Genomic DNA, 1,153,433 nt, shown 5'->3' with positions numbered 1-1,153,433 from the left:
ATATGTATTTGTTATCCCCTACCCTTCCAAAAGGGATTCGAGAGTGGTATTGTCAGCAGCGATGAATCATAGAAGATACTTTTACAAGGAGAAAAGATTCTAGTGGAAAAGTGAGAGGAAGATGATTCAGGGCAGGCTCCACAAAACCATGCTGCCTCAGGAGCCGGCACGGCTGGACTAGCCTGCATCAGAGACTAATTCAGTTTTGGCTGTTACCTCTAAATTAAGGTAATGTTTTCCTGGATTGCCCAAGCTTGGAGTCCTTAATCCCTCCTCCTTAATCTCCTCAAATTTGTCCCCCCTCTCTGCTCTCACCACTGCCCCCCACCTCCGCCCCCCGCCCCTTTCAGGTCCTCATTATCTCTTGCTGAATATGGAAGTAGTTTCTCAAAGCCCCTCTGTCCCTTTTCTCGCCACACTGTCACCAGAATCCTGTTGTTTTACTTCCTAAAAGCACCGGCCTACACCACAGCCACAGCAATGCCAGATCCGAGCCGCATCTGCAACCTACACCACGACTCATGGCAACGCCAGAGCCTTAACCCACGGAGCGAGGCCAAGGATCGAACCCACGACCTCATAGTTCCTAGTCAGATTCATTATTCCTAGTCAGATTCATTAAGCACTGAGCCACGACGGGAACTCCCTAAATGTCTTCTAATTTCTTCCCTTTTCCAGCTCAGACCCCACTGTCTCTTGCCTGGATATTGTGTCTATCTAACCTAGCTTCCTGCCTCTTGACCTTGCACCGCTCCAATCCACCCTTCACACACCAATTGGAAAATATCAATTTGCTGCTCAAAATTATTTACTGCCCTTTGGTGCATCATAGCGTATTATCAAAAAAGTGAAAAGGCAAAACATGGACTGGGAGAAAATATCTGCAGATCATTTTTCTGATAAGCAATTAATATCTGGAAGACATGAAGAACGGCTACAATCGGACAACAAAAAAGCAAACAACTTAATTAAAGCATTGGCAGGGACCTGAATAGACATTTCTCCAAAGACAATATGCAAATAGCCTGTAAGCACATGAAAAAATGCTTCATATCACCAGTCATTAGGGAAATGCAACTCAAAACCACTGTGAGTTACCGTATCACACCCTTTAGGATGGCTACTATAAAAACCCCAGGGAGTTCCCTTCGTGGCTCAGTGGTTAAAGAATCCAACTAGGAACCATGAGGTTGCGGGTTCGATCCCTGGTGTAGGTTGCAGACGCGGCTCGGATCTCTGTGTTGCTGTGGCTGTAGCTGTGGCGTAGGCCGGTCCCTACAGCTGCGATTTAACCCCTAGCCTGGGAACCTCCATGTGCCATGTGCAGGGGTGCTTCTCCCAGTATCATGTTCCTGAAACTCTCATTCTCTTTTCTCTTTGTGGCCATTATTAATTCACCCATCTGTCTCTCCCACTACTAGCCTGAGTGCCTCTCAAGGGCAGAGACCATAGCACCTCAACACACAGAGTGTGATGGAGTAAGAGGCCCACTCAGAAAAGACTTGCTGGGTGAATGAATGTTTCTGAATGGCTACATCTCCAGCCCACTGCTTTTAGTTTGGGATATGGGAAGAAAAGGCACTTGTTCTCTAGGAAGAATTTACTGAACTTTTCTCACCAAAGACATAGAAGATCTTATTTTCAACCTATGAGAAGGTAAACTCTTAAGGACACCCAGGCTTTGTTTGATTTTGGTTTCGGTTGGTTGATTCTATTTAGCCCTAAGGATATACCATGAAGACCAGAAGTTATAATTATTATCTCTAGCTTTAAGAACAAGAAAAATACTAGGGAAAAAAAATAAACTTTTCATAACTTCCAGGAAATGTGGTTCTTTAAAGAGGGATATTTTGCTCAAACCATGTAGTATAGTCCTTTCTTCATAGCTTTACTCTGACTTGTATTAGCCAATCTCGGTCTTCCTAACATAAATCATTCTATCATCACTCACTACTGTTTTCAGTTTCCCTACCAGAATCAAATATTTATCTGCAGCCAAAGTAATTTCTATTTTTTTTTTTTTTTGGCTGCACCTGTGGCATATGGAAGTTCTCAGGCTAGGGGTTGAATTGGAGCTGCAGCTACTGACTTACACTACAGCTATGCTGAATCTGAGCCACATCTGCAATCTACACCACAGCTCATGGCAAAGCCAGATCCTTACAGTACTTAACCCACGAGCAAGGCCTGGGATCTAATCCACATCCTCAGGGATACTAGTTGGGTTCTTAACCTGCTGAGCCACAATGGGAACTCCCAAAGTCATTCTTAAACATAAACTTCCACGAAAGTCCAACACAGAAAGAGAGAACAATAAGTCTAGATTTTGAATACCTATCACACCTGCTTTATAGCACCTTATGCCACCTGTATTAGTGGACTAGGGCTGCTGTAAACAAAGTTCTAGCAACAGAGTGGCCTAAACAACCAAAACGTATTGCCTCACTGTTCTGGAGGCTGAAAAGTCCAAGATCAAAGTGTTGGCAGGTTGGGTTCCTTCTGAGGGCCCTTCCACATCTCTCCTCTATTGTCTGGTGGCCTTCTGGCACTCTTTGCTACCCCTCAGCCTGTAAAAACATCACCCTCATCTCTGCCTTCATTTTCACCAGATGTTCTCCTGAGTGTATGTCTATCTTCAAAGTTCCCCTTCTTATAAGGACACAAGTCATGTTCCATTAGGGGCCCACCCTACTTTAGTACAACCTAATCTTAACTAATTCTATCTGCAATGACCTTATTTCCAAATCAGGTCACATTCTGAGGTATTGGGGGTCATGGGCTCAACATATGAATTTGGGGGTCAAAATTCAACCCTTAACACCACCTCATTTAACTTTCCCACCAACTCATTTAAAAATGTGTCATTATCCCCATTTCACCGAGAGTGAAATTGAGGGTCGGTGGATTAAGCAATGAACTCATAGTAGAGCAACCAGCTGAGATTTAAGACATGGTCTGTCTGAGCCCAAATTCCAGTCTCTTCGCATTATATAAGCAAAATACTTCTATTTAAGTCTCTGCCTTATTTCTTCTAGGCTTAGTAAATACCTGTCAAGTTATTGAGTCTGGGCCTTTTCACTATTACATAATGAATTAGTTCCATTTCCAAATATTTACTGAGCACCTGCCACTGTAAGTATTTCAGGCACTGACTTCAAAGATGACTTGAAACATGGACCAGGTTTCAAGGCACTTAAACTTTAGTGGAAGAGAGACATGTAAGCAAGTCACTATTTCATATGGAAATACTAAGTACTAGGTAGTGACTCAAGCAATTCTGCTGTGGAGGGATTAACATTAACCTATGGGATTCAGCCAATAATTTTTGTGTCCTTGCACAGGTGACAAGGGGTTGGACAAGCTGGAAGCACATTGAACCCACAGGTTTCCTTCACTCCAGCATGTTCTCCTGCTTCATTGGAGGAGACTGTTGGAAATGATTGGGGGGATTAATAGGAAACTATTGGAGGGATTAATTTCTGAAGCAGAAGTAGCTTCAGAGACGCCTGACCTTAGCATGATGCTGCTTTCTTTCCATGGAGGTCATTTAGTCTCTCTCTAGGAGGAGGATCTGGTTCTGGAGACATTTAATCTTAGCATGAAGTGACTCCCTTCTCTGAGACAGATGATGACATTTCCGCAAGAACCCAAGAGGACACTTTCTTCCTCACCCAGGCTTACCCCGCATGTCGCAAATCTGCCTTTCCCTGGGGAGGCACACGGGATGTTGAACAAAACCAATCTTTACCCCAGATCCCAAAGTCAGTCCATCAGATGAGATCTTTCCAGTGGAGGCACTTCCTCAAAGCACTGTTATATCCAGCCCCTTGCCTTTGAAGCCATCCAATAAGCTAAGGGCTATAGAACAAACACAACTGTATCCCCCTCTTAAAATGTGCGCGCGCACACACACACACACACACACTCTCTCTCTCTCTCTCTCTCTCCTATGTGTCAGAAACTTAATGAGCAATGATGGAATTCTTTGAGCTTCAAGGAAAGATCTGCTTGCAGACATGAAAATATGTTTTTGAAACATATTCACAGAATCAGATCACTTAAATTCTGAAATTTCCAGAGAGGGCAAGCATGAGAATCAGAGCAAGAGAGAAGGAGAACAGGGGTACCTCATTCTTTAAAAGGGAGCTACACTACTTAGAGTCTCCAGTTTTAAGCAGGTGTGACAGAAAAAGACTAGTTAGTACTTGGGTCTCTATCTCCAAAATGGAGCTTCCAGTATCTTCAAGTCTCTAAATCCTCCTTGACATACTGTTTGCAAATCATTAGTTTGTTCATGCATTCATCCAACCAACAGTGATTGAATGTCTATTATGTGTAGCGCACGGGGCACGTGGAGAAAATTTTGAGGAGCTTGAACTTTGGTTCTGGCAGTGCCAATGTTAATGTTACAACAACAGACAGATAAGAAAATGCCAGCAGTTGCATAGTAAGGCCCATCCTTCCTTGTTTCTGTGTCTGGTATAAATGGCACTACCATTCTGTTTTAGGCTGGTGAAATATCAAAGTTAATGGCTCATCAGGTCTTCATGAATGAGTGGTCAATATACCTAGTGAGACATGGCCTGGTGTTGGAGACAAGCTAGGTCTATAAAAGAAGAAACTGGAGTTCCCGTCGTGGCACAGTGGAAATGAGTCTGACTGGTAACCGTGAGGTTGTGGGTTCGATCCCTGGCCTTGGTCAGTGGGTTAGGATCTGGCGTTGCCAAGAGCTATGATGTAGGTCACAGACGTGGCTTGGATCTAATGTTGCTGTGGCCGTGGTGTAGGCTGGCAGCTGTAGCTCTAATTTGACCCCTAGCCTTGGAACCTCCATATGCTGCAGGAGTGGCCCTAAAAAGCAAAAAAAAAAAAAAAAAAAAAAGAAGAAGAAGAAGAAGAAGAAACTAAGACAGGAATAATGAATAAAAAATCTTTTTTTCCAACAGAAAAATCCCCGATACTAAGATGCAGGTTTTTGGAGTAAGCAGACACTAAGTATAAGACAACATTCTCTCACATCTAATTATATGGCTAACATAGATGTGTTAGTTAGGATGCTTTAGGCAGTAAGAACACAATCCACCAAAAGTGGCTTAGATAAGAAAGACATATACTATCTCACATAATAATGAAATACAGAGGTCAGGTAGTATCTGGGTCTCTAATTCAGCAGCTCGAAAAGCTCAAGGGGAAATAACGATGATGCTTTCCATCTTTCTACTGCATCATTCTTACCACGTTGCCTTTTGGCTCCAGACATGTTCTTTTATGGTTATAAGATGGTTACAGCAGCTCTAAGCATCATATCCTCAAATCTATATATAGTGGCCTAACAAGAAACATCTTCCTTTGCATTCCTTTCGAACAACAAGAACTTCCCCAAAGCTCTTTCTACTCTCATAATTGGCCAGAATTAGAAGTCACATGCTTATTCCTAAGCCAATCACTGGCAAAGGATGCTGAATTACCACAATGTTGCCAAACCATCACTTTGAACCTCTGGGGCTGGGGAGGAGGCCAGCATTCCCTGAAGAATATGTCCATCTGATTCCTGAACAAAATGGAAATCGGCTGGTGGCAGGAAAATATGGGTCTGAGGTAGGCAGCCGGAGAGACAACCACAGCAGAGTTTCAAAGCAGAAGTCCCTCCAGGCCAGGGGCGATTCCATTAAGGGGACCTTCCTTGATGACCACTGGGCTTGACCTTGCTTCACAGATGAGCTTCTCTTACAGGAATGAGTTTTGCTGATCTTTAGGATAGCTGCTAAGGACACCCTGTGCTGTATATTCTGCTGGTTCATATTACGCCACCTTGACCTGAAGCCAAATTATGCATAAGCGTTCTAAAATGGTTTATGGCTAGGGGAAGGCGGGCTGATGTCATTTGTCAAATGTGGCACTCTAGAATTATCTTACCAATATAAAACCAGGCAAAAGCTTTTCCACAGGAAAATGTGTTTTTGAAACAAGAATGAACACCCTAGAACTTACTTCATGTGGAATAATGGAATAACAGACTCAGCCCATTGCAGTAATGGTGAGGGGAGTGAAAAAATGGTGACCAGTGACCAGGTTTAAACTGAGAAAAAGGAAATATGGGCGGTGTTTCTTGAGTTGATCCTTCTTTGTAAAATTGAAATTATGAGCTCCTTAGAAATGGAGAAGTTTGCTTTTTATACGCAAGTTACTCAAAGGTAGAAGGGACTTATTAATATACTTTAAAAAATATCCCTAGCATGCCTAACATAATGCTTTATACATAGTATGAATAGCTATCTTTTGATCAATGGATTGCAGTGAGGTTCCTTCATGAAATCATCAAACCAAGAAGAAGACCCAAGTACTGGCTACCTTGGCAATATCAGTAGGGAAAAGCTTACTTAGATGCAGAAGCTAGCCCTGGGTTTATATCTGAGGTTCTCAGCTATGGCTACACGTTGAATCACCTGCAGGGCTTTCAACACCTATACCTTGGTCCTATCCCCAGAGTGTCTGATTTGGTATAAAGCTTGGGTATTGACATGGTTTAAAGGCTCTCCAGGTGATTCTGATGTGCAGTCAAGGTTGAACTACTGCATCAAAATCACCTGGAGGGTTTATTAAAACTCAGGTTGCTGGGCTAAACTTCAGAGTTTATGATCCAGCCAATCTGAGGTGGGGCCCCCAAATTTGCATTAACAAGTTTCCAGGAGCTGCTGCTGCTAGTGGTTGGAAGGGACACACTTTAAGAACCCCCACTCTAGAGCACAGTGTAGCCAACCCACAAACTCATATAAGTTGTAAGTCTATGCAGGTTATCTAGCTGGAGGTCTGTTCTTGTGTGGCCATAGCGAAGAATGGTCCTACATTTTAAAAGGGTCATAAAGAAGCTAAAGCAAAGCAGCAGTGATAAAAATAAAGAAAAATATGCCGCAGAGACCGTGTGGCCTGCAAAGCCTAAAATATTTAATATCTGGCCTTTTACAGAAAATACTTGCTGATTCTTGCTCTAGAGGTTCTTGAGGTCTGATCAAAAAAAAGCAAGAATCCTAAAGGGTAAGAGGAAAAACTTTGATGAGAAAAATTGTTCTAGAGGCACGGGGGGAACTCTAAACAGCTGAAAGATTATTAACCCCCTACTATGTGTCAAGAGAATGGCATAATTTCATTTAGCCTGACAACAATGCTATTATTATCACTCCTGTTTTATAGATCAGGAAATTTTATAGATCAGACATTTATTTACTTACTAGTATAGAAAGCTAGTACATGATAAAAGATTTCTATCAACTACCCTAGGTCCTAGGAAAAGCTCAGAATTCTGTTTAGAAATGGATGTCTCCCAGAGCCAGTCTAAAAATATAATAAGCAATAAAAACCTTGACTTTTTTCTAGTGGCTCAATTCAATTTGTTATTGACGGTGTTTCAGGCACTCTGCTACAAAAATATGTCAACTATTATACTTACCCTCATGGAGTTTACTGTCTAGTGAGAGAAACAGACATAGGATGAAACCCATATAACGTTGGAAGAGGGCCCACAGAACAGACAGGCCAGGCTTCACAGAGCAGAGGTCATTTAAGGATGCTAGGACCCAGATGCACAAGGCTTGGGAAGGCTTCCGAGCTGAGCAGACAGCACTGATGTTTCAAAACAGGCAAGTCCCACATGGAAGGACTTTACTCGCTTGCAGCCTCTCCCTACAGGCCGCGGAGCACACCATCACCTTGGCCTTGGGCCTTGCAAACCCCACAGCCTGGGCAGCTAACAGAGAAGAGGCCCCTGGCTCTAGAAGCCACAACAACCAGCGACCACAGCAGCGTGTGACAGAAGTGTTGGTCCAATTTCAGTGACATGAGAAACTTGCAACTCTATTTCGTGGTTTTAGGCAGTCATTGCCAAGCAAAGTTATTAAAAGAAAGGGTTGTTTAAATTAAATAGTGATTAGTCTGTTGGAGTGGAAGAATGGCAAGTGAACATGTGATAATGATATGAGGCTGGGCTTCATGCAGCCACTTTTGGGCCCACAAATCTGAAACCAGCAATTTTATATATGATTTTGCCATGCCGTGTTGAGGCAGCAGGCAGGATTCAGCATCCTTCCTTGATCTTCGTTTCAAGTTTCACTTCTCATTTGAATTTGTTTTTAAGGGTCGAGGTGCAGATGAAAACACTAGGTGAGAAATGCTTTCCTGAGTCTACTGCTGTTCTGAGGCTTCAGAGATGAGTTAAACAGAGATTTGTGCACAAGGGATTTGCTGCCAGGGTGGGGTGAGGAAAAGGGCGCATGAATAGATGATCTCAGTACAACACAGTAACTGCTGATGTCAGGTCAGGACAAGAGGAGAAGCTGGAAGAGGAATCCCTAACCATCCAGCAGGATTTAAGGAAGGTTCCTGGGAGGGATTGTACTGGTCAGAAAGCTCGCTTCTAAAATCTGAGTTCCTGTGGTGGTGCAGCGGAAACGAATCTGTTAGGAACCACGGGGACTTGGGTTCCATCCCCGGCCTTGCTCAGTGGGTTAACGATCCAGCATTGCGGGGAACTGTGGTGTAGATCACAGATGTGCCTCCGATCTGGTGTTGCTGTGGCTGTGGTGTAGGCCAGCAGCTGTAGCTCTGATTAGACCCCTAGCCTGGAACTTCCATATGCCACAAGTGAGGCTCTAAAAAGACGAAAGACCGAAAAAAAAAAAAAAAAAAGAATCTGACAGGATCTCTTTGACTATCTCTTTGGGACAGTCTGTCTGTTTTTCTTGCTGCAGGCCACACATCTGACTCAAGGTTTGACCTGGATTTTTGTAACTTAGGTATATAGTCTTAGAGAAATTTTATCACCCATCACTGAAGGGCACCTGATCCTGGGGAGGTAAGTTGAGAATAACTTAAGGGCATGAAACACCAGAAGGCAGAGCCCAGAGAATGTACTGGGAGATAACTCATCTGCAAAGAGCTGAGTGGTTATATGGAAACATTCTAGAAATTTCCATTCGGATCAAGCATTTCATCTTTTACTTCACATGGTACCTTTTAAAACTTGGGAGAATAATATATGATCATTGTTGAAAAGTTTGGAAAATAAAAGACAAGTACAAAGAAAAAAGAAATCGCTTATATTAGTACAACACAGTTTATCTTTTGGTATATTTGCATCTAAATTTTATCTATGCCTATACAGATATATAGGTTTTAGATAACTGAAATGACACTGTGCATATATAATGACACTGTGTACAAATGATCTGAAAGAAGCTGTACATACATGCAGTTTCTTCTTGATCATTTAATGTTACTGCACATGAATTTTCTATTTCACAATTTCATCAAAAATTTTTCCATGACATGGTTTAATTATTTTAACCATTCTCTTTCTTTTTAAACATCTAGATTTTTTCCCAGTTTTTGACCATTATAAAAAACATGATACATACAACCTTACCCTGGTTTGCCAGGCAACATTAAAGGTTTTTGGCGCATATCGCCAAAATGCTTTCCAGAAAATCTGTATCTTTGCCAGTATTAAATGTTATTATTTTTGAAATGTATACTTAAGTAATACACCAGATTAAGTATCTCATTTTAATTTCCATTGTTTACCATAATGCTGACCATTTAAAAATGTTTTTCACAGCTCTTTTTACTTTTTCTTCTTAAAATTGTCAGTGTCTTTTGCCAATCTTCCTATTGAGAAATTACTTTTCTTGTTGATTGTATGAATGCTTCACAAATGCAGGCTATTAAAGCTTTACATATTAATGAAAATGTATTCTTACCTTCTATTTGTTTTTAGATTGTTTTATGTGTAAAAGAGCTTAATTTATGTAATAAAATCAACAATTTTTCCTTAATGTTTTAAAGTTTGGATTCATGTCTTCAATGTGGGGAAGATAAATACTATCATCTAAATTTTCTTTTAGTTTTTTAATAAAAAAATTTTTTAACTTCCTGTGTTTACCTCTTAAATCCCTCTGGAATTTAGCTTTGTTTATAGTGTGCGGTAAGGATCGTGAATATATCATCAAGAGAAGATCCAAAAGAAGGCAGAGTTCCAAGATCAGGAAGTGTCTTTCATTCTCTGTAAAGTGAAATTCTGTAAGAATCAAACATCACACACAAAAAAATCAGAATTAATAGGGCCAGAGTTATATCATTTTGATCTGAAAATGCAAATTCACTATTATTCAAATGCATTTTTTACTAGACAAACTCTTTCAAAACTTACGGCGAGTGGGTGAAAATAACATGAGAGAATCCTTGATATTTATTTACTCAATGCATATTTATCGAGCACCAGTATGTACCAGGAACTGTCTTGATTGGGAAGCAATTGGAATCACAACTGCTATGTTTGAGGACACGGCACCAGTGGGTACTACACTACAGGGTAGAAAAACATTGTCAATTTAACATGTTTCATATGTTTGCAAGGAACAGTTCTTCTAAAACATAATTAATTCAGAAATGCCTTATTATAGGGCATAGCAATGCCATGAGAGAATGCAATGACAGAGTTTCTGGCAAACTCTAAAAATTACTTAAAAGGGAAAGAAGAAGAGTAATATTTTATTAGGACTTACCCAAGGATGACACCATTTTTTGGTATTACACTCATTAGAAAGCTATACTATGTGGTGGGTTGGCAGTAATAACCCAAGCGTAGAAAGTATTCTGCAAAACCATCAATTCCCTTTGGTTTTATCCACCCACACTTAACTCAGCAGTCTCGGTTCTTTTTCTGGTATCAAATTAGGACACATTATCTTGACCCACTGTGAAATTGCCTTCACTGAATTATGCCTAAGGCTTATGCCCTTGGCATTTGCTGAGGGGTAGCCTTATGAAGTTCACTGCTGCATTTTTCACAGAAACAAGGACATTGTTTAACAACTCACTCATCCCTCATGTGACATTCCATCCAAAAATGTCCTACCTCCCCCCCTTCCTTCTCTCCTCCCTTCTTTCATTTCCTTTCTTTTTTAAAATTTCCGAACCTAGTTAATTTATATTAAGTTCTAATGACATTAACTACATAGAACCGTGCCTTTCCTCTCATCTTGACTTCCTACTCCTTTTTACAATTCCTTAGTTCTAGTTTATTTTCACTTGTGTTATTTTATTTCCTAATTGTTTATATAAATGTGTGTGTGTGTGTGTGTGTGTATGTGTGTGTGGTAATTGGGCATTTGCTCTGATTCCCTTCTTCCCAAGTGATATTCTGATAAATGATTACTTCCTAGGTATTTTGATGTTTAAAAGAATGGCAGTAGCAGAAAGGTTTTATCCTGCACGCCAGCTCAGAGCAGCGGCAGTGGTTGTGTGGAGCAGGGTGTTAGGAAAGAAAGGATGCTTGCTTGATTCGCAGTGTCTGCTATGAGCATGGTAGGAGAAATCTTTGGCACTTCTAACCCAGGTATTTGATATCTATGTCTTAAACAGAATGCATGAATATTCTAATAACAAGACAGCATAAACAAATCAATAAATGGCTTTCTGATTTATAAACCAGTGATCTGAAAGTTTCATTAGCGCAAATCCATTCCCCGAAACACGACCATACCTATGCAAAAAGAAAAAAAAATTGGGTTCCTAAACGTCTCATGGAAATGGGCTCTTTTTCATTAATCTTACTAGAACTGGCTTCGTGAATGGTCGGATGGGATCCTTCCTGGCAGGGAGCGTTAAGGACTGTGGTCCCTAGATCTCTCTTCCACTGGCTTTTCAATACATCAAAGTCTACGATTAGAGATACCTTTTTTTTTTTTTTTTAAACTCTAAAAGCTCTTAATGATTCCTTTGCTAAAAGACAAACAATCCTATAGAGGGGTAATTTCACTCTTACCAGCTGAAATTGCTTGATTGCTAGTTAAGAAGAAGATGTGCAAGTGGGGATAGGGGCTACTCTAGGAGGGCATGCATAGCCAGAAGAAAGAAGGACAGCAGAGCTAGATCATGCTTATTTCACAGTCTTGCCAAGCTTAGTCCAATAGCTCACTTGAGATAAGCAATGAGTGAGTTATAGATGCATCATTCTTGGCCCTGAATCAGGAGGCACACAGTAATTCTCTAACAAGGAGCTGAAAGGACTATATAGGCAACCATTAATGATGAAATAACAACTTTTCATATGCAGATGGAAAATTCTTACATTTTTCAGTACATAATTTGTCGTTCAACCTCTCTCAAATCTAACAGACATGTTTCTGAGAGGAGCTAGATTTTTTTCATTGGCGTAATATGAGAAGTGGGCTCTACCACTCATGTATTCATTCATTCTGTGAATTAACCGACTATGTTCCTTCTGTGCTTACAGGGGTCTGGCACCGAGCAATGCTCTCCAGGATGCAAAAGTAACGGAGGACACAGTTCCTGCCTCTGAAGAGGGTCCATCTGGGTTGGGAGATGAGTGGTTTGTACATGAAACAACTGGGGAAATATACCAGGCAGGATAAAATCAAGTGTTAGAGGGCTGACTCAGATTGCAAGCCCTACAGAAATTCAGAAGCAAGAAAGATCACACGAGGAGAGAAATCAAAGAGGAGTCAATTTGAAAGGGATTGCAAGAAGGCACTCTTCCTGTCTCAGATGTCAGCAGCGAACTCTGTGGCTCTTATCATCCTGGGAAAGACTGAAATCAAGACTGTGTGATATTCCACACCTGCCCTGGACAATTCCAGCACCTCCCACTCTGAGAACAGTGTACGAACCACCCAGGGAGGGAAATCAAGCATGGACTCTTGAAAGTTCTAAAGTCATTGAAAAATGAAAAAGCAGGAGTTCCCATCATGGCGCAAGGGAAACGAATCCGACTAGGAACCATGAGGTTGCAGGTTCTATCCCTGGCCTCCCTTAGTGGGTTAAGGATCTGGTGTTGCAGTGAGCTGTGGTGTAGTTTGCAGATGCGGCTTGGATCCTGCATTGCCAGCAGCTATAGCTCTGATTGGACCCCTCGCCTGGGAACCTCCATATGTTGCAGATGTGGCCCTTAAAAAAAAAAAAAAAGAAAGAAAAAAGAAAAAGCAAACAATTTCTATGCTTGGTGTGTGACTGCTTTGTGATGAGTTTCGAACTTCACTATTCTGGTCTGTGGATTGAGATTTGTACCTGCTACACCCACAGATAAAGTTAGGTTCATTTTTGTTCAAATTTAGGAAATATTGCTACAATTCCATAATCTAATACACAATATATATTTGAATGTACAAGCCAGCTGTTGGGTAGAAGTTCCCCTCAATGTGAGTTTTACTCATTGTTTCCTCATAGTCATTTTGTGTTTTCTTTTTAGGGCCACACCTGCAGCATATGGAAGTTTCCAGGCTAGGGGTCAAATCGGAGCTGCAGCTGTAGGCCTACACTGCAGTCACAGCAACATCCAAGCAGATTCAGAAAGAGAAAAAAAGCCCATTGTTCACTTGGAAGATTTTTTTTACAAACAGCAGGTCAGAGTTTCATTGGCTTCTTCCCAGAACCCAGAGATGGTGCAAAATATGGTTTGGGGGAGATACAGAGAGTCAGAGCAAAGGAGGTGGACAGGAAGGTCAGGGGGCAGATGAATGAGCAGAAGCTGTAAGAGTCATCTTCCAATGCCTAGTGGTCAAGTCTTTTTGTCGTGATTTGGGGCAGATGGGAGAAACAATTTAACCTCATGAAATCTTGCAGTTTAATTTTTGGTTCCAATATCCCCAGATTTAATGAGAGTAAAAAGTGGCCACCAACACCCTTTCCTGCTTAATCATGGAAATTTAAATCCACTCTCTTGCCTGCAGCATCATCAGGGTCCCCAAAGCCCTTGATTCCATTTGTTTTTTACCTGGTCTCCTGAAGAGACACAAAGTCCTTTTTTTTGCTCGATTACCACAGAACAATTACCTTATGCCTGCAGCGCACAGCCCAACTCTCGGCTGGGCAAGGAGCCACTTCAGAGAACTGTTTATCCTAAACTTGGTCTGCTTTTTTCATGAAATTCTATTTTGTTATGTGGCCCATATGGTTCTCAATGAAAGTACTGACTAAAGAACATCCTGAATATGAGTTACCATAATTATTTGGAGGTTCAGCATCACTTATTAATAATTCCAAGCACTGCTATTATTAGGGATGGTGCCGAGAGTTTCCAGAACATAAATAGGACTATTTCATTTAAGGCAAAGCTGCAAAGACTATTCTGCTGAAACAACACTCCTAATGCCACTGGAGTGATCAGTGTGTATTTCTTTCCTTACACTGTGTTCCAAAAAAAATGGAATTACTTGGGTTTGTCAGACACTTGCTATGGTTTTCTATGTCTATCTTTTTAGTCTCCCTGGCATTAAACAACCCCTATTCCTTGTGGCACTCCATAAATATTTATTGAGTTGAACTGAATTAAAATGAACTCCAGAGACTTCCAGTGAAAGATTGGAAGGAAGGCTTCTCTCTTTCACTCTGCTCTGTGAAACCAAAATACCAAAATAACAATAACAAACCACAGAGAAGAACATGAGATGAGGAAGGAGCAAAGCTGGGGAACAACAGTCTATGAGGAAGAGCTGTCAAGGACAGTCATATGTGGACCAAATATGGGGACACAGAAGGACGGGCACATGCCTTGATGGCCTTGAGAAGCACCTGCATTTCTTCAAAGTAGGTGGCCATGCTGAGGGCCAAACCATTATGTACTTTCTCATATCAGTAGGTCTGGCACGGGGGAGGTGGGATTGTAGGAGTATCCCAAACCCAGTTCAGCACCACAGAGAGGTGGGAGATGAGGGGCTGAATGAGAACCTGAGTGAACCTGCCATTTCTACAAGAAGAAGCTATTAGTCTAATAGGGTAGATGCATGAACAAACATTAAGGGACAATCAATTCAGCTGCTGATCATAAAGAAAATAATGAACAATAATTATTAAATCACCATTAAAAATATCACTGCATACTAGAGATAAATGAACTTTCTGCTTACCCCCAAAGTGGCTCCAGAACATGAGAATTTAAGAACATGCCATGTAGATAGGTATGTGGTGGGAAAGTGTGAGACATTCCTAAGCCCAAGTTGCCTTCTGTCTCTACTTAGTTCATGAACCCCTCCTGCACAACCTTTTGTAAGTAACTGATCCAGAAGGCACTGGTCTCATTCGCAATTGAGCAATAATCAAAAAGCAACCACGAAGGAAAAAGAACATGGCAAGCAAAAGTCAGGCAGAAGATATTCACCAGATGAAGACATACACCACAGAAGAGGTTTCCCTGATCGCAACCAAATTAAAGAAAAAAGAAAGTCAAGAGGAGATACAGGGATTCAAAAATAAGGGGAGAGGAAATGAAGAATGAGCAGTCAAAGCTTTGGAAAGGATGAAAGAGTAAAATAAAACATGATAGATACAGAAGCCACAAGAGACGCAGCCGAAAGAATTGATAATAAGGGAAAAGAAATCAGGAGAGAGACAAATGTAAAAGAACATAATTAGACAGACTCTGAGACCCAGAGGGATATACAGAAAACAATGGAAAACTGTCCTTACTGTCTTTGAAGAAAAGAACAGGTTAAATAGAACCAGGCGCTAAAGGGATGATAGAAAAAGGTTTTGGAGGATGATGAAGATGTGAATTTCTGGACCTCACCTCCTTTAGGACTTTGCTCACATTCTACCTTATTCATAAATTGTCCCTGATGGCCATATTTAAAATATCCACATGGATTCTATCTTCCTTCCCTACTTTATTTTTCTCAATGCAGTACCTGAAACGAAAATTACACCGAATGAGATTAACAGTAGTTTAGGCACAACGGGAACAAAATATAACATCAAATAAGATGCAGAAGGGGAAAGATCTGAGGAAAAAAATGAATGGAACATCAGTTTAGTGAAACAATATCAAGCAATCTAAAACATATGGAACTGGAATCCTAGACTGGAGGAGGAGACAAAAAAATATTTGAAGTAATAATGGCTGAAAATGTCTAAATTTGATGATTACTCTAAACGTGCAAATATAAGAAGCCTAATGAACCACAGATGAAATGCAGATAAGTCACATCCAGACACATCACGACCAAATTGTTGAAAAGTACTAGTAATAAGTAGAAGATTGTAAGAGAAAGCAAGGGTCCAGGTGGAGAAAAGAAAAAGGAAAACAGCAGATTCTTGTCAGAGCCAGAGGATAATAAAGTGGAATCTTTAAAAAAGCATCAACCTAGAATTCTATAAACACAAAAAATCTTTCAAAAGTGAAAGTTAGATACAGACTTTTATTTATTTATTTATTTATTTTGTCTTTTTGCTATTTCTTGGGCCGCTCCAGGGGCATATGGAGGTTCCCAGGCTAGGGGTTGAATCGGAGCTGTAGCCACCGGCCTACGCCAGAGCCACAGCAACGCGGGATCCGAGCCGCGTCTGCAACCTACACCACAGCTCACGGCAACGCCGGATCGTTAACCCACTGAGCAAGGGCAGGGACTGAACCCGCAACCTCATGGTTTCTAGTCGGATTCATTAACCACTGCGCCACGACGGGAACTCCCATAGATACAGACTTTTAAAAGGTGAATAGAAACAGAATTTATTGCCAGTAGGGCTATTCTACAAATAATGTTAAAAGACATTCTTCAGACAGATGAATATGATACTAGAAGAAATTTGGATCTATACAAAGGAATAAAAAGCACTGAAAATGGTAAATATGTGGTTAAATAAGATATGATATTCTCACTTTTAAAATCTCTTTAAAAGATAATTGATTGTTTAAAGAAAATAAGCATGTATTGTGAGGTTTACAACATATGCAGAAGTAAAATACATGACAATGATACATCTGAGGGAGAAATGAAAGTACACTGTCATAAGGTTCTCAAAATACATAGCAAGTGTTATAAGATTATTTGAAGGTAGATGATGATAAGATAAAGATACAGGCCACACACTGTAGAGCAACCATTGCAAAAAAAAAAAAAAGAGGTATATCAATAAGTCAATAGTGGATAAAACACAATACCAAACTTTTTTTAAGTAGGAAAAGAAGGAAAAAGAGCAAAGAATAAATGGAGCAGATAGAAAACAAACAGCAAAGGTATATATTTAAACCTAATATTAGTAATTGCATTACACATAAATGACATAACATGTTTCTACAAGAAATCTACCTTATTTATAAAGATACAGATAGGAAAAAGGTAAAAAAAACAAGTAAATAAAAGACGCTGACCTATAGAAAGCTGGAGGCCCCCAAAAAGACATACAGATGGCCAAAAAACACATGAAATGATGTTCAACATGACTAATAATTAGAGAAATGCAAATAAGAAATACTATGAGGTTGCATCTTACACCAGCCAGAATGGCCATCATCAAAAGGTCTACAAACGATAAATGCTGGAGAGGGTGTGGAGAAAGGGGAACCCTCTTACACTGTTGGTGAGAATGTAAATTTGCACAACCACTGTGGAAAACAGTATGGAGAGTCCTTAAAAACCTAAAAATTGAATTACCATTTGGGAGTTCCTCTTGTGGCTCAGCAGGTTAAGAACCAGACTAGTATCCATGAGGATGTGGGTTCAATCCCTGACCTCACTCACTCAGTGGTTTAAGGATCTGGTGTTGTCACAAGCTGCAGGGTAGGTTGCAGATGCAGCTCAGATCTGGCGTTGCTGTGACTATGGCATAGGCTGGCAGCTGCAGACCCGGTTCCACCCCTAGCCTGGGAACTTCCATATGCCACAGGTGCAGCCCTAAAAAGAAAAAATAAATAAATAAATTATCATTTGATACAGCAATCCCACTCCTGGGCATCTATCCAGAGAAAACCACGACTCGAAAAGATACATGTACTCCAGTGTTCATTGCAGCACTATATACAATAGCCAAGACGTGGAAGCAACCTAAATGGCCACTGACAGAGGAGTGGATAAAGAAGTGGTACATATATACAACGGAATATTACTCAGCCTTAAAAAGGAATGAAATAATGGCATTTGCAGCAACATGAATGGACCTAGAAATTATCATGCTAAGTGAAGTTAGACAGTGAGACACAAACATCATATGCTATCATTTATATGTGGAATCTACAAAAAGGATACAATGAACTTCTTGGCGGAACAGATATTGACTTTGAAAAACTTACCATTACTTGGAAAAAGTTACCGTTACTGAAGGAGACAGGTGCGGGGGAGGGACGGGCTGGGGATTTGGGATGGAAATGCTGTAAAATTGGGTTGTGATGATCATGTACAACTATAAATATAATAAAATTCATTGACTTAAATGCCAAAAAAAAAAAAGGAACACTGGAGGGACTATATTAATATCGGACAAAAGAGACTTCCCACAGGAATGTAATCAGGAGTAAATAAAACTTTTATTTTTTAAATTTTATTTATTTATTTTTTGTCTTTTTGCTATTTCTTGGGCTGCTCCCGTGGCATATGGAGATTGCCAGAGCCACAGCAATACCGTATCTGAGCCGCGTCTGCGACGTACACCACAGCTCATGGCGACACCGAATCGTTAACCCACTGAGCAAGGGCAGGGACCGAACCCGCAACCTCATGGTTCCTAGTCGGATTCGTTTACCACTGCGCCACGACCGGAACTCCGATAAAACTTTTAAATTTGTTGTATGCTTTATCTAATCTCTAGAGTTTGAAATGATTGCTTTTGACAATTTTGCCCAGTTTTATCATTGTTTGGGGTGGGGGGGAAGCATTTTCTGAGCTCCTCATTCAGGCCTTCTATAAGTTATACCCCTTACCTGGAATGTTATAGGAATGACAGCTAAATTTACTAAATGCCTTTTTAGTATCTTTGATATGATCAAAAATTTCCCTTGTTGCTCTAATGAATTATTTTGATAGATTTGCTAGGTATGACAACTTTTGCATTCCTTGAATAAATCCTAATTATTCATGCTATTTTTTTTAGTTACAGGGCTAGATTCTATTTGCTTTTTTAAAAGATTTTTTTTTCATTTATGTACATAAGTGAGATTATAGATAGCTATCTCTTCTTTACAAAATTTTTGTATTAAAGTTGTATAGGATTTGTAAAATGAATTAGGAACTTCTGTATTTTTTCTATGGCCTAGAATCAGATAAATGACATATGAACTAGCTGTTCTTTAAAGGTTAGATAGATTTCAGCTATGAAACTAGCAAGTAGCATTTCCAATAGAAGATATTTTTGACCTTTCCAATGTCTTCTGTGGTAATTGGTCAATTCAAAATTTTTTCATGTCTTCTCCTTAGGCTAATTTTGGTCATTTATATACTGAGAAATTATCTATTTTCTCTAGATTTGCATATTTGTTGCCATGGGGTTTCATATAATTCTGTCATAATTTTTTAAAAACTCTCTTACATTCTAATTTGTCTCTTTTCTCATCCCTAGTTTTTCATATTTTTACCTTCACTTTTATTTTCTTAATCAGGTTTGCAATAGGTTATGCATTTTATTGGTTCTTCTGAAATACCAGCATTCGGATTCATTAATCATTCTACTAAATTTTCTTTCTTATTTCATTAGGTTCGATTTTTATCTCTGCAAATTCTCCCTTCCTAAATTGCAAAAAAAAAGTTTTCCTATTGTTTTTTAAATTTCCTAGACAGACAGCAGGTTTCTTCATCTTTTACTAAGAATAATAAAGGCATCATGGAAGCTCCCTTGCGGCTTAGTGAGTGTTGCCCCAGTTGTGGTGCCATGTCTGCAAGTGTGTCACAGGTTCCATCTCTGGCCCCAGGAAATTCCACATGCCTTGGATGCAGCCAAAAAAGGGCATTATGACTATGTATTATTATTATTATTAAGCTCTGAGTCTGTGTCCCATAAGGTCAGGCATTTTTCCATTGCTTTCTATAGCATTTACAATTTTAGCTTTGAGAGCTTCTTAAAACTAATGGCTATTTATAAATGTGTTTCTTAATTTCCAAGTAGATAGTGTTTTCTATTTTTGGTCAATATTTCATTGTTTATTCTCGATTTTATTGGGTAAGTAATAATTAATTTATATTGTTTTCTTTATGAATATGTATACTATTGATTTTTGTAAATACTTTATGGTATATGAAAACTATTTTCCACTTTACAAGATTATTCTAAAGATTTATTAATTTGAATTTGTTGATAATTATTCAATCTCTCCCTGTCCTTATTTTTCAGTACCAGATTCTCTGATTCTGAAAGAGTTATATACTGATGTCTCCCACTCAAACTGCATTTTATTATTATATATATATTTACCTTTTTAGGGCTGCACTCATGGCATATGAAGTTCCCCAGGCAATGCCAGATCTGAGCCACATCTGCAATCTACACCACAGCTCACAGCAATGCCTGATCCTTAACCCACTGGGCAAGGCCAGGGATCAAACCCACATCCTCATGGATACCAGCTGTGTTTGTTAACCGCTGAGCCATGACGGGAACTCCCAAAATGCGTTTTAAATAGATTCTAGTAGGTTTGCTCTATGTATTTAACTTCTAATCTATTTTGTGTAAAAAGCTTATGAACATTATAACTTCTTCATAAATATTATGCTTTTTAACCATCATATTATATCCATCCATTATCCTATTTAGTACTTTTAACCTTACTTTCCACCTTGGCTAATTTTAATATTGCTACTCCTCCGGTTTTTGTTGTTTTGTAACCTCTGCCAGTGTCTTTATTTTTGATTGGAACGTTCTTACCATGTGTGGTGTACTCCTAGGATTTATAGTTATATCACTGTGGCAGTTGCTATCTCTTTTATAAATATTTTATTGAAGTATATTATACACATAGAAAGTTCATAAATCATTAAGTACACATAGATTATAGAATTTTTACAAAGTGAACACATCTATAACTACAACCCAGATCAAAATATAGGATATTATCAGTACCCCCAAGCCCTCCCTGTTGCCCCTCCCCGTCCCTGGCTCCCGAAGTTAACCATTATTCTGACTTCCAGAACCATAATTTAGTTTTGCCTATTTTGAATTTTATATAAATGAAATCATCTAGTATGTACTCCTTTGTGTCTAGTTTCTTTAACTCAACACCAGGTTTTCCATGTTTTTTTTTTTGTCTTTTGTCTTTTTTCTTGTTGTTGTTGTTGTTGCCATATCTTGGGCTGCTCCCACGGCATATGGAGGTTCCCAGGCTAGGGGTTGAATCAGAGCTGTAGCCACCGGCCTACGCCCGAGCCACAGCAACTCGGGATCCGAGCCGCGTCTGCAACCTACACCACAGCTCACGGCGACGCCGGATCGTCAACCCACTGAGCAAGGGCAGGGACCGAACCCGCAACCTCATGGTTCCTAGTCAGATTCGTTAACCACTGCGCCACGACGGGAACTCCAGCTTTTCCATGTTTTAATGTGGTAGTAGTTTATGCCTTCTTTTTGTTGCAAGTATTCCATGCTGCTGTATTCCAGGACATAAACATACTAACATTTCTTTGTTCTATCATTGATGAACATTTAGGTTATTTTTACTTTTGACAATTACAAATTATGTTGCTGTAATAATTTTTGTGCATGTGTTTTTATAGATATATATGCTTGATCCACTATTTCTACTCCTAGATACATACCTCGCAAAAATTCATAGAGCTACACATCTATGATATATAATTTTCTGTATGTATGTTATACTCAATAAAATGTTTACTTAATAAAAGATTAAAAGAGAGGATGCAAATAAAAAACAAAATTGAAAAGCAGAAATAATGTCTGTCTCCACAAAGATTTAAAAAATAATAAAAGAGGGAGTTCCCGTCGTGGCGCAGAGGAAACGAATCCGCCTAGGAACCATGACGTTGCGGGTTCGATCCCTGGCTTTGCTCAGTGGGTTAAGGATATGGCATTGCCATGAGCTGTGGTGTCAGTTGCAGACGCAGCTTGGATCTGGTGTTGCTGTGGCTGTGGCGTAGGCTGGTGGCTGCAGCTCCGATTCGACCCCTAGCCTGGGAACCTCCATATACTTCAGGTGCGGCCCTAAAAAGACAAAAAAGAAAAAAGAAAAAAAAAAGTATAATACTTGAAAACCTATATGCAATAAAGAGATGCTAAGAAATTGCATGGTGTCAAAATTGGTGCAAGACGAAATGGAGAATTTAGGTACAGCAGTAAATACAAATAATTACTAGTGAAATGGTGTCTAAAAGACAAACTGTCACCTCAAATGGTTTTACACATTACCGTTATTAACATTTCAAGGAACAGTCAATTTCTATTTGATATAAATACTTACAGAACCTAGAAAATGACTTGCCAAGATCATTCTGTGAGGCCAGTATAATACTGACTTCACAAGCAAATAGAGATAACAAAAAATACACAAAAGAAAATGATACGTCTACTTCACTTGTGATCATAGATGCTAAACTCTAAATAAAAGATTAGTTATCCGGCATGGTTGTGGCTGTGGTGTAGGCTGGCAACTGCTGCTCCAATTTGACCCCTAGCCTGGGAACCTCCATGTGCTGCAGGTGTGGCCTTAAAAAGAAAAAAAAGTTAGCTACCTGTTTTATCTCTGGAAGGAAAAGATGGTGGATGGTTTAATGTGAGAAAAGTTTATCAACATAATTCACTCTGTCAGTAGACTAATATAAAAATATTAAACATAAACTTTTATTAAAATAGTATGAACCTCAGTTGATATAGAAAAATCATTTGATAAAACATTAAAAAGTCAATACCTATTTATGATAAGCCTATCAGGAACTGAAGGGCCTCACTTGAACTGGAAATCCACAACAAAAATTATGCTCATAGAAAAACTAAAGATGTGGTTCCTTTAAAATTGGGAACAGGGTTTGTGCTTGGCATAAGCACACTGTGGCATACAGAATGACTAGCCAACAGGGACTTGCTGTACAGCACAGGGAACTCCACCCAATATTCTGGGATAATCTATTTAGAAAAAGATCCTGAAAAAGAATGGACGCGTGTGTGTGTGTGTGTGTGTGTGTGTGTGTGTGTGTGTGTGTGTGTGTGTGTATACACATAACTGAATCACTTTGTTGTGCAGCAGAAATTATCACAACACTGTAAATCAACTGTATTTCAATAAAACTTTAAAAAATGAAAAAATAAAGTTGGGAACAAAAAAAAGGATCCTGGCATTATTGCTACTGTGTAACATAAACTGGAGAACTTTTCCAAGCAATAAGAAAAGGGAAAACAGAGCCGCAAGCCTTGGAAGGAAAAAGCAAAAAGCCCTTACTACTTGCATCTCGGGGGTAAGAAAGGACTTTAAAAAATTCAGATGCACAAACCATAAAGACAAAAAGATAAAGGTGAAGTCAATGTCTTCAAAGTAAAGAACGGCTATTCAACAGGAAATAGCCTTAATAAATGAACAGATAGGTGGTAGTTTGAGAGAAAATAGTTTCATTGTTTAACATCAGCCAGGGAACTACACCCAGCATTTATAGGGAGCTGTTGCAAAAATCAGCAAGGAAAACACATAGTCTTAGTGGGAAAAATAGGCAAAGGTCATGAACAGGCAATTTACAAGTGAGGAAACCTACACACAGTGCTACGATACATAAAAGATGCTCGAAGTCATTGGTTGTCATAAACTTCCACTATTTGATGAAATTCAGAAAGCAGGATAATGCCTAAGTTGGCAGAGACGCTGGGCTGAGGATAGTGGCCTCATTATGCACTGCTGGGGGAACACAGGCTGTTGGCATTCTGGAGAGAAATTTGGCCGTGCTTTTTCAAATTAAATATACAAGCTTACCCAGCAACTCCATTCTGATATATGTTGCAAAGTAATTCTCTCACAAGCCTACAATTATGGGAAGTTTATAGTTTGTGGTGGTGGGGAGCAGGAGCCAGGCTAAGCCGGGTGTCCATTCCTTAGGGGATGGTAATTACACGGGGATAGATGGAAGTACCAGAGAATACTACACAAAATTAGAAGACATAGACTAGAGGCAACATACAACAGGCAGCATAAATGGATCTTCACAACATGGCAATTTAAAAAGTAAGACAAAGAATGTGATTTATTAGACAACATCACTTACGTAAATTAAAAATATATGTATAGAAAATATATGCAATTTATAATAACATGGTAAAAACAAAATACATTAGTTGTTTACTCCCAAGGCAACAGAAATAAAAGCAAAAATAAACCAATGGGATCTAATCAAACTGACAAGACTTGTGCAGCAAAGGAAACCATAAAAAAAACCAAAAAGACAACCTAAAGAATGGGAGAAGATAGTTTCAAAAGATGCAACTGACAAGGACTTAATCTCTAAAATATGCAAACAACGTATACAACTGAACGGCAAAAAAGCCAACAACCCAATTGAAAAATGGGCAAAAGACCTGAATAGACATTTCTCCAAAGAAGATATACGGATGGCTAACAGGTACATGAAAAAAATGCTCAGCATCACTGATTATTAGAGAAATGCAAATCAAAACGACTAGAAGGTACCACCTCACACCAGGCAGAATGAATGGCCATCATTAATAAGTCCACAAATAACAAAGGCTGGAGAGGGTGTGGAGAAAAGGGAACCCTCCTACACTGTTGGTGGGGGTATAAATCGGTACAACCACTAAGGAAAAGAGTATCGAGGTTCCTCAGAAAACTAAATAGAGAACTACCATATGACCCAAAAATCCCATTCTTGGGCATATATCCAGACAAAACTTTCCTTGAAAAAGACACATACACCTGCATGTTCATTGCAGCACTATTCACAATAGCCAAGACATGGAAACAACCTAAATGCCCATCAACAGATGAATGGATTAAGGAGATGTGGTATATATACACAGTGGAATACTACTCAGCCATAGAGAGAACAAAATAATGCATTTGCAGCAACATGGATGGAACTAGAGATTGTCATACTAGTGAAGTCAGAAAGAGAAAGACAAATACCTTACGATGTCACTTATATCTGGAATCTAGTACATGGCACAAATGAACCTTTCCACAGAAAAGAAACTCATGGACTTGGAGAACAGACATGTAGTTGCCAAGGGGGAGGGAGAGGGAGTGGGATGGACTGAGAATCTGGGGTCAGTAGATGCAAACTATTGCATTTGGAATGGATAAGCAATGAGATCCTGCTATACAGCACTGGGAACTATATCTAGTCACTTACAATGGAGCATGATGGAGGATAATGTGAGAAAAAGAATATATATATATGACTGGGTCAATTTGCTCTGCAGTAGAAAATTGACAGAACACTGTAAACCAATTATTATGAAAAAAAATAAAAGTCATTAAAAAAAAAGAGGAGTTCTTGTTGTGGCTCAGTGGTTAATGAATCCGACTTGGAACCATGAGGTTGTGGGTAAGATCCCTTGCTGGTAGGATCTGGCATTGCCATGAGCTGTGGTGTAGGTCACAGACGTGGCTTGGATCTGGTGTTGCTGTGCCTGTGGCATAGGCCGGTGGCTGCAGCTCTGATTGAACCCCTAGCCTGGGAACCTCCACGTGCCATGGAAGCGGCCCTAGAAAAAGTAAAAAAAAAAAAAAGAGAGAGAGAGAGAGAGAGAATGGTTGCTTACATTAGGGAGAGGAAGTGCAGAATTTGGACAAAAGGAAATAAGCCAACCAATTGACAAATAAGTGAGGAAGCTATGTAGATCGAAGGTGATGGTGCACTGGGTATGAAGGGGTGTTGCCAAGGTGATGGTGCACTGGGTATGAAGGGGTGTGACTGATACAGCTCTGTGTTTGAGTTCCCCTCCCCAAACAACAGCAGCAGCAATAACAACAACAACAGAATAAGACCACATAATGTGAAGTTAAAAACTGGGAGGTATGCCAAAGCAAGTATAATTTGGAAAGCTATGGTGAGGGTCTTCTGGCTCTCATTCTAAGCGTGATGGGAGGAAATCATGGGAGAGTTTAAGGAATGAGTGGAAGTCTTCATAGTGACCCTGATGGCCATTGTGGGATGAACAGGTGAGAGGATGCAGGGAGGCCAGTCGGGAGACTCCTGTCTCAGGTGGGAGCAAGTTAGGTTGGTAGCCATGGAGATGGGGGTGGGGGGAGCAGATTCAGATTCTTTTGGAGAGAAACCTGACATGAGCTGCTGAGAAATTGAATGATGGTATTGACGGAAGGAGAGAAATGAAAGATGACAACTAAGCTTTTGTCTTTGGCAACTGGGTGGTGCCATTGACTGACATTGGGAAGGTGCAGATAAAAAGGGGAAATCAAACTTCTTTTTTTTTTTGGTCCATGTGCTTTCTGAAAAATTGAAATGTAGTTGATTTACAACATTGTGTTAGTTTCCATTGTATGGCTAAGTGATTGGGATTTTTTTGCAGATTCTTTTCCATTGCAGGTTATGACAAAACATGGGGTGTTATTCCCTGTGCTACACAATAAATCCTTGAGCTTATATATTTTATGTGCAGTAGTTTGTATATGTTAATCCCATACTCCTAATTTGTCTCTCTCCTGCCCCTTTGGTAACCACAAGTTTTTTCCTGTGTTGGTTAGTCTGTTTCTATTTTGCATATAAATTTACTTGCATTTCAGATTCCAAATGTGAATGGTATACAGTATTTGTCTTCTGATTTATTTCATTAAGCATAATGTCCTCTAGGTCCATCCACATGGCTACAAATGGCAATATTTCATTCCTTTTTGTGGCTAATATTCCATTAAATATTCTAAAACATCTTCTTTATCCATTCCTCTTTTGATGGACAGATGGGTTGCTTCTGTATCTTGGCAACAGTAAGTAGTGCTGCTGTGGACCTCAGGGTGTGTGTATCTTTTCGGATTAGTGTTTTCATTTTTTCCAGATATATTCCTGAGAACACAATTGCTGGATTATATGGTAGCTCTATTTTTAGTTTTTTTCTGGGTTTTTTTTTGTTTGTTGGTTGGTTTGGTTTTTTGGCAGCGTCTGTGGCATGTGGCAGTTCCCAGGCCAAGGATCAAAACCATGCCATAGCAGCGACCTAAATCACTGCAGTGACAACCCCAGATCTTCAACCCTCTTGTACCACAAGGGAACTCCTATTTTAAGTTTTTTGAGGAACCTCCATACTGTTTTCCACAGTGGCTACAATTTACATTCAGCCACCAAGAGTATACAAGGGTTCCCTTTTCTCCACATCCTTATCAATATAAAATTTCTGATTTGGATTATTTAGCATGTTAAGATGCCTTTTAGACATTCAAGTGGAGAGATCAATAAGGCAGTTGGATATATGGTCTGAATTCAGGGAAGATACACATTTGGGGGTTGAATCAGTATATAGCGAGTTAAATAACTAGCCTCACCTCTTAGTATTTATGTCACCTTGGTCAAGGAATATAATTTCTGGTTTTTAATTTGTTTCTCTATAAAATGGCAGTAGTATCTTTTCCCTAGGGCTGTTGTGAATATTAAATCAGATAATGCCTCTCAAGAACTTGGCACAGAGCCTGGTACATAATAAGTGCTTAATAAAGGCCCCTGTGACAGGAGAACAGTGAAGGGAAAGATGGCATCAGGTGAGAGAAGTTGGCAGTGGGGAGATCTTGCCAGAATTTTTCAGCGGTGGTAAATAGCTGTCAGTAAGGGGCAATTAGGGGCTTTTATGCCAGGAGGGAGGGAACCTGGCTTACGAATAATATTGGCAGATCATTAAAGCATTAACATTCAATATTTTACCAGACTGCAGATAAGAGTTGTTTTAAACACACACACACACAACTTTGATTCTATGAGATGCTCAGAAATTATAACAAATGGAAGTACTTTGTTCTGAAAGACATTAGAATAGTCCTGACAATTCTAGAATCTGCAGTATCGCCAAGGGCTTCTCTGCCAGTTTGGGCACAGTTCTATTCTGTACCTTATTCTCGAGTAATAAGCAATTAGAGCTTAGGGACAGCTGGCATTTTGTAGCTAAGCAGAGTTCTAGGCCCATAGAATGAAGCATCGGTGCTTTATATTCATCGTACTGCATTAACCAGATGCTCAAGTCAGACACTGCCCAACATTTCACAAAAGAATCTTCATTCCTCTGCCTCCAATGGCTTCTCCGTATCCAGTAGAGGATGCCATGTTTCAGAAAAGGTTACTTTTCATAGAATTACAGAAATATCTAGTTACTACACCCAAACTTGAGGCCTCTTAATTTTTGGATGAGGAGGCTATGGATCACCTGTACCTTTCCTTAAATACAGTGAAGAAGCATCAGCAGCCCAGATGCAGTAGCTGAACAGGGGATCCTGATGGTTCCAATTTCACATGTCTATTTATACTCTTGATATAACAAGTGATGATGGGCCTGCATAATTCTATCAGGAGGCCCATCATCTGAAGGACTAAAGATTTCCACGAACTACTGAAAAATCCCAGCGGCAACAGAAACGGGAATGCCCTTTGATGAGTTTTCCAGTTAACTACTGTTGCATGACAAAGTACCCCCAAGCTCCGTGTTTTAAGGCAACAACCTTTTAATTTATTTTTCTCAGGATTTTGGGGGGCAGGAATTCAGGCCGGGGTCTGCAGGCCACTTCTACCAACTCATGTGATGTTTCGTGGGGTCCTTCGGTAGTACTCAGGCAGGGGTTGTCTGGTCTGGAAGACCTAAGACTTTTCACTCACTTGCTTGGAGTCTTTTGGAGAATGGCAGGGAGCTGGGCTCTGCTGGAGCCCTCTCCCAGTCTATGAATTCCAAGACTTCTCCATGTGGTCTCTCAAGCAGGATAGTTTGGCCTCTGGCAAGACAACACCCCAGGGCTTAAAATGACCAGCAGAGAAGCTGGCAGCCTCTTAAAGGTGATCCTACAGTGAGAATAGTGCCACTTCTTTACTGTGTGGGTCAAGGTGCTCGGAGGCCAGTCCAGATTCACAGGGAGAACTATACTCCACCTCTTGGTGGGAGGAGTGTCAAAGAATTTTAACCCACACAATTAGGGATGATGATTTCTGTTGTTACAGGGTCTGAACAGCACTGGATATATGGTATTATGTCGTGGGGAGAGCACAGACTCTAGAGTTGGACTGCCTGATTTCACATCCAAGCCTCATGGCTTTCCCTGTGTGATTTTGTAAATTAAAAAAAAAAATTGATTTCATTGAGATATAATTCAAATGCATTTTATGTGTTAATTTCTATACAGTTTGTCGAATGTTTATACCTGTGTAACTACCAATACCACCAAGATAAAGGACATTTCCATCACCCTCAAATGCTTCCTTGTACTTCATCCCGGTTAACCTGGAAACCTCCAACCCAAGCACCCTTTGATCTGCTTTCTGTCACTATACATGAGATTTGTCTCAGAGTTTTACATAAACGGAATCACACAGTATGTACTTTTTTATATCTGACTTCTTTTACTTAGCATGTTTTTGAGATTCATGCTTTTTGTTTGTTTGTTTGTTTGTTTTTTGCATGTCTCACTGTTCCTTTTCATTGTTCGGAAGTATTCCAGTATATGGATATATCAAAATTTGTCCATTCATATGTTGATGGTCTTATGAGTTATTTCCAATTTAGGCTGTTTTGAAAAGAGGTGCTGGGAATTTTGTGTACACATTTTTACATAGACATATGTTTTTCTTTCTCTTTGGTAAATTTCGATGAGTGGGAATGCTGGGTATCACTAAGTATATGTTTCCCTTAAAGGAAATTGTGAAAATGTTTCCATAGTTTTTTTTTTTTATCATATTACACCTTGTACTGATAATATACGAGAGCAACAGTTGCTCAATAGCCTTGCCAACATTTAATATTGTCTTTTAAACTTTGGCCATTCTAATGCACATATAGGTACCTCATTATCATTTTAATTTGCATTTCTCTGATAATGGTGATGCTGAGGATCCTTTTATGTGCCCATTGACACTTTCATCCTTTTCTGTAAAGAGTCTATTCATGAATTTCGGGATTTTTTTTTTTGTCTTTTTGCTATTTCTTTGGGCCACTTCCACAGCATATGGAGGTTCCCAGGCTAGGGGTCTAATCGGAGCTGTAGTCACCAGCCTACGCCAGAGCCACAGCAACGAGGGATCCGAGCTGCGTCTGCAACCTACACCACAGCTCACGGCAGCGCCGGATCGTCAACCCACTGAGCAAGGGCAGAGATCGAACCCGCAACCTCATGGCTCCTAGTTGGATTCGTTATCCACTGCGCCACGTCAGGAACTCCAATTTTGGGATTTTAAAAAATATTTTCCATGCCTCCATTTGTTCATCAGAAAAAATAAGATAATTGAAAAAAATAAAGAAAAATGAGAAAATTGTACATTCCTCATGGCATCTTTTTTTTGTTGTCTCTTTTTTGCATATGGATGTTCCCAGGATAGGGGTTGATTCAGAGCCACAGATGCTGGCCTACGCCACAGCCACAGCAACCTGAGATCCGAGCCACATCTTTGACCCATACCACAGCTCATGGCAATGCTGGATTCTTAATCCACTGAGTGAAGGGAAGGATTGAACCCACATCCTCATGGATACTAGTCAGATTCTTAACCCACTAAGCCACAACGGGAACTCCCCTCAGGGCATCTTTATAAGGACTGAAAAATAGATATATAAGCAGCTAAGCAATTCCAGGCATAAAGTGTATTAGTTTATTGTTGCAGCTATAACAAATTACCGGAAACTTAGAAGCATAAACAGCACAAATTTATTATTTTACTGTTCTGTAGGTCAAACATTGGACACAGGACTCACTGGGTTAAAACTGAGTTGTTGATGAGGCTGTGTTCCTTTCTGGAGATGCTGTGTGGGGGGAATTTTTCTGGTTCTAGAGGGTCTTCACGTTTCTTAGCTCCCGGGCCCCCCTCCTCCAGCTTCAAAGCCAACAGGGATGTATCTCTCTATGTCTTTCTTTAAGTCAGGTCTCCTTTTGACACTTTCCTCTTTTCTACCCTGCCTCCTTCCACTTTTAAAAAATCCTGTAATTACACTGGGCCCACCCAAATAATCCACAATCATCTCCCTAGCTGATTATATGATTAGCAAACTTAATTCCTTCTTTACCTTAATTCTTCTTCTCCACATATCATAACATGTTCATAAATTCCAGGGATTAGAACATGTGCGACTTTGGGGGCCATTGTTCTGTCTGCCACACATACAGTTACATAAATGTTTGCTGTTATTGGTATTATTATTATTACTGAAGTTTCTTAGACAGAGTTAAAAGACTTATATTCAAATCCTGGGTTTCTCCTTGGCCAGCTATGTGGCCTTGGGCAAGTTAATTTCCTTTTCGAATTTCTACTTACTGAGTTGCACAATTTTAGACAATGCTATGATCCAGCTTTACAGAATTTTTGCAAAGAATACATGAGACAAAGATAAGAATACTGTATATCTGGAGTACCCTGGTGGCCTAGTGGGTAAGAATCGGGCATTGTCACTGCTATGGCTCGGGTCACTGCTGTGGCACAGGTTTGATCCCAGGCCGGGAAACTTCCACCTGCTATTGGCGGGGGGGTGCCAAAAAAAAAAAAAGTAAAAGAATACTGTATAGCCCATCCAAAGCAAACAAATGTGATTTCAAGTTAAAATGGTAAATTAAATGTACAATGTTATCTTATCTCACTATAGGAATCCCACTAAAGAAAAGGAATAAAAATGTGAGCAAAACATGCCAGCTAATTGCTGGTAGATAGAGGACAAAGAGACAATGAAGCGGTAACTCGGTGGAGGGAAAGCTGCTGAGAAAGGCACTCATTTGCCTGGCAGACCTCTGGGCCCAGGGAGGCTGAGAGGCAGCAGGGACTGTGGAAGGTGAGGACAAAGCTCCAGGCTGGAAACAGAGGCCTGGAGAAAAATCCGTCCAAGTCCCAGGGCCTCCCCTCTGGCTTGCGAGCAGCCAGGCGACTATAGGAGACCAGCAGTTTATTATCTGAAGAAATTGAACCAGAGAGATACACAGTGGAGGGCAAGGGAAATAATGAGTGGTGGAACCCCGGAGGCCTGGCAAGCGGGCCTATTACCCACCCCTCCATGCACGGGGATACAAACCAGGCTGGAATTTAAAGCATTTTTCTCAGCAGAAGCCAAGTGTCCCCAGAGATGAGATTTTTAAGATACTGATACATGCGTATCCCTAGTAAAAGTTGCAAGGGGGCCCATTACTTTGTCACGGTATAAAGTGCCAACCAGTCTTTAGGGCCTCACTCCTAAATGTGATCAGACAGTCAGAGATCACAGACGTTTGAGGAACATTTTCACCGCAAAGAACAGAGTAGAAAACAAATGGGAAGAAAGAACTTGGATGAAAGAGAGGCACGGCTGGGAGCAGAATGAAATGGAAGCTAATGACACCATACACTCTGAGAGAGAGAAAAAAAGCTAGTGCCTCACTTAGGAAGAACAGTATTCTGCAAAAACAAAGTCAGAGAACAAGAAATATCTCTTGGATGTTAAATATATGATTGCTGAAAATAGAGCTCAACGTCCATCTACGAAAACTTAAAGTCAATAGATGATGTCAAATTACAAATCAATAAGAGTTCCCATTTGTGGTGCCGTGGAAACAAATCTGACGAGGAACCATGAGGTTGCGGGTTCGATCCTTGGCCTCGCTCAGTGAGTTAAGGATCCGGCGTTGCCATGAGCTGTGGTATAGATTGCAGATGTGGCTGGGATCTGGAGTGGCCTACAGCTCTGATTTGACCCCTTATCCTGGGAACCTCCTTATGCCATGGGTGTGGCCCTAAAAAGACAAATAAATAAATAAATAATCAATAGATGACAGCACACAATAAACATGCTGTTTGAGAAATGTATAGCAAATATCCAAATGAGTTATCCTCAAACCAAGTAGCTTTATTTTTTTTTGTTTTTTGTTTTTGTTTGTTTGTTTTTTTTCTTTTTCTTTTTGGCTGCCCTGCAGCATATCGAATTCTCAGGACAGGGATCAGATCTGAGCTGAAATTTTGACCTATGCTGCAGCTGCAGCAAGGCCAGGGATCGAACCCGTGTCCTGGTATTTCAGGGATGCTGGGGATGCCGTGGCGCCACGGTGGCAACTCTGAAACAAATAATTTTTATTAGAAGGCCCTGGACTGCAGGACTGGGAGTTAGAGTTCAGTGGGGCAGGGGTCTTAAAATTTATTGCACTTCGATTTAAATTTTGTTTAGTCCCATTTGACTCTTTAAAAAAATTAGTGTGACAAAACATATCAAACATAAAACTTGCTGTTAATAATATTTAGTACATTCACAGAGTTGTGTAACCATCACTACTATTTCATTCTCAAAAACATTTTCGTTAATCCAGAAGGAAATCTTGTACCTTTTAAAGAGTCACTTCCCCATCTTCATTCCTCCCAGCTCCTGACAACCGCTAACCTGCTATCTCTACGAGTTTGCTAATTCTGGATATTTCATCTAAAGGGAATTGAACACTCTATGTTTCTTTCGCTTAGCACATGTGTTCCAGGTTCATCTGCCCTGTGGCATAGACGGATACTGCATTTCTTCCTGTGACTGAACAACACGCCATTGTATGGTTAGGCCACACCTGTTTATCCATTCATCAGTTGATAGACATTTGGGTATTTCCACCTTTTAGCTCTTGTGAATAGCACTCTATGAACATTTAAGTACAGGTTTTGGTGGTGAATACCTGCTTTCAATTCTTTTGGATGTCCGCCGAGGAGGACAATGCCTGGGTCACTGGGAATCCTATATTTAAGTTAGCACGAAGCCACCAAACTCTGTTCCACAATGGCGGCACCATTTTGTATTCTAACCAGCAGTACACAAGGCTCCAACGTCTCCACCCTCTCACCCACACGTGTCCGCTTGTCTTTTCATGGAACTAAACATTTATGGAACTGTGAATAGAACTAAAAAACATGTATCTGAAGCCCTATGATAAATCAAAATAATTAAGATAAAAATAATAGACACAAACATGGGAGAAAAATTAGGGGGCCATCAGAGCCTTACCAAGTATATTAATTTCCTATTGTTGCTGTAACAAACTACCACAAACTTACTGGCTTAAACGAAGAGGCATTTGTTCTCCGGAGGTCAGAATTACGAAATGAGTCATACTAGGCTAAAGTCGAGATGTTGGTAAGGCTGTGTTCCTTTCTGGAGACTCTGGGGAGGGTCTGTTTTCTCGTCTGGACTTCCTTGTCTTTTTCAGTTTCTGAGATTTTTCTATATTCCTCATGTGGGGCCCTTCCTCCACATTCAAACTAGCCCAGCAGCCTCTCCTCTTTGGCCGTCTGCATTGGTGCATCTCCTCTCTCTGACTCTGATTATACTGGGCTCAGCTGGATCATCCAAACTATCTCCCCCAATCTCAAAATACTAAACTTAATCCCATCTGCAAACCCACTTTGGCCGTGTAAGGTAACCTAGTCAAAGGTTCTGGAGAACTGAAAGTGGACGTTTGGGGAAGGCTCTTATTAATCCTTCCACACCGGGGAAACCACTGTAAATTAAGATCTTACTCATGGAGAAGCAGCCAGAAAGGGCCCCATCAAGAGGAAAGTAAAAAAGTGGCCTGGAGACTTTCCAAACCTCCCACGCCTTAGCGTTTAAAGTGAAGTTTAGTTCGGTAAAGGGATAAGCATGTTATTTACTATACATTTTTGGGGGGGGATAAAATAAGAAAAACACCTATCTGTCCTACTCAAATTTCCATCCAGCACCCTTAAGGCTCTTAGCAGAATACAGGCAAAGCTCATGGGTATAAATTTCACGCATGACATTTCTTTGAAGCCTCATACTTTATCTGAGAAATTCATGTGAATTATGCATCATATTTAATAATAGATGTGTGTTTGTTTTAATACAAAATAACATATTAAATGCCTTACCAGCAGGAACAATAAATTGGCACTCTTTCTTCTTTGATCTTGTATACCCCATCACATCTCTGAGTGTCTCTGTTTGAAAAAGAACATTGTATAAAAGGAAGCATACTGTAAGCTATAAAGGGCAATGAAAACTCATTAGATTCCCATATCAAATATGGGACACATCACCTTGGTCTTAGCTCCACAGAGTGAATGGGATGAGAAAAAAAAAAAAAAAAAAGGCATTTTCTTTAAAGTTAGGGAAAGCAGAACTCTGCAAAAATATAGGATTCCTGGAATTTACTTTGTGTTAATACAGTTTGACCTGTTCCTCAAGCTGTGGTGCTTTTTCAGTTTGGCTGATTTCCAGGGAGATGGAAGTTTTATTATCAAGGAGAAAATGTGTAAAGAGTAATAAAAGCCAGTGTATGTGAGTGTGGACGACCCTGGGCTCTCAAGTTCCCCCATAATCTCTATAATACCTCTGAAATATTTTTTGAGATGGCCAACTGATGGTTTTCTTCGTTTGCGTTCTTTTTTTTTTCTTTTTTTCTTCTTGGATTTTTAGGGGTGCACTCTTGGCATATGGAGGTTCCCAGGCTAGGGGTCTAATTGAAGCTGCAGCTGCCAGCCTATGCCACAGCCATAGCAATGCCAGATCCGAGCTGCATCTGTGAACTGCACCACAGCTCACGGCAATGCCGGATCCTTAACCCACTGAGCGAGGCCAGGGATCAAACCCGCAACCTCATGATTCCTAGTCGGATTCATTTCTACTGCACCACTATGGGAACTCCTGTTTGTTTTCTTTTTAGGGCCATACCTGCAGCATATAAAAATTCCTGGGCTGGAGGTTGAATCAGAGCTGCAGGCCTAGGCCACAGCCACAGTAATGCCAGATGAGAGTCACATCTGTGACCTATGCCACACCTTGTGGCAATGCCAGATCCTTAACCTGCTGCACGAGGCCAGGGATTGGACCTACAGCCTCAAGGAGACAACATCGGGTCCTTAACCTTCTGAGCCACAACAGGAACTCCTGTTCTTTCAATAGTCTTCGAAATTCATGCAGCTTCCATAAGTGTCACTTTCCCTATCCAGAGCACCAGTTTATTTAGAAATTCCAGTGCCATCCTTTTTAAATCAATAAAACCAGTATTGCATTTCCTGTCATGGCTCAGTGGCTAACAAACCTGACTAGTATTCATAAGGATGCTGGATTTGAACCCTGGCTTCGCTCATTGAGTTAAGGATCTGGCATTGTTGTGAGCTGTGGTGCAGGTCTCAGATGCAGCTTGGATCCCATGTTGCTGTGGCTGTGGCCTAAGCTGGCAGCTACAGCCCCAATTTGACCTCTGTTCTGGGAACCTCCAGACGCTGTGGGTATGGCCCCCAAAAAGACAAAAAAAGACCAAAAATAAAAAATAAAACCAGTATTCACAAGGGCACCATGAAAAGAGGGTCAGAACTCCCTAATACTCCTGGTAATGGCAAAGAACTAGATGATTCAGGATGCTGGAAGCCCTTCTAGAGATTTGTGACCTGTATTGTGTTTCCTTCGATCAACTCCTTTTTTTTTTTCCGTCTTTTTGCCATTTTCTTGGGCCACTCTACCGGCATATGGAGGTTCCCAGGCTAGGGGTCGAATCGGAGCTGTAGCTGCTGGTCTACACCAGAGCCACAGCAACGCGGGATCTGAGCCGTGTCTGCAACCTACACCACAGCTCATGGCAACGCCGGATCATTAACCCACTGAACAAAGCCAGGGATTAAACCCGTGACCTCATGGTTCCTAGTTAGATTTGTTAACCACTGAGCCACGACGGGAACTCCCCTTCGCTCAACTCTTAAAGTGGCCTTAAATCTATTGACCCTTCCAGCCAGGAAATCAAGTGAAAAGGAGCATATTTCATCAGGGGCCCAAAATTCATTTCCATAGTTAACACTGCTAGAGGAATATTTCATCCACTTAAAATTTCTTTTTATCTCATTTATTTCTATTAGAGAGTGTAATACGGACTTGGAACATAGCTCCTTCTCAAGAAATCCTTAAAGAAAATAACACTCCTCCCACCTAATAATTCTATAAAAGTGTGCTAATATTGTCATTAGAAGAATATTGTTTTAACATGTATAAATGGTAGAGTTATGTCACAACAATTGTATCTTTTATTGAAGAGTTGCCTTATGATTTTGGCAGGTAAGCAAGTTAGATAACATGCTAAAATGTGTCGTCAGGATTTCAATGGCTGAACAATTGAAGTCTAATGAAGACTGGATCTTGAAGGGGAAGAGGAGCTTGGGTAGTGCACACAGAATTGCTAGCAGGACTGTGTCAAAACAAGCATTCAAGAGCGCTGATTGAGAATCTGCAGAGTGAAACAAACAGACACAGGCTTTTGTGGGTTCATGTGATTAAAGAGCAATGGGGGGATCAGGTCTGGCATAAGAGACAAAGACTGCTTCAGAAGGTAGAAACGAGTAGCTGAAGGCAGGAATTTAAAAATAATATCCCTGGAGTTCCCGTTGTGGCTCAGCAGTAAGGAACCCAACCAGCATCCATGAGGATGTGGGTTTGATCCCTGACCTCGCTCAGTGGGTTAAGAATCCAGCGTTGTTGTGAGCTGTGGTATAGGTCGCAGACGTGGCTTGGGTCCCATGTTGCTGTGGTTGTAGGTCAGCAGCTGCAGCTCGGATTCAACCCCTAGCTTGGGAACCTCCGTTTGCCACAGCAATAAACAAATAAAAATAATAAAACTAATATTCCTGCCAAATAAACCTTTGCTTATTTTTCAAAACAAGAAAAATGTTGAATGTTTGTATTCATGCTACGAGAACAATGAAATCCCCATGCTTTTGTCTTCTATTTTCTAATAAACATCAGTTTGTTTTTATGTCCTTTTGGTAAAATTCACTAGGCATAAAATGCTGTGAACTCCATCACGATTTAAACTCTTTTCTCAAACAAAAGAATCTCGTTCCCTCTTTGTCCTTCAATGATCTGCCATCCGCTATTTTTACCTCTTAGCCCTGATGCAACTTTGGCTCTTAACTTGAATTTCCCTCACCTTGTCCATGTTTGAAGTAAACTTGGAGATGTCTGCATTTGGTTCACTAGTCACAGCTCAATTCTTACCAAACCGTGACCCCTTTGAGCTTTACCTCAAATTTCCATTTATTCATACATCCAATTGCTTCTAGGGCATGACATTTTTGGACGTGATTAGACGTTCAAGTGAAAAATATTTAGTGATATCACATGACAAGGCCACTTGGACAAAAGGACTTTGCACATGTGACTTCACACAATGGGAAATCATGAACTTTTTCTCACCCCGTAAGTGGCAGTGTGTCAGAGTAAACTTAGAAGCTGTCCTCTGGCACGGTTCTGGAAATCTTTTCAATTCTGATATCTGGAGGTTTTATACTAAAATATAAATTAACTTTGGGAATAGTTCATTATTTATTACTGTTTATTATTAAATTATTAGTATTTCTTATTATTTTTCATGGATTAAAACTATAGAAGCCCCTAAATCTTATTTGAGAACACCACCCTCTTATAGGCTATAAATTGCATTCACTACCCACATTGTCTTTGCTTATGCAATGTTTTGTTATGTATGGGAATAAAAAAAGAGCCTAACAGAGCAATAAGAATGGAAAAAACAAGAGAGTAGATTTAATTTCATTGTTCACGGGAGTTCCCGCTGCGGCTCAGAGGGTTAAGAACACGACTAGTATCCATGAGGATGTGTGTTCGATCCCTGGCCTCACTCAGTGGGTTAAGGATCCAGCACTGCTGCGAGCGGCAGTGTAGGTCACAGATCTGGCTTGGAGGGATGGAACCCACATCCTCACAGAGACAATGTCAGTTCCTTAACCCGCTGAGCCACAATGGCAACTCCAGATATTTCTAACTTTAGAGAACCAAGTGGTTTCCCCCATGCCCCGTCAGCTCCTATTTCTAGAGTATTCCTTTGTTAGAGTGAGTCACTCAATCATTCCATACGTTTGTTTCCTAGACTGTAAAATGCAGAGGTTTCTTTCCTGCAGTGGTTCTTCATTCTATTCTTGTCTTTAGACCAACCCATGAGACACTGAAAGAGCAACACCCGATGTCTAGGTGGGGTCACCAACCTCCACACTCAGGACTGGGGCCTTGAGAGGCTGCTGATCAGAGCAGCCAGGCCCTGAAGCAAACTAGGATGTGGATGGGCACGGAGGACCGTGGAGGGTTTTGCAGATGGAGAAGGTCGCCAGAGCCAGCAGTGGTGCTGGCCTGTTGGCCGGACAGGGGGAGGTTGGAGGGACTGGAGTGGGAGGGGCCTGTTGTGAGTGTGGGGAGGGGGGTTGTTGGGTCAAGATGAAGATGGACATTGAATACTAGGTGTCTGCCCTCAACTTGAAAGGCTCAGAGAGCCACTTCAAGACTGCCAAACCCCTGTGCTCTTACCTACTGCTTTAGACCTTAGACCCGATGAATCAGCCAGCTGAGTGTTCAGACCCTGTAATAGACAAGAGAACTCTCGGATTCAGGAATACCAATAACTTGGGAGTGCCTGGCAAGCAATAGAGCTTGCAAATCCGTGGTAAATGAGGAAAGCATGCCTGAGAGGCAGGCGGGTTTATTCCATTTTCCCAGAGGGGGAAAGGATGTGCCTTCAGCCACCAGTATCACCTAGTTCTCTTAGGCAAACTCTCTGAGACCCCTCTGGTGAGAAAGGGGCAGGTGAGGATGCACTGCGTGACTGTGAATGTTTTCCCTCTGTGAAAAGCGACCGGCGCCTTAGGGGCTCAGCCTGGGGCCTGATGACAGCCATGCTCTAGCAGCCTGGCCAGGACCCCCAGATGGGCACAGCTGCACAGTAACATCAAGTGCTGCTGCTCAAGAATCCCCAGAACCATGGTTTACCCAGAGGAAAGCAGTGGAGGGGAACTCAGCATGGAGCAGCTTGTTCTTTGGGATTCCCACCAGGCAAGGGAACATTTGAGAATAGAAGCCACAAGGACTCAAAATCAAAAGGGACATATTTATGGATGAGTTGCTATGTAATTGACGAGTAGTATGCAAGGCAACTTTCAACACAACTGAGAAGGAAGTGGATCAAATCCCTGCCCTCCTGCAGCTTCCTTTGCCGTGGGAAAGGACAGATAATAAGTAAACAAATACGAATAATTTTCCTGAATGTAAGGCTAGTTATCTCAGCATATTATATCTTTTGCCTACTGTTTTGAAAGCCTCCTCTGTCACATATCAAATTTCCACATATGTGGAGGTCATAACCACTATATCTGTTCTGTTCCCTGGTTCTATTGCCTATTTTGGCCCCACTCTCAGCATATGGAGGTTCCCAGGCTAGGGGTCAAATCAGAGCTACAGCTGCCAGCCTACACCACAGCCACAGCAATGTAGGATCTGAGCCGCATCTGCGACCTACAGCACAGCTCATGGCAATGCCGGATCCTTAACCCACTGAGCGAGGAGGCCTGGGATGGAACCCACAACCTCATAGTTGCTAGTTGGATTCATTTCTGCCGCGCCATGACGGGAACTCCCTCTTTTTTTTTTTTTTTCTCTAAATCTTTTTTTTTTTTTCCTGTCTACATTCTTGATTACCATAGTTTTACAGTAAACTCACATACAATATAGTAAGGCACCCAAATTAGTTTTCTACGACAGTGCCTTAGCTGTCTTTATTCCATGTCCCTCACTATAAACTTTAGAACCAGTTTGTCAAATCCCATGAAAAATCTCTGTTGGGTTTAGATTGGCATTGCATTACATTTACAGATCAGTTTGGGAAGAAATGATACTTCAAGGGTAATGAATCTTCTCACACAGGATTGTTGTAAATTTCTCTCTTCTTTAATAGCTTCCACTACATTTTTATATTTTTCTTCATAAACCTCGTGTACATCTTTTATTAGACTTATGCTTTCTAATTTTTATTGCTATCATTGGTGTTATTTATTTTAAAACTACATTTCTAAAGGTTTATTACTCCTATATAGAAATGCCACTTTTAATATTGATTTTATCTAACAACTAACTTTGATGAATTCAGATATTAATTCTGATCCCTTTTGAGCAGAGTCTCTTGGATTTTCTTTCTTTCTTTCCTTCTTTCTTCCCTCCCTCCTTCCTTCCTTCCTTCCTTCCTTCTTTCTTTCTTTCTTTCTTTCTTTCTCTCTCTCTCTCTCTCTTTCTCTCTTTCTCTCTCTCTTTCCTTCCTTCTTCCTTTCTTTCTTTCCTTGTCTTTTTAGGGCCACACCCATGGCATATGGAGGTTCCCAGGGTAGGGGTCAAATTAGAGCTATAGACACTGGCCTACACCACACCCACAGCAAAGCCAGATCCGAGCTGTGTCTGCAACCTACACCAGAGCTCATGGCAATGCCGGATCCTTAACCCACTGAGTGAGGCCAGGAATCAAATCTGCATCCTCGTGGATGCTAGTCAGATTCGTTTTCCACTGAGCTATGAAAGGAACTCCTCTCTTAGATTTTCTATGTGGACAATGATGACATCTTACCAGGGGTTGATCCTTTTTGTTCACAAGGGGATAGTTGACCATGTCTGGAGACATTTTTGTTTGTCACAAAGGAGAGTGTAAAAATTTTATAGTCATTTACTAAATAATTATTTAGTGAAGTCCTACTGTATATCAGCCTCTGTTTGAGAAGCTGGGTATTCAGTGTGTGAACATATCAAAACAAATATGTTCCTACTCACTTCAGAATTTAGAGTCTAGTTTATACCTTGTAAACAGAAATCATAACTTCTTTCAAAGTATTTATGGAAATACAGAAAGTAATCATGTAATAGAACAAAAACTGACAAAGTTCAAAAAAGCAAAAGGTATATAAAATATACTCTTTCATCCCTATGCTATAAACACAAAAAATAATAATAAATGTTTAAACAAACAAATAACTCTTTGCTAACTGGAGGTCAGGTAGACTTAAATGATTTATGTTTTTTAAAAAAAGAATAAAAATAAGTCAACCTGAGATTCAACTCAAGTTAGAAAAAGAATAAAAAAGGAGCCATGAGCATGACAGAATTAATCAACACGAAAGGAGACATTAATTACTTATAAAACAAAACAAGAGCGGAATTGACAGTTTTTAAAAAGCTCATTATTTGAAAAACACTAGACAAAGGAAGGGAAAAAGAATAACTTTATAGTAGAGGAACTGACAAACACTACTTCAGCCAAGCAAGCAAGGTCACCATCAACAATGGTGAGTCATGCTGACAATATGCACTTTTGAATGATGTGATGAGAGTAGCACTTCATCTCATCATCTCAGCCTGGTCATGAGAAAAGCATCAGTCAAATCCCAACTGAGGGACATTTTAAATAATATCTGACCAGAATTCTTCATACTGTCAAGGTTATCAAAAACATGGATGGCCTGAGAAACTGTCATGGCCATTCAGAGCCTAAGGAGATATGACAAGCAAACATAATGTGGTGTCCAGAAGGTGCTCCTGGAGCAGAAAGAGGACTCTAGGTAAAAAAATTTTGCACAGCAAAAGAAACCATAAGTGGAGTTCCTGTAGTGGTGCAGTGGAAACAAATCTGACTATGAATCATGGGGTTGCGGGTTTGATTCCTGGCCTTGCTCAGTGGGTTAAGGATCCAGCATTGCCATGAGTTGTGGTGTAGGTTGCAGATGTGGCTCCGATCTGGTGTTGCTGTGGCTCCGGAGTAGGCCGGTGGTTACAGCTCCAATTAGACCCCTAGCCTGAGAATCTCCATATGCCATGGTGCGGGCCTAAAAGGACAAAAAGACAAAAAGACAAAAAAAAAAAAAGAAAAGAAACCATAAGTAACACAAAAAGACAACCCATAGAATGCAAGAAAATATTTGCAAATGAAGAAATTGGAAGGGATTAATCTCTAAAATATACAAATAACTCATGTAGCACAATATCAAAACAAACAAACAAACAAAACCAATCAAAAAATGGGCAGAAGACTGAAAAAGACTTTTCCCCAAAGAAGACATACAGATCACCAGCCAAAAAGCCCATGAAAAGATACTCAAAACTGCTAATTATAGAGAAATGCAAATCAAAACCACAATGAGGTATCACATTTTACTGGTCAGAATGGCCATCATTAAAAGACTACAGACAATAAATGCTAGATAGGGTGTGGAGAAAAGAGAATCATCCTACACTGTTGGTGGAGATGTAAATTGGTACAACTATTATGGAAAACAGTATGGAGTTTCCTTAAAAAACTAAAAAATAGAACTACCAGATGATCTGGCAATCCAACTCCTGGGCATCTATCTGGAGGAAACCATAATTCTAAGATACATGAACCCCCAATACTAATTGCAACACTATTTATAAGAACCAAGACATGGAAGCAACCTAAATGTCTCTTAACAGAGGATTGGATAAAGAAGATATGGTACGTATATACAATGGAATATTACTCAACCATAAAAAATGAAATAATGCTGTTTGTAGCAACATGGATGCAGCTCGAGATTATTGTACTGAGGTAAGTCATACAGAGAAAGATAAACATCTTATGATATCACTTATATGTGAAATCTTAAAAACAATGATATAAGCTAACTTATTTACAAAACAGAAATAGACTCACAGACTTAAAAAACCAAACTTATGGTTATCAAAGGGTACAGGTGGTGGGGCATGGGGGATGGACACTATTGTATATGGAATGGATAGTCAACAGGGACCTGATATATAGTACAAGGAACTCTACCCAATATTCTGTGATAATCTATATGCAAAAAGAATCTGAAAAAAAGGGACATGTATATAACTGAATCACTTTATTGTACAGTGGAAATTATCACATTGTAAGGCAACTATAATTCAATAAAACTTTCAAAAAAGAAAATTACTAGAGGCCAAATTATTTTTAAAAATTAAGCAAACCAAAAAAATAGATGGACTTTAGTTAATAATAATGCATCAACTTTAGTTCATTAATTGTGACAAATGTGCCAATCTTTTTTTAGTTTATTTATTTTTAATTAATGAATTTTATTATATTTATAGGTGTACAACAATCATCACAACCAAATTTTACAGCATTTCCATCCAAAACCCTCAGTGCATCCCCCCACCCCACAACCTGTCTCATTGGAAACATCAAAGTCTATGAGTCAGTATCTGTTCTGCAAAGAAGTTCATTGTGTCCTTTTTTTAGGTTTCATATGGAAGCGATAGCATTTGATGTTGGTATCTCATTGTCTGACTTTGCTTAGTGTGATAATTTCTAGGTCCATCCATGTTGTTGCAAATGCCATTACTTCTTTCCTTTTAATGGCTGCGTAATATCCCATTGTGTATGTGTACAACGACCTCTTTATCCACTCCTCTGTCAATGGACATTTAGGTTGTTTCCATGTCTTGGTTATTGCAAATAGTGCTGCAATGAACATTGGAGTACATGTCTTTTTGAGTAATAGTTTTCTCTGGATAGATGCCCAGGAGTGGGATTGCTAGATCAAATGGTAGTTCTATTTTTAGTTTTCTAAGGAATCTTCATACTGTTTTCCACAATGGTTGCACCAATTTACAATCCTACCAACAGTGTACGAGAGTTCCTTTTTCTCCACACCCTCTCCAGCATTTATTGTCTGTAGTTCCTTTAGTATTTGTTGTAAAGCTGGTTTAGTGTTGCTGAATTCTCTTAGCTTTTGCTTATCTGTAAAGATTTTGATTTCTCCTTCAAATCTGAATGAGAGCCATGCTGGGTAAAGTAATCTTGGTTGGAGACGTTTTCTTTCATCATGTTAAGTATATCATGCCACTCCCTTCTGGCCTGCAGAGTTTCTGCTGAAAAATCTGCCAATAACCTTATTGGGGTTACCTTGTTTGTTATTTTTTTCCCCCTAGCTGCTTTCAATATTTTCTCTTTGTCTTTAATTTTGAGCAGTTTGATTAATATGTGTCTCAGGGTGTTCCCCCTTGGGCTTATTTTGTATGGTACTTGTTGCACTTCCTGGATTTGAGTGGTTCCTTTCCCATGTTAGGGAAGTTTTCAGCTATTATCTCTTTGAATATTTTTTCTGTCCCCTTCTCTCTCTCTTCTCCTTCTGGCACCCCTATAATATGGATGTTGGTGCATTTAACATTTTCCCAGAGTTCTCTGAGACTCTCTTAATTTCTTTTGGATCTTTTTTCTCTTTTCTGTTTTGCATCAGTGATTTCCACTACTCTGTCCTCCTCCTTGCTTATTTGTTCTTCTGCCTCCTATATTCTGCTGTTGGCTGCTTCTAATGATTTTTTTTTGTCTTTTTGCCATTTCTTGGGTTGCTCCTGCGGCATATGGAGGTTCCCAGGCTAGGGGTCCAATCGGAGCTGTAGCTGCCAGTCTACACCAGAGCCACTGCAATGCGGGATCTGAGCAGCATCTGTGACCTACACCACAGCTCACAGCAACGCCGGATCCTTAACCCACTGAGCAAGGCCAGGGACCGAACCCACAACCTCATGGTTCCTAGTCAGATTCATTAACCACTGAGCCACGATGGGAACTCCCCTTCTAATGAATTTTTTATTTCAGTTATTGTATTATGCATCTCTTCTTGGTTAAGTTTTATATCTTGTATTTCTCTGTTCAGTGTTTCCTGTAAATTATCCATTTTTCCCTTCCATTTATTTCCAATGTCTTGCATCATCTTCAGCATTAACTGTCTAATGTCTTTTTCCTGGAGGCTGAGAATCTCCTGATCACTTAGCTGTTTTTCTGGGGTTTTTTCTTTCTCCCTCGTCTGAGTTATAGTTCTCTTTTTCATTTTTATAGGTTTTTGGTGTGGTCTCCTTTTTGCAGACAATAGAGTTGTAGCCTCTCTTACTTCTGGTGTCTGCCCTCTTTGTGGCTGAAGTTGGTATGGGGGCTTGCTGTAGGCTTCCTGATGGGAGGGACTGGTGCCTGCCCACTGGTAGGTAGGGCTGATTCCTGTCCCTCTGATGGGTGGGGCTTTGTCTCTGGGTGAGATTAGAGGAGGCTGTGTTCCTTGGGGGGGGTCTTTAGGCAGCCTGTTTATTGATGGGTGGGGCTGTGATCCCACCTGGATTGTTGTTTGGCCTGGAGCTTCTCAGCACTGATGGGTGGGGCCAGATTTTCCCAAAATGGCCACCTCCAGAGAAATGCACGCTAATGAATATTCCCAAGAGCTTTGCCTCCAATGCCCTTCCCCCACAACAAGCCACATTCACCCGATGTTTTCCCAGGAGATCCACCAAGAACTGCAGTCAGGTCTGACCCAAATTCCTATGGAGTCTTTGCTTTGCCCTGGGACCCAGTGCATGTGAAAGTCTGTGTGTGCCTTTCAAGAAAGGGGTCTCTGTTTCTCCCAGTCCTTTGAATCTCTTGCACACAAGCCCCACTGACCTTCAATGCCAGATGCTCTGGGGGCTCTTTCTCCCAGTGCCAGAGCCCCAGGTATGGGGACTTGATGTGGGGCCCAGAAGTCTCACTCCTGTAGTTGAGTCTCTGTGATACAGTTACTTTTCAGTCTGTGGGTCTTCCTACCTGGGAGGTATGGGGTTGCTTTTATCACGTAATCACCCCTCCTACCTCTTGATATGGCCTCCTCTTTGTCTTCTGGAATAGGATATCTTTTTGAAAGTTTCCAATCCATTTGGTTGAAGGTTGCTCAGCATATGGTTGTAATTTTATTGCTTTTATGAGAGAAGCTGAGCTCCAGTTCTTCTATTCCTCCATCTTAATCCCGCCTTCCACAAATGTACCAATATAATATAAGACAGTAACACTATGGGAAACTGGGTGTGAGGCATATGGGAATTCTGTGATATCTTTGCCACTTTTATATTAACATAAAATTTTGTGTTAGTGCCCTTTTTCTGCTGTCAAAAGTTGTCACAGATTTATTGACTTAAAATCAAATTTAAGAAGCTTTGGAGGTCAGAAGTCCAAACTGAGTCTTAAGGGCTAAAATCAAGTTGCTGGCAGGGCTGGTTGTTTCTGGAGGCTACTGGGGCAATTCTATTCCTTGTCTTTTCTGGTGTCTAGAGACTGCCATCCTTCATTTACTTGTGCCTGCATCATGCCAGTCTCTCTTTCTCTTGTCATATTGCCTTCTCCTCTCTCTGCTCTTTCTGAGTGCCTCTTTTAAGGATACTGTAATCACCTAGGGCTCATCTGGATAATCCAGAATAATCTTCCCATAATAAAATCCTTAATTTAATCACATCAGCAAAGTACTTATTGCCATATAAGATCACAGTCACAGATTTTGGAGATTAGGACATGGACAACTTTGTGGGGCTTTTTTTTGTTGTTGTTGTTGTTTTTCATTTTTAGGTCCTCATGCATGGCATATGGAGGTTCCCAGGCTAGGAGTTGAATTGGAGCTACAGCTGCCAGCCTAAACCACAGCCACAGCAACATAGTATCTCAGCTGTGTCTGCGACCTACACTACAGCTCATGGCAATGCCGGATCCACAACCTACTGAATGAGGCCAGGCTTCGAACCCGCAACCTCATGGTTACTAGTTGGATTTGTTTCCACTGCGCCACAGTGGGAACTCTTTGTGGGGCTATTATTCAGCTTACTATACTAACCTAAAATTGAAAGTTTATTTTAAAAAACAGACAAATATTTAGAAAATCCAGCTGAGACCAAAAGGGAGCATATAATTCAACACCGAAACCCAACAGGAATACAGCAAATGATGGGGAGATTTTAAGATATAAGAGAGGAGTACATATGATTATGAAATTGCACATTTCATTATCTAGATGAAATGCATGATTTCCTGGGGAAAAAAGCTGTTAGGGAAAGAAAATATTAGAAAAAGACCCAGGCATAAATGGAAAATGTCATCAAAGACAGCTTTGGGATAAGATGTTTTTCTAATGATCATAGTTCCTATTTATTGAGTGCTACTCAGTAATGGACAGAGCTGGACTTCAAACCAATATTTATCTGGTTTCAAAGCCCAGGTACTTTCCAGCCTCATTTTGCCTCTTGTACGTATATGGATCCGTCTCCTCATTCTTTCAAGGAAGATATCTGCTATTCCATATAATCTATTCCAGAGCATGGAAAGCTACCCAACTCATTTTTAACTCTCCAAAACTGTGTAGCACAGCATGAAGGAACAAGCTCCTAACTCCTGCTGTACAATCTTAGCCTCAGTTCCTTAGCTGAAAAATATAGGTAATGCTGTATCTAATTTGTAATTGTTATAAGAATTACATGAAAAAAATGTAGTGTTTGGAAGGTGGTAGAAGCTTATCATAATGATCATTGTTATTACTGATTTAAAAAATTTAACAAAGATAGGATTAAAAGAGCTTATATCTATAAAAATTCTAAATAATATAATAGCCAATGGAACTAAAAAAAAACATTTGAAAAGAATAATCTACCACAACCAAGTAGAAACCATCCATTTGGTTTAATATTAGAAAATTTGTTATATCATATTGAGAGGTTAAAAAAGAAAAACCATGTGGTCATTAAAATTTGAAAGACATCAATACAGTATTACAATCATGGCTAATGGGAAAATTCTATTTGTTACCTATGAATACAAGAATCATTCCTTAACACATTAAAGAATATTTTACTCTGACAGCTCATTTAATCTATTGTGAAAATACCCGTGGAGACATTTTCATTAATATCAAGAACAAGACAAGGATGTCTGCTCTCCTCCTGATTGTTTAATATTATTTAAGTTTTGGTGGAAGCAGCAAACAAAAATGCAAAGTGTGATTACTGGAAAAAAAAAATAAAGTTATCTTTGTTTGCATCATACACCTAGAAAACCCTAGAGAACCAGCTAAAAAAAAATAATTAGAAGTGAGTTCAGCAAGATGAATGAATGTAAGTGTCAATGGATTTCAAACACACCAGCCACAATCAGACAGTTTAATGAGGGGAAAATATCTTTCACAATTGGAACAGGAATATAAAACACCTAGAAATATAAGCCTATTAAAAATGTGTCAGACTTTTGTGAAAAATACCATAGAACTATACCAAGAAACACAGAATAAGGCTTAAATAAATAGGAAGCCAAATAGTGTGTCTGTTTGGACGATGATAAAACTGTCAATTTTACCCACATTAATTTTTAGGTTTAATGCAACCCAACACAATCTCAATGAGATTTTTCTTTGGGAGTTTTTCTTTCCAAAGAATATTTGGAAAGGAAAGCTAATGAGGAAGGGTGGACTGATTCTACCAGATAGAAGGTATATTGCAAAGCTAGTAAAGAGGGGTGCTTGCACAGGTATGGATCAATAAAAGAGACGACACCTCAAAAAAGAAAACTCCCTATTACGTACAAAGGCTACGTCAAAACAAAGGAAGGAATGGATTACTCAATAACCGGAATGTAGAAAATATTAGGTTAGGTCCTCACCTTATTCCATACGTCACACACAGTAATCAATTCCAGTCATGTCTAGACAAAACAATGTACGTAGCAAATAAAACCACACAAATATCAGGAGTTCCCGTCGTGGCGCAGTGGTTAACGAATCCGACTAGGAACCACGAGGTTGCGGGTTCGGTCCCTGCCCTTGCTCAGTGGGTTAACGATCCGGCGTTGCCGTGAGCTGTGGTGTAGGTTGCAGACGCGGCTCGGATCCCGCGTTGCTGTGGCTCTGGCGTAGGCTGGTGGCTACAGCTCCGATTGGACCCCTAGCCTGGGAACCTCCATATGCCGTGGGAGCGGCCCAAAGAAATAGCAACAACAACAACAACAAAAAGACAAAAAAAAAAAAACCACACAAATATCAGAAACAAATAAAAGTGACTTTCAGAAGAGGGAACCTTTGCTCAAAGGACAAGATCAATAGAATCGCTGACAAAGTTTTAAACGCTGTGCATCCAAACTATCGTTTCTTAAACAAAAAAGAAAATATCATGGGAAACGTTAAAATGACAAAGTTGGAAAAATGTTTGCCACTGATGATAGGCAAAGAGGTGACATTCATTTTTAGAGTTTTTATAAATCTGTAAGAAAGATACTAACACTTCTATAGAAAAAAGTAGATAAAAAGACGCGGTAATTAGGAATGGAGGAATGGAGGAATTATGAACGGTCAATAAAGAGGCAGGAAAGTTCAACTTTCCCGATTAGCTCACACATCTAAACATCACTTTAACCCATTTAATTGCCTAGTCAGGGTGAGAGAGGACCGGTGGTGGATACTGTCAGGTAAACCAGGGGGTGAGGGGGTGTCCGGTCAGCCCTTTCCTCAGGAGGTATCAGAGGTTCCAAGAACCTAGAAACCTCTGGTCATTTGGCCCAGGGATTTTTCCAGAATTGTCATTAGAAATGAAAAAGAGATGTGGGCAATGCTTTTTTTCACAGGGGTGTTCTTTATTTTCTATCAAAAACTGGAAATAGGAGTTCCCGTCGTGGTGCAGTGGTTAACGAATCCGACTAGGAACCATGAGGTTGCAGGTTCGATCCCTGGCCTTGCTCAGTGGGTTAACGATCCAGCGTTGCCGTGAGCTGTGGTGTAGGTCGAAGACTCGGCTCGGATCCCAAGTTGCTGTGGCTCTGGCGTAGGCTGGTGGCTACAGCTCCGATTCGACCCCTAACCTGGGAACCTCCATATGCCATGGGAGTGGCCCAAGAAATGGCAAAAAGAAAAAAAAAAAAACTGGAAATAAGTTAAATGAAAAATTGCATTGGCAGGGTAGAATATGGTTCATTGATGATTTTGAAAAATTCTAATGTTGGAGAACTTCCATGATATGTAAATGTTCACAATATAATTTTATTTATTTTTAATTTTTAAATTTTTTGTCTTTTGTTGTTTTAGGGCCACACCCGCGGCATATGGAGTTCCCAGGCTAGGGGGTCTAATCGGAGCTGCAGCTGCTGGCCTACACCACAGTCACAGCAATGCAGGATCCAAGCCACATCTGCGAGCTACACCACAGCTCATGGCAACACTGGATCCTTAACCCACTGAGCAAGGCCAGGGATCGAACCCGTGTCATCACGGGTTAACCACTAAGCCATGAAGAGAACTCCCCACAGTGTAATTTTAAAGTAAATGTGTAGAATTTAAAAGTGCATCCTAGAGAACATGCCTTTAGAACTTAGGGTGGGGCATTTCACTTTGAATCTTTATTTGCATTTTTAATACTTCTTGGCTTTCTATAATAAAATGTATTGCTGGAGTTCCCATCATGGCTCAGTGGTAATGAACTTGACTAGTATCCATGAGGATGTAAGTTCAATCCCTGGCCCTGCGCAGTGGGTTAAGGATCCGGCATTGCCGTGAGCTGTGGTGAAGGTTGCAGATCAGCTCAGACTCTGAGTTGCTGTGGCTGTGGCGCAGGCTAGCAGCTGCAGCTCTAATTCGACCCTTAGCCTAGGAACTTCCATATGCCATGGGTGTGACCCTAAAAGATTAAAACAAAAAATGCACTGCTTCCATAATAAAAAAAATAGTGTATGTAGGTCTATATGAATTTAAGTTGCAATATTTGTAGTTTGCATGCTCTTCACTACCTTAAACTTTGGACATTAGAAATGATTGATATTTTTGGATGTTTTTCTTTTATTTACCTCTCTCTTTCTAAATTTGTTCTGTTTTCTCCAAGAAACACAGTTATATATACACTTTTTCTTTTTGAATGGCCACAGTTGTGGCATATGGAAATTTCCTGAACCAGGGATTATATCCAAGACACAGTTGTGACCTACACTGCAGTTGTGGCAATGCCAGATCCTTTAACCCACTGGACCAGGCCTGGGATCGATCCTGAGCCTCTGCAGTGACCCAAGCCACTGCAGATGGATCCCTAACCAACTGTGCCAGAGTAGGAACTCCAAGCAGTCATTTATTTTTATCCCCACTCCCCATATTTTTTCTTTTTCTTTTTTTTAAAATTTATTTTTTATTGTTATTTCCCCCAACATATTTTTTTTTCCCCACTGTACAGCATGGGGCCCAGTTACACATATATGTATTCATAATTTTTTCTCCCATTGTCGTGCTGCTTTGTAAGTATCTAGACATGGTTTTCAGTGCTACACAGCAGGATCTCATTGTAAATCCATTCCATGAGCAATAGTTTGCATCCGTTGACCCCAAGCTCCCAATTCCTCCCACTCCCTCCTCCTCCCCCTGGGTAACCACAAGTCTATTCTCCAAGTCCATGATTTTCTTTTCTGTGGAAAGGTTCATTTGTGCTGTATATTAGATACCAGATATGAGTGATATCATATGGTATTTGTCGTTCTCTTTCTAACTTGTTTCACTCATTGTGAGAGTCTCTAGTTCCATCCATGTTGCTGCAAGTGACATTATTTCATTCTTTTTTTATGGCTGAGTAGTATTCCATTGTGTATATATACCACATCTTCCTAATCCAATCGTCTGCTGATGAACATTTGGGTTGTTTCCAGCTCTTGGCCATTGTGAATAGAGCTGCAATGAACATGTGGGTGCATGTGTTTTTTTTAAGGAAAGTTTTGTCCAGATATATGCCCCCGAGTAGGATTGCTGGATCATATGGTAGTTCTATGTATAGATTTCTAAGTTACCTCCATACTGTTCTCCATAGTGGCTGTACCAGTTTACATTCCCACCAACAGTGCAGGAGGGTTCCCTTTTCTCCACAACCCCTCCGGCACTTGTTATTTGTGGACTTATTAATGATGGCCATTCTTAGTGGCGTGAGGTGGTATCTCGTAGTTTTGATTTGCATTTCTCTAACAATCAGGGATGTTGAGCATTTTTTCATGTGCTTGTTGGCCATTCGTATCTCTTCCTTGGAGTACTCAATGGAGAAATATTAAAAGCCTTCCCACTAAAATCTGGAACAAGACAGGGATGCCCACTTTCACCACTGCTGTTCAACATAGTATTGGAAGTCCTAGCCACAGCAGTCAGACAAACAAAATAAATAAAAGGCATCCAAATAGGAAGAGAAGAGGTAAAACCGTCACTGTATGCAGATGACATGATACTATATATAGAAAACCCCAAAGACTCAACCCAAAAACTACTTGAACTGATCAACAAATTCAGCATAGTAGCAGGATATAAGATTAACATTCAGAAATCAGCCACATTTCTGTGTACTAACAATGAAATATTATAAAAGGGATACAGAAATACAATACCCTTTAAAATTGCACCACAAAAAATCAAATACCTGGGAATACACCTGAATATACCTGGGGTAAAGGACTTATATGCCGAGAACAATAAAACATTAATCAAGGAAATTAAAGAAGATGTAAAGAAATGGAAAGATATTCCATGTTCCTGGACTGGAAAAATTAATATTGTAAAAGTGGCTATACTACCCAAAGCAATCTACAGATTCAATGCAATCCCTATCAAATTACCCATGACATTTTTCACAGAACTAGAACAAACAACCCATATTTTTTCTTTAAGAGAAGGGAATATATGTATGTTTGGCCTTTATTTTTAAAGTTTATTCAAAGAGTTTGAGATATCACTTTGCTAAAAAAATGAAAAGATGTTGGTGACAGAATCATGCTTTGTTGCCTAGGTAGCAGAAATGCTAACAACTCCATCAAATATAAGAATTCTAAATAAACCTATGCCTAAATTAAAGTGGTATCTCCAAATGGTTAAGAGTGAAAAGGACGTGGAGAAAGCTGAAGAGAAGAATCTGGTAGTAGCTTAGAATGAGAAGGAAAGGCAGGGTAGATAGTCACAGGAACAGTTCACATTATACAGCAATTACAGGGATAATCCTCACTAGAGCATCTTATAGACATGTTTTATTAATTAGAAAAATCAGAAAGATACTGGAAAATACAGATTAATAAATGTGCACCAGGAGGTCCCTCATGGCTCAGCAGGTTGAGGATCCGGCATTGTCCCTGCTATGGCTTGGGTCACTGCTGTGATGCGGTTTCGATCCCTGGCCTGAGAACTTCCACACACAGCAGGCATGATAAAAAACAAAACAAAACAAAACAACAGCAACGACAATAATCCTAACCACTATTTAAGTGGAGTAACTTCTGATTTCTACTACCTCTCTCTCTGCAGCCTCCTCCCAACACACAGTATTTTTAAAGATATTTATTCATGACTCTAAATAAAATTTTGTATCTCAATTGCTTTTCCGAATGAACCCTCCGGTAAGAACGTGGGTGTTTGCGCCCTAGTCTAAATTCATCTCTAACCTCTCTCCTGAGAGTTCCCAGTGTAATGGGCAGCTCTCCTTGTTGACACCTGCCCAAACGCTCAATCTAAAGTGAAGTCTACCAGTTGACAAACCCTACATATGCAGATGCAGCTTTTGTTGCTTCTTCCTTAGGTATGAAACAAAGGTTTATTTAATCACGATTTATTAAATACCCGCTCCGTGCTAGGCCGAGTTCTTGGCATACGATAGTGAACAAAAAAGACCCCAATTCCCATCCTCTTGGAGCATACACTCTAGTGAGGGGAGAGGGAAAAAAAAGTGAAGGACTTATTCGGAATTTTATAGATTAACATGTGCTGTAGGGACAAAAACGAAGCAGGGAAGGAAGAGAGATTGAATGCCTGGGGCAAGTCTGCAACTTCAGTAGTGTTCAGATGGTAACATTTGAGACACTAGAGGATCACAAATTTCTTATAAAAAGAGCCTCCTGGACGCCAAGAAGGGCTAGTGAGTGATTATACACACTGAAATTATACCCAGAATGATAATGTGTGAAATTCTGGATGTGAGATCAGGAGGTTTCCAGCCCTGGGGGCAGGATCAGAGAGCTAAGAGAAAGGCGACATACAGATGGAGAAGATCTAAGGTGGCATCACGTTTTTCAACAATCACAGTGATGCAAAAAAAAAAAAAAAGGATCAGTATCTTTGAAATATGAGGAAAATTATTTTCAATCCAGAGCAGAGGGCTCAGCCAAATGATCCATACATTCAATAATAAAACACATTCACATATCTAAGTATATTGAAGATCTACCTCCCATGCACCTTTCTTGGGAAGTTACTTAAAGATGTGCCCCTCGGCAAATTGAGGACATAAACTTTAGCATTCTGATGAAAAAAATAGGTTTAGATGTATACAATTGAGGAAATAAAAATAAGTATTGTAGTAGTCAGGATTCTCCAGACAAACAGAACCAACAGGAGATATATAGGTATATATGTATATATACACATATCCCCTGTTTATGAGATTTATTATGAAGAATTGGCCCATGCAATTATGAAGCCAGAGAAGTCTCACAACCTACTGTCTGCGAGTGGGAGACCCAGGAAAGTGGTGAGGTTGTGTCTGAAGGCCTGAGAAAATCGAGGGCTCAACTCAAGCACTCAGGTTGGAGGCGAGTCCAACCTTCCTCCATCTTTATGTTCTGTTCAGACCTTCAGCAGCTTGGTTGATGGCCGCCTACATTGGGGAGAGACACCTGCTTTAGTCAACCCACCAAGTCAAATGCTAACGTCTTGCAGAAACATACCCGGAAATAATGTTTAATCAGATATCTGGACATCCCAGGGCCCAATCAAGTTTCCCTACACAGATCACAAGTCTTAGGGAGAAGGAGGGACAGGAGATTTATTATAGGCCTACTTCAGATGAGCAGTAACTCATCTGTTACTAATGTTGATCAATCAAGAAATAACAGGTCACGGTATAAACGGACAGGTCATGGTAACCATCTCCCTCTCCAACGTTTATGATCTTGCCAATGGAAATTGTAGAGCAACACGTGACCGTTCTACTGGCTGTCAGTAGTGAGGAGGAGAAGGCAGACCCAGAAGAGGGATGAAGCAGAAACTCCGGACACTGTATCAGCTTAGATAGTTTGAAGTTAAGTAGATCAGAGAGGATTTCCTGAACTAAATAAAAGGGAGGTACCTATAAGAACATTTTATAGCGAGTGTGGGGCCCAGGGAAGGAAAGAGTGCCTGAGGGCCATTTCCCTACCAGCCCACCATGTGGGTGCAAATGGAGAAAAGATAAAACACATTATTGGCTCAGAGTTTACACAATACTGTGAAAGCTAATTTATCAACGTTTCATTCATCCAGTCAGGATGTTTTATGTGCCTGTTATATATCAGGTATCATTGAACTGATGGAAAAATAAAGGTTAAAAAATCCTCTTCCAATAAAGATAAAAGTAATTGGCATAGGGAGTCACAGGTAGAATCTGGTAAGAAGAGATATGCATGCAGTGATTAAATTCGATAAAGTGTTATGGGTGCTGTGACAGAAATATGTTCAGGGTCCAGGAAGGACACCAAGGAAGAAGTGTCCATCTGTTTGTGGGAAGGAAAATTCAGGAGCTACCTGACAGAGTGAGATTTGTGCTGCCTTGACGCTGACCTTCAAATCTTTGAAAATACAATTATTCTCTTGTGAATCTAGCCTAAGGAAGTAATCTTATGGAAAAGAAAAGAAAAGAATTAAGCAAAAACCAAAACAAATAAAACCCATCAACTTTGAAAATATCCTCAGTGCTAGAGGATAGTAATCCCAAATTAATCACCAATATATTTTTTTTCTGACAAAGCCAAAAGATTATTTTTTTCTCTTTTTATAGCCACACCTGCATCATATGGAAGTTCCCAGGCTAGGGTTGTTGAATCAGACCTGCAGCTGCTGGCCTACGCCCCAGTCACAGCAACCCCAGATCCAGGCGGCAGCGCTTGTAGCAATGGGATACTTAACGTGCTGAGTGAGGCCAGGGCTTGAAGCCACATCCTCAAGGACAATATTCAGGTCTTTAACTCACTGAACCACAACGGGAACTCTCCAAAGATGCTTTAAAAAATTTTTTTTATTAAAGTGTATGTGATTTATAATGCTGTGCCAATGTTTGCTGCACAGCAAAGTGACCCAGTCGTACGTAAATATATACATATACATACATACGTATATACATATATACACATACATACATATACACATTCTTTTTTCTTATACTATTTTGCATCACAGTTTATCGCGAGAGATTGGCTATAGCTCCCTGTGCTATACAGTAGGACCTATAGCTTAATCATTCTATATGTAATTGTTTGCATCTACTAACCCCAAACTCCCAAACCCCCAAATCATCCCACTCCCCTCCCCTTCCCCCTTGGCAACCACAAGTCTGTTCTCCATGTCTGTGAGTCTGTTTCTATTTTGCAGACAGGTTCATTTGTGCCACATCTTTTACTTATTTATTTATTTTTTTGTCTTTTTGTCTCTTAGGGCCACACCCATGGCATATGGAGGTTCCCAGGCTAGGAGTCAAATCAGAGCTACAGCTACCGGCCTATACCACAGCCACAGCAATGCGGGATCTGATCCGTGTCTGTAACGTACGCCACAGCTCACGGCAATGCCAGATCCTTAACCCACTGAGCGAGGCCAAGGATCAAACCTGCATCCTCATGGATGCTAGTTGGGTTCATTAACCACTGAGCTACGAGGGGAACTCCCATTTGTGCCATACTTTAAATTCCACATACAGTATTGAATAACTCTCGAGCTAGTGCAGTTTCTTCATCAGGATATTGGAGGTAATGATGCCTATTCTAAGGATTATAGTGAGAATTAGAAATTAGAACTAAAAACAATTCCTAGCATACTCTGTGAAAATTACTGGGGCGATGATGGTGAGGAAAATGTGTGCATAAATCTTAGCAGTGATGCAGAAAATCAAGAGTGAATCTGGAGTTCCCGTCGTGGCGCAGCAGAAGCAAACCTGACTAGGAACCATGAAGTTGCTGGTTTGATCCCTGACTTTGCTCAGTGGGTTAAGGATCTGGCATTGCCGTGAGCTGTGGTGTAGGTTACAGATGCAGCTCAGATCCTGCACGGCTGTGGCTGTGGTGTAGGCTGGCAGCTGTACCTCCGATTAGACCCCTAGCCTGGGACCCTCCATATGCTGTGGGTACAGCCCTAAAAAAGCCAAAAAAAAAAAAAAAGAGTGAATCTAATCTCTATCCACAGACAGCCCTCCATACACAGGGACTCACATGAGCCCAGAAAAGCGGGAGCCGGCATGTGCCTGAGAGCCCAGCCTCACTTTCTTATTTTATTGTGGGGGAAACAGAGACATGCAGAAGTTCAGTGATTTGCCAGCGAAGTCTGCCTGAAGCCTCAGAACATTACATTTGAGACACTGAAAAGAACTTGTGTTCCTCGAGGCCAGAGAGGCTGGCAAACTTGAGAGCCTTTCACTTTTCCTAAATTAGTTAAATAATGTGTCAGCAAAGGCCTGCTTACACGTCAGGCAGAGTTTGCTTCGGAAGCCTTCTCTCCTGCAGAGCCCAATCCTAGCCCAATTTCAGCCCCTAGAACCATGGGTTCTAGGGGCTGAAATCAGAATAACCTACCCTTACATCTGGGGATCAAAGTGACGTTTCCCTTCGTTTTAGCTTTACAGGTATTGGTGTCAGGCCCCTTCCTGCTGTGTTTCTGCAATGGCCTGGGTGTTGCAGTTGCTGAGGGGTTAATGGAGACGCTGATGCTCTACTAGAACTTGTAGAAAGGAATCAGGATGCCCCTACTTTTTCTTTTGCCCTAGCTGCCCAAGAAGGAGGAAATTCATTCCTGTCAATATTCATTTGGGGTCTGTAACTCCTGGGCATGGCTGTGTGCTCTCACTGCAGTCCTGGAGTCAGAGGTGGGAAAGTGTTTAATAAGTGCGGGTCTGTCTGTCACACACATCCTTCCTTTCTCTCGCCCTGTGTCCCGGTCAAGAGGAATTCTGCTTCTCTCAATGTCTCCTTCCTCCAATATGCTAGGAACACAAGTTTACGTTCTTCGAACATAAATGTCCTTAACTCTACATATGGGATAGTAACATCTTTATTAGCAGTCTGCTGAGATAATTCAATTAGTTAATCTAAAAGGGAAAAGCTCCTGGCCACCAATAACACACATGTAATAAATGCCACTTACCCTCCTATCCCTCTTTCTCTGCCTCCTTTCTCCCTCCGTCGTTTTCTCTGTTCTTCTCCTCCCTCCCTTTCTCTCCCTTTCCTTCCTCCACCTTCATGCCGCCCAAATACATTGATCATACTCCCCATCCTATAATGATTATAGGTCACACGAAGCCACAGTCCCTACTCTTCGGAGGGCGGGGGGCTACCTCTTCCATTTCGTGAACTAGAAGAGAAGCATCCAGTTAGAGGTTTGGACCAAGATCCTTCCAACTCTAAAATTCTACCGTTCTTTTTATGGCACCAAACCATCCAGTGTTTTGTGGTGGAAGCATTTCTAGGGACAGTTTGATTATAACAATTTTTCCTTTGGGACTTGGATGTTTAAGCTTCTGATCAAAATCACTCATTCCCGTTTAAAAAAGAGAATTAGAGAGCTGCCTAGGTTGGGGAGAAGACACATTTCCCATCGTGATTTTTTCAGTGTTCTGAAAGCAAGAAACTAAGACGGATTTATATTTCCTCATTTTCTAAAGAGAAAGATGGATGTTCCTTGTGCTCTTTTTTTTTTTTTTTTTAACCAACAGTGGTTTTGAGATTGAAACAATTCTTTAAAAAGATATATGTCTTGAGGACTAACCTGGAAGTTAGGTGTAAGTGGATTGTATTTGTACCAGATTTTCCATTATTTCAAATTCCCATTAAACTACACAATATTGTGCTGTGGCATTTAGCATTTCAGTATTCTCTTCCTGCTAAGATTTGGAGATCTAGAGATACACAGTGACATGAACGAAAGAGGGAGAATCTCCTGGGAATATTTTTGAATTCGAAAATTATTTAATTGGGCTAATGCTATGTCATTGCACCCATTTCAGGGAAAGAACATAAACTTGAAGTATCATGACAGCAAAAGAAGTATCACGAGTGTGAGCAATGGAAGAGGGGTAAGGGAGAGACAGAGAGGGGGGAGAAAAGAGAGACAGAAACTGATGAATGAAAATGGATTATTTTCTATGGAAAATAGGATAAAGGCTTCTCAGAAAACTGAATATAGAGCTGCCGTATGATCCAGCAATCCCACTCCTGGGTGTATATCCAGACAAAACTAAAATTCAAAAAGATACAGCATCCCTATGTTCACTGCGGCACTGTTCACAATCGCCAAGACATGGAAACTACCCAAATGTCCATCAACAGATGAATAGATTAAGAAGGTGTGGTACATATACACAATGGAATATTACTCAGCCGTAAAAAGAATGAAATAATGCCATGTACAGTAACATGGATGCAACTAGCAATTCTCATACTAAGTGAAGTAAGTCAAAGAGAAAGACAAATACCATATGATATCACATATATGGAATCTAAAATATGGCATAAATTAACCTAGCTACAAAACAGAAATAGACTCATAGACATAGCAACTTGTGGTTGCCAAGGCAGTCGGGCGGGGGGTGGGGGGGAGGAGTGCAATGGACTGGGAGTTTGGGGTTAGCAGATGCAAGCTATTACATTTAGAATCAACATGAGGTCCTACTGTATAGCATGGGGAACTCTATCCAATCTCTTGAGATAGACCGTGATGGAAGATAATATAAGAAAGGGAATGCATATATATGTATGGCTGGGTCCATTTGCTGTACAGCAGAAATTGGCACAACATTGTAAATCAATTATACTCTAAATAAAGAAAGAAAACTTTAGATTACAAAAGAAAAAAACAAAAAGTATTCTTTCCTAATCTCCCAGCCATAAAAATCCTGAACCACCAATATCCAAGCCTTATTTCTGGAAGGTTTTTAAACTCACAGTAAATATTATTTACCTTGTCCTCACACTGGGTGACTGCCTAATTTCATGTCAGAATGAAAGCTTGGGTTTAGAGTTTGGGTTAGGCCACTGCTATGTATATATGTATGTATGTATTTTTAGTGCCGCACCTGCGGCATATGGAAACAGCCACAGCCACGCCAGATCCAAGCCACATCTGTGACCTACACCACAGCTCACGACAAAGCTGGATCCTTAAGCTACTCAGCAGGGCCGGGGATTGAACCCGTATCCTCATGGATACTAGTCGGGTTTGTTACCACTGAGCCACAGTGGGCACTCTAGCCACAGCTATTTAAGTGATACATCTAATGCAGAAGCAGGAAAGGACAATAAGCAGAAAGTGCTGGATGGTGGAGGGGAGAGGGAGGGGGAGGTGCAAGGACCACCTGCTCTGTGCTAGTTTTCCTGGGGGGGGCGGTCCTCTGCTCCTCAGACTCTCCAGCTGCCAGAATGAGCTTCTCATCCTTTCTGAAGGAAGATGGTCTTAGTTATCTTTTTTCCCCAAGCATCCGTATCATCAAAATTACCAGTCCGGATGAATGTGTAAGCAGAAGGTGGTATAGACAATGGATTACGACTCAGCCTTAAGAAGGAAGGAAATTCTGACACGTGCTGCAACACGGCTGAAGCTTGAGGACCTTATGCTGAGGGAAATAAGGACCAGTAAGTACTGTGAGGTTCCGCTTACACGAGGTGCCCAGAGTCGTTAAGTCTGTCGAGACAAAAAGTAGAAGGGTGGTTGCCAGTGGCTGAGGGGAGCAAGGACTGGGGCGTTACAGTTTGATGGGTGCAGAGGTTCAATCTGAAAAAGTGGAAAAGCCTTGGAGATGGATGGGGGGCATATGATCGTATGACAACGGGAAGGGACTTAATACGCTTCAACACTGGTAAAATGCTACGTTAGGTATGTTTTCTGTTATGTGTGTTTTACAATAATCAAAACAAGAAATAATTATCTGTCCAGGCCAGAAAGAGCAGCAATAAACAAAATTGCTTCAGCGTTCCCATCGTGGCTCAGTGGTTAGCGAACCCAACTAGGAACCATGAGGTTGCAGGTTCAATCCCTGGACGCACTCAGTGGGTTAAGGATCCGGCGTTGCCGTGAGCTGTGGTGTAGGTCGCAGACATGGCTCGAATCCTGCGGTACTGTGGCTGTGGTGTAGGCTGGCAGCTACAGCTCCGATTAGACCCCTGGCCTGGGAACCTCCATATGCCGCAGGTGTGGCCCTAAAAAACAAAAGATTAAAAAAAAAAAAAGAAAGAAAGAAAGAAAGAAAGAAAATTGCTTCATAGAAAATCAGCCACCTTTAGATGAACTAATACCGGGAAAAGGAGAGAGAGGGAGTAAGTTTTACAGTAAAAATTTCCTGCTAGCTCAGATATTACGTTAATATTATCTCATTCAGCAAAAAACTCTAAGGTAAACATCAGGAAACTGGAGCTCAGAGGTCACTGGCTTGCCTATTCTTACAGTGTGGGGTGCATCACATAAAGAATTTGATGCCAAGTCTGTCTGTGACAAGGCCCACATTCCCTTCTACACTGTACTTCCTTTAAAGGGCTAGTTTTCACTGAGTTTGACCTACTCATAACTCCATACATAGGAACATTTTAAGGAAAAACAAACCCTGCTCAGTTGTGAGACGAGAGAGCAGGAAGAAATAGTCCCAAACTAACAAGAGGGATGGATACTCTACGGCAGGAAAAGAAAGCTTCTGTTAACTTCCGGAGATCTTATTGGGTTTCTTACCTCCTTTGACTTGGGAATTTGAAAGCTCATTAGCAGATATGCTTAACTTTCTTGTAAACTGGGCAAAAGGTGAAACAGGAGACGAAGCCAGCCTTTTTCTGGATGTCCTGATGATAACGGAGCCTTTGGCATTAGTTTTGATTTTTAAGAGAAAAGAGGGCCAATTCAAACAAAAGAGAGCATAGCTCAAAACTGAGTTAAAAACTTAGCGATAAGGGCATCATCTTTGTACTCTTGACCATCTTTCTGATTGTCCTCATGAAATGAGCCAAATGCTCTGAGATGGAAAGCACTGGAAAAGGATCCTAGAATGAGGTTCAGTTTGTGATGAGCTGCTTTCCGTTATGTTAGTTTGAACTTCTCTCCTATCCTCCTTGAGCCTCCGTTTCCTAACACACATAATGAGAATAAAAACGCCGAAGTTGCAAGAATATGGAAGGATCGAATTACACTGAAGAAGATGACATGCGTTAGAGAGCCCGGCACACTTTGACTTTACATGGAATGGCTGGGCATTCAGCATGAAAAAAGATGCTTTGTTTTTCTAGTAACTGGTCTCCTTTGTGAGAACAGTAGCAAGTTCAGGCCTATCCAGGTCTCCAACGAAGCTACTGGGAAGGAAGGGAAATGTTTAAAAAAAAAAAAAAATCAAACCTTTCTATGCTTTGAAATAAAATGGTAAGTGGAATAATATGAACACCAAATGGAGATCCAAGGAACAAAGTAAGGTGGTACCTGATGTCATATCACACGTTAGGCTGGTTATTTATTTGTGAAAAACACTTCCTATCTCAAATCTTTAGGAGAACTGGTGGATCTTAGCTAATCATATTTATAAAAGAAATACTGTAGAGCACCAATATTTTATTTACTAAAACTCTGCATGGATAACATGGGAAATCGTTCCTTTGGCTGGAGCCAGTGGGTCGCTAGGCAGGTTCAGAACACATCTACTAAAAGTGAGATTAATAATGAAAAAGTAGGAGTTCCTGTCGTGGCGCAGTGGTTAACGAATCCGACTAGGAACCATGAGGTTGCGGGTTCGGTCCCTGCCCTTGCTCAGTGGGTTAACAATCCGGCGTTGCCGTGAGCTGTGGTGTAGGTTGCAGACGTGGCTCGGATCCAGAGTTGCTGTGGCTCTGGCGTAGGCCGGTGGCTACAGCTCCGATTTGACCCCTAGCCTGGGAACCTCCATATGCCGCGGGAGCGGCCCAAGAAATAGCAACAACAACAACAAAAGACAAAAAAAAAATAAATAAATAAAAACTAGTTTTGAACTCCTGGTCAGAGCTGGTCCATCAGTGACTCACTTGGGTGGAGTGAGCTGGAAAATGGAAAAGTTGGTGTGCTTTTTTTTTGTTTTTTTTTTGTTTGTCCTGTTGAGATGTTCTATATCAATAATCCTAATTTGTGCATGACCATTCAGGGAGGCAGAATTGCAGATTCGGTTTAGCACTGACAGGCAGGCTCCCAGCTTACTAATTACCCATCCTACTTCATGGAGCAGGAATCAAGGCTGGGTACAAAAATCATACCAAACCTGCAGAGATATGAGAGGTGCCCTGCTTTTCACTGTGAAAGTTTAGACACATCGGATCTCTGTGTTAGAAAGTGCGCTAACATTCCTAAAAGACAAAGTAATAGAATGATTTGTTTTTCCCCTTCGCCAATGAACATTTAGCATTGGTGCCAAGAATAGGGATGAAAACAGAAGTGGCACATGTGCTTTGCTATAGATTATGGTGAAATTGTGATTGATTTGTTTATTGATAATATCACTTAAGACCAACTGTAGTTCTCTTGTGGCACAGTGGGTTAAGAACCTGACATAGTGTCAGGATGAGGGTTTGATGCCTGGCCTCGCTCAGTGGCTTAAGGATCCATGGTGCCACAAGTTGTGGTGTAGGCCTGCAGCTGCAGCTCGGATTTGGACCCCTAGCCTGGGAACTTATATATGCTCCAGGTATGGCCCTAAAAAGTGGGGGAAAAAAAAGATTAACTACACATTGGTAACAGAGCACCAGCTATTTTTTATGAAAATATCTTAGTTGCTTCCAGCTTTGACTTTGATACTTCCTCAGAGTCACAGGGAGGGAAGAAAAGAAGCAAGAAATCAAAACGGGAGTTCCCGTCGTGGTGCAGTGGTTAACGAATCCGACTAGGAACCATGAGGTCGCGGGTTCGGTCCCTGCCCTTGCTCAGTGGGTTAACGATCCGGCGTTGCCGTGAGCTGTGCTGTAGGTTGCAGGCGCGGCTTGGATCCTGCGTTGCTGTGGCTCTGGCGTAGGCCAGGGGCTGCAGCTCCGATTCGACCCCTAGCCTGGGAACCTCCATATGCCGCGGGAGCGGCCCAAAGAAATAGCAAAAAAAAGACAAAAAAAAAAGAAAGAAATCAAAACAGTGGACATTTCCCCCCAATGTCTAATTTTAACACGTCAAAATGTTCCTGTTAGAATCAGCCCCTCTCCCCCTCACTCCCTGAGTGCTTCCTGCCCAGAGGTTGATGGTAACAGTTCAGAACCTGATTTGAAGGTGACATCTTAATTTGATCATCAAATCATTGGAATCTGCTGACTGCCAAAATTCCAGGGGTAATTTGGCATGCGTTAAAAAAGCCACTAAATAAGGAAAAAATTCATCTACTTATCCTCCTCTTTTGCTTAACTGACTCCTTACCTAATGGTTTGCCCATCTGTTCCATTCTAAGACCTAAGAGGCACACCTTACCCCCACCTCTCTGCGTTCTCTCATTCCCCTTTCTAGTTTATTTTACATTGAAACAGACTTCAGTGAATCCCCTTTCAGTCTCTGAAAGAGTTTGTGCTTTTAACTTGATGCCAAATGATGCAACTTAATGTCACTAGCTTTTTTTAAAATGTGAACTGCTCATTACTTTTTATAGTTTGATATTGTTATTCAACTATTGTAAATAAACACTAATTAACAAAATGTCAATTGACTTTCAAAGCAGCTGCAGATGGCTTTTACTTTTCAAAAAATAGTTTCGTCTTTATCAGCCACAGATGAGGAACCACATCTGACAACATAGTGATCCATTATAATTTCAACATATGCATTTTAGATAAGGCTCAATACAACGTCTACTGAATGGTATATTTCAATTGATTTAATAATGACTAATGGGATTGTCATAAATGAACCTCCCTGAATGGATGCTAAATATAGTTAAAAGATTTTTTTTTTCTGTTTTTGCTTGTTTGTTTGTTTTCTTAAGATTTTTTTAAGAGTCATAAAAGAAAGGGAAGAATAGCAATGGGCATATAAACAGATTTACATAGAGTCGTCTCATACTTTCCTCATTTTGAGGCATTTTATAACAAAAGTATAGGCTCACGATGCAAAGGACCAAGACATTATTGGGGCCAAGTAAGTGTTAGCAGAATAAACGAGGACACACCATCTCTGAACAATAGGAAGAACCTCGTTGAATGAAAGAACTGCAGAAGTTAGCAGAGATTAACCTGAAGCTTGAAAACACAGATTAGGGAAAAGTATATTCTCAGACCTTGGACTAGAAGCCCACACCTCAAGAGACATGTGGCAGATACATTCTCTCCCTTGACGGTCTGGGCATGTATAGGAGTATGAAGGAGGGAGGCCTAACCCTAAAGTAATACGGTCTGAAGACATTTAGAGGGTATTAGAGGATGATTTTAATGTAACTGAGAAGGAAGCAAGAGCCTAATTTTCCGGTACCCGGCAAAAGAAGAAAAATGAAAGGATAGAGATACAAATTTTATGTTTTTATTATAGGAAGCATACCCTATATCTGGCTATACTGGAGTATCTCCTAGATAGTCAAGTCTCCTGTTGAAAACACCTGGAAAATGGTTATAAAAACAAGATACACATTTTTATTTATTTGTTTGTTTGTTTGTTTGTTTGTTTATTTATTGTCTTTTTGCCTTTTCTAGGGCTGCTTCCTGCGGCATATGGAGGTTCCCAGGCCAGGGGTCCAGTCGGAGCTGTAGCCACCAGCCTACGCCAGAGCCACAGCAATGTGGGATCCTAGCCGAGTCTGTGACCCACACCACAGCTCACGGCAATGCCAGATCCTCAACCCACTGAGCAAGGCCAGGGATCGAACCCGCAACCTCATGGCTCCCAGTCGGATTTGTCAACCACTGGGCCACGATGGGAACTCCAAGATACACATTTTTAGATGACATCATCGAGCAGCCAAATTACCCAGGACTTGAGGGGTCAAGATCCCAGGAGGAGAGAAACTCAGGAAGGTAAGTCCAATGTCTTGTGTGCCATATTCAAGGAATCTGCCAATATCGGCATAGAAAGGAAGTGCTGAGAGTGAGGCAGAAGGTGAAGCCAAGGGTCAGGGAATCCATCAGAGCTTTTGGGGTCTCACCTGGCTGGGGAGAACCCAGCTGGGCCTGCAGCCAAGAGCTCCTGAAATAAGAGAGGGGTAGAGGATACTGTGGATTTCAGGTAGAGGAATGTGTTGAATTCTTTTGTTTTTCTTTTTAGGGCTGTTCCTGTGACATGTGGAAGTTCCTGGGCTAGGGATGGAATTGGAGCTGCCAGCCTACACCACAGCCACAGCAACACAGAATCTGTGCTACATCTGCGACCTACACCACGGCTCATGGCAATGCCAAATCCTTAGCCACTGAGTGAGGCCAGGGATCAAAGCTGCATCCTCATGGACACCATAAGGGGTTCTGAATTTGTTAAATTCTTTTTGTCTTTTTGTCTTTTTAGGGCCGCACCCACAGCATATGGAGGTTCCCAGGCTAGGGGTCCAATCGGAGCTGTTGCTGCCGGCCTATGCCAGAGTCACAGTAATGCGGGATCCGAGCTGTGTCTGCTACCTACACCACAGCTCACAGCAACGCCGGATCTTTAACCCACTGAGCAAGACCAGGGATCGAACCTGCAACCTCATGGTTCCTAGTCGGGTTCGTTAACCACTGAGCCACGACAGGAATGCATGAATTTGTTAAATTCTTAAGGTGTATAGGCAAGAAGTCAAGCAGAAAGCAGGTTAAAAGCAAAAAGGAGTGTGGGGCAGGCTAAAGAATGTGTGGAGATAAAAACTGGAGTGCAGGCTCTGCTCAGGAGGACTTCTCATTTTGCAGAACCTGGCTCTCTTGCCTGACGTGCAGCAAGTAAAATGCTAAGATGCGGAGGTTTGCAGCAGAGAGAAGGTTTATTCATGAGGCAGCCAAGTGAGGAGACAGGACAACAAATCTCAGTTCTGTCTCCCCGAAGGGGAGGGGCTTGGGATACTTATGAATAAAGAAGCAGGCAGTCTGAGTCACAGTGGGGAAAGGTGATTGCTGGTAAGAAAAAGGCGAGGTGATTGTGGTTCTGCAGAGACACAACCAAGATACATGCTTCCTCATGAGATGCATGTTCAGGATGTGGCAGCGTTAGCATGTTCTGAGGGTGGAGTTTTGGGCCCTCTGACACTGAAAGGTTATGACTCAGACACTCGCACATGCCCAGTTGGTGGGTGGATGGTCCCAACTAGTCTTAACTGACTGGAGCTTGAATTGGAAATAGCTGACCCCAAGTTCCTGAAAAACAAACTGGGCAAACATCTTATTGTTTAGGCTGTGTGATGCTTGGAGGATATTTAAGTTTTTGTAAAAGCAATTATAGCAAGATTGATCATTGAAGGCAGGTTACAGTTTATAAGCAAGTTATAGTTTAATGGCTATAACTGGTGATCACTCTTGGTTTCACTAGTAAATACCTTAGGTTCTCAGTTAATATCCTAGAGGTATATAAAGACTTACAGAGATTACAAGTTGCATGCAGCCCAGTCTGCTGTTTACTAACTATAGTTTACTATAGGATAAATTTCCTTTGGAAAAAGATAATGTCATACTGAACATCTACAATTTCTCATAAACAACGTTGTACATTCAATAAAGCATTACTAGACATGCCAGGAAACAGAATTCTAAACAAGATCTGATGACAAAAACAGATCCATAGTCAACTAGATGTTAGGATTATGAGAAATGGATTTTTAAAAACACTTTATTAATACTTTCAAGAAAAATAGATGTCAAGAGGAAGAATTTCACCAGAGAACAAAAGTCTATAAAAGCACCAAATGAAATTTCTAAAACTGAAGAGTATAATAACTGGAATTAGGATCTAAATAAAAGATTTAGGGAGTTCCTGTCATGGCACAGTGGAAAGAAATCAGACTAGGAACCATGAGGTCGTGGGTTGATCCCTGGCCTCACTCAAGGATCTGGCATTGCCGTGAACTATTGTGTAGGTTGCAGACATGGCTCGGATCCCATGTTACTGTGGCTGTGGTGTAGGCCAGTGGCTAAAGCTCCTATTAGACCCCTAGCCTGGGAACCACCATATGCCATGGGTGTGGCCCTGAAAAGACAAAAAAAGACCAAAAAAAAAAGACAAAAAGACAAGAAAATAAAAATAAAAATAAATAAAAGATTTAATCACAGATTAGACATTAGAAAAAGGAGGATTTGTTGATTGGATAAGTCACTGAAAATATCCAGGTTGAAGGACAGAGCAAAAGGTTGAAGAAGGCAGAAAGTCACCTAAGAGATATGCAGAACATGGAGAAAAGATCCAATGTACATATAATTGGAGTCACAGAAGAAATGGGGAGATAATAGTGCAGAAGGAATATTTGAAACTGATGAAAGATAGCAAAACAACGCTACAAACTCCAAGCTGAATAAATGCAAAAGAAGCCACAATTAGGCTCATGATTGCAAAATCTCTGTAAACCAAAGTCTTAAAAGCCTCCAGAGAAAACTGACTCATTACCTTTAAAGAAGCATCAATCAGATTGATAGCTATTTTCTCAAAAGAGAAATAAAAGCTAGAAGACAATGAGATGATGTCTCCAATGTACAAAAGAAAACTAAAATGTCAACCTGGAATTGATTATCCAATGAAAATATTTTTCAAATGTGGAAGTGGAATCGATGTTTTTCTGGACAAACAAAAACGCAAAATTCATCACCAGGAGACCCATACTAAGAGAAAAGATAAAGGAAATTCTTTGGACAGAAAGAAAGTTATCTTAGGAATCCAACAAGGAATGAAGAGCAATAGAATGAGTAGGTGGTAAATATAATGCATATTAATCATTTCGTGGGGCTTAAAATATTCAGAAAATGACAGTTCATGCAAACAATACAAAATTAGGGTAAGCGTGTTGTTTGGACTACAATCTATTATTGGAAATCACAAAAACTCAATCCTGTTGAATTGACCAAGTCTTTGTGATCCCTGTGAAGGCAGCTGGGCAGAGTTCAGTTGCAGTGAAGTTACAAAAAGGATCAGGGGACCTCGAGAGCATTAGGCTGAGGGCAGGGTCCAGGGCTGTTTACAGGATTACACAGCCCTCTTTCTGAGCAGTGGGATTACAGTGGAACTAACACTCTCATGTATAGACTTTTAAACAATTTTGGCTGGAGAGATATTTTATGTACATTTCATTGTTTTTTTTTTTTCTCCACTCCCAACTTTGTTCAAGTTTGGTTATTAAACACAAAGGCCCTTAGATGGCTAGCAGACTCCTCTTTTTTTTTTTTTTTTTCCTTTCATTATCTAGAACAAACTGAAACTGAAGAACATGAATTCCATCGTGGCAGATCAAGGGAATTTGACCACAAGACCAAAATTCCTAGATCGGACAAAGGGATCAATGTCCTGGTGGCCTGATGGGGAGTTTGTAGTTAGGAGGCAGAATGGGGCTCTACAACTCCATTGAAAATGGTCAGTTTAAGGCGGGCAAGAGAAGAAGCTAAGTTTTCCTCTCTCCCTTAGCAATACAAATGTACATACTACTACAAAGTTGGCCATTGGCCCTTCTAACCCAAAGAAATAAATTTATCACTTTTGAGCACTTGATTACTGTGGGATATTGGGCACCTCTTTTCCAAATACGGGGCTACTAATATCTAATTCTCTCTTTTAGTATATCTAATATGCTCTTAAAATCTTCCATTAAGTTGTAAGTTTTTAGTTGTTTCGTCCCTTTTTAGACAATGGGACATGTTCCATTTGTTCTTCTTCTTCTTTTTTTTAGGGCCACACCTGCCGTGTATGGAGGTTTCCAGGCTAGGGATTGAATCAGAGCTACAGCTGCTGGCCGGCCTATATCACAGCCACAGCAAAGCTGGATCCTCAATCCACTGAGCAAGGCCAGGGATTGAACCTGCAACCTTGTGGTTCCTAGTTGGATTCATTTCTGCTGTGCCATGGCAGGAGCTCCAATTTGTTCTTTTTTTTTTTTTTTTTTTTGTCTTTTTGCCATTTCTTGGGCCACCCCCGCAGCATGTGGAGGTTCCCAAGCTAGGGGTCCAATTGGAGCTGTGGCCGCCAGCCTACACCAGAGCCACAGCAATGCAGGATCCGAGCTGTGTCTGCGACCTACACCACAGCTAATGGCAGCGCCAGATCGTTAACCCACTGAGCAAGGGCGGGGATCAAACCCGCAACCTCATGGTTCCTCGTCAGATTCGTTAACCACTGCGCCACGACGGGAACTCCACATTCTTGTTTTCATACTATCTTCCATCATGTTCAATCCCAAGAGATTGGCTATAGTTCCCTGTGTCATACAGCAGGACCTCATTGCTTATCCATTCTAAATGTAATAGTTTACATCTATCAACTCCAAACTTCCAGTCCATCCCACTCCCTCCCCTTCCCCCTTGGCGACCACAAGTCTGTTCTCTATGTCTGTGAGTCCGTTTCTGTTTTGTAGATAGGGTCATTTGTGCCATGTTTTATTTATTTATTTATTTTTCCTTATTTATTTATTTTTTTAGGGCCGCATCAGTGGCATATGGAAGTTCTCAGGCTAGGGGTTGAATCAGAGTTGTACCACAGCCATGGCAACTGGGGATCCAAGCTGGGTCTGTGACCTGTACCACAGCTCACAGCAAGGCTGGATCGCTGACCTGCTGAGCAAGACCAGGGATCGAACCTGCATCCTTGTGGGTATACTAGTTGAAATGAATCTGGCTAGCATCCATGAGGATGCAGGTTCAATCCCTCGCCTCATTCAGTGGGTTAAGGATCTGGTGTTGCCATGACCTGCGGTGTAGGCCAGTGGCTACAGCTCTGATTCAACCCCTAGCCTGGCAACCGCCATATGCCACAGGTGTGGCCCTAAAAAGACCAATTAAAAAAAAAAAAGAAAAGAAAAGAAAGAAAGAAAGAAATAGAACCTGCATGGCTCATGAAACACACAATATTTCCTCTCTGATCCTCTACAGAAAAAGCTTGCCAACCCCTGCTGCAAAATATTATTATATCTAGGTCTTGCCTGATTAACTTCTGTGCTGGGAGCAAGTCAATTATTTTCAGCATTATTTTCAAGCAATTTTTAAATACTGGAAGCCTGGACTTGGTAAGATAGACTCTTCAGTCACCTTGAAAAATCTAAGTAGGAAATAGCAATAATGAGCAAAATAAGAGTATCTTCAAGCAGCAACCTGGTAATTAAATCATCACTTTTAAACAGCTCAGAAAAACTTCTTTAACCTGCACAGATACTAATTCACTTAGTTTCTTTCGTTTTAGAGAATGGTTCATTTATAAAGTCAAACTCTTCATTTCTTTCACTAACTGTGCTTCTTGGGGCTACGTGAAGGAGAGAAGGTTTAGAGGAAGTGGAAATTCACAAGCAGCAAAGAGAGACAATCCAGGCACCAATCACTTGCAGTGGAGTGGGTTTTAGCGAATACACAGCTCTCTCCATCTACAGCAGACAAGCAGGGTTTGTGGGGCAGGGTGAACCAGCAGGCATCAGTGCCAGAGAGCAATGTACTTTCTAAGGTAATTCCTGCTTCTCAGGAGTAATGGTAGAGACCTTAGCACAAAAATCAAAGGAAAAAACGGGAAGAGGAAGTTACGTTCAAATTTCCGTTCAGGTTTTATTTTGCTCAGCACCAGCTCTAACGAACGGATCCCCTGTTTCTGTGTGTGATGTCAATTAAGCTACTGTTCTGGCTCCCAGCGGCACAGAGGCTTTCTATAGGCAAATGGCGATGCCACTCACGCTGTCTTGTTAAGACGGCATCAGTGTCTCCACGCCGACTTCAACAAATACCACTGAATCTAGAAGGGGACCAGGTTGAAACGCATCATTCCGAGATGACTCAGGAGTCATGAAACACGCACACGTCCCATGGTGAAAGTGTGTGGCTCAATTAAAAACAAGGAACACAGTAATTTCCCTTGACCCAGAGCCCTGTGGACAGATGCCTTCCAAGATGTTGAGCGCGTATAATAGGCACAGGATCCAGGAATGAAGAATAGAGAAATAATGAAATCATGTCCTTATAGAGAATCAGCTGCCTTACATGTATGCCACTTTGCTTAGTAATCCATCTGAAATTCCCTGGAGACTCGGAGCTGGCTCTCTGCCTGCCGATGAGTCTGTAACTCTGTGACAATTAACTGTAATGACTTTGAGAGAGACCCTTCTAAATCACCGCCGGGTCCCGGGCTGCCAAAAGCCGCCTGCACCTGGGTGGCTGGCTAACAGCACCCCCATTTTACTTGGGGTTTTTTTTCATGTGGAATCCACTGTCCTCTGTCTTTGCTGGAGAGCCAAGACAGCTCTAAATCCCTCGTGTGATGTGGCGTGGTCGGAGAGGAGGAGCTGTGGCCACGGAAGGGGGGGGGTATGTGGGAAAGGCTAAGGGGCTCTCTTCCCTTAGACTGGGACACAAAAGGCCCCTCTGTTCCCGACCACCTGTGCTCACCATGCTGGTTATGTGAGAACCAGACCGAGGACCCAGGAGGGTCAGAGAAGGGAGTTCCTCTGCGGCCAGTTGGGAGCTGCATGAGGCTGCTGGTAATTTTCCGGGCGCTCAGCATGCTCCGCGGTGCCCCTCGCACAAGCACAATGGTCACGTGGCCAGGGAGCCAGATGGGCTCTATTCTAGGCAAAGGCAGAGAAGGGACAACAGAGTCTGGATTTGCTCAGCCCCTTAGCCTTGTCACGGCCCTCTGTCTTCCAGCCCTGGGTTTATCTTTCAGTGGTCCCCGAAGGGAGGGCACATCCCAGCTGGGTCCCCTGGAAGCTGCAGATTTGCTGATTTGCACCCTTTTGTGCATATTTCTGTGTGGGCTGGGAAAACAGATGGCTCCATCCAAGCTGCTGAAACCCCAGCTGGTGATTGCTGCACTAGAATGACCTGAGTTTGGGGATCTGAGTTTTTCCTGCCAGCGCCTTGGGCGAGTTAGGAATCTGTCAGTCTTTGGATTCGAGCACAGACGATCAGGTCTGAATCGCTGCGTCTCACCCTGTCCTGTGTGCTGTGGGCAGGGCAGGAACAGCAGCATTCAGCACAGGATGTGACACCCAGCACCCCTGCTCCCTTACATCCTTCTTCTGAATTAGGTAGGTTAAAAATTAATTCAAACCAACAACCAATAGAGTCACCCTTTTCTCTTCTTTTTAAACCAAACCTATAGCCGGCCCCCTTCTAGGTAATGACGAAATAGACTGTCATGAAAGAAATTCTGAAATCACATCAAGCCAGCATTTACTGAGCACCTATTTTATTCCAGCAAGGTGCTGGAAATATGACCTTGAATAATACATGGGTTTTTTGATCAGAGAGCTCCTCATCCATTTGAAAGAGATACGTGTGAAAAGAAGGAGGAGGAGGAGGAAGAGAAAAAGATGTTAAGAGCTGCAGTCGAGGTAGGTATGAAAACCTATGTTACGGAAACATAAAGAGGACTGGATTCCTTTTCCTTAAGAATAGCAGGACCCAGCCTTGGAGTGATGATATGGGAGGGAAAGCAATGCTTTGGGGCAGAGGCGTGCAGGACAGTCCCAGCTGAGAAATACGGAGACCTACATAGAACACTGGTGGCTGCTCCCCAATGTCCAGCCACCCCTCGCCCCCCTGGCTCTCCCTTCTGAACTTCCATTTATTCAGGGGTCTACCTCTGCTCACAAGACTCTGGGGACGTCAACCCACCCCCAGCTCTAGGGATAGATCCCAGTGAGTCCAAGAGAACCGTGGCAGTCACACTCCTGTGAAGGCTGGACTGAGAAATGGGTACATGACAGCATCCTGGCCCATGAGACAAGAAGTCTCCTATGAGACATCCTGGAAACCTTCCTTCTTCCTAAGAAAACAACACAGGAAGCAAGGGTCCCTTTTCTCCCACAGGTGTTGCCCTGTCTCCTCTAAGCAAAGGGAGGTTTTCAGCCTGGAAGAGGTATGGTTTGATGGTGGGGTTAAGGGTAGCAAGAGCAGGAAGCCTCATTGGGAGGTGGCTGGAAGTATCTGCTGAGGGACCTTGGGTACATCAGAGGGTCTGCTTCTCAAAGTAGGTGATGGGGTTATTCCTGCAGTCATGGCCATGGTCCAGCAATAATGAAGCATCTTGACTCAAGGCAACCTTGTGCTGGGGTCTAGAAAAGAGTGCAGGCAGGTGAAGTGGTATAGCTCTATAAACAGGTGGCTCCTGTTTAGCAAACACTGTGCCAAAAGGATACCCTCTGCAGAAACCGTTAAGCTGCATGCTTTGCTTTGCAGCCACTTTCCTTATAATCACTCACCACTGAAATAATATGTGTAAGGTGCTAAGTATAGTATCACCAACATGGCGAGGGCTCAGGACGTGTTAGTTAGCAGCATTATCATAGACAGCAAAAGCTCCTTTTTGGATGCCAAAGACAGCAAAATCGTCTATAAAAATAATCCTGGGGGGATCTGTCTCCCCTTCTCTGCCAGTTGGGACGTTGGTTTGCCCTATTGTATTGTTACTTCATTCATAACATGTCTTCTGCCGGTTTTTCCTTGTACTGTTGGGCCCATCGGTGTGGTGCTGCCGGCAGGGCCCTGGCTGCAGCTGCATTTGGCCTTCCTGGTCCGAATCCTCAAGTTTAGGTTGCTGATCCTACAAGTGTGAACCTCTTTGCTTTGTGTCTGGGTCTCTCTGCTTTCAGTTAGACAGGAAACCAAGGCTGGGCAAACCTCCAACGTTTCAGATAGGCCTTCTGTTCAGATAAGCTTCCAAGGATGTTTCTGCTCGGGAACTGTAACAGCTCAAGTTCTTTCCTGGGTTTTGTGCCTCTATGACACACCAACAGATTTAGAACTGACGTTATAATTGGAGTGCAAATGCCCACATGTGACTTGAATTAAACAGACCTCCGTGGATCAGAGACACAAGGCTAACTGATCTCAGGGTGTTAAGATGACATTTTCTGAGAGGCACCAATCTACCCTGTGAGAGATAAGACTGGCCCATGTTCTCATTTTTAACTGAGTTCAGTTTCATGTTGGGATACAAAGCAGTTTCCTAGTGTCTTGGAAAGCAGCCCAGTAAGGTGGGAAAATGGGCTTTGGCACTTTCTGCCCTGATTTCAAATCCCTCTCCATCCCCTAAGAGATGGGACCAAACCATTTAATTTCTCGAGCCTCAATTTTTAGTACTTTTCTTATAGAATTATTGTGAGGGTCAAATTAGGTATGTGCAGAATGACCAGAACATAATAAATGTTCCATAAACTGTGGATATTATTTCTAAAGCTCCAAGGAGAGGAGATTGCTTTTGTACAAATTTATTTCAGAAGTTCAAAAACATAATGTTAATAAAAATAATGAAATTATTAGAAATAGGCTAGTTTGCTTGAGAGAACAAATTCTTTCAGACATTCTCATTATACTTGATTCATTCCAGACCTTTCATATGGGTTACCCAGGCTTAACAATTTCCCAGTGTCTCCTAGAAGCAATATATTAGAGAGATGTTCTTTCAAGTGTTGCTAAAACTAATAATAGTGTTTTCCAGCTCAGTTTGGAAGAATATAGCTCTGGGGGAAGGAAGTTCTTATTTTACCTTTGCAATCAGTTCAGCTTTATCGAAAACATAGGAAAACAGACTGACATTTAAAAAACAGATTAACTACCATGAACAAATCAACAAAGAGAGAAATTCAGTCTTTGCACCCTTGGAAAACAGGGCGGGGACCCTATGCAGACATGGAGATCTCTTTACTCGGGTTCAGATTTCCAAAACCTGAAGTAAGTATCTGGGAAGATTTGTTCAGGCAAGAATCTTTGAGCACCTTGAACTTGAGGGGCCCTAATGTGAGGCATTTGCAGCCAAGAATCTGAAAGTCAAGATTCAAAATTGGAATTCCCACTGTGACTCAGGGGGTTAGGAACCTGACACGGTGTCTGTGAGGATGTGGGTTGGATCCCTGGCCTCACTCAGTGGGTTAATGATGCGGCATTGCCACAAGCTGTGGCCTAGGTTGCAGACAGGCCTCGGACCTTGCATTGTTGTGGCTGTGGTATAAGCCTGCAGCTGCAGCTCTGATTCGACCCTTAGCCCAGGAACTTCCACGTGCCACAGGTGCAGCTCTTTTTTTTTTTTTTTTTGTCTTTTTGCCTTTTCTAGGGTCACTCCCATGGCATAGGGGTTGAATCGGAGCTGTGGCTGCCGGCCTACACCACAGCCACAGCAACACAGGACCTGAGCCACTTCTGCAACCTACACCACAGCTCACGGCAACGCCAGATCCTTAACGCCCTGAGCAAGGCCAGGGATCAAACCTGCAACTTCATGGTTCCTAGTCAGATTCGTTAACCACTGAGCCACAGTGGGAACTCCTTATAGATGTAGCTCTTAAAAAAAAAAAAAAGAAAGATTCAAAATCGCTCAATTCCAAGAAGCACTGCACACCCAGACTCTTTGGGTGAAACACCGTCCACTAGACTTTTTGGCCTGGCTCTCTCTACAACCTGCATTTGGGCCATCTCTCACCCATTCTGTCATCTTTCCTGGCCTTATTAGAGTTCTTCAACTTGATTTTCATACATCAATAATCTGAGAAATGGCTCTCATAATATAGTTCATGAGACTTCAACTGGTAACCCCAGTTCCTTAACTTTTAAAGTGTTCACGCTGAACGTTGGGCAGTAACAATCCATTTTCTTGAGATATAATTGCTTATTTCATCCTGGGCTTTCAAATCCCACATAATTTGTTCCTTTAAGCATTATTACTCTCCTCCACCTCTTTCCTCATTCTCCAGTACTCCACACAGTTCTACCTCTTCCTGTCAAAATTCTGTATCTTGTGCTTATTTGGGGAGCATTTCCATAAACCATAGCTAGGATAAATTTTTAAAACTTTGTCACCATTATGCTATTACTTTATTCTCCCCATCAGTTTAGCTGAGGTTCCTTAAAAAACTAGATGTAGGTCTGACATATCAAGCAATCCCACTCCTGGGTGTATATTTGGAGAAAACCATAATTAGAAAATATGTGTGCACCCCAATGTTCCTTGCAGCACTATTCATAAGAGCCAAGACAAGAAGCAACCTCAACCTCCATCGACAGAGGAGTGGATAAAGAAGATGTGGTACATACATATAGTAGAATATGACTTAGCTGTAAAAAGAACAAAACAATGCCATTTGCGGCAACATGGATGGAACTAGGGATCATTATACTAAGTGAACTCAGACAAAGAAAGACATATATTGTATGATATCACTCACATGTGGAGTCTAAAAAAATGATACAAATGAATTTATTTGCACAACAGAAACAGACCCACAGACTTTGAAAACAAACTTATGATTACCAGAGAGGACAGGTTGGGGGGAGCAAGGGGATGGATTGGGGTTTGGGGATTGGCACATGCACACTCTTGTATATGAAATGGATGGTCAATGGGGAGCTGCTGTATAGCATAGGGAACTCTACCCAATATTCCGTGATAACCTATATGGGAAAAGAATCTGAAAAAGAACGGATATGTGTCTATGTATAACTGAATTACTCTGCTGTAGAGCAGAAATTAACACAACATTGTACATCAACTAAACATCAAAATAAACTAAAAATTAAATTAAAAAAACCCCAATCACCTCAAAAAAAAAATGACCACTATTATACTCTTACTCCATTCTCCCCACCAGTTTAGCCGAGGTGTTGAAATGCTTTTGAGGGAAAGCAGTTGGAGCCGCATCCTTTCCTGGTCAAATCTGAGGGTAGACACTGCTAAGAACCACTTGTCTAATCCCCTCCACCTACCGGGACTGTCTTTAGTGACTGTAATCCAAGGAGCTTCCACCACACGCGCAGGAAAGCTGTGATGCAATTCCCGCTAATGGAGCTGTTCTAGCTGATGATATCTGGGAGTTGTTCTAGTTGATATCTGGGAGTTGTTCTAGTTGATATCTGGGCACGGCTGGCTTTGTTTATGGCTCAGATGAGCACATGTTCACGATCCAAAGAAAATGAACACAAGTTTGCACGTCCAGCAAATATTAATTCTGAACAAACACATGCAAATGGAGCTGGTGGTGAGAATGTGTTCCTTTTGATTTCAGCCTCCCTGATGTCCTTTCACATTTGTGGGGCCCTACTGAGAAAGAGTGAAAGGATGGTCTGTGAGTGAGATGATGGCCACCTTTCAACTCCAATCACTTCAGTTCTGGAAGGTACAAGTCCACCCCAGCCTGGGCTCCAGACATCCAACCCTCCAACTCAAAGTACATCCTGTACGAGCCAGGAAACACCGCAGGAGAGCTACAGTCTCCAAAACAGGCCATTTGCTTCTATGACAACGCTGGAAACATGCAAATATTATACATTTAGCAAAATCCCACACATTAGAGAGCAAACTCCTGGCTGTCTGAGATGTTCGACAGTTTTCAGCTTTATTTGACATATTTCTTTCAAGTCTAGCCTTTCAAGCAAAAAGGAAATGGATTGCCTTAGGCCAAACTTTTACTTCTCCAACATCCTAAAAGGAAGTGTGCCACAGAATTCTGTAAGCATTTGCAATCAGGACGTTGCTCAAAATACTTTCAATGGCTTCTTTTTTCTTACATTCTGAGTTCAAACCCTTGAGGCCCACACAACCTGGTACCAATGAACCTTTCTACCCTTCCAAATTTTCTGCCACACCCTCCCTTTTCCTAATACCTTAGGCTCCAACTAAATGGCATATAACCAACTACTTTCTGAAAACATCCTGCACTTTCAGATGCCATGCAGTTTGCTCCTCTGAGCACTATTAGTCTACTCCACTTTTCCCCTTGGCCCCTAATATCCTGCAAGGTTTACCTTCTTCCTTTAAAATTCCTACACCTTATATCAATGTTCTGACTGCATGAATTTTTCCGTAAACTATAAGCCAAAATATGTTTAAAAAATTTGTACCACTATTATCATTTTACCCATAGTCTACCTCATTCTATTATTATCTACTTACAGTTTATTCATTTTGGGGATCCTCCAGCTGTACCCCAAGGCTGGCACATGGTATATACGCATTAAGTGCTCTCCTGTGTGTGCAATTACACTGAAGTAATGGTTACAGTTTACTATGAAGGTAGTTAGTGTCACCTAAATAATTGGCCTCACAAGTATCTTAATTCTATAAAAAATAATCATATACATGACCCTTCTGCATGGACTGACTTTATTGTCCTCATATAAAATCAGATTGTGCTTCTTGGTGTTTGATACCCTTTCAACCTGACCTCTCATTACATTCCCAGTACTCATAATGAATAAGAGATAATAACCATCCATTGGGTTTGCTGGATCCATTGTGACGGGCCAAGTGAAGACTATAAAAGAAATGTTACACATTATCTCAGAGGCTTACAGGGAAGTTGGAGAAAAGATACTGAAACATATGTAACATGTAGGGAACACTAAGCAGTCATGGTACCAGCTGAAGATGAGTGGGGACCAGAGCGGGAGGTGGCCTGAAAGAGATGGGACCGCGGATAGGTGGGCTCTCAGGAATACAGTGGAGGTGAGGGCTCCGTCCGCTGAGTGAGGAACTGAACTGAGCCGGCAAGTCCGAGCGAGCCGAGGCCAGTGGACATCTGATGGGAAGGGAAAGAAACAACCCACTGGACTGGACTGGACAATCTAGGCGGAGTGGGTGGAGCAGGGGAGAGGAGCAAATAGATTTAGGATAAGAAGTTTGAATCAAGTCAGACAATGAATAAAAAAACCTTTTATTTATTTATTTAAAAAATTTAAACTTATTTAAGTGAAGTAGTTTCTTTACCCCCCCCCCTTTTTTTTTTCCTTTTTAGGGCCATACCTGTAGCATATGGAAGTTCCTGGGCTGGGGTCAAATTGCAGCTGCAGCCGTAGCCACACACCACAGCCACAGCAGCACTGCGTTGGAGCTACAGCTGTGACCTATGTTGCAGCATATGGCAACCCCGGACCCTTAACCCACTCAGTAAGGCCAGGGATCAAACCTGCATCCTCATGGACACTCTATTGGGTCCTTAACCAACTGAGCCGCAATAGGAACTCCAAAAGAAGCATTTTAGTGCAAATCAAAACTACCATGAGGTACCACTGCACACTAATCAGAATGGCTGTTATTAAAAAGTCTACAAATAACAAATGCTGGATAGGGTGTGGAAAAAAGGGAACCCTCCTACACTGTTGGTGGGAATGTAAACTGGTGCAGCAACTATGAAAAACTGTAGGAAGTTTCTTTAAAAAACTAAAAACAGAGTTGCCATAGATGGTCCAGCAAGCCCACTCCTGGGCATATATCCAATAAAACTATAACTCAAAAAGATACACGTACCTCAGTGTTCACTGCAGCACTATGTACAATAGCTAAGACATGGACGCAACCTAAATGTCCATTGACACACGCTTGAATAAAGAGGATGTGGTGTGTCTGTATACATACATACATGTATACACAATGGAACAGTACTCCGTGACAAAAAGAATGAAATAATGCTATTTGCAGCAACATGGAAGGACCTAGAGATTATCATACTAAGTGAAGTAAGTCGGAAAGAGAAAGACATGTCACATGATATCACTTACATGTGAAATCTACAATAGGACACAGACGAACCTATCTATAAAACAGAAACAGACTCATAGAAGTGGAGGACAGATTTGTGGTTGCTAAAGGAGAGGGAAGGATGGGGAGGGAGGGACTGGGAGTGGGGTTAGCAGATGCAAACTGTCATATATAGCGTGGATAACAAGGTCCTCCTGTAGAGCCAGAGAACTATATTCAATATCCCGTGAAAAACCATAATGAAAAAGAATATAAAAAGAACATATATTTATGTATAGCGGAATCACTTTGCTGCATGGCAGAAATGAACACAACATTGTAAAGTCACTATACTTCAATTAAAAAAAAAAAGATGTTAGGGAAAAAAATAAACATGAATAGAGAGCCATTCTGGGTTCCTGAGCAAGTGGAAAGCAAAAGCCAGCCTTTCCCTTTGCGAAGATTACCTGAAAGCTGATTGCAAAGTGGCTTGGACGTGAGAGTCCACCCACGGGGGGGGGAAAGGGAGGAGGCCGGTAGTGAACCAGCATAAGAGGGAGGTGAGGAGGCCAAGGCCTCAGCAGCTGGGGACAACGACAAGGCATTCCAAAGAAGGATGGACTCGCTGCAAGAAGAGAAGGGAATCCAAGAGCAAACCCCACTCCAACCTGTGAACTTTTGTAGCAAAGAATAGTGTCTTGTTTTTATCCTTCAGGGGTAGAGAGACAATGTTTTTCCTCAGCAGGTAGTGTTTTTGGATGGTGGCTGGACAGTTATATAGTATCTACATTGATTAAAAATGTATTGGGAGTTCCCGTTGTGGCACAGCAGAAAATAAAGTTTTCACGAGGATGTGGCCTCGCTCTGTGGGTTGGGGATCAGGCCTTGCCTTGAGCTGAGGTGTAGTTCACAGATGCGGGCTCAGATCCAGTGTCGTAGGCTGGCAGCTGCAGCTCCGAATCAACCCCTACCCTAGAAACTTCCACATGCTGCAGGTGTAAAGTATCAAATATCTATCATCTGCAAGGTTCTGTGAGTTCGGAAGTGAATAAGCACAATTTCTGCCCTCATGGAGTTCAAATTCAGTGGAAGGTTGGTCACAGGGAGCCATGGGAGATACTATCAGGACAAAGCCTTCTAAGGAAGGCTTTCTGCAAGGAGGTACCTTGAAGAATGACCAGGAGATGATGAGGCAAGGAGCGTGGTTGTGAATGATGCCTTTCAAGAAACAGAAACTTGAACAAAGATGAACAGGGCTGAGAAACAGGGCTTCCATGCGGGTACGGATGACTGGCATAATAGGCTTTGCAATCTGTATGCCAGCGAGATGCTGTGATGGACGGCACTCCTGGCCCATCCATCATGTGGTACCTATAGCAGAACCACAGAGGAATGCTAAATAACAACAGTAACACAGAAATCCAGGTTTAAGTGGAATCAAAGACGGGGGCTCTGAAATTTGCCATAAAGAGTAAGAAAGCTTGCTATTCATCTCTTTTGCAATTGATCTTGAACTATTTAATGATGCATATACAGACAAGGTGAAAACACCCGGCCGTGAGAATACAAATACAAGCCCTTTGACAGATGAGGTAGGGCAGGAAAACGGTAGATGGAAATGAAATTCTGTAAATCTATACTACAGCCAGGAGCCCCTATGGATACGAAATATCCATTTCATGCTACCACCATTCTAAGTTCTGAATTAATTACCCTCATAGTGTCTGAGCATCTCCTCAGCTAAACTTTTCAGGGGCAAGATCAAGAATTGCCCATCAGTTCTCAATAAAACAAAACAAAACAAAACAAAACAAAATAAAACCATCCTGAGCTCCTACTATGGCAAAATCACATTGGTTGGGAGAAACAGCAATCGTGTAAGTGGCGATCAAGACTGGTCTGCAATTGTTTTTTTTTGTTTTTTTGGTTTTTTTTTGTAGACAACTCACTGAGGGCAGATGGTTCTCTGGTACATCAGATAATTGAAGCTAATGAAAGGGTGCTGTGTAAAAGCGTGCTTGTCATCGGCATAAGAAACACAGCTTCTCTAGAAGAAGGGGATTCTTTCGGGTGTGTTATATATGTTAGGGACGGGATAGTGTAAACTGCAATTTTTCTATTCCTCTGTGATTCTTCTGATGTTTCATGTGTTTTAAGTTCATTTGCCACTGGAAGCATATAGTGGTTCGTGGCCCAGTCTATAGCGTAAGGAAATTGCTCCTGGAATGCAAGAGATCCTGATTTAATTCATCTCACATGAGTCCTGGGCATCCGTTTTTGTTTGTTTGTTTTGTCTTTTCTAAGGCCACTCCTGTGGCATATGGAGGTTCCCAGGCTAGGGGTCAAATTGGAGCTGTAGCTGCTGGCCTGCGCCAGAGACACAGCAACACCGGATTCAAGCCACGTCTGCAACCTACACCACAGCCAGATCCTTAACCCACTGAGCAAGGCCAGGGATCCAACCCGCAACCTCATGGCTCCTAGTCGGATTGGTTAACCACTGAGCCACGACGGGAACTCAGGCATCAGTGTTTTTAAAAGCTCCCCAGTTGACTGCAAAGTTCAGCCTTGGTTGAGAACCAGTTCTGATGGAGAGCACTGCCAGAAGGTGGACACTGGGCCCTGGGGTGTTCACCCCAACCAGCCTGGCCATGATCCTAGGTTCCCCACTGCATGCAACATGACCCTGTGCCTCTGGGTCAGGCTGAGTCACTCACGCCTCAGGCAGTGATGACTGGGGACCCCAGGCTCTAGAATTGTGTTTTCCAACTACTGACTCAGATCATTCCACAATCTCCTGCTCTCCCAATCTGAGGCTCCTGTGGAGAGGAAGAGGAGGAAGCAGAGACTGGGGATAGAATTCTGAGCCTCGTACCAAAAAGGACAAGTCACCCTTTTGGGACATGCTGACTGCACCTAACAGGCAGGCTCTGACTAAGGGAGCATCATTAAAGGATGGGGTGGGGGGCTGGGGGCCTTTCCTGTAGGTGCCTCTTCCTTCCCATTTTTACATTGGACTTTGTGCCCCAAGGTGACTTGAGGTCAGTGCCTTTAGGCAGAGATTACTGGCATCTCTTTGGGAAGAGATAAATCTCACTTGACCCAAGCGGAGGAAACCAGAAGCTCTCATGGCAGCACAGATGGGGCAAGGGGAAAGGGCTCCATGAGAGAGAGTTGGCTTATAATTTCTAAAGACACAAGAACTAAAAGGTCATTTTTTTTTCCCTCTCTTTATGCCCGCACCTGTGGCATTTGCATGTTCCTAAGACCAGGGGTTGAAGTGGAGCAACAGCTGCTACCCTACACCGCAGCCATGGCAATGTGGGGTCCAAGCCGCCTCTGGGACATATGCTGCAGCTTGCAGCAATGCTAGATTCTTCAACTCACTGAGTGAGGTCAGGGATCGAATCCACATCGTCATGGATGCTAGTCAGGTTCTTAACCCGCTGAGGCACAGTGGAACTCCAAAGGTCATTATAAAAAAAACTTCCCAACAAAGGTTAGCTCCATTTATTTTTCTGAATTCTGCTCTGTTTGGGAAAAGCTCTCTAATGCATCGCTTTTGCTTCCACAAAAAGATTAATCTACAGTTTCAGCCTTTGTTCTCTTATTCTGTCTCCAGGAAGGAAGACATATTTGTAAAAGAGACGCATGTAATGAAAATAAACAATAAAGTTCCTGCCTAGTTCTCACTGCTTCTGGACTATAAAAGGGCTGGGAAACCTGGGGGGTCCTGAGGGCTCAGCCAGGCCACCGTCCTTGTTTTACAGAGGAGGAAACAGAGCGTCTTAGAGCTGAAGTGACTTGTCTAAAGTCACACAGCAAGTTGGTGCCAGATCTGTCTCCATTAACCTTTCTGGTAGGTATTCTTTTCCAGCCCTTCAAGTATCTTGACAAATGCCCTCTGAAGCCTGTCCAAATTCGGCTGCCCTTTCTCAACCGAAGCTCCTGGAATTAAACACATGACCCCAGCGGGGTCTGATGTTATCAGAGCATAAATAGAAGAGTGCTCTAGTGTCCGTACATTCTAGGTACCCATTCCAGCTCCACGCTGGCTCCAGGGGGGTTATTTCAGCCGATGACCTCTGGTCTATTTCAGTCATGCTGGAACATAGTTTCCTGTCTCATGTGTCTCAGATCTGGTTTTCCTCCCCAAGGGTAATGATGCTCTTATTGAGTTCACGCTGCAAAGGGTAAAACCTCGGGTTCAAAACATCTTTCTTTTTGGAAACACAAAGCACCTTTCAAGAACATGAGCTTTGGAGTTCCCATCATGGCACAGTGGGAACGAATCTGACTAGGAACCATGAGGTTGCAGGTTCAATCCCTGGCCTCGCTCAGTGCGTTAAGGATCCGACGTTGCCGTGAGCTGGGATGTAGATTGCAGACGAGGCTCGGATCCCACATTGTTGTGGCTGTGGTGTAGGCTGACAGCTACAGTTCTGATTGGACCCCTAGCCTGAGAACCTCCATATGCTATGGGTGTGGCCCTAAAAAGACAAAAAAACAAAACAAAACAAAACACCACCCTCCCAGATGCTTCTGGAGGGGAGGGGAGAGGAGGCTACCAAATTCCAAGTTTGTGGAAAGACAGATTAAAGTCCAATGTTTAATTGATTTAGCCTGAATCACCTCTGAAGACAGATGAAAATTATTCTGGAAGGCAGAGAAGTGACTTTATCTGTAGTCAACACTGAGCCAGTTAGCTCAGACTTAGGGTGCCCTTCCCCACCCAGCCCACAATTACCAGCAAATGCCTCCTTCTTTTTTTTCTTTTTGGCCACATCCAAAGTCTGTGGAAGTTCCTGGACCAGGGATTGATCCCAGGGCACAGCAGGGATCCAAGCCGCTGGAGTGACAATGCCAGATCCTTAACCCACTGCCCCACAAGAGAACTCTCAAAGGCCCCCTTCTTTCCTGCTGCAACCATTCTCCCATATTCATTGTTCACATGCTTTCAACTCCATGGCAGATAAGATACAAGATAAATTCAAGATGCTTAAGCCTTACTCTTGCAGGAGTTTTTAAGTCAGCAATTTGTTTTGTTTTGTTTTCTTTTGTGCTGCACCTGTGGCATATGGGATTCCCAGGCTAGGAGTCAAATGGAGCTGTAGCTCCTGGCCTATGCCACAGCCACAGCAATGCCAAATCTGAGCCATATCTGTGACCTAAGCCACAGCCTGAAACCATGCTGGATCCTTAACCTACTGAGGGAGACCAGGGATGGAACCTGCATCCTCACAGACATTACATGGGGTCTTTAGCCCACTGAGCCACAGTGGGAACTCCGAAGTCAACAATTTTTAAATCATTGGAGGGTCTGTTCATTTTCTAAATCCTACCACGCCACATTCCTATAAGGCTTTTTCAGGTGCAGTTAGGGTAAGCTGCCACCTCACTGTGCTTGCTAAGCATTTTGTACCTGGTCACTGCCTAGATCCCATTGTCTTGTGCCTCCTTACTGTCTCACCTGCTCCTTTCCACTCCAGGCTCCAGGCTGGGCACATCCAAAGCCTGCATGACATGCATATGGGGATGGACCATGCCTGCTTGTGCATTGGACAGCACCCCAAGAAAGCCCCATCTATAGGCCCTGCCCCCCACCCTGAGTGCCTCATCTCTGCTTTCCTGGGTGCATCCAAGGAAACAGAAAAATCACTTCCCCCGTGGAGCTTTGGGATCTGCTGAGGATTCAGCTTCATCCTCGAGTCCATGAATTGACGGTCAACCCTGGCAGGGAGTACCTGTCTCAGACATTTGGGGCTGTCTCAGGTCAAAGGGATAAGCAACTGTAACCCCAGAGTGGAGCGGGGAGTAAGCAGGCACTGAGCTGACTCTGAGGACTGGACGATTTCGGCCCCCAGCAAACCGCCATGGAGAAAGGATGTGTTCAGATGGTGCTCACTAGTAAGCTTGATGACACTGTCTCATGACCTCCCTAGAAACCTCCCAGGAAGGCTCCTGTTTGCCGCTGCAGGTTCTCTGGCCTCGTGAAGGCTGAGACTAAGCTGCTGAGGACGTAGCACATTCTAAACCCTGAGCTCTCTTGGGATGGTGCCCAGAGCAAGGTTCTGGGAACAAAATATTTCTGCAACCCCTGGGGTGAAGCTACTGATGGAAGCAGCCGGGGTGAAATCTCAGCAGGGGCTTGTGCTTCCCCAGCCTTCGCCCTCCTCCCTTCCAGCAGGGATGTAAGTAAAGCCAGTGGCCAGCCATCTGGAGGTCCTTAAAGGGACCGATGGTTGGGTTGTTATCACCGGCCAAGGCCATGACCCAGTGCTCAGAACTGCGGCCAATTCCCATGTGTCACTAAAATGATCCCACAACTAGCTAACACTCAACCAGCCAGGCCCTTCGCATGAGTCATCTTATTTAAGACACCCTATGAAGTAAGTACTTTTATGTCTGAGTAACAAATGAGGAAGGTACATGGATTTCCGAGCATCACAGAGTTTTGTGTAAATTTCAGGGGGCCACAGGCCATTCTGGTTCTGTTTCATGGACAGTTGGCAAAGGAGCCTTGGAAGAATTAGATCCAAAAGAATCACAAGGCAGCAGGAAGGAAAATAGTGGGGAGTCAAGAGTTCACTTGGACAGAACCGGAAAGGTAACACGAATGCTTTATCCGACAGCCACCTGCTCCATAGGGTGACATGATTTCAGTGATGCTTCTTAAACAAAAAAACTGCCTCAAGGAGACCCATGGGTGGGCTGCTGAGCCCCATCAGGCTCTCCGGGAATCCGAGATGCATGTGCCTCCCGCCTGACACACACTTGATGAAACAGACACACAGACACACCGTGAAACACAGTGCACCGACATCAAAGGCGTAGACAGCCTTCTGTTCCCTTCTGCTTTCTGGATTTCCGGCAGTCTGCAAAGTGTCCCAGACAGAAGAATTCAACAGATTGAAACTGCAAAACTAGTCAGGGGCAAGACCCAGAGAGGAAGTTTCAAATGAGAAAACCTTTGCTTTTTTTCCTGGAAAGTACCTTAAGAGAAAAAAAACATCTTTCTTTACAATCCATTTGAATTAAATCCAAAGCCAGTGAACAACTAGGCCATACAAAACATTAAACACGAGGAAGGATTTTACCAGCCGCCAAGAGCTGCACACCCTACCTCCCCTCTGTGTCTTAGAATTGACCGCTCCCACCTTGGTCCCCACTGAAGTGCATAGATTCTTTTTAAATGATTCCTATGATGCTTTTTTGCATGTTTTTTGTTTTTTGGGTTTTTTTAGGGCTGCGCCTTTGGCACATGGAGGTTCCCAGGCAAGGGGTGGAATCAGAGCCACAGCTGCTGGCCTACATCACAGCCACAGCAACACAGGATCCGAGCCACATCTGTGACATATCTGAGCCACCGTGTGCCACAGCTCATGGCAACGTCAGATCCCCCACCCACTGAGCGAGGCCAGGGATGGAACCCAAATCCTCGCAGGTACTAGTTGGATTTATTCCTGCTGCACCACAATGGGAAAGCCCGCCCACATGTAGTCGTCAATGTCTATCACGCCGCTCTCAGACCATAAGCTGCCCAAATGGTGAGTTTGTACTTCCAGTCCTTCGCATGGCGATTACAAACATAGAAACTCATTAGTCATTTGCTGAATCAACACATAATTTTCTTTCTCTCTTTTTTCTTTGCCCTTCTATCTACCAAACCTGATAGAACAGACTGCTTCTTCCTGTCCCTGAGACCTGTATTTCCATCATCATGAACTTGAACTGACATGAACCTATAAGCTCTTCTTTCAGTGTGGTCATAAAATGAGCCCCAGTCTGCAAGACAGCCAACGCTTAGTTTGAGTTTGATTCTTGGCTCTGCCACTGACTTAAAGGTGACTTGATTTTTTTTCTACTCCTCAACTTATCATTTGTAAGATGGGATTTCTAGAACTCTCAGAGAACTATTGCAAGGTGGAGTATTGGTCTCAGCATAACAACTGTAACAATTCTGTAAAAATATACATTAGACCATGTCTAACCAGACTAGACTTGTCTGCTCAAATCCTTCCAATGATGTATCACTGTATCTCTGTGCTTCTTTTCCATTGGCTGTTCCCTCTGTATGGAGTCCTTTTTCCCCAAGATACTATGTGACCAGCCTCTTTAGCTGCTTCAAGTGTCGTGTTCTCAGTAAGCCTACCGCCACAGCCACCACCACCACCACCTGATGTAAGATTGTAACTTGAACCCCACACTCACTATCTTGGTCCATTGTACTCTGTTATTTTTCCGAAGCACTCATCCCCTTCTAGCATATCCTCTACTTCCCCAACACACATATGTGTTGCCTGGAAGTCTGCGCTGCCCGTCTCACCCCCAAATATAGCTTCACAGCAGCCAGGATTTTTGTGTTTTGTACTTTGCTGTATCTCAGGTGCCTAAAACGGTGCCTGGCTCACAGGGTGGTCACTCAGAAAATGAATAACAGTCCAGTGAAGACAACATAGTCCCAGACACAAAGAAAGTCTTAATTATTGTAGCTCTCATCATTGCCATGGCCCTTGTCCTCATCTTCACCATCATAGGCACACCAGCTTCCCCTCTTAAAGGAGAATAGAAGAATCGAGCTATATAATGCACCTAGCACAGGGCTGGTGGACATTAAGTGCTTGGTAAATGTCATTTCCTTTCCTCTTTGGTGGCTTTTTATATTGTGCCTTGTTATGGAGCATCCTTAGGACATAGCTGTGAAACAAAACAAATTATAGTTCATACCTACATATCAGGAAGGGCTGTTTACGGAGCACTTTGAAACTGTTGATTAATTAGTACTACTAGCATGAACTGAGTATCAAAACTGAATTTATGTGACTTTGAATTCTCTTGATTTTGATTCTCTAGTGTAAGCACACTTTCTGCTGCTTTTTTGACTACTGTTTTTTTTTTTTTTTTTTTTTCTTTTTAGGGCCACAGCATATGGAAGTTCCCAGGCTAGGGGTCTGATAGGAGCTACAGCTGCCAGCCTACAGCACAGTTACAACAGCACCAGATCTGAGCCCCTTCTGTGACCCATACTACAGCTCATGGCAACACTGGATCCTTAACCCACTGTGCAAGGCCAGGGATTGAACCTGCATCTTCATGGATTCTAGTTGGGTTCATTACTGCTGAGCCATGATGGGAACTCCCTCTATAACTCTTGAGGAATAAGAAAGAGGAAAAGAAATACAAGTATATAATTTTGATTTCATAATGTCTAGGTTTACATCTACACCAAGGAAAAATATTCTTGGAGGAAAAGATAACTCCATTACCAGTTTAAGCATTCTCTAGAAAATTCTATAAGCAGAGAAATGATACCGAGGGATGCAAAGAAAGATATTTATAGTGACTAGAAATATCAGGCTACAGATGTTTTCAAGGCAGCAGGACTATTCACTTTTTTTTTTTTTTTTTGATTATAGCTATTTCTTGGGCCGCTCCCGCGGCATATGGAGATTCCCAGGCTAGGGGTCGAATCGGAGCTGCAGCCACCAGCCTACGCCAGAGCCACAGCAACGCGGGATCCGAGCCGCGTCTGCAACCTACACCACAGCTCACGGCAACGCCGGATCCCTAACCCACTGAGCAAGGGCAGGGACCGAACCCGCAACCTCATGGTTTCTAGTCGGATTCGTTATCCACTGCGCCACAACAGGAACTCTTTTCTTTCTTTTTTTTTTTTTTTTTGATTATAGCTATTTCTTGAGGACTATTCACTTTTTGTTTCACCTTTTCTTTTCTCTTTCCTATGTCAGTGTAAAGGGAATTATTTCAAAAGTTAAACATGTTGCTGGTGCATAAATTCTTCCTGTTGATAGTTAACGTAAAACACAGAAATGACACCTCATTTTTCCTGCCTCTTGGAAATGTAGAGAATTCACAGAATGCAGAGGTCTTGGGTAGGACAGAGCATCAGCACGAGTTACCGTGGGTTTTCAAGCCCACTGTGCACCTTATGCTGGAAATGCACCCCTGCTCTCCTTCCTTCCTTAGAGCTCCAGGCATGGGTATATGGCTCTCTCATCCTTGCACCTTCAAATGGTTTATTTCTTATTATTTGTTTTTCTGAATTAAGCAGTTCTTGAAGGCCGCATGGACCCGCTCCAGCAGTTGTTGACAGAATCGTCTCTACTGTCAGCCTTGTGTTCTGCCCTTCTGTTTTCCTGAAAAACGCTTTTACAAGAAGACACGCTTTCCATGTCACATTAGAAAGTCAAATGGCTCCTTTATAAATTCTATCCTTTGGTTGGAAATCATGCCCAGATGCCAGCTCTCTTCTTGTGCCAATAAGTATCTCTTTTGCATAAAATGTGAATCATCTTGACTTCTCACCCCTCCCCCAGCATAGGGGCTAGCCAGGGCTGGTGTAGACAAGTGTGTTTTGTCAGGGCTGATTTCCTGGGAACAAAACTAGGGTGGGATTCATAGCCAAGTTCAAATACAATCAAGGTTCAACGAGTAAATAAATGCAGGCATTACTCTCAAAGGTCAGAGGTAGGGCTGAAGTTAGGCTTCTAAAGCCAGAAGTGGGACTTGAGTGGAACCACAGTGAACCAAGGAAAAAGGTGTGGCCCGAAGGGGTACAGGTCTCAAAAGCTGGAGAATGTAAATGTTAGTGATGGGTGGGTCAGGCTGTCGAAAAAGGCCAAACGCAGAGGTGAAGTTGGGCAGTGGTTAAGATTAAGAATGGACAGTTTTTAGTTTTGTCTTCTTGTTGTTGTTGTTGTTGTTGTTGTTGCTATTTCTTGGGCTGCTCCCGCAGCATATAGAGGTTCCCAGGCTAGGGGTCGAATCGGAGCTGCAGCCACCGGCCCATGCCAGAGCCACAGCAACGCGGGATCCGAGCCGAGTCTGCAACCTACACCACAGCTCACGGCAACGCCGGATCCTTAACCCATTGAGCAAGGGCAGGGACCGAACCCGCAACCTCATGGTTTCTAGTCGGATTCGTTAACCACTGCGCCACGACGGGAACTCCTAGTTTTTTTTTTTAAAGAAACTTATTGAACAGAAGACAAAATGAACAGAAGACTGAAACAGAAGATCTGAAACTATAAAAACCCTAGGAGCATACAAAAGGGGAAAACCTCAAGAATGAATCTTGGGAATAACTTCTTGGCCATGACACCAGAAGCACAGATGATAAAAGCAAAAATAGAGAAGTGGGGGAGTTCCCATCGTGGCTCAGAGGAAACGAATCTGACTAGTATTGGTGAGGATGTAGGTTCGATTCCTATCCCTGGCCTCGCTCAGTGGGTTAAGGATCCAGCATTGCCATGAGCTGTGGTGTAGGTCACAGACATGGCTCAGATCTGGTGTTGCTGTGGCTGTTGTGTCGGCCGGCGGCTACAGCTCTGATTGGATCCCTAGCCTGGGAACCTCCATATGCCATGAATGGGGCCCTAAAAAAAAAAAAAAAAGACAAGTGGGATCACATCAAACTAAAAGTTTCTCTGTAGAGCAGGAAAGAAAATAACAGAGTAAAAAAGGCAACCTACTGAATGGGATAAAATATTTGTAAACCATATACCTGATAAGAAGTTATGATCCAAAAAATACAAGAAATGTCTTCAGTTCAAAAGCATTTTATTTATTTATTTTTGTCTTTTGTCTTTGTTGTTGTTGTTGTTGTTACTATTTCTTGGGCCGCTCCCGTGGCATATGGAGGTTCCCAGGCTAGGGGTTGAATCGGAGCTGTAGCCACCGGCCTACGCCAGAGCCAGAGCAACGCGGGATCCGAGCCGAGTCTGCAACCTACACCACAGCTCACGGCAATGCCGGATCCTTAACCCATTGAGCAAGGGCAGGGACCGAACCCGCAACCTCATGGTTCCTAGTCGGATTCGTTAACCACTGCACCACGACGGGAACTCCCTCAAAAGCATTTTAAAAAACCATTTTTATTTATTTACTTTCCCTTTTGGCCACACCCATGGCATATGGAAGTTCCTGGGCCAGGGATCAAATCCAAGCCGCAGCTGTGACCTATGCCCCAGCTGAGGCAATGCTGGATCCTTAATCCTCTGAGCCACAGCAGGAACTCAAAAACCCCTCATTTTAAAAATGAGCACAAGACATGAATAGAGATTTTTCCAAAGAAGACACGCAGATGGACAATATGTTTGTGAAAAGATGCTTCAAGCACTAATAATCAGGAAAATGCAAATGAATTCCTGAAATATCACAGTCTGTACAATGAGATGTCACCTCATACTTGTCAGGATGGCTATTGTCATGAAAGAAGGAAAGAAAGAGCGAGAGAAAGAAAGAAAGAGAGAGAGGGAGGGAGGGAGGGAGGAAGGAAGAGGGAGGGAAGAAGAAAGGTAACAAACATTGACAAAGATGTGAAAAGGGAACCCTTGTACATTGCAGTTGGTGGGAAGGTGAAATGTTGCAGCCACTGTGGGAAACAGTGTGGAAGTCTCTAAAAAATTAAAATAGAACCACCATATGATCCAGTAATCCCTTTTCTGAGGATTCATCTAAAATAATTGAAATCAGGATCTTGAAGAAATAACTGCAGTCCCATATTCATTGCATCATTATTTACGATAGATAACATGTGGAAACGACATAAACATCCATCCACAAATGGATAAGGAAAATGCGGTATGTATACAGAGTGAAATATTCCTTAAAAAAGAAGGAAATTTTGCTATGTGCAACAATTCGGATGTGCTGTGAGGACACTGCGCTAAGAGAAATAAGCCAGTCACAAAAGGACAAATACTGCACGATTCCACTTATATGAGATCTCTAAAATAGTCAGATATACCGAAACAGATAGTAGGATGGACGTGGCCAGAGCTCAGGGTAGGGGAAAGGGGAGGTGCTGTTCAACAAGTGTAAAGTTTCTGTTATACAAGACAATTAAGTTCTAGGGATCTGCTGTACCTCGTACCTGTAGTTAACAATACTGTACTGTACACTTAGAAATTTGTCTCAGGAGTTCCTATCATGGCTCAGCGGAAATAAATCTGACTAGTATCCATGAGGACGCAGGTTCAATCCCCGGCCTCACTCAGTGGGTTAAGGATCTGGCATTGCCGCGAATTGTGGTGTAGGTCGCAGACACGGCTTGGATCCTGAGTTGCTGTGGCTGTGGTTTAGGCTGGCAGCTGAAGCTCCCATTGGACCCCTAGCCTGGGAACCTCCATATGCCATGGGTGCAGCCCTAAAAAGCAAAAAAAAAAAAAAAAAATTGTCTGGAGGGTAGATCTCACGTTAAGTATTCTTATCTCTGTAAAAAAAAATCTTACTGATTTTCTTGTCATACCAGCATGATCTTTATAGTAAATCTGGAAGGTATTTTAAGCACAACAAGAAAAATAAAAATCATCCACAAATCTATCAATAAGTCCAATCATCAGAGAAAGATGAATGTCTGGAGTGCCCTGCTATCCTGATTACCATTGTGGTTTACTGAACACTTACTATGTATGGGAAGCTGATTTCATGGCTTTATATCTTATTACTTTGTTTCATTCTCAAAGTACTCCTGTGAGGTAGGAATTATTATTAACCCCATTTTGCACATGAGGAAACTCAGGCACTGTATTTAGGTAACATTACAATGCTACCCAGTGGCAACTGATGGAGTCAGGAATCAAAACTAGATTGTTTAGTAGGAGTTCCCGGGTGGCCAGGCAGCTCAGGATCCAGTGTTGTCACGGCTGTGGCTCTGGTTACTGCTGTGGCGTGGGTGTGATACCTGGCCTGGGAACTATCCCACGCTGTGGGCTCAGCCAAACAAACAAAAAACACTAGGTCGTTTGGCTCTAGAGCACGAATGTCAGATAATTTAATTCTAGAATAAACAATACATTCACACAAATTAAATGAATGTAGAAGGTATGTAATAAAAGGCTGTGCTCCCACCTCATCCCCATCTGCTTCATGCTCCCACTGTCTTAAGACAGTAACCACTTTTATTAGTTTTGGGGGCACCCTTCAAGAGTTTCTCATACAAATATAATCAAATACAAATATATTCTTTATTTTGTTTGCTTTTTTTTTTGGTCTAATTTTTTTAGAGTAGTTTCAGGCTCGTAGCAAAACTGAGTGGCGAGCACAGAGACTTCCCATATACCTCCTGTCCCCACATGTGCACAGCTTTCGCCATCTCAGCATCCCCCATCACAGCAGTACACTTGCTGCAACTGATGAAACAACACTGACACATCATCAGCACCCAGAGTCGGTTGTTTATAATAGGGTTCCCTCTTGGTGCCGAATAGTCTACAGGTTTGAACAAATTCATAGCGACAGGTATCCACCCTTCTAGCTTCATATAGAATAGTGAGAAATAAAGCATTGCCTGCCCACCAGGATGTCGCAGTCATCCTTGTTTGTGTCATCTCTGATGGTGAGCCCTGAGGAAATGCAGGATGTGAAAACACAGGATGCTGGCCCCGGATACCTGAGGGGCATATCAAAGAAATGATTTCAGGGAGTGCATGGAAAAGTGATAAATTGCTTAACTTGAGGTATCTAGTTTTCTTTTATTCATGGCAGTCTTTTGATTCTGACTACCTGCTCTTTGTTGCAAAACTCCTATAACCTAGCTCCCCCCTCACCTCCTTAGAGCAGGTTCCTCAGGGTAACTTGAGATGCAGCCCCCTAGGCTTAAGTCTTCAGTTTTGTGAATGACAATTGTTATTGCTCCGTATCCTTGCCAGCATTTGGTGTTGTCCGTGTTTCAGATTTTAGCCATTCTAATAGGTGTGTAGTGGAATCTCATTATAGTTTTATTTATTTACTTACTTTTAAACTAGTCAGATTTTCTGAGGCAGAACAGCCAAGAGAAAGGACTCCTATAGGAAATACATTCACAGAATATCTCATTTAAAAAATAAAGTGTTTATTACAAAAATTTGCTTCTAATTCCTTGTGGAAATCTACCTCTTTTTTTGTATGTTTTGTTTTTGTTTTTTAGGGTTGCACCTGTGGCATATGGAAATTCCCAGGCTAGGCATCGAGTCGGAGCTATAGCTGCCAGCCTATGCCGCAGCCACAGCAACATGGGATCTGAGCCATGGCTGCAATTTACACCACAGCTCACAGCAATGCCGGATCCTTAATCCACTGAGCAAGGCTAGGGATGAAACCCACATCCTCATGGATGCTAGTGGAGTTCCTTAACCGCTGAGCCATGACGGGAACCCTGGAAATCTACTTCTTATAATTTTAGCATCTTTATATAATTCTCTTAATTATCGCTTTAATTTGCAATTCCCTGATGACATGGCATTAAAAATCTTTCACATGATTCTTGCCATCTGTATATCTTTGTTGGCAATGTATTCAAATCTTTTGCCCATTTTTTAATTGAATTGCTCATTTTCTTATTCTTGAGCTTTTATTGTTCCTTGTATATTTTGGACAACACTCCTTTATCGGATATATTTTTGCAAATATTTTCTCCCAGTCTGTGGCTTGTCTTCTTTGTCTTTAATCTGTCTTCTGATTCTTACGAATATTCTTTTTTACCTTTTAAAATATAGGTTGTAGCACTTGGTACACATGTTTCTGGATCTGACCTTTTCACTTAATATGATATATTGGAGATCTTTTCATTCGGGTGTGTAAAGAGTTTGTCATCCTTTTTTCGGTTGCATACTGTTCCATCATGTGGCTCTATCTTGATTTATTGAGCCAGTCCCTGATCTCTTGCTAGGACAGACAGTCTGCAGTGAATAAGCTGGCACACACGTGGCGTGGAATGGGTGTGGGTGTGTCTGTGGGAGTGAGCCCACCTTTCACCACCATGCTGTGCTACAGCACCTTGGGAAATGGCTCCTTATTGACTGCCTGTCTAGTATCACGTGGACTGCAGGTGTTCACAACAGGTTTAGCTCTCTGTGGTCGTAGAAGTCTCTGCTTTTCATCGACTGCCTAGAGATCCCAAAAGAAAAATCTCAGACGCTGCTCTGAAGACACATGGACATTCCGGTTCTTCTCACTTCTGGGTTTTCACACAGACCCGGCTGCTTTTCTGTCACTTTTTCCCAGCCTTACTCCAGCTCACTCAGCCTAAACACTTTCTCAGAGATTTCCCTGTTTCCCCAAAGCAATATTGCTTCTCTCTGTTACTCATTCCACCGCTCCTGGGACCTTGCCCTTGCAGGACCTGCAATAACCCCAGTTCATGTCTAGGTACATGAGGCTCCGTCTGCCATTGTTCCACGATGGCAGGGACCAGGTTTTTCTTTTCTTTTCTTTTTAGGGGCACACCCACGGCACATGGAGGTTCCCAGGCTAGGGGTCCAATTGGAGCTGTGGCTGCTGGCCCGCACCACAGACACAGCAACGCAGGATCCCAGCTGTGACTATGACTCACACCACAGCTCACAGCCACACCGGATCCTTAACCCACTGAGCAAGGCCAGGGATTGAACCTGTATCCTCATGGATGCTAGTCAGATTTGTTAACTGCTGAGCCACGACGAGAACTTCCAGTTTTTTCTTATTCTACCGTATCCCTGGCATCCCGGCCACCTACCTAAAGATGGTAAGTAGTTGAGAAATATTTACAGGATGAATGAACTTTAGATCATTAGGCAACTGTTTCCTTGTCCTTCAGATGAAATCCGTCTTTCATAAACATGTTGTTTTAAATTTTTAAGGTTTTGTTGGCATTGTCAGGTTTGAGAAAAAGCAAACACCTCAGCTGACTCTGGACTAAGGGATGTGATACTTTCAAATGGACAAGTGAAACATTAGCAATGGGAGTCGAGAGAGCATCAGTGTATATGTTTGCCATGGGCCCTTAGATTGGCCACCCACTGAAATGGTACCCAGGCACTAGCTAGCCTTAGTTTCCAGACATCCTTTGCATCCCAGGCCTTTGCCCATGTCACAGGTCAGTTCTAAAAGCTGGGCTCACCACTTCATACTCTGGGTTTATGACTGCTCATCTCTGGTAACTTCTGAAGGGATGAGTTAAGGGAAGAGAATATATATGTCATGATCTTATGATCTAATGACATCAAAGATTAGGAGGAAAAACAAAAGCAATTTTCCTCCAAATAACCATACTATTTCCAGGAGAGGGAGAGGAGTCACATACTCAGTTTCTGGGCCAATCCTAGCCTTCGAATAAATAGCAGAATGCTAACTTGTAAGTGTCATGACCAGCAACTCCTGATGAGCTATGCATGGTGCACAAAGGAATTCCAAGACCAAAAAGTATGACATTTATTGTTATAAAAGTTCGTATTTCTGAATATGGGAGGAAAAATGGTCATGAAAAATGCTGCCTAGTCTCCCGTGCATATTTTCTGTATAAACTTATTGGTTCTGGTTCTGGATCAATGACATTTTCTTTTTTCCCCAAAAGTTACTTTCCTATAAAGAAAACTGGCTCATTAACGACTCCAGAAGAGGTTCATGATTTGGTCTAATTACTTCTCCAGGGGCACGAGGAGAAGCTCAGGTAAATAAAAAGACAGTTTTCTCCGGGAGAATAAGCTCTGCATATGTAATACCTTACCCCCGTCCCACAGAGGCCCTACACGACAGAAGAGGAAAAATAAAAGACTTGCGATGTTCTGCCTTCTAATCAGCATCTGTATTTCAAAGATTGAAAAGTGACTTATTATTAGAGCTCTACAGGCTCAGGGAAGTTCACATGAAATAAGATTTGATGTTGAGAAACCAGGTGCTTCTTCGCAGGAAGATCATTTCCAAAGGCAGAAGGCTTCCGTAGTCCTGCACACGTACCCCTAACCCATTGGAAGTCCATCACTTACACATTACCTGACATGACGTGAGGCTCTGATTACCTGTTTGTATGTACAGCTGAAGCTGTTGAGTGGCCCCCTACGTGCTGGGCACAGGCAGAGGCAGTGCATGGGCACGGCCGAGAGCAAAGATCTGTGGCAGGTGTGCGTCTCCCTGTCCCTGGAGGAACTTGGGCCACTTACATAACCTCTCTGAGATTTAGTGCTTCCCTCTGCAAATGGGATTGTTTGCGTGGATTAAATGTAGCAATGGCTCTAAAGTATTATCCACCTTACCTGGCATATTATGAGCATACAATTAACAGTAGCTATTAGTAGTCATACTACAGGGTCCTGAAGAGAAGACAAGCTCCCTGCCCTCCACAGTCCTAAAATCCAGTAGCAGTAGAAGACTTGGGAAGTACTAGGACAACTAGAAGCGCAAGGCACTGCGTGATTCCTGCTGTGGATTATTTGAATGAGGTGGCAGCATATTTTGTCACAAAACCTGAAAATGTTATATAGCAGCACATGGAACAGGATCCTACTTTCATATACTCTTGCTGTTTTATTTCATCTCTTAGAATTATTAAAAATTTGGGCAGTCTTGGGGGTGTGCAGCTAATCCCCTTCTTGATATTTTGTGGATGTACTGATGGCATCTTTTTCCTAGTTAAGTTCCATTTTCAGCAACGTGATTGGAGCCTGTTAGGTAACACTAGGTAAAATGCGCTGTGTTAGATGTACTGGGCATTAGAAGAAGTGAAATATGTTTAGAGAGGTGTGAGGAGAGGTGTGAAGCAAGAGTGGGGTGCTCTGTCAGTTTCAGTCCTCTGGGAAGCAGAAGCCCAGATAAAGTAAGCAGTATAAGAGATGTCGTGGGGGTAACACCTATGAAAGACAATGGGGAGAGGGGCCAGGAGTAGGCAGAGAGAGCCTTCAGCCTTGAAAGGAAAGAGGGAAGTAAAGAGGATTGGGAAGGAAGGGAGTCTTGCCATGCAATCTGAGTAGGTCTCAGCCAGCCCATTGGGGTAGAGTCCCACCTGGCAGGAATGACCAGGACATGGTCCGCCCTGTGCTCGGTTATTGCCTGGGAGTTTCCCAGAAAGTGGGGGCTTGGGTTTTATGCTGCAGTGGAGTCCAAAGGTCCTGTTCCTGGAGGCGCTCAGTCAACAGCTCTCCATCCACAAGAGTCTCGTTGAAGGCAGATCGGAGCAGAGAACCTCCGAAGTTACCACAGACGGTCTACGAAATGGAAGAGTCGGAGAGAAAGAGCTCTCAGAGATGAACCATGGGTTAGTGAAGTCAGACAATCAATGGAAGGTCTGAAACTTAAAGTTGAGACGATATCTCAAAATGGAGAATAAGTCAGAGACAGAACACAGAAAATATGTGAAATTTTAAAATGAGACCTTTGGAGAGTGATCCAAGAATCACTGTTTATCCTGTTAATAAAAGTTTCAGAAAAGGGGAGGAGAGAGAAGGAAGGAAACTATCTTACAAAGAGAAGAGAAATTCCTAGAACTGAAAAGTAGATGTTGTGTTCAGTACAATGAATTAAAAAAGACCAACACCTAAACATACCCTCATAAAATCACTAAACACTAAGAAGTGAAGATCCCCAAAGCGTTCAGAGAGATACAGCAGTTCATGTGCAAAGGAATGAGAATCAGACTGATCTGGATGCTAGAAAACAGAAGATACAGTGCTTTAATGATGTTAAAGAAAATTATTTTCATCCTCAAATGGTCTATCTGGCCAATAATGAGAGAAGACTGAAGCATGGAAGCACTCAGAAAATGTAATTTGGAAGCAACTTGTCTTAGTTACTGGAGGATATATACAGTCCAGCATAATTAGAATGAAAAAGAAAAGGGGAAGATAGAGGACTCAAGGTACAGTCAGTTCAACCAAGTAAAACAAAATGGCAATTTTCAGGATATTTGCAAGGAACTGATTGGAGCAAGAGGCCAGACAGGTCCAGAAAAGAAATATCAATGGAATAAAATGTCTGATCAAAATAATTAAAGATTTAACAAAAGGCTGAAATGTTCCCCTCCTATCAATATAGAGAGGGGCAAAATGACGTTGGGAAAAACAAAATTTCTCTAAGAAAAGTGTACTAAAATAAGACACAAACCAAAATGGGGTGTCAATATAGGCAAATGACAGAGAGGAAAAAGGAAAACCTATTTGGCTCTGATGCTAGGGACAGCCTCTACAATGTGGCTTGAACCTGAAACTACAGAACCTATAGAAAATGAAAAGTAATCCTAGTATGCCACTTGGCCAAGCAGTAAACAGCATTTACATTGTTTTGCTATGTAAACTCTTTTTCTCTCCCCAAGTTTCAGAGTTGATCTGTGGACAAGGCAGGAATATTGGTGAGATTCTAGGACAGCATGTAATTGTCAATAAACATTGGACGGTGTAAAATAATATATAGCTGGTGGAAGGTGGGCTGTGGGGTGAGAGGAGACATGTAAAGGAAGGTTAGGTTCATTTTCCAAATTGGAACATAACACAGAAAACTGATGGAAACAAATAGGTAATCGTACTATTTAATGTTACTAATGGGAGAATTAAAAATAATACAAATACTAAACATTGGGAAGATGATGGAAAAGAAGAAGTTAATGTGAGATAAATTTCCATTTCTCATGAGTTAATTGATAATGACTGTAAAAGATAATCAGGATGTATAGAATTATAATTATAGAACAATACTTGTGGGAATTACTAGCCAAAGAACTAAGTACAGAAACAAAAGAGATGAGAATATATCCAGAGCTGGCTGGGAAGCTATCAGTTTTTGAGTTTTTCCATATGATTTCATTTTTAACTAGTACAAGTATTGTTTTGATGACAGAGCCAAAATTAAAAACAAAAGAAAACCCTTAAACTTGCTTAGTTTAAGGAGGGCAATAGTGGTTGCCATAGTGATTTTGTAGCATGTAGTTCCTAGAAGAGTAGATTTTAAATTCTTTCAATGAAACAGAAGCTTCCCCGAATCACACCCAATTCTTTCCCTCCTGCACCCTCCTGCCTCATCTCTCTCTTTCCATCTCTGTCTCTCTCTCTCTCTCTCTTACACACATACACACAATATGCCAGAATGGATGAGAAAATTGCAGATTTGTTAAGGAGGCACAAATATACTAGTCACCACTTTTTTCAAATTCCAACATAATTTAAATCGGCCACTAAATCTCCAGACATTTACAGCTTTTCACTTCCATGCTGTTATTGTCTCAATCCCATCTTTATACATTTTGTGTTTATCAGACTAGATTTGTATTTATTATGCATGTTTTAAAACATAATTTAGTAATAACATGGGAGGTGCAAACTAAAAGAATGTTATTCTACATACTTATAAAGTATAAATTATGTGTAATAGACAGTATGTTACACTGATTCTCATATTTAGTTAGGTAACTATTGTAACCACTGTTGTTTATTTCCTTATATGTGTTTTTTCACATATTGGTACTAAATATATATAGTTTTTCTTTTTATTCTCCTTGGTTTATTACTTTATTTTTAAAATTCAATTTATTTAAACTTAAAAAAAAAAAGTTCACCTGTTTCTCCCACTCCCGCCCCAACCCTCTGCCTCTGGCAACCACCAATCTGTTGTCTGTAACTACGACCTTGGTTACCTATCCATCTATCTCTCATATTTCACATATAAAAGAGATCATACAGTATTTGTCTTTCTCTGTCTAGTATATTTCACTTGGCATAATGATGCCTTTAAGGTCATCCATGTTGTTGCAAATGGCAAGATTTCATTCATTTTTGTAGCTGAATAATATTCCATTATATTATCCCATATTAGTTCCCAGCTAGGGATCAAATTGGAGCTGCAGCTGCCAGCCACAGCCACAGCCACAGCAACAACAGATACAAACTGCATCTGCAACCTACACTGCAGCTCATAGCAATGCCGGATCCTTTAACCCACTGAATGAGGCCAGAGATTGAACCTGCATCCTCATGGATACTAGTTGGGTTCTTAACCCACTGAGCCACAACAGGAACTCCTATAACACATCTTCCTTAGCCATTCATCCATCGATGGACACTTCGATTTTTTCCATATCTTGGCTATTGTGTATAATGGTGCAGTAAACATGGTGGTGCATACAGCTTTTCAAGTTAGTGTTTTATGTTTCCTCAGATAAATACCCAAAAGTAGAATTGTTAGATCATATAGTAGTTCTATTTTCAATTTTTTGAGGAACCTCCATACTGTTTTGCATAGAGGCTGTCCCAGTTCACATTCCCACCAGCAATGCACATGGATTCCCTTTTCTCCACATCCTTGCAAACACTCGTTATTTTTCTCTTTCTTTTTTTTTTTTTTTGATAATAGCTTCTCAAGCAGGTGTGAGATGATATCTCATGGTAGTTTTGATTTGCATTTCTTTGATGATTAATGATGTAGAGCGTCTTTTCATGCACCTGTTGGCCATCGGAATATCTTCTTTGAAAAAATGTCTATTCAGATCTTCTGCCCATTTTTTTAATTGGATTTTTTGCTATTGAGTTGTATGTATTCTTCATATATTTCACAAACATTAACCCTTTCTCAGATATGTAATTTGGAAAAGTTTTCTCCCATTCCGTAGGCTGCCCACACAGTATACTGATGGTTTCCATCAACGTGCAGAAATTTTTAGTAAGTACAATGTAGTCCCACTTATTTTTCCTTTTGTTGTTTTTGCTGTTGAATTTTTTAAAAGTAATTGACAAGACCTATGTCAAGGAGCTCACCACTTAGGGCCTTTATTATGTTAAATAATGTTCCCTCTATACCTGCTTTGTTGAGAATTTTTATCATAAATGGATGTTGAGTTTTGTTAAATGCTTCTCCTGTGTCTATTGAGATGATCATATGACTTTCATCCTTTATTTTGTTACTGTAGTATGTCCCATTGACTGACATGTGGATGTTGAACCATCTTTGCACCCCTGTAATAAATCCCAGGTGATCATGATATACCATATTTTTAATGTATTGCTGAGTTCAGTTTGCTAATATTTTGTTGAGAATTTTGCATCTATGTTCATCAGGAATACTGGCTTGTGATTTTATTTTTTGTGGCTTCCTAATCTGGTTTTGATATTAGGGTAATACTGGCCTTGTAAAATGAGTTTGCAAAAGTTCCCTTCTCTTCTATTTTTTAGAAGAGTTTAAGAATTGGTATAATATTTTCTTTGAAGAGTTGGTAGAATTCACCAATGAAGCTGTCTGGTCCTGGAGTTTTGTTTGTTGGGAAGCTTTTGGTTGCTGATTCAACCTCCTCACTAGAAGTTGGTCTATTCAGATTTACTGAACAGAAAACGGTAGTCACTATTTTTAGTTGCCTGTCATAATTAAATTCTTTCCTGTCTGAAATAAACATGTGCAGACATTGTGAGCATTAAGGTGGAAGTGACATAACAATTAGAAGAGCATTCTATAGGCACTGATCTGGACAACATTCAGGTCTCAACTCTATTCCTTTCCCTAGTCCTCTCTTCAGGTTTTTTAGGATTCATTCGGGGAAAAAAAAAAAAACAGTTTTTTTTTTTTCTTCCAATCTCATTTTTGGGTCAGTAGTCAACTTGGTTAGGAAAATGGATGCCATTGTTTTCATCACCATAGCACATAAAGAAAGACAACTTTCTTGTTATTCAGAAGAAGCTTACCTTGCTCCAGTTTCCTTTTGTAGCATAAATAGTTTGAGCCAAGAAAATTTAGAGTATAAACTTCCCCCTGGGGCATAACTTGAAGCATAACAAGCACGATCTTAGAAATACTTTTATATGTCTTGACTTTTACATGTTTGTAGAAGCCAGAAAGAAAATCCTTTCCCATACCCTGTACCAAGATTTAATCTATTAAAAGGATACCGGTCATTTTCTTTTAGTCTGCTGTTAAGGAATGTGCCTATGTGCCATGCATCATGTTAGGCAATTTGCATGTATTATCTGTAATTTGCACAATGATTCTAGGACTATTACTAGAGCTGTTTTCCAAACATGAAACTGAGACTTAGAGAAGTCAAAGAGGTATTAAATAATAAACCAAGATTTAAAGCCTGTCTGCCTGGTTCTAGATCCTAGACTGAAAAAAGCCCTCCTGTCCAGTCCCCAGTAAGGCTTATGATATGAATTGATCATCATTCCTCCCCTGTTCTATGTTTTTTTTCTTTTTTGCCACCCCTGCAGCATATGGAAGTTCTCAGGCCAGGGATCAGATCTGAGCCACTGTGTGCGACCTATGCCACAGCTGCAGCCACGAAGGATCCATACCCCACTGCACCGGGCTGGGGGACAAACTGGTGCCTCCAGAGAGACAAGCTGGATCATTAACCCACTGGGCCGAGGCAGGAAGGAAACGCTATATCTGGGGAACTCCTGCATTTTTTAATATAAACCATCTTTTACCTCAGCAGACATTTTATCAAATGTACTATTTTTTTCTGTTTATATCACCTTGTCTTATTCCTATAGGCTCATCTCTAAAAAAAAAAATCTTTAGCAGAACTGACCAAAGGAACTTCACAGGCATAGTTGCTGTCATTGCGTTGTGTACTGAGACTATATCTCCTCTTTTTTTCCAGCATATTACTGATCATTAGCTTTACACCACAAACCCTAAAGCAGAATTTGCCTTCATCTACAGCTGAAACATCTCTTTGGAAGGGAAGAACTAATTGCAAACAATCAGAGCTGTTAAGTAATTTAAAGCATTTTACTCCTACACATGAATTACCGGAAGTTTGTCTGTATTGGATAAAATTCTCAGCATGCATTTAAAACATAAGATGAAAGCTTACATCACATTCAAAATACTGAAGTTTTAATTTTTAAAATAATTCCGCAAGAAACAAAATGGCAAATTATAAACACATGTTGTTTTTATAGCACTTTCAGTCATTTATATGAATATTTTAAAAGTGGAATTTTATTTAATCCACATTTTAACATGGAGTAAGAGTAATATATAATGTCCAATGAATACATGCAGAAACTGAGGCATTCTATTAGATTAAATATTCAGTGGCAGGAGAATCATGTAGTAGGATGGATTTTTTCACGAGTGAGCTTGACGAGGCTGAGATTTGCTATTTAATAAGGAGGAAAGAGCAAAGAACAGATGTCATTTGAGTGTCAACAATTTTCATTTGTAGTCCGGTTCATTCTTTTATAGAAAGCAACAAAACCCAGATTTATACAAATAAAAATATAAGGACTAAAGGCAGGAAAATAAGATAGAAAATAAGCTATTTGAAGTGTTATCTGGATTAAGGGTTACCTCTGGTGTGTGAGTCCACTTTATATGGAAAAAATTTACATACAAAAAAGTACACATTTTGGGGGCTGTGCCCACGGCATGTGGAAGTTCCCAGGCATTGAACCCGTGCTCCAGCAGCGACTCAAGCCGTGCCGCAAGAGAGCTCCTAAAACATGCACATTCTAAGTGAGTTTTGACAGCTGCGTGTGGTGTGATGAGTTTTGACAAATGCACTTAACCATCCTCACAATCAGTGCATTTCTATTATTATACAAGTTCGCTGGCGCTCCCTGCCATTAATCTTTTCCCACCACTCCCAGCTCCAGGGAAACACCGATCTGTTTTCTAGCACTACTCATTAGATTTATTTGTTTATTTTTATTTTGTATTTTTTGGCTTTTTAGGCCCATACCCAGGGCATATGGAGGTCCCCAGGCTAGGGGTCGAATCGGAGCTGCTGGCCTTCACCACTGCCACAGGAACGCAGGATCCGAGCCGCGTCTGCAACCTACACCACAGCTCATGGCAACGCTGGATCCTTAACCCACTAAATGAGGCCAGGGATCAAACCCACGTCCTCATGGAGACTAGTCAGGCTCATTAACTGCTGAGCTATGACAGGAACTCCATAGATTTATTTTTTCATGTGTCACAGCCAGTAGTTTGATCACGGTGTGTCTAAGTGTGGTTTTCTTTGCAGTCATTCTGCTTAGAATTTATTGTGCTTCTGGGATCTCTAAGTCAATGTTAATCATCAACTCAGGGAAAATTCAATTACTTCTACAAATTATTTTTTATGTACCTTTCTCACTTTTTTTCCTTCTGCAATCTCAATTATACATACGCCAGACTATTTTAAATTATCCCTCACACCCCTGAGACTATTTTTCTTTAAAATATTAATATTCTTAATATTTGGTAATTTCTGTTAATCTGTCTTCACATTCACTCGTTATTTCTTCTGTCATCTCCACTCAGCTATGAATCTGTTCCAGTGAACTTTTCTTTCAGTATTGGACATTTATTTCTAGAATTTTTGTCTTTTTAAAAAAACAGTTTTCACTTTTCTTTTGGGATTCCCTAATTGATAACTCATTAAGACCATAGTTTATTTTAAATCTTTGAAAATATTTATAATTGCAACTTTAGGTCTTTGTCTGCAAATCAAATATTCAGACCACTTTTCTTTTTTTTTAGGGCACCACCTGTGGCATATGGAAGTTCTCAGGCTAGAGGTCAAATCAGAGCTGCAGCTGTCAGCCCACACCACAACCACAGCAACACCAGATCCAAGCTACATCTGCGACCTATGCCGCAGCTCACGGCAACGCCGGATCCTTAGCCCACTGAGGAAGGCCAGGGATCGAACCTGGATCCTCATGGATACTAGTTGGGTTCATTACTGCCAAGCCATGATGGGAACTCCTGGATCACCTTATAATCGATTTTTATTGACTACTATTTTTCCTTGACTGTGATTTGTATCTTTTTATTTCTTTGCATTTTTAGTAATTTTAAATTGTATACTAGACATTATGGGTAATACATTGTAGATTCTTGGGATTCTGTAATATTCCTCTGAAGAGCAGTTTTTTGTTTTGGGGGTAGTTTTCTTATTAGCTGAACACCTTGAATCTATATGGACTTGTTTTATGCTTCGTTGTGGCAGATATGTGGAAAGTGCTAGGTGTTTTCCAAGACTTTCTAACCTGGGTAGAGTCAAATTCCAAACTCTGATGCCCCTACATATCTTTTTAAGTCTTTTTTTGAAGATTTTGTTAGGGTGGGTCTGTCACAGACCTTTCTGTAGCATCGTCCTGACTCCTAAAGCAAGCCTGTCTAATGTGTCAGCTGGATACACTTGGTGTTAATGAGGTCTCTACACCCTGGCTGGCCAGCCCTCTAATTTCCCGTCACTGGTTGACCTCTAATATCCCTTTTTCTTCTCAATTCCATAACGGCCACTCACTGGTGAATCTTGTGTGATCTCACCTGGAACACGCAGAGCCCAGTGCTTGACCAAGTTTCATGGGGAAACTTCACCCAGACTTTTGAGTCTTCTTGGAGTGCAACTCCTTCCTCTCTAAAGTTTACCCTAAAGTTCCTAACCTGTTCAATATCTAGAAGCTCTGAAGTTGCCCTCAAGCAGAGAGGGATGGCTGTCATGGGGGTCATCTCATGAGTTTGCTTTTCTCAAGGATCACAGTCTTGTGTGACTTATTGTCCAATGTCTGAAAACAGTTGTCTCATACATTTTATACATTTTATATTGTTGTGGAAGCAGGGCTGATGCTGTACCATGGCTGAAGTCTTATCCACAGTTTTGAAGAACCACTGAATGAAATCTAAGCTCCATTAATAATGAAATCTGAGGGTTGATGGTGCTATTCAGGTGACTGAGAAAGGAAGGTATAACAACTAAATTAAAAAAAAAAAAAGAAATGTCAGTCAAAATACAGACCAGATAATTATAAGACCTCCTAAAATGTACGGCATGTTCTTAACTTTCAGTACATCTTCTTTGGGAAATCAGCCTCTCTCCACTTCCTGAGTTATAAGCAGTTTTTAATTGCTGTGCCTTCCTAACCACTCCAACCTCAAATGGGGGCATATTTGCCCAGGCTGAGCCAATCAAAATGCTCCAGGCTCATGAACTTGATGATTGATGCAGGAATGAGCATCCAGACAGTGTCAATCAAAATCTTTCCTGAGCTTAACTAATGGATATTGTTAAGAGACATTCTCCTTCTGTTGGGGGTGTTAACCATCAAGATATGAATTAGGTCTCCTGACAGACATCTTACCCACCAAAAGGACAGAGTCTAGATAACAGGTGTTTGTCTCTCTTGGGCTGCTCAGCAGCGAAACCTTCTTCCAACTGAGTTCTCTATTGTGTGACCCTCGGGAGGAAGCAGAGTCTAGCTACCCACTCTAGTAGCCAGACACTCTCTCCCCCTACTTTCTGGAAGGCAGTCAGACTGAATCTCATCATCCGACTCTCCTATCCAAGTCTTCAGATATGAATGATGTGATATAACGATGCAGAAATAGTGGCTCTTGGAGTTCCCGTTATAGCTCAGCAAATATGAATCTGACGACCATCCACGAGGACGCAGGTTCGATCTGTGGCCTTGCTCCGTGGCTTAAGGATCTGGCGTTGCTGTGGCTGTGGTGTAGGCTAGTGGCTACAGCTCCGATTTGACCCCTACCCTGGGAACCTCCATGTGCTGTGGGTGCGGCTCTAAAAAGACAAGGAAGGAAGGAAGGAAGGGAGGAAGAAAGAAAGAAAAAAGAAGAGAAGAGAAAAGAAAAATAGTGGCTGTTCATACAACAGTAGTGGGCTAGAAAACGCAATAAGAGCAGTAAGGGTCCAGTTGCAGCATGTTCAGAGAGATGCACAGCAAGTATCTGGTGGTGGCTCTGGCAGCAGCAGCACCTTCACCTGAGCATTTCTGAGGCATGAGCTCGGTTATGCCCACAGCTGTCTGGGAATCCTTAGGTGTTGCCTGTTTTCCATTTCTGGCTCTCAAACCCTCCCAATGATCATGTAGGTTACCCAATACCCTCCTACAAATTCCTTTTTTTGAGATTGTTAGGCAGAGGGCTAATTGTCTCCCAAAACATTGTGTAAGTGGCTGTATATATACACACATGCAGATACGTATCAATAGATACAGATATGGAGAGAATGGAAAGGGGAAATGGAGAGAATGGAGAATGGAAAGAGGAAGGGAAAAAAAGAAAAGTGGGGAAGCCTTTATTTTGAACGTTGTTTTCCTGTGCTGCTTAAATGTTTTAGAAGAATAAGTTTGCATAGTTCTTAACTTTTTTTTTGTCTTTTTGTCTTTTTCTAGGGCCACACCTGTGGCATATGCAGGTTCCCAGGCTAGGGGTCTAATCAGAGCTGTAGCTGCCAGCCTATGCCAGAGCCACAGCAACACCAGATCCGAGCCACACCCATGACCTACACCACAGCTCACGGCGACACCAGATCCTCAACCCACTGATGGAGGCCAGGGATCAAACCGCAATGTCATGGCTCCTAGTCGGATTCGTTAACCACTGCGCCGCAACGGGAACTCCCGTTCTTAACATTTTTTAGAAAGTCAAGGGAAGGTGGTTCATTTGGCCTCAATTATCCCAGCCTTCAGTTCCTGCACATCTAAATGCTCTGTTTCTTTACCAATGAAAGTGTTCTGCAGGCATATGCAGGGCAGAGCCATGGGAAGTATGATTCTTTCCTGAACTTCACTTCGAATATGAGAGCAACTGCTCTCTATAAGGTCCTTTCCTTCCAGATACTTCGGAGGTAGGAATTTATAGACCTCTGTGGTTGGAGGAAGCAAAAAGAAGATCTTCTGTATTGAGTTCTCCCTAGAAAATCTTCTCATTTACCAAGATGCTCTTTCCCCTGTGACAGACCGCTGTGTCTGGCTCCCACTGGCAACGTCTTCAACCATGAATACAACGCCTCTCTCTGAGCCATATTTAGCCAAGCTGGTGGATTTGTTTGGTTGGTTGGTTTGTAATTATTTCATGCACGTGGCATGGGAGTGACCAACACAGATGTATTAATTTTCTTACATTCCCTATGTTTGGACCTATATTTGCATTGCAGTGACTGAAAAATACGGCATGATGGGTCTGGGAGAAAAGCGGTATGTAACTTGCAGGCACTAATGTATTTTGTATTTTGTCTTGAATGTGATGACCCACCACTATGTCAATTTGTAAAGGCCTAGTGAAATGGCAGGAAAATTATGATTCCTTCATGACTATTCCCTTTGAATCAGTGCTGTCATCACTGCGATGGAATGAAATTTTTCCAAGTCCATATATTTCTGTGTCTATATGGTGCCTCTTTAATTATTATTATTATTATTATTATTGTCTTTTTTGCTATTTCTTTGGGCCGCTCCTGTGGCATATGGAGGTTCTCAGGCTAGGGGTCAGATCGGAGCTGCAGCCCCTGGCCTACGCCAGAGCCATAGCAACACAGGATCCGAGCCGCATCTGCAACCTACACCACAGCTCACGGCAACGCCGGATTGTTAACCCACTGAGCAAGGGCAGGGATCGAACCCAAGACCTCATGGTTCCTAGTCGGATTCGTTAACCACTGCGCCACGACGGGAACTCCCCTCTTTAATTATTTATTTTTACTGTTCTTTTTTTTTTTTTGGCCACACCCATGGCTTGCAGGAGTTCTCAGGCCAGGGATCAAACCCACACCACAGCAGCAACCATACCAGATCCTTAACCAGTAGGCCACCAGGGAACTCCAGGACCTCTTTATTTTTATTTGTGGTTGATGAACACATTCTGTAGCATAATTTAGTGGATAGGGTTTGCTTTCGGCTTTGCATCTCAAAAAAATATTTCCCCTTAAACTCCACTTGTGGATTAATTTGGGCTAAGCTGGCTATTTTAAAATAACAAATGCCCTGCTGGACAGGTCTCATTCCTCCTTTTGCAAGGATCATATAACTGGGAGTTCCTATTGTGGTTCAGTGGGTTAAGAACCCAACATAGTGTCTGGGAGGAGGCAGGTTTGAGTCCTGGCCTCACGCAGTGGGTTAAGTTTCCAGCGTTGCTGTGAGCTGCCATGTAGGTAGCAGATGCAGCTTGGATCCAGTGTTGCCATGGCTGTGGTGTAGGCTGGCAGCTGCAGCTCCGACTCAACACCCAGACTGGGAACTTTCATATGCCGCAGGTGTGGCCCTAAAGAGGAAAAAAAGGGAAAAAAAAAAAGAATTATGTAACTCAATAATAAGTGTGTTATGTCTGTCTGCCTTTGCAGGCTGGTGATTCAGCCTTCTCCACCTGATTTCTGTCCTGGGATGCTTAATTTATTGGCCATATCAACCCAGATCCCTTGCCTTCTGGCCTGGGCAGGATTGGCCACCAGGCCTCACTGGGGGATATCAGAAGGGGACAGGAGAGAGAGGTCAGGGTGTTTATTCCTCTAGTTCCTTCCTTGATGGACCCTGGTTTGACACTCTTTTTTTCCCTACCTAAGGCCACAGCCCTCACCTGGTTCCGCTAATTGCTGCCCCCAGTCTTCACCCCTTTCTGCTCTTATTGTCTTTCGTGTCCTTTATTACCCTTTGGTGATTTCCTTTAATCCTGCCCACAACTTCATAATTTGTTCTTTCATTAAACATTCTCCAACCCTCCCCCCCTTTTGAATGTGGCATTAGTTCTCCAAGAGGACCCAGACTGATACAGTAAAGCCACTATGAGTGACCCCAGGTAACCTCCAAGATGATATATTGGGATTGTAGTGAGTGGTGGGCAGAATAGTGGCCTCCCAAAGATGTCCGCATCTTAATCCCTGAAATCTTTGAATATGCTATGTGGCAAAGAGAATTAAGGTTGCAGATGGAATTAAGGTGGCTAATCAATGACCTACATATAGGGAGGTTATCCTGGATTATCCAAATTGGCCCAAGGCAATCACAAGGGCCCTGAAAAGTGGATAGAGGAAGGGAGAACTGTGTCCAAGGGGTATGAAGTGAGAAAGATGGAACAGCTCCTACTGACTTTGAACCTGGAAGGGACCTGAGCTACAGAATGCAGGCAACCTCTAGAAATGGAAAAGTCAAGGCAACAGAGGCTCTCTCTTAGAATTTCCAGTAAGAACATAGCCCTGTTGACACCTTAATTTTAGCCCAGCAAGACCCATACAGACTTTTGACCTACACAGCTGTAAGATATTAGATGTGTTAAGCCAGTAAGTTTGGTAATTTATTATAGCAGCAACAGGAAACTGATACAGATTGCCTAACATATGGCTCAGTGGAAAATCAGAAAATATCTCTAGTAGCTTCAAAAACGTTGCTTCTCCTCTTCAGCACATGTTTGACATGAGTGAGGATCAATCTGGAATCTGAGAGTTGCAACATCAAAGTCTGATTTGGATCAGAAGAGGGAGCAGGACCTTGAGTTTGGAATGGGAACATTTGACAAGCACAGATAAGACCAAGAACTTTGAAACCCTGCTCCCAACTCTCTTAAAACATTCTTGCATATAAGCCCCCAATCCTGTAGAGGAACAGGAGAACAGGCGGTTGGTGGGAGATGAGGGAAGCTATGCTTATCAACTTAGTCCTCAGGACCAGTCTCAGAAGCAAGACTGTGCAGTTGTGTTTTATGCTAATCATTTCTTTTTTCTACTTGATTTCCCTGCTACCTGACATAAAAGGCAATGGTAATGGCTAACATTTTAGGTGTAGGGGAGATTGTGACTGAATTCGTACTGCCCCCAACGAATAGTAGCTGAGAGTGTTCTGTGTGGGGGACACATGCTTCTTTCCTGCAGATAGAAGGATGCTGAAGTGAAGTGTGTCTCTGCCTTCCTCCACCTACTTTGTGTCCTGAGATAGTGACCTCTGGACCACATCAACTACACTTCCATGTCCTCTGGCTTCTAGTTGGGTTTGGCCAATGCAAGGCACTGGCAAGAGCAGAGAGAGTCAGCTGGGGAGGAGGGAGGAAAGGATAGTTCTTTTCCTGGCTCCCTCCTTGTGTGGCTGCAGTTGACTGTGTCTGTTAACCAGTATTTTGGAAACACAGCTAGAGATCCTAGCCCATGTTGGGCAGCCCATCTCTGCAGCTTGCTGGGGTCTTTTACTTAACCCTTTTTGTTTTCCCTGAACTCTGCCCCCACTTTTCTAAATAGAACCTTCATTTAACGCTCTTCGAAATCCCTTTTTCCTCGTCAGAGCCCCAACCCATACCATCATCATCACAGTACTAGTCTTATAAGCGCATCATTTATCAAGCACTTAGTATGTCCTAGGCACCTTCTATGACTTAGCATATTTTATCTTTATCACAACTTTATGAGATGCATGACTATCATTCCTCCACTTTAGAGTCAGGAAATCAACATTTACAAACGGACACATGGCTTTCCCAAACTGACCCAGCGAGTAAGTGGCTGAGGTGAGGTTTAAACCTGGTCTGTAGCATTTGAGGGAACACAGCAAAATAAGTACAGAAGATGACAGGTTTTGAAGTCAGAGAGACTTGGCTTTAGATATCAAATAACGACCTGAGCCAAAACACTCAACACCCCCCCCCTCCCCCCGGATCTTAAGTTTCCTTGTTTCTGAAATGGAAACTATATTGCCTCTGCCAGGTCTTTATTTGCAAGCAACAGAAACAACACTGCCCAAACAAAATAACAGGAATACAGAGAGTTCTAAAAGAGCCGGGTAGCAGCAGCTAACGAATGCATTCTTTAAGGCTTCCACGTTGTCACCTCCAACCATCTTCCATTCATGCTTGACTGTACTCAAGACGCAAAATCCCTAGAGATGGTGCCTCCCCGGCCTAGCTTGTCTTGCTTGTCCACACTTTAACCAGACAAGAGAGGGCATCGAGTGTGCTTTTAGTGATCAAGGGTTAGTCTCCCAAGGAAGGGCAGTGTGATTTTACCTGAAAAGGGAGTGAGGGATGCTATGAAGACAAAAAATATTGTAAACACCATAAAACTTCCTTTCAGGGAGTTCTCTGGTGGCCTAGCAGTTAAGTTTCAGTGTTGTCACTGCTGTGACTCAGGTGAGATCCCTGGCCTGGGTACTTCTGCATGCCATGGGCATGGCCAAAATAAAAACAAAAACAAAAAAAACCCCCAAAACCCAGCCAACCACCACCACCACCAACACCAACAACAAAAAACCCTTTGCTTTCATGCATGTTGCAAAAAGTAAAGGAAGTAATTTAGGCAGAGCACTGACACAGTGGGCAGGGCTTTCTCTTCCCTCTGGCTTAAACATTTAGAAAAGAGGAATTTAACAGCAGTGAGAGGACTGTATTAGAATTTATCCTCCAGTTGATGTATCTATTGTCTGCCTTCTGATGGTCTCTCACAGGCATCTTTGAGGATTACTTCCTCTTGTTCTGCCTAGTGACTACCAACCCCACCCCATCATGCCTGTGCTTGTATAGATTTCCCACCCCCGCCATTGATTAGAGGCTTCTTCCATCAGTCCATCCCTGTACTAACTCTCCCTCATCTGGTACATCTCATTGTTGTTCAAGGCCCTGTTTTTCATCTCTCTCTTTCTCTCCTTTTGTCTTTTTAGGGCTGTACCTGAGGCATATGGAAGTTCCCAGGCTAGGAGTTGAATCAGAGCTGAAGCTGCCAGCACAGCCATAGCCACACCATATCCAAGCCACATCTGCAACCTACACCACACAACCAATACCGGATCCTTAACCCACTGACCGAGGCCAGGGATTGAACCTACATCCTCAAGGATACCAGTCAAGTTTGTTAACTACTCAGCCATGACAGGAACCCCCTCGCCAATATCTCATTTTTAAAAATTTCAAACATAAAGAAAACTGGAAGGAAGTAGATAGCGAACACCCACAAACACATCGTCTAGATTCTCCCACTCATATTTTACATTATTTGGCTTCTGGCATCCCTACCCTTCAGTCTGTCCACTCATGTGTTCATCCAAGCCCCTGTTGGACAACATTGTACCTTAATGGATTAATAGTTTTTTTTTTTTTTTAATTTACCGTGAACCCAAAGCTTTTCAATCAATGTTAACCAAGAGCCAACAGAGATCCAAGCAGCAGTTGGGGCTGGACCTCTCTCTCTTAATTCTTTGAACAGAAGAAGTTTCTAAAGGATTTCCTTTTGACAAAAAGCAACCGTCTGCTCTTTCTGTTGGGTTCCTTGATTCCTATCATTTCTGACTATGTTTATAAAACACAATTTTCAGAGCACTGCTTTGGGAATGAAAGGGAAGAGTTCTTAGAGAACATTCACTGACTGAAGTTACCCTAAACCATAGGAGCACGTGGATGGAACATATCTTAGATGACAATGGTGATGATAATAATAGGTTTTGAAAAATGTCCAAAATCCTTCTCACAATTACCACAACGATTTTCATACCCGACCATCAAATCCTGGAGGAGACTAAGATCCTAAGAAGGATATTTCCCATCTTGAAAATCAGATAAGCATCTCAACGTTTGAGGGCTATTTGAATACCAAGATAATCTGCATATCCCAAGCTGCATTCCATTATTACTGACTAGATTTCACTGTGAGATTTGTGGTTCTGGTTCAAGTCCCTGAATTCAAAATTCAAGCATCTTGGTTCTTGTTGATTGGCTCACTTGTCGAAAAGAGATGCTGAGCCAGCGCTGGTCAAATTTTAGGTGCAAAGGTTAAGGTGTAGAAGAAACACAACCTAGCCATTCTGGAAGCATAAACGCAAGGCGCCTTACACTCAGCTCTAAAATACCGAACATCTACGTTGGTGCCGGTGGTCTGGGTTCTGGCATGATTTGTTATTTCTGCTTCTCATCTGATGGGTCACAGTAGGGATGGAAGAGTGTGTTTGGGGAGTCCTAGGGAAAGTGGAATTTGGGGGAATATGGAGAAATCTTGTTGGGGGGGTAAAAAAAGGAGATTGGGAGATAATCCTACCAGTAGGGAAGAGAATGTCTAATCTGTACTGCAAAGGTAATAAACAGAATCCGAGGACATACCAAAGGAAAGGAAGTAAAGATGAAAAGTGGGTAATAGTAGAGACGTGTGAGCAGCACCTAAATAGACTGAATGGAGGAGAGACATTACTCAGCTCAGCCGGAAATTCTTAGAAAACAACTAGGTCTGACACGAGAAGGCCTGGCCTGGTAAAGAGATATAATTAAAAAAGACATGAGTCCTAGGGACAGGTAAATATCTCAGGGGAAGCTGGTCTGAATCACAGCTCCCTTGTTTAAGCTGAGCAGCACAGCTCATCCCCCCAGCTACAGCCACTAGTTCAGCGATGGCCAAGTGACATATACTGAAATGCTTGGAAAGAAAAGGACTCTTTCCTGGCTGGTGTGCTTTATGGATTTGAAGCTTGGAACGGCGGCAGCCATGGTGACCCCATGAGAGAAAACAGCCTTCTGATGACATGTATCCACGAAGGCAGAGCATCAGGTCATCCAGGACAACATAGGCCAACCTCCTTTGAAGCTCAAACAATCCCCAGAGTCAACACATTTGACTTTACCATTGAAAAGCTACCAATTAATGATGGTATGGGGGTAGCCCAGAGGGAATTACCAGCAGTGTTATCAGTACAAGTTTTACCCTTTTATTGGAAAATGATCTCTTACCACATCCTCTGGCACATAGGCCATGCCCAGTTATAATACAGAATAGAAGGGAAAAAATTCATTTCACCCAACACATACTGTCACTAAAAATCAAGGTCAGAAGCAAAGGTAGGACATCGCATGTTTGTGTTTGCAAAGTGGTGGTTTTGGGAGGAGGAGACAGTGTGGCCATCAGAGGTAAGGGGTTGAAGTGAAAAATTGTATGGGCTTTTTTCTCCCATGCACCCTCTGAGACGGAGCTAAAGCACCTGAAGAGGTGGAAGCGGGGTTCTCAGTAAGCAGGTTTTCTCATATTTTCTCCGCTGCTCTTTTAAACCCTATTTCTGACAGCCAGCCACTCCTGAGAGTAGGAGACAGTTAGTTCTCTACTTTTTCAGGGCAGAGGCAACTACCTAAAAGGGAAAATAATATTCCATAGAGTCATGTTAGAGCTCAGCTCTGATCCTGACCTTGTATTCCAAATAGTCTCCCCGCCCCTGCTTTTTAGGGCTACACCCTGGCCTATGGAAGTTCCCAGGCCAGGGGTCGAATCAGAGCTGAAGCTGCTGGCCTATACCACAGCCTCAGCAACGCCAGATCGGAGCCGCATCTGCGACCTACACCACAGCTCATGGCAACGCCAGATCCTTAACCTTCTGAGCAAGGCCAGGGATCGAACCCACAACCTCATGGATACTCAGGTTCATTTTCTTCTGAGCCACAACAGGAACTCCCCAAATAGTCTTTTTACTGTGTTGTTAATTGTGCTCTATCTTCCAATGAACTAACACAGTCTTGCAAAAATGCTCAGAAAATCTGCAAATATGAACTACTTGAGAAAGACGCAGGCACTAACTGGTTAGAAAGAAGAAATCAACGCCTAGAAGAAATAAGGACTGCCTTTTCCTTCGTGTTCAGGGTCTGTGTGTAAGGCTGGTGTATAAAGCGTCAGCGAAGGGCACCCAGGAGCCCTTTCCTAATGATCCCAAACAAATCACAGGGAGCAAACAAGGCGTGGTTCTGGCTAATAAACAAGGTCGTAAAGTGAGTCCACCAATTTCCAAGCTACCATTGTGTGGGGGGGAGAGTTTTTCTTTACGAACTAAATGCATTAACTTTTATGGCAGCTGATTTCCTTCTGAGAGCTGTGTTGCATCCCATTTATCAAACGGGGTCTATCTTGAGGTGCATGCGCGTTATGTTACTAGGAGACAGAGAGTTCGTCAGGATGGCGCAAATTTTAAAACGTGGCTCACCTGTGGGGAGGAATAAATGAGATAAATGGGGTGATCAGAGAAAGGAAGCAGTTTACTCAACCCTCTGTGTGTGTGTGTGCGTGTGTGCGCGTGCGTGCGTGCGCACGACAAGGAGGCAGGAGTGTAAACAGCAGAGGGGACAGAGATCAGCCAGTAGGTAAACGCTGGTGACCTCGAGGGCTTAGCCCAGGAGCACACGGGTCAAGGCTGCCACTGAGGTAATGCATGCACAATGCACATAAAGCAGTAGCTGAGAGTCTCTGTTGTCCTGGGACTGGCGCTCTGTTTAGGGAGACAGATTACACCCCCAGATCGATGCTATGGCGTGCTCTCTGGGCTACTTGGGCCAAAGGAGTTACCGTCCTGACATCGCAGGACCTCAGAGACATGCCGTGGGCTGCAGTAGTTGGGGAGAAAGAGGTGCTATTGAGCTGGGCTCTGCAGAGTAGTGCTGCGTGGTTGGCTGGATGAAAATGCATGTGAAGAGATGTCACAGAGGTAGAGGGATAAGATAGATAAGGTGGCTCTGCGGATTCTGGGACATCCACGAATCCCCTGCATGGCCACAAATTATTCCATCTTCTCCCTTTCAAGAAACAATGTGGTCTGTAAAGGAAGATGATTTGAATGAACATAAAGAGAAGACCAAGGGCCAAGGAGGCCTTCTAGAAATCCTGAAAAGAACAATTCTGGTGTCGTGCTGGCTTTCTATTACTTCTATGAATATGTTTGCTATGTCAATGCCAAAGACATGAAAGAGGGAAAACACAGGCTCTCGTAATGACAGTCGCCGATGGAAACAGCTGTGACAGCCATCACGCCCAAGAACTTAAGGAGAGCTATGACATCATCCTCTGAGTTTTGAATTCCCTTCCGTCACAGTATAAAATATTTTTAAAAGCAATTTCTGGACATCTACTTAGGAAGAGGCTTCAGGTCAGGAGTCATGCTAAGGAATGAGTCATGACGCACCAGGACAAGCCCATTCACATGTTGGTCTTTGTGGTCCCTTTGCTCTGTTGCCAACACAGGCCTCCCTGCCATCACACGGACAGAGGGAAAAATGATAGCCTGGGAAATGATGATGACATCTTCTGAAAGTGTCAAGATCCCGGAGATTGTTCCTGGACTTGCTGCGTGGTTTTCATCTTCCTAATGAGCAACACCTCCTTAGGAAGCAGGCAGGAGCGGATGTCCTCTGTCTGTAAGTCCTATTAAAGATGAATTCAGCATCAACTCCTCGGCCTTTTAAGGTACTACTCTCCTTCTCTTCATCTGCAATATCCATGGGCACAAAACCCAAGTCATGATCTTATCCTTTGGCTCTCTTCCCTCAGCCACAGGGCAACCTCTGCTAACTCATCGTGGAGCAGGGCCTGTCATCTATCGAGAGGCCGAAGCCAGTAACACAGACTCCTGTAGTTATTTCGCTGCAGTTCCTGCTTCTCTCATTTCTACTCCCTCAGCATTTCTCCTGCCTGTCCCTCCCCCCGCCCCCATCCCTACTGCCATCGATTGGGTCTCACCATTGCACAACGGGAATATTACAACATCTCCTAACTGGCCTCCTTGGCTCTCCTGTAACTTCTTCTCCATGAGGAATCAGGAGGCGTCATTCAAACACAACGCTGGTCATGTCACTCTCCTGGTTTAAATCTTTCCTGCTCTGAAAATAGGGTTCAGACAAGCTGGTGTAGAAAAGTCTTCAGGATCTGACCCCTGTGGGCCTCATGAACTTTATCTTAGCACATCCTTCATGTCTTATCCCACAGTCCAGCCAGGCTGAATTATTTTCGGGAACTCTGACTGCACCCCACTCCTTCCTGCTCCCATGGCTTTGTTCAGGCTGCTCCTGTGTGGAATGTTCTCTTCAGTGAAAAGTACTGCCTGGCCCACAAAACCGCTTTAGTTTAAGAATTATCTATGACATCTCTCCTATCTGCTCCCCTAAGAATAATCATTTCGAATTCAGTGCTCCCCCCAAAGCTGTACCTTCTCTGGTATCACACATCCCACCCTGTGCTGTCTGGTTTCCCGGTCTGTCTTCCCCTCCAGGCTGAGGGTGGGGGCTGACGTCATGTTCGTCCCCGTGGTGTCTTCACTCATTTGTGTTGACAACGATGAGTTAACTGTGAGTTCTCTGTTAAACTCGGCCAAAGGAAATGCTAGAAAGATGCTGCAAGACTAGAGGAGGACGAAGGGACAGTCTCCTTCCTGTTTGCCACTTTCTGACTCCTCGTCTGCTTCCTACTCCTGGGAGGAGCATCCCAGCCCTCTTCCTCACGTTCCTGCAGCAGCAGCTGAGTCCCGTCTGTAATTTCTTCAACCCTCGCAGAACCAGCCTCGCGGTGTCTCCCAAGAGACACCAGCAGTGGGTCAGCACTCTCTCCTCAGAGCGTAGGTCCTGGTCCCTACAGATCCCAGCGTCTCCGTTTCTAAGTTTTAATAATTCCAACCTCTTTCCTTGCTGTCCATAGACGTGAGGGCTGCTTCCGGCAGTGGCCACCTCCAGTTGTCTTTACACTGTTTAGTGACCTAGTTAATAACATAGCTGGTTAACAATTCTTTTTATTAATCTATTAAAACTTTCTGACGGATACAGTCACCGAACCAAAGAAATTCTTTAACATGAGTGTGTCTAATTCAGATTTCTTCCTGTAACAACGCTGCTGGGTTAAAACCCATTTTATAAATACAGTGCCACCACATCAACGCTTACCCCCAAAACATGTGTTGAATTTGTAATGTTTTTGCCCATCACTTACTTCGGTAACCCTTTTTTTTCTAGGTGTTAAATGTGACACCATTGATTCAGAGGACCCTGGCTAATTTATGCCGGTCACTTCCTGCAGGGTCCGGATCAAACTCTTTGTGCCTGGCCCCACCTTGGACCAACCGTGGTCCTGCTTCTCATTCCAGTCCTGCTGTGACAGGGGCCACCATCTGGAGCATCTGACCACATACTCTACCGGTTTGTCATTTGCCTGCATTTTCTGCGCTTTTTCCCCCAGCCACCCCCCACCCCCAACTATGGACAGGAGTATTTCATGTGTTCCTAGGAATCCCCCACTGCTCGGTAAGTGTTATACAAACAAACAAACGAAGGAATGAAGCGGAAAATCAGGCAAAGGCAAAATCCACTTGACCTATGTCACCAGGGTTTATTGAGTGGGAGGCCTTGAGCACAACAGCACTTGATAAATGTTACCGATCCATCTGTCACTGGTGCAATTTATGATCCAGTCTCTCATGAGCACTTCTGACTTCGCTATAATTTTGCTATGGTTATTGGATCTAAATCTCTTAGAGGAAACATTAAGTTCTCCTGATGGCGACAGAGGCAGTCATAGCAGGAAGAGCATGAATTTGGAATCAGAAAAACCTAGGTTTAAATGCTGATACGGCCACTCATGACCTGTATGACCTCAGATAAGTTACTTAACCTCTGAGAGTCTCTGTAGCTTTACCTGTAAGTTGGAGTTAAAATAATAAGCACTTGCTATATGCCGGATATATTCTCAATGTCAAAACATACAAATTAATATATACCCTCACAATAACCTTCTGAGGTACATACTATTGCCACATCCAGTTTACAGACAAGAAGACCAGTCTCAGGTGAAACAGCTTGCCTATAATCACTAACTAGGAATTCTTAGGGTTCAGGTATAGACCCAGGTGGTCTGACTCCAGAGCCCAGCTTCCCAACCACCTGCTCTGTTGCCTCTTTCTTTCGTGATTCCTGGAATCTCATTCAATGAGCTAATAATATGTATTGAGGGTGTGGCCCATACTAAGGGCTACATAAATGACTCTATTCTGGCATCCAGGAAGGAAATTCAGAAAAAGTGTGGATTCAACAACTTAGGTTCAGATTAGATTTACCATTGAAATGACTGGGCTGGTACGAATAGTTATTTTTGTTTCGAGCAATTTGGCAAAAAAAAAAATCTCTGCCTCAAATAGTAGCAGAACATTTTCCTGCCCTGCTCAGTGGTCAACTTGGTGGAAGGCATTTGGTTCTGCAATGTTTATTCCGTGTTGTGTTGCTAAGGAAAAGGTGATGCAGTCAGATAGAAAGGCATGAGATGAAAGCTGAGCCATGCAAAGGCGGCTTCCTGAGCAAGCCCTCCCTAAAATAGCACACTCTCTCCTATAGCCTGCTTACGTGTCTCCCAGCACCTAGCCTTACCTGGCGGAATATATTTATTTCTTTATGTGTTATCTGCCCTCCCACAAAAATAGAGGCTCCATAGGGCTAGAATGTCACCTGTGCAGTTCCCTGCTGCGTGATTTTTGCCTTAAACAGTGTCCGGCTGAGAGTGGATTTTCAGTAAGTCCTCATCGAATGAACAGTGGACAGGGTCCAGTTTTCTAGTAAGCACAGTTTTCGTGTGTTATTTTTCATACCCGTTTCGGATAGGAATTGAAGATACAATCTTAAAATGTAACTAAGAGAAAGCCAGTCCAGACCCAGGGCAGAATCAGAGGCTGTATTTCCTCGAGTGCTTGAGCACAGGGTGCGGATTCAGATGGGGCAGCCAGACCAGAGCTCTCAGAGGAGGCCTCACTAGAGGGCAGACCGGAATGGAATATGGAAGTGGTGTTGCTGTTACTACCATGATTAAGGGCCAGCTTGAGACACCCCTTTGAGAATTCAGTGCCAGGAAAAATGTTGTCTCTCCTGAAAATGCAGTGAAGACTAACTGACTGGGTGCTGTACTTTTTGCTTTGGCTGCTTGGAAGTTTGGAACTGAAGCTAATATTTAGTAATAGCAGTGATAGTGACCTTGGCTATGGTTTTAGAATCTCTTTCTGATCCATACATACATATTCGAGTCACAGACTTGGTCCATCACTTACCAACTGTATAACTTTGGGCAAGTTAATGAACTTTTCTGAGCCTTGCTTTCCTATATAAAATAAATATTAACCTAATTCACAGCTTTTATGAATTCGAAATGAGACAAGCCATGTACTGTGGAGCGTACATGGAAGGGATGCCATGAGTGTTAGCTATCAGTACTAATGGCCAAATAAGATACCAAAACTATGCTCCAGATGTATCTTCCAATTCACAGAAAGAGCCACGTTAACTTTTCAGGTTAAAAGTTATATTTTCAGTATAAAAATGTTTACCAATCCTCCGAAAGTTTAAGGTGAACCATATGAAATAATCGATACTCAATTCTTTTTGACTAATTTCAATGGCAATAGCTCTTCATGGCCCAGTATTTCCAGTGTGGTACCGTTGGTCACTGCCCACCAGAGGCAAATTCCTTGGATTTCCTGTGTCCACTCCAAGCTCCTTCCTCTTGGCCAGCTTGTTCATTTACACCTGTTTATAATGTATGCCCTACTTACTCCCAGAAACAACCCAGGAAGGTTCCATTCCTGTAAGAACATGGCTGTCTGTGCAGTTCATTTGACAATTAATCACCCACTGCCTTATGACAAATCCTCTGTTGCCTTGAACTCTTATGCAAATATTGTACTGGACTTAGCTTTTACAGGCCAAACGCTATTATCAGGGATAGAGAACAACCAGGCCACCTCCGAAGCAGTGGGAAAGTTGTGGGGCACTGGCTTAAGTAGCTGCAAACAGGAGACTGGTGAAGAGGAGACACAAGAGCCACGGGCCAGTGAGCTGTCACCAGCATCTGGATGGACAATGGGCCCGAGGGAGAGAAAGGACTTGTTCTATTCAAATTCAAGATGTGAAGAAGTAGGATCCACCAAGAGGATCTTGAGCGAGAGGGTGGGTGGAAGGGACCTTGACAACAAAGGAAAATCTGAGGCGTGTGGTTGCTCCTTGCCTCTGTTAAGAAGAAATGAGAGGTGGGACCAAGATGGCAGAGGAGTAAGACGTGGTGCTCACCTTCTCCCACAAACACATCAAAAAAAAAAAAAAAAAGAAAGAAAGAAAAAAAAACCTACACGTAGAAAAATTCTCACAGAAAATCTACTGAACCCTGGCAGAAGACTTTAACCCCCCAAAAGGGGAAAAAACCCTCCACATATCTGGGCAGAAAGGAAAAAGAGAGAGAGGAGTTCCTGTTCGTGGCTGAGTGGTTCATAAATCCGACTAGGAACCATGAGGTTGCGGGTTCAATTGCTGGCCTTGCTCAGTGGGTTAAGGATCTGGCATTGCCGTGAACTGTGGTGTAGGTTGCAGATGTGGCTTCATCCCGTGTTGCTGTGGCTCTGGCGTAGGCTGGTGGCTACAGCTCGGATTCGACCCCTAGCCTGGGAACCTCCATAGGCCATGGGAGGGGCCCTAGAAAAGGCAACAAGACAAAAAAAGAAAAAAGAAAGAGAGGGAGGGAATGAGAAGAGAAAAAAACAAGGAATCAGGCTGAACCAGCACTCCTCAGAGGGAGGTGTGTAAGGGGAAAGGGACCTGCACCCAACTGATGGGGAGACTAGCTGGGACAGAGGGACATCAAAACCTCAGAGAAAAGCACAGCAGCCACACTGAGGAGGGCAAAGTAGAGAGAAAGCTGCACAAACCATCAGAATCACTGCCCTGGACACCACAGCCTGAGACGCTCAGGTGGGGACTGGGCACTGAGACTCAGGCTCCGGTGATCAGTTTCAGGGAGAGGACTAGGCTTGGTTGTGTGGGGACAGCCTGAGGGCCTAGGCAGCAGTGAGCCATGGGCTGGGAAGTGGAGTGCCACAGCTGAGGGAACCCAGGAGAACCCTGGGACTGAAGGAGAAGCAAGGCACCACTGTTGGGGAGGGCGAGAGGAGGAGGGGAGGACCCCATAGGAATATCTTTCTCTGCCCACACATAGGCTCTTGGGTGGCAGGGCACCTCTCGTGCAGGTTATGGGCAGCAGGGCACCTCTTGCAAGGGCTAAGGGCAGCAGAGCAGCCTCTTGCATGGACTACAGGCAGCAAGGCACCCCTTGCATGGGCTACAGGCAGCAGGGGTAAACAACCCCAGCCATCTCAGACTCGAGAGCTGGGCACAATTTGCCACCACAAGGGGTCCATGAATAGGCACCACCTGCAGCCCCAATCACCTCATGGATTGGCGCAGAGGAGGGCAATGCGCTTCCCTGGGAATGTGCATGCCCTGCTGCTGCCACTGCCAAATGCTCTGGTCCCTGCCTACACCTGCCTGAGGGTCACTGCTACTTCCCAGGGCCCTGCAACAAGGAGCAGCCCATGCTACCTCCCCAGGTCCTCACCACTGTCAAGAGCCCCATAACCAGGCACTGGCTACTAGCCCTGTCTATTGCATCCATCTCCCTGGAAGCATGTGCAGGCTCTTCACCAGCATGAGGATAACAGCCTGCATGCACGGAGAAAAGAAGACAGCAGGCATCCAAACCAAAAGCAGCCCTCGTGCCAAAAAAAAAAAAGTAAACACAAAATACTCAAGGGCACTCTTGCGTATAAATAGCCCTCCAAGACTACAGTAGTTGTTTTTCCTAAATTCACAGAAAAAGAAAAATATAAGCAAAATGAAGAAGCTCAGGAACCATTCCTAGTTAAAAGAATAGGAGAATTCACCTGAAGGAGCAAAGAGTCAAACAGACCTTTGCAGTCTAACAGACACCAAGTTCAAAAAGGAGAGAGTGAAAATACTGAAGGAATTAAGAGTGAATATGAAGGAATTAAGAGCAGATATGAACAGCAATGCAGATTCCTTTAGAAAGAAATTAGAAAATATAAGGAGGAGCCAAGAAAAATTAGAAAATTCATTTGCAGAGAAACAAGCTGAGTTAAAGGCACTGAAGAGCAGAATGAATAATGCAGAGGAAGGAATAAGTGACTTGGAAGATAAAATAATGGCAATCACCCAATCAGGAGAGCAGACAGAAAATCAAATGAAAAAAGATGAAAGAAATTTGAGATCTATGGGATAACATAAAGTGAGTCAATCTATGCATAACAGGGATTCCAGAAGGAGAAGAAAAAGAAAAGGTGATAGAAAATATATTGGAAGAAATTATGGCGTAAAAGTTTCCAAATCTAAAGAAAACACATATCAAGATACCGTGGCTGTGGCGTAGGCTGGCAGCTACAGCTCCGATTCAACCCCTAGCCTGGGAACCTCCCTATGTGGCATGTGCAGCCCTAAGAAGACAAAAATAAGGAGTCATAGTAAGGGGTAGCACTACAGATCAATATAAGTGTACTTTCTAGACACTTAGCTGGCAAAGGTTGACTACCGCTGGATCGGAAGATGCTGTTTTTCCAACTCTTGCCTTGCTTTCTAGTTTCTAGACTGTTCACTCTCCAGGGGGAGGGAATGTGTTCAATCTGTTCGTGTGCCCGCCACCAGGTCTACCCAGTGGTAAGAACATTCCAAGTTCCTAAGAAAGGCTGCTGGGGTGATAACCTGGTGTATCCCAGTCTTTCTACCTGACAGAGCATAATGATACAAGAAGGACAGCGAATCCTCATAGTTATGATAATTATGGATAATCATAGCAGCTGGGTGCCTCACGCTATGTGAGGTTCTGTGTCTTTTGACCTCAGCTTGAGACTTGAAGGGTATACCTGACATAGCTGAATATAAAAGCATCATCACCATAATTCATGTTTGTGGAGTATGCTTTCCATACAGTACTCAGGATCTTTGCATCAGAGATGAGATGGGTACTATCATTCTCAGTTTAAAGAGGACGCAAGGCTCAGAGAGGTTAAGGAACTTGCCTAAGGCCACACAGCTAGTAGGGGCAGGCAGCAATCTAGGATTCTGACTTCTGTCCCTCACTTTGAATAACGTTCCTCTCATGAACGCTCCCAGAAAGCCATGTCCACAGAGGCGGAGGGGCCAGGGGCAGGGGTGGGGAAAGGGGTGGGCGTGTGACTTGTCTCCCTGCTGAGCGGTATTTTCAGGTGTGTGCATTGCTCCCAGACTGCTCCGCGCATGCGTCCTTGCTTTCCACGGAGCAGATGCGCCTCCTCCCCAACCCATCTCAAGGGCCGTGGAGCAGAGAATGAGAAGGTAAGCTCAGGCCCAGGAAGCTTCTGATGGGACAGGAACCTAGCTGGGCTGCAAAGGGCAGCACCAGGGAGCAAGGAGGGCCGGAAGGCTACATGGAGGCAGGCAAGACGATCTTAGGATTCGGTCTCGGCCTCTGACCTTAGAACCTGTCACCTACATCTTGAACAGATCTCTGTTTAGCCCCTAGCTTCACTCACTCTGGTGAGTCTGCCTCGGCCACACGTGGCCCCTGCCTTAGCAATGCTACATACGTTCCTCCTAATTAATATGTAACGCAGCGTTTCATGGCACTCCCGGGCAGTCTCTCTGCAGAGTGAAAGGCAGATGACAGGTGAGCTTTTTGTCTTTCATATGCAATCTAGACTGTGACATGCTCCAGTGGACGATCCAATGAGAGATATGACCTGTGTCAGGAACATGAGCTGGCTTCCTCTTCATTCTGGAAGTTTGCTTCTTGCAGAGGGGGGCGGGGTGTGGGGGAGTTACCAGGTGGCTCACTTTGTCTGATGGGTGGGCACTGGGGCGGGGGGGCAAGTCCCCAGAACTGACCCAGGGGAGCAGCCCTTCTCGGTGCAGTGGTAACTGGATACCAAAGACCTGTGCCTTCAAATCTCAGCCTGACACCAGATTTATCCCAGGATTTAAGCCAGTTGCCAAGTCTCTGAATACCCCTGCTTCCTCAATTGTAACGTAACTGTCCCGTTACATGTTCTGTTACTGAGTTTGTTAATAGTCCCAGGGAAGAGCTAATAAAATGAGTTGTGACACACACCAGTAAATATTCATCAAAGCTGACAAAGATGGTGGTTTTCCAAATTTAAAAGTTCCCTAGGAAGGAAAGCTTGTCTGATTTTTCTGAGTGATTTCCATAAAGTTGGGCTGGCTCCCAGATGCTATCATGGAACCCTTTTCAAAGAAAGTGATGTTTGCCTTTATTCTCTTAGTTCATCCTGCTTTTTATATTTAGATGGCTGTCTAAGGGGACACCATCAATAGCCTATTAGTTGAAACTGAGAATCAGGTGTCTCTGTGTCAGGGTATAGGATTAAGCTGCAGCATTCATGTTGTGGCGGTATCAGCGGGGCACACCAGCCGGGCTGTCAGGGGAACAGATTTCATCCTACTGCAGAATGCAGTGGATCACAAACAGACCGGGAATGTTCCCGTCCAAGATGCCAGGTAACCACAGAGGCAGAATGTAGCTTCTGACATATTAAAGCAGAGATATGCTCCTTGAGGAGAAACATGTACAAGAAGGTCAAAGCCTCTGTCCTCAGCTTTCTTAAAGTTCACGAAAGTCTATTGCTGCTGAATTTCAATTAAGGAATGTTTCTCCCAAGACTGAAATTATTCGTGCATTCAGCGATCTTTTATTGAACACGTCTTATGCAGTGGGCACGCCTCTCTCCTCAGCTCTGGAGATGTCAAGGATGCAAAATACATGGTGCTTGAATTAAAGAGCACACCGGCCAGTCCAAAGGATGGACAAAAGACAGATGATCTGAGCACATGCTGCGGAGGCCTAAGTCCGGGGCGCTGGGGGAGGCAGATGGGGGAGGGGCTCCAACGTGGCCGGAGGAGTGGCTTCTGGTCACATGGTTAACTTCTCTTTCTCTCTGAAGAGATTACAACCCATGTTGTCACGGAGGGTGTTGTGAGAATAAGCCCACAATGACGCAGAAGGGGAGACGGGCCCTCAGAGGAGAGACTTTCAGCCAATCAGTGGGAGGGGGAAAGTGGATGGAGGTCCGGGGAAGAGGAGGCTGCAGCTGCCCAGAGCTCGAGGGGTGGCTGGTGAGGGAGGGAAGAGGAGGGAGGAGACACCTGAGTGATGAGGCTCAGGATGGCACGGAAGGTAGAGCTTGGGCCTGATGGAGCTGAGTGCTAGTGTAGGACCGGCGGCAGGAAGCCGGAGGATTCATGGAAAGCCCTTAGGAGAGACGCTCTCCATGAGACGCCCTCCCCAGCACATGCAGCTGCTGAGTATCCATCTCCAAAGGAAACTAGGGTGTCCTTCAAAGCACCGAATGGCCCCAGAGCACAGACTGCCCTTGAAGCATTGAAAGTCCTTCTGAGGAAGGCCGGCCTATTGTATCAACATCCGAACTCAGTGGTCCTCAACTGTGAGTATTTTGCCCCCCAGAGGACATTTGACAGTGTCTGGAGAAGACATTTTTGGTTGTCTGCGAGGACAACCAACTTGGGACAGGAGTTACTGGCATCTGGAAGGTGGAGGCCAGCAATGCTGCTAAACATCCTGCAATGCACAGGAGAGACCCATACAACACAGAAGCATCTGGCCCCAAATGTCGGTGGTGCCAAGTTTGAGAAACCCTGCTCTAACACAAAGCCCTCCAGTTTGTCAAGGCCCCCCAAACCCCAAGCAGAGCTGCATGTCCATTTCGGCAACATCACCAACGATCAACTCAATCAAGGCCCTGGCCAGTGCCTGGTGCTGTGCGAGATGCTTTATGGCGGAACCAGGAGACAGGTCAGTGGGAGCACGGAGAAGCGGGGGGTTTCAGTGTTGCTTGAAAAATTCTGAGAGTGTACAACCACATTTTTTTAAAAGAAGGAAAAGAAAGCCTGAGAATTAGTTAAGAGCAAAGAAAGAGTTCCTGTGCCATGCCCAGGGTGACAAAGGGTTGACCACAGTACCCATCAATGGCCAGCAGAGGGCAGCTGGGGCAACAGAGCAGGGGTAGGGGAATTTCTGCCTTTCAGGGTGACAATGCCAATAATGAGGATGCACTAGCAGAGGTCAGGAGTTCAGCTGCAATCAAACACAGGAGAAAGAGAAGATAGTTGCTCACTGACTCCAGGACAACACAGATTTCACGTGGTTGAGAGATGAGACCATGGAAAAACTGGGAACCCAGGGATGTTGGCCCAGGTGGCATTGGGCTTGGGCTGGAAAGCCAGATCTGTTGCCAGGTACTGGGCTCACAACAGAGCAAGAGGAAATCGGCCTCTGACATGCTTTCAAGGGGCAACTGGGTGCGGGTAACATTCACCTGCTCCTCTTCTCAGCCTCCACTCTGCTTCTCATGGGTCCAGTGCCTGGGATAGCAGTCAGAGGACAGCGGAAAGGACGGAGCTGCAGGGCACGCAGTGATGTAAGTCCCTCTGAAAGAGGTAAAATTCAGAGCTGCCAGGAATGTGGAAACCTGACCCTGGTTGGAAGCGACGATTCTATGTCCCTGCCAAACAGTCTCAGGACGGCCCTGCAAAGCCAGCATCACACTCCAGGGCAGACTACACAGATCTCCTTTACAAATCACTCCTATCGGAACTCTTTTGTAGAAGTAAAGCAAAGAAGGCGATCCCTTTAGGGGCATTTACAGGGAGGGCCTGGAGCTCTTCTGGGACAACACAGGTGAAATTTTGAGGACCAGCGAACAAACAGGGCCACCTCCCAGTAGTCATTTTTATCATTACTGATGATAATGGCTTACCCATTCTCCAAGTTTATTTCATGGATGTCTGAAATAGAATCAAGTCTGAACATCGCAGAAATCTCCCTTATTTATGAAGCATGAAGAGGAGAAGGTTGAATGCCCAGGAATTTGGGCTAGAGCTGATATAACCTCCACCTGCTAGGTGGGATACCATTGCTGACCTATTCTAGAAGTCCAATAACACTGGCACACAACCACTTCAAGTGTGCCATATTCTGGTTTATTTGCTATTTTAAAAAACACTTTTTGCTTGTTATCTATCAGAACAAGAAATAATTTTCCAATACCAAAAAAAAGTGGGGGGTGGGGATGAAATACATGTTATTTAAGTACTGGCCACTGCCCTAAGTACTTTATCTATTCTGACATTTAATCCTGAGAACAGTCATTTGCGTAGTTATTATGATGCCACTTCACAGACGAAGAAGCCAGCGTTCTAAGATATCACTGTAAAAACCTAACAAGTTTTTATGAAGCGCTTTCTATACCAGGAACTGAGCTATACTCTGGGGGGAACAGATAAAGTACCAGAGTCTCCCCCATGCCGGTAGGATTTGCTATGCACACGGACAATTACATATTAGAAACACTCTAATGGAAATGGGAGCTCCTGGGATCTGCCTGAAGGAGCCAGGGATGACTTCAAAGTGAGGTGACACCCACTGACTCTGGAAAGGACAGGGATTTTCCAGTCCTCCCACCTACCTGATGTCATACCCTTGTGCTTGGACAAAGTGAGCTTGCCAGTTTCCATGGAAATTCCCTGCGGGCTAATCAAAGCCCACTTAAATTTAAAATGGGTAGAGCCTGATATTCTCTGATGCATCCCAGTGTCTACTTCTACAAGTAGGGTTCGGTGGTCCATCACGAACCTTTGGGGGAATCCTTAAGATGGGACAAGACTGATAAAGTAGCTGACCGGCTGGCTGTCACCACCCTTTCTTCTTGTCCTGCAGCTGGAACACATGTGGGCAGTGGAATCACCTAGCTTTTTCACCTGCCCTAAATTGCTGCTACTTTGGCGGTAAAGTGCCCTGGGCACCTTCACCAGTGGTTCTCAAAGCAGCCTTGGCCAGCCCACCAGTGGTCCTGTCTGAATTTGCTCACTGGAGTGTGTATTTTGAGAAGACAGTCAAGAAAGCGAGGCTACCATAAGTGGAAAACTGAGCTGGTCCATGATGGCAGGACCTCTGCTAAGATTTCCCCAGCTATCCACATTCCCTTTCAATCATCAGTTGAAGCTAAAGGGAAAAGTCGGGGGTGCATGTGAGAGATCCAGTTTTAGTCCTGGGGGTTATGGGGAGACAACTGCCACCATCACAGGACCAGCTTGCCATTGTGTTATTTGCCAGAAGAATATTTACTGTCAGAGCATTCTCAAGGATATTAAAGCATGCTTCTCATCCCACTGGATTATTCCGAATAAAATGTTAATTCATAATATGCGCTCTAATGTCTTTTAAAGACTTCAAGTCAAGCACTGTTGGGAAGAAGTCCGTGTGTGGGCACAGGTACACAGTTAAGGTGGCTCATGGACTCTGACTCCCTGGCAAGAAGAAACAGTTAAACCCCTCTTGGGCTGCCTAGAGACCTTACAGAATATTAATGTAATGAGTTCATAATAGGCAATATCGTTCATTTTAATTAGGATCTTACAGTCCCAGAAATTAAGTCAGCAAAGATCTATTAGGTCATCTGGCCTATCACCTTCCCATCCCCTCTTCAGGGCAGGATTGTTCCCCGGGGGTCTGCTCACAAATGCAAGCTTCCGTCACACTGAAATGACTGTGGCTACGAGGGTTACATCACCTCCCTTGGGAACCTACTACATGGTCTAATGGATTTCACCATGATTATTTTTGTTCCCCAAAGATTCAGCCGAAATTTCTCTTTGCTGGAGTTTGTCACATTCTTCCTCATTAGGTACCTTCAGAGTCAGAAAAGTCACAAAATGACAGTGAGAAAGACCAGGTCTCTATTTTCTACTTGTGAGCAATAAAGATGGGAATGTTGGCCCAGGCCACTTCCTCAGTTCCACATTTATAAGTGAGCTAGGACGTCACTCATTGCCTTTAGCCGTGTAGGACACCCTCCTTTTCTCATCAAAGGAATCCGCAGACACCAGGGTGGGGCCAATCTTGAGTTCCCCTGGTGGTGGTACATTTGCCATGATTCACACCATCCTACCTCGTCTGACATCGCTCCCCGTGTAAACGACGATACAGTTGCCAACATTCAAGATGCTCTCTATCTGCTGAATGGCGTCCATCGTTCTGGCTTTGGGGGGGGGACCCTAAGGCTTTACCTTCATTAGCACCATTGCCAACCAGTTAAGCTCCCTGGTCCATATTACATTTCCTTGGAATGACACCCAAGGAATCTTAGAATTCCAAGCCAGCCAAGTGAATAAAGTGGTTTGGATCCTCCTTCTGCCATGTATTTCACATGTGTGTGCATGCAGGTACAGAGAGGAGCAGCAGCACCAGAGAAGGAAGTGAAGGAGAAATAGCAGCAAGGCTGCAGAAGAAAACACACCCGACATGGATAATCTTCTATTGATGAAGGAGAATTGCGTCCTGTGCATGGTGGGACTGTGACTCATTAGAGCTCCTGAATTAAAGAGGAAGGTCTCCCTGCTGATTCTGCTTCCTTGGGTTTGCTGGTGGTTATTATTATTCCCTAATATGAGAAAGACAGCAGTGCCCTACTCTGAGAGAGGATCATTCTTCTGGGCATCACATGCTGCTGAAAAAAAAATTCACTCATGAATTCGGGGCACAGCCAGGACTAAATTGCAGCTCCTCGCTGTCCTGCAAGAAATGGTCCCTAAATGTAATTCCCCTGAATGATTGGACTAGATGGCAACTCAGGCTGAGTGAGATGGATGAGATGGAAATGACTCTCTGAGTATGATTTAATGACAGAAAGGGCACAGTGCATACGATCGGGCATATTCTCTTTCCCAACACAGGTCCATTCATCCATTCATTCTTCCCTTCTTTCCATCTTCATTTACTGCATGCCTTTCTGCAGCCGGGCCCTGGGCGCAGTACTAAGGATACCTCTCCTGGGCTGTTGGAAGGAAGTGGCAGGTCATACATCAGTGCTTGAACAGCAAACCATTAGACTTTCACCTTCCTTTGTGGTGGAAAGGAAAGCCCATTTTAAATCTCTTAAAATGGATTATGAAATTCTGTAAGGATGTACCAAGTGAGAGAAAATAACATAAGGAACCCTCGTCTGCCCATCATCTACCTCTATCAAATCTCAACATTTTGAGTGATTTGCTTTAGGTTTTTTTTTTTTTTTTAATGTAAAAGATGACAACTATAATTGAAATCATCCAGGTAGCCCACCTTTAAGCTACCCTCAGGTAGCCATCATCATAAATTGGTGTTTATCATTCCCATTCATGTTTTATACTATGCTTCACAACATGTGTCTTAAGAATAACAAGTAGGACTCTTTTATATACTTTCAAGTTTTATACAAATGGTATCCTGTTATAACTGTTCTTCTGTAATTTGCTTTTTACATTCATTATGCTTCTGAGATATGTTTATGTTAATATCCATTCATTTCAATTCTTATGTAATCGTAGTCCATTCATTTCAATTCTTATGTAATATCCCATGGTATTATTATAATAGTATAACTTATTTAACCAACCTTATGGTCATATAGGTAGTTTCCTCTTATTGTGTTCTATTACGAACAACATTGCAATCTATGGTCTTCTGTAAATCTCCTGTTTCATGATATGCCGTTATGGTTTCCTTAGATTATATGCCAGGAAGCAGAGTCTCTAGCTCACAGCGATTACAACCGGGAACAAAGCCATATGGGAGAAGTTTCATCTCTCCACACCTTTGCTCACACTTATTATGATCATAATTCTAAAATTTTGGTCACTGTATGTGTGACTGGGTCACCTTGCTGCACAGTAGAAAATTGACAGAACACTGTAAACTGGGCATAATGGAAAAAATAAAAATCATTATAAAGCAAATAAAATAAAATTTTGGTCACCTTGATAAGTGAGTAATGGTATTTTTTGGTTGTTTTGATTTGTAGTTTATTAGCTGGGAGGACCTGGAGCATCTTTTCATGTGTTTATTGGCAATTATTGTTTGCCTTTTTTTTTTCCCTTAAGGAGTTGTAGTTTCTTTTTAAATTCTGGATACTAGGCCTTAATCAAGTATCTGTATTTCCAATATTTTCTCCATGTCTCGGGCTTACCTTTAATCTTTGTTTAGGGTGTCTTTCATTAAAAACAAGTTTTAAATTTAATTGATAGAGTCAAATTTGTCACTATCTTCCTATACTGTTTTCCTTTTTTTTTTTTTTGTCTTTTTGCCATTTCTTGAGCTGTTCCCGTGGCATATGGAGATTCCCAGGCTAGGGGTCGAATCAGAGCTGTAGCTGCTGGCCTACACCAGAGCCACAGCAATGCCAGATCCTAGCTGCGTCTGCGACCTACACCACAGCTCACGGCAATGCCAGATCCTTAACCCATTGAGGGAGGCCAGGGGATCGAACCCACAACCTCATGGTTCCTAGTCGGATTCGGTAACCACTGAGCCACGATGGGAACGCCACTGTTTTTCTTTTTTATTTAATGTTTAAGGAATTTGTCCCTAACCCTTAAGTCAAAGATGCTTTCCCTACATTTCTTTGTAAAAGCATGATGTTTTTGCTTTCATGTAGGGCTTTTTCATGCCCTTGGAATTGATTTTTTGGTGTGTGGTATGTTTTTATTCTTCACCATATGGATCACCCATTCTATCCTTTCCTGCTTTATTCTATCACATTTTCCCCGAGTATGTTTTTTGTTGTTATTCTCTGTTTCCGTGGTCAATGTTTTGATTCCTATACCGCTAAGTATCTGCACCAGTGCTATAAACTATTGAAGTCTTGACATCTGCTTAGGGAAGTCTCCCATTTTGTTCTTTTTCAAATCTACCACTTGTTATTCTTTGTCTTTGATCTTCCACATAAATTTCAACATCAGCTTCTCAAGTGCCATGAAACAATAGATGGAGTAGACCCATAACTCTGGACACCTAAGCGACTTGTCTTTGTTCTGACTGCTGTACTGAGCGCTAAAGAAATGCCAGACATATGCTAAGTGCTTTACATATATTGATTCACTGAAACCCAACAACAACCCTAAGAAGAAGGGAATTGTTATTCTCTTGTTCTAGTTGAAAGAATTAAGGATCACTAAGATTAAAGAACTTGGTCAAAGTCCCAGGGTTACTATGAGGCATAGCCAGAACACACCCAGTTAAAGCCATTCTAATCATATGCCACGGCTTACCTGGACATTTAAAATTAAAAAAATATATATATATATATTGCACTTACTGATGAAGGAAGTAATTTAAAATTATTATCCTACTCAATGGCCACTGAAAAATAGAACTTAAAACCCTTGACCTCTCTTGTCTGAAACCCCTTCTTCCACTCCCACCTCCACCCCCACCCACGAGCTCTTGCCCCTGTGCTTTTTCAGGTCAGACCACTGGAATGCACAACCAAGAGGCCACGGTGAAGTCCTGGTCTCCGCTGAATGCTCCTTGGCCCTCAGTGGGCCATGGCGCTGAGCAAATGAAAACCAACTCTAAAGATAAACTAGCTTTGTCAGCCTGTGGTTTCTGGAATGCTAAGCAACATTTCCATTTCATTTTGAAAAACTAACAGTGACACGGGAGTGGAGATTGACACAGCAGAGACCTCTCCTACCTCTGGCAGTGCCTGCCAAATGACGGAGCGTGCATATTTTCTAGAAAATGCGTGAAGGAAGCTGTACATGCTGGCCCTACTGAGAGCAAGTCTGCAGGAGCAGATTACATGGAAAGTAATTAAGTAAGAAAACACTGGTGAGGAGCTATCAAGGGAGACTAAGAGAAAAGCATGTTCTAGAAAGATGCTCAGCAACCAGGCTGGGGTTGGAGGACAGACCCCCATCAGAAGCTTTCAGTATAAAGCTTGGCTTGGCCACCCATGTGCTTGGTGACTTTGGGCACGTCACTGCAGACAGCCTGGGGGGCTCTGCTCCCTTATGTGTGAGAAGAGGCCACGGGGGCTTTTCCTAAAGGAAGAGAATAGGTATGGTCTGGAAGAAAGAACATCAACCCTGCCAGAGGGTTGGAGAACCTAAGCCTTCTGAAGGCTGAAAGTGAGGAGGTGAGGCCAGTGGAGGAGAGGCGCAAGCCAAACTGCATGTGGTCTGGACTCCTCCAAGCACGGTGTGTGTGCCCGAGGCTTTGACCTTGCCCACTTTTTTTCTCTCACTGTCTCGTGTTGCATAAAAGCTTTAGCAAATCCCGTCACTGCCCCACATGTGTGTCCTTTACCTCTGAGGTGGGCTTATAGGGCCAGTGGACCTCCCATGGGACCACAGCTGTTAAGGCTGCCACGAGGTGCTATTAAGTCAGCACCTAGGGTGATTAGAGGAAGGTGATGACTGAAGCAGGGATCAGATGGGGGCTCTCTGGAGGCCTTGCCGCCGCCGCCGCCGCCTCCTCTTCCACAGCTGCAGGGGCTGGAGAAAGACTGCAAGCCAGCCCCACACCTCAGAGGAATTGCAGTGCTGGCCAGAGGCCCCACGAAGGAGCCTGGCCCAGCCCTGCCCTCTGGAATGAACCCTCTCCCACTGGTTACGATATTAATGAGGTAATTAGCGCGCATGTTTATGCACCTGTGCCTCAGCCACTCCACATCCTTCTCCAAGCAGTGTGGTTGCCTCTGCCCGTCCTTCCTCTAGCAGAGGGGATTAAAAGGAAGGAGGGAAAGAGAAAAGTTTTCCTCGCTTTAATGTTGGCTTTGACCTCTGACATTATTTTCTCTGGTCATAATATTTATAGTCCGATCCACTATTTACCATGACGGGAATACCTCCTCAGAGCTCAGATACTCTTCCCACCTACTGTCATGTCAGAAAGAACAAAACACCTAGGAATGAACCTACCCACTGAGGCAGAGACCCGTACTCAGAAAACTATGAGACACTGAGAGAGAAGTTGAAAGCGACACAAACAGATGGAAAGGCAAACCGTGTTCCCTGACGGGAAGAACTAATATTGTTTAAATGACCATACCACCCTACCCAATTTACAGATTCAATACAATCCCTATCAAAATGAAGTTTTAAAACGTTCTTACATTCTGTGGTGCACCTTGCTCTGCTGGATAATCTATGTCCAAGTGAGACCACCTGGCTCGTGGGCTCTGGAAGCAGCCCCGCACTCGCAGGCAAACAGGGAATCGTTCTGGGGCACTAGGCGCTGGGCTGATGTTTACGGAGCTCTGCTCATCGCGGAAGCTGTGGCCGCGTGACAGGTTGCCAGGGAGGTGAGAGGCAGAGCCAAGGTCATGAATATGATTTACTCCTCCAATCATCTAGCTAGGAGTGATTCGGCATTAGCCAAGTCATTGTGGTAGCCTAATGTTAATGTTTCTCAAAGCGCCAGGACCCTTGGTAAATTTCTCTGAGGGCGGGGCATGAGGATGAGGGGCTCCCCGAAGCCCCGCATTCAGTATGCTGTCCATTAACGTGAGGGAGGTTGTGAAAAACACAAGGCAAGGCTGGTGCTGGGTGGGGCTGCCGGGAGCGGGGCTTCCACGCTGATCCGGTGCCTGACGTGAGGATTCCTCTGCAGACCAGGACTAGCCTCACTGCTTCCATCTGCAACGGCCTTCCTGCCTCCCTGAACCCTGGGAAATGTCTCCACCACCTGGTGGTCACTGGCCTGCTTCCTTCTGATCCAGCACACCCTTTTCTAAAAAACAAATTTTAAGTCAGTGGGAAAGATGCCTGTTATCTAATGGGGCCACATCATAAGCCTGCTTTCTGTAACGCAGTTCCAAATGAGGGAGGAACACAGGGAGTGAAAGTTATCACTAAAAATGTTCCATGGTTCCAAAGCGAAGATCAGTCCACATAGCCCAGGGTGCCCTCAAATCCCCAGCAACTGGCATGGCATTCCCACACCCTCGAGGATTCAGAGGGCAATGTGCAGCAGCACACTCACGGGATCTTGGCAGCAGAGGAAATCTAACCAGGGACCCAACTTCTGCCCCAAGGCAGCATCTCCTAAAAGGGGACAGGCACTCTAGCATGGGGTGTTCAGGTAGGTCCCTGCCCTTCAGCATGCTCATGGCGACTCATGGGACATAACAGGGAGGTGCCTCCCCATTGGGTCAAAACGCCCTGATGTCCAAAAGGATGACCCAGCGTCATCACAGACGACATAGTCCAAAATCACTGGATGATACGGAACTATAAAAATCCCAACTCTTGGAATTTAACTTGATATATTACTTTCAAATATTATCCAGGCGCAAATAAACTCCTGACTACCTTACACCTTGCCTGCCACCAGATGGTTCAGAGCATGACCCGGTGAATCAAGGACTGAAAGGGGCTGGTGAATACTGACGTCATAAACTGAGAGTGTAAAGTAGAAGCAACACGATAGGAATTTTTTTTTTTTTCTTTTAGGGCCGCACCAGCAGCATGTGGAGGTTCCCAGGCTAGGGGGTCTAATCGCAGCTGTTGCTGCCAACCTACACCACAGTCACAGCAAAGCCAGATCCCTAACCCACTGAACAAGGCCAGGGATCGAACCCGCAACCTCATGGTTCCTAGTCGGATTCGTTTTCGCTGCACCACAATGGGAACTCCGCAACATGATAGGAAAAGGAGGTAGACAGGGGACGTGGAAGGAGATCCTGACATTGATTAGGTTTTGACTATTTCCAAGAAACCAGCCAAGGCCACATATCATTATAAATGACACTGTAATTTATAGACTAGTAATCTGGGTATTAGCATAGTTGTTCAAAAGTCCCTGTTGGCCCCGTTTTTGTGTGAGGCAAAGGGAAGATTCCCAAAGGTCTAGAGGCAGGGTGATAAACCGGCTCTCCCTCAGTTCTCTCCTTAACCAGCTCAGGTTCCCACCTGCTCGCTGCCTTAGTAACTGCACCTGACAAACGGAGACAGTAATACCAGACCTGCCTCCTCATGGAGGAAATAAGAAAAGGATGTCCCATCACTAGAAACCCAGTAAGAGCTGGAATTTGTAATCCCTTAATACTGAGGAAGGATTTTCAGACAGTTTAATTTAGGCCATGTGATCCTCACAATAAGGCCGTGGTTAAAACACTCCCTGATGCCAGGCGCCCTTTATACAACGACTATTTTGTAATGTTCTCTTACTCTTACAAAATGAAATTTACTGAAAATACAATTTCAATATATGTACAATTTTAAAAATAATTCTCTATTATAAAAGGAAAATCATCCAAACTGTTATAGTCACAAGAGGTAGGTTCAGGAGCTCAACCCCAGTGCAGGATCTGAGTCGCATCTGTGATCTACACCCCAGCTGACGGCAACGCTGGATCCTTGAACCCACCCAGGTCCTCACGGACACTAGTCAGGTTCATTACCGCTGAGCCACAATGGAAACTCCTCAACCCAGTTCTTTTGATGCCACTGCCATGATCCTTCCAGAATCCTCTAAAATTATTTTTTTCATTAAAGACAATTAACATTTGGTGTTTAAAAATTCCCTAAGGCAGAGATGGAGGGGAGGTTTGGGGTTAACAGATGCAAACAATTATCCGTAGATTGGCGCAAACGACCAGGTCCTGCTGTAGAGTACAGGGAACTACGTTCAATATTCTGTGCTAATCCATTATGGAAAAGAATATGATGATAAACATATATATACATAACTCAGTCACTTGGCTGTACAGCAGAAATTCACACCGATATTGTAAATCAACTATATTTCAATTAAAAATGGAAAAAATTAAAAGAGAATTCCCTAATGCTATCATTTTTCTCTCCTCAAAACATAGGAAAACCCTGCTTTTTCATCACAGCACCCTTTTGAGCAAACCGAGTCCTGCTAAATTGACTAGTAGGACAAGATCGGTTCCCCTGCAGTAACAGGTGATCCCCATTCTCCGTGGCTCACAGGGACATTTATTGTTCACTCACATTACTGAAGGCCGGGGGTGGGCGGCAGTTCCGTTCCAGTGTGTGCCTCCGCTTCAAGCTGGAAGTTGGCTGCTGGTCTGTCCCACGTGTCCTTTTCCTTCTGGGATCCAGGCTGAGGGATCATGGTAGGGGGCAAGAGCCGGACGGCCAGTGGTGGTCCACGGTGCCCCGTAAAGCTACGGACCGAAAGATCCACACGGTCACACGGCAATAGTCAGAGAGTCTAATCTCTCATAGGGAAGGGCAGGTGGTAACTGCCACCGCCATGCAATCTACCGTGAGTGATCAGATCCGCTATAGGTCTCCAGGCAGTCCTGCTAGCAGACTTGAGGCACAAAGAAAAACTTGTTGGCATCTTTCTCAAAACCATGGGTCACAGGTGTAACCGCTCATAGGAAGTGCTAGGAATGGTGGCAAAGGAAAGAGGCTATCCCCCATTTAAAGGAGCAGCCATGTCAGCGCCAGAAAGTGGTACAATGAGCAAATGAATGCCCGAGTCTCCTGATTTCACGAGAGGTCAGATTTGCATATTTATGTAAAACCTCCTACTTTAAAAAATAGTGGCAACTCGGAGTTCCTGTCGTGGTGCAGCGGAAACGAATCTGACTAGGAACCATGACGTTGCAGGTTCAATCCCTGGCCTTGCTGAGTGTGGATTAAGGATCTGGCATTGCCGTGAGCTGTGGTGTAGGTCACAGGCGCAGCTCAGATCTGGCGTGGCTGTGGCTGTGGTGTAGGGCCAGCAGTTGTAGCTCCAATTAGACCCCTAGTCTGGGAACCTCCATAAGCCATGGGTGCAGCCCTAAAAGGCAAAAAAAAAAAAAAAAAGTTAGCAACTATTTTCATTTATATATAGAATCTAATATATGGCACAAATGAACCTTTCCACAGGAAAGAAACTCATGGACTTGGAGAAGAGACTTGGGGTTGCCAAGAGGGAGGGAGTGGGATGGACTGGGAGTCTGGGATTAATAGGTGCAAACTATTGCATTTGGAATGGATAAGCAATGAGGTCCTGCTGTATAGTACAGGGAACTATATCTAGTCACTTAAAATGGAATATGATGGAGGATAATGTGAGAAAAAGACTGGGTCACTTTGCTGTATTGCAGAAATTGACAGAACACTAAACTATAATGGAAAAAATAAAAATAGTTAAAAAAATATAACTCTGAGTTCGCTGCAATGAAGTGGGTTAAGAACTTGCCTGCAGCGGCTTGGGACGCCGAGTAGGTGTGGGTTCTATCTCTGGCTTGGCACAGTGGGTTAAAGGATCCAGCATTGCTGCAGCTGCAGTATAGGTCATAGCTGTGGCTTGGATTCAGTCCCTGGCCTGGGAACTTCCATATGCCACAGGTGCAGCCATAAAATAAAATAAAATATAAAAATTGTAAAAAAAAAAATTAACACTACCCTGCAGGTGAAATCAAACATTCAAAATACAAATTTGAACCCTAAAATTTTCATCCTCTGCTTTAGGGGAATTTTAGGGATGTGGCAAACAGGATAGGGGCATTGCTGTCCCAGTAAAGAAGGAACAGATTTTTTCCCCTTATGTGTTTCGATAACCCAGAGAGTCAGTGCTCAACCAGCCCAGAGTCACTTGGGCTCCATTAACTGACTCAGGACTCAGGTCATGGTCTCACTCATGGCCTTCAGGTTTCCTGTCCTGGGCTTGGCTCTCTGGGCTGTGCCATCTCTCCAGAGACGCCTTTCAGGATGATTGACTTAAAAACTAGAGCTCAGATGGTAAAAGACAGGGGAATAATAGGTTGAAAGATTGCACTTATTTGCCCTTTAAATTTTAATATGGAGTGCGATTGGTTAACAAGGGGGAGGTCCTGAGGCAGTGAGGGGCATCAATAATGCAGCAGAGGCTGTCAAGCTGCAAATAGCCCCATGGTGCCCAGCTGATGCTCCTCATTGTGACACTGGCTACTCTTTCAAGCTCTAAGAGAAAAGGGTCAGGTTTCCAGCATCTAGCGCATCTCACTCCTGTCTTTCCTCCGCTCCCAATTCCTAGTGGTGCTGGAGACCATTACACTGGAGGCTGTGACCATATTCAGACCCTGAGGCTAACAGCCCAGGCTAACTGCTAAACTGAGCACAGGTTAAACGTGCGAGCCCCCTGAGAGCAATGGTGATTGCGCAGGCTCCCCCCTTGGTAGGATCTCTAGTGTTAATGCTGCCTCCCAATCAGATGCGTTTAATAAATCTCTACCCCAGCCCCAAAACAAAGGTGGCTCTTTCCTGCTTGTAAGATCTCTTTTCTCTCCATCCTGAAAACCAAACTCAATTCTCACCTGGACCTGGTCCCTGACTTTCTTGGATTATGGAATCCCTTGGCTGTGGACAGAGGGACATAATGGGATCCAGCTTAAGATATTGAAACACTTGGACCTAGAATCACATAAACCTATGCACCCCCTCTCACTCAGATGTATGACTTGGGCAAGTTTCTGAAGTCTCTGAGCCTCCGTGTTTTCGTCTTTAAAATAAGGATAAAAATGACAGCACATATAAATTTATTGTGATTGTTTTTACAGCTTTCTGAATGGGCTTCCCGTTTCTCCCTCCCCACCTTCTACATGTTGTCATTTAATAAGGCCAGATGTCTCCTGGGTGAGACTGGACACCTTTATGCCAAAGCACAATGACTCAGCTTCTGTGTTTAACCATGAGAAATAGAAATGGATGAAGTTAATATCGGTCAAATGATACTAGGAGCTGCCTTGGGTTTTTGTCCGAGAAAATGATTGATAACCAAACTCACAGTGCCAACGAACTCAGATTTCTTTAAAAGGCCCACCAAACATCAGCCCCAAAGGGCAACTGCCAGCTTCAAGATGGCATACATTTCCCATTGCCGGTGCCAGGCAGACACAGAGTTTTGGATCCTACAGAGCCTCTTTACCTAGCAGGACAAGCCCAACAAGGTGGAGAGAGCGGGAAAGGGGGCAAGTGTTAACGCAGTGGGTTCCGCTTAGCACACCACACCCGCTGAGATGGATTTCATAAAACATTAGCAGTTGATGCTTTTAGCCAGCAGCAGGCCTGGGAAATGCTCTTCAATGTGTTTTTTCCCATTTCTGAGTGAAATAGACAGTTGAGAGAACAATACTATGATAAGGCAGGATTTGCTCCTGGCCAAGGGTGTGTCCTCTCCTTCATGTTGTTTGGTTACTTGGGAGCAGGAAACAGAAGCTGAGCTGGGGATGAGGGTGGAGCAGAGCGAAGCTCTTGGCCATTGAAGCAAGATGAAAATCTTAGTTAATCGTTTTAATGATTTGCTCTTCTTTATTGTAATTTCCTTTCGCTAGCTTAATTCTACCGTAAATGTGAAGTCCCCATATCTCTGTTTGTTTGTTTGTTTTTCTTGTCTTTTGTCTTTTTAGGGCCACACCATGGCATATGGAGGTTCCCAGGCTAGGGGTCGAATTGGAGCTACAGCTGCCAGCCTATGCCATAGCACAGCAACGCGGGATCTGAGCCCCTTCTTAGACCTACACCACATCTCACGGCAATGCTGGATCCTTAACCCACTGAGTGAGGCCAGGGATCTAACCCACAACCTCATGGTTCCTAGTCGGATTCGTTTCCTCGGCGCCACAACGGGAACTCCCCCATATCTCTTTAAGAAGAGCTGTCATGTAGAATAAAGGGATGGGAAAATCTCAGGGTTTTTTCTCCGTTGTTCACACCTTCACTGTCCCTTTGGAAGCTGACTCTTATCCACTAGTCCAGGATTCCCAGGTGGTGAAAGGCCGTGAGGGGAATGGTGGCCAGCAGCAGGGCTGAGAGTGGTAGAAACCTTAGGAAAGATGGACAATAAGCCTTCTTGTTTCCCGACCCATCCATGGGAAGATTGTCAACACGAAGAACAAGAGGTTGGTAGGAGGAGCGGAGAGGCCAGACAGGCTGATGCTTGGCTGATACATTCATAATCACAAAAAAAGACAGTCAAAATATGAAGAAAAAAAATGCACATGGGCCAAATATGTAATGATTTTGCACTTTAACGACAGTGACTTTTAGCTCTCCCTGGAAAGTCTTTTCTGTTCAGAAATATCTCTGCTGCCTACAGTTCCATCATTAAGTTGACTTTTTTTTAGTTTACAAAGAACTTCCACTGGGAAAAACACTACATATTAATCTTTTTTTTTTTTTTTGAGGAACATATACGTACTTTTTATTTATTTATCTATTTAATTTTATTTCCCTATACATTATTTTTTTTCCACTGTACAGCATGGTGACCCAGTTATACATACATGCGTACATTCTTTTTTTCTCCCATTATCCTGCTCCATCATAAGTGACTAGACATAGTTCCCAGGGCCACACAGCAGGATCTCATTGCTAATCCATTCCAAAGGCAACATACATAGTATTCCTGACTCACCACAAATATGAGTGGTGGGAAAGGTGGACACCAATCTCTCAGTCTGTCCAGAGTTTCCATCTCCTCTGCCACTGGCGGTTTCACTCTTGCCTCCTCCTTTCCAGGTTCCTGCAAAGGCTTCCTTCCTCAATGGCCTCCCTGCTCCCTTTTAGCCCCGTCTCCACAGAACAGCCAAAATGGTCTCTAGGAAAGGCTGGTCTCACTTCTCTGCTTCCACCTTCAAAGGCTCCCTAGGGTCCTCAGAAAAGAGGCCAAACTGAATGACCTTGGCAGCAACAGTCTCCACCTACTTCTCCAGACTCATAACTCATCACCACGTCACCCCCACTTCTGGGAACTGTTTGTAGGTCCTCACTCTTGCCCACACATCTCTGTACCTGCAGCTTCGTCTGCCCAGCTTCCTGTTCTTCTACCTCACCTGGACCAGCCCCAGCCTCCTGGTTTGGATGTGGGCTCCTTCCACAGATTCCCATGGGATTCTGTACAAATCTCTATCCCAGGATGCGGTATTCCCTGTTATTACTGTGACAGACCTTTCATCATTCATACTTCCCACTAGACTGTACGTTCTTCGAATGTTGAATTCACTTATCGGTCTCTCTGGCATCTAGGCGTAGCATAAGGTGGTTCCCAGTAAATAATTTTTGAATGAATACACTTATTACTTTAATAAGAAAATTAATGTTCAAAAGTGTTGGACCTAGCCAAGATCACTCTAGCTAGTTATTTCTTGGGTCAGACAGGCATCTGCAGTTTTTCTAGTTAAGAGGGTAATCTTTTCTTTCTATACCAGACACAAAACCCACAGTCATGAGGGAAATATTTGTCTATAGGACAAGAAACCATTTTTTGGAGTTAATACAGATGTGATGGTTTGGGAGAAAATATTTGCAACATAGATAATAGGCAAAAATTTAAGAGCCATAACATCCAAAAAAAAATATCATTAATCTTGTTTAAAAAACAGGAAAGATAAATATTCCATTTGTCAATAGAGAAGTAAGCACATAAAAAGAACTTGAGTCTCAACAATAAAGGAATAGTAATTTTTCACTTAAATAAATTACTAAAAATACAAAAAAAGTTGATAAAATTTAGTGATAGTGAAAGTTTTGGGATTGAACTTTCACACTGGTGACAGAATTATAAATGGAAAATGCTATTTTTTGGTGAAAGCCATTTTCATTATTCATCAAATTTTAAATGTATATTTCCTAGGACCCCATATGTTAGTTTTCTGTGGCTGCTATTTCAAAATACTACCAATTTAGTGGCTTAAACCAATATGAATTTATTCTCTTACGATTCTGCAGTACAGAAGAATGAAATGGGTCTCACTGACCTAAAATCCAGCTATTGGAGGGAGTTCATTCCTCACTGGGGTCTCTAGAGGAGAATCCATCTCCCCTCCTTTCCATCTTCTAGAGGGCATATGCATTCCTTGGCTTGACCTCTTCCTCCACCTTCAAAGCATCAACTTCGGGAATAGTCCATCTCACACTTCAATCTTTCTGAGTCTGTCTTTTGATCTCTTCTTCCCCTTTTAAGGACCCTTTTGATTACATTAGGCTCCCTTGGTTAATTCAGGATAATCTCCCTATTGTAAGGTCAACCAATTAGAAACCTTAATTCTATCTGCAATATTAGTTTCCCTTTGCCAAATAAGCTGACCTATTTGAAGGTCCCAGTGATTAGGACATAGACAATTTGGGGGGTAGAGTGGGGGGAGGGCAGAATTCTTCCTATCACTTCCACAAATTCCCTAGGAATATACCCTATAGAAATGCACACAAGTGCCCCAAAATGTATGATCAAAGATTTTTATCACAGTAGTGTTTCTAATAGAAAAAGGAAGGAAAGAAGGATAAAGAAAGAAAAAAGAAAAGGCCTAACTATTCATCAAAAGTAGAATAATTAAATAATTTTATAAAATGGTTAATTATATATGTCAACCTCACTGGGCCATGGGTACCCAGATATCTGGTCAAACATTCTTCTAGGTGTCTGTGTGAGGGTGTTTGGGGATGCAGTCAACACTTGGACTAGTAGGCTAAGTTAAGCATGGGGGCCCCCTCCCATGTGGGTGGCCTTGATCCAATCAGTTGAAGGCTTGAATAAAATAAAGAGCCTAGAGAGCAGTCTTCTTGCTTGGTGGCCTTCTACCTGGGATATTGTTGGTTTTTTTTGTTTGTTTTCCTGCTTTTAGATTCAAACGGACACATCAGCTCTTCCTGAGTCTCGAGCCTGGACTGGACTAAAGACTCTGCCTTTAGACTGGAACTAAACCGACGGCTCTCCTGGGTCTCTCTGGCTTGCTGACTCACCTTGAGGATCTTGGGACGTGCCAGCCTCCATAATCACATGAACCAATTTCTTATAATAAATCTTTCTCTTCTTCTCTCTCGAATGTAGGCATCCTATTGGTTCTTTTTCTCTGGAGAACACTGACGGGTACATCCTATTAAAGAAATGTGCAGCCATAAGAAACAAGAAGTCAGAGCTTTGTGGACAAACGTAGAAGGATGTTCGTGGACTACAGTTAAGTGAAAGAGAGAAATGTATTGTATGATCTAATTTATATAAAAATAGAAAGGGACATTTATAAATAATTCAATATACACATCTCTCTATAAATGTATGAAAAGGGACTGAAGGCTGCATATGGGGCTCCTTACAATGATTATCTCTGAGACTGAAAGTGGGTTGAGGAGGCCTGGCAGTGAAGGGGGCTTTCATATATATTTATTTCAATTGTTTGACTCTCTTACAATGGGAAAGAATATATGAATTATTTGCACTATTTAAAAAAAAACAAATCAAAAATCCATTTGACTGTACATAGGGAATTTCTTCTGCTTAAGAAACTGGCTTCAGAGCTTAAATGCTACAATATTGATACGTGAATTTACAAGGAAGAAGGGTTCTTTCCAGTGACTGCAATACCCATATACACTATCAAGAGAATATTTTCCTAATAAAAAAATATGTGAGAAACCAAATTGGTGAACAGAAGGGGGATATGTTAAGCATGAAATCAGAGCACAGAAAGGCAGATGTCCTTGAGGAATGTTTTATCTTAGCTGAGGTTTTAACTCCAATGAATTATCCAATTGACCCTAACACTTGGGCTTCTTGACACAGTCTCTTTTTCTGATAATAGCTGTCCCTCTCTGCTCTGAAGAGTCACTTGAGAACTACTAGTAAACTCTCATTCTCCCACAGTCATTGTGGGAATCTACATTAAATCTACGTTTCCTATTTGCCCAAAGCATGGCAAGGAGTCCATCCACATTTTTTAATAGATTCTGAGACTATCTTCCATCTTTTTTGATGTTTTCCATTTCCTGGTGGAGGGCAAAGTCTTTTGCCCACCCCAGGAAGTACAGAATGGAGTGGGTACTCTCAGGAGCATTTTCTGCTAGACAACTGAGCCCATTCATGGCGGGGCTCTTTCTTAGCCTTCCCAACCTTGTCCTTGGGTCTATGATTTCAAAATTTACTTTGGGGAAGTGAACTCCTATTGACTCCTCTAAATTATCTTCCTGGCTGTATGACATTGGGTCATGTCATTACTCTTTGCCATGTTTGTTTCTTTCTTTTCAGCAAGATAAGGAAGTCAGGCAGTCAAACAGGAATAATACTCAGTTTCTGCCACTGTATAGGACCAATGAGAGGTTAAAATAAGGAACCATCTACCTACTCAATAAATGTTCTCTGAGGTCCTTTACTCTGCCCAGCTTCACGCTTCAATCTGGAGACACAAAAATGAGTAAAATAGTTCCAACCCTCACAACACTCACAGTCTTATGATAGACACACAATTATAATACAGGATAATAAATGCTAACATAGTGTGTTATGTTACACCCTGGAGGGAGTAGGGCTAAGAAAGATTTGGGAAGATGTTATAACTCTTGAGCAGAATCTTGAAGAAAGAGCAGGAAATAGAACGAGGTGAGAAAAGCATTCAAAATCAAAGGGACAGTGTGTGAAGAGGCATGGAAGCAGGGAGAGAACTATGAAAGTTGGGTTGGACGAACAGTGTAACAGATTAAATACAGCTCTAGATTCTCTGATACCCCCCCACCACCCACCATTCCTGCTGTGGCTCAGCAGGTTATGAACCCAGCTAATATTCATGAGGATGCGGGTTGATCTCTGTCCTTGCCCAGTGGGTTGGGGATCCAGTGTTACAATAAGTTGTGATGTCGGTTGCAGACATAGCTCAGATCCCACATTGCTGTGGCTGTGGCGTAGGCCAACAGCTGTAACTCCAATTATACCCCTAGCCTGGGAACTTCCATATGCCACAGGTGTGGCCCTAAAAAAGAAAAAAAAAAAAAAAAAGAAAGGAGGTGGGGTTTGTGTTTGAACCTGGGTCGGCTCTGACTGCTTATTGATACAATACAGCAGAAGTGTATTTGCCAGTTTTCTGATCGAGGTCTTAAGAGACCTTTACTTCCATGTCTCGTCTCTTGGAACCCAGCCACCATGCTGTGAGGAAGCCCAAGGAACCTCAGGAAGAGATTCAAATGGAGAGAACTGAGGCTCCCTGGGTGAGTTCCCTGCAACCACCACCATCTTGCCAGCCACATGAGTAAGTTATCATTAAGTCACCAAGTTTTACAGTAATAATTAGCAGTGATAACTGAAACATGGAGGTCAAAAGAGGGGAGACTTGGGGTCACACTCCCAAGTCTTTGGGCATAGGTAACGTGATGGAGATTCCTGTCTTAAAGATAAGATTTAGAGGTAGAGCAGGCTAGGAGAGTGTGGGGTGGGGTCGGGGCTTGGAGAGTAACAAGTTCAGTTTGGGACCTATGGAGGTGGAGGGGCCATGGGCTCTATGGTAAAGATGGATGGTATAGATGGTCATGTAGATCAGAAACTGAAGAGAGAGGAGAGCTCTGGACGGAGATGGGTGAGTGTTACTGATGGAGGGAGAATGTATGATCGTGGATACCAACACCCGTGGGAAATATACACTGTAAGAAGAGACGAGGGCTCAAGGCAAGCACTCATGGTGAAGGAGCAGCAGAAAGAAGTCAATGAAGAAGCCTCCAAAAAAGTGAGAGCAGGGAAGTGGAGCAAAGGGTTTACTCTTTCTGATTACAAAGGGGAGGTCTGCATTCAAGGCTCCTCACTGAACCTGGATCCAGGTCAAGTAAGCATCCGTGAGAGGCCAGCCAAGGCTCCCTGTGCCATAAGCACTCTTGATTATGGGGGAAAACAAGCGCAGACTGAAACTGGGCGTGTTACCACCAGCAACACTTGTGAAACCCTTCCCTCTTCCCTCTTGCTATTGCAGCCTTTCCTTACTGAGGGGCCAGGGCTTTTCCCTGTCCAGGAGCCCAGGGAGACAGCCCTGACTGTGCTTCAGCAACCTCCCCTGCCCCAGCAACCAAGAAGTGCATCAGTCTTCTATCTCTGAGCTAAACGTGAAATGAGGTCTCTTTTCCATCTTGCGTGAAGCTTTTCTTCCCCAAGCTGCACACCTGAACAGATGGGGGAGCGATGGTTTATTAATGCAGTGGAGCAGTGGCTAGGAGAGTGGATGAATATTTCATGGGCACCAGTAGCAGTTAATAAATCATGAGGTGCTGCAGACAAGCGGGTTGCTCGTTCCATGCTGGACGATGGTTACTTTGCTCCAGTTAAGTGGAACCTCCTTCTCTGGTATCTCCAATGGGTCCTGAGTGCTGTAGGAAACTGGCCCGACATTCCTGTGGATCTTGATTTCTCAATTCAATATATGCAGAGGAAAGCTAGCGGTTCTATTTTCAGCTATGGCCAATTCTATGAGGCTCTAATGTAGGGAAAGTTGGAGAAAATTAACCTAGGAATCAAAAAGTTTGGCTTCTGGTCCCAACTCTGCATATGCCTAGCTGTGTGGCATTGGACAATGTACTTAACCTCTCTCAATAATAGTTTCCTATCTCTAAAATAGAGGGATGGATTGATTGGTAATCCTGAAGTTTCCTGACAGTCTTACGATTTTCTTAATCAATGAATTTTTTGAAGTGACTCTAAATGACATGATATTGAGTGATCTGTTTCATAAATGGTCCTTGATAAAAATTCTGTGCTGCATGCTCAGTTTGCAAGGAGTATTGACAAACCTCCCTTCCATGTCCTGGAACAAGGATGCACTTAAGCCTAACTTTAAAAAAAAAGAGAGAGTGAGAAGGAAAGCAGAAACATAGACCTACTCAATAATTAGCTTTGTAAGTAAGTACAGAAATAGCAAGTACCATTTTGCCAGACTAAATATTCAAGGTTCGTTTATTTATCTATTTATGATTTAAAACATTATATCAGAAAAAAATTTTAGCTGATTACACCAATAATGAAAACAGCAATGGCTAGTGATATAAACAGAAGTTTCAGCATTATTAAAATTGCCAATTTTGGTAATAAAAATAATGCTACCACTATTGAATGTTTACTCTGTGCTAATCCCCCTATGGAGTATTTTACAAACAATATTCCAGTTACTCCTCACTAGTCCCAAATAATGGCACACTGATAAGAAAACTGGGCTAAGAAAGATGAACTTCCTTGCCCAAGATCACCCAATTAGTGAGTGCCTGTGATGAGATTCAAACCCAAGCCTGTCTGATTCTAAATACACTATTATTATAATAATAAATATCACTAAAACTTACATTGAACTTACTATGAACTGGAAAATATTCTAAGCAACTCACCCTTTGGCATTCTCTCTATCTTTCATTGTCTTTGAGCTATTTTATAACCCTGTGAATTGGAGAACACAGACAATAATACAAATTATTCATATCCATAGAAATGCAAATTAACTGATTATTGCACAGTGGGCGGACACATCTTGCATCTCTTAGTAAATGCATTTCTAAAGTCCTTATCTCTACTTCTGTGTGCTTCTTGGAATTCTTTAAACCAGTCATAACGTCTTATTGGTTCACTCATATATTGATTTAAACACAATATTTAAACACATGTTCATTTTATATCTGTAGGACAGCAAGATTTTACCCTTTTAAAAAGATATCCTTTAACAATATATTACACACATTCACATGTTCTCAGAGAGGGAGAGTAACACAGTTCTGCAACATGGCTGCTGCCACTGGCATCTGCAAGCACGTCGGGAGATGAGGCCAGGACGTGGCACCTGCCTCCTCCACCCCTCACATCTGTGATATGGCGGTGGGCCCTGTTGCGAACTAGGCTGGTTGCAATCAGTGGCTTGGCTGCTCTGCCTTCTGGGTGGCCTATCTAATGACCGCTCCTACAACTCTCACTGCTGCAGCTGCTGCCAGAGCACTGCCCAGCTGCCTCCTATTTTGCAGTCTTTGCAAGGTCTGTCCATAGCCTTCCAGAGCCCTGCTTTCTCCAAGGGTGCTAAGGACAAGGCCAGTAGTTCTGAAGGACAGGGCTAACCAGCTTTCTGAGGCCACCTCTCTACTTTTCTGCAATTGCCTTTTAAATTTAAAGATATCAGAGTCCCACATGGTGAACACGGAATTGTGGACAATCAAAACATTGCAATGGTATGGTTCTCATACCGCGTGCCGTGGAACACTAGTGTTTGATGAATAATTTATGGATGTGCTGTGATAAATGGAAAAATACTCTCAAGTCTTATGTAACCATTTTATCACAATAGTGATAAACACTGAAGCAATTTTATTTCATTACTTTTCAAGATCACATCACTTTTTTCTACCTTATATAACTTTGGGGATTTTGTCACTGTCCTAAGAAAATGGTTTTTAAAGAAACACAAGCCTATGCACAAAAATATTATCAATTGGTGTTTGGGATGTCAAAACTTTAATAAATGTTCTGTAACAGACCAGGGGACAATTTATCCTGTAACATAGAAAGTATAAGAGTTGATAGGAATTATCTTGTGGTGCAGTGGGTTAAGGATCTGGCATTGTCACAGCAGCAGCCTGGGTTGCTGGCGTGGGGTTTGATCCGTGGCTCAGGAACTTCCACAGGCTATGGGTGCAGCAAAAGGAAGGAAGGAAAGAAGGAAGGAAGAGAGTTGAGAACTTCTGAGAAGAGAAGGGGGTCTTTTTAGCAGCACAAAATCTAGATATTATGCTTGCCTTTAGGTTCTAACGTCATGAAAAGCCTCTTGCCCCTCCCCTGCCACAGGACAGAGTAGAGAGGGAGGCCCATGTGCCAGTTATCAGGAGACTGCGATGCTCCATAGACAATCGGTTTAACAGAGAAAAACTATGTTCCAACCAGGTTTCCAAAGTGGTTGCAAACAGTTGTTGAAGATACTATTCTCAAAATCAGATCTTTAAACAATTATAAACAGAAACACAGAATTCTCTGCAGCTGGCATTAAAATCCTAAAAGGAGAGAATTACCATTTTGATGCAAACCAGCTTGAAAACAGAAGAGAAAAATGAAAGGGATGGATTGTGAAGTGTTGGCCATCGTTAAGAACCTGAAATTATCCCTCTTCTCTTTACAGTGTGAATAGTCTCTCTCTCTCTTTCTGATCTTAATTCACTCCCCGGACTTGAGCCAGCTTTGCTGTACAGCAGAATCCGTTCCCGTCTCAGCCCAGAGCTCTTGCCGGAGCTGCTGAGCCTACTCTGTTTGGATACCTCACAGACATTGATATTTTTCCTTCATCCTCCATCTCATCCCGCAAATCAGCTCTTTTTCTTACCTTCTTTGTCTTGGAAAATGACACCATCATTCACTAAAAAAAAAAAAGGAATTATTAAATCTTCCCCATTCACACACTTCCAATCTGTTAGTAAATCCCATCTATTTTCCTAATCATGTCTCCTATATCTTCCCTTCTCTTCAGCCTTACTTGCCATTATATCAAATCAGAGGCTCATAATCTCTCTGTGTGTTCCTGAAAGCTCATTTTAGCTGGTTTACCCGTACGTGCCTTTTAGTCAATTCTTACCAATGGCAGATAGACCTCTATACAGTGTAGATTTGAGAGTGTCACTCTCCTTTACACACACACACACACACACACACAATCCTCCTGTGGCTTTCCATTGTCTTCAAGATGGCATATTTCATTATCTGAGCCCAGTTAAACCCCATATTTTACCAGGCTCCGATCCTACCATAAATTATATTCCAGCCACACTAAATTGCTTACAGACCCCCAAACAGGACATATTCTCCATTATGGCCAAAGCCTTTGTTGTGCTACTTTTTCTGCCTTCAGAACTCACTTATCCACCTAGCCAACTCCCTCCTCCATTTCACCTTCCTTGCACCTCCCAGTCAGCTTTAAGCACCCCTCTTGTGTGTGCTCAGGACACACAGTGGGTCCACTCAACCAAAATCCTTACTTAACCCGCTCTATTGAAATTGCCAATATGGGGAGAAAGGCATCCAAAGAAAAACCTGTACCTCTTTCTCTAGTATTTTCCGATACCCCTGTTCTTTCGTCCATTTAGAGCAGATGGGCAGTCTATAGTCACTACCCTTGAGAGTGGGGCTGTTAAATAAAACATTCAAAGAGCAGGAAATGAGTTAATATTAGCTTTTTGAGTTTCCCCAAATAGACTCAAGTTGGCAGTTCATTGTTTAAAAGAGAATATTTTAAAAGATCAAAAGCCTAGGTTCAGAATGTCTTACAGCACAAAGTTTATTCGGATGTGGAAGATCTTACGGACTGGAGCCAGAGAAAAGGGAGTCAGAAGCAAGAGCAAGTAAGCCTCTGGCAAGTGACTCAGGGTGGGTGAGGGTGGCCAGGAGGGGAGGACAGCTTTCAAGAGCTTCACTTGCCACATCCAGGGAGGTAGCTGAAGGAGCTGGGAATGCACTGGTGGCTCAAAGGGACCTTTCAGCAGGGAATGGAAGGACATCCTGTGTCCTGCATGAATGGGTCACTGGAAATAAGATATGAGCCCAGACACCACGGCAGATGTCCACGTGTTAGACCACTGTGTTCCTCCCACTGAAGTGGAACCAGTGGTGTAAATGTAGCCCCAGGAAGAAGGGCAAGGGGGAAACCATGAATTGTCTCTTATTCTGAATTGTCTAGGAGTAAACTTCTCACTGTGAGCATAGGAGAGATCAGGACAGGACTTGATATGGTTATAGTAAGACAGTTAACTATCCTTGCTTCCTGGAGTTCCCGTTGTGGCGCAGTGGTTAACGAATCCAATTAGGAACCATGAGGTTGTAGGTTCGATCCCTGGCCTTGTTCAGTGGGTTAAGGATCTGGTGTTGCTGTGAGCTGTGGTGTGGGTCGAAGATGCGGCTTGGATCCCATGTTGCTGTGGCTCTGGCGTAGGCCGGTGGCTACAGCTCTGATTTGACTCCTAGCCTGGGAACCTCCATATGCTGCAGGAGTGGCTCAAGAAAAGGCAAAAAGAAAAAACAAAACAAAAAAACTATCCTTGCTTCCTGCATCGGTGACCTAAGATTCCCACCTGTGCATCTTGTCTAAAACCCAGCTTTCTTCTCTGGTTTGTGGGCTCCTGGAGGAGAGCGACCACTTACATTCATCTCTGTTACCCTAGTCCAGGCATAGTGTAGAGACTCAGTAACTTCTGTTCAAGTGAAAATAAAATGAATGAATAAGGAGACCTGGATGATGAAGGATGAGGATCTAGACAGAACAATGGCAGAGTAATTTCCCTTGGTCAGATATGATTTTCCTTAATGGAGTTAGAGTTGAAAATCAGAGATACTACAAAACTCCTAGAGGAAAACATAGGCAGAACACTCTTTGACAGAAATCACAGCAACATCTTGTTTGATCCACCTCCTAGAATAAATGACAATAAAGACACAAAGCAATGGGGCCTAATTAAACTCCAAAGCTTTTGCACAGCAAAGGAAACCATTAAAAAATGAAAAGAAAACCCAGAGAATGGGAGAAAATCTTTGCAAATGATGCAACAGACAAGGGTCTAATATTCAAAATATATAAACAACTCATACAACTCAACAGTTAAAAAAAAAAGCCAGTTGAAAAATGGGCATAAGATCTAAATAGACAATTATCCAAAGAAGACATGTGGAAGATAGGCACATGAAAAAATGTTCAATATCATTAATTATTAGAGAAATGCAAATCAGAATTACAATGAAATACCACTTCAAGGTTGTCAGAATGGCCGTCATTAACAAGTCAACAAACAACATGTTCTGGAGAGGTTGTGGAGAAAAGGGTACCCTCCCTCACTGTTTGTGGGAATGTAAATTGGTACAACCACTATGGAAAACAGTATGGAATGATCCTGCAGTCCCATTCCTGGGCATACACCCAGGACAAAACTTTCATTGGAAAAGATACACTCACACCTACGTTCAGAGCAGCATTATTCACAATAGTCAAGACATGGAAGCAAGCTAAATGTCCATCAACAGATGAAAGCATTAAGAAGATGTGGTACATGGAGTTCCCGTCATGGCTCATCGGAAATGAATCTAACTAGGAAGCATGAGGTTGCAGGTTCGATCCCTGGCCTCCCTCAGTGGGTGGTGTTGCCATGAGTGGTGATGTAGGTCACAGACACAGCTCAGATCTGACGTCGCTATGGCTGTGGCATAGGCTGGCAGCTATAGCTCCGATTAGACCCCTAGCCTGGGAACCTCCATATGCTGTGGGTGTGGCCCTCAAAAGACTAAAAAAAAAAAAAAAAAATGTGGCACATATATGCAATGGAATACTACTTAGCCATAAAAAAGATAAACTAATGCCATTTGGATGGAACTAGAGCTTCTCATACTAAATGAAGCAAACCAGAAAGAAAAAGACAAATACCGTATGATACCACTATTTGTGGAATCTAAAATATGGTACCACCTTACACTGGTCAGAATGGCTATCATTAACAAGTCAACAAATAACAAATGTTGGAGAGAGTGTGGAGAAAAGAGTACCCTCTTTCACCATTGGTGAACATGTAAATTGGTATAACTGCTATGGAAAACAGTAATGGAACTACCTCAGAAAATTAAATATAGAATTACCATATGATCCAGCAATCCCACTCCTGGGCATATATCAGGACAAATCTTTCCTTAGAAAAGATATGTGCACCCCTATGTTCATCACAGTGCTATTTAAAATAGCTAAGACATAGAAACAACCTAAACATCCATCAACAGATGAATAGATTAAGAAGTTGTGGTACATATATACAATGGAATACTACTCAGCCATAAAAAATAAGTTAATGCCATTTGCAGCAACATGGACAGAACTAGAGATGTTCATACTAAGTGAGATAAGCCAGAAAGAAAAAGACAAATACCGTATAATATCACTTATTTGTGGAATTTAAAATATGACACAGGAGTTCCTGCCATAGCTCAGCAGTTAGTGAACCTGACTAGCATCCATGAGGAGGCAGGTTCGATCCCTGGCCTTGCTCTGTGGGTTAAGGATCCAGCATTGCTGTGAGCTGTGGTGTAGGTCACAGACGCGGCTTGGATCTTGTGTTGTTGTGGCTCTGCTGTAAGCCGGTGGCTACAGCTCCATTGAATCGCTCGCCTGTGAACTTTCATATGCTGCATGTGCAGCCCTAAAAAGACAAAAAGAATAAAATAAAATAAAATAAAATAAAATAAAATAAAATAAAATAAAATAAAATAAATATGGCACAGATGACTCTATCTACAAAACAGAAACAGATCATGGCCAAGGAGGGCAGACTTGTGGTTCCCAAGGGGAGAGGGGAGGGATGGGGATGGATAGGCAGCTCGGGGGTTTTTTGGATGCAAACTGTGACATTTGGAGTGGGTGGGCAATGGGACCCTACTGTACTGCACAGGAACTGTGTGTGATTGGGTCACTTTGCTGTACAACAGAAAGTAAAGGAACATCGTAAATCAACTATACTTTAATGACAACGACAAAAAAGCATCATAAACAAAATGTGTATTATTTGTTTTTTGTCTAAGAAAAGCTTGTTCAAATTAGCAATGTGAATTTAGTCATTTTTATTTAATCTTACTGTTGAGATGATTATGACAGCTAAATGGAAGATTTGTTACACTGTCCACTGGGTATGAAGTCTAAAATTTACTTTAAAACACTTTAGCTTAGTATTGTGATATGTCTGCATGTGTGTGTTCACTTTAATTTACATGCTAGGAATAACTGATTAACATCCTAATCTGGACTAAACTGTTCAGAGGTACTTTGTTAGAATTTTATACCGAGGAGTTCACATTCCAGCGTACTTTGAGTGCTTCAGTTATCTCCACTGCCATTTCTACTGCAGGGGTTATACATGTGCATTCATGGCATTAGAAATAATTTTCAGAGACAATGTGAGTAGTGTCCAGTTGTGACTAGAGAGGTACTGACACCCCACCTGCACGTGAATCTATCACCTTCAGCATCCAAATACCTCCCAGTGTGATGGCCCAGCCTGGAAGTCCATTTGGACCTATGTCCTATCTCTCATCAGAGGCTCTACAGTCTGATTCTGACTTGATGGCTAGCTGATCCTCCCAAGAGAATATTTCGGGACCTGCCACTGGTGAGGTTGTCACACAGAGGGCCTGGCAGAGGGACCAAGAAAGGGAGCCAGTAAGAGTATACTGTATGACTCCTTGTGTTTGTGTGCTAATAAATGTTTTTGTGTGTGTGCTGCAGGATTTGGTTTGAGATTTGCCTTCCTTGTAATGGACCACTTGGTAGCAAGTTTCTTGGGAATGAGACCTACACCCTTCCTCTACCTCTTGGCATTGGAGGCCATCATTATTTGCCAAAAGAACCCAACAGTTGTGAATGACCAAACTGGTTTAGATGGATTGAAAACACAGCACTTAATACAATGCACACTATTAGTGCTTTTTCCTGATAATATTTCAGTTTTCCATAGATAAAGATATAGATACACATCTCACAACTGAAAAATTCCCACATTATTTCTCCTCATAATATCCTAACTCTAATATTTTCATAGCATGGCTGACCATTGGATATGGCATCCACAGGAATGCCACTGCACTCCTCATTTGAATTTCTTTCTGGCTTGGACTTTATCCTATTTATCTTGGATGCCCTCGAGCCTACAATAATATCTCTCCAGGAAGAGGCCCTCATCACTACATGTTTGCTGGCTGGAATGCTATGACACAAGCGAGATGAAAGACTACAGTGGTAGCAGAGTCTTCCTCAGTGCAAAGCCCTACCACCTTCTGAGATCACAGCTGATGACTGCAAGAAGAGAAGGGAAAAGGCAGTATTATCATGAAGCAGTGAACCGATGCCCAAAGCAGTTGGGAGCAAAACCCCACAACAGACACCACATGGCCATGAAGATGGAGAGAAGACAGACGGCTGATTGTAGGTTGCCTTCCCAGCACTGGGTAGGCAGCAGACTAAGAGAAGTATCATCCAGCTTTGCTGGGAGGAAGGAGACCACCACAGAGAGAGGACAGGTATCCCAAGAGAATGTTTTTACAACAACTAGATTTTTCAACGTGGTAGTCATGTCTGTCAATAAAACATGAGGTTGAAACACTACTGTCCTACTTGCCACAGATAAGGCTTGTGCACAGAGCATGACGGCTTGTTGCTAAAGAGGAGCTCTAACCCAGCACAAGGTCCTCGAGAAAGGCAGAGTGGGCTCTGAGAGAACTAACCTGGCTACAGAGGTTGGCACAGAGGCCCAGAGGAGAGTGAGGAGGTGCAGCTCCGTCACGGGTCACTAAATGGTCAGCACCTGGTGGCAGGCCCTTGTTTTGATGAAAGCCATTTGGGTTACAAAATGATCCAGACAGTTTGAGGAAAGGATGCAATTTGTGGGAAAGGTATTGGTAGGAACTTCACCCAGGCTGCAAGAGAGAACCAGGAATGGCTGTTACGATAAGCAGCTATTCTCGCCATTCGTCAACGGCCCCACGGTTGTTCATCAGGCATTACTGGTGTCTGCCCAAGAGCTTCACTGCTGACTTTCACACTATTCACGCTCTCCAGATGGCCTTTGCTCTGTTTTCTCAAACAGGGTGGGAGTAGCTGGACACAGACTCTTACACCTGAAGGGGATGTTAGAGAATCAAAATGGGCCCTTGACTCAAGTCACTCCCCGGATCCTTCCACCTCCCTCATCACCACCTACCCCACTACTGCTACCACCACCAATCACATCGCTGGCCAGTCATTCTAGAGCAGCACTTCCTACACTTGCCAGCCTCACAGAGTCATCTGGGGACACATTAAAAATATGCATCCTCAGGCTCCTCTATTAGAAACGCTGGGGTGGAGCCCAGGAACCTCTACTTTTATTCAGCATCCCCAGGACAAGTACAATTAGGAAAGCTTGAAGACTGCAGTTGTAGAATTTTATTTATTTAGCACCGGAACAGCCTAGGTGCTTATTATAATGCAGATTCCTATCTAAAAGCCCACAAAAGATTCCACTTCAACAATTCTGGTGCAGGACCCTAGGAATTGCAATTGAATCAACATCCCCAGGTGATTCTGATAGAGAGGCCCATGGGCTAGTGTGAGAAGCATTATTTTAGAGAGACGGCCCCATCTAACTTCACACTCTCAGTTTACAGTCATTATGGTCTGGGATTAGCTCTGTTCTAATCCATTCTGTGATGGGAGGGCCAGAGAAGGACTTCGGCCCCAAGGGGAGTCCCAGAGCCAGGGGACCAAAGCAGGTGGGCAGGAGGGGCAATGGGTAGAATGGTTAAGGAGATAAGTCACAGCAATAAAGGTAGAACTCACACTTAAATGAAACAGGAAAAGCTACATTTAAATAAGATGTGGGTAAACCAACCTTTATGTATAAATACTTGAATAACAAAAAGACTAAGAATTGTTCATTACCATATTGAGCCCTTATTTGGCCCCAAGTGCCCGAGGTATGCCATCTCCTTTAATATTTGCAAACATAATAATTTTGCAGTTTTGAGAAGACAACAAACTTATCCAAACACGTAGCACGTAAGTGGCAGAGTTTGGTCTCAAATCTAGGTCAAGTCAAATAACATGATTTTAACCATGTTGCAGCCATGGTACAACCAAGATGTACTTTAGCTAGAAAATGGGATTACTTCTGAAGTCAAGACAGATAAATCCACAAATGTAGTGTTATATACACTTAAAGAATTATGGATTCATAGAAGGGACTCTGAATTTGATCACAAGACCCTTTTGTGGTAAATAATAATAATAATCCATTCCCATAATTTATTGATTTTTCTAAGCTCAGATTTTAATAAATTGTGCTTTATTAAAGTTACACACCTGCAGGGTCTAGGAGGACCCGAGAACTCCCCAAATGTGCAAATAATTGAAAGATGTAGAACTGATGTGAAAGGAAGCCAGTTAAGTATCAATGACTAAATAATTTCCTACTCCTGTGGAAACGCTGCTGCCGAAATAAATCAGACAGCTGTTGGCTCTGTGCCGGGCCTCCGCCTCCGTCAGCACCACGTTCCAGATCCTCCTGGTGCATTGTTCAGCACAGCCCCGGCTGCATCCACACTACAGCAGAGGCCACTCACTCAGGTGTCCTGGTGTCCCCAAGCCACAGGGTTCAGGACTGTGTTCCCGGGTTGGGGCCTTCCAGAGTAACCAGGCCCGCTCCATCTGGCCAGGCTGCATAGATTCCTCCAGAGAAGCAAGAAGAGGCAGGGTCTGACCTCTCATTTTCTGCCAACTTGCTGTGTGTTGAGAGCAAATAGCTATAATCAAAATGCCTCCTGTTGACTTTGCGAAGCCTAAGAGGAGGAGTTTACAAGTGCTAAACACATGTTTCCAAATCCTCATCTTTGAAGCAGGCCTTTGAGGGGGAATGAAAGAACAACATAGCAAGGTGTGGCAGCTGAAGGCCAGAGGGAAACCGAAAAATAGAGGTGTATCTCCAGCCCCATCTCCCACCCTCCCCCTCTCCGCCACCATCCACTCCCAGCAGATCCTAGTCCCAGGAAGTTTGGGATACTTGGGAAAGGCCTTTATTTTGCATTTGGTCTAGTCCAATCATAAACACAGATAAGAAACAAGTGCTCTTAGGAGTGCTGTTTCCTTGAACTCTCTGAATATAAATGACAAAAATAATAATAAATAAGTAATCCCCAAACCACAGATAACCTCCCTACTGTCAGAGAGCAGCTTGAATAACTGGCTCCTAAATAACTGAACTCTTTTGGTTCTTTCATTAGTCGCTTTATTAACAAGTATTTATGGGCTACTATCTGTAAACCCACCACTGAACTGAGAAAGAATCAGAAATATATGTGTTGAACGTGACTTCAAGAAGCTCACTGTTCAGAGGACATGGTCAGATTAATAATCAGGGGAAAATGCAAGGCAGTAGGATCTTGAGAAAAGGGAAAAATGAGTAAGATGGACCAGAGGTATCAAGGGTGGCTTCATGGAGGAGGCAGGCTTCGAGCTTATTAGGATTTGGAGAGCAAGAGAAAAAAGTCCTGAGGGGCAATCAGTGGCAGAGAAGAGGATGAAAGGCATCCCACCTTTCCACTTACCAAAATCTTTTCATTCCAGCTCAGCTCTGGCTTGCCCTTGCAGTCTTCCACCAGTGAGGACTGTGAAGATTAATACCTGCAGATTTCTTTGAGTCTTCAGAGAAAACAAGTACATACACAAAATTACAAAAAGCATCAATGGGGATGCATTACATAAATTGCAATTAAAGAATTATGAACTTAAAAAAGGGTAACATCCTATATTCCTAATAGCATGGAATTAGGAAAACTAACCACCACATACATTTCACCCTTCTCTTTGCTTGGACAGGTTTAAAATGTTAACTTCTAGAGGAAACAATTAATTGGAAGGGTAAGAGCAAATACTCCTGTCTATAAGCAGGGATTTATTTCCTCTCTACTGTATAAACCAGACAGCTGCATTTAGAGTAGATACATAAGATTCCATTGTAATTGTAGACATTCCTAACCTACCATTTTCTGAACATTTCGAAACACTGAAAAGGTAGCTGGAAAGAGAGCTTGCATCATATTTGATTATGGAGAGGCAGCATTCCATGATGTTAGGTGAAAGCTATATTGAAACCCTACACCTGCTTGCAAATAGAATTTTAACTGGCAATTTGGCTTCTAGGTAGTGTATTATGGCTTATAAAATAAATTAATCTTTTTTCTTTCATACAGAACACAAGGCCAAAATCAGTGCCAAGTCTGTTCCCCAGAATTACTTGGCAGTGTTCCCAGATGTTCCGACAGTCTTGAAGCAAAAGCTTTCCAATTCATTTGCTAGGTGGTGCTTTTATTTTTTTCTTCCAGTTTACCAGACTTCAGTAGGTCTCACCCTTCCCAGTATCATTGGACAAGAGTATTTTCAATTCTTTCCTAGTGTCTTATTCTCCCAAGTGTGAGGTCTTTCTGAGACTGACCTTGTTATTCTAGTCTGTTATTCTCTTCAAGATTACATGGTTATATTACTCTCTTAAGCAGGCAAATCTGAGCCCAAGTGGATTCATATTCAACTTAAAATATGTTCCCCAGGTTTGGGATTGGCATATGTACACTGTGGCACATGGAATGGTTGGCCAACAGGGACTTGACGTATAGCACAGGGAACTCTACCCAATAATATATGATAATCTATGTGGGAAAAGAATCTGAAAAAGAATGGATGTGTGTGTATATATATTTTGTTGCACAGCAGAAATTATCACAACATTGTAAATCAACTATACTTCAATAAAACTTAAAAGCCACAAAAAAATGTTCTCTAGAATGTCAAGTTTCTAAAGATATTAATAGATATTCCATGAGATAAGGTGATGTCACATTAAAAAAAAGAAATACTTCAAACACTCTACATCTCTATGAAGGGATTTGCAAAGCACACTGGCTGAGAAAAAACTTAGAGAAATCAAGTAGGAAATATATTTCATTTGGTTAAGCAAAACTGACTTGACTACAGAATTCTTCCTCTTTCTCCCTCTTTCTCTTTCCTTCTTTATTTCTATAAGATTCCTGGAACATAGTAATAATAATAATAATAATCGCTATTTCTACTATTAATACAATAGTTTTAATCTTATTCTGAACCACATAAGAATCTTAGAATGTTGTCATGTCCGTTATCACTGTCCATAAATTATACTCTACTTTCGCTTGATATTAAGCTTGAGACATTGGACATTAACTTTACCATTGTACATGGTCAATATTTATGCTTTCCATTTTTCATGTATTACAAATCTTCCTTCTGACAAGAAGTATCTTTTGTGAAGATGTATTGGTATCCTGTGTCATAAAGTGTCTTTTTTTCTGCCTTTATTTTTGAAAGATTGTATTACTAAATATGCAAATTTCTTATAGTACTTTGAAAATTTATTTTCACATCTTTTGGGTTCCACTCTTATTTCTGAGAAGTCAGCTATAAGTCTTTGCAGATATGTCTCCCCTGACCCTATCTCCCACTGTTTTTCTGCTTCTGTTATCTTCTCAAAGTTTTTATTGTTCTAAATTTCCACTCTGTTGTATATTTCTTTTTACTGATGATATTTGACACTTGAGGGAATCTGAAGGTTGATGCTCTTTACCCCCTTCTGGAAAATACTTACTTATTATGTCTTTTAACACTGAATTTCCCCCAATTATCATTTTTTTCTTAAAACTCAAATTACAAGTATGTTCAACCTAAGTCTTTCCTCCATGTTTCTAAATCTCTTTTTCATATTTCTCTTTGCTTTGTTTCTGTCTCACGTTATGTGCAACTTCTTCAACTTTACCTTCCAAATCACTAATTGTTTCTTTGACTGTGCTTAACAGACTGTTAAATCCATTCATCCAGATTCTACTTTCAATTATTATAATTTTGTTCTGCAGATCCTTTCCAAAACCATTTTTCCAATTCTATTGCTTTATATATTCATTTATACATATTTATTTTTATTATATATTTGGTATTTGATAATTATATCATCAGTCTTTGCAAGTATAATCCTGTTTTGTTTTGTTTTTGCTGTTTTTGTTTAATCTAATTCATGGTTGTATGTTTCATATGTGTGCAGTGATAATTTAATGCATCCACAGAATGTAGAACTATAACTGTGGAATTTCTTTGAGGCTTAATTGTCACATTTATTCTTCAGAAATGATCTGTGTTTGTTTCTCCTAGACAGGGATCTTTGCCCCATTGGATATAATACCTATTATAAAGCTATAGTAATTAAACTATGTGGTGTTGTTATGGGTTAGACAGAGTTCAGAAACAAAGGTTCACATATATGGAAAGCTGATATATGACAGAGGCAGCATTGCAGACACTGGACAAAAGATGATCCTTATTGATTTATTTCTTAATCAATAAATTGTGCATGATAACAAATAAAATGAGATCCAAGTGGGATTGCACCATAAAGATGTGTCTTAACCACATCTGGTATTTGATGAAGAGGGATTATAAGAGAGCTAAAATGAACAGCAATCATTCTTTCACTGAGACCCATATATCAGCTTCAGGATTGGTATGAACCCAGATAGTATATATTGCATGTGTATGCATAAAAAATTGTAGGGAAAATAGGGATTATATTTGTAAAAAAATTTTTTCAGTCATCATAATTGGTGATGATAGAATTGGCATTCCTTTCCTGTAACTGTTATATGTGTAATATAAGAAAAGAAAATAAGTAATTGTGGGATGTTCTAACTGTATTTTCCCTTGTATCCTTGAGAACCAGGATTCTCAATGTGGAAGAAAGGAGATAGAGATGTAATCCAGAGGAGGTTAAGTAAAAATTCTTGTGTTCCTGAATGCAATTGGAAATATCAGAATAAATAGCATAAACACATTTTCTTTGTATCTATTTACCTACCTATCTATCGTGTATATATCTGTGTATCTATCTATCTATCTATCCATCCATTCACTGAAAATGCCATGAAGCAATCACTAACCAGTGACATCCTGCATACCTATCTTCAGACTATGGTCTTGAAATGTCATTTCCTATTAAGAGAAATCAGTGTTTCCTGGAAAAATGTGACATACCTCAAGGAAACTATTAAAGACCACTAAGATTATGTCAAAAGAACTCAGAAGCCAATTTAAGGAGACTCCCATTTTATTCCATTCCATTCCCATATTCTATTTCCAAAGATGGGACAATTTGAATTTCAACAAGGATAAGACTGTAATTGATTAGAACCAACAAATATTTTTAAGTCTATGCATTTCTAGAGACATTTGAAAAGCTGGATGGTAAGAAATTGAATCATCTTGAAAATAGATTAAATAAAACAGAAAAAAATCAAACACTTATCTTTGCTTTCCTTTCAGAACTGTACCACTGAAAAAATTGAACAGCAAGTGAAGGGAAGCTTCTCTTTATAAAAATTCCAAGCAGTAAAACAATAGAGTTAGAATATTACCATTTTTCTAACATCATAAAAGAAAAATAACCAGATATTTTATGTTTGTTAATGAAAAAACATTCCATCCTTTGATTCAAAAGGCATCAAACCTGAGTCTGATTAAGCCCCTGGATCCAGCTTCCAATTTGCAGAAATATACGGGTCTTGTTGAACTGCACCATGAGTAGGCAATCAGCAAAATCCAGACAATGGGAAACTATAGTTCAAATGGCATAGATTCTTCAACAGAAGGATGGAGTACCTATAGCACATATCAAGTTTTAAAAAGAAATCATACTATATGCACATTTTTGTATCTTGCTTCTTTCACTCAGAGTAATGCTTTTGAGATTCATCTATGCTGCTGTGCATTATTTCTAATAGCCAAGGCATGTAAACAAACTATGTGATCATTGATGGGTGAATGGATAAAGAAGTTGTGTGTGTGTGTGTGTGTGTATACACACACATATACATATGTATATATAGAATATAAATCTTTGGTCAGATATATGTATTGTAAATATTTCCTCCCTGTCATGGCTTGCCTTTTCATTTTCATAATGTAGTCTTTGAAAGAACAGATTTTTTTTCTATTTCAATAAAGTATGCTTAATAATTTTTTCTTTTATGGTTTATATTTTTTGAACTACCTAAAAAATTTTTGACTATCTGAAGGCCATGAAGATTTTCTCCTATATTTCCTTCTAAAAATTTTTTTTTGTCGTTATCCTTTAATATATAAAGTATCCGTAGTGATGTCTCCTCTTGTTATTGGAAGCTAGTAAGTTGTGATTTCACTTTTTTTAGTCTTGATATTTGAGGTTTATCAATTTATCATTTTAAAGAACTTGCTTTTGATCTTACTATTTTTCTCTAGTATTTTCTATAACATTATTTTGATTTTACAGTTCTTTTTCTAGATTTTTATATTGGAAAATCAACTAATTTACTTTATTTACTTCCTCTTTTTAAACATAAGCTTTTAAAACTATAAATTCTCTATAAGAGTGTTTTACAGACTAAAGAGCTAAGTGCTTTAGCTGTATCCCCCAAATTTTGACATGTTGTATTTCATTTTTATTCGGTTTTAAATATGTTTAAATTCTCTTGTGATTTCTTCTCTGACCCATGGATTACTTAGAAATGTTTGCTTTATTTCCCAACATCTAAATATCTTCTTTCTGTGATTTCTAATTTCATGTTGGACAGAAATAGTTTGTATGATATCTATCCTTTTTAAAATTTATTGACATCCAGAGAATGTCTTATTTTAGTAAATATTCCAAGGACGCTAGAAAAGAATGTGCATTCTATTGTTATTAGGTGGAGTATTTTATAAATGTTGATTAGGTCAAATTGGTTGACAAAGTTGCTCAGGACTTTAATATATTTATTAATTTTTTATATGTTTAGCTCTCTTAATTACTGAGAGAGAAATTTTGAAATCTCCAACAATATTTGCGGATTTTCCTATTTCTCTTTCAGTTCGGTTAAGTTTTGCCGTATTTTGGAGCTCTATTTTGACATGTAAATGCATTAGGATTGTTATATCTTCATAGTAAATTGACTCATTATCATTATAAAATATCTCCCTTTATATTTTTCTGAAGTCTACTTCAACTTCTTTTTATTTATTTTTTGCATGGGCTAACTTTTACCATCATCTTACTTTTTAAAAAATAATAGTTTTATCGAGATATAATTTACATACCATACAATTAACTCATTTCAAAATGTACAATTCAGTGTTTTTGGTATAGTCACAGTTATACAACCATCCTGACAAACAATTTTGGAGTATTTTCATCACCTCATAAAGAAGCCACATATCCTTTGGCAGTTACTCCTATTTTCCCTACCCGCCCAGCCCTTGGCAACCACAAATTTATTTTCTGTCTCTATGGATTTTCCTATTCTGGACATTTTATATAAATGGAACAGTACAATATGTAGGCTTTTGTGTCTGGCTCCTTTAGCATATTATCAAGTTTTATTCATGTTGTAGCATGGATCACTATTTCATTTATTTTTATTGCCAAATAATCTTCTACCATATGAATTTCTCCCATTTTACTTATTTAGTCATCAGCTGATGGATATTTGAGTTGTTTTCATGTTAATTATTGTAAATAATTTTACTATGAATATTCATGTACAGGTTTTAGTATGGACGTATGTTTTCATTTCTCTTGGATATACACATAAGAGTAGAATTGCTGAGTCATATAGTAACTCTATGTTTAACATTTTGAGAAACTGCCAGATTGTTTCCCAAAGTGGCTGCATCATTCTGCAATCCCACCAGCAGAGTATGAGGGTTCCAATTTCTCCACGTTCTCATCAACACATGTTATCATGTCTTTGTTTATTCTAGCCATGACAGGCTATCATGTGGTGCCTTATTGTGGTTTTGATTTGCCTTTCCCTGATGGCAAATGATGTGGAACAGCTTTTCATGTGCCTATTGGCCATTTCTGTATCTTCTTTAGAAAAATGTCTACTCAGATCTTTTGAACATTTTTAAAATTGAGTTAGTTACATTTTCATTATTGAGTTGTAACAGTTTTTTATATATTCTAAATATAAGGCCCTTGTAAGATATACAATTTACAAATATTTGTCCATGCTGCGGATGATCTTTTCATACTCTTGATGGTGTCCCTTGAAATGGATGATTTAAATCTTGATGATGTCCAATTTATCTATTTTTTCCTTTTGCTCCTCATATCAAATCTTCTATTATTTTCCTTTAACCTATCTGTGTCCTTGGATGTAAAATGGGTTTCTTATAAATAGCACAGAGTTGGATTTTGCTTTTTATTCAATCCTCAAATCTGTCTTAATTGAGGCATTTGGATCATTTACATTTAATACAGTATTCAATATGTTTGGATTTAAGCCTACAATTTTTTTATTCTTTTCTATTCATCCCATTCACCACTCATTTATTTATTTGCTCTCTCTTTTTGCATTAATTCACTATGTTTTAGCATTCAATTTTGTCTCAGTTGTCAATTTTAGTTGTCATGTCAATTTTTCTCTATCTTATTACCTATACCTCTTTTTTAATGGTTGCTCTAGGATTTACAAAAAAATGTTTAACTTATCAAAACTACCTTCAAATAATATTATATCAATTCATATACAAAGCCCTTACATGGTGTTTCCACTTCACTGCAATTTTTTGTTATCTGTTTTACTTCTACATTTATTATAAACCCCAAACAACATAATAATAATAATAATAATTATTAAAATAATAATAATATTTTAATAATAATATTATCATTATTTTATTATTACTGTAAAAGGTTAACTATAAAGAAATTTTAAAATAAAAATAATTTTATATTTATCTACATATTTACTGTTGCTCTTAATTCTTTCACATAAATCTATATTTTCATCTTCTGTGATGTCTTCTGCTTGAGTACCTTTAAAAAAAAAAACCATTTCTTGTAATGTAGATCTCCTGATGAATTGTCATAGCTTTTGTTTGGCTGAAAAAAATTTTTTACCATATTTTTGAAGAATATTTTAGTTGCATATGGATTTCCCCTTTTAGGATTTTTAAAGATGTCAATCCATTGTCTCCTGATTTACATAGTTTCTGACCAGAGGTATACAATAATTCTTATCTTTCTTTCTCTATACAGATGATATTCTTTGGTGGCTGCTAAGATTTTTTTTAACCACTGGTTTTTAGCACTTTGTAATGTGCCTTGTGTCACTCTATATTTTGGTACTTGTATGTGTGTGATATCTTGTTTGATGTTCTCTGAGCTCCATGGATCTGTGAGTTTATAGTTTTAATCAAATTTTGGGAAGTTTCAGCCATTGAGTCTCTTAATATGTTTGCTTTCCTCATCCCTCTCTCTTTTCATTCTGGGACTCCAATTAACTGTATCTTGGACTTCTTGATATTACCTCAGAGGTCACCAAGTATTTGTTCTTTTTTTTAAAGGCATTGCTCTCTGCTTTATTTTGGATAGATTTTACTGCTATATCTTCAAAGTCTTTCATCTTTTTTCTTCCGCAATGTTAAACTGCTATTAATCCCATACTGTGAATTTTTCATTTCAAATATTTAAATTTTCCATTCCAAAAATTAATTTTAATTATTTTTTATATATTCCATTTCTCTTCTCGCTATGTTCATGTCTTTCTTTACAAACTTGAGCATTATGTTAATAACAGTTCTATCATCCCAGAGTTCCCTGGTGGCCTAGCAGTAAAGGATTTGGCATTATCACTGCTGTGACTCAGGTTCAGTCCCTAGCCCTGGAACTTCTGCAGGCTGTGAGTACAGCCAAAAACAAAACAACAAGCAAAAACCACTTCTATCATCCTACAACTTCCAGCATCACTGTAATTTATGGATCTATGCCGGCCTATAGATCTTGCACTGGCCTACGCCAGAGCCACAGCAACTGGGATCTTAGCCGCGTCTGCGACCTACACCCAGCTCACGGCAAAGCTGGATCCTTAACCCACTGAGCAAGGCCAGGGATCGAACCTGCAACCTCATGGTTCCTAGTCGGATTCGTTAACCACTGAGACACAACAGGAACTCCTTAATGACTGTTTTTAAGCTTTTATAAGTAGTGTTAAAGTAGTCTTTACTCTAGGAATAGTTCATACCCATTTCCAAGGTGTGACCTCTCAGGAATCCCCACTAAATTCCCCAAAGATTCTCCACAGTGGAGGATCAGAATTTGAACACTTTCATCCCTGTGCAAGGTTATAACTACCCAGCATTCTTTGAACAGTTTTGTATAATTTTACGCTATGCATGTGTAGCCCAGTACTTAGCAAAGATTCAAAGGCACCTTAAGGTAGATTTTTGGAGGTTTTTTAAAAAGCCTTCCTCATTTCTGCAACTTCCAGAACATGTTTTTAAAATTCAATAAATTAAATTCATAAATGACTATTATTTCTTAAACATACCTAAAAACATACACGCTAATACAAACATCTAAAAATAGACCACAACAAATATCTAATCTATCATACAAGTGATACTATGCATTACTATGTTACTCATATTGAAAACTTACACCTGTATACTTGCATCAATAAAGTAAGTGAAGAAATGAGTATCATTCCTTTGGTACTTCCTAACCAAATAAGTTTATTTTTATCCAAATGATAGATTACCTTACCAGACTCCGCCCTGCCATATCCCTTCACGCTGCTCAGTGACGATTTCTAGGTCAGCTGCTAGTTCAGACACTCTGTAGCTCCAAGTGCTTGTTCTCCTCAAGAGCAAGTCTCAGTCTAGGCAATTTCAGAGAGTAAACTATGCCACTAACTCTGTTTGGATTCTGCAAAATCAGAATCTGAAAAAAGAATTTCAGTACAAGTAATTTATTTGGGAGGTGACTACAGGATGGACATTGGACGAATAGGAAAAAGAGACCTAAAGCCAATAAAGTATGAGTTAATGAATTGTGGGGGACTGAGATCATGCTAAGAAAAAAAAATAAAAGGATGGAACATCCCTAAGAACTAGTCTTCTGAAGGAATAGAAAGCTAAATTCTTTATTCACTTACTCCCATTCTTTTTGGGGGAGGGCTGCTCCTGGAGCATTGGCCCCAAGCACTGTTGGCTACTCCACTCCTCAGAGCATAGGGAGCTCGGCTGAGCTTTGTCCTACTAGACAATGCCATCAGTCAGAATCACAGCAATTCACCAGCGTGTTTGGGAACCACAGGCAGGTGACCTCCAGGATAGGTGGAGGGGTTACAGGGAGGCATCCGCAAGGGTCCCCTTTTCCTTAGAAACGGGAACTCATTCAAATCTCCTTTTCTGTTTATACTAATCAAGCCCAACCACATTAACATCAAAAAAGAAGAAGGGTAATAAAAGTCAGGTGTTCCCTACTGGAAGCTTGACCCTGTGCAATACTGTGGGGTGAGGAGAGAGAAAAAACAGTTACTAACAGTTGCTGAGTGGGCAAAGGTTAAGAAAACAGTCCATAAGCAAGCCAAACATTTGGCCTCTTCAGCAGATTCCTTCCTTTAACCTTCTGATCATCTGGCACGAGGTCTGTGATGCAGCTGGGTCTCCATGGCAGTCAGACTTAGGGTTATTGTATTTATATTGGGAGTGGGTGTGTGTGGTGTGCTTTTTAAAGGAAGGGACACAGCCCTAAATCTGTTCCCAGAGAACCATTGTGGCCATTGTCTTCTCAGTTGGTCAAGTTTTCCCCAAGGGAGGTGAAGGGAAAAAAGGCTTCCCATAGCACACAGGTGGCACAAGGACTCAAGCCAAGACAAGCGCCACAACCATCAACTCATTTTAATGCCTGCAAGAACCCTGCCCAAACTGATGCAATAGAGTCACCCTTTTATCATTACTTTTAATTTTTAAGTAACTCTTAGAGAAAACAGTACTCAGGATAGATCCATTTGATGGCAGAGTTAGGGACTCCAGGAAGATAATTTCACAAATACATTTACCTTCACCATCTCTAAATCCTGAAGTTCCTTGAGAGAAGAGATGCCTTTATTTTTGCAATGAGAGATAAATCTTAATTACAAGTAGTACCGCGATAGGTGACAGCCTGATTCAACTTCATTTATTTATTAATTTAATAGTGTCAAGCACTGTTTGAGGTGCTGGGGATATTAGAGTGAACAAAATAACCCAAGCACCTGTCTTCGCATGGGCGATAGTTATTTGGACGAGATCAGCAATAAAAACTTAAATATAAAATAATCGAGTGGTCGTAATTGCCAAGGCTCATGATAAATCAAGATAAAGGGTATCAGGAATGCAGAAGTGCTGGGTTTTATCTATAGTAGGTGGCTTCTTTAATAAGGTAACTTTTGAGCACATTAAGAAGTAAAGTAAGAGTGGATGCCAACCAAATGCATGTGAGTCTTCCAGACTGAGAGACAGCATGTGCCAAGACCCCAAGGTAGGGCCAGGACTCATAATTCAAGTACAGCAAGGGACCAAGAGCAAGTGAGATAAGAGAAGTTATAAGAGAGAGATTTGGGTGGGGTCAGGGCACCTGCAAAGGACATAGAGCCAATGAACAAGTGAAGGAATTTTGTCGTTGCTCTCAGTGACATATGAAGCCATTATACCTTTAAAAGAACCCTCTACCTGCTGTAGTGCCACTGGAGTGGAAGAGTGAAGCAGTTTGGATGTGGTTATAACAATCCAGGCAAGACGGTGGAGGCTTGGACCAGGGCAGTGCAACAGTTGCAGAGGTGAGAAGAAGGCACTGAATTGGAGAAATATATTGATATTGAACTATATGGATATTGTTGATAGTAGAGCCATAGGATTTGTTCATACAAATATGGGATAAAGAGAGGATTCAAGGATGATTTCAAGATCCTTGACTTAAGCAACTAGAAGGGTGGAGTCACCATTTACCAAGATGGGGAAAAGCGTGAGAGAAGCACGCTTTTAGAAAACACCTTTAGTTTTGGTCCTAGTAAGTTTGAGACATCTATTAGGCATCCAAGCGGAGATGTTAAGTAGGCAGCTGAATATATGTGTCTGGATTTCTGGGACAGAGTCTTGACTGGAAATATAAATTCAGGAATCATATTTAAAGCCATGCAACTAGCAGTAATCACCAAGGGCGTGGGTGTAGTTATGGAAGAGAAGAGGTCCAATGACTGAGCCTCTGGCTGAGAGTCAGGGAAAGGAGAAGGAACCAGTAAGAGAGACAGTGAAGTAGCAGCCCCTGAGGTAGAAGGAAATTCTGCCCAAATATTAGCCATGGTTTCCTTGTTGGCTTCTCAGTAAGAGTTAATTTTAGATCAGAGTAAAGTAGGTTTTTTTAAGAAGGAGTTGGGAATGATTTTCCTTGGATGAGTAGTCCTTTACTGATACCATGAGTTGGTGGATACAACAGGTTTTAATCTTAGGTCCACTTGGCTGCTTGAGATAAAACATTCTCTTGGAAAACTGGTCCCTGAGTTTGCTGTGGCTTTGGAAGTGGCTGCTTTCCACAGTTTATACTCTTTTGCCTGGTTGTTTTTGAAGTGTTTACACTGCCCTCTCCAGCTAAAATTGCTAGGCTGACTTTGTTTCATCTGGACTTTATATTACACCATAATGATTAATCTACTTGGTCTGTGCCAAAGTCAGCTAGCAACTAAGTACCACTTGCAGTTTCCACATCCAATAAAGTAATTCATCCTGGCCTGGAGTTTGTACTTGATAAGTGTCTAATCTTTGTCTACAGTGCTGCTGGGACCTTGGGTATAACAGCATGACAGTGAGAGATTCTTAAAGTTCATTTCATTTCTTTTTGTAAGTAAAAAGCTTTTACTAATGCTAATATAGGAAAGAATCTTTTATTGCCATAGCAAGAACCTTAAATAATTAAATTTGTGTATATTAGAAAGTACAATTAACAAAAACTACAATGATGATTTGGGGTAAAGCTTTGCAACATGTGGCTGGACTATTACATAAAGGTTTATTGTGATTTATTTGGAGGTGTTTCCTTCTTTTCTTTCCAGCAGATCCAACAGTGGTATGCCTTCTAATCAGTGGCATCTTAGATGTGATGAAATACAGTACCCTTAAAATGGCACTCATAACCAGGAACTTTTGTGATTAGATTTCCATTTTCTTTACAAACACGATTCTGTAGCTAGCCGGTCAATAATTCCCCCAAATAAAAGACACAGAAGGAAAAAAATAAAATTTAAATTAAGCATCGTATTTTCCGTTTGTACTAAAATTACATTATTATGTGATTAAAGTTAATTTCTTACTCTCTTTCATCCCCTATATAATTTTTAACTTTGAGGGAGGGGCTTTATGGACATGGGAATGAGACTGATAAAACTCAAAGAGAAAGAAAGGGCCAAGAGAGTAGTCTACCTCTTACCGAATTTGATCTTCCCTTCCTGAGGCAAGGAGGGCAGCATGGAGCTGCCTCTCACAGTGGGCGAGGTCAATGCTGCTGCAGAGGAGTGGGTGGGAGCCCTTGACCACAACGGTTCTGCTTCCGCAGGACATGTTCAGGACTCCTGAAGGATGGGGCGTGTATGAGTATGTGTGTTTTGAGTTAGATGTCTTTATGTGTATTTTCCAGTTGTGGAAACTGAAGTTCAGGGAGAATTTTTTAAATTTCTCATTAAAAAAATTTTGTGTGTGTGTGTCCTTTTAGGGCCACACCTGCAGCATATGGAAGTTCCCAGGCTAGGGGTTGAATCAGAGCTGTAGCTGCTGGCCTACACCACAGCCATAGCAATGCCAGATCCCAGCTGCGTCTGCGACCATCACCACAGCTCATGGCAACAATGGATCCTTAACCCACTGAGTGAAGCCAGGGATTGAACTTGCATCCTCATGGATACTAGTCAGATTCGTTTCCACTGAGCCATGATGAGAACTCCCTCAAGGAGAATTTGGTCCCTCAAGAGCACACAATCGGCAAGTAGTAAAGCCAGGATTCGAACTCAGGTCAGACTAATTTCAAAATTGGTATTATTAAACCCTCTTCAATATTGCCTCCTGATTCGATCTTATTTTTTTAAGTGTACAGTTCAATTACTTGAAGTATATTTGAGTTGTACAGACATCACCACCCATCAACTGTGCAATATTTTCATCACCAATGAGAAACCCTGTATTTTCTAGCCATCAATTCCCAACCCTACCATTCTGCCAGCTCTGGACAACCCCTAGCTTACGGTCTGTCAATAGATTTGCTTATACTGGACAATTCACATAAATGGAATCATACAATATTTTGTGACTGGCCTTTTTCATTTAGCAGAATTTTTAAGACATTTTCGGAGTAGTTTTAGGCTCAGAGCAAAATTAAATAGAAGGTACAAAATTTCCCATATACCTTTTCTCCCCACACATGCATAGCCTCTCCCATTCTCAACATCGCCCCCCACCCCCCGGCTCTAGTGGTGCATTTGTTACAAATGGTGAATCTACATTGTCACATCACAATTACTCAAAGTCTACAGTTACCTGAGGGTTCAGTCTTGGTGGTGTATATTCTATGGATTTGGATAAATGTACAAGACATATATCCATCATTATAGTATCATACAGAGTATTTTCACTGCCCTAAAATTCTCTGTGCTTCACCTATGCATCCCTCCTTCATTGCCCCCAAACCGTGGCAACCATTGACCTTTTCACTATCTTCATAATTTCAGAATGTCATACAGTATGTAGCCTTTTCAGATTGCCTTCTTTCACTTAGTAAGATGCATTTAAGTTTCCTCTATGTCTTTTCATGGCTCAGTAGCTCATTTCTTTTTAGCTCCAAATAGGACCCACGGTTTATCCATTCACTTACTGAAAGACATCTTGGTTGCTTCCAAGTTTTGGAGATGATGAATAAATAAAAGTGCCATAAACATCTGTGTGCAGGTTGTTGTGTGGGCACAACTTTCAACTCCTTTGGGTAAATACCAAAAAGCACTGATTGCTGGATCATATGGCAAGACTGTGTTTAGTTTTGTAAAATATTGTCAAACTGCCTTCCAAAATAACTGTACCATTTTGCACTCTCACAAGCAATGAATGAGAGTTTCTGCTGATCCACAACCCCATCAGCATTTGGTATTGTCATTGTTCTGGATTTTGGCTGTTCTACGAGGTGTGCAGTGGTATCTCAGTGTTTTAATTTTCATTTCCCTGATGATAGATGATGTGGGGCATCTTTTCATATGCTTATTTGCCATCTGTATATCTTCCTTGGTGAAGTGTCTATTAAGGTCTTTGGCCATTTTTTAAATCCAGCTTTTTGTTTTCTTGTTGAGTTTAAAGTGTCTTTGTATGTTTCAAGTAACATTTGTTTTTGCAAATATTTTCTCCCAGTCTGTGGCTTGTCTTTTCATTCTCCTGACATTGTCTTTCACAGAGTAGCCTTTACTTTTAATGAAGTTCGGCTCATGAATTATTTCTTTCATGAATCATGGCTTTGGTGTTGTATCTATAAGGTCTTTGCCGTACTCAAGGTCATCTAGGTTTTCTCCTATGTTATCATCAAGGAGTTTTATAGCTCGATGTTTTATGTCTGTGATCCACTTGGACTTCTTTTTTTTTGTGAAGGGTGTAAGGTCTGTGTCTAGATTTATTTTTTTGGCATGTGGCTCTCTAGTTTTTCCAGCACCATTTGTTGACAATACTGTCTTTGCCCCATCGCATTGCTTTTACTCTTCTGTCAAAGATCAGTTACAACTATAGTTATTCGGGTATATTTATGGGCTTTCTATTCTGTTCCAGTGATCAGTTTGTCTATTCTTTCACCAATCACAATGTCTTGATTATAGCAGCTTTATAGTAAGTCCTGAAGTTGGATAGTGTCAGTTCTGCAACCTGATTCTTCCTCAATTCTGTGTTGGCTAGTCTGAGTTTCTTGCCTTTCTTTCTTTCCATATCCTCATGGATATTAATTGGATCCATTATCACTGAGCCATGACAGGAACTCTCTGAGTTTTTTATCTTTCTATGTAAATTTTAGAATTAGTTTGTCAATATCCACAAAACAACTTTCCGGAAATTTCAAGGCAAATTTCTGATTTGGATTGCATTGATCTATCGACACATCACCTTAGGAAGACTTGACATCTTAACAATATTAAATATCTTTCCACTTATTTAGTTTTTTAAAGTTTGATTCATCAGCATTTGGTAGGTTTTCTCAAAAAGATCTTGTATAGATTTTGCAAGATTTATACCTAGGTATTTTATTTTCTGGGGTGCTAATGTAAGTAGTATTGTCATTTTGCTTTTAAATTCTACTTGTTTCTTACTAGTATATTGAAAAGTGATTGACTTTTGTGTATTAACTTTCTAGTCTGCCACATTACTGTAAAAGCTTCTTAGTTATTCTTATCAATTTTTTTGATTATCAAAGTCTTTTTTCTTATCAATTGTTTTCATATTTTCTACACAGACAATTATGGTACAAAGACAGCTTTGTTTCTTCCTTCCCAATCTGTATACTTCACATTTCCTTTTTTTTTTTTTGTCTTATTGCATTATCCAGCAATTATAGTCCTATGTTTGAAACCTGTGAAGAGGAGGAGACATTCTTACCTTACTCCAGATCTCAGTGGGAAGGCTTTGAGTTTATCACCATTAAGTAGCATTTGGGGGTAGATATTCCTTAACATGTTGAGGAAGTTTCTCTCTATTTCTACTTCACTAAGTAAGCATTTTTATCAAAATGGGTGTTAGGTTTTGTTAAATTCTTTTTCTGTCATCTATTGATGGGGTTGTGTGGTTTTTCTTTTTTACCCTGTTGATATGATAGGTTATGTTAATTCATTTTCAAATGTTGACCCAGACTTGTGTACCTGAGATAAATCTCACTTGGTCATGGAACACATTATTGACTTGATGCTCTAATATTTTGTTAAGGATTTTTACATCTATGTTCATGAGACATATTGGTTTGTAGTTTTATTATAATATCTTTGTCCAGTTTTGGTATTAGAGTGATGCCAGCCTCACAGAATGATGTGGTAAATATTCCCTCTGCTTCTATTCCCTGAAAGAGACTATAGAGAATGGATATGATTTCTTCCTTAAATGTCAGATAGACTTCACCAGTGAACCCATCTAATTAAATAAATATCCCTGGACATAGAGTAAAAAAGCAAATAAGTAAATTATGAGAAGAATGAATAAATACGGAGAAACAATATAAAAAGACCTAAATCTACCCAGTTTGATTTTCAAAAGCCAGCAATTTATCCAAGAAAAAAAAATGATAGAGGAAATGTTTCCATAGCCAAAAACAAATATCAACCTTATAAATGGAAGCATCTAGAAAGTACCCAGCACAATTAATACATAAAAAAAGACCCTCACACTTAATTATATCCTTGTGAAATGTCTTTAGCCAAAGCTAAAGACAAAAATACTTCATGCTTTTGGGGTAGTGAGTAGGCAGGACACGTTAGCCCTACTGGAATCAAAAGCAGACTGGCATCAGACATTTTCACTGGGACAAGAGAGAAATATCTTCAAGGTTCTGATGGAAACTGATTTTGAACAAATAATTCCATACCCAGAAAAAAAAAATGTCAACCAAAGGGGAGAGCAATATGGTAAAAAATAAAGCCCTTATCTGAAGGATGCTTCTTGAAATACCAATTTGAGAATTTATTCCAGAAGGACAAAGAAAAGAGAAAGACAAGCAATTCAAAAACAATTGACCAAACCCAGCTGCTCAATACAAAGTAAAGCTGGAAAACAAAACCAAAAACAAACCCCTGCAATAAACAAAACAAAAAGCCCCCAGCAAAACGATATTGAAAACAAGACCTCAAGAGTTAGCAACCCTAATTAGATTAGCAAGTCAGGAAGCTCTGGAAAGAATAGTTTCAAGAAGAAAATAGAGTTCCTTTAAAGTGCTGCAGATTCTAGATGATTATCTCAGTGAGAAAGTGAAGGCATATGATAATAATACCTTATAAATTTAACATACTGCTTCCTCTATTTCTTTCCTCTTCCTTCCAATTTAGGTCTGTACATTTCTCCTACTATTGGCACAGTACATATGCCATAGAATTTCATTAACTTTTTCTATGAGTCCAAACATACGCTAAAATGTAAGCTCCATGAAGGCAGGGATATTTTGTCTATTTTATTCAATGACCTAGCCCTAGCATAGGGTATGTAATCAGTAAATATTTTTTACTTGATTAGAATGAAATTGATTGAATAATGAATAGTATTCATTTAAAGTATTATAAGCCCTAGTTACTTTAAATAATAAAACAGCTAAATGCAGAAAAATAAATTACATAAGTATAAATTCTATACATTTTAACAACGTAAAATTAACTTTATGATGAAGCTATGACACTGAGGGGAATGTAGGACTATTAAATCTCTTATTGTCTTAAGGGAAGTCAAGAGATACCATGTAAACTAATGGATCAATAAATGGAAGGATATATTGTATAAAGTTATAGAAGTATCTAACAGAATAATAAAAAATGAAATATATATCTGGCAGTGCTTGTTGAGCCAATATCTTCATCTTTCATAAGGGGGCCCATCAGACATACTTTGAAGCTGATACATCAAAAATAAAGGGGTAACTGGAAGTTCCTGATGTGGCACAGGGGAAACAAACACGACTGGTAACCTTGAGGTTGAAGGTTTGATCCCTGGCCTTGCTCAGTGGGTTAAGGATCCGGTATTGCTGTGAGCTGAGGTGTAGGTTGCAGACTCAGTTCGGATCCTGTGTTGCTGTGGCTGTGGTATAGGCCAGCAGCTGTAGCTCCAATTCGACCCCTAGCCTGGGAACTTCCATATGCCATGGGTGTGGGCCTAAAAAGTGGAAAAAAAAAAAAAAAAGAAAAGAATCATTATTGTGGAGTAATAAATCATTATTGTGGAGGTTGGTCTCATAAGGATTAAAGATTAAGCTGTTACCTCTGGGAAATGCCATGGAAAAAGACCTGTACTTTTTTTTTTTTCCTAATTACTCTCCATAACCAACTGAATCGTTATTGCCATGTGGCCATATTTTAAAAGTGATGTTTTTAATCTAAAAATAGTTTCTAGAAAAGAGAAGAATTTTTAGGACAGGAGAAAAAAAAAAAAGATCCAACAGTTTGCAATTACATACTGTCTACCAGCAAGGACCGTCAAACATTTTGCAAACATTATCTGATGGTGAGTGTCAGAATCTACATTTGCCAGATGGAGAAATACAGACAAAGATGGAAGTGACTTGCCCATTTTCAGTGCGTCTGTGACCAAGCCAGTGATAAAACCCAGGCTTCCTGGATTTTGAGTCCAAAGACAAATTTGGATTGATTTCTTCTTAGAAAAGCCACCACATATTGGTGTGACGATAGTTAAGGAAGAAATCCAAGCTAATAGATGACACACTCTGTGTTTAGGGCTTGGAAATGCCTGTATTTTTCTATCCAATAATTTGGTGCCAAAATGCACACTGTCTGTCAAGAGAAAGACCAGTGCTTCTCTGAAGCACCTGATACGAATATATATCATTTCATGGAATAGTGCCTGCAAAAACAAAAAATGACAATCACTATAACAACTACAATTAATTTCTAAGTTGCTCTGTATCTATAAAGATTTCTGCCATTTTATGGCCAATTAGGAAACAAAATATGGCTAATCAGCTTGATAAATAATTCTGATTATTCTGCCTTATGCCTCTAATATTAATTCAGACTACTAGCACAGGTGGAAAAGAGAAAAAAATATTTGATCTGGCATGATTTTACCTATTGGTTTCATTCTTAATGTGAATATATACACATTTTTTTTTCTTGGCTTCCCTATGTGGTTAAAACTCTGGAGGGGAGAGGAGGGAAGTCACTAAATGATTCTAGTGGATTCCCCTTGTTTTGCCAGTGAAGTTTCTGTCCCATTCCACCTTACCCCCCAAACCACACATAAACACTTCTGAAAACAGGTCTCTAGCAGACAATACCGGCCCAAAGTGAGCCCTGGATCAAAGCTGCTGCAGAATTTCTAGGAGACCTGGAGGAGGGAATTCTGAGTCCAGACTCTGGCTGGTTTCCTGAAAAGAGGAGAGCAGTTCTAGGTCAGGAGCTATTGGCAACCGTATTTTTAGGGTGTGGACTGAGAAAAAGAAAGGAAGAATAAAGTGGATTTTTATGAAAAGGAGCAAAAGTAAGACACTAACAGAGTGACCATGAGTTAATCTTCTTAAAAATTATGGTAGAATTGGAGTTCCTGTCGTGGCGCAGTGGTTAACGAATCCGACTAGGAACCATGAGGTTGTGGGTTCGATCCTTGGCCTTGCTCAGTGGGTTAAGGATCCGGCGTTGCCATGAGCTGTGGTGTGGGTCACAGACATGGCTCAGATCCTGCGTTGCTGTGGCTCAGGCGTAGGCCGGCGGCTACACCTCCGATTTGACCCCTAGCCTGGGAAACTCCATGTGCCGCAGGAGCAGCCCTAGAAAAGGCAAAAAGCCAAAAAAAAAAAAAATTATGGTAGAATATACATGACATAAAACTCACCATTTTAACTCTTTTTGAGTGAACAATTCAGTGGTATTAAGTTCATTCACGTGGTTGTATAGCCATGACCACTATCTGTCTCCGGAACATTTTCATTTTCCCAAACTTAAATGTTGTACCTATTAAACAATAATTCTCCATTTTCCCTCCACCGCCAGTCCCTGGTAACTACCATGTTATTCTCTTTCTCTATAAATCTGACTCTTCTGGGGATTAATCATTCTTACCAGGGTACTGTGGAGAGTTGTGCCAATTAGCAATTTTTTGTCACTCAGATCCAAATTCATCCTTCAAAGGAATTCCATTAAGCATTTCTCCTTCATGAAGAGCTCTTGTTAAGCTTTCTCAGTAGGGGGCACTCACGGGAGAATGCAGGGGGAAGGACTCACCTGCAGTTCCTGGCGGCTACACTATCAGCTGGGGGTATTCTGACCCAGTTCTGGCAAAGGCCCAGAAGTCATGGTCCCTTGGTGTCCCTTGGTGTCCCTGCAGCCCTGGCCTACCCTAATGATATCTTTCCTGTGGCTTTCTCAACCTGGACACCATATGCTCCAGGATTTTGTCTTCAATGGTGCTCCCATTCACCCTGCATGCCCATGGGCCGGGCCTAGGATGTGGTTTTCCTACACCCAACTTGAGTCTCAGAGAGTTGCTTCCTGCTTGCCCACTGACTACAGACCATCTCCTGGGTGGACAGACAAATCTCTCTGCTGTCCAGTGGCAGCAATCATAGCCTTTTGTCCTTCCTTGGGTACTCTCCACCAGCCTTGGGTACCACAGAATTTTCTTATAGCTTATAGTTGCTCTTTTATCAGATATTTTAAAATATTTACATTAAATTTCCCCTATTGAAGTCACTATGCCTCTTGATTGGATCCAGACCAACATAGAATGAAAGTGGGCAAAGTGAAAAAGTAAGACATGAGGCTTCTACACAAACTGAAATGTGCAGTCACCTCCTCTAAAAACAGGAGGGAAGGTCTTAACTGCACTGGAGACTCTGGCTCTAGTTTATTTCTTGAGCCCACTAGCTACCTGCCCTTAGGTTCCGAGACAAACCTGACTCTAAAATAAACTCGATCTCCTATCTTTAAGAGAGCGCAAACGTGTTTCTGTTACTTGAAACCAATAATAAATAGGCAATTTCACATTCTCCTCAAATATGGTTCAGAAAAAGGGATGGAGCCATAAAAAAGGACTATTCTGGACCAAAAAAATGGAGAGGAGGGAAGACTATGCTGAAGGTTAACATGAGAACAACTTCCAGCTTTTTAAAAATATCACTTGGGTTTGATATTGATGTTAGAGCTTTAGGTTCTAAGATTCACCTACCTCGTCACCAATGAGGACTCACACACAGGAAGCTGAGCAGGGCTCAGGGATTCTGAATGCAAAGGAACATGGCTGGGGTCAGGTGAGTCCTCCTACTCCCACCACAACCAAACCTTGGGATCTGCTCACCCAGTGTATCTAAGAAAAGGGTTGGGTATGAGCAGCCAACCCAAATTCCCTCACTAGCGGCTCTAAGGACCAGGATAGCCTCATATGGCCCCAACCGCAAGGGGGCAGAATAGGAGCCTGCTCCCAGATGAAGTGAATGCACTGAGCTAGTTTTGCTCTGCAAAGTCCCTGCCCATTGGGAAAGTGTGGCTTAATAAATGTCAAGACTTTCACCGAACAGAGTTGCCATTTTTGTCTGGTGGCGGGGGGTGGGGGGGAGCAATGGGAAGGAGAGAGAGATGGAACCTCCTCCCCTGCACTTTTCCCCATGTGACTTTTCCCCAACACAAGAATGTTGGTGTGGTCCCCCTCCAGAAGCCGAGATGGAATTTAGGGAGAGAAAGAAAGGGGACACAAACACTCCTCTCTTCCGACAGTAAGTTTCCCCACCTATCCAAATATGGGATTTTAATATCTGCACAGAATATGTGATGAATTACACGAATCATGTAGAATCATTATCTTTCAAACTGCCTTTTTTAACAGAAAAAAGTCATATACCAACCCTCAGTGGAGTGTGAAACACGAGGTGCTTTCACTATGAATAGAATGAATCCAAGTGAACCCATCCCCCTGCCCTCTTCCATCTGGAAGTAGGGAGTTGGGTGAGATATGGTCTCTCCCCTTTAGAGAGTGGAGCACTTCTGCTCATACTGTGCTTCTCTTGGCTCTACCATAGAGAAAGAAAATTAAATTGGGTTCCAACCAATCAGAATGGAGGCTGAAACAAGAGAGGATACCGCAACCAATTAGAGCAGATGCCACAGCTAATGGCAGAGGCACTGGCTGGAAACAATAGATCAGGCTGTACTGCATAGTACATCCAGGGGCTGACTGTTCTGGTTCTGTGAAAACCTGTGTCTCAGATGATGGGAAGGACTGTAGGAGAACCTTGGCTGCTCCGACTGAAGTTATATCTTCTGGTCTAAATTAATTGCAACTAAAGGTACTGAAGAAAACTCAGAAAGTTAAGGATTTTTGAGTATCTCCCCTGAAACTTACTCTTCCCATAATCTTAGTCATCTCAATTCACTGCGACACAGGTGTCCTAGTTACTCTGGCCAATGTTTTGTTGTTGTTGTTTTTTTTTTTTTTTGTCTTTTTGCCATTTCTTGGGCTTGCTTCCACAGCATATGGCGATTCCCAGGCTAGGAGTCCAATCGGAGCTGCAGCTGCTGGCCTACGCCAGAGCCACAGCAAGGCGGGATCCGAGCCATGTCTGCGACCCACACCACAGCTCACGGCAACACTGGATTCTTAACCCACGGAGCAAGGCCAGGGATCAAATCTGCAACCTCATGGTTCCTAGTCGGATTCGTTAACCACTGCGCCACGATGGGAACTCCTTGCCAATGCTTTAGAGTAATCATTTTTCCTCTTTCACTCCAATATTCCTCATTTGCACTGTAAGCAAATCCTGGCCATTCCACCTTCAAATTACATCCATTACTTCTCAACATTCACGGTGGCTGTCCTCTTGCTCTCTGTACATCCCATGCCTGACCAGTGCCTGCTTCACCTGTACCCTATGCACATGCCTGACCTTCTTACAAGCTTCCTCGGGGTCCCAGCTGGGGACTGTTTTTATCAAAGGGGTGGTGAGGGGCAGGCCCCTTGCTGGTTTCCCTGGTAACGAACAAACCCCTGATGTCACTCCCCCTATAACTGGCAATCTCCTCTTCCTCTAGAGCAAAGACTGCCTCCACACCCAGCCTGCTGAACACTGCACGCAGTGGGGTGTCACTCAGGACCCTGCTTCAGATGTGCAGACTCCCCCGTCCATTAAATCATTGACGTCTCTGTTGCTGACTCTGGGTTCTTTCTTCAGTCTCAAAGCTGGGCAAGGGTAAGACCTGTAGGCCTGCAGGGTGCAGCCCAACCCTTGTTACTCAGCATCATTGTGGAATAGACAACTGATATATTTTCCAGCCAGGAGAGTCTTGGCATCCCTATGTTAGAACTGTTGTCCTTGCTGCTTCCTCTGACTGGAATGCTCTTCCATGACCTCTCTCACTCCCAATGTCTGCAAATCTTAATCCCTAACCTCTCTCAGAAATCACTCAAACAGCGCCTTCTAGACTGTGGGAACCAAAGCAGAAAGGGGGGGGGGGATAAATTAGGAGGGTGGAATGAATGCATATACACTACTGTATATAAAACAGACAAACAACAAGGACCTACTGTACAGCACAGGAAACTATATTCGATATTTTGTAATAATCTGAAAAAGAATAAACATATGGAGTTCCCGCCGTGGTGCAGTGGTTAACGAATCCGCCTAGGAACCATGAGGTTGCGGGTTCGATCCCTGGCCTTGCTCAGTGGGTTAAGGATCTGGTGTTGCCGTGAGCTGTGGTATAGGTTGCAGACTCGGCTCGGATCCCATGTTGCTGTGGCTCTGGTGTAGGCTGGTGACTACAGCTTTGATTTGACCCCTAGCCTGGAAACCTTCATATGCCTTGGGAAGCAGCCCTAGAAAAGGCAAAAAGACAAAAAAAAAAATACAGATATATATAACTGAATCACTGTGCTGTACACCTGAAACTAACACGACATTGTAAAGCAACTATATGCCAATAAAAAAAGTGTATTTAGGAATTTCCGTCGTGGCTCAGAGATTAATGAATCTGACTAGGAAACATGAGGTTGCAGATTCGATCCCTGGCCTGGCTCAGTGGGTTAAGGATCTGGCGTTGCTGTGAGCTGTGCTGTAGGTCACAGACGCGGCTTGGATCCCATGTTGCTATGGCTCTTGGCGTAGGCTGGCAGCTACAGCTCCGATTGGACCCCTAGCCTGGGAACCTCCATATGCTGCGGGTGCAGCCATAGAAAAGATGAAAAAAAAAAAAAAGACAAAAAATAAAGTATTTTAAAAAAATGTATTTAATAAGATAGGGGAAAAAAAGATCACCTTCTTAGTGAGATCTTGTCTGGACAAATATAGCGCAATCTTATTCTAACACTTTCTATTCCCCCTTTTAACATTCCCCTTAACATCTGTTGCTAACAAATATATTTTATATATGCCCTATCTTTTTTGCTTATGCTCTAACTCCCTTACAAGCTCCTTAGGAGCAGGGATTTTTGCCTGTTTTATTCATTACTATATTCCCATGCTTAGAATAGTGCCTGGCACATAAAAGTTACACAATACATATTCATCAAATATGTGAATGAATGCGAATTCTTCAAAGAATGGTAGAGTTGACTGGAAATATTTTCTTAACTTTTTTCCAACCGGCAAAGTTAAAACTCCCCAAATTAGATGTGTTTTATCTCACTTTTCTCCTTGTCACCATCATGATCTCTGTCATAGCCACCTTGAACTCCTGTCCTCAACAGTATTTTTGCATCTCTCCTTCTCCCTACAATCCCATTTCTCCTTTAGAGCCAGGGGGGTCTTTTAAGAGGGAAACCGTGATTGGGACTGAAATCTTCAGCATGGCCTAACAGGATCTGCAAGATCTGCCCCCTCTCCCTCTCCATCACTCATTCACACACGCCCTTCTCATTCCCCTGGCCACCTCACTAGTCCTGTGTTTCTTAAAATGACCATGACCTTCACACAAGCTGTTCCCCCATGATGAAGAGCATCTTTATCATCGTTTGGGTGAGTCAGCGCCTACCCATCCTCCTGATCTCAGGGCAAGGATCATTTCCTCCGGAAAAGCCTTCCCTGAAGCTCCAGGCTCACGTTTCCCTGATAGTCAATGCTGCTTCTTTAAGGCACACAATACAGTTTATAATTTTACATCTGTGCAATGACTTCCTTAATATCTGTCTTTCCCAACATGCTGCAAGCTCAGTGAGACCCAGAAACTATTCAACAGGTCATTTGCCTAAGTTTGGCCTCGGGGGCAAATAAGGCCTTGGTAGGCGAGAGACTTGTAGTGTCCAACAGGAAGTCCCTGAGGAAAAGGGCTTTCACATAATGAGTCAAGTCTTCCAGGAAAGAAGACAGTTCTGATGATATTTGGGTTCCTTTCTAAAGACACAGAGGTCGATAAACCATTCCTCCCCCTGACCATCGGCAGCCCATTAGCAGGAGAGCGTCAGAGCCCACAGTGCCAGTCTAAGCGGGCTGTGTTGAAGAACAGCACCTCCTGCCATTCTTGCAACGTCATGATTTTTGTAGCCCAGTATTGCTGCAGACGACAGCAATTAGGAATAGAACCGGACACAGTGCAAACAGAAGCTATGTTGATCGAATCGAGGTAGGATATTAGTATTCTATAACCGTGAACAAATTACCACAAACGAAGTGAATTAAAGAAACACAAGTTTGTTATCTTACATTGTCCATGGGTTAGAAGCCCGAGCACAGCTGCCCTGGATCCCTGCTTAGGGTCTCGCAAGGCCGTGGTCACGGTACTGGCCGTCCAAGTTCTCTCATCTGAGGTGTGGGGCCCCCTTCCAAACTCAGCTGGGTTGCTGGGAGAATTCAGTTTCTGAACTAGTAGAAAACATTCTCCATTTTCTTGCTAGCTGTCCTCCGGGGACCACACTCAGCTCCCAGAGCCTGCTGGTGTTCCTGCCATAGGGCCCCCATAGGCCATCCATGGCAGGGATGTTTGCCTTCCTCCAGGCCAGCAGGAGCCCGCTTCTACAGCTTCTCCTCCGTGACCAGGGAGAGAGGCCTGTCTTTCAACCGACTAGGTCAGTGCACCCCATGACCTCCCTTTTGCCATGGGAGGGGACAGCTCGTGGGAGTGACAGCTCACCCTATCCACAGGTCCCGCTGGGCCGAGGGGGTGACACAGGGCAACACACCAGGGGATCTTGCCTACCCTGGGCAGCGGGGCCAGCTGAGGGTAATAACAGTGAACCCCTGAGTGTGTACTCCTTGCCAGCGCTGTGCCAGGTGCTTTTCAGCATTTAATCCTTAAAAGAATCCGTGAGGAAAATTCCATTGCTTTCCTTATTTCACCTGGCTTAGAGGCCACATGACTATCCAGTTTTACACAATCAGCAAGACGTGCAACGAGATTTTAAACTAGTCTTTCTGCATCCCGAATCCATTCTTACCCAGCTCACCTCATCGGAGCTGTTTCTCCTGCAAGCAGTGAAATAATGATGATTACTGTTTTATGGATGTAAACACTGGCTTGGGGAGTTTAAGGAACATACTCAAGACCGCCTAGTTAGTAAGAGATAGAGCAGCCGTCAGTCTACTCTTCTCTGTCTCAGACTCATACTGGTGGCAGCCCATGTAATAGGGGACACCCCCAAATCGCTCGTCAGCCAGAAGAAAACTCAATAATGAACCTTCCCCCTGAGACACGGGAAACCAGCAGGCCTTCAGCCTCCAAGGCTAGACTGAATGACACAACACATGTGCTATTGCTTTTAATCTGTAGCGGGTGGAGGCAGACATGTTTTGTTGTCCTGTTGAGGAAACTTACCTGAGCCAAGCGCACCTGGATGTCATTTCCCCAGATGTTTCCTGACACTTAGCACCAGAAGTTGCTCCTCCCGAGATGGTAAAAAGTTAGTGATCATTAACTTCTCTCTCTCTGTGTTTACACTTTTGAATAAAAGATGTCCCGGGGCTGAAGCAAACAATTATTCCATAGTGAGGATATGTTTCCTTGGGACTAACATTGTCTTTTTTTCGTTGCTTCCTGCAGGGAGGCAATGCTGCTTTGGACCGACCTGCTAACAAATACAATTATCCATCATAAATATCACCACCCTCCCACCCTACCTTGTGCTTTGGCAGCAGAGGTCAGCCTCACCTGAGAGTACTGTTACCTGAGGGTACTGTCCGCCTTGTTTCTCTGGACCTCCCTCAAGGCCAACAGTCAACCTGGTGCAGAAACAGCCCCTCAAACGCCGTATTTGTCTCCAGTACCGCAAGTGTAAGGTATTGGAGAAACCCTCGGCTACTTCAGTTCTGCTACTGTGCTTCAGGCAAGGAACAGAGAACAAAGTTATCAGACAAGTTTCCTTTCATGTGCATGCTCTGCCAAGTCAGGGTTTGGGTTATAACTGCATTCCTCTGTCTGAGGCCACAGCCCCCAGGAGGCAGCTCTTCTCCCAGGGCCGTAGCTCACCCGCACCAGGAGCTCCACGCCCTCCTCTGGCCCCTGCAGGACTAAGGCTCCCTGCTGGCGCTCAGCCCGGGTGTTGCACCATCCCTTGATGACCCACACCTCGGATATAGCACCTTCTAAAAAAGATGCTTAATTAACCTGTGATTAATTTTTTTTGTCTTTTTAAGGCTGCACCCACAGCATCTGGAGGTTCCACGGCTGGGAGTCTAATCAGAGCCAACAGCTGCTGGCCTGTACCACAGCCACAACAACGCCAGATCCAAGCTGCGTCTGTGACCTAAACCATAGCTCATGGCAACACCAGAGCTGTACCCCACTGAGTGAGGCCAGGGATCGAACCTGCATCCTCATGGATCCTGAGGGTTCCACTGAGCCACGACGGGAACTCCAACCTTTAATTAATTAAAGTGTGCCACCCATATCCTACTAAGAATGCAGGCTGATAATTACTTTAAACTCTTAATGGAATTAGTGGCTTCAGCAATGAGTATAAACAGGTGGTAAAAGCATTAGGCATATGGTCAGTGGGGCACTGGACATTTGTCTATTGCCAAACAACCCTGCATAGTTTACTTGCTAGCCACACGAGGAAAACAAAATGCTATAAGAGAAGGATGAGACTGCCGTTTGCCTTAACTGATGGCTCAGTGCTAGGATCCTTAATGGTGTCACCCAGAACATCTGTATCTTACGATGGCATGCCATATAAAGTCACAGCTGTGATATAATCTAGCTAAAAAGGTTTATCTTGAATTCATCCTGCCTTTGCATTTTACTCCCGGTTTACAAGAATTAAGTGGGTTAGAGAAACAAGTTAAATGACACTGCAAAGAAGCAACTGGTCAAATCCAGAAGATGGGATGTTCTATGGAAAACTGGCCAAATTCATTCGACAAGCAGGATGTCATGTCCATACTTGATTTTTTTAAAAAAACGACTTAAAAAATGGCTATGTCTTTGATTGAACAAACCATCTAGAAAGGACATTTGGGGGATGATTTAGGCAATCAAATATGGACTGGGTACTAGATAAGATGAAGTGACATGGAAAGTTTCAATCATTAACTTAAAAAAAAAAAAAGACAATTTCCAGAACAGTATGTTACAATTTATGAAACATTATTTTTCTCATTTTGTAAAAAGATACATGTGTCTATGTATAAATGCATTAAAATCCTGGAAGGACATACAGTAAGATCTTAGTGGTGTTAATCCCTGGATGGTAGGAATCAGGCATTTTAATTTTATTTTCGTTCATCTGTTCATATGCTTGGTAATGATAAGAGGTTTGTAATTTAATAAGAAGGAAAGAGAATTATCAGTGTGTCAGTTGTCACTGAAGCCATGGGAACAAATGAGCTTGCCTAGGGAAGAGACGATGAAGAATGGACGAGGGCTGAGGACACAGCCTTCAGAAACGTCAAGATTTCAGAGGGAAGCCTGGGGGTGGAGAGATGGTCAGGGACTGAGGAGGAGCCAGGAGAGAACAGAAGCAGCAGAAAGGCCAGGGGAGGAGGGTGCTTCCAGGAGAGGACAGTCGGGTATATCACATACTCCAGATGGGCAAGCAGGGAGAGGATTACCAGGAGGCTGCTGATGTTACTGCAGGAAGTCTGTGGAGATTTCTGCACATGGAGGAGTAACGTGTAGGGATGGCTCTTGTAAGGACGGAATTAGAGGGGAGGAGGGACACAGGACGGTGACTGGAGGGAAACGGCCATGCCCATCTTGGCAGGAGGAGCTAGAAGAGGAGGAGTTGTCTTCAGGTTGTATCCTGGGTAAGTCCTGGGACCGTACTTCTTTACCTGGACTATGCTGTGAGTGGCGCCCCTGGAGGACGTAAAGGGAAGTGTTTGTGACGCAGGCAGGGTATAGAGTTGTTTGGAAATGGGGAGCTAAGCAATGTGTAGACTAATTGGAAAAAGCCAGTGGGAGTGGAGAGGTTGAAAGTCTAAGAGGAGGAGGAAGGATCGTTTATGGCACAGGCTGCAGAAATTCACAGAGGGAAGAAGGCGGAGAGCAGAGGCTGATGAGCCTTGTGGAGGACTGAGGCTTCCTCTGAATCAGCAGGGAAGGGGCCAGGACCCAGACCTTCTAGAAGCAAGCTGGTGGTGGTGAGCAAGCACAAACAGACTTTGAAAGCAGGTTTTCCACGTGGTGGTGTGCTGCTTGTAGAGTTCTGCAGGGTCACATCAGCATTACTGGATTGTGTGGACCTCACACTTCCTGGGATGGCGAAGCGGCGGGGGCAGGGAAGGGGGGTTGCCCATATGATGAAATTTGAGGGGTAGGCTCATCACCCCAGGAAAATTTCCCCAAAGCTTTTTTATAATGACGTGTGATGAAGTGAGTAAACAACACGAAGTTCTGAGTCAGCAGATGAGTCTTGAGGCCTTCCCTTCCATCACGTACCCTTTGAGAACTTCAGCTTGACTTGCTTCAGTGAACATTTACTTAATACCAAAGGATGCTGTTCTCAGTAGAGCCCATGAGAGTCCATTCAATCGGGAACCTGGAGAAGGGGCTGGAATATTCTGGGTTTCCAGTGAGAAATATATAACAGTTCTCCATGTGCCTACATCAGAGGACTGCCTTCCTAGAAAGTTAAATCTGATAGAAGCGGAACCAAGGTGCACTGTTTACTATGACCATTTACTTCTTTTCTGTCTGTATTCTCTTCCCTTCACCCCATCACTGGACCAAAAAGCCCCTGGCCTGTCTGCGCTATGGAGTCCAGCTTTGTCACTAGTGACCACACAGCAAACTGCCCAGGTCAACTAGTTTCAGATGCGCACACAACGTTCCCAACCAGGGTTTCTGAGGGATTCAGCCGCTGCTCAGGGTCCAGGGGCTCAGAGCACATTAGTCAAAGGTGGTTATTCCCAACCGCTCTGCTCACTGTGTCAGGTACATCTGGGACAGGCTCTTGGTTGGAGGGTTTCCTCTCTGGTGCCTCTGTGTGGATGCTCATCTTCCCAATTTATCCTTCAAGCAATCTCTTGCAAAAAGAGATGTGGTATCCCCCACCCTGCTCCTCACAGCTTCAGAAACTCTGGGGCTTTGCACAAATGTGTACAGAGTGTGGAGACTCCAGCCAAAAGATGAGAGTGGGAAGAAGAACTGCAAAGGGAGGGAGAGCTGAAAGGTGCCAGGCCATTAATTCCAGCTCAGTGGCGATGGGGAAGGAAGCTAACTTGGTGGAACTCCAGAGCGAAAGCAAACAGGAAGGTTTTAATGAGAAAGTCCCTGAGAGGAAATGACTCAATGGCTTGGAAAGAGTGGGCTCCAGCAGGGCTGGAGGTACCACTTGGAGCCCCATCCCCGGGAAGGCAGCGGGGCCAGTCTGGAGGGGGCTCATCAGGGAAGGGCAGGACTTTCTCTTTGCTGCCAAGACAGAGCAACTCGTCCTCCACTCAAGTTTCTCCCTACTCATTCCCCTGGAACAGGGATTAGGGAGGGGATCCTTAGGCAGGAACAGCTCATCCATCTGCTACAGGATTGATAAAAAGCATCTTAACTCTGAGACTGTGTGGTCAAGAACCTGTTTGGAGAAGGGGCTGGAATATTCTGGGGCTGTGCCTGCAATGAGGAATACATAACAGTTCTTCCAGGGCCTGAAACAGAGAACTTCCTCCTTCAAAACAAAAGAAAACAAAACAAAAAAAAACAGGCTGCTAAAAGGAGAACTATGGTACAGGGATTGCCACAGACACAATGCAGACCTGGTGTGACATGAGAGAGGGGTTGCATTTTCTGACTCAAAAGTCAGGGTGACAGGTGTTTTTTTTTTTTTTGGCTTCTGAATTTGCATACATGCCTTAAAATGGAATAAAATGAAATCATACTTAGTCAGAAATGGGACAAAATGAACTTATTAGAAGTGATAACGTTGCACAAAATTGGAAGGATGTTGGAGAATCTGGCAGGAATGAACACTGTTTGGAACTGAAGTGTATCTGAGAAGAGCAGGAGAATGAAACTTTTCAAATCCCGAGTTTATTAATTCCTGCATGAATCAGCGGCGGGCAGGGACAGAGTGAGAGCAAGCTCCCTTCTGCGCGTGGGGGTGTTGGGGAGAAGCCAAAGCCCGTCCAGCATGCTCAAGTGAACAGAGCTTGGGCTCTGGCTCTCCAACATCCTAGGCGTGTCCTCTGGCACATCTGGGGTCCCTGATCTGCCAGGAGAGGATAGAATGGAGCCTGCCAAGTGGTGGTGAGAATTCCAGCTAAGGCCAATGTCTGGCACGGATGGTTGTGCACAACGGTCAGTTCCTTCCCCTCCCCTGCCCCCTGGTGAGGGAGGGAAAGATGCGCCAGCCTTGGAAACCCCCCTGCAATTCAGCAGACCTCTGGGGACTCCTCCAGAAGCATTAGGAGGCCCTGCCTGCACCCCTCAGACAAGTAGCTGAGGAGAGAACACCCACAGGTCAAGCTGCCTGCTGCTCGGGGCCACTGGCCCGGTGCCCACTGGCTGGAAAAATGCACGGAGAGGGAGCTGTAAACAGTCTCAGAGGAAAAGAAAGTTTCTTGTTGAATGAGGGGCAGTAAAGCCTGGTGATTTTGGAAGAGCAGAAGAAAAGGGGCAGCAAGGAGGGGGAAATGCAAAGACAAACTGTGAGCCCCAGCGTATTTTGTCTGACCTGGGGAACCGCCTGGGCAGAAAGAATGCAGGAACCTCAGTTATGCTGCAGATGATCACGAGGAACTTCCCAGCCTTTGCTGATCCTACAGACCACTCCTTCAGTGACTTAAAAGAGCATTTTAAAAGCCACTCTCCAAGGCCCTCCTGCAGGGGCATGGGGAAGATTTGTCACTTCCACCCAAACCCAGCTTGCAATGCTTGTCACTTCTGTGCACCCTGGCTTTTTCTAAAAAGGTCTCTGTCTTTTAAATTTCATCATTTACACCACTTGCTTCAGTGACTCTGAACTTGGCATGCTGCTCTCTGAATCACATGCTTTTGCCTACATTACATAGTGGGGCTTGGAGTCCTGCCTCAGAAAGAAGTTGTCAAAGCTTCCCATTGCTTTTCCAAGGCTGCTGGCAGTGCAAGGCATCAGAAACACACTCTTCCTCCAGGTCTTTCTTCTACCTCTACATTAACCTTGAAAAAAGATCCCAAGCTGGGTCATGACTGTCTAAGAGCTCAAGCCAATTTATATTAATACATCTCCGGGCACCTACTATGTGGCAGGCATGACGGGGATCCTGGGGTAAGGATCCTTAGCTTCTACACTGCAGGGCCTTGCTGCCTGCAAAGAAGCAATATACAGGGTCTGAGGCATGAGATAGATGCGCCCCAGGCCGAGCAGCTGGTCCTGTCCCCTGTGGACAGATACTTGAAGATAAAGATTATGGTGGCAGTAAGGAGGAGCTGAGTCCTGCTTGGATAAAAGATAAAGAGACCACATATTTCTCATTCTTGAGGTTAAGAAGACCCCTCAAGCTACACATGCAGCTATACATGTAGGATCCTCAGAGAAGGGGGCGCTAGATCATAAGACATTCTGTCAACTTCCCAGAGACCCTCTCCCTGCAATCAGTCTTGGCTAAAAGATGTGCACACACAGGGGAGGGCTCTGAGTGAGACCAAATGTGGACTCAGAGCCAGACAAAGCAAGATCACTGGCCAGGAGGCCTGGAAAAACGGCCTTCATATAAGTGATTTAAACCACCCCCAAAGTGCACGGCGCACTCTCTTTCTCTGAGCCCACTCGTGCTTTCTCTGCACACATCTCTCCTAACACTTTCCGTGCCTTGCTCCTTTGCATCTGCTTGTTGAATTCCATCTCCAAAGCAGGTAAGATCCAAAGCCATGCTCGTAGCCATTAGCCCTTGTGATCTCATGGTTCAGTCCCTGATCAGGGAACTGAGATCCTGCTTCTTGCTGTGGCCCCCTCATACCCACCCAAGATCAGGTCTATCCCTGAGACCAATTCCTGCAGGCTGTGAATAGAGGCAGCTGGCACAGTGGAAACAGTTCATTGATACTGTATTCATTCAGGGGATATTTATCGAGTACCTAGTCTGAGTACCTATTCTGTGTCGTGTGCTTTTCAACACCCTGGAGATCCCGTGAAGAAGAAGAATGTGGGATCTGAGGTCAGGCAGAACTGAATCAAAGCCTTGCCTCCAATGCAATTAATTATGCTTTGAGCTAAGCCTCAAACTCACTGAGCTCCAGATTTTTCATTTTCAAATCGGAATCATAACAACAATAATATTAATACTACTACCTATTTGCAGAGTTCTTATAAAGTCAAAGAGTAGTTATGATAAATGCTCAATAAATGTAGCTGATTGGCAGTTCTAGATGAATCAGTAAGGATAATGGTTGGATATGCAAGCAGGGGAGGTAAAGAAAATTAATTTTATTTCTTGGTGGACATGACCAAACGTACAGGTACAGCAGAAGGAGAAATAAGGCCGCCTACAGAGAGGTGGCATTCCAGACCAGGTTGTACCTGAAACAGTGTTGTTCCTCAAGGGGCCACACATTTTCTGAGAATGTTTTACTTTTTTTAAAACTAAAATTTGATAATTATCTCATATACATATATGCACACACATACAAACATATGTTTAATGGGTATGTAATAAATATAATATATACCCTTATAAGTGCATATATTCTAATATAATACATACCCTTATAAGTGAATACACTCTAAATTATGTGATTATCCAAAGTATAACCCACAGTCAGTGCATAACTGCGGCCCCCACGTTTACACCTGGGATCACAGTAATGCCAAGTAGAGCGACTTTGTTTATTTTCCTCTAATGAGAAACAGGTGGACTTAACATATAAATATGTTTGCATCTGCTGGAAGGTAAAACACGACAGAGTGCATTTTATCCAAAAGTTAGTTTAGAAGTGGTAGGAAAAGAGAAAAGCTGAGCTCACAAAGAGAGGATGTCTGCTCCTGGCCCAGGGTGACACGGATGGGCTGAATGGGAAAGAGCTGGGCTTGGACAGTTAGGACATTATGTTTTGAATAGAGACTTGGTTTTAGGAAAACAATATCATATCATGTTTCATTAATATTATTAATTCTAACTTTACTGGTTCTGTGACCTAAATGTGTTTTAGTCTTATGTAAGCACTAAAAGAAAATGGTTTAATATCTGTTTTTTTGTACAAATTTAAATAACATTAATAAAAATAATTTAAGTCTAATTTAGGCATCCACTAGATCTCTGAAGGGCTGGGCATTGTTCTAGGTTAAGGAGCAGGCTGCTGGTCCTCCATCCTGGCAGGAAAGGAGGAAGAGCTGACCGGAAGTGCCACTTTCCAGGTGAGGGCCTGAGTCCATAGCTTCTGGAACTACAGGCAGGTTCTGTGGAAAAGTAAAGTCATCAGAGAAGATCTTGGAAGGGTGCAAAGGACCCTTTGTCCTTTGTGTTACAAAGAACAGATTCTCTTTCCCCCAACTTTCTCCTAGCTTAACCTCCTGACTTACAGTGACCTCACCTGCTACTGCTTCTCTCTACTTCATTCACATGCTGATTCAACAAGCTGCAGCTGTGCCACATGTCAGCTCCTGTGCTGGGCACAGGCATGCAGTATGCCTGTGAAGGACCAGTCCCTGCCCCCCAAGGAGCTTACACTGTGAGCTCCTTGGGACCATTGAATTCAAACTTATTCTCAACTCTCAGTTCTTGTCCTTCCCTCCAAACTGAGTTTTTAGAATCCTACATGAATTCCCACCTCCACTTCTGCAAAGAAACAATCAAGCTTGATTTGATTTATTCAAGCACATACCTGGAAAAGGGCATGCACCTGGGGCGCCAGGGACATTTTCTCCCGCTCTTTTCTTGGTGCTGAGTCTAGGCCAGGAACCTGCAAAAAGCAAGGACTACAGAATTAGAGAGCTATGGATTGGGGGAGCTCAGTGCCTCATAAGCAGTGAAGCACTTTTCCAGAGGGATTTGGGGCAAGGGCGAGTTTTACAGAGCATTAGAAGAGGCAACAAGGAATAGGGCGTGATTGGTTAGGAGGCCCAGGAGTTCCTAAGGCTAGCAGGTCCTATTTTCTAGAGTAAGGGAAGCCAGCTGAGGCTGAGTTGGAAGAATGTGATTAGTGCCTGTTAGGTTTCCTTATCAGTGAAGCATTTCCTCTGAGTGGGGGTCGACTTATGTTTAGGTTTGTGATGTGAGTCCCTGCACTGGGGTGGCCTCCATTTTATGGTTCCCAATATTTGAATTAATTTTATTTTTTTGTCTTTTTTTTTTTTTTTTTTGCCATTTCTTGGGCCGCTCCCGCGGCACATGGAGGTTCCCAGGCTAGGGGTCGAATCGGAGGTGTAGCCGCCGGCCTACGCCAGAGCCACAGCAATGCGGGATCCGAGCCGTGTCTGCAACCTACACCACAGCTCACGGCAACACAGGATCGTTAACCCACTGAGCAAGGGCTGGGACCCAACCCGCAACCTCATGTTTCCTAGTCGGATTCGTTAACCACTGCGCCACAACGGGAACTCCTTGAATTAATTTTAATCACATCTTAGGTTGGGTTCTTTGGAAGCAGAGCCTGAGGCAGGGTTTGGAGGACATGTAATTTATCAATTTATACAGGAAAAACTTGTAAGGGGGGAAAGGAAGGAGAAAAATGAATGGAAAAGAGTCCAACAAGGAAGAAGTCCAGATTTGATCCACAGAGGACTCTGGAACATTAAGATCTCCCAGGAATGTCCCCACCATGAGGCAAGGGGCCAGCCTTCTGTGGTGGGAGGGTGGAGGGTGTATGGGTGTGTTGGAAGGGGGTTGGGAGACAGAATGCCCGGGGGCGTAGGCTGAGGCAGCTCCCATCAGCTGTAAGGGTAACTTCTAGAGAAGGAGGGAGCTGGGAGCTGTTAGATCACCGCCTCTGCAGGGTGGGTGCCCCAGTGCAGTAAAGGGGACCCAGGTGACTCACCAAATGAATCCACCTCACGAAGGTTCAAATGCACGGAGGTTCACCTTCACAAGTTAGCGTGACCATTACACAAGGTGATTATGAAAAGCACCTGCTGCCATAACTGTCCCCTCCTCCCCTTTCTGACATTAGAGGCAGAAGTTCTTGACAGATCAGCCCGATCAGAAAATCTACCCGACTCACCATCAGCCAAGTAAGAAGGGAAACCCATCACCGAAACCTTATTCCTCTGCTCACCCACCCCAACCACGGGGAGGAATCCAACCTCACCTGGTTTGGCTGCTGTAATGGCCCCTAAAGAATTCATTTCTTTCCTGTCTAGGATTCGGCCCTCTGGAAAACTCTACCGCGGTGCTTCCCAAGCTGTTTTCCATCAGGCTCGAGGTTAAGGGAGGTTGGGGAATGGAGGTTGTGATAGGTAATGACTCTCCCAAAGATGTCCGCGCCCTCATCCGTAGAAGCTGTGACTGCGTTGCCTTACATGGTAAATGGAACTCTGTAGGTGTGACTAAGGGTACGGATCTTGAGATAGAAAGAACATCCTGGATTTTCCAGGTGGGCCCACACTAATCACACGAGCTCTTAAAAGCTGAAAATCTTCCCTGGCTGTGGTCAGAGAGAGATGATACAGAAGAAGATGGAGGAGAAATTCAAGATGTGAAAGTGACTTGACTTCCATTGCTGGCTTTGCAGATAGAAGGGGCCATGAGGGAGTTCCCACTGTGGCTCTGTAGATTATGAACCTGACTAGTATCCATGAGGATGTGGGTTTGATCCCTGGCTTCGCTCAGTGCATTAAAGATCCAGCACTGCCATGAACTGTGGTATAGGTTTCAGAGGCAGCTCAGATCTAGCGTTGCTGTGGCTGTGGCATAGCCCGGCAGCTGCAGCTCTGAGTCAGCCCCTAACCTGGGAACTTCCATATGCCACGGGTGAGGCCCTAAAAAGAAAAAAAAGAAAAAAAAAAGAAAGAAGAAGAAGGGGCCATGAGACAAATAATTTTGGCAGCCGTTACAAGCAGAGAATGGCCCTCAACCAGCAAGAAAATGGAAACCCTGGTCCTATAACCACAAGGAATTCAATTTTGCCAGGAACCAGAATGACCAAGGAAAGGGATCTTCCCCTTGAGCCTCCAGAAAGGAGCACAGCCCTGCTGACACCTTGATTTTATCCTGTAGAGACCCACATCAGACTTCAGATCCATAGACTATAGGATGATACATTTGTGTTGGTGAAGCTGTTGAGTGTGTGCTCCTTTGTTACAGCAGCAACAGAGCACTACTACAGGGGTGTCGATCAAATAAATTTGGGAACTGATGCTAGAGATTATAGAACATATTAATCATCTTGCTATGAGAGAGTTACAGTAAAAACAACGTCAGTCACAGAACACTAGCGGAATCAAAGAGCAGATAACTTATTCACGACAAAGGGAGAGGCCACCACTACCCTAATTTACGAGTCTGTGTTCTGACAGTATCATGTGTGCAAAGAGAGGGTGGCTGCTGAACCACAGCATCAGCATCAGGCTCTTCTGTCACTGTCATACTCTGACAAGGAAGATGCCCTGACAAAGACCAGACGGGCTGTGGGAAGTGGTGGGAAGTTACCCTGAGGGTTGCCAGATGCTTCTACATTCATGTCAGAGATGTTTTCTAAAATCTGAATTCATCAGCTCTGCCCCAAATGGAAACATGGTCATTTACGCTTAGAAAACAGGAAACATATTCATGGTGGCTACTTTCTAATGAGGAGGATTTGTTCTTCTACCTTAAAACCCAGGGAAACAAACATCCACAAAAGCAATGTTCTGTAATAGATTTTGCTCCCAATTAAGCACAAACTACTGGAAACTTCTCACACTTCATTTCCTGCCCTTCTCCAGCTTCTTCCCTTCATGAGAGCCACAAGGCTTCCGGTTATAATTTGAAGACACCAAGGTCAGCCCCCTGCAGGAATTTTGCACTTGCTCCTCCCTCAGGCTGGAATGTCTGCAGACTTCACTCACGCTGTCCATTTAGGTCTCTACTCAAATGTCCCCACCTCAGAGAAGTCACCTCTAAAGCTCTTTATCTAAAGTAGACGCCCCTGCCCAATGCTGTCATCTTCTCACCCGGTGTTAGAATTCCTCATGGCACTTCTGTATTTACTTGGGCAGTTGTTCATTACGTTCTCACCAGGACATACACTTCATAAAGGCTGGGGACTTGTCTCTTGCTCACTGCTGTACCCCCAGTTTCTGTCACATGAGAAGTACCCACTGAACACCTGTTGAACCTAAGAAGGAACTGCTTGGCGTCTGGGTCCTGCACTGTCCTTCCAGCCCTCTAGGGGGCACTCAATACTGGCTATAGGACCTCATCCAGCTTCTTCCAAGATCCAAGCTCTTCCCAAGTCCATTGTAACCAGTGTGGAAGCCCGTATCTTTCCAAGATAACCACCACAATATATATCCCATCTCCCATGCCCCTCTTACAAATTGATGTTGATTCTCCTCCCTTGGAGGAATGTGTCTATATTATCTCCTCTCGAATCTGGTGTGGCCTGTGACCATGATGGGACTATGCTGTGGCACTATGTGACTTCTAAGAGTAGGTCATAAAAGGTGATACAGTGTTTGCCTCATTCTCTTGAGTCTCCCCCTCTGGGAACACAGTTCATTTCCTATGGGGAAGTTCAGGTCACATGGACAGACCATGACTAGATGGCCTGACACACAGCTAAGCTAAGGTCCCAGTTGACAGCCAACACCAACTTCCAGACATGTGAGGAAGCCTTTGAGATAACTTGTGTCCCAACCGTTGTCCACCTGCAAGCGAAGGAAAGACCCCAGTCAGAACAGATAGAGCCCCACATCCATGGGAGATCATAATACAATAATTGTTCTTATTTTAAGCCATTAAATTTAAGGTGGTTTGGCTTTTTTTCTTTTCTCTTCTCACTTTTTAGGGCCGCACCTGTGGCATATGGACGTTTCCATGCTAGGGGGTCGAATCAGAGCCTCAGCTACCAGCCTACACCACAGCCACAGCAACGCCAGATCCGAGCCTCATCTGCAACCTACACCACAACTCAAGGCAACGCCAGATCCTTGCCCCACTGAGCAAGGCCAGGGATTGAACCAGCATCCTCATGGATATGGGTTGAGTTTGTTTCCACTGCACCACAATGGGAACTCCCAAGGGTGGCTTGTTATATAGGAACAAACAACTGAAACAGATGGGATATGGTACTGTCTATTAAAAGATCTGATTTCTCATCTCTATTCTGTACTACTCACATTTGTCAGTCTTTCTGCTTCCCAATGACTAGACTCACCACCCCTTCTGATCTTCATCCTAGGGTGATTTGATGAAAACTGGTCATCCTCAGGAATTGTGCTTAGAAAAAGTACATATATATTTCTTTCTTTTTTTTTTTTTTTGTCTTTTTGCCATTTCTTGGGCCACTTCCGCGGCATATGGAGGTTCCCAGGCTAGGGGTCCAATCGGAGCTGTAGCCGCCAGCCTACGCCAGAGCCACAGCAATGAAGGATCCGAGCCAAGTCTGCAACCTACACCACAGCTCACAGCAACACCGGATCCTTATCCCAGTGAGCAAGGCCAGGGATTGAACCCACAACCTCATGGTTCTTAGTCGGATTCGTTAACCACTGAGCCCCGGCGTGAACTCCCAATTTCAATATTTTCCTATTATCATGATTCAGAATTTGCCTGGATTCAGCCACTCTAAACATTAATAAGTCACCCAAAACAGCTGGGTTAATGAATTGCAGTCCATTGTAAGTCTTCTCAGCTCCAGGTCCATGCCACTCCCTGATGGCAATTCCTTTTCCAGCAGCTCCTGTCATCTACAAAGCCATATTCCATACATCTCTGTGCACCTCTGTAGCTTGGCAACCTCTCATATGGCTGCTCAACTGCTTTAGCCAAACAGTTCTTACTTAAGGGTGAGGACAAAACCAAGAACTCACTGGGCTGTTTCTGGGCCCAAACAGGGAGAAGTTTTTAGGGGAGTCAACACAGTCATAGTGGGGCTGGATAACAAACCTAAGGTCAGAACCTCTCCAGTGTAGTTAAGTACTGAGTCTGGAAAATAAGCTTCAGGTGGAAATAATAAGAAAAAAATATACCTTTCTATTGCTAAGGGAAGAAAACAGAGGGACTGGATGGGTAGGGTATATAGATCTGGCCAATATGATAACAATAGTTAAGACCCTGGTCTGGCTTCAGTGAGCCCAAGCTCGGCTTCTGACTCTGCAAGTCCCTGAGGCTCTCTAAGCCTCAGTTTCCTTGGCTGTAAGGTGGAACCAAGAATAGCACCTCTCTATGTAAATTGGTGCGCCATTATGGAGAACAGTAAGCTTCCTGAAAAAACTAAAAATAGAGTTGCCATTTGATCCAGCAATCCCACTCCTGGGCATACATCCAGACAAAATTATAATTCAAAAAGATACATGCATCTCTATGTTCACAGCAGCACTATTTACAAAAGCCAGGACAAAGAAGCAACCTAAGTGTCCACTGTCAGATGAATGCATAAAGAAGGTGTGGTGTATACACACAATGGAATATTACTTTCCCATAAAAAGAATAAAATAATGCCATTTGCAGCAACATGGATGGACCTAGAGATTATCATACTAAGTGAAGTCAGAAAGAGAAAGACAAATGCCATATATCACTTACATATGGAATCTAAAATATGACATAAATGAACTTATCTACAAAACAGAAACAGACTCAAAGACATAGAGAATAGACTTGTGGTTGCTAAAAGGGTGGGTCAGGGAGGGATGGAGCGGGAGTTTGGGATTAGAGGCATCAACTATTATACACAGAATGTATAAGCAACAAGGTCCTACTGTACAATACAGGGAACTGTATTCAGTGTCCTGTGATAAACCATAATGGAAAAAGAAATAGAACCTCCCTCATAAGAATGTTGTATGGAAGAAATGAACTGATGCTTTTAAAAACCAAAGCTAAAAACTAGCACAAGGGAAGCCCTCAGTAATGGGAGCCCTTGTCTTTCATGAGATGAATCATGAAGGCTGTGAGGGGTTGGTTAAGGCTAGAAGAGTCTGTCCAGTGATTTACGGAGCTGGAGTGGGGGAGCTCTGAGATGAGCCTGGTCAGCACATTGGCTCGGGGGTGCTGTATAAAAGTCTGGGCCTTTTATGTTTTTCCCTCCCCACCTCCCACCCCCAACCAGAACCTCCTCTGCCTCTTCTGCAGCTGCCACTCCCGGGTTACTTTTGAGCCACTAAAAGTGTAGACCCCTGGGGCTAACACCCTGGGAAAATCCTGCCTCCATCCTCTCCCATGTCTCATTTGAAGGTTGGCTGAAGGGCTGACTTGCAACACTTAAGAAAAAAAAACCCCAGAAAATCCACTTAATGCCCTTGGTTTCCCACGAACTAGTGGTGGAGCAGTCGCATTTGCACAAAACAGCATGTACTAAAATAGGCAGTTTGAAATATTCCTGGCAGATGGTGCTAAATATAGACACAGTGACAGATTGGCCCCACAGTGCAGCTCTTCTCCCGAGCTTTAAGAGTGTGCTGGAGCCAAGAAGCTTCTCTTTTCCAGAAGACTGTGGCAACAGCCCCAGGATCTCACCATTCCAGAGAGCTGCTAAGACTTAGAGAAGGGAGGTACCTAGGAGTGAACACAGGTACCATGGTAAGAGGTTCCCAAATTCCACAAGTGCTGAAATGGAAAAAAAAAAAAAATGCAGAGAAATTCTGATGAACTGGAATTGATTTACTGGTCTTTCTGAAGGATCAACTACTCTCCGAAGAAGTGTCTTCCATGAGCAAAAAATCAAATGGAAGTAGAGGCAGTAGAGTACAACGATAAAGGCTCTGGTTTGAACCCTTGTTTTGCTCCTTACTGGTCATGTGAGCTTGGTTAAGGTATTTAACCTTTCGCTGCCTCGGTTTTTTTCACATGCAAAATGGGATAATAATAATAATACCCATCTCATGTGAAGATTAACGAACATAAGGTATATAAAGGCCATGCACAGTGCCTGGTACAGAATAACTATTGCTTGGATGGTGGCTATTTTATTTAATGGACTAAGGAGAGAGGTACCTAAAATGGCTAAAAGCTTTGAGGCTTGGAAGAATATTTTGGATAAAAACCAAGCTGAAATTAAAAATAAAGTCAGGTTGCAAACACTTAAATAGTTTTTTTGCGTGTGTGTCTTTTTGCCTTTTCTTGAGCCGCTCCTGCGGCATATGGAGGTTCCCAGGCTAGGGGTCTAATCGGAGCTGGAGCCACTGGCCTACGCCAGAGCCACAGCAACGTGGGATCAGTTCACAGCAATGCCAGATCCTTAACCCACTGAGCAAGGCCAGGGATCAAACCCTCAACCTCATGGCTCCTAGTCGGATTCGTTAACCACTGAGCCACGATGGGACTCCTTAAATAGTTTCTATATTCACTAAGATTGTATTTGGAATGGGTGACGCCATAAATTGCTACCCAGTGGAAAGCAATCCCTGTGGGTTGGGTGTTGGCGTGTGAAAAGCTGGCTTCTGTGGAAGGGAGAAGACACTTTGGAAGGGGCTCAGTCATCACCTTAAAAGAGAAGGCAAATCTCTCTTTTCATAACTGGTATGGACTAGGACTTTGAACACTGTTAAATTCACCATCTGACTTCCATACAGTAAAACTTTTAAAAACCAGGAGCATTGTTTCTTAAATTTTAATGACAGTACTGCCAGTCTGTGGCAAGTGCAGTTAAGGGGCCTGCAAGTTGGTCCTGTGCTCTGGCTCTCTGCATGCATGTCATGCTCCATTGCGGCTGTGTCTCTGGTTTCCTTCTAGTCAATTCTGTTATCTCCAAAATCTGGAATTGGAATTTCTGTATATTTTACACTTCGTATGCTGCTAAGACCACATCCCAAAGACCAAGAGAAATGCTGGCTTTGAAATATCCTTGTAGAACTAGAATACTCCTGACAGAACTAACCTCTAGAGCCAGAGCACTCTTTTTTTTTTTTTTTTAGGGCTGCATCTGTAGCATATGGAGGTCCCCAGGCTAGGGGTCAAATCAGATCTGCAGCTGCCAGCATATACCACAGCCACAGCAATGCCAGATCTGAGCTGCATCTGCGACCTATACCACAGCTCATGGCAATGTCGGAATCCTTAACCCATTGAGTGGGGCCAGGGATCAAAACCATGTCCTCATGGATACTAGTCAGGTTCATGACTGCTGAGCCAAAGCAGGAACTCCCAGGGCAGTCTTTTCTACAGAATTTTCTCGGTGAGGATAGTGGTAAAGGCAACCTCTGCAAGAGGATTATAGGACTATGTTCAGGGCTCTGGCTCCAGAAATAACAGGCAGTACCTGGTCTTTTGGTACAGACTTGCCTACATTCTTACATCCTGCATTAGTTAAAGTGGGCTAACAAACAAACCCCCAACATTTCAGAGGCTTAACAGGGTGAAAGTTTCTCTCTCTCTCTCTAGTGAAATCCATTGGCATTGGGATGGGGAGGCATTGGGGTGGGGGGGTTATATATTTATTCAGGAACCCAGGCTGACAGAGGCCCTGGAATTTTCAATCCAGGCTTTCAAGGTTGCCTGGGCGTCACCATCCTGCAGACAGAAAGGTGCATGGAGAACCATGGTGGGAATTTGTTATGAGTCAAGCCTGGAAGAAGTTATACCACATCACTTCCACTCACATTCCATTGGCTAGAACTTAGTCATGTGACCATAGGTAGAAAGCAAAGGAGGCTAGAAGTGGGGTTAATCGGTGTTCCCGGAAGGAGAGGAAACTCAAGAATGTCACACTTCTTGAAGCTACTTTGACAGAAAAGGAGACAATTTGAAGCACCATTTTGAAGAAATTCTAGGACTTCTTTCAAACTTCCTGTGCATTTTTCACTCTATGTTGCATCAGATTTATTAAATAGTTGCTTCTAGTCTATATTCCTTCCTATTAAGTCTTATCATCAAAGGACATTGCAGATTCCCAACAATAAAAGTGGAGTTGATCCATCCCTCACAGCCTAAGTTTCCTTGTGAATGGCACAGTGAATGAGTGCCTCCTTTTAAGAAGAAACTGCCAATTATTCTTTAAAAGAAAGCTTGTTTCCCTCAATGCAAGACCCAGAGTTTTGCACTTTGCTCTGTTGCTGGGGATTTAGAAACTGCTAAGAATCCTCTAATGCTGTTTGTGTCAACAGGCGGTAAAGGAGCCTAGGAGACAAAGGGGGAAAAGAAGACAGAACCCTTTCATTTATGAGAGGACTAGTCCTGTAATGGCCGTGGAACATGCTCCCTACCGTTTAAGAAGGAATTGCCAGATGCTTTCCTCATTACCAGAGGAAGTTATATGCATGGATATAATGCTATTTATATGTTTACAGCATTCTCTTTTGATCATTTATAAGGACATTAAAATTTTCCATAATATTAATGAAAATAAACCACATTGCTAAGGCTTTAAAGCCCAAACAGAAAATTCCGTTATAGCTGAAAATTACAATAATATTGTTGAGTGTACAGTCTACTGCTATATATACACACACACAAACATAATAAAATTTAATATTCACTCTACCCTGTGTATACTTTAACACCTATTACATTTTATTACATTTAAGTTTTTCACCAATTTTTTCACATAGAACAATAGTTCGCAAATTTTGTTATGTATCAGAAGCACACAGAGAGTTTATTAAACAGAGATTCCCAGAAACTACTCTGGACCTACTGACTATGAGGGTAGGCATTGGGGGTATATGTATTTTTAACAAGTTTTCAGGTGGTTCCAATGAATACCAAAGCTTGAGAATCACACCTGATGTGTCGTAACACACCCAGTGTCTGGCATATAGTGGGCATGTAACATACATTTGATGGATGAGTGAGTGAGTGAATGAACAAAATAAATTTATTGCTGAGTCTAAAGCTAATAAAACAAAAATTCATTGGGAATTTAATGTCACAAGCATTAAACTCAAAAATAAGAAATAATCTCATTCCTAAGAAAGCTGCAAAAATAATTCAACTTTATTTGTACAATGTCTGTCATCATGTTTCACTTACATTAAATATTCAAATTTACCACTAGAATGCCAAAAATCCATAGACACACACTAGGGTATCAAGAAAGAATATTGCACACTTAGAGGGGGATGCAAGAATTAGAATTAAATAATTCTGATGAAGACACAGCATCTTAATAATGCAAAAATCTCCATCCTCCCAGTATTGTAGGTACCTCTGGCTGAGTATTTATTTAGAGTCAAGAACAATTTCAGGATCACCCATTTAATGATAATTTTTAATTAAATGACAGGTAATTACTAGGAGTTAGAGTCTCCAAAGCAAGGTGTGTCATGAGAATTGCAAGCTTTCAGAAAGCTGACATATACCTTCCTGTATATAACATCCTCCCAGTTTTCCTCTGACCTCTCTGGATGCTCCTTCTCTGCCTTTTCAGGTTCATCATCTTCTACTCAGCCATTAAAAATTAAATATCTCATAGTTTTGAGCCAGGATCTCACCTCTTCTCACTCTCCAGAGCATATAATCCATCCCTATAGCTTTAATTATCATGTATTTATACATGATACCCAAACTGTGGTCTCCAGCCCAGACCTTTCTGCTGAGCTCCAGTTGGTTATACACATCCTATACGAATGGTTTACAAAACTTGGGCCTAAATTTAATGAGTAAAAGTAAAGCATTAGTCAATCTTTTATTTTATTTTACTTGTGCTTTTTAGGGCTGCATCCACAGCATATGTAAGTTTCCAGGCTAGGAGTTGAATCAAAGCTACATCCACCAGCCTACACCACAGCCATAGCAACGTGGGCTCCAAGCCACACCTATGACCTACACCACAGCTCGTGGCAACACTGGATCCTTACCCTGCCAAGTGAGGCCAGGGATCAAACCTGCAACCTCATGGATACTAGTCAGATTCATTTCAGCTGAGCCACAACAGGAACTCCCTCAATCTTTTATTTTTAACTGATTAAACATATAGATACATGAAATATATAATGTACTGGATACATGTAAAATATCTTGCTCTCATATGCCAAATGCTCAGTAAATATTACATGCTAGGTTTTCTTTCCTCCTCTTGTATAATACAGCCCCTCAAAGCAGGATAAACAAAATTTCAGAACTACATCAAGATATACATCTGAGTAGACAGTGTCAATCATGCAAAGACGGACTGATGTTTGTCTGGAATCATGAACATCCAACTTGAACCGGCTTTTGATGGTTGCCTTTCTCAGGTTAAGGAGGAAAAAGCACAGATGTGGGGAAAGCTGCTTTGTTTATTACTCTAGAATTTCAGCCCCTCCTTGTCCTCTCCACTTGGAAATTAACCCCCAGTGAGCTGCACAGGGCCACATGATGCCAAGAGAGTTCCTTTGCTTGGAGAAGGCAGCCAAATAGCCTGGATCAAAATCAAGCACAGTAGCCTATTTTCTCAAGATCTATATCCAGTCCTGGTCGTCAAGTCCTCTTACTTTGATGTCTAGAAAATGTAAGGAGAGATAAACACAAAGGAAAAACATGAGGGGAGAGGGAGAGTTTCTCCCTATGGCCAATCCATCTCAGTATTCCACTGGTATGGACCCACTGCAGGTCTCCTTCGAATGGTAGGTCGAGGAGTTTTGCACCCATCCAAGAGAACAGCAGGTACTATTTGTTCAGTGATGTATTTATTCATCCAGCAAATAACATGAGTGACTGGTATGTGTCAGGCTCTGTTACAGGGGCTACAGATACAGCACTAATTAAAAAAATGACAAAATCTCCACCATCATGGGACCTATATATTCTAGCATATAAGTACAATACACACTAGGTCAGATGATGATAAGTCCTACTGAAAAAAAATAAAGCAGGGAGGGTAAACAGGGAGGGCTAAATTATTACAATAACCTAAAAAAATGGATGATAGTGTTCAAAAATGATAGTTGGAAATTATAGTACTCCGCTCTCAATAATTGACAGAACAATTAGAAAATCAGAAAGCAAATAGAAGACTTAAGAACACTTGACCTTATTGAAATGAAACATTCCACTCAATGAGAGTAGATAGGCATTCTTCTCAAACCCACATAGAACATTCTCTAGAGTAGAGCATATGTTAGGCTACAAAACAAGTTTCAATGAATTTAAAAGGTTTAAAATCATACAGAGTGTGTTGTCTAACTACAATGCAATTAAGTTAGAAGTCAACAACAGAAGGAAGTTTGGGGAATTACTAAATACTTGGAAATTAAACAAAATGCTTTTAAAGAACCCACTTGTCAAAGAAGAGAAAAACACCAGAAGGAAATTTTTAAAAATATTTTGAACTGAATGAAAATGAAAATTCAACATATCAAAATTTATGAGATGCAGCTACAGCACTAATTAGAGGGAAATAAGTAGCTATAAATGCCTACATTAGAACAGAAGAAATATCTTAAATCAATAACTTAAACATCAACCATAAGAAACTAGACATCGAAGAGCTAACAAAATCTAAAGCTGTCCATTCACGACAGCATATAACCAAGGAAATAACAAAGGGTAGAGTAGAAAACAGAAAAACAGTAGAAAAAAGCAATGAAACCAAAATTGGCTCCTTGAAAAGATCAACAAAATTGATAAATCTTTAGCTAGAATGACCAAGAAGTTTAAAGAGAAGATATAAATTCCCAATCACCTCCCTCCACTGCAAAACAGTGGCAACCCTTTCCATCCTTGCAAAAAATTAAAGATTATAAGTGAATATTATGAACTACTACTCTTTATCAAATTAGACAACTTAGGCAAAATGGAAAAATTTTCTAGAAAGACACCAATTACCTAAACTGACTCAAGAAGAGAGAGAAAATCTGAATAGATCCATAACAAGGAAAAAAATTTGGTTTGTCATTTAAAACTTTCCCATAATGACAAAGTTATGCCCAAAGAGATTCACGGGTGAATGTTTTTCCACTAAGATTAGGAATAAAGCAAGGATGGTCACTCTTCCTCCTTCTATTCAACATTGCACTAAAGTTCTAATCAGTTTACTAAAGCAAGGAAAAAAATTAAAGGTATACCAATTAGAATGGAAGAAGTAAAACTGACTTTATTCATAGACAACATGACCTTGTATGTAGAAAATTCTGAGAAATCCTCACATTAAAATATCTATTAGAACTAATAAACAAGATACAGTATCAGTGTACAAAAATCGATTGTATTTCTACAGGTTAGCAAGGAACAATCCAAAAATGAGATTAAGAAATGAATTTCATTCACGACAGCATCAAAGAGAATAAAGTATTTAGGAATCAAGTTAACAAAGGAAGTGCAAGACAGGGCTTGTACCCTGAAAACCACAAAGTGCTGTTAAATAAATGGAGATACATTCCATGTTCAGGAATTGAGGACTCAATATTATTAAGATGTAATTTGCCCAGGATGATCTATGGATTTAACATAATCCCTATAAAATTGCCATCAGGCTTTTTTTGTGTCAGTTGATTAAGTTCAGTCTATAATGCACATGAAAGTGCAAAGAATCTGGAGTATCTGAAACAATCTTGAAAAAGAAGAAAAAAGAACTTATATTGCCCAATAACAAACTTAACCATAAAGGTATAGCAATCAAGACAAGGTGATATTGGTGTCGGACAATCACATAGATCAATGGAACAGAAGTAAGAGTCCAGAAACAAACTTTCACATTTACGGTCAATTGATTTTTGACAAAAAGGCAATTCAATAGGGGAAAGGCAGTCTTTCCAAAAAGCAGGGCTGAGACAGTTGGCATTTGTATGGGGAAAAAAATTAAAAATAAAAAATGTAGACACTAACTTCACGGCATACACAAAAAATACACAACATTGATCACAGACTTAATGTAGAAGTACAAATATAAGATTTCTAGAAGAAAACATAAGGAAAAAATGCAATGACACTCATTGGATTAGGCAAAGAGTTCTTATATGTGACATCAAAAATATGATCTGTAAGAGAAAAAAATGATAAACTGGACTTTATCAAAGTCAAAACTTTTGCTCTTGTAAAAGGCATAATTAGGGAAATAAAAGGGGGAAAGCACAAACTGGGAGAAAAAGCATGTAAATCATATGTCTGATAAAGGACTTATATCCAGAATATATAAATAACTCATGTAACTCAATAATAGGAAGATAAACAATCCAATTTAAAAATGGCCAAAGGAGTTCCCATTGTGGCTCAGCGAGAATGAATCTGACTAGCATTCATGAGGATGCAGGTTTGATCCGTGGTCTTACTCAGTGGGTTAAGGATATGGCATTGCCATGAGTCGTGGTGTAGGCTGCAGATGGCTCAGATCTGGCATTGCTGTGGCTGTGGTGTAAGCCAGCAGCTACAGCTCCAATTTGACCCCTAGCCTGGGAACCTCCATATGCCACAGATACGGCCCTAAAAATAAAATTAAAAAAAAAAAAGAATAAAAATGGCCCAAATATTTGAATAGACGTTTCACCAAAGAAAATAGAGGAAGATCTCATAAGCACATAAAAAGATGCTTGACATCATTAAATCATCAGGAGATGTAATTTAAAACCAAAATGAGATACTACCATACCCCACTACAATGGCTATAATCAAAAAGACAGATAACACGTATTGGTGAGGATGTGGTAAAATTAGAACCTTTATATCTGTGGAAATGAAAAATGGTAGAGCCACTTTAGAAGACAGTTTGGTGGCTTCTTATAAAATTAAATATATTTTTATGACCTAGTAATTCCACATCCAGATATCTACATAAGAGAAATATAGGCATATATCCACAGAAAGATTTACATATTAAAGTTCATATCAAAATTATTCACAATGGCCAAAAGCTTGAAACAATCCTTCACTAACTAATGAAACGATGAACAAATGTAGTATGTCCATGCAATGGAATACTATTCAGCAGTGAAAAGGAGAAAACTACCAATGCTTGCTACAACATAGATGAACCTCAGAAACATGCTAAATGAAAGATACCACACACAAAACACTACATATTGTATGATTCCATTTGAAATGTCCAGAAAAGGCAAATCTATAGATACAGAAAACAGAGCAGTGGTTACCTGGGTTGAAAATGGAAGCAGAAGTGACCACAAATAGACATAAAGAAATGTTTTAGGGTGATAAAGATGTTATAAAACTGTGATGATGGTTACACAATTCTGCTACTAGATGATTACTAAAAATCACTGAATTGTACATATATAACAGGTGTATTTTACAGTATGCAATTTTATCTCAATGAAGCTGATTTTAAAAAAAGAGAAAGAGGGATGATGGTGGCTTGGACTATGGGGTCTCAGAGGGGAGGTGGTGAGAAGTGCTGGCAGCAGATGGTAGAAGACATTACACCAACGGATGAGCAAAATGGGGAGACAAGGGTCATGATCCAGGGTGAGGTTTCTTCAGAGTGATGGAACTAATAGGATATGCACACCCTTCATATATATATGGGGAAATTTATTATAGGGATTGGCTCACACAATTATGGAGGACAAGTCCCACTGTCTGCTGTCTGCAGGTTGGAGAATGGAAGCCAGTGGGATAGCTGTATCCAGCTATGAAGACCTGAGAACCAGGGGAGCTGAGGGTCTAAGTCCTGGTTTGAGGCTGAGGACCAGGAGCACTGCTATCTGAGGGCACAAGATGGTTGTCCCAGCTCAAGTGCTATTTTCTCCATACCACGTATCACCATCTGACATACTATGAATTTTCTTCCATATTTTTTTATTGTCTATCGTTAGTTGACACTCTATCTAAAGACTGTCTTTAGAATCTTTGGAATATAAGAATATATTGATCCTTTAGAAAGTAAGATCCATGAGGGAAGAGATTTTTGCCTACTTTATGCATCTGCATCTAGTATGCCAGCAATAAATAGTTGTTGAAAAAATGAACAACTGACAACCAGGGGACAGAAAAGACACAGCCCAAGCCAGAGTCCCTAAAGTAGAGCCCTGGGGGCCCTCTGCCTGAATCACTTCCCAGGCCAAGGAAGCTCGGCTTCCCCCTGTCCCCCATTTTTTCACCACACAAGCAATACTTTATCACTTCTTAAGCCAAAGTGCTTCAATAACTGACTCTGATCCTTTAGAGACGAGGTGATATTTTTACCCCATCCTTCCCCATCTTAACTTCTTGTTAAAACTCAAACTTAAAACCAGTTGGTCAAAACTTTTCCTGGGACGCAGTCCATCCGCTCAGTTCCCGCTATTCTGATTTCATTTTTCACTTTGTCCTTGGCATTGTGCTCTGATTCCTTCGCAGTTCTGACTGATAGAATGGAGTATCTCCAGCTTGCCATATTCTTCTAAGAAGCCAGCAACCAAAAAGATGACACACATTTTTAAAACACATGTGCTCTGTAGGAGAATGGTTTTCTGGTCTCCCTAGTGTGCTACTAGTCCACTGCCTTGTTCCACACCAAGCCCATTAACGTGTTGTTTACAGCTTTACCCAGCCTGACAGTTCACCACAAGGGCTCTGATCTACATCCATGGCCTGCTGGGGAACCATCTACAACACCAAGCTCTGAATCTTACCCATGGACTCCCAGATTGTGTAAAAATCTTTGGAGACTGGCTTCCCATTAATTTTTTTTAACAGAGGCACACAAAAGAAAAACAGAAAAATCCTCATGTAAAAAGCCTATATTTCTGTCCCATCAGCAGCATGGAGATTTTAATCTTTACATTTATGGCAAACGTTCCCCACCAGCACCCCAAGCCTACACCCCCCACAACCCCACCCCTGCAACACATACGCTCATTTTTCTTGCTTACTTGTTTGTGCTTAGTTTCCAATCCTAAGTGTTGGAGCTGGATTCTGTATTTCATCTATGAGTGTCATTGCAGAAGCCATCATGTCTTCCTGAGTTCACTTATTGTTCTCCTCCACTCTCAGCATCATTTTAAATGTGCAAGGTCTCATGGCCAACATCAGGGTTCCTGGTATGCAAAAGGAAATAAAGGAACACAATTTTAAGACACAGTCTGCCTTGGAATGATTCACTTTTCCTGCACCCAGAAATTTTCATTAAATTGCTACTATGTCAGGGTCACCATGGAGGTATTTCAAGGAATGCTAATCTGTGAAACAATGTTTACCTACAAGAAATGTCCCGGCAAGTAGTATAGATAAGGGGGATATAAAAGAAAGAGGCAGCGTATTTTTGAATCCCTCTAGTGAGCTGGGGATTCAAAGGAGCCCAAGATCATTTCAGCTGCTATGGTTAGAGGAGGTCTTCTAGAGGCAGTGGCTGGATGGTGGCATTTGAACTAGGCCTTGCAGTATGAATTGGGTTTTGAAAAGTAGAAAAAGGGAGGCAGAGAAGAAATTTTAGGAAGAGGGTGTGGTATGAACAAAACCTTGGAAATAAGAGAGCTTAAATTGTGCTCGAGGATGATACAATTAATTCATACTTTGGGACCCACAAAACGGAGGCCACCCCAGTGGCCTGGCCCACATCATGGATCTAAACCTAAGTCAGTCTGCACTTACAGGAAATACCTCACCACCCAGGAAACTTAACAAACACCAATCCCAATCTTCCATCTCAGCTTTAGCTGGCTTCCCTTGCCCTAAGAGATGGGACCCGCTAGCCCTATCAGAAATCTCAGACCTCCTAGCCAATCATGCCTTGTTCCATGCTGCCTCTTCCAATGCTCTGTAGAACTCACTCTTCCCCCCAACCCCCCTGGCAGATCCCTGTACTTCTCCAGTTCATGCACTGTTTTCCCTTGAATGAAGGACATAAAACTTGTGGCTAAATTGCTTTAGTTTTGTCATCTGAAAAGGATGTCACCAAAACCAGGGGCTCCTTCATGAACAGCATCCAGAAAACAGCAATGGCACAGATTCCCAAGTCTCATCCGGGAATTACGCTGGAATGCTCCTCCTGCTTCTCTGTGTATGACTAGCTCCTTATCCTTCAACTCAGATTATGTCAACTCCTCAGAAAATCTGACCACCACCTCTGCAAGCAGGACTCCTTCTTGCCAATGTTATCTCTCTCGGTGCCCCCTCTTTTAAATCATATCATAGCTTATAATCATTTTGTCAATATCTTTGTTTACGTGTCTAACAGCATCTAAAGTCTCTAATAACAGAGCTCACATCTGTTTGCTCAGTGCCTGAAAAACAGTAGGAGCTTAATTAATATTTACTGGTTGGATGAATGAAAAGCCAGGGTTGCACTATAACTTTTAAGGACCCTAGGTATTTTTTTTCATTAACTCCTTCCTCCATAAAAAGATATTTAAAATTGTGTTCTATAATAGTGGTGGTATAAATGTGAATAGAATCCAAGCTGGATAATATTCGTTTCTTTTGATTTTAAAAGAAACAAAAACATTTTATGAATCCTAGGCATTGTGCCTCCTGTCCCCAGTCAACAAAACATTTAAAATAACTATTAGGAAGCAAAGCTAGACAAATTTCACAGAGTAAAATTATGGGAGGTCTTGTACATCTGACTTTGAATTTTGTAAATCTGAACTTTATTTAGTAGGTGTGATATTGCTATTTACAGTAAGAAATATACATATGCCCTTCATTTTGTTTCAGTCACAGAGCTCCTAAAATCCTTGAATATTCCTGAATATTGAGAGTAATAAAGGTGCATTTTGTTATGTTAATAAGGAAGGCTCTAAGTAACCTAAGGATGGGGGCCTTTTGCCATGGTAGCCAACCACATGATTAGAGGGCTAAACCTCTTCACCCTCCAGGTTGGGGTTGGGGAGAGGGGCTGGAGACTGAGTCCAGTCAGTCGATGGTCGGTGATTTAATCAATCATGCCTAGAAGATGAAGCCTCTAGAAACATTCACAAGGTCAGGTTTTGGTGAGCTTCCAGACTGGTGAACCAGAGCACATTCACATGCCACCATGCCTGGCCCAAATGCCACGAGCACAGAAGCACCTTTGTTAGGGACCTCACCCTGTGTAGCTCTTTATACGGCTCTTGATTCATATCTTTTAATATCCTTTGTGATGAACTTTTGATCTAGTGAGTCAATGGGTTTCCTGAGTCTTGTGTACTGCTCTAAAAAATTAATCAGACCTCAGGATGGGGTTGTGGAAACCTGATTTCTAGCCAGCTGGTTCAGAAGTACAGGTGACAACCTGGACTTGCAATTGACATCTGAAGTGGGGGACATCTTGTGAGACTGAGCCCTGTGGAATCTGATGCTATTGCCAGGTAGAGAGTGAGTCAAAATTGAGTTGAATTACAGGATATGCAGCTGGCATCCAAGAATTGCTTGGTGGTATGGGTGGAATGTCTACCTTGCCCACTGCTCCCCATCCCCCGACAACACACACACATACATGTGCACATACACACACACACACACACTGGATTTGGGTGCAGAGCCTTTCAGTAGGCAGTAAAAAGCATGGAGAAGTTTTGAGCTCAAGAATGATATGGTTTCAATTTCCCAGAGCCACTGTGGGAAGAAGCCACAGGATGAACAAAGAAGGAAAATATTAGGTTTCAGGGGGGGTCCAGACACCATGAGGTAAGAAGGGATCTGACAGTGATGAGTGTGTTGGAAGAGCAAAAGTAAAGCTGAGAAAATCTGTGAATTTCTCTGTGACTATCCAGGGAGGGTACATTCAAAGATGACTGCGGTTCTGAGCCTGGACTGGGAGAATGGTGTGATCAGGAACAGAAACAGCTTCATCTGGAGAAGAGGCACTTGGTGGGGAGCATGGTGGATTTGGTGTGGGATACATTTTGGGGAAGGGATGCTGGCAGAGCAATCAAATGGAATGTTTGAGCAGTCAGGCTCTTGGAAATATAGGCCTGGAACTCTGGAGTTTCAAAAACATTAAGCAATGATCAGCCAACTTCGAGGTTCTTTAAATCATGGTACGTAATTAGACCAGGAAAGAGCATCTCTAATCAGCCATTCCAGTACTACCTTCTCTTTGGGATGGCCTGTTTGTCCCCAGGAACGACGCCAGTTGAGAGGGTCTTCCAAGGCTCCTGCCTCTTTGCTTTTCTTAGCCAAGGAAAAGGGAAAACTCCAGTGAATTCTTTTGTTAACAGAGAGTCAATGTAGGGTTCAGTGAGTTCATCTTCATTCTTAATGGGCTCTAATTAAATGAGCTAACTGTCCATAGATGGTTAGCATTATCCTTGGATTAGCAGGGGCTTTAAAACGTCTCCTATAAATCTGATAGGCAAGTATGAGACCTGCGGCATTTCAAAGGACTCCACCAAAGAGAAAGCTGGTTGGGAGAAGGGCAACTTGTGCACTAGAGGCCAAGGCTCTATAAACAAAATTTAACTACTGAGCTTCATGGTCTCCAGTCCCAATGTTTGGATACTGTGAAGCAGATTGTGAGTCAGCAATTTCCCTAAGCTTCATCCTTATCCTAAGTTACCAGGCTGACACATATTTTAATATTAGAATCAGGCTATATCACTAAGCTATAGGAGTAATAACTCTCCCTCAGGGTGGGTTTTGAGCCATCGACCTTTTCCTAGAAAGTTCTTCTGAGATATTAATATTTTTACATGTAATATTTTTACATCAAGACATGATCTCATAGATGCCAGCATCTTCTTAAGCAATCTGTGCCTCCATTACTCTATTTGTAAAATGGAGAAAATATTATTACTTATCTCATGGTGAGGATTAAATGAGTTAATTTATATATAGCACTTTATGTATTATAGTAGTTCATGTATAGAAGAGTGCCTGGTTCATAGCAAGTGCTCAGTAAATACTAGCTTTTTAATGTTTATTATAATAACAGTCATTTAGGGTCCTTCTCTTCTACATGCCATCCCCTCCCCCAAAATGGAAATGATACATTATCTGCAATGGTTACTTCAGAGTCTGAATGCGGTTTGGGGCCCCGCCCTAGACCAATGGGATAATGATCCCTGGGAACGGAACCCAGAAATCTGCCTTTGGACAGGTATTCCCTGGAGTTTGAGATCTACCAGTCCACTGGGATTATATGAAGTATGGATGACATGTCTTCCTTGCCTCCACACCCTGCTGCCAGGGTCAGCTATGAAGGTACTCCATCATCTAGAAACCAAGACCTGAGATGTGGTGACTGCTCAAGGCACTGAAAGAACTTGAGTCAGGGTAATGTTAGCAAGATCGCTCTGAAGAACCCCTGATTCCTGCTCCACCCCTCAGTCGTATAAAGATTTACCTCATGATCTGTTATGATCCATTACTGACCTGCAGCCGCTAGATGCAACCTCCCACAGGCATTAGCTCTCCTAGAAGGAGATCTGCTTAGCCTGGTGATGCTTTGAATATATCCGTCACCACATCATCAAGTCATATGCATGACACACATGATTCCTGCTGCCTGGCTGTGAATTATCTGATTCCCTAGCATGCTAGCATATCAAGTGATTCATTTTGAAGCACATCTTCACTGGATGTGACATTTGAATTTGACTCTTCCGAGGGTCAGCTACTGCATGTCTCATATGAGCATCTTACCATATCATCATAGGGATCACCATACAAAATAATAAGTCCTTTCTACTTTTGTAAGACTTTATGGTTGGTTGCCAAAAAGCTTTCACAGCTATTATCTAGCATGCCTTCACACTGGGAGTTAGAAGAAAACAGCAGTTCCTTCTGCTTTACAGAAAACAAAACCTCAAGGAGTTTATGTGACTCTCCTAAACTTACCTAACAGACTAGAGGCTAACATGACCAGGAAGTCTCCACGCTCTAACCCTGGGCATGGTCTTGTCCTGCTACCCTGCACTGCCTCCAGGCACCATATCCACGCCTAGAGGACAGATGAGAGCAGGGAATGTGAGTCTATCACTCACCCGCTTTGTGATCCTGACAAAACCCACCTCAGTGGTGAGAGGATAGGTTGTAAAGCATGATGATTGGCACACAGTGAGAACTCCATAGGTGCTGCATATTAATAGTCTCGCCATCATTACTAACTACAGATGTCACTGACAGTAAGTGATGGTGGTTCTGACAGAAATGGCTAAAATTCCATCAGGAGCCTGTCTCCCCTCTTACATAGTCTTTTTGAGAAAGAAGATAAATTATCCTATGGTTATTATGTTCTAATTTTGTCTTCTTTTTCTTTGATAAAATAGAGAAAACTTTTGGCACATATTCCCCAGTTTTCAAGAACTTAAGCCTAAATTATTATATGATGTTATATTTGACACAGGGAATTGAGATTTTTTTTCCCAAAGAACTGAACTTAAACTCTACTCTTGTCCCAAATCAAATAAATTCAGTTATTGTTTTATTCCATTAACTTTCTGACCAAATTAAGAAGATGTGGAATACATATATACACACACATATACACACACACACACACATACATACATATAAACATACACAAATGGAATATTACTTAGCCTTAAAAAATGAAATACTGCCATTTGCAGCAATGTGGATGGACCTAGAGAATATCATGCTTAGTGACATAAGTCAGAGAGTAAAAGATAAATACTACGTGGTATCACTTATATGTGGAATCTAAAAAATAATACAAGTAAATATAGACATAAAACATTCAACAGATTTACAGATACAGAAAACAAACTTGTGGTGGTCAGAAAATTATGGACTTGGAGAATAGACTTGTGGTCGCCGAGGGGGAGGGGGAGGGAGTGGGATGGATTGGGAGCTTGGGGTTAATAAATGCAAACTATTGCCTTTGGAATGGATTAGCAAGGAGATCCTGCTGTGTAGCACTGAGAACTATGTCTAGTCACTTATGATGGAGCATGATAATGTGAGAAAAAAGAATGTATGCATGTATGTGCAATTGGGTCACCACACTGTAGAGTAGGAAAAAAATTGTATTGGGGAAATAACAATAAAAAAAAATTTGTGGTGGTTACCAAAAGGGGGAGGGGGGTTGGGAAGGGACAAATTAGGGGTATGAGATTAACAGCTACAAACCACTGCATATAAAGCAGATAAGCCCCAAGGCATAGGGAGGCCCATTATCTCATAACCACCTATAATGGAATATAATCTGCAAAAATACTAAGTCACTATTGCATACACCTGAAACTAACACAATATGGTAAATCAAATATACTTCAATTTTAAACTTTTAAAAATAAAATAAGCCGTGAGCTGTGGTGTAGTTTGTAGACACGGCTTGGATCTGGTGTTGCTGTGGCTATGGCATAGGCTGGTGGCTACAGCTCCGATTAGACCCCTAGCCTGGGAACCTCCAAATGCCATGGGTGCAGCCCTAAAAAGACAAAAAGACAAAAATAAATAAATAAATAAAATAAAAATAAATTAAAATACTGAAGAGATATGCTGGATTAGATGAGCAGATGAGCTGTGACCAGGCAAGGAAAATATATTTGTTGGATGAATTTCCCTAATACCTGCTTGACCTGGTAGGGTTGGTCCCTGACTAATTTCTCAACCACTTCTAGAAATTTAGAATGACATATTTAATAAAGGAATAAGTAAAAATGTGGGTACTTGGGGAACCATTCGCCTTAGATGATGTAATTATAACTTTCAGTTTCAGCCACAGAGATTTTATACCTCTTCTCATAATCACTTCTTGCTAATGACAATTTAATTCATTGCCACTACCTTTGCACCTTTTTGTTCCACATACAATACTCATCAGGAACTTAACAGGCCCTTGGGGGAAACAGCAAAGTGAGGGAGGAGAGTGAGTGAGTCCTCAGGCTAAGGGCCATATAGGTTCTGAGTACAGAAAAAAAATCTCAATGGAGGCAACATCCTAGAGGAAAAAACACGTTACCACAACAACCTGTCTTCTCTGTAGGCCCAATGAGGCAAATCCTCCTCCTGCCTGCCACTGCGCCCCTCCCCCCCGCCCCGCTCCCCGAAGCAGCTGGTACCCTGGGAATTTGCTCCCATCCAGGCAGGGCAAGTGAAGCATCACACAACAGAAGATGGTCAGCATCACAGTGGCCATCTGACATGCAGAGAAATGGCCCGCAAGGGGAATGTAACCCAATAAAATAACTCGAAAGAAAACAAAGATATTCCCAGCCACGCTCTTTTTAAGGGAAAAAACTGCAAAGAATGAAAAAGCACAGAAGTCTGAGAAGAGCCAAAAATACCAGGATGGAAACCACCATAGAATACTATACAGCTCATAAAACACGTTTATGGACTACGAACATGCAGAAGTATGTTTATAAAGAACAGTGTGAAGTGGAAATCACAATTAAACAACGTAAAAATTAATGTATGTCTTGTGTCTAAATCCTGAACATTGCTGTAAAAATTCTCACTACTTGATAGGTTAGAATCTTTATGAATTTATCCTGCCTCAACTTACATGGGCCATATGACAACATTTCTCTAGTAAGTTCACTCTCTCAGTCTTACAACTTCTATTTATATTTCCTCCACTAACCTCACCCTTCTTAGCTCCCTTTAAGATAAGAGAATCCCAGGAGGCATCTGCCTGCCAGATTTTGGCAACACAATCCCTCTCCTTCCTTGTGTTTCAGCCTGGAGGACCTCCCTGAATCTGCCACGTGCGCTCCTGTCTTGAGGCCTCCCCTCTGCACTTGCTGTTGGCTAGAAGGGCCTTGCTTCGCATCAGTCAACTCAACCAAGGCCCATTTCCACGGCCCCCACTGGTATCTACAGTCACATTCCCCTTCGTGGCACCTAGAACACTTTGCAACTATAAATGTATTTGCATGATCATTGGCTTACAATGTTCTCTCCCATAAATGGAGAAAAGATATCCCCATATAATTCACAATCATATAATTACCAAGCACTTGACAGAGTGCCTGGCCCAGACTGGCTGTCTAATAAAACGTTGTCGAATGAATGGATGGATGAATGATGGATGAATGAAGTGATGTGAATCTAATTTATTGAAGTAGAGATGATGTACAATATTATGTGAGTTACACGTATACAATAGAGTGATTCACGGTGTTTTAAAGTTATACTCCATTTAGATTAATTATAAAATATTGGCTAGATGTGAATATAATATTTCAGTTTTATTTTTTCCACAAAAACAATGTGTAGTACAGACTACTGAATAATACCTTGTGCTCATCTGAGTAGTGCTTTTTACTTTCAAAGAACTTTCATATACAACAACAAAAATTTTAAGTTCTTTAGCATCCTGTGGGTTAGACATTATTAAAGTTTCACATTTGAGGAAATGGAAGCTCAGAGAAATTAAATAATTGGACCAGATTTAACTAAGTGGTAGAGAGGGTTAATGGAATCTACACCTTGTTTATTTTATTTTTTCCCACCAAATTTTATTTTTTATTTATTTATTTTATTACTCAAATGAATTTATTACATCTGTAGTTGATTCTACACCTGTTTAGATTCAGGCCAATGACTTGGACCCTCTGCCTCTGTGGCTCCAGGTATGTTACCGTGGCCACTGCAAGGTGCACTGGGAACACCAGAGGGCTGGAAAGTGCATTATCGTGAAGGCCACTGCTGCTCAGGATTGATGGGAGGTGATGGGGCTGCTGTCTGGGGAGAGGGTTCTGGCCCTCGCCATGTGGGGTTGGAGTGATGAGGCAGTGGGCAGTGAGTCTCAGATGTGGTTCTCACTCATTCACATGTAACCTGCAGTTGTTCAAAGCCTCACTGTCAGTGTTACTCTGGCGATCACGCAATAGTCATGTGAAACTACTGACTAACGATAATTGCACAGGTGGCTCCAAAGTCATCAAATTCAGATGTAATACAACAAAACAGATAGAGTGTGAACTCCGAGTCAAAGCTGCTGGGTTGAAGGCCAAAGCTGTGGTCCCAAACTCAAATGACACTGAGAAGTCAAGGAGAGCCAACATGTATATTTCAGCAGTGTCTCTGGCAAAGCTAGGGTCTTACTCATCATATTTTTTGTCCTATTTGAATATTTACAAAAATGTAAGCTCAAAGGGCAGAGGTGTGGTGGGAAGAGAGTACATATAAAAAGATGAGTAACTAAATGGAGGCCTAATCCTGAAGGCAGAGAATCCTTTCCTGGGTCATGTATTTTTAGGGCACTCTTTTCATCATTTCAACTTTCACATGTGTTAAAGCCTTCATTTTCTTTTACTTCCTTTCTTTTTTTCTTTTTTTATCTTTTTAGGGCTGCACTCGAGGCATATGGAGGTTCCCAGGCTAGGGGTCAAATAGGAGCTGTAGCCACAGGCCTACATCACAGCCACAGCAACGTGGGATCTGAGCTGCGTCTGTGACCTACACCACAGCTCATGGCAATGCTGGGTCCTTAACCCACTGAGCAAGGCCAGGGATCCAACCTGCATCCTCCTGGATACTAGTCAGATTTGTTTCCCACTGAGGCACAAGGGGAACTCAGCCTTCATTTTCCTTTCAGCCCCCGTCTCCTGCAGCTTTCCATAAGGAGCTTGATGACAGCTCTGCCTGTTGGGAAAACCACAGCCTCCTGTCTTCTCTTTTCATAAGTATCTTAGATCGGTGAGACTTGCCACCACTGAACGAGGTGGGGCTAACAAGGCCAGCAGGAGAGAGGCTGGTTATTTCCTTCCTCACAGCAAATGATAGGTAGTACCTCTCAGTAAATGAGAGGCAGGCCCAAAGCTGAGATTCAGCCCAGACAATGATAACTAAAACAAGTCAGGAGTTGAATGTCCATTGCCTTTCTTGTGCTTTTTGCATTATTAAATTACTAAATTTTGTGTATTATGCTTTTGTATTACTAAAATATTACTAGTTATTATTAACATAATTACTTGAGAGGAACATTGTAGAATTAAAACAAATCCAGTAATAAAGATGGCTGCAATTTCTAATACTTTGTGTCACATTTTTCATTTTTATAATAACCCTTTTTACTAACAAGAAAAATGAGATTCAGACTTACTCAGCAGGGTGTGGAGTTGGAAGTTAGGAGGTTAAGTCTGTTCCCAGCTAGGTTACTACCTAGCTGTGTGACCATAGGTAAGTCTGTTTACCTCTCTGGGCTTCAATTTCCTTTCTGGAGACAGAAAATGAGTGAGTCAGACTTTCAGATAGTGCAGCTACCTTCCTGCTTTCAGTGCTGAATTTTATATTGCTTTTCTTCTTTAATGATTGTTGTAGTTCTTTTGGGGGGGTCTTTGTTTTTTTTTCTTCCTTAATCCATATAACGTTCTCATCATCCAGCTCTCAGCTTGTCACTTTTCAGACAGGTCTCCTTGACCAAACCTGCTAAAAGAGCTTGTCCATCCTTCTCCACTCTTTATTACAAAGTCTAAGGACGTTGTCATGGTGCACGCAACTGCTGCAGATTGGCCCCCATTTCTCCTCCAGAACCCAGTAAACAATCAATAAATACCTGTTGATTGAATTTATGAATACATTTAATTTGTAAACAGTTTGTTTGATTCTGTCACAGAAACTTTAGACTTGTGCTGTTCAAAATGGTAGCCAATAGCCACATGTTGCGATTTCAATTTAAATTAAACGTTCGGTTCTTCAGTCTCAACAGCCCCCTTTCAAGTACTCGAGAGCCACCTGTGGCTAGTGTCTAGTGTAACGAGTGCAGAATAAAACATTTCCCTCACTGCAGAAATTCTATTGGAAAGCGCTGGTCTAAATTCGGGCTTTTCCTCTCCAACCCCACTTGATCACTCACCCAGATTCTTACAACAGCCCTGTAGGTGCTCTGACAGTAGCCTCCTCCTGGGCTAGTCCATTCTCCACTCTGCCTCACTTGATTAGTCCATTTATTCATGGAGCAAATGTTTAAGGAGGGCCTTCTATGTGCTAGGTTTTCACAGGAGACCGAGTAGGGCCTGAGTCAGACCGAGGCCTGACTTGGTGAACTTGCAGGCTGGGGATAATGTGTGTACGTCATCCTCACGCCTCAAAACCAATGTTGGGTCCTCTACAAAGTACTGTGTACAGTGTCGTTCCTAGGAAGCTGGGTTCTAGGGGACAGAGCAGAGAGAGAGTTAACCAATGGAGGGGTTCATATGTGTGTGTGTGTGTGTGTGTGTGTGTGAGGGGGAGAGAGAGAGAGAGAAAGAGAGAGAGAGAGAGAGAGAGACGGAAGGAGGGCTTATGGGCTGCACTTGTGCCTTCTGGCCCGTGAATTGCAGGACCAATGTCTTCTCGTCGGTTGTGGTCTGTTTCATCTCTCCCTCACCACCGGACCTGCGCATTCCACACCTGGCCCTCTACCCCATTGCTCTAATGCCGTTCCCTGTCCTCTGCATGCCCTTCCCCAAGTGGGACTTTCTTTCTCTTACTCTGAGTCTCTTACCCCGAACTCTCATTCATCCTTTAAAACCCACCTCAGATATCACTTTCTGAAAGATGAACATCATATGATTATCACATATGTGTGGAATCTATTAAAAATGATATGAAAGATCTTAAGAAACAGAAACATTTTGAAATCAAATTTATGGCTACCAAAGGGGAAACATGGAGGGCCGGGATTAACATACACACATCACTATATATAAAATAGATAACTAACAAGTACCTCCTGAACAGCGCAGGGAGCTCTACTCAGTGTTCTGTGATACCCTATATGGGAAAAGAATCTGAAAAAGAATCGTTATGAGTATATATATAACCGATTCACTGTGCTGTGCACCTGAAAATAACACAACATTGTAAGTCAACTATACTCCAATAAAATTAAAAAACAAAGTCACTTTCTGTGAACTCTTCTCAGGCAACCCCAGAGAAGTCATGGAATCTTTTTCTGTGTGCCCACAGCTACCTTGTCAAGTCCAGTATAACACTCATTGTATTTACCCTAACCATCTACTTGTATATGCCTCCCTCTAGCAGACTGGACTTTTTCCAGCTGAAAAACTTCTTATTCCTCATCATAACCTGTGCCTGAAATATAATAGGTCTCTAATAAATGATTTTGGACAAATGGTTAGTGAATGGTGACTGGATGACTAAATGGACGAATATGTGTATGAATATTATGAAAGAGCCTGGCCTGTCCGCAGTTGCCCAGGAGGCTGCATTGGTTCTTGAACTTCAAAGTGGAAGAAAAAGACCATAACTGCATATTTACCTATAGCAGAGAGAAAATGCTATTTTTCTCAGCACTCTTATTTTCAACCGACTCTAAGTATCCCCTCTGCTCTTTTTTCATAGAGAAGAGTTTTTTCCTTTTTATCCCCACAAGCTTTCCTTTGTGGCGACCCCACACTCAAGGGTCAAATACTTCATTTCTTAAGAAATGAAGAGAGACCCAGGCGGCTCTCTCTTCTGATCGTGGAGGGGTCTGGGTGCCGCCACAGAGCTTACTCGCCAGCTCCTCCCAACTTGCATGTTTACAACTGCTATCAAAACTGTTGTGGTAAAATATAAAATTTCTTCATTAAGTATTATTACACACTGTGTGAGTGTTTTATAAACCAATCTGAAGCAGGCCTAACATTTCTTAATTTCCCTCAGACCTTTAAAACCATAACCAAATCAAAAAGAAATCCCATGAAACAGTCATAGAGCTGCTCCCTGCGGGTGCCCTGGGAGTGCCCTGCCCTTCATCCAACCATTATTCTTTCTATGGTTTCTATGAAACCCCTTAACAAGCCATGTCAGCAAACCAAATACTAACTAACCTCAACTAGCTCGCAAACTTTCTGAGGTTCAAATCAATTTTCTTGATGTTTCGGGATATTTTAAGCGAGCACATTAATCTCTCTCACATCTGTGCCTCCACATGACTGCAGACACGTCATCCAAGATGGGAACCTGGGTGTCATTACCAAAAGTACGCAGCTCCAGCTGCTTCTCACTTCCCCAGAGGTCTGAGCTCTGTGTTTCATACTAGAGTCTGGGGAAGAAAAACTGGGTTGGAATACATACCATTTCTCATAATTACTTCAGTTAAATTTACTAATATCAACTATATAAGAGCAATATTTCATCATTAGAAAAATCCTAGTTGCTAAAATCTTTTACTAGTCACTTAATCAGCAATACTCAGAGGCTAAGCCACACGCTGCCATTGCTACATTTTAGATCTTGGTATACAAAATTACAATCCTTGACCTTTTTGGATTATTTTCTGTAAGCCTCTGTTCTGATTTTAGAAGTGATCCAATAGTATGCACAACTGTGGTTAAGCCTATAAAAAGGGGGTCAGGTGTGCATGAGCGTGTGTGTGTGTGTGCGCGCGCGTGCACGTTATCCTCAGGGTACCAGTAGATATTAAACCAGACCAATAAAGGAGGTTTTTTTTGGAAAAAAATTAAGGCTTACCATAGGCTCCGGAATTTCCAACTATGACTTTTTTTCTTAACAAAAGAGGAATTGCTTCCCAGACTGTGAAACTTTTGTTGGCTTTTAACTATTAGAAAGAACTGATCTCAATGTGAGGGAAATGTTATGGGATTCTTAGGAAAAGGTGTTGTGTAAATACAGTGGTTCTGCCTTATTATCTTGGCTTAGCTTGGAAAAGCAGAAACCAAGAGAGATGCATTAACCTTTTTCAAGTATAGATACGGGTTTAATGAGGACACTGGGCATCTGTTCTTCATTTCAGGGAAGATCAAATAAGTAAAAAAAAAAAAAAGAAAGAAAAAAAGAAATGAAGTTTCGACCAGAGAATGTGATCAGGCTTAAGCAAGAGCTTCTTGATTATACAGCTGGCTTATGCAACTTTCCTAAAGGGGAGCAGGGAATTTGCCAAGTACTTACTGAGAGTCTATTGTGTAGAAGGCTTGGTTGTGGAGGATAAAAAGAAAAGCATGGGTACATTCAGTCTCTGCCTTCAAGAGGTCACAATCTGGTTGGAGAGAGCAGACAATCACTTACAAAATGACAGTTAATACAGACTAACTCAAGAAGTAGCCCCAGACAGTATATACAAGGGCCAAGTGAACGAGGGAATTGAACACTCTGAGTTCAGAATAGGGAAAGGTCGTCATGGAGGAAACAACTGGAAAATCTTGGTATTGGGTCTTGAAGGATAGAAAGAGTTTTGAGAAAAGGAGTGAAGGAGAAGCAAGAAGGTCATTTCAAGATGGGGTTACCAAATATTTTGAAAATAAGCTTGGGAGCAAACAAATACATACTTCTATTTATATGGGATACCTGTAGTAGCCAAATTAAAAAAAAAAGACAAAAAATAAAACGATAGTTACCTGGGGGGAGGGGAAATTGTGGATTTATTCTTTAATGAGCATAGAGTTTCAGTATGGGAAGATGAAATCGTTCTAGAAATAGATGATGGTGCTGGTTGCACAGCATGTGAATGGACTTAATGCCACTGAACCGTACAGTTAAAATGATTGCAATGGAAAATCTTATACGTATTTTACCACAATTTAAAAAAACTGAGATAGACAACTATCTGTTCCTCAAAGAGAAGAGGATGGGGTTTATATTGAACTTAGGAGGTCTCTCCTTTTATGAGTCCATCTTAACTGCATGTGTGCCCCATATCAGCAAATGTGAAATGATTAAATATATGCCAGAAAGAAAGAGAAAGAAAGAACAGAGAGGAAGCAAGCTCTCTCTTGACTCGCATAAGGGCACTAATTCCATTCATGGGGGCTCCGTCCTTATGACCTCATCTAATCCTAATTACCTCCCAAAGGCTCCATCCTCTAATATCATCACACTGGAGGACAGCTCTTCAAAATATTAATTTGAGGGATGGAAACATTCAGTCTGTAACAGTTCTTCACTACTTAAAAGCTCTCCCTCCTTCTTCCTGACCCACTAGAGAGGTTGGTTCCTTTCCCGGCCTCATTGTAAGAAGGGCATAGGCTGTGACCCTAACCGGCCCTTGATACTAAGGGGAAATCTGCCAGGATGTATATTTTTGGAAAAGATTTCCTCTATATTTAAAGAGAGAGAGAGAACACTCTAATAGTATGAACTTTCTCCCTATCTTCCTTTGAATGTTGTTGCATAAAAACATAATGCTTGGCACTAGCTGGCTGCCCTATATTCATATGGGAAAGACTAAAAGATGACAGGTCAATTTAGAATCCTGACTACCTTATTATTATATTAATCACCCTTGGAAAACAGATTCCTCCTGTTTAAGTTACTATTAGTTTAGTAGTTGATTATTTGCAGCCAAGATGATTCCAGGGGACTACGGTATCACAAAGGCAGCCCTACAACATGTTGTAGGAAACTCATATTCAGCTGGAGATTGTTCTTCCCTTAAAAAGGTGTTGATTATTATTTTCTTCCATTACATGGCGGGCAAAATAAACAACATAAAGAGCAAGGCACCAAGACAAAAAGAATAACGAGTGTTGGGTTTGGAAAGGCACAGGACCATCAGCAAATAAACTGGTAGTAAACAAAGCAAATATCCAGTATTTTGCCACACACTGGAAAGAATTATTCTTCTTTGCAACTGAGAAACATGGTATTTAAAGGGAACTTCTGGTAAGAGCGTGAACAAACACTGAGGACTCTCTGAAGATGGGGAGGGTCTAAGAGCAAGAGAGCAATAGCGCAGTGGAGACCAGAGCAGGATACTAACAGTACAGCCCAAGGAGAGGGTCAGTGGAATCCAGAAGACAAATCTAAGGTCTACATCAGACCACTATCTTCCATCGACTCAGCTATATAGGTTTCAGTAATTCTCGACGAAGCTCTTTGCTTTTCTTAGTAGGACCCAAGTTCAAGTGTCCCTCAACATACTGCTACAGATAGATAGATGGTCTTTGTGGGTCTGCATTGATTTGAAATACAGATTTTGGCACTCTTTTGTCAGATTTTTCTATCAAGATGAACATCTTTCTGGGTTACTGCAATTTAGATATTTATTAAGCACTTTTATTAATTAGTGGTATGACAGCTACTTCCAAAGTTGATTAAACAAACTCAGCCAAGGAAGGGAAGATGGCTCCATCTGTCCATTAACAATGTTGGCAGCCCTGAGAGGTCCAGGCATGGGGAAATCTGACACATCCCAGCTATGTGTGTCCTACGGTGCTTTCAACACGAACCAAGGTGCTGTACCAGGCAGTTATCCCCCAAGAATAAGACTCCTTGCCCTGAGGCAATGAGAATTTTTTTTTCTTTTTTTGTCTTTTTAGGGCCACACCTGTGGCATATGGAAGTTCCCAGGCTAGGGATCAAATCAGAGCTATAGCTACTGACCTACACCACAGCTACAGCAACTCGGGATTTGAGCCACATCTGCGAACTACACCACAGCTCATGGCAATGCCAGCTCCTTAACCCACTCAGCGGGACCTCGGATCAAACCTACATCTTCGTGGATACTAGTTGGGTTTGTTACCACTGAGCTACAACAGCAACTCCCGAGGCAACTAGATTAAACCACTTACTTTCCCAGAAAGAAGAAATGGCTTCCTTGATATTGTCTACCCACTTCCCCATGTTCACACATTAATATTTTAAAAAAGGGAACCTTAAGCTCCCTGATAGAAAGCTGATCCTAAGGTTTTGCAAAAGACTACGTTAAAAATAAAAACTCAGAGCCATGAATGAATGCTACAAATGTCCTCATAAAACTGTAATCCATGTGAAATATGGCTGATCCAACACATCAGGGATTAGCAAGCCTTCCCACAAGGTCCAGCTCGCTTAGGGCTAAAAATAGAATCAAGACACTCCAACTCATATCATCTGATTCTGATCAAGGGAAGAGTCTTTGGGCCATTCTCTCAGCATAAAGAATGTGGTACTATTCCCCTGACAGCACACAAACTCTCCATGGGCTGCAGAGTCCCAGTGGAGACGTAAGCGTTTTGTTTCTGGTGAAAATGAACTGCGATGGAAAATGTGACACAAACACTACCTTTGGGGGTCTCAAATGAATCAGGTTATATACCACAGACTTTCCCTGTTAAAGCTGTACTTTGGGGAAGTGGCTCTCAAAGGGCTTGTGGGGCTTCCTGATGGTCCTCTGAGGCCTAACTGGGCTCCCGCCCTGCACCGTTTCACTCAAGTTTAACAAGGGGGAAAATGTAAAGCACTGGCAAGAGTATGGGCCGGGAGTCAGATACACGATTAAATTTTAAGTCTGCTGCTTCCTCTGTGGGTAATACTGGACACACTAAATCCTCTGAGCACCCACCTCAGAGGGCTGATGTAAGCCCATATATGTCAAGTACTTAAGAAAACACAAAGGGTCCGACTGTTAAAGCAGACTCGTGCAAACAGGTCTTACCCAGCGTCAAGCTTTATTAATGACATCAAGGAAACAAGTCTTGTGAGGGTCAGGGGTGAAGCAAAGAGTGGTCCGAGACCAAGGCAGCCCTTCTGCTCCCTATCAAGATACTCTCTGGCCCAGATTAACAGACAAAATCACATGGCCACATCACCTACCCTGAAAAGTTATCAAGTACCTTCATATTTATACTCAGTTCTCTAACTTACTTCCCTTTCCCCCAGAAACCATGCACAATGCATCCACAGATTCTAGATTTATAACAAATGAGCAACCCAGGAAGATCAGGTATCAACAAAAGCACTTCATAGATAAGGACCCCGCAATGGGCAAATCTCATTAGTGTGCTTACTTGAATGTCCATCATTAGCATGTTTGTATGAATATTTGATTGAGTTACCTTCCTTCCGTCTTTCCTATGGGCTTCCCTCTAGTCAAGAAAGAGGATAGAATGGAGGCCTATTGCTACCTTTCCTCCCCAACTCCTAACCCAGACTGGTACTCGACAGATAGTAGCTTCTATCACGTTATGAAAAATAATATCATATGACTGTGTTTACCCTATTTCTTCCTGACTTTCCAGGTCTTGCATAATTCATCCTATTTCATGCAGGCCTCCCTTGCCCAACTGTGTACACTTCTCATCTCTGCCCTTTCTCCCTTTGTTCTATTCTGCTGTTCTACCCATTTTTCAAGGACAGTCAAGTGCGCCTTCCTCCTGAAAATGTCCATGCCTCCTTCTGCCCTGTGATCTCACTCTTTCTACCATCTATAATCCATGATCCAACACTGAGCTTGGAGTATCCTACATCATTCTGTTTCTTACATTTGTATGTGTGACAGTTTTCTTTCTCTAAATAGATTATAAATCCTATGAGAGCTGAGAACTCTGACTAACTTGCTCTGAGTCACTCATACCAGGAAGCATTGCTTGACCCACCTCCCCAGCAGATGTGGTCCCCCTGGTATTGACCCCATCAGCACCCCACTGCCCATACTGGGATGTTATCATAATTTCTTATAATCCCGGATTTAATTATCTCTCTTTATAGGCAACAAGCTCCAGGAAGACAGGGTCATCTCTCTCTTTCTCACTCTCATAAACCTAGTGCCTGACACGGCACCTGGCGAGGGGTAGGTAATTAATAAATACTGGTCGAAGAAGTAGGTTTCCAGTGGTCAAAATAGGTGGACCACGGAAGCTCCTCACTGTGTGCAACGAACACAGTGAGCATCCGCTCCAGTCACTCACCGTGCAAAGGCGAGTGAGACGTGACTTCCATCATCTGGCGTCGGGACCGAGCCAGCCTGAGTCAACACCTTCACTGCCACTGTCTGCGTTTATAGATACGTAAAAAGTGTGAAGCAGGTAAAAGAACCACCAAATCTCATCAGTTAAGCGCAACACATGAACGGGAAGAAAGAAGCCAAAATAGGGGAATGTAGCTCTAGAGGGATGTGGGTGTTCTTAGGAAGACCTCCCATTCCCGCTGCCCCTTCTTCCACCCTCAATGGCCATTGGACATGCTTTACCACTGGCCTCAATTCATGTGAAAAGCTTACAGCAATCCTTAACTCGAGCTTTAATTTAGGAGCTGGACGTTTGTGCATGTATATGCTAGGGTGCCTTTCTCGATATCTTTTTTATTTTTATTCTTTTTATTATGTATTTACTTACTGTATTTTAGGGCTGCGCATGCAGCATATGGAAGTACCCAGGTTTGGGGTTGAATCAGAGCGGCAGCTGCTGGCCACACAGGATCTGAGTTGCATCTGCAACCTATACCACAGCTCATGGCTATGCTGGATCCTTAACTCACTGAGTGAGGCCAGGGATGGAACCCACATCCTCATGGATACTATTGGGTTCATTATCGCTGAGCCATAACAGAAACTCCCAATACCTTTTCTTAGAATGACACAATATGAATAGAATTCTGACTTGTTTATAATAGACTTTGGCCACCAACATAAAGCTACACGTTAATTAACAATATTGTTCAAACCAGATGATAAAATATCTTAATTTTATCCATCTTAATATCACCCTGTGTAAAAAAGACACCATATTATCCTTGCTTTTCCTGAGTCAACAAACTTTCATGGGTTTGGTACAAGGTCAGTCCATTTTTCAGTCTTCTGAGAAATAAGGGAATCAGTGAATTTGGTACTTATTAGTTACCTCTTATGAAAGCTAAAGAGAGAAACTCTGGGGGACCAGTCTCAGCTCCTGGGAGGAGGGGCTGGATTATGGAATAGAGGCACATGGATTGATATATGATATTTTCTCAAATATATAAGGCGACTTCCTTCCTCCCTTCCTTCCTTCCCTCCCTCCCTCCCTTCTTTCCTTTCCATCTTTCCTTCCCTCTTATGCCAAATGACGACACAGTGCTGCTCAATATGAGAAGCTTTCTTCCACTCAGGCTCTCACCTACAGAAGCTACTTCCTGGTGTCTGAGCTTAAGTTGTCTGTAATCTACACTGCCATCACTCTCTAACGGCCTTCATCGTACATCAAGAAGATTGATTCCTTCAAGCACAACCAGCTGGCTGCTGCTTTTTCCCCATGACATTCCCCCTCCCATTAAAGGGCTTCTCTTCTTCCTCCCTCCTGGAAGGTCACCTCCTTATCCCCTGGTATTCTCCTCAGAGCCTTTCTCCATGCTCTGTCCACGGTGGCCATGTGTTAGTAACTATGTTTCTGCTCTCCCACTAAACTGGAGCTCTTTGAAGGAAGGATCTGTGTCTTATTTGCCTTAGCATCCCCAGTGCCTTCAAGAGGGCCTGGCACATGGGGAGTGTTGAGTAAATGTTTGGATTTAATGAATACGCTGAATCAACGTTGAATCAGAGAACAAATACTTGGCATCTGGGAGCTACAAAAAGAAGTGGGTCTAATGATTCATGTTTGAGCCCTTCCTCCATCTGTGACAGAGGAATAAACAGCAAGGGATCCTATAGACTACAACACACCTCCCTGTGAAGCCGGGGTTGGTGGAGAAGCAGTAACACTAAAGAACAAGAGAAATTTGAGCAGGGCCTTCCGGAGTCTCTGGGGACAGCTGGACAACACTGATTTAAAGAGAAACTTGAGAAAAAAAAAAAAAACAGACAAAAGAATCCCTTCAACTGGTTTCAGTTAAGCCAAGATAACCCCCTTCCCATTTATTAGAAGGCAGCACACTTTTTCTTCTTCTCACACCATTTAGAACTCTGACCAATGATCTCAGATGGTCCTTTTTTTGCCACACAGATTTCAGTACCATCTCTAATGCATTCATTTGGATTAAAAATGAAGACAAAAAGAATTGCAGTTGCTTCCAAGGCCTCTTCTACTCCTCCCTAATCTGTCCATAGAAGGTCTGAAGCCCAGAAGCCTTGAAGGGGCCTGAAGGAGGTGTCCCAAGGAACATAAACAGCATTAGGAAACCAGAGCCTCCATGTTTTGGTGAAAGAATGGAGTTTTGGGAGGTCTTTCTTCCTGATGTGCCCATGAGTCAGAGTTAGCTGTGCTTCTAAAATAGATGGAACAGCCATTAGTCAAGGCCAGCTTGAAGGAGAATTTGTCTTATACTGTAAGCTCAACCCTGCATCTCCTGAAATGGACCAGCTTGGCCTGCTTCCAGACTGCATAACCTAAACTACAGAGAGAGTGGAACAAATATGATTATTGTATTTTATTAGTAGCCCCCTGTGTGCAGCCCTGGTCTCAGGCGCCCAGCCATCTAAGACATTCTCTTAGCTCATCCTCAGGATGTAAACATTTGCCTGATGGATAAGTAGCTGGCATAAGCACATTAAGTTCCTCAGAGGAAAGATGCAGTCATATTATTTGACACAAATCATTATGACTTATATACAGAAATAGGGCTGGAAAATTTCAGTGAGTGTGGTTTGCTTTCTTTCAGATGTCCTCAATTTCTCAGAAGAAGCTTAAAGTGGATCTGTGAACTGTTTGGTACAGGACTTCCAGAATTCACTTTCTCTCCTAGCAAGGTAGATATTTTGTTAGAGACAATACTAATAGCAATAGCTACACTTAATGAATCTCCATCTTCCATCGGGTGCTGTAGTAAAGCCCTTTATACGAGTTACCTCTGGATCAGTTTGCTAGTGCTTCCGTAACACAACCTACAGCCCAGGTGCCTTAAACAACAGAAACTGTCTCTCTTCTTCTTATCAGGACATGAGTCCTATCAACTTAAAGCCTCCCTCTATGACCTCATTTTAACCTGACTGCCTCCTTATAGGGCCTGACTTCAAATACAGTCACATTGGGGGGAGGGGAGGGGGGTTAGAGATTCAACATAGGAATTCCAGTGGGACATAATTCAGTTCATAATAACCTCATGGAGTCCTCATCACAAGCTCCGGAAGTCAGGGTCGTTCTCTACTTTTTATCACTGAATAAACTAAGGGTTAAGTAATTTGCCCAAAGTCTCACTGCCAGTAAGTAAGCTGTTGGTGTTGCTTTTTTTTTTTTTTTAAATAGAAGGTGAAATGGAGATGCAGAGAGCTCATGGTATGAATGTAAGGTTGCTAATAGAAAAGTAAGAGAGGACGGAGCAGGGGAAAACAAGAGCAGAAGCACTGAGTTCACTGGGATAGAGCCTCTCACACCAAGGCTCTGGAAGAGCAAGAAGCTAGGCCAGAGGAAGGATCAGACATGCCCTCCAGTGCTGCAGAAATTGAAGAAGAAATGAAGAATCTGGTGTGCAGTAGATCATTGCCTGAAAGAAGAACGTAAAGTGTGGGAAAAGCCTGGTGACTCAAGCGCCTGCACATGAAGACCAGGAGAGCCCAGACCAGGTTGTGTTCCAGAAGATGGCTTCCCTCACACTCACGGGGGCATCACGGACACCCAGGCCAAGAAGAAAATGTATTTTAAAACGAAATATTTCTTTCTTGGAAAAAAAAAAAAAGAGTTCAGTTAGATGAGTCGCTGGTCACTGTGCTGAGCTCCAAACACAAAGACAGCATCTTCCGGAAGCTCCCAGGCAGAAGTGAAGGAACTGCTCCTTCCTGGGCCCAGATCTGGATAAAATGGTGAAAGAGGAAAATGTCCCCTTGGGTCTCTTTCTTCCCTGAGACGCCCTTTTTGGACCCCCCCACTGGTGCCATTCTCCTTAGAGGCCACCTCCTCCATGTCCACCTCTAATCCGGAAGCTGGCACCCCAGATTATCCAGGATCTTATTGGTGGTTACTGACCCTTACTATTCTCCCCTTACCCTCACTCCTGTCCAGAATTCTCTTTCATTTTTAAAAGTTTTATTGAAGTATAGCTGATTTACAATGTTGTGATAATTTCTGCTGTACAATGAAGTGATTCAGTTATAAATGTTGTCCAGAACTTTCCCGATATTCCTTCCATTAAAACATCTTTGTTCCCCTCCTGCACTGTTGGTGGGAATGTAAGTTGGTACGGCCACTATGGAGAATAGTATGGGGGTACCTTAGAAATCTATACATGGAACTACTACATGACCCAGCAATTCCACTCTTGGGCATATATCCGGACAAAACTTTCCTTAAAAAAGACACATGCACCTGCATGTTCATTGCAGCACTATTCACAATAGCCAAGACATGGAAACAATCCAAATGTCCATCGACAGATGATTGGATTAGGAAGATGTGGTATATATACACAATGGAATACTACTCAGCCATAAAAAGAACAAGATAATGCCTTTTGCAGCAACCTGGATGGAACTGGAGACTCTCATACTGAGTGAAGTAAGTCAGAAAGAGAAAGACAAATACCGTATGATATCACTTATATCTGGAATCTAATATACACCACAGAAAAGAAAATCATAGACTTGGAGAATAGACTTGTGGTTGCCAAGGGGGAGAGAGTGGGATGGATTGGGAGCTTGGGGTTAACAGATGCAGACTGTTGCCTTTGGAATGGATTAGCAATGAGATCCTGCTGTGTAGCACTGGGAACTATGTCTAGTCACTTATGATGGAGCATGAAAATGTGAGAAAAAAGAATGTGTACATGTATGTGTGACTGGGTCACCATGCTGTACAGTAGAAAAATAAATAAATAAATAAAAGGTAAAAAAAAAAAATCTGTGTTCCAAGTCCTTTTCCCTTGAGGCAAGTCTCTGGCTAGGAACGGAAAGGTCATGGCTTCCTTCTCTTGGGTAATGTCCGGACATTTAATTGGTGGCCTCAGGCGACTGATGACTTATGGCACAAATTTCCGGCACCAGAGCAGAAAGTACGGTGGGAATTTTTTGAAGGTACGTGGGTCTGTCAATGGACATCAAACCCATGGTAAGGGAGACATCATCCATCTTGGGCTTTTCACAAACATAATTATTCCTGCTACTACACAGAACTGGGCTTGGGGTGGGTACCGGCCCCCGTCAATGCTTCACTCCCATCTCCTGGACCTTATGTTTCAGAACGAGAAGGCCATGCTGCTTCTGGCTGCCTGCCAAGGACATCCCTGGGAGTAACCCTCAACCAATGACTCTCCAGGGATGGGGTAGAAATACCTCAACTCCCTCATCCTTTGGGTGGGATCATTTTGAGGCATGCGGTTTACACAGTGACCTCACACTGTCCTGTGGCATTTCAGTTCTAGTAGTAAATGAATAATGACATACCTATTATTGGCTGCTTCCCCCCTCCCTTCTTCACTGTGGAATGGCAAATGGTGTTTCCTCTGTTTCACAAATCAACTACTTACACTGAAATCCTTTCCTTGGTATCAGCTTCTGGAGGGATCTAAATTGAGACAGGGTGGCCATCAGAGAAATGGACAGAGGCATGCAGCTGGACCACATGCAGGCCAGGCTCCCTCATCACTCCATGTCATTGGCAGCCCCCTGGGGGGAGCCTTACCAGCACCCCACTCTTCTTTCCTCTGCTTGGCCGTGGGAGGAGGGTGGGGAGCCCCCATCAGAGCTGGTCTCCCTGCAGAGATGTTTGGAAAGGGCATACCCAGCTGATGGGGTTTCCTAACTTCTCTGAGTGGAATCTTAATTGGGTTTGGTTCTGCAAGGGCAAGTATGCCCTGGGCATAAGTCTGTTTAAACAGAATGCCTGGGATTTGGCGTTAGAAATGTCTCATTTGAATTCTAGGTCTACCACATATGGACTATGTGGCTATTTATTGTCTCTGTGTCTTATTTTCCTTATCTATAAAATGGGATAATAATTCCTGCCTCAAAGAGTTGTTCCAACTATGACAATAATAGCCAATAAGGTTCCCAAGAAGCTTACATGAAGTTAACATAGCACAAAACAGCCTTATAAGGATGTGTCACAGGCCCCTTACTCAAAACATTTGAAGCCAGATGAGTTTAGAAATTCAGAATTAAAATTAAAGAAAGATAACATGGGGAGTTCCCGTCATGGCTCAGTGGTTAACGAATCTGACTAGGAACCATGAGGTTGCGGGTTCAATCCCTGGCCTTGCTCAGTGAGTTAAGGATCCAGCGTTGCCATGAGCTGTGGTGTAGGTTGCAGACGCGGCTCGGATCCCGCACTGCTGTGGCTTTGGCGTAGGCCGGCGGCTACAGCTCCGATTGGACCCCTAGCCTGGGAACCTCCATATGCTGTGGGAGTGGCCCAAGAAATGGCAAAAAGACAAAAAAAAAAAGAAAGAAAGAAAGAAAGAAAGATAACATGGCACAGGTGCCGTATATTACAGAACCCCCCTCAGGGTCTTGAGGAGTACCCTAGACTCAGTCATAATTTCTGCATCAAAAATAGGAAGATTTATACTAAGTGGCATAAAGCTCATGAAATGTTTCATTTTGGAATAGCAGGTAAAGAACTGTGACCCAGAGAAGTTAAGCAACTTGCTCATGATCACGCACCAGAATTTGAGCCCCCAAGAACTGTGCTGGGGCCCTTGTTCTAACCACTACACAGAACAACCTCCAGCAATGAAACCCTTTCTCCAAAGTGAATGGAGATAGTAAGAGACCTGGATCTGACTCATATGGCGAGAGCTGCTTTGCGTTTTTTGTTTGGCTGCGCCCGTGGCATATGAAAGTTCCCGGGCCAGGGGTCAAACCGAGCCACAGCAGTGAACAATAATGGATCCTTAACTCGCTAGGCCACCAAGGAACTCTGAGAGCTGCTTTTTGTTAATATCTAAATAAATAAATAAATAAATTTATTTTTATAATATCCCCAGAAACAAAATTGAAAACATGGTCAGATTTGAAACACCAATGCTATAAAATACCACCCTACAAAAAAATAATAGCTACCATTTCTTAAAAATTTACTGAATAATTTACATATATTCATCTCACTGAACCCCTACACAAGAGGCCTAAGAGATAGGTTTTATTAGTACCACCCATTTTAAAGATGAGATTAAAGAATTTACCCAAGGTCACTCTTCAATAGGGGTCCTGGCAGGAGATCCAATCTGGGGCTGCTGAAGCCTGTGTCCCTTCCACTGCACTGCCCTGCCTCCAAAGAACTGGAGAAGGCTGCTGACCATTGCTGTGTGGTTCACCCAAGGTCACAGGAGAGCCAGCCCAGAGCACCAACCCTGGCCTCGCTGCCTCAGAAGGCCTTACAGTGTTCGACTTCTCCTTTGGAAAGAGCCACAACTCAATATCATTTCTTTCCTGCTGCCCACTCTTGCCACTCTGAGAAAAGAACAGTACCTAGTGTTCACTAAAAGATGCAAGGGAATTGATTGGAAGGAAAATGCTATCTTCTGCCAATCCTGGCCACAGTGTTGTACCATTCTATATTTAGATAAGTGCTCTGTGCAGCCAAAGAGGCAATAAAAACAAGCTAAAAAGGTACTAGGCTCATGCCAGGAAACGCTAAGAAGTAGCAAGTTCTTATTCTTTGCCCAAAGATGATTATTTAAAAAAAGGGAGAAAGGCAATAAAAACAAGCAATCTCCCCGCAAACACACAGTGCTTTAAGGTCTGGGGCATCTCATACCCTCAGGGCAGGTGAGGAAGGAATGAGGATAGCAGGGTCCTCTTCTACCTTTACAGAAATGAGGCCCTAAGGAGGGAACCTGAGCAGGTGTCAGCCTGAACTCCTTTTGAAGTCAGGGAAGAATATGGACAGGGAAGTCACAGGCTGGCCGGAGGGACCCCCCAGTGCACCAGGTATCAGCGGCAACTCCATAGATCAGACCTGAACTCTGGTATTTCAAAAAGGGAAAGATGAGTTTGAAAGATGATTTGAGGTTCATTCATTCATGGGTCTGTTGGCTTGATCGGTAACCAAGGTCCAAGCTCCCCAGTCCCCTTGAGAATCCCTTCTCTGGGCTCCTCCAGCAAGTTGGAATTCCTCCATTATTTATAACAACAGATACTTCCATCATTAACTGTATTCCACTACAGTTATTTGTATGTATTTTATCTTTTTCAATAAACTACACCCTCTTTGAGTGTAGAGAACAGCCCCTAGGTTTTTTATAACCTCTATAGAAGCTAGCATGGTATCTATTAAATTGAGATGTTTTAAATGTACCTCTTGCTCAAAGCCTTTTTTTCAGTTTTCTTCTACTGGTTGGAGCCAGGAAGTAGTAGTCTCTTCCAGTCCTGTGAAGCAGTAGAATTTTGGGCTCCATCTGGTCCCTTTCATCTCTGCTCTCACACAAACCAGTTCTTGCCTGAGCATATTTTGTCTTGCTAGACTTTGTTGAACGCAGTAAGTGATAACCAATCTCCCCCTTAGAGACAAAGGCTTGTCAGACACTTGGCCTGCCTTTTAAATTGTCAGTAGCAAAAGATCTACCAAATGCAGTGCCATCCCTTCCACAGGCCTCTGCCTTCCCAGACTCCAGTATCAGTGTCTGTGCCACCTACTGCCCAACTGCTGCATCAGTGCAACATATTTTAGGTTTTTCTTACATTACCCCCCACTTCAAAGGGCCCATTTCTAAATTCACTAGAGTAATCAACACTAGCTTCTATAATATATAAACCCCAGAATTTCAGGGACCTAAGCCTGTTTCTTCCTTACATTGTCTAACACAGGTGCTGCTGGGCTACAGACAGCTTTCTTCCAGGGGGTCATTTGAAGACCCCGAGCTCCATCTATCTTGTGGTCCCATCATCTCCTAGAATCCCTGTCTTCTGATCCCAGCCAGTGGAAGAGGAGAGAGGTGGAGAAGGGACACCAGGAGTGACAAACAGCACTCACATTCCACTGTCTCTGTGCAATAAGAATGTGACAACAGCCTAATACTTGTTTCTGCCACTAGTGTCTAACAATAGCTAGAAAATATTATGCATCTTCATTTGCAAGATTTGTATACTTTATTTCATATAATATATACAGTAGCCTAAAAAGTAGGAATTATCATTGCCACTTTAGAAATGAAAAAAAACAAAAAACAAATATATGTATATCAATCTCTAAACCTCAGTGACCACACATACACACAATTGGGGTTCAGGGAGGATAAATAATTTGCTAAGTTCGCACAGTAAGTGGCAGGTGAAGATGTGAACTCAAACTTGTACGATACTCAAGCCCCTTTCTCTTCTTTGTACCATAAAGCAAGAAATACACAGATCTGTTTTGACACTGGTAGGGGGGAAGTATTAGGGGCCATGACTCAAGTCGGATTTTTGAAAAATAAGTATCTCACAGGCCAGAGAGGTATTAAGACTGGAGAATGACATTCCTGCTTGAAGCAATGATATGTGCAAAGGCAGTGAGGCCTGAGTGAGCATGGTATGCCTAGGGAAGATTTATTTTAGAAATAATTAGGATGTTTAGAGAGTACTAAGGTTTGGGGATTACCCAAATCATGTCCTAAACCTCAGCTCCCTTTCTCTGAAGTGCCCCTGAGGGAGGTATATACCTACAGAACAATGGTAAAAGGAAAGCATTCTCAGCTAAAGTTGGGCTCCCACCTCCAGTGCAGAGCCTTGGTGAGCTAGGCTGGAGAACATAAGCAAGTCTGAAGCCCTAGACAGGGAATACCTTCTCTTGCCGTGAGTCCTATCCCACGTTCAAGATTTCACCACACTTCACACACCACAAATGAAAAGAGAAAACCAAAGATATGAAAAGGTTTCATGATGCAAGATAAAAGCAAAAGGTTATCAGGGCATGTCCTAAGCAGGACCGTTTCCTCATTCAGACCACATGGAAGCAGAGAGGAGAGACAGATCTACTGAATGCTCCTGAAGCACAGCTGAAAGAGGTACAGGACAGCACCAGAAAGAATTTGATCTTTTTTTTTTTCTTTTCTTTTCTTTTCTTTTTAGGGCTGCACCATGGCATGTGGAAGTTCCCAGACTAGGGGTAGAATTGGAGATGCAGCTGCTGGCCACAGCCATGCCAGACCCGAGCCATATCTGTGATCTACACCATAATTCACAGGAATGTCAGATCCTTAACCCACTGATTGAGGTCAGGGATGGAACTTGCATCCTCATGGATACTAGTCAGGTTCATTACCTCTGAGCCACAATGGGAACTCCATCTTGATCTTTATTCATAACTTTTTGTTTAGATCAGATACACGGAGGTATAATGAACATGAAAGAATACATGCCCATTTGAAGTGTAAGTGTGATGCCTTCTGGAACTTTAACCACCACCACAATCAAGGTCCAATCATCCTCATCACCTCTCCTGAAAACTCCTTCATGCTCTTTTGTATTCCATGCCCCCCACCACAAGCCCCTAGCAACCACCCATCTGTTTTCTGCTCCTATAAATCAGACTTGCCTCTCCTAGAGTGTCATATAAATTGTATTATATAGTATGAACTCTTTGGGCTCTGCCTTCTCTTGTTCGACAGAATGCTTTGAGAGTTGTTACATATATCAGCAGTTTGTTCCTTTTTATTGCTAGGGAGTATTCTGTTGTATGGGGGAAAAACGGTGTATCCGTTCACCTACTGATGGACATTCAAGTTGTTTCCAGTTTTGGTTACTGTGAATAAAGCTGCTTTGAACATTTGAACATAAATCTTTGTGTGGACACTGTGCACAATCTTTTATTGGAGAGTCCATGATCTTTTCTTGGACCTACTGGCAAACATGGTCCTGCGTCCTGGAATCCTGCCAATCTGTAGCAACTCTGCCTTACAGGATAGGAAGGAATAATGAAGAGCATGATGAGAGCAGCACTGCTTCCCTCCTGTAAACCTAAGGCGAGCAGCTCCGTAACAGCCAGGGGCAGTGCATACTGTGTCCATTTTACCCCCTGTCTTTCTCCCTAGTCTCCCTCACTAGTTTTCTTCTTCTATCTTCTCTCTTACCTCCTCCTTCCTTCAACTGTTAAAAAAATATAGTCAGCTGTGAGCACTGGAAAGAATGATTTTTTATCATGAGACCTAATATCCGCATGAGTGATTTTGATGTTTTATTTACTATTAAACACAGGATCTGCTTTAAACGATCTGTCAGCATATTAAAGGAGTCATTGCCAAGACATGGCCAAGTGCATCTTGGGTACTCCTCTCCCACCCCAATCATGAGGCCCAAATCTGCCAGAGGAATATGCCATTTTCTGTGTGGTCTGCTATTTAGGTCCCTAAAAGACTGAAAGGCCTCAATACCTCACATAGTTCTGTCCTATTTTAAGAAATAAGATTAATCAACAAATAGGGTCTGACCCATTATATTTTCTCTTAGAGAACAGGAAAAAAAAAAAAAAAGAAAGAAAGAAAAAGAAAAAAGAAAACATGCAAAAGCAACCCACACAAAACTGGTGGTTACGGTAGGAGACCTCAGTAGAAAAACACATTAAAGCATGATATACAATGACACAAATTCAGACTAATGTCAACAGCTGGTGGACTTTGGGCTGGGAGAGCCCGCAGATGGGTTTTACTTGGTCTGCAGTGTTTAAGCAAAATTTGTCCAACATTTAACAAAAAATGTGACACACAAATTACAAAACTTCACAAAAAATTTCACACACAAAAATCAGAATATCTGGCAACTAAGCTGAGATTGCTACTGCACAAAACTCTCCCGGGGCTGAGCGGCAGCTGCTCTCTTCTCTGCGCCTCCATTGCTCCCGCATGTTGCCTGCCTAACCCTTGCAGGCCTTTGGGGTTGCAACCCTGGCATCAAGCACATCAAGTAATGAAATGGCTGGACAGACATCACTTACAGGAGATGTACTGTCAGAGGCGGAGACAACATACGAAGTGAACAACCACACTCGAGGACAGGAATTCTTACCTTCTGATGCCTCCTCCAGACACTTTCGCGTCTTCTCCTTTCCCCTGCAGGACACTGCATAATAGTCAGGCTGAGGGGTTCCTGCCTCTACGATGCGGTTCGCAAGGCATCTCTCTTGCCCCCAAGTGACCAGGTCATTGGGCCAAGAAAGCAGGCACCCCAGGCCTATCCGTGAGGGGGCGCTGCTCCCTCCCCCTCAGCTTATTCTGCATCCACAGAAAGCAGCTGAGAAGATGGGAACTTTCCAGTGTTTCACAGTGGCGTTACACAGAAGGAAGAAGCTTTGTGATGACTCTACTTGAAGTCAGCTTTCTCTACTAAGCTCCAGATATACCCAGTCGACGCCTCCATCCTCCACAGTTACCTCAACCAAACTTTTTCCGAATCTATTATTTGTAATCTTTCCTTGCCATCCTCCCAGAACAAAATATGCTCTGTGTCCAGTATTTCCTTTCTGCATCCTCTCAATCACCTAAGCCAGAAGCCTAGGACTCATCCCAGGCTTCTCTCTCTGCTGACCACCTACTTTCCCACCTCCAAGTAGTCACTGGTCCAAGAACAAACCACCTCCTTACTATCTGCATGGTCAGGCCACCCGAGATGGCTGTTCTCTTGCTCTCCTTATACCCCCTGCTTGACCAGTCCTTACCTGTCTACACCCTAGTCACCTGACTGACTTTCTCTCTAAATCAAAGAGCCTTATCAGTAAATGCCTATGCATGTGCTCCTGGCCCCAGCTAGTGATTGTTCTAATCTTTAGATGAGAACTATAAATGATAGCTTATCAAAGGGTTCATGAGGGGCACACCCCTCTGCTGGTCTCCCTGGCAACTGATGAGCCAAACCCAATTCTGCCTATAACTGGTAACCTCCCTCTCCTCCTGGGAGCAAAGTCTGTGCCATGCCCTGCCGGCCTCTGCCACACACAATGGAGTGTCACTGCAGGACCCTGCCTCAGACATGTAAACGCCTCTAACCATTAAATCACTGATGTCTCTGTGGCTGACTCTGGGCTCTTTTCTTGGTCTTGAGTCTGGGCAAGTACAGGGCTTGCAGGCCTGTGGGGTGCAATCCAACACCATCTTTCTTACACCCCCCCCCCCGCCCCTGTCATTTGTGTAACCAACTTCGTTCAATCTCTTACACAGAATATTCCAACAGTCTCTCTAAATCCAGTCTTATCCACTCCATCCCTCCAGGTCCTAACCACAGGGCAGTCACAGTGATTTGTAAAACAGAAGTCTCATCCTGTTACTCTTCAGCTTAAACCCTTCAGTGGGCCCACTCTTTGCATCATGGATTCCACCCAACGATCTCAATGTCCTGTTCCCAGCCTGCTCTCTAGTCTTGACTGTCCATTATGGTAACCACAAGATACACGTGGCTACTGAGTACGTGAAACAGTGCTCGTCCAAACCAAAGGATGCCATAAGTACAAAACATACACCAGATTTAAAAGAGTCAGTACAGAGGAAAAAAAATTAAACATCTCATTAATAACTTTCACATTGAGCACATGTTGAAATAAAAATATTTTGCCCATACTGGGTTAAAATATTATTAAAAATTAATTGTACTTGTTACTTTGTACATCTATTCATGTGGCTTCTAAAAACTTAAAGGTATATATGTGGCTTGCGTTTTCTTTATCACATCTTCCTACCCTTCATCTTTCCTGTCTCATATGCTGCTGAGCATCAGGCACGCTCAGTGACTAACAAAGCAAGCCACAGTGTTTTGTAACCTTATACAGTCCATCCTAAATGAAAATTAGAATGCCCTTGAACTATCACACTCCATTCCTCCTGTGATGGCTTTCAAGTACATGCACAAATCCCTTGATACTCCTCCTTTTAAAAGGTAGACTCTGATTCCCCTTTGCAGGAGTATGGACTGGAGTAGTGACTACATAAACAGAATAAAGCAGAAATATCAGGGTGTGCCATAAAAGGGGCTGGAGCTTCCTTCTCCTCTCCCCTGCCCCGTCCCTGTCTCTATCAAGGATCATGCACTCCGAGTGAAGCCAGCTGCCTTAAGAGATCTGAGCAGCCCTCTGGGGGCTCCACAAGACAAGGTACTGACATCTCCTGCCAATGGCCGTGTGCATGAGCCATCTTGAAAGTAGATCCTTCAGCCCCAGTCAGGCCTTCTGGTGACTGCAGCTCTACTAGTGTCTTCACTGTAAATTTATGAGAAAATCTGAGCAAGAACCACCCAGCTAAGCTGCTCCCAAATTTCCCAGAAACTGTGAGATAACGTTTGTTCCTTTAAGCAGCTGAGTTTGGGGACAATTTCTTACACAGCAACAAACAACCAGTACAACATTCATGTCCTAAATCCTTTCCCATTTTCATCCAAGGACAGAAAAAAAGAGAGCAGGGTAGCTGCTAAGACCTCAAACTTAGGTTTCACCTACTTAGATATCAGAATATGAAGCCTTTCCTAATAAACCTGAGCCAATTCCTACATATCTGTAAACAATTTTTTAATTAGAAATGTTTTTCACACATTTTGAACTCGGTGTCTTAACTGAAAACATATTTTACTGTTTAAAATTAACTTCTTAAAAATAAAAAATTCTGATAAATTCACACAGAAATTTTGGAACAGTCTTAAAGGAAGGGAATTTAAATCACTTGAAATATGACCTTACTGAGGAAAAAACTATTGACATTTTTAATATCCATTTACATATAATTTTATACAAGATGATTTTGCATATATGCAGTTCTTCATCCTCTTCTTCTCATGCAACGACCTTGCTTCTCATTTCCTTAGCCTCCTCGTATCAGCTACGGACTCCACAATCAGGATCTAGACCAAGGTGTGGTCCATGGACCAGCTGCACCAGCGCTGGCTGAGACCTTGCTGGAAATGCGGAATCTAAGATCCCATCACGCTTTCACATCTGGACACTTGCACTTGCTATTTCCTTTGCCTGTAAGGCTAGTCCTTGCAGGACTAATCCTTGCAAGACTAATCACCCATTCTGGTCTCTGCTCCAATGTCAACTGCAGAGAAAAGCCATTTCTGACCTCCCTAACTAAAGCTGCATTCCTGTTTCACTCTGTCCTATCCTGCTTTACTTTCTTCATCACACTTATCACCACTTGACAGTATTTTATATGTTTTACTTCCTTCCACAAATATTTAAGGAACACCCACTATGTGTCAGACACTGCTCTAAGCTCTGGGGACAGAGGAGAACAAAATGAAGTCCTACACCCCCCACACTAATGTAAGCATGCTCTGCAGATACAAGTTGTTAGTTATTATTTCATGTCTCTTTACTTCTTCCTTCAGGAAGAGGTCCAATCTCTACCATCAGCAGAAGGCTCTGTGCCAGATCCCATGACTTAAACCCACCCTGAACATTCCAGCTGCTATTTAGGGGGAATTTTGCAATGCATTTTTGTGCCATGCTGAGCTAAGTTTAACTTGGTTGTTTTCAATCCCAGTGAATTATCCCAGAACAGCTTCCCTGTAGTGGAAATTTCCCTTATTTGAAGTAAGCCGCAAATGACATAGCTAGTAGTTGTCATTCCTGTGAAATTTATCTGCGTTCAAAGGGTTCCCCAAAATGGGACCAAAAATTTTTATCATCATCCTCATCACTAACAACAGAAGCAGCAGCAGCAGCAGCAGCAGGGTCAGGCCTGACAGAAGGGTCAAGGGGCCAGGTTTACCTCCCGCCTCCTGCCACCCGGTGCACATCTAGGTCCCATTCCTTGGAGTCCTAGCTCTCAGCTGGCTATCCTGGAACCCCTCCTAAGGTGACAACTTGCACATCAATGGGAAGTGCTTGGAGACTACAAAGGAAGGGAACACTGGTAGCTTATTATGTGCCAGGCTTTGTTTATCCCCCACACAGTATTTCATTACCTGAGGAGAATACAACCTAGAAGGATGTATTCTGTTGTCATTTTACAGACGAGAAACGAGGCTCATGGAGATTACATGCCTCTCCCACGTTGCTCTGGGTGGTCCGAAGTCCAAGCTTTGTCTTTCAAGTTGCCTGAGCCTCAAAAACTCAGGAACATATTTTAATGGTGGATTATCAAAGCCCATGATTGGAAGAACTTTTTTTTTTTTTAATACAATGGAGGTGGGAAGAGTAATGGAACTGTTGATGAAAAGGGAAGATCTGTGCAGCAAGATCTTTCAGTTCAAGTGAACCAACATTTAAGACAGAATGCAAAAAAAAAAAAAAAAAGGAGTTCCCGTCATGGCGGAACAGAAACGAATCCAACTAGGAATCATGAGGCATGAGGTTTCAGGTTCCATCCCTGGCCTCGCGCAGTGGGTTAAGGATTTGGCGTTGCCATGAGCTTTGGTGTAGGTCACAGCTACAGCTTGGATTAGACCCCTAACTGTAGATGCAGCTCAGATCTGGTGTTGCTGTGGCTGTGGCGTAGGCCAGTGGCTACAGCTCCGATTAGACCCCTAGCCTGGGAACCTCCTTGTGCCAGGGGTGCAGTCCTAAAAGGACAAAAGGCAAAAAGAGAAAAAAAAGAAAAAAGACAGAATGGTCTTTCAACTGTCAGCACCCACTCCTTCATCTTACAGAAGTGGAGCAATAAGGCCCAAAGTGGGTGATGATATCATTTAAACCTAAAGGGTTGAGATGAGGACCTATGTGGCTACATTTACAGGAACCAAATTTTCTATGGTCCTACTTGAGACAGAAGAAGAGAGAAACAATTTCCACCCATTCATAAAACCACAGTGTCCCATCTGTAGTCATCATCACAAGTGTAATCGCCATAATAACTGTGAGTAGGGAACTGCCATTTCTAAGTGGTTTCCAAATTTAGCAATGTTCTCATGTCTACATCCACCCCCCCAAAAAAAAAACTGTTAGATAAATAAAAATGCACAGGTTTAGCATAGGAAACATATATAAAATATTAAACAGATATATTTTGTTTAGAAACCTGTCTTGACTTCTCAGAACTATTAAGGCAAAGGATCAAATATAACAGATTTCATTGCATAAGCACTTTTACAAGTGCATATAGCATGGGATGAGGGCTCTCTGTGACCCCAGGAATAGGAACATGGGGTTCCCCTTTCTACACAGAGTTCACAGGACAGAGAGGCAACTGATCCTCACCCTGTCCTTAGAATGGCAGGGACAGGACTGGGTGAGCAGGAGCCTCATATATGAATATTTGAATGTGATCGAATAAAACAAGTACTGAGCTCTTACTCTGTGCCAAGTGCTGTACTACCAATAGGCAGTGTATGGCCTGATTGCTAAGATATGATATACACTAAGAAAATTAAATAGTTCTTGTGAGTATAAACATGCGTGTTAACGATAATTAACACCTCCTGTTTGCAGATGTAGCAGGATAATATTTTGGTGCATTAAGTGAAATGTTTTCCCTTCTCTGTAATTCTTGTTACCTATGAACCTTTTCCCACACAGGCTTTCTTGGCACACTGCCTGGGGGATGGGATATACTACAGAACAAAAGAGGCAAATTCTTGCCTTTTGAGTTTTAAAACCTGAAATCTTGGCAAAAACAAAATGTTTGGAAGAAAAATACATCTATGAAATGGTCACAGTTTTTTCTTTTCCCCCTACCCTTAAGATAAAATAAAATCAGAGGGGGAAAAAGGTGGTAGAAAGAGGTGAGAGCAAAAGTCGAAGAGCTTGAATGGGTCACTAAGCAGACACCTGTGCTGTGTCCCCACTGCCCTCGCTCTGTCTGACCGAGCTCCTGCTGCACAGGAGAGATAACAGACACTCCAGGGGAAGTCCTCTCATCCGAGATGAGAATCTGGCCAGCAGCCTGTCCCCAACCACCTGCTGCTGCCGCTTCCAGGCTCAGCTAAAACCTCACAGACCCCACAACCATGCGTCATTCACCCAGCTTTGTATCGGCACAGCAGAGAAGGTCTGGCTAGGAAAGCCAGTCTAGATGGAGAGGGCCCCAGGCAGTCTGAAAGCGCCCCGGGGAGTTCAGGGACAGAACCAAGTACTTTCCAAGTGCCCAAGAGTACTGAAAGATCTTGTGCCCAGGGATTAAGAGGACACAAGACTTACATGGAGCAGGGACACTGTAACAGGGTACCCCATTCAGCCAGTGCCATCATGGACAGAGGAGAATCCCTGAGGACTGGGGTCTACCCCCAACTTTCTCTCCCTATCTCATACTGCCACACCCTGAACACCTCTGGAGCTACACAAACACTCCAGGTACATGATTCCACTAAATAATTATCCATCTCCCCAAAGGCCCCAGCTTCCTCACAAACCCACCCCCATCCATCCATCCTTAACAAGCTCCCTTCAGAAATATTCTTGCAGGGTTCAACTAAACCCGCTACACTGCAGCACAAATACTTTTTTCCATGTTCTTAGGAAGTACAGACAAGAAAACAGTATGTGTTTTCTGGTCTGAGAAGAAGGAGAAGAGTAAGGTCTATAGTTATCTTGGGTTCCTGACACATAAAAGGTCTCTCTTCTGAGTTCAGATATGAAATCCAGAGCCTGATTATAAAAGTAGGGGCGAGTTTGTCTTCCAAAGTTTCCTCCCACACTCCAGGGGGCCCCAGGTTGGCCCTTTTCCTATCCTGGTGTCCCTCTTGTAAAGTTCTCTATCTCCCCATGGCAACCTGGAACTCGTTCACATTCAAGCTACTCAGAACAGTCTGTGGTTTAACTTCCCTCCTCCTCTGCTCCCGCAGCCAATCAGCCGATGACTTTACTTCCTTGCTCTCCCTCCTCTCCTTTCCATTACCTGGAAAGCTGTTCTCTAGCTCCCCTCCTCAGTCCAGGAACACCATGGACATGCCCTTCCTCTCCTGCTTGAAGATCACGGCCAGCCATGGGACTTGCTTCGGCCAATAAAACGTGGGCAGGGATGACAGGCTTCTTCTCCTGGACGTATTTAATTGCCGTACGTGACACCCCAGCACGTTCTTCTTCCTGCCATTAGAACCAACAACATTCTGGCTGTGGGAGGCTCTGTTGACCTGATTCCTAGAGTAAGGACTCCAAGCCTGTGTATAAGGGACTTGTAATGTGAGCAAGGAATCAACATTTGTTTAACTAATTCACTGGTTGTTACTGAATCTGTTGGAAAAGGTTATCAAGAGGATGTGACTCCTGGTTGACCCACGAGCTGGATAGGACATTTAGAGGCTTCTCACCCCTCCCCTGTTCTTGGAGTATATAGGCGCTGTCCACGTTCCCACAGTGGGAGCCATTCAAGGACGCAACCTTGAGACTGTAGTGTGCAGTTGAGACCATCTGGACTGGATATGTGACTGAACCCAGTTAAGGCCTCAGTATAAATTTTTAAGATTCTGTAGGGCCGGGGTAGAGACCTACGTGTCTTGTGGCCACCCAAGACAAGCTTATATGTAAGTTCTCTTGCTTATTAACTGTTACCTACCAATGTGAGTGGTGTGCCTCTTCCTCCGTCTCACCTTGCCCTCTGTATGGGATCCAGTTTCAGATTTCACCCAGGAGATTCCTGAGGCTGCGAACCAGCAACATCATAATCTCGCCCATCCTAACATACCTGAGCTACCAGCAGGTTTCAGGCTCTCATCACTTCTCATCTGTGCTCTAACACATGCTACTCAAAGTGTGGTCTGTACACAGGTGTCAGTTCACAAAGGATTGCTGGTCTGGAATGAGGTAAGTACAGAAATTGAGAATAAACATTTAGAAATTCATATAACAATTTAACTGATTAACTTTATCTGTTGGGGCTAATAAATAAAATATTTGGGTATAGAGTAACCCCAGATCGTGGCATTGGGCCTTCTTGCCCAAGCTGTCCTGCAAAAATGCTTGCCAAATTAAACAGGATCAAAGCTTCAGGTTTAAGAAACAGCACTGGGAACTATAGCTAGTCACTTACAGTGGGGCATGATAATGTGAGAAAAAGAACATATATATGTTATGTGTGACTGGGTCACCTTGCTACACAGTAGAAAATTGACAGAACACTGTAAACCAGCAATGATAGAAAGAATAAAAATCATTAAAAAAATAAATTAAAAAATTAAAATAACAACAACAAAAAGAAACAGAACCATGAGAAGTTCCCATTGTGGCTCAGTGGCAATGAGCCCGACTAGTACCCATGAGGATATGGGTTCGATCCCTGGCCTTGCTCAAGGGGTTAAGGATCTGGTGTTGCCATGGGCTAAGGTGTAGGTTGCAGACTCGGCTCGGATCTCAAGTTGCTGAGGCTGTAGCGTAGGCAGGCAGCTGTGGCTCCGATTCGATCCCAAGCCTGGGAACTTCCACATGCTACAGATGCGGTCCTAAAAACCAAAAAGAAAATAAAAGAAATAGAATGATGGTAAGATTTCAAGCAATAGCAAGCAGATCCATGGGATATTTAGGGGTTAAGACACTTCCTCACTGATAGTGAAGTCATCATTTGAAAGTTCCCTGAGTCTTCTCTTTGTACCAGCACAGAATTTAGTTCTAACAAACAAAGCACCTTTCTGAGCTCTTTCTCATTTAATATTAAATATTGTCTTAGGTTTGCCTACATAAAGAGCATGGACATGGATGTATTCATTCTTTGGAAGAAAACTTTATAAATATATTGCCTATGAAAATGCTTTTCCAAATTATCCACACACAGCATGACATTTTGATACATTTGTTCAAGAGTACAAGAGGATAATATAACTGATCTCTAAATCACTTCCTAACTCCCTCCAGGACTAAGCGACTCTTTTTCTCCCCAAAGCCTCTTTGACACACATTAATATATCTCTCTGCACCACACAAGATTCTGAAAAGAACAGGGGCCTAGATGTTAAGAGACCTGGTTCTAGTCGTCATTGCCCACTCACTTGCTACCACCTGAAGCTGCTGCTCAACCACTCAGTCCCCTAATTTCTCCATCTATTAAACAAGGGTAGTAAATTAATAGTAAATAAATAATATCAGCTCTGTTGTGCAAATCAAAGAGTACTGAAGCACTTGATAGAGAATGAAGTGCTACATTATCATTAGCATTTAGCATTTATATGTTCCGCTGCCTTGTAATACTCTCCAGTTATCTTGAACACATGGATTTTCTCCTTTCGAACCTAACAATAAGCCTTGGCGAGGTGCATGGTGTAATATTTCTCCATACCCTGTCCAATGTTCAGGGCTTTGGGACAAATAACATACATACAACGATTATTTGAAAATTGTTTAATTTATCAGACGTTGCTAAACCCCTTCACCATTAAGGAAACTGCATAAATTTCACACACTGCCTGACAGGTATTCCTCACTTACAATGGTAATGCTCTTTTTTAGAGCTCTGGCTATCTGAACTCCTTGAAGGAACAGGTCATATCTCATTAATCTCTGTAACCCTGGCGTTTACAACATCATCTAAGCACAGAGAAGTCCAATGAATGTCTAAAGATAAATAATGTGTTAATAAATAAATGGATTCTAATTAAATACTTCCTTAATATGACCCCCATTCAGTACAATGAAATCTAAAAAAAAATCTTTGACTTTAAACAGTTTTTTAATCTTCCAGAACCATCTAAACATTTTAAAAGCAGACCCACCCAATAAGTCATGAGATTTTCCCATCCTCTTTCCTAACAAGCCCAAACAGTTCTTATTCAAAAATCATTAGCAAACAAAAACAAAGGAGTTCCCATGGTGGCGCAGCAGAAATGAATCCAACTAGGAACCATGAGGTTGCATGTTCGATCCCTGGCCTTGCTCAGTGGGTTAAGGATCTGGCCCAAATCTAGCGTGGCTGTGGCTGTGGCTGTAGTGTAGGCCAGTGGCAACAGCTCTGATTAGACCCCTAGCCTGGGAAGCTCCATATGCTGCGGGTGCCGCCCTAAAAAGACAAAAAAAAAAAAAAAAAGATCATTAAGAGGCTTAGGCTGCAGGAGTGGGGTGGTAAGGAGCAGGACAGCTCTGGGTCTGAAAGGAGAGAAAATGGTACTTCTTGTGCAGAGAATACGCCATGATTCTGCGCGTGTAAACAGTCAAGGTAAAATGCAGCAGATGAATAAAGAGCTTCTGTCTGCAAGAACTATAAACTTTGGCAGGAACCACTGTGCCGCAGCAGCGAAAGCCCTCCTACTAGCTCTGCAAAGGAAAAAGTGACCTCAGAGAGGAATTCACAACTCAAATGCTCAGAAAGAGAAGATGAAGTACCCGAAGTACCATGATGTTTTGGTTAGGTCATTTGGTTCCAGGCGTATAAACGTGTGAACTGTTTCCATTGTTTTTAAAGTGCAGATTATAGGAGCTTTGTAGATACTGTTCTATTCTAGCTGTAGCTCTGAATTCCCAGGTGCCTCCACCCTCAGGTTCTTGGGGAGGGATCTGCGGTGTTTAGGGGCACGTTCTCCCGGGGACACCGAGGCCAGGCGCAAAGACGGTCAGTCTGGAGTCACTGGACCTAGAGGCCTAGTGTTCCACTGAGCCGTCCCTGCTGGGGCAGACATGGACGAGGGCCTCCGGGATACAAAATGAAGACAGCACGATGTGCATGCTCTTTCCCCACCCTGCTCCCATCTAGAGAAGGCTTCCCTTTAACGAAAAAGTTCATAGGTGTAACAGTAGCATTTGTGTCTCTGGCCACTGGAATTCAGCCAGTTTACTGAGTGATTCAAAGCTGGGGTCTCTTGCTATGTGATCTGATCTTGAAATTGTATTTATATATTAGGCTTTTGCAAGGAAAAAATGAAGTGCATCATGGCATATGGATATGAACAAAACCATAATCTTGAGAAAAAAAAACCACCCACCCACCCACCCATGCCCCAAACAAGTTTTTGTTTTTAAATATAGATCTCTATTTTGAGCAAAGCATGAATCAATTCACATATTTAATGTCAGTAGAGAGTGTAATTTTAGAGGCATGTCAGAAAGAAAAAGGGGGTGTGAGCACAAAAAACTTATTTATATTTTTATTTATGTGATTCCCCACAGACTGAAAATAAATTTTCAAGAGCACCACATCTCAAGTTAATTCATTCCTCAAGTCTGAAAATGCTGTGCTTATTTAGCAGTGCCCTCTGCTGTCCAAATCTTAGTGTGCCTTGAGGCAAAAAGGAAACCCCTACACAATTAAATGAGAGTACAATCAGCATTCGTTCATTCACCAAATACTTATTGAGAGCTTAGTATAGGCCAGTTTGGGGAAGGTGGTGGGATACACAAATGTAAGACTTAAAGATTCAGAGAATAAACTAGGGGTTACCAACAGGGAGTGGGACTGAGGGAAGGGCAGGACAGGGGTAGGGGATTAACAGATACAAACCACCATGTGTGAAATAAATAAGCAGCAAGGATATATTGTACAGGAGTTCCTGTCGTAGCTCAGCGGTTAACAAATCCGACTAGGAACCATGAGGTTGCAGGTTCTATCCCTGGCCTCGCTCAGTGGGTTAAGGATCTGGCGTTGCTGTGAGCTGTGGTGTAGGTTGCAGACAAGGCTCAGATCCTGCGTTGCTGTACTCTGGTGTAGGCTGGTGGCTACAGCTCCGATTCAACCCCTAGCCTGGGAACCTCCATATGCCACGGGTGCAGCCCTAGAAAAGGCAAAAAGACAAAAAGACAAAAAAAAAAAAAGGATATATTGTACAGCATAGGGAACTATACCCATTATGCTATAACAACTTTAAATGGAGTATAACCTATAAAAATATTGAATCACTTTGTTGTATATCTAAAATCAATATAATTTTACAAGTAAACTATATTCAATAAAAAAATTCTCTTAAAAAGATACAGTTCCTTGTCCTGTTCCTAAGGAGCCCATAGTCTAATAAGAGAGACAAATGTAAATGCAATTACAAAGTCATTGGACCCCATAAAAGAAATCACTTTACCTAGTTTTTCACTAAAATGAGACCAACGGAGCTGGGTTGTCTCCATTTCCAAACTGTCATGGACCATTATTCACATTAGTTCTGGCTTTGGACAGAACAACTTTGATCAAGTACACAGGGAACATTCTGAAAAAGAGTAAACATCCCAGGACACACAGTGAGACTGAGAGCTAGTTTAAAGATTTCTGTGAGAAAGCTCCTTTCACAGTCAGCCCCAAGACACTTCTGGTCTTGTAGTTACATGGGGGCCCTCTGGTCACCAGATCTGAAGCACAAACCTAACATTCATTAAGCCTTACACGTCTTTCTGAAAATGCAGATGATTTTTCTAAGGACTGTAACGAAAAGCCTCAAAAGGAACCAAATGGCAAAGATGCTAAGAATTGGTCATAAATTATTATAGGATCCTTATGTTTGCAATTTATCCAGTGGGGACACAGAAACACATATGGTTCTGACTTGGTGCAACATTAAGCCTTCTAGGGAATGAGAGGGAGTCTGAAGGAGTTGCCAAGACCCTCCATCACAAAGAAAAATGAAATTCAAATAACATCAAAGGAAAGGGGTCAGGAGATACTACAGACCAAGAATAATGCTTTATACCATTTTTTGATCTGCCTACTTTTGGCCACGTTTCCGTTCTTGTTATTATTGTCTTCTAGAGTAATTATTAGCCATGACTTGCTGCTAACCAACAGAATATGGTAAAGGTGAAAGGATGCACATGACTGCATTACACACAATGATGAGGTCCGTCTTATTGAGGCTCTCTCCCTCCTGGCACTGAGCTGACAGCCATTGTGCTGGCGAGACCTAAACGGCAAAAAAGGGTGGTTTCTTGACAACAGCCCACTAAACGGAGGCTCTCAGCCCAAGGGCCCACAGAGAACAGAAAGCTGCTATCCACATGAGTGAGGAAGCCTCAGGTGAGACTATAGCCCTGGCCAACACCTTGGCTGCAGCCTTACAAAGGACCCACCTTTGAGATATAAAATGTGTGCTATTGTAAGCTGCTAAGTTTGTATTAACATTAGTAGGCAACAATAGATAACTAACATAGACCTCAGGATACCTTTTTAATTTTAAAACATTTTTATTATAAAAGTAATACAAATAAAGAAAAACTGAGATATTCAAGAAAGACAAAGTCATCCATTTACTGCCCTGCCATCCTATTATAACCACAGTTCCTTTATTTTGTCATCTTTTTATTATACACTTGGTGTGTTATGTACAGTCAGGATCATACCCATTCATTCGTTTTTTATCTTGGAGTTTTTTTTTTTTAAATAAGTATTTTCTCATGTTTTTTTACTATATTCATTACTAATTTTTAATGGGTATATAACCTAACATTCATTCGCTATATATTCTTATTGACTATTTCCCCAGACCAGGGGTTGGCAAACTATGGCCCTGCATTTGCAAATAAAATTTTACTGGAATACCCATATCCATGCATTTACGTACTGTCTGTGGTTATTTCTGTTCTACAAAGAGCAGAGTTGAGAAGAGTTAAGAAGTTGTGAGAAAGCCTATATGGCCTGAAAAAACTTTCTGGTCCTTTCCAGAAAAAGTTTGCTGACCCTTGACTTAAACTTTTAAGTGGTTTATAATTTAGGCTATCATATACCCAAAAATGTCACTTGAAACATCTTGGTGCCTATAATTTTTTCAACTTTAGGCAATTTAATTGGGAGGTATTAACAAGAGTGGAATAACTGGGTCTACTTGAGCAAGATATTTTCAAGGTTGACACTGCCCCCACTCCCTCTCTTAGTTATGATATAGTAAGGTTATAAGAATGAAAAAAAGGCCCAATACTCTTGTAGGTAGCACTTCTCTGGTCCCTATTAATCTGGACATGTAATTTTACACACTGGATGAGCATATAATTAGTTTTGATTCAAAGTCAACCACAGAGGGAAGTAACAATAATTGCAACATTAAAACCAACTGAAAGAAAATGTTTACTTCCTAATGGGGGTGAAAAAGCAGACTCAAGTAAATTCTCTAGGTGTCAAGGTGTATATAAATGTCATTCCAAGCTAGTGTAGTGGCCAAAAGGCACCGAAAGAGTTGAGCGGAGAAAAGAGATGCCAGTCTCGACAGTGAGCTAGCAGAGGCAGCAATAACAGAAGAAACCCATGTGCTCTATCCTTCTGAAAATAACTTGGGCATGAACGTGTATACAACTATAATTAACCTGTCTCCAGGCAAGAAAGGTTTACAGCATCTACTCTATATTATTAAACAAAATAAATTCTTCTATCTGGGAAAGTTTTATTCTTCAAAAAAAAAAAAAAAACTTCTGACTGAGATGGGACCAGCTAAGTCAACCCTGACTAACTCTGAGATTAAAGGTGAACCAGGCTGATGGGTCTCAATCCAATCTTGTACGAATAAAGCAAGCACTATGGAGGTAGAGGTGTCATCTTCTAAGGGAAATATTCTGCAACATAAAAAAAAAAAGAAAAAAAAAAAAGATCAGAATGGACCTTTTCCCCAACAGATAAAGTAATTTCAAAGCAAAACTAGAAAAATATTTGATGTGATTATCTCAATTTTGCCAACAATGTATGTAAAAAAATCATACAAAATACATTTATTTATTCAAATGTTCCTGTCAAAATGTCAACCAATTTAACATTTCCTAAAGAAGCGTTCTTTCAGTTAAAACTATTATAAGCCTTCACATTCCACCCCAATTATATTCATCAAATAATTAAATGTAGCATGACTTCACAAAGTATTCTGGAAAACTGTAACATTTTCTGTAGAATAAGGAAATAAAATTATTTTTGTGAAAACAGCTAGGACACATTACTTTCTGAGGTATGAAAAATCACTTTTTCTTGAATTTTCATATTGTAAAAGAAGTGACAGTTCTTGAATAGCTTGATTCACACTTAAAAGCATGTCATCAGCTTCCTCTTTTTTCACTGTTTACTGACAGTTGTCTCAAAACTGACCTGAGGATCTGGCAGCATAAATCCATCAGTAAGTTTGTAATAAACTATGGTGGAATCAGACTCCACTATGGCCAGAGTAAAAGACATTGGCAAATCTGGATCACCTTGCAATTTTCGAGATGCCTTCAAGATCTCCCTTATCCTGAAAATAAAGTCACAATACATTTAGGATTCATGCTAACTCAATTAATAATAAGGTCAAAGGCTGTAAAATCTTAAGGAGGTAGGCAATAACATTATATCCATAATGCTGACCTAGGAAACGTCTGAAGGCTCAAATATAAACATTTAAAGTTGTCTTCTCAGAGTTCCTGTTGTGGCTCAATGGGTTAAGAATCCAACTGGTATCCATGAGGATGTGGGTTTGATCCCTGGCCTAGCTCAGGTGGGTTAAGGATCCCGCGCTGTCATGAGCTGCAGTGTAGGTTGTAGATGCGGCTTGGACCTGGTGTTGCTGTGGCTGTAGTGCAGGCTGGCAGCTACAGCTCCAATTCAACCTCTAGCCCAGGAACTTCCACATGCCACTGGTGGGGCCCTAAGAAAATAAAAAATAAAAAAGTTATCTTCTCATACATAAAAAATCCTCAAAATACGGGCTATATCTACTAACTTCCAGCCCTTCTCTTATGTATTTACCCATCCTTCCTGATCAGCATAACTGAGAGAATCAAAATTGTACTTAGAAACATACAGAATAGGACACTAACAGTGTTCAGTGTATCTAAATTAGACAAAAATCTTGGTTATTCATTTTCCAATTTTCCAACTTGGTATCTTACAGTGGGACAATCTGGTATTTAGGTTGGTTTGTTTTTTTTCAGTAGACTGTAATAAACATTTCCCCATGCTTCTACATGGTGTTCATAATTACAGACTTTATATGGCTATATAATATTCTATTGACTCATAATTTACACAATCATTCCCCGATTGCTGTAAAGTTCTTTCAGGTTGTTTGTGGGAAAGAGGGTGCTAAAAAAGATAAGCTGTGATAATCACCTTTCTGCAGGTAATTATTTCTTTTTTCTCTTGGGTCTTTCCAAGTATCGGAATTATTAGATATGAATATAGATATATTTTGCGGCTCTCAATATGCCTTCTGCTACTTAATAAAAGCTAAAAGTACAGAGAGAATAAACTATTTTTTGTAAAAGTATACATCAAGCATCAATATTGTAAAGGATTTCAGTTTGCCTGCTGTGGAAAAAAAACCTACCAAACTCTAACATCTAGGTCTTCAAAGCACTATTAACTTTTGTTTACCACAAACTAAAAATCCTTATTACCTGCTCAACAAAGCCAGTATTCAATAATTTAGTACAATGTAACCTCCAGAGGAGTTTTCTTCAAAAGGCAAATAAAAAATGATCAGTTATTTTTTCATTAAGCTAACCAAATTTCCAGGAATTGGAAAGAGATTAACTACTATATTAACGTGCTATAACTGAATACATAAAATACTCAACACAATACTCTCTTTAGCATAAGTCTAACCTGTCCTCTTAAGTTGTACTCTCCTCCCTAAGTAAAAAGTTCTTATGGTCACTCTTCACCCATCCTATTAGCTACTGAATCTATAAAGTATCTAAAAAGAAAAGGCTCTGTTTTGAAATAGTCTTACTATCTATAGTAGTTAAAATTTTTTTAAAGCTGTAGTAGAGACAAGATTTTTAAAGTTATTTAAAACAGCAATAAATTTCTGGAAAAGCTGAAACTAAATTATTCTTGCTAAACTATCATTTAATAACTGCATAATAAGTTACAAAGTGATAACTGGTTTGTTAAAACAGTCACAAAAGGCTGCTTACCTGCTACCGATCACTTACATTTACACCAGCATGTCATCATACAAGGAGAGAATCAGTTTCTAAGTTTGTTTCCTCACACTCAAACCATTTAGAAAATGACCTTGAAAGACAGTCAGCAGAGCATCATCCCTCTCAAGTCTTCCCTGTCACCTTTCCCCAGTTCTACAGAGAGGTACCTTACATAAACCCACACCACCTTGCATTTATACGTCTTCATCTAAGTGTCTGTTTTCCACTAGATCGCACACATTTTGAAGGTCAGAGTTTTTTAAAAAATGTGTTAGTGCTCAATATGGAGTAGAAAACTTGGGTAGAATGAATGATGTTTTTATGTGTTTGTTTTTTTTTTAATTATAATTGATTTACAATGTTTTTTTCAATTTCTGTCATAGAGCAAAGTGATTCAATCACACACAGATCCCTGTGCTGTACAGTAGGGCCCCACTGCCCATCCATTCCGAATGCAATTTGCATCCAAAAACCCTAACTGCTCATCCATCCCACTCCCTCTGCCCCTGGAAACCACAAGTCTGCTCTCCTTGGCTGTGATCTGTTTTTGTTTTGTAGATACGACCATCTGTGCCATATTTCAGATTCCACAAGTAAGACACATCATGTGGTATTTGCCTTTTTCTTTCTGGTTTACTTCACTTAGTATGAGAAGCTCTATTTCCATTCTTGTTGCTGCAAATGGCACTAGTTCTTCTTTTCTATGGCTGAGTAGTATTCCATTGTATATATGCACCACAATTTCTTAACTCATTCATCTCTCCGTGGACATTTAGGTTGTTTCCATGTCTTGGCTATTATGAATAGTGCTGCAATGAACACAGGAGTGCGTGTATCTTTTTCAATTAAAGTTTTGTCCAGATATATGCCCAGGAGTGGGATTTTTGGATCATATGGTAGTTCTATATTTAGTTTTCTGAGGTACTTCCATGCTGTTGTCCATAGTGGTTGTACCAATTTACATTCTCACCAATATTGAAGGAGGGTTCCCTTTTCTCCACACCCTTTACAGCATATGTTATTTGTTGACTTGTTAATGATGGCCATTCTGACTGGGGTGAGGTGGTACCTCATTGTAGTTTTGACTTGTACTTCTCTGATAATTAGTGATGTTTAACACTTTTTCATGTGCTTGTTGCCATTCATATGTCTTCTTTGGAGAATTGTCTATTTAGGTGTTCTGCCCATTTTTAAATTGGTTTTTTTGGTTTTCTGTTGTTGAGTTATATGAGTTGTTTGTATATTTTGAAGATTAGGCCCTTGTCTACTGCATCATTTGCAAAGACTTTCTTCCATTCTCTGGGTTCTCTTTTCATTTTTTTTAATGGTTTCCTTTGGTGTGCAAAAGCTTTTGAGTTTAATTTGGTCTCATTGATTTATTTGCGCCCTCACTGTCATTATTCTGGGAGGTGGATCAAACAAGATGTTGCTGTGATTTATGTCAAAGAGCATCCTGCCTGTTCTCCTCTAGGAGTTTTATACTAGCTGGACTTATATTTAGGTCTTTAATCCACTTTGAGTTTATTTTGTGTATGGTGTTAGTGTTCTATTTTCATTCTTTTACGTTTCCAGTTTTCCCAGCACATTTATCAAAGAGTCTTTCTTTCTTCCACTGTATGTTTTTGCCTCCTCTGTCACAGATTAATTGTCATAGATTGGGTGCTTGGGTTTATTTCTGGGCTTTCTACCCTGTTCCATTGATCTATATTTCTGTTTTTGTGCCAGTACCATGTTGTTTTGATAACTGTAGCTTTGTAGTATTGTCTGAAGTCAGGAAGCTTCATTTCTCCATGTTCGTATTGCTTTTTCAATATTGCTTTGACTATTCAGGGACTCTGGTGTTTCCATACAAATCTTAAAATATACTATTCTAGTTCTGTGAAGAATGTCCTTGGTAATGTGACAGGGACTGCATTCAATCTGTAGATTCTCTAAGGTCATATAGTCACTTTGAAATATTGGTTCTTCCAGTCCAAGAGCATGGTATATCTCTCCATCTGTTTGTGCTATCTTTGATTTCTTTCATCAGCACCTTATAGTTTTCAGAGTATAGATCTTTTGTCTCTTTAGGTAGGTTTACTCCTAGGTATTTTATTCTTTCTGATGTGATGGTAAATGAGATGGTTTCTCTGATTTCTCTTTCTGATCTTTCACTGTTAGTATATAGAAATGCAAAGGATTTCTGTGTATTCATTTTGTAGCCTGCAATATCTGCAAAGAGTGATAGTTTTGCTTCTTCTTTTCCAATTTGGATTCCTTTTATTTCTTTTTCTTCTTTGATTGCCATGGCTAGGACTTCTGAAACCATACTGAATAACAGTGGATTCAACAATTTCAATGAAGTGTACATCCTTGTCTTGTTCTTAGTGGAAATGTTTTCATTTTCACCATTGAGAATGATGTTAGCTGTGGGTTTCTCATATATGGTTTTAAATATGTTGAGGAAGGTTCCCTCTATGCCCACTTTCTGGAGGGTTTTTATCAGAACTGTGGAATTTTGTCAAAAGCCTTTTCTGTTCTATTGAGATGATCATACCGTTTTTATTTTTCAGTTTGTTGATGTGGTGTATCAGATGTATCACAGTGATTGATTTGCAGGTATTGAAAAAATCCTTGCATTCCTGGGATAAATCCCACTTGATCATGGTGTATGATCCTTTTAATATATATTTAGATTTGGTTTCTAGTATCTTGTTGAGGATTTTTGCATCTATGTTTATCAGTGATATTGGTCTGTAATTTTTTTTTGTGGTATCCTTGTCTTGTTTTTGGTATCAGTGTGATGGTGGCCACATAGAATGAGCTTGGGAGTGTTCCTTCCTCTGCTTTTTTGAAAGCATTTCAGAAGAACAGGTGTTAACTCTTCTATGAATGTTTGATAGAATTTACCTGTGTAGTCATCAGGTCCTGGACTTTTGGTTTTTTTGGAAAGTTTTTCATCACATTTTCAATTTTGGTGCTTGTGTTCAAAGTTTCAATTTATTCAAGGCTCAGTCTTGGTAGGTTCTTTGTAAGAGTCTGCCCATTTCTTCCAGGTTTTCAATTTTATTGGCATATAGTTGCTTAGAGTAGTCTCTTATGTTCCTTTGTATTTCTGTGGAGTCAGTTGTAATTTCTCCTTTTTTGTTTCTAATTTTATTGATTTGAGCCCTCTCCCTTTTTTCCTTGATGAGTCTGGCTAAGGGCTTATCAATTTTGTTGATCAAAGAACCAACTTTTGGTTTCATTGATCTTCTCTATTGTTTTCTTTGTCTCTATTGCATTTGTTTCTGCCCTGATCTTTATGATTTCTTTCCTTCTGCTAATTTTGGGCTTTGTCTCTTCTTCCTTCTCCAGTTGTTTTAGGTCACTTATCTGAGCTTTTTCTTCTTTCCTGAGATAAGATTCTATTGCCATAAACTTCCTTCTTACAACTGCTTTTGCTGTGTCCCATAGGTTTTAGGTTGTTGTATCTTTGTTGTCATTTGTCTCTAAGAACATTTTTTTTTTTTTTGTCTTTTTAGGGCTACATGTACGGCATATGGAAGTTCCCAGGCTAGGAGACAAATTGGAGCTACAGCTGCCAGCCTAAGCCACAGCCATAGCAACACCAGATCCGAGCCATGTCTGCAACCTACACCATAGCTCACAGCAAGGCCAGATCCTTAAGCCACTGAGTGAGGCCAGGGATCAAATCTGCATCCTCATGGACACTAGTTGGGTTCATTTCCACTGAGCCACTACAGGAACTCCTCTAAGTTTCTTTTGATTCTCTCTTTGATTTCTCAGCAATCCATTGGCTGTTCAGTAGCATATTGTTTAGCTTCCAGGAATTTGTGTTTTATTGCTGTTTTCTTCTTGTAGTTGATTTCTAGGGTCATAGCATTGTGGTTGGAGGAAGTGTATGAGATAATTTCAACATTTTAAAATTTACCAAGGCTCAATCTGTGGCTCAAGATGTGATCTATCCTGGACAATGTTCCATATGCACTCATATATGTGTATTTGACTGGTTTGGGATGGAAAGTTCTATAAATATCAGCTAAATCTATCTGGTCTAGAGTGTTATTTCAGACCTGTGTTTCCTTGTTGATTCTCTGTCTGATCTTTCCCTTGATATAAGCAGGGTGTTAAGGTCCCCCACTGAAATTACACTGCTGTCAATTTCTCCTTTTATGGCTGTTAGCAGTTGCCCTATATATTAAGGTGCTCCTATGTTAGGTGCATATATATTTACAATTGTTAAGTCTTCTTGGATTGATTCTTGGATCACTATGTAGTGTCCTTCTTTGTCTCTTGTGATTTTATTTTAAAGTCTATTTTGTCTGATGTGAGTATTGTTACTCCTGCTTTCCTTTGATTCCCATTTTCATGTAGTATATTCCATCCTCTCACTTTCAGTCTGTGTGTGTCCTTGGGTCTGAAGTGGGTCTCTTATAAACAGCATGTATATGGGTCTTATTTTGTATCCACTCAACCTGTGTGTCTTTTGGTTGGAGCATTTAGTCCATTTACATTAAGTGTAATTACAGATAGTATTTATTGCCATTTTGTTAATTGCTTTGGATGTAACTTTGAATCTTTTTTTTTCTTCCTTCTTTTGTCTTCTCTTGATTTATTGACTATCCTTATTGTTGAGTTTGGATTGCTGCTTCTTTTCTTTTCTTTTCTTTTCTTTTTTGTCTTTTTTTAGGGCTGTACCCACAGCATATGGAAGTTCCCAGGCTAGGGGGTCAAATGGGAGCTACAGTTGCCAGCCTATACCACAGACACAGCCATGCAGCATCTAAGCTGCATCTCTGACCTACACCATAGCTCATGGCAATGCCAGATCCTTAACCCACTGAGCAAGGTCAGGGATCAAACCCTCAATCTTATGGTTCCTAGTCATATTCATTTCCACTGTGCCACAATGGGAATTCCTCAGTTCTTATTTCTGAATGCATTTTCAATGTTCTGCATTTGTCTTCTCTTCTCATGCCTTCTAGTTTTGATATCAATGATTCTTTTTAAATGCAGGTTTCAATATGGCTATACATAACTCTTTGGGTACATAAACTTTAAAAAATATTTCTGACAAACATTTGTCTAAAATTTGCTATGCAATTCTATTACACTAAATGAAATTTAAACTAGTCTTAACAGTTGAGGATCATTATTTTGGGTACTTATAACTGCAGATAACAGTGGAAGATGGTGTACCAAAGAATTCTCTAGAATTTAATTTTCTTCAAAATATATCATATTTGCTTTTCAATCATCAAAGCATTCAAATTGTTTTATCATTTGTCTCTATACTCGGGCTTGGCAAACTATGTTCACCTATTCTGCTATGGCCCATGAACAAGGTATAGTATTGACATCTTTAAATGGTACATATAAGAACCTACAGAATAGGCTCAATTTTGCCACTCTGTCCACAAAGCCCTTTAAGAAAAGGTTTGCTGACCCCTACTCTATGAAAGAAGTTAACAGTAAGAAATGTAAGACATGATCACCGAAGCAGTGTTTTTATTTTCAATATTATTTATTCAAAAGTCAGAGCAGAAGGAGGTTCCACTTCTAATTAGGATGTAGAACATCCTAAAGACCACCATTCCTATGATAACAGAGAAAATACTTTGGTTGGTTTTTAAAAAATGCCATTTTTCTTGAAAGCCATAAAGGGAGGTAAACACAAAGTGTTTAAAAGAACTAAATTCCAATGAGAAATGAGCCCTTCCTGGGTAAAGTGAGGCCAAGAGTCAGCCACTTCCATCCTTGATGGCAACTGTCAAGTCTGGGCAGATGGCTGGAGGAGTGAGCCAGTCATAGGCAAGCAACATCACTGGGACTAGGAGAAAACAGCACTACTCCTAAAAGCTGCACATGAACTCGTCTGGTGGATTAGAATCTGGAGGGATATCAATTCCTTCAGTTCCCCAATTCTCCCTCATGGAACTTCTGCTATGTTTAAGCAACAGCATGAAATGCTGAGGAAGGGACTAGAAAATGCAAGCAAGCTCTGATCACAAAGCCCTGCTGAAAAGAGAGGCCTAAGCCCTTTCTCAAGGCACTGAAACTAGAAGAGAAAAGAGATAACTAAAGATGCAACTCAGCCATGACTCCTCTTGACTTCTCACTAGATTGACTAAATTTAGATTCTGACTCTACTTGCCAGATAGAGGAAAGGATGAGCTCTTTTGGGGTGAGGAGTAGTATCAACATCAGTCTCTTCATACACAGTGTCTAGCATCCAGTGAAAAACTCTAAGGTATGTGGAGAAACAAAAAAATATGTCTAATGACCAAGAACAAAAAAGTCAGTAAAAGAAAACCTTCAGGAAACTAAAGTTGTTGAAAAACTTAGATATGGGAATTAATAAAGTCTCTAATAACTATAATAAATGTTAGAGTATTGAGGAAAAAACACAGAAAAAAAAATGGGTGACAAGATGAAAACTTTAAGGAAAACATGAAAATCCTAAAGAAAATGAACATTCTAGGATGTAAAAACAGATTTTCAAAGTGCTGATGAGGCTTAATGGTAGATTAGACACAGCAGAAGAAAGAATTTAGTGAACCTGAAAAGAGGTCACAAGAAACTTAACTGAAAAACAATGAGAAAAATAACTTTTAAATAAAACATCGGAGGCCTTTGGGGCAATATCAGTTTAACAAACACATAAATGGAATTTCAGAAGGAAAAGGAGAGAATGGTATCTAAGTCCTTTTGGCTTGCCATAACAAAATACCACAGACTGGGCATCTAATAAATAATAGAAATTTATTTCTCAGGCTAGAAAGTCAAGATCAAGCCATCAGCAATGGTCTCATTCTGGTGGAGGTCTTCTTCCTGGTTCGCAGCAAACACCTTCTCACTGTGTCCTCACATGGTGAAAGGGGCAAGAGATAGCTGTGAGGTCTCTTTTTAAGGCACTAATCCCATTTATGAGGGCTCCATTATCATGGCTTAAGCACCTCCAAAAGTCTCATCTCCTAATACCAGCATTTTGGGGGCTTAGGATTTCAACATACAAAACATGGGGAGTACATTGAGACTACAGCAGTACAGAAGAAATAGCAGAGATTTTTCCAAAGCTGTCGTCTCTGAATGTAAAGCGTCTCGCTTACTCCCAGCATACAGTTGGATCTTGTTTTTACAGTCAGTCTTATAATATCTGTGCCTTGATTGGGGTGTTTTATCCATTCACATTTAAAATATTGATACTGCTGAATTTATATCTTCCATTTTGTTCTTTGTTTTCTATATGTCACATGTCTTTTTTTGTTTCTCTGTTCCTCCTTTACCACCTTCTTTTGTATTAAATTGATATTTTTCTAGTACACCATTTTAATTTCTTTATGATTTTTTAACTATACAGTTGTAGAGCTAACCCCTGAACAACACAGGTTTGAACTATGCAGGTCCACTTATACATATTTTTTTCAATAAAAATGCATTATAGTATACATGAGCCCTGGTTGGTTGAATCTGCAAATGCAAAACTGCAGATACAGAAGACTGACTATAAAGTTATATGTGGGATTTTCAACTGTGCAAAGGATTGGCACCCCTAAACCCACACTGTTCAAGGGCCAACTACTTTTTCAAGTGATAGTTTAAAGATCACTCCGTGCATCTTAATTTATCACAATTTACCTCTGATCAACACTAATTCAATTCTGAAACAAATTTATAAATTGCTCCAATACAACTTCATTCCTTTCTATGAGGTGGCATACATGAAAAGCTTTGCAAACTATAAAGTAGTAACTGGTTACGTTTTATTATATAGTATCTATACTAGCTTTGCTACCTTGCAAACTGAGACATAACATTGTATCCACAATTTTTCTCTTAAAAAATAATTTCCACCTATGATGTACTGCATGATAATTAGCTAGATTATTGTTCATATCAGAGATTCACTTTAGTGATGTTTAGATGAAACAACTATAAATATTAATGAGAAATCTCATTACACAGCACTGATGGAAAGTAACACTCTGAAGCCACTGCAATACACATAACTTAAAAATAAGTTTCTTTAAATATTCCTAACTGGCAGAGTATGACAAAGATGAGACACAGATGGAAGGGGAAAAAAAAACTAGTAAGACAACTTGTACATATTTTCTTTTCCTCAAGATATGACATTATTTAAATCAGAAATGTACATGTGTACGTGCGTGTGCATGGTTTTTTTTCCTAATGTAAACTGAGTGGGAACTCTAGCCCATATATTGAAATTTAGGATAGAAATTTCCATTTCATTCATATTTGTTTCCAGAGTTCTTTGGTATAAATAGCAAAACATTTTCAGACTTACTCAAAACATCCATGTGGGAAACCCTAACATTTGAAAATTAGCTCAGAGTTGTAAAGGGGGTATTGTCTTCAGAGTTGAGGGAAATCACTGTCAAAAATGAAATGGAAGTTCCCGTCTCAGAGCTCTGTTTATCCCACTTGGTAGTGTCGGCGGCTGGGGGGTGGAATTACCAATGAATCTTCTCATAATAACAGAGTAAAATAGTTTATCTGCCTCTCTTACTCAAAGCACACTTGAGACGTCTTACAAAGATTCTCATTCAGGATCTCTTCTAGTCTATTTTTAACATTATGTTTAAAGTGATGCCATCATCTGTCCCTATTTGAGGTCTGTCTTACTCGTTTCCTTTACGAGATATTCATAAACTGGTAAAAATTTTACTTTGCCTTTAAGTCAACAGATTGAACTTTCTCAATATAACAACAACAACAAAAGGTTCCAAAGTTCTATTTTAAAAATCACACGTAATTGTAAAGATGCTGAGGACAATGAAGCATCACTAAAATGCTACAGTCTCATTTAACCTCTGGTTTTAATTTAGAAGACACAGAACAAAGTTTCCTTATGTGCCTATTTTTTTAAAAGCTCAGTTCTTTGGAAAAATAGAGATGTTTCATCACACAAATCTAACAATTTGGATAAAGCCTTCCACAGTTTATATTTGATAGAAATCCACATATGTGAAAGATAACCTATATATTAATAAGAAGAATTTCAGGTTCTTGAGTTCAATATATTTCAAGAGAAAAGTCCCACCTAAAGAAAGAGATAAATCAGTAATAATCACAGTTGTTAATCAAGAGTAACAGAATTTGATGTCTACAACAGGTTTTTCTTTCTTATAACTGTTCAGAGAGGAGCTTAGCATTCTGAAAACAAAGTGATTCCAAATTTTAACAAAGCTAACATTATTTGGCTACTGCCCTTCCTCCAAGGTACTTAAATACTTTCCATAAGTCTTAGCATTTGTGTTTTTGTAACAACCCTATAACAGAGACTAAGTAATCTCTGGAGATACGCACAGAGGACAAGAAAGTTGAAGACAACATTAAATTTAATTTCAAATGTTGTCAAACTAGAATGCATCATAGGTTAAAATTATTATTAATTTCAACTCACACAAAGCAATATCTCCTTCTGTCATCTTTAATGTGGCCAAGCTGATAAATGCTGCAGCTGCATCAACAAAAGACATTAACTCCCCGATCTGCCTCATTATGATTTATTTAAACAACACACCATAATGCAACTGCGGAACACAATGCAAATTAAACTTGTGCCCAAGGAGCCTTATCCACTCACAGGCTCGATCCTGAATAAAGTTTCAAGAGTAATAGACCACCTCCTTTTGAATCATGCCAATGCGTTCCTAGGAAAAAATCAAGGCAGCTGAAGTTCCAGGGGGGTTATTGAACAATTAGGTGCCTGTGTGGCTATTCACCCTGGTGGGAAGCCATTCTGCGAAAATAAACTGTAAGGGTTTTTTTGTTTGTTTGTTTTTGAGAGTAAGAAAAAAAAATGCTATGCCAGTTGAAGGAAGCTGCCAGAACTGGGAGTTTCAACAGTAACAGATTTCCAACAGAGGTAGTATGAGGACACACATCCTGATATGCAGGGAAGCCAAATGACATGAATCATTTTCCTAGTTATTATTAGACTTCAGGCCTCATATAAAATAATAGCCACTAATTTGTAATAAAGAACATAATTCTGGAGAGAGGAAATATTTTTTGATGATAGGAAAATGGAGTACCCTTCAAAAAACATGTAACATTTCAGACTTAAGTCTCATAACTAAGAACATCTTTTAAAATGTTCTAAAGAAGGAACTAAATTGTTTCTAATAACTCTTTACTCCACCATTAATATAAGCCCTTCTCCTAAGACACAAAGGAAAAAGAAGGCTTGAATGGTGAAAGGAGTGGTGGTACTGGCGGGAGAGGAAGATATGGATGAATTTAACTAAAAGGTAAGGAAACTATTTATAGCACTGGCAGAGTGGCTCTTCAGACTTCTGACTGTTCTCTATCCTGGGAGGTATACAGTTATAGTTACAGGGTAAAGTGTGGTAATAAGCAGTGATAAACCTTGCAAGCAGATGAATTCTGAAGACATTCTAATTTCTTAGAAACTCTTGAAAGGCTGCTTGCAGCACATCTTTGTGTTCTTTAATATATTATTCAGCAAGTCTCTGCTGCAGGAACTGAAGAGTTTAAGAGAATCATTCATTCATCCAACAAATACCGATTTAACACCAAACACCAGGCACCAGGCAAGGCACTGGGGAAAAAGAACGAACACAACAAAGCTCCTGCTTCCATAGGGGATGTGGGGAGGAAAGAGAGTAAACAAACAAACAAAAAAAAAAAACCCCACTATACAATATACTGAGTAGCAATAAATGCAGTAAGTGTTATAAAGGAGGGCCACTTCATAGGTTGCATTAGTATAAGAGGTGAGGTGACAGTAGCTTACACCAGAATGATGCAGGATAGCAGAAGTGGCGAGAAATGGTCAGATTTTGGATATACTTTTAAGGGAGAACTGACAGAATTTGTTAAATTAATTTGGCAGGCTGAGAACTGGGTGGACTAAAACTAATAAGAGATTATAGCAAGGTTAATGTGTCAAGATCAATTGCTTTCCTATACACCAGCAATGAACAACTGGAATTTCAAATAAAAAACACAACATTTACATTGGCATCAAAAAAGTGAAATGCTTAGGTATAAACCTAAAAAAAATATATGTACAGGATCTATATAAGGAAAACTGTAAAACTCTGATGACAGAAATCATAGACGATCTGAATAAATGGAGAAACAGTCCATAATCATGGATTGGAAGGTTCAAATATTGTTAAGATGCCAATTCTTCTTATTGTGATCTATAAATTAAGCACAATCCCAAACAAAACCCTAGCAAGTTATTTTGTAGATACTGACAAACTGATTCTAAAGTTTATATGAAAAGGCAAAAGACCTAGAATAGCAACACTGAAAAATACCAAAGAAGAACAAAGTGAGAGTACTGACATGACCCATCTTACTTACTTTTAAGCTATAGTAATTAAGACTATGTGGTACTGACGAAGGAATAGACACACAGGTTAATGAACTAGAATCAGAGAGCCCAGAACTGACCCATATAAATATGGTCAACCGATCTTTGACAAAGGAGCAAAAACAATCCAATAGAGAAAGAATTGTCTTGTTAACAAATGGTGCTGGACAACTGACGTCAATATGCAAAAAAATAATGACTCTAGAGAGACATCTTACACCTCTCACAAAAATTAAACTCAAAATAGAACACAGACCTAAATGTAAAACAAAAAACTATAAAACCCAACTTTTAGAAGACAATACAGGAGAAAATTTAGGTGACTCTGCATTTGGTGATGAACCTTTAGATACGACACCAAAAGCATGACTGTGAGAGAACAGCCCAAATAAAAAAAGGACAAAGGATCCAAACAGATATCTCACTAAAGAAGATATACAGATGGCACATAGTAATATGAAAAGATGCTCAACATTATGAGGCATTAGGAAATAGCAAATTAATTAGGGGATGGACTAGGAGTTTGGGGTTAGTAGATGCAAACTATTGCATTTGGAGTGGATAAGCAATGAGATCTGCTGTATAGCACAGGGAACTATATCTAGTCACTTGTGATGGAACATGATGGAAAATAATGTGAGCAAAAGAATGTGTGCGTATATACATATGTGAGATTGGGTCACTTTGCTGTACAGCAGAAATTGACAGAACATTGTAAATCAACTATAATAGAAAAAATAAAAATCTTACAAAAAAAAAATGAAACACTACTATGCATGAATTAGAGTAGCTAAAACTCAAAAAACCAACAGTACCAAGGTGGCAAGGATACTTACTGCTAGGTGAAAGAAGCCAATCTGAAAAGGCTACATACTGTATTATTTCAATTACTACTATTCTGGAAAAGGCAAAACTCCAGAAAAAGTTAAAAGTTCAGTGGCTTCCAGCAGTTCAGGGTAGGGGCAAAGGGATGCATATGTGAAGCACAGGGGATGTTTAGGGCAGTCAAACTATCCTGCATGCAATGGTGGATACATGACAGTGGACATTTGTTAAAATCAATAGAACTGTGAATTCTAATGTAAACTTAATGGTATATCAATATCAGTTCATTAATTGTAACAAATGTACCATACTAAGGCAAGACGATAATAACTAATAAATACTGTGCTGGACTAAAGCCTTCATGGGAAATCTCTGGACTATCTGCTCAATTTTTCCATAAATCTAAAATTGTACTAAAAAATATAGAGAAATAGGAGCTATCTATCTCCAAGATTTTTGGCCTGAGCTCCAGATTGAAGAGTTGCCATTTACCGAAAGAAATAGCAGTTAGAGGGCAAATCAAGAGATCTTTCTGGACGTGGCAATTTGAAATGACTTTTAGGTCTCAGTGGCGCTGTCAAGTAGATAGTTAAATATGAGTCTCAGGTTCATAGAAGAGGCAGAGATAAGTTTGGGAGTCATGAGTATGTCAATGATATTTAAAACCATGGAACCAGACAAAGATGCCAGAAGTGAGTCCAAAGAAAAGCTCAGAGGCCTAAGCCCTAGAACACTTTAACCTTTAGAGGTCAGAAAGTTGAAAAGATTCAGCAAATGAAGCTATGAAATGGCAAGAGATGGAGCTACTTAATCTCCTCAAATCCCTCATTATGCTTTTGTGCTAACAGCTGGTCATTTGTTAAATCCTCACAGATTTGTGTATTTTAATTGGTATCTTTAGAGAAAATGGAAACAACCATTATAACTCCTAATATTCTGATTCAAATAATTTTCACACCTTTGTTTCAGGATATACCAGCATCTCCCAAAGACCCTGAGGTGGAAAAACTCTTGATCTAGCTTTCTCTTATCTTTGTATTCCTTAATCCATTCAGCCTCTCAATCTATTGCTTACCAGGAGGATGGTTACTTTTTCATATTTTCTATCTCTATCTCTCCTTCCCTCCCCTCCTTCTCCCATTGCCATCTCTCTCTCTCTCTCTCTCTCTCTCTCTCTGTCTCTCTCTCTCGCGCACGCACACATATGCACAATCCAAGTGCTTTCTCACCAGCTGCAGGCATGCTCTCCCTTTGTTATTACTAATACTCAGCTTTAAGAAACCATTTGCAATTTTCATGCTCTCTCAGCCCTCAATACCTTGCTCATGTGATTACCTGTCAAGAACATCCATTTCCAGCCCCATTATACCTGGAATGCCTACACATATTTCAAACACCGTGTCCTGCAGGAAGCCTTCCTAGACATCCTCCTCCCTTACCACCACAGAGCTATCTCCTGAGATAGGCTGGGACCTGGGAACTGGGACCCTTTGTTGCATTGCTTGCCCCTGGACAAATGTCTCCTTGAGCAACAAAATACCAGGAATCTATATGGGATTAAAAATAACTGTGTGCATGTGCAGTTGGGGTAAATTATGGACAACAAAATACAAAAAAGACCAAAAAGCCCAACTGCCACTTCTGAAAAGCCAGGAGTAAAAGTAGGGTACTGTGCATGCCCCTGCACAGGACGCCACCAAAGGGCTGGGCAAACCACCTAAACCACCCCTTCTGGCCCAACTCCTGGACCTGCCCCTACCCTCACCCCATGTAAGGAACCAGCTCATCACCCCCTGGAGAGCAAGGAAGGGAACCTACTTGTTTTCATTCTTCCCTGCTAGAGCAGGGGCACCAAATGAAGCCTTGCTTGAATTTCTCTCTGGCCTCTTATCAATTTCTACTGATTAAGGAAGGCCAAGAACCCTGGTCAGTAACACTCCCTCTGCAGTTTTCCTCAGTACCCTACACACATCTCTTATTATGTTCATCATAGTGGCTATAAATGTCTTGTCATCTCAGCTCTAGACTGTAAGCATCTTGTGAAGTCTTGTACCCCTTGAGTCCAGCACACAACAGGAGACTAATAAATGAATGAGCAACCTAGAAAATGCTGGAATAATATGCACTTTACTTTCTTATCCTTACCCCCAAACCAAAACATGCTTTTATTTTGCCTCTAGATAGTCTATATTATACTATTCATTTATATTCATTGTATTTAATGCTTAAAGAAAAAGTATAATTATATACATTCATAGTATTTTTACTGATTGTAATATTATTTTAGTGTAAGAACAATAAATAAAATTTTAATTTTCTCTACACATTTCTTTAATTCTTCTTTTTTCTTTTTTTAATTTTGTCCTTTTAGGGCTGCACCTGAGACACATGGAGGTTCCCAGGCTAGGGGTCTGATCAGGGCTGTTGCTGCCGGCCTACGCCAGAGCCACGGCAACACCAGATCCTTAATCCACGGAGCAAGGCCAGGGATCAAACCCACAACCTCATGGTTCCTAGTTGGATTCGTTTCCACTGCGCCACAAAGGGAACTCCCTTCCCTACACATTTCAGTATTTTAGAATATGGGTTATTTTTCTTTTCCCCATAAAAACACTGGTACAATGGATTTAAAAATAAACAATTGATCCATTTTTATTTTCTGGGTTACTGCTCTAACACAAACATCTAATAAAATATTTTTTAAAACAATCGTGTCCTTTAAAAAAGAAAAATTACTACTTACAGTCTTTGAAAACTATATTTAAAAGCTACATTAACTTTGACAAGAAAAAAATGAATGCAGCTCATTTGATTGAATGTAGGAATAAGGGCGCATGTATTCTTTTGAAACATTGAAAACCTTGACAGCAATGTTGTAGGAAACAAGTTAACATGGTTTATAAGCTAGTCAGTTTTTTAAATCACTGGCTAGAACTCCTAACTTTGGCTTTAACACTCATTTCTAAGCATTATGGATTGTTTTTACTTTAAAGCATAAATTGTACAAGAATCCTGTCAAAAGAAATGTGATCAAACCAAATGACAAAGTTCTTAGACTTTTAGCCTTACGGCTGTTGAACTAGCAGATGACCAATCTGGTATATGGGATGTTGCAGCCTTTCTTCTAAATGTATGGAGTAATATTCAGACTGGAAGATGCTAGAAAAGAGAACATTTAGAAAAACTGTCTGTCACATATATTGGCTGAAGTTACCCATTTTAATGAGAGGTTATCAATCATCATAAATCCAAAGAAATGCCACTAATTTGTGGGAGTGGGAGGAGAAAATGGTCACTGGAGTCGCTCCCTCCTCACATAAGCTGTCCACTATCCTTCTCTGGCACTGAGAGAAGAGAGCCACTTATAATCCAGCCAGGTTTCAAGGATGAATGATTCACTGGCATTAAGAAGCAAGGGACTATGGTTCTTTGTAACAAAGGAGATTTATAGAACACTTCCAAAAAATAGTATATTAACCGTCCCTAGATCTCATAATTGTACAAAACCCTTTGCTCAGCCTTTATTTTTATTTTTATTTTTTTAGGCAGTGTTTAAATGTCTTTTTTTATTTTTTTTTTATTACTCAATGAATTTATTACATTTGTAGTTGTACAATGATCATCACAATCCAATTTTATAGGATTCCCATCCCACAACCCTTTGCTCAGCTTAAAAAAAAAAACAAAAAAACTTATGTATAAAAACAGGTAAGCTAAAAATATGGCAGCAGGGATGTGTTTTCAGCGTATCTCTCATATTTTACCAAAGAAACTAAATTAACACTGAAATTGGAAGACAACCTAAGTTCTACCAGGAAAAAACAAAACAAAACAAAACAAAAAAACCCAAACTGGTGGTTAAAAACCAGAAAAATATTTTTTCCCCTCACAGTTTGCTATGGGCCCTTGTGTTAGTGTCCTATTCCTATGTTATTTTCCTACATACAACTACCTACAATACTATTACATAAGCCTGTAATACTATTATCTTAAGTTTAAGCTAATTGAGCTATCTGAACATATATTTGACTTCACTGGCTACCTTAGCTCTGGAAAAAGCCCCTGGCTTTCATCAGGATTCCTCTGGTTGTCTCGTCTTTAAATTCATCGGATCTCCCTGACCTCTATGAATGTATTAATATGATTCTACACCTTTGCAAAACCTGAGGAAACTGTAGTCCCCAACTCTACGGTCACTGACTAAAACTGCTGCATGGATTCTTAGATTTGCTTCAGGAAGAAACAATCTAGAGGGAGTTCCTGTCGTGGCTCAGTGGTTAACGAATCCGACTAGGAACCATGAGGTTGCGCGTTTGATCCCTGGCCTTGCTCAGTGGGTTAAGGATCCCGTGTTGCCGTGAGCTGTGGTGTAGGTTGCAGCCACGGTTCAGATCCCGCATTGCTGTGGCTCTGGCGTAGGCCGGCGGCTACAGCTCCAATTGGACCCCTAGCCTGGGAACCTCCATATGCTGCAGGAGTGGCTCTAGAAATGGCAAAAAGACCAAAAAAAAGAAAAAAAAAGAAAAAAAATCTAGAGTACTTTCCACATGCATTTACCATCCAAATACACAACTTCCTGGAGTATTTTAAATGTAAACTAAAGATTATTTTACATTAGTTTGGGGAATTATTTTTAAATGAAGATAAGAGTTGTGTTCTTCCCTTCAAGGAGCACAAACAACTTCATACTCCATCAGCATAATTTTCCCACTATCTACCAAATATGGGCATTTTACCAATTCTCTTCTCCCACTGGAGATCAGCAATTAGTATTAAATCAATATTTTCACAAGAGACTAGTATACACAAGACCTTCTGAAACTTGAAAAATATGCCAAAGTGTTTTAACTATGAGCAAATATTATGTATAACTGCTTTACAGAAAATACCAGTTACAAACTGTACTTTGCTCAAAGTAAAGCATTCAGTCACTGCTATTCAAATACACATGTGCTCTGCAACAGAATCTGTCTACACTCTTGCCAGAAACTACGCACATAAAACACCAAGTCCACAGCCTGGGAAAATAGGTAGGAAATGGATACAAAAACTGCTTGGGCATTCTTAGAAATTCACACAAATACAGCATTACATGTTGCCCAGCACCGTCACCTTTGAAGGAGTCACCAAATACATATATACCATAAAATAAATAATGGAAAGAATAAGCCATGCAAATATATAGGCCACTCAGTAGTCAAGCAGCAAGACAGCTACTTCTGTAGTTTTGAGGGCTGCCATGAGGCTAGCACTGGGCAAATACTTTAGAACCAAGTTGTAGTTTATTACGTAAATGATAGAGTGTGGTCAAGTTTTGCAAACAACAGGCTCCAAAACTTGAGACTTCTATAAAAAGACAGCTATCACACCTTATGTGCAATATGCCCTTTATAATAATGTGAAATGGCACCTGCAGCACCTGCCAACTCCTCTGGTTCTCAGGCTTTGTAGACTCTCCAGATTCCCTAGTAATAAAAATGTCATGTTTGAGGAATACAGAACATTAAAAAAAAAAAAAGCACTATAATCAAGCAACTAAGCAATACCATCCAGGATAGTGATTTACAGCTGGCGGGCTCAGGTTGGTTGTACAGTGTATAGCAAGTAATTTGTTTCTAACAATAAAGCATCAAAGTCGGCAGGTTATGTTTTAATGTAAAAGTAATATTCCCCATTATACATGACATTCTCATCTACTCACATTCTACTGTGCTTACTTTCTTTTTTTTTTTTTTTTAAGGGCCGCCCCCTTTAAGGGCACATGGAGGTTCCCAGGCCAGGGGTCCAATCAGAGCTGTAGCCACCCGCCTACGCCACAGCCACAGCAATGCCAGATCCAAGCCGCGTCTGTGACCTACACCACGGCTCACAGCAACGCCGGTTTCTTAAACCACTGAATGAGGCCAGGGATCTAACCCACAACCTCATGGTTCCTAGTCGGATTCGTTTCTGCTGCACCATGACGGGAACCCCTCCTGTGCTTTCTTGAGTAAGAGTCACAGGGGGAAAGTTAGCACTAAGAGGTCCTGGGAACAACGTATGAACCAAAGCCCGACTGTATCTACACAGCAGTTCAAGGGGAATGGACCAGAGTCATGGGTCAGAACAACAATAACAAAGGTTAAAACCACCAGTAAAAGCTAGCCATGAAGCATCAGTAGCTATTAAGATCATACAGAGAGGTAGCCAGAAATTATACGCCTCCTAATAAAAAAACAGGCTACCAGCTATAGTCTTACTAATGTGATCAAAGTGCATCTAATTAAGCAGCCGGTTCCTGCTGCCAATTCGTAGAAAATAAAGCCAGGGAAACATGTTGAAATGCACCATGAGCAGGTAAAGGACAAACCGGGACTGTGGGAGAGTGTGCAGGTCAAAAAGCCCAGGTTGTTTAACAGAAAAATTACAAGGAAAGGAGGATAGAGAATAGAACCCACAGATCAGGTGTCAATAAACTACTGGTCTATGGGCCAAATCTGGACTGCCCTCTATTTTGTAAATCAAGTTATAAGAACACGGCCACATCCATGTTTCCCTATTTGTTGTCTAGGGCTGCTTTCACTCTAACATGGCAAAGGAGTTGCAAAAGAGACCACATGATCTGCAAACCTCAAAACATTTACTACTTAAGGCTTTAATGGAAAGAGTTTTCTGGCCTCTACTGTAGATTAACAGAGATTTACAAGACAGAATGAAAAGCTTTTTTTTTTTTTGCTTTTTTAGGGCCACTCTGCGGGCATATGGATGTTTCCAGGCTAGGGGTTGCATTGGAGCTACAGCTACTGGCTTACATCACAGCCACAGCAATGTGGGATCTGAGTCACATCTGAGACCTACACCACAGCTCACAGCAATGCAGATCCCTAACCCACGGAGTGAGGCTAGGGATCGAACCCACATCCTCATGGATACTAGTTGGATTCGTTTCCACTGTGCCACAATGGGAACTCTCCAAAGATATTTTTAATGGGCAAAATTTATGAGATGCAAATAAAGCAGTACTTCATTTGTAGATGTTGATTTTAAAAGGTATATTAAAAGTATAAGGATATTATATGCCTCCTAATGAAAGAATAGACCACCAGCTAGTCTTACTAATGTGATCAAATTGAATGTAATCAAGTCCCTGGTTCCAGCTGCCAACTGGCAGAAAATACAGACGACAGGAAAATATGGAATGGCATCATGAGTACACCATACAATAGTAGAGCCAAAACAAAAAGGAGTAAAAGAAGAATAAGGTTGGAGAACTTACACTGCCTCATTTCAGATCTTTCTATAAAGATTTCTCTAGAGCTACAGGCATCAAAACAGTTTGGTACTGATCAGCAGTACAGACTAGAGAGTCCAGAAATAGTCCACACATATGATCAACTGAGGTCTCACAGAAATTCAATGGCGTCTTTTCAATAAATGGTGCTGGAACAATGGGACAGGCATTTGCAAAAAGAAAATAAGAAAATAGGAGTTCCCGTCGTGGCGCAGTGGTTAACGAATCCGACTAGGAACCATGAGGTTGCGGGTTCGGTCCCTGCCCTTGCTCAGTGGCTTAACGATCCGGCGTTGCCGTGAGCTGTGGTGAAGGTTGCAGACACAGCTCGGATCCCGCGTTGCTGTGGCTCTGGCTTAGGCTGGGGGCTACAGCTCCGATTCGACCCCTAGCCTGGGAACCTCCATATGCCGCGGGAGTGGCCCAAGAAATAGCAACAACAACAACAATAACAACAACAACAAAAAAGACAAAAGACAAAAAAAAAAGAAAAGAAAAACGTTAAAAAAAGGGGGGGGGGAGCTCCCATCATGGCTCAGCGGTTAACAAACCCACCTAGGATCTATGAGACTGCAGTTTGATCCCTGATCTTGCTCAGTGGGTTAGGGATCCATCGCTGCCGTGAGCTGTGGGGTGGGTCGCAGATGAGGCTAGGATACCGTGTTGCTGTGGCTATGCTGTAGGCTGGCAGCTGTAGCTCTGATTTAACCCCTAGCCTGGGAACCTTCATATGCTGTGGGTGTGATGCTAAAAAAGCAAAAAAAAAAAAGGGGGGGGGGAGGAGTTCCTGTTATGTCTCAACAGAAACGAATCTGATTAGCATCAATGAGGAGTAGGTTCGATTCCTGGTCTTGCTCAATGGGTTAAGGTCTTGCTCAGCAGCTGTAGCTCTGATTCAACCCCTAGCCTGGGAACCTCCATATGCTGCACGTGCAGTCCTAAAAGACCAAAAAAAAAAAAAAAAAAAAACTGACCCTTAGCTCCCACCATATACAATTCAATTCAAAATCAATTATAAACCTAAAAGCAAAAACTTAGACTATAGGAGTTCCCGTCGTGGTGCAGTGGTTAACGAATCCAACTAGGAACCAAGAGGTTGCGGGTTCGGTCCCTGCCCTTGCTCAGTGGGTTAACGATCCGGCGTTGCCGGTAGCTGTGGTGTAGGTTGCAGACACGGCTCAGATCCTGCGTCTGGGATTCGACCCCTAGCCTGGGAACCTCCATGTGCCCCAGGAGCGGCCCAAAGAAATAGCAAAAAGACAAAAACAAACAAACAAACAAAAACTTAGACTATAAAATTTCTGAAAGAAAACATATAAGAGAATTTTATGTCTATAGGGTCACCAAACATTTCTCACACAGAGCACAAAAGCTACAGACTGTAGAAGAAAAAAAATGATATAACGTGTATGAATCAAAATTGAAAACTGCCGTTCTTATAAGGAAATTAAGAAAACAAAAAGACAAGCCACAGACTGGGAGAAAGTATTTCCCAAAAAATATATTTGATAAAGGAATTGCACCCAAAACACATAAAGAGCTCTTATAACTTATTAAGAACACAAACAGTACAATCTCTACAATATAGGCAATAGATTTGAACTAAGATTTGATCAAAGAAGAGGTATGGGTGACAAATAAATACCTGAAAAGATGCTCAACATAATTGGTCATCAGGAACTAATGCAAATTTAAAATCACAAGAGCTACTTCAACAAACCTAACTGAATCACTAAAATTAAACTGATAATCCAAAATGCTGCTGAGGATTGGAACTCTCATATACTGGAGCTCTCACACACTGCTAGACAGAAGAGCACAACCATTTTGGAAAGCAGTCTGGCAGTTTCTTATAAGGTTAAAAATGCATGTACCATATGAGCTAGCAATTCAGTAATTTGTTCATGAGAATTGAAAGTATGTCTATACAAAGACGTGGATGAGACTGTTCATAGAGGTTTCATTCATAAAAGCCAACAAACTAGAAACAACCCAAATATCCAACAACTGGCAAATGGATAAACAAACTGGCACATCCATACAATGAAAAACTATTCAGCAATAAAAAGGGAACTATTAATGACATGTGCAACAACATGGAAGAAGTGCCAAACCATTATGCAATGTGATAGGGGTATGACCCAAAAGGCAATGATTCTATTTCTATGACATTCTAGAAAATACGAAACTACAGGAATTGATGACAAAATAGCATGACAGAAGTTTCTGAGTTGTAATACTGGTTACATGAGTATACACATTAAGATTGGATATTATAATCCATACAATATAGATTATAGATCTGCATACCTAACACGAGTGATTTTTACTATACATAAATTTTACCTCAAAAGCCTGATTTTCTTTTTTAAAATGGCCACAACTAAACTACAGAGAAACACAGGAAGTTATTACTATAAAAGAGTAATGGTTACTTTTGTGGGGAAGAAAAAACTTTATGCTTGGGACAGGACACATGGAAGGGGTTCTGGGATGGCTGGAAAAGTTATATTTCTTGACTTGGTGGTTACGAGTGTTCAAGACTTTGCCTTATAACTCTATACATTTCTATTGTGTGGTTTTCTGTACCTGGTTTTATTTTACAATAAAAGATTTAAAAACCACCAACAGGAGTTCCCGTCATGGCGCAGTGGTTAACGAATCCGACTAGGAACCATGAGGTTGCGGGTTCGGTCCCTGCCCTTGCTCAGTGGCTTAACGATCTGGCGTTGCCGGAAGCTGTGGTGTAGGTTGCAGACACGGCTCGGATCCCGCGTTGCTGTGGCTCTGGCTTAGGCTGGGGGCTACAGCTCCGATTCGACCCCTAGCCTGGGAACCTCCATATTCTGTGGGAGCGGCCCAAAGAAATAGCAAAGACAAAAAAAAAAAAAAAAGACTTTTAAAAAATAAATAAATAAATAAATAAAAACCACCAACAAAGTAGAAAGAACTCTAATAGCTACAACACTTTGTTTTCTACTATAAGATCTTTAACTCAATCCTTTATTATCTTTTGAAAACTGAAGAACACAATTAAAATACATTTTTAATCTCAGCTTTTTATATGTGAAATCAGGATAAAACAAGACCCCTATATACCACTAAGGATTTAGAGCAGACACTTGTCAATGTACTTTGAAATACTGTAACCTTCTCTACAAATGCAAAATACCCTTATAACCACATGGAATAACCTACAGCATCACCGCCCTGATTAAAGTCCTTCAACGACACCATTCATGTAGCAGGAATTTTTACAGAGTTAGTTCTGGAAATCTAGGACTCAACAGATAACGCTTCAGGGGCAGGGACTCATGTATATTGTAGACTGCCTTGCACAAGGGTGTCTGGTACAAGTGCACCTGAAATCTGGTTTATGCTGCTTTTGCCAAACCTTGGATTCTGGTGAAGAGACTTTCTTTGTATGTCCAGAGGGAGTACCTTTCTCTAACTCATTCGAAGGCACTTTATGAGCTAGCTATACCCCCCCAAATTCATGCCTTCTTTTTGTCAAACAGTAACAATGCAAACTGTCTGAAAAGCTTTTGCATCATTAAGATAAAACACAAACAAGCATATCTTACATTTGTATTTCCCTGATTATAAATGGACCTGAGCCTTTAAGTTCCTCGCCTGTGAGCTGCCTGTTTATATTCTTTGTCCATATTTTTCAATTGGGTTGTTTTTCCCTTGAGTCACAGAAGGTATTTACACATTCTGAATTAATCTGTCAGCCATATGTCAATAAATCTCCTAACTGTGGAAACTTACATTTTTTCAAAGGGACCATAAACTGACAACCCTCTAGCAAGTAAGTTAGTAATGCCCAATAAAGACAAAGATGTCAGCGCTGTATGTCCCAGCCATTTCACCTCTAGGCTTCTACCTTAGAGAAACTCTCACACGTGAGAACAGAGATGTACTCACGGGGTATTCATTACAGTACAATTTATAACAGCAAAAGAAGTGAAACGAGTGATGGCCTTCATGACACAGGTAGCCCTTTCCAGCTCATTTCCCATGCTCCTCATCTTTTCTCATGAGTTCTACACATTCGCTTGTTCCTTTGGAGCCTTAACCAATGCCACTGAGCACCTACTCTAGCTTCCATGCTACACAGGCAGGCATGCTGAACTAACTACTTGCACTTGTCCTACTAAAATATGGTCTGTTAGCACCTTTGGGAGGCTTTCCCTGTCCTCCTTCTGGGTCTTGACACAACATTGTGTAAAGTACTTATCAGGACTCCATTATTCTTGTTATTCATCACCTAGCAATAAAATAAATGGTGGTAGTCCCAAACTACACTTAATTAAATCTCTAAACAAAGGACAATTCTGTTTCTACTAGATCTCATCTAACAATTACCAAACAATGAAATAAAAATTTATTTTCCAAGCCAATATATAGTGCTAGGACATTACTTTCAAGAGGATGTCTTAAGTACCATATGATCTCACGCATACGTGGAATCAATTTAAAAAAAAAGTTCATAGATATAGAGAATAGATTGGAATCGATTGGTAGATTGGTAGTTGCCAAAGGCAGTAGGTAAAATGGATGAAAGGAGTCAAAAGATAAAAACTTCCAGTTATAAAATAAATAAGTCAAGGGAATTCAATGTACAGCATGATGAGTATAGTTAATTCTGTACTGCATGTTTGAAAGTGGCTAAGAAAGTAAATCTTAAAAGTTCTCCTTGCACGAAAAAAAATTCTATAACTTTGTATAGTGATAAATGTTAGCTAGACTCACTGTGGTGACCACCTCATTATGCATGCAAATATCAATAATTACGTTATATACCTGAAATTAATGTGTTGTATGCCAATCATATCTCAAAACAAGGCTATTTTGATCAACATGATATCCCAGCACTTGGATTACTTCTTGACACTATATAATAATCAACAAATATTTGCTAAGTAAAGGCTAAAAAGTCCAAGCAATATTGCCTGACAATAATATTTAAAAGTAAGAGTTCCTGCTGTGGCTCAGTGAGTTAAGGACCCAATTGCACCAGCTTGGGTCACTGTGGAGGCACAGGCTCAATCCCCAGCCTGGCGCAGTGGTTAAAGGATCTAGCATTGCCACAGCTGCTGTATAGGTCAATGCTGCAGCTCATATTCAATCCCTGGCCCGGGAAATTTCATATACTTAAAAAAAAAAAGGGAGGGAATACAGAGTGATTTATTTTTGTACATGATTTATTACTGAATAAATAAGAGATATTTGTTCTCTTAAATTTTTTCAAAAATATATTTTTTAAGGTAAGCTACCTTCATAAATTCCTACCAAAATACTTTCAGGACTTGTCTTAATGAATTTCTTTCCTAAATAAGGCTGCCAAAGGCTCAAAGCCAATAATATCTTTTCTGTGTACTAATGAAGGAAAATTGCTACATTAACCACAAATGTCTGAAACTGCAGTATTACTATTAGATATGTAACATTTTACATATATATATATATAAAGTACACATGGAAGTAAAAATAGATAAATGTTTACCTACTATCTAAAAATATCACTCCTGTTAAGAACTGAGGAATGAAATCACACACACAAGTCTTTACTTGTTAAAAGGTTTTTTGCATACTTTGAGTTGAGAAAATTTTATACATAAAAAATGTAATAAATCTTATGTGTATTGGGCCACATTTGTGCTACTTATACATTATTATTCCACTGCATAATATAATTATGAATATTTACATTAAAAACAAGACTCGCAGACTTGTTTTTATGTAAATAAAAATAAATAAATAAATAATAAATAAAAAATAAAGACTCGCCTTCTGAGTTATTAAATGCAGGTGTAAAAATAGAGTACTAAGTTGTCCTTCCAACTAATTCTACCTAAAGAAGAAAACAAGCTTTAAAAATCAGAAGAGTGGAGTTCCCTTCGTGGCTCAGCAGTTAACTAACCTGACTAGGATCCATGAGGTTGTGGGTTTGATCCCTGACCTTGCTCAGTCGGTTAAGGATCTGGCGTTGCCATGAGCTGTGGTCTAAGTCGCAGATGAGGCTCGGATCCTGCATTGCTGTGGCTGTGGTGTAGGCTGGAAGCTACACCTCCTATTGGACCCCTAGCCTAGCAATTTCCACATGCCATGGGTGCGGCCGTAAAAAGCAAAAAAATGAAAAAATAAAATAAAAATATAAAAGCTATTAAAGCAATAATCAAAAGTTGGGTAAAACTGGAAATTAGGACACAAATTTGTACTTCTAGACTTATGAAATGATTTTGATTCAAACAGACTACTGATTTTATTTTTTAGAATTAAATTTAGGTTAATTCTAAATGGTAATTCCTAGCCCAAACAAATAATATAACGATAATACTAGCTAGGTTGATATTTGTTACAGTAATTAAAAGACACAAAGGGGGAGTTTTAAGGAATGAATTATTAATTCTCTTAGACAAAGCAAGGCTTAGAAATCATGGTAGTAAAATTGGTGGAGTTCCCACTCTTGCGCAGTGGGTTAAGGATCCACTGCAGTGGCTCAGGTCGCTGTGGAGGGTCAGATTATAATCCCTGGCCTGGCATAGTGGGTTAAAGGATGTGGCATTGCTGCAGCTGCAGTGTAGGTCACAGCTGTGGCTGGGATTCAATCCCTGAGCCAGGAACTTCCATATGCTGGGGGTATGGTCATTAAAAAAAAAAAAAAAAGTGAATACAGAGTGATTTATATTTGTACATGATTTATTATTGAATAAAGTAACAGCTATTTGTTTGTTCTCCTAAATTTTAAAAAATGTATTTAAGGTGAGCTACCTTCATAAATTCCTCAGATTCAATCTCTGGCCTGGGAACTCCCATATGCTGCAGGTGTGAGCAAAAAATAAAAAACTGTTGTATACTGATTCTTTTTTGTTTGTTTTTTAGGGCCATACCTGTGACGTATGGAGGTTCCAAGGCTAGGAGTCAGCTGCCAGCCTACGTCCCAGCCACAGCAACCAGGATCTGAACCATGTCTGCAGCCTACACCACAGCTCACAGCAACGCTAGACGCCTTAACCTGCTGGGTGAGGTCAAGGATCATGGATGCTAGTCAGGTTCACCACCACTGAGCCACAACAGGAACTTCCTACTGATTCTTAAACACACAGAAAAATCTCACAGTAAAGGAAGGAGCCTCTCAAAGAAGGGTTCGAGGAGTTCCCGTCGTGGCGCAGTGGTTAACGAATCCAACAAGGAACCATGAGGTTGCGGGTTCGATCCCTGCCCTTGCTCAGTAGGTTAAGGATCTGGCGTTGCCGTGAGCTGTGGTGTAGGTCGCAGACGCAGCTCGGATCCAGCGTTAGTGTGGCTCTGGCGTAGGCCGGGCGGCTCCAGCTCTGATTCGACCCCTAGCCTGGGAACCTCCATATGCCGCGGGAGCGGCCCAAGAAATGGCAAAAAAAAAAAAAAAAGACAAAGAAGGGTACAAATAGCTCAATGTATCAAAAAATGATTCTCATAACAAATCACACATACAAACAATATTTGATAGAAGTCTAAAAATTAGTTTAATATAGTTTTATACATATATACAATGAAAATAATCAATTATGGTAGCTTTGATTTAGAAGGGCTCTTACATATTATCTCCTGATAATCTATATCCCTCAATAAACAAGAAAGCAAAACCCAGAAAGATCAGGTGTGTCTCCAATCATCAAACAAAATGTTAAGTGCCAATGCCAAGACCAGAACCCAGATTTTACAGCTTCAGTCCAGTGCTCTTTCATCTAAATCATTATGCATTTAATCATAGAGAATTAGAACGAAAAAAATGTATTCATCAAAGTGCTTCATGTGAGAATTTAAGGCACTCTGGCCTTGTCCCTACTTCTACACCCACTTAAATATAGCTACATCTTCATCTGTCCTTTCTGCCTGCCCCACAGCCCTAGAGGTTCAGGTGCTACTCCTCTAGCTCAGTATTCATCTCTTCACTTAGTCTCCTCAATCCGCCTTCCCACCCCACCCCCCACCTGTCGAGAGTGTTGCTCCATCAGTAATTAATTACCTTCAGTCCCCTATGTTCAGCCTTCCTGTGGGACAGGTCATAAGGGAGACGGCTTCCCTCAGCACGAGCATGTGAGAGAGTGCACAAGAGAAAAGCCATAGTCTTTTATAATCTAATCTTAGAATTAGAATCCCATTACTTGGGATTAGAATCCCATCATTTTTTGCCAAATTTTATTTATTAAAAGCAAGTCTCTAGCTCCAGACCACACTCCAGGGAAGAAAATTACACAAGGGCGTGACAGTCAGAAGGCTGAATTAGAAGAAACCATCTTAGAAGCTGCCTGACACAGCTTCTAAAGAAGAAACGCAGAGTTTTCTTGCGTGCAGCGGGGTAAGGATCCAGCAGTGTCAGTGTAGCAATCTGGGTAGCTGCTGTGGCTGGGAACATGCCCTGCGAGTGTGGCCATAAAAAGAACAGAAATGGAGACTTGCTAACCGGATGCCAGATACCAGCAAGCAATTAGGAAAATGTGGTCATGGCACAAGGATACATATATAAACCAATGGAATATAAAGAGAGCCCAGAAACAAATCAATGCACAAATGGGGCTCTGGAAAATGACAGCGGCGATGTGTCAGATAACAAGGAGAAGAGGGACCCCTCAGTAAATGGAGCTAGAAAAAATGATCATCCATGTGAAGACAGGGTCCCTAGACTTCCTCTCACACTATTAAAAAAAAAAGCACACTTCAAAACTCTCAGGGAAAGTACAGGTGAACTTCTTTTACACCTTTCGACAGGAAACAGTTCTTAAACTAGACTCAACGATTTTGTTATAAAAATGGATAAATATGATTATATTCAGAGTAAAAATGGCTACTCATAAAAGATACCTGAAAGATAGAGTTTAAAGCTGAGAAATAACCAAAAGATTATTATCAGGAATATATAAAGAACTCCTAGAAGTCCATGAGAAAACTATAAATAATCCAATAGGCAAAGGATAAGAAAAGGATTTCTCAAAAGAGAAGATAATAAATATTCAAAGAAATATTCAGAGAAATGCAAATTAAGACCACAGTGAGAAAACCATTCAACTGGCAAAAATTTTAAAGTCTGACCTTACTAAATGTCAGAGACCCACACAGCTTCAAAAGGTCTTATTTACATTGCAGGGAAAGTAAACTGAGGCAACTGCTTTGGAAAAGAGTGGAAATCATTCCCTGAAAGTTGAACGTTAACAACACTCCGTCATGAGGGCAGTAGATGTGAAAACTGTGGTACAATCACAGGATGGAAGGCATCCCCGCCCCCAAAATATACCATAGATAAATTTTTGCAATATAGCATTGTGTAAAGCAAGCCTCAAAAGATGCCATTTTATACAGTTAAAAAGATCTAAAATAAAACAATTCCCGATGAACATGAAAAATACACTAAGTGCTAAATAAATACTTGTTAAACACTCATACTTAACTTATTCCTCAAATAACCAACTATAATGGAAAAAATAAACATCATTAATAAAAAAACTTATTCCTCAAATAACCAAGAGTAAAGCAAGGATCCTGTACCCCCAATTCCTCTGAAAATATATTACAACCTCTAATTTAACGATTCCTAGTGCTTTATTCAGAAAAGGAACTAACCTCTTAAACAAAGATCAAAATCACCTGCCCACCTGTTATGGCTGAGGGATGCATTGATGGGTGTAGGCACCACAGTCTGTACCCCTTCTCCTTCTATCTCAGTACCGAGAAGGCAGATGAGCTGGAGGTCTGGTAATCCCACACAGTTCACTTCATGCCAACTTTTACCTGAAAGTGCATCATTAAATGGACAATCATGTTTATCAAAAATAAAAGATAAAAATTTTAAACACCTAATATCAGCTGAGCAAACATCACTTATAATGCTATCTTTTCTTTATCTAGTATTTTCTTTCCCAGGAGTTCCCAATTAAAATGATAAAGAAATCACAACACTGACAAAGTTAACAGCAAATGCATAAAAACTACATCCCAACCCAAGCCCCCATCTCCCCCACCACAGCCCCAATAACAAAACAATAATAAAACAAATAACTTACTCTCCATGAGGTCCAGGTAAACCAAGAATGCTATATAAACTTGGGAGGCATCTCCTATATCTAATTCCATCATTTCTAAATACTGAAAATCAAAATGTAATTGTCAAATAGAGAAGAAGAATCTAAATATTTTCTTTCAATCAAAAACTATTCATTAAATATATAATGTACGAGACTCTTACAGGTGTCCTGGGAGTTACAAGGCAATTAAGCCCTGATTTCTGTCTCTAAAAAACTTTTGTTAGGGTAAACATACACACAATTGCAACTGTTAGGCAAATAACAGTACAAGACAGTAAGTGATTAAAAACTGAGCCCATTGGGGCTCGGTGGTAATGAGTCTGACTAGTATCCATGAGGATCCAGGTTCGATCCCTGGACCGGATCAGTGGGTTAAGGATCCAGTGTTGCCATGAGCTGTAGTGTAGGTCGAAGATTCAAATCAGATCCCAAGGTGCTGTAGCTGTTGTGCAGGCCAGCAGCTATAGGTCCAATTTGACCCCTAGCTTAGGAACTTCCCTGCGACACAGGTGTGGCCCTGTGAAGTGAAAAAAAAGAAAAGAAAAAAGAAAAAGAAACCAACTGAGTGAGTGGGATTAAAAAAAAAGACACAATAGGTCTAAGGAGCTCCAATTAGACGGTTTGGTTGGTGCATCTTCCCGGCAGAAGTGGGATGCAAATTGGGCCCTGAAGGATGTAATATATGATTTGCGTAAATAGAGAATGTAGAATAAAAGTGTGAGCAATCACGCAAAGGTGGGAATAAGCATCACATGTCTAAAGGCCTACAAAGAAACCTATCTGTAAGGAGTAGAGACTTTTTTTTTTTTTTTTTGGCTACACCTGTGGCATGTGGAAATTCCTGAGCCAAGGATCAAACCCAGGCCAAAACAGTGACCCTAGCCACTGCAATGACCTGCTGTGTGAGAAGAGACAGTTTTTAAAAGGACTTTTACTGGAACATGTTAGTGGGAGCCTCTATTTTCCCTGGTCTCTTCTTAACCTGTGGAGGTAGTCTTCTAGGTCTCTCTCCCCACCCCTGCTCACTCAAGAGTGCGGAGTTATATAATTGTTGGATTTTAAAGAAAGGACCAAGCAAGCTGTGCTGATTTCAGTCTTGTTGGTTAGCAGGGGGCAAACATTCTTCAGGGGCCCGGCCCTGCAGGAGAAGCCTCAGGTATTCCAGCTGTGTCCGTGACTAGGTGAGGAAGCAGGGCTAATGCAGAGGTGAGGCATCAACGGACCTGCCTAGGTGCAGCTGTGAGGCCATGCCTTCCCATCAGTGTGCTCCTAAGTGTGTTCGGGAACAGGAAAAGAGGGGCGTTATTAAATGTCCTCCTGAAACCTCAAATGTGTTTCAAAATGACACTGGAAAGGCAATTAGGGACCAAGTAGCCAAGCTAAAAGTTTGAATTTTATCCATAAGGAAATTCTTTAAGTATAGGAATAATCAAAAAAGTGTTTGAGGATGATAAAACTAATACTATGTTACTGGTTGGACCCAATGAATTTTCAAACTGAATAATACAAATGCAGAACTGAAAAAGCAGACATCCAATATCTTTTCTTCCCTTTTTTGTAATCAATTAGGTCCTTCAAGAAAAACCAAGAGAAAAGACTTAACAGCTAGAACCTATAGATATTAACTTTAAAGAGAAAAAAAAATCTCCAAGTATGAAAACTAAACAATACCATCAAATCTAGATGAGGTTTTTAAAACTTGCTACTGATGTTTCACTTATAAATACTTATGTAGTGTTCACTATATGTCAAGTGTTTATTAATTTATTTAATCCCATAACCACTTCATAAGATTACTACTGTTCCTATGCCCACTTTACAGATGAGAAAACTGAGGAACAAGATAAAACAACTAGCAAAAAAAAAAGTCATAAACCTGGAAGTTCCCTTCGTGGCTCAGCAGTTAACGATCCCAACTACTATCCATGAGAACAAAGCTTCAATCCCTGGCCTCGCTCAGTGGGTTAGGGAACTGGTGTTGCCCTGAGCTGTGGTATAGGTTGCAGACGCTGCACAGATCTGGAGTGGCTGTGGAACAGGCAGGCAGCTACAGCTCCGATTAGAGCCCTAGCCTGGGAACCACCATATGCTGCAGGTGCAGCCTTAAAAAGAAAAAAAAAAAAGAAAAAAAAAAGTCACAAAGCTGGTGACAGAACCCAGAATTCAAACTCAGTGACTCTGAGTTCATGCTCCCTCTCCGTGTTGTGGTTCTTTTTCTGGCACCGAAAAACATCTCCATGTTAATGTTTTTCGCACCTTGAGGGGGAAATAAGAGGATCAGAATAGGAGGATAAAATCAAGAGAAGATGAAAAGGGATTAATTCGGGAGTTCCCGTCGAGGCTCAGTGGTTAACGAATCTGACTAGGAACCATGAGGTTAGAGGTTCGATCCCTGGCCTCGCTCAGTGGGTTAAGGATCTGGTGTTGCTGTGGCTCTGGCGTAGGCTGGTGGCTACAGCTTTGATTCGACCCCTAGCCTGGGAACCTCCATATGCCGTGGAAGCGGCCCTAGAAAAGGCAAAAAGACCAAAAAAAAAAAAAAAGGAATGAAAAGGGACTAATTCTTTTCAGACCTAGACCTTCAAGATTTTCCTCTTCTTCACTGTTTTTAGATGATTATCTATGAAATACTGTTCTCTCCAGCAGAAGACTGCAATCCTACTAAAGTTACGAGACCGAAGTACCTAGTGTCTACATTCCTACAAAACCCTTGTCTTCGCTCACTTCCATTCATTGCTGTAAAAGGCAACTATACGCCAAGCAAAAGCACACGAGGACTGTGCCTAAACCTTAAACACTGTAGACTCCTACATCTTTTCCATGGCCCACAAACTGTTTAGTTTGCTTACTGTGAGGAGTAAATGAGACCAGCCCGAGAAAGAGCCCTAGAGGGCACAACTCAGATGTTAGTGGAGCGGTGATCTGGCCTGAGAGAGGATGGATTTTAAAGTTTTGTCCCTCCTGCCTGAAGGGGGGGAGATGGGGTCAGAACAACAATTCAACGCTTTTAAACAAACGAAAACAATACCGCCTGCAGAGGGCAGCGTAAAGGGTCCCCTTCCGGGAGGTTCGGGTTGAAACTCAGCGATCCCCCCCCCACCCCCACCCAGGGAGTGAAGAGCCCCGAGGGGAGCGCGGCCCGGGGGTTTCCTCCGGGGTAGGGGCCTGGACCCGTGCCCTGCTCTCTCGCGCCTCCTGACCTTGGGGTGCGTGCCCATCCAGGCGTCCTCCGGGGCCCAAGAGGGGGCGCCGCCGCCGCGTTCGCCTCCCGGGCCCATAGCGCTACAGCCGGCGGTGGGCTGGGACTCGGGGCGCTCCTCCATGCCCGGCCGTGCGGCGCGCCTGCTGCACCGCGCTCGGCTCTCCGCGACCGGCTGGAAGCAGGGACGCGCGCATCTGGGTTCCGCTTTCCCGTCGTGCGCTGCGTCGGCGCAGGGGGGCGCAGATGCCGCGGGCGGGAGAAGCGGTCAGCCCCATCTTCAGAAACACGCAGCTAGAACCGGCGCGGACGCACTCTCCCTGCTCTCCTTTCGCGCGGTGCTTAGTCAAATCTGGGCAAATGCTGGCCGAAAGAAGGTTGAAGAATACCCCGAGGCCGGAAACCTTTAACTCACCTTCCGTCAGCGCTGTGTGCGCTCTTTTGAGAAAGCCAGGGATAGGGTCTCTTTGCCTTCTGCAGTGAGTCCAGATCTCCAGTTCCTGGGAACAGGAAGGCCTCATTCGGAGCCCTGACATGTAAGCTTAAAGTGTGGAAGTGGATGAGATCTCTAAAAGAAAATAAAAGGGAGAAAGACCAGACTGCCAAGAACCATATTTTTAGGGTGGACCCACCTTTCAGGATTAGAGGAGCAAGAGTAAACACGAGTTGTTGAATGTAAACAGGGGTGGTCAGAAAAGTAGGATGCAAACCAGCCTAAGCATGTGACGTGGAAGCCAAGGCTGAGGAGGAGTTTCAGACAGGCAGAACAGGACATTTTAAGCTTTATGGATTTACTGTCAGGAAATGGGGAGACACTGAAAGTTTGTTTCTGTAGTATCCCTCTGCCTGAAATGTGAAGAAGAGTCCTTAGGGAGCAAGGGTATTAGCAGGGAGTGGTTAGGAGGCTGTTGGATTAACCAAGGCAAGAAATGACTCTCAGGAGACAAAGTGCCAGGCAGGGATGGAACTTCTGCTTCCAAATATGACAAAGACCCTACGGGACTATCCCTCAGCAGAAGACATCTATAAAATTGGGCATAGGCGTTCTCATTGTAGCTCATTGGTAACGAACCTGATTAGTATCCATGAGGATGCAGTTCGATCCCTGGCCTCGCTCAGTGGGTTAAGGATCTGGTGTTGCAGTGAGCTGTGGTGTAGGCCGGCAGATGCAGCTCTTATTCTACCCCTAGCCCGGTAGCTTCCTAGCGGGGAGGGCATAATACAAAAAAGCAACTTCCCGAATATCCTGGAATGCTAACAGAAGCAGACCAAGCCTGGTGGCCAGGGCAGGCTTGCTCAGAGAAGGGCAGATAAGGAACCACAGAAGTAAGTTCCCCTTCCTTCTGCATTGAGCTTGGAGCTAAGAGCAGTCCATGAGACAGGCTCCAAGGCAGAAGGGGCGCATGTGGGAAAACTCTTAGTTTTTCTTATCTAGAGAATCCGAAAAGTGAAGCCAGGAACCTTTGAATGCTGAGGAGACTAGGAAATCTCCAAAGGGGCAGGAGCCTGAGAGAGGATCCCCTAACTCTGCACACATCTCTGACATCCTAAACCACCTGAAACAGAATCACTGTTTAAAACAAAAAATCTGAACTAAGGCTAGAGTTGGCTTCCAAGAAAGAGTTTATAGGTCAAATTTAGCCAGGAAAATTACCTGCTAATGCAAAGGAAGTAACTTTCATAGAAAAACTATAGAGTCTAGAACCTTGACAATTTAGCATTCATAAAGTCTGATATACGATTCAAAACTACAGACATGTGGAAATCAAGGAAAAGGATCACACTGTCTAGAGTCTGACTCTGAGATGAATCAGATGTTGAAACTGACAAGGATTTTAAAGTAGCTATTACAGCTTAACCTCAATGAAGTAAAACAAAGCATTTTTAAGTGAATGAAACTCTCAGGAGACTAAAAAATCTCAGCAGAAAAAAGAATCAAATGGAACTGAAAATTAAAATATCAGGAGTTCCCACTGTGGCTCAGCTGGTTAAGAACCCAGCATAGTCTCTACGAGGATGCGGATTCAAGCCCTGGCCTCACTCAGTGGGTTGAGGATCTGGCATTACCAGAAGCTGTGGTATAGGTTGCAGATGCCCCTCAGATCCTGCCTTACTGTGGCTATGCTGTAGTCCTGAGCTGTAGCCCTGATTAGACCCCTAGCCCAGGAACTTCAATATGCTACAGGTGAGGCCTGCAGAAGAGAAAAAAATTTACAAGTTCGTAAATAAAAAATCCACTGGTTTGGAGTTCCCGTCGTGGCGCGATGGTTAACGAATCCGACTGGGAACCATGAGGTTTCGGGTTCGGTCCCTGCCCTTGCTCAGTGGGTTAACGATCCGGCGTTGCCCTGAGCTGTGGTGAAGGTTGCAGACGCGGCTCGGATCCCGCGTTGCTGTGGCTCTGGCGTAGGCCGGTGGCTACAGCTCCGATTGGACCCCTAGCCTGGGAACCTCCATATGCCGGGGGAGCGGCCCAAGAAATAGCAACAACAAAGACAAAAGACAAAAAAAAAAAAAAATCCACTGGATGGATTTCACAGCCAAATAGAAATTACTGAACAAAAATTAAGTGAATTTGAAGGTAGAGCAATCGTCCAAGAAATCATCCAAGGTAAACAACAAAGAGAAAAATGAATTAAAAAAAAAAATAAAGAGCCTCAGAGACCTGCTACATGATATCAAACAATCCAACACACTTGTAAATGAAATACCAGAAAAAAAAGGAAGGAGAATGGGGCAGAGAAAACACTGAGGAAAAAAAAAATTCCCTAAATTTGATGTAAGACAGAAATTTGCAAGTACAAAATGCCAAATGAATACTAAGTAAAATAAACACAATGAAATCCATGCTGAAGTTAAACTGTTAAAAGCCAGATACATAGCTTGAATGCATTTAAAAAAAAAAAGAGAGAGAGAGTAAGGAAAGAAAAAAGCATTGCATTACATACAGGAAGAAGTGCATCCTATTATGTCATGTAAAACCACACATGGGGATTCGTAAGTTGCCCTGGATTGTATTACATTTGAATGTAGTCATTAACCTTTGCTTCTATGAAGCGGTTGCTAAGCTCTAAAGAGGCAAATGACACTGAAATTAGTATACTCCTTCAATCACTGAACACTGACATTAATTCAGGTAATTTGAGGTGAGTAAATCTTTCTCTCTCACCTCTACAGATCCCAATCCGTTCAGGTGATGGTATTTATAGAAGCATTTAAGAACATTCTGTTCCTGATATGAGGAAAGGGAACATTTTATAAATCAGTAAGGAGATCCAATGGAATTGGGTATGATGTGAACAAGGCTCAGAAATCTTTAAGGGAAGGTCTTCAGTTGAAGCTTAAGAAAAAGAAAAAAAGGAGAGGGGTGTTAGGGAATCCCAAAAGTATGCAGAAAGAACCATAAACTAAAAAAAGCAAAAGGCTAATGCTATCCTTTGGCAAATAAAGTTCCATTGCTTAGAAAAAGCATGTTAATATTTAAGCATGAATATGAAATGTCTCTGACTTTTAATGTCCTTGTCTACTACAAAGAGTAGAAGAACGAAGATAGACTCTATCTTGGCTTCCACATTAAGCAATGGAAACTTGGGAATAATTCTTGGTGATTGAGAGTGGCTAAGAAAGAAAAGATCTGAGAACACTTAAACGGCATAGTGCTTATAAAGTGTAGTCAGAATGGCTCTTGGGTCAATCTAGCGCGAAGTCCACCAAGAAGAGGTTAGAGTTTCAGCTTCAGAGAGACTGAAGAATTTCTCTTTTTACACATGCTTCAGTGGTTCACTGCAGCAGAGAACCAAAGAGGTTAGTAAAAAATAAAGCTAGGTAAGTAATAACAAATAAAATTCCCCTGAGTAAACTGGGTGAAATCAAATTCATGGTCATCTGGCACTTGTTCTGCTGATTTCTCATCTTGATACCTGAGCCAGACCTTTTTATTCCTGCAGAAAAATTCTAGGCAGGGACATATTAATTCAGTTTGAGTCTCCTGAGGAAAAACAGACTTTGAATTGAGATATGAATGTTTAGTTCATTAAAAAGGAAAAAGCTTTTACACAGGACTGTATAAGAATGATCTCAAGCTGAAAAATGTAGGCTAGCATTCTGGGTCAGCTTTTAATTCACTGGTTTTAAGAATGTTCATATGGATCTTGTTCCTTCTTTTGCACACAAAGAACAAAATTTCCCATCCTGTATGTTTCAAGGAGAACAAAACTTTTAGTAAAATATTTAGAATACTGTGATATTTTACTGTTCATATGCATGCACACTCATTAAGGACCTCATACCTATAGGAAAGAATTTAGAGTCATCAAAATTTGTTCTCTTCAATTTCTATAAATTTAAGAATGCAGTCTAAATCCCCCAGTTACAAAATCAGCATGTAAGCATTTAATTAAAAAAAATGCTTGGGAAAAAATACTGCTTGGAACAACAACATCAAAAACCCAACAAAAATAAGGTAACTAAATGAATAAACCCTTTATAGAGAACATTATAAGTGTTATGAAGATCATTAGAGAACTATGTCTGTCCATTCATTTAGGTCTTTTCTAATGATCTTCAATAACATTTATAGATTAATTTGGGGAAAATTGCCATCTTTCCAATACTGATCTATAAATTCTAGTAATTTCAATCACAATCCCAACAGTAATTTTCCTCATTCTTGATAAACTGATTCTGACATGTGGACAAAAAGGGCCAACTGTCCTTCTGATGAACAAACTGAAGGAACTTACTATAAAGGTTTACAATTAACAGTACGTGAGAGGAAGGGATGAAGATGGTGGAATAGGAGGACGGGAGCCCAACTTCTCTCCTAAAAACAACAAAATTGACAACCAAATGCTGAGCAATCTTCAACCAAATGGACCGGAAACTTTCAAGAAGATATCCTACTCCAGAAAACATCAAGAGGTTTCACAACTAATTCTGAATATAACTGCTTTGTCTTTCAAGCAAAATTATGTGAAAATCGAAATAGTAACTGGACATCTGATGATATTAAAGAATTACTCAACTTTTTAATTGGTAATGTTATAATGATTATGTTTAAATGTATCTTTTAGAAATAGATGTGGTTGGATTCATGAATAAAAGAAATGACTGTGAAAAAAAACAGTATGTGTTATTTCTACAGGGTGAGATAAAAAAAACAATGGAACCAAGTAGAGAGTCACGCAAATATGGACAGAAATGACATTGCAGACGCAATGCAGAGTTGAGGCAATGGGTTTTATATATATATATATATATAAATTATATATTAAGGAGTTCCCGTCGTGGCGCAGGGGTTAACGAATCCAACTAGGAACCATGAGGTTGCAGGTTCGGTCCCTGCCCTTGCTCAGTGGGTTAACGATCCGGCGTTGCTATGAGCTGTGGTGAAGGTTGCAGACGCGGCTCGGATCCCGCGTTGCTGTGGCTCTGGCGTAGGCCGGTGGCTACAGCTCCGATTCAACCCCTAGCCTGGGAACCTCCATATGCCGCTGGAGTGGCCCAAGAAATAGCAAAAAAAGACATAAAAATAAAAAAATAAAAAATAAAAAATTAATTATATATTAATTAATTATATATTAATTATAATTAAAATTAAAATCTAACTTTTTTGTTCACTCTTTTAAATTGAGGTAGGGCTAATTTATGGTTTTATATTCATTTCAGATGTATAACATAGTGATTCAATATTTTTATACGTTATACTACATTTAAAATTATTATAAAATAATGGCTATATTTCCCTATGCTGTACAATATATCCTTGTAGCTTATTTATTTGGTACTTAGGAGTTTGTACCTCTTAATCTCATACCCCTATCTTGCCCCTCCCCTCTTCCTTCTTCCCCTGGTAAACCCTAATTTGTTCTCTCTAGTTGTGAGTCTGTTTCTGTTTTGTTATATTCATTCATTTGTTTTATTTTTTAGATTTCACATGTAAGTGATAACATACAGTATTTGTCCTCCTCTGTCTTGCCCTAGGTCCATTCAAATGGTTGTTACAAATGGCAAAATTTCATTTTTTGATGGTTGAGTAATATCCCAATGTATATATATGCCACATTTTCTTATTCATCTGGGGTTTGGGGGGGGGGGTTGTTGTTGTTGTCATTTGTTTTAGGGCCACACCCTCGGCATGTGAAAGTTCCAAGGCTAGGGGTCAAATCAGAACTGCAACTGTCAGTCTATGCCACAGGCACAGCAATGCCAGATCTGAGCCACATCTGCAACCTACACCATAGTCCACAGCAACACCGGATCCTTTACCCACTTAGGGAGGCCAGTGATAGAACCTTTATCTTCATGAATACTGCGTTAGGTTCTTAACCTGCTGTGCCACAATGGGAGCTCCTATAATTTGTAGACTTTTTGATGATAGCCATTCTGACAAGTGTGGGGTGATATCTCATTGTGGTTTTTATTTGCATGTCCCTGATGATTAGTGATGTACCTGTGGCCACTTGTATATCTTCTTTGAGAAAATGTCTATTCAGGTTTTTTGCTCATTTTTAAAATAGTGGTTTTTGGTTTTGTTGTTGGTGTTGGTGGTTGGGTTGTTTTTTGTTTTTTGTTTTTGCTATTGCATTGCATTCTCTATTTATTTGGACATTAACCCATTATATCATAGGGTTTGCAACTCTTTTCTCCATTTTTTTAGATTGCCTTTCCATCTTGTTGATCATTTCTTTACTGTGTAGAGGATTTTTAGTTTGATATAGTCCTACTTATTATTTTTCCTTTTGTTGCCTCTGCTTTTGGTGTCATATCAAAAGAATCTTTGCCAAGATCAGTGTCAGCGAGCTCTTCCCCTGTGTTCTCTTGCAGAGGTTTTATGGTTTGGGGTTTTACATTTAAGTCCTTTTTGAGTTAATTTTTCAAGTGATCTAATATAAGGGTCCAATTTCTTTCTTTCCCACATGAATGCTATTGAGTTTTCCCAATACCACTTATTGAAGGGAATATCTTTTCCCCATTGAATGTTTGTGGTTTCCTTGTCAAATATTAGTTGTCATATACACATGGGTTTATTTCTGGGCTCTAAATTCTGCTCCATTGGTCTATGTGTCTGTTTTTATGCCAGCAATGACTACTGCCAGCAATTATAGATTTGTAATACAGTTTGAAATCAGGAAGTCAGATGCCTTCAGCTTTGTTCTTTTTCAAGATTGCTTTGGTTCTTCAGGGTCTTTTGTATTTCCATGTGACTTCTAGGATTGTTTTTTCTCTTTCTGTAAAAAACACCATTGGAGTCTTGATAGGGATTGCGTTGAGTAGTATAGACATTGGAGTCTTGATAGGGATTGCTTTGAGTAGTATAGACATTTTAAGAGTATAAATTCTTTTAATCCACAGAGATTTATAGTTTGATTTATTTGTCCTCTTCAATTTATTTCCTTGATGTCTTTTACTTCCTTGGTTAAATTTATTTCTAAGTTTTTTTTTATTGTTTTTGTTGCTACTTTACATTGTATTAATCTTTATTTCTTTTTCAGATAGTTTGTGGTTATTGTATAAAAAGGCAACTGATTTTTTTTTCCATATTGATTTCATATCTTGCAACTTCACTGAATGAATTCATTTATTAGTTAATCCAGTGGATAATAGAGTGTTGCAAAGACTGTGGAATCTACTTCTGCACCAAGCTTTGTGTATAGACTAATTAAATCTGTACTACATTTCACATATATGGGGTGCTATTTTCATACTTTATACATTCATTTATGATTAATAAAATACACATTCTCTTAATATGTTTTAGGAACCCGCCAAGATCAGAGGAAATTCCATTTTCTTTGCCAGGCCATAATTAATTATCAGGCTCTTTTTGTAAATTAGTAAGGAGAACATTCAGAAAACTAAAATATACCCAGGAACACCAGCAACTGACCATCAATCCCATCTCATCCCAGAGAAAGGACAATGTCTTAAAGTTCCTGTGGCCTGTGCAGGATGCTCCAAGAGACTCCTTGCATTTAGCGGCCGAGGCCAGAGCAGACTGTGCCATTATGCACTTTTGGTAGTTACCAAAAATGCAACTACTATCATGCGCAGGGGCTTTCTTTTCTTTCTTTCTTCCTTCCTTCCTTCCTTCCTTCCTTCCTTCCTTCCTTCCTTCCTTCCTTCCTTCTCTCTCTCTCTCTCTCTTTCTTTCTTTCTCTCTTCCTTTGTTTCTTCTTTCTTTTTTTCTTTCTTTCTGTCTTTTTGGGCCACACCTGTGGCATATGGAGGTTCCCAGACTTGGGGTCGAGTTGCAGCTGTAGTTGCTGGCCTACACCACAGCCACAGCAATGCCAGATTCTTAAGCCACTGAGTGAGGCCAGGGATCGAACCTGTGGTCCTCATGGATCCTAGTCAGATTCATTTCCACTGAGCCACGTCAGGAACTCCTTTTCTTTTTTTTTAAGATTCAAAAAAGTATCAGGAACCATTGTTTTAGATAATAAAAATGAAGACATATATGTTCTTAATATGTTTTTATGTGTTTCAATAGAGTTTTTATCTCTAAATATTTAACCATGTAAACTCTAAATTGCTAAATTCGAAAAACTGTATTTTTTTTCTTTTTCTTTTTTATGGTTGCACCTGTGGCATATGGAAGTTCCCAGACTAGGAGTTGAGTCAGAGCTGCAGCTGCTGGCCTATGCCACAGCCATGGCAACACCGTATCTGAGCCACATCTGTGACCTATACCTCAGCTCCCAGCCAGGGCTCGGGTTCTTAACCCTGAGCCACAACGGGAACTCGTGAAACCTTTCTAATAGTCCCTCCAGCAACATGTCTACTCCATAAGTGACTGTGCTTCCACTGTGGCTGGTATACATACCTGTCAGGATACCTCTAACAGATGTTCTCTTTTTTTCCATTTAGACTAAAATATTGCTTTTAAAAATTTTATTGAAGTATGGTAGAGTTACCATTTTGTGATAATGTCTCCTGTAATGACATTTTTAACTTGCAGCTTCCCCTACAAGGCTGTGAGCCCTTGGGAGTGATGACAGTTCCTGAACGAGCATTGAGGAGAAGGAAATGTCTGTAGGCCATTAAATATCAAAGTATGCATGTTACCCTGCTGGATAGCACTGGGAACTGTATCTAGTCACTGATGATGGAGCGTGATAATGTGAGAAAAAGGAATGTTTATGCGTATGTGTGATTGGGACACCTTGCTGTACAGTAGCAAATTGACAGAACACTAAACCAGCTATAATGGAAAAATAAAAATTATTAAATAAAAAATAAAAGCATGCACATTAGCAAAGAGGTTAGGGCAGGAGATGGAGATAGGAAGGCTGCAATCACTCTGAGAGAACTTGCAGAGCTAGAAGTATAGCACGCATGAGGGGGCTCGAACACAAGCAGGGTCAGAGGAGCCCAAGGGGAGAGATTATGTAACAAATCCAGGAAGGTTTGAACTAAAGCTAGTTGGCTGAATCTTCCAATGCAGAGGTCATTGGGGGCTTTGCCAGAATAACTTCAGTAAAAATGTAGGAAACCACCTGTGTTGTAGTGGGAGAGATGGGAGGTGAAGATGTAGAGAAAGCAAGTGTAGACACCCCCCCCCCAAAGGGGCTTGGCTAAGCTGGGGATGGGGGAAGATTTCTAGAAAGAAAGCCCAGATTTTTTCTTTCTTTCTTTAAGGAGAGGAGAGGACTGGCTTTGCTTCAGAGAAAAGGGCTGGTGGAGAGGGACCCATTAAAGATTCACTCCAGTAAAGATAAAAGGAGAAAAGCCCTGCACTAGAAGGGAGGGGATGGGATCAGAGGCTCTGTTGTGAATAGACACCTCTAAGTAAGGATGCACTGGTAGGGATACTAGTGAGAGACAGGATGGGGAGGGAGTTCTGGAAAGGAGGTGTTATTCTCCCGAGGAAGTGGGGAGGCGGAAGGAAAGCGAGGAAGCCTTCTAATAGTTGCAGGAACGATGGATACAACTAGTAAAAAGACCGTGGGACAGGACCGAGGGCAAGCTGGGGTTGGAAGTCATGAACGTGCAGAGGTATGTATGAATCCACCCTGCACACAGATCAGAGTCTACACAATTCCACAAAGAAGGAACTCCAGATTTCATTAGGAGAGATTTCCTTCCTTGTGTTCAAGAGTAAATATCCTTTGACAGTGTACGCTACCAATTTCATTTTACCTGCTGTGTTCTTTCTTACGTCATCCCTTCTTTCTACCGTGTACCTCTCCGTCAACATAGAATGCCTGTCCCTCCTTTTGTTACTCTTTGTCAGTTTGGGTCTTTAAGGAAAAAGAAAACCATCTAAGCAAATCACCTTTTTAACACACACCCTGTTGGGCAGTTCAGAACCCCAGGTTGGCAGGTAGAAGATCTGCCCCTCAAGAGGTTTCCTTTAATCTCAAGGCTCTAAAATTCTCCACGTCTTCCAACTTGATATTATTGGGGGATCTCCCGAGTCAAGAATGAATTTAAAGGGCACTTAAATGTGTAAGGAAATGCAAACATCCGCCTTTGTGGAAGTTAAAAAATTGTTTAAAATGGTAATGAATCATCGGGTGACTTTCCGTTTTAGACCTCTACCCGTTTAGTCAATAGGTGCATTATGAAAAACTGGATACATTGCATCACCGTGAAGGATTTCAGACTGGGTTTGCAAAAGCAGAATACATTTTCTTGGAGTTGCACCGTTATGTACACACAATCGCGCGCGCGCGCAAACACACACACACACACACACACACACGTTCACACGCCCATTGGCAGATACGGCCACACCTCACGGCTCTGGGAGAAGCCACAGACCTCAGCGGTACAAGCTGAGCCTGCACTAGAGGAACTTTCCGCGGGACTCGGGACAAACAGCCTCACAGACACGCCTGTCTGCAAGCCGAGCCCCAGGCGAGCGGCAGCGGCGGCGGCGGCGGCGGCGGCAGGTACTCGGGCCCCCGCGGTGTGGCGTCGGCGGCGGCGGGAGGGTCCGGGGCTGCAGTGGTCTGGCCAGTGCGCGCGCGCCGGCCGCCTCGCCTCCACCTCCAGCCGCCGGCCTCCGGCATCGGCGGCGGGTCGTCCCGGCGCCCGCCACGGCCGTGAACATGGCCGCGCGCCCCGCCGCCCCCCTGGCCTGGGCGCTGCTGCTCGTCTCCTGGGCTCTGCTCCGTGGCGGCTGCAGGGCGCGCTTCGCCGCGGAGGCGGACCCCGAGGACGACGAAGAGGAGGCAGTGGTTTTCCCGGAGTCGTCCCTACAGCGACCCACGGTGCTGGTGGCCATCCTCGCGCGCAACGCTGCGCACTCGCTGCCTCACTTCCTCGGCTGCCTGGAGCGGCTGGATTACCCCAAGAGCCGGATGGCCATCTGGTGAGCGGGCCGCGCCGTGCAGGGGAGGGGGCGACACCCCGAGCGCCCGAAGTGCGGCTGCGGGGCGAGGGGACCTCTTGGGACACTTGAGAGACGTGGTGGCACACCCCTTGCCGCGGGCGCCGGTCCTGGGCGGATCCGCGGTCGGGTTGGGGAAGGACGCGCGCGTCTGTGAGCGCACCCGGTGCTCATGCGGATAAAGCCGCCCGACCCGAGCTCCCGTGGGGACAGTGTGAATCGGGGTGACCTTGTCCCTCTCCACGACAGGGCTGGGGAGACCCCGCAAGAGTGCTAGCTTCTCCTGTCTGCTCGCCAAGACTCCTCTTTCCTCACCTCAGCCCCCTCGCCCCGAAGCGAGGGGCTAAAGTACGGGGGTCGCCGCCTACTCCAGGAGCGAGACCTGGAACATACCTGCGACTGGCTAGCGAGGCTCCGGGGTGGCTGGGATGGTGGAGCGCGCCGCCCCGGCTTCCCAGTGCCGGGCTCCTGCTCAGACCTCAGAGACTGGAAAAGTGGGCCCTGCTTCTCCCGGGGTGTGGAGAGGAAGGGGAGACGTGACCAGGGCTCAGAGTTCGAGGCTAGCTGGGGCCCGCAGTGTCTTCCTAACCACACCGCCACTGTGGATGCTGTCTCTTCTGAGCGCTGTCCCACCTGTGCATCCTCCTGGGGTGCATTTCTAGCTGCAGGTGCAAACTGCACCAGGGTGCTCTGGGGTACTGGGTCCTAGGGATCAAGCCGCCTCAGGAAGGCAAACAGCTAAGTTTTGTTGCCCTAGGATGGAACACAGGGCCTGGTTCCTGCACTTGCCACAGGGAGGGCCAGGGCATCAGTGGGGTTGGCTGCCCACCTCAACTTTAGAAACTGATCCAGTCCCTCACCTTTATAAAAGCCAGCATCTGCGGGTGAGAAATTGGTGGCCAGGTGAGCTGCTAAGGGACTTGTGGAGAAGGAGGTGGACGCTGGCTGGGAGATGGGCAGCCAAGTACATGGATGAGAGGCCTCTGGTCCCCTGAGAACAGCAGAGCCCAGGTGACTCCAGAACAAGTTCTAGCCTGTGTTGAAGAAGGGAGCTGTCCACAGATGAGACATCCTTAAAGGCACAGTTGGGCAGAAAGGGAGAAGGAAGAATAAAGCAGGAGCTGGAACTGGCCGCCTAACGCTACCTGGTGGGAGAGGTGCAGAGGTGAGAAAGCAAACATGGGATATAGTGCAGCACTGTGCTATACACTGCTGCACTATATACCCCGCTTTACGTGACCACCGCCACGCGAAGGGCATGCTATGTGGAAAGTGGGAACGGAGGTGCAGCCAGGTTTAAAACCAGAAGGAAGGACTTTTTTTTTAACTGTTTCAATACCGGAAGAAAATTTCCTAAATGTCAGTTCTTAGATGCTTTTTTCAAAAGAGATGTTTTACAGGATGGTCTTGGCCCTTATGCATTGTCTGGTTTTAAAGAACATCACGTTACTATAGGAGGTTAGTGAAGGGGGACGCAAGTGCAAGGTACAGGTTTTGCTACGCCGACCTCATCCATTTCATTGTATGGTTAACTTTTGAAAGCGATGCGATGATCCTTACTTTACAAAGAAAATGAGACTCGGATCAGTTCAGTCACTCAGAGTCACAGAATTAGTAAGTGGTGAAAGTGGAATTTGAAGCCAGGTTTGTTTCTAAAGACCACTCAAAAAAGGTAATGGTGGGAACATAATATAAGCAAAGTGAATGTAAACCTATAGGTGGCAAATCGGGAGATTTGAGTTATTTGTTACTAGCTTGATATGTAGCTTGGGACCAGTTACTTGGGATCCATAGATATCGGGTTTCCTTATCAGTAAAATAAGGGGATTAGAATCAGTGATTTCGAAAATTCTTTCCAGCTCTTGAATTCCATAGATTTTATGATATGATCAGAGTCACCCAGCAATGATTATACATCCTGAGTTCCCTGGATATTCCAGATTCTATGGACGTTGGTGTTCTCTCTCTCTCTCTCTTTTTTTTTTTTTAGCTTTTTAGGGCCTCACCCTCAGCCTATGGAAGTTCCCAGGCTAGGGGTCAAATCGAAGCTATAGCTGTCGGCCTACGCCACAGCCACAGCAACATGGGATCCGAGCTGCATCTGAGACCTGCACCACAGTTCACAGCAATGCCAGATCCCTAACCCACTGATCGAGGCCAGGAATCGAACCTGCATCCTCATGGATCCTAGTCGGGATGGTTAACCGCTGAGCCACGAAGGGAGCTCCCTGGTGTTCTCTTTAGAGGGGCAGTATTCCAATTCTGCATGGACCTTAGGGATCTGTTTTCCCTTTCCCATGTTCATGGTCCTTGCGGCTCTACCTTTATGGTCTGTGTTGGGAAGTTGAGGAAGAAACCAAAAGCATGAGTGATGCCTTGGGCAACCCCTTCATTAGCTACTAAAGATTCTTCTTTGAGTTCTGGCTTAGAAATTTTATATAACTTATTAGTAATAATAATAAAATGCCAGTTTTTAAATAGTCCTTTACAGTTTTTCAAAGAACTTGCATCAGTTGTGGTATCTCATTTGATCCGTACTACCATCCTGTAAAGAAAGAAAATTAGGTCCACTTCATAGAAGATACTGTATCTAGAGTAACTGACATATCGAAGATTGTATTTACTTATTAATTTCATAAATATCTAATGGTAAGAGCTCATAATTCTTTTAAGCACTTTGCATTCATTTTCTGGTTTCATCCTCACAATAATCCTATCAGGTGTGTTATTATTATTATACTCTTTTACAGACAGGAAAACCGAGGCACAGAGAACTTGTGCAAGTATATGCTTCTAATGACTTTCTTTTGTGCGAACTAAGCACTATGCCAGGTTTGGGGTGGAAAAAGTTGAATAGACAGGGCTTTTCACAGACAAATTATGTTGGGTTTTTCTATTGTTTTTTTTAATTTCTATTTTTAATTTTTTTTTCTTTTTCTTTTTAGGGCTGCACCCTCGGCATATGGAGGTTCCCAGGCTAGGGGTCGAATTGGAGCTACAGCTGCTGGTCTACACCACAGCCACAGCAATGCTGGATCCGAGCCGCTTCTGCAACCTACACCACAGCTCACGGCAACAATGGATCCATAACCCACTGAGTAAAGCCAAGGAGGGAACCCACGTCCTCATGGATACTAGTTGGGTTTGTTAACCATTGGGCCACAACAGGAACTCCTGTTGTTTTTTAAACTGGGCAATGCGAGGTAATCTGAGTAGCATTTATAGGGTCTAGGGGAGCGCCAACTTCCAAATCATATCGGGGCTCTTGTGTAGCCATAGACAGCTTGTTGAGAAGAGTTGACAGTTTGAATTCAGTTTTGGAGGACAAATAGGAATCCGCTAAAACCGGGAAGAAAGGAGGATTCCAAAAAGAGGGAACAGCAAGGCTAATAAAAAGTCATTGACCAGAGTTTCCTGCCAGGGGAGATAGAGTGGGTGACAGGTTTGCAGACTCATTGCATTGTACCGTCAGCGCTGTCGACTTCAAGACTGGCACTAGGGCAGTATTTGACTGGGAAGGTTTTGGGATATAACCCTCCAGGAGGAGGTGGTACCTCAGTTTAGGATGCTGCTGCTTTGAGGGGCTTCTGCCAATTCCTTACCTCCTGTCTCTCAGTCCTAGGCTCCCCACTCAACATTCTACGATGCCAAACTGACCAACTCCAACGCCAGCACATGCTGATGTCAAAAATAGCGTCAAAAATGGCTGTGAGCTACCTAGAACTTTACAAAACAGAACCATGTTGAGCGCAAAATCTGGGCTGCCAGCTTCCATTTGATCTTATTTTAGTAACTGTGCAAACTCACTCTTCTCAATCATCTGCTTACCTCTGACAATGGCTGGAGGAGCATCTAATGAGACTTCTTTCCTGGAGTTCCCATTGTGGCTCAGCAGAAACGAATCTGACTAGGATCCATGAGGATGCAGGTTCGATCCCTGGCCTTGCCCAATGGGTTGAGGATCCGGCGTTGCCGTGAGCTGTGATGTAGGTCACAGATGCCACTCAGATCCTGCGTTGCTGTGGTGTAGGCCTGTGGCTGCAGCTCCGATTGGACCCCTAGCCTGGGAGCCTCCATGTGCCACAGGTTCAGCCCTAAAAAAGACAAAAAAGAGAGAGAGAGAGAGAGAGAGAGAGAGAGAGAGAGAGAGAGAGAGAGAGAGACTTCTTTCCTGTATAAGGAATTGAGAGCCTGGTTCAAGGATCACATTTAGATTTCCCAGTGGTATAATTTTTCTTTTTCTTTCTTCCTTCCTTCCTTCCTTCCTTCCTTCCTTCCTTCCTTCCTTCCTTCCTTCTTTCTTTCTTTCTTTCTTTCTTTCTTTCTTTCTTTCTTTCTTTCTTTCTTTCTTACCCTGAACTACAGTTCTGGACCAATTTATACCAACAGGTTGACCTGAAAACTTTTTCAGAGGATGAGTGCAGTTATCTTAGTTAGCATCACATTTACTTGGATTCAACTGAATTAAGGAAAGTTTATATTTTAGAAATACTTTGTACCAGCAAAGTATTTGCCTATTTACCTACTGGATCTCAAACCCCCACCAACCTGTTTTTCTGCAAATATCACAACTCTGTGATAAGAAACTGAGATATTTCTTGTGTTCTAATTAAAACCTGCATTGGAGGGAGTTCCCTGATGGCCTAGAGGTTAAGGATTTGGCCATGTCACTGCTGTGGCTCAGGTTTGCTCTCAGGCCCAGGAGCTTCCACATGCCCCAGGTGTGGCCAAAAAAACAAAAACAAACCCTGCACTGGGTTAGCAAGGGGATCCCTGCTGTGCTAAACTACCAGATGAAGAGAACCGTTTGGCATTGTGACATGTGGCCATGCATTTCAGCGTGTTCTCTTTAATTCGGTGGAGCCATGAGCAGTGGCCTTAGCAGTAGAGGGAAGGCTGACCTCGTCCCCTTTCCCAAACCTATGATTAAGGGGGGCAGTGCCAAGTAACGGGATGATGAAGAATGGGCACAAGGAAAAACATTTGACCCAAAAGTTACATTAAGGAGAGCCTGCTGTTCCTTGTGGGAAGACAGTTGGGATGCACAGAGTCTGTGCCATCACAAGGCCATAACTGTTGTGTAATTACAGACCAATCTGGGCATTTCGTTTGGTGGAGTTTTGAAAAGTAATACGTATGCTAAATTGGAAACCACCGTATGGCTTTTAAATAAAGAGATGTTTCTATTCACGTGAACATTAACAATGGTGAACTGCTACTTGTTGTGGGATAAATCTTGGATTTAGTTCCATGTTTTAATGCCCAACCACTAGCATTTTGGTAAATGTTTTTAACTTGATACACTCAGGCAACTGTGTTTGTAAAATATTCTAAAATACTAATAATATTACTTTTCACCAATGGTGAGAATGATGTCACATTTTATCATTACAATCTTGACATTAAGTGTTTACGTTATCCCTATGGACAGAAGTTTCAGCTCAGGGCTGAAAACATACTTTAGTCCCCTTTTCTCCTTTAGTCTGCCTTCCTTACCCCCTACTTTTTCTTGTATTTCCCAGCCTGGTAGTTTAGTACTGAGGGGAGGGTACCAAGCTTAGAATCAGACAGACTAGGGCTCCAGTCTCCTGTGTGGTCATGAGCACATCAGTGAATCTCTAAGCCCGCCTTCCTCATCTGGAGATGACTCATAGTAACACCTGCTTCAAAGGGGTATTATAACAAGCAAGTGAGATAATACATGCAACGTCTTTTTTAAAAAATACATTGTCTGACAGATCAATGAATCAATCTATCTGTCTATCTATCTATCTATCTATCTATCTATCTATCTATCTATCTACCTGCCTACCTAGTATCTATCTGCTTTTTAGGGCCGCACCTGCGGCATATGGAAGTTCCCACGCTAGGGGTTGAATTGGAGCTGCAGCTGCTGGCCTATGCCACAGCCACAACAAGGAGGATTCCGAGATGCACCTTTGACCTACACCACAGCTTATGGCAATGTCAGATCCTTACTCCTCTGAGCAAGACCAGGGATCAAACCCACAACCGCATGGATACAGTTGAGTTCATAACCTGTTGAACCACAATGGGAACTCCTATTTTCTTTTTTTTTTTTAAGTATAGCTTCTTTATCACCAAATTCTTCATTTAATTCATCTATTAGTTACATGGACTTATTTATGTATTTTTAAATTTTTGGCAAAGCAATACTTTTTAACATTTTAGGGCCACATCTGCAGCACATGGATGTTCCTGAGCCAGGAATTGAATCTGAGCCACAGCTGTGATCTATACAGCAACACTGAATCCTTTAACCCACGGTGCTGGGCCAGGGATTGAACGTGTACCTCCACAGCGACCAGAGCCACCACCGCAGGTGTGTGTGTCTGTGTGTTTTTAGGGCCACACCCTTGGCATATGGAGGTTCCCAAGCTAGGGGTCCAGTCGGAGCTATACCTGCCAGCCACAGCCACAGCCACAGCCACTCCAGATCCGAGCCGTGTCTGCACCTTACACTGTAGCTGATGGTAGTGCTGGATTCTTAAGCCACTGAGCGAGGCCACATCCTCATGGGTTCATTAACCACTGATCCTCTACAGGAACTCTCTGCAGTCGGATTCTTAACCCACTGTGGCATAGTGAGCGCTCCTACAGTGTCTCTTACACAAATGCTACTAAATGGAATATAGTGCTATGTCCTCTACAGCTTTTCCTTTTGGTCTTATTTCTGTTACCTTTCTCATCCTAAAGATTTGTTAAAAAGAAAATATGTTCAAAAGAAGCTGTTTTCCCTCTTCCAACAAAAAATTCTCAGCATAGTTCAGACTCACGTTTATGGAGCGTCTGTTCTAAACACTTTGGCGTGATCACTGATTTACTCCTGACCATGATCCGAGTGAGAGGTGTCATTACTCTCTTCACTTTACACAGAAGGGAACTGAGGCACGAAGAATTTAAATAACTCGCATGATGTCACAAGGCTAGTGTGGGGGAACCGGGATGTGACTCAGGCAGCTAATGTCACAGACTGAATACAGACGGTCTGTTGAAGATCAAGAAAGGACCAATTAATTCTAGTTTTTGCTTCTGTCAGTTGACCCAACTCAGGAAGATAAGAGGGCCAGTGTTTCTTTCAAAGAAGAATGGCCCCTTCTGCTTGAATGACACAGGAGACTCAGTGGTTTCCTTCCGCTGTCTTTATAATTTTGTCACCAAGCGTAAGCACTTTCTAGTTACTAAACTCTGTTCTGTGTTGGTAGATGTCACAGGAGCAGAATGAGACTAAAGAGGTGATTTGTAAGTAAAGGGGCCGGTCATTTGCTACCATCTCAACTACAGAGGGGCAGAAAGAACTGGATCAAGTATTGTTAGTGACAAATGAATAAAGTAACGTTATTTTTATGCGCCATGACTGCAGCATTTTGGGTTCATATTGGTAAGACAGGGTCAGTTTTTCAGCCTTTTAAACTAGTGGTCTTGGGAGTTCCTGCTATGATGCAGTGAGTCAAGGATCCTGCATGGCCACAGCTAAGTCGTTGGTCTCAGCTGCAGCTCAGATTCAATCCCTGGCCAGGGAACCTCCATATGCCATGGCCGAGGCCGGAAAAAGCGCAACTTTCTTGCAAAGAGTTGGAGAAAACTATCAATCCTTCCCCTACTGTAGATTTCAAAGCAGGTTTGGACCTCAGAATTGTGTGTTTTCTTTGTGTAAATACTGAAATCACCTATCCTCTTGTTCTGCTTTAGGCACATTGTCGAGTTAGAATGGATGCCTAAGTCGTCCTGGATCTGTTTGATTAACTGACTTCCATGAGTGGGGAAACCAAAGCACAGGGCAGTTCAGGGTTATTTTTCCCCCCAGTATATTATGTAACGAATAAGTGTTGTGTGAGATAACAGATTTCTAGATTTTAAGTCCTGTAGGGTTATTTCAGCGTTGATTATTTTATAATGACCATTGCTCCTGGTTTAAAGGAGCATGCCAGTTATTCTACGCGGGGGTTGGTTTTATGCTTTGGTCTTCAGTTCCTTTCTCCGGGTGATCCCCCTGCTGAGTCTCTTGGTGACCCAGGTCCATAAGCATGCTTCCTGCGACCCTCTCCCTTGACTGTCTCTGGTGGTCCAAGGAGTGAACAAGGAAAGCTTTGTAACCAGAAAGGCTGTGGGTTGTACCTTGGTCCTTTTTCCAGCACTTAAGTGTTCTCATGGGTCCTATCACTGTGTGGCACTGTCTTCAAGTCTACCGCTCACTATAGTAGGCCCATTATGAGACTTATATAGGAACTATAGTAGAACTATTATAAGGCACATTTCTGCACATTTCTTCACATAACAGAACAATTATTCAGTCGAGTTAAATTTTGAGAGAATACGATTAGCCTGCAGTCTGGTTTTAGTTCTATTCCCCAGTTACCTTATTATGAAGAGTTTTCATTAGGTCTCTAAATCATAGATACTATTCATCAGGAATTACAAATTTTGTGTATTGTGTATGTCGTGACATTTTTGTGCTCAAAGGAGTGACTTGTTCATTTAATTGCATTTACATTGTTAGTGTATCAAAAATTGCTATTTTAAAAAAAGTGAAATCTCTTAGCATCCTGGTAGGTTTATTTATAGTCATATAATTATTTTAAGATTTTCCTTCCTGACTTTTTCTTTTTTTAAACTGAAAAAGTAATACTCTCCCATGATAGGCATTGAAAAAGTATGAATGGGAAATGATAAAAAGTTAATCTCCCTTCCTTTCCATACCACTCACCAGGGGCAATCATAGTTAATGATTTCTTGTGTATTTTTCTAGAGACTTTTTTCTTTGTACCTAAGAGTGAATGTTTGATATATCCTGTTCTGGACAAGTGTGATGTCTTTAAGTCAATCTCTCCATCCCAGGTTCTTAAACTCTGCCAGCCGACCTGTACACATGCCCCGCCTGGCACAGTGAAAGCCGGCTTCACGCAACACCTGTTCCAGGTAGTGACTCTGAACCTCCCTCTGATCACACCCATCCTCCTCTCTTGTTCTTGTGTATCTGACGCCCAGAAATCTGGCCCTGATCCCATTAAAAAAATGTTTTATGAAGTGTAACATGCATCTAAAAAGTACATCTGTCATAAACGTATAACTAGGTAACTTTTCACAAACTAAAAACACCTGAGAAAGCAGCACCTACCTGCCCTGCCAGGCCTGCATTAGTGCACAGCAACAGTTGTTGGGCTGGGTAGCCCCACTGTCCCCTGGATCTTGTCCAGGCCCACCCCGGATGTACTTGCAATTGGCTCCCACGGTGTGACTCTTTGACCTGGTTTGCTTGGTCCCTGTAGGCATTTGATGGTGACCCTTGCTTGCTGCTCAGGCTGCTCAGGAACCCTAGGACTCAAGTAGAAACTGCTTTCTAGAACCAGCAGACTCGGCAAGCTACTAGTGAGTGACCTAGTGGTAAAAGGATCAGGATTGTATCACTTTTCTCACTTACCATTCCTGTGGTTGGAAAGCTATGTGTTAATGTTCATAAAAGGTAAAAAAGCATCTCATTATATGTAGTAATTGAAAAGCCATGCAGAATACAGAGTGGTTGTAATTAGTTCACTGGAACTTAATGCCATCCAGAACCATGAAAATGCAGCATTTGTGGTGGGTGACATTAGCCAAGTCTCTTGTATGAATTAAACCTTAGATTTGGCTGGAGGACATTTCTTTTCCTTTCTAGGAGCACTGTACAGAAATCTTTCAGACTTGGGCTTCCAATGATAGCTTCCTGACATCCTGCCAGGGTTGAATTTATGATGTTATAACACATTGCATTTAATCGAGGCTGTAATTGTTATTGTTTTAGTTGTTTGTCAAATTTAGCAAGCAGATGGAGGCTGTTCCTGGTTTAGCAGATGAGATTTTGTTCCTCTGCAAACATAATGCAAAACAATCCCTCTCTCCCCAGCAGTTTCTTTTTCCTTTTCTTTTTGTTATGGCCTCACCTGAGACATATGAAGTTCCTGGGCTAGAGACTGAATCTGAGCTGCAACTACAACCTATGCCTTTTAACCCACTGTGCCCAGTCAGGGATAGAGCCCATGTCTCTGCAGCAAGTCGAGCTGTTGCAGTCAGATTTTTAACGCACTTTGCCACAGAGGGAATTTCTCCATGGCATTTTCTGATTAATGTTTCAGGACCCCCTAGATGATGTTCATTTCAGGAACATAAGCAATAGTGTAGGTACGGATCCTGATGGCAGAAGGCTGAGCGTGGGGCCAGGCCAGTGCCGAAGGAGCGTGCTCACGGGTACCTGGTTAAAGTGGTAAATTGGCTCTGTTTGAAGAATTCTTTACCTTTTAGGTTAGATCACTTCAAGGACTATTAAGAAACATATCAGGCTAGAGAGAGGATGTTCCTTAAATGGAACTTCCCCTCTTGGCAGTTGTCATGATCTGCATCTCCCCCGTCCCCCGCCAATTCATGTGTTGAAACCCTAACTCCTAATGACGATGGTATTTGGAGATAGGGTCTTTGGGGGATGCTTAAGTCATGGGGTGAGGCTTTCCTGCGTGGGATTAGTGCCCTTATCAGAGAGGCTCCCGAGAGAGCCTTCCCCGCTTCCATCGCAAGAGTACACAGCAAGAAGTCTACAGCCTGAAAGAGGGCCTTCACCCGGCCTTGACCGTGCTGCCGTCCTGATCTCCTGGCTTCTAGCTTCCAGAACTGAGAGAAATACATTTCTGCTGTTTTTGTAAGCTGCTCAGTCTGTAGTATTTTGTCACAGCAACCTGAATGGACTAAGATAGCTGTTAAGCCCAAGGAAACCATGAAGGTAGTCTAAAGTGGCTGTATTTTAGGCAATAAAGAAGTACTTTCCAGCCCATTTTCTCTCCGAAAGAGATTGTATACATTTTGAAGGTGGGCAGGGCAGGGAGCTACTATGTCAAGCCTTTTTTTTTTTATTCTCACAGGGAGAGAGATGATTATGAGAAAGGGGAATGTATGGACGTACGTTGATTGCATTGACATGTTCCCTAAAAGTCACGTTAAGTGAGAAATTTTGGCTCTTCAGGGTCTTGGGGAAAGGCAGGGATTTTCTGGCAGTTCTAACAGAAGAACTTAAATTCCTGGGCTGTCTGTGAGAAGTATGGCTGTGGAGGCTTGCGGCTGTGGCATTCCCAACACAGAGTCCCTTGCTGGACCACTGGACTGCTTTTTTGTTCCTTGGTTTCCAGCCAGCCACATAATCTGTCCAAGCTCCACACACCGCAGTCATTATGGCTGAGACCCGCCAAGATAGTGGAAAATTACTGCCAAGTGGAATCAGGATTGTTCATGTCATCACCGCACCACTGAACAGTAAGCTTATAGGCAGCTCCCAAGTTGCTGCATTCCCTCTGCTAGAAGCAGGTGGGGTGGGAGCACATTCAGACCGTCAGACTGTGTCTGCATTTCAGATGGATATTGAGGCGTTGGCCTGGGAGGCTCAAAACAGCCAGGATACTAAAATATTTTAGAAAATTACAAATCTCTCAGCCTTTTCCCAATCTTGTTAGACTTTAAGATTTACTGGGCACATTGATTTCCAACCTAGAAGATTCTTTTGAGCAAGATAAACTGAATTTCTAATGCAGCAGACTAAAAAATAATATCTACCTCCTTTTATTTATTAGACCGTCAAGGATGGTTGATGTGGATAAATCCAGGCAATCATGTTGAAATTAGTAGTTGAGGTGGCCTCAAAGCACTCACCCCCATGGTCAAGGTTATTGGCCATGAGTGGATGTGCCCCTCATTAATGTACTGCTGGTCTTTTGATATAAGGCTGCTGTGGTTCCTTTTTCTTTTTCTTCTTTTGCTTTTTAGGGCCACACCTGCGGTATATGGAGGTTCCCAGGCTAGGGATCGAATCGGAGCTGCAGCTGCCGGCCTACACCACAGCCACAGCAATACCAGATCTGAGCCAAGTCTGCAGCCTACACCACAGCTCATGGCAACACCAGATCCTTAACCCACTGAGCGAGGCCAGGGATCGAACCCGCAACCTCGTGGTTCCTAGTCAGATTCCTTTCTGCTGAGCCACAACGGAGACCCCCTATGGTTCCTAAATACTGCTAAATACCACCTAAATACTGGTTCAGGAGCCAGCTGCATGACAGCACCTAGGACATTTATTAGTTATGTAGACTTCCAGGCCCCATTTCAGCCACTTTCAATCAGATGGTCTGTGGGAGGGGCCTGGGAATCTGGATCTTAAACAGGTATACCAGTAACTTGTATGTACCTCTGGGTCTGGGAACTGCAAGAGATGAGCTCTCAGGAGGCCCCATGAAGCATGCGGACCCTTGTGGAAGGACCGAAGGCTGTATGTATGTCTCAAGTGCAGGCCATGGGATTTTCAAAGCTTGGAAAGTTGGCACACACTGCAATCTTCAAAACCTCAGGTTCCAGACGCTTAAGCAATCAAGAAGGCCAAGGGGTTTTCTTATTAAGAGAAGTAGTAACATACAGGATTACAGAGAAAAGGCTCTGCCAGGCAGGCATCATTTGTGTCCTTTATTGAGTCAAGCACATCTATTCTCCCTTCGTCCAACAGTGACTACTAAAAAAAATTTTTTTTAAAGGCTATGCCCCAGATTGCCTTTTGTATGAAGTACCTTGCCCTGGGGCTCAGTGTAAAATGACACTCCATCAAAACATTTTCTTTGCTCAGCTCTCTCGCATCATGAACTCATGAAGCGTTTATGTCTACAGAAGAAGAGATACCTATGGGTGAACATCTCTTAATAGACTGGAGGGCCATAAAACCCCAGGGCATCAGCTTCTCCTAAATAGTAAAACACTGCAGCCCCATGTTCCCTTATCTTGGTTCTTTTGTTGCTTGTTTTTAATTTTCTTCCCTTTAATTTCTGTTTGGCATGCCATTAAAACCTCCTCCTCTCACTTGTGAAAAGTATAAACAGTCTATTAAATTAGCTTGCTTTTAGGAGTTGACGTTCAGCCTTCGGTACATAATAGTACAAAGCTCCTAACCTGGTGCCTTCACCAAAATAGAACTTTTTAGAAATTCACACTGTACCAAAGATTGTTCTGAGTTTGATGCTGCTACAGGACGGTCTGGTCAGCGTTGATACAGCGGTGTCTTTATAACCTCAGCCTTCTCTGGGGAAAATGACAGCTCCGTGGCGAAATCTCATACTGCGCCACACGCTTGGTTTTACCATGTCTTTTAGGCAACAGGTCTTTCGCAGATTCCATAGCAAAGGTCCTCAAGTTTGTGTGTCCATTTTCTTTTTTAGTTCTTTTCCTTCTCTAAAATGTGAGCTGCATTCAACAGTGTGGTGCCTGCTGCCACGAAGATAACCATCTCCTGGGGGGAGGGAGTGGGGCCAGGTGCAGCTGGGGGTCTTCAGGACCATCCCCTCCAGCCTGGCCCCTTACCCTGCAGCGTGCACATATCCTGGTTTTGTTATTTATGTTGCCCTGTAAAAGGGCTGGGAGGCACTGCTCCTTTGCACACCCTGCGTCCCTTTGAACAAACCCCTATTCTCTTCGGGCCTCGGTTTCCTCTCCTGTATCAGAAGATGTGCTTGAATTGTGGTTCTCGAATGTGGCTGCTTATTCGAATCACTCGATGAGGTTTAAAAAAAATACCAGTGTTGGCATTCCCTTTGTGGCTCAGCGGAAATGAACCTGACCCGTATCCATGAGGACGCAGGTTCAATCCCTGGCCCTGCTCCGTGGATTAAGGATCTGGTGTGGCTGTGAGCAGTGGTGCAGGTCACAGATGCACTCGGATCTGGCGTGGCTGTGGCTGTGGTGGAGGCTGGTGGCTACAGCTGCATGCACCAGGGGCAGAGCAGCAGTGGCCCAGGGCTCCTTTGTGTGGCTGGCAGAGGCCGTGCCCTGGCTAAGGAGCTTCGGACGGACATCAAGGCCTCCAAGCGCATCCAGCCAGTGGCCTCGGTGCTCGGCCCTCGGGGTTCCTTCCCAGTGTGTATTTTGGTGTGCTGCCCAGCCTCACTTTCGGGTGTTTTCTGTTTCATGCTGGTACAGGGCCTGTAATCACTTCTGGGTATTGAATTGCTGATGTTACTTTTAATAGCTTTGGATTCTAGCTTCTTTTGTTTCTAGATTTGCATAAACACTGCTGCCTTTGTCCTGTGGCCTTGACACAGCTTCAAAGCCTTGACTGGGCATCAAAGATGCATTGGAGCCTCATTTCTTAGGCATCAGATTACAGCAATGCCAGCAGGTGACTGAAGGTCATAGCCCCACTTCTGGGCCAGTTTTCTGTCTCCCCAAAACTGGATTCTGCCAAGTCCCCTTTGATAGTGGTATTGAATCTTAATAGTTTTCCCAGGGCCTGTGCAAATACTAGTGAACTAAAGGGACACTGCTGGCATTTGTCTAAGGAGCAAAAGACGGTAACTCACTAATATATACTGAATTCCCTGGCCCCATGAGAGACCCAGTATTAAGGGTCCCTCTGGGAAGCACAGAAACCTCAGCCTCATTGGCTGGTCTTTGCTGATGTTGGCATGGTGATGGCCAAACCTTCATTTTCCCACGTATCTTATCAAAATAAAGGCAGTAAGACTCAGTTATCTATGCATGGCTTGTCTGTCTTCTGGATACAAAAAGGCCAGCTTTTGATAACAGCTCAGCTTGGTCCAAGCATCCAGCTGTGTCTCTCTCTCTCTGGGTGCTTCCCAGCAGTTGGGTGTTTGGACAACAGAGGGTGATTTTTATCTTGGTAACTTTCCACGTAAGGCGTCTAGTACCTCATGTTCCCTAGTGGTTCAGTGGGTTAAGGATCTGGTGTCACTGCTGTGACTGATGGAGTGTCGTTCAACCCCTGGCTGAGGAATTTTGCATTTACGGGTGCGGCAAAAGAAAGAATGAAAGAAAGCAAGCAAGCAAGGAAGAAAGAAGGAAAGAAAGAAAATATGACATACCAAAATCTATGGAATACTGCAAAAGTGGTTCTAAGAGGGAAATTTATAGCAATATAGGCTTACGACAAGAAACAAGAAAAATCTCAAATAAACAATCTAATTTTAGACATAAAGACCTTAGAAAAAGAACGAACGAAACCCAAAGTCAGTAGAAGGAAGGAAATAAAAGAGTTATGACTCATAACTAATGAATACATGATTAAATTGATTTATTAAGAAACGGTGCTTTATAGATAATTTTATTTTTTTATTATTTATTATTTATTTTTTTTAGGGCCACACCCACAGCATACGGAAGTTCCCAGGCTAGGGACTGAAATCAGAACTACAGCTGCCGGCCTACACCACAGCCACAGCCATGCTGGATCCAAGCTGCATCTGCAACTTACAATGCAGCAGCTCATGGCAACACCAGATCTTTAACCCACTGAGCTGGGCCAAGGATTGAACCCACATCCTCATGGATACTAGATGGGCTCCTTCCTGAGCCACAAAGGGAACTCCACATAGATCATTTTCCACTAGAAGAAATCATCAAACATGCAGCAAAATGATAGTAATAAATAATAAATACAACAAAACAGTAAAAAACCCATGATTACTTTTTAAAATTTGACCTGCTATTTTTATTTTTTATTTTTCTATAATTCTTTTTGGTTAGACCGTATTAGAGTTTCCTTTAGAATTGAGTTTGTTCACCACTTGGTACACCTTCTTAGCCCCTCAGAGCAGGGTGTAAAGAGCTAGATAGCAAATATTTCAGTCTGATTTTGAGTAGGGGTTGTAGGAAGATGAACATTTGTGTACCTACCACTTGCCAGACACTGTACACACACTTGTCTTTCTCTGAGGAGCCATCATGATACTTATTGGACTGATGAGACATAAGGATCAAAAGGGCCTGGCAGCTTTCTACAGAAGATCAAATGATTTGAAAGTGAAGAAGCTGGAATTCAAATTCACTGCCGTCTGTTCTCCTCACTAAAACTCAATGTCCTGTGTATCTTTAGCCTTTTTCTTTAAAAAAAAACAAAAACCAAACTTTTTATTTGTGTAAAATACATATCACACAAATTTGCCACTTTAATTTTTTTTTTTTTTAACAGCTGTATCTGCAGCATATGGAAGTTCGTGGGCCAGGGGTCAAATCAGAGTTGCAGCTGGAGCCTACACCACAGCCACAGCAACACTGGATCCAAGCCACATCTGTGACCCGTGCCACAATTTGCAGCCACACCAGATCCTTAACCCACTGAGTGAGGCCGGGGATTGAACCCACATCCTCGGAGACAATGTCAGGTCTTTAACCCACTGAACCACAATAAGAACTCCTTGCCATATTTCAGTGTACAAATCAGTGGAATTAATTACATGCCTAATATTCACCACTCTATTTCCAAAACTTTTTCATCATCCCAGATGGAAACTCTGACTAATCAGTTTTATCTGGTTTCTTAGCTGTTTGCTTTTGTGCATCATGCCCCACTGTATTTTCAGATTTTCTTGAATTCTCTGCCTTGCCTTGGTCCCTTCATCTATGCCATGAGGCTGGATAGGCTGATCTTTACAGATTTTTCTAGCCTCAGCATGCTGGCTGTTTGCAGTTCCACCACTGATGCCATGAAAGATAAAACAACTTACTCTGTTGCCGCATTATTTAAGATGCCAGTCAGGCCTTTGTTTCTTTATTGGCGCTTAGAGACAACTTTTCAGTAGTTTTGGCTTATTCTTGTCTCATATCTTTGCTGAAGAGCCTGATGGTTCATACCTATACCAATTTCTAAACATTTAGAGACAACTTTTGCCCTTTGAGATAGTAATTTTATGTGTCAGTTGGGCTGGGCCATGGTGCCTGAATTGGTGGTCGAGCATTATGCTGGATGTTTTTGTGAGAGTGTTTTTAGCTGAGATTTATATTTAAATCAGTGGACTTGGAGCAGAGCTTTCCAAAATGTGGCTGGGCCTCCTTTAGCCAGTTGAAGGCTCAAATGAAACAGAAGAGGGATCTCCTCCGGGGACAAGGGATTGTGCCATCAGGCTGCTTTTGGACTTGAACTGCAACATTAGCTCTTCTCTGAGGCTCCAGTCTGCCAGTCTCCCTACAGACTTTGAGCCTGCCGACCTCCAAAGTGTATGAGCCAATTCATTAAAATCTTTCCTTCTCTCTGTAGGTAGATGTTCGATAGATCGATCGATAATGAAGTAAACGTATTATGTGTTATACAAGGGTGTATAGTATACGTTTTCTGTCCCCCCCTCTCTCTCACCCTCTTGCTCTGCGGCTTTCTAGTTACCTATTTTACTAGTCCCATTTCTCTGGAGGACCATGACTGTTATAACCTCTAACCTGAAAGAAAATACCATCTCTTTCATGAACAACAACAGCTAAAAGAAGGGCTGTGTTGAGAAGAAAAAGAACCCAAAGAATTACGTCAGAAGAGACAGTTCCAGATCTGAGAGCTGGGAAAACCATTGCTGTGGACCCCTGGGATGGAATAGTTGTGGCAAGAATACACGTATTGACTTTTCTCATGGATGCAAAAGAAGTGCAGGTTTTCCCTAGAAGCGCCCCCGCCCCCCCCCCCCCCCCCCCCGCTTTTGAGAAAGCAGAAATAGGAGTTTGCCACTTGCCATTGTGATGGGAAACCCTATATATGCTGGTTCTTTGCCAAAGCTGCTGGCCAGCGGGCAGGTCTGTGTACCTGGCTCAGTCTTCCGTGCAAGGGAATTAGCTTGTGTGTGTACTTGGGGGCCGGGAGAACCTGGCAGTGGAAGTCCAGTTTCATCAAGCTAATGAGCTATTGCACTGAGGTGATAGCGCCTCCCCAGGGAGAGGCCTTACTTCGCAGGGGTGTCATTTACCACAGAGATGCTGAAGATTGGTCCCTGCTGGCGCCTTCAGATGCCCAGAGCACAAGTGCCTGTGAAAAGTCTTTGTAACACAGAGCTGGGCAGGGCCGTGCCCTTTCTTGCTGATGCTTTTCACGTAGGGACAGAAGAAAAAAGTTGATTGTGTAGCTGCGGAAAGATAAAATCAGGAAGGCAACAAATTTTCTTTTCCAAGGAAGGTTCTCCTCTGCCACTCTTTGACTTATGTTCTCGGGGTTCAGTCTCTAAAATCCAACTCTTCCTTTTTTGAACTGAATAAAAAGGCAGTCCTTCAGCAGGATCAGAATTATCTCGAGAAAACACTGCTCTCTGGCTGCCCCTCTCAGTGCGCTCTGATCTTGGCTGCTCAGCTGATGCTCTCCAGCTGTAAGCTAGCTGCCTGCTTTCCCAACAACCTAGCGCCAGCTGTTCCGCGTTTCTGCACTAAGGCTTTCCTAGGATGCCCTAGTTATGCTGGGGTCCAAGCATGGTAGCCTAAAATGCTCCAGTGAGTTTTTCTTCTCATATAACAGTAAATGAGAATTAAGGGACAGAGGGTCAATTTCTGCCCAGAAGCAAAGTGGATGTTGAAGCCTTTCCTCTCTTCTCGGTGACAAGGTACCTGAGATTTGGCACTGCTTCCCCTAATCTGTGTATCAGCTGTCAGACTTTAGATGATAAGTTGCATTGGCATTCTATAGCTTTGAGCTAGAAAGCAAATAGTTTCTCTGAAGGGAACGCTTCATCTTTTTGATGTCAAAAGTAGCAGCAACAGATAAATCAACCTTAGTCTGTATTTTACCTTCTGAAAGCACTTCTCTGCAGTGGATTCTTGAGTTCCCATTCTGGTTAAATTTCACTACTTTTATTTGCTAGGTAATGGGTTTGGCTCCATTTTCTTGTTTCCAATTCTTTTCATTTTTTCCAAAGCGACCTTTTTCCTAGGTAGGTTTTGGTTAATTTATTGATGATCTATTTACTTACCTATAAAGTCAGCAATACCAGAAATGCTGCTGTCTTAAATAAGTAGAAGCTACTCGTGACATCACCTTGTGAAAAATGATTATGACTTCAAAAAAAAAAAAAAAATCCCAGACAGGTAATTCTTGTTTTCAGCAACTTAAAAAAACTGTATTTACTGCTTTCCCTGGCCTTTGATCCCTGAACTGACCAAGGTTACACAGGGCTGCAGTCGGTAGTTAATTTCAGCCTGGGTGGTAAAATAATGCCTTGTGGTTCCTGGACCCTTGAACAATCAACTGATAACAAGTGAAGTCATTGCTGGTGGAAGAATTGCATATGTCATTGTCTCAAGAGACACATGGACTTCAGATCCTGTCTGGGGACCTACTTCCAACTACTTGTGCAAACTCCTCCCAGCTCAGTTTGAACTTGGCCTTGATCTCACTTTTACATTTCAAAGAGCTTGAGTGCTGCATATCCCCCACTAAGTAGACAGTAAAAACAAAACTAGTAACCTGTTGTTAGAAAAATGAAAGGGACTGCAGGAGTCATTTCACAATTCTTTTATCTAATTCTGTCTAAGAAGAAATTCCTATTTTTTGACCTCATAGAAAAGTATAAAACTTTGATTATTCCTTTAAAAATGTTTTAAATATTGAGGAGTTCTTGTCATGACTCAGTGGTAACAAACCCAACTAGTATCCATAAGGATTCGGGTTTGATCCCTGGCTCAGGGATCCGGCATTCCCCGTAAGCTGTGGTGTAGGTTGCAGATGCAGCTTGGATCCTGTGTTGCTGTGGCTGTGGTGTAGGCCAGCAGCTGCAGCTCTGATTCAACCCCTAGCCTGAGAACTTCCATATGCTGTGGGTGTGGCCCTAAAAAGACCAAAAAAAAAAAATGTTTTAAATAATTAATATGTAAAAACAGGAGATGTATTTGTATTTGCCTGCCTTACCTTAATGGCTTGCTTTTTCTTTTTTTCAATTTAATTTAATTTTTATTTTATATTGGAATATAGTTGATTTACAATGCTGTGTTAGTTTCACGTGTAGAGTCATTCAGTTGTACATGTACACATATCTATTCTTTTTCAAATTCTTTTCTTATATAGGTTATTACAGAATATTGAGTCGAGTCCCCTGTGCTGTATAGTAGATCCTTGTTGATTATATATTTTATATATAGAAGTGTGTATATGCTAATCCCAAACTCCTAATTTATCCTCTCCCTTACCTTTCCCCTTTGGTAACTGTAAATTCATTTTTGGAGTCTGCAAGTCTGTTTCTGTTTTGTAAGTAAATTTACTCGTATCAATTTTTTTAAGATTCCACATATAAGTGATAACATGCTGTCTTTGTCTTTCTCTGTACTGCTTATTTCACTAAGCATAGTACATTCCAGGTCTATCCATGTGGTTGCAAATGGCAAAATTTCATCCTTTTTATGGCTCAGTAATATTCCATTGTATATATGTACCACATCTTCTTCTTTTTTTTCCCTTTTTTGGCTGTCATGAGGCACATGGAGTTCCCAGGCCAAAGATCCGATCTGGCGCTATTTTCGATGTAAGTCTCAGCTGCAACAAACTCCGATCCTTAACCCATTGTGCCCAGCTGGGATCAAACCAGCATCCCAATGCTCCCAAGACACTGCTGATCCGATCCTGTTGTGCCACAGCAGGGACTGCTGTTCCACATCTTCTTTATTCATTCTTCTGTCAGTGAACATTTTAGACTCCTGCCATGTCTTGGCTGTTGCAAATAGTGTTGTAGTGAACATTGGGGTTCATGTATTTCTTGAATTATGGTTTTCTCTGGATATATGCCCAGGAGTGGGATTGCTGGATCAAATGGTAGTTCTATTTTTAGTTTTTTAAGGAAACTCCATACTGTTTTCCATAGTGGCTGCACCAATTTACATTCCACCAACAGTGTAAGAGGGTTTCCCTTTCTCTACACCCTCTCCAGCATTTATTGTTTGTAGACTATTTTTTTTTTTGCTTTTTTTAAACTTTTAGGGCTGCACCCATGGCTTATGGAGGTTTCCAGGCTAGGGGTCGAGTCAGAGCTACAGATGCTGGCCTATGCCACAGCCACAGCAACACAAGATCTGAGCTGTGTCTGCAACCTACACCCCAGCTCACTGCAACGCCGGATCCTTAATCCACTGAGGGAGGCCAGGGATGGAACCCGCATCCTCATGGATCCTAGTCATTTTGGTTTGTTACCACTGAGCCACGATGGGCGCTCCTATTCATGGACTTTTGATGATGGCCATTCTGATTGGTGGTACCTCATTGTAGTTTTGGTTTGCATTTCTCTAATACTTAGCAATGTTGAGCATCTTGGCCTGCTTTTTCAATAGTGAACAAACCCTAACCAGCAGTGTGTTAACTGACTCTGTGATGGTCCCCTGGGCTCCTGGGCTCCTGGTCTCCTTCCATGCTGACTCACGTGACCAGTGGAATAGGTGGAAGTGGGAGGGTGTGACTTTCAAAGTCAGATCATAAAGGCCATTGCCGTTTCTGCCACGGTCTTGTGGATTGCCTGCCCTGGGGATATTCCTCATGCCATGAGAACATTGAAAGAATCCCCAGGAGAGACCCACGTGGAGAGGAACTTAGGCCTACAACCAACAGCCAGCACCAACTTGCTGCCATGAGAGGGATCCACCTAGGAAGTCACTCTTCCAGCCCAGTCCGCTTCTCAGATGATATCTGTTTATAATAAGCTCATGAGAGATGCCAAGTGCAAATGTCCTACACACCTCACCTACACTTCTAAGAGCATAAGCAATGTCATCATTTGAAGGGGTGGTGTGCAGATGTAAACCCCGCTTCCCTGGAGCTTGTACAGGGGGAGAGCAATGATAAACAAATGAATACACCAAACAGATAATTGTAAAAGTTACATGTTAAGGAGAAAATAAAACAGGATAATGGGGTGTAGATGAAGTGCTTGCAGAGGAGAGTTCCTCATATGTACGGTGGTCAGAGAAGGACTTTTCAAGAAGGTAATATCTGAGCCAAGCTCTGAGTGATGAGAAGAAATCACCTGTCAAGAGAGGATCGGCTTGGAGAAGCCAAGGGAAACCAGTCAGGTTCCTAAATCAGAGAAAGGTTACACTTGTTGGAAGAAAAGAAGCTTGGTGTGGCTAATCTCTTTTGGACTCATGTCAGATTTGCCTGCTAAATGGCATTCCATTCTTCTTTGGGTTTCTTCTTGGGGAAAATGTGGTCTGTTTTCAGTATCATCAGTAATACTATAATGTTTTATTTTAATTCTTATTCATCTGTGTAACTGTACAATTAAACGCCCACCAGCCAGTGGAAATAGATCTGATTCGTGCTGTTAACTTTGAGTTTTATGTCAGCAAATTCCCTACTTTAGCATCCTCTGCGTCCTGATTACACAGTGGAATGTTCTCAAAAGACTTTTTTTTTTTTTTTCCCCTGTATTGTCCTCTATAGCAATGCCATTTTTAATAGGATTCAGGGAGCAGTTGCTCAGTACAAATCAAAGTGCTTTGTTTTCAAATGACAAAATAAAACCAAACACAGCATGCAACCCCAGCAGTCAATGAAAACATTCTACACAGCCATCCAAGGAGTCTGAAAAACAGGTGAATGCTGGGCATTGTCAGTTCTGCATCTGTCTCTCACTGAAAGCCCAGGTCATGGGTGTTGAAAGGATGTGCTATGCTTAGAGCATGCATCACTGAGTTTTAGGTGCCTTTTATTTGCTGTATTTTATTTTGCTTTCTTGAGGCATGAAGCAAAACTTCGCAAAAATGTAGATGGTTGATTTAGATCCTGCTCCGCATCTTCCCATGAAAACCATTTGAACACAGTACACTTTTCATGTCCTTGGTCCGGCCATTAATATCACTGCCTATCTCATCTTGATTAAAAGAATATTTCTCAGGTTGGCTCAAGGCTAAAAAGACCTATTTGCTTGGGTTTTCTTTGGTTTGTGTTTAATTTCTGAGTTAAGCAGTGGAATATTAAACTACTTAAAAACTGTTCTGTCAGTTTCAATTGTTTGAAGTGTCGATGTCTTTATATCCTAAAACAGGAACACAACCACCAAACATAGTGTGAATTAAAAACAATCGGCTTTAGTTGAAATTTTTTTAATCTTCTATTTTGTCAGTTAATGTCACCAAGAACTTTGTTAGACAAAGTACAGGCAAAGGCTACTGATTACTGATTTAAAAAGAAAAACCCTGTAAATTGATATTCGAGTTATGTTTTCTGCATCAACCCATTAGTTCTGTCCTGGGGAAAAGTCTCAATGAGTAATTATTTCAGACCAGTGAGCTCATAGCTGTCTGCTTGGCAAAGCTCAGCTTTGGTTTCTTCATGAAAAATAAGATAACTTGCCAGGATTTTTCTGTCTCATACCTGAGTCCTCACAAGTGCTGCTTGTCACCCCTTAAGATTTAGCTTCTCAAGTCAATGACGTTTCCCCTGCCTCTCATATAGTGCAACCACGGAGTGAGTTTGACTTGATATTGAGAAGCCAAAAATCAGAGCACAGAGCAATTTTTATTTCTTTCAGAGAGAGAGGCACATTTATAGGGACTGTGAGAAAGGACTTTAGCCATTCAAATTCAAGTGTTGAAATTTAACACAAAATCTAATCTCTAATAAAAAAATAATAATTACAGTCTGGTTTGCTTTAATTAGATCTATGGTTCCACAAAGATTCCTCTTTGTTTTTTAAAAGCTTCTCCGTCTCCCCTCCATTTGGCTCTTACTGCTTGTTACTGGCAGAAAAAGTATTTCTTCCTTCTGAATTTATTCTGATCTCTGCTGTCTGGAGCATCTTCTAGCATATTAATTCATGACTTTGAAAGATGACCTATTCAGTTTTGTGGGGGCCTCTGTGTCAAATTTGGCTTTAAAATATCTTATGCCTTTTCATCTAAATAATTTGTGCTGAAATCCAATGTCTGTTTTTTTAAATACTAGATTTTTAAGGTTAAGTGAAGAGTGTGTGTAGTCTGAAAAAGGTTTATACTGTGTCTTGATTTTATTAGCAGGGAGAAGTTTCCTATGAATGAAATCATTGTTAAGATTTGTTTTCCATTTTGTTTACTTTGCTCCTGAAGATATTTTGAAACCTTGATTTCTGGGAATGGAATTCCTTGTATGCTTCCGAGGAAAGGAAATGTAACACGCCATTGAGAATAATTAATACCAGGAAAGCAACATCCTTCTCGCCCCTATCATAGTGTAGAGGAACAAATCACCCATCTGCCAGTTCAAACCTAATGATGAAAGAAGAGGTGTTCTTTTGTACATGTTAAATCTCTCAGATATATTTTTAAAAAGTGGTTTCGTTGTTTTCAAAGATATATGGTCATTTAGGGTAATGCTTATTGTTACCCTTAGAGAATCATTTTACATTAATATATGACAGTTGTGTCTCCTTAATATCCTTATCATTGATATATGAATTATTTTTCTCAACAGTTTATTATGTTATATAGTCCTCTGCAAGGTAATACCTTTCACTTAATAATGAGAGCTAATATTTATTGAATACTTGCTCTGTACTGAGCATTATGGTAACACTTTCTGTGAGTTAATTCATCAGGGCTCACAACCACCCCATGAAACACCTATTATTAGCAGTAGCCTCATCTGACAAAGGGGAAACTGAAGTGGAGACAAATCAAGATTTTTCCAGAGCCACATGCTTAGTGGCAGAGCAATGACCTGACCCAGGCCAGAGGCAGAGTGACTTGGAAGCTAAGGGAGCTTAAGCTTCAGTCCCCCTCTTGGGGGCCGTTGGAATATATTCCCATCTGCTTTGGTAAAATGCACAAAGGGAAACTACTTCATCAGCAATGGGCTAAGACCCCTTGGCCAACTTCCCTCCATCACTCTTCCCCCTACTTCAGTCCGTGGCAGAGTAGCAGTAGGTATATCTGGGATTTAGCTGAGGGGAGCTAACTTGGGGATGCACTCAGTTTGGGATTAGTGGGGAGAGTGTGGTTCATAGTCATTTCTTTTTTTTTTCTTTTTTTTTTGGTCTTTTTTTTTTGCCATTTCCTGGGCGGCTCCCACGGCATATGGAGGTTCCCAGGCTAGGGGTCAAATCGGAGCTGTAGCCACCAGCCTACGCCACAGCCACAGCAACGCAGGATCCAAGCCGAGTCTGCGACCTCCACCACAGCTCACGGCAACGTTGGATCGTTAACCCACTGAGCAAGGGCAGGGATCGAACCTGCAACCTCATGGTTCCTAGTCGGATTCATTAACCACTGCGCCATGACGGGAACTCCCATAGTCATTTCTGTGTACAGTTTATTTCTCTGGTGGTCCACTTGACACACAGGTGAAGGACCAAAGCTGTGCTCTGTAGCTAGTCTCAGAAGGAATCAAGGTACAAAGGAGAAGCAATGATTGAAACTCGTCTCTAGAAAGTATTTCCAGCCATCCGACATGAAAAAATATAAGTGGATGATTTTGTTCTCATTAATTCCTGGTCAAAACAAAACTTCTCTTCTATCAGAAACATACTTGATAATACAGTGAATAGAATTGAATATAACTGCAAAGCTCTTGGACACTTTTCTTTTTTCCATGGGACTCACATGGGAGAGAATATATCAGAATTGCTCCCTGAGGAGCACAAACCAGAGGCAAAGTGCCTGAATACATACACGGTTTCTGCAGCACAGCACTTCAGCTTGTGTTCTAAAAGATGGGAAAAAAAATTGAAGAAGATGGAAGGCATCTTGGCCTCACAAGTTCTGGTAGCTCCATTTGAAATGGCTCTCAAACCGTAATTCAAAAAAATGCTTGCACCCCAATGTTCTATGCAGTACTATTTATAATATCCAAGGCATGGAAACAACTTAAATGTCCATTGACAAAGGATTGAATAATGAAGATGTGGTGTGTATATATACACACACACAAAGGAATATTACTCAGCCATAAAAAAGAATGAAATAGCAATGAGGTCCTGCTGTATAGCACAGGGAACTATATCCAATCACTTGAGACAGAACATGATGGACGATAATGTGCGAAGAAGAGTGTGTATGTAAGTATGACTGGGTCACTTTGCTCTACAGCAGAAACTAACAGAACATTGTAAATCAGCTATAAAAAAAGGAATGAAATAGCGCCTTTTGCAGCAACATGGATGGACCTGGAGATTATCATCTTAAGTGATGTAAGCAAGGCAGAAAAAGATAAATGTCGTATGATATCACTTATATGTGAGCTCTAATAAAAGCTGGTACAAAAGAACTTGTTTGTAGGACAGAAACAGACTCAAAGATTTCAAGGTCAAACTTAGGGTTACCAAAGGGGAAACTGGGGTGGGAGGAGGGATAAAGTGGGAGGATGGGGTCAACATATACACACTACTATATATAGGGTAGATAATAACAGGGACCGATTTTCTAGCACAGGGGGGTCTACTCAATGGTCTGTAATAATCTGTATGGGAAAGAATAGGTATATTTGTATAACCAGTTCACTTTGCTGTAAACCTAAAGCTAATACAACATTGTAAATGTCCCAATAAAAATTAAAAAAAAAACCATCACCAACACAGTGAAATGGTTTGAAAGCTTTCTACATGATTAATAATAAAAAGCAAATTTCAACTGACCTTAGTTGAAGAAAGACTAAATTTTTCTTCTCCTTATACAACGAGATAGTGAAAAATAATTGTCATACAAAGAGTCAATCAGAGACTATTTTAACAAAAATCTGAGAAAGTAAGTTCATAGAAGTAAGGTAGTTAAAATATTTTTCTGGATTGTGGACGTTTGCGGCATTTCTCAGCCTTTGAAAATTTGTTATAAGGACTTAATTACAAAGCACATTTATTAATTTGTTATAATTATTTATATAGTAATTTTCTCATCCTAAATACTCACTTTCATACTTAATTTTACATTTGGAATCTTGTGTTCCTTTTCTTAAAGTGGGTTCCCCCCAAGTTATATAAGCTTCAAGCCCCATGTAACCTTGATACAATCCTGCCCAAGCCCTGAGTTTCAAACACAACTCTGGCCCTTTTGCACCTCTCTGCCACTTGAGTGGTACAAATAGTCCATTTCAAACTTTATTTTGACTTTTTTTTTTGTCTTTTGTCATTTTAGGGCCACACCCATGGCATATGGAGATTCCCAGGCTAGGGATTGAATCGGAGCTGTAACCGCCAGCCTACACCACAGCCACAGCAGCATGGGATCTGAGCCACGTCTGCGGCCTACACCACAGCTCATGGCAACGCAGGATCCTTAACCCACTGAGTGAGGCCAGGGATCGAACCGGGGTCCTCATGGATACTAGTAGGGTTCTTTAACTGATGAGCCATGACGGAAACTTCTGTATTTTGACTTTTGATTGGCTCACAAACTGGCTGTTCTTTCAATTACGTCTTCTATAAACGCTGTCTGAGTTAATAAAGTTTATTCTTATTTAACACTGAAATCTCACTACTGAAAAAAATAGCATCCCTGAATTTGTCGTTAAAAATAGTATTTCAACACCCACATTCATGTCCCTCAATAAAATGCTCTGGAAACATTCTGTATGGGCTGCTTTGCCACAAAGAAGGGTGATTTGCAACACCACTCACCCACGCCAGGCTTGCTGTATAATTCCTTCCTGGATCTTTGGTGTAATTCAGTGAATGATAAAGAGTTTAGTGACTGATAATTTATAATCACCGTGGACATTTTTAAGTCATTTTGACTCTGAGATAGATGTAGTGACTAAGGGTCATTTAGTCAATAAAAAAACCCCTTTTGTCACATTTTATTAGCCGCACATGGTCTCAGAAACCACCATGTGCCTATAAATAAAGCCACCCATGACAGTTTGAGGTCTGGAGTAAGAATTCATTTTCATAGCTTCACCTTTGACATTTTCAGATCTTCAGCAGAGTCACTGAAGTTAATAGTGGCTGCCAAGAAAGTGTAATGAGTTAGAACTTCTCATGTTTGACTTTCACACACATCTGTGATGTCTGCAGCTGGGACTTAGGATATTTTCCTACTTTGACATAATTAGCTTTTTATTTTATTTACCAAATCATTTACAGGGCTCAGGAGGTACCCTGTGAACTCTGTAGCTGTCATCTGCTGCTGAAGCATCACTTCTTCACACCAATCACATGGTTCTTTCTGTAGCTTCTTTTTTGATTTTCAACATAATGACTTCACGGCCCAGGGCTGGGGATCTGCTGTGTGGATTTCGGAAGTAAGAATGTTCCACATGTACCTGGGCAGGGAAAATGAGTGAAATAAGTCTGAATTTCACTAAATTAGAAGATGTACAAATACATGGAAGTATATTTTTCTCTCTTCATTCACCAAAAGACTCAATGATCTTTCTAACGGCAGGAATTCTGCTCAAGACAATGTGCTGAGAAGCCCTAAGGGGCAATCGAGACAAAATTAGAGAGGTCAGTTATGGCTCCATGTTAATGGCCATCCAGAAAAGCACCAGGATTAGATGTGTACTTACTTTATATCTGTATAGAATTTCCCTATAAGGAGCCTTTAGCTCTCCTCTGTCACCCCTCTGCAATCTTGTCTTGGTTCTCTGTAAGACCTCATTGATCCTACTTGCTAGCAAAGTTCTCTTTGGTCTTGGGTTCCTTCTAGCCTGCACCACCTGCAAATGTCTTAGACTCCCTTGTCTTTTTGCTTTACTCCTCCAGAAGAAGCCCAATCCCAGATGAGTCCTCCTGCAGGCTCTACTCGGGAGTTCTGTGCATTCCCCCCTTGTCCCCCAGCACACACTCATGTTGCTACATGGGTTGAGCTCTCACCCTCAAGGGAGCCCAGTGATCCTTCTGTTTCCCACTTAGTTCTTGTTCTCTTCTCTATGCTTTCAAGTCTATCTACTCCATGATCTCCATTGGCATTTTCAGCAGATCACCTTGCTTCTGAATTCATCAAGAAAATGGAAACCATTGGACAATAATGTTTTCAATTCCCTTGCTTCTTTTAATCCTATCTTAATAGAAGAGAGATTGCATCTTCCCTAAGGTAAATTGCCTAAAGTCTCAATTTCTGTTCTGGATCCCATCCTATTCCCTGACTTTATCCTCCTAGTAGCCTTTGTCTCATCTTCTTCCCCTTAGCTTAGCATTAATTTGTGGATATTTATTTATCATTTGTTATGTGTTAGACCTAGCGATACAGTAGTATCAACCCTTGAGGACTTGGAGTCAAGCTTGTTGAAAGAATGGTCTAGGAGTTCCCATCGTGGCTCAGTGGTTAACAAATCCGACTAGAAACCATGAGATTGCGGATTCGATCCCTGGCCTTGCTCAGTGGGTTAAGAATCTGGTGTTGCCGTGGGCTGTGGTGTAGGTCACAGACGTGGCTCGGATCTGGCGTTGCTGTGGCTCTGGTGTAGGCCAGCAGCTGTAGCTCTGATTAGACCCCTAGCCTGGGAACCTCCATATGCCACGGGTGCGGCCCTAAAAGGACAAAAAAAAAAAAAAAAAAGAATGAATGGTCTACATTTCCCACTCTTGCATTCTCACCTGCATTCCTTCCTCTGGTTACTACCTCTCCACTGAAAGTTTCCTTGCCAAGATCACCAGCAGTCCTAGTCATGAAATCCAGTGGCACTTTCACAACTTCTGCATAGTGATCTTTCTGCTGCCTTCCATCATGTGGATCAGACTTTTCTTTCTTATAACAGTGTCTTCCCTTTGATCCATAATTCCTCTGTCCTAATTTTCTTCTTACCTTGTCATCTCTTTAGCTTACTGCTTTCTTTTTTTTTTTTTTTTTCCTTTGTCTCTTTGTCTTTTCTAGGGCTGCATCCACGGCACATGGAGGTTTAGGGGTCATTAAGCCACCTCATCCTAAGCGGTCTCATCCATTCCTGTATCTTCAGTTACCTTGTGTGTGCTGATGACCTCCAGCTCTTAATTCTACCCCTGACTGTTTCTCCAGAGCTCCACACCTGGCAGCTTCCTGGACATCTTCTGGTGGATGGTCCATAGACCCCACTAATTTTTAAGCCTCACACTGAACTCACTACCTTTTCACCCTTTTTTCTCAGCCAGCTCCATCTCCCATGTTCCCCTCGTCATGCACCCATTTGCTAGAAACAGAAGCAAGGACCTCTCTGCTACCACTCACGTCAGGTTATTAGTTCAGTTCTGTCAAGTCTTCCTTCTTAATCCTCCAGAGTTTTTTTCCTTTTGCCTGTCCTCTCTGTCAGGTCCTTAGTTCAAATCACTGTTACCTCCCTTCTCCTAATGGATTGTTCTGCCCCCCCTGTCTCAACCCCCAACAGTCCCTTACCCACACTGTAAGCTATATGATCTTTCTTTAGATAATATCAGGCTATGCTACTTCCAAACCTGCAAATGGCTTTTGAAAGTAAAATCTATGTATCTTGAGCTGGCACACAAGGCCCTTCAAGATAAAGGGCTTCTGCTGGTTTCTCTAGCCCCATTCCTTACTCCCCTGTTATGTCCCATGCTGCAATCATGTTGCACTGCCTTCCAGGAGACCACAGCCCTCTCTGATTTCTTTTTTTTTTTTGTCTTTTTTGTCTTTTTGTTGTTGTTGTTGTTGTTGTTGCTATTTCTTGGGCCGCTCCCGCAGCATATGGAGGTTCCCAGGCTAGGGGTTGAATCGGAGCTGTAGCCACCGGCCTACGCCAGAGCCACAGCAACTCGGGATCCGAGCCGCGTCTGCAACCTACACCACAGCTCACAGCAACGCCGGATCGTTAACCCACTGAGCAAGGGCAGGGACCGAACCCGCAACCTCATGGTTCCTAGTCGGATTCGTTAACCACTGCGCCACGACGGGAACTCCGGAAATATTATTCTTTTTCTGCCCTTTTTCTTCTCTTTTCTTGTATTCTTCTTGGAGATAACAGTATTCTGAATTATAGTAAAGTATTTTATATTAAGAGCCAGTGTAAATGCAGAGAAGTTGTGCCACTTGCATTTCCTGCCAAACCATAGTGGTTGGGTCAGCTTTCTCATTGGTTTATATAGCAATCGGGGAGCATGTTGACCAGTAGATCAGACGGCTGCCCACTTGCGCCTCACGTGGATTTTGTACCTGGGCTGTACACATCCTAAAAGTGAGACAAGACGCACAACTAAGAGAGCTGGATAGGAGTCATAACTACATCATTATACTGAGAGCTAGAGAGGAGAGTGAGATTGTGACTCCCTGGGTTCCTAAGAGGGTCCCTGACCACGTGTCAAATATTGTGACCACCGATTGGAACAAGGAAGTTGGTTTTGCACGTCCTGGCTGGCTCCTTAAATAAGGGTGATAGTGATCTGGAGGCTTGTCTGGGTTTCTGGGCAACAGATGGCTTGAAGGTCATTGGAGTTTGAACTTGCTCTGGAGTGAACTGGAAAGAGACAGGAGCTTGTGAATAGCAGAATGATTTCCAGTCTGCTGTCCTTTTCTGGGTAATTTCTTTTTCCCAGTTAAGCCGTCAGGGGAGCTATGTTGGAGAAGGGGTGCCAACATGAAAGCTTTACTGGCCCAGATTCCAGCTTTTAGTTAAATAGGCTCTCAAAACAATCCATGTGGCTGACACTTGCACAGTGAGCATTCACTTTGAGTGTTTACAGTGTCTCTGTCTGCAGCTCTGGGCCACAACTTGCACTAAGGAAGGAGATGAAATATAGGTGTTATTGTTCTGACCAGGTTTTGAATTGTTTCTTGCAGAGGCTGCAGTGACCTTGGGGTCTCCTCTGGCTTCCCTGGTAGATTGCTGCTACTGGGGATTATATATCAAGTAATGGCCTTCTCCCAACTCGAAGCCCTTCACTGACCTGCTGCATGGTGCCACCAAAATTAAAACCAGACCTTCCTCCCCACAGGTCTGTTGTCTTTGCTCCTACTGGCTGTGGGGCACCACTGGCTGTCTGCACGGTAGCTATGATTCATCTCCTGGAAGCTGATGATCATTTGTTTCAGTTTCCCAAAATTTGGCCAGGGGTTCTCTTGGTGCTTCTGTGACAGGTGGCCGGTACTTTGGGAGCAAAGACTGGCCTGACTCTAAAGGAATCTTGAAGTTCTTTCCTCCAGGAGTTGGTCAAAAGCTGGGTGTTTGGCAACTCTAGGCTTGAATTTTTAGTTGACCTGTCATTTTCCTTTCTGTCCTTACAATAACCACTGTTGTTTTGACCCATGGAACATGAGCAAGAGAGGAATGAATATAAATTATCTCCAAAAAGCAGGGAGAGAAGTCGTATTTTAGAACACCTTCATAAACATAAATTTTAAATTTAAGCCAAAGTCTTTTTTATTTTTTTACTTTCCGTCTCTGTTGACTTCTTGGACTGTCACCGCCAGTGTTTTGGATGTTCGGCGATTGGGAAAATGCTGTGCCGTCTTCTGTCAACAGTGTGAATATAATCCCAAAGCATATCCCATAACTACTCATTTAAAATCTGAAAGGAGTTCCCGTCTCATGGTGCAGTGGAAACAAATCCGACTAGGAACCATCAGGTTGCAGGTTTGATCCCTGGCCTCGCTCAGTGGGTAAAGGATCTGGCGTTGCCATGAGCTGTGGTGACAGTCGCAGACGCTGCTCGGATCTGGCGTTGCTGTGGCTGTGGTGTAGGCTGGCAGTTGTAGCTCTGATTCAACCCCTAGCCTGGGAGCCTCCATATGCCAGGGGTGTGGTCCTTAAAAAAAAAAAAAAAGCAAAAAATAGAATCAAATCTGAAAGGAACACAGAGGCTGGTGTTCTGATGTTCAGAGGAAAGAAGGAGGATTCATATGGAGGCAGAATGTAAGACAATAGATTGATAGAGGTTCCTGGAAAAATTAGCCAAAGTAATGCATGTAGCTGCGAAAGAGACCAAAATAGAATCATCTGTTAATTTACTGACCTCACCTGTCTCCAAAAAGGATTCGAAGGGATTATATTGATTATGAAAATGTCAATCTCTTGATAAAAGGCAATTTCAGGAATGTTGAAGCAGAGGGAATCTTTTTTTGCTCTTACTTCACATTTAATTCATCATGTTTCTCGCTGACACCTCCCCCTCTGATCTTGACTTCATTCAGGTTCACTTGTCAAGGTCTGGAGATGAATGTGCTAGCACTCTTAACCCCAAGGTTTGCAAGTTTCCTTGTCTATACCTCACATCAGATCTTTTTTAGTTTAGGAAATGGAGTTCTCTTTAATTGTGGTATGATCTTATAAGTATATACAAAGGACTCTCATGTGGATTATCTATTTTTTCCTTTGAATTTTGAAATAACTTCACGTATTACAGAAAAGCTGCAAGAATGATACAAAGAACTCTTGCATGCCAACATTTTGTTATATTCGCATTATCATTCTCTTTCTCTATATGTGTGTGTCTACATATTATTATTTTTTGAACCATTTGAGATAGGCTGCGTACCTCATGACCCAGTGTATTCTTCCTAGGAACAAGAATATTTTCTTACGTATCTGCTGTAGTTCAGTTATCAAATTCAGGAAATTTAACATCGCTACAATTCAACTCGAATCTGCAATCTATATTTCGATTTCCTGAATTTTTTTAGTAATATCTTTTACAGAATTTTCTTCCTTTCTTCTTCTTCTTCTTTTTTCAACAGGCTCCGTAAGTCATTCTATCCCTTTCATCTCCTTTAATCTGAATAAGTATTTAAGTTCAGCCTTTCCTTATCTATTATACAGCCGACTTTAAAAAAAAAAATATGTAGGCCAGTCATTCATAAGATGTCCCTCTGTTTGGTTTCTCTGATGTTTCCTCATGGTTAACTTCTGGTTTTGGCATTTCGGCTGGAAAACTGCGTAAGTTGTGATGTCTTTGGGGTCCATCTGGAGGCTGGTGTCTGTTTGCTCCTTTCGAGTGATATTATCTTTGATTGTTGGGTTGAGAGGGTTCCAGTTGCCCCATTAGATAGTAAGGTTTTCCTTTTGAAATTAGCTAAGCAGTTTGCCTCTGTAGATGTGAAGTTCTTCATTAGCAAGAGGCATTCTGCGTCCCCCCCCCGTGTGTCTTCAGTGTGGAGCCTGGGATCTGGCAAGAGCAGGTGCTGGGTATTTGTTCAATAAAGTGGATCTGGGTCTAGATTTTACTTTAGCACTTCTCAGAGATTCAGGGTGGAAAGATGAGATAACGTTGGTAAAGGAAAGATTAAAGAAGACTAGAAGGGTAGGACCATTTCCAAAATATTTGTGTGAGGACCCTGGAGTCTGCAGCCACTGTGGACCTGTTTCATAGAACCCCACACAAATGGAGCGGTGGTCTTGGTTCTCAGAGTAGCCACAGTCCCAAGGAAATGAACTCCCGTTCTTATTCTTCTTCAACAGGTGACAGCATATTAGGAAAGAAAGACCTTAAAAGCCACATGGTTTGTTCAAGTATGAATTTTTTTTTTTTTTTTAGGGCTACTCCCACGGCATATGGAGGGTTCCCAGGCTAGTTGGAGCTACAGCTGCTGGCCACAGCCACAGCCACAGCAACACAGGATCCGAGCTGTGTCTGTGACCTACATCACAGCTCATGGGAATGACAGATCCTTAATCCACTGAGCAAGGCCAGGGATCGAACCTGCAACCTCATGGTTACTCGTCAGATTCCTTTCTGCTGTGCATAATGGGAACTCCAAGTACGAAATATTTTTAAAATGGCTTCAGTGTCTCTTATTATGGAGGATGCTCATATTTTAAAATATGGTATTTTATCAAATCTAAGATACATGCACCATAGTTTTATGTATGACAGAGAAAGAAAAGCTGCAGTCAAACTAAACTAAAACATACACTTTTCTTAAAACTTAGAAATTTTATACCCTTATGTTGGAAGTTAGGGTATCAAGATAAGAATTTGGGGGAGACACAAACACTCAGTCCATGACAATAGGCCTGGTGGAGGAGAGGCCAGACGAGTCACACTGGGAGCCTCCTGGGAAGTAATTCAAGTTATATCAGCACCTAGGGACCAGATCAGCATGGCCTGCAGGGGCTGGATGGGGTGCAGATGGCGAGACAGAGTGTGGGTGGGCTGTGCAAAATGCTGAGAAAGCTTCCAAGAGGAAAGTTATCCCATAAGACTGGTTCCAGGCAGGAAGGACAGCCCGGTGGAAATTCTGAGTATGAATTGTCATCTGGCCACCAGCAGGACAGTACTCTGGCTGGGGAGTTACTGGCAGCAAGGAGAGACTGAGACAGCCAGCTCACATGGGGTGGTGGGGTCAGAGGGAGCTTTGCAGGAGCTAGAGGTCCTGGTGAGAAGGTAGAGGTTCAGACTGGGTAGTTGGGGGATTTGACACTTTTGATGGGTCTCCGTCCACTGGCTGGGAAAGGCTGGAGAAGTTTGGGGCTTCCTTTCTATTCAGAAAATGTTTCTGGAGCCCCCACTCTGTGCTCTTCTGAGCTGTGCTATTGATCTGTCCTGGTTACAGGCAAAGGGAGTGCAGAGCACCTGCTAACACTGTGCACCAATGTTCCATCAGGCCCTCTTTTTCAGAGGCTTCCTGCCATCAGTGTGGAAATTATCTTCTTGTTAGTAGAAAAAACAACTTCCTTTAGGTGTAAAATATTAATTGGCATTCCCAATGATTTTCATAAACCGTATGATATGAGGAAGTCTTTTAAAGATACTCAGAATTAAGAGTTCCTGCTGTGGCACAGCAGGTTAAGGATCAGGTGTTGTCTGCTGTGGTGCAGATTCCATCCTCAGCCTGGCACAGCAGATTAAGGATCCAGCATTGACGCAGCTGGGGCATTGGTTGCTGCTGTGGCTCGGATTTGATCCCTGGCCAGGGAACTTCCACATGCCTTGGGGCGACCCAACCACAGTGAGCGACTCCCACTCCTCATCCCCTTCCTGGGTGCCTGACTTCTCTGTTTTTTTCTTTTTAAGGCCACACCTGAGGCAATGGAACCTCCTGGGCTAGGGGTTGAATCAGAGCTGCAGCTGTGACTTAGGTGACAGCTTGTGGCAATACCAGCTCTATAACCCACTCTGAGCAAGGCCAGATATTGAACCCACGTCCTCATGGAGACAATGTTGTGTTCTTAACCCACTGAGCCACGACGGGAACTCTGAGACTATTCTGGAACTCTGAGACAAACTTTCTACAAAAACTCCCAGAACTGTAATGTTCTCTAAATGTCCACAAAGGGCCAGTCTGTCTCTCCGGATATTTGTAAACCCTCCATTATTCCCATTTAGAAATTAAGAAATAGAAAATTCTGTATCATGGATGCTGTGTAATTGCTAATTTTTATAGAGAACAGGTTATCTTCTTGCTACAATTTCTCCTAAAAGAATTTTTGTCAATTTAAAAATGTGGGTCACTCGAAAATGCTTAATGAAGCTACAGAACATAGGTGAGAACTGAAGTTGCTTTGCTTTAGGGTTTCTGTCCCCATTTCCTGGTAGCATTTGGAATAAATCCTCTGAGTGACGAGTTACCTCCTGTTTTCTCCATTAACTTTACAGTTTGGCACGGTGGAAAGGTAGGTTGTTTTGTTTTTTTTTTTTTCCCTGTCCTTACCAAATTTGGGGACACTTATATGAATTCTAAGGATGCTTTCCTGCAATGACTGGGGAAGAGGGGCTGTCTCCCTTTCAGATCTCACCTGACTGCCCAGTGCCTCCCTTGGTTAGACGTGACAAGGGTTTAAGACTGGGGCTAGTTTGTTGTTGAGAAGATGTGAAGTGAAGGTTGTGTTCAACATGCATCTTAAAATAATGCAGTTTTAGATCCTAGGCATTGGGCTAGATGGTGGTAATTTTCCTTTTTAATTAATAATTTAGGGCATTCCTGTCGTGGCTCAGTAGTAACCAATGCAAGTAATATCTATGAGGTTGTGTGTCTGATCCCTAGCCTCGCTTCGTGGGTTAAGGATCTGGCATTGCCGTGAGCTGTGGTGTAGGTCACAGAAGCGGCTCGGATCCCAAGTTGTTGTGGCTGTGGTGTAGACCGGCAGCTACAACTCTGATTCTATCCCTAGCCTGGGAACTACCATATGCTGTGGGTGTGGCCCTAAAAAGGGCAATGACAATAATAATAACAATATTAATAATTTATTGTGGAAAGGAAATGGGCAGAGATTGTACAATAGTGGTATACCATAGTTGTTAAGGTTGGTAATATGGCATACCTGTCATGGCTCAGTGATTAACGAATCTGACTAGGAACCATGAGGTTGTAGGTTTGATCCCCGACCTTGCTCAGTGGGTTAAGGATGGGGCGTTGCCGTGAGCTGTGGTGTAGGTCACAGATGCCACTCGGATCCTGCGTTGCTGTGGTATAGGCCAGTGGCTACAGCTCCGATTAGACCCCTAGCCCCCCATGTGCTGCAGGTGCGGCCCTGGAAAAGACAGAAAGACAACAACAGAAAAAGTTGGTAATGTTACCTTGTTTTATTTTATTTTTTATTTTTTTGCCTTTTGTCCTTTTTAGGGCTGCACCCGCGGCATATGGAGGTTCCCAGACTAGGGGTCTAATCGGAGCTGCAGCTGCCGGCCTACACCACAGACACAGCCACAGCCACAGCAACACCGGATCCTAGCCACGTCTGCAACCTACACCACAGCTCACAGCAATGCCGGATCCTTAACCCACTGATTGAGGCCAAGGATCAAACACTCAACCTCATGGTTCCACGTTAGATTTGTTTCCATTGTGCCATGGCAGAAACTCCATTACCTAATTTTAAAAACTGGTATATTTGTAATATTCATCTTCTTTGGGCTTTTTAGTACATGTGCTCCATGGAGATTGAAGCTTTTAGAGTTGTGTTGCTAGTGGGAGCTGGCAGACCTGCTTCCCCCTTGTATCTTACATCTCCCTAACAAATGTCCCTTTTTGATACATACTTGAAAGGAGCAGTTATACATCTACATGAAAAAGGAAAAATTGAAATGGTATGAAAAAGCGTATAGTAGAAGCTAAGTGTTTCCCCCACTCTGGATCCCCCAACACATGCTCCAGATACAAAGTTAATGGCTTTAATGTACGGTCTACCTGAAAATTGTTATACACCCAAAAAAACCATGCTATTATTTTGTACAAACCACCCCAGCCTTTGTAACATAAAAAGATAACCCCTTTACAACACTCATCAACTCTGTGACTCAGAGGTTCAGAAAAGGCACAGCAGGGATGAGTTTCTTCGGTTCCATGATATCTGGATCCTCAGCTCAAAAGGCTAAGGGGCTGGAATCATCTGAAGGCTTATTCATTCCCAGGTCTGGGCCCTGCATGGGTGGCGTGGAAGACTGAGACTGCTGCGCAGAGCACCTACCTGTGGCCCCTGTGGGTGGTGTGGTTTCCTCACAGCACAGCAGCCTCTACATGGTGACTTTGAGCTCTGGGTTGGAGTCTTCTGGTCAACAAGGAGAAAGCTGCTGTGCCTTTCTGACTTAGCCTTAGAGTTCATGCAATGTCACTTCTGCTGCTCAGATTTAAGAGGAGGGGGTCCCAGCCCCCATATCTTGATGGGAGGAGTGTCAAGATTTCATGATGAGATGGGAGCTACTGCTGCAGCCATTTTTTGGAAAGCATAATTCATACTTTTGTCCCCCCCGATGGGAATTTACTCAACTTGAAAAGTATTCCATATAGATTTCTCAGGCTATCAGCTGCATTATAAAATACTGCTTGATGACAAATCATTTGCTTTATCAGTCACCTACTGTCGAGTATTTAGTTTGTTTCTAGTCTTTTGATGTCATAATGATGCAATACCTATTTTAAAATATTATTGATGTATAGTTGATTTGCAATGTGTTAATCTCTGCTGTGCAGCAATGTGATTCATTTATACATGTATATTCTTTTTCATATTCTTTTCCATTATGGTTCACACAGGGTATTGGATATAATTCCCTCTGCTATATACCAGGGCTTTGTTGTTTATCCATCCTAGATATAATAGTTTGCATCTGCAAATCCCGAACTCCCAATCCATCCCTCCTGTCCCACTCCCCCTTGGCAACCAAAAGTCTGTTCTCTATGTCTGTGAGTCTCTTTCTGTTTTGTAGATGAGTTCGTTTGGGTCATATTTTATATTGCACATATAAGTGATATCATATGGTATTTGTCTCTTTTTCTGACTTACTTCATTTAGTATGAGAGTTTCTACGTCCATCCATGTTGTTGCAAATGGCATTATTTCATTCTTTATATGGCTGAGTAATATTCCATAGTATGTATGTATGTGTATATATGTGTGTATGTACAGACATACATACGCTTGTGTGTGTGTATATATACACACACACACACATTTATACATTGACAGAAGAATGGGTAAAGAAGATGTGTTTTATATACATATATATATATAGTTTCCATGCCTTAGCTATGGGCATAGCCAAGTTAATAGTGCTGCTATGGGAGTTCCCGTCGTGAACCAGTGGTTAACAAATCTGACTGGGAACCATGAGGTTGTGGGTTCGATCCCTGGCCTCACTCAGTGGGTTAAGGATCCAGCGTTGCCATGAGTTGTGGTGTAGGTCGCAAACAAGGCTCAGATCTGGTATTGCTGTGGCTGTGGTGTAGGCTGGCAGCTACAGCTCTTATTGAAGCCCTAGCCTGGGAATCTCCATATGCTGTGGGAGCAGCCCTAGAAAAAGAAAAAAAAAATACTGCTGCTATGAATATTGGGGTGCATGTATCTTTTTGAATTATTGTATTGTTTGACTATATGTCCAGGAATGGGATTGTAGGATTATATGGCAACTCTATTTTTAGTTTTTTGATGAACCTCCATACTGTTTTCCATAGTGGTTGTACCAGTTTACCTTCCCACAAACAGAGTAGGAGGATTCCCTTTTCTCCACACCTTCTCCAGCATTTGTTATTTGTAGACTTTTTAATGATGGCCATTCTGATTGGTGCGAAGTTGTACCTCATTGTAGCTTTGATTTGTACTTCTCTAATAATTAAGGACGATGAGAATCTTTTCATGTGCCTATTGCCCATCTTTATGTCTTCTCTGGAGGAATGTCTATTTAGGTCTTCTACCCATTTTTTGGTCAGGTTGTTTGTTTTTGTTGTTGAGTTGTATGAGCTGTTTATTTTGGAAATTAAGCCCATATTGGTGGCATCATTTGCAAGTATTTTCTCCCATTCTATATGTTGTCTTTGTTTTGTTTATTGTTTCCTTTGCTGTGCAAAATCTTATAAGTTTGATTATAAGCATTTGTTTATTTTTGTTTTTATTTCTATTGCCTTGGGAGACGAACCTAAGAAAACATTGGTGCGATTTATGTCTGAGAATGTTTTGCCTATATTCTCTTCTAGGAGTTTTATGGAATGATGTCTTATATTTAAATCTTTAATCCATTTTGAGTTTATTTTTGTGTATAGTGTGAGGGTATTTTCTACCTTCATTGATTTGCATGTGGCTGTCCAACCTCTCCAGCACCATTTGCTGAAGAGACTCTCTTTTCCCCATTGTATATTTTTGCTCCTTTGTTGCAGATTAATTAACCATGGATGTGTGGATTTATTTCTGGGTGCTCTATTCTGTTCCATTAATCCATCATATTTTTTATTGTATCTTTTATGCACATATTCCTGTACATTTATAGGATGTATTTTTCAAAGTGGAATCACTGGGTCAAAGAAATGTGAAATTTTAATGTTGGTCAATATGAAACCTAACTTTTTGCATCAGAATTAAGTTCAGTTGAATATGATTTAATAAATAAACTCAAACCATATTGATGTAAACACAAGAAAATTCTTTTTCCTCCCATGAAGGAGTTTGGAGATAAAGAGCCCAAGGCCAGTATGGTGATTCCATAGTGTCATTAGGAACCCAGTGTTCTTCCCAACTCTTTCCTCTGAATCTCTACTTTGATTTGAATCAAAGACAAATATATCTCTCGTCTCCCTAGTCCTATACGGTTGCTCGCCATCACATCCAAGTTTCAGGCAGCAGGATGGAGCAGAAAAGTTTTTACATACGTATCATATATATGTATCATATCATTAGCTCAATTTTATACATACACAGGTGTGTGATTTGGGGGAGTGTATCCTGTTCTCTGAGTGCCCAGATAAAATCATAGTTCTTATTACCAGGAAAGAAGGGGAGAATGGATACCAGGAGGTAACTAGCAATTTCTGTACCACGTCTTTATATACTTTACTGCTGATTCTCACAGAGGTGGACTTATTATTATACCCATTGTTCAAATAGGGGAACTGGAGCTTAGAAATGATAAGATGTTTGCCAATGGTTCCCCCAAATAGAGTTCAGACCTAAGTCCTTTTTCTACTACTCCAAACTAGGATAGAATTTCAGGTTACAAATTCAGCTGCTCAGCCTGTTCTATATTCTTGCTTTCCTTTGAGATCCCATTAAGGTGATTTGGTCCTGTTTTGTTCTATTGTGTTTGCATTGTGTACACTAAGATTAGCTTTCTCACAATGATCATTCTTTAAATGGAACATTCTCTTCCTGTCTCTGCAAAGCAGTGGCAGCCTAGAACAGCTGCCTTTGCACCTTGATTTCAGTGACTTAATAGTCTCTGCAGCTCTCCTCTGCTATTTCTTCTTTCCCATCGTCTAGCCTCCTGCCCCTCACACACAGTGAATCCTTTCATGAAGAATAGCTGAGTCATGAAAGGGAATGCAGATGGCCACAAGTTTATTTGCAGGCCTGGAGGCCAACCCAGGTTTTTTCTCACAGCCTACAGGACAGCCGTCCACTCCAGGCTGAGTGGACCCTGTTTGCAGCTGGGCTCAGGTTCTCCAGCACTTGCTGGTGGTGGGAGCGCCACCTGGGAGCCTGAGACCGGCTGGCAGCAGGCACTGGGCTTCCAGCCCCAAATCCTGGTAGGGGAGTGTGCTTCCTACAGCAGCAAAATGGGAACATTGTAGTCTTTTAAATGGAGTGAGTAGGAGAAAAAAGGAGCAGGGGGCAGCATAGCCAGAGGGTTTTAACTTTGTCATTCAGACTCTTCTGTTGAAAGAACCTTATAAAGAAATGAAATTTTGTACCAAAGAAGCATAAAGCCCAAACCTGTGGGCCTGAGGGATGTTGCCAAGTATAATTAAGGGTGTAGGCTTCTGACTTGACCTAAAAATACTGTAATGACTTTGAGGTTCAGGGGTTAGAAGACACGGGAGCAGAGAATTTCATGGGGTTTCATAAATGACACAATATTTCTATGTGATTCCAGCTGACTTTCCTAATAACCAAGCGACTCATATACTGAATAGTTTTTAAGATAATGTGAATCGAGTTGGCCTGTAATGAAATTGCTTTGGAAAAATATGATTCTCTCTCTATATGAAAATGTAAAATAGGGATATATGAGTCATTTCTAGAATAAAAGATATGATGCTTTAAGTTAGAAATGCGGAGTAAGTATAAGAGCAAATAATAAACTGAATGATATTACACAGACCGCATTCTCAGATTATAGCACAACTAGATACATATCAACAGCAAAAAGACAACTCAAAAAATTCCCATATATATATATTTTTTCTTTTTATGGCCACACCTGTGGCATATGGCAGTTCCAGAGCTAGGAGTCAAATCAGAGCTGCAGCTGAGGTCTGTGTCAGCCACAGCAACACTGGATCTGAGCCTCATCTGCGACACCTATGTCACAGCTTGTGGCCATGTCAGATCCTTAATCCACTGAACAAAGCCATGATCGAACCCACATCCTCATGGAGACAATGTTGGGTCCTTAACCCACTGAGCCGCAATGGGAACTCCCTAAAAATTGCTATATATTTTGAAAAAATTAATTGTTAATAACTCAAGGGTCAAGGAAGAAATAATGGAAATTTAGAAGACACTGAAGGTTGAATACTACTAAATAAGCTAAGTGGTGAAAATAAATCACTAGAGGAAAAAAAATAGAATAAACCCAACAGGAGGTGAAGGAACAAAGGTATACAAATAAAGGTAGAAATTAATGAAATCAAAACTGAAGATACAATAAAATCAATAAATTCAATATATAATTCTCCTAAGAGATGGATAAAATCAATCAAATCTGGTAAATCTGATCATTCAAATAGTATAAAAATGATAAAGAGAATATATGAGTAATGATAAAACTAAGAATATTGGAGTTCCCTAGCCTGGGAACCTCCAAATGCTGCAGGTGCAGTCCTAGAAAAGACAAAAAAAGTAAAACATAAAAATTAAAAAAAAGAAAATCTATAAATGTATTTTATGACAATAACATATTAATGGAGAAAAACTATTATTTCATTAAAATGGATACAAAAAAATTTTGTGATACTTTACCATCTAGGAGAGCAAGCAAAAATTCTCAATCCAGTGGATGCTACCCACAAACCAAAATGAAGCAACAAGAGGAGTTCCCTTGCGGCACAGCGAGTTAAGGATGCGGCATTGTCACTGCTGTGGTTCAGGTCACTGCTGTGGCGCTGGTTCTGTCCCTTGCCTGGGAGCTTCCAAATGCTGTAGGTTCAGCCAAAAATAAATAAATAAATAAAGTAAACAAAGCAACAAGAAAAACCAAACACCAAAGCAGATTGCAGCAAACATGATTAAGGATGGTTAAATGCTGATGCATTTCCTTTAAAATTAGAGATGAGACAAAATGCCACTATCATCAATTTTTATTTAGCTTTATTCTAGAGATTCTGGCTTCAGCAGTAGAAGTAAAACAAGAAATAAAAGGTTAAGGATTAAAAAGAAAAAAATAAATGTTATCATTCACACATGACTGCATAGAAAACCCAGTAGAGTTTGCAGATGTTATGAGAATTTATAGAAAAACTTAGCAAAATCCATATATAAAAGTCAACTGAATTTCTATTTACCAACAACTAGCAGAAATTCCATTTAAAACATGTTATTTACAATAGCAACTGAAAAATGGGAGATATAGTGGAACAGATCTTATAAAAATAGGTTAAACTTTTATAAAGAAATTCTAACACTTTATTAAAAACATAAAGAAGACCTAAATAGGGGTGGAGAAAGAGATGTTCATGGATAGTAAAATTCAATAAAGATATTAATTCTCTTCAAGCTGATTTATGTATCTAATGCAATTCTAATCAAAAGCTCAAGAGAATTTTTCTCCAATCTCGAGAAGCTGATTATAAGATTTATTTGAAATAGCAAAGGACCAAGAATACCCAAGTCATTCCTAAAGCAAAAGAACTACATTGTGGGACAGGGAGGAGGGGGTTGTTGCTTTTTTAAAAATCAAGGACACCAAAAAAATAGTGGGAAATTATTTTTGCCATGGACAGAGGAATAGTATTGTGAATACACAAGGAACTCCTATGAATAAAAAAGATAATTGAGAACCCAATAGAAACATGGTCAGAAAACATGAACAGGTACTCATTAAAAAAGGAATCATGGGAGTTCCCATTGTGGCTCAGCAGGGTAAGGACCTGACAATGTCTCTGTGAGGATGCAGATTCGATCCCTGGCCTGGTTCAGTGGGTTAAGGATCTGGCATTGCTGCAAGCTGTGGCAAAGGTCGCAGATGTGGCTCAGATCCAGTGTTGCTGTGGCTGTGGTGTAGACTGGCAGCTGCAGCTCTGATTGGACCCCTAGCCTGGGAACTTCCATATGCCACAGGTGCAGCCCTAAAAAGAAAAATAAGTATTAAAAAGGAAGCATGAAGGATCATTCATATGAAACATTCTGCTACCTGATCAGTAATAAAGGAAGTACCAGTGAGTAGCAAAATTAAATATCTTTTTTTTTTTTTTTGTCTTTGCCTCTTCAGGGCCACACCCAGGGCATATGGAAGTTCCCAGGCTAGGGGTCCAGTCAGAGCTGTAGTGCCAGCCTATGCCAAAGCTACAGCAACGTGGTATCCGAGTCACATCTGCAACCTACACCATAGCTCACAGCAACGCCGGATCCTTAACCCACTGAGCAAGGCCAGGGATCGAACCTGCATCCTCATGAATACTAGTCAGGTTTGTTAACCACTGAGCCACGACGGGATCTCCTAAATATCATTTCTTACCAGCCAGGTTGGCCAAAATTTTAGAACCTGGCAACACCAAGTTTTTTTTTTTTTTTTTTAATGTCTATACTTTATTTATTTATTTATTTTCTTTTTGGCTGCCCTGGGGCATATGGAGCTCCTGGGCCAGGGATCCGATCCAAGCCAAAGCTGTGACCTATGCTGCAGCTGTAGCAACAGAGGATCCTTAATCCACTGTACAGGGCTGGGGATCGAACCTGCCTCCCAGAGCTCCGGAGATGCTGCTGATCCCATTGAACCACAGCAGGAACTCTGACAATACCAAGTATTGCTGGAACTTACATACACTGCTGATGGGAGTATGAATCCTCGTAATTACTTAGAAAACAATTTGGCATTTTGTCATAAAAATGAACATTCTCAGACCTCTGACTCACAAATTCCACTCCTAAATACATGATGGTCTGTGCATATCGGGGGAAACATAAAACAAAGGTCATAGCAACATGTCTAACAGCGAAAATCTGGAAACACTCTAAATATGCATTGATAGTCAATAGTTCACTAAATTACAGCATTGGCAGTCAATTAACTACAGGTAAAACATCACCATATATGAATATTAAAGTCAATGGTAAGGCCACAGAAAACACACATAGTATGAACTCATTTATACGAAGTTCAAAAACAATCTAAACTGAAGTGTTGTTTGTTTAGTGTTATATACATTTGTGGTGAAAAGTTAAAGAAAAGCAAAATAATTAATAATTAAAAATTCAGACTAGAGGAAGCTCCAGTTGAGGCTTAGCAGTACGAACCTGACTAGTATCCATGAGAATGCAGGTGTGATCCCTGGCCTTGCTCAGGGATTAAGATCTGGCATTGCCATGAGCCGTGGTGTAGGTCGAAGATGTGGCTTGGATCTGGCATTGCTGTGACTGTAGTGTAGGCCAGCAGCTGCAGCTCCAATTCAACCCCTAGCTTGGGAACTTCTATATGCTATGGGTGTGGCCCTAAGAAAAGGGAAAAAAAAAAGTTCAGACTAGAGATTGCTGCTTGAGAGTGACTAGGAAAGTCACACAGGGGATTTCTTAATACTTCTTAAGCAAGTTGCGTGGGGGGTGGGCACATGGGTGTGTTTACCATTCTTTTAAACATATATTGTATCCACTTTTGTGTGATGTAGTGTCCAGTAAGAAATATGACAATTTATAATTTCTTAGCTTTAGTGCTGTCCAAAGAAACAGTTCAGAAAAGGTCATAGCAGCATGGCCTTGTATTTGTCTTCATAACACATTTATCTTCATAACACCTCTGCTAATTCTACAGAAAACAAATCTGAGATATAAATGTATTTGCTTCAAATTCCACACTAGGCTGGCTGGGGCCCGATCCCAGTCTCTTGTCCTATAAAGTATTTCTGCCGCTCACCCTTCTCCCATGCCACAAATTCATTTGGTCATTTATTTACTTGTCCAGCCATTTACTCACTTCAAATGCGTTATCCCTCTTCTTGACTTAGGCACTGTGCTTTTAAAATTCTCTCGAGGAGATAATGCTCAAGAAGGGAAAAACTTAATTACTCTTTTGATTACTTGAGTGCCTGTGGCCCCTGGGCGAATATATATATTATATATGTTTCGGGTGTGCAGCATTTTAGTTCAATGTGTGATTACTACAAAGTAATCACCACTAGTTACCAGCCATCACCATAGAGTCAACCCCCTTCACCCATTTAGCTCATCTCCCAACTCCCTTCCCGTCTGATAACCACTGATATGACCTCTGTATCTATGAGTTTGTTTCTGCTTTATTTTGTTTTACTTGTTTTGTTTTTTAGATTCCACATATGAGTGAAATCATATGGCATTTTTCTTTCTCCATTGGACTTATTTCGCCTAGTATAGCATCTTCAAGTTCCAACCATGTTGTTACAAATGGCAAGATTGCATATTTTTTTATGTAGCTAAGTAGTATGCCACTCTAAGTGTGTGTGTGTGTGTGTGTGTGTGTGTGTGTGTGTGTGTGTGTGTGTATACACTATATCTTTATCTGTTCCTCTGTCAGTGGACCGTTGGGTTGTCTCCATATCTTGGCTATTGTAAATAATGCTGCAGTGAATATAGGGGTGCATATATCTTTTCAAATTAGTGTTTTTGTGTTCTTTGGATAAATATGCAGAAGCACAATAGCTGGGTCATATCTATTCTTAATTTTTTGAGTTTTCTATGGTGGCTGCACCAATTTACATTCCCACCAACAGTATATGAGGGTTCCCTTTCCTTCATATCCTCTCCAACATTTGATATTTCTTTTTTTTTGTCTTTTTTTTTTTTTTTTTTTTTTGCTATTTCTTTGGGCCGCTCCAGCGGCATATGGAGGTTCCCAGGCTAGGGGTCCAATCGGAGCCCTAGCCACCGGCCTACACCAGAGCCACAGCAACGCTGGATCCGAGCCGTGTCTGCAACCTACACCACAGCTCACGGCAACGCCAGATCCTTAACCTGCTGAGCAAGGCCAGGGAACGAACCCGCAACCTCATGTTTCCTAGTCGGATTCATTAACCACTGTGCCACGACGGGAACTCCTCTTTTTTTTTTCAATAATAGCCAACTCTAACATGTGTGAGGTGATGTCTTATTGTAGTTTTGATTTGCATTTCCCTAATAAGTAGTGATGATGAACATTTTTTCATGTGCCTATTGGCCATTGGTATGTTTTATTTGGAAAAATACCTGTTCAGATACTCTGCCTTTTTTAATGGGCTGTTTCGGATGTTTTTGTTGTTGGGTTATATGAGTTCTATATATTCTGAATATCAGACATATGATTTGTAAATATCTCCTATTCAGTAAGTTCCCTTTTCATTTCGATGCTGGTTTCCTTTACTGTGCAGAAGCTTTTACGTTTGATGCAGTCCCATTTGTTTATTTTTGCTTTTTCTTTCTCTTGCTTTGGAGTCAGAGCCACAAAACCATCAGTAAGACTGATATTTGTAACATAGAAAAATCTATGAGAGGCAGCAAAAGCCATTCTGAGAGGCAGAAGTTCAATAGTAATACACGCATATCTCAAGAAAGAATACAAATCTTGTTTTGGTTGTAAAGTTAGATTTATGGAAACTAGAAAAAGAAGAATAAATGAGGCCCCAAATCAGTAGAAGGAAGGAAATAATTAAGTGGAAATAATAGAGTGGAAATAAATGAATTAGTGAAAAAAAAACAATAGAAAAGATTAATGAAACTAAGAGCTAGTTCTTTTGGTTCTTTGAAAAATATGCAAAATCAACAAACCTTTAGCTGGACTCACCAAGAAAAAAGAGAGGACTCAAAGAAGTAAAGTCAAAAAAGGAAAGTGAAGTGGCAGCAGATACCACAGAAATACGAAGAAGTATTGTAAGAAACTACTATGAACAGTTATATTTCAACAGATTAGGATAACCTAGATGAAATGGATAAATTCCTAGAAACATGATCTTCCAAGACTGAATCATGAGGATTTAGAAAATCTCAAGTGATGATTCCTAGTAAGGAGATTGAAACAGTAATCGAAAATCTCCCAACGAACAAAGGTCCAGGTCCAGATGGCTTCACTGGCATATTTACTACCCATTTCCTTTTTTTTTTTTTTTTTTTTTTTGCTCTTTTCAGGGCTGTACCTGCGGCAGACGGAAGTTCCCAGGCTAGGAGTCAAATCATAGCCACAGCTTCTGGCCTACACCACAGCACAGCAAAGTGGGATCCAAGCCACGTCTGCGACCTATACCGCAGGTCACGGCAATGCCGGATCCCTGACCCACTGAGAAAGCCAGCGATCGAACCTGCAACCTCATGCTACCAATCAGGTTTGTTTCCCCTGCGCCACATGGGGAACTTCCTCTACCCATTTCGAACCTGCAACCTCATGGACTACCAATCAGATTTGTTTGCCCTGCGCCACATGGGGAACTTCCTCTACCCGTTTCTACTAGGTCATGTCCTTCAGCCTGCATATATTTGTTTTCTTCAGGATCTCAGACACCTGCTGTGTGTCCTAACCGATCCTGCAGTTGCTCTCAGCAGGTATTCTCACTTGAAAGACTGCCCCAGTCTTCTCTAATTAACACCCTTGCCTGTGTTTAAAGAACCCTGGTACCCTGAGGTTTTAGGGCAGATAAGCAGCATGTTAGTTAACCCGGCTTGACCTTCAGGCTGGCCAGCCTTAGTTCACAAGGTGGAGGATTCAGTGAGCTCGCAGGAACGTCAAAACATTTATTTTTCGTCTAAGGAAACATAACTTGGCAGAAAATTTCTTTCCTTTCTGCAACTTCCAGAGTCTGAGATTTGAGCTAGGTCTCCTTATTGCATCTTCCTAGTTTTCTCTCCACTTGTCTCATTGGTCCTGATTTTTGGGGTTTCTTTACTGAACACTGAAACCCAATCACTGTCTCTATCTTTAAATCGCTTTATCTTTAGATGGCCTTACTCAGCTTCTAGTGGCTTCTAAACATTACCAACTTGGACTTTCTGCATTCTCTTCCTCTTATCAGTTTCCTTTTGTTGGCCAGAGGGATCTCATGTCTTTCATGGGCGCAGCACTTTCTTAGGTTTTGGCGTATCAAATTAGTTAGGAGAGGGCTAAAATGAATACTGTAAGATTTAGAATAAGATTGGTTTCATGAGTAATGGATACATGGCTCAAACAGCAAAACACATGTGTATGTATTGTAGTTGAAACTGAAGATTAAGGACAAGAAATAAGATTTTAAAAAATAATAAAAGGGGTTATACTTTCAAAGAAAAATATAAGAATCATAAAGAGATTGGGAAAGAAGGTCAATTAGAATAGGTCATAAAAGTAGAATTTAAAGAGTGTAAATAAAGACAACACACAAATATATGGAAGTAATTGGGATATTTTTAAGTAAATTGGCATACCAAGAGGAAAAAAATGTGAAGAAAACCTAAAAGTTTTCTTTAGGAAAACAAATAGGCAAGTCAAAAGAGAAAGAGTGAGATCGGGAACACATCCACTGGCAGCTGGTGGCAAACGGGTGATGCGCAAAGCCTTTGAGCACCTGCTGGCCTGATAGGGCCCTGGCCCCCTAGGCTCAGGGTCCTCCCTTGCAGAAAGTCCGGCCTAAAGAGGAAGCCTGGGATTCCCCTCCCCTCCTTCCCCACTAGCTGAAGTGGATGCTGCTTTTCCCAAGTTCAGCCCATCTGTGGTATTCCATTTTGCTAAGCTTTAAGATATTTTTTCTGTCTCTGTTCAGATGTAACTGTGTGTATTTGGAATTGTTCATGCTAGCTTTAGGATCCAGAAATCATTTTTTTGCCAATAAGTTAGATTTTAAAAGATTCTTTTGTTATTTGGAAGATTTTTTTCCCCCTGAATCAGGGTCAAATGCTTTTTATTAGATCACAGTATGTATTTCTTTTGTTGATGGGCTACTTATAGTTACAATTTCTTGTTACCTACGTTTGGCAGTTTTATCTATTCAAAAAATGACTATTGAAGTTATGCATCCATACTATTATTTCTCTCCATTTTGCTTCTTTCTGTATGTTGTTTCTTAGTCTTGACAACAATACAGATGGAATGACAGCTTAGAGAGGTTAGGAAATATAGTCAGGATTAAATAGCTGAAGGATACCAGAAGCCGCTTCAGTCAATACACAGCTCCTGGACAGGAATCTATCTGACCAAATAAAAAATTCATGATTTTATACCAGGTATTTTGTGATTCCTGACCTTGAATTTTACAAGGAAATCTCCGCATCCATTCCTTTTGAAAATTCACCTTTAATTTGCAGGTTAATTGGGCTTGACTCCTGGGTCCATCTCTCCCTAGCTTTGTGGCTGTTTTCTCATCCTTACAGTGGGGAGACTGTCTATTTCCTAGAAGGCTATGAGGATTAAATGAGAAAATACATGTGAAAGCCTCATCTCGAATGCTACATTCCGTCAAACTGCTCCTGTGTGTCTTCGTACAAATAATAGCCCCGAGAAAAATTTGGTTCTTCCCAGGCTATGCTCTGGTCCTCTGCTGAAGAAACTTGGGTCAGTGAGTTTGCATCTGGTTCTAGTCATGCCTAAGTCTCTCTCTAAACATCAATTTTGTAGGAACAAAAATGAGAATTTCATTGGTGACCTGTTATGAGGTAATTTAAAGAGAAATTGAAATGAAAATTGGTCAGGGGATTCTGGGGAAGTGAATTTAAATGTTGGATTTTTATTGAACAAAGTTCATGTGCCTGATGCACAGTGAGGCCAAATAAACCAAGATGCAGACTTTGGAGCCAAATAAACCAAAATATCAGAGAAAGTGATAGAGATGGAGCGGGATAGTTACCCAGGCAGTTGTAGAAGTCCCAATAGGGGACCATAGATAGAGAGGGAAACCACTGGAAGTTAATAATTGCTCAAGGGGGCTGGCTACCAGAACAAGGCAGGCGTGCTTAACTATAAAACCATGAGATACGCCTCAGGTCATTAAGTGAAAAATAAGATGAGGCTTGCATTCAAGTTCAGCAAGACAATGAGCCTTAGGACCAGGGCGGGAGTTTAAGGACCGCCCTTCTGCTGCTTTGAATAAGTACCTTGACCGTCCTAGTTTGACCTTATAGGGTCCAATCCTCTCTTAGCAGATACGAAGGAGGCGCTAATGATGTAAGCCTGCCATCTACTCAAAGAAAGAGGAAGAGGCGGTTTTTTTCCCCCCTCCCCACTTCCCTGGGATTATGAAACTGTAGCCCACCTACTCCTTGGGGCAGAGCCTCCTAGCCTGCCTGCTTGCATCTCTCACAAGCATCTTATCTTAATAAATCTATTTCTTACCTATGACTGTCTCTGTCCCTGAATTCCTTCTGCACTGGGGCACAAAGAACCTGAACCTCGGTAAGTCCAGACACCAGGTGAATGATTCTAATTTAAAAACTGTGGGTTTGGAGTTCCCGTCGTGGCGCAGTGGTTAACGAATCCGACTAGGAACCATGAGGTTGCGGGTTCGGTCCCTGCCCTTGCTCAGTGGGTTAACGATCCGGCATTGCCGTGAGCTGTGGTGTAGGTTGCAGACGCGGCTCAAATCCCGCGTTGCTGTGGCCCTGTTGTAGGCCGGTGGCTCCAGCTCCGATTCAACCCCTAGCCTGGGAACCTCCATATGCCGCGGGAGCAGCCCAAGAAATAGCAACAACAACAAAAAGACAAAAGACAAAAAACAAAAAACAAAAAACAAAACTGTGGGTTCAAGTCCCAATCTGGGTTTGGTTAGTTGTCAGTTTCAAAAGGTTTATTGCAGGGTCAAGCATGGAAAAAGGGGACTCATGCTAAAAAAACCCCTCAAACTCCACGGTGGTTTGAGGGGGAAACATTTCTATAGACAAAATGTGAGTTGAAGGCTGCAGGGTGCGTGACTTCCTTCTGATTGGTTGGTGGTGAGGTGATAGGGCGGTGCTCCAGGAATCTCAAGCCCAGCCTGAATTCGCCATCCTCCGTCTGGGTCCGGGCCTTAGTTCTGCCGCCTTAGTTCTGCCGAAGAGCTCAAAGATAGTGAGTGAGGAGGATCCTGGACCCTGCCCCCAGGCTGCACTGAGGTTCGTTGATGGCTCCTCCCTTGTCTCTGCATCCCCTCCCTTCCCTGATTAGCCCACTGTTTGAACCTGCCCTTTGGAGCTCAGGGAAGGCCAAGGAGGCTGAATGAAGCCTATTTCCTACAAACAAGAAACAGGGGACAAGAAAGGATTTGTACTTGGGAGCCCCACAGGGCCCTGCTCAGTTTCAGGACCTTGTTGGCTTCCTTCCCATGACGCCTCCAGGAGAACATGGCGGCAGCTAGACTCCAGCTTGCCTTCCACCTGGCCTGACCTGCGGCGGGGGAAGGAAGGGAGGAGAGTGCAGCTGTTGGGCTGCTTGGTCCTAGGGAAGCCCTCGCACCCTCTTCGAGGTCTGAAAGGGAAGCTGTAGCCTTCTCCCTGCATTGGCTGGCTCTGAACTCTGTTTACAAGGTGAGTGCCACGTCCTTTGGCTGGATTTCTAATTCAACTCAAGGGACACACCCTAAAGAAAATCAGGAAGAATGACTCACCTATTGCCATTTACCCTGACCACAATCCCATTTGCCTGAGCTCTGCTCTGGTCAAATTCTGGCTCTGCCTTCAAAGCAACTGATCCCATGCCCCCCACTTCCTCCTGGACAGGCTGTTGGGCTCCTTCAGAACTTTTCAGCAGCTCAATACCAAAGAGCATTTGACCCCGGCCTGTTTCCAGGCCCACTTGAAAGTCATACTTTCCAGATGAGGATTATGAAGCAGATAGGAAGTGCTCCAGAAGATATTTCCCCAATCTTGTCTGATTGTGCATTTCATTTGTTCAAGTAAATTATCCACATTTTAAATGCTTAGTGATTAAAAACGAGGGTGAGGACCGCAAGCTTGCATTCAGTTATTCATTTAGCAAAGCCTTTTCCTCAGTGCTGATGCCAGGTGCTGTGCTGGGCTTGAAGATACAAGGATGGGCAAAGACAAATGCATTTCTACCCTCATGCAGCTTATAAACCTGATGTGAGGAGTAAATTACTCAGTCCCATAGAAATTAGTGTGACATGGCAACTCTGATAAGTACTAGAAGGAAGAAGTGCATGATACCAAAAGCTCTTATAACCAGGGGATTTGACCCCCGTGGGGAGGTTTGGGAAAACCTTGGAAGCCTAAGATCTGGGGTCTTCGTCCTACTTTCCAAAGTCACCAGGTGAAATTTGGGGCCGACTTTTTAAACGCTTGTGTCTCCATTGTCTTTTCTCTGAATCCCATGTCTCCATTCACCAGAAGGGCAAAGATCCCTAAGCCTGCCCCTTAGCGATCACCAAGTTGACACAAAGCTTTGAGAAGCAGTAAAGAGAGAATCAGTCCGTTCTTGTTAAGTGCCACTTGCTCTTCAGAACATTATTCAAAATTATGAGCACTTGGTTGGGTATGTTTGTCCCTGAGGCATGGAGATAAGAGGGCCAGTGACCCCTGGGGCCTCTAAAATAATGTAAAGGTCCTGCAGCTGCAGCTGTTTTATTAGTCACATAAGGTCTGTTGGTATGTCCAGCTCTCTGAAGACAAAGCTACAGTATACTCTCTATCTCTTAAAAAGCATTTCCTCCTGTTTTAAACTTCATTCCACCTACAATTTGAACATAAGACTTAGGTGTTAACCAGACAGTCACCCCAGTCCCACTCTCTGACTTTAAGTCTGGCTCTCTTACTGCTTCTGGGACTTGGGGCCTGCTGTGTCCCCTCTCACACCTGACTTTCCTCATCTGTAAAATGGGCTTGATAGCCTCATCGGGTTGTTGCAAGTTTAAAGGAGATGTTACATGCACAGGGTTCTAGTTCAGTGCCTGACTGGTGGTGAGCACTTGACTGAGGCTGCCCACCCCCCTGCAGAAGTGTGGTGAGTAATGAAGGTAGAGGGACCCCTCGATGTCCTGTGTATGTGTGTGTGCCCCCCGTCCCCCAGTGGCTTGTTCCAAAGCCATATGGATCCTGGAAATGTTAGGAGCACAGAGTGTTCCTTCCCTCTTGACAGTAGTTTTCCATAATAGAGACTGGAAAAAAACACCATCAGAATAGTCTCCTGTGTGCCTCTGACAGCAGGAACTAGAGAAAAACCACTTGAGATGCCTCAAAAATATAACTTGGCACCCTTCGGTTTGCACGAGTGTGTGTGTAGAATATGAACGGGGAATCTAACACCTGCTAAACAGCAGCCCCTGCCTCCCACCCTCTGTAAAGAAACCCCTACTGAAGTGAAGTGGGAAGGCCCAGACTTAGAGCTTTTCAAAGCAGGTAAATTCAAGGCAAACATTTCCTCTCTCCTTCCTGAGCGGGCCATGTGTGTTATTGCTGGAACCAAGACAGCAGGTATTGGGTAAGTGTGATGGACTGGACAGAAATTTTTCATCAGCTGGAGCCAAGTTCTCATTCTAGGTGACTCTGTGGGAGAAAAAACAGCGTTGAGTTCAATTTGCAAATGGGAGCTTTTCTGTCTGTTCATGTTTCTAGCCCAACTTTTTCAATGCGGAAACAGGTGGTATAGCAGGAAAAAGTTTGATAGCTTTAAAAAAAAATCAAAATACTTTGTATGGGTTTCATTATTCTCTTTGCTGTTTCTTTTGCTGAAGTGGTAGATCCTTAATAAATAGACAGTTTCTATTTTGTCATCTGTTTATATGAACATTTATTTATTCTTAGTCATTCAACGAGCGCATGCTAAATGTTTTCTACGTACCGGGCAGTTTTTGAGTGAGAAATTTGGACATATGATCTGAGAAGTATAAATGAAGTTGTGAAGAAAATGGGTCAGCATGTTCAGAATCATTCCTTTCCAGAAAACCCGTCACATGTGGCAGCTGAACCTAGGTGTGTGAACGTGGAATAAAGTGGGCCCACGCTTCGTGTGTATTTTGAGCCTGTCCTTTGAGGAATTCAAAGAATGGATTCACGTTCAAGGCAATACTTGTCACAATCTAGCAAAATGTACCATTTCAGAGAATTATCCATGAGTTTATTTTTCCCATCAGGGCAAGATGCTGAGGACACAGGAAAGTGGGACACACATCTTTACTGCCTCCTACACTTACCCCCTTCCCAAGGGACAGGGGTGTCATCTCTAAACTTGAGCAGCCATCTCACCCCTGTGACCTATACGCCCTAGACCAGTCTAACCACATGTCGTTCTGCCAACACACCGTACTGTTTTGTATCTCTTTACCTCTTCATGTGTTGTTCCTCCTTCTGGAATATTCTGTCTTCCACTTCCCTCTAGATATCTGGTCAATCTTCAAATCCCAGTTCTGGCTTCTCATCCTTTGCCTCTTCCATACCTTAGCAGCCACTCTCTCCTCTCTGGCACCTGGAGACTTGCAAATGTCATGCTAAATTACAGCCATTTATTTATACAGATCTTCCTTGACTTATGATGAGATTACCTCCTGATAAACTCATCATAAACTGAAAATATTGGAAATAAAAAATGCCGATAACACACCTCACTCACCAAGCATCCTAGCCAAGCCGAGCCTACCTTCAGCATGCTCAGAACACTGACATTGACCTACAGTTGAACACAATCATGTGACAAAAAGCCTATTAGTAAAGTGTTGATTATCTCAGGTAATTCATTGAGTGCGGTTCTGAAGGTGACACATGGAAAGCTTCTTCAGGTGCAGAATGGCTGTCAGTGTATCTATCAGTTGTTGACCCTCATGAATGTGTGGCTGCCTGGGCGCTGTGGCTCCTGCTGTTTGTTGCCTAGCATCACGGGAGAGCATCTCACTGTGTATCACTAGCCTAGGAAGAGGTCAGTATTCAACACTGAAGTGTGGTTTCTACCGAATGAGAATTGCTTTAGCGCCATCATAAAATCAAACCATTGGTAGGTCAGGGACCATCTGCGCACCCATATTTCCTGTTAAACTCTGTTGTTTCCCAACGGGTGCCATGGTGCCTGGCACAGAGGAACTGCCTAGGAGATGCACAGGTGTCTGTTGGACTGAGAGTACTGTACACTGCTTTTATAGTTCTATTTAGGTTAAAAATTTGATAGGAAAGGAGCCACTCCTTTGTTGAGCACCTATTATGTGCCAGGCACTCTTTTAAGTGCTAGGGATAGAGCAGTGACCAGAACAGACCAATGTCCTTTTATGATGAGACTTGCCGTCTACTCCTTTAGCTGATTGTCATGGGCGCAGCTAAAAAATCTGGTAACTAGGGAAGAAGAGGAAAACTGATATTGAGACATCTAGCGGTCTTTGCCACACTAGCCTTTCCCTTTCTCTGTGTTTAAATGGGCATGTATGCATTTTTTTTTTTAAATGGTAGACTGTGGTAATTCTGGTTTCTTTGACTTATATGCATGTGCCGAATTTTGTTTATCATGCATCTTAAGACCTTATTTAATAGGCTGACTTATTTCTCATTTGAGGGCGTGTGTGTGTGTGTGTTGGGGACGGTCAGGGAGACCCAGGTTTCAGAGTACGTTGTTAAAAATGCCTTCACGTACCGTTGTCACGTAACCCACTGAGTTAGGTATGAACGACAGGTGTTATCACTCCATTTTACACATGGAAAAATAAGGCACAGAGAGTTTGAGTAAATTTGTTAAGATGAGAGAGCTAGGAGTTCCCTTCATGGCTCAGTGGTTCCCAACTAGGATCCATGAGGATGTGGGTTCGATCCCTGGCCTCACTCAGTGGGTTAAGGATCTGTCCTTGCCATGAGCTGTGGTGTAGGTCGCAGATGCAGCTTGGATCCTGTGTTGCTGTGTCTGTGGTGTAGGCTGACAGTTGTAGCTCTGATTGGACCCCTAGCCTGGGAAATTCCATATGCTGCGAGTATGGCCCTAAAAAAAAGAAAAAAGCAAAGATTAGAAAGCTGGTTGACAGAAGAGCCACGTCACCTGACTTGATACTTTTTTATTTGATTAAATAAGGGATGATTAAGGATGGGATTAGTTAAATAATGGTATCACATAACTCAGGATCAATGGATGACTGAAATATGTATTTTCGTTTGTAACTGCAGTTGTCTCTAGAGACGAGTGAATCCAAGTAAACCTTTTTGTGTAGAACACAGAGACGTCTTTCAACTTTCTCCTGATCCTCCACCCAAATGACTACCTTTGCTTTACATTTTTAGTCCAGATCAGCCGTTTCCTCCTCCACAGAGATTGAATGCTGGTGGTGAGTGCTCCCTTGTGCTCCATTTAGCAAGCCCAGTCCTTGGGCTGGGCTTTCTCTGTGGTCACCCTGGGCCCAGTTCATCATGACCTCATGTCTAATGGCTTTGTGTTTGGCCAAGGCATTGACCTGTCAGGCCTGAGGACAGACTGTTTACATGGGTAGCATTTCCCAGTTCCTCTGCTGAGACCTGACCCTCCTTGCATGCTTGCAGCTGCTCTGTGTTCCTGGGTTCCATCTGTTATATGCAATCAAGATATTCCTATGGCAGTGTAAAGGGTCCCTCTTTGCCACACTGGAACAGAAATCTCAGAGTTTCAGGAATTTAAAAAACTGCTTATCAGAGATGAAAAAGAAGTGAAAAGAAAACAAACTCTGGGAGAGAGTCTCTAAGCCTTGGATTCCTCACCTGTAAATTGAACATAATAGCACTCACCTTGAGCAGTACTATCAAAGTTAGAGATATAGATGGAAAATGCCCAGCTTAGTGCCCAGAACATATTTGATTCTCCATAAATGGGAGAGAATAAAATCAAATCTACTTTCTTCATTTTCCATAATTGAAATTTGGGCAGCAATCCCAAGGGAAGTGAAAACACATGTTCACACACAAAACTTCTTGTACATGACTGTTCATAGCATTTTCCATAATAACCAAAGTGTGAAAATAACAAACCTCCATGACCTGATCAATGGATGAACAAAATATAGGCTAGCCGTACAATGGAACATTATTCAGCCATAACAAGAAATAAAGTATGGGGGGGTGGGGGGGATGCGCTGGGGGTTTGGGATGGCAATGCTATAAAATTTGGTTGTGGTGATCATTGTAATAAATGTAATAAAGTTCATTGAGTCATAAAAAAAAAGAGAATGAAGAACTGATTCGTGCTGCAACATGGATGGACCTTGAAAACGTTGTGCTGAAGTGCAAGAGGTCAGACTCAAAAGGCCCACAGTTGATGGATTCCATTTATATGCAATGTCCAGGAAAAGCAAATCCATAGAGACAGAGAGTAGACGCCTGGTGACCAGGGACTAGACAGAGGGGACGAGGGAAGTGACTGCTAATGGGTACCGGGTTTCCTTCGGAGGTGATGAAAATCATGGTAACAGTTGCACAACTCTACGGATACACTGAAACCCGCTGGATTGTGCACATTAAGAAGGTGGGTGTTACATGTGTGAATTATATCTCAATAAGCTATGATTTTCAAAGTGGGGCAGCAGTAATTATGCCTTAGTTGTTGTGCAAAGAGATGTTATATATGTTGTTTGTGGGACGTGTGCCCTTAAGCTCATCCTGTGGCACCTGTACCATTGCTTATCTTTTTTTCTGGCTCTTTTGCTCTCAGAGGGACTGAGAGGATTATGTGGACCTTGTTCAGCCTGCACGAGTCAATGTGTCTTTTTCATCGACTCTGCTTTCTGGCGCAGGGATATGACTGCTATCTTCCCAACCGTATTTGAAATATTTAATTACTGAAATATGTGCCTTGAGCATGTGCAGAGGGATGGGCCCTCGCTATTAAGAGGTGAAATAATGAGGTCTTTGTGTTGGGTCCCTGGTTTCCAGAGGGCCCTTGTCATGCTGGAATATATTCATGGCATTTCAGCTTCATAGGTTATAAACAGACTTTTATCTCTAAAACCTGGATATTTGGCTTCTCTTCAAAGGATTGGAAAATCTAGTCTTTCTGGGCATAGTTTTCAACATGGTAGCAATCAGATGCGGCTGCTCACATCTATTCCTTTTTTTTTTTTTTTTTTGCTTTTTAGGGCTGTACCTGTGGCATATGAATATTCCCAGGCTAGGGGTCCAATCAGAGCTGCAGCTGCCTACCTACTACACCACAGCCACAGCCAAGCCAGATCTGAGCCACATCTGCAACCTACATCACAGCTCACAGTAACACCGGAGCCTTAACCCACTGAGTGAGGCCAGGGATCAAACCCTCATCCTCCTGGATACTAGTCAGGTGCATTTCTACAGAGCCACAGCAGGAACTCCCTCTCATCTCTTCTTAACAGTTCTCCTCTCACACCATCAGTTCAGATGTGGCCCATCTCATTCCTTTGTTATCTCTGCTCAGCCTTTGTAGGCATTTAGGTTGGAATGGGGAAAGACCATTCCAACTGCTCATTCATTCACTTATCAAGCCCCAGGTGAGTGCCTCTTTTACACAGTAAACTCTGTTGGGAGCTGGGAGTCCTATCCTTAGGGATGAGAGTCTGGTAACAGAGAAAGACAAGGAACCAGGTGATTGTGGTACACGAGCAGGTGCATGCTGGGAGCATGGGCGAGGAATGAATGTGTAATTACAGCTGTGCAGTGAGAGGTTCAGAGCTCCTGGAGACTGTTCCTGGGTCCTCTGGAGCCCTCTCTTTAGTATCAGTGCCTTTGTTGCTGACCACGCGGGAGAACATTTCATTAGTAATTCCATTTCTTCAGGGCACATCCACAAATTTTAAAACAATAGAATTGGAAAATTTGGCAAGGAAAAGAGGAAATGAAGAGTGGATGAAAAGGAGTGGCAAGAAGAGTAAACAAAGGACCCAGGAGAAGAAAAACAGGAAAAAGAGTACTGAGACAAACCAGAAACATATTTATCTTGTCTCAGACACTGCCAGTGATCTTTTCATGGAATTCCAAGAGTTTTGACGCCAAGGAAAATTATGCTGAAGGAAACTTCAACAAAGCTTATAGGAGACGAATGAATCTTCCCATTTTTCTTGTTTTATTTCCAACCATCCTTGCGTGCTGAGATGATCGCATTGGTCAGGTTGATTAATACCTCTGACAGGGCAGGAGACGTCCTTCCCGTTTCACAGGTGGCCATCCCCTCTCCGCGATGGGGGATTTGAGCTAGGGTTGGGAGAGAGCATTGGAAGGCTGGAAGGAAAAGTCCAACTGATGGTAGTCTAAATCCTACCGTTTGTGTGAAGCATAACCTCTCATTCTAAGCCTTCTATTGTATAACAGGGAGATAAAAATAATGCCTAACTTCACTAATCATAAGGCTCAAAATAGGACAGTGTGTTACTGACAGGTGAGGGGTTCTAACACCAAGAGAGGAAAACTGTAGCTCACAATCAAAATGATCAAGAAAAGACTCATTTGTAGTGTATTTAATACCTATTTGTAATATGGTTAATATATATACATAGGCCATACTGATTTTACTAAGACGATATTGGGCTTTGAATTGACTGTTAACTGGTCACTTGGGAAATTTTACCATTGCTCTTTCCTGCTCTTTAGGAATGAAGTGGATTTGTTGCTTGTATGTAGAGCATTAAATATTTCTTTTTAGGTCACTCTTCCCTGGTCCTCAGGTGTGTAATGCCTGTGATTGTCTCTGAGATTAAGTGGGACATACTGAGGAGGACACTTGGGGAGTATAAGTGTTTACTTTTTGGTGAGGAGAGTTTCTTGAGGAGTTTTCCTGACTTCTTCATTCATTAGGAAGAATGGCTACTAATTGACTTGGTAGATGTAGGAAAGGGATTTTGTTGGGAGAAATCCCCAGCCCCCCAGTTCATATTTGTATCCTTAACCATATCCATATCTAGCTTCTACCCAGCCAACGGATTCTAGATCTTTAAACAACTCTACACAGTAACCGAGAAGCAAGAGTCCATCATACTTGGCCAGGTGGTCCAGCATATTTCTTCTTCCTTGGCAGAACAGCTGCTGGGGAGGCTGTCCCGGAGAGCAGGGACAGAGGAGATGGGACTTGATGACATGCCCTTTCTTGAAGGTGGATTTCACTCGTTGCTTCCCAAAGTGACGTTTTATTTTTAGGTGGAGCCTCTTTATTTTCTCCACCCAGGAGTCATCCTTGCTGATTGAAAACATGAGGCAATGAAGAGGGTAACTCAGTTTTTGAAGTCTCAAGTTGGAAAATTCATTTTTTGCCAGTGCGCTCGTCATGGTGTGACTTGTCCAGGTGATGACTAACTTTGTTGTTCATTCCATCATGGGTCCCTGGAGCCTTTGGCAGGGGGCGGGGGGTGGGGGGGTGGGGGGCATGTATTTTGCAGAGTTTGAGGCAGCCAAGATCAATCAAGGCACAGCGTTGCCTTCATCCTGCCCCACTGACTGCAGTCCTGTTGTTCTGTAGCATCGGAAGTCCAGACTTTCTGGGCTGGCAGGGAAGTGAATCACATTCCTTTAGTGTCAGTATAGACGGATATGATCAAGGCACCATGTCCTCAGTGTTCCACCTGCCGAGAGGTCCAGTCTGCACCTTTATGTGGCTCCAGTGGCCCCTCACTTAACCAGTGTGAGTTCAGACTTCAGAACCTCAGTAGGACTTGTGGTAAAAATAAGTGAGTCTGTTCCAATTATTTCCAATTGGCTGTTGGTGAAGGAGCCGAGACTGAGAACTGAAAACTGACCCTCTAAAACAAGGAGAAATGTCAGTGTGTTTAGATGTTGCTAAAGACATCTCAATTTTGTTTTTGGCCACAGCCAAGTAGTAAAGCTCTGTCATCCTGCAGACAGTTCTGCTCCAAGAGCTCTTGCTTTTCCCTGTAACCGTGACAATGCACCTGCTGGCCTAGGAACTTCATTAGCCAAGGAGGTCCCTGTACCTGTTGTTGACTGTATATTCAGTGTATGTTTACCCATGTCCCAATTTGTCTTTGAATCTGAGACTTTGCTGACATGTATAGCTGGGGAAGAGGAAGAGGAAAGAGGCAACAGGCACTAGAAACAGAGTCAGAGAAAAAGCAAATGTGTAGCTTTATGGTGAGAGGAGGTCCAGACTTCCCTCTGAGGCTGTGTGGATATTGCACCTCTATCCACCAGCTCTTTCATTTCAGGTACTAGCTCCAAAGAAAGCCAGCAAAGACTATAAGGAGGGCACCAGCCACAAGCACCACAGCTGTATCAGGGCCATAGCTCTCCTGAAGGTGGAACAGGGAGACCTCTTAGTGGTTGGGAGGTCCTGGTGCTTCTTAGAGATAAAGGAAATCACTTACCCAATGGGGCCTTCAAAGACAGCGAGTTACATAAGGATTGACACAACTCAGGAGCTGAGCTCTCCCTGCTAAGCGTGAAGATTTAAGTGTGACTCTGCTCTGATTGGGAGAATCGAGGCAAAGACTGAGCAGGCTTAGCATCCTGGGACCCTGATCTTCTGGCCAGTGCCTGATTGTGCTTTTATGAACAGTAGTTTTCCAGTTTGGTTACTGACTGTAAATGCCTTGTAGACCACCTCTCCAGATGTCTCTTCCCATCATTTGTTTTCTTTTCCTTTTTTTTTTTTCTCCTTTGTAAAGCTGTACCCATGGCATATGGAGGTTCCCAGCCTAAGGGTCAAATTGGATCAACAGCTGCCAGCCTTTGCCCCAGCCATGGCAAGGCAGGATCTGAGCCACATCTGTGACCTACCACAGCTCACAGCAACACCGTATCAACCACTGGGGAGGCCAGGGATCGAACCTGCCACCTCATGGTTACTAATCGGATTCATTTCCACTGCACGACAATAGGAACTCCTCATTTGTTTTCTTCAAGGACTCCTTGAGTGAATCTGTCACCTTCCCAGGTGTCTTTCCTGATCTGATTGGGAGAAGGACAGCAGACTCATTTCCCGTGGAACTGGAAGGAGCTGTCAGGTTGGGAGAAAGGCCTTGGCTTCCCCTGAAGGGGTTCACACACTCTTGTGTCCTCAACTTCCTCGCTCGAGGGAAAAATCCATCTTAGCGGCAGAGTTCTGTGTGCCCCGTTGCTGGTGGAGCCTCACAGCAGGTCAGGCACTGCCCCGTTACATTTTCTGCAGGATTCTGAAAACAACTTTTAACTCAAGCTTCGTGTTTTCTCCAGGGAGCTTGCATCTGGACCTTTGCTGGATCTCTCCAGCCCTCTGAATAGACCAGCGCCTGCATGCTTTCATGATTATGTATTCAAACGGAAACAGATTTTCATCAGAGGAATTAAAAGGCAGCCGTTAGAAGTGTCTGCCTAGATTTCTGTTTATTTGCTTGCTCCAGGGCAGTGGAAGGCAGGGCAGTTGGTCTTGGGGGGAATGCAAGCCTTCCTTGGTCGGCTAGGGTGGGCCTCACTGGTCTCCCTCTGGGAGGATGCAGGGGACTGACCCAGCACATCAAAGGCCAGGGTGGATGGACCTGTGTCCACAGCTGGAGGAGGGTTTGTTCATTTCCTCAGAAGCCTGAGAACAAAGGGCATCTTAACAATTCGGGGAAGTAATTATATAGGAAATTTAAAAAACCAATCAGGACAGTATTTAAAATCTCTGCCTCTGCTTTTAATTAGACACATCTATTTTTGTATACTCTAAGCGGCTAATTTCTCAGGATGCTTGTCAGTAGTGGATACTTAGGTAGAGTTTGGAGTTGTTTAGTCTGTTAACACCAGGCAAATAAATAAACATTAGACACTGAGACCTTTGTTAAATTTTAACTTTGTTAAAATGATTAAGAGGTAATGAATCAATATATCAGAAGGGCAAGGAGAATATAAGTCCTGGGAAATGAAGAAATGACAATCAAGGAAAAATAGGTGCCGTATGCATGTTCCTACCCTGTTGATAAGTAGTTGGAGAAAAGTATAGAATTCCTAAAACTTTTGACTCATACTGTAGTCATGATATTTTTTGTTTCGTTTTGTTTTAAATTACTCATAGCCCTCCCTCCCTTTTTTAAAATGGCTGCACCTGCAGCATATGGAGGTTCCCAAGCTAGGGGCTAAATCAGAGTTATCGCTGCCCGCCTACGCCACAGCCACAGCCACACCAGATCCAAGCTGCATCTGCGACCTACACTGCAGCTTGCGACAACGCTGGATCCTTAACCCACCGAGTGAGGCCAGAGATCAAACCCACATCCTCATGGAGATAATGTTGGGTCCTTAACCCACTGAGTCACAGTGGAAACTCCACTCATAGTATTTTGAATGAAGAATAATGTGCACTGGAGCTGATTCCCAGTTTTAGGAATTGCTCTACACATGCTTCATTCTGGGAGGTGAGTGGTTTGACACTTACCGTGCCCTTCCTGGCTATGATGCTGGACCTCACAACGGACATTGGTGGCTTGTGGCCATGTTTGACAGTGGATGTGATTTTTGCTGACATGCTGCACTTCTGGGCACAGTTGCAAGCGGGATGGAGACTGTGTCTCTCTCCCACGTTGCTTCCTGGCCCACTTTCCCACCTCCTTGTACTGGCCCCGTCTTTGTCCCAGTGTACTCACCTTGTGTCCCCCAACTCTGTCAGCTGCACACATCACCTCTCTTCCCTCTGGATAATGGAATGTCCAGCTGGACCTCTGAGTGTCTCTCCCTCCAGACCTTGTTTTGAAGAAAGGAGCTGGCTCTAATCTGATTTCCAGAAAAGACTTGGAAGTAGATCAAGTTAGCCATTGGCATCACCTCCTGGTCCTCTATTTTTTGAATAGTGACTTAATTAAGTATAGTTTTAGTTCAGAGATCCATTATATGTGATAAAATTTTCAAATATTCATCACATACCACTCTTTCCCATTTTTCTATACCATGTGGCTTAAGTTACATGCCTTCATGTTACTTGGTGTTTTATAGAAATTTATTTCCTATGTAACATGGAGTATGCTGTGCTTAACAATTTATGTTTTTTCTCTAGAACACGCCTTAATATTCTCTCTCTTAAAGGTTTCATGTGTTACTTCTGGAGCAGGAGTGACCACCAAAAGCTCCAGTAGGAGAAACAAAAACCATTATAGATTGGGTTTCACGAAATCCTACTTACTGAAATCACCATAAATGGAAGAGGGGACCACTGTTCACGTCTCTTCATTTGCTCTTGTCAAAGCCATGCTCCCAGGGAACCCCTGGGGCTGATAATGCTAGTAGCTTTCCTTCCCAGTAGGCACTGCTGAATTGCCAATAACCTATAAGCATTTTTGTTCCCTTTTAAGAGTCTCAGACACCTCTCTCTTCCCATGGCTTTCTTTCTTGTTTTCCCTTTCTCCCTCTCTCCCTTCTCCTTCCTTCCTGTCTTGATCTTATTCAGTGTACACTCTCTGACATCAACATCATGAACATTTTCTCAGGTCAGTCTCCCAAAGCAATAGAAATTAGAGCAAAAATAAACCCATGGGGCCTATCAAACTGAAAATCTTTTGCACAGCAAGGGAAACCAAAAAGAAAACAAAAAGACAACTTTCAGAATGGGAGAAAATAGTTTCAAACAATGCAACAGACAAGGGCTTAATCTCCAGACTATATAAGCAACTTATACAACAGCAAAAAAGCCAATCAACCAATGGAAAAATGGGAAAAAGACCTGAATAGACTGTTCTCCAAGGAAGCTATACAGATGGCCAGCAAACACATGAAAAAATGCTCAACATCGCTGATTATAAGAGAAATGCAAATCAAAACTACCATGAGATACCACCTCACACCAGTCAGAATGGCCATCATTAAGAAGTCCACAAATAACAAGTGCTGGAGGGGTTGCAGAAAAAAGGGAACCCTCCTGCACAGCTGGTGGGAATGTAAACTGGTACAGCCACTATGGAGAACAGTTTGGAGATACCTCAGAAATCTATACATAGAACTTCCATATGACCCCACAATCCCACTCTTGGGCGTATATCTGGACAAAACTCTACTTAAAAGAGATACATGCACCTGCATGTTCATTGCAGCCCTATTCACAATAGCCAGGACATGGAAACAGCCCAAATGTCCATCAACAGATGATTGGATTTGGAAGATGTGGTATATATACACAATGGAATACTACTCAGCCATAAAAAAGAATGACATAATGCCATTTGCAGCAACATGGATGGAACTGGAGACTCTCATACCGAGTGAAATGAGTCAGAAAGACAAAGACAAATACCATATGATATATACCATATGATACCATATGATACCATATATCCATTCACTTATAACTGGAATCTAAAATACAGCAGAAATGAACATCTTCTCAGAAAAGAAAATCATGGACTTGAAGAATAGACTTGTGGCCGCCCAGGGGGAGAGGGAGGGAGTGGGAGGGATCCAGAGCTTGGGGTTATTGGATACAACTTGGAATAGATTTACAAAGAGGTCCTGCTGAGTAGCCTTGAGAACTTTGTCTAGATACTCATGTTGCAACAGAACAAAGGGTGGGAAAAAAAATGTATACTTGTAAGAGTAACTTGATCCCCATGCTGTACAGTGGGAAAAATATAAAATAAAATAAAATTTAAAAATGAAAGAAATCAGGAATAGCAGTTGAATTTTGGTAAAGGCCTTTATAGCATTTACAGAAATAGTCATATGATTTTTCTTTAATTCTGTTAACATAGTGAGTTATACTAATGGATTTCCTTATTCTTAGGCCATGCTACATAGTATTTTCTTAATGCTGTTTGCAATATTTTATTTAGATTTTTACAATATATTAATTAAAAGATATTGATATGTAGTTGAGTATGTGTATCTTTATCAGGTTTAGATATCAACATTGTACTCACATTATTAAAAGGACTTGGAGTTTTCATTTTTTTTCTCTTATGCCCTGGAGAACAAGCTGCATAGCACTGGAAATATCTAATCTATTAAGATATCTGGTAGAATTCCCCCGTGAAGCCATCTGGGCCTAGTGTTTTCTTTTTTCTCCTTCTTTATTTCCTCTAAGAAAATTGTTCTATTTAAGTTTTATATTGCTGCAGAAGTCAATTTTACTGACATGCATTTTGCTAGGAAATATTGCATTATATTTAGTTTTCAAGTTTATTTAAAAAATTTTTATTTTATTTTGAAGTATACTTGATTTACAATGTTATATTTCAGATGTACAGCAAAGTGATTCACTTATACGTATACATATATCCATTCTTTTTCAGATTCTTTTCCTATATAGATTATTACAGAATATTGAGTTGAGTTCCCTGTACTATACAGTAGGTCTTTGTTGATTATCTATTTTATGTATAGTAACATATATATATTAATCCCAAACTCCTAATTTATCCCCACCCACCCCGACCTTTCCCCCTTGGTAAACATAAGTTTGTTTTCTAAAATGTCATTTTTTTTTTTAGATTCCACAAACAAGTGATATTATATATTATTTTTCTTTGTCTGTCTTACTTCACTTAGTATGATAATCTCTAGGTCTGCCCATGTTGCTGCAAATGGCATTATTTCATTCTCTTTTATTGCTGAATAATATTCCTTTGTGTATGTGTATATATGTACACAACATCTTCTTTATTCAGTCCTCTGTCAATGGACATTTAGGTTGCTTCACTGTTTTGGCTATTGTAAAGAGTATTATGGTGAACATTGAGGTGCATGTGTCTTTTTGAATTACATTTTTGTCTGGATATGTACTCAGGAGTGGAATTTCTGGATCATTTGTGATAGTTCTATTTTTAGTCTTTTAAGGAAGTTCCATACTGTTCTCTATAGTGATTATACCAATATACATTCCCAACAACCGTGTAGGAGAGTTCCCTTTTCTCCACATCCTCTCTAGCTCTTATTGTTTATGGACTTTTTTTTTTTTCTTTTTATGGCTGCACTTATGGCATATGGAAGTCCCTATGCTAGGGGTCGAACTGGAGCTGCAGCTGCAGCTTATACCACAGCCATTGCAACGCCCAATACTTAGCCCACTTTGTGAGGCTGGTGATCAAACCTGCATCCTCATAGAGACAATGTTGAGTCCTTCACCCCCTGAGCCACAATGGGAAATCCTGTTTGTAGACTTTTTGATGATGGTCATTCTGACTGGCATGAGGCAATACCTCATTGTAATTTTGATTGGCATTTCTCAAATAATTAGCAATGTTGAGCATCTTGTCATGTGCCTATTGGCCACCTGTATGTCTTCTTGGGAGAAATGTCTGTTTAGATCTTCGGCACATTTTTTGATTTTTAAAAAATATATATATCAAGTTGTGTGAGCTGTTTGTATATTTTGGAAATTAATCCCTTGATGGTTGCTTTGTTTGCAAATATTTTCTCCCATGCTATGGGTTGTCCTTTTGTTTATGGTTTCCTTTGCTGAGCAAAAGCTTTTAAGTTTAACTACTTCCCATTTGTGTATTTTTGTACTTATTTTCATTACTCTGGGAGGTAGATTCCAAAAAGATATTGCTACAATTTATGTCAAAGAGTGTTCTGCCTGTTTTCCTCTGTGAGTTTTATATGCAATATTGAGTTTAGGTCTTTAATCCATTTTGAGTTTATTTTTGTGTATGGTGTTAGCAAACATTCCTGATTCACTGTTGTACATGTAGCTCTCCAGTTTTCCCGGCATCACTCACTGAAGAGAGTGTCTTTTTCCACTGCATAGTCTTGCTTCCTTTGACATAGCTTTATTGACCATAGGAGCGTGGTTTATTTCTGGGCTTTCTCTCCAGTTCCACCGATCTATATTTCTGCTTGTGTATCATTACCATACCTTTGTTCTGGTTGCTTTTTAGGGCCACATCCATGGGCATGTGGAAGTTCCCAGGCTAGGGGTTGAATCACCTACAGCTGCTGGTCTACACTGCAGCCACAGCAACGCAGGATCCGAGCCACGTCTGCAACCTACACCACCGCTCATGGCAATGCTGGATCCTTAACCCACTGAACGCGGCCAGGGATGGAACCCGCCATGGTTTACTAGGCAGTTCGTTTGCACTGCGCCACAACGGGAACTCCCTTTTGTCTCTTTAGGTAGGTTTATTCCTAGGTATTTTATTCTTTTTGATGTGGTAGTAAATAAGATTGTTTCCCTAATTTCTTTCTGATCTTTCATTGTTAATCTATAGAAATGCAACAGTTAATTTTGTATCCTGCAACTTTACTGAACTCGTTGATGAATTCTAGTAGTTTACTGGTAGCATCTTTAGGATTTTCTGTATATAGTATCATGTTATCTGCAAACAATGACAGTTTTACTTCTTTTCCAATTTGGATTCCTTTTATTTTTTTTTCTTCTCTGATTGCTATGACTGAGACTTCCAAAACTATGCTGAATGGAAGTGGCAGGAATGGACATCCTTGTCTTCTTGTTCCTGATCTTAGAGGAAATGCTTTCAGCGTTTCATTGAGTCAAATTATTTTTCATTGAGTTGTACAAAGTAATAGCTTATGATTTGTTAAAAAAATTTCTTCCATATCGATGGTATTTCTCTCATTTTTGTCATTTCTTATATTTAATATTTATGTTGTTTTTGGTTAAATTAACTAGTGGTTGTCTTTTGTTGATTTTTTTTCTCTCAAAAAGTAACATCTTAAAAAAATTAGTTTTCTTTTTGCTTTTCTTGCCTTATGACTTTCTGTCTTTATTTGTTTAGTCTTGTTTGTTTTACTGCTTTTTTTTCCCTAGCTTTTTGGGTTGAGAGTCAACTCATTTATTTTTATTGGTTTAAGGATACAAGACTGAATTTTTCTCTGACCACTGCTTTAATTGTATTTCCATATCCTGATATCTAGTGTTTTTGTTATTTGTTTATAGATGTTCCAAAGTTGATTGGTATTTCTTCTTTCACTAATTTCAATAATTGTTTAATATAGAGCTTTTAATGGAATTTTAGTGGTTTTGTTTTATTACTAATTTCTAGTTTTACAACATTGTGATTAGAGTCTATAAAACTTTATATTATTCCATTTTCATAGAGGCTTTCTTCGTAGTGTGATTGTTGGTGAATTTTTGGTAAATGTTTCAAGAGCACTTAAGAAAAAGGTTGGGAGTTCGCGTCATGGCACAGTGGTTAACGAATCTGACTAGGAACCATGAGGTTGCGGGTTCGCTCCCTGCCCTTGCTCAGTGGGTTAAAGATCCGGCGTTGCTGTGAGCTGTGGTGTGGGTTGCAGACATGGCTCGGATCCCAAGTTGCTGTGGCTTTGGCATAGCTCCAATTAGACCCTTAGCCTGGGAACCCCCATATGCCGCAGGAGCAGCCATAAAAATGGCAAAAAGACAAAAAAAGAAAGAAAGAAAAAGGCTATCCTCTATTACTGTGTTCTGTAGGTCCTCTGTGTATTTACTTTCTTCCCATTTGCACTTTCTTCAACTGAAAGTGGTATATTAACATCTCTCATCATTGGTGCTTGCTTTTCTTTGCAGTTTCTATGCTTTCTGCTATAGACAAACCACAGCCTGCAGACCAGTTGCTTACGTCTGTAAATAAAGCTTTATTGGCACACAGCAATGCTTAGTCCTTTATGTATTGTGTATGGCTGCTTCATTGCTACAATGGCAGAGTTAAGTAGTTGCAACAGAGAATGTATGGTCTACAAGCCTAATATAGTTACTATCCGGCCATAAAGAAAAGTTTACCAGCCCCATACTATATGAAGTTACATGGGTATTCACATTTATTATATCTTTGATGTGAATCACATCCTTTATAATTATTATTATAATTGTTATCTTCCTTTGTCATGTTCAATAATTTTTGGCCTGAATTCTACCTTATTTGATGTCAAGCTTACAACCCCTGAATTCCTTCTTTCTTTTCCAATTAATTAGAACATCTGCTCATCTTTAGGTATTCTGAATAACTTTGTTTTATTTTATTGTATTTTTTAAACGGTTTTTATTTTTTCCATTATAGCTGGTTTACAGTGTTCTGGCAATTTTCTATAGTACAGAAAGTGAATAACTTTGTTTTAGGTGTGTATCTTACACAGAGCATGAATTTGCTTTGTGATGCACTTTGAAAATATGTTTGTTTTAATAAGTGAGTTAAGCTCTTTTTTAAGTACATCAGTTTGTTAAACTTTCAAGGTAGAACAGAAACCAGTTTTGTATGCGTTGTTTGAAGACTTTTGAAGGTACTGTATTTTGTGTAAATGATGGTAGAGTTAAGCTAAAAGAGATAGGGGGAGATACCTTGGATTTTGAATTTTATACTAAGGTCTGTTATCGTGACTTTGGCCTCTAGTGCATGTGATTAAAGCAGCACTGACTAAAAATTTTGTTGGACTTGAAATGAAGATGCAACTGAATAATTGCTTAATTTGAGGGTCATTGTTATTGAAGTTAAAAGGCTGAGTGTACATCTTGGATAACTTAAAATGAAAACAACTAGGCAGAGTTTCCTTGTGGCACAGCAGGTTAAGGAACTGGCACTGGCACCACTGCAACAGGTTGGGTTGCTGTTCTCGTGCAGTTTCAATCCTGGGCTTGGGAATTTGCTGTGGGCAAGGCCAAAAAAAAGGGGGGGGGAACTTTCCAAGAATATTAGTTAACTAACTCTTGTTTAATTCATTTTATGTTTGTACTGTTTTAGTATAATCACTTATTGATTCTACTGTTGGCCGTCTTGCTTACAGGTCTAATGACACAGAGATGGTTTTAAGCAGTATCTCTCATTTTAGAAATTCATTATCTAGTTTGGACCAAAGGGAGTCATTTTCATATGCACAATTTCTGGAGCTGGCCGTTCTCCTTTCAGTTCATCTGGGGTCCTTTGGATTTCCCCCTCTTTCTTTGGATGACATACTCACTGAACTGTATTGTTCTTTTTCTCATGCAGGGCAGCCACTGATCACAATGTGGATAACACAACAGAAATACTCAGGGAGTGGTTGAAGAACGTGCAGAGAGCCTATCACTATGTGGAGTGGAGGCCTATGGATGAACCTGAGTGAGTAGCGAGTGAACATTTTGTGAACTCATCATTTACCCTTCCCCACTCACCTCGTTTCCAGCCAGTTAGCCTTCCAATCTTGGAGGCACCTGTGACTTTTTCTTGTCTTTCATCTTTGTATCTAGTGAGTTTCAAAGATCTGCCCCTTCCTTCTTGACAAATCTTCATGTCTTTCTTCCTCTTTACTCCTGCAGCTACCAGCCGAGTTCAGGTTTTCATTAGCTCCTAAGTAAACTACCACAGCAGTACATATTTTAAAATATTGATATTATGTATTCATATTTTGAGTATGAATCAGTTATATTTGGGGGATCATAGTGATAATTTGTATACTTTTTCCATACACCTTGCTTTTTTACTTTTCATAGTGTGGTGATCATGCCACAGCAATTATTAAGGAGCATCTTCATTATTATTGTTAATTTTTCTTGGTCTTTTGTCTTTTTAGGGCTGCACCTGTGGCATATGGAGGTTCCCAGGCTAGGAGTAAAAGTAGAGCTGTAGCTGCTGGCTTACACCACAGCCACAGCAACTGAGGATTGAAGCCATGTCTGCAGCCTACTCCACAGCTCACAGCAACGCCGGATCCTTAACCCACTGAGCAAGGTCAGGGATCAAACCTGCATCCTTACGGATGCCAGTCAGATTAGTTTTTGCTGAGCCATGACGGGAACTCCAGATCTTCATTATTTTTGTGACAGCAGAGTATCCACTGTATGGATGTACCAAAATTATTTAATCAACCTCCTACTGATGGACATTTGCATTGTTTCCAATCTTTGCCACAGCAATTTCTTAGTTGCTTCCATCTTCCAGTCATCCTACATACCATACTGTCCAATTAGTCTATATAAACTATTCATGATATGATTCTGTTTTTCTAAGAAAAAGGCTTCAGTGACTCTCCAGTACCTATAGATTAAATATCTGATGTGTTATATATTGTGTAAATTTCATATTCTATATTTATAATTTTATGGATAATTGTATATTAATTATTATATAATTAAATACCTGATATTTGAACCTACAGATCAAATACTTGATCATCTTATTTTATTTTATTTATTTTATTAAAAAAATTTTTTTTGGCATATGGAAATTCCCAGGCTAGGGGTCAAATCTGTGCTGCAGCTCCCAACCTACACCACCGCCACAGCAATGCTGGATCCATGCTACATCTTTCATCTATACTGCAGCTTGCAGCAACGCCAGATCCTTGACCCACTGAGCAGGGCCAGGGATCAAACCTGCATCCTTATAGACACTATGTCAGGTTCTTAACCCACCAAGACACAATGGGAACCCCTGATTGTATTTTGTTTTTTGTTTTTATATTTTTTTCTTTTTTTGGCCAATCCCACAGCATGTGGAGTTCCCAGGCCATGGATCAGATCCGAGCTATAGTTGTGACCTAAGCCACAGCTGCAGCAATGCCAGATCCTGAACCCACTATGCTGGGCTAGGGATCAGACCTGCCTCTCAGTGCTCCCAAAACAGTGCTCATCCCATGTACCACAGTGGGAACTCCTGTTTTCGCTTTCTTTTCTTTTCTTTTCTTTTTTTTTGTCTTTTGAGGGCCACACCTACAGCTTATGGAGTTCCTCAGGCTAGGGGTCTAATCGGAGCTGATGCTACCAGCCTACGCCAGAGCCCCACAGCAATGCGGGGTCTTAGCCACATCTGCGACCTACACCACAGCTCACAGCAACGCCAGATCCTTAACCCACTGAGCGAGGCCAGGGATCAAACCCGCAACCTCTTGGTTCCTGGTCGGATTTGTTTCTGTTGAGCCACGACAGGAACTCAGCTTTTTTTTTTTTAAATGAATTTTATTGAAGTATAATTAACTTACAATGTTGTGTTATTTTCAGGTGCACGGTAAAGTGAATCAGCTATGCATATACACATATGTCCATTCGTTTTTTAGATTCTTTCCCCATATAGGCTTTCACAGAGTATTGAATAGATTCCCCTGTGCTGTACAGTAGGTCCTTGTTTCTTATTGATTTTATATATGGTAGTGTACATATGCCAATCACAACCTCCCAATCCATCCCTTGCCCCTGCTCCCAGCATATCCCCTTTGGTAACCCTAAGTTTGGTTTGGAAATCTTTGAGCCTGTTTCTATTTTGTGAATAAGTCATTTTAATCTAATGAAATGATGCGAAAGAACTGATTGTATTTTTTAAAGAGTCCATAAACTTAGCATGCGTACCTGTTCATCAATATTTCCTAAAAGAAAGCTGCTTTATCCAGATATTCCTTTTTTTCAACCCCAAACTTTCCTTCCTTTCATTGTAACCAGCTCTTATCCCAAATCCCACCTGCTACCCAAAGCTGTTGCTAATCACTCCAGTTACAAAGATCTACCTTCTTCCAACACTCATATTGCTTATTTCCTATATCATCTTATTTGGTACAACAATAAACTTAACTAACATTAGCTATCTAATTCAGGCATTTTTCTAAGGATTTTTTTTTCTTTTTTTGTCTTTTCTAGGGCCGCACCCATGGCATATGGAGGTTCCCAGGCTAGGGGTCCAATCAGAGCTGTAGCCACCGGCCTATGCCACAGCCACAGCAATGCCAGATCTGAGCCTTGTCTGCCACTTACACCACAGCTCATGGCAATGCCAGATCCTTAACCCACTGAGCGAGGCCAGGGATCGAACCCGCAACCTCATGGTTCCTAGTCAGATTCGTTAACCACTGAGCCACAACGGGAACTCCTCTAAGTATTTTTTGACTTCTTTGGCTGGGGCTAAAATATACAAATACTTTCTGTTTTACTCAATGCTTTGTTCTTGGTCGGCACTAAATTAATATATGTTGGGTGAACAAATACATAGATGAGAATATGAATAATATAAAACTTACAACTCTAAATGTTCCAAGGCTAATGTAATTCCAGCTTTAGGAATCATAGAAGTAGGGTGAATCAAGTTGCTGAAATTTTGCCCAGGACAAATCATTTATTGAAAACAATATTTGTATTACAGTAATAATAAATGCTGTTCCAGGGTTTCCTGTTGTGGCTCAGTGGGTTAAGAACTCAACATAGTGTCTATGAGATTCAGGTTCAATCCCTGGCCTCACTCAGTGGCCTGAGGATCTGTCGTTGTCACAAGCTGTGGCATAGGTTGCAGATGCAGCTCGGTTCCCATATTGCTCTGGCTGTGCTGTAGACCTGCCACTGCAGCTCTGATTTGACCCCTGACCCGGGAATGTCCATATGCTGCAATAAATAAATAAGTAATTAAATGCCATTCCAGAATGAATTTTTGTTCTTCTAGTCTCTATATAATATTTTTATTATGTATATGTATATACATATCTACATATATCTCTCTCTCGAATCTCAGCATATGATCCATATATTGAGCAAAATTTAACCAAAAAATTTGAATACTATAAAAAAAATTTGAGCACTCTTTTCGAATTCCTTATAAAGGAATTTGACCTAATTAGACTGGCCCAGAAAGACTTGTATCAGACAATTTTCTCCATAGCCAGATTTTGACTAAATATATTGTATGCTAAAGTCAGTGTGAGAAATATTAGGGATGTTATTTTGGGGGGAAACATATTCAAAAAAGGCAGAAATTTCACTGATTTTTATAGAAATAATAATTAGGGAGGGGAGTTCCCGTTGTGGCTCAGTGGTTAGCAAATCCAACTAGGAACCATGAGGTTGCGGGTTTGATCCCTGGCCTTGCTCAGTGGGTTAAGGATCCGGTGTTGCTGTAGGCTGGTGGCTACAGCTCTGATTGGACCCCTAGCCTGGGAACCTCCATATGCCGCAGGAGCGGCCCTAGAAATGACAAAAAGACAAAATAATAATAATAATAATAATTGGTGAAGACGTTCCAGAGAATTCCCCATACAATTAATAGTTTTATTAATGACCTGTATAGTAATGATCTCATTGTTTTTGTGGCTTCTCATTTACTGAGGCAAATATACTGCCGCTGCAGCTGCAAGAACTTGAAGTGGTGGCCAATTTGGGGCCACTGAGACTTTATCAATGTCCACACCGGTTGGGGGCTTTCAGAGGGGTTCTCGAGGGTGTGCCTCTGTCGGGATGGGTGAGTCCTGACCTGGCTGCCTTGTGCATGTAGGTAGAGACCCCAACATTATGCATCTCACTCCATCTGGGGGACACAGCCTGTGGCTCTGAGGACTCCTTTACTGAGACTTGACCACCTAAACTACGCCTTTGTTTTTCCTGGGAAACTCATATTTTGATGCTGTGACATTTTCGAATTCTTCTGATGGCAGAATGTAGAAAACAGTGTCTGGGAACATGAACTTTAGCGTTACGCCTGGATTCAAATCCTGACTCTGCCCCTTATTAACTGTGTAACCTTAGGCAAATGACTGAACCAACTTAGCCGATTTCCGCATCTGTGAAATGGGGAGAGTTAGCACTTACATAATAAGAACTCAGTGAACTCTGATGAGATCTGAGATATGTTACATCGGGATTCATGTGGGAATTCCTGTCGTGGCTCAGAGGTTAATGAACCCTCCTAGTATCCATGAGGATTCAGGTTTGATCCCTGGCCTGGCTCAGTGAGTTAAGGCTCTGCTGTTGCTGTGAGCTGTGGTGTAGGTCACTGCTGTGAGTTGTGGTATAGGTTGCAGCAGCTCGGATCCTGCATTGCTGTTGCTGTGGTGTAGGCTGGAAGCTATACCTCCAATTCGACCCCTGGCCTGGGAACCTCTGTATGGCTTGAGTGCAGCCCTCAAAAGACAAAAAAAAAAAAAAAAAGATTCATGTGTATGGGAAACAGCAAATTGCTTAATCTCTCCTTGCTCCAGTTTCTTATCTGTAATAATGGGATAATGATAACCATAGTATTATCGACTTCCTAGGGTTAGTAATGAAAGCTTAAGTGAGTTGGTATATAGTACCTGGAATATATAGGCATTCTAAAAATTATAATAATAATATAATAATTATTATAGGTCTTATCCTGATGAGATTGGACCAAAGCACTGGCCCGGTTCCCGTTTTGCTCATGTGATGAAACTACGACAAGCGGCCCTTCGAACTGCGAGGGAAAAATGGTCAGACTACATTCTGGTAAAAACAGATGTTTAATTTCTAGACAATTAGCTAGAATGTGTCCAAATTAACTGCTGATAATCTAGGACTGTGGGAGCAATCAAAACAACTTTCTTACACATCACCTCCTCAGCTTTTTAATAAAGGTACAAGAAAAATTTTGGAGAACTTAATATCAGAATACCTGGATTTCATCTCAGACCCATTCCTCATGTGCATTTTTAGTGAGTAAGAAAATCGACTCCTAAATTATCTGACCTCTTTCATATAGTAGGCATCAGAAGAACCTCTAAGTCTTTTTATTTCATAGGGAATGATATGGGTAAAGCAATATAAAAGGTCTAAACTTTTTACAAGAATTTTGAGAAATTCATTACATAAAAAGAGACGTAGATGAACAGCCCAGAAATGCTATTCCCTTTTGCTCCTGAGTTTCGGCAGATTGGCATCTCTTGCTTGGCTTCCCAGTTACTCCTAATTATGCCAGACTCTCCTGGAAAATTTCTCTCCATGAAGAGATTCCATTACTTTCTTTAGAACTTTGAGAAGCGTCCAATGCTGGGCGTGACAGTTAGGAATCAATGTTAGCATAAAAATCAAACCACTTAAGACGGGATTAAGATGGCAGAATAGAAGAACTGGAGCTCAACTTCTGTCCTAAAAACAACAAAATTCACAACTAAAGGCTGAGCAATCACCCAAATGGACCGGAAACCTTAAAAAAGATATCCTACTCCCGGAAGAAAAAGAGGAGGCCACATCAAGAGGTAGGAGGGGCGATTTCACCATATAAACAACCCCATACCTCCTGGGTGGGAAGCTCCACAGACTGGAAACTAACTGGTTCACAGAGACTCACCTACAGGAGTGAGAGTTCTGAGCCACACATCAAACTCTCACGTGTGGGGATCCTGCACTGGGAGAAAGAACCCCTGGAGCATCTGGCATTGAAGGCCAGTGGGGCTTGTGTGCAGGAGCTCCATTCTTAAAAGGTGCACACAGACTTTCACGAGCACTGGGTCCCAGGGCAAAGCAAAGTCTCCATAGCAATCTCAGTCAAACCTGACTGCAGTCCTTGGAGGACATCCTGGGAAAATGGGTGAATGTGGCTTGTTGTGAGGGACTGACATTGAAGGCAAAGCTCTCAGGAATATTCAGCAGCTGCCTTTCTCTGGAGGTGGCCATTTTGGGAAAATCTGGCCCCACCCATCAGTCAGCTGCTGAGAAGCCCCAGGGCAAACAACAATCCAGGTGGGATCACAGCCCCACCCCTCAGTAAACAGGCTACCTAAAGACCCCCAGGCACACAGCTACCTCTAATCCCATCCAGAGGCTAAGCCCCACCCACCAGAGGGATTAGAATCAGCTCCACCTACCAGTGGGCAGGCATCAGCCCCTCCCATGAGGAAGTCTACAGCAAGCCCCCATACCGACTTCAGCCACAAGGGGGCAGACACCAAAAGTAAGAGAGGCTATAACTCTATCATCTGTAAAAAGGTCACCACACCAAAAACCTATAAAAATGAAAAAACCGAGAACTATAACTCATATGAGGGAGAAAGGAAAAACCCCAGAAAATCAGCAAAGCAATGAGGAGATTCTCAGCCTCCAGGAAAAAGACTTTAGATTGTTGATGCTGAAGATGGTGCAAGACATTGGAAATAAACTGGAGGCAAAGATGGATAATTTACAGGAAACACTGACCAAAGAGATACAAGATATAAAACTTAAACAAGAAGAGATGCAAAATACAGTAACTGAAATAAAAAATTCGCTAGAAGCAGCTAACAGCAGAATACAGGAGGCGGAAGAACAAATAAGGTGGAGGACAGATTAGTAGAAATTATGGGTGCAGAACAGAAAAGAGAAAAAAGATTGAAAACAGATGAAGAGAGCCTCAGAGAACTCTGGAACAACATTAAACTCTGCACCAACATCCATATTATAGGAGTGCCAGAAGGAGAAGAGAGAGAGAAGGGGACAGAAAAAATATTCCAAGAGATAACAGCCAAAAACTTCCCTAACATGGGAAAGGAGCCACTCACTCAAATCTAGAAAGCACAATGAGTGCCATATAAAATAAATCCAAGGAGGAATACACTGAGACACATATTAATCAAACTGACCAAAATTAAAGACAAAGAGAAAATCTTGAAAGCAGCTAGGGAAAAGAAACAAGTAACATACAAGGGAACCCCAATAAGATTATCAGCAGATTTTTCAGCAGAAACTCTGCAGGCCAGAAGGGAGTGGCATGAAATACTTAACGTGATGAAAGGAAAAAACCTCCAACCAAGATGACTTTACCCAGCAAGGCTCTCATTCAGATTTGAAGGAGAAATCAAAAGCTTCACAGATAAGCAAAAGCTGAGAGAATTCAGCAACACTAAACCAGCCTTACAACAAATATTAAAGGAACTTCTCTAGACAGAAAAGACAGCATCAGGAAACAAAAATTCCACAAATGACAAGGCTCACCATAAAAGTATATATACAGTAAAGATACAAAATCATCCATGTACAATTATACCACCAAAATCAGAAATCATGAGAAGAGGTGACACGGGAGGACACGGGAGATGAACTTGCAATTAAGAGACCAACAACTTAAAACAATCTTATATACATATACACTCTTATATCAAAACTTGAAAATACCTTGCAAACCAAAAATTTATAATTGATACACAAACAAAGAAAAATCAACTCAAATACAACACTAAAGATAGTCATCAAACCACAAATCAATGTTTTATCCCATTCTTGTCTTCCAGAAACCTGTCTCAATTGGAAAGGACAGCTCCCTGGGCAGCAAGGAGCTACCGTCCCAACTCCCTTTTGAAAATTGATGAAGGCTTTTCTCCCCACAAACTTATGGGAACCTAGTTCTTCATCTGTGGCCCCCACAGATCCATTTAATTCTTTTGGTACACATTTTCCAGTACAACACGAGAAATGACACCAATAAAGCAAAGCCAGTAATTTTTCATTAAATTTATGGATGTCTGTTCTCTGTTACTAGACTCCTAGATTCCTAAAGGGAATATTTTGCACCTATGTCTGTCCCTAGCTCCTCAACCACAACAAAAATCAGCCCAATAATTAATCAGATACACACACACACACACACACACACACTCAATACAAGTAATTTTGTAGAAGTTTTCAAATTGTGGTGATATTTAATATTGTATAGCTATTTAAATGTCATTGAAGTGTACAATTCCTGACCTACAAAATTTTTTATAAACACGTTGATTATTATAAGAATGAAAGCTTTTTTTTTTTTTCTTTTTCTTTTTAGGGCTGCACCTGCAGCATATGAAAGTTCTTGGGCTAGGGGTTGAATTGGAGCTGCAGCTGCCAGCCTATGCCACAGCCACAGCAATGCCAGATCCTTAACCCCCTGATTAAGGCCAAGAATCGAACCTGCATCCTCATGGACACTATGTTAGTTTTTAACCCGCTGAGCCACCATGGGAACTCCAAGAATGAAAGCTTTTGATTATTTATTTTGTGCGTGTGTGAGAAAATATACATAACATAAAACCTACCATTTTAATTGTCTTTAAGTGTGATTATTTTATATGACTGAAACTGTGGTTATCCTGTCCCTGTAAATGAGTCAATGTTAACATGGGCTTCTGGTAAGATGCAGAATAGCTTCTTTGGTTAACATGGGTTGATTTAGTGTACTTTAAACAAGAATTCTCATTGTAACATTAAAAGAGCATTGACGGATCTATTGTGGGCCGTTTTGGCCTTACTATAGACAACCTAATTAGGTCTGTCCATTTGTACTGAGAATGGGCACTCAGGAAGTGTGTGGATCTCTAAGGGCTGGGGAGCCATTTGTGCCTTACACTTAAACCCCCAACCAAGGTGTATGTTGCGTCCTGGTTGAGGATGTGCCCATTACGGTATGACCAATTCATTGCTTGGTGCCTTAGGCAAAGCTGAACATGTGAAAGTTAGACTAACTGTGTTTTGCCTGAATGAAAGCCATCCAGCTGCAATGGGCTTCCGTAATACAGACATGGATAGACCATATGTCATGACCAAGTTTCTGTGATTATCAGGCCAGTGTTGGCTTTGCTCTCGTACCCATCACTGAAAAGTACCTCTTCCTCTGATGTCGTCCTTTTCTTTTCCTAGTTCATAGATGTTGACAACTTCCTGACGAATCCGCAGACCCTCAGTCTATTGATGGCAGAAAACAAAACCATTGTGGCCCCCATGCTGGAGTCCCGGGGCCTGTACTCCAATTTCTGGTGCGGAATCACACCTCAGGCAAGTCTTTTGGCTCATTGATCACAGGTTGTGAGTTTTAACAGGGCAGCCATGTGTCAACAGTAGCCCCGTCAACTTTTTTATGATTTTCTCCCTTAAAAGACCCCTGCCATTGTGTTACCAGAGCAAGCATTTTTGGGAAAGGAGGTAAGTCCAGGTCCACTGCCACAACCCATTGAGCTCTTCTGTATTAAAGGATGATGAAGAAAATATTCTTTTTTTTTTTTGGCCATTTCTTGGGCCACTCCCGAGGCATATGGAGGTTCCCAGGCTAGGGGTCGAATCGGAGCTGTAGCCACCAGCCTACGCCAGAGCCACAGGAACGCGGGATCCGAGCCAAGTCTGCAACCTACACCACAGCTCACGGCAATGCCGGATCCTCGACCCACTGAGCAAGGCCAGGGACCGAACCCACAACCTCATGGTTCCTAGTCGGATTCGTTAACTGCTATGCCACGACGGGAACTCCAAGAAAATATTCTAATGATCTTAGCATGAGACACTTTAAGCAATAAAGCTTGCTGAAATTTGTACTTTTTTTCTCACTGACTCAGAATTTTTTAAAAATTAAATATATTTTTTCATACATAAATTAAAAAAATTTTTAATGATTTTTCTTTGTTCCATTATAGTTGATTTACAGTGTTCTGTCACATTTTCTACTGTACAACAAAGTGACCCAGTCACACACACACGCATATATATATATATATATATACATTCTTTTTCTCACATTATCCTCCACCATGCTCTATCACAAGTGACTAGATATTGTTCCCTGTGCTATCCAGCAGGATCTCATTGCTTATTCATTCCAAATGCAATGGTTTTTATAAAAAATTAAATATTTTTTGTCATTAAAAGTAACATAAGAACACTCTAAAAAGCCGGAAATAGAAAAAAGTTTTTAAAAATTGTGTTAATCCCTACCACTCTAACCTCATAAATAACAGGTTGCATGTTTTTAACTCTATCATCAAGTGGCCCGGGAACATCCATGTGCTACAAATGCAGCCATAAAATAAATAAATAAATAAATATAAAAGTATTTAAGTCGTTTGCAACTTTTAACGAGTGTAAGGACCATATAATTAATATAATTTTTTCCCATATTTAATGTTATTATCTTAGGATAGCTTCTTAGACATGGATTTAGTGAGTCAAAGAGTATTAAATGTTTTAATGACCTTTGATATGTTGCTGAATTTCTTTCCAAAGAGAGCTAATAATTAGAACTGCTCTGGTAGATGTTTTTACAAAATTCAAGTTAAAAACAAACTTTTAAATTTCTGTCATCTCTCTTTCCCATTGTAAACTCTTCAAAGTCTATGGATCTGTTATGGTGAATGCTTATGGCTGATTCTATAGTTTATTGATTGATTTTACTGGCCACACCCGCAGCATGCAGAAGTTCTGGGGCCAGGAATCAAACCCGCAACTTAACAGCAGCTTGAGCCATAGCAGATGACAATGTCAAGCTCTTCACCCACTGAGCCAGGAGGGAACTCCTATTGTTTATTCTTTAGTTAATCAATTAAAGAGAGAAATTAAACTGACTAGTGTAGTGTATATCCATGTAGGATAAAGATGCTTCAAGGGAAAACTGTGTTCTCATGCTCAAAAGAGCTAAATTTTTCAGTCCCTCTTTTATATTTGGCTTGGTTTTGGGTGAAGAATGAGGACAGTGGTGTACTGATAAAGGTTTAATGACTGGCTGGCTGGCTGTGGGGGAGAAACCCTGATTGGTAGCATTTGCCAGTTTTCGAGGTGTAAGTACTTCCACTGTGCAAATAAATTAAATGGTTTCTAAGGGAAAGGTTAAGTAAACTGCCGTACAGTCACTTGATGACATAATTATTAAAAGTATACAAAGCTTGCTGACTGTAGTTTATTTGGAATGGTGAGAATTAGCTTTAGGATTTTGTTTTTAGACTTCAAGCTACCAACATGTCAGCTGGTTTGCAAACTTCCTGGAAATTTAACAGTCAGTCGCTCTAGCACACCACTGGATGGGGCAGTCCTCTTTTGTTACAGTTATTTCCTGCAGTCCCAAGAGATTTTGAAAGCACGTTATCCATATCTCTTTTAGGGATATATTAAGGTCACGTTTATCAAAGCCATTCAGTCCCTTGGGGAGAAGATGTTATGTTAGGTTCATTTAAGCTCATGCACTCTCAGTTAATAATCCACAGTGTTTCACATGGCTTTTTCACTCTGGGGTAATTTTAATGAGTTCTGCATTGACGCTAACAACAAAAGTGGATTATCCTAGGAACCACAGCCTCCCGATTCTGTTGTCTTATTTGCTTTAATATTAAAAACTCACTTACTTTGCACTTAAAAACTGAGCAATTTAGGGGCAATTCTAATTTACCTCTGTTTCTAGTTTTCTATCCTTCCCAGTCAGGCTTCTGCTGGGGCAGAAACAGAAACAGCCAATGACTTCATAAGCTTATGGCAGGCCTTGGTTTCTGAGCCTTTAAACACAACCAAAACAGAATGACCTTGGTTTTGTCTGGCCAATGAATGGGAATTATTACCAACAACATTTGGTTTATGTGGAAAAAGAGACACATCCCTTGCGTCCGCCTGTCTACAGGAAGCATATTAAGTCTCACTCTCTTCTCTCTCTCTTTTTTTTTTTTCCTACTTCCTTCCTCCCTTCCCCCAGGATATTTGGTGATTCATCATCCTCATGAATTTTCCGAGCTTCTCCATCTGAGAACGTTGCTCCTAAGTAGTCTAGAACTTTGTATTTGACGTGTGTTTTTAGACAGTCCTTTGAAGAACCAGTCTTCTCTTTATCCCTTGAAAGACCACTCATAAGTTGAAGGCTATTGAGTGACCCTTGAGTTAAAGGCTAATACAAATTGTAGGAATACTAATACTTCCCATAATGCATTACAGTTCCCAACACAGCTTCGTAGACCTCATCACATGTGATTCCTTCTACAACCCTGGGAGATAGACTGCTTTCATCCAATTTTTTCTCTGGAGAAGAAACTTAGGCTCAAAAGAGATTGCGTGTGGGCTAAAATCAAACAGCGGGATGGTTAAGATGATGCCAAGACTCCTGTCTTTTAAGTCTTCATTTGGGATCCTTCTACCTTATCACATGGTCAACATGGGCATTAGCTCAGCTGTAACACTAGCCTAGACACTGAGGGGAATCAGAGAAGAGGCTGCAGTACCTAACGTGGGTACTGACATCGTTGCCGAAAATGTGACCCTAAAGAAATGTGACTGATGAATGAATATGTGAGAACTTTTGCCACCACTGGGTATGGTGCCCTTCAGAGCACTGACACTGTCAAACTTTATACACATTCCATAAGCCTGCTCTCACCTAAAACATTTTTGGAACTATCTTTCAAAGCTTCTACATGCTTGAAAGTATGTTTTGTTGAGACACATCATCTTCTCTGGAATGGGTTTGAGCCTTGGCAATGGTCAAGTTACAATTGATGCTGCTGGAGTATAAACTCTAGTGGATTTTACACCTCATGAGGGCTAAGACTGGCTTGTCAATTTACTGCTAAGTCTCTAGCATTTAATACCGCCTGGTGTATAGTAGGCAGTCAGTAGATGTTTGTTGAATGAACAGTTGAGTTTGGAGGGAAAACAAACTGGGTTGCTCCAAACAAGCATGTTGAAAACCACAAAGTAGGGGAATTGGCTGTTCCATGTGCTTGTCCAGAGGAAATATTCCAAAGGAGAATCACCCCAAAGCATGGAGCAGTAGCAGCTCCACCAGGATACTGAATAGTAATTGCATTGAAAGAAGGCTCTGTTTGTATGTTTAAGTATGGTGTGTTTAGTTAAAAATATTAGCCAGCATGATGTAGTCATTTTAATAATAGCCAATATTTATTGATGCTTTCTTAGTGCTAGGCACTATTCTAAGCATTTTTTAAGTTTTACCTTATTTGTTTCAGGCAGCCCCAGAGTGAGTGACATCGTTCCTGTTTTACAGATGAGGAAATAGGCATGGAAAGGTTGAGTGACCTGATCAATACCTGCAGACAGTAAATGGGTGGGATTTGACCTCAGGCAGCCAGATCCCAGAACCTGTGCTCTTAACTGCTCTTCTCTGCCATCTGTGACTCCTCAACATCATATTCAATCATAAGTCAACATAAATTATACCTTTATGAAACTTAAGAGATATGCTTAAACCAAAATTATTTCTGATAACAAAACCCTTTTAGCCATGTTTTATATGTAAATCGCATTTCTTGAGCTCAGTTGGAGATTCTTAGACCAAGATAAAGAGAGTGAAGGTACCTTTGCTCGAAGACTTGTATTTAACTAGTGATGACTTAGGATCAACCTTACAGAAGGCTGGGAAAGAGGAAGCCCTCCAATCAGAGAACATAACCCACCCATTTGCTCCCTACAGGGCTTCTATAAACGGACTCCAGACTATCTTCAGATTAGGGAATGGAAGAGGTTGGGCTGCTTTCCCGTCCCCATGGTCCACTCCACGTTCCTAATTGACCTCAGGAAGGAAGCCTCTGACAAGCTGATGTTCTACCCCCCGCACCAGGACTATACCTGGACCTTTGATGACATCATCGTCTTTGCTTTCTCCAGCAGGCAAGCAGGTACTGTTGGTCTTCAGTTGTTCTCCCACCACGGAAGCACTGCAAACAACCAGCTCTTTTGTATTGTGCATTTTATCTAAAAAACACTCTTCTATAAGGAAATGGGCTTCCTATTCAGGTCGTGTTGTAGGCAATTAATTGTCGGCATTAACCATACCAGCGCCCTCTGTGTTGCTGTCCTTGTGAACACCAATGACCAAGAGCCAGAACCAACCCCTACCCGGGAATCCACTCGGGTTATTTTAAGTGAAGGGGGAACAGCGATGGTGGTGGTGGGAGCCATGGGCATGTGATTGGTTATTTATGGTGCTATTGCATTGCTGCCTTCATTATAGGAGTCCTTTTATCAATTAGAAAGCTGTGACAAAGGCCCAGAACAACACTGGGAAAGACCCAGACTTAAAAAATGGAAGTTTATCTCATCTCAAAAAAAAAAAAAAAAAAAAAGAAAATCAGAGCTGGCATAGTGGCTCTGTTCCACAGTTTTCAGAGACTCTGTTGCTTCTCCACCCTCTATGAGGTATTGTCCTTAATCATATGACACACGACGTCTCATCAGGATGGATGCATTTCAGCCTTTGAGTGGAAACCAGAGAGAAGAGGGCACTCTCCTGCCCTTTAAGGGCACAATTTAGAAGTCGAACCCATCACTGCCATGCACAGCCCATGAGCCAGACTTAGTCATAAGACAATACCTAGCTGAAGGGTTGTCTTTGTTCTACACAATGGAGAGCCCCAAGTCTCTCTCTCTTGAAGGAGAAGACAGATTTGGGAAGGCAACCTGCTGTCTCTACCACCATCCCCATGGAAGGAAAGGCAAAACTGGACTTAACTCTCTCATGAACCATTGTAGACTTTTGAGGAAGACAAGTCAGCAGAAAGATTAGTTATTACTCTTGTGTCACATGCGCATGTCATCAAGGATGATGCAATTCCCTAAAGCAGGTCCACAGGAATATACGTGACATTCCTAAGGCAAAGCTTTATTCTCAGGGTCATTCAGACCTTCCTGACACAAGTCAGGTTCCACTCTTAGATGAGCAAGAATCGTGCCGCTTAACCACTAGCCAAAGTGAGTTTAGAAACCAGGCAGATAGTATATAAACTCATGCGGCCATAAGTCAGGGTGCATGGAATCGTATCAAGACCCCAGGGGGTTGAGACAGGTGAGAATATTACTACAGATCCAAGCTACAGTTCACACCTCAGGCCATCCTAGAAGTCACGTGTTCCACTCATCAATTATAGATTTGCTAGGAATGGGAGTATTTGGTGGAAAGATAGAAAGCGGATATTTTTTTTCCTTGGCTGCTAGGGCCATTTAGACCCTTTGGCCAGGTGCAGGCATTTTTCAGCCCTGTGTCAGGGGAAAAGCAATGTTTTTATCCTCTTATGGATTGGAATTTTTCAAGAAGGTCCTTGTGTCAGCATTAATGGTAACTGCTACTTTCCCCTTGGTCTGTGATTGACTCCGACTACTCTAGGATGGGAAGCAGACCCAGGGCCTTCCCAGTCCTTCAAGTTGTGCCAGTCCCTTTGCTTAAGAGCCCGAAGTAAGGATGCACCAAGAATGTGAGCTGTTAACAGTTACAATCATGACCCTGGCCTAACAAAGGCCCCCTTGATAGCCACTGTGCAAGGCATTATTGTAACCCAGGCACTAAATTATCATGATGCATTTTTTTAAACCAAGAGTGACACGGACTGGATAGGAATTTTTCAGCTCTGCCTCTTGCCTGGCCTGTTCACTTGGACTTCATTCTTTGTTGGTCCGATTCCCATAGGCCCACCCAGGGCATTGAAACAAGTCCAGAGGCTCAGAGCTGTTTGGTGATTCCGCTGGAGAGGGGAGGTAGAAAAGCAGGGAAAGAGGCAGTCCTCTAGGCTTTCCTGCCATGTCTAGCATGGTGTTCGGGCTCTGTGATAGTTGGCGAGATAAGAGCTTTACATGTGGAAATGTAAGTAATAGCTGTTGTGATGGCTGAGGGTCAGGGAGTTCCCCTCGTGCCTCAGTGGTAAGGAACTTGACTAGTATCCATAAGGACACGAATTCCATCCCTGGCTGCGCTCAGTGCGTTAAGGATCTGGTGTTGCTGAAAGCTGTGGTGTAGGCCGCAGATGTGGCTCGGATCCCGCATTGCTGTGGCTGTGGCATAGGCCACCAGCTATAACTCCTATTCGACCCCTAGCCTGGAACTTCCATGTGCCTAGGGTGCAGCCCTCAAAAGACAAAGAAAAAAAAAGCTGAGGGTCAGATCAGTGGTACCAACTGTGAACAAGGCAGGAATCACAGGAGGAAAGAATGACTGTCATTTGCAGGGAATGAAAGAGCTTTCCTGACAGTCGTGTGCTTCTAAGGCAGCACTTTTATTTTAGTTATTTATTTTTTTGTCTTTTTGCCTTTTCTTGGGCCACTCCCACGGCATATGGAGGTTCCCAGGCGAGGGGTCCAATCGGAGCTGTAGCCGCCAGCCTACGCCAGAGCCACAGGAACGCGGGATCCGAGCCGCGTCTGCAACCTACACCACAGCTCACAGCAACATGGTTTCCTTAACCCACTGAGCAAGGCCAGGGATTGAACCCTCAGCCTCATGGTTTCTAGTCGGATTCGTTAACCACTGAGCCATGACAGGAACTCCAAGGTAGCACTTTTATTCATCTGGAAGTATTTTTAGAAGAGACATGGATGAGCCTGGGGTCCTGCATAGCCTGTGAGGTATTTCTGAGCTTTTCCCTCTTGGGTTCAAAGCAAAGGGCTTCCCTTCTCTCTTGAAGAGTCTTTATGAAAGATGGTTTATATTCTGTGGTCTTCACTCTTGTGATGCTCTCTAGCTGTCTCACATGGCTTGGAGTATCATCTTCTTTTTTTTTTTTTTGTCTTTTTTGCTATTTCTTTGGGCCACACCTGCGGCATATGGAGGTTCCCAGGCTAGGGGTCAAATCGGAGCTGCAGCCACTGGCCTACGCAAGAGCCACAGCAACGCGGGATCCAAGCCATGTCTGTGACCTACACCACAGCTCACAGCAACACCAGATCGTTAACCCACTGAGCAAGTGCAGGGACCGAAGCCACAACCTCATGGTTCCTAGTCGGATTCGTTAACCACTGCGCCACGACGGGAACTCCGGAGTATCATCTTCTAAATGTCCAAATGGAAACAAAGGATCCACACGCCCCAGGCAGGGCCACCTCCCCACAAATTTTGACCTTTAATCTTTCACCTCCAACTCTATGTGTTGCCACGCGTGGGTGGTGAGTGAGAGGAGTGATTGAAGCGTGTTGGGGGGCTGGGCCGTGGCTGCCCATCGAGCCCAAGCAGAGTGCACAGGGTCAGAGGCGAGTCTCTGTGGCCATAATGAGGCCGGGGTTGGGAGTTCACTTCCTGCTGTGGCTGGTGAGCTGGGCTGTGTATCGTGGCCACAGTAACCATTTCTGGCGCCAGCCAGTCACCCTCCCCATGTCAGCTGTGAGTCCAAAGGAGCAAGAGATGTGGGTGACAGGCAGTCAGATCATCACGAGGAATCATCAAAAGTGCCTCCAAGGTGATTATTGGTTCTGAGACTCAGCTTCCAAAGCCTAAGTCTTTGGAAGAGAGACACTTGACCTTGGCCCTTCAGGGACAAAGGTTTGACTTACCGTGTGACCTTGGACAATCACAGCTTCACAATGGTAAGTCCTGTGTGTGTACAAGCAAATGTTTGCTGTCTTCATAAGAGAAGAGCAGGCCTTCAAGGTGTCGTGTCTGTCACCTTTCTTTTCAAAGAGAAAATTACCCCCAAATTAGCTTTCACCGAGAGTACCAGATGCCTTCCTAGACTTTATCTAATTATCAATACATTTCCTTTTAAATTTTTTACTTTCTTATCCAATTATCCAGGCACATAGTTGAAAGAGTTCAAATAGTCCCACACAGTTTATTATAAAATGAAAAGTCCCCTGCGTATCACTTCCCAGTATTATATCTTGAAGACAAACACTTGAACTCTTCCAGATGGTGACACAAGTACAATATTCACAGCGTGCTTCTAAATAGCATCCTTATAATGCTACTTCTCGATTTTCTGGTTTTGCTTTAGACAGTATCTATTTATTCCACTACTGAAGAGGAGGAGTTATTTCTTTCCCCTCCAGCTGCCCACTGCACGCAAATGCTTTCTTCCCATCGCCCTGTCCTCTTGATATAGTTCCATGGTAATTTAAGATAGAGTGATGGTCAGTGGTTTTTGTTTTTGGCCACCCTGTTGCATATGGAGTTCCCAGGCCAGGGATCAGAACAGATCTGGAGCCACAGTTTCCACCCAAGCCGCAACTGTGACAACATTGGATCCTTAACCCACCGTACCAGGCCAGGGATCCAACCTGCCTCCTCCCAGTGATCCCAGGACATGGCAGATCCCATTGCACCACAGCGGGGAACTCTGTGTGTTTTGGTCACTATAATCATGTGAGCCTAATTCTACTTATAGACTATGGTTATTTTTCCCTTCACATCTAACTTAACAATTGCCTTTTATGTTTGCTTAGTTTTATTTTTACTAATACAGTTCTATGTTAATCCCTAATTGTCTAAAACTCCTCTTAGAATGGTCAGATTTAGTAGATGTTCTTTTTTTGTTTTTGTTTTTTTAATTTATTTAGTTTTAATTTATTTTTCGCTTTTTAGGGCCGACCCCATGGCATATGGAGGTTGCCAGACTAGGGGTCCAATCACAGCTCTAGCTGCTGGCCTACACAACAGCCACAGTGACACAGGATCTAAGCTGCATCTGGGACCTACACACCACAGCTCATGGCAACACTAGATCCTTAACCCACTGAGCAAGACCAGGGATTGAACCCACAACCTTATCGTTACCAGTCAGATTCATTTCTTCTGTGCCACAATGGGAACTCCTGTGCTTTTTGTTTTTGTTTTTAATTTTTGGCCATGCCTACTGCATGTAGAAGTTCCCAGGCCAGGGATCAAACCTGCACCAGGCAACGATGCTGCTAGATCCTCAACCCATTGAGCCACCAGGGAACTCCTGGCAAATGTTTTGTGTGTGTGTGTGTGTGAAGATGTCTCTCCTGCAGCCTCCCAATGTTCTCTAATCTGAGAGGTGCCACAGCTGCCGACCTGCCACGTTCTCCTCTTTTCTTCTCTGCTGACTCTCCTGTTTACTAGGTCTCACACCTTCCTTGGTTTTTTGGGGACCTTCATGCTCCTCCATTCCTTCCCCCCAATCTTCCTTTCCTCCTTCATCCAGTCATCGTTGGAGGTGGTGTGACAGCAAGTAAATATTTGTGACCTTGCTGATCTGAAAATGCCTTTCTTGTTCCCTCACACTTGATGGATAGCTTGGCTAGATCTCATCTCTCCTTTTCCCTGAAGCTTTGGAAAGTTGAATGGTAAAATGACTTACCTCATTAGGATAGAGGGGCAACCTAAACATTAAATCATTTTCCTTCTGTTTCCTGAATTCACCACGACTGTGCAAGAGAGTCCGTTTAGGTTTGCCATTTCTCAGAAGCATTCGGGTCTGCAAACAGTAGGGCTAGTGAGTTCACTTGGTGAAGGCAAGAGGAGTGACAGTGCCTGCTGGACCAGCCCTGGTGGGAGCCAGATTCAGGAGAGGGGAGGACAGAATCTCTTTTCTTTGTCCGTTCTTCTCTGTTAATGCCACGAGACAGCTTCACGTGATTTGGTGGGTGATGCAGCTGTCTGGAGGAAATTTCATCTGTGCAAAATAGAGAAGTTGCTCTGCAGGTAATTGTAGGTGATTAGAGAAATTAACAAATCAGAAGCTTGGGCACAGAGATCAGAGCTTGGCAAACTCATTCTTTGACCTAAGCCATCTTTCCACTCATCACGACCGTCAGTTGCTGGATCGCCCAGAGACCTTCTTGACTCCACTATCCCTAGCGACCCGGTTGAATACAGATGCTCTATGACTCTTATAAAGTTAGCCAGCCAGGAGTGTGAAGACAGGTATTGAAAACAAGGGGGCTGTCACAGGTCTCTGGTATTATCATGCTGCAGGTTCGTAACGTGACGTGAAATGTACTTTCTTTTGTCCCTTTTGGACCCTGTTATCGAAGTTTCATTGTTGATTGACTTCAATCCATACCTGCTAAGAAAAGAAATCAAACCATGGAGAATCAATGGAAAATTTTCAGCGTCCTTTGTTTTTTATTTTTTTGTTCTACATATGCCTAGAGTTAGCTTTAATAATCTGTCAGCCTTACAGGATTTTCCTGTTTGCTTTCATATCAAATGTGACTTTTAGTCCTCATTTTCTCTTTATTTCCTGTAGGCGGATTACAGCGTTCCATTCTGTTCTCTGGAACGGGAATTCCTTGCCTCCTTTTTGATCCCTTCGTGCCTTTAGTGTTCATTTCAGGCCACAAGGATGCTTTCTCTTCAGAAAGAAAAAAAATCAATTTCCTCTAAGCTGAAGAATGGCCCAAGTTTTTTATTTGCCCCCAATTCTGTGTTGTTCTTTCTCAATAAAGGAGCATTTTTTGAGGTCTGCCTACCCTGCCTGAACCCACTACTCATGCGGTTTCAGTGCCAAACGCAGCCTCGGCCATAGTCTAGTTTCCTTTTCCTCTGTCGTCATTGTAGAGCTAAGAAATGTGTTTTCTGATTGGCCAGTTGTGTCCCTCTCTTGTGTCCTCAGGCATCCAAATGTACCTCTGCAACACAGAGCACTACGGCTACCTGCCCATCCCCCTGAAGCCCCATCAGACGCTGCAGGAGGACCTCGAGAACCTCATCCATGTGCAGATAGAAGCAATGAGTGAGTGATCCCAGGGTCTGGTGACAGCTCTGGTTCCATTGCCAGCAGGACCATACCAGCCTCTTCTGCCCTCTCCCAGGACTTGCATCTCACAGCCATCAGTCTGCCTTGGCTGAAACATAGTTGTTCGTGTGTTCATGCAGTCTTAAACTTTTCCCCTGTGGAATTATATGAATCTGCCAAAGCTTTTGCGCCTTATGCAGCTTCCCATCCAGGTGGAGAGCTGGGTCCAGAGCAAATACATGTCACACAGTGTCAAGAGGGCCATAGTGGTGGTTTGTGGTTTTAAACTCTCACATGGCTGCTCTCTAATTACATGACTTGGGGCAAGTAATCTAACCTCCTTAGTTGTGAAATAAAGATTAAACACCCAGGGTTTGCGGGCAAATTCTCCATGGTATAGATAAAATGTCTTCTAACAAAAACAATAATTATGACTTCAACTTAATAATAGCTTGATATACCAGATGCCATGCTAAACATATTTCTGTACTTTGTGTCATTAATCTGTAAGACAGCTCAGTGAAAGGGGTTTGATTATCCCCATGTTAAAGATGAAGAAACTGGCATGTAGAGCGTTTATCTCGCTCTGAATCCTTCTGGTAAATGAATGGCAGATTGGGATATGAACCAGTCTTGCTATCTCCAAAGCTCAGCTTCTTAAACCCCGTATCGATATTGCCTCTGGGTCTGGCATGATGTAGCATTGGATGTAGCTCAGTAATCAGGGGCTACACTAATTATTATGCATAATGTGCAGTGGTGCCTGAAGGAGAAATAACAAATGCAGTCTGCCTGGGAGGATGTTGGAATCACTACCCAAAGGAGGGAATGTGGGCACTGAGTTTTCACGAAGTATCTGAGAAACTGTTATCATTCCTGCTGGAGTGTAGGGTTTGCGTACGTGGGCAGTGGCGGCGACTGGGGGGCTCAGTGGGAGGTGAGGCTGGAAGGTGAGCAGGAGCCCAGTTAGAAGGGCCTCTAATGTATGAGAAGGTGTTTCCTGGAAGAAGGGGTGTTTTTAAAGGGTTTTAGCCGATAAATGTCAAGTTGAAATCTGGATTTAGAATGGTCACACACGTGATAGGAGAAGTACGGCTGGAGCAGGATGGGCAGTGGATGCTGGCCTCAGGCCAGAGGTGAAGGGACCACTTTGGACATCACACAGTGGACTAGGCAAAAGATGGTGAGGATCTGAGCTCGGGTTGGAGCAGTGGGAATGGCGATGCAACATGATTATGCCATTGACTTGAAAGGACTTAGCCAAGAGTTTGCGGATGAGCAAAAGGGAGGCAGAGGAAAACTTTTAAGTTCTGTCTGGAGTGTCTGGTATGACTGTAGCAATTTTAAATGCCTGTGGATTAGAGGGGACATTTGCAAAGAACCATCATGAGTTCATTTTTAGACCCAGTGAGTTGCCTATGAGATCTATTTACTACTCCCCGCCCCCAGACCGTAAATTCCTCGTTCATGGTGGTCTCGAGATGTAGCCCATTGCCTGGCACCTTGTAGGTACCCAGTAAATATTTAGCTAGTAACTGAATGAATGAATGAGTTCAGTCGAGGATGCCCAGTGAGTAAATGGAGAGATGAATCTGGACCTAGGTTCTATTATGCCTAAAGATGATGTGTTTGGATTCATCAAGAAGATAATGTAATATCAAGAATTTCAAGAAAACAGGAGCATGAGAGGTGGAAGGAAGTTGAAGTAAGATAAGGACCAGAAAAGAGTCCAGCAGGTTTTTTCACCTTGTTTCCATAACAGGAATCGTTTCAGAAAAGGCTGGCTGAGAATTCAAAGTGTTGGAGAGGTCATTAAAAAGCAAAGACAGAGAGAGAAAGCAGAGATTTTTCTTTTAAGAACCATTTGGGACCAGAAGGTAAGGAAGACAATAATAAGTACAAAGATTCATCAGAAGATTCTTTTAAGTAGCAAGCTCTTCTACCATCTTTGCACAGGATTCTGTTTGCAAAACACCAGTCAGCCCAACATATCAGTGACGTGTCGGTATCATTGAACATCCGTAGACTATAGCTGGGATGGAGAGCAAAGCACTCCTGACAGTACCACCTTGGCTGCTGAGGCAAAGAATAGTTTGCACGCCATTTGGTCTTTCCTGGTGTCAATGTCCCTGAGTTGGAAAAAAGAAACAAGAGGTCATTACCGTTCTCTAAGCATACAGGGAACAATGGAGATAATGGGGATGAGACAGTATTCATGGGGGGGAATGAAGCCTTAGTAGGCAGCTCATTCACTGGGATAGTACTTCTAGAACCAGCCCTTAGGAATTTCTTTTGTGAGTTTCTTGATATATACCATCTCTGCCTCTTCTCTGTGTTCCAGACCCTAGATGCCAAGGCAGTATCTTACTGCTTTCTCACCCAAACACCTCACAGAGTGCACGACATGTAATTGCTAATGAACAAATATTTGCTGAATGTGTGACCAGTTTAGTGAATGAAAGAAGGAGCAAATGAATAAAGACTATAATACAAAGAACACTGAACATGAAGCCGGAATAATGGACTTGAACCCAGGCTCTGTCATGTATAAAGAAAGACTCAGCCTCTCAGAGCTTTAGTCTCTTTGCCTGTGGAGTGAGGATCATCCCTGACTTTGCTGTGTTGCGAGGAACAAATAAAACAATGTACATCAACTCCCTGGAACAGTGAGGCGTTGCTGGTAATCAGGCCTCCGTTCAATAGCTTGGTAACATGCTTGCCCTTCTCATCCCCCGTCCATGGCTGTCAGTCTTGACTCCAAGTAGATGTCAGATCAGAGAGGCAGACCAGAGCCTTGCCTTCCTTTCCCCCCTTGGAAATGGGAGCATAGAAAGTTCTCTGTACACAGAAGGATACACTCTGTCAATACTGATTTTAATGGTTAGAAATATGCACAGCACTATGCTAAGCAGATAGAGTGCATTTGGGAAGAACCTGTAAGTTGTAGCTGTCATTATTGATCCCCTGGACATACCAGCTCTCGTGCAAGGCATTTTGTATTTGGCATTTTATTTCATTCTTATGTTTATCTTCTCTCGTTATAATTTTGTTAAAATTTCAGATTCTGTATGTTAAAAGATAGAACATAATTTGCATGATAAAATAATTGGAAAATAAACCTTGGAGGGTAACAATGCAGAATCATAGACAGAAGGCCTAGGTAGGATTAATGAAAGGCTGGTGATGATGAAACCATATTTGTCAATTGTCCTCAGGAAAGATGAACAGGATGTTAAAAGCACTTTGCACAGTGGGAGTTCCTGTGGTGGCTCAGTAGTAATGAACCTGACTAGTATTCATGAGGATGCAGGTTCGATCCCTGGCCCTGCTTGGTGGGTTAAGGATCTGGCATTGCCGTGAGCTGTGGCCTAGGTTACAGATGCAGCTCGGATCCTGTGTTCCTGTGGCTGTGGTGTAGGCCGGCAGCTGTGGCTCTGGTTCAACCTCTAGCTTGGGAATTTCCATATGCCACAGGTGCGGCCCTAAAAAGCAAAAAAAAAAGTACTTTGCACAGTGTTTGGAACCTAATGGGAAGTTAATAAATGGCTGCTAATTGACTATAAACAATTAAAGCATTAGAAGAGGCATAATATTCATGTACAAACATTGACTGCCTACCTATAATACATATGTCACTCTGTGAGGGAATGAGTGATTCAAAATATTTTACAACCAATTCTCTGCTTTCAGTATTTTTATTTAACTGGGGAGACAGGAAAGACATTTAAAAAAAGACCCCACTGATGCCACCTAGTGCTTTGTGAAAGAAGATATAAGGGCAACAGGAATTTGGAGGAAGGAGAGACTGCTGTGGGCTGATATGATCTAGGAAAGCCTGGGCTTGGCGAGAAGTGTGGTGTTTAAACAAGGCAAGTAATATGATGAGAGCACTATAAACAGGGAAGCAAACTGAGCAAAGATACTGTTTGAAAAGCATTCTCACTCTGGATGAGAGCTGGCTTTAAACAGTAGAAGGCAATAAAGTTTGAGGGCTGGGGTAGTTTAATTGTTGTCATCTTTGAACACCCAGCTAAAGCATAATGCCTAGCCTAACATCCTAGTAAGGATGCAAGGAAGGCTTTAGAAGAGACAGTCAGGCTATTAGGATTTATTAAACACATACTATGTTCCAGATCAGATGCTGCAGATATAGCCGTGAACTGAAACAGCAGAAGTTCTGCTGTCAAGGAATTTATACTCCAACACATAGAAATATACACTATATCAAGGAAGCAGCCACATGAATATTTGGGGGAAGTGTTTTGAGCATAAAGAACCTTTGCACATGCAAAGGCTATGAGGAAAGAGCCTGGGGGTACTCCAGAAACAAAAAGCCAGTGTGTTTGGAATTTCAGAGTGAGAAGTTGAGAAGGAGACGGAGTCATGACAGAAGAAGTATCCAGATCATGCAGAATCTTGTGGCCACAGTAAGGGATTTGGATTTTATTCTGAGAGTAATGGGACTCTGGGTGGGTGGGGAAGGGAGAGTGGCATGATGCCATTTATGCATTTAGCTAAATCACCCAGGCTGTGGTGTGGATACTAGAGTGTAGGGGGCCCAGTACATCTTTCTTGGTGGAGATGATGGTGGCTGGAACGCAAACTGTAGCAGGGAGGTGACAGAAGCATGTGGATTAGGCATTTATTTGGGGGATAGAGCCAACAGGACTTAGACAGACCTGTATACAGCCCATGAAGGAAAGAAAGGAATCAAGGATGACTCCCGGATTTTGGCCTAGTAAACCATTTAATGAAATGGGAAAGGCTTTATGGGGAAAGATTTGGGGAGGGAAGCTTTGGTCTTGTAAGCGTAAGGTTTTTATTAGACCTCTGAATGGAGGAGTTAGGAGGTATTTGGGTATACGGATCTGGAGTTCAGGGAAGAGACTCCAATTGGAAAGACATTTGAGAGTCATCAGCATTAAAAGGATACTTGAAGCCATAGGACGGTGTGACCTTGTTTAGTAGGAGAACATAGAAAAAGAAGAGGAGAGGGTGGAGGACAGATCCCTGGGGAGAAAAACAACCAGAAAGCTGGAAGGAAAAATTGAGACGTGTTTCAAGAAGGAGCCAGATGCTGTTGAGAAGTCCAGTAAAATGAGAAAAGGGAACTGATCCTTGGTTCTCTCAAGATAGAGATCTGTGACGACCTTGATAAGAACCACGTCAGTGCAATGATGGGGACAAAGCCATTGAGTGGGCTGAAGAGAGAGCCATGCGGCGATGAGCAAGTGGAATCTTGTTGGCACAGGAAATAGAGAAATAGGTTCATGGCTGTAAGAGAGAGAGAGATCAAGGGAGAGATTGTTTTCTTTTCTTTTCTTTTCTTGTGTCTTTTTAGGGCTGCACCTGCGGCATATGGAGGTTCCGAGGATAGGGGTCAGATGGGAGCTGTAGCTGCTGGCCTACACCACAGCCACAGCAACACCAGATCCAAGCCGTGTCTGCAACCTACAGCACAGCTCATGGCAATGTTGAATCCTTAACCCATTGAGTGAGGCCAGGGATCAAATCTGCATCCTCATGGGTGCAAGTCAGATTCTATTCCATGGAGCCATGACAGGAACTCCCATTTATTTTTTTAAAGATAGGATTTTTAGAATGTTTGTATGATAATATGAAAAATCCAATATATAAGGAAAATTCATCCTGTAGAAAAGACCACCTCAAGGCTAAAGTCCTTGAGAAAATAAGTTCTAGATGGAAGAGGGATGCTGTAGCAGATGGGAAGGCAAAATGTGTAGGTACAGATGCAGCTAGGTTTGTAGACTTGAGGTGCAAGGAAAAGGCAGGTCTAATTTGACTTTAAACATTTCTCTATGACATATGTAGTCCAGTCATCAGCTGAAGAGAGATGTCAAAGATTTCAGGTGTGAGGACAAGGTGTAAGACACATCTCTCAGAATGGGAGAGTAAATTTCCGGTTACATCATGTGGCAGTATTAAGTGCCAGTTTGACATCTGTGATTGTCATTTGGAAGCGAATTTCTCTCAGTGTTCTTCTTGGTGCTAAGTAGACAATCGAGTTTAACCAGGATTGGGGTTACACCAAGCAAGATCAATGGGAGGGAATCAAGGGTCTTTACAAGAGATGGTTAGAGTCCTAGAGCATGAAATCTGGGTTGGTTACTGATGGGAGTGAGGACAAGAAGGGTGTGATGGATGCAGACATGGTCATGGGTCACTGAAAGAATGTTGGCACTAGATTGTTGGCTGTTGGATGGATCACCATGTGGATGCTGAGGCCTCTTAAGAATGATGGTGGGACAAGTGAGACCATGATCCAGAGGTCAGAGGCATCAGTGGCTGAGGGAGCATGATTCAGAGGGACAGAGGGCTAAAATATGCTTCCAAGAAGCTGGAGTTTTTGAAGGGTGAAAGAGAAACAGTTTGGAGTGAGCCAGAGGAAATGGGAAAAATCAGCTTCCACCCCAGCAGCTGAAAGGGAGGCATCTTCAAAGGAAAGCCCAAGTTTTGGTCAAAACAAAAAGACCAAGAGACATTCAGAAAAAGCGAAGAGACTGAAAATGCCAGGGAGTCTATGAACTTCAGACTGGAGTTTCTAGAGATCAGCGTAGAAGAGTTTGGGTTGCATGGAGATGGGGGATAGCAGCAATGATGGCTAACACTTCGAAAAGCACTGTGCCCATTGCTCTTCATGTTCTTACTTAATTAGTACATTAGCAGCTGTACAGAAAATGCGGGGATGCATGACAGGAGGGCAGATCTTGTAAAAGCAATAGTCGTAAATGGGTTTCGAGGGCTGAGGAGATGGTCGTGCAGATCAGTGCAAGGCAGGTGGGAAATCTTAGGTGCCTGTTCTCCATAATGACATTTTGAGGCAACAGAATGCCATGTAAAGGTTAATAGGAATATTGGATCTGAAGTCAAAAGGTCTAAACCTGAGTTCCAGCTCTGCCAGTCACTCACTATTTGACCTTGGGGAAGACTACATCTGGGTGGTCTCAATTTCTATATCTTTAAAAACAAACAGTAACTCCCCCCAAAACCATAATGAAGATAAAATGACATGGTGACTATGAAATCACTTAACAAATTGTAAAGCATTTAAGTGCCAAATGCGACTCCTGGGGTCAGGAAGAGAACTGTGCTTGAGCAAGAAGATTATTTTGGCAACAATGTGCATAATGCGTTATAATGAGGCAAGACTCAGAGCATGCAAGTATGAGTGTTTGAAAAATATTAAAACAGCCCAGGCGTGAGCTTGAGGACCTGAGCTAGGGTGGTGGCTGCAGCAATGGAAGAAGTCCAGGAAAAAACTATAGAGAACTATTAGGATTCTGTCCAAACACAACCTCTCACATACTTTTCTGAGTCTGACTGGGCTGGTACATTGTACATTGGATGATATGATCCGGTGCAGACTATGGAAAGAGCCACAAATCGTGATCACTCAGGGACAAGGACTTCCCTAACTGAGCTCTTGTGAATCCAGCCCAGCTGCTCAAGGCTACCTTGATGCCACTGTCTACCAAGGTCTGGCTCTGGGGGCAGGGTGGCATTGGGTTAAGGGTTCAGGTGCAGGAGTTGGTTCCAGTACCAACTCAATCAGCGCTGTGACCTTGACCAAAGGCGTGTTCTTTAAGCCTTTGTTTAAAGGCTTGGGCATGTTTTTAAGCCTTTGTTTTCTCATCTGTAAAAACTAGGGATACCCGGACCTATCCTGTGGTATCTGGGGTGAAGATGAAATAAGTGTGATTATAGATGCTAAGAGGACAGCCCAGAGTGCAGTGAGTAATAAGATCTCTACACCTGTCGCTGCTATTATCATTCCCAGACCCTGGAATGATCCAGGGACTAGTGAAGCACATCCACATTGGTGGTACAGCGAGGGACATGTTTTGGGAGGGATTTGATGAGGGACTGGATTAATTACACATGCTGCCATCAGAAATGACCCCAAACAGAAGCTGAGACATACCTGATCTTCAAGTATCATGTCCGCAAAGACACTTCTCTTCTCCCCGCAAGGAGAGCATCTCAGGTCTAATGAATATCATCTCCTGCTTTCCCCTGTGGCTTAACTCTACCTTCGGGACAAAGCCCAGGCCTGTGTCTCATATTTCTGCTCAGTGGTGGTTTTCAGGAGCCAGTCACTTGTGGCTTTGTGGGGAGTACTTGTCCCGTGAACCCAGGGACTGCCCGTGTTTAGCAAAGTGGCTAAAAGCAGTCTCTTTGGCTGAAACGGTAGAGCCAGACACGCCATGTGAGTGCCAGAGACCCACGGGGTGGAAAGGGGAACCCAAAATATATCCCCCCTCCCAACTCTAAGGCCCGACAGGGGGAGAGCTAGACACCTCCTCAAACAACACAAACAGGAAAGAGCTTGTTTTTTTGTGTTTTTTTTTTTTTTCTCTTGTAAAATCCTAAGCCTGTACATGGTGGCCCCACAATCATTTGTTGATTTTAAAAGAAATTAATGGAGGAGGGTGGGGCAGGGAGGACCAAAATATCCTGGGCTGCTAATGGAAACAGAAACACATGCACCGTGTTCTCATAGAAATGGGTCAGTGAGGGTCAGGGTTGAAATAAGATCACCTCTCGTGTCTGGCTTAGGAAGCCTGTTTCACTACCTGCTCAGTTTCACATCATTTGATCATAAGTGAAACTGGATGTCATGGTTTCTCTTTAATGTCCCAGTGAAGGGTACGTTAAACCCATCATACCCTTTGGACAGCATCTCAATCAGGACAGACGAAGTTATCCTGGGAAATCGAACAATGCCAAAATCTCGCTGGCTTCGGATAACAATGGCTCACTCCTTGTCATGCAAAGTCTGCAGGGGTCCTGGCGTCTTTCCCGGGCAGGTGCCCTCCGTGTGTTGGCCCATCATTCTAGGCTGTGTCAAATTTTTGGTTTCTCCATTTTAACACATGCTACTAAGATAATCTGGGTGGGACCAGGGCAGGGGTAGGAGGAGGGCTTGGAGAGTTGAATGGCATAGCCCTGACTAACATCAAGGTGGGGGAAAAACCCTGCAAATGTGCAAAATGGAGAGGAATGGATACTGGTGAACAGGAGCAATGGCCGTCAACGATGGCTCTTCAAACCACCTGGTTACCGGCTCTTATGTGAAATTCCCTTTGTTATGTTTTTAAGGAAAAGCAAATGAGTGCTTTGAATTTTTGCATTGCCAAACATCGTCACGACCTTCTCAGGTTTTGTAGTCAACATTGCCTTCAATCTTTTAAACATATAGTTGGCCAAGAAAACTTTTTTGGAGTAATAAATAAATAAAACTTTTATTACTTGAGATGGGACCTCCCTCCCATCTGGAAACTTCCTCGTTAGCCCTGTACCAAGTTCTGGGATGTGGGCTGGCCCTCAGAGGTGAGTTTGTTTTTAAAATAAACAACCTTTTGAATATTGGTAGCTAAACCTTCATGGATGGCTAAGAAAAATAGTCCCAGAGTTTTACAATTTTAAATGTATAGGAAAGAGCATTCTTCAGAAAAAAGTCTGGACTCTTTCTGAGCTCTTTCCTCAGGCGTCACTGTCAGTAATAGCTGGGAGTTATTGAGTATTTACTGTGTTAATTTACTATGGCTGGTGCTTTGCAGGTCGGTCTTATTTAAATTTTATAACATGCTAAGAGATACACTTTTATTATCCCAATTTTACACACAAAGAAATGGGCTTAGAGAGGTCACCTAATTGTTCCAGACCCTCACAGTCCAAAGTCTGGACCCAGCTCATCTGATTCCAGGGCCCTTACCCGTAATCATTACCTTAAAGTACCCCCGAAATACTTTTAAAAGCGGTCTTAAGTGAAATGGAGCAAATACTGCCATCTGTATATAAACAAGTGCTCTCCAAACCAGTACTGTGACCATCAGGGTCCTTGTGTAGCCACTTGGTCCTGGAAGAATGCAGAGCACTTATCCTCGTTCTGGACGTTTCGGACATTCAGGTTGTGTTCCGAGAGGTCAGGCCTGCGGGTGGAATGCTGTTTCCTGAGCCTCTCACTAACAAAGCACCCTTCATGTTTCTTGTGTCTTCCAGTCGACCATCCTCCAATGGAACCATCTCAGTTTGTCTCAGTTGTCCCTAAATATCCAGACAAGATGGGATTTGATGAGGTAGGAAAGGTGTCTGTGTGTGTGTGTGTGTGTCACGTGCCCCTGTGCACATGCATATGTCATGCTTCTATGTCTTGGAACACAAGCCTGAGCCCATGTCTGAGAGACAGCCAGGTGGACTTGGCTGCCGAAAAGACACTGAGGTCTTGGAAAGGGTTTTCTGTTTTTGTTGTGCCTCAGTGTATTTATCTTCAAAAAGGAGCATCATCATAAAAAGGCATTAGTCATTGCGTCGAAAAGACATTACTGGTTAGTCATGAAAGTGGATTTGAAATTTTCTCGGAGTAGATGCCATATTTTGTCAAGATTCAAGGGTAGAATAAAGACGATAGATGTTTTAGGTATTGGAGGATTTTACTTTTATTCTGAATAGATGGAGACCATTCTGGAATGCATTGTGCTTTATTTCCTCTCTGCTGTTTTTTCATGGGAAAAGACTGGAAGGCAGGGTTTATGTATTTATTTTTGGACCACACTCACGGGACATGGAAGTTCCTGGACCAGGGATCAAACCTGCAGCACAGCAGCGACCCAAGCCCTGCAGTTAAGCCCTCTGGATCCTTCACCAACTGCACCACAGGGGGAACTCCCTGGAGGGCAGTGTTTAGAGGACAAAGAAAAAGAGAAAAAAGAAACCTATTGTAAAATTATTCCGTGTGTGTGTGTGTGTGTGTGTGTGTGTGTGTGTGTGTGTGAGAGAGAGAGAGAGAGAGAGAGAGAGAGAGAGAGAGTCACTGTGCTGTGTCACTGAAACTAACATGATATTGTGAAACAACTATACTTCAATAAAAATGTTTTAAATAAAAAACTTAAAAATGAAGTGCACTCCCGCAAAACAAATGAGGTAAAATCCTTTTATCAGGCAAGAACTTTGTAATAGCACTCTGAGGGCCGTATTTATTAAGTTTCAATTGTGTAAAGAAGGGAAGCAGGAATAGAAGATATGCCTCTCTTAGTGTTGGGGGCCCAGTGAAATCCTTCTCGGGTCCCTCATGTCACGTGGCTGCTGATCCGTGTTCAAAAGGTTGGTGGTCTAGCATCGAGGACAGTTCCTCAGGAATCCACAAACTGAGCTAAAAGTTTCCCATGGATTCTGGATGTTACAGGCCAAGCCTTGTGCTCTGGATGTTAACTGAAAGAAAATGCCTCGTGTATCCCCCTGTCCCGTATGCTACGTGTCCCATGAGTCCAGCATCTTAAACTGCTGCTGGAACTGGGAACTGGTATTTCTTCCATAAAATGTACTTTCAGGCAGACTTTAGGAGTGGAAAGGAATATTTCATGAATATTAAGCAGGAAGGAGTTAGCAGCCATTACGCTGTTTCCACCGAGGGCAGAATCAGATGAGATGATTTTAAGCGTAGTAGAGAGAAATTAGACTAAAGTGTAAATAGATTTAAAAACAATCAAGACTGCAGAAAGGTTGGCCTAGACCAGGCCCTGAACCAGCTCCCACATATTACTCCAGTTCTCCTTCCTGGTGGCTCTCGGGTCTCCAGATAAAAGAACCCCAAAGCCTACATATATTCACTTTTCTCTGTGTAAACACATTCCCTTGAGGATCAAATCAGAGCAAACCCAATGGGACAAAAAGGACCTCTAGCTCCGGCCTTCCATTAGGATGTAGGAATAAGGACCGGGCCAGTCTTAGAGGCCTCTGGTAAAGGCCAGCTCTTCGAAGGATGCAGACATGGGCCTCTACTCTCCTGAGCCCTGAGTGTCATCTCTCTGTTTGGAACCAATATAAAATAGTGGAAAAAGGGATTTTCAGAGGCCTTTTCAACCTCACCAGTCCTCCGTGACCTTGGTGGTGGTGTCTGAGCTGCATTTGGCTGTGTGGCTTTTTCTCTGTTTACTATTCACTAAGTATGAGCAAGCTGTCTGTGTTTTTCCTTCATAGCTGCAGTTTTTATTGCATTTCTCCTCGCAGTTACCGGGACAGGATTATTATTTACTAAAGTCTTTCCAGACTAGAGGTCTGGGGTCTGAGGGGACTTTTTGTTGTATTTCTGTTCATTTTGTTTTGTTTGTTTTGTTGTGTGTTTGCTCTCCTGGCGTGACCTCAGGTAGCTCCGTGTGCACACATGAGGAAATGCTCATTCCTTTCCGTGTCCTTAAAATCGAGAGATAGAACTTGGGCCATCACGGTGTGATTCCAAACAAGGAAGAAGATGAAATATTAAAGAACCCAACCCATTAAGTTAAAAAGTCCCAAGTAATTAGGCAAATAGGAGTCACCCCAGAAATTGTTTCTTTAAAACACAATTACCCAGGGAGTTCCTGTTGGGGTTTGATGGGTTAAGAACCCAACTATGAGGATATGGGTTCAATTCCCGGCCTCCCTCAGTGGGGTGAGGATCCGGTGTTGCTCTAAGGGCTCAGATCTGGCGTTGCTGTGGCTGTGGCGCAGGCCGGCAGCTACAGCTCTGATTCGACCCCTAGCCTGGGGACTTCATGTGCCATAGGTACGGCTCTAAAATAGAAAAGAAAAATTACCCAGTTAGATCAACAGCAGAGGTAATGAAGTCATGATGTAACTAATCCACTTCACTCTGATTCAGATGGATGATTTCTTCAAAGAGAACATTGTGCTCCTCGATCCGTTTCTTTGTCCAGAGCTGTACAAATGGATGGAAGTGAGAAGACGTTGTAAGGAAGGGTTGAAATTTTAATTCGTGTAGCTTTTGATCCAGTAAAACGTATACGATCTTGATGATTATATTCAGAATGGCCATGTGAACCACAGCTTAAACCCCCCCCCCCCCCCCCCCCCGCCGCCCCGTTAAGTCTGACCTCCAGTCTGGCCATAAGAGAGTTTCTTCTTTATTGCTGACATAACATAAAGCAAACGTCATCAAAAACCATACACCGTAGATGTTTTCATCTGTACTGGACTTGAGAGATGAGATTGTTCAACTCTCTCTTTTACCAACAAGGGAACTGGACCCTGAAACATTAAATGTCTTCCTCAAAGTCACCTACATGGGTGCTTAGGATGAAGCCAATATCATCCAGCTTATTCCTCCTGGAAGTTTCTCCTTTCCCATGCTGCTTAATATTTTTTTTGGTCATTTATTTTTTTTTTATTTTTATTTTTTGTCTTTTGTCTTTTTAGGGGCACACCTGCAGCATATGGGAGTTCCCAGGCTAGGAGTCTAATCGGAGCTGTTGCCGCCGGTCTATGCCAGAGCCACAGCAATGCCAGATCCAAGCATCATCTGTGACCTACACCACAGCTCATGGCAACACCGGATCCTTAACCCACTGAGTGAGGCTGGGGATCGAACCCGCAACCTCATGGTTCCTAGTCGGATTCATGTCTGCTGTGCCACAATGGGAACTCCTCAGTCATTTTTTTTAGGGCTGCACCCACAGCATATGGAAGTTCCCAGGCCAGGGGTCAAATTGGAGCTATAGCCACTGGCCTACACCACAGCCACAGCAACAGCAACGTGGGATCCGAGCCACATCTGTGACCTATACCACAGCTCACGGCAATGCCAGATCCTTAACCCACTGAGCAAGGCCAGGGATTGAACCCACATCCTCGTGGATCCTAGTTGGGTTTGTTACCACTGCGCCACCACAGGAACACCCTGCTCAGTATTTCTTGCTGGCAGCTGACCTCTCCCTCTCTTAGAGAACTAGTTTAATGTTCATAGTAAGTTTTTTAGTGAAAAGGGCCTTATTAAAACACATAGTTACCGGTAATAAGATTCATGAGGCTCTGGGTACTTCTGTGGCTCCTTCAATCGGGATGGGCAGGCCAGCCTCATTATCTCTGTAACTCCTTGTAATAGTCTCATGTTGTGTGTATTTAGTTCAGTCATAGGAAATGTCAGGGTTAAGGTGAGGGGCTGCAGGTGAACCCAGCCCTCCTGGGGGACAGTCTGAATGCACCTTTTGGGGACTTCATGGGCCAGTACCTGCTCCCTCTCTAAGGTTCCCCCCAGGTCCATTTGGGAATCATTAGCCTTTCCTCACAAGGCTGCCCCCAAGGGCAGGACTCTTTCTCTTTATTTCTTTCAGAAAAATGCTAAGAGAGTTGAAGTTTTCTGGGACAGAAATTATTAAAATTAAGATCTTAATAATTCAGTTTGGAACTTTTGGAAATAAAAGGAACTTGTTAAGACTAGATTTTTCTTATTCTTTGAAGGACTTTAAATTTTCCTATGGCAGATATAAATGATAACAATAGCCAATATTTTATACCAGGGTGATAAGACCAGTATTATCTCAGTTGTACAGATGGGGAAACTGAGGCATAGGAACTGGTTCAAGGCAAACACTTCGGAAATAACGGGATGTAAACTTAGTTCTGCTGATAAATCTAACCACTTGCCAAACTGCTTCCTACCCCTTAGCCTTGAATGTTTGGGATTAATTCGCCCTTGGCCTCCTGAAGAATAACTCTTTGACCCGATAGGAAATATAAACCAAACTTCACCACAGTTTTCCCTATCTTTTCCATTTCTTCTTCTTTTTTTTTTTTTTGTCTTTTTGCCATTTCTAGGGCCGCTCCCTCGGCATGTGGAGGTACCCAGGCTAGGGGTCTAATTGGAGCTGTAGCCGCCGGCCTATGCCAGAGCCACAGCAATGCAGGATCAGAGCCTTGTCTGCGACCTACACCACAGCTCACAGCAACGCCGGATCCTCAACCCACTGAGTGAGGCCAGGGATCAGAACCCATAACCTCATGGTTCCTAGTCAGATTCATTAACCACTGAACCACAACGGGAACTCCCCATTTACTTCATTTTTCAAACAGCCTAAAATAAGACTTGAATAACCTGTGTTTCTTTTCCCTTTTTCTTCTTGCATTAGATTTTCATGATTAACCTCAAGCGTAGAAAGGACAGGCGGGACCGGATGTTACGCACACTCTACGAGCAGGAGATTGCGGTCAAGATTGTCGAGGCTGTGGATGGAAAGTGAGTTGGGTTTTTTCCTCGAGGCCTTGCAGATGTGATGGAGGGGGGGTTGCACCTTCTCAGACAGGGGTTTAGTCCTGGTGGAAGGACATACTTTTACAGTCAGCCTACTTTGGGAAACCTTTATGACTTAAAGTAGCTGATGTATGTGAATTTCACCAACTAGAGCAGAAATCTACTCACCGTCCAGCACTCTCTGGTCTTTATTACACTGAAGGCTCGTACTGGATGTAGTGTTTCATGGTCTCTGGGGGTTCCTGCAATGGTTGTGGTGGTTTCCAGCCCTGTAGTGTGTTGGAAGGAATGTGTTCAGAGCTGCATTCAGAGCCTGATTTAGAGCAAAGTGACTAACCTTGGGTGACCTGAAGGAAATAATGGAAAAAGTGGATAACGGTCTGTGTGTCCTCTTGCACAAGGTGCTTGCCCCAGTCTGCCTGGGCTGAGCACTTTTTCCCAGGAATACAGCAGGAAAATCACTTAAGGTACCTGGTTGGAGTCTTTCATGGGTTTTTGCTATTGCCGTCACTGCTGCTGCTATTGTTTTATTTTGCTTTGCTTTGATTTACCCTTTTCATTTGATATTCTTATTTCATAGCATCGATATTTGCAAAACCTGCAGTTCCATGTTATATGTTAGTTTGGAATATGAATAGCTTTAAGGAGTCTGGAAGCTGTTATGGAAGTTTTTATGACTCATTTAGAGAATCTCATCAGTGTTTTTTAAAATGTGGCCTGGACACCCATATCAGAGTCCTCAGGGCCTGGTAATGAGGGCACCTTGGGCTGAGAATCTGCATGTAAGAAATCTCAAGGTGATTTTTGGGTAAAATTGCCGCATGCAATACAGGACATCCGGTTAAATTTGCCTCAAACATTGCATGGGGCTTACTTGTATGTACTAAAAAATTATTGTTTATCTGAAATATAAATTTGACTGGACATTCAGTGTTTTATATGATATGTCTGGCAAACTCTATTCTTGGATACACTAGAGTTTGGGAACCACTGCTTCAAATACCCCCAATAGCCCCAATCCCCTTCATAGGCCACATGAACCAATGAAAACTGGTTGAGTTGTAAGTTCTTTATATAGTCTAGATACAAGTCTTTTGTGAGAAATATAATTTGCAAATATTTTCTCCCATTCTGGGAATCATCTTTTCACTTTCATGATGGTGTCCTTTGAAACACAAAAGTTTTTAATTTGATGAAGTCCAGTTTATATTTTTGTTGTTGCTTGTGCTTTTGATGTCTTATGTAAGAATCCATTGCTAGATTCAAAGCCACAAAGACTTAGTTCTATGTTTTCTTTTAAAAGTTTTATCATATATATGTATATATCACATATCTTTTTATTATATATATCTTACACATTAGATCTTTGATACATTTTGAGTTAATTTTTCATAAGGTGTGAGATAAGAGTCCACCTTCACTCTTTTGCACATGGTTATCTAGTTATTCTTTCTTTTATTGGACTATCCTGACAACCTTGTCAAAAATAAATTAACCATGAATGTAAGGGTTTATTGCTAGATTCTCAATTCTGTTCCATCAATGCATATACCAATCCTAATGCATCACAATAGCTTTTTATGTAAAGAAGTGTGATTTAACTTTGTTATTCTTTTTCAAAATTGTTTAGGCTTTCTAGGTCTCTTGGGTTTCCACATGAATTTTAGCATGGGCTCGTCCTTTCCCGTAAAGAAAAGGACAGTTGGAATCTTGATAGGAATTGCATTGTATCTGTAGATCAGTTGAGGAGAGTATTTCTATCTTCAGAACATGAAGTTTTCTGATTGATGATCATGGGATATCTTTCCATTTATTTATATCCTTTTTAATTCATTGAAAGATGTTTTGTAGTTTTCAGTGCGCAAGTCTTAATTGTGCTAATCTTATTCTTAAGTATTTTACTCTTTTTGATGCTATGGTAAGTGGAATTGTTTCTTTAATTTTTAGTTTGCATAGTGCCAAGTTCATAGAAATACAGTTAATTTTTGTGTATTGATCTTGTATCATACAACCTTGCTGAATTCTTGCTTATGAGTTCTAGCAGTGTATTTGTGTCTCTCTGTGTGTGTTGGGGGGTGGGGTATGGTCAGGCCATTCGAGATGGCTGTTCTCTTGCTCTCTGTATAGTCTCTGCTTGACCAGTCCCTGCCTCACTCTCATGACTATCCAATCCTCTTAATTATAGGGCTTAATCAGTAACTGCCTACATGCTTGCCCCCTGCCCCAGACACTGGTTTCCCTGGTAACTGATGAGCCAAATGATGTTAATTCCCCCTATAAATAGTAGCTTCCTTCCCCCGCCCCCCACCCTCCCAGCAGTGGAGGTTGCTGCAGTGTCTTGCCTGCTGTCTGCCGTATTCAGAGAGGTGATGCTCCAGGACTTTCAGCTTCAGACTTGTAAGATGCCCCTGTCCAATAAACTATCAATGTCTCTGTTGCTGTCTCTCTCTGTCTCTGGGCTCTTTCTTCAGTCCCAAGGCTGGGTAATTACAAGGCTTTCAGGCCTGCGGGGTGCTGCCCCACAGTTGCTGAACTAGCCAGGAGGCTGAGGAAACTCCTGTGAGCACTGAGATACTAGGAAATAAGGACAGGGAATGAAAAGTTGCGGGGGGGGGGGTAGTCCCGAGGGGGGCGCCCACTAGCATGTGGGGCTCTGTGGCTGCTGTCCTGGATGAATGGGGAATGTTAAGAGAGCCCAGTTGGTCCTGGGCCATCCAAATTGGGAGCCCAGGGTGTGGCATCCTACTGAGAGCACTGAAGAGGAAGAAGGTTGGGACAAGGTCACAGAGGCCCCTGTCCCCCAGGGCACAGATGAAGAGCAGCTCCCTCTCCCAGGGTAGAGGCAACTGACCACCATTCTATTGACAACACCCTGTTAACCTCAGAGCCTCTTTCCACTGGAAAGCATCAGCCCCATGCTCATGGCTCAATTGACTCCACAGGGATGGCTGGTGAATACAGACAGAATTCAGGGACTTGGACTATCTGTCAGATACTTGAGTGTTATCTAGTTGGGAAAGGAAAGCATACTCCTGACCCACCAGCCCTAAGCATTTAAACACAGGCTTTAGGGATATTAATTCAGGGACAGGCTTATGAATTGGAAGTGGCCAGTTACCCAGAAGTGTTTGGTTGGGACCTGTGACAATGAAAAGTAATCAGAGTACCCTTGGGCTTCGGGTCCCAGCTATAGAAGGGGGCAGAAGCAGCAGTGTGGTGTGATGGAACGACAGCTGTGTTCAGTCTACAATGCATTACAACAGGTGGAAGACATTATAAAAGGCCTTTGAGAGTTGTGGAGTCATGCAAAAAAAAAAAAAATCACTATTCAGAGTCTAAAACAGCTGTTCATGACGTAAGGCCATGGACATTAATAGTGACCAAGGAACCACTTTACCAGCAATGAAGTTCAGGAAGGGGCCAGTAAAAGTGACATACACTGGCATTTCCACCTGCCCTACCACCCCCCTGTTGCTGGGCCGATGGAAAGGATGAATACTTAAGCAACAACTGAGGTGGGGAACTGGCTCTCAATGCACAGACCAGGAAGCTACCTCAGGCCCTACAAACTGTAATTGAACTTCCCAGTGCCTGTGCCATGTTAACCCAGAGGCGACTAGGAACACCATCCAAGTTCAGCTGTTGACCATGGAAGGACCATGGCCAATTATTGGTCAGGACAATAATTTATGCCCTTGGCACAGGATCTACCCCCAGGGAAACACGTTATAAAATGGCCCTAGGACTGGCAGGTAACTCCCCAGTGGTTTGGGTTTAGGAGTAGAAGGGGTCGTCCAGATTTCACCTGTTTTCTCCTTGGCCCCACCTGAGATGACTCAGGTAATTAATCAGGGCCCACTACTGGAGAAAGGTGCCTTTATATTAGCCTTGTGCTCTGTTACACTGCCGCCCTGGTGTTCAGAACCAGCTGGGCTGTGGGGACTGAGGGTTGTCAGACTGTCTGGTGCTGCAGGCCAGGACAAAAACCACAGGCTGGGGTGTCATCTCAGGACACTGTTACTGCTTGTATTTTGCTTAATGGTCACAATCTCCTCTGTACTGGGCTTGTTCAAACATCTCATGTGCCCCGTCTTGCCTGAGTGAAGGGTATTTGTTCGAGGACTGGGCGACCACGGAGGCCTCGCTTCAAAACGAGTCTGATGGCTGAGTCTGCCGTGAGCTGTCATGGAAAACAGACCTGGTTAATGTGACCATGGGGGGCTGATTGAAGACTCATCTTCTTCCTGTCCCTCAGGCCCGGCACCTGGCTTACTCTCCCATGCTCTTGAGCTCTTTCGATGCTGTTCTCTGTGGTACTTGGTTGCAGTGCGTCTACATACTGGACCCCAGGGGTACCTCTGAAGAGGGGCAGACCAAGACTGTAAGGGCCGGGCATGGTATCTAGGGATAGGCTGTGTGGTCAGGCCGTTCAAGATGGCTGTTCTCTTGCTCTCTGTATATCCCTCGCTCAACCAATCCCTGCTTCACTCACTTGACCTTCCTGTCCTCTTAATTATAGGGCTTAATCAGTAGCTGCCTAGGTGCTTACCCCCTGCCACAGCTGCTGGTCTCCCTGGTAACTGATGAGCCAACCCTAGTCAATTCCCCCTTTAAATGGTAGCCTCCCTGTCTCCCTGAGTAGTAAAGATTGCTGCTATGTCCTGCTCGCCTTCTGCCATACAGAGGGGCGTGTTGCTCCAGGACCTTTTGTTGTGGATGTGTAAGATCCTGTGCCTAATAAACTGTTGATGTTGCTGTCACTCTCTGGGTTCTTCCTTCATTCTTGAGGCTGGGCAATTGCCAGGCTTGCAGGCCTTTGAGGTGCAGCCCGAGAGTGTGGGTCTTCCTTTGGATTTTCCATATGTAAGACTGTCATCTGCAAATGTGGATAGTATTACTTCCTCTTTCCAACCCGAATATCACTTATTTTGTTTATCTAGTTAAATTAGCCTGGCTAGATCCTCAAGTGCAATGCTGGATGGAAGTAGGAGAACTGGACATCCTGTCTTGTTCCTGATGGTAGAGGGAGGCAGTCTTTCACGTTATGATCATGAGCTGTGGTGACTTCACGGGTGGCCTTGACTGAATGAGTGTCTTAATTGTGACAGGCTCATTGGTGTCTCTGGGCTGCTGCAACAAATGACCATTCCTGGGTGGCTTAGACAACAAACATGTATTTCTCACAGTTCCAGAGGCTGGGAAGTGTCAGGAAAGGGTGCCAGCATGGCTGGATTATGGTGAGAGATCTATTGCCAGTTTATAGGTGACTGTTTTCTTGTGGTGCCCAAAGACAGAGAAGAAGCAAACTCTCGTGTCTCTTCTTGTGAGGGCGCTCATCTCAATTACGAGGGTTCTACCCTCATGACCTGAGGCCCCATCTCCTAATACCATCAAAATGTAAACTTGGGAGAAACATACACATTTAGTCCATATACAGTTGGGTTTTGTTGTCTTTTGAGGTGATCATTTCAATTTTGTCTGTTAGTAATGATGTAATGCTGATTTTTTTTTTTTCCACATGTTAAATGATCCTTACAATCCTGGGGTAGATCCCATTTGGTCATCGTGTAGGTTGCTTTTATGTGTTGCTGGATTCTATTTGCTAGTATTTTCTTAAGAAATTTTATACCTATACTAATAAGGGATATTGGTCTGTAGTTTTCTTATGTCTTTTTCTGGTTTTGTTATCAGAGAAATACTTCATAGAATGAATTGGGAAATGTTCCCTTTTCTATTTTTTGTAAAAGAGTTTATGAAAGAGTGGTGTTTGATTCTTGCAATGTTTGGCCGAATTCTTTAATGAAGCTCTCTTATCCTGGACCATGTTGTGGGAATTTTTTTTTTTTTCTAATTCAGCCTCTTTACTTGTTACAGGTGTATTCAGAATGCCTATTTCTTGAGTCAGTTTGTATCTTTCTAGTAATGTCTCTTTTATCTGGGTCAGCTAATTTGTTAGTGTTTTATTGGTCATGGTATTTTCTTATCCCCTTTACTTCCATAAGGCCAATAGAGATTGCCTCCCATTCATTCCTCTTGTTGATAATTTGAGCCTACATTTTTTCATTTGGCTGAAGGATTAGTACTTTTATTTTTGAGGAACCAATTTTTGGTTTTGTTTTTTCTCTATTCTATATTTCACTTCCACTATAGTCTCTATTTTCTTCTTTCTGTTTGTTTTGGGTTTTGTTTGCTTTTCCTAGCTTCTTAAAATGGAAAAACAGATTATTTGAGATTCTTTTTGTAACATAAGCATTTGGAGCTGTAACTTGCCCTCTAAGTACTGCATTAGGTGCATCCTATAAGCCTGGGTAAGCTGCATTTTTGTTTTCATTTGTCTCAAAATATTTTATCATTTCCTTTGTGGTGTCTTCTTTGACTCACTAGCTATGTAGGAGTATGTTGTTTAACTTCACATCCTTGTGAATTTTCCAAGTTTCCTATTGATTTTTTAATCTCATTGTGGTTGAAGAACATTCCTTGTATGACTTTAATCCTTTTAAGTATATTGAGGCTTTATTTATGGTCTGTACAGTACTTCTAACATATGGTCATTCTTAAGAGAATGTTGCATGGACATTTGAAAAGTGTGTATTTTGCTTGTGTTGGTTAGAGTGTTCTATAGATATCTGTTAGACCTAGTTAGTTTGTAGCATTGTTCAAGTCTAATTGCTGCCTAGTTAGTCTACCATCACTGAAAGTGTGGTATTGAAGTCTCCCACTATTTTCGATTTTATATTTCTCCTTATAGTTATGTCAGTTTGTTTCATGTTTTTGGTCTATTGTAAGGTGCATACATATTTATAATTCTGTGATGGATTGATTCTTAGAGTTACAAAATATTCTCCTTTGTCTCTAGTAATCTTGTCTAAATTTTTTGTCGGATATTATAGCCGTATAGCTCCTCCAGCTCTCCTGTGGTTGTTGTTTATGTTGTCTGTCATTCTCTGTGTTTTTGCTTTAGACCTATTTGTGTCTGAATCCAAAGTCTGTCTCTCATAGGCATCACCTTAGTTGGATCACGTTTCTAAAAACTCATTCTAATAAGCTCTGCCTTTGATTATAGAGTTTAATTCATTCATATATAATATGATTACTGCTAAGGTAGGCTTTATGTGTGCTGTTTTCTATTAGTTTTCTGTGTGTATTGTGTGTTATTTCTTAATTTGTTTCTCTCTTTTCTCCATTCTTATACTTTCTACTTTATTATCTTAATTTCTTTGACTCATTTACTATGTGTTTTTTAGTTATTTTCTCAGTGATTGCCCTGAGAATTATAATTAACATATTAATTTATAGCAATCTAGTTTATATTAAGACCAGCTTCCTAGAAGAAAACAATAGTAAGCTCCTCAACACTGATCTTCGTGATGCTTTTTGGATTTGACACCAAAAACAAAGACAAGAAAAACAAAATTAAGCACATGGAATTATGTCAAACTAAAAGCTTCTGCACAGCAAATGAAACCATTAACAAAATAAAAAGGCAGCCGACCAAATGAGAGGAAATATGTGCAACTCATATCTGACAAAGGAACTTCTAAAATACATAAAGAACTCATATAACTTACTAGCATAAAAAAATCTGGTTTAAAAATGAGCGTAGGATCTAAATAGACATTTTTCCAAAGGAGATGTATGGATAACCAACAGTTAACATGAAAAGTTGCTCAGCATCACTAATTATTTGGAGTTATCACCTCTCACCTATTAGACTGTCTCTTTCAAATAGGCAAGAAATAAGTATTGGTGAGCATGTGCAAAAAGGGGGCACTTCTGCCCTAGGAATATAAATTGATGTAGCCACTGCAGAAAACACAGCACCTCAAAAAATTAAGGATAGAACTACCACATCATCTAGCAGTTGCACTTCTGGGTATTTACCCAAAGGAAATGAGAAAATTTCAGGTACATGCACCCCCTTGTTCATTTGAGCAATGTTTATAATAGCCAAGATGTAGAAGGAAGCTAGTGTCCATCAGTGGAAGAATGGATAAAGAAAACGTGTGTATGTATATGTGTATATACATATACTGTATTGTGTGCACACACACACACATGTATATATACACATACACAATTTGGACTATTTTTATCCATAAAAAGGGAATGGTGCCATTTGTAACAACATGAATAGACTTTGAGGGCACTACGCTAAGTGAACTAAGAGGAAGATAAATATATCACTTATATGTGGAATCTAAAACACACAAAAAAACGGAACTTAGAGATACAGAGAACGGATGGTGGTTGCCAGAGGTGGGGTTGGGAGGTAGATGTAATAAGAGAAGGGAGTTAAAAAGGTATGAGCTTCCAGGTATGAGTCATGGAATGTAATGTACATGGTGGCTATAGTTAATAATACTGTAGGCTATACTTGAAAGTTGCTAAGAGAATAAATCCTAAAATTCTTCTTCACGAGAAGAAAAAATGTACATGTAGTGATGAATGCTAACTAGAGTTATGGTGATCATTTCACAATACATACAAATATTGAATCATTATGTCGTACACATGAAATTAAGGTTATATGTTAATTATCTCAATTTTAAAAAAGCAGCTTAAGGGAGTTGCCGTTGTGGCTCAATAGTAATGAACCAGCCTAATATCCGTGAAGATGCAAGTTCAATCCCTGGCATCGCTCAGTGGGTTGAGGATCTGGCATTGCTGTGACATATGACATAGGTCACAGACTCGGCTCAGATCCCATGTTGCTGTGGCTGTGTCATAGGCTGGCAGCTATACCTCCAGTTCGACCCCTAGCCTGGGAGCTTCCATATGCCATGGGTATGGCCCTAAAAAAAAGCCAAAAATAAATAAATAAACAAAATTTAAAAAAAAATTTAGAAAGCAACTTAACATCAATACTATACAAAAACTTAGGCTTCATCCCTTTCCCCTCTGTTCTATTGTCACACAAGTTATTTCTTCATACATTTTATGCTCTTTATACATTTTTTTGCCCTTATAATGATTGCTTTTATAGCTGTAATTTAGCTTTATTTTTATTTATATTTTACAATGTGGTAATTTCTGCTGTACAACAAAGTGATTGTTGTACATCCATATATTCTTTTTTAAATTCTTTTCCCTTTATATGTTATTCCAATATAGAGTATAATTCCCTATGCTGTATTGTAGGTCCTTATTGATTATTTTATATAATAGTGTATAAATGCCAATCCCAGACTCTCAATTTATCCTTCCACCATTGTTTCTCCTTTGGTAATCATAAGTTTTCTATGACTATGGGTGGGTCAGTTTCTCTTCTATATATGAATTCATTTGTATCATTTTTAAAAGATTACACATATGATTGATACTATACGATATTTTTCTTTTTCTCTGATTTACCTCACTTAGTATGATAATCTCTAGATCCGTCCATGTTGTTGCAAATGGCATTATTCCTTCGTATTTATGGATGAGTAATATTCCATTGTATATATGTACTAAATCTTCTTTATCCATTACTCTGTTGATACACATTTAGGTTGTTTCCATAAATAGTGCTGCCGTGAACTTTGGGGTGCATGTATGTCATTTCAAATGATAGTTTTCCTTAGATATATGTCCAGGAGTGGGATTGCAGGATAATATGGTAGCTCTATTTTTAGTTTTTTGAGGAAATCCATACTGTTCTCCATAGTGACTGTACCAATTTACATTCCCACCAACAGTGTAGAAGAGTTCCTTTTTCGCTACACCCTCTCCAGCATTTATTTTGTAGACTTTTTGATGATGGCCACTCTGACCAGTGTGAAGTCATACCTCATTGTACTTTTTATTGCATTTCTCTAATAATTAGTGATGTCAAGCATCTTTTCATGTGCTTTTTGGCCCTCTGCTTGTCTTCTTTAGAGAAATGTCTGTTTAGATCTTCTGCCCATTTTTTGATGTGGTGGTTTGTTTGTTGATATTGAGCTATATGAGCTGTTTGTATATTTTGGAGATTAATCTGAGCTGTTTGTATATTTTGGAGATTAATCTGTTGTCAGTCACATCATTTGCTAATGTTTTCTCCCATTCTGTATGTTATCTTTTCACTTTGTTTATGGTTTCCTTTGCTATGCAAAAGCTTTTAAGTTTGATTGGGTCCCATTTGATTTTGTTTTTATTGCTATTACTCTAGAAAATGGATCCAAAAAGATGTTGCTGCCATTTATGTCGAAGAATGTTCTGCCTGTTTTTTTTCTCTAGTATTTTTATAGTGTCCAGTTTTAAACTTAGGTCTTTAATCCATTTTGAGTTGATTTTTGTGTATGGTATCAGAGAATGTTCCAATTTCATTTTTGTACATGTAGATGTCCGGTTTTCCCAGCACCACTTATTAAAGAGACTCTTTTCTCCATTGTATATTTTTGCCTCCTTTGTCAATTAATTTAACATAGGTGTGTGGGTTTATTTCTGGGCTTTTGTCATGTTCCACTGATATATATTTGTTTTTGTGCCAGTACCATACTGTTTTAATGACCATAGCTCTGTAGTACAGTCTTAAGTCAGGGAACCTGATTCCTCTAGCTCCACTTTTTTTTTTTTTTTGCTTTTTAGGGCTATATTAGTGTCATATGGAGGTTCCCAGGCTAGGGGTCTAATCGGAGCTTCAGCTTCCAGCCAATACCACAGCCACAGCAATGCCAGATCTGAGCCACATCTGTGACCTACACCACAGCTCACAGCAACACTAGATCCTTAACCCACTGAGTGAGGCCAGGGATCGAACCCACAACCTCATGGTTCCTAGTTGGATTCGTTTCCTGCTGCACCATGGCAGGAACTCCATAGCTCCACTTATCTTTCTGAAGATTACTTTGGCTGTTCAGGGTCTTTTTTTTATTATTATTATTACTCAATGAATTTATTACATTTATAGTTGTACAATGATCATCACAATCCAATTTTGTAGCATTTCCGTCCCAAACCCCCAGCACATCCCCTCACCCCCCAACCTATGTCTGTTGGAAACTGTAAGTTTTTCAAAGTCTGTGAGTCAGTATCTGTTCTGCAAAGAAGTTCATTCTGTCATTTTTTCAGATTCCACATGTAAGTGATAGCATTTGATGTTGGTGTCTCATTGTCTGACTGACTTCACTTAGCATGGTAATTTCTATGTCCATCCATGTTGCTAAAAATGCCGTTATTTCGTTCCTTTTAATGGCTGAGTAGTATTCCATTGTGTATAGGTACCACATCTTTTTTTTACTGTTACTTTCCCAATACAGTTTTTTCTAATGTACAGCATAGTGACCCAGTTACACAATCATGTATACATTCTTTTTTCTCCCATTATCCATCATAAGTGATTAGACATAGATCTCAGTGCTATACAGCAGAATCTCATTGCTAATCCATTCCAAAAGCAATAGTTTGCATCCATTAACCCCAAGCTCTCAACCCACCCCACTCACTCCCCCTCTCCCTAGGCAACCACAAGTCTGTTCTCCAAGTCCATGATCTTCTTTTCTGTGGAAAGGTTCATTTGTGCTATATATTAGATTCCAGGTATTAGTGATATCATATGGTATTTGTCTTTCTCTTTCTGACTTATTTCACTCAGTGCGAGAGTCTCCAATTCCATTTATGTTGCTGCAAATGGCATTATTTTGTTATTTTTTTATAGATGAGTAGTATTCCATTGTGTATATATACCACATCTTCCTAATCCAATCATCTGTCAGTGGACATTTGGGTTGTTTCCGCAATTGTGAATAGTGCTGCAATGAACATGCGGGTGCATGTGTCTTTTTTAAGCAAAGTTTTGTCTGGGTATATGCCAAAGAGTGGGGTTGCTGGGTCATGTGGTAGTTCTATCAGTCATAGTTTTCTAAGGTACCTTCATACTGTTCTCCATAGTGGCTGTACCAGCTTACATTCCCACCAACAGTGCTGGAGGGTTCCCTTTTCTCCATACTCCCTCCAGCACTTGTTATTTGTGGACTTACTGATGATGGCCATTCTGACTGGTATGAGGTGGTATCTCATGGTAGTTTTGATTTGCATTTCTTTAATAATCATGGATGAAAGAAATCAAAGATGACATGAACAGATGGAAAGATACACTGTGTTCTGTATTTTTTTTACAGAACTAGAACAAAAAATTTTAAAATTTTTTCATGTTTTTCATACAAATTTAAATGTATTTTTCATACAAATTTAAATTTTTTTGTTCTAGTTCTACAAAAAATGCTACTGGTAATTTGAAAGGGATTCATTGAATCTGTAGATTACCATGGGTAGTAGAGTCATTTCAACAATATTGATTATTCCAGTTCACGATCACAGTGTATCTTTCCATCTGTTCATGTCATTCTTTTATTTCTTTCATTGGAATTCTTAATAGTTTTTGAAGTATAGGTCTTTTACCTCCTTAGTAGATATATTTCTAAGTATTTTATGTGATGGTAAATGGAATTGTTTCCTTAGTTTTTCTTTCTGATCTTTCATTATTAGCATATTAGAAATGCAGATTTTTTTGTATAATTTTGTATCCTGCAACTTTATCAAATTCATTGAGTTCTGGTAGTTTTTGGTCATGTCTATAGAATTTTCTTTGTATTGTATCATGCCATCTGCAAACAATGACAATTTTTACTTTTCATATTTGGATTACTTTTATTTTTACTCTGATCACTGTGGCTAGAAACTGTTGGTAGAAGTGGTGAGAGTGGACATCTTTGTCTTGTTCCTGATCTCAGAGGAAATGTTTTCAGCTTTTCATTGTCGAGAATGACATTAGCTGTGGATGTGTCATATATGCCCTTTACTAGTGTTGAGGTAGATTTCCTCTATGTCCACTTTCTGGAGATTTTTTTATCATAAATGGATTTGAATTCAATCAATAGCTTTTTCTACTTCTATTGAGGGGATCATAATGGTTTTTATTCTTCAGTTTGTTAATGTGGTGTATCACACTGATTGATTTGTGGATATTGAAAACCTCTTGCATCCTAGGATAAATCTCACTTGATCATGGTTTATAATCCTGTTAAGGCATGGATGGATTCAGTTTGCTAGTATTTTGCTAAGGATTTTGGTGTCTGTTTATCAGTGATATTGGCCTATAATTCTCTTTTTTTGTGGTATCTTTAGTTTTGGTATCACAGTGATTGCGGTGTTCATTCCTCTGCAATTTTTTGGAATAGTGTCAGAAGGACAGGTATTAGCTCTTCTCTAAATGTTTGGTAGAATTCGCCTGTAAAGCCATCTGGTCCTGGACTTCTATTTATTGAAAGTTTTAAAATAACAGATTCAGTTTCAGTACTTGTGCTTGGTCTATTCATATTTTCTGTTTCTTCCTGATTCAGTTTTGGGAGATTACACCTTTCTAAAAATGTATCCATTTCTTCTGCATTGTCCATTTTATTCTCATATATAGCTGATTATAGTCGCTTCTTACAGTCCTTTGTGTTTCTGTGGTGTCAATTGTAACTTCTTTTCATTTCTAATTTTATTGATTTGGGCCCTCTCCCCTTTTTTTCCTTGATGAGTCTGGCTAAAGGCTTACAAATTTTCTTGATCTTTTCTAAGAACCAGCTTTTAGTTTCATTGATCTTTTCTGTTTTGGTCTCTATTTTGTTTATTTCTGCTCTGATCTTTATGATTTCTTTCATCCTACTAACTTTGGGTTTCATTCTTCTTTTTCTAGTTCTCTAGTTGCTTTAGGTATAAGATTGGTTGTTTGAGATTTTTGTTTCTTAAGGTAAGCTTGTATTATTATAAACTTACTTCTTATATCTGCTTTTGCTTTTGGTGTTTTCATTTGTCTCTAGGTATTTTGTGATTTCCTCTTTGATTTCTTCAGTGATACATTAGTTGTTAGGTAGTATATTGTTTAGCTTCCACATGTTTGGGTTTCTTCCAGTTTTTTTTTTCCCCTTGTAGTTGATTTCTGGTCTCATAGTGTTATGGTCAGAAAAAAATGCTTGATATGATTTCAGTTTTCTTAAATTTATTGAGCCTTGCTTTGTGGCCCAGAATGTGCTCTATCCTGGAGAATATTCCATGGGCACTTGAGAAGAATGTGTATTCTACTTCTTTCAGATGGGATATTCTATAAATATAAATTAAGTTTATCTGGCCTAATGTGTCATTTAAGGCCTGTGTTTCTTTATTTTTCTGTCTCTATGATCAGTCCTTTGATGTAAGTTGGGTCTTGAAATCACTCACTATGATTGTTACTGTCAATTTCTCTTTTTATATCTGTTAATATTTGCCTTATATTTTGTGGTGCTCCTATGCTGGGTGCATATATAATTTTTATATTTTCTTTTTGGATTGATCCCTTGATCATTATGTAGTATCCATCTTTGTCTTTACTTTAAAGTTGATTTTGTCCGATTTGTCTGATATTTTAGTCTTATTTTATCTGATATTGCTACTCCAGCTTTTTTGATTTCCATTTGCATGGAATAAATTTTTCCATTCACTCGCTTTCAGTCTATATGTGCCCCTAGATCTAAAGTGGGTCTCTTATAGGCAGCATATAGGTCTTATTTTTGCATCCATTCAGCCAAAGTTTTTTGGTTGGAGCATTTAATCCATTGACATTTAAGGTAATAGTCAATATATATATATGTTCTTATTACCATTTTTTAAATTTTTTGGATTTGTTTTTATAGATCTTTTTTCTTCCTTTCCTCTTTTTTTCTCTTTTGTGATTTGATGACTGTCCTTAGCATTGGGTTTGGATTCTTTTTCTTTTTTGTGTATATATCTATTACAGATTTTTAGCTTGCAGTTACCATCAGATTGTGATACAGCATGTTTTAAGTTACTAATCTGTTTTCAAATACATTTGAAATATCCTGCTTTTGTACTCTCTTCCTCTCAGGATTACTGATTTAGGTATCATATTTGTATGTGGATGATATCCTACCTTAACTCTATATTTGCCTTTATTGGTGAGCTTTCTCATGCTATAATTTTTTTGTTTCTAGTTGAGGCCTTTTCTTTTCCACCCAGAGAAGTTTCTTTATCATCTGTTGTAAAGCTTGTAAAGTTTTGGTGGTGCTGAATTCTTTCAGCTTTTTCTTGTTTGTAAAGCTTCTGATTTCTCTAACAAATCTGAATGAGATCCTTGTTTGGTACAGTACTCTTGGTTGTAGGTCTTACCCTTTCATCACTTTAAATACATTGTGCCACTCCCTTCTGGCTTGCAGAGTTTCTGCTGAACAATCAGCTGATAACCTTATAGGCACTTTCTTGTATGTTATTTGTTGTTTTTCCCTTATTGCTTTTAATATTTTGATTACTCTGTTTTGTGTTAATCCTGTATGGGACTCCTTGTGCGTCCTGAAATTGGGTGACTGTTTCCTTTTCCATTTTGTGAAAATTATCTCTTCAAATATTTCCTTAGGCCCTTTCTCTCTCTCTTCTCCTTCTGGAACTCTTATAATGTGAATGTTGGTATGTTTGACATTGTCCCAGAGGTCTCTTAAACTGTCCACATTTCTTTTCATTTTTCTTTATTCTATTCCATAGCAGTTATTTCAACCAGTCGGTCTTCCAGCTCACTTAGCTGCTGTTCTGCCTCATTTATTCTGCTATTAAATATTTCTAGTGTATTTTTCATTTTAGTTATTGTATTCTTCAACTCTGTTCAGTTATTCTTTATATTTCTAACTCTTTATTAAAAACTTCCTATAACTTCTCACCCTGTTCATCCATTCTCTCCCTGAGTTGTTGAGTCATCTTTATGATCATTATTCTGGGCTTTTTATGGGGATATGGCCTATTTCCTTGTCACTTGGTTGTTCTTCTGGGGTTGTATCTTGTTCCTTTGTCTGGAATATATTCCTTTGCCAACTTATTTTGTCAAATTTATATTTGTATGTTTATATAGTGGAAGGTTAGTTGTATTTCTTGATCTTGGAGAAGTAGCCCTCTGTAAGGGATAGTCCTAATGTCCCAGCAGTACATTCCCCTCTCATCACCCAAGGGCCAGGGACTAGCTGGTTCTAGGGTAGGTTTTTGACCCAGATTTATGGATTCAGTTCTGCAGACTGTAAGATTATAGTTTTTTGCTTCTGATGTCTGCCCCCTGGTAGGTGAGGCTGCTCTAGAGTCTGAGCAGGCTTCCTGGTAGAAAGGGGTGGTGTCTACTCAACTGGCATGTAGACCTGGGTCTTGGCCTTCTGGTGGGCAGGGCTTTGTCAAGGGACATCTGAAGGTGGCTGAGAGTTCAGGAAGTCTTTGGGCAGTCTGTCTACTGATAGGTTGGGCTGTGTTCCCACAACGTTGGTTTTTCATCCTGATGTGTCCCATCACTGAAGACCACAGGCTGTTGGGTGGGGCCAGGCCTCTGTGCCAAGGACCCAAGCAAGATGTCTGCTCCAGCAGAATTCAAGTATATGAATAAATACTCCTCAGTATTTCTGCCACCAGCTTTTATGGTCCTAGAGAGAGCCACGGCCACCCTTCACCTTCCCAGGAGACCCTCTAAGACCTGCAAGTTGGTCTGGCTTAGATGTCTACGAATTCATTGCTTTGTCCTGGGTTCCAGTGCATACAGACCTTGTGTGCACCCTCCAAGAGTGGAGTCTCTGTTTTCCCCAGTCTTGTGGAGTTCCTGCAATCAAGCCCCACTGACCTTCAAAGCCAAATGCTCTGGGAGCTCCTTCTCCCAATGCCAGACCCCCAAGCTGGATTGCCTGACATAGAGCTCAAAATTCTCACTCCTGTCAGAGAACTTCTGTGATATGATTATTTTCCAGTTTGTGTCACCTACCTAGGGGGTATGGGAATTGATTATATTGTGAGTTTCCCCTTCCTACCATCTTATCGTGGTTTCTTCATTGTCTTTGGATGTAGAATATCTCTTTTGGTAGATTCCAGAATTCTTTATTTTATATTTTTTGTCTCTTTTAGGGCTGTACCCATGGCATAAGGAGGTTCCCAGGCTAGGGGTTGAATTGGAGCTGTAGCCATTGGCCTACACTAGAGCCATAGCAATGTCAGATCTGAGCTGCATCTGCAACCTACACCACAGCTCACTGCAATGCCAGATCCTTAACCGTCTGAGCAAGAACAGAGATCGAACCTGCATCCTCAGGAATGTTAGTCAGATTTGTTTCTGCTGAGCCATGATGGGAGCTCCAGTCTTCTTTATTGATGATTGTTCAGCAGTTTTAGCTGTGATTTTTGTGTCCTCATGAGAGGAGGTGAGCTGAAATCCTACTTCTCTGTCATCTTGTCTCCTTCTATGCAGCTATAATTTAAGTCAGATAAGAGAAAAAGTTATAAACAAAAGAACATTTGCATACTGCTGTTTACATTTATATAGGCAGTTACATTTACCAGTGCTCTTTATTTCTTTATGTGGACCTGAGTTACTCTCTATTTCCCTTTCATGTTGGCCTGAGGGACTCCCTTTAGTGTATCTCATAGGGCAGATCTACTGGTGACAAACTTTTTTGTTTATTTTGGAATATCTTCTCCATTTTTGAAGGATAGCTTGACTAGATACAGAATTCTTGGTTGACAGTCTTTTTCAGTCAGTGTCTTGAATATGTTAGCCTACTGCTTTCTGGCCTCTATGGTTTCTGATGAGAATCAGCTATTAATCTTACTGAGAATACTTTGTAAACAGTGAGTCACTTCTCTTGCTGCTTATAAGACTCTCTGCATTTTTGTTTTTAACCATTTTTTAGGCCCAAAGGACACATACGTATACACACAATTCTTCTCCTGATTCCTTCCTACCTTCATATCTTTTAGTTTTTAATAGTATTTAATGTTTTTAATATTATTTAATGTTCCTGTTAGCCATTTTCATTCATTAGGAAAATACTTTTTCAAAGTTGTCAAAAAACTGATGATACTTAGGACGGTGTTGGGCTTGGTGAGGGATACACAAAACTTAAGACATTGTCTTGTCTTCACAAAGCTTATAATGCTACCATGTCATATTAACCCTGAGGAATTCCTCAGGAATAACAGGAAACCTAAGGAATCCTTCTCATTGTTCATATGGTCTCTGGGGAATATGCAGAACTCTCCCTCTGGCTTCCATGGTGGAGACCTCTTAAGCTGTTAATTTTTGGACATGTTCTGTCTTGCAGGGCACTCAACACAAGTCAGCTGAAGGCCCTGAATATCGAAATGCTGCCTGGATATCGAGATCCCTACTCTTCCAGGCCTCTAACCAGGGGTGAAATTGGCTGCTTCCTTAGCCATTACTCTATCTGGAAAGAGGTAAATAATACTTAATTTAGACACACAGTTCTGTAATGAGGAGGAAGGAGAGTGGGACTATAGGTGAATTAGGTCCAGATATAGAGTGAACCCATTACTGTTCTGGGAGTATGCTTGGAAGTTGTTGTTGCCTTGTGTCTCTCCCTGGCACAAGGCCAGGGACAAACAAGGAGGGTAGCCTTGGCGCCATTTGGGATGATGAGAGGGGAAGACACCTATGCTCTGGGGGCCACACTCCTATTGCTGCATCCTCATCCTGAGTAGGAATGCCTTGTGTATATCTAGCATGTTTATTAAGTGACTCAATACAAGAAATCATCCAGAAGTCATGTGAGATTGGTTGGAAGAGATGGACCCATTTTCCCCAGGAGAAAATAATTATTTTGTCCAAACAAGAAGTATCAGAGCCAAGACTTCAACCCCGTCTTACAGATCAGACACTGATGCGGGGGGGGGGGTATTGCAGTGTGGGGTTCTTGATTAAGAGTCAGTTCCCACAAGAAAAGAGAGTTTCTAAAGAAAGTCCCCTTGAAAGGGCCTTTGTCCTTTGAACGATCCAGTATGCCTCTTTTTCATTCTTTAAAATTTTATAGATAAAATTTATGTTGTTCATAAGAGGCTAATCAGGTTGCACAAGTCAAGTAGTACAGCCACTTTAACCAGCACCTAGGTCAAGAAACAGGTTGCCAGCACCCCAGAGGCATATCCCATCTCTGTATTTCTTTCAAGCCATCATTCCCCAAGGGTGGTCACTATCCTGGCTTCTAATAGCACAGAAGAGTTTTGTCTACTTTTGTCCTTTTTTTAAATGTACATATCATATGGTTCCATTCAGTCTCTGAGCGTTACATTTGAGATTTGCCTGAAACATTGCATTTAACTGCAGATCATTTACCCTCCTTGCTGTAAACAGACCACAGTTTATTTTTCCATTTTGCTGTTGATGAGCGTTTGTTTAGCTCTTACATGTTGTGCTGCTATACTTTTGATTTTTTAATAAAAAAATCAGTATCAAAGTTTTCATAGGATGTCTTCCCACTGGCCTTTACAGGTAATTGACCGAGAGCTGGAGAAGACTCTTGTTATTGAGGATGATGTGCGTTTTGAACATCAGTTTAAGAAAAAGCTGATGAAGCTGATGGATGACATTGACCGTGTTCAGCTGGACTGGGAACTGATGTGAGTGACGAGACAAGCTTTTCAGAGAACACTGAGGGATTTTCAGTTCTTTCCCAGGGGCAGAGAGCCCTGCCTCCCAGCTTGTAGGGGATACTGCTCAAGCTTCTATTTTCTGGGTTTCTCTCCCTAAATGTTCCCAGAAACAGGAAGTGAGTAGAAGACGGCCATTGGTTTTTACATCCATATTCTGTACAGAGTGAGAAACTGTGAGAGATTCGTTGAGACCTGGACTCTACCTACAGACCTGGGGCCTTCCGCCTGAGTGTTCACCTGGGAACATAGCAGAAATATCACCTATGAAGCCACGTAGCTCATGGAGGGAGGGTGTAGAAGGAGGCATTCATTCAAGGGCAAGGGTCCTGTGTCTCCTTTGAGCCTCAGCCCCCAGTAGTACAGGTGTTCTTGCAGCCTTGGACAGTGTGGGAGGTTTGGAAGGTCGGTGGGGGAGCTCCTGCTGGGGAGGGAGGCTATACAAACAGAACACTGATGGCTGGGCTTGGTGAAGGGGCCGAAGCTGTCTTAGGAAAACCAGACTCAGCAAGCAAGTACTGGCTCTGAACTGACATGTAGTTGACGCTCGTTGCCTGCTACTCTGGGAATTGAGCTTTCTCTCTCTCTCTCTCTTTTTCTTCCTCATGTTCTTTTTACGCTAAAATGACACTTTACTTCCCTCCATCCAATGAGGCAGAAAGTTCCCAGGCCTCAGGGTCATTTCCCAGCTGTGTGTCCAAGGCAATTTTCATCAAATCAGAGGCTGTTCTCTTGGAGCAGCTGCAGCAGACAAGCCACCCCCGTTCCTCCTCTCCTTGGTGGGGAACTTAAGTATGGGCCCGGGTGGAATACTTGTGCTCTTAGGAAATGTACCTCTCTGAGTTCCAAAGAAACCTAGTAATGACTCAAGTAACCCGTGGGAAATAGACTCAGAAATCAGTAGGACATAGTAAAGAGACTGGCTCCCTGTCAGATATCAGTCAGGCAATTAGGTTCTGTGCTGTCTCTTTAGATGATTGTTCCTGTAATGCTCCAAAAGTCCCCATACCTCAGCCTTTCTGAATCTATGGCTCTGCAGCCTGTAGAGCCCCACAGGCCTGGAGACTAGCGCTCTTTTATGCTTTTATGCAAAGGGAACTTTCCCTTAAGCCTGGGAATCACAGGAGACTAGACGCAGGGAGTCTAAGGCTTAGAATTGACACATGTCCCTGTTCACTTGTAGTTGGTGGCTGCATTTCTCAGGACAGAGCACCGAGAGATCCAGGGAAGAAGAATGATTATCCTGATAAAAATACAGGAAAAGGGAGTTCACATTGTGGCACAGTGGTAATGAACCCGTCTAATATTCATGAAGATGCGGGTTCGATCCCTGGCCTCGCTCAGTGGGTTAAGGATCCAGTGTGCCTGCCCATGAGCTGTGGTGTAGGTTGCAGATGCAGCTCGGATCCCATGTTACTGTGGCTGTGGTGTAGGCCGGCAGCAATAGCCCTGATTTGCCTCTGAGCCTGGGGACCTCCATGTGCCACACATGTGGCCCTAAAAAGCAAAAACAAAACAAAACAAACATAAAATTCAAAACAGAGAAAAAGATGTTTTCTAACTTTCACAGACTGATCAAATCAAAATATTCCTTTGAAATCTGTTATATAATCATAAATATAGTACCTTCAGATTTTTTCATATCTCACTTTCTAAAATGGGTAGGAAACAAATATTGCTTAAACTCAAAACATGAAAGCAGATAGGCTGTCCCTGACTGCTATATTAAATTTCTCCAGAAAAAGGAAATAGTAAATGAGAAGAATTGAAATCAGCTAGATCAGTGTATCCAATAGAAATATAATGTGAGGAGTTTCCATTGTGGCTTAGTGGTAACAAACCTGAGTAGTATCCATGAGGACATGGGTTCAATCCCTGGTCCTGCTCAGTGGGTTAAGGATCCAGCATTGCCATGAGCTGCAGTGTAGGTTGCAGATGCAGCTTGGATCCTGAGTTGCTGTGGCTGTGGTGTAGGCTGGCATCTGAAGCTCCAATTCGCCCCCTAGCCTGGGAACTTCCAGGTGCAGCAGGAGCAGCCCTAAAAAGACAAACGTTTTAAAAAATAGATAAAAATAAATTAAGTGAAATCAACTTTAATACATTTTATTTAACCCAGCATATCCAGATATTTTAATATGTCATCAGTATTAAAACTAATAGTCTATATTCTTTGCTCATACTGTCTTTAAAATCCACATCTTAATCCAGATGCTAAATTTTTTTTTTTTTTTGTCTTTTTGCCTTTTCTAGGGCTGCTTCCCATGGCATATGGAGGTTCCCAACTAGGGGTCTAATCAGAGCTGTAGCCACTGGCCATTGCCACAGCCACAGCAACATGGGATCCAAGCTGCGTCTGCAACCTAAACCACAGCTCACGGCAACTCAGGATCCTTAACCCCCTGAGCAAGGCCAGGGATCAAACCTGCAACCTCATGGTTCCTAGTCAGATTCGTTAACCACTGCGCGACGACGGGAACTCTCCAGATGCTAAATTTTCAACTGTCGAATTGAACTGTAGTCCTACCAAAATAATATATTTTGTTGAACAGAAAAAGTATTTTACTCATCTTTAAATTTTTTTAATTTAAATTTATTAAGACTCCTTGAGTACAAACTCAGTTCCCAGTTACCCTGGCCACATCGCAAGGGCTCAGTAGGATTTTCTCTCCCACCTGGTACATGAGAGAAATGCAGGCTCTTTGGTCTGGAGAGACAGTGGCTGAGGGGCAGATGTGTTTGGCCTCAGAAGAACTTGAAGATGAACACAAACCTGCTCTGCAAGTCCTGGGATGTTTCACCAAGAGGGATCGGCCCTGAATCCCTCTCGAAAGAGATCGTTATTAGGGCGAAGTAGAGGAAGCCAGCTTTACCTGGCGGGCAGGAACCTGGACCTTCTCCACATGTTCCTGGCGTGCAGAAATGAGTGGGTTCTAGAGAAAGGGAATGGATCACAGATGCCCCAGTAGACATAGGGAGGCAGGAATGGCTCAGGGGACGTCCTGGGAAGCTGAAGTTAGTCTGGCTGACAGGACTGGCTGGAATGCCTTTCTCAGGATGGAACCCAGGAGGAGGTGGGGGAGGAGCTGGAGGAGGGGGAAAGCCATGCAGCTGTTGTCATTCAGTCCCCACCCCCAGGTACCCCCCTGGGGCCACTCTTGGGTTCTGAGTCTTTTACTGTGGACTGTCGTTCCCAGCCTTCTCCAGCCTGCTTTCCACAAGCATTTGGAAAGCTGTGCCATCCCCGGACTGAAACTCTAGGGACTTGAAAACAAGCTCAGGATTCTCACCGCGGGCCTCTTTTGTCCCCCTCCAACCTGTGTAAACACAGCTGGAAGTCCTGTACCGTCTTTGGGAAATGATCTGAAAGATCTTTTAGTCTCTACATCTCACCTTTCAGGCTTGAATGGTCTGCTAGGCAAGAATCATTGGGACATTGGTAAGTGGAGGGGGGGAAATGGCCCCACCGAGGGCAGAGCGTTGATGTGATCTACCTCGCGGTGTCGTACATTTAAATGAGACACAGTTGGTCCACGCTTTCACAAGTGTCTGCAGAGCTGCGATCTGTTCTCATAGATGCCGAATATTCAAATGAGAATTTTCTCCTCTGCCCATTTCTTTTTAGTTATATTGGTAGGAAGCGGATGCAAGTGAAGGAGCCAGAGAAAGCCGTGCCTAACGTGGCAAACCTGGTTGAGGCTGACTATTCCTATTGGACGCTGGGCTACGTCATCTCTCTAGAGGGAGCACAGAAGCTGGTTGGGGCCGATCCTTTTGGGAAGATGCTACCAGTGGATGAGTTTCTGCCCATCATGTACAACAAGCATCCTGTGTGAGTTGCCCTGAACTGTCTGCCTGTTCCTTGAGCGCAATCTGTTCATGAATTATGCTGCTCTGTTTCTGGATAAGACTTGATTTTTTTTTTTTTTTTTTTTGCTTTTTAGGGCCACACCCACAGCATATGGAGGTTCCCGGGCTAGGGGTCCAATCAGAGCTACAGCTGCTGGCCTATGCCACAATCACAGCAACATGGGATCTGAGGCATGTCTGTGACCTACACCACAGCTCATGGTACCACTGGATCCTTAACCCACTGAGCAAGGCCAGGGATCGAACCCACAACCTCATGGTTCCTAGTCGGATTCGTTTCTGCTGTGCCGCAACAGGAGCGCCAGACTTGATATTTTTTAAAGGGGTACCACTTTCCTAAATAATCTTTGTATAAACATTACCCAGAGAGGCTGACAGGACTGGCTGGAATGAGGCATGAGAGTCCTCTTTCATCCCTAGTGGGCAGTTTAACCGGACATAATCCACTCAGTCCTCCCGTCTTCTTTGTTCTTCTTACTTCTATAACCCTGTACATCTCAGGGTGATATTATCGTCCTAAGCACCTCACATTCTTCGGTTCACTTCTTAGTCCATCGTCTGTTCTGTTGGCCAGGCAGTGGCTCATAAGCTAGTCGGGAAGCCAGACCCGCCAACAGTCACCGTGGTACATTGTGGCACCTGTGATGGCAGAGATGTGTTAGAGTCTCGGGGGGAGTGGAGGTGGTCTCTAGGCAGGGTGTCTGTAGAAAAAGGCAGTGTGATGCTCACGGCTCCTATAGCCCAGGAGTTCACTCTGATCTGGTGCTTATCGAGGACATGGTGCACAGTGGGTATGTGTGAGTCTCCCCCATAACCTGTGAGCCCCTGAGGAAGGAAGCAGCTTTTCTGTTTGCTTAGAATAACTGCTCGATCAATGATTCTTAAGTTCATTAGTAAGCAGGAGACCAGGTTCTAACTTGGGCTCCTTCTCTCAATCGCTGGGTGATCTCCTTTCTAGACGGTCTTCATTTTAGCAGTTGTGTCCTGTGCTAACGCTTGCTTGTTTTGTCTCCTGTCCTCAGCAGAGATGGACAACATGTCAGAGAAATTTTTTTAAGTTTCATTGAAGTATAGTTAATTTCCAATGCTGTGAGATCATTTCTGCTGTACAACAAAGGGATTCCGTTACACATATATACACACATACCCATTCTTTTTCAGATTCTTTTCCCATGTATATGATCACAGAATATTGGGTGGAGTTCTCTGTGCCCCATAGCAGGTCCCCATTGGCCAATCATTCCATGTACCCCAGCGGGCATTTACAGAGACTGACTTTTTGATCTCCGCTTCCTGGCAGAAACGTGGAGGTCAACCGTTACCCCTTTAACAGGAAGGAAATTCAGACCTACGGTGTGCTCACTGACCTCGTGGCTGAGCAGAGGTCCCCTCATATAATCCGCACAGGAGCCCTGGGTGGGAGGTCAGGTTGGCCCCCTCCTTTACACGCACAGGTCACCGGACTGCAGAGCCACACCGGCATCCCTCCGAGCCTGCCCCGTGTCACTCGCCTCATCACTGCCATCCAGATTCCAGCCAACTAATGTATTAAATCAGGAACAGAGCATTTCTTACCAAGCGACCCCATTATTCTTTTATTTTATTGAAGTATAGCTGATTTATGATACAGTGTTAATTTCTGCTCAACAGCAAAGGAATTTCAGTCATACGTGTATATTCTTTTTCGTACTCTTTTCCATTCTGGTCTATCACAGGACATTGGGCCTACACTCAATTCCCTCTGCTGTACAGTAGGACCTGGTTGTTTATCCATCTTATATATAATCATTTGCCTCTGCTAATCCCAAACTCCCAAACCTTCCCTCCCCCTAAAAAGTGATGACATTTAGTTGTTATTATGGTCCAATGGAGCTTAACCTTTAATTTTTAGAGTTAAGTCCTAAAATTCATTTTTTTTAAACTACTCTATCCAAATGCAACAGGAATATCCTAACCTTTTTCTCGGTGTATGGTTTAGCTCATCTGAAAGCGTTTCAAGAAAATGCTATTGTGTTTGTAGACTGGCCTTGTCCACAAAGGCCACAACTTAAAAAGTAATCATACGTGGGGTTCCTTGGTGGCTCAGCAAGTGAAGGAGCTGGTAGTGTCATTGCAGTGGCTTGAGTCGCTGCTGTGGCGGGGGTTCAAATCCTGGCCTGGAAACTTCCACATGCCGCAGGCCTGCCTCCCCCCCCCCCCACCAAAAAAAATCAAATCGATCCTTGAGAATGTAAGAGATGACAAGCGGGGCTCTTTACTTGTGCTCGGTAAGTGTCCCCCGCCTCACCACCTGTGCGCCTCTCGCTTTCAGCGCTGAGTACATGGAGCACTACGAGTCCAGGGACCTGAAGGCCTTCTCCGCAGAACCCTTGCTCATCTACCCGACACACTACACAGGCCAGCCGGGGTATCTGAGTGACACGGAGACCTCCACCATCTGGGACAATGAGACTGTGGCCACCGACTGGGACAGGACACACGCCTGGAAGTCCCGGAAGCAAGGCCGCATCCACCGCAATGCCAAGAACACAGAGGCCCTGCCACCGCCAGCCTCTCTGGACACCGCGCCCTCGAGAGATGAGCTGTGAGGTCTCCCTGGGGGCTCACCAGCCTTCGGCGTTCCCAGCGGGCTGCTCATCTGTGTGCTCCAGCTTCTTCCCCGGGTCACCGTCCTCTCACCAGAGGGGTCTAATGTCATTGATCAAAATGCCTATGTTGTTGACAGAGGAGGAGAATCGGGAAATTAAACCCGGATTTCCCAGGATGGCAAGAAGACAGGCTCTCCCGCCACCGTCAAGGTGACCTTCAGTCCAGACACCTCGTTCTTCAGTCATGACAGATACTGGTTCCCACATCCAGGTTGAACAGTGTGGCTCAGAGACGCTTCCGAGGGAAAGTGGCCACCACGCTGTCCCAGCAATAAATGGGCAGGCCAGGCAGCCAAGCCAAGGGGACCACATCTCTTGGCCTCCTGGGCCCATTTTGTGTCCTGGATGTACCTTGAATACTTGAGTATGGTCCACGTTTGGGGGTGGGGAGGGGTGGAATCAAATCATTGAAAGTCACGTTCATTGGGCTTTTTTCTTTAAAGGCACTTGCCATGAGCCTGACTGCCAAGGGAGTTTTCCATCTTTGTCCTGGTCGTCCAGTTGGGATGGGCATTTGGGTCTGTCTGAGACTTGGCCTTTGGCCCTGGTGGCGGTTGAAGCTCTCTTGCAGGAGGTGCCCAGTTTGCCATGTGGACATCATCCCGTGGATGTTGAAGGGTCTGTGTCGCTATTTGAGGAAGACACTCAAACTTTGTCCTTCTTTGTTGTGGTCACTTGAGTTGGGCTGCTTTATTTATGAAGATAAATTTAATATATAAGGGGCCGGGGCTGGTGTGTCCTTGCTGCCCCTGGGGGTTTCGTGTGCTGCCACAGCACGTCAGGCTCCCCTCCACCCTGAGCCTGGGAAGAACTGCAGGTGTCTTATGAGTCACTGTTAAGAGGCGGAACACATTTTCCAGCCAGCACCTGTTTTTGCGTGGGCTTTTCATTGTTTTTTTGAATTATTTATTTTACAACCCCGGTGAGGGGAGGGGGTGGGGGGGGATGCCTGCAGGATAAGGCAGAGAAATGGACATGTCAGGCTTTCACTGCCCCCCCCCCACACCCCAGGGAGCCGTCAGTGTAGACACATTGGTTCCAGAATCTGGTTCTCCTGCATTTCCCAACCCAACCCTTAGAGGGAGGCCTGTTGGGTGGGAGATTCTCAGCTTCTGGAAACAAATGATTCTCCACTTCGGGCAGGGACCTTAGATAGAAACGAGAGATTGATCGACTGATGGCAGCCAACCACCAGGGAAGCTCTTGGAGTCGGGATACTTGGCAGACCACCTCTTTGCTGTCTTCATAAGTGGATTTTATGTAGCATGCGGAGTTGGACTGCATCCTCTCTTGCGGCTCCCCAGTCTGTTCTTCAGATGTCTCATGATGGTTTGCTTTAGGTTTATATTCTAATGCCCCTGAGCAGGAAAACCTTGGTCTCTAAAAAATGCCCCGGCCCCCCACCCCCAAGCATCCCACTCACACCTGCTCCTCTATCAGGGTCCTCAGTCTGGGGCTCTGCAGACCCAGCAAACCTGAGCTTCTTGCTTTGGAACAGGGCCCACAGGAGGCCTTGCCAGGTGTACCAAGCTGATGGCTCCCCAGGCTGCGGGACAACCAGGCAGCATCCTTCTGCAGATGACCAGCCTCCTTCCTGACTTATGGTTGGTTCTTCTGCGTGGACCAATAAGCCAGGAGACTAAGGGAAGGGAAACTCGGCCAACTCTGATTTTTATTGCTTAGACCTGGCTGGCAGAACTTTACTCGTTTTTCTAGAAAAACAGCCTCTGGGGAGCCGGTGAAAAACCCTTAGGTGACCCCTAAGATTTCCTTGGATATTTTATCCTTCGTTTGCAAATTTGAGTGTGTGCAAGTGTGCATGAATTTCATGATTTTTTTTTTAATGGGGTGGGAGGTGGCTGAGGCCTGGGGAATGGAGGAAAATAGAATTCATTTTTGTGTGGTTTTGCTTAGTAGAAACATTGGTGGTGTTTTGTTTTGTTTTGTTTTTTCTTTTTCCCTGTCAGCTGGTCTGGTGGGTTTATGAATTCTCATTCTTAAAAGATACTGTTGAGAAATGCTAGAATTTTAGATTAGGAGTTTTCTACTGTGAATAAAGTTCTGGCTCTGTTAGCCCGGCCGTTGCTTCTCTCCACTCAGGTCTAGAATCCTAAGCGATGTTCCTTTGTTGTGAACGTGGTGAACTGCAGACCCGTGTGTCTTTGAAAAGCCATCTCTTCGGCAAAATCCCAGGGTTCCTTGACCTCACTGCTCCTCCTGCCTCCCGTCTTGCCTCAAGTCAAGGCATTTGACCTTTGCAGGGTCAGGGGCTCCTGCCTCCAGCTGTGGCACCTGCTGTTTGCCTCTGGAAGTTAAAGCCTGTCTGGACCCCCATCTGGACCCCTCTCCGGGAATTGTGATGCAAGGTGGGAATTTCTGGATGGACAACCCTGGCTTCAGCAGTGTTGGTGCTGCTGAGTGTGGACCCAGCGTGTGCAGCATGCATGCAGAGGACACACTGTGCGGGTCTTGCTCTGTTCACTGTGCCCCCTGCTGCAGGAACTCTGGGAAACAAGAGCCAGCATCCCAGCATCCACACTACCAGTCAGGCTGTGTTGTTTCAGGGTGGGGACGTGATAAACTACTTGCCTTCTAGAGCTTTTTGTGAAAAATTAAAAAAAAAAAAAAGAAGTGCAACACACTCTTGTCCGTTGGTTCCTCCAAAACTGATCAACAGCCAGCACTGCTGGAATTTCCAGGTCTGCCCTGGACCAAGCATATCAGAGGCCAGAGACACCCATCACTGCTGTGTGGTCCCTGTGGCAAACAAGAGAAGGGCGGTTACCAGCCTTCCAGTCCAGTGGGGGATGTTTGGGGCTGCTGGAGAGGTGGGTAAGCCAAAACGGATTCTAGGCTGCAGAGACACAGGAGTCCCCTTGGGGAGGGTGGGGAGGGAGGGTTCATGGTGTATGTTTGTGCCGTGGGCCACTCTGTACATTCATCAGAAGGTACTGGGATGCTTATTCCAGGCCAAAGAGCTTTATCTTGAGGAAGGAAAAAAAAAAGAACCTAAGCCAGCCTTAGTGATCCCTTGAATTTCAGATCAAGCTCCCCCCAAATCTCAAACACCAAGTGTGAGCCCTGCCTTGTCTCAGGCACTGTGCTGGGCTCTGAGATGCTCAGTGATCCAGAAAAGGCCCCTACTTCTGTGGCCTCTCTGGTCCAAGGGAGAAGAAATGCAAGCAGGATGGCTTTCCTTCAGAGGCTGGAACAAAGGGGGCCATGGGGACCTGGGGAACCTGGTTGTGCCAAGGAGGACGGTTGGAGGCACCGTTGCCAGGAATGTGACAGTCGTGTTGGGTTTGGGAACATGAACGGGAGCTGAGAAGAGGGGGGAGGGTTGGACACGGTGGGTGGGAATGCTTTGCAGGCACCATGAAGGTGTGGGACTCAGAAAGGGCCTACTGGGGTGAGGAGGAGCTAGGTGGGCTGATGACAGGAAACAGCCTTGCGCCCTGATAACGACGGCAAGGCAAGTCAGCCACCCTCCCATGGCCTATCCTCATGAATGCAGATGCCATTGTTTTGGGGGAATTGTAGGTTACTCTTCCTGACAGACGATGCTGAGATGTCCAGTAAAATGTTGGTTTCTGAAACAGGAAAGAGTCCCATTCAGCTGCACACTTGGGGATCTTTTCACATGTAGTTGGAACAAATCCATCTAATTAGTAACTAAAATAAAGATGAGTTTTCCCAAGGTAGCTTCTACCACGTGCTTTTTTGTTTGTTTGTTTTTTTGCTTTTTAGGGCCACACCCTCTCGGCAAATGGAAGTTCTCAGGCTGGGGGCTGAATCGGAGCTACATCTGCAGGCCTACGTCACAGCCATAGCAATGTGGGATCCAAGCCACATCTTCGACCTACAGCACAACTCATGGCAACACCGGATCCTTAACTCACTGAGCGAGGCCAGGGATTGCACCTGTGTCCTCATGGGTACTCGTCGGGTTCATTACTGCTGCGCCACAACAGAAACTCCTCTACCATGTGCTTTTGAGACATTCTCTCCAAGTAAGTGATCTCTATGACTAACAAGAAATTAAATTCCTGAGGATGCCTGACAAGGTGGGAGATAGAGTGAAGCTGGTCATCTGATGAGAAAACAGCACGTCAGGGGTGATGCATTTAGAAAGCGCTGCACAGGCAGCCTTGGAAATAATCAGGGTACCCATTATTTTATGTTTTGTGATATTTATTATTTCAGACACTCTCCCCCCACCCCCCGCAGACATTCTGATGAAAGGTGTCAGAGTGAGAGGAGCCAGGAGGACGGAGCAGGGACACGGGAGGGGTGCCCTGGAGCTGGCCCACGGCAGCCCTAAGTCTGTGCAGGGCGGCTGAGACAAGGACAGGGAGTCTGGTTAGTGGTGGCCGATGCGTTGTTTTGTTTACAGTTTTGCCTGCTCGGAAAAGAGAGAGCCAATGATGGTGGGTTTTAGTCCATTGTGTTAACAACAGATCACATGGAAAATGGTGCCTTGTTTTATGTGCGCAGAACAAGAGGAAATGGCTTGAATTGCCTCGGGAAGAGTTGAGGTGAGCTTTCAGCAAGAAGTGGACAGAATTATTAACTACTGAATGGGATTCCAAGGCAAGTGATGGAATGACTACCTGAAAATTTTTTGTTGGGCTGGAGAGTGACTTCCGTTCTGGATGGTGAAATTGCCTAGAATGGCTTGTGTCTTTGCCTCCAGCTGTAGGTGTATTAATCCTGAGATGATCTTAGCTTGGGTCTCTCCTCATACCAGCCTGGGTGCTCACAGCCCAAAGCCATCCCCCCATCTGCCCCCAAAAGGGGTAGAAAGAATGAAGAATCACCTCTGAGCACTGGTTTCTCTTTTTATTCATTTTTATTTATCTCAGTTCCCAGATCAGGGATTGAATCTGGGCTACAGCAGTTGGAACGTGCTGAATCCTAGCCGCTAGACCACCAGGGAACTCCCCTCTCTTTTTAATTTTTTGAGTTTTTCTGCCCTTCCTTGGCGGTCCTTCAGCTTGGCTTCCTCTGCAGTGGGCACTTTGATCACATCTCTGGGACTGAACATCCGTTTTGCAGCCCCCGCCGGTCCAGAGGGGGCTCTTCCGGGCGCTTCCTGTTCTAGGGGAGGATGGACAGGAGTCTGGGCTCTTGCTCAGGGGGAACTTGTCTTTCAGGGTGCTAGACAGCCCTCTCTGTTCTTCAGAGAGGCTTAGAGAATAACTGGTAACAAGGTGACCTCTCGTTAAGGGAAATGGCAGTTTGGGAGCTGTGATGTTTGCGTTGATGGTGTGGCTTGCAGGGTTTTAACTGTTTCTAAAATGCCAGCATGAACTGTGAAGACGTGGAGGAGGTGGTATTGTTCAGAATGGGCCCAGGAAGGAAAAACTGTGCCCACAGCTGAGTGGGGGAGGGGACCCATGAGGGGTGCAGGCCTTAGGGAATTAGAGCGGAGGGCAAAGAGGTGGCTTCAAGGGCAGAGCACATGGATGTGAGTCCAGGAGCCAAGTGCAAGGGCAGGAGGATAAAAGAATGGATTCGGGCCCATCGATGGGGAAGTGAGGCCAATGCACAGGTCCAAAAGGGAGGGAACCAGACGGAAAAGAAGGGAGGCTTGCAATCCACGTGGCAACCCTGGTGCTTAAAGTGACGGTTTTATCCTTGCAAATTTGCCATCAAGGCAGAGGCTGAGGTGGCAGTGAGCTGAACACTCCGCCGAGGACCAGGCGGGATGGCCAGTGCCCCACGGCCTGTGGAACAGCAACTCCTGGTCCTGCGTGTGCGCCATCCCTGGACAGAGGGCGAGCCAGAGCAGAAAGCCCCATTCCGCCAGGGTAGGTACAGGTCCGGGGGACACGGGGGTGGACAGGGGAGCCAAGACTCGGCTTCTGGTGAGAGAACTGCCTCTGTGACGGAAATGACCGTAGGATCCGGAAGAGATGCGCCGCTCAGGGCGGCTTCACAAGGCGGGCGGCTCCGCTTTAGGCCAGTTCAGTGCGGTCCTGGTGCAGCCTGAGCCCACCAGGGGGCGCTGTGGTCAGGGCCGCGCCGGGGCCCACACTCCCCTCTCCCTGGGCCTCTTGGATGGCTGCGGAACAAGCTGCAGGAGCCCTGGCTGCCCTCCAGCTCTGTGAGTCATTCTTTTCCCAAAGCAGCAGCGGTCTGGATTTTCCCAGGGTGCTATTCAAGCATCCCAAGTCCCACTTCTGAGGTTACATCTGCCCCGCGTAGCTGCTCAAGCGGGAAGGAGGCTACAGGACTAACAGGAAGATGGGACCCGCCCGTCTCCGACCCCCGCCCCCGCTCCAGACCAGAAGCTTCCCAGGTATGACTGTAGCGGCTCTTGGAGGAAGCACCAGGGAGAGAAGTGCTGTGTAATTTAATACTGTGTGAACTTCAAGAGTAGGAACTCTTTTCAATGCCCACTTTTTTTTTTTTTTTAAGGCCACACCTGTTGCATATGGAAGTTCCCAGGCTAGGGGTTGAATCAGAGCCAGAGCAACGCCAGATCCGAGTCGCATCTGTAACCTACACCACAGCTCAAGGCAATGCGGGATCTTTAATCTACTGCGGGAGGCCAGGGATCGCAACAACGTCATGTATACCAGTCGGGTGAGTGACCGCTGATCCCCAAGGCAGACTCCTCAAGCCTACTTTTTAGATGAGGCAATAGCTAAATTAAACAGCAAGTGGTCTGGGAGTCAAAGCTAGGCAGTCAGATCCCACCTACACCACACTGCATCCAGGGACGGCAGTGTCACAGAGCCTAGCTGGGAGCAGTTCACAATGTAACCTGGTCTCTGTGGCCCAGTTGCCCCATCTATGCGATGGCATGAGGTGCAGACAGATAGGCAGCAATGCTCTGACCAGCAGCAGCCCCCCTCCTTGGAAACTTTAAAGACCCAACCAGATGCCCAGCTAAGCAAGACAGCTTGTGTGAAGTCATGGGACCGGAAGGCCAAGGATGGAGCCGGCAGATCCTGGGCATTGATTCCAACTCTAGGAGGCTGAGGAGTATGTGCCAGAATAGCCCAGCCCGGTGTGTGTGACACCCACACAGCAGGGTTCGGCCATTCAGAGCCCTGCCCTTAGCCCTTGGCAACTGACTGAACTGCTCTAGGGCTCAGCCCCAGGATCTGTAATATACGGGAGTTTATAACATCTGTCAGATGCCTTCCAACTCTTAAGAAAATGTTCAATACATAGGATCCCTCAAACTGTTAAGTGAATTACTCCCACACAGTCTTCTGGGTAGAGATGTTGAAAAACCATACCAAATGGTGGTTTTCTAATTTGGAGTATAAAATAATTACATTTGCCTGGCTTCTGTTTGATCTCATGGTTCATGTGTAAACACTTTCAATTTCCTAGTTTTGTTTTTTTTTTAATTGACCTACAACTCTATGAAGTAGCTCCTAGTTTAGTCACAGTAGGAACCACATTAGAGGCATGTAAATGGGTGGTAAGCCGATGTTAAATATTTAAAAATTCAGAGTTCCTGTCATGGCTCATTGGTTAACGAACCCAACTGGTATCCATGAGGATATGGGTTCAATACCTGACCTCACTCAGTGGGTTAAGGATCTGGCATTGCTGTGAGCTGTGGTGTAGGTTGCAGACACGGCTCAGATCTGGTGTTGCTGTGGTGTAGGCTGGCGGCTACAGCTCCAATTTGACCCATAGCCTGGGAACCTCCATATGCTGCAGGTGCAACCCTAAAAAAAAAAACAAATTCTATAAGGCTAATTCTAAACAAAATTACTGTTTTTTTGTATTTTCTCCTCCTTTGAGCACCTCTTTCCCAACCCTTCATTTGCTCTGTGCAGCCCCCATCTCAAGCCCTTGGTGCATCCCTTCCAGTCACTTGTTTGGTGATGGTGGGAAAATGAACAAGGCCCTGCATCCTAGTGAGAAGACTCTTCTGTGCAGAGACAGAAATCTACTCCAGGTGTCCTCCCTTCCCCCGCGCTGACACCAGGGCCACAGGCTGGCCAACAGACTGCGAGGGGAAGTGACATATCCCTTTGGTCTGAGGCAGTCAGGAGAGTTGGGTATTCTCTCTACCATCATGGGACTGGAGAGAAAAGCCAGAAATGGTGGAGTCGCAGGATGGAAGCTGCCTGGGTCCTTGAGCTAAGGAGAGCTGCCTTCTTTGCCATGCCTATGCATGATGAAAAATCACTCCAAGTTACTGAGATGTCATGGTTTATTTCTCTAGCCTTGCCTAATACTCCCTTCTGGAAGCATTTCACATTAACAGAGATCCTAGCGGAAACAGCAGTGCAAAGACAATGGAAGTAACTCCTCCTGGTGGAAGTGTGGACACAGGTTGCAACTGGGGCCGTTGCCCCAGCCCTGGAGAAAACGAGGGCTGGCATCAGGGAAACTTCACGGTACCACTGAAGTCAGGACACAGAGCAATCAATACTGTATGCTTCCTAAGAGTCCTGTGCAGCATGGAAAATTTGAGAAGCCGCCAACACAAAAAATTTCAAGACCTTCCTTCAGGCAAAATGTCATCAAGCTGTTTCTAGAGGGAGGCAAAACAAGGGAACCTGTTTTCTTGAATGATCATAAAAATATAATCACCTTCCAGAGACAGAAATCCCTTTCTTTTCCTGCCCATATTATTATCAATTAAAACACCTACTCAACTCTCTCCAAAATCCCATGAGGGCTCAGAAAACCTGATAATTTGGATTGATTTAGGAATCCATTTTTTGGGAAACAAGCTGGTGGAATGACAATGTGAAGTGAGCTGGCCTCGGTCCGACTGCCTTCTGGGAAGACTTGTCCTTCCTCCATGGCGACCCTCTCGGCTTCCAGAGCACCTTGGATGGTTGCAGGAATTGTGCAGACGGTAGCAGTGGAGACTCCGGACAAGACTGTCAGAAAGAAGCCAACTACTACCTTGGACCCTAACTCTTAAGTCTGATTGTATACAACGTGTCCCCACCAACTGAACTACTCAGGAAGAGCTATCCAGCAAGCCATCACCTCTGAGGCAGTTTACTCGGATGTCACTCTTTCCCTTAAATGCATGTGTCACGTGCCCGAAGACAGGATCCCTCCTAAGCCTGTCACAGGCTTTCCCTCTGCTCCCTCCAACAGAACCAGAGGCCACCTCCAAACCACACGCTGACATATCTGGAACCCAGATCCACCAGATGAACCCTCCAGATACAATCCCTTTGGGTCTGGCAGCACATGCCAGCCAAATCCCAAGCCAGTTTATTAATTTAACCAAAAAGTAAACAGATGATGGAGATGCAGAAAGAAAGGCATGCGAGCAGCTGGCAGCACAACCCAGCTGTCCACCAGGAAAGAAATGTAAGACATTTAAAGTGGCATTAAATAAATGAGGCTATGTTTGATCTACTTGGACCTTCCAATGTCTTTTAAAAAAGGAAATATATATATATACACTCACATATATGTGTGTGTGTTTTTTTTTTAACACTGCAGTATATAAATCTAGACTCTACAAATACAGTATAAATCCACAAGGTAAGCACATGGGCGAAACATCCATGTCTTGGTAGCCACACCCTCAACCAGGCTGACAGCTCTACCTTTTCTTTTTGACCTTTGAGCCAAGACACTCAGGCTGAGGCTACACTTCCTTCAGTCTTCACAATGTCTAGCATCCTGGCCATGCTTCTTCCAAGCACAAAAGCACAAACTGGACCACCCTCGCCAACAGAAGAAAGTGCATCTCAACCAGGTGAAACCAGTTGGTCTTGACAGTGTAGCTCTAGAAAGACCTACAGGAAATCTGAGGCCTTCCTGGCCCATTCTCATTCTTTGGACCACTGCCAGCAATCTCTAGATTGTTCCCGGTGCTTGCTATGGCTAGTTACACACCGTCAACCTCACCGGACCTTCGGGAGCTGTCTTACAGGACAGGAGAAAGAGAAAGCGCCGCATGACCAGCTGTACTTCGTATCTGGGTTTGTTCTTTATTTTTGGAATAAAAACTGGTATTTTGAGAATTTTTTTTTTTTTTTTAAAAAGGACACCCTTCGGAAAGTGCTTCTTATACATATTAACATCTCACATATGGCTTTGTAGGTCAAACCCCAGCACAGCTCAGATCTGGGAGAGAGAGGAGGGCGGTGTTATCGAAGGCAAAGAATGTCACTTAACAGTGAGTGATGCTGTGATACCAAGTGTGGGAACCTGAAAAAAAAAAAAAAAAAAAAAAGCTATTCATTGCCTTTGGGAGAATGTACCTCTCTAGAAGTGCCTGGGATCATACATGGAGCCCCGTTTCTTTCCCCAGGACGGGGCACGGGCACGCTGTAAAAGTTGCTAAGTGCAACGGGACCCCGCTCTCGGCAGGGAACAGCTTCCGAGGGGCTAGAAACGGAGCAATCGCTCTTGGGAAATCGTTCGCAGGCTCAAACAGTCAATCGCAGTGGGAATTTCTACACCTGAGGAACAAATGGCACAGAGGTACTGCGAGCCCGATGGCAAAAGACTGCAGACATAGTTTCACATGCAAACGGCGATGGGCACTAACAGTGACATAGTGGCGTCCGAGACAGGTCAGAGTCTGCATGCCTCCGCATCCTTTTGCACTTGCTTTTCTGGCTGAGTTCCCAGCGAACATGGCTCTCTGTGCGGTGGCTATGATGTGTTCTTTATGGGGTGGGGGTAGGGGACAAACAATGCAATGACCGGAAATGCCAGGGGCTTGCGTCGCCTCCAGAGACGTTGTGACAGCTGGGCTGGTGGGCCAGACGGGCCTCCGGAGCTGCTCCTCGCCCTCCCCGGGGCGGCAGGAAGCGGCAGACGCGGGCAGAGGTTGAAAGCCACTGGCTCATCCAAACCCTCTCCTAGGTGGCCTTTCATGCAGCCCGTGGTAGCTCCCAACGCTGCGGTGCTTCTTTTCTGGCGGCACTTGCTTGAGAAGGTAATCCTCTCCCTTTATAAAAAATAGTTTGGACTTCTTGTAATACTGGCACAAAGGACATTCTGTAGTCCTGGGATGGGTTCCACTTACTTGGAAGGTATGAGACGAGGTTCTCAGTTCCTTCTATTTCCCTGTAAAAAGTGACCTCGGCCTCCCAGGCCATTGTGCAAATGTGTTTTTCCATAGTCCAGAATATCCCATAAGTCCCTCGTATTTATATATATATACACATACATACCAAATATGTGTGCCTACACATATATTTATAAATGTGAATAATTTTGCATTCCCGTCCTCAGATAGTTCAAAGAGAATCAGTGACTCATTCATCCTTTTCATGTCAAGTTCATCTTCAGTTGCCCCAGAATGCCCATTACACTGGAAGCACCCAATAAATATCTGTCCACTTTGCCAACGACCCTCTAACACTAGGTGGTAGATGCAATCCCCACGGTCTGTGGTTGGCCCCATGGTGCCCTTGGCAAGCGAGGGGCCACTGGTCTCTCCCTTCAGAGGGTGATTTTGCTGTGTCTGTTGCTCCAGCAGCCCCGTTTAGCTGTCCTGGGCAACGTCAAGCTGGTCCGGCTCCGCAGTTTCACCTGCTCCTCCACGGAGTTCTTTTTGCGTAAAATGAAGTCAAAGTTGACTTGGCTGTTCATGGCATAGAAGACATTTGCCGAGTCTGGGATCACGAGTTCTAAAACAGAGGCAGGGGTGGGAGGGATAAACTAGAAGTTTGAGAAGAACACATAACCCACTACTGTATGTAAAACAGATAACCACCCAGAACCTGCTGTACAAATATATAGAATGTAGGTCACTGATTCACTTTGCTATACACCTGAAACTAACCTAACAGTGTAAATCAACTATATTCCAACATAAAGAAAGAGGGAGGGAGGGAAGATGAGGAAAGAAAAGGTAGCGTGTGTAGTCAGCCCAGCACTGACTGCACCAGGGGGAAATTTTGTCCAGACACATAGCTGGGACTATGGCCTTTTGTCCCTGCAGCCAGACAAGGATTGCCGCTCACTCTCTCACGTCAGTTCCAATAGCTTCCCAATCCCAATTAAAAAAACAAAAAAAAATTAAGTGAAAATACAACCTTAGAAATTCAAGCCACAAATGAAATGCTCAAATGTAGAATGTTTTAGCTAGAAGGAAGTGAGGTATGCAACAAAGGCCTGGGGGGTTAAAGGACATCCCCCAGTGGGTTTTCTCAGAAGCAAGTGAACCCCGTGACGTGGGGAAAAGGCAGAAAATTTACCAGAACTGTTGGAACATCAAAGTATTTTTGGATTCATCCCAGATCCAACCAGTGTTTTACCCCATTGGAGGCCTTACTTGATCAAGAGCTTGCATTTTAATATGAGAGAACAGCCTAATAAAATGGAATAGAACTGTTAACATTTAAACGAGTTGACTTCAATGCTTTCCAAGTAGAAAGCTGCAATCTCTGAACAAGGATTACGCCATGTTTAATACGAAATTGTCGAGCAAAGTGATTTCACTTCATTGTTATTTTTCAAAGAAAGTACATGCTGAGCACTCAAGAGAAATGGCCATCTAGAAAGACAGGGAAGAAGAAAGCTAAGATGTGCCGTTCTAGCTTTTCGCCAGTGGCGTGAGGCAGGCGACCCGGAGCGGCATCTCATTATGGAACTGGGTTAAGGTAACCTTACATTAACTTCCACACAGATTCTAACAGCAAGACTGATGCAGTCATGGAGTGCCCACTGTGGCACAGCGGAAATGAATCCGCCTAGTACCATGAGGATGCAGGTTTGATCCCTGGCCTCGTTCAGTGGGTTAAGGCATCTGGTGTTGCCGTGAGCTGAGGTCACAGATGTGGCTCGGATCCCGCGCGGCTGTCGCTGTGGCATAGGCCGGGAGCTGCAGCTCTGATTCAACTCCTAGCCTGGGAACCTCCATATGCCGTGAGTGCGGCCCTTAAAAAAAAAAAAAAGACTGATGCAATCAGGGTCTGAGCAGCTCTGGTGCATTTCTCACAAATGTCCCTTAAAGACAAATGCCCCTGGAAGTTCCTGTTGTGGCTCAGCAGTAACAAGCCCAATTAGTATCCAATGAGGTTCCACGTTTGAACCCTGGCCTCGCTCAGTGGGTTAAGGATCCGGCATTGCCGTGAGCTGTGGAGGTCATAGAACCGGCTCAGATCCCATGTGGCTGTGGCTGTGGTGGAGGCTGGCGGCTACAGCTCTGATTCAATCCCTAGCCTGAGACCTTCCATAGGCCACATGTGTGGCCCTATAAAGCAAAGAAAGCAAACAAAGAAAAAAAATACTCCCTTCAATTAAAAGTCCCCAGTCTCCTGCCCACATATTCCCAGGTCAGGGACAACTTAGCTCACAGCAAGATATGAACGTATCTCCAACAGCGTACACTTCCGGGTGCCTTGTTTCCTGTCACAACGGCCCCATGATGCATGAGGAGCCAGGAGGATGTGGTCTCCATTTAACGCAGTCAGGACCAAGGCCTGGGGAGGTCCACAGCCCGCCGGACACTCACGGCTGGTGAACTGAGCTCGGCCCCGGCTGCCCCTCGGGACTCCGGGACCTTCAGACCCACCAGCCTCACCTTGGTGTTGGTTTGTGGGCCACAGGATCAAACTCAAGAGCCCACACTTTAGGCGTAGATTTTGAACAGTAACTACCTTCAAAGATAATAACTGAGACAGGTTTGCCCCACAACCCAGGACACAGCCGGATGAATGAGAACTTCCAGGAGGTCGCTGAAAAATTTCCTCAGAAGCTATAGCTGCTCATCTCCAGGGAAAGGTACTGCTCTCATTTTGCCTACTCTTGTCTGGGCCCAAGATACAGCCCTGGGTGCCTTGCTGGTGAAACGAATAAGCGCCCTTCCCGTACCTCCAACTTGCGGAGTTGCTCTTTTCCTTCACAGGGAGAACGCTTGTTGGGACCAGCCCTACATGAAACCACGTGCACTGGTCAGGGTTGGGGCGGTCAGGAGACAGGGTTGGCTTCAGTGAGCACTGCTGGCTGCTCCCTCTAGGCTTGGAAAACACTTTATTCTGACCGAGTCACTCTCTCTGATGTGACATGGTATAGAGGAGTCACCTACCCGCTTGCCCCCGCCTCTCAACAAATACAACCCCACTCCAAATCAGCAAATCGATGCTATCCAGGCGATTGTGCCCAGAGTTTTCATGAAAGGGATTTCCTTAAATAAAGGATTCCTAAGCACAATGAAGCATTTTGTAGATCACCAGTTCTTTGCCTCCGTAACAGAGAGGTAAAGAACCTTCAAATCCTGGTGTTAGGATTTTTCACTTCCTGAAGATGAATCATGAGTAAGGATAAACTCTCAGGAACAGTCCCCCGAAGCAATGAGAAATTATTAGAGGAACTGCAGGCTCACACATGCCCCTAGACACACATTATCAGGTAGAGGAGGGGCGAGGCCATGTGCAAAGACTCAGCAGATGCCACCTATGCCCTCCCCCTGTTGAGGGGCCTCTTCCTATTGGAACGCTTGACGACGAGTTTACAAAGCAGGGCAGGAGGCTTGCTCAGCAACATTACAGGAACAACAAGAGGGCTGGTGGGGGGCCAGCTTGAGACACTCTACAAGCAAGGGGATGGCACGGCTCGCCATGCAACTCCCCGCTGCCCAGTGAAGACCCCGACTTAGTTCCATTTTTAAAAGACCCTGAATCCCTCCTCTGTCTTCTCACCCGGGGGCAAGCTGGGCGGAAAGGCACACGCGCCTACCTTTGTCCTCGGAGATGACCTGCACCAGCTCGTACTCCTCCGCGGGGTCCGAGTCCAGGTTGTGCTTCAACATGGCCCTCTGGATCACGGCAGGGGTCTTATCCTGGCTGGTCAGCTGGAAAGACAATGAAAGGGTTTGCTTCACGTGACCCGGAAGCGTTTTCCGGACCCCTTACCCTCGCTGTCCAGTGCCTTTCCGTGTGCAGTGGCCCAACGGCATGGGAAAAGACCAAGAGCCGGGCCTCCGGGCTTGCAGTCCTGGCTCCGCCCTTAGATGATGGGTCATCTATTCTCTGGGTGGCCTGTGCTCTCAGAGCCCCATCCACAGAGAGAGACTGAGTGCTCTGCGAGTTCCGATGGAAGAATACATACGCGGTGCTGTGAAAAATGGACAGCGTTCTCGTCTTGGGCCAAGATTATCTCACCTGTTGCACTGCTGCTACAGCACTGGTTACAACCTATGGGTCAGAAATGGCCATGGGTCTACACACTGGCCACTTCAAAAAGCACAAGGGACTCTGTCCCAGGAATCCACCCCTAGGTATTTATCAAGAGAAAGGAAAACATACATCCACAAAAGGGCCTGTGCACAAATGGTCGTGGCAGATTTATTCCTAACGGCTCCCAACTGGAATGTACCTGAATCTCATCTACAGGAGAAGAGGGGAGGAGAAAGCCAGCGGAGGGCATCCACAGCAGAGCGCCGCTAAGGGAACTGAGACTGCACATGTGCAACAACACAATGAGTCTCACATGTTGTGTTGAGCCAAAGAAGCCAGACCTGGGAGTTCCCTGGGGGCCCCGCCGTTAACAAGCTGGCATGGTCACTGGCGTGGCTCAGGTTCAGTCCCTGGCCCAGGAACTTATGCATGCGGTAGGCATGGCCAAAAAATAAATAAATAAAAAGACACAAAAGATGACATGCTGTACAAGTCCATTCTTTGAAAAACAGGCCAAAGTAACCTGTGATATTAGAAAGCTAACTTGAGCTAACTTTATCTTCAACTAAGGTTAAAGCAGGATTGAAGGGGGCATAAGGGAATTGAGGTTGGGGGTGGGTGAAAAATGATATTTATCTAGACTTGGGGTGGTGGTTTTGTATATATACACGTGTGTGTGTGTATATATACACATCTCCATATATATGTATGGTTATGAAACCCGAAGGAACGCAACACCTCAGATCTATGTATGTATGTAGTTGTATATAAATTATGCTTCAATAAAAATGAGTGTTTAAAAATAATAAATCTAACATTTTTTTAAAGAGTAGAGGCTTCTCTCACCCCAATTCTCCCCTTCATCCCTGCCCATCAGCCAGCTAGTTTCAGGGTGCTCAGAGCAACAGGCAAAGATGACTGACTTCTCCACTATCCCTTGGGTGAGTTCTTTGAATTTGAAAGAAAGCAAAAGAAAACCTGGATTATTCTTGCTTAAAAATAAAAACTCTCTCAGCAGGAGGTAAAAGGAGAGACAGCCCAAAAGAAGGAGAAGTCTAATTTCCCCCAAGAAATTGTCTCTGTGAGCCTGAGGATGTCAGGCCCAGGGGCCTGCCTTGGGTCTGAGGCAGCAGCTGAATCTGTGATTCAATAAACAGTACGCATCGCAATGGGGTCTGGGTCAGCGACAAAGGCCTTGCTTTTGTGTCTCACCAAAGCATCTGCCACATCCATATACCAAGGAGAAACAGATGCACACAAGGTTCTAAAGGAGGAAAACAGACATACACAAAGCATATGGAGGTTCCCAGGCTAGGGGTCTAATTGAAGCTACAGCTGCTGGTCTATGCCGCAGCCACAGCCCGCAGGATCCGAGCCGCGTCTGCAACCTACACTGCAGATCCTGGCAACACTGGATCCTTAACCCACTGAGCGAGGCAGGGATCAAACCTGCATCTTCATGGATCCTAGTTGGGTTCATTACTGCTCAGCCACCACGGGAACGCCTGATACACACAAAATTCTAAAGGAAGTACTCCCACAGCTGGATCACACTGGGTCAGGAGCATACAAAGCTAGAGGATAAAGGACACCCTTTGGGGGACGGCTGCTGGGGGAAGGTGGTTAATATTAGGTTAAATAGTCAACTTGAAACCAAACCTACTTAAGGAGAAAGCCAGGCTACCCCTTCTTTCCGCACCTTAAACCTCCTGGGGGTGTCCCCGAGGATGGCCAAGGGCGTTCTTGAGTGTTGGTGACTTACCATAAAAGGGACCAAGGGAAGCGGGTGCTCTCAGAGAGGAGTAGCAGCTCAGTGTGTGTGCAGACACACACAGACAGATGGAACCAGCATGGCCCAGACATGCAATGTGAGCCCTATTGGTCATTTTAAATATCTAATAGCCACAGTAAAATTTTCTTTTTCAAAAGGGAAATTTTAACATATTTCATTGAAGCCAATACAGCCAACATATTATTTCAACATAAAATCAATATAAAATTGTTAATGAGTTATTTTGCATCCTCATTATTTTTTGTTGTTGTTCTAAGTCTTCAAAATCTGGTGTGTGTTTCACATTCACGGCATCTCTCAGTTTGGACTTTTCCTACTTCAAATGCTCAATTGCCCGGTGGGGCTGGAGGTTATGATCCTGAAGGGCGCCTGGGTGTTGCCTTCATGCACCTCACACAGGACCCGGAAACATTGCCTGTGCCCCTCCCTGAGGTGAGTTTTCAAACCCACAGGTCAGGGCTGCTTTTGAAAGACTAGACTCCTGCAGTATGTCTGGTTTCTCTGGCTCAACAGTGTCGTAGAGATTCACCCACACTGTTGCATGTTCAGGTCTCAGTTCCTTTTAATTCAGAAACACCCTGGTTACACAGCTGGCACACACTTCTCTGGTTGGCATTTGCAAATATGCGTGTGAAGCCATGTGAATGGACCACCCTGAACATGCAGGAATGACCTTGGCGGGCGGGGGTGGGGGGGTGGGGGGAGGGGAGGCGGGGAGTCTCCTTCCTTTCTCCGCTGGCCCCTCCCTCACGACCGCGTGGGGTCCAGTCTCAGCCCACCCTCACTCCCTGCCCGACCACATCCATCCACTGGGGCGGGAGGGACAACTCCCAGTCTTCAACCCCAGGACCAGTCTTGCACCAACCCATCCTTCTGACCACCTATCGGGCAATGCCACCTGAACGTCCTACTGTTGCCTCCGATCGAGGGCACCCAAACCCCCTCCTGCGGTAATGACGTCGCACTTGACAGGAGCACCAAGCACCAAGCCGCCTGGACAGCTTTTAGTCCGCCTTCTTTCACTCCCCACAGGAGCCACCAAAAAGTGGATAACTAAATGGATTCCACAATCCTGCCTTATAAAAATCTTTCAAAAATCGGTACTGTCTGCAGCCACATGACCATCTAACCCCATCACCTCCTACAAAGAATATGCTGGCAGCATAAACTTGTTCCTGCACCTCCAACTGAGGCTCTGCACTCCTGCATCAGGCCCTACAATAGTCAGAACAAATCTGATTGCTCCCTAAAGGCCTTCAGTGAGATTCTCTTGCCTGTAGGATTAACACAAAGTCCTTCAGTTGTGCCGCAGGCCCTTCACAACCTGCTCTGACCTCTCTTCGAGTGTTCAGTACACCTTGAAAAATGCTTTATAGTCTCCCTCTTGATTGTGAGCTCCTTGAAGACAGAGTCTCATTCATCTCCCTATTCCCAAGGCCTGGTCCCATGATTAGGACACAAGTAACGTTCAAGAAATACTTTCTTGATTCAGGAGTTCCTGTCGTGACTCAGCAGTTGACGAACCCAACTAGCATCCATGAGGATGCAGGTTCAATCCCTGGCCTTACTCAGTAGGTTAAGGATCCGGCATTGCCATGAGCTGTGGCTCTGATCCTGAGTTGCTGTGATGGGGTGTAGGCTGGCAGCTGCAGCTCCGATTCGACCCCCTAGCCTGGGAACTTCTAATATGCCAAGGATTTGGCCCTAAAAAGACAAAAAAAAAACCCAAATATTTTCTTGATTCAGTGACTGCTTTAGTAAAGCTTTTCTTTAAGTGCCGAAAGACCGAGCCTCCATATCACGTGTGTCATATTCAGAACTGAGCTTGTAGGCCCTCAGGGAAGGCAGGTAACGAAGATGGGGAGACGTAAGGGTTTTACTGCAAAGGAAAGTCTGCTTTTCAATACATGATGTGTCCTTTAAGATAAGGAGTCTCTTCTTGTAATGAACACACCAGACCTTACCCACCCAAGGTTGTGACCAGGAGAGGCTCTGTATGTTTTCCAAAGAGACTGCCGTTTCTTCAACACATTTTGGGGACTATGCTCAAAAACAGAGTTTTCATAGGAAGTTCAGAAGGTCAGTCTCATTGACGTATAAACATAGTTCCGCATGGGCTCACACTGTACGTCCAGGTTGATGACCTGCTTTACCAAGTCTGGCTGCAAATGACTCAAGGAGAAGAATCTGCCACCACGGGGACACGGCTAAGGATGTGCGGCAATTCAATTACACTGTGCCGACACATCAGCCCACAGGAGGATGTCCAAGAGCCGTGCTGCGGTGGCATCTTTCCTGGGATGTGTTTATATACTCAGCCCAAGTGAGGGTTTACAACGGGGTGACCCTGACCTGGATGAGTAAGTTTTAGCAATTTGGTTTTTCTGGCCACACTCAGGGTATGTGAAAATTCCCAGGCTAGGGATCGAACCCCTACCACAGCAACCACCTGAGCCACCGCAGTGGCAATGCCAGCTCCTTTAACCACGGGGCCACCAGGGAACTCCAGCAACTTCCAAGATGTAAAAGTTATACCTACACGGACTGCTGCCATGCAGACTTTTACACCCACAGATTATTAGTCTCCACGCCGGGAGCTCCGGGCATTGGCTCATCCCGCACACATCCGTTCTGCGTGACTGCGCGTGCGCCTGCTGCGGCGGCACGTGCGGGGGAGCAGCCCCGCCGCCTTACCATGATGCTCTTGTACATGTTGCCGTTGTCGTCCTCCACGCTGATGCGGATTATGCAGGTGTCTTCGTTCTGCTGGTTGTAGACAGGGGGCAGCCCTGTCGAGGTAATGGATGTCACGGAGACAGAGCGCTTGTGGATTTTAGGGTTGTTGTTGCAGGCCGGCGGGGAGGAGAGGGGGTTCATCAAGGACGACATCCCTGAGGAAGTTGTGTCCATGGAGTGGATGGAGGAGCACGAGGAGGAGGACTCGGAGAGCTGAAGAGGAAACACACCCCAGGGAGAGGACATTAGAACCGCGGCCAACAGTGCACTTCCCAGGTCTCCCAGCAGAGAGGCTGATGGAGAAGCTGGGACTAAGACGCTTCGGTCACTCCCTCCACAGCAGCCCACAGCACACGCGCATCTTGTCTCTGGTCGGTCAGTGACTCAGTACTTGGCCTAATCGCAGCATCACGGGAAGCAAGGTGGGCGGGTCTCTCACTGCCCTGGCTTTGAGCGGCTCTGACGGGGGTTAGCCAGCAGGTGGCAGCAGATACCAGACGTGAGAGGCAAGCTGGGCACCCGAAGGAAGTGGGAAGCTCACAGGGCAGGAGGAAAGCCCAGTCTTGCTGCCTTGAGCAGGAATCAGGACCTGTGTGATGACCTGTCCACAAAAATCATTTTCCTTCTTTTCTTTTTTTTCCCCCTTTTTTGGCCGCTCTGTGGCATATGGAGTTCCTGGGCCAAGGATCAGATCCAAGCCAGAGTTGTGACCTACACCACAGCTATAGCACGCCGGATCCTTTAACCCACTGTGCTGGACTGGGGAATCGAACCTGCGTCCTGGCACCAGAGAGATGCCACCAATCCCATTGCACCACACTGGGAACTCCCATTTCCATTCTGCTTCCTCTCCACCGTCAGATTTTGGAGCAGGAGGGAAATGTCTATATTTTTAGAAGTTTCTAAGATAAGGACCACAGATTATCCAGCTCTGTATGGAACACCAGCCCTGGAAAGGCCCCTGGAGAGGGCCTGGCCCCACTCCCTTTCTACTGCCGAGGAACCTGGGGCCACAGAGAAAGAAGACTGCTGACAGCGCCATCAGGGCATGCTCCTAAGTTTCCTGACTTCCGGACCAGGTTCATGGAGCAAGGGTGGCACGAAGGCCCTGCCTGCAGTCGGCGGTACCCTCGTGAATGAACACAGTACACAATGCCTCGGGTTCAGCACTGCGAGCTTGTGATGAGCTTTCATATTATCTTGTCTCATTCTGGTCTCACAACCAGCTCATGAACAAAATGCAGAGCATCAAAAAGGTGAGGGAAATACATCGAGAGTGACCTGCCTAAGGGAACACAGCCTAACCAGAGGCTCCATCACTGACTGCATTTGCTTCGAGATCCTACTTTGCACACTTTCATGTGGAAAAACAAGGATAAATAAGGAATGAGGTGCTAGACCGAATGTGTCTTCCTGATCATTGTCAGGGTTCTTATATGCGCAATACCAGTTACCGAAGAAACAGGATGCCCCCAACTCACTAGGAGGTGTTCAAAAAACATTATTAATTGAATCATTTAAAGTACCAATTCTTCTTAGAGGAAACTACAAATAATTTTTCAGAATGAATTAAGCTGAATTATACCACATTAAGCCAATAAAATAATCTGGAAGTCATTCAAAAAAATAAATGACTTAATGGAGTTCCCGTTGTGGCTCAGCAGTAATGGGCCTATTATCCATGAGGATGCAGGTTCAATTCCTAGCCTCGCTCAGTGGGTTAAAGATCTGGTGTTGCTGTGAGCTTTGGCACAGGTCGCAGATGAGGCTTGAATCCCATGTTGCTGTGCTGGCAGCTGTGGCTCCGATTCGACCCCTAGCCTGGGAACTTCCATATTAGTGCTGAAGGTGCAGCCCTAAAAAGCAAAAAACCAAAACCAAAAAAATGACTTACTAATTTAGTTTTTGTCTACCTTCCCATGAAAACGAAGTGTAGAAATTCAGCTTTCTGATTATCTGGCTTCCAAGTAAAATGGAGTCTATTTTATTTCCTATGAACTTCTACTATACATTAAATTCAACTGCATTGTTAGTTTAATTAGAGCCAGCAAGCTGATATGACAACTCTGATATTTAGGAGTCTAACTGTGGCTCTTTTATTAATAATACGGTTTAGTTATTTTTATTTTCCTTAGTTTCCAAGTGACTTGCCTGAGTGGCTCAATTTGAGGGCTAACTGGTGGTGGTGGATCATTTTAACCTCCTAACTGCTTGCAGGTTTACCACACAGAAGCCAAGAGGGTCTATCTTCCAAATACTCGTTTGAGTTTTTCATCTTCTCTTTCCTCCACCAAAAAAAAATCCTTTTTCCTTCGTTAGATTTTCCCATGGTTTTAATGACACTCTATTTATGATAAAACCTTGAAGATGGCTGGGTTATAACACCACTAAACAGATCACCTGATGAGCCCAAATTCTTACGGAGAATTGAAGCAGTGTGGTGCAAGTGTGGAAATATTTATAAGTCATGATGAGGGGAATGAAGAGAGGGGAATGCAAATCGCACTTTACTCAAAAGAGCAACCTCACCGTGTAGCCAGGGACAAAGGTGCCGGGCTGTGTGGAGGCTGCAGGACTTCAGAGGAGGGAGGGGTCAGGAGGCCTCTAGGCTCAGCGGAGCACCGAGACCTCTCCACTAACATTTGGGGCTTCTGCAGCCCAGCAACTCCCTGCATCCAATTCAATTACTCATTTTTAAACCTATGGAAGTTCATGACTCCGGGTAAGGTTCATCCAAAGAATAAAAATGCATGACTTGGGCGAGAAATGAAAGAGCCAGTGTGCTGCGAAGACAAAAAGGATGCAGCAAGGGGTGTGCACACCCCCTGGGCTCCTGCAGCATTAAAAGGGATGACCTGGGCCTGCGTGCATGCCCACTGCACACACAGATGCAAATGTGAATCCACCCCCTTCCTCGACAGGGAGAAAGCCTACAAAGATGCGGGCAATAGCTTAGCTGTCACCCCTGCACGACGTCCATCAGCAGAAAGGGGGCCTACGAAGCCTAAGAACCTGTCGACAGGTGAATGACGAGACTTCACTCCAGATTTCAACAAATCCTGCTAAGTGTCAAGGCATGAAGACTGATTCCATCCCTGGTTACGAGACACGCCTGAGAGAACAGCCAGTCCACAGGTGCTGGTAGAGCTTGCTTACAATATCTGGAGCATTAAGGATGCGTCCCTAGATTTCAAAGCAGGAAGGTGAGCAACCCAGCTGGGGCAGCAGCTGAGTCACCTCGCTCTCATGACTCTTTCCTGGATTGGCTATTTTATGACCAGGTCACCTGAGGTTCCCAGATTGCTGTTGGTGCTTAAAACACCACACACATCCCCTTGCAGATGGCAGAAGCAAACAAAAGGAAGGAATTCTTGCCTACACTCTACTTCACTGGCCTAAGCATAAGCTAAGTAAGGGGCCAGAAGTCACTTACGCAGCAAGTCTGGCCAGCCAAAATCCTCCCCAAATGGCGAAAATTCTAGTCATGTCAAAGCTGACATTTCTGATCTAAGCTCCTTGACCAACAGACTGAAGCAGCCGTGTATCGCAGAGGAAGATGGATCTTTCGTTTTCACATGCCGCCATGGAAATGGGAAACTCTGGGAATTCCTTTATCACCTCTCATCACTTTCTCTTTTGGGGGGACACAGTAGATAGTATCACTGTCACCAATACCTCGCCCTCCCCTGCATCCACGCCCTTGGCCCCGTGACTCCACAGTTCCTCCCAGCATAAATAAATGTGGGATTTGGCCAGTGCAATGTTGGTAGATACAACCCAAGTGAAGGCTCATGTGCCTGCAGGGCTGGGACTGCCCCCTTGCTCATCCCATTTAGCGTGCTCAGAGCACGCCCTGTTAGCTCGGTACTCCAAAAACAAAAACAATGAAAGGCAGGTAGCACAGACAAGGACCAAACCCACGGCCTAGGGCCAAGCCCAATGCAAATAAATCAACCAGCCTGCAGATGCAGGACGGAGAATAAATGGCTACTGACTGATGTCACTGAGTTTTGGAGCGGTTTGCTCGGCAGCATCACTGTGGTAAAAGCATGGGTGAGACAAGGTGTGACACTGAGAAACTGACATTTCTGTCTCTGGGCTTTTTGCTCCTTCTAAGAACATCCTCTATCTCCTAAATAGAGCTCATGCTACAGGTTAGAGTCCCTCAGCTGCCTCTGGATGTGGGTATGGAACCACATATATATATATATATATTTTTTTTTTTTTTGCCTTTTATGGCTGCACCTGTAGCATATGGAAGTTCCCAGGCTAGGAGCTGCAGCTGCAGGCCTATGCCACAGCAACAGCCAGATCTGAGCTGCATCTGTGACCTATACCATGGCTCATGGCAATGCCAGATCCTTTAACTTACTGGGGCCAGGGATCAAACCCACATCCTCAGGGATACTAGTCGGGTTCTTAACCGGCTGAGCCACAAGGGAACTCCTGGGACAGTATTTCAAAGGCTAGATGAAGAAATCAGGAGGCTTGTCATGTCTAGACATGTTTCTATAAGGAAAGAGTCTTCAGATAGAACTCTGCTTTTAATACCTCAAAAACATGACGCGCAAAACACTGTAGAGTGATCAACTGAAAAAACAGACACTCCTTCTGTGGCAAACACCATGTCGAGTGCCTGCGTTAAGCATGATGGGAAGGGATCACGCATATACCTTTTTTTGAGGCTCGTCGGGTGTGTCCATGGGAGTGATGGAGCCCTCCTCTGCCTCCGAGTGGTTTGACTCACAGGATGACACGCTGACAGAGTCCATGCTTTCACCAGAGCTCCCGCTGGCGGTGGACTTGGGCTGCTCTTTGGTGGGCGTGCTACTGGTAATGATGTCTGACCCCAGAAACAGTCTGCAGAAAACATGATGCCAGGCATTCGGGCGCTTACAAATTTGGAATCCATGATTAAGCAAATATTTTAGGCTACAAAGTTTCTAACAGACCACAGTAAACATGTTGTCTCCATAGGTTGTTTCTAACCTCAAAGGACACACAGATTGCTTAGCTATGTTAATCTGAGGTCATTCTGAGTCAATGGTTCTCCATTTTTTGGCAACAGTTTATAGACCACTTTGGCAAGGTCAAAATACCATGGCCACACCCCTATCACCATAGAATAAACTCTGTCTAGGAGACTTAAGAAGAAGGCTGGCACTGCCTTGGACCAAGGAGGAAGACTTCGTTTTCCATCTAGTGAACGAAAATAACCTAAACCCCTTCGCTATAAAACAACTCGATAAGAAACATTAAATTTTTTTTTTTAAAGTTGGGTTGGCAAGACAGTAAGGAAAATCCCTGCAGGCCAGACCCGAAAAGAGAACTGAAAACCAGAAGCACGCAAGCTAACTCTGCAGCTGCTCTGAATGGGGAGTGGGAGGTGCCAACCTTGGCAAACTAGGGACATGGATTTGAACACACACTCAAGATCCAAAGATGCGGGCTCCTGTTCATGTAAGGTGGGGAGTTAGTGCTGACGTCTTTCTACAGAGCCAGGACCCTCAAAGGGCTGCACAGTGAGTGAGTAAAGAGATGAGTTAGAAAAATATCTTCTTACAGGCACGGAAGACAGCAGGGAAACTTATCTGCTGGCCTGAGCTTGGGTGGAAGAAAAATGTCTGCCCCAAATCATGTGTGATCTTAGCCCGCACCTCAATCCAATGTGCTACCTGGCTGGTCTAAGAAAGAGGAATTCTCTGGCCAGTGAGCTTTCTGAAGAAATTATAAATTTAAAACAAAACAAATAAACAAACAAAAAACCTTTCTGGAGGAATATACCTTAGACAGGCTGCAGAAAATTCCCTGACAGAGATGAGCTCACAATACAAAATTACAAAATACACGCAAGGAAATAACCCTCCCAGAGAGTCAACAGGCATAACAAATGCAAATCTCAGCTCTTGAGAACTTCAGATACAAGAATTGCCAGAAAGAAACTAAGGATTCATTCATTCATGCTTCAACAAATAGTGTCTACCATGAGCCAAGCTATAAACCAAGCATGTTTAAAAAACATAGAAGACATAGGAGAAGAAATTGACAACAGGAGTTGAGAGCAAGACACTCTGACAAAAGGACAGAAAGATCATTTGAAAAAAAAATTAATTCTAGAGTGAAAAACATAGTGATTTAAATTTTAAAGCTCAGTGGAAGGATTAAATAAATGTTGAAAAGTTGTTAACTAGATGATAGGTCTGAAGAAAATCCTCAGAGATCAGCATCAAAATAGAAAGACATGAAAAGAGGTTAAAAGACAGAATGGAGTAAGAAATGCCTGCATGTATGTGAGGAGATTTTCAGAAAACAAATGAGAGAATGGAAAAGGGACCATATCTGAAGAGACGGTGGCTAAGAAGATGGCAGAACTGGGGAATCACATGAATCCTCATATCTTGGAACCGTATCTTGGATAAATAAGACTAAATCCCTACTTAACCTGCAAAAAGGTATCTATCAAGGACAAAAGTTCTCCAAAGCAACATGGCAGGGGGTATAATGCAAAGGAACAATAACTAAACAGATGTGAGACACCTCAAAAGCAACAAGAGACGTCAGAAGACGTGGAATCATATCTTCAAAGTGCTGAGTGAAAATAACCGTCATCGATGAATTCTATACCAATCTACTATAATTCCAAGCATGACGCCAAAATAAAGACTTTCTCCGGAGTTCCCTGGTGGCCTAGCAGTTAGCATTCAGCACGTTCTCCCCTGTGGCCCAGGTTCAGTCTTCGGTCTGGGGACTGAGATCCCACATCAAGCCACTGCATACTGTGAAGGAAGGAAGGATGGAAGGAAGGAAGGAAGAGGGAGGGAGGAAGGGAGGAAGGTAGATTTTCTCCGACGGTGAGTTTTACCACTAACAGACAACAAGGAGTGAAGGCATAAGATGCAAGAAGGACTGGCATGTAAAGAACCTCAGCAGATGGGCCCAAACCTAAATAAGGATTAACCACATGAAATAACTATAGTAGAAGCAACGAAGGTGGGCTTGGTTTTGTAGTTAAGTATTTGAGGAATGATAAGCTCAAATCCCAAGACCTAAAGCACACCTTTGTCCTGTCTCATCTCCACGCCATCGCCTCTTGCCCCAGTTCCCCTCTCACTTCCTTTCCTGGACCTCCAAGCACTAGTGGGGCTCTGCGGGAAGAGCTAAGCTCTGACTGCAATTCACCAAAGAGAAAATAATGCTACTGCCTTACTTCTCCATGATTTACAAGGTAGACCTTTGAAGGCTGTGAACTAGTGGTCCTCAGCCCATTAACTGAGTCTCCAACTGAGAACTAAGTTGTTCTAAGACTAAAGAGTCTTCCACTGTACAATTCCATGAGGTCATTCTGCTCTGTAAAGGTTAATTCTAGCTCAGTACTAAGCACCTCTGAGCTTCAGATGTGGCATTCTTTCCCCTAAGGCTCCAAAATTCTCTCCAACCTCTTTGGATGATGGGTCATTAAACGTGGGGAGAGCAAAAAATACATTCTAAGCATTTGTAATAAATGCTAAGATCATAAAATCTTTGAAAATGAGTGGTATACAAACAATGGAGAAATCTGAAGCAGGTGCAGGAGAGAGGATGTCGAGGGCAGGAGGTGTGAGCAGGGAAGGCTCACGAGCAGGTGACATTCCAACAAAGATCCAGAGGACGCGAGGGAATGAGCCGTTTGGCTGAGGAACAGTGTTGTAAGTGGAAGAAATGGCAGATAAAGATGAGTGTGCCCAGGGTGGACTGGGTGGCTGGACTGCACAGAGTAGAGTGAGTGGGAAAGGTGAGGACAGCAGAAGGGGTGGGCGGACAGGGCTGGGATAATGCCACAGACCCTCAAGAGTCTTGGGGCCACTGTAAAGACTTAGGTTTGAATCCAAAGGGAGACCAGCAATCCTAAGTTAGCTACGCCTGGCACTGAGCGGGGCATCCGTGGGACGGGCAAGGTTCCGGCCCTCAGGTGGCTACCATTCCACTGCAGGTGGAAGGTACCAATGAGAGTGAGCGGGGCACACGGCCACGGGAGACAGGATGCTCTCTCGGGGGGTAAGGTCTGGGGTCACAGCTGAAGGAGCTAGCCCTGCAGAAAGCTCATGCCAGGCTACAGGAGAGCTAGTGTGAACACCTAGTGCATCCAGTGAGCCACCAGCCTGGCGTGGCTGAAGGATGACTGGGAAACGGCCGAGGCTGGATGCTGGCGAATGAGGGGAAGTGTTGGACGAAAGGAGAGGGAGAGAAGACTCGGAGGAGGTCACACTGGGGCCGTGCACAGGAGAAGCTTTAAAGCAAGGCTGCAGCCTAAGCTGGTGTACGCATAACAGATCCCAGACTATTTGGCGGAGACTAGCTTGTTGGAGCAAGGGTGGTACCAGAAGCTAGGAAGGATGGTTCTGGAATGGTCCAGGTAGGAGATGACGGTGGTTCATACCAGACAGAAAAGTAGAGAAGAATGAATGGATTTAGAAAACGTACTGTGTTCATGACAAGCTACTAAACAAGCGAGTGAAGTGACTCCGGGGAACTTTGTTGAACCCGCTTCCCCTCCCCCACTCTGCTGGGACCCTCTTGGGGCCCCGGGACCCCAGGGCCACACTCACAGGCTGAGCCTCTTCACCATGCTCTTCCGAGGCTTGGGCGAGGTGGCGCTGGCGTCGGCAGCCGCTTCGATCTCGCAGGAGAGGGCATAGCTGGGGGAGAAGGGGGAGCCGTGAGGGCAGAGCTTGAGAAGGGGACACTTAAATTCACAGGACCTGCTGGTGTCCTCTCAGAGGAAGGCTCTGAGTACTCGAAGTAAAGAGATGTCCCGTGGTGTTCTGTGACCCGTGTCCCAGGGTGCTGACTTAATGACCAGATTTCACAAATGGGCACATGTGCCCCCTCCCCTCAACACCCCCACCCTCCCCACTGGCACTTGGACTGACTCTGTGTCATTTTGCAAGCCTCAAAGACTTGGAGTTGTCTGCTCTGGCTGCCCCGAAAGCTGACTCCTCTGTTTTCCTGATCACTCTTCATCCCATTTCGGGGCCACAAGAAAAAGCATTTTTTTTCTTCTCTACCGCCTCCCTCCTATTACTTCGTGTGTGGACACGCTCAACTTAGTGTTTATCTATGGGAAATGAAACAATAGACTTTCATCAACTATCCGATCTTCAGTAAATAGACATAGGCAGTTATGTTATCGATAAAAATATCTACGTGTGATTTTTAGCTGCCGTTCTAAATTTAAAATGCTCCAGATTCAGATATCTCTTCACCAGGCAGATATAACATCTACAGGCACAAGAGGAATTTATATTCTGCCTTGAAATGTCATTTGTTTGTTTAAAATTGTATGCCTGCACCAGTGGCAAAATGTCTTTTATAAAAACTTGGAGCTATAGCTAGGAGATGGACTTGGCTCTAGGGAGGTGAGGAAGGGCGAACATGGTGAATATTAGCTTGGTAAGTTGCTGATGATCTGTACTTTTTTAAAACCTAGAGATGCATCCAGGTAGCTGGTCAAATAGAAGGATTCATTGATATGGAAGTTATTCCAATATGAATTTCAGCTGTAGGGGTTTTATAAAGAGCAAGGAAAAAAATGGAGTATGTTTAATGAGATTCCTTTAATCATTTAAAAGTCAGCTGTACAGCTGGTATTTTGGGCTTGAACCTTCTGATCCAATCCACCAGCCATGCTACGTATGTTTCACATGTGAGAGGTATGTACACGGAGAGCAAGTTCATACCAACTGATCATCAGACCAGAACATGTAGAGAGGCAAGAACTGTTCTGTTGGCTACACGGCCAAGAAAACAATCTGCACTAACTGACGAGTACTCTGAATCAAGGTTTTAATGGAACAGGACCAAGCTATTCTGAGATTAAAAAGGATCTCAGAAGCCGTCTGTCTTTCAAACGAGGAAACGGGCTTTGGGGTTTACACGATCTGCTCAACTTCACACATCCACCATCAGAGCTTAGCTTATCGAGTCAGGCAGACCTGAGTCTGAATCCAGACTCTACCACTGGCTAGTTACAACACTTCTCTAAACCTCAGTTACCTCATTGGCAAAATACCTACTCTGTGGCCAATTTCACCCTCCCTGATGAAAAACTTTCAAGGAACTCCCCTGGTCTACAGCAGGGGTCAGCAACTATTTTCTGCAAAGGACGAGAAAATAAGCATTTTAGGCTTTGCAGGCTATGTGGTCACTGTGGCAACAACTCTGGTTTTAAAGCAAGAAAGCAACCATAAGTTAAGATGTAGAAGAATGAGCTGTGTTCCAATACTTTATCCAACGCTACTGAAATGTTAATTTTGAGTAACTGTGCCATGTCACAATTCACTTCTTTTGTATTTTTTTTTTTCCAGCCATTTAAACATGTGAAAACAGACAGGAGGCTGGATATGGTCTGTGAACCCTAGTCCTCTGAGCTGCGGGGGCAAGACCACGCGCCCTTGCGGAGCCCATATTCAAGGCCCCGGAGTTCGTGTACCTGTCCCTGCTCATTAGTCTTTATTTTGAAAACGGCCCCTAGTGAACCAGCCACAGTACAGAGTTCTCGCTGTCCTTCCAAATGCCAAGCCTGTCAGGCCACCAGCCCTCTGCTCAAGTTCCTCTCTCTGTCTGGAATGTTCTTTTCCAGCTCTCCTGGAGAAATCTTTTCCTCAAAGCCCAGCCCAAATGTTAATGCCTTCATGATGGATTCCCCATCTCCTCCCATCCTTGGTTCCATGGATTTTTCCTGCCGGTGGGTCCTGTAGTACTTGTGACCCACTGGATTTCAATTCTTCGTGAGTCTGTGCCTTCTCCCCACTAGAAAGCTCCCTCAAACCAGTTAACAGTAGTGACACACGTGGCCGTGATGGTGGCCGTGGTAGGAAAGACGAGAGACACTGAAGATGAGAGACATCCTCACAAACATTTTATAGAGGAGGATCTTGAACACCAGGCAGAAGAAGTGACTTGTGTAAGGTACAAAGATAAATAAATGCCAGCGAATTCTGAGGCCCTCAATCCGATTCTCCCTGCTGTACCTCGATCCTCTGAACACTGAGGATCTGGATCACAGGAGCGGCCTGCTACACGGTGGTCGAATAAATGGCCCACTAGGAAGTGGGAGCAGCATTCCTCTCGCCAGCCCTGCAGCGCCCCCGTGAGGGTCAATGTGCCCGCCTACCTCTCCTCCTCTGTCAGGAGCTGCTGCCCCTGGAACCACTGGATGAACCTTTGGTCTGGGGTCATGCAATAGCTGTTGCAGGCAGACTGTAAGAGCTTGATTTGGGCAATGACTTCAAATTCCTAAAGCACACAGAACACCGAAAAGGAAGCATGAATAAAAAAGCCAAGCAAATGGACATCTTTTCAACATGAAAACACACCGCTTTCGGACCGACGGTGGAGAAAACCACTTAGGAGAGCCCTAAAGCACAGGCTTCCTTAGAAATAAAGCAGCTGAACAACTCACGCGGTCCAACTCTGCTTCACTGAGGTCTTTGTATGCTTTTGTGGCCTAGCCTGCTTTCTCCTTGAAAAAGCAATTTACATGAATAAAACAAGCAACCAAAGCAGCTCAAAATAGGTACCACCTTAGGTCAGAGTGGCTTCTTTATTTCTCTTTTCCATTTTCACTCTTGGGACAGAAAAGTTATGTGGGTTTTTTGGGTTTTTTTTGTTTTTTTGTTGTTGTTGTTGTTTTTTAAGGCTGAGTCCTTCTAACATGTACTGAAAAATTCTATTTCCTAAAAGCTAAAGGGAGAAGTTAAGTCAGGAAGCGCCCGGCTTCCCCACCCCCATCTTCTTCAACCCATACCCCTCAATAAATCCGTTTTGGTAGAGGGTTGAATATCTAAACAGCCCAGGGCCTCGTAAACTCGAATGTTTAGATTTCCTGAATCCTTGGGTTTTTACTGCTCCAGTAAATCATTTCACTCCATCTTTTAAAGCTCACAAGAGAAGCAAGTGTATAATTATGTCCAAAATTATTTATACTTCTTTAGATGTTTCAAAAAAGATTTCTGTAAGGCAGCAATGACTGTAAGCTTGCGCTTTAGATTTTACACTTAAACTTTCCCAAAGTCTAACATGCTGGTCTTCAAAGGAAAAAGATTACCCCGTGGGGCCATTCTCTAGTTAAAGGACAGAGACGGGTACCGTGGAGGCAACAGCGGAAGTTATGGTTCCACGACCGAAGGAGCCCAACGACTGGCAGACTCCATAGGTGTCAACTTCCCATCCAGTGACCTCAACCCTTGGCCTCAGTATCCCCCAGGAACGCGTGCCATCCTACGCTGCCAGGGACAGAGGACTTACAATCGTCCAGGGTAGCATATCTTGTTACTTATGAGTTCAGCCTGGTTAGTTCCTGAAACTTTGGTTCTAACTGCAATGTCATTTCCTCCTGGAAGCTGCTCTGACCCCACGAGTTGGGGATAAATGCCCGCACATGTGCTCCCATAATATCCACTGTTTCCACTCATGAGCCCTTATCAGGGCTATATTATAACTGCCTATGTGTCTACCTTCTTCCTTGATTATGAACTTGGTGAGGGCAGGGAGCTCTGGATTTTTTTCTGCTGCAACCCCCAAACGTATCACAATGCCTGACCCATGTCAGGTCTGCAGTCAGCATTCGTGCGCTCAAAGAATGAATGAGTAACTAAAGAACAAGGACAATGCTCTGGAGTGACGTTATTATTTTGCTCACTCCGTTTCCTCTGAATTATTTAAATCCACCATTTCAACACTAAAACCACAGTGAATTTTCAAAGCTCTGTTTTATTTAGTGCAGTGCAGAAATGCTTTACTCTCCACAGAAAAATGCAAATTCATGCTGAATGCTCCACAGGAAAGGCCGAGAATCATTAGCCGCATGTAACAATGCAGACCATTTCCTGTCCTCTCTCCACCAGGCCATCTTCATCAACGCTTCTAGCTCAGAAACGCTTCCGAAACCCTTTCTCCTCCACAGAATGAACCTGTTACTGCGGAAGCGGATTGCAAAGAAAGAGATGGTGAGGGGGTCAAGACAGACACGTGGGAGTTCTCTTGTGGAGCCGCAGGTTAAGGACCTGGCGTTGTCACTGCTGCGGCCTGGGCTCCATCCCTGGCCCAGGAACTACCACATGACACGGGGGCAGGACCGATCTGAACCCTGGCTGTGCTGGCAGGTGACGCTGGGCAAGTTACTTCCTCTCTCTGAATCCTGGCTCCTTCATCTTTGGATTGAGGATGATAAAACCTACCCCACAGGGCTCTCGGGCAGTAACACATGGGAAGATGCCACGCAGGACAATATAAGATAAATTTTAGTTCAGTAAATGCTAATTCCCTTTTTTTTTTTTGCCTCTATTAAAAACTGAAGTCTTCATTTCTTTTAACTTCTTTCATCCCCAAATAAAGTAAAATGGAAAACCACAGGTGAGACCCCTACTCACCCTTCTCCTCTTCTCAAAGTTTATCAGTCCACCCTGAAAAAAAAAAAATTAAAAAAAAAAAGAGTGACAAACCAAGCTACTTTGAAACACAGACCTATTTGTGCTAGGTCTTATTAAAATAGCTCAAAGGGATAATAAAGTCACAATTATTATTATTATTTTTTTTTGGTCATTTTGCCTTTTCTTTTGCCTTTTTTCTCTGCTGGCCTATGCCAGAGCCACAGCAACGCGGGATCCCAGCTGCGTCTGTGACCTGCACCACAGCTCACAGCAACACCGGATCCTTAACCCACTAAGAAGGCCAGGGATTGAACCCGCAACCTCATGGTTCCTAGTCGGATTCCTTAACCACTAAGACACGACGGGAACTCCTAAAGTCACAATTATTAGCGACACCATAATTATGCTACTGTGGAGGAAGAGATGCATCATTTGCTTAAGAAAAATAGTCTTTTAATGATAATAGCACAGGATAGGCAGACAGGCTTCTCTTAAAACGTCTGAAACCAACTAAAACAGTAATGATGAAGGATTTCCAACACAGAATCCAAACACATTTGCAGAGCTAGTCAAGGCAAAAACTTGAGTAAATGTTCTGTTACACTTTTTTTTTTTCTTGACCAAAAGCAACAAAACAAATGGCCATTGACTCATTACTAGAAACCAAATTGTCAATGGTTTATCAAAAGGGAAGTCGTTTCTAATAACATCACAACAAGAGTTAAGTTTCAATTCTCCACCTGCCAGCTCCTATTCTCGGTAGGCTGAATTTAACTTCTCCATCAGTGGTCACGCCCCACAAATTCCCCAACCCTTAGGAGTGTTTCCTGAGATAAGCTGGGACAGAGGATGTGAAGAGGCAGAGAGCCTCTCTCCAAGAGCGAGCAGGTCCACAGCCCTGAGGACGACCTTGGAGGTGGGTCCATGCAAAATAACTGCTACGCCTTCTAATCCTGATACAGTAAAAAGCGGGTGGACTGCATGTGATTGTGTGATAACCAGGAAGGTGAGATAAATTTAAACATACAAAAAATCCTCACACTGCATCACAAATACCAAATCCCTTCTCCACGTAATATTCGATTGTCACTGACAAGCAGTTTATTTGATTAGGTTTTACTCCTTTTCCAATTCTCAGAAGGAGAGAGAGGGAGAGGGATGGGGAAGAGGCAGGCCGGTGGGTGGGGCAGGGAGGGGGGATATGAAACAAAAAAAGGGATATTTAGACCCTATGGATCTGACTGACCCCCGCCCCCGGCAGGTAGACTGTTACGGCTTATCTTTCCCTCAGCTCCACCTGCCGAAGTCCCACCCAAAATCACGGCCCCGCGCAAACCCGCTCCTTTGTAAGGCCCTGCCATGACCCTCCCCCCCCCCCACGTGGAGCCCCTCTACTCTCACCGCATTTGTGCTTGAATCCTTACTATCTCCATCCGTCACTGCCTGCTTCCGTCTATACCTTCCACTGGATTGTGAGCCACTGCGGGCGTTACTCATCCCTGTATTCCTCACAGCACCCAGCACAATGCCACAGTCACAAAGAGGCCGCCACACACTGACACACGTGCTTTTCTCTCTGGGGTAACTCAGGAGAGGGCTGCGCGTCCCCCCGCCCCGGCGGCCAGCACTCACCTCGATGTAGTCCTGGAGGGCGGTGTCGAGCATGGTGAGGTCTGTCAGGAAGGTGCCCAGGTAGGGCACGGTCCCCTGCATCACGCCCTGAGGAGCAAGCGCAGCAAAACCATCTGTCAGTGGAAGCTCAGGGGCTCACGGCCTCTGCGCTGGACCAAATGGACCTGCAGTCCACGAACTCGGGCAGTGGGTGTTACATGGCTGGGGGACCTCGACACCATTTGGAGAATACTTAAGGACCATTCAAGGCCTGCTAACCTCCATGAAAGAGGTTTTTTTTTTTTTTTTGTCTTTTCTAGGGCCACACCTGAAGCATATGGAGGTTCCCAGGCTAGGGGTCTAATCAGAGCTATAGCTGCCAACCTACACTGCAGCCACAGCAACGCCAGATCCAAGCTGGGTCTGCGACCCACACCCCAGCTCATGGCAACGCCGGATCCTTCACCCACTGAGTGAAGCCAGGGATCGAACTCGCAACCCCGTGGTTCCTAGTCAGATTCATTAACCACTGAGCCACGACGGGAACTCCTTGAAAGAGATTTTTTTAATTCCTACACAAAGTCTCCACCAGGGCAGGACCAGGATGCCTGACGTGCGTGAGGCTGGCTGTTTCCTCAGCTAGAGCTGCCTGGAGAGGACACCAAGCGGGGCTGTGTCCTTCAGCCCCTCACTGTCAGCTGCTGTGTGTCCTTCCCTGTGATATACACAAGGTCTCATCCCGAACTAAAATAATCTCTCTTTTTTTAACAGCTATTTTTAACTTGTCTTTGAACAACCAAAAAAGCCAGAAGTGCTGTAAATGTTTCACAGGCTAATTTATGTCACAGAAGAGCCCCATCATTCAAACACGGCATTTCTGATACTTGCCCAGCTTTCCCAAGGAGCAGCAAATCTCCTCAAGCTGGGCTGAGAATATTCACAGCCTGTCGGTCCCTCACCTGCTCTCTCTGGTTCCCCCCGCCTTCGACACTGGAAGTTCAGGGAGCTTTAAAACTACAGCCAATAATGTTCATTAACTACCTTTCAGTCTTCAAGAGGGAGGTATGATGCTCCTTTGGGCACTGAAAAACTAGAAAGATCTGGCTGGGTTTGGGGGTTAGCGAGGAGAGCCAGAAAAGGACTAAAGGGTTGGGACCAGAAGAAAAGATCTCAAGTTCACGGACCAGGTGGCCCCAGCACCCGGGCCCTGGGCCACCATGTGTTCCAAGCTGACCACAGCAGGCATTCCTGTCGGGAGCTGAGGCCCAGGAGGTCTCAAGGCTAAGGTCGCAGTAGCTCCTAGGTGCAGGAGTGGATGAAGGAGGACAGCAAAAAGGACAGAAGTTTTCTTGCCACAGATGTTCCTTCTCTTCCAGGAGGAAAAAAAAAAGAAGTGGAGTTCTCGTCGTGGCGCAGCGGAAACGAATCCGACTAGGAACCATGAGGTTGCGGGTTCAATCCCTGGCTTCGCTCAGTGGGTTAAGGATCTGGTGTTGCTGTGGCTGTGGTGTAGGCCGGCAGCTACAGCTCCCATTAGACCCCTAGTCTGGGAATCTCCATATGCTGTGGATGCAGCCCTAAAAAAAGGACAAAAAGACCAAAAAAAAAAAAAAAAAAAGCTCCAGGAACATGATTTGTGACTCTCTGTGTTTACCTCCTGCTGAGCTGAGTGGGAGTGAGAACAGCTTTCCTACTGACCTCCCAGGGCTGCTGAGAAGAGATGAAGTAAAGAATGGGAGAACTTCTTTGAGGGCAGGGGCACCCTGCAGATGGAAGGTTCTGGTGCCAGGCAGGTTCCCAGCACCCACAAGGGGCGGCTCTTTGGTGACCCCTCAGGCCTTACATACCATGTCCTTCTGGAGCTGCAGCCGCCTCTGAGTCCGCTTCTGGTTTTCTTTCACGCTGCTGTCCAGGTTTGCAAATTTTGAGGTTCCTTCCTAAGAAACAGAAGCACAGAGGGGAGTGATGGAGAAAGATGCTAGAAAGAAGTGAAGGGGGATCTAGTTTCTGGTACAGAACCTCTGCAAAACTACCTGCAGCCATGCACAATGAAGGAGCCTCCAGCGGGTTCTAGGCTGTCTTAGGCAAACACCTGGCTTGTGGAAAGCAGTCTATTCAGGATAGGGCTTGGTAGCCATGGTTTTCCTATTTAGTTATAACATCAATCACTGGAGTTCCTATTGTGGCTCAGCAGTAATGAATCCAACTAGTATCCATGAGGACATGGGTTCAAACCCTGGCCTCGCTCAGTGGGTTAAGGATCCAGCATTGCAGGGAGCTATGGTGTAGGTCGAAGAAGTGGCTCGGATCCTGCATTGCTATGGCTGTGGTATAGGCTGGTGGCTGCAGCTCTGATTTGACCCCTAGCCTGGGAATCCCCATATGCCACAGGTATGGACCCAAAAAGCAATAAGTAAATAAATAAATTAATTAAAATTAATCATTAATATAAGGCAGGCAATTCCCAGAACTGCAATTTTTTTTACACATCCCAATATTCACTTGAAATAATCACATGCCCTAGAGTTGAACATCTGTTCCTCTGTACATTTTGTGATTTCTTGATCTTGGCCAGAAATGCATGTGCCAGCATTTTGCGAAAGTAAAGGGACCATGTCTGTGGTATGTCCTGGCTAAATGAAACGTTGGTGCCGGAAGTTTTCTGAGGAAGTCCAGCACACATCTCTGGAAGCCAGACCTTCGTACATCCCCGCCTCCCGGCCCCGAGTCCATCCGCCAGAGTTGCCTCCCAGGTCCGGACCGCCTACAAATCAATCCCTCCTCCTGGTGCCTGAGGACAGAGGGCCACCCTTTCTCTATAACAACAAACTCCTCTACATAATGACTCATCTCCAGTTTGCTGACGGCACATAAAGTGGTTTTGGTTTTGTGGTTTTGGGGTCTTGTTAAGTTCTCATTTTCCAGGAACTGCATGAATGGGAGGCAAATGTCACAATTCAGTAGCGCATAACTGGCCATCGTTTTCCCTCAGTCAGTTTTCCTGGGTTTATTATGTTACTGCAGCATGTGACCTGTCACTGCTGAAGGACTGCAAGGGGACCTCCTCCAGTGACACAGCCTTTCCAATGACAGTGCAGCATCAGGAGCTCACACCATTCGCTAGCCTTCAGCGGGTCCAGGTACGTCACTGGGCAGAACCCAGAGGGACTCGTTACCTACCTCCAGCCTCCCTATTATACGTGATAACATGAAGCCGCATCATTTAATGATCTCCTGCTATTAGCTTTTCCTGGGGAGGAAGGAAAGTGGCCCAAAGGTGCCATTTCCTATTCCAGGTGGTTGTGAGTCCTCCCAAATTCTTAAGAATCTGCTTGGAGTGAGGAATCACTTCTCTCTGACTTGCATGCAACTGTCCATCTCTTTCCTGAGTGGAGGTCCTTCTGGTTCCTGTCCAGCTTCATCACCGGCAGACGTGTAATGTATGGACATTACTGCAAACAGATCTAAAATTCTTAGGAAGGAGTTCTGAAAAGTTACGAGGCTCCTGAGAATCACAGAGCCACAGAAGTGGGAGGGAGCTTAAAAGAGCACTTAGGACAACCTCCTTACCAGGAGGAGAAAGGCCTGACACTGGGAGCTGGAGGACAGGCTGATTGCATGACTTCATGTCAGAGAGATTCCACTTCTGGCTGGAAAGCTAAACTGACACGGGTCGGTTCTTCCAGATAAGGTGTCAACTGACAATTCACTGCATGCTAGTTCCACTGTGGTGCAAGGGGTTAAGGATCTGACTGCAGGAGTACCCGTTGTGGCTCAGCAGCAATGAATTTGACTAGGATGAGGATGTAGGTTTGATCCCTGGCCTTGCTCAGTAGGTTAAGGATCTAGCGTTGCCATGAGCTGTGGTGTGGGCCAGCAGCTGTAGCTCTGATCTGACCCCTAGCCTGGGAATCTCCATATGCCGTGGGTGCAGCCATGAAAAGAAAAAAAAGGGAAAAAAAGAATCTGACTGTAGAGGCTCGGGTTGCTGTGGAGGTGCAGGTTTGATCATTGGTCTGGCACAGTGGGTTAAAGGAGCCAGCATGGCCACATCCGTGGTGTAGCTTGAAACTGCAGCTCAGATTCAAATCTCTGGCCTGGGAACTTCCATATGCCACAGGTGCGGCCAAAAGATAGATAGATAGATGGATAGATGGATGGATAACAGCTCAGCAGTTAATGGTAATTATGCGACCAGGCCTGCACAGCTCTACTACCTTCTGCCCCACATCTGACTTCAGCGTGTTCGGAGCTTCACTGAATAGACGTCTTCACCAGAGCCGAATGCCTAGGCCTTTCTAGCAACTGTTTCTACCAATCCAACCCAACTCCTCTCACCAAGAGCCCCAAGAACCAAGAAGATTTGGTGGCATTTCTGCTTTCCTGTTGTTTTGAGCTGTGTGGACTCTATAGATCACCTGCTTGGATTGACACAAGTTTCGGAAATCCTAAGGAGGTGACAGGTTTAAGATCATCTTTGAGTAACATAAAAACATTTGTTTCCAACAATTAAAAGGAAAACCATAGATTTTTGCTAATTAGGATGTTGCCTCGACCACAGTACTATAGAGGAAACACCTTCCATCTCCCGAGAAGCAGAAGAAAAGACCATTAAAGACCAAGATTATTCAACCACAAATCAGCATAAGTCCAGGAGCGGCAGATTAAAAACAGAGAGTAGCTATTTTTCTCTGCGGTTCTTCTACAAACTGAAGTTGATTGCATTTTATTACAACTGTGCTGAGAATTAACATCCAGAATTATAAACTTCCCATGAAGGATAATAAACAAAGATGACGGGAAAGGGACCTACATATACATATGACCTGCCCAAAACATGCCACTATCATGAATGATAATACACAGACCACACGAATTCATAGCCAAGTTTTTCATTTCTCTGGGATTTCAGCCATATACAAGAAACTTAACTTAGAGCACCGAGGTAAATGTCTACATTTCAGAAAGGTTTATGGGACTTTTAATGTCCAGATATAGCTCTGCTTCTAAGGTTTCAGCCAGAACAGCCACCAGGCAATGAGCTGCACAGTATTCGATTTATCTGCGTTGGAAGGATGACTCAGAGCTATCGGGATTTGACTGTGTGGCTCCAGTTAGTCTAGCTTTCTATTACTGACACGGAGACCACTAAGCCATCTCCTTCCAGCCAGATGAGTTTCCATTTAAAGTCTGCAAATCCGGGGTGGGGGTGAGGCAGGGAGTTAACACGACCTCAGCAGGCAAGCCCTGGTCAGTGCGCAGTGCATCAGGTGAGCCAGGTCCAAAGCCAGACAGCAGCCACCTTGCCCTGCTCACACTGTCTACGCCAAGAAGGGCTGAGGGTGAGCACGCTGCCACGTGAACTGGAAGACCCACCGATGCATGGAGTCAGAGTTTCTCCACACGTGCCACATCCCTCATGTATGAGACATCAGACAGAACAGTGAAAAAGTCCCTGCCTGCAAGAGGCTTCCAGGCCAGCAGGGAGACGGATGCAATGCGCAGGCGCTCCTAGTGGAGCATTTGAGAAGGGCTAGGACAGGGGACTGACGGGCTTCTGGAGCCCAAGGGAACGGACCTTCAAGGAAGGATTCCAGAAGAAGGGGAGTCCTCAGTGAGACACGAAGGAAGAGGGGACCTAGAAGAACAGTCGGGAAAACGGAAGAAGATGCCCTCACAGAAACGAGTGACCTAACAGGTACCAGCTGCTGCCTCTTCTGAGCCTCTCCTCCAGGGCCTGCCCTTTGCTTACACCTGCGGCTTCAACTCTTCTCATTTTCATTTGTCATGCAGACTTTGTGAATACTAAAAATAATTTACATTTGCCCACTGCTGTCAAATATTTCATCTTCATCTTCAAAACAATTCTGTGAGGTCGGCAGACTCAGGAGTGCTGCCGTCTCCAGTTCACAGACAAGGAAGGAGGCTGAGGACATGGACCCTCTGTTCTAATTGTGCAGTTCAGGGCTTCCTCCCACAGGAGCAGTACACCACGGTTTTCTACATAGCTGTCTGCTTCTCCACCTCCCCGCTGAGACTGTACTCTCCTGACGATCAGGGATTGCCCTCGGTGTGCTTGGACCACCACTGCCCAGCACACGGTGAATGCTCAGTCAATACTGAGTTACCACGCTCTACCTGGCCTTCCCTGCCTCCCACTCCCAAGGGGTCGAAAGAAATGTCCTGCCTAAGTGATGAAAGCCCGGGCTTCAGAGCCTCACCAGGCTGGATTCAGATTCTGGCTCCACCACGACCAGGTGTGGGACGTCAGGCACGTTCCTTACCTGCGTCTCGGCCAGCTGCAAAATGACGATGAAAAAAAATCGACTCTATACGGGGTGAGGAGATGCCGGCTGTTGCATTTGGGATGGATAAGCAATGAGATCCTGCTGTACAGCACAGGGAACTATATCTGACCCCTTGTGATGGAACGGGATGGAGGATAAAGTGAAAAAAGAATGTATCTCTATGTATGACTGGGTCACTTTGCTGGGCAGCAGCAAGTGACAGAACATTGTAAATCGACTATAATAAATTTTTAAAAAAATCGACTCTCCAGAAAGGCCGTAAAGATGAACTCTGGACCGTGTTCCACTCTGGGGACTGTTCACCATCAATTATTTGTACCTTGATTTGACTACTTATTCTTGCTCAGTGTCTATATCCACCCACGAGAAGGTGAGCCCCTGAAAAAAGGATCCGTATTTGTCTTCTTCATACTCCCAGGGGCAAATCAAATGCTTGACAAACATTAGGCATTCAACCGATGTCTAGAGAGAGAAAATGAACCATGCCATACCTTTACTAGCCTCAAGTTCAGAGGTCAGCACTTCTCTAATGTTCACTAAATACCACTGACTGACAGATTGTGCAATAAATAAAGGATGTGGAATTGCACGCTTGGCCCCCATCCTCCCAGAAGATGTTTTGCTGAGAAGGATGTTCCAGGCCCTCTCACTCACCTAACTGCCAGCACGTGGCCCTGGCAGGGCCATTTGTGAGGGAGCTACAGGCGGCGACCCGAGTTTCACAATCTGGTTGCATCACAGTGAAGCTGAGGAGCTGGACTTTGGATCGTCTCAGCCACAAACTTCTTGGTTTGGCATAAACCACCCAAAGTTCTGCCTTCTAATCCCTTAGGGATTTCTCGGGGGTAAGGCACGAATCCCAGGAGCCCCCAAGCTACTCCTCCCTGGAATGGACTCCAGGGCTGTCAATACCCTCACCTTCATCAGTAGTTCCCGGCTGGTCAGATGGTTATTATGGTCTGAGAAGATATCTGAGAGTTCTTCAAACATCAGCATTCGGTCCCTACAAAAGAGGGATTAAGAAGATATTTACAGAGGAAGATTAGTCAAAGCCCAACGTCTTTGCTGTGGCGTGGTGGCTTAAAGATCCAGCGTTGTTATGGCTGTGGCACAGGTCACAGCTCTGGCTCGGATGTGATCCCCAGCCTGGGAACTTCCATCTGCTTAGGGTGCAGCAAAAAAAAAAAAAGAAAAAAAAAATCCAACACCTTTGGCCCAATTGTCCTCAGTACCCCTGGCTGCAGAGGGATTGTACTGAGCTCAGGATCAATGGGCAAAGTAAGCACAGATGAAGCCAATGACCTTTTTGATGCAGGGTGGCTGATTTTTTTTTTTTTTTAAAGGTAAGCACGGTCACCCATGTGAAGAGAGGGCTCTTTTCTAACCACGCATGTTATAGTCATAAAGATTCTTAAATTGGGTATTAAGTTGTCCAATTGGGACGTGTTCTCTTCAGCAAGTTAAAAAAAAAAATTCTCTTCTGGCAACATATCCACGGCTCCACAGGACCTGAGCACTCGTCTTGACCAATCCCCTCAACTTAAGAGATGAAGGTGCCGAGGGCAGGGATTTGCCCAAGTGTCCACTACTAACTGCCGAGAGCTGCCGTCCAGAACCCAGGCTTCCGGAGTCACAGGCCAGTGCTCTTACCCTCAGAGTCAGAGGAGATGGTGGAATCAGGACGGGCGCTGTAGCCAGAGGAGGTGGGATCAAATCCCACCTCTGCCATGCACTCCCTAAGTGATCTGAAACCAGCTGCCCAACTTCCTGAGCTTCCATTTGCTTCTCTGCACAATGAAGGGCTCACAGCCTCTGTAGGATGGCTGTGAAAGTCACAGGGACAGAGCCTGCTCCACCCGGGGCCCCTCCCTCGTATCGCAGTCTCCCTGGGCCTCAGGCTTTTCTCTAACCCTCCGGTGTAACTGACTGGTTGATTCTGAAGGCCAAGAACTAACAGGAGCCGCATGCAACACTCTCACTATTAAGAATTTATGTGTTTTACAATGAGTGCGATAGGACTCTTAGAATAAAACCATTAAAGCTATTTATATTTGGAAAAAATCATTATGAACTTAATTACACGTGACCCTAAAGAGAAATAAATACATGTCTTTGTCCACTGAAAGTTATTAACATAAAGGATTATCAGGAAAGTGATAAAACCACATAAAATATCTAACCCTGTTCCTTGAATTTAGCAATAGAAACTATGTAAAGCTGATATGGACGCGGTCACTTCTGCGGTGTCCCTACTAAAACATGAACCCACCAAGAAACAAACCGGACACCCGTGTTCGGTTCTATAAAATGGGGCTCTGAGGCTTGTTTTGTGGTGTTCCTTTATTTTTTATTTTTTTGCTTTTTAGGGCTACACTCACAGCATATGGAGGTTCCCAGGCCAGGGGTCGAATTGGAGCTACAGCCGCCGGCCTACACCACAGCCACAGCAACTCGGGATCCAAGCTGCATCCGCGACCCACACCACAGCTCACAGCAACGCCAAATCCTTAACCTGCTGAGCTGAGCAAGGCCAGGGGTCGAACCCGCATCCTCATGGATAGCAGTCGGGTTGGTTGACCGCTGAGCCGTGAAGGGAACTTCCGTTTTGTGGTGTTTCATAAATACACAATACCATTCTTCCCATATGGTAACCAAGAAAATTAAGAAACAAGTCCACTAATTTTTGTGTGTTTTAGCTTCACATTTGCTGTGGAAGAAATCTTTGGCTGGCTAAGTGACTTTCCACAGTGTGCTACTTACTACCCACCAAGAAAAGACAGGCTTCCCTTTCACTCCCATCAGAGAAGGCTGCAATGGGGTGAGCCTGCATATCAGCCCCCGACCATCCTCTGCTTCTGATACCGCAGTTGGGAAACAGAGATGAGGAGAAGCAGTCCGGGGGGGGGGGAGGCAGGGGAGGCGCTGGGCGCTGTACGTATCTGGTTTTCCCATCATATCTCACCAGGGCCTGTCATCTACGGATTTTATATGATCCATCTTTCATAAAACATCTGTGCAGGGGAAAACCAATCAACTAATCTATCACACAGAGTCATCTCGATTCTCCAAACCAATGAAGAGGAGGAAGAACCCAAGAAAAGAGTGATAATCAAGAAAATTACCCTGGACTTTGAAAAGCCTATCTGCCACGTTTTCTCCTGACAGATAACAGAGCATGAGCTCTGGAGTCCAAGGGGCTAGGGCGTCTGCAGCCCTGTAACACCAGGCATTAAGATCACCCTTTTCAAAAGGCTCTACCCATCACAGAATTACGAAATAAATCATGGGACTTCCCTCCAGGCAGACGTTCCTCTGACTGCGAATGGGAGCTTATCGGTAGTGTGGACACTCTGGCACTCCTTTTTCAGCATAAATCTTGCAAACTCTGGTGACCAGTCTGGGCCTCTTGCAAGTTTGGATAGTGTCAGTCCCTGAAGGCTTAATCAGCTCTGAGTGAGCTGATGAAACTGAGTCCTAGACCTTCTCCCCCAAGAACCCAACCCCCCAACTCCACACACGGCCGGCCCGCCTGGGGAGCCAGCTGACCTCCCTCCCGACTGGAACTGACTGCGCCACATCCAGTATAGATTATTATCAACAGTTCATACGTCCTTCGCTGGGATGGCCTGACTTCTTCATCAGTGCAAACTGAAGGAGACTTGTTCAAATTAGCTGGCCTAGTTTGTCATCAAGACACATTCTCCAGCCTCCAAATCTTGTACTGGGGCTGGGGGGGGGCGCGGAACCAGAACCACCCCTTCCCTCACCCCTCCCTCATTTGCAAAAAGTTCAGGGAAGCTCTGGAAATGGGGGCGAGAGCAAGAGTGAAACAGTAAGGACATTACATTGTTCTTTGAACCAAAGGTTACAGCGAGAAACAGAAAGCTGACAATATTAAATGTGGCTAGTTAATAATTTTAGTCAGGTACCCAGGAAGGAATACTTAGAGGTTTTTTTTTTTTTTTTTTTTCACATCACTAAGATAGCTTTTAATAGGCAGAAGCAGAAACTACATGCATTGATGCTTGCTGAACAGCAAGAACTGACGCCCTATCTGCAGTCATTACATCCCTCAACAGCTTGGAAACAGCTTAAGGCTTTGGAACACGGCAGAAGAATAACCAGAAGTAATGGCAAATTGCTGTAACTTCATCATTCTACGGCTGTACCCCTTCAAAACCCAGGTAACAGGCACATCCTTAAAATCATTCCCGGAGCCAATCGTCTTGGCTTTGGCACCCTTTACGAAGGCGCTTGATTCCTGCAACAGCCCTGCCTCCCAACTCATCGACATCATGTGTAAAATGCACCCTGCCTGCAACACATGGAGGCCTTCAAATATGTTTCTCAGTTATATAATACGAGCTTTGAAGGTGAGGCCCCACACCGTTCATGCAGCAACTCATCAGCGCAGCCACAGAAAGCCGAGCAGACACGTGGGACTTACTTTGGGACCGCAGCCCAAGTCTTCTTTAACCGATAGATGGAATTGGACTGCAGGGCCGACACGATGGCCCTCAAGGACGAGAAATTCTTCAGGATTCTACATTCCTGTACGGAGAGTGATTAAAAGATAAAAGGCATTTAAATATCAATAATACAGTGAGTTGGTGGTTTCCTGTTTTAGAGCTATCACAGCTGCCATGAATTCTTACCACTAAATAGGCAGCTGTATAAATACTGAACATCAAAAAGGGACTCCTCACGCCCACCCCCGTCGCCGAAACACTTTATAGATTTTGGCACCGAAGGCTTGTTTTTCTCCCTTTAATATATTTTTTGTGTTGTTGTTACAGTTTTATGGCTTCCAGCTTTCCCAGTAAAAACACGAATGGAGGCGAGTCCACAGGGCTCTGCTAGAGAAAGCCAACTTTCTTCTTCTGGAAAGCACACGTGTACCCTCAAAATACACATGAAAGATGACTGTATCCTTTAGACCCACGAAATGAATCGGGCAGCAGCCACTTGGAGGTCAGATGGTATCAAGCGTCTCCTGACCAACCCTAGTCTGGAGAGGGGTATATAACGTGGCAATAAACCGTCACCACGAGCTGAACTTCGGCTTTTATATTCCTAGCCAAGAGGGAATATTTTTATACACATGCATTTGGTTTCAAATTGGCTTGTGCCACAATCATAAACATCCAGAAACACCTTGGTACTTCAGTGTTTCCAAAGCAACTTGAGCTTTTAAAGTAAAATTCGTTTTGGCGGTGTTTTCAAACAAAATAGAAAGAGAACAGGAAGCATTCTGGATGTCGTTTTCTGGGGAAGGGGGAAGGCTTCCTGATCTGAAACTTAAGCTATCTTTCAGAGTCTGTAGCATCCGCAGGCAGTGACCTTGGAGTCAAAGCCCTGCTGAATGACCGGCAGGGACAGTAAAGACGGTCAGGGAGAGGATCCCATTCTCAGCCAGAAGGGGGAAGGGGGCAGCATGGGGAGAGTGGACGATGCCTCGTGTCCAAGGAGATGCTTCACGCGCAGGCAGGAGGGAGTGTGACACCCCCGCTGTTTACAATCAAGTACACTATGTGAGCATGGGCTTGACTTTGTGCAGAACATCAAGGGCAAGAGGTCCCAGTGTGGTTGGGCATAAATGCACAGCCCTTAAAAGATCACTTCATGATGTCATCCTAGTCCTGAATGTGAAGGAAAAACAGCATCCTCTAACTGAGCATGCCCAAATCTGGCTACTTAAAATTATTATGCCAAACAAACAAACAAAAAACCCCAACATTTTCTTAGAGTAAATGCCGAAGTTCTTTACAAAAGTCATGCCCACTCTTTTTAAACGCCTCGATGCTTTCCCTTTATTTATAAAGAAAGAGAGTGACAGAGGGGGAAGAGAGAGCAAGCGAGCTCTGAATTATAGTGCGTTTGGAAACCAAGCCCATGAGAGCATGGTTCAACAAAGGTTCAGAATCCAAGTTATGCTCTAAAAATCAGGAAACTTGCAATAAATAAAGGAACTCAGGCCCGGCGATTTCATGCAAATTGTAATAAACATATGGAACACATTATTCAGAAAGAGGCTTAAGCTAAGGGTTTAAAGGAGTACAAGAGGCATCTGGCCCCATTTCTAGAAAAGGAGGGATCTTTGAGGAATTGTGAGGCAAAAGTAAAAATGTAGCAGGAAGGCCAGTCCAAGAAAATATAAATTCTATTAGGTCAGAAATATTTTGTGTGTGTAAAATTATCATTTTTTCAAGCATCCTCTCAATAGAAAATGACTGTGATTAATGCAGGAAAGTAAAGTAACTCCTGGCTGGAAGTCAGCTGTGAATTTTATTATTTTATTAAGTTATCTAGACAATTTCAAGGGATGAGGCCTGCTCAGCACTGGGAATCTACATCATCAAGCATTAAGAACCCTTGCCTTTTAAGCATGTGCTATGGGAGTTGGAATATTATACAACTTGTATTTCTTTTTCTTTCTTTTTTTTTTTTTGCTTTTTAGGGCCATACCCGCAGCATATGGAGGTTACCAGGCTAGGGGTCCAATCAGAGCTACAGCTGCCAACCACAGCTACAGCCACGCAGAATCCTAGTCACATCTGCGACCTCTCAGCAACACCAGGTCCTTAACCCACTGAGCAAGGCCAGGGATCAAACCCGAAACCTCACGGTTCCTAGTCAGATCTGTTTCCCCTGTGCGCCACGATGGGAACTCCCAACTTGTATTTCTTATTACCACATAAACGCACAATTTATACTTAATTTGGACCAAAAGTCATTGTCTGAGCCATATAGATGTGATATGCTTGCTACAGATTTTCTAAGCAATTGAATTGATTAAAAGTAGACAGACCTTTCTTCTGAGACATGTAGATAACTGGAAATGATATGGCATTTGTGGCCCCCAAAAAAATACATTTTCTTATCAGTATAAGAAGACAGAGAAATTCTATGCTCTATCACACTCTATTAGAACTTCTTTTGTAGCTCTTACTTATTAATAAGAAAGCTCAATTCAGAACAGGAAATGTCTAACTTGCAAAAGATAGTCTGTTTCTTCCATGTAGTAGTTTTCCATAAACTAAAAAGTCGGTGGTATCAGCCCACCTACAGACTCAAAATAAATTCTCTGGCACAATTATGGCTTTGCTATTTAATCAAAGACAGCAAAAGAGAAGGTGGGAAAAAAAAGAAAGTGTAAAAGTTTAAGCATTATTAATGCCCAGATTGGGGCTTAATGAGAAAAAATATAAAACAGGGTAGAAAACAAAATGTGTTTTAGTTAGGGTTGATCCATAGAGTCCAGAACAGAGAATGTTTACATAATAATTATTTGTCAAAATTGCTGTTAATGGCATATGGCTTTTGCTGATGTAATTGCTACTGCCTGGGGGGGGGGGGAACTTTCCCTTTTCTGAAATACCAAAAATCCATCAGTTACTCAAGGCTGAATTCAAACATCATCCCATCCATGAGCCTCCTTCCATCACCCCCAGGCAGCAGCGAGAGCTCTCCCTCCCCCACGTCCACAGTGCTTAGCTCGGAGGGCCCTGCTCCTCCTCAGCCCAGGCTGAGACAATTCCAGTAGGTCTCAGCTTCCCTGTTTGACAACAGGCTCCTGCGGGACCAAATTAATTGTGTTTAGCCTATCTACATCTCCAAAGTACATAAAATTATAGCCCAAGAGTTCCCGCTACAGCTCAGGGGTAATGAACCCGACTAGTAGCCATGAGGACAAGGGTTCAGTCCCTGGCCTCGCTCGGTGGGTTAAGGATCCTGCGTGGCCGTGAGCTGTGGTGTAGGTCACAGACGTGGCTCAGATCCCACATTGCTGTGGTGCTATGGCAAGGGCCAGCAGCTATAGCATCGATTCGACTCCTAGCTTGGGAACTTTCACATGCCTCAGGTGCGGCGCTACAAAGCAAAAAATAAACTAAAATTATAGTTCAGGAGCATTGAGGGGGTCACAAAATTCTGGGTGACTCACTGAATACTGTCCACCTTTTCTCCATCATGAAATAAGATGCTGACAAGCGAAGGTCTGGGTCATGTGACATGGAAGCAGCTGACCCAAGGGACTGGACTGACCCCCAGCAGGAGGTAATTTAGGCACAGGAACAGACTCTGGCCCTCCTGCTTCAGATATAAGGCCCTTAGACAAGCCCTTGATTAACGTGGGCTCTGTATACCTCAGCCCTTTAGATAAGAGACTTGAGATCCTGAGAAGGTACCGGCTCTTTAAGTCTGCAGAACATACAACACTTTCAGTCCTGGAAGGGTGCAGGGTAATCCTGCGATGAAGGGCTGTCCATCGGGCACGGAGGCCACCAGTGTATATCTACTGAGCATGGCGCAGAGCCAACCCTCTGTCTGTGAAAAAGCAGGCGCTCTGTCTCACCCTGAAGAGGCAGCAGTACAGGGGCCCAAGAGCAGAAAAAAATGAGCAGGGGACCACTACTTTTGAAGAGGCAAAATAAATAAAACTCCAATGTTAAGAAAGGCAACTTTTTTTCCTTACTTTGGAAGGACAACAATAAGGGTCACAAAACCCAGTGGGCCCCCCACACGTGGTCTTTTGTTCGCCTTTCAAGCAAATGGAAACATCACCCTGACGTAGCGTCTCCCAGACCTGCTAACCCCAAAGCATATTTGTAAAAAGAGAATTACGTGAGCAATGTTAATCCACTTCTCGATGATTCTGGCTCTCTGCTGAGTTCTGAGTTCTTTGCCGCCCAGGATGGTGCTGACAACGCATTTGGTGAGGGTATTAAACTGAGAGATGGTAGCGCGGATCGTAGGAGCCAAATGTTTGTTTTCCTTCTTATCCCTGCGAGACCAAATGCAGCCCAGGCAGTGGTGAGGCACGACTTTCTTGAATAGTTGCTAGAACAAAAGAGGAATTGACTTTAAGGACAACACAGACATTTCATGTGGCACAGCATGTCGTCTGTAAATTGGTATTTTGTGAACGGACGAATAATCCTTTTCTACTTGATCTGCCTCGTGGTGTTCATTTCCATGGACAAAAGTAAATACTTAATATGTTAACTTATCAGAAAAGCTCACGTAACCTTTCCAAATCTGCTCATCTGAGCGCATGGAACACAAAGACCAAAAGAAAAGTGAGATGACCAAGAACATTTGGACTTCTCTGTGTTGGAAGGAAAGCCAGGTAAAAATCTATTCTACTCATTAGCAGAAAGAAATGGCTAAGATTATTCTGACCTCAAAAACCATACCCATGGTACATTCTGGATACTCACAATCATGAACTGTGTATTCTGCATATGGATGACCACCTGAAAAGGGATTCACAGAAGCACAGGGCATGGGACACTCATCAATGTCACTAGTGCCCATTATTCAAAATGAAGACAGGGGAGTCCCCAACGTGGCTCGGCGGAAACGAATCTGACTAGCATCCATGAGGACACAGGTTCAATCCCTGGCTTTGCTCAGTGGGTTAAGGATCCGGCATTGCCGTGAGCTGTGGTGTAGGTCCACAGACCTGGCTGGGATCCCGTGTTGCTATGGCTGCAGCTGTGGTGTAGGCTGGCAACTGCAGCTCCAATTGGACCCCTAGCCTGGGAAACCCCATACGGCACAGGTGCAGCCCTAAAAAGCCAAAAAAAGACCAAAAAATAAAATAAAGTAAAAAAGACAGTAAGAAATGTATAAAAGGCAAAACTATCCAACGTCACACAGTAAAAAGAAGGAAGAGGAATTTAAGGCCTGGTTCCCAGGTCTTTGCCTAAAATATACCCACTGGTTTCCCATCTTTCTCTTACACCCTCAGTGGTGGAACAACAACAAATTTGCTGACCAAATCTGATTCTCATTTATACACCAATTCAATACAAAGATGTGTACTAAAGCGAGAACACCAGGGTTTACTTTTATGTAGACTGTCCGAGTTACTTCTGATGGTTTTTCTGCGTGCTAACTGGACGCAAACGCACTGCCCCTTTCGGTGCTGCTTTGGCTGAAGTGGTAAGTGCCGGAGAGCTGAAGCCACTGTGATCCTTACCAATGGCGCTTTCTTCTTTAACCAGCTAACACTGAGCTGTGAAATGTAACTGACGTAATCAAATATGTACAGCTAACAAAAATATTCAAACTTCAAAAGACCAGGAAGCCCATGTGGAAATGAGCTGCGGAGACAGGCACATGTGGATTCAATGAATTTATTTCATCCTAACTTATACTTTGACCCCTTTACAATCCTCCAAATAAACAGTTCAGATCTTGAAATATTTATGAGTCTAAAGGCAGGGAAATACCCATGGAACTGGATAGATTTTGTTGCCCTTGGATTAGAATTCTTATTTCCCTCTGGGTATTGAGTGCCAAAAAAAAAAGCACCTTTGCCCAGAATTGTAAGAAGAGCTTAGGCCTGGAGTTCCCATCATGGCTCAGTGGTTAACGAACCCGACTAGGAACCATAAGGTTGCGGGTTCGATCCCTGGACTAGCTCAGTGGGTTAAGGATCCGGCGTTGCTGTGAGCTGTGGTGTAGGTTGCAGATGCCACTCGGACCCCGTGTTGCTGTGGCTGAGGCGTAGGCCGGTGGCTATAGCTGGATTGGACCCCTAGCCTGGGAACTTCCATATGCCGTGGGAGCGGCCCTAGAAAATGCAAAAAGACAAAAAAAAAAAAAAAAGAAGAGCTTAGGCCTGAATTATTCCAGATGACTGATGCAAATCACATCTTCACTCTGCACATCCAGGCACAGCCTCTCTCAAGGATTGGGAAAAGACTTAAATCACATTACCCGACGACCCTCCCCAGGGCCACCGGTACTGTCATGCCCCGTGTTTTAAGGAGAAGCACATCTGAGGCACAAAGAGAAGACATACCGCATCCATGTAGGTCAGCTGCTCAGCCACCAGGTCTTCGGAGAAGCACGTGAATTCTGCAGACCCGCCACCGTCCGGTTCCCCCTCCTCCTCCAGGCTGAGGGAGATAGTGTTGGGAAACCCATCTGTTCACAGGTAGAAAAACATCAGTAATTTGGTGCCACTGCGTATGACCTTGTTTGCAGAGTCAAAATGGACTTCTTTAATTTAGAAAGAAGTGGGCTGAGCCTTTAGAAAATCCATAGGAAGAGAGCAACAAGCACAATAATCTCAGGGAAATGAAGGTCTCCTCCATCTCTGCTTGTTCCTAAGGCTTTGTTAGGCTCCGAGGCCTCACGTTGTCACCTGGGTAAACCACTGGTTCCTTGGCCAAGGACAGAACCAGATAGGCAAAGTCCAGAGAAGCAAAGCTGGGTTACCTTCAGACCGATGCCCTCATCTGGGGCTCCCTCAAGCCCTCTGCTCAGGTCAAGCACTAATCCAGCTATTTCCTAAACCCACCATGCAATTCCTAGTTATGGGGCCATTTACAACGGGAAGCCTTCAAGGACTGGGCATGAAGGCAAGCCGGCTTTGGGGAGTTACATGGGCCATTTTGGTGTCAGAAATGCTGATGAAGTTCTCAGAATTCTCAAAAAGCCCTTAGAACCTCAAAACGTTAGGAGTACCTTTCAGCTTCCACTGAAGACATGGGGGAAGGAAAAAAAAAACCTCACTACCTAGGACTCCAGATCAAGAGCAGAAGCACTCAGCACATGGAACGGGACTGCTCGTCTTCATTTTGGAAGACTGTGGAATTGGAGGAGGTTCACCTGAGTGCCTCCCTATCCTCCCTCCCCTGGAGACCTCTCCGATGCCCAGCTTGTTCCCCAATCTCATCCCCTCTCACCCTCCTTGCTCTCTTGCCTGTCAAACCTGTTCTCAAAAAGAAAACTCTAGTGGCATTCAGTTAGATCTTAGCAGACCTTTAAAGGAAGGTGTTACTAGTCCTCTGGAATGTTTACATTGTACGCCTCCAGGAAATGAAGACTTTCAGGCATCTTGGATCCAGTTGGGGTGGTCTTTTCTTAGTTTCCTAGGACCCTACATCACGTCCCCTGTCGGAGCATCATGTGGCTATCTGTCCACCCTGGTGACAGGTATGCGATTTAAGGCTGGCCCTCTCAGCCTGGAGTCGAAGGTTCCGATGTGAATGGGTTGGGTCCTGACTGGGGAAGGCAGGACTGGGGTCTGGGACATGAACAGGCGTGAGCTAAAGAAAGCTGAAACCGCATGATTTTACCACTCTGCCTCCACATAATTCTAGCTGTCACTCATTTGGTGGAGGAATAAGACATCGAAAATACCAAAGGTTCAGAATGAGCCTCTCGACCCTCCTGCTGGCCACGGTACATAAATCTAAGCCGGTCACTCTGTGACGCAGAGGCTGGCTCACTCCAGCCAAGGACTCTACGTGCTAAGGCTTGATCTCATTCATTCTATACTCGTAGTGGCCAGCTATGTGCCTTGGATGTTGATGTGCATGAGGGTTACATGGTCCTTTCTCTCTGAGGTCCAGTCCGTGCTTTCAGCGTCTCAGCTTTGCACTCTCTTCCAGAGATAAGTAGGTAAAAACGTGAAGCGACATTTTGCTTGGGGAAAAAAACCCACAGGAGAGCTCGTTTGCTTTTGCCAGCATGAAATTGGGTAAAAATAAGCACACGGCAAGCAAGCTCTTAAAACGTTTTCAGGAATGATTCCTGTACTTAATAAACAGAGAGTTTAGAGCTTTCTTGATTAAAAATTTCCAAACACAGGGGAAAAAAAAAAATGCATTCCTGGGATTGCCTAAAGCCTTTCCAAAGTCAGGCCATCTCCCTCTGCCCGGCCTCAGCCTGCCAAATGAGCTGGCCTCCCAGTCCTCTTGGAAACAATGAACGACCGGTCCCACCGGTTCCCCAATTAGGCCTGGAGCCAAGGGCAGCCCCCGTGGGCAGAGCTGGGCTGGAAGCACATATCCACTCCAGCACAAAGACAGGCGGGGGAGGCCCTGAAGGGAGTGGAGGTCCGGCATCCGAACATTGCCGGCAGATGAAGTCATCCGAGATACAGAGCACTTGGCAGTCAGCTTCCAATGATGCAATGGCATTTTCCCCTCTGTGGTCCCCCACACATAAAAAAAAAAAAAAATTCAACAGGTACTGTTTGGAGTTTAAGCTTCTTTTCTCTGGCACGGATGCTGCCCCACCCCCACCCCCCCATGGGTGTTGAGGAATCATTTCCTTTCTCTCGCTGAGGAATCTGGGTGTCCCTTCAGGGAAATGACTGTCAGAAGCTCTAAGTGGGTCAGCCGCCAGGGCACCCATCACCCAGCCAGCCAGTGAGGGGATGAAGCATCATGCTGACGGGCCGTCCAAACCTCTTTCTGACTTTCTTCAAAGCCTGATAGTTCCTAGCAGCTCATGACCTGCAGTGGTGGCCCTTCGTCTGTCCTTGAAAACAGGCAGTCAATTCCTCAGAGAGGAAAAAACAGCCACAGAAACCGCCTTTTGATGAGGCCACTGGGGATGCGAAACGACAGGCATCTGTCCCCGCGAGAGACAGACGACAGCGATGCTTTCCAGCTGAAGGAGAAACATCTTTGCTGAGCCTTCTGAGCTTCTGCGAGGCCAGGAGCAGAACTGAATTTCAGTCCTTGCCTGCTGAATGGGGGCGGCGGGCTGTGGCGGCTTTTCATTTGACAGAAGGAGGAACCACTCAGGTCGATAATGGAAAGCAAATTCCGGTTCAGCGAGGTATGTGATGACAAAGAGAGGGGCGAGAGCACCTTTCTGAGCCTCTGTTTCCACAGCTTTTTCATCTACAGCGAGGGAGTCTGACTGGGTGGTCTTGAATATGCCCTTGGCCCTAAAAAGCTCTACAGGCCCTGAATCAGCACTTCAGTAACCTTGAGACTTTTACACCCACTCCCGCCAGCCCTCGGGCGGCTTGTCCCGAGGGAAACCAAGGCCCTCTATTAAATAAGTACACAAAGAACATTCCCTACAGTTCCTCAGGCCGGAGGTGTGCAGAACCAGAGTCTAACATCTTCCCTGGACTCTGACAGGTACTCACTGTCGGTTTCTACTTCTTGCTTGCGAAACTGCTCCAGAAGATTCTGTGCTCGTCTCTCCGGGTCAGAGCCTGGCATCATCTGCTTGAGATACTCCAGGAGTTTCTGTAAGCAGGGGAAGTGAGGTGGCTCTCGGAAGTCCTCCGCACACTGGTCAAGCCAGGCTCTCAGGATGGAGGCGATGGCACTGAGAAAGACACAGGGAAAGTCACTGCACCCAGCTGGCTGTGGAGATGCCAAGCCAGCCCTGGCCACCCGGCTGCCCTGGGCAGGCCTCGGCAAAACTTGCCAGGCTGACAGTTTGCCTCAACGTTCCTGGCCGTATCAGTTACGTTAAAGCATTTGAAAATTGATTCTGACTACCTTTTATTATTGTAAGTGGTGGCTGGGAAACAGGGAAAAGACTGATACTTTAAAAAAAAAAAAAAAAAAAAGAGGACCATAAACTTTGGAAAAACCGATACAAGGCCAAAAAAAAAAAAAAAAAAAAGATACACAGAAAGATTTAGTGAGTCCTGCAATGACTTCAAAGTAATCTGTATACAAGATTATGTGTTTCCAATTCTGGGTTCACTCAAGTCAGAGACCACAAAATCTACGTACTAACATTTTAGGAAATAACTGACCGAGGCCAGAAATCTGATGAAAGGGCGGGCCTACGTTTAGGAAAGACAAGTGTATAAATCTAATTTTACAAAGATCACCCAGGGTTTCAGCATAGCACCAAAAATGTCCTCACAAAATTATCCTTTTGCGGGAGTTCCCTTCATGACACAGTGGAAATGAATCCGACAAGTATCCATGAGGATGCAGATCCGATCCCTGGCCTTGCTCAGTGGGTTAAGGATCTGGCGTTGCTGTGAGCTGTGGTGGAGGTGGCAGATGTGGCTCGGATCCCGCATTGCTATGGCTGAGGCATAGGCCAGCAGCTCTAGCTCCCATTCGATCCCTAGCCTGGGAACTTCCATATGCTGCAGATGCGAGCTTAAAAAGACAAAATATATATATACATCTATCTCCTTTTGCTTTTTAAATTACCAGAGGACAATGGGTTTTGTGTGGGAGAAACAGTGTAAGTAGGTTCTGAAAGGTAAAGAGAAAAACTTGATAAGCAAAGCCAGTCACTGAAGGTGAATTCCTCTAGCGGCTCAGCGGAGTCCACCTAGGGTGAAACAGGGACCGGGGCACAAAAGGAGACGGGGCATTGGGTGGGCACAGTTCCCCGCAGACAGGTTACTAATGACATGAGCTTGTTCTCTTTGCGATAGTGGCAGCTCCTCACTCGAAGGAAGAGACGAACAGCTGATGGACAAAAAGGATGTTCCGTGGGTTATTATTCTACTTTCTGTATTCAAAGACGACTTTACAGCTGCTCCTGAGTCAGGCCCGTGCTGGTCTGTGTCCCATGGAGAACACGGGACTTTGCCTCAGGAGTGACCAGCCACCCCCAGACAAGGCGTATATCCATTGATGATGTCTGGAGAAGACGACCAGGACTATAATTCAATCGATGCATGCTTTATTGACAGAGATGAGATGCTTTCATCTAGCTACAGACCTAATTAAACTTTTTCAGGGGAAAACAATTTTGTCAGCAAATTTTAAAATTATCATCTAATTATACCTCAAACAAATCGTTTGCTTAGTTAACAAACTATAAAGAAACTGAGACGTATTGTGATGCACGTATATGAAACTGTAGGCTGGGCTTTGACAGGTGTCTCCAAATTTCACAGGTCTCAGTTTCACAGCAGAGAGCTGGACTATGATCAAGGCATAAACACATCCAAAGCCAATTTAATGCTTAACTTTTGGAACCGAAGTACAAACACAGAAGGAAAATTAATTAACTGCTTTCACTGCTGTGGAGATCACTGTTTCACTAATACAGACATGAAGATATTTGGAACTGTAATGTTCACATATCGACAGCAGAAATAGGTGACATAAAACCATCAGTTAAAGCTGGAATTTAAAACCACAGAAATAATTCAATTATGTTCTAAGTTTTAATCCAGATTAAATAAAAAGATAAAAGTTTTATTCCCATGCAGAAAGCTACAAGAAATTAGTCTGGGCTCTGGGACTAAATGAAAGCATGAGTAAAATGAAATTAATGAACTTAACAGTGGGTGAACCTTCAATACTTGGTTCACTTGTTACATCATCTGTTAGTGTGACTATTTCTCCCCCCGCCCCCAACATTCATATGTTGAAGCCCTAACCCTCCCTAAAATAACAGACTTTAATCTTTTGACAGCCCACACTGAGCACTCATTATTTCTCCTTTCTTCATCAAAACCAAATATTGTGAACTGAAGAAGAAAATGACGAAGTGGCATTCTAATATTTCATCTTTATAAGGAAGATGGCTTTCTCTATGAATAATTTCCCTTCTTCACTGACAAGGACTGAGCCCAGAACAAGAATGGGCAAATAGGTGGGGTAAAAGCCTAGAACACAGGAAAACCTGATGTTTGTATGCATTAGAGGGACTCTTATAAAACAGATTTGCACTTCTCAAAAGAAGGATGATTATTTAGTCTAATCAGTACTATTACTCTCTTAAATTTTTTTTTGGTCACAAAACACAGCAGCTTGATGTGGGATCTCAGTCCCCAGACCAGGAACTATGAAAGCACTGAATTCTAACCACCAGACCACCAGGGAACTCCTCATTTAATTTAATCAGTACTATTACTCTCTTAAATTTTTTTTGGTCACAAAACACAGCAGCTTGATGTGGGATTTCAGTCCCCAGACCAGGAACTATGAAAGCACTGAATTCTAACCACCAGACCACCAGGGAACTCCTCATTTAATATTTTTTAATATTCCAGTGAGAAAATACTCTTTCCATGACACTGATAAAAAAAAATGGTTATAGAGAGATGATGATTCACTTCACACGACTTAAAATCACAAAAAGCCTCCAACCAACAATGTGACCAGCAACCCCACGACCCTAATAGCTCTTCAGAGGTTTGTAACTTAAAAGAAAACCCAGGTATAAATCCAAAATTATAGTCAAAAACAGACATTAAAAAATATTAACATATTATTTACTCCATTTATCCCTATAATTATTAGTTTTAAAATTACATAACTGATTATTCTTGAAAAACGGGTAAATGTTACAAATGTGTATAAACTAAAACAAAATATCTAACCCCCACACTTCATTCTAATCCTATTCCCATGACTTTGTGTTAATAGCCTGGAGTATAACCTTCCAGACATTTCCATGGATGTGTATATATATTTAAATAGATGTAACATGGAGGAGGAGTGATCGAGAGAGCAGAGTAGGACATGGAGCTCACCTCCTTCCGAAACAAACACATCAAAAGTACATCTACATGTGGAACATCCACTGAATGCTCATAGAAGACCTCACATTTCTGAAAGGGCAAGAAAATCTTCATGTAACTGGGTAGCACAAAAGAAAAAAGGAAAAAAAGAGAGAAAGAGAAAAGAATCAAGACAGGACCTGTGCCCTGGGAGGAAGCTGTGAAAGTGGAATGGTTCTCACACCCTAGAAAGTCCCCTCATTGGCAGGGAGATCAGTTGGGATGGAGAGGGAGCTGAGGAGCCTCAGAGGAGAGGGCAGCAACCAGTGTACAGAAGGCAAAACTGAGAGAGACCTGCACAGGTGGTCGGTACCTCCACTTGCTCTCCCTAGCCTAAGACACTTGTTCTCTGTGATGGGAAGGGGCTGGGTACTGAAGCTCAGGCTCCAGAGGTCAGACTTAGAGATGACTGGGGTTAGCTATGCAGAGACTGCATGAAGGGGCTGGAGTATGAGGTGCCACAACTCAGAGTATACATGGAAGAAGCCTGGTCCTATAACAGAGGCAAGGTGCCATTGTTGGGGAGCATGTAAAGAAAAGCGTGGGACCATCATAGGAGCTTCTTTCCCCAGGCACTCTCAGGCAACAGGACACAGCCTACACAGTTCACAACACATGAATCACTGCCCCTGCTGGCACAGGCCCTGAGAATGTGCATGGGCCACCCCACCTACATTCTCCCTATAAGCAGGTAACAGCCAGCACATGCTGAGCAAAGAGGCCATAAGCATCCAAACTAAAAGTAGCCCTCATGCCAAAAATACTAAACCCAAAGAAGCTATACAGGGATGCCCCCACCTATAAGTAACTTTCCAAGACCACAAAACTCATAGAGTAAGAGAAATACAAGTAAAATGAAGAAGCAGAAGGACAACTCTCAGTTAAAAGACCAAGAGAAATTCCCCGAAGGAACGAAAAATGAAATAGACTTCTTTGGTATAACAGACACTGAGTTCAAAAAGGAGATGATGAAAATACTGAAGGAAAGAAAGGCTATTGACAGAAATACAGATTACTGTAAAAAGGAACCAGAAATTATAAGGAGAAGCAAGAAAAAAATCAGAAAATTCATTTGCCAAGATGAAAGCTGAGCTAAAGGCAACGTTTAGCAGAATGAATAATGTAGAAGAATGAATAAGTGATCTGAAAGATGGGATAATTAAGATAAAAAATCACCCAGTCAGGACAGCAGACAGAAAGCCAAATTGAAAAAAAAATGAAATTGATACAAGAGACATATGGGAAAATACAAAGCTTGCCAATCTATGCATAATAGGGATTCCAGAAAGAGAAGAAAGAAAAAAGGGGATTAAAAGTGTATTTGAAGAAATGATGGCTGAAAAATTCCCAAACCTAAAGAAGGAAACAGATATCCATATTCAGGAAGCATAGAGGGTCCCAAAGAAGATGAACCTAAATGGACCTATACCAAGACATATTATAATAAAAATGATAAAAGTTAGAGATGATTCTAAAAACAGCAAGAGAAAAACAAAGAGTTAATTACGTGGGAGCCCTCATAAGGCTGTCAACTGATTTCTCTACAAAAATGCTGCAGGCTGGAAGGGTGTGACAAAATATATTCAAAGTATTAAAGGGGAAAAATCTGCAACCCAGAATGCACTACCCATCAAAATGATCATTTAGAATAGAAAGAGAGATAAAGAATTTCTTGGAGTTTCCCAGTGGCTCAGTGGGTTAAGGATCCAGTACTGCACTTCTGTGGCTCTGGTTACAACCGTGGTGTGGGTTCAATCCCTGGCACAGGAACTTCTGCATGCCACAGGTGCAACAACAATGACAAAAAAGAATTTCTCAGACAAGCAAAAACTAAAAGGAAACAGCAATACTAAATCTATCCAAAAAGAAATACTGAAAGGTCTTCTCTAAATAAAAAAGAAGCAAGAAGACATAAGGAAGAGGAAATCATGGTTGGAAAGTAAATCACCTAAATAAGCCAGTATATATAGAACACAAAGAAAAAAATCTATTTGTGAAAGTGATGATAAACCTAAAGAACAGTAAAAGGATACACATGAAGATGTAAAAGAGGATTAAAGTTTGTTTGGAAGTACAAAAGACCCAGAATAGCCAAAGACATCCTGAAAAAGAAAAATGGAGCTGGAGGAATCAGGCTCCCAGACTTCAGACTATACTACAAAGCAACAGTCGTCAAAACTGCATGGTACTGGCACAAAGACAGAAATATAGATCAGTGGAACAGGATAGAAAGCCCAGAATTAAACCCATGCACTTACAGCCAACTAATCTATGACAAAGGAAGCAAGACTATACAATGGAGAAAGGACAGCTTGTTCAATAAGTGGTACTGGGAAAATTGGACAGCCACATGGAAAAGAATGAAATTAGAACACTCCCTAACACCATACACAAAAATAAACTCCAAATGGATTAAAGACCTAGATATAAGACCAGACACTATCAAACTCCTAGAGGAAAACATAGGCCAAACACTCTCTGACATAAACGACAGCAACATCTTCTCAGATCCACCTATCAGAGTACTGACAATAAAAAGAAAAATAAACAAATGGGACCTACTCAAACTTCAAAGTTTCTGCACAGCAAAGGAAACCCTAAACAACACAAAAAGACAACCCACAGAATGGGAGAAAATCTTTGCCAATGAATCGACTGACAAGGGATTAATCTCCAAAATTTATAAACAACTTCTGCAGCTCCATACCAAAAAAACAAACAACCCCATCCAAAAATGGGCAGAAGTCTAAGCAGACATTTCTCCAAAGAAGACATACAGATGCCGAGAAACACATGAAAAGATGTCCAGCATCATTCATTATTAGAGAAATGCAAATCAAAACCACGATGAGGTACCACCTTACACCAGCCAGAATGGCCATCATCCAAAAGTCTACAAACAATAAGTGCTGGAGAGGGTGTGGAGAAAAAGGAACCCTCGTACACTGTTGGTGGGATTGTAAATTGGTGCAACCACTGTGGAAAGCAGTATGGAGATTCCTCAGAAAACTAAACATAGAACTACCATTGGATCCAGCAACCCCACTCCTGGGCATCTATCCAGAGAAAACCATGACTCGCAAAGACACATGTACTCCAGTGTTCATTGCAGCACTATTTACAATAGCCAAGACATGGAAACAACCTAAATGCCCATCAACAGAGGAGTGGCTCCAGAAGATGTGGTACATATACACAATGGAATATTACTCAGCCATCAAAAAGAACGAAATACCGGCATTTTTAGCAACATGGATGGACCCAGAAATGATCATGCTAAGTGAAGTCAGCCATACAATGAGACACCAACATCCAATGCTTTCACTGACATGTGGAATCTGAAAAAAGGACAGACGGAACTTCTTTGCAGAACAGATGCTGACTCACAGACATTGAAAAACTTATGGTCTCCGGAGGAGACAGTTTGGGGGGTGGGGGGATGTGCTTGGGCTGTGAGATGGAAATCCTGTGAAATCAGATTGTTATGATCATTATACAACTACAGATGTGATAAATTCATTTGAGTAATAAAAAAAAATTTTAAAAAAGAAGATGTAAAAGAGGACATCAAAATCATAAATAAAATGTGGTGGACGAGAGTAAGAAAGTATAGATTCTTTTTTTTTTTTTTTCTTTAAGAATGCTTATATGACTAACATCCTAAAGCAAGTAGATATAGAAAGGGGTGAACATACTTGAAAAAAAGGGTAACCACAAATAAAAAACATACAATAGATTCACAAATACCTAAAAGAAGAGAGCACAAGCATAACATAAAAGGAAATCTTCAAACCACAAAAAGGAAACAAAGAAACATCAACTTGAAAACAAGGCTTAAAATGCCAATAAATACATATTTATCAATAATTACCTTAAATGTTAACAAACTAATATGCCAATCAAAAGACAGAGAACAGCAAACTGGATTTAAAAAAAAAGACACAGAATGCAAACTGGATTAAGAGCCTACAACATGCTGCTTACAAGAGACCCACTTTGGGCAAAGAACACAAAGAGAAAAAAAAAAAGAAAGAAAGTGAAGAGATAGGGATAGATATTTCATGCAAATGTAAATGACAAGAAAATGAGAACTGCAATACTCATAGACAAAATAGGCTTTAAAACAAAGGCCATAAAGACAGACAAAGATGGACACTATATAATGATAAGAGGATCAATACAAAAAGAGGATTTAGCTCATCAACATATATGCAGCTAATATAGGATCACCCAATACATAAAATAAATACTAACAGACATAAAGAAAGAAGTAGATGAGAATTCAGTAATAGTACAAGACTTTAACACACCACTCATATCAATGGACAGAGATTCTAGAAAGAAAATCAATAAAGTAACAGAGATCCTAAATAATAGCCTTAATTGATATCTTCAAGACATTACAGCCAAAAAGCCAAGAATACATATTTTTTTCAAATGCACATGGAACATTCTCTAGGATTGACCACATACTAGGGCATAAAGCAAACTACAACAAATTTAAAAGTACAGAAATTATTTCAAGCATCTTGTCTCACCACAATGGCATGAAACTAGAAATCAACCACAGAAAAAGAAATGAGAAAAAAATACATGGATACTAAACAACATGTTTCTACAAAACCAATGGATCAATGATGGAATCAAAGACCAAATAAAAAAATACTTTGCAACGAATGACAATGAAAACACAACCATACAAAATCTATGGGATACATCAAAAGCAGTTCTTAGAGGGACTTCATAGTGATACAGGCTTTCTTTAAGAAACAAGAAAACCTCACATAAACAATATAACTCACCACCTCAAAGAATTAGAAAAAGAACAACAACAAAAAAAACCTAAAGTCAGTGGAAAAGGAGATACCAAAGATGAGAGAGGAAATAAATAAAATAGAGATTAAAAAAATAGAAAAAAAATCAATAAAACTAAGAGCTGGTTCTCTGGAGTAAACAAAATTGACAAACCTCTGACAGACTCACCAAGAAGAAAAGAGAGAAGAATCATATAAACAAAATAATAAATGAAAGAGGAAAAATCACAACTGATACTGCAGAAATACAAAAAAAACCGATGAGATTATGAACAATTTATGCCAACAAATTCAACAACATAGAAGAAATGAACAACTTTCTAGAAACATACAGCCCACCATAACTGCATCAAAAGCAAAGAGATAACTTGAAATGGACTAATCACTGGAAGTAAAATAGAATCTGCAATTAAAAAGAAAAAACTCCCCTCCAAACAAAAGTCCAGGACCAGTTGGTTTCACAGGAACATTCTACCAAACATACAAAGAACTTATACCAATTCTTTTCAAACCTTTCCAAAAAACCCAAAAGGAGGAAACACTCCCAAAGACCTATGAAGCCATCATCACCCTGATAACAAAATCAGACAAAGACACTACCAAGAAAGAAAACTACAGGCCAATATCCTTGATGAATACAGATACAAAAATTATCAACGAAATATTAGCAAACCAAATCCAATAACACATTAAAAAAGATCATACACTATGACCAAGTGTAATCTATCCCAGGTTCACAAGGATGGTTGAATATATGCAAATCAGTGATACACCACATAAACATAAGACAAAAATCACATAATCATTTCAACAGATGTAGAAAAAGCATTTGACAAAATTCAACATCCCTTCATGATAAAAAACTCTTAGCAAAATGGGTAGAGAGGGAATACATGTCCATATAATAAAAGCTATTTATAACAAAACCCACAGCCAATATAATACTCAGTGGTAAGAAGCTGAAAGTCTCACCACTAAAATCTGGAATAAGACAAAGATGCCCACTCTCACCTCTTCTATTCAACGTGGTATTGGAAGTCATAGTCACAGCAATCAAACAAGAAAAAGAAGTAAAAGTGTCTAAATTGGAAAGGGAAAGGTAAAATTGTCATTATATGAAGATGACATGATATATATAGAAAACCCTATAACACCCCCCCCCAAAAAAAAACCTATTAGAATTGATAAACAAATTTAGTTAAGGTAGCAGGATACAGGATTAACAAAAAGAAATTGGTTGCAATAGTTACACTAACAATGAAATATCAAAAAGGGAATGTGAAAAACAATATCTTTTAAAATCTCACCCCCCAAAATAAAATACTTAGGAATAAACCTGACCAAGGAGGTATAGGACTTCTACAATGAGAACTATAAAACATTAATAATAGAACTGAAGAGGATTCAAAGAAATGGAAAGATATCCCATGCTCTTGTTAGAATTGATATTGTTAAAATGGCCATACTACCCAAAGCAATCTATATATTTAAATGCAATCTCTATCAAATTACCTATGACATTTTTCATAGAACTAGAACGAACAACCCCCAAACTCATATGGAACCACAAAAGGCCCAGAATTGCCAAAGTAATCCTGAAGAAAAAGAACAAACCAGGAGGCATAACCCTCCCAGATTCCATTCAATACTACAAACCTATAGTAATCAAAACAGCATGGCATTGGCACAAAAACAGACATATGGATAAATGGAACAGAATAGAGAGCTTAGAAATAAACCCACACATATATGGTCAACTCATCTTCAACAAAGGAGGCAAAAATATACAACAGGGAAAAAAAAATCTCTCCAGCAAGCGGTGTTGGGCAAGTTGGACAGCCACATGTAAATCAATGAAGTTGAACACACACTCATACCATACACAAAAAGAAACTCAAAATGGCTTAAAGACTTAAACATAATGCATAAAACCATAAAACCCTTAGAAGAGAGCATAGGCAAAACTTTCTGTGACACAAATCCTACAATGTTAGGTCAGTCTCCCAAGGCAATAGAAATAAAAAATAAACAAATGAGACATAATCAAACTAAAAAGCTTTTGCACAGCAAAGGAAACCATAAACAAAATGAAAAGACAATCTACAGAACGGGAGAAAATACCTGCAAACAATGCAACCAAAAAGGGCTTAATTTCCAAAATACACAAACAACTCAACAATAACCAAAAAACCCACAACCCAAATGAAAAATGGACAGAAGACTTAAATAGACACTTCTCTAAAGAAGACATACAGATAGCCAACAGGCACATGCAAAGATGCTCAACATCGCTATTTATTAGAGAAGTGCAAAATCAAAACTACAATGAGGTACCACCCCACACTGGTCAGAATGGCCATCATTAACAAGTCTACACATATCAAATGCTGAGGAGGGTGTGGAAAAAAAAGAAACCTTCCTACACTGGTGGTGGGAATGTAAGTTGGTACAGCCACTATGGAAAACAGGAGCCTCAGGAAATCAAAACTCGAACTACAATATCATCCAGCTATCACACTCCTAGGTATATAACCAGACAAAACTGTAATTCAAAAAGATACGTGCACCCCCTATGCGCATAGGAGGACTATTTACGATAGCCAAGACAGAGAAACAACCTAAACATACATGGACAAATGCATGGATAAAGAAGATGTGCTACATATATACATATAATGGAATACTCCTAAGCCATAAAAAAGAATGAAATAATGCCATTTGCAGCAACATGAGCAACATGGATGGCCTTAGAGATTATCATACCAAGTGAAAAAAGCTAGAGAAAGAAAATTATCATATGATATTACTTATAAATGGACTCTAAAAAATGTAAATGAACTTATTTACAAAACAAAGAGACCCACAGACATAGAAAACAAGCTTGTGTTATTGCTTCTCAGCCTTTTGGCTAAGATCACGTGTTGGAAATGAACTTATATTTATCAAAAGGAACAACTCTCCATCCACCACCTCTGGCTCTCACTGCTTTTCAGGGTTATGTAGAGTCCCCTGCATGCATGCCATCGTTAATCTAAGTATTCTACCAGTGCGCAAGTATTTAAGTTATCCTTAGGTTCTCAAAATTACAACTATGAAATGTATATCCTTGTTTCCATCTCCGTGTACTTGTGTGTTTCAATAAGGCACATCACACAGAACTGACTTCCATGGAAAGCTGCAGCCTCAGAAGGCCTGGGGGCGTTCTGAAGGGGTACCTTAACCCAGACTGGACCTGCCCTTAGGTGCACGTTTTGTCCTCCTCAGACTGCTATTTTTAACCAGCTCTGGGAATCTACTCATTTGACCCTTAATGACAATGCCCTTCCCACAGCTTAGCCCAAGAAGGCTTGGAACCCAGATAGGGAAATAGCAAGAAAAAGCATTTGCAGACCAAAGAGAAGTGAAGGCTGACGGGAAAGAAGAAAGAGAAAGACACAGATGGAACCATACAGCAGGAGGCAGAGCCCTGCCTCCTATCAGCAGAGTATTTATCAGCATCTGGGGGAGGGAGGCTTTCGGGAAAGGCCCAGACATGTGCCCAAAGCTCAGAGCAGCGTTATGTTCGCTAGTCCTGGGAAGAAACTTTCTGTTCTTGATAGACTAAGAAGCAGATAAAAGGCGAAACTTTGAAATTTCAAAAGTGAAAGCAACCTCACACAATCAGGACAGAAACAACAGAATTCCTGGCAAATGGCTTTTCCATCTTACCTTTCTTTCCTGGCTGTAGTCCTAAGACTTTTATATCCTAACCAGAACTGGTTACTGGAAAGATGTAAAGAATCATGATAATGAAGGGAAACCCTGGTAAAAAGTCACAGACTTACAGAAAAGGTGTGACTGTTAAACTGGAGAGGCTGAGCACACAACAGGAAAGGGGGCCAGAGAAGGAAAAGCTGGTTCCTGTCCTCGCTGTGCCACCTGCGAACCTCAGGAGCTGGAAGGGTCACTTAGCTCCATTCACTGGAGAAGAGAAATAATAATACCTGTCTTCATCATCTGACACTGATCAGCTGAATTTCAAATGACATAATGTCAATAAGGACACTGCGATACCTAGAGAGAAATCTGTGAGCAGTCTTAAAACTACCTGTCAGAAGTCCCAAAAGGAAGGGACTGAAAAAAATATGGCTCAGTCAGCACTCACAGAAAGAACTTGAAATTGCCACTGAAAGAATGGCCTAGAATACAAGCCACGCTCCTACAACACTTGTGGCTCCAGGCCTGCTGGAGGAAGACAATAACTGTGAACAGATACCGCCCCCCCCCCCCCCCCACACACACACCCCTGGAGGCCTCCCCCCCAGGGCAGACCAATTCAGAAACATCAAAGCAGAATATAAACAAGACATGCTTCTTGAATGACTTGTAAAGACCGAAGAAGTCATTTCTGAGGCCAAACAGAAAGACTAAGATTGTGACACAACCTAAACTCAGTAAGGAGAAAAGCCAGCACGTGACCTCCTTTTTCCAAAGTAATCCTGGTAGGTTACAGAGCAAAACGCTTCAGTCCCGAAGGGAGAATGTGTGTCTGGTTAAGAATGATGGGGACGGGGCAGGGCCCACATCTGATGGCAGAGGAGACAACCAGGATTGCTTTTCCTGCCTCGGGCATTCTTGGCAAGGTCCTGGGAGTTTATGAAACTTTCCCAACCTGCAATGGTCTGTAGGGTAGGAAGACATACGCAGAGCCATGGGCTTTCTAAGACCTTTCCTTCTAACAAAACAAACCGCTGGTGGAAATTAATTCACTAACCAAACTAATGTTTATTAAGTGACCTTTATTCTCCCTATTCACAAAAACTATTTATTTATTTATTGTCTTTCTAAGGCTGCATGCACAGCATATGGAAATTCCCAGGCTAGGGGTTTAATCGGAGCTGTAGCCGCTGGCCTACACCACAGCCACTGCCACGTGGGATCCGAGCCGTGTCTGCAACCTACACCACAGCTCAAGTCAATGCCAGATCCTTAACCCGCTGAGTGAGGCCAGGGATCAAACCTCTGTCTTTATGGATACTAGTCAGGTTCATTTCCCCTGAGCCATGATGGGAACCCCCACAAAACAATTTACGTGATGAATGTCACCGAGGAGTGTAGGTACTGACCTTTACAGAGAGTGAATCTGGTCAGCGCTGTGGGGAGGGATTCCCTGAGGAAATTACGTTAAAGCTGAGATTGAAGGATAAGGGGGAGTTGGGGTGAAGACTCTGGAGGAACAACATATCATAAGCAAAGGTCCTGAGATGACAGAGAGCAAATACACTTTCGAGAGACAGAGAGACCTGGTTAAAGAATGGAAAAGAAGGGGGAAATGGAGCATGAGATCTGCTATACTTGATTTCTTAGCCAAGCAGAAATCACACCTAATAATACGTGGTTGGAAGATACTAGACAGATGTCTTAGCTAAGAGGTATAAGGAAATAGCACAAAACTGCCCATCACTCTCAGGACCTTCTCACATACAATGCAGAGGAAGAGGGCTGCCTGAGGTGAGCATTCGGCTGTGATGATGCTCAAGCCACAGATTTTTAACACGTACAGGGATTTTAAGGGAAATGCATTTAGGCACATTAAAATTCCACAGGTAGTAAAATACTTTAGAATTGGTAAAAGGCTTAATAAAAAATTTCTCCATATGAAGTCATTGCTCCCATGATGCGTTAACTTCCATGTCAAGAAATAGGATTACCAAGACAAAAAGAGTGACTCTGTTCTTTTAGAGCTCCTATCTCTCCCCGGAAATCTATTTGAGATAATTTATTGTTACTTAATCACCAGCAGAAGATAAGACATGGTAACATTTTTGAAATGCAGCAAAACATTTTTCTATGTGAGAATGTTCTCCAAGAATTCCCTAATGTAGATAAGGAAAAGGTAAGAAGACCTACGTAGAGGGTGGCCTTCGAAGCCATGTAGCATGCGACACTGCCAAACCCTTCAGGTGGGAGCCAACACACTTTGCCCTTCGGGGAAAGAAAGCAAAAGAACCTTGACTGGGACTCTGAGCCAGACCCTCCTAGTCACAGAACAATTTTCTTGTTTCAGGGAAGGCTGCCAGTTAAAGCCTGCTTCTGCAAATGTCTTTCTCCAAGGTGCAGTGAGTTAAGGATCCAGCATTGTCACTGCTGTGGTGTAGGTTTGATCCCTGGCTTGGGAACTTCCTTGCACCACGGGTGCAATAAAACAAACAAACAAACAACAACAAAAAAAAAAACCAAAAAACAGTCTGCCTCTAAGACCCTCAGCTAGATGGTTTTCCTGATGAAAAATAACACAGGCAAATGAGAAATTTTTCCCCATTTTTTTTTCCTGAAAAACATGTAAAGGATGGAAACATTATCTAGACAGGTCAAGGCAACCTGGCAATGCTTTTCGGGACATTTTCCACTGTACATTTTGGTACTGGAGACGAGCAGGGATTAGCACACTGGGAGGGGAAGTAAAAGAAGAATTAAGAGAGACCCAGGGAAATGCAAACCAAGCCAGAGTCAGCGCTAAGCTAAGATCGTGATAGGAGGGAAACTCAGAGATGCAGAGTAAATATGGGTGGGAAAGGGTCAAGAGGAGGAGATGAGCTCAAAACCAAGAGTGTTTACACACCTGTCTCTCATTCCCAAGCTACATGTGCAGGCCCTGGCATCTGAAGGTAAATTTACAGACACTGAACATCATTTCTGTGCACAGACTTAGCCCTACATCAGCAAGCCTTATTCAGCATGTCAGTGACTGGATTCCATTAGATAAGGAATAAAACTAAGAGGTCTCCTAAATGCCTATTTTTTCATGAGCAATATGGTCAATGGGGCTAAACACACTCTCTGGAGTCGGACTAAGCCAACCTCTTCAGGCCTCAGCTTCCTCATCTGTAAAAATGGATATAATAATAGATCCCTCCTCATAGAGTTGTTGTGAGGCCTCAAAGAGGTAATGCATATAAAGTATTTAGAATAGTCCCTAGGACACAGTGAGTGATTTTAAAATGTTAGCTATTTTTTAGAACTACCATTTGATCCAGCAATCCCACTTCTGGGCATTTATCCAGAGAAAACCATGACTCGCAAAAACACATGTACTCCAATGTTCGTTGCAGCACTATTTGCAATAGCCAAGACATGGAAACAACCTAAATGCCCATCAACAGAGGAGTGGATCATGAAGATGTGGTACATACACACAATGGAATATTATTCAGCCATTAAAAGGAATGAAATACTGGCATTTTTAGCAACATGGTGGACCTAGAAATTATCATGCTAAGTGAAGTCAGCCATACAATGAGACACCAACATCAAATGCTTTCACTGACATGTGGAATCTGAAAAAAGGACAGACTGAACTTTGCAGAACAGATGCTAACTCACAGACATTGAAAAACTTGTGGTCTCTGCAGGAGACAATTTGGGGGGTGGGGGGATGTGCTTGGGTTGTGGGATGGAAATCCTGTGAAATTGGATTGTTATGATCATTATACAACTACAGATGTGATAAATTCATTTGAGTAATAAAAATAAAATAAAATCACTATATAAAATGTCAAGTTTATAAAAAAAAAAAAGAGCTAGCTATTTTTATTACTTTAAAAAAGGAAACAATTGCAGTCTTTAGGACTAAGGACTAAAAGCAAAAGGAACTGCACATAAGCACCAGACTCTAGTTGAGAAAGCTGCTTCCCACAGGGGTATGAGTTAACAATTCTGATACTGGTATACATTATAATGGAACTGAACAATTAAATAAATGGAAGGCAGAGGGCAGAAGCCAGTTTTCTCACTGCTGGACAAGAAATATACAAATAAGCCAGGGGAGGAGGCTTGAATGGCCCATGCAGTAATGGATTCAAGTTGAACACATCAGTAAGAACTCACATTTAACATTACATATGGAGAGAGATGATTATACATAGAAATATTTCTAGATACATGCATTTACTTAATTAATATATACATGTATTTTCTAGCCATGTCAGCTGAGAGGGCCTAAAAGAAATGACACTCCAATAGCAATGAGCACACCCAGTACCCAGAGCTTGGTTTCTAATACCATTCTCTAATAAAAAGAACCAGGTCTCTGGGGAGTTCCCATCGTGGTGCAGTAGTTAACGAATACGACTAGAAACCATGGGGTTGCGGGTTCGATCCCTGCCCTAGCTCAGTGGGTTAATGATCCAGCGTTGCCGTGAGCTGTGGTGTAGGTCGCAGACGTGGCTCGGATCCCGCGTTGCTGTGGCTCTGGCGTAGGTTGGCAGCTACAGCTCCGATTCAACCCCTAGCCTGGGAACCTCCATATGCCGCGGGAGCAGCCCAAGAAATGGCAAAAAAAAGACCAAAAAAAAAAAAGAAAAAGAAAAAAGAACCAGGTCTCCTTGAAGAAATGGCTGATTCTAGGACTGGGTCAAGAAATACACAAGACGAGTCCAGAACATCTTGCAGAACCATAAAGTAAGGACGGGCTGAGATCAACACAATTACAGGGGTGTGTCAAAGGGACACAGGAGTCAGCCTAAAGAGCTCCCAATGGCCAAAGTTGGAACAATCTGAGTAACAAAATACATATAAAGTAGCATTGCATTCTATCCCAGAGTATAAACAAACATTGAGTCCACAGCGAAAGAAATGGTTGAATAAATTAATAAATAGGGGAGACAAATCTCCCATGCAGAAGCTTTCCAGATAAACTGGGTAGACAGGTCACCCTAAAAGAGGAGGAGGAAACGCCCCCTCTTTAGGTGTGGGTTGTGCATAGCGACTTCCTTCTGCACAATAGAACAAGGATAGGAAGGGGGATGCGGGACATTTTCTGTGAAGAAACCTGAACAGTATTACTTCTGCCAGGTGATCAAAACCAACATCCATGGTCATAAATCATGTTGACAGTATGTGTTCTGGATATCATGTGACGAGAACGGTATTTTATCTCTGCGATATTTCTCTCAAAACCTCATACATTCAATCTCATTATGAGGGAAAATATCAGTCTAAGAGAAAAATTCCAATACAGGGACATCCTACAATACATCTCGGTCCTCAAAACTGTCCAAGTTCATCAAAAACAAGAAAAAGTCAGAAACTGTCACAGGCAGGAGGAACCTAGGGAGATACTGCAACTCAATGTGATGTGGTACCGTGGATGGGGTCCTGGAACAGAAAAGGGCCATTAGGTAGAAAAATAAGGAAATCTGACTAAACTATGAACTTTAGCTAACAGTACACTGGTTCATTAATTATAACAAATGAGTATACTCATACAGGAAGTTCACAGTAGGGGAAACTGTGAGGGGGGTACATGGAAACTCTATTATTGGCTCCATTTTATGTAAATCTAAAGCTGTTGTTTAAATGTTCTAAGCAGGGGGGGGTGGGGGTTGAACAAGAGGGTCCAACCGAAGTGCTTAAGAGAAATATTCTTGTTCTTGTCACAGGGAAAGAAGTACAAGCCAGAAGCCACACAGTGTCAAGGTTAAATCACACTCTTTCATTTAGTCACCATATGACTTTTTTTGTTTTGCTTTTTTGTCTTTTTAGGGCCACACCTGTGGCATATGGAGGTTCCAGGCTAGGGGTCCAATCGGAGCTACAGCTGCCTGCCTATGCCACAGCCACGCCAGATCCTTAACCCACTGAGTGAGGCCAGGGATCGAACCTGCACCCTCATGGTTCCTAGTCAGACTCATTTCCACTGCGCCGCAACGGGAACACCAGTCACCGTATGACTTTGGTCATGTTCCTTAACCTCTGTCTCATTCTCCTCATCTGTAAAGCAGGAGTAATTCTACAAAGGGTTAACATGAGGATATTGAAAGGACACCCAGTCCTTCACACTGGAACCCTTCCCAGGAAGCAGCTAATGAATTCTAGCCATTATTATTAGAAAGGGACACAGCCATTCACTAAAATTATTTTTCAGGGACCTCAATAACTCATTATTCTCTAATTCCTCACAGTCTGAGAAGGGAGTTTCTATGCTAAAAGTAGGTCCCTAGTGAAAAAACTGCTGAGGCGTTCTCTAGTTTTCACCGTCAGGTTGGAGTTTCCGTTGGTGACGGCAGATGCTCCAAGGCCCCAAGAACAGGAAGCAGGCCCGCAGATGGATGGGCCGACCAACCTGCTCTTCCTTCTTCTTTCCTCACATCCTGCCACCCATCTCCTTCCCCAGGAAACAAGCCCAACTTCCACATTTCTAACAGCTGTGGGGGACCCTGTTCAGTTGATAGTAAAGCCAGGCAAAACAGCAGAGGCGCGTATGTTCATACTCTAACCTCAAAAGCATTTCAGAAAAGGAAGATTCAGGCTGTCAAAGCTCTGTGTGGTCAATACCCCTCCTTCGCATGCTCTTGGCCTTTTTATCACAGGTGATTGACGAGGTGGTATTAATTTCTGCTGTACCATAAAGTGACTCAGTTATACATAGTATTACCTGGTCCTTACGTCTGAATTCAATGATTATAATCAATCTGCACTAAAGAAAGTCTCCGTTTCCCACGTGGTTCAGATTTCATTGTTCTACATAGATGGCATTCTACAATGTAAAAATGTCAGCAGGAAGGAGGAAAAGGGCACAGGTTGAATGAATGTGGGCAGAGATGTTTTCTTCTGTCACAGAAGCCAGCTCCCTGATTTCCAAATAGTGGCAAGTCTGGGGACTATGGAAATAAGCATGGGACACCTTATTATTTACATCCGGCTAGTGCTAACATCAGGAGTCACTATGTGGCAAAGATTCCAACATCGGAAGGCCCTGATAACTTTATCCTGCCAGGTAACTTTATCCTGCTAGCGCGCGAAGCTTGAACTGGGCGTACCCAGGACTGGAATTACAAGTGGACCCACAGCACAATCTGCTACTTTTTGAAATTCATGAAGAACACCAGCCAGCTGGGGTCCAAGACACGAGAAAGCAATCTTTCATCTTGACTCTTCCATCTGTATTTCCGTGTTTTTCCTTTCTTTTAGTTCTTTTATCCTCTAAATGGTTGATTAGATCCATACTCAGAAATACAGGAAAGACGGTTACCTTGGGACTTGGGAGCCTGAGTCAAAGGGAAGCCTTGCTCTACACTTTACATCAAGAACTGAAACACCAAACAATAGTTGAGCAGTTTTCTTTTCGTAGTTAAACCCCATCGTGATTCCCCGCCTCCCCGTCCCCTGGCCCCTGGCCTGCAAAACTGAAGGCATCTGGCCTAAAACAGGATGTTTACTTCGTAGAATGTCACTGAATTCCTGCCGTCTGTTTCCCACCTGAAATCACAAGAAGGCAGATTCACAGCGAAGGAGAACAATGGGCACGTTGCTGCTCCCTGCCTGACCCCACAACGGCCCATCTCCCTACTTGGGATCAGAGCGAGCAGTTCTGACGTCATGATTACTACACCAAGCAACTCAAAGAAGCCGCCCATTTCTTCTTTCCTATGTTATCAAAACTGGCTATGTAGTCTTCCCGAGAAAAACAAGCAGTCAAGGGCGCCTCTCAAACGTTCAATGTAATATCTGGACCATACCTCTTTCTGACATTCATTTTTAAGAAGATGAAGAGACAGCGGAATACCTTTTCTCTGAGGTATCATTAAACTTGAAGGGACCTCAGAGCATTCATTTTTTAGGCAAAGGGACGCACACCGAGAGAGGTGAAGTGACTGGTCCCATGGCTGGTACGTGACAGTGATGGCGGAGGAGCTTAAATCCAAGTTCACCTGCCACCTCACCCAGGGCCCCTCCCCTTCCACGAGGCTGGCTCCGCAGCCACCTCAGCATCTGAGTCACCTAATTATAAGGAAGGACAGGAATAAATACATTTCCAAATAAGTGTGGCCCTCCATTTGCATATACCCAGATATTCATAAACAGGGAGAGCTGCAGCCTCGTCGCCATACAGCAGGGCTTCTTTCTTAGGCACTGTTGATACTTAGGTCAGGCAATTCTCTGCTGTCTTGCACATCGTAGAGTGTTTGCAGCAATCCTGGCCTCTGCCCACTAGATGCTGGAGCGCCTCCCCACACGCTGGGGCAACCAAAAGTCCCCCAGATCGTGCCAAAACCACCTCTGGGGGCAAACCTCCCCCGCTGAGAACTGGCACGGGGCTGTATTTCTTACACATCTTCAGCCCTCAGGAAGCCTCCCATCACGGCCACAAGTCAGATGCGGCAGCTCTGCGAAGACCGAGGAACTTTCCTCGTGTTACCTGTGGAATGGGGAAGGTGCCTCCCTGATTTCCTCCAAGACAAAGCGGGGACTCTATGGAGTCACTGAAAAGGTCAGAAGGGTAACTTTTGAAAAAGAGAACAAAAAGATAATGCTGAAGTGAGATGAAAAATAATAAAAGGAGAAGTCAGGGGGGTCGGCGGTGGGGGGTTAAGGAGGAGGAAAGGGAAGGGGGAAGAAGAAAGAGGCCACCAGAGAGAAGGGACGTGAGCATTCCAGTATTTGTAGGACAGAGTGGCCCATTATAAGATAAAGTGGCATGTTTTCACCAGGAGTAATTCTTTAAAAAGGCAACTCCGTCTGAGGATAAAAGGTCAAGAACTTTCTACCAGTTCACTGCGAGGCTTGAGGAAAGGACCATTGTCCCCAGAAGACGGACCCCTCAGGGGAGTTCTATGTGAAGCTCTTTGTTAAGGCCTCCCATGCCTCAAACTGTAAAGCCCTTTAAAACAGCGGATCCTGGAGGCTCACCCACGTTACTGTTCCCAGGGTACAATGAACTTGAATGAAGTTTTATAAAAGGCCTTTAAGAGAAAGAACACGACTCTTCACGTCCAGGGTACAAATCAATTTTCCTTAACTGCTATTTCCCAGAAACTGATTTAATCTCAAAACACTCCCTGGGAAAGAGAAAAGCTCTGGCTCTTTTTCACACCATTCCTCTCTTTGGGGCCTTCAGGTGGCTAGCTCCACATGTGATGAAATTCCAAAAGGCGTGGACAGCAACCTGCTTATTTCTGAATCTGGCCCCAGGTGGAGGGGACAAGTGACAAGCTGGCCACACAGTTCTTACAGTAGCTCTTCTTCTATATACATTTTGAAACACTCAGTACAAAAATGTTCTTTTTTTAAAAAAAAAATTATTATTCCCATTAAGTTTTCATAGGTAAACAAAATCATCAACAACTACAAACCCCTCTACTCCCGCAGGTCTCAAACATGAAAATGCGTAGGAAACACCAAAGGACCGTGTTAAAATGCGGAGCCTGATGCAGGGCTGGAGCAGGGCCTGAGATTCTGCATTCCTAACAAGTTCCAAGGTGATGCGGGTGGTCTGTGGACCACACTTTGAGTCAGAAGACTTTAAGCCTGATGTGGGAGTAATCACTACATCTAGTGAGAGCTGGCCACGCACATCAGTGCGCAGGTTAAGTACAGGTGCGAGGTGGAGAGCCCTTGGTCAAGAAGGATTTATGGATGAGGCAGTGGCATTGGCACTGAGCATAACAACCACATAAAGAAGAACTTTAAGGGAAAAAAAAAGAAGGTTTGAAGTCTAATCCATTTCCCCAAAACCACCTATCTGATTATACTGTTTCCCTCTTGCAAGAACTCTTTAGGGCTGACTGCCCACTACTTACCAGAGAAAGTCCAAAGTCTCTTGTGAGAAATTCGACCCCTTCATGAGAGCCTCAGCTCCACTAAGTGCCCAGGTGCACAGTGACGGGGCCCCACCGATTCTGTGCTCCTCCCCCACACGTCAGGTACACTGCATTTCTCTGATTCTGGTCCTACCGCCCCCTCTTCCTACATGGCTCGCATCTTCAGCCTCCCTTGAGGTTTGCTTCAAATGTCACCTCTTCCAAGAGGCCTCCCCAAAGCTCTCTAGGAAGAAGGTTATTTGTTTCTCTCACCACACTTTGCACTTGGCATTCAATTATCTACATTGGTGTGTTTGGTTTTCTGGTAGGTTATACCCCAGCCAATAAAACTACAAAGCTACCTGACATCAAGGTTTCTCATCTTCACATCTCTGGCTCCTGGAGAAACAAGTCCATCAGTCAATCCTCCGAAGAGTTAAAAATTCCATAGGATTATCTCTGTGGACTTTTGATTCAAAGATGAGTATTTACCACGAGGGTTCAAGCACCCTGGCATACAACCCAGGAGAACCTCCCTACTGCAGCCGCCTGTACCCCTGCATCATGGACTTTGTTTCAGTGTCTCCTAGATCATTCTCAGCATGAACCATATTCCATTAAAAAAATAAAAAAGACCTTCCATTGCCCAGACCATCCTCCATTCCATTTCTTTGTTCTCCTTTGCAATGACACCCCTCGGAAGTGTTGTTAAACCTGCCTTCCCCACTTCCTCCCCTTCTATCCTCTCTTGACCTGCACCTCTAGCCACCAAAACTGCACCCTGTCAAGATGCCAAAGACTTGCAAGAGCAGGAGCCACTTCCCAGACTCCTCCCGCTTGATGTGTGGGCAGCATCAGACCCAGCTGGTCACTCCCGCCTGAAGCCCCTTCTGCACCTGTCTTCTGGAACCCAGCGACTTTCCTCCCTTCCCCTGCCTGCACTGCTCAAGGCTTGTGGGCTGGACCTCTGCTTTCCTACCTCTAAACACTGGAGGGGACCAAGGCTCAGTCTTCCAACCTTACTCTTTTCCATCTACCCTCTGTCCCCAGATGGTCACATCCAGTCCCACAGCTTTATAATATGTATAAACTAAGGAGGCCCAAGTTTATTCCTCCAACCCAGACTTCGCCCTGGAATCTAGACTTACCCAGTTACCTCAAAACTGACATGTCAATAACCCCGCCAAACCAGCTCCTCCCACCAGACTGTCTTATCTCATGAAGCAGGGTTTCTATTCCGTCAGCTGCTCACACACAACCCTTGGAGGCATCCTTGCCCCTGGCCCTTGCTCTCAAATGCCCTGCCCACTCATCAGTACCTGCTGGCAGCAACACCATCAAGATCTCTGCAGAAGCTGTTACTACCACAAGTCACTGGCACTTGCTGTGACGATGACAACGAGGACGACTGTTAACACTTAAGTCCATGCTGCCTGGGCCCACATAAGGGTCCTAACCGGCTTCTTGCTGCCACTCTTACCCCCATCCTCAAAGTCAGGGTCTATTGTCCACAAAGAGCCAGAGTAAGCCCTTTGTTTTATTTTATTTTATTGCTTTTTAGGGTCATACCCGTGGCATACGGAAGTTCCCAGACTGGGGGTCAAATGGGAGCTACAGCTGCCAGCCTACACCACAGCCACAGCCACATAGGATCTGAGTGCATCTGTGACCTATGCCATAGCTCACGGCAATGCCAGATCCTTAACCCACTGAGCAAGGCCAGGGATCAAACCTGCATCCTCATGGATCCTAGTCAGATTCATTTCCGCTGAGCCATGACAGGAACTACCAGAGTAAGCCTTTTAAATATACACCAGGCCATAGCACTATTCTCCTAAAACCCTGTAAGTGCTTAGCTTCCTCAGAATAAAACTCCACATCCTTCCCCAGGCCCTGGAGTCCCCAGGTGAGGCGGGGCTCGCACACTGTGCGGATCTCACGCCCCAGCACTTGACACCTCGTTCACCCTCTGCTGTTTCTCGAACCCATCCCTGCTGCTGAGCCTTCTCCATACCCTCCCTGTCTGGACACTCACACGGCCTCGCCTGTGCCCCATGCAGGTTCCTGCTCCAACGTCTCCAGATCAGCTCAGAAAGCCCAGTTCTGACACCCTACGTGAGTCAAACTCTCCATCAGGATCCGGCCCCCTTGCCTTCTTCATTCTTTTCTGGATGGATTCTTGGTCTCTGAGAAAATATACGCTTCATAAGAGCTGGAACTGATTCTGTTCACAGCTGTATCCCTTAGCACAAGGCCTGGAAAACAGTAGGTGCTCAATACATTTTTACTGAATGACTAAATCATTACATAGTCAAAACAACAACTCCATGCCTTTATGCACTGTGGAAAAACCATGGCGACGTTCCAAAGGAATTTAAAAACTCTACGAAATCATATTCCTTTAAGCTAGAAAGTCTTGACTGAGAGCTTGTAATGCAGAGACAAGGCAGACTCACTTCCTGATCACCGTCTTAGACGCTGGGGAACTTTGGCCTCCATCCTCTTCACGGTTCGGGCTTGCCAGGCTTCCATACCTTTACGGGTGAACACACAGACAAAACACAGTCAATAGTCTCAGAAAGCAACTCTATTCCATTCCAACCACGAGACAGCAGTTACACTTTTCAGGAGTATGTAAGGAAAGCAATGCTTACGAAATAGCATCAAAAAATGATCCCGTTGTGCCTCAGAGGAAACAAACCTGACTAGTATCCACGAGGATGCAGGTTCGATCCCTGGCCCCGCTCAGTGGGTTAAGGATCCAGTGTTGCCGTGAGCTGTGGTGTAGGTTGCCGACGTGGCTCGGATCCCGAGTTGCTATGGCTGTGGTGTAGGCAGGCAGCTATAGCTCCGATTCAATCCCTAGCCTGGGAACCTCCATATGCTGTGGGTGTGGCCCTAAAAAGACCATAAAAAAAATGCTGTATTGTTAATACTTACTTAATACATATATGCATACACACACATATCTGTATATTCTAAACAGAAAAGGGGTTTAACAATGAGTCACACTCCTTAAAACTTTCTCTTGATGTTTAACATTTTTTGGATTTTCTGGATGAAATCGGTCTTCCTCTGAGCAGAAGGATCGGGTGTGACGTGATGCACAGGCGTGGGCGCCTTGTGAATCTGGAGCGTCAACCCCTCACTCCCACATCTCTAATGAAGGAGGATGTGGCCTGACGCTGCACAGCCTTCGGGCCTGGGCCACATGAGCACACGATGACGCCTCCTCGCTCTGCTCGTGAGTCTGGGCTCCTGGAGGATAAGTCCTACGGGAGAAGGGTTATGGGAATAATTCTGAACCCTCAAGTAAAGGCTGAGATACAGAAGTCTCTATCAACCAGGAGAGCCGCGGTAGGTGCATCAAGCCAGGCTGACCTAGGCTTCCCCAGCCACTGGGGAAGGAGAACACAGGGCCACAATGCTTTGGGAAGCAACGGGTGCTTAAATATTAAAAATCTATCTCATCACAAACACAAAACTTACTAAATAATTGATCAGTCCCTAAACACGCTATTAGGTATTCTTCCAACTCCACAGGTGGGCAAGCCTACTTCATACAAATACATCAGGTTTTGTTTGGTTCAGAAAGTACATCCAGTAAATTTCCACTTTAAATTCTGAAGGAGAGGCCTTTGGATGAACTTACCACGCCTAGACTATGGCTGCAGTCTCTCTTCCCATCAGGGAAGAATTCAGAGATTCCTTGGAGTTTCCCAAGCTGGTAATCTGTCCCATTGTTTTGATAATAGAAATTGCATAACTGGTGAGGTTTACATTTTTAAAGAGCACAATTTTGTCCTCTACACATGGGATTAAGGGCCCTAGCACCCTTATGGTTCCTTGTTCCTAGGATTTACAAGTCCCTTTCAAAATAAAAGCCCACCATCTGGTTTGACCGAATGCCAGTCCATCTGTGCTCCCCATCGCCCTGTCCCGGCAGGTTCCAGTCTGTGCCCTCAGCACTAGCACCCCTCCCATCCACCTGCTCCCTTCTCAAGCGCAGCAGCCTCATGGCCTTCCTGGCCTCCTGAATATATTTTCCACTGGCCTCCGCCCTCCCTGCTCCTCTGCACGCCGTCCTGCACCTCCCGTTCAGAGGCTCCCGGGATGGCCCTTTGCTTTTCCTGAGATGAGAACTCAGTCAGATTGAGATTTACACAGCCCCATGTGAGCAAGGCAGGGCTGGGAAATGAGATTCCTAGTAAACAAACAGAGTGGGATCTCTTGGCTCTCTGTTTGGCCACCATCATAGAGAACCGTGTCCTCGTGTTCCCTCAAAACAGACTGTGGTTTATTTAAGAAAGAAAGATGAGCGCCAAGAAGAGTGGGGCGCTGGGCCCGCCCCCATCTGACTAGTGTCATCCATACACTCTTCCCCTGCCCAGCCTCAGGGGCTAAATGTGGGACGATCTTCGTTTTTGTCGTATTCTGTGTTCCTTCATTAATTCCCTTTCTGGTTATCCTGGCAATATCGCATCTTTTATCTTCCAACTGGAAGTCTGAGAGATAGAAAAGGAAAGATACACATTTGCTTGCTCCTGCTATTTTTCTTTCCAGAGATGTCTGTACTAAAAATTCGCTGATTGTCCTATTCCTTGTCTTCAGTTTCTCATACTCTGCTGCTCCTTCTCTACACTCTTCAGACTCAGAGCCGAGATGCTGATTTGGACGGCATCAACTCCCATCACAGTTCTGCTCCCAGAATGTGATGCCACGAGTGCAATCAGATGGTGCCGAGAAGGACTAAGCAACAGATACTGGCGAGTGAGCAAAAGTTCTCTCTCATTAATTAACAGGGTACCATCTGTTCAGAAGACACACGGATACCTCTCCCAGCCAGCAGAGTATCTAGAGGTTCACCATCAGGACAAGCATGATTGGTTGCTAATAACTTGGAGACCAGTAAGAACCATCAACAACAAGGTACTTGAGTGTTGGCGCATATGGTCTGGGTACTCAGGTTCAAAGGCTGCAGTCACCCCTAACTCCTCCGATCCACCAGGAGATCCTTGTGGCTCTGCCTTTATAATGTACCCTGAACCCTAGCACTTCTCATCGCTTCCACCCTGGCTCAAACTGCCACCGTCTTTGGCCTGATCACTGCACCAGCCACTGCACTCGTCTCTTGGCTTCTGCCCCACAGTCATACTGATTCTGTTCATGCCACGGCTCAGCTCCAAACCCTCCCCTGCTTAACATATACACACTACTGCATCTGAAGTAGATAACCAACAAGGACCTACTGGGTAGTGCAGGGACTATACTCAATATTCTATAATAGCCTATAAGGAAAAAGAATCTGAAAATAAAGTTACATATGCATGTATAACTGAATCACTTTGCTGTACCCAGAAACTACCACAACACTGTAACTCAACTCTACTTTGATTTTTTAAAAAGTTAAAAAAAAAAATACATGAATTGTCCCCTAAATCTTCAAAGTTAAGATTTGAAATTTTTTGTTTGTGCACTTGTTTTCTTTTTTAGCACTGCACCCACAGCATATGGAAGTCCCAGACTAGGGGCTGAATCAGAGCTGTACCTGCCGGCCTACGTACCACAGCCACAGCAACACAGGATCCAAGCTGCGTCTGCAACCTACACCACAGCTCACAGCAATGCCAGATCCTTAACCCACTGAGCGGGGCCAGGGATTGAACCTGCATCCTCATTGATACTAGTCGGATTCATTTCCGCTGAGCCATGACAGGAACTCCCAAGCATCTGCATTTAGAATGCTTATTACTGGAGTTCCCGTTGTGGCTCAGTGGTTAACAAATACAACTAGGAACCATGAGGTTTTGGGTTTGATGCCTGACTTTGCTCAGTGGGTTAAGGATCCAGCATTGCCGTGAGCTATGGTGTAGGTCACAGATGCGGCTCGGATTCCGAGTTGCTATGGCCCTGACGTTGGCCGGCAGCTACAGCTCCAATTAGACCCCTAGCCTGGGAACCTCCATATGCCACAGGTGCAGCTCTAGAAAAGACAAAAAAAAAAAAAAAGATTACTTAGGCACCAATACATTGTATTATATAATTATGTATTACTATATTTTATTATACTATATAATTACGTATTGTATTTTATGAATATATATATAATTATATTAATAACAGATTCAAAATAAATGAGCATATTAATAGCAAAAATAAGTATTTAAAAAATTACTTTAGTGCATCGAGTCGTGCTCACAGCTACTTAATAAATTTCTACTAAATGGGGGGGAAAAAAGCCCTTCCCTGGCTCCCATTCTCCACTCAGGGAAAAAGCCAAAGTCTTGTGACTCACGAAGCCCTAAGCGACCTGCCCTGATACCTCTACCACGTCTTCTACACTCACTCACTCTGCCTCTGCCTCCCTGGCCGCCTTGCTCCTCCCTCCACACACCAGGCATCCCTCCTGCCTCAGCATCCCTGCACCTGCCATACCAATGGTGCACTCCCTGGGCTCCTGCAGGTCTTTGCCCCAAAGTCCCTTAATCCGTGAGGCCACCCCTGACCACTTTATGTAAAACCAGCGCTAACATCACTGATTTCTCCTCCTCCACAGTCTTTACCCGCTTCTAGTATACTCTGCAATTAACAGTCATTGTGTTCATTGTCCGTTAGAACACAAACTCCATGAGAGCAGGACTTTTGTCTCTTGAGAGCTCAAAACAGTGCCAGGCATCCAACAGGCATGTTGATGGCTATTTGTTGGGAGCCAGTGAATGGTCTAGTGGGATTCCCTAAGCAGACACGAAAATGAACTTCCCAACAACTAGGTTCACATTTGTCTCTGCAAAAGCAACATCTGGCTTTTTGCTTATACAAGTATCTTAACACCTGCCTATGTCCTCATTTGTAACCATCTAGGAGCTTAAAAAAAAAAAAGCTTTGGACAGCTTTAGAATGATTACAAAATCTAAAAGTCAAATGCAAAAGGAATAAAGTTTTAAGATCTTAAAACTGAGTTCTTGAGGGTATAAGCAATATGAAAATGCTATATAAATAATATATATATATATATATATATATATATATATATATATATCAGTTTTACAAAAGAGAATTTTAGAAGCAATATAAAATTAAAAAGCCTGTAACCTTCTAGAATTTAATGGACTGGGGAAGAATTGATTATTCGACTTTGCACTTTTTTTTTTTTTTAACATTAAGGAGAATTAAAACTTTATAGAAAAAAAACTAGACCAGCATTGGAATCAAGAACTCTTTAATGTTCCAGCTAGGTCACTGGAGAGTTATGAGATTAAGCATGTTTCTTTGATGTTTCCTGGACCCTCTCATAGCTTCCCATCAAAAACCAAAGTCAGGTTCAATTCATTTACTCCAGGGGAGTAAATAAAGGGTGTGTATGTGTGCGTGTTTAATTAATGAGTAGCTACAGACAAACCTGCCAACAATGTCACCTCCGATTTCTGCAAAGCTTCCCTAGGATTTAAGATCAAAGCTCCAACCTCTTAAGAAGGCTTACCAGTGAGAAACTGCCCTTCTTTAAGTGGGAATTCATAAAACTTAAAAAATACAAATTGTCAGAATTACTTTTGACATGCTTTTTCTCTGTATCACAAGGTAAAAGATTTACAAAAGTCCCCCAAAGTACAGTCTTAAGCAATTACTTACTACAGACTAAAAATTACTAGAAAAAGAAAAAAACAATGTTTAACTGGTTGCTAACACTTAAACAGGAAAGAGTTATTTCTAGGGTGGGGGAGGATATATTGTTTGGAGCCTATACGAGCAGATAAAATGTTTAACATACACTCGAAGGGAACACCAAGAATACCTGTGGTTCAGAGAAATCTTAAGATAAAGGTAGCCCCAGGGGCAGCCTTTCTTGGGGAGGGTGCAGGGGGGCTTTCTAATCTCTGCTCCCCAACAGGAAAGTCTCAGGCACATCAGACCAGGATGCGGATGATCCTGAAGAGCTTTTCAGGCTCCGCTTGATGATGGCACGTGATCCAATAGTAACAGCAGTTAATAATTATTGAGCGCACACTCTATGCCAGGCACTTTACAAAGATGGCTTCATTTAATTCTCACAATAATCCTCTGGGATGGTATTATTATTATTCCTACTGAGTGAATGAGAAAATGAGGCCCAGAGAGCTTAAGTAAACTTGCCCTCGAAGACACAGCTACTAAGTAAAGCAGGGATTTGAACCTTGACAGTAGACTCTGAAGCCCAGCCTGAGTCGCTACCCCACTGCACAATCTCTAGCTATTCCGCTTACGTCTCCCTCCACCAAATGGTAAATTCTTGGAGGGTGGAAACCTTGAGCTTTCCATTCATTCACTCCATCACTCACTTTTTCATTCATTTAGGCCTCATTCGATGAATATTTATGAAAGCCTATGTTCAGGTATCACTCAGACACTGGGGATACAGCAGTGAACTAACCAAAGCCCTTGTCTTCATGGAGCACACGGTGAGAGGAGAAAAATGATAAACTAATAACAAGCTAAGATATGCTAACCCAATAGTGAAAAGCGCAACATAGAAAAACAGGGCAGGTAAGGGTGCTCAGACAAGATGGGACGGCCTGAGGTGGCGGCTTCAAATGAGTGACCAGGGAAGGCCCAACGTGAACGTGACAATGAGCTGAAATCCTCCGGAAGGTGAGGGAGTGGGCCACACAGAGCTCTAGGAGAAGAGCGTGGAGGGCAGAGCTGGTGCAGAGCCCCGGCGCAGGGGCGAGTTGGCATGCCTGAGGAGACGGCCCATGGGGACGATGCAGAAGCGGGGACGATGCAGAAGCGGCGACGTGGAGGTGAGCACGGGGGTGGCAGGGGCAGTTCAGGAGGGCTTCCTCAGCCGTGGTCAGGGCTTTGGATTCACTCTTTTATCTCGCTTCCTGCTGTCTGCCCTGAGCCTGGAGTAGAGCCTGAGCTTAGCAGACACTCAAGAAACACTTGCTGAATGAATTAATTAATGCCCTCCACTACCACGAAGGAAACAGAGGCTGGGGAGGGAAGAGAAGGGAAGAAGCTACTTAGTGGGGATGATGAAAGAGCAGAGGAGGAAGTCGAGGCAGCGACAGGGACCTCCCATGAAGCTGCTGACTCAAGAACCTCTGGGAGTCTCTGCTTTTCTAATCAACCCCGGCCTATGAACCTCTGAGGCATTTCTCTTGAACTGACCCACAAGAGCACAGGTCAGGTATGAGAAAAATGTTCAGAAGCTGACCTTGACTCAGGAGGATGACACGGCGAAATAGCCTACAGATGTCAGGAACACCAAGCGAAGCCTTGATTAAGACAGCGGAGCATAAACCACAGCGCAGCAAGGGGGTTGCTGTTTTCAGTCTCTCTGAATAACTAACATCCTCCACTGGCAGGCACCTCTCCACCCAAGCCGGACCCGACCCCTGGGTCGCGTCCACCAAGCCTACCTTGGTGCCACTGTGGAGCCGGTTAGTCGCGAAGAAGACAACAGTGAGACAACAAGGCAAGAAAGGGAGGGATCAGCGATGGGAACAGAGCAGGAGGCAGCGTGCTTTCACTCCCAACTTCTGGCTCTCCAGGCAACGCTCTCCCCTGACTAGAGAAAGCCAGAAGACCTGGAAAGAGCCAAGTCCTCCCCTCCAGGCCGTTGCCGTGAAGGGCCCTCTGCTTCCTGGCCCTTCCATTGGTCACATTATCTCCGTATTAGTCCCTGACAGTTCAGGCGACATTAACAGCCAAAAAAGCACCTGGTATTTCTGTCCCACGGGATGGTCACAAAATGCTACACAATTTTCCTGGAGACTAAAACCTTCAGCCCCAGCCCCAACCCGCAGCCGTCGGAAACGGAGACCAAGAAAAGGACAGAGATTTTACCGCAACTACTCAGCCAGGGAAAGAAAACGAACAGGTGTCTCTTGCTATCACTTATTTCTCATGCATATTTCAAGTTATTTCTCCAGTCTGGTGGCCCACACCCTCACTGTGAGGTTTCTTCTATTTTCCATTTCCAGGTCCTTGCCACCCATTTCTATTCTCAGGCTTGTTTTGTGCCCCCCGAGAGCTTGGTGGCTCATCACAGCCTCTCCTTCCGCTCATAGTTGGTAACAATTCTGAACAATCAGCTGCATGTCTATCTTGTTAACAAGCTGCCAGGGCTGTGGCTACAGTGAAGGTCAACAGAGGAAACAGGTTAGGATGGGGGGGGCGGGCAGGCAGCACCCTGACAACCACAGAATCTGCTAACAGGTTGGGATTTCCCTTGAGTTTCAGATGAATTAATACATTATTAACAAGTCAACGCAAGCCTGTGGCTCTGTGTTCACAAGAAGTTGTTCTTGTGAGCGCTCTTCAAGAATCTTGCGAAAAATGCTATGTTAGGTCAAATACAGTGTCAGTGAGGACGACGGTATCACATCAGTCTTAGGACTGCTTCTCTCTCCTGTGCTCACCCAAACTCAATACAACATCGATTTATCTAAACGGGTGTTTGCTGGCAAATCCAGCAGAGGCCAAAGGCAAAAGGATTGTTTCCCAGGACTAAGAGCTTGATGTCAATCTCAAGAGCAAAGGTCACCCCTAAAAAGTTTAAAAAAAAAAGTCAAAGAAGAGAAAAGTGTTAAGAAAAACAGAAAATGAACTCGAAAACAGCCAGTCTCTTTTCCTTTTAAGGGTTCAGAGACATACCTTTAATGGTTTTCTTAACCATTAAATTTAATTGAATTCATACATCTTCTTTTCAGAGCCATACTTTAGTTATGTGCTGCATCCATAACAGAAGCAAGGCGCAATCCCCTCCTCTGTCTCCTGATGGCCTCCTACCTGGTCCTGTCACCCATGCAAAGGAGTCTTTACCTGGAGAGTCAGAGCCTAGGGTCCCTGATGAACTTAGAGAAGGTTAGGAACCCCTGAAGCCATAAGCCGAATTTGGTGACGTGCTTTTTTCTCTCTAGAGAAGGTCCATAGTTTTTAGCAGATGCTTAAAGGGGGTCTGTGATCAATCCCCTCCATCATTTGCCAGAAAACGGTCAAAACCTTTGCTTTAGATTATTGATGCTGAATTAAAAACCTTCCAGTCACCATGCAGAATGAATGTACCTTGTCTTTCAAGGGTTTCTATTTTGTCAGTTTTGCTTTGTGGTTGCCAAACATAAGCACATTTTTAAAAAACCTGCTGGGCAATTTGCTATTCTTTTCTAAAAAAAGAAAAATAACTACATATCCTGCCTCCCTTTGCCAAGTGATTTTTTTTTTTTTTTTGAGAGCTACTTCAGAGTAACATTTTAATTTCATTTCTAGAAGAGAAAGCAAGCCTGGTGAGGACCTGAAGTCTTTGACAGCATCCTTTCAGCATCCGTTCCAACAGAACCATCACTACCGCCCGTAAGGCCAGGGTTCTGCTCTCTGGCCACATGTTCCCACGGAGATTTCCCACCTGAGCTGCTGCTGGGCAAGAGTCAGGTCCTTTTGACAAAAATAAAGATTTACTGGCGTTCTTGTCGTGGCTCAGGGGTTAACAAACCCAACTAGAATCCATGAGGATGCAGGTTCGATCCCTGGCCTCGCTCAGTGGGTTAAGAATCTGGGATTGCAGGTCAAAGACGTGGCTTGGATCCCACAGTTGCTGTGTCTGTGGTGTAGGCCGGCAGCTACAGCTCTGATTCGACCCCTAGCCCAAGAACCTCCATATGCCACGTGTGCGGTCCTAAAAAAAGATAAAAAATATTAAAAAAATAAAGATTTACCAAAGACAAGCAACCCAGCAGGGAAGAGAACTGAATTCCATTTTTCCTCATGGGATTATGGTTGGATGTAACTCTAAAACAGTTTCAAATTAAACTTTTCTGGTTAATCTAAAGCACAGGCACAGTCAGAGGGAGGAAAGAGGAACAATGCTTGGCAGGTTGAGGATAAGCCCTGTTCTTGGCTTCGGGCCATGCTCCAGAGCTGAGTGTGTGGGCCACAGCTGAGCAGGGCAGGTGGGCCTGAACAGATCAAAATGAAGGTGAATAAACACCTGACTTTCAACTTCCCTGAGCCCATGAGCCTGGATTTTTAGAGTCAGTCTCCCTGACAAAAAGTCCTTGTTTTCTATCAAATAAGTTATGAACAACTTCCCTAACAGACCAAAAGTTTTCCTGACATTATACTAGTTTTCCATTGCTGCTACAAATTACCACAAGTCAATTACACCAAATTAACATGTTATAGATGTACAGGTCAGAAGTCCAGCCCAAGTCTCATTGGGGTAAAATCAAGGTGTCAGTAGGGCTGTGTTCCTATTGAGAGACTCTAGGAGATGAGCTGTTTCATTGTCGTTCTAGCTTTCAGAGGCTGCCTGCATTCCTTGGCTCAGGGTCACCTTCCACTATCTTCAAAGCCAACAACATAGCATCCCATTGGTATTTTTTTTACATTGACTGGTTGTGAGATAAAGGTAATTTTATTTATTTGTTCGTTTGCCATGCCCTAGGCATGTGGAAGTTCCCTGCCTGGGGATCGAACCCCACTACAGCAGCAAACCAAGTCCCCGCAGTGACAAGAGTAGATCCTTCACCCACTGTGCTACACGAGAACTCTGCATCTCTCTGATCTTATTTCCATCCTCACCACTTTGACCCTCTTTTGCTTCTACATGTCACTTTTTTTTTTGTCTTTTGTCCTTTTTGTTGTTGTTGTTGTTGCTATTTCTTGGGCCGCTCCCGCGGCATATGGAGGTTCCCAGGCCAGGGGTTGAATCGGAGCTGTAGCCACCGGCCCTACACCAGAGCCACAGCAACGCGGGATCCGAGCTGCGATCTGCAACCTACACCACAGCTCACGGCAACGCCGGATCGTTAACCCACTGAGCAAGGGCAGGGACCGAACCCGCAACCTCATGGTTCCTAGTCGGATTCGTTAACCACTGTGCCACTGACGGGAACTCCTTCTACCTGTCACTTTTAAGGACTCTTGCAATTACACTGGTCCTACCCAAATAATCCAAATTAACTTCCTTATTTAAAGGTCATGTGATCAGCAACCTTAATTCTGCTCTGCCATGTAACTCGGCATGTTCATCCATTTCAGGAACTAAGACTGGACACCTGTTGGGGGGGGGTTATTACTCTGCCCACCACAGATGGGAATGTAAACAATTATAAATGGTGTATCTTCTACAGTCTTAATGAAATAAACCCTTTTTCTCCCCCTGACAAAGCATGAGCCAATAAGAGCATAGGATTTTTCATGAAAGATGGACTCCACAAAAGTTTTCAATGTTCTTTTTGATGTTAGAAGCATGATCTAACCCAAAGATTCTCATAGCCCTTGTTACAAACCTCTTTTTCTATCAACAAATACTTTGGTCTTCCTCAGTCACAGGAAAGAAGATCTCTCAGCAGTTTGCCTTTCTGTTTAAACCTAGAACATATACACCCCCTAAGGATTTTCTTGCCTGTATGGTCATCAACACTCAAACCTAGAGAAAATCTATTTAAACGCATCTGCTCTAACAAAAATCTTAAGAAACAGCCTTCATTTTCTAAGAAATTCTCACCCTTGTCAGGATATCCAGTAGCTCTGTATTGAAAGCTAAAAAAGGAAACAAAGCAAAGTTAGGATTTCCTGAAAGCTTTCCCACTCTATGAGTGGAATGAGCCTCCTGGAACCAACTGACCAATAAATCTCAACTTTTTCATGCCTAGTGGGACAAAAGACTCGGTGGGAGAACCAGCCACTCTGTTTGCTTCCATATGATTTTGTTAGGAGTTAGAGAGGAAAATTACTAAAATAAATGATGTGAATGGCACTGGCATTCTTTTGAAAAATCTTCCTATATAAGTGATAGAGTTAGACATAAATAATTCTAAGACGGGACAAAAGTGCAGGAAAAGTCATAATATGAGTTTAATAGTTGCATTTAATTTAAGTGTCCCCGCTGTCAGAGGCAAGCACTTGGAGGTAACTTATGGTCACCAATGTAAGATGCCATGAGTCCCTCTAAGTAGGTTAGGTTCCAGTATCTGCTCCCTGGCATGCTCTCTGCTCAAAACTCCCCTCCCCTTGGACCTGGAAGAGCAGAGCAAAGACATTAGGAACCTTGCCTCCTGCCAAAAGAGAAGGCAGTAGGAGAATCCAATGGGCAATACATGCCAGCATAAATCTAGGGATATTTGGCACATTCCTAGTTTAATAACAGAACTAATATTTTTTAAGATTATTTTTAGGTAATTTGGAACATATTTCATGCAACTCGAAAATGCCTACCCCACTTCTTATGCTAAGGAGGCATTTGTGCTCTGAGCTTTTTTTTTTTAGGGCTGTACCCATGGCACATGGAAGTTCTCAGGCTAGGGGTTGAATCAGACCTGCAGCTTGGCCTACACCACAGCCACAGCAATGCCAGATCCGAGCCATGTCTTTGACCTACACCAGAGCTCATGGCAACGCCAGATCCTTAACCCACTGATCAAGGCCAGGGATTGAACCTACATCCTCTTGGTTACTAGTCAGATTTGTTTCTGCTGAGCCACAACAGGAACTCCTGATCTGAGCTTTGGAAAGGAGGTTTACTACAACCAGCTCACAGCTTCGAGGTGGGTGGGGAAAGTGTCTCTTAAAAGTACACACTCATTTAAGAAAATGAAAAGGCAAGCCATAGATGGGGAGAAAATAGTTGCAAAAAGCATATCTAATAAAGAACTGTTTTCCAAAATGTACAAAAACTTCAAACTCAACAATAAGAAAATGGACAACCTGAGTAAAAAATGGGCAAAGGAGGACTTCCAGGTTCCAGTCCAGCATTTAAGAAGCTTAGATGTCACCGCTTCATCTGTAAAAAGCTGGACAAGCTGAAAAATCAACAATCCTTCTTAGATCCATCAGAGAAGTGAGATCACGAGGCAAACCTCTGCTCACTAAAACTAAAGAGATAGGACAGGTGGATACAGAGAACCACAATATATCAGAGCAGAAATCTCCATGGGAACCAGTGCTAAGGTTACAAAAAAAAAAAAAATCTGAGCTGTAATTGATGAATGGCTGCAGGCTCAGTGTGGACAAGTCTGAGGGATAAAAACTCCAGGGCACCACACTTTTAAGAGTTTTACCTCCAGGAGCTTGACCAGGTTCTCACAGTTAATACAGGAGAAAAATCTCTTCGTGCTTTCAGCAAGCCAGGGGAGAAAGGGAACCACTGTGAAATACACCTGAGCACTCTGCTCTTCTTAGCAACACCTGCCTCAGGACAAACTATTTTACCAGAGTGTAATCTGCTGAGGCTTTATCAGAGCTTAACCTACTTAGGGTAAGGAAAATGCCTAACTTTAGCCTTTTCTAGATTTCCATCGGGGGTAAGGAAATACCCACCTCCAGCCCTTCTAACCACCCTTTCCTTAAAGGAGGAAATAAAAACTAAGAAGTACTAATAAGTTCATGTTCCAGGGGCACAGGGTCATCATGATGAGCATCTAGTCATAAGACTGTGGAACAATTTCCTTACCCCCTGTGCACCCCATACATTACAACTACATTACTCAATGCCAAGTTCCTTTTACGTGGTACATCATGGCCACCTTTTAATGAAAAATTACAATGCATGCTAGAGAGAGCAAAAAAACACATTTTGGGAGTTCCCTTCGTGGCTGAGCTTAACAATCCCAACTAGGATCCATGAGGATGCAGGTTCGATCCCTGGCTTTGCTCAGTGGGTTGGGGATCCAGTGTTGCCATGACCTGTGGTGTAGGTTGCAGACACGGCTCAGATCCCATGTTGCTGTGGCTGTGGTATAGGCCAGCGTCTGCAGCTCTGGTTTGAGCCCTGGCCAGGGAACTTCCACATGCTGCAGGTCCAAAAAAAAAATTTTTTTTTGAAGAGACTGAACAAACATCAGAACCAGAGTCACATAAATAGGAATGGTAGAATTATCACACCAGGAATTTATAAAAAATGTGATTAACATGCTAAGGAATTTAATGGGAAAAGTAGACAAAGTATAAGAACAGATGGATAATACAACCAGAGAGACAGAAATTTTAAGAAAGAATCAAAAAAGAAATGTGAGAAATCAAAACCACTACAGTAGAAATAGAGAATGCCTTTTATGGGCTCATTAATAGGCTGAACATGGCTGAAGAAAGAATTTCTGAGCTTGAGGATAAGAGAATAGTTCTAAAACTAAAAATCAATCAAAACAAACAAACAAAAACACTGGGGGGAGAAAAAGCCAGAACAGAATACCAAGTACTACGGGACAATTACAAAGGTATAAAATGTGCGTAATGGGAATATTAGAGAGAAGAAAAAGGACAGAAACAGTATTTGAAGGAATAATGACTGAGAATTTCCCACGAAATTAACATCAGAGACAAAACACAGGTCCAGGAAGCTCAGAGAACACCAAACAGGATAAATAGGCATATCATATTCAAACTTTGGAAAATCAAAGATAAAGAAAAAATTTTTTTTCTTTCTTTTTTAAGGGCTGCACCTGCAGCATATGCAAGTTCACAGGCTAGGGGTCAAATTGGAGCTAGAGCTGCCAGCCTACACCACAGCCACAGCAATGCCAGATCCGAGACACATCTACCACCTGCACCACAGTTGATGGCAACATCGGATCCCCAACCCACTGAGCAAGGCCAGTGATTGAACCTGTGTCCTCATGGATATTAGTCGGGTTTATTACCGTTGAGCCAGTGGAAACTTCTAAAGAAAAACATCTTTTTTTTTTTTTTTTTTGGTATTTTGCCATGTCTAGGGCCGCTCCCACGGCATGTGGAGGTTCCCAGGCTAGGGGTCCAATGGAAGCTCTAGCCGCTGGCCTACGCCAGAGCCACAGCAATGCGGGATCCGAGCCGTGTCTGTGACCCACACCACAGCTCACGGCAACATCAGATCCTCAACCCACTGAGCGAGGCCAGGGATCGAACCCTCAACCTCATGGTTCCTAGTCAGATTCGTCAACCACTGAGCCACAACGGGAATTCCTAAAGAAAAAAATCTTGAAAGAAGCCAGAGCAAAAAAATAAATTTAATAGCTTACCAAAAAAGTAGCAAAGATAAGGAGTTCCCATCATGGCGCAGCAGAAATGAATCCGACTAAGACCCATGGGGTTGTGGGTTTGACCCCTGGCCTCACTCACTAGGTTGAGGATCTGGTGCTGCGGTGAGCTGTGGTGTAGGTTGCGGATGCGGCTCAGATCTGGTGTTGCTATGGCTGTGGCCTAGGCTGGCGGCAACAGCTCCAATTCGACCCCTAGCCTGGGAACCTCCATATGCCACAGATGCGGCTCTTAAAAAAAAAAAAAAAAAAGACAAAAAAGTAGCAAAGATAAGAATTATATCTTGACTTCTCCTCAGAAACCATGAAAGCAAGAAGAGGAATATTTAAAGTATTGAGAGGAAAAAAACCCACCAACCTAGAATCCCTTACTCCACAAAATTATCCTTGAAAAGTGAAGGAGAAATAAAGATTTTCTCAAACAAATATTGAAAGGATTTGTTGCCAATAGACCTGTCTTGCAAGAAATGTTAAAAGTTCTTAAGGAGTAGGAAAATTATACAGGTCAGAAATTCACTGTTAAATAATACTCACAAAAGAAGAAATGGACGATCAGAATAGACCTGTATTTTTAAAGAAGTTTAATCAATAACTTTTTTTTTTTTTTGTCTTTCTGCCTTTTCTAGGGCCGCTTCTGCAGCATATGGAAGTTCCCAGGCTAGGGGTCGCATCAGAGCTGTAGCCGCCCGCCTACGCCACAGCAACTCGGAATCTGAGCCACGTCTGCAACCCACACCACAGCTCACGGCAATGCCGGATCCTTAACCCACTGAGCAAGGCCAGGGATCAGAACCCACAACCTCTTGGTTCCTAGTTGGATTCGTTAACCACTGCACCACGACGGGAACTCCAATCAATAACCTTCTAAAAACAGAAAGCACCATATCAAGACAGCTTCACTGAGGAATTTTTCCAAACATTTAATAAAGAAACTAAATACCAATTTTCTATAATCTCTTCCAGAAGATAGGATCAGAGGAACTACTTCCTCATTCTATGAGACCAGCTTTACCCTAATACGAAAATCAAAGATATTACAAAAAAACTACAGATCAAGATCTCTCATGAACACAGATGCAAAAATCCTTTTAAAAAAATAGCAAACTGGGAGTTCCCGTCGTGGCTCAGTGGTTAATGAATCTGACTGGGAACCATGAGGTTGTGAGTTCGATCCCTGGCCTTGCTCAGTGGGTTAAGGATCCAGCATTGCCATGAGCTGTGGTGTAGGTTGCAGACGCGGCTCGGATCCCACATTGCTGTGGCTCTGGTGTAGGCCACTGGCTACAGCTCCAATTAGACCCCTAGCCTGGGAACCTCCATATGCCTCGGGAGTGGCCCTATAAAAGCCAAAAAGACAAAAATAAATAAATAAATAAAATTTAAAAATAAATAAAAATACAAAAAAGGCTAGGAATAGGAATAAATTTCCTCAACTTAATAACTAACATCTACAAAAATCAATGGCTAACATAATTTATATGAGATGTTACCATATCATGGTTAACAATAAGAAATGCAAAGATTTCCCACTAAACAAGGATGTCCCCTCTCACACTGCTTTTAAACATTGCACAGGAAGTCTTTGTTAACGCAAAAAAGACAAGAAAAGAAATAAAATGTATACGGATTGGGAAAGAAGAGATAAAACTGTCCTTGTTTGCACATGACATCACTGACTATATAGAAAATCTGAACGAATCAACCAAAAACTTCTGGAACTAGTATGTGATTATAGCAATACTGAAGAATACAAGCAATAAACAAGTGGAATTTGAGATTACGAACATATCACCCTTTATATCAGCACCCTCAAAATTAAAACACTTAGATATAAATCTAAAAATAAATGCATACGATCTATATAAGGAAAACTATATAGACTTTGATGAAAGATATCAAAGAAGAACTACAGGGAGAGAGATAGGAAGACTCAATAGTGTCAATGTGTCAGTTCTTTCCAACTTAATCTATAGATTCAATGCAATCTCAATGCAATATTTGACAAACGTATTCTCAAGTTTATACACAGGAACAAAAGATCCAGAACAGTCAACTCAATATTGAAGAACAAAGTCTACCTGACTTCAAGACTTGCTACAGTTACAGGAATCAAGACAGTTTGGTATCGGTAAAAACACAGATGAACAGATCAACAGAGTCAGAAACAGACCTGCCTAAGTACAGTCAACTGACTTTGACAAAGGAGAGAAGGCAATACAATGGAGCAATGGGAGCCTTTCAACAAATGACGGGTGATGGACAACTAGACATCCTTGTGCGAAATAATGAATTTAGACATAGACCTTACACATTTCAAAAAATTAACTCAAAATGGAGCCTATACCTAAATGTAAAACATAAAACTATAACTATTCTAGAAAACAGCATCGGAGAAAACCTAGAGGACTTAGGTATGACAATGATCTTTCAGATAGAAGACCAAAGGCATAAATCATAAAAGAAGAAAACCAATAACCTGGACTTCATTAAAATTAAAAACTTCCTTTCTGCAAAAGACAGTGCAATAGAGTGAGAAGACAAGTCACAGACGTGGAGAATATTTGCCAAAAAACACATCTGACAAAGGATTTCTATCCAATATATACAAAGAACTCTTAAAACTCAACAATAAGAAAAACAACTTAAGGGATTAAAAAATGGGCAAAAGACCTGAACAGACACTTTGCCAAAGAACATACCCTGACAACAAGCATATATGGAAAGATGTTCAGCATCACTTGTGTCAATGACGGTAATACATGGAGGTTCTGGGGTGGGTCGAGTATTGATAGTGGGGGTATGTATGGGGGCAGAAGGTATATGGGAAGTCTCTGTACTTTCCACTCAATTTTGTGGTGAACCTAAAACTCCAAAAAATAGCCTATTTCTTTTTAAAGTACACACTGAGCCCTCACTGCCTTGACAGCAATGGTATGAGTCTATAGATTTATTTGTCTCTCCTACTAAATGGAGGCAGAGACTGGGTAATGTTCACTGTTGTACCTTTCAATATACCTGCTCCTAATAGGCATGAACAATAATAACCATTATTTATTGCTACACAAACAGCTCCTTAGCACCTACTGCCAGACAGACACCAGTCCTCTCTAAGAGTAGAGCAGTGAACGAGACAGGCGTGGCCTCTGAGAAGGGGAAATAAGGAAGATAAATCACAAGGGTAATTTCAAGCAGCAGTAAGTGCCACGAAGAAAGAAAAAACAAGGTAACGGTAATTTCCAACATATTTAATATTTGCCGGCCACTGTACTAAGACCTTGATATTATCAAGCTTAACCCTCATAATAAACCCTATAAATGAGGGTTATTTTTCATTCATCTCATGGATAAGGAAACTGCAAATAAAATAACTTGTCCAAAGCGTAGAGCAACCAAGCGGTGCAAAACTGGAATCAAATTTCTCTTCTGACTCCCAAGCCCATGCTCTTAACCATTTTATATAAACCTGAGTTATAAATCTCATGACTAGAGGAGTTCCCGTCATGGTGCAGCAGAAACGAATCTGACTGGCATCCATGAGGACACAAGTTCAATCCCTGGCCTTGCTCAGTGGTTTAAGGATCCAGCGTTGCCATGAGCCATGGTGCAGGTCACAGATGTGGCTCGGATCCCGCATTGCTGTGGTGTAGGCCAGCGGCTACAGCTCTGATTAGACCCCTAGCCTGGGAACCTTCATATGCCACAGGTGCAGCCCTAAAAACACCAAATAAATAAATAAATCTCATGACTAAAAGAAAGACAGGAGAACTGCTTTCCCCATAAAATATTCTAAAACCCTGAAATGAAAGGGAAGCATATTTGGCACTTCTGACAAAATCTATGGAAATAAAATGTTTTCAGGTTTCACACGCAATTGCTTTATCCATGCTGTGGAGGAACTGGCTTCCCTGGCAAGGAAAGCTTCCCATTCTTGCCGGTTCCTGGTGCATCAGTTTTTACACATGAAGCTGTTACTACTTCAGGTGTCGAAAAATGTGGACTTAAGATAATATCCCAGTAGTAGTGATATATTTGCATAAATCCTCCCAGGTGTCTAGAGCCCTTCCCTCCACAAAGAATTCAATCTGCAAAGGAGTGGATTCAGGTCAGGGGATTTGGCCTGAGTACAGCACACCAACAGAAACACTCCAGACACACGGAATCAACAGGGACCTTGATGGCCCATGACCTATCTAACCACTGAGTGTCACTGGCCCAGCATCCAGTTTTATTTTGATACTATCCTCCTCCCACCCCAATCCTCTGGTATTGTCTCTGTTATAGAACCTAGCTCTTATATCTAAGGAGGGTGTCCATTTTTATCATACAACCTTACTCGTATGCTTATATAATGTTACTCTCGGCCATTAAGCATGAGAGGGCAGGAGTCAGGACTGGTTTTCCCCCATTATAGGCACAGTAGCTTGCAGAGTATGTGGCAGATATTAAACATCTGGTAAACACACTTTCGAAGGACCAATGAACAGGAGCACAGATGTTCAAATGAACTGCTCACAACGGTGTGAAGGGAAGATCGCGCAGGTAATGCAGTTTCCAAAGAAAATCCACTGAGATAGCAGAGGAAAGGATAGCTGAGCGGGATGGCCACATCACCCCTTCCTCTTTGAATGATACTAACAAATCAGGGGAGGTGATTAGTTTTGCCTGGAAAGAGCCTCCTAATTAGAAAAGAGGTAGGTTTTACTTCCAGCTCTGCCTCTTACTGACTGAATGCTTCTGAGCCTTCATTTTCTTATCTATAAACATGCAGGTAGCGATAAATGAACTGAGTAAGATAAAGGCAATCAAACATGGGTAAGAAACAAGTACAAAGACCCACTGGATGAATCTCCTCTCTGTGACCTAAGCAAGCAAATCCCAATCTGATTGGTCGGAAAAGCATCATGTTCATAGATGTCTTCGACCTTCAACCAGAAGCCCTCCACTGGAAGAGTCCACTTGAAATGAAGGTGTAATTCAGACCACTGCTCAGTCCTTTCCAAACTGTGGCCTGTGTGTCATTAGTGGCTTAGCAAAACTTCTGGAGACCTGGTTCACCCCATTCCACTTGTCCTTGTCGTCTGCTCATATCTGATATCAGAGGAATAAAGAACAATCCCCAAAAGAGCCCCAAAGTAGCTAATGTGACAGCTGTCCGAAGAAAAAGCTAACTATCTGTACAGACATTTCCTGGTTCCCAGTGAGGATCACTAGCTACAAAAAGGCTTCTCCCTACGTTTGAGGTTGGGTATTTTCAGTGGTATCTAACTTCCTCACCTTTTAATAGTATGTGAGGAGAATATATTTTTAAGTGAAATGTATGTTTCAAGTGAAAACAAATAAAACCTCAAAGCGCCAACACAAACAGCTAAACCGCAATTCAAAAACTTTCTCTAGGTTAAAAGGAAGTTAGTGAGCCCCTGAATTAACTGTGAGCCACAGGGAGAAGCACAGAAAAGAGGATTCCTTGTTAAGCACAGAAAACAGGATCATCCCAAGTAAGGCATAAAGCAGACACAAGGAATTAGCCACATACAACTTTGAACCACTGTCCACTGGTCAGTCACAAAGATTTACATCAGCAGGATAAAAAAAAAATTTTTTAGTGTTTTCAAATCACAGAAAGCAAACAGTTCCATATGAGAAAAGCCACATGATTGGAAGTCCTAAGAAAAATCAAAGCTTGACTTCAAATGTGCTTTTCTCTGGCAGGAAATGAATCTACCTTCAATGCATTCTTGACTGGTTAGGATCAGCACGTCCTATAATAACTTCATGGTGTTAATTTTACAAAGGATAAGCAGTCGACTCTCAAGAATCCAAGAGAAATCATTTTTAAAAGTCCTATCAGAACACCAGAGACCCTTAAACAAATCTACCACAATTTACTAATAAGAAAAGGTATATACCTAGCTTACCTTTAGAAAAGTAAGTAAGTTCATGCAACTCAGCTGCTTACCTCCCCATTACAGTCATTAAACCCCCAACAACAATTTAAGAACCCAGCGTTTAAGAGAATTTGCATTTTGGTTAAAATCAAACATTCAGCCACAAGCTCTAAGAGGGAGCAGAAAGTGGGGTGAGGAAGAAATACCCATGTTGAAGTCTGTACATGGACAAGTCCAGATTTCTACAGAGGAAGCAAAGTAATAAGATTTATTTCTCTGAATTTCTATAGACTACATCAGTGTTTCATCTTAAGTAGTTGTCTACTTTTTTCCCCAACGTAATTATCTTTCTCAGTAGAATATTAAGCTCTCAGGGGTGGATCCCAGTTCTGCAGGGCCAGCATATGTAATTTGCAGGGTCCTTATCATATTCATAATGAATATAAATTATGTAGAGGGCACTGCAAGTGAGGGGCCCTGAAAGTTAGGTACCAGCAGCTTTGCAGTAAATTCACCACAATGGTGAGAACTTAACAAGTCTCACATTTCAGCTTCATCCATACGGTCTCTTGCAGAACACTGGGTACCTTATAGACATTCAATACGTGTGGATTCCACTCATGTCAGAATCAAACAAAGGAACAGACTATGAGATTAAATTCAAGGTCGAGTCTTGGCCCATCTAAATGGTTCAAGATATATCTTAACTCTTCATTCAGTTATCCCCGAAATTATAAAGTCAAGTTATCCCTTAAACCCAAGTTAAATGTAATTTGAATCCGTGTTGATTCTGTTCTTTAACAGCTGTCATCTAGTAATATTTTAAAAATCTAAAAATGTCTACCCACTATGATAGGAAAACAAACAGGATTTGGTGTTTAAAATCATCAAGTAAAAGCTGGATGTACATGAGTCACAGACTAAACAATCTCGTTCCTGTGTGTATGTCCACTATTTAAGATGAGTGGCTGGAGTTCACGTGTACTCCTTTGCTGACTGTGGACATCTGTGGCCTGTTATCAATGGCATTGCCCCATAAGAAGAGGTTAGCATTCCAAAGGAAACTTGTAGGAGTTTTTGATGTGTTGACCTATTTCCTGCCAATAGTTAGCATGCTGAGTCCTCTTTATAAATATGAAATAGCAAAAAGAAAAATCATATAATTCTTCAGGTCTCTTTGTAGGTGGGAGGTATTATACAAATGAACAAACTGTGAAAGAAATGATTCACTAATCCCACAGGTTTATACTCCAGGCTTAATAATTTAAGTACTGCTGGAGTTCCTGTCATGGCTCAGTGGTTAACGAATCCGACTAGGAACCATGAGGTTGAGGGTTTGATCCCTGGCCTCGCTCAGTGGGTTAAGGATCCGGCGTTGCCATGAGCTGTGGTGTAGGTTGCACACGCGGCTCGGATCCCAAGTTGCTGTGGCTCTGGCGTAGGCCGGTAGCTACAGCTCTGATTCGACCCCTAGCCTGGGAACCTCCATATGCCACAGGAGCAGGCCAAGAAATGGCAAAAAAGACAAATAATAATAATAACAACAAGAATAATAACAATAATTTAAGTACTGCTATGCAAAAAAACTATACAACTTGTGTCCCTACGCTTGTCCACCTGTGCTGAAGCCCGGATCTTAACAGGATCAATGCATAAGAAAGGAGAGACATCTTGTGACTATTCCTGAATATGAACATGTGAATAACTGAGTCAAATGCTCTTACTCTACATGCACCTATGAGGACAATATCTAGAGAAAAACTCACTTATCAATAACCTTATTCCCACTGTAAGAGAACTTGATCGTTAGAGGCCTTTCTTAAGAGTGATAGACATCACTGCATAAAAAGAATTTTTAATGTCTTCCAAAAAAAGAACATTTGCATACGATTTTTTTTTTTGTCTTTTTGTTGTTGTTGCTATTTCTTGGGCCGCTCCCACGGCATATGGAGGTTCCCAGGTTAGGGGTTGAATCGGAGCTGTAGCCACCAGCCTACTCCAGAGCCATAGCAATGCGGGATCCGAGCTGTGTCTGCAACCTACACCACAGCTCAACCCACTGGGCAAGGGCAGGGACCGAACCCGCAACCTCATGGTTCCTAGTCGGATTCGTTAACCACTGCGCCACGATGGGAACTCCTGCATACGATTTTTAAAACCAAGGGACAAATGAGGAAAAAATATTTCCAACATTTAAACAAAAAAAATAATTTTGTCAAAATATGAAATTATAATTAGATGATCAATAATTAAAAAGTCCAAAATAAAAATCCATAAAGGATATGAAAAGAGAGTTTGCCGAAAACACACAAATGCCTTAGTAAGTACTTTTAAATATGCTAATCCTCACTCATAAGTGTAAGAAACAAAAATAGAAAAGCTATGAGCTACTTTTCAGTGGACAGATCCCAGTAGAGATGGTTTTGATGGTAGAGATGAAAATTCCCACAGCTGGAAGCGTGCAGGAAAAGCAAAGGAACAGACACTCCCATTCTCTCTGGACAGGAACGTGGTTGGTGCAACTTTCTGGAGGGCAGTCTGGCAGTATCTTCCACATTTTAAAATATTTATATATTTTGACCTATTAATCTTTTTTTTTTTTTTTGTCTTTTTAGAGGTGTACCCGCAACATATGGAAGTTCCCAGGCTAGGGGTCAAATCAGAGCTACAGCTGCCGGCCTACACAACTTCAGATCCTTAAGCCACTGAGCAAGGGCAGGGATCAAACCCACATCCTCATGGTTACTAGTCAGATTCATTACCACTGAGCCGTAACGGGAACTCCTCCGTCAGTCTTCTATGGAATTATCCTGCAGAATTCTCAAACATGTACTTAGAAAATATAAACTCAAAAGACACTCTTTGCAGGATTGTTTAAAAGATTAAAAACAGGAGTTCCCGTCGTGGCGCAGTGGTTAACGAATCCGACTAGGAACCATGAGGTTGCGGGTTCGGTCCCTGCCCTTGCTCAGTGGGTTGACGATCCGGCATTGCCGTGAGCTGTGGTGTAGGTTGCAGACACGGCTCGGATCCCGCGTTGCTGTGGCTCTGGCATAGGCCAGTGGCTACAGCTCTGACGCGACCCCTAGCCTGGGAACCTCCATATGCTGTGGGAGCGGCCCAAAGAAATAGCAAAAAGACAAAAAAAAAAAAAAAAGATTAAAAAAAAACAAAAAAAACTAGATCAAGCTTAACTGTCCAACCACAGAATAACCCATTGAATAAATACCATAAATCCACTAAAAAGAATATAGTAAATCTATGATTTTTAAAATAACAATAACTTAACATTTCTTGAGCTTTCAATATGCTAGCCACTGTTCTAAGCCCTTGATATATGCTAAGTATCTTACTGAGTAAAAAAATCTCCAAGATTATTGTAGAACAAACTATGCACTATGATTGTACTTATACTGTAAATATATGATAAATGTCATATGTAAATAAAAATATATAAATACACATGTATATACACCCAGAAAAACTGGGAATAATATAAAAGGAATGGTTTACAATTGTTATCTAGGAAGAATGGGACTGGGAATTGGACTTAGGGAATTAGAAATTTTTACTTTAATTTTTTACTTTTTATTTTCATAATTTTCTCAATTTTTGGAACTTTTCACTCTACAAGGACTATTTCTATTTTTAAAATGTCAAGGTGTATTCTCTGCCTAATTAGATTATAGTCTGTTTAATTTTTTTTCTCCCTCTCTCTCTCTTTCTATATATATACTTCTTTCTCTTCTTTTCTTTTTTTTTCCATTTTTGGCTGCCCTGCGGCATATGGAGTTCCTTAGCCAGGGATCAGATCTGAGCCTTAGTTGCAACCTAAGCCACAGCTGCAGCAATGCCAGATCCTTTACCCACTGTGCCGGGCCAGGGATCGAACCTGTGTCCCAGCACTCCCAAGATGCCTGTGATCCCATTGCACCACAGCAGGAACTACTACTTCCACATGTTTTTAAAAACCTAATGTCATTTAGCAATGTGACCAACATTAGTGTTTCTTCTTATACCCTTCTATTGTACAAGAACTTTTAACATAAGCACCTATTACTTTCAAATTTTAAAAATCTAGTAAAAAATCAATATTCACTAACTCCAACAAAAACACCCTATCTCACTTCCTTCCTGATGCAGGAAACCCCATAATACAAGGATTTAGATGAGCACTCTAACAACTGTTTGGCTGACAGTTTTCTTCCCTCCAATATCAAGTCAATTTAATAATATTTTTCAAAAACTCAAGTTTCATTATAAATAAAACAAAAATAGAACTACAACTATCAATACAAATAGAAATACAACTATCAATGTGTGAATTATAATGTGCACTGTTCTAGTTATTCCATGTTAACACATGACTCAACAGAGTTAGGATGCTATTTGTGTGCATGTACATAATGCAGATAAGACATGGTGATTATTAATACTTATCCAACAATATGATCAAAAATTCATGTTCACTAGCTGTTTCCCACTACTGACTCCATACTTGACACATTTAGCACATTTAGTCTTCTTTTTTTTTTTTAGGGCCACACCCACAGCATATGGGGGTTTCCAGGCTAGGGGTCGCATGGGAGTTATAGCTGCCGGCCTACACCACAGCCATGGCAACACGGGATCCAAGCCACGTCCGTGACGTACACCACAGCTCGCAGCAACGCCAGATCCTTAACCCACAGAACGAGGCCAGGGATCGAACCCAAGTCTTCATGAATCCTAGTCAGGTTCATTACCACAGGAGCCACAACAGGAACGAACTCTAAGTACATTTAATTCTTACAACAACCTAGTAAGATTCCTGGTTAATGGATTATTTACTGGAATTATATTATAAAAATATGGAGAAAATTTTAGAGTGGCAAGTAGTAAGCGAAATCTATAAAAAGCTGAGTCTAGATTTATACGTACTCCTACCTCTTTTATAGATTTTTATGAGATAGTTTTACCAGAAATAGACTGAGAAGAGACTCCTGAATGATCGTCATGCCTTTTGTTCCAAAGGTCATTCCTTGCGCTTCATCCTTCCTCATGCATCTCTCTCAGCACACCAACCACAGGGATCCAGAACCTTCTGCCTCCACTCTGCAAACAGCCTGACATTTCTGTCCCCTCTCACACGCCTTCAGATCCTTACCTGTCCAGCAGCAGCTCCAGCACTTCTTTAGTGGAGGCGAAGCCTCTATATGTTGACAGGAAGATGCTGATATAGGTAAAATCATTGTCCCCAAAAGCTGTCAGCAGGTTCTCCACAAGCTTCTCCAAGGTGCCAGCTTTTATGGTCCTGATCTTACAGGTCTCATACTGACTGACGGTATGTCCCGGAGGCAGCTGGTCCCCTTCAACCTGCACAATAAATTCATGATTACGATCAGGATGAATGACTCCCTAAAGCAAAACTGAAAACACTCAAGTAGTTGAAGCATAGCCCGTCATGTTTTCCTTTGCTCTTATTTGATTTTTCTACCAGTCAGGGAAGGCCATCCTCTCACCTGTGAGTGGGGCAGGGTGGGATGGTGGTAGAGACGTGTGGCGGCAGGTGGTATGTGTGTTCCCTTCTTCTCTGGAAGCAGAGCTATTACTTCCTAAAGGCTGCATCTGCTTCTACTTGCTTCCCTACCAAGAACTGGGTTGCTGGCATATTCTGTCAAGAATGTTTTCTATGACCCCAGGATCTAGTTGAGCAAATGCTGTCAATCATTGCCTTTGTATTGTTCCATGCTAAGTTTGCAAACTCATTCTCAAAGACAGCCCCTACCAGGGTGTGCTGGAACCAATCCACGCTGGCTTGGGAGAGCTGAATGTTAAATTCTTACATTTGTGTGAGCCAGCTGACATCATGTTGATAGCTTGAAAAAAGAATCAGCCATAGGAGGAATATGTTCTCCACAGACATTCAGGGAAATCTGATGTTCTTCAGTCTACGGGAGGCAATACGCTTTCTGATTCAATATCATCAGTAACCAACAGAGTTGGCTGAGAAGTGGCTGTGCCAAGCAGACCTTGGGTAATTTTTGATGAGCAATGGAAAGGGTAGGTGAAAGCATGACCCTTGCCTTCCACAGATTTGCAAGGTACAAGAGAAGACATTTAATCAGGAAAAGCAGCTATCACAGGAAAACTGGGAATAACTGGGTAGACATAATTCACCTCGAAGACATAAAGCACAATACATAAGAACTGATTAGTGATAAAATCTGTGAAGCTTACAAATTGACTATGGGAGTTCCTGTTGCGGCTCAGCAGGTTAAGAACCCAGCTAGTATCCATGAGGATGTGGGTTCCATCCCTGGCTTCACTCAGTGGGTTAAGGATCTGGCATTGCCCAAGAGCTGTGGTGCTGGTTGCAAATGCAGCTTGGATCTAGCATTGCTGTGGCTGTGGCGTAGGCTGGCAGCTGCAGCTCCAATTCAACCCCTAGCCTGGGAACTTCCATGTGCTGTGGGTGTGCCCTTTAAAAAAAAAATTTGACTATGAAGAAAGAGAATTAAACTGAAGAAAAATATGCATGCCTTATATTCTACAATAAACCTGTGCCTAACACATTACATAGTGATGCAATTTTCAAAGTTAACCTGTCCTTCCTAGGCACTAGGGGAGACCAACCTACAGAGAAGATCTTTTTCTAAAGCAAATACTCATTCTGAAAGCCATCACCAGGTGATGTCTCTGAATTCTATGTCTGAATCGTTTTAGATCAGATTTTCCTAAATGGAAATTATCAGACATGTGAAAATTAAAGAAGAGGAGCAAACGAGAGAGAACCAAATCTCTAAATGATGACATGGAGCTTCCTACGTAGCATGCTTGCTTCTTCTTCACCTGGCCTGCCTGAAATTAAACCACTGGAAGGAAAATAGCAGGCAAGATTGCTTTTCGTGAGACCAAAGTGGAGGCAACCCCTTGAAGAAGGGCTTAGACCAGCTTAACATCATCGTGGTTAACTGCTAGCAGGAATTAATATTAAGACTCCAGCCTATGTGATGGATGACTTGATTTCTTTTTTTAATTTTTGAAAGATACTTTTTCTTCACTAAGGCAAGGGTTCTGCTTCAGGAGAAATACCAAATGTTTCCTTAGGCCTCTTAGGCCTCCTGACTCAGATCATGGCCTAATGATTATTCTTAAATACTCTGTATATAGCTTTAGAACAGGCCTGATAGTAGCCATCTGTCTCCCAGGAGCTTCTTTAACTGGCAACAACAAAGGAAAAAGATACATGGTTTCAAAGCCGAATTATGTTTCTAATTCCTTGGTACAGTGTTGTCCTAAGGGTGTGCAATAAAGCACCAGATCCAAAGGTCCTGTGGTCAAGTTTGGGGGCTATAGAGTGAAAGTCCAATTGATTTCTTTCCTGAAGAATTTCTTAAAGTCTTTAATAAGCTAACATGTTATGAAACTCCAAGAGAAGGTTTATGACATTTCCTAATGGGCTTCCCTTGAGTCTCAGAGCCTCCTGCATTACATTAGAATGAACCCATTTTGGAAAATGTTAGCTTCGTAAGTCACTCTGATGTGTTTAAAATTTAATTCACATTTGCCATTGTTCATTGAAAGACAAGTCAAAACATTATAAAATAAAATGCTAGTTTTTATCTTCAAGCATTTATATTCCTTCGATCTCTTTTTTAATACCAAAGTTTCAGGATATTGTGTGTGTTCTACTTTGTCACCTCAAAAGATCTGGTCAAAATAATTATCATCCTGATAATACTAACAAGAAGTTAATTAAGTATACCTCAATGTCAAATGTTACCAACAGCAACCAAAAGAACTTCTCAATTTCGAGTGCTGGTTTTTTTTTTTTTTTGTCTTTTTGCTATTTCTTTGGGCCACTCTTGCAGCATATGGAGGTTCCCAGGCTAGGGGTCGAATCGGAGCTGTAGCCGCCGGCCTACACCAGAGCCACAGCAACACCAGAGCCACAGCAACGTGGAATCCGAGCCAAGTCTGCAACCTACACTACAGCTCACGGCAATGCCGGATTGTTAACCCACTGAGCAAAGGCAGGGATCGAACCCGCAACCTCAGAGTTCCTAGTCGGATTCGTTAACCACTGCGCCACGACGGGAACTCCTGGAGTGCTGGTTCTAAATCGAGCTTCCTTACCTGATGACAATGTCAAGGTTCCCTTACTGAACAATTTCCTAAGTGGATGATTCTCATTTTACTCACAAGGCAAATTCCACTTTAAATCTTTTCTTACTGAAAGCATGACTATTTAAAAGAGCTAATTTTTTCCTAAGCATTGATGTAGCCAAAAATTCAAACACAGAGAAAAACGCTTGTCAAAGACCCTGATGAAGTGGGTCCCTTTTCCTGCCAGAAAGCAGATTTGGCGGGAAGCCAAGGTTCTCCCTTGGGAATGGAATCCTGTTCCTCGTTAACCCAGTCGCTTCCTTTTAGTCCTCCTTTTCTTCTGAGAAAGATCTCAGTAGGCTTGCCTAACCTCCGTTAGTGCCTTTCGCGGTTTCTGTTCCTCAGTGTTTGCATCTGTACCTTAGGAAGAACTATGTTGGAGCTAAGAGAATGGCTAAAGAAATATTTTGAATATTTGTACTTTAAATTTTTTTTCCTCTAAATGCAGTGAATGAGCATTAACGCCAGCATCATAAAATGAAATACAGGAATTGCTCTGACCCCTAAAAATCATTCTCACAGAAATGAACAATTCACATTAAGGTGCCACAGCACATGCTTAATATCATTTTCTGTACACTGGCTAATAAGCACCCTGATATCTATTCGCTACAGCAAGGGCACAACCAGATTTTCTGACGAGTTTTCATGTACCAGCATTCTAACAAAATACATTGGTGGGGGGAATAAAAATTTTGTTAATTACCTGCTTGTTATTGAAATTGAAGGACAAAACTACACAAATGTAAAACAGGAAAAACATCCTATTGCCTTAGGGTCAGACTGGGGAAGCTAAAATTTTAGCTTCGTTTTTATAGCAAAATATTTAATAGTTACATGATCTTTTCAAGAGACTTTAGGATTTGTTTTTGTTTGTAATATCTCAATACCTTTGAACTCTAGTAAAAAAGAAAAATTGGAAGAGGTGGGGAATGGGGGGGCGGGGGGAGCCTTGGCAAACAAGTGTTTAATAAGCCAGACTCAGAGGGCAAGAGGGCTGAGCCTATCCTCTGGGTGAGCACGCTAACAGGAAACAGCCCAATCTGGATTGAATCAGAGACCATCGCCTTACTGACAAGATCATGATACCGAGGCCACAAAAATGCTTCATGATTGTTTTTCTGGCCAATCCCTCTGCCATTAGAATTCAGCTTTTCTTAAGAGAACATGTCTGACTCCTAGGGGGCAAACATCTAAAACCCTGCCCAACTGTCCCAGCCATGGAATTTCCATAATTACTGATTTTGACATGAGGGGGACAGGAGAAAGAGAATGTGAGAGATGAAATGTGCCATATTTCAATTCTGTTTCCAGTCATTGAGAAATAGACTCTTTCACCTTCTAAAACATAAACTGCTCACAACTTGAGTGTTTCTGATTTGAAGGAAAAAAAAATTCCCTTCAATCAAAATAATCCTTTAGTCATTTGATACTTTAACAGGGAAAGTGTTAAGTAAACAACCTCATTAGATTGGAGACAGTATGAAGCCCTTCTCCAAGCCATGCTTAATCTTCAGTACATCAGTCCTCCAGCATCCTGGCCCGAGCAGAAATGTAAATAATGAGCTCTTCCAGTCATTACTCCCTTAGAAAATCTAAAACCCAGACCCAATGTTTTACAGACTGTTAGAATAGGAGTTCCAATTGTGGCTCAGCGGGTTATAAACTTGATTAGCATCCATGAGGATGCAGATTCTACCCCTGGCTTCACTCAGTGGGTTAAGGATCTGGCGTTGCCGTGAGCTGTGGTGTAGGTCGCAGACGTGGCTTAGATCCTGCGTTGCTATGGCTCTGGTGTGGGCTGGCAGCTCTGCAGCTCCAATTCAGCCCTAAGCCTGGGAGCTTCCATATGCTGAGGGTACAGCCCTAAAAAGCAAAAAAAAAAAAAAAAAAAAAAAGAATAACATGTTGCTGCTGTATAGCACAGGGAATTCTATCCAATATTCCCTGACAATCTATATGGGCAAAGAATCTGAAAAAGAATGAATGTGTGTGTATGTATAAGTGAATACTTTGTTGCAAAAGCAGAAATTATCGCAACATTGTAAATCAACTGTACTTTAATAAAACTTTAAAAATAATTTTTTAAAAAAAGGATAGCACATTCCTATCTCTATATTCATTCCAAACACCAAAGGTATTTTTTGTCTTTTTTAAGGGCCATACCTGCAGCATATGGAAGTTCCCAGGCTAGCAGTCAAATCAGATCTACACTGCCGGCCGACGCCACAGCCACAACAATGCCAGACCCAAGCCACATCTGTGACCTATGCCGCAGCTTGTGGCAATGCTGGATCCTTAACCCACTGAGCAAGGTCAGGGATTAAATCCTCATGGATACTAGTTAGGCTCTTAACCTGCTGAGCTGCAAAAGGAATTTCCCACGCACACACTGAAGGTAATTTTATATTCCCTCTTCAAATGCCCTATAACCACCACAGTATAGGAAGTGCCATGAAATGACTCACAGATAAGCTATGCTCATCTATACACCAAATATGCATAGATTAAATGTCCTTGCCCATGCAAAGGAAAGACATGTGTATGTAATGGCACGGCCCTGGCATTAAAGGCAAGGCCAGTGCATCTGAGTATAGACAGCTATGTACACAGGGACACTCAGAGTGTAAATCACAGGCTATACAAACCCCTAGGGCATGTGATACCACACTCAGCGTGAGCGTCTGCATCATGTGGACTTCCACTTTGGGTGTCAACTAACTTTTTTTGCTAGGTTTGGGTTGCCAAGATGCCTAATTAAATTTTAATTTCAGAAAGATAGTAAGTGAATAATTTGGAAACATAAGTATGTCCCATGCAGTATTTAGAACCTACTCATACTGGAAAATTATTTGTTGTTTATCAGAATTTTCAAATTAACTTGGCATCCTATAGTTTCATTTGCTAAGTCTGGCAACCCTATGCTAAGCGCATATAAAGAGTACAGAATAGATCTCTCATGTATTTGTCTATCTATTCAGCCACACACTAATGAAACAGTACCATACACCAGGCACTGCACAAGGCAGGACAGATAGAAACATAAATAGCATGAGTTCCAACACCCAGGGTGTTCAGTCAGACTGAGGAAACAGACATAAAAGAAACTACTATAACACAATATGAATAAAATGGCAGAGAGATAGGCAGATATCCTGGAAGAACCAGGAGGGACCCAACACAGAGACAGCATCTGATAGCGACTAGAAAGATAATGGTGCCACCCATATGAAAGGAAATTGAGGAGGGGAAGCCAGATTTTTGTGGAGCAGAGGCACTGAATTCTACTTTAGACATGCAGAAGTTGAAGTATCTTTGGGATTTTCCAATGGGACAGTCCAACAGGCAGTCAGAATCCAAAAACTGGGGAGAGGGGTCTAAGATAGAAATATGTAGGAGTTGCATCAATTAAAATGGCTTCACTCGTCCAGGCAGAGTGTGTAGAATAGCGGCAGTAGAGGGCCAAGGATGGCATCTGGAAGAATATCCAAATTAAAAGGGTTCCAAGAATAAAGATGGCAAGCAATGCAGAAGAAGCACCTGCACATGTGGCAAATTTACACTCATCTGATCTGCGGTAGCACTTGTGGGCAGAGAACCCAGGAGAATGCTTCACTGCCAGACTCACATATATGCCAACACATGCACCTTCCATCTAATCATGCAAACACATCCAGGTCTAGCCAGCAGTGTGTTGGAGCCAGCCTGCCCTGCTTGTAGGAGCCAACTGCACACATTCCTCTATTCTATGTTCAACGACATCAGGTTGGTATTGCCAACCTGCCCGTGGTGGAAATATTTACATCGTGGAAATTGGCGAGTTGGCTACAAACTGGGGCTTTTGGACCTGGAGAGCTAATTTATCACCACACCATCGCCTAGGTGTCTCTCTCAGATTATGGCAATGGTAAATTCAAGAGAGATGTCATACTGGTAGAACCTTCTTCTCTTTCTGTGTCCACTCCTGTTAAGGCACTTGTGTTGTCCCCATGATGTTTGACCCCATAGAAGATGGAAAATTATGCCTCTGAACTAAGAAAAAAGTAGATATGTAAAGGAAGATGAGGTAGAGAAGCATGTCCCTAACAAATGAATGTGCTCTTAAAAAAACTACAAGATCCCCAAGAGTTGACTTTGCGTGAAGCCACATGTTGGGATGTGGTCAGATTGCTATGACAAGGACCCTTCATCCTCAGGAAAATGCTGAGAGCTGTAATAACAAACAAGGAGCAGTGTTTTATCAGAGAGAAATCCCAGTCCCTTCCGCCATCCTGTCTCAGCAGGAGTTCCTAGAACACCCCCATAGAGAACTCTCCGAGGGGAAGCAGGAAGTTGTGTTTTCCATTCCCCAAAAAATGGCCATTCTCCTGGCTGTGAATCTGCTCTGCCCAGTGTTCATCAGACTGGATCTTCCCTGACTCAACCCCCTACTGCTGGGGTTCTGGTCCTCCTTGATGGATTCCAAAGTCTTTAAGGAGGCAGATTCAAAAATGAAGTGGATTTAAGGGAGGCTGCTGACTATGTTTTTCAAATGTAATGATTTCATTCTATGCTACCTTTCTGCTTAACACTCAGGATGCTGATGATTAAGAGGTTATGAATTCAACCGGCTTCTGTTTCCATTTCTGAGGCCAATTTACTATGGGACTTAGGGCAGTAAGTTAAAGTTTCAATGTCTTGGTCATCGACTTTGCAAAATGAAGAAATCATATGCTATTCGGGGAAGTTCAAGAATTTAGACTTATGGCGGGGGAAGGGAGGTTTGCACCAAAATAGTCAGTGCTGCATGTGCCAAATTACATCACAAATCGTCACACACAGTTGTTAGAATCCAGAGTGAACAGAGTTGCAAAATTGGCAATGCCCTCCTTTCTGTCACATTCAGACCTCAAATGCTTAAGGTCTTCCTATCCTGAGGTCACAGGTTAACAGGCACCCTGGCTTTCTGGAATTCATTCTGCTTTTTTGTGCAGCCCAGCCAACCTCTGAAAAGGTCAACAGGGGTAGCAGCTTCTGTGTGACCTAATAGTCTCTGTGAATGAAGCCTCTGATGAATGGAAAGGCTTCCTCACAGCCCAGAAGCTTTCTCGGCCCATCAGAAGACCCCAGTCAGTTCCACATGTAAAGGGTCCCTTCACCAATCTTTGGGGGAGCAGAGGGTGGCAGCTGCCTAATGTTTCCCAACTCAGTCATTAGTAGGAGTCTTCTTCTGCACACCACATTAGGAAATCTCTTATCCTGGAGTTCCCATCGTGGCTCAGTGGTTAACGAATCTGACTAGGAACGATGAGGCTGCAGGTTCGGTCCCTGGCCTCGCTCAGTGGGTTAAGGATCTGGCGTTGCCGTGAGCTATGGAGTAGGTCACAAACACGGATCTGGCATGGCTGTGGCTGTGGTGTAGGCCAGCAGAAACAGCTCCGATTAGAACCTCCTTATGCCACAGGTGCGGCCGTGAAAAAAACAAACAAACAAAAAAAAGAAATCTCTTATCCTCCCCACTTTCCTATGGGATTAGTTCAGTTTTAAGCTAAGTGAACATTTAGCTCCCACTATTATCATCACCTATTACAATAGAGGCATAAAAATCAAGTCCCACTATCAGAAAGCCAGTAAACTCATTACTCCCCTGGATTTCAGAATTCAAGGAATGACTCTACCCAGCTTGCTCCTTTCCCCTCCAAAACTAGATCCTCTAAAGCCTATGTGGAGTTACACATTCAAATGTAAAACTGAACTTTGCAGTTTTCACAAAGCTCTGGGGCACAGAGCCTCTGGTAAGCACTTTATCCCTGAGCACTGCGTTTGGCACAGGTAATATTCCTAGTAGATCACGGGCTTGTAGAACAGACTCCCTACAGAGTAAGAAGGTATCTTTGAAGCTACCATCAGGTGATCCATTCTAGGGCAAGGTATGAAGGACAACTTCGTTTTTCTTGAGTCCATCTCTCTGGAAGATACACTGAAGCAAACTGGCTTTTTTTTTTTGTCTTTTTGTCTTTTTTTTTTGTTGTTGTTGTTGTTGTTGCTATTTCTTGGGCCGCTCCCGCGGCATATGGAGGTTCCCAGGCTAGGGGTTGAATCAGAGCTGTAGCCACCTGCCTACGCCAGAGCCACAGCAACGCTAGATCCGAGCCACATCTGCAACCTACACCACAGCTCACGGCAACGCCGGATCATTAACCCAAGGGAAGGGACCGAACCTGCAACCTCATGGTTCCTAGTCGGATTCGTTAACCACTGCGCCACGACGGGAACTCCCAAACTGGCTTTTTAAAAAATAGGTTTGCCTCTTCATAAGCTGCAAATTAATTCTAAGAAAACTGTGCTAATGCCATAAAAAGGAAGAGGACATTAGCAGTTATTTACTGAGCCTCTACGGGTTCAGTCTTTACTATAAATCGTTGATATAAGAATGACTCTCACTTTACTTAAGGACACTGAGTTTTAAGGAGGGGTCTCACCCAAAGTGAGCCAGCCAATTGGCCTAAGTGACAGAGTCAGGATATAAAACCGGCCCCATCTTTCCACTACGGTATGTTGCATTAAAACGTAAAGTGACACACTGACACAGTATTGGGTATTCAATTTCCTTATTTGTACACCCAAGACTATCAGAACTCAATAGCCCAGAATGTCCATACTTCATAGGACTATTGTAAGAAAGAGAGAAAATTAGATAAACAGATCTGAAGGTATCTTGAACAGTTCCAAGAACTACCGGGATTCTACAGAAAGAAGAAAATATTGTACATAACACTAAAATCCTTCTCTTTTCACTTTCCCCTACGCCAATTACCCTCATCAAAAGTTAGATCTTATTACATCAAATATTCTCTGGTATTATCCCTCTTACTTCCTGGCATCGACTGAAATCTCCAACACCTAAAGATAAAAAGACAGCGTTGCAGGGTTTAATGCCCTTCCTGGAGGAAGACAAAATACCTCCTCCCCGCCATTATCACAATTTCTTAAATGTGTAAATTAAGTCTAAGAAAGATGAATGTCTTTATTCACGGCTCAAAAGAAGCCAAGAGAACAATGTCAGGAAGTTGTATGAGAAGCTATTGGAGGATACAGTGTAGGATCCCGTGGGGGAAGAGGGAGATGCTCGTGGTCTGCTCTGATTTCCAGATTATTAATTTTCCCATCTGTCAGGTTTATACACCTCTCTATTCATGAGACAATCTCCTTCTATTTTTAGAAAGAAAGGAAAATGAGAGCAAAACGACAATACGACTGAATAGGCGATATAGCCAAACAGAGTGGTAGTTTGTAAAGGATGACACTTAATAAAAAAATAAATGGAGGAGAGGGCAGAGTATAGAAAGAACTGATGCCTGGCAAAAATGGAGATCCACTTTCCCCGGGCAAAGAGAAACTTTTGAAAAGGGAACTATTTTGTTCACCAGATTTGAACTTGTCAAAAACATATGTAAAAAATGAGGCGTGTCAGTTATAAAGAAAATATTTACCTTCTTAATGATATGCTCATCATTCCCATGGCTCATGACCCTCTCTTGATGGCAGTTAGTAAAAACAACATTAAGAGCTTCCGTTGTGCCAAAAAAAAAAAAAAAAAAAAAAAACAAATGAGAGGCTAAGGGAATCTATAAAAGAAATGAAGGACTATATTCTTTTAAAACCTAGCAGTAGAGATTATAACATGACTGTGAATTTTTTCATTTGGTGGCATGGTAGGAAAGATGTGTAGAGCTTAACACTAGGAAATATTTAACAGATTAAATAAATGCCAGACGAATAAGCAGCAGCCTTACAGACAGAATTCAGAACTGATGGGGACAAAAGCCTCTTGCAACCCTGAGATTCAACAATAAGGAGGACACAGAATTAGATTCTGCTTCTATTTCCAGGTCTATTGATCTTCAAATATCTGACAGTGCCTTCTGCTTATCTTACTAGTGGGCTAGATTAACTTCCTCGTTTGACTGTTTTTGTTATTTCCTAAACATACCTGAGTGGATCTATTAATTAGCAAACATTTGTTGTCCCTAGTATGTGACTGCTGAAAGCTGAGGTAATAGCTGAGAACTAGCCCAACAAGATGCCAGCTCACACAGATAAGTCCCCCTCTCCTCCAAAGGAGGACAATGCAGATGCATGAGCCGTCTTGACTGGACCTGGGCTTGGTCTTATGGAGCCCATTCCCTGGAGTCAGAGTCTTCAAATGACCCAACCCTGAGAGTTGAAAGCTGCTCCGCAAGGAATACCATAGAGATATGGCATGCAAAGAGATACAAGCTATGGCTATACAAAGAGCAACTCTTTCTAATCAATGCCATGTAACTATAAATAGTAATTGAAGATGGAACCATTGACCAAACTGAAATAAATATATACAGTCCTCAGCTGTGGCATCTCTGTGACACCTCCAGTGGGGCTTTGCTAACAGACCAACAGACTGTATCATTCATTTGTATAGAGCAAATGAGTTTTACCTTTAACCAACGGCACTATTCAACGTCATAAAAGCAACAAATCAGAATGTTCAGAAAAGGTTCTGAAGTTTTAGTTATAGTAGTTTGAGTTTCTGAATGTAAAATATTTTAAGATTTTTTGGTATCAGTGTCACCAAAAACATTATACATTTTGGAATTCATTTGTCCGTTTCCTTGAACATTCTAAGCAGTTTTCAAGAGAATCGCCTAAGATGCTGCATAAAATCACTGATTCCTGAGTTCATATTCCAGAGATTCTTATCAGCTGACCTAAACTAAAACCAAGGGATCTGCATTGTAGTCAGAATTCCTAGTAATTTTACTCCTGGTAATTTTATTTTTTTTGTTTTGTTTTTGTTTGGGGGGTTCTTTTGGGGGGGGGAGTTGGGGGTTTTTTTGTTTTTGCTTTTTAGGGCTGCACTCGCAGCAAATGGAGGTTCCCAGACCAGAGGTTGAATCGGAGCTACAGCTGCCAGCCTACACCACAGCCCCAGCAACATCAGATTCGAGCCACATCTGTGACCTACACTACAGCTCACGGCAATGCCAGATCCTTAACCCAGTGAGTGAGGCCAGGGATTGAACCTGCAACCTCGTGGTACCTAGTCGGATTCATTTCTGCTGACGATGGGAACCCCACTCCCAGTAATTTTAAATGCAAAAGAACTCTTGATTACCTTTTGAGAAATATTGTTCTTGACAATGCAAAAACCAATGAGAGGTAAGATTTGCTGAAGGGATAAAGAAGTTGACTAACCAATATAAGCTTCGACAAAGTCATGTGACTTCTCTAAGTCTTAGTATCTTCATTTGTAAACTGGGAGCAGTATTACCTTTACCTGCCTTTACTCACCTTGATACTGCAAGGATGATTCAAAAAAACATGTGGGATAAGCTTTGAACTGCTTGAGACGAAATAACTACATTAATAAACTAAGGTATTATTAACACTCACTCAATGGCCTGAGATACTTTCAAGCAAACAATGTGATCTTAGGTGGTTATCCTATGAAATTCAATGGGTTTTCCTACAAGAGAAGGAAAGACTAGTCCACAGTTTACTTCTATCCGCATTACTCTCCCTGATGATCAAGCCAATGAAAACGCATTGGCACGTACCTCTCATGGTACCCCTGTGGAACTGGCACTATGGACTCCTCTCTGGAATGCTCTGCCCCTTTCGCTTATGAGCAATACTTTCTTAAAAACAACTGATCAATAATTCTATGCACTTTATGTGGATCCCATAATAACTTTATAGAGCCAATAAATTTCTTATCCCCATTTTACAGATATTTTACAGAAAATTGAAGCCCAGAGAGGCTGACTTGTCCCAGGGTGCACAGCTAAAAAGTATCCAAAGCCAGGATTCAAATCCAAGTGGGCTGGACCCACTGTCACCCTTAACCAGAATGCTACTTCATTTCTTTCAAGGTTCTCCTGTGATTCTGCAGGCTGATCACTAGTTCCTGATCCCTCACTTCTCATCACTATGGAAACCTTTCCAATCTCAAGTCTCTTTTCTTCTTAGTCTATATAGTCTTTCTGGCCACCCCATACATACATCACCCCCACCAGACTCACCTACACAAACAGTATAATATCTCCAGTTCTTACTTTTCCTCTAAATTCTACACCTGAATTTCTAATTACCACACATCTACCTGGATAATCCATAAGAAATTCTAACACAACATGAACAAAAATAAACTCATTTTATTCCTCCTAAATCTCACCCCTTCACTAGCTTCTGAGTTAATGATCCAAGTCATAAACCTACAACCCGTGTTTATTCTCACCCTATCTCCCTCTCACCTCCAAAACCCAACCTGTCCCATTCCCTAAATATCTCTCTGTTCTATTCTTCTCCTCCATCTGCACTCTTACCTTAATTGAGATCTCATTTCTTAACTGTGTACGTATAAGAAGAAGAAGCACTTAACGAGTTCCACTTGCCTCTAGCCTGGCTAAAATCATCTTTCTAAAGCACAAATCCCAGTGTTAGAATTAAGTTCGAGTATCTACCAAAGCTAAAGGTGCATGTCTTATGACTCAGCTATTCTATTCCTAAAAACTATTATGAGTATTATGCCCACCGAAACACATGGGCAGGCACATTTATAGCAGTTTTAGTTATAAAGGCCACACACCCTTCCATAGTGCATTGTAAGCATTTGTTTACTTATAGGCATCCTCCACAAGACTGTAAAATCATTTAAAGGCGAAGACCAGTCATAGCTATATTTATAGCCCCAGAAATTAGTCTATAAACACATCAATAAGTACCTCAAGAACATTAATTAAATAAACATGGGGAGTTCCCGTCGTGGCGCAGTGGTTAACGAATCTGACTAGGAACCATGAGGTTGCAGGTTCGGTCCCTGCCCTTGCTCAGTGGGTTAACCATCCGGCGTTGCCGTGAGCTGTGGTGTAGGTTGCAAACGTGGCTCGGATCCTGCGTTGCTGTGGCTCTGGCGTAGGCCGGGGGCTACAGCTCCGATTAGACCCCTAGCCTGGGAACCTCCATATGCCGCGGGAGCGGCCCAAAGAAATAGCAAAATAAATAAATAAATAAATAAACAAACAAACAAACATGGCTTTAAGATAAAAATGAGTTTTTTAATCTAATGAATCTAATGACACTATGTTCCCTAAAGGAACTTTTTTCCTGATGCTTCTAAACTTAGTCAAATTTAAAAATCAATACACATACCCAAGAAAAGTCTGTACATACACATTCGCATGTACACTGCTTGGCCATCATTTCTTAACTGGACTGCTAAAGTACACCTTTCTAAATTGTTCTTATGGCCATCCACAGCAATCTTTCAGAGACACAAATCAGATGGTGTGACTCCCCTGCTTAGAGCCTTCTTGCTTCCCTAACGCTTGGAACAATATGCAGACTCTACCGTGGCTCATGAGGCCCTTCCTGCCTACCTCCTCGACCTCACCTCCACAACCACCCCCTCCCTCCACAACCACCCCCTCCCTCCACAACCACCCCCCTCCCTCCACAACCATTCCCTCCCTCCACAACCATTCCCTCCCTCCACAACCATTCCCTCCCTCCACAACCACCCCCCTCCCTCCACAGGCCTCAGCCACACCAGTCTTCTTTCAGAGCTTAAAGTGAAGCAAGCTCATTCACGCCTAGTGATTTTTTGCATTGATTCCTTCTGCCTAACATACTGCTCGGCCAGATTTTCCTGAGGTGGGTCCTTCCCCCTCATTCAGTTTTGATCAGGTGGCATCTCCTCAGATGAACCATCGAGACCCTCCTTCTAGTGTCTCACTGCCCAGCCTCCCCTGCCAGGCCGGATCACATTATCTAAGTTCATTGCTTTATAGCCCTGACTTGTTTGCATGTTTGCTGTCTATAAATCCTGCAGCAGTAGAGTTCTTATCTGCCTTGTTCATTACCATATCCCTGGGGTAGAGAATAATGTCTAACACACAGCAAGTGCTCAATAAATGTTTGTTGTAATGAGTGAAAAATCAATGTAATTAAACTGCCTATTATTTACAAATCTGAATGAAGGGCTTACTAAAGAAACTCCACAGATGTACTGAAAAATGGAAAGCTCCATCCTTGGAACTGAACATCTTGGACAAACAAAGTAAACAGACTCTATCGCTTCAGAGCAGTTGAGAGCTGAAGATAATTTTTCAAAATGACTATGAGCATTTTCTTAAATTTCAATTAATTCAATACTTAGTTATCATGATTATAAAAATTACTGCAGTCATGGGGTTTCTTCTCCAGAATTCCTTTTCCATCAAGATGGAGATGCTGAAGCAAACTCCACACAACAAAGGTCTCTCCTTCACTGCCCTCACTGTTCTATCAGACATAAATGCTCCTGAACCAAATGCTTGCTTTGAAAACAGAGTGGGCATATGCTCGTGTTCTGACTTCTTCCAACTCCAAGGGGGAGTATGAGAGGAAATGAATACACGAGCTGATCAACAAGCTACATAACTTAAGTATAAATGCATTGCAAGAAGTCTACTTATGAGGCGCTGCACGACCAAGACGCTTCCATTACTTGCAACATGAAAGACATGGTATAACGTAAGGTCTTCATTTGAAGACTTTTAACTTCCCCTTTCTCCCCTGCCAGGTTCTAAGCCTTGAACACTAAGGACACTGAGGTCTCTGAATTTATACTATGGGGTTTTCTTTCTTTTTTTTGGGGGGGGGGGGTGTTTGTTTCCTTGCTTGCTTTTTAGGGCCACATCTGTGGCACATGGAAGTTCCCAGGTGAGGAGTGGAATCGGAGCTGCAGTTGCCAGCCTATGCCACGGCAACACGGGATCTGAGCCATGTCTGTCACCTACTCTGCAGCTCACAGCAATGCTAGATCTTTAATCCACTGAGAGGGGCCAGGGATCAAACCTGCATCCACATGGATACTAGTCAGGTTCATTACCCCTAAGCCACAATGGGAACTTCTGTAATAAGTTTTTATTACTGAAACAAATAAATGTTCTAATGTCTCATTCTAGAATGCTAAGCGAGGGTATTTTCCACCTTATAACGAGGTTCCCTTGCTACCCTGTCATTAAACCTTCTTCAGTGGCGGTCCCAGAGCAATTCTTCTTGACCACAAATCCTACTGCCATGCATTTATTTATCCAGAAATATTTAATGAGCTTTTACTGTGTTCAAGGCACGATATTATAAGACACTGCAGAGACAGCAGTGAACACAGACACAGTCCCTATCCTCATGAAGCCAACATTCAAGTAGAGAAGACAAATTTTTTTTTTTTTTTTTGGTCTTTCTGCCATTTCTTGGGCCGCTCCCGTGGCATAGGGAGGTTCCCAGGCTAGGGGTAGAATCAGAGCTGTAGCCGCCCGACCTATGCCAGAGCCACAGCAACGCGGGATCCGAAACACGTCTGCAACCTACACCACAGCTCACAGCAACACCGGATCCTTAACCCACTGAGCAAGGCCAGGGATCAAACCCGCAACCTCATGGTTCCTAGTCAGATTCGTTAACCACTAAGCCACGATGGGAACTTCAGAGAAGACAAATATCAAACAGATAATTTAACAATTAACTATCTAAGGACAATGGAAATCCTTGCTCCCCATAAACAGATGCTAAAAGAACCTAAGGGAAGGGGGTCAGATTCTGTCTTGGTGGTCAGGAAAAGTTTCACTGAGCAAACAGATCAGAACCATCAGCAAGTGTCTGCCAGGCAAAGAGAGAGAGCATTTCAAGAGAGGGAACTGCATGCAAACGCCCTGAAGTAGGAAGAGCCCTGGTGTCCCGGAGGACAGAGAGAAGCTGATGGACAGGAGCAGGAGCTGAGTTTAGCCAGGAGAAGAATTTTGATCTTGACTCTAATACCAATGGGAAACCATGCAAAGATTTTAAGCAGGGAGTATACCATGATCAAATATAACCTGGATCTACAAAAAGCATGAACTAAAGGAAATAAAAAGGGATTCAGTTAGAAGACTCCCAGAGGAGGCAAGGGTTTCTCCCAATGAGGACCCTGATTTACCTGCCTCCGAATCACCTGAGTACTTGACTAAAAACAGATTCACGGGCCCAAGCTCCAAGCTACTAAACACAAATCCTTGTACCTGGGGAATCTGAGGTTGGTCCTAGGTTGTCATAATAAAGACGAATGATTAAGAAGTAGAGTAATAATGCTGGAGTTCCCGACGTGGCCCAGTGGTTAACGAATCCGACTAGGAACCATGAGGTTGCGGGTTCAATCCCTGGCCTTGCTCAGTGGGTCAAGGACCCGGCGTTGCCATGAGCTGTGGTGTAGGTCGCAGACACGGCTTGGATCCCGAGTTGCTGTGGCTCTGGCATAGGCCAGCAGAAACAGCTCCGATTAGACCCCTAGCCTGGGATCCTTCATATGCAGCGGGAGCGGCCCTAGAAAAGGCAAAAAGACAAAAGACAAAAAAAAAAAAAAGAAATATAGCAATAATGCCAGAAGAATTCTAATGATCATCAGATGAAATAAACCAGGGTGGACATAAAACCACCTGCTTTGACTTGGGTATGAATTTCCTCTTCTAAAAGTTCCATGGTACCACTCCCTTCTCCAACTCCCTTTCTCCCTTACCTGCAGCAAGGGACTATTGTTATTCTTTCTCCATAGTCCTCAATTGACACTAGTTTTATCCAGAGAAGCAGCATACACTTCCTCTGACTCATTCAGAGAAAACAGACAGAGAAGTTCACCAGTGCTGCTACTACATGTTGGGTTCTGACTGGAAAAGTTCAGATTGGGAATCATGTTATCTTTCATTTACGTGGCCCTAATATTCAAAGCTCTTTTTATATATACAATCTCATTTAATTCTCACAATAACCCTAATTAATAGATGAGGACACCAACAGCTCAAGGGGCTAATTTACTCAGTCACATTACTGGTAACTGACAGAGGCCAGTCCAGACCTTTCAGAAGCCAAAGTCACTCTCAAGGAGCAGGGCCATGTGGCTCCAGTAGGTTGGACCCCCATCTGCTCCTCAAAAGTCCCCCCTGTACTGCCCTCTGCCCCTCATTCCACATATGTCAAATAGTGAGAGGCTACTCCATGTCAGCCACTGTCAATAAATCACAACTTCTCAGGTCTGATACGCAAGTCAAAATTCTATGGGATATTGGGAAGGCAAATCAGGTGATGGCTATTCCTTGTCACCCAAATTATTTGAATGTAAACATTGAGATTTCATATGAACAGGACAGTGGTCACAGGGCCCTGGGAAACTCAGTCTTAATCAACAAAACATAAACTTCTCTTGTCAAAGAGGCGTAATGGCCATGTTACCAGGAGTAACTGTATGTCTGGATTTCTAAAAATGCATTCTCTCTCATTAAAAAAAAAAAAAAAAAAAAAAGCTGCAACATTTCCTTTTCCAGGAATGTGATTTAACTTAATAGCTAAGCTAATAATCACGAGCTCCTTCTCTGGTGCGAACAAAGCAAGCACTGTCTCTGCAAGCGGACACAGTGGTCCTGAATGTGAGATGGAGTTCAGCATCTGGTTGTGAGGGACCGTGATGGTGTGTAACACATGGAGCCGCGTGAACACCTCCTGCAGAGCTCCACAGGGCCCGGTCCCTCCGATTCAAGTGGGCAGACGTTCCCGTCACGTCAAAAGGCTCGCCTCGGTCACTCCCTTAACGGGTAGGGTCAAAAATTTTACATTCTACTCAGCCAGGGAAATGCTGTACACAGCTGTTGTGTCCAAAGTAAATAAAGACGGGAGTAAGACCAAAAAAATGCTTAAGGACCAGAAGGCAACTGCGGAAGAGACCGAATGTGTAGAAGATGGCCAGGCCAGACCTGAACTCAAGAGCTATGCTTTGTTGCACAGTCTTAATTTGAGGCGGGGGATAGCATATTAAAAATATACTTATGTAATTTGATGGACACCTCGTAGTGCGTGAGAAGCATGTGCAGTCGTCCCTCAGTGTTCACAGGAAAGTGGTTCCAGGACCCTTGAGGAGTATAAAACCCTCGGATGCTTGGATGCTCCAGCCCCTTCTATGAGATGGCCTAAATGTTTGCATAGAATGCCTGCACACCCCGCACACTTTAAATAATCTCTGGACTACATGTCACAGCTCGTATAAGGCTAATGAGACTGCAGGACAATATAAATGCTATGTAAACAGTGCCAAAGTGGCAACCTCGAGTTTTGCTTTTCGGAACTTTCGGAACTTTTCTTCCCAAATATTTTCCATCCACAGTTTTTTGACGCTGAAGATGGGGAACCCATGGACACAGGGGGCCAACTGTATTGATTCATTTTGCCAAAAAGGTGTGAAAGGCAAAAATGGGCCACTGATGTCATAAAACAAAGCAGTGATAGTGTTGAAGCAAAACCAGTGAGAGAGGGAGTTCCCGTCATGGCGCAGTGCTTAATGAATCTGACTAGGAACCATGAGGTTGTGGGTTCGATCCCTGGCCTCGTTCAGTGGGTTAAGGATCCGGCGTTGCTGTGAGCTGTGATGCAGGTCAGAGACTCGGCTCGGACCCTGCGTTACTGTGGCTCTGGTGTAGGCCGGCGGCTACAGCTCCTATTCGACTCCTAGCCTGGGAACCTCCATATGCCACGAGAGCGGCCCTAGAAAAGGCAAAAAGACAAAAAAAAAATGGTGAGAGTGTCTAACTTAGTCATTTCTAAATGCAGCCACCACATACTTCTCTGTAGCCCTAACATCTAACTAGTTCCACATCTTCATGTCAAAGGCTCTGAGACTGGGAAGGAAGGAGGCAATATCTTTAATATTCCTTCCAACAGACCTGGAAGGAACATGTTCAGGGTGTGAACGAGGTCAAGAAAAAAATCGAATTTTTAACAAACTGTTGCAAGAAAGGAGACCTGTTCCCGGGCCTGAGCATGGGCTCTTGTCTAACACTCGGAAATGAATTGTCCAAGGAGACAGACGCCAACAAAGCAAAAGACGTTACTGGGAAGGGGCGCCTGGGCAGAGAGCAGTAGGGTCAGGGAACCCAGGAGAACGGCTCTACCATGTGGCTTGGGAATGGGGGTCCTCCTTGGTGGCCCACACACCTCTCAGCCAAGGTGATTCCAGTACCAAGGATCCTGGGAGGATCCTATCAGCTCCCCCTGCCCCCAAACTCTCCCAGTTCGTCCTCGGGGCAGCGCCACGTTCTCCATCAGACAACTGATGCAAGCAGCTATCACTGTGCTTGCCAAGGTGGGCGGATTGGTTTCAGCCAATGGTCCCCCAACACAACCAGTACATTTAAGAAATTTAATGTTCAGGAGTTCCCGTCCTGGTGCAGTGGTTAACGAATCCGACTAGGAACCATGAGGTTGCGGGTTCGGTCCCTGCCCTTGCTCAGTGGGTTAACGATCCGGCGTTGCCGTGAGCTGTGGTGTAGGTTGCAGACGCGGCTCGGATCCCGAGTTGCTGTGGCTCTGGCGTAGGCCGGTGGCTACAGCTCCGATTCGACCCCTAGCCTGGGAACCTCCATATGCCGCGGGAGCGGCCCAAGAAATAGCAACAACAACAACAACAACAAAGACAAAAAAAAAAAGAAATTTAATGTTCAATATTCAAAGAGTTGTTCCCCAATCATGGATGTTTTAAACGCCAATATTCCTAAAGTTTTATTTGATAGAACTGTCTCTGAAATGTGTTGCTTTTATGCCTTCAGAAGTAGACTACCCCGAGCGTTGATTTAACCTTTCATTCATAGCTCTGTGGGCCACCAATGCTACAAAAGACTGCATGTGTCCCCAGAGACAGATGGCAATGCTTATTCCAAAGCTAAATGATCCCATACAGCTCAGTGCCTGGCATCTAATCATCACCACTTTCTTACATTCGTTCATTCAACAAATATTCATTGTGCCTTCCGTCTGCTGGGTGCTGTTCTAGACTCTGGGGAGACAGCAGCGGGGAAAGACGGCCAAAACCCATGCCCTCATGGAGCTGACATTCTAACGCTGGAGACAGGCAATCAAACACTATACCAATGACAAGTAAAAGGATGTTAGCCAGTGGCAAGGAGAGTGAAACTGAAAGAGGGGGCAGGAGGCATTCCAAGGTTGGGGAAGGGTGCAATTTAAGAGAGTGATTAGAGACAGTGAGACAGTGACATTTAAACATAGTCTTCCAGTGGATCGTCAACTTTTCTTTCTATGTGTCTGCCTCTAAAAGCCCCACTCTCTTCAAATTTACTACATATACTCAATTGTAAGTCAAAACCTTTATTATGACCATATAGAAATAACTAACTTCATAATGAACTAGGAATTAACATGTTAAGAACGATGGCCTTTCCTATGGAATGAGAGCCATTGGGGCTACTCAAGAGAATTTTCCATAACTTCCAGTTTTTAAATATGCTCTGGAAAGGTGAAATAACCAAAAGTTAGAGAGTGTTATCTGTTTTTTAAAGTACGTAAGCACTAAATAAGCTAAAACTCTGGTCTCCCCTGCATTATGTGATAATGAACTGTGCTGTTTTTCTCCTTCACTAATTATGCTTTTGTTACACTTTTTTTCTAACTCCTAGACTAACTGCTCTCTGCCTCCTTGCCTCCTGAATATGACATTATTCTTCTATTTTGTGAATAGAAGTGAATCATTCATTCTTACTGCTTCATTCACCGATGTGTGAATGACATCCAAAGGTATTCCTGTGATTCCAAATCTTTTTTTTTTTTGCTTTTTTTTTGCTTTTTAGGGCCACACCCACAGCATGTGGAAGTTCTCAGGTTAGGGGTCGAATGAAGCTACAGCTGCCAGCCTACATCACAGCTACAGCAACACAGGATCCGAGCCACATCTGCAGCCTACACCACAGCTCACAACAACGTCGGATCCTTAACCCACTGAGCGAGGTCAGGGACCGAACCTGTGTCCTCCTGGATGCTAGTCAGATTCATTTCCCCTGAGCCATGGAGGGAATTCCCCAAATCTCTTCTATTGGGAACCTCTTCCTGCATGCTCTATCTAAAATTGAAATAATTGTGCCAATTATAACCAACCTATTAGCACTGCAAAGAAGCTCTTCTTCCCCAAAGCCCTGTTTCTGCTAACAACACTTCTATTCTCTTAGTTCAAGTAAGTTGAAAATTGTAGAATCATCTCACTGTAGGAGAAGGACCAACTGCTATTGATTCATTCCTCTAGGTTTTTATCTGCTTTTCTGATAGGAGGAAATGAAACAATCCTCCAGACATGCTGCTGATCACTAAGGAACAGTGACTGCTGCAGGATTTACAGAAACCTTGGGAGAAAGCAATTATGTTCTCCTAAAGTGTCAGAGAGAATCCCAAATATTAGGAAAACATGTATTTTTTTTAATTAGTGTAAACCTTCTGTAACAGGGAAGACAATTCATTAAAGGTAGGACAGATATTCCAAATATGAAATAAAAGCTTAGCCATTTTTTTTTGGTCTTTTTTTAGGGCCGCACTCATGGCATATGGAGGTTCCCAGGCTAGGCGTCCGTCAAATAGGAGCTACAGCTGCCAGCCTACACCATAGCCATAGCAACATGGGACCCAAGCTGGATCCCTAACCCATTGAGTGAGGCCAGGGATCGATCCTGCATCCTCATGGATACTAGTTGGGCTCATTACTGCTGAGGCACAACGGGAACTCTGAAACAAGAGTTGTAAGAAATCGAGGTGGTTGTAGAGATTTCCCAAATTATTAGAGACAGAAGGGCCCCTTAATTAAGGCTATGTCCTTAGAACAGCACATGTCTAAAAGCATGGTACCCTGGATGTTCATAGTCTAGTGAATTGAGTCTTGGGAGCAGGCTACGGTCAAGTTAAACAGCCTTCTTCAGCTGCGTGAGGAGCAAAATGAGGAAGGGAGTGGCTCATGGCTGATGGGTGGAGTAAAGTGAACTGATAACAGAGCGAAAAGAGAACTGCTTCACTCCCCTCAAGCGTCTAGCTTCACTATCAAGGAAAATGATCTTCAAACTGGAAAGGGGAGGACCAGCGTGATGAAGAGGAAACTAGAGCCCAAGATCAAGAAGGAGATATTAAGAAAGCACTTAGCCCTTTAAGTGACCACATGTCTCCAGAGCCAGAGAAATAGCCTGAAAGAACCAGCAGATGTGATCATAAGATTGATGAATGGAATCTTCACAGAAGCACAGAATCCTAAGTGCCTAAAGCCTGGCAACGGGAAAATACACTGATTTTCAGACAGGGATTTAAGGTAGACTGGAAACAATGGACAGATCTGCCTGCAAATCACCGCTGCCAAAATCCAAGATGGTTTGGAAGCAATGATCACTAGAGGCTAACATGAAATCGCTGAGAAAAACAAAATCATACCACGTTAACTTTCCATCCCATTTGGACCCTAGGCAAGAGGAAAAGGAATGCTACAGACATGATGCTCACAGATTCAAAACACTGTTCCACCAGTTCTCTCCTTAGATCTTTATAGACACGATGGGGCCCTGGGAGCTGAACAGCTGTAGAGGTGGCATCTGTATTCCATCAAATAGGGGAAGCTGAATGGTGAAGCACTGTCAACTAGTGTGTGTGGCCAGGAGTGAGGATTTGCTCTAGTAATATAACAGAGTTTTATCTTTGGCTGTGTTGACTAAGTCATTGTAATAAATGAAGTGGAAAATCATATAGAACCTTGTTAAACTGAGTTGAAAGGTATAGCTGGTACACTGGCTTACTGCATCAGAATTTTAGGGAAAGTTAGCTAAGACTAATAAAATTTGATTTAATAAAGATTTTCTACATTAGATCGTTTTAAAAATCAACTCTCCAAGTACAAACTAAATGAGACGTAGTTTAAAAACAATATTACAAAAATTAAAAAGACCAAGAAATCTTAGCAAAACATGAGTCATGAGTGTAGTGCATTTGTAAAGAGATAATTTCCATACATGAACACTCCTCATATTAAAAAGAGCCATAGAGGAGTTCCCATCATGGCTCAGTGGAAACGAATGTGACTAGGAACCATGAGGTTGCGGGTTGGATCCCTGGCCTTGCTCAGTGGGTTAAGGATCTGGCGTTGCCATGAGCTGTGATGTAGGTTGCAGACATGGCTCAGATCTTGCATGGCTGTGGCTGCGGCATGGGCCGGCGCCTGTAACTCTGATTCGACTCCTAGCCTGGGAACCTCCATATGCCACGGGTGTGGCCCTAAAAAAAAAAAAAAAAGAAAGAAAAGAGAGAGAGCCATATAAATTTGCCAATATCCAACCATTCCTAACTTGCTAACATGGCAATTTCATACAGGCCCACCTGACACAATTATATGTGGTACCACAAGAAAAGTGTCACAGGGCCCAGAAAATAATTGAGCACCATTTGGGAAACTGAAGTGGACTCACGGAAGGAATGGCACGTGAGCTGGCAATGGAGCAATGGCTGGGATTTGAAAAGGGGACATCAGGGGAGAGGAGGACATTTCAGACAGAGGCAAGGTGGGGAAAAAGATTCAGGACGAGAAAGGAGCCTCGTTAGGTTAATGTGTGGAGGATATAAAAGCAAGACACAGGAAAGAACACGAGAGGGGGAGTCTGCAACTACCCTTGGGAGGCCCCCAAATCCACTGTGATAAGCGCTGGAAAATTCCCAGACTTTCCTCCAGAGACCAAGAACAATACTGGGCACACAGAAGAGGCTCGAATTTGAATGAGTGAATGAATGATGGAATGAATAAAGCATTTATGACAGGTACAGAACAAGAGGTCCACATACACACAGCTCCTGCGTGCCAAGTCAGCCCGTCCCCGGCATCACAGTACTTCCATCTACAAGGGAACTTTGGAGATCATTTAGTCTGACTCCCTCAAAGATTCTGGGTAACTACCCACAGGACTGGAAATGCTCAAGCCAAAGAGGCCAGAGGCAGCCTGGCCCCCTGCCAGTTTCTGGGGTAATCCAATTCACCAGAGCAAAATCTCCAAAGAAGATTTCAGTTCCGTAACTCCGAAATATTGTACTTTTGGAGTCTTTACTGAAAATGAATGCCTAAAAGTCTACAAGTTTCAGAAACAAAATGTTTGGTGGCTTTTGTGGGCAATTGTTTTGAAAACATCAAGCATGTCTAAGGTATAATTTTAAGGAATCTGGCTCCAGGAGAAAAAGCTGAAGCATTAGTCACATGTTTTACATTTCTTACGTGTGCCTGCCAGATTTCTTTTTTTTTTAATTAAGAAAGGAAAAATGGGTCAGCCCAAAAGAATTTTTACAACTGTCAGAATAAATACAAGGCTCAAGCAACCCCATAAACTTCATTTTTGGAGCCTGCTCCCCCCACTCCCTCTGCGTGGCTTGAAGTGTCCTTGATTAGAGCCCAGCCAAAGCCATGGCCCTGGCGACTGCCCCTCCATCTTGCCAACAGCAAGGACACGCTCTCTTTCCGTCGAGAGGGAAGAGGGCTGCTGTGACCCTAAAAGAGAGGACACAGCCTCTTCAATTTCAACAGGACACAGTGGGTGGAGGCTCTATAGGTCAAAGAGAAACCGGTCCAACCCAGCTTGACTCCATGAAGAAACTACTCTGCTTCTTAGGAAGTATCACCACCCAAGAGGCAATTCTGAAGATAGCTTCAAGCAGCAGCTAATGAGACAAAAGTCACTCCTGGACTCAAGGGACACCTCAGGGTTGAGCATGCAGGTCCAGGCTTCAGACGACAGAACTGTAACTGTTCTGAGTTCACCCTTTACCCTGGGAGGCTTTTAGGATGAGCACCTAAAGGTTTACTTTCCTGCAGGGTCTGCTTGGGCTTTTAATTGTTCCCATGGTGCTTCCACCATCCAGACCTGGACTCAATCTGGTGCTCCTGGTACCAACCTGCCCTCTTACAAGGCAGACCACGCCTCCCAGTGAGGCACTGATTAAGCTGGGCCATACTAGAACAGTGACTTTCAAATTTTTTAACCCTGATTCACAGTAAAAAGAAAAGATACATTTTGCATGTGATTCAGTATACACATGCACATATTTAAAACAAGTTTCAGGAGTTTCCGTTGTGGCGCAGTGGAAATGGATCCGACTAGTATCCATGAGGATGCCGGTTCGATCCCTGCCCTCGCTCAGTGGGTGGGGGATCTGTGTTTCCGTGAGCTGAGGTGTAGGTCACAGACTCAGTTTGGATCCTGCATTGCTGTGACGCAGGCCGGCAGCTGCGGCTCCGATTCGACCCCTAGCCTGGGAACATCCATATGCCTCAACTGTGGCCCAAAAAGCAAAAAAAAAAAAGCAAAATAAAAAATAAAACAAGGCTCATCAAAATTTATTTCACTCTGTTTCAATTTTAAAATACTGATTTTTTGACCCACTAAATTGATTTCTGAACCCTGCACCCTGCATAAACTCCACCCTGCATTTTGAAACACAAGGCTCCAGAGCTACCCTGTCAAGTAGAAATACAATGCCAGCCACAATATGCAATTTTAAATTTGCTAGTAGCCACATTTTTTTTAAAGTCAAAAGAAACAGGTGAAATTAATTAGGATGATATATTTTATTTAACCCATTCTATCAAAATACTATCATTTTGCGCATTCTCCAGTGGCTCAGTGGGTTAAGGATCCAGAGTTGTCACTGCAGGGGCTTGGGTTGCTGCTGTGGTGCAGGTTCATTCATTCCTGGCCCAGGAACTTCTGCATGCCACAGGTACAGCAAAAAAAAAAAAAAAAAAAGATACTATCATTGCAACATGGCACAACTGTAGAAAATAACTAAGCTATTTTACATTATTTTCATCATATTGAATCTTTGAAATCTGGTGCGGATCTTGCATGTACAGAACACTTCAAGTGCTCCACAGGCACAGGAGGCTAGTAGCTGCCATACTGAACCCCACATCCCTGAGGGTTCTGGTCTTTCACCCCCCAGAGCAGCAGCACTCACAGTGGTGCCAGGGAGAAGGGAGGAGAGGCACCCACTCGTGCTGAACTGCACTGCACGTTTGCTCACACATCCTCATCTCGCACTGTACGCTCAACTCCTCACCAAGGCTCACAGCCCTGATAGAGGACGCAAGATTTCACAAGGAGGAAGGACAGGAATGAGGCTTATTAACCACTAATAAGCATAATCACTCTGAAACTCCTCAAACACAAAGTCCAAGTGCATTCTTTTGTCTATGACATCAGAACTATACCAAGTGTCACATGAGATTCAAACCAGAGAGTAGCTTTTAGAGAATCTGTTCTGAAAAAAATTTATCTTGCTGATTACAAAACAGAATAAAGAGCATATTGCAACTATGTTGAAATGTGTGCCTGTGAACAAAGATTGGAAGATAAAAAGCAAAAGTTGAAGTGTGATTTTATTTTTTCACTTCTCATGAAAATAATATGGATAATGGTGTGGCATTGCTCTCTTAAGAACAGCATTGCTTTAAAAGGTTCTTCCTTCTCTTCCAAAGCAAATATATTGCATCCCTATACAAAGAGAAAGTAAAGATAACATGCTCAGACAAAAGGCAACAAGGACCACAAGCAGTCAGAAAACTTGACCTTGACAGGGCCAGTTATGCTGGAATGGTCTGAGCAGAGACACCGAACAAACAGCTGGACTTCCCAAAACACCCAGCACAGGCTCTCCATTTTGCCTCAAGTAGAAATTTAAGGGTTAAGAATGAAAGACCACAGGGAGTTCCCTTCATGGCTCAACAGAAACAAATCTAAAGAGGAACCATGAGGTTGTGGGTTCAATCCCTGGCCTTGCCCAGCGGGTTAAGGACCCACCGTTGCCATGAACTGTGGTGTAGGTTGCAGACACGGCTTGGATCTCGTTTTGCTGTGGCTGTGGTGTAGGCCAGTGTCTGCAGCTCCGATTCAACCCCTAGCCTGGGAACCTCCACATGCCACGGGTGTGGCCCTAAAAAGCAAAAAAAAAAAAAAAAAAAAAAAATGTAAGACCACAGGACAGAGGAAACTTCAAGGAAGGGTAAGAGAGCAAAGGGAGCTGAGTTTTATTAATAAAAACCGAATATTCTACAGATATTACCATGTTATATAATAGAGTATAATTTGTCACTTATTTTTTTTCTGTGATTAAAACAGGTCTTTATTAACTTGAGGGTGACAAGAACATTTCTCATTTTCTCTACATATTTTTTTTTTGGCACTTTTTGTCACTTTCATTGGTGCAGATGGCAAATAGAGTCTCAGAGTTGGAAGGAGAGTAATTTCCACAAGGCAGCAAAGTGATTAGTGATGCAGTTGAGACTGGAACAAAGGTCACCACAACTTCCCATCTACCGTGTTTCCTACTAGGGGTGGGTATTCACTCCCACTAATTCATTCAACACCTGCTCTGACACAGGGATGGGTTTAGGTAGTAATAGTGAGATGAATGGGGCCTGAAATTGTCACTTATTTTTTTAAGTCCCTTTTTGCCAATAAATTCTGGTGAGAGGAGCACACCTCAGAAAGTGCCCTACGCAACAAGCCTGCCCCCAAAATCTAAGAAAAGCTCCATCACTATCTGCATAACCCTAGTGGTTATGAGCGTGGAGGGCATCAGATCCCTTTACAAAAATGTGTCACACGGAACAAAGCCAAAGTGGTTTCATATCGGGTTAATACAAGCTTGAGGCAAATTGGAGCCCTCAGATATGAGATAAAATAAAATACGTGAAAATCCTAAGTAAAATAACTTTGGAATCCAAGGCAGAAATCGGGTTCCCAGACGTCTATCCTTCACCCATGACTCAAAGCATCAAAAAGCTTATGGATTAACTTTAAATACCATGTCATTCTACCTACAGAGGTCACCGTAACAGTTGAAACAATTTCCCTAAGATCATGAAATGTGTAGAAAAAGTAATGATGACAAAAATGAAGCAAAAGCAGCATGTTTATTTTTTCTCTTGTTTCCCAAGTTGAAACATAAAAGATAAATTAGATCGATATTTTCATTTTAAAAAATGAGATTTACAATATTACCAAATGGAAAAAAAAATGTCATGAAGACACGTTTTAGAACAGAGATTAGGTCAAAGAACTTATATGATGTTTACTGAATACTGATTATGGTTTGGACATGGTTCATGGTAATGGGAATATGAATACTGATTAAATAAATATGGTCCCTGTCCCCTGCCCTTGAGGCATTCAAAGGAACAGGGCAAAGAGAAACATTTAAAAAAAAAAAAAAAAAAGATACAATGTGCTAAGTGCTGTTAATAGAGCTTTTGGTAAAGTGCTAAGAAGATCCAGATAAAAGGATAATTATCCCAGAAGTGGGAATCAGGAAAAGCAGAAGAGTGCAGATGACATCTGAGCTGGGACTTGAAAGGTAGGTAGTTTTTCAGTCAATTGATGAACAGAAAAGCACTGTAGGCTAATACAATAGCATAAGCAGTGACAGGAGGAAGACTGGGCTGCATATAAACGTGAACTTCACTATGGATGATGAAATCCACAACCTGTGTTCACAACTAAGACCAGGGCTAGTTCTTTTCGAGGAGACATAACCACATAGGGAGCTGCACGGACAGACAGATGGGAGGAAAACTTTTAAAACTTCACCTGCCACCATGTAAGAGCATCGTCACCCCTGCTGCCATAACCCTTAGCAAAATAGGGAGCCGAGGTTAGGGCTGGGGGCTGAAATCAGAGATGCTGCCATCAGCACTTTTCAGTCCACTCATTTCGGTTCTTACCAGCCTTTATTCCTCAGGCAGACACTTGTTTGTGGATTGTGTAGGTCAACATTGGATAGAAAGTCATTTTTGGAAACAATAGCCTAATCCTTCAACTCTAACCAAAGAATGCTCATGAAGAAACACTTTAACCAACTTTAGCTCCTTGAGAAAGACTTTGGTGGAAGTCAAACAGCAGCAGGTCCCTCAGGGTACCCACAGCAGCAGGATGAGGAAAGCCAGTCCCTGGGGCTCAGCTGCACATAGAAAAATGCTACACTTGCACCTCGAGCCAGTGTGTCACCATCCCTTCTCCTTCTGTACCACACACAGAGTCAGCACATGCAGACAGAATTCAGTGTCTGTCAGTAACATGTCATGTGAGCAAATCCCGTACTCAGCATCTATGTACAAGAGATTAAATTTTCAATTACAGCTCTGAGTACAAGGGTCAGTTAGCCTCATAAGTCAGCTGAGAACAGGGGTAAATAACAGAGGATGGACTCAGGCGTCTAAGTACCTTGAGAGCACAGGAAAGGATCTGAAGATGCTTTGATGGCGGGGGCAGGGGGGGGGGGGTGCTATATAAATAGAAGGAAGGATAAGTTCGTGGGCAAAAAGCCAGAGACCCTGAAGACTATTTTTAATCCAGAAGAAGGACAGGAAGGAACAGGAACAAAACAAGGAACTTACACAGGAGAAATGGAAAGCAAGAAGGAAGCAACTGTAACAAGCAAATGGAAACACAGTGAGTAAAATAGATCTGAAAACGAAAATTGTACTTCTAACAGAAAAGCCAGGAATGCTGGAAGAAAAGGCTGAAGACGAGAAAAAGCACCCAGACAGAAACAAGAGGACTACTCAAAGGAAGTATTTTAAATGCCTACATCGTATGAGGGTCAGTGTGGGTCGGCTGGCAACGTTTTGCCTCTGGCATTAGGTCATGAGTTCAAGTCCCGTATCAGGATTTGGCCTCAAACCAAGTGTTGATTTTCCAGCAGTTCTGAAAGGCTGGAAGCACTTTCCACTCCCTGGCACGTTAACTTCACTATCCTTCTCTGCAACAAATGAAAAGTCCCCTAAAGAAAGGGAGACCCATCGCTTCTCGGCCTTTTGGCTAAGATCATGTGTAAGAAAGGAAGAATCAAAGAGAATTAACAGTCCTTATCGCAAAACCAGACAAAATCACACTGGAGAGAGAATGACAAAGTACCAAGTTTTCATATGCAAGATATTTTCAGCATTTGTCTTTAGAATCCTGAGCGTGGGGTATCTGTTCCCACATCTAGTCTATAGCAAGAAGCCTTGTCTGCGTTTTCAAAGCACCTAGAATACCGGTAAAGACCACGGTCGTGGCAGAGGAAATACTACTTCTTGCTGAAAATGAAGGTATCATTAGCTAATAAGCAAATGGGGGAGGAAAAAAAGAAAGAAAAGATTTCTTCTGGGGAGAAGGAAGAAAGGCAGGACTAATGAATAGACCCTGCGACAATCAAGCACTTTGGGGGTGAGGAGAGAAAGAAAGAAAAAGCCTTAGGATTAAAAAACAGTAACGATATCCTTGTACTTGTATGACAGTTTCTGTATCAAAATGTACTTTTACATAAACTCATAAGATCCTTACAAAACGCACAGGCAGAAAGAAAAACAGGGGTTATCTCCATTTCACAGATGAGGAAAACAAAGATTTAAAAAACCATGTGACATCTCAGAGTCACAACTTCAGGACCAATTCAGCTCATTCCTAGGTGGGACTCAAGTGTAGCATGAGCTCCTCAATATGTGGCCTGAGGAGAAATTTTACCTTTTTTTAACTTATGCAAGCACAATACACTACCATCCTAAATGGTACCCAACAAAGGGCGATTAGCACAAAGCTTACCAAGCAATTTTTAGAAAAATTCTTTCCTACCTTCCCATTTTTCAGGCAGAAATAGAAAATACAGAAGACAGAATACAACTCACTGTTCAGTAGTATTTTTTTTAATCTATTTCTCAGTATCATTGGACCCCTGTAGATTTCACGTCTAGTCTTTTTTTTTTTTTTTCTGTCTTTTTAGGGCCACACCCACAGCATATGGAGGTTCCCAGACTAGGGGCTGGATCAGAGGTGTAGCTGCCGGCCTACACCACAGCCATAGCAACACGGGATCTGATCCGAGTCTTCGACCTACCCTGCAGCTCACAGCAATGCCGGATCCTTAACCCACCGAGCAAGGCCAGGGATCAAACCCATGTCCTCATGGAGACTAGTCAGGTTCATTAACAACTGAGCCATAACAGGAACTTCTAAGTAGTATTTTTAAAGCATACAAATCAGAACACCAACTTACCTACGCAGGGAATTTGAAAAGTTCAATATTAGCACCCCAGCAATAACGGTCTCACTGGAAAGGCAGCCAGACAGAGAAATAGATAGTACTACCGACACGAAAGTAGATACTACTCCTAATAAATCCTTATCACCAAACCCTGCCATGGCCCTGCCTCCTAGATGTGCACAGCGAGAGAGGGATGTCAGGAACAGGACTTAAAGGCATGCTGAGACTGCGCCTCATCAGGTGATCTGGCTCACACACAACGGCCTGCTTCAAGGGGAACCCACGCGCCTCTGCGAGTTGCCACGGCAGGGTTCAGAAAGGGAACGGCCCTGTAAACCAGCTATAATGGAAAAAAATAAAAATCATTATACAAATGTAAAAAAAGAAGAAGAAGAAGAGGAACAGACAGTGGGGTCCTGATGAGAGCCCCAGTGCTCGGTGAGGGAGAGCATTCCATGTCCTAGGCTCCGTGCCAAGCACCTGACACGCCTAACGCACGCACTGCTCACAGTAATTCTGTTCACGGGGCACGCTCATCGCCTCCCTCTTCAGGTGAGGAACTCAGGCTTCCAAAGGGTCAATCCCTTCAGGGCTCCAGCCCATGGAGCCTCGTGTGTCCCAAGCCAGCTCTGAATTCAGGTCTGTCTGGCTCCAAGGCACAGGCCCTGGACCAGTGCCCCTAGGTTACCTAACCCTGATCGCAGCTTCTGCTGGAAAGAACCCTGAAGGGAAAGAGGAAATAGGAGGTACCATCTCCTGCAAAGGCCCCAGCCTGGGAGAAGGAGCCCTGTGCTGACGCCCCAGCCAGGCCCTGGCGGCTCTGGGCCTGTTAATACTTGGTTGAGACGTTTGTTAAATAGATATGCTCCCTATGCTGTGTCATCAGGAGGGGTGAACATTCAGATAGAGAAGAGCAAATGTGTTTCCAGTGCTTCACAAACCAACCAAGTGCTTCCGACTTGCTAGATTTTCTATTTGGGAGTATCAGGCATTGCAATTTTAATGAGAAAAGTCATGACGCTGAAGCATTTTATTTCTAGCCAATGTCTAAGCCACTTTCACTTAGTTTTACCCATACCCATTTCATGTACTTTTACTACACAGACTCTGTCCACAGATTCTAGCCCCATCACCATCTGTGACAGAAGCTGCAGCCGTGCAGCAGCATCTGACTGGGAAGAGCTGCTACCCAGAGAGTTGCCAAGAGCCTCGGCTGATATTACTGACCAAACACATCCTACTTTTAGCAGAAAAGGTTTGTTTTTGGCCTTGAAATTTTCTTCAGAATGATGAAGCTGGAAGGACTCAGCCTTGGCTTGGCTTTTATAGAAGATGAAAATAGGTCATTTGAATCGGCAGGAAACAAAATAAAGGAGGGAAAAAAGCTGAACTGCTCAATTCTTTGCTGAAAAGAGCAAACAGAAAATGTCTGGGGGAGGTTACATGGGATGCGGAAATGAATTCAAATGAATGGACCACAGATGGTACTAAATACTAGAAAATACAGGGTAATGATTCTGTGAAGATAGAAAAACATACAGAACCACCACCAACAGACCATCCCACCCCCAGCCACCACCATTACCATCCTTAGAGGTCAGTTCTACATGGCAGGACATAAAGGAGAAGATGGCTTTGAGGAACCAAGCCAGGCAGAAACCCCACTCACTGGAACACAAACACACAACCACGTTGGTGAAAAGGCTCAGGTTTTTCTACCATGTTAAGCCCAAAGGATCCGTGGTAAATAATATGACTCTCTCTCAATCTGCACAAGACTAACTAGTCTTCCTCCAAGGAGGTGTCTTCTATCTAATGTAATCTGGTCCTACCTTTATATTCCTTCCTCCCTCCCTCTCTTTTTATCCTTTTTAAAATTAAAGACAGTTCCTAGGCAGTTCCTGTGGTGGCTCAGCAGAAATGAATCCGACTGGTACCCATGAGGATACGGGTTCGATCCCTGGCCTCGCTTAGTGAGTTGGGGAATCCAGCGTTGCCATGAGTTGTGGTGCAGGTCACAGACGCAGCTCGGATCCTGCGATGCTGTGGCTGTGGCCAGCAGCTATAGCTCCAGTTTGACCCCTAGCCTGGGAACTTCCATATGCTGCAGGTGTGGCCCTAAGAAAAGATTAAAAAAAAAAAAAAATTGAAGACGGTTCCTAAACAGAAGTTAATCAATCACAATAACGACACAAGGGAAACCAAGCAAAACCTAACAAAGCCAGGCTTTGATCAGGTATATAGAAGTGGTCACGAACTGACATGACAAAGATGCACCACATCCTAAAAATACAATGTGAAAAGACATTTTCATTTCTGGTATATGTGTGCGTAAAAGAGAAAGAGAGGGATCACGGTGGTGGTAAACCAAGGAAACATTAGATCGTACCAAATTTTTTCTTTTGTACCAGTGGACTTAACCATCAGAGTGAGCCGCCAAGAACAGTAATGCCGGCAGCCAGGCTAAATAGTTTCAGAAAGGGTTTAAAGACACTGAGTCAGGAGGGGGGGAAAAGACCAGGACACTTAACCATAAAATTTCTTGTGTCCCTAACAACACAATTATAAGTTCTACTGCTGTTGTCTAAAATACGACTCTGTAATCACAGTCCTGTGGGTTCCATATTTATTCTCTCTCTATGACCTACAGATTCAGTTTAGTTTCTAAGAATCAGAAGACTTTAAAAAAAAAAAAAAAAAAAAAAAAAAAAAACAGAAACCACCAGCTCTTCAGAGCCCTCTGGGAATCTGAGAAGCAATCAGTGCTTGCAGGCCCGCTTCACGAGCCTGAACCGAGACTGCATCTCTGGACAGGACACATCAGGCATGCCTGGGTCTGGTCTGCAGGGCCTGCTGACAGGAAAGAAGGCATTTGCTAGTGTTTACACAGAGCCAGCCTGCCTTGAAGTCCGCAGGACCCTCATCCAGTAAGAGGATGGTGCCGACCCCGGAAAGCCAGAAGGCTTCTGACCTGCTCGTGGAGAGCAAGGTGGGCTAAGCTCCAGGCCCACGCCCACCAGGGCTCCTCTACTCAACCTCCACCCCCCCTCCCCCTCCCCCTCCGCCTCCACCCTCCTCCTCCCCCTCCCCCCTCCCATTCTATGGGTTCTGCTGCCCGGGTTGCATCCGGTCATCTGGCTCCTTCCGCAAGCATCCACTCCTCAGCTGTCAGTCATCTTTCTAACATGCAAATCTCACCACACCCCTCTGCATTTGGTGACGACTCGGCATTCAGGATCGAGCAAATTCCACAGCCTAGCAAAGAGGGGGCTCCAGCCTTTCTCTCTGGCTGCCCTTCCCTCTTCCCCGGGCTGAGCCTCACACGAGCTCTCAGCTCTTCCCCAGCCTTGCTCTGACAGGACTGTATCACTGCACACACCCTCCTTGAACTCCTATTCATCCATCGACTCTCCTCTTCAGGGCCCTTCTTCCATGAAGCCTTCCTGGAGTGCCCACTCCCACTCTCATTTGATTTACGTGCCACCCTCGGGGCTCCCTTAACACCCAAGGGAGATCTCTCCTGTGGCAATGGTCCCCCCACCACAATATACTATAATCAGCTCACAGTTTCTGTCTCCCCTACAACCTGAGCTTTCCCTAAGAACGAGGGGTGTTTTGTTTTGCGTGGGATTCCCAAGATTTAACGTGGTGTCTGGCATCAAGGAGGCTCTCGATGAGTACGGAAGGCGAGGTTAGCAGACTCAAATGCAGATGACAAAACCATACGGAGACAGGCAACAGCAGCCAGGGAGTTCACAGCGGATGCTTCACTTAGCAAACAACCCAGAAACTGCCCCAAACTCCAGCCATCAAATCAACTCTGTGGGGACAGCCACACCCATCAGCAACCCAGACACCGGACGGAGCCAGCTGATCGCCTCTCCTGGAATAAATCAACATTCTGGATCTTCCCCCATTTAACCTTCCTTTACAGAAATCTTCCTTTTTTTTTCTATAAAAAGTGTATCACATTTCACAGTAGAAATTGAAATGTTTTACTTATTTTAGCTTATTACTGCCTGTTTTTGGTTTTTTTGTTTGTTTTTGTTTTTTTGCTTTTTACAGCCACACCCTCAGCATATGGAAGTTCCGATGCTAGGGGTCAAATCAGAGCTGTAGCTGCCAGTCTACACCACAGCTACAGCCACAGCCACATAGGATCTGAGCCATGTCTGAGACCTACACCACAGTGCACGGCAGCGCCAGATCCTTAACCCACTGAGCGAGGCCAGGGATCAAAGCCGTGTCCTCATGGATCCTAGTTGAATTCGATTAACCATTGAACCACAAAGGGGACTCCTTATGACTGCATATTTTAATGTTAAAATGTATAAGATAGTCACCACAAGATTCAGGTGACATAGAAGGGAGACTATAAAAAGATGCAGACGCCACGACTGAAGGCAACTAAAATAAGTGGGATGGGGAGGCGGCAAAGTCCAGCTAAGAGCTAAAGGCAAAAGACACCCTAATGACTTTATTGCTCTCCTTTTCTTTCTAAATTTAAAACTCTAGGACATTTTTTTTTCTCTGTTGTCTTTTGAGGGCTGCACCTGCGGCATATATGGAGGTTCCCAGGCTAGGGGTCGAATCAGAGATGTAGCTGCCAGCCTACACCAGTCACAGCCACACCAGATCCGAGCCACCTCTGCTACCCACACCACAGCTCATGGCAACACCGGATCCCCAACCCACTGAGCAAGGCCAGGGATCGAACCTGCAAACTCATGGTTCCTGGTCGGATTTGTTTCCGCTGCACCACGATGGAACTCCTCTAGGACATTTTTTAAATGATTTCACAGAAATAAGAAATAAGAATATGATATTAATTTAATAGAATGTATACTTAAAGAATAAGGAGTTAATGTGCCTCATACTTACGCTGTTAGTATTCCCTGGGGGCAGACATGTACCTTGAGCTCAAGTCTCCTGGATTGCCGAACTGAAATGGATATTCTTGGGTTACAAGCTAGATATTCCTTACACAGATCCCAAAAGGTTCTGAAAGCAGGGAAAGCACTCCAACATAAGAAGGATGGCTCAGGCAGTTGAAATGTACCGTATTTTCTTGATTGGTGTAGGCCTCAGGCTGTCCTATCGGATTATTTTAGCAACATGTTCCCAAGGTCAAAATGAAAAATACCAGTTGGTTCATTTACAGATGGTTGCTAAATTTTGAAATTTACTTTCTAAAGCCTAAATTAAACATTCCGATAGACAGGAATAACACAACCCAAGGGCCTGTTTTTCTAGATGAAAACAAGGACGACAAACTAAACTGAGGGCTCCTCTAGGGCTTCTCTCCTTACAGTTCTAAAACCTGGCTCCTGAGCCCTCCAACCACACGTAAGGGGAATGCCTGCCAGCCCTCTAACTCGTGCATGGCCTTACGGCCTTGCTTTCTTCCAACACTCAATACAGCTGGACCTCTTGCTTTCAAAAGGCACTGGGGGACTGTCTAGTTAATTCACTGCCACGAATTTTTTTTTTTTTTGTCAAAATGAATAATCACTACCTTTGTTTATGTCCTGCTTTGTGTCAGGAAGTAAGAGAGCTATAATCATTAGCTAATTGGCTTTTCTCTCTCCCATGTGCCCTCCTTTTACGAGCTAACATCTTCATGCTGCTTTGGTTTTAAATGAGGAGCAACCATACATTCATATTTATCAAGACCATGTTCGCCTCCCCAAAAAGGCATGAAACTTGATCCGTTCATTCAACAAACATTTACAGAGTTTCTGCCAACGAGATGGTCATAGCCCCCACTTCAGTCTAATAGGAAATACAAACAAACCGGCAATTACAACAGAATGAGGTAAATGCATGACGGAGGGACAGAGCATGCTTCTGGAACGTGCGGAGAGGGTACCTCCCTCCAGACTTGGGAGATCAGAGAAGCATCCCAGAAGTGAAGGTGGCTGAAAACTCGAGGATATATGCCATTGAAAGCCAATAGGGACAGCAATGCCACCAAAACACCCGGCGGCGTCAACCCGGCCAGCGTATTCACGTGAGGAAAACCTCTCCATCCAGATGTGACAAGTGCACTCGGATAACCCACTAAGTTCTAGGACAGAGTTCCGGTTCCTCTGATTTCTAACTCAGTTCTGCTTTCTCCTCTTCTGTTTTGCTCTCTTTACCAGCCTCCCAGCCATCAAGCATTTCAACTCCACCCAACGCAGCCTCTGGGGGAGACAGTGTGATAAATACAGGACGAAGGGCAGGGAGGCACTGGGACCCCACTGTTAAGGGCCGCAGAGCCACAGCCGTGCAGGAAGAAAAGCCATGTGACTATCCCCTGACGGCTCCCCTCCCACACAAACCTTGCAGAGGTGACCTGGCCCTAAGAATCCTGCTTGTCCAACAAATATCCCCACTTTGAATTTATCTTGGGTTTGACACTGTTCTGGACCCTGCAGCCACCATATTCTGAAAACAGTCAAGTGGGCTCCTGACACTGAAGCCCCTTCCCTGAGAGTGGGACCTTTTTCCTCTGACCATCTGAGTATTTTTCCTAAAAGGGCACATTTCCTGCTTCCAGAGGATGCGGACATTTTCTTAAATTGTCAGTGTACACCCACAATGCTGGAACCAAAGAAAAATGACAATGTTTCACCATTTGCTCTTCCAAAAAACTACTGGAAATTTTTCTACAAGCTAATTGAACGGTTGGATAAAATTACTTTTTAAGGTTTCTTCCAATCCTAAGATTTTATGATTCTGTGACATAATCAGAGCCATTTTTTCTTTGAGCAGCCAGATAAAATTATCCCTGTCTAAGATGTTATTGTAAAGGAAAAATTGGGTTAGTATTTCAATAATATTTGGTTTTTCAAAGTTGCCCAATATAACCTCACTTAAAGCTGCAGCTGCATGTACCCATAAAGCCAGCCTGAGCCACAATCAGTTGTATATTTTACAACCAAAGACAGAGGGGTTTTACTTCAAAAGAGATCAATTGAACACAAAATTTAACAAAACAAAAGCAATGTTCTAACTGTTTTGAACTGTATCACACGTCACATTGAAGGACGTGCATGAAATTATTTTGCTATTCTTCCCAAACTGAATCATAGTTCTATTTTGTGATCTGAGTACTAGAAAATACATTGTGCTCATCCCTTAGGCCTTTTGATTAAGCCTTACTTACAGACATGCAGCGAGAGCCAGGCCCGCCCTCCGGTGCTAGACAAGCTCGTCCATCTTTTTTTTGTCTTTTTCTAGGGCCGCTTCCCGTGGTACATGGAGGTTCCCGGGCCAGGGGTTGAATCGGAGCTATAGCCACCAGCCTATGCCAGGGCCACATCAACGCGGGATCTGAGCCACGCCTGCGACCTGCACCGCAGCTCACCGCAACGCCGGATCCACTGAGCAAGGCCAGGGATAGAACCCGCAACCTCATGGTTCCTAGTCAGATTCGTTAACCACTGTGCCATGACGGGAACTCCCAAGCTTGTCCATCTTTGGTGCACTGTACTTCATGCACCCAAGATGCAGAGCTTGTTAACAAGACACACATCTTCACATTAGATATCTCAACTTGCAGCTCAAGTTATCATTCAAAAGATCAAAGAAAAGAAAGGCAGATGGCTCAAGTCCTGCCCCGGTGCAAAATCTCAGGGGAGAACTACACACTAAGCATCCTTGTTCTTTTTGCCCACCCCCACAGCATGTGGAGGTTCCTGGACCAAGGGATCAAACCCACACCACAGCAGTGACCCAAGCCATAGCAGTGACAATGCTGGGTCCTTAACCCGCTGAGCCACCAGGGAACTCCAGCATCCTTGCTCCTCTGAGTCAGTGTTCTCTTCCACTGCTAGGGAAACAGCCTTAAGGTCCTAGGCAGTTCCCAACAGCAAGGAACTAAACATATGGGTTCAAATCCAGCCTCTACCACTTCTAGCTGTGTGATTCTGGCAAGCAATTGAACTTCCCTGGACATTAGTTTCCTTATGTAGGAAAAAAAGAGATAATCACAATACCACCTTCCTTGTACACTGTCGTCATATTTCGATATACCTTCACCTGACCTCAGTCTCTAGTTCACTCTAAAACTAGCTGCTTCAACATGAGGGATGCGGTCAGTCATAGCGCAGTAAGTTTGTGTAGGGACAAATGGTTTTCCGGCTTATCGTGGTAATCATTTCATAATATATGCAAACGTCACATGATACAGCATTCCTGACATTAACAGGATAGTGTACGTCCACTACATTCAATAATAAGTAAATAAATAAAACCAGCTGCTTTGAAAAGTTTGGAAAGGAATATCAGAAAACAAACATAGAGAAGCCACTCACGGGCCTAAAGAAAAAGGCTTTGTAATTGCCATGGCTCGACTGGTTGAGTCACATTTAATTAAGCCTGGAATTTCCAAGGACAAAAACAGTGCTTCCCAACAGGACACCTAAGACAAGAAAACAAGGGGGATCAGAGCTGGAGCGTCCCTAGGAACTGGCGCTCAACGACTGGGGTGGGGGGGGGGGCGGCAGCAAATCAAACTTTGCTGAAATGGGGGGAAGGAGGGCCGGATCCTCCACCAACTAGAGGCCATCTTTTTACCTATTCCCTCTTTGATATTTTAGCTCTACTCCTAAATCCGGGGTGAACCAACCCTGAACTCTATATGAGAACTCAGGGAGAGGGGGAGAAAAGAGGGGTCCGGTGACCGGAACAGTCAGTGACAATCACTAACTGGGAGCATCTACATGAACCACACTTGTATTTGGGACCTGCGGAGTTAACCTGTCCATGTCCCCACGACTTGCTCATTTGCTGCTATTGCCTTTGGCTAAAAACTAAAACTGTCACCAGAGCAACATCGGTCTCATCATAAAGAGGGGAAGAACCTGGCATCAGAAAATGTAATGACCCTTTTGAAGGCAGCTGCTTCAGAACTTGTGAATCATTTTGAAATACTCAGGCCAAACCACATCAAAACCGCATGTAAGCAAAATGCATATACACGATCACCAAAAACAAAGTGATGCCCCGTCAGAACTAGTTCTGCTTTTCCTATCAGGCTGCTGGTGATACATCTAATTAATTTCCAAATCGTACTCTAAGTACCCACTTGAAAAGTCAAAACCTCAGGTTTTTAAAGCAAAGGTTTCTAGCTTTCCAGGCTACACCTGTCCCTAACAGTTTACCACCCTGGTGAGTGGTAGGTACCTCAACCCCAAGTACAGAGCAGGAAACGCCTGACTTGAAACAGCCGGGGAAGCCCAAAGCAACGACCGCCCGTGTCAGCAGCCCAGTAAACCCGCGGCAGAGGAAACCATTGCTGCCGGGCATCCTGCCTTAAACGCCAGGAATTGCAAGTCACATGTTGTCTCGGTCTTAACGTGAAGTCCAGGGCAGTTTTGCTTCCTGTCCTCCTTCACACCCCACCTTTGAATGCTGCTCAAAACACTGAAAATTTTCTGAAACATGAAGCTAGTAAAGACAGGACGCCCGAGCATAATCTTCACAGCTCTCAAGCCCATCAGCTGTGAAGCCTGAGTGGGGCCAGAATAAGACCACGTGAAACCACACCCCACCCTCCTCTATTCGCCTGCCACTATGCTCCTTCTCAAGGCTGTCCGCCCCCTGAGCATTGCTTCTAGCCCCAGATGAAGAATTCCTTCCTTCTTTGCATGAGGGTGTTTGCCCAAGCGTTTCGTTCCTCACACCCCCTTCAGTTGGGATGTGATGAAGGATCCATTAGGCAATAAAGAGTAACTCGCATGATCCCAAATCTCAATGGAAAAAAAAAAAAAAGTCTTATTTATGGAAGCAGTGTTTCTCCAAAGACCCAGCATTCTCCACACACTGTACATGAAGTCATGGGCACAAAGCACACCTTTGCCTCCTCGTGGGCTGTGGAAAGGAGGTGACAATGGGAAATCTGCCATCCCCGCCACCATAGGAAGCAGATTTGGAATGTCAGGCCCCCCAAGCATTCCAGATACTTGGTACAGGAACGGGAGTAGGACCGGGGATGTCAGCATCAACAGGAGAAAGACAGGGAGAGGAAGGGGTGCCATCTGGGCAAAATGGCTCTTGTCTAACACTGGGCTATTTTCTGGTCCTGTAATTCTGTGCCACATTCTGCCACTCCATCCCCACTCTATTTGCCAAGTACCTCAAGATGTTTCCAAGAGGTTCTGAATTATTGACAAACCTAGGGAGATACTTTGGAAAACAGACCAGTACTGCTAGTGCAAACACTTGGTCACTGTAGTTTCCTTTTTTAAGGTGAGAAGAGATGATAGGAGGAAAGGCGAGGGGAAAAAAAAAAAAAAAAGCCTGCCTCTGCTAAATAATGATATTCACAGAACACAGACACTGCAAGCCCAAAGTTCACAGTCTCTCCAGCTTTACTCACCCCTAGCCATCTTGCTCCTTTATTGGCAGCCTGTTGAATCTGGACTCTTTTGAGGGTGACATGGTAAACAGCTCCTTCCTCTACCTCTTCACCCCAGTCCTGAATCGAGCTCTGCCAGGGGGTGGGACAAAAAGAAAGAAAAAGAGTATTTTTTTTTTTTTCCTCTCTGCTAACCACAATCTATCCCAGCTGCTTACAACAGCATTCGGGACATAAAAGATGGGGCTGTTCAAAAAATATGTATATATATATCACAATCAGAGCAACACAGGACACATTGCAACAGAGGGAATGCGGGGATTTTCTTGGCCCCCAGCCCTTTCCTGTGGTATCAGGAGTCCTGGACTTTCCCATTTAGTTATTTTTCCTACTAGACTTGCTCACATATCTTAAATGGTTTTTTAAAAAGTCTTCTCTTTCCCCCTTCTTAAAGAAACGGTGGTTTAGTCCTGATTAACTTTTCCTCCTTAAGTGCGAGGAGAAATAAGTCATTCGCAGGAAAAGTTTGCCCTTTTCTAAGTGGCTCCGTTATTTGAGCAAACTACAGTTTAAACACTGCCAAAACAAGTGTTTAAAATGCCAAGAGTGCTCGCTCCTTTGGAGTGAAATGCTTCGCATGTCTTTTTTTTTTTTTTTTTTCTTCCTCTCATTGTTTGGGAACCCAAAAAGTTAGCGGGAGGTATAAAGTTTTTATTTCCGACAGATCATCTGGCAAGTGCAGAAAAGGCAACACATCAAGTCTGTGCAGCGGGACCCCCTAGGTTTCGCTGTCCCCAGCTAAACTTGAAGTTTGTGTTTAAAGAGCCGCCGGGACGCAGAAGTGCCCGCGGTTCACGCAGACGCACAGTCTTCCTGGCTTAAAAGTTTTCCTTTGCTAACACACATCTGCCCCAGACACACCAAAGGCAACTGCTGAGAAAGTTTGGTTTAAAGGGAGAAGACACGCAGAGAGGAAGGCGTAGGAAGCCGAGGGAGAAAGCCTGACCTCCCAAGTAAGGGACCGGATTGCTCCGAGCACTCCGAGCGAGTCCAAAACCCGCCCAGAGAAAGCGGGAGAAGATTCCCCACCAGAGCCGCCTCGGAGAAGGCAGAGAGTTCGCGTTACCATTTTAGCTTGCCAAAGCAATTTCATTCTCAGTTTTCTCTCCGGTGTGTGGACGCGGCATGGTGCGCCCTGCTTCCAGGCAAACGCAGTCCCCGCCCGGCTCTGCCGCGGCGCCTTCGGCCCCAGCCCCGAGCGGCCGCGGCGCACCGAACACAGACACGCGCCCGCCGCCCCGCTGCCGCCGCCGCCGCCGCCGGTGCGCGCAGCTCGGCCACAAAGGGAGCGCAGCGAGCGAGCGAGCGAGCGAGGGCGCCGCAGACTCCTCCCCACGCCACTCCGCCGCTCCGTGATGTCAGGCTTTCCTGTTTGTGCTGCGGAGCACAGGCTCCCTCTCGGAAATCCCATGGATAAAGTTAGCGTGCGGTAATTTCTCCAGTTCTGAAGGTGATCGGCAGACAACCACCCTTTCAAGTGGATCGGGGTTTGCCTGATTGGCCACAGACCAGGTGCCTAAAACGACCTGGGTGTGGTCTGAGGGATCCAAGCGTGTTTCTCCTTCCTTAGCGCAAAGAAATAAAGGGGGAGGGGGAGATGCAAAAAGGATGGGAGGAGGGGATCATTAAAACGTCTAATTATCCGCCGGTTACCTATTGAATGAGATTCCATCAGAGCGACCCCATGAGAACGGCAATACTGGAAGCCCAGAAGTGTTTCATTCGAACAAAAACAGAATTGGTCAGAGGGTATTCCAAAACCCATACCCAAGGTCTGTCCCCTGTCCCGCATCAGCACACTACCAACAGGAAGTTGCCCTGGACTTCTTTCTTCCACCCAATGATGAGGCTCATCCAACAGCAACTGGTCATTGTGGGAGGGAAAGGGACAAAGCAGGAGAGGGTTTTGCTGAGACTGACAGCAAGGAAAGTGGGCCCCCGGTGGCCCCCGACGTTCTGTGAGTCTTTGTGAGCAGTCACCAGGGGTTGAGTTGTCTGTACTGCTGGGACACAGTGGGATAGTACCTCGGGGAAGAGCCATTCATGACGAGCCCGCCAGGAGGAGTTTTGTCATCACATTAAGTAAATCAGCAGCCCCATACCAGATGGTAATGCAATTAAACTTTGGCACCTAACAGAATTTCATGTCAATTGCAAAGACGTCTAGGGCGCCTGTCTTTTATACTATTCACCCCTAAATGAATTTAATCGCCTTTCAATTTCTTTTTCTAAAGAAAGTCCTCTCATTAATGGCCATGCTAAGGCATAAGGCTGGCTTTGGTGAAGAATATATTATGAACCGAAAAGCTAGAGAATCAAATATGCTGATGTTCCCAGGAGAGCAAAATAAATAAGAGTGAGGGTGCATCAAGGAAAAATAAAAAGATCTTTGAACCGTTGAGAACATCCTGAAGTCACTCAGCAAAGTTCCTTCCTCTCATACAACCAGAACCTAGAGAGCTCAGTAACTGTGGAGAGAAGGGATGCTCTTTTTATAAAACCCGAAGGGGTTGCTTCCAGTTTTTGAAAAACTCACGTAGACTAGATGCTTCTGTGATCACCAGTTTAGAGTGTTCCCAGTGTCCAGAGCAAAATCGTGTGGAAACCTACCTCCATGCTTCTTAAGCCAACCTCAGCCCCCCGGCCCACCCCTATTCAGTGATCTTGAAGAATAAAAGATGCACCTGGGGACAGTTAAGCAACCCATAAGATCAATTTCACCACTACTTTAACCTAATTTTTGGCTGTAAATTTGGAGACGACTCCTTAAAATTTTCCACTTCAGGGATATCAAGAAGTTTCTTCAATCTCGCCCCCTCCAGGACGTCTTTCTGGATAGGACAGCTCATAAATCACAAGCCTTCACTCAAGTTTGAGATCTCATCACCTTCCTCTCTCTTCCACCAATTCTGTAGCTAGCCACCCGGTGTGTAAGGGGAAAACAGGCTTCCACCAGAGGCAGCTTCAAATCCCGGCTTACTTTAACACTGAACTGGAGTGCTACTTCCCTGTGCTTTCATTGCCTTATCTGTAAAATGGGTCAAACATCTATCTCACAGAGTTTGAAAAAGGATTGAATATGTACATAAATTATCTAGCACATGATCAAAAAAAGCTCCATTCCCTTATGAGTGTACTCCCTCCTAAACTGCATCTTCTCAGACTCACTGAAAAGTTGTATGTATACAATGTGGGGAAAGCTAAAATGATGTTTTCTAGCTGAAAAACTTCAGAGAGGTTTTCCAAGAATAACTACTTGCTATTTATACTTGATAATGTATGTGGTTTTGTCCAAATGTTGAATCCCCTGAAAAAGGCTGGTTTTAAGATTGGTAGAGCAGTCAGGTGTTGCAGTTTATAATTTTTAAATATTTATTTTAAAATATTTCACCTGCAGGTAGCTCAGTCAGTATTACCTATTACACATACTTTTGGGTTAAAATACTCACGGTCCATATGTGGGAAGGATAAGCCAGTAAGCCATTTATAATCGTTTGAATGTATTTACCAGACTAACCTACCTGTGATCTAGCATGGTCCTAAAAGAAAAGGTCAAGTTTGATTCAAAGGATATCAGCAATGATTGGTACCGTTCAGTGTGGAAGTCTTTCATCTCCTCAGTTAAGTCGATTCCTAAGTATTTTATTCTTTTCAGTGCTATTGTAAGTGGAACTGTTTTCTTAATTTCATTTGAAGATTGTTCATCATTACTGTATAGAAATACAACTGATTTTTATACATTGATTTTGTATCCTGCAACTTTAATCATTTATTAGTTCTGACATGTTTTATGTAGGCACATAAAAAAACAGAAAGACATTCCATGCTCATGGATTAGAAGAATTAATATTGTTAAGACTATCCATATTACCCAAAACAATTTACAACTTCAATGCAACCCCTATCAAAGTTCTAAGCATTTTTGCTAAGTAGAAATATTTAGAAATAGAAAAGAGAATCCTAAAATTCATGTGGAACCACAAAGGGCACTGAATAGCCAAAGCAATTGTTTTCTTTTCCTTTTATGGTTTATTATGGAATATTGAATATAGTTCCCTGTGCTATCCAGTAGAACCTTGCTGTTTATCTATTTTATATATAGTAGTTTGTATCTGCTAATCCCAAACTCCTAATTTACCCCTCCTCCCACTTTCGTCTTTAAAGTTTCTTTCTGTTTTATAAATAAACTCATTTGTACCTTTTTTTGTAGATACCACATATAAATGATGTATTTATCTTTCTCTTTCTGACTTATGTCACTTAGTATGATAATCTCTAGGTCCATCCATGTCGCTGCAAATGGCATTATTTCATTCCTTTTAATGGTTGAGTAGTATTCCGTGTGTATGTGTTTCCGTTTTGGAAATTAAGCCCTTGTCAGAGGCACCATTTGCGAATAGTTTCACCTATGCTATAGACTGTCTTTTCATTCTGCTTATGGTTTCCTTTGCTGTGCAAAAGCTTGTAAGTTTGATTAGGTCCCATTTGTTTATTTTTGTTTTTATTTCTACTGCCTTAGGAAACTGACCTAAGAAAACATTGGTACAATTTATGTCAGAGAATGTTTTGCCTGTGTTTTCTTCTAGAAGTTTGATGGTGTCATGTCTTATAAGTCTTTAAGCCACTTTGAGTTTACTTTTGTGCATGGTGTGAGGGGGTGTTCTAACTTCCTTGATTTACATATGGCTGACCTACTTTCCCAACACCACTTGCTAAAGAAACTGTCTTTTCTCCACTGTATATTCTTGCCTCCTTTGTCAAAAGATTAATTGACCTAAGTGTGTGGGTTTATTTGTGGGCTCTCTATTTTGTTCCATTGATCCATATGTCTGTTTTTATGCCAATACCATGCTGTTTTGGTTACTACAGCTTTGTAGTGTTGTCTGAAGTCTGAGAGAGTTATGCTTCCAGCTTTGTTCTTTATCTTCAGGATGGCTTTGGCAATTCTGGGTTTTTTATGGTTCCATATAAAATTTAGGATTATTTGTTCTATTTTGGTGGAAAATGTCATGGGTAATTTGATAGGGATCTCATTAAATCTGTAGATTGCTTTGGGTAGTATAGCAAACAATATTAATTCTTCCAATCCAAGAGCATGGGATATCTCACCATTTCTATTCAACATTGTATTAGGAGCCCTAGCCACTGCAATGAGACAAGAAAAAGAAATAAAAGGTGTCCAAATTGGAAGGGAAAAGATAAAATTGTCATTATATGTAGACAATATGATACTATATTTAGAAAACCCTATAGACTCCATGCAAAAACTACTAGAACTGACAAAAAAAAGTCAGCAAGGTAGCAGGATACAAGGTTAACATACAAAAACTGGTAGCCTTTCTTTACAATAACAATGAAATATCAGAATAGGAAAGTTTAAAAAAACCACAAAACTTTTAAAAATCACATCAAAAATATAATACTTAGGAATAAACCTGACCAAGGAGGCAAAAGACCTATATGCTAAGAACTATAAAACATTGATAAATGAAAGTGATTCAAAGAAATACAATTTTGAAAAAGAAGACTAAGGCTGGGGGTTTCATACTTTCTGGATTTCAAAATATATTACAAAGGTACAGTAACCAAAACAGTATGGAGCTGGCATAGAGACAGATATTTAGACTAATGGAAACTAGAAAGGTGCCAAAAATACATAATAGGGAAAGAGAGTCTCTTCAACAAATGGTGCTGGGAAAACTGGATATCCACATACAAAAGAATGAAATTTGACATGTCTTACACCATACACAAAAATAAATTCAAAATGGCTTAAAGACTTAAATTTAAGACCTGAAACCATAAAACTCCTAGAAGAAAACATAGGGGGAAAGGTTCTTGACACTGACCTTTGCAATGATTTCATGCATATGACATCAAAAGCATAGGCAACAAAATCAAAAATAGCCAAGTGAGGAGTTCCCGTCGTGGCTCAGTGGTTAAGGAATCCAACCAGGAACCATGAGGTTTCGGGTTCAACCCCTGGCCTTGCTCAGTGGGTTAAGGATCCCACATTGCCATGAGCTGTGGTGCAGGCTGCAGATGCGGCTCAGATCCCGCGTTGCTGTGGCTCTGGTGTAGGCCGGCGGCTACAGCTCCAATTTGACCCCTAGCCTGGGAACCTCCATATGCCGTGGGAGCAGCCCTATAAAAAGCAAAAAGACAAAAAAAAAAAAAAAAGCTAAGTGAGACTATATCAAATTAAAAAGCTTCTGCACAACAAAGGAAACAACTTTGAGTGAAAAGTCAACCTGTAATATGGGAAAAAATGTGTGCAAACAACATATCTGATTAAAGTATTAATATCCATAGTATATAAGGAACACCTACAACAATAGCAAAAATAATAATAATAATAACTGAATTTTAAAATGGTCAAAAGGAGTTCTCATTGTGGCTCAGCAGGTTAAAAACCCAACTAGTATCCATGAGGATACGAGTTTGAACCCTGGCCTCACTCAGTGGGATAAGGATCCGGCACTGTGGAAAGCTGCACCATAGGTCTCAGATGTGGCTCATATCTGGCATTGCCGTGACTGTGGTATAGGCCTGTAGCTGCAGCTCTGATTCAACCACTAGCCCAGGAACTTCCATATGCTACGGGTGCAGCCCTAAAAAGACATAAAATAAAATAGGCAAAGGACTTGAACATTTCTCCAAAGAAGACATACAAATGGTCAATGCAAAAAAGGCTCAACGTGACTAATCATCAGGGAAATGCAAATCAAAACCAGAATAAGGTGTTACTTCACACTTCTTAGGATGGCCATTATTAAAAAAGAACCCACAAATGTTGACAAGGATGTAGAAAAAAACAAACGCTCATACAGTATTGGTAAAAATGTTAATTGGTACAGCCATGACAGAAAGCAGTGTGGAGGTTCCTCAACAAATTAAGAAGAGAACTATCATATGATCCCAGCAATCCCACTTCTGAGTACTTTCGAATGTCAAAGAATTTAGGAGTTCCCAGTGTGGCTCTGTGGAAATGAACCTGACTAGCATCCATGAGGACTCAGGTTCCATCCTTGGCCTCACTCAGTGGGTTAAGGATCCAGCGTTGCCGTGAACTGTGGTGTAGGTCGTAGACGCGGCTCGGATCTGGCATTACTGTGGCTGAGGCATAGGCCAGCGGCTACAGGTCCAATTCGATCCCTAGCCTGGGAACTTCCGTATGCTGCAGGTAGGGCCCTAAAAAGACAAAAAAAGCAAACAAACATAATTTAAAAGAATTTAAATTTAAATAAAGAATTTAAATCAAAATATTAAAGAGATCTGAGTGTAGCACTATTTATAATGGCCAAGATGTGAAAGCTGCAGCTGTGGCGGAGGCCAGTACCTGCAGTACCTACAGTACCTGTAGTTTGACCCCAAACCTAGGAACCTCCATATACTGCAGGTGCAGCCCTAAAAAGACAAAAAATAAGTTAATTAATTCATTAAAAGAGCGACATCCTGCCATATGCAACAAAATGGATGAACCCAGAAGACATTATGCTTAAGTGAAATAAGCCAGTCTCAGAAGGACAAGTACTGCACAATTCCACCTACATGCGGTGTCTAAAGTCAAGTCACAGAAGCGGAAAGTTGCAGGGTTCAGGGAGGGAGACACAGGGAGCTGCTATTCAACGAGTACCAAGTTTCAATTATGCACGATGAGAAAGTGCTAGAGCTCTGCTACACACTTCTGTGCTTTTAGTTGACAGTAATGCACTGTACACGGGACAATTTGTTCACGTTGAGGGGGAGGGGAAGGAGATCAGAAAGCTATACTTAAAACATTAGGATGTTGCTAGGACAGTCAGTAGCAATAGAAAATCCTTGGGATATAACAGGAAAGAGGGAAGAAGTATGGAAAAACTCAAAAGGAGAGAAAAAAAACCACCTTTCTTATTTTACCTTTCACTAGAGCCAGTAAAGAGAGAACTGGGGAGAGCAAACCTAAGCAGCTTGTGTGCAGATACTTTCAGAGAATCTATCTAGAAGTGGGAATGTGTAGTTTACATACTCCATACAGTCATTGATTTATTCACTGGTTTCTATGACACCATGCTCCTCTAGATTTCATTCTACGTCTCTGGTTTCAAGAAGAATTGAAAAATATAAAAATTATGACAGTATACCTATACATGAGGCTGACATGGAGGAATACTTGTGTGCCTGAGGAACATGATGAGACCTCTGGCATCTAAGAGCCAGGACTGGAATCCCAGCTCTAGACCAGGCGTCACCCAAGAATTTGAGCCTCATTTCTCACAGCCTTGGTGTCCTCATCTGTTTTCTTTCATGCTTATCATGAATGTTAAATAAACTACACTACATAAAACACCTAACAGGAAAAAAAAAAAAAAACTATACTAAATAAAGCACCTAATAGAGTGCTTGGAAGAGAGGAGGCTTTGAATCGAAACCTCTTCATGAAGTTCCTCTTGGCTCAGCGGCTTAAGGACCTAGCATTGTCATTGCTGCAGCTGGGGTCATTGTTGCAGTGTGGTTCGGTTTGATCCCTGGCCCAGAAATTTCGGCATGCGGTAGGCGTGGCCAAAAGAAAAAAAAAATGTATCTCCTCCCGCCCCCCTTTCCCTTCAATGTAATTCTGTGTTCATTTACTGCATTTGGTTTGCAATCTGCATGTTCTTTAGATGCTTGCCTAGGTAACAGATTGTCCTGCATGACAGAAATGTAAGAACAGCACAAATATAACAGACATTGTACTTGTAAATAAGTAGTTTAAAACTTGTCTTGAAATGTCACTATCAGAGTAAGATGGGAAGAAATCGGGAAGTCCTTGATTTTGTCCTTAAACTCAACACTGGACTATGAGGTCCTGCACCCAGTTAAAAGTTTAGAGGAAAACAGTCTCAAGAGGGAATAGTAATGACAATAACGACGGCTATATGATAAAAGCTAAAGAGGTGAGAGGTCAGCATTCTTCTTTTACACTTTATTTAATTATTTATTTTGGCCCCACCCACAGCATGTGGAAGTTCCTGGGCTAGACTGAACTTGCGCTGTAACAGTGACCTGAGCAACTGCAGTGACAACACTGGATCCCCAACTCCCTGTACCACAAGGGAACTCCTTACCACCAAACTTTAGGACTGTGGAGCATATAGCCTCTACTTGCCTAAAGCCCTTACCTAAACCCGGCCACAGCCGCAACCTATGAAGGATCCTTAACCCACTGTGCCGGCTGAGGATGGAACATGTGCCTCTGCAGCGACTGGAGCTGTTGCAGTGGGATCCTTAACCCACTGCACCACAGTGGGAACTACAACCTTCCCCACTTTGGAGAGGAGTTGATAATTGCCATTTTGCAACATTTTATTCGCAAACTATATCTTTGGCTATTTGTGGGCCCCTTAAAAAAAAAAAAAAAAAACTTTTGGTGGATGACATAAGCAAATAAATCTGTCACTTCTTAACTGCTTCCCCCAATAATGGCAAAGGTTTGTCAAAAGGCAAACGACTTAATCCTTTCAGTATCCCTATGAAATGCTTCTCCCTATTCTTCAGGCTTATAGGTTGTGTTGCTCATTAACTTTTGCATCTTCAGCTTCCCACTATCAGCTAGGCATCCTGCTATGACTGTTTCTAGCTGTGCTATCTGGGTTGCCACATTCACCTACTCCTTGCTTGAACTTTCAACCTTGCTTTGCAAAAGGTAAGGAACCAGTCATGCTTGGTCAAGGATGGCAAGTCCTCCAAACACTCTTTAAGCAGTAGACGGTTGCTCCTATTTTCTAAGAGTGGTGAGGAAATAGTGGTTTTTTACTAATTATCAGAGAAATACTACAAGGTATAAGTTAAAATTTTTTCATGCTCTGTTCTTAGAGTTTTTTTTAATTTTAGGCAAGCAAATTACAAGTCAATTTTAGGTGAGACTGCAACTAAAGAAGAGGCTGCCCTGGAGGTAGAAAAAGAAACAGAAACAGAGAGCATTCAATGGAGGGCAGGCCAAAGGCAGAGGACTCCTCTGGGCAAGCTGATAAGCACTTTGCAGCTAATAGTTTACTGATGGTTGGTTGTTACTCTTAATTGTTTTTGTTTGTTTGTTTTTGTTGTTGGTTTGTTTTTGCTTTTCAGGGCCGCACTTACGGCAGAGGGAAGTTCTCAGGCTAGGGGTCCAATTGGAGCTGCAGCTGCCGGCCTACGCCACAGCCACCACAAGGCCAGATCTGGGCTGCATCTGTGACCTACACCACAGCTCACGGCAACACCAGATCCTTAACCCCCTGAGCAAGGCCAGGGATCAAACCTGCAACCTCATGGATGCTAGTCAGGTTCGTTAACCACTGAGCCACAATGGGAACTCCAGGTTACTCTTAATTGTTGACGATGCTTTCCTGAGGAGAAAGTTGGTTACTGGAATACTATTTGTATCTTGGGCTAGTAAGCATTATAAGCTCATTTAATTATAGATTTCTGTAAAAGAAGAAAGGACACCCAGAAATGTGTTCACATGGTTGAAAAGATTAAAACATAGAACAATCAGCTCAGACATTTTACAAAGTATAAAATGGATGACCTGATGCCATGAAGGACTTTGAACAAGATTCTGGAAGGACTTCCTGGGAAATTAGCCAGATCATATCTTGTTTCACGGCTAAAGGAACCTCCTTTTTTCCATAATAATGGTATTTAAGTGGCACTAAGAATCCAAATAAATTAAAGCTGCTCACTATTCACAATAGTCAAGACATGGAAAAAAACTAAATGTCCATTGACAGAAGAATGGATAAAGAAGATGTGATGTCACACACACACACACACACACACACACACACACACACGATGGAATACTACTCAGCCATAAAAAAGAATGAAGTAATGTCATTTGCAGCAACATGGATGGACTTAGAGATTATTATGCTAAGTGAGGTAAGTTCAGACAAAGATAAATGTCATATGATATCAGTTACATGCAGAATCTAAAATATGACACAAATAAACCTATCTACGAAACAGAAACAGACTCACATAGTGAACAGACGTGTGGCTGCCAAAGGGGAGGGGAGATGAGGGAAGGATGGACTTGGAGTTTGGGATTAGCAGGTGCAAACTATTACACATAGAATGGATAAACAACAAGGTCCTACGGCAAAGCACAGAGAACCATGTTGAATATCCTGTGACAAACTACACTGGAAAAGAATTTTTAGAAGAAATATATATTCATCAGCAATTAACACAACACTGTAAGTTAACTATACCTCAACTTAAAAAATTAGAGCTATTCTAACATAGCAGGTAGAGAGATGACTCTGTAAGCCAGAGATACCTACAATTGAGTCCCGATCCATCATGTCTCTCTGAGGCAAGATCCCCTCTCTAAGGTTCTAAAAAATAGAGGTATAAACACCTTCCTCACTGGCTCATAGTGAGAATTAAATGAGATCATTCACATCAAGCCTTTGATACAGTGTCTAGCACCACAGTTAATATTCAACTACTGTTGTTATTTGTGACGTCAAGTTAACAAGTTGCAAAAGCTGCAAGAGACAGACTACATTAAAAATCAGACCTGCTGGAGTTCCTGTCATGGCGCAGTGGTTAACGAACCCAACAAGGAACGATGAGGTCGCGGGTTTGATCCCTGGCCTTGCTCAGGGGTTAAGGATCCAGCATTGCCATGAGCTGTAGGTCGCAGATGCAGCTGGGATCCCGCATTGCTGTGGCTCTGGCAGAGGCCTGTGGCTACAGCTCCAATTAGACCCTAGCCTGGGAAGCTCCATATGCTGCGGGTGTGGCCCTAGAAAAGACCAAAACAAAACAAGCAAACAAACACACAAAAAATCAGACCTGTGGACTGAGTAGCTCAAGACTATCCAGCATGAAGCTAAAACTTCGTTATACAAAGAACCCAGCAAGAACCATAAGCCCCAAAGACTGCTTATCCAATGAGCAACATTTATAGAGTTTCTACATGTGCAGAAAACTACTGTGCTCTCCATTCTTCTCCCCACCCCCAAACCACCTCCATACAGGAACCAGAGTAATAATTTCAAATCACCATACCATCATCTCCTATTCTTAAATCCTTCCAGTAGCTCCCCACTGCTAAGGCTGAAAACCTAAATCCTTTTCATATTCCATGAGGCCTTGCCCAGGTAGCCTCTGCCCACCTCTCCAGCCTCCCTCCACATTACCTTCTGTGTGCTCTTGGGGCTCTGGTGACCCCAGTCTTCTTTCCATGTCCTGAATGTATCTGGTTCCCCCCATCAGAGAGCCTTTACCCATATGAATCTCTCTTTAGGGGACACCCTGCCCTCTTCTCCTCTCCTGCTTGGGCTTAATCCTCTCTCATATGCTCTCATGGCACCATGTTGCTTGTTTGTAGCTCAATCATGGTTGTCATTTTATATTGAATTGCATGATTATTCGACAAATATCAATTTTTCTCCAAACTCTGGTAATGCAAGTTTTTGCTCACTGCTTTTCTGGCACCTCACACAATGCCTAGTACATAATAGATACTCAATAACTAACTATTTGATCTATCTACTGATAGATACATGGATGGATGTCATGTTGTAAATTCACTTAGCACTTAGTCATTATTGTTGAGTAACATAAATAAATCTTAGATATTATCTCTACCATAAAGTTGCTTATATTCTAAAAGCAGAAAAAGAAGAGAAAGGGAATGACTGAAAAATGACTTTACAAAACTACAAGGCAGCAGGTTCAGATTTACAGAGCAGGACAGACTGGGCAATGTGTCTCTGGGAGGCCATCCTTAAAGATAATCACAGTTTTTATTAAGACTGTGTTAACCACTAGCTTTTAAGAAAAAGAAAAACGTGAATTAGGAGGAAGAAAGGAAGGTCTTCTTGTAGAGAGGCTGGACGCTTCTTCCAAGGATGATGTTTGGTTGGAAAAGTAGAACGTAATAGTCCAGGGAAAAGAGATTTGGATAAAGAAGTTGGTTGGTAGAGATTCTTGAGGTGTTCCCAAGGGGAAACTGATATAATCAAACAGCGTGTGAACAAGATGATTCTAACACTTGTCCAAAGAAGAGCTTAGAGGGAAGAAAGTGGGGAGGTCAAGCCATCCAATAGGAAGCTATCGCAATCGTGTGAATGCCAAATCATTAACACCTAGGCTGACACAAGATAAGGGTTTTGAAACAAAGAAATGCCTCTGAGTGATATTTTGGAAAAAGAGTTGTTGCAACTTGATGATAGGCAGAATGTCGCAAGTAAAGGTTTACAAGGTTCTGAGACCAGGACCCTGGGATTGTGGTGGGGACGTGAAGATAAAGAGAAGATGGGAAGGACTTTCTGCTGTGGCGGGATCAGGGGGCAGGGGTGGAATACGATCAGTTCAGTCCTGCAGAGAGAGAAAATAGAGATGCTGAGGTGCTAAGAAGGAACGATAAAGGCTAGAAATAAAGAAAGCAGAGTGTGTATAAAAAGTTGTTCGACAGATGGCCAGCAAACATATGAAAAAATGCTCAACAACGCTGATTATAAATGCAAATCAAAACAACCATGAGATACCACCTCACACCAGTCAGAATGGCCATCATTAATAAGTCCACAAATAGCAAGTGCTGGAGGGGGTGTGGAGAAAAGGGAACCCTCCTGCACTGTTGGTGGGAATGTAAACTGGTACAGCCACTATGGAGAACAGTTTGGAGATACCTTAGAAATCTATACATAGAACTTCCATATGACCCCGCAATCCCACTCTTGGGCATATATCCGGACAAAACTCTACTTAAAAGAGACACATGCACCTGCATGTTCATTGCAGCCCTATTCACAATAGCCAGGACATGGAAACAACCCAAATGTCCATCAACAGATGATTGGATTAGGAAGATGTGGTATATATACACAATGGAATACTACTCAGCCACGAAAAAGAACAAAATAATGCCATTTGCAGCAACATGGATGGAACTAGAGAATCTCATACTGAGTGAAATGAGTCAGAAAGACAAAGACAAATACCATATGATATCACTTATAACTGGAATCTAATATCCAGCACAAATGAACATCTTCTCAGAAAAGAAAATCATGGACTTGGAGAAAAGACTTGTGGCTGCCTGATGGGAGAGGAAGGGAGTGGGAGGGATCGGGAGCTGGGGCTTATCAGACACAACTTAGAATAGATTTACAAGGAGATTCTGCTGAATAGCATTGAAAACTTTGTCTAGATACTCATGTTGCAATAGAAGAAAGGCTGGGGGAAAAATGTAATTGTAATGTATACATGTAAGGATAACTTGATCCCCTTGTTGTACAGTGGGGAGAAAAAAAAAAAAAAGTTGTTCGAGGAGTTCCTGTCGTGGCTCAGTGGTTAACAAATCTGACTAGGAACCATGAGGTTGCGGATTCGATCCCTAGCCTTGCTCAGTGGGTTAAGGATCTGGCGTTGCTGTGAGCTGTGGTGTAGGTTGCAGACGCGGCTCAGATCCCGAGTTGCTGTGGCTCTGGTGTAGGCTGGTGGCTGCAGCTCCGATTAGACCCTTAGCCTGGGAACCTTCATATGCCGTGGGAGCGGCCCTAGAAAAGGTAAAAAGACCAAAAAAAAAAAAAGAAGAAGTTGTTCAGAACCATGAATGCACATGACACCTCTTCAGGGGAAGAAGACTCGGAGCTGAAGCAGTCTCAAAATGTACCCACATTTGAAGGTGACCAAACAAAAGTACCAGAGACAAGAGTGAGGGAAAAGGAGAACTAGGAGAGCATGGGTTATGGAAACTCCCACTGAAAGGAAAGCTTCCTGCCACTAAAAATTCTCAGACACACTGAAATCAGCCTTGGGATAGAGTCAATGTGCTTTAGAATCCTTCAAATGACAAAAGATTTACCTTCTGTCATGATCACAAGATGCTGCACCTATTTTAAAAGGATTTCCCATTTAAAACCTACAAAAGTTTTTGAAAATTATCACTAGTTATTCTCTTCTGTGACCCTCTTCAATAAAATGTAACCAAAGTTAATTGAAAGTCTTAGTGTGGTTAGTTACATAACGCCAGAATTGCTGAATCGCTTAAACGTGGTGTTTTCCCAGAAATATTTGTCTTTTGGATGAAACCAAGAATGGAAAGTTTCTGCCTTAAAGGAGAACTTTTAAGAAGGTGGAAAGAAAAGAAAAACATATATAATGGAAATACAACTTTCACAATAATTAACCAAAATGCTGCAACTATGATAAGCACTTACACAGAGAGACACAAAAATATAAAGAAAAGTGAATTTTACCATGTTAGAGAGTGGATTGTGGATTGTATATCAATTAGATAATGTCTTTTTAAAAATCAGAAAATATCTCAAATATTGCCTTTGCCAGGAACAAATTTAGACAGATCTTTGGTTCTTGTTATTTTCCTGTTATATTGGCAGAATCAGTTCATGCTAAACCCATACTAATCCTATTTTGTCTAAGACATGAAGTGAGGTCTATAGAATGAAATTGTTTAGTTCAGGGCAGGAGAAGGGGAGAAGTCATAACCTTGGTTCATTCAGCTTCTTCTAGATAAGAGAAGAGTTGATGCTCTAGAAAGCTGCCTAGCCTGGTTATTCTCCCCTTTTTACCCAGAGATGTGTGTGTGTGTGTGTGTGTGTGTGTGTGTGTGTGTCCGTGTCCGTGTCTGTGTCTGAATGTATTAGGATAGGATAATTGCTAGAGTAAGTTAGCCTTCATCTCGAACCTTAATCATGAAATCTAATGACTTCCCTCCAGAATAACATAATCCCAATAGAAAGGCGTTGTGAAGAAGTGATGGTGCAACTGAAAGTTATGTGGCAACTTTATAATGATGAAGTAAGTAATATACTTTTTTGGGGCCACATGCATGGACTGAACCTGTGTCACCAGAGCCATAGCAGTGAAATGCCAGATTCTTAACCCACTGAGCCACCAGGGAACTCCCAGTAATGCACTTTTACTTACAGCCAAATAAGTAATATATTTAACATGAATCAAAGGAATTTCTCTCCTATAACATGCCAGGATGCCCTTCCGTGAAGTTAGCGTATCCCGTGCCTCAGGAACCACACCTCATGACCTTAACATGGGAACCCGCTGGCATTCCTGGCATACATGCCCAACTAGGGCTAAGCTTTTGGTCTTCGCCACCTGAAAAGGCTTGGGGGTTAAGTGGAAATTGGGCAGGCACTGAGAAATCCCTCAATTTGATTGCGTCTGTAGATCCGTACCAGACTCAGGCTGCCCAAAGAGGGTCCAGAGGGTCCTAGAATCAGGTCCAGGTACTAAAAAGAAATTAAATTCACTTTGGGTGAGGTTCCCAAGATTCCAGGACAAAACTGAACCTCCTAGGACTTTGTCATGACCATGAACCATGTGAAAGGGCGTCATCCTAGGACACTGAGAGAGAGAAAGCCCGGCTCTATCATCTTATGGAACAGAGCTGCCATCACAGTCCTGGACTCCCTGTCTCTGGATGGTATCATGGGATAGAAATAGAACTTGTTTAAATTGCTGTAAATGTGGCTCTCTGCATTGCGTAGCCCAAGGTACATCGTAATTAACATGCCTGTTAAAGAGAACAGGAATCAGTAGAGGTAAGAGAGTCACTCAGCCAAAGCCTAGATCATAATTTTTTTTTTTTGTCTTTTTGTCTTTTTGCCTTTTCTAGGGCTGCTTCCGCGGCATATGAAGGTTCCCAGGCTAGGGATCGAATCGGAGCTGTAGCCACCAGCCTACGCCAGAGCCACAGCAACTCGGGATCCGAGCCGCGTCTGCAACCTTCACCACAGCCCACGGCAACACCGGGTCCTTAACCCACTGAGCAAGGGCAGGGATAGAACCCGCAATCTCATGGTTCCTAGTCAGATTTGTTAATCACTGTGCCACAACGGGAACTCCTAGATCATAATATTCTAAGAGTGACTCTGATGTATTCTGCTTCTGATTGTTCAAGGCCCTTAAAGGGATTCTCACTTTATAAATTCCCATGCAATGAATATCAGCTGAGTGTTCACTATGTATCAGGCACTGTGCTAGGCATGATAGAAATACTTCCAACAGGATAGCTGTGGTACCTACCTCGTGGTGCTAGCGGATTGGAGGGAGGAACAGATAAAACATACATTACAGCCTGATAAATGCTGAGAGAAGGGTTGCTATTGGCACATACAGGCTGAGACTATAGGGTTCAGGGATTGCTTCCCAGGGAAAAGGGTCTCTAAGGTGGGCTCTGAAAGATGAGATAGACTTAGAAGTAGCAGAAGAAGTGGATGGGGGAGGAGGAAAGAGCAACCCAGGCCGAGGGAACAAAATGGGGAAGGGCTAGGACTCAGAGGATTACAGACCAAACAGGATCCTAGGCACGGCCCAGGAGTTCACAAAACATGCCAAATATGCTGGTATTACCCATTTCCCTTAAAAAGGAAGTGATGCTATACCCTCACTACCTGAGCACTAATTTGGCTTAATAGCCATAATACACTAACTGGATAGACGTCCAATGGAAACATGAGGTGTGCTCTTGCTTTATTTTGTCTAATCCCATAATCCCTCAAATAATCCTCTGTGAAGGGTCAGGTAAATAAATAACTAGTTTAATGACTAACAGAGCACCTAGTATGCGTAAGGCACAGGCTGCACATCCCAGTCCTGGGTCTAAAGTCAGAAGGCAAACAAAGGAATGACCGAAATCAGCAGGTGAGAGGGGAGGGGTGACAGTGGGCTTCCATGGAACCATGCAGACTCCAAATTCCAAAGCACGATGTTAGTGTTACAATGTGTTCCACTCAGAACAGCCATCCCAGCGCATCCCAGGTGAGAGTCTGGCCCATGTCTGGGGGCAGGAGTACAGGCTGGATGGAAGGACCTCTTTCAGTCAATAGTCAGGGTTAGTGCTACCCCTGGCCGGGGAATGACAAACAGTGGTGGGATCTCTTTGAAGGAAGGAGAAAACAGCTTCAGAGAGAGTCAATGCTGCGAGCCCCCAAAGGAGACTTGAAGTATGAATAGAGTTTCCAGGTGGTGGGGGAGGGACTTAGGGAAGCAGGGCCGGGGCAAAGGGGAGAGCAATCAGAGCAGAAGGAAAGGCGTGAGCCCAAGTGCAGAGTCGGATGTGAGACCCTGACAGACCAGGTGGCGGGAAGGAGGCTGCCGGGTGCAGCCATGCCACCTGCGCACAAGGGCGCCTTGCACTTCTGGTTCCCACTCCTACCAGAGCCTCCCATGAGCGGTGATGATGGAAAGGTGTAACTTCACGCGGCATGGCTGTCTGAGTTCCTCCATGCTCCGGTGGTTTGTTTGAGATGTGCATCACTGAAGGAAGGTCAGATTCTGTATACTCTAGATATCACAGCATGACTGTCACCTGTTTGCAGTATTTTTTTTTGTCTTTTTGCCTTTTTCTAGGGCCGCTTCCCGCAGCACATGGATGTTCCCAGGCAAGGGGTATAATCAGAGCTGTAGACGCTGACCTAAACCACAGCTCACAGCAACGCCGGATCCTTAACCCACTAAGCAAGGCCAGGGATCGAACCCAAGACCTCATGGTTCCTAGTCGGATTCGTTAACCACTGCGCCACTACAGGAACACCTGTTTGCAGTATCTTTGAATTGGTAATCACTCACATTTTCTGTCACTTTGCACTTTACCAAGTGATCCTACATACATTAGTTCCCTTTAATCCTCACAAAAGCTCCCAAAAGGAGAGTCAATGCTATCCCATTTTATAATCTAAGAAACTGAAACGTCAAGACTGCAAAGACAATACAAAAGCCAAAGCCAGGTTTTCGGACTTCAAATTTCATGTTACGTTCAAAAGAATGCATTTTTTTTTCCTTAGAATATATGTCTGCATCTTTGCTTGTATTTTTTAGGACTGATGGCATCTTATGAAGTGGGTTAGTTCTTCATACCCCTTGGTAATTAGAGGCTAATCCGCACACTTGCCAGTGCTCAAGATTTATGTCCTTTCCGGCTTGTTCATGAGTATCTTATCCTTGTCACTCCCTGTGCCACTCTCCTGGTTCCAGTGCATAGTGCCTGGTGCAATGGCCCCATTCGTTCATTCATAAAATCACACAGGAAGCCATTATGCCCCAGGTACTGTGCTAGGTGCCAGGCATGCAAGGGGATCAGTATGGGGTCCCTGCTTTCAAAGGACCTACAGTCTAGGGAGGAGAGAGACAAATAAACAGAACCTTGCAAAGAATGAGAGAATGCTTTATGGCACAGGCACATAACAGGACACCCCTAAGATCAAAGTGAAGCACCCAATCCAGAGTCAAGGAGTCAGGGATGTCTAAAGCCAAGACTTAAATGGGAAGCAAAAGTTATCGGGTGAAGGAGTTCCCTGATGGCCTAGCGGTTAAGGATCTAGTGTTGTCACTGCTGTAGTGTGTGTTTGATCTCTAGCTCAGGAACTTCTGCATGCTGTGGGTACGGCCAAAAAAAAGTTAGCAGGAGTTCCTTTTGTGCCGCAGCAGAAATGAATCCGAATGGTATTCATGAGGATGCGGGTTTGTTCCCTGGCCTCACTCAGTGTTTTGGGGATCCAGTGTTGTCGTGAGCTGTGGTGTAGGTTGCAGACTCGGCTCGGATCCTGAGTAGCTCTGGCTGTGGTGTAGGCTGGCAGTTGCAGCTCCAATTCGACCCCTAGCCTGGGAACTTCCATATGTGGTGAGTGCGGCACTAAAAGGAAAAAAAAAAAAAGGTTTCGGATAAAAAGGGGCAGAAATGCTTCATCAGGAAAAGAAATGACGTGAGCAAAGGATGGATGTCAACCAGAAGAAAGTAATTGCATAGTCAGAACCAAATATAGTTTGATGGCCTAAAGGGTGAGTACAATCAGAAGAGGCTATTGAGAGATGCCCTAAGAGTCCGATTACCAAGAGCCTGGGAGCCACATTAGAGAATCTGGACTTCTTATTCTGGGGCGGGGCAGTGGAGACCATCAAAAAGTCTCACAGAGTTGTGTCCTGAGAAGATGTGCATTTAAAAAAGATCTGACTTGCTGAACATTGCTAACTATTAGAGAAATGCAAATCAAAACTACTCTGAGGTGGAGTTCCCGTCGTGGCGCAGTGGTTAACGAATCCGACTAGGAACCACGAGGTTGCGGGTTCAGTCCCTGGCCTTGCTCAGTGGGTTAACGATCCGGCATTGCCGTGAGCTGTGGTGTAGGTTGCAGACGCGGATCGGATCCCGCATTGCTGTGGCTTGTGGGGTAGGCCAGTGGCTACAGCTCTGATTCGACCCCTAGCCTGGGAACCTCCATATGCCACAGGAGCGGCCCAAGAAATAGCAAAAAGACAAAAAAAAAAAAAACTACTCTGAAGTACCACCTTTCACCAGCCAGAATGGCCATCAACAAAAAGTCTGCAAACAGTATATGTTGGAGAAGGTGTGCAGAAAAGGGAACCCTCTTACACAGTTGATGGGATGTAAATTTGTGCAACCACTACAGAAAACAGTATGGAGATTCCTCAGAAAACTGAAAATAAAACTACCATATGATCCAGCAATCCCACTCCCGGGCATCTATCTGGAGAAAACCATGATGCCAAAAGATACATACACCCCAATGTTCACTGCAGCAGTATTTACAATAGCCAAGGCATGGAAGTCTGTCAAGTGAGGAATAGAGAAAGAAGATGTAGTACATATGTGTGATGGAATATCACTCAGCCATTAAAAAGAATGAAATAATACCATTTTCATCAATACGGATGGATTCAACCCCTAGCCTGGGAACCTCCATATGCCGTGGGTGTGGCCCTAAAAAGCAAAAATAAATACATAAATAAATGGGTTGGATTCATACTTTACTAATTAACAGTAAACTAATTTTAATCATATGGTTTATTTGACCTACAGTACCAGAAAGAGGTGGAGAGAGAAGTGAACGTATTCAGGAAGGGAAATAGTAGAAATCTGCTACAGCCGAGAACTTACTTTAGTTCACCGTGTAGAATAAACACTAGGCTCACACCAGTCTTCCTGAATTACAGCTCTCATGAAGATGGTCCCATGTTTTAATCTGTCCTTTTTTCCGCCCTTCACCCACCAAATAGAGCCCAGACTCTTGGCCGGCAATGGACCTTGCCTTCCCTCCAGCGTCTGCATCTTTCCCTCCACACAGCTGGGCCTCTTCGCTCCCACCTGTAGCATCTCAGACCCGCCATAACCTTATGCAGAAGGAATGAGAAGACCTCAGCTCGGCACTCTGGAAGCCAGCATCAAGCCGTTCCTCCTTCAAGTCAGGCCCCTGGTTCCAGGCCTGACTCCTGACTTGGAAGTCTGCCTGGCCCCTCTGGGGTGGAGGCCCTGCTCCTCACTCTCCACTCCACCTTTTCCCCCTTCCAGAACTTGGAAGTCTGCCTGTGAACCTGAGCTTGGCGGCTGGAGCCTGTGGACTGCTGACAGACTTCCTCATTTCCAAGTGCATTGCTCAGTGCCACCTGTTCTGGATTTCCTAGTACCGGCACTTCCCAGCCTCGAGACTTGTCACCCGCCACCCAATACCAGCTCTACCTGCCTGGTGGACGGCCTTGTCATCGGCTGCCACATTCCCCTGCATGTCCCTTCCAAGGCCTCGTCGACCAGCCTTTACTTCCTTGCAGCTCCTGCCCCATCTCCATGGGCAGATCTAGCCTCTGCCAGCCTGTCTTGTCCTTGGCAGGGAACCAGGCCATTTCTAACACTATCCTGAACTATACCAATTGACCTTCAAGGCCCTGCAGATTAGGGTCCACCCAGCCCTGAAACTTCTTTCTCACTATGCTTGGGTACCCTTTACCCCAGTCAAAATAATCTCATTGTCCTTTGCCATTCAAGCCCCACACGTGCAGAGCTTCCTGATTCATTCCTTCTGACCACTCAGCCTGGAAAGGGCCTTCTCCCATTCCACCCCTACTTACCAAGGAATTCTTAATAAATATTAAGCCCCAAAATAGGACAGTCCATAATCTCCTCCCCATCCTGACTGGAAATTCCAGCTCCCTCCCCTGAACTCCCACAGCTCATTATCCAGACTTCCATTATGGATTTTACCGCATTCTTCCTTATTTGAAATGTCTTATCTCCCTAAGAATATAAATAAACATCTTGAGGATAAGATCCATGTCTGATTGCTTAGCAAAACAAAATAGCGAGGGGAGAGGGAAAGAAGAAAAGAGAGACTTGGCTCCATTTTGCAAAATGAGTAATGGCCCATCAAGGATTAGAACTGAGCAAGCTCACACTGTCAAGCGCCTGCTTAGCATCCTTAACCATAGCAGTCCTGAAACACAGGGGTCAAGGGCCCCTGACCCTATGACTTTAAGGAAAGTCACTGAAAGTCCTTAAGGAATAATACAATATTACTGTATACAGCCTCTCTATTTAGAGTTCTCTCTGCATCTCCCCATCTCCCCTCAATTCCAAATGCATCCGAAGGCTCCCACCCCAAAGTTTGATAGTTCCCAAAACAGAGCTGGAATAAACTCAATCACCCAGTTCAGATCCCTTCAGTTCTTCCTTTCAGCACCTACTAGGCCCACAAGTGTGACCAAAGTGGGGACAATAGCTTTCCCCACTGACGGAAGGAAACTCATGGACCCAGGGAAATAGCTCTGTTCCCCCCTCCTCCCTCTCCCCAGCACAGGTAGGAAAACTAGGCTGACAAGTGGGCATTTCTATTTATGATTAAAATGGTCAAGGTTAGTTCCCGTACCTTGAATAACATTCAGCCTCTTATTCCCTGTGTAGCAGGCAGTAATTCTGAACGTGGAGACTGGCTTGCCAGTGCCTATGCTACAGCGTGATCAGAGAGAATCAAGTACAGTGTGTGTCGCTGTTTTACACTCATTTTCCAGCTTTCCTCTTAGGGACGACACATTCTTTACCAAATATGACAACAATCTCGCCAAATCCATATATGATAGCTGGAGTTCATTCCCAAGAAAAATGAAATAATTATAATCTGCCTACCCCAATGTCTGCTCCACCTGCATTCTTCTGTAATATGAGACATCTGAGCGGCTTCCATGTCTAATACGCCCATTCAGCTATAAAAATATATAGTGCCAAGTCCTAGGCCAGGAGACCCAAAGGCCCCATGGTCAGGAGTCCCATGATGCTAGGCAGACATCAAAATGCCAGGTTTTATGAAGAAGCGTTTGACTGTGATTAAGCAGGCTTGAAGTCTTTCAAGTGGTTAGTCAGCCTTCCCTGTGTCCCTGTCTGGGTGGTGAGCTCCATTTCCCTGAAAAAGCCAGAGTGCTGAGTGTCCTAGAGGCACATCAAAGAAGACTTCTCTCTTGCCTCACAAATTTGATGAGGCAGCAGAGTCAGTGATCACCTCCCAAAATCTCACGTGTCTGGGCTGAGGTGTAATGGTCAAGCCCTAGCTTTCAGATGCTTTACCTGGAATTGGAGCCCTGGCGTCCTTGTCGTAGGTAGCCTGGGGACAGAATGCCATCATAGTAGACAGTCCTAACTATTAGAAGCCACATCCTTTTCTGGTTGAAAAGTAACTTTTACGGTATGGGACAAGAATTACGCTATTGATTGGCTTCTGAGTGTGATGGATCCTCAAGGAGGGGAGGGGGGAGGAGGGAGATGATGTGAGCATCATTTATCTACGTATCAGAGTCCAGAAGCTAAAACATAGAAGCACTTTAAGAATAAAAACAGAAACCAGCTACACGAGTCTGCGACGACACTATTTTTCTTTCTACTCGAAACAGATTTTCATCATCTTGAGAGTGTAAATGGGCAGAACTTTTTAAAAGCACAACGTGGCAGTGACTATCAATATTAAAACACATGTTCCCTTTGAAGAAGTAAGGTCACTCCTAGGGATTTACTCTATGGGTAGTCATGTAACACTTCAACAAAACATATGTACAAGGATGGTCCCTGAAGCATTATTTGTCATGGTTTTAAAAACATATAAAATAAAATAAAATAAAATTTAAAAAATATATCAAAATGCCCATTGGTACAGGGGCTGATTAAATAAAAACAGCATATCCATATAATGGATTAGTTAAAAAAATGAGATGGGTCCACGTGTGCCAATGGGGAAAAATTTCCATGACACATCACTGAAGGAAAAAGCCACGCACAGAACAGTGTACAGAGTGTGATCCCTTATGTGTTGAAATACGCATGTGCGTGTGGAGAGGAGCACAAAATTATATTCAGGGATGTGCCTGAAAGAATCTCAGGAGATGGTTAGCAGTGGTGAACTCAGAGGAGAGGACCTGACCGGGATGGAGAAACAGCTTAACCGGGCAGGCTGGCATCTGGGAGAGAGATCAGGGACCAGTGGAGGTTTCTTATTTGTACTCCCCATTATTAAAACCACTAATAAGGAGTTCCCATCGTGGTGCAGAGGGAAAGAATCCAACTAGGAACCATGTGGTTGCAGGTTCCATCCCCGGCCTCACTCAGTGAGTTAAGGACCCAGCGTTGCCGTGAGCTGTGGTGTAGGTTGCAGACGTGGCTCGGATCCCGAGTGGCTGGGGCTGTGGTGTAGGCCAGCGGCTACAGCTCCGATTTGACCCCTAGCCTGGGAACCTCCATATGCCTTGGGCGCAGTCCTCAAAAGACAAAAAAACAAAAAAAAACCAAAAAAGACAAAAAACAAAACAAAAAAACCCCACTAATAAATATTCCATTATTGTTTTAAAGCTGGTATTTTCTAAGTTAGAGTCTTCAAAAGAAATTGGGTATGTGGCCAAAGAGGGAAGAAAAAGGAGCTTCTTGGCTGAGAGACTGATAATAGCCTCAGTTAGCAAAGCTAAAGAGGAAGTATTCCAGCACACATGGAAGAAGTTGGCCTCTGCAACAAATGTTTACTGTATATTAGGGGGAAGGGGGAAGTGGGAAGTTCCCTCATGAGGGGGAACTCAAATGAGCTTGTAGCTGAATTTTTTCTACGTATTTGCCTTCGGAAAAGGGGTTTTAATAAGAGGAACTAGCCCCTGCCCAAGAATATGAGAGGCCAAAATGTTGTCCCAGCTATCCAGAGACTCCAAAGGAACATGCTCATCCCTCCCCTGCCCCTACTGGCCACTCAAGAGGCTCAAAGAGAGGTATTGGGAGGGAATGGTGACCAAGGGTAGGCCTAGAAGTATGAGGAATATAAACCAGCCTTCGGCAACAGAGCGTCCAGTGCTGCTGGTAACTCCCTTTCTGCCGAACAGCATGGCTCCTTCGTTTCCTTAGACCTGGGCAGGAAATGTACCATCTTCAGTCTGTTCCATAGTCCAGGCTGGTGTGGCCTAGGCCACTGTCTACCCAGACAGAGTGAAGAGATGAGACGAGACTGAGATTCAACGAGTGCACTGCACGGAAAGGCTCGCCTGTCACATGACTTTTCTCTGTGCTACACATGGAAGCTTCCCACTGGTCAAAACCGACCTCAATGGCTTCCGCTATGAAGCAAGATTGTCAACGTTTATCTCAGTACAATGTCCACAGAATTGGCCTAGGAACGAATCCTATAAAATAAGCCTGACTTTAACATGGTTTGCTTGCTACCTGACGGTGACCCTAGGATCGCCATACGATTATTCATCATCAGGATAGAAGAGGCTGTTCAGCATGATTATAAGCCTTGTTGGATAATTTCTAAACGCTGGAGCATCTTCAGGGAAGCGGGCTTTCCCCCAGGCTAGGTTACTTCAGCTAGTTACAGCGTGGGGCTTAGGAGGCCAAGGTCATTTATTTACCCAATAAAAAGTTTATTTACCCAAGGGCCAATTGGCTTGGATCTGTTTCATGGCCACCTCCTGTATCTCTCACCCAAACAGCTGCTTCAAAACTGGATGCCCTTGATGACAAGGGAGATTGGGCCAAAGTAGAAGAGATGTATGAGTTCTAATTTATCACGCTCCTGGAAAAATGACACAAAGCATATTAAAACTATTGAAATGGCATCACTTGATATTTGTTCCAAAGAGATCAGAAATAAGAACACCAACCAGATTCCAAAGGTCTACACAACTGCTACATTGGCCATCAGGCAGAAAGTGGCTACATATCCATAACTGCTCACTTTTTTTTTTTAAGAAGAAGGCCATCATACTAATTATGAACCATTTTTCCTCTAAAATAATTCTTTAGAGAAAGTTATTTCTTTAGTACATAAAGAATGTTCTAGGTGTTTCCAGGTATTCCCTCAGGGAGGAAACTGAAATCAAGATGAATTTTATAAAATTCTATGCCCATTATGTCTCACCAAATATTTTATAGTAAACTAAACTGAATGAATTTTTTTGTCACTATGTAATCTGAATATTCTTCATGCTAATTAAATACTGATTTTTTTTCTTTTATGAATTGATGGTTCTTGGATTTGCCCTAGTTCTTTCCTCACACTCATACACTAAGCACGAAACAGCATCTGTTTCTTCAGTTGCGCCACAGAATCCGACACTCATGCTTTTTCATCATTCATTAAAAGAAGTATCCAAACTGTCTTTCCTCACACTTCTATCTAGCTCCTTGTTTTTGAAGTTTCCAACACAATCCACAAATGTAATCAGTATCTGAAATACCACATGCACCGGTATCTGGAACACATATAAAGATCTAGGGGTAACCTTGGGGGTGACCCCACAAATTCACCTTGACCCAGAATTAACTTTGGGGGCCAACTTATCTACCTTGAAATCTGAGCATATCTGCAACCATAAACTCTGATCTCAAGATGATACAGAGTTTGCAATACTACAAATAAGAATCACCAATTTTAAGCTCTGATTCCAGAATATGCACAGCTGCCCTGCTCCCTTACTGGTATGAGGCTGTCCTCTGGGGGAGGAGGGAGTCTCACCTCCTCTGTTTTCCTCCCGGACACCTACAGATGGTCATTGAAAGACCGAGAGAGAGTCTACGGGAGGTTCCCAGATCCTAGCAAGCCACTCCCACCAGGGGGTGCGGGTGGGAGGCTGGAACAGGAACTTCACTTTCAGAAAGGCTCCGCCGATCACTGCTCATTTGCCTTCAAAGGAGCACTGAAGCTAGGCCTTGAGGAAAGACAAAACTAACTCTCTGGAGGTTGGGCCTATCTTGGTAGTGATCTGGGAAAGTAAGTCACCGCACCCTGAGAGAGTTATGCGGACCACGTGAATCTCCAGCCAAAACCTGAGACCCGTGGTGGAGCCATGGCTGACGTACATCAAATCAGGCTAAGGCAGAGAACCTGGGGTGTGGAATCCATACCCCTTTTTCCACCCTGGAATTTCTATTCTCCCCAACTCCTTTCAAGAACCTCTCCCAGGTCTCCATGGGCTCATCGAGCTGCCCCGCAGCTCCTCTGTTTCCTCTGACAAAGGACAGGCACATAGATAGTATAAAACAAGGTGCCCCCCCGTCTCTCCAAACCATGGAGGGCTGTATAGCAACATGGTTTTACTCAATAAAACTGTACGCAGTATATCGTTTCACCCCTACTGCTGGTTGTGAGGTCACTAGGAAAACCACTGCTCTTTTCATGTCTTCCCTCTCCTGTTTGTCTTTGATATGCTGCCTTCTCCCTCCCTGGCTTTCCCCTTCGTCTCTATCCTACAGTACAGAGGCCCTTTTCTTTACCATATCATGCTAAGTACAGGCTCTGCCAATAACCCTAAGCTATTGCTGCATCCTGCTGATTTGCACCAGCTGTGCCTCGTGGGGGTGAACCCATACTTATAACAGAGTCTCTTCAGATCCTCCTCTGAGAACAGGATTCTACATATACATCTAACACTCATAACCGGTGGGATGGAAACTGAGCCAAGAATAAGTAGATCCTGCTTTGAACTACCGATCACATTAAATAAGAAAAATAACACAACCGGAGGCACGAAACAGGCTACTTAGAGTTGTAGCTTAAAGATTTTCCTGGACACGTACAACGAACTGTAAGAGGATCTGCCCTTTCAGACACCCCACTTCCAAATTTAATGTCTGTTTTCTCAGTGGTAACGAAAGGAAGATGCAGGGCAGGGCAGGGAGCAAAGGGAGGGAAGCCTTCATCATAAAGAACTCAAGTGACAAGAAAAAGTGTACTCCCGAATGACAGCATCCAGGAACCTGACCATGTAACTAGAGCTTGCAAAGCTTAGAGCCTTTGAGACACTTAAACACTCGTGAAAAACCCAGTGGGTGGAGCAACAGTTGGGGATTCGAGTCTAATGATGTTATTCTGCAACTTTGGGCAAATCACAATCTCAGATCATCAGTTTTCCTATCAACTCCCTCCCTGAGGAGTCCCTGGCAAGGTCACCAGCTGGCTCATGTACCCTGAATTGTCTGGCCTGTTTATTTTCCATTAGGAAACAATGTGTAATGGTCCTGAGTTTGAACACAGTTGGATAATGTGAGTGACTGTCATTAGAATGTAATCACCCTTCTTCATCTTCGCCCCAGTGCAACTGTGGTCCAAATTCTTCAAACCAAACTCCATTCATCCTAGCGCCACAGAATAGCAGCAAAATGCCATTTGTTTTATTAAGGGGAAAATCCTCAAGATGATAAAATTATTTATTAGTTTGAAAACCTCTGGCTAATCTCAAAACCAGAGACACAAACACAATCCACCTGATGTAAGAGGACATCAGCCATCTAAGAAAAATACGATAAAGCCAACTTTTTACGACAAAGCTCTTCTATTTACATATAAGGTTCCCAAAGGCTATCTTCAGGTGTGTTTCAACTCTAAGTCCAGGAGGACATTAAACAAGCCACTGCTAATAATCTCCTGTTGATGGCAGGCAGATATGGTGTCCTTTGGCTCAGGACAGCTTCAAGCCATCTATGAAAGTTCTTGGGTTGAAAATGTGTAGGAGATTGAACTTCTCCAAAGTTGCTGTGCACTAAAAATAGCAACACAGGAGTTCCCATCGTGGCGCAGTGGTTAACGAATCCAACTAGGAACCATGAGGTTGTGGGTTTGATCCCTGGCCTTGCTCAGTGGGTTAAAGACCCGGCATTGCTCTGAGCTGTGGTGTAGGTCAGAGATGTGGCTCGGATCCCGTGTTGCTGTGGCTGTGGGGTAGGCCAGCAGCTACAGCTCTGATTCGACCCCTAGCCTGGGAACCTCCATATGCAGCAAGAGCAGCCCCAGAAAAAGGCAAAAAGACAAAACAAACAAACAAACAAACAAAAAAAGCAACATTTCTTCTAGATGTTTTCAGGCTCCCCAGAAAACACAGCATTCCATCCATCTTTGAGCATTGAATTAGCTGTTCCTAAGCACCAAAAATATTAGTATAAAGGTGAAGACCCCCACTAACAGTGGCAGACAGGAGTCTGGATGTTTGGAGGACACACTCTCCCACAGAGTCGTGAGGCTTTCATGGCCCTTCATGATCTGATCCCTGCCCTCCGTTCAAGCTTCATCTCCCCACCACCTCCTGCCGTGAACCCTATCTTCCGTCCATAATGAACTACTCTCCATTCCCCCAGCCCCTTCTAGCCTCTGGGCCTTTGCCCATGCTTTTTCCTCCGCCTGCGCAAAGGCCTTCCCTCTCCACCTTCATCATGAATAGTTCACCATATTCGGTCTCATGTCTCATTTTATACATCGCTTCCTCCTCTGCACATCATGATTTACTCTGAGCTTTTCCAAACCTCCCAAATCTAGGCATAATAGCCTTCACGTGTACTCCTTTATCACCTCGTATTTCCTTCTGATTGCCTGGTCACATGTATGGTGCCTTTAAAAAAATAAATAAGTTCTGTATTCTTCACTGGACTGTAAGCTCCATGAGGCAGGTCTCTATCAGTCCTCTCCATAATAGTCACTCAACAAATATTTATTGAGTAAATGACTCATCGCACTATACTACATTTACTAAGGCAGGAATTAATTTCTTCTAGATGTTTTCTTTATTTAATGATAGCTGTCATTTAACCCTTTTGATACGTTTAATTTTTTTGAATTTTAAAAGATAACAGAGAAATACAAATATGTAACTGTGTTCATTGTACCACCATCTGGAATTGACAAATGTTAACACCCTTGCAGGAGTTCCCTTCGTGTCTCAGTGGTTAACGAACCCGACTAGGATCCATGAGGTTGCAGGTTCGATCCCTGGCTTTGCTCAACAGGTTAAGGATCTGGCATTGCCATGAGCTATGCTGTAGGTTGCAGACACGGTTCGGATCCCACGTTGCTGTGGCTGTGGTGTAGGCCGGCAGCTGTAGCTCCGATTTGACCCGAGCCTGGGAACTTCCACATGCCGTGGGTATGGCCCTAAAAGGCAAAAAACAAAACAAAACAAAAGACAGTTTTGCATATTACTTTCAGTGTACTCAAGACTCTTTTCAAAGGGCCAAAACTGAAATGATTTTGTGATCAATTCTGAGTTAAATTAGAGAGAAAACTGGAAACAATATTATTAAGCACTTGTTATGTGCCAGTCATTGTCCTAGGTTTATACACACTGCATATTCAACCTCCCTAAAAGAATATTATTATCCATTTTTTATGGCTGAAGAATCTAGGACTTAGCAGATGAACTACTGCCCAAGTAATCCACCCAGTAAATGCTACTACCATGTTCAAACCAAATTTTACCTAAATCTAAAATCCATAAGGCTTTCCCTTTTATTGCCTAGATCCTCAAATCATATCCATATTGGGAAGGCACTTGCACTTTCTGAGCCAGAGAATGTATTTTCACATATGTTATTCATCCATTCATTTAAAAAAACATCAATTAGGAGTTCCCATCGTGGCGCAGGGGAAACGAATCCAACTAGGAACCATGAGGTTTCGGTGGGTCTCGCTCAGTGGGTTATAGATCCAGCATTGCCATGAGCTGTGGTACAGGTCAGAGACTCGGCTTGGATCCTGTGTTGCTGTGGCTGTGGTGTAGGCCAGCAGGTACAGCTCCAATTCGACCTCTAGCCTGGGAACCTCCATATGCTGAGGGTGTGGCCCTAAAAAGACAAAAGACGAAAAATAAAATAAAATAAAATAAACATTAATTAAGTGCCTACTATGGGTTATGTGCTGTTATCTCGTAAACGTGCAGAAAATTAAGTTGATGGGGGCACTGCATTCAAAAGTATTCTGATTAATGTAGCTGCGAATAAGCAATTAAATGGTGATATAATACCATGGGAAGTGTCTCCACTGCAAAAGAAACCTGCAACCATCAAGGCAATAAGAAAACAGCATTAAAAGGCTGAACAGAACCACCCCCCAACACACACACTGGTTAAGGATGACAAATGACAAGCTCCATTCGGATTAGATGGCCCCTGAAAATTTATCTTGGTCCTAGAAGGACTGTAATGCCGTGGTTGTGGTGTAAAAAGACTTTACAAGGTGACCACATATTTAAAAGCTGTACTGAAAAATTGGCTGTCACTTAGAGTTTCTACAGTGTCCTGTATTTTTCTCTTAACAATTACAAACCTAAAGTCTAGGGATAAATCATTGGCTCTTTTCTCTGTATGTCTACTTGGATCTCAGGCAAATTCTCACGGTTGCTTCAGGGTCGGCATGTGTGTGGTTCTATAGCTCAGAAGGATAAGGTTAAGTCCCTGTACCTTCTTTCTTGTGCTCCCTGCCTCCCTTCAGGAAAAGATGACCCCTTGTTCCCTGCCCCAAAGGGAGTGCCTGTCCCTGTATGTCTGCTTTGCAGCAAGGAGCTTGCTACATTTCCTCCAGTGAGGCCTGAGTGTTTGGGAATCACTCACTTTCTTTGGGATGGTATTGTCAGCAGTTTGGACTTTTCTTAGTAAAACACAATGCTTCTGGACTCCCATGTGAAATCTTGGCTCTTTCTTGCTTTCCCGGATCTGCCACCTTCCATTATTCCTTAAAAATGTCTCCTCCCAGCTTGGTAGAGCATGATTTGTTCATCACAGGGTTTCAAGTCTTTTTGCCATTTTTAGTTTCCTTCATCAACACTTTTACTTTGAAATAGTTCAGATTTGTTCTTGCATTGCATCCATCCTGCTTAAAAGGAATGTTTTGAGGCAACAATGAGTTAGTTTGTAAACAAGAGTGGGTGGAGAGGTTATTTTCCTTACTGAGGACTTTTTTCATCAGGCTCTTTGCTTTGTTACTATATTTTTACTATACTCATATGGTGTTGATTTGTCAGAAATCCAGTAAAATTCTAATGGTTCCTATTATTGGCAAATACCAGCCACAGAATAAATCATACAGTTCTGGGCCTTGGGTCTGTCCTTTTACGACATCAGAGAAAAATACCACTAACCCGCAGAAATTCTATCACTTGGGTGCTCTTCTAAGAGTAAGCATCAATGTGTGTGATAGTTGTTTATCTGTCTGTTCCTTTGTTTTTTCATTCATTCATTCACTCGCATAATGTCTCAACAATGCGGTGATGTAATTGAATAAAACAGAGTCCCAGGAGTTCCCATCATGGCTCACGGACTAGTATCCATGAGGATGCGGGTTCAATCCCTGGCCTTGCTCAGCAGGTCGGGGATCTGGCGTTGCCGTGAGCTGTGGTGTAGGTTGCAGACATTGCTTGGATCCCATGTTGCTGTGACTGTGGTGTAGGCCAGCAGCTGTAGCTATGATTCGACCCCTAGCCTGGGAACTTCCATGTGCCAAGGGTGCAGCCCTAAAAAGACAACAAACAAACACACAAACAAACAAAAAAGAGTCCCTCACGTTAGGAGCTCATAGTATACTAGAAATGAATATAATTATTGCCACATAATGTCGTTAAGTGTACATAAAGGAAACACTAAACCTAAAAGGTACTAAAAACGGTTAAGAAAAAATGACAAGGGCATACAACATAGTCTGTGACGATCAGGGGAAACTGCCAGATCCAAAGGATGAGTAGGCAAAGGGGAAGGGCATTCTAAACAGAGACTACAGCATGATGTGCAAAGGCACTGGGGCTACTGATAGTGGGGTGGCAATTTTTTTTGGGGGGGGGGCCACTTTGTGGCATATAGAGTGCCCAAGCCAGAGGTCAGATCCAAGCCACAGATGTGACCTAAGCTGCAGCTGCAGCAACACAGGATCTTTAACCCACTGTGCAGGTTGCAGATCAAACCTGCAACCAAGCACTCCCAAGACACCAATCACTTTGGGAACTCCTGGAGTGCATTTGTGTCTGTGTCTGTGTGTGTGTGTGTGTGTGTGTGTGTGTGTGTGTGTGCTTTTTTTAGGGCAACACCCAAGGCACATGGAAGTTCCTAGGCTATGAGTTGAATTGGAGCTGCAACTTCTGGCCTATACCACAGCCACACAACACAGGATCAGAGTCACATCTGAACCTACACCACAGCTCATGTCTATGCCAAATCCCTGACCCACTGGGAGAGGGCAGGGATTAAACCCACATCCTCATGGACACTAGTCGGATTCGTATCCACCGCGCCACACAAGAACTCCCTGGAGTGCAATTTTTTAAAGAAAGTTAATCCTTTCTTACCAGTGACTTCCCCCAAATCTCTACCTTTCTAAAATTTTCATCACCTATAGAGTTTCCTGAGATTCTAGATGAGGGTTTCTCATCAAGTAAAGCAGGTAAATTTCTTAAATGCCAGGGCGTTGGGGAAGAGTTTACAGTGAAAAGTTTTCAACTATTTCTTCTTCTGGGCCCTGAAAGAGGAGGCGCCTTTGAACCAGCTCCTCACGGCTGAGGGAAGCAGTGCGACTCTCCCAAATACCCTTCATTGGTAAGCCGAGGACAAATTCAAATATGCCCTTTCTTCGGCGTGTATACCCCTTGAAAGAGAGAGAAGCCTAAAGGACAGAAGAGACTTCCTCTCCCTTTCAAGGGAACTATTTCCGTTTTAAGCCCCTCTCCCCCCATCCCTGGCCTCTTCATTGCCTCATGCCAAGCTTGTCCTGACGTAATGGAGTTTTCAAGGGAATGAAAAGAGACCCTGAGGTTTACAGGGAACACATTTTGGAAAACAATGAGCTGAAACAGAACTGCTTTGCAAACTTGCTCTTGGAGACCCGAAGACCCACATAAATGCAAGCCCTATGAAGGAATGATTTCCAGGCCCTCAAGAAACAGGTGCTTCTCTTTCTTTCTCCTTGTCTTCCCTATATTTACTTGGAGTTTCCTTTACTCTCAGCAGCAAAATGCAGAGAAATATTCACAGCTGATCTGGTGAAGGCAGGGTTTGTTCTAGGACTGGGAGCCAAACAGGACAGGCTACACTGGTTGCAAATGGCTAAGAGAGTTTTACAGGAGAACGCTCTCCACATATCAATCCTGTCTAATTTTATCCTCCTGGAAGGGCCTGCCTTTTCCCATTCAAATGGTCACCTGAGCAACTGGGTCAGCATAGAACTGATCCTGCCCACTCCTTTTCAGGGAGACTCCCCCCCCCTCCCCCAGAGACTCAAAGGTTGCCGTATTTCTCACACAGGGGAGAGAGGGAGGACCTGAGTGGTGGTTCTGAAAACACTCCCATCTGGCCACTCCCCAAAGGATTTGTATATCTCAACACAACACTGTCTATTTATTTATTTATTTATTTATTTATTTATTTACTTTGTCTTTTGTCTTTTTAGGGCTGCACCTATGGCATATGGAGGTTCCCAGGCTAGGGGGTCAAAGTGGAGCTACAGCTGCCAGCCTACACCACAGCCACAGCAACGCCCGATCTGAGCCACGTCTGTGACTTACACCTCAGCTCACCGCAATTAACGCACTGAGTAAGGCCAGGGATCGAACCTGCAACCTCATGGTTCCTAGTCAGATTCGCTATGATGGGAACTCCCAACACAACACTGGTTTAACTGGGGTTGATGGTCATCCTCCTGGAAAGGGCACTCACAGGCATCTCGGTGGGGGGGCAGTCACTGGAGTCACTCGAGTCAGGCAGCTGTGTCCACCAGTTCAAATTCTGGAGTCGTTTAAGAACAAAGGAAGGATCCCAGAGTGTGGGGCCTTCCAGAATGTGGGGGACATCTTTAATTCAGAGGGCAGGGGCCAAAAGCAACTCCAGTAAAATTGTAGGCCAGTATGAGCCACACGGGAAGTCCTAAAATTGGTAGGCCAGTATGGTGTCACACATTATACTCTTCCCCCCTCACTGTTTCATTCGATAATAAAGATTCCATCTATTGCTTAGTAAGCAGGAGGCACTGTTCTAAGCACTTTACATACTATCACTCAATTAATTTGCACAGACCCTATTAGTATACACTTTTCATAAATGAGGAAACGGAACTGCAGAGAGGTTAAGAAATTTGACAAGGTCACACAGCAAATCTGACGCCAGAGCCCATGCTCTTAATCCATCCATATTTTTTTCTCTATTTGGTAAATATTTATTAAGTACCTACTAAGTGCCAAGCACTGGAAATAACACTGGCGTCTACAGATGAACATGAACGAGGTGCTGCCTTTGAGGAGCTTACATTCCAGTTTGGGAGACAGTGGTACCTAAACATACCAGTACCATTCACGTGATGCGTCTTAGGAGTTAGAAAAGCAGAAATGGGCCCACACAGTCGGGTCACTTACCCTGACCAGAAGGGTCAAGGATGTCTTCCTTGAAGAGGTGTAGGCTTCTAACACTAAAACATAACCAAATGATATCTGGAGGATCCCCCTCTAGTTTAGACTATGAAGATTACTGGAAAAGTCATGCTGTAACTCAAACAGTCATACACTGGGCTATTTGGGACTCTGGCAGCAAGAGCCAATAGACAAAAATAAGAGGCTCTAGGGTGAGTAGATTGGAGCTAGAGAGACCTCCCTGAGAGCAGGTGTGTGCCCCGTGGTGCCAGCAGACTGTTCGGTGAGCGGTGTCTCAAGGGCAGAGGGAAACTGATGTGATTCTGACAGGCTTTAATGTCCAAGGAAGCAACAGCAGTTCAGGAAACGGGCGAAAACATCCCGGGTCCAAACAATCAGGCTGTTCACACATTTGGACCCCACCACTAGCTTGGGGTATGTGGAGCAGAACTCAGTTACACAGAAGAAAGCTAAGAAGAGCTTAGCAGAGGTCCCGGGCTTCGTCTAATTGGGATGGAGTAAAGGGCAGGGTGAGTGTCCGTGAGCTCCCAGGACACTACCTGGGAGAACAGAGGTGGACACCCAGCCACACACACTGGAATAACACTTGGAGGAATGGAGGAAAGTTATGACTCAGGATATACCTTGGTGTCTGTTCACACATGACATTGCTAAGCCAGGCTCTGGGAGAGCAAGAGTGGTACCATGTATCATGCTGAGGATGATGCCCTGGCCAGGATTAGCTGAAGTCTATGCAGGGAAACCAAATGCAGAATCAGACTGATTTGAATAATTTTGGTAGCCAGCTTCAGGAGGAGATAAGACTACAAATGGATGGAGACAAACCTGAGTTTGAATGTTACTCTGCCACCTAGCAGCGACATATCTTTGAGCATGTGCCTTAACCTCTGATCTTCAAAATCCTGATGAAAAACGTCCCTATGGGAGTTTCCAGGGTAGCACAACAGGATTGACAGCTTCTCTGGAGCTCTGGCATGCAGGTTCAATTCCCAGCCCCACACATTGGGTTAAGGATCCGGCATTGCCACAGCTGTGGCATAAGTCACAACTACAGCTGGATCTGATTCCTGGCCCGAGAATTCCATTTGTTCCAAGGCAGCCAAAAAAAAAAAAAAAAAGTCCCTATGGCTGGGACAAATATATTGATGAATATGAAGGTGCCAAGGACAGTTCTTGACACAAAGTAGGTGCTCAATAAATGACATTTTTTTTGTCTTTTTCCCTTTTCTAGGGCCACTCCCACAGCATATGGAGGTTTCCAGGCTAGGGGTTGAATCAGAGCTGTAGCTGCCAGCCTACGCCAGAGCCACAGCAATGCGGGATCAGCTCACGGCAATGCGGGATCCTTAACCCACTGAGCAAGGCCAGGGATCAAACCCACAACCTCATAGTTCCTAGTCAGATTCGTTAATCACTGCACCACAATGGGAACTCCAATAAATGACATTTTAAATGACATTTTCTCTCCCTCACAGGTCCCAATTGAATACTATGCCGTCTCAATATTCCACTTCTCATTACTGAGGCTAACGCCTACTTTACTCATTTCGGTAAAAATACTTCAAAGCATGTTTCTATGTTAATAAGCTCCTGGGCAGGGCATTTCTATCCCTTTGCCTCATGTGAAAATTTCTGGCAGAGAGAAGAAGTCATTCAGAATCACAAAGAAGAACCTTATCGCTGTCATTGAACCACAGCCTTTAAGTTCAGCAAAGAGCTGGCTCTTCAGAGACGAACACAATGCACTCCCACTGCTTGTCCAAATTGTCATCGACTTTTTCTTTTTTTAAAATTCTCTCTCTTCCTGTCCCTCGGATGAGTATGATTTAATCTGCAAAGTATGCATGATGAACACACACGACTTCTTCCTCCAATAAGGCGATGCTACAATGTGGGGCCCCATTCCTGCACTGAATAGAGAGGGAGAGGTCATATGTCTAGTCTCCGTGCAGGCATTCACTAGTTTAATTTCACACAGAGAACATCTCTGTTTCACAGCCACAGAGAACACTGCTTATCTTGGAAGCCTTCCCGCAAATGTAAGACATTAAGCACAGATAAGTCCACTGCATGATGAATGAGCTGATGCAATTTCGATCAGAAATGACCGAGACCAAAAAAATCACCACCACTTAGTACTGCCCAAGGATGAATCAAATGAATCACCTTTTAACCCAGAGTCGGCAGTATCTGGGTCGATGTTAAAGTTTAGAGAAACAATATATTACTATGAAATCATGATTACATGGTTATGTAATTACCACAAAATGATTCATCAATCAATAAATCATCAGGTATTTATTTTAGCTTTTGTCCAGCCGTATGCCAGTGCTTTGGGGTTTCTAAGTGGAGTAGAATTGAAACTAATGGGCATGGTCTCAAGGACAGACAGCCTAGCTGGAAAGAAAGAATTCCTATTACAAAGGAAAAAGAACATCCCCAAAGAGTCCCCAGCTGAGCGCTGACGAGCATAGTGCAGGCCGGGAAGGAGACCAAAGGGCCAAAGTGGCCTAAGGCGGTTTTGAAGTGTTCAAAGCCATGGTTCATATGTCTGACAGATAGCGTTTCTTTTTGTTTTCTTTTCTTTTTTTTTTTTTTTTCTTTTTGATTTTTAGGGCTGAACCTGTGGCATATGGAAGTTCCCAGGCTAGGGGTTATATTGGAACTACAGCACCACAGCTGCTGGCCTACACCACAGCAACTCAGGATCCGAGCCGAGACTGCGAGCTACACCACAGCTCATAGCAAAGCCAGATCCCAGACCCACTGAGCAAGGCCAGGGATCAAACCCACATCGTCATGGATACTATTTGGATTCATTTCCACCGAGCCACAGCTGGAACTCCCAAAGGAGCATTTCTAAAAATCAAATCTGACTGTGTCACTACCCCTGCTTAAAACCCTCTGCTGGCTCCCCAAGGCCCGGAGGACAATTTCTGAGTTTCTGAATGATGTATCTAAGACTTTTCATTATTTGTTCCCTCTCGGTTTCATGTCTTGCCATTCCTCTTCTGCTACAGATGCTCCAAACTGCAGAACATTCTAACACTGCCCTCTATACAGTTTTCCCTCTTCCAGAAACATCTGCTCTGGTTTCCCCTTCTAAAATCCCATTTGCTGGGCTAATTTCTACTTTTCCTTTAAGAATGAACTCCAGTTCATTTCTTGAGATTTTCATTTATATTTATGTTTCAAGGGTCCATTTACAATAGTTAAAACTAATCACTCATTAAAGATGAAATAATGTTTCTTTGCTTGTTCGCTTTTTAGGGCCGCACCCTCAGCATATGGAGGTTTGCAGGCCAGGGGTCAAACCATACCTACAGCTGCCAGCCTACACCACAGTCACAACAACACCAGATCCTTAAGCCACTGAGCGAGGCCAGGGATTGAACCTGCAACCTCATGGTTCCTATTCGGATTTGTTTCTACTGCACCATGACGGGAACTCCTGAAATAATGTTTTAATTTCAAAGATATTTGACAAGCTGACTTGTGTTTGCACAAAATTTGTAAATGATTCTAAGAAGTCATTTATAAATACTGTGTAAGAAGGTGTTTAACTAAATGTGGCAAAAATAAAAATAACAAAGATTCAACACTATATAGATAACACTTTCTGACCAAGTGAAACAATTTTTTTTTTTTTTTGTCTTTTTAGGGCCTTGCCTGAGGCATATGGACCTTCCAAGCTAGGGGTCTAATTGGATCTGTAGCCACCAGCCTACGCCACAGCCACAGCAATGCCAGATCTGAGCTTGTATCTTTGACCTACACCACAGCTCACGGCAACACCAGATCCTTAAGCCAATGAGTGAGGCCAGGCATTGAACCTGTATCCTCATGGATGCTGGTCGGATTCGTTTTCCTCTGAGCCACGATGGGAACGCCTTAAAAAAAAATGTATTTTTAAGACACACTCTATTTAAAGAAGTCACAGAAGAGTACAGAACTCACATTTCCAGCAGTATCATGGACTGAATACCCGAATGAATTCTCCCAAAACAAACAACTAAAAAATGTTTGATAAATAAAACTAAAATGCCTTTTTCAATATACTGATAGGCTGGCAAGAAATAAAAAATTTGTAAAAGCCAAAACCTGTGTGAAAAGGGAACCCAGAGAGATGAGCATTGAAGTCAGCTTCCACTCACAGGGTGTCGGCCAAACCAGATAAACTTAAGCTTTGGTTTCTGTGACACTTACTTAACTGCCCACCAAAATTCATTCTGTGCTTCCATTTCTGTAGAACTGAGTCATGGCTGGTAAGTGGCTGCCCAGCCTGAGATTACATCTCCCCACCTCACCTCCCTCACGTCCCCGTAGTGCAATGGTTCTCAGTTCTCAGTGCTCAGTGACAGAATGTAAAGTGATATGATACATGACACTCTGGTCCAAGAGGGTTAAGAACTGGGCATGTCTTCTTCAATTTCTTTTTTTGCTAATTGCTAGCTGAACACAGAAGATTCCTAGGCCCCAGAGGATGGTGGAGCTTCAAGAATACAGTGATGTGTCCCTGAATCACCATATAGAAAAAAGCTGCATGCTCATCAGAAACACCTAAATTGTATCCTGTGATTGAAAAATAAACTCTCCATGACAACATAAGGAAAACTGTTTATCTTGACATATGGTGCTAACTAGGGGTAGGGAAGGGGTCATTTCCCCTTAGAATGAGTCACCACAAGCATACCCATCTATAGATTTCTAGCCTGTATTCACACTGAGTAGTCTGAAAAACCTTAAGCTAAGAATTTATTTTAAGTTGACTTCCAGCTGATTATGTTCCCAGAAGTGAATGCAATTTTTCTTTGGAGAAAACTCCTTTTATTCCAAGAAAAATGAACCCACCTACAAAAATCATAAAACTTGGAATTCCCAGAGTTCCCTTCTTGGCTCAGTGGTAAAGGAACCCTACTAGGATCCATGAGGATGTGGGTTCGATCCCTGGCCTCACTCAGTGGGTTAAGAATCCAGCGTTGCTGTGAGCTATGGTATAGGTCGCAGATGCGGCTCAGATCCTGCATTGCTGTGGCTGTGACAAAGGCCCCCAGCTGTAGCTCCAATTTGACCCCTAGCCTGGGAACCTCCATATGCCACAGGCATGGGCCTAAAAAAAGCAAAAAAAAAAAAACTCATAATACTCACAATGAAAAAAACACCAAGTGCAAAAGCAAACAGAAAAAAAAAAACAGTTGAATAAACCCCGTAGCTATCAGAATAGCCAACTTAGAAAAGCCGTGGGTGCTGCCCGAGAAAGACAAAAAAGACAAAAAAGACAAAAAAAAAAAGAAAGAAAGAAACACTCCTCCAGGAGCTTCAGTATGTCTTGCTTTGTATTTGGGGAGGGGGGCGGGGACGGGACACAAGGCCCACGCTGATCTTTACCTGCACCATTTTTCAGACTTGTGTTTGCAGTTAGTAACCCTCAAGGATAAGGTAATGTCTCCCACTAGGAGAAAGTACAGGCTTGCTTACTGTCTACTACAAACTGACAAGACTCCCAAGGTCAGTGATCCTCTCCTGTGCAAGCAGCTATCCACAGCCCCCTGTGCCATTCCCGTAGGAACTGGAACATAGGGAACCAAAACAAACATGCTGACACTGGCCACTGCTTCTTCTTTAACTATTAAAGCCCTTTGTCTCCGAGACAAGGGTCTCACGTCTTCTTTCAGCTAACTTGCAAACAGTGTAAAATCTCAAATTCTTCAATGTTCCTGACAAATTGTCTTTAAAAATAAAAATATGAATGGAAAACATGAAACTGAAAAAAGCCTAGAAGATGTTAACAAAACCAAACTACACTACTAGAAGTAAAAATTGAATAATCAAAATTTAAAACTCCATGATTAAAGGGCAAATTAGACATCACTGAAGATAAAATTAGTGAATGAGAAAATAGATCTAAAATTAATCAGAATATAATACAGACAGGAAAAGAGATAGCAACTTTAAAAAAGAGGTTTAGGAACATGAGCATAAATCTTGTTGCAGTTACAGAGGGAAAATGAGGCAAAAGCAATTATTGGAGAAGAAAATTTCAGAGATACATCTAAATTGATGAAAGATACCAACCACGTATGCAGAAAGCCCTACAACTTCCAAGAGGTTAAGTAAAAAGAAACCCACAACTAAGCACAGAAGAGGGAAACTGCAAAAGAGCAAAAATGTAGAGAATATCTATGTAATTAGAGAAAAAAGACATTATAAATGGTCTCCAACTTACAGTGGTTTAATTTAATGACTTTTCAACTCCATGATGGTGCAAAAGAGATATGTATTCAGTAGAAACTGTACTTCAAACTGAATTTTGATCTTTTCTCACGCTAGCAGTATACGGTATAATACTCTCTCATGATGCTGGGCAGTAGCAATGAACCACAGCTCTCAGTCAGCCACACAATCACAAAGCAAACAACCAATACACTTATACCATTCTGTTTTTTCACTTTCAGTCCAGTATATAATACATTACATGAGATATTCAACATTTATTATTAAATAGGCTTTGTGTGTAGATGATTTTGCCCCACTGTAAATATTCTGGGCATGTTTAAGGTAGGCTAGGAAAAACTATGATGTTTGCTGGATTATACGTATTAAATGTATTTTTGATTTATAATATTTTCAATGTATGACGGGATTATCAGGATGTAACCCCATTGTAAGTCAAGGAAGAGCTGTATAGACTTTTTTTTTTTGTCTTTTTGCCATTTCTTGAGCCACTCCCATGGCATATGGAGGTTCCCAGGCTAGGGGTCTAATCGGAGCTGTAGCTGCTGGCCTATGCCACAGCCACAGCAATGCAGGATCTGAGCCTCGTTTGCAACCTTCACCACAGCTTACGGCAATGCCAGATCCTTCACCCACTGAGAAATGCCAGGGATCGAACCCGCAACCTCATGGTTCCCAGTCAGATTCGTTAACCACTATGCCACAACGGGAACTCCAAGAGCTGTATATTCAAAGAAATATAACTTAGACTTTCAGCTAGTTTACAACAGAAACAATAGAAGGTAGAAGACTGAAATATTTCCAATGCCTTGAGAGAAAGTAACCTGGAATTCCATACCTATCTAAACTATCATTTTAAAGGTGGACTTAAGTTCCCGTCATGGCGCAGCAGAAACGAATCCAACTAGGAACCATGAGGTTGCGGATTTGATCCCTGGCCTTGCTCAGTGGATTAAGGATCCGGCGTTGCCGTGAGCTGTGGTGTAGTTTGCAGATGCGGCTCGGATCCCGAGTTGCTGTGGCTGTGGCATAGGCTGGGGGCTACAGCTCCAACTAGACCCTTGGCCTGGGAACCTCCACGTGCTGCGGGTGCGGCCCTAAAAAGACAAAAAGATCAAAAATAAAATAGAATCAAAATAAAAAATAAAAGTGGACTCAAAATAAAGACATCTTCAGACAGCAACAACAAACACCACGAAAGTCTTTTGCTAAAGTTAGACCCTCAGAAAAGTAAACTCTAAAAGGAAAGGAAAAAATATTGGAGATGGAGTTGAGATGCAAAAACAATTGACGAGCAAAAACGAGGTTCTAATTTGTACCAATTAGATTGGAAAAATTAAGAAATATGATGATTCCAAAACTTGGCAAGGATATGGAATAGGGGAAAAGAGCCAAGACAGTCCTGAAGAGCAGTAACTCAGTAGTGGGACCTTCCCTATCAGTTACCCAGGTTTCCTTCAAACCTGAAGTAGCTGAAGGAGTGCCACAGCAGCAGAGAGAATATGGAAACAAACGTGACACCTGAAACATAACATCACAAAGCGAAGAAGAAATGATGGATGTTCAAAAACAGTACTAGGATAACTGATTATCCACATGAAAAAATTCATGTTAAAATAAGGCCTCATTTCAAAACAATCAGACTAACCAATCTTTAAACGTCTGATGCTATCAATAGCTGGGAAGGGAACATTCCCTTATGCTGCTCGTGGGGATATAAACTCACGTAATAACTAGTGAAACCAAAGGTTTTCCTACTTTATAATCCAGCATGTCACTCCTAGGTGCCTATGCAGAAACATGTACTACATTGCCTTGTATTGAAAAAAAATGAGGTTCATTAATAAGAAAATGGATACATTTGACTCCATTAATCAACAGAATATAAAAAGCAGTTAAAATAAATAGAACTTATACATGTAAGGATAACCTGACCCCCTTGCTGTACAGTGGGAAAAAAATAATAATAAATAATTAAAAATAAATAAATAAATAAATAAAATAAAATAAATAGAACTACATGTATTATCGTAGAAAACATAAAGTAGAAACAAAATGTTAAGTTTAGGAGTTCCCATCATGGCACAGTGGAAACGAATCCGATTAGGAACCATGATGTTGCAGGTTCGATCCCTGGCCTTGCTCCATGGGTTAAGGATCTGGCATTGCTGTGAGCTGTGGTGTAGGTCGCAGATGCGGCTAGGATCTGGCATTGCTGTGGCTCTGGTGTAGGCTGGCAGCTGTAGTTTCCTTTAGACCCCTAGCCTGGGAACCTCCATATGCAGCAGGTGGGGCACTAAAAAAAAAAAAAGAAAAAGAAAAAGAAAAAAATGTTAAGTTTAAAAAAAGCAAGGTGTAGGAGTTTCCGTTGTAGCTCAGTGGTTAACAAATCCAATTAGGAATCATGAGGTTGTGGGTTCAATCCCTGGCCTTGCTCAGCGGGTTAAGGATCTGGCATTGCCGTGAGCTGTGGTGTAGGTTGCAGACGCGGCTCAGATCTCGAGTTGCTGTGGCTGTGGTGTAGGCCGGTGGCTACAGCTCCGATTCGACCCCTAGCCTGGGAACCTCCATATGCTGCGGGAGCAGCCCAAGAAATGGCAAAAAAAGACGACAAAAAAAAAAAAGCAAGGTGTAGAAGTAGAGCATAAAGCTTATAGAAAATTTTAAAGATTAAATCAAGACTACATATTAGATGTATAGATACCACGTATATAACATATATGCTGAAATATGCATGAGGATGATAAATGCCAAATTCAGGATAGTGGTTAACTTTGGGGAAGAAACTAGCATAGAATTGGGTGCCTGGGCCAGGACTAGGGTAAGGTGAGCAAGGCACCTAGCATGCACAATATAAAGACGCAGTAACTTTCAAGTTTGTGCCCGTGCAGGGCACAACCCTAAGAGTGAGTGTCTGCTGACATTTCGTGCCCTTGGTACCTCACTTCTCTGATCCTAGTTTTGGCCTCGTTAGGTGAGATGTCCAAAGACTTCAGCAGCTCTCTGTGGAGTGTTATGGCTTTTATAAAACAATCTGTTGTGCAAGTATTTCTATATAAAGGGTTTGCAATTTCTTCTGCTGTATTTCACATGGTTAAGACCGAAGGTATTATGTTAATTTCTTGGAGGGGATTGTCACAACATGCAGATATTAGCGATTTGGACTCCAAACACAAGTGCTCTGAGGACCTGGCATGATGACTTCTTGTGGAAGATTTTTTTTTTTTTTCCTCTTTACAGACTAACCTACAGAAAGACATGTGACTAAGTTTGGCAATGAGCCCCTCCCTCCCATTGTTTTGCATCTTGAGCAGAGAAATGTGAGAACAGGGAGAGAGTAAAGACCAGTTTGGAATTTACACCAGGGGCAGGGCTCGGAGTAGTTCTACTGACTTGGTTCCTGTCCTGTTTCCAAACACAATTCTCCAAACTTCCCATCGGCTCTGTGAGCCTCTCGATACCCTCCAAAAATTTCCCATTTTCCTTAATCAGAGTCCATTTCTATTGCTTGCAACCAAAGAACTCTATCTGATATTTAGCCTCCTAAATTCTGCTGTCAAAGAATGAATTGAGATAATTCCACTTGTTATCATTGATTCTTAGGAATCAATTTGTTCACCATGATCTGATTTCCCATTTAGATGTGGTAGGATTCTATAAGGACAATATCTACTTGTATGTTTTAAGTCCTATCTGCCAAGGCTTGGCTGAATCACTGTGGAATTATTAATATCCAAGGGGCAGGCCCCTGACTTCTCGTTCTCCAGTTAGGGTTGTGCCTATGGCTCCCAAATAAAAAAATGCCAAGCTGACCTCTGATAATGGCTACAATAAGAATGACAGTCTCAAGTCTAAGAAAACCCATCATTGCACCAACTGTGTCATTTGGAGTTGTCTTACCTCCTCTGTCTTTAAAACATCCCATATGCGAGCATGGTCTTCCACCAGCCAGGGTCCTGTGTTTTCTGCCTTGGTGGAAAGTTTGAGTTTAGACAACACATGAGCAGGCTCTCCCACAGGCTTCCCCTCCATCCTGGAAGAGCCAGGCAGGAGGCATTACGGATCTGTGTGGAAGAAAAAAGTGGGATCCAAGTTAAAACATTATGTGACATTAAAAAAAGAGATAGGAAAGCAAATTACCAGCTTGATTTGTAGCTAATGAGACCACTGACAACAGTATCACAGTAGGCACCAACTTTTATGCCCACTTTTTATATGTTAAAACACGATCGGTGTTTTAAAGCAGGCTTCTGGAGGCAGGGATGCATTTTGATAATGGACGACGTGATAAAAATTTTAAAGCAAAGTAAAAAGCATCCTCTGCCTGTTCCATCTGCTCCTGTTCCCTTTGCTCTGGCCTCTCAGTAGCAGGGATGGAAATGGGTGGATGCGAGACAAGGCTGAGTGATGTTTTCATGTTTTCATGTCATGCGGAGCATGTTGATGAAGCACTGGCTGGGTGCATGTATCTTTTTTTTCTTTTTTTGTCTTCTTAGGGCCACACCCATGGCATATGGAGGTTCCCAGGCTAGGGGTCAAATCGGAGCTGTAGCCGCTGGCCTACGCCACAGCCACAGCAATGACAGATCTGAGCCACATTGCAACCTATACCACAGCTCACGTCAACACTGGATCCTTAGCCCAGGGAGTGAGGCCAGGGATCAAACCTGTGTCCTCATGGATACTAGTAAGACTCGTTTCTGCTGAGCCACGACAGGAATTCCAGTGTATCTTTTTGAATTATGGTTTCCTCCAGATAGGTCCCCAGGTGTGGGACAGATGGATCATACGGTAGTACTATTTTTAATTTTTTGAGGAACCTCCATACTGTTTTCAATCGTGGCTATACCAATTGACATTCCCACCAACAGTGTAAGAGAGTTCTCTTCGATATTTATTGGCTGTGTTACTTTCCTGAGTCTTTGCTTCATCAACAGTTGCTGTAGAGACTGCATTTTTAAATTCATGCCCATTCTATAAAATCTGCTTCTTTGACATCTTTCCACCAGCCACTGGCTTGTTCAGAATGACGTTGTGCCTGCCTAGCACATGCCGCCCTAGGAAACCACCTTACCTCGATTCACTTCACTTCCCCCTGCGTCTGTCCTTCTCAAGCTAGTTTTTCTAAAGAGGCAAATCTGATAATGATGCTCCACCTACCTAGAACTTTTCTCAGCGAACAAAATCCCAACTCCTCAACATGCCATCCAAGGCTTCCTCCACCTCCCTTCTCCCACCATGCCCGCTGCCTCCTCGGCCCCTCCGTCTCAGCCATTGGAAAGTTCATAAATGTTTAATACATCCAGGATCTTTAAGCCTTCCTGTGTGTTCCTCTCCTACATCCACTCCACCAGGAGACTAAGGACCCCTCTTCCCGTGTTACTCTTCACATGTACTCTGGACAGATTTCTATCATGCTACCTATTACACTTATCATAATTATTTGCTTTCAACTCTATTTCCACCTTCTGGGCTTTTGAGTATCTTGACACTAGAGATGATGTCCTCTATAGTATAAGTACTAAACAGATGTTTGCTGATGGGTTAAGTCAGTAAATCATGAGAATCCAGTACAATAAGACAGCAGATCTAACATATTCAAGTAACAGATTAAAAGTCAGATTATCCCTTCTCCTTAACTCATATTGACTTAATGGGCTGTAAACTCTTCATAAGAAAGGACCAAGTCTGGAGTTCCCATCGTGGCACAGCAGAAACGAATCCGACTAGGAACCATGAAGTTGTAGGTTCGATCCCTGGCCTCACTCAGTGGGTTAAGGATCTGGCATTGCCATGAGCTTCGGTGTAGGTTGCAGAAGCGGCTCAGATCTGGTGTTGCTGTGGCTTTGGTGTAGGCCAGCAGCTGTAGCTCCGATTAGACCCCTAGCCTGGGAACCTCCACATGTTGGGGGTGCAGCCCTAAAAAGACAAAAGATAAAAAAAAAAAAAAAGAAAAAGAAAGGACCAAGTCTAACATTCAATCTGCACCCTCGGGCAACTAATATTGTAAGCAGCGACATTAGTTAACAATAAAGTAACTTTCATGGAAATGTCTTTGAGGAATTGAGCATGTCTGCAAAATGCAGGTCTGATGCTCACGTAACCCACTGCACGAATAAAAGTAAATGGAAATGGACACTGATGAGCCAGGCAGGGATGGTAGGTCAGAGGGCTTGAGCAAAGGGTCTTCTGCGGCCAAGTTACTTCTCTGCTCACATGCTCCATCTGTAAGCCACAGGACACAAGCAATCTGCTGGCAGAGAGCAGCAATGAGGAAGCTGCTAACCAAAACCACTGTGCAGTACTTAGATGCACAGAGCACTTACACACGCCCACTAGGAACTGGGAAACAGAACCTTTACAATTAAAGAACAAAGTTCTTCTGAGTGGACATGCTAATAAATGATGCTGACACACACATGCAAGGAAATAAACAAAGGAGAGTCATGTGGAGGTTGCAGTCCAAAAAAAAAAGGAAATTAAAATAAACAGACAAAATGGAAACTGGCCAAATTAGTAGGGAAGGAAATTCCACTGTTGTTATTGGAGACGACACTGTAAACAACAAATAATAAATCAAAACAAAGTGGAAAAACCACATCAGATGGTTTTGGCAGTATCTTTTGTATATCATGGAAATGTAACTGGATAAAATAGGCAAACCACAGAACCTCAGGGTGAACAAGGGAGCATCTGTAAATGCCATGTAGTCCAGTGACCCCATGGCTCTTACTCTACTGTCTGCCCGCAGCTGCTTTCTCATGTCTGCAGTGTGGGTGAAAGTTGGCACATTTTCAGGGTGGGAGACTGAACTCTACTATGTACTGATTTCCCACAGATTGTTCCTTGCCCTGTTTGGAAAGAAGATGCAATTCTGGAGCGTTAAACTAGAAGGGATGCAGAGAGGTGGCCAGCTCTCGCCAGGTTCTTTGAGCATTTTGAGACCCTCCACTCTACCTGAGACTCGAGGCCCTTTCACTCCTGCTCAATGTATCTCATGTGCACAAAAAAACAACCATACGTATACAATCTATACTGAGTTTTCATTGCACCTCAGTCACGGGGCTAGGTATTTTCCACATTATCTCAAATCCATAGGGTAACTCTTCAAGGTAAATATCACCATTGTACAGCCATGAAACATTTGACTCAGCGAGATTAAGTAAGTTTTATGCACTGCTAGAAAGCTGTAGAGTTCCAAAGTCCACGTTCTCTGTCCAAGGTCAATTCAGAAGAGCTTCAGCCCCCAGCCACTACCTCATCACTGATGCAATGAGAGCTCCCTCTCGTGCCCCTCCCCCCATGGACTAGAGTTGAAGTGTCAGTGTCTTAGTTAACTGGCATAACAGTGCCCCTTGAGAATGGTCACACGATGAAACTTAGAGAAGAATGGGATGGACAGAGGAAGAAAAATATGAAAAAAATCAGATCATTCCGTTTCCTTTTTACTCCCATCTTAACTTCTGACCAGGGCTGGCTTTATAGGTGTGACCTGTACATGGCTTAAGCTCAGAAGGGCCTTGAGCTTGGTTCAATACTCTGCCATCACTGTCTCAAAATTCCTAATTTTTTCCTGCATTTTCATTTTGCATCGGGCCTGCTGCTGGCCATTCTTTTTCCTCTTCAGATTTAGTTACATTTTATTATTATTATTATTATTGCCTTTTTTTTAGGGCCACACCTGCAGCATGTGGAGATTCCCAGGCTAGGGGTCTAATCAGAGCTACAGCTGCTGGCCTACACCAAAGCCACAGCAATATGGGATCCAAGCTGCTTCTGCGACCTACACCACAGCTCATGGCAACGCCAAATCCTTAACCTGCTGAGCGAGGGCAGAGATGGGACCCAAAATCTCATGGTTCCTAGTCAGATTCGTTTCTGCTGTGCCACAAAGGGAACTCCTAAAGTTACATTCTATACTTTCTTTAAACAACTCATGCATTATAAGTTTCTTATTTTCCTAAAATGAACAAGACGTCTCTATAGAGGAGCCATTTTTTTTGGTAGAATCAAAACGTGAGGCATATGTAGACCTTCTTCTACCTCTGATGGGTTACATGCCTTAACCCTGAACTACTGCCTTTTTTCCTAAAACACACAGTCAAGGCTTACAAGACAGCTTCCATGCAAATACCACTAATATGAGCCCATTTCACAGATTAAGATGAAATCTCTGTAAATCTAAAAGGCAAAATCTTCAACTCTACTTAATAAATTAGTCGAAATATCATAGCTCTTATAAGCTCTTCGGGAAATCAGTTTTGAAGAACTGTCATCCTAAAACACTTGATACCCAAAACAAAATTTTTCTTAGCCACTGAATGATGAAATCATCCTTAAGTTGGAGGCGGAGTGGAGAAAGGAAGCTGTATGTCTATAAAGGCAAATATCTGATCAGAGCACACAAAAGAGAATTTTGCTCAAAAATTTAAAAATTGCTTGAGAGCTTTCTTTTTTTTTTTTTTTTTCCCTAAACGTAAAAGGGTTGTGATTATACCTGTCTCTACTGCCCGAAACAGAGAAGTAAGAACAGGTAAGACAAGTCTAATGAAAGTGGAAGAACAATACTTTCACTTGACACTGAGAAACAATCTGCAGATGGGAAAAGCCATGTAAGGGTTTTTGAGGTCTCTTTGTTTTCAAATCCTAGAGCCCTAACATTCCCACCAAAGCTGAAAGGTTTTATTTTCTTTTTTCTTTTTTTTTCTTTTTTTTTGGCCACATCTGTGGCATATAGAAGTTCCCAGGCCAGGTATTTTATCTGAGCTGCAGCTATGACCTGAGCCACAGCTGCAGCAACATTGGATCCTTAATCCACTGAGCCGCAGCAGGAACCCCCAATTTTATTTTGTCTTTTAAGTTAGGTTAAATCCAAAGATCATTTTAATCAGTATTTATAAATCCTAGTTGTCTTATGAGAAATTGATAGCAGTTAAAAATTGATGAAATTGGAGTTCCCATCGTGGCTCAGTGGTTAACGAATCCGACTAGGAACCATGAGGTTGCGGGTTTGATCCCTGACCTTGCTCAGTGGGTTAAGGATCCGGCACTGCTGTGAGCTGTGGCGTAGGTTGCAGACTTGGCTCAGATCCCATGTTGCTGTGGCTGTGGTGTAGGCCAGCAGCTGTAGCTCCGATTCAACCCCTGGCCTGGGAACCTCCATGTGCCGTGGGAGCAGCCCTAGAAATGACAAAAAGACAAAAAAAAAATAATAATAATAATAATAATGTGATTATTATGAATGAGAAGTGTAATCTTTCTTTTTTTAAATACATTTACTTCCATAAATTTTTTTTTTTTTTTTTTTTTGCTATATAGGGCCACACCCACAGCATATGTAGGTTCCCAGGCTAGGGGTTCCAAGCGGAGGTACAGCTGCCAGCCTACACCACAGCCATAGCAACGCCAGATCCTTAACCCACTGAGCAAGGCCAGAGATCAGAACCCACAACCTCATGGTTCCTAGTTGGATATATTTCTGCTGCTCCATGACGGGAACTCCAAAATGTATGCTTTTAAGGTAAGTACTTTCTTTTTCAAATATTTACTACATTATGCTTATGATATAATATACATAATATATAATAATAACATTTTTTCCATTCCTTCAAAAATAATCAATGACTGGAGGTCATAACATTTTTGATGGTAACAAGGAAAGACACCATTTTTCTCATGAAAGATGGAGTTGGTAGCTTCTTACCCTAAAAGATCATTAAGTACCAAAAGCAAATAAGCAGCTTCTCAGAGGGCTAATCTTAATAAAAACATAAGCGTTACAGGACAATCTAAGAACACAAAAACTTGCCACGACTAGTATCTGTTCTTGCCATTTCATAAAAATTATCCATGACTCCCATGAATAATACTCTTGAAACATGACCTAAAAACTAAGTGCTAAGCCATAATTTCACTGAAATCTTTATTTTATTAGTTCCCATGCTGGACTTTGTTTGATCAATCAATCTATACTTTATTAAATTTGACTTTCTTTCTATGATGGTGAATATTGTACAAGATATCCCTCTAAATCCTTATCTTTTTTCTCCTACCTCTCCTCTTTACATATTTTTGGAAGGAAAAAAGCATTTAATATTCAGAACTTTACTACTAGAATGGTGTGGGGTTTCTTGTGCTTATCTGTTAGGGCCATGCTTTTCTTCTGCCCCTGTAGATTCCATCATTTGTATTAATAATACAGCATTTCTGCTTTATTCCTTTAGGCACATAAGCTCTTGCTTCTGCCTGAAGACATCTTTTGATTTTTTAACTCAACGCAGATTTCTTCTAATCGTGAAACCGTCTGGCATTTGCCCTGTTCCAGTCTCTTCCCAGGATCATTTGTCTTTCTGCCATTTCTTTCCTCCTAGCTTCTCTCATCCTCATTCTTCTTCCTAATGAGCTGAGGTCGGGTCTAGATAAGACAGGTCTGTTTATTTTTATCTTCTATTATCTACAACTCCTCTACCTAAAAAGTCAATCTATGAGGAACGGTCTTTGCATCTTAGTTTCTTTTGTTTGGTTTTTGTTTGTTTGTTTGTTTGTTTGTTTGTTTAGGGCTGCACCCTTGGCATGTGGAGGTTCCCAGGCTAGGAGTCTAATTGGAGCTGTAGCCGCCGGCCTACGCCAGAGCCACTGCAAGGAGGGATCCGAGCCACCACAGCTCACAGCAATGCCAGATCCTTAACCCACGGAACAAGGCCAGGGATAGAACCCACAATATCATGGTTCCTAGTCGGATTCGTTAACCACTGAGCCACGACAGGAACTCCTGCATCTTAGTTTTATTCAAAGGTTCAGAATAGCATCACACAAACAGCACTGAAATTCCAGTCAGGAGACCTGGGTTCAAATCATGCAGTCACAGTAAATTCTCGCTGTAAGCCTTAAGTAAAACATTCCACTTCTCGGCCTCAGTTTCCTCCTCTTTAATATGAATAAATGGACCACAAGACTGCTGAGAGTCCTTACAGATAAACACACTCATCTTCCCCCAAATGTAGAAACCAAAAGTAATAGGCATGGAATTTTTTTCCAGTAGAGCTGAGGGATCGACACCACTAAACAAAACAGCAAAAGGTGGCAAATTGTGTGGGTCACGCACATGTTGCACTTATTCCCGCATCATGCATGCATTCGTGTATTCAAAAGTCAAACAGCATGAACAGCCCCCTGGCACTGACAGATAACATCCGAGTTTTGACTCTTCAGGAATAACCCCAAATTCTTGGTTATGTAGTCAACTGTAAGTCTGCTGAGGCTTTGTAATGCTAGTATTTGGATGTGCTCACCAACTCTTTGCATCCAAATCCTGATTTGGTGGTAGATTTTTCTAATCATGATTTTTTTTTTTTTGTCTTTTTGCCATTTCTTGGGCCACTCCCTCGGCATATGGAGGTTCCCAGGTTAGGGGTCGAATCGGAGCTGTAGCCTCCAGCCTACGCCAGAGCCACAGCAACACAGGATCCGAGCCGCGTCTGCAACCTACACCACAGCTCACAGCAACACTGGATCCTTAACCCACTGAGCAAGGCCAGGGATCAAACCCACAACCTCATGGTTCCTAGTCGGATTCATTAGCACTAAGCCACGGACGGGAACTCCTCTAATCATGATTGTTATGGTGATATTTACAAATTGGAGGATCCAAGGTCTTAAGATACAGCCTTCCAGGAGTTCCCGGAACCAAAAATATATGTATATATACAGCCTTCCCAACTGTGGGGCTGCACCCCATGGATCTCACCAGTCCATTCCATCTGAAAAGAGAGAAAGAAGCAGCTGTCTGAAGCAGAGAATCCTAGGGGGAAATGGAGCCTGGGGCACAGACAGATATCAGATGGAAAGGACTCCAGGAAGCCATGGCATAGAGAGAGATCCCTAGGGCTGGGCAGCATTGGTCCTGGGAAAGGGGGGCAAGTCAAATCACTCTCAACAATACTATCAGTTATCTGTGTTTGAAGTGACAGCAAATGTCCATATATTAGTTGGTAAAAGCATCTTCATCACCTCTTCCTCTTTGGAATCTCAACAGCTTTCTACTCTATAGAAGGCAATTCATATTCTGTATATTTCTTTCTTTTCCTTTCCTCAACTTAACTCTGATCGCGCCTGCTGGACTGCCAGCTCTTTGAGAGCAAGACGGGACATAAATTTATTGTATTGCTTTGATTTTTTTTTTAAAAAAAAAGCTCAATCACACTTTCAAAAAAAAAAAAAAACCCTCATTTTATTTTCTTTCCATTAAAAAAAAATCACTGGAATCTGAGATTCCACATTTACCATTATGATGTATTTTGGAACAAATGTCAATCATTGGGCAACCATTTCCAAAGGAATTTTAATTATGTACTGTCTCACTGAATACCGAACAAGGTTGCACAATAGTGGGTGGAGTCAGAAGTGACTTTCTCGGAGAGCAACTGTCTCTCATTAAATGTAGAATATTAAAGACGTGCAAGACATTCCTCCTTCATTCAAGTTGATATTTTTTAAAAGGCTGATCCAACTACACTTCAGACTTTGTGTACTTTCCCCCCTCACCAAGAGTATTTGGCAGAAGTTTTTAATAATAATTCAAAAGAAAAAAAAGTCAAAGAAAAACCCAGACTGAGTTTGTACTACCCTTGTGAACCCCCCTGGAGAAATGCTGATCTTTGCTCAGCAATTCCTGCCCCGCACTGAGAGCCAACACAAGGAAACCAGCTGGGCTCCCTTCCTGCTCTCCATTCAGCACGAGGGCAGTCTGGAAAAAAACCTGCAGACAGACGTGGGGGAGGGAGGGGACCCCTAAACAGAATCGAATCTGAGATCACAAAGAATCCTTCTGCCCTCTAAGAGAGATACAGAGAATTCTAAGGGACCGAATTGCTTACGGCCTGTATTTTTATTACGATAAAAAGCTCAGCAATTATGTCGCTTGAAAGCTTAAAATGGGATGGAACTGTGAAGCACATGACTGCCCCTGGCTCAAGTGGTTCACAAGTCTGTGGACTCCAGCTTTCACTGGCTGAATGAGGGCAAAATACAAAAACCACGAGCGGAGCATGACCCAGCTCAACAACCATAAGGCTAATTTTTATCTGCGAGTTGGAGGAAGTTGAGCTGATGCGGGTCAGGGCTATCTTTTCAGTCCCAGCAACAACAGCAGCAACCTGGAGAACAGCCCCACCGCCACAGTGAATGCGGCACTCACGGTGCCGCGCACTGGACCTGCACTTCTCAAGTCATCAGTTGATCGTCAGAACAGCCTCCGGAGACAATCAGATGAAGAAAGAGAAAGAAACCAGCCCTAGAGTTTCTTTCAAGCCGTCCTTACCCCAGACCTGTGTCCTGCTACTACTACCCTTTCATAGTCAATGTTCCACTCACAAAATAATACCATGTAAATGGTGAAAAAATCTGAATACCAAGGAATCTGAGCTCTGGAAAAGATGCAGAAGTGGGTTTCTCATAGGAGGAATGTAAAATGTTAGTTTCAGGGAAGGAAATCTGCTGAGTTTATCAGTTAATGCAAAAAATCATTTTAACTAACTTCCAGATAGACTGGCCTTTCCACATCTCAGGTGAAAAAGCGGTCTGATAAGCAATGAGATCCTGCTGCATAGCACAGGGAACTATATCTAGTCACTTGTGAGGGAACATGATGGAGGAGAATGTGAGAAAAAGAATATGTGTGTGTGTGTGTGAGAGAGACTGGGTCAGTTTGCTGTACAGTAGAAGTTGACAGAACACTGTAAATCAACTACAATGGAAACAATAAAAATCATAAAAAAAAAAAAGAGCAGTCTATTCTCAGTCTTTTACTTCACCAAAAGCAAAAGTCTAATCTATTTCATTACAGTCATTTTACTAGGCCATCAAATAAATGGCAGGTCCCGATGGGGAGAAATCACTTTTAAAAAAACACTTCTGAGAGAGGTGGGTACAGTGAGTTGGCACTAGACCAATTCTTATCCTCTCTCAATCTCTAAGCAGCAAGGATATCATGATTTTTACATATAACATGTATTCTATTTTTTTCTTTTCTGGCTGCACCCGAGGCATATGGAGGTTCCCAGGCCAGGGGTCTGATTGGAGCTGTAGCCACAGGCCTACACCACAGACACAACAACGAAGGATCTGAGCCATGTCTGCAACTTACACCACAGACCAAGGCAACGCCATATCCTTAACCCACTGAACAAGACCAGGGATCGAACCCACAACCCCATGGTTAGTGGTCAGATCCATTTCCGCTAAGCCATGACAGGAACTCCTGTAACGTGAATTTTTTTTTGTCTTTTTTTTTTTTGTATTTTCTGGGGCCTCACCCACAGCATATGGCATTCCCAGGCTAGGGGTCTAATCAGAGCTGTAGCCACCGGCCTACACCACAGCCACAGCAACACCAGATCTGAGCCGAGTCTGTGACCTACACCACACAGCTGATGGCAACACCAGATCCTTAACCCACTGAGCAAGGCCAGGGATCAAACCCGCAACCTCATGGTTCCTAATTGGATTTGTTAACCACTAAGCCACGACGGGAACTCCTACATGTTATCTGATCTCTCATTAGATCAGATAACATCTTGGCCCATACTGATTACCTTCACCTAGTAATGATTAAATCTGGTTGGTCCTGCTGAATGCCCAGACACCAATTAGCCAGACCAACTAAGTGCAGGAAATCTTATATCAGGGCAGCATCTTCATTTCCATCTGACTATGTTGTTCCTTCCTTGGTCTTGACCTTTGAAAATAGGAATAAATGCCCATAAGTGGTGCTAAGGCCAAAAGAATGGGCCCAATATTCATCAAGCCTGGGGGAGGGAGGGAATCTGTGTACCATGTGTTAGGGTGACTTCTGCTACTAGCTCACATTTTTTTACTTGCTTCACAGCTTTTTGGGTCTGTACCTGTAATGTAATGTGGCAGACCTATCCCGGGTGTGTCAAAAACTCAATGACCCCAAAGAACACTAAGACAAGTAAAACAAGGAGAAACCACCAGAGATGCTGCTTCCTGACTCTGACCCTTGCAGAAATCTGGGTGATCTGTGCATCCAGAGCAAACCCAATAAAAAGTCAAAGCCATATACTATGGAATTTAAACAACCCTCCCAAAGGCTGGCACTTGCCACAGCACGATGACATTTTCATCAGTAAATGCAGTTATGCTGGTCATGTTCCATGTACACTAGAAAAGATATAATCATTATTTTTCAATGATTTTGGGTATTTCCAATTATTTCAGTCTTTTAGTGAACTTGATAAAGACACTCCAACTTCTTTTCTTCCTTCCATTTTTTTTTTCTTTCATGTCAACCTCTATTAGGGATACCATAGAGGATGCGTCCTGCATTCACGTGTCTATTGGATGAAAGGCAGTTATTGAATTTATCCTCCATAGCCCATGAAGGATAGAACCCTCACATTATTTTGGAGTGAACCAAAAGATCCTAAGCCTAAAGCCACTGGCGACCAAATTTTACTCTCAAATCTCAAACGGGTTTCCAAAGCACATTGGAAAACTGCTTTGCATAGCAGCAAAGTCAGGCATGTTTTCAACCCAGCCTGGAGGAAAGACATTGCTGGGATATACTGAATAGTTACTGACTTAGAACCTACTTTTTCTTTAAGATTGCAAATATTCCTAGCAGGGCAAGCCTGGATTTCTCATTAGACCTTCAGAAAGCAGCAGCCATCCGTCGCTGTCTTTTCAAAGGCGGAATTAAATGGCCTGTGTACATCTATAGGGTTTCTGTGTTTGATCCTAGATTATGTCTTCACTAAGGTTAGGGGTTAGAGTTTTCTATGATCTAATTGGCCCATTTTATCTGTCCTTTGCTCCACATGCATAGCCTATTCGATAGCCAAATTTGTGAAATGTCTCAACTTTGATACCAACCAATGAGGGGTGGGTAGAATGCGGATTTGAATACTCACTTAGGTTTCAGTTTTAGTTTCAGAGTCAGTATGAAATCCACGGCAGCATCTGTGACAGGAAATAAGGTTATTCCGCTCTGTCACCATTTCATTCCAGCTGGGTTGCAGTTTCTTTTCTCTTTCACTTTTCCCCTCCTTAAGCTTTTCCACTTTCTCCATTTTTTTCATTGCCACCGCTTGACCTTGCTGTTTCCAATAAACCAAAGTGGAAACTGAATGAGAGTGTCTTGGATTCAGACCTCTTAGTGCGAAGAGCAATTGTGCAAATATATGATTCAACATCCCTGACTTCTTAGCTGAGGGAGTCAACAGGCCAATTTCTGACTTAACTGCAAGGAGAGGGCAAACTTTCAGGGATATGACAGGTTACTGAAACCCCACCCAACCCCACCCAGCACTGGAGGGATGGGGAAGTCTCCAGCCTTTTACTTATTGAGCCTAATCATCATGCCAGGTGTGTACGAGGTGGGGCAAAATAAAGATAAATAAGCATGTGTCCTCCTTTAATCAGTCTTCATGCTGGGAGTTCTCAACCCAAACAACCGAGAAGCCCACAATCATTTGAAGAGAAAGAGATATACTTCAAAATGATAGGATAAATATTAGAAGACAGATATGCACACGGGCGTTACCTTGAGAGCTCTGTAAGGAAAGAATTCCCCATTCACTGAAGCTCAGAGAAGTTAAGTGACTCACCCAAGGTCACACAGCAGAATGCAAATTTGAAAATAGGTCTCTTAACTCAAAACAGAGCTTCCCTTTCCATTCTATAATAGCCTTTCACAATTTTCACAGACCTGTGCCTATGCTAATTTGGCTTTGTAACTTTAATATTTAAAGAAAAATACTTAGCTCTTTGTACTCAGGTAGCAGGACCAGGAGGGTTATCTGAAAAGTCTGCTTTCTAATCTGTGCTTCCTTATCTACCAAAGCTGGGAGTCTGCTTCTTCCCGCCACCCTCATGATCCACTCTGCCAGCTCCTCTCCATTCTCCGATGCCTCTCACACTTCCCCAGGCCTGCCCTCCCAGAGCTAAATAATTATTCCACTATTGCTACAAAGTGGCAGAAAAGAGAAGCAAAAAATTGACACTGCCAGTTCGCTCACTTCTTATTCACATACGTACATTTTTGCTACAAAACTATGATGATCTGGAAGCCTAATTATTTTTTGAAGACTTCCTTTAAAGCAACATATGGACCCTATTACAGTACTCACTGACTTCTTTTGCCTCTGCTCTGGAGGGCGATGGGTTTATGATTTACAGCTCAAGTGAATGCAATGCTCAGGTTCATTGCTTCAATTTGATTACAGCTGACACAGATTCTGGACACCAGACAGATTTTCATTATTATTAACCTCATTGTGGACTGAAAAATGATGTGCACGCTGCTGAAGCTTAAGCAGACTCAGAGCTTCTGTGCACTCACTGCATCTCCCCTCTTCCATGTGGACACAAAGCAAGTGCAGGGTTTCACTTTTTTATCCTTTTGTATGTCCTGGAAAGGAATTTCAGGCTAGTTGCTTTGTGAGTATAACATCAGCCAGTGGGTGAAATATAGCAAAATCAGTTCCAAATAGTTTTGAGATCTTACCTGAGAAATAAGCGTATTGATTAAGTCTGCCTAGAAATCTGTCCGTGAGCTGCCTGTGTGAAGGTTGATTAAATCTCTCTGCTTCCTCGGCGCAGACCCCCAGAGTGGTTTGGATGTATTCCAGTTGCACTGAAACCAAAGCACCTCTGATTTGAACCCAGCCAAAACCCAGAGTGGGACTTGAACCCACGGTTTTTAAAATTAGAATCATTCACCTGGTGTCTGGACGTACTGAAGCTCAAGTTGTTTGCATCTGAGCGCGGAAGGAATTCAGCGAGAGACGAAGTGATCGGCAAGAAATATATTTATTAAGATAGGAAGCTTGCGAGGCTTACAAACGGGCAGGGAGGAGGCTCTGCCCACTACATTTTTGTGATTCAAGGCAAGTGGGGGAGAGGGAAAGACTGCCTTCTTCCCCATTCTCTGAGTAGACTAGGAGACAGGCTTACATCACTACCTACTCCTTCCTATTGGGTAGGACAGTACTTGACCCTATGCGGTCAAACTAGGACTGTCATTCAAATCGGCAGAAGGGTGGTGACGTGTGCTAGAATGTGTCAGTCATCTCAGGTTTCCATATAAAAGGGTGTCCTTCTTTGGAATGTCATCTTTCCCCTAAATTCCTGTCCTCGGTCCTTGGGTTCATTATCTTGCTGAACTTGAATGCAGGCCTCATTTTATCTTTCGCTTAATGGCCTGAGGCATCGCTTGTGCTTTTATTTACAGTTTTATAGTTCAGCAAGCCTGCTCCTTCTGACATTTAGGGCCGCACCCGCAGCATATGGAAGTTCCCAGGCTAGGGGTCGAATCGGAGCTACAGCTGCCGGCCTACACCATAGCCACAGCAACATGGGATCCAAGCCACGTCTGTGACCTACACCACAGCTCACGGCAAAGCGGGATCCTTAACCCACTGAGCGAGGCCAGGGATCAAACCCACATCCTCATGGATACTAGTCGGGTTTCCGCTGAGCCACGATGAGAACCCCCTCCGACAGCTTTCCTGAGTGATCCTGAGCTTACCGTGGTCTCCCAAAGTCCCTCAGGTTTCCCTTTCTACGGTCTCCTCCTGGGCCGTCTGCCACTGCCTGTGTAATTCTCCTACTCTACCCCTATCACTACTGACCAATTAGCCAAGAAAAAGTTCTGCATCCTCCACATTCAAGTCTGGTAACACCTGCCTTCCATGCAAAATAGGTCCCGCAGAGCCAAAAAGGAAGTGGAAATAGAGAGGCAACACTTTCAATGCCCTGGAGCAGTACATGGGCAGTGATATCAGTTTTGATTCTAAGTGTCCCACTGCTTTAGTTTGAGTCTTTGTGCCAACCTAACACCGTCACTCTCCTTTTCCCCATCATCTTAGGGAGAAGAGGTAGTGAAGCGAGCCAAAAACTCTGCCCTGATCCTCTCTGCTGAACCAGACCATGCAAGCACCATCCTCCGGGTCCAGATTGGAAGTTTTAGCAGAGAACCCTTGTGTCTTGGTCTTAGCTAGTTTTTAGGGAGGGAGAGCTTTATACCACCGCCAACGTTTGTGTCAATCGTTTGATCTTGCTTCATTTGAACTATAAGAACATCTATGGCAATGCACCACAGATGTAAAGAAAGTTTCACAAATAGCACTTTTTTGTTGTTTGTTTTGTTTTTTAATGGCTGCACCTGCAGCATATGGAGGTTCCCAAGCTAGGGGTCTAATCGGACCTGTAGCTGCTGGCCTACACCACAGCCACAGCAACACCAGATCTGAGCCGCATCTGCAATCCACACCACAGCTCACGGCAACGCCAGATCCCCAACCTACTGAGCAAGGCCAGGGATCGAACCTGAAACCTCATGGTTCCTTAGTCGGATTCGTTTCTGCTGCGCCACGACGGGAACTCCCACAAATATTACTTATAGTTGAGTAATAATTTTAATACCTAGTCCAGAAAGGAAAAAAAAATCCAGAAAGAAAGAAGGAGAAGGAAGGGTCAGTGAGACTTCCTCAAGGTCAAGAAAATCCATCACCTCACCTCTCTACTCCACAACCTTGCAGGCAGGCCTGACAATGGCTTTCCTACCCCAATGAATCTCAAGTGAGCTGCACACTCCCAACTTGGTACCCAAGATTGGGTACTGGCATGCCGGGAAAAATTACAACTTTGATTTATATGCTTATTTCCTCTCATCTGCTTTATTTCTGTTTGGTATGTTTTATAGTGCCTATAAATGTTAGAATAATGGCCCATGTATATAATTTATAAATAATTGTATATACTTTGGAGGACACTCAAAAAAATTGTACTGAGAAGAAGAGTCAACCAAAACACTTTCAAAATCATTGTTTTCCACAATAAAGTAACCACTACCCACACTTTTAAACTCACTATAGAATCCTTCTCTTCCTCATGGATTTCCTGTATCCATTGCTGGTGAGATATAAACTTTCTTGTTTAGGTAATACAAACTTTAACACTTCACAAAGTGGACAGTCTCTTTTCAGAGAACTGCAGAATGAGACAAAAGGCAAGAAACTTTTATAGGATAAAGAAGTAATAAGGCTACAAACAATAAGTGCTGGAGAGGGTGTGGAAAAAAAGGAACACTATTACACTGTTGGTAGGATTTTAAATTGGTGCAACCACTGTGGAAAACAGTATGGAGATTCCTCGGAAAAATAAACATAGAACTACCATTTGATCCAGCAATCCCACTCCTGGGCATCTATCCAGAGAAAACCATGACTCGCAAAGACACATGTACTCCAATGTTCGTTGCAGCACTATTTGCAATAGCCAAGACATGGAAACAACCTAAATGTCCACCAACAGAGGAGTGGATCAAGAAGATGTGGTCCATATACACAAGGGAATATTACTCAGCCATTAAAAGGAACAAAATACTGGCATTTTTAGCAACATGGATGGACCCAGAAAGTATCATGCTGAGTGAAGTCAGCCATACAATGAGACACCAATATCAAATGCTTTCACTGACATGTGGAATCTGAAAAAAGGACAGACTGAACTTCTTTGCAGAACAGATACTGACTCACAGACTTTGAAAAACGTATGGTCTCCAAAGGAGAGAGTTTGGGGGGTGGGGGGATGCCCTGGGGTTGTGGGATGGAAATCCTATAAAATTGGATTGTGATGATCATTGTACAACTAGAAATGTAATGAATTCATTGAGTAAAAAAAAAAAAAAAGAAAGAAGTAATAAGGAAGAGACAAATAGAAAATATCAGATTGGCTGGGGCCACATAGTCAACCTTGTTTGGGGTGGGAAGGCCCAGAGTGGGCTTGGCATACGGGGACTGGCTGACTGAATACAGTTAAACTGCATTTCTGGTCAAAAAGAGCATTTACGGGGACACAAAAGTTATCTAAGTTTCAGTTTGATGACCTGGCAACCCAGGCAGCAGCAGTCCCCTCTTGGGCTGGAGAGATTTATTTCAACACCATCCACCCAGATACCCAAGCTAGCAAGAGTCATCCTCAACTGCTCCCTGTCACCAAGCTTCTTATCCTAGGGGTCATCAAGTCCCACTGATTACTTCCTTGAGGGCATCATCAGTACCTTCTCTATATTCCAGCCACCACCTTGATGCATACTTTCAGCATCTCTAGGTTGAACTACCGCAATAGCCAAGTTAGAGACTCTCTGCCCTCGACTCGTGCTGGTCACCCTCCATATCATCGCCAGAGCAGCCTTCCTAAAAACCTTTAGGCCACTAGCCTTCTTAGGAACCCGTAAGAGGAAGGCACCACCGCAGGAGAGAGTTCAAGGTTCTTAACAAGCATGCCACCGTCTGGCTACATCCTGACTTACAAGTCCTATATCCCCCTCTGCCCTACTCCAGTTCCCGAACTCTCTCCAGCATTACTGGACTTCTCACCTGTCCTAAACGCTGCACTTTCTTGCCTTCGTTTATGGACTGCTTCTACCCCAGATACCTTTACCCTGCCCTCTTCTTTGTCTTTGTTACAGCAGCTTAGTCTATGCCCTCCCTAATACACTATCACCTGCTTAAGCACATACATGCCTGACACTGTAATACATTATCTCACAGCACCCTATTTTGGCTCTCATTTGACATAAAGAGTAAGCAGCAGACCCAGGATTCCAATCTATATCTGTCTGGTTCCAAAGCATATGACCATAACCACTGGGCATTACATTGGGGGGGGGGGCATTACATTTTAAAAGCAAATGCAAATGTTACCTCCTGGTAACAAACCCATTGGAGAGTTAAATGCTCTCCCCATGTAAGTCGTTCATATTCCTATCACAGAATTTATAATACTGTGCTTTAGTTTGCAGCCTAGTAGACTGTGAGCTCTTAGAGGTTAAGGACTATTTGTATTCACCTTTACATGTTGGATACCTAGGACATGCTGGCACATATAAGTAAATATCTGTCGAAAATATCAACTCACAAATGTTTTTCCTCATTACTCATTTTTCCCCTCAACCCCCTATGTTCCATCACAGCTTTAATATAAATGCAAAAGTCACAGGAATGTCTGACACGATACCCAATACCAAAAAGGCCTCACATAATGGAGACAGTGTCAACACCTTTATAAAGTTTCCCTGCACTGACTCCAAGACCTTGCCCTCAAAAACAGAGCAGCAGCTACACACAAGGACAATTTTAATATGGCCTAATTTACCTATCTCACCTTTTGACAAGTGTATGCACTCCGGTTATCTACACTAAAATCAAAATAATAGACGTTTCCATCACCCCCAGAGCTCATTCCCTTAACCCTCTTCCTAGGTGATCTCACTCTATCACTGTATTCTGGGAACCGGGGACCTGCTGTGTATAGATTCATGGTATATTCTTCTTTTCTGGAGTTTCAATACACTGACTAGCATACAACGTCTACACCTTTGTGTCCAACTTCTTTAATTTAACCACACATTTTCAAATTGATCCATGTTGTTGTGCGTCTTCGTAGTTCATTCATTTCTATTGCTGAAGGGTATTCCAGTGTTAAATATGCTGACATTCTCCTGTGGAGGGACATTCGTGCAGTTCTCAGTTTGGGTTACATTAAATAAACATGAGAGGAACATTCGTGAACAACTCTTTATGTGGACACATGCCTTCATTTTTCTTGTATAAATACCAGAGTCAATTGCTTGATCCTATGGTAAACATATGTCTACCTTTAAAGGAAACTGCCAAAACTATTTTCCAAAGTAGTCGTAAAATTTACATTCCCATCAGCAGGGTATGAGAGTGCCAGGTGCATCACAGTCTCACCAACAGCTGGTATTGTCGCTCGTTTTAATTGTGCCCACTTTAATGTTCTAATGGATGTGTAGTGATACCACTTTACAGTTTTAATTTTCATTTCTTTAATGATGAATGACATTCTTTGTCAGATATATATTGATAATATTTTCTCCCAGACTGAGGCTTGCCTTTACATTTTCACTTACTTATTGGTATAAGGAACATAAGTTTTAAATTTTAATGCAGCCCAATTCAAGAAATAGATTTATTAAGATAGGATGCCTGTGAGAGATGCAAGCGGGCAGGCAAGGAGGCGCTGCCCAAGTCGAACATTTTATATTCATGCTTTTGTGTGCTATCCAAGTAATTTTTGTCTACCCGAAGCTCACAAAGTTTATTCTAGAAGTTTTACAGTTTTAGCATTTACATTTAGGACTATGAGCCATTTCAAGTTAATTTTAGTGTGAGGTAAAGTAAGGGTTGAGGTTCATTTTTTCTATCTTGATAATAAGCTGTTCCAGACCATTTTTTGAAAAAGTAATTCTCTGCATTTTGAATTACCATAACATCTTTGTTGAAAATCAATTGACCATACATATATGAGCCTGTTTCTGGACTCTCTATTATGTTTCATTGATCTATGTGCCTAAACTTATCCTAATAACACACTGTTTTGATTCTGTAGCAAGTGTGAGTCCTGTAACTTTATTCTTTTTCAAAAAAATTTTGGCTCTTCCAGGCATTTAGATGTCCACATAAATTTTAGAATTAGCTTTGAATTTTCTATAAGAAAGTCTGCTGGGACATTTACTGGGATTTTATTGAATCTATAAATCATTTTGGAGAAAAGTGACATTTTAATCATACTGACTCATAACAATAATTGATTTCATTGAAATCACCTGGAGAGAATTGAAATTATAACAATATTCAGTCATCCAAGCTATAAACATGGTAAATCAGTCCATTTAGATCTTCATTAATTTCACACAGAAATGTTTCTAATTTTCAGAGTAGAGGTTTTATGTATTTCATGTTTGGGGGTGCTATTGCAAATGATATTGTCTTAGTTATTATTCTAATTTCTATTTGTTTATTGCTAATATATAGAAATACAACTGATTTTTGCACACTGATTTTGTATCCTGAAACTTCACTAAAATCACTGATTCGTTCTACGAGTTGTAGGGTTTTTTGATAAATGTGTGTTGATTTGCCTCATGTTTGATCATGTCATCTGTGAAAAAAGATAGTTTTACTGGTAGCTTTCCAATTTGCATACTTTTTATTTCTTTTCCTTGTCTTACCGCACCAGCGAGAATGTCCAGTTGAATACAGTGGGAAGAGTGAACATCTTTGTCTTATTCTTGATCTCCGGGCAAAAGGATTCAGGTTTCACCATTAAGTAATATGTTACCAATAGGATTTTCTTTAAAAGCTTTATTGAAGTATAATTCACAGCCCACAAAATTCAACCATTTAAAGTACATAATTCAGTAACTTTAGTATATTCACAGAGAGGGGCAATCATCAGCTTTTCAACCAGATTGAGGAGGTTCCTTTAATTTTTGCTTTGCTGGGAAATTATTATAGTGGATGATACTGAATTTTTTCAAATGCTTTTCTTGCATCAATTGAAAGGACCATACAGATTTTCTTCTCTATTGAGATAATAAGATGAACTATGTTAACTGATTTTTAATGTTAATCAACTTTCTAGTCCTGGGATAAACACCACTTGGTCACGGTGTGTTATGATTTTTATGTATTTCATTTTTGTTTTGATGATATTTTGATCCATGTTCATGAGGAATATTGGCCTTAGTTGCCTTTTCTTATAATATTTTTCCAGGCTTTGATATCAGGATAATGCTGACCTTATAAAATGAGTCGAGAAGAGTTTCTTCTGCTATATTTTCAAAATGAATTTATGTAGGGTTAGTGGTATTTCTACCTTGAATATTTTTCATACAATTCACCAGTTAAGACATGTAGGTCCACAAGTTTCTCTGTTAGAAGGTTTCTAATAATGATTTTCATTGACATTCAGGTTTTCTATTAATTTTTGAAATGGTTTTGACTGTCTTTCAAGGAATTTGTCCATTTCATACAGGTTGTTGAGTCCATTGGCATCGACTAATAACATTCTGTTAGTTACCCTCATAATGTGTGAGGATCTTAGAGATATTTCCTTTTTCATTATTGGTATTGGTAACATGTATATCCTTTTGCTTTTTTATCAATACAAAGATTTATTATGTTGATCTTTTCAAAGAATTAGCTTTTGATTTCATTGATGTTCTTTATTTTTTTTCTGTTTTCTATTTCATTGATTTATTATTTGTTTCCTACTAATTTGGGATTTAATATGCTCCTATATTTCTAGCTTAAGGTGGAAGCTTATATTGTTGCTTGTAGAGTTTTATCCTTTTCTAATGTAAACTTTTAAATTTTCCCCTTTAAGTTATATTTCATAAATTTTGATAACATATGTATTCTTTTCGTTCAGTCCAAAATATTTTCTATGTGATTTCTTCTTTGAATCATGCATTATTTAGAAGTGTGCTGCTTAATTTCCAAATGTTTTAGGATTTTCCAGATTTTTTTCCATTACTTATTTCTAATTTAATTCCTTGTCATCAGAGAACATACTACACACGATTTCAATCATTTTAAATTTCTAGAGACTTGTTTACCAGCTGGACATATGCTTCACCTTAGTAAATATTCCATGTGTACTAGAAAAGAATGTGTATTTTGCATTTGTTGAATGGAGTGTTCTATAAATTTCAGTTAGTGCAAGCTGGTTGAAATGTTTAAATCTTCCATATCCCTAGTTATTTTCTGTCTGTTTAATCTATCAGTTACTGAAGGGAGTGCTGATATCTGCAACTATAATAATACATTTGGTTTTTCTCTTTTCAGATTTATCAGGTGCTTTATGCATTCTTAAGTCAATAATTAGATGGATACACACGTAAGATTATTATGCATCCTTGATTAATGGACCCCTTTATCACTGTGAAATACCTGTTTATTCTTGATAATATTTCTTATTCTGAAATCTATTTTTTTTACCATTACTATAGCTAAAACAGCCTTATCTTTGTCTGGCCTTTCCTTTTTTAACTTGCATCTTTATATATAAACAGAATTTTCTATAGATTATATATAGCAGGAGTTTTTAGTATCCTAACAATCTGAGTTTTTATTATAGAGTTGAGATCATTTATATATAATGAAATTATTGATATGATTGTATTTAAATCTACCATCTTGCTCTTGTTTTACTATTTGTCTTATCTGTGCTTTGTTGGGTTTTTTTTTCCCCTATTTTTCTACTTTCTTTTGGATTAACTGAATATTTTTAAATTCCATTTTATCACCACTATTGGCATATTCACAATATGCATCTTTATCTTATTTCTGTTTACCCTGAAATAACATTATATGCTACTTCATATATAATGTAAGAATACCACAATAATATACTTCCATTTCCTTATCCTGTCCTTTGTGCCATTGTTGTCATATGTTTTGCTTTTTTCATGTCAAAATTCCCAGGAGTTCCCATCGTGGACCAGCAGAAACAAATCTGACTAGTATCCATGAGGACGAAGATTCAATCCCTGGTCTTGCTCAGTGGGTTAAGGATCTGGTGTTGCCATGAGCTGTGTAGGTCACAGATGCAGCTCGGATCTGGCATTATGTGGCTGTGGTGTAGGCCGGCAGCTGTAGCTCCAATTTGACCCCTAGCCCGGGAACCTCTGTATGCCATGAGTATGACCCCCCCCCCCCAAAAAAAGACAAAAAAATAAAAAATTCCCAGAACATATTGTTATTATTTTGCTTTAAGCAATTCTTTTTTTTTTTTTTTTTGGTCTTTTTAGGGCCACACCCATGGCATATGGAGGTTCCCAGGTTAGGGGTCTAATTGGAGCTACAGCTGCAGGCCTACACCACAGCCACAGCAACACCAGATCCAAGCTGCATCTGCAACCTACACCACTGCTCATGGCAACACCGGATCCTTAACCCACTGAGTGAGGCCAGGGATTGAACCCGCAACCTCATGGTTCCTAGTCAGATTCGCCAACCACTGAGCCACGACAGGAACGCCAAAATATGGTATTTTTGACTTGCATGGTTTCTGAAGAAAAGTCTGTTGTAATTCTTATCTTTTTTTTTTTCTTTTGTGCATAATGTGCCTTTTCCCCCTATATCTACCTTTAAGATTCTTCTGGAATTCCCTGGCGGCTCAGGGAGTTAAGGATCAGGCATTGTCATTGCTGTGGTTTGGGCTGAAGCTGTTCTGAGGGTTCACTCCCGGGCCTGGGAAGTTCCACATGTCATGGCTGCAGCCAATCAATCAATCAATGAATCAATCAGGAGTTCCTGTCGTGGCACCGTGGAAACTAATCTGACTAGTATCATGATCACGAAGGTTCCATCCCTGGGCTGGCTCAGTGGGTTAAGGATCCCGTTGCCTACAATCGTTGGCTTGAGCTGTGGTATAGGTCCAAGATGAGGCTCAGATCCCGAGTTGCTGTGGCTGTGACTGTGACTGGCAGCTGTAGCTCCAATTAGACCCCTGGCCTGGGAACCTCCATATGCCAAGGGTGCAGCCCTAAAAAGCAAACAGACGAACAATCAAACAAATAAATAAATTTTTTTTTAAAAATATTTTTCTCTGAATGAGTAGCTTGCTGTGGTTTTATTGTGAGGTTCTTTGGCATAGTTTTCTTAATATGTATCCTGCTTATGTATGTTCATAGAGCTCCTTAGATTTTAGTTTATATTTTTTTGTAAAATTTGGAAAATAGTTGGTCATTATTTCTTCAAATATTGTTTTTGTTGTTTTTTTTCTTTCTCTCTTTTTCTAAAGAGTCCAGTTTATATGTTAGTCAATCTGACATTTCCCCACAGGCCTGTTTTTGTGATTTTTTTTTTTGTCTTTTGTTGTTGTTATTGTTGTTGTTGTTGCTATTTCTTGGGCCACTCCCGCGGCATATGGAGGTTCCCAGGCTAGGGGTCCAATCGGAGCTGTAGCCACCGGCCTACGCCAGAGCCACAGCAACGCGGGATCCGAGCCGCGTCTGCAACCTACACCACAGCTCAGGGCAACGTCGGATCGTTAACCCACTGAGCAAGGGCAGGGACCGAACCCGCAACCTCATGGTTCCTAGTAGGATTCGTTAACTACTGCGCCACGACGGGAACTCCTGTTTTTGTGATTTTTAAAATCTCTGTGTGTGGGGTTCTTTACGCTTAGGTTCTTCTGTAACATCTTCAAGAGGTTCCGTTACTTTATCCTTGACGATATCTTTTTTCATGTCACGTCTATTCCACTCTGAATCACTTCATCAAGTACATTTTTCTTTCAGACAGACGTGCCCTTTACTGTCTTTTTATGTTTCCCTTTTCTCTCATCATGTCCATGCTTTTCACGTAATAACTGATCATATTAAGTGTATCATAATATCTGTTTTCATGTCATTGCTAGTTTTATTATCTCTGTCATTTGAGAACTTGTTGATACTGACTGATTTTTCTCCTGGCCTTGGATCACATTTTCCTGCTGTTGTTGCATGTCTTGTAATTTTTTTTTTTTTTTTTTTAGGGAAGTGCCCAGGCCATGGGCTGAATCAGAGATGCAGTTGCCGACCTATGCCACAGCTACAGCAATGCCAGATCCAAGTTGCATCTGCAACCTACACTGCAGCTCATGGCAATGCCAAATCCAGGGATTGAAACCGAGCCCTCATGGATACTAGTTGAGTTTGTTACCACTGAGCACAACGGGAACTCCTTGTAATTTTTCATTTGGTGCCAACCACTGTAAATTTTTCATTGTTAAGTATTAGATTTTGTTTAATTCCTATTAAAAATGCTGGACATTGCTCTGACAGGAAATTAAGTCTCCCGAGAATTAGTCTGATTCTTTGATGCTTATTTTTAAGCTTTTAGTGTGGGTCTAGATTATCTTGTACCCCTAACACCCCAGTCCTACAAGGTCTCTACTAAACGTTTCACATGTGGAATGAGGTCTCTCTACTCTGGGTGGTAAAAACTCAAATTATTCCTGAGCCTGTGTGACCTCTAGCAATTATTCAATTTACATGTGCATAAAAATATTTCTTTGCCAGAAATCTCACCATACAATCATGCAGATTTCTATTCAGCCAAAGATTCAAGGAGACCCGTCGGCAGATTTCTGGTGCTCTTTCTTAGGGAAGCTCTGGCCAGTGCTCTGTCTCACAAATTCTAGCTGCCTCACCCCACCTAAATTCTAATCTCTGTCTTCTCAATTCATCAAAATGCAGGGTTCTGCTTGGTTTTCCCTGCTCCGTGGTCCATAAACCGTCTCAAGGGAGAAGGCCATGACAAGCACTGCATTCACAGCATTTGTTTCCCTTCTCAGAAATCACTGTGCTATGCTGGCTGTTGTCTGACAGCTATGCTGGCTGTTGTCTGACAATTTTCTGGTTGCTTTTGGTGGTAGATTAAATGGTGACCCTACTCTCCCCATGGCTGGAAGTGATAGTATATGTAAATGTTTTCACTTGAAAAAGAACCACTATATTTCAAGTACCTATCATTTGAATAGCAAATCCGTATAGCATAAGACAGTTCCAAAAATACAATTTTGCCAACCTATAAATCAAATGAAGAATGATATAAATCAACCTAATAGTTGAAGAAACTATTAAAAAATCTTTGAACTTGTAAAAAATGCAGAGTTAGTATGCAATACAATGAAAGCCTATTAAGCAATCTAAGCATCATTTGTATACCACGAGGTACTGAATAATACAAATAACTAGTTTTAAGGAAATAAGCAGTTTCTCCTTGTTTATTTGTTTGTTTGTTTGTTTGTTTACTTTCTTTTTAGGGCCACACCCACAGCATATGGAAGTTCCCAGGCTAAGGGGTCGAATTAGAGCTGCAGCTGCCGGCCTACATCACAACCACAGCAACGCAGGATCCGAGCTGGGTCTGCGACCTACACCACAGTTCATGGCAATGCTGGATCCTTAACCTACTGAACGAGGCCAGGGATCGAACTGCATCCTCATGGATCCTAGCTGGGTTCGTTAACCACTGAGCCACAAAAGGAATTCCAAGTAGTTTTTAAAAAAAACAAACAAAACACTTCATCTGATAGCGTTCAACTACCTAATATTTTTGTTCCTGGAAAGTGTTTCTGACTAAATAATCTCTGCTCTTTTTTGGTTGTTTCCACTTCTCCAAAATGTAAAGATGGCTTTCACACAAGAGTGCTGCACAGAAGATGGCCTATGACACTGGATATCTCTCTAGAAAATAAAGTCTTCTCCAAACGTCAAGACTCACAATAATTAAGAAAAAAAAGTTCTGCACTGTGTCTTTCTTTTTATTGGAGATAGAGATTGCTCTTCCCAATCCTCGATCCCCACAATCCTTCACCACCATTCCATACAACTAGTCCCAGCTTACACACAGCTTCATTTACAAACTCTTTTTTATAACCGGTTGCTTAGAAATTGGGATGCATTTTTAGACAAGTCGGAGACTTTTTAACATGCTATGATGTATGTTAGAGATTCCACACTGGATCCAGGCCAACTCAGAGAGAAATCTTTTAGAGAGAGAAATAGCTAAGCATGTTTACAGCACAGTTTAATGACTACAGAGTCCTCCATTTCCCACAACTATTGAGGTACTGCCTCATGAACATAAAGACTGCGTTAGTCCTTGCCGTGGTACTGAGGGTTGGATTAAAGGTGGCATCTCAGCAAATTGCTAGCCAACCGGCCCCAAGTTGGCCAAAGGCAAATGCACAAGCCAAACTGTCCATTAATTCTGCTCAACACCCCTGCCATACTCAACAAACTTCTTCCAGTGCCGCAAGCTCCTTGGTGCCTAGCGTCTGATTGCCCTGAGGATCCAGAGTGTATATTTTGCACTGTTGACCCCGAAGCTTAAAAGAAATTCCCTGCCAGAATGACTGGGTACTATGAAGGGGAAGGAACCCTTGTCAAGTTTCTCATTCAAAAATCGCATTATTATTGAACATGGGTTATACTTCATGTAATCTTCACAAATCTGCCAGGCAGGTATTTGTATTCCTACTTTTCAGATAAAGTAAGCCTTGGAAAGGTTAAATAAGGTGCCCAAGGTCACATGAGAAGCTGCAGAGGTAGAGCCAAAATTCTGACTTCGATTCATCTGAGAGCCAAAACCGTGTTCTTAATCATAGACTCGGTTTGCAAGCCCAACTTTGGCTTTTCACAGGCTGAACTCTCCAACATCCACAATCCTTTCAAGTGAAACTATCAAAAGTGAATGGCTAAGAGACTGGGAAAAACAGGAATAAAACTAACCCTACAATCTAGGTTCTTTCTGGGTTCATAGCATCAATAGCATCACCTTTCTTTCTTCCTTTTTTTTTTTTTTTTTTTTTTTTTAATTCTTTTTAAGGCCACACCTGCAGCATATGGAAGTTCCCAGGCGAGGGGTCAAATCAGAGCTGCAGCTGCCGGCCTACACCACAGCCACAGCAACGCCAGGCCCAAGCCGTGTCTACTACCTACACCATGGCTCACAGCAGTACAGGATCCTTAATCCACTGAGTGAGGCCAGGGATCGAGCCCACATCCTCGTGGATACTAATTGGGTTCATTACCACTGAGCCAGGGCAGGAACTCCTCTTTCTTCTTTCCTTCCTTCCTTTCTTTCTTTCTTTTTTCAATTGAGGTATAATTGGTATATAACATTATATTAGATTCAGGTGTACAACATAATGGTTTGATATTTGTATATACTGCCAAATGATCACAGAAAGTCTAGTTAGCATCTGTCACCACACATAGTTATGAATTTTTTTGCCTCTTGTGGTTAGAACTTTTAAGCTCTATTCCCTTACAAGTTTCAAAGACACAATACAGGATTATCAACTATGCTCAGCATGCGACACATCACTTCCCCGTGACTTCTGGAAGCTTGTACCTTTTGATTCCCCTTCACCCATTTCACTCACCCACCCCCAATCCCCACTTCTGGCGACCAACAATCTGTTACCTGTACCTATGAGCTCAGCTCTGTTTTGTTTTTATTTTATCTATTTTTTTTAATTTTTGTTTGCTTTTTGTCTGTTTTTGTTTTGTTTTTAGATTCCACATATTAGTGAAATCATATGGTATTTGTCTCTTCATCTGACTGACTTGGCATAATGCCCTCAAGGTCCATCCGTGTTGCTGTAGATGGCAAGATTTCCTTCTTTTTCATAGCTGAGTAATATTTATTCATCCATCAATGGACACTTAGGTTGTTGCTCTATGTTGGCTATTGTAAATAATGCTGCAATGAACACAGTAGTTTATATATCTTTTAAAGTTAGTGCTTCCATTTTCTTCAAATGAATACCTAGAAGTGGAACTGCTGGATCATATGGAGCTGTTTTTAATTGTTTGGGGAACTTCCAGACTGTTTTTCATACTGGCTACCCCAACTTACATCTCCACCAAGAGTGCACAAGGGTTCCTTTTCCTCCACATCCTTGTCAACTCTTGTTGTTTCTTGTCTTTTCTATAACAGCCATTCTAAAGTGTGAGGTAATATCTCCTTGTGGTTTTGATTTGCATTTCCCTGATGATTAGTGACATTAAACATATTTTCATGTACCTGTTCACCATCTGTACGTCTTTGGGAAAATATCTATTCAGGTTCTCTGCCTCCCTTTTCAAAAAATGTTTATTCCTTTTTTTCATCTTTTTTTTTTTTTTTTTTTTTTGAGGGCCGCACCAGTGGCATATGGAAGTTCCCAGGCTAGGGGTCCAATTGGAGCTAGAGCTGCCAGCCTATACCATAGCGACAGCAACGCAGGATCCAAGCCACGTCTTCGACCTACACCACAACTCACGGCAATGCCAGATCCTTAACCCACTGAGTGAGGCCAGGGATCGAACCTTCAACCTCATGGTTCCTAGTCGGATTTGTTTCTGCTGCGCCACGAAACTCCTTAATTTCTCTTCTGATAGTTCATTATTACTATACAGAAACACAACAGATTTTTGCATGTTGATTTTATATCCTATAATTTTACTGAATTTGTTTATTCTAATTTTTTGGTGAAGTCTTTAAGGTTTTCTACATATAATAGCATGTCTCCTGCCAGTGATAGATTTACTTCTTCCTTTCTGAGTTAGATGCCCTTTATTTCTTTTTCATGACTAACTGTTCTGGCCAGGACCTCCAACACTATGTTAAATAAAAGTGATAAGAGTGGGCATCTTTGTCTTCTTCTTGATCTTAAAGAAAGGCTTTTAGCTTTTCACCACTGAGTAGGATGTTAGCTGTGGATCTGTTATATATGGCCTATATTATGTTGGGGTACATTCCCTTTATCTCGATTTTGTTGAGAGTTTTTAGCATAAATGGATGTTGAATTTTGTCAAATGCTTTTCCTGCATCTATTGAGATGATCATATTATTTTTAACCTTAAGTTTATTAATGTATCATATTGATTGATTTGTGGATGTTGAACCATTCTTGCACCCTTGGAATAAATCCCACTTGTTCATGGTGTCATCATCTTTCTATAGGAAAAAATGACTGAGCCTGCCACTTCCTTCATGAAGTTATGGGAATCACAATGCAAAAATCTCCTTAGCATTTCATCTGCTTCCTAACCTACAAACGCATCTACGTGCACATTATTCTTATCTTTCAAATTTTTTATACATTTATTGCATATCCCACCCTCACAGGCAGACATTCCTCCTCTTATTCAAAGTTTATTTTTGTGCATGTACTAAAAACCCTCCACGACCTCTGTGAAATCCTCTATCACTTATCTTGTCTCTTGCTTATATATTCAACTCATCCATTTTTATTTACTCCTTCCTACAGTTTACAAACATTTTTTAAAAATCTCATCAATTCTGTATTGTCTTCTATCTCCATGAATCTTTCTCCTTCAATTCAGAGTTTTAAAAAACACCACACATTCATTGTCTCCACTTTCTGCCTCTCATAGCTTGACTCCCTGAAATCTGGCTTCCAACCCCTCCGCTCCATCAAAATTACTTTTGTTAAAATTCGTTACAATCTCCTAAGACCTTCTAGATAAAAAACCTAAGTAATCCTCTCGAGTATATTTGGGGTTAATAGATGCAAACTATTGCCTGTGGAATGGACAAGCAATGAGATCCTGCTGTGCAGCACTGGGAACTATGTCTAGTCACTTATGATGGAGCAGGATAATGTGAGAAAAAAGAATGGATACATGTATGTGTGACTGGGTCACCTTGCTGTACAGTAGAAAGTTGACAGAACACTGTAAACCAGCTATAATGAGAAAAATCATTATAAAAAGCAAAAACGCTGCAATCACAAAAAAAGATATTCTCGAGTATTTATTTTTGTGGTTTTTGCAGCATTTGGTCCTATCCCATTTATTATTCCCTCCATGAAATTTCCTTCACCACAGGTTTCCATGACACTGCTCTGCCGTGTTTTCTGACCTCTGCAGTGCTCTTTCTCAGTCTTCCCAAGTCCAACCCCTTAAATGTTGGTGTTCCCCAGGGTTCTGTTCCGGCTCTCCTTTCTCACTCTAAATTCTCTCTCTGAATGATTTCATCTGTATATTTCATTCCTTCAACTGCAACCACAGATCCTGGAATCACAACAGTAAATGGCCCTCCTCCTACGGGGCTTACAGTCTAGTGAGAGAAAACCAGCCATTAAATGAATAATCACATAAGCAATACCATCGCCAAAGTGGTAACAACCTTGAAGGAAAAGAAGGCGGCTCTTTGAAAGCAGGGGAGCTAAGCTAACCGACAGACACAGTGAGAGTTTCTACAAGAAAGTGACATGAAGCTGACCAAAAAGCGAGGTGAGAGGGAAATATTCCAAGTTCAGAAAACACCATGCAAGGTGGTCTGAGGTGGAGAAATTTCCTTTGGAAGATAGGAAACAACATGTGGAAGGCTGCAGAAGTTCGAAAGGATCCCGTTTGGATAAGAGCCAGTTATCCCGAAGCGGTGGAGGAGCTGAGTGCTGGAGGGAAGATCAGAATGGACTATGCAGAGACCAGAAGGGGAAGGGCATTTTCTGACTTACTATGGAGTTTGTTTATTTATTTATTGAATTTTTTTGTGGTCACACCCACAGCCTAGGAACTTCCCAGGTCAGGCAATGAATTCAAGCCAAAGCTGTGACCTATACTGCAGCTGCGGCAACACCAGATCCTTTAACGCACTGCACCCGGTTGGGGATTGAACCCACGTCTCCACAGCAACCCGAGCCACTGCAGTCAGAGTCTTAACCCACTGTGCCATGGCAGTAACTCCACTATGGAGTTTAAAAGGTATGGTTATTGTTGATGAGGTAGGTGCCTTTGAAAGATTTCATCTGGTGGCAGCAAAAGGAAGTTTATTTGAAGTTGAGGAACAATAGTATCAGCGAGAGAAGTTCTGAAAAGGAGCAGGGTCCTGTGGGGCTCCTGGACACAAGCCTTTCCGTGTTCCCCCCAGTTCTTGTTTTTTGGGAGTGGCCTTCGACCTCTGTGACCTTCCCTGAGTTCCAAAAGACAGGTTCTTTGGTTGCTAATCAGGGAAGGGTCGGGACGCAGAGATGGGGGGCAGAGCATGCAGTACAGGTGCAGCCCTAAAAGGGGAAGCAGTGGTTCAACCTTGGGGCAGGATCCTGGTTCCTCTTCAGGGACGATACATAGCAATGTCTTTGAGTTCTTTTGCAGAACTGAAACCCCCTACAAATGAAAACACAGAGGAGGACCACCAGATCCAGTCCATGCTTCCTAGGCACCAACTCTGAAGAAGAATGAACGCTTGCATCTACCCTGATCCTTATCTGCAGCCCTATTTTCCACTCCCAAACCATAAAATCACATCCTAATCTCTCCCAAGGGAAGGCATGGGCTTTAGGGCATTAGCCTTTGCCTGGCAAGGCAATAAAGCTATTTTTTCCTCCTTCGCCCCAAACTCTGTCTCCATGCTTCTATGTGGCACCGGTAGTCAGAGGCCAAGTTTCAGCAACAGTTTGAAATAGCAGGGATAAAATGAGCATCTGTAAAATAGGAGCAGTGGAAATGGAAATGAGAGAATAGAGTTAAGAAATGTACAAATGGAAGAGATAACACAACGTGGGCAGATTGGCTCTGCAGATCAGGGAGAGGCAGAGGATGCCAGAAAAAATAATCCCTACTGAGGGAGTTCCCATGGTGGCTCAGCGGTAATGAACCTGACTAGTATCCCTGAGCATGCGGGTTCGGTCCCTGGCCTCTCTCAGTGGGCTAAGGATCCAGCATTGCTGTGACTTATGGTATAGGTCACAGACACAGCTCGGATCTGGCATTGCTGTGGCTGTTGTGTAGGCTGGCAGCTGTAGCTCTGATTGCACCCCTAGCCTGGGAACTCCCATATGGTACAGGTGCAGCCCTAAAAAGGAAAAAAAAAAAAAGAATCCCTACTGAGTAACTGGGATTATAGGGAGGGAGCCAAGCTTTGGAGGAAGGTGATAAACTGAATTTTAGACACACTGAGTGCTCGCAGCCTGTGGCCTTCCAGGTGAAAGTTTTCAGTCAGTAGCTTGAAAAAGAGATCTAGCATCGGGAGAAAGGTCAGGCCTGGACAAGGGGCCAGGAATCTGAGCTCCATAAACATAACTGCCAACTCAAGCTCTCCACTGGAGTAACCCAGGTGTCTCCCTCCTGAACTTCCTCTCCTCCCGTCTCCTCCGTGACAGCAATTATACCATCACCCTCCCACGGCTCTGCTCAGACAGTCCTGGACGCCTCCACCCTGCTCAGTACCCACGTCCAAACAAGGACTGACCCCACTGTCGCAGCAATATATCTCCTAAAAGTCTCAAATAGACCCTTCCCTCTGCTGCAGCTCCCAACACCCTGAATCAAGTCATCTTTACGTCTCACCAAGATGGCTTCGTAGGTGGTATTTCTGCATAAACACCCACCCCCTCTGTATCCAATCCAGCTCCACACGTACTGAGGTTATTACATGAGCAAACAGCCACAATCCCAGACTCACATGAGCAAAGGTGGGTTATCGAGTAGACACTTGTAATGTGAATGAGTCAGCAGTATGACAGGAGAAATGAACAACGTAAGCAAATTGATCCTCTGTCAGCAGAAGACAGCACAAAGATGCGGCTCCTGGCTTAATGGCAGCGCCTCTGGGTCAGTTCTTACAGGTGCATGTATGCTTTCAGCCAGTGAGGATGAAATAAAAGAACAGCAACAAAGTTTGTGCTTGAAGTGGGAGAACAGGGTGGTATGAAAGACGTCATTTCAGGGCACACATGCTGGTCTTGGTGCCAGAGGTAAAGGCATTGGCTCTTCTGCACTATCTTTTATAAGCCAGACACAGGCAAGCGCTACATGCAAGCATTTTTTTCATTCTAATGTTTTAGCATTAAACTTTTCCATTAATGATTTTTAAGGGCCTTTCCATATCTCCCTGGTGATTTATCAGCTGTATTTTTCCCTTACTTCATTTCGCATTTTTTCCTACTGCTATGTATCTTAGTGAATCCTTCCTTTTGCTTTTGGCAGACTATTTTTCTGAGGCTAATTTTTCTACCATACTTTGTATTTGTCTTCCAGTTTCTTCCCTCACTCCCTTTGGTTATTCTCAGTCCATTCTTTTTTTTTTTTTTTTCTTTGCTTTTTAGAGCCGCACCCACGTCATATGGACATTCCAAGGCTAGGGGTCAAATCGGAGCTGCCAACCTACACCACAGCCACACCAATGCAGGATCCAAACCGAGTCTGCAAAATTACACCTCAACTCACTGCAAGGCTGGATCCTTACCCACTGAGCAAGGCCAGGGATCCAAGCCACCTTCTCATGAATACTAGTCGGATTGGTTTCTGCTATGCCACAATGGGAACTCCTCTGTGTCCATTCTTCTCCTAATATCATCTTCACCTGGCTTCTCTTCGCCCACGAAACCATGTGAGCTTGCTTCTAAGATCTCCTTTCCTCTGCAAACATTTGTTTCTTCCCTATATCCCCCAGGTGTGTCACATAGAGCCCATGGGCCTTGAAAAAATAAAACACCCTATCAGGGCATCAGGAGATAAAGTCCTCAGCGTCTCAGGGAGAGGCCACCCTCCTCCTGATTGTTCCTCGTTACTCTCTACAAAGAAATACCTATGCATCAGAGAAGACGAAAGGAAAAATCTTGGATTTCCTCAGCAAGACTTCCTTTTACACCTGCGAGAAGAGACCACGTGTAGTCATAGCAGGGCCTTAGAGATGTGCAAGCCTCCTCAGTGTCTCAACGTATAATCTGCTTGGACTGTCAATCAATGAACACGATGAGGCCAGGAACACCAGCACTTAGAATAAGAAACATAGCATGGCCCTTGACCTCAGAGCTCAGGGCAAAGAAGCACATGTTATGCAGAGGCAGTAGAGTGTACTGATAAAAGAATGGGTTTTCCCTTACAAAGACCTGAGTTCTAATCCCGGCTTCATCATTTTAAGCTTCACGTGTACTAGCTGAGGGACCATGCGGAGGTTATTCAACCTTTTGAATATCAGCCTCCCTTATCAGGGAAACAGGGAGAACAGGATCTTGCATTGGATTGCTGTGACAGGTGAAGCAATTAGGGAAGAATGATAAGAATAGTGTGCCCCCAGGTGTGCCTCCAGGTGCTTAGCCCAGGTCAACAAGGGCTGGATTTGACAATGTACCTTTCTTTTTCTTTCTTTTTTTTTTTTTTTTTTTGTCTTTTGTCTTTTTAGGGCTGCACCCTCAGCACATAGGGGTCGAGTCAGAGCTACAGCTACGGGCCTACACCACAGCCACAGCAATGCCAGATCCAAGCCACACCTGCGACCTACACCACAGCTCACAGCAACGCTGGATCCTTAACCCACTGAGCAAAGCCAGGAATCAAACCCACATCCTCATGGATACTGGTCAGGTTTGTTAACCCCTGAGCCATGAAGGGAACTCTGACAAGGTACCTTTCATTTTGCTCTGCAACCATGAGAGATGACAGACTTGAATCAGCACTTACAGTTCAGAGTAAACCTATAATATTGATAATATAGATAACTACTTGTTGAGCCCTTTTTTGAGCTAAGCACACTTTACAGGCATTATCTCACTTCGACTTCAAATTTTCCTCTATCCAAACTACTGTTCTATAGATGCAGACACTGTAGCTCACAGAACTGATTCTTCATTACACAACCAGGATTCCAACCCAAGTGGCCTAAACTCAAAACCCACATTCTAAGTCACTACACAAAGGTCTTGAATGTTCTTTGCTCATGTATTCCTCAAAGAATTTTGATAAACTATTTGGCACCTGCACACTTTCGGTTGGTATCAAAAATTTTTCATTGTAAAGTTTAAATAGCTGCAAATGACATAATTTCTGTTACATGGTAGCTACTGAAATACCTGAAATATTTAAATATAAAATATATCACTTTTTTTTTTTTTGCTTTGCTTTTAGGGCTGCACCTGCAACATATGGAAGTTCCCAGGCTAGGTGTCAAATTAGAGCTGCCGCTGCAGGCCTATGCCACGGCCGCAGCAATGCCAGATCAGAGCCGCATCTGTGCTCAACACCACAGCTCACGGTCATGCTGAATCCTTAAGCCACTGAGGCCAGGAATCGAACCTGCATCCTCATGGATACTAGTCTGATTCTTAACCTGCTGAGCCACAACAGGAACTCCTTAAAGATAAAAAATATCACTCTTTTAAACGTATCCAGCGGAATTTAAATATCACAGCAATTTGATTCCCGTTATTATCCATTTAACATATACATTAAAGAAAGTACTACACTGGAGCTCCCCTTGTGGTGCAGGAGGTTAAGAACCCGACCGCAGTGACTCAGGTCACTGCAAAGGTGAGGATTTGATCCCCAGCCCGGGAATTTCCTTATGCTGAAGGTGCAGCCATTAAAAAAAAAAAGAGGAAGGAAGGAAGACAGAGAGAGAGGAGGGAAGGAAGGAAGGAAGGAAGGAACGAACGAACGAACAGAAGGAGTGCTACACTGACTGAGGGAGGACATTCTTGAACTAGGCATCTGGCAAACCACCCCAAATGCTAACTCTGTTCATGCAACACAGAGATGCAAGCTGTTTAATCTACACAAAGCTGTCTAGGAAAAAAATAGAAAATGAGAATCGGAACTTTTGAGCTCATGATAAATTTCCCACAAAACCAACCATAAAACAGAAAAAAAAGGAACTGATATTCCAAACTGAATTAAATATTCTCAAACATGTGAAGTCACACGAAATCAGAAGTTCAAAGATTATTAACAGAAATGGATAGGTGAAAAAATATATATAATATATACATATATGAATCAGATCTTCTTTAACAGAAATAAGTTCTGCTCCCCTTCCCAACCTTTCCCTGTCCCCAACTGAGGGGATCGATTTGTTCAAAAGGGGAGACCACTGGAGTTCCCGTCGTGGCGCAGGGAAAACGAATCCGACGAGGAACCATGAGGTTGCGGGTTCGATCCTTGGTCTCGTTCAGTGGATTAAGGATCCGGCATGGCCATGAGCTGTGCTGTAGGTCGCAGATGCAGCTCAGATATGGCGTTGCTGTGGCTCTGGCGTAGGCTGGCGGCTACAGCTCCGACTAGACCCCTAGCCTGGGACCCTCCATATGCCCCAGAAAAGACAAAAGAAAAAAGTAAATGGAGAAACCACTTTTGCGCCCACACTAAATGTCACCTCCTCTGAGGGTTTTCACGACCACCCTGTTTACTTTCTTCACGGCATCTATCATGATGTGAAATTATCTTGCCCATTTATGAATTTATTTGTTTACATTCTGTCTCTCTCACTAGTACATTAATCCATGAGGACAGAATCTGTCAAAGTCATCACTCTCTCTGAGCACATAATCATTTCTTTAGCTCCTTGAAATTGCGCTTCTGTTTCACCTTTGCCATACAATTTTATCTAATTAAAACAGCGTTAAATTTAAAAGGATTTTGTATGTAAATAAAAGATAATTTTTCAAATTTCAGTGACTATAAAGCTTTAAGCACTATTTGTTGTATTTTCAATTATTACTAGTATATAATTGATCAAAATAACATAAAGACAAACACATTTTCACAAGTAACTATTACATATACAAAGTAAAAATTTTTATTGGGAATGTGTCTCTTAATGAGAGAGAGGAAGTACTTCTAACATCTTGAATATGTGAAGCCAATTATTTCAAAAAACGATTTTTTTTGGTGCCCTCGAGGTTTTTACACTTGAAACAATGAACTATCGAAGCGTCAGGATGAGGAAGCAGTAGAACTTTCTTTGTGAAAGGGGGAGAAAGGGGAACCGACAAAACTGTAGATACTCTTTGATCAGTTTCGGGAGCCCTATAAACACATAGAAGGTAACGATCCCCTTAAAACTCTGTAGCACTTGCTCGCCCTGGGGAAATCCACACGCATCGGGGCGCACGCACACCCCGTTGGAAGATCCCTGGGGTAAGTGAACCACGTCCCGTGAATCGACGCCTACTGAGCTCAAAGAAGAATAACTTCCCCAGGGGAGGAGTAACGGGGCCCCTCGACCACCCTCCCAGTTTTGCCAGGATGAAGTTCAGCACGAGAGAAGGTTTGCTGCCTTAACCCACGACTTTCACTGAATCCAGGCAAAGAACTAGCTGCCTAGAGCAACATAAAGCCATAGAATTCTAAAGAAAAAAGAACTGCTGGACATCAGCTGCTTAACACGCTCATTTTACTGAAAAGACAAGACTACCAGCCCGTTAAAAGGAAAGCCAGTACCAGAATGCAGCTCTTCTGAACTTGGTCCAGGGTGTGACAGAGGGCTAGCCATCCTCTGAAAATGTGTGTGCTTCTGTCCATTACATAGGGTCAGTCCTGTCAGAGTCCTAGCCATTCGGTGCAGCCGTGTGACTGAGTGCCAGGCAAAGGAACTGGATAAAAATGACGTGCGCTGTTCCTAGCCTGGCTCATCCAGTGCCACGTGGCACCTCTCCAGGCTCTTTTCTCTTCCAATTGTGTCCTATGGAGATAACCCCCAGGAAGACCTTGGTAGCTGAATATAGGTGATGAAAGAGCCTCTTTCAACTGGGGTCCTTGCTGATGTGTTAATGTGCCCAGTACTTTCCCACCAGCGAGAAAGAAACGTGTACTGTGTTTGAGCCGTTATAAATGTTGGAGTCCACTCATGGCACCAGTCAGCCTACCCGAGGTTTTATACACCGAACCACTCCTCCCTTTTTCCTTAGTTTGCCGGGTCACTTCAACCCCTCTTGTAAAGGTAATAGTTCTAGCACATGGAGATAATAGTTTGGTCTATGGGTTAAAAGTTGCACGGACTAAATGGTGAAATAGCAGTAATTCTTCACCCACTGGTCGTGTACTGTGAAAATAAAATGTCGACAGCCCCTACGACCCAATGATTTAAGACGCTGTGATGACACAGCGCCTAAAACAGAGTTTCTGAGTCTTCAGTGGTCCTCCTACCACCCTCTCCTGGGAGATGGAGAAGCGGGAACATCACTTTATCAGTTCACAATCCAGGGGTGAGAAGGGATAAATTAAATCTTCAAAGCTAAGCAATAACAAAAGGAACAGGATAAAACCGAATTTCTAGGATTTGAGACCCAGAGGGAATCGCAGAGATCATCTAAATACTTCATAATGAGGCCCCCAAGGGTCAATTGAGCAATAACTTTTGAGGAGTATTATACAGATCAGGGTTCAAATGCACCCCTGACATTTATTAGATGTAGGACCTTAATTTAAGTAGGTTTCCTAACCTTTCTAAACCTGTTTCCTCGTTCTTAAGAACAATCACACCCACCTAGCAAAGATGGTGATTAGGATTAAACAAGATAAAAAGTGTATATAGCGTAGCAGTGGCACAATAAATGCTCTTTCTTTCCTGCAACAAAATCAGAATTCGAGCTCAAGCTTCCTCACCCCGCCCCAGTCCCTTTCTATACCCATCACACTGCCTCCAGCTCCCAACCCCTGCCTTTCAGCAGTGGATCTTCAAGGACTTTTCAAGCCTCATTCCTAAATGGCCCGTGAAGCTCTTCCAAGTGGCCTGCAGGTTGTACAGTGCAAATGTAAAAAACCGTTAACGTCTGTGCTCTCGTTTCTGGCTTTCATCATTTGATTCCAGGAGTTCCGGTTGTGGCTCAGCGGTAATTAACCCGACTAGTATCCATGAGGATGCAGGTTCAATCCCTGGCCTCTCTCAGTGAGTTTAGCTTGGATCTGGTGTTGCTGTGGCTGTGGTGTAGGCCAGTGGCTACAGCTCCGATTAGACCCCTAGCCTGGGAACCTCCATATGCCACAGATGTGGCCCTAAGAAGAAAAAAAAAAAGAAAAATGCATAGTTATTAAAAAGATAAAAAGACATTGGCTCACTGTGGCAGTAGTGTAGAAAAAAAATAACTAACCACAGTTCCTTGCTCTGTGCTCCTTTTGGCTTTGGCTTCCTCAGGTGTAAACCAAAGGGCTCAAATTACATAATCAGCATAAAATTATTATCTATTCTAAAATTTTATTTATCTACTGAAGTCTCATCAAAAGCATCAGCAATTCTGAGTGTAATTTTTGTTTCTGTGACTTCGTGGCTTCGAGGGTGTCTATGTATGCTGGCAAAGCACAAGTAGGTTGGAATAGGTTCTCTAACCTTGATCTTTTATAATAAAGTGGTCCTCGGTTTACAAAAGAGTAAGATAAACCACCTCTCTCTCTCTCTCTCTCTCTCTCTGTTTTTTTTCTTTTTCAGGGTCACACTCACGGCATATGGAGGTTCCCAGGCTAAGGGTCGTCAAATTGGAGCTGTAGCTGCCAGCCACACCAGATCCTTAACCCACTGAGTGAGGCCAGGGATTGAACCCACAACCTCATGGATACCAGTTGGATTTGTTTCCACTGCTCCACCTCAGGAACTCCTCAACCTCCTTTCAAAAACATGTGGCCATCAGAAAGCTGAAGAGCCTTGTTCTCTGGCACAGGGTTGAGTGGGACTCAAAGGCAAAAAAAAAAAAAAATGAAAAACGGGAGTTAGGTTGAGGTAAACATCACGGGGGACACATCTGTATGAAATAATAAACGAGGAAAGAAAATAAATGTCTTCCCCCAAAAGAGGAAAAATCCCCCACCCATGATGTGCATTCATTCAAGAAATATTTACAGAAAGGGGTAGGGAAAACCTTGGGTAGTCTTTTCACAGATGATCATGGTGCTGGGAACAAATTCCATATTCCTTGTGGCTTAAGATTTTAGCACTTATGACACCACACAGGTGACCCTAAGGGCATGAACTAACCAAGACCCAGAGGGAGGCCATATCCCTTTCTTGACTGATTCATTCATTAAACAAATATTTATTGAGCGCCTTCTATACTCCAGGCTCAGTTCCAGGGCCTGGGGATACAGTGGTGAATAAAATATGCAAAATCCTTGCATTCATGAAATCACATTCTAGTGGCTAATTTACTTCTGGCCCTGGAATTTGTAAGATGAGGTTTCAGTCTTAAAGGTCATTTTTAAATGCGGCACTACATGTTTAGCTTAAGGGAAAAAAAAGCAATCAAGCGTCTTTTAAAGACCTCCATACATCCCACTGGCATCCAATCATCGAAGGCAAAGGAAGGTTACACAGGTCATAGCTGCGCTGCAGACTCTTCGGTGCCAACTGATTAAAAACTACCTCCTCGCAGTTAGTTGGTTGGTTTGACAGGGAGGAACGTCTCCAAGGTCTGGAATCTGGGATCTTTTCGAATTTGCAGTGGCAGAATTAAGGCTTAATGGGGACTTCCCAACTTGTTCCTTTTACAGGAAGGACACAAAGCATGTCTTTACTGTAGCACCAAAAAAACTTGATCTCCACAACTCCATTCTACTGTAGGAACTGGGATTAGGGTCCACATCCAACTACCATCCTCTACGGCCCTTGCTACCAACCAACCTGCACAACAATGAGACATAAAGTCCATCATTGCATGACGCATCATTATAGGACGAACTTCTGTGTCCAAAAGCCAGATCATCCTGGTAAAAGCTGCTTAATACCAAGGCTCAGAAACCTATGAAGATGGTGGCTCTCTGATAATTACGAAGTGAACAGGAACTGGGCATGTGAATGAACACGCATGCGCGCGCGCGCACACACACACACACACACACACACACACACACACACCCTCTCTCACGCTTGCATGGAGAGTTCCAAAATCACAGGATTCAATCACCAGCAGGAGTTACTGCAGCTGAACTAAAAATGAACCACTTACAACCCAAGGCTGTCCTTCTAGGCACTGACGTCTTCCTCCCGGAAGAACTGACAATGGCAGGCGGTCAAGTAAATACCTCACAGCCTCCTCCTGCTGTCCCAGGCCTCACAGCAAGCAGCTTTACAAAGATAAAATAATAACTATGTGTCAATCAAGCCTTCTTACACTAGGTCTGTGCAATATCTGTCAAGGCCCCTCCCAGGCCAGTTCCTGCCAGGAAATTACTACTGCCCCAGGAATGGCTGACAGTTCAAGCTTAGCCCCTCCCTGGGTCTCTTGGTAAGTATTTTTCCCATTTCCTCAATTCTTCAAGCCTAAAAATTACTTTTGGATCATTTTAATTACAGGAGTTGGGGTACCTTAATCCTTAGAACAGCTCTGCCATGTAAATCCACACTGTTACTCTGGTTTTATTGATAGGAAAATAGACGTATACAAGACCACATGGCAGTTTTTTGAAGATAAAGTGACCTGAAATGGGATCTATTTTCTATCAGAGATGTCCACTATGAATGCCCCCTGCTTCTCTTCTGCCTCCCCCCACCCTTCCCCCATTCCCAGAGTCATGGGAACCTGGTAGATACTTAAGAGATACATAATGAGATACCAGGCACAGGACCCCTGAGGCAAAAACGGTTGTTGCATCCACTGAGCACCACATCAACTCAGTACAGAACAGGACTCCCCAGATAATTATAACAGAATGTGGAACGGATTCCCTTCCAAGTTCTACCAAGAGGAAGCCCAAGAAGCTCCTAGACTTTCACCATTCAGCCTCAGTGACCTTAAGAGGGAGTTGGAGAGATCCAGTAAGAGTGGGTACAACAGGAGTTCCTGTGATGGCTCAGTGGTTGGCGAATCCGACTAGGAACCATGAGGTTGCAGGTTCAATCCCTGGCCTTGCTCAGTGGGTTAACTATCTGGTGTTGCCGTGAGCTGTGGTGTAGGTTGCAGATGCAGCTTGGATCTGGTGTGGCTGTGGCTCTGGCATAGGCCAGTGGCTACAGCCCCAACTGGACTCCTAGCCTGGGAACCTCCCCAAGTTGTGGGAGTGGCCCTAGAAAAGACAGAAAGACAAAAAAAAAAAAAAAGAGTGGGTACAATATCTCACTCCTCTTTGCAGTGCTCCTCTGTCACTCCCACATGCTCCCCAACCCACCCATTAGGTGCAATAGGGGCTGGGCAGGGGAGGGTAGTTGGAGGACTCCCAGAAAATTGCTCACTGAGGCTGGAAGTGACTTCAGACTCCACTGACAAATGTTCACTGAACTGAATCCAGGGACAGTTCATGGGGGAACCTGATGGGTGTCCCCAGGAATCTGGGTGTCTGTGGACCTGTTTCCCACTGAAGAGGTTGAGCGGAGCCAACGGGCGAAAGCAGAGTGCAGGGAGAGGGCAGCAGCTATGCTCTCAACATGAAGATGCTGGAGTTTCCCAGGATCCAAGTGGACATTCTAAGGGGAAGCCAGGCCTGAGACATCTTGAGGGGACCCCATCTAAGTGAGCTGACTCAGTAACAGATTTGGGGGGGTCAATCTCCAGAAAGAGGAGCTTATGTTGGAGTCAAAAAACACTAAAGTAGAGAGGTCCCCAGGGAAAAGCCTCCAAAGAACCCAGAAGTTCAGCCCACAAGAGAGAAGATACGTATAAGCATGTCACCCATGGAGAGCACCAGGGACCAAGAAAGAACTGGATAAGCAGCATCCATATAAGCCAAAGGATTTTGCTTTCCTTCTAGTCACCTCCACCACTGATCCTACAGAAGAACCAGGGAAAAAAAAAAAAAAAAACAGGAGATGGAAAAATGAAGAGCAAGAATATAGCATTATTGAAGGCAATAGTGGGGAGGGGTTGGGAACTGTGCCCTGCCCTGGACCTCATTGACTTGTATCCATTTACCAAACCTGGCTGCACAAGAGATTAAGACGGATCTTGAGGTCCTACCTGAGAGATCAGACCCCAGTTCTGTTCTGTCACTCTACTTCTTCCAAGCACACGACATGGGGTGAGGAAGCAAAGTAGGGAAATGGAGCACACTTTCTAGTCTCGAGAACTTCATCATGAGCACCCGGAAACTGAGAATTCACACTGATATCCAGCTGGTCTTCAAGGTCAGCTCCAGGAAAGCTCTTATTAAGGAACTTTAAGGCTTCAGCGACCTAAAAATCATCCTTTCTTCGTCCAAAGGGCCCCTGGTCTAGTGGATTGGTAGTCCCCAGAAACTAAAACATAGAATCTGTTCAACAAATCCTTATCTGATTTCAGGGGCAACATCTGATTAATTCAAGTCTAAGTTTCCCCATCTGTTTTGAGTTTCTTGAAAATGGATTTTATCCAATTTCCGACATGAGAAGACTTCACATGAGATCTGTGTTAACAGTATTTTTTTTCCTTTTTAAGGCTGTACCTGCTGCATATAGAAGTTCCCAGGCTAGGGGTCGAATCAGAGCTGCAGCTTCCAGCCTACACCACAGCTACAGCAATGCAAAATCCGAACCACATCTGTGACCTACCCCACAGCTTACAGCAATGCCGGATCCTTAACCCACTAAGTGAGGCCAAGGATCGAACCCGTACCCTCGTGGATACTAGTCAGGTTCCTAGATCCTGAGCCACAACCAGTGGGAACTCCCCATGTTAACAGTATTAAATGTATACTTTCAACGTAATACTACGAGGTTGAAATCTGGGCATGCTTCCCTCAAGGCCTGGACCCAGTGGTACTAACTTAACAAAGCCACCATCAGAGGCTTGCAATTCTTCTCATATAGCCACGCCTCATCATAGAAAAGGTCAGTGGTTAGTGGTACAGTTTGGTTTATCATTACGCTTAACTACATGGGCAATTTCCTATTACTTCATTTGGATCTGAGCAGGCTGGAGATGGAAGTGGGAAGAGGAACCAGAATGTAGAATTAGGCTGGTCACAGCCACTGGGAGAACGGATACCATGCCAAGAACTAAGAGGAGGTTCAGTCTGGCAGGCAAAGCACCACATCCAGCAGACATATAATTGTCCAGACGGCAATGGCAAAGGAGCTGGAGTGGCACTGTCTCAACAGGCAGGCACAACACATCGGAGAATTGGCAGAAAGACACTCCAGAGAAGGTCTGGAATGCAGACCATAAGCCTCAAGGAATTATGTCAACAGATGGTAGAACCCAGACTCCAGGTTGGAATTTGGGGCAGAACTTTAGGCTCTGGGAAAAGGATAAGTAAAAACAAGGAAGGCACAGATGAATAGGCAGGTAAATTAGAACCAAGGTGGAGGAACCAAGATGGTCAGAAGGCCTGTTTTAAAAAACAGGACAGGGATTGCACATGAGAACAAAGCAAACACTCAAACATTCAAACCAGGGCTAAGAGGCAGAGGCTGACCATGAGCCATGAGGGAAATGAAGCAGGGGGAGGCTGCAAAGAAGACCCAGTGGCTCCAGCTGGGGAGAGGAGAAAGCTTGGATAGGGAAAACCAAACACAATTTATGTCAGACCTAAGCAGAATCTGCAGATGACAAGATTAAAATCAAGGCATCTTTCATATTATATTTCCTCACATGCTCCACTTAAAATATGGTGATCTAAACAGAAAGATGGGCTCTCTAGAACACTCCTTGGAGTATCTTGTAAAGAGAATATAGACATAAAGGATGGAGTTATAGCTCAAGTCCATGGCCTGGAGCAAATTTGGAACAGGCCCTAATCTAGTACCATAGATGACAGTACAACATAGTTTCAAGGATGCTTAATAAGTCTGGAGCAGTCACATTCAGATAGTGAAAATGAATTTTATTTTGTTTGGGGTTTTGTTTGTTTGTTTGTTTGTCTGGCTGTACCTGTAGCATGTGGAAGCTCCTGGGCCAGGGACTGAACCCATGCCACTGCAGTAACCAGAGCCACAGTAGTGACAACGCCAGATCCTTAATCCACTGAGCCACAAGGGGACTCCCTGAAAATGAATTTTAAAACATCATTCAGGGCAAATCACATCAACACATGTGAAGAAAACATGCTGGCTTGAACTCTATTAAATTCTGGGCCACTGACCTTGAAGTGAGTGTATTAGATGCTAAGGTTGCCTTGCCTCAGAAATCCTGGTACCACTGGCCAGATATCACAGTGTACAGTATCCAAATATGGGAACACAACATATGTGATGAATAAGAAGGCCAAAATCTTTACAATTCAACTAAATGAGAGTATGGCTGTTATAGTTCTTCCTGCTCCAAATCAAGGCGATGGTGCAAATATTTCTGATGAAACATCTTTTGTTTTGTATTGATGCTAAAGATCCTCTCTGAGTTCACTCAAACAGAACACGGCTGCTCTAGCTCTTTTATCAGTCAGGATACAGGAAGACAGAAATCATTTCCTGTTTCTACAAGGAAGGGATTTAGTGCAGGGCATTCCTTACAAAAGTGACCAAGGAACCCTAGAGTCCTAAACAGTTTCTTACACAGGAGTGTGATCTAGAGATTAGGGACAGCTGAAACACTGCCCACTGCCAGACTGGAGAGGGAGCAGGAGAAGGGGCTGGTACCAGAGTCCATGGGCTGGGCCCACAGGAGTATGCTGAGAGATGTTTAACAGTGGCCCTCTGGAGTTCCCGTCATGGCTCAGTGGTTAAGAAACCCAACGAGTATCCATGAGAACATGGGTTCGATCCCTGGCCTCGCTCAGTGGGTTAAGGATCCAGGATTGCTGTGAGCTGTGGTGTAGGTCACAGACGAGATTCGGATCCCACATGGCTGTGGCTGTGGTGCAGGCTGGCAGCTACAGCTCCAATTCAACCCCTAGCCTGGGAACCTCCATATGCCGCAGATGCAGCCCTAAAAAGACAAAAGACAAAACACAAACAAACAAACAAAAAAGCAGCCCTCTCTTAAAAGAAAGTTTGCAATTTCTGAAGCGCAGATGCTCCCACCAAGGCTTAAGTCATCCGTGTGGTAACACTATACACAGATGTGGGGGAAAATGAACCAAAAATGAAAACCAAGTTGTTTTGCTCACAAGGTATGAGCTGGTTCCAGCACAAACCTAGGCTGGAGTCAGGTGATGGACGCTATAGACACGAGTGGACTTGGCTGCTGCCGCGGAACTGACAAGAGCAGAGTAGGGGGAATATACCACGAGGAAACATACCACCAGTCATATACTGGTGCCTCCTATTGGCTCAACCCAGCCAGGAAGATGCCCAAGCAGGATCCCCCTACAACACAGAGCAAAGTAGGGAAAGGAGAGAACAGACCTGGAGTACCTGTAATCTTGCTGATACTTTTCATATACACTAAATTAATTTGGCAATGCTGGGTTGAATTGCATGGTGCTTGCAATGGCAGGGGAAATATCAGCATGAAAACAAAAGTTCAAATTTGGCCTCAACATGCAAAACTAATGACAGTTTTGAATATCTGAGTAAATATTTAAGAGATAGGCTTCGAGGCATATGAGAATTTTTTTCATGGCATTGTTGGACATCTAATTTTATAAGACACATTTAAGAGGTATTTTGTGTATTACAAGGAGACTTTAAAGTGACTAAATTCCACTCATCACCTATTTTCTCATTAAACACTTGCCATCATTCTTTCAGCAACTGTTTCTTGAGCACGCAGTCTGTGTAGACTCTGATCCAGACACTTGGACAGAACAGACAAAATCCCTACCTTCAAGAAGCCTACACACATTAGATAACAGAAGTAAACAAGCAGGCCATATAGAAAATCAGAAAGTGATAAAACAATGGAGAGAAAAAAACAATGGAATAGAGATGGGGAGCAATGAGGGGAGTTCACAATTTTTTTTTGGCCGCCCCTGCAGCATGTGGAAGTTCCCTGGCTTGGAATGAACCCGAGTCAGAGCAGAGAGCCAAGCCACTGCAGTGACAATGCCACATCCTTAACCCACTGCACCACAAGAGAACTTCTGGGGGGGACACAATTTTTAATAGATTGGTCAGGAAATGCTTTGCCAAGATGTCATCTGAGCAAAGACTTGAAAGAAGCGAGAGAATGAAAGAAGAAAGAAGCCATGGAGACAGTTGTGGGGTGTGGAGAAAAGGTATCCAGGAAAAGGGACGTGTCCCTGGGGTGGGAGTTGCCTGATACATCATAGGAGCAGCAAAAAGACTGGGGCAGAGGCGGGGGAGAGGCAATACCGATCATGCCCTCCACCGTACGGTCTCTCGCTTTTGCCACCAGTGGAATGGGGAGCCACGGAAGGATTCTGAGCAGAGGAATAACATCAAGAGGGTAATGTTTAGGATGATGTGTAACTATCCAACAGTCAGAGTAGGGAGACCAGTTAAGAGGCTACTGAAATAGTTCAAGTTCTCAGGAGATGACGTAGTCTAGATCAGGCTGGGAGAAGTGAAAGATGGAAAAATTGATCAGATTTGGGATGTATTTTGAATGCAGATACAATAGGATTTGCAGAAGGATTGAAAGATGTGAGAGACAGTGACTAAAAGTGGGGGCCCCGTAGATGACAACTGCTATGAGTGGACCAGCTTTAGGGAGAAAAATCAGGCTTTGTGTCTGAACATGCCAAGCTGGGGATAGCGATTAGATTTTTAAGACAAGGAGTTGAACAGATGTTGACTAGAATACTCTACCTCATGTTCAGGTGGAGGTCTAGGCTGAAGATACACATTTAGGAGTTGTTGACACGTAGACAGAATTTAAAACCATGAAACTGGGTCAGATTCCTAACACCAAGGGACTGAGCCTGGCAACCCTTTCTGAACTGAGGTTCTGTAAAAATTATTTTTAAAGCAAGACAAGAAATTTTTTTTTTTTTTTTTTTGCTTTTTAGGGCCACCCCCTCAGTATATGGAGGTTCCCAGGCTAGGGGTCGAATCAGAGCCATAGCTGCTGGCCTACGGCACAGCCATAGCAAAGTCAGATCCAGATCTGAGCCACATCTGAGACCTACACCACAGCTCAAAGTAATGGCGGATTCTCAACCCACTGAACAAGGCCAGGGATCAAACACGTGTCCTCATGGATGCTAATTTCAACTCCAACAAAAAAAATTTAACATAAAAATTTCTCCTCCATTTGAGCCACTACCCTCCTCGCCTTTAGTGTGCATTGTGTGTCCACATTATACATTTACTGTATCCCCTTAGCAGACACAGGAGTACCTACTTGAAAAAAAAAAAAAAGCAATTTCCTCCTGGTGCCAACAAGTAATTCTTCAGGAGATAACATTGCTTTCTACATCCTGTAGGGGGTCACAATGACCCACTACTCCCCTTGCTGGACTATGCAAACTGTTAATATGTTACTTAGATGAATACCTCTTTGTCTTAAAGGCTTACATAACTGTGTTTTTTGACCTCTCCCTGGCAGAACAGTGCTCAGGGCTTTCTGAAAGACTGTCTCCTAGGTTATAATTTTTGGGGTGGCTCCAATAAAAATTTCCATTTCTCTTTTGGATTGACTATTGATCAGTTCTCTTGTCAACAGATATTTAAGACACAGTGTGGGACAAATGTTGGATAGAACACTCTATCTTCAGTGTTCAGGTAGAGGTCTAGGCCAGAGGTATAAATTAAGGAGTCATCAATATATAGATGGAATTTAAGGCCTTGGAACTGAATCATAGACCTAACATGTGTGGACTGAGCCTGGCAACCCTTCTAAACTGAGGTTCTGGGAAAAATTTAAGACAGTTCCCGAAGGCGCCCATTGTATGTAACAAATTAATTTCCCCTCCTATGCATCTAGAATGATACTAGTTACTTCCCTTGGGAAAAATGAAAAAAGAGCTCTTCAAATTACCTTCCGTGTTGTGTGGTTCGGATGAGGACCATCCATGGGAGAGGCTGATTAGGGGACTGTGGAGTAGAGAGCAAAGAGGAGGGAACAGAGAAAACCAAGAAGTGGCCAGTGAGGTGGGAAGAAGCCCAGGAGAGAGTGGAAAGCTGGAAGGTCAGTGGAGGGAGTGATCAAGGTATCAAGTGTAGCCAGTGGGCCCCATGAGGTACGCACTGAGAACCTACGGGCTACACAGAGATCTAGCGATCTTGACAAGGGCAATTTCAGTAGACAGGTTTGGACTGGATTTAAAAGAGAATGGGAAGAATGAGCCTCCCTTAGGTTAAAGTTATATGGTGATTCAAACTGGATCAAAACTTCCTATTAATACTTTTTCAAGCTTCTGGGTCAATCTGATGGAAGATTATTCTGAGTGGGCTTAGGTGTTTAGAAAATGATACCCATTTGCAGAAATTTATCTCTTAATAAGATTTGTTTTCAATGCTGGACAATCAACAAAACAAAAACATTTCTGATATTGAGGCTCCAAATGACCACATAAATCCAGATTTTAAATATTTGTGTTCATCATAAATAGTCTGCTAGAATTTCTGGTTAACTTGAAAGCAAGTAGTTCTTAGAAAAACTTTTGTGTGGGGGGGGGCTATTTTAGGGCTGCACCCATGGTTTATGGAGGTTCCCACACTAGGGGGTCAAATTGGAGCTGTAGTCACTGGCCTATGCCACAGCCACAGCAACGTGGAATCTGAGCTGCGTCTTCGGCCTACACCACAGCTCACGGCAACGCCAGGTCCGTAACCCACTGAGTAAGGCCAGGGATCAAACCCATGTCCTCATGGATCCTAGTCGGGTTTGTTAACCGCTAAGCCATGAAGGGAACTCCTAGAAAACAATTTTTAAGATAAATTCATGCTAATAAAATAGAACCTATAATAACACATTGGGCTTTCACATGAATTTCATTTGCCAAATATCTTTAAAAGTCACTGACACAATCCAATTATTCCCATTGTTTCAAACTTCCTTTTTTTTTTTTTTTTTGCTTTTTTAGGGCCACACCCTCAGCATATGGGGTTCCCAGGCTAGGAGTCCAAGGGGTCCAATCAGAACTACAGTTGCCAGCCACAGCCACAGCCACCCACAGAAACATCAGATCCGAGCCGCATCTGCAACCCTGCGACCTACACCACAGCTCACAGCAACGCCGGATCCTTAACCCACTGAGCAAGGCCTGGGATCAAACCCACATCCTCATGGTTCCTAGTTGGATTCCTTTCCATCCGACTGCGCCATGACAGGAACTCCTCAAACTTTCTTATACCCATCACATATACGGAGAACTTCAACCACTTGGACGTTGGCAGCCAGCAATGTAAAATAGACTGTTCTGTAGGTCTTATGATCCAGGGGTCTGTTTATGTGATTTGAACCAATCACATACATTCTCTAAACTCTAGCTTCTTTTTCTACAGGCCAAAGGATAATGCTGGAAGGATTCATTAAAAATGCTTTAAAATACAGTTTCTCAGTAGTGAAAGTAAGTAACATATTAACACTGGACTAACCAGACCAGTTGGAAAGTTTGAGATGTTTACTGACCTAGTCAGAGGGCCCAACTGACTCAAGCGAACTGAACAAAAAGGATCTAAAATAACAGAAGGTAGAAACATCATGTACAGAGCTCTTAGAAAAGACGCTGCAGGGAGCTTGCCATAGAGCCGACGCACTCTGCAGCTTTCAGGTGCCATCAGCATGATGTCATATCTGAAAGAGCAGCCTCCACATGTGCACTGTGTCACCCACACCTCCACTTATGCGGCTGCCACTCCTTCCCTCTTAGATCAGCCAAAAGGTTTGGTCATTGGGATATAGACACTTGAGATTCTGAGGACTACTCACTTTTCATTTTTAAGACTTTTTGAAAACAACGGCAGAAATACCAAGACCTTTGGAAAAAGGGCTGATCTTACTACATTTTGAGCCAGACTGCAAACCCGAGAGAAATGGAAATATTACAAGCCTCTTTTCCTGAAATCCCTGTCAGAGCTGCTCCAGCAATTTCTTGGCTTTACACTTGACCTCAAAACAGGACAATCTCCTTTTCCAAATCCATCTGCTTTTTTAGCTTTGGCTCCAGCCTTATATTTAAATATGCAATTAAGTCAGGCAAAACTGCCCCATGGTGCCAGTAGAAGCCAGATTTCCAAATCCGAATTATGATATGACCATAGCATATACAAATCAAATTGGTAAACTCAAATCACAGATCCGATGCCTAAATGTTCGACTCTGAAGCACCAGCAACCTATTACCAGCAACGTGCTCCCATACATTGTCAGACTAGCTAAAAGACAAATGCTCAATGTTGAAACAAGCTTCAGCAAGGGTTTGGGCCCAGGCTGGTAAATGCCAGAAACTTCAGTCGATGTTATTTCATAGCTAGAGTTTTAAAATCCAGAGTAGCTTAGAGGCTAGACTGAAAGAAAAAGTGGTTACCAGTGTTTAATGTAAAGAATCTAAGTCCAGAACTTGAAGCTCATCTTTGATTTCATCAGTCTGGCCTTAGCAGAAGCTGCTGTAAGCAGTGCTGCGTAGCCCCCTCCTGCCTGCGTGGAGCTATACCTCCAGCTACACCTCCTCCACAGCACTCTCCTGGGGACCGCTGCATCCAAGAATTCGTGCAGCCAGTGCTCTTGGAAACAAAATTTAACCTTTCCCTCCCCAAGAGATATAAAACACTCTCCTGTGGTCCCTCACCCGGAGCTGTTTTCCTGGGCAAATGACCAGAGGAACATCCATTCAGAAAATGAGAAATCAGGTTGCCAAGTAAAGCAGAAGTCAAAGAAATGACATTGAGGGAAGAGGCCGTTCTGTCCTGTCCTTTGCCCTAAAAGCCCTTCAAAAATCTCTAGAAGACTGGTTTAAATTTGGTCCAGGCCCAAGACAGGAATGTATTCCATCAAAGGGACAGAGGAGGGCTCTGGAAGACAGTAGTCCTGGGAGGTCCAAACCAAAGGTCAAGACCAACTTAAGGCCGACTCTGGTCAGTTCTGGACTGCATCCAACTTCTGGAGCCTGGCTCAATTCTAACTCAAACCACATGCTCAGCTCCAGAACAATGCTTAATATTATTTGCACGAGGGAGGCCTCCAAGTTGGGTTGGATGTCAGAGGTGTGTCCTGGTGAGCAGCAGGGCTTCTGGTTGGCTTTTATTCCAGCTCAGCTGTCTACCCTCAGGACTGGAGCAAAACTTGACCAGCTTCACATGCCCACTCATTTCATGTCTCTTCTGTGTAACCTAGGATGTCACTTCATCATATCAGATAGCATGAACTTAAGAAAGAAAGAGAAGAAGGAGGGAAGGAAGAAAGGAAGAGAGGAATGGAGGGAGGAAAGTCTATTTGAAAAGAGAGAGAGCGGGAGTTCCCGTTGTGGTGCAGCAAAAACAAATCCGACTAGGAACCGAGAGGTTGCGGGTTCGATCCCTGGCTTTGCTCAGTAGGTTAAGGATCTGGCATTGCCATGAGCTGTGCTGTAGGGTGCAGATGTGGCTCGGATCTGATGTTGCTGTGGCTGTGGTGTAGGCTGGCAGCTGTAGCTCCAGTTGGACCCCTAGGCTGGGAACCTCCATACACCGTGGGTACAGCCCTAAGAAGCAAAAAAAAAAAAAAAAAAAAAAAAAAAAGAAAAGAAAGAAAGGAAGAAAAGAGAGAGGTAAAAGAAAACCCAGTGGCGAGTTCCCGTCGTGGCGCAGTGGTTAACGAATCCGACTAGAAACCATGAGGATGCGGGTTTGGTCCCTGCCCTTGCTCAGTGGGTTAAGGATCTGGCATTGCCGTGAGCTGTGGTGTAGGTTGCAGACGCGGCTCGGATCCCGCGTTGCTGTGGCTCTGGCGTAGGCCGGCGGCTACAGCTCTATTCAACCCCTAGCCTGGAAAACTCCATATGCCATGGGAGCGGCCCTAGAAAAGACAAAAAAAAAAGAAAAAAGAAAGAAAGAAAACCCAGTGGGTCAAATAATTTTCAGCTTCCAGTTAACAACCTTGACGCATGCCCTTCACCACCCTAAAGAGGTAAGAAACGTGCAGACCACACACATTTAGCCCTTCTGCTTTCTTTCCACGGCCTTCCAGGACTGTTTAGGTGTACTTTGCTCCACTGTTTGACTCATATATTAAAAAGATCTTTTGATTTCCCTGTTAGCATTTTGTGCTTTGTTTTGTATTTTTTAAACTATTATGCAGTAAAATTGACTTTTTTGGTGTACAGTTCTATGAATCTGAACATATATAAAGGTTTGTGTAAACACCACCACTGTCAGGACGCAGAACAGTACCATGACCCCAAGAAATTTCCTGGTGCTGTTCCTTCACGGTAACATCCTCCCCAGCCTCCTAACCGAGCCACCACTGACCTGTTGTTCATAAATAGATCTTTAATAGTTTCTTTGTTCCACATTCCCAAACACAGTAAAAATGCTATTATTTATAGCTTGAAAGTTAAGCATCTCATTATGGCAGTTATTTTAACTCATATTAAAATGTACTCAAAATAAAAATGTAAATTTATGTTAATAAGCACGAAACTATAAAAGGTGAGCCATCTAAAACTATACCTCCAATTCCAGCCAATATCAACCTAGGATCAGGCAGCCCAGAAAACCTACCCCACTCTATTCACAAAGGCCTGGACCTTCTCTCATTCGCCCATGAACTTCCATTCGCCCTGCTCTTGAATGCCTTTTAATCAGCCTGACATTCAGAACTGACGATGTATACAGTTTATCTAGTTCTGACCTGCTGCTCCCTCTGGGGCATGGACTGCACTCACTCTTGCACTCTGTGAACCTCTGCATTCTCTAATTATTTCACCTGGGCCACCTTTAGCCTTCAAGACCCAAACCCCAGGAGGGGCCTTAGGCCAATACACTTTCTTGGGCCAACCTGGTTCCAAGCAAGAGGCAAGTTCTGAAGATACTACATTTCCCCAAATTGCCATGCAATTATCTGAAATGTCCACATCTATGTATCTATCACATACACAACTTTTTTAAAAATACAACATATTAAAGGGAGGTCCTGTTTTCACTCAGTGGTAATGAACCCAATTAGTATCCATGAGAATGTGGGTTTGATCCCTGGCCTGCTCAGTAGGTTAAGGATCCGGTGTTGCCATGAGCTGCAGTGTAGGTCACAGATATGGCTCGGACCTTGTGTGGCTGTGACTGTGGCGAAGGCCATCAGCTGCAGCTCCGATTCACCCCCTAGCCTAGGAACTTCCATATGCTGTAGGTGTTCCCTGAAAAGAAAGAAAGAAAGAAAAAGTATAATATATTAAGAACTCAAAAAGTACATTATATAGCACTATATTACAATCAATAATATATTAAATATATATGATTCCAACATTGTATATACTGCATATATAAATACATTATTGCAATATTTTTAAAATGGGATTTCACAGAAATGATAATACATTTTGAATATTCAGTAAGGTGTCCCTTTATGTTGAATCTTTATAGGTTGACCAGTCTATTGAACAGTCTATTTCTTATAAAAGTATATGGTCTCAAGATTTACATAATACATCGTTCTTAACACTTGAAGGCAATTAAAATCCAACATTATTAAATTAACATTAGTTGTGCGTTTCTAAGTTTATATCTGAATCAATAAGTTTCCAGCCTCATCAAATTGCTCAGCTCTTCCAACTAAACTTAATTCTATATAAAAATATGGCTTACTGATGTTTTAGATAAAGCTGAGGTTTATATTCTCTTCTTGCTCTCTCAACAGCACTATCTTTTTTTTTTTTTTTTTTGTCTTTTTGCTATTTCTTGGGCCGCTCCTGCGACATACGGAGGTTCCCAGGCTAGGGGTCCAATCGGAGCTGCAGCCACCGGCCTATGCCAGAGCCACAGCAACGCTAGATCCGAGCCGTGTCTGCAACCTACACCACAGCTCACGGCAACGCCGGATCCTTAACCCACTGAGCAAGGGCAGGGACCGAACCCGCAACCTCATGGTTCCTAGTCGGATTCGTTAACCACTGCGCCACGACGGGAATTCCAACTATCATCTTTAACCATTGCCAAATTAGTGAATTTCCTAACACTAGAGAAAAACCTGTTGCCTTATTTCTTTGCATAAACTTACATCTTTGTTCCTCAATTTTTGAGCTTTTATAAATCCAATAAACCAATAATATGAAACACTTCTTCACTGCAGTCCTTTTTGGAACAAGCCAAAGAACAAATGGACAGACACATTTTTTTCAAGCGTCTCTTTTCTTCCTCATTAACTCACACTTGTGATATGATAGAGCTATCACTTCAAAGCATGTTTGTGATAGTGAAATGCTCACTAAACCTGAAGTGTAAATCCATCATTCTTGTCCCTGACACATTAGTATGTTAACCTCCAGTTGGGAATAGCTGAAAAAGAGCTCCAATCTGATTGTTTCCTATATATATTGAGTAGCTGCACCTAAAAGAATCTGCATCTATGGTAAATAACCAAGTCAAATTCATTTTGTTCAATTTGTACGAAGAAATACAGACTTTTTCACTGAGATAAATACTTAAATTCAAAAGGTTAAATATGATACAAAATTAACATACAAAAAGAAGTTTCTATTCACTAACAGCAAATTTTTCTAAAAAAAAAATCTGTCCCATTAATAATAGCATCAAAAAGAATAAAATACTTATGAATAAATTTAGCTAAGAAGGTGATAAATTTCTATGCTGAAAACTGTAAGATGTTGATGAAAGAAGTCCAAAAAACACATATAAATGGAAAGGTATCCCATGTTCATGAACTGGAAGAAATGGATATTGTTAAAATGTCAATACTACCAAAAGCCAACTATAGATTCAGTGCAACCCCTATCAAAATTCCAATGGCCATTTTATAGAAGTAGAAAAAAAAGTCCTAAAGTTTTATTAAACCACAAAAGACTGCAATTAGCCCAAGAAATCCTCAGGCATCACACTTCCTGATATCAAGCTATAGTAAAAAAAAGAAACTATAGTCATCAAAACAGTATGGTATTGAGATAAAAACAGACAAATAGACCAACAAAACATAATCAATAGTCCAGAAATAAACCCAAACATATACAATCGACTAATATTTGACATGGAAGCCAAGACTACTCAAAGGAGAGAAGACTGTCTCTTCAATAAATGGTACTGGGATAATTGAATATTCATATGGAAAAAAAAGAAAGTGGGTCTATATCTTATACCACTTACAAAAACCAAATTGAAATGGACTAAAGACTTTAATGTAAGACCTAAAACCATGAAATTCCTAGAAGAAAACACAGAAATAAGACTCCTTAGGAGTTCCCATCATAGCTCAGTGGTTAATGAATCCGACTAGGAACCATGAGATTGTGGGTTTGATCCCTGGTCTTGCTCAGTGGGTTGAGGATCTGGCATTGCTGTGAGCTGTGGTGTAGGTTGCAGACAAGGCTTGGATCCCACATTGCTGTGGCTGTGGTGTAGGCCGGCGGCTACAGCTCCAATTAGACCCCAAGCCTGGGAACCTCTATATGCTGCAGGTGCAGCCCAAGAAATGGCAAAAAGACAAAAAAAAAAAAAGACTCCTTGACATCGGTCTTGGTAATCATTTTTTGATATGATACCTAAAGCACAACCAACAAAATAAAAAATAAACAAGTGGGGGAGTTCCCATTGTGGCTCAGCAGTAACAAACCTGACTAGTATCCCTGAGGATGCAGGTTCAATCCCTGGTATCACTCAGTGGGTTAAGGATCTGGTGTTGCCATGAGCTGTGGTGTAGGTCACAGACATGGTTCAGATCTGGAGTTGCTGTGGCTGTAGCGTAGGCTGGCAGCTGCAGCTCCAACTGGACCCCCAACCCTGGGAACTTCTATATGCTGTGGGTGTGGCTCTAAAAAGACAAAAAAAATAAAAATAAAATAAACAAGTGGGACTACATCAAACTAAAAAGCTTCTGCACTGCAAAAGAAACCATCGACAATGCAAAAAGACAATCTATGGAATGGGGAAAGATATGCAAACCATACATTTGATAAGGAGTTATATTCAAAATATATGAAGAACTCATACAAGTCAATAGCTTAAAAATAAAACCGAATTCAAAAATGGGCAAAGGACCTAAGTAGACATTTTAGATATATGAAAGGACAGCAAGTTATGAAAAGAGGCTCAACATCATTAGTCATTAGAGAAATGCAAATTAAAACCACAATGCTATATTACCTCATGCCTGTTAGAATGCCCATCATCAGAACGACAAGAGATAACAAATACTGGCAAGGACACACATGGGAACGCTTGTGCACGCTTAGTAGGACTGTAAATTGGTACAGCCACTATGGAACACAGTATGAAGGATCCTCAAAATATTAAAACTAGAACTACCCCATGATTCAGAAATCCCACTTCTGGGAATATATCCAAAATAAATGAAAACACTATCTCAAAAAGACAATTGCACCCCCATGTTCATAACAGTGATATTTACAATAGTTAAGACATGGAAACAAACCTAAGTATCCAATGATGAATGAATAGACAAAGAATGTGTGAGATATATAATATGTATAAATGTTATATAACACATATATAACATGTTAAATATAAATACAATGTTATATATTTTATACACTTTATCTAATATATATCATTCAGCCAAAAAAGAGAGTATCCTATCATTTGCAACAACATGAATAGACCTTGAATGCATTACACTAAGTGAAATTAGTGAGACAAAAAACATATGGAAGTTCCCAGGTGAACTTGGAGCTATAGCTGCTGGCCCACACCACAGCCACAGCAATGCAAGATCTGAGCTGTGTCTGCAAACTACACCACAGCTCATGGCAACACCAAATCCTTAACCCACTGAGCAAGGCCAGGGATCAAACCCACATCCTCATGGATATTAGTTGGATTTGTTTCCACTGAGCCACAACGGGAACTCCCTATATGTGGAATCTTTAAAAAGAAAAAAAGCCAAACTTGGAAAAAGAGATCTGTTTTGTGGTTATCAAAGACAGAGGGTGAGGATGGGGGAATTGGAGGAAGGTGGTCAAAAGGCATAAACTGGTAATTATAAGATAAATAAATACGTGCTAGGGATGTAATGCACAATACGATGACTATAGCTAACACTCCTGTGTGATATGCGGAGAAGCTGTTATGAGAGTCATTCTCGAGGTCTCATAAGGAGAAAATTTTTTTCTTTCTTTCCTTTTTAATATATCTGTATAAGATTGATGTTAGTTGAAATATATTGTGGTAATCATTTCACAGTGTGTATAAATCAGATCATCATGCTCTGCATCTTACACAGTAATACATGTCAGTAATTTCTCAGTAAAACAGTCCTTTAAAAAACAACTTAGTTGGTTAAAGATACAGACAGATAAAAAAAAAAAATCCAGCTAAGTCTATAGAAATATCTGCCTTTGAGTCGAGTATATTTTCATCTGGCCACAATGGGATACATTTCCTTTTTATTTTTATTTTTTTGTCTTTTTAGGGCCACACCCACGGCATAAGGTTCCCAAGGCTAGGGGCCCAATCGGAGCTGTAGCTGCTGGCTTACACCACAGCCAGAGCAACGCCAAATCCTAGCCATGCCTGCAACCTACACCACAGCTCACGGCAACGCCGGATCCTTAACCCACTGAGCAAGGCCAGGGATCGATTCCGAAACCTCATGGTTCCTAGTCGGATTCATTCACACTGTGCCACAACAGGAACTCCTGGGATACACTTTCATTCGCAGTATTTGCTTTCTCTCAAAAAAGCAGTGTTGGCTTCAGAATTTTGGCCTTCATTGCTTAGATGATCTCTTTTGATAATCAGTTAAGGATGCCTCATGGGTAGTAATCCACTTTCAGGGACACATCATAATAAATATTAACATCTATATTGTTATTTCGCCTCTTCAAGCATTAGCCCCAATCTCCTTTCTCTCTCTATTTCCCTCCCTTCCCCGTCCTTGAATTTTTCCTTTTTCCCTCTCTTTAGGACCTCATGAAAATACAAATGGTTAAAATCCTATATATTCTTGATTAAAATGATAAAATTTAGCATTCTTTAAAATTTCTGTATCTACATCTTCAAAAGCTAAATGGTATCACTGTTAAACTGCCCATATACATATACACACAACATTTTGTAAATATTCCCAGGTGTTCAAAACCAGCCTAAAGCCTATCCACGGATGTACAAAGGGTCTGTAGTCCCCAGAGTTAAACCCTGCTCCACAACCTCATTCCCACACAGTCAACCATTCACTCTCCCCTGACCTACAGCTCACCAAGCTTTTAGCCCTTCCTTCGGTCAATACTGCTGAGCTCAAATTAACTCGTGTCTCCCCTAAGAAGCCTGTCCCAGCCCCTTCAACTCACATGGCTTCGTACATTTTCTGGCTTTCTTATAATTCAGCATTCAATGTCCCTGCAAATGATTCATACAGGTAAGTTATACCTCTAAATCTAACTGGTCACCCCGAGAGCAGATACAGTGTACCTTATTCCTCTGCAATTTCTCCCATAGCACCGGACACAGTGCCAGAAGCCCAATGACTATCTGTTGAATGATCCACCCACCCATCTGCTTAATCCTTCAGTTAGGCTCTGTCCTACCACCACAGCTTTGCCCAAGGAGAAGGATGGGGCCACAGACAACACCTTTTTAAGCAGAATCTAGATTATGCAGAGTTCAGGGGCTATCACTCACCATATTCTTTTCTTTTTTTTTTTTCTTTTTTCTTTCCAAGGCTGCATTAGCAGCATATGGAAGTTCCCAGGCCAGGGGTCAAATCAGAGCTTCAGCTGCCAGCCTACACCATAGCCACAGCAACACCAGATCCAAGCCACGTCTGCCACCTACACAACAGCTCATGGCAATGCTGGATCCCAGACCCAGTGAGCAAGGCTGGGGATTGAACCTGCATCCTCATGGATACTAGTCGGATTCCTTTACACTGCACCACAACGGGAACCCCGATCACTCACCATTTCGTGCACTCATTCATATGTACCTGGCAAAGACGGATGAAATTCCTGCTATGGGTCAGGCACTACACTAGGCACTGGAGATGCAAAAACGACAGAAATGTAAATAAATGATTTCTGGTGTGCTACCGGCAGTAACGGGGTACACACAAGGCAGCGGTAGACATGGAGTAGGCAACTATCTAGAAATGTTAATAAAGTCATCACTGAGAGCAGGATGCTTGAAATGGATGTTGAAAGAACTAGTATGAATTTAACGGATGAGCTAGAATGGGGAAGGCATCCCAGGAGAGGAACAGCAAACGCAAAGGAACAAACGCGTGGAAGTAACACGTCGCCTTCATCCCTTCCTCCCTTTCCCTAGTCAGCCAACTCACTTTTCGTATTTGCTCACATTTCCGTAAAGACAACTCATTTCATCTTCAGGATTATTTACTTGAACGTAACAGGAGTTTATTTTTAAAGACTGATGAAGGTGCATTGCCTAGCAAATATGTCAAAATGCTAAATAAGTTCAGAATTTTGGGCTTGGGAAGCCAGTCCAAATCCAAATTATGGATGTGGAAAAAAAGTAGATGTGACAGACTCAACATTCATATTTTAGGTTATATGTTTTCATAGAGAAAAATTTTACCATAATTTTAATTGTAATGATCTGCCTGTCTTCGAGGGATAATGGAATATCAAAAAGTGGTTTTAAAGTTATTTATCTAATGTTTCCATTCCTGTGTCATTCATTTCTCCAAATGAGTTTCAGTTCCTTTGCCTGCTGGCTTTATAAACCTCTCTTGGGCTTTAACAGCCATGGAATCACTTTTACTGTGAAGTTTAATATCCTGCTTTAAAATCCAAATATGATTCACATATTGCATCTTCGGTATTTCTAAAACAAAACAATCTGCTTGGACTTAAAAAAATTACTTTTCTCCAAAACACTTAAAAACATGCTTTCCAATATCTGGAAATGGGACTCGTTTAAATACACGCAATAATACTTCTTCGGGCTCATTTTCCTGCCATTTTAAGAAGAAAAAATAATAACACTGCTAAGGTAATTTTATTTAAGAAATAGGCACTAGTGGTATTAAAATGCATATAGTCTGGTTTTTTTTAAGTTTTTTTTTTTTTTAAGTCAAGAACAAATGGTTGCCAAGGTGCCATTCTTGGCACTTATTACGTTTTCAGAGACCTGAGCCTATAATTGCTTTTAAAGACATGAAAACCTTCATTTCTTCTCCCCTGATAAAGTCAAAGACTTCATGGAGTTTCCGTCATGGTGCAGTGGTTAACGAATCCAACTAGGAACCATGAGGTTGCGAGTTCAATCCCTGGCCTTGCTCAGTGGGTTAAGAATCCGGCATTGACATGAGCTGTGATGTAGGTCACAGACTCGGCTCGGATCCCAAGCTGTGGCTCTGGTGTAAGCTGGTGGCTACAGCTCCGATTCAACCCCTAGTCTGGGAACCTCCATATGCCACCGGAGTGGCCCAAGAAATGGCAAAAAGACAAAAAAAAAAAAAAGCCAAAGACTTCATATCTGAGATCCTAGAGGATGCTCAGAAATTTATAATAAAGACATAAAGCCTCACTGATGGTGCTACATAAAAGGTGTTTTTATTATTGCTAATCTCAGATACACAAAAACAATCAGTTAAACAAGCAAGCAAAACTTTCCCAAAAAAGTCATTTAAAACTATTTTTTTTTCCTTTTTTAGGGCCACACCCGTGGCACATGGAGGTTCCTGGGCTAGGGATCCAATCAGAGGAACAGCTGGCGGCCACAGCCACAGCCACACCAGATCTGAGCTACATCTGTGACCTACACCACAGCTCATGGCAACACTGGATCCTTAACCCACTGAGCAAGGCCGCAACCTCATGGTTCTTAGTTGGATTTGTTTCTGCTGCTCCACAACAGGAACTCCTAAAACTACTGTGAGTTGTTTCATATAACTGAGTTCAGCTCTTGGCCTCTTCATAGCCACTGGAGTTCTAGGACCCCCCAAAGTTGAAAACAGCAAGAGAATGAAAACCTGGATCCTCATACTATAAGGGTGAGATAATGATAATAAAAATAAAAATAGAATTACCATATGACCCAGCAATTCCACCCCTAGGTATTTATCCGAAGGAAACAAAAAGACTAATATAAAAAGACATATGCACCCCTATGTTCACTGCAGAATTATTTATAATAGCCAAGATATGGAAGCAACCCAAGAGCCATCATAGATGAATGGATAAAGATGTAGTATATGTATACAGCGGAATATTAGCAATTAAACGAGAATGACATCTTGCCATTTGCAACAACATAGAAGGGCCTGGGGGTATTATACCAAGTGAAACAAACCAAAGACAAATACTTATGATATCACTTATATGCAGAATCTAAAAATCAAAACAAATGAACAAACCATGAACGGAATTATAGATACAGAGAACAAATAGGTGGTTGCCAGAGGGGAGGGAGGTGGAGAAAGAAAGAAATAGTGAGGGAGATTAAAAGTTACAAACTTCCAGCTGCAAAATAAATGAGTCACCTAGGAGGACAAGTACAGCATAGGGGAATATAGACAACAACTATGTAATATCTGTGTTATGGTGACATATCATAGCTAGATTTCTCATACTGTCATTTTGAAATGTATAGAAATATCTTTTTTTTTTTTTTTTGTCTTTTGTCTTTTTAGGGCCGCACCCAAGGCAGATGGAGGTTCCCAGGCTAGGGATCAAATCAGAGCTACAGCTCCTGGCCTAAGCCACAGCCACAGCAACGCGTGATCCAAGCTGCGTCTGCGACCTACACCACAGCTCATGGCAACACCAGGTCCTTTACCCACTGAGCAAGGCCAGGGCTCGCACCTGGATCCTCATGGATACTAGTGGGGTTCCTTAACCACTGTGCCACTACGGGAACTCCTCAAATGACCCTGTCGTGTGACAAGAACTAACATAGTGGTGTAGGTCAGTTACACTCCAAAAACAAAAAAACAAACTCAGAGAAAAAGAGATTCGATTTGTGGTTACCAGAAGTACCAACTCTCAGGTACTACTGATACACAGCATGAGCACTAGTGATGCACAGCATGATAAGTATAATGAACACTACTATATGTCATATAGAAAAGTTGTTAAGAGAGTAAACTCCCAAGAGTTCTTATCACAAGGGAAAATATTTTTCTTTTTTCTATTTAATTTTGTATCTCTCTGAGATGATGGATGGTCACTAAACTTACTGTGATAATCTTTTCATGGTAAAATAAATATTTTTTCAAGATAAATTATATCCTCATAAAGCACTATTAGCATTCAAAAATAATAATACATTGTATTTGCATCATATTTTATACTTAGAATTCTTTCCCAAGGTTCACCTCATGGGATCATGTTAAACCTCTGAAAGAGATAACAAACCTAGATTCCAGAAGTCATGTGCCCAAGGACATGTGGCCGGCTAGTGGCAAGATCAGAATCTAAGCCCAGATCTTGCTGGTACAAAAAAAAATTTTTTCCATTGCACTAAATATAGAATAACCAAATCAATCTCTCTCCCCACATTTCCCTCATTTTGTTTTGCATTTCTTAATAGAGTCATTGATTTTTTTTTTTAATGTAGTATTTCAGGATCCTCTAAAGATCTAATCTTCATTTTAAGGTCTAACTTTCATTTTAAGTTGCCAACTTTAAAAATGTATTAATCATCCCAATATCAATTTCCTCTTTACTCAAAGTTAACCTTACTGGATGAAGGGCAATCCAAAGCAAATAAAGATATTCTGCATTCACTTCTCCTTTTTCTTTTTTAAACCACGGCTGAAGGGTATACTGAATGCCTACTCTCAACAGCAAAAGTTTCTTCCCATTCATTTACAGGGTCAGGCCTCTCTCAGAAAATGGTATAATTGGTTTCATTTTTTGGTTTCCACAGAAAACCTGTTAGAAATATCTCAGGGAGCACAAGATGCATGCAATGAGGCTCAATAATACTATATATTTAAGAGTATAAGACCCTAATATTCATCTTACAAAGAACATATTATTAAATAAAAGTCTTTTAACATTTTTCAAAAGAGCCCTAAAAAAGCCAACAAAGGAGTAATTTTTGCTGAATTCCCAACTACTGAAAAAGTGCCAGATTTCTTCCTTTCATTAATTCATTTGATCATTCATTCATGCATTCATTGGACATGAAATTCCCTAGTCCTAGGCCCTGGGGATTCAGTGGTAACAAGATAAGCTACCACTTATAAGTCTCTCCTTATAGGGCTTGCATTCTAGAGGGAAGAAGACAGCAACAAATTCATAACAAATAATGTTCTATATTGTTCAGTACAGTGAAAAGATAAAACAATGTAATGAGGGGAGCAGGGAACCAGTTGGGAAGTGAATATGGAAGCCCAGGTAAGAGAGATAAAGTAGGTTGGTGAAAAATAGTTAGATTTAGCTCTTGATGATGGATTTGACATCAAGCTTGAGAAAGAGGGAAACTGAGGATTATCCCAAGATTTTGTCTGAGGAAATGAGTGCCTCACGATGCCATTAGCCAAGAGGGATAGGACCTTGAGAGAAACAGGATGGGGTAGGGACGTCAAGGATGCTGTCTATTGTTAACGGAAGTGTGAGATACCATCAAAATGGAGATGGTGAAAAGAAGACAAAGAGGAAGAAGAGGAAGGGAGGAGGGAGAGGAGGAGAAAGAAGAGGGGGAAGAGGAAGGGAAGGAGGTGGGACGGAGACGGTTGGACATACAAGTGCGAAAGCTCAGGGAAAAATCAGAGCTGGAAATACACATTTGAGACTCATCAGAATTCAGACAGGATTTGAAGTCATGGGACCAGATGAGTTCCCCTCAGGATATGCATAATTAGAAGATGTTCAAATCATGGCTTTGCCACATGTTAGCCAACTTGGGCAAAGTCTTTAACCTCTTCTACAACCCTTCTGTGCAGGATTGGTAACGATCTGAATAAGCCAGGAAATCTGTACAGCACTACACAAACACATGCTCTTGTCAAACTCCTAAGAAATTAAACGCCATAGAAAGACAGAAATAGTAAAACCAGGAATGAAAGTGCAAACTTCTGGACCGTGGTAATAAGTTACCAGTTACCTTAGCAGAGGAGCAGGACAAATTGCCAGCAAATTCCCTGGATGAAAGGAAGCACCACTGAAAATAGGGTGCCCCTACCTCTGGTCCACCAGAAAGAGAAAAGATTTTTATTAACAAATGCAGCAATTGAAAATAGTACACCAAGCTATTAACAGTGAATATTTCCAGGAGCTGAGTTTATGGAGAATGATTAATAGCTGAAATTTTATCATGAACATATCTTACTGATTGCCATGTTATATACAACTAATGGGAAAATACAGCAACTCATGAACCATGTTCAGGAAGCTTCCAGGGTGAGACACTTCCAATGTGAGATTTGGAATCACCAAAAGACTGTAAAAACTGGTGGTAATGTGATTCTTGCCAAACTATAAACTAATGTGTGTTGGTAAATTTAAAAAGTAAAATAAGAATCAAGTGAATACTCATGCAAGGGCTAAAGTTTTAAAATGTAATTATTCTAGAAATTTCAAAGATTTCATACATTCACCTACAAGAAACTTAAAACTAATGAACAGGTAGAGGTTTTTCTTCTGATTGAACCCATCAAGATTCATTAACCACTGGAAAGAATTTTTTTAAGTGGCAAAGAATACAAAATAACTGTATTACCATGTAATAAATATGGAGGCAACAAGACTGTTATCTGATTACCTTCCTGACATGCTTTTGCTTCTTTATATCTGTTTACCCTATTTATGTGACAGACTTTTTCAATTTACCCTATAATACAAGGTTTTATTAGAACATCTAGAGAGGTACAGAAGAGATTTCATGTAATCTTTATGAATTATAACTGCTATTTTTAATGTTACCTTATGTTTTTAATTTCACTAGCCCCTTAGAGAAACCTGTTGGAGAAAACTGCAGCCTTTGCTAGTTTTGAACTAAAAGGAGGATCCCTGGAAATTAGATAAAGCTAAAGTCTTAACATTGTGAGAAATAACTTTTTACAGATGATGTAAATCACTGAATATAGAGCAGGATTTCTTACAACCTTTGAGGGCACTTGCAACTGTTAATTCAAGGTAGTAAACACTAGATGGCACTGCTGATTCATAACCAGGCAGTTGACTTTCCATGTTTTTATGCTAAACGTAAGAACCTTTGTTATTAACAGTGATAAAGTTCTTGAGTAATCACAGAGTTCCCGTTGTGGCTCAGTGGTTAACGAATCCGACTAGCAACCATGAGGTTGAGGGTTCCATCCCCGTCCTTGCTCAGTGGGTTAAGGATCCGGTGTTGCCGTGAGCTGTGGTGTAGGTTGCAGAAGTGGCTCGGATCCAGCGTTGCTGTGGCTCTGATTTGACCCCTAGCCTGGGAACCTCCATGTGCCGCGGGAGCAGCCCTAGAAAAGGCAAAAAAGAGACCAAAAAAAAAAAAAAAGAAAAAAGGTTCTTGAGTAATCAAATCTTAAACATATCAAAGAGGGGAAAAAAACCCTTAAGCCAATTCAGGATGTTCTCACCTTACTATAAACTTTTGCCCAATTGCTATTCCTCTAAATCAAGTTCTCTAGAGGAGGTTTTAAATATATAACTACATATAAATATAAGTGTAAATATAAAAATGTTTAACTCAAACATTGGTGTACTTTCAGGTGATAATTATAATTTCAGTGGCAAGAAATAAGGTTCCCCAAAGGAAAGACTCAGTTTTCAGCTGTGCTAAAGCAACTTGCCACTAACATCCTAAGAGCGGGAGGGGCAAGGGGCAAATTATGGGTTTAGCCTTTCATCTCTACGCTGCTCTTAGGACTTTTACATAAAGGCTCTTCTGTCCACTTTAGGACTCAAGTCTTCTGCTCTTTGCACTTCAAAACTAGACTGTTAGTAGGGCCAGGGCCCCACCTCCTCAGCGACCGAAACTATTCTGGGAGCTAAAGGGGGCGGGGGTGACAGTGGGAGGGCTCTTGCCTCACCCTTGCAAATGCTCTCTCTCGCCTCAACTCCTCCTGCGGTTCAGATAAACAGCCAGGCCTGAAGTGGATCTTCAGCAAGCTAACAAAACTCCCAAATTGAAAGTCCAAGGATGTGTAATCGCACTTTTCAAACATCACAACCTTTTTTTTTTTTTTTTTTAAGATTCTTACTCTTTTACAAAGAGATACAAAGCAGTTTCTCAACTTACCAACAAGAAAAGAAATACAAGGGACTTCGAAAATCGTTTAAAGCAAGCATGCACACTGCCATTCACCGATTCATTCCTTTCTTCAATTAATGTGGCCGTGTGCCGTGAATGGTGCTCAGAGCCAGTAATGGAGATGTGGGTCTCTGCCTTTTTCTTTTAAGGCTCATTGAAGCATTGTTGATTTACAAGGTTGTGATCTTGTCTGTTGTACAACAAAGTGCGTGAGTCCCTGTCTTTATCGGGCCTAGTCTTCAGTAACAGATAATGTTAGCAGTGCAGAAGTAATAGCTAAATGTCTAATAGGTCAACAGATAATTGCACCGCAACATGATATATCACCTCAAATTGTTTTTGAAAGTAAGTCTGATATTAACCACTGAACATTAAACTCACTGACCACAACATCATGGCAGGAAAGAACACAGACCTCTGGAGAAGGAGAAAATAATTCAAAAGAGGCACTTGGGCCTTTGGCGCCCCAATCGGTTCCACGGAAAGCAAGCTGCAGTGCACGGCCTAGGCGGGCACATCCAGCTGCACACAACCTTCTTTGTTTTTCTGAAGAAAAGCAAACACTGCGGATGCCTTATGAGAAAACAAACTGGACAGTCGTCTTCAAATTATTACTCCTCCCCCCAAAGTTCCACCTCCTCCACATCTGCTCTGATAACTTCATCTTTACAGAAGTCAAACAGTTAATATTTTAAATAAGGACTACGAGTCATCACCAAAATGATTAACTACAAACGCAAGCAATTTTATCACGTAAGAGAAAGGCTTCCATGTTAGAGGGCTATTTTATGAAGAACCTCGGTCCACATTTTAGTCCTGAGGGTACCTCATTCTCCAATCATCCTGACCCGACAGACTGGGTTCAAGTCCCCGCTCTACACCTCACCCCCTGTGTGACCCCTCACATCCCAGATGTAGATGACACTTACGTCACGGTGATAAAACATGACTAAGGGAGTTCCGGTCGTGGCTCATTGGAAACAGATCCAGCTGAGAACAGTGAGGTTGCAGGTTCCATCCCTGGCCTTGCTCGGTGGGTTAAGGATCTGGTGTTGCCGTGAGCTGTGGTGTAGGTCGCAGGTGTGGCTCGGATCTGCTGTGGCTGTGGTGTAGGTTGGCCACTCTGGCTCTGATTGGACCCTTAGCCTGGGAACCTCTACATGCCATGGGTGCAGTCCTAAAAGAAAAACAAACAAACAAAACCTGTGACTAAGGGAGACAGGGGAGTAAAAGGCTTGCAACAGTGCTTTGCCCATATGAGGGCTTGATAAACACCACTGTCACCGTGTTCAAATTTCAGTGAAGAATGCCATTGATATATTCAAAACAGGAACAGAAACCAATGACGACAAAGATTTTAAAGGAGAAGAGCATCAGGTTTCTATAAAGAAGCATACGGCTCCTGGCCTGGCCATACCATATTCTAGGCTATGGAAAAAACTTTGCAAATGAGATCATTGAGCCAATGGTGGGATCTTTGAGGAGTTTTAGCAAAGGAGAGACGAAGCTGGCAGAAAGAAAGAGAATCCCAATTCTTGAAATGACAGAGAATACAAGTTCTGCAGACTGCTAAACCGCAACAGCCCTCTGAGCAGACTATTAAAATATGTGGTTACTTAAAGAATACTATGGGGCCACCCCGAAGGATGAGTTAGTCTAAACACTGCATTTCCTTCTTTCACAGCAGATTAATAAATCTAGGAAGTATGACAGATACGATAGAGCACGAAAAAGGCCTTTGACAGTAGGTTTATACTATCTTTTGGATAAGAAGGAGAAATACAAACGGAGTAATAAAACAAATGGACTCATCTGCTAAATGATTGCTAAAACGCTACTTTTAATGGACATATGAAGTTTTTTTCCTTTTTAGGGCTGCACCCGCGGCATATGGAGGTTCCCAGGCTAGGGGTCAAATCAGAGCTACAGCTGCTGGCCTACACCACAGCCACAGTAACGCCAGATCCTTAACCCAATGAGTGATGCCAGGGATCGAACCTGCACCCTCATGGTTCCCAGTTGGATTCATTTCCACCGCGCCACGACAGGAACTCCCTAATGGACATATAATTTTAATCCAGAAGGAAGTATCTAGTAACCAGCTCAGGGCTTTATGTAAATCCTAGTGTGATAGCTCCAGTTTACCTGGCTTAAGCCACAAAGCAGCCTTCATTTATTTATTTAATTCTTTTTAAAGCAGCCTTTAAACTATGTCAGGAGAAGGGACTTGTCAGCTGGCCCCTTGCTCCATCCCTGGCTCCTAGAATAGGACATGGCATCCTGTGGGAGTTCATTACATACTTGTTGAATGAATTTAAATGTGTGAGTAATAGGAAGTTGGGGGGATTAATAAATATCCTGAGTGACTTAATCAGAAACCAAAAGGTCTCACAGGACAGAATGATGACCCAAATTAGACCCAGGTAATAGTACCCAACGGGAAAAGCCTAGCCTTTGGGGTTAGGTGGCCTCTGGTTTCAATCTTAGTTCTGCCACTTGTCAAGGAGGGAAAGAGGGGTAGCAGAGGGGTAGTGGGCAGAGAATTGAAGTGAAATATCAACAGGAAAGAAAAAAGTAAGGTCCTCCACCCAAATCCAAAATTGATCAAGTACTTAGTGAGAGAACATGGAGTTTTTAGCTAAGGTGGCACATAACTGTGGAAAATATTAACTCCTACTACAAAAATATAGTGTAGAATAATCAGAGGTTCTATCTGGGTCACTTTTGAGAGTAAAAGGGGTCACTGTCAATTATGCTAGGATAGCAGGTGCAAACTGGGGCCATCCTTGGCAAACTGAGACATACTATCCATAGCACACACCTAGACATGTGAGTTGATAAGAAGTTAAAAGGATCTACCATTTGCTGTAATTGGTTTAAAACTATATTAGGGAGTTTCCATTCTGGCTCTGCAGTAATGAACCCAACGAGTATCCATGAGGATGCAGGTACAATCCTGGCCCCACTCAGTAGGTTAAGGATCTCGTGTTGCTACAGCTGCTGTGTAGGCAGGCAGCTGGAGCTCCAATTTGATCCCTAGCCTAGGGACTGCCATATGCTGCAGGTGTAGCCCGTCAAAGCAAAAAAACAGAAACAAACAAAAAAGAAATTAGCTTCCTAAGTGCTTATTATATGCCTGGCACTGGCACTAAGTCCTTTACATATATTAGCTCATTTAATACTCATGAAAATACTATGAAGTATTATTACCCTATATACAGATGAAGGAACAGAGTCACAGAGAGGTCAAATAACTTTCTCAAGGTTACCATTCAGCTTATCCTAAGGTTTACACCAGCTGAACAGATGGACTCCAGAGCCAGTGGCCCAGGGTGTGTACTTTTTTTGGGGGGAGGGGTGAGTACTTTTATTTTATTTATTTCTTTATTTTTTAATCTTTTTGCCTTTTCTAGGGCCGTCCCCATGGCATATGGAGGTTCCCAGGCGAGGGGGTCTAATCGGAGCCATAGCCACCGGCCTACACCAGGGCCACAGCAACGCAGGATCCAAGCCACGTCTGCAACCTACACCACGGCTCATGGCAACACCGGGTCCTTAACCCACCGAGGGAGGCCAGGGATTGAACCCGCAACCTCATGGTTCCTAGTCAGATTTGTTAACCACTGCGCCACAATGGGAACGCCAATGGGTGTGTACTTTCAAACCATTACAGCATATAACCTCGGGCTGCACTGAAATGCATCGAACCAGGCACACCATAGTCTTGCTCGCCTCTGTTTCAGTCAGAGCGCAGTTATGGACACTGTTTTGACTCCAGGTCCGTGTTTTTCATACAAACTAGGTACATCAGGGTGTACTAAAGACGGCTAGGAGACGTGAGATGATGACACACATGGATGAGTAGAAGGAAATAGTTGGCTTAGAGAAGAAAAGACTTGCTAGGGCATGAGAATGGCTCAACTCAAGGATAATCATAGGCGAGAAAAGTGAGACACATTCTCTTCATCAGCTTTCAAACTTTTTTTAGCCTCTGAGATCCAATTCATATACGTACATGTACTATATAATTAAATAATTGTGCAGTCAAGACAAAAGCTTCATGAAAACCTTACTACTTGTGATAGACTCTGATATTTTCTATTCCACGCCATTTTTTCTTCTCTTTCTTCTTCTCTTTGAATGCTGGTCATATCCAACTAAAATTATTTTACAGCCATGTATTTCAGCCTAAAATTTGAAAAATATGGCTGTATATGGTCCCCAGGAGAGAAAACTAAAGAGCAGTGGAGAGATGTCACAGGAAAGTATTTTTTTTAACTCAAACATAAGTAATAACTAAATAACTATCAGAGCAGTTGAAAATTGTAATGGGCTACTTCAGAACAAAGGGAGCTCCCTATCACTGTAGGTGATGTAAATACCCCATCATAGGCTACAAACAGATTAGAGGGGATTCAAGTATTAGTTAAATGGATAGAATAGAAAAACATTCAGTTTCCTTTCCAAGCCTGAGATCCTATTTATTCTAAACCACATTCAACAATGTCTATTTTCCAAAACACTTAGTATGTTCCAAGCTATCGAGATATAAGGAAAGAAGGAAAGTGGGAGGGAAGGAAGAAAATGAGGAAAGAAGGCAAGAGAGGAAGGAGGGAAGGAGAGAAAAGAAGGAAGAGAGGGAGACAGGAGGGAGAGAGGAAGGGAGAGAGAAGAGAAGGGAGGGGAAAATAGAAAAAAAAAAGAACAGGGAGAGAGTAGAAATAAAACTAAATAGAATTTAAGTGTTTCCTAAGTAAATTGAAGAGTTTTGCCTGTAAAATAAAGTCTAAAACCCCGCTTTCCCGATCCCACCAAAAATATAAATTGGGTTCACCAAGAGTGCAAGATTCTAGAGTACCCGGCTTGAGAAAAAGAAGGAAAAAGGGCATCTGAAAATTACTCTGGGCTCTATAATTAGCTCTGATGGTTTTCTTTCAGCTCATTCTGGATGATCAGATCAGAACAGAAGAGCTGAGACTGGCTCAAGATTTACGTAAAATAGCTTTCAGCAGGGTCTGGTCGATCTTTTTTGACAGGTATACACATTGCAACAATCTTCAAAGGCCACTTCAGGGAGACCCCCTAACTCCTTTTGAAGATATTGCCAAGAAAGCAAAGAGGGAAAGTAAGAAGAGGAAGCTAAATAAGGACAAAATGACTGAAAGTAAGATGCTGATGTGAACCCCAGAGGATGCAGTTGATAAAGATTAAAAATTCTTAGACCTGACCAACCATGCAACCCACAATTTCTCTGGACTTATTCCTAGCACACTGGGTCTCTTGCCACCAGAGGTCTTGTTTAATTCTCAGAGCCATGTTCATAATCAAATGCTAACACCATGGTACAGGGTCCTCTGAGTGAGACTGAGGTTTCAGTCGGGATCACCATGGGGCTTCCTAAAAGAAATAAAGAAGTACACACCGGGATAAATGATCTATCACAGACTGCCAATAGCTCACCCAATGCTTCTCGCCAAACTCAATTTCCTCATGAGGTCTCAAAGTCAAAGGGCACATGAACCAGAACAGCCACAAACCAGCCACGCTTGTTGCATTTGTTGTATTTGGTATACAGGGAGATGGCTATTCATAAATTAAGCAAACAAGAGTAAGCCAAAGGATAGCCTCAGTTGTAAACTCCTCTTTCTGACAAAATGAGTAATTCAGTATTTATCCTCAATTAATACTATAGTACATATATTATCAACATGTAATAGAAAGTCTTTGAAATTTACATACTCAAGTTAAGTAGTTTTGAAGTGAAGTGGAAAGCTAGGAGCTTTTTGCTAAGACCATCTGGGCATAATAGAAATCTGAATCGTAGGTTGGACCCATTCCCACATTGCTATAAACCACACTACAAACTTTCAAATCAGGGACTGAGTCCTTTGTGGAAAGATGAGTTCAGGAAATAAAGTGAAACCAGACTTAAGTTTGACAAGTCAATGAAGACAGAGATTTTGGAAACAGAAGAGAAAGAATAGAGGTTGACATAATTCAGGTAGGTTGGAATTCAAAGCACGATGGGATCTTGGCAACAACAGACCAGCTGGAGCAAGATGAAGCCAAGACCAGGCCAGGCACAGTCTAGGGAAACACATACAAGCTCCAGAAGTCTGTCTGCCAGGTGGACGCTTACAAACCCAGTGTACCATGGCCAAAGACACAGCAAATTCATACTTGGTTCACGCAGACACGGGAACAGGAGAATGAATTCAAGTTCAGGACATGGCCCTGAAGTACAGACTCATAGTCAGAGCAAGGCTTCTATTTCCAGCAATGCTGTGATCCAAGTACACACACACACACACACACACACACACACACACATACCTAGAATTATTAGATAAAATATGAGAGTCAAAAAGAAGTGAGGAAAATTCTAGAACCAAAACCAGGGAAGAACATAAACACAGATATATTACACTGGCTCTGACATTTAAGCTGTCCAGAGAGTATTTGTTGATACTGGTCCGTAGGAAGCTTGGGTTGTGTTTTTACAGCCATATAGAACTAGATGAGGAAGCCTTGAGTTTGTTCAAAGTAAGGAAGTGGAACAGAGCCCCTCCTTGCCCCATAAGCCCTCAAAGGGCTGCTTTCTCAGTAAAAAGAGAAGACAAAGAAGCTGTCTATCTCAGTACAGATGCTTGGGGCTGGAGCAGGGGGTAGGAGAGGCTCCCCAAAGACAGGATGAAAATTATACCACCACTTGAAAGGAAGGAACACTTCCAAACTCACTTTAGGAGGCTGACATTACCCTGATACTGAAGTCAGATGAAGACACTACAAAGAAAGAAAATCATAGGCTAATATCCCTAATGAACACAGACATGAATATTCTCAACAAGATACTAGCAAACTGAAGATACATGCACCCCTGTGTTCATAGCAGCACTATTCACAACAGCCAAGACACAGAAACAACCTAAATGTCCATCAACAGATGAATGAATTAAGATGCAGCACATATATACAATGGTATACTACTCAGCCATAAAAAAGAACAAAATAATGCCATTTGTAACAACATCGATTCAACTAGAGAGTCTCATACTAAGTGAAGTAAGTCAAAAAGAGAAAGGCAAATACCACATGATATCACTTATATGTGAAATCCAAAATGTGGCACAAATAAGCCTATCTACAAAACAGAAACAGACTCCCGGACATAGAGAACAGACTTGTGGTTGCCAAGGGGGAGGGGAGAGGAAGTGGGATGGACAGGGAGTTTGGGGTTGGTGGATGCAAACTGTTACATTTAGAATGGATAAGTGATGAGGTCTTACTGTATAGTACAGGGAACTATATCCAGTCTCTTGGGATAGAACATTATGGAAGATAATATGAGAAAAACAATGTGTGTGTGTGTGTATAGTACTTTTTTTTTTTTTTGGTCTTTCTGTCTTTCTAGGACTGCATCCGCAGCATGTGGAGGTTCCCAAGCCAGGGGTCTAATCGGAGCTACAGCTGCCGGCCTACGCCAGAGTCACATAAATGCAAGATCAGAGCCACATCTGCAAACTACACCACAGCTCACGGCAATGCTGGATCCTTAACCCACTGAATAAGGCCAGGGATCGAACCTGCAACCTCATGGTTCCTAGTCGGATTCATTAACCACTGAGCCACAACAGGAACTCCATATATATAGCACTTTTAAAAAACATTTTGTTAGAGTATAGTCATATATATATGATTGGGTCACTTTGCTATACAGCAGAAACTGACACAACACTGTCAATCAACTATACTCTATACTCTAATAAAATGTCTTTTAAAAGTACTATCAAACTGAATTCAAGGGCACATTAAGAGTCATGTACCATGATCAAGTGTGATTATCTCTGGGATGCTAGGATAGTTCAACATACACAGATAAATAAATAATAAGTGATACATCCCATTAATAGAATGAAGGATAAAAATCATATGATAATTTCAATAGAGGCAGAAAAAGGATTTGACAAAATTCAATATCCTTTCATGATGAAACTCTCAACAAATTATAGAAGCATTGTACCGCAACATAATAAAGGCCATATATGATAAGCCCACAGCTAACATCCTACTTAGTGGTGAAAAGTTAAAAGCCTTTCCTCTAATATCAGGAACAAGCATACCCACTCTCACCACTTCTGTTCAACATAGTAATGGAAGTTCTAGCCACAGCAATTAGGCAAGGAAAATAACTGAAAGGCATCCAAATTAGAAATGAAGAGGTAAAATTATCTCTGTTTGCAGATGAGATGATCTTATATATAAAAAACCCTAAAAACTGCACAAAAAAACCTGTTACAACTAATAAATGAATTCAGCAAAGTTGCAGGATACAAAATCAACATAGAAAAATCATTTTCAGTTCTATATGCTAACAATGAGCTATTTGAAAGATTATTAAGAAAGCAATACCGGAGTTCCCATGAGGTTGTGGGTTCAATCCCTGGCCTTGCTTAGTGGGTTAAGGATCCGGCGTTGCTGTGAGCTGTGGTGCAAGTCAAAGATGCAGCTTGGATCTGGCATTTCTGTGGCTCTGGCGTAGGCCAGCAGCTGTAGCTCCAATTAGACCCCTACCCTGGGAACCTCCATATGCCACAGGTGAAGCCCTAAAAAGACAAAAAAAAAAGAAAGCAATTCCATTTACAATAGCACCAAAAACAACAAAATTCTTATGTATATATTTTCAAAGAGGTGAAATATGTGTACACTGAAAACTATAAGTCATTGATAAAAGAAATGGATGAGCACACAAATAGGTACTGGAAATGCAATGTTTTTGGATTGAAAGAATTAATATTAAAACGTCTATACTGCCCAAAGTGATATACAAATTCAATTGCAATCCCTATCAAAATTCCACTGGCATTTTTCACAGAAATAGAAAAAAAAAAAAAAAGCTATACTAAAATTTGTACGGAATCACAAAGATCTTGAATAGCCAAAGCAGTCTTGTGAAAGAATAAAGCTGGAAACATCACGCATCCTGATTTGAAACTATATTACAAAGCTGTGGTAATCAAAAGAGTATAATACTGGCACATAGACCAATGGAACAGAATAGAAAGCCCAGGAGTAAACCTATGAATATAGCATCAACTAATCGTAGAAAAGGACACCAAGAACCCATCATGGGGTAGGGCAGTCTCTTCAGCAAATGGTGCTAGATATCCACATGCAAAAGAATGAAACTAGATCCTGCGTACATTACACCACTCATAAAAGTTAATGTGAAAGACTTAAATGTAAAACCTAAAACATAGGACTCCTAGAAGAAACACAGGGAAAAAGATCCTTGACATTGGTCTTCGCAGTGATTTTTTTGGATAAGAGCACAAAAGCCAAAAATAAACACATGGGACTATACCAAATTGAAAAGCTTTTGCATAACAAAATCAACAATCAATAAATTGAAAAGGCCACCTACAGAGAAAATATTTACAAATAATATATGTGAATAGGGGTTAATATCCAAAATAGATAAAGATCTAAACTAAAAGGCAAAAAAAAAGTGCAAAGAATCCAATTAAAAATGGTTAAAAGGCCTGAAGAGACATTTTTCCACATAGCCAAAGGTACATGAAAAGGTGTTCAATACCAGCAATCACCAGGGAAATGCAAACTGAAACCATGATCAGATATCATCTTATATCTGTTAGGACAGCTGTTATCAAAAAGACAAAAGTTAACAAACATTGGTGAGAATATGGAGAAAAGTAGACCATTACCTATTACTGGTAGAAACGTTAACTGACACAACCATTATGAAAACAGTGTAGTGGTTCCTCAAAACACTAAAAATAGAACAACCATATGATTGAGCAATCCCACTCCTAGACATACATCCAAAAGAAATGAAATCAGTAACTAGAGGAGATATCTGCACTCCCATGTTCATTGCAGCCGTATTCACAACAGCTAAGACATAGAAACAAGCTAAATTTCCATCATCAGATTAATGGATAAAGAAAACGCAATACACACACACACACACATATATGAATATCATGCAGCCATAAAAAAGGAAGTCCTGCCATTTGCAACAATGTGGATGAACTTGGAAGGCATTATGCTAAGTGAAATAAGCCAGACAGCAGAGAAAGACAACTACTGTATGGTATTACTTACATGTGGAATCGCAAAAAAAAAAAAAAAAACCCTAATTTCATAAAAACAGAATAAGATGGTGATTACCAAGTGTTGGGATGAGAAGTAAGTGGGAAGATGTAGGTCAAAGGGTCCAAACTTTCAGTTATAAGTTCTGAGGATCTAAGGGACAGCACAGTGACTGTTGTTAATAATATGCTATTGTATATTTACTGTATACTTGAAAGTTGCTGAGAGTAGATCTAAGGCATTCTCACCACAAGAAAAAAAAGGGGGGTTAACTACATGAAGTGGGGATGTATTAATTAGCTTGACCTGGGTAATCATTCTACAATGTATATGTATATAAAATCATCACATCTTACACTTTAAATAACCCATTTCTTGACTGGGTTGTTTTTCTGTCGAGCTGTACAAATTTTTTCCATATTTTGAAATTAAGCCCTTGTTGATTGCATTGTTTGCAACTATTTCCTCCCATTCTGTAGGTTGTCTTTTTGTTTTCTATGGTTTCCTTTGCACATCAGAGTTTTGAAGCTCCACAGTCAAGGTTGAGAACCACTGTTCCAGAGGATTTGCCTTTAATTTATACAGGTATGGCAAGTGTGTTTCCTGCCCTTGATCACTTTAATATTAATTTCTGAGCTCTGAGTTCCTGAACTACATAGGTAAAATAATATTTGTTAGCAGCAGAAAGACATTTTTTACAGAAAATATCAGCATGCTACTCTGAATCTTTTTGATTTTTTGTTTTTTTTTTCTAACCTCATTGAGGAATAATTGAGAAATTATTTAAAGTGTAAAATGTGATGGAAGATAATATAAGAAAAGGAATGTGTGTGTGTGTGTGTGTGTGTGACTGGGTCACTTTGCTGTACAACAGAAATTGGCACGACATTGTAAGTAAACTATACTTTAATTTTTAAAATGTAAAATCAAATAAAATAAAAACATTAATGCCTCAGTGTCACCTCCGGAGTATCTGAGTTAACTGGTCTGGGGTTCAACCTACCACCCTAATTTTTTCTTTTTTTGTCTTTTTTTTTTGTCTTTTTGTCTTTTCTAGGGCCGCACCCTCAGCATATGGAGGTTCCCACGCTAGAGGTTTAATCGGAGCTGTAGCCACGGGCCTACGCCAGAGCCACAGCAACTCGGGATCCGAGCTGTCTGCGACCTACACCACAGCTCACAGCAACGCTGGATCCTTAACCCACTGAGCAAGGCCAGGGATCGAACCCGCAACCCCATGGTTCCTAGTTGGATTCGTTAACCACTGAGCCACGACGGGAACTCCCCATACTAATTTTTAAAGGCTCACTAGGTCATTCCAGTGCAGCAAAGATTGAGAACCACTGCTAGAGAAAAAGAGATGCCTTTGGTGCAGGCTACATAGGATCCCCAACAAGCATGACTTAGAAAACAAAATTTAACAATACCCAAAGGAACAATCCACCATAAGCAAGAATGGGAAGAAATAACCTAAAAAAAAAAAGTTAAATCCCCAAGAACTTTAAAGATTATAGAATTATTTGTTACAGACTATATAAGAACATTTAAAGTAATTAACAATAAAAAGGAGTTCCCATTGTGGCGCAGTGATTAACGAATCTGACTAGGAACCATGAGGTTGCAGGTTCGATCCCTAGCCTTGCTCAGTGGGTTGAGGATCTGGCGTTGCCGTGAGCTGTGGTGTAGGTTGCAGACGCAGCTCAGCTCCCGCATTGCTTGTGGCTCTGGTGTAGGCCGGTGGCTACAGCTCCGATTCGACCCCTAGCCTGGGAACCTCCATATGCCGAGAGAGCGGCCCAAGAAATGGCAAAAAAACAAAAAAAAAAAAGAAGATCCCAGAGACCAGAGTGATAAAACCCAACGCTACCCAGGTCAGCACTGATAAAAAGAAAGGTAAAGTATTTAAATAAATAAATAAATAAATAAATAAACAAAAATAAGGAAAATATAGAATTCTAGAAATGATATACTCATTGATATTAAAAACTCAGTAAGTTTAAAAATTCAATAACTCAAACAACAGATTAACAGACATATGGAGAAAAGTGAAGACCTAGATGATAGATCCAGAGAAAATACCCAGAATGTGGCACCGAAAGGTAAATAATTGGAATTACAACCAACAAGTAGAATCATGCAGGATAAAGCAGAAGGTTCACTCTATACGTAGTTCATGTTCCAAAAGAGAAAATGGAGGAGAGGAGTATTTAAAGTGATAGTGAATGACCTAAAATAGTTCAGAAAAAAATACAGAGAGAGACAGAGGTAGAAAACAAAAGAGATATCAAGGAACACAAATGACAAAGCAAACGGTATAAATATTAACAACAGGTGGATTTGGATAAAAGGCCCAGGAGTGATCCTTATGACTAACTTTACTTTTATGAGCTTGAAACTATTTCCAAATAAAATATTTATTAAAAGGATTTTAACAATGGTTATTTTCCAGAATTAATGAAAAATAAGAATTACCAAGGTTGAGTTTCGAGCAAGGTAAATAAACTAAATCCACATTTAAACACACCACATTGCAAACTATTAAAACATGAAAGGCAAAGAAAGAGTCTCAAAAGTTATCAGAGAAAAGATAAATTATCTATAAAGAGCAAATCAAAACCACAGTGAGACATTGCCTCACACCTGTTATTGAAAAGACAAAGAATAACAAATGTTGGAGAGAATAAGAAGAAAGGGGAACCCTTGTACACTGTTGATGGGACTTTAAATGGGTACAGTCACTATGGAAAAGGGTATGGAGATTCCTCAAAAAAACTAAAAATAAAACTACTCTATGACCTAGCTATTCCACTTCTGGGTGTATATCTGAAGAGCACAAAAACACTAAAAAGATATATGCACCCCTATGTTCACTGCAACATTATATACAATAGCCACAATATGGAAACAACCTTAATGTCTCTCGATGGATAAACAGATAAAGAAGATGTAGCATATATACACAATTTTGTATACTCAGCCATAAAAAAGAATGGAATGCTGCCACCTGTGACAACATGGATGGACTTTGAAGGTATTAGGCTAAGTGAAATAAGTCAAATATGATTTCATTCATAGGTCGAATCTAAAAAACCAAAACAAATGAACAAATAAAATACAACAAACACAAATTCATAGATAGAGATCAGATAAGTGGGTACCAGAAGTGAAGAGGGTTGCAGGGTGGGTGAAATGGTATGATGATGGATAATAATTAGACTTGTGATAATAATCACTTTGTGTATATCTGTGTGCACAGATGTTGAATTACAATGCTCCACACCTGAAATTTACATAATATTCAACAGTATTATAGGACTAAAAATGTAACTATAATGAAATGACAATCAGTCTTAAGAGACTTCTCAACAGCAACCACTTGAAGGATTTTCAGAGCTTACCATACTTTCTATTGAGTCTATAATCATAATATTTTCTCTGCTGCTACCTACTGTCCTAATTGAGGGAGAAGACTCAACTGAGTTCAACTCAGCACTATCAATGACTTCAAGAGGGGACAAAAGGAGCTGAAAACAGTGATAAGCTAAACATCAACTTTCTTGATCAATATGGTGCCCTTGGAGACTTACTGGGCATTAGTCATCCAAATGAAGAAACAGAAATACTACAGAATCTTATCCACTGTTCGTTCTCTTCCCGTCAAAGGACAAGCTTAAGGCCCACTGTGGCACTGCAGGTGAAGGATCCAGAATGGTCTCTGCAATGGCTTGAGTCACTGCAGCACAGGTTCGATCCTCAGCCAGATGCAGTGGGTTAAGGGTCCAGCTTTGCCATAGTGTGGTATAGGTTGCAGCTGTGGCTTGGATTCAGTCCCTGGCCCGGGAACTTCCATACCATGAGTGCAACAAAGAAATACATAAATGACACGCTTAAAAGAAACTAGTCTTTCTAAATTGAAATGTTAAATACTTCCTCTCACTGACAATACTAAGTGTTGGCAGGGATGTGGAGTAACTGAAATGCTCATAAGTTGCTGGTGGGAATACAAAATAATAAACCACTTTGGAAAACAGTTTGGCAGTTCTTGGAAAGTTGAGATGCATTTATTATACGACCTGGCAATTCCATTCTTAAGTATTTGTCCAAAAGCATATGTCCACACAAACACTCAGACATAAATGTTCAGAGCATCTTTTTTCATAATCACCCAAAACTAGAAATAAAAATATCCATCAAGAGATGAATAAACGAATTACAATATATCTACACAATGGAATGTTAATACTAAAAAAGAACAAAACACTGATAAACATAATCACATGGATGAATCTCAAAAACGGTATGCTAAGCAATAAGCAAAAGATCCCGGAGTCCATTTATGTGAAACTTTGGAAAAAATTAATCTGTGGCAACAGCGAATAGATGATACCTCACCAGAGCCATGGGGGAGGGTGACTGATGGGGAAGGAAGGGACACAGGGAAATTTGGGATTGATGGAACTGTTCTCTATTTTATTGCAATGATGGTAACATGAGTACATACATCTGTCAAAAGTCATAAAACTGCACACTTGAGATGGGTGCATTTATTAAATACAAGCTATACCTCAATAAAGTTGATTTTTAAAATTTCTTTCCTCTTGCCAAAAAGTCTTCAGCTGTTTTCCCACACATACTTACTTTGTTATGACACTTTTCCCACATTTTCTTCCCATTGTTGACTTTATCATTGTCTCACTTTTGACATATGATTTTTCCCATTTATCTTAAGATTAGGTCATAAATTTGAAACTACTTTCTTTTTTCTCTAAAAGGTAAGATATAATGGAAAGAATACGACAAAGAAAAGAGTTTTAGAATGCTCAAATTTCAACTCTACCAATAATAGCTATGTTATCTTCAACATTAAACACTCTGAACCTCAGTTTCTTTATCTGTAAAATGGAAATTGTAACAATACCTACCTCTTAAGGATGTAAAGCATGTACAATTTGGGGGACAGAGTACACATTCAGTAAATATTCATCTCTTTTGACATTGAAAAACTTATGGTCTCTGGAAGAGACAGTTTGGGGGGTGGGAAGATGTGCTTGGGCTGTGGGATGGAAATCCTGTGAAATCAGATTGTTATGATCATTATATAACTACAGATGTGATAAATTCATTTGAGTAATAAAAAAAATGAAAAAAGAATTCAGAAAGAGAAAAAAAAATCATCTCTTTTATTTTTTTTTATTTATTTTTTATTTTTTGTCTTTTGTCTTTTTTGTTGTTGTTGTTGTTGTTGTTGTTGTTGTTGTTGCTGCTATTTCTTGGGCCGCTCCCGCGGCATATGGAGGTTCCCAGGCTAGGGGTTGAATCGGAGCTGTAGCCACCGGCCTACGCCAGAGCCACAGCAACGCAGGATCCGAGTCGCGTCTGCAACCTACACCACAGCTCACGGCAATGCCGGATCGTTAACCCACTGAGCAAGGGCAGGGACCGAACCCGCAACCTCATGGTTCCTAGTCGGATTCGTTAACCACTGCGCCACGACGGGAACTCCAAAATCATCTCTTTTAAACAAATGATATTTTCTTTTTTTTTTTTTTCTTTTAAATCTTTTTAGGGCTGCACCCAAGGCATATGAAGGTTCCCAGGCTAGGAGTCAAATTGGAGCTGTAGCCTCTGGCCTAACTACGGCCACAGCCTTGCAGGATCCGAGCCACACCTGCAACCTGCACCACAGGTCACAGCAACACTGGATCCTTAACACACTGAATGAGGCCAGGGATCAAACCTGTGTCCTCATGGATGCTCATCAGATTCGTTTCTGCTGAACCATGATGGGAACGTCTAAACAAATGATATTTTCATTTAAGTTTTCCATCATTGTCATTTATAAGCTGGACAGAGGAACTGACCTAGATAAAATTCAGTGAACTTGGGTAAGTAAGTAGAATACTACCCAATAGTGGGCATTGAGAAGCATATGAAAGTAATGTCACTCAAAGCTGAATCTGTGAACCAGGGCCCATTCATAAACTACTACCAGTGTGAACCAGATAAATACAGAAATTGAAAGCATTCAGATACTTTTATAAAAATTTGATATGACTATGTTATTATAAAATGTGATTTAGAGTTTAAATCTTGTATAGGAGAAGGTTCTAGAGTAATTGCTCAGATTAAGAAGTTCAAGACAGAATGTAAATCAACACACTACTTCCTTTATCAAGAAAATCTGACTACGGAGTTCTCTCATGGTAAAGTGAGTTCAGGATCCAGTGTTGTCACTGCAGCAGCTCAGATCACTGCTGTGATGTGGGTTTGATCCCTAGACCAGGAACTTCCACATGTCTCAGGCACAGCCAAAAAAAGAAAATCTGACTATGAAAAAGAGTTGGCCAAACTAAATAACATGTTAAGTGACACAGAAAAAATTATAAATTATGTAAAGGCTAAGGCATCGCACTTGAGAGTATTTTCTTTACAAGATGATACGGAGGCTGATGCAACTGCAATTGCATGTCAGGTACAATGGCTATCTAGGAAAAAGTTCTGTAGAGAATGTTTGGACATTGAATAATCTCGGAGTTACTGATGGATAAGAAACCAATATGGGGCCCAACTTTTTGAAGATGTATATTAGACAGCCAGACTTGCCTATTTGTCTGAAATCTTTCTTATATTAATAATGTTGACATTTCCAAACAAGGAAGAAATGCAGCATGTTCTCCAGTAGCCAATGACAGAAAAGTCAAAATAAATATTAGAAGCATGGAAGAACAGTTTTCACAGCTTGTTATGTCATGGTTCATGATTTAACAACTATTATTCATGCAGCAGGTAACAATTTTGATATTGCACATCTGTAAAAAGTGATTACCACACACCTGACAGAACTGATAGAATGTTTAACATTTTTATACCCCATCAAAAGAATATTCATGCATAGGCTATTCACGGAAACATAAACCATCTCACTTATTAAAAGATAATTTAAATTGAAAATAACTTCACAGGATAAATTGTTAGAACTGACCACAATGAGGTATTGACAATGAATTCTGAAAATATAGCACCATTTGCTTTGTTTTTTTAAAAAACTGAAAAATGAACATTTCAAGTTGGTGAAACTCCTTTAAAATCTCCTCCTCTATTCCTTATCAACAGACCTCTCAATTCCCCAGTCAGGGATTGAATCCAAGCTGCAGCTGTGACCTATGCACCCGTATCTCCACAATCAGATTCTTAAGCCACTGCACCACAGTGGGAATTCCAAATTTGAGTGACTCTTTTCTCCTTTTTCCTATGTTGTGTTTGTTCTATTTATATTTATATTTATATAAAGACAGACATATAGACCAATTGACAGAATAGGGAGCCCAGAAATAAACCCACAAACATGCAGTCAAATGATCTGTGACAAGGGTGTCAAGACTACACAATAGGGAAGAGGTGGTCTCTTCAACCAATGATGTCAGAAAAACTGGATATTTACATCCAAAAGATGAAACTGGACCCTTATCTTACACCACACACACACACACACACACACACACACACACACACACACACACACTTCAAAATGGATTAGAGACTTTTAAGATCTGAAACTACAAAAATAGAAGAAAACACAGAGAGAAGCTTCATGACGTTGTTCTTGGCAATAACTTCTTGGCTATGACTTCAAAGGCACAAGCAACAAAAGCAAAAATAGACAAGCATGCTGTTTATAATTTACGAAAAGGTAATTTTAAAAATTTTATATGGGAGTTGTGGCTCAGTGGTTAACGAATCTGACTAGGACCCATGAGGTTGTAGGTTTGATCCCTGGCCTCGCTCAGTGGGTTAAGGATCCTGCCTTGCCATGAGCTGTGGTGTACGTTACAGACAAGGCTTGGGCTCCACGTTGCTGTGGCTCTGGCATAGGCCAGTGGCTCCAGCTCCGATTAGACCCCTAGCCTGGGAACCTCCATACACCCTAGGTTCGGCCCTAGGAAAGACAAAAAAAAGACAAAAAAAAAATTTTTATGTGTTGATCTGTTTATATCTGTTAAATTATTTTTTAAAAAACTTTTAAAAGCTTATTGCTTCAGGTTTTGTTTTTTTGTTTGTTTTTGTTTTTGTTTTTGTCTTTTTACAGCTGCACCTGTGGCATATGTTCCCAGGCTAGAGGTTGATTCAGAGTGCAGCTGCTGGCCTACATCACACCAACACTGGATCTGAGCCACATCTGTGACCTATGCCACAGCTTGCGGCAATGCTGGATCCTTGACCCACTGAATAGGGCCAGGGACCAGACCCGCATCTTCATGGGCACTAATCGGATTCTTAACCCGCTGAGCTACAGCGGAAACTCCGATTTCAATGTCTTTTTGTTCATTTAAAAAAAAATTTTTTTTAATTTTATGGCTGCACCCATGGCATGTGGAAGTTCCTGGGCCAGGAAATTTGAATCCAAACCATAGCTATGACCTACACCAGATCCTTTAACCCACCATGCCGAACCAGGAATCAAACCCGTGCCTCCGCAGTGACCCAACCCATAACTCAGATTTTTAACCCACCCGTGCCACAGTGGGAACTCCTTTTAGTTCATTTTTTAATAAAATAACTTTTGTTGAATTTTACAAAATTATTAGAGTGTGACGAATTAGAAACTTAAAATTGTTCATTTTCCACAGATAGTTTGAAACCTTTTCAGAGCATATATGCAGTCTGAGAGTAAAGATGGTGCGTCACCCTGCACCTTTACTCAGTGTAAGTTTTAGGACTGATCTTTGACTCTAAACATTTGTTGGCATTTCCCTAAGAATTGGAATTCTGAGAGAAAAGTGTAGTTTTAGCAAACTAACAGTGGTCCAACAGAGAGTTACCTGCTCTTAAGACTGTGCTGCCACCCTGTGGGCATTCTGCTTATGACCCCAAGCTAGACTCGTTTCCTTCCCTGTCAACCCTAACACTTATCCCATCTTTCCCACCTAACCCTATACTCCATGAAAATCTATGAAAGCTCCATGAAATCTACCGAATTCTCTGCTCTTCTTTCTTTCATGTTTGCTTTTTTTCTTGTTTCTTTTTTTAAAGTAGTTTGTTACTGCTACATGAATGTGGGCATTATTCTTCAGTGTCAACCAAACTGCTATGAAAGCAATGAATTATATAATTAATTGGGTGCAGTATTTTCAAATAAAAGTGCTATGTTTTAGCAATAAAATAGAAATCACTTTACTTCTTAAAACACAAAGAATAAGTCACTTTTTAAGCAGCAACTAGCAACACACAAACCAGCTTAGATATATCCCAAATTGGAATGCCACAACATAGATGAGAAACAAATTTTAGTTTACAATAACACTAAGTAAAGTTCTTGTTGAAACACATATCAGTGCAGGAGAATTTGACCTTTGAAAGGCTTCTTAATTTAATTTTATATTACTTCATATAGACAATATATATCATATCTCATCTGAAAGAAGATGAAACGTGGCAAGTTAGCAAAGGAAGACAGAATAAAGGAGTCTGGGAAGCTAGATGTTTCTCCAGTTCTCTCCCTTTCTAACGTGGCAAGTTAGCAAAGGAAGACAGAATAAAGGAGTCTGGGAAGCTAGATGTTTCTCCAGTTCTCTCCCTTTCTGTAAGGTCAACTTAGCAATAAGAATTATTGCAGAAATCCCATGATTAAGGTCCTTGTTTCCTTGTAACTAAATTCAGTTTTAAAAGTCATTCTGTGCAACCTAAGTGAAACTCTGCAAAGTCAGTCTTCCAGTAGAGTTTTCCCATACCTAACAGATATAAAAGAATGGCAACTTAAAAATGATAGCTCATGCAAAAGAATGAAATTGGACACATATCACACCATATACAAAAATCAACTCAGAATGGACTAAAGACTTAGATGTAAAAGCCTAAACTTTAAAACTACTAGAAGAAAACATAGGGAGAAAAGCTTCTCAACATTGATCTTGGCAATGATTTTTTGAATGCAATGCCAAAAGCACAGGCATCAAAAGCAAAAATAGACAAGTGGGACGGCATCAAACGAAAAAGGCAATCCGCAGAATGGCAAGAAATATTTGCAAACAACATGTTTGGTAAGACGTTAACATCCAAAATATATAAGGAATTTATATAACTCAACAGCTTTAAAAAAGGGCAAAGGACCTGAATAGACATTCCTCAAAAGAAGTCATACAAATGACCAACAAGTATATGAAAAGGCGTTCAAGCACCATTAATCATCATGGAAATGAATGCAAATTAAACCCACAATGAGATACCTCCTCATGTGTATTAGAATGGCTATTATCGGAGTTCCCGTCGTGGCGCAGTGGTTAATGAATCCGACTAGGAACCATGAGGTTGCGGGTTCGATCCCTGCCCTTGCTCAGTGGGTTAACGATCCGGCATTGCCGTGAGCTGTGGTGTAGGTTGCAGATGCGGCTCGGATCCCGCATTGCTGTGGCTCTGGCATAGGCCGGCAGCTGCAGCTCCGATTCGACCCCTAGCCTGGGAACCTCCATATGCCGCGGGAGCGGCCCAAGAAATAGCAGCAACAACAACAACAACAACAAAAGAATGGCTATTATCAAAATGGCAAAAGATAACACATTGGCGAGCATATGGAAAAGAGAATCCTTGTGTACTGACGGTGGGAATGTAATTTGGGATGGCCATTATGCACAATAGTACAGTGGTTCCTCAAAAATTTTAAAATAGACCTATTATATTATCCAGTAATCCCATGTCTGGGTATTTATACAAAAGAATTAGAATCGGTACCTTATTCATTGCAGAATTTTTCATAACAGTCGATGTATGGCAACAACCTAGATGTCCATCAACAGATTAATGGGTAAAAAAATGTGGTATATACACACAATGAAATATTATTCAGCCTTTAGAAAGGAAGTCCTGCCATTTGCAACAACATGGATAAACCTGGAAGACATGTGTTAAGTGAAATGAACCAGACACAGATAGACAAATACTGAATGATCTCATTTACATGTGGAATCTAAAACAATCAAACTCAGAGAAGCATAAGTAGAAGGGTGATTGCCAAAGGCTGGGGAGAGGGGGAAATGGAGTGATGTTTGTCAAAGACTACAAAGTTTCAGTTATGCAGGATGAGTGAGTACTGGGGATCACAGGGTAGTGACTACAATTAACAATACTGTATTGTAGGAGTTCGCTTGTGGCATAGCAGGTTAAGAATCTGGCACTGCCCCTGCAGCTGCTTGGGCTGCTGCTGTGGCAAGGGTTCGATCCTTACCCAAGGAACTACCACACGCCACAGGCACCCCCTCCTTGCCAAAAAAAAAAAGCCCTCACGATACTGTATTATACACTTGAAATTTGCTAACAGGGTAGATCTTAAGTGTTCTTACATACCCCCTCCAAAAAAAGATAACTATATGAGGTGATTGATATGCTAATTAGCTTTATTGTTGTGATCATTTCACAATGTACAAGTACATCAAAAGATCGAATTGTACACGCTTAATATATACAATTTTTATTTGTCAATTACACCTCGATGAAGCTGTTTTAAGAACTGGCTGGCTACTTGGGATTGCCTATCTCTAAAATTACCCTAAAATGCAATTGGTAAATACACTAGTGGACAGAGGCTCATTTGAAGTAATGTTTTTAAGTGGAATATCATTTATTAAGTCAAATAAAAGATGAAATTTGAGGATCAGCTTTTGGCTTTATATTGACCAGTTCATTGAATTAGGAAATAAAAATGCAGGCAAGAAGTGGGGACTGAAGGGCATAATCCATGGCCAATGGTGGGGAAAAAATGGGATACAACAAAGTGACAGGCGCCAGAGAAGAAAATGTCACAGAAAACACTAGCTGACTTGGGGTTCATAGATGCAAACTATTGCCTTCGGAATGTATTAGCAATGAGATCCTGCTGTGCAGCACTGGGAACTATGTCTGGTCACTTATGATGGAGCAGGATGTGAGAAAAAAGAATGTATACAAGTATGTGTGACTGGGTCACCATACTGTACAGTGGAAAATTGACAGAACACTGTAAACCAGCTATAATGGAAAAAAAAATAAAAATTGTACATTTAAAAAAAATACTGAGGAGGTCATAAATATGCCTGAGACCCAGAAAAAGCACAGAGATAAATATTTAAGCTAGAAGGAGCCCCCCAGAGGAGAGGAAAAAGGTCTGTTGCTGTAGAGACTGGAAGTTAGACAACAAGAAACAAATTAAAGAGTGGTGAGGGAGTTCCCGTCGTGGCTCAGTGGTTAACAAATCCGACTAGGAACCATGAGGTTTTGGGTTCAATCCCTGGCCTTGCTCAGTGGGTTAAGGTTAAGGATCCGGCATTGCCGTGAGCTGTGGTGTAGGTCGCAGACGCGGCTCAGATCCTGTGTAGCTGTGGCTGTGGTGTAGGCCAGTGGCTACAGCTCTGATTAGACCCCTAGCCTGGGAACCTCCATATGCTGCAGGTGCAGCCCTAAAAGCCAAAAAAAAAAAAAAAAAAAAAAAAACCCAGTGGTGTTACTGGGAGTTCCCATTGTGGCTCAGCAGAAACAAATCTGACTAGCATCCATGAGGATGTGGGTTCAATCCCTGACCTCCCTCAGTGGGTTGGGGATCCAACGTCACCATGAGTTGTAGTGTAGGTCAAAGATGTGGCTCGGATCCTGTGTTGCTGTGGCTGTGGTGTAGGCCGGTAGCTATAGCTCTGATTCAACCCCCAGCCTTGGATGGGAACTTTCATATGCTGCAGGTGTGGCCCTGAGAATCAAAAAGAAACAAAACAAAACAAAGCAGTGATTTTGCTGCAGGAACCCTTCTAGGTGCTTCTGTCATACCTGATGGGTTATTTCTAGAGAAGTATATGTGCTTAAGAGCTCTGGGTGGTCACTAATGGAAGTACATTAATAGTGATCACCAGCACTCTTCCGAGAGGAGATCGAGAACAACTGAGAGGGTGTACAATGAATCCTGACTATGCACTTGTCTGGTGCCCTAGGCGACGGGGTGGAAATGCAGGGGCGGGAGAAGGATGGAGAAGGGTGAGTGGCCCTTCCATCAGCCACAGAGGAAGGGTCACAACCAATCCAGGGCAAAGCTTATCTTAAATTGGAGGCAACCACACACATATCAATAGCAAGGGTTTCCCAGGGAATGTGTTAGAGGAGGGAAACTGCTAGCACGTGATAACCAAGGTTTGGACAAAAATACAGCGCTCCCCCTTCAAGGACTGTGGGCCTGTGAGCAGAAAGCGCCTCCCTTTGCCAAAGTCAAGTCTCTGCTCCCTTTCAGGTGCCTCCCTTTCATCTCACAGAGGGCCAGCTTTCCAAGGAGGGGGCCCTGGCGTCTCCACAGGCAACAGAACCAACAAATCTTGTCCACACACCAAGCCTGGCCCCTATTCTAGAAAAGGACAAAGGCGCTGACTTTAGAACTCGATCCTCGTAGCCAGAGGGAGAAACACCCCAACGTGCTCACTTCAGCAGTCAGATATCATACTTTTATCCAGAATGGAACATGCATTCATGCATATTTTCATCTTCGGAGCAGGTGGTTTGAAATGCAAATAAAGCAATAAGTGTTGGAGCCGTTTCCTAGCAGTAGCTACTTTGCAAACGTTACCATGGCACCAATTCAACAGTGTTCTTAGAGGCAGCCACACCTCAGCAAGGTCTTTCTAACTTGGGACAGCCAAGGAAGAACTAACAGATGTAAACTGAGAAAGAGCCCTCAACTGCTACAGGGGGTGAATCTTTACAGCACCACTGCCCTTTGAAGCCACTTGAAACAGGGCATGGGACGTAAAGGCAGCAAAAAAGGAAACGGACCATCTCCTAGAACACCTGGAATGTGATCCGAGCCTGGAGACCAAATGAGGGTAATTATAACTGCTAACATTTGTTTTTAGCTGCTAACAGATTGTGCACAGATTGGGAAGGGCAAACTCCGTTTTCCAATTACTCCAGTGGAAACTGTGCTTTACCAGTACTCGCTAAATTCTAGTTGGGTGAAAAGAAAGCAGATTGTCCTCAAATGTAGAGATCATTTGTGTTAAACCCATGGCCTCTGTTCAGCGGCCCCTCATGGCCAGACGCAAGAAGCTGGCTGTGCAGATCTCTACTTCCTACTGCCAGGAGATCTGCTCTGCTGAAGGCAGCATGCATTTCCCAAGCACAGACAGAGCAGAAGAAAAGGACTAGATGGTAGGGAAACAGGATGGTGGCGAAACAAGTCTTAGCCAACCCAGCCTGTGCGCCAATCAAGGATCCTGAGGTAGCCTCTGGGCTAAACAGGGCATGTCTCTGCCTGGTTAGGAGAATGGAAAGCCAGATACCGAAAGTTAACAAGACAGTCTGTCATCAATGGCAAATTGATGATATAAACCACAAGCATTCAAAGGGGGCAGAAAATCTTTCTGCTTCCCCATCAGATGAAGGTGATTCAAGAACAACCTCATGAAGACCCTCTGAAAAAGTGGAGAACTGCTGATAGGGAACCACAGTTGGCTGACCCTGAAAAGCTAAAAGCAAGAATGAAACTCCAGAACTCCCATCAGTACACATAAAAGCCTCTGGTCCTCAAGCTCTCCTTTTAAGACAGTAAGGATGCACCATTCATGGCTAAAACAGCCATGGAGACGGCTGTAAAGGAAGGAGTGCTTAGAAACGCAATCAGGAGTTTCCATACTGCCTTTATCTTGAAAACACAAAGACGTCTCCTTCCCAAAAGGTAATCCTGGGACCATTACATACAGTTGTCTCTGCACAACCCCCGTCCCCCAAATAAAGGCAGTAAAGGGCCTCCTGGTAATGCTCCCATAACATTTTAGCCAAATCAATCTATAAATTTTCTATGGGAGAGTTGAAATTGTAATTTGAGTTATAGGTATGCCACCCAACAGCAGACTACCTTCAGGGCACAATATTCAAAAGAGGGCGAGGCTTTGGGCTTGGTTTCAGCAAGCTTTGATATTCAGAGAGATCCGGTCTCACAAGTGAGGCTAAGAGAGAAGAGGATCCAAGGAGAAAACATCACTAAGGATCAAGCAGGAGATGGTGTCAGGTTCCAGGTGATGGGTTTCCGGCCAGGGGTTAAGCAGGGAAAAGCTATGCAAGGTCTAGGAAGCCTCAGGGCAGAAATGCAGCTGCATTAGGAAAACACAGCACTTAAGGAAGAAACTGAAGCAAACAACCAATTTTATGGACTAAGTTAAGGACAGGTTAGGAGAAATCTGGAAAGATGTTCTGGCCAGGACAGGATTAGCAAGGCAACTCTGCACACTGGTGATGAGGCCATATAAAATACAAGCAACGACTGAGGTGAACTGGGTTGAGGAGGACAGAAATTGATCAAAGTGCTTGCATGTGAGAGGCTGTAACAAATACTTTGGAAAGCATGTATTAGATTTCAAAAAGTGAGAGAGATATTTTGTTGCAACAGTTGGTTTATCTCTTTAAAATTTTCTGCTTTATCCATTTTGCTGCCTGGACAAGGAGTTAAATGCAAAAACCATACCTACCAGAAGAAAATATGGAGACTACTTAAACTCCTCTTTGATCAGGAAATTTTTTCTAAATATAATAGTAAAAGAATAAATCATAATGGTAATTAGACAGCATAAAGTGTTAAATCTGATGCAACTGAAAATACCATCAGCATAATTAAAAGGCTCCATAAACTAGGTAAAATATTTGAAACAGGCATGACAGCTAATATCCTTGATACACAAGGAGTTACTGCAAATCAATCAGAAAAACCTCAAACAAAAAGGGGGGGCAGGGGTTAGGGATCATATATCTTTCACAGAAGAATAAATACTACAGACCAATAAGCATATGAGAAAGTGTTCGGTCTCACCAGGAATTGAAAAGGTAAAAATTATAGCCATAAAGAAATACTGATGCTCACTTCTCAAAGTGGCAAAGGGCATGATAAACAACACTGGGAGATGATGTGATAAAATTGATACACCTTCCTAGGAAGCAACCTGACAAAGCTTGATCTAATAATACAACATCTAAGAATCTATATTTAAGAATCAGAGACATGCACAATTTAATTCCAGAAATGTTTATCAAAGTATTGCTTATAATACAAGGCAAGAACCTATTATAATTATGTGATAAAATAGCCATGAATATTGTATCTGTTGAAGAAATTTTAATATCATGGGGAAATCCTCATGACATAATGCTAAACAAAAAAGCCAAACATCATTAAAACATGATTTAATTACGTTATGCATAGCAAACATACACAGCAAAAAGACTAGGGGGAATAGACCTGCAAACATTGATGAGACTGTAAACTCATACCAACTAGTCAGAGTTTTTTTCTTTGTGTATCAGCATTTTAAAAAAACACATAATATGTAGTATTAAAAGAAACATACAATACTTATATAATAAAAGGTTACTTTAAAACATTTCTAAAACTATATTGTAATGCCTTAGGTTGCTGCCTGAACAATGATAATGGAAGGAATATTTTTTCAAGGAAAAAGCATAAAGACCTCAACTTTGGGGGCTTAACATCCAAGAAACTATTTTTTTGAAATATTCTAAAGAATCATCTTTGCTTTCCAGAATAGTAAAATTTCCAAAATGCTTTTAACAAGACCCATCCACTGGAAGTAAAACTCTCAAATGTCAATGAATGAGGGCCCACAACCCAAAGAATACTCAAAAGACACTTCTACAAGATGTCTCTAATAAAACTGACCCTATAAGCCTATTCCCAAAAGGAAAACCACCTCCAACTTATTGCCAATGATTTGAAGAAATAGCTGACTTTCAATGCAAGCACACTCAAAACCTGTTCACAATATATTAGATACCTTCATATTCCAATAAGAGACAAAAGAAGAATACGATGAACAAAATGCAACCCCCTGGCTTATTTCTTTGGACCTTAATAAACAAAAACCATTTAGATAACCCAGGGGTTTGTACTGTTACTACTGAGAGGTAATAGGTATTGAGTCCTTAATATGTGTCAGGCACATAATAAAGTATCTTATATTTATTCCATCATTCAATCCTCAAGATAATCTTGTGAGAGGTCCTATTCTTATCCTCATTTTACAAAGAAGGAAGCTCTGGCTCCCCAACATTCTATTAACTTGCCCAAAGTCGCAAAGCTGGTAAGTGGCAGAGTCCAGATTTGAAACAAGGCTGTCTGTTTCTACAACTTGCACGGTTAACTCATTTGCTCTACTGCCCCAGAATCTATGGAACAGGTGAAGCTATACTATGCCTTTCTCTTTTTGTCTCCTCCCAAGATTTGTCTAATCCTCAGGAATAGAATCCTGAACTTTCTAATCTACAGATATATACCACTATCTTTTTAAAAATCAATTATGGTCTTATAGTTACTGTGCTGCTTCTTTTTAAAAGAAAAGTATGGCTCGATAATTTAGGCATTGTCTTTAATTTTTCCTGCCCTGGTTTTATATATCCTTTCTCTTCCTTGTTTAGGTCACAGCTAGAAGACAATAAAACTAGCAATGGAGCCCTTATACGAGGAATACCTAGCCAATTGCGGAACAATAGTAAAACCTTATTACTGGCTGAGCTTCTCTCTCGATTGCTCTAATTGTCCTTACCATATCCGGACAGGTGAAGAAGCAAGAGTTCCCTACACAGAATTTTATCAGCTTTTTGGATTTCCTTATGGGCCCACATGTCCTCAAACAAAACACCTCGCATTCTATGAACTACAAACTTCTTCTGGAAGCCTGGTGCAAAAGGGCCATGCTAGCAGTTGCACTGGGAATGATACCCATCCAGAATCAATGCTGTTTGAGAGGAATGGTTATTTTGACTCTGCCATACACAACAACGATGGCATCAGACACATCATTCTGTATTTGAACAATTCGCCGTGCAATGAAGCTAACCACTGCTGCATCAGCAAAATGTACAATTTCCTGAGGCTGTATCCAGACGTCACTCTTAGTATTTACTTTTCTCAGCTCTACCATACAGAGGCTGAATTTCCTGCCTCGGCGTGGAACCGCGAAGCTCTCCGGAGTCTGGCCAGTTTATGGCCACAGGTCACTTTGAGCCCAATAAGTGGTGGGATTTGGCATTCTCTCCTCCACAATTTTGTGAGTGGTGTCTCGGGATGGCCTCTTTTCCAGCCCATTTTAACCGGGAGAGCGCTGGCTGACAGGCAAAATGCGTATGAAATCAATGCCATAACAGGAGTGAAACCCTACTTCACTGACGTTCTTCCGCAGGTGAAAGAGAATCAGAACATAAAAACTCAGGCAGCTTTAGAGGCCTACCCCTTAAACAATGTCTTTCCCAGACAGTCTTTTCAAATGACAAATGGACAATTGCAACCCAACCTGACCCTAGACCCCAGGGTTCCTGTCGTTTTTGTGCTGGTGCCTTTCAGAGAACTACCACCAATTTATGTCAGACAAAACCCACATAAACCCAGGAATATTGTAAGGCACTTCAACTTGCCTCAAATGTCATTCCAGGAAACCAATGATCTCAGAAGGCCTCCCCGTGGGGGGCCAGTGGAGAATGCAGAAATCACAGAACAGTTTGCAAGCAGCAAAGTGGCAGATGAAAAGAAAAAGAAAGGGAAAAAATAAAATCTACCTTCCTACACAGAAGACCAAACTATTACTGGAGGACTTGATTAGACAAGCAACAGAAATCTGGAAATGTCCTCTCTTAGGTCTGATCCAAGATGGAGATAAATTGATACACTAAAAGCAAAACCTGAATTATTTATTATCTCAACTATTACAAAGCAACACTATTTTTAACATAATCCAAAATGTTTCCTTAAGCAACCTGATTTCTCTCCTTTACTTTGAAAGTGACAGTATCAAAATGGAGCCATTAGTAACTTGCTAATATTCTGATGTAGATAAGGAAATGTCATTATTCTACACTACCCACATCATCTTTCCACTAAAAAAGCCCATGAACTAAATAGCATCCTAAATTGGTTTCAGTATAAAAAAATGTACTGCAAAATTGGGAAACAGCTGAAGTTACTGACATTAAGTGCTGTTTGCAAAGGCGAACCAGTGATTTTCCATTAATTGCTAATCATGGACAGAAAATCTTAGGCAGCTTTTTTTTTTTTTTTTCCTGAAGTGGTTCAAAATAGTTTGTGTCCAGAAAAGCACTTTTGCTAATTGATTATATATAGCTGCAAAAATTGATTTTTGAACCCAGCCACCTGCTCAGTTTGATCTTTCCCTCCTAAGCAGATGATAAAGGCAGGATAATATATGAGAGTCTCCAAAACTCCTTCCATCACACACCACACAAAAGCCAGGCCACTCTTACGGGCTTTCAAGGTTCCTCCTCTACCTTCCTCCAACCCTGTCTCATCAGCAAGATTGTAGGTACCTGTGGGTAGCTCACACGATCACTCATTCTCTCCCTCCCTCCCTCTGGATTTTCCTTAGGCTCTAGCACAGTCTCCAAGCAAAAGGTGGGTAGCAAAGCTGTAAATCTACATGTCAATAACTTGGCCAGTCACCACTCCCAAATTCCTTCTCCGTCCCAGCCAAGCGCCTGCTTAACCACAATGCAATGAACATATTGTCTTTGTTAGCCCCCACTCCCCCCTTTTCGATAGAGTTCCCAATTCATAATTTGTTTGCTTTCCTTTTTTTCTGATCTCTTCTCTGCTACCAGTGCATATCCATACCTTCTCTTAAAATCTTGTTCAAAACACACCTCTAAGGAGTTCCCATCGTGGCTCAGTGGTTAACGAATCCGACTGGGAACCATGAGGTTGCAGGTTCCATTCCAGGCCTGGCTCAGTGGGTTAAGGATCCAGCGTTGCTGTGAGCTGTGGCGTAGGTCACAGATGTGGCTCAGATCTGGCATTGCTATGGCTGTGGTGTAGGCCGGCAGCTGCAGCTCTGATTAGAACCCTAGCCTGGGAACCTCCATAAACCCAGGGCTGCAGCCCTGAAAATACAAAAATAAAAAATAAAAACACCTCTAAGATGTGCTCTGTGAAAACCCTCTGAGCCTGTACATTAAAGCACTCTACTTATGTTTAAGCTACCTCACTTCCCTTTTAGAAATGTGAAAATACATTACAAGAAAAATGTGCATTCCTTTATAGCTTGCTACTACATTTTTTTTCTAATATGTTAATAAAAAGTACTAAGCTAATAAGATAGTTTTGCCATTAGAAGAAAACACTTATAGCACATAATAAATACTCCATGAAGAAGTGGGAGAAGGTAAACAAAGAAAATGTTTAGAATAGAAATTTCTATTGTGATTAAAATAAACACAAATAAAACTTTAAAAGGAATTTCTAGTTAACTTGAAAATTTTTATACATTTATTAGATCATAATTATATTGTGGGTACAGAGTAATTATTACTTAAGGAGGTACTGTTGAAGTTTATTATTAGATCATATGTCTACAGTTTGAAATGTAGGGTTTAAAAAAAAAAAAAAAAAGACCCCAACATGACAAATTCGGGATCTCTGATCATTATAAAAGTAGACAGAACCAAGTGGGCAACTCAGCTAACAGCATCAGCAGCCTGAGGGACCTGGGGAGCCAGCTCTGAAGCTTCTTGCTTTGTGGGCTGCTCAAAAAAAAAAAAAGTATATCCAATTAGTTACTATGAACTCTGTCTCCAAAGTGGTCAAAAAGACCCCAGTAACAATCAGGCTACAAAGAATCCAGTTAGAAACACAGTCTGAAATCTCATGAATCTGCATTTCCAATGTGAGCCTGGGTATCAGTGGCATCTAACAAAGGGGAAAATGTTGCCAGAACCGTAGGAAAGAAACGTGCTTTTGGCAGTGAAGTTTTGTACTGGTTAGCTAAGTCTGGGGCTTGGGAAGAAAAATACTACTAACAGATCATGAGTCCAGGCCAATACAGCCAAGCTTTAGGCGAAACAAAGAGACTTAACAAAGAGAGCATCAAGACATATAAGCAGTTTCTATTCCCTCATCTATAAAACAAGAGATGGGAGCCAGCTCATCTTTAAGCTTCCCTTCAGCTCTTTTTGCTCTAAAATGGCACCTATCAGAGCAACAGGTCCACAGAGTGAGCTCTTCCAGTGCAGGCCTTCCTGCTCACTACACAGTGCACAGCGCACAGCGGTTGTGTCAGGCTGGCACAGGGATTTAGGGAAGAGAAGTTGGAGTGCTCCATCTCTCCTCAAAAAACTGGCAGTGGCGATATTAAAGAATTATAACTTCCACCACATATGTGGAAATTCCAATAAAGAAAACACAAGCCAATAAACTAGAGGAGCTAGTAGTGGTGTGCTGATCTGAAAAAGGCAAGGATGAATAACCCGAGAAACTGATGGGAGTCAAGTAAAGGAGCATTTCCTTGGTGAATCAAACATGGCCCAGGGTCTGCGTCTCACCTTTGTAGGCTCAACCACCTACTTGGTCAAGACAGAGAAAATGGATTTCTTAAACAGGTGCGTACCTGGAGTAACAAAACTCCCAAGGAGGTCCCACTGTAGCTCAGAGGAAAAGAACCTAACTAGTATCCATGAGGATACGGCCCTGGCCCCCCCACTCAGTGGGTTAAGGATCCAGCACTGCCACAAGCTGTAGTGAAGGTTGCAGACATGGCTCGGATCTGGCGTTGCTGTAGCTGAGGTTTAGGCCGGCAGCTACAGCTCTGATTCGACCCCTAGTCTGGGAACTTCCACATGCCACAGCTGCGGCCCTTAAAAAAAAAAAAAAAAAAAAAACCACTCCCAAGATTTACATATAAAAGCAGAAAGCTAACTGATTTCCAGTGAGACAACTGGGTATGCAATCAGACATTCAAGTTGTCCAGACTATACAGCCTCTCTACATAGATAAGCTACGTAAGAAGCCAAACTACAATCAGAAGCTTGCTTTGTGACTCACAGGAATTCATAATGGTGATTCAAATGTTTAGTGCTATCAGACTATTTACCAGGGGATAGACATCTGCCACCTGGAATGAAATGAAGGGATATGCACAAGGGCACCTGCCCCCTGGTCAGGGTTTAGGTGGTCCAAGGCTGCAAGGGAGAGCACAAACCTCTATGACCAACTCCCATCATGACTAGTATGGATCGTCTATAGACGTTAATATTTCATCAAACTACAATCTAATCCTGCTAGCCTGCGAGCAAATCTTTACCTCTTTAAACTGCTATTAGGTATCTGTTTTGGTCCATAGTGCATGCAATCCAAAAAGTTTAACTAACGCACAGAATGGAATGTTATCTTATTTTCAAGGCTTTTAAGGAAAGCCACATGGTAACCTATGCTGATTAAATAGTACTACTGTTTAACACTTAGTGAGAGCTATATGTCAGGCACTTTTCTAAACAGTCACATCATTAATTCATTTAATCCTCCCAATAATCCACGAGGCAGGTATTATTATAGCACCTATTTTACAAGTAAGGAAAGGTTAAGTAACTGCTCAAATAGTAAAGGCTGAGCTGAGCGTCAAACCTAGGAGGTCTTGCTCCAGAACCCTCGCTCTTTTATTTTCTTTCTCTTTTGGCCGCACCCACAGCATGCAGAAGTTCCCAAGCCAGGGGTAGAACCCGAAGCACTGCAGTGATAAGGATCCTTAACCCACTGACTGGCAAGAGAACTCCCTCCATGCTCTTAATTACCATGCTTAAAAACCTCTCAAAATAATAAGTCAGACTCACTACAAAGCCTGGGAAAATCATTAACAATATTAATACCAGTCCTATAGCTTTTCTGAGATTCTGCTCAAACCAGTGTACCAACAGGCATCCTCTAGACTGTGGGGCTAGGTAGGCTAGATGGGCCAAGGTGGAGAACCGAAGTAGGTTCTAGATCTCAGAGTTTTGGCACTCTCCCCAACCCCATTCCTTGTTACCCAGGACCTCACAATAAACACAAATCCTGAGATTACCTTATCTTGGATGTCCCTGACTCCCAAGGATGCACCAAATCAGAGACCCGAGGCTGTGGAACCTTGCTTTATCACCCTACTTAAGTAAAACTGGTTCCCTAAAAAAATATATGATCCAGCTATTCCACATCTGGGTATATACCCCAAAGAATTGAAATTGGGTCTCAAAAGGATATTTACACACACATATTCAAAGCAGCATGATTCACATTAGCCAAAAGGTAGAAGTAACCCAACTTGCCCACTGAAGGATGAATAGATAAAGAAAGTATGGCATATATATACAATGTAATATAATTCAGCCTTAAAAGGAAAGAAAGGAATCCCCACTGTGGCACAACAGGATCAGCAGCCTCTCTGGAGCGCTGGGACACAGGCTCGATCCACAGCCCAGCACAGTGGGCTAGAGATGCAATGTTGCAGCAGCTGTGGTGTAGGTCATAACTGCAACTTGGATCTGATCCCTAGCCTGGGAACTACATATACTGTGGGGCAGCCAAAAAAGAAAAAAAAAGGAGAGAAATTCTGACACATGCAACAATATGAATGAATCTTGAGGACCTCAAGCTAAGGGAAATAAGCCGGTCACAAAAAGACAAATACTATATGATTCTACTTATACAAATTACTTAGACTCATCAAATTTACAAATTTTATCAACTCAGAAAGTTAAATGGTAGTTGCCAGGGGATGGAGAGAAAATGGAATGAAAAACTATTGTTTAGTGGGTACAGAGTCTCAGCTTTGCAAGATAAAAAGAGACCCAGAGATGAATGGTGGTGATGGTTGTACAATATGAATATACACAGTATTAACTGTACACTTAAAAATGGTTAAGATGGCAAATTTTATGTTAGGTGTACTTTGCCACAATTTTTTAAAAAATTAAATGGAATGACTAAATTGATCTGTCCATATACCAGAAGGAGGGAAGAAGAAGGAAGGAAGTGGGGGAGGGAGGAAGGGAGGACATATTTCATGGAAGACTAATATTAGACTCAATGTCTTAGTATCAAAATACCGAAATAAGGTGAGGAAAGCTCACAGGAATATCTGTTAAACATCTTTTAAAAGAAAATCATTACGGTAGTTTCCGTCATGGCTCAGTGGAAATGAATCTAACTAGTGTCCAAGAGACACAGGTTCATTCCCTGGTCTTGCTCGGTGGGTTAAGGAGCTGGCGTTGCCAGGAGCTGTGGTGTAGGTCACAGATGCAACCCGGACCCTGCCTTGCTATGGCTGTAGCTTAGGCCAGCAGCTACAGTTCCAATTCAACCCCTAGCCTGGGAACCTCCATATGCCACAGATGTGGTCCTAAAAGGACAAAAAAAAAAAAAAAAAATCATTACAATAAAAAGTCTGGGGGATTTTTTGGTCAGACCCATGGCATGCAGAAGTTCCCTAGGCCAGGGATGGAACTCTCACCATAGCAGCAACCCAAGCTACAGCAGTGACAATGCTGTATCCTTAACTTACTGAGCCACCAGGGAATTCCAACAAAGTTTTTTCTCAAGTTCACAATGTATAGCTCATTTCAAGCTATTCTGTGAGTTTACTTGGACCCTTGGTACTTAGCTATATCCTTATTTTAGCATGAAGAGAAGTAGGATAGTTGGAAATTAATAAACTTACTGGAAGTAGAGAGTGGTGATTAAAAGCATAAACTTCAGAAGCTGAAGGACATAATTCCCATACCAGTCTGCCATTTACTAGCTGAGCATTACTGGCTGAGTTACACAACCTCTCTGAGCCTTAAGTTTCCTCATCCGTAATATGGGAACACTAATTCCTAGGCTCTGGGTTAAATAATGTAAGTGCAGAGCTTATTTATTAAGTGTCTGAAACAGAGCAAACCCTCATTACTGGTTATTATTCATAAATATTAACAGAGTAAAGATAGTCAAAAAGGAATAGAAATTGTAGGATCTTTCAAATTTTATCAGCACTTTAAGTCTGAGATGACTATTTTCTATAAGAAGTAAAGATATGTTACTAAAATTTGTGACAGTCAGGATGGGGGGAAAATGTTGATTTTAATATTTTGCTTACCAAAGAACAAAAAAATTAATATTTGCTTAAATAGTTAACAGTAGCAATGAGAAAGGTAACATGTCTACAGTCATGGAAGGTATTAAAATACTTGTAAGAAAATATTTGGTGAAACTTCTTGCCAATAAATTGGCAATCTAGAAGAAATGCATGATTTACTAGGAAAATATATATTCTAAACTTGACTCAAAAGGAGAAAGAAAACAAAACAAGTCAATAATCATGGACTATAAAGATGATCAAAGATCTACCTCTAAAAATCTGAGCAAGCCCATATAATTTTAAAAGCAAAAAAAAGCATGATAATTTTCTATTATTTGAACTATTTCAGAGCATAGAAAAAAAGATAGAATCTTCTCAATTCATCTTATAAACCTAGACTAATCCTAATATCAAAACTGGATCAAGACAGTACAAAGAAATTAAAATATGGACCAATCTTATACATATAGATTCTGAAATCATGCAAACAAAATGTAAACTAACTGAATTGAGCTAGTAGTAAAAATTGTCAAATAGAGTTTATTCTAGAAATGTAGGAATGATCTAGTGCAGAAAAATGTAAATATAATTCATTACATTTGCAAATTAAAAGATCAAAATCTATAAGATTTTTATCATTAGATTCCCTCCAAAAAGCATTTGACAATTTCAACAGTCATTCATAAAAATCATAAGGAAATAGGAAATAAAAATTGGTGAAATACCAAAGAAATTTCCATTAAAATAGAAACAAAGAAGAGAAGTCTACTATCATCCAATTTTGAAACCATTTTCAAGAGTCTAGGTAATGCAATTAGATAAGAAAAATAAATAAAAGTAACAAATATTGGAAAAGATGCAAATTACCTTTATCTCAAATACTATGATTTATACTGTGACAATAAATGTAATCTTCAAACAACAGCATTAAGAGATCCCAGTAACGGAAAATAATATAGAATAAATAAATTTTAAAATCCAAATCTTTATATTATCATAAACAGATTTAAAATTTTTAAACAGAGAAAGAGTCCCATTTAGAGCAATGTTTAACAAACAAGGTTTGTTCTTTCCTTTAGGACTAAACTTTTTTTCCTGAGACAATAGTACAGATCTAAATTTTTTTTTAAATTTTTTCTCTTTTTGTCTTTGTTGTTGTTGTTGTTGTTGCTATTTCTTGGGCCACTCCCGCGGCATATGGAGGTTCCCAGGCTAGGGGTCGAATCGGAGCTGTAGCCACCGGCCTACGCCAGAGACACAGCAACGCGGGATCCAAGCCGCGTCTGCAACCTACACCACAGCTCATGGCAATGCCGGATCGTTACCCCACTGAGCAAGGGCAGGGACCGAACCCGCAACCTCATGGTTCCTAGTCGGATTCGTTAACCACTGCGCCACGACGGGAACTCCCCTAAATTTTTTTTAATCTTTGAAGAATAAAGGTTTTATTATAAAATAGTTCACACTATCTACCTCTGTGTATAATCACAAAGTTATGTAAAGCTAAAATAAATCATAAAGAAAAAACTTGAAGATTTGAAGGTTGGTGTTTCAACACTGAATCAGTTCATTTGGATATTAAATACAAGCATTAAACTGCAACACTATGAGTAACATACTAAAACCTTTTTATATTGTAGTAACTATGTTGCTAGAGAACAGTGATATTAAATGATCATTGGCAGAAAACTGAAATTTATTTATTTTACAACACTTTTGACATATTAAATGAACACTGAATTCACTTCCATTTCAAATAATAAAAACAATAGTGCACAGGATTCAATGCCTTGGTTTGTCAAGTATTTATCAAGAAGTTTGGAGGAAAGAAGCACATGGTAGGTAAAGTACTTGGTTTAAAATATCTGAAAAGAGAGACCTATTACAGGATAGTTTTATTAAAACCATTTCTAACTAAAACCTTCATTCTTTACATCATCCCAGAAAATGAAAAAGAGGTACATACTACTACTGAGAAAATTCAGATTCAGTGCTACCTTAGTGTTAAACCAAACAAGGTTATTTGCACAATAAATTTAAAGTCTTAAAACCATATGGATCCTTCTTTTCAGGGATAAACACTCATTTGAAAAATTAAAAGAGGAGAAATACTATTCCTTAAAATGAATTAAGTGCTATGCTCAACATTAAAAATTTGGAATTTACAAGAAAGCAGAGACTATATTTTCTAATTAAAAGATTATTAAGGACTGGTTTCTACACATACACACACATACACACACACACATTTCCCTAAAGCTTCATATTTAACTATTAGCTAATGAAGGTAGAGAGATAATTAATGCAGCCATTAAAAAACCCTCAATCTCTAAATATGATTCCAAAATTAACTTGTCAGATTATCAATTCATTGGACAGAAAGGTGTTGACTACCTATCATGCACTAGATACTTATCATTTTGAGATTAAAAAAAATACTGCATTGGAAAAGGATGTTTTTAACATGATTGTATCTTAAATGCAATATGCCTTATGTGGCTGAGAAGTAATTAATTATATTTAACATATTCAACATATAGAGTAAAATTCTGAACAATCAAAGCAATTATACTTTGAACAATTAGATTTTCCCTAAGTCAATTTCTACTCTAGTGTTCTTTCTTAGTTCTAAAAAAGAGAGAGAGAGAGAGAGAATAAAGAGATTTCCTGAATAAGCCCTAATACAAACGAGTAGAAATGTAAGAGAAGGGATATATTAGCTCTTTAATCCTTGTTTCCATTTGCTCTCAAATGTGCCTCTAATGTTCAATTATCTCTACAAAGAAAATCTTGATTTAGAAGAACAAAAAGCATAATCATCTTTAGCATTTAAACAAGTACACTGTTTAGCTCTTACTCAAGTTAGCAGAAGATTGAAATTGAGAAAATAATTATTAAAACAAATCTTTATTCTAAGTTATATAATGCCACTTGCCATAGTAATGATCTGATACCTTGATGTAAGACTTTTTAAAATAAATATTACTGATAAGTAGAAAATTTTCCTTTGCTGTCTTAAGACATCCCTCAGGTGAGTTTTTAACAGTGTGTTTGTTCATAACTTGAGAGTTAATTTAAATAAATGTCACTTCTTTCACTTAAATGATAATTTTATAGAAGAATATTTTAATTGGGAAAAGAAAAATGCCATATTGCTTCTTCCTCATGAGAAAAAAGGATATACTCCATTCCTGAGAAGTAGCTAGCTCCCTATGCCTACATATATATACATATTGATATAGATACAGATATATACACACATATGTATGTATAGATATCCAACAAAGGTTTGACTTTGAGATCTCTTTCCCTTCTTTCTGATTCATTATTCTCAGCGTAACCCTCAAACTGTACAGCCTTTCACATTTTCTTCATTCATCAATGAATAACTGAGTACCTGAATATATTGAGTACTTTCTGCATGCTTAGATTTATGTCAGGTGTAAAGGAAGATATAAAATAAATATGACAGTCTCTGCCTTCTAGAATCTTTCCATCTCTCTCAGGGGCAACATAAAACACAATTATTTTTAAGTAATTTATAAGACGATTGACCAAATCCATGGTACAGCTAACATGCATCTTATATTTATGCAGAATTTTAGAGGTTCAAAAAAATTCTTGTATCTAATCATCAGAACAATCTTATTAAGTACACATTACTAGCCCCACTTTAGCAATGAGGAACCTGAGATTCAGAATTTTAAGTGGTATGCATCAATCAATAGATTATGAGTGCAAGGAAGAGTCAGGACTCAAGCCAGGGTTCTCTGATTCTAAGCCCAATACTCTTTTCAATTACAGCACAGGAAACGAACTATTGAGGTACTTAACAGGGCAACAGCCAGCCCTCTGCTAGAGGTGGAATTAAACTAGACCTGACAAATGTCCAAAATAATTTTATTCTGCAAATACTTCTACTTCAGTGCTATACACATAGCCCAACAACCATTCCCTCAGTTTTAGTGCTTTTACCTGCTCAATAAGAGCTTTGCTCTCAGAGATGGGGATGTCAAATACAATAAAAAGCTGGCCTAGCGGGATCATATAAATCTTAAACGGCAAAGATAAATTTTGAAGGCTTGGTTTCCACTAATCCTTACACATTTTGTTTTCCCTCGGCGTCAAAAGAGTGTAACTCGCCCCTACTCTTTTCTAACATTCTTGCTCCAAACAACCAGTTATTTTAAGATGTCAGTGACTGACCCTACCCCAAATTCCACAGGTTTACCCCAGTCTTGTCACGAGACCCCAGCCCCTGCCCAGACACCTCCCCCTCCTTCCCAAAGGTTATGATACCTAGTTCGGATTCTGCAGGTGCAGTCGAGATGCCGTTACACAGCACTGACAGATAAGATATGACCTTTCGACTCTGTCCTTGGGGACTCCCCGCTGGCCGCACAGCGTAGTTCCAATCGCGAAAAAGAGGCTCCCGGCTCTGGAACGAAGCCACAGTCGGCGTACGGTCTGAAGCGACGTCTCTGACAACTAGAACGATGCTGGGCGACTGGGCGTGCATCACTCCGCCTCATACTCCTGTCAACTGCAGGGGACTTGGTCCGGCAACCAGTCCATCCCACCTCACAGGCAAGTCCGTGCCAGCCGGACCTTACGCAGGACACCGATGGCAGGTCGTTGGCGGCGGCAGTGGCAGCACAAGCCAAGGCCACCCGCCCTCCGAGCCCATCGCCGCCAACCTAAGACCCCCCTAGGCTGGACCGCAGAGAAGCGTTTCTATGGAAACCCCCCCAGGGATCACGTGACGCGCGTGGCCGCCCAATCGCCTCTTACCTCTGCCCGCGGCGCCGCTTTCTGCCCTCCCCTGCCCCGCCCCCTCCCGCCCCCGCCTCCTTCACCCAGCCCCGCCCCTTTCCTGCAGCGAGTCCGCACCTGCGCACTGCGTCCAGCGCGCTCCCTCCCTCCTGCGCTCCCGGGCTGGGAGGGGGCCGTGGGGGTGGTGGAGGAGGGTTGGAGGAGAGCGTGTTCCTGAGAAGGAAGAGGCGCCGCCAGCGCGCAGGCCCAGAACCACCCGGGCCGGGGCTGCGGGCCGACGCCTCTGAGCGGAAGAGGGAAGTGAAGGCGGCAGTCTGCGGGTGCCAGCCGGGTTGGGCTTGCTAAGGTAGAGGCAGCACCGAGGGGAGGCCTTGGCCGCCGGTCCGGATCGAGGATGTCGAAGAACACGGTGTCGTCGGCCCGGTTCCGGAAGGTAGACGTGGATGAGTACGACGAGAACAAGTTCGTGGACGAGGAAGACGGGGGCGACGGGCAGGCCGGGCCCGACGAGGGCGAGGTGGACTCCTGCCTGCGGCAATATCCTTCTGTTCGCCGCCTCCCCACCCCACCTGGCCCTTCTCCCGGGACCCGCTGCGGGCAGGGGGTGAGGGGGGCGGGCCCCGGCCGGGAGCAGGGCGCGGAGCTGCTCCCAGTGCCCACGGCTCCACCCGGTCTCTTTGGGGGTCACCGGTTCTGAGAGGGCAGGGGACTCTCCCATTCCTACCGACTCGCCCCGAGACCCCAGGGTCCAGCCCTCGGGAACCTGCCCTTCGCGGCGCGCCGTCCACTCCCCGGATTCCTCAGGTAGCGCCAGGAGTTCTCGCCTCCGGGAATTCTGCGGGGCCGGCCGCGCCCTCGTGGCGGTGCAGCTGGTCAGTCGGACTGCTGCGGGGCGCTTAAGTTGTCCTCCCAGAACGGTATTTACCCGGGTCTCATTAGCTCCCGAGTCTGATTGAGAGAACAGGCGTCTTTCTTCAGTGATTTTGTTTTTATCGTGGTAGTGGTTTTGTTTTGGCAGCGTTAGGATAGATTCTTTCCTGCCAGCAGAGATGGGGCGGTTTGCAGGGTTGAGGCCCCCTCGGTCCTTCCAGTCCGGGGGCTCTTTTTTAGGAGACAGGGATTTGGCAAAATATAGATTGCACAGAATTTTTTACCTGGGGGAAAGGGAGTGAGTGCAAAACCACCGCAGCTCCCCAGAAGGAATCTGGGAGCTTTTTACCTGTTAAGCAAAGGACGGTAGAAAGAAGACGGGGAATGCATGTGGAGAATCCCTGGAAATATTTAAAATGAACCCCAATGAATAAAATAGAAGAAAATGAATCATTTGCGCAAAACAGAAGCATTTTGTAATCCTGGAATCGTTTCCCTTTTAGTTAAAATGTGTCTGTCAGTTCCTGGGTTTTGGTTTTGCATATTTGAATATTCATGACTTTGAGGGAGTATTGGCATCAGATCTTTTTTAGGAAAATGTAAATGTTGCAATAACCAAAGCTGTAGTGTCAAAGATTCTCAATTACTGACCCCACTCATTTCTCATTATCCTTGGGTGTATTCGTAAGGTAAGGAAGGCTTTTTAGACTCTTTCCGCATCAGTGTCCTATTAAATTCAACGTGGAAATATATGAGCGAAAATATTTGGTCACAACCACAGCTGGTCTTAGAGGCACCTAAAGTACAGCATTAAACATTTGTCAACATACAGATGTTTCTTTGATTTCTCTGACTTTCACAATCAGCTGTTGCTGTTTTGCATTATTTAAATACTTCAGTGTTTGGGGTCTTATAAGTGAACCAGTCTGCAGAAGGCGTGCTTCTCTAGAAGTCCATTAAGCCTTGAAAATAACAGTCTACCAACAACCATAGTTTTTTTGGTCAGACCTTTTCCTTCAGAATATAAATGATGTCTGTCTAAAAACATTCTTTGTGATGAAAAAATGATGTTTCATGAGACTAACATTTTAGATAACTTATGATGACTCTTAAATGGTACTGCTGTATCCACAGAGTGGATCTGCTTTTTAAATCAGTTCATCTTAAAATGTAAAGATACTGTCTTACTGTCTCTTCTACTCTTGTTACAAAAAGAGACAAGCCCTGTTCAGGCACCACAGATGGAGGAACAAGAGAACTCTGTGGTTTTCCTTTTAGGGAAATGACTGTACATTCTGACAGTCTGATTGGCCTTCTGTTTCTCATACTTGCTAACTCACTGGTGCTTTCAAAGTGAGACTAAATGTAATAGGTGTGGCCTAAGGTAGTTTGAATGACCTTTATGAACTGTGAGAGCAAATATCCAAAAGGGAAAAATAAAGCTGACACCTAAGGGTCATTGAATTGCTATATCTTCTTATGATGCCTCTTGTCATCAATATTGGGAGATTGCTAATGTATATCATTCAGATTGCTAGAGTGATCTGCCAGCACGTTCTGTTAGCATTTCATTATATAGAATATAATTCTAGTTAAAGTTTGGTCTTTATTTTTCCAGTTAGAGTCACATAAAAGGACATATTTTGGCTGAGGATAGGGTGTTTCATTTGGGGGCCAAATAATTCTGGTATATATTTTAGAATTTTAAAAATGATCACTCTAGATAATGGTTTGCACATGTGTCTTCCTGGCAAATGGAGGATTATCCAGGTGTTCAATTAATAATTAGCGCCAAGGATGAAACAGTTTTTGTTTGATTTTAAAAAATGTGTTGTTCTCCCTTTTTTCTTCTTCAGTATTTTATCTTTGATTGACATCCTTGCAACCAACATGCTGAATTTTCCAGTATTGAGCATAGCGACTTTAGTAATTTTCTTTTGATGCATAATGTCAAATCTGAAGAACCATTGTTCCTGGGAGTCATAGTGCTTTCCTGAGGGCTGCCCTTTGCTCCTATGTCCCTTAACCTCCTTCACAGGAAACATGACAGCTGCCCTACAGGCAGCTCTGAAAAACCCCCCTATCAATACCAAGAGTCAGGCGGTGAAGGTGAGTTGTCTTCTCTGCTGTTATCTTAGCATTCTTACCAAAACCCTCTAAAGTATCACACAATCAACAAATATTTTAACTACTCTCTCTGACAGAGAAGAGCTTGCAATGTAGTTGGATTGGTAGAAAATTAATATATAGAAAAACAGCCTAACATTGAGTTGTGATAATGCTGCATGGTGTACACACTAAGTTTAAATGACCAACCAGGAGATCTTTGTTTTTAGAGGAGGCCACAGGGTGAATTTGAGCGAAGGTTTGAAGAGTAAGTAAAACTTTCTCAAAACGAATAGATTCTACTTGCTTTTTAATGATTTTTTTAAAAATTCTGCAATTATAACAGAATGATTAGAATTTAATTCTATTAAATATTATAGAATACTCAGAAATGGGAGGAATAAAAAGGTAATCATATATAATCCCACTACCCATAGATAATTATTACTTTTTGGTGTTGCTCTATGCTTAAAGAGTTTCCCTATGCATGTTTTTTTTATGAAAATGGAATTTTATAACCTGCTTTTTCAGCCATACAGCAATGTGCATGAACATCTTTCCTTGGCAGTAAGTTTATTTCTACAATATCCTTTTTAATGGCTGAGTATAGATAATAGTGTAGTTTATATATAACTCATCTCCTTTTGTCATATATTTAGATTATTGACCTTTCTCTTGTAAACAGTACTGAAATCAACAGTTTGCGTAAATTCTTAATTTTTTTTAATAAATTTCTAGACGTGAATTACTGGATTTTAGACTGCACATTTTTTAAAGCTTTGGTATATATGATATTGCCAAATTGCCCTTCAGAAAAGCTGTATAATTACATTCCCTGTAGCAGTCTTTCAATAATTCTTAAGACCCTATTTACTTATTTATTGTTTAAAATGAAGCCCAGAGCATTGACCCCACTGTCTGTAGCTATTCATACATTCTAGAAGCCCCAAGAATCCCCTTAGTTGAATAGTCATAAGTAATAACTTAGGTTAATGCATAATAATTATCTAGACAACATAATCTTTTATAAGGGGAAAAATTGGGGTTTTTTAAAGTAGGTAAAGTCATTGAAATTTTAGTTTTACCACCTTCTGTTTTCATATGGGTGTTTTTTTTTAATCATAGCTTGTGGGTGGGAGGTCATAGCTCTGGGTGCAAGGATGTTTTTCTAAATAGAGTAATTACATGGTCTTTAAGCTGACGATAACAACAGGTGGTAGAGACATACTGCAAAATCCTGACCAGTGGGAGTATTGAAGATAGCACTTTGTGTGGAATAGGAGAAACATTGTGAAAAAGGGGAAGTTAAGGTTTCCTGTGCTTGGCTTGATGGGTGAAAAAATGACTTTGCTGTTGGAACTGCCTTTTATCAAAGAAAAAAGGTCATAATCCAAAACTTAAAATGTTTTCTTAAAAACTTAAATTTTTGCTTATTAATAACTTATTTCTGAAGGATGGTTCAAGATAGAATTGCAATTTAGTTTCCGTTTTTGTTTTTATTTTTAAGATCAAGAAATAGGAGTTCCCATTGTGGCACAGCAGAAATCAATCTGACTAGGAACCATGAGGTTGTGGGTTCAATCCCTGGCCTCGCTCAGTGGGTTAAGGACCTGGCATTGCCGTGAGCTGTGGTGTAGGCCGGCAGCTATAGCTCCGATTCGATCCCCAGCCTGGGAACCTCCATGTGGCTCGGGTGCTGCCCTAAAAAGCGAAAAAAGAAAAAGATCAAGAAATAAAGTGTGTTGATTTAATACATTGGTAAATTATCACATCTGTCTATCTGTAAGCAAATTCTTTTCTTTCACCTCTACCTTCAAATATATCAAGAATCTGTCAGAGAAAAAAAATTTTTTTTTTTTACTTAAATAGGAGTTCCTGCTGTGGTGCAGTGGGTTAATGGTCCTGCATTGTCTCTGTGGCAGCACAGGTTCAGCTCCCCAGCCCTGTGCAGTGGGTTAAGCATCCCGTGTTGCAGCAGCTGTGGTGTAGGTCACAGTTGCAGCTCGGATTTGATCCCTGGCCCAGGAACCTCCATATGCCACGGGTGTGGCCCTAAAAAGAAAAAAAAAAAAGAAAAAATGTTTTTAATAAAATAAAATACCATTAAAAATGTTAATAATAATCTGTCCACTTCTGACCACCTCTGCTGCTACCATGCTAGGCAAAACCAGCCTGTCTTTTGCAATAACTTCCAAACTGGTTCCCTGCTTCTGCCTTATCTGAAACTCTCCCTGCCCTCCCCAACCCCCACGGCCCCAGGCTTACGCTCTACAAGGCAGCCAACATGGTCTTGCTACAATGTAAGATTATATCACTGTTCTTTTGAGAATCTTCCAACATCTCATTTCTCTGACTGGAAGCCAGAGCCCTCCCAAGGGCCCGCAGGGCATATGTGCTCTTCCCACCTCCGCTCTGACGTCCTGTCTACCCTTCTCCCTCCGCTTCAGCCACCTTGGGTCTTTTTGCTATTCCTTGACCCTTGAATATACTGACCACACGTTAACAGCGGTTCCTCCTTCCTGCGCTTGAAATACTTTCCTCAGAGACACCCAAGGTTTCCCCTTTCTTGTCCTTCATGTCTTTGCTCAGACGGCACATTCTCAATGTGACCTTTCTGAAACTACCCCCACGCATGTCTAAATGATCTGTTATTTATTCCCCTCAGGATCGAGCAGGCAGCATTGTCTTGAAGGTGCTCATCTCTTTTAAAGCTAACGATATTGAAAAAGCAGTTCAATCCCTGGACAAGAACGGTGTGGATCTCCTAATGAAGTATATTTATAAAGGCTTTGAGAGCCCCTCTGACAATAGCAGTGCCATGTTACTACAGTGGCACGAAAAGGTAAGTCATGAGTTGTAGATCTGTATGACTTCTGAATGACTGTTTCCTTTGGAATAGAGAATAAGATTGACAACCTCCCTCACCTAAATAACTATTTTAACTTTTTGGTTATACTTCTTTGTTATTGTGAAGAAATTCCATGAAAATGAAAATTGAGATTCATGCTTACTGGTCTTGAGATGTTGATTTGTAACAATGATAATTGTTTATTAAACACAACCTTTTACTTAAATGATAAACCTTGAACTTTGAACTAAATCAAAACACTGAGAAGAAAATAAGCAATAAAATCAAGAATTCCTTAACAATGACCAAAGCGCCCATGGACAGATGAACAGTTAAACAAAATGTGATACATACACATGATGGAATATTATTCAACCCGAAAAAGGACATTCTGGTGCATAGTGTAGCGTGAATGAACCTTGAAAATAAGCAGAGTGAAATAAATGAGACACAAAAGGATAAATATTGTGTGATTCTACTTATATGAAATATTTAGAATAAGCAAATTCATAGAGACAGAAAGTAGATTGGAGGGTACCCGGAGCTGGGGAGAAGGGGGAATAGAGAGGTATTGCTTAATGGGTACCGAGTTTCTGTTTGAAGACATGAAAAGTTGTCCTAAGTAGATAGCAGTGATGGCTGTACAGTATTTTGGATGTAATTAATGTCACTGAATTTTACATTTAAAGATGGCTAAAGAGGCAAATTTTATATTACATATTTTATCAGCATTTTTAAAAATGAAATCAGGGTTGGGGTCAAGCATTCTTTAATTTTTTTTCTGTTTTCATGTATTTTATTTCGCAGTGTAAGCAGATGATGGTACATGATCCATCCAAAAAAAAAAAATAGCTAAGGGGAATTTTTAGCTTTAGACAACAAGTTGGTAAGGTAATCTTTAATGCCCAACTCTTAAATTATATTGGTATAGATATAAACAGTATAACATTCAAATATAAGCAACCACTGGTACGGTGTTGATGCCCTACGGTTCCAACTCAGTTTTTCAGAAGCCATAGCCTCTCTCTCTGAGTGAAAAGCCACAGAGGTAAGACAGGAATAGGTGGCGAAACTTGCCGTTCACCCTGGGTCAGGTCACTTTGTTCCTGCCCCCCAGAAAAGAGCTAACATTTATGGATAGGATAACCATACCCCCCAGTTTTCCCGAGACACCTTCAGTTTATGCCTGTTGTCCCGACCTAACTGCGAATGGCTCTCTTTCACTCGACAGTGCACCAGTCTGGAGCGTGATGTATATAGTCATCCCATTCATGGAATGCTTTTTGTTTGCCAGCCACTGTGCTTTTCGCGTGTTTCATTTGATCCTTACCCTGTGAATGTGTGAAGGCCTTTACCATCCTCAATTTACAGAGGAAGAGCCAGCTTTGAAACCCATGGGCCAAGTCTGAGTATAGTTTCAGGAGCACAGCAAACGTTGACTGCATCACTTACTATATTCGAAGCATTTTATAAACGTGAACTCATTTAGCCCTCATTACAATACCGGGAAGGAATGCTCACTCTTTCCCTCTCGTAGATGAGGAAACAGGCATGTGTTAAGTCTTCATTTATTCCTGACAGTCACCAGTTTTTGCCAGTCTTGTCTCCGACACACATCTCAAATCACCCAGTCAGAACCACCTCTAATGCAACTGTCCGCAGCATCTCTCAAAGTTCGTTGCTATAGTTTCCTAAACTGGTCTCTAGGCTACCAGTTCTGCCTCCCTCAAATCTGTTCACCACCCGGTCAGGAAAATGCTCTAACATCCAAATCTACCCTTGTCAGTCACCTGCAAAATCAAGCCCACGTCCCAAGTCCAGCCTCATCTTCCATGTGGTTCTTCCCCTTATGCTCCAGCAGTGAGCATAATGATGTGTTTTCCCTGAACACACCACAATGTTTCACGCTTTCGTACCATTGCTAGGGGTTTTCTCTCTGCCTAAGTCCTCCTTACCCTTTTCTGTCAGTCTGTCACCCACTTATCGATTTAATGTGTTGATTTCTCCAGGAAGCCGTTACCTCACCATTCTTCATTCTCTATGCCCTCAAGTCAGCTATATGCTCCTCCTCTGCTTTTATAGCACCCAGAGCATAGCTCTGTCATTGCATACATTATAGTATATTTAAATGATCTGTTTATGTGTCTCTCTTCCCAGGAGACTGGGATGCTGTATTTGTTCGCTTTTGTATTCCCAGCATCTAGCGTAGTACCCAGTTCTCAGAGGTCTTCAGTAAGTGTCTTCGGCCTCAAGTAAACCAGGCTTTGACATCCCTAATACTTAGTCATGACTTCCAGTTTTCAAGGTGAAGTCAAAGTTCTTAAGTTCTTAGCTATTGAAGAGTATTTTCTTAGCTTGAAAAAAAATCTGACAAACTCTAACTAATCCAAGTGGAATTTAGGGGGGTTCGCTTCCTGGCTTAACAAACCTGAAGGATCCACATGGATGTGGGTTCGATCCCTGGCCTCCTTCAGTGAGTGGGTTAAAGATCCAGCGTTGCCATGAGCTGTGGGGTAGGTCACAAACGCAGCTCAGATTGGTGTTGCTGTGGCTGTGGTGCAGGCTGGCAGCTGTAGCTCTGATTTGACCCCTAGCCTGGGAACCTCCATGTGCCGCCATGCAGCCCTAAAAAGCAAATAAATAAATAAATAAGTAAAACTTAGGATGTTTGATCCCAATTTGAATTTCTTCCTGATGCTGCTGAGAGTAGGAAAGAGAATGAATGTCCTAAGTTTATACTCGATCACCTGTTTTAAGCAAGAACATCCTGCTGCTGAATATGCTGTTGGAAAATAGCACATTAAAATGTAAACTAAGGTCTCACTAGAATGGAAATGCCTGAGGGCAGGGACTCTGACGGTGTTTTTTGGTTTTGGGGTTTTTTTTAACTGTATCCCCAGTGCCAAGAATTGTGCCTGGTGCATAATAGGTGCTCAAGAAATACTTGTAAAACTTAGTGAAGGCAAAATCAATTGCCACTTCAAGGAAGATGTTGTACTTGGTATGAGAATTGAGCTTTTATGAGTCTGCCAATGCTGACATTTTGGTTTGTGTTTAGGCACTTGCTGCTGGAGGAGTGGGGTCCATTGTTCGAGTCTTGACTGCAAGGAAAACCGTGTAGTCCAGCGGGAACTGGATCTCTCCCATGGGGTGGGAGTTGCTGGTACAAAGACCAAAACAACCAAATGCCACTGCTGCCCTTTGGCAGCATCAGTTTCTCTCAGCTTTGCCTTCTTGCTTACTTTTCATATCTGTAAAGAAGAAGATTACATATCAGTTTTCCTTTCAAGAAAATTGGGATCAAATGTTTCAATAGGAGTGTTTCATGCTCTCAGAATGATTTCAGTGATGTGTATACCAGTCTGTATATAGCATCATTTACATTCAAGTTTAATTGTGCAATTTTTAACCCCTATTGGCTGATGCAGGTTTTTTTTATTTTTGTTTGTTTTGCGAGAGGGGGTTTTTTGGTTTTGGTTTTGACTAATAATGAGAAATTTGATCAACATTTGAGACTGGTTTCCTAACTCATTGCTAGCCAGGAAATGATCTTTATTAAAAAATGTTTGAGAAACTGGCAGCTATTAGCATTGCAAAACTGGACCAAACTTCCCTTATTTAAATAAAATGTGTTTCTGGAACAAGTGGCAGCTGAACCCGACCAAGTTCCAGCTCTTGTTTCTGCTTGCCTCCAGATTATGTGAGTTTAAGGACACTTCTTCCTCTCAGCATCGAATAATCGTGGCCTCTTGATTTCTTTGTGGTCACCCAGGGTATAGAGCAAGGAATCTTGCTCTCCGCAGACGTGTCTGTAAAATGCCAGAGCCTTTTGACATGAGCATAATACTTTTTGTTCTAATAGTATGGCCCTATTCGGGGAAACTCCAATTCAGAAAGGTTGTAGAAACTATGAAGTAGTTCAAACCTGGGCAGCCAATTCTTTAGAATTATAGCGGCTGCCTTCAACGTTCCGAGGTATAAAATAGTATTTAATATGTCCTATAAATGTCTTCAGTGTTCTTCAGGGTAATTGGGATCACAAAAGGTTTGGTTCGGATCCAAACAGATGCACATTCTGTATTTTAGCTCAGTGTTTTTTTAAAAAAAGAAAACGCCACACATGAAAAAAGTGTTTACTTTGTTGGACAAACCAAATCCATTCTCAAAAAAATGACCGGTGCTTATGAGAAGTTATTATTCAATAGCTCTAAAACAAGCCACCTGAATGCTTATGACCAAGAGGGAAGTCAGACTGTATTTAGTATTTACATTAGACACCAGTGTCATAATCACTTGAGTTGTGTGAAAACTGGTGCAGAAATTCTGTAAACTCTTTGCTGTTTTTGATACCTGCTTTTTTGTTCTGTTTTGTAACAATGACAAAGTTCAGACAATAAAATGTCCGTGTTGAATAATTTATTTTTCTAACTCTTTAATACTTATGAATGCATGGTTAATTAAGAGGAAAGATTTCCCGTTTTACTACCAGGTTATTGCACTCTGACAAGAACTGATTTTGATAGGTTTACAAAACTACTTTATTCAAGTAGGAGGTCTTGAGAAGAGGGGAGAGTCGTTAATAAATATGCAAAATGAAGCCGCCGAGTGACTGCACGGCCCTTGGGATGCCCGCGGAACACCTGTGCTCTCACGGCCCAGAGACCCAGACCAGAACGCGTTGGTCAGCCCAGCAGCTATAGTCGCTTAGTCCAGCCTCTGGACTGTCTCACGCCTCAGATCTGCTCTCCGTACCTACTCAAGGCAGCCTCTGCTTGCTTTCCCGCCGCGCCTAACTGGATTCCTGCCTTAAAGCTTTAGAAACATAGAGGCAGTTCCGAGGGCTGTGCGTTAAAAGAAGCCAAGCTGTATGGATCAGAGGTGGTCAAGTAGGCATAGCAACTATACAGCTTTAAAGGGAAAGCCAAGAGGGACATTGCGGTACTTTTCCATAAAATCCTCCTTAATGTCACTTTCATGACCATAGTGTTGGGGGAGATTCTGGAGCCCTGTATTTTATAGTCACGAGAGTAGGTTATTTGAAATTTGCCCATCAGCTTTACTCTGGAGATAGTAAATAGTCACAATGGTTAGAACAGCATAGGGACTGAGTCAGAATGGATGCGGTCCAGAAACAACTGGCTCAACGGATGCATCTCTGCTCATTGTCAGCCTGGGTGAGCCTGACTGTGACACAGCACCACTGTGGTGGAAAGAATGACAGGTTGTCAGGGTGAACGGCAGGGGTGGGGTAGCAATATAAATGCCAAGGGGCGCTTTGGGTCCCCATTGCCTTCTTGAACCAAGGTGGTTTTAGTGTTCGTTTTTCGCTGTTTGTCTGTTTTGTTTGTGCCACTTTTAAAGGGAAAAAATGCCACGTACCCTTGGTTGATGATTAGGTAACAGCACTGTGTCGGTGACGCTCTTCGTTGATAGTAACTGTGATGACAGGAATGCATTAATTCACCGGGGAAATCAGTCTGTAGATGGGACAAATTAACTGAATGTTTTTCAGCATGTGCTGTGTTCCCCAGGATCACAGAGGACATTGTGGGAGAGCAGGGTCTGGATCTTGTCACAGGCTGCTTTCAGCATAATTGCAAAGTAAGACTGAAGCACTCTGAAGTCAGTGTCCTGCAATGTAGTGTTTGCCTCTTGGTGCAGCCCTTCACTGTTGGGGGAACAGCCAGATGAGGGTGGACCGAAGTGAGACAGATCAGTCTGAACCAGGCCCACGTGGGCGGAAGGGACAGATCCAGCCGGCGTGGACAAGAAAGAGAAAGCTGTAGTAGGTTTAATTGTCTGACAACGCTGGATCCTTAACCCACTGTGCTGGGCCAGGGATCTCACCCTCACCTCAGCAGCAACCAGAGCCACTGCAGACAATGCCAGATCCTTAACCTGCCATGCCACAGCAGGAACTCCAGTTTTAGTGTTTTTAACGTAAAGTTCTACAACAGTGAAAGTTACTTATTTAGAGGATTAGGTTTTAATAAATTATCTCTGAGACACTAAAGAAAGTCATGAGATTTTTCTGAAATTGTTTCTTTTAGCTGAAATAGACATTGATGGTCACTTATTCTCACCCCTTTTATAGTAGTAAAAGAATGGAAGATTTAAATTTTGTAAGAAGGAAAGCATTTTTGTTTATTTTTGTTTTTTAGGGCCATACCTGCGGCATATGGAGGTTCCCAGACTAGGGGTCCAATCGGAGCTACAGCTGCTGGCCTACGCCACAAGCCACAGCAACACCAGCTCCAAGCTGCGGCTGCAACCTACACCACAGCTCACGGCAACATCAGATCCTTAACCCGCTGAGCGAGGCCAGGGATCGAACCCAAAACCTCATGGTTCCTAGTCGGATTCGTTTCTGCTGCGCCACGACAGGAACTCCCAAGAGGGAAAGCATCTTAAGTTAGGGCTTCACTTATAAAAATCAGGTATGAATGATTTTATCCTTTAAATTTTTTGATCATTTCTTAAAGTGTTGATTATGCTTAGAGTGTTCATTCAAAAGTAGTCTGGGAATTCCCTGATGACCTGGAGGTTACATGATCCGTCATTGGTCACTGCAGTGGCTCAGGTTCAGTCCCTGGCCCAAGAAATTCCCCATGCCATGGCACAGCCAAAAATAAAAATAAAATAAAAAAAGTAGTCTGGGGGAAAAAAAAAGTAGTCTGAAACATTGAAACGACATCAGGAACACTGCCCAGAGTTACCCAAGTTTATGAAATGAATGAAATATAACACAAATAGATAAAATGCAAATAGCAGGAAACCAAAGGCATAGCACCCCCAGCATGTGGTAGTAACATGGCTTTTAATTTCCAAAGCCAGATCCTGAGTGGGAGAAGTTGGACTAAAACACAAAATCCACTCTTTATGGAGTACTGACTATGTGTCAGTCCCATCATATTTCATCTTCAGAACTAAAGCTTAGAAGAATATCTATGACACAAAAGTTTGCAGGAAAGGAATTCTAACCCACATCTGCCTGACCCCAAGGTTAGGCCACAGTTCTTTCTCAAGCCTGGTGCTTGGGGAGTACAAATGTTTCTAGGACAGATGAGGAATGGGCTTTCTCTAGAAGTCTCAGAGCTTGTTTGGGGGTGAAATCCACTCGAAAAATAAGGAGCCCTTCGAAGAGGCCAAAGTTGACAGGCGTAGAAGTCAGAAGAAAGATTTGGAGAAGTGTTACAGCAGCTAGAGGCATCCTCAGCAACACACAAAACATGGCATCGCTATGTTTTCATCGTGAGTGTTACTCCTTCTTGTGATTCCTAAAGCTGTGAGGAGCTGTGAGGTAGAGGTCCTGTCCCATAACGTACAGAACTCGGCTAGAGAAGAAAAAGTGACTGAAGGGTGGAGGGGCTTCTCCAAGCATTCAGTTTCTCTTGTGTCTTGCTGTTTACCCAGCACTTTCACTAGGTTCCTGTTTTCCATGTTTTTATTTATTTATTTATTTGTCTTTTTGTCTTTTTAGGGCCACGTCTGCGGCACATAGAAGTTCCCAGGCTAGGGGTCCAATCGGAGCTGCAGCCACTGGCCTATGCCAGAGCCACAGCAACTCAGGATCCAAGCCATGTCTGCGACCTACACCACCGCTCACGGCAACGCCAGATCCTTAACCCACTGAGCGGGGCCAGGGATCGAACCCGCAACCTCATGGTTCCTAGTCGGATTTGTTAACCACTGAGCCACGACAGAACTCCTCCATGTTTTAACAGATGATGTCTTTTAACTCTGTTTTGTCATAATACTTTTTAGCGAAGAACCAGAGCCTGCACTCTCATTTCCTTAGCCACGTTAAACAGACAATGGGTCATAAACGGAAAATTATTTGTTTAAATGATCCTCAGAATCACTTTGGCCACCTTCAATATCATTGCCTGGGTCTCATCTTTGGAGGTACCCCACATTGGAAGCTTATCTCTGTCCACACTCTTGGAGTGTCCTCACCCTCCTGTTTCAAATCCAGGTGAAGGTGTGTGGTTTTGTAGAGGAAATCCTGGGAAGTGGGAAATTCCTGAGCTAACTCTAGGCTTGTGGAACTTAGGGTCAAAATCACAGATGGCGTGGGTAAGGAACCAACCTGCTGTTCCCCAGGCACCAACCCAACAACAGACATTTGACTGTGCTCATCCTGCCTGGCGCCGTCACGTTCAGCCAGCCTCCGCTTGGGTTTGGATGGCTTGGATAATGGTGTCTGCCTCTACCTTGTCCTCCTCCTGTTTTCATTTGCCATGTAGCCTTCCCTTTCCCCAATTCTTTTCATCTCTATTTCCTCTTTCTCTTTCTTCAGTGCCACCATCTGATGCCTCTCTTCCCTTCTTTCCTCTCTCTACTCCCCCTGCCTCATTTTTCCAATCAGTTTATCTGACCATCATGCTAAGGCACTCAAGAATCATTTCTACTAATTAAATATGTGGTTCTCAGGTAAGTAATGACCTCCCACAATTCTCCAAATGACTCAAAGTGTTTGAATTGCTTATTTCTAAACTGCAAAGATGCTGATTTTTTATGTTCATAGATTGCTTTGGCCAACAATTAAGCAAATCACCCCAAATCTAAGACCAATTTTTAAATACATTGCTTTCCCTTTAACTTTATGAGTAGCTTCACCCTAGAGACAAAAAGTACAAAAGAGCACCGGAGTGATTGGAAATGGGAAGGTAAGCTCAATTAAAAAACAAATTGAAGGGAGTTCCCATTGTGGCTCGGTGGCTTGAGAACCTGACATAGTATTTATGAGGATGTGGGTTCAATCCCTGGCCTCACTCAATGGGTTAAGGATCTTGCACTGACACAAGCTGAGGCATAGGTTGCAGAGGCTGCTTGAATCTGGTGTTGTTGTTGGCCTCAGCTGCAGCTCCGATTCGACCTGTAGCCCTAGGAACTTCCATATGCTGCAAGTGTAGCCATGAAATGAACAAACAAATTGAGGAGTTCCCTTGTGGCACAGCAGGTTAAAGTCTGGTTTGGTCACTGCAGTAACTTGGGTTGCTGCTGTGGCATGGGTTTGATCCCTGGCCCAGGAAATTCTGCATGCCACAGGTGAGGCCCCCAAAAATGCAAGTGAATGGGCTGAGAACATTTTAGAAGTAGATGCTCTAAATCAAGGCTTCTTTTGTCCATATTCCTGCCATGGATCTTTTCCCGCTCCCTCTCCACCTCAGCCCAACATAGAGAAAATGTGAAAAACCCGCGTTAAAATGTTCTGTGCCCTAAAATGCAAGCGCCTTTTATACCAGCCAGTCAAGCTGCAGAGGCCTGGGACACGCAGAAGTACAGCATATCATCTGCCTCAAGGTGGCGCTACTTCCCCACATTGATGAACCAGAAGTACCATAGGACACTGTTCATGCTTCGGGGATTTCCTTCATCATTTATATTACTTTGATGTTTAAAGGTAATAAGCAAATTATCAAGGTTTGCATCTCTTTTTTCACCATGAGACAGAGTTACCTAAAGGCTGCAAGCATGAAATACAAATTGGTTTATGACTTGCCTGAATTCCCTAGTCCAGTGTTCTGAGACTGACATATTTTGCAGACTAGCACTTAGCTAATATTCTCCAGGACACCCTCTTGACCTTCCTACTAGACTATACGGCCTTCCTGGAATTGCAGTACCTGGGTCTTACTCGTTCTCCACAACCCCTTGACATATTTGATTCTCAGCAGAGAACTATATTTGTTACATAATATCGATTGAGCCCCTGCATCTGAGATATCCCCAAATTCTATGGACAGCTAGGTCCTAAGATTTCTGAATAGAAGAACATAGAAGCCCAAATTTGAGAACTATGCAGAGAGTAAAATCCTCCTTAGGTTCAAATAACCCAGATACAGTCAAGTTTAGTCACAAACAGGGAGTTCCCATTGGGGCTCAGCAGGTTATCTCCGTGAGGATATGGGTTCCATCCTTGGCCTTCCTCAATGGGTTAAGGATCCAGCATTGCCATGAGCTGCAGTGTAGGTCACAGATGTGGCTCGGATCTAGCATTGCTGTGGCTGTGGTGTAGGCCTGGAGCTGCAGCTCTGATTCTACCTCTAGCCCAGAAAAGTCTTTGGCCCTAAAAAGAAAAAAATTGGGCACCAATTCGTCAATTCACTTCAATGTGGACATTTAGGCAGAAAATGTATCATTCTTAGGTGGATACTAGAGCCATGGCAGGTAACCTGCAGCCTTCGCAATGTGCAGCTCTGCAAGTCACCAGAGAAAATAGCCAAGGGACAGAATTCCAGCTCACATCTGACTGACTGCAGCATCAAGGGAATTTATGGAACAGCTTTCATTATTCTGTGGCACCAGAGATGTATCCCATTACTTTTTTTTCCCCTAAAGGTAAAAATGGTTAACTAGTAACCAGTAACTTTTACCACCTTTCCTGACTCTACTCAGAACTGTCGAATCGTGTCAACCCTTAGGGTTTTGAGTGCCGTAAGTGGACAATGCTGCTGAATAACATCATGCCGCCCTTTGTTCATCCAAAAAAGTCAAGATTCCAGAAGTACCTCGAAATTAAGATCTTCAATTTGATGGCTGAGTTAAAGGTCAGTGTATTGTATAATGTTATTCATTTTAATTTTTACTTTATTTTCAAATAAATAATTTGTATGGTTCAATATTTAAAAGGCAGGGAGTTTCCGTTGTGGCACAATGGAAAGGAATCTGACTAGTATCCGTGAGGATGTGGGTTCGATGCCTGGCCTTGCTCAGTGAGTTAAAGATCCGGTGTTGCCGTGAGCTGTGGTGTAGGTCACAGACGTGGCTTGGATCCCAAGTTGCTGTGGCTGTGGTGTAAGCCAGCAGCTGTAGCTCCAATTCAACCCCTAGCCTGGGAACTTCCATATGCCATGGGTGTGGCCCTAAAAAGATTAAAAAAAAAAAAGAGGCAAAAAAGATGTACTATGGTTATTTTCTCCTCCCACCCCAGTTCTCCTTTTAACAGTCAATTAATAATTAGTAGATTCTTCCAGATATAGTGTATGCATTTATAAAGAAAATGCCTATATATTTCCCCCTTGTTTATGTAAATTTTAGCATACTATCTGCACCTTGCTTTTCCATTAAATATATTTGACAATAATTTCCTGTCAGTAATAAAGAACTTCTGTATTCTTTTTTATGACTGCATGATATTCTGTTATATAAAATGAATGTACCATAATTTACCTATTTCCCTATTGATTTGGGGGGGGTTCTGATCTTTTTAAATCACAAATAATGCTGTGATAAATTAATGTTGTACAACATTGCATTAACCATTTTACATATTTTCAAGCCCATTTCTAGATACATTTTTTTAAAGTGAAATTTTAAAAGGGTGTGCATTTATAATTTTGGTAGATATTGGAGGCTGGATTGCCTTTCCTAGAATATCAGTTGTATTTCCTCAGGTGACATAGGAAAATATTTGTCATCCCTCTCCCATCTCATCTTTCCTATGTGTTTGTAACCAAAATTTATATTTTTGCAAATCTGATAGATTAAAAAAATGATATCATACATTTGCATTTATTTTCATGTAAGTGAGATTGAGCATCATTTCATATGTTTAAGAACCAGTTGTATTTTCCTTTCTATAGTTCTCTATTTCCTTTTCCCAACTGATGGGTTTTTTTTCTTGTTGATTTACAGGAGCTCTTTTTATCATAGAGCTATAAGCCTTTTATTCGTCATAGAAATGTTAAATATTTTCCTGCAGTTTGTCTTTTGACTTTATGATGGTTTTAACTATGAAGAAAAGAGTTATTTCCATTTTCTATAATTCAGTTTACTAATCTTTTCTTTCATAGCTTTTAGCATTCAAGTCATACTGGGAAAGTTTTTCCTAGCTCCAAAATTAAAAAACTTTTTTTCTAAAGTTTCCTTTATCGTTTTTATGATTTTTAGATCTTTGTTTTAAAACACTAATTTTTTTTTTTTTCTTCTCAACAATTGCACTTCCAAATTTAAGGATCCCAGTGATGGGTTTGTCCTCAGCCAGAAATCCCAGAGAGTTTTTTTTATTTGTTTTTTTGTTTTTGTTTTTGCTTTTTATAGGGCCACACCCACCAGGCTAAGGGTCGAATCGGAGCTACAGCTGCCAGCCACAGCAACACGGGATCCCCGCTGCTCTGCAACCTACACCACAGCTCATGGCAATGCCGGATGCTTAACACACGGAGCAAGGCCAGGGATCGAACCTGCGTCCTCATGGATGCTAATGAGGTTCGTTAACTGCTGAGCCACAAAGGGAACTCCCAGAGAGTTCTTAACTGACTAGTTTGCTTGCCTTTTTCAGGGCTTGAGGGTAGTTTTCTTAAGGTGGACAGCTAACACCACTCAAAGTATTTCACATGTTAAGGTACAATTTCACTATCATTCAATTAAATATCCATATGCCCGGGGCTACTTGGTATATATAAGATACAATCCTTATCTTGCAGTGCCTCGATTCTAGAGAACAGACACATGCAGGCAACCACTACAATTCCACAGGAAACAAGCTAGAATAGAAAAAGGAGTAAAGTTATGTAGAACATCAGATGGGAAGCAACAGTGAAGGTTAGGGGAAAACTCTAAGAATATAATCATTTCACTGGGTCTTGAAGGCTATATAGGAGTTTGCCAGCTAGAAAAGAGCAGGAAGAGAATACCAGGCAGAGGGAACAGCATATCAGCAATCACACACTTAGAGTCCCAGAATCCTGTTCATTATTGTTTTGTTGTTGTTGTTGTTCTTCTTCTTCTCCCCCCCCACCCCCCCGCTTTTTTTTTAGGGCTGCATAGGCGGCATGTGGAAATTCCCAGGCTGGGGTTTGAACTGGAGCTGCAGATGCCGGCCTGTGTCATAGCCACAGCAACGTGGGATCCAAGCCTGGTCTGCGACATACACCACAGCTCACGGCAATGCGGGATCCCCAACACACTGAATGAGGCCAGGGATCGAATCTGCATCCTCATGGATACTAGTTGGATTCGTTTCCACTGAGCCACAATAGGAACTCTCACTATTGGCATGAAAACAAGTTAATTAACTGATGCCATGGTACCACTAAGTGATTGCACACAGGTTCCAATTTTTCTTAGTCCTCAGATAAAAAGCAAAAGATTTCCTTAATTTGGATATAATCCCCAGTGTTTATCCTAGCTAGAGGGAAAACAGCTGCTACTGAGACAAAGCCACTTATGAATGACATGCTACAGCGGTTGCACCAGGAAGTGTATAGGGAAGGTACATGCTGGTTGGTGTGACTCTGGAGTGCTGTGCTGAGTACGACTTGCTGGGAGCCAGCAGGGGCACAAACCAGGATCATTAGTGGTGTCTGTAGTGGGTTTTGGAGGGGTGAAGGAGCAGTACTCAGGCCACTACCTGAGTTATTTGGCCCTGGCCTTTGTCTATAGCCCGATTTCCACCTAAAAGTGGGACTGTCTCGTATCACAACTCCAAGGGACCCCATGGGTGCTACACTGTCGTTTTCTTTTTTCTTTTCTTTTTTTTTTTTTTTTGTCTTTTTGTCTTTTCAGGGCCGCACCCAGGGCATGGAAATTCCCAGGCTAGGAGTCTAATTGGAGCTGTAGCTACCAGCCTATGCCTGAGACAGAGCAACACCAGATCCGAACCACGTCTGCAATCTACACCACAGCTCACGGCAGTGCCAGATCCTTAACCCACTGAGTGAGGCCAGGGATCAAACCCGCAACCTCATGGTTGCAAGTCAGGTTCGTTAACCACTGAGCCAGGACAGGAGCTCCAACACCGTGGTTTTCTAAGGCGTGCCATTCACAGGAAATCTGTGAAAATGGTGCTCCCCATTCGGTACCAATAGTGACTAAAGCTCTGCTTAACTTTACATGCCTACCACCTAAAACCGATATCCACATCTCTCGGCTGGTCTGCTCAATTCTTATTTTTGTGTCCAACCAGCTTCCTCTCTTTTACCAGTCATAGGACAAAATGTGTCCACCAAAACCCCCTAGAGTTTTCCATCTTGAATTTCAGGCACCCAAACCAAAACTGACTTCTCTCTCTCAGTTCAACTTCTGAGGTCCCAGGGATGGATTCTGATTGGCCCAGCTTGAGTCTAGAACCAATCTCTGGACCAGTCAACTGAGAGGAAGAGCCTGGATCACACTTTACTAATTATCATTGTAACTCTGTGGACAGAAGATAAACAAAGAAGACTTCTCAGAAACGGGATTCTTATTTCAGAAGACAACAATTTTTCCTCATTACAGCAGCACCTGTGGCATATGGAAGTTCCCCGGCTCGGGTTCCAAATGGGGCTACAGCTGCCAGCCTACACCACAGCCACAGCAACTCGGGATCCAAGCCACGCCTGTGACCTACACTGCAGCTCAGGGCAACACCAGATCTTTAACCCACTGAGTGGGGCAGGGGTTGAACCTGTGTCCTCATGGATATTAGTCAGGTTTGTTAGCACTGAGCCACAGCGGGAACTCCTTGCCATCTTTTAGTATCAGCGCTTGTAGATTTACTTCATTCTATCTCTATTTACTCATATCATAATCCAGCTAAGCACTCCCCTGTTGGTGGGCACTTAGTTTTAAAAAAAATTCTTACCTATTACAACTATTATAAACACTGCCACAATGTGCATATGTGGGGGCATCGGGGGAGGGAGATATTTGTACTTTTCCATATTTCAGCAGAACGGGTTTATAGAAGTGGACTGCTGAATCAAAGTGTGTTACAAGCATATTACAAAGTGTATTATAAGCATGTTCTCCAGAAAGGTTGTACCAGTTTCAACTTTTCCAAAGCTGAGTGTGCGCATTTTTTAGAGTGACGTCTCTGGATGAATTGGTCTATTTGCCTTTTGAAGGAACCCGAGACACTGTTAAATGTGGGAACATCTAAGCGCAATGGAGGAAAATTTGTCAAAGATTATGGCTGAAATCAGAAAGCCTCAGCTCCAGTCTCTGCTGAGGCTGGTTCTTCTTCTTCTTCTTCTTCTTTTTTTTAATGACTCAGCGAATTTTATTACATTTATAGTTGTGCAACGATCATCACAACCCAATTTTATAGCCTTTCCATCTCAAACCCTCAGTGCATCTCCGTACCCCCCAACCTGTCTTCTTTGGAAACCGTAAGTTTTGCAAAGTCTGTGCGTCAGTCTCTGTTCTGCATCATGTCCTTTTTTTAGATTCCACATGTCAGTGAGAGCATTGGATGTTGGTGTCTCATTGCCTGGCTAACTTCACTCAGCATGATAATTTCTGAGTCGGGTTCTAATTCTGCTTTGTGGCTCTGTGATTGAACTTGACCCAGAAATGCAGCCGGGTGGCCTCACCCACACAAGGTGACTTCACCACAAACAGGGTGACCCTGAGAGGTTCCCACAAGACATGGCTTCTCATCCAGGGTAGGACATTCACGTGACGGATGCTCCCGGAGCTGACCCACGGATACTCCCATCCGGGAAGCGGCAGGGGCCATTGGGTGACAAATTCCTTCCCTAGCAGGGGGAGGGGACACTGCAGGGCCTTGGGGCTGGGAAGGATCCTTCCTGAAGCTTTTCTAGCTCAGAATTCTTCAGGGGGAACTGAAGAATTCCAAAGCCAGAAACCCTTAAAAATAGCTGGACATCCAAAGTCTGACCATTTTGTGCACAGATCCAGGCTGTATTTGTTCCAGTTCCAAGACTACCCTCATGAGCTCCCTTGAAAAGGGAGCACAGTGGTGGTGATGGCATACACAGGTAATAATTCACTTAGCATGTGTGCATTTTACTACATATAAGTTATATTTCAAAAGAGAGAGGAAGGCATGGGGCGGGGGGGGGGGCGGGGAGCATCAAAGGGGAACATGGAAGAGAAGAAAAAGGAAGGGAGGGGCGATAGGCCACAGGGTCCGGCGAGGTGCCGTTCGTGCACCTCTCCTCAGGATGCTGGGGGCACAGGGACCTGTGGGCCTCTACGCTGAGTCCCAGCCTGGACCATGTGAGCCTCTGGTGCTAGCCGAGCCCTTTGTTCAGCAATGGAGCATCCATTGTTGAGAGTCAACAGTAGAAATGCACCTTGCTGTACAGTAGAAAATTGACAGATCAGGAGTCCCCGTCGTGGCACAGCAGAAACAAATCCGACTAGGAACCATGAGGTTGTGGGTTCGATCCCTGGCCTCACTCAGTGGGTTATGGATTCGGCGTTGCTGTGAGCTGTGGTGTAGGTTGCCTACGTGGCTTGGATCTGGTGTTGCTATGGCTGTGGTGTAGGCCAGCAGCTACAGCTCCGATTGGACCCCTAGCCTGGGAACCTCCATATACTGCAGGTGTGGCCCTAAAAAAAGACAAAAGATTTTTTAAAAAAGAAAAGAAAATTGACAGAACACCATAAACCAGCTATAATGGAAAAAAATTAAAATCATTAAAAAAAAAACAAACAGGGAGTTCCTGTCGTGGCGCAGTGGTTAACGAATCCGACTAGGAACCATGAGGTTGCGGGTTCGGTCCCTGCCCTTGCTCAGTGGGTTAACGATCCGGCGTTGCTGTGAGCTGTGGTGTAGGTCACAGATGCAGCTCTGATCCCACATTGCTGTGGCTCTGGCGTAGGCCGGTGGCTACAGCTCCGATTCAACCCCTAGCCTGGGAACCTCCATATGCCGCGGGAGCAGCCCAAGAAATAGTAACAACAACAACAACAACAACAAAGACAAAAAGACAAAAAAAAAAAACAGTCGAAGGGATGGAGCTTTTAGAAGAGCTTCTCTGTGAGTCCAACCTATGATTATGTAACAGTGCGAAGTGTTCTGAAGATCCCCCCCCCCCGCCCCCGCACCCTCCCTTTCATTTTATGACCTTCTAGGGAGAAATAGGAGGCTGCCATTCATCTCAGAGGAGAATGGTCATGGTGGAGCCAGGGAAGAAAGGCAACACACTGTTGGCTTTTTTTTTTTTTTTTCCGTCTTTTAAAATTTCATTGGAGTAGAGGTGAATCACAGGGTGGTCATAATTTCCACAAAGTGGTTCAGTTTTACACGATGTGCACATATCCATTCTTCTTCAGATTCTTTTTCCACATAGATTGTCACAGAAGACTGGTAGAGTTCTCTGTGCGACACAGCAGGTCCCCATTGGCCAGTCATTCCATAGACCTCAGTGTGCATGGGCCCCTCCCAAAGTCCGTCCCTTCTCCCACCACCTGTCCCCTTTGGTAACCACAAGTTTGTTTTCAACGTCTGTGAGTCTATTTCTGTTCTGCAAATATGTTCATTTATATCCTTTTTTTAGATTCCACATGTAAGTGATATCATATGATGTTTGTCTTTCACTGTTTAATTTCACTTTGTATGATAATCTCTAGGTCCATCCATGTTGCTACAAATGGCATTATTTCATTCCTTTTTATGGCTTAGTAATAGTCCACTGTATATATGTACCACATCTGCTTGATCCATTCATCTGTCAAGGGACATTTAGGTTGCTTCCATGTCTTGGCTATTGTAACTAGTTGCAATGTACATTAGGGTGCCTTGTCTTTTCGAATTAGGGTTTTCTCCAAACAGATGCCCAGAAGCAGGATTGCTGGATCATACGGTAGTTCTATTTTTAGTTTTTTGAGGGACCTCCATACTGTTTTCCATAGTGGTTGTACCAGTGTACATCCCTGTTGATGTAGGAGGGTTCCCTTTTCTCCACACCCTCTCCAGGATTTATTGTTTGTAGACTTTTTGATAATGGTCATTCTGACTCGTGTAAAGTGGTATCTTATAGCAGTTTTGATTTGCATTTCTCTAATAATTAGTGATGTTGAACATCTTTTCTTTTCTTTTTTTTTTTTTGCACTCTGTATGTCTTCTTTGGAGAAATATCTATTTAGGTCTTCTGCTCATTTTTTTGATTGGGATGTTTATTTTTTTGACATTGAGCTTCATGAGTTGTTTGTATATTTTGGAGATTAATCCCTTGTCTGTTGCTTCATTTGCAAATATTTTCTCCCATTTTGTGGGTTATCTTTTCATTTTGTTTATGTTTTTCTTTGGGGTGCAAAAACTTTTAAGTTTAATTAGGTCCCATGTATTTATTTTTGTTTTTATTTTCATTACTCTAGGAGGTGCTGGCTTTTAAATTTGAAAATGGGAGTTCCCATCATGGCTCAGCAGAAATGAATCTGACTAGTATCCATGAGGAGGCAGGTTCAATCCCTGGCCTTGCTCAGTGGATTAAGGATCCGGCATTGCCATAATCTGTGGTGTAGGTCTCAGGCATGACTCGGATCTGGTGTTGCTGTGGCTGTGGTATAGGCCAGTGGCTACCACTCTGATTCAACCCCTAACCTGGGAAACTTCATATGCAAAAAAAAAAAAAAAAAAAAAAAAAAAGCAAAGCAATGGTCCTTATGTAACCCTGGAAGGTGGGTCAGAGGGATGGAGGATATTTGCCGAGCCAGTCTCCTCTGCTCTCTGACACCCTCCCCTTTCCAACACCCCCTCCCCTGCTCCCCAGCCCCAAGGAGATAAAGGAAGAGAAGCCAGTTGGATGGGGGCTCAGAGGAGGGCGCAGAGGGGCCATCATCTCCCAGGAGCAGCTAGCTCCAAAGGGGGAAAATGACAGAGCCCTGCAAAAGTTTGGAAATTTCAGAGTACAGGAGCTTGAATAGGTTTAAACTGAGTATGCCTGGAACTGAATAAGATTATATTTTCTGCCACTAGCAGAAAAAGAGAACTAAAAATAGAAAGCTTGGAAAAATACAGACTTTTTTTTTTTCATAGTTCTCTTAGTGGGAAAGTGACTATTTGCCCCCAGAGTACGAGTTGGGGGATGGATGCTTTGGCCCATGTTCTGTATCACCCTTATCACAAAGAGGAATTTTCCAAGTGTAGAGATCACGTAGGTGCCCTAATGAAGACAGATAAGGGGGGGGGGGGGTGATAGTTAGGGCTCAGCTCTTGTCGTCTGGAGATTTTCATCCAGAATGTCAGCTCAGACACCAAATGGGAAAATTAGAAGGTACTAGATTTCCCCTCTGTCCTTGCCAAGAAAGATGTTTCCCAGGCCCCCGTGCCCAGGCCTGCCAGACCAAATTAGGAAAAGACAGCCACATGACAATGAGGCTCATTTCACAGTGCTTTTCACTTCCTCATTGCTGAATGTGACTCAGGGGACACCGAGGAACCGGCTGAGGGAGAGAGGCTTCAGTTCATCGAGTGCTCCCTGTGGGTGGCTATAGGTCAAGCAAAGAGAGATGCTATGAAGAAGGGCTTCTGTAGCCTGGATCCACCACCTGGGCACCTGGGCCCCTTCTCTCCCTCCCCTCCCCACACCCCAGCCTAACCCTGGCCTCCAAAAGAAGCAGAAATGTCCCCCATGTTCACTCAGGCATGGGGGGTTCAGTTCTAAGAGCTGGACTCAGGGATCGACTTTTTCAAGTTCACAGGAACAAATGAACCTACGATGCTATGGTTTATCTCCCCAAAGGGGTTCATGGTGAACGGATGCATGGAGTAATCAGCCAAAGTGCAGAAGCCCCACCACGGGTGTGCTTGAACGGTTGGGAAATCGTTGCTGGAGCAAGAGCAGTCATCATAACCAATCAAGTGCTGGCTCGAGATTTTGCAACCTGGACCCAGAAGAATCACTGGAGGCCTAGACAGGTGTCGTAGCTTCACACATTATAAGAAGCACAGAAAATCTTACAGAAAGCCAGGTGGCTGAAAGACAGCCAAAAATGAAAAAGGAATCCCTTTGGTTCATGGAGTACGAACATCAGGTTGGAACAGCCAATCTGCTGAAACACTTTAATTCTGAAAGAAGGCAGAATTCATTTGAATACATTTGTTCAAAGTTCGAAGAACTTAAGCAGGAGCCATTTTCATCTTCTGGGAATGGTGTAGAGTATACTTTCATATGAACTGGTCCTGTCTCTATTGTTTTACTCTGGCTCAGCTTATCTCCCCAGAGTCACATGTAGGGTTTTTCAGAGCAAGCATCTTTCTCTCTCTCTCTCTCTCTCTCTTTTTTTTTTTGTTTTGGGCTGCGCACTCTCCGTGCACCCTCCCCATCCCTCCGCGGGGCCAGGAATCACACCCACACCACATCAGCAACCCCAGCCATGGCAGTGACAACACTGGATTCCCCACCCATCAGGCCACCAGGGAACTCCAGGGCAAGAATCCTGAGCCAGCCCTTGCTTAAGAGGACACTAGAGTATGGGGATTGGGGCTTTGTAATTATTTAAGGACTTACCTAAGCTTGATATCCATCTTGGATTTCAATATTCCATTTCCCTTTCTCAGTTAAAACAACAAGTATAAAGATTGAAAAGAAAATGATCACAAGGTAATTTTGAAAAGCAGCTAGTTCATGGGGACAGCATTGTGACTTTATTGCCTGAACAAAAAGAAAGTGAATTTGCTGGCCTTTGAGCTGCTAAATTTAAAACATGAACATTTGACTTCAAAACAGAACCAAGAGCCAATTTGTTAATCATTGTCCCAGAACTGAGCAAAAGCATCTGATTTTTAAAGCTACTTATTCATGGTCTACTGAATTGTTTTATTCCTCAGAACTCCATCTTGAAAGAAAAAAAAAAGCCCTCTGCAAAATGACGCTTCCTGTTTGTCACCTGTTCAGTGTTTTTCCTCAGACCTGATAAGCAGGGCCCTGCTGAGTTTTGGTTCTTCCAGCTGGTACCCAGGTTGCCATAGCGATGCTAGGAGCGGAATCCAGGGTGAACGGATGTCTGAGACATCTCTGCTTGAGGCCTGAAAACAGCTTTGTGGGAGCTTCGCAGTTGACACAGATGTTTCCAGAATTAAAATGAAAGTCCCAAGGAGCAGGGATTCACCTGCTTCTTCCCCAGGCAGAAGAAAATCTAATTGTTTAAGAGTCTGACTTTGGCAGATGACCTCAGCAGTCCATCGTTTCATGCATCATCTCAGGAAAGCTAGAGTCACCAGATCCTCGGTCCCACCTACAGGGACAATCGGCTCCCTGCCTGCCTCTCTGTCAAGGTGCTCTAGCCCGAGCCAGAGAAGAATTTGGGACCCTCCCATGGCTCCATGGGATGAGAGAAGGTACGGCCCAGGGCAATGGCAAAGGGGGACGGATGGGGCTGTGGGGCCAGTTTCTTTCAGCTGAAAATGCTGGAGACTGGGGCCCCCGGGGCCAGCTCCCCGAGGCACAAGCACCACAGCTGACGAAGGAAGAACACAGGGCTATGCCAGGGAGTCCAAATCCAAATTTCCCAGACAGTTGTTACATTTCTGGCTCTTTTTGGTTAGAGCTCCGATTGGACCCCTAGCCTGGGAACCTCCATATGCCTCAGGTACAGCCCTAGAAAAAGACAAAAAAGTAAATAAATAAATAAATAAAGATAGGAGGGGAATTCCCATCGTCAAATCCTGCCCTGCCCCTAAGCAGGAAAGCATCGTTCCTTGGGAAAAAAAAGGTTTTGTTGTTGTGTTGTTTGTTAATTGGGGGGGGAAATCTTTGACCTCCTTTGGATTGTGGCAAAGAAGAAAATTGCCAAACTGTATCCAGAATAGGTGAGATGCTTCCGAAGTGGCAATTTCTCTTTGCCTCTTTTTTTTTTTTCCTTTTGCCACCCAGAGGCATATGGAGTTCTCCAACCAGGGATCAGGTCTGAGCCACAGCTGTGACCTATACCACAGCTGCAGCAACTTGAGGTCCTTAACCCACTGTGCCAGACAGAGATGGAACCCATGTCCCAGAGTTCCAGAGATGCTGCAGATCCCATTGGGCCACAGCGGAACTCCTCTTTCCCTCTTCTTTATTGAGCACACATTGCCCTTGGAGTCAGACAGACCTGCGTTTTAATCATGGTCATTTATGAGCTCTGTAACCTTGAGAAAGTTACTTAAGTAAGACTCAGCTTCCTTTACTATCAATTGGGTTTTGTAAGCCGCAAGTGAAGCCTGTGCACAAGTGCTTGAACCTTGCTGGCTCACTGTGAGAGCTCAATACAAAGTGACAGCGACTCAGGATTAGCATTAGTTGCCCCTCCTACACCGAAAGGGGTTCAGCCTCTGCAACTTCAGCAATTAGATGCATAATTATCCTCAAGGGGAAGCTTGCAAATATGGACTTGAGCTCATCTTTGGGGACCCACAGTGGCAAATAAGCAGTCACACTGGGAAGAAGACATCTTAGAAAGGGCTGGGCGGGTCCTGCTCTGCTTTTCTTTTCTTTTCTTTTCCTTTCTTTCTTCCTTTCTTCCTTTCTTTCTTTCTTTCTTCCTTCCTTCCTTCCTTCCTTTCTTTCTTTCTTTCTTTCTTTCTTCTTTCTTTCTTTCTTTCTTTCTTTCCTTCTTTCCTTCTTTCCTTCTTTCCTTCTTCCTTCCTTCCTTCCTTCCCTCCCTCCCTCCCTCCTTCCTTCCTTCCTTCCTTCCTTCCTTGCTTTTTAAGGCCACACCCAGGGCATATGGAGGTTCCCAGCCTAGGGGTCCAATCGGATCTACAGCTGCTGGCCTACACCACAGCCATAGCAACACCAGATCCAAGCTGCATCTGTGACCTACACCACAGCTCACGGCAGCGCTGGATCCTTAACCCACTGAGCGAGGCCAGGGATCCAGCCTACATCCTCATGGATGCTAGTCAGAGTCCTTTCCACTGAGCCACTACGGGAACTCCTACAGTTGCTTCTTGATGTTTCCTTGTCCAAGTAAGGACCACTTCTCCAGGCTTCAGAAGTCCTTATTCCTCAACCTTCCTTCCAGGATTCTATGTCCCAGGGGACAGGGATGGAAGGAGAAAGCAAGAAAGGATCTGGAAGGACCATGGCTGCCAGAAACAGATGTCTTACCTACAGCCTGTAAGCAGACAACTGGAGAGGGAGAGAAGAGGTATGAAAAACTCTGTTTAGGGGAGAATTATGATAGATTCTAAAGTGGGACATCCACTTTTTGTGTCAAAGGGAACTTTCACAGCATTCAATGATACTGACAGAATGTGATGAATTCTATGGCTTGAATTGTACCTCCGTGTAACAAAGCATTCTGCAAAGCTTTCGGGAGCTAGAATTCTAAGGAGGAAATGACTACAGAGCTGAGAGCAGGCAAAACCAGAAACCGAGAGAAAGCTGCCTGGAACTGGGACAGAGGGAGCACTGAGTGTCCGAGGGCCAGGCTGGCAAGGGCAGGGCCCAGCTGGCCATGAGGCTTTTGCTCAAGGCAGCAGGAGTGGGAGGGTGGGAATGTCACAGCAGAGGACCAGCACCCCACGAAGCCGACAAGACCATTTGTTCATTCTTCTGTCATAAATTTGGAAATCCCAAAGCACCCACTGCCCGTTGGTGGCCGCGCGGCCCTTTCACATGGCATTCCTTTCCGTCTCAGGACAGGCCAGCAAACGAGGCACCATTTTTATAACCATTTTGCTGATGAGGGCACTGATGCTCTGGAGAACTGGCATGACTTATGAAAGCTGGCTTAGGTGGTCCAAGGCAGAGCCAGGCTTTGAATCCAGGATTTCTTTCATTCTTTTTTTTTTTTAATTACATGTTTAAAGGATCATTGATGTACAATGTTGTGCCCGTTTCTGCTGTACAGCAACCTGACCCTGTCGTACATACATATACATTCTCTGAATCCAAGATTTCTGACTTCACAATGTTTTCTCGGTTAAAACACAGGATGAGAGAGAGCCGAGAGTGGTTTAGGGGCTTCCATGAAACTCAGGGCGTGGAAGGGGTACCTCCAAACCCTGGCTCCCTGGGAAACCTAGGGCCATGTGGAGCCCCTCCCAAAGACTTGCCCCAGAGGGATGCTAGAACAGGTGGAGCAGTCTGTGAAAGACGGGCACTGGGACAGAAGGTGTCAGCAGAGGGGGCCCCAGGCCACAGCAGGAGCTGCCAGGTCTCAGCGTCTGCAGAGGGTCCCAAGGGGATGGGCTCCACCCGGCCACATCCGGGAGCAAAAGAAGCTGGTCTGTGGGGAAGGGCTGGTGCTAAGGAGGCGGAGACCAGGTGGGGCCGACATCACGAACAGGACTGGTTACAGAGTTGGCAGGGCCCTGTGCAAAGTGAACACGAGGCCTCTTGCTCAGAATCATCGAGCACTTTGAGCTGGTGACGGCAGAGGATCCAACCGAGCGTGGGGACCTTTGAAGCCTGGGGCTCCGTGGGGTGGCCCAGGTCACATACCCTGTTATATATTGTGCCTGGCTTCACTTCTAGCTGCCATGGCAAATGGAGGAGGGTTGGAAGGGAGGGGTGCTGGGCAGAGGGGAGATTCTGACATCTCTTTCTTCCCCGAATTCACTCTAAATAGCTGAATTATAACAGCCTCTGTTTACCGAGTAGGCATTGTGTTCCAAGCTCTGGATTGTATTATTATTATTATTATTACTCATCCCCCACAACACAATTTTCCATTCAAGAAAACTGAGAGAGGCTGTAAGACCCACAGCCAACTGGAGGAAGGTCCAGATATAACTGTGAGGAGTTCCCATTGTGGCTCAGTGGAAATGAATCTAACATCCATGAGGACACGGGTTCAATCCCTGGCTTTGCTCAGTGAGTTAAGGATCCAGAGTTGCTGTGAGCTGTGGTTATAGGTCACAGATGTGGCTCAGATTTGGCCTCACTATGGCTGTGGCATAAGTTGGAGGCAACAGCTCCGATTCAGCCCCTAGCCTGGGAACCTCCATGTGCCAAGGGCATGGCCCAAAAAAGACCAAAAAAAAAAAAAAAAGATATTACTGTGAAATCGTGGGTTTGGTGTGTGAGATCTACATTTTTTCTTTTTTTCTTTTTTGGCCGACGCTGTGAAACATGGAAGTTCCCGGGCCAGGGGAGGAAGCTAAGCTGTATCTGTGACCTTCACCACAGCTGTAGCAACCCCAGGTCCTTAACCCACTGCACCACAGTGGGAACTCCTTCTTTCTTACATTTTTTTCTAATACATGTTAAAATAAACTCTCTGCCCCATCCATTTTACTTCTATAAATATGTCCTCTAAGAATGTTCACAGATTATGAAATGATGTATACACTATACAAGAACATTCATTGCAACATTGTTATTAGATAGTTAGAAACAACCTGAGTGTCTGTGCCTCAGTAGGGGACCGGCTATTCAGAGGAAAACTACACAGCCATAAAAAAGGAGGGAGGAAGCGCTCCATGTGCTGATAAGGAATTTTTGCTAAGGGAAAAGAGCAAGGTGTGTATCAACTGGTATGTGCATAAAACAGGAGAGATCAGGGGTCTACATCTGTAGATGCTCAAAATCTCCTAAGAGAGAAGAATGCCAATAAACTAATACAAGTGGTTCCTAGTGGGTGAGAAGAGTTGGCGCTGATGGGAGGATAAGGTTTCATACTCATTCACATTGAGCCATGTAAGCACGTTACTTGTCCAAAAAATTAGATGAATTAAAATAATACAATAATTATTATGAGATAAATATTTGTCCACATTCTGCCTGAAATCATCCGGTGACCCCCTGATGCTAGGTGTTCCTAGTTCGGCAACACGGCTCAGATGAGTTTGACTCACATGAATCGGGCAACAGCCTTGGTCAACCCCCATCAAGCAGGTGGAAGTCCTGGACGGGTGGGCTAACGTGAGCGACTGAAAAGGAAATAGAAAGCCCATCATTAAGCCAGGCGCTTCAGTCATTATATGCTGATGACATCCATATTGCCAACTGCATGAAGCCCAGAAAAGAAGCTAAGGCCTGGAGAGAAGGGGCTGTGACCCTTTTCAACAATACATGAGCCATGTCTGCTGTGGCTTTTGAACTAGGACCAGATGGGAAAAAGGACTGAATGAAATGGGGACTTTAGAGACTATGTCTTCTAATCTAAGCCAAGGGCTCTGGGGAAAGAGATGTGAACCCCAGCCAGGTCACGATGGGTGTCCTGGGTGACAGACAGGTGCTGTGGGTAGAAAAGGATGTGTACGAGGATGTTCCAGGTTAGGGAGCTGGTGTCAGTCTCCTCTGCGGGTCAACAGAGAGATCACTCAGGTCTCTGGGTGGGTGGCTGAGTTAAGAGCTAATGGACATAGGGAGTTCCGTCGTGGCTCAGCAGTTAACATACCCGATTAGCAACCACGAGGATTCGGGTTCGATTCCTGGCCTTGCTCAGTGGGTTAAGGATCTGGCATTGCTCTGAGCTGTGGTGTAGGTCAAAGATGCAGCTCAGATCCCACGTTGCTGTGGCTCTGGCATAGGCCGGTGGCTACAGCTCCGATTGGAACCCTAGTCTGGGACCTCCATATGCCATGGGTGCGGCCCTAAAAGACGAAAAAAAAAAAAAAAAGGGCTAACAGATATGAAAGCTGGTTGCACTTCTGTTAATGCAGCCTCGATTGCATTAGCTGTTTTGGCAACCGCATGATTCTGTTGACTCATGCTGAACTTGCAGTCAAGTCAAATGGTTAGACTTCTTCCAACACATTGTTCTGAAGAGCCATCGTCTTCCTCTCTTTGAGCAGTTGAGTTTTTACACTTAGGAGTAAATCTTTACCTGTCTTACCATCAAATTTCAACCTGGAGTTTTCGTGCATCAATATGAGTCAGGCAATATTTTAATTCTGATTCTGGCTTTTTTTGGGGGGGGGATAAGGGAGAAAAAGATAACTTTAGGGAGTTCCCATAGTGGCTCATCTGTTAATGAACCCGACTAATATCCATGAGGATGCGGGTTCTCCCTGGCCTCGCTGAGCAGGCTAAGGATCCGATGTTGCCGTGAGCTGTGGTGTAGGTAGCGGATGAGGCTCAGATCCCCCATTGCTGTGGCTGTGGCGTAGGCTAGCAGGTGTAGCTCCGATTGGACCCCTAGCCTGGGAACTTCCATATGCCTCCGGTATGGCCCTAAAAAGTAAATAAAATAAAATAAAATAAAATAAGAGGAAAAGACAGCTTTATTGCTTTGCCAGGCAAAGGGAGACACAGCAGACTAATGCCTTATAGACTCTGCCCCCCTGACTCTGTTATAGTACATGTTGACACTCTCTCTCCAAGCTTTGAGTCTTTTTGTTTGTTTGTTTTTGCCATACCAGTAGCAGGTGGAAGTTCCTGGGCCAGGGGTCGAATCTGAGTCACAGCTGTAGCAACGCTGGATCCTTAAACCACCATGCCACAGCGGGAACTCCTGAGTCATTTTAAAATCTGATCCAAGTTGCTTATTAAAAGCTTACAAGCACAAGTTGCCAATGATACATAAAGAAGCCTCTATGGGAGTTCCCGTCGTGGTGCAGTGGTTAACGAATCCGACTAGGAACCATGAGGTGGCGGGTTCAATCCCTGGCCTTGCTCAGTGGGTTAAGGATCCGGCATTGCCGTGAGCTGTGGTATAGGTTGCAGACATAGCTTGGATCCCAAGTTGCTGTGGCTTTGGCGTAGGCCATTGGCTATGGCTCCAATTAGACCCCTAGCCTGGGAACTTCCATATGCCACGGGAACGGCTCAAGAAAAGGCAAAAAGACCAAAAAAAAAAAAAAAGGAAGAAGAAGTCTCTACGGATGTACTATTTAGTCAGCTAAATCCTCTATTTTGTCTTGGGTTCCCTGGTGGCTCAAGGGGTTAAGGACCTTGCATTGTCATTGCTGTGGCTCTGCTTACTGCCATGGCTCAGGTTCGACCCCTGGCCCAGGAACTTCTGCATGCCAAGAGTGTGGCCAAAAAAGAAAAAAGAAAAAAAAATTTTTTTAATTGTCTTATCTAAGGAATATCTTGGCCAAATATCTTTCTGATACTTGCATATGGCACCTTCCTGGTCCACCTATCAGTAAAGTCTTCTCAAAAAAGGAAAAGAGTTTGCTTTTACCTGACTTGTTCTTAGTAAACTCATGCTAGTTGCTAAAATCCCAATTCCTTTTCCGTTTCTAAGTGCCTTTGTTTTTTTTGTTTAAGTTTTAAGTGATTTTGTTTAAAAATCTATCTTCTAGAATTCTTTCCAGGGTAAGGCTTTGATGTCATTTCTAGAATCCATGTCTTTTAGGAAACTAGACTCACACTTACCCATCCAACCTGGCTTTTTAACATAGATCCCAGTCTTTGTGGTGAGATCATATTTGCAAAACCTTTCAATTCCTGGGATTTAATGAATCGGGATTTGATAACTGGAATTTCTTTCAAGTAGCTGTCAGCTTCCTCGCCCTCCTCAGTCTGGAGCCTCTGAGTGACTCAGGGACAAAGTAAGAGCGGAGGGGTTCTGCTTTCTCCTCGACATCTGTTGACGTGACGCCATCGGCACTCAGCAGTAACCCTCCCTGCTCTTCCCCTGACACTAAGGAGCCCTTTGTGCTGTCCTTAGTAATTTTTGCAGCCTCAGCTCACTCTGGGCTTCAGCTTTCCCTGTACTCTGCCTTTGATCTCTGTCCAGCCTTTGGATTCCTCCTGAGTCAGGCCCCACCTCCTCCATCATGTGTGTCTGGCCTCCTGAGAGAATCCCCTGGGGGGTCCCATTGCCTCTCCATTTCCTCCATCTCTGAGATCCCTGTGTGCCATGTGCTTGGGTTTTTCTGAGAATCTTCCTTCTCTCTTTAGCAATCTCTGGTTTTAGAGCCTTGGGCCAGGGGCATACATCTAGTTTTCCTTTTTTGATTAGCCAAGACACTTAAACTTTTTTTTTTAACTTTTGTTTTTGTTTTATGTGTGTATGTATGTAGGTATGTGTGTGTATGTGTATGTATGTCCATACCCAGAACATGTGGAATTTTCCAGGCCAGGGATGGAGCCGTCGCCACTGCAATGACAATGCCAGGTCCTTAACCCACTGTGCCACAGGGGAACTCCTACAGTGATTTTAAAAGCGTGTAACCACAACATTGTTAGTGAGGACCTGTTTTGAGAGTTTACCATGTGATTGGCACAGAAGGGAAGTGGAAAAATCAGATATAGGTCCTGTACTTCTGGAGCTTACAGTCTCGTTGAGAAACACTTAAACAAGTCATTAGAATCACATGCAGTTGAGAGTCAGCGAGAGGCTGCTCTGAGAGCATGGGGGAGGAATACGTGATCTAGCTGTTGCGTCAGGGAAGGAGAAGAGTGGAACTCTGTAGCTGTGATGGGCAGAAGCCTGAGATGAGCCCTAATCATCTCTGCCCTGTGTATGTTCTTCCCCTCGTGTAGGCAGGAGCTATGACTTGCTTCTCACCCACAGAAGGTGGCAAAGGTGAAGGGACTTTGCAGCAGTAATCAAGATCCCTAAACAGCTGGCTTTGATCGAAAGAGACATTATCCCGGGTGGGCCTGATCTAATCAGTTAGGCTTTAAAAGGCGTTCCTGCTGTAGCACAATGGGATCGGCAGCACCTTGGGAGAGCTGGCACGCAGGTTTTATCCCTGGCCCAGCACAGCGGGTTGAGGATCCAGCGTTGCCACAGCTGTGGCTTAGGTCGTCATTGTGGCTCAGATCTGACCTCTGGCCTGGAAACTCCCTATGCCACGGGGTGGCCAAAAAAGGAAAAATAATTTTTAAAAAGGGGTCTAGAGATCCGAGACTCAGTGAAGTAGAGACGCTTTCTCCGTCACGGGTCTTAGAGAAGCAAACATCATAAATTCTACAACTGCAAGGACATGAATGCTGCCAACAACACGAGGGAGCTTAGAAGCTGATTCTTCCCCAGTCAAGCCTCTGGATAAGATGCAGTTCAGCCAACACCTTGATCTCAGCCTTGTGAGACCCGGAGCAGAGGACCCAGCTGGGCCATGCCGGGACTTCTGCCCCCAAGAAAACTATGAGAGTAAGTGTTTATTACTGTAAGCCAGGAAGTTAGTGGCAATTTGTGACGCAGCAATGGAAAGCTAATACAATGGTAGCACAGACAGCACTAGATTACAATGTTTCCTGGAGAAGGAGGACTCAGCCCTGCGGCTTTCCGCTCGCGTTGCTGAGTAAGGACACCCAGGTCCAGTTTCCTGCATCCTCCTTGTGAAATCCAGGCTGAGTTTAAATGTAATAACTGGGGTCTCCCTGCCCACCTCCTGAGGGTTTCCTGTCTGGTACTCAATGTAAGTATCCACTGACATGAGAGTTGAGTGCATAGAAAGTATATACTTCCCCCTACTATTAGACGTGTACCTCACTTTAAGCTAATAAGGTGACACTGCCCCATTAAAATGCTATTTATTTTTTTCAAGAAGGGTTCCATTTTCCTAATTTTTGGTTCATTTAACCAGTTAGCGAGAATCTATGGTGCACTTGCCATGTGCTTAGAAAAACACTAACTGTGATGAAAGACAGGCAAATTGAGATTTGTTTCCAGCTTTTAAGGAGCTTTAGAGAGAAGCCTCAGGTGATAGAAAAAGCGGGATGAAACACTAAGCTCTAAAAATGGGGATGAGGAGACACCTGCTGAGCACCAAGGAATAATGAGAATCACGGCTCTGGACGGCACAGCTCCTCCCTCAGAGAAAAAGGAAAGCATGAGGAAGGCTCTTAGGAGTTCCCGTCGTGACTCAGCAGACGTGAGCCTGATTAGGACCTGATGAGACGCAGGTTCCATTTGTGTTAAGGACTGGGCATTGCCGTGAGCTGTGGTGTAGGTCACAGATGTGGCTCAGCTCTGGTGTGGCTGTGGCTGTGGTGTAGGCCGGCAGCTACAGCTCTGATGCAACCTTTAGCCTGGGAACCTCCATATGCCGAGGCTGCAGCTCTAAAAAAGACTTAAAAAAAAAAGGAATGCTCTTAGCTTCCAGCCGAATGAACGAATGCACACAACAGGAACTTGTGATCTGTTACCAAAGCAACGTAAATCTTGCTTGTACAGAATTTTGAAATAATTTTGAAGACACCGAGCTGAAACTTTTATCCAGCCAATGTCTTAATTTATTCAATAAGTAATGTTTTCTGAATAGCTATTATATCAAATGCTGTGCCAGGAATCAAGAATACAGTGGCGTATCTGAGAATTTTTTGTTTGTTTATTTTAGGGCTGAACCCATGGCATATGGAGATTTCCAGGCTAGGGGTCGAATCATAGCTGTAGCTGCTGACCTACACCACAGCTCACAGCAACGCCAGATCCTTAACCCACTGATCGAGGCCAGGGATTGAACCTGCATCCTCATGGATGCTAGTCAGATTTGTTTCTGCTGAGCTACTATGGGAACTCCCAATCTGTGAGAATGTTTTAAATGATAAATGACAGAAAACATTATTCAAGTGGCTTAAAGAATAAATAGGTTTCTTATCTCACCCCAAAGTAAATCCTGAGTAGGTCAGCTCCAAGATTAGCTAATTGAGGAGCTTACTAACCTAATTATGGACCCAGGTTCTTCGTGGTTTTTTCATTCTCTCTCCTTAAAACAATGGTTTGTTCTTAGCGGTCTCTCCTCATGGTCACAAGATAGCTGCCACTATTCCAGGCACATCTTCGTAGCACAGTCTAGGGGAGAAACTAGGGAAGTTTCTTCCCTTGTGTTTGTGTTTGTTTTTTTTAATCATCAGTAAGAAAAAAAAAAAATCTTTCCCAGAAATCCTCTGCAGACTTCTCCTGACATCTTATTATTAACTAGAATTCTCTCTCATGTCTGTGGTCAAAACCAGTCCGACGCCCACACCCTGAGGGAGTGTCAGGAATTTCATTCTCCTGAAGCCCTGGAGAGTGGGGACTTGACCAGAATGGGGGTTCTACGAATGAAAGGAAGGGGACCGAAAGGTGACTAGGAAAACAACCGCCTAACAGTATCAATGACTCGTAATTAAAGACCATGGCACAGTCTCAGCATCAGGGGCAGAAACAATCGCACAGATGATAGTGGCAAATACTGTGGCCCAAGAGAACTGTGTGCTGGGAGAGTGAGAGCAAGGTGATGGCGGGGAGGTCATGGATGAGGAAAGGCCACCCAGAGGAGATGAGTGATGAGTAGGAACCAGCCGGCAGAGGGCTGGGGGGAGAGCATTCCAGGGAGAAGCAGCCCTTTGAGGACATGAAAGGAGACAGGTGCGAGGGAGCACTGGGATGGATGGAGTCAGGGAGGGACATGGGAAATGGTGTGGAATCTGGGGTGAGGGCAGGGTCCTTCCTGCACCAGGAGAAGGAGTTTGGATGGTACCCTAAGAGCAGTGCAAAGGCACTGAAGGCTTAGTACAGGGGCATGATTTGATCCAAAGTGACTTTTTAGAGGAGTCTGGCTACTCCGTGGCCAATAGATGAGTGAGTGTGAAGAGGTTAGAAGACCATACGTTCCTCCACCAGTCAATGGTGGCTTGGGGACAGGAGGAAAGTGGACAGAATTGGGTGTGGCATCGCTGGGTCTTTGGGGGATAAAAGGATGGGGCAGCCTCAGGACCTCCCCCACCCTCATCCCAGGCGAAGATTGGCTAAGACACACATGCACGAACTTCACTCCACTCCAGTGGAGCACATTGAAGTCCCACGTGGGCGTTCAGGAGAAGGTCAGATCATGGGTTTGGGGGTTCGGGTCTGGGCCTATTTCAGCACAGCTCCTGGGGGAAGGAGACGTTGGAGCAGGGCACCAAAGGCTGTGCAAGGTGAGTTTGAAGATGCCTTTGTGGCAGGGGAGCCCAGCATGGGCCAAAGCAGAGAGGCAGGAAATGAAGGCCTAGGGGGAGAGGAGCAAACAGTAGCGTTTGTAGGGGTTTGTGAAGGGTGATTGGGGAAATAAGGCTGGAAAAGCCTTGGGCATTGGCCTAAAGAGAGTTCTGGGAGTTCCCATAGTGGCACATCGGAAATGAATCCGTCTGGTATCTATGAGGATGCGGGTTCAATCCCTGGCCTCGCTCAGTGGGTCAGGGATCTAGCATTGCCATGAGCTGTGGTGTAGGTCGCAGGTGCAGCTTGGGTCTGGAGTGGCTGTGGCTGTGGCTGGCAGCTGTAGCTCCAATTTGACCCCTGGTCTGGGAATGTCATATGCCGCAGGTTCAGCCCTAAAAACCAAAAAAAGAAAAAAGAAAAAAAAATTCTGTGGGCAGAATGGAATAATATTAAAAGAGGGCAAAAAGAAGTAAAGTCTAGCTCAGCTATAAAACCACGTGGTTTTTCTAGAAATAATTAATGTGTTACTTGCGTGTTAACTGTCCACTAGATGGAAGAGCAATGTCTCTTCCTGCCATCACTGCTACCTGCAGGTCATTTGCCAATGATTTCTAACTTCTTTTTGGAATATATCCCTTCATCCTTTATTGAAATATTGGTGCTGGGGACCCTAGAATAAAAAGGCATGGGCCCAGCTCTCAAAGGGTCTAAGAGGCTGGGCAGATGAAAAGAGAAATGGCAACAAATGCAATTGTTTGGGAAGAGGTGGGCTGAAGGAGGGGAAGTTCTCCCTACTCCGTGGAGTGTGGAGCTAGATTTCAGACAGGTGGTGACATTTAATTGGGCCGTAAGGGATGAGTAGGAGTTTGCCAGACAAACAAGTGAAGTGGGCAGGCCTTCCAAATATAAGGCATGGTTTGTACAAAGGTACACGTACGCACGCACGTTTTCTCAATTCTCATACCTTCAATCCTACAAGCCTATAGAATGGTGATAATTGGTGAGGGCTTTCAGTTGCTACAGAACAAGTGTTGATATCTAAGTATTTGACCCTCAGAATTGCATTTTACCTTAACTCTACTTGGGTGGAGAGCAATGAACAAGAAATCAGGATTTTAGTAGGTAAAACTGGGTATACCCTCTACTCCCAATCATTTTACTAACTTTTCCTTTTCCAGGACAGCAAGGGAAGGAATCTGTGTTTGGGGGGGACTAGTAAACACATCAGTCATCAATGAGACCCTTTGTCTCTTCAGTTTTTCACAGAAGGATGGAAGAAGTCATAGTTTGCTGTTGTATCTGGCTCCTAATTAGGAGACTGGTCTCCTCTGAGCTTCCTAAGTGTTCACAAAAGTATCCCCGACCCAGATGGACACCCAAGACCATCCTGTCTCAAATTTGTTAATTGCCAATTTTAGCTCAAGATAAAAAAAAAAAAAACACATACATGGAGGAGTTTCCATTGTGGCACAGCGGAAACGAATCCGACCAGGAACCATGAGGTTGTGGGTTCGATCCCTGGCCTCACTCAGTGGGTTATGGATTCGGCGTTGCTGTGAGCTGTGGTGTAGGTGGCAAATGCGGCTCAGATCTGGTGTTGCTGTGGCTGTGGTGTAGGCCAGCAGCTACAGCTCCGAGATTGACCCCTAGCCTGGGAACTTTCATACACCTTGGGTGCAGCCCTAAAAAGCAAAAACAAAACAAAACCCGTATATCGAGACCCTCTATGAGGGTATGAGGAAGTAAGCAAGCAACATTTAAGACTAAAAAAGAAGTACTCTGACGTCCAACACTCCCATTTGAAAGGTTGTCCTGTGCCTGGGGCTGAGCCCTGGCCAGAAGCCCCGCCGCAGAGCGGGGTGGAAGAGCGGGGGAAGTTGGGGGTGAGCACAGAAGCGTTTTTGGGGAACTACTGCCTCACGCAGTATCTGATGCACTTCCTCTCTCCTCCACACACCGCCCGCTGGCCCCCTCTCTCCCTTTCTCTTTCTTTGCTCTCAATGCAGGCTTAAGCGTCAGTTACCAAAACGTGGGGACATTTCCTGCGGCCGTCGCAACACTGAGAAGTTGTGTTAAAGGAGACTGGGCCCCATTCGGAGCTCCAGGCTGGGAAAGTGAAGGCTGGGGGCAGCTCTGCTGCACGGGAGACACCTGCTCGCCCTCTCCCGCCTCCAGGCAGCGCTCAGGGCCTCCTGGTTTCACCCCACCATGTCCCTGGCTGAGGCCATCAGACTCTGGAATGAAGGGGTGCTAGCAGCCGACAAGAAGGACTGGAAGGGAGCCCTGGACGCCTTCTCCGCGGTCCAGGACCCCCACTCCAGGATCTGCTTCAACATTGGCTGCCTGCACACCATCCTGGGAAACATGCCTGAGGCCGAGAAGGTGAGTGGAGGTACCTGTGCTGGCGGCCTCCCCAGGCCTTTGTAATTAGTTCTGTGCAGGGGCTGCACTGCAGAAAACCTCAGAAGAACAAAAGTGGCCCAGGCCCCACCCACCCCCAGAAATCCCCCTTCTATCCACCTGGGGAGGGGCCTGGGCGCCAGCAGTTTTGAAAAGCTTCCCCGGCGGTTCTAACAGGCAGCCTGGCTGGGAACCACTAGCTGTGGGTTATGCTCTCCTTTCTTCTCCATTTATCACATTCCAATCATTTTGGAATTGTTAACACCTTTTTGAAGACTCCCCTAGTTATGCTTTTTCTTTTTCCTATCAGCTGCAGGCCATAGCATTTTCTACCTCTCTGCTTCACACCTGACTTTAAAGTACCTTGTCTGGCTTTCCAAGAAGTTTCTGTGTGTGAGCTTTGCCTGCCCAAGAGATCAAGAGGAGGCGCTTAAGAAAAGTCAGTTTCGGGGTTCCTGCTGTGGCTCAGTGGGTTAATGATCCAGCTTGTCTCTGTGGTGTTACTGGTTCAATCCCTGCCCAGTACAGTGGGTTAAGGATGCTGCAGATGTGGCTGGGATTTGGATCCTTAGTCCAGGACCTTCCGTATATCATGGACCGGCTGAAAAATTTAAAAAAAAGGTTTCATCTCATCTCAAGTGATTATTCTGATCCATTATGTGGGGCACTCATTTAAGGATTCTGAGGCTGGTGGCGGGAAAGCAGACTGTGATTGATTAACGATGACTGTGGACAGATGTCATAGCATTTAAAAAAAAAGATTTTTTTTTTCCTCCCTCATGTTCCCTAGTATGGGGATGAGCATTCTCAACAATCACTTTTTTGGATTGGTCATGAGCTGGAAAGGGTATGGAGCTGGGAAGCAGAAGATCCAGGATCAAACGCCAGTTCTGTCTCTCTCTGGACTTTGGGTTTTCAGGAAGTCCTGCAGATGTCTGACACTCAGCTTCTGGAGAAGTCAGATATCACAAGGATTGAGTAAGGCACCAACTATTAAAGTGCTGTGTAACTTCACACCACTGGGTAGATGTTAGCTCTTAATCGTCCCCCTTTTCTGTGAGTCTTTGCAAGGCGGTGTGGACAGGTGACTGACTCCCCAGTCCCTTGAAAGCGCTGGTTGCTACCACAGCCATCCTCACCCTGACAGAGGGAGGAAGGGACCATTTGGAGTAGCCAGGCACCTGCCCAGCCTTGCAGAGTGTGGGGTCAGGAGCCCAGGAGGGCTCCTCTCAGGGGCCCGCCCAGAGGCTGAGCAAACAGTACTGCAGATTCCAGGGGCTGCTGGAGACAAAGCGCACACTGTCGGGGAGACGAGGTTGGCAAAGCTCAGCAGCTGGTGCGGGCGCAGCTCTGCCAGTGGGCGCTGCTGGCACCGGCTTCCTCCTCCTCGGGCTCCCGGACGAGGAGGCTGTGCAGCCCTGCTCCCCGTGCGCCCTCCCTCTCCCTCCTAGAGGCGTCTCCCTGGGTTCCTCTGTTTCTGGCCTCGCATTCTCACTGCCTTTCTTTGGTTTTATGCTTGAGTCCTCTCTCCTGGCCTTCTTGAATATGAATTCTTGTTATCATTTTAATTGTATAATAGTTCCAAACAATGGGGAAAAAAAAGGCCATGAGAACATATACATTGATAATCCCCTTCATTGTGTATTTCTGCAATTTATGAAAAAATACAATGTTGTCTATAACATTTTAATATGTTATTTTCAAATTTGATCACATTGATTAATCCTGTCAGTAATCTTGAAAAGCAGCTCTGACCACCCTCAGTTTACAGAAGAGGAAGCAAAGGATCAAGGAGATTAGGTAACCTGCTTCGTGCCATGCCACTAGGAAGTGACAACACAGGGCGTTTGCCCCAGTGTCTGATCCCTAAGCCCCCTGTCGCCTTCAAGATGCCAACTGTTCTCGTGACCCTTCCTGCCTCCCTCTGGCTCATCTCCCACCTCCTCACCATCTGGCCATTCTCCCCACAGGCCTTCACCAAAAGCATTAACCGAGACAAGCACTTGGCCGTGGCCTACTTCCAGCGAGGGATGCTGCACTACCAGATGGAGAAGTAAGTGGGGGAGGTACGCAGGGGTCTTGGGTGGCTAGACTTGGCCTTTGAGAAGTAGCTTCCCAGCCTCTGCTGGGGAGCCTGGCTGGAGCGTCTCTGAGCCGTTATGCAATTATTTAGCATGAGGTAGACACCCTCCCTGGGGAGGGAAGGCAGGCCTGCTGCCCACTTACAAATCAGCTGAGTCACTGCTCACAGTGAGCCTACATAACCACTACAGGCTTGGTGTAGCACCCCCCAGTGTCCCTGGTGACTCAAAGCCTGGGTGGAGCTGGTTGCACCATTGGCCAATTAGGGAGCACGCGTGGTGGTCTGCTGCTATGAGGTACTGAGCTGTCAGAAGATGGGGGTTACCATGAAACCAATCAGAGCCTTCCTCCTGGAGTTCCTGCTGTGGCTCAGCGGGTTAAGCACCTGACTAGTACCCATGAGGATGTGAGTTTGATCCCTGGCCTTGCTTAGTGGGTTAAGGATCCGGCATCGCCCTGAGCTGTGGTGTAGGTTGCAGATGCTGCTTGGATCTGGCGTTGCTGTGGCTGTGGTGTAGGCTGGCGCTGGCAGCTCTGATTATACCCCTAGCCGGGGAACCTCCATATGCTGCAGGTGCAGCCCTAAAAAGAAAAAAAACTAAACTAAAAAACCTTCCTTCATTTTTGCAGAATGTCTTTCCAAAAACCTGGTTTATTCCATTTAGTGAAATATAATTCAGCCACCAAAATGAGAATAGGCTAACATTATATGTATAAGAATATATTAACAGATAAATAAGGACTGTACATCTTCATATAGAAAGAAGTTTGTAGTAAATATTAAATTTAACGTAAATCTCAAAATAGTATGCATAACACAACCCCATTTCTGTTTCACAGAATAATCTGAAAGGCCTTAGACCCAAACATTGTCAGCTGCTCTCTCCAGGGGGTGAAGTTGCAGGGATTTCCATCTTCTTCTATCAGCCTTTCTGCATTTTTGGTGTAGTCGACATGAAATACTTGGTAAAAAGACAAATAGAAAATGAAAGCGAATCTCAATTCCCACACCCCTCCCTCTCCCAAATACCCTGATAACAAACATACAAATAACAAAGAAAACAAATTCTAAGTGTCGATTTTAAATGTTTTAGGAGCTGGCAAACTGACCCCTTGTAGAAATTGTTCCATCAGCGTGCACAAGTTCTAGAGGAGGTTATTCAGCTCAGGCTAATGAAAGACTTTCAAAGAGTGAAAATGGTCAGGGCCTGGCGTGTGCACGTGTGCATGCACGTACACAGCAGGTGAGCCAGGGCTTTGGGGAGCAGAGGGGAGGCTGCAGAGAATGTCTGGGTACTGGGCAGGGGTGGGTTGGGCTCTGATCCTCCGCCCTGAAAGGCTTCAATCCTAGGGTGTAGTCAGAAACCAAGCCTGCGAGGCTGCTGTGCAGAGCTGTTGCTAGGGGCAACCACCAGGCGCTCAAAGGATTTCCAAGGTGTAGTTGCAGTCGGTGACTTGAATAAGAGCAGGAGTGAGGTCTCCCTTAAAGAAAAACTGCAGGAGTTCCCTTCGTGGCTCAGCGGTTAATGAACCCCACTAGGATCCAGGAGAAGGCAGGTTCGATCCCTGGTCTTGCTCAGTGGGTCAGGGATGCAGCATTGCTGGGAGCTGTGGTGTAGGCTGGCAGCTGTAGTTCCAATTCGACCCCTAGCCTGGGAACCTCCATATGTGAGGGTGTGGCCAAAAATAGCAATAAAAAGAAAGTAAAACTGCAGACACAGAGGCCCTCTGGGAGGAGAAAGCCTGAAATTGAGAGAAGATACTCGAGCCCTTCTTTTTAGTGGCGTCAGGTCTCTGTCTCCCTTCTTCAGATCCTCCTCGGTCCACCCTTCCTGCATCCCCGCCCCCCTCCAGATGTGGAGGATATGTGGGCAGGTCTGTGCACAAATCTCCTAATTGATCTTAAGTCTCAAAAGACCAACTCTTAAGGTTACCCTTTAATTAGCTCTAACAACCTCTAAGGAGGAGAGACAGATGGCAGAGAGAGGAAGGCTCCCAGAAGACAGTTCTACGTGAAATGCCCAGAAGTCCCAGCATCTGAAAGGCTCATTTCCTGAGCCAGTCAAAAAGATCTTAGAAAGATCCAGGAATGAGACCCAGGATTCAATTATTCTGTGATCATCGTTAAGTCTCAGAGAAGGATCTACCAAATTTTATCTTTAATTCGGCAGTTATCTATTGAGGAAATGATATAAAGAAGGCATTATTCTTGGCGCTGAGCTGCTGTTTTAGCTCAATCCACTGGCATTGGTGTCCCCCCACCCCACATTCAGCTCCTGATTCTTTCCCCTTTTATCACTATAGCAGTGGGTTGTTAAATAGCAAAATCTGTAGGCTATCTTCCCATGAAACACACACAACCATATACATCATTTTATGTGCAGTTTCAGGGGGTTCAGTGTCCCCGTAACCCATTGATCGAGGCCAGGGATTGAACCCGCATCCTCATGGATACTAATCAGGTTTTTAATCTGCTGAGCCACAATAGAAATTCCAATACAATCGCTTCTTAATGAATGTGTTAGAAATTCTTTCAGCAGGTCCTGTCTGAAGGTGGAAATGAAACAGGTGTTTTTTTCTCTCAGTGTTCCCCACTTTCAGGTGTTGTTGGGCTGCTCTTCTGTCGTAAAGTCCCACCAGATCAAAGCTAGAGTCGTTCTGAGCAGGCAGGTCGAGTCTGAGGGCTGGCTGAATCTCCCCCCTCTGACCCTCGGCCCCTGTCATCTGAAAGGGGAGGGGAGCTCAAGGTGCCTTTCAGATCCTGACCTTATGAATCTTAGGGTCCTGATGAGACCCTTTAGGCGGAGCTGCCCAAGGAGGCAATACGTGAAACGAGAAAGGATGGGGCCCCAGCCTCTGGCATGGAGGTGTTTGATATCTCGATTCGTTTCAGCTTGCTCACTCTTTCCATTATCCCCACACAAGTGTGCGGGCTGCAGGAGTCTAGGCCGCGGGAGGCACTGGCAGTACAGAAACAATTGGGAACTTGGGTGGTTACTAAGAACCCTTTCCAGGGATCATTACAGAAATGAAGATTAGGGGCCCTCTGTGGGGCTCAGAGCTAGAGAGGCGCATCAGCGAGTAGCCGCTGTACTGCTGAGCCCTGCACAGCCAAGGTGCCAGGCAGGGTGCCATTCAGCTGTGTGCATGAGAAACCCCTGGGCCTGGCCTAGGGGAACCGCGGAAAGCTGCCAGCACCTTGGCCTCGTAGGGGACACCTTGGGTTGCAAACAGCATGGAGGAGAACTCCTGCAGAGGCTGGAGGGAGGTGGGAGCTGAGCTGCACCCCACCCCGCCCCCGCACAAGGGGCTGAAGGCTATTTTGGAATTTTCATACTGAGGTTATTCAGACCTGTGCAGTGGGGAGCTGAGCTGTGCGTCAGAGCAGAGGCCCCAGGGGAGCAGCTCTGGGTAAATAAGGGGCGCTGAGGAGAAGCCAGCAGCAGGCAGTCAGGGCGATGCTGTCAAGGACAGGTTTAAAGACAGACAGCTGGCAGGGGGACCCATCCCATTTTAAACACAGAGCCGTTTTTGATTTAACATCAGTTTTTTCTCCCGTCCTCCCACTCGGCCCAGATCTTTAGCCATCGTGATGGGCAGAATCAGGAGGAGGATGTTGCAGGGCCAATGCAACACCAGGGAGGCACAGGTGGTGTCACTTCACAGCTGAAAGGCATCTGCGGGGCCAGCACTCCGGGGAGGAAGGCACACCTGCCGGGAATGCTGACAGTGTGCCCTCCGAGAGCTTCCTTGCTCCCACAAACAGGCAGTGGGATGCGAAGTCGCATCTGCCCAAGAAACAGGACACCGGTGTATCTGCCAGCCCCCTTCTTGGCTCAGTGAATCAGAGCCAGTCCCTCCATCTTCGAGCTTAGAAAGAAGGACCAGGTGTGCTTGCTCTCTCCCCCACCAAAGGATACGTAACAGCTTGAAGTGCTTCTCACTTCTTAAGGAATGGCCTGTGTGCGTTTAATCGGTTTTACCATCAGCTTTATTAACGAGGATATGTTAGCAGAAGTTATCCCTCTGTTTTACATCCAGGCCGTCTGCTCCTGCTGCTCCCATAGCCCCTGCAGCTGTGTGAGTTATTTCCAACCAAATGATGACAGGATGTCCAGCTTCCCCCCTCAGCCACTCTGGTACCTCTTATCCAGTCTGCCCTCCTGGTCAGCTTCTACAACTGTCTCTTTTTTTCTTTTTCTTTTTTTTTTTTTTTTGCTTTTTAGGGCTGCACTCCTGACATATGGAGGTTCCCAGGCTAGGCATCAAATCAGAGCTGCAGCTGCCAGCCTATGCCACAGCTATAGCAACTTAGGTTCAAGCCACATCTTCGACCTACACCACAGCTCATGGCAACGCCGGATCCTTAACTCACTGAGTGAGGCCAAAGATCAAACCCGCATCCTCATGGATACTAGTCGGGTTCATAACCCGTTGAGCCACGATTGGAACTCCCACAATTGTCTATTTTTTTCTCCCTTTAAGAGTTAAAACAGCATACAGTGTTAAGTAAGCATGTAATAAAAGATTGGTATATGAATTTAACTGCCAGAGTTTTAGCAGATGAAAAATACATATATTAATAATATGAATTATCGTGTGTGCCACTCTCCTAAGCATCTGAATATTTCATGTAATTATTAGTCTCTAATTCTAAAGCTGAGGAAACAGGGAGTTCCCATTGTGGCTCAGCAGGTTAAGAACCCAACATAGTGTCGGTGAAGATTCGGGTTGGACCCCTGACCTCCCTCAGTGGGTTAAGGATCCTGCATTGCTGTGAGCTGTGGTGTAGGTCACAGATGCAGCTTGGATCTGATGTTGCTGTGGCGCAGGTTGGCAACTGCAGCTCTGATTTGACCCCTAACCTGGGAAATTGCATATGCCACAGGTGCAGCTGTAAAAAGAAAAAGGAAAAAACGATGAGGAAACAGAGACATTAAATAACTTGTCCTTTGTCATTAGATAGTAAGTGGCAGAACCAGGACTCAAGTCCATGTGGGTTTGACTTCAGAAATTTGATCCAGGACCACATATGAGCAAGCACGTCATGTTCTATGCTCCTTGAGTAGAATATGCTCCTTGTACACTATGCACTTCTTATCATGTCAGCGAGGATGCTGAGGTAAGGGAAATAGTTTTGGCAGGGCCTCCTGGTTGCAGGGTTGATGGATCTGCTTCCGGTCTCTGGACCCCTGTCCTGGGGCGCCCTCATTACACCAAACTGCCTCTAGAGGGCCCCCACCAGACTGTGTCCAAATTCCAGGCTTACCTCTAAGAGAAGCCACACGAGGTAGCTCTGGGTCAGACAGTGGCTTAGGGACTTTGGGTTCAGCTGCGGTGGGAGCCACAACCAGACACCTAGATTTGGTCCTGCCAGGCCAGGGATGGGGGTGTATGTGTGTGGGGGGGGGGGTAGCTTGGTGTTTGCTGCTCCTACCCCCTGCTGCCCAGCAATGGCTCCCTGTCACCAGGGCCTCTGTGGAGGTCAGGGGCAGGCCTAAGCCAGCCTGGTCCAGGTCCTGTCCACACCCCCGTGGGCACTGTCAGTATGGTCAGCCCCATTCTTGGCCATGAATCCAATTGCAGCAGCCCTGGTCCCCCTTGAACCAGCAGCACAACACCAGCCCAACAAAGCAGAAGGGCAGTGCCCATAGCAGCATTAGAAATGCTCTCTGGCTTTTTTTTTTTTTTTTTTTTTTCCTTTTCTAGGGCCTCCCCTGCGGCATATGGAGGTTCCCAGGCCAGGGGTAGAAACAAAGCTGTAGCCACCAGCCTACACCACAGCCACAGCAACGCAGGATCCGAGCCGCATCTGTGACCTACGCCACAGCTCACAGCAGCATCTCTGACTTTCTTGATGGTTTCTATATTCTTTTTCCCAAAGTGTGTGGAGGAGGAGGGTAGAGACAGGAGACTACAGAGACCACTGAATTAAGAGCTAAGCTGGATTCAAAAGAAGCCAAAGGAGAAGGCTCTGGGCGGGAGGGGGACGTCAGAGGCTGTGAGGAGGCCCCTGAGGATCTGTGTCAGGCTCGCCAGGGACGCGGGGTTGGGGGGAGCATGAGGCTCTCTTGGGAAGTGCCAAGCTGTTGTCAGAAAGGTGGGAGCTGCGTGCAGCCAAGAGAGACGAAAATCCCCACGCCTGCTGGGGGGCTGGCAGGGCTGTTGGGCCGCACGACCCCAGGGGCCGTGTTCACACCGGGTCCACTGGAATCCTGGGCTCAGTGTTGGTGAAAATCCAGAGCAGGTCAAAAGGGATGGAAACGGCTCCTTGTCCCAGGGAGACGGATGGGCAGAGGGATGCCAGCAAACATGTTATTCTTTCTTTATTCCTCCGTGCCCTGAGCTGGTTTCTTCCCTGCAGATACGATTCTGCCATTAAAGACCTTAAAGAGGCCTTGACTCAGCTTCGAGGGAACCAGCTGATCGACTACAAGATCCTGGGGCTCCAGTTCAAGCTGTTTGCCTGTGAGGTAAGGCGGAAGGGCCCAGCCTGGGCTGAGGGGCAGTGACAGCTCAAATGCACTGTGCTCTGCTGATGCTTCCAGCAGGAGTGTTCTGTCTTGGGACTCAGATTTTCCCTTAAGAAGAGACTCAGGAGTTCCCATCGTGGCTCAGAGGGAACAAATCCCACTAGTGACCATGAGGACACAGGTTCGATCCCTGGCCCCCCTCAGTGGGTTAAGGATCTGGCATGGTCATGAGCCGTGGTGTAGGTTGCAGACAAGGCTAGGATAAGGTGTTGCTGTGGCTGTGGTGTAGGCTGGCAGCTGTAGCTCTGATTTGACCCCTAGCCTGGAAACCTCCATAAGCTGCGGGTGTGGCCCTAAAAAAGCCAAAAAAAGAAGACTTAAGATCAATGACTTCAGGCTCCTCATGGAGTCTTCAGTTACCTGAGGGCATGCATTTTATTCGTGTAAGGCTCAAAAGAACCCTGTAGAAATGAGTTTGCTGGGCTCTCAGAAGGGAGGCTTGGCTGGTCACAAGTCTATTGGCCTGTGAAGGTATTCATAATAATTTGCATAAGTCAAGTTGACAGGCTGTTTGCTCCACATTATACTAACAAATCCAAAGCCACGGTTTCACCGTCCACACAGAACCTGCTGTGATCTCGCTCGGTTCCCGAGTTCATGCTCTTTGCGATGAATGGTCTGGCCTCATGTACTTGATTGATACCCAAAGAGAGAGGAAGGATAACTCAGCACCAAGCTGTCCCCTCCTGGTCAAAGCCCAGCTCAGGGCCCACAGCGAGGAAAGGTTTGCACAAAAGGATAACTTAACGTTCTGTATGCCCAGAGGGAGAAGCATGAATGGCTCAGACTTCACAGGTTCACATACTTTTCCCAGCCAACCCTTCCCACTCTCCTTCTAAACCCCAAATACACACCAGTAGCTTTCAGACTAGGATCCCTGCAATGGATAGACAATGAGGTCCTACTACATAGCTCCAGGAACTGTATCCAATCTACTGGGATCAATTATAATGGAAGGAATACTTTTTTTTTTTTTTGTCTTTTTGCCTTTTCTTGAGCTGTTCCCACGGTATATGGAAGTTCCCAGGCTAGGGGTCGAATCGGATCTGTAGCCACCGGGCTTCACCAGAGCCACAGCAACTTGGGATCTGAGCCACGTCTGCAATCCACACCGCAGCTCACGGCAACACCGGATCCCTAACCCACTGAGCAAGGGCAGGGATCAAACCTGCAACCTCATGGTTCCTAGTCGGATTTGTTAACCACTGCGCCATGACGGGAAACTCCAGGAATACTTTTTTTTTTTTTTTTTTTTTTTTTTAAGTGTTGGAGTTCCCATCATGGCGCAGCGGAAATGAATCCGACTAGGAACCATGAGGTTGTGAGTTCGATCCCTGGCTTTGCTCAGTGGGTTAAGGTTCCGGCGTTGCCGTGAGCTGTGGTGTAAGTTGCAGATGCAGCTCGGATCTGGCATGGCTGTGGCTGTGGCATAGGCCAGCAGCTGTAGCTCAGATTTGACCCCTAGCCTGGGAACCTCCATATGCTGCTGGTGCGGCCCTAAAGAGCAAATAATAATAATAATAATAATAAAATAAATTTTTAAAAATTAAAAAAAGAAAAGAGTATGTGTATAACTAAGTCACTTTGCTCTACAGCAGAAATTAGCACAACATTGTAAATCAACTATAATTAAAAAAAAATCTTTATTTAGAAGAATTGATGAAAAAAATCCCCTCAGGGCACAGTGTTTAGGGCATTAGTCTGCTACGGCCTCTTTTGCCTGGCAAAGCAATGAAAGCTATTTTTTCTCCTTCGCCCCTCGCAAAAAAAAAAAAAAAATTCCCCTTGCTTTGGTTTCTCAGACAGGAGAAGCCACATGTCTGAAGGGTCACTCAAAGCCAATAATAGAGTCCAGACCTGCCTGGATCCCTGGGGACAGAGTCCCCATGCAGCCCCGTGGCAAAATAGCAGCTCCTTGCCTTGTCCCAGTCCAGGGAAGTGGGGCTCTGTGGTGGGAAGTGCTTGGCATTTGGCCAGCTTCTGGAGCACTGTCTCTCCGCCGTGGCCCTGTGGGTGCTTTGGACTAGATCGTTCTTTGTTGTGGGGATTGTCCTGTGCATTGTAGGATGTGAGCAGCAACCCTGGCCTCTAGATGCCAGTAGCACCCCACCCCCTGTGTGACAGCCTGAAATATCTCTAGACACTGCCAGCTATCCCCGACAGGGAACCCCTTGCCCAGGGTGAAGGGCTGAGGGACCGAGTTCCTCTAGGGAAAGGCTCCAAGCAGAATTCCACCGGAGGGACCCTCCCTCTGTAGCTGGAGTTGAAATGACGTGGAGAGAGGAAATATTGGCTGTACGGGCCTCTCTGCAAGTGAGGCTGGACGTTTCAGGGTCCTGTCTGCCACATGGGACATTGCAGTCACTTCCCCACTTCCCCCCTTTTGTCGATTTTTTTTTTTTGCCTTTTCTAGGGCTTCTCCCGTGGCATATGGAGGTTCCCAGGCTAGGGGTCAAATTGGAGCTATAGCCATGAGCCTACACCACAGCCACAATAACGCAGGATCCAAGCCGAGTCTGTGACCTACACCACAGCTCATGGCCACACCAGATCCTTAACCCACTGAGCAAGGCCAGGGATCAAACTTGCATCCTCATGGATTCTAGTCAGACTCATTTCTGCTGAGCCACGACGGGACCTCCTCACGTCCCTACTTATACTGCCACCCCTTCCTTCCCACCAGGGCTCTGAGATATCACACCATCCTTTTAGAAGAGAGTCTATAGGGCTGTTCCAGTCATGGAGTCATAAACACTTGTTGCTAGAAAAGGTCTTAAGAGAAGGTAGCTGAAAACCAAACAAGAATTTTTTAAAAATTGATTTATTTTTGGCCATGCCCATGGCATGCAGAAGTTCCTGGGCCAGGGATCGAACCTGCACCACAGCAGTGATAGCTCTGGATCCTTAAGCTGCTAGGCCACCAGGGAACTCCCAAACAGGAAGTCTTGAATGCTCTTGAGTTCTCCTTTCTTCCTGCACACGTGCTTAGGGGTGGGCTGGGCCAAACATGTATGCGGAAGAACAATAGCTCACTGAGGCTCAGGAATAGCCCGGGAAGGAAGGCTAGATCTCTGCCCCTGGGCCTGGTTCCTGTCCAGCACCAGCCACTAACTCTGTGGAAAAACCAGTCCTGCAGTCCTGCTACTCATCTGTACTTGCCTTGCTAACCTGTTCTTTTTTTTTTTTTTTTGTCTTTTTGCCTTTTCTAGGGCCGCTCCCGAGGCGTATGGAGATTCCCAGACTAGGGGTCTAATTGGAGCTATAGCCCCCAGGCTACGCCAAAGCCACAGCAACGTGGGATCCAAGCCACGTCTGCAACCTACACCACAGCTCACAGCAACGCTGGATCCTTAACCCACTGAGCAAGGCCAGGGATTGAACCCGCAACCTCATGGTTCCTAGTCGGATTCGTTAACCACTGAGCCACGACGGGAACTCCTAACCTGTTCTTTTTATTCAGATTAGATGGTGAACCAACTCACGATGTAAGTGGCAGACTGGTACAGGGAAGTGTATTTGTTTTTTGTGGCTGAATACCAAATTGCTGTAAAACATAGTGGCTTAAAATAATACTGCTTATTATCTCTGTTCCTGGGGTCATACACCCAGACTTGACTTGGGTGGCTCTGGCCCAGAAGCTGTGAGGAGGGTGCAGTCACAATGGTGGCAGGGCTGCTGTCATTCAAAAGCTTGACTGGGGCTGGAGCATCTACTTTTGTTTGTTTTTTAGGGCCACACCTGCATCATACGGAAGTTTCCAGGCTAGGGGTTGAATTAGCACTATAGCTGCCTGCCTACACAGACCTCAGGCACATCTGTGACCCACACTGCAGCTCACGGTAACACCAGATCCTTCAACCCATCGAGTGAAGCCAGGGATCGAACCCGTGTCCTCATGGATACTAGTTGGGTTCATTACTACTGAGCCACAGTGGGAACTCCAGAACATTTACTTTTAAGGTGACTTATATGTCTGGCAAGGTAGTGTTATTTGTTGGCAGGAAACTCTGTTTTTGCCACATGAACCTCTTCATAAGGCTGCTTGGGCCCGGTCATGACATGGTAGCTGGCTTCCCCAGGGAAAGTAGTGATCCAAGAGAAACTTCTATGGAGTGTCAATGTCTTTTCTAACCTAGCCTCAGATGTAACACCCTCTCCATTTCCACAATATTCTATTGGCTACACAGGCCAGCTCCCTTCGATGTGGGAGGGGCTGCACGGGAGGGTGGGTCCTGGAAGGTGAGGGTCCCTGGGGCCATCTTGGAAGCCTGGCTACCGCCGAAAGCATGGACTTTGGGATCAGAGAGACAGGGATCCACTCCCCACCCAACACTTACTGGTTGTATAAACCTTGGTGAGATATGTGTCATTTCTGAGCCTCAGGCTCTTCTTCATCTGTAAAGAAAGGCTGAGTACGTACCTCATACACATTCATTAATAGATTCATTCGGTTTTGTATGCATTTGTAATGCCTGCTAGTGTCAGACAACAGAGGTCCAGGGGTCCCCAAGACAAGGTGTCAGCAGCCAGAAGCTCCTGGTCACGTGTAATGCGCAGTGATGAGGTGAGGACAAGAGGAGGGCCATGGAAGGGCCATGGAAGCCCCTGCCCGGTGGGGTGGTTGTGAGGCTTAGAGATAATGCAGATAAAGTGCCTGGTCCATATAGGTGGTGGGTAAGTGGTATCGATGACGACGATGCTGAGGACAATGACATTGACGCTGCCTCCAACAGGCAGCACTGATTGCCTGGAGCCCCAAGTCCTGCATAGATTTAGCCTTGTGATTACAGACACAAAGTGGCCCCAGATGGCATCAGTCTGCAAACTCAGCCCCGTGACCTTCCTCCAAACATTTGGCCATCGTGTCCTCCCTCAGAAGGCAGACAAGACCCCTCTGCTCAGCCTCCTGGCAAGTCCCAAGACAGTTCCGCAGAAATGCTGATAAGGGTAAAGAGTATCTTTTCAGCACCTACCGGGTGCCAAGCAGTTGAACTCTGTGCTTTATGTGAATTACTTATTTCTTGCAAAAGTCTGGAGGCAAGAAACGTGAATATCACCATTTTACAATGAAGCCAAGCCCACATACTAGAAAAGAGCCTTAGGTACCTCTACTGTCTCCACATGTTAGTCCTTGGAAGGCCAACAATCCCCGTCTCCAGCCAGGCCTCAGTTGACCAGCTATATCTCCTCTCTGAGGCCCTGGAGAACTGCCCACACCCTACCCCAAGGGCATCAGGGGGTGACTCCAGCCACTTTCACCCGTGGAAAGCTTGCAGCAGCTCTGGCTGTTCAGCTTATTCTCCACACAGGAAGAGCCCTAAGAGCCTGCGGTACTGTCGCAAAAGAAAAGCAGAGTACACCCTACTTGTTGGTTGCCATCTTGATCTTTCTCCCACCCTATGTGAAGTGCTGCCGTGGGTTTATGCCAAGTCTTTTTCCAGCTCCAGGGGACTTTTGCCCACAGCTTGCTCCTGCGCATACGACTACATCCCTGTCTTGTTACTCCTGTGTTCTGGACAGGGTCCTATGGATGCTGGTGCAAGAAGATGCACCTGGAACCCTCTTTTTCTCCATCCTGCACCCATCCAGTCTTTCATCCAAGGGACAGTGGCAGGAGCTGGTCTCAGAGGCCACACGTGTTGTTTTTTTTTTTTACCATGAGTTTTGTTTGATTTTATTTTTATTACTCAATGAATTTATTACATTTCTAGTTGTACAATGATCATCACAATCCAATTTTATAGGATTTCCATCCCACAACCCCAGGGCATCCCCCCACCCCCCAAACTCTCTCCTTTGGAGACCATACGTTTTTCAAAGTCTGTGAGTCTGTATCTGTTCTGCAAAGAAGTTCCGTCTGTCCTTTTTTCAGATTCCACATGTCAGTGAAAGCATTTGATGTTGGTGTCTCATTGTATGGCTGACTTCACTCAGCATGATAATTTCTAGGTCCATCCATGTTGCTAAAAATGGCAGTATTTTGTTCCTTTTAATGGCTGAGTAATATTCCCTTGTGTATATGGACCACCTCTTCTGGATCCACTCCTCTGTCGATGGACATTTAGGTTGTCTCCATGTCTTGGCTATTGCAAATAGTGCTGCCACGAACATTGGAGTACTTTGCGAGTCATGGTTTTCTCTGGATAGATGCCCAGGAGTGGGGTATTTTGTTTATTTATTTTGTGGCTGCACCTATGGCATGTGGAAGTTCCCGGGCAAGGGATCAAACTCATGCCACGTCAGTGACAATGCCAGATCCTTAAGCATTAGGCCACCAGGGAACTCCACACACACGTGTATTTTATTCCTAACTGTTTAAGGGGCCTTGAGCACATCACTGTTCTTGACACCGAAACAACACAATAGCTCTTGTCCGTCCTCACCTACTGGGTTATGGAAAGAAGGCACATGATGCTGGACTCAGGCACTCCCTGAGGTTTTCTTCACACTGTCCTTGCACGGGGCATAGCTCCGTAGCGAGAGTGATGGTGTTGGGTTTTGGATATTCCCAGGAGAGCTGGGAGGGGGAGGAACGTGGCCAGGCATCATTTTGGGAGCTTACGTGCAGGCTCTTCCCTGCCTGGTCCCTGGATTTGGAGCAGCCTTGAGTTTCATGTTGAGGCCTGTGCTTTTCTAGGTGTTATATAATATTGCTTTCATGTTCGCCAAGAAGGAGGAATGGAAAAAGGCCGAAGAACATTTAGCGTTGGCTGTGAGCATGAAGTCTGAGCCGAGACATTCCAAAATTGACAAAGCCATGGAAAGCGTTTGGGTAAGTGCCCTGGGGAAGCCGGCGGTGAGGGGGGTTGATTGGGTTTGCATTTGTCTCGGGCACAGGTGGACTGGGACCCCATAAGCATGGTGCTTTTACCTCTTCTCAGCTCTGGGTAACACTAAGCTCAGGGTAGGTATGGTTCCTATACCTCTAGGCTGAGGCCCTAGAGGTATGGGACAGCAGAGCCCTGCCAGGCACCCCCTACAAAGGGGGTCCCCAGGGCTTGGAGGGGCCCAAGCACATGAGGCAGAGGCTGGGCCCTGTACTCATCCCTGGGTCCTCACAGTCTGGCTCTGTGCCAGGCACGAGATGGCTCCAATGAAAATGCGTTGAGGAGCTCCTACTGTGGCTCAGCGGGCTAAGAACCCAACCAATATCCATGGGGAGGTGGGTTGGAGCCCTGACCTTGCTCAGTGGGTTAAGGATCTGGCGTTGCCGTGAGCTGTGTTATAGATCACAGACATGGCTCAGATCCCAGGTTGCTGTGGCTGTGACATAGGCCAGCAGCTGTAGCTCTGATTCAACTCCTAGCCTGGGAACCTCCATATGCTGCTGGTGTGCCCTAAAAAGACAAAACAAACAAACAAACAAACAAAAAAACTCATTGATTATATGAACAAATGGTGGAGATTATCCACGCTTTGAGCATGTCGGGGTTTGAAGCTGGTTTTAACACTTTAAAACACCAGCAACACTGGCTCCAGTCAGTCCGTACGTATCTGTCCACGTTCACGGACACCAGTCCCAAGAGAACACTGTCGGGGGCCTTGCCTGGGTCCTGGGCCACCCTTGTGGTTGTGGTGACAGCCCCACCCAAGCCACGCAGAGTAGGGGGTACCTCCCCTGAGGGCGCTGGGCAAACATACCCACAGACGTCCTCACAGCCTAGCCTCTTGTGTTAATGTGACAGTGAACCCAGATGTCCCTACCCTAGACACCTGCAGGAATAACAAGACCAGCCCTTAAACACTGAGAACCAGTGCTCTTGTGAGGTGGTCTCAGTGGATCCTTGCACCCAGTCAGTGAGGGAGGCAGGGTAAGCCTCACCGTTTCACAGGTAAGAAAATACTGCCTTCTCTGTGCTTTAGAAACAGAAGCTGTATGAGCCGGTGGTGATCCCTGTCGGCAGGCTGTTTCGGCCGAACGAGAGGCAAGTGGCTCAGCTGGCCAAGAAGGATTACCTAGGCAAGGCCACGGTAAGTCAGGCCACTCACCTTCCCCTGAGGCCCCCCTGGCATGGGCCGTGCAGAGCAAGGTGGCAGGCCCTCTGGGGACAAGAGCACCTGCTCTGTGCTTCTGCCCCAGGACGACAGGGACTTCTATCCCAGGGGCTCAGCAATCCCCTCCTTAGCCACTGTCTACTTCTGGAAGCAGGCAGCCCTGAGAACGGATCCAGGGTGTGAGCAAGGAGGGGATCTGGGGAAGCACCGAAGGATGGGAAACAGTGCTGGCCGGGCCCTCGTACGTTCTCTCTTGCGTTTCAGGTCGTGGCGTCTGTGGTGGATCAAGACAGCTTCTCGGGCTTTGCCCCACTGCAGCCGCAGGTGAGGTGGTCCCGGCCTTCAAGGGAGCGCTCTCTGAAACACGTGGCTGGGGACAACGCTTGTGCCGAGCTGCCTCTTTCAAGGGCTCCTTCAGCTGGGCTCGCAGTGCTGTGGAGGGCGTCTGCCGGCCATCCTTGCTCTCGGGGCCCATGGCTAGTGGGGCAATAAGCAGGTGTAGGTTTAATCTCAAGTCCTCGGGAACCAGCCCTCCTGCTTTGCCCAGAGTGCCAGGCTTCACTTCTCTCTGTTCCAAGACAGCTTCTGTGGGTTGGCGCCCCTGAAGCCCTGACCATTCTCTCAGGATGTTGAAACACAAGCTGTGGAAGGCCTTTCCACAAGGCCTCCACTCGGACACAGGACACAGGGGCTGGTAGGGGCCTCCCTCAGGGCCCGAGGCTGTGGCTTGTCCTGGCTGCAGCCACCTGCAGAAGGTTCCCTCGGGAACACAGGCCGGTGCCCAGAGTGAACCATCTTTCTGCCCGAGCTGGGCTCAGGGAGACAGTTCCAGATGGATTGAATGATGGTGGGTCTGGAAATGTGAATTCAGAGCTTCCTGATGCAGGGAAAAGGGTGGGACAGGCTGAGGAAAATTCCAGCTCTGCGGCAATAGAACCAGGCTGGACAAGAGTTTTGGGCTGCACTCACAGAGGGAGGGGTTTCTGAGCCTGGTGCCCACTGTCCGGTGTGCACACCTGGTCCCTCTGAGAGCTGACTGGGGTCAGAGGGATGACCCGGGCCTAGAACGGGACTGACGCCCGGGCTCTGGAGAGTAAGATGAGCAAAGTGGAGAGCCAGAGTCAAGATGCTTTGACTTCTTTCTTCAGCATGAAGTTGAAGAAAGCCTCACAGGACCCCCCTGGGCTTCAGGGCAGTGAAGCGGGGTGAGGGGATGGACTCAGAGAGGAAGAAGCCTGGTGACTGGGCTCCGTGGTACTCAGCGTACAGTAGCGAACACACCTCCAAGGGGATTCCTGCCTGGTCAGTGGATCTCGAGCTGATTTGAAAATCCCCAGAGTGTCATGTGATAGAGCAGACATTTCTTCTAGAGCAGAGTTTTGAGAAACCTGTCTTAGAAGGGGACAGAGCTCAAGGTCAGAAACACCCCGGTGATGCCACGTTGCTCTGTGACCACTGAACCCCAGAAACCAGGTCTGGCTCAGGGTGAATTGCTGTGCTGGTAAAGCCTCTGCCCAGGGAGCTGGTGGGAGGTGTTACTTCCCAGCATTTCATCAGGGTGCGCTGTGCCCTCTCCCTCGACGGTGTTCTGATTGAGCCAGAAATGCATCCTTTGATTTCCTGGTCTGGAAGGAGGCTGAAATTACGCTTAACAGTCTGTTCTCTCTCCGCCTCCTTCCCTTATTTCTCATCTTCTCATCTTCATTTCTCTCGAATGTTCAATAGGCAGCCGAGCCTCCACCCAGGCCCAAAACCCCAGAGATCTTCAGGTAAGTTTGATTGAGGCCAAAAGGCAGGCTATCCCAGCTTCAAGCCCAAAGCAATGGCGAGAAAGGGGTGAAGAAGCTGAGGCTGGGGTCAGGGTCCACATTGTATGGAATTTAGCCTGGCGCTGCTGCTCCACCTGTTTTCAAGGGTAGGAGGGAGTGACAGGGATGGCTCCTCTAGTGCGGTGGGGCCAACGGCGGGGGCCTGGCTAGAGATGCAAGGTGTCCCTGTGTCTCCTGTCCACGTGCACAGAGAGTGAGGGGGTTGTTGCCGAAGCGAGTGTGGCAGTGTCCGGGGAATTTGGCCCCCAGCTGGCAGAGTGACCTCAGGGTGGAGTGCGCTTGGCCCCACGGGGCATCCTCCAGGAGGAGCGGGATGCAGGGCTCTCTGCAGAGCAGAGGAGGAAGCCAGAACGACATGTCCTTTCCTGTGTGGGCGTTTTTCACTCCCTATTGGCACATGCTTTCTGAAGAAGTAAGAGGAAGGACCCAAGAAAAAGGAATCCTCCTTCTGTAAGATGAGAAGCCAAGGATGAGATGACCTCCGGCTTTCTTAAGAATGATCTGGCAATGAGGAAGCCCGCTGAGCTCCCCCACCCAGTGGGAAGACTCTTACAACAATGAAAAGAGTACCAAAGCCGCTGTACACAGGAAGGGGCTGGACTAGCTCATGACCAGTCTCTCCGTGTGCCGGTCCAGACCGGATCCCTGTGGAAATGGACAGAGGGGCTGCAGGGACAGAGCAGGGCTGGAGGGAGCACGGACCGGCCTGTCATCACACGTTCCAAAATGGCACAAATAGGGAGTCCCGAGGGCCAAGCGGGTCTCCAGGGCATGGTAAAGGGGCAATGCCGTTGCAGAGTCTGGCAAGGCAGCCTCCAGCCTCTTTATGCATCCCTCATGGCTCCGGCTCACCTGCTCTCCACCCAGCCCTGTGTGCCTGGCCCCACACTGCTCTAGGCGATTTCTCTTCCCTCGCCCCCCATCTTTCTCACTGGCCGCTCCCACCCGCCTCTGCCCTGGGCCCTTCTGATCCGGCCCTGCCCAGACTTGGGCTCTGGCCAGGCACACTCAGGAAGCTCCCTATCCAGCACCGTGTCAGATCCCACTCCACTGTAGGGTTCTGGAGCGTGCAGGCGGGCAGTTCCTGCAGACCCCTCTCAGGATCTCAGGCCAGCCAGCCCCCTGCTCAGGGCCACCTAGGCAGCTGGAGGGGAGTTACAAGGTGTCTGGAGCACCTTCTATTGCATGTCCGAAGCGCCGTGGGAGGGGATGTGATCCAGGCTAGACAGTGGCTGGGATCTTGTGTCTACCCCCTCCCCCACCAGGGCTCTGGAAGGAGAAGCCCACCGCGTGCTGTTTGGGTTTATGCCTGAGACACCAGAGGAGCTCCAGGTCATGCCAGGGAACATTGTCTTTGTCCTGAAGAAGTGCAACGATAACTGGGCTACGGTCATGTTCAACGGGAAGGTATTCAGAGGACTGGGGGTGGGTTTGGGGCACGGGGTCCTGGCAGCACTTGGCGGTGCTTCCTGAGGAGCAGCATCTGCTACCTTATTCGCACACCTGCCATCCTCTTTCATCTTCCATCCGCCCCTCCCTGCGTCTCCGGGTTGGTCTGAGATGAGGGACTGATGAGTACATGTTTGTTTTCCCTTCCTGGCTCCCCTGTGCTGCCCTGCAGAAGGGGCTTGTTCCCTGCAACTACCTTGAACCAGTTGAACTTCGGATCCATTCTCAGCAGCAGCCCCAGGTAATGTAGTGTCGAGGTCTGGCCCGTTCCCCCTGCGCCTTAGCCCCTGATTTCATGGAGGGGAGAAGAGCAGTGCAGAAGATGCTCCGAAGACACGCTCGTCCTGAGCCTGCAGAGCTGAACCTGGGGGTGAAGGAAGAACCCAGATTGTTCAGCGGAGGCATCAGCAGGACCTCTTGGGACCCCCCAGCTCTGTGCTACCTCCTAGTCAGTGACTTGACCAAAGCTACAGACTGTGACGTTTTGGTCTTGCCAGAAATGTCCTCTTCACCTGGAAGAAGAGTCTGTGTGTTGGCTGGTAAAATCCATTCAGAATAAGAAATCTGCTTTAGGAACTCTCATTGTGGGTCAGCAGTAACAAACCCAACTAGTATCCAAGAGGATTTGGGTTCAATCCCTGGCCTCGCTCAGTGGGTTAAGGATCCAGTGTTGCCATGAGCTGTGTAGGTCGGGGACGCGGCTCAGATCTGGTGTGTCTATGGCGTAATCCAGTGGCTATAGCTCTGATTCGACCCCTAGCCTGGGAACTTCCATGTTCCATGGTGTGGCTCTGAAAAAGAAAGAGAAAAAAAACAAAAAAACAAAAAAACAAAAAAACGGAGAGAAAGAAATCTGCTTTAGAGCACTGAACCTGAGCAGGCCTTGCCAGCCACTGCTTCTGATGCTCCGCCACCCACCCCTGCTGCCATCGCAATGACCTGCCCTTCTGCCAGGCCTGGGGAGTGGTCTTTGTTGGATCTGAGCAGCCAGACTGATGTCTCATGGTAGTGGACCCTGTCTCTCTGGGCTGTGCAACTACTTGTTCCTGTGGGCTTTGCCCTCCCTGGTCAGGGTCGTGATGACCAGATGAGTTAAAAGTTGAACATGCCATGCAAATGAGAAGGGGAATGTACCCTTTGAAGGAGCAAGATGTGAGGTGAGAGAGTGAGCGAGAGCAAGACTCAGGGTCCCACCCCACCTCCATGGGTTTCCACGTGGCCAAACGCAGTGATTACGCAGCATGGCGCTTCTTGCTGGGGCTCAGGGTTCTTATTTCTACCGTGATTTGTTTTCACCTGACCAACCCTGCCCCTCATTTAACCAACACTTTCCTTAGTCCCCCCGGATGCCACCATCACACCAGCTTTTAGGAAGTCAGGTGCATCTGGTTCCTTTCCGTAGGGGGCTGTGGGGTCTGCCCGCCCCTCTCCCATCCCTGCCTCAGATGTGTCTGAATAAAGGTTCTCATCATCTCCTTTGTCCCTGCAGGAGGATGCCGCCCCAGAATCTGATATCCCAGCTCCTCCCAGTTCCAGTGCTCCTGGAAGGCCCCAGTCATCAGCAGGTTAGTGTCTCTGGATCAACAGCCCAGGGCTGGGTGCACGAGGGCTCCAGGTTGCTTCCCAGTGAAGAGTTGCTCTCCCAGCCCTCCAGGAATCCAGTTTCTCCTCTTCCCAGTGCACCACTCAGCTTATGGCCACACGGCCCCAGACCCCCCTCTCTCCTGTACCACCCACCCACCCCAAACACAGGAAATAGATGCCCTTCTTCGCTGTCTGCTCCAGAACACTCCTGGGGCTGGGGGGGGGACGCAGGGGAAGGGAGGGTCCCAGCTCAGGCAGCCCTCAAACCCCTCCCTGGGTCCTTAAGTACTGAGACCATATTCCAAGAGGAAAGGCTGACATAATTGCACACAGTTCCCTGGGGTGGGGGTGGGGGTGGGGATGGAGGGGCTCTTTTCAAATGTCCGAGAAGCTCTGTCTGGAAAAGAAACGGCTCTGCAGAGCCCTAAGGGATGGACACAGGACCAAGGGGCAGATGCGAAAGGCAGTTCCTCCCAATGTGTGGAGACAGCTGTTCTGGGCGCTCATGGGCTTTTTGTCACTAATGCGGGTTAAGCAGGTTCCAAGCAAGTGCTCAGTAGGGATGCACTGAAGAGGTGGCTTGTCCAGATCCTAGATGCTGACTGTCATGCCCACCTGACCATCAGAATCACGTGGGTTGCTCCCCACCCCAAGTTTTCTTTTGAAAATATCAGGCCTACAGAAAAGTTGGAAGTTTAGTGCAATAAATACCAGAGTACCACCTAAATTCAGTAACTGTTAATATTTTGCACCTGCTGCTAACTCTAATATAAACTTTGTTGCTAGTGGCTGAGCCACTAGACTCATAGGTGACACAGACTCATGACACTTCACCCTACACACGCCAGCATCTGCCTTCTAAGAACAAGGACATTCTTCTGCATAAGCACAATACAAGTGTTATATATAGGATAACATTCATATAATATATGTTAATCATATAATATATATTGTATATTTCACATTCAAATTTCTCCTATTGATAGGTTTTTTTTTTTTAATTTTCTGTCTAGGGGGTCCATCAAGGATCACATATTAACCTAGGAAGATTTTAAGAATATAGGCCTTTGATTAAAAAAAAAATAATAGGAGTTCCCGTCATGGCGCAGTGGTTAACGAATCCGACTAGGAACCATGAGGTTGCGGGTTCGGTCCCTGCCCTTGCTCAGTGGGTTGACGATCCAGCATTGCCATGAGCTGTGGTGTAGTTTGCAGACGCGGCTCGGATCCCGCGTTGCTGTGGCTCTGGCGTAGACCGGGGGCTACAGCTCCGATTTGACCCCTAGCCTGGGAACCTCCATGTGCCGTGGGAGCGGCCCAAGAAATAGCAACAACAACAACAACAACAAAAAAGACAAAAAAAAATAATAATTGTTTTTGGCCTCACCTGTGGCATATGGAAGTTCCAGGGCCAAGGCCCATACCACACCAGTGACAACACTTGATCCTTAACCTGCTGAGCCACCAGGGAACTCCTGACTCTGATTTTTTTTTTTTTTTAGGACTAGAATCAGGTATGGGAATCTGTATCTCTAGAAAAAAACTTCCCAAGTGATTCTGCTGGTCAGCTAGGTTTGCAATAAGTGGTCTTTTTGTTTATGTACCCCCGCATAGTGAACATCTTTATACATTATGCAATATCTTCTATACATTATACACATACTGCTATATTAATAAATTTTGCACATTAGAAAACATATACAAAAATAAACAAGTGGTCCCAATAGTTCTTTTCGTGGCCCCTGGTTCCTGATTTTTGTTTCTACAGAGCCCACTTGTGTCACTGATCTTTGGGAGTCTTGCACCAGTGGCACTGCTACTAAGTGACCTTTGCAACTCCTGCCTAAGGCCACGGTCCTCTGATAATGACCTGTACGCTCCCCAGCAGCAGAGTCTGGGTTCGTTTGTGTGTCCCGGGCTTTGCTCTCCACATCTCCCCAGTCATCTCCCTTGCAGTTTATTTAGGTTAATAATCCCCCCAGAGGTGAAGGGGTGTAAAGTTGGGTGCCCTGTTCTAAGGCATCCTATGTATGGCGGGGCTGGCCACGAGTGTTCACTCATCATCTTCTTTTGTTTTACTCCTTACCTTCTCCATTTAGGTCAGAAAGAACAAGAAGAGGCCAAGGTAACAGTTGTTTTCCTTGTACTGTTTCAAGTGGTAGAGAATGGAAGAGCTTGGGCTGTCCACCTAAGCACGCCCATGGGCATGTCTCCCTGGATTATCATTGAAAGAGTCCCAAAGGACGGGTAGACCAGTTGCCACCATACATCCAGGCCAGTCCAAGGGCTAGGATCCCCTCCCCCGCAACCCCACACGATCTCTCCCTCCTCCACGCAAACCCTGCCTACGAACCATGGCTGGTGGGCCAGATCTCGCCCAGTGGGAATGCTCACCCAAGTGAGAGTTGGGCTGGAGGCCAGGGCTCCAAAGGCCCTTTCATGTTCCTGTGAAACAGGTTCCTCTTGGCCTCTTCTTGCCACAGAGGACTCCCTGTGATCGAGCACGGTGCTCGGAGGAAGCCTCAGACACTGGCGAGTTCCCTTTTCTTCTTCTCCCCGCAGGAAGTCAGGCTCAGTGTTCCCATGTCCTACACACTCAAGGTGCACTACAAGTACACGGTGGTCATGGAGACTCAGCCCGGGCACCCCTACAGCCAGGTCCGGGACATGGTGGCCAAGAAGCTGGCGCTCCTGCCCGAACACACTAAGCTGAGGTGAGCTCCATGCAGGGAGTGGTGAGGGGCACAGCTGGGAGCCTGCTGCTGGCCTGGAGGATGGAGCAGGAGGAGGGTGGTTGTGCCCTGATACTCTCTGACATGCTTCTTACTCATTCTCTCTCCCCAGCTATCGGCCTCGGGACAGCAATGAACTGGTGCCCCTTACAGAAGAGAGCATGAAGGATGCCTGGAACCAAGTGAAGAACTACTGCCTGACTCTGTGGTGTGAGAACACAGTGGTGAGTACAGGGAGCCTAGGAGCATCCAAGGCCATGTTTCTAACAGGCCACTTTCTCAACAGCAGTTCACCATTTCCTAAGCCCCTTCTGTGTACCTGGCCAATATGCTTAGTGTTGGGGATACAGTGGGTAACAAGCTGAGCCCTGCCTTCCTTCCATTGCATCCTCCCTCAGTTGCATCCATGAGAGGGGTTCCCATGTGAGAAGAGCAGACCCAGGAGCCCATAAAGGACTCAACTCCCTTCCTGCTGCTGCCACATCTAATCGTTGCAAGGTTAGGTCCATCATTATCGAGCAAGGTTGGAATGAAGTCATAGCTTGAGGCTGAGCTCAGACATTCTTCACCTTACGTTCCCACTGGGAAGAACACTTGGGGTGAAGGAAAATGGTGAGCATTTCCTTAACAATGAGATGACTTGGATAACCACCTCCTACCAATGGCAAGCATCTGTTAAGAACTTCCCATGCCCCAGATACTGTGCTAAGTGCACTCCGTGTAGCCTCACAATCCCCATAACGCTGTGAGATGGGTATTGTTATTCCTAGTTTATAATTTAGGTAACAAGGCCAAGGGAGGTCAACCTGGCCAAGATTCCGTAGAGCCTGCCTGTCCTCTTGACCTTCACCGCACTGACAATGAAAGGGCAAGTTGTCTACAGGCAACGAGGTCTAGAAAAGAGTTGGCTGACTTTCCAATAAGAATAAAGGGATTCAGGAGCAAAGTTAGAGCCTAGAAGTAGTAGGTACAAGTCAATTCTCCTGGCGTTTATCCCTTAGTCTCCAAGGGAAATGTTGCTATTTCTTTTGGGTGTAGACCTTAATTCTCTCCCCCAACAGGGGTCCTTGGAAAACCACCATCTGCTTTCTGTCAACATACTTTTTTGTTTGTCTTTTATGTAATTTCATGTAAGAGGATCGTACAGTATGTACGTTCTTTTGTGTTTTAATGGTCCTTTCCTTTGGCATGCTAAATGGGATTCCATTGAATGGACACCACACCTTGCTAAATCATTCACCTGTCTGTGTACATCTGGGTTGTTTCCAGCATTAATTCTTCAACAAACGTTTGCTGGGCACTTAACTGCTCTCTAGATAGGCACTGGAGACATGAAAACTGGTGAGACCCAGGCCCTTCTTGGGAGGAAGACAAGGGCAAACAAATGACTACAAATCATGTGTTAAGAAAACTGATGAAGACACACAAACGCCTTACTGCGTTATGTAAGCACTTGGGAGGGTATCTCACCCCAAAATGCTAAGGGGAAGTGGGAGAAGTCAGTAGCTGTCCTAGAGGAAATGATGCGGAAATTGCCAAGTTTAGTCTTAAAATGGCATGTAGAAATTAGCAAGTTGGAGGAGATTAGACTGGATGGATTATAGAGATGGAGAGAACAGAGGGAAGACCACGAGAGCCAGCGTAGTGGGAGAGAGGCCTCAGTGTTACAGGATGCAGCAGGGACACGGGTGGGAGACAAGGCTGGAAAGGCAATGGGGCAGAACAGGAGAAGCCTTGTACATTGCTGTGCTAGGATGATGTGCTGAGCAGGGGAGAATACAGTGAGGTCTTGCTTTGTCTCCTTTGACAATTCAAGGAGCATATGAGCAAGGTAGGGAGCTCAGCTAGGCTGGCCAGTGGGCTTCCTCTGAATAATCGGCTCCCCAGCCACAGTCCCGAGGCAGGGCAGTCCTAACACAGAGGTCCTGAGTCTGCCATCTCCCCTGCCCAAGGCTGCTGGGAAGTGGAGTCCCTGTGACACTCCAGTTCTCCCTCTACTCCCCTGGGCTTCCTGCTTTCGCCTTTGTCAACTGTGGCACCTGCTGTTACATCAGCCTAGGGGGTATAACATTAAATGGTTCCTGAGTGAATCCTTGGTCAGCTACTAGTTTTTACCTACAAGTGGATTTTGAGACCATGGAGGTGACCGGAGCAGGGAAGCTGTTCCAGACCATGTTGAACTTGGGCCCACAGCAGAAGGCAGAGTCCGTCCTCCAGACTCTGATGCCCACAGCGGGACAGGGGCTTCTGCTCAGTTAGGGAAGGGTTTCCTTTGTAGATTCTCAGTCAAATCAAAGACAAGTGTTTGATGTGGTGTTGGGGGGGAATAACTGGGAAGGGAAGAATTACAGAGGATGGGCCTGGAGGAAAACCCTGTAGTAAACCCCACTAAGTAAACTTAGCGGTTCCCTAAGAATTCAGAAAATTGCCTTCAGGAAGTAGAACCATTGAAGCCGAGACTCCCTGGGGCCTCTGGCTGACAGCAAAGGCCCCAGGACTCCAGGGGTGAGTATGTGCCAGTGTAAGGGGTCCCTTAAAAATTTGAAAAGTTTTTCTAGGTTTTTCAACTGTTTTTGGATTTACCCCTTAGCTCTGTTTTGAAAGGATTCTGCTTAGAAAGAGTTCTGCTCTAAATCTGAATTACTTCACTGGAAAGGTTTTTTGTTTTCTTTAGTTTTTAGTTATTGTTAATTTTTGTTACCAAATGTTAACGCTTGAAGGGAGTTTTTGATGGATTTGGGATGGTGCAGAAAATTTGAGGTTCCTGGGCCAGGGATTGAACCTGTGACACATAGCAGCGACCGGAGCTGCTGCAGTGACACCACCAGATTCTTAACCCGCAGTGCCATATGGGAACTCCAGAACATGTGTGTTTCTGATAAGCTGCCTAGCGTTTTGTGTGCTGGGAAATGGGTGTTGAATTTGGGAGTTAGGAACCTAGCTTTGACTTCTGGTTCTGTCACTAGCGACTCAAGCTGTCTTTCCATCTGAGAAGTAATAGCAGTACCTATTCTACTCTTTTCAGGACTCCTCTAAGGTTTCAATAAGGTTTTAAGACAACCTATGGTCTTGCAGAGCTTTAGGTTTCGTTTACCCAACCATCCAGCGTTCATAAAGTTCAAGGCAGGCCCTATGCTTGGCACTGATCACAAACTCGTCTTTTCTGAGTTTCTATCTCAGGTGCTACATCGACTTTTTGCCAATGGATTTCTTTAGTGATGTTCAGTGTTCACTGCAGAAGTTAGGAAGACTAACAGGCTCTTTGTTATTTCAGGGTGATGAGGGTTTTCCAGATGAACCCAAGGAAAGTGAAAAATCTGATGCTAATAGCCAGACAACAGAACCTCCCCTAAAGGAAGGGAGCCAAGTGGTAGCACTCTTCAGTTATGAGGCTACCCAACCCGAAGACCTGGACTTTCTGGAAGGGGACATCATCCTGGTGATATCAACAGGTAGGTGCTACTCCTAGACTATAGAGGCTAATTTACGTGTCGGCAGAAATGAATCCAAGGGCAGAATCCAGTGAGCTACAAATGTTCACCAGGGGATTCAGCGTCCTTCCTAGCTCTCAATGGAAGGGAGCAAAATCAAGTGACCACCTTTCCATCTGTTGCTCTCAGGGGCAGGGAGGCAACAAATGGCAATTTCAATCACATTTTTTTTTTGTCTTTTGTCTTTGTTGTTGTTGTTGCTATTTCTTGGGCCACTCCCGCGGCATATGGAGGTTCCCAGGCTAGGGGTCGAATCGGAGTTGTAGCCACCGGCCTACGCCAGAGCCACAGCAACTCGGGATCCAAGCCGCGTCTGCAACCTACACCACAGCTCACGGCAACGCCGGATCGTTAACCCACTGAGCAAGGGCAGGGACTGAACCCGCAACCTCATGGTTCCTAGTCGGATTCGTTAACCACTGCGCCACGACGGGAACTCCTCAATCACATTTTTGATTATAAAGATTGTTTTGGGAGCCATGGATTCGCATACCACAGTTAATGAATGGGAAGGTGGCTGGAATCATTTTGCCTTTGATATTCTACAAACTATAGTTCTTTGAATTGATGTACTTTTCGAAGACGAAGGAAGAAGAGAGCAAATCTGCCCTTAAAAAGTAACCATTCAGAATTGCTCTCTCCAGTGACTTTCCTGGTTGTTATGAATCAAGTACATGACAAATTGAAAGAGTAAAGGTTCTAATGTAGTGCTTCTCAAAGTTAAGTATGCCAACATATCCTCTGTAGTTTATTAAATAAAAATTCATTACATGGCTGTGCCCATGGCATGCAGAAGTTCCTGGGCCAGGGACCCAACCTGCACCACAGCAATGACTTGAACCACAGCAGTGACAGTGCTGGTCCTTAACCCACTGAGCCATGAGGGAACTCCCAAATTTGCGTTTTTAACAAGCTTCCAGGTAATGCTGGACTACTGACCATACACTGAGGATTGTTCTAACTCACAATTTGAAATAGTCTTATTTCTGTCTGAAAACAAGAATCCCATCAAAAGCTTCCTTCACATGGCTGAAATGTTGTGCGTTAACAATGCAAAATAGTGAAAACCTAATACTGTTATCAATTATAACAGAAAATCCAATAGATTAAACAATAGAGTGGAAGACTGTAAAGTTGATGGGGTAAAGAGTGAGCATACGGAGTGTGTGGCAACTAACTCAAAAGATGAGGAATGAAAAACAGAAACATGATGCATAAGCAGTGCACATCTTTCAAAAGGGAGAATGGAAACTCAATCACAGAGTTGGGTTTAGAAGTTCCCATTGTGGCTCAGCAGGTTAAGAACCTGAGCAGCATCCATGAAGATGTGGGTTCGATCCCGGGTCTCGCTCAGTGTGTAAAGGATCTGGCATTGCCGTGAGCTGTGGTGTAGGTTGCAGACTCGGCTTAGATCCTGTGTGGCTGTGGCTGTGGCCAGCAGTTATAGCTCTGATTTGACCCCTAGCCTGAGAACCCCCATATGGTACGGGTACACCCCTCCCCCCCAAAAAAAAAATTGAAACTTTATCCTAATACTCAAGTAGCAATAGCCTTCAGCATAAACACTTGGTGGGGCTGGGGGGTAAGCGCAACTGTATTCAACACTTGAGAGACTATTTCAAAGTTTTTCAGATTTTAATGTGAATCATTTGGGGGATCTCGTTAATACAGATTCTGAATCAGGTTTGGGATGGGACCTGAGATTCTGCATTTTTAAGATGCTCCTAGGATCCATGACTTGCATTATAGGGGGATGAATCAAGACAACACTCTGCAATTAGAATTACCTTGGGTGAACTTTAGAAAATACTCTGATGCCCAGCCACACTCCACACTAATTAAAACAAGAGTTCCTGAGGACAGGATCCAAGCACCAGTACTGCTGAATGTCTGACCTAGATGTCTTACATATGGCCTGGTGGATGGACTTTGGAGGTCATATTAAGCTGTCTGATATTGGCAGAATGACCCTGAACAAGCTATTAATCTCTCTGGGTCTTTCCTTAGTTAAAATGTGGATGCTATCTATCTACAACTGAGTTATTATGAAGTCTGTGCCTGCACTTAGAAGTTTCAAAATAGCTGCCATGAAAATCCTTATATTTTATAAACATGGACTGAACCCACCACTAGCTCCATATACTAGTGAACATTCATTATTAATATATTTAGCCAACAGCATGTCCCTTTCCTACAACCAAAGATTCACAACAAGCTAAAACTCAGTATGTTAAAAAAAAAAAAAATCGTATCTAGGGATTCATTGTTTTTTTCATCTTATTTCTCTGGTAACTTTTAGAAAAATCTAACTCATTCTTCTGCATTTTACTCCTCCACTGTCATGTCTAAGACAGAAACCAACAAGATGGCTAAGTCCTTCCTATGTTTGCTTTTTCCTCCAGTCACTTTCCATGTTGACTTTCCCTGTTAGCACAACTGCAGGTGGACAAAGACTGACAAAAGATGTATGGAATATTCAGAGGAGGGAATTTCCCTATGATTGTTCAAGAACTCTAAGTATATGTTTCCTTTTATCAGTGAATGAAGAGTGGCTGGAAGGGGAGTGTAAAGGGAAGATTGGCATCTTCCCCAAAGCTTTTGTTGAAGAACGCGCAACCACAGATTTGGAAAGCACTCCTGGAGTCTAGGATGGTTCACAACATACACAGTTGAAGGAAAGGTAGCACTATTAGTTATGATTTAATCCTGTAAATCATTTGCAGGATTTAGCACGCCTCTGCAGTACTGTACAGAGACATAAATGGTTTGCAAATGTTAACATATCTACTCTCCCCAGTGAAAACTTAACCTATTAGACAAGGATGTGAGAATTTATGATGACTTCCCTGGGGCTAGGGAGGGGGGTGGTGGTTGGAAGTGTCCAGAAGGGCACCAGGGGTCTTCCAGGAGGCCAATAATCTGTTTCTTGCTCTGAGTGCTGGCTGCCCAGATGTGTTCAGTTCATGAAGATTCACCGAGTTGTACACTTATTGGTACACTTCTCTGTACATATGATGCCTCAATAAAAAACAAAGTAATGAGTGTATGCCACTAATACTTAAAGTGACAATAAGAAGCTGTGTTCAGGCCAGTTGGTTGGTACTATCCTATTAGATAACACTTTATAATATATATATTATATATATTAGTATAATATTATACTAATACACATGATGGTATTGTTTTGGTCATCATTAAACCAAATGGCCTGGTTTTTCAGAGTTTAACTTGGGTGAAAGTTTCTATAAATACTAGACCTTCAAAGACCTGGCCTTCATCCCCCTTCTTCTTGTAGAATACATGTGATTTTGGTCAAGTGTGTAGGTATCTGTGAAAAGCACAGTTTAGGGATGAACTGTAGACTGAATCAACACCAAGGTGAAAGGGCAGCTGCTGGCACTGGCTCCCAGCACAGTGATGGCCCAGAGGCTACCACTGGGAATTGGGAAACTTGAAATTCAGCCCCAAAGCAAAGAACACTAATTACTGTTGCTGCTCATCAGACTCAAGTGTGCTTCATGGGCCAAAAGGATAAACCACCTCTGAGTTGCCTCACTGACCACAACCGACAGCAGGGATAAAAGTGCTGGGTCGTTAACTCCTCTGTATAAGCCGTTCTTTATTTATCAAGAGAAGTTTGAGTTTCTTTCTACCCCTTCATTCCACACCCATAATCATGCACGTTGGTTTAGAATGTTACTAAAGGCAAAAATAACCCCTGAGCATATTTGATTTTTGACCTTCTTTGCTTTCCCCTAGATGACTGTGAGTAGTTTGTTTTTTAAGTTAGATTCTCTTTCAGGATAGGAAAGAATCTGTACACAGATCTGGTTGGAGAGAACATGGTTTAATTAAAGGCAAAGCTGATTTCAGCAGCTGCAGGTCTTGCACAGACAGACCAAAACAAAACAGAAAAAACCCCCCCAAAAAAAACAAAAACAAAAAAACAAAATACAAAAGAAAACTTTACTACACAAAACCAGTTTCTGATAAAGATTCTCCTCTCCCTCATTAACTCCACACTGAGGATGATAAGGCGAGGAACCCCGCCCCAGGAGTCAGAAAACATTCCAAACACCAAATTCTCATGCAGAAATGGGGCTGCAGATGGGACGTGGGCACTACAGGAGCGAGACGGTGAAGCCGGTTAGCTTGAGGTGCAAGAATTGGTGACAGTTCAAACACTGGAATGTTGCAGCTGCCTGAATGCAGAGCTCACACACACAAAGTGGGTAAAGGCAGCAGGGAAGGAGGCTTGGGAGGGAGGGAACTGGAGGAAGGTGGGCCAGGGAAGGGGCTGGAGAGAAGCACAAAGGGTTTCATATTGCCATTAGGTGGGGGACGTCACCCTTTCAGACCTTTCAAAATAAAACAAAAAAACCCAAACACCATGTCAAACTAAAAGCAATAATGGAAGCATACGGGACTCCAACCACTCTCTTCGAAGAGCAATGAGCATTGATCTCACCCCTTTCCTTTGCTGGGGTTGCCCAGACTCCAGTGACGACCGGGGCTCCTGGATGTGCTTTGCTCTGCAGCTGTTTTGCAGCTCTCAAGTCCCACGCCAGCTCCACACACTCACACGCACTCCCCTCCCCTCCCGGAGAGCAGATGGGCTGGAGTGCGTGCATGAACACTCACACACACACACACACACACACACACACACACGCAAAGGAGAGACCTCCCAGAAAATAACCCTACCCTAGCACAGCAACTGGACATTTAGATTGTTTTCATAATTTCCCCTTAAAATATTACTTTTCCAGGAAATCACTATCAGAAATGCTTTTCTTCTGTCTCTACACAAGAAAATTTTCAGTCCTCTTTCCTTCTAATAAATATCAAATAAAAGTTTATTTTCCTTCCTTTCGCCTTTTCCAGAATGGACTGCGTTGTGTCTTCTTCTGTGCGTGATGCACACGTGTCCGTGTTGCCTTGAATTTCACTCTGAAAGCAGAGGCTGGGAGACTGCAGCTGGGCGGGGGCCCGGCCCCTCTGTGGGCGGTGCAGACGCCGCTGCCGCTCGCTTCCTCTCCAGACTGTCCTTCGGGTCCCAACTGCTGGACCCCATGCTGTTGCTTCTTGGTGAGATGTTGTACACATGAGGAGTAAAAATGACGACTAGCACGCAGCAGAGGGTAGAAGAGGGATGGAGGTAGGGACGAGGAGGAGGTGGGTGGTAAGTAGGATGGGGGGCACAAAACCCAAACAACAACAAAAACCACACTGAAAGCTTCTACCTATTACAGTGTGTCAGGCCGTGAATGGCTAGCCTGCCTTCTGTGAGACTGCTTGCTATGCTACCATAAAATGTACAGGAGTCAAAAACATTAATTTAAAATCCTACAGCAGTCGTCTGCTAGTCCAGCCCAGCACCACCACCCACGCTGCATCCTCGACTGGGGCTCGAGCACCTACAGAGTGAAGGGCATTTCCTGCTGGAGTCTCCAGGCCAGAGGCGGGCCCACCAGAACCTTCTGAGTCAAGTTGAGGCCTCGTCCTCTCCCTTATGGAACGTTTCCACTGGCTGAAGAGGTCAGTTTCCCCATCCTGTCACCACCAACCTCTCACCAACAGGAGCAGTGCACGGGGCTCTCCTTGCTACACACTGACTAGAAGAAGCACATCTGTGTATGGAAGAATTCAGTGTGATATTTACTACTGGGAGTAATAATAATAATAATAAAAGATGTTCAGGAATAATTTCAACTACATTCTCAGTCAGCAAAGCAATCATTAATGGATTCCTATTTTATTCCCCAAAGAGGAAAAAAGGACTGAGAAGTTCCCATTGGCTTCTCCCATCTGCCTTCCCTTCTCAGCTTTCACTTCCCATGTGGCTGGGGACATGCACGGTGGAGAAGGTGAGAGGCGGTGACATCAGGTAACTGAGTGAGACAAACAGCAGTTCCTCTCTCCCTCCGGAAGGCCCGGGGGGACGGAGAGTTCCTGATGGTTTTTTCTTTTTGTTGCACTGCAGACATTTCGTGCACACTCAGCGGGCTGGTGGAACACTTACACCCTCTCAACAGCAAGAAACAGAAAAGAGGGCTGCCACCTGCAGGGGACTGTGTGGGCCAGTCCTGCAAACCCAACATGCCATGGTTTATGGAGCCTTCATTCCCAGGGATGCCACTTTGGCCTCAGTGTGGAGGGTTCATGGTGCCTTGTCCCCGCTGCTGTTTCTGCTTCTGCTGCATTAACAGCTGCTCCAAAGCGGAAGGTCCAGGATGCATCATGGAACTGGACCAGATAGACTGAAAAACAGCCCAGAGCTTGTCAGCAGAGGTCAAACGTCGGGTTGTTTGAAAGGGATTTGTTTTTCAATCCCTGCCAAACATAAAGGCATACATGTCCCAAGATCCCCACCTCCTAAAAAAACATCCAGCTATTAGAAAAAGTTCTTGTAAGACCAAGTCTTCAAGACTGGTTACTTCCCATTAAGATCATTTTAAACCAGAAAAGGTGAAAGTATGTTTTATATAAAGTCTTTTGTTACTAAAACTGAGCTCCATGTGAGACCACAGAGCATTTACTAGAAAGGTTTTAGGCAAAGAAAGCATTTTTAAAATTAGATACCCTTCTTTTACTTGTTCAGAAAAGGCTTAAGTAAAATATTCCAAGATGAGTCAGAATTTTCTTAATCTTAGAATCCAAATAAAAACCTTCTTTATGTCTGTCCCCCTGAGGATACTGCTTTATCACTAGTACATTCACAATTAAAAAAAAAAAAAAACAACAACCCTATTTAAGAATCTTAGAAGACCATGTTTCTTGGCCTTTGCTAGATATGTGCTAAGAATCAATCAATTCTAAGGGCCTATGAAAGCAGAGACATCTCGTGTGGTTCTGGTTCCTAACCCACTCACCTTTAGGCTTTCCATGAGGACAGCAGAGGAATCCTCCATGGAGGGGCCATGGCCTGTCCAGGAACCACCTGGAGTGCTAGCCTGATGCCAACTGCTCTCAGAGGATGATGTTGCTGAGAGATAATCAATGCCAAATCCACCCATGGCTAGGAATGAAAAGAGAGAAGAATAACTCAAGAAAATGTTCTATCATTGCCAAACAGCAAAAGCCAGGGGAGGTTACACTAAGTTATTTCACTTTTGCTACACAATAGAGTTTGGGTCTCACCTGGCTTATCAGTTTTCCACCGATCTGCAGTTCTCCTATCCCTGTTATCTGGAGTCCCAATGGGTCCAAAGTTGGAGAATGGGACAGAATTATGGTTGTGTGTTGGAGGGGAGCTTGGCAGGCTGCTTGGGTTGGAGGAATGAGGAGATTGGCTGGCTGGTGTTGAATGATCTATTGAATAATAGCAACACAGGACATTAAATAGAGAAGATGTTTCACAAAAATATCAGGAATGAAAGTTTCCCATAGATTTGGTCACTTAAATTCTACTAAAAATAACCAAAGGGCTTTGGGAGAAAGACAAAATAAAAGCCTTAAGAGAATCTGCCATATGCACTAACTGGTCTTGCTGTACATATCTAAAGCACATTTTCTGCCTTTAAATAAAACAAAACAGTAAACAATTTTGCCAAGTGCACGCACTGTTTTGGTATGCCTACTTCAGATACGTATATAATGGTCTTCTCTATCAGAAGAGAACTGCCTAACCTTAAGAATTACTATCAATTCTCTATTTTAAAAAGTGTATAACTTTTCCTACAAAGAAAACTAAAAAACAGCTGGAAACCTTAAAATAAAACTCTTATTTACCTCCCTTATGACTGTGCTCATTACTAAAGGTATAAAATAGCTTTTTTAGTGGTATTAAGTGAACCAGCTCATCAGGCTTTTTTCCTATTTTCTTTCAGAAGTTACTTTAAAAACACACGAAAAAATTTAAAAAGTGGAGTTCCCATCATGGCTCAGTGAAAACGAATAGAGACTAGGAACCATGAGGTTGTGGGTTTGATCCCTGGCCTTGCTCAGTGGGTTAAGGATCTGGCGTTGCCGTGAGCTGTGGTGTAGGTCACAGATGTGGCTCAGATCCTGCACTGCTGTGGCGTAAGCGGGAGGCTACAGCTCTGATTCGACCCCTAGCCTGGGAACCTCCATAAGCCACAAGTGTGGCCCTAAAAGCAAAAAATAAAAAATAAATAAATAAATAAAATGAAAGCAAACAAAACCCACTAAAACACTAATATATTTAAAATTACAAAATCATGCTAAATCTTAATCGACTTGAGTATATGGGAAATGCAAGGTCTATAATTTCAAGGTTAGTTAGTACCTGAACTGGCTGGAAGTGATGGAGACCACGGAGTCCCCTCAAAAAGGGAGTAGAGTGATGTTTCCTGGGGGGCAATCGTAGGGTTAAGTTCTGCCTTGGAGCTGGTTGTCAGGTTTTTTCCATATACCTCATTGAACACACTGTTATTGGGATATCTTTCCTGAAAGGCAATGACCACCAAGTTATTAACAAACTCAGTCCAAAGAGACTTAGGAAAATGCAGTGCTCATGCTCATGGATGCTTGATACGTCCTAAGCTTTCTTGGCAAAACAAACTTCTGAAGGCTTTTATTTCTGTTTCTTTCAGTTTTCCTGTTTAATTCATTTGCCCTTTTCTTTCCTTCACCCTTGATTCCGCTCTATGTGACCCACCCAGGTTAAAAGTATGAATAATTCATTTGGCTGAATAACAGAGCACTGAGGATTTTAATATTAATGGGAAGTTAAACAGTTCAAACTATAACACACAAGCCTCTAGTGTACTCCAGTCAAAGAGGGGAGCCATAAAATCAAATACCTGGAAGACACCAATATATGGAAGAGAAAAACAGACGTACTGAAACAGAAGGGGAAACAAAATAATAACCCACGATAAAAGCACAAAGCAGGATTCTTCACTGTGTACGCACCTGATTGAGAGAGAATCCGGTGAGGGACAGGAAAGGGGATGAATGTGACATGAGCTCCGAGGGCTTCTCCAGTAAGGATTTCTTCACAGTCCCGGAAAAAAAAGGCAGTTACATCAGGCCTTCCACTGTCTTAATAATAAGTAACTTTAAGATACCATATACCCAAAGTAAAAGACTACAATTTAAGCATACTTATATGCTTATACTCACCAATCTTATACAATTTAAGGCTGAGAAGATGTAAATTCAAATTTGTTAATACCATGACACCAGCTAAGTGTCAGCTACCACAGGCGAGTCAGAGCCCTCCCTGATCAGCACCTCTAATCTAGTGCGGAGATCCTGGCAGGGAGCAGAAACCCTGGAAATTGGCAGTTCCGAGTGTTCATGAGGCAAGAACCTCAGGAACCCCTCCGTCAATAGCTGCATTTCAAATACTCTCCAAACAAGATGCTGAACTGTTTTCTCCCTAAATTTTTAAAGCACTGACATTAACGACTTTATAAAAGCTTTTAAATCATTTGACAACTTTTGTTAGCATGGTTCCTAAGCACTCTATTTGTGGTGCATATTAAAATAGTTGCGGAGTTCCTGCTGTAGCTCAATGGTAACGAACCTGACTAGGATCCACAAGGACGTGGGTTTGCTCCCTAGCCCTGCTCAGTGGGTTAAGGATCGAGCATTGCTGTGAGCTGTGGTGTAAGCCAGCAGCTGTAGCTCCCATTTGATCCCTCGCCTGGGAACTCCACATGCTGAGGGTGCAGTCCTAAAAAAAAAAAAAAAGTTGCTAAAGTCAAGTTGACATTTATCAGCCCTAAGAAAGTAATCAGGAAGGAAAAAAAAAAAAAGCCAAATCTCTGATGCTGTCACTGAATAGTTGGGTGACAAACAAACACCTGCTTCATGCAAGGCACCTTCACAAGCATTATGTCATGAACTGTATTAAATACAAGAAGAGCTACAGTCAAGGTTTTATAAACATCAAACAAACAAACAAACAAACAAAACCCACTAAAAAGCTCTCCCTCTGCTTGCTCCACCATCAGCTTCACTTCCAACGGAAGGGGCAAGCACGGCAGGAACTAAGGGATTAGGAACCAAGGGGACAGAGAGGACTTCCTCTGCGCCCCTCAAGCCACCTCGGTAAAAAAGCAGCAAGAAAGGCAAACACACAGAGGCGTGAGCTCAGCTGCTGGGTTTTCCACACACCTAGGTGCTGCCATTATACTACTACTGTCTAGGTGTTTGGAGGATCTGATGGCCACTCACTTGGGAAAATTCTTAAGGGAACTTTAAGTGCCAGGGACAGTGGTGTCTGTCATGAGTGCACTTTCATTTCATTAACGTTTCCTTGCTCAGTGTTCATGGGAAAGAAACAGCAAGAAAGTGGAAATCAGAACTGTTATGTTTTATTAAGATGGCATGATCGGAGGGGAAAAAACCTCACAGCAAACATCTTTCTTACAGTTCCCCACCTCAGTGAAATAACAGGTAAACAACATATCCTTTGAAATGTAGACTGGGTTATAGCGGATTATTTGTTAAAGGCACCACAAATCAATTCTTAAGCTTTATTTTACGTCATTCTAGTTATTTATCTCTATATTCACTCATTTATGGTATTCCAACAGTGTTATAAAGAGAATCCTCTTCATTTCCATTCATTCTGACTCTGGCTTTACGAATTTGGCTCTGAATTTAGATCAGGGCTCTTAGGTAACCAAACAGAAAAGGACAACATACTGTTTAGTAAAACCATCTAGAATCTTTTCATTCAGTAAAACACCTAGAACATTATTTCATTTCATACTCTGAACACACGAGGAACTTTCTCCTAAGCAAGATTAAATGACACTGAAATTCCTGGGTGCAGATGGAAGTGACACCTGAAAAGCAAGTTAGTTTGCCAGCATCACAACCTGGGTGTGACCGGCCCTACAGGATGCTTTCCAGATAACACATAAACAAAGCTATCACTCTCAGATTTGGGGAAAATACGACTCAGAAATGTTTTGCCATGTTTTACTACCATCTGAAGATTAGTTTGGGCAATCAGAAAATAAGTTTTAAAATTCTGTAAAAAAGGAAAGCCCTAGAAAAGAAGACACCATCTACTCCAAAATCTCAGAAAAGAAGCTGAGGTTAGAACAAGAAGTATTATGTCAAATACATACAAAGAGGCTTCGTCCAGGAAGAGAGGCGAGAGGTCCCAGCAGAGCTGGGTAAAGATCAGGAGGGTTAGAAAAAATCAGCTCTTCCTCTTCCTCCAAGGCAGCCAGACTCTTTAACAGGTCCGGAGGAAGCAGAGGGGAGCCCTTGGGGTCCTAGTGACAGAAAGGATCACAGTGAGATGCAGTAAGGGGTGAGAAAAGCACAAAGAAGTAGCAGCGTGATTAGGGAGATCAAAGCAACTAAAGTCAAGGAAGAAACAGTGAATAGTGAGACAGGATTATGTTAAGAGGAAAAAGCTCTGAAACACCAAAGCAAAGTGATACAAGGACAATGGTAGAGAAAGACTGCCACAACAGAAAGAAGCACAACAGTGACAGACAAAGAGCAGAAAAGGTTAACTTGGGCAGTAAAACAATGCCACAGAGCAAAGTGATTAGCATAACTGTGCTAACAGAGAAACAGCTTTTTTTTAAAAAGTTAAAAACAATCCCCTGTTTATCATGAATAAAAGGGGCAAGGATGGGGGAACTCTGCTATCAAAGACAACTGGCTGACTTTGTTCCTCTCAGAAAGCAATTTGTTAAAATATGCAGTAAACCTATTTTTAAACTTAGATGATTCAGCCCAACTGAGAGGAGCTTTGTCTCAGAATTCTCTAACATGCTGTGTTAGAGATTTCTGCACATGATTTCTCTGCCAGACCATCACAGTTCAAAATCAGGAACAGGATTCCTCAGCCTCCCCAAATCAAGCACACTGTGCAACTGTGAAGAGGAGACCGAGAGCTGCACCCACCTACAAAACAGCACTCTATAGCACTAATGAATTAGAATCTCTTTTTTAAAAATAAACATCTACTTGGGAAATTCAAAAGATATGCAGTCCCAGACCTATCTCTGAAGTGCCTGGTGACAGGAAAGGACACGCACCTCAAATGGCATCCTGGGCACAGGATCCTGCTCTGGACGGAAGACTCCTGGGGACCGTTTGCCCCTGCGGTCCATGTTGGCTTGCTGTGACATTACAGCTCTGTTACCAGCCATGCTGTAGGAAGAATCCCAGTAGAATTCTGGGATCTTGACTTCTGAGGGATTATGGTTATATGGCTCCATGGGAAAAGGCTTCATTTTTTTCTCTAGAGGCTGTTGCTGCATTACAGGAGGTTGCAATGACGGCTCAAACAGTTTTATGGGGTCTTGGGTTTGAAGGTAGTAGGGCTGTTTCACAGGCATGATTTTCCCTAATGGGCCTTGAACCTGAGGGGGATTCCACAGCTGTTTGGAGGCATCTGCCTGTGGATACTAAAAAAGCGATAGATGCCTGTCACCAAGATGAGGATAAAATGCAATGTTACTTACACTCAGTAGTGAGGAATCACAGAAAGAACTTGAGAGATTTACCACCAGCAAAACTCTAGGCAATACAGTTTCCTTTGCCCTTTAGGTTTTTTTTTTAAATGCACAGAGCTTTCTGGGAACACATTAAAGAGGTTTAATAAACGAGGGTGTGCATGTGGGTGGGCGGACATACTTCCCCTTCCGCTTCAAGTGCTGTGGGGATGACTATTTAAAGCTGGTGTCACATCACTCTTAACATCTCATCAAGATTAGGATCCCATTTCCCTTCTTACATTAGGTTCAAATAGGGGGAAATTATTTACAGAAAACCCTTCTTTATAAAGCTGGCAACTAGAAGGGACAAAGAATGGTAGTTAAGATCTATTATCCCTTACAAAAGTAAAAAGGAGAACCTCCGAACTTTCCTAAACAGCAAAGAGAAGACTTAAGTGTTCCCATCATCATTGCAAGTCTAAGCATGAAGCAGCTGAATGCTTAACTAGTATTTTTAATTAACTAAACACTAAATAATTTCAGCCTTCCCCCTCCTTATTTCAGCTGGACTGTATATGCAACTGTAACTTACCTGCTGGAATCCAGAGTGGTGAGGAGGGCTTTTCCCCAAAGCTGGCACAGCTTTTGTAGGGGATTGCTGTTGCTGAGCTAGAGCTTGAACCTGCAACTGGCTTGTAGACTGTGCTGTTGGCTGAGCTGGTAAAGATGTAAGGGGTTGCTGAGAAGGTGGCTGTGGTTGTTGAGGTCCCTGGTTCATTGGCCCTGGTCCAGAGGGCCGTTGCTGGCTGTAAGGAATGTGGGACTGTTTCCCAGCTTGCACCTGGTTTCCTGCTGGAGAGTGAGCTGTAGGCTGAAGAAAGGTTCCTGGGACAGAAACACCAGCTGGGAAGGTGTAACCTGAGCCCATAGAAAATGCCACAGGAGGGGGGATAACATATGTTGGGGGCGGGAACCCTTCAAAATAGAAGAACACAGCTTTAGTTCTAAGGAAACTTAGCCAAAGAAAGGCAAAAATTAGTCATTTTGGGGTGGGGTGAAGAAGAGGTCCCCTAATAAATTATAAAAGACAGGGACCAACCATCAAGGCTGGGCAAGTGTCAATCTTTAACCTGGTTTCAAGAATTAAACATAGACTACTGACTGCTACTTCTAGCCACTTAAGTAACTGAGTGTCTCTCTCTCTTTTTTCCTTTTTACATCCGCACCTGTGGCATATGCAAGTTCCCAGGCTAGGGGTCGAATCATAGCTGCAGCTGTGACCTACACCACAGGCACAGCAACATAGGATCCGAGCTGCATCTGTGATCTACACTGCAGCCTGCAGCAACGCCAGATCCTTAACCCACTGAGCACGGCCAGGAATTGAACCCACATCTTCATAGACACGTTGGGTCCTTAACCTGCTGAGCTACAATGGGAACTCTTAGAGTGTCTTAAAGGTTGTTTCTTAGATGCCATGTTTTGTGACAGGAATTCCTTCATAACAACAAGCATGCACATGTACACAAACTACAGAGAAACAGCTCAAAAATAATTTCATAAACATTACGGAAAAGAGAACTTCCTTTTACCTTTTAACATTATGGTTTAGTTATGTCACTCAAAGTATAAAATTACTCAACAGGTGAATAGAAACTCCTACACAAATGGAATTCAGCAGAAGAAATTACAAAACATGTATTTACCTGGCCGGCTGGGAAGAGGAGGAAAGGCTCCAGGGTGATGAATGGGGATGAACTGGGAGTTACTTGCTTGACTTGGGGTTTGAGTTACAGGTGTTTTCCTGGCTTCAGACACTGGAGTCTTTCTTAATTCTGTCTGCGATTTTACCTATGACCAACCAGAAGCAAAACTATAATAATCTGAAACTCAAAATTTGTCAAAAAGAAGCACCTACTCTAAGAAAGTATTTAAAACCTCGTTATGTCAAAAAAAAGTATGTGTTGAAGATATTTAATTTTGTCTAAATTTAAAATGGGAAAATCAAATTATTTTGCTGCCAATAAAAGATAGAAGGGCTTAATTTTACTTGTGTGTAATTCTTTCGCTTGCACCAAATCCTAAAAGTACAAAATGTAGAAAAGACTTTAGGATTCATTTGTTTTACAAGCAAGACACCTGATGCCAAAAGGTTAGAAAACTTGCCTGTGATCTTATGCTACCTGTTACAGGCCCCAGGGCCCCGAATACCCTAATTCATTAAGTAATGTACATGAATTATGAATTAATAATGACCACTAACCCACAGACGAGACACTCTGGCCTTTAGTTTAACTTTATCTGGGCCGTCTTAAGGGTACCAGTTGGGCATCTACCCACCACCCTGCAACCCTACCACCCTTCAGAATAAATGAGGATACTCTGAGCAGTAAGGAGAGGCCCTATATCCTACACATGGAGCCAGAGAGAAGTAGATGCCATATGCATTGCTCAAGTAATACAAAGAAGAAGAAAATGAGGGGAAACAGGTAGCATTTATAAAAGACTTAGGATGACATACAGAGCGTGGCGATATGACTACTGTCAGGTTTTCTTTAATCATCGATAAGGAGATTTAAAAGGGATAAGAAAAAGAGATTTTGTTTTCCAACTAGACCTTTTTGGGAGGCAGTTCCAGAGAATGGAGGCAGAGCAGGCAGCAAATGCTGAACTCTTTACACCTAAAACACTGGTCCTGCGGCTTTATAGTTCTTTTGGTTTTTTTTCTTGCCTTTCCCTAGCACTTCTCACTCTCTCCATGCCTTTTCTTAATTTCTAACATGTTTTTCTCTATGTTTCTCCCCCTACTATTAATCTTAAAATGTAACTGTTATGTTCTTATTCCTCCTCCCTCTGGCAAAAACAAGAACAACAAAAACCAAAAAACAAAACAAAACAACCCCCCCCCCAAAAAAAAACCCCAACGCAGTAAGGGAAATACATTTCAGGTACTGTTTACTGGCAAGCAGCCTTCAAAAATGTAAGATTCCTCATGCCTATTGCAAACAAACACTTTTGCCAAAACGTGTTAATGAATCAACTAGCTATAGGCATTTACATAAACGTGAGTGGTACTAATAAAACCAGCAGAGAGAAAAGACCTTTTTCTATTTATATGAAATCATCTCTCTCTCTCTTCGGAAAGGTATTTAATAAAACAAAAAAAGCCATAACCAGTTACAAATAACTGAGCAGTGTTTATCTTTTCCCAGTAAGACTTGGGTTCTCGCTTTACAAATTCACATGAACCAAGGTAACACTAAAGTTATCTTGACAGGTACAACGTCAAGGAAAAGAACTTCACTGTTTCCAAGAATATATTTATTTTGTATAGTGAATCTGGAAAAACAAAAACAAACCAAAAACCAAAAACTGTGTAAGCCTTAACACTGGTTCTATGGGATCTACAAAAGACTGCAAGTTTCCCACTATAGCCTCTGGCATCATACCTTCCAAATAAAATGCAATTCTTTGTGGAATTAATAGCTTTGTGACTAGTCATTTCCGTGACTTTAAGTGGGGAGAACTGATAAACATGTCAAATCAGGTTGAGATTTTTTTTCATTCTTATTACAATTCCTGAGAATTGATGGAATACCCATCTACCAGAGCTCTTTACATGACCTTACTCTGCAGCCTTCTAAGAATGCATTCAAGCTTCCAGAAGAGCCAATTCTCAAGGCTTTAGGAACAAAATGAAAACTCTTGCCTTTTGTGTGAGCCTTCCTCTACCTGCTTTATAGTTCAAATACAGCTTACCTGCACTGCCACACTCTGCTTTCCTGTTTCCTGTAACTTTTCTAAGGTGCATTTCTTGGTTTCTGTTTTCCTCTTGGTGGTGTCCTTCTTTCCATCATTCTTAGTTACAGTTATTCCTTTGCTATAGTCCCTTCTCACCTCTTTGGGAGGAAAACTTCTTCCTTGGTCTCTGTTCCCTTCTCGTGGCTTAATGTTCTCTTTGAAGGTGACCACTGGTTTCTCTCCTGTGTCACAGTTGTTGCTTAGATTCCGGCCTGTAGACAGCACTGACTTCAGTCCTGGGTTCCCATCGGCAGCCAGGGATTCTATCATGGATGTCTCTTGCAGAATGAGGTTCTCTTTGGCTTCACTGGGGTCTTCCAGTATTAACTCTGGGATTTCTGTGATAAACAACAATTTCCCTACCTCATTTTCACACTGAATCAGCCTAAAAAAGTAAAAATAAATCCATATATGAAAAATATAAATCTAAAAAACAATAACAATTGAACTGTGTATGGGTCCCACAGCCAAAACATTCCCAGTCTCAAAATGTGGGAAACAGCAGGATATAACGGTATGGATGTAGGTAACATAAAAAGCAGGTATGTAGAAATTCCAACTCTCATTATCCCATTTAACATCACAACACATTCCCATGCCCTTTTAATATTTTCTAATAATTATAGCTATATTTACTGAGGATGGTTTAAGCACAAGACACTAGACTAGGCCCTTGAAGTAGCGATAATTCCTATTTTATAGGTGTGAAAAATGAAGCTTGGCAGTATTAAGTTTATTCCAACATGCAACAATGTAAGTGCTTCCATTTTATACAAACCTGAATATAAAAATGAATATGAAATAGTTACTGACTCTGAAAAGGTTATAATCACTTGCAGAGATCTTAAGGACTCATACCTAGGGAAAAGTGGTGGAACTAGAAACTGAAATCAAATGACTCTAAAACCTATATCCTTTCTATGACACCAACTACCAAATCTACTTTTATTTAACCAGCCACTAGCACCATCCTGGTCTGTCTTGACAGAAACTGACCACCATGCCCCTGTCAATACAAATCACTATTAACTGTGAACAAACAATTTAGTTAGGTTTATACAGACATTTATAAATTAGAGCAGAAGCTCATAAAAATGATGGAGACAAGGATAGTTCCTCTATAATAAGCAGTGTAATGAGAGAACAGAGATTAAATAAAGCGATACATATACGATCATTAGGGTCATAATTTGAGTTGTGTTACCAGCATTTTGACTTGAGTTTATAATCAATAGGATTATACCAGAGTTTAAAACTCATTGGGGGGTGTGTGTGTATGTGTGTGTGTGTGTCTGATGAGGAATACCTTGGCTGATTATCTGCGATCCATTTGCCTATAGAGATCAAGCGCTGCTGCCGTATTTGTCGCTGCTGACCCTCTTTGTCTCCTGTAATACCCTGGTGGCCTTTGGAAAAATCCAAGTTCCTAAAATTGATATAAGAAAATTACAGAAAATTAAACTGCTAAAGATATTTTCCAGGCAATCAAGTTCACCTAATGAACTGCAATGGCTTCAGATTTTTCCATATGGGTTAACTGTTTGATGTCATCAGCTTTGTTTATTTGAATTTATACTCGCCAAAATTTTAAATACAATGAAACAAAGTAGATACTATACAAACGTCACTACATTATCATGATATTCTTACTTATATTTAACTTTGTAGTTGGGAAGTTCAAATCAATCCCAACCTTTTATTAGGAAAGATTCTTTTATTATAAGAGTAATGTTTTCATTAACACTTACCTTGCGTCATAAGCAATTTACTTCAAATGATCATGGCAATGCCTACTCCAACAAACAGTATTAATCTATTCACTTTAAGGTGGACCAATTTAACTCAGAAAAATGTATAAATATAAAGTATAGAGGGCAAAGAACTCACTGACATTAGAAAGGCAAGTCAACCTAAAAAATAAGATGTTTTTTCATTAAGCTATTTTTAATTAAAAAAAAAAAAAAAAGAAGAAGAAGCATCTAAGAATGGCTAGGCAGTAGGCCAGATGCTGGGGATACAAAGATAAATGCAAAATAGTTCCACCTTAAGGAACAATTATGATTTAACCTGAAGAAATAAGAACTAAGCAAAGGATAAGAGAAGCATAAAAAAGAAGGGCTAGTTTCTTCTGATAAGCTTTGGAAAGGTTTCACAGAGTAAGCGATACCTGAGTTAGATCTTGGAGAGGTGTGATTAAGTGCTGACAGGTTGGCAGGCATAGGGCAGAAGGAGGAAATGGGAATGCTCTAGGCACAGCGTGAACAAAGTTTTCAAGGAATGCAAGTACAGAGCTATTTAAGAATGGGACATAGTGTGTGTGTGTTATGTGTAAGTACTGGGGGGGAGGAAGGTGAAAGTGGTAGAAAAAATGGCTGAAAAACTAAGCTTTTGGACATTAAGCTAAAAAAACATGGTAACAGCTAGGGACGGGGTAAATCCATGCTTATACTAGCAATGGGACATCATCAGGTGTATACTTTAAAACCTAACTGCAGATGCTAAGTAGAAATGGACTATATGAGGAGAGGAACTTTTAAGCAGAGAGGCTGATTAGGAAGCTTTTTTATATTCTGTGTAATCAGTGATAAAAGCTACCTACCTGAAAGAAGGTCTCAAAGCCAAGAATCCTTGTAACTCAAATTCCTCTGGAAGTGGTGTAGCTAGAGAGGACAAAAATCAAGATGTGTAAACATTTTAATTAAAACATTTTTGTTCAGCAGAATACTGTTTCCTAAGTTTAAAAAAAATGAATGTTTTCTAGACAGAATCAATAGTGCTCATGGTTTTCTGTTCTTCTTTATAGTAATCCTATTAAAATAACTTACCTGTCAAACCCCTGCATGTTGGTTTTGGGCCCTAGACATTGCCCTAACATGAACCTATGACTCAATGCCAAGGAGGATGCCTATGATGGACTACTCCCCACCCCCACCGCCGAGTAGTCTCAAAAATTCACAGCCTTAAAGATGCCTCCAGTAATCATGAGGTTTGGATCATCTCCTTGTTAAATGAAAGCACCGACTATCAACACTGACATCACCTGGGAGCTTGTACGAAATGCAGAATCTCGAGTATCTTCCCAAACCTACTGAATTACAAACTGCATTTTAACAAGATCCCAGGGGATTCATTTGCAAATTTGATGCCTGTGGAGCACTGACCTAAGAGGAGAAAAATAATCAGAAAGGAGTCAACTACGGATTGTTCAGTGCAGGTTTATATATAATGGGGAAAATGTCAAAGCTAATGGACAATGATTAAATAAATTATGATAAACCCACAGGATGGAGTATGAAGTAGCCTGTAAAAATCATGTTTTAAAATGTTTAAATGACAAAGGAAAATGCTAACTATATAAAGTTAAATTTAAAAAGCAGATACAAGAACAAAATAATGAATGCCATTTGCAGCAACATGGATGGAACTAGAGACTCTTGTACTAAGTGAAGTCAGAAAAAGACAAATACCGTATGACATCACTTATATCTGCAATCTAATATATGGCACAAATGAACTTTTCCACAGAGAAGAAAATCATGGACTTGGAGAATAGACTTGTGGTTCCCAAGGGGGAGGGGGAGGGAGTGGGATGGATTGGGAATTTGGGGTTAATAGATGCAAACTATTGCCTTTGGAATGGATAAGCAATGAGATCCTGTTGTATAGCACTGGGAACTGTATCTAGTCACTTATGATGGAATAAGATCATGTGAGAAAAAGAATGTATATATATATGTGTGACTGGGTCACTTTGCTGTACAGGAGAAAATTGACAGAACACTGTAAACCAGCTATAATGGAAAAAATAAAAATCATTAAAAAAATAAAAAGTAGATACAAAGCTGTATTGGATACCAATCACATGCAGGTGTGTGTATGGACACACAAGCAAAAGCCTCAATGAAAACACACGATCATGTGCGTAGTACAGAAAGTATTTCTGTGCGAGAGAACTAAGGGTGACTTGTGTGCTTTATCTTTGTATGTCCCTAATGCTCTATGGTAAGCAAGCACTGCTGTGGCAGAGTAATTTGTTTACAGTATTTACTTAAAACAAAGAAACAAACTAGTAAGAATGAGGGAGGGAAGAAGACGGAAAGAATCTGAAGGTACTCCACTCTCTGGACACCTATTTAAATGTAGCTGAACAGGAGAATAAGCTGCTGAAAGAACTCGAAGAACATTATTTCTATTTCCACCCACTTCTCAAAGCAGAATTCAAAGTCACTTTTGAGACACCAAATTTAAAGTCAAATGCTTAAAAACCACACCCTGTGTCCCCCGGTTAAGCCCACTCTTAGTGGTGGAGAACAATGTCAGTAACCCAAGTTAAGGTAGCCCTACCATTGGTACTTGAAAGATCCTCTTCATGGGGATGAAAACTATTCAGAAGAGAAATTAGCCAGGGCCAAATGCTGGAAAATAAAACAGATGGTTCAGACTTTATTTCTGCATAAGAGCAACCACAACACTAATAAGCCATGAAAATGTTACCTAAAGGACCTAGAGTTCATGTGCGTTTCCTTGCTTCAGCATTTTAAAGGCTATATGATTTCCTAAAACATATTTCCAAATATCTAAATAAAAGATACACCAGAAGGGCCAAATTTCAATGACAGAGACCTACTACTGCAGATTACTTCCCAGGCTCCTACTTCAACAAATAGGAACATGAACCTGTCATTTTTAAACACTGAAAATTATATTCACTGAGGAAATTCTAACTGGGGCAACAGCAGATTATGCTTTTATGGTTTTCACATACACTGTCAGTTATGGAACCCATTACTAGTTCTCAATCTGTGATGGGGGTTACATCATAGACAAATCACATTCCTCTTCAAAGTAATGACTGTGCCTTTTTCTTCTAACGATAGAAAAAAGTCCATGCATTGTTATAATATCCTTATTTCTAAATTGTTTCCTAATACAAAATTTTTGCAAAAGTTTGCAAAATATTAGAAATGTTTTTAAATGTTAAGTTAAAATATTTAAAAATAATCATAATCTAGGGAATTCCCATTGTGGCACAGCAAAAATGAATCTGACTAGTATCCATGAGGATGTGGGTTCAATCCCTGGCCTCATTCAGTGGGTCAGGGATCTGGCATGGCTGTGGCTGTGGCGGTGGCATAGGCCAGCAGCTGTAGCTCTGATCTGACCCCCTAGCCTTCGAACTTCCACAGGTGTGGCCCTAAATACTACTTATGGTAATATTAAGGTTTTCTTTCTTCTTTTTTTTTTTTTGTTGTTGTTGTTGTTGCTATTTCTTGGGCCGCTCCCGCGGCATATGGAGGTTCCCAGGCTAGGGGTCGAATTGGAGCTGTAGCCACCGGCCTATGCCAGAGCCACAGCAACGCGGGATCTGAGCCGTGTCTGCAACCTATACCACAGCTCACAGCAACGCCGGATCGTTCACCCACTGAGCAAGGGCAGGGACTGAACCCGCAACCTCATGGTTCCTAGTTGGATTCGTTAACCACTGCGCCACGACGGGAACTCCAAGGTTTTCTTGAAGTACATAATAACCAACGTTGGTTTAAAAAAATGTGTGGTCAAAAAAAAAAAAAAAGTCCAAGGTAAGTTGCCCACGATAGAGAAACTAAATGTAAATAATCACATCTTAAAACAATACACACAAATAAAATGAACATATGTAGAAAAAAATACGTAAGAAAACAAACATTGAAGAATAAACATCTGCTATAAGACTTTGGGGATGTAACACATTATAAGACACTTGCAAAACAGAGTTAATAACCTTAAGAAGAATGTTTGACTAGAACAATAATGTCTTTAGGCAACAAATATGAGACTTTAAGAAACAGACTGCACAAGTGTGGGAAATGACTTAATGATATATTGTTTTAAGTCTAACTTTGCTTTCTACAAAGGAAGAAAACACATCACTATTTCATGTATTTATTAGCTTAAGATAACATGGTCTCAAAAAAGTACTGGAGAAACGAAGTTCTAGAAATTGGAAAGGTTCAAAGCAAGAAAATGAAGTTGAATATGTATAAATACATTTGAATATATATAAAACTTTGAGCTCACAAAGGGAGGAGGAATTGTTTCTCAGTCATTTAAAAGATATAAATGAAGATTATTACCTTGATGTATCAGACATATAAAAACAAAGAATCAATGCTTCTTTCATAGCATTACTGATACAATTTAATGAACCAAAAACAAGTTCTAAAGTACACAGAGAAAAGGAAAAAATGTACTGCCTCTGGTCAAGAAATGAAAATTCTATGCCATAAAGCAATATCTAAAAATAAGTATTACTTACTAATACCTGCTTAGGCACAAAAAGGAGATGTATTGGAGTTCCCATGGTGGCTCAGCAGTAATGAACCTGACTAATATCTATGAGGATGAGGGTTTGACCCCCGGCCCTGCTGAATGAATTAAGGATCTGGCCTTGTCATGAGCTGAGGTGCAGGTTGCAGTCGCCACTCGGATCCAAGCTGCTGTGGCTGTGGTACAGGCCGGCAGCTGAAGCTCTGATTTGACCCCCTAGCCTGGGAACTTCCACATGCTGCAGGAACGGCTGTTTCTTCTTTTAAAAGGAGATGTGTTGTATGATGTGCGATGTTGGTAAACTTTATTCATGACACTGTCAAAGACGAAGGCACTTAAAGTCAGGTTTAAAGACCTGGAAAAGAAGTATGAAGTAAGGGGATCGCAGGGCCTCAGATGTGGCTAGGACATTTTCTCGGTTGTGACCCTGGTCAACGTGTAGCGGCTGGGCCACAAAGCAGAAATTACAGAGACTCTCCTTAGATCCACAATTAAAGTAGGAGGAACTTTCCAGTCACTGCAAAGCCTTAATGGAAGCAGAGGTAAAAGGAAAGCTCTCATTTGTCACTGTAAAATGTACAGTTCCTAAGAACTGTCAGAATGATTCTGAGAATACAGAGAAAATGGTGAAAACCAAAATAACTTCCCATCTTTTCTACTTAAATATAATGCAAATCAGGTGTTACTAAAAGGCAACATCAAACAGCTTATGTATAGAAAATAATGGGAGAAATAAAAATCTCTTCCCTTCAACTCCTAAACAGAAAATTGGAGCATATTGTAAAAAAACAAACTGGTTTTATCTCAATTTCATTTTGAAATGTGAAAAATGCCCTTTCCCCAGGATGGCAACAAGGAGCAGGGGAAGCAAACAGGAGTCAGAATTCCTAAAGACTGTGCCTCATATGAAGAATTCAAACAAATGAAAAGCATACAAAGAAGACTTAAGTTCAATCTCTAGAGAGTGGGTTGAAAAAACAAAGTCTTTCATTGTTCCAATATTGTGTTTTAGAAGGCAGCTACTACATATCTATGAATATCAAACAAAACACACAAGCTAACAGAAAACTCCAAGACACTTACTATTGTCTTTCATCCACCACTGCTTCCTGAAAGACCCTGGGTCTGAGTCTCAGCCAGTCCATGGAGACCTTGACTGCAGGTAGGGGATAGGCATTGTAGGATTCCTCCTGAGACTTGTTCTGGAGAGGACACTTGCACAGGATGCCAAGAAAAGACACTTAAAGAAAAATGTGTTCAGAAAGCATGAGATATTTGAAACTGTGTACCAGTCCAAATCAAAATATTACTATGAGTCTGTGTTTCCAATGTAACACTTAAATATCTTTCATCTTCTGGTTAAAAAGGCATTTTCTTTCCCATGTTAAAAATGTTATAGATACAGTTGATGAGGGGGAGTCAGCAGATAAAAGAATAGAACTTAGAATTTAGGCCTCCTAATTCAATATTAAGAAATATAGGACATTTCTTTATGGGACTAATGTTTTGTTATAATGATAAAAATGCCTAAGATTATGCTTTCCAAAGAAGATGTTGCAGATAGTTACATGATTTAATACTCACTAAAGAGGGCCAGCAGCTGTGTCCAACACAGCTGTTCATCTTGGCTATAACTATGCTGTTCTGTTTCATTGCTAAAGTCACGAAGGTGATGAAGTTGAAACAGGTTAATGACAGTGACGTGAACTAACTGCTGAGAGTTGAAAGCTTTTTGGAACAGCAGCCTCTGTAAAAGAAGACAGAATACTGCACATATTATCAAGAACAGAAGCCATCTTTGACACAAGAATTAAACCAGCAGCCTGCATTTAAAGCCACAAGGGTAACATTTACAGATGTATATATACATATACGAATTTTCCTTTTTGGCTGTCCCAAGGCATTTGGAGTTCCTGGGCCAGGGATCAGATCTGAGCTGCAGCTGCGACCTATGCCACAGATGCAGCAACGTCTGATCCTTTAGGCCACTGTGCCAGGCTGGGGATCGAACCAGTGTCTCGGGGCTGCAGAGACACGGACGATCCCGCTGCTCCATATCAGGAACTACTATAGATGCATATTTTAATTGTTTGATGTGATCTAATGTTTCTCATGCTGACTTTTTGCCTTGAAAGGATTTAACCCAGACACCACAGAGCTATTTGAGTTTTTTTTACAATACTTTTTTTCCATGGAAAACTATTTGTTTTTTATTTTTAAAAAATAAAAAAAAAAATTTCTTTTTAGGGCCACACCCATGGCATATGGAAGTTCCCAGACTAGGCGTCGAATTGGAGCTACAGCTGCTGGCCTACTTCACAGCCACAGCAACATGGGATTCGAGCTTCGTCTGTGACCTACCCACAGCTCACAGCAACACTGGATCCTTAACCCACTGATTGAGGTCAGGGATCAAACCTGTGTCTTCATGGATTCTAGTCAGGTTCATTACCACTGAGCCACAGTGGGAATTCCCCATTTGTTTTTTAATATAATTTGAGAAAAATGTTTTGGAGGACCATCAATAAATTTATATTTCTTAATCCATTAGAAGCTGTTGTTGTTGTTTTCTTTCTTTTTTTCTTTTTGGGCTGCCCTTCAGCACATGGGAGTTCCCAGGCCAGGGATCAGATACAAGCCAAAACTGTGACCTATGCTGCAGCTGTGGCAATGCTAGATCCTTTAACTTTAACCCTGGTTTGGGCCAGAGATTGAACCTACATCCTGGCGATGCAGAGATGCTGCAGATCCCGCTGCGTCATAACAGGAAGTCCTAGAAGCTGTCTTAGACGTAAACATACTAAAATATTAAACGGGACCATTGACTAGAAAGTAGATGCACAGAGTGAAAAACAAAGTTTTAAACAAGAAGATTAAAAAAATATGTCCCCCCACCCTACCCGCCATCACATGTGGAAGTTCCCAGGCCAGGGATCAAACCTGTGTCATAGCAGTGACCCAAATCACTGCTGTGACAATGCTGGATCCTTAACCTGCTGCAGCACAAGAGAACTCCAAAAAACATGTTTTAAACTCTTGGCACATAACAGACAGCTTCTAAAATTTGTTATAAAATTTACTCTTTCAAAGGCTTGACACACATAAAGACACTGATTTATAAATGAGATATATAGCAAGAATATATCTGGAACACAGGATAAATGATATACTAAAGCAATCATTAACGAGTGCTGTCAGTATTTCTACATTTCATCACACAGACATTTTCCCCTATTAGAAAAGCATGGCCTTCATTACCAAATTTCTTTTACTTAATAACAGCGACCTGCTAACCAGCACTATAAGGAAAAATTCACCTATAGCCTCTCAGCTGGCCTCAACTTAATTATACTTCTACCTTAATACCTACAGTAGTTTAGATTACTCCCATATAAAATATTTTTCAAACACAAGTTCCTAATAAATGTGATTGCTATTAGAGATGATATCCTGGCTTTACCCCACACTTAAGCCATAGCCAGCTCCCTTCCTCTCCAGGGAAAATCTCTGGAGAAAGTTGGGATTCATTGTCACTAGTTTTGTGATGGGAAATAGATAATGTTACTTACAATTCTACCAGCAGTGTCAAGAGATCCTACCATCTCAGAAATTTAGAGCTGCCTTCATCTGCCTATTCTGAGATTTTTTTCATAGTTAAAGAATCTGAAATATCCAGAATAAGTTCTATAATTCTATTAACAGAGCATTCACATTATCATTGGAGAAAAATACAATGCCACTCCAATTTAAATCTATTCTCGCTATCATCTCTCTTGGCCTCCTTGTCATTTGCCATTTCAGTAAATACATCAAGAATGCTTATTCCTTTTCTAAAGGCATTAAGCATTTTTCTTTACTTCAAATGTCCTGAAATGCTACCTCTTCTCCAGAGTTCTCCTATAAAACTTCTTCAATCTCTATACCCAACATTCTAGATATAATGACCATTTACAAAAATGCATAATATTAACATAAAATGAGATTAATCTGTATTTTTCAAAAAGCATTTTTTCTAAGGAGTTCCCATCATGGCTCAGTGGTTAACGAATCCAACTGGGAACCATGGGGTTGCAGGTTCGATCCCTGGCCTTGCTCAGTGGGTTAAGGATCTGGCTTTGCTGTGAGCTGTGGCGTAGGTTGCAGGCGAGGCTCAGATCCCGCCCTGCTGTGGCTGAGGTGTAGGCCAGCGGCTACAGCTCTGATTAGACCCCTAGCCTGGGAACCTCCATGTGTTGCAGGAGCAGCCCTAGAAAAGGCAAAAAGGCAAAAAGGCCAAAAAAAAAAAAAAGGCATTTTTTTCTAAGTATGATTTATAGGCATGTACTCCTTTTATCTATGATTCCACTAGCATTTTTGAAAGCAATCTTGGGGAACAGGATCATACCCCTTTACATTTTTCTTTCTAGTGTATGCAGAGAAACATTAAAGCATTTGAGGGCAGCCTAGTACTAGCAACTGATAATGTAAGTTCATGGAGGCACAGACTTTGTCTTTTTCTCCCCTATATCTTTAAGAGCTTAGAAAAGTACCCAGGCGACAGTAGGTACTCACTTAGTGAAGGAATAACCTACATCTTAAGAAGTAATTGTGTAATTTTTCAGTTGCAATTTCATAAAACTTAGACTGTATTTTAGTAAATAGAGGGTCTTTCTGGGAACAAAATCAGACCAGAAATGACTTTTTGTTACTCTTTCAAAGACAACTTTCAACAGCAGTTAAGGAATATACTGAACTGAATACCATTGAGGGGAGTTTCCGTGTGGTTAACGAATCTGACTAGCATCCATGAGGATGCAGGCTCGATCCCTGGCCTTGCTCAGTGGGTTAAGGATCTGGTGTTGCCATGAGCTGTGGTGTAGATCACAGACGCAGCTCAGATCCTGTGTTGCTGTGGCTGTGGCGTAGACCAGTGGCTACAGCTCCAATTTGACCCCTAGCCTGGGAATCGCCACACACCACAGGTGTGGCCCTAAAAAGACAAAAAAAAAAAAAAAAAAAAAGAAACAACACATAAAAGAGTTCCCATTGTGGCTCAGCAGATTTCAGAACTCGACATATTGACCATGAGGATGTGAGTTTGATCCCTGGCCTCACTCAGAGGGTTAAGGATTCAGCATTGCCTCAAGCTGTGGCATAAATCAAAGATGCGGCTTGGATCCTGTGTTGCTGTGGCTGTGCCATAGGCCAGCAGCTGTAGTTCCCATTTGACCCTTAGCCCGGGAAACTTCCATTGCTGCAGCTGCAGCCCTAAGAAGAAAAAAAAAGAGAGAAAAAAAGAAATAATACACATTTAACAGATACTAAAAAGCCATGTATCTCAATTCCTAAATCCCAGGTCTTTCAGTGAACCCCAGGTCTCAATTCCTAAATCCCAGGTTCTTTCAGTGAACCCCAATTTGGTATACACTTCTGTTTAGGGGCTAAAGACTACTAGTTAGATAGACACACTGATATTTACATATCGATAATGCTAATTATCTAGAAATATTTTAGAGATACTTACTCAACCATGCTAAAATTTCACTCCAAAAATGTTCTTCTGATATTTCAGTACTGAGTAAGGTTTCAAATAGATGCTCTCATACTATGTTTAACGTGAGTATTGAAATGACAGTTCAAAGTGTGTTTTAGCAATTGCCCACATATACCTACCAGAACTTAACATTCAGAAATACATATCTGAAGAGAATATTAGTGTCTGAGGTTAAACCAAATACAAAAATGACCAGATTCTATACTAGAAAAACATACACAGGGAAGATCTCATTAAGGTAGATCCCCCCTTCCTCATTTAGGGAGTATATCTTTCATAGAAGTGGAGTTAGAAGCAATCTCAAAAGGTTATCTGGTCCAATTCCCTATTATTATTATTATTTGTCTTTTTGCCTTTTCTAGGGCTGCTCCCAGGCTAGGGGTCTAATCGAAGCTGTAGCCACCGGCCTACGCCACAGCCACAGCAACGCAGGATCCAAGCTGCGTCTGCAACCCACACCACAGCTCACGGCAAAGCCGGATCGTCGATCCACTGAGCAAGGCCAGGGATCGAACCCGTGACCTCATGGTTCCTAGTCGGATTGTTAACCACTGCACCATGACGGGAACTCCCCAATTCCCTATTATTTAATGGGACTGCACCTAAACCATATAAGAAAGAAGGCTGTCAATCTGACTTTTAAGCTCTCAAAACAGACACCCCTCAGTAACCCACTACAGATCTCCATTTAAATTTTAAGATTTTATTTCTGACCTTAGGAAGACAAAGATAAGCTATTTTAAAATAATTATTGATATATCTGAGAACTTTTAAATAATGAAACTATTTAGACGTCTTTGTTCTTTCAAGCTGGGTAGCCTAGAGCTTTAAAAAAAGTTGTTTCTTCCATGTTCTCAACTCTATAAATCATGAGCTAAGTTTAAACAGGTCACTAAGAGAAGCAGAGAACAGCAGAGGACTCTGAAAGCTTATTTTAAAACAAATTATTTCTATTATAGTTATTTAGTATTATTCCTCACACACAGAAAAAGTTATCAACTAAAAAATGACTATGTGTAAAAACTATTTCCCAATGATTCTATTCGGCTAATTTATTCTCTCTTAATTGTCTAAAGTCTATAATCTCTGGAATGTGAAACTTTTATAATATTTAATGCTTTCAGAAGTAACCAAGAAATACATAATATTCTTTGAGTCTGTCTTGTTTACTGTTGATCCCAGTGACTAAAATAGTGACTGACATACTAGTCGAATACCTGCTGAATAAATGAACTAAAAATAAAATACTTAATTTTGACTCCTCTAATATTATATATTAAAACTACATTTAAACTGCTAATATACTAAAAGATCATTTTCATATGTATATACAAAACAAAAGTTACTTAATTTTTCTCCTGACACAAATTCATAAAATATATTCCTGTTGAATGAAATTCTCATTACTTTCCTTCAAAAAAACCCACAAATCCCATAATTCCCGGTGTGGCTAAGTGGGTTAAGAACTTGACTAATATCCAATAAGGATGTGGGTTTGATCCCTGGCCTTGCTCAATGGGTTAAGGATACACTACTGCCACAAGTTGCAGTGTAGGCTGCAGATGTGGCTTGGATTTTGCATTGCTGTGGCTGTGGCATAGGCCGGCAGCTGCAGTCCCAATTTGACCCCCAGCCTGGGAACTTCCATATGCTGCAGGAGCAGCCATTTAAAACAAACAAACAAAGAAACCCAATATCCCCCCTGCCATACACATATCCCTCAGAATCCTGCCGGATCTAAGCAAAATAAGAACAATGAGTTCAGTCTGCAAAATGGAAATACTATCCATGAAGTAGGTAACGGATCATACATATCTAAACAGGGAAACCTTCGAAAGTAGGACTTCCAAAACTGAGAAAAGAAAGGTGCTTGGTCTGAGAAGGAAGGGGAAAGAACAGTTTTTTCTCTCTCTAAGATACTTTCTGCCAATGGCAGCTACTTAGTGAAAACATGCTTCATATAGACAGTACCTCAGTTTAAACCAAAGCAATGCCATATGAAAGAAAATACCAAAGGGGAGAGAGGGGGTGGAGAGGGATAAATTAGAAGTCTGGGATTAATATATACATACTACTATATGTAGTTCTACTCTATAACACAGGGAACTCTACTCAATATTCTATAATAACCTATACAGGAAAAGTTAGCTGAAAAAGAATGGATATATGTGTGTGTATATATAACTAAATCTTTTTATTGTACACCTGAAACTAACACATTATAAATCAAGTACACTCCAATATAAAATAAAAATTTAGTTGGAAAAAAAAATCTAACCTTAAATTGTTCTTCCAATTTCTCTCGAAGAGGGCTCAACTTTTCCAAGCTCTTACTCAGGTACACATGACCGTGAAATTTTATAAAGGCCTTGATGAAGTCAGAAACACCCCACTTGGTCTTCACCTCATCCCGGCTGAAATGAAAAACTTCCATGAATCTTACGCAGCAAGCACCCAAAATCTCTCACAGGAGGTTTCATTTGGAAAAGCACATTATATGAGCACCTGATATTCAAGGAGAGGATCCTGCCTCTAACTTTTCAACCACGACGCGCTTAGTTGAGTCAGTAACCAGCAGCCTGTACTCCACTGGGAACAAATCAGAGGCTGACTGGCTGAAATTCAGTGATGACTATATGCAAAATTATTATAATACATATGTTTAGCAATTAGGCAAATGTAAGAGAAGCATAGGTAACTGGCCATTATTTCTTGTTTGCCCGAATTTGAGCGCGGAAGGCTACCAGGTTATAAAGTCCTCTTGGAAAAGTCAATCCTACCTTTCCAGTGCTTTAGAAAGTGCTTTTTGTAGATTAGTAGAGGCAGCTGGGAAAGGGAACTTCACAGCAATGCTTCTGCAGTAGTAGAAAATTGTGGTCAGATGATCTCCTTTGGAAGAAGCTAAGATAGCCAACTGATTGTAAGGCTGACCTATAGGAGAAAGTTAAGATTCTAAAGTAATCCCAGATGCACCAAGTCTTGCTATCAGAATACAGAGGTCAGTTTTTAAAACTTTATGTTAGTAATGGGGAGTATTTTATAAAGTAAATCTCATGACTATCTCATTAAAAATGGGTAAAATGTGAAACAGAACATTTCAGCGATGTTTAGGATAAGAGTCACAAAACTGCGGTGGAGAGCACTTTAAGTTCAAATGCGACCTCAGAAAGGGCTGGACGGCAAATGTTTTTGGCTTTGTGAGCCAGAAAGTCTCTATCACAACTACCCAACTCTGCCACTGTAGTGGGAAAGCAGCCAGAGACAATGAAATAGTATGTCCAACTGCTATCCCTGCTTGAGACTTTCAAGCAGCTCCTTTAAAATCTAAAGGAACTTCAATGTGGCTTAACAAGAATGTATATCACCAAACATCTACTGTAATTTAATAAAGATGTTAATTTAATTCAAGAATCATTGCTAACACCTATTCTGAAAGTCATCAAAAGACAAAAAAGCACCATCTTTTAGAAATAAAAGATATTTTTTTCTAAGAGGAAAATGATGGTATGAGAAAATTATCCCAACAGTAATTAAGGAAACCAGAGTTACTGAAACAATTACATTAGGGGACATTCTATTTACATTACTTTACTGACAATAGCAATATTATTCTAAAAATTTCATTTCCAGTTACACTGAATGTAGAGTTAAAGGGAAAAAGACAACAATCAACACTAAAACTCAATATCTTGGTTTCATAACACCTGAAAGATGAGTTCTGAACTATTTCCGTATTTCTGTCCACAATACAGTGTCATAATCTACCACCAGCTGACATACCCCACTCACCATTCGAAGGGACAAGCTGAGCTGCATGCCTATAGTAGGACTCTGCCTGGCTGGTCTGGTTTCTGTATCGAGCTGAGAGAAGGAAAAACAAAGCTTATTTTCGACAAACAGACAGAAAAAACAACCATTAAGGTAATATTTCTAAAACAGATACAGTTTAAAAATTCAAAGTTAATAAACACGTTAAAATTAGATTAAGATGATTAAAGATAGAAAATATTTTAAAACAAATTAACTATAGGATTATGTGTGAAGTGTCCATCCAGCCTTCTCTATTTGGGACATTCAGCATGTAACCAATTTTAAAGCTTACCTAGCCCCCATTTTCAGGTCCTCCAGTGTCATGCATCACCAGCTCCCACTATGGACTATGCTGGTGACCTGGAGCCGGCCCACAAGAAGGGGTGAGTTATATGGCACTTAAAAACAAAACAAAACAACAAACACTATATAATAAGATCTGAAATTTATCTATTTCTTCAATATCTTAGAAAGTGATTTTGAAAAATGCCTCATACCTATTGCAATATTATTTGTGCGCAAAGAATATACTGAAAGCAAAAGCAATCTAAACGTACTACTCACTAAATCTCCCTGTGGAAACTGGTGCTAACTTTGATGTGACCTCTCACAGAGTCAATAATGTCAACGACATCAAGACATCCAGGATCTTTAAATTTAAAGCAGTAATATTCTCCATTCCTTGTTATTGGAGGACAACAAAATCCTATAGTTAATTTGTTTTATAACCATTTAGGTCACCTTTTTAAAGGAATGAACAAAATAAATGAGTTATATAACATTCCCAGATAAAATACATAACACAGAAATACAAATTCCACTGTAAAAAGGAAATAATTAAAAATGAGCTTTTACTGCACTGGTAAGAAGAAAAGAAGGCAATCTAATTTCAAAAGGAGCAATTTTATAAAACCCACAATTCCAAAAGAGTACAGATTTTTAATTTAGAAAATATTATGGCACCAACTTAGAAAAACTGAGCTTTGATTACATTATTGCTGTTTATTATTTGCCTACATCTGCATAGAGTCTGAATAAAATTTAAATCTGATATGAAAGTTACTTCCTCCATGATCTTTTGCCGATGGCAAAGCATTCAGAAAATCTAAGCAACTTAAAATACATTTTATAGTTTCCTCTTACGGCAATCTGAGTTGTGTGTGCATGATCAAAGAAGAAGAATTTCTTTCTATGATTACTCCATAAAAAGCATAAATGCATTATCAATTCCTTCAAACCAAAGGCTCACCAATGTCTCCAAGGTGGACGAGGCAGTGCTGGCAGATATAGGAACAGGAGCTGGACTGTGGCTTCACTATGGCGCTGGTATGCGTCTGTTTATTGCTGATAATTCCCAATTGGGAAGACTTTACACGGCATGGTAAATCTACATTAAACACTGTACACAGTTCTTGTAATAACTAAAAGGAAAACATGAGCAAGACTTAGTACTAAGTCAGAACTGCTAAGTCAGAAGTGCTCTAACAGTAACTTGTATACTTTAACATGTGTAACTAATATCACATACTGCTGAGACCTGCCAATTTTACAGGATAACTAGTAACATTTATTACAAATCATGTATTTTGATTTCTCAAGTATTAAAGCAATCTAGGGTGTACATCTAAAAGGAACATCAGCATTTCAAAAAAAAGATTTTAGGAGTTCCTGTTGTGGTTTAGTGGGTTACGAACATGACTAGTATTCATGGGGATGCAGGTGTGATCCCTGGCCTCAATCAGTGGGTTAAGGATTGGGCACTGCCGTGAGCTGTGGTGTTAGGTCACAGACGTGGCTTGATCCCGCGTGTGGCTGTGGCGTGGGCTGGCAGCAGTAGCTCTGATTTGACCTCTAGCCGGGGAACTTCCGTATGCCACAAATGTGGCCCTGAAAAGCAAAAAAATAAAAATAAATAAATAAATAAAGGCTTTACCTGAATAAGGTATGCAGACTCATTCAGCAAGAAACTCCATGAAACTTACCTATCTATCTATCCCTCTTAGAAACACAGAAAAACCACTAAAGATTGGTTGGTTACAAATTTTACTAAACACATCAGCATATTTGGCAGACTTCAGGAATTTCCTGAGATTTATTTTCTTAAGCCCAAGGTCAATTTGTGCTTTGCATACAGTAAAGACGTCTATTGGTATTACAGACCTGGAAGGGACTTGTGACATTAGTAGACCACCCACTCCTTCCTCCTTTCATCTCTAGTCTTATAGTATAAGATAGTTCCTCCTTCTGGTCAAAGATAACTTCTCTGTCTGAGCATGCCTATTTTATTCTTTTCTGCCTCCTGCCTGTCAACCTCATTAGTTAAATCTGCTTTCAACTTCTCATGCTTCTTTGCTGTGGCCTATAAAGTATTGCCCACAGAAAACAAATAATAATAGTTATTATTATATTAAAAGACCCCACAGAACCAAAGCAATTTTCCTTGACTCTAGATTTTTCCTCTAGCAACCTTATAATGTCTTTCCTTCTCAACTAAATTCCTTCAAAGGAGTCCACTTGTATCACACTTGCTTTCTCAGTTCCTATTCACTCCTTAGTCCACTATGATCTGGCTTCCACACAATCCCTCCTCTACCCATCCCACAATCCACAACCACTCTATTGAAACTGCTGTCTATATGACAACTGGTTATAAATAAGCAAATACAATGGACACTTTCTAACATCTTCCTATTGGGTCTCTCTGCTACACTTAAAACTGCTGATACTGGAGTTCCCGTCGTGGTCATGGCTCAGGGGAAACAAATCTGACTAGTATCCAAGAGGACGCAGGTTCGATCCCTGGCCTCGCTCAGTGTAAGGATCTGGTGGTGCCGTGAGCTGTGGTGCCGGTCACAGACATGGCTCCAATCTGGTGTTGCTGTGGCTGTGGGATAGGCAAGTGGCTATAGCTCTGATGTGACCCCTAGCCTGGGAACCTCCACATGCCACAGGTGTGGCCCTAAAAAGACACACACACACACACACACAAGCCAAAACAACAAAAACACCAAAACAACAAAAAAACCCAGCTGATATTATGGTTGATAGCTCTTCTAGTTCTTTTTATCCTGCCAATCATTTATTTTCAATGTCCTTCACTTAAAGGCTTTTCTCCTCCCACCTCAATCCCGTCAAGGGTTTCATTCTTGGCCCCAGACAGTTCTTCACATTCTATTCTCATTCATTCAAATATTTACTTACAAACATATTCACTCAAATATTTGGTTACTGTATTACACAGAATGGTAAACAATAGAGACATGAAAATGAGTAAGAAAATGTGTCTTTAAGAACTTACAGCTAAATAAGCAAGACAGTTACATAAAATAAGGAGGAGAAAGGTAGAGATAAGCCATTAGAATGTTCTATATTTGTAATAAACTTCATTTCCTGGGTTATTTGAGACATCTGTCTCACTTTATCCTTGTGATAAACTAGTAGCAATAAAGTATGTAGGCATGAAACTCCATTCTTTTCAGATGAGGATATGAAAGCAACAGAAATATCAAGTGATTTGACTAAAGTTACAGAATTAGAAATATTTTGATTCTATAACCATTCTTTCTAACACGTGCAGAACTCACAATACAAAATAAGACACCTTGAAGACCCAACTCAGGATTAAAAAATCTCACCCTTTTCCTAATATAAAAACCATCTCTATAGCCAAATATATATATATAAATTCTATAGTCTCTTCTCATGAAGCACAGGAATTACCTACCTCTTTACTTATGCCTGTACATTTATAATGGGCAAGAAATCTGCTGACATAAGACTGAGTAAACAAAATTAGTGCCCAGAATGGTGAGAGGCTGGAAATATAAAAAGCAAGTATAAGAAAGGCACAAAAATAGGGAAAAAAACCCAAAACAGGTAACAATGAAAAATGGCAAGAAGAAACACAACAGAGGATAAAGAACTGACTTGGATAGATACTGTTAAATAACAGACTGGAAAATTAGGACAGGTTGAATATCTATCAAGATGAAAAAAGAATGTTCACGAAAAGTAAATGAAACATGATTGGAATTTCATGTGAATGTCTTATAATAAAACTTTTGACTAAAAAAGAGGGGGGGGGGGCAGTTCCCGTTGTGGCTCATTGGTAATGAACCTGACTAGTATCCACAAGCACGCAAGTTCGATCCCTGGCCTGGCTCAGTGGGTTAAAGATCCGACATGGCATTGCTCAGTGAGTTGCGGTGTAGGTCACAGACACAGCTTAGATCCCAAGTTACTGTGGCTCTGGTGCAGGCTGGCAGTTACAGCTCCAATTCGACCCCCAACTTCCATATGCCATAGGTGTGGCCCTAAAAAAGACAAAAAAATATAAAAATAAAAAAAAAGAAAGAAAAGAAAAAAGAGCAAGTTTTAATTTATTAATGTCCAATTAAACTCTTGGAAATGTGTCACATGTTTATATCACATCATATAAAAAAGTTACGAATCATTTTTCAAGTAACAAGTCTGCATAATGGCTAATATAAAAATGTCCTGCAGAAGGGGGATGCTTTCCTTCTACCTCCACCAGGGTCAGGTACGCCAAGTCCCCACTGCTCTCCCATCTTCCAGTTGTGCTCACAAGTTTAAATTTCTACTCATGAAGGAAGGAAAAGAGGCTTAAATTCAAAATGAGACTGGAGTTTTAAAACTGGATTATGTTTTAAAACCTGAGAGCAATCAGAATGTTACAAAGTCTATCCAAGATGTTATGATGTGAATCTGAAATTCAACAAAACATAGTTGAAAGAAGTGATTGGAGGGGAGCAGGGGAACATACATTGTTGTTAATACCCCACTGAGCTGAGATTATTTAATTAACACTTAGAGTCAAATTGCATATACATATTTTTCACTTAATAATAACACAGCATCCTCATCTTACAAAAATCTCCATAATAAGGACCTAATTAAACTCAAAAGTTGTTGCACAGCAAAGGAAACTGTCAACAAAATGAAGACAACCTACTGAATACAAGAAAAAATTTGCAAGTGATATGGCCGATAAGGGATTAATAGCCAAAATACATAAACAGCTCATATGACTCAAAATCAAAAAAGAAATAAACTAGATTAAAAAATGGGCAGAAGATCTGAACAGACATTTTTCCAGAGACATACAGATGGCCAACAGGCACTCTGAAAATAGGCTCAACATCGCTAATCATCAGAGAAACGCAAATTAGAACCATGATGAGATAACACCTCACATCTGTCAGAATGGCTAAAAAAGATCACAAATAACAAACGTTAGCGAAGATGTGAAGAAAAGAAAGCCCCCTACACACTGTTGGTGGAAATGTAAATTGGTGCGGCCACTGTGGGAAACAGAATGGTTTCTCAAAGACTAAAAACAGAACTACTGTATGACCCAGCCATTCCACTCCTGGGTATATATCTAAAATACACGCACTCCAATGTTCATAGCAGTATTATATATAATCGCCCAGATATGGAAGCAGCCTGACCGCCAAGAGATGAAAGGATAAAGATGTGGTGTGTGTGTGTCCTCCCCCATACACACACACATGCACATGCATGCATGCAATGGAATAGTATTCAGCCATAAAAAAGAATGAGATTTTGCCATTTGCAACAACATGGATGGACTTGGAGGGTATTATGATAAGTGAAATAAATCACTGTATATTACCACTTATATATGGAATCTAAAAAAATACAACTAGTGAATATAACAAAAAAAAGAGATTCACAGATATCAGAACAAGCTAGTGGTTAGCATCTGGGAGGGCCAAGATTAGGATATGAGATCAAGAGGTAAAAGCTACTGCGTATAAAATAGGTAAGACACAAGGATATATTAAGTACAGGGAATATAGCTAATATTTATAACTATTAAGGGTATAACCTTTATAAACTGTGACTATGGTGTACACTTGAAACTTACATAATACTGTACATCCTCAATAAAAAACCCTCAATACATGGCAATAAAAAAACTTCATAGGAGTTCCCGTCGTGGCACAGTGGTTAATGAATCTGACTAGGAACCATGAGGTTGCGGGTTTGGTCCCTGCCCTTGCTCAGTGGGTTAACGATCCGGCGTTGCCATGAGCTGTGGTGTAGGTTGCAGACGCGGCTCGGATCCCGCGTTGCTGTGGCTCTGGCGTAGGCCAGCAGCTACAGCTCCCATTAGACCCCTAGCCTGGGAACCTCCATATGCCGCGGGAGCGGCCCAAGAAATAGCAAAAAGACAAAAAACAAACAAACAAACAAAAAAAAACTTCATAAATATCATTTAAAATAGTTTGATAACTCCATTTTATAGGTAGGATGTAATTTGTTTAACCACTACTCTAATGTAGGATATTGCCATTATTTAAAAATTTTAATATTTCAATACTATCTGTCCTTTTAAATGTAATTACAATTATTATTAAATATCCACTGATTTATGGACAAATGAACAAAGAAAAAAACTGTACTATAAAAAAACAAACATGATCTGACAACTTCTGTATTTCAAAAAACTTTAAATAAAATGAAGGAACAGAGGATACTGGAGGAAAAAAACATTTGTCAGAAAAAATATTAACATAACTTTATATGGAAAGGGCTCAGACAAATCACCATGGGAAAAAACTAGGGTCTGAACAATGAATGGGAAAAATAAATGAATAAATGATTTATATAAAATATAAATACCTAATAAGATATCTAATAAAATATGAATCACTAGTAATTAGACACTAAATTTTAAATGAAAATTATTTTCCATCTATTAAGTATAAGTTATTCAATTAAACATTCATTTGACTTTATTGAAATACTTAAGACTGGTGTGTCAAGATAGACATCTGCATACACTGCTGATAAAAACATGATAACCTGTAGTTCCTGCTGTGGCTCAATGGTTCATGAATCCAACTAGGAACCATGAGGTTGCGGGTTCAATCCCTGCCCTTGCTCAGTGGGTTAACCATCCGGCGTTGCCATGCGCTGTGATGTAGGTTGGAGGTGCGGCTCAGATGCCGAACTGCTGTGGTTGTGGCATAGTCTGGCAGCTCCAGCTCCGATTAGACCCCTAGCCTGGGAACCTCCACATGCCACGGATGTGGCCCTAGAAAAGCCAAAAAAAAAAAAAAACCACCCCAAAAACATGATAACCTTTTGGGAAAACAGTAATACATATCAACAGTATTAAAATCTCAGTCATCCAGGAGTTCCCATCATGGCTCAGCGGTAACAAACCTGACTAGTATCCAGGAGGACGTGAGTTTGATCCCTGGCCTTGCTAAGTGGGTTAAGGATCTGGTGTTGCTATGAGCTGAGCTGTGGCGTCGGTTGCAGACGTGGCTTGGATCTTGTGTTGCTGTGACTGTGGTGTAGGCCCCTAGCCTGAGAACTTCCGTAAGCCACAGGTGCGGTCCTAGAAAGACAAAATAAATGAATGAATAAATAAGTGAATGAATGAATGAATAAATAAATAAATAAAACCCCACTTATCCAATCATTTAATTCACTGTCCAATAAAGAACTGAACCTCAGGCAGTAACCCAATATTAGAAAAAATGCCTTATACATAAAGACATTTATCAAACTGTCTACCAACACATGGAAAAACTTGTAGTATGTTTATAAAGCTGATATAACAATGAATATGTACAACCATGTATAAAAATATGAAAACACTGTAAGCAATTATATTAAAAGTGGTAATTTATCCTGAGAGGGCAATGAATTTTTTTATATAATTTTCAAATCTTTTGAAATTAGTGTGCATGTTTTTATAATAGCAAAGCCAAAAAAACTCATATCTATTAATATATCCATCTCTTCATTTATTTATTTATTTTTGGCTGCCTCCGTGGCATGTGGAAGTTCTGGGGCCAAGCACTGAGGCCGCACCACAGCAGTGACAACCCCAGACCGTTAACCCACTGTGCCACCGAGAACTTATAGCTTATTATTCAAACTAAGGAAAAAGGTATTCCATTTCTTAGGTGGTTTAATAGCATCTTAAGCTCCAGATAAACCTGCACCACAGCAGCGACCCGAGCCACTATAGTGACAACGCCAGATGCTTAACCCACTACAAGGGAATTCCAGTTGTTACTTTCATAATGACTATACCCATACATTTATATTAGCTCTAATACAAACTGTAATTGATTACTGCTACTGTTCTACAAAGACACTGCTCTCATTACACTTTTTCAATTCACACAATTATATCTCCAACCTTCAAGTGAACCATCACCTATTAAAGAGCAGCTTCTTTATTGTTTTAAAGACCTTACAGTAAACAATCTGGGACATTTTTATTTATCGGAGATTACAGGTGATCCACTCCTGGGTGGACCACACTGCTTACATGAACAAGACGTGAACAGAGAGACTATACACCACTAACTGTAAGAAAACTGGCATACACTGCAGAACTCACCTGAGTATAGAAGCCACTAGCTGCCTCTAGGAACAGAGAAAGGTTTGCCTGAACTTCACTCCGATTCGGGTTTGCTCGATTCTTTGCCTGGCCTTGTAGTGTTGTGATCTGATTCTTAAAGGCATGATTCCAGCTGAAAACAAAATGTAATTCTATTTGGTATAGCAGTGACTCACTGGGCAGACACTGGTCCCCCTGAGAACAAGAAAGAACTGTTTGTTATAATTATAACACACTAGACAGTAAACCTGCATTAAAGCTATTCACTTAGATAACTTTATGCTCCCCTTTGAACAAGACTAGACAAGCAGTAGAATACAACCGACCTTAGTAAACACTTACCAAATGTTCGAATAATCAGACTGTGGCTTCAGTTATTAATCTTTTAGAGCTACTAGAGTTAGAGCCTATTTAGGAATCTTGGTACAAAATTAGAACTACAGTGGCAAGACCAAAGTAAAAGTAAGCTATTAAGAAGTTTCCATACACTGTACCATTGTGTAAAAAATTACTGACTGCTCTCTATCAAGTGACATGTCTAGGGGAAAAAAAAGGTTTTTAGTAAATATTAAGCCATATCTCTTATTTTTCTAAAACTTATTTCCCACAGAACTCCGCTCTATTTCTATTTAATAGTTTATTTCTCTTGGGGTTAATATTTTCTTTAAAGCTTGAAACATAAGCTCATTTTTGACACTTCAATTTTGACAATTCAAAGTAAGAAACAACACAATGCTAAAATACGGCATACCAAAATCCTGTTATAAAATGCCTTTCATTAATCAAATTGTATAGAGAATCACTTTAAATACAGTTACAGTGAAATACAGTCACTTCCTAAATCACAGGAGGAAAAAAGAAACAAACAAAAAAAAGCAGAACTAGGATGGAGGGAAGATATTACTGGCTTGACTGAAGGAAGCAAACATAAAGGGTTTACAACCTACCTGGAAAGTACCTAATTCTTTAACAACGGCAGCTTCTGAGACTCTTTTGAGGCACTGGGGTTTTTAAGGACTTATGAGGGCAATCACTCCCTCAGCATTTTTGATGCCATCTTATCCTTGACTCTAATATCAAAAATATGGATCCTGAGTGGTTGTGATTAAACTTTATTACTAGATCTGCTAACAATATAAAGATCAGGTGTGAAATATAGGAAGAACTAATCTTCACTACAACTTAGGGTAACAAGCATAATTAAATAGAATATTCTTGATTTTTAATTTTCTACTAGGCTAATGTCCTTGTTCTAATTTATAAGGCAAGGCCTTCCATGAAAGGCATTTATTTACTCACTTGGGAATCTGGTCATCTGCCATTTCACTCTTCATAGAAAGAATGAGTGGAATAGCCTAAATACACAAAATCTTTCTTTAGTCTTATTAGGGGGAAAAAAAGAGAAATACCTATTTATTTGACTAATAGGAAGAACTTTCCCTACAAGGCAAACACATTTTCCTTTGGGAGAAATTTACAGAATCACATGTGTCAAAGAAAGCCTACTTTGTATTTCTTTTTTTAAATCATGGCTTAAATACATGAATGAATACAACATAAAGAATGCAAACACTGTCTCTCAGTACTTGAAATATATAAAGATTTGTTTTTGATATGCCTAAAGACCTTAATAAGACTCAACCCTAAACATTTCTCCTCTTGCCACCTAAACCTGTTTCTGAAGGAAAACCAATAATCAAATATTTTGTTAAAAAAAAAAAAAAACCACACAAGTATTAGAATTTTTTTTTCATTGAAAAAGCTTACTCTGAAAAAGGTTAAAAAGAAACAATCTAATTGTTCTCTTCTATTCTAAAATCATGGTGATTCTTGATCTTACAGGGACATCCCAAGTGATAATACTTACAGATCCTGTTCTACTTTCTTGTCTAAAGCGTATTCCAAATCAGTAACTAGCATTTTCTGGTACAGGTCCTGCAGAGCCTGCCTGGATGTCCAGACCTCAGCTGGACCCAGCTTAGAATCTGAGTAACAAAACAAAAACATAACAGTAGATAAACAGACAGTTAAGATGATTATACCACACCAATGATTCGGTTTCTCTCCATTCCCCAAAGCAAAAACCTGCTTTTTAAGTACATATCACAGATTGCTATAGAAGTTTGTTTTGTTTGGTTTGCTTTTTAAAGAAGCAGATTTATTGTGATAGGACATTTGTGAGAGATACAAGTGGGAAGGCAAAGAAGCTCTGCCTGCTGCAGAAGTTTCATACTGCTGTATTTCCAGGGACTTTCACCTTTTGGCTAATGACTAAATCTGTTTTAAAATGCTTCTGCATTTGTCTTTTTGTTTTGAAATAACACCATGAAATGAAAAGAGCTTTAAAGAAAAAAAAAAAAAAAAGACTGGCTAACTCTGCTTTTTTGGTTTAGATTTCTATGTATTCATACCACAGGAAACCACATGCCTCATAATAAATTTCCCCATGTGAAACGATGGCCCACCAAGCTGGTCTGTTTACTCTCACAATGGTGTCTCTTTGTCCAAAGCAGCTTTTCTCTTTTTCTGTTCAATCATTCTCACAATTGTCCTTACAGAATCCTCCTGTCAGCTCTCAATCCAGCAGTCTGGGCATTCTGCTATTACTCCCACTCTCCCATACATGGCAAGCCAGTAGAGGCCAGACAGTGAATGTTATCCTAACCATTGGTAGACTACTTGCCAACATACTTTTGTGAGCAATACATACTTGCTATTTAATGTAAATCAGAACAAGTGGCAGATAGTGATTAAATTGCTCAAGAGGCTAAATGAGAGACTGGGTGCAAGATGACATCCAAAAGTCAGGCTATGACTATATGTAAGCCAAACTGAGGCCAAGTGTCTGCCAGAGTCCTACAAGGCCCATTAGCTTTCCAATTACAAGGCTTATGAGTGCAATGACTGACAGTGAGCCACCTCAATAGAACTTAACAGACTTTCCAATTATCAATTTCCGACTGCTAGTTAACTTGTCTGGTTGCATTTAGTTCTCGCTGCTGCACAACGGTGTAATCTTCACTCTTCTTTAGATCTACTATTAAGTTTCTACAACCATCACAATCCTATCCTGCACACAGAAATCTCCCAGACATTAGTCAATACTCACGAGAGTTTGCTGGCTACTAAAAATAGGGTCTATATTTTGGTATCAGGTTCTTGGCCCCTTGTTAAGTTTTTAATGACTAAATAAATAGATTTATAGATTTATTCAACCCTGCTTCAACTCATCAATGGGAGGCAAAGGACTGCAAGGGATCATTAACTCTGACCTATCAGACATACCACCATTTAAATGAGCAGACTTAGTATCTTAGTTAATATTTCTGGGCAGTCAAATGTCCCCTATAAAAGTCAAACCCTAAGCCTACTTTCTGAGAGTGTTCAGACCTAAGAAGACGTAAAAGATACATAGATTGCTTGGCATTACTCCATGCACAGTTTCTGTCACACAATGAAGATTATGGCTACAATGCCAGTGCTCAGAGCTGACACTGATGTCCACAGTATGGACGATAAAGACAATTATGTTAACAATGGGAAGAACGGAGGTGCTATATACCAAGCAAACCTATACAAAGTGGGTTTTTTGGGTCCCCCCCTTTTTTTCTTGAACAAGATGACAACGAGATTAGCCACAAATTCTTAGAACATTAGCCTGCAATTCTAGAAGTTGAGAAAAAGAGATCTAAATAGCTCATTTCTTCTTCACTGTAAATTCTGGCAGGTATGCTGCTTACAACAGTTTAATAACTCTTTTTTGTGGGTTTCACTGCACAACTAAAGTCTTTAAAACCTAGAATGAGATGCATTATCACTTTTTTTTTTTTACATTTTAGGATGGTTTTAAAGAGCATATTGCTGTTATGCTGTTAGAACATACTGTTTACTACACAGTTATTAACTCCTACTTTCAGAGTTAAAATCACCTGGCTCCTTTTAAGTAACTAAGTCCAATTATTCTTTCAAAAATACCTTGGCTATTACTCAAAACAAAAAAAAGATAAGAGAGAAAGAAAAGTGGCATGGTATATCATTCAATTTCAAGTATTTTCAATTTGCAAGAGTTTTTCTGCAGATATTTTTTTCTGAATATTTACCTATTATTCAAGACTGGGGAATTATAAACAGGAAGATATGAACCATAAGACACTTGTATTTAATATGGTACATGAATTATTTTTTTTGTATCTCTTAAGTTGCTGATAAATAGTTTGTAAAAATTAAACAGTTATAGATAAACAACTAGGTCCTACTGTACAGCACAGCAAACTATATTCAATGTCCTATGATAAACCATAATGGAAAAGAATACACACACACATACTTCGCTATATAGGAGAAATTAATACAACATCGTAAATCAACTATACTTTGATTGAAAAAATTTTATTAAAAACCAAAAGATACAAAATAACTAAAAAATTATATGTATTAAATTAGGTAATATTTAACTCAATGTAGTACAGACTATTTAAAATTCTTGACAAGCCATACTATTTTTTTAAAATAGTAAGTTATCATTCCCTTTGGCAACCAGGACAGTACTGCAAGTAGTATAATAAGATGATACACTTCTCTTAATTTAATGGTATAAAATAAGTTGTGAAAAACAAAAGAGCCAGCCAATACCTGTCATGTCAGCCTTCAGGACTTCTGCCTGCCTAAAAAAGGAAAAAAGAACATTAGTTAAAAACAAACTAGGCCTACCCAAATAAGTCACACAAAAAGTTGAGCGAAATCATATATGACAATAGGTTGCATAGCATATTTGTGGCACTGCAAATAGTGTCCCTGCTTTTATGTCCAAAGTAGCATTAGATCTTGGTGAACTGATGCCATTACTTACAAACTCAAAGGGTCATCATGAACTCTTCTACCGAGTAGAACTCACTTTCTGTTTATCTCTAAATATGGTATGTTTAAAGATAACATTAAATGGTACTCATTAAATAAACAATTTTCACTCAATGAGGCCAGGAAATCCTATGTTTTTCAATTTACTAGCCACTATTAATTCAAATCTCCATTCTCAAGCTGCTGATTTCTTGCCCCTTTCTTAGCCCCAGCTCTTCTCAACAAAGGACAGCCTCATACCTCAGGAAAAACAATGCCTAATTACTAGATAGTACATTCACGCAGCCCTCTTCTTTCGTATTATTGTACACCAAGTAGAAGTACACCAGAGGTACTTGCACCTCTTCTATAAGATCAGTAATTCCCATTAGGTATGCTCTTTCTAGCCTTTTTAAGGAGTTCTGCTCCTTTAATTACCCTCTCCACTCTTTCAGTAACTTAAAAACTTCCCTATTAGATCCTTCTCACAGTATGTAACATGCCCCAGTCTTTCATGGATTTTAAGACTTTCTATCCTAGATTCTCCTCTGGCTGCTGCTTCTCTTATTTTCCAGTTTTGAGGTCCAAAACTGAACCCATCCCCAAAGTCACCCCTGGTTCTCTTTCTAGTGTTTGTAATTTAACAAATGTATCATGTCTCTCCAGTAAGGAAGACACCTGGAAGTCATCAACGAGAATGTTCTCTCAGATTCCTGATAATACCTCAACTCTAAAGAATTTTACCTACTGAATACAACTTGAACCTGCTGCTCTCCCTTTAACTTTGCTTTAGCCACTCTCATTACCACCAACCATCCCTTGCTGGACTACTGACTGAAAAGCCACCAAACTGTTTTCCCCATTTACTCTTGTATCATACATTTCACTCTGTTGTCTCCACTGCTCTCAGAGGGATCTTTTAAAAATGCAAATCTGACCTTACCACTTAAAACCTTTTAATGATTTCCCACTACTCTTAGGGTAAAAACCAAAAGAAATTTTTTTTTTTTTGCTTTTTACAGCTGCACTTGCGGCATATGGAAGTTTCCAGGCCAGGGGCTGTATGGGAGATGCAGCTGCTGTCCTACGCCACAGCCACAGCAACACCAGATCCAAGCTGCTTCTGCAACCTACGCCACCGCTTGAGGCAACGCTGGATCCTTAACCCATTGAGCGAGGCCAGGGATGGAACCCACATTCTCATGGACACTATGTCAGGTTCTAAACCACTGAGCCACAACAGGACCTCCCAAAGTCTTTATTAGAGTGGTCTACGAGGTCCTCTGCCTGCACTCCAAAGAGACTGTGTGCTCTACTTCAATCATTATTCTCCTTCCCCCCTTGATCTCTGTGCTCCAGTCCCTGGACTGGTGGTTTCTCCAATGTGCTCATCTCTCTTACTCTCAGGGCTTTTATAAAGAAGAGTCCCTTGCTAGGAAAACCTCTTTCCCCTTTGGTTAATCATCTTCTGTTTCAGAGACATTACCTCCTCAAGAAGTTTTAACTTGAACCCTACAATATGAAGGATATTCCTGTTCTATGCTCTCGGAGCACTTGTATTTTTGCTTCACAGTACATATTGCAGATAAGAATTCTCACCATCATAACCTCTGTGCCTACTAGCACAGTGCCAAGCACAGAGTGAGCATTCAATAAGTATTTTTTGAGTGAAGAAAGGAAAAAGGCTAAATTATGTTCATATGCTCTAAGAAGGTAACAAGTATATATAAACTTAAGAGATTTCCATTTTAAAAACAAAATTTGACATAAAAGAGAACATTCAGAAATTCCAAAATTTTTACTATATTTTTCATAATTTATTAAGTATTTGATATCAATTGTGACTTTTAATTTCATCAAAACATAACATGAATCTTTTTCTTAGCTTTTAAAAAGATTTTTGGTCTTTTTGTCTTTTCTAGGGCTACACCCATGGCATATGGAGGTTCCCAGGCTAGGGGTCTAATCGGAGCTGTAGCCACTGGCCTACACCACAGCCACAGCAACACCAGATCCGAGCCACGTCTGCGACATATACCACAGCTCACGGCAACGCCGGATCCTTAACCCACTGAGTGAGGCCAGGGATCGAACCCGAAACTTCATGGTTCCTAGTCAGATTTGTTAACCACTGGAACCACGATGGGAACTCCTAAAAAGGTATTTCTTTTTTAAAAATTAAGCATTCAAAAAGAATCTCAATAGGCTGCCACAAGAGCCACAAGCCATATGAGATCTCAATACAAATGAACAATACCAAATAAACAGCTACACTCAGTCCTAAAAGGTAACATCACATCAAATTACAGCCAAGCTTCACTGTTCACTCTGAGTGTTAAAACTTTTGCCATAAAAACAAAACAAAAGCCTCCACAAGGTAGTTGCTTTATGTCTTAAAAACCCAAGATCAGGAGCTCCTGTCGTGGCGCAGTGGTTAACGAATCCGACTAGGAACCATGAGGTTGCGGGTTTGGTCCCTGCCCTTGCTCAGTGGGTTAACGATCCGGCGTTGCCGTGAGCTGTGGTGTAGGTTGCAGACGCGGCTCGGATCCCGCGTTGCTGTGGCTCTGGCGTAGGCCGGTGGCTACAGCTCTGATTCAACCCCTAGCCTGGGAACCTCCATATGCCGAGGGAGCGGCCCAAGAAATAGCAACAACAACAACAAAGACAAAAGACAAAAAAAAAAAAAAAACCAAGATCATACTTAGGAATACCCCATACCTTATCCTACCAATTTCAAAACAACTTCCCTACCCCCCAACCCTCCCTAGAGTACTAACTTATGAAACTTACACTGAGATAGCCAGTGCTACTTACGTATCGTCACTGGATTCAATAACCTTTTAATATGAGCTGCAAAGCTGTAAAGGATGTATTTCACAATGTTTCCCTATCCCAGCTGAAAATTCATACTCCAGTATATATAAGACATACTCAGGATCATGGGTCTAAAGGTTGTTTTCTCATTTTAAAGAGATTTCCTTGTAAAGATAAATAAATGTCATGCTGGTATACTAACATCTGCCAATTTCCAGTCAAATGAAGATTATATAGAGCTATAACAGGACCTATTTCCAAATAACCTGCTTAGGCCATCAGTAAGAGGAGAACTGTAATTTCTAGCAAATTCTGGAGCAGGCTTCCACTGGTAAACAAAGGTTGAAATTTTACTCTACATTTTTATATACTAAAATCTGTGCAAGAAAAATGTAAAACTAAAAATCCAAATACTAACAAAAGTGCAAAAATGTCATAAAAACTATCTGACATAAATGTTCAAGCATTTTGAAATTCCAGTTCTGATTCCTCAATATGACAAGGGAAGAGATGCTCACCTCTGTGCACAGCTCTTTCCTAGGTTCTTAAAGACACCTGTGCTAATGACTAAAATAACTCTGCCTTGAATGAAACAGTGAAAAGATAGCTAAATGGAAAATACAACCCTGAGAGATAGCTACTATGATTCTCATTCTGTAAACAAGGACACTGAAGCTCTGAAATGTGAAATAATTTGTCCACTGTTACAAAGAAATAGGTACAATTAAGTACAAACTTAGTTCTTTCTGATTGCAAAGTCCAAGTTATTTTTATTTCTTTCAAATTAGAATAAAATTCTACAATGTAAAAAGTTAACACAGACTTGCCTAGGTTCAGTTTTGTGCTCTGTCAAATAAACCCTAACATTTAAGTCAACTAGTTTAAATTAAAAGATCATTCAGGAGTTCCCGTCGTGGCTCAGTGGTTAATGAATCCGACTAAGAACCATGAGGTTTCGGCTTTGATCCCTGGCCTCGCTCAGTGGGTTAAGGATCCGGCGTTGCCATGAGCTGTGGTGTAAGCGACAGATGCAGCTCGGATCCCACGTTGCTGTGGCTGTGGTGTAGGCCAGTGGCTACAGCTCCAATTAGACCCACAGCCTGGGAACTTCCATATGCTGTGGATGTGGCCCTAGAAAAGGCAAAAAGACAAAAAGATTATTCATATTAGAAAATGAATAATATCTGAGATTTTTATCAGAATGACCACAAGAAATAAAATTCACACTCTAGGACAGTGGTCAGTCTGTGGGTGAAATTCCCTCCTACACACTGGATCAATTTTTGTAAATAAATTTTACTAGAATACAGTCATGTGCATTCATTTACATACTGTCTATGGCTGTTTTCTTCTACAAAAGCAAAGGTGAGCAGTTGAGTTGAGGCATGACCACATGCCTCACCAATCCTAAAATAATCACTATCTGGCCCCTTTACAGAAAGGTTTGGCTTTCCTGCTCTAAGGAGTACTTGATAAAAATTAAGAAGTCAGATATCTATAAGTTCCTAAACCAAACTGTTTTCCTACATGAGGAATCATCAATAATAGTTTCTCAGAGTAAAGATGTACTTTATTCATTAATATCATAATCTTGTCACAAAGGACTATGTTAAAAATAGTCTCATGTAAAAAAAAAAATACTCATGTAATTCAAAAATTAGTACTTGTAGTCCATGCTATATTTCTGATGGAATTAATGTGCACACTGCTTAAAACATGGTTAGACTTATAAACATTATCTACTAATTCCTCTTTTTTCTGTGTACCAAAAATATCCATTGATAAGTGAGAGGGTTAAGCTAAAAATTACCTCCCAAGCAGAGGAATCCCTATCCTCCCACCCATACAAAACTATGAGGTTTTTCTAACTGTATAATATATAAGAAATCAAATCAATAAATATGTAATCTTATACCAACTGCTTTCATAAAGATTAGCACAAAATTGGCTATTTGATTATTTTTCTTTTCTTGTCTATTTTTGTGTGTGTGTGTCTTCTTTTTTCCCCCCTAGGGCCGACCCATGGCATATGGAGGTTCCCAGGCAGGGGTCTAATCGGAGCTGTAGCCGCCGGCCTACGCCAGAGACTCAGCAACGCAGAATCCAAGCCGCGTCTTCGACCTTCACCAACGCTCAGGGCAACGCCAGATCCTCAACCCACTGAGAGAGGCCAGGGATTGAACCTGCAACCTCATGGTTCCTAGTCGGAATTGTTAACCACTGAGCCACGATGAGAACTCCCTATTTTTCTTTTTTATAAAGAAAAAAGACTACACCTCTACTGACCTATTGGTTTTGTTACAGACCAATATTGTTAAAGATGAGTATTACAGGTTATAGCCAATGCTTATACAAAGAGATTATAGCTTTTAAATGTTTCCCCTTGTCTTCTAGAAGGTGTGGCAATGGCGGGTTCCTTTTTAATCTTATTTTAAGATGAAGGAATTAATGAAAAGAATGAATGAACCAAGAACCCAAGGATTAAAATCACACCTTCAATAATAACACTACTAAAGTTATAAAATAACACTACAGTTATAAAATAAAGCTTTCAAAATACTAAATATATTGTCTCAGTTCACAAATAATAAGAAATCAAGCACTTCTATCAAACAATAAAAAAGTCATTAAAAGGCTGAATAAAATTGGAAACATTCAGTGATAATCAAATATGTTTAAAGCTAACAATCTGAAACTATATTCTTAGAGACAATATAATCATCAAGATCTATAAATACATTTACTGTATTCTAATGCACTAGGTATAATGAAATAGCTAACACTATATTTAGCCCTTACTACTGCCAGATACTTAAGTAAGGGCTTTCGATAAATCATTTAATCCTCACTATGTACTATTATTGTTCCCACTTTATAGCCGAATAAACCCAAGGAGATAGAGGTTAAGTAACATGCTGCCCAAGGTCATCAAGTTAGTAAGTAGCAGAGGTAGCATTTTAACACACTGATTCCAGAGGCTAACTCCCAACCACTGCATCATAGTTTCCCTCTTATACAAGATTGTAAGGTGTGGGGGGGAGAAAGAGAATGTTTGCTAGTAATAGCCCCAAAGAACTGGGGCTTCTAAAAGTTAAACATCTTATGGTAATTTTTAAAATAATGTCACTAGAGGAAAAAACTAGTAGTTATTTTCTTTAACAAATAGCCTGATTATATATACACAGCACTGATATAGCAATGCAAGGTAACAAATTTAGGATAATCTCTCTTAATAAGAGAAATTAATATACATGGCTTAAAAATATAAGATATTTCCAAATTAGGGGCAGATACACTGGAGGATTCTTCTACCTGGACTCCCAACCCCCTCCTCCTATAAGCAGAACATAGGAGTAAGCCAGTATCATCATCATCATCTTTTGTGGGGGGGAGGGGCACGGGGGAGCTGTTTCTGCAGCATGAGGAAGTTCCAGGGCCAGGGAATTGAACACCCGTGCCCACAGCAGTGACCCGAGCCACAACAGTGACAATTCTGGATCCTTAACCTGCTGAGCCACCAGGGAACTCTAAGCCAGTATCTTCTAAACTCAAGGTTAAGGAAAGGTGAATCTGCTTCTTATTTTGGGGGGCAAGGCTAGAGTAATTTTCTTGGAACTTTAAATAAAAGCCATACCAAGTTATATTTCGAGATAATCTGTTCATTTATTTTCATAAAGTACTATGCAGTATTTGAGATAACAGTAGCCATTAGTTATGATGATAAACATAATAGCCTAGTGATAATTATTTGTGCTCAATAACAGGCCAGACACTAAACACTATAAGGTTAGTGTGCACTTACACATGGAGATGCACACAGATGTACACACTCAGATCTTTAAGATATCACTAAGTCTCACTATATGGATCAGGAAAAAAAATAAATCATACTGCTCTACTATTGAATTTCACATAGAAAAGAACATCTAGGGAAGATGCCGCTCCTAAAAAAGCTTTGCACAGTAAGAGACAATAAAAGTACTAACTTGGTTTGGCACTTTATAGTTTGTCATAAATTTTCAAATCTCCTGACATTCCAATGCTCTATATTACAACATTCACTCTACAATCTATATTATTTGAGTAAGTATACCTAGTTTTATGAAGGGCCAATTCTGATCTAGGAATCTCAAAGCATGAGATGGAGTTATTCTTCCAGGCAAAGAAAAAAACTCACAATAAAAACAAAGCTAAGTCAGTGAAGGAGGTAGACTGATGCATCAAGCACAGGGTAGGAAGCTACAGAAGATGAGCTGGAGAATCAAGGCAGAGATAGCAGACCGTGAAGTCTTGTATGACATATTAAGGAGCTCAGATTCTGTCTTTAAACTCAAAGGAAATCAGTGCTGAGTTTTAAGGAAGGGCACAGCATTGTCAGAGGTACACTTTTTAAAGATTACAACAACAAGATGGGTTTTTAAAGAACACTGGAAGCAAGGAAGTGACAATATGGATAGATGGAAAAGCCTAGATTTAAGAAATACCTAGAAGTAAAATCACCAGGAGGAAAGATAAAGCAGAGGGAACAGTTTAAAATCATCGCCAGACTGCTGGCTTGGACATGTGGGTATATGAGAAAGTGGAGGTGTGCAAGCACTGTCAAGCCCAGGGGAGACATTGAGTCTAGAGTGTTCAGCAAACCGATGGTAGTTAAAACCAGAGTAAATGTAAGCTGCCAAGAAAGCTAGAAAGCGAGAAAGGTAGAAGGGTGATGCTAGCTCCCTATCTTCATTTTTAAGGGGCAGTAAAAGAAAGATAGCCCAGGAGTTCCCGTCGTGGCGCAGTGGCAGTGGTTAACGAATCCGACTAGGAACCATGAGGTTGCGGGTTCGGTCCCTGCCCTTGCTCAGTGGGTTAACGATCCGGCGTTGCTGTGAGCTGTGGTGTAGGTCACAGATGCGGCTCTGATCCCACATTGCTGTGGCTCTGGCGTAGGCCGGTGGCTACAGCTCTGATTCAACCCCTAGCCTGGGAACCTCCATATGCCGCGGGAGCGGCCCAAGAAATAGCAACAACAACAACAACAAAAGACAAAAAAAAAGAAAGATAGCCCATGAATAACACCAAGAAGAACCTAACAGGTATGTGAGGGCAAGGGAAGAAGGATGTACGGAAAAGGTAAAAAAGGAAGAGTCAACAACATCAAAGGCAATGGATACGTATTATAAAGACTGGAAAGCGTGTTAGATTTGGTGAAATAAGGGTCAGTGATAGCCTTGTCAGAGAAAGAAAAAAGGTCAAATTGCAGGGAGAATGAGGAACAAACGATGCTGGGCTGTGAAGAGGAAGAGAAGGAGGCCATTAAATAAAGAGAAGTTTCTTTTTTTCAATGGGAGAGACGTGAGCATGTTTAGAATGAAGAAGATGCTAGGAGAAAGGAGTAAATTCAAGTGAGGAAAAAAAACCTGATACAGTGTGGTTCTGGAAGAGATGGAGGGACACGAGAATGTGAATAATAAGACAGGAGGCAAGACTGGCTTGGAAAAGAGGCAAATGTAACTGGCGAAAGGTAAAATTAGAAATGTGCTAAGAAAATGTGGGAGTAGTGCAGGGAGGAGAGATGTCCAGAGAATTTGTTGCAACATGGCCTCAAATTCATAGATAAAGTAGGTGATCAGATTAGTGTCTGAAAGTAATAGGGAGATTGAGAATGGTGAATCTTTGGGATAATTACAAAACGAATAGGAAAGGGAGCCTTACTTAAGGAAAAGAAAAGAACTGAGAAAAAGCGATGCATGCCATATGGATTAGACAGTGGAAAAACATGAAAATTAAATCAAGATATAAATAAATAAATGGGCAGAGGACCAAACTGACCATTCAAAAAAGGAAATATAACTAGTGAGTACAAATTAAAACAGGTAAATATTTTTACTCTAAACAATCAAAATTAAGGAGTTCCTTTCGTGGCTCAGCAGAAACGAATCCAACTAATATCCAGGAGGACGTGGGTTTGATTCCTGGCCTCACTCAGTGAGTTAAGGATCCAGGGTTGCCGTGAGCTGTGGTGTAGGTCACAGGCGTGGCTTGATCTAGTGTTGCTGTGGCTACGGTGTAGGCCGGCAGCTCTAGCTCTGATTTGATCCCTAGCCTCGGAACTTCCATATGCCGCAGGTGTGGCCCTAAAAAGCAAAAAAATAAAATAAAAATTAACACTAATATGCATGTAGGCTTAATGACAGTGGGTACTACTTGCTTTTAAGGAACTCAGATGGAGTGGAAGATACATGGATATATACAAATAATTTCAATACAGTATGGGTGAGTATAGGATAGAGACAGACACCTATAGTAAAAGAGAAAAGCCACTGGGAGTGACAGAGAAGATAGCATTCAGGGCTATGTCCTTAACACCTAGAATAATGCCTGGTATGTTACAGATGTTCACCAAAATTTTGTTGAATTAATAAACAGTAAAATGTGTTATCACACAGACGGCAATTTTATGTAACATAAAATGATACAGAACAAAAAAGACTTAGGTCAGAATTGGGGTTTCTTTGATACTAGTAGAGTTTCTTTCCAAGAAGCCTCATTTCCTCATCTATGAAGCAGGGATACAAACATCCCTTTCAGCGTTGTTGTGAGAAATAAATAAGACAATGGGTAAGTTACATAAAAGAATGTAAGTGATAACTTCAAGAGGGAGAGGTAGTCTGACTGTGACATGAATACTTCAGTGGCCACTCTGGCTAATCTGGTTACTGACACAGGATCCTTCCTGGAGCAACACGCCAGGTTGTGGAAGACAACATTCTGAGGTGGAGGTCAAAAGTCCTAGGTCATCTACCACCACGCAATGCTAAGTAGCAAAAGAGAAACTGTTTGAATGTCAGAATGACCACATTTTAGTACGCAAAGAAAATAAAACCATCCTGCTGCATGTATATAGCACAGGAAACTATATCTAGTTGCTTGCGATGGAACATGATGGAGGATAATGTCAGAAAAAGAATGCATACACACACACACACACACACACATGACTGGGTCACTTTGCTGTACGGCAAAAATTGACAGAACATTATAAATTAACCATAACAGAAAAAATAAAAATATTTTTAAAAATAAAAAAAGAAAAGAAAACCAGAGGCTGATACATAAAGATTGCAAAGAATTTATACTACTGTATTTTTTTTGTTTCTCCTCAAACATTAGTTTTGGTTATATAAAACTTGAACACATTTTAAAAATTGGACTTGATGACACATTTTTCTCCTCTCCAAACATTAGTTTTGATTACATAACTTAAGCAAATACCTTTTAAAAATTGGACCTGATAATGTATCAAGCAAACCATGAATCACAGAAATTCCATGGCAACTGATTATAGACTCTAGATTCATCTGCTAAGAATTAAGCAAAAGCTTAAAATAAAATAAAAATAGTTTGATTATTTACTACTTGCCAGGTCCTGTTCACAAGCTTTCATATATTATTAAATCTTTAATTCGCATAAGAAATCTATTAGGTAAGTAATAATATCATTCCCGTTTTTCTGATCAGGAAAAAGTTAAACGACCTGCCCAAAGTCAAACAAGTAGGAAGTGGCAGGGCTTAGGTTCCACCCTGCAATCTGGCTTCAGAGCTCACAAGGAGGTCTTCTGGAATAGCCTGGCTACAGATGTCACTATCACGGTATCAACTTCTAGGGGCAACTATCACTTCTCATTTAAACATCCCACCTCTACAGTCAAGCACCTTCACACTCTGCCATGTGAACAGAGGCAAGGTGCTGTGACAAGAGTTACCAACTCACTGCATGGTTACAGAAGGTTTCTCCTGCACACCATCATATGCCTAGGAGGCTTGACTGAATCCAGGCTAACATTCAGAACCAAGAACTGATGCTTCCTGAACTCAAACAAACTGCTATATAAATAACCCAAAACATAGGGATTTTTATTCTCAAGGATAATCTACAAGATAAATCACATGTCCCTATGTTTATCATAAATATTGAGAGACTACATATATAAAATTTCTTAAATTTACTTTAGTAAATGTTTAAAAATTTTCTTTGTACTGTAAGATATAAATGCACATGACAAAGTAAACATGCCGAAGTTCTTATGAAGCCACATAAGTAAAAGAAAAAAAAAATTAGTACTTCCCTCCCCCATCCTGGCCAACATCAAATGCTTCAGAAAGCTTCTAATTCTTCTACCAGTGTACACAGTATATGAATACTTTAAAATATGTCTCTAAAAGGAATACAAACATGTAGAAATCCCTTGTAATTTTTATCCTACCTAATATTACTTGATTTCAGATGCTCCTCTGATTTCAAGTTCCCGGTCCTCATCTGGGACTTAAATGAAACGTTTTCTGCCACAATGACTATCTGCAAGAACATCCAATCTCTCATAAGGTAGAATGGTTTAAGACATTCTAGATAGAGGAGAGGAGGAAAATATGAGTTAACCCACAATAACAGAGAACCCCTTAAAGAAAATTAAACTATTTTCTTTTTATTTGAAATGATCTAATGTCAAAGGCAAAGGAAAAAATATCAAAGCTTTTACTCCTTTTTATATTTAGTTTCTTAGAACACATACTGTTTTGTTTATTTCTAACACTCTAGTTTGGGGTTGAGGTGTTACCCTAATTTCCCTCTCTGTCTGAAAGCTGAGTGGCCTCTACAAGACAGATACCAGTTACCCGGCAGGGTTCTTGTAGTACCAAGGTGAGAGTACCCTGTAGACAGCAGCAGATGGTTGGTCCAAACTGGACTGCTTACGGAAGGAAAAACATGTACAGCAATTAAACAACAGTTATAGATGGTATAAATAATGCTTAAATTCTAAGACAGCTGAAAATGGCAGGTTTTCAGATCTTCATAACACTCACTGAACAATGACTTGGCCATTGCTAAGTGCCTGATACAGTGTTAAGGACTAGATACACAATGATTAACAAAACATTATAGTTCTTACCACACATTTAAATCCTAATGTGGAGACAGACCAACAAGGAAAGAGGAGGCAGTAGAAGGTAGTGGTTAAAGGAATGGGCTTGGGAGTCACACTGCATTCAAAGGCTTGCTGATGGAGTTCCTGTCGTGGCTCAGTGGTTAACGAATCCAACTAGGAACCATGAGGTTGCGGGTTCGATCCCTGGCCTTGCTCACTGGGTTAAGGATCCGGCGTTGCCATGAGCTGTGGTATAGGTTGCAGACACGCTGGGATCCCACGTTGCTGTGGCTCTGTCGTAGGCTGGCAGCTACAGCTCCGATTCGACCCCTAGCCTGGGAACCTCCATATGCCGTGGGATCGGCCCAAGAAATGACAAAAAGACCAAAAAAAAAAAAAAAGACATGCTGAGAATAACGTAAGCCACAGGGAAAACACAGCACAATTTCTTAGGGACATCAATTTAACGCAAAGATCTGGACAAAATAAGTTGAAAATACTTAAAACTGCTTAAAATGCTGAAAACTGCTTAAAATTATTATGTGGAAGATTCTATGCTAAATGTTCTACACACCTGAACTCATAGAATGGGAGTATAATGCAGTAGAGTTAAGTATCTTATATTCAGACTGACTGGGTTCAAGCCATGTTCTGCCACTTACTAGCTATGTAACCTTAGGAAAATTATTTCTCTATGCTCTAGTTTTGTCAGAAGTAAGGAGATAATAAAAGTACCTACTTTACTGAGATGTTTTGGGGATTAAATTACATAAAAGAAATAAAAAACCAAGGACTGTCCCTTGTTAAGTGAGCCCTCGAAAACTGTTAGCTATTGTTATTGTCATCATTATAGGTATTATCACTTTTCCTAACAATCCTAAGAAAAAATGCTACTATTAACCTCATGTTAAAGTTATGAAATTGAAGAATGCATGTTAAGCAATTATAGAAAACAAAGTTATTCATAGAACACCAATCTTAAGAGAAATTTCAAACATACAGTAGGTCTATATGGATTTTGTCTCTATACTTCAAAAGCACATATTCAATCATCTGCAACTTTAGTTGTACTTCAGTGGAAAAGGAGAAAATACCTCATGACAAAACCTCATTAGCATAGCATGTAAGGTTCCAAAGCTTCCCACTATACACTTTACGACCCAATAAAACTAAATTATTTTTAGTTCCTTGCTATTTTGCCCCTCAGTATCTTTACTCATGTTCTTTCACTCAACCTGGAATGCCTGCCCTCTTCCCTCTTTGTCTGGTTAATCCCTTCTTGTATTTTAAGGCTCAGCACTTCCTATAACAGGGACTTGGCTTGGCGAAGCGCTCCCAGTGCATCTTACTGTCCACCTCTATGATAGCCCTCATTTCACTACGATGATGTTGCTTTACACGTTTCCTGCACTACAGATTATCCAATCAGATGATGTATGCCAGAACAATCATTTTCAACACTACCGGACCTAATGCTTAAAAAAAAAAAAAAAAAAAAAAAGCATTCTTTACAACAACCCTTGTGCTTTCCTGAAATAATAAAATACAAGATAATATAAACTACTTATTTAACACATTAAAAATGAATAACTAAATGCCTTATAGGTAAAAGGAAAAATAAAAGGAAGGCAATTTTTAATAAAACTATTTCAAAATATAAATGGTCAGTTAAGACTACCCTTAAAGAAGTTATCAAGGCTTGTACATACTTAAAATTTTAAGTGAAGGTTAACAGAATTCCAAACAAAAGGAACATAAAAGACATAAAAGCAAAAATAAGTAGGCACTAGAATTAAAACAAGTATTATTAAAAAAAAACCAGACTTACTATAAATGCTAAGAATAAGAGAAAAATAACTGAGATAGGAACAGCATGACATGACAAAGTACAAAAGAGCCCATTTGAAGAAAATACGGGTATAACTATATCCTCTAATAGGTAACAGGGAGAATAAATTAGACTGGAAAAAAAACAGCTGACAGCCCTGTATACAATGTGCAGGTTATAAATTAGGTTATAAATTAGGTTAGGGAAAAATTAAGTACAACTTCCCAATTTGGAGTAGGAGGGTAACATGGGTTAGCAACAAGTTAACTAACTCTGCCAGCAACAATATTAAAGATACTGCCTGCCTTAACAAAATAAAAACATATGTAAATTACTATAGTATATAAATAAAGGGGTGCTGCATTAAAATCAAATAATCTAACAAATTAAACCTGATACAGATCACAGAGGGCCTATGGAAGATTATTATATTAATGGAGCCCAACGAATCACGCACTTCCTGGCACCTGTGCATTGTGAATTCTATTCACACAATGACCAAGGTTTGGCCACGTGACTTACTTGGACCAACAATCTTTAGGAAATGTGACACAAACAGAGGCTTGAAAAGTTTTTGTGCATTTGGGCCCTTTTGTAATTTCATCACAATGTTACAGAGCTGAGGAGACAAACCACTTAGGAGGAGGAGAAAACAAGTCTTCCCACCTATCACAGCCATCCCAGTTGAGGGTCCAGACATTTGAGGGAGGCCATCCTGGACCACTCAGGTCAGGCTGAGCCAAAGGATGACTGAGTCATCCAACTTGACCTAGATAGTCTGAAAGATGGGACACCTTTGGAGATTCTGAGCAAAGAGATGCCATGACCTAACCTAGATCTTAATAGGTTCTACCTGGCTGCTATGTTGAGCATTCACTGGCTTGGACCAGTAGGCAGCACGGAGATGGTAAGATGTGACCAGACTCTAACCAACAGCGTCTGTTGAGTGAAATAAAAAAGAGAGGGAGGAAGGGGAGAGAGGGAGAGGGAGAGGGGGAGGGAGGGAGAGAGAGAGAGAAACCAAAAATGGTTCATGGGGATTTGCCTTTTACTAGCAAAAGGAAGATAATACAAGTAAGCATAGGGGGAAGAGTTCACTCTAGACAATAGTGCTTGGCACACAGTGTTATATAACCACTTGCTGCTACTTTTTACAATGACGATAACTTTAAGATATTATACACCCACATGAATATATACTGGCAGTTAATTAAAGAGCCTGACATTTAAAGGAAAGGTTTGGACTACAGAAATTTATTTGGGAGCATCAACATATACAGGCTAGAGGTAACAAGGGAACAATAAAATGACTGAGAACTAATGGCTTGAGGGGAGGGAGGAAAATATGCAGAAGTTTTGTGGTGTCCTGGAAGCCAAATGAAGAAAGAGCTTCAACAAAGTGGGTAGGATCAACAAATGCTGCCGACACAATAAGTAAAATGATGCCTGAGAACCCACTGTTGGATTCAGTATGTGGAAATCACCAAGGATCATGTTAAGAACAATTTGGGCAGAGAAGCAGGGGCCCATGGACTGACTTCAACAGAAAACAGGAAGAAAGGAACTGAGAGTAAAACTGAGTCTAGACACCTTTATCTGAAAAGGAGAGGGAGATGTGAGGATCAGAAAAGTTTTTAAGATGGAATATACATAATGTGTTTTTATGGGATGTAATGGGGTAAGTAACAACAGGGGAAAGATTCAATGGAAAGAGAAAAAGGGACATGACTAATAAACCAATAGAAGAGATTTAAAAAAAAAACAAACAGAAAAGAAAAATAAGTAAGTCTACAATTATTTGGAGATTTCAAAACTCCTTTCTCAGTAACTGACAGAACTGAGACAGAAAACTAATAATGTTAGATCAGTACTATCAACCAAACATATCTAATCGGTGATTATATAACACTTTACTCAACAGAAAAATACACATTCTTTCAAGTGCACATGGAACATTTACCAAGACAGACCATATGCTGAACCACAAAAAAAGTCTCCAGAAATTTAAAAGAACGAAAATCAGAGAACTACAATCAATACAGAGAGTTGGAAAAGTCCTCAAACATTTGGAAATGAAAAAAAAAAAAAATCTTAATAATTACTGGGTCAAAAAAGAAATCGCAAAAGGAATTTGAAAATATTTTAAATGCAATGAAAATGGAAATATAATGTGCAGGATTCAATAAAAGCAGTGTTCATGAGTTCCCGAACTGATCTAAGCATCTATCCTAAGCTATAAGAAGAGCATATTGAACCAAAATTAAGTAGAAAGAAATAATGAAAAGCAGAACACAAAGACACAGAAAACAAAAGCCAAAAGCTGATTCTTTTAAAAGATCAATATAATTTCCCTGTCTTGTTCCTAATCTTTGAGGAAATGCTTTCAGCCTTTCGCTATTGCACGTGATGTTAGATGTTTGAAGAAATTATAGAAGTGTAAAGGTATCAGGAAAGCATTTCCTCAAAGATTAGGAACCAGACCAGGATGCCCAGTCTCAGTACTTGATACTATATACAGAAAACCCTAAGGAAACCCATCAACCCACTGGAGCCCATCAACGAATTCAATAAAGTTGCAGGATACAAAATTAATATACAGAAATCTGTTGTATTTCTTTACACTAACAACAAACTGTCAGAGAAATTAAGGAAACAATCTCATTAACAATCACATCAAAAAGAATATATACAGTGCTCATGGACTGGAGGAATTAATTTTGTTAAAATGACTACACTACCCAAGGCAATCCACAGATTCAGTGTAATCTCTATAAAAATACCAATGGCATTTTTCATCAAACTAAAACAAATAATTTAAAATTTTGTATAGAAACCCAAAAGACTCTGGATAGCAGAAACAATCTTAAGAAAGAATAAAAGACCTGGAGCAATGGTGCTCTCTGACCTCAGACTATACTACAAAGATACAATAATTAAAACAGCATTGTGCTGGCATAAAAACAGTCACACAAATGAATGGAACACAATAGAGCCACACACTTAGGGTCAATCTATGACAAAGGAGGCAAGAAGATGCAAGGGAGAAAAGCCAGCCTCTTCAATAAGTGGTGCTGGAAAACTACATGTAAAAGATGAAATTAGAACAATACTTCACACCACATACCAAAAAACCCTTCAAAATGAATTAGAGATCTAAATGTAAGACTGAAAACCTGAAAATGCCTAGAAGAAAACATAAGCAGAATACTCTTTGATCTAAATCAGAGCAATATTTTTTGAATCTGTCTCCTAAGGCAATGGAAACAAAAGCAAAAATAAATAAACAGAACCTAATTCAACTAAAAAGCTTTTTGCACAGCAAAGGAAACCATCAACAAAACAAAAAGGCAACCTAGAAATGGTAGAACTCATTTCAAATGATGTGACAAGGGGTTAATTTCCAAAGAATATGAATAGCTCATACAAATCTATATATATATACATATAAACCCAAAACCCCAATTTTAATAAAGGGCAGAAGACTTGAATAGACATTTTTCCAAAGAAGATATACAGAGGCCAACAGTCACAAGAAGACACTCAACACTGCTAATCATCAGAGAAATGCAAATTAAACCATAATGAGGTATCACCTCACACCTGTCAGAACGGCCATCATCAAAAAGACCACAAAAGGGAGATCCCATTGTGGCTCAACAGGTTACATAACCCGATGAGTATCCATGAGGACAGGGGCCTCGCTCAGTGGATTAAGGATCTGGTATTACCATGAGCTATAGACGAAGCTCAGATCTGGCATCGCAGTGGCTGTGGCATAGGTTGGCAGCTGCAACTCTGATTCAACCCTAGCCTGGGAACTTCCACATGCCGCAGGTTCAGTCCTAAAAATAGAAAACAAACAAACAAACAAAAACACAAATAACAAATTTGGCGAAGATGTGGAGAAAAGGGAACTCTTGTATTCTCGTACACTGATGGGGGAAATATAAATTGGTGCAGCTACTGTGGAAAACAGTACGGTGGTTCCTCAAAAAACTGAAAATAGAGCTACCTTAAGTTCCAGCAATTTTACTCCTGGGTATATATCCCAAGAAAGTATAAACATTAATTTGAAAAGATACCTGCACCCCAATGTTCAAAGCAGCATTATTTACAATAGCCAAGATATGAAAGTAAGCTAAGTGTCTGTCAGCAGATGAATGCATAAAGACACACATATGCACACACACTGGAATACTACTCAGCCATAAAAATGAATAAAAATTTGCCATTTGCAGCATGGACAGACCTATAGGCTATTATGCCTAGTGAGAAAGGCAAACACTATATGATATCACCTATATGTGGAATCTAAAAAATACAAACGAATATATACACAAAACAGAAAGAGGACCACAGATATAGAGAACTAGTGGTTACCAAAGGAGAGAGAAGTGGGGAGGGGCAAGACAGGCATAGGGGATTAAGAGGTACAAACTATTATGTATACAACAAATAAGCTACGAGGATATACTGTACAGCACAGGGAACAGCCAACATTTTATAACCATAAGTGGAGTCATCTTTAACTACTGAGAATCCACTCTGCTGTATACCTGAGACATATTATAAATCAACTATACCTCAATAAAAAGATAAAATGCTGGCAGCAAGTATGATCTCATACATTACTAGTCAACATTTACTGAATCTAAGTATTGCTCTGAAGTTGTACCAAGATAATTAAGAGAAAGCCTTTTCCTCAAATGCTAACAGAGGAACAAAGGTGAACAAAGTCAAGTGACCAAGAAAGAAGAGAAACATCTGGTCATTTACCTGAGAAAATTCTAAGATGACTCAGAGAAAGAGTTTCTGCAAGAAGGAACATTGCAAAGACAACGTGAAGTGACATGAAAAAGTTTAGACTGTGAGTTAAGTAGAGGAAGACTGCCTTTTTTCTTCAGTAAACCACAGTCCTAGTCAATTTCAGGTAACTATGTGTTTAAGCAGGAAAATGGCAAATTCAAAGACCTCAGGCCACATATAAAAACTTTAGTAATCCGTTACTTTTAAAAAGTCACAATGAATTTTCCCTTTGAAGTTACTTATTATCTAGGAACATCTCTATGTAATAGCTCTACCAAGTCAGTAAGGAAAAGGAAACTCCAGTTTTCTGTGCTTAAGTTACAAAAACTGGCAAGTCATTCTCCACTTGTCCTATTAGTCCTTGTGGGTCAGAACTATTTTTCCCCATAGTAGCTGGTTCTTAGTATCCCCAAGGTCCTGGCAAATAGACTGTACTTAAGCAGCAATACCGAAGATGGAAACTTTAAAAAGAGCAGCTATAGTGAGCAGCAGGCCAACTAGTCAGTGAGATAGTTTGAAGCAGTCTAATTTATTTCAAATTTAAAAGGAAAACAAACTTTCCCTACTCCTCCTGTTAAACGAGTTTTCTGGGGCACTACCCTGCTCTCTCCCTTATTATTTTACAAATATTAAAGGCATCAGGAAGCTTGAGATTGATGAGAAAAGTTTGCTCAGGCTATATATACATATATGAGATATGTATACTGTGTTTTATGTAAACATATTACATAAACATACAAATAAAACAAAAGCAAAACTGTATAATCCAATTCTAAGTAAGTAAGAAACTAAAACTATAGAGGCAGTATCATACGTTAAAAGGTTCAAAGCATGGATTGTAGAGCCTGATTTCTGGGTTTAAATCATGGCTCTGCTACTCTGTGTACCACCCTGGACTTAACTATATTGTCTCTCTGTTCTTCTATAAAATGAAGCCGATAATACCTCATATGGTTGCTGTGAGGACTCAGAACTAATCAACAGTGTTTGGAATAGTGTCCAGCACAAAATGAAACTGTTGGCTTATTAGTAATCACGTCAAAAGCACAAACCAGCAGTCTCTCTCTGAAGTTATCAAACCTGCTACTCTTTCAAGCCTCAATACTAGAACTGAAAAAACAAAACGCATGTTAGTATTACCAAATTACAAGTGACTGGAAGCTAAGCCATGACTCATAAGGCAGAGGGTCTAGAGCATAATTATTAAGAAGCCCTTTAGGAGCTCCTGTTGTGGCACAGCAGTAACGAACCTGACTAGTATTCATGAGGACACAGGTTTTGATCCCTGGCCCTGCTTAGTGGGTTAAGGATCCAGAGTTGCTGTCAGTTGCAGTGTAGGTTGCAGACGTGGCTTGGGACTGGCGTTGCTGTGGCTGTGGTGTAGGCAAGCAGCTACAGTCCCGATTCGATCCCTGGCCTGGGAACTTCCATATGCCTCAGGTTTGCAGTCCTAAAAAAAAAAAAAAGAAAAAAAAGAAGCCCTTCAAACAACAAATAGGTCAAAATGATTCCTAAAAACATTTCTTATAAAATCATAAAATAACATACCAAAATAATTAAAAATAAAAGCTAGTAACTCAAGGTTTCCTTTCAAAGTTTCACAAAGACATATTAAAGGATATATCTGTATGGCCACAAAATCAGCATAGACTACACACATTCTAAATACAACACAAAAACAAGTAAATCCTCACAAATGAAAGCAGTTCCCTATTAGCATTTAAAATAGGAGAGGGAGTTCCAATTGTGGCTCAGCAGGTTATTAACCTGACTAGTAAACATGAGGATGTGGGTTAAGGACATAGCATTGCTATGATCTGTGGTGTAGGTTGCACAAGCAGCTCGGATCCTGCGTTGCTGTGGCTGTGGCATAGGCTGGCAGCTGCAGCTCCAACTTGATCCCTAGCCTGCAAACTTCCAATAGCTACAGATGCAGCCCTAAAAAGTAAAAATAAATAAATAAATAAATAAATAATAAAATAGGAGAGAATTTACTCATGATGACACATTTTTGCCATCACTTGTAGCTTCACATCAGTTGCCAAAAATAGTGAAAAGACTGTCATCTTAGGTATGAAGAAACAGTGGAAGTAACAAGTTTAGGAAAGAAGGAAACTTGGAAGTTATTTTATTAGCTTGATATTGCATTACATCATTTTAAAACTCACTTTATAGTACATGGTTGTAATTCCCATATTCAAATTGTTGCCTCATTTTCATCTTACCTCACTTGGGAATCTGAATATCTGAAATAAGTAACATAAAGAGAAATTATGTCCACATTTGAGCCTGAAATGTCTATTATTATTATTATTATTTTTGCCCTGTTAGGGCCACAGCCACAGCATATGGACGTTCCCGGATTAGGGGTAGAATCAGAGCTGCAGGTGCTGGCCTATACCACAGCCACAACAACACAGGATCTGAGCCACATTTACAATCTACACCACAGCTCATGGCAATGCCAGATCCTTAACCCACTGAACCAGACCAAGGATCGAACCCGTGTTTTCACTGATAACTAGTCAGGTTCATTACCGCTGAGCCACAACGGGAACTTCCTGAAACTTTTGAAAAAGGAACCCATTAAGAAAAGTATCTATTTCAACCATTTCTTCTATGAAGATGGAACATAAACATCAGTCACTAAGTCTAGCCCTCCATCATTTCCCACCTGGAACTCCCTAAATAATCACCTCTTCTAACTCATTAGTATGGTCTTTCTCCCTCTGATTCTGTCATTTCCTATCTAAAGTATTTATATGACTTGCCATGGCTTTCAGGGTCATATTCAAACCATAACGAATTGAATCATCTTTCATCTGATCACCTCTCTAGCCTCTGTCCTGCCGTTCCTTCACACACTCTTCACATTAATGTGTAGGTCATAATACTTTCATAAAACAACAGTACCTTCTACAAGAAATGAGCTTATAGATAGAACAGTCTCTAAAGGCCCTTGGAATTGTCTCCTTCAAGACAGTTTATAACATCTATCACAGCATCCTCATCCCACCTCTCTTCCTTAAAGCCAATTATATAAGTTCTGTTTCTAGTTGTCTGAGAAGATCAAAAATTAAATGGCCAAAAGTCAAATGCACTTATATTCATAGGATTGTCCCTGATCCAGTGATCTATCACAGTTCCAGAACTTGCTATATATAAATTCACATAAAAAAAAAAACAACTAAAGAAATCCATTAAAGATAATATAGGACAATTTCAAAAGAATGTGAGGTTTTTATATGCCAAATAATATACTGCTTCTAATTAATAACAGTAACTCAATTCATTGGGTTTTTTTTTTTTTAACCAGGTATATATACGACACCATGCTAAGGACTTTTACTCTGGTATCTAATTTATTCCTTCTCAAACCCTCTGAAACATATATCTCCATTTTACCACTGAGGAAACTGTAATCAAAAAAGGTCAGGTAATTTATTCAAGATCATATTTCCAGTATTCAAATTCAGGACGTCAGAAAGTAAAGGCCTTGATCTTAAATCACTATACCTTTAAGTGCTATACTCGGCCACTGTTCTTATTTGGATTATCAGGCTAAACTTTCTGATAACGACGCTCCATTTTTAAAAGTAGAGTAACATATGGACAAGGTAAATCTCCTTGGAGATAAAAGTCTTCAGTGTAAGAATTATTCTGAACACATCTGGAAGACTATGCATTTAAACAGCAATTGGCTGATCTGTAATTTTTTTCCAACAAGGTTATCCATAATACCCAAAGAAGCATATTTGCAAAATCATCAGAGTGGATTTCCCCAGACAAGTGAGCTGGGAGGACAAAGTGAGTGAGTATACTGGTAAGACAGTAGGTTAAAGTCATGTCTAAAAATGGGCAGAAGGGAAGAACAAAAATAGGAGGAGGAAGAAAAGAAAAAAGCAGGAAGTGACTAATAGTGAAAAAGTTTAGACTCAATATACTGGAAGTTCTGAACAGAAGCAGTTGGATTAATGTGGATCAGGTGGTGGTCAAAATGGAAGGTTGAATGTAAAACTTTTAGAGGTAGAAGAATTCTGAAGAAAGACAAAGACTAAGATATAATGTGGCATATGTGAAGGTTAATATATGAAAGAGAAAGGTTAACAGATTAAAAAAAAACAGAAAAGGGAAAGCTGCATTTTCAAATGAGTGCTTTAAGAAAACATCAGTCCTAAGAGATGTGACATAGCTTTGGAAACACCAAACTCTACCTCCTTGAAGGTTTATAATACACTTTAGTATACTATAAGAAATAAGAAGTCCTAAATAAAAAAAACCTACTTTAACCCCATATTCATACATTTATTTTGCCTTCGAAATACTGAGAATGCTAACATGTATGCATTTTCCATGTTCAGAGGAATATACTCTGGGAAATGGATAGACTTGTCTATGTGTAATACAAATAAAGACATCAAGGAGTCTGCTTCAAAAAAAAGGTGAAATGCATGAGACCTTCATTCCTGGTGAGGATGTACAGAAACATGTACTTTTTAAACATTGCAAGGGCCAGAATAAACAGTGTAAACTTTCTGGTATTTTTTGGCAATATGTACCATGTACCATCTTCCTACTGCTGCTGTTAACAGACTACCACAAATTCAATGACTTAAAACAGCACAAATTATATTCTACTATAGATCTGAAAGTCAGAAGCCTAAATGAGTCTCAGTAAACTAAAATCAAGGTATCATGGCTATGCTGCTTTCTGGAGGCTCTAGGGAAGAATCCCAGTTTCTGCCTTTTCCTGGTTCTTGAGACTACCTGCATTCCTTAGCTTGTGACCCCCTTCCATTCCAACAGGATGCTATCTCTCTCTGGTTTGGATTCTTCTGCCTCCTTCCACAGTTAAAGGATTCTTGTGATTACATAAAGCCCATCAAATTATCCATGATAACCTCCTTATTTTAAAGCCAGCTGATTAGCAACCTTAATTCCCCTTTGCCATGTAACAAGACAGTCAAAGGTTCTGGGGACCAGGATGCAGGTGTCTTTTGGGGGGTGCTTTATTCTGCCTAACTTAAATGTGACCTTAAACCTATTTACTTAAACAAAACATTTTAAAATGTGCATTATCTTGTCATTCAAATAAGCATACACAAGAATATGTGTATATAAGGATGTTCATTATAGCATTTAAAAGTATAATAAAGTAGTGGAAACAATACAAATTTTCATTATGAAAACAGTTTAGAAAATTAAAGTACTCCCATACAACAAAACAGTATGCTGATGTTTCCAATGATGCCATAGATAATTATGAATATGCCATTGATAAAATGTTAAGTGCAAAAAAAAGATTATAAAACTATATGATTTAGCCCAATTCCAGTTGTTAAAAGTACATTTGGATGTATGTACATTCAAGTATGTGAACATGTTAGTATACATGTAAAAAAAAATAACCCTGGATCGCAGGTCAACCATAAGTTCCTGTGTGCCTGGAACGGTCCACACTTATGCCTGTTGTCCCAGCAACAATTAGTACTCTCTGTCACTGATAGATAATCACTTTTAAAATTTTCTGGATTTTGTTTTGTTTAGAATAAGCATGTACTGGAGTTCCCGCTGTGGTGCAGTGGGTTAAAGGATCTGGTGTGACACAGATCACAGGTGTAGCTTGTACTCAATCCCTGGCCTGGGAACTTCCATATCCCTGGAGTGTGGCCATTAAAAAAATAAGTAATACATTGGAGTTCCCGTCGTGGCGCAGTGGTTAACGAATCTGACTAGGAACCATGAGGTTGACTAGGAACCATGAGGTTGCGGGTTCGGTCCCTGCCCTTGCTCAGTGGGTTAATGATCCGGCGTTGCCGTGAGCTGTGGTGTAGATTGCAGACGCGGCTCGGATCCCGTGTTGCTGTGGCTCTGGCATAGGCCGGTGGCTACAGCTCTGATTCGACCCCTAGCCAAAAAAAAAAAAAAAAAAAAAAAGAAAAGGGTAATACATCAAATAAATAAATAAATAAATAAAACAAGTATGTACTACTTTGCTGGATGGTTAAAACTGCCAGGAGCTAGACCTATATTACATTTGAAATTTTAAAAAGCTAAAGTAACTTTTAAGAAATGTGTTTTTGATACACGAATTTCTACCCACTAATTGTGAACCATCTAAATTACATACATTACACCACTTGACAGTATCAATGGCAAACAGATACCAAAATGGAAATTTTTCATTCCTAAGTGCACTGCCCAAGTGTGTGCAGTGGACAAAGAGAGAGTAAATTAAGGCCAATCCCAACTCTGCCACTAACTAGGCACTCATTTTCCTTCTCTACAATATGCCAATCCAGTTATACAAGGTTATTTCATAGAAGAGTGAAATAAGACAATTATATGAAAGCATTCTGAAAAGTATAAAGCACTAGTAAAATGTAAGATGGTATTCTTAAGGAATAAAGCAGCCCACTTCACAGTGAAGACCCTCAACTACCTTACAGCCACTTAAGGCATAATTGCTCCCAACCAATTCAAAGACTACATTAACAAGTTTTAAGGTAAATACTAACACATTCAGTAATGTAGAAAATGAAAACAATGCATAAAGTAGGCTCTTCATCCACCTGGAACTATGGTGGATTTTGTATATGTATCTTCCCATGTGATTCTCCCAATAATTTTATCACTGTCTTGTGTGTGTGTGTGTGTGTGTGTGTGTGTGTGTGTGTCTTTTTAGGGCCACACCCGTGGCATAAGGAGGTTCCCAGGCCAGGGGTGGAATCGGAGCTATAACCGCTTTGATTTTTATTTATTATTTTATAGATAAGAAAATACAGAGCAAAGAACTAAACCTAAAGGGAGAGGTTTAAGGTCACATTATTATACATAGCAGAGCTGGTATCTGAACTCAAGACAACCTAAATACAAATTAGGCCAATCTTAATCCAAAGGCTTTTGCTCATTCAACTCACCCCATGTTGTTTTCATAAGAAGCCAAAAAATCCCAGTATGGGTACACCTACAACTGAATTAATATATATACACACACACATATTGGTTTGTTTTAGGGTTGCACCCACAGCATATGGAGGTTCCCAGGCTAGGGGTTGAATCAGAGCTGTAGCTGCCAGCCTACGACACAGCAACACCAGATATGAGCCATGTCTGCAACCTACTGCAGGTCACAGCAACACTGGATCCTCAACCCACTGAGTGAGGCCAGGGATTGAACCCGTGTCCTCATGGATACTAGTCAGGTTTGTTACCACTAAGCCACAACGGGAACTCTGAATTAACATATTTTTAATTAAGCAAAGGACTAACATTTAACTTTTTTTCCTTTTCTGTTATAAACCACAATCTATGATGAATCTGCCTTAACCTTTGAGTTGTGCTTCTCAAAATAGTCTGACCTTTTTTCATGAAAAACAAAGCAAAATTAATGATTTCAAACAGTATTTTGATTATCTAAAGTAAAAAGAATTTGAAAAAATTTTCAAGTAAGCATACCTTTAACCCATCTTCCAAGTGCACTGTATCACAAAGAAAATTTGGTTAAGTTGTTTTGCCTGATAAAAAACTAAATAATAATTCATGACCTTTAAGAGGCAGTAAAACACATTCTGATATACTGTATCCCAACTAATGTAATACTGAAATACTAGCCTTTGGGAAGAGGAGGGATAGAAAAAGGACCCAGCTTGTGTGGTCAGTGAACCCATGGAGCTTTCTGGAAACAAACTGAACATATTAACATATCATATATAATAGATTTTAGAATCATGCTTCTCAATTAAGACAGCTATTACAGAAGGAAAAATGCCATTAAGAACTATGAAAATAAAGTTAATAGTATCAAAAAGGTCCACAAAATTTTTTTCTTTATGACAGATTTGAAAAAGTTATATCCAAAGAGACTTCAATTAATATTCTGATCCCAGTCCCCACCACCCCCCAATGCTACAAAGCTCCTTTGCTCACCTCCACCTGTGCTCCACGTCTGATCTCAACAGGTATGAATTCTATAGGGAGTTCCCTTGCGGTGCATTGGGATAAGGACCCAGTGTGGTCACTGCAGCAGCTCGGGTTGCTGCTGTGGCATAGGTTTGGTTCCTGGCCCAGGAACTTCTATATGCCACTGGTATGGCCAAAAAAAAAAAAAAAAAATCTGTAAAAAGTCCTATCAATCTCAAAGTTATTTTCAGAATTACATGTATTCACTAAGACTCTCTTCCCCATGTGACAATTTAGTAATGTTCCAAATAAATAATTTTTGCTTAAGACAAGGCTACTTTATAAAATATGGGAAGGAAACAAATCTTTCTGTAACTGGAAGTACTGGAGGAATTATATAAACTTCTTTTGTGTCTTCATATTCTAGTAGAAACATATACAACAACCATCAGCCATTTAAATATAAACTTTTCCCATAAACCTAATGACCAGGTTTATTGAAAGAACCTTAGACTCCCAAAGGAAATGCTGAGTGAAACTTAAGAGTTCCTCCAACACACTGTCCCCAGGCATTTACTCATTCTGTTCCTCTGCCTGCTACATTCTTCCCTTCTTTCTTTACCTGACTAATAATCCTACTCATCCTTTAAGACTGAGCTTATGGCTTCCACTCCAGCTTTCTCTGAACTCCCAGGCAGTAAAAGTTCCACTTCCTCCAGTATACTCATGGCATCCCTCGAAAACATTTAACTTGGTATTTACCACAATACAGCTGTCCCTCAGTATCAGCAGGGGATTGACCCCCAGAGGCTTTTTTTTTTTTTTTTGGTTTTTTTAGGGCCTCATCTGTGGCATATGGAAGTTTCCAGGCTAGGAGCTGAATCAGAGCTATAGCTGCCGGCCTACACGGTGGCCGGAGACAGCAAGGTGGGATCTGAGCCATATCTGCAACCGCCACCACAGTTCATGGCAATGTCGGATCCTTAACTCAATGAGTGAGGCCAGAAATTGAACCTGAATCCCCATGGATACCAGTCGGGTTTGATATCAATGAGCCATGACAGGAACTCCTCAATTCCCTTTTATAAAATGGTATAGTATTTGCGTACGGCCTTCATACATCCTCTCCATCCTCCAGTAAACTATATAAATCTTTAGATTACCTATAATACCTAATCCAATGTAAATGCTACATAAATAACTGAAAATACAATGTATATACTATGTACATAAGTTGCCTATACCTGGTAAATTCAAGTTCTACTTTTTGAACTTTGTGTATCTTCCCCCAGTATTTTCCTACAGACAGAGAGGGCTGACAGTATAATGAAATCTCTGAGCAACATCCGTCTCCCCCAGGAGAACACTATCCTAAGGAACTAAAACCAGTTCATTTGCTTTTATATTCTTAGAGCCTTGCACTGGCGTTCGTGAGTATTCCACCAACATTTTGCAAAAATGAGACAAAAGCATAAAAACTCTACTCGACACCCATTTTGTACACTGTACACTTAAAAACTGCTGAGACAATGATCTCTATCATACTCAGTCTAGCTGCAGAAATAACTCGCTTATATGAAAAAGAGGTCATTACAAATTTAAGAAATTATAATTATCAAATGACTAAGGGATAGGAAATGCTACATAAAATCAACAAATGCAGAAATCACCAGGGCGGACAAGAAATTTTCACCAAGGAGAAGCTTAAGAGAGTATAGGATGGTACTTCCTACAGGCCTTGGAAAAGAGATTAAAACAGGAATGGATAAATTATGTTTAGAAGACAATGGGTAGATTACTCTGGGTAGGAGAGTTCATTCGCTTCAAAAGGTTAAGGAGATATCATGCGACAGAGGTAGATGTGAGGGTTATTTTACAGAAGGCCAAGAATGCTACACTAAGGAGCTGACACCAGGAAAAGCCAAATGCAAATACTTTTCAGGAACAGTAATTTAGAAGCAATGAAAATGATTAATTGGCAGGAGAACAAGTGGTGGGGTCTGATGGAGAACCAGAATTTGGTAAAGGTATGTAAACTTTTGTTGCTTTGTTTTTTAAAATACTGACCACCACTTTATAAGATCAATGTCCCATTTCAAAGATAAAAAAATTAGGACCCAGGAGTTCCCGTCATGGCTCAGCAGAAACAAATCTGACTAGCATCCATGAGGACGCAGGTTCGACCCCTGACCTTGCTCAGTGGGTTAAGGATCTGGCGTTGCCATGAACTGTGGTGTAGGTCACAGACACGGCTTGGATCCCACATTGCTATAGCTGTGGTGTAGGCCAGCAGCTACAGCTCCAATTTGACCCCTAGCCTGGGAACCTCCACGTGCCGTGGGTGCAGCCCTAAAATAACAACAACAAAACTAAAATCAAATAAAAATGAAGACCTAGAAATATTATTGGTTCTAAATAGAGAAAGTAGTGGGCAGTGCTTCAAAACCTCAAGTCAATGCTCTCTTCCTGCTACTTGCGAGGACTGCAGGCAAGGTACGAGGTGAAGACTATTTCAACAGTTTGCACAGCAAGTGACAGTGCTGGAAACGAAAAGCAGCAGCAATACGAAGGCAACATTTCCAAAGTGCTGTACATGTGGAAGAGGGTGAAGAAAACTGGGAGAACTCAAGGATGACTGCAAGGTTTTCAACCCAAATGGGAGGATGGGGAGTGACAACAATGATGAGGAAAATGAGAAAACATGAGGGACAGAGGGAGAAAAAAAGGGCAAGAGTTTACCTCTAAGGATACTGAGTTTGCTGTGACAGAAAGACTTCTAAAATTAGAACTGTCAGGAAGGCAGAGGCGCAAAATTATCAGATCAATCAGTGCCAGTGGCTAATGTTTAGGCATTATCCATAGCTAAAACTTATATGCTTACTATATGCCAGAAACAGCCCAAGCACTTATATGTTAACTCATCACTTGACCTTAGATAACTCTATGAGACAGGTGCTATTATTAGCCTCTTTTTTGATGTGGAAACTGAGGTACAGAAAACTTAAGCAGCTTGCCCTGTGTAACACAGCTAGGAAGTGGTAAGCTCTGACTGGGATCCAGGCAGTTCTGTCCCAGAGACCATATTCTAAACCACTACACTTAACTGTACTTTATTATGTATTATTTTATGTTTATGTCTATTTCATTAACTAGTTTATAAACTCTATGAATGGCAGGTATATCTTTTACCAATTTGTCTCCACAGGACTCAGCACAATGATTTATACTAAGTAGGTGCTTGACAGATTTTAAATGATGATGATGAAGTGATAGCAAAAGTCCTGTGATTTCTGAGGAAAAGAAATGTTGAAAGAAAACAAAGTAATAGGACTATGCCTTTCTTTATGCCATAAGTGGAGTGAGATGGACCAGAAAAATAAAATAAAAGGCAGGGTAGGTATTCCCTTGTGGTTCAGCAGGGTAAGGATCCAGAGTGGTCACTGCTACGGCGCAGGTTTGACCCTCGCCCAGGAACTTCTGCATGCTGAGGGGATAGCAAAAAAAAAAAAAAAAAAAAATCAGGGTAATCAGAATCTTGGTGCTAAAAACAACAGAGTTCAAGAAGTTCCCAAAGTCCCTTGTGTGTACATCATAGCAGCTATGAACTATGTGGCAATTACGTACTTAACTCGTGGCCCTGGTTAAACTATTTGAGAGAATATTCTCATTTTATCCCAAGGAACAAAGGATATATATTGGGATATATCTTGCACCAAACTGAATGTTTACTGACTGGATGTATGGATGGATATGAGATAGATACAAAAAGACCTCGAGAAAGGAAAGCAAAAGCCTGAGTGTGATACAGAAAGGAAAACAATATATGGATGAATCAGGCCATCAGGTCTTTGGCATCCTTGGAAATATTAATTCTAATAGGGAGCTAAGGAAAAATAGCTAGATTACAAGGGATTAAGGAAAAGCAGATAATAGAAGGAAAAACACAGTATAGGGCAAACTTGAAATTGTTAGCCATAAAAGAAAGGTAAGGAAGGACAGAGCTTAAAGAGAAAACAGGAACAAGAAAGGATTTTTAAGAGAAAACTGAGTCTGGTCCACAAAAGAGAAGACTAGTAAAGGGAATAATTAAAAAGACAAAGAAAAAAAGCACATCTGAAATAAGTTCTGGAGGAATAATACATAATCAAGAGCAGAGGCAAAGGAAGGGATTCTGCAGGACTCTACTAACCAAACTGCTTTTCCCTTTTTGAGACATATAACAGCCGTCAAGTCTTCAGAACTGTCATTTCGCAATCTCTGCTTCTCTGTCTATAACCTATTTTATCTAAGAAAATCTTAGAAAGGCCTGACCAAAATTCTAATGTCATATATTAAAATGGCAGTAAATAAAATTTTCCATGAGATGTTTTTTTTGCCTGAAATGTCAATTTACTCAATATCCACTTTTTAAAGTCCCATTTGTATTTCAAAACCCAGGTAGAATCTCATCTCCAAGATACCTTCCTCATCCTACCTCCAACTCTGCTGAAATAAGCTCTTTTTCCCTACATTTACACAGTACCAGTTTCTCTATCACAGCACTTAGCAGTTCATCAACTATTACAGTTATTCAAATGTCTTTCTCTAGTATCTTTGAGTTTCCCATAGGCAAAGCCCCTATAATTGTGCTCTGGACATAAGCATTCAATAACTGCCAGTAAAATAAAACACAATTTTTTAAAAAATGCATTTAAAACATGTACAGGTTTTCTGGGGTAAAGTCTAAACACAGTAACTAGCCTATTACTACCTAAGAAAGAACTGCTAAGAGAAGGCTAAGAATACTTTGCGGCTTGAAAGAGGAGAAAATAAGAAAAAGAAGGTAAGTGAATAAGCACACACAGGGAACTTTTAGCAACATGTAGAAACATTTTTGGTTGTCACAATGGGGGAGAATGATACTGGCACCTAGTGGGTAGAGGCCAGGGTTGCTGCTAAACATCCTTTGATGCACAAGACTGCTTTCCACAACAAGGAAATATCTAGCACAAACCCTGCTCTAAATGAAGCAGTGAAGAAAAAAAGTCCAGAACAAAACCATTACCCAGTTTACCTGAGACTCCTAAAGTTTTCTTAAAAATTAAGTCCCCTACTCTTCCCACTGACTTAAAAATTGGGTCTCAGGGAAGGTGAAAACAACCTGCCTAAGCAGCTCCACTTACATGTTAGCAAGAAAGGAGTTGGTTACAAGTTCTCACTTACCATGTGACATGTTTGCCAAAATATCACCCTGTATTTTCCTATAATTGCTGATCAGATCTTCTTAGTTATAACTTAGAGCTTGATTATAAAACTTAAACAGCAATAAGTGATAAACATATGCCAAAATACCCACATACAGATGAATATTCCACTATCCAAAAGACATGTGCTTAATAGTCTATTCTATGAAAAAGATCAATGGGTTAAATAAACACACCTGAACTTTTGGGTACTCATCCATGCTACCTTTAACAAAAATCTAAAAGGTTACTCATGGTTAGAGATGTAGCTGGAAGCTGCAAACAGTGTTTCTCCCTATAAAACAAACTAGCCCTTTTCAGGTTTGAACTCCCTTCCACCCCAAAAATTGCTTCATGACAAACTTACTACACTAGCAGGTCCAGATCTGATTATAACATCTTAAAAAACAAAACAAAAACTCAGCAATTGTTTCATCTACCATGAAGGTAAAATACAGCAGCTATTAGAAACATAGGCTAGGACAGGAAGTATACATTTTGAATCCAACTGAAACCACAAGGCAAACAGAAATTAACTGCTAAAATAATCTGGCCCATTAATACCCAAGCAGGTAAAATGCTATTAACACTTAACAAAAAAATAGACCTATAAGCCTCAAGAGAGGGTCATTTTTTTTTTCTCTCCAAACTATTTTACCATGTTTGGTAAATCAGCCATGTATGGTTGACTTTCTGGGACCAAATCTATTTTAAATCCTGGGCATGGGGGTGGGGATGGAGATGGATGGGTCAGGGAAAGACTTCTTGACCATGTGAATTAATGTTTGTGCTGTAGGGTTTCTTGAAACTTCCACAGACAGTGACTAGCCAGTCCAGCATGCTTTCATTACCTGGAGCCCACCCCATCTGGTACGCCTATTTCTTCCAAATGCTCCCACTACTCTGTTCCTCTCCCCAGGCTAGAATAAAGCTCTGCTTGCTAATTTATACAGTTTCACCACTTCCCTTTGTCTCCCTCTGTTCCAAGATTTACAGTGACACATTTTAACTCACAATATACTGGATATTTTAATTAGAATTTAAATGACAGCCATTTTTCTGCTGTCCCAGAAAACAACATTGTGGCTGTTATATTATTTCTTCTTCTGGCAATAAAGTTTCTGACAACGAAGTCTGCTGCTGGAATGCAGCCTCTCCACCAATGGAGGTATCATGCAAAAAAAAAACTCTAACAAAACCGACAATTTGTAGGCCTTCCCTGTAAAGTGATCTAACACCAAGGATCAACTTTGAGTGGATCCCACGGAAAAACCCTTAGCATAAAAACAAACTAGGAGTTCCTGCTGAGGCTCAGCAGGTTAAGAACCTGATGCTGTCTCTGAGGCCTCGCTCAGTGGCTTAGGTTATAGATGCGGCTCAGATCCAGAGTTGCTGTAGCTATGGTGTAGGCCGGCAGCTGCAGCTCCAATTCGACCTATACCGCAACTTCCATATGCCTCAGGTACAGCCATAAAAAGGAAAAAAAAAATACGATACAATAAAAAGACAAAAAGAGAAAACTGAAGAAAGCAAAGTTGAAGAAAGTGTGAACAGCTGCCTTCCGCAACCATGGCAGATGTCATTCAGTGGCACCAGTGCCATCCATCTTTTATAACCAGATTTGTTCTGACCAGTATTTTCGATGGCTATGATTATTTATATTATTGTTTTCTCATCTTCCAAAACAACTTCAATGATGTCTTCCCTAAGTGGTACTTGAATATTTCCATTACCTCTGTTTTTTCAACTCTGACATATTAATTTCCATATTTCTATCCTTTTGAATGCTTTTAAAGCACAATATTATACCTCACCTACTGTCTCCTCTCTGGTCTATTCTCACCCTTCTCCTACCCTTCTCATCCACAACTCAAGACTATTGCATCCCCTTGATGCTGAATTCCTCTCTTTGTCTTACTGATGCTTCTTACTTCATATCCTCATTTCTGACTCTTTTGAAACTGCCATCTTACTCCCTGGTCTGCCATCACCCCACCATTTCAACACCAGACACCCCAGCTCATTTTTGCTAACAAATTAATTCAGCTGAGACAAGACTAATTTTCATCTACGTGAAGGAAGACTGTAGCCGTGCAGTCTAAAAATTACCCAGTCATGGTCTTACACACTCAGAAAGGCAGGCAACAAAACTCTTCCTAAAGTGAAGGTCACAGAAAATAATTGCTATATCCACAACCACACTCAGCAATACTCAACATCATCCTCCACAAATGTCTATAAAAACCAATGGTTCCATTTTCATCAAAGAAAAGAAAATGAACATAATGCTTCCCTGAAGACATTCTCTAGTCTCTCCCAGATTTTTAATTTTTCATACAATTTAAAGGTTATTTTCCATTTACAGTTATTATAAGATATTGGCTACATTCCTTGTGTCGAACAATACATCCTTCAGCCTGTCTTACATCCCGTAGTTTGCGCCTCCCATCCTCCCAGCCCTATACTGCCCTCCCCTATTCCCAGTAGTAACCACCAGATATGCCCAGTACACTTTAAAGGGAATGATTATCCAAAGAAGGGGAAAATGGAAATTCTGGCTTCTGCAAGCCTTTATTACCTCTTCCAATCTCCATCCCAGACTAGTATTAGCCCTAAGACCTGCTTTATTTACTTAGAATAGATGAGCAAGATTGAAAAAAGACTGCCTCTCAGGAATTTTTAAGGGATTACAGGTCCTACGCCTATTCAGCTTTACCTGCTCAACTTTAGCTGGAAAATATAGGCTATTTAAACATCGTGTTCACTATAATTCTTTTCTCCCTTCTCCAAAGAACCAAATTCATCTCAAGCTGTCTACTACTGATTCAATAACCTACGTCTCTCCTACCAGGCTAACTTAAAAAATACAAGATACGTTAACACAGGAGCCTCTCAAAGACAACTGATCCTCCCATTAAAATCACCACCACTCTCCCAGTCTGCTTCTCATCACACCTTTTTAGTCTCACTGCCACCACTTTATTTCTGGCCCTTAACTGCCCACTACACAGATTCATCTTCCTAATACATAGCTACGAACATGTGAATTCTCTTCTAAACATCATCTCAAATTCTCCACTGTCCACCCATTTTAACTATAAACTACAAATCAGATTATTCAAGATATTCTCAAGTATGGACGGCTAATCAAATAGGCTTTCTCTGGTCCCCCTGTGTATATAAAACAGCACAACCCTGTCTTGCTTTATTTTTCTTCCTAATACTTGTCACCACCTGGTAAACATATTTATCTGTTCATATGGTTATTGGTTACATCCTTCTATTAGACAATGCCTTCCTACGTTCACTCTTTTGTTCACCACCGAATCCACGGTGCCTAGGATATAGTAAGTTTCCAAGACATATTTGTGGCAAGAATGGATGGATTCGGACATGTCACACACAGTATAGCAAATCTCGAGTTAGAAGCCCTACATCTGAGTTAGAGTTTCCACATATCAACATATGATCCTCAACACTTTTTAACTTCTTTGGGCTATACTTTATCTGTAAAAAGAAAAGTTCAAACTTGGTAATCTATGAAGCTCTTTTCCAGCTACATCATCTTATGGTCTTGATTAACTCGACTGAACACCTGCCCTGGCCCCCACCCCCCTTTCTATGGATCTCTACTCGGTTTCTTTCCTTTTGGATTCCTCCTTCTCAATCCACACTTGTCAGAATACTGTTTATCCTTAAGGTCCCCTTAAGTGTCATTTTATTCCTGAAGCCTAACAAACTTTAAATTCTCTAAGAGGAGGATGGAGTTCTTATTTTTCTATTCTCAGTAGTCAGTACAATGCCTCCCATATAGATGACCGACAAAACGACCGATGAATCATGTATATGAATGAGCAAATAAACAAAGGAAGCTTTTCCTGATCTACCCCAGTTGCTCAGGTAATCTCCTGCCTTTGGACTCTTACAACACTTGGTATCTTTTATGATCTTTATCATATTTTACTCACCTAATACACACTTGTCTGGAAATTCCTTAAAATTAAGGACCATCCTAAGTTTTCCATATCCCCTTCTACAGCATCTATTATACATCTTTGTCACAGCTGTATATATTAAGTTTATGTGACATGTTAAACAATCAAGAGATAATAAAGGAGAAGAATGGACCTCAACATATAGGTATTATTCCAACTACCTGCTATTGGGCATATATGTTGTATTATGGATCCTGTACCCGTTAAACTTGGGGATTCAACAATAATTGAAAGATCTCATTTCCTCCTTTGCACCCTCTGCTTAATAAAACTATTACTACTTTCAAAAGTAGAATAGCTACCCTCATGTATCACTTAACTACATACCTTCCTTCCAACACACATGCAAGGATCCATTTTCACTTCACTAAACAGCTTAAGTGACTTTGGGCTCATTTCAGACTTCTACCCCATCCAATTCCCTCCTCCACAAGGTGTGAAACCACTTTTTAAAGCATTTTCCCATAAATGAGCCCTTTTAGTTCTGTTAAAGCCAAAAAGAACCCGTTTCAAGGCCTTCCTTTACCCTAATTAAGGAGCAGTGCCAACTCCTTAATTAACCTCAGGTTCCAACAATCTTTTTATTTTTCCCTGCCATCAGGATTTTGACCCTCGTTTACCTCTACCCCCACCTCCAAGCTCTTAGTCTGCTTCCATGGAACCTTCTTAGCTGCACAATAGCTGGTGTCTTTCCGTTCAATATGCTCTCGCCATCATGCACTTGGTTCCACTGTGTCTGCATCTTCTTCCACCTACAATATGCATCAATCGCCCCCCTTAATCCTCCCCAGATACACATACTCTCACACTCTATACCCATGTGTCACACTACCCCCCCCCCCCCACATACAAGTGCTTAACATCACTCTTAAGCCACACGACACTCTTAGAATGGTACCTTCCAAATGCAGTGATTCTAACCCAGGTTCTTTGGGGGAACGCAACCCCGTCCACAGTACCTCCCTCTTTCCTCACTTCCTCATCCATTCCCCTTCTTTACGCCTCCAACCCCCAACCCGCCAACTAACTACAGATGACATTATTCCTCCGTATTTCCAACCCCAGAATGAAGAACAAACTCCAGCTTCCTGCGGTCTCTCGCCCCACTAGTCCTTCCTTCCCAGCCCCCTACTCACCCCAGGTGTGCAGACTTCCACCTCCTCTTCTCCCATGCATCGCTCTAGCCAATCCCACACCACACCAGGTTTCTCCGCCACCCGCATCAGACTCCTCCACACCCACCTCCACTCGGGGTCGCGGCCGCCTCCGGGAGCGCCTCTCCCCACCCCTCGCCTGCGAGCCCGCGACCCGGGGCGCGCGCATACACGTTCTCACGCTTTCCTAACCTCCCTCCCCGCACCGAGAGGAGCCGGCTTCGCTGGAACTCAGGCCGGCCCGTGGGGGCTAGGCACCCATGTGTGTGCCCGCTCCGCCCCCTCCCGCGGAGCCTCTCGCAGCCCCCGCCTCTCTGTCGGAGAACGAGAGGACACAGCAACTCCCCCGCCACCCCGGACATACCACCTCTGTGTCTGTTGCTCCATGCCCGAACCTTCGGTCCGCTCCCCTCTACGTACCGGGCCGTCCTCGGCACTCACCGGAGATACTGCGCGCTCTGCAGGCTCATCCTCCGCCGCCCGCGTCTTCCCGCGAAGCCTCTGTGGGTCTCTCAGGCTCCTCGGAGCGGCCCCGCGGCACCGCGGGTGCTGGCGGCCGCCGCCATCTTCCTCTCCTCCGGCTCCTCCTCGCTCGGCGGGGGGGTGGGGGTGAGTGAGGCGAGGGGGAGGGAGCGGGGAAAGCTGCTCTCGCTGCTGCTCCGGCCCGTGGGGCGCAGGGACACTCCGACCCGGGAGGGGGGAGGGGGAGGGAGGAGGGATGGGGGCGGGGGAAAGAGGAGGGAGAAGTAGAGGAAGGAAGTGGCGGTCTCTCTCGCGAGATTTCAGCGGCGCAGGTCCCTCCTGGAGATTTCCGCCTTTCGGTAGCGCTCCCTCTTGGGATCTGTTAGCTCGGCTGCACCTGCGCGGCTGCTGAATAGCCCGCTGGAGACGCTCGGCGGCTTCCGGCCAATCCACCCCTCTCCTCCCGCGCGAGGGGGCAACCCCACCCTCACCGGGAACATTGAGCCCAAATCAACTGGGAGTTACACTGAAAGTCTTCCCCCGTCTTTCCACTCCACCCAATTTCTAGCTTCCTTTTTCCACCCCTCCACTCTTCCGTACCGGAAACGCCTCCCCTTCCTCGTACAGTTCCGGCCGCCAGTCCCTCGTTTCTGATCTGCCCTCGAGCCCTAGAGTGACGCTAAAGGACCCCCCTCCTTTTTTTCTGCGGCCCCTCCCCCTTCACGCTGGGAGACTGTTGGAGGGGATAGGGTGGAGCCCCAGGGAAGAAAAGAAACCAATCGGATTGGATAAGCAGCTGCCAAGGCAACTGAAGGCTGCAGTTGTATTGTCATAGTAACCAATTTGTGCGCACCGAATGACCCTCCCTTGGCGAGTGGATTCCCGGAGAAGTGCCCAGGGTTCCCCCTTGGCTTCCCTTCCACCCAAAGGCTTCCCCTCAGGTTGGGAATACGGGTAGTTCTCTTGGGGAGTGAAGTTCATTTCCTCCTCCCTTTCCCTTTCCCGCAGCGATGGGGGAGACCCCGAGGCATTCACCATGGGCTTTTCCACCCGCCTACGGGCGGAAACCACCTCCATAGTTTTCCTCTCCGTGCGAGGTGTGCGGAGGACCGGGCCTACGAGGACGATGCGGAGCCTGCAGGCTGGTGGGCGGCGGGCTGGAGCTGGTAGGGCGGAACGGTGGCGCTTGGCAGCTAGGCGGGCGAGGGGTTTCCCCACAACTGCCTCGGGCTCTGGGAGGCGGGATCCCGCCTGGACGGGGTCCCTGAGGGAGGAGAACGGCACACGACTGCCGAGATCCCTCTTCTGCCGACAGAGACGTCCGACTTTCCCCGGCGGGTCGACCCCTTACAGAAATCCCCCAAACCCCACCCCACACACAGCCTCGGTGACCAAATCTTCTCAGAGTTCCCCTCGTGGCCTTCCCGAGCCACCTCCTGCCGCAAGGAGGCCCGAGTGAAAGTGGAAACACATCCTGGAAGGCTAACAAGTGGTCTTTAGAGCTGGGGATGTGGTGAGACGCTGATGACAGCCCTCTCTCTCAGAGGGTGATTCCCCAGTGGAGGTCCCCCTTAATGATCAAAAGCCGACCTCCAAGTTCCTTTCTCCTCTACAAACTTCCGGTTTCTCTCAGGGTCCGCGGTATTTTAGAATTTTGTCACTTTGTATCTTTTGGGTTGGAGAGGAGGCGTTGGGTAAAATAGTATCAAGAAAAACTTAGATACTGGTGCTAAGTTCCAATGACAGGCTTCTAGGAAAAGGATTTTCATTCTTTGAACAAATGGTTTTGAATGATTATTATGTGTGTTTTGTCTCCAAAAGGCAGACTAAAGAATGGGATCAATGATAATATAGAGTGTCTAAGATGTAGCTGGAGAAGTGGTCATCTAATGGTTTGAAAGGATTATTTGACATTTTTTCGATTTGTATTGTGGAGTCATTTAAATAGCTATCCCAAAGTACTTTAGGCTATGTAATCATATAAACCTCTCCAGGAATACAGCTCTCATTGAATAGTTGAAATCGGAATTTTTAAAGGGCCATTTTGGTTTCGCTTCGGTTGAGGTACCTGATTTCTGCTGTCTTTTGTGCTAGGTGAGAAGGCGCTTTCCTGATCCTTCCCTGAAACTGCACCTGTTAAAAGGCCTGACCGATGGCTGTCTATGTGTAAATTTGGAGGAAATGAAAATACCAGATACTTTGAAATAAATCCCAAGGACATTATAATTAATGAAATAGAAACTGAACTCAGCCCGGAGTGCTTCAAGCACCTTCTGTGATGCAGTGTGACATGCATTGATTGCAGCTGTACAATGCCTCCTTATCCCTGCCACCCACTCAGAGGAAAGAGAGCCACCTAGTGAAAGGTTGTTCTCATCTCTGGTTAGGGTCCAGCTTTTCCTTCAAACCTGTGAGCCCAAGGATGGAGATTAATGCTATCTAAAACTACCTAAAATACCCTGCATTTCCTTCCTGAAATTTATTGGTTAGATTTTTTTTTCTTTTTTTTTAGGGTCTCACCTGTGGCACATGGAAGTTCCCAGGCTAGGGGTTGAATCAGAGCTGCAGCTGCCGGCCTACACCACAGCAATGAGGGATCCAGGCTGCATCTGTGACCTACACCACGTCTCACAGCAACGCTGGATCCTTAACCCACTTGAGTGAGGCCAGGGATCAAACCCAAGTCCTCATGGATACTAGTCGGGTTCATTAATGCTGAGCCACAACAGAAACTTCTGTACTGGTTATATTTTTAAAAAGATCTTAGCCAGAATAAAAATTTTATGTTATGTAAAATAATCACCCCCTTGGCAGTCATAACATCCTTTATATCAGGCTTTTATCTCCTGTCAACAGTGTATGAGCACAAATCATGAGATTACTGACAAGCAATATAGGAAAATATTACTGTCTTTTCGTTTTGGAAATAAACTGGGATCAGAAAAATGAATCCTTTTATTGTTTAGTGTTATTCAATAAACATTTACTGAGCACTCATTGTATTTCAGTCACTGTCCAGGTTACTACACATACCACCATGGAGGAGACATGGTCCCTGTCTTGGAGGAATGCACCTTTTGGCAGAGATGCCAGAGAATAAAGAATTGATTAGGATCCAGTATGAAGGGTGTGGCAATTAAGGTAAGAATAGAGTGCTTTAGGTATGCAGATGAAGGTTAAACATAGAAATAAATCTCTGTATTATATAGCAGTTTTCCTAAGAATCTTATAAGATTCTTCAATACCTTTAGTGTCCCTGCAAACTAGATAGAATAGTAACATCTGCATTTTATAGATTATAAAACAGTGATGCCCATCTTGAAAATAACTTTTAAAAATCAATAGGATACAGAAAAATTATGACCCAAATTTGCATACTGCTTAATTCATATTTTACAATCTCAGATCTTTCTACTGGCCCCCATCAATAGATTTGTAGAATGTAAGCATCCTCTACAGCATTGTTCAGTTTTTTCCCCTGCAGATATAGATTACACCTCCACCAAAAGAAATTATATATGAGAAGCTGTTTCATTTCATTTAATCCTATCTGATCTTAAGTTTTTCAATTTATGCCTAAATGATTTTATGGAATGATTACAAGCTAGCAGACCTGAGTGTGCATCCCAACTCTGTCATCTCAGTCTCTGAACTTGAGTTTCTTCCTTGACCAAAGTGGAAACGTTACCTATTACAGGCTTCCTGTGAACTTCCTGTGATGATATAAGTGACTGAATATATGCATGCCTGACATACCACCCTGGCACTTGATAAATGTTGATTTATTTTTTGCCCTCTTGCTCTTATATCAAGTTAAAACTAATAATTTCAAACTACTACAGCATAACATTATTTTTTTAAATGACAGTCTATCTAGTTTGTCTGAAATATGCATAGACCTGACACACACTCAAATTTATTCTCATTCAGTGCTATAAGATAGATTTCTTTATTCATGACTGATTACAGAATACAATAATGATAGGGCACTGTGAGTCAGATTCTAGAGAGTTGAAATTTTTAAAAGATGCTTTTAACACAGAAAACAGCCTAATATAACATTTCTGCCTGAGTAGCCAGCTTTCAACCAGAGACCAGGGTACTTGCTGAGAAGCTATTCTTCTTCTTTTTTTGAATCATCAGTTATCAAATTTATTTTAAGTTTGTGTTGTTTCAAGTGAGGTATTGTCTTATCCTGATGTATTAACTCTTTTTTTTTTTTTTTTGTCTTTTTAGGGCCATACCCATGGCATGTGGAAGTTCCCAGGCTAGGGGTTGAATTGGAGCTGCAGCTGCTCACCTATACCACGGCCATAGCATCACGGAATCCTTAACCCACTGAGCAAGACCAGGGATCAAACCCGCATCCTTGTGGATACTAGTTGGGTTCATTACCACTGATCCACAACATGAACTCCACTGAGAAGCTGTTCGTGACATTCCTACCAAATTTACCCAGAGTTTCAATAACCTGACACTTAATGCATAGCAAGCCTCCTCCCTTTTTATAATAATAGACATCACACCTGTTCCATAAAACCTTAACAAGCACTAATTTATTTTAATATTTAACCTACACATTCTGATTGTTTCCAAATCATGTGTGCAATTAGGAACTTAAGTGTGTTTCTGTTTTGATGAGAACGATTTACCATTTATCAATTGCAGTACTCAAGGACACAGTGTGTATGAAGCTGACCCATATTCTCTTCAGTACTACTCCTCAGACCTGGAGCTAAGTCATTCAATCAAGTGAGTAATTCCTTCTCTTCAAAGAGTGAGTCAGATACAAATTGAAGATTAAACTCAGGTCTCCTGTTGCTCAAGATTTCTTAGATCAAGGGTCAGCAGCCTTTCTCAAATAGTTCACCGAGTGTATATTTCTTCATTCATTTCTAAGAAGGAGTCACTGAGCCTCCAGAACAGTCAGGGAGCTTTACAATCCAAGATTTAAGAGAAGAAACTTCTGGTTTGGGGAATAGTGAGGTGACAGAGAATAGTAGTAGTCAGAGCTCACTCTCTGTCTTTCTCGACTCTCCTAATATTAATGAGGGAAAGCTTATTAATCTTCAAGAATTTCTCTCAACTCCCAGTAAGAAAAGACCTCTGGGAAAGAACCAGAACTTAAAATCATATCTGCTCATTTAATGGATGCAGACCCTAGAGAAGACAAGAAGAAATGCTTGTAACAAAGACTGAAGGCTCTTAAAAAAGAAAATTAAAACCTTAGCCTCTTGGGAGTTCCTGCTGTGGGGCAATGGGATTGGCAGTGTCTCTGAAACACCAGGACACAGGTTTGATCCCTGGCCCAGCACAACAGGTTAAAGGAGCCAGTGTTGCACAGCTGCGTAGATCACAAATGGGGCTCAGATCCCTGCCCTGGGAACTCCACGTGCTGCCAGGTGGCCAGAAAAGAAAAACACAAAACAGCAACAAAACCCTTAGCCTCTTATACTCTGTAGTCTCCAAAGTCCTTAGTGTTCACGCATCTCTTTACTACTTCAAGCACAGTGCTTTTGAAACCATCTTGGGGTCTGTAGTGTAAAATCAATGTATTTCATATCAGAATCTGTTGTATTACCCAGAAGCGCTGTTTTTTTCTTAAAACACCCAACTAAAAGAAAAAAAAAATCTTTTGCTATTTTACAGTCTATGCTCGCTGAATTTCTGTAGGGCAGACTGCTATTTTTGAACACGGAAAATGTGACACTGAATATTGTCATAAATATCTTCTTCACAACCATAGGAAACCCCATGTACACACACCTGCTTAAACACATATGCACACCTTCCTTGTTTCCCTGCCTCTATTATTTTACCACTTCCATTTTCTTTTTTTTTTTTCTGTCTTTTTGCCATTTCTTGGGCCACTCCCGCGGCATATGGAGGTTCCCAGGCTAGGGGTTGAATCGGAGCTGTAGCTGCCAACCTACGCCAGAGCCACAGCAACGCGGGATCCGAGCCGCGTCTGCAACCTACACCACAGCTCACGGCAACGCCGGATCATTAACCCACTGAGCAAGGCCAGGGATCAAACCCACAACCTCATGGTTCCTAGTCAGATTCGTTAACCACTGCGCCTCGACGGGAACTCCACCACTTTCCATTTTCAATCCAAGTTAAAATGTGATATGGGTGAAAAATAAAGAAACTCCGGACATATGTTTGTTACTTCAAGGCTTACTAGGATATGTACCCAAGTACTGTTCTGCTTTGCTTAACTCTACTAGCGAATTTTTCGAGTCTCAGAAAAATTCTACACATTAGAAACTTAGATAGTTCGTCCCGTATTTGTAAAAATTCTTAATGTTATTGGGTTATTAGATGTGACAGCACATTCTAGAACAAATTAAATAGGAAATTAATATATTCTCATAGTCTACATTTTAGCCATATTAAGCTTAAATTTTTTTTTTTTTAATTCCTACTTGAATTTTCTGTTGGCTTTCCATTGCCCTTAGAATAAAGTCCCCAGTTCTTAGCATCACTTATGTGATCTGGTCTGTATCTGCCTTTTTTCCTAAGATTTCCTGAAATCGGCACTCTAGCCACAGTGAGCTTCTCTTAAGTCCTTGAATGGGTGGTGTTCTTTTCTACTCAGAGCCTTTATACAAGCTGTTCCATTATCTAGATAACTCCTCTTCCTGCTTATGCTTCCAGCCTAAACTTGAACTTCTTTGGAAAAATCGTCTCTGCCTCACCCCCCATCAAGCTAGGTTAGCTACACCTGTTACATGTTCCCATAGCACTCTGCTCATCTTCCTGGCTTTTGTTATATTTGTAATTCTTTTTTCGACATCTCTTGTAATTCTTTTTTCGACATCTGTTGCCTCCGATTGGCAGTAAGCTCTGTAAGCACAGACACTGTGCCTGTTTCACTTGCTAGTATATTACCACTCCCCTAGCAAGATGCCTGATACAAGGAGTGTTCAATAAATGTTTGTCGAATTAGTTAATCTTCGGAAAAATGTAGAAATTTGGACCATGACTTTCATATTAATGCTTAAAATTCCTAACCGCCTTACTATGGAATGGAAAAGTCATCCCTAAGCAATAAGAAAAGAATTTTGCTGGGCCTTCAACCCATCTGAAACGTTGAAATCTATTACATTTAACATGATGAAAGGTTTAATTAAGTGCAGTTTACTTAAGGCAGTGAGTAAAGTGCACACTTACATGATTATGGGTAACTCATCAATTACTTCATAGCAAAGTGTCATACTTCAATGTAGGAAAAAAGTCTTCAATGTCCAAGTTGTTTTTCTTCAACTTTTATGTTTTCTAATTGGGAATAAGGGAAGCAGTTAGCCTCTTATTATGTGGCAAAATAAAAACATGCTGCTGGGGAGGAAGAGAGGCTATCCACTAGATTGGAAAATAAGACATAAAAATTAGCTTTAAAAACTCAGAAGAGGAGTTCCCGTCGTGGCGCAGTGGTTAACGAATCCGACTAGGAACCATGAGGTTGCGGGTTCGGTCCCTGCCCTTGCTCAGTGGGTTAACGATCTGGCGTTGCCGTGAGCTGTGGTGTAGGTTGCAGATGTGGCTCGGATCCCGCGTTGCTGTGGCTCTGGCATAGGCCGGTGGCTACAGCTCCGATTGGACCCCTAGCCTTGGACCCTCCATATGCCGCGGGAGTGGCCCAAGAAATAGCAAAAAGACAAAAAAAAAAAAAAAACTCAGAAGAAAATTGAATCAGAGTGTAGGCTGGAAAGCACAGTGATCTTTGTGTTTCTCACCAGGACAGTATTCATAAATTGTGGCATTATTGGGTTTTTTTTTTTCTCTTATAATGGTATAGGGCTAAATTACTGTAAGTTTCTTAAGGAAAGGAGTATATGTAATTTCAAAGTAAACGAGATATTTATGTTATATTTCTGGAGGCAGGCAGGTTCCCCAAGTTCAATTAGATAATGTAACATACCTAGCAGTGCTGGGCACTTAGTAGGCACTTAACAGGTGGTGCTGTTCTTATTACGTATATAAGGTGAATTAGAGCTTCTCACAGTCAACTTCACATTCTAATTAATGTATATTAAACCTGTTTTTTTTTAAACCAAAAAACCCCTCAAAATTGTGTAAAATTGCATTTGGATATAGCGAGGTGCATAGCACGCTGCCTCAAAACCATACGACCAGCTGTATCATGTGACCAAGTATAAATTGATGAGAGAGAAAATAGCTTTCATCTACAGAGAGTGTCTCAGTTCATTAGGAGTTTTAGGTTCGAATGAGATGAGACCCAAGGTCTGTCAAAACTGAAGTATAAGGAGGCTCATAAGGAGCAAAACCACCTGCTTGTGCATTCCCCTGTCCTCTTTCAAACTGGCATTTCTGGCAAGCTCTGGCTCCCTCTCTCCCATTGTTTAGCTCTCTCTTAACCATTGTCTGTAGCTTTCCTTTATGGTCCCTGAAGTGATCCAGTCCTATGTCCAGGAGACCAAGCATGGTTTTAGTTCTTTAACAATGGCCCTATGGTGAGCCTATAAGGTATGCTAACTATTGGGATGCCAACATTTCCAAAATGTGTGCAGCAGTAGCCTAGATGTTACAGAAGGTAATTTGCTTGTAGAAAGCAAAGTTGAAAGTCTGTATTTGTGGGACAGCTAAATTGTAGCATGAAAGCACAGTTAAGGTAAGAGTTTAGAGCCTCTAGGGAATGTTCAACTGATGACCAAATTCCTGTCTTTCAAGACAAATCTAAATCTAAACCCATCCTTTATTTCTGACAACCCTGATCTGGTTGTATCCTGATACTAAGGAGAAAGCTTGATGAGTTATGGATCCTCTGGAATTTTAATATTTAATCCTTTATTAATTTTTTCACTCAGTCATCAAAAATATATTGAGAATTTTCTTTGTATGGGGGCAGTTGCTAGTCACTGGGATGCAAATGGTGAACAATACAGTCTTGATTTCAAGAGTTTAAAGCTTAGTGGAGAATTAAGTAAAGGGGCAGTTAATATTCCAGAGTGATAAAGATGTGGTAGAGGTCTTTGGAACATTCTACCTTGAGATCAGATAATCAACTTAAGTATCCCAGTCAACTACAAAGTCTTTCAGAATGAGATTCTGCAGAGTTAAAGCTTTCAAATTCTACTTCCCAGCAGGAAAAAGAATATATACAGCTAACCACCAGAAAAGTGATGGAAAACCATAGCTCAGAGTATTCTAGACTAAAATATACCTGAAAGATACAAATTATGCAATTCTATGCCATGGTTATACCTAAGTTAATATGACATGTGAGTTATATACTATTATAGATCAAATACAACTATAATAGAGAATTACATAGAAAGTGGTCAGAAATTCAATAAAATTAGGAACAGTTATTTCTGTGAGGTGAATTATTTATGAGTAGCTTTTATTTCTTATATTTTTCAATATCTCCCACCAACCAAAAAGTGAAATAGTTTATTGTTGTGGTAGCTGCTATTGTTAGGGGTTTCTTTCTTCTTCTTCTTTTTTTTTTTTTTTTCTCATTGTTCTTAAAGAATGGCTGAACTATCTCCAAGTTACAGGAGCCTAAAAGTAACATTGGAAACTGGTTAGGAGATAGGTTCAAAATAAATGTAATGGTTTTTCAAATCCTGGTGATAGGAGAAAAAGTCCTTATTGGAGAGAATTCCTAAGGCATTTCCTAAGTCTCACTCTAGTACCAGATATCAGATATGGATACCAGATACTGATACTTCCGTACAAAAACTGATGAGGTGATCATCTTTGAATATATCATTACTGACCTTCTCTGGCAATTTTGGTTCTCCTGGGAACCATCATAGCCTGAAGAGGATAAAATGCCCTAGATGGGATTCCCAAAAGAATCATTTTATGTAATGAAAGTCTAAAATTAAACCTTTGCTTAACCTTTTTGCCTTCTCTTACCTTTATAATTCTCTTCTCATCCCTCAACTTTAGGTCACACCTGACCCCTCCCGCTTGTATAACAACCTACATTTTCTCATTTCTCTGGAATGTGACCAGTCAGGAATCTCAGCATTTGCTTTTTTTTTTTTTTCCGTATTTATGGGTGAGAACGAAAAAGAGAGGCAGGAAGACTGAATTGAGAAAGAAGAACGAGTAGGGAAAGAGAAAAATATAAAGTCTGGAGGAAGCGAAAGAAGAGATGGAAGGGGCTTGATGACCTCTGAAATATCCTTTCAGATTCAGTAACCTCTGTCTTCTGAATAGGACATCGCTGGTTCTTGCTGCTTAAGAAGTTTGAGATGCTTCCATGTGATGATTCAGCTCAAAAAGGCTAGTTTACACCATGGAAAAACTTTGTCTTGCCATTTCAAAAACTGATATTCTCTAGAAAAAAAAAATGTATCATTTGAATTTGGCCTGTGAGTACAATGTCACGTGTTACCTTACTCTTACCTCTTATCCATGTGATAAGAGTGAAAACACCATTTAAAACAAATCAATACAAAGCAGGGCAGTCCAGACAGTTGTTAAACTATTATATACTCTGCAGAAAAGTGTCTTTCATCCCTCAGGTGATTTTGCAATCACCAGGAACCTTCTAACTAAATCTAAAAATCTCTTAAAAATTTTTTATTATTTCAGGTTCTCTGTACTGTTGGGTAATACTAATCATGTTCCCTTTACCCAAACTATTTTCACCTTGAATCTAATGACATTTTGATTTTTGTGTTCTACTACCTTAACCTCGTCTCTTAATTCATTACACTGCCATGGCTCTAGGGATACTTAATACATACTTGGCTATAAAAATTGCATAAATGGAAATAAAATGATAGGACTTAGTCACTTACTGGGTATGAGAGATGGAGAAGAAGAAATCAAGGAGAATCCCAGGTTTCTGCTTGGGAAATTGGATGAAAATAGAAAATATAAGAGAAGAAATTGGTGAGATGTATGGATGTGGAGATAATGGATTTGTTTTGGACATGTTGAACTGTAGTTGTCTGGAGTTGAGAGCCCTTGAGGAGAGAGAACGTGAGAGGTGTTTGAACGAGAGGTGTAAATTTGGGAGTCATCAGCATGTAGATGGTAACTAAAGATAACTCAGAGGTTTCAGAGAGCTTGCCTATAAAAAGAGAGCTAGGAGACATGTTGTCTTACAAAGAGGTGAGAGCCTTCAGCAGAAAGGATCCAGGATACGGAAATAAGTGAATCTGATTAGATAGGAATATGGCTTCTGAGGAAATGGGAAGAGCTACAGTTTCGGGATACAAGGGCCTAGATGGAAATCTCTTTTCTGGTAGAATAATAATGAGACCGTAAATTGTGGAGTTTCTCCCCCCTCCACGGAATTTTCTTTTATCCCTTTCAACTAAGAATTTTAAAACTTCAGGTTACAAAAAGACATAGACTCTGAAGAATTCAAAACAAAGATTGATAATTTAAGGATAAGAGTGCCAGCACTAGAATATATAAAAAGTTCCTCAGATTGGTGTATACAGAAAATCAGAGAGGAGAGCAAGAAACAAGGGACCTTTGTACTCTGCCTCCCAAACCAAGCCAGAAATCTGAGAAGATTTATAGTGCTTCTAAATAGGTTTCTGGCATTCTAGAGTGGAAGAAACCTCAGTCCCCACTACAGGGTAAAGCCAAAGAATGTAGCAAGACCACGGAGTTCCTCACATCCAAGAAGGCACCGGAAAATAGTCAAAATAGTATTGTGAGCTATGCTTTGAATTTCCACATCTTTTCTAAGAACTTCAATCACAAAAACTTTTTTTTTTTTTTGTCTTTTTGCCATTTCTTGGGCCGCTCCCACGGCATATGGAGGTTCCCAGGCTAGGGGTCGAATCGGAGCTGTAGCTGCCAGTCTATGCCAGAGCCACAGCAACGCGGGATCCAAGCTGTGTCTGCGACCTACCACAGCTCACGGCAACGCCGGATCATCAACCCACTGAGCAAGGGCAGGGACCGAACCCGCAACCTCATGGTTCCTAGTCAGATTTGTTAACTACTGAGCCACGACGGGAACTCCCAAAACTTTTTCTGTTTTAATTGAAAGACAGCTCTGAGTTCTTTAACAGGATAATCATCCCTAGGTATCAGGAATGAAAGAGCAGCACCACGAGGTTAATGAAGCTAGAGCTGTGGCCCTGATGGTCTTCTGGGTCTAGAAGCGGGTGGGACTTGGCTAGGAGTTAGAACTCAGAGTAGCAGAGATCAACAGCACCCTGTACCAGGTCGGCACCTTAAATTCACTATGAAACTGGGATTTGGGCAAAGCTCCCCAATGATTTCCACCCTGACCTAGAGTTTGAAAGTAAAAATAAATAAACAAAGCCCTCACTTATCTGGTAGTGGAAGGAAGCAGAGAAATCAGCACACACAGGACGTGTGCCAGTTTGCTTTCTTGCTCAGTGCACACATCTGCTATCCTGCCGATGTCCCTGAGGGTTAGAAGAGTCCTGAGACATCTAGTTCTGGACTAGGGGTTCTCTGGATCTATGTGGAGGCTACACTAGAACGGGAAATGGAGTGGAGTAGGTGGAAAGATGTAGATGACCTGCAAATGACAGTTTGCACACAAAGCAAATTAACGCTAAAAACATTAACCAACCTTTCAACTTAGTTTTGTTTGATCTGTGAGATTCTAATAAAGTTATAGTAAAGCTTCCCAATATAGTTGTTGATCTACTTTTTTCTTATAATTCTGTTAATTTTGTTTAATTTCATGGTTATACAATTAGCTGGATAGAACTTGGTGATTTTTAAATCATTTTAAATTTTTATTATTTTAAATGTGATTTTACTCATTATGCAATGCCTTTTTATCCTTATTAATACTTGCTTTAAACAACTATTTTTATCTGATACTGATATTCCACTGTAACTTTCTTTTGGTTAACATTTGCTTACTGTAACTTTTTCCTTTATTCTCAATCTTTATATGCTGTTATTGGCACATCTTTTGTAAACAGCATGTAGCTAGGTTTTCGTTTCTTTATTCCTGACAGTCTCTGTTTTTTAACTAAAAAGTTCAATTCATATGGTATGATCTACTTAAAATTACCTCTGCCATCTCTACCGTTTACTTTTGATTTTCTGTTTATAATGCTTTCTCCTTGTTTTGTTTGCATGCCTTAACTGCTTTTGTTTAACTAATAACTTTTAAAATTCTCCTTTTTACCTCTGTTGAATTGGAAGCTATAGTTATATTTTGTCTATGCTATAAGCAGCTATTCTTAATTTTTTTTTCTTTTCTTTCTTCTTCTTCTTTTTTTTTTTTTTTCCTTTTTGGGGTCATACTGCAGCATATGGAAGTTCCTAGGCTAGGGGTTAAATCGGAGCTGCAGCTACCAGCCTATACCACAGCCACAGCAATGCCAGATCTGAGCCTCGACTGCAATTTGTACCAAAGCTCTCGTTAAGACCAGATCCTTTAATCCACTGAGTGAGGCCAAGGATCGAAACTGCATCTTCATGGATACTTGTTGGGTTCTTAACCTGCTGAGCCACAATGGGAACTCCCTTAAATTTTAAATATATACTTAACTATTTATTTTCCTAACCATTTATAGTTTTTTAAATATAACTACCCTCCCCCAAGAAGACTGTGTTTTAGCTACCAAATGTATTGAGCATATACTGCTCTCTAGAATTTTAGTTCCATTTTGTTAGAACATAACATAAAACAGTTACTATAAATCATGTATAATTAGATTTATAATCTAATTTATCAATTTTTGTGTTTACCATTGCTTCTTTAATACTACTTTTTCATTGGGAACTCACTTGTCTTTGCTGCAGTACATCTTTTAGTAATTCATTCAATAAAAATTTATGGTTGGTAAACTCAGTTTTGAAAAGAAAGTTCTCTATTTCATCATTCTTGAATCATCATCATCATTATTCTTGAATTCCAGCTTAGCTAGGAATAGAAATCTATGTTGTCAGTTATTTTCCCCTTAGTGCTTTAGAAATATTACCATACTGGCCTCTGGTATCTGTTGTTGCTGATGAGAATTCTGTTGTCTTAATTGTCATTCTTTTATGGGAAATCTTTGTTTTCTCTTTTGTGCCTTTTTTTTTTTTTTTTTTTTGGCTTTTAGGACTGCACCTGAGGCATATGGAAATTCCCAGACTAGCAGTCAAATCAGAGTTACAGCTGCTGGCCTATGTCACAGCCACAGCAATGCAGGATCCGAGCCTCATCTGCCACCTATACCACAGCTCTTGGTAACACTGGATCCTTAACCTACTGAGCAAGGCCAGGGATTGAGCCTGCATCCTCACGGATACTAGTCGGATTCATTTCTACTGTTCCACAGCAGGAACTCCCTCTTTGGTGACTTTTAAAATTTTCTCTTTATTCTTAATATTAGGCATCTTCACTAATCGCATCTGGATATGAATTTATTTTGATTGTTTTTGCACTTAATATGTGCTTTTATTTCAAAAAATTTAGAAAATTCTTAGTATCATCTTTCCAAGTGTGACTTCCACCATTCCATGTATTCTCTTTCTGAAACTGCTGATTGGATGCATCCTTCCTGTGTTCTATCTGTGTATTGCTGTGGAACAGACCACTCCAAAGCATAATGGCATGAACCAATAGCCATTTTATTAATATCGGAGATTCCGTATGGTAGGAGTTTGGAGAGATACTTCAGGGATGGCTTGACTCTGCTTTGTGATGTTCAGGGTGTCAGATGGGAAGACTTTTAACAGCTGGTGGTCACTCAAATGGCTGTTTTTTGGATTTTCCACTCACATGTCTAGGCTACAGTGACAAAGGCAGGACTCTACTGGAACTGTGGATTGGAATACGTACACACGACTTCTCCATGTGGCTTGGGTTTCCTTACATTGTAGTGGTTTCATGGTAATCATACTGACTTACATGGCAGCTCAAGGCTCCAACAGTGACTGTTCCAGCAAACAAGGCGGAAGCTATGTACATTTTTACTGTCTAGGCTCAGAAATCACATAGTATCTCTACCACCTTACTTAGTCACAAACCCACCCAGATGGTGGTGTGCAGGGGCTAAACCCACCTCTTAATAGGAGAAGTATCAAAGAATTTGTGGCAATAATTTTAAACTGCCACAATATGTTTTCTTTATCATGTTGTATTCTGCATGAATTCCCCAAATTAATCTTCCAATTTGATGATTCTTTCTTAATTAACTAGATAAGAGTAATCCTTTCACAATGTATATCAAATCATCACAATATATACTTTAAGTATCTTATAATTTTGTCAATTAAACATCTAAGAAGCCTGAAAAAAAATCATTTTCTGACTATGCTAAGTTTAGCGTTAATCTCATTGAATATTTTTTACCACAATGTCTATTTTTCTATTTATCTTTCTTATTCATCTTTCCTTAATTCATATATTCTGTGTTTATTTCTTAAACCTTGATTTTTTTAGATATTTTATCTCTTTGAATGTATTTATCATAAAGTCATTTTAAGATCACTTGCCAATATCGACTCCTATTCCAGTGGGAATGGGTCATCTTCAGGGAACAGATTTCTGTATTTTTTGTACATATATATATTTTCATATTCTTTGACATTAAGGTTATTACAAGATATTGAATATAGCTCCCTGTGCTATACAGTAGGACCTCATTGTTTATCTATTTTATATATAGTATTGTGTATCTGTTAATCCCAAATTTCTAATTTATCTCTCCCCCCCCTTTCCCCTTTGGTTTATTTTCTATGTGAGTCTATTTTCACTTTAAAAATAAATTCATTTGTATTGTATTTTAGATGTCACATTTAAGTGATACATAAGATATTTGTCTTTGTCTGACTTACTTCACTTAGTATGATAATCTCTAGGTCCACCCATGTTATTGTAAATGGCAATATTTCATTCTTGTTTATGGCTGAATAATACTTCATTGTATATATGTACCACGTCTTCTTTATCCATTCTTCTGTCAGTGGACATTTAGGTTTCTTCCATGTCTTAGCTGTTGTAAATAGTTATGCTATGAACATTGAGGTGCTTGTAATTTTTCAAATTAGAGCTCTTGTCTTTTCCAAATATACGCTCAGGGGTGGATCATATGGTAACTCTATTTTTAGTTTTTTTAAGGAACCTCCGCACTATTCTCCATAGTGGCTGCACTAGTTTATATTCCTACCACAGTGTAGAAGGATTTCCTTTTCTCCATACCCTTTCCAGCATTTATTATTTATAGACTTTTTGATGATGGCATTCTGACTGGTGCGAGGTGATACCTCATTGCAGTTTTAATTTATATTCTCTAATCATTAGCAGTGTTGAACATCTTTTTATGTGCCCATTGGCCATCCGTATGTCTTCTTTGGAGAATATATTTTATACGCATGTATATAAAAACTCTCTACCTAACAAATAGAGGATTCGTTTTCATCTCAGCACTTTTCAGACATTTATAAAATTTGGCCATATACTAGTCTAGATATTTTAATGAATTACTATAGTACAAACCACATTCTCTGATCAGAATTTAGCTAAAAATTCTCACATGTTTGAATACTTAAAAGCACATTCCTAAATAATTCATGACAAATAAAAAATTACAAACAACTTAGAAAGGAATAACAAAGAAGATACTTCATAATAAAATTTGGGTAATGCAGGTAAAGCAGTCTTTTGAAGGAAATTTATGGCATTAAATGTATTCCTGGAAACTTCCACATACCGCAGGTATGGCCAAAAAAGAAAAGAAAAATTATTTCAAATGAATGAGCTAAGCATTCACTTCAAGGACCTGGGAAATAAATAGAGTTAACCTCCCCAAAATACAATTCATCAATGGATCCAAAAGCTTGTTCTTTGAGAAGACCAATAAAATACATTTCCAGCAAGCCACATTGAGAAGAAGACAGCATAAATAAACAATATTAAAAATTCCAAGTGGGACATAATTAGAGATACAGTAAATTAAGAATATCATTGGTTATACTATACAATTATAATACCAAGTGGCTTTATGTGAATAAATGGAAAACTGAGATAAAATCTGTAACTTACCAGAAAAATACAAATTAAAAAGTTGACTTAAGAAGAAATAGAAAATCTAAATAAATTAATCATCAACAAAATAGATCAGTAGTCAAAATCTCCCAACCCCTTCCTTCCCCCATCCCTCACCAAAGAAACCACTGGAGGTGGTTTTACACATGAGTTTAACCACATTTAATGGAACAGACAATGCCACATTATATAATTGTTCCAGACAAAGGAAGAGAAATAAAAACAACCCAGCTTATTTTACAAGTTACTATAATCTTAATAGCAAAATAGAATTGTACAGGCAAAGGAAATTATAGATTAATCTCATTTTTTTGAACATTGGCATGAAAATTCTAAATAAAGTAATTAGAAAGTCAAATCCAGCAGAGTATACAAAATAATAAATCAAGCCTGAATAAAGTTGACCTCAAATATAAAGATGGTACTGTAATTTAAAATACATCTATAATCTACCTTATTATCAAATTAAGAAAAAGGCCCATTATGCTTATCTCAGGAGACACAAAAAAGCATTAAAAAGCCAAGAACCATAATTAAGAGCAAAATATCTTAGCTAAAAAGAATATTAACTTGGTGTGGGTATATATGAAGCGTCTACAATAAACATCATATTTAATTATGAGACTGCAGAAGCATTCCCATTTGACTCAAGATGACAAGCCTGCTGTAACCTCTATAATTAATGTTATACTACAAGTTCTAGTCCTTGTATTCAAGAGGAAAAAAAAAGGTGTGCAATCATTAGCAAGGAAGAATACAAAATATTTGCAAACAACATCATTTCTTTAATTAGAATCTCCAAGAGGCTCTTCAAGAAAAAAAAAATTAGACTAAATGTTCAGCAATATTGCTAAATCATAATCACTGTGAAAAATCAATAGCAATCCTATATAGCAAAGTAATAGGAAATATATACACTTATGAAATGGGGGGGTGTAAATATCCCATTTACAGTTGCAACAGAAATAATAAGATGCCCAGGAATAAATCTTACAAGAATGTGCAAGACTTTTATGGCTAAAATACCAAAGGGCAAAAAAAAAAAAACCATATATATATATATGTGTGTGTGTATATATCTGTATATATATATATACACACATATATAATAAAAATTATGTAATACTAAATTCACAGAAAAATCAATACTGTGTTATGATACTCTCTAATTAGGTGCAATTTCAATCAAAATCCCAACAAAACTTTTTTTGTGGAATTTGACAAACTAATTCTAAAGTTAATTATAAAGAGAAACGGTCTAAGATGGGCCACGACAATTCTGAAAAACCAGCGAAGTGTGAGTTATCCTCCCAGATAGGAAGAGCCCTTACAGAGCTGTAGGAATTGGATGGTACAGTGTGGTAATACAAGGAGAAGCACTGAAGTAGACACAAGTGTATGTGGGACCTCAGCATATGATAGAGGAAACATTCATTATAGACCTAGTGAATTTGGGGGCAACTGACTTTCTGTACCAAAAAAAAATGAAATTAGATCCCTAATACCTTATGCCAGCAATTCTTAACAATGTTTGGTCTCAGAACTCCTTTTCATTCTTGAAAATTATTGACAATCCCGCAGAGTTCTCATGTGGATTATATCTGTTGATATTTATGATATGCCATGATCTGAATGTTTGTGTCCCCCGATTTCATGTGTTGAAATCCTAACCCCTAAAGTTGATGGCATTAGTAGGTGGAGACTTTGAGAGGTAATTAGGTCATGGGGTGGAGCTTTCACAAATGAACTTAATTTTCTTATAAGAGACCTCACAAAGCTTTCTAGCCCATTCCCCAGGTGTGAGGATACAATGAAGTCTGTGACCAGAAGAGAGCTCTCAACCAGTCATGCTGGTGCATGGACCTCAGATTTCCAGCCTCCAGAGCTGTGAGCAATACATTTCTGCTATTTATGAGCTACCCAGTCTGGGGTAGTTTGTTACACCAGTCTGAACCAACTAAAACACTATATTGAAAATTAAAAGCTAGAAATGTGTAAAACACATGAACAGATAAGTATGCATTGAGTTAGCCATCCGAGTGATGACACCATTACATGTCATGTACTCTCTGGAGAATTCCACCGCTCATAAGAGAATGAGAGTGAAAAAAAAAAGAATGTCTTAGTATTATTACAAAAATAGTTTTCTTGCAAGTCTTCTGAAAAAGTCTTAGGGACTGGTATCCCTATGCTATAAACTAAACTCCAGATGAATTAAGGATCTAAACCTGAAACAAAATAAAAATTTTATAACTGTTAGAAGAAATTAGAGGTGAACACATTATGTTCACAAGGGAAGGAAGGATTACTTAAATGTTATATCAAAAGCGCAGATTATGATAAAGGAAAAGCCTGATAAATTTGAACACTCCAAATTTAGTACTTCTGTTTAATAAAATAGCTCACAAACTATTAAAAGGAGAGCCGTGGTCTGGGAGAAGACAGGTGAAACACATACATCAAGCAAAAGATTAATATTCAGATAATATGAATTTCTTTTATACATAAGAGAAAGACAAAAAACCTAATAGAAAAATAGGTAAGAGAAAACATGTACAATCTCCCTAGAAATCAAAGAAATGTAAATTAAATCATCCATCAGATTGGGAAATATTTCTAAATCTCACAAAACCAAGTGTTGACTATTAGCTACCTGAAAATGAGAAATCTTACCTACTGCTGGTGGAAGTTAGAACAATTTAGTAATACCCTTTCCAGTTGAAAATGCACACATTCTATGATCTAGAAACTCCACCTCTAGTTACATAATTTGCAAGAAAAACTCATGAGAAAACATTAATTCATTAATTAAATAAATATTTATCAAGTTTCTGCCTGAACCAAGCATCATAGTAGGCTTTGAGAATAAAAAAGTGAACAAGATTATACTCATGGGAGTTCCCATTATGGCTCAGTGGTAACAAACCCATCTAGTATCCATGAGGATGTGGGTTCAATCCCTGGCCTTGCTCAGTGGGTTGAGGATCCAGCTTAGCTGCAGCTTGTGGTGTAGGTCGCAGATGCGGCTCAGATCTGGTGTTGCTGTGGCTGTGGTGTAGGCCAGCAACTACAGCTCCGAATCGACCCCTAACCTGGGAATGTCCATATACTGTGAGTATGGCCCTAAAAAGACAAAAAAAAAAAAAAAAAGATTGCTCTCATGAAACTAAGTGAAACAGCCTTATAGAGATATACAGATTATATATAGATATTTTATAGTATTAAAGTAAATTATTAGAAGAATCTATGGGAGTTCACATTGTGGCTCAGCAGAAACAAACCTGACTAGTATCCATGACGTTGCAGGTTTGATCCCTGGCCTTGCTCAGTGGGTTAAGGATCTGGTGTTGCTGTGAACTGTGGTGTAGCTGCAGACGCAGCTTGGATCAGCATTGCTGTGGCTATGGTGTAGGCCGGCACCTGTCGCTCTGATTCGACCCCTACCCTGGGAACTTCCATATGCCACACCTGCGGCCCTAAAAAGCAAAAAACCAAAAAAAAAAGGCATCTATGTATTAGTTCAGAGAGAATTGAGTACCTTCAAGCAAATGTTTAGCAGGTTAAAGGGATGGGGGCTGGAAGTGCTCTTTTAAATAGGATGGACAGAGAAGGCCTTCCTGAGAAGGTGAATTTTTTTTTGACCACATCCAAGGCATGCAGAAGTTCCTGGGCCAGGGGATCAAACCCATACCATGGCAGTGGCCTAGGACACTGCAGTGACAACACCAGGTTCTTCACCCACTGCACCGCTTGAAGAGAGGCTTAGAGAAATGAGGGAGCAAGGTCTATTTTTAAGTTCTGAGGAAAGCGCATTTCAGGCAAGAAAGCATGGCAAACTCAAATGCTCTGAAGCAGAAATGAGCTTGAAACGTTGGAAGAAATAAACCCCGTGAAATAAAGTGGAGTTAGTGAATGGGGCAGAGTAGAAAAGTATTGCAATAGTAGGAGAGACATTGGTGACTTGGACTTGTTTGAAAGTGTTGAGAAGTGACTGGATTGGTGATGGGAATTCGAGGTGTGAGGGAAAACGTTCAAGGATGACTTTGAGGTTTTTGGTCACCGTGCCTGGTGAAGCCATTTACTAAGAGGGTAGCAGATGGTGAAAAGGGGTAGGAAAGGATAGTTATTGCAATACTGTCTCCAAGAATGTGAGTAGGGTATAAAGTATGGTATATTCTTTTAATGAAATGACAATTCAGAAGTTAAAATAATTAGTATCAATACAAGAATGAGTCTTTTTTTTTCTAATTTTATTGGAGCATAGTTGACTTACAATGTTGTATTAGTTTCATGTGTCCAGCAAAGTGAGTTATGCGTATACATATATTCATTCTTTTTCAGATTCTCTTCCCCTCTAGGTTATTACAGAGTATTGAGTAGATTTTCCTATACTATACAGTAGGTCCTTATTAATTATCTATTTTATATATAATAGTGAGTATAAGGATGAGTCTTGAAAACACTCTGCAACATCAAATTGCAGCATTTTACAGTCATTACGATCCTATTTACAAACTTTAATAGAAACAGATACCAGATACTATTTCTGGCTACAAGTATATCAAACAAAAGCATAGAAACATGGACTAGGTTTGCACCAAATCATGTGAACTTTGGAGGTAATCTGCCTAAATCGCAATCACTTTTGATTTAAGGTCAATTTATTTTCACCCAGTACCTCTCTATTTAGGGACAAATTCTTAAGATCAGTAAGATGGGGACTTCTGTCTTATATTATGAATTGAAGAGATAGTTAAATGCCATTTACACTTATCCCGAGTTGTCACCTCCCTAATTATCTTTGGTTCTCAGGTTATAAAAGCATATACAATTTTACCCCATCAAATTGTCAAAGAGCAAAATATTTGATTAAAAAAAGTAGTAGAAATTTAAGCAAGAAGCCACTCATACATAGTCAATGGTGTAGAAGGAATGACCAGCAACTGGAAAATATATTTCAAAAGTAAAAATGCACATACCCATGGACCTAAATTCTTTTTCTAGGTGCTTATTCAGTGAGTCTATTCAAGGCAATATTGTTAATACTATCAAAGATTGGCAGCAATATATCCCTCAATAGAATGGTGAATATAATGACACAGGCATTCAATGAACACTACACAGCTGTTAAAAATAACCAAAGTACTAGCTCTCCGTATACTAATACGGAAGAATATTTAAGATATATTGATAAGCAAAAAAAAATCAAAGTAGAAAGGTATCGATGTATATATAGAGTATATATGCTAGTATATTATGCTAGCATCTGTGTGAAAAAGATGCTAATTGCTATTGTGCTATTTGTGAACACATAGACTATCCATGGGAGGATTTTTAAGAAATTGGTAGTGATGGTTGCCTCTAGAGAAGAAAACAGGATCACTGAGGGGCAGAGGGAGAGAAGCATAGTTTTAATGGTATGCTGTTTTGAGCCCTTTGCATTTTGTATCATGTGACTACATTATTTACAAACAAAAAATTAAAAACAATCTACAGCCACGCAGACAGTTATTTATTCATAAGTATAAATAGATACCCCCCCACACACACTGTTACTTATGAAACACTGCACCAGCATTCTTGGACTGTTGAAAAGAAATATATATATACCACACAGTCAAGCATGGCATATTCAAATAGAGCATCATTCTGCAGATTAAATTCCGTTCGTGTCAAGATAAGAGGTGACTTCTTAAGTGGTACGATATGTGGATCATTAAATAGCCATCTAATCCAAAACATTTCCTCTTGTTATCTTGCTCCAGTTTTGGACACCCCTATCTTGAACTTTCTTTTTTAGGATAAAGGCATTATATTTTCAGCAAGCCCCTTTTATACTGCAAATGTATAACTTTAGGGTGGGTCTCTTCATAATGGTTCCCTCACAGAAAGAAGTTTCTTGAGGAATATGGTTGGGTTTTTTTGTTTGTTTATTTGGTTTTTTTTTTTTGTTTTTTAGGGCCTCACCTGAGGTATATGGAAGTTTCCAGGCTAGGGGTCAAATCGGAGCTGCAACTGCTGGCCTTTGCCACAGCCCTAGCAACGTGGGATCTAAGCCCTATCTGTGACCAACACCACAGCTTACGGCAACGCCAGATCCTTAACCCGCTGAGCAAGGCCAGGAATTGAACCTGCATCCTCATGGATACTAGTAGGGTTCATTACCAATGAGCAGCAAGAGGAATTCCTGAGGTTGGTTTTGGTGGGAGAGAGTTAAAAAAACAAAAACAAACAAACAAAAACTCTGGTGCATGCAACTCTTCAAAATGAAGTTTATATCCTAGAGATTTGCCAAATGATAGTTCCAGGGTAGTAACAAACCTTAAAAAGGCATTGAGCATTTAGGAGAAATGAAGAGAGCATGCTTTGTAAACAGTGCAAATATGAACCACACCCAGTTTTCATGAAGCAAGTATAGTAGGGTGAAGTCTTGTGCTGAAATTATAGGAAGGTCAAAAGTCACAGTAATGAAATATAGTTTGACAAATGAGCCTTTGTCCCTCAGTATTTTTTTTTCAAGTTTTAAGAGTAATATAACATGTAATAAAACAGTTTCATGCACATAATATACCCCAATATTAAACAGCATGAATTCTGAATAGTACTGGCCTCTTTAGATGTTAATAAATCATGCTAAATAATGTGTTCTATCATCAAATAAGTTTGGGCAACTTAGGAATGAGGTTGTTTTTCAGACAATTAACCGAATTTGTTTCTCGGTAAGACATCTCAGAGCCTATACCATGCAAGTATGTATTTCCTTAAGGAAAAGAAAATGTGCAGTGTGTCCACAAAAGCTTTAAAAAAAAACTCACAGCACATCTTATGAACTAATGTTGTGCAGGACAGTGGGGAATAACTGATCCTTCCTATTCCTGTCTTGGATTCCCATTTCTATCCCGATGATCTCTTCCATCGTGCTTCACTCTCCCCTCCCCTTGCCATTCCATATCCTCCATTATGATGTCCACACTTGGAAAATATTGATGACATCAAAAGTGAAGATGCTCTTCATGCAGGGTCTTCCTTACCACTCATTACCACATTCTGCCGCTTACTACCATATTCTACCACTTATTACCGTATTCTCCCGCTTATTACCATATTCCTATGCATGGGTACAAGCAGGAGGCTCTGCATTTTCTGACCCATCACAGTCTGTGATAAGACTCGGGAGACTAGCGTCGGATTGGAGTAAGCCTAAATGTGACATCTGCTTGTCAGTGAGGCCTATCCTTTAGGTGTCATGAGACTACAGGCCTCTCTGTAGTCCGGTCTGGCTTTCTTTTAGTCCTCAAAGACATGGTTCAGGGCTTCACCTTAGGCCTCGCTAAAGCGGGCATGGTGTCTTTTTCTTTTTCTTTTTAAATTAGATGTATTTCTAACAATTTTATTTTTTATTTTATTTTATTTTTTTGCTATTTCTTTGGGCCGCTCCCACGGCATGTGGAGGTTCCCAGGCTAGGGGTCCAATCGGAGCTGTAGCTGCCAGCCTACGCCAGAGCCACAGCAACGCGGGATCCGAGCTGCATCTGCAACCTACACCACAGCTCACAGCAACGCCGGATCGTTAACCCACTGAGCAAGGCCAGGGACCGAACCCGCAACCTCATGGTTCCTAGTCAGGTTCGTTAACCACTGCGCCACGACAGGAACTCCATGGTGTCTTTTTCTACCTTTCCATGTTTGGTCATCTAAATTCTTAAATTCTTTAAGGCTAACATTAAATCTCATTAGAATTAAAAACTTCAAGCCATAGAATGCCACCCGTCTCTGGCCAGTACCCACTTCAGATATGTCATGACTTGGGAATGGGACAGCTCTGACCAACTTATTTGCCAAGGATATAAAACAGCAGTAGCGGTGGCACTGCTGATCATTTTCCTCAAGAGAGTCTGATGGACACACACGCACGCACGCACACACACACACAAACGCAAAATCAAAATAGGGTTTACTCCAGCCTTAATGTCCATCTGAACATTTTATCTCATTCAGAAGAATCACAAATCCATCTCTAAAGAGCTTTGAAAATAATTTGTCTTCACTGAAATCTTTAAGAGGTAGCAAAGTGGTGAATCATATCACATAACAAACAATAGAACTTAGTTAAAATCCTCCTTTGCTATTTATTCCGGAAGGCACCCACATCAGAGAGGAACTGCTGTCAAAATGCCCCATCTGAGCTTTTCATTCAGCTTTTCATTCCCCTTCCCTCTCATTTGTCTACTTTTTCTTTCCATTTCCTCTTCTTTCCACATCTTTTCTACTGTGAGTAATTTATTACCTTTTAAAGAATTAATATAAATCACTCTAGCTTCTCCCTTTCTAACCTTTATCACCCTTTCTCCCACTGCCTTCCCCCATTTACCCCATCAGCTCAACACGGAGGCTGGAGGAGAAGAGGAGAAAAGATTGTTCTTTTATGTTACACTTTTCTACTATTATACACTTAGATACATACAACATATGATATCTGTTACATGTTATAACACATTTAATGTGATATGTCTTACATATCACATATAATATGACATATTCTATAAGTTAATGTGGAATGTCCAGCAGAGCCTCATTATAACACGCCTTGCAGTCTGTCCTGTAACACTGCTGATCTAATGCATCAATCAGGTTTTTGTTTGTTTGTTTGTTGTCTTTTTAGGGCTGCACCCGCAGCATATGGAGGTTTCCAGGCTAAGGGTCAGATCAGAGCTATAGCCGCTGGCCTATGCCACAATCACAGCAACGCCAGATATGAGCCGCATCTGTGACCTACGTCACAGCTCCCGGCAACACCAGATCCTTAACCCACTGAGCAAGGCCAGAGATTGTACTTGAGTCCTCCTGGATACTAGTCAGATTCGTTTCCACTGAGCCACGACAAGAACTCCAATCAGGTATTTTCTGATACTCTAGTAATTGGTTCTTTTTTCAAAGTTCATGCCCTCTAATCATTTCCACAGCATAGCAAATGGTGTTCTACAGAGTTTCTCCAAACATTGTGTAACTAAGCTAAGTGTGCTTTAAACAAATGGGCCAAATATCCAGGTATCAGTCATTTATATAAAGCTAGGCAGCCATTTATCTCTCCTTCTCTGGTCTCATGGCCTGAGCTCACGTGGGAAAGATCCTCTGATGTTTTCCTTGTGCTCAGCAAGATAAGGAAAGCGTTGAGTAGGAACTAGGTCAGCTGCCTTCCACTGCTTATCACAGTCATCAAAGCAAATTTCTCAAGCTTAGAAGTTTCATGTCTTTTAAATGAATTCTGTGTTCTCTTTTCTTCTATACAAACTGGAAAGGTATTTGCTAATCATTCCACTGTCAAGCAAGTTTATACATCATTTCGTGTGTGTGTGTGTGTGTGTGTGTGTGTGTGTGTGTGTGAAGGCTTGGGTGATTTTTCTCAACTTATTTTTTGGCTTGCATATCTAATTATTTACTGGAAGAATGTTTCATATGTAAACTATGCAAAAACCCATATCTAGGCTGAGTATAAGATTTTAGAATCAAAAGTAAGAACTTCTTCCGAGAGAAACAGAACTTGAAAAAGAATAGAAAATGTCTGAATGTACTCCCTGATCTTGGTCAGAGTGAAATCAGGATTCAGTGGTAAGGACCACATCCTGTTGCCATGGAAATGATTGTACTGTCACAAATTTAGTACTGTGACTTCATGGTAAAAAGGAACAGATGGTCTGGAAGAGAATGAAGGCCTAGGGTTAGCAAAATTGTTTGGGGAATAAGCCATCTTAGATCTTTTTGGAAGTAGGTGAGACCATAAATAATAAGCAAAAACTATTTCGCTGTAGTTTTACAAAAGCTACTAAGCAAGAGAGGGCTTAGCCAGTAAAACTACAAAATTCATATACAATGGGAGAAAAAGCCCAACATTTTCATGTAGGATGAAGCACAGGTAAAAAGATAGACAGTTTACAATATTTCAAACCTGTTTCTTCACTCTTCACTAGCCTCTTCCTTGGCCACTATCAAAGTTAGTAGTATCTAGAAAATTTAGGGCCAGCATTGGCCACGTTTTTCACACTGTCCCATTTTTAGGTATTTTTGGCTGCAGCGTTGGTTTGATTCTGGCGTCCTAAGTCATATACTTCCAAGCAGCCTCAAGAACACAGGCTTGGCTAATAGGGTTGGGGGCTGTTGTATGGCTCTGTGTAGTAGCTCATCGTACCCCTGAGGGGTCCAGAGCTAATTCTCCAGCCATATTGGCACTCTGGCAAACAATCCCCACTGATAAGACAGTAAAAACCAAGGTATCCTCTCCAACTCAAAGACTGACCAAGAGCACAAACACTTACCACTGTCGGCCTGGAATATTTCCATTATGGTATTGTTCATATTAAAGACAGTGAAATACTCCAAGCTTATAGATGCCAAAATCACTCATCCTTAGAAATATACTTTTTATTTGGAGTAAAGGCAACAAGAGCGATTTCCCATCACTGTCGATCTCCAGGGATGGTTACCATGTAAATTAACCAAGAGAAACAACTAGTATGTGCCATCCTAAGTGCTTAAAAATCTTTTGTTTTTGTTTTAAAATAACTTTAGATTTACAGAAGAGTTGCAAATAGAGTCAGTGAGTTTATGGATATCCTTCGTGAAGCTTCGTCTAACATCAACATGTTTTATAACCATCGTGCAATGATTGACACTGTGAAATGAACACTGGTGCAATACTATTAACTAAACTATTAACTAAATTCTGATCTCCCCAGTTTTTCCATTAATTTCTCTTTTGGGTTTCGAGACCCAGTCCGTGTTACATTCAGTCATTGCATCTAAGTTCCCTTAAACCTGTGGTCGTTACGCAGTCTTTCTGTATTTTGTATGTCCTTGGCAGTTTTGAAGAGTACTGGTCACATATATTGTAGAATATCCCCCCAAATTGGGATTTTTCTGATGTTTCCTCATGACTAGACTAAACTTACGGATTTTTTGGGAGTGATGTCACAGACTGAAATACTCTTCTCATTACATCCTATCAGGGGTACGTGGTATCAGCTTGACTTATAACTGATGATGCTCATGCTGATCACTTGCTTAAGCTGGTGTCTGCTAGTTTTCTCTACTGTAAGTTACTGTTTGTCCTTTTTGATACTCTGTTTGCTAGAAGAAATCAGTAAATCCATGCTCAAGGAGAAGGGAATTAGGCTTCACGTCCTAGAAGGATGATTAATAAAGAATTAATTTGTGGACAAATGCTTAAACCACCGCAATAATTTTTTTGGTGAGATACTTTGAAGCTATGCAAATATTCAGTTTATTTTTAGTTTTACCTACTAATTTTAGGGGATCTTGCTTATAGCAGTTATCACTGAGGTGCTCTAATGGTGACTTTCATTTTCCTTAATTCCTCCTGTGCATATTCTTTGGGATTCTCCTGTAACAAAGATTTGGAGGATTCCTTTGTGGCACAGTGGGTTGAGGATCCAGCATTGTCACTGCTGTGGCTCAGGTCGCTGCTGTGGCATGAGTTTGCCCCTGGCCCAGGAACCTACACATATCGTGGACACAACCAAAAAAGAAAAAAAATTGGTTCCCCCCAAGTCTATACTGCTATACTGTCTATTTATAGCAGTATAGACTCATAGTTATCTATTTTATTCTTTGAATTATAGTCCAATACTGTAATTATTTTGTTGTTCATATTGTTCTAGTTTTGGCCATGGGTCCTATTTCTTTTTGATATGCCCCATGCAGGAAGGAGCTACATAACATGCCAGAGGCTGCTGTCTCTAGGAGGGTCTGCTTGCAAGGGTTACTTACCCTAATACTTTGGGTGTTGCCAGATAAAACATCCTATGTGACTAGTCCCTGGTAAAACCCCTAAATTCTGAGTTTTGAATGGGCTTCCCTAGGAGAAACACTACACATGTGCCACTGCATTTTCACTACTAGCAAAAGGAACACACCTGATGTGTCTGCTCATGGACCAGAGGGAAAGTATAGAAAGCCTGTGGGTGGATTTCTCTAGATTCTGGCCAATGTGTCTTTTTCCCTTAATAATCTGTTATGTAACCTTACTGTGTCATTGGAATACATTTTAGTCATTTGTGCAACAATATGCTGAGTTCTATGAGTCCTTCTAGCATAACACAAAGTGTGTGAGTGGTCTTGGATGCCCCCAAATATGCCTTGTCCCTTGTTTATTTATATATCTATATCTTTATCTATTTATTTATGTACTTCTTTACTTTGTGGCACTACAAGAAGCTCCAGACTTGTATTTTCCTTGTCTAAGTCATAGAATCAGTCATTTCTTCAAGGAGTCTTGGTTTCTTTTATAGAGGATGATATTAGATAGCAAGATCTGGGTGCTCATTGCTAATGGGTTGCTGTCGTTTCTAGGCCCTTTAGCTGATAGAAAAGGAAATGTAGGTACGTTTTATTAACTCATATGTACACACACACTTTTGTATTTATTTCTGTATCTTTCTACCTGTGTATACACACGTAGTGAAGTCATATAGATGGAGTCAACTTTAATTAGAACTACAGGGTTCATTCTAACGTTCTAGCCTTGTAATTTCTTTCTTTGACAGTGAGAAACCTGGCTTCCATTAGCTACAATATATTTACTTATTTGTTCAACCCTAGTACACATGCCCAGTAGTTTCAGAATTGCTAACTTATACCTCTGTGGAAAACAAATTTACCAATTAAAGAAAGGCGTTTGTGTACAGTTGCATTTATTTTAGCTTTATGATAGCCAGATAAAATACATTTCCAAAGTCACTTCGATCAGCTCATTTTTTCCTCATCCATTTCATTTAGCCTATGTGATATATTTGTAATACAGTTAGATTTGTTAGTTTGCATCCCATTCTGGGAGCATCACCCCACACTGCCCCCAACAGACACACACACACACACACACTATCCTGGTCGATTTTGAAAATTTGCATGCAGTAAATTTCACTCTTAGTTTTACAGTAAATTATAGTTGTTAGAATAGGTGGGTGTTGATAAATGCATAGAGTTGTGTATCTACCACCCCAGTGATTCCCAACACCTAAAATGTGTCTTGTGCTAGCCCCTTTGCAGTCAACCTCTTCCCAACTCCTGGAAACCACTGCTCTGTATTTTGTCTCTCCAATTTTGCTTTTGTGGGATGCATATAAATAGAACCATATACCATGTAGTCTTTTGGTTTGGCTTCTTTGACTCACCAAATGCATTTAAGATTCATCTGTGTTGCTGTGTGCCTCAAGAGTCCGTTTTACAAAAATTGCTGAGTAGTATTCCATTGTATGGATGGATCATAATCTGCAAATCTCTTCACCTCCTGAGGACATCTCAGTTGTTTCCAGTTTTAGTGATTATGAGTAAAGCTACTATAAATATTCATTTGCAGACTTCTGTATATACAAGTTTTTCAGTTCACTTTCATAATTACCGAGGATTGGGATTGCTGGGCTATATTATAACTGTATGTTTTACTTTGTTAAGGAACCGTCAAACTAGGAGTTCCCATCGTGGCCCAGTGGTTAACGAATCCGACTAGGAACCATGAGGTTGAGGGTTCGGTCCCTGCCCTTGCTCAGTGGGTTAACGATCCAGCGTTACCCTGAGCTGTGGTGTAGGTTGCAGACGCGGCTCGGATCCCGAGTTGCTGTGGCTCTGGCGTAGGCCGGTGGCTACAGCTCCGATTCGACCCCTAGCCTGGGAACCTCCATATGCCGCAGGAGCAGCCCAAAGAAATTGCAAAAAGACAAAAAAAAAAAAAAGAAAAAAAAGAAACAGTCAAACTAGATCTACCATTTTCTATTTTTACAAGCAATGACTGAGTGCTTGTTGCTGCACATTTTAACCACTATTTGGAATTGTCAATTAAAAACATTTTTTAAGCCATTCTAATAGGAGAGTAGAGGTTTATCATATGTTGATTTTCTTTTTTGTTTTCCTAGTGATTTGAACATTGTCTTTGAGCATCTTTTCATGTTCTTATTTGCCATCGTATAATTTCTTTGGATAAGTATCTAATCTTTTTTTAGGGGGGTTGTTTGTTTTCTTGTTGATTATAACTTTTTTATATTCTGGCTATAAGTCCTTTATTGGACATGTGATTTGCAAATATTTTTCCCAACTCTGTAGCTTGTCTTGCCATTCTTCTTAACCATGTGGGGTTTTTTGTTTTGTTTTTGCAAAGCCAAACTTCATAATTTTGATAAGTCCAGTTTATCAGTTTTTTCTTTTTGTGGATTGTGCTTTTGGTGTCATATCTAAAAGTGTTTACACAAAGAGGATACAAATTTCTCTATTTTCTTCTAGAAGCTTGATATTTCTACATTTTACATGAGGTGTATAATCCACTTTTGAGTTAATTTTTTCTTAAGGTATGAAGTCTATAACATGGTTCTTTTTTTTCTTCTTTCTTTTGTATATGTATATTGAATTGTTTCAATACCATTTATTGGAAAGACTCTACTTTCTCACTGAACTGATTTTGCATCTTATGAAAAATCAGTTGACTAGATATTCCTGGGCTCTTCTGTTCCATTGATCTACATGTCTGTCCTTTTGCCAATCCCGCACAATCTTAATTACTGTTGCTTTTTAGTAAGATAAATCTTAAAATTGAGTAGTATGATTCCTTTCTCTCTATATATACATGTATATACACACACATAAAAATATTTTTCATATAGAATATATAAATATGAACACTTTATATATGTGTATATACATTATATAAGTTTAATATATATAGTATATCTTATTTAGTTCTAACATCTGTTTGAATCTACTTATGATTGCTTTGTCTATTCATGCTGTCAGCTTTGATGTATTAAATGCATTATACTAAAGTTTTCAAATGCATCTAAGAGTTTAAAGAGGGTTTTTAAAATGTTGTGTTTGGAGTTGCCATGGTGGCACAGTGGAAATGAATCCGACTAGGAACCATGAGATTGCAGGTTCAATCCCTGGACTCACTCAGTGGGTTAAGGATCCAATGTTGCTGGGAGCTGTGATGTAGTTTGCAGGTGTGGCTTGGATCTGGTGTTGCTGTGGCTGTGGCCTAGGCTATCAGCTGTGGCCCCGATTCAACCCCTAGCCTGGGAACCTCCATATGCCGCAGGTGCGGCCCTAAAAAAAAAAAAGATAAAATAAAATGTGGTGTTTATATTTTATGATCATCTAATATAAGATTATTTTCAGTCTTGTCATATAATGTTAGTCCCCATGTTTGCTTCTGGATAAGTTTGTACTAATGAATACCTAAAGTAAAAGCATGTAATATTAAATGAGTAAAAAAGTATGTCTGACTCCTGTTACTTTTCATCTCTTAAAGTCAAAGTGATGGCAATTGTCCTGCTTATGTTGCTATACTCATATCGATTAATTTTACCAGTTATGTAGGCAAAACTAAGCTTTTATAGTGATAATATTAACTTGAAAAATATTTTCATAGAAAATACTTAGGCTTAAGTTATTTGATAACTTGAAATCTTGATTAAATATGATGAAAATGGGAATTCCCTGGTGGCCTAGTGGATAAGGATGGGCATTGTCACTGTTGTGGCTCAGGTTCGATCCTTGGCCTGGGAATTTCCTCATGCCAGGGGCATGGCCAAAAAAAACTGAGACTGACGTAGCGCTTACAAATGAGTAGTGGCTTACCTAATATGTAAATTTATTTGTATCAGGTAAAGGATAAATTACATCATGTTAACCATACAAAAGAAGTGCTTCTAGCAGTTTCAGTAGAGGAGTAGAGGAATTCAGTAATCTGCACCATAACGTCTCATGTTGCAAATGGATATATTGCTTTGATACAGTCTTCATCAAGCCCAGTTTTAACAGGTTATTGGCAGATGTGTGGTAATACAAACTTAAAAAAGAACTCTGGGAGTTCCCGTGGTGGCACAGTGGTTAACGAATCTGACTGGGAACCATGAGGTTGCAGGTTCGATCCCTGCCCTTGCTCAGTGGGTTAATGATCCGGCGTTGCCGTGAGCTGTGGTGTAGGTCGCAGACGCGGCTAGGATCCTGCGCTGCTGTGGCTCTGGTGTAGGCCAGTGGCCATAGCTGCGATTCGACCCCTAGCCTGGGGAACCTCCATATGCTGCAGGAGCGGCCCAAGAAAAGGCAAAAAAAGACAAAAAAAAAAAAAAAGAACTTTGTCGGAGTTACCATCGTGGCTCAGTGGTTAACAAATCTGACGAGTAACCATGAGGTTGTGGGTTCAATCCCTGGCCTTGCTCTGTGGGTTAAGGATCCCGCATTGCTGTGGCTGTGGTGTAGGGCAGCAGCTACAGCTCTGATTAGACCCCTAGCCTGGGAACCTCCATGTGCCACGAGTGCGGCCCCAGAAAAGACAAAAAAAAAAAAGAAAGAAAGAAAGAAAGAAAGAACTTTGTCCTAACTGGGTACACTAGTGAATAATGGAAAGTCTGATGTTGAATTTGGAGTTAAAAACAAATTCATTGTAGGGACAACAAGGTTAAATAAGAAGCATCAATGTTAGCTTTTTGTTATCTAAATAAATAATTAGTGATTAAAAAAACAAGTTCATTGTTTAAAATGAAAAGCAATAACAATAACAACAACCCTAATTTTAGTCAGTCAATCTCAAAATTAAATTAAGTGAACAAGCAAAAGGAACCCTCATTGCCTTTATCTGGAATTGGCACAGAGTACTCTGACTGGAGGCAGCCCTTCAGTGTACTTAAGGAGGAGAGTTGGTGGCTCTATAATGGCATCTGAGCACTTAGCAAAGGAAATAAAACCCCATCTAGAAGAAGAAGCATCTTATCTCATATACACAGAGGGACCAAATGGAATAATGGCAGCTCTACTTGAAGGACCCTTTTCTTTGCCTGGTCTTTTGTATCAGTCAGGATACATATTGCTGCAAATGACAGAACATGTAACAAAGAATGGTTTAAACAATTAACACGTTTAGATGGTTCCAGGGTTGAGAAATGGCTTAGTGAAGCAATTAAAAATATATGTATCTTTCCATTCTGACATCCTTGTGTTGGCTTTTCAGCCTCAGGTGGAAACAAAATTGCTGCTGCTGCTCCAAGATCACATTTTCATATAATTGTATTGAATCCCCACCTCTGTTTTCATCAGAAATAAAAATCATTCCCAGAAGTAAATTCCTTCTCCCACCTCAGCCTAATTCCCCCTCATGTATCATTGGCCAGAACTGGGCCACGGAGCTGCACTGGCTTCAAAGAGAGTTGGAGATGACAACCTAAAAAAAGGAAGAAGAGAATTGGTAACCAGCAGTATCTACCACACCCATAAAAGAAAAGGATCTCTTCTGCTTTCTGTCTTGAAGGCAACCTCCCAGTCTGGTGAGCCAAAAAGCATCCCAACAACCCTCTTCTTTTTCTTTTTGTCTTTTGTCCTTTTAGAGCCACACTGGAGGCATATGGAGGTTCCCAGCCTAAGGGTCTAATCAGAACTGTTGCTGCCGGCCTATGCCAGAGCCATAGAAACGCCAGATCCTTAACCCACAGAGCGAGGCCAGGGATGGAACCCGCAACCTCATGGTTCCTAGTCAGATTCGTTTCCGCTGCGCCACGACGGGAACTCCCTAGTCACTCTCTTCTTTGACTCTGGAATTTCTTTCTTAAATAACTTTGTAACCTCTATATTATCACACTCATTGAAACTATTTGGAAAGAAGATAAATCTGAATTGGTTTGATATAAATACGTAGAATAATTTAGTTACTTGTATGTCCATCACTTTATTTTTTAAATTAATTTAATTTTTTGCTTTTTAGGGCCGAACTTGTGGCATATGGAAGTTCTTAATCTAGGGGTTGAATCAGAGCTACAGCTGCTGGCCTATGCCACAGCAACTCAGGATCCAAGCTGCCTCTGCAACCTACACCACAGCTTATGGCAACGCCAGATCCTTAACCCACTGAGCAAGGCCAGGATTGAACCCGATTCTTCATGGATACTTGTCAGTTTCATCACCACTGAACCACAACAGGCATACCCCAACGCCGGATCCTTAACCCACTGAATGAGGCCAGGGATCAAACCCTCATCCTCATGAACACTAGTGGGGCTTGTAACCCTTTGAGCCACCATGAGAACGCCCATGTATGTCAGTCACTTTAAACAGCACCTTTTCAATGAAGACTGGGCTAACCAAAGAAGGCCAAGAACGAATCTTCCGGAGGAAGCTTTAAGGAATGAACACTAGTTACCTGGGATGGATATATTCTTTGTACCCATTTAAATGGCTCTACCAACCTTCTTAAGCATTTTTTCTCTGTACTCCCCCTGCAAGCCTGTTTAAGATGTGCATCTTTTATGTGTGTAGGGTGGAGGAGTGATTAATCAAGAGAGTAAGTAAAGGACACTTCCCTCTTCCCCGCAGTTCCAGAATCTGGGCCAGATGCATCTGTGTTTAGCATCATGCCAGTTACCCAGGGGACTGAGGACTGTCTTCCTTTCACCAGATCCTGCAGTGTCTTCCAGGCAGAGAAAGCAAATCGTGGAACAACCCCTTTTGGTTCCCCTAGTTGACTGCTTATTCATCCTTCCCTCTCCCACGCCACTTCTGAGCAGCTGTTTGTACATGACGCTGCCCCAGTGGAGACAGCTTTCTCTGTTCTCCAAGCAAGACCCCTTTGCCTATCTTCACCTTCGAGTAGGACTGACAGATAATAGGAAGTATGAGCGCTGAGGAAGGCTGTGTGGAAGGTGGACACAGACACCAGGGGACCCCAGCGGACCCCAGCAAAGAAGGCATCCCATTCACCATGAGTCACACCAGAGCATCAGATATGACCTTAGAATCAAAACCTGCTTTTAACTTCACCCCAGTGCCTTTCTCTATGATGAGGAAGGAGCACTCAGCCAGACTATTAAGCACAAGGATGACTTTATTATAGTATGGGAACCTCAAGCCAAGACTATTTACAAAATGCCAAATTTTGTTTACCTATGCAGCATAGAGACTGAATCCACTTTGCTCCTCAGCTCCACTTCCAGGCCACTCAGGTCCTCCCTTCCAGAGGTTAGTGGCTGGAAAGGAACAAAGAAAGGTACCTCTTAACCCTGATAAAGTTCTTTCGGACTGGACCCTATAGCCTTTGTGTTCAGATTTAAAATAGCATCTTGTCATCCTTGGAAGCCTGAATTCCTCAATTCTCCTTCATTCTTAAGCTGAAGTAATTTTTGTAGACAGCAGCCTGGAGTAGGAACACTGGATTTTGGAATCAGGGTTCTAATCCACCTATTTACTAGCTGTAACCTTGAGGAAGTCACTTAAGACTCCTGAGCCCAGGAGTTCCCATTGTGGCGCAGCTGAAAAGAATCTCTGTGAGGTGGCGGGTTCGATCCCTGGCCTCGCTCAGTGGGTTAAGGATCCAGCATTGCCGTGAGCTATGGTGTAAGTCACAGACATGGCTCAGATCCTGTGTGGCTGTGGCTGTGGCTGGCAGCTGTAGCTCCAATTTGACCCCTAGCCTGAAAACTTCCATATGCTGTGGGTATGGCCCTAAAAAAAAAAAAAAAAAAAAATTCCTGAGCCTTGCTTTCTTTCCTCATATAAAAAAATCCATAGCAGAGCCTGTAAATGCTTCATTCACAGCATCATTTTTTGTAAGAATCAAATAGAAGAACCTAGGTGAGAGCACTGTGAGCTCCAAATAGATCCATACATGTAAACAATTATTGGGTCAAGTTCTTCATAATAACATTATTTATTCTACTGCTGTTGCCCTGTAGAACCCTAGGGTTCTCCACTTATCTTTCGTTCTCTCTTTTCCCAGTCATCCTTCTGCTTGATTCATCCTTCTGAACATCTCCCTTCCCCTACTTGGGAAACACACACACACAAAACCTATAATTCTTTCACCCATTATTCTAATTCCTGTCAGTTTCTTATTCATTGCATATTTACATCTCCAAAATAACTACATTTACATATAATTTGCTCTTGCCTACACAAAAAGTGGGTACAGCTAGATACAGCATTTAAGGCAATGAGTCAGGTAGGTTTCAATTCAGGAAACAGAAACAACTCTAGGTATTTTAAGCCAAAAAGGGATTAAAAACAAGGGGCTAAGTGTTTACACAGGGAGAGCTAAAGAAACCGAAGTTAGGGGCCACCGCAGGACTCTGGACTTCACGGGCACACCAGGACAGCCATCGTCCAGAGGTCAGCTGCCAGACTGCCCTTCAGCACCCATGATTTTGGTGACTAGAATTTGGAGACTCCTGGAATTTAGGTTCTGGCTTCAAACACACGTCAACAGTGTTGCTTAGCAGCAGGAGTGATAGTAAGACGGCTTTCACCTCACTTTGGCCTTCCAAAGCTCACACAAGGGCATCCCCCTGGTAGAATGTAATTAGCATCCCAAAGTCTGGCTGCAAGGGAGCCTGAGAAATGTTGTTACCAACTTGCCAGATCCCAAAGTTCAGGGACCTGCAAAGAGGGCTTGGACAATGCATGTCTACTTCCAGCTGACAGCCTTGAACAGGTTACTAGGGAATGACTTTTTCCCTTCCAGAATAAACAATACAACCATGGTCTACAAGAGAACTTTAGAGAAGAGAGGAAGAAAAGATACACAGATCTTATCGGCTTTGCAAATACCTGTTAGGATTCATTCGGGGGCAGTCCTTTTTTTAGTTTTTTAAAGACATCCGGAGTTCCCATTGTGGCTCAGTGGTTAACAAATCCGACTAGGAACCATGAGGTTGCGGGTTCAATTCCTCGCTCAGTAGGTTGAGGATCCGGCGTTGCCGCAAGCTGTGGTGTAGTTGAAGACACAACTTGGATCCCATGTTGCTGTGGCTGTGGCCTAGGCCGGTGGCTGCAGCTCCGATTCGACCCCTAGCCTGGGAACCTCCATATGCCATGGGTGCGGCCCTAGAAAAAGACAAAAAAAACAAAAACAAAAACAAAAAACCAGTCATCCAACTCAGAATAGGAATTTAAAAAATTATGCATAGAAGGGGGTCAGCCATAGGCACAAGTCACTCCATATCTATGAACCCTTTAGTTTTTGAGCCCTTGCTGGCTACCAGACTGTGACAGTCTGTGGGAATGTAATGGTGAACAAGATAGAAGCTGTTCCTGCTCTCATGGAGGTTCAGGGCGAGTTGGGTACTATAAGTGTCAGGTTGGTTGCCCAGGTTCCAAGCCTGCCTTCCCTACTTATTAGCTGTGTGGACTTGATCAAGTTACTTAACTTAGACAAGTTTCGGTTTCCTCTTATGTAAGATATAATCAAAGAACCTACTTAACTGAGAGTCAGTGAACCTTAAATGGGATAATATATGCAGAGCGCTAAGCACACACATGGTAGGGTCTGAATAAACAGTGGTGAGGAGTGTGAGAAAATCGAAAGGCAATCACAGTGCAGAATACTATGATAATGCTGTGAGGAGAGGCATTAACTCAGACCTACAAGGCTTACAGAAGCCCCAACAAGTAAATTAAGTAGATTCAGGTTTGGCATTTGCTGACTAGGAGAGAGCATGCCACATTTGATGCCTGGAAGAGTCCAGCAAGGCTGGAGTAAAGGGAATAGGGTGAGACGTAGGGGCAATTAGGAGCCAGATCATAAGGGGACTTGTTAGACTGGAGTTTTGGATGGTATTCTGAGGGCGCTGGAAAGCTATGGAAGGATTCAAAGCCAGAGGATGATATGATTTGAATTATACCGTAGAAATATCCCTTTGGGGTAGAATAGAAAAAATGGCTTAGAGAAGGGAAAGATTATTGGCAGGAAGTCCAGCCAGAATTCTTCAGTAATTAGAGAAAGGTGGCCTGAAGCTTAAAAGTAGCAGAAAGGTAAAGAAAACTGGAACGATTTTGAAGATATTTAGGAAGTAATTGTCTGGAAAGTACAGTGTTCCCCCCCACCTCATCCTTCCGCTTCCTTTGTCTTGCTTTATTCACTTTTTTTTTTTCTTTTTAGGGCCACACCCGAGGCACATGGAGGTTGCCAGGCTAGGGGTCTAATGAGAGCTGCAGCTGCAGGCCTACACCACAGCCACAGCAACATGGGCTCCAGGCTGCATCTGTGACCTACACCACATCTCACAGCAAAGCTGGGTCCTTAACCTAACACTGAGTGAGGCCGGGGGGATCAAATCTGCATCCTCATGGGTATTAGTTCATTACCACTGAGCCACAATGGGAACTCCTATTCACTTCTTTATTTAAATTAGGAAACAAGGGAATTCTTATTGTGGCTCCATGGTAACGACCCCTACGAGTGCCCATGAGGACATAGGTTCAATCCCTGGCCTAGTTCAGTGCATTAAAGGATCTGGCTTTGCCATGAGCTGTGGTGTATGTCACTGAAGCAGCACAGATCTGACTGCTGTGGCTGTGGTGTAGGCCAGCAGCTGCAGCTCTGATTCATCCCCTAGCCTGGAAATTTCCATATGCCACAGGTGGGGCCCTAAAAATGAAAAAAAAAATTAAAAATAAATAAATTAGGAAACAAAAATTCTTCAAGAAACTTATTTTCTTAGGTAACAGATCAGTGCTGTAATAGTGGTTTTTAGATGCAAATATCCCATGCTAGTTTTTTAACTCCGTGGCAATATTAGTACTGCGTATTCAGGACCACATGGAATAAAAGATGGAGTGGAGACTATATTTGCTTTTGCTTTGGTGACCTTCAAATTCTGCGGTGTAGTTTAGTGATCACCATCCACTCTCTCATTAGGATAGTCTTTTTTTGGCTGCACGCGTGGCACATGGAACCTCCCAAGGTTGCGAACTATGCCACAGCTGTGACCTGCACCACAGCTGCAGCAACACTGGGTCCTTAACCTACTGAGCGGTGCCAGGGCATCAAACCTGCACTGCTGCAGAGACCATGCTGGATCCTTAACCTGCTATACAGCAGTGGGAACTCCCAGGTAGCCTTTTTAATGAGGTATAATTGGCCTATAACGTTATATTAGTTTCAGCTATACAACATAATGATTTGATTATACGTATTGCAAAATGATCAGTCTAGATAACACCCATCCTCATACATAGTTAAAAAAAACTTTTTTCCTACGATGAGAACTTTTAACATCTACTCTCCTAGTAACTTTCAAATATGCAAATAGTATCCTTAACTATAGTTGCCATGCTATACGTGACCTCCCAGGATAATCTTTTGATCTGAGCTACTTCTCTAGAGCCATCTTAGAAGTAATGTCTCATGTCTCACCCTCTCTGTCATTCCTCCTCTAGCTCCTGGGCCTGGTTTTCTTTTTCTTTTTTTTTTTTTTTTTTGTCTTTTGTCTTTTTTGTTGTTGTTGTTGCTATTTCTTGGGCCGCTCCCGAGACATATGGAGGTTCCCGGGCTAGGAGTTGAATCGGAGCTGTAGCCACCGGCCTACGCCAGAGCCACAGCAACGCGGGATCCGAGCCGCGTCTGCAACCTACACCACAGCTCATGGCAACGCCGGATCCTTAACCCACTGAGCAAGGGCAGGGACTGAACCCGCAACCTCATGGTTCCTAGTCGGATTCGTTAACCACTGCGCCACGACAGGAACTCCTGGGCCTGGTTTTCATGAGGGAGTTTAATTTTGATGTATGCTTGAGGTTTTTTGTTTTTTTTTTGCCTTTTCTAGGGCTGCTCCCACAGCGTATGGAGGTTCCTAGGCTACGGGTCGAATCGGAGCCATAGCCACCAGCCTACACCAGGGCCACAGCAACTCGGGATCCGAGCCGCGTCTGCAACCTACACCACAGCTCATGGCAACACCGGATCCTTAACCCACTGAGCAAGAGGCCAGGGATTGAACCCGAAACCTCATGGTTCCTAGTCGTATTCGTTAACCACTGCGCCACGGCAGGAACTGCTGCTTGAGGTATTTAAAGTAGAACTCTGTTGTTTTCTATATCTACTAAGTTTGGAAAGTCATAGGATTGAAATTTTAAGTAATACCTGACTTAACCAAATTGTGAGGTATTGATATAATGGAAAAAATATTTTGTATTTTAAGTTCTCTGTCCTTTATTTAATGCTCCCTTGAGCCTAATGTGTTTTCCATTTGGGTGACTTAACAGAGGGAGGCAGAGATACTCTCAGATGTCATTTCAGGGAATTCTTTTACTTCTTAATCAATTATACTTCTTGCTAAGTCTGTTTGAACTGATTTTTCTATCTCCCATTTCTCTTGGGAAAACTTTATGATAAGCAGTGAGATCTTCAGCCTCATGATGAAAGTAATAATTTGTACATGACCCTCCCCCATTATCAGAAATAAACCATTATCCTCCGTGATAAATCAGCAGGTGTCTGAGTTAATTGAAGAAATTTGTTATTTTTAATGGTATATAATGTTTACTGGTTATAAAGACCTGTGCACTTTTTTTGTTTCACTCTGGTGCCAATAGTATTGACATGTTTCTAATTGATAGTCGTGTTTTAAAATTTGGAAGTACAGAGTTCCCATCGTGGTGCAGTGGAAATGAATCTGACTAGAAACCATGAGGTTTCGGGTTCGATCCCTGGCCTCTTGCTCAGTGGGTTAAGGATCCGGCGTTGCCATGAGCTGTGGTGTAGGTTGTAGACGCAGCTCGGATCCCGTGTTGCTGTGGCTCTGGCGTAGGCCAGCAGCAACAGCTCCAATTAGACTCCTAGCCTGGGAACCTCCGTATGCCGAGGGTGCAGCCCTAAGAAGCAAAAATAAAATAAAATTTGGAAATATCTTTCAGTTTTGAAATGTTATTAGAATAATTAGAAGAATTATAAATCTAAGTGAGATTTGGGGGATTTAGAGCTGGAGGAAGGAGGGTCTTAATCTTAGAGACATTTTCACCCTACAGATGTAAAAACATTTCTTTGTGAGGAAAACAGAAGCGTATTGCCAATCTCTTTAGCTGTATCCCTGAAGATGTCTATCTTGAAGAGAAGTGGAGGAAGCAAAGGAGAGAGAACTATACAAATGTAGATAACTGAGGAGAATTCCAAGTCATGGTTTTCTCCACATAATACTTCTACTAGGAAAACATGAAATAAATATTCAATATCTGACTTGATCCCAGGAACTAGCAGAGCTACATTTGTTTATGTGACTTTGTGTTCTTCCTGTAAAGGATGATTCCTAATATTACTTTGGAACCCAGCTTCATAAACATGGAATAGTTTTACCCTGATGTGTGATGCAAATGGATGATTTATCTGGTCCGGGTAAATAGGGAGATAAGTGAGCATACATATCCACTCTGCTAGACTTGACATATGCACATTTCAAATCAGACCCAATAGTCAACTTAAGTTTGCTCTTTAGAACAAGTATTTACAGCAGGGAAGGTTCTGGGTTGGACTGTCTGCCTTGAGCCATGTGGAACTGAACTGGCTGGAGTAGACTGCAAGGTTTAGGGAAAATGTGGGAAAATGACTCAGGTTCCTTTTTAGCTTAAAGCAATTACCCAGCTGTTGGAAAGTTGAAATATTGGACCAAATTTTATTACCTAAGTTAAAATAAGCGCCCCTGAGAATAGATCACTATATATATTATGGTACATGTATTATGCAAGGGTTGACATTCCTATTTCTATATCTTATGAACCAGCCTTGGAATCTTCATTGAGAACAAATTTGTTGTGAGTATGTTTTTGGCTACTTGTTTTCCTTTTTGTTTTTATTTTTTAGGGCCACACCTAAGGCATATGGAAGTTCCAAGGCTAGGGGTCCAATCAGAGCTGCAACTCCCCACCTACTCCACAGCCAGAGCAATGTGGGATCCAAGCTGTGCCTTCGACCTACACCACAGCTCATGGCAATGCTGGATTCTTAACCCACTGAGTGAGGCCAGGGATCGAACCTGCATCCTCATGGATACTAGTCGGGTTCATAACCCGCTGAGCCACAATTTTGGGCTATTTGTTTTCATTGGCTGATATATACACTATCGGCACATTCCCAAAGCCATTACCCTCTAAGATTAGAACTCCCAGAAACATCTTTGACAAAGCCATCAATGGAAATAGCTAAACACTTAAAAGCAATAGTTATTTTGTATGTAATGCTATGGAGTTTGACCTAAAGCTGATAATATGCCTTAAAAAAAAAACCCTCATTTATTCACACATGGTCTTATTTGATCTATATAGAATGCCTGTAAGGTACATAGGGCATTGTAGTGCCATAGTCCCCCCCTTGTCAATGGAGGATAGGTTCCAAGATCCCCAGTGTATGCCTGAAATGGGACAGTAATGAATCCTCTATATCCTATGTTTTTTTCTATATGTAAATACCTATGATAAAGTTTAATTTATAAACTAGGCCCAGGAAGAGATTAACAACAACAGGAATAACATAGAACAACAACAACAATATATTGGAATAAAAGTTATGTGAATGTGTTCTCCCTCCCTCTCTCTCTCTCTCTCTCAAAAATTTCTTCTTGTACTGTACTCACCCTTTTTGTGGTGATGTGAGATGGTGAGACACCTACACGACAAAATGAAATGAGGCAAATAACATAGCATTAGGCGACTACTGACCTGAGGATTTGTCCGAAGGAGGATCATCTGCTTTGGGTGATCCTTGATCATTCAGCCGTGACAATGCCTGTGGTTGGATATCAGGAACAGACTATGTTGATGGTTGGGGATCTGGGCAGGAAGGAGCCCGAGGGTGTGAGATCTCGTCATGCTCATCAGAACAGCATGTAATTTAAAGCTTAAGAATTGTTTATCTCCGGAATTTTCCGTTTAATATTTTCAGACTGATGTTGACCATGCGTAACTGAAACCTCAGAAATTGAAACCAGGATAAGGGTGGACCACTGTATCTCCAATCTTAGCAGTGAATGACTTCCTCAAAGCCAAACGACTAGCACGTGGCAGAACCAGGATTTGCTTTCTATGTTTTTCTATGCTAATTCCAGAGCCCTCTTTGAAAATATTCAAATAGAGATAAACACAAAGAAAATTACATGAGACAGGAGTTCCCGTCGTGGCGCAGTGGTTAACGAATCCGACTAGGAACCATGAGGTTGTGGGTTCGGTCCCTGGCCTTGCTCAGTGGGTTAAGGATCCGGCGTTGCCGTGAGCTGTGGTGTAGGTTGCAGACTTGGCTCGGATCCCGCGTTGCTGTGGCTCTGGCGTAGGCTGGTGGCTACAGCTCCGATTCGACCCCTAGCCTGGGAACCTCCATATGCCTCGGGAGTGGCCCAAGAAATGGCAAAAAGACAAAAAAAAAAAAGAAAAGAAAATTACAAGAGACAGAATCAAAACCAATTACTCTAATTTATGGAATTTAAACTATTACTTAAGACATACCCTAGAAAACCAAAACATATTTATTGAATTGTATTACAAATTCATGTTTTGTTGTTACTCTCTGGGCACTGGACTGGTAAAAAAGATTTTTATACTTAATTCATCAGTAAATATTTGTTGATCACTATTCTGTGCAGGGATATTGAATTGGACATTTTTTATCTCTTTTGATTAAAATTAACTCATAAAGCTGAGTGTGTCCAATCAGTCATTCCAGCAAGTTACACTGAATTTTATTGCCCATTCTTCCATTTTTCCTGGATAAAGAAGGGAAAACCTGAAGACTTGGAAAGGCAATTCTCAGTCTGTTCTTCAAACCTCTGCTACAAAGTTCCATTTTCTTATTTATAAGTAGGGGTCATTTATTACAGGCTGGGTGTTCTACGTACATCACTGGTAATCTTCACTCCTCTTTGGCCTCATAGGTGTAGTTATCTTCATTTTTATGAATGCTCTTAATTTAAGCAGACCTCAGAGATATTTCAGGTTTGGTTCCAGACTACCACAATAAAATGAATATCACAATAAAGTGAGTCACATGAACTTTTTGGTTTCCCAGAGCGTATAAAATTTGTATTTGCAATGTACTGTGGTCAGTTAAGTTTGAAATAGCACTATATCTAGAAGAAACAATGTCCATACCAAAATAATGTCCATACCTTATTTTAAAAAATACATTTTCTGTTAAAAAATGATAACCATCATCTGTGCCTGCAGTGAGTGGTAGTCTTTTTGCCGGTGGAGGGTCTTGCGTAGATGCTGCTGGCTGCCAACTGATTAAGGTGGTGGTTGCTGGAGGTTGAGGTGGCTGTGGCAATTTCTTTCTTTCTTTCTTTCTTTCTTTTTTTTTTTTTTTGTCTTTTTGCCATTTCTAGGGCCGTTCCCGTGCCGTATGGAGGTTCCCAGGCTAGGGGTCAAATCGGAGCTGTAGCCACTGGCCTACACCAGAGCCACAGCAGTGCAGGATCTGAGCCGGGCAATTTCTTAAAATAAGACGGGAGTGGAATTTGCTACATCAATTGACCCTACCTTTCACTTGAGCTCTAAGAAGGCAACATTGAATTGGTTGACCTAATTTCAATATCATTGTATTTCAGAAAATAGAGGCCCAAGGAGAGGGAGAACAATGGGGGAACAGCTGGTCAGTAGGGCAGTCAGAACACAGACATTTATCCATTAACCTGGCCATTTTTTTAATTCAGTTTCTAAAATTATAGTTGATTTACAGTGTTTCTTCAATTACTGTTGTACAGCAAAGTGACCCAATCACACAAAGTTCCCTGTGCTGTACTGTAGGACCCCACTGCTCATCCATTCCAAATGTTACCATTTGCATCCACCAACCCCAAACTTGCCATCCACCCCACTCCCTCCCCACTCCCCCTGGCAACCATAAGTCTGCTCTCCATGTCCATGATCTCTTTTCGTTTTGTGGATAGGGTCGTCTGTGCCATATTTTAGATTCCACATATAAGTGATATCACATGGTATTTGTCTTTCTCTTTCTGACTTACTTCGCTTAGTGTGAGACTCTCTAGTTCCACCCATGTTGCTGCAAATGAAGTGTGCCATCTTATATGGTGTGAATCATGGTGCTCTGAAACAACTACCACAGTAACATCAAAGAGGACTGATTACAGATCGCCATAAAAATCATAATAGTAATGAAAAAGTTTGAAATACTGTGATGCAGATACACTTGCTCAACTCAGGGTTTCCACAAATTTCAATTTGAAAAAATGTAGTATCTATGAAGCTCAATAAAACAAGGTATGCCTGTATAGCATAGCATTGAAACAAGACAAGAAAGTAGCCTTGGATCAACAGCAGGGCCTTCAGTCAAAGCTACTTACCAGGGTTTGAATCTGGCTCCATACTTATTTGGACCACTTATTTCATTTCTGTGTTCTCTCTAAAATGGGATAAAAGTATTTGAATCCATAGAATTATGGTGAATGTTAAATGAATTAACATCTACGAACAGCTTATAGTGCCTGGGCTTCTACTGTTACTCAATGGATATTAGCTATTATTTCTAATTTGGTGTACCTCAGCACTGAATTTTATACATATTTAGGTACATACGTATGTATGTAGGTACACTACTCCCTAGGTGACCTCATTTAATCCTATGGATTTAAATATTAAACTATGCTGCTGACTCCCAAGTTTGTATTTCCTGCCAAAATGATATTTTTCAAGTATAAGTAGCTCATGTCACTTCTCCAGTCAGAACTCTCCCATGACTTTCTGTCTCTCTGTGAAAAAGCCAAAGCCCTAACCAGGGCCTCTGATGCCCTATCTGCTCTGTCCTACACTTCCTCTTGCTTTCCTTTCTCCAGCCATGCAGGTGCACTTGTTGGAGACTCCCAAACACTCTTGCTTCTTAGGCTCTTTGCACTTACTGTTCTGCCAGGTACATTCTTCCCCACATATTCACATAACACATTTCTTTATGTTTGAAGATCCCTGCTCAGATCCTATCTTACCAGGGAGGCCATCTCTAACCACCTTAGATAAAGGAGGACTACCTTTTCCTTTCCTTCTCACCCAGCTTTATTTTTCTTTATGGTATCTATTACCATTATGTTTATTTTATTTTATTTTTTGTGGTCTGCTTTACCCTCTAGAATGTGAACTAAAATAAAGCAGGGATTTGGTTTTGTTCACAGCCTCTAAATCAAGTGCCTGGCACATGGCAGACATTCAATAAATATTTATTGCCCAGCTAGTAAGTATCAGAGTTTTATACTCAAGTCATCATCTTCTGCTCTTCTACCCTACTAATCTGCATTCCATGTCAGGGAAGATACAAACCCCATAACAAATAAACATCAACTCTTAGGACTAGTCTTTAAATCAGAAACTTTATGCATATTAGGATTGATTTGCTGTTCAGCCTAATTGAACAAATATTTACTGTATACCTACTACATGCTCTTAAATGAGAAACAGTGACAACCCACTAAAATAGGGTAGAAATATACCCAAGAATCTTGAAGCCCAAGCAATGTAACTATTTGTACTTGTAGATCTCTAAGTCTAGAGTTGTTATTACATGTAACTAAAACTAATACAATGGTATGTGTCAATGATATATCAGTTTTTTTAAAGGCCATTTTTTAAAAATCCTCCAATTTTTAGGTCTATCTGTTGTATCAGAATAGAATACTTGTTTGTCCCTGAAGCTTTCTTCCCCATCTTTCTCACTCTCAGTCCACTCATTTATTTAAGCCAAATTTCTTAACATTGTCTACATTTTTCTCTTTCCCTTATCCTCCACATCCAATCCATCTGCAAAGACTGTAAGCTTTATCCACAGAACTTATTCTGAGACCATTTGCTTCTCATTAGCTTCACCTCTGTAAATCCCCATCCAAAGATAACTCCACCTGCCCAGACTACCAGCAGGATTTCCTAAATGCTTTTCTTGCCTTCTCATTTTCCACCCAGCAGCCAGAGTGATCTTATAAAAATGTAAATTACTGGAGTTCCCATTGTGGCTCAGCGGTAACAAATCCATTTAGTATCCCTGAGGACACAGGTTCAATCCCTGGCCTCTCTCAGTGGGTTAAGGATCTGGGCATTGTCCTGAGCTGTGGTGTAGGTCGCAGACTCGGCTCGGATCTGGCGTGGCTGTGGCTGTGGCTTTGATTTGACCCCTAGCCTGGGAACGTCCATATGCTGAAAGAGTGGCCCTAAAAAAAAAAAAAAGGTAAAAAAAGTAAATTACTTATCACTTCCCTGCCTGAAAGCTTCAGTGGTTTCCTTTGTTATTCCTCTCTAAGTTATTCCTCTTAGAAAAACATCCAAACCCTACCCCAGCGTACAAGCCCTACTTGATTAGGTCCTGACCACCAGTCCCATCTTCACTCTTAGCATTTTCCCCATAATTCATCCATTTCCAGTCACACTGGCCTTCATTCATTTCTAGGAGCACAATAAGCCCTTCGTTTCCCCAGAATATTTGTACTAGAAACTCCTTGTCTTTTAGGTCTCCGTTTAAATTTCACTGCCCCAGAGAGGCCTTCCTTAACTTCTTCGTTCCAAATGGTCCCCTCTCCTCCATTCACGCATTGTTCTGTCAGAGTGAATTGCATTCACTTACTGTGCATTGCACAATTGCCATCTAATGTTTTCCTTCTCTGTTTGTTTATTGTCTTACCTTCTTCCAGTAGACTGTAAACTTGATGAAGACAGGGACTTTGCTTTATCATTAGGATTTACAACAGAGCCTAATACATTGTGAGCATTCAAGAAACACTTGTTGAATGGATAAATCTTTGTCTCAACTTTGATAGCTTAGGTAAGATCACAAGAGTTTTTTAATACAGCTTTTCTGTCTCTGCTGCATCTGTGTTCTCAATCCAATATCATTGCTTCAACCCACAAAAGGGAGCAGTATGCCAGGAGAAGGACTCAAAGACAGGAAGCAAAGTCCCTGTCTTCCCCCTATTTCTTGGCAACTGCTAGGTCAAGCTCTGGACTCAGTTCAATAGTTCACAACCATGAGATAAATGGGGAAAGACAAGCGGAAATAAATATTCCTGAAATGAACAATTGTCATTTCTCACTTAAAAAATTTTAATTCTTAAAATCGAACAGTGTTGGAGTTGGGAATGTCAGAGAAAGTAGATGTGGACAGAAAAATGTTAGAATGAGGGAGGAAAACTAAATCAGAAAGAGATAAGAGAAAGAGCTAACACCATGCTGTTAGTGTTCAGGGTTCCAGACTTGGGTACCATGTCTTGACTTGTATATAAGCACTAAGGAAGAGAGCATGATGGGGTGGGGTGGGGTGAAGGTGAGAGAAAGGGAGGAGAGGGAGACCTCGACGAGAGACCGGAAAGACGCTAGAAAGAAAAAGAGGACGGAGCAGAGCAATACAAAAGCAGCCTCGGATCTTGCCGGAACTGCAAGCGTTAAGGGGAGGCGGGGAGTGACGCGGTTTGCGTCTGGAGCGGCTCCTTGGAGTCCACAGCATCCACCGCCGGAGCCTCGCCTTCCTTTCTCCCTCTGCAGACATATCGAGACACAAAAAGAGAGGCGACCCCTGGACAGCGCGAGGGACCTACTCGCAATGACCGAGACCACCAAGACCCACGTTATCTTGCTCGCCTGCGGCAGCTTCAATCCCATCACCAAAGGGCACATTCAGATGTTCGGTGAGTCCTCCCGCCCACCCCCGGAGACCGCTTCCGCCTCTCTCCTTTCCCCGGCACCTGTGTATTCCAGGGCGTGTGACGGTAAGGCGAGTACCCCAACGGAGGGGTGCGCGGGCTGATCCCGCCGCTGGGGGGGGGGGTCAGCCCTTCTGTTCTGGGCTCCGGGGAGGGGACACAGACAGCGCTTCCGAGGCGTCACTCGCTCCGGCCAGACCCCGCTCGCTGGGGGCCAAGGGGTGGGGGAGGGGAGGGACCAGAGGGGAGTGTTGGTTTGGGTCGGGTGGGAGGTCGAGGTTCAAGAACTAGGGTGCGGTGGTGCGGTGGTTTGGGTACTTGGCCGATGAGGATCAGGATAAGGGCAGAGGTTGGGGCTCTGACAAGGGAGGAGGAGGTTGGAGATAACGTGCTGTTTGTTTAGGTTGGGCTGAAAGCTCAAAAGAGTTAATGATGTATATGCTTCGGAGACACACACACACACACACACACACACCCCACACTGCCAACAGGGCTGGGCTTCAAGGAGATTCGTTTAGGGTTTGGCTGATGGTTCGGGCGGCCCAGGGGCAAATGTGTAAGGGCTGTGTACCGCTATTGCCTGCGCGAGGTGGACGGCTTAGTGAGAGTGGGGGTGGGAGGTAGGGGGCGGGGGCCCGGGCTTGGCCGCCCGGCCCCGCCGCCTGGGAAAGGGAGGGGGCGGGGCGGTCGCTGCGGGCAGCCCTTTGCGAGCCGGTGTTGGAGAATCCGGGCCCAAGTTGGCTGAGGCTCTGCCCAGGGCAGCGATGGCACCCGTAAGGCTTGCGGCTAGCGTGCGTGTGGTGTGTGTGTGTGTGTGTGTGTTGGGGCGTGGGGAGGGTGCATCATCGCGCGTTTTTTTCAAGGAGGCTTTGGGGCGAAGAGAGAGAGGGAGCGAGCGAGGGCTTGTGCCTGCTGGTTTGGGATTCAGCAGGGGCAAGGGAAAGGTGATCGCTGCCTGTCGAGATCTTGCGCCAGCGGTGGGTATACGACGCGGCTTCGCAGCTACTCCAGGAGGACCCAAAGGCGACGGGGGCTCTTGGACCTGAGAGAGGGACACGGAGGTCACTTTAGAAGCAGGAATTGGGGAGAAGTTAGAAGTTGGGGTGCTTTTTTCTGGCACTGAGGAAAACGAGAAGAGGAGAGTGAATGGCCGGGGGTGGTGAGTGAGTGGCGGAAGGCCTTGACCCGGCGGGCCAGCAGGGCGCTATCCGGAGACAGCGGTGCTGAAACAGAGGGTGCGCCGGACCTGGCTGCGGGCACACGTGTTTACCCTGAGCCTGAAGATTGCGTGGGCCCTCCTAAGGCTCTTGAATGAAAGCCACATCATATTGGATAAAGACTGGGCGAGGTGACTTAGAATAAAAATATTCCTCTCTTTAATCGAAAAAGGTGCCCTGAAGTGGGCACCTTTATTAGAAACCTCATGAAAAGAATATAGAACTACTCTGAGCAGAGCACAACTCAGATAAATAGGCACATTTATAAGATCCAAAGAAGGAGACTGAGGTAACCATCTCTTCCACACTATACCTTCGCTTTTAAAAGTGTTGTATTAGGATCTGTTGCCAACTTACCTATAAAAGACTTTTGTTCAAGCACTGGGGTAGACCAGGCCATCTCATCAGCCTTCTAAGGGAATATCGGTGCCCTGGGAACACTCTCCTTTCACTTTCCTTTTATTCTGGTGTTTTCCCCCCTTTCACTTTCCTTTTATTCTGGTGTTTTCCCCCCATCCATTTTTTCTTCTCCATCCGTATTCCCTCTAGCCATTTTATGTTGATGTATTTTATTCTTCTCAGCTGCCCAGACAGGGATGGATTTTCCTCTGGAACTCCTTGGCTCTAGGAATCTTGAGTGAGCCATCAGGAACTCCTCCTTTCTTCCTGGGGATAAGGATGTACTTAATTCCACTTGTTTTGGATTGCAGGAGGGGTATATTCAGATTGAGAACTAAGGATTTTGTCTTGTAGCTAAAGAGAGTTGGGAAACAGTGATAAGGGTTTTTGTTAGGTTATGCTGATGTGCCAATACCCCATGAGTTTAGAGGACAGACTATATGGAAATAGGTGTAGATTACAGCAGAGAGGTTTAAACATAGAGTGGGTGAAAGACTTTTTGACAGCAGTGACTGTCTGCTTGATATTGGAACTGAGGAAGAGGAGGGACTATCTGTCAGCAAAGCCTTTGGAGCATCCATTAGTTATGTGTAATCCAGAGAGCAGCATGGAAAGAGGATATGGTGTAGTCACTGTGACTTTAAGCAGCTTATAACCTAATGAGGGATTTAGCACATATACACTGAAAAGAACAAGAACACAAAATACCTCTTAAATATTTTTTTGTAGAATCTCTTATGGGAATCTTTGAGCTAGTGGTAAGTTTTGTAATTTATTTTTGTAGAGCAGCTTCTGATTTACAAAGCATTTTCATTGTGTTATGTCACTTATTCCTAATAAGAAGCTTACAAGAAAGGCATCATTATCTCCATTTTACAAATGAGAAACTGATGTTCAGAAGCTAAGTGGCTTTCTTAAGTGGCTTAAGTGACAAGGAAAGTGGGTGGCAGAGTTGAGACTTGAACCCCACATTTCTGATTCTTCTTGAATAGGCCATTGCACTGTACCAAAGGCAGAAACAAGTACTCACTAATCTGACTGCATAATTCCATGAACTCTATTTCCTTCAAACATATATACAGACATTAGAATTAAATTGGCCATCAACTAAATGAGATTCCTAAATATGCATTTCCTTAAGAGCTTTTCCCCAACTCTAAAGAAACCAGTCACCCGTGAACTATTTTCTCCTTTTAAATGGCTTTTAAAATTTTCTCCCTAATACAGAAATAATTAATTCAATAAAATTATCTAACTTTTTAAAGATGTCTGAAATTTGTAATAGAAAAAAAAATTTTTTTAAAGACTTAATCAGACTTGGAAATTGGACACCTTTAATAGAGCTCCTGTACTTTGAAACCCAGTTGCTTACCCAAGAAAAAAAGAGACTATTAAAAAAAAAAGAGAAGTGGCATTCAGAACTAAAAACTCACTCTTCATCTCTGTAAAATAGTACTTATACAGTTCTCAATATTTGTAAAATATCTTAGAATGAGCTTGTCCTTTTATTCTGAAAAAGGAATTGATAATATTTCTATTTGTGGCTGTGAGAGATATTTTACACCTATATACTTAAAAGCAACTTAAAATGTTTTCAAAGATGAATAAAAGATTTTGGCAAAGTAAACCTATAAACTAACAGTGTTTTATAACATGTCTGCCCTATTACATATGGAGATAAAATGATGCTGGAAGGGGTTTTTTTTACATATAAATTCTTAGTTATTAAGTATGTATGTAGAGGTTATATTTCAGTGTAACTTTCTTTGCATTTCTTTTGCCATATTTGTCAATAAAGGTGCCACTAGGGAGATCAGATAGCAAGTTTAAACAGAAAAGTAAGAAAAGACTGATGAGATTAACTTCTCCATAAAAAGTAAGGAATTAAAGGTTGTGATCACAGCAGAAATGTGTCCTGTTTTCTTATGATTGCAAAATAACTGGATTTTCTAGTTTTTCTATTTAAAATATTTTTGCTTTGAACAATTGGGTTTTGTTTTTTTGTTTTTGTTTTTGATTTTTTTTTTTTTGTCTTCTTAAGGCCGCACCTGCGGCATATAGGGGTTCCCAGGCTAGAGGTCGAATCGGAGCCGCAGCTGCCAACCTACACCACAGCCACAGCCACAGCCACAGCAACACAGGATCCAAGCCACGTCTGTGTCCTACACCACAGCTTATACACCACAGCTCATGGCAATGCCGGATCCTTAACCCACTGAGCAAGGCCAGGGATAGAACCCGTGTGCTCAGGGATACTAGTCAGGTTCATTAACCACTGAGCCACGATGGGAACTCCAAAATTGGTTTTTTTAAAAAGTGGCATAGCCAGTTCTTTTTCTTAAAGGGCAATGAAGATGGCTCTCTACTTGTGGAATTGGAAACGCAGCCCCTACTGCTACAACTAGAAATCATAGGAAAAATGCGTTGCTACCCATATGTAAAGAACTGTCTGAAATTGAGAAACTGTTTAGTATGCTTGAAATGCATATTTTTAAAAGATCATTAACTTGTAAGGTACTTATACTTTTTGTACCACTATCTCATTTGATGCTACCCTGTAAGTTAAACTGGATAATATTATCATCGTCCATTTACAAATGACAAAGCAGAGGTACAGGTGTAAGTCACTTGTAAGTCATGGTCATAAGCAAAAGTCAGAATGGAACCAGTTTTCTGATATCTAGGTTCTCATCAAAGGTGCTTTTTTAATTCCTTTAATTGTAGCATCGTCTATGAAAGGAGGAGCTATCTGAACGTAGTTATCAAAAAGAGTAATGAGAACTTTATAAATTATATTCCTTTGCAACACAGACCACCAACAAAATGTATTCAGTAAGGATATCCATTCCCAATATCTTATGCTTATGTTATAACATAGAAAAGCTGTTTCTTCTCTTAGTACTCATACGTTTTCCATTTAACTGTGTTGCTGGAACATTTCTGCCACCATTCCCCCCACCTCCTCCTCCTCCTTCTCTACTCTTCTGTTACCACAACTAGCTCCTACTTATCTTTCCAATTTTACCTTCAGCAGTACTTCCTCAGGGAACCTCCAGTGACTCCTCAGTTAAGTATGTTACCCTAACATTTCGATCCATGTCACCTTATACTTTCTATGCCAGAACTCTAATCTTATCTGTTTCATGCCTATTTTCCATGCTAGACCTTAAGCTCTATTAGGACAGAAGCCATTCCTGGTTTAATCACTAATTTACTTCTTAGTATCTAACATAGAATATGCTCTCTGTTATAGTATAATGTAATAATAGCTGTAGATATCGTTTTGCTTCATAATAGTTATTGAATAAATTTTTTTTAAATGAATGTATAGAACCGTGTTCTAGGTGTAAGAATCAACCGGCATGAGGGCTGAGGTGATGAGACAGAGAGCCATGACATATTAGAACAAAAGCAAGTTCAAGATGACTCAAGAATGAGGGGAAAGAGAAATAAGATAGGAAAGTTAGGTGGAAATTTGATCAAGTATGAAGGCTTGTAAGTCTTGTTAAAAAATTTAGATTTTATCCCAAGGAAAATGAGAAAACATTGTGTGTGTGTGTGTGTGTGTGTGTGTTTTAGTAAAGGGATATCATAATTATATTGTTAAAGTTATGATTTAATTTTGAATATAAATTGGTGAAGGACAAAGTTGGAGATATAGCGACCAGCTGGGCATGTATTTGAACAATACAGAGTTTGAAAAATAAAAATCATAAATAAAAAAAATACAGAGTTTGAGTCAGAGAAGACTGACACCTCGCCCAGGTTGGTGGCATTTGGGATGGAGAGTAAGTTTATTTGAAAATATTTAGGAGATGAAAGAGATCCTTTGGTGATTTGATGGGTGGGTGATGGCAGAGTAGTCCAGGTTAGCTGGCAGGTTTCCATCCAAGGTGGGTGAATAATGAACATTGGAAAAAAAGGGTTGGGTATGGTAGGGAACTGAAGATTCATACTTCTTACTCTGAAATTCTGGAAATATATATTCTAACCCGTGCAAAAGAAGGAAATACCTAAATTCAAAGTCTCCATAGCCTGGGACATTTGAAACTTTTAATGAAATCTCTAAGAAGGTTCCAGTTGGATTATTCAAAATTCTTCATGCCAGAAATATATTAAAATTTATTAACATTATGGAAATAAAAAGATAAAAAGGATTTGCTAGCTTTTTTTATAAAGTATAAGATGGGAGAAAATCAAAGACCTAAAGTTTACTCTTTCGTGATGCTGAAGCTGTGAAACTGGAAACAATTGATCCAGTTCAAAAAACCATTCCAGAACTTGCCTTCACTGCGATGATGGCTCTAATAATATATTTAAGTGGATAGGTGGGAATTCTAACCCACTGGTAAGTTGAAGCCCTTCTAATGGAAACTCACAGATCACTCATGGTAGTTTCTCTGACAAGAGCTGTGACTGCTCATGGCATGAGAATAATGGCTGGAAAAGAAAATTTAGATATTTTTGACCCCATGAACTGGTCATGATTTACTTTCTCCTGCATAATTGATTGACTGAGCCCCATGTGGACACAAGCTAATTATGATAGGCAACTCTCCCATCTAGATTTCATCCCAAACCAAGGACCAGGATATTACCAAGAACATTGATGTTCTAAGAATTTTGAAATGAAGAAATAATAATTTTCAGTTTCTCTCCTCCTTTTGTTTTCCTTGATTTTATTCTACATATCCAAGCCTTTATGCTTTAAACTATCAGAATTCAGAGGTTGGTTTGACTTTTAAGAAATAGTTCAGATTACTGCTTAGTAGGAACATCCTTTAAAATTTTATGAATCTGGGAGTTCCCGTCATGGCTTAGTGGTTAACAAATCCAACTAGGAACCATGAGGTTGCGGGTTCAATCCCTGGCCTTGCTCAGTGGCTTGAGGATCTGGCGTTGCCATGAGCTGTGGTGTAGGTTGCAGACACGGCTCAGATCCTGCATTGCTGTGGCTCTGGTGTAAGCTGGCGGCTACAGCTCCGATTCGACCCCTAGCCTGGGAACCTCCATATGCCGTGGGAGCGGCCCTAGAAAAGAAAATAAATAAATAAATAAATTAGTTAATTAATAAAATAAAATTTTATGAATCTCAGAATTCACCTCATAGCTTAGTAGTTAATGAACCTGACTGCTATCCATGAAGACGCAGGTTGGATCCCTGGTCTTGCTCAGTGGGTTAAGAATCCGGCATTGCCGTGAGCTGTGATGTAGGTCACAGATGTGGCTTGGATCCCAAGTTGCCATGGCTGTGGCATAGGCCAGCGGCTACAGCTCTGATTGGAACCCTAGCCTGCGTAGCCTGGGAACTTCCATATGCCACAGGTCCGGCCCTAAAAAAGACCAAAAAAAAAGAGTTATGAATCTCAAGAGAAACATTTCTATGCAAATTTCCAGTTTTAGAGCAAGTCAAATGAACAGTCTAAAGTGTGGTAGCAACCTAAACTAAAAACATTACCTGCCAGTCCTCAAGTCTGGATCTCTCTCTGATTCAGAGAAATCCCCAGACATGGGAAGAACATGCAAAACTAGGCAAATAATCTGTACTTTCTGCTGTTTTTCATTTGATAGGCAACTATTGTGGGAGTAGGCTATGCCTGACTAGGAAAGAGAATGAAAACCCTGTTTTGAAAGTGTTTCTTTAAAAAGATTCACATTTAAATTTTATAATATCATTGTCCTCTCAGCCACCAATACAGTGTTGTATATGTAGTGGTTACATAATCAATATTTAATGATACTGTGAAATACACACTTTCTAGTGGAGTTCTTGTTCATTTTTAAAGGGTTTTTGAATCATCCTGAATTGCTCTAAAAAGATCCTAAGGGCACAAAGAAACACATTTAAAAAAAAATTTTTTTTGTCGTTTTGTCTTTTTAGGGCTATACCCACGGCATATAGAGGTTCCCAGGCTAGGGGTCCAATCGGTGCTACAGCTGCTGGCCTAAGCCACAGCCACAGCAACGTGGGATCCGAGGCGTGTCTGCTCATGGCAATGCCAGATCCTTAACCCACTGAGTGAGGCCAGGGATCAAACCTGCAACCTCATGGTTACTAGTCGGGTTCGTTAACCACTGAGCCACTACGGGAACTCCAAAATATTTTTTAACACAAGTTTTTTTTGTTTTGTTTTGTTTTTTTAAACAATATTGTTGTGACTCGGGCCACTACTGTGGCTAAGGTTTGATCCCTGAACAGGGACCTTCCTCCTGCCATGGGCACAGCAACACAAAATTTTGGTTAAACAAAGACATTTAAAATAATTCTTAAGGATCTGATCTAACGGACCAAGAGCTGAGAAATAGGAATGGATTTTATGGAGACTTACACAACTTTATTTATGGATGTGTTCCATATCTCTTTCTATATAAGTGCAGCATCAGTTTACAAAGAACGAAGTTTTCCATTGCCAGAGGTTTTCCATTCTATGCATTTAAATGCGTGCAACACATTTGCTTTAAAAAAAAAAAAAAAAAAAGGCAGTTTGGCAGGTAGCCTCAGAAGTATTTTAGCCAAAAAGAGATGTCCAGTGGCTTACATGGTATGACTAAGGCCATCTCCCGGCATTGGCTGCCTCCTCCTTTTGTACAGCATCTCTATGTTCTATGAACTCTGTAGCAAAGGCAAATATTAGAAACACTACCAGCATCATCGCTTTCCTCATGATCATTTTAATAATGGAGTTAACCTCATTTGAGCTTCTTTAAACTCTACTCCCATTAAACCGTTTTCCACTAAATCTGTTGCATAATTCTCTTTAGTTCTGGACATGTAAGCCAACCAGGAAAATTCTTGTAATTTGGAGAATAAGGGGGTAAGACGAGAAGGTAGACAAGGAGAAGGCCTCAGAGACGAACTCCAGGAAGTGGCAGCAGCGAAAAAGCACTCTTTTTCTGCTCTTTTTTTCTGTATCATGTTGCTTGGACATGGGTAGCTATGCTGCTCCATAATGACCTCATTTCATATTTACCAGACAGTACGAGGATGGGGGAAGTATAGCCTCTGGATAAGGCTAAATACTTACAGTTTTTCTTTTGTTCCATTTGCTCATGTTGAAAACCTTGGACGAATGCTTGATCCTCCCCTCTTTGCATAGCCCATCTAGGTCAGCAAGGGTTTTTGGATCTCTCTATTTTCAGAATATAGCTATACCCAATCAATCACTTTTTTCCATCTATAACCCTGATGTAAGTCACTATTCCCTTTCACTTACATAATTGCAATAGCCTCTTCACTGATCTCTTTGCTTCTACCTTTGGCCCAATATAAATTCTCAATATTAGTTCTCAAAATAACCATATGGTCCTTTTAAACTGTTAGTCAGGAGTTCCCATTGTAGCTCAGTGGTAATGAATCCAACTAGTATCCATGAAGTTGCAGGTTCAATCCCTGTCCCCCCCCCTCCGGTCCCCACTCAGTGTGTTGAGGATCCAGTGTTGCTGTAAACTGTGGGATAGGTCACAGATGTGGCTCGGATCCCTCGTTGCTGTGGCTGTGGTGTAGGCTGGCAGCTGCAGCTCCAATTCAGCTCCTAGCCTGGTAACTTCCATATGCCACAGGTTCAACCCTAAAAAGACAAAAAATAAAAATAAAAATAAAATAAAATAAAATAAACCGTAAGTCACATCTAAGTCAGATCATGTTGCTTCTTTGCTCAAAATCCTCCAATGGTTCCCTGTGTCATTCAGGGTCAAAGTCATTTTAATGACCTACAAGACCTCCATGATCTGCCATGTTTCCCCTTCATCTCCCTCCCTCAAAACACCTCTTTCCACCTCACTCTCAACTGACCTCACTGACCTCCTTGTTTTGGCCGTAGAGTCTTTGCACTGAATGCTCTCTCTGCCTGGAGTGCCCTTCTGCCACGTATCCCCATGTCTAATTCACGCTTTTAAGTCTTTGTCCAAATGTAACCTTCTCATTGTCTCCTTGGCAGGCCCTACTCTTCTAATTACATAATCTAAAAAAGCAGCACACACACTCCCAGCCCGCCTTATTATGCTCTACTTTTCCCCTTTCCTCTTAGCCCCGTCTTAACAAAGCATGTCAGTTCTTTATCTATCATGTTTACTATTTAATGTCTGTCTCCCCAAGTAGAATGTGAGTTCTTAAGGGACAAGGATCTTAGTTTACTCTGCTCACTAATGTATTTCAGGCTGCTAGAAAAGTGCCTGGTATATAGTAGGTACTCAATAAATGTTGAATGAGTGAATGAATGAGATGTTAGAATTACCTACCATCCCGACCTCTAGTCTAGATTTTTTTTTTGTGGCAGGTAGGGTAGAATCTTAAGAGGACGCAGTGGGTGTTTATTCATTCAATAAATGTTTATTGAGTTATGAATGTGCCTCAGGCTCTGTGCTAGACCTCAGGGATATGAAAGTTAAAAGCATTCCTTCCTCATGATGGAGAATAATGTGAAAAAAAATATGTATATATATGTATATATATGTCTAGTTACTTTGATGTACAGAAGAAACTGACAGAACATTGTAAATCAACTATAATAAAAAATTAAAAATAAAGAAATAAATAAAAGAATAGTAGGTAAGGAAAAAAAAAAGCATTCCTTCTTATGCCTCAGGGGGATCATCTTTTGTAGAGGAAATAAACAAACTGCATACAGCAGTTCAAGTCATAGTGCTGTAAAGAGGAGAGAATGACATACAGTGGGAGCGTGGAGGAAAAAGAGGTCACTCTAGACATGGTGGGAGGGCCATCAGAGCAGGTGTTAGTGAGAGTGAGCTCGAAGGTAGGAGCTGACCAGTGCACAGGGTGGAGAATGGCATTCTGGGCCAAGAGCTGGGTGTGTGTAAAGTCCCCAGACAGCACGGCAGGTTAAGGGATCTCCAGGGAGCTTGCTGGATAACTGGAGTGCCGGCGGGACAAGAGATGAGAGAGCCATAAAACAGGTTTGGGCAGGGGTGGGGTCAGGCAGTGCCCAAGAGTTTAGATTTTACCCAGCCCTTTTTTAGTGGCAGGCTGAGGAGTACATTCCAGATGTGAGGCCTGCATCCCAAATGTCACTGTTCCCTTTGCTAGGGTTTTGACACCATGATTTTATCTAGACCTTTTAAGTTATTATTCCATATCTCTCTTTTAAATATGGAGGGCTTCTTCCCCCCATGATTTTTAAGAGGTATTTATATATTCTGAAATGGAACCGTTGTTCATTGTACAATCTACTGAAGGAGTAAATAAGTGGGAAATTACACCTAAACAAATAAACAAACAAGCATTTCTCTGATAGGAAGTATTTTCACCTGGGTTCTAAATTTAGTCCTTCAGTGGAATGGCCTCTCATGGTTGTTCAAGTATTCTCAGATTTGGTGAACTCAGTTCACTCTAGTTTGATCTTCCATGATTTTGTTGAATTTGCATCACATGCCTGCTCTCTTGTCCCTAGGCTTAATGGTCTAAAGAGTGAGGATCATTGGAGATGCTTTTCTTTGACACTTGTTTTCTGCTCTAATCCATTCACGAGGTCTTGAACAAGTGTATTTCTGCTCTAGCTATAAAGCTATATGTTTCCGTGACTTTGAAATGTATTATTTTGTCATTTTAAAGCCTTGAATAGGTGACATTCCAGTGGGGGGTTGGGTTTCCCAGTGCTTTTTTCTTCAACATTTTTTCAGCCCTTTATCCTGGTACCCACAGAGAGGTGCACCCTTGTTCCATGGAGCAGTGAGATTAAGCTACATCAGTAACTATTCATATTTCTTTTGATATATTTGTGTGCCGGTAAATACTCAGCAGTGTGTGGTCATCAAAAGAACTACAAGATGTTTAAAATAAGGCAGTTTTTTAAACTCGGAGATTGTTACCCATTATAAATTAAAATTAAGAAAGATAATGAAGTATTGAACATGTAAATTTGAGCCACTGTTGCCTCATTTTCCATGAACCAGTCTTGCTCAGCACAATTTGAAAATTATTTACTTGTTACGCCCCCAGGGAATCAAAGTTTATAGATAATACATGATTTTCCCATGCTATGAATCATGTAGATAAAGAGTGGGTAAATGTCTCAGTTTTTCCTATTGCTTCATGATTTCTCTATATATGGAACTTAGTAAACTAAATTGCTATTGATTTGAGAATATGCTGTCTCCTTTAACCTTTGTATTATCATTTGTAAATAGGGTGATTGATAAAACCCAGAGGTCAGGAGACTACAGCCAGCCAGCCAGATGTGGCTAAGAATAGCTTTTACATTTTTACATGGTGGGAAAAATATAAAAGGAGAAGACTATTTTGTAGCATGTGAAACTTTTCTGAAATTAAAGTATGAGTATTCATAAATAAGTTTTATTAGCACACAACCATACTTCTTCAACGTGTATATTATCCATGGCTATTTTTAAGCTACCACAATAGAGTTGAGTAGTTGAGACAAAACCTGTCTGGACTGCAAAGCCTAAACTATTTACTCCTCTCTGGCTGTTTACGGAAAAAGTTTGCCTACCACTGCTATAACCTACCTCTGGGGGTTGGAATGGGGAGCAAATTTAAAGGGTTCTAAAAATGTAAAGGGCGTTTGAAGTCCATTACCCAGAGGAACTCCTCAGTGAACAATTTTCAGTCTAAACTAAATCTCTAAAAAGACTCATTTAAGCAGCAAATGTAGTTTCAATTTCATAATTGTAATTTTTCTGGCTGACTGAGCAAATGACTGTGTTCACAATGGGAATGATTTTCTGGTGTTTGGTTTACACTGGACATTGATTAGCTCCTCTGGCTAATGTTGGACGTTTATCTGCTGCTAAACATTTGATGTGCTTTCCCAGAACATCCTTTTCCTGATTCATGGCTACCTTCTTCTTTCCGTCTGGTACTTTGTATACTTTATATTTGACAATTTTAAAAAATTAGCACATTGATTGTGTGGGGCTTTTACAGGCGGCTCTTAGAGTCACAGCTCAGTTTTATGCAGCATCTCACCTCCCTGTGTTCTCTGATAACACTTGGTTTGTACCTCTGTTATAGCACTTAGCGCTCTGTACTGGGGTTGTAGCTATTTCTGTCCTATTTCATATTCTCTATCAGATTTGGGCCCTTGCCCACGTCATAGGGCTTTTTGTATCTCATAAGTGCCTGGCGTGGTGCCTTATAAATATTTAGCAAATGAATGGATGATTGAACTGTTAGGAATATTCACAATCTCAAACTTTAGGCAAAATAGGTGATTAGACATCAGAGAGGAATTTGGGAACCAGAAATACGGAAAACAGAGATTCAAGTATGACAAATCAGAAAACAGGACAAAGAGCAAACATTTAGGGACTTGAGAACTGAGACGGATTTTGGCCTCAAGATAGGAAGGCTCACGTGTTGTCTAGGGGCACTCTATCCCAGAGTGCAGCCTTTCCAGGTATCCACAGGGAGCCTGCATTTGGGAGCTATTAAGTATGTAACTTGGCAGGAGTGGAAAATGAGGCCCAAGGACGAAGGTGAATCCTGAAACTCTCTACTAGATGCTTCCATCAGATGCATGGTACATCCAGGGATGATTTCTCAGGAAGGCCAAGGTAGGTTTGGGGATGACAGAGGAGTTTATTCAGTTTGAAAAAGGCTTTATGTACATGGCACCTGGCAAAGGGAAGCTTTGTATATTACTGACTCTACTTCTAACAAAGAAAATGAACAAAAGCCCATGTTATGTCAAATGAACGTTTTCATCTTCAGAAATCACAGAACCTCCACTTGGAGGAGATTTCAGAAATCACACAGATACTCATGCAGCCCTGATATTCCCTTTACCACATCTTCACAAGCGTTTGTCCAAACTCTGGCTTGAGATCATCCAGAGCCAGGGAGTGCACTATTTCCCAAAGAAGCCAAGTAGCACTTGGCGCAGTCTTACTTTTTCAAGATTATTCCTTCTGCTAGGCTAACACTGACCGTCCCAAGACATCCATGTCTTGGCCCTCATTCTTTTCCTTGAGATCGTGAAACAAGTCTAATCTGTCTTCCTCTGCTTGTGAGACATTCGAATAGCTGAAGACAGCTACTTAGCCCTCCTCACCAGTCCCCTCTTTAGGCTTCTTCAGCTGGAAATCTCTTACTGTTTCTAGTCTTCATAATATCCTGGCTCATCTTCTTCGAACACATCTTCATTGTCTGTATCCCTCTTTAAATGTTATGTCCAGTTTGTGGTACAGCATTCTGGTGTGGCCCAATGTATAGTTTCGCCTCTATTATTAAACTTACCTTATTGGATGTTCCCCTGATTTGTGGCACAGTGTGTCTCTAATTGAATCAGGTAAGGCCAACTATGGCCAGCTAAATTCTGAAATGTCCTGACATTATGAATAATCAACCAATTTGTGGACTAAACTACTAAACTTAGTCCGGTTTGTTTTAAAAATCTGGCTGGTAAAGCAAAACAAAACAAAACTGATTAGCATAGCATAAAAATGGATATTTTCCAGAACTTTGCAGGTCAGTGCACAAGCTTGATTGGATAAGATGTCAACCACACACTGGGAATAACATGCTGCCTTCCAAATAAGAAAGAAACTTTGTAGGTTCCCAGAGAGGTCTGAAACTAGAAGTCTCTAAACTGCTGAATTATCAGGTTTCTTTCTTTCTTTCTTTTTTGTCTTTTTTGTCTTTTCAGGGCCGCACCTGCAACACATGGAGGTTCCCAGGCTAAGGGTCTAATCGGAGCTATAGCCACCAGCCTACACCACAGCCACAGCAATAGCAGCACGGGATCTGAGCCATGTCTGCGACCTACACCACAGGTCATGGCAACTCTGCATCCTTAACCCACTGAGCGAGGCCATGGATTGAACCCGAAACCTCATGGTTCCTAGGCGGATTTGTTACAAATCTGATTAGTATCCTTGAGGATGCAGGTTCAATCCTTGGCCTTGCTCAGTGGGTTAAGGATGCAGAGTTGCCATGAGCTGTGGTGTAGGTTGCAGATGAGGCTTGGATCCCGAGTTGCTGTGGCTGTGGCGTAGGCTGGCTACAGCTGCAATTCAACCCCTGGCCTGGGAACCTCCATATGCCTTGGTACAGCCCTAAAAAAAAGTCCTGGTTTGGAGTTCCCTTGTGGTGCAGTGGATTAAAGATCTGATGTTATCACTGCAGTGGCTTGGGTCGCTGCTATGGCATGGGTTCTGTCCCTGGCCTGGGAATTTTTATATGCTGCAGGCCCTGGTTTTGGGACTAAACTCTGAACTTTCTTCCTATCTTGTCTAGCTCCTCCTCTATTATTATTATGCCATTGGCACTTCCCTATTCCCAGGGCTCCCATAAGAATAGAAAATGTTTTTGTTCCTTGCAATGGTGACTGTCCCAACAGAGGTGGGCTGTGTCACTTCTAAATTGGGCAGAAGAAATCTTTAAAAAAACAACTAACAAAAAGTCATGGAAATTTCCAAACATAAGAAAATAAACAGAATTGTATAATGAACCCCAGTATACCTGTCACCCAACTTCAACAATTATCAGTTCATTGCCACTCTTGACTCTGATACTCCCCTGCCACTGCCCTATAGTCTTTAGAGGCAAATCCCAGACATCCTATTGTTTCAAAGTGAGATCCTTTCAGCTAGTGTATAATTGCTTCTCTGTCTATATGACCTCCATTTACAGACTGGATCTTTCTCCTCCCCATTTCATGTTTGCATAACAGTTTGAGTTGCAGACAGGGCTGGTATGGAGACAATGTCTAATTTCCATCTTTGAGCAGATATAATAATGCCTTCATCCCAGTCAACAGTGGGCGACACTTTAGCATCGGCATTGCCTTTACTGCAAGGGATTTATGGCCTCTCCCTTCTTTCCCACATCGTATGGGGCCTCCATGGCTCCCCTCCAGAGTGGAACTCCCACTGGACACAATGGACCATTCTTCCATGACATGGAACTTTCAGCTCATTATTCCTTGTCATTCAAAGCCATGAGTGTCTGTGTTAGATGGTCCTGCATCAGTGGTTCCCAACCTGGGGACTCAGAAACAAGCAGGGTTTTTCATAAATTAGAATAAGGAGCTGGGAAGTGTTTCTCGTTATCTGTAAGCATATGCAACCACCCTGTATATGGCACAGGCAACATATCAATTCTCTGGGCTTTTGCTTATGTTATTATTAGTTTGGTGAGATAATCTCATACTGATCAGGAGTCCTGCTTCGTAGCTATAGATGGCTTTGATGTGCAAAAAAAGGAAATTTTTTTTCTTCCATTTCTTCATAAGAGGAGGAAAATAATTGAACAAATTATGTTTAGGGGACAAGTTTGGCTTCTGCCTTAGCATTTGAATTCTGGGCTTGTATTTGGCCCACCTCCGTAGATAATTAAAATAAAATCCTTCTCATTGGTCCCTTAATCTTTCCCCTGTGCTATTTAAATCAACTTTTCAAAGTGTATTGTTATGCAGTTGTGTTATCATTTGCATTTAAATGTAGTCAATAAAGATTTCCCTGCTGAAGCCCTTGGGGGATGTTTAAACTCCAAATCCCAGTTTGCCCAGTGAATCCTATGGCTTGGAATATTGGTACAAGAGGCTTGAATGACTTCTGCATATGGAATTTGCTCTTGCAAGCTGCGTTTCTTTTGTTAAGGTCTTTTCTTTGGTTTTTGGTGGTTTCATTTATGGTTGTATTGAGCTCCAACAGTTGATGGAGAAGGAATGATGGGAACCTGGTACAGACAGTCCCCAGATTGTGGCCTCCCACGGGGCATTTAACGTGGATTTCCTGGAGTTGCACCTCTTTGCCCACTCCCATCCCTCACTGGATACAACTCTTGGTAATTTACACAGACACGTTTCTTTCGGATGCAGATTGGCTTATCTCAGGCTACCCTGATAAAAATGTTTTGTTTGTTTAAAGACACACATTGTATTTTAAAAGGCTGGGGAAAGGAAAAGGAATAAGAAATGACATTGCTTATGTGGAATCTCATTTTATTGTATGATAATGGCTGTGAGGAAAAGTTCAAACTTTAGAAATCAAAGAGATGGAGAAAAGAAAACTACATCCAACCTGACAACTGGCTGATCACTTAGCTTCCTTTCCTTTCCCTTTCCCCAGCCTTGAACTGTCTCCAGAGGGCTTTTGCCAGAGACCTGTGTAGGAAATGGAACCCCTTACAGATACTCTGGCCTGCGTTGTGACCTACTCTGTTCATCTCCAAAAAATAATCATCGTGAACTAACACATGAGCTCACATTCATCGAGCACTTGCTTTGTGCCAGCCACTGTCTTAAGCGCTCTGCTTGTGCTTAGTCCGTACAGTCATGCTATTATCATTTCCACTAAGCCAGTGATCCGAGAGGTTGGGTAAATTGTGTCAAGCCACAGAGCAAATGCATGATAGGCAGAAATGTAGACCCACATGCTCTGACTTCGGAGGCCACTGCTGTAACAACTATAAGACGTTGCCTCGCTCATTTTTTATGTGAACAGGGACCCTCAGCACTGTATCGAGGGCTGCAAGGGGCTCGGCCTCATTTAGCACTTGCACCTACTCTGTGGGCCAGAGCCAGGGTTTGTGGGCAGAAACGCCAGCACTGCTCTGGGGATCCTGCCCAAGGCCACCGAGTGTGGATGGGCCAGAGGACTCTGCAGACCATCAGGGAGACCTGTGGACAGTCAAGAGGACAGAGGAGGACTCAACTCAGAACCAGGAAAGCCTGGCGGGAAACAGGAAAAGACTGGGAGCAAATCAAGAAGGGTCCTGGGCACTGGCCATGAGCAGAGGAAAGTAGCTCTGCTCACCACTTTGCTTACTTACGTGCACGGGGTCAGAGGGGACAGATACAAATATAAAATTCTCTCCCTTCTTTTACCTTGTAGTTGGCAAGAACATCTACATATAATTATTCAGTGACCTTCCTTCTCCCACACCTCGTAAAATGAGTACAGTAATACCTCCATTTTGGGGCTATTGATTCAATGAAATAATGTGGCTATATTGTAATACCACCTGTTTTGACTGCCGGGCCCTCACCTGGGGCCCCAGTGCATTGTTGCACCCCCTGAAAAATCACAGATCCAGTCTCTAAGTACTAAGTGATGTAGATCTTACTAAACATTTTACGAAGAGCTAGCAGGGATAAATCACCAACAATTTCCAAAATGTTCATGCAACTTTAGGGAGAAGAAACTTGGTTCTTCCCCTTATGGCAGCGGGTTCATATCTCTTCTTCCAGCACCTGCTGCCCCCTCCCCATGTCCTTCCCACAAAATGTCCTGGCTCCCCTGCCCTCACTGTTTTAGGCTTCCTTGGCCCGGCTCCCTCTGCATCCTCTCTGTCCTCTTTCCCACCTCTTTGAATGCCTTGCTGGCCTATACCACTTGGCAAGCAAAAGCCACCACCACTCATCAGACCCCGCCCAGGCCTAGTTCTCCAGGTCTGTCCCAGCCACGCATATAACGTTTATAGTCCATCCTACAACATACAGAGTTTTTAGTGAACTCTCTGGCCCATAGCAAGTGATGGATAAATTGGGGTAATATCGGTAGTTGTTTCCAGTGTCTGTCCTGTGATGTCTTGCCTGGGCCAGCACACAGTCATCCTAGAGGCCTGGTCACCAGTGTGAGTGGAGGATTTGGAAATGGCTGAAAGCCAGAGGAGGGCGGGTGATTGCCATCCAGGGGCATGGCAAAGGGGTGAGGATCTCAGAGGCCCGCAGAGGTGGTCATTGCCAGTGACCATCCAGAAGTCACCAGAGAGGTAGCCTCCTGTCCAGGACAACTGGGAATTCTTTTTGTAATCACTGGTGGCTTAACTGTCACAGAGAATAGAGCGACAGGTGAAGGCATCTCGCCCGTTCCTGCTGGGCAGAGCACCTCATTTAAGTAGGAGTCCTTGCTAAGTCCTGCAAGGTAAAGCTGGAATAGTCTGTGCCCCCAGCTCCCTGCAGAAGAGTCAGCTTTGGCCACCGTTGGAAGGATCCAGGGCCTACAGTCAGGAGACTACTCGTCCTCTGGGAAGGCTGGCAAGATACTCATGATTTGGAGCCAGGTTTTTCTGCCTGTCCTCACACCATCACCCACTGGAACTAATGGCAGCTTTGGGTAGAGAAAGCCTCCACAGAATGGGGAATAATCAGATTTGCTGTTGGAAGAGGCTCCAGAGGTCATTCAGTCATTTATTGAATACTTTTCATGACAAAGAGATCATTTCGAGGCTTTTTGATTGCTGGGCAGCTTCATTTGTTAGAAAGCTCTCCTATCTTCAACAAAATCCGTGTTCCTATAACTTAGGGCTGTTTGTCCTGATGCTGTCTTCTCAAACTGTCAACCAGGCCACTTAATGTCACTGTACTATCACCCACATTCCCTAACATCTAGCAAGAGAATCTTGAACATCTTTCTTATTCAAATCTATGGTAATGCATTTTGTACTCTTTCCACCCAACAAATTGAAGCACCGCCCACCCCACTGCCAGAGGAAGGATTTGTGGGTAACATGTTAATAAGTTATTATTGGGTATCTCTAAATAGCTCATCTCCTCCATTCCCCATCAATCTCTGTTCCTTTCCCCATCATAGGACTGTCACCCCCTGACGTATTTTAGGTGGTGTTTATTTATTATTGGCATCTCTCCTCTAAGAATGTGGACTCCGTGACAGCATAACCCTGTCCTGGTCTGTATTATCCCGTACTGTATGCAGTGTTTAGAACAATGCTGGAACATAGAAAGTACTGATTAGTATTTGTTGAATGAATCATGAGCCAAATTAAAATAGTGAGGACCCCAGAGCCTATCAGGATTCATCTGAGTACTCCAGAGAAGGACAGGTTGTTTCTTTAAAAGCTGACTGGACTACCAACAGCAGCCCTAACCCTGGAGTCAGGGGACCAGGATTCATCCCAGATTCATGCTCATTGCCTGGATGACTCTTCAGGGGCCCATTTAACTGCTTTCTCATTTGTAAAATGGGGTTAACATCCTCTGCCCTGTTCAATTTCAGAGTTGTCCTGAGGATAAAATACTACTATACGGGAGAAAGAATTCTGTGAACTGGAAAGCACAATATAAATATGAGTTATTACTGTTATTACTATTGTGATTGATAGTGTATGATCTTGATATAGCAGAAGTATATTTAGCCTGAGAATGAACTTATCTTCTACTTGAGATGAAGTCATTTCTGGAGAAGCTAGAGATTGTTTTCCAGAGATGTTCTTTTGCTTACCATCACCCACAGTACTTATTCCAGTGCCTGTTGTGTATAGGCACTAGTCCAGTTGCTGGAGTTACATCAGAGAACAAAACAGACAAAAATCCCTGCCTCCATGGCATTTACAGTCTAAAGGAGACAGGAAGACAATAAATAAAATAAATAACTGTGTAGTGTATTAGGGTTGTAAGTGCTAAGGAGTACAACAGAGAGCAGGTGGGGAGAAGCAAAATAAAGGAACAGGGAGTACAGTTTTAAAGGGTGGTTGGGAGATATCTCATTACATGTTGACCCTTGAGCAACACTTGGAGGAGATGAGGGATTTAGCCTTATGGATGCTGGGGCAAAGGCATTCCGGGCAGAAGGAACATCAAGTACAAAAACCATAAGCTGAGCACTTCCCTCAAATGCCCAAGAAAAAAGTAAGAAACCAGTGTGTCTGAAACAGAGGGAGAGGGGTAGATGAGCTTAGAGAGAGAATGGATGGCCAGATTGTGTAGACCATACAGGACACTGTCAGGACTTTGCCTTTAACCCCAAGGGAGAAGGGCAGACATTCGAAGGTCTTGAAGACAAGTGTTACATGACCTGACATCCAGGGACCTACTCTGACTGCAGCGATGCGAATAGAGCACTGGGACTGAGACTAGGAACAGGAAAACTAGAAGGTTGGCACATATAATCTAAAGGAGAAATGATGGTAGTCTGGACCAGGGAATTAGAGGTGGCAAGAGATGACAAGATTCTAGATATATTTTGTAGGAAGCACCAACAGGATTTGTTAATGGATCTGTTTTGGTGAGAAAGAAAAAGAGATGAAAGATGAGCCAAGGTTTTTGGCCTGAGCCGTTGGAAGAATGGAATTGCCATTTGTTGATGTGAGGTGACTGTGGGATGAGCAGGAGGGGCGATCAAGAGCTCGTCTTGGGCACGTTACCTCATGATGGACATTTAAATCAACATGCTGAATAAGCCTATACCAGCATGAGCCAAAAATAAAAATTAAAAGATTACTGACAAGTCATCAGCATAGAGTTGGTGTTTAAAGCCACAAGATGTGCTGAGAATTCCAAGGAAGTGAGTGTCCATGGAACAGGGGCCAAGGACTGAGTCCTGGGCTCTGTCTACAGAGTTTAGGGACTGGTGACATGGGGGAGAGGCAGCCATCGACAGTGAAAGATCAGCCGGCTGGGCAGAACAAAATCAGGAGAGTGCGATGTCTGGGGAGCTGTGTGGAGTTGGTGCTTAAAGGGGGCAAGATCAACCATGTCACACGTTGCCAAGAGGTCAACTAAGATGAGCATGACGACTGACTGTTGCTGTATCGAAGCAAAGGTCATCGGAGACTTAGACAAGAGCAGATCTGCTGGAGCAGTGGGGCTGCAGCTGGCCTGGAGTGAATATAAGCAGGAAGGAGGAGTGTAATTGGAAAGAGCAAATTTAGACGCTCTTTCAAGGAGTTATTCTAAAAGGGAACAGAGGAAAAGTGTATGGCTGGAGGGGGACGTGGGTCAAGAGAGGGTCTTTGTTTCTTGTTGATTGATCTTTTTAAGATGGAGGAAATAATGTCATTTTTTTTACTGATGGGAATCATCCAATAGATAAGAAAAAATTGGTGCAAGATAGAGAGGAGAGAGATCTTGGAAGAAAGTCCTTGACTAGGTCAGGGGAGTTGGGTCAAGGCAAAATGGGGGAGTTGGCTTTGTCTAGGAATGCCAGCAATTCATTCACAGTAGCAGATGAGAAAGTAGAGGATACTGAGTCACAAGCACGGGGGCGGGTAGATCTGACGGTGGAAGCAGGGAGGAATTCTCTTCTGAGAGTTTCTGTTTTCTCAGTACAGTGGGGAGAAAGGTCATCAGGCTGGGGAGGAGGGGCTGGGGTTTGACGAGAGAAGAGAAAGGTGCAGGGACAGCAGAAGCAAATTGACTCAGTGGAGATATTTCTTTAAGGGCCCTGGCCTGCACTAGTGTAAGAGAACTCTGTCAGTGCTGGGACCGATGCTGCAAATAGCACATGGCCCTGTCCCTCCTGGTAGATTTCTTAGTTGGATTTTTAGACATAGTTTTTTTATTTTTAAAATTTTTTTTAATTTTTAATTTTTTTTATTTTTTGCCTTTTCTAGGGCCGCTCCTGTGGCATATGGAGATTCCCAGGCTACGGGTCGAATCAGAGCTGTAGCCGCCGGCCTACGCCAGAGCCACAGCAACGCCAGATCCGAGCCGCGTCTGTGACCTAGATCACAGCTCACGGCAGCACCGGATCCTTAACGCACTGAGCAAGGCCAGGGGTCGAACCTGCAACCTCCTGGTTCCTAGTCGGATTCATTAACCACTGAGCCACGACGGGAACTCCTAGACATAGGTCTTGAAATGAAAACTTACTTGTGCATCACTCGAATGATTCCGTTTGTGGGAGCCATCAGAACTGTCATGTCTTTTCAAACTGAATTCATAAAAAGTACAAAGAAAAAAAAGTATCATGCTCTGATCCCAACTGACCTTCAAAATGTTCCACATTTATGCAGCATCACATGGCTTAATTTCTCCTTCACATCATTAGTTGGAGAATCAATCTTGGCCTGGGAGAGGAATTCTTTATTTCTTTTGTTTTGGATAAATGTGCTCCCTTTACATTTCTCCCTGCCAAAATGACTTTGATTTATCTGGCCAGGCATTCCTAGCTGGAGTTATTTTATCTTTTTAAAAATTCTAAGTGCTGCCTCGAATGACTACTTCTTAGATAGCAGCCAAGAGTCTTCCATTTTCGTTTTAAGTGTAATTTGTATGACTACCCTTAGAATCAAGCAGCTAACAAATATTTGTGAGGCAATTATGGTGTGCCAGCCGGAAATCCTCCTAGCAGTGTGCAGTGACAGCTCTTACACACTTGGCATTGCCAGTGTTCCAAGAAGGCAGGATGGGGTACCTGCTCAGGCTCAGCCACCTCATGATCGGGAAACTGAGGACTGAGGGAGTGGTGACAGCATTAGGGTGGGAACATGACCTTGGCATGTGACATCTTCTCGCTGTAAGCCTTGAAGCATATTTCTTCCATGTGTCTCCGTTTCAATTCTGGCTTGGTACCTTGAGTAATTTTGCGTAGCTATTTTCACAGTGATATATATTCAGTTCGCCCTGTTCAGTCCCTTCTTATTTATAAGCAACACGCAGAGAGAAAGCAGCGATGTCCCCACACCTCCTCTCACCACTGCTGCCCTGTGCAGTCCGCACCCCTCCCTGGGACCATGGAAACAACGTTCTCCGTGGTGGTGAGTTTCTATCGCGCTGTTCTGTAAAAACCTCAACTCTCCTTGGGTCATGGGTCCCTTTGAAGAGTTGGGAGTTTATGTCAAGGACAAAAAGAGAAGTAACACTTTCTTTTATACCCACTCCGCATCAGGGTCTTTTGGTGACTTTGTCCCACTGAATTCTTAAGGCAGCCCTGTAAAGTCAGTTTTATCCCCATGTTTACAAGAGGAAAAGATGAAGGTGGTGAGAGGTTATGTAATGGTCATGCAACTGTAAAATGGAAAAACTTGAGTTCAAATTCAAATCTTTGTGGGTGACAGAAAATAATTATTTATAAAAGAGAAAATTCTTTTTTTTTTTTTTTGGTCTTTTTACGGCCACATGCCTGCCTGGCACATGGAGGTTCCCAGGCTAGGGGATGAGTCAGAGCTGCAGCCGCTGGCCTACACCATAGCCACAGCAATGCGGGATTGGAGCGTTTGTGACCTACACCACAACTCATGGCAACACCAGATCCTTAACCCACTGAGCAAGGCCAGGGAATGAACCTGTGTCCTCATGGATGCTAGTCAGATTTATTTCTGCTGAGCCACGATGGGAACTCCGAGAAAAATTCTTTTTTTAATAAGATTTATTTTATTGAAGTATATTTGATTTACAATGTTGTGTTAATTTCTGCTGTACAGCAAAGTGATTCAGTTATACATGCACATATATATTCTTTTTTGTATTCTTTTTCATTATGGTTTATTACAGGATATCGAATATAGTTCCCTGTGCTATACAGTAGGACCCATTCTATATATAATAGTTTGCGTCTGTTAATCCCAAACTCCAATCCAAGCCACCTTCAACACCCTCCCCTTTGGCAACTCCTAGTCTGTTCTTTATGCCTACAAGTGTACTTTCCTTTTGTAGATAAGTTCACTTGTGTCATATTTTAGATTCTACATAATATGGGATGTCATGTGGTATTTATCTTTCTCTTTCTGGTTTACTTAGTTTGATTATCTCTAGTTCCATCTATGTTGCTGCAAATGGCGTTATTTCATTCTTTCTGATGGCTGAGTAGTGTTCCTTTGTGTCCACGCGTGCGTGCGCGCGCACGCACACACACACACACACACACACACACCATGTCTTCTTTATCCATTCGTCTGTTGATGGACATTTATGTTGCTTCCATGTCTTGGCTATTGTAAATAATGCTGCTATGAACATTCTTTTGGATTCACATGCTTCCTTCTAGGAGAATGGATCCCAAGGGGATCTGCATTGCTGGAGGTGGGCAGCAAGAGAGGAGGGTAGAGGGATGACCAGCTGGCAGGCCAGGTGCTCAGTGTGGACAGAGATGCCCAATGGAGATTTGAAAGGGGGCAAAATGCTATGTTGTGTGTGAGGCTGCGTCTCTCCTCCATCTCCCAACCCTCTCTACCAAAACCCTTTTATTTCACTGAACTTCATGACGTGTGCTTGCTTTGAGGGTAGTGGAATCATATTGAAACACTAAGTCAGGGTTGGTTGGCAAGAATAAAGGCTGTCCACGAGGACCTGGTGAGAGCATTTGCAAAGTCCATTCTTTTTCAGATATTCACTTCATGAATATTTACTGAGTTCTTTTTTTTTTTTCTTTTTGGCCAGGCATTGTGCTAGGGTGCTAGAAATAGAGTGTTAAACAAGAATGAAGTCTCTGCCCTTATGTAGCTTATATACTAGTTGGGAGAGACAGACAATTAAACAAACAAAAAAAGGAAGTACTATAAAGAAAAAATATAATGAATTATTTTTAAAGTGTTGGATAGGAATTTCCCTAAAATATCTTTCCCATGTGTTTGCTTTATTAAAAAGAGCCAATTGAACCGAGGACTAATGGTTTATGACATTTAACAATATTTTATTGATTACCATGTGCAGAGTGTAGTTGTAGATACTATGTAAGTGAATTGAACATGGATCCTCAAGGAGCATATGGTTAATGGGGGAGATGTGATGGGTTTATTAGTCATTTACAAAGTAATGAGGTACCTAAAATGCTATGCATCTTCCAGGGCAGCCGGCAGGAGTGAATTTCTTTAGGATCCTAAAATTGGTCCAGAGAGAGAAGAAAGCCCTAGATGGACTCCACTCTGTGTCCTCACTTTATCTCTCTGCCTAATGTTTGACCTTTGTTTCACCCAGCTGAACATGCGGCCTCTGTATTGGCCAATTCACCACCTGCCTTCCTGCCCACAGCCCATCTCTACCTTAGTCCTAACATGGAAAGGCCCAATGGTTAAGTTCATGTTTTCTCAGCTCTGTTACTTACAGCTGGGCCACCTTGGGTACGTTCCTTAAACTGGGCTGTAGTTTGCTCATGTGTAAACTATGAATAATACTGTACAGTGCTTCAGGGGATTCTTGTGAGGATCAAATGAATTAATTTATGTGAAACAATTACAAGAGCGCTGGCTGGAGTTTCCGTCATGGCTCAGCAGAAACAAATCTGACTGGCATCTATGAGGATGCAGGTTCGATCCTTGGCCTTGCTCAGGGTTAAGGATCCAGCACTGCTGTGAGCTGTGGTGTAGGTCACAGACGCGGCTCAGATCTGGTGATGCTGTGGTTGTGGTGTACGTTAGCAGCTGCAGCTCCAATTCGACCCCCTAGCCTGGGAACCTCCATATGCTGCAGGTGCTGCCCTTACAAAAAAAAAAAAAAAAAAAAGGAAGAGTGCCTGCATATAGCAACTTTTGAGTTTGAGTCAGCTATTATTATTCTGGTGTTACCTAAGTGTTCATTATTATTGCTGGGACTGACCTCACGCACCCTCAAGACCACACTGCTGAGAATCTACCTCTCTGCTCCCACCCAAGCAGAGAGGCCACTGGTACTGAGCCCTTGGGCTTTGGATTTGGGCTTACAAAAAAGAAACCTGCTTTTACTTGAGACATAGGAAACAACAATGCAGTGGTATAGGAGACGGACCTTGGAAGTGGGAAGGATGTAGGCGTTTGGAGATGGTCGGGAGTGGGAAGGGCAGGCCATTCTCATCAGAGAGAGCACCGTGAGCAAAAGAACAGAAGTTGAACATTTGGATTCAGCACCAAAACACCGGGCGGTTTGATTTGTCTGAACATTGAATGCGTGAAGTTAAGACCAAGAGAGGTGTGCAGACATGGTAGGTTAGTTGACAAATTGTGGAGGCACATGAATTAACATTGATGGTTTGATGTTAGATTTTACAGAAAAATGGGGAACTATTATGGACTTTTAGGGATCTAAATTTGTCCTCTGCTATAATGTAGGTACACAGGTGTAAAGGTGTAAGAGCCTTTTATCCCAGTGTTAAATGATGCAAAGCTACTGCAAGTTTTTGAGTTATCTAATTTTTTTTTTTTTTTTTACTATATGCTCCACAGGGATTGGTCAAGAAAAGCTAAATGAATATTTATCTACAGTATAAATTCCAAATCAAGGATATTCCATATTTTATGAATAAGAACATGTAAAATATAGACGTTTCCTGTCAGATATGTATGTACACACACACACACACACACTTTTAGGCTATAGATGACATTTAAAATAACTTAATTCATGTATATATTTAGTCTTGAAGATTTAAAGTATATACTCTATGACATATTTTGTTAATTGTTAAATATTGCCTTTCTTCATGTTCATTTCATCCACTTTATTCATACTCATCACAGGTGTTTTCAGCATCCATGTCTTTGTCATTGCTGAAGTGAATTTTTAGATCATCTAATAGTTTTCCAGTGTGCAATACCTTTACATTTGTCTAAGTTATTTGATAGAAAGCCCTTTTTGCATCTGTGTATAATAAAATTTTATCCTGTTATAAATATCCATTTGTATAACATAAGAACAGTTTTGATTTTTCGTTTTTCCTATTGCAGCTGTTCATGATCTTTACAAATGACTACATACTACGTAGTTATTTTTTAGTGTTAAAGAATTTTTAATTTTGTGCAAAATATTGGCAGTAATATCAAGTGAAAAAGGCAGGATAGGTAATTTTATATATATATAAGTATGTAAATATTATATATATATGTATAATACGACCTCACCTATGAACAAATTAACATTTAAAGCAATTATATTGCTTTTTAAAAGTAATTTTTAAAAAGCTCATATACAACACCCCACCCTTGATACTGTGAGATTGTATCCCCAGGAATAATTATTACACCTGTATTAAATTTATTTGTCTTGTTTGTACAGGCCCCCAAACTTAGCATAAATTATGGTTGTTTTAGGTGAATATAGCCTTCCCCAATAATGCAGTTTTGATGTTCAAAATAAAATAACTGAAGGTGGGTACCTCAAAATATTAGAGATTTTATACGTGGGATAACCCTGTCTGCCAGAAGGATATTTTTGGACAACTTACGTTTGCACATATATGATCTCTGCGTCTCATTTACAGTGTCTGGTCTTGTCATCCCTTTGCTCACAGCCTAGATTTTTTTCTAGATGAGTATAACTTTTGCTTAAAAGATATTCCTTTAGGCAACAACATGCTGTAGTAGGGTTAGACGAGCATAAAAGAACACAAACACGTTAATTCCCTGCACAGTTCTCCCAGTGGGCGTGTGGGTTCTCCCAGTGTCCCTTCCTCCCCAGAGCTTCCCGGCACAGTAGCTCAGTGCCCTCTTTCTCTGCTCTCCGCATCTTGGGCCCTCATCTGTTGGCTTCATACACGCCATTTACTTGTCTGGCTCTCTAACTAGATGCTAGGTGTCCTGAGGGCAGATTCTTAGACTGTCTCATGCACTACCTCAGTCCTGGGCACAATGCCTGAAGCAATGAATGAACAAATACACACCACACACGCGTTCTGTGATAAGGAATCATTCCAATATCTTCGAGAGTTTGTATAAATTTCAAATGATGCCATATGCAGACTTTAATATTTGTGGATTCCAACTACGTACACACATTCATATAGTTCCCATCTGTTGCTTAAATGTATGGGTGGCCAAATCTCATACATGAGGTGATGAAAGGAGGACAAGCAGTGCCTACAGCTTAAATGTGGAGGCTTTTCTGGGGAAAAAATCCAGGCTCAATCCTGATCTGTTTGTTTTTATCGCGTGACTTTGGTTTGGGGATGGTGCCAGGCCACACCCCTATCTTTCCACAATAGCGCAAGAGACTGTCTATAGACTGATAATCTACTGTGAGTTTGTTTTAGCTCAACTAGACCTTTGCCTGCCGCCTTCCAAGGCTGTCTTACTAAGGTGTGCTTTTCAATTGTTAGATGTCTGGTGAATGTCTGTCCAGGAATTTCTGGCATCTGTGGGTTTTAGGCCATTTCTTCATTCAACCTCAACCATCATCAATAACTCACGTTTTCCACACCCACAAGAATACGCATGCTCATATGTACCTATGGGCACTGACTTTTACAGTATTTTTTGTTGTTTCTATTCCATATTTGCAATGGTCTTGGTCATGTTTTTTAGACAACATCTTGCCTAATACTCTGCTGGTCATACCTGGTGACTGATGGGACACCAGATACCCTGTAGATGTTTCTTTCCAATGACTTCCCTCAAATCTGTATTAATCACCAAGCCAGGAGTATCAGTGCCTCCCTACCTCGAGGTAGTGGGAGACACTCACTCTCCAGGTGAGCATGTGTGTTGGGAAATTATTAGAGGGTCCAGAGCAGTCAGCATTAGAGCTTAATGACACAGAGCCTGGGACTCCGAAATCACATGCCTGGTTTGATTCTTGGTTCTTCCGTTTCCCAGCTATGCGATCTGGAACAAGACTCATTCTCTCTGTGCGGTAGTTCTTTCATCTGTTAAATGGGTGCATAATAATTCCTACTCATAAGACTTTAGAAAAATGTGACGTGCTTAGAATAGTACCTCGCACGGACTGTTATTTTAAGTGTTTAGTTATTGCCACTTTACTTTTTTAAATTGAGGTAAAGTACCAGCTGTTATTATTATATATGCCATTGGCTCTGGTTAACTCTAAAGAAACTGACTGCAGTGACCAGCCCTGATTGGATTATCCCCGCACCCCACCAGCAAAGTAGGGGTTAGTTGGGGCTGGTAACTGGTGCTTTCTCTGCTTGTAGAGGTTGGGAGAAGGAACACCTAGGCCCTGTCGATCTTCTGTCCAGAACAGGAATCATGGGGATGCCTGTCCCCCCGGTTTTCTGTATAGTCAGTCTCTCTCTCACTCATTCTCACAACTGATTTGCCCTTCCCTAGAGACAGCCTGTTCCAAAGCGTGGCATTTCATCTCTCTCTCATTCTCTAATGGTGGCTCCAGGTCCTCTTTATTTCTCTTCTGGACCATTGAAGAAGCCTCCCCTCTCCCTTCTCTTCCTCCAGTCCCCACGTCCCCGTCCAATTCTCACACTGCTTCCAGAGTGATCTTTCTGAAACACATCTCATTATGTTTCTTTTTTGTCAAAAATTTGCAATGGCTCCTGTGGCCTGTACAGTAACATAAGAAGACACCATTTGGCTTTCGGAACCTCCTACAACATAGCTAGGAGCTCGTTTCTCCATACTTCTTTTTTTGTTTGTTTATTTGTTTGTTTGTTCGTTTGTTTGTCTTTTTGTCTTTTTAGGGCTGCTCCTGTGGCATTTGAAGATTCCCAAGCTAGTGGTCAAACAAATCAGAGCTATAGCCTCCGGCTTACGCCAGAGCCACAGCAACATCAGATCTGAGCCATGTCTGCGACCGACCCCACAGCTCATGGCAACGCCAGATCCTTGAGCAAAGCCAGGGATCGAACCCGCAACCTCATGATACCTGGTTGGATTCCTTTCCGCTGCACCACAATGGGAACTCCCCAATACTTCTTTTTTGCTCACCTTCCACTCCAGCCAAACTGAACCCATGCCTGTGTCTTTTGCTTCATTCTTTTATTCAGACATTTCCTTTTCCAAATTACCTTTCCTGCTGCTTCTATCTTTTGAATTCTATCTTTAAAATGTAGGGTGAGATATTACTTTTCTTCTTCTTTCTTGCCTGCCCTGCGGCATATGGAATTCCCAGGCCAGGGATCAGATCCAAGTCGCAGTTGCAACCTATGCTTGCAGCAATGCCTGACCCTTTAACCCACTGTGCTGGCCCGGGGATTGAACCTGGTGCTGCAGAAACCCCACAGATCCTGCTGTGCCACAAAGGGAACTCTAAGATACTACTTTTTAAAATGACTTTTTTCCTAAGATCCTTCACCCTCTACCCCACTATCGCTCCAGTCAGAATTTTTCATCCTCTCCCATACACCCATAGTAATTCGTTTATATCTCTGTGATAATGCGTAGTACAGACTGCCTTGTGACATTATTTTTACCTTTATTTATTTCAAAACTGCTTAAGATGGCTAACAAAAACAATATGGTAATATTTGTCGAAACTCATTGAACAGTACACTTCAGATGGGCTTGTTTTATTGCATGTACATTATACCTCAATAAAATTGACTTTAAAGGAAGAATACAGGAGTTTCCGTTGTGGCTCAGCAGAAGCAAATCTGACTGGCATCGATGAGGACACAGGTTCAATCCCTGGCCTTGCTCCATGGGTTAAGTATCCTGCGTTCCCGTGAGCTGTGGCGCAGGTCACAGATGCGGCTCGGATCTGACGTTGCTGTGGCTGTGGCACAGGCCAGTGGCTATAGCTCCAGTTTGACCCCTAGCCTGGCTACCTCCATATGCCACAGGGTGTGGCCCTAAAAATACAAAAAAAAAAGAAAAAAAAAGAAAAAGAAAAAAAAGCAGTAAAAGCATAGCAGAATAAAAATAAGCAGTTGGGAAAATTGGGGTGATGGGAAAATAAAATAAATTCAGGGGTAAATTTAGTATAAAAAATGCACATCATAAATTTCCATTGGCTAAAATTTGTCTCTGAGCAAATTTCCCAAAAGCCAAAGGAAACAGAATTGTGACCAGAGAAACAGAGATTTTCCTAGTTCTGAAAGCTGAGGAAAAAATCTCTTTCATGGGCCCCCATGAGGAGAATACCATGTGCTCTACAGGAAGCTTTCTCTGCAGTAACCCTAGTTAACCCGGTGAGGGATTGTGTAGGGCTTTTTCTTGTAACATCTCTTAGTTCGAGTTGCTGACAGAACGTCAAAGAGCAATTAAAAAAACATTTCACGTGATTATTGATGTGGTTGGAATAAAACTTGCCATCTTGCTTCTTTATTTCTACCTGCTCCAATTGTTCTTTGCTTCTGTTTCCTTCGAGTCTTCTCTATCGTTAATTTGATTTTTTTTTGCAATTCTGTTTCTATCTCCTTTTTGACATATTATTTATATTAATGATTGTCCTAGGGTTATAGTATATGTTTTAAAGTAATCTGAGGGAGTTCCCTGGTGGTCTAGGGGTTGGAGTGCTTTCAGATTTCTTTTAACATTTCTTTAGAGTAGGTGTGCTGGTAGTAAGTTTCTGAAGTTTTTTGTTTGTCTGAGAAAGCCTGTATTTCTCCCTCACTTTTGAAAGCTATTTCTGCTGGGTATTAAGGGTTAATACCCTTAATTGGGGTTGATAATTTTTTTGCTTTTAGCCCTTTAAAAATAGCACTCCATTGTCTTCTTGCTTAAATGGTTCTGATAGGGCTGCTGTACCACTTAGCATTGTTCCTACGTAAGTAATGTGTCTTTTTCTCTGGTTGCCTTCAAGATTTTCTCTTCAAGTTTCTTGGATCTGTTGTGTTTTGGTATCTCTCACTAATAGTGGAAAATTTTTTTGGCCACACCCATGGCATGTAGAAATTCCCGGGCCAGGGATCAAACTCGTACCACTGCAGTGACAACATCTAAACCCACTAGGCCACCAGGGAACTCTCTAATTTTGGAAAATTTTTGATGGGTGTTTCTTAGCATACTTCTTTTATCTGTTCTATTGTTTGTTCTGAGTCTTATTTATTTTTTTGGGATTCCAAATACTCGTATATTTAATAGTCTCAAATTTCTCAGAGTTTAGTCTGTTGTTTTTTACGCTTTCTCTTTGTGTTTTAGTTTGGTAATTTCTATTGGCCTATTTTCAAGTTCACTGATTTACTGATTCTTCCTTCAGGTATGCAGGGCTACTGATGAGGTCATTGATAACACTCTTTATCTCTGCTCCTGTGTTTTTGATTTCTAATAATTTCATTAGATTCTTTCTCATAATTTTCAACCCTCTGATGAAATTATCTATCTGATCTTCCATGTTGTTTGCTTTTTTCATTAGTACCTTTAGCACATTAATCATAGTTATTTTAGATTACCTATCTGATAGCTCCAACATCTGTATCATTTATGATTCTAGTCCTAAAGATTTTCTCTTCAAGCTAGGTTTTTCTTCACTTCTTTGTATGCCTTATAATTTTTTCGTGAAAGGCCAGACACATATAGTACAGTAGATAATGAGATGAGTTCAAATGATTTAATACTTGAAGACAAGCATTTCTTTCCTTTTAATTTAATGTGGGAAGTTTATGGTAATCTAGTTGAAGCTGGGCTGTGTTTGAGGTTTGTTATTGCCGTGGTTACCCTTAGTGCACCGAAGTTTTCAAATTCCTCCAATGATAACTTCTGTTTATGGTATAGACTAATTTGCAGGAAAGTTTTTGTCAAAGTCTGTTCTCTACCTGACTTTTCTACCTAATCTTCTCTTTGCACTGCTACTCAGAGAGAATCTGCCTTTTGCAGCTCTCCCAGCTGAATGCCAGTGTCATTTTCACTTGATGCTTGCTAGTATGGAAAAGGTAGGTGTTGGGAGGGGCCATTCTCTGATGTTCTGATTAAGTCTCAGCTTCGTTCAGGTGCTGTCAATCTGGGACTCGGGGTGTGGCTTTCTCAAGGGTTCTTAGCCCTCCTCCAGATGTAATGTAACCAGCACACATTCCTGCCGCTTCCCCAGAGGTAGAGCCTCTCTTTATTGTTTTTTCCCTATTCCCTTACTCCAGCTTCAGTAAGTTTCCACTGGTGCCCTTGGGCGATTGTTTTGTTATCTTCCCTTCTGAATATTTTCCTTCTTAGAGAGGAGAAGGGAGGTGAAATTTCAGCAGTAGCTATTCTCCTTCCCCAGACAGCACCGTAAGGAGAACTTTTTTGCCTCGATCTTTCCTGAAAACCTATGGTGGGGTTCCTGGAGGAGAAATCTGCAAAGAAAGCCTTATTTTTGACAGTCCGCTAAGGAGAATTGGACTCTTCCTATGAAAGTTAAGGTTTCCAAACAGTTCTTAAGCCTGAAGATATGGCCACTCTACTTCAGTATGCAGGAGACTGATGGAGCCTCTATAGAGAGGGTCATGATATTTCTTGGAAAATATCTTCCAGGGCTTGTCTTCACTCCACCCACCACACAGTCAAATGCATCTTCAAGATCATGAAGTTTAATATGGAGGAACGGTGAATCCCGGGTTTGGAGTCCAGGAAACACCAGCATTAAAACAAAAACAGTTGAGAGGATCTGCATGAGGTTCTCAACTTTTTGTTTTTCTGACCTTTTGCCATCCCATCATTTCAGCACAAAAAGACATTTGATATTCTCTCCTACCTCCAAAGTAAAAAGGATATACTCCTGGAATAGTGAGTAATCCTTTTACTTGGAATAAATTTGGCCCTATTAAAAACCTCAATAAAGTGAACTTGATTTTTTATCTTCATAAATCAGTGGGTGCTTCGTTGCTTAGTTATGGACCAGCACACGCCCTCAGCCTAGCACTCATGGGCTTACTTGGGAGCTTGGCTGCCTTGTCATGTAGTTCTGTCTTCCCTATTTTTGTTGTGACCTCCTGGGAAGCAGGATCAGGTCACATTCACCTTTGCTGTTCTAACTTGACCATCCATATAGCTCACTTAATAAACGTTTAGCTGATAGTAATGATTAATATTAATTGTTAAATTAATTATTAGTATCATACTATATTATTAAACAAATGCATTAATGTTAATTACATTTGTGTATATATGGTACAATATAGGTATGTCTTATATATACATTTGTGTGTGCATGTGTGTGTGTGTGTGGCTAATAAATGTTAGCTAAATTGAATTGACATCCTGGCATTGCTTTCCCCAGCACTCCTTAGATTTTCTCCAGTGCCTCCCTCAGCCTGCGTGAAAGGATGGGATTTTCTTTTTCTTTTTTCTTTATTATTTTTTTAAAAGGACCCCATCCATGGCATGTGGGAGTTCCCAGGCTAGGGATCAAATTAGAGCCTCAGCTGCCGGCCTTTACCACAGCCACAGCAACGTGAGATATGAGCCGCATCTGTGACCTACAACGTAGCTCACAGCAGCACTGGATCCTTAACCCACTGAGCAGAGCCAGGGATTGAACCCGCATCCTCATGGATACTTATTGGGTTCGTTACTACTGAGCCACAACAGGAATGCCAATGGGAATTTAATTTTATTTCTTCTCGGTAGCGTTTAGTGAGTGTCCACTTTGAGAAAGAGAGTTTCTTTTTAGATGCTGTGGGAGATAAAAGGATGAATAAGTCAAGGCATGGTCAGAGGTTGTGCTGGCATGAGGCAGGTGCTTAATACATCACGGTCAAATGATTGGTTAAGTAAAGGGCAATGTCAGACATAGTTGTTATTTTGTTTATTTATTTGTTTTGGTAGGTAGTGGTGAAGGATTTGGAATAAGAAGGTAGTATAATTGTATTATGATGAGAGTCCCTGCCTGTGGCCCAAGGTTGGCCACGGGCAGGGACCTGAATTAGGAAACCTGGGTGATTGCCCTACATGACTTCCCCTCCCCCAGCCCTGGAAGGCCTGAGACTCGGCCTCCGTAAAAAAAGCCAGGCTGGAACGCTTCCCTCTTTTGAAACGTTTGTGGGTGAATGAATGTCAACACTCAGGTTAAATGCAGGGTGTGTTTAAACACACCCTGGGAACATCAACCCCCACCCTGCTCCTAAGGAGAGGAGTAAGGTCTCCTAACTACATTTGTGTCAAGGTTAGCATGGCTCCCAGGAAGGATCTGGGAAGGTGAAGCCAGGTGTGACCGTCAGCACTGAAGAGTGGCGAAGGAAGCTTCTTAAAGTCCTGGGCTTAAGATTCCTGCCCTTGCTTCCTAGAGGGAAGATGAAAAGCCATCCAATGTTCCTCTCTTAGCGCTCCTTGTCTACTCCATAGTGACATCAATAAACAATAAAATCACAGGCTCCAGATTAAGTAAATCCATTTTCCTTGCATGTGGTATAACACAGTTTGAAAATAAAAAACAAATCAAATGCTCTGAAAGCAAAATACATGCAAATTAAGGTTTGAGGAAATCTGTCAGCATCTGAGCATTTTATTTTGCTTTCTTCTCACCTTTAAATTAAACTAGCACCGTTTTCTGAAGCTTAGATGTGAATCACAGCCCCTTCTGGAATGAATGATGGTGGCTTGTGGCCTGACCTAAGTAGATAACCCCACACAAGCAGGAGGAGAGGCTCTCCTCCAATGAGGTAGGGGCTGCTGAGGACACAGCCTCTTGAGAGCAGACTGCCAGATGTTGAATTGCCCAGGTGAGGATGCCAGGAGCCAAGGAAATGAGAACAGACACCTGCAGAGTCTATTTTTCCTTTTGATGAGCCCATCATTGTATTTTTTAAGTTGTGTTATTGTTCTGTATTAAAATTCTTAAATGGGGAGTTCCCATCGTGGTGCAGTGGTTAACGAATCAGACTAGGAAGGATCGACCCTGGCCTTGCTCAGTAGGTTAAGGATCCGGTGCTGCCGTGAGCTGTGGTGTAGGTTGCAGACGCAGCTCGGATCTCGCGTTGCTGTGGCTCTGGTGTAGGCTGGCAGCTACAGCTCGGATTAGACCCCTAGCCTGGGAACCTCCATATGCCGCAGGAGCGGCCCACCAAATGTCAAAAAAGACCAAAAAAAAATCTTAAATGGTACTATAGTGTATAATTAAGAGTGTGGGCTTAGGACTAGAGAGTGCTGGGTGAGACCCTTGTCCCTAGAAGTTTGACCTTGGGAAAAGTTCCTTAAATCCTCTGAACTACAGTTTCCTTCCTTATCATTTGGGGACAGTAACACCCAACACTTGGGGGTATTGCATCAGGTCATATGAAATAATATATGAAATGGATTTAGCAAAGTGGCACATGGTAAGCTTATTATTAATGAAAAGTAGTCCAATTATCTCAAAGGAGAAGTCAGAGGCCTTAGAATAAGCACAGACCCTTGTGGTGGACACTTGTTCTTTCCTTGTGACTCTGGAATTTCATGGATGTTTGTTCGGAAGCTTTTCCCCCAGCAGTTGAAGAAGAGCAGTTGCAGAGCCTGGCCAGACCTGGGGCTGCCCCGTGATGGTCAGACCCTGTTGTATCTGTGCTCATTCTCTGTCTCCTGGCTTCCTGGAGGGAGGAGAGGGGAGAAGAATCTGGTGGTGTATTAAGCCCACATAAGGGAGTCATTTGTAGTCAGGCCCCACAGATGGGACCAGACATACCCACCTCACATAGAGAGTATTGATTTTTGAGAGAGTTGGACATTTCACTTGGCAATGCCCAAACTTCTGCTGTCAGGGATTACTGGAAGTGACCCTTTGAAGAACACAGTGAGGTAAGCAGAAAAGCTACTCTCAGCTGGAGCGAATGGCCCAGCGCCCCCGATCCAACCTAGGGGTGAAGGCTTTAGTAGGCATCTCAGGCCCTCTGGCCCCATAGCTCTGTTTAAAGTCTGTCAGCTCCAGGGCTGGAACATCTGGGCCTGGACTCTATGGCTCCCTGGGCTTCCTCCTGGAACCCACAGGGTGAAACACATTTGCACCCTCTGCTTCACAAGGAGAATCCAGAGAGGGTCTCTCCCACCTCCAGGACCTGGGGGATTAAATTTTGTTACTCATTCCTGGCCCATTTCCCAGGCTGAGTATCACTTTTCTGATGGCATCAGGGCCAAATTCTTTTTGCTGCCATAAAGTATATCCTTAGAGCCTTCTAGCAACATCCCTTTAAACCCAGCTGTTCAGCTTGGTTATTTTCCATGATCACACTTTGAGATTTTTATTTCCAAAATCTCCTTGGAAATTATCTAGCTGTTAAATTAAAGGGGGGGGACATTTTTTTGCTGTTTTGTTTGCAGAAGTAAACAACTGAAGAGGAGGACAAGGAACCAAGCAATTTTGCAGAAAGTTCTGAATTTTAGTCTAACTAAAAAGTCTCCTTTATTTTGAGGAACAGGAAGGACTTGGCTTTCCATCTGCTGCTCTGCACAGGTGCCCCCACGCAGAGGATGCTGGGTTTTCTGTAGGTGAAGGTGGAGCCTGTTCTCTGTGTCCTCTCCCAACTGTGTCTTGGAGGTTTGCTTTCATTCCCTCGCTCAGTCTCCACCCCCTCGCTCTGCTGTTCTCTTCTTGACTTTCCTCGGTGGCTTTCTGTAGTCTGCAGTTTATTTCTCTAACATCACTGTTTCTGCTTCTCCCTTCTTTCTTTTGTGTCTCTATTTTTCTGGTTTGCTAAGTATCTCTACTGTTTGTTTGTTTGTTTGTTTGTTTTTTCACTAGCCAATGCCCAGAAGCCCAGTTCCTTGAGAAGCATGTTGTTCTGAACCCCTTCCCCGTTTCAGATCTGCTCCTAAAGCCGCCCTTGTTTCTCCAGAGAAACAGGCATAAGCATTCACAGCTCACTTTTTGTTTAATACTGTCGCTTCTTTCCAAAGAAAGAAGAAATTTGGGAAGCACGGCAGCTCCCCTTTTCCTTGTCTTCCAGCTGCCAGCAATCTCAGCAGAACTCAGAACACCCCAGGGTTTCAGGTCTCTTAAACTCCTTAGATCTGCAGTTTCAGGAAGTTTGCCCCAGGTGGTTGAAAACATCAACCAAATCCTCTCCCCTCCAAATTCATATTTTTTTTTTTCTTGGCAGGAGGGATGGGGGAATCCACCCTGAAATATTTATCTAGGCAGTTTGTTCTTCCTAAGTAAAAGCACACTCTAGGCACTGAGGTCAAGTGACCTGTACTCGCTCACTCGCTCACTGATTTGGTGAGTATTTGCTGCACATCCCCTGCGTGTCCGGCATGCTGTGAGGCTCTGGGGAGCCAGTGGAGAATATACTGGGCTCCGCAGGAACTGTCCCGTCTGCCTGTCGACCGGGGGGTGGAAGTTCAGGCAGGGATTTGGCCTTTTACAGCATCAGTATTCTTGCGGGCCCATTAGTGTCCCGTTGTTCTCATTTTCCTGCCAATACTTGAGATGCAAGAGGCAACGCATGTTTTTCTGAGGATTTTATTTCATCTGCCCAGGATGAACAAGTCCCAGCCAATCCTTCCCTCCACCCTGCCTCTTGGTCTTCCTCATTCTTCTCTCCCCAGCACCCTTGGTAGCTCCAATAGCCAAAGACTGGCTGGACTCTAGCGCATTCATGGAGGGTATTTTTTCAAGGTTGGGTGAAGTGGAGAAGGAAGGGGGATGGAGATCACAATGGCTGAGTTGCTGTGTCAGGCGCTGTGGCCTATGGTTTTACAAATTAGTGTCATTTAACCCTGTTCTCAGCCTACCTGTAAGATAGATAATATCATTCTCACGGTAATGAAGAAGAAATGGACGTTCAGAAAAGGTCAGACAGGTTGTCCAAGAGTAGACATTTAGTATATCATGGAACTGTGCCTAGATCCCAGGACCATCTGAATCCAAAAGTTAGGTTCTTTCCTCTACAGCCTCGTGTGTGTGTGTGTGTTATGTGTGTGTGTGAACGCTTGTGCATGTGCACATGTGTGTATTCAGGGAGAGGATGAACTGAGCAGAATGAATCATCCGGTTTCTTTTTTTTCCCACCTTGCATCTTGGACCTGAAAAATGCCTTTCCATTCTGCTGCTGATCAGGATGCAGCCACGTGTCAGGGACAGATGAGGCATTAAGAAACGAGGTCTCTGGCTGCCTCCCCAGAAGGACTTCTATTCGCTTTCACATGGCTTCACAGGCTCCAGAGCCAGACTCTTTCATTTGCTAGCTGTTACCTTGGGCAAGTTTCTTAAACTGTGTGTACTTCAGTTTCCTCTTCTGTAAAGGGGGTAATAATAAAAATATTGTCCTCATTCCTGGAGTAGTCACATTCGTAGAGACAGAAGGCAGAATGGTGTTTGCCAGGGACTGGAGAGGGATGGAAAGTTGTCGAATGAATACAGGGTTTCAGTGGGGAGGATGAAAACATCGGAGGTAGATGGTGGTGGGGATGTTGCACAACAGTATGAATGTATTAAATGCACTGAATTGAAAACAGTCAAGACGGTAAGTTTTATGTTATATGTATTTTACTGCACAAAAAAAGGGTGCTTTCCTTAAAGGATGTGGGGGAAGCTTGAGTGAGCTGCTGTATGTTAAACCCTTAGAATAGAGCCCATAGTAAATGCTTCGTTAAAAGGAGCTCTTATCCGCTCCAGCCCTTAGCTTTCCCAGAGGGGTCCGCAGAGCCAAGGACAGAGCCTCGCAGGGCACTTCTGTCACCTGGCTTGGGGTTGCCATGAGAAGGGGGTCTCACAGCCAGTGTCTGGAGCAGTTTGTGGTTGGGCAGCAGTCAGGAAAGGGGCTGGTGACTGTGCATTTGAATGGAAGAGCCCCTGCTGCCCGTGAGAAGCATTAAGTTCTAATTGGAACACTGCTTGCTAAATTGCCCCATTTTGCACAGACTCACACCATGAGGTGCAGGAGGGTCTGAGGCCAGGCTGAATTTGGTAGTTAAGCCAAAACAAACCCAGGGACAAAAGCATCCAAATAAGTGGCATCGACATGGTATAGCTGACGAGATAATAGTGTTTTAATGTTTTCACTGGCCTTGCCCACAGATGTTTACGGCGTGTCTCTGGGAAAGGGAGAATGCAGAATGCCTAGAGCTCGGCTCAGAGAACAGCAAGGTGGCACGGAACGGAACGGAGAAGGGAGAGCAGACACCCCCACCCCCCACCCCCGTGTCATGCTGGATCTGGGGACAGGAGTGCCCTCAGACTCCCTGGCTGGAATTGTCCCCAAACAGCCCTGTTCACTTCAGAACAGTAATGGTTATTGTGTGATGCACAGAGGCCTCTGAGAGCTCAGGAGGAAGCAGACAACCCAGCCCAGGGCAGGGAGCAGTTGGGGAAAAGAACTTCCCCGTCCCTTTTCCAGCCTCCAGGGACCCTTCCTAGTCTACCGCGGCCTCGACACTCCCCCGGTTCTGAACCCCGAGGACCCTTCCCCTGCGCAGACAGCTCTCCCAGGCCCTTCTAGCTCGGGGCCCTAAGACTTAAGGTCTCTTCTAGTCACCAACCTCTCTGTGGTGGTGAAAGACCAGGTTTCTGTTCTATTTTGTTTTTAATTTCCAATCCATTGTGAACAAATACTTTTATAAAATGCAGTGAGATTAATCACTGAACTCATTTAACAAATAAAGAAGCAACGAAAACAAAATACAAAGCCACTTTTACATTTATGATGTCCGGCAGACGTGAATTTCCCTCGTCAAATTGCTGTAAGATTTCTAGATGCTTACTCTCCATTTCCGTGCCTCTCGCGGCACAGACTGGCCACAGAATGGCTGTGTGTGCGCCGACTCCCTGGGGCCCACTTTGCATTCCTTCCACTCACTGCCTTAGGTTGCTGGTCCCCAGGATGGGGTGCCGCTGGGGTACAGGACGAAAATACTGGCACCTCTGTTTATATTTCTATTGTATCCTCTTTTTTTGGTATTTGAATTTCTTGTTGTTTAAATTGAGATATAATTATTATACAACACTATGTTAGTTCCAGGTATACACATAGTGGTTGGATATTTTTACGTATTACAAAGTGATCATCGCTGTAAGTCTAGTTACCGTCTGTCACCATACAGTTATTCTAATATTATTGACTATGTTCCAATGCTGAACATTTTATCCCCCCGATTTTTATAACTGGGGGATTTTGTACCTCTTAATCCCATTCACCTATTTCACTCATGCCCTCCACCTGCAACTCGGGCAACCACCTGTTTGTTTTATTTATCTGTAAGTCTGTATCTGTTTTGTTATGTTTGTTCATTTTTTTGTTCTTTTAGATTCCAAATATAAGTGAATTCATATGGTATTTGTCTTTCTCTATCTGACTTATTTCACTTAGCATAATGCTCTTGAGGTCTGCTCTTGTTACAAGTGACAAGATCCCATCCCTTTTTATGGCTAAGTAATATTCCAGTGTGTGTGTGTGTGTGTGTGTGTGTGTGTGTGTGTGATCTTCTTTATCCATTCATCTGTGGATGACACTTCAGTTGCTTCCATATCTTGCCGCTTGTAAATGATACTGCAGTGACCATAGTACATATATCTTTTCAAATTAGTGTTTTCATTTTCTTCAGATAAATACCCAGGATTTGAATTGCTGGATCATGTGGTAGTTCTGTTTTTAATTTTTTGAGGAATTTCCATACTGTTTTTCATAATGGCTGTACCAATTTGCATTCCCACTAAAAGCGCACAAGGGCTTCCTTTTTTTCTACATTTTTGCCAATGCTTGTTATTTGTTGTCTTTTCTAGAACTGACATTCCAACAGGTATGCAGTGATAACTCATTGTGGCTTTTATCTGTATTTCCCTGGGGATTAGTGATGTTGAGCATCACTTCATGTGTCTGTTGACCACTTGTATATCCTCTTTCAAAAAATGTCTGCTTAGGCCCTCTGCCCAGTTTTTAATCAGGTGGGTTTTTTTTTTTAAATTTTGAATTGTATTAGTTCTTTGTATATTTTGGATATTAACCCCTTATCAGATATATTATTTGCAAATATCTTCTCCCATTCAGTAGGCAGCCTTTTCTATCACATCCTCTTTCAATTTTTATTTTTGTGTATATTTTAAGGCACAACAGTAAAATAAGACATATATAATTTATTTACTTATAGCATGTTCTATATTATATAAATTATATACAGCGAGTTGTGCACGGAATCCTTTTACTGCGGGAATTATGTGATAAAAAATATTTGAAGTCTACAGCCCTCAACTCCCCATGTGAAAGTTATTATTGTTATCTCTCTTTGAGGCATCTTTTGTCTTGTATTGACCTCCTGTTATTTAAGATTTCATGTATTTGTGCCTGTCCTAAAATTATAATAAAACTATAAATTTTTGAGAGGAGGAGCTACATCTTATTTAGGCTTACTTATTGAGCTGAGAAAAGCATGAATGCAATGCCAATCAATGTGCTAGGATATGGGAATACTAAGATGCCTAGGAACTAATCTCCATTCTCTAAAGTGAGCCTGTCTAAGCTGAGGACAGCCGATTTACAAACTAATAATTTCGCTTAGTGTAACATGGGCAATCCAGTAAGCATGTGTAGGAAACCAACTTGAGGCATAAAGAGTGGTTAATTCTCTTGGAGGTGATTCTCAGAATCCACCCAGAGGAACTGAGAAGATATTGAGGGATAACCAGGGTCTGCGTGGATGACAGAGGAGGCAGGATATTTTGGCTAATATTAGTACACAAAAAGGCATACCCTAAATGTCCATCAACAGATGAATGTATTAAGAAGATGTGGTATATATACACAATGGAATACTACTCAGCTGTAAAAAAGAACAAAATAATGCCATTTGCAGCAACATGGATGGAACTAGAGACTCTCATACAAAGTGAAGTAAGTCAGAAAGAGAAAGAGAAATACCATATGATATCACTTATATCTGGAATCTAATATACAGCACAAATGAACCTTTCCACAGTAAAGAAATGCATGGACTTGGAGAACAGACTTGTGGTTGCCAGGGGGAATGGGGAGGGAGTGGGATGGCCTGGGAGCTTGGGGTTAAAAGATGAGATGCACACTATTGTATTTGGAGTGGACCAGCAATGAGATCCTGCTGTATAGCACAGGGAACTATATCTAGTCACTTATGATATAACATGATGGAGGATAAACTGAGAAAAAGCGTGTGTGTGTGTGTGTGTGTGTGTGTGTGTGTGTGAGACTGGGTCACTTTGCTGTACAGTAGAAAATTGACAGAACACTGTAAACCAACTATAATGGAAAAAATAAAAATCATTTAAAAAAAGGCATAGGGGAGTTCCTATCATGGCTCAGTGGTTAACAAACCCGACTAGCATCCATGAGGACACAGGTTCGATCCCTGGCCTCGCTCGGTGGGTTAAGGATCTGGCATTGCAGTGAGCTGTGGTGTAGGTCACAGATGTGGCTTGGATTCCGTGTTGCTGTGGCCTGGGTGTAGGCCAGCAGCTACAGCTCCTATTGGACCCCTAGCCTGGGAACCTCCATATGCCGCAGGTGCAGCTCCCCCAAAAAAGACAAAGACAAAAAAATAAAAAATAAAAAACAGGCATAAAGGTCCTCACACTCATTACGATGGGTATTATTTTTTAAAAAAAAGAGAGAGAAAATAACAAGTATTAGTGAGAACATAGAGAAATTGGAACCCCTGTGCACTGTCAGTGGGAGTGTAAAATGGTATAGCTGCTGTGGAAAACAGTATGGTCATTCCTCGAAAATTAAACATAAAATTACATATGATCCAGCAGTCCTACTCCTGGGTATATCCCCAAAGGAATTAAAATCAGGAAATCCAACAGATTACTACACGCATGTTTATAGAAGCTTTATTCACATTAACCAAAAAGTGGAATCAACAAACATATTCAGTGATGAATAGGTAAAGAAAATGTGGTATATACATACAGATGGTGGAATTTTTTTTTTCTTTTTTATTAGGGCTGCACCTGTGGCATGTGGAAGTTACCAGGCTGGGAGTCCAACTGGAGCTGCAGCTGCTGGTCTACACCACAGCCACAGCCATGTGGGATCCAAGCTGCACCTGTGACCTACACCACAGCTCATGGCAATGCTGGATCCTTTAACCCACTGAATGAGGCCAGGAATCAAACCCTTCTCCCCATGGATAAACAGTGGAATATTATATAGCCTTGAAAAAGGACATTCCCTTTTTTTGGCCTCACCTACATCATGGGCCAGGGATCAAACTCATGCCACAGCAGTGACCCAGGCTGCTGTAGTGACAATGCTGAATCCTTTACCACTGCACCACAAAGATACTCACTCTTAAAAGGGAAATTCTGACATGTGCTACAACACGGATGAACATTGAAGACATGCTGAGTGAAATGAGCTAGTCACAAAAGGACATATGTTGTATGATTCCACTTTTAGGCAGTACTTAGAGTAATCAAAACTACTGGCAGAAAGTCGACTGGTGGTTACCAGGGGCTGAGGGTAGAAGGGAGTAGAGAGTGATTGTTTAATGGACATGGTGTTTCAGTTGGGAAAGATGAGAAAGTTCTGGAGATGGATAATGGTGATGGTTGCACAACGATGCGAATGTACTTAATGACACTGAATTGTACACTCTTACAAATGGTTAGATTGAGAGATAACATGTTATATGTATTTTACCATGATTTTTAAAAAAGGTATAAAGTTACAAATGGCAGTGTGTTCAGAGCATGGCATTTTCTGCGCTTCACTATGGCTGGACCCTGAGTTGTAACGAAGAGGAGAGGCAGGAGGTACGACTTCTCTATCCTCCCTTCCTCTCTTGCTGTTCACTCCTTTTCCTCCCTACCTGGACTGCCGTGTTTTATGACAGTCATACCTCTTTGTACCACTTCACTTCCACCCATATCTGGACTCACTTAGGACTGGACGTGGCCCCTGCCCTGTCTTGAATGGTGAGTTATTACATGCGCAGTGCTTAGCCCAATGCCTGGCACATACCAAGTAGCCTCCTTGGTGCTAAAGCCCATCGACTCTTCAGCCTTCTTTTTGTTTTTTGTTTTGTGTTTGGCTACTCTCCTAGCATGAGGAAGTTCCTGGGCCAGGGATTGAACCCACACCACAGCAGCAACAACACCTGATCCTTTAACTGCTAGGCCACCAGGGAACTCCTCTTCAGCCTTCTTGACACTTCTCATTGAAACTCCCCTCTCCTGAGATCTCCTTGGTGTCACTCTTCTGGTTGTCCTCCTACTTTCTCCTGGGTCCATCTCAGTTTCCTCTGCGGGCTTCTCTTTCTCTGCTTGTCTGTTCGTGAGCATGTCCCCAGGGATCCATCTTGGGTTCTCTTCTCACGTCTTGGAGCCACCTTGTCCTGGCTCTCATTCCCTTCTGCTCTTGTTTACATTTCAGTGGCTCCCAAATGAATATCTCTACTCCAGCTCTCTCATCTTGGCATAAGATCTGTACATCCATCTGCCTCGAATGCCTCGCCATCCCCTCACACTCAGTGTATCAGTGGTACCACCACTTAGCCCTGTGCCCTCAGCAGATCCCCCTCTCTCACCTCCAACATTTCCTCTGATACTGTCTGCTTAATTCTATCTCCTGGTCGTGTTTTAGGTGCATTTCCTTTCAATATTAATACTGATAATACTTTTTACAAGGCTACTATGTTGGGCTACTGTGTGCTCTTTGAAGGAGGGGATTGCATCACCTCTGAATCTCCAAGCTAGCAGAGTGCTTAGCCTGCTAAACAGCACCAAGATTAATGAGTAATGATAATCCATATTGCTTATGTGGTGCTTAGTATGTGCCACACACTGTTTTAAGCACTGCGCATATAATAACTCACTTAATTCTAACAATAACTGATAAGATAGATACTATTCCATTAGCAGAGGAAAACTACTGAGACACAGAGAAGTTAAGTGACTTGCTTAAGGTCTATAACTTATAGTAGCTCAATGTTGAATAAATAAACAAATGAAAACATACATGGGAGAGTAAATTAACGAGGCCAGAAGGATGGGTTAGGGCATTTACTGATAATTTGTGTTATTTGTGTATTAATAGATTGGAAGGTAGTGCTTGGGGGTATCTTTCTGAGGAGACACTAATTGTTCTGGCAGTTATTAAGTTTGACCCAGGGTGTAGTGATTCATCAGAGAGAATAGGAATCTGATATATGTGATCGAAAGAAATGAGCATAAAACATTCTTGATGGAGAGGGAGAGGAAGTTGGCTGGCCCAAGGTGTTATTTCAGTTGGAGATATGAGTCGGGACGGTTTTTCTGCAATCAGTGCCTGCAAAGTGATGTTGGCATCCTGCCTTATCCAGCCCTTGTGATGCAAACATCGTGACCAGTGTCCCCCAGGGAGCTGCATTCCTGGCGTTTATATAGCACAATGTCCTGGACATCTGTCGGGGGCTGCTAGCCATCTGCCTTTGTCCCTTATTTTAAAAACCCATTCTTAATCCGCACACCTTCACTATCACGTTAGAGTCCGGTTACAGCAAACTATTGGTTGCACGTATCCTAATCTAGAAGCATGATGCCGCCTGGACCCATTGCCTCTCTTCCTCAGTTCTTAACCTTCCCGAGCTTCCTCTCTGTTTCCTAGGGCTCTGGGCTACAGTTCTGTGGTTCTGCCCCACCACCAGGAAGAAAAGCAGTGAACAGCGTCCTCCTCACTCATCCCTTGCCCCCTACAACCAAATAAACATGAAGACACCTCCATCTTTCCTGCTATTCATATTTTCTCCCTTTCTCCCAGCTAAAAATAAACCTGTGAATAGACTGCCCACTCCGATTCACAGGCTCTCAGAACTGTAAGGATCTTCCAGACCCGCTGGTTCAACCACTTCATTTTAAATATGAGCAAGTGGAAATCTAGAGAAGGCTGAGGATCCTGTTCGAGGGGTTGGATGACACCTTCTGTCAGGTTCTGAAATAGAAATCACTTGCCCCTCGCCGAAATTTCTCCCCACGCTTCTGCTTATATATAACAAGACTACACTACAATTGATAATAATACTTTCCTGTGATTTCTCCTTTTGTTTTTCTGCTCAGAGAAATATTTTAAAAAATCTGTTCTGTTTCATTTCTCCTCTGCTGGTTTCCTTCTCCAAAGTGTGCTTGGACCCAGAAAAATGGAGGAAATGTGTATGTTTTTCTCACTTCCCTTCCCATGGTTGTGTGTAAAATAGAGGGGTTGCCCAAAGGATACCTGGGGAAAGATGAAACTTCAGTGTCTGCTGTTCCTGCCCACTCTGCCCTATGTACTCCAGTGATGAAAATCACTTTGGGGCAGTCATTAAAACATGATGTTATTTGTAAATATCCATTTACACATTCACCTTACCCAACACATCATGAGCCTTTGAAGGCATAGACTATGTCATGTTCCTTCTCGTGTTCCCATCACACAGCACAATGTCTTACACATAATATGTGCTCAATGAATGACTGCCGGATTGATGATAATGCAGTTATCGGCTTGGCCACTCATTCAGGGCTTATACGCCTCTAATGGAGAAGAGTGTGTAGAAGAATTGGCCTTTGTGCTGAGCTTTAATGGGAAGAAAAACAACACATGATAGCAAGAGGAAGAAGGTTGTTTTTATACACATGGAACAAGGGAGACAAAGGCTTGGAGCGCAAGACCAAAATTAGTAGGTTGCCCATCAGGAAATTAAACAGCCTATCCATTCATTAGAGAAAGAACAAATGACAGGCCTTGTGCATTACCAGACTGTTAATAAGCAAGAGCCAGACTTGCTTTTATGAAAAGCCAGACTCTGAATGTCATGTTACCCAAGCCTCTCAAGCCACCCATTCTTCAAGTCTTACTCTTGAAAATCCCGAAGGTTATACAGTATTGGTGATGGCATAAGGGGCTGCAGTCCCTCTTTTATAACTGTCCCTGTCCTATTTTTCAGGCTGGTTTTGCTCAGATGATCTCATGCAGAGATCAGCAAGGCCATGTCGCCCTTTATCCCAAAGTGGGAGCATTGTTATGTGTGTTGAGGGGACATCATAGTAAACACTGATCTTTTCCAGCTGGAGGCCCTACTTTTCAGACCTCAGTCCACTCCGCTGGCTGTGTTGAAATTGGTCAGCCAGGGTAAAATACGTCTTCCTCAGGGAAAACATATCTAAGATATGGGTAGAGTGTTAAAAGTGCCTAACAAACTTTGGGATGTCTGTTGGGTACCTGAATCTGCGCTCTATCCTTTTACATCTCACTTGCTCCTCATAATAGTCCTAGGAGAGAGGTGTGACCCCCTTTTATGGGTAGTAAAGCTTAGGTTCAGAGAAATCAGATAATCTTGCTTAAGATCATGTAGCTAAGTGACAGAGCCCAAATCAAACAAAGGTCAAACATAAGTAAGCCTGTGATCCTTCCAACACACCACACATGCAACAGCTGCAACAAAAACATCTGAAACCAGCAAATAACCCAACTTTTAAAATGGGCAAAGCGTTTAAATAGACATTTCTCCACAGAAGGTATGAACTGGACAACTAGCTCATGAAATGTGCTCCACATTATGAGTTATTAGGAAAATGCAAGTCCAAACCACAATGAAATGGCATTTCATACTCACTGGGGTGGCTGCAAGAAAACACACAGACAGTAACAAGTGTTGGTGAGCATGTGGATAAATTAAAACCCTTGTACATTGTTGGTGGGAAAGTAAAATGGTGTAGCTGCTTTGGAAAACCATCTGTTTGTTCTTTAGAAAATTAAACATTGAGTTACCATATGACCCAACCGTGCCACTCCCAAGAGAATTGGAAGTGTATATCTACACAAAACTTGTGCATGCATATTTCTAGCAGAATTATCCATATTAGACAAAAGTGGGAATAACTCCAAATATCCATCAACTGATAAATGCAGTTTATCTATATAGTGGAATATTATTTAGCTGTAAAAGAAATGAAGTACTGATACATGCTACATGGTGAAGGAACCTTGAAAACATTTGCCAAGTGAAAGAAGCCAGTCGCAAAAGACCACATATCGTATGATTCCATTTATATGAAATGCCTAGAATGGGCCCATCCACAGAGATGGGTAGTAGCTGAGTGGTTGCCAGGGGCTGGGGGTGGAAGGAATGATGAGAGACTAGTGAAGAGCATGGTTTCTTTTTTGGTAGAGAAAGTGTTCTAGAACTCGATATTGGTGATGGATGCACAACCCTGCGAAAACCAGTGAATTGTACACTTTAAAATTAAGGGTGAATTTCATGCTAAGTCAATTATATCTCAGTAAAACTGTTATAAAAATATATATCTGAGGCCAGGTTGACTTAAGCAAGTTTCAGGTACCATACTTTTAAAAATCCTAGTCTAGGAGTTCCCGTCGTGGCGCAGTGGTTAACGAATCTGACTAGGAACCATGAGGTTGCGGGTTCGGTCCCTGGCCTTGCTCAGTGGGTTAACGATCCGGCGTTGCCGTGAGCTGTGGTGTAGGTTACAGACGCGGCTCGGATCCCGCGTTGCTGTGGCTCTGGCGTAGGCCGGTGGCTGCAGCTCCGATTCGACCCCTAGCCTTGGGCACATGCTACCAAGATGTAGGATTTTACAATAAAATGACCAACAGAATACTTGCTTGGAATGTCTGTATATGATAGGCTTGGAAATGGGGTTCAATATAAATAGCCAAATAAGAAAGAATGTCCCTTAGGATCTGATGTGAGATAACATCACTCAGTACAAATAATATATGTCACAGAAATTAAGGTGCTAAGAGTATACAGCACCTTATAGAGGAGACAAAAGCCTATTATTTATTAAACGATAGTGTAATAAAGGTACACTTAGTGCCGGATCCACTATTGTCTCTTTCATTTGTTCATTCATTAAGAAGTATTTATCGAACACCTAGAGTGTACCAGGTATTTTGCTCATGGTGTTAGCATTGATTACATTTATTTCCTTATAGACCAGTTTCTCTGTTTTACAGATGAGAAAACTGAGGCTCATAGAGATTAAGAAAACTGCCCGAAGTCACCCAGCTAGTGACTAGTAGAGACAGAGTTTGTGTCAAGATTTGTTTGACTCCAAAGCTAAGGATTGGCTTGGAGAGTCAAGAGCAAGCACTGGCTGGTCAAGTGCAGGCCGAATGAGGATGGAGTGTAAGCACACGGGTGGAGTCAGTCGTGTCCCGCCCAGATCCTGGCGTCAAATGCCTGGGCTTGAATCTTGCCTCTGCCATCGCCGGGGGTCTTGTGCAGGCTGAGTTTTGCTATGTGAAAATGCTCATGACGGTGCTCAGCCCGTAGTGAACGCTCAGTGTGCAGAGCATTTATTGCTATTGTCTCTTCTGCACACATGCAGGTGGTCATGGCTCTGAGGTTAGGCACTATCACCAAAAGGCTAGAAAAGCCGCCCCAGGAGTTCCCCGGTGGCATAGCGGCTAAAGATTTGTGGTTGTCACGGCTGTGGTGCTGTGGCACGGGTTCAATCCGTGACCCAGGAAAAAAGAAAGGTGTAGCCCCCAAAAAAAGAAAGAAAGAAAGAGAGAGAGAGAGAGAGAGAGAGAGAGAGAGAGAGAGAGCAAGCAAAAGAAAAAAGAAAAGCCTCTCCCAAATTTTCAGTTGAAACAGTGATTATCTCTGGGGAGCCGGTTGGGAGAGGCGGAGGGTGAAGAAAGAGAGAGGATGTTTTCATTCTCCCTTATTTTTATGTTTGAGTTTTTCACAATCATGCATTACTTTTAAAAATAAAACACAGCTGATAAAAATGCCTCCACCAAGAAAAGAGCGCCTGTACTTGGGGAAAAACCAAATTAAAACCTGGGGCATCTGTGTTTATTTTAATTCTTGGGAAACCCAAAGTCAGTCTTCTCTACACAACCCCCAGACTGGAGCCTTTGCAGTGAGGGGCAGACACAGTATCAGTTTCACAGGCTGACTTACCTTGTTCCTTCAGCCTGTTTTCCATCATGGGCAACTTGCTATAATTTGATCTTGAGAGATGACCTGGCAGGCGTTTTCAGACCTCAGCTTTGCCGAGGGCACCTCTCGGATTTCTCCCTGCTGGATACTCCCGCGATGGGTGATATTTACAGGAGTCTACAAGCAGGACCTCCCTTTAGAAGACTGTAGGGTGAAGGTGGGTGTCTGAGAATTTCAATCACAGATGGAACCTCTGGCTGAGGAGAGAAAGGCAGAGGAAGAGGTGAGCAGCCCGCATCCTTCCAGATGGGAAAGGACAAGCTGTCTTCACCATCTCACCCTGGGGTGGCTGTGCATCTTCCATCTTATCCCCGAATGTTCTATGTCAGCCTTGCAAGGCTCTTTTGCCTTAGCTGAGATTTAGCTTTCTCATCTCTGAAGTGGGCTTCATATTTCCTCTGTTCCGTTAGCTTTCATCTGAAATGTATCACATAGGCTTCCAGGAGCAAGATGTGAAATGATTGAGAAATAAGAACAGGGAGCAGTGAGGTGACCCATCACTGAGTTAAGAGGAACTCAGTGTGTGGAGGGACTTAATTCACATTTAAACCTAACAGCCCATCAGAAAAGAGTCCAAAGCCTGCAAAACGTCAGTGTTTTACACTTACCTTTATATAAGGACAAGCATATGCTTGGGTAGATAACAAGGACCAAGAAGAAAGCTGCTAGAATGTTGTGAGCAAAAGCACTATCTTTATTTTGCAGGAAGAATAACTCATAGATTTTTATGTCTAGGGTAAAGTTCCAAGTACAAATGCCTTCCAGTGCTTCCTGCCTTTAAGCTACACCTGCATCCCACCTCACTGGCCACTCATCTTCCCTCTCCCACTGCGGAGCCAGATTTTGGCAAAGGGCCAAAAGGAGGCAGCTCTGAGGGACCCGTTCCCGCCAGCCTTGAGCCACTCCATCTCACATATCCCTTACAAATGGCACAGATGCCTTCTGTCTGTCCCCCTGTGCTTGAGAAAGCTTCACCCAAGGCCAGCACAGCTTTTCACAGAGGAAGGGCAGAGTCCAAAGCTCACGTGGTTCGAGAGCCAAGAAATTAAGAGACAAAGACAACGGGCATATGCTTTTCAGGGCTTTCTTCTGTTCTCATCTCACAGCAACCAGCCATGCAAGATGGGCTGAGGGGTCCTTCCAGCTGACAAACAGTTCAGATACCACTGTGTTTTCTTCTCTTTCCTAACTGTTGGGTGGTCGATGGGGAAGAGAGGGGAATTCCATCTCCTGAGTTCTTCATCTCCTTACAGAAAGGTCTCCTTAATGGCTGCACTGTCTGTGTGTCACCAAGACGTTCTTATCATTCCTAATGTAATCCATTGGTAAGTGTGGCGCTGGAGAGGGCTGAAGAGGCCCAGGATATACCCTACCTCCCATTTCCAAATGAAAAGGACATTTGGGGAGATGTGGTAGAATTATGAACATTATAAAATCAACTATGTGATAAATTCATGTTGCATGTGTTCTGTAATTGGTATGAACCGTTATCCATTTTAAAGGAAAAAATCAAGATAGAAAATTCTGTATTTGAACAACTCAGCAAACACTGACACTTTAGTCATGCCATCTTTGTCCAGCTGTTTTCCGCCGGCCCGCTTGCAGGAATTTGTTCGTATTGGCCCTTGCATAGTTCTGTACTATGAGGCACACACGTTTCTTCAATCACGGATTGATCTTAATTCAAGTCATTGGAGCTCCTCCCCTTACTCCCAACCTTAAGCATTGTGTTTATGCTTCACCATTAAATCTTATTTTGATTCTGCAATGCTTCCCATCAGGAAGAAGGGATTGGTCCCCTCTGCACTTGGCCTGAGCCTTCCCTCTCTCCTTCAAAGCCCGACTTAGAAAATCGTGTTCTTCCTGAGGGGCTCCCCTGCAATAGTCTGCTGCATTTGATGTCTCTCTTCCCTGAGCCGCCCAGGCACTTGGCTGGGGCACCCAGGTTCTGCCAGACATCATTTCATTGCACTTTTTCTATCCTCAGCAACATCCTCCACTCTGCTCTGGTCACTGCCGTCCCCCTCCACCCCCGTCCCATGGCATCCATCATAAACTGTTTGAGGACTGGTGTGTGTCTTACTCATTTTTATATTATCAATAGCACATGGCACAGACCCAGACCACAGTGGGCACTAAAATTGAAGAGAACATTGGCAATGAATTCTAACAGCAGACCTGAGTTCGTTAGTGAAAAGTTGCTTGGGCTTTAGAGGCATATCCAGACATATCCAGTTTAATCTAGAAAACTCCATCTTGCACTGCCATAAATAGCCCCTGGCAGCTTGAAGGAATTTTAGCACCTCCCCAAAGGTGAACGTTTCTCACCTCCTTGCTAGTCCACTCTGCTTGTTTATATACCGTGAACACAAGATGGTCTTAACCAGTTGGCTAAGGCCCATGGTTTATGCAGCCGGTCTTGTCTCTGGCATGGGGTTGGTAAGGTCTGTGGCCTGACTGGAATCTGGTCTGGCACCTGTTTAAACAAAATAATTGAAATCCAGGACAAACGCCCATCATAATGATGCTACATTTTCGTACTCTGTAATTTAGCAGGTACGTGCCAAACCAGACACCTAGCTGGATGGTTCCCTGGCGCCCTGGGACACTCCCCAGTATTACTGATTGGAAATCCTTTGGAGACAGTGAGATGCTTAGATGCACCCAACATGCTGCCTGTTCACCGGAAGTGGCTCTAAGAGTCTGTGGCTGCCTGTGACTTATGGGGAACATTGTAGCTTAATGGGTTAAAAATGATGTGTGTTTGGACAGAACTAGGTTAAAGTCCCGGCTCCACCCCTACTAAAGGAGTGATGTCAAACAAGATATTTGATCTCGTTAAGGCTCATTTAAAGATCTGTAAAATGGAGTAATAGCTCACTTCTTGGAATTGTTTTGAGGACTGTGTAGCACTGTGCATCTCTCGATGAGTGTCAGACACATGGTGAGCACTCAGTACATACCATCTAGTGAGCTAACTATACCCATGTGCTTAGTGAGTGATACCCAGCCTCTCTGGAGGCAATTTTCCATTGGTTCTGGCTTTTAAGCAAGATGTACTGCTCTCAGAAGACCAAGCTGATCCCGCTCTGCCTTCAGTGGAGCACTAAGATTTCCATAAGAAGCATTTAAAAGGTAGAGAGAAAAATGGTACAACTGTGCTTGTCAAAAACCTTTCCTCAAGTGTCTCAGGCTGGGAAAAGGGCAGCAGATATGTTGTCTCTATGGCATGGGCTCCATAGGTTAGAACAATATCATAACTTCTATGGGCCGAGAAACACACTGTGAGCAGGATCCGGGCTGGGACCTGGCTGGTGAGGTAGCCATTAAAGTCTGGGAACAGAGCAAGCTACTGAAGCCCAGGCCAGGCCTACATTTCTGATCTTGGCCTCACTGACATCCCTCCCAACCAATCCATGTCATGCACATTCAGCAAAATTGTCTTAACTGCCTGCTCTGGGTTAGGCACTGAGCTCATGGCGTTTTCATTCAAGTAGGACAAACAGATGTGTGTCAATCAGTTTGCCACAGGAGTAACAACAGTGTTTTTGTCCTCGAACCTTCGTGTGCCTCAGAATCCCCCAGAGGGTTTGGTAAAACACAGATGCAAGCCCTGTCCCCCCTGCCCCAACCTCAGTTTCTGGTCCAGTAGGTCTGGAGTGGGGCCCAATCTTTGCACTTCCTGATGAGTTTCCAGGTGATGCTTATTGCTGCTGGTCCAGAAACTACACTCGGAGAACTTCTAGTATATAACGACAAACTGTGAAAAGGTCCCTTGGGGGGAAATATTGGAGTTCTGAAAGAGTATATGAGAAGGTCCTGACTCAAACTGGAAGGCTCTCCGATGTCCTCCCTGAGCAAATGGCATTTCAACTGAAATCCGAAGGTGCATATGCAGGGGAGAATGAGGGAAAGACGGGGAGGAAGAAGAGAGCATGTGAGCGGGGACGAGGAGGCCAGTGTGGCGGGCTATGCTGGCTGGTGGGAGAGCACTGGACCAAGTCAAAGGGCAAGGGTCAGATAAGTCATTGAGGCCTGATGGACGAGCAGAAGGGTAGAGAGTTATATGCTAAGTACAGTAGGAAGCCTTTGTTGAATAGAAGAAATGGCACGTTCTGATTGAGAGTTCTAAGACTGAGCTCATTGCCTCTGTGTACAGCATGGATTGGAGAGAGGCAGAAATGGTGGTAGGAGAGTGGTTAGGAAGCTTTTACAGAAGTCTAGGCAAAAACAAACAAACAAACAACAACAAAAAACGGTGGTTTGGATGTGGGGGGTGCTTGGATGTGGGGGGTGCCTGTGCTGATGGAGAGGAGTAGGTAAAACTGGGATTGTGTTTGGAGGAAGATTGATAGAATTTGGTGATGGATTGGACATGGGAGAGGGAGAAAAGCCAAGGAAAGCCATTAAGGACGGTTATGGGTTGATCGAGGTAGAATAACAGTAGGGCAGCTCTGATGAGCCTGAGGAAGTGATGATAATTGTGTGTCCACATGCAGAGAGGTCTTTATTTGACCTTACCCCTCATCCTTCCTTCCCCTTTCTCCTGCCACACCTTTGTCCTCAAGCCGGTCTCTACCCATCCGTCACCTCTTTAGGCCAGTTCAGGAATTTGCTGTAGCTGTGAGCTCTCTGAGGATGAGGGCAAGGCTCTTGCAAGTTTGACCAAGAGGTTGTGGGCCTTGGGTTCCCGGTTTGACAGACATGGTGGGAAGAAAAGATTGTCCACGTATCCAGATGCTCTATCCTTTCAAGCTTTGTCTATTAAACTCTTAAAGCACTCGTCAGAGAGAGCTTAATACAGTCATCCTTCTTTCACTGTGGCAGCCCTGAACCATGGAGTAATGTGGCTTGCTCTCTGTTAGAGAATGAAGCCAATTCGAGAGTCGGGGGCTGGGCCTTCCTGGCTCCCAGGTATCTCACCAGGGCCTCTCGATCAAGCAAGTAGAAGTAGGTCATGAGCTGCAATTAGGGACCGGAACAGGATGTTCCCAGCTGGAGGTCTGAATACCAATGAGTGAAAGTGGAGGTTCCCATGGCAATGGTAATGCCACCTCCTTTTTGAGACCAGCAACCCAGCAATATGGGGGTGAGTCAACTGCTGTTTTGAAAACCTGTTGTAGTTCTTCATTTTCATGTCTCAGATTTGAAATGTCTGTGACAACATGGTTCCTGGGCATTTGATAGAGTTTCAGATGATTTTCCACATGGTGATGCGGTCTTAGGATTGAAGCCCTAGAAGCACTGTCTTGTCTCATAAAGTGGTTTTTCCCATTGTCCACTGCGCTATACACAGAGAATGATGGACTTTAAGGCACCAGTGGAGTGAGATGTTCTGCTAGCTTAAAACTCTTTTGTCGGGGCATTCCAAAATCTTCCAACTTTTCTGATTTTGAAAAATACCAAGAAGAGAAGGATGAATGGAAAAGATCCAGCTGACTGTTTCCAGAAGGTCTCTGAGGACGTCTCCTGTCTCTTTAGGAGGATGTATTTAGAAAAAGATGGTCAGGGCGTCTTCCCGAAGCCCCTTCTTCATGTCCCCTTGCTCATCTGTTCAGATCGCATGGCCAGGCCACGCAGGCAGCCTCGTGCTCCATCTCAGGATGAGTCAGAGAATTCTTGAATTACAGGCTATTAGAGCTGGAAAATGCTTCAGTCAGAAAGGGATGAGCAGGGAGCTATCTGAGACTTTAAGACTTAATTCGGGTGAAGCCCTCCTATAATACAGGACCTTGGTATGGTCACTGTGGTCCTGAGACCAGCCATTAACTTACTTATAGGTCCAGGTCTCGTAGATTGACTCACAATAACCAAATATGAAATAAAGTGAAATATAAACTCAGATGTTCATATAAGCATTTTATGATGGGGGATATTCTATTTCAGTGACCAGAATTTTCACATCTTATATCCAGTATCAGGATATTTAGAAGATAGAATTATTCATCAGAAGCTTGCTTAGCTAAGATCAGAGCTTCAGGGCAAAGGAAAGGGGATGACCTTGAGGATGTTTTATCTGGGACAGAAGCCCCTGATGAACTATCTCTGCCCAACAACAGACACTTCTGGGGTTGCAGCAGTGCTTACTTGCCCTTGAGCTAGCCGTTCTCTTCCCAGCACAGCCCTGTACTGATGAGGTCTGCTCCTTTGGGCTTGTGAGGGGTCCACGCAGACCATATCCCTATAGGTAACGCATTGCATTAGATGGGTTTCCAATGTCTTGATCCTATTATCAGTAGCAATTATGTTCACTAAGATCATATCCTGGCCACCTTGTCTCCTGATTTATTGATGTTCCCTTAGGATGGGTTGATTGTTAATAGTGTCCATTTGCAAGGGACCTAACTTCTACTTTTTTTTTTTTTTTTTTTAACAGGGAGCCCACTAGAGGCTCCTCTAGAACTGTAGAATGACCAGCAGCTCTTCCAGTCCAACACTTTAGAACACAAGTTCCCAATGCTATATTCCCAGCCTGTCTTGGCTTGAATGCTGCCAATAATGGGGAGCTCATCACCTTTTGGGGGCTCAGTCCTTTCAGTCAAGAGCCTAGACTGCAAGAGGGTAAGGGAGTCTGAAAGTGTTAGCAGTGCACTTGTGTGTCGAGCACCTGCCCTGTGGCTGAGGTTTTTTCCTAGTTGTTGCAGGGGATATAAGAGAAGAAGTGAGATCAGGCATGGGTAGCTGGCCATTTCCAAAGTTGTGCAGGGGAAGAGGGTTCAGACTTTCACAGACTTGGCAGTTTGAATCCTCATCATCCCTGGAGCTTGTTCAATCACCTAGAACTACTTCTGTCTGTCCAGGGTTCTGAGTGTTTGCTGTGTTGATGAAGAGCTAAACTCCGTGCCCCATAGGAAGAGTTGTAAGAGCAAGGTCGGGTCTATCACAGAAGGAATAGCCTGCTACCAGGGCCTCATGAGGCTGTCAGAGTGTCTGAAAATCCCTCCATGTTTTGGTTTTAGCGTTATCTCCAAAAGGTTCTATTATAATGCAAGTCATTTTAAATAAAATCAGTGATAGATGATTGCTGAGCAAAGAGCAAGACCCTAAGAAAACAGGGCCCAGGTGCTGGAGCACGGGAGTATGAGACAAGTACTAAAGGGAAGAATGGAAATTTTGAGTGATGATAGGTTGGCTGATAATGGAGATGGGACATGGCTCCCCAGGCCATTCCCCTCCCCAGCTCTCAACCAAAGACTCCGGGGCAAGATTTCATTTCCATTTTTGCCAACACAATTCTGGAAGAGGGGAGTTTTCCCTCCAGATTTATTTTGAGTGAGCTAACTTAGAGTTCAAATCCCAGCTGTACCACTTAATAGCTTTGTGATCTTAAGTAAGGTACTTAATTTCTCGGAGCCTTAGTTCACTCTGCTGTAAGAAAGAGAAAATGATACATACTATTTGTGAAGATAAATGAACTGACATGTACGGCGTGGCACGTGGTAGATGTGCTATCAATGGAAATGATCATTTCTCCTTTTATGTCTTATAGCAGCAGTTCCCTCTAATGGGTCCATCAAGATTTCCTTCTACTACACTCCCCAGGGCCTTATCTAAAGTTAAAATCGTTCACTCAAGTATTCCGGAAGCTGAATTTTGACAAGTTGGCATTGGGCTTTGAAAGTCAGGCATGCATATTTCTTACTAAAGATAACTTACTTTGAATTATAAAACTGGTAATAAAATGAGGGTCCCATTCTTTCCTTCTGTCTTTCTTCCCTCTTTTCCTTCTTCCCTCCCCCCTTTTTTTGTCTTTTTAGGGCCACACCTGCAGCATATGGAAGTTCCCAGGCTAGGGGTTGAATCAGAGCTGTAGCCACTGGCCTAGCCACAGCCACAGCAACGCCAGATCCCAGCTGTATCTTCGACCTACACCACAGCTCACAGCAATGCCAGATCCTTAACCAACTGAGCGAGGCCTGGGATTGAACCTATGTCCTCATGGATACTAGTCAGATTCATTTCCTCTGAGCCTCAATGGAAACTCCCCTTCTTCCCTTTCACATCAGGACCTCCAACCTGCAGGATATTTTTGAATGGATTTATCTCAGTTTTTCCTCCCCGATTGACCAAGGCTGACCAGGATAGTTCCCTGATCTCAGCTGGTAGGTGAGAACCGGGATCCCCATATCCTCGTGGACACCCTAGAGTCATAGGCTCTTGTTTGGAGTGGATGGAAGGGAAAGAAGGAGAACCCCGACTCCCTTGTTCTTTAATGTATTTATTTGTAGCACTTACCATCCTTTTTAGTCGACTTCCCCAGAAAGTAATCTCTGTGCTGGACTTGTATGATTCTCATATACCTGTATGAGCTCAGTCTTTGCACAATGCCTGGTGCACAGTAAGAATTCAATTAATGGGAGTTCCCGTTGTGGCACAGAGGAAATGAATCTGATGAAGAACCATGAGGTTGAGGGTTCAATCCCTGACCACTTTGCTCAGTGGGTTAAGGATCCGGCGTTGCTGTGAGCCATGGTGTAGGTCACAGACGTGGCTCAGATCTGGCATTGCTGTGGCTCTAGGTCAGCAGCTACAGCTCCAATTCAACCCCTAGTCTGGGAACCTCCATATGCTGCAAGTGTGGCCCTAAAAAAGCAAAAAAAAAAAAAAATCAATTGATAAAGGGCAATGAAGGCCTGAATGTGTGATTGGGGCCTGATGGGGCAGGGTCACAAGGCAAGTCTGAAAAAAGAGCTGCTATTCAGGAGCCTCCAACCATGCTCTGCTGGTCCCAGCAGGGAGCCTCCTATTTTTGCCTGGACCGTGGCCTCTTCAGCAAGGTCAGCATTGAGATGGTTTCTGTGCCTTCCCCCTAGAGGGGTCAGCCTCCCCTTCTCCCCGCCAGGCTCCAGGCCGGCAAGGCCAAGATACACTGGCCCTAGGAAATCAGTGCATATTTGATGTTCCCGTCCTTCCCTGGCATTTACATTTGCAGCTTTGGAAACCTCATGCCCTCTGCACACCATCCAGATAGGAAATTTCTCCTTTGGCTTTTCTGTTCTGGGCCCATGCCACCTGCTGTTGCAGTGGATTTTAGCCATATCATTATTTTCTGCTGCTCTTAGGGTCAACAGCACCCTCAGCACTAGACGCAAACATACAACCACACAGCTCTCGCCTGCCCCGGAAGATTGCTGGGTAAGTTAAACAGACGATAAAATGCAGACTTCAAATATGTCAGGGTGGAAGCATTTATAATTCTCAGCAGGGGCTGGAAAGAGAATGCTTTTAGTCTTTCCATTTCTTCCTCTGCCCTTGCCTTTGGCATTGGAGCTGCCCCAGAGTTGTCCTGCTGCTCCTTGGTCTATATGACCATTTGAGGATGACTGGTCCTTTTGTGAGCAGGCAAAGAGCTTGAGATGTTGGCCGTGACTGTGGACGTCCCTCCCGGGCTCCTCCCAGGCTGTCTGAAGGAGCAGAGGCACCTAAACTTGGCAGCAAACGTTTCCAAGCCTGCTCTCAATTCTGCCCTGCTTAATGTGTTATTAAGCTGATGATTCAGGATTGCAAACCGGCAGAGCTCTGTCCTTTGGGAGAAATATAAGCCGTATGACCAGTTTCATGGGCTATTTCTGAACACCAGAAACCCGTGCCCAGGACAGTGTAGGTCAGGAGGCAGGTGATCCAGGCCCCGTGCGTCAGGAGCCCTTTGGCAGGGGGTTCACAGGTGATGCTCTTACTTCCTGCCTCCGTCTTTGCAATGGATGTACCCAGGGCAGCACTGTCCTCAGTGTGCCTTTCTCCTGGCAAGGACCTGTCCCATGTCAGAGGCTCTCCTAAGCATGACATGAAGAGAAATGCCAGTGACTTCCAAGGAGTCACTTCCTAATCCTTTGCCGAGGCTGTCATCTCAAGGAGCAGCCATGCTCATTCGCTGATGAAACAATCAGGACTCAGTGAATTCGCTAAGTCAAGCATCAGGGTCTGACCAAAACCCAAGACCTCAAAAGGCATAAGATCTGCTTTGTGTCTGAAATGTGTAGCAGGAGCAAGTGAAGGAGAGGGTTTTGGTTTTTGTTTTGTTAAAGCGAAAGAACCCTGCTGCAGTGCCCCCTTATCCTGCATGTACTGTGAAAGACCCTCTGTTCCAGAGAATCTCCAGACTGTCTGGGCTGTAAGTCTGGTCTGGTGCAGAAACATTTACAGTTTCTGTCATCCCTCCATCCATCTTCTTTTCCTTTTTTCCCATTATGTTCGTAGAGGTACAAAGGTCTTAGGGACAAAAGCACGTAAATATCTTTGTGACTCTAATCTTTTCTGTGCTGGGTGCAGCTCCTTGTACACAGGGGAGCACAATGGATGAACACTGATGGTGAGGAAAGACAGAAACCGTTTACCAATAACTCAGCATCACCAGAATAAATGATTTCCACTCCCACCACTGCCTGTGCACGCACTTGCAGACTCGTGCATGTGTGCACACCTTCACACATGCAGGTGAGGGCCAGAGAAGCTGTGTGGCTTATTATTTCAAAGGACTGAAAAACCTCAGAAAGATGTCTTTGCTGGGTTGCCACTGTTTTGATGAAACCTCAGTCTGAATTGAAAAGGAGATTGCCATGTTGGGAAAATGAACAAACAGGGCATTTTATGTTCAAGTCTTGTCTTTTGAAGAAAGGCGGGGAGGACAGACTTTGCAAGACGGGAGGTGGAAGGAGCATATCGGGAAGTCGCTCAGGGACGATTTTCAACGTACGTGTCCTTATACCCCTCCCAGCCTGAGCTGCTGGCGACGTGAGCTACACTTCTGAGGAGTGTGTGCTATCTCTCAGAGCACTGGCGTGCCAAAAAAAGGTTCAAGACAACTGGTCTGAAAGGATGGTTTGGGGTCCCTCTACCACAAGGAGAATGACAGCACTCAAGGAAAAATCATTTCCATTCAAATCTGGGATATAATTGGAGCTCCAGCTACATGCTCATCAGTGGCTATATTCCATCTTCAAATAGCAGTGCTGTTGGGAGTTCGCTGGTGGTCTAGTGGTTAGGATTCAGCGCTTTCACTGCTGAGAACCAGGTTCAATCCTTGGTCTGGAAACTGGGGTCCCACATTAACCCACTGCACGCTGAGGCCAAAAAAGAAAGAAAGAGAGAAAGAACAGTACTTTCGCAGTCATTCCTGTTTTCAGAAAAACATGTATATTTCTGGGGACTGTGCCCTTAGCATGCAGAAGTTCCCAAGCCAGGGATCAAAAGCCACTGCAGTGACAATGCCGGATCCTTAACCTACTGTGCCACCAAAATATTTTTTTTTTCATAATTCCTATGACCATAGTACAGTACTAAATGCTTCAAAGACATAAAGATAATAATAACAGCAAACATCGTCAGAACAAATTTCCCAAGCATTTTCCGTATAATATTTTATTCGACTAATTTAATCCTCTCAACAGTTCCATGAGTGAGGTTCCACTGTTATCATCCCCATTTTGCAGAGTATGAACAGGAGTTTGTGCTGTGCAGTAGGAATAGGACACACAGCGAAAGTGATAAAATGCCAGAGAAGGTGCAAAAGTGGTGTTGTAGTAGTTTGACATCAGGAAAGGTCACCTCCAACCCAGAAGGTGAAGGAAGGCTTTTCAGAGGACGTGGTATCTGAGCTTGGTCTTAAAGGGTAGGGAGGGTTTCTATATGTTTGGCTCTTGGCTTTGTCATAGGAAGAAAGAGGGCAAGAAGGGACTATCATGGGGTGAGTGGGGTTGTGGGGCTATGCACGCAGGGCAGTAAGCAGAAACACAGAGGTCGTAGATCATTGAGTGGGACAAGATGTTCGTTGGCTAGGGCACCGTGGGACAGAGAGAGGCTGGAAAAGTAGAGGAAGAGCAAGTCAAGGTACATCTGGAGTTTGGACTCAACTGTTGACCTTGGGAGCCTCTGAAGGTAAAGGTCAGAGCTGGCAGCAGAGTGCTTAGTCTGGTGGCAGGGGATGTGGTGGGATTGAAGGTTAAAAGCCTGGAGGGGATCACAGAGAAGCGCCGTTTATTGTCCAGGTGAGAGGCAAAGAGAACTGAGAGGTGGAATTGGGACTGGAAATCAGGGGATGGGTGTGAGAGATTATGAAGGAGTGGATGTGGGGGAGGAAGAGTGGATGGGAAGAGTCAAGGGCTTAATAACTTGGCCAGGTGGGGGATTTTATTGATGGAAATAAATCAGCCAGGAGGAGGGGGAGGGGCTGGCTTGGGGGGAGCGGGGATGAGGTGGTGTGATGGCAGGCTAATGCTACCTGACAGTAGACTGTCCAGGGGGAGAGTTCCATCACATAGAATCGGGAGATGGGCCTCGGGAGGGAAGATGGGATTGGATGACAACTCTCACGTTACTTCTCCTCCCCGGGGTTCTGAGCCAATGGAGAGCAGACCTGAAAGAGGTGGAGGGTGCCTCATGGCCCTGGGTCAGGGAGCAAGCCTGTGCTCAAACCTAAGCTTCATCATTACTAGCTGTGTGGTTGTGGGGGAGATGCTTTGCCCTTCTCAGCTTTGATTTCCACATCTAGAAAATAGGGTTTAAATGAGATAGCATAGAAAATGCCAAATATAGCACCTGCTACTTAGTGAGGGCTCTGAATATTCTCAGCATTTTATTCTGTATTGTCTGGAAGTGTTTCCAGAGCTGAATTATGTTTTCTCCTTATCTCAAAGGGAAGTCTGAGGGGACTGAAGGAATTCCATCTCCAGCCCTGCTAGAGTCCTTCAGGAACAGGGGGTGCCAGATAAAAGTAAGGTTTTATTTGATTAATGGTAGGTAGCAGTAGAATTGTGTGGGAAATTAGATCCACTTCATTTTCATTAGGATGGGCATGGAGGTCAGAAGAGAATCACTTCTTAACCATGAGATCTGTCTTGATGTCAGGGTCACAGAAGCTCGCCCTCCCCACATCATGGGTTGCTCACCATTTGGGCAGCAGAGTCAGATGAGGCACTAGGACTGGGGCCTCGGCTGACATTTATTTACTGCTGCCCTAACCCAGTGGTTCTCAGTCTGGGCAGTTTCCTTTTCCAGGGAATATTTGACTCTTGGTTGTGACCACTGGGGAAGGGGAACTACTGGCCCCTAGTGATAGAGGCTGGGGATGCCGTTAAACATCTTAGAATGCACAGCACAGGCCTCACAACGAAGACTGATCTGATCCGAAAGGTCGGTAGTGCTGAGGCTGGGAAAGCCTACAGTAATCCGGCATTCTTTAGTCATAAAGCACCTACCAAGTGCCTCCTCTAAGCTGCATGTTAGCTCCACTACCCATTAACTGTGTGACTTTGGGCGAGTCCCTTGGCCTGTCAGAACCTCAGTTTCCTTGTTGATAAAATAAGGGCACGTCTTGTTTTAGCTCACAGCTTGTCATCAGGATCTAATGTGATGACACTTGGGGAGCCTTTGTGACCTCCAGCCTGCCCCAGGTAAAGATGCTGTTCTAATAAGCACTACCCGCCCTCTCTATGAATTCATGTTGTTAGGTGGGGCTTCTGGGTCAAGATCATTTTCTTCTCCCACCATCAGGGCAGATCCTCCTTGGGCTCAGCTCCCTCAGCCCAGCTTGGCAGCCCCGGAGGACAAATGCCTCCCAGCATCCAGGGAGGGATGTTTATACCTAAGTTGAACAGGTATTTGGAAAGACTTCTCAGTCCAGCTGTTCACAAGCAGTAGCAAACCAGAGGAAACAGTGCCAGGATCCAAATGGCCATTGGCATCAGCCACTTTGGCTCCTGGGTGCCAAACAGCCATGTGTGTTTGAGGATGTGCCTTCAGCAGAAGCCGTGTGAGAGGCCGGGCTTGCTGGCGCAGCTGTTTGCTCTTCAGCACTCCCTGCAGGGAGGTGGCTCCGTGGAAGGGAAAAGCCAGAAAGTCTGATTCTCTAAGCTGAGCCCCCTTGCAAGGCTGCCTGGCAGTGGATCCTAAGGAAGGTGATGGGACCCGACTCTGCTCACTGTAATGGTTCTGTCAGCCCGGCTGGCTCTGGTGATGTTCAGAGGGCCACTCTTCTTTTACATGTTTTTCTTGTGTTTACAGGATCCTAATTATTATTATTATTATTATTTTGGAGGGGCTGAATCTGCGGATTATGGAAGTTCCCAGATCAGGGATCGAACTCACACCATAGCAGTGACCCACGTCACAGAAGTGACCACACTAGATCCTTAACCGCTAGGCCATCAGGAAGCTCCTACAGGGTCTTTTTTTTTTTTTTTCTTTTTTAATGGAAGTCCCTGCTGGGGGTGGAATTGGAGCTGCAGCTGCCGGCCTACACCATAGTCACAGCAACACCAGATCTGAGCCACATCTGCAACCTATGCTGCAGCTTGTGGCAACGATGGATGCTTAACCCACTAAGTGAGGCCAGGGATCAAACCCTGCATCCTAACGGAGGCTATGTTGGGTTCTTAATCCACCAAGCCACAACGGGAACTCCTGGGGGTCCTCATTTTTAATGGTAACAATAGCCTCACCTCCGAGAATGTGCCTATGTGCTCAGGCATTAATGAATGCTTCCAGGCCTCTCCCTGGGACCCCTAGAAGACAGAGATGCAGAGATGCAAAAGGAGCTTCATTTTACTGAATGATGAACATGATACCTCCCAGGTGCCAGAGAACTTATCAAAAATACCTTGTGTGACACCTGAGAGAATCCATGTCCAGAGCTTAGAACAGGGCACAGCACATAGTAAGGGTTCAGTTGACATTGACCATCATCGTTACCTTCCTCAGCTCCTAAAAGGTATTGTTATTATCCCGACTTTAAGCAGGAGCTCAGAGAAGGTGAACCTCTTGCCCAGGGACCTTCAGCTTGTGGGTGATGACCTCAGTATTTGAATCCAGGATGCCTCTGAGCTGGGCTTCCTCCCATGGAGGAGCTGTTAACCTAAACCTCTAAAAAAGACTGAAAGGATCCAAGCAGGGCTCTCCAAGCACTTACTCAGGACATCAGTCCCTGAGGCTTTAAACCTGTGATCTCAAGAACCGGAGCTGCTGCCCCTGCCATGATGTGGGGCCCTTGTGAAGAGGCCGCAGGGGGTGGGGGTGGGGTCGGGGGCAACAGGCAGGACCTTTCCAACCCAGTGAACCATGAGGTGGAGGCATTTGGTCCTGATCCCAGCAGACATTTCCTTTTCCCAGTCCTGCCCCCCCTACCCCATTCCACCCCAGCTCTCCTGAGACAGGGCTGGGCAGCCTCCAGAAGGTTGCCTGGCCAGATACCCTGACCTGAGACAGTTCCTACTTGCTTCTTCCACGCTGTCTCACGGTAGCAGCCAACCACCGCTCCTCCTCCTCTGCTCCCTGAAGCCAGACGCTACTCCCTAAGCCACGAGGTAAATAATCGGCTGCCTCCCTGAGGTCAGCTGAGAGGCTGGGGGCCGTTTGCAGACTGATGGGGTGCACTCAGGAGACCTGACTGCTAGTTGTAGTTGTTTTCCACTTGCCAGTCTGGGCAGTAGTAATAACAGGTGTTAATACAGTGTTGGCAAAACAGCTTCTCAAACCTTGTTGTCTTTGATTCTCATATGACCATGTGAACAATCAGAACAAATTCTCTTCTTCTCCATTTTACAGAAAAGAACTTGAGGTTCAGTTAAGCATTTGATCAAGATGGTACTTTTAACAAATTAAAACCAGGACATGAGGCCAAGATTTCTTAATAGAAATTTCAGTGCTGTTTTCACATTGTCATTTCTCTCTCCCTCCCTGCCTCCCCCCGCTCCCGCTCTTCCTTACACACACACACACACACACACACAATGAACCTCAATTTTTTTCTTATATAAAGTGAGGGTGCTTGGAATAAATGATCTCTGAGGACCCCTCTAACTCTCAAAATTGAGTGTCTTTCAGTTTTCTGATGAATGCTTATTCATCTGAAAAACTCAGAGTTGTGATACCTGTATCAGACTTAGGATCTGTTCCCACACTTATATCTGTATCCTGTAAAATTTCCATTTTTATAGCTCATAGAATGCACTTTCTTCAGGGAGAGAACCTAGTTGAAATCAATAAGAGAACTACCAGTTTATTCCTTAGACTTCGAGAGCAAATAAAAGAAACAGCCCCTGCAGTGTGCACACCTTCCAGCAGCCCCATTTCTTGGGCATTAAACCTCTGAGTACAGCTAGCCTCGCTCTCCATAAAGAAGCTGGTTTGTGGCACCTTCTAGCATCACTCATGAAGCAGTTAGATCTTTGGAGAATGGCAGTAATAGTGCAAATGGATAGAGAATATTGATGGCTCAAGGTATCTAAGTGATTAAGAATTTAAAAATGGAGCAGGAAGTGATTGTTGCCAACAGAGCGAAGCTTCAGCTGAGTCCTTGGTCTATTGCTCTTAAAGGGATCATTATAATAGCCCACAAACTGATGGCAGTTCTCAGTTACAGATACTTCTCAAACATATGGTGTATTTTTTTTTTTTTTTGCCACAGAGAGAAGGTGGTTAAGTTTATTGGTATTAAGAAAACCCAGATCCAGGACCTTATATTTATTTTTTATTTTTTGCTGTTTATTTATTTATTTATTTATTTTAAATTTTTTATTTTTTAATTTTAAGTTATTTCCCCAGGACAGTTTTTTTTCTACTGTACAGCATGGTGACCCAGTTACAGATACATGTACACATTCTGTTTCACACATTATCATGCTCCATCATAAGTGACTAGACATAGTTCCCAGTGCTACCCAGAAGGATCTCATTGCTAATCCATTCCAAAGGCAATAGTTTGTATCTATCAACCCCAAGCTCCCCAACCACCCCACTCCCTCCCCCTCCCCCTTGGCAACCACAAGTCTATTCTGCACGTCCATGATTTTCTTTTCTGTGGAAAGGTTCCTTTGTGCCTTATATTAGATTCCAGATATAAGTGATATCATAGGGTATTTGTCTTTCTCTTTCTGACTTATATCACTCAGTATGAGAGTCTCTAGTTCCATCCATGTTGCTGCAAATGGCATTTTTTGTTCTTTTTTACGGCTGAGTAATATTCCGTTGTGTATATATACTGCAGATCTTCTTCTTCTTCTTCTTCTTCTTCTTCTTTTTTTTTTTTGGTCTTTTTTGCCATTTCTTGGGCCACTCCCATGGCATATGGAGGTTCCCAGGCTAGGGGTCAAATCTGAGCTGTAGCCGCCGGCCTACACCAGAGCCACAGCAACGCGGGATTCGAGCCGCGTCTGCGACCTACACCGCAGCTCACGGCAATGCCAGATCCTTAACCCACCGAGCAAAGCTAGGGATCGAACCCACAACCTCAAGGTTCCTAGTCAGATTCGTTAACCACTGTGCCGTGACGGGAACTCCAAGATCTTCTTAATCCACTCATCTGCAGAACCTTATTTTTTTAGTAAATTACTTAACCTCTTTATGTCTCAGGTGTTTATTTATAAAATCTATCTTGCATAATAACACTAAGTAAGATAGCAAATAGTGCTGTGAGGATTTTAAAGTTAAAACAAGTAGTGTTTTTCCCCTTATTTCCTTCCCTGCATTATCTCATTCTCTGTCTTTCATTGTGGAAGTCTTTTTTCCCCATTCTTTTCATTTTTAACCACTGAGATAAAGTATACATAGTGACAAGTAAGCATGCAATTCTGTGAATTTTGATAAATAGATGCACCTGTGTAACCAACTTCGCAAGTAAGATATCATTTCCATCTCCCCCAAAACTTTCCTCATGCCACCTGCCAGGCAATCCTCATCCCCCATACCTTCCTAGCTATTGTTCTGATTTCTCTCACTAGAGAGTAGTTTTGCATTATTAAAATCACACAAATGGAATTATACCGCATATAATACTTCACGTTTGGCTTTCTTTGCTCAACATAATGTTGTTGAGATTGCTCTGTGTTGTTATGAGGATAGTTTATCTTTTTTACTGCTGAGTAGTATTCCATTACAGGAATTTACCAGGATTTGTTTATGCAGTCTGTTGATGGACGCTTGTGTTATTTCTGGTTTGAGGCTACTGAACATTCCTGTAGAAGTATTTTTGTGGACACATGTTTTCATTTCTCTTTGATAAGTACTTAAGAATAGAATCATTGAGTCACCTGATAAGTGTTTGTTTAGCTTTATAAAGTCATATCAGGAGTTCCCATTGTGGCACAGTGGAAACGAATCTGACTGGTATCAGTGAGGATGTGGATTCAATCCCTGGCCTCACTCAGTGGGTCAGGGGTCCGGCACTGCTGTGAGCTATGGTGTAGGTCATAGATGCAGCTCAGATCCCGTGTTGCTGTGGCTGTGGTGTAGGCCAGCAGCTGTAGCTCCGATTCAACCCCTATCCTTGGAACTTCTATATGCTGTTGGTGCGGCCCTAAAAAGCAAAAATAAGACAGACAGACAGACAGGAAGGGAGGAAGGAAGGAAATGTCAAATTATTTTCCAAAGCGGCTGCCGTTTCACAATCCCACCAGCGATGTATCAAAGTTCAAGTTCTTCCACATGGACATCGATACGTAACATTGTTAGTCTTTTTACTTATGGGTCTTCAAGTTGGAATAAAGTAGAATAAAGTTGGATGTGAAATGTAACCAACAGGAAACTCAGTGAAGAGTACAGGGGACCTTTCTGTACTCTCTTTGAAACTTCCAAGGAATTTATAGTAATTTTCACAATAAAAAGGTTTAGAAGTTCCTTTGTGGCTCTGCTGCTTAAGGATCTGGTGTTGTCACTGCTGTGGCTCTGGTTATGGCCGTGGGGCAGGTTCAATCCCAAGGACTTCTGCATGCCATGGATGTGGCCAAAAAAAAAAAAAAGAAAAAGATTTAAAAATACGTGTTATATAGAGTTCCCATTGTGACTCAGTATCCATGAAGATGAGGACTCGATCCCTGGCCTTGCTCAGTGGGTTAAGGATCTGGTGTTGCCATGAGCTGCAGTCTAGGTTTCAGATCCCACATTGCCGTGGCTGTGGCATAGACCAGCAGCTACAGCTCTGATTCAACCCCTAGCCTGGAAACTTCCATATACCGTACCTGCGGCCCTAAAAAAAAAAAAAAAAAAAAAAAAAGACTAAATAAACATCACCTTCTCCATGAGGTCTCCCCTGATCATCATGTTGAAATTTAGATAATTCCTTTCTGCAGGTTCTCCCTAACTCCCTTCCCTGCTATTTTTTTTTCCTCCATATTATCTACAATAATCTGACATACCATAGTTTATCTACTTTTTTTTGGTTTGTTGTCTGTCTCTCTCACTGAAATGAAAGTTCCATGCGAGCAGGGACATTTAAATGCTTTCTGTATTAGTATTTTCGCTTTGTTCCTTGCACCTGGAATAGTGCCATGCCCATATAGGCACAATAAATATCTAATGAATGAATGATTATTTCCTTGTCATAGAATTTTCTTCTGATATCATGAAAGCAAGATCTTATGTTTCTCTGAGACTATTAGAGTATGTTTCCTTTTTTTCTGTGTTCTGCATTTCCTCTCTTTCTCTGAGTTTCTCCCCTCCAACCTCCGTTTGTTTATTTTGATTTTCTGCTTTTATTATTGGATATTTTCGTCAAATGACTGGCGATCATGGTTTTACTCCAGTAACAATATAGTGCAGGTACTGGTTAAAAACCAACCAACTCAACTTTGCTGCAATGATTTCGGAAGCCATTAGAGTCTGTTGCCAGGCAATAAAGTTGATAATAGAGAAAATCACATAAATTCAGGGAGTAATTTCTGACCAGGCTTTAGTTCTTCCCAGAAACGAGTTTCGGAAGAGTTCAGACACTTTTACTGTGAAAGTCTCTGCCTCTTGCTCTCCTTGTGAATCTCTTCATCTCCTAAGAATATCCCGTGTACAAAGGCTAGGCCAGCCTCTTATACTCAGAGATTATTTATCTAACAAACATTGATGAGGATCTGTAATGTGCCAGGCACTGGCTAGGTGGGACAATTAAAAGACAAACCTGGTCCTGACTCTGAGAACCTACAATCTAGTTGAAGAGCCGTGTATTAAAAAAAATAATGCAAGGACATAAATGGCAGTGCTTAGTGATACCTGCAAAAAGAGGTATGCACAAGTCAAGGTGGGAGTGCCAAGAAAAGGCCCTATCTATGCCACCCTGGAACCTCATGAAGGCGTCCGGAGGAGTGGATGTGGTGTCCCTTCTGGGAAGTCATGTGTTTTTCTTAAGCTTCAGGAAGGCATCATATCGATGGGAGAAATGTTCATCCGAAGGAGGCATAGCCAGGTGACCTGAGCAGAAACATCTTCAGGCTCAGCTGCCGCAAAAGCAGCCATGGATCAGAAAAGGAGCTCCCCACCCCCAGCCACCTCACGACAGCGGGGTGTGGAGGTGATGGCCCTGTGGTGGTTCATTCATATTTTACATTCACGGTGAAGGGCTGCTCCTTCCCACCGGCATCCCCAGCCAGAGATGTCCGATTCCCAGGACCTGGAGAAGGATTAAGCAGAAGGGCGTAGAGTAGACTGAGACCGTGTGGTTTCCACCAGACCTTTCTATCCGGGCATCTGAGTGGATGGTGCTTCCGTGAACAGAGGTGGGATCTAACAAGGAGGAGGAAAGCTGTTTTGTGGGGAGTTGTTATTTTGGTTGTGGTTGTTCGGTCACTTTTCACAGAAGCCCAGTAAAATTAGAATAGTGGAGTGGTTGAGTGCACTGAATGAGAGGGCATCTGCAAAGTGCCTGGGAGGTTATATTTCCTGATTATTTTTACTCAGCATGGTGAGAAGTTGGGAGACATGTGATAACCTAACCCCAGACTGTTCTCTGCTTTCTTAATTCTCTCCACTTAAGACAATAGCATGTGACCTATTCCTGACCCTCTGACCAGAGCAGACAGGATGTGGGCTCAGAGCCACCACCCTAGGACACAGTGGAGCCTCCCAAACACCAGGGCTCAGCTGTCCGTGGGCGTCTGAGTTGGGACCAGAAGGAATGGGTGAGGTGTTCTTGCGCGCACCTTGGCTGCCCCACAGTACCTGTTCAGGAAGGCACAGACAGATTCTTGGGTGAATAAATTCAGTTGAATGTGGTTTGGGGCCTCAATAGGCTTTCCTGGAAAGCACAGAGTGTGTTGAAGTGTAACAGGGAGCATCTCTGTTGATGGGGCTTTAAGGCCTGAGAGCTGCTGCCTGGGGTGGGAAAGTTGGAGCAGGAAAGGGTAGCTTGTGCCAACTGTGACTCAGAAAATCTTGAAGTGGGCTTGTGCCTGTGCAATGGGGAATAGAGACAAACTCCTTTCCCTGGAGGAGGCTATGTAGAAGGCCAAGGAAGGTCTCTTTGGATATTTGTTTTACCAAGCTGCCCAGGTGACTGTGGTGGGTGGGGATGGGATAGGCCAGGGACACATGACCTGCTGCCCTTCTAACATACCTCTAGGGGAGGCCCTGGGCCTTACACATTCCTGGAGATGGCATCATGTGTCACCCAGGCACGATCTCTGTGACACATACACAGTACATTTCTCTGGGTGTGGCTGGGAGAATCAGTGGAGAAAAACGGTCATATCTTCTGCTCAAGGAACCCTCCCCAGTGTCCTCTTCATCAGTGAGGAAAGGGCATCATGCACATTCCTTAAAGCCTCTGGACTTGTGTTCCTCCTTCCAGATTTCTTACTTGGAACAATTAGACTGAACTGTTGGGTTCTTGAGATAACTGAGGAGAACAGGTGTCTCACAGCTGGAAATGAGAGAACTAATGGCAGCATTACAAAGCAGGAGAAGCAGCCTAAGTGTCCAACAGAGGACTGGGTAAAGAAGATGTACACATATACAATGGAATATTACTCAGCCATAAAGAAGAATGAAATATTTGCAGCAACATGGATGGACCCATCATACTAAGGGAAGTAAGACAGAGAAAGACAAATATAATATGATATCACCTATATGTGGGATCTAAAAAATAGTACAAATGAACTTATTTACAAAACAGAAACAGACTCACAGATATGGAAAACAAACACACTTACCAAAGTGGAAGGGGAGAGGGATAAATCAGGAATATGAGATTAACTGATGCACGCTACCGTATACAAAATAGGTAAACAACAAGGATTTACTGCCTAGCATGGAAAACTGCATTCTGTATCTTATAATAAACTATAATGGAAAAAGAATTTAAAAGACTATATATATATATATATATATATATATATACACATACATATATATATATATGTATATGTATAACCAAGTCACTTTGCTGTATACCCCAAACTAACACAATATTGTAAATCAACTATATTTCAATTTAAAAAAATAAGTCAGAAGAGGGAAGCACCAGGCCCAGGTCATCTGTGAAGGAAGCTAAGAGGGGGAGCTCCTCTGCCATGGCTCATCGGAAATGAATCTGACTAGTTACCATGAGGACACAGGTTTGATCCCTGGCCTCGCTCATTGGGTTAGGGATCCAGCACTGCTGTGAGCTGTGGTGTAGTCACAGACATGGCTCAGATCTGAGTGTTGCTGTGGCTGTGGTGTAGGCTGGGAGCTGTAGCCCCAATTTGACCCCTAGCCTGGGAACCTCCATATGCTGCAGGTGCAGCCCTAAAAAGCAAAAAAAAGAAAGTAAGAAAGCAAGCAAGCCAGCAAGCAAGCAAACCAAGAGGGGCACCGAGTTTCAGGCTTACCTGGAAGTGGTTGGTCAAGTAGCTTACAGGAGTATTAGTTTCCTATCACTGCTATAATAAAATATCACAAACTCAGTGGCCTAAATCAATATAAATGTATTACCTTACAGTTCTGGAGGTCCGAAGTCTATTCAGCTTGGTGGGCTGCTTTCCCCTATAGAGTCTGGTGGGAATCTATTTCCTTGCCCACTCCATCTTCTAGAGACCATCACATCCTAGGCTTGTAGCTTCCCCGGCCTCCAGCCCTGCTTTCCTCATCACATCTCCTTTTGACTCCACCCCTCTTGCTTCCCTCTTATAAAAACCCACGTGTTACATTGGGACTACCCAGACAATCCAGGATAATCTCCCCATCTCAAGATCTTTAACTTAACTGCATCTGCGCAATCCTTTTTACCATATCAGGTGACATATGTGCACAGGTTCCAGGAACTAGGATATAAGCATTTTGGGGGGGCTGTTATTCTGCCTCCACAGTAGAGGCAACCTTCTCAACCCATCTCCAGTTTGTGTCTTCTTTTGGCTTAAGGGCCTATCTTTGGGTCTATCTGGAAATGTTCAGTTAACACCCTTGATCAATATCTCTAAGGTTACACTACCCCGTGGTTCCCAACAGGTTGATGGCTGTTGCTGCTGCCAATGAAACAAAGGAAAATGTGCAGAAATTGGCTCAGAAACCATCAGGAGGGTGGGGGAGGGCAGGGTGCCCAGACCTGGGTGAAGCTGGGAATTTTCCATGCTGAGTTTGGATCCCTGAAAGAATGGTCAGATCCAAGCACGCTGTGGAATTTCCTTCTGATCCGGAATAATTTCAAAGTGATTCTGGGGTGGTCCTCATGGGTTTCATTAGCATATTGTCGCTCAGACTCAAAGGCAGTATTTTTGACATTGCAGAATCTCTTTTCCCCACCCTGGTGCAAGGCTGACTGATAACAGTGTCTGCTGGTATCTCACGTCTTTCCACGTGCTCGCACAGATCCTAAACCTCATTTTAAGTCCCGTCTCCATTGTCGTTGCCCTCAGTTTCCCCTCCCTTTGGTCTGGTCTACATGACTGAGTGCTTTAATTAATTTAGCATTTGGTACTTTAAAAACTGAGTCTTCTCAGTGATTTATATCACATCCTGCCTCTTATAATTGAACTCGGCAGCGTATCCTGGGTTATCACGTCCCCAGAAGACAGTCAGATAAGATAAAGTTGTCTGGGAAAAAAGACCTCAAGTTGGTGAGATCAGAAAACACAGAAAAGAGTAGGCTTAACTTGATGAATCTAGGCCCTGCATATAAATTCTAGAATAGCCTACAGGCCCTCTGTTTGTGGGAACATAAACAACGCTCTGATGGAAAGCTGGACCCGGGAGGCACAATGATGCTGTGACAGAGCTCTTATCCGAGGACACAGGTTCAGTCTGGAGGGTTACAAAGGGATGCAAAGGAGGGGTGGGGGGTGCTGCTGGCAAGAGGGTTGCCTGGGAGAGTGGAAGGCAAATTGCGTTCCCCTGGGCAGGGGCCCTGAATTAGCAGCATGTATGTGCCTCTCTCCAAAGGACTCAGGCCTGAGGGCCCCACAGGGAGAACATGAAGCCTTCCAGAAAGGAAGGCAATTCAAAAGGAAACCAGGTGGCTTTTCATTAGAGGAGAAAAGAAACCTTCCAGACTCCCCGTTTCCTTTGGCCCGCCTGCCCCTGCTCCCCTCTGCACTCAGCCCCTGGCTGTCTCCTCTCCTTTCTGCATCTATCCAGCAGGGTCCCCTGCCAGCGCCTCACCCTCCAGCTTCCTCTCTTCCCTCCAGCCCTCCTTCTCAAATCCCCAGCTGTGAGCTAACAGGCCTCTGCAGCCCCCTCCCCTGGTTTCCCCCAGCAGGTCTGTGACAGCAGCTGTGGCTGCGTCTGCTCCCTCTTCCATGCATGTGCTCAGTGCACCGCTGCCCCCTCCCCAATTCCACCTGCCTCTCTCCTTTTGCTGGAATTGCTGGGAGGGGTTCAGGTTGGAAGGGACCCCAGCTGAGTCTCAGGGTGTGTCTTTGCCTGAAGGTCAAGGCTTGAATAAACCTGGGGAAGTGAGAGGAGGCAGAGAAGAAAGAAAGAAAAGGGGGAAGGGCAAGCCCCTGTGAAAGAAGGAAACCGAGAAGGTTCTTTCCACACTTCTGAGAGACTGAGTGAATGTCTGAATGAGATGTTAGGATGGCATAGACAGGGATTGGGGAGCTCTGAGTCCCTAGGAGGTGAAAACCCTCCTCTGTATGTTTTTCTCTCGCCTCTGCGAAGACCTAAATGGGGGAGAAACTGCCAACTGGAATGGAATTCACCCACTGTTCCGGTTTGAATTAACCCTTAAAGATGCAAGCTGGCAAAAACCTCAAAACCCCATCTGCTTTTAGGTTAATTAAGAAACACCACCCTCAGCAGGAGCCTCTGAAACCCTCTCCTCCACCAGGCCCAGCTTTGGGAGCTGGAGATAAGTGGCCATTCAGCATGTGGCCCCACTGCCACCAACAGTGTTCTCAGGGTTACCACTAGCTAAGACGCACTTAGAAAGGCCGTGGAGCTTTCCAGGAAGGAGTGTGGGTGCAGAAGGGCTGGGCGTCGTGTTGAGGTTCCCTGAGCAGCGGCACCCTCCTCCCTCCCTTTCTCAGGTCTGCCCCGGCTGCCTTTGTAACACAGCCCACGCCTGAGGCTGAGGGACCCTGTCCACTCGATGTCCCAGGATGATTCTACCCCTAGACTCCTCCTCAGACCCCAGGGCTTCAGAGGCTGCTTAATTTTATTTAGCAAACATAGAGTATGCTATGTGCCAGGCACTGTTCGAAATGCGTTGTTCACATTAACTAAAATAATGCAATCCTATGCAAGAGATATTGTTTTTATCTCCACTTACAGCTATGGCAATTAAGCATGGAGCTGTTGAGTAGCTGGCCTGAGCCCATGCAGCTGGGGAGTGGTGGACCTGGGGCTTGAACCTGGGCACTCTGGTGCTTTTTTATTTCTGGCTGCACCTGTGGCCAGGGAACGAATCCATGCTACAGCAGCAGTGTAAGCTGCTGCAATGACAGCACTGCATTCTTAACATACTGCTCCACAAAACAACTCCTCCAGCTCCATACTCTTTTTTTTTTTTTTTTTGCAGCATATGGAGGTTCCCAGGCTTGGGGGTCGAATTGGAGTTACAGCTGCTGGCCTATGCCGCAGCCACAGCAACACAGGATCTGAACCGTGTCTGTGACCTACACCACAGTCAGCTCAAGGTAACGCCGGATCCCCCATCCACTGAGCGAGGCCAGAGATCGAACCCACATCCTCACGGATACTAGTTGGATTTGTTTCCACTCCTCCAGTTCCATGCTCTTAATCACCTGGCATGCTGCATCTCATGATGGCTCCCTTTGTGTCCCTGCTGGATGCCCAGCCTCCCTGCTGTGATGGGAAGAGGAGTAGTGATAGAGGGGTAGAGTCCAGCACCAGAGGCCAGTGAACCTGGGTCAGGTCTGGGCAGGTGACCCTGTGCAGCTCACCCAAGCTCTCAGAGCCCCACTTCTATGTCTTGCAGAGGAGGGAGTGGGTTAGATGGCTGGCACATCACTCTACCACTGGATGTTTGCAGGGCCTCCATAGAGTGCTCAGCTATGCTTGGGCCAAGCATCTCTGCTTCCACCTGGACCTCACCTGGGGGATGACCAGAGGAAGATGGAGGCAGGGAGGAAAGTGAACACACTCAGCAAAAAGGCAGTGGGTGGGCAGCCTCCTTTGGAAAAGTGGACAGCTTAATGTGGCTGTGATTGTGTCCCTCCATGAGGGCGACAGTAAGAGTTGGGATCACGTTCTTCCCAGGGAGATCCTCTTATGACTATGATCCACGCTGGTCCCCCCGTTTTGATTGTGGTTGTCATCCCATGGCAGAGTCCCACAGGAAACTGCCACACGCTGCTCCCGACCAGCTGAAGACAAACCCCAGTGGGTCTCCTCCTGTGTAAGAGATAACAGGTAAATTTCAGCTACTCCTTTTTGTTTTTGTTTTTTGGTTTTTTTGCTTTTTCAGGCCTCACCTGCAGCATACGGAAGTTCCCAGGGTAGGGGTCAAATCAGAGCTGAATCTGCCGGCCTGCACCATAGCCACAGCAATGTAGGATCTGAGCCATGTCTATGATCTATACCACAGCTCATGCCAACACCAATCCTTAATCAATTGAGCAAGGCCAGGGACTGAACCCACGTCCTCATGGATGCTAGTCAGGTTCGTTTCTGCTGAGCCACAATAGGAACTCCTCAGCTACTCTTTAATGACTTGGAGACATATACACTTTAATTAGGTATAAATGGACCATTTTACCTAATTAAGAGTTAGGATCAGGGGAGTTCCTGTCCTGACTCAGTGGTTAACGAACCTACTAGTATCCATGAGGATGCGGGTTCGATCCCTGGCCTTGCTCAGTGGGTTAAGGATCCAGCGTTGCTGTGAGCTGTGGTGGAGGTTGCAGATGTGGCTTGGATCCTGTGTTGCTGTGGTTGTGGTGTAGGCCAGTGGCTACAGCTCCAATTCAACCCCTAGCCTGGGAACCTTCATTTGTCGTGGGTGTGGCCCTAAAAAGACCAAAAAAAAAAAAAAGAGTCAGGATCGGAGAGTTTAAAATTGAAGTGTCCTGTTTTCTCAACGTTAAGCTGCATGCTTTTCATGCTGAACACTTTTGCAATTAGAATAAGGCATACAAGCAACAATATTTATTTTAATGTAGGGTTTCTCCCCCAACACGTACACATAAAGACACACCAACAAACATTATTCAAATTGATGGCACACGTTAGAATTAAATATAATAGCATTATTGTTGCTTTCGTCTACGTTGGTGGTGGGGAGAGAAAAGATTTTAGGAAAAAGAGGAACTTTCTGAGTAATCATGAAGCCCTGTGGGCAGGAATGGTTCTCAGGGAGGCTGGAGACCCAAATCCGGAATGCTGTGGGGGACCCTTAGTATTTTTATCTCTCATCTTTACCTCCTTTCGTATCTGATTCATTGCTCGTTCTTTCTGCTGACTTGCCACCTCTACATCTCAAGCGTCACAGAATAGCCAACCATGGCATCAGAGAAAGACCAAATCTCCTTATCCAGTGTTTTTCTGTCTCTCCTCTAAAGCTAATATCAGGGGAAAGATTCCTATTGGCCCGTCTAGCTCAGTCAATTGCAAATGGATTTGGAGAGTAGGGTCACATTTTATTAGATGGCAGCCAACTTCCTGTCACTGTGGGTCAGCAGAGGGAGACAGTGTAAATTGAGCAGATTTTCCATAAAGTCTCCCGCAGGAGGCAGACTTTTCCTGCTGCAGAAGAGCATTCCAGCGGCACTAAGTATTGGGGTTGGGAAGGCCAGTAGGCAGGGCCCCCAGGGACAAGTCACCTAGACCAGGTCTGGGAGGGTTGCTAGCTCGGAAAACAGACCTGTGCTCGGACCAGCAGTGGCCATGCTGGCTCTCCATGGGGCTTCCAGAGCTTCACACTCATCTCCATCTTTCTCAGAAAGGGCTAGGGACAGAGAGCCACTGCCCAAGAACATTGGGGCAGTGGCAGGGAGGCAGAGATGGTGAAGCAGAGATGGTGAATCCAGAAAGGCTCATTAACCTTCAGAGCAACACCTAAAATCTTAGCCTTGGATTATGTCCAAAGAAAGCCCAGCCCCTCCGCTGTCTCTGGAGGTAAGAAGGGGTGGTGTAGTAGATGGGGAGGAAACCAGGAAGCCAGGGTCCCGGCCAGTGGTGTCCGGCCCCTCACCTTTTATCCGGGATCTGCCAGCTCAGCCTGCTGTGGCTGGAGTCCAGCTGCAGAGCTCTGTGGTCTTCGGTTCTGGGACCAGAACCCCTTCGGTTCTGAACCCCTCACATGACACCTTCCTCTCACCTTTCTGGCCCTGAGCCCTCCTTTCTGGCCCTGAGCCCTGGCTGCAGCAACCTCTCTGCCCACTCTGGGAGCTGTGGGGGCAGCTGACATCTGATAAGCCACCAGCCTAGAGATTTGGCAGTAAAGCTGCTCGCTGTGTTGGAGAGGATGTCAAGTGAGAAAGGGTAACGCTCGGTGCCAGCTCCTCTGAAACTCAGGAGAGCCAGGGAGCAGACGGCAGGGAGGAGCAGGGAGCCTCCCTGGGCCAAAGGAGAAAAACAGCAGCCAAAAGAGCTATTTTTATTCCCCGTTCTTCAGTCACCACTCTCAAGAGATCTGCCCTCATGACTCACAAATGTCCTTGTGCACCAAGAAATCACCTGGTTTTTAGGTACAGAGAGTTCTCTGTTGCCGAATAAACATCTGTTCTCTTCCTCAGCCACTCACCCTAATGACTCTGGGAAAGAGTAGTCTCTGTGCCATGTACACATTTTCACATGGGAAGAGCTGTTGGAAACCTGTTGGAAAGCTGTAGGAGCCACTGATAGACATAAACTGTCACCCAACACGAAGGATTGCCTAGAAATATGGTTTATTAGGTTGGCTGAATTGGTAATCCTTGCGCCAATACATCTCCATAATTTGCATGTGAACTGAGCTTCTCTCGCCAATTTCGGTCTCTGTTTTCCTATTATGGAAAGAAAAGAGTTATGAACACTGCTAGGAAATGGTAAACGGTGACAGTCATCCCACTGCTTTTACCCGTGTGTAGTATGATTGCACACTAATTCTGTCCTTCTCCTCTTGGTCCTTCCCCAGTCCTTTTTCATCCACCTGGCTGTCCCAGCCCTTGCCTAAGCCTGAAGCCAAACCTTCAGCTAACCTGGTAACTCTTCCTCCGATGCGTATCTGGAGCCCGTCTTCCCCTTTCCATCTGTCTCCCTCATCCACTCCCACCTCATCCATTGCGGTATTGGTCTTGTAGCTTCTCAGTCCTTTCTCCTCACAGCCCAGAGTGCTTTTCTGAAAACGTAAGTGAGATCATGTCCCTCCCTTTCTTAAAAATCGCATCAGTGACTTCATATTTCCCTTAGTATATGCCTCAAGGTAATATGTTGCCTGCCGAACCATTCTAGTGATACTGAACCTTTCAAGGTCTAGAACACACTGAACTTTATCGTGTCCTAGAGTTTTTGCACTGCACTGCCATGCCTCCACTTGGCATGCTAAGCCTCTAAGTCCCTGATTTCCTCCTCATGTATGCCTCGAAGGAAAAATTACTTTTTCCAACACATCTTCTCCAACAGCCATGTCTAAGTAGCTTTTCTCGCCTGTTTCCTGTGTGCCTGATTATTGCATTCTGTTCACGTCTTTTTTCTCAATGTGCCTTTGTGTGTGTGTGTGTGTGTGTGTCTGTGTGTGTACTTCAAAATGAATACCTGTCTTGTCTGTCTCCCTCCTCCAGGTCGTAGGCTCTTTGAGGCAGGGACATGTCTCTTTGGTGCACCTCTGACCTTCAGCTCCCAGGCTGGGCACCCTGGATATAGTAGATGCTCAAGAAATTGCTATTCACTTCTTTTCTGAGCAACTGCTGCATATAAAGAACTGTACTATGTGTTGGGCAAATAATGAAATAAAGCAGACTGCCCACGTAGGGCCAATGGTCATAACACATGATTTAACTATTATTTGAATATGAGGGGAGAAAAGGTGATGGCTCTTCTAATATCCAAAACACATTGAAATTGCATTAAAAAGTGGTAACAACAGACATCTATTTGCTCCACTGGGGAAACAATCTGAGGTGAAAGAAGATTTTATTTAAAGTAGTTCCAGCCCAGATGTAACACCTTGGGCCTGTTAAGCCATTTTCTTTAGGGATTTCTGATGTCCTTTCCCCAAACTATCACAACTTTGAAGTAGTTTAAAGAAAACCTTAAAGATTTCCCTGAGTCTCTTAAAGAACATGACAGTTTTCATTTTTTTCATGCAGATAAATGTGTGTCTCTCTCCAGAGTATTTATGAATTTTAGTCCCTTTATAAGTTGGTCATATTTGCATCTAATTGAAAGGTAGCAAATAAAATTACTTTGCTTACACTGAGGAAGAAATTGAATTTAGGATGAAACTGCCTGATTTGAAGGAAGGAACACTGACTAGTAGGAGTCAGCAAGCTCAGACACTGGGTGCAGTCCTACCACGAAGTAACTGGAGAATCAGGTCACGTCATTGGGCCTCAAGTTTCTCTCTTGGAACGTCAGGGTCCTGGACTCAGTTAGGTGTCCCCTCCCTGCCGTGGGTCAGGATACCTCTCCCTGGTTTCCGGCTTCAGGAACTTGGTCCTGGCTGGTGTCACTGTTGTGGGGAGGGAACGGATGGTGGTGCGGATTTGGGGATGGACATGGAGAATCTAGTTTTGTGTGTAACAAGTTTGAGATGTTTGTGAGAGACAGTCCAGGGAGAAGTGTCAAGCAGATAATTAGACTTCTGAGATTAGATCTTCAAGGAGAGGTCTGCAAGGTGACGGAAGTTTGGGAGCTGTTGGCAGACAGATGGTGTTTAAATCGTGAGAATGGATGTTATGTAGTCTCAAGTGTTCAAATGGGACTTAGACGTCACTGTGCGGTCCTGAAAATTTCACCCCATGTTTTGGGTAAGAAGAGTGTAGTCCCCAGATGGCGACTCTAGAGGCCCTGGGGAGCCAGGCGGTGGATCAGCGATGCCATGACGGCTGCTGCTTCTCCCTCCGCAGACTCTTACTCTGGTGGCATGTGGGAGCTCTCAGCTGGGGACAGTGCTTGGGACAGGCCCAGCTGGATGGAGTGGGTGGAGGAAGATCTTTCTGGATGAGAAGGCGCTGTCTGCCCCAGGTGGTTGCAGTGATTCCCTGAGGTTCAAGGCTGCAGGTGCAGCACAGGATATCAGAGCAGTAGAGGTCAAGGCCCGCTGTGCTCAGGTCTAAGGAGAACCTGGGACCACACACCTGAACATGTTCTTCCCCCCACAGTCTCTCAGGTAGATGATACCGTGATCCCTCATATCTGTCCTTTGTATAAACCCGGATAGATGTCATATTCAGAAAAGTCAACTCAACATTTACTTCTAATTTAAAAGGAATTCCGTCTTTATTATCAAGGATGTTAGAGGCAATTAAATAGGTGGTACCAGCAACATCAATTAAAATCTTATTTCTTTTGGAGTTCCTGTCGTGGCGCAGCGGAAAACGAATCCAACTAGGACCATGAGGTTGCAGGTTGGATCCCTGGCCTCACTCAGTGGGTTAAGAATCTGGCACTGCCGTGAGCTGTGGTGTAGGCTGCAGATTCGGCTCGGATCTGGTGTTGCTGTGGCTTTGGCGCAGGCAGGCGGCTATAGCTCTGATTGGACCCCTAGCCTAGGAACCTTCATATGCCACGGGTGCGGCCCTAAAAAGACAACAACAACAACAAAATCTTATTTCTTTTTCTATTCATATAGTTTACACACTAAAGCTGCTCTGACACCAGCATTCTCATACCTCACCCCTAAATAAACTCTCTTCTAGCCCAGCCCCCACCTCAGCCCTTTGGCCTCCCTCCTAAGAGGAAAGAATACATCATTTTTCAATGTGGAGAAAGAGATTTATGGAATTAGTTTAGGTTGAAATGAAAGGATTCTTTCTGGTGGGATGAAGGGATGGACATTTTTGTTTCATCACATCACAACTTATTGCTTATAGTTCAAACTATGCTTCCATGCTTTCATTTGAAATTTCCAACTACCCTGAAGGATAGTCACTCTTATTAACCCAATTTCATAGAGGAGGAAACTGAGGCTCAGATAGGAGGTGACTTGCCCAAAGCAACATAGCTTAAAAAAGGCAGAGAGAGGACTAGCACTGCCTGCCAGCCTGAAGGTGGCTGAGATGTGGGACGTACCCATGAAAGAAATGGACAGAGACCATTTCTCTCTCTCTCCTTTTTTCTTTTTAGGGCCACACTGGAGGCCTATGGATGTTTCCAGGCTAGGGGTCGAATCAGAACTATAGCTGCTGGCCTGTGCCACAGCCACAACAACATGGGATCTGAGCCATGTCTGCGACCTACACCAGAGCTCATGGTGATGCCAGATCCTTAGCCCACTGAGCAAGGCCAGGGATTGAGCCTGCATCCTCATGGATCCTAGTCAGGTTCATTACTGCTAAGCCACGTGGGAATTCCCCATTTTTCTCTCTTTGTTCCTCTCCTTTTTGTCCTCTGCTCACCAGTCTCCCCTCATTCCCTTTTTAGCAGCAGAGGACAGGGGCAGTTCCACTGCCTGCAGAGGAAATTAGGTGAGGAACAAGGAGCTAGGATCTGTCTGGTTCCTTTCTGTTTCTTTATCTGTACTCAAATGAAGAGGTTAGAACTGATAGCTTCTGATTGAATTCTGTGGATGATGGTGTAACCCACACAAAGCCTGCTGCCTCGTGACCCAGTCCTGGTGATGTCCTCAGAAAAACAACTGTCAGATAGACAAGACGCAATTCACAAGGAAACCTCAGTCTCTGCTAAAATCTCTCAAAGAACCCCAAGAGTGTATTCTGCTCAGAATAGAGCAACACTTAGAGAAAAATCTGTCTCACCATGTACATTTCAAATACAACCATCTCTCAAGTACCATCACCTTCTTCATACTCCTGAAAACTCTCCCTAAACCCAGACTGTCTTTCTTTTCCTCTCCCTCTCAGAATCTATGTATTTCTCTCCCATCCGTAACTCAGAGAGTTACTTTCCAGAGGAGATCAGTCTACTCCGTCTGGTTTGTCTCAATTTCCTCCTTTCCCTTTACTCCAGTTTGGCAGAGAGGACAGGGCTCTCCCAGGAGTCCCGTCTAGAGGCCGAAGAGAAGGGGAGAAGCTGTTAATAGAGATAGTAAATGATTTTCCTCTCACACTGCTACGTCCAGGAAAATGGGAATGAGAAGATAAGAGCTCCTTCGCATCACAGATGCTAAAAGACAGAGCAGACTGTGGAAAACGCCCTTCTGAGGTCTCTTTAGGGCACTCCATCCTCAGCCCCACAGCTGAGAGGTTCTCTGGTTGCTGCCTCTGGTTAAATGGGTCTTTCTACCAAGGGCTTCCCCGGACACTCATGGAGCAGTGGGAGGAAGGAAGGAAGAAGGGGAAAAAGGGAAGAAAGGATGGCCCTGTCACCATACCAGGTGGAAGCAGGAGGCAGCCCAGACCTTGCAGCACGGTGGCACTGCTGATAGGGAAGGATTGCCCTGAGATGTTCTGGAAGAGTTTCCCATCCTCCTCTTGGTTCTCCTTCTCTCCTAAGAGAGCTGGCTCAACTTCAAGGAAATCAGGGTGGTCCCTGGATTTGCTCGACACCTGCATCTATCATCTCATTTAAACTTTGGAAGCACTTGGGCGTGTAGGCATTGCAGTGCGATGATCTGTGGGTAAGCCTTTCTCCCTGCTCTGACACATAAACTACTCCAGGGCAGGACCTTGATTTTCTAGATGCTTGTACTCTTGGCACTCAGCATGGGGCACTGGCCCATAGAAGTTGCTCAGTGTTGGTGGAATGAAAGTAAGCAAGGCAGATTTTTTTTTTTTTTAGGTGATTTTAGGCTAAAATCCAGAGCCACCAACCAGTGGAATCAGGGCTGAGCTATTTCACCTTGACGTCCGCCGCAGCGTGGTTTCCATTGCAGCATGCCAGGTCGTACCATGTAGGGGTGTGCACACACCTGGATCCCCAGTCACGGGCTTCTGAGTCCAGACTTGGTGTGAGTTCCAACTCCGCCACTTATGAGCAAATCCGTAACTGCCTATCTGTAAATGGTGCTTAGTGAGACCAGCCCCAGAAGAGCTGATGTGATGATTAAATCAGTAATAACAGCCAAAAGGTGATTTTCAAAATCCTTAACAGGCTCACAATTCTTAGCACTGCCTTCCTTCCTGCCCCTGGCACCCAGACCCCAGGCCACACCACTCTGTGTCTGGGTCACAGCGCCCTCTGCTCCTGCATGTGACTTTAGGAAGTCCAGCCAGGGTGAAAGCAGAGGTGTGCCGTGTCTACGAGGTCTCAGCAGATGGAGCCCGTGGCCTCTGGCTCACCCAAGGCAGGAAGGACTTAGGACTTTTCCCAGGGAGGGGAGGGCTGGGCAGTGTTCTACTGCCCTCCCCACCCCGCCCCTCCCTTCCCTGTTCACGAGGCCCCGCCACCGCCGCCCCTAGAAACTCCTCCTCTGCCACCCGCCACCCTCGCGGGGGATTTCCTTTCTCAGGGAGGGCAAGCTGATCTTGCTCTGGTTTTGGAATTCCACCACCGGCCAGGAATAAATCTTCCAGAGCTGACCTGGCTTCTAAACACGGAGCTCAATTGCTCCTTTCCTGTGGCTCATCAACGTCTGCATCCTCCTCCTCCTGTCAAGTAAGAAGTCGCTCCGGTGACTGCCCCGACTCTTCCTCTGGCCTGGGCTTTGCGCTAACAGCCTGGGCCAGTGTCTGCGCACAGGCAAGAGAGCTTCTGGATGGAGGCCCAGAAGGCCCAACAAAGCCAAACCATGGAGCACCTCTCTCCCGATCCAGGGCTGTGGTCCTGGGGTCTGCTGGGGAGGTGAGGCAGAGGCAGGGTTAGCCCAGGCCTCGTGCCCAGGATCAGAGGCTCCGTTTCCCACTCTGTCTGTGGAACTCAGAGCTCCCATAGCACTGTGAGCTTACCTCTGTCATTGAAACAGTGGTCACATAGCAATGCTAAAGCCTGGAGCCCTGCGCCAGGCACGGCTGCTGCACTCACAAATCTGGCCTAGTATTATCATTCTTAGCACTGTTCTGTGTATGTCTGTTTATGTATTTCTCTCCCACACTGGGTGCTCTGTATCTCTTGTGCTTAGCACAATATCCAGCTCACAGTTGATACTACTTTAAAAAAAATATTTTGGACACTAGCCAAAATTCTTTGAATAGCTCCTGGCATTAACCCTGGTAGAGGCCTGTCCCTTGACCAGTGACAAAATTCCTGGGGTTAACAGACTTGGGTGGGGATTCAAGAATCCAGTCCCATCCTATGGGTGATCTTGGGCAGTCTCCAGGACTTCACTTCTCTGTCAATAAAAATGTGGGGAAACTGAGTCAGCTCTGACAGGGCTTTTCTGCTTCCAGAGACTAGAGGTGACTTGACTGCAGGTGGTGAGGGCCGGGGATCAGAGAGTGTATAGAAAACCAGAGGTCAGGCTGAGGGGGTGGGAGTTTGGGATGTGGGGCTGAGGTACGCAGGATAAAGCTGGGCCTACTGTGTGAAGTTAAAGGGCTGACGTCGAGGTTCCCAGGCTAGGGGTCGAATCAGAGCTGCAACTTGCCAGCCTACGTCACAGCCACAGCAACATGGGATCCGAGCCGGGTCTGTGACCTACACTACAGCTCATGGCAATGCCAGATCTTTTACCCACTGAGCAAGGCCAGGATAGAACCTGCGTTCTCATGGACACTGGCCGGATTCATTTCCGCTGCACCACAATGGGAACGCCATGAAATTCCCATTTTTAGAGTCGCTTTTCTGAGGAGAGACGCTGGGGGCTCTTGTTAAAATGTGTGTGTTAGACATGCATCGGGTCGCATCTGTCAAGTGCACACCTGTCTAGTGATGAGCAGCGTGAGAATTCTGAGCACCAGCTGGCTGAGGGCACGAGGGAGGCACCGAGGTCTGGAACACGGGGACACCGGGGACATGCATGAGATGCCAAATGCAGAGCCAGCGCCCAGCATGAGGAGCCGGTGCTGCTGTGGAAAACCCTCTGTTTGCACAGGTGGGAGAGGGGCTATTTCCAGCACATTTTGCCCAGGATACCATCTCCCTCTGGGGAGAGGCCTGTGCTCACTCACCGTCGACCCTCAGTTCCTATTTAAGATGCTGTGCGAATGACCGAGGGCTGGGATGGGTAAGGCAGCAGGCTGGATGAGATCCAGGCCTGCCCTCCAGAACACAAACGACGTGTCCAAACTCTCCTGGACAGTCCATCGGGAACCCACAGCCAACCAGCTCAAAGGCCCAGGATGCCCAGTGAAGCTGGCCTGCCCTGGAGCTGGAGCCAGTGTCCTGGGAAGAAATCTGGGGCTGTTGTCTGGCTCAGCACATGATCGTCCCAGACATGAAGGAGAAATGGGTCAGGAAGAATGTGTTTGGTAGGAATCTGCTCCCTTTTCAAGCAGGAGGGCCTGCAGGAGAGAGAAGGGCCAGCCCCTGTCCCCTCTGCTCCCCATCCCACAGAGTGGCCATCGAGAGGGGTTGGGGAGACAGACACCCTGCCCGTCACCCACTCCCTCCTCATCGTTCACATGGCACTCGGTGACCTGTGTCGAAATGAATTCCAGATTCAGGGGGAAAGTCCCTGGGAACCCAAGCCCGTGGTGTCAGAGGGGACTCTGGGCCTCTGATGTCACCAGCATTCCCAAGGAAAGCTGCCTCACTGCCTCCAGCACCTCAGTCTGCAGATGGTGTCAGGATGGGCAGAAACTGAGCCCAAGATAGAAATACAGCCTGACCCTTCCCCCACAGTGGGTGTTTTATTTCGGTGCTTGTTAAGGAGGCAAAAAACCTCTACAAATCAAAGATTAAAGGCTTTGGTTTCTCTGAAGTTAGTGGTGTGCTCAGTTCGTGGACTACTCTGATATTTTAAAGGCAGTTTGGATGTGATGCCTCTAATTTGCATGGAATTAAACACACACACACACAGCACATGTCCTCAATGAATGGTGCCTTCTAGAGAAATGCTGGACTGGTTAAACACATGCTACCAAAAGTGCAGAATGCAGGTTTGTGTTCACAGTGTGGAAATATTGTGTCAGTGGGAAACTTGGTGCTTATTCTTTGTTAAAACAGTTGAGATGTAAGTGGACTCTTTAAAAACGTGGGCAAAAGCATTTGATTTCTGTCTGTCTTTCTGCCCCAAGTGAGTTCAGAACTGAGTACAAATTATCATCACAGGATGATGGATAGTCCATTGAAGACGTTCTTCCTTTTGTTTTGTTTTGTTTTTTAAATCATAAGCAGCATCTTTTTGTTGGGGTGGTAGGCCTAATGTTTTAGAAAACAAGGGAAAAAATTGGATGGACTTTTAAGACGGAATGTTAATTTAAACTTTTGACCTAATTATTATTTTGTTTATCTCTAAAAATCTGTGAGGTGATGTTAAGAATTTAAATTCTCAAAACTAGTACATACAAAATGTAGAACTTTGGGGGGGTTGGTTGGTTTGGGGGGTGGTTTTTGGTCAATAAGTCTCTCTACTTGTATGTGAAAAAAATCACCTTCAGGCTGGAAATTCTAGTTTTTGGGGCCTGCACTTTTATCCATACCTGTGCTGTTGTTCAGCTCAGAGCTGTGCACATGATGAGTGACTTGGAGAGTTTCATCAAATGTTTAGTTGATAAGGAAGGGCCAAGGACTGAGGATGCCAAAAACAGTAAACCAGAGACAGGTGCTCCAAAGAAAATGTGAACAAACCTCTACGGTGATACACCTGGAATTGTAGAAAGAATGAACTTTGCTGCTGAAGGCCTGGGTAAGTGGCACGGTGACTCGGACTTTCCTTAGGTCCCGTGTGTTTATTGTTGTTTTTATTTCTATTGCCTTGGGAGCTTGACCTAAGAAGACATTTGTGTGGTTTATGTCAGAGCATATTTTGCCTATGTTCTCTTCTGGGAGTTTTATGGTGTCTTGCCTTATGTTTAAGTCTTGAGGCCATTGTGGGTTTACTTTTGTGTATGGTGTGAGGGTGTGTTCTAGTTTCATAGATTGACATGCAGCTGTCCAGTTTTCCCAGCACCATTTGCTGAAGAGACTGTCTTTTTCCCATTTTACAGTCTTGCCTCCTTTGTCAAAGATTAATTGACCGTAGGTGTCTAGGTTTACTTCTGGGCTCTCTATTCTGTCCCATTGATCCATGTCTGTTTTTGTACCAGTACCACACTGTCTTGATTGCTATAGCTTTGTGATAATTGTCTGCACTCTGGGAGATGTATGCCTCCTGCTTTTTTTTTTTTTTTTTCCCTTCCCCCTTGGGATTGCTTTGGCAGTTCTGGGTCTTTTAAGGTTCCATATAAATTTTTGAAGTATTTGTTCTAGTTCTGCAAAAAGTCATGGGTAATTTGATGAGGATCATATTAAATGTATAGATTGCTTTGGGTGAATCAGGCTTTCAATGGCTGGCAGGTGTTCCCAGCTGAGGACGGGCATCTGAAGCATAATGAACACCTGGGTAAAGGCACCAGTGGGCGTGTTCACAAATCCGTGGCACTGGGGGAAGAAGGCGTGCTTGAGACCTGTAGTGGGAGCTGCAGCAGGGACTGCATGGTTCAGATCTAAGGCCCAGAAATGCCCTACTTGGGAGCTTGGGGCTCATCCTACAGGTAATAAGTTGTGAAAGGTTTGAAGGCGTGTTTGAGTGTGAGTGGGTGACTCAGGAGACGGGCAGAAGGTTCCACATGGGACACCCGGAAGGCTGCTTCTGACTCTCATCGGAAATGGCTCTTGGCAGAATCTGCCTCATAAACCTGAGGCCCAGAACTGTAGCTTTGCAAAAACCACCCTGTTCCCAAAGCTACTCACCCAGCAAAGCCCTGGAGGGAAAACCCAACTACAGCTGGCGCCAAACCATAGTTTTCTCCTCCGAGCCTTTCTCCCAGCCTTCCCCTTTGGAGCTGCTGTTGGTAATAATTAGTGATTAATAATATGTGGGTTGTTGTTGGATTTTCAGAGGTGCATTTCTCAAAAGGAGATGCTTAAAAGTGGAAATAGCTAAATATCTTGTGAAAGGGCCAGACACATAGTAAGTATATTTTGGACATTAATTGTTGTTTTCCCCTTGCTGTACCCAGTTATCCAAGCCTAGGGAAAGAAAGTACAGCTGGCTGACCCAAATACCCAGAAGCCAGGTATCACGGTGGTAATTACTCCAGTTGCTGTCTATTGCTCCTTAAGAGATGTGATTGCAGGCATGTCAAAGTCTTTGTGGCTGTCCCACTTTAAAGCACAGTACTTTCATAACCTTACAAGAAAAGAGTTTTCATTCTTTTCCAGTCTATAGTATGCTCATAAACTTCTAAATTTTTTGGAGTTCCTGTTGTGGCACAGCGGAAACAAATCCGACTAGGAACTATGAGGTTGCGGCTTCAATCCTTGGCCTCGCTCAGTGGGTTAAGGATCTGGCATTGCCCTGAGCTGTGGTGTAGATCAAAGACGCGGCTTGGATCCCGCGTTGCCGTGGTTGTGGTGTAGGCCGGCAGCTCTAGCTCTGATTTGACCCCTAGCCTGGGAACCCCCATATGCCACGGGTACGGCCCTAGAAAAGCAAAAATAATAAATACATTTCTAAGTTTTTCATGGTTAAAGTGAGTAGAAGCGTGATGTGTATGGTTTGGGGGAGGGGGCCTGGCAGTGGAGAGGGAGAGATTAGGGCGATTGTACATTTGATGCCAGTTTCCACCAATGAAAACTGTGGGATTGGGCTTCATAGGAAAGGACCCATGTTGGAGAAATAGCAGAGAGTAACTCTCCTGAATAATTACAAGCAAGTGAGAAGTGAAGGAGATAACAGTAGCTAATACGGAAGCACTGCTGCTATTGAGTATTGCGTCGTGCACATGTTAAACCTGTCCTCTCATAGTCTCGTTTAGTGACTTAGTACATTTGATCCTCACAGCAACCTGTGGGCGAGATGCCAGTGTTATCTCCGTTCATAGATGAGGAAAATGAGACTTAAGGTGATATCTAAAGTCATATTGCTGCAAAGTAGTGAAATCAGGATTTAAACCCAGAGATACCTTAGAAAATCCTACTTTGCAGGCCTGGAAGTCATTTATCAACTGTTCATCCTTCCTTCTCCTGGAAAAGGATGAGCTTAATAAACTGTCACTAAAGTGTCCTTTTTGTTGGGAAATACACACTGAATTATTTAGGAGCAAAGAGACAGCTTACTATCAAATCCCTTAAAAAGTAGTCATACTATGAATATACAGAAAGCAAAAATGATAAAGCAGATGCGGTTGAGTTAATAACAAGTACGGAACCTGGGTGAATGGTATATGGAGTTCTTTGTACTATTTCTAGTACTTGTTTCTAAGTCTGAAATTGCTTAAAAATGTTTAAAACTATCCCGAAACAACAACAAAGATCTATGACAAGCATGCCTAGAAAAAAATGATTCTTTTTCTATTTTATAATATGCTTATAAATTTAAATGGTTTAACACCAGGATGATGATAATGATGATGGGGGGGTGTGTGTGTGGGTGGCCTGGAGTCTGAGATGTATCATACACCTGCCTTACTGTGATCTGGGCAGCAGCCCACTCCTTGGGGTCCACCTGACAAAAGGAACGTCATTAACTGCATTTCACCGGCTCTTAATCATCGGGTTATAAAGCAGCCCCTGCTGTCACCCAGCCTAAAGCAAGAAGCAAGTCGTTCCAGGGAGCTTGTCTAGGGACAAGCCTCTTTGTCCACTCCTGCCAAGACAGTGCAAAGAGGTCTGTGCCATTTGAACTTTCAAAAGAAAAATTCCTTACCAGGGGCATGCCAAGAAACCAATGCAGTTCGTTTAGCCCGATTATTATATAGTATCATTTTGAACCTAGAAAATAGGCTGGTGAAAAAATCCTTTCACTGCTGCTTGTCTGAATTATTGCCTCACAGCTTTTTATAAAGACCCAATTAATTAATTAGGGCTTGCAAGGAGAAAGGGTCTCTTTCCCTTGATTTCTGGCCAAGAATTCCCTAAATCGCTCTGGCTGCTTGTTCCAAAATCCTGTGGTCTTTAACTACTGCACACAGAAATCATTTGTTTGTCAGCTTAGGGGCGGGGAGGGAGATTTTTGAAGCTGAGATTTGGAATTCCCTAAACAGATTCAGTTTATAAGAGCAAAGGGAAGGGAGCAGATAAAGAGAAAGAAGGCAGGTGAGCGGAAGCTTGTCCCAGATGGCAGTCCTTCAGCCCAGCGGGGGCAAGTCTCCACACGCTGGCTCTGAGGGTGAGCAGGAATCTTAGGACTAATCTCATAGAAACTTCCTGGATGGCTTGGAATCCCTTTGTCATGCAGGCATCTTGTTTGTAATGGTATTTCACCAGATTGCCTTTTCCAAGCACAGTCCCTAGTGCTAAAACGGATGGAAGGCAGACTCTGAAATCGCAACACCTCTTTTTCTTTCTTCCTTTTTTTTTTTCCTCTTGGGGCTGTAATTTTTCCAATTGTATCAGCATTATTAGTTTCCACTTTACCAAAACAAAGTCCTTGTTTTGTATCTAGAACAGGGTTTCTCAGCCTTGGAACTATTGATCTATTGGAATTACACATATATATGTATATATATATAAAGTTGTAGGAGGCTAACCTGTGCATTGCAGGATGTTTAGAGACACCTCTGGCCGCTACCAACTAAAACCTAGTAGTACCTTCCTTCCGGGTGTGACAACCACAGTTGTCTCCAAGCACTGGCAGATGTCCCCTGGGAGCAAAATCAGCCCCAATTGTGAACATCTGATCTAGAAACTTCCTTAAGAATAGGGGTCTTTCGGGCCTTCTTGGGAAACCACTGGGGACAGGAGAGGGACCAGGGCAAGCCGGAGGCATTTGATTCAAGGTTGGGCTAATGGAGGGAAAAGAAATAGTTGTGACTTGGTATCTGAGGCATTCTGGAAGTCAGGGTTTGCTGCATTACTCTGCGTGCTGGATCTAAAGCATTAGGACTGTATCATATTCTGCCTTGGCTGTTCACACAAGGAGTTTCGGAAAGCAGTCTTGGGATCAGGGCAGTGTGGGAAACTGACCTAGAGATACCAGGATTCAGATTGCCAGGCCAAGGTTGCAGAAAAATCAGAAATACGGCATCTTAAGAATGTTTGGGAGAGTCCATGTGAGCCCCACCTAGCTGGGCTGCAGATTTACCTAATCCTGGCAGTCTCCTTCTCTAATTAGAACTGCCTTTTCTGTGGAAGGTCACGAAACTCATCTTTTACATTCCAAGAACAGTGCTTGGACCGCCCAGGGTGAATTTCCGTGATTCTTCCAGTGTCCACCCTGTATTTTCAGGAAGGTGCTGAGCAGCCTCATTCAAGAGAAAATACTTGCTACGCTTAAAATTAGGATTTAAAAAAAGTCTGGCCTTCTAGGGGGCACTGTAACTTTAGCTAAAAAAAAAAAAAAAAGAAGGAACAAAAGCTAGACAGGGAAGTATGCTTGAGCACAAGTAGCATACACTTAGCGCATGAGACTATGGGACCAGACTTGGGAATTTTGTCCAAGTTTTCATAATTCCTGGAGTCTCCTTTTGACTCTTAGGTCGGGGGAACAGTTCTAATACCTATTCTAGAAACTAACAATATAATATAGGGTTGTTTGACAAGCTGCTGTGTTCTGTTGAAAGAATTTGACAGATAAGATATGGTCCTAACAAAATAATCTGCATAATTAGTCAGCTCTAACAAACTTTAATTATCCTATAATACTACTCTCCACTTAACTTAGGTCTTTTTACTTTTAAAAATAACATCTGGGAGTTCCCTTCGTGGCACAGCGGAAGCAAATCCGACTAGGAACCATGAGGTTGTGGGTTCGATCCCTGGCCTCGTTCAGTGGATTAAGGATGCAGCGTTGTCATGAGCTGTGGTGTAGGTCACAGCCAGGGCTCAGATCTGGCATTGCTGTGGCTCTGGCGTAGGCCAGCTGCTATAACTCCGATTAGACCCCTAGCCTGGGAACCTCCATATGCCGCAGGTACAGCCCTCAAAAGACAAAAAAATAAAATAAAATAAATAATAAATAAATAAATAAATAAGTAAAAATAACATCTGAGTTACCAAACTCCTTATAAGATGCAAACGAACATCTCTGTGAGAAGTAAATGACGGTGGTGGGGTGGGGGCTGGCGGTTAGTAGGTTCCTGACTCTTTCTTGCCTGGACACCTATGGTTGTCACTGAATCAGTCTCAACTGTCTCCACTCTTGCTCCCCCTGCAATTTGTTTTACATTCGACAGTCCAATTTTGAGCTTTCATAAATGTAGCTCAGGAGTTCCCATCGTGGCGCAGAGGAAATAAATCCCACTAGGAACTGTGAGATTTTGGGTTTGATCCCTGGCCTCACTCAGTGGGTTAGGGATCCGGCGTTGCCGTGAGCTGTGGTGTAAGTTGCAGATGCGGCTCTGATTTGGTGTTGCTGTGGCTGTGGTGTAGGCTGGCAGCTGTGGCTCCAATTCTACCCCGAGCCTGGGAACCTCCATATATATGCTGAGGATACGGCCCTAAAAAGCAGGAAAAAAAAGAGAAGAAAAAGAAAACTCAGATCCTTCTCCTGCCTACAGTCCTCCAAGCTCTTAGAATAAAACCCCAAACCTCTTTCCTGTTCACAAGGCCCTTCCCCATAGGGCTCCTTGAACCGCTCTGGCTTCAGCACCAGCCTGGCTCTTCCACTTCCAGGATTTTCCACCAGCCACTCCCCTGATCTGCCATATGGTCCCCTCTGATCTTTGCGCACCTGATGCCTTGTCATTCACTTCTCTGAATGTCACTTCCACAGAGAAGCCAGTTCACACCACACCCTCTATTTCATTTTCTTCCCATCTCTCATTATCATCAGCTGAATTTACTTTACACTCATACTGTTTTATTCAAATGTTACCATACTATAGGCATTATTCTCTGACTTGATTCCCCCACACACACCTAACAATATGTCTTAGAGACCTTCCAGGTCAGACTGGATAGGCCTACTTCATTCTTTTTCATGGCTGCATAATGTTCCTTTTGATGTAGGTGCCATAACTTGTCTAACAACTTTCATAGTGATTTCTGATTTTTTACTACTACCAATAATGCTAAAGTGAAACACCCTTTTGAACACATCTCTGTGCACATGCGCAAGTTTTTTCTGTAGTATAGGATCCTGCAAATGGAATTGCCAGGTCAGAGGCTATGCCTATTTGTCATTTTGATAGATGCTGACTGCCATATTGCTCTCCTAAGTATCAATTTATACTCCCACCAACAGTGTATTGAAACACATATTTCCTCACTCTCACTGACGCTAATTTTTTAAAATGTTACTTTAAGGAATATACAACAAAGGTATCTTATTTCACATCAGAATCCTAAAAGCCGCTTTGAGATTGTTGTTTCTCACTGGTATCCCCTAGAGTCATGCCTCTAGGTCAGTTCAGGGAGAAGCAGCAAAAATCTCTGAGCTCTGAGAGTTTCATAAGACCAGTGGAAACTTTCAACAGAACAGTCTCATCCATTGCCCCAGAAACCTCCTCTGTGTCCCCCGCCCCACCACCAGCAGGGCTCAATCAATAACCTAGAGAGCTCTGGGCCAGCCTGACATTTCCTGCATGCAGCTTTCTCTCCCATCCATCATCCAAACACACCCAGCAACTCAGCTGAGGCTCTAAAGTGAGTGGAAATCTGCCCAAGTGCAGCACGCCTACCCCCACCTCCACCCCCACCCCCAACTCTGTCTTGGCTCAGTTTCTCAGAACCCCTTGTTTGGTTTCTTTTAAGGACAAATGGCCATCAGGGTCTGAAAATAGTCGAGCACTTGGTGTCCAGAGGTGACTTTCCAAGCTAAGAGGGGGCTGGTCTGCTTTCCTAAGGTCGGCCAGACAGGAGAGGTAGCAAGTATCATGAAAAACAGCTCTCAGGGGACGTCAACAAGCTTGGCAGGTCCAAAGGAAGACTTCTTAGACTCCCACGCTGGCAAGCTACATACTTTTTAGAAAGGGTTTTTGAATTTTTCTTGTCCTGGCTTCACTTTGGTTATAAGGAAAAGAAAATCTCAGTTTCCCGCCTTCCTTTGTAGGGAAAAATCCGGTTCCTCCTGCTATGAGACCCGTCCTTGTGAGTCTCCTTTACTCACACAAAACTCACCCCTCTGCCACTTGGCGGCCAAATGGATGGAGGTTTTTTCCCTCAACAGGCAATTCTCTGCCGCACTGGCCTGGTGTCCGACAATTTATCTCACTTGTGACACCACCTTCCCAGAAATAGTAGGTTAAGGGCTCTGTCCCATCCCCAATCCCAGCCCTAACTCCCCCACCCCCATACACACAACCTCACACAGCTCAGGTGCTTTCACTGTGCTTCTGACCAAAGTCACAGAAGGGAGGCGCTAAGATCTCCCTCCTTGTGCTCAATTCGTTTGCTAGAGCAGCTCACAGAACTCGGGGGGACACGGAGGTTTCCCAGTTTACTAACGGATGCGGTAAAGGATACAGAGGAACAGCCAGGGAAGGGATACAGAGGGCAAGGTCTGGGAGGGTCCCGAGCGTAGGAGCTTCTGTCCCCCTGCAGCTGGGGTGTGTCACTCGTCTGGGGGTTATGTTCCCCAGCCTGGAAGCTCTCTGAACCCCCTACTGTTGGGATCTTTCTGGCGCTTCCTCAAGTAGGCATGATCGATTATTAACTCCATTTCTAGCCCCTTATCCCCTCTGGAGGATGGGGGTGGTTTGGAGCTGAAAATTCCAAGCTTTTTTTCTGATGACCAGCCCCCAGGAGTCCTCTGGGAACCCACCTAGAGCCACCTCCTTAGAACAAAAGATGTTCGTTGTGCTTTTATCAATTAGGAATTTGAGTGGCTCAGTGGTCAACGAACCCCACTAATATCCATGAGGACTCGGGTTTGATCCCTGGTCTCACTCAGTGGGATAAGGATCCAGCATTGCCGTGAGCTGTGGTGTAGGTCACAGACACGGCTCAGATCCCACATTGCTGTCTGTGGCTGTGGTGTCGGCCAGCAGCTGTAGCTCCGATTAGACCCCTAGCCTGGAAACTTCCATATGCCACGGGTGCGGCCCCTAAAAAAAAAAAAGGATCAAAAAAATTAGGACTTTGCAAATGTTTTAGGAGCCCTGTGTCAGGGATGGGGTCAAGGACAAATATTAGAACAATAGATGCTCCTGGTTTTCTCAACACTTAGGAAATTACAAGGGTTTTAGGAGCTCTGTGCTGAGGCAGAGACCATTACATACGTTTTCTGCTGTCTCACGCTTTCCTCCCAAAGGGGTTGCTAGGCTTCCCCAAGAAAGAAAAGCATGGCCAGTGTTTCCTGGGGGCAGGTGCCATCCTGCCCTCTTACCACTTACTCTCCAGCAGCCCTGTGAGCTGAACACCCTTACTACCCTCAGCTTAGAGATGAGTCAGCAGCCAGAACAGGTGAGTGACGAACCCACGCTCACCCAGCTCGTGATGCCTGGAGCAGGATTTAAACCCGGGTTCTGTGACTCGGGACAGGCTTTGAACCCAGAGCCTATAAACTTCTCTGTTGCCTCCTAGGTGGTCTCAGTGTCTTAACATAAGAAATTTCAGAGGCTTTATTTTGGGGTGTTTATATGTTCTCGTATACTTCCTTACTTAGAGGTTTCTTTAAAGAGAAAATTCCAAGAACGGGGGAATCGCTTTAAAATTGTGTCCTTTCTGTGACCCTGAAAGAGTCCAACATGTACGTGTTTCGTGAGCCGATTTCTTTTCTCCGCTTCTGCGGGGCTTGTTCTTCGGTTCACATGTGTGTGAAGGAACGAGTCAGCGAGGTTCGGTGGTTGCCTGGGCACCCTGGGCGAGGCAGGGGTAAGGTGACAACTTTATTGATTCCTCCTACTGGTGTAAACATTCATCTTATGGTCCGGAAGTCTTAAAATCAAGGTGTGTGTTCTTCTTGGAAGCTCTCCCTCTTCCTGGAGATCTGCTCGCTTGCCTTTTCCAGCTTCTGGAGGCCACCTGCGTTCCTGGTCTCACGGCTCCTTCCTTCAGCCTCTCTCTGCCTTCTGCTGCTTTTGCTGTCACGTCTCCTTTGCATCGGACCCTCCTGCATAACCCCCCCCCCACCCCGTGATTTCATCAGACCCACCAGGACAATCCAGGATCCTCTCCCTACCTCAACATCCTTAAGTCACATCTGCAAAGTCCCTTTTGCCATGTTAGGGTAACATCTTTTCAGGTTCCAGGGATGAGGATGTGGACATCTTTGGAGGGCCGCTATTTGGCATAACCACACCAGCCATCTGTTTGCCGGGGACAGAACTGTATTCCAGATCTTGGAACTTTAAGTGCTAAAAACAGGAAAGCTTGGGGCAAAACTAGGCAGTCGTTGCCCTCAGCTAAGGGACCCTTGTTTCCAGAGGCATTTCTACTGACTCTTATTTGAGAGTCAGTAAATAAGAAAGCTATAAAGAAAACAGCCTTTCCCCAGTTACATTTTTCAGGAGAAAAGCAGCCTTCCAGCTTTAAGTCCCGCCCCGCACTCCAGCCAGGATGGCATCCTTACAGAAAGGAACCTTCTCTGCCTCCTGGTCCCCCATCGTTTTGCTTGATAAAGGCAAGGCTATTTCCTCGAGAAACTCTCCTTCCAAGCCTGAATTATCCCTAACTAAGAAGCCTGTAGGGTGAACTTACATTCAGAAAGGTTAATGGTTAATAAGTGTGGAGTAATAGACTTGTAGTTAAAATTAGAGCCTGATTCCATGCAAATGACAGAGACTAAATGTGAAGCCATGGGGTAGGGGCGGGGCTTCTAGATCTTGAGTCCTCTTCTTTGCCTTTCTTCCTTCCCTCCACCCCCCACCGCCCCCATCCACCCCCATCCACCCACCCACCCAGTTATATATAGTATTACAGTCTGTGGGGTTCTGAAATAATTCTCTCATGTGTTTATGAAGGGGAAACCAGTTCATGCCATATTTTTATGTATATATTTAGCTCTGTATCTCTAAGGAGATAAATAGAAAAAGTCTTTTTCAATAATGGGTGAATTCCAAGAAGCTTGTAGCCTGGTTTGAAAAGGGTGAGGGAAGGCGATCTGGGGGCGTTTTTCAAGTGGAAAGAATTTGAGTGGCGGCCAGATTTCCGGGGTGGCACCAAGCAGCTGGGACACATGAGAGGTTCACCCCAGCACAAGTTTGTCCAAAGGGACAGTTGAGGAATTGAGGGTCAGAAATCACTTCCCAGCTGTGAAGGGGACTCAAGTCCTCCCAAGCTTGAGGAAGTGGAGCAAATAAGATGAGCAGTAATGCGGGCGTGACTGTGCTACTCTGTTTCTCCCCGACAGCCAGTTCAGGGCTGCAAAAGCCAGACGAATGGGTAGACATCCAGGCACTAGAGGGAAGCCAGGCATGCCGGGGGTTCTGGGAAGCAACGCTTACTCTCCCTGGTGAATTCAGACAGCCTGAGGCATGCATGCGCCGTGGGGCTGGGGGCAGCTGGAGGGCGTTGACAGATGGCCACCAGGACTAGACTCTGTGTCCAGGAGCTTCTCAAGGTTATGGAGGGCTGCTCTGTGCAGGAGTCTGTTGAGGGACTTCATCCTGATCCCCATGTACATCCACGATCAGACCACCTCCTCTGCTGGCCAGCCACTCGCCACAGACACTGGACAGAAGAATGCCAGCAGGATCTGGGCACCCTATCATCCCTCAGGGAATGCAGCTTCCTGTCCATTCCCTCCTGCATCAGAGAAAGAGGGTTAAGATGCCATCTTTCACTGTGGAGAAGAAACCGTGCTCTCCTGACCTCGAGGGGCTGCGTATTTCATTGCCTCTCCTAGAGTTGAGGGTAAAGGGAATGAATGAATGAAGGAGGGAGAGGCCACTGTGCTGGTCCACACCCTCTCCCCAGTTCCGCTGGGGCATAATGGCCACCGTTCGTCGATGGCTGGCGAGGGCAGAGCTCATTCAAGGAAGAGCAAAGCTAATTGCTCCCTGGGGGAATAAGTCCATAACTAGCCTGCACTTATTATAGGGGCTCTCAGCCCACTCAGCTAATGGTGTGTCCAAGGGATGGCCCTGTGGGCTCCCATGGCCCCACCCATGGATCAGCATCAGAGACAATACCACCCTTTCATACTCAGTTCTGACTCAAGTAGGAACCTCGCTTGACGACGCTCTTACAGCTTAGACTGGACAACTCAGAACTTGGTATGATCAGCTGTCTCACCCAGCCAGGGCATGTAATCACCCAGCTCCCTGCTTCCCAGCAAATTGGGACCAGAGAATCTGGGACTAAAGGAAGATTCTGAAAAGCACTCAGGTTGTATGGGGGAGGATGAGACACCCTTGGTGACAGTGAATGAAAATGGTATCATTGCTTTTCAAACAGAGAAACCAAACAATAGAGCCTTCAGTAGGACCTAGAGGCTCCATTCAGTTCATCTGCTCACATCACCTTATCCTGCCTGGAATGAGTGTCTTTCATCACTTTCAAAGTGTAGGCTTTACTATTATTTAGGTGTGACAAGGCCAACAGATGCGGAGATGATTGCCACTGAAAAAATGCTTATACTTGTAGTTCACATTGTGGCTCAGTGGGTAACGAACCCGACTAGGATCCATGAGGATGTGTGTTCCTCACTCAGTGGGTTAAGGATCCAGTGTTGCCATGACCTGTGGTGTAAGTTACAGATGCGGCTCTGATCCTGTGTTGCTGTGGCTGTGGCATAGGCTGGCAGCTGAAGCTCCAATTTGACCCCTAGCCTGGGAACTTCCATATGCCACAGGTGTGTCTCTAAAGAGCAAAAAGAAAAGATACTTTTACTCACAGATCCCAAAAGGAGAAGACCCAACAGGCTGCAGGGGTGGGGGCCACAGGGGAAGCAGCGGGGTCAGTTTGGAAGAGCACTGGCAGAGAGGGAGGAGGGGAGGCTTGGGCAAGAGCCTTTGCTGTGTTTTTTGCAGGAAGGCGTGGGAGGCAGGGTTAGCAGGCTTAGGAGTGGCTGGTGTAATAATTTCAGAAGCTCTGTGACATAGCAGCTGTCTCTAGTTGCCTGGTACCTGGCTCTGAGGTGATTAGGGCAGGGGAATAGTGGCCCTAAGTGTGAGAGCCAGATGAAACGGGGAAGGGTGAGGGGTATGGGCTTCTAATTGGTTCGATTGTGCATTCTGGAGTAAATTGTTTTCTCTCTCTAGATTAATTGTTTAGTTTAGAATCTCTAAATTGACTAACTCTGGGAGGGTGGTCCTTCCAGTGTCAGCAAGGGCACAGATACTAAAGCATCAGTACATAGAAAATAAAATGACATGGTGAATATACCTTCCTCTTTTGTGCTGTCAGGACCCAGCTCATCTCACCTGTTCTAGAAGAGCTCCCCAGGGCCCCCCCATTCCATTGGCATTGCTCCCTCCCCTGAGGTCCTATAGCACTTAAGGGCTCTGCTGCACATTTTGGTATTGATTATCCAAGCAAAGGTTGCTGTGCGCCTGCATTGACAACCTAAGCTCCCCAGAGTTGGGGATTGTGTCTTTTCTTCCCCTATGTCCCCCACAGCCCCTGGCACAGAGCCTTGAACATTAAATTTTTGTTAGAGAATGACTGAGGTTCAGTTTGCTAGGCTACAGGGATGTTTCCTTTAGAAATCATTTTTTTTAACCCCTGGCAGGAATAACCCTGCCTAGAGGGATTCACAGCTTGATTTCTTCCTTTGTTAACCAAATGCTTTCTAAGATTTAGAATGTTTATAAATCCAGACTGCCTTTGTGAAATTCACAAACAAGGAAAATTCAGGCAGCTCCAGCTGTGATTACAATTCAGAAGGAGTCATTTCTAATTGCAGCTGCAAAGGAAAAATTGAGTTAGTATTGATGTCCTGACCATATTGTTTCCTCCATTAACTTTCTGGAAAAGGAGAGTAGATTACACATCAGCTGGGTTCACTGAGTAGCCAGGAGGCAGACGAGACATGTCTGTCTTATGAGTGATCACTAATGGACAGATCATCTGTGCTGGGTCGGTGCTTGGCTGATGGGTCCAGCATAGCCTGACAGGAAGGGAGATCACCGGGTTCCAAGGGGCCTGGAATGAGCTGAGACACAGTGATCCTTGGGTATGGAGGACAGGGCATGACCACGCCACCAGCAGCCTCGGGCTCCTCCTCTGTGAGAAGAGGAGCAAGGAAGGTGGACCCCGCGGAAGGTGTGGACTGGAAAACATGAGCGCTCTTTGGCTCTGTCCCTGGGACAGAGCTGATGGACAAAAATAGACTGCATTTTGGGAAGCTTGGCATGGAATTCAGTTCCAGGGCCTGAGCTACCTGCCAGTGTCCAGAAATGGCCTTGTCATGCCAAGTGGAGGTAGTGGTGGAGTGGAGGAAGGAGGAGAGCTTCTTTTGTGGGAACCCCGCCCCTGCACAGCTGCCCCCCGCCGTCTGTAGTCCCTTGCTATTCAAAATATCGTCTGTAGGAATTCCCACTGTGGCTCAGCAAGTTAAGAACCCGGCGTAGTGTCTGTGAGGATACGAGTTTGATCCCGGGCCTCGCTCAGTGGTTAAGGATCTGGTGTTGCCACAAGCTATGGCTTAGGTTGCAAATGAGACTCAGTTCCAGTGTTGCCATGGCTGTGGCATAGGCCCCAGGTGCAGCTCCAATTCGGTCCCAGCCTGGGAACTTCCATGTGCCGCAGGTTTAGGTTTAGAGGAAAAAAAAAATCTATAGACCAGCAGCATTGGTCTCATTTGGGAGCTCATTAGAAATGCTCAAAAAAGGGAGAGAGTTCCCTGGTGGCCTAAGAGTCAAGGATCTGGCATTGTCACTGCTGTGGCATGGGTTCCATCCCTGCTGTGGGTGTGGCCAAAAAAGAAAAGAAATGCTGCATGTCAGGCAGGGCCAGGCGTAGGCTGAGGCCAAAGGGATGGTCCCCTCCAATGCAGTATCGAAATGACATTTTTTAAAACATCAAAGTATGCACAAATTTTACTTAGGAGTAAAATATCATAATTTTAATTGAAGGCAGGATCTGACCCTGCCCTTGAATGACCCTGCCTCTCTCATCTCACCCTATTCTGGCCCTGATCTCAGGCCCCACCCAGACCCTTGGAATCAGAATCTACATTCTCACAAGATCCCCTGAGGATTCATGTGGACAGCAGTTTGAGAAGCACTGCTTTAAACAACACTTCCCTGTTCATAACAACCCCAAATCTTGGGATCCAGATAGTAACAAAACTGGAAAGGGATGGGGAGAGAGAAATTTCCGAAGCATCTAACCGCATGTGTTTGCTTTGCCATTTGCCTGGGTTTGCACCCTGTTACCTTAAAATGATCCAGCGTTCTGCGGTTTAGCGTGAATTTTTTTTTTTCTTTTTAGGGCCACACCTGCGGAATATGGAGGTTCCCAGGCTAGGGGTCGAATCAAAGCTGTAGCTGCCAGCCACAGCTACAGCCACAGCAACGCTCATGGCAATGCAGGATCCTTAACCCACTGAGCCAGGCCAGGGATAGAACCTGCAAACTTACTGTTCCTAGTTGGATTCGTTTCCATTGTGCCGTGACGGGAACTCCTAGCATGAATTTTTTACACATGTTTTCTTTTGAAACAATTATAGAGTCATAGGAAGTTGCAGAGATAGTAAGGAGAGATCCCATGTGCTCTCCACCCAGTTTCTTTCTTTCTTTCTTTTTTTTTTTCTCTTGCTTTTTAGGGCTGCACCCTTGGCATATGGAGGTTCCCTGGCTAGGAGTCAAATCGGAGCTACAGCTGCCGGCCTACACTTTGGCCACAGCAGCACAGAATCCGAGCTGTGTCTGCAATCTACACCACAGTTCACGGCAACACCAGCTCCTTAACTCACTGAATGAGGCCAGGGATCAAACCTAGTCGGATTCATTTCCACTGAGCCACGAGTGGAACTCCCTCCACCCAGTTTGCTGAAATGCTTACATGGTATGTAACTAGGGTACATACGATGAGCAAGTGTACCAAAATGGGGACATGAACATTGGTGTAAAGTGTATTATGATTCTCTGTGACTTTATCACATGTGTAGACTCATGGAACCAACATGATGAAGATACAGAACCAGTTCATCACCACCAAGACCTCCCTGGAGCTATAGCTTTATAGTCCCAGCCACCTCCCTTTCCTGGATCCCCATCCATCACCTTTGGCAACCCCTAATCTGTATAATTTCTGAGAATGCTGTGTCAATGGAATCACACAGTAGGCACCCTTCCGAGATGGGCTTTTATTCGCCCAGTGTGATGAACTGTGAGCCATCTCAGTTATTGTGTTTATCACTTTTCCTTTCTGTTTGTTCCTTTTTGTTGTACCACCGTCTAACCATTTACCTATTCTAGCCCATTTTTTGTTTTGTTTATCGTATCTGGTTATTGCAAATAAAGCTGATATGGCCAATCCTGTACAGGTTTTTGTGTAGACATGTTTTCATCTGTCTGGGGTAGATACCCAGGAGTGCAATTGCTGGATCATACGGTAGGTATATGTTCTTCAAGAAACTGCCAAACTATTTTTCGGAATAGCTTGCCATTTTACGTTCCCACTGGCAACGCATGAGAAACCCCGTTTCTCCACATCCTTGTTGGCATTTGACAGTGGCCTTTTTTTTTTCCCCTTAGCCATTCCTTTGGTGAGTAGAGATATCTCCTCATGATCTTACTTCACATTTCTTAATGCCTGATGGATTGGACATTATTTCATGTACTTATTCGCCATTGGCGAAATGTCTCTTCGTGTCTTTTGTCTGTTTTCTAATTGGACTGATAGTTTTGGTGTTTTGTTTGTTTGTTTTTTATTGTTGGGTTTTGAGGGCCCTTTCTATGTTCTAAATATGAATCTTAAGATATGTGGACTACAAATATTTTCTCCCAGTCTATAGCTTGTTTTTCAGTCCTCTCATTAGGGTCTTTCATAGAACTGAAGTTGTAAATTTTGTGATACACACTGTTTTTTTTTTTACTTTTATACATGTCCTTTGATGTCATGTCTAAGAGTCTTTATGAAGCTGTGGGCCCAAAGATTTTCTACCCTATTTTCATTTAAAGTTGTATACGTTTAGGAGTTTCCTTGGCTCAGGGGTAACAAACCTGAGTAGTATCCATGAGGACATGGGTTCGATCCCTGGCCTTGCTCAGGGGGTTAAGGATCCAGCGTTGCCTTGAGCTGTGGCCTTGCTAGGGGGTTAAGGATCTAGCGTTGCCTTGAGCTGTGGTGTAGGATCCAGCTGCAACTTGGATCCTGCGTTGCCGTGGCTGTGGCGTAGGCCAGCAGCTACAGCACCGATTCAGCCCTTAGCCTGGTAACTTCCATATGCCATGGGTGTGGCCCTAAAAAGACAAAAATAAATAAATAAATAAAGTTTTATACTTTTACATTTTATATGATTAAAATCTATGATCTACTTTTTTTTTTTTTTTGTCTTTTTAGGGCTGCACCCACAGCATATGGAGATTCCCAGGCTAGGGGTCGAATCAGAGCTACAGCTGCCGGCCTACACCACAGCCACAGCAACACCAGATCCTTAACCCACCAAGTGAGGCCAGGGATCAAATCCGCAACCTCATGGTTCCTAGTCAGATTTGTTTCCACTGTGCCAAGACAGGAACTCCTATCATCTACTTTGAATTAAGCTTTGTACAGAGTTTGAGATTTAGGTTAAATTGTTTTAATTTTTATTTTGGTTTTATTGTACGGCTGTCTAACTGCTCCAGCACCGTTTATTGAAAAGACTATCCTTTCTTCATTGAATTGTTTTTGTACCGTTGTCAAAAGTCAGTTGGCCATCCTGTATGCGGCTATTTCTGGACTCTCTGTTCTGTTTCTTTGATCTGTGTATCTGTCTCCCTGCCAGTACCCCACACTCTTTTTTTTTTTTTTTTACTTTTTTGTCTTTTTGCCATTTCGTGGGCCGCTCCCACAGCATATGGAGGTTCCCAGGCTAGGGGTCGAATCAGAGCTGTAGCCGCCTGACTACACCAGAGCCACAGCAACGCAGGATCTGAGCCACATCTGCAACCTACACCACAGCTCATGGCAATGACAGATCCTTAACCCACTGAGCAAGGCCAGGGATCGAACCTGCAACCTCATGGTTCCTAGTCAGATTCGTTAACCACTGCACCACAACGGGTACTCCTACCCCACACTCTTGAATGTTGCAGCTATATAATATGGCTTAACTTTTGGATAAACAAATTTTCCCACTTTCTTCTTTTTTTAAAAAAAAGTTTTAACTATTCTAGCTCCTCTACCTTTCCATATAAAATTTAGGATTATTTTGTCATCTATGCAAAAAAAAAAAATTGTGCTGGGATTTTGATAGGAAATACGTCAAATTTATATATCGATTTGGGGAGAATTAATATCTTTGCTGTGTTGAGTCTTTTAATCCATAAACACAGTATGTCCCGATATACATTTAGATGTTCTTTGATTTTTTTTTCCCCTTTTCCAGCTGCACACATGGCATGTGGAAGTTCCCAGGCCAGGGACTGATTCAGAGCTACAACTGCAACCTACGCCACAGATGTGGCAACACTGGATCCTTAACGTATTGAACCAACCATACCACAGAGACAAGCCAGATCATTAACCCAGTACACCACAGTAGGAACCCAGATCTTCTTTGATTTCTTTCATCAGCATTTTGTAGTTTTTAACATACAAGTTCTGTATGTATTTCATTAAATTTATTCTTAAGTGTTTCATTTTTTAAAGGTTATAAGCCATCTTGTATTTTATTTTATTTTATTTATTTTTTATATTTTTGTCTTTTTCCAGGGCCGCACCCTCGGCATATGTAGGGTTCACAGGCTAGGGGTCTAATCGGAGCTATAGCCGCTGGCCTAAGCCAGAGCCACAGCAATGCGTGATCCAAGCCACGTCAGTGACCAACACCACAGCTTACAGCAATGCCAGATCCCTAACCCCCTGAGCAAGGCCAGGGACCCAGTGTGCAACCTAATGGTACCTAGTCGGGTTCGTTAACCATTGAGCCATGATGGGAATGCCTCACCTTGTATTTTAAATTTCAATTTCCATGTGTTTTTTGCTAGCATATAGAAATACAGTTAATTTTCTTATGTTGATCTTATATCTTATGATCTTAACTGAACTCATTAGTTGTTGGGAATTCTAAGGAGAATTTCATGTCATATGCAAATAGAAATAGTCTTTTTTCCCCTGTTTTTGAGCTCTATGTCTTTTATTTCTTTTTCTTGCTTTACTGAGCTGACTAGAACTTCCTGTATCATGTTGAATAGCAGTGGCAAAAGCAGACGGCTTTGCCTTCTTCCTGACCTTAGGGAGAAAGCATTCAGTCTTTCACCATTCAGTATGATGTTTGCTGAAAGTGTTTACAGATTTTTTTTTTTTTTTTAAATAGCCATACCTGTGGCATATGGAAGTTGCCAGGCCGGGGACTGAATCCGAATCTGACCTTTTAATCCACGGTGGCAGCCAGGTATCGAACCCACGCCTCCACAGTGACCAGAGCCACAGCAGTCAGATTCTTAACCCACTGTGCCACAGCCATAACTCTTTGGATGTCCTTTATCATGTTGAAGAAGTTCTCTTCTATTTTTACTTCTCTGAGTTTTTACCATAAATGAATGTTGAATATTGTCAGCTGCTTTTTCGGCATCAATTGATACAGTCATGTGATTTTTTTCTTTTCTTTAGCCTGTTAATGTGGTAAATGACATGTAATGATTTTTCAAATTTCAAAACAGCCTTCCGTCCCCGGTTTACGTGCCACTTGGTCATGTTGTAAAAGTTTTTCTATATGTAGCCAGATTCTGTTTGCTAATATTTTGCTAATGATTTTTCCATGCTTTGTACTCTCTTTGTCTGGTTTTGATATCAGAGCAGTACTGGCTTCATAAAATGAATCAGAGGGTGGGAGGGATGGACTGAGGGTTTGAAACTGGCATATGCACACTGAGATATATGGAATGATTGGCCACTGGGACCCTGCCGCATAACACAGAGAACTCTACCCGGTATTCTGTGATAAACTATATGGGAAAAGAATCTGAGAGAGAATGGATATGTGTGTATGTATGACTGGTCACTTTGCTGCACAGCAGAAACTATCACCACCTTGTGAATTAACTACACTTCAATAAAACTTAAAAAAAAAATAAAATTCACCCTATCAAAAACAAGTGCTGAAATAAAATGAAAAAAAAAAAAGAATTGGAAGGGGTTCCCTCCTTTTCTGTTTTCTAGGCAAGACTAGAATTTTTTTATTTCAGTTTTACCGAGGCATAGTTGACATAAACAATTTTAAGATATTTAAAGTATACATCATGGTGATTAGGTATAAGTATACACTGTCAAAGGATTCCTCTCGTCTAGTTAATTAACACATCCATCACCTCACCTATTTACAATTTTGGTGAGAACATTGAAGTTCTACCCTCTTAGCAGATTTAAATTATATAATACAGTGTTATTACAATGTTGTGATTTATAAGAAACACATACGTGGTCATCCACGTGTCTGCATTTATGTTTCTCGTATATATTGGTCTTTGTGCACAGTTCCTGGCACACGGCTCCCCAATCCTTTGGAATTTCCTGAGTCCGAATCACAATGGGAGCATCTTTTGTTATAATACTTGGTCTCTTGCCTCAGTTCCTTTCCACCACAGCTAGGTCAGTGTTAACGAGGTGACTTTTGAAAAGCAACTAAGAATAGAAGGTTGGCGCTTTCAGTCCTACCCCCTGATTTCTGGGAAGGGAGAGGGGCTGGCGGTTGAATCAGTCACAAATGGCCAGTGATTTAATCAATTGTGCCTAAACAGTGAAGCCTCCATAAAAAACCCAAAAGGAAATGATTCAAGACCTTCCAGGTTGGGAAAACAGAATGCTTCTTCATACCACCGGGCCATGTCCCAAACTCTCAGAGGCCCCAGATTCCGCAAGGACACAGGCTCCTTTGTTCTGGACTCCACCGTGTGGATCTCTTCATCTGGCTGTTGATTTGTATCCTTTAATGATATCCTTTGTACTAAATTGGTAATCTAGTGAGTAAATGAGTTTCCTGAGTTCTGTGAGCTTCTCTAGCAAATTAATCAAACACAAGGAGGCGGTCGTGGGCATCTCTGACTTATATTCAGTTGGTTAGAAGTATAGCTAACAACCTGGGCTTGTCTCTGGTATATGAAGTCCAAGGAGTGGGTCATGGAAAACTCCAGTCTGTAGCCACTTGGTCAGAAGCACAGGAACAACCCGAGCTTGGACTCTGGCATCTGAAGAGGAAGGGGTGGTCCAGTAAGACTGAACCCTTAACCTGTGGGATCTGAAGCTGTCTCCAGGTAGATAGTGTCAGAATTGAGTTGCATTGTAGGACATCCCACTAGTGTCCAAGAATTGCCTGGTGGTGTGAGAAACACACACATGTACACGCATACGTTAGAACTGGGTATTAAAATCATTTGACTTGTCAATTATAGTCGCCGTGTTTTACCTTAGATACTTCTGTAGCATTGGGTTTATCTTCTTCAAATGTTTGGTGGAATTCTTCAGTAAAACCATGTAGGCATTACACATTTTTATATTCAAAATTCGATTTGATCTTCATAACAACCTTGTAAAGAAGGCATTTTACAGATACAGAAACTTAAGGCTCAGAGAAATTAAGTGACTTACCTAAGATCCAGAAGTCTTAGGATCCCAAGTTCAGTGATATTGCTATAATACCACAGTTCCTGAGTTAGCTATCACTAGGTAGACTTTTTAAACATTAAGAATCTCTATGTGAAAAAAAAAAAAAAAGGGAGTTTCTGTTGTAGCTCAGTGAGTTAAGAACCTGGCTAGTATCCATGAGGTTGCAGCTTCAATCCCTGGCTTGGCTCAGTGGATTAAGGATCTGGCGTTGCCACAAGCTATGGCATAGGTCACAGGTGTGGTTCGGATCTAGAGTTGCTGTGGCTGTGGGGTAGGCCGACAGCTGCAGCTCCCTTTCACCCCTTAGCCTGAGAACTTCCGTATGTCAGGGGTGCAGCCCTAAAAGAGAAAAAATAAAAAATAAATAAAAAGGATCTCTTTGGGGAACAAAGAGAATAATTGTGTCTTCTCCTGGACAGTATTATTTAGCCGAGTTCCAGCTACTTTCTTGCCTGACATTCCATTCAGATTAGAGGATCGTAAGGCAATTAGTGAATTGCAGAGCACAAGACCTAAATGCTGTTAGTATAGTCCTAAGTGTATGGTCTGAAAGATCGCTGCTCAGATTACGTGGCATTGACAGAGCCAAGTGCAGAGCCCCAGAGGCAAGGCAAACAAAAATGTCTGGAGAGAGGAGGAAATCCTACTTCCCATGGTCCCTGAACATCCTCTGGGAAGTTTTGATGGGTCATCTTCCCCCGTCCCTCATCACCAGGCCATAAACTTCCTGCCAGGAATGACTGTCTCTTTTAAGATAGGACTCTTCACCGTCTTTACTGTTTCTTCTGCGAGTTTTTCCTCCAGCTCAGAGCATGTCACTCCCCCTTCCGTGGCCTTCAGTGACTCCCTACTTCCTACATGTTCCATCTTCATGGTTGTTGTCTCTGTATTTCTGTTGTTCTCAAACTTTAGAGAACAGAAGAATCACCTGGGGAAACTAATTTTATTTATTATTATTATTATTATCATTATTATTATGCTTTTTTTAGGGCTGCACCTGTGGCATATGGAAGCTCCCAGGCTAAGGGTTCCATCAGAGCTGCCGCTGCCGCCCCTTGCCACAGCCCCAGCAACGCAGGATCCGAGCTGCATCTGCGGCCTACACCACAGCTCACAGCAGTGCTGGATCCCCGACCCACTGAGCGAGGCCAGGGATCAAACCTGCATCCCATAGATACTAGTTGGATTCGTTTCCACTGCGCCACAATGGGAACTCCAGAGAAACTAAATTTAAAAGTAGACTGTTAAGCCCAATCCCAGAGATTTCAATTCAGTAACTCTGGACTGGGACCAAAACATCTGCATTTGAATAGCCTCCTGGTCCCCAGGATACATGTTGACCAAACAATGGTATAATGGTCATACTCCTTGGCTTGGCTTTCAGCGCCCTCTGAAGTTTGATTCCCACTTGCTTAGTTAGCCAACAGTGCCCCTCCTTCACCCTCACCCCTCCCTACGAAGCCCCCAGGGCCCCACCTTAGTGGTTAAGACTAAACCAGTTGGGGAGCATACTTTCCACTATGTAATTTCTGGGTATTTCCTGGAATGCCTCACTCTCCTTGGAAGGACAAAATTATCTCTCCTGTCCCTTTCCCCCTTGCCCTTAGTATCACAGTTTCAGCAGTGTTGTTCAAACTATAGGTTGCCACCCATTAATAGGTTGTGACAGCTTTTTATTTAAATTTATAATTACTCGAATACATTGGAAAATACATAACGTGTTTCAGTTAATGATACGTATATATTTATATATCACATGTGTGTATTGTGTCAGTATTAAAATGTATTTCTTACTGAGGGTTGTAGTAAAATACCAACAACAATGTTGAAAGCCACAGCTATAGCACTCACCCAGTTTGTCTCTCATTAGGGCCATCGGCGTGGCCTTCTGCTTCTCCATTATTGTGAACCTTTGGAGAATAATAGATAAAGCCAGCCTTACTCTCTTATCCCTCTAGCAACCATCATGCTGTTTTGTGCTCAATACATGTTAATTGAATCGACTACGTGATCATTGTCACGACTCTTCGGGGTTAAACTATATCAGATCAAGAATACATTTTTTTTTTTTTAGGGTGTAGGATTGGGGGTAGTCCTTTCAAAAATTGCTTCTTTGTGAGACAGTGAACTTTGAAGCATTGCCAGGAGAAGTGGCCCCTCATCTTGGCCTGAAGAAACGGGTAACATTTTCTAAGGCAGTGAGGTTGCTTCATGCAACCTATTTCCTCTGGAAGTTCTGGAGTGTGGTCTGTGGAATGGAGCAGGTGACTCTGGATCAGCACGGCCCAGTGGAAGGAACGCTGAAGGCAGGTGGTTACATAAGCCTCTTGGTATAGCATTTGTTGAGCATGTATTGCTCAATAGACAAGTCACTGTGCAGAGTGCTTAAGAGCCCAAGAGGGCTTTGGCATGGGTGACAGACTGAACCACTTCTGGACCACAGACATGTTTGCTTAAGCCTGCACAGTGTGTCAAGTGGCCACATAATAGGTCAAGGTTGTTTGAATTGTGAATCATCCTACATTCAGCTTGCTTTTCACATGTATGTTAACTGCACATCCCTGGCTTTGAAGAATTCAGTGCAGAAGAGGAGTGAAAGCATAAACTTTCAGAAACAATGTTCAGACCAGGTCCCTTGAATAGGATGCACAGCTAGCTAGTAAATCAGTAAGTCCAGCAACGGAGGATGTTGCCAGAGCAGGCAAGCTGGATGTGGGATAGAGCCGAACTTCAGATGAAAAGCTTGGGCAAGTGGAGAGGAAAAAGAAGGTACTTTTTATAAGACAGGGAGAGGAAGGAAGGTCTGGCTTATTGCAGCAGAGGATCTGTGACAGCCAAAGGCCATGTGCAAGTGATCTTGAGGAAGTATAAAGGCCAAAGAAAGAGAAGTGCTGTGGCATTTACTCAGATATCAAAATTTACTCAAATATCAACTTATTGTTGGCCTCAAAATACAACTTGAAAACGGGTGAAATAATATCACTCTGAAAAAGCAAAGGTGATACACTTGTTAGAATGGTTTAAATCCAAAAAAACTGATACCACCAAATGCTGGCGGGGATGTGGAGCAGCAGGAACGCTCCTTCATTGCTGGTGGGATGCGAAGCGGTGCAGCCACTTTGGAAGACACTTTGGTAGTTCCTTGCGAAATTAAACGTAGTCTTAGCATATGTTTCAGCTGTCACACTCCTAGGTATTTACCTGAGTTGAAAATTTATGCTCACTCAAAAAACCTGCACCTGAGTGTTATATCAGCTCTGTTCATAATCCGTGAAAATTGGAAGCAACCAAGATGTCCTTCCATCGGTGAATGAATAAACCAACTGGTACATCTAGACAGCAGAGTAAGATTATTCAGCAATATGAAGGAGTTATGAAGCCAGGAAAAGACATGGAGGAAGCTTCAATACAAACTGCTAAGTGAAAGAAGTAAAAAGCTCAGTGGTTCCCAGCAGTCAGGAGGAGGGAGAGGGATGACTAGGTAGACCACACAGTGGACTTTGAGGGCGGAGAAAGCATTTTCTATGAAACTATAACGTGGACACATATCATTATGCATTTATCCAAACCCACAGAACTGTACAACACAAAGAGTGAATCTTAAAGTGTGGTCTATAGTTAATAATAACATGTCCATATGGGCACCTCAAATGTAATGAATACGCCACACTAATGCAAGGTAGTAATAAGAGGGGAAATGGGGGGGGGGGTTGGAAGTGAGTACATAAAACTCTACGTGGTATCTGCTCAATTGTTCTTCGAACCTAAAACTGTGCTTTAAAAAATGAAGTTTATTATTTTTTTAAACTCTAAGAGATTTCACATTGGGTTCACAGTGGATTACGACTCCAGCTGCAGCAGTTCTGGTCGTGGAGGAGGTACAGGTTTGATCCCCAGCTGGGCACAGTGCATTAAGGATCCAGTGTTGCCACAGCTGTGGTATAGGTTGCAGCTGTGGCGGCAGTTCAATCCCTGGCCCAGAACTTGCATATGCCGTGGGTGCTGTCATTAAAAAAATAATTTAGGAGTTCTCATCGTGGCGCAGTAGTTAACGAATCTGACTAGGAACTATGAGGTTGCAGGTTTGATCCCTGTCCTGGCTCAGTGGGTTAAGAATCCGGTGTTGCCATGAGCTGTGGTGTAGGTCGAAGACATGGGTCGGATTCCGCGTTGCTGTGGCTCTGTCGTAGGCCTTGGGCTACAGCTCCGATTAGACCCCTAGCCTGGGAACCTCCATATGCCATGGGTACGGCCCTAGAAAAGACAAAAAAAAAAAAATTAAAAAAATTTTAAAGTAGGAGTTCCGTTGTGGCGCAGCAGAAACAAATCCTACTAGTAACCATGATGTTTCGGGTTCGATCCCTGGCATCGCTCAGCGGGTTAAGGATCCAGTGTTGCCCTGAGCTGTGGTATAGGTTGCAGGCGAAGCTTGGATCCTGCATTGCTGTGGCTGTGGTGTAGGCCAGCAGCTGCAGCTCTGATTGGACCTCTAGCCTGGGAACTTGCATATGCCACTGGTGCAGCCCTAAAAAGCCAAAAAAATAAAATTAAATAAATAAAAAAATTTAAAAATTAAAATTCTCTCTCTTGATGAGAATTATTTTTAAGTTTAAAGAGCTACATCAAGGTAGTCCTGGAACTGCGCGTGTAAATTACACAGCCAGCCTTGCCACCCAAGCCCCTTTTCCCTTGTAGAATACCTCAGCTACACAGTAAGTCCACACCGCCTTCCCTCAGCCATATAAGCTCAGGCCCTCTTGGATTTATACAGTGAACCCCCTTGGAAGTAAGAACCTTCATTCCTTCCTAGTTTGCTGAATATTTGCATGAAAATGAAATGGGGCTTGTCTGATAAATTTGAAAAGGCAACATCCCGAATTTTTTTCAGCAGGAAAAAAAAAGAAAGTTTTCTGCGGCTGAACTTTGCTCAGCCAACTATAATGATGGTTTTCTGGTCCGATTGTTAATTCTCTCTAATTATGAAGGCGCCCCTTTAAATTTGTTTTGGTGATTTTCCTCTTCCGAGTAGCTAGACGAGGCAATCAGCTCCCCTTTCATGTTATAGGAAGGCATCTTCTTTTTTCTTTTTAAAAAATTAGTCCTCCACTTTGGAATGTCTGGTCGTGATCATGGTGGTAAATTCCAGTCTGTTGCTCTATGTATTGGCTTTGCTTGCAAGGTGCTTGTTTTAAGACTCTCTACGCTTATCAGGAGGACCTTTAAACCTGGATTAATCCCCCCGAAGTTCTAAATCCTTTTGCCTTGGGGGCTGAAATCTGGTTCCTTAACCTTTTGAATCATCAACGTTTGCTTTGAAAGTTGGCACTTTTCTGATTAAATGGCAGGAGAGATGGGAACTAAGCCTTACAGAGCTGAGCACATTGATTTCAATTATCACCTTTAATCCATGCCTCTTCATAATGTGCGGTTTTCTTTTCTTAATTAGAAAGAGCCAGGGATTATCTGCACAAAACCGGAAGGTTTATTGTCATTGGCGGGATTGTCTCTCCTGTCCACGACTCCTATGGAAAACAGGTGGGTCCTCTTCTGCCCCCCTCTTCCGTGGCCCCCCTTCCTGACCTGAGGGCTCCCCTGGTATAATGCTGCCCCACTGCCATTGCTCTTAGGATTCGTGGAAACACAAAATAGCCAGGAACAGGTGTCCTGCTTCCTGTCTCTGGACCACAGTCTGACCTGAGTGGATCAGGTCAGATGGGTGGGTGTGGGCAGCAGCTGGGAGAAACAGCTGCCCGCGACCTGGCCCAGTTGGAACGGATTAAAAGAAGAGCAGGCACACCTGCTGAGGGCCAAATGCAACCTGGCGACTCATTATGGGCTAGGCACTCTTTCCTGGGATTTTAGAAGAAAAAGACCTATCCCTCTTATAATCTGATTTAGAATTCATTTCCCTGCCCCTCCATCCCTGCTGCACATCTCAGACTACGTAGAAGCTCTCCTGGTCCTTCCTCTCCTCCCTCAGGTCCAACTCGGTGGGTTCTGGGGACGTCACCAGCCAGACCGAGCCGTGAGACAAGGCAGCACTTGCCAAGTTAAGTCTCATGCCTGTGCTGGGCGAACCCTGGCTGCTCGGTCAGTTCGAGGCTCACTTGTGGCCCTGTTGGGGGTACACTGCACACACCTTCTAACTCCCGCCCCCCGCCCCCTGCCCTTCCATGGCTGTGTGTGGCAGATAGACATGAAGAGGGCTCACACCTCATTCTCTGTCACCACTGAACAACGCTGCATTTTTATAGTGGGGCGGCTTGGGATGAAGTCTTGGGGAGGCTGTGGAGTCAAGGTGAGCCTCCCAACCACTGCTCCGTTTCTTCCCAGGGCCTTGTGTCGAGCCGGCACCGTCTCATCATGTGTCAGCTGGCCGTCCAGAACTCCGATTGGATCAGGTAGGGCTGGCCCCATGAGGCCAGAGGTGGGTGGCCCTGCTCCCTGGGGATGGGTGGAAAAAAGGAAGAGTCCCCACAGCAATTTGGACCCCACAGGAGTTGGGGGGTAGATATTAGCCCCACGCAGGCAATAATTACCTAAACATTCTGGGGTGGCCCAACTGATGACTTTATTTTTTAACCAAGCTATGGAGCTCATGAAACTGAAGAGGGGACTTTCAGGGTTTCATCTGCTCTGGCACTTTTGAATTCAGGGGTACACGCCGAGCTTCCAAACATGTCTTTGGGACTGGGGTGAGGCAGGGCCAGAAAATGAGAAGTGCCCTTCCCCTCCATCCCTGCTCACTTCCGTGAGCTCTTGCTACCTTTCAGGGAGTGTCCCCTGGCCTGGGCTCTTCCCTGTTCCTGAACTCAGGCTCCCTAGGGTGCACAGCGGTGCGGGGCGAGCCCGCGCTGGCCGCCTTTCCCTCCGATGGTCCCTGCACAGTCCTCTCGCTGAGATGGCAAATGCCCTCATCTGTCCTCCGTTAGCCGCTGGGCTTGTGGTGTAATTAAAGCAAGCTTCCCCTAATTATGCTAATTGTGCTCCCCCAAGCTCCTACGGTTATAATTTGCATAAGAAGATGACGGTTAAAAAAAAATAAGGGCACACCATTTGTACTGTAATTTCCCCCCATGGAAAAATAAGCAGCACCTAGAGGTTTCCATGAAAGGAGAGAAATGAAGGGCAGTTGACCTCAGAATGAGGGCTGCAGAGAGTGAGTGGAGACAAGATGGGGTGGGCGGAAATGAGGGCAGCGAAGGAAAGCAACAACAACAATGAAATTGTGATCCAGGCCGTCCGTGTGCAGGGATTTGTGTGAGCAGCCTTGCCCTGTACAGACCTCTCGTCCTCCACCCCCGACTTAGAGGTCAGCTAGGGAGACGGCTCGGAGGAAGGCAAGGAGCTTGAGAGCCAACAGCGCATCTGTGATCCAGTCAGGGGAGACGTGAAGCCCCTCGCACTGCACCTCATGATCTCAGGGGACAAGGGGACCAGTCAGGACATTCTGGGCAGGAGACTGTTACTGCTTGTATGTGACTAGAAGCTTCTGAAATAACTCCCTCATTCAGTCAACAAATCCTTACTGAACACTCACGGCCTGCCCTGCCCTGCCCTGCCCTGCTCCAGGCACTGGGACAGCCAGAATCTCGAGAATTGAGGCTTGGAGCTAGCTTTAGAGATAGGGGCTGGGCACACTGGGGCCTGTTTAGCCAGGTCAGGTGTCTGCTTATCTCAAGGGGGGAGAGTGGTCGGGGATCTTCGGGGAACCAGGCCCAGGGCAAGCTGGGTCTCGAAGGGTTCTTAGTTTGTGAGCTCTCTGCTCTGGGAACTTTCGGTGTGCTGCACGATGGGAGGTGGGCAGGGAGCGTTCAGCTGCTAAGAACATGTTTGAGAAACATCCCAGTTTAGCAGCTCATTAAGTTGGCAGTTAAGCCCGAGTGCTCTATCAGTCTGGCGCTGGATCCCTGCTCACTTTCCATCCTGGAAGAGCAGCAGGTGTGGGCCAGTCTTCCGGGCCGTGCCTTCGGGTCTGGCTGTCGTGATCACCTCCATGCCCACAGAGCGCCCCACTGCACAGGGAGGTGGACACATGCAGATTCCCCAGGGCAGGTAACTGTAGTCACCACTGGATGAGGGCCTGACTCATTGAATTCTTATCACAATCCCATAAGGTCCAGAGAGTTCCCGTTTTGCAGGTAAGAATCAGAGCAAGATGCTATACTAGTCCCCTTGGATATAAAACACGTTGACCCCTTCTCATAACCCCACAAGAGAGCTATTATTCTCAGTTCTGTTTTACAGATGGGAATGTGAGCACCAAAGGTCAGCTAGCCTTCCCCAAAAACCCCACAGTTGGGAAGATCAGGTGCTGGGATTAACCCTGGCCGGTCTGGTACCAGCATCTGTTCACGTGACCCTCTGTCATACTCCTCTCATTTTGCAGAGGGGAAACCGAGGGGCAGGAAGGTGACCTGAGCCCATGTTGTATCCGATTCGAGATCTAAGTCCACGGTATGACCAGGTCTGCTAAGCTTGTTGAGCGCTGTGTCCATAAGGATAGAGGGTGAGAATGGAAACCAAGGGAAACATCTTTCTGATTGTCAGGGTGGACCCGTGGGAGTGCTACCAGGACACCTGGCAGACGACCTGCAGCGTTCTCGAACACCATCGGGACCTCATGAAGGTGAGCTGGGCCCAACAGCCCACAGAAGCCGGGCAGGCCAGGCAAAGGGTGTCTCCTGCTTCTTGGCCATTAGTGGCGGAAGCACCCAGGAGGGCAGTGACTTAGGAACCCAGAGCAGCACCAGAGGCTGCTCCCTGCCTGGATGTGACCTGGGGACAGTTTTCATCTTCTGGCAGTGAGTTTGAGGTGGGCTTAAGATCACAGCTGGAAAACTCTGGAAAGTGAGGAGAGAAGGAGGACCAGACAAAGAAAGTCAGGAGGAGAGGGGACGCTGGGCAGAGGAACCAGCATCCAGGTCCTCCTGCCGCACATCTTGGGGACCCAGCGGTCCTCTCACTGCAGCTTAGCACGCTGGGACTGGAGTGCTTCTGACCCACGGGCATCGCCGTCATGAGAACATTCCTCCTCACGAGAGCCCGAGGGGAGTTCCCGTCATGGCTCAGTGGTTAACAAATCTGACTTGGAACCATGAGGTTGCGGGTTCGGTCCCTGGTCTCACTCAGTGGGTGAAGGATCCAGCGTTGCCGTGAGCTGTGGTGTAGGTCGCAGACGCGGCTCAGATCCGGCGTTGCTGTGGCTGTGGGGCTGTGGTGTAGGCCAGCGGCTATGTTGATCTTTGTCTGGGGCTGGGGAGGGCTCAGCATCAGGCTCAGCGGAGGTGAGGAAGATGGATTGCTCTGATTCAACCCCTAGCCTTGGAATCTCCATATGCTGCGGGTGTGGCTCTAATAAGACAAAAAAAAAAAAAAAGTCCGAGGGCAGATGGTGTTCTCAGCCTCGTTTTATCTGTGGGTAAGAGGAAGCACTGAGAGGTGAATTGGGATCTCTGAGGACACAGTGACTGCCTAGTCCACACGAGGGATGCCCGGGGCTGGTAGCAGGAGGCAGTGACAGAGGAGCTGGTTGCTAGGTAAGCACAGGTTCCACATCAGCCAGCAGCACCGGCCGCATGTGCAGAAAGCAGCCTTCGCAGATCAATACCAACCCATCGACTCCCACCCAGACAGGATGAAAAGCCCGGCCCACCGAGACAGGCTGCAGTCCCTCCTCCTCCCTCCGCTGAACCTGATGCTGAGCCCTCCCCAGCCCCCGACAGAGATCAAAATGGCATCTTCGGGACACGGGGAGCGCCTCCCTCCCACCTGCATTTGCCGTCAGAGGGCCTGTCAGAATCTTCTCCTTGGAGGGCTCTCAGCAGCCCCAGAGCCCCCACACTCCACCAGCTGTGCACAGTGCTTTATTTCAACAGTGCTGGATCTTGGGGGCTCCAAGCCACCCAGGAAGTCAAGAGCAAGGGCAGTAGAAAGGACTAGCTGGCTGCGGCTTCACCTGTTAAGTTCCTTCCCCGTGGAATTGAAGAAATCCCATCCCCCTTCTTTCTGCTTTCAGAACCCTTCACACACATCCTGAGTCTGTCCTGGGCCCCCGGAAAGGACTCTGACATAGAGTGGCGCTGACCTGCTCCTCTGGGCTGGTCTGAACAGCAGCAGTGATCAAAGACCTCTCCTCTTGCTGTATAAGGATGTATCGGTCAGGACAGGCTAAGATAGGCCAACATCCTTCACATCTCAGTGGCTTCACATGAGTGAATTTCTCACACTACACGTCAGCTGGGGACGCGGCTGGGGGCCAGTGCTCCTTCTGCTCACCCAGGAGCTGCAGGCTGCACGATGGAAGGGAGGAACCAGGGGCCCCGCAGGCAGGCCTGAGCCCTGGCTATACCAGCCAGGAAGCCTGGCTGCTGTTTCTGCTGTCTAGATGTCTGGGCTTCTCGAACCCTCCCTCTGTTACTCATGCCCAGAGGCAGGAGGCTGGGCCAGTGATGCTTGGCTGGGGCCGCAGCTGTTGCGGTCCTGGTCATAGACCTGCAGATAATGTCAGTCATGATGCACTTTGGAGTGGGAGCTTGGAGCTGCCTGTCTCCCCAGTCCCAGCGTCAGGCCTGTGTTCCTGTGTGGAAAGCAAACCTCTTGGGGGGGGCGGGAGAGAGACGCGGGGATGGATAGGTGATACAGGCCTTTGAGAACATGGGAGCGTGTGGGGGCAGAGTGGAGCAGGTGGCTAGCACTGTTCTCCTCCAGCACCGAACAGGTCCAATGGGACTATTGATGCACACGCTGCAGGAGGAAGAAAGTCCTCAGCTACCAGACCAGTTATTTGATGGGCATGTGGCATTTTCTTTCCTGGAGGTGAAATCATAATAAAAAAGAGGCAGACTGTCCCCTCCACTCCACTAGCTGCAGCTGGGCAGAGACTCCCACAAAGCCGGCTGAGAAGGCCCCCGTGGTCCCCGACCTCAGCTGGCCCCCAGATGTGGCCGGATGCTGTCATGACCATCTCCTGTCAGGAATACTGCAGCAGTGACAGGTCACCCCACAAGAGGAAATGCCTGCCCTTCCAGGGCTTGGGAGGACTCACACGCTGCTCTGGCTGCGGGGTTGCGGGTGGAAGATGTCTTGGAGGGTGACCTCAGCCCTGGGACTTGGGGACCCTCTGGCAGCCGGACTCAGTAATGCGGAAAGGGTGATGGTTGGCTTTCAGGGAAGGGACCTTGAATAAGCAAGGGCTCTGGGAAGCTAAACAGATTGAAAATTCATCCTTTGTTTCTCTCTCCCACCCACTCAGGCAAGGGATGGGGGGGGTTGCTTCTGGGTCAGCTGTGAAGAATGCTGCGTTATCAGTTCTGTGTTTTCTGTGGCCCTAGAGAGAAGCAGCGGGCCAGATAACACGGGACAATGGATAATACACATAGAATTTCCGTTTGGCTCTGGAATGTGCATTCACACTGTGAGCAGGCGCAAGAGTGCCCAGAACCCCGCCCCCCCTTCCTGCAGCACAAACACATCCTGCTCTGCCTGGCACCACTCCCGGCCTGGCCCTGCCATTGGCATCTCTGGCCTGGAGAGGCGGCAGGTGGTGATAACGCCTGGTGTTTGTATGACCTTTCCCAAGCTTGTACAGCCCTTTTGCAGACATGACCTCATTTGAGCCCCATGAAACAAGGGGGGGGGTGGAGGGGCAGGTATGCATGTTCCGCAGGAGGTCACAACGTGTACAAAGTTCCTGCTACATGCTGGATGCACTAAAGGCACTCTGTGTGTGTTCGCTTGGGTAATCTTGCCACAACCCAGAAAGGCAGCTCTGTTCCCTCTGTGTGTCAGGTTCCTGAATGGAGATTCAGGGGCAGTTAAGTAGCTATCCAAGGTCACACAGCCAGAGTGGGGCAGAGCTCAAACTCGAACCCAAGTCTGTGCATCAACACATCCCGTGCTTTTTCCCATTGAGCTCTCTTGCCTCCTGCCAGCCTCGTGTGGTCATGGGACAGCTGGGCCTAGAACCCACCCCAGTCCTCTTTCTCAGCTCCAGGACACCTCATGATGGTGGACAAGCAGATGAGCATTTGGCAATAACTGGGAAACGCTTGCGTAAGTCACTTGGCTAATGTCACCGACTCTGCCCTTCTTCCCCTAGCGGGTGACTGGCTGCATCCTCTCCAATGTTAACACACCCTCCATGACACCTGTCATCGGACAGCCCCAGAATGAGACCTCCCAGCCCATTTACCAGAACAGCAATGTGCCCACCAAGCCCACGGCAGGTAAGGAAACGTTGCTATAGAACAGTGGTCCTCAAGCTTCAGAATTGCCTGGAGGGCTTGTTCAAATCCAGATCGCTAAATGCCACCCCAGAATTTGATTCAGTGGGGCTGGGAGGAAAAGAATTTGCGCTTTTAAAAAGGTGACGCCGATGCTCTGGTCCAGGGACTGTACTTTGGGAATTCTTAATATAGAGCATCAGAGAGAAAGAGCCGCAGTGAAAGAGACAGGGACAGAGACAGAGAGAGAGACGGGGTGATGGTGCGCATTTTACTGTAAATGTGGTTGCCTTAACCGGGGATCGAAGCTGCAAAGGGGGCGGTTTTCTCTGCCTTTTCCAAGGGGTTGAGGATCTTGCCCAGGGTCACACAGCAGGGATGTAGCGGGGCCAGGAGTCAAACCCAGGCACTCTGTAGCCAGAGCCGCACACCTTAGCCATCCCTTTGGTGACAAAGAGCAGCACCGCTCCAACACTTAGCCAACAGCTAGTACTATATGCTTGCACGGTGCTCAGTGCTTCACAGGGGTTTTCATTTAATGCAGTGCTTCTGTGATGTAGATGCTCTACATGTAGATACTCTCTTTACAAAGAGAAAACAGCTTCAGAGAAGGTAAGTGATTTGCTTAAGGTCACACAGCTCAGGAATAGAAGAGCCAGAGTTCATGTTTAGAACTGTCTGATTCCAAGGTCCATGTTCTAGGATTTTCTTCTAGGCCAATTTGCAAGAGACAGATCCTAGTATTACTTTTCAATCCTAGAGACCATGAGCTGTTTTGTTATCAGTCTGTCATAAATAGGGTAATTCATAAGGAAGAGCCAGAATTGCATAGTTTGCATACAGCTCTATGTGGGGCCTGAGAAAAAATTTCTGGATTAGAGCCCAGAGAGATCACTGAAAACCAGATCCCCCTCAGCCAAAGTAGGATGTCTGATTATTCTAAAGACCATCTGCATGGGAAAGAAGGCCTTCGCCCAGCAGAAATTATTCTGAGTTCCTTGCCACAGGCCGAGTCTCCGTGGATTTGGGCATTAGTGTTTCATGTTGGGAGAGGCTGAGAAAAAGCCCACGGTGTTTAAAAAAAAAAAAAAAAGTGCAAACAGAGTACATGTCCATTAAATGGAAAATACACTACAGCATATTTACAACTTTTGCTACATAGACCAATCTGCATAACACATATAATAAAAATAGAAGAAAAATACTAAGTGAATGCTTTAGTGGTGATTATCTCTAGCAGTGGAATAATGGGTGCTTTTTATTTTCCTTTATATATATATATGTTCCCCTTCCATATTTTCCAATTTTTCAATAGTGTAATAAACACGATTAGAAAATAGATTCCCATCTAGGGCTCAGAATGCTCATGCCTTGGACCGTGGATGCGGAGAGGGAGTTGGGGCTGTCAGGTTTCTGTTCTTTCTCTCTGTCCTCCTTCTGCCTCCCCCGCCCCAACCCCCGCCCCTCCAGAGCAGCTACATTGTTTCCAGTGGCCCAAACTCGGGGGCTGAGGGGAGTGTGAGTTGTGAGTGGTTCCCCCTCTGTCCCTTGCTCTCTCTCATAGCCAAGATCCTGGGAAAGGTGGGTGAGAGCCTAAGCCGGATCTGCTGTGTCCGCCCGCCGGTGGAGCGCTTCACCTTTGTGGGTAAGGATGCAAGGACCTTCTTGACCAATCCTGCCTCGTTTCTTTCCCTCCTCCCTTCATCCATTCAGCAGATGCTCCCAGCCCCAGCACCTGCTGCTGTGGGATGAGCATCTATAGAGCCATGGTTGAGAGGAAACAGAGGATGTTCCAGGACCTCGGGGCCAAGCCGTTAGGGGAGCCCAGAGGCATAGTCATCCTGGCCCCGGGGCACCTGGAGACTTCCTGTACTCCTCTCTTCTCCTGGGCTATGCTGGTCCTCCCCTCTATAGAGTGTGTCCACAGAGGTCTCAGGGGCCCAGCATCCCCCACCCCGGGCCCTCCCAGCTCTGGCAGGGTCAGTACTCCTGCTGAGAGGCTAAGAACCCACAAGCCCTTTCCTTCGCTGCACCCCGAGGACCCAACATGGATGAGAACATCTGTCTCTGGAGCTCTTTCCCATACAAAGCCCAAATCCCACCCAGCAGAAGAGCTGAAAGCCCAACCCTCATTCATTTGACTCTTGGGGGGTGTCTTCTGCCTTTCCTGAGATTTCCAGCTTCCAACCTTGAAAAGGAACTAAGAGGGATGTTGAGGAGGCAGAGAGGCAGGGGGCCAAGCTGGCATCTCTGTGGTTCTGTGCACCCTTAGAGCACACGGCAAAGCCTGGGTCTTGCGTCTTCCCCAGGCTCTGCATTCTGCCACGTGAAAAGTCTCAGCGTGCTTTGAACCAGGTAACGCTAACCAAGAGAGAGCCACCTCCTTGTGACTCTGCGAGCTGTCTCCCTAGGTTTGAGAACGTTGATCTTGTGACCACCCTCCCCCGAATACAGAAAGAAACAGAAGGCGCTCAGCATGAGCACCTGTGTGTCTGTCATTGGCTGCCCAGCCAGGCTGTTGAATTCTGAAAGTCCCAGGAAAGTGAAGCCTCCCCCCAGAGCCTGAGGAGATGCCCCCCCTCCATTTTAAGCTGGACCATGCTCCCCATTTATGCTACTCAGACGCCCCTACTTCCACCCCACACCCCACCCCGTGTTCTCCCTCTGCCAGGAAGTTGGTTCCCTGATGCTTCTGCGTTTCCCCTTTCCTCCCTAGACGAGAACGCCAATCTGGGCACGGTGATGCGGTACGAGGAGATCGGTGAGTAGGGCTGGGAAGGGGGGACATTTGGAGCCACCTACCTCCACCATGGGCAAAGTGGGGGAGGGGAGAGGCTTGAACGCCCTGCGTGGAAGGATGACTAGTCAATCATTCTTCCCCAGCCAAGATCAGAGTCTTAGTTATCTCCCCTTTGACATCTAACTGGATTCAGGCAGGTTCCCAGGAGGTAGGGCTGGATCAGTTGGCAATTTTCCCTTCAGAACTTCTCCATCATCCAAAAGACATGGGAGCTGAGTTCACTGCCAGCCAGAGAGACTCTTCTTTTGCCCACAACACTGGGCCCGCAGTGGACGAGCTCGCCTGCCTTCCTCACCAGGGGATTCCAGGGCGTGGAGGACGAGCAGGAGAGGGGGACAGAAAGCCATCTATAGCCTACCCCCACCCCCACCCCCAACCCCGGAGACAGAGCAGGTGGAGGGTGGTTACATGGAACCCATGGAAGTGAGCCGAGTTCAGGGCAACCCCAAGAAGCAAACCAGAAAACGGATCATTCCAAGGTTCCAGAGTAGTCTAGGGTTACGCGTGTCTGTGGCCGGTGGAGGTCAGACAGCAAGAGCGTGAAGTCAATGCAGGTAGCAGGTGACAAGGAGGGTTGGTGACAACTGGAATGCTTGAAGGATGAGAGGCAGCCTGGGGTCCAGCAGACATGCTCTGTTTTCAGCTTGAGCTACAGAGATACTCCAGGCCTCCCTCTCACACCCTGGATTCCCCTGTCAGAGGGTGGAAGCGTGGGGCTGCACCTGAGCACCAGCTTCTCCCAGGAGGCCCAGCAGATGTGATGTCATTTCAAGGGACATCAGGTCTTATCCTCCAATCCAGGTTTAGGGGTGCCCCTGAGTCAGCTCATACTGGTTTGCTGGGACCATTTATAAAATGTTTAGGAATTTTCCCAGTTGGTTGTTAAATGTGGCCAATACCAAACATTAAATTATATTAAGTAGCAGTTAAATGCATTTGTACTAAAAACAAAGGTGGGAGTTCCTGTCGTGGTGCAGTGGTTAACGAATCCGACTAGGAACCATGAGGTTGTGGGTTCGGTCCCTGCCCTTGCTCAGTGGGTTAACGATCCGGCGTTGCCGTGAGCTGTGGTGTAGGTTGCAGACGTGCCTCAGATCCCGCGTTGCTGTGGCTCTGGCGTAGGCCGGCAGCTACAGCTCCGATTCAACCCCTAGCCTGGGAACCTCCATATGCCGCGGGAGCGGCCCAAGAAATAGCAACAACAACAACAAAAAAAAAGACAAAAGACAAAAAAAAAGGTAATAAGTACTCAAAACTCCTCACTTCCCAGTTCTTTCATGACATTTTAATAGCCTTTATTTATGAGCACATCGCTGTCTGAGGGCCACAGGAAAGGCACCTGCCTTTCTGGATGCTCCCCAGAGCTGGCTGGAGCATCTCACACCAGGTTCCACAGCCCCAAACACCCCCAAACCCCGCACTCCCCCTTCCACACCTGGCAGGGACGACCTTCCTGGGGAGTGGGGTGGCGAGGGGTCTGGACCAGCAGAGCTCAGAGCAGTCTTTAGATTTTGAACTATATTCCAATGTACGTTTTCCTCCCATGCCTTGTTCCAGAAAGAATGCATTGTGGCCAGGCTTCAGCTGTGACTTTGTTCATCTTCCAGCACCCGAGGCCAGAGTCTCAGGCTGTCCTGCCCTAGGGAGTTCCCCCTCGTACCAAGAGGCAGTGTGATGAGTGTTGGCGTTGCCAGTCTCCCAGGGCTCTTGTACACCAACCCACTGCAGCCTTGTAAGGGGCAGGCTAGTCTCGGCCCCATCTCACTCCTCTTTCAGAGAAGGGAAATCTGGGTGACCACAGCTGTCTGGGTCCATGCCCAGGCGGGGTACAGGTGGTGACTGCCTGAGTGTGTGGTGGAGCTGCAAAGGGCCTGGGGCCGGAGGCTTCTCATAACCAGGATTCCTGGGAGGAGAGGGCAATAGGAGAGCACTGATTCTGGCTGAAGCCCTGGATCCTGAGCCGGGGAAGGAGGCGGGACCCAAAGTGGAAGGAGCTGCTAGCCTGCGGACCACTGGGCTACGAGGCCCTCTGGCTCACACATCCTTTTTGAAATCCCCTTGCATGCTTCACGAGAAGGAAAAAGCCATTTCTCCTAGTTCGGTTAGCATCTATGGCTCTGTGTCCACCTTCTTAACCAGCTGACTGTGCCCAGGTCCTGCTCCAGACCCAAGGCTAGTGGACTGAAAGTGTGCACCTCAGTTTCCGATGATAAACCGGGGAAACCACTGCTGCCCTCCAGTGGCCACGCATGGGATCTCAAGCCCTGCTAGGGCCTCTGGTCTGTGACATCCATCTGTTCCAGTCCTGCAAGAGAAGGTGGAAACCCCACGCTTTAAGTTGCACTGCTTTGGCTTTAAAGATTACATTATACTCGAGTATACTACATTATACTCGAGTGAGAAAGTGAATCTCCGGCTTGAGAAATAGAAAAGAGATTTACTTCCATGACTGAGAGCAGGCTTTCTTAACCTTGGCACTGTTGACACGGAGAGATCAGATAATCCTGTAGGGTGGGGGCTGCAGTGTAGACTGTCCAGCAGCATTCGTGCCGTCTAGGTATGCAATGCCTGTAGCACAGCCCCTCCATCTAGTCTTGACAGCCTGAAATGTCTCCAGACACGGCCAAATTCTGGAGACAAAACTGCCCTCAATTGAAAACACCTGAGGTGGAAAGAGCTGAGGACCAGCACATCCTCTGGACACGGCTGCCCACAGTTACAGAGCTTTAGCCTTTTAATCGAGAGCTGACCTGGAACCCTGGGTGGCTCCACTCAGGAGATAGGGAACAGCAGGATCTCAGAACAAGCCCGTCCTGGCTCATCTCAGCTGCCTAAGGCTGGCTCATCCCCACAGGTGGCAGAACATAGAGGGAGGCAGGCACCATGGACCAGGGCAAGCCCTTCACCTGGGGCCTCCACGCTGCAAGAGCAAGGGCCACCGTTGCCATTCCCGGACTGCCATCCCAAAGCACCCAGGAGGCTCTTAGCCAGTCTGCCCAGGTTCCCTCTGTGGCCAGCGTATCTTCAATGCATTCTGAGCACCTACTGTGTGCAGGTCACCCTGCCAGACCCTGTAGATACAAAGATCAATTAAGGTCCCTGGACAATAGATCCTTAGATGATAGTGTGCCGGGGGGGGCAGGGGTGGAGAACAGGAGAGGCTGCAAGAAAATGTAGGCATTAAGATCCCGGTGTTCCATGGGGCTCTCTGAGGATGGGCTGCCCAGAGCCGGAATGATGAGACACTGGCAGTCTGCTACCAGCCCAACAGCCTCCACTGAGCCACAGCTGAGGCAAGTTCACCCTCTGACAGTCCTTGTCCGGCCCTGAGCCAGCTGCAGGATCCCAGGAAGGCACAGCTGTCAGCCATCTCTGTCTTTGGAAGGCTCAGAGCAGGGCTGCCTTGCTATTTCCAATGAGATACCCACAGTCACAGCCTCTCGATGGGCCAGGGATGCCTGGGGATTAAAGACATCACCTGATTCACACCCCAGATGGAGGTCTCTCCCGCTCTGGTGCCAAAAATCCCAGGATTCTTTTTCCCTCTGTTGCTCGGGTTTCAGGGCCCGAGTCAGTTTGCTGCCTGTTTTAAACAACAGTGGCCTCACTGGGATAATTCAGAGTGGGTTTAATGAGGGAAGAGAAACAACCAACAAGCAGGAAGTGTGCCAGGGCGTCAGGAAAGTGGCGAGGCAGGAGGGCAGCCTTGCTTCTCAGGCCCTTGGCCAGGGACAGTGGCCATGTAAAGACAGGACATCTGTGAACTCAGCTAGCCCATGAATTGAGGATGCCCTCCTGTCCCCATCACGTCAGCCCTTGTGACAGGGGCCAAGCTCCAGATAATGCACAGCAGCAGAGAAGCCAAACTCCACAGGCACTTGGGTTTGATATGGAGCGAAAGAGAGGCCCCTGGACCTTAGAGAAGGCACGTAGCTGGTTCAGTCTCTGAGTGACCAACCATCCCCGTTTAGCAGGGAAACCTGTCCTGAAACCCCAGAGCACCAGCAAACCTGGAAGTTCGTCTCCCTCCGTGTTCTGTTCTCCCTGAATGAGCTCCCCCTGTGGGAACAGGGCGGTCTGTAAATGAGCCTGGGGGGAGGGGAGAGCAAAGGTTTCAGGCTGCAGCGGTGCCTGGAAGAACTGGGCTTTGGAGCCCTAGGATGGGACCCTTTGTGTTCATGGGAGAAGCAGGCTGAGACTTGAATGTTCCCCAGGCCCCACTGACTCCCTTTGCAAATGTTTCCCCTCCTCAGAGCTGCGGATCTTGCTGCTGTGTGGCAGTGACCTTCTGGAGTCCTTCTGCATCCCAGGGCTCTGGAACGAGGCAGATGTGAGTAGCCAGAGCTGGGGAAGGATGGGGAGGGGGCACTCAGCTTCGGCCCCTGGTCTTCCCTCCGCATACAGCCTCCCCCCCCCCAATCTCCCCTCTTCTCTGAGCTCCCAGGAGGGCAATCCATTCACGTGCTGATGGAAGAAAATTCTCACCTACCCCAAGCTTTATCTCCTACTGTATTTTTAACTCCCTCCTCCTCGGGCTTGCTCAGTAAAGCCCCTGGGAAAAGGCAATCTCAGTCCCAGAATAGCTTCTCCGAGTAGTGCTTGGGGTTTGGGGGGGGGAGAATTTTTTTAAAGCCTTTGCCCTTTTGAAATTAGTGTGTGTTTTGTTTTTCTTTGATGCTTTTGAAGAGGTGGTAAATACTACCCTCGAATTCCCTTAACAAGAGAAAAGGGGTCAAGAGGGGAGAAGTTCATGGCAGAAGGTCAGTGGGATCTTTCTGGCAATTGGCTTGGGGTTGAGGGAACCAGGAAGTGAAACCTATACCATTTAGAACCTCAATGGACATCTTTTGTTACCAGAGCTGGCTGGGATGGTCTTTAGCAAATTCATAAATTACCCGCCAGGCATACATTCGTTTTGGGTTCTTTCATTAATTCACTCATCTGATGGCCGGAGATAATGCTAGCTCCCAAGCCCATAGCCCTGTGAGAGTTGGAGTCTCAGGACACATATTCTAGACCTAGTACTTTTTCATTAACTTGCTGTGTGTGAGCAGTTCTAGATCTAGTACTTTTTTTTTAATTACTTACTGAGCGATCCCATGCAAATCACTCAACTCCTTTGAGCCTTGGTTGCTTTTAAAAATCTGTAGAATGTTCTCTGTGGCATTCTGAGATTTTAAAGAAATACACAATCCTCTCCCTGCCCTCATGCGTTACATGGCAAAGCGTCTGCATGTGAAATGTTTTCGTGTACATATATGTCTCTGAAGAGAGAAAAAAGAGAGGATCAAACTCAAGATTCTAGTTCTACTCCAGAGTTCCCACTGTGGTGCAGTGGGTTAAGAACTTGACTGCAGTGGCTTGGGTCACTGTGGAGGCGTGGGTTCCATCCCTAGCCTGGCGCAGTGGGTTAAAGGATCCGGCATTGCCGCAGCTGTGATGTAGGTCCCCAGCTGGGGGACTTCCATATGTCGCCAAGTGGGACCATTAAAAAAAAAAAAACCCACACAGCTGATGACAGAATATTTTCTGAGAATCATTTTTGCCAGTCTCTAAAATGGGCATCATAATGTTGCAGGAAGGGGGAGCCCTTCCAGGACCCGGGAATGGACTCTTGTCTAACACTCAGAAATGAATTGTCCAGGGAGACACATGTGCTGATAAAGCTAAAGACTTTACTGGGCAACGGTGCCCAGGTGGCGAGCAGCAGGGTCAGGGAACCCGGGCGAACGGCTCTACCACGTGGCTCGCGATCTCGGGTCTTATGGGAATGGGGTTAGTTTCCATTTGTCTCTGGCCAGTTGTCTTGCTCGGCCGGTACTTGGTCGGTCAAGGTCCTTCCTGGCGGTACGCGCACCTCTCAGCCAGGATGGAGTCCAGCGCCAAGGATCCCAGGCGGCTGGGCATCTCCCCCCTCCTCTGGGCCCCTCTTGAATTCTCCCAGTTGGTTTTGGGGGGCAGCCCCCTGTTCCTTATCGGGGCTTCTGTTGTAAGACAACTCATACAAGTGGTTATTAGTATTGTGTCCGGCCAAGGTGGGGGGTTTCAGTCAGGGATCCCCTAACAACAACAGGACGCATCACATCGAGTTTGGGGAGAATGAGATGAGACTGTCCGTGTAACGTGCCCAGCCTAGCACTTAACACACAGTGACAAACAACTGTTCGGCCCGGTGAATTTACCGAAGCAGACACGCAGATAAACACGTCGGTGTTCGGGGCAAAGGCCGTAAATGCCACCACTGGTGGGATCACCAAGACAGACGGAGGGGCCCAGGGAAGCGAGTGACCCTGTGTAGTCCTTTGGTCTCCACCCGGACAATTTCCTGCAGGTGGAACATTAAACCTCCTTTCAGTTCTGGCTGAAGTGGCTTAATTAACTTTTACTTTCGTCTCTACTGCACAAGTTGCTTTGAGAGTAAAAGGTAATGCAGGCAACGTTCTGTACAAGGTTTCAGCAAATCTCTTTTGGGAATCCAGGCAAATCCAGGCAGTTGCCTGAGGCCCCGTCCCAGGGGGAGGTCCTGGCAGCCTGGCAGGGATCTGGAGCAAGGAAGGCGGCGGGGCCGAAGCCTGAAGGGCTGATTCATGAGCAGGACGTTTCGAGGGTCTCTTAAGAGTGGCATGTGGAGTGTTTCTCTCAAGGGCAGACCCGGCTCGGTGGAGCCTGAAGCTGACACGGGTGGGGGCCCTTGCAGCACGGCCAGTCCCTCTGCGTTCCTCCCTGGGAGGCAGCTGACCGCAGGGCCTCTAACTGCTCTCTGCAGCGGCCGCTCCTGACCTTGTCTGACATTTAGAGGCCAGACCACTCCTCTTCCGGTTGGTCCCTGGTGCTGAAATGCCTTGGTTACAACAAAATTTCAAAACCCGATAGCTGTTGACTTTCTAGGGACTGGGCAGTGGAGGTAGAGTGAGTCCCTCCCCCAGCCCACCCTGTTCCCACCTGACCCATCACCCTGGAGATCAGAGCACCCAGCCCGGCTCCTCCCGGAGGCACAAGAGTTCCAGACCGGCAGGGACCCCACATCTGTCCTAATCAGGATGCTGAGAATTCCAGTCCACACCGCAGGCAGCAAGGGGGGGTCTGGGTGAAAGAGACCCTTGGGCTCACTCCAGAGGATTTTCTAGAGCCTTGAGCTCTACCTCCCCACCCCCCACCCAGCCAATCTCTCAGTTCCCTGATTCAACGCACCACAAACCCGTGGGGTCCTTAGACATCGGAGGTGGAGGCAAAAAAATCAAGGAGCTGCTTCCTTACGTAACAGGTGTGAATCGCAGGCTGCAGCAGAGGTGTGCCCGAAATAACACGTTTAATTTATTTCAATCAAATGAGAACTCAGCTCCAACTCACTTTCCCATAGGGATCATGGGTTACTCACAAACAAAACCTGAGGCTCTTGTGGGCTCTGAACAGGAACATCAGGGCCTTTGTGGTCCTCAGAGGTGGGTGGCACTTGATCCAGGCCCACCTCGGTCTGTGACTCCTGGCTGATCCGGAAGGCCTCCACTGCACCCCACCCGCTATGATCCTGGCCCTGTTTTCTTCTGAGGCTTTGCCCTCAGGGTGCTGTCTGGGAGGGAGGGGGTGCAAGCTGAACCTCTTCTTTTTATTCTGAAATAAAATATTCTATTCCCTATTTTCTCTCCCCTCCTCGGGACATCTAGGGAACGCTCTTCAGTGTTTAATGCCTTTGACCTCAAAACATTCTGTTTTCTGCCCTGCAAATTCCTCTCATAAAGGGCCTGCTTCTCTGCCAGAGCTAGGTGAGGATTGGGCAAAGATGGGTATGAGGAGCAGGAAACTAGCTAGTAACTCAGTGATTTATCCCACTGTCCTTACTGGGGGATGGGTTGGTGCTCAGGGTTTGGACAAGGAAGGTCTTTCTTTCCAGACTGGTACAGGGTAAGCCCTGATGACTTCATAGAAAGTTCTGCTCTCTGGAGTTTGCCTGGAAGTGGCTCATTTTGGGGATCTCAGTTCCTAATCGTGAGATTACCAGAGATGAGGTTTGTGAGACCCGCTTCTGTTCCAGGTTTCATTCATCCATTCAACTCTTTATCAGAAACAAACATTTCTTTGTTTTACCTGATGTCCCAGGTGATATGTGCTGAGCCTGAAGCCCTGAATCCGCCAGCCATGGGACAGGAGGGTGGGGGAAGAGTCAAGTTTCCTGAAGATGCCCCAGGCCCTTGCTGCACACCCCTGTCTCCCCTGGCCTCTCTCAAGTCCTCAGAAACAAAGCAGGAGAGAAGCCACAGTGTAAACAGGTCTGGGGAGAAATAGGAGGCTCTCCACCCAGGCTGGGAAGCAGCTGGGACAGTCTGTTCTACAACACGGCAGCCAAGGCCTCTTTCAGCACAGTCACAAACTCCCCACTGAGTCAGCCTTGCTCTTGCTTTTGCCCTGGACGCCGGAACCTAGGCTCTTCATCCAGAAATCTAATTACACAACTAGAGGAACCGCCCAAACACATCCCTTGGGCATTTCCTAATAGACGCAAAGATCCTTTGGCCCATAGTGAGGTCTGACCTTCTCTGGCCAATGACATATCCCTTCCCCGTACATGCCACCAGGAGAAAATTCCATACGTGTTCATCACATTTCTTTCCAAGGAATACAAAAGAGCTGCTTGTATGGCCTGGCAGTTGGCATTTTCATTCTTGATTCCTGAGAGAAAGAAAAGATCCAGGTTCTTGGACCAGCCTTTGGAGATCAGGACTCAGTCCCTCTAGCGCAACCCATCCCAGACTTTTTATTAGAACCAGTCTTCCCCCAGGAGACCTGCTCTTTGCTGTGCTGCATCCTGACAACCGCAGGTATCCAGTCATAGACCAGGATCTGTGGGAAATCAAGGCCGGAGCCTAAGGGGTCATCCATCCAAGGACAGGTTTGTGAAGCAGGAAATGCTTATGCTCACTCCTCTCCCCCAAGCAAAACCCATCATCGAAGGATCTTACACTGCCAGCTGCTTGTCTGTTGTGTTATGATGGAAGGCAGCCTGGCAAATTAATTCTGCTTCGAGCATCCTTTCCTTCAATCAATCTTTGAGCTAATACTGAGTGCCCAAATCCTTGAGGCACTTGCAATCTAAAAGTATTTTACTTTTAGAGTTCCCTGGTAGCCTAGTGGTTAAGGATCCAGCATTTGTCACAGCTGTGGCGTTGGGTTTGATCCCTGGCTTGGGAACTTCTGCATGCTGTGGGCACCCTACCCCGTACCCCAAATCTCACTCTTTATTCTATTGGTATTCTTTATAGTCCATAAATAAAACATATGCAAAGTTTAGAAGGCTTCCTGAACCTAGTAAACACTCAATAAATATTGGCTGTTATTTATTCATTGATTTTAAAATATTTATTAAAGGATTCTCCTTGTGACACAGCAGGTTAAGGATCTGGCATTGCCACTGCAGCGGCTCAGGTCACTGCCATGGCATGGGTTCCATCCCTGGCCCAGGAATTTCCACATGCCTCAGGTGCGGCCCCCCCCAAAATATTTATTGAGTACTTGCCTTGTGCCAGTCCCTGTTCTAGGGATGGAGGAACAAAGAAAACAAAATAGACAAAGCTCCCGATCATTGCGCCCTTTGCTTTCTAGTCGGGGAGACAGACAATAATAACACTTTGCTTGTTTCCCGTGGATTATCTTGGTTAGCCCCCAGCATACTCATACAGTTATGGAAGCCATGGCGCACATGGATTGCGACTTGTCTAAGACTACTTAACTATTGAACAGCCGGCAGGACTTGGCTCACGTTCAGATTCCTAATCCAGACAAGTCAGATAAGTGGGACATGGGACGAATGACGTGTCATTCACAGCAGGCGCAAAAGGAGGGGGGAGCACTTGCGCTGGGCTTTCAGTGATATGCAGGGATTGAATCGGGTGTGTTCAAAGAGACGTGTTCTGGGCGTTGAGAGAAGCGGTGAAAGAGCCAGTGGTGGCAAGAAGACCTTTTGGGGAGATGGTTCTGGTTGGTTGCTATAGAAGGTTTATCTTGGTCTTTATCTGGGAAGCTTTTGACTTTTCAGCAAGCAGGCAAAATCATTCCGTTTAATGATTACATGTATCAGTGGCTTGAAGATGGTGTCTGCATTTTAAATGGTCAATATGTAACTCAAAGGAATGAACACCTAAAGGTGGACCCTTAGGGACCAGAAATGGACCAATGAGGAAATGGTTTTTTCCTTTTTATTTTATTTTTTTTTTCTTTTGTGCTTCTCAAAGCCCAACATTTCACAGGCTGGCTCTAATTGGCTGTATTCTACATTTTTCCAGCCAACCAGGCATGGGCTAACTGCTTCCTACATCCACCAGTTATGGGAAAACAACCAAAGAAAATAAACAGAGGAAGAGCCTGGGGCACTAGCCACTCCAGAAGAAATCCCAGAGCTCCAGGACAAATGGAGCAAAGACAAACATTTGGTTTTTCAGGCTCAGATGGTTTCCATCAGACAGCCCAGCCCCAGCCAGGAAGCCCGATGGACACTTCCACCCCGCGGATTTACGCCCCCGCACTGATAAGCCTGATGCCGCATTTCCAGCTCAGGGGAAGGAGGCTTAGCCCCCCCACCAGGGCTGATAATGGTTCTCGTGTGAAAGGCACTGTTGGTTTGGTTTTCAGACATTTGACTTGAGTCTGGAATCCCTTGCCTTCCCACACCCCCAGGCACATTGGAAATGGGAGTGGGGTTGATTTCCTCTGGGAAACCCCTCTGAAGGATTGTTCATTTATCTGCACCAAGAGAGCCAACCTGGAAATGCGTACCCTCTGCCCCGCCTTCCCTCCAGGGAGGAGCAGGGGTCAGAACCAGGGCGGAGAAGTCTTTCCTGAAGTGGGTGGAGCTTATTCCCGAAGCCCCTCGCCTACGGTGTGGCTTCTGTGGGGCTCCTGGCATCTTTTTCAACTTACTCAGAAGCTCACAAAATTATATCCTCTAGGGGGCGACGTAGAGTAATGAACCGAGGACCCGGCTCACGTTAAGCCTGGAGAAAAAAATAAGATAGAGTATATTTTCAAACTGAAAAAGTTTCAAGTCACTAAAATGGGACTTTTAAGAGGACTTAGAAGAGGCATGATATGGCAGTAAGAGCCTTTAAAATGGACCAGAGTGGGTTCAAATTCACTTACTAGCTATGCAGCTTGGACGAGTTACTAAATCTCACTAAGTCGTGGTTTCCCCATCTATGAAATGAGAACTCAAGCAGGTATCTCAAAAGATAGTTTTGGTGAGGATTTAATGTACTAATAAATAATACTTCACTGTACCTAGTGCACAGCAGGTACCTTAACAAATGTTGCTCCCCCTTCCTCTGAGTCCCCTGTTTATCCTTGAATATCCTATCTGGAGAAGAAGCACAAGTGGGTCGGAGTAGGTTGTGCCCTGTACCTGGGGAAGAGAGGACTATTTGGGGGAGATGGTTAGGATTCTAAACGCTCATCTCAGAATGATTCTGCAGAAAGTCTTACCAGGTAGACTTACCTGGGTAAGTCCATGTCAATTGGATTCTGTTGCTCATGGAAGTCAAGCCCTCTGTTTAGAACATTCTAATGGCCTCTCTTTGCATTTGGAATGAAACCCCAGCTTGCTTTTTTTTTTTTTTTTAATGGCCATACGCATGACGTATGGATGTTCTCAGGCCAGGAATTGAACCCAAGCCCCAGCTGAGACCTATGTGGCAGCTGCGGCAACACCAAATCCTTTAATCCATTGTGCTGGGCTGGGGATCAAACTCATGCTGCTGCAGTAACCCCGGCCACTGCAGCTGGGTTCTTAACCCACTGCACTAGAGCAGGAGCTCCAGAACTCCATCTTTATCAGGATCTGACCCTTCTCCACTTCTCCTGCCTCTCTGTGCTCCAGTTCCACCTGGTTTCTTTATCTGAGCTGTGTTCCCCACCTCAGGGCCTTGGCACTAGCTGTGGCCTCACCAGGAATAATACCCTTCCCCCAGGTATCCCTATGTCTGTCCCCTTCCTGTCATTTAGGTTTCAACTTAAAAGTTATTTTGTTTTCCATTCAATACTGTACTTAGCTCCACCTGATGTTTTCGTATTTACATATTTATGTATGATCTCTCCAGACTGGAAGGCAAGCTCCATGGGCACACTAAATTGTCTAATTGGGCAACTCTAGGGCGTGCCTGGTTCACCATAGACACTCAATCAGTTTGCTGAATGAGAAAATGTAAGTGTACCTGGGAACAGTGGCTGGAGGAGCTCATTGTCCACTGTGACATGTGGCCCAAACTCTTGCCAGTTACCCAGGAAACAGTAGCCACTACCAGATATTAGCCACTTAATGATAATGTGCCCTTAGCCTTCAGAGCAGTACAGTTGAAATAATTAATCATTTGTTTAATGTCTCCCATTCCATAGTGATTGATCCAAGAGATGAATACATGTCTGTCTTGCTCAGCCCCGTGTCCCTGGTGCCCAGGAAAGTGCCTGGCTAAGACCTCGGGGAGTCCTCCCACCCAAAGCATCCCTGAAACCCATCAGGGCAGGTCTGGAGGGATGATGGCAACTCTGCTTTCCGTCCGAGAGGTTTGCCGCCCTGTGGCCATGAGTGTTCTCTCTCCCAAGGCCAAGCGGCTTCCTGCTTCGACATGCCTCATATCCTTTCCTCAGATTCCCCACATTTAGGGAAGCAAGGTCTGCCCCTCCCACTTCCTCCCCCTTCCCTATCCCTGCCTGGCTGGAGAGCCTGTGACCCAAAGATGAAAAGATAAGATCAAAGCCCTGCCTGGGAGCAGGAAGTTGAAGCAGGATGAATGTCACAGACCCCACCTCTGAGACACAACCCAGACCAGAGCTACATGGAGAGGCCATTGTCTGTAGGGGGAGAAGATTGTACCCCGATCTTGCTCACCGTCATGTGGCAGAATGAGGTCACGTGGTGGGTCACCATCGGGAGAGGGACTTGCCGGTCGGGAAGGCTCTGCTGTCCTGACCCCTCACTCAACACCCCCCCCACCCCCCCGCCCCCAGCAAGGCAAGACCTGCCGAGAAGTCCTTGTGAGGATGCAGGAGGTGTTGGGCCCCTCGTGCTGGAATAAGAGCTCCATCCCCAGGGCCCGGGTGCACTCCTGTGGGCTCCCTGGGCAGGAAGACCTTGAGAAACCCTGTGCGTCCTGGGGTCAGAGGTCCATGCTCTTCACTCCCTCTCCCCAGGGCATGGGCGGTGGGGGGGATGCACCCTCATTTATGCTGAATCTCCAGAGATGCTCCTCCCAGGACTATCTCATTGAGACTTTGTCCCAAACCAAGCCAGGGTATTAGCAGTGTAGGTAACTGCCTATATGGGTTTTGTGTGTTTGTTTTGTTTTGCTTTTTAGGGCCGCCCCCGAGGCATATGGAAGTTCACACAGCATTCCCTGCCCTGGTGAAGCTTACCTTTATAGGGGAGGGAGAAATAGACAAAAATATGATTAAATAAGGAAAATGTACAAGATGTTAGAGATAAATGCTGTGGAGAAATACAAAGCTCAGAGGGAGGCGGGCGGTGGAGGGTACAGGGAGGGGCGGGTGACCAGAGACACTCTCACTCAGAAGGTGGTATTTAAGTGAAGGGTTTTGAGCCCAGGAGCAACATAATTTGACTGATATTTTCACATTATCGGTCTGGCTGCTGACTGAAAAAGGCTAGAGAGACAGAGAGACCAGGGCAGTCCAAGCGAGAGCGGGTGGAGATGAGGCAGTTTTCTGTTTGCTGCGGACTTGGTGGTTTAAAACCACACCATTGATTCTCGCTTCTGGAAGCCAGGAGTCCGAATAGGGTTCACTGGGTCAATGCTAAGCTTTTCTCAGGGTCGTATTCACTCCGGGGGGGTGGGGGGATCTCTTTCCTTGCCTTTTCCAGCATCTAGAGCTGCCCTGGTTGCTGGCCTTGGCCCCTTCTTCTGCCTTCAAGGGCAAGAGTGTAGCATCTTCTCTTCTCCATCATCTCTCTCCTATGTTAAATCTCCCTGGCCTTCCTGTAAGGACACTCAGTATTACGTTAGGCCCAACCCAGATTAACCAGGATGATCCCAGGATCGTTGTTAGTTTAATCACATCAGCAAAGTCTCTCCTTTTTTTTTTTCTTTTTTTTTGGCCTTTTTGCCTTTTCTAGGGCCATTCCCACAGCATATGGAGGTTCCGAGGCTAGGGGTTGAATTGGAGCTGTAGCCACCAGCCCACGCCAGAGCCACAGCAATGCGGGATCAGAGCCGCATCTGTGACCTACACCACAGCTCACAGCAACGCCGGATCCTCAAACCACTGAGCAAGGCCAGGGATCAAACCCGCAACCCCATGGTTCCTAGTCAGATTCGTTAACCACTGAGCCACGACAGGAACTCCTGCAAAGTCTCTTTTGCCCCATAAACTAACATTCACAGGTTCCAGGGATTAGGGCCGGGATGTTTGGGGGCCTTTATTGAACCCACCAGAGCAGGCTTGGGCCAGGGTACAAGTGGTAGCAATGTTGAGAAGTGAGCAGATTCTTTGTTTGTTTGTTTGTTTAATGGTCGTACCCATGGCATATGGAAGTTCCCAGGCCAGGGGTTGAATCCAAGTCACAGCTGTGGCAACACCTGATCCTTTTAACCCACTGCACTGGGCTAAGGATTGAACCCCGCGCTTTGCAGCAAACCAAGCCTCTGCAGTCGGATTCTTAACCCACTGCACTAGGGTGGGAACCCCACGAGTGAGCATATTCTTGGATGTGTTTTGAAGACCACATCAATGGGGTTGCTTTGTGGATCGAATGAGGGCTACGAGAGAAAGAAAGGAATCAGAAATACACAAAGGCTTTGGCCTGAGCAATGTTGGACGAAAGTTTCCCTCAGTGAAATGAGCAAGACTGTAGGAAAAACTTCTTGATGTGTGTGGGGTTGGTGGCAGAGGAGGCTGCTTGCTTGCGTGCGTGCTTGATCCAAGCCAGAGAGTTCAGGAGCTCCTGAACATGTTAGGGTTGAGATGGCTCATCCAGTGGGCATGTTGAAAAGGCCACCAGGTATGAGTCTGAAGTTCAGGAAAGAAGGCTACCCTGGCGAGGGAAATTTGGGAGCCTTCCACGTGTCTGTAAAGCTTTGAAATTGAAGGAAATCATTACAGGTGCAAGTGTGGGTAGAAAAGAAAAGAGGTCCAGGAACTGAGCCTGGGAGACTCCAGGCATTCAGACTGGGGAGATGAGAAGGCCCCAAAAGAGCAGTTGGTGTGGTAAGAGGACAACCAGAAGAGGGTGGATTCTGGAGCTCACATAGAGACAGGAGATGGGGTGGGTGGGCAGGGCCCCTAAGCCCCTGGAGATAGCTGGGCACCTACGGCACTGAGGGCACCTCCTCCCACCCCCAAATGCTTTCCAGCATGAAAATCAAGCCCCTGCCCTTGGGTCTGGCCAAAGAAGCAGAAAAGGTCTGCACTTTCTGGGCAGTACCCCTGCAGAGATGCCGCACAGATGTGGTGCAGCTGTGTGTCTTGTCTCCTAGACTCATCTCCTTCATCCCATCTGAGATTCCCAGGGGACAAGTCTGTCACCTGTTTCTGGAAAAGGAATCTATCTCAAGCAGTGAGGTCTCCAGCTGCCTGCCACCCACTGAGCAGCCGGCTCTGTTATTGGGTGCTCAGATCACTAGTTCCTGAGTAGAAAGCAGCAGCTGCACTAATGTCACCCGTAGGGCCGTCCCTGCAAGGCCTGACCGCCGTTCTGAGCCACTGTTTTCATGCTTTAACCAGAATGCTCACTTTAAATAGCCCCGTTATTCAGTGCATCATCACACACGAATCATCCATCAAATCCTCGGAATCAAACTGAATTCAGATCCTATGCTATGCAGTTGAAACCAGATATCTCAAAATACCTAGATAGCCAAGCAGTTGAGGAATCTCCATGCCTGCCAGCTTGGATGGATTCTCTTCTCTTCCTTTCCCCTCCACTCCCCTTCCCTTTCCTTCCCTTTCTCCTCCCTTAAAAGAGAGGAGAACAAGTCCCCTGGAGTTTTCATTCAGTTGAGTGCATATTGGAATTAAAACCTAAGGAATTGGCATTCCCATTGTGGCTCAGTGGGTTAAGTACCTGACATAGTGTCCATGAGGATGCAGGTTCGATCCCCGGCCTTGCTCAGTGAGTTAAGGATCCAGCGGCAGCGTAGCTTGCAGATGTGGCTCAGATTTGGCATTGCCATGGCTGTGGTGTAGGCCAGCAGCTGCATCTCTGATTCAACCCCTAGCCTGGGAACTTCTGTATGCTGCAGGCATGGCCCTAAAAAAAATAAAGAAAGAATTTTAAAAAAATGATACTTGGGCCCCACTCCCAGGGATTCTGCTTTCATTGATCTTGGGTGTGGGCTGGGCATGGAGGTTTTGTAAAGCTCCTTAGGTGATTCTGATGTGCAGCCAAATTTAAGAAGCAGTGTCTTCATTCCAATTATTTTACTAAGGAGGGAGTCCGGGTGTAGTATTCTAAATGCCGTGGCAGGAGCTGCATCTCCTTCCAGCTCCCTGCCCTGCCTCTCCCTAACATTCCTGGTTTGTAGGACAAAGACTTGGGGCCAGTCTTCTGGGTCTGAATATGACCCATAGATGCCGTAGGCTCTGTAACGTTCTGTATCTTCCAAAGGGTGTGACCCAATGGGGGCTCTGAAATCATACACCCCGCTTTTATTTTCTCTCTGCCATTCCCTCCTAGGGCACCTTCAGCCAATTTTTAATTGCAGCTCTAGCTCCAGGACAAGTAGGGTAAAGGTCGATGGCAGTACCCAAGGGCACACACGTGCGCCCAGGGCATGCCCACACACGCAGCCTGTGAGTCAGACTTGGGAGTAGAGTTCTCCTGGTACAGAGCTCCTCTGAGAGAGAAGAAGCGGACACAGTGCTCTATAATGTCTGCTTTTGTGCCACTGCCACTCGGTGGGAGAATTATGAGGGAACACTGGCATCTTTGCCCCCAAAGCAGGGCTTGCGCAATGAGCTACGCTGCTCAGAAGCAACCCGCCTGCCCTCCTCGTCTCCCTCCATCTGGGATCCTTAATTGGCATGATCTAAATAGTAATGTGCCCAGGCTAGATCCAAGACTATTAAATGCCATAGCTCTCAGGCTCTTTGAAAAGAAACATTGGTATGACTTTCCAGAAAGCAACTTGGTAAATCTATCTCAGGAGCTTGAAATATGTCCAGTTCACATCCTTTCATTCCAATTATTTTACTTCCTACCCTAAGGAAGTAGTCAGAGATGTGGTAGAAGATTCTTGTACAAAGATCTTCCACCAAGTGTTATTATAACTGCAAAAACTCAGCAGTTAGTTAACTGTGCACTTTCTGGAATACCAGATTGGTTAATATATGGTGGCCTATCGCAGTACGGTCAGGCAAGGAAATATACACATTGTTGAAACACTCTTTCATGTACTTTTAACAGTATGAGAAAAACATTCCCAATATAATGCTAAATGCAAAAAATACATATAACTAATTTTGCAGTTCACTCAATTGTAGACATACACACTTATGTGTAGAGAAGAAAACCCTGGACAGAAATACTAAGATGATAACTGGTTATCTGGATTGTGTGCTTGTGATTGATTTCTTGGGTTTGTTTTTTCAGAGTTCCCCAGGCTTGTGTTGTATCTATAATCAGAAAAAAAAAAGTCATTTCTTTTCAGTGGAAAGACTTCATTTCTCAGGATGACAACAGGCATCTATCAGGGGCTGATTTCAGAACTGGCCCCATAATAACCCTCTCCCATCACTGCCTGTGCTCACACGGATGCTTTCCAAGGCCTTCGCTGCTTGTCTCTGCCCCAAGTCCTGCAGCAGCTTTGATGTGGGGGAGCCAGGGAGCATTCCAGCCCTGCTCAGTAGACCAGCCAAGGCTGGGGAATGCTTGCTGGGCAGTGGGATTGGGGTCACCCAATTTACCAGGTAAGGACCAGGCATCATGCTGCTCTTCAGCATTATGAGCTCAACAGAAGCCTCAGGAAGCAGAGATCTTGCACAGACACGCAGGAGCACATTTATTAATCCAGTCTGGAGGTATTTATTAAGTGTCTTCCATGTGCCAGGTGAAGTTTCCAGTCATTCCACGAACACTGTTACAGGTTGTTACTTGAAGGAGCTGACTGATGGGCTGAGAAGGCAAGTTTGGGACTAAAGTTTGGGCTTCCAGAGGAAGACTGCCTGTCCTGCCCTGCTAAGTAGTTGCTTGGTAGGGGTTTGGAGTCATGGTCTCACCAAAGGGCTCTCTCTTTCTCGCTCTGTCTCTGTTTCTTCAGATGGAGGTGATTGTGGGGGACTTTGGGATCGTGGTGGTGCCCCGGGATGCAGCTGACACAGACCGAATTATGAATCACTCCTCAATACTCCGCAAATATAAAGTGAGTCTGCCATCTCCCTGCTGGCGTAATAATGTGCTGTGAGAGGCCAGGGGCAGGAGGAGGCATGAGGACCCAAAGGAAGTGTAGCGTGAGGGGCTGACAGCCTGCTGTCTCTGCTCTGTCCTCAGAACAACATCTTGGTGGTGAAGGATGACATCAACCATCCCATGTCTGTTGTCAGCTCAACCAAGAGCAGGTACGTTTGACAGACAACCAGAACGACGTTGGGCAGGCTGGCTTTCAGGTTTCCATACAACTCTCCTCAGTCCAGGCTGACCCTTAGATTGACTGACACCTGCTGTCCCACTACGCACCCCTCTTTTTGGACCTCGTTTATTGTCACCAGTCATTTTTGGGGGCCTCACCTGTGACACATGGATGTTGCTGGGCCAGGAATCAAATCTAAGCAGCCGTTGTGACCCGTGCCACAGCTGAAGGAACGCTTCCTTGACCCACTGCACCATAGCGGGAACTCCGATCCCCAGTCAGGAGAGGGGATAGGCCATTAGCTCATTTTGTAGCTGGTTTGAGGCGGGAAATAGGATGTTTTTAGTTTGGACTCTAGTTTGAGGTATTAAGGGTTTAAGTTTTGCTGCCATAACAAAAAGACCCCCAGTAGTCAGAGCTTTCAAAAAGGAATGTTTATTTCCCTCTTACTGAAGTCGAAGAGATTAAGTCTCTGCCCTCTTCAACTTGAAGCCTCCTTCTCTGGGTGCATAGCTGTTGTGGTGACTGTTCTCAGCCAGTGGAAAGCTGCAAGGAGCTTTGTCCTTAAGCAGGTGATCTAGGAGTTCCCATCGTGGCTCAGTGGTTAATGAATCTGACTAGGAACCACAAGGGTTCGATCCCTGGCCTTGCTCAGTGGGTTGAGGATCCGGCGTTGCCGTGAGCTGTGGTGTAGGTTGCAGACACGGCTCGGATCCCTCATTGCTGTGGCTCTGGCGTAGGCTGGCGGCTACAGCTCCTATTGGACCCCTAGCCTGGGAACCTCCATATGCTGCAGGAGCGGCTCTAGAAAAGGCAAAAAGACAAAAAAAGAAGGTGATCCAAAGTTGCACCGGTCACTTCTCCTTCATCCCACTGGCTCAGCCTCAGTCAGTGGCCATACTGAGCCTCAAGGGAGGCTGGGAGTAGACTTTGTAGCTTGGCTGCCTGGGTCCAGCTAAAACTTGGGAGGCTCTGCTAAGCATAAGAAAGAGAGGGGTCAGTTAACAGTCTCCATCACAACCCCCAAGTGGAAATGTCCACTGGAATGGTAAGATATGTGGCATATAGAGGTCTAAAAACGTAATGACACCAAAAGCCATGAGCATGTAAGTGTAAATTAAATTAGGGGTGTGGCTGAGCTCACAGAGTCAATAAGAAGAGGAAATGGCGATGGGAAACACTTAAAAGAAGGCTAAGGCATTCCGTTGTGGCTCAGTGGTAGCTAGTATCCATAAGGACGGGAGTTTGATCCCTGACCCCGCTCAGTGGGTTAAGGATCTGGCATTGCTGTGAGCTGTGGTGATTAGGTGACAGACATGGCTTGGATCTGGCATTGCTGTGGCTGTGGTGTAAGGCCTGCAGCTGCAGCTCCAATTCAGCCCCTTGCCTGGGAACCTCCATATGCCATGGGTGTGGCCCTAAACACACACACACACACACACACAAAAGAAGAAGAAGAGGAAGAAGAAGGAGTAAATTGGGAGTTTGAGACTAACTTAAATACACTGCTATATACAAAAAAAGATAACCAACAAGACCGACAGTATGGCGCAAGGATCTCTATTCATTATTTTGTAATAACCTATAAGGGAAAAGAACCTGAAAAAGAACAGATATTTGTATAACTGAGTCACTTTGCTGTACACCTGAAACTAACACAACATGCTAAATCAACTACTTACTTCACTTAATGGAAACCCTTACTAACTCAGTATTCAGCGAGTACGAAGAATAGATGGGCTTAAACAACTTGCCCAAGGTTCCTGAGTTAGGAAGGAGCAGAGCCAGGTAGAGGAGGACTTGGGGCGGGCGGGGGGGGGGAATGCAGGGCGAGAGGGCCTTTCCTAATACTGTTTATTTAGCCTAAGCCAGGATTGGTAAGGGGGTGTTGGCTAAACCCTGTCCCTGAAAGGGGATGGGCCGGCCGGTCCTCCTGTCTTCAGGAGAAGATGCCATCTGATTACCATCTCGTCTCACCCAGGCTGGCCCTGCAGCACGGGGACGGCCACGTCGTGGATTACCTGTCCCAGCCGGTCATCGACTACATTCTCAAGAGCCAGCTGTATATCAACGCCTCAGGCTAGCGGCCCCAAGGCCCTCTGCTCCACTCTCCCCTCGTCCTCCGCCAACACACGGGCCCCTCTGTTCGTCCCCGTTTCTCTCCTGCCTCTCTGTTTCTCCATCTCATCTTGACTGTTGTCGCCACTTGCTGACTCAGACCCCACAGTGTGGGGGACCTGCAGAGAACCACGACCTCCCCTCCTGCACAGTCATCTTTGGACAAACCTTCCTCTAGTCTCCGGGTGGGGGTGGGGAGGGGATGGGGGTTGGGGAAGTGCAGTCCTTGAAGATGTGCTGGCGTCCGTCTCCCAGCATGCTCTGGGGAGGCGGCTCTGGCTCTCGCCTTCCCAGCATGCCCTTTACCACAAAGGGCTATTTTTCTTGCTCTTCTTTTGTTTTGTTTTTTGAGGTTTTGTTGTCGTTGTTCACTCCTCATAGAACTTGGATCAAATCGGTGTTGGTGGTTCTTGATGTTTGTAGCCTTGATGCATTCCTTCCCTTTGATAGGATGCTGCAGCCAGCATCTGCTCTCAGAAGGTGCATGAGGGCCATACCCAGTGGAGAAGGCTGAGCCACCCCACTTTTGCAACCGCCCCCATCTACCCCCCCCCCCCCGCCACCCTGGCACACACACACACACACACACATAGCAGTCTGGGTCAAGACTGAGACTTTCATGTTCTGAAACCTGGGATGCAAGTCCGGGAATAGTAGGGCTTCTCAGAAGGATTTGAGTCCATTTCCTTAGTTTCAGAAGACCGTTCTCCTGATGCTCCAGTCCGTTCTCATTTCTTGGTGGCATCTGTACAGTTACTTATTTGGGCTGTGACTGATGGCCATGCGGGTTGCTCCCTGCCAGCCCAGGCATTTCCAAGGGACCTTCAGCTCACCGTCAAAGCCCTCGGAGGCTATGCTTAGCCACCTTCCTGCATCTGGGAAGAATCACATATGCAAGGCCAAATACTGATAATGCAGTGGTTTCTGAACTAAAACATGCGAGGAATCCACTCACCCCTAGAGATGTTTGCTAATTGGAATTATTTATTGCCTCCTTGGCTGGGAGATGTCTCTGTCATAAGTCTAGGATGACCTAGGAGAAAGCAGTTTGCTTCCCTAATGGGAATTGATGACTTTCCCGCTCTGGCTGTGGCAACAACAGGCGGTGCCTGAGGTCAGCTCCTTCTTGAGAAGCCGTGCCGTGGCCTTGTTTCTGGGTGAGGGTTCTGTCTCCTGCAGGGCCCAGCAGCCACCGTCATGGCCTGAGGAAATCTACCTAGCAGAGGCATGGGTTCACGAACAGAGATCTTAGGAGAGTGTCAGAAGCCACTAAACCATTTCATCCCTTTTCTCCCTTATGTCCCCCTTCCTCTGCTGCCCTGGAAACCGTTTTGACAGACTCTGTTCTCGTTGTTCAGACCTCACTCCTGTTCTGCTTGGAGAACCAAAAGGAAAGCATACTCTTGGGCTCTGTGTCTCTCATCCAGTTTCTGGCTCTTGGGTTTTTGGTTCTTGAGGAGTGGCCCCCGAACAGTAAGATAATGGTGTCAAAATCTGGTACCAGCTCTGGCCCAGAAGGGGTCAGGTAGGATCTGACCCTAGGAACCGTGTTCTTCACCGTGCATTCCACATCTGTAGCATCCTTCAGTAGCCTCCAGGAAAAGAAACGAAACTCAGTGGAAGAGGACCATGGGGGAGGGGTGCTATTCTCTTGGATTATGGAAATAATCTCCAAAGGACAAAGGTAAGATCCTGTTCTTGGGTCTCGGTGTTTGGCTAAGGATCATGGAATCATAAGCTGAAAAGACCTTTAAAGATTAATTGACCCAACATTTCCTTTAAAGATGAGGGAGCAGAGATGCACTGGATTAAATGGCTGGCCCAAGGTCATATGGCGAGTATAGAGCCTGACAAAAGGATGTGTTTCCCTGACCCTTTGGTCATCACACCTCGTGGTCTCTGCTCCTCTGGTTCACCATGACACTGACCAGGTAAGATGCGGTTTTCAGCCTTTACCTGGCAGCTTGCTCTTAATTTAGGTCTGGCCCACATGCTCCCTGTGGAAGGCATTGTGGTTGCTAGTCCTTGGGGAGAATGTGACGGTGAGGAAGGCTGGAGCTAGGTTTCCCTTAGAAACTGACAGCTAGAGAGCAGAACAGCTTGGAGGAAATCCCAGAAAGTGACCTTCTGAGTCCAAGAAAGGATTGTTTATGGAAGGCAAAGACCCAGCTAGTGCACAAGACGGCACTCGTGCTGAGAGACAGAAGAAGCTTTACCTAGGCAAGGCCATCCTAAGGCAGGAAATCAGGGAACTGGATTCCCCAGGATATGGAGTTTGTGGCTCGTTTGTTCTGAAGATCCACGTGAGCAGGTCCGAGAAAGACCAGATGTCTTTTGTCTCCTTGGTCCACTCTTCTGCTGGGCTCTATAGTCAAGCCCCATTTAATCCATACCCCTGAGAGGACACGGGGCCAGCTCTACCCACTCAGTGTCGGGGCAGGAAGGCAGGTCTGAAGGGAGAGTGAGAAGAACTAAGGAAAAGAATGGGGGCATGGAAATCGGTTTCGAGGAGTGAAATGAGGCAGATCTGATCTTGGATGTATCACAAGGATCGTGTTAAAATGGCTTTTCTTTAATACAAGGAAAAGTGTATCCCCTTTTGGGTAGAATTGTCCATCCCTCCCCTGAGGTTCTTCACTTGCTAGAGGGAGGTCAGAGCCCCTTTCTCAGTCCAGGGCAGGACATGGAGGCCATGACCCAGCCAAGGCCAACACCAGAGAGATGATTCACAGTTGGAAGCAGTGCCCCACATGCCCACAGGATGACCTCAAGGCCCTGACTTCCATTCAGAGGTCCCTTTCCTTCCTGCAAAAGCCAACCCACAGGCTCAGAGATCATGAGAAAGGCATGGACTGCAAGGATTGTGTCAAGAGGGATCTAGAGCCTCATTTCCTGTCTCCCAATAAAGAGTGTCCTTCCCACTCTTATGAAAGCGGCTGATACATAAGAACAGGCAGGAGGGAAACTTTCTGTGTCCCTGACTCTCCTCAAGGAGTGGCCCTTTGAGGGCAGGGTCTGTGCTGCCTGCTGGTACCTCACCCGCCACCCCCCTCCCCAGCCCCCAGGCAGCCTCTGGGGGCTTCCTGCTTTCATTTTCCGTGAATGTGCGTGGGAACAGAGGAGGAAAGTCTCTTACTGAAGTGCCTGAAACCCAGAACTAGAGCTTCTAGAGACGCTGTTCTTTCTGTCCTGGCTTGGTTAACCTTTCCCCAACACTCCCTAGTCTCATGCTCCAGCTTCTCAGAAAGACTAAAAGAACTTGCTGTCCTAATTAACTAGAAAGCAAGACTCCATAGTCAAACCACAGCAAAAGGCAGAGAATTACAGGGAGACATGACTTATATTTTAATAGCCCAAATCTGCTCTCCCAAATCAATACACACACACACACTTTAGAGGACTAAGAGTGAGAAGCATGTTGTTGTATTTTATTCATCAAAAGAGCAATGCAAAAATAAATCAGCAGAATATGGAAAGCTCAGGATCTCTCCCAAGGCTACTACTACAGCAGGTGATGGGAAGGATGGAAACAGGGATCGATTTTGTAGCTCATCCCGTGTGGACACCGTAGGATTAGCATCGGGGTAAAGATGATGAATGTGCTCTGTCCATCCCCTTTGGTCCACACCTTCCTATCGCTGCCCAGTAGACGCGACTCGTCATGTGGTTTCTCTGTCGTGTGCGTTCGAAATGTCCTATGAGCTTGTCCTGGTTGGTTAGGAATGAGTTACACTCTTTCCCGCCTCCTTCGGTCTAGGTCTGGGGCCAGACCTCTGCTTGGTCCAAGCAGTCTCAAGGATTGGCATGGGGAGGGGGAAGCTTTTTGGAATCACTTTTTGGTCACTGAGTCTGCCATTGTCAGAGTAAGATTTGCTCTATGGAAATCCACACATTAATAAAAACTACTTTCGAGTTGCCACACCATCTCACAGTGAAATATTTTGAGTAAAATTTTGTTGTTAGACTAGTTAGAGACAAAAGTTTTATCAGCAAACTGTTTCGATGACATTAATAAATAAGATGATGCTACTGGAGTCTCATGTCTTGTCTAGAATCTTCTCTGTGAGTTGTAGAATTAATCACTTTTTTTCCACAGTCTCACTTGATGGGAGTCAGTGGTTGTAAGAATGTTCTTAGAGCTGATTTTCTGCCTGGTTTTACTGATGCTGCATGTGAAATATGAAAGTGTATAAACTATACTCAAGGGTCATAAACAGGGAAGAATAATGAGCAAATTTGTCGGTCGTGCTTAAATTTTCTCAATTTATTCAAAAATCAGATCTAGGGTTCTACTTAGTCTGCACAGTCTGGTATTGGTTAGCTTGGGTCTTGAATGAAATGAGTTCTCTGTGAATTAAAGATATATTGGTGAAAATTAACAACTTGAATAACTTACTTCTTGTCATAAAAGAGCTTAAGACAGAAATTGTTAAACTCACAATTGGTTTTATTTGACAAACAAGCAAAAAATGAATAAGTCTGTTGTTCAATCCTGCTATGACCATTCTTATTTATTTTTTAGTTGTGACATACATTAGGTATGGATTTAGGTCTAAATAGTGATTGTCCTTAGCTGATTGATAGCAGTCATGATTCGGAAAGTAAAAATAACAATTCCCCATTCAGCCTGCTCATTTAAGGCTTAGCTTCTTGTTTGTCAGATTAGTTATTTTTTTTAATCATTTTGGTTCTCAGTATCTTTTTTGTCTAAGACTGAGATTAGTCAGCTTTGTGTGTGTGCGTGTAGATTAGCAGCTCATCATGATGGCGCTTGACATGCCTTATAAATTGATGGCTTGTATTTATGTATGTTTGCTATTTGGGTCACAAAGCTAAACATGTTTTTTCCTCTGTCCTGAGACTATGTAATGATGAGATCTTGCTTAAATTGGGTGTAAACACTGATTTATTTTGCTTACTTATGCTAACTTAGAAAATATCTATGCTGTATATGAATTAACATACATGGACATACTCATTTTTTCCCGTTACAACCCATAAGTAAGCTTCAGGTCTTGGAATTTCCTAGAAAGTTCCATGCAGCCCATAGTATGAAGAAAGTAGAGGGGGAAAAAAATCTAATCTCTTCTTTCCAGGTGGGAAAATTGAACCACAGCAAGAATCCGCAACATTCCCATGATCATGCAAAACATTAAACAAGACATAATAAACATTTTCCTGGTCCTTGAGACTTGTTCCAAACATTGGACATTACAGAGTATCTTCTTACTCTTTGGTCCCGCCTCCCAAGAGTACTGGAAAGAAACCACATCCTGGGATAAGATTGGAAATACATCTGCTTAAGAAGTTACAGTCTATGGGCAGTTTCATTTCTATCCACCTCTCCAAGCAGAAATCCCCATGAGTCAAAATAGCTGATGACGCATGTGAGGGCTCACCAGGGGCACAAGTAATCAGAAAACTCTCAGAGGAGAAGCACGAGAGCGTTTTCACCACAAATCATAAACATTGATAAGAAAGAGGCAGGAAAGTGCCCTTACCTTGGCGGGGCAGGTCAAGACTAGTAACCACGTCTAAGACCTAGGTAGGCTATAGCTAAGCCCCAAGGCCCATCTCTCTTCTTGGGGACAACCTGTCACATCCTGAGAAATGAGGGGATCTTTTCTGTACAAAGAGAGTCACATGAGTCACTTTTCTATGCCCCATCTCTACTCAGGGATTATCTTCCGTTTGTTGGGAACGGCATTCCTATGACTTTCTTAATCTCTCCCACTGAGGGATCCTTTTATGGTTGTGTGCACCTTGGTTATTAGCTAATGGGATCCCCCACCAAGTTACTGAGTTCCCAAAAATATACACTACCTAATCCTATGAGTGGCAGAGACAGAGAGCCAGTCCCTAAGGATGCATTCCCTCCTTTCACAGCATAGAATTGTTACTGAGAAGTGACTTCCTATCCAGGGAATATATTTCTCAGACCCTCTGCACGTGAGATGTGGTCATAATACTGGAATTTGGACCATGGAATGTGAGAGGAAGGGCTGTGCAGTCCCTCCCAGGCCTGGCCCACAGAACTTTCCTGTGTCTCTTTTCCTTTCCATCCCCTGGAATGGAGATGCTTCTTAGTGCAGCCTTAGAAGCCACATGTTATCCATGGCAGGGCCTCCGGAATGGCTGTGCGGAGGGCCGTCCTGCCAACTTTATCTCCATCCAGTATGTGATGAGAGTAAGCAAAAAAGTATCATGAGTGAGTTATGCATATTTTTAGGCCTGTATGATATAGTAGTTAATCCAACCAAATGTGTAAAATATGTGATTGATTATGTCAAGACAGGATTAAAAAGGCACTTTCAGAGAAGGTAAAGCCAAGTGATCAGATCTGCCAGAATTGAGAGGGGGGGGGGCAGTCAGTGTAGGCAGGAGCAGAATCCTTTCCTCAGCACTTGGGTAGGTGGGCAACTCAGGATCTTAATTTATTACATTTGTGTTTATCAAAAAGCATGATAGTGTACTACAAGCTATTGATCTTCCCTTTATTTTAGAACTGACAAAAAAGACCAAAATGTTCATTGTAACCCCTACCCTGCTCGGGTTGTTCCCGAAATAAATTCTTCTCTATGCTTAGGAGACAGCACCAGTTATACTTCATAAAAGGCTCACGTGGTTGGAAAGGGCAAAACAAGATTCTCGGGAAAAAAAAGAATACAAGATGCTAATTCTAGGGCTCACTGCTCTTTCTGAAGCATTTTTGTATTTCCATTGCTGTGGTACCTGTACCTTAAGCTTAGGATTTAACAAAGTAGAAACTGACCATAGGCATCTAAGAATTGTTCTTTATTTAAAAACACGTCCATGAAAAGCCAAGGAAATACAGAGGTGAGGCGGCATCAAAGTCTTCTGAGCCGAGGTTTTTCTGTGCCTGATTTTTCCAGAAATTCCCACTGGTGTTATGACTCAACAATCTGTTGCAATTAGTTGTGGAAAGGGGCAGAGTGACAGCTGGAATGCAAAGAAGTGTGTACAACCGAGGGCCATTTCAGCTATTTGCCAAAATCCAAATGCCCCCATGGGAATGTCTTGCAACATATGTTCTGTTGAGAAAAGAGGTTGCAAACCAGGAGATGATTGCAATAAACACCACTTGTGATGAACAGGATTTGTAAGTTTAAGTTTTTTTAAAAGTTTGTCTTCTTCACTATTCAATCAGTTCTATGGGGACAGAGACTATGTTACCTCTGTACACAATAGGTACTCAATAAATATATGTTTTAAGGATGGATGGATGGGTGGAAGGATGGACTCTACCCAGCTCAAGTATGAGTATGAACACTGTTGTAGGAAGAGAGAGAGAGAAGAAAACACATAATGCATGTAATTTTTAGTGTTTGAAAAGTGGGATTGAATTAGGACTAATAAATCTTCTGGGTAATTGCACCTCTTTCAGTGCCCAAGCTGCATTTTTGTATCACTTGAAACCCAAATGCAAATTAGAAATGTGTTTCCCAGTGTTTGCTTTGCTGGTAGAAAATGCTTTAATAAAAACGTACTAAGTTGCCTGGCATCATCAGGGGAAAGGAGGTCACTTCCAGGCCCAGGAGAACTCAGGGTAGCAGGGTACCAGCCTTACAGCTCCCGACTCCACCACTGCTCACTTCTTCCAGCTTGAAAGTCGAGTATGTGTTGATGTACTTGGCGCTAAGTGAGAGGAACACTGATCGACAAGAACACCTTGGACATTGTGAGGCAACAGTGTTTTACTGGCCATGGCAGGACTGGAATTCACTCTCTGTTCTGACATTAGGAAGAATTCTATGCGTGGGCAAAGTCAAAAAATTTTTCCTCTGGTCACATGATCCTAAGGATAGGCTACCTATAACCCAGCAGCACATGTCCCTGCTCCAGAACTCGGTTTATGCCTATTCTGAGACAAGCATCTGCCCGTGCAGTTTGTCCTTCCATCCAGTCTACCCTTTGGGGTCCTGGCCCTGCCGAGTCTCATCCCCAAGACTATCTGCCTCTTTGCCCCGCATCAGGAAGCAAACGGTATCACACTGGTACCCTAAGACATTTATCTGGCCAAAGTCTCCAGGATGGGGCCAGGTTCAGCTGACCTGAGCACGCCCATTCAACATGTTCAATTGTCCCCATCCCACCCCACCCGCATGAGATGGCCCCTGGGCCTGAGGTCTGAATCCCAAGAACCCCAGTGGAGAAATTTCGAAGGCAGCCTCAGTGTTGCTCAAGAGCCTGCGTATTGTAGCAGCCTGGGGGCAGGTTGTCCCTAATGTGCTCCAGGTTCTTCACATCAGCCAGAATCCCGTCTATGCTCATCTCCAGCGAGCGGAGCTGGCCCCTCTGCCGAAGCGCCCTCTCTTCCAGCTCTGACATCAACGGCCGCAGCTGGCTGTTGATCTGGGTCTTGGCGCGGAAGAGCTTCTGCTCGAGTAAGATCAGCCCTTCTTCATCCACACTGCCAGGCTGGTCTATTTTAGGGAAAAAGAAAGGCGTTAAGAGGAGTTCCCGTCGTGGCACAGGGGAAGCGAATCCGACTGGGAGCCATGAGGCTGCAGGTTCGATCCCCGGCCTCGCTCAGTGAGCTCTGCTCAAGTAAGATCAGCCCTTCTTCATCCACACTGCCAGGCTGGCCTGTCTTAGGGGAAAAAGAAAGGCATTAAGAGGAGTTCCTGTCATGGCACAGTGGAAACGAATCCGACTAGAAGCCATGAGGCCGTAAGTTCGATCCCCAGCCTCACTCAGTGGGCCTCAGTGAGCTCTGCTCAAGTAAGATCAGCCTTTCTTCATCCACACTGCCAGGCTGAGCCTGTCTTAGGGGAAAAAGAATAGGCGTTAAGAGGAGTTCCTGTCATGGCGCAGTGGAAACGAATCCAACTAGGAGCCATGAGGCTGCAGGTTCGATCCCTGGCCCCGCTCAGTGGGTTAAGGATCCAGCATTGCTGTGACCTGTGGTGTAGGTCGCAGACACGGCTTGGATGGGCCTATATCTTGGGCCACTCCCTCCACATATGGACCTTTCCAGGCTAGGGCTCGTATCAGAGCTGTAGCCACTCAGCCTACGCCATGAGCCCCCCAGCAACGCGGGATCCAAGCCGCATCTGCAATCTATACCAGAGCTCACGGCAACACCAGGGATCGAACCCACAACCTCATGGTTCCTAGTCGGGTTCGTTAACCACTGAGCCATGATGGAACTCCTGTTCTTGCACTTTGAATAGCCTAGTTTAGGCCACTGGGCTCTTTTTTTTTTTTTTTTTTCCGGGCCACACCTGAGGCATAGGAAGTTCCCAGGCGAGGAGTTGAAACAGAGCTACAGAGCTGCACCTGCCACCTACACCACAGCTCACAGCAACACCGGATCCTTAACCCACTGAGCAAGGCCAGGGATCGAACCCACAACCTCATGGTTCCTAGTCGGATTTGTCAAGCACTGAGCCACGATGGAAACTCCTATTCTTAGGTTTTGAATGGCCTGGTTTAAGCCGCTGGGCTTTTTTCCCCACTGAGCAAGGCCAGGGATCGAACCCACAACCTCATGGTTCCTAGTCGGATTCGTTAACCACTGAGCCATGACGGAACTCCTGTTCTTGCATTTTGAATAGCCTAGTTTAGGCCACTGGGGTCTTTTTTTCTTTTTTTTTTCCGGGCCACACCTGAGGCATAGGAAGTTCCCAGGCAAGGAGTTGAATCAGAGCTGCACCTGCCACCTACACCACAGCCACAGCAATGTGGGATCTGAGCTGCGTGTGCAATCTACACCACAGCTCACGGCAACGCCGGATCCTTCACCCACTGAGCGAGGCCAGGGATCGAACCTGCAACCTCATGGTTCGCTAGTCGGATTCGTTAACCCACTGAGCCACAACAGCAACTCCGCTGCTGGGCTCTTTAGTTAAGCAATATGAAGCTTAGATTTCTGTTTTCATGTTAGAGTCAACAGCTCATGCTCTAAGAAGATGAAGGCCGAAGGTCATAGGGGGCTGAATACTGCCCAGCAGAGCTCATCCCTAGGATGAGAGCCAACTCCAAGTTATGCTTTCTGAACCACCCTTAGGAAATATCTCGCTGTCTTCTATTCGAAGATCTTTAGAAACTGGCTGGGCTTCAGGGTTTTGAGAGGCCAAGGTATGCTTTGCTATTGGGGGATGGAGTCCAGCTGTCAGGAAATGGTGTAAGACTCCGCTCTGGCCTGAAACAGCAGGAATCTGGCTAGATATTAGCTTATTTACAATATGAAATGTAGTCGTGTTTGTTCAGGTATGTTTTACCCATAAACGAGCTGAAACTAATGTCAGCATGATCGGCACCTGGCCAGACCCATTTGGTTTGAATCGGTTTGAGTGGAACTTAGTCAATTCAAACTCAAGGTCAGGTGCAGGGACAGCATTTGACTACAGAAGTTATTACATTTTGAAAGATTCCACTTATTGTTCCAGGACTCAAGAGAGCAGACAGAGCAGGAACAGGTCAGTCCTTTGCCTGGGGGAGGGGGAATCCAGAATTTAGGGTTTTGACATGCAGGGAAAGTGAAGCAGGCTTGGGGCCAAAATGTCCATGGGGAGGCAGCATGAGCTTCTTAAAAACAGCAGGAGCCCTGGAGACAGAGGCCTTAGTTCGAATCCTGCCTCCACAATTTTCTGTGTGATCTGCGGGACACTATTAAACTCCCCGAGCCTCCGCTAACTCCTCTGTGAACCAAAATAATAAAATGATAAGCCCATCTCCTGGGACCTTTAACAGACTTAGATGATCTTATACCATGAAAAACCTGCCTGGCACATAGCAAATGTCTCCCTACTCTCACTTTCTCCTTACAGGCCCTGGTTGTTTCACTACCTTTTCAGATCACTAAACAAAGCTGCTAAACTCTCACCTAGGGAGATTTGGGTTTTGTGTTGTCGTTGGGTTTGTTCGTTTTGTTTTCTCCGGGGGGGGGGTTATTGGATCACAGAGAAGACCCATCAGTATAACAACACAGGCTAAATTGGTCTCTACATTGGGCGGTGCTGACACTGCACAGAAAAACCAGGCTTTAAAGTGGTTTCCTGAACTGAGCAAGCAGAACCCAGCCATTTCCTAAATGTTGCTGGAATCTCTGAGTCCCTAGTTCCGTATCTGCTGTGGTTCAAGCTTGGTAAAACCGGCCAAATGAGCGTGTGACATCAGTTCAGCCTAAATCCAGGATTTTAATTAATATCAGTTTTCTCTCTCTCTTTTTTTTGTTTTTTGCTTTTTGTTTTGTTTTGTTTTTTTGGTCTTTTGTCTTTTCTAGGGAGGAACCATGGCATATGGAGGTTCCCAGGCTAGGGGTCGAATGGGAGCTGTAGCCACCGGCCTACACCACAGCCACAGCAACGCGGGATCCGAGCCGCATCTGCCACCTACACCACAGCTCACGGCAACACCAGATCCTTAACCCACTGAGCGAACCTGCAACCTCATAGTTCCTAGTCGGATTCGTTCACCACTGAGCCACGACACAAACTCCAGTATCAGTTTTCTTTTGTGAGGGATTCTGTGAGGAAACCTGAGCTGCTCCACATGCAGCCATTGAAAAAAATTTTATCCTAGGGAGTTCCCTGGTGGCCTAGTGGATTAAGGATCTGGGATTGTCACTGCTGTGGTTTGGGTTTGATCCCTGGCCTGAGAACTTCCGTATGCCGCAGGGGTGGTGAGAAAAAAAATATTTTATCCTAAAATGTTTGCAGTATCTCACAGACCTACCACCTTGACATTCCTTCTGAGTCACCTACAGCTCAAGTTTCCACAGCTGGTTACGTCGAAGTATCACTGTGGTTTGGGGGCGGGACAGACAGCAGAATCGGCGAGTGATTCTTGACCTCACCGACTGGGAAGATCTTGCCCCTCTCACCACTCCCACGCCTCAGAGCGGGCGCCGTCACCTCTGCTCAGTTACGTCAATGGTCTCGTAAGGGATCTCATCCGGCCTCTTGGTAACCCGCCTTCCAGCTCTCCTCCACTCGGCTGCCCCCGTGCTCTTCCCCACGTATACGGCACCGAAGTTATTCCTCAGCTTGAAACCTGCACTGGATTCTCAGGATCAAGGTCAGCATCCTTACCAGGACTGCCATTCTGTCCAATATTCTCTGCCCCTGTGAAGCTCGAATCCTGCCTCCACAATGGACTGTGTGATCTGCAGGACAGTATTGACCTCTCTGAGCCTCAGTACACCCTCCCTGCACACACCCAGTTCTTTGACCTACAGACTTTCACCTCCAAGGGCAATGGCTGCTCGGTGACCCATTGTAGAGATGGTAAAACGGAGTCCAGCAAATGTAAAGTAACCTGCTGGCAGGACCTGGGCCTGGCAACAAAGCAAATTTCCTGAGACTTAAGGGGAGCTGGGAGGCCCGCTCATCAGGGCTGGGGCTAGTTAGTCTGGGGAGAAGCCTTGGAACACGGGGCTGGAGGCCTGTGGACACGCCACATACCTATTAGGTGTAGGATGCCGTCCAACGTGTTGAGAGTGTCTTGGATCGTAACTCCAGCATTCTTGGCTCTGTTATCAACCGTTTGGGCTTCTGTAATTACCTAAGGAAAATAAACCCAAGCTCGTCTTGAAAGGATGTCCCCATACTGGCACGTTTAGAGGGCCCTGCTGTGGAAAGCCGCGGGAACTCACCGTCTGCACTGCGGCCATGTCCGCCTCGAACTCCCGCTCCTTCCTCGCCAGCTCTCCTTCCACGTCCTGCATCTCGCTCTTCAGAGTGGCCAGTCCCTTCTCCATGGCCAAGGCTCCATCTGCGGTCACGTTGGCCTTCAAGTTCAGACTCCTGATCTCCTGGGAGAAGAAAAGGAGCCGGGGACGGAAGGAAACACAGGGTTGAGACATGAAAACACCCCAATGACAACTGCAGAGAAAATACAGCTGCCGCCGGGCCCTGATGGAGTGAGATGAACCATGAGAGCATCAGACTTGGGGACACACCGTTCCCCAAGCTCTGCCTCAAACAAGTTAACTTGGGGGTCTGTCCGCAGGGACAGGGAGAGTCGGCAGTGAGGCACTGCTTCCCTCTCAGGTCAAGCTTGCCGGTTGTGGGGGGGAAACACCAATCAGGGAGAAACTCCTATCATTTTCCGTCATGCTTCTTTGCTGCTGCCACCTTCGGAAAGGATTTACTCCCCAAGGCAGTTGAATTTGGGGTGCAGAGAATGAATGGGCTACAGCTTTGAGTTTTGTTTTTGTTTCTTTTAGTACAGACAAATCTTATAATCTTATCAACATCCTTACCAATAAGCTATTATTACACATCAAATTACAGATGTCTCTGTGCTAGAAGCCCCTTTTTTTTTTTTTTTGTCTTTTTTGGGCTGAACTTGCAGCATATGGAGGTTCCCAGGCTAGGGGTAAAATAGGAGCTGTAGCTGCCAGCCTACACCACAGCCACAGCAACGCAGAATCCGACCTACACCACAGCTCATGGCAATGCCAGATCCTTAACCCATTGAGAAGGGCCAGGGATGGAACCTCATCCTCATGGATACTAGTCGGGTTTGTTAACCACTGAGCCACAACAGGAGCTCTCTTTTCTTTCTTTTTTTTTTTTTGTAGAAGCCATTTTATATGAGGCCCAGGAGGAGTTCCCTCAGAGCTCAGCGGGCTAAGGATCCAGCACTGTCACTGCTGTGGCTCTGGTTACAACTGGGGCACAGGTTCAATCCCTGGCCCAGGAAATTCCATATGCCCCAAGTGCAGCAAAAAAAAGAGAGAGAGAGAAAGGCACAGGAAATTGGTCTCTACCCGCAAGGGACTTAAGAGTTGAGATTATTTTTGGAAGCTACCAAGTGGTCCAAGAGTGAGGCCACACAGTCTAGATACCAAGAATTCCCTCTGGGCTTTCTCGGGTGGCTTAAGCTTTCTAGAAGTCATGCTTAAATAAGAACTACGAAACTCCCTTCCAGCTGAGAAGCACTCCTTCTACTGCAGCATTTAGCATGTGCATCCTAAGTGTAGCTAGATTGTCGCTTCCCGTTACACAGGATGCTCCCTGAAGAGAAGGCCTGGGTCTCGCCCATCTCCAGCCGCCCCAGCACCAAGCACGGTGCTGCCTGCCACAGAGCGGAAGGAAAGAGAAAAACAAGTAAGTGGAACTTAGACACAGGACACAGGGACGAGGCATCTAGAACCTCGGAATTTCCTCAACTTGAATCAAAACACTGGTGTAGTTGTAACAGGTTGAGCTGTGTCCCCCCCCCCCCAAGAGATATGGTGACATTCTAACCTCAGTACCTCAGAAGGTGACCTAATTTGGAAATCAGGCTCTTGCAGATAATAATTATTTGTTTATAGTCCGTTATCTAGTAAACAATAAAAGTGGTTAAGATAAGGTCATACGGGGGTCGAGGGGCCCCTAATCCAACATGACCAGGGTCCCTATATGAAGAGCTGGAGTCACCCAGGAGGAAGAGCCCATGGGGTGGCAGAGGCCAGGAGTGAAGCCACTGCAAACCGAGGAGCGCTCAGGACAGACAGCCACCCCCAGAGGCTGCAAAAGGCGCAGTTTCTTTTTTTTTTTTTTTCTCTTTTTGTCTTTTGTTGTTGTTGTTGTTGTTGCTATTTCTTGGGCCGCTCCCGCGGCATGTGGAGGTTCCCAGGCTAGGGGTCCAATCGGAGCTGTAGCCACCAGCCTACGCCAGAGCCACAGCAACGCAGGATCCGAGCCGCGTCTGCAACCTACACCACAGCTCACGGCAACGCCGGATCGTTAATCCACTGAGCAAGGGCAGGGACCAAACCCGCAACCTCATGGTTCCTAGTTGGATTCGTTAACCACTGCGCCACGATGGGAACTCCCATAAAAGGCGCAGTTTCTATGCAGCGTCTCGGAGGGAGCACAGCTCTACTGACCCCTTGTCTGACACACTAAGCCGCCAGCCCTGGGAGAGAATCAGGTCCTGTCGTGTGAAGCCCCCCAGTCTGCGGGACTTTGTGATAACAGCTCTAGGAAACAAACACAGCAGTCTATATCAAAGACAGTCTTGATGGTTCTTCTCATGTGTCGTCCAAAAGGGGGGGCTGAGGAGGAGGGCTGGGCCGAGGCTGCAGCGCTCCGTAAGTGACAGCCCTGTGATGCAGCCAACAAAGGGGCCAGCCAAGTGGATATGGGGCCACCATGGACCCCAAAAGGACTCTGGCTCAAAACGAGCCCGGTGCTTGGGCTCGTTCAACGTGACCCTCGCGTTTGGAGCGGCTCGTGCCTGCCTGCACCTTGGTTTCTCCTTACCTGTTCCATCTTGCCGGTGATCGCCAGGGCCTCCCTGGCTGTGTGCTTCGCCCTCTGGGCGTCGGTAGCAGCACCGCCCAGGGCCGTTTCTGCTCGCTGGGTCTTGTCGCTGGCCTCTGCAACCTTCTGGCTGATGTAGGAGAGTCTCTTCATGGCCTCTTCAGCTTCTGCTTTTCTGTCCTCAACCTGCAGGTCAAACTCTGAAATGAAGATAGAAAACACTGCCATAAAAATAAAAAAATAACTGACAATGGACGATGAAAGGGGCTGAGGCTTTTAAGAAAAATTACAGAGCGTTAATACTGCCCGGGGTGAGCGTGCATAAAGTTGCCTGTCCAGGAAAAAGCCTCTGAGAGGAGGCATTGAATTGACCATCAACAGTCAGCCTGCCCTGGGTCCTCACCATGGCAAAAGTGAACCTCAAAGTGAATCAGAAGCAAGTGGATCAATAGTCTGCAATAACCTTTGTGGAAACAAGAATGGATGGAGTTCCTGTTGTAGCTCAGTGGTTAACGAATCTGACTAGCATCCATGAGGACGCAGGTTCGATCCATGGCCTCGATCAGTGGGTTAAGGATCTGGCGTTGCCATGAGCTGTGGTGTAGGTTACAGATGTGGCTCAGATCCTGCGTCGCCATGGCTATGGCATAGTCTGGTGGCTACAGCTTTGATTCAACCCCTAGTCTGGGAATCTCCATTATGCCACGGGTGCAGCCCTAGAAAGCAAAAAAAAAAAAAAAAAAAAAAGAACAGATATATGTATAACTGATTCACTCTGCTGTACGCCTGAAACTAATACAACACTGTAAGTCAACTATACTCAAATAAAATTAAAAAAAATAGAGGTGGGAGTTCCCATCACGGCGCGGCAGAAGCAAATCCAACTAGGAAGCATGAGGTTGCAGGTTCGATCCTTGGCCTTGCTCAGTGGGTTAAGGATCCTGCGTTGCTGTGGCTGTGGTGTAGGCTGGCAGGTACAGCTCTGATTAGACACCTAGCCTGTGAACCTCTATATGCCACAGGTGCGGCCCTAAAAAGACAAAAAAAGACCAAAAAAAAAAAAAAGAATCAGATGGAATCCTTGAAGCCCAAAGTTTCAAGCCAGAGCCTTAAACCCTAAGCTGCCAGTGGCAATAGCTGGCGATTGGATAGAATGGGTAGAGAAGTACTTTCTGTGAAAAACATCCTAAGACTTGGGAATGTTTCTTTTTTGTTCTTTAGTGAAGAAGCCTGAAACTTTAACCAAAGCTCTACAAGGCACAAACCCAAACTTCCTGGAATCTAGATGCTATGACAAAGCTTGCTCTATCATCGCCACAAAGCAACCTCATTGATTCTATATTGGAACCAACTAGACTACAAAAAAAAAAAAAAAAGACGGGGAGTGGGGAAATGATACAAAAAAAAAAGAGTGTATACATGTGTATGTGACTGGGTCACTTGGCTATACAGAAGAAATTGGCACAACACTGTAAAGCAACTATACTTTAAACAAAAAGAAAGAAGGAAGGGAAGACAGACAGAAAGACAGAAAGAAAAGGAAAGAAAAGAAAATTATCTGTATGGTAGTGGGATGCTGGATCCATGAGGGACCAGAGCGATCATTTAGTTCAAATTTCTCCCTTTTGGAGTTCCTGTCGTGGCTCAGTGGTTAACGAATCCAACTAGGAACCATGAGGTTGTGGGTTTGATCCCTGCCCTTGCTCAGTGGGTTAACGATCCGGCGTTGCCGTGAGCTGTGGTGTAGGTCACAGACGTGGCTCGGATCCCACGTTGCTGTGGCTCTGGCGTAGGCCTGTGGCTACAGCTCCGATTTGACCCCTAGCCTGGGAACCTACATATGCTGTGGGAGTGGCCCTAAAAAGACAAAAAAAAAAAAAAATTCTCCTTTTAAAGAGGGGAAATTGGGATCTGGATGTTAGGTTTGTCGAGGGAAGAATGCCTAAGGCCAAGTCCGAAAAGCAAGAGGGATTTATGAAGGCACCTGAATGCCCGAGATGGCATCAGCGACGACTGAGGCGGCTTTGTGCTTCTAAAGGGCTGGTAGAGAGAGGAGCATGTTGGGACCCGTGTTCGGGGGAGGGTGTGGCAGAGGAGCAGCGTCTCCTCCCCTCTCATAAGTATTGTAACTGCCCTGCCAAGGACAGGCATTGATGCGAGCAGGCACAAGAGTCAATCCTTGGTCGATGATGTCTCAGAAGTGACCTTCCATATGTCCTTATCTTGTGTTTCTCAACCCAAACAGTCACATCCCCTGTCCCCCAAGGAACCTATCACTGGAAAGGCTATGTGACTTGCCTACAATCACACAGCTGGCTCAGCCCGGGCACGTGGCTCAGGAGAGATCAGAACTCAAGCCTCTGACATCTAGTTTGAGTCTTTCTACAGCAAATATTTTTAAAATGCTTTTCTTTGGAAAGATGTTTATTAAGTGTCTATTAATATCCCAATGTACCTGTCACTCGAGAGATTTATGAGGATTCAAAATAAACCAAAGTCATGGTCATACCTTTAAAATACTCAAGTGACCTGAACCATGAAATACTCACCTCTGAGGTTCTTTAAGATGTTCTCAACTTCATAAAAAGTGGCATTACCCATACTTAGTGCTTCTTGGGCTCTGCTTTTAGCAAGGTTGGCCCGGGAAAGCAGCTGATCTGATTTCTGTAAACAGGCAGACAGAATAAGGTCAGCGTGAATGTAGCACACACCCAGGACGTGCCCTCCTGCCAGCATCATCACTCTGACACATTTCTCTTCACGACAAGAGAGAACTGGGATTCGAGAAGAGTCTAGGGGTGTTGTAGCAAACCCCTCCGCAACTTGGGACAAACTTTATAACCCAATACCCCCAAAGTATCCCACACAGAGGACAGTTTGAAACTCTAGTCCACTATCAGGGACAAGAATAGTTTTGCAAATTCTCATTTTAAACTCTAGATACCTCCTGAAGCCAAGCTAGCAGACAGAGCTGGACCAAAATTAGACCCAGGAGGCCTGAGTCCTATTCCTAGACTTGAGGACTGATTCAGTGGGTGGAGCTGAGCTATTACATTATGATCTTTATAAGCAGCAGCACCATAACCTTCAGAGGGTTTGTGATGGTCCCTCTTAACTGCATTAATTCACACAGCAGGCATTCAACACACGCTTGTCGAGTGAACAAATGAACGAAGGATACCTGTCTCCCGTTCTTCCCATTCTGCAAGAGCTTCCGGGTTTCTTCTTCCCAGTTTCCCAGATTGCTTTGCACGTGCTCGAACTCATCCAAACGCTGAGTCACCAGGCTTGAGAGAGAATCAGCTTTTTCTCTGATCCTCTTCACTTCCACCTGCGAGCCCCCAAAAATGAATGAGCCTGACTTCCTGCTCACCAGGTGCCACACCAGCCTTCCTGGGACCTGACATCACTGTTTGAAAACAACAGTCCAGGCCCGAAGTCTAACAGAAATGAGGCAACATTCCTCACGAAAGTCAGGCAGCAAGGCCCCCAAGCATCAAAGAGATGCTGTGTCTGTTTTATTTTTTATTATTATTCTATATCTTAGTTTATATATACATGGGGACATGTTTGTCGAAATCATTGAGTGCTTTCTGCCATACGTAGAAAACTGAATCTTAATCCAATAAATCTAGCATAAGGGAATTGATGACAGATACAGTGCAAAACTTTTGAGCAAAACAGAAGCCTTCTGAGTGGCTGTACATGGAGATATACTATAGGCTAGACCCAAGTGCAAATATCACATTTTATCTAACATAGTTTCCCACAGGTTTCAACAGTCCCAGAACTAAGAAAGAGAAAGACACCTTTTGTCCACTAATAGGTTCAGGATGTGAACCAAAGCTTTTATCAGGGACCAAGATTGGGACTTACGGAGTTCCCGTCGTGGCTCAGTGATTAACGAATCCGACTAGGAACCAAGAGGTTGTGGGTTCCGTCCCTGGCCTTGCTCAGTGGGTTAAGGCTCCGGCATTGCCGTGAGCTGTGGTGTAGGCTGCAGACGCGGCTCGGATCCGGAGTTGCTGTGGCTCTGGCATAGGCCTGTGGCTCCAGCTCCGATTAAACCCCTAGCCTGGGAACCTCCATATGCTGTGGGAGTGGCCCAAGAAATGGCAAAAAGACAAAAAAAAAAAAAAGATTGGGACTTAAGAACAAGGAAATGGATAATGAAGTGGATAATCACTCTTCCTAATCTACAGCGAGAAAGGTCAATATGGAGAAAAAACTGAATGAACGATACAATGGCATCCCCAGAGCAGAAAGCATAAGGTCCTTCTTATGCACATCAGAATATAGGCTAGAGGCCCTTACCTGAAAGGACTGATGATTGACCCCTTGCAGCTGAGACGCAGAATTGAGAAGACGAAGGCTCTGCTGATAAGCCCTATCTGCTTCAAGGTCGGTTTGAGTGGCCTCCAGCAACAACTGCTGGGCCAGAGACTTGGTTTTCTCCAACCTGCAGGGGTTAAAGGAAGAGGACTTTGAGAATTCCCTCTTTTAACTAAAAGCAAAATTCCATCCCCTTAAAAGTATGTAGTCGGGATTCTCAGAAGAGCATAAGGGTCTCTCTCCACAATATAAACATAAACCTTAAAGTTCCTACAGGTTGAGTCTGAAAAATTCAACCCAAGTTCCCCCAATTCTTGATAATACAAACATACTATGTTTATACTTACGCTCCATGCTGTCACCAGGGGAGACGCACCCCCTTTAAACAGCACCGAGGACGACCAGCTCTCCAGATATGCAAGCTTTCAATCAAAACTCAAACTTTACTTCAATTAATCAACCTTTTCTCCCAGCCTTAAAGGCATCTGCTTTCCTCCAAAGCGACACTCCCCTTCTCTTGTTCCTTTTATTGTTGATATATTTTTAAAGAAACGCAGCACCCCTCAAACGCAGAGCCACATGCCCTAGGAGGGTGTGGACTGTATTGGCCCGTGTGCGGACCTGTCGAAACGTACTTTCCCACAAGCCCTTGCGCCACCGAGGGGTCCAGGCGGCCGCTGCCGCCTCCATCACTCAGAGCCTTGCGCACCAAGGAGAGCGCTTGTTTGGAGAACTCCTCCGCTTCCCTTGCCAGTCGCTCCATGCTATTGGCTGATTCGACATGGCTGAAAGGATTAAAAACAAAGAATGTGAATTTTCAAAGCAAAGGGCTTCCCTTAGGCCTTTTATTTAAATGAAGGGAGAGGAGTGAGGGAACTGGCTTGCCTAGAAAAACCAAACGGAATTGATCCTGATGAGATGGAATCCGAGGAACTATCCAGAAGCAGAAGGTGTTCTGGAGAAGGAGCCTCAGGTCATAGGCTTTATTGGGGATCTACCCCCTATGGCATAATCAGGGGAAGCTTGATGGAGCTGGGTGGGAGAAGTCTCAGGGGGGTAAAATACTGCATGTATAAGCGGTTTGCTGCAGGGAGAACCCCCTAGGTTTTATTTCATCCAGGATGCAACTACCTACTTACTTTGGCTGCATCTCTAAGCAGGACCCACCCCTAAGTGGGCAAAGGCTGTCACTAAAAGTCCCCCAGATGCGTTTGTCCGCCAGGGTCTAAGCAGCGGTGAGAACAAGCTCAGCAGGCAGGGACATGAACACAAGCCAGCCCCCTGCTGCCGACTGAGTTCCACCTGGGATTAGCAGAACCTGCCACCTTTCTGAGCACTCTGCCAAGAGCAGTCTTCTTCAGCCTGATAGGATTTATAGTCAGGCAAGGACGGAAGGAGTTGCCTGTTATCATTGGGGCCCTGCTGAGCCGGTTTTCAGGAAGAAGTTCCCCCTCTGCAGACTTGGCCCCCACAGGCTAGCAAACAACTTGTTGCGACTTGTTCCCAGGCTCGGTGTGGGAGCCTGGGAGTCCCTCAAAGCTGCAGGGCGATCTTTTCCAAGGGCTGATTCATTTCACCGAGCCCAAGGAATGACATCTGACATACACCAAAGCCATACTGTGAGTCATAGAGAAATCTGGGAAAGAAACACCCGACCCCCCAGCTCCTGCCAAATGACCTCGCCCAGGGGCCACCTACATACACTAAACGCCCAATGGTTAAAAATGGCTTCAGGGCAGGGGGATGGCTGCAAAAGAGCCTGGAAGTAAGGGAAATGATGCTTTGGTCCTGAATATCTGGCAGAGGTGCCCTCCAGTCCTGCTCACCTGTCTGCCAATCTCGCAGCCTCCTGCGCTAGACTTTTAAAGCCATTTGGCCCCACGTAGTGCTCTGAGGGAGGAATGTTCTGTGGAAAAAGGAAGATTGGTTAAGGCTTTGCCATAAGCCCAAATACGAGCCATAAAGCCTAATTCTGCAACTGTTCTGTCAGAACCATTTATCATGAGTCACACAGCACTCCACACCCTGACACATCAAGAGTCTGTGGTCACCATGGTCATTGCATAAAAAAAAAAAAATGTGTAGACAAGAATAAAATAGAAATCCAAGTTCAGAAAGTCTATGTATATAGATGCATTCCAAAATATATACAGGCTTATATTTTTTTATGTATTTATTTAAAGTCCCTAGACTATATACCAAGTGTTAACGGTAGGTTTTTCAACATCATAGAGGATTTTTATTTTCTGAACTTTCTACAAAAGGAAAATCAATACGCATTTGGGGGGGGGGGGGGCGCACCCTCAGCATGGAGAAGTTCCTGGGCCAGGGATCAAACCCTAACCACAGCAGTGACCCACGTCACCACAGTGACAACGCTGGATCCTTAACCTGCTGCGTCACAAGAGAACTCTTATATGTTACCTTTTAAATCCTTAATTTCCTCAGCACAGTATCTGATTAGCTTTCCGTTTTCCACCCACTTCCATGACTGTAACTATTGCCTTCTTTATTCAGAAAGAGAAAAGTGTTCATTCACATTGCTCCTTCCTACCACCCAGCAAACCATGTCATGAAGAAAATCCTTCTGGCAACATCCTCCCGCCCCCCCACAACCCCGCCATTTTCAGAACCATGTCTTTATTGGGCTCCTTCCTTCCTTTCGCATTTTTTCATGCATGCATTCATTTATTCATTGTCATGCAGCAAACACTTCTCACATCCACACATGGTGCTATGGGCTGAGAATGTAAATATGAACAACATTGAATCCTGCCCTCTGGGAGCCAAGAAGCTCGAAGATATGCAGAAGGGAGAGGAGACAGGGCCACGGTGAGGCTCTGGGTAACAGGGAAAGAACTAGGAGAAGAACGCAGCACAATAAAACGAGAATTGGCAGGAAGCTGAGGACCATAAAGAGTAGGTGTGACTGTTGCCAGGAAGAGAAAGGCAAGTGTCTGCAGAGAGGCCAGAAAGCCTGAGAGATGAGGTAAGCCAGTGACATGTGCAGGGGGTCACCCAGCTCAGCAGTGACTCTCAGCCCCACAACTCAGCACCACTCACAGTGTTGCGCAGGGCGGCTTCGCTCTCCTCCAGCCTCAGGCGCATCTGAGTGATGAGCATGTGAGTTTCACGCAGTCGGTTCTGATGTTGGCTGTCCAGGGCCCGAGCCCTTTCCAAGGTCATCTTGAGGTCATCCAGGCGGCTCCGGTAGCTACTCTCTTGGCTCTTGGCCTTGGCCAGCCGGCGAAGGAGAGATGTCCTAGCACCTGAACCCCAACAAGGAAAGGGAGGATCAGCACTTGGGGGGTCAATCGAATAGAAGGGAGGCTTGAAAAGAAGTGATTTTGACTGAGTTATGGCAAAGTCATAAAAACCCAATATATGAAGGCATGCACCTGCTCCTTTATCTCCGGGAGAACATCACAGACAGCCCTACCTCCCCGAGGGCTAGGCAGAGCCTCTCTGCTGGACCCACAGAAGATTCTATGACCCAGTGCAGTGCTTTCTACTCTGAATTCTCTCCTGTGTGAAGGGAAATTGGCCTGCATCACCTTCTGCAATCTGGGCTTCTCTCAGAATGTCCTCAAGGGTCTGCTCAGTCTGCTGCATCCTGCTTTCCAGCTCCGTGTTGGGTATTGTTCCACCTCCATCCTGAGCCTTTGAAATCAGAGTCTCCAGACTCTGGAGCTGCTGCATAAATTGATCCATCTGAAACCACACAGGAAAGAGGATCAGAACAGACGATGGAGTCCATGGTCAAATACCAGGTACCTAGGGGCTATTAGCTAAATGCCCAGAAATACTTGGCATGTCGCAGTGAAGTTCAGACTCTGGAGTAGACTCTCTGAGTCTACAGCCTGACCCCACGTCTCACTAACTATGTGACCCCGGGCAAGTCACGTTCTCTATCTGTAGGATGGGAATAACAATAATAGTATCTCACAGACTTGTTTGGAATAAATGAGTTAGTATTCGTATAGTGCTTCGAACAGTGCCCGGAATAAAGAGAGTGCTGGTTAAATAGATAAATTTAAACAACAGGTTGAGTTTCTTCTACATTTGGGCTCTGTTTGGGGGGCCCCCTCCCCCACCCTTCACCCCAACAAAGTAAAATTAATAAGTAACAACATCCACTTCACTCTTCTCTAGAACTGGAATGAGAAATTTCTGGAGGCCTTCCTGTTTGGATCAGCCCTGACGCTTCTGGACTCCTCATCTCTTTTACGTCTTTGTATTCTTCATGTGTTTTGTCAGGACATCGCTTGGGGAAAAAATCCGACTAGAAAGTGGAATATTCCAGTGAAAAGAGCACTGAATTCAGATTCAGGGGACATGGTTGGGACTCTCGGTTGCACCTGACTATGTGACTTTGAAAAATTATGGATCTTTTAAGACTTTGTTTCCTCAGTGAGAGCTGAAATCAGAATCCTCTTTCTTCCAATTCGACCAAGTTACTATACGAACCAAATGTGACAGTACCTGCAAAAGAGGTTTTATTTTATTTTATTATTTATTTATTTATTTATTTATTTGCTATTCCTTTGGGCCGCTTCCGCGGCATATGGAGGTTCCCAGGCTAGGGGTCTAATCGGAGCTGTAGCCACCGGCCTACGCCAGAGCCACAGCAACGCGGGATCCAAGCCGCGTCTGCAACCTACACCACAGCTCACGGCAACGCCGGATCGTTAACCCACTGAGCAAGGGCAGGGACCGAACCCGCAACCTCATGGTTCCTAGTCAGATTCGTTAACCACGGCGCCACGACGGGAACTCCCAAAAGAGGTTTTAAAAGTTCCCATTGTGGCTCAGTGGTTAGCGAACCCGACTAGCATCAATTAGGACAGCGGCTCTATCCCTGGCCTTGCTCAGTGGGTTAAGGATCCAGCGCTGCCGTGAGCATTGGTGTAGGTCGAAGATGTGGCTCGGATCTGGTGGTATTGTGGTTGTGGCATAGGCCAGTGGCTACAGTTTCGATTGGACCCCTAGCCTGGGAACCTCCATATGCCACAGGGGCGGCCCTAAAAAGACAAAAGACAAAAAATTAATAAATAAAAACAAAAGTGGTATATATGAGAGCATTAGCCTAAATATTATTACTATTATATGAAAAAAATATTTTAACATAGCAGTTCCTAAAGAAAGAAAAAGTGGGGTTCTCTTGTGGCACAACAAGATAAAGATCCAATGTTGTCACTGCAGAGGTTTGGGTCACTGCTGTGGTTTGGGTTCAACTCCTGGCCGGGAAACGTCCACATGCCATGAGCGTGGCCAAAAAAAGGGAAAGAAACAGTGATCCCCAACCTGTTCTCAGGAGACTAGGAGGGTCCTGGATTTGTGACAGAGACACTTAAGGATTTTACTCGTGGGATGAGGGTTGGCTGGCATGCACACCTGAGTCTTCACTTGATTATAGCAAGCTGGACAGCTGGTTAGTGCTGCATGCTCACAGTTGAGGCCACCAAATCCCGGCTTGCAAACACAGCTGCCATCACTTCTACATGCCACGGGCTCCGAGCCCACTGGGTTGCAGTTGCAAGCTAGAGACAAAAGACAGACAAACGGGAAGCTTTCATGTCAAGCCAATTCCAGAAACTGAAGGTATAGCAAAGATAAAAGGAAGATCAAGTCACCAAGGGCAAAGAATCCTTTGCCTTTGTTGATTCATATGTGTTAGATTCATCTCTTGGCTGTACCTCCAAGCACAATCCTGATACAGAGAGGAACCATCTGGCAAGTTTGGGGGGAGGGGGCGGTGGTGTGTGTGTGTGGATGAAGAGACACTACCACAGTGCCTCCCACCTACTGGCACTTTTTTACGTCCTCTCGTTACATTGTGAGCCAGGTGGATATTCTGTAGACACTCTGGCTTTGCTCACGAGGAGAAGAGCATTTCTTCTGGCCCTATGTTGTGCCAGATGTAGACATCTCTGTTTTACAGATGGGGCGTATGAGCTCAGAGAGGTTGAGTAATTTGTCCTATGAGCTCAGAGAGGTTGAGTAATTTGTCCTAGGCCACAGAGCAAGAAAATGGCAAGCTGGAATGAGAACTTGAAAGAGCCAGTGCTGTTTTCGTTCTCCTCTCCTGTCTTTGACGTAGGAAATGCAACAAAGCAGCACCTTTGTTTATCCGATCGAATTGATTGAATAACACCTGTTCTAGGAGCCGAGGAGGTAACAGTGGGTGAGACACTGCTCTGGTGGGGTTCCAGTGACTCTCTGGGTTACCCCATCTTCGGTGCTCACAAAACACTTGGCGCATGGTATTAATATGATCATATGTCTTAATATCCTATTGTTATTTGCTTACATTTTTGTGTGTCTTCCTTATTAGCATATGAGCATTTGGGGAGCTGAGACCGACTTCTTATGATAACTTCAGTACCTACCTCCACATGGGGTTGGTGCTTAGGAAAAGACAGATGAGTGAAGCAATGTATAGTTTAAAGGCAGTGAAATCTCTATTAATGGCACTTTATAGCTGGAGTCATATAGTTTACAGTGACTTTTTCATATGCTGTTTTATCTTTGCAGCTACTTTGAGTTAAATACGATTCATCCATATGAGGAAATGGAGGCTCAGAGAGATTAACTGGCATGATCAATGAAATACAATAGCTATGCTAAAAAACTGGACTCGAGCTCAGTACCACTGATGCTGTGTAGACAATTCCTATCCTGGGCCATCGCAGCTAATTCACAGGCTGGGATCAGGCAGGTGAAATTCAGGCCCCTGGGTAGAAGCCCCAGATTGCACAGGGGTCCTCAGGCATTTCCAGGGCTGGGGACTCTGGTGTGAGTGGGGCGCTCTGGGCTCCCTGCACACCTCCTATGGAACCAGGCATCCCCCAGTCTGGGTCCTCAGAGCTACTCTGGATTTTAAAATAAGCAAGCTCCTGAGTTCTGAGCACCAGGGCTGTCTGGGACCTTTGTGGCTCAGGGGTGAGTCTGTGGGGCAGCCCAGCTCCCAGAACTGAATTGGCCTCTTCAGTTGCATAGAACACGTGCAGAAGTTTGAAAGAAGGACTGAGCAAGAGGCCAGATCTGCACGTTCACACTTTGATCTGAAGCCGCCCCAGGAATGCTACCCCTTTGAAGCCCAGTCTCCTTAGGAGACACGTGGACTCTTACCTTTCTATCCATCAATCGCACTGACTTCCTGAAAGGGTCTCTTTGGCTCCTTTACAGCCCGCTCCCCTCCCACTTCAGTGTGTTCAGGCTTAGTCTCAAGTCATTTATTACCCTCCTCATACAGGTTTGGCAGCCACTTCCCTGCCTGCCCGCCTGGGGATTGGGCATAGGAAGTGGCCCCATTTTATCTCCTCTTCCACTTTGGAATGTAAACCTGACCTTTTTCACTTTTCCCACCCAGCTTAACCCTTGGACCTCCTCCAGCTCTGACCCCCCAGGGCCCTGCTGCAGGGAAAACTGGTCTTCAGGCCTTTGACAGGTGAAAGGTCCAGGCTGTTCACAAGCCAGCTGGTCAAAGAAATCAGAATAGCACTGTGATGTTACCTGCCATTGGCTTGGCTGATTGGTATGGTCTTACACCTGTACACACACACACACACACACACACACACACACACACACACAGCCTGTCCAGCCTGTTTGGGGGTGCAGTCCTACCTCGACACTTATCCGCTGGGTTGGGAGCCAAGGGGTCCCCAAAGTAGCCCACTTTGCACTGCTCGCAGTGGACGCCGGCTGTGTTGTGGATGCACTTCAGACACCTGCCTGTCAGGTGGTCACAGTTCCCAGAGGCACTGGGGTCCACATTGTTGTTGCACTGACAGGGCTGACAAGGCCTCACTGGGCCCCGTTCCCCAAAGGGGTCCCCAAAGTAGCCATCAGCACAGTGCTCGCAGCGGGCACCTGGAAGGGACAAACGGCCAAGCCTAAGTGATCCTCCATTGGCAAGCAGAGCCGGACACAGAGGCCAAAATATATGTCACCCTCCAGAGGAGCTTCCCCCTGGACCCCAAAACAGTGGTCATGGGAGCAGGTGCCCACAGTAAAGGCAGGATCCTCCGCTGCCCAGCAGTCACAGATTTTAGAACACAAGTGCCACTAGCAGCCTTCCTGCCAGTTAACCAGCAGCTGCCTGGGAAAAGTCAGATTGAGAGCCATACCATCAAGGTTGCTGCTGAAAAAAAACTCTTCTTTCAGAGTGACCAGCAGAGAGATGTGACATTTATAAGGTCACGAAGTTTTTCTTTTTTTTTGGCCACCCCCAAAGCATATGGAAGTTCCTGGGCCAGGAAGTGAATCCAAGCCAGAGCTGCGACCTATGCCACAGCTGCAGCAGCACCGGGTCCTTAACCCACTGTGCCGGGCCAGGGATAGAGCTGGGACCTCCACAGAGACAATAATTAACCCACTGTGCCACAGCAGGAACTGCTACTTTGGTTCATTTTTAAAAAATTAGTTAAATCCTATATTTCATCTAAAAACTTCACCTTCTAATTACACATCTCCTAAAACAGCTTTGTATGTTTCCTCCCATAACTGTACAGCCTGCTCCTTCTCAGGTGACACTCTGGGCATGGAATTCTTCTTTATCTTTAAAATGAGCCCATTTAGAAGAGCCCTGAGTAATGATAACTCCCTAGAACTCCCCTGGAATAGACGCTCTCCTTGCGAATTTATGGCATCCGGGCGGGGCGGATTAGGCAGAGGGAAGGCAGGGGCCTCACCAGTGACGCCGTGGGGGCAGTTGTGGCACACCACTTCCTCTGTCTCGGGCATCACGGAGCAGCTGAAGCCATGGCGACAGGGGCAGGGCTTGCAGCTGCGGGGGTCGTGCGGGTCGTTGTAGAAACCGATGGGGCAGTCGGCACACTCGATGTCAGGGTTTTCGTCCCCTGAATAACAGTCTCCTGGGAGGCAGAGGAAGAATGGAGGGGTAGAGAAACAAGTGGGGTGACACCATACACCTCCTTTAATACAGATGCTGCGTGGGCGTCAGGGCTTCGAAACTCAAAGCCTCGCTTTCTGAAGCGTTTCCTCGGATACGCGCCTCTGCCCTGGTACCAACGCCAAACATGGCCATGACCCTGAATCTCACCATCACTTTCCTGTGCTAAGTAGACGGGCACTTCCTTTTCCATCCATAACTCGGCACTGCTCCCCTCTCCCCCAGGGCCTGACATCACCTTTGCCTGCACATTCATTAAGGTCCTGACATCGCCTTTGATCTCCCCAAAGAGTTCTTGCAACTCGACACCAACTCCCCTACCCAGCACTGAACCATGAAGGCCACTTCCTGTAACCGAGCACCTTTCTCATAACCTGGCGGCATTTCCATCATGAAAAGGACTGGGTGTAATAAAGCACCGTGTCCACCTTCCCCGGCTCCAGCCCTGCTTTTCTTAATCCTCTCCCATCTCCGGAATGCGTTCAGGCACAGTCTTTCCTACCCAGCTCTCACTTCCACGGGAGACCCCAGTCCCCTGGCGGCACCCCAACCATCTGGGCGGGGGGGTCATTTCACTCACCTGTGTCTGGATCACAGGCCCCTCCCCCTTGGCAGTTGCACGGAATACAGGTGCCAAAAGGTCCCAGTCTGGCCGAATCTCTTTTGTAACCAGAAGCACATTCCTGGCAGAACTGTCCCTTGTACCCAACAGGACACACACATTGTTCCACCCAGGGTGCTGGGGTTCCAGAGACGGGGCGGGCTGAAACCAGGGTCACGTTGTCAAGGTAGCCAGTACCTGCAGGAGAAGAACAGGTTAGAGGCAACAAGTGGCACGGAAGGTCCAGGGATCTAAAGTCAGGCCTCTGGCTGGATTTTATTTTTCTTAACTCCCTGAATGACGTAAATATCCACCCTTTAAAGGAAGACAAGGAAAAGAGAAACATGACATTTTCCCTCTGCATTTGGCCTCCACCTCCCCCCGGTTGCATTGTGCATCTGCTTTATGTGTGACCCAGACCTCTGCTATGGCGGAAAGAGCTGTTCAACCATAAGGATTCATTGTTCTCCTTCTGCCACCAGCCAGGTACCTCCTTAGGGGAGGACATTCCTTTCTCAATCTCGTAAGGGGTCACGATGACCCACCACTGACCTTGTGCCAACATCTTTGGTGAACTTTATGTTCGAGGCCAATATATCATTTGCCTTAAAGGTAGCGACTGGTCAGATGACCTGGGAGATACGGGGTCAAACCTAAAGGAAGTTCTTACCTTAAATATTTCCTTATGACCTGTCGATGTTACCAGCTAAATTACTCGTATTCTGCCTATTTTACAAGATTATTGTTTCCTCCTTTACCAAATGTGTGATTGAGCCTCAGATAAAATTAATGACAATCGGGCAACTTGAAACAATTTGATCAAGTAGAGAGTCCTATAATGACTGTACTAGTATAACTCTCCATAGGGAAAGAAGCCACCAGAAGGAACCGTTTCCTTGACCATAACAGATGATTAAGACAGGTGGCCAAAGGCTTTTGGTTACTGTTAACAGGGCCTAGTCTGGTAATAGCACACTGAGTGGCCTATCAACAAAATCCTTGCCTGACCTGGGAATGAGCATTCCTAGCACGGGACAAACGGCCTCCCAAACTTTGGTCGAAATTATAAACCAAAAGGAAAGGGATTGTAAAATAAAGGATGGTGCCTGCCATCCAGTTCTATAAGAATCAAATCTTTTTTTTTTTTTTCTCTTTTTGCCTTTTCTAGGGCCGCTCCCGAGGCATATGGAGGTTCCCAGGCTAGGGGTCAAATCGGAGCTGTAGCCGTCGGCCTACACCAGGGCCACAGCAATGCGGGATCCGAGCCGCATCTTCGACCTACACCACAGCTCACGGCAACGCCAGATCCTTAACCCACTGAGCAAGGCCAGGGATCGAACCCACAACCTCATGGTTCCTATTCGGATTCGTTTACCACTGCGCCACGATGGGAACCCCTATAAGAATCAAATCTTTAGCTACTGCAGTTGCTCATCTACAGCACATCCTGAAAGGAATCTGGGGTGATTAGGGTAAGGCACTTTGTGTTCTGGGGAACCCAACAGAACTGGCCCTCGGAGAGTGATATATTTTCAGGAGAATATTTTATGAACCCAGTTTCTTGCATCTTGCCATACTTTCAAAAAGCACTAAAACCATTCACAAGGTATCTGTTCCTCACACGTAGCAGAAACCTCCTCCCAAGATGCGGGCTTGATTTCATGTGCCCCCTTCCAAAGTCATGTACACTGGCTCCCCTCTGCCTCTCTGGAACAATCCTCAGAGCTCTCTGAGACCAGTTCCCAGTTATAATCATCATATGGGATTGAATCAGATTTTCCATTTCTTTCTTAGATGAGTTTTTTTTATCAACCGCCCTATCAAAGACAGGTGTTCACTCACTGTGTCTTGCATAGGGGTGTAAAGGTCCAACCTGACTGAGTGTGCAGACTCTGGTGTCAGAAAAGTCAGAGTTTAAATTCTGGCTCCGCCCTCACTAGCTGTGTGATCCGCGGACATCACACGATACGTCCATGACTGTGTTTCCTCAGCTATAGAGGAGAAGTAACAGTGGTATCTGCCTCCTGTGTTTGCTGTGAAATTAAAGGAGGTAATGTATGTGTTATCGTGTGCTCCAATGCATGTGTTATCGTGCGCACCAATGCATGTGTTATGTGCTCCAACGCATGTGTTATCATGTGGTCCAATGCATATGCTATATTGTGCTCAGCACACAGTAAAGATTAATAAGTTGTTAGTAAATATCTTTTCTACTTCCTGCTTCATTCACTGTTTTACATGGACATGACACATGCCAGCCACGCTTCCTTTTTACATGAGTGCTAAAAAGCTTAAGGAGCTCTCATTTGAATAATTCCAATCATGGCGTTCCCACTGTGGCTCAGTAGTATCCCTGAGTACTCAGGTTTGATCCCCAGCCTTGATCAGTGGGTTAAGGATCCGGCATTGTCCTGAGCTGTGGAGTAGGTGGCAGAGGTGGCTTGGCTCTCGCACTGCTGTGGCTGTGGTGTAGGCTGGCAGCTGCAGCTCCTATTCAGCCCCTAGCCTGGGAACTTCCATATGCCATAGGTACAACCCTAAAAAGACAAAAAAAAAATTTTTTTTTAATTCCAATCGGGATTAGGAGTACCCAACACAGTATGTAGTCCACAAAGTTCAATAATAGGAATTAGGGAGTTCCCATTGTGGTGCAGCAGGAACGAATCTGACTAGTATCCATGAAGACGCAAGTTCCATCCCTGGCCTTGCTCAGTGGGTTAAGGATCTGGCATTGCCTTGAGCTGTGCTGTAGGTCACAGATGCAGCCCAGATCCTGAGTTGCTGTGGTTGTGGTGTAGGCTGGCAGCAATAGCTCTGATTCGACCCCTAGCCTGGGAGCTGCCATGCTGCAGGTGCGGCCCTAAAAAATCAAACCAAAAAAAAAGAATTAACAGAATAACCTGGTGGTGTTTGCACTTGGTGGCACTGAGTATAATTCCAAAGGAAAGCTACTCAAGAAATAAAAAGAACAGTGTGTGGATGCCATTTCTGACCTAAGGGAACGTACCCCTTTGCCGTAGGTTATCTTCTTCAAACAATCAGCTTTAACCTAAATTCGGAGACTCTTTTTAGCTGGGTAGCATTGGTCCCTCTTGATTGGTGCTGACCACTTTTAGACAAACATTCCTTTTAAACAACTGCTTCTCGAATGTAAAACTTTAGACTCAATCACAGACTCTACATCAAACCATCGAGTAGTTTGTCTACTTGTTCAAAGACACTGGCCAGCTTAGAGAGCTGAAGCAAATTAAACTAAAACCTATGAAGAGTGAAATTCATTTCTTTTAGCCACTTACTGTATTCTCCATAAGTAGCTCGGATCCGCAGGGCTGTGAGGTTCCTCAGGAGCCGCCGATACTCAAAGTAACTCAGCTGGGGGCTCCAATGACTGCTTGGGTGTTCATTTAATCTGCATGATTTAAAACCAAAAGCTGAAAAATCCAACTCTCATCAAATCTTATAGTTTGAAAACCTGATATAAATCATGCCCGAGAACATGGGACCAGCTAAGCCCCTTCTCAGTCCTGCTTCAAGGGACGGGTGAGGGACTGGTAGCCACATCCTCCTAGGCACAGACCTGGTACCTTCTCCCTCTGTGGGGAGCGCCAGCCCCACAGGATGTGGTGGAGGGCATCCCAGGGTAGGAAACCAAGGTCCAGGGGTCACGACATCCAGAGCTGGTTCAAGTCCGCAGAGACCACTTTCTGTTCTTGCTCATGCAAAAACCTAAATTCCAGAAGCTCTGATCCTCAAGAGCTGTCGTCCATTTTTGGTTTGATTGTTCAAATGATTTGTTTTCTGAGCACGTTTCACTTCCTAGTGTCTTTATTTTTCTTTCTTTCTTTTTTTTCTTTTTAGGGCAGTACCTGTGGCACGTGTAAGTTGCCAGGCTAGGGGTCAAATTGGAGTTGTAGCTGTTGGCCTACACCATAGCCACAGCAACATGGGATCCAAGCCACGTCTGCAACCTACCACCCAGTTCACAGCAATGCTGGATCCTTAACCCACTGAACGAGGCCAGGGATTGAACCTGAATCCTCATGGATACTAGTTGGGTTCTTAACTCACGGAGCCACAATGGGAAATCCTCTCTTCCTAGTTTCAATAGTCTGTTTCCACCTTCTGCATTGTCCACAGCTAACACTTTCCAGCTTGGCATCATGTTGCCTCAGAGCATCACATCACCAGCCCCTGCACTGTTCTTCTTTTTGTTGTTTTGGGTTTGTTTGTTTTGTTTGTTTTGTTTTTTGTTTGTTTGTTTGTTTTTACTGGAATAGCTCTTACAGAAACATTAACACTTTTGTTTCACACACACACAAAATGGAATACTACTTGGCCATAAGAAAAGAATGAAATCTTGCCATTTGCAACAACATGGATGGACCTAGAAGGTCCTATGTTAAGTGAAATAACTCAGAGAAAGACAAATGCCATATGATTTCATTTATATATGAAATCTGAAGAACAAATAAACATAGCAAAACAGACTCATGGATACAGAGAATGATCAGATATTTGCCAGAGGGGAGGGTATGTGGGGGATGAGTGAAATAAATGAGGGAGACTGAGAGCTACAGACTTCTCATTATAAAATCAATGGGCTAGGAGTTCCCGTTGTGGCGCAGTGGTTAACGAATCCGACTAGGAACCATGAGGTTGCGGGTTCGGTCCCTGCCCTTGCTCAGTGGGTTAACGATCCGGCGTTGCCGTGAGCTGTGGTGTAGGTTGCAGATGCGGCTCGGATCCCACGTTGCTGTGGCTCTGGCATAGGCTGGCAGCTACAGCTCCGATTCCACCCCTAGCCTGGGAACCTCCATATGCCGCGGGAGCGGCCCAAGAAATAGCAACAACAACAACAACAACAAAAGACAAAAAAAATAAAATAATAAAATAAATAATAATAAAATAAATAAATAAATAATAAAATAAAATCAATGGACCACAGGGATGAAATACACAGCAGAGGGAATATAACCGCTAATGGAATAATGCCTGATCGTGGTGATTATTTTGTAGGGTATTGAAATATCGAATGACTGTGCTGTAGACCTGGAAATAACACCGTGTTACAGGTCAATTACACATCAAAAAATATCCCATTCCACCTCCTTAGACCCACACAGGGCCATCCATGACCTCACCGCCGCCTCTTTCTCTGCCCTTGCTTCCTACTCCAGGCTCACCTACTTGGAACTTCCCAAATGTACAAAACTCTCTCAAGCCATTTTCTCCTTGTTATCCCTCCCCCCTTTCCTCTCCTTGGACAGCTGCTCTTTGCTCATCACACCTCCTGGGGAAGGCTTCCATGACCGTTCCCAAGTGAGTTCCTGGGGCCTTCGGTGTGTGTTCTAAACACCTGCGTCCGCCTTGTCTGTCACGTACAAGCTGCACGGTCACCATCTGTTTATTTTCCTCTCCTGTCAGGGGCTTGTGGGCAGGAATCACGACCTGTCTCAGCACATAACACCATGTTTGGTGCCCAACAGGTGCTCAGAAAAGCTTACTGAATGAATGAATGAATGAATGATGATTGGACGGACAAACAAAGGAATCCCGACTTCCATCCCAGTTCGCTCTGGTTGACCCCCTTGTAGTCTCTCTCCTCACCTGAACGTGTAAGTCTTGGTGATCCCACAAGGCAGCGTCTTGCCAAGTGGCATCAAGGGAGCTGTGATGCGTAGACCAGCACCCTCCAGGACCACGTCGTGGGCAGATGGGTGTCGGCCTCCCCTGTCCACCCGGTAGTCAAAAGACAGGCTTTGCCCGTAGCTCACCTGTTGGTTCCCAAGAAACTTGGCTGTGAAGTGGAATTCGGAAAAAAAACGGAGATGAGTTGTGAGACTAGAGAAGCAAAGCAGTGAGCAAATGTGCATCAGTTGGCAATTTCTCTTGGAGTCCTCTGTCACCTGCCCACTACCCTCCCTCCACCACCCCGTCGGAAGAGCCAGTTCATGGCACTGGACGTGGCCACGCTGCTACTGACGACAAAGAAGGGTTCGGGACTGAAATGCTAAAAGGGGCTGATTATCTGACGATTCCATCTATTAGATGATGCACAGCATGGCCCTTATAGCAGCAATAGTGCTATTTATTACACACTGCGTCTAGTTTACAGAATACTTCCATGAACATCAGTGGGTGGCAGTAACTCTGGGAAGCTTGCCTCATTATTCCCACTTAACAGCCGAAAGAACTGAAGTTTGGAGAGGTTAAGAGGACACCTTGCCCAGGAATCAATCACATTTTAGCTAAGGATATGAACAAGCATTAGAATTCTAGCCAGAGCTTTTCTAACATATATATATATATATATTAGATTTTTTAATGTATATATACATTTTTAATATATATAATTTTTTAAAAAAATATATATATATAAATTTAAAATATATGTATATACATTTTTAACATTTACAAGCCATTAAAGCTTTGAGAAATGCTTTGTTTTTGCTTTTCCATCTGCTCCTCAATAGACTCGCAGATTTGACCCCAGTCCTTTATTTCTCATTGTGGTGGGAAACCTAGAAACTTCCCATTTGAATAAAATAGGAGCTTCCCCCAGGGTCTGACCACCCGGACACTCAGTTCTACTCTACCTGACTTTGTCAAACAGAGCAGAAGCCCCAACTGTCTTCTGGAGATACACCTGACACTAGGTGATAAGATTTCCGTAGTTCTGAACGCCCTTTTCCTCTCCTGCCCTCTTAGTCTTATGAGTTGGCTTCTGTAGGAAAAACACCATACATACCAGGAGCTACAAAATAGACGGGATCCGATCGTCGTGCTGAGCTAAACACATCTTGATGGCGCTGTGACCATTGGAGTTTTGCAGGAGACCCATTTCTTTGGACAGCCTTCCAGCCATCAACATCTGGAACACAAATAAAACCACTGTGCCATTGGATGAATCGCATCATCTGCTGAGTTAAACAAGACAAGACTTGAGTGCCAAAAAGTCCCAGCGGCGAGCAGCAAGTGGCATTTTCTCTGTATTTCCACATACATGTCCAGTCCTCGAAATTCCCTGGGCGTCTCCCTGCTTGGTCCTCAAGTTCACCTGCGCCTACCCTACAGCTGCTTTGACTTCTTGCCTTCAAGTCTGACTCTTAGAATAAGAGAGTGAGTTTCTGTCTGCCTGCAATTCGTATTTTTATTTTATTTGCATAAACACCATTTGGCCTTCGTGAGGTAAGCTGGTCCAGTATGTTTAAAGAGAAACTTAGAGTTGAAATCGTATTAATCCCCCATGTTTTGAGCGCTTTGTCGCTTGGTAACTAATTTCACATAAATTAACTTGTTTGGCATATTTGAAAGCAGGGTTATTAGTGAATGTGAATTCCAGAAAGACTCCTGTTAAGCCCCTCAATCCAAATGAATGATTCTTTTGTGGTTTTGAAATAGATGGGACGGGAAATGCAGGGAGATGAAAATCTGGTTTCTTTTTAGTGACTCTTTTAAGTTATTTATAAGCTGGCCTGAGTAACCTGTTTCAGTTCAGTTATAACTCTTTCTAGACTCTAGGCTCTGCCTTATTGCCTGACAAAATAATGTCCAGAAAGCTAGGAGACGGTTGTTGAAAATGACTCAAGGACCCCATTCAGTGGATGGACGTCTATAACCACAGAACCCTATACGACAGGAAAAGCAAGAACCTAGGAAACAGAACGCTTTACCTTGACTGAAGGTAGAGGTGACTTTATAGACACTGTAGTCGCCAGAGCTTTGGCAGCTGGCCGAATGCCCATAGCAAAAGCACTGGGTGCAGCCCTCAGGGTTCCCCCCATCCAGGTGGTAGTAACCTGGTCGGCACCTGCAGAGGTGTTTGAGAGATCAGGGCAGTGTTACCGGTTATTCCTTATCCCTACAGAGAATGTGGTGACTGAGCACTCCTACTTTCTCTCCCACCCCGCCCATGAATTCCCAGAGGTGAGAAATACTGCACTGCACACTGCATGTACCACCCCCATTCCTAGGCCCCCTGATGGACCGTCAACAGCCCCCCACTGAGAGAGCATGAAGAATATTCCCTCTCTCAGGCTCTGGTACAGCAGAATCGCATTTGACATAGCGGTCTGGAAACAGTGGTTTTGCCCATCCTGTCAAGGAACCAAGTGGAGGCCACATGGGCAAGACGAGGAAGGGGACAGGCAGGGACACGCAGAGTGGCCTGCCCTGGAGCATGTGTTTAATGGGGGCAAAAGGGGGAGGGGGCTAGGAAGAGAAAGGCAATAGCTCCCAGCCCAGCCCCTACTCAGCTGTACTGACCCACCCCCACCAAGGGGCACGAGGCACCATCCCTGCCCCTTGAAAGTGGGCTCTGACCCACAGTGGATGAGGAGGGGAGGTTTGCCAAATAAGGATGGCTAGGGGCTCTCTGCAAAAGCCAAATGGAGGCTGGCGTCCCCTCTGCTCCCAGCTCAAGCCCTCCAGAAACTTCTCTGAGGACCGCAGCTGGCAGACAAGTCCCAGGTGCTGAGGTCTCTGAGAGGAAGGCGGGGGAAGCTGGGAAGGATTTGTCTTCCTCTTCTCTTCTACGTGAAATAACAGCAGTTTTGATTATGATTTATTTAGCACTTGTGTCGTGCCAGGCACCTTATGTGTGCTCCCTCGTTTAATCCTCCCCACAACCCTGTGTGACAGGAACGGGTATCTCATTTACTCAGAGGAAGAAACCAAGGCCAGAGAGGTGAAGAGACGTGTTCAAGGTCATACAGCTGATAAATGGCTGGCGCAAGACTCAAACTCCGGTTCATCTGCCGGTGAATCATGTGGTGTGGTCCCCTGGACTATGGACTATATGTCAGGAGTCTGGTCATGGCGCAAAGTCACAGAAAAGCAGGTTAGCTGTGAACAGTAGATGCTTCGGAAAATAGTGATAAATAAATATTGGTTTCTTCCCTCTATAGAGCAAGGGTTTAAAAAAATCATTAGAGTTTCTGTGGAGGAAACCTGTAGATTAAAAGAGATTAAAAAACAAGGAAGAAAGAAGGGATGCAGCAGAAGGAAGGGGAAGAAGGGAGGACGGGAGGGGGAGAGGAGGAGACAGAAGCGGGGAGAGGGAGTGATGGGCGGAGGGGAGCGGAGGGGAGGGAGTCAGGCAAAACTAACCCACAGTGTTTAAGGGTGTTCTTGGGTGATAAATTATGAAGAAAAGTAAGGAAGTCAGAACAGTGGTCGCTTCTAGGCAGGAGGGAGGGTGTCACAGGGCTGGCACATTTTTTAGCAAAGGTCTATTTCAGGTAATTGGGGGTACTGACAACATTTATTTTACGTGGCTTTCGATTTCTGTGTTATATTTTGAAATGAGAGATGTCTTCAAAAAGTGACTCCTCATAACACCTAAGCCCCATTTCCCTACCCCCACCTGAGCAGCAAAGAACCCACACACACACACCCCCCCACACCCCCAGCTAGGAATGCACCTGGCACTTCCTCTGCCCAGGTATAAGTGATTGGCAGGATGCCAAAGAACTGCTTTCTTTCTTTTAAGGAAATAAAGAGAAAGCTTTTACCTTTGGGGCCCACCTCCCAGCCTTCGACTCACAAGTCTCAGGGGGTGTGGGGAGGAGTTTTAAGTCTGAGCACAGTTTGTGCTTAAGGAATTTCCTGCAGCAGCAACTGAGGATGGATCAGCCTCATTGCATCTCCTGCCCCAATGTGGCTTGGGACCCACAGAGGGTTCTCACCTTTTCCCCTGGTGTGTGTGTGTGTGCACACGTGTGTGTGTGTGTGTGTGTACTCGAGCACACACACCCTCCTACCCACCATCCCATCCCTGGGCAGTCCTTCTCTGCACATGATGGTTATACATGGCCATACGCTGCAATATCCCCTCTTACTAGGATTTGCCCATGTTTAATGAGGCCAGGCCTCTCCTGGGACCAAGTCGAGTCATGTGATCTCATGGCTGCATACCACCCTGTACTGGGAGCACCTGGGATTCAGAGCCTGCTGGCCAGGGCACTCTCCGGGGCCCCTGTGCCTCTGCCCCAACATAAACAAAGAGAAGGGATCCACAGCAAAAGTGTGGAGTTCAGTAAGATTTGGGGGCTTGGTTGTCACTTATTTTAAAGCCTGGTCTTTGAGGACAGAGGGCAGGAAGAAGATCATCAACATTTGTTAAGTGTCCCCTTTCCATAACTGCACTCAGAGGATGAATTCTCACGCTAGTGGCCAAGGACTTTCCCTGCTGTGTCTGTCGGGTCACAGTTCACACAGACCTGTCACAGCGCTCTCCGGTGACAGCTGGCTTGCAGACACAGTGGCCTGCGTCACAGGGCCCCAAGATGCCAGCTGGGTCACAGTCACACTTGGAGTCTCTGGGAAAGAAGGAAAAGAAACTCAGCGATGTCTTTCCAAAGGCTTTGCAACTATACACATACAGATCTAGCGCTCACAAGCAAATGTCACCGACTTGAGTCCATCTTTCATCTTCAGTGAGGCCTCTCTTGGATGTTCTTGTCCATGCCCATCGCTCTCAGACCCCTGAAGAATTCATTTGTCCATGCAAGTGCTACTCAAAGCGTGGTCTGTGGACAGCAGCCAGTCGAGGCAATGTTTGCTACCCACTCCTAAAGAGAGGAGGGGTTTGCACCAGAAGGTAAACCCAACGCACCACTCAACTGTCTACTTTGGTTGACTATTTGGGTCAGTTGACATTTTTTAAAAAATTATCACCTATTTCTCTATCGTTGAATTCAACAGTGTCTGCTTTCACCATGACTGATTCCATCTACTTGCTCTTGGGGGTTCATTTAGTTCTTTCTTCTGGTAACATGTCTATTGACCTATAATTCATACCACGCAATTCACCCATTTAATGTGTACGATTCAAGGTTCTTAGTTGATTCTCAGAGTTGCGCAACCCACGCTACGGCAGGTTTGGAACCTTTTTATCACTCCACAAAGAAACCCCGTGTCCTTTAAGAATCACCCCCATTTCTTCCCCTTCCCCCAGCCCTAGGCAACCACTAACCAGCTTTTTGTCTCTATAGATTTGTCTTTTCTGAACATCTGCTATAAATGGAATCATACAACATGTGGTCTTTTGTGTTTGATTTCTATCACTTAGCATGTTTTCAAGGTTCATCCATGTTACCATGTGTCAGTAGCTCATTCTTTTTATGGGTGAATAAAATCCCATCACACGAATATGCCACATCTTGTTCATCCCTCATCAGCTGATGGACATCTGGGTTGTTGCCCTGCTTTAGCTATCATGAATACCACTAATGTGAACATTTGTGTACAAGTTTCTGTACAGATACATATATTTTCATCTCTCTTGAATATATACCTAGGAGTGAAATTGCTGTTAGTTTTACTGAACTTTTTTTTTTTTGGTTGCAAGACTTTCACAATGAAAAAAAATCAATATTTAGTATTTTCATTATTATTTTTGCTTTTTAGGGCGGCACCCATGGCATATGGAGGTTCCCAGGCCAGGGGTCAAATTGGAGCTATAACTGCAGGCCTACCCCACAACTACAGCAACACAGGATCCAAGCTGTGTCTGCGACCTACACCACAGCTCAGGGCAACGCTGGATCCTTAACCCACTGAGCAAGGCCAGGGATCAAACCCGCAACCTCATGGTTCCTAGTCGGATTCGCTTCCGCTGCGCCACTACGGAAACTCCCCAGGTTGAAATTTGAAGGCATCTTCACTTCCATCCCTGTCCTCCTAAAAGATGGGCCGTGGTCAGGGTGAAGCGCATGGGCTCCAGAGCCAGAACTCTGGGTCTGAACGTGAAGTCCACTCTCACCAGCAACATTAGCATCTTATGTAACCTCTCGTGATTTCGATTTATCTTTAACACAAGTACAATGCTAATCCCGACCTTGAAGGGTTACTGTGAGGATTAAATGAGATGACCCTCTTGAAGCCCTCGGAACAGTGTTTGGCACAACGTGGGCACTCAGTCAATGTAAGTGATTCCTAACGTTGACACAACTGCCATTAGTCACGGCAGCGGCGGTGGCGGGGCAGGTGCTTACAGGAGCCTCTGGTCTTGGGTGCACCCAGCATCCGTGAGGGTGTGGAAGCCTGGCAGACAGCGGTCACACCTGTCTCCCGTCACACCTGGCTTACAGCTGCACCGACCAGCGTTGTCACATCGAGGGCTAAGAGAACCTGTAACCCCAAGGCAGGGAAAGGAAAGAAGAAAAGGACATATTTAATTTAAATGACATGAGGAAGCAACAGGAGCTCTGTCACCTACAGGAGCTCAATAAATACTAAGTAACAGCCACCACCTGCCGCCTCAAGCCATTCTTTCACACCGTCTGGATGCGCGTCCGCCCACTAGGGGACGTTCTGACGACCAATGACAGCTTCTTCAGGGAAAGACACAGAAATTACTCCTGAAAGTATTACTATTCATATCTCTGCCCTGGTTTCAACATCGCGTAGTTGGTCAAGTCCTTGAGACCTCAAGAAGGAACATTTGTGAATGAGCCCAGACAGTGAGGATGAGAAGCTAAGCCACACCCTCCCGTATCTCTAGCAGGCAAATGCCGTCTTTTAAGGGTCAGTGCTTATATGATACGATCTTTCAAAAAATACAAAAAGGCCTCTTAGCCACACACAGCTCTACCTGCCTGGAGAGGTAGAAAGTCTCACCCTTGGGGCCTCACCCCCTCGCGAGGAGGGACGACCCTGTGCATCGTACCTGGGCTTGTGCACCACAGCACTTGTCCTAGGATTCATTTTTTATAGACGGGCTCTCACTAGTACGTGAGACCTCTTGGGCTGAGCGCTGATGAAAGACAGGAGGGGCTCAGGATAACAGAAGGTGCCGCTCCCACCGCCTCCCCATCCACTATCCCAGGTCAGGCCTCCACCTTCTCTCACCTGGACCCCGCCTCGCACTCCCCTCCCTGCCCCCATCCTTGCCTCTCTACGTTCCATCCTCTGCAGAGCATCCAGAGTGCCCCTTTTCAAATGAATTCAGGTCCTACGACTCATCTGTGTCTTCTGGTGGGTCCCTACTCAGAGTGGAATAAAATGCAAACCTTGCACCTCGGCCTGCAAAACTCACCTCTCTTGCCTCATCTCCTGCCCTCTGTCACTGAGGTCCAGGGCCCTACTTCCCTCCCTGTTCCAGAAATGTGTTAACTGCTTCCCTCCTCAGGCCATATGCACCTGCTGCTCCCGAAGCCTGGAATATTCTTTGCCCAGAACCTCCCCTAGTTGGTCCTTACTCAGCACTTGGGTCTTGATTAAATATTACTTCCCTACGGAAGACTTCTCTGACTCCCATATCTGAGTAGCCATCCCACCGCTCCCCCGGTCCCCAGCCCTGCCTGCCTCTGACTATCTCAACTCATGTTCCTGCTGTATCCCCAGGGCCTGGCACAAAGAAGAGGCCCACAGGCCTGTGGGTTAATGTACAGATGCCGAGAAAGAGGCGGGGGCTTTGCGAAAGGAGTTAGGAGGAGGCCAAAAGATGAGGTGGAAGGTCAGTCACCTACCTTATAATTTCCCTGCAGCCGGCAGAATTATAATGTAATCCATATATCTCAATTAACTGTGATGATTAGGTTACTTATAGTCTATAAAACCAATGGAATCCTAACCAGCTGCTCCTTTTTTTTTTTTTTTCCCTAAACTTCTTATCCGTCTGTGAGCTTTTAATTCACTTTTAGATACAACGCAAATCAGTATAGATATTGGCTCAGTGCCTATAGAAAGACTTTTACGCCACAGGTGGAATGTGAAATAAATTAGTCACAGTCACAGTTAGAACTTGTGAACATCTCCAGGTCAACTTTGCAAAGCTTGAAAGGGCCCTCGGTGAAAATAATATAAACTACATTTTTGAGCACCTGCCACATGTGAGGCACTGCATTAGGCACTTCACATATGAGCTCATGGTGAATTAAGAGCTGATAGACGGATAACACACCCATTTGTGGATAACAGGGAGCCCTCAGATGATCAGGCAGGTGGTGATGAGATGAGACCTGCAGTTTAGAAAGACAATACTGGAGCAACTGCAGGATGACTTGGGAGAAGGGAGAGCAGCAGGTGTCATAGGAAAACTCTTCCCTTGACACAATGACCCGGGGTTAGAGGAGTCAGGATGAGAAGGGGAGGAGAGACAAGCTAAGACAGCCACTGCAGATGTAGAATGAACAGACTTGGGACATGGGTGATGGGGGTGGGGGACCCCATGGACGACTATTGGTCCGCGGTTGGGGTGGGTACGGGGGCACAACCACATGTGAGGCTATTGACAAACCAGAGGTCCAAGGAGGAAAAGGCTCTCACGTTCAGTCACCAAGATAACAAGTTTGATGGGACCTAGTGAACTTGAGTCTCAAGTGGCATATTGAGGTGGAAATATTCACTTGGAGCTCAAGAAAGAGGCTGGAGAGGAAAGTCTGGGAGCTCTCAGCTCGCAGGCAGAACAGGAAACCATAGCAAGTGTGAGATCACTCCAGGAGCAGACAGAGATTGGAGGGTGGGTGCCTTGGGCAGAAATGGAACTTCACTGATTAAGGGAAATGATGACCAGAGCAGGGAGAAAGTCTCAGGACAGCGGAAGCCAAGGGAGGGCAATTCTGAGGCGGGCTGAGAGGAGAGGACCGAGGCATGGTTTTCAGGATCTAAGGAAAGAGCGTGTGCAACAAATGAGAGGAAGAGAGGCCATTGGGGTTGGCATTTAGAGACAAACAGCGGCAGAGCCAAGAAAGTAAATTCCTGTTTGAATTTTTGCTTTGATAAATAACATTAAATGTTCTCTCTTTAACACAATTTTTAACATAAATGCGTGTTAATCTGAAACCCAGAAACACATTTTTTTCCTCCATTTGAATGAGTGGAAATTATGCTTTCAATTTAAGAACTCTCCCTACAGCAGTTTTTCAGAAACAAGTTATTCTTATAAGGTGGACAAGACTGTACTTTGTTTTTGAGTTTTGCCCAAATGGCCTTCAACAGCACTCTATGAAACACTTTAGAGGGGAATTAAGAGTCATCACTTGGAAATAGGCATTCTGTGTTCGAAGGAGCATGGGAAATGGCACACACTAAATCTTTCAGGGATTTATCACGTAATAGTACACTCCATAGGCATGAATCCTGTGTAACTTTTTTTTTTTAAGTATTCAATGATTTTTTTTTTCGTTACTGTTGGTTTACAACTGTTTAACTTTTTTTTTTGTCTTTTGGCCTTTTTGTCTTTCTAGGGCCGCACCTGTGGCATATGGAGGTTCCCAGGCTAGGGAGTCTAATCGGAGCTGTAGCCACTGGCCTACACCACAGCCACAGCAACTTGGGATCCAAGCCGTGTCTTTGACCTACACCACAACTCACGGCAATGCCAGATCCTTAACCCAATGAGCGAAGCCAGGGATCGAACCTGCAACCTCATGGTTCCTAGTCGGATTCATTTCTACTGTGCCACGATGGGAACTCCTGTTTAACTTTTTAATGCCAATGTTTCCAAACATTGTTTGGCATTCTTATAGGCAACACCTATTGTTATCTTGGGGAATACAATATTCCATAGGACATGATCTAGAGAATACAGCTCTAGAAGCTGGGGGACAGGAAAAGAGCCTGGGCAGATCTCACTCCAAATACCACTGCTGAGCTGCGTGTCCTTGGGGAACTGCCCCGCCTCCCTTCTTTACAGAGAAAGCAACCAAACCTTGGGGAACTGTCCTAAGACTTGCAACTAGGAGTTCTCGTCGTGGCTCAGTGGTTAACAAATCCAACTAGGAACCATGAGGTTGCAGGTTTGATCCCTGGCCTCACTCAGTGGGTTAAGGATCCGGTGTTGCCATGAGCTGTGGTATAGGTTGCAGATGTGGCTCAGGTCCGGTGTTGCTGTGGTTCTGGTGTAGGCCGGCGGCTTCCTGGGAACCCCTAGCCTGGGAACCTCCATATGCCACAGGAGAAGCCCTAGAAAAGGCAAAAAAAAAAAAAAGACTTGGAACTAAAATATGTGAAAAGCCTAATTCAACGTCTCACACATAGCAGGTGTTCCAAAAAGTACTTTATACTCTTATCATCTAGGCTTCCTTCAAGCCTTGCAAAGTTGACACGGCAGCATACACAAGCTCTTACTGTGAACAGGATGGATTGATTTCATGTTCCCAAACGTCCAAAACAATAACACTGGGTTTTCAAAGTATCTCATTAAAACAAAAACGGCTGTCCCAGTTCCTACATCATGAGCTCCTCTTAAGGGTTGTGGACAATTGGGTTTAAAGGACAGATGAAGAACAGCTTCCTGTTTGAAGTCCCAACAAGCACTCTCAGGGCTTATGTAGATAGGATCTCCACGCACTTGAGGACTCAGGAAGGTGTTCAAAGATGATTCATCTTTAAAATGTAAATCAAGAGAGTCTGCTTCCTTTTGAGAACCCTTCAAATATATATATACACTTTCATTTTTAAAATAGCACTATTATCATTATTTAATTATATTTAGTAATAAGTAACTTATTAGCTAAGACATGTTTAATAACTCAAATGTTAATATAGTCTAATCCACGGCCTGGGTCGTATATATGCAAAAAAAGTAAAATTAAGAGAAGCAGCCCAATATCACTGATGGCTGCACACATCTCAAGAATTTAGGTGTCAGGAGAGAAACACCCACACACATACACACAGTGAATTTCAAAGTATAGAAAAAAGGTTATCAGGGCTTATTATACATGTAGTTGTAAGAATTGAGGATAACTCAGCCCTGTTGCTGAGTCCACAAGGTCATCACCTAAAAATAAGACCGGTTGCTATAGTTAGGAGAAAGTGGTGTGACATCCAAAATCTGTGACCACTTTGGGGATTATGAATGCTGTTGGCTTCATTTGCCACGCATGGAACGGTAGTTTGGAGTAAGATGCATGCTTCTGCATTTGAAATTGAATATACAACAGATAGCCCCCGGAAGTTATTATTTGAAAGCGAAAAATACCCACTGGTTGATTGGGAGACTGAGAAGTCACATAGGGAATTAAACTGGTGCCACTGATTTAGGGATCCCTGCAGCCAGCATGTAGCCAGAGATGGCACCTGGTGGGAACGGTCCCCACCACCAACATGCCACTCAGCCCTCAACAAGTTTCATCACCTCCCACTCTAAGCCTCTGATACCTCATTTGTAAAATGAAAATAATAATAGCACCCTCTTCGTAGGGTTATTTGTGAAGATTAAATTAATTACTAGATGAAAGCATTCAGAGAAATGCCTGGCACCGCGTAAGCGTGTAATGCATGTCAGCTTTCAAACAAGATATAAATCATCGCTGGCCTCCACTGCCTCCTACGAAGCTGTTTACAGTGAGTCTGAGACAGCTATTCCCCCAAAGAAAAGTGAGAACCAGGCTCACTGTTGCTGGGTGGGCAAATGGACCACACAGCGTAAAAGAAGAGACAGCATGGTAAATCCTTCACTGCCACCCTTCTTTGCTGGGCTACAGGCTCTTTGAGGCTAAGAACCTTGTCTTCAGGCCAGGCTTTCCAGCTGAGCCGGTTACAGTCCGAGTCACCTGCTCTAATTATGTTGCTGGGATGACCCACCTCGGGTGACTCATGACAAAGCTGCATAACCTAAGGGGATATATGGGCTCTTTACAGAGGTTAAATGTCTGTGAAAGTGGAACCATTTTTCTCTTAATTTTTCTTTATGAAGTTCTTTGATTCAGAGCGAGAATTGCTACATCCAAAATATTCGAGATGCTGAGTCAAAGCCACAGAGCTGAGCAAATCTGACTCATTCTACATCGCAATGGCAAGTCTGGTGAACTTGGTCATGATTGCTGGTACATGCGTCTGTATCACCATGGGATCACCCCAATTTTCTCTTTTTTCTTTTTTCTTTTATGGGCCATACCCATGGCATATGGAAGTTCCCCGGGCCAGGGAGTGAATCCAAGCCACCGCTGCTACTTACCCTACAGCTGTGGCAACATCAGATCCTTTAACCCATGGCACCACAGTGGGAACTCCCCCGTTTTATATAAGATTTCCCAACACACTCGCCTGGCAGCCTTGGCTAGGCCAAAATCTGCCCATTTTGAGAGTCTTGCAGCTGTTGCTATGAATCGGTTGCACAGAACTGCCTTAAGTCATAGCCATGCACTAAGGCTCTACCTTTTCGGTAGGTTAATATTGATCACATTATACCATTAACCACTTTCTGGCAAAGAGGAGAAACAGATACTGCCAAGAAAGACAATAGACAAATAAGGTAGCTTTAAAAAGTCCCAACTTCTTTAACAGAACCACCTCTCTCTCCCTCTTTGTATCTACTAACTTGTCTTTTCTGTCTGCCCATGACGAGGGCATCTGTGCACACAAAAACGACCTACGGTTCTGACAGCAACCACTGACTGGTACATTTATTTATTTATCTATTTATTTATTTGTCCTTTGTCTTTTTAGGGCCACACCCGCGGCATATGGAGGTCCCCAGGCTAGGGGTCTAATCGGAGCTATAGCCGCTGGCCTACATCACAGCCACAGCCGCGCCAGATCCGAGCCCTGGCTGTGACCTACACCACAGCTCACGGTAACACGGGACCCCAACCCACTGAGCGAGGCCAGGGATCGAACCTGCAACCTCATGGTTCCTGGTCGGATTCGTTTCCACCAAGCCACGATGGGAACTCCGACTGGTACATTGAAAACAAACAAACAAAACAACAACAAAACCAGGCTCTCCTATGAACCAGCCACCCTGTTCGGTGCCTCCTATTTGTTATTCTATTTTCTTTTGTTCACACTCCTGTGAAGGAGTCTAACGGGCCTCTTCGACTATCTCTTCCATTATGTCACTTTATCTTGCTGGCACCCAGCATAACACGGGAAACAGAGCTTTCTCATCTCTTAGTTTTCACGAAGCTGGTCAAAGGGATGGTTTTGGATATAGAGAACTATGACTAGAAGAACGCAAGCTTCTTTGTCCCCAAGTCGAAGACTGTCATCTGCCCGGAAAAGCAATCGTGTGCCTAGAATCGTGGTACTAGAATTCAAACTAATGTGCCCTAAAGACCAAAGCTGGTTCTTACAACCCAGACTTAAGGAAAACACATAACCTTTCAAATTCAAGTTGCTAAAAACACCGGCGGCGTCTAGCAGATTCCCAGTTGTTCTAGAAGCTGAAGAGCTCCCCTTAGCCTGCTCTCTCTCTGTCCCTCCCCCCTCCTTCCTCCATCCCTTCCCCTCCCCCCTCCTTTTCCCCTTTTCCCCAACTACCTTTGGAGTTACAATTGCAGGGTAAACAGCGGTCTCTCTCTCTCTGTCGGTAAAATCCTTCCTTGCACTTCTCGCAGTGAATGCCAGCCGTGTTGTCACTGCAGTGGAGGCAGCGGAATCCATTTCCCGTCAGTCTGTGCAGTTCCTGATCAAAGAGGCATTGCCTGGACTTCCCGTTGCAGTCACAGACTAGGGCGCAGAGGAAGAAAGACAGCAGAAAACAGTTCAGGGGACATTCTCCCAAGATTTTTATTATTATTATTATTTTTTTTTTGTCTTTTTGCTATTTCTTGGGCCGCTCCCGCGGCATATGGAGGTTCCCAGGCTAGGGGTCGAATCGGAGCTGCAGCCACCGGCCCACGCCAGAGCCACAGCAACGCGGGATCCGAGGCGCGTCTGCAACCTACACCACAGCTCACGGCAACGCCGGATCGTTAACCCACTGAGCAAGGGCAGGGACCGAACCCGCAACCTCATGGTTCCTAGTCGGATTCGTTAACCACTGCGCCATGACGGGAACTCCGATTTTTATTATTATTAATATAAATTATGCCCAGGGGACTACATACTAATTTAAACTGCTCAGTCGCATAAAGTAAAAGGGGGCAAAATGGGCCACATGGTGATGGTGGGAGTTCTCGCTTTACCTAAAGGCAGCAGTGCTGGTGGGTGTGGCCTGGGAGAACGCGAAAGAACATGAGGTCAGAGTGGCCAGACTGATTCCTCAAGAGAAACCAAAAATCATAAGTGTTTTTATGTGAAAAGCCCTGATTTAAATAGTTGCAAGGAATTCCTTTTTGAAACGCCGTGCAACCCCACAGACAAATCCCCAGACCACCAGCCTGTGTGCGCCAGCACAACTGTCCCGCAGCCGATGGTGTCGTCTGTTCAAGATCCATAGCGTCTGTCCCTCCAGTGATGGTCAAGGCTGAAGACCTAGCCTGACCGTCTGGAGAGGTATCTCCTCCCCTCTCACTGAGCCATGAGTGTCTCTTCCAAGCCGGTGTCAGAAAGAACCGCAGTTCCAGAAAGAATGACTGCTCCAGTGTCTAGGAAAGCTCGCCCTGGGTGGGCTCCAAAGAGACCGGGGGAGTGACTAACATCCCCACGTGGGACCGAGCCGCCAGTGAGGTCACGGGGAATGCTCAGCCTTGCACCTGGCACACTGCAGACCCTCAAAACTGTTTCAGCCACGGTTTAGAAAAGGTGATGAGCCTGGAGCTTAAAAGACTGGTAGCAGATACCAGTTCTGCCACGTCCTTAGACAAATCACTTCAACGCTCTGAAGCTCATGTCTTGTTTCATAAATGTGGGCTGCAGGACTGGCCTCCCTGGGTAGCTAGAAGGATCCCAGTGAGAAAAGAAGATCCGGCCCTTTGTCTATGCCATTTCGGCCCTCACTCACAGGAGACAGGCATTGCCTCAGGTGAGAAAAATGCAGCTTGGTGGAGAGTTGGGATTTGAACCTCTGTCTGCTGCCAAAACCCACTTTCTACCCCCCAGGCACACTGTCTCCATCGGCCACACAGCCTCAGTGACAGCCGAGTCTCTGGCAATGCCCAGGGCCATGACTTATCCAGCGTACTGATGAAAAAAAGAAAAAAGTCAGCATATGTACCAACGGGCCACGTAGGCCATGTCAGCTCTAAAGGCTCAGGGGGCAAAGGTGACTAAGTAAATCTGATGAACTTCCTAAGTGATTTCCTTGTAACAGCTTCTAACCCTGACTCTCTCACTGCTTTGCATGCCACCTCATCTAGGCAAAGTCAAGAACAGCTGCCCAGAGCCCACTCCATTGCTGGGACTTGAGATTCGACAGTTAATTCTCACAGTGACACCAACATGGGTTTCATCATCCTCACTCAACAGATGAAGGAAAAAATGCTTAGGAGGGTAGACGTCTCACCCAAGGTCACACGGCTAAATGGCCAAGATGCAATTGCTCTCAGGTCCATCCAACCGCAAAGCCCTCACCTTTCCATGGTACCCGGGCAGCTCCAAGACCTAGTTTACCACTGGGCACAGGGCGTTCTTTCTCCACCTCCCTCACACAGCATTGTCTAGTCCCTTCTTGAATTCTCCCTAATCTAGTAAGATGTCCCAGCCCTCCTTAGACAGCACTGGTTGTTACAAACTATTTTTATGCAGTTTTAAATCTGCATCCCTCCCAGTAATTTTTACCATGTGTTCTGTTCTTCCCTGAAAAACAACAGTCACATACACCCACAAACTCACGCACACACACACACACACACGCACACGCACACACACGCATGCACACCTACTCTCTTCTCCATTAGACGTTTATTTCAAGCATTGTTTTACAAGACACGACATCAGCCAAGTCCTTGAATATCTGAAGATAGTTGTGGCATCTCCTTCTTTAGCCTTTTCCTCTTCAGGTTAAACTGGAGACCAGTCACCTTCAGGACTCTGAGGTCATGATTTCTAGACTCTTCTTGACTCCTCTCCTGGGAACAAACTCTAATCTTCAATATCTTTCCTTAAAGGACCAGAATTTATTACAGTTCTTCAAGTGTGGTTTGAATAGCTCAGCTTACAGCAGGACTAGATATTATAACTCCACGGATGAGCCTGACATTTCATTAAACTCATAGCGTATTAAGTTTGCATTCAATTCAGACTCCCAGGGCTTTTTCACAGAACTGGTGCCAAGCTGACTCTTTCCCAATGAATGCTTGTGTAACTGATTTTTGGATCTTGAACAGATGTGCCATACAGCTGTCACGTGCTGTGAGATTTCTACTAAGGACCTCATTAGGCCCATAGACGAACTCAATTCACCAGCCAGCGATCTTTGTGGGGTTACTTGGCCGGATCACACACAGAGGCAGTGCCCTCTCTGCCCTGGATGACTCTGGGGAGCAATTTCAAAACAATTACAAACTTTTCATTGTGTCTTTTGTTATTCAGAACAAACTTTTTGCTGGTACCAATTAATTTTAATAAGAAAATGATGCATTTCATCACTTTAAAATAGATAACCCTTATTAAAATTGTTTTCTTTTATTTCTTTTTTTTTCTTTTTCTTTTTCCTTTTTCCTTTTTAGGCCCACACCTCTGGCATATGGAAGTTCCCAATCACATTATCCAAGTTTTCCTCGTTTCACAATGGACAGGCACACGTCCAGGGCCTGGCATTAAGTTATCTATTTTAGACAATACAGAAACAAATCACACTCAGGTCCTGAACAGACTTGAAGCCTTACAGGGCCTAGGAATTTAGACAGGGAATTTCTTTCTCCCTCTTTCACTGAACTCTGTATCATAGGAGCCACGTCCACTACTCTTATTTGATTCTTCATTTGTATGGCCCTCTTTCCAAATAAGGGATATTTCTTCGAGGTTTTGTCCTATCCTCTCCCCACTCCCTAAACCCACCCCTCTAGGCCTTGGCCCTGTCAGCCGCATGCTCTCCACAGCCACAGGGACAAGATTCATCAAGTGTTACCTCAAGCTCTGCAAAACATATTGGGAACCAAATCATTTTGCTCAGATTTTCACGTAATTCTTTCAGTCTAGTGAAGGGTGGCTGGTAATTGTGTCTGACTATGCTGTATGCTGCTTCTTGGGCACTGAAGCATTTTAGTATCATAGTGACAATAATAGCACACCGGCCCTGACCCTCAAGGGGCTTCTGAAAACGCCTGCGGGGCAGCCAGACGCAGGCTGATCCGTCCCGACTCCCCACCCCAGCACCCCCCTCTACCCTCCTCCCGCAACCAGAGGCAGACCCGGCTGGAAACTCTCTGCAAACAATGGAGCAAGGTGTGCAGACCGCCTCCGGCTCACCTGACACTCCCACCCTCACTCACACACACACCTCCAACGGGTCAGGACAGGAAGCTCAGGGGCCAAGGCTGTTTCCAAGCTGCCTCTTGAGGAGAATGAAAGGAAACCGAAAACATTTCCTAAGGTTGTCCCAGGGGCAAGGCCTTGGAATAAGCAGCACCAATGGCTACAGTTCATCGAGACCTCATTTTAAATTCCCCCTGAGAAATGTTGCCAGCAATTAGGAGAAAGTTTCCTCCATCTGGCATTAATACGATCATTTGTGTGTAAGCAGATCCGCTTTGCATTGTCCTAAACTGGAAAAACACGCTCTGCTTTGCACCAGGCTCATCTATGTTCCATCTTTGGACCATGGACCACCACGCTTTCTAGGGTTCTAACCGTGACAACACAATTTAAAATCCAAACACCTTTCAAAACCAAGCAGTTTGGGCCCCACTGACCTCTCCAAGTGGAGCTCAGTTCTCTTTCTCTCTCTCGTTCACTGGACTCCATCGACCCTGGCACCCACGAATCCTGGGGTGCACCAAGGTCTGTAGCCTTGCTGTCTCCTTTGCCTGGGGGGTACCTGCACCCACCCTCCCTCAGCCCAGCTGGAATGACCTCAGGGACATAAATCAGATGGCGTTTGGTCCCTGCTGAAAACCCTTTAACAGCTTCTCCCTCTGAATGCCCAAGACTTCCTCCCCATTTCTCTGCAGGCATTTCTCACTTTCTACCCTGAGGCATCACGATGTGTGTACATGACTGGCTTCCTCTACAGCGTGTCTCACTTTTGTATCCCCAAGTATAAGTGCCAAGTACGGGGCTTGTGACTGTGATCGCTGGAAGAGCGGCTGGCTGGAAGGATAGATGGAAGGATGGGCAGAAGGAGGAAAGAAGGCAGGCGGGCAGGCGGTCTGACTCTAAGAGAAGCCAAACAAGAACCTGCACATTCAGAAATCTCCCAGGAGTCCAGGGTCCCCGCATGACATTTTCTCAACATAATCTACAAAATGTTCATTGTCTACCTAGATGGGATTCAGTGTAAAAAAGCTAATGTTTGAACCCAAACCATTCATGGTGAGATGAGAACAGAACGAACTGGGAGAGGAATGTGACAGCTTCCCGGGGAGTGTGTGCGACGTGCGTGTTCTCTTTCTCTCTCTCGTTCACTGGACTCCACTTGGAGAGGTCAGTGGAGCCCAAACTGCTTGGTTTTGAAAGGTGTTTGGATTTTAAATTGTGTTGTCACTGTTAGAACCCTAGAAAGCGTGGTGGTCCATGGTCCAAAGATGGAACATAGATGAGTGCTCACACCAGGTGGACTCTTTCTGCACCAGGACTACCTGCCCCTTGCGCATGAGCCCGGAGATGCCCTCTCAGAGGACAGCGAGCTCGGGGCCTTGCAGCAGGAGGGGCGAGAGGATGGGGCAGGCTGGAGCCGTGAGATCTGTTGGCCGGGATCAGGCAGCCCTGACGGGTCCTGTACTTGGCTGCTGCGTGGGACGACCTCAGGAGCTAGGAATCCAGGCATCGTGTTGGAACCTGACACTGTGCACTGGCTGCTGTTAACGTCGAGCTTTGCTGCTCTTGCTGCCAGTTCAGCTGCTAAGGGCATGAACACTGATTCAGTTAAACACGAACACGTTTCTAAGGTACCTGTAAGCTCCTATGGATGGGTCCACGGATAAACCCCTTAGAGAGGGTGCTCAGTTCTCGTCCTTATTTAGAGGAGAGGCACGGGCTTCCTTTCTGGTGCTTAGTGCCCCGCATGTCCTTTCTGAGACATCTAATCTTTTTCTCCCCTTCCTTTTTGAAACTATCTTCCCTCGAAACTAGGATACCACACCGTCAGGCTTCCTCTTGGCTTCTGGCCTCACCCCACCCCCACCCCATCCAAGTCTTTGCGGAATCCCTTCCCTGCCCCGACTCGAAGTGTGGGTGTTCCTCAAGGCAGTCCTGAACCCCCATGACTCTCCCTGCAGAGCTCCAGAGCTCTCTCACCTGAGCCAAGGGCTTCAGGGACCACGAAAGGTGTTGACATGCCAAGATACCTCCCTGGCCCAGAATTCATCCTGAGCTTTAGACCCTCAGGCCCAGCCATCCACTGGCCTTTCCAAATGGTTGTCTCAAAAACTCATTACGCAAAACATGTTTAAAACCCAACTTGTCAAAAAGACAAAGACAAACAAACAAAATAGGAGTTCCCATCATGGCTCAGTGGTTAACGAACCCGACTAGCATTCGTGAGGATGTGGGTTCAATGCCAGACCTCACTCAGTGGGTTAAGGATCTGGCATTGCTGTGGCTGTGGTATAGACCAGCGGCTGCAGCTCCAGTTGGACCCCTAGCCTGAGAACCTCCATATGCCATGGGTGCGTCCCTAGAAAAGACAAAAGGCAAAAACAAAAACAAAAAAAACCAAACTTGTGATTGTCCCCTCGAGTCAGAAAGCTGAGAGCTCTCCTTAAAGGGTCTCCATCTTTCTTGCTTACCTGTGTTTTATTTAATGCCCAACTTTATTGATAGAATGCCCTAAATAGCTCAAGTCCATCCAAGTCTGTCTCCACCATGGCCACTCTAGACCAAACCCCAGCCACCTTTTGCCTGCAATAGCTTTCTAGTTGAATTCCCTACGGCTTTTCCTGCCTCCCTCTACTCAGTAGTCAGAAAACTTTCCCAAATATAAATTTTACCAATACCTCTTTGCCTAAAACTCCCTGATGCCTTCCCTTTACTTCTAGGATAAAGATCAGAATTCCTTAACTTTGCCTATGAAGACTTTCATGATCTAAGCCTACCTACTTTTCCAGCCGAATTTCATTTAAGACTCCCCACTGGGACCTCTTCATCTCTCTCCCATTCGTTTCATTTATAGCTTGTACTTCATTTTATGTCTTTACTTCCTATGCTTCTTAAAATTCTTACTTTAAAGGTAAAGCGTCACAGTAGGGAGTTCCCATCATGGCTCAGTGATAATGAACCTGACTAGCATTCATGAGGATGCGGGTTTGATCCTTGGCCTCACTCAGGGGGTTAAGGATCTGGTGTTGCTGTGAGCTGCAGTGTGGGTTGCAGACTCGGCTCAGATCCCGCATTTCTGTGACTGTGGTGTAGGCGAGCAGCTGAAGCTCCAATTTGACCTTTAGCCTGGGAACTTCCATATGCCTTGCGTCTGGCCCTAAAAAGACAGAAAAGAAAAGAAAAGCATCTTAGTAGGGAAATGTGAGCTGGGGCCACCAATCCCAACCACTCTCTTCCCTTTGGGCTCTTCAAAGAAGTTACACTAAAAATTCAATCTCAGTTTATTATTACTGAGATATCACTCCCTTCCTCTGAGTCAAAGAACAGGTCTCATGTAAACTGACAACCCTCTTCTGTTCCAATATAGAACCGTCACCTCCAAGAAGTCAGATGCATTGAGACTCTTCATTAGGAAGTCCAAACGTAAATAAATAGATCGAAAATGGTGAGAACAAGTATATTCACTTTTAAAGGTGAGAAAAAGGTGAGAATGAATAGTATATTCACTTTTTTAAAAACCTGGCAAATGCGTATTTTCAGAACAAAAGCAATTATTAAAAGTATCCTTTAAGTAACAATCTATTCTAATATTTTATTTTATTTTAAATCTGCATTAAAATGTCTGCTTATTGCAAGATGATGGGATTAGTAGGATCCATGAGGAGGCAGGTTCAATCCCTGGCCTCACTCAGTGGGTTAAGGAGCCGGTGTTGCCCTGAGCTGTGGTGTAGGTTGCGGGCGGGGCTCAGATCCTGCATGGCTGTGGCTGTGGTGTAGGCCAGCCGCATTAGTTCTGATTGGACCCCCAGCCTGAGAACTTCCATATGCTGCAGGTGCCGCCCTAAAAAGACCAAAAAAAAAAAAAATCTATATTTAGAAAAGTTTTTGGTTATGGAAAAATTGTGACAATAGTATGCAGAATGCCCTATACCTCACATCCAGTCCCCTATGATCAGTAAGTTACATTAATACGGTTCTTTCATTACAATTCAGGACCAATATTGATACATTATTTCTAACTGACGTCCATACTTTATTCAGCCGTCCGTAGTTTTTACTGACATCCTTTTGTGCTCCAGGAGTGCATTCAGGACCCCACACTGCATTGAGCCATCCTTAGGATCCTCTCGGCTGTGGCAGTTCTCAGGTTTTCCCTGGTTGTGACAACCCCGACAGATGTGAGGAGTGCTGGTCCTTGTAAAATGTCCCTCGACTTGGAACTGTCTGATGTTTCTCATGGTTAGACTGGGGTTAGGCGTTTTGGGGAGGAAGAACACCATGCTAATATATTTTAAAATTATCTTTACAGGTACTCAAATTGTACATCATTAAGAAGTCTGAAACTAGACACACCTGATACCTATCAGTTGGGTATCAAAGGCATTGCAAGCTATCATCCTATTTGCAAAAATCAAAGTCTTCGCATCCGAGATAAGACGGTAAGATGAGTATTTTTATTATAGTAAAATAAAAATACTATTTAAAATATTATTATATTATATTAAGCTGATGATGGAAAACCTTGTATCTTCCAGTTTTAAAACCTCCCACATGGGACTTTTCTTTCTCAGGTTTAATAAGTTTCTCAGCTAGAGTATATACTTTATTTTTGTCTTTTTTTTTTGTCTTTTCTAGGGCTGCGCTCACAGCATATGGAGGTTCCCAGGCTAGGGGACCAATCAGAGCTGTAGCCGCCAGCCTACGCCAGAGCCACAGCAACGCAGGATCCGAGCCGCATCTGCAACCTACACCACAGCTCACGGCAACGCCAGGTCCCTAACCCACTGAGCAAGGCCAGGGATCGAACCCAAAACCTCATGGTTCCTAGTCGGATTCGTTAACCACTGAGCCACGACAGGAACTCCCTAGAGTGTATACTTTAAAATCTGAACATTTCATCATTTAACCTGATCTTGGATTTTATGGCTTTATGTGTAACTGCATGCTTCCAGTTTTAGCCGCCTCAGGTATGTCATAATGTGTTTTCTACTTAGGATAAGAAAATTGAAATGGCACAACCGTCACTACGAGGTTTTTAACTGAATTCAGTTCCCTGCCTCACACCTTTCACAGCTGCCTTTGAGATCAATGCCGCTGGAACCACTGGTGCCATTTCCTGCCTGATAGTTTGTCTGCCGGGATGTACAAGCACCCAAGCAGTGTAAGGAGGGCTGCGACGTGAGGTGCTCCGAGGAAAAGAACAACCGGGGTCCTCGTTCTCATCACACGGGCAATTCTGAACGACAGAATCTGGACAAATCTTTCCAACTCTAAACAGTTTGAAGTCATCAAGAGTCAATGAAACTCAGATTTTCTTTTTTCTTTTTTTTTTTTCCGCTTTTTTTAGGGCACACGCATGGCATATAGAGGTTCCCAGGCTAGGGGTCGAATCGGAGCTACAGCTGCCAGCCTACACCAGAGCCACAGCAACTCATGATCCAAGCTGCGTCTTCAACCTACACCACAGCTCACGGCAACACCGGATCCTTAACCCACTAAGTAAAGCCAGGGATTGAACCCGCAACCTCTTGGTTCATAGTCAGATTCATTTCTGCTGCGTCACAACAGGAACTCCTCCGATTTTCTTTTGGCAGAACTATGGCTTAAAAAGTCACTTGCTTTCATCGAGAGTTCATAGCATATCTCATTATAACCTAGACTTAGACATGGCACGTGTGGACTGTGGATGACTCAGCCCGATGAGGACCAGATGGGGAGACCACATCTGAAGCCATCTTCCCCCACCCCCGCCAGGGCCCAGGCAGACATCGGGGAGAGAGAAAGAAAGTCCCAGCCAACAGGGAGGTTGGGGATACCAATTTTTGTCTGAGTGGCAAAGGTTTAAGGGAAGGGAAGTTTAGGACGCAAAGGACACAGAAGAGGTTCCCTTCTCGTACACTCGGCATCTTTAAGGGCTTGACTCCAAGATAGCCGGTGTCCGCTAGAGGGTGTGATCAGCGCTGAGGGCGGTGAGGATTCTATCTGAAGGTATTCATCACCCACGTGTCACCCCACACTCTTCTGACCACAGAAGTGGCTGTAGAAATGGCTATATTTCTATGAGATCAGCAATAAAGAAAAGCATTCCCATGTAGAAAGCGCATCTGACTGTTACTCAAAGAGCACAGCGTTCTTGGAGCACTTGCTCCATGGCCCAGCAAATGGTGTCCTATGCCCCCTTTAAGAAGCAGCTGAAGTCAAGGACATTAGAGTGTCCAGGACAGCTAGAGGTGACCCCTGAAGCAAGGGGGACCACAAGGAAAGATATCACGTAAGAGCAGAATGAATAAAGCGAAGTTAAAAAGGAAATTTTGAGTTGTACTGAAAAGCTTTTTGGAGTATACATTAAATGCGGTTTTTCAATCACTTAAATTGTGTTTTGTTGATTCCCTAAGGAAAAAAAAGTTACCTAGAAACTGTTCTCAGCTTGACCTTGGACTTCTAGCCTCCAAAATTGTGAAACAATAAATTTCCATTGCTTTAGCTCAAAAAAAAGGTACCTTACTATTCTTCTGCTTTAAACCTTTCCTTGCTGTTATGAACAATGTATTTTTGTACAAGGAGATTAGCCATAGTTTTTTTTTTTTTTTTTTTGCTATCACTTGCATACCTTCACAAATATACACACATTTAGGTAAGTGCATGCTTTCCACACACCATTAGAGTTCTCAGTTTTGACAAAAGAACATGGTAATTCATGTACATTACAGTGTTGGAAAAAGTATGGAGTGCATTTATAGCACCGTCATTAAAGATTCTTCACTGACGATCCCACTCCTGGGTGTGTATCCTGAGAAAACTCTAATTCAAAAAGAAACACACATACCCCCAATGTTCACTGCAGCACTATTTGCAATAGCCCAGACATGGAAACTGCCTAACTATTTATCAATAGAAGAATGGATAAAGAAGATGTGGTACATATATACAATGGAATACTACTCAGCCATAGAAAGAATGAAATAATGCCATTTGCAGCAACACGAATGGACTTAGAGATTATCATAGTAAGTGAAGTAAGTCAGACAGAAAAAGACAAATACCATATGATATCACTTATATGTGGAAACTGAAAAAAAAAGATACAAATGAACTTATTTACAAAACAGAAATAGGCTGACATAGAAAACAAACTTACAGTTACCAAAAGGGATAGCGGGGGTGGGGGGAGATAAATTAGGAATTTGAGATTAACCTGTACACACTACTATATATAAAGGAGATAGGAGTTCCCGTCGTGGCGCAGTGGTTGACGAATCCGACTAGGAACCATGAGGTTCAGGGTTCGATCCCTGCCCTTGCTCAGTGGGTTAATGATCCAGTGTTGCCGTGAGCTGTGGTGTAGGTTGCAGACGCAGCTCGGATCCCGAGTTGCTGTGGCTCTGGCGTAGGCTGGCAGCATTAGCTCCGATTCGACCCCTAGCCTGGGAACCTCCATATGCCGCGGGAGCGGCCCAAGAAATGGCAAAAAGACAAAAAGCAAAAAAACAAACAACAACAACAAAAAACAACAGAAAAGAGATAAACAACAAGCAGCTATTTATAGCATAGGGAGCTATATTCAATATCTTGTTAATAACCTATAAGGAAAAAGAATCTGAAAAAGAATAGATGCATATATGTATAACCGAATACTTTGCTGTACACCTGAAACTAATACAACCTTGTAAACTAACTATATTTCAATTTTTTTAAATGGTTAAAAAATGATTCTTCGCTGAAAAAAGTCCATTTGATAATAATAAACTACTGCTTAAAGTCAGAAGAGTGAATTAAACAGTCTTTTAGGAGCCCAATAATTTTTATCTCTCCATAAAGAGAAATAACAAATATTCTAAGAAGAGTTTGGACCGTGAAGCCTCCAGCAGGGAGCAGGAGCAATGGGTCCTGAATCTAAGGTCAGACAAGTGTGCTGCTGCTCCACTGTCACTTCCCACGCCAGGTCAGCTGTGGCTTGGGCTCTGTCCTCGCATATGTCACCATGTGAAGACTCGCTCCTACCAGGTTCCACATACAAGTGCCTGGATGAGGTGAGAGTGGCAGCTTTAGGATGCTGTTGGATCCACTGCCATTGCAAAGTAGACCCGTCTATTGAGATAAGAATTGATCTTTAAACATTAGGAATCCCCTTTTAACCAAGAGCAGACTGGGCAGTGATTTGAAAGAGCAGAAAGTATATATAAAGCTTAATGGTTAATGTTCTGGCCATGAAACTGACCCATTCCTGAAAGACTTCAAAAAAGTATACCAGGAATCTCCAGCAGGAAGAGAAAATAATCTTTGGACACAACCATGCATAAATAGATTCAAAACATTGACAGGTGAAACAGAAGGACTTATTGCTATCTCCCAACTGCCCTGAGCTGCTGGGTCAATTCCAAGCTGTGTGATAACCTAACAGCAGAGTTGGACAAAAAAAAAGAGGAACCTTGGTCATTTGAAACCTATTTTTTAGTCAGTACCCCAGAAACTGGAGTTTGTGCCACTGCCGTGACACCACCAGATCCTTAACCCAAATGTGCCACAGAGAATGCTGAACCATGAGAATTTGGACAGTTACTTTGCCTCCCTGGGTGTCATTTTCCTTAACTGCAAAAGGAGAGGCTCTTCTATAGAACCCTTGAGGGCCATTCTCACTTATCTCCATGATGCTGTAAGAAGAGAAGCAAGTGCTGAAACATGCAAAGTCTCTTGTAAGAAATGTCCCACACAAGTGCAGCTGAAGATTTGATCATTTTTCAGTGTTTCAGTTAGTGTAGGAAATGATTTGGTGGCGATTTAAATTTTTTTTTTTTTTCAGAATGTGAAGATCCATGTCCAAACAATGAATGAAAATAAAATCTGGAAAAGAAATGGCTGGGATTGTAAGTGGTCAATAAGCCTGAGGAAGTCCAGGATGCGTGTACATATACACCCAGCTGAACCTCCCCTTCCTGTGATACAGCCGTGTTGGGTGAACAAGCGTTCTTTTCTTCTTTCATGACATAAGGAAGCACATGTTTGGGGGGAAGGCACATATACAGACATACAGTCACCCACAGACAGAGAAAAGACTCAGCTTTTGGCTTTAAGCGTGATTCGAATATTATGTCATGTACCTGGGGGTTATATTAGAACACAGCCCAGTAATGATTCAATAATCTACTAGGTCTGATTTGTGGCTAAAGTAGAATATTCCAGACTCTATGGAACTCCTATTTCTACACTGGTCTGTAATAGATGATTCAAGTCTTGTCCTTGCAAATTTCTCTAGGGGAAAAAAAAATGTCAGTAGAAGTGGGCCACTCAGAAATTAAATGGGAAAAAGTATTCCCAGGACAGCCTCAACAAGTTCATTTCAGGCTCCTGACTTTCCCATAGACACTGATCACAAATCAACACACTTCCTCAGCTTCTTGGATCAGTGGAGCTAAACCCATGGCTGCCCCCACTTCAGGAGGACACTCAGAGTTTAAGCCCACACAGCAGTTTTCAGCTTACCCTTCAACCCAATTCTATACTCCCACTTACTGTGCGTACTTGAATATAAGGGGACTGTAAGGTTACATTAAGTCTTTTCAAGATCTCTCATATTATACTGTACTTTGTCAATTACTTTATTTTTAAAATACAGCATTGTTTGGGAGAGACACGTTATCTTGAAATGACCTTGATGTTTTCAATATTTATCAATATCTAAAGAGACTGAGCTACCAAACACAATTCTCGTAATTGTTCATCAGCCCACAATTGTGAGTGCTGAAAGTTGTCATAAGTAAACCTTTCAAGATGATTATGCTGTGACAATCACAATAGGTATTTCAGGATAATTTTTAAATCTTTTTCATGTTCTGAAAATGGTGTACTTTCCCAGGGACAGCATCAAAAGCAGATTCAAACAGAGCTGTGTCTCTGCATTCAAGTGGCTTTCGGAATGTTAAAGACGGAATCTGATTACATTTACTACGGAAAATGTGAATGAAGCAATGAATACCTTTAAGTTATTATTTCATAGATTATGTTTCTTTAAATATGTTTGTAAGACTAAATTACTAAATTAAATGTAAAAAGACGTATGAGTGCTGCATCTATACTGCTCCATGTTTCAAAATCAAGTTGATCAAACTTTTTTTTTTGGTGGTATAAGGAGGAGAGCTTCCTCTTAAGAAGGGAGAGATCATCTGTGTGGGGTTGTCTTATACCTGGGCATGTTCTAGAGAGAAACAGGCGCGCTGAATCTCTATGTCATGAGGTCTGATAGTCAACAAAAGGCAAGAAATGATACGGAACCCAGTCTTCAAATTCCACTCTGCTTTGGGTTCCTTCTCAGCAATTCTACTTATTTCATTGGGAAAAACTGGGGGTTCGTTTCAGCCTGAGCCACAGGGCTCCTCATCACCCTTCTCGGACTAAGGAATGGAGCCTCTTCCAAAACTTCACCACTTCAAATTCAGAGGGCATTATACTGGCGTTCAGTCCTGGCAGAGCAGTTATATAATAACACTGAACACACTGAGGGTTAACTAGGCATGTGCAAAGTGCTTTACCTGTAATAATCACAGCAGTTTATTATCCTCATCTTAGGAGGAAATACGAGCGGCATGTGAAATAGCTTGCCTCGGGCCCTAAAGTAGTAAACGACAGAGCTAGGATTTGAAGCCAGGTGGCCTTACCACAGAGCCCAGACCCCTATGCATGATGCTACGCAGCTTCAACTATTTAATAACAGAATCTGTGAGAGTATAAATCCTTTCCAGGGATTCTTTCCACATCCACAGCACTATCCACAGTACCTCTTTTCCAGCATCAGGTCATGGGGGAAACTAAATGAGTGATGTCTAATAATCATGGATTCTCACCATTCTGGAACAATTGCTTCAGATCCTACCTGGCGGCTGACTCCAGCGGTGCCATCTTAGTTCTCATTCTTTGGGTTTTCACATTTCTACCTCTGAATACCGTTTATGACTCCTACATTGCTGAACGCTTCCTCGGGCTCCGAAAACTCTCCTCTGTCTTGATTTTCCTCTAAACTCAATGCCCATTTCCACCTGTTCTTTCATCTCCCTGTTAGCGGTTGAGGTTTCTTCTACCTTTGAGTCCCAGGCCACCTCATCTATCCTCAAGGCTTTGTTTGCCACCTTTGGGCTCCAACTTCATGTTCCCAAACTTTTTTTCTAAACTTCAACATCATAGTTTCAGCTGTTCCCTGGCATGACTGGACATCTCCCCTTGCATCTCAAACGGAACAGATCCCCACAGAAACTCCCTCCCTTCTCTTCATCCAATGCCCAACCTTGCTCCCAAACTTGTTCCTTCTCCTAAAGCCCTCTTTTCCTTTAATGGCATCGCTGTCTAGCCAGTTACACAAACCTGAAGCCTTGGACCCATCTTGGACTCTTCCTTTTTTCTCAAGATTCTCTCTTGCTATTAGCCCTAACACACACACACACACACACACTCATTGGATCACCAAATTCTTTCCATTTTACCTTCTAAATGTCTCTGTAATCTGTTGCCTCTTTGCTGGTCCAACACCATGATGAAAACTCTCATCACCTCTCATCTGGATGATTGCCATGGCCATTGATTTGCTTCTCTCAGCTCAACCCCATCCTCTAAGCCCTTGAGGGACCTTTCAAAACCTGAATCTGACCACGCCCACTCCTGCTTATAAACCATCTGCAACCCTCCTGTGCCTACGGGGCACCAACTGAACTGCACAGCCTGGCAGGTAAGGCTCTTTACAACCAGATTCTTGGCTACTTTTCTGGTTTCATCCCCACGTCCCTTCTCCAGTCACCTCCCCAGGTGAACTGTGATCCAGATCTTTGAAGCTACAGCCACCTTCTCTCACATCACTGTGAGCTCCTGAAGGGCAATCTTTCTCTTAATGATCTCGAAGCATCCGAGCTCACTGCACCTGTACTCTTGGCATCGGACTTTTTAAAGAAATGTAGTTTCAGGCATTTTAAGGCACTTTACAATAATCATTCATTCTTTCACTAGCCCTACAAGGTTATACAGTACTATTGCCTCCACACCACAGCTCACAGCAACACTGGATCCTTAGCCCACTGAGTGAGGCCAAGGATGGAACCCAAGTCCTCATGAATGCTAGTCGGGTCTGTTACCACTGCATACCACAGAATATGGAAGTTCCTGGCCCAGAGATGGAATCCAAGCCCACTGCAGCTTTGGCAAAGCCAGATCCTTAGCCCACTGTGCTGGGCCAAGGATAGAACCCGTGTGTCACTTCAGAGACAATGCAGGATCCTTAATCTACTGTGTCACAGGGGGAACTCCTATGAACAGGTTTTAAATGGTAGTGAAGGATGATGGGTTGGAAGTTAGTTCCAAAATTATCTTAGGGAAAAAAAAAAGACTATCAAATGCATTCAAACTCATGCTAAAGCATTTATGCCATTCAAGTACAGTTCAGGCCAGCATCACCCAGACTGCAATTATAAATGAAATATCTAAGATAATTCCAAGTATACATGAAGCTGGTCTCATGCTCACACATGAACATGTGTGAAGATGGCTCTTGGACCTATTGAGATAACTACTGAAATGCCATCAGATACTGGAAGCAAAAATAAACCTGAGAATTACACAGGCAAATAACATTGGTAAAACTAAGTGACTACTAAGTAAAACTAAAGAAAACACCCATTACATGTTGTCATAGTTGACACATGCATACAGTAAACCGTCGCTAGGTGCTCTGAAAGTTTTGTTTACATGAGCTCAGCCACTGTGCCCTAGATAAGATCAAATGATCTGTGACATAGGTGTCCAGTAAATGCCTGTTGAATGAATATTACGTGAAAATACTACAAAAAGCAATGTTATGCAAAAGTGAAGCATTGTTAAGACTCTTAAGGCTCATTGTCCACCCCAAAGATGAAATGGGAATTCCAGAAGGGTTATTGAAGCAGTTCCTTTTCAGTCTTTGTGGGGTTCACAGTCACAGAAAACCCATCACCAAAATCTCATCAATAAAAACACACATCAGGAAAAGAGTTTATATGCCCACGTATTATGATATTACTGATTAAACAGGAGACCTCTGATCAAAAAAGCAATCAACAAGGAACATGTTCAAAGCAAGGAAAACCCTGGTTGGGCACAAAGTATTGGCTTCACGTTTTAAAATCACAGCTTTATATAGTCTTAGTAAATTATATATATATATATATATATATATATATATATATATATATATACTGTTTGTGTATATTTATATATATACACAATTTATATAGTGTGTGTGTGTGTATATATATATATATATACACTATTTATATAAACATATATACATATACACACACTATTTCTATAAACCACTCTCTGGAGAAGCCCCAGATCGGGGAGGAGGTGGGACTTCTCGGAGGTGCCTTCAGCCATCAAGGTCTGCAGGGAAAGGCCCGTGCACAGCCTGGGGCTGCGCCGGTTCCTCCTGGAGGGCGACTCACCTTGCGTCCTGGAGTTCGCCCGGGCTGCAGGCAGGAGGAGCGCCAAGCAGAGGCAGCCGCAGAGCCAGAGCGCAGGCATGGCCGGGCCGGGCCGCCGTCCGCCGCCGCCGCCGTCGCCGCCGCAGGGGTGCTGCCCGGCGCCTCGCCGCTGGGAGCTTTCCCTCTGCGCTCCGCTGTGCTTTCCTTTTCCTGGATCAGGTGGTTTTATCGACTCTTCTACCTGACTCAGTCCTGACAGGAAGAGAGCCTGTGTTTCAGGGTGTGACTCACCTGTGAATAAGGAGGACCCAGCCCTCGGGAGGCAGACAAACACACAGCACCCACGGAGCTGTAAAAGCGCGCACCCCGGCGGCCCGGCGCCCCCTCCCCGCCAGGAGGGCGCACACCTGGCCTGGCCAGATCCCCCAGAGCCCTCCTTCTCTCCCGGGGTGGTCCAGGGCAGATGTCAGAGGTAGCGAGCAGCCCGCCCTTTCCTCAAACTGGGAGGCCCAGTTTCAAGTGCGCAAACTCAGAAATAAGTCTGCAGCTCTGATCATCTCCGATCTGAAAGACATCAAGGAAAACAGGCCAGGCGACCGTCACCACAGGATCCTCTCGACCCTCTGGCCTCGGCTCAACCTCTCTCTGCAATACTGCAGCTGTACCCCCGCCTTCATTCTTTGCCTCACCATCATCTGGCTGGACCGAGGTTCTTGGGTCCCTGTAACATCTTGATCACCAGGGTTAACAACTCATTAAGTCACCTGTTGACTGGTGGTCCTCCGTTGTGAAGGCTGGGTATCACTCTGTACCCCTAACAGCTGGCACAGTATCTGGTGCACAGTTGGTGCTCAATAAATGTTCTGTTGGACTGAAAAAGAGAAGATCCAGATTTCATACTCCTTTTACATTGCAGAGCATATTTCTCATGCCTTTCTCTGTGGGCCCTTTAGAAAATATGGAGTTGAGCTGTGAGTGTCATCCAGGTCCATTGTCCCAGGTGAGTAGTAGCTACAAAACTGCAGGTGGTGTAGCCTACATTGTCCCTTTGCCTAAGAAGGCTGGTGGCAATAATTCAAAGAGCTTGCTGTCCAGGAGAAGGCTTTGGTTTCTGCTATACGTTTTAAAATTGCCACACACACACACACACACACACACACACACACACATCTGTCCAAAACAATCACCCTTATTTTCATCATCAAAGCCTGCACAGGCCCCCAGTAAATTAATATTCACCAGCTAAATGAATGAATGTTCTCTAGAAAGTTTCATAGATGATAACAATATAAGGCAACAACAATGCAAGATAGTCCATGATTAAGTGTCAAAGGGTGTAATAATTTCAATTTATGCCTATAATTAGGGCCAGTGAGGGCTGCCTGGGACAGCTAGGGATGTCTTTGTCCAGAGCATGGAGCATGAACCAGGTGGGAACGCCTGGGATCTGAATACAGCACCAAAGAGCCAAGGGTGTGAGGCTGTGAGGCAGGATACTGCAAACTGGCCAACACTTACTCTAAAATCTCCAGTAACAACAAAAAAATGAGGACGAGAAAGGAAGCTCCAATTTTCTTATCCCTAGCTTGATTTTCTTTGATTGTGTCCAGGATTCAAAAACAACACAAAGATTCTTCTCTCTCTCCAAACTCATTGTGTCTGATGACTGCTAAAGTCTGAGGTCACAGAGACTAGAGATTTAGAATTTTCCCTTCTAGTATCTGGCATGTTGCAGAGGCTGCAATCATGTCCCTGGGTTCTCTGCTCCTTGTACATCTATGTTATCGTTGGAAGCAATGCCCCTGCAGCCCTGCAGGAACAAGGAGCAGAACCCTGCAAAATAAAGTCTCAAAGGTAATTTCTTTTTAGTACAGATTACTATAGCTTATTATACCTCAAGAGTCGGAGCAGGGATTTTCATCTGCCATCCTTTTGGGGTAGTATTCATCACAATAGCTAACACATTTCCAGTACCTCTTTGCCATCACTGCTGTAAATCCTTTCTACATAACCCTTCTCTCTTCAAAACAATGCCACGAAACAAGTGTGCTATTAATTTCCCCATATCACAGAGGAGAAAACAGAGGCATGGAAAGATCAAGTTAACATGCACCAAGTCGCACTGCTTACAAGTGGTGTGATTCAAAACAAAGCAATCTAGTTCCAAAGCTATAAGCCCTTTGATGGGTCAGATTAAAGAGCACCATAAAAAAGATAAATTCACAAGATTGAATCAATTCAATATGCATCAATGGTTATTTATCAACATCTCCACTATAACCCAGCCAGACTATGGACTCTTGGTCCACACCAATAAAGCCAAGTCACAATGAACTCTGAAAAAATACTTCCAGTTTTCTCAACATGTAAGCTCTGAAAGGACCCCAGGGGTCACACAGAACTGGGGTAGAAAATGGGCAGGATGGAGTTCCCATCGTGGCGCAGTGGTTAACGAATCCGACTAGGAACCAGGAGGTTGCGGGTTCGGTCCCTGCCCTTGCTCAGTGGGTTAACGATCCGGCGTTGCCGTGAGCTGTGGTGTAGGTTGCAGACGCAGCTCGGATCCCGCGTTGCTGTGGCTCTGGCGTAGGCCGGTGGCTACAGCTCCGATTCAACCCCTAGCCTGGGAACCTCCATATGCCGCGGGAGCGGCCCAAGAAGTAGCAACAACAACAACAACAACAACAACAACAAAAGACAAGAAAAAAAAAAAAGAAAGAAAGAAAATGGGCAGGAGCCCCTGAGTTCCCGGCCAGTAAGTAGCCCCTTTTCTGTGAACAGGATGCTCCAGTTTCTCAGGTCCTACCTCTTCTCCTTGCCTTATTCTGGGCCTCTTCATACAGCTAAACAGCCTGTCTGGCTCAGGCTGGAAACCTCGGCTCTGGTTTAATTTCCTACCTCGCTCAGGGACAGTATCAACTCCCTTTGCCAATTTGAATATTTCTCTATGCGTGGCTGGGGTTAAGAGTGTTCTGGAGGTCAAAGGTCAAGGCTCTGGAGCAGATTCCCAGGGACAAATCCTGGCTGCTTCAGCCCTCATCAAGGCAGGTTGCTTAGTTTTCTCTCGTCTCCGTTTCTCCACCTGTCAAATGCCAATAATAATAGAGCACTTACCTCGTAGGTTTGTTGGGAAAATTAAATAAATTCATCTATATGGTGCTTAGAGCAGCACCAGATCCATAATATGCACTATACAAGTAAGTAAGTATAATAATAATAATAGTTAGTACTATTATTAACACTTAGGCATTTTCAGTTTTTCCTTATTATAATTACTATGAATATCCCATCATATTTATACATACAGATATTCCATCACAATTTTAAGCTGTGAAATGTTTGGTCTAATCCCGGTTCATGTACCGATTACCAACAGTTATTTCAAAGTTGTTAATTAATTTATGTTTTTGCTACATATCTAGAAATTTGCTTCACATTCAGATTTGCCTGCCTAATGTTTCATAATTTTGTTTTGTTTTATCTTTTGGGGACCACACTCGTGGCATATGGAAGTTCCCAAGCTAGGGGTCAAATCAGAGCTACAGCTGTTGGCCTACACCACAGCCACAGCAACGTGGGATCTGAGCCTCGTCTGGGACCTACACCACAGCTCACGGCAACACCAGATTCTTAACCCAATGAGCAAGGCCAGGGATCGAACCCACATCTTCATGAATACTAGTCAGGTTCATTACTGCTGGGCCACAATGGGAACTCCTAAAAAAAAATCTTGATACTCTTCAGCAATGAAAAGAAAGGAACTACTGATATTTAC

At 43.1% G+C, this 1,153,433-nt stretch overlaps 9 protein-coding genes and 2 long non-coding RNA genes across 27 annotated transcripts; 5 read left to right on the top strand and 6 right to left on the bottom strand.

The window, feature by feature from the left end:
• Nucleotides 1-153,144: 153,144 nt before the first annotated feature.
• On the bottom strand, nt 153,145-171,892 carry LOC125111045 (uncharacterized). The gene is made up of 4 exons (XR_007130816.1): nt 171,676-171,892; nt 166,626-166,777; nt 162,652-162,745; nt 153,145-153,913 (listed from the first exon to the last, which is right to left on the bottom strand). It is a non-coding gene; the product is annotated as an uncharacterized LOC125111045 (long non-coding RNA).
• A 24,783-nt stretch (nt 171,893-196,675) lies between these two features.
• On the bottom strand, nt 196,676-233,659 carry LOC125111681 (uncharacterized). Of its 3 annotated transcripts, XR_007130915.1 has the most exons (7): nt 233,372-233,659; nt 228,654-228,741; nt 224,860-225,312; nt 214,796-214,960; nt 201,086-201,781; nt 197,821-197,898; nt 196,676-197,395 (listed from the first exon to the last, which is right to left on the bottom strand). It is a non-coding gene; the product is annotated as an uncharacterized LOC125111681 (long non-coding RNA). The 3 variants fall into 3 exon arrangements; XR_007130916.1 differs by lacking the exon at nt 201,086-201,781; XR_007130917.1 differs by lacking the exons at nt 196,676-197,395; nt 197,821-197,898; nt 201,086-201,781 and adding an exon at nt 213,074-214,323.
• A 24,888-nt stretch (nt 233,660-258,547) lies between these two features.
• Nucleotides 258,548-294,803, bottom strand: TSEN15 (tRNA splicing endonuclease subunit 15). Of its 2 annotated transcripts, XM_047753020.1 has the most exons (5): nt 294,626-294,795; nt 291,405-291,486; nt 290,997-291,132; nt 260,094-260,235; nt 258,548-259,573 (listed from the first exon to the last, which is right to left on the bottom strand). In XM_047753020.1, the coding sequence occupies exons 1-5, from the start codon at nt 294,746-294,748 to the stop codon at nt 259,553-259,555; spliced, it is 504 nt and encodes a 167-aa protein (XP_047608976.1). In that variant the 5' UTR covers nt 294,749-294,795; the 3' UTR covers nt 258,548-259,552. The 2 variants fall into 2 exon arrangements, with proteins under 2 accessions (XP_047608976.1, XP_047608977.1); XM_047753021.1 differs by lacking the exons at nt 258,548-259,573; nt 260,094-260,235 and adding an exon at nt 277,094-277,247 and having other exon boundaries at nt 294,626-294,803.
• A 10,800-nt stretch (nt 294,804-305,603) lies between these two features.
• On the top strand, nt 305,604-441,689 carry COLGALT2 (collagen beta(1-O)galactosyltransferase 2). The gene is made up of 12 exons (XM_047753094.1): nt 305,604-305,941; nt 377,795-377,905; nt 382,881-382,998; nt 387,136-387,270; nt 391,670-391,874; nt 398,535-398,654; nt 408,681-408,757; nt 413,582-413,688; nt 431,760-431,892; nt 432,944-433,071; nt 436,724-436,930; nt 439,280-441,689. Exons 1-12 carry the CDS (start codon nt 305,679-305,681, stop codon nt 439,554-439,556), a joined length of 1,881 nt encoding a protein of 626 aa, XP_047609050.1. The 5' UTR covers nt 305,604-305,678; the 3' UTR covers nt 439,557-441,689.
• A 6,091-nt stretch (nt 441,690-447,780) lies between these two features.
• On the bottom strand, nt 447,781-738,966 carry RGL1 (ral guanine nucleotide dissociation stimulator like 1). Of its 2 annotated transcripts, XM_047754302.1 has the most exons (19): nt 738,551-738,966; nt 632,051-632,214; nt 586,457-586,567; nt 544,199-544,407; nt 518,633-518,710; nt 494,456-494,640; nt 491,363-491,487; nt 489,175-489,390; nt 485,000-485,103; nt 481,471-481,555; nt 476,092-476,181; nt 474,266-474,352; nt 472,634-472,666; nt 470,377-470,498; nt 467,810-467,899; nt 463,898-464,084; nt 459,183-459,437; nt 454,257-454,371; nt 447,781-451,204 (listed from the first exon to the last, which is right to left on the bottom strand). In XM_047754302.1, the coding sequence occupies exons 2-19, from the start codon at nt 632,180-632,182 to the stop codon at nt 451,017-451,019; spliced, it is 2,412 nt and encodes an 803-aa protein (XP_047610258.1). In that variant the 5' UTR covers nt 632,183-632,214; nt 738,551-738,966; the 3' UTR covers nt 447,781-451,016. The 2 variants fall into 2 exon arrangements, with proteins under 2 accessions (XP_047610258.1, XP_047610257.1); XM_047754301.1 differs by lacking the exons at nt 632,051-632,214; nt 738,551-738,966 and adding an exon at nt 587,562-587,805.
• APOBEC4 (apolipoprotein B mRNA editing enzyme catalytic polypeptide like 4) lies at nt 722,602-728,402 on the top strand. Its single transcript, XM_047754303.1, has 2 exons — nt 722,602-723,199; nt 726,798-728,402. Exon 2 carries the CDS (start codon nt 726,827-726,829, stop codon nt 727,925-727,927), a length of 1,101 nt encoding a protein of 366 aa, XP_047610259.1. The 5' UTR covers nt 722,602-723,199; nt 726,798-726,826; the 3' UTR covers nt 727,928-728,402.
• A 255-nt stretch (nt 738,967-739,221) lies between the features above and the next one.
• ARPC5 (actin related protein 2/3 complex subunit 5) lies at nt 739,222-749,267 on the top strand. The gene is made up of 4 exons (XM_047752679.1): nt 739,222-739,561; nt 741,931-742,003; nt 744,666-744,842; nt 747,907-749,267. The coding sequence occupies exons 1-4, from the start codon at nt 739,419-739,421 to the stop codon at nt 747,967-747,969; spliced, it is 456 nt and encodes a 151-aa protein (XP_047608635.1). The 5' UTR covers nt 739,222-739,418; the 3' UTR covers nt 747,970-749,267.
• Nucleotides 749,268-767,474: 18,207 nt separating this feature from the next.
• On the top strand, nt 767,475-810,400 carry NCF2 (neutrophil cytosolic factor 2). 3 transcript variants are annotated; one of them, XM_047754438.1, is made up of 15 exons: nt 767,475-767,657; nt 781,634-781,716; nt 788,110-788,218; nt 794,916-795,050; nt 796,142-796,249; nt 796,538-796,597; nt 797,999-798,042; nt 799,368-799,509; nt 799,724-799,792; nt 801,041-801,116; nt 803,235-803,260; nt 803,698-803,849; nt 803,980-804,091; nt 807,142-807,319; nt 809,897-810,400. In XM_047754438.1, the coding sequence occupies exons 2-15, from the start codon at nt 781,694-781,696 to the stop codon at nt 810,004-810,006; spliced, it is 1,344 nt and encodes a 447-aa protein (XP_047610394.1). In that variant the 5' UTR covers nt 767,475-767,657; nt 781,634-781,693; the 3' UTR covers nt 810,007-810,400. The 3 variants fall into 3 exon arrangements, with proteins under 3 accessions (XP_047610394.1, XP_047610393.1, XP_047610392.1); XM_047754437.1 differs by lacking the exon at nt 767,475-767,657 and adding an exon at nt 774,283-774,506; XM_047754436.1 differs by lacking the exon at nt 767,475-767,657 and adding an exon at nt 779,224-779,645.
• Nucleotides 810,401-813,097: 2,697 nt separating this feature from the next.
• On the bottom strand, nt 813,098-889,781 carry SMG7 (SMG7 nonsense mediated mRNA decay factor). 7 transcript variants are annotated; one of them, XM_047754428.1, is made up of 24 exons: nt 889,512-889,781; nt 863,504-863,642; nt 852,231-852,262; nt 849,466-849,583; nt 847,599-847,731; nt 840,438-840,609; nt 839,168-839,239; nt 838,159-838,309; nt 837,657-837,792; nt 831,430-831,592; nt 830,929-831,085; nt 827,884-827,954; nt 826,139-826,199; nt 824,846-824,965; nt 823,498-823,924; nt 821,445-821,589; nt 820,331-820,713; nt 819,337-819,708; nt 818,410-818,559; nt 816,236-816,316; nt 815,607-815,766; nt 814,499-814,669; nt 814,231-814,376; nt 813,098-813,618 (listed from the first exon to the last, which is right to left on the bottom strand). In XM_047754428.1, exons 2-24 carry the CDS (start codon nt 863,617-863,619, stop codon nt 813,505-813,507), a joined length of 3,651 nt encoding a protein of 1,216 aa, XP_047610384.1. In that variant the 5' UTR covers nt 863,620-863,642; nt 889,512-889,781; the 3' UTR covers nt 813,098-813,504. The 7 variants fall into 7 exon arrangements, with proteins under 7 accessions (XP_047610384.1, XP_047610386.1, XP_047610387.1 ...); XM_047754430.1 differs by having other exon boundaries at nt 823,636-823,924; nt 889,512-889,779; XM_047754431.1 differs by lacking the exon at nt 818,410-818,559 and having other exon boundaries at nt 889,512-889,780.
• NMNAT2 (nicotinamide nucleotide adenylyltransferase 2) lies at nt 889,540-1,088,044 on the top strand. 5 transcript variants are annotated; one of them, XM_047754440.1, is made up of 14 exons: nt 889,540-889,679; nt 892,541-892,673; nt 894,201-894,284; nt 938,776-938,918; nt 1,053,862-1,053,950; nt 1,054,749-1,054,816; nt 1,056,966-1,057,044; nt 1,060,516-1,060,642; nt 1,062,204-1,062,284; nt 1,063,356-1,063,400; nt 1,067,693-1,067,769; nt 1,081,694-1,081,795; nt 1,081,924-1,081,991; nt 1,083,984-1,088,044. In XM_047754440.1, the coding sequence occupies exons 4-14, from the start codon at nt 938,834-938,836 to the stop codon at nt 1,084,084-1,084,086; spliced, it is 924 nt and encodes a 307-aa protein (XP_047610396.1). In that variant the 5' UTR covers nt 889,540-889,679; nt 892,541-892,673; nt 894,201-894,284; nt 938,776-938,833; the 3' UTR covers nt 1,084,087-1,088,044. The 5 variants fall into 5 exon arrangements, with proteins under 5 accessions (XP_047610396.1, XP_047610400.1, XP_047610399.1 ...); XM_047754444.1 differs by lacking the exon at nt 889,540-889,679 and adding an exon at nt 890,001-890,698; XM_047754443.1 differs by lacking the exon at nt 889,540-889,679 and adding an exon at nt 890,001-891,045.
• Nucleotides 1,088,045-1,090,900: 2,856 nt separating this feature from the next.
• LAMC2 (laminin subunit gamma 2) lies at nt 1,090,901-1,150,206 on the bottom strand. Its single transcript, XM_047754435.1, has 24 exons — nt 1,150,066-1,150,206; nt 1,149,680-1,149,910; nt 1,132,404-1,132,592; nt 1,125,188-1,125,323; nt 1,123,412-1,123,510; nt 1,120,865-1,121,001; nt 1,119,940-1,120,062; nt 1,118,799-1,118,988; nt 1,116,488-1,116,600; nt 1,113,171-1,113,389; nt 1,112,370-1,112,552; nt 1,111,303-1,111,548; nt 1,109,068-1,109,213; nt 1,107,228-1,107,384; nt 1,106,737-1,106,942; nt 1,105,500-1,105,579; nt 1,104,309-1,104,458; nt 1,103,656-1,103,800; nt 1,102,523-1,102,672; nt 1,101,891-1,102,005; nt 1,099,342-1,099,541; nt 1,096,740-1,096,898; nt 1,096,549-1,096,648; nt 1,090,901-1,092,564 (listed from the first exon to the last, which is right to left on the bottom strand). Exons 2-24 carry the CDS (start codon nt 1,149,756-1,149,758, stop codon nt 1,092,311-1,092,313), a joined length of 3,576 nt encoding a protein of 1,191 aa, XP_047610391.1. The 5' UTR covers nt 1,149,759-1,149,910; nt 1,150,066-1,150,206; the 3' UTR covers nt 1,090,901-1,092,310.
• Between the last annotated feature and the right edge of the window lie 3,227 nt (nt 1,150,207-1,153,433).

This window comes from Phacochoerus africanus, chromosome 11, assembly GCF_016906955.1.
Source record: "Phacochoerus africanus isolate WHEZ1 chromosome 11, ROS_Pafr_v1, whole genome shotgun sequence".
Lineage (NCBI taxonomy): Eukaryota > Metazoa > Chordata > Mammalia > Artiodactyla > Suidae > Phacochoerus > Phacochoerus africanus.
Note: the sequence above shows the minus strand (reverse complement) of the source record. Positions and strands in the feature narration are given on the sequence as shown.

Coding starts and splice junctions, on each gene's coding strand:
- TSEN15 (XM_047753020.1), bottom strand. CDS start 294,748: ATGGAGGAGCGCCCCGAGTCCCAGCCCACCGCCGGCTGTAGCGCTATG. Junction 291,487..294,625: donor GGATGGGCACGCACCCCAAG/GTCAGGAGGCGC, acceptor TTTGATTTTCAG/TATTTAGAAATGATGGAATT. Junction 259,574..260,093: donor TTATGCTGCCAGATCCTCAG/GTCAGTTTTGAG, acceptor TTTATGTTGCAG/AATATTTCCCTTAGAAGATG.
- COLGALT2 (XM_047753094.1), top strand. CDS start 305,679: ATGGCCGCGCGCCCCGCCGCCCCCCTGGCCTGGGCGCTGCTGCTCGTC. Junction 377,906..382,880: donor AGGCCTATGGATGAACCTGA/GTGAGTAGCGAG, acceptor TAATTATTATAG/GTCTTATCCTGATGAGATTG. Junction 398,655..408,680: donor TGTGCAGATAGAAGCAATGA/GTGAGTGATCCC, acceptor TGTGTCTTCCAG/TCGACCATCCTCCAATGGAA.
- RGL1 (XM_047754302.1), bottom strand. CDS start 632,182: ATGGAGGGGAAGCCTGTGGGAGAGCCTGCTCATGTGTTGTCTAAACTC. Junction 494,641..518,632: donor TCTAAGACGGTGATCAGGAA/GTGAGTCTGCCT, acceptor TGTCTTTCTCAG/TGCCATCGCCTCCATCCTGA. Junction 464,085..467,809: donor ATGGTGAAGAGGCTCAGCCT/GTGAGTGTGGCC, acceptor TGTTTTCTGCAG/ACTGTTTCTGGGGTCAGACA.
- APOBEC4 (XM_047754303.1), top strand. CDS start 726,827: ATGGAGCCCTTATACGAGGAATACCTAGCCAATTGCGGAACAATAGTA.
- ARPC5 (XM_047752679.1), top strand. CDS start 739,419: ATGTCGAAGAACACGGTGTCGTCGGCCCGGTTCCGGAAGGTAGACGTG. Junction 742,004..744,665: donor CCAAGAGTCAGGCGGTGAAG/GTGAGTTGTCTT, acceptor TATTCCCCTCAG/GATCGAGCAGGCAGCATTGT. Junction 744,843..747,906: donor TACTACAGTGGCACGAAAAG/GTAAGTCATGAG, acceptor GTTTGTGTTTAG/GCACTTGCTGCTGGAGGAGT.
- NCF2 (XM_047754436.1), top strand. CDS start 779,472: ATGTCCCTGGCTGAGGCCATCAGACTCTGGAATGAAGGGGTGCTAGCA. Junction 799,510..799,723: donor CGGTCATGTTCAACGGGAAG/GTATTCAGAGGA, acceptor GCTGCCCTGCAG/AAGGGGCTTGTTCCCTGCAA. Junction 803,850..803,979: donor CCCGAACACACTAAGCTGAG/GTGAGCTCCATG, acceptor CTCTCTCCCCAG/CTATCGGCCTCGGGACAGCA.
- SMG7 (XM_047754428.1), bottom strand. CDS start 863,619: ATGAGAGATTGGATGTTCTTGCAGATAGTCATTGTGGCAGAAAACGTT. Junction 852,263..863,503: donor CTGAAATCAAGTAATATTAG/GTAGGATAAAAA, acceptor TTCCTTTTTTAG/GCAGGCAGAAGTCCTGAAGG. Junction 820,714..821,444: donor TCCTCTTCCCAGCCGGCCAG/GTAAATACATGT, acceptor TCTATTTTGAAG/GGTTCCCGCCCCCAACATAT.
- NMNAT2 (XM_047754440.1), top strand. CDS start 938,834: ATGACCGAGACCACCAAGACCCACGTTATCTTGCTCGCCTGCGGCAGC. Junction 1,062,285..1,063,355: donor GGAGCGCTTCACCTTTGTGG/GTAAGGATGCAA, acceptor TTTCCTCCCTAG/ACGAGAACGCCAATCTGGGC. Junction 1,081,796..1,081,923: donor CAATACTCCGCAAATATAAA/GTGAGTCTGCCA, acceptor CTCTGTCCTCAG/AACAACATCTTGGTGGTGAA.
- LAMC2 (XM_047754435.1), bottom strand. CDS start 1,149,758: ATGCCTGCGCTCTGGCTCTGCGGCTGCCTCTGCTTGGCGCTCCTCCTG. Junction 1,120,063..1,120,864: donor CACCTCTACCTTCAGTCAAG/GTAAAGCGTTCT, acceptor TTTGTGTTCCAG/ATGTTGATGGCTGGAAGGCT. Junction 1,118,989..1,119,939: donor CGTCTATTTTGTAGCTCCTG/GTATGTATGGTG, acceptor TCCACTTCACAG/CCAAGTTTCTTGGGAACCAA.